The sequence below is a fragment of the Neofelis nebulosa genome, chromosome 11 (assembly GCF_028018385.1).
Source record: "Neofelis nebulosa isolate mNeoNeb1 chromosome 11, mNeoNeb1.pri, whole genome shotgun sequence".
Lineage (NCBI taxonomy): Eukaryota > Metazoa > Chordata > Mammalia > Carnivora > Felidae > Neofelis > Neofelis nebulosa.
This window is the reverse complement of record NC_080792.1, coordinates 28,252,906-29,176,336: the sequence shown is the minus strand read 5'-3', so window position 1 is coordinate 29,176,336 and position 923,431 is coordinate 28,252,906. Positions and strand designations below refer to the sequence as shown.

At 42.8% G+C, this 923,431-nt stretch overlaps 6 protein-coding genes, 3 long non-coding RNA genes and 2 pseudogenes across 22 annotated transcripts; 6 read left to right on the top strand and 5 right to left on the bottom strand.

Moving 5' to 3' along the window:
- Positions 1-82,909: 82,909 nt before the first annotated feature.
- LOC131490147 (urea transporter 2-like) lies at positions 82,910-565,580 on the top strand. 3 transcript variants are annotated; one of them, XM_058692229.1, is made up of 13 exons: positions 158,922-159,046; positions 183,123-183,184; positions 200,152-200,278; positions 408,979-409,066; positions 538,535-538,716; positions 544,339-544,519; positions 545,500-545,689; positions 550,091-550,219; positions 553,846-554,038; positions 557,986-558,133; positions 559,190-559,324; positions 561,027-561,076; positions 561,580-565,580. In XM_058692229.1, the coding sequence occupies exons 5-13, from the start codon at positions 538,564-538,566 to the stop codon at positions 561,760-561,762; spliced, it is 1,362 nt and encodes a 453-aa protein (XP_058548212.1). In that variant the 5' UTR covers positions 158,922-159,046; positions 183,123-183,184; positions 200,152-200,278; positions 408,979-409,066; positions 538,535-538,563; the 3' UTR covers positions 561,763-565,580. The 3 variants fall into 3 exon arrangements, with proteins under 3 accessions (XP_058548213.1, XP_058548212.1, XP_058548214.1); XM_058692230.1 differs by lacking the exons at positions 158,922-159,046; positions 183,123-183,184; positions 200,152-200,278 and adding exons at positions 82,910-82,983; positions 148,850-148,905; XM_058692231.1 differs by lacking the exon at positions 183,123-183,184.
- LOC131490149 (uncharacterized) lies at positions 375,140-418,167 on the bottom strand. Of its 3 annotated transcripts, XR_009250968.1 has the most exons (10): positions 417,799-418,167; positions 415,981-416,157; positions 415,700-415,811; positions 410,064-410,152; positions 409,192-409,308; positions 408,153-408,407; positions 392,934-393,011; positions 392,071-392,165; positions 383,796-383,958; positions 375,140-376,036 (listed from the first exon to the last, which is right to left on the bottom strand). It is a non-coding gene; the product is annotated as an uncharacterized LOC131490149 (long non-coding RNA). The 3 variants fall into 3 exon arrangements; XR_009250967.1 differs by lacking the exon at positions 409,192-409,308 and having other exon boundaries at positions 375,141-376,019; positions 417,799-418,163; XR_009250966.1 differs by lacking the exon at positions 409,192-409,308 and having other exon boundaries at positions 375,142-376,036; positions 417,799-418,162.
- LOC131490150 (uncharacterized) lies at positions 525,141-527,746 on the bottom strand. The gene is made up of 2 exons (XR_009250969.1): positions 526,799-527,746; positions 525,141-525,935 (listed from the first exon to the last, which is right to left on the bottom strand). It is a non-coding gene; the product is annotated as an uncharacterized LOC131490150 (long non-coding RNA).
- An 11,411-nt stretch (positions 565,581-576,991) lies between the features above and the next one.
- Positions 576,992-592,199, top strand: LOC131490148 (urea transporter 2). The gene is made up of 10 exons (XM_058692232.1): positions 576,992-577,316; positions 578,972-579,054; positions 579,770-579,929; positions 580,658-580,847; positions 581,201-581,329; positions 582,419-582,611; positions 585,594-585,741; positions 586,599-586,733; positions 587,847-587,896; positions 591,137-592,199. Exons 1-10 carry the CDS (start codon positions 577,064-577,066, stop codon positions 591,335-591,337), a joined length of 1,542 nt encoding a protein of 513 aa, XP_058548215.1. The 5' UTR covers positions 576,992-577,063; the 3' UTR covers positions 591,338-592,199.
- Positions 592,200-600,973: 8,774 nt separating this feature from the next.
- Positions 600,974-655,000, top strand: SLC14A1 (solute carrier family 14 member 1 (Kidd blood group)). 7 transcript variants are annotated; one of them, XM_058692224.1, is made up of 12 exons: positions 600,974-601,124; positions 601,474-601,605; positions 622,454-622,517; positions 624,692-624,856; positions 635,542-635,698; positions 636,627-636,816; positions 639,242-639,370; positions 640,833-641,025; positions 645,000-645,147; positions 645,344-645,478; positions 651,383-651,432; positions 652,940-655,000. In XM_058692224.1, the coding sequence occupies exons 4-12, from the start codon at positions 624,710-624,712 to the stop codon at positions 653,114-653,116; spliced, it is 1,326 nt and encodes a 441-aa protein (XP_058548207.1). In that variant the 5' UTR covers positions 600,974-601,124; positions 601,474-601,605; positions 622,454-622,517; positions 624,692-624,709; the 3' UTR covers positions 653,117-655,000. The 7 variants fall into 7 exon arrangements, with proteins under 7 accessions (XP_058548207.1, XP_058548210.1, XP_058548209.1 ...); XM_058692227.1 differs by lacking the exon at positions 624,692-624,856 and having other exon boundaries at positions 600,977-601,124; XM_058692226.1 differs by lacking the exons at positions 600,974-601,124; positions 601,474-601,605 and adding an exon at positions 613,659-613,876.
- Positions 655,001-698,278: 43,278 nt separating this feature from the next.
- On the bottom strand, positions 698,279-831,338 carry EPG5 (ectopic P-granules 5 autophagy tethering factor). Of its 2 annotated transcripts, none has more exons than XM_058692218.1 (44): positions 831,191-831,338; positions 819,535-820,479; positions 818,057-818,294; positions 816,196-816,332; positions 815,208-815,315; positions 814,221-814,294; positions 812,198-812,303; positions 810,056-810,170; positions 809,529-809,679; positions 806,115-806,270; positions 802,256-802,413; positions 800,976-801,130; positions 798,717-798,857; positions 793,593-793,757; positions 792,094-792,213; positions 791,184-791,443; positions 787,937-788,077; positions 784,427-784,571; positions 784,004-784,201; positions 783,505-783,615; positions 781,890-782,012; positions 780,808-780,974; positions 779,734-779,955; positions 777,801-777,924; positions 773,767-773,911; positions 771,985-772,156; positions 770,018-770,180; positions 761,204-761,346; positions 759,342-759,498; positions 756,478-756,672; positions 755,264-755,477; positions 752,580-752,728; positions 751,813-752,014; positions 751,174-751,246; positions 749,029-749,132; positions 743,823-743,998; positions 740,726-740,911; positions 740,021-740,230; positions 739,165-739,309; positions 731,883-732,125; positions 730,420-730,636; positions 730,026-730,241; positions 727,852-727,966; positions 698,279-698,428 (listed from the first exon to the last, which is right to left on the bottom strand). In XM_058692218.1, exons 1-44 carry the CDS (start codon positions 831,251-831,253, stop codon positions 698,294-698,296), a joined length of 7,683 nt encoding a protein of 2,560 aa, XP_058548201.1. In that variant the 5' UTR covers positions 831,254-831,338; the 3' UTR covers positions 698,279-698,293. The 2 variants fall into 2 exon arrangements, with proteins under 2 accessions (XP_058548201.1, XP_058548200.1); XM_058692217.1 differs by lacking the exon at positions 698,279-698,428 and adding an exon at positions 721,147-725,647 and having other exon boundaries at positions 831,191-831,336.
- Positions 702,367-716,646, top strand: SIGLEC15 (sialic acid binding Ig like lectin 15). 3 transcript variants are annotated; one of them, XM_058692219.1, is made up of 6 exons: positions 702,367-702,605; positions 709,814-709,873; positions 710,249-710,632; positions 711,734-712,120; positions 713,203-713,233; positions 714,972-716,646. In XM_058692219.1, the coding sequence occupies exons 1-6, from the start codon at positions 702,554-702,556 to the stop codon at positions 715,051-715,053; spliced, it is 996 nt and encodes a 331-aa protein (XP_058548202.1). In that variant the 5' UTR covers positions 702,367-702,553; the 3' UTR covers positions 715,054-716,646. The 3 variants fall into 3 exon arrangements, with proteins under 3 accessions (XP_058548202.1, XP_058548203.1, XP_058548204.1); XM_058692220.1 differs by lacking the exon at positions 702,367-702,605 and adding an exon at positions 703,433-703,678; XM_058692221.1 differs by lacking the exon at positions 702,367-702,605 and adding an exon at positions 703,433-703,678 and having other exon boundaries at positions 709,792-709,873.
- Positions 717,491-720,136, top strand: LOC131490144 (uncharacterized). The gene is made up of 2 exons (XR_009250965.1): positions 717,491-718,147; positions 718,371-720,136. It is a non-coding gene; the product is annotated as an uncharacterized LOC131490144 (long non-coding RNA).
- Positions 831,339-841,001: 9,663 nt separating the features above from the next.
- On the bottom strand, positions 841,002-918,866 carry PSTPIP2 (proline-serine-threonine phosphatase interacting protein 2). Its single transcript, XM_058692216.1, has 15 exons — positions 918,708-918,866; positions 875,627-875,727; positions 871,850-871,927; positions 866,291-866,325; positions 862,574-862,680; positions 857,974-858,036; positions 853,456-853,554; positions 852,841-852,886; positions 851,829-851,908; positions 849,132-849,230; positions 848,151-848,247; positions 847,952-848,033; positions 846,424-846,458; positions 845,044-845,101; positions 841,002-842,645 (listed from the first exon to the last, which is right to left on the bottom strand). Exons 1-14 carry the CDS (start codon positions 918,738-918,740, stop codon positions 845,052-845,054), a joined length of 1,005 nt encoding a protein of 334 aa, XP_058548199.1. The 5' UTR covers positions 918,741-918,866; the 3' UTR covers positions 841,002-842,645; positions 845,044-845,051.
- On the top strand, positions 869,635-869,807 carry LOC131490685 (U2 spliceosomal RNA; annotated as a pseudogene).
- LOC131490139 (26S proteasome regulatory subunit 4-like) lies at positions 904,729-905,886 on the bottom strand (annotated as a pseudogene).
- Positions 918,867-923,431: the final 4,565 nt, after the last annotated feature.

Genomic DNA, 923,431 nt, shown 5'->3' with positions numbered 1-923,431 from the left:
CCCTGATTCTCAGGCCTTCGAATGTGGACTGCATTATACCACTGGCTCTCCTGGGCCTCCACCTTGCAGACAGCAGACTGTGGGACTCCCCTGCCTCCATTACCATGTAAGCCAATTCCTATAATAAATCAATTTCTCTCTCTCTCCCTGTGTCTATATATAAATATAATCTCCTATCGGTTCTATTCCTCCTGTGCAGAACCCTGACTAATATACCAGACAACAGCTTTGTGCAAACATGTCAGGTGGTTTCCGAGTCACATCCCCATGAATATAATTTGCTAAACTAGTAGACGTCTGATGTCTCAGAAGGTTTCTAATATGCCAAAGACTTTTGGAACTTTTATTTGGAAAGAATTTTAGATTCAGGGGAGGATGCTCAGAAATACGTCCGGTGCAACCCACCCCCCACCCCACGTGAACATGCCATGTAGCCACAGTTCAATAACAAAGCCAAGAAACTAACATTGGCACAATTAGCAGAGCTCATTCAGATGTCACCAATTATGCACGAACTCGCGTGTGCTTGTGTGCGCGCACAGATCTCTGCAGTGTTATCACATGTACAGCCCTGCGTAACCACCCCCACATTCAGTCAGTAGCACCATCACCACAAAGATTTCCCTCTGCTAACCACTCCCTCCCTCACCATCCTAATCCCTGGCAACCACTAATGTGTGCTCCATCTCGATAATTTTCTTCTTTCAAGAATGTTACATAAATGGAATCGTGCAATATGTGGCCTTTTTAAAATAAAGTCTATTTTTAGAACAGCTTTAGATTTACAAAAAGTTGTGAAGATAGTACAGAGAGTTCCCATAAACCCTGTAACAAGACCAATTTCCTTATTATTAATATCTTACATTATGGTATGGCATCTATGTCACAGTTAATAAAACAAATTATTACACTATTATTGACTATGTATTATTCAGATATCTTTAGATTTTAGCTAATGTCCATTTTTATGTTCTGGAATCCCTTCCAGAATACCACATCACATTTAGTCATGTCTCTTTAGGCTCCTCTTAGCTGGGACAGTTTCTCAGACTTTCCTTGTTTTTAATAACCTTGACCATTTTGAGGAGTATTGGCCATGTATGTCCCTCAGTTGGGTTTGTCTGATGTCATTTCTCATTAGACTGGATCATAAGTTTTTGACAAGATGATCACAGACGTAAAGTGTACATACTATCAAGACTTATCCCTGCTGAGTTTAACCTTGACCACCTGGCTGAGGAAGTGTTGGTCCAGTTTCCCCACTGTTAAGTTGTTTCCATCTCCCACCCTTTTTCACACTTTGTTCTTTGGAAGGAATTCACTACACAGAACCCACATTTAAGATACAGAGAGTTATGGGGGCTTTTGGCTGGTTTAGTTGGTAGAACATGTGACTCTTGATCTCAGGGTAATGAGTTAGAGCCCTACATTGGGTGTGGAGCCTACTTTAAAAAGGACGGAAAAAAAAAAAATGAAGAATTATGCTTCTCTCCTTCAGGGCTGGGTATTTACATATATTATTTGAAATTCTTATGCACAGAGGAGTGAGTTTTTTTATACTTTTTATTCTGAAATAATTTTAGTCCTGGGCACGCAGGTGGCTCGGTTGGTTGAGTGTCCAACTTCTGCTCAGGTCATGATCTCTCAGTTTGTGGGTTCGAGCCCCATGTCGGGCTCTGTGCTGACAACTCAAAGCCTGGAGCCTGCCTTGGATTCTATGTCTCCCTCTCTCTCTGCCCCTACCCCTCTCACACTCTGCCTCTCTCTTTCAAAAATGAATAAACATATAAAAAATAAAAAGAAATAATTCAGGCTTACAGAAAAGTTGCTAAAACAGTACAGGATTCTATTTAATGCCTCCACCCAGCTTCCCCTAATGTTAATATCTTACATAGCCATAGTATAATTATCAAAATTAAGAAATTAACTTTTAAATAGTATTATTAGCTGAAATAGACTTGAGATTTCATCAGTTTTTCCAAAAATGTCCTTTAAAATCTTTAAAAAAATTTTAATTGTGGTAAAATACACATAACATTTATCATCTTAACCATTTTTTAAAATAATTTTTTAATGTTTATTTATTTTTGAGAGAGAGAGAGAGAGAGAGCAGCAGCAGCAGAGAGAGAGGGAGACACATAATCTGAAGCAGTCTCCAGGCTCTGAGCTGTTAGCACAGAGTCCGACTCGGGACATGGGGCTTGAGCTCACAAACCAGGAGATCGTGACCTGAGCTGAAGTTGGACATTTAACAGATTGAGCCACCCAGGTGCCCCTCAACCATTTTTAACTGCACACTTCAGTAGTGTTACGTATATTCACACTGTTGTGCAAATAATCTCCAAAACTTTTTTCATCTTGCAAAAATGAAACTCTGTACCCATTAAACAACAACTCTCCATTCTCCCTACCCCCCAGCCCGTGACAACCACCCTTCTACCTTCTGTTTCTCTGAGTCTGACTACTCTAGATATCTCTTATAGATGGAATCATACCGAATTTGTCTTTTATACCCATTTATTCATTTACTCAATGATTTATTTCTATTGATATGGACTCATGGATATTGACTTTACATTCTGGGTTATATTCTAATACCACCTTTTTTTGTTGTTGTTGCTTACATTATTAGAATCATAACCATTGGGAGTTCTTTCAATTGGCTCCTATATTCCTTTGAATTATCCCCATCATTACGTGTGCACAATTTTTTTTTTTTTTTTTTTTTTTGGTGGGGGTTGGCAGCACTATTTTATCTTCTGGCATTATAAGATGCTCCAGGCTCATCTTGTGTATTTGCTATGCCAGTCCTAGAATTAATCTTTTCTCTAAGGATCTAAGCTCCTTTTATTAAAGAATGGTATTAGAAGCCAAGATATCGGCACTAGGTTTGCATATTGCTATTGGTGTGTCATAACTTCTTGGGCCTCTTATCTGGCAAAACAAAGAAATCTATATGTGTATACCAACCAGTGTATGTAGACTATGTATAAATATTTTTATATGCAACCATCTGAATCTGCATTAAGCAAAACATGAGTCTAAACCGGTATCTCTAAGTCTAATATGTCACCACAGGAGCATTCTAGTTTTCTTCCCTTGTTCATCTCTACCCTTCTACTCCAACAGTGAAAAACCTGGTTCATGTTATGTGCCATTCATTTACTCTTCTGTTTAACTCCAGTACACCAGTATCAAAGTGGTTGACTTACACCTATCCTTTAAAATTGGCTTTGTGTCTTTCACATAGCATAATTTTTCTGAAATTTGTCCAAGTTGTGTGTTTCAGTAGTGGGTTTCATCTCATTGCTGAGTAGTATTCTATTGCATGGATATACCAGGGTTTTTCAACTATTCACCCATTGAAGGATGTTTGGGTAGTTTCTAATTTGGATCTATTATAAATAAATTTGCTATGAACATTGATATATAAATAACTAGGTGAAAATACACTTTAATTTATCTGGGAAAATTGCCCCAAGCATCAATTGCTGAATATGTGGTAAATCCATTTTTAGGGTGTTTTTTTTTTTAAATTTTTAACTTTATTTATTTATTGGAGAGAGAGAGAGAGAGAGAGAGAGAAAAAAAATACATGCAAGCAGCTGAGGGGCAGAGAAAGAGTGAGAGAGAATCCCACGCAGACCCTATGCTGATGCAGGACTAGAACTCAGGAACCATGGGATTATGACCTGGGCCAAAAAATCAAGTCGGATGCTTAACTGACTGTGCTACCTAGGTACCCTCCACTTTTAGTTTTGAATGGAACAGATACATTGTTTTCTAGAGTGGTTATACCATTTTACATTCCCACCAGCATGTATGAATGATCCAGTTTCTCTGCATCCTCATAGGCATTCGATGCTTGTTATCACTACCTTCCATTTTAGCCATTCTGACAGGTACATGGTAATAACTCACTGTGGTTTAAATTGAATTTCTATAATGGCGAAAAATGCTGAATGTCTTTTCATGTGTTTGCCATCTGTATATCCTCTTTAGTGAAATGTCTATGCACGAATTTTTCCCCTTTTCTAATTAGATTTGTTTTAATGCTGAGTTTTGGGAATGCTTTATATATTATAAATATAAGGCTTTATTGAGTATGTGACTTGCAAATATTTTTTCCTAGTCTGTAATTTGTCTTTTCACTTATATTTAAAGTCTTAAAACATGAGTGCTATTCACATTTTAGCATGAGGAAACAGGCTCAACAAAACAAAGGACTTGTTTTTTAAATACAGAGTTATTAAGGGCATAGCTGGGATTAGAAATTGTACATGCTAACTCTTAGCCAAGTACTTTTCTATAATAGACCATAATCTTGGTGATGTCACACTTAGTAATGTGTTTCCCTTTCTTCATGCCAAAGACTCTTTCAATTAATAATAGACTGTTATTTTGAAAGAAACCTGAGAAAGATTATAGCTCAAGTCCTGCCATTTACAAATGATAAAACTGAGCACAGGGAGATGAAATGAATCAGACGTAGTCACATGTTTACTAATTAATAATGGAACCCAGCCTAGAGCCCAGGACTTGGACTCCCAGTCTGATCTTTTCCCTGTCCTACCATACCTTCCCTTGGTACTCCTCAAGTCTCTCCATTGTTATGTTCACATCTTAAGAGCTTAGGGGGAGAGAAAACAAATGACCTGAGAGCTCAGAAAGGAGCTCTTCACCTGGGATGGGTGAGGGAAAGTGGAGAAGTGTCCTAGAAAATGAATGGCACCAAAGGCAGTGATGTGGGCACATGGGAAGCCTTGGAAGCTTCACCTATGAGAATGCAAGGGGACTGATGGGGCCTGTGAATGTTATCACTGCATCCCCAAATAGATATTTATTTCCCTGCAATATCTGTGACAATCTTAAAAGAGGCTGTTTGTGCCTAATAGTTTATTGTTCTCTTGATTCAAAATACTAAAATATATTTTTCTTAAATAAGTAAATTTTCCTCAGTGCAGCAGTTTATGTATATACATTCCATTGCTCTATCACCACCCTCTACCCTCTCACACCCATCTTTTTAAAAAGATTTTGTTAATGTTTATTTACTTTTGAGAGACAGCGACAGAGCAGAATGTGAGCAGGCCAGGGACAGAGAGAGAGGGAGACAGAGAATCCAGAGCAGGCTCCAGGCTCTGAGCTGTCAGCACAGAGCCCGACATAGAGCTCAAACTCACAAACCACGAGATCATGACCTGAGCCAAAGTCGGACGCTTAACCAACTGAGCCACCCAGGCACCCTGTAGGCACACACACACATCTTAATGTAGGCTGGGGTGGAGTAGTGATGACCCAAATAGCTAGGAAAGAGGCTCTGTTTCTCTTTCTGCCAGAGTTAGAGCCTTTGGCTTAGGAGAGTGTCAGTTATACATTGTGTTCTTGGTGACCAAGGAAATGTACATGATTTGAATAACCATGAAAACCCCAAAGGCTTTCTAAACACTCTGGGTCCCTGGGGACATTTCATTTTTTAAAAAACTTTGTATTGTAAAACAAAGCAATACAGAAACCACACAAAATATGGTTTCTTGAATCATTGTAAGGTAAATCCTCTATAACACCACCCAGGTCAAAAAATAGAAACTATTAGGTTACCCCAGAAGTGCTTCCATGTTCCTCATCCCAACTCAGTCAATTCTTCCTCCAAAATTCTCTGGACTTTTACAGAAATCACTTCAGTGCACTTCTTTATGGTTTATCATCCAAGTGTATATCCCTGGACATGAACAGTTAGTCTTACCCATTTTTTTAAAATTTGGTGTGTCTTTTAGGTCTCTTTGAATCCACATGTCTCCCCTTCATCCCTTACTCTTCTTTACATGCTCATGTTGAAGAATTTTGGCTATTTGTCCTGCAGAGATGCCCATGGTGTGGATGCTGCACACTCTAGGTGTACTTCAACATGTTCCTCTGTCTTCAGAGTCCCCTGAAAATTGGCAACTAGAACCAGAGCTGATTCCAGAAATAGGTGGATTCAGGTCTGATCCCTTAGGACAGATTGTAGGTGGAAATGTATCCATTTATCAAGAGGCACATACTGTCTGGTTATCTCTCTGTAATGTTAACAGCTACTAATGCTTGATGCCTGGAGTTTAAATTTTAGGGATTGAAGAGTGGTGACATTTTAATACTGTCATTACTTTTCACTGATTAGTTGGCATGGTTTTATAAAGAGGTGCTTTCCCTTGTCTCCTTTTCAGTTACCTCATGGTACAGTTTATACAAGAAAAGAAAAAATAAATATTTGAGTCTTCGTTTTATTTTAAGGAAAATGAATTAGTTCTCTACCACCCTCCAAAAGTGACCAACTAATCTTTTTTAATATTATTTTGAACTCAGGGACTTAAACTTATTTGAAAGGTTTCATTCCATTCCAATTATTATCATTATTAAAGCTCAAATTAGCCCATCTGTGGCCAGTTGGAGTCTCTTCAAGTTGGCTCCTGAATCCTTTTTTGTATAACCCCAGCAGTTTCATATAACCTAGTAGGCTTTGATAGCTTCTTGGCTATCTGATGTGACAAGATATTCTAAGCTTATCTTGTAATTTTTTCTGTTCAGGCCTTAAATGGGCCATTTCTCTAGGATCTCTTGTTTTGTCTGGTTTCATTTTTAAGTGGGAAACGGTATTTCAAGACCAAAATCTGAGCGCTAGGGATAGATAGATAATCTGAAATAAATTTGAACTGAAAATATCAGTATGAACTTGGTCTTGGCATGTGGGGTGTGTGTGTGTGTGTGTGTGTGTGTGTGTGTGTGGTGTATGTTCATACTGATGCTTCTAAATCAAATTCATTTCAAATTCCTAAATGTGAAGTGGAAGAGATTTTATTAAAACTTATGTCCATGTTTTTCCTTCATATCAAGAATCTTAAGGACATTAAAGGCAAATGAAATAGAATAACCATAATTATTCATTTTTTTCTACTCCACAACATGTATACAACAAGGTCAGTGGAATAACCTAAAACCATCATCAATATGATTTCTAAAAGGTGGGGGAAAAATAACATGAGCTTTCCTCCTCTCATCTTTATAGCTGTTCTATGTCCACATTATTAGAACATAAGGAGCACATATACTTGCTCCCTTTTGACATACATTTAATCTTAGTTCTAAAAAGTAGCTGACTATTTAGTAATTACCACCAGAACTGAGTCAATATCTCTAGTCATTTTGGTGTCTGAAGCTCAAAATCAAGTAAATTCCTAAGAAAAGGCTCTTGGGAGTATAATTTCCTCAGTTCTTGCAGGTAAATGGATCGATGCCCTTTACACTTGCAAGTCCATTGGTTGTTTATAAAATCCTTGTCTCAAATCTTCTTTCTGTCTTTGAAATAGATCTCCTCTGGAATGAAATGCTGTTTTTGAAAATTATGATCTAATGTTCTTTCCTTGTAAGTCACTTGCTTTTTCTTTTTCCTTAAAATCCAATCGTTTTTCTAGAATATGTTTTGGTGTTTGTCAATATTTTCTTTAAATATGTGACTTAATTTTTTTTATGTGACTTAAATTTTAAAAATTTTTCTGAATCATATTTTTTAGTATTTATTCTGTTTCTTTGTTTTTCTTCTTCAGGGACTCCTGTTACCTTCCAAGATTTTCTTTGTGTAGCTCCAATTTTAGTCACAATATCACATACCCTTTTTCTCTCTTGATTTTACTTCTTTTTTATCTAAAATTTGTTTCTTCCACTTAACCTTCAATTTCTCTGCAAGCATTTTTGTTTTGTGTTTATTCACTCTGGTATTCCTTTTGCTTTCATTTTCACTTGTGACATATTTTCATTGATTTCAAATCTGTCCCTGTCACTTCATTTCTGAGATTTTCTAATTCATGCTATTCTTCTTTTGTGTGTTTTAACATTTACTTCATATCTTTTAGTTTATTTTGAAATGGTAGGCTGAAGTATATTTTATTCTACCTCTTAATTCTCTTTTTACTTTAACAGATTTTAAAGGATTTAAAAGTTGATACTTTTCTGTTTCTAATTTTTATTTCAAATTAGTTTTCCTAAACTTTTAGAAAGAGAAAGAGAGGAGGGTGAGGACAGTTTTTCTAATTCCACATCACTCTATCTTCTGTTTCCCTATCATGTTAATAGTGTTGGTTCATGTTCTACGATATTCTGCCCCTGTTTCCCTCACCCACTCTTCTCTGAACCTTCTTTCTCCATCCTCTTTATTATCCCTATCCTCTCTAGTGTCGTTTTATTTTTTATTTATACATGTTTTCTTTCTCTCTCTTTTTTTCCTCAACTTAGCTAACATAGAGTGTTGTCTTAGCTTCAGGAGTAGAGCCCAGTAATTCATCACTTACATATAACACCTGCGTATATTGTATTGCATATGTATTGTAAAATTTTTTTAAAGTAATCTCTATACCCAAGGTGGGGCTCAAACTTACAACCCCAAGATCAAAAGTTGCATGCTCTACCAACTGAGCCAGCCAGGCACCCCTCTAATGTCATTTTAAATGACACAAGGATTTGGCATGAGTATATTTACAAGTGTATTCTCAGTGGCCACATGCTAACTACTGGCTAGAATTTAAGGGGCCTACAGGCCATCTGTGCTCACAAGTTAAGGTAGTCTCCACCTTTGTCTATGGATCTGATATGCAAAATGAAAAAAAAATGATTGGTCTAGGATACCAGTATTTGAGGAGTTAAAAAGAGAAAAAGAATGTATCTCAGTGAAAATAAGACCCCAGCCTGACCCTAAAGTGAGGATGTAGGCTTCTGGAAAGGGCAAAGAGGCATCCCCTGGCATGTGTCATAAACAGGAGGAAGAAAATATAAGCAAACATGCTGCAGGTTATGTATATGCTATGATCATAGAACAGAGAGATCAAACTGGATGGTGGGGGAAGGCATCACAGAAAAGGAAGAAAGGATCAGTGGGGAATAGAAGTGAATTGGGGCGCCTGGGTGGCGCAGTCGGTTAAGCGTCCGACTTCAGCCAGGTCACGATCTCGCGGTCCGTGAGTTCGAGCCCCGCGTCGGGCTCTGGGCTGATGGCTCAGAGCCTGGAGCCTGTTTCAGATTCTGTGTCTCCCTCTCTCTGCCCCTCCCCCGTTCATGTTCTGTCTCTCTCTGTCCCAAAAATAAATAAAAAACGTTGAAAAAAAAAATTTAAAAAAAAAAAAAAAGAAGTGAATAAATAGGAAAGCATCATAATGTTAAAAAGAAAGAAAATTGGGGCTGAAATTGCTGAGCATTTATGATACATTTTAAAAACAATAAACCAGGATTCAAAATTCCAGAGAGATTGGTTTATGGTTTATGGTCCAAGTCTTATATTTTCATTATGTGCTCCCTTTAATGCTTAGTACTACGCACATAGAATACTCTCAAATTTGCTGATTCAACACAATAATAAATTACCATAGGCCCACTCCATAAAAAAGTCTGTGGGAGCCAATATAAATACAGTGGCCATAACACAGGTGCTGGCCCTCAAGGAAAGTATATCCAATGATGGCTAACATAATTGAGATAAACTATTCACAAACCAGTGTGGCTATGAATTACCATCCCTCAATTAAAACAAAACAAAATAAAACAATACTCTCCTTTTTTATATTTTTAAGAGATGTTCTTTTCAAGAACATCATTTTCAAGAACTTACCTATGTGAAGAAAGCAAGGAGCAAATGACTTTAAACTCACATAGAGGTAAATATCAGTACTTAAAAAGTACTATTTTTCTCCATCTTCCTTTCCTTCCTTCCTTTTCTACCATAAGCACAATACTGCTTCTCCTAGATCAGGAGGTGGCAAACTACGGCCCATGGCCAAATCCTGCCTGCTGCCTGTTTTTGTATGACCTACAAGCTAAGAATGGTTTTTACATTTTCAAATGGTTGGCAAAAAAATTCAAAAGAAGAATAATATTCCATGTCCCATGAAAATTACATGGAATTTAAATTTTAGTGTCTATCTATAAAGTTTTATTTAAACTGAGCTCCACTCATTCATTAACATATTGTCTGTGGCTGCATTCCCACTACCACAGAGCTGAGTAGTTACAACAGAGAATATACAGCCCACAAAGCCTGCGATGTTTACTGCCTGACCCTATAAGAAAACGCGTGCTGGCCTCTGGCATGCTAACCTAACTATTGGTCACCAGGAAGTTAAAACAGATTGTGTGCACGTGATTCAGCTCATTAGGAACATTGCCTTGTAGCATTTTACTCAGCTCCAGAGAGGGAACAATAATCTCATCTCATTTTTATAACTTCCTACCCCAGTCACTTTCATCCCATGCTTCAGGGGCCCTCAATCACTGGGGCTTCTAGTTCCTAGATTAGGCTGTATGTACAGGTTTCCCACTATCTGAAAGCAGCACGTTCCTTTCAAACCTTTCATAAGCCAAAACGGTGTAAAGTGAAGAAGCTGCTACCATTAATTTATATGGAAAAATGTTTGAGCATTCCCAGACCCCAAAAATAACCTCTCTTAGGGTTTTCTGATACCTTAGGACACATCTTGCTAATGGATGCACAAAAATCCATTGAGATAAAACATTTGGGCACAGTGTGAAGCTCTGGAGGTTGATGCCAAGATGCTGACTGTGGTTCCTGGGGTGGCTTGCACTGCTCAGGGTTTGCGCTGCCTCTGGAACCATAACTGCTGGCTGCAGAACAAACAGTGAATGCTTGTTTGCATTTCTCCTTTTTTTTTTTTTTTTTTTTTTTTAAGAAAAGCAAATATCCTCTTCGAATTTCTTTTGGTTAGCAAAAACAGGTACTAATGTAGGTCTTTCATAAAAGTGAAGTGGTATAACACAAACTTTTGAAAAGCAAGAGATAACTATATTTGGACAGTTCTTACTGGCCCTTTGATACTTCCATTGTGTCTAGGTTTCCAGTCCAGTTAAAGCCTCCTGGCCTCCGGAATTCCTTCCTGTGTTCTACCAGATGATAGCAGGTGCCTCTCTGTCCTTGTGGAGCCTTTAGGCACTAAAGCCAGGTAATCTAGTTCTGATTAATAATTAACTGTCTCTTATTATTTCCACTCTTGTGGTAAGTACTCGTGCCTAAGGTAAACACCTCCTTAGAAGCAACAGCCTCTGTTGAGGATTTTGTTCTATCCCTTCTATCAAATGCTAGTCACAGCCCCTTTGGAGATGATCAATATGTATTTGTTGATTGACTAACTGACCGATTGACTGAGCAGTTGAGCCATTGAGGTGTCAGCCTGGGGTAACAGAGGGATCAGAAAAGCCTTTGTATGAACACTTTGCCTTGGGCAATATTTGTTTTGTGCTTTTTCTCCTTGGAGTTCTTCTGGGTTTGCTGGGTTTGAATAGCATTTGAGAAGGAGAGAAGATGGTGCACGTGAACCAAAGAACTCACTCGCCTCCATCTGCCTTCAATTCTCAGACTGGGGAAACATTTCCAGAAGGCCTGGTGCATGAGAACCTGACGTGGTGACAGAACGTTCTGTCTCCCTCTTATTACATGAGCAGCACACAGAGTTTCTGCAGGCTCATAAATCCTGAGGGCCTTTTCCAGCCGCAGCACTTGGGCCGCTGGCCCCCATTCCAGGAAGCAAACACTTTGAAACCCCCATCAAAAGGGAACATTGTGTTTCTGCACATCCAGGCCCACTGTGGGCTGATTTCTCCCAGTGCAGGTAGGCTGGGCGGGCCGGTTAAGTCATATGTGCTTTATGCTTCCTAAGCTCTGGCCTTTTGGAAATCTGCAGAAAAATTCAATGGCCCAACACTGTTCAGTGGTATGTTTGGTGAACTGAAGTATGTATTATGAATTTATTAAATTAAATTTTCCGGGAGAAAACCCAGGAAAGTGTTTCCCAGGGGCTAACACAAAGTGGTGACTCAAGAGAGCAAGTGGGGAAGACCGAGTGCCCAGGGAGGGCCCAGGTCAAACCTGAAGAATCTGTAGTGGGCCCTAGGTGAGCACCTCTCCAGCTGGCTGCTTTGAGGGCTCTCCCCTGGCTGCCAAGGGGAAGAAAGTCTGGTGCCCAGCCTGGAGGTGGAGGGAGGGTGAAGGGAGGAGTTAAGTGAAAACTCCCTGGGGTTCTTGTTCTCCTCCCCCACACCCGCCATCTGTCTCACTCACACACACGCACACACATGCATACACATGTGCACACACCATCAGCCATCAGCATCAGTCTTGCTCAACACTCCTTCACACACTACCCACGCCCGACACCAGGCAGCTCTTTGGTTTTGGTTCTGCCTTCTCTTCTGCTTCTTTTGCCATCAAGATTTGTGGTGTTCCTGGCCACATCTGGAGCATTTAATGTTTGGCTACACATTAAAAAAGACATGTAGCAGACAGAGTATTATATACTGGCTTGAAGGCAGAGTGCTAGATATGAGAACTTGGGCAAGCAATATAGTCAGTTCCCTCTTCTGTAAAATGAGAGACTGTAGTATCGATCTCTGTGTTACCATGAGAGTAAAATAAGACAATAGCTGTGAAAATCTTTCATTAACCACAATGCAAGTGGAAAACATTATTAGTATGCCTGGCAATATTATGTAAGCTGCTACTGTTAAACTTGCTACCACTATGACTTCTTGTCTTGCTAATACTACCAGTGATTTTCATCGAAGGGCTGGATAACAAGGGTAAAGAATCTGGAAACCACATCATACCTGAGAGGAACAGTTGAATAAACCAGCTGGAGTTGGCGCAAGCAGAAATCTCAGTGGGAAAATAACTGTCTTCAAGGATCTGAAGCTTTGCCATGTAGAAAGGGAGGTAACCTTGTTCTGAGTGTCTCCAGTGAAAACTCAAGACAATAGAGAATTACGAGGAGAAATATTTTATTAAAGGACAAGAAGAATTTACTCTTAATATAATTGTCAAACAATGCAAAATACCACCTTGGGACATGGTGAAGGCATTGTCTTTGGAAATGTTGAGGTGGAAAGAAATGAACATCTCTATGGAAAGACTGTTACTTATGCAACAATCTCTCTGGATGGCCCACTGAATGGCAGGCAGTGCTTTAGGTGCTCTCTTAGATTAGACTAGACTAGATTAGATTAGATTAGATTAGAGCAGAGCATTGGGTAGAGGTTGGATGCTATGCCATGGCTGTCATTTCTTATTGCTTCCATCATTCTGAGTCTTCTAGAATACTATGATTTCACAGATGTGCAATTAAGAGGACAGAAGGGGACAATCAATCTGTTTTTGACTTGCATGTAGATTCTCCCTTCAGCCTAGCTCTGGAAGTAGAGAATGGTCATGGAAGGGGACTCTAAATCCCTGTGAGTCCTTTTCCCTAACTGAGCAGCATTCCTTGGCTGAGAATTGGCTGTACTTTCCCAGTGAATTTCAGGATCTGGCTATCCTGGGAGCTGGACTTACAAGCTCCCAAGACCTCTTGGAGCTTCTGCAAGGTGAGCAGCAAGGTTCTTGCACCCAGGCAGGGGTGACAGCAGACAGGATGATGTAACTCTCCCCTGCCTAAAACACATCTCCTCTTGCCCTGGAGGTAGCCTGCAATTCCCCCAGGCAGTCTCTCTTAAAATGCAAATATTCCTGACAGGAGTACACAGTACTGCCTGCATTCAAGCAGCCAGCAGTTCTAAAATTCACCCTCCAAAAATCTCATCTGGCCATCTCCTTCTCCCTCCATATCACCTCTGCCTCTCCACATCTTATCTAAACAGCTGCAACAGCCTTCTGCCCTCCCCACTATAAACGCTCTTATCCCTCCTGTGAATGAAACCTCCATGACAGTCTCCTTCTTCACAGCCTGCCACTCGTTGATTAACCTTCAGTGGCTCCCTGTTGCTGAGACCATGGTCTTTAAAGGACCAGGACCCTGGGAAGGAAATACTATAACTTCCATGAATATATTTCTCTAAAAAACAGGAAAATTAATCTTTAGATAGTAGCAACGTACAGATCAACAGAGGGTCCTTATCCAGTCCTTTTGTCTGATTGTCAGGGGTTACTTAGGGCTCCTGAAGTATTTGCAAAGTTAAGGAGGTAGCTCACAGGAGTTGAGTACCATTTTCATTAGTGTACTGAGAAACCACAGACCCTGGAATCAGAGACACCTGGATTCAGTCTCATTCTGCCATTTCCCGATGCTGCCACCTTGAGAAGGCAACTTACATCATCTCTCAAAACCACAGCTTCCTCTTCTGTAAGATGGACATAACAGGCTTACCGCATACTCTTGTGGTAAAAATTAAATGAGATAATGAGTGATTTTTTGTAATTGCTAAGACACAGTACTCCATCAATGTTAGTAACTACTTTACCAATGCTACAATACAAAATTGCCTCATTTATATTTTTGTCCAGGGTTGTCTTTGAGTAAAATTTATAAAGTGCTAGTATTTGAATGACTGAGGGAATCAAAGATCATCCTGAATTGGACAGTAAATGCAGAAATCTCATGTGAGGCAGGATTTGTAGAGGGGAGGATGTATACTACTGAGATGTACGCCATCATGTTTATGAAACCACATGGCAAACATCCAAAGTATCTATTCATTCATCTATCCTCTTTCCCACCCTCTCTCCCCCTTCCTTCCTTCCTTCCTTCCTTCCTTCCTTCCTTCCTTGTTTCTTCTTCTTCCTTTCAGGCAGGATTAGAGAAGCAAGAGGACTGAACAGCTGGGGAGAGGAGCAGAATCTAGCATTCGTGGACCATTTCCTCAAGTGCATGAAGCTCAGTTCTTAAATGAAACCCTGAACCATAAGGGCTACAGATGGGTGGGATGGTAGTTTGAGATATCCAGGGGGTGTGGAGTTTGCTATTTTACAAAAGAGTTAAATATAATAGTAATTGAGGGAAGCAGTTGGATCAAAAGGAATTATTTGCTAGGCAGTTTCAAAACCAGAAAATGCTTAAAATGCAAACCACAAAATGAAGAAACCTCAAAGGTTAATGAAAACCTGCAATAATAGACAAAGGAAATGAAGAATTGCAACAGAGCCCTCCTTCCAAATCTATTAAGCAGTCATACCAACATCCTTCCAAGTGGGGAATGCTATCCAGCTCCATTTATTCTGCCTTGGAAATGCTGAAATAGGGACAAGATGTTAAGATAAAATGCCTCAGTATCTTCTCTCTTCACTAGACCAAGAAGACACTAGTCCCTACAAACATTGCTGAGACAGCACAGGCTTGTGCAGCTATTCCTGGTAGGTGTCCCATGAGGATTTGTTGAATGAATTAGAGTCCCTGGGTCTAACTAGTTAAAAGTCAGGCATTTACTAAGAACTAGAGAGAACAGGGGTAGAGAAACTGTGTGGTAGGTCTAAGGTAGAGCCAAAAATATTGGTCCAGGGAAAGCATTTGGACAGTCAAATAATCAAAAGTCAGAGAAGTAACCATAAAATATTAAAAGTAGTGACAGGGAGGCTAGAAAAATCAAACTGGTTGAGAGGTTCTAGATTGTGAGGAGAGAAAACAGTGCTATAAAGGGCACAAGTTCAAGATTCAAGAATTCAAGAGTATGTCCACGTCCAAAACAGAGGAGGACATGCAGCCCTGAGAATAGACCTGGGACTGGTAGATATGGGCCTGGAACACATAAGAGTGAGTTGCCCCTGGATGGTCAGGATTTATGCTTCATGGCCCCTGGCCTTACTTCCTTCAGAATGCATTCTTAAAACAGTGCCATGTTCCCTGCACTGTAGTCTGGCAGTGGATGCCTGAAAACCAAGAATTGTGACTTCCTGCCAGTGCCTAGTCCAGTGCCCTTTGAGAAGTCACTGAACTACATACATTACAGAGATCAAATAAAGAACCAACTTGCATGACACAAAACATCCAGGGCATGGGAGGAAAAGGAAGCCAATGGACAGCTGTCAGGAGGCCTGGTTCAAGGCCTAACTCCATAACCAACTCATTTGTGGCTTTGGAAAAACCTTCTAGACTCTGATTTAGTTTACTCACAAAGAAGATAGTGATAAAGTGTCTTAAAACTTTCTGCTAGGGATATTGTAGAACCCAAGGAGGAAGTACTATGTAGACTTTAAGCACTATTCAGACATCAGGACATTTTAAATTCTGACAGGAGAACACCTAGGTTTGCAGCCAGCACCAACCAAAAAGTGTGCAATTTCTTTCTAAGGAAGAACGGAATTTTGTTGTTTTTGGTCAGTTTTGTTTTATTTCTCTCCCCAAAGTCTTTAACTTTTTCCTGGTAAACTGATAGTTGGCCTGATACGGGCCTGGCACACACATCCTTTTCTTTACCTGGCACTCGATTTCAGATGCTTTGATGTCAGACACTCTTGTTAGCATAACCAGCACATGCTGCATTTTCCTGTATGTCTCACAAGCTGTCAGGACAACAGGAAATTTTAGAGTTGGCATCGGAGTGTAACTCAGCCACCCTGGACTCTGTTCTCTCCAAGAGATAAGCTTAGTTGACCGTGAAGACGAATGGAGGGTAATTCTGCGGAAAATCACAGAGAATTGGCCCATTTGGGTGCCATGTTGTGGCGATCTTGTGCACATTGGGCAAATTGATTTTCAATGAAAACATCACCTCTGTCTGTTCCTTTTTTGCTGACAGCACACAGAAGGAATGCTGAGCCAGGAGAAATGGTTGCAAAGTTTGGCCTGTTGTCTTCCCCAAACCTCTCCACAAGTATCTCCCGGCAGAAGCAGCCTTTGGTGGGGAAAGTTCAACTGCAATACAGTTATAGATTTTCCCTGTGTGCCTTTTCCCTCCTCTACCTCTTTAACCATTGTTCTCTCTCCTGTGGGCCCTCAAAATTTGTTTGCATGAAAGATCCTATTATCATTAATTAGGCCTTAGAGTAATGTATAATTCAATGAGCCCAAACAGTGATTTAAGAGGCTAGGGTTCAGTTCTGAGTCTTCCATTGTGCATTTGAGTGGCACCATTTGCCTTCTTTGAGGCCCAGCTGCTTCCAGTGTCAATAAAGTGAGGGATAATAATTCCATAGTTTCCCTACCTGCCTTATATACTTGTGAGGGTCAAACAAAACAAAAATAGAAAGGCACTGTGACAAATGTAATGTTACAGTAATTCAGATGGGTTTTCATTATTACTGTTGGTAGCAATAATAGTATTTGTATTGGTAGTAGCAGCAGTAGTGACCTGAGTAGCAGTGGTCTTTATAGAATCCCGGAGTCTTGGAGTCAGAAAAGACCAATTTCTCACCAAATATAATACTGTATTACCTATTAACTTCATTATCATAATTACTATTTTATATGCTTCTTCCATTCTGCTTTCTCTAGGGCATTCACTGAAGTAAAACTAATGTCTTCCTATCCTCTTCCATATTCTCCCCCATCCAAACCTGCTTTTAGGGAATGATCTGATCTCAGTCAATAAAACCTGATGGTAAAAGTAGTAGAACAAGGATCCTAAACCTAGAGAAGAAAAAAAGTAAAAGGAAGGAAAGAGGCCAAGACAGAGGAAAAAGAGAACATTTTCCTAGACTTAGAAGCTCTGGGAGAAGAAAAGAAGAAAGAAAGATGATATTTAATGTCTCATTAGGACCTGCCTGCTCCACTTCCCTAGGTCAGGAGCAGTTTGGCCAGTGGTCATTTTCATGGCTGGCTTAGATTTCCTCACTATGGGAAAAGATAGCTCTTACGAAAGTCCCGGCAGGGTTGGAATACAGGCGATTCTGCAGTTCAGGGTAAAATCTCTGTGTTATTTTACACAATTAATTACTTCCTCCCCATTTGCTTTAGGATGCTATTTTCAGATTGGAGTGAGCCACAGGAAGCGCTAAGGCTCCCTGGGCTGAATGGATGGACTGTGTCCTGGTGATCAAAATTCATTTCCAAGTTATTTCCTGAAATGGTGTTTTGACACCTGGGTCATATGTTAGCTTTATGGAGTTCCTCTGTGACATGCAACAACAACACAGATAGGCAATAGAACATTATTCACAGGGAGGTAACTTGGGAGTTCACTGCTGCTTGTCAAACTGCATTAAGTAAAGGGAAATGTTTAAGACATGATATTTACTCAAATGCAGAATGCAAGCAGGTTAGCTTAATTTCCAGCTGGGAAGATCCTCTGTGGCATAGTTCCAGACCCTTGGTAAAGATCAACTGGGATTCAGAGAATTCCATATTTTAGGGCTAGAGGGACCCCAAAGGTTCCAAGGTTTTTTAGACATCTCCCACAAAAAAACAAAAACAAAAAACAAAAAAAAACATTATGATCCCCAATTTCCTGATGAGGAAACTAAGGCACAGAAATTCAAGTTAGTTATGATCATGCAGCTGACAGGTGGTAGCCAAAAGGCTCAAACCCGGGGCTTCAACCTAAGTAGAGAGCTGTCTTGAACTTTTACCCATAGTCATCCATGGTTACTATTACAGGCAACAATGAATTACTCTTTACCCTGGGCTTGAGAAAGTTCTAGAGGTAGTCACCTTTGGCTTTCCTAACATAACTGTCAGTGTTTCCTCTGCACACATTGGGCCAGCACCATGAGTTGGCAGAATAGGAAGCTGTTTAACAAGATGGACCGTCTCAGTCAGTCCTCCAGAATCTCCAACACTTGAAATACCTTCGCCCGGGGTCAACATCTCTGTCTTTATTAAATGAGAAGACTTAAAATGCAAATATTTCTGTGGCAGCATGCTACCCTAAGAGAACAGGTTTCATATTCAGGAAAGCCCAGGACCAACTGTCTGTGTTACGGACTAGCTGTTAGCCCTCGGGCAATTACTTACATATTATGATTTAGTTTGCTTGTGTGTTAAACAGCAGTAAAATGCTTATCATGTGAAGTTTTTATCTGATTAAATGAGATTAGAATATCCAGGCACATAGAACAGATCCAAGGATTCCATTCTGCAAGGATAGGGAAATAGGACAGCCCTTGGCTCCCTCCCACCGACCAACTCTTGAAAAGCTGTAGAAACAAGAAGCTAACATGAATTCTAGGAACTAATAACAATCACAAGTGAGGAATCCTCAGGAGACTGATGTACTGGGAGGTGCTCAGCTACAGAGGGCAGTGAGGGATAAAATTGGAGGGAAAGGTTATATTCTGCTCTTGCTCTCCCTATGTTAGCATAACTTTGGACAATGACTGCCTGAACCTTTGTGCTATAAATCTGCAACAAGAACCCAGATGACCAGGGCAGGTCAAAAGTCTCACTGGTTGAATAACTGAAAAGCAGGTGCAAGGGAATGTTTATCTTTGGGCATTCATTGCCACCTCCGCCCTCCCTCTTTCCTTTGTAGACTATCAGCTGATGTATTAGTTTCCTATTGCTGCCTTAACAAATTATCACAAACTCAGCAGTCAGTTCTGTATGTTACAGCCTGGGTACAGCATGGCTTATTTGGGTCCTCTGGGTAGTCTCACTAGGCTGAAATTAAAGTATTGGCAAGGTTGTGTTCCTTCCTGAAACCCTGGCCAAATTCAGTTCATTGTGACTTGGGGGCTGAGGTCACTGTTTCCTTGCTGGTTGTCATCCACGAGCTGGTCTTTCCTCCTAAAGGCTGCCTGCATTTCTTCTTATGCTTTCCGTGTTGCCTCTCTCATGCTTCAAATTTCCCCAACTTCTTTTACTTCCATATCTCTCACTTCAGCCGGAGAAAGTTCTCAGCTTTCAAGGGCTCATGTGATTATATTGTGTTCACCTGGATAATCAAGATAGTCTCTCTATCTGAAGGTCTGTAACCTTAACTGCATCTGCAAAGTCCTTTTTGCCAGGTACCATGACATACATGTTCTGGAGATTAGGGCCTGGACCTCTGTGGGGAGATTATTCTGACTGCCATAGCTAGCATGCATACAGGCATATTTTTTTCAACATGAAGAACTATTCCACCACCTGCTCAGAGCTCATCCCTTCACCTGTGTGTGATCTGGATTCTTCCTCTCCTGCCTTCATCCATCAGTTATTTTCTCTTTAGCAGGTATTCTTAAGCTGTTTCCTCATGGTTCATTCCTTAAGCCTGTATGAATTTTCTATTACCCCCATCTTTTGAAATCCTTTCTCAATGCTTTATCTCTTTATCTTTTTTCACATTCTCCTCCAAATAATATTCTGTACTTGTCTCTATTATTCCTTCATCTGCTCACATCTCAATCACCATAACAACAGCCAAAGGAAACTTCTCCACCATGTGTCATTAATGACTTCCTAGCTTTCTAACCCAAATGAATGCAAATCCATGATTTTCTTATGTAATCTCTCTCTCTCTCTTTTTTTTTTTACATTTGATGTTATCCATGATGCCCTTCTTCCTCAAATGCTCTCATCTCCTAGTTTGATGTCCTCCCTATTTCCAGATTTCTCCCATCCCTCTAGCCACTCTTGGGCTCTCTAGCCCACTCAATTCTTTAAATGCTGGAGTTCTTAAAGAGTTTCTTCTGAGGTCATCTTCTCCCTTCACTTTATATTGTCTCCTTAGGCAATCTCACCCAATTCTGAAATTTCCATTGCCATCAGTATACTCTGGGTTCTCAAATATTTACTATAAATTCATGCTTTGAAAGTGAATTCCATAGGCTTATATCAAGTCACCTCTTGGATATTTCCACTTGAATTAATCGCTTTTCCCCAAAATCTCCCCTTTCCCTTTGTTATCTACCTATCAATTTTTGTAAAAAGAGAAATATAATTCTTGATTCCTTTCTTTAACTCTCAACATGAAATCAGGGACCAAGACCTATCCAGTAGATTCTGCTTCTTTAGTGCTTATATACATCCTTACACCTTTCATCCTCATTGCTATGCATTTATAATGGCTATGTTTTATTCAGTCCCTTTGTATGTCAGACATTGTATTAAACATCTTTTGAAAATTATTTCAGTTTATTTTCACAAAATCTTGGGAGGTAGACAACCTTATTTCTGTTTTATAGCTGAGGATACTTAAGGCATGACTAGGCTAAATAACTTGGCATGGGTCACATAGTTTTTAAGTAGTATCTCAGGTTCATTGAGTCCCTAAATCAATATTCTTTCAAATGCACTGTTGCAATTTACTGTTTGAGCTCTTAGCATTCTTCATATGGACTCTTGAAAAGTTTTTTTTTCTTTTCTTTTATTTTTATATTTTAGAGAGAGAGAGAGAGAGAGAGAGAGAGAGAGAGAGAACTGGGGAGAAGGGCAGAGGGGGACAGAGAACCTCAAGCAGGCTACACCGTCAGCATGGAACCCGATGTCGGGCTTGATCCCACGACCCTGGGATCATGACCTGACCTGAAACCAAAAGTCAGACACTCAACCTACTGAGCCACCCAGGTGCCCCTTGAAAAGTTTCTCTAACCAGTCTTCCTACAATCCTCCTTGTCCTCTGCTAATCCCTCTCTCACACCTGTAGTCAGAGAATGCATATAAAATGAAAATTCAATCATGTTACTTCCTGGCTTAAAACTTGTCTTTGGATTGCCTTTGCTACGCTAGGGTAATTCACACCTCTTTAGATAGTCTCCTTTGTGATCTGCTTTTGTCTCCAACTTATTTTCTTGTCTTATCCCATCTACTCCACACATTAAGCTTTGGGCCACTCCCAAAGTTATTTTCTTATTTCACACTACACCCTCCACTTGGGGTCCCCCTTCCTGCCTTGTGTTCTGGAGAATTACCCACCACCATTCAATATGCTTCAGCTTAACATTCTCATTGAAAGTTTCAACCTCCTGGTGGAAACTTTTCTATTCTTTCAAAAACAATGCAGCTACATGCTCTTTTGTGTGTGTGCATCCACCATGCTCAGTACATATTTCTTTGGTTGAACCCAACATTGCTGCACTCATTTGTTTATTTACATGTCCTTCCCCACTCTACTGGAACAATAAGGTCCATGGATCAAGGAACACATATTACTTGTATTTACATTCTTAAGACACTGCTTCTCATATGTGAGGATTCAATGATAAATGCTTGAATTCATGAAAGATAGCAGTTTGAAGGCCAGACTAAACAGTCTGGATCTTATTCCCTAGAGAAAAAAGAAAAAGGAAAAAGACTGAACTTCTGGGGGCATTTGCTTATTTTTGAGCATGAGAATGCCATGCCCAAGGCAGGTTCAACTGACAGCAATGTATAAGAAGGGTTGTAATGGGGAGAGCTAGGCACTGAGACAACTTTACTGGGCCATTTCTATATGCCAGTAAGAGATGAAGATAAGGTGGAGGAGATTATTGGTGATGACCCCTAAGTCAACGGCATTCACCAAGAGAAAAAGAGTGGAAGTATTATAATGATTGTGCAATAATACACTCTCTTGATGTGACACATCCACAGGCAGAGTACATGGGAAAAACAGAATTATCAAGAGTGATTTCACAATGCCTTTGGATTTTGGAAATGATGGGTGGATGGGGGGAGAGTTTATCATGTCTTTTATAAAAGTCATAAATATTCCTGGCACCAATTGAAACTAAAGGCAGCAGCCTGAGTATTTATTTAGTTTTTATGGTCCATTTATTGTCTCATATTCCCCCAGTCAAAGATAATTATTTCTTAATTAATCATATGTAAACAGTCTATATCCTTTGCAGAACTGGCTACTTAAAAGGACATTTATCATAGCAATTGGTCCCCAAAACCCAGCTGCAAATCAACCACTTTCAGCTGGTTTTGCTCTCGTTGACTCCTGATCATTTTTGTGTTTCTAATGGTTTTGGGGGAAGGTGGAAGTTGAAAGGGGCTCTAGAATGTATAACATGTAGAACTGTCCATTTTTCTTGTTTATTTTTAGGAAAAATGTCTGACGATAGTAAGAAAGGAAGAAACAAAAATTTATGAGTTGGGATATTGGCAATTTGTCTTAGAGTTGGTCAAAAAGTGATTTTATTTCATCTACAAGAAAGGACCCATCAAGATTTTGCCCAACAGAGTAACAGGCTTTTTAGGGCAGTGAAAATAGGTACATGGATATACAGATACATGTGTAATAATGGATACATGTCATTATACATTTGTCCAAACCCATAGAATGTCCAACACCAAGAGTGACCCAAATATCAACTATGGACTTTGGGTGATTATAATCTGTCAATTTAAGTTAATTAGTTGTAACAAATGTACCACTCTGATGGGATGGGGGCGGGGGATGCTGATCACATGGTAGGCTATGCATGTGTGGGAATATATGGGAAATCTCTATACCTTCCTCTTAATTCTGCTGTGAATCTAATATTGCCATAAAAAGTAGTCTTAAAAAAATGTTTGCCTGAGGAGAATAGTCACTACCCTTTTCAGTTTTGTGGGGTGGTATTTATAAATGACTCAAAACTACTGAAGTGTGCCAGTGCCCATCTTGGTATGGATTGTATCATCCTGGAAAGAATGTACTGAATGTTTCATCTTCCTGGATTCCCAAGTGAAGATGCAATAATAGCATTTTGGCATCAAACCAAGGAACATCTAATCATTTTGTCTAGGGGTTCTTCAGTCAGTTTAGAAAGTGCTGATCAGCTTTCTCTACCTCCCGTGGACAGTAGCTGATTGACATACAATATAAAAGATTTAAGTTAGTCTAAAGTCAGGAAGGATATAGAGAGCCTAATCACCTGGGAGCACTTGTTGCCTGGAAAAATCAAAAGTACTTTATCTAAGAGAACATAAGTGGACCCCAGGCCTACATAATAAATGTTAAGTCTAAAGGACAGTGGCTTCAGCCTTTGTATAGGTCGTTCTCTCTGAGAGCAAGGATGCTACCTTCTAGATCTTCATATAACCTCTAGCAATTAGCACAGTTTCTGGCTTTAAGTAACAATAGCTATGGTGATGGTAGGTATTTTTACAAGACTTACTTACTATGTGCTGGGTGCTATTCTAAGTACTTTGCACATAGTAGCTAATTTAATCTTACGGACAGTCCTAGGAAGTAGGCTTCTATTAGTGTTCCCATTTTGCAGATAAGGGAATTGAGGCATTAAGAAACTAAGCAACTTAGTGGCACCCGGGTGGCTCAGTTGGTTAAGTGTCCAACTCTGGCTCAGGTCATGATCTCACAGTTTGTGAGTTCAAGCCCTGCATCTGACTCTGGGCTGACAGCTCAGAGCCTAGAGCCTGCTTTGGATTCTGTGTCTCCCTTTCTCTCTCTCTGCTCCTCCACTGCTCCCGCTCTGTCTCTCTCTCAAGAAAATAAACATTAAAAAAAATTAAAAAAAAAGAAACTAAGCAACTTAACCAAGTTTTACACAGCTTGTATGTGCCAATGCCTCATGCATGTGAAACCATAGGATTGAACTGAATTGTTAGTTCAAGGATGAACTGAGCCAGATTTTCTCAGAGTATGTGTTACTATTTGCACTGCTTTAGATCCAAGATGATCCCTCCTACCCAACATGTCACTAAGATAAAAATTAAAATCACATTCACTAGGCCTTCTTTACTGCTAGCTGCACATACTAGCTATGGTGATTAACTGACATTGGCCATACCATTAGCACAAGTTTCATGGCCAACCTCATTGTTCCTAGTGGAACCTTCTTTCTGTATGCTTCCTTCAGATAAAGAATTGAGGGAAAACTTGCATTCTCTCTCCTCTTCTTGGCTCCCTTCTTTGTATTTTCTCTGTCCATATCTACCCTGTAGATTATTCTGAGGAAAAGAAACATGTCTAACATGTCTTATGTTTGTTTTCCTAATCCCTTTGTACAAAGTAGGCTCACAATAAAACACGTTAAATAAATATTTAAAAATTGGGAAGTTTAATGAATTCTTTCATAGTACCAAATTCTAACTTAATTGTACAAACAAAACTTTGTAAACCATCCACTAATGAGAAAACTGGAGTCCACTGGAGGGAACTGACCTGTCTAGTGCACAGTTGGCTAAATTGCAGGAACCTGGAAATTAGGCTAATATGGGATATTTTTCCTTCATCCTCTCCCTTTCCTTCTACTTTTTTTCTTTCTTTCTCTCTTCCCTCTCAATGTTCACGTCCCTAATGTTTTAATTAAGGCTCTACTCTGTCTATATATCTATCTTATCTATCTACCTACCTACCTATATACCTACCTACCTACCTACCTATCATCTATCTGATTTTTGAAAGTTTGTACCCTTTACTAACCTATCCTTATTTCCCCCTACCCCCAGCCTTTGCAACCACTTTTCTACTCTTTCTTTAAGTTTTACTCCCACCACACACATATATATGGTGGTATTTGTCTTTCTCTGTATGGCTCATTTCATTTAGCATAATGTCCTCAAGGCATATCAATGCTGTTGCAAATGGTAGGGTTTCCTTCTTTCTCATGGCTAAATAATATTCCATTGTGTATGTAGGGGTGTGTGTGTGTGTGTGTGTGTGTATCACATTTTCTTTATTCATTCATCCACTGATGGATACTTCTGTTATTTCCATACCTTGGCTATTGTGAATAATGCTGCAGTGAACATGAGAATGCAGAGATCTCTTTGATACCCTATTTCCACTTCCTGGTATATACCCAAAAGTGGGATTGCAGGATCATATGTTAGTTTTATTTTTACTTTTCTGAGGAACTTCCATATTGTTTCCCACAGTGGCTGCACCAATTTATATTCCACTAACAGTATATGAGGATTTCCTTTTTCTTCATATTCTTGCCAACACTTGTTATTTCTTATCTTTTCGATAATAGCCATTCTACCAGATGTGAGTGGTATCTCATTGTAGTTTCGATTTACATTTTCTTGTTGAGCACCTTTTCATATACCTGTTGACCATTTGTATTTCTTCTTTGGGAAAAAAGAGTATTCAGTTCCTTTGTCCATTTTTTTGGCAGATAATTTGCTTGTTTGTTTGCTATTGAGTTGTATGAGTTCTTTATATATTTTGGATATTAAAACCTTATCAGATATACAGCTTGCAAATATTTTCTCTCATTCCACAGGTTGCTTTTTTGTTGTGTTCATGGCTTCCTTTGCTGTGAAGAAGGTTTTTAGCTTGATAGAATTCCTCTTGTTTATTTTGCTTTTGTTGCCTTTGCTTTTGATCTCCAATCCAAAAAATCATTGCCAACACCAATGTCAAAGCTTACCCCCTGTTTTTTCTTCTAGGAGTTTTATGGTTTCAAGTCTTACGTTCAAGTCTTTAATCCACTTTGAATTGATTTCTATGTGTGACATAAGAGAGTGGTCCAGTTTCATTCTCTGACATATAGCTGTACAGTTTTCCCAGCACTATTTGTTGAAGAAACCGTCCTTTCACTAGAGTATATTCCTGGCTCCTTGGCCATAATTAACCACGTTTGTGTTTTCTGGGGGGCTCTCTGTTCTCTTTCATTGATCTATGCATTCATTTTTATGCCAATAATATGGTATTTTGATTACGATAGCTTTATAACATAGTTTGAAATCAGGATATGTGATGTCCACACATATATTTGGTCTTCATAAAAATTTTGTAAACTGAATATTTTTTGCCCTTATTTTATAGATTTAGAAACTCAAAGTTTATGAAAGTTAAGAAACCCACCCAAGGCACATGGGTAGAAAGTTATGAAGCTGGGTCTATCTGATGCCAAATCCTGTGTTCTTATCTCATCTAGTCTGAGAACAATGTGTCTTCCTGAAAGAGAAAACTTTATACTGATATGGAAAAACCAGCAAGGTATACTGACAAAAAGATAAGATATACAGAAAATGGGGCACCTGGGTGGCTCAGTCAGTTAAGTGTCTGATTCTTGATTTCAGATCAGGTCTTCATCTCACGGTCGTGAGTTCAAGTGCCACATTGGGTTCCATGCTGGGTATGAAGCCTACTTAAAAAAATGATACACAGAAAAAAACCCTAGAGTATGCTACTTTGTGTAAAAAGGAAAGGAAAAAAATATATACCTCATTGACTTACACATGCCAAAATATTTATAAGAATGAATGGCAAATTAGTCACAGGAGTTACTTTTTGGGAGAAATGAAAACTGGGCAAATATAGCAAGGGTGGGAGACTTCTGCCTGTAATTTAAAAATACATTTTAATATTTTAAACATGTACATAGATTATCCCTTAAATTTCTTTAAATTTAAAACAGGTCTTAACAAATATATGACTTTTCATCTTGGCTGTTTTAACATGAGGTATTTTAACATGGCCTTAAATATACAGCTTTTGTAACTGTGTAATTGCATGTCAGACACACTCCATTCCATTGTTGAGCCATGGCAAATCAAAACTGGTACAGAAGCCTGATGAGGATTATGCCCACAGCTTCTGCTTTGACCAAAAGAACCTGAAAAATTTGAGAGTCATTGTGATCCTGATTCCTCAGCCTTTAGCTCTCTGGCTCCCACAATTACTCTGTGTACACCACGTTGATAAAACCACAGTTCATGGCTACTTCTTCAGCCTTATGAGCTCATACTCTTGACTCTTCCTCTTGACCAAACGTGGATCTGCATCCCCAGAGTAGACTCACATTATACGGGTTTATGAGCCTGGAATACAGAGCACAGAGCCAGCTTACTGATTTATAATGAGGCATACAACAGAAAAGGTGACACATTCTCTCCCTCTGGGCAAAAACACATGGCAATGCAAACTGTATTGACAGATTGCTTATCCATATGTCATGAGTTCAAGGGGGATGAGCTCTTTGGTGGCAAGTGGTAGGTCAAGGATGAGGCTACCATCTCTGCAGTAGGGACACTTCTGACATCAGAAGGACCTAGAAGTTTATGTTCTTGAGTCTAGCTGTCTCTCCTGTGGTTACGGCCTGCATGGACACTGCTAACATCTGCCTCAGGACTCCAGGGTATGCTTCTGATAGATGCATTCTCCCTTTAGAGAGGTTAAAATATTCAGCTTGATTTCTTTTGACCTGGTGACTATTTGGCTTTTTAAGATGACTCTGCCCAGTTTAGTTCTTTTAATCACCAATTTATTAATTATGTGAATCTACAATGGAGAGTCTCATTTCCCTTAATCTTCCATTTTAGTCTCCTCCCTGTCAGCTCCATGCCACACACTGTTCGTGCCATGAACAGTCTGTTGAACCCCTGTTTCCCACTCTCAGCTCCCCAGCTCCCTAGGTTTTTTCTGTCTACTCGTGTACTCTTCCTGGGGGCTGACCAGTGGCAAGTGGTGGCCAGCTAAAAATACTCAAGAATGATATCTGTCATCCAATCTGGATGCCTTTCTTCCTTGTATGGGAAACTGTATTTTCAATTCCTCTGTTTACATGGGAAAGGAAATCTTTATGTTTGTATTAGGGCTGCACATCTGTGTTAAGTGTGAGTTGATAGCCACAGGAAGGGTCAGGAAGGGGATAGGGAGGGACTTCACGGCAGTTCCCTTAAGGGCAAGGGGAGTGGCTACAAAACTCACCTGTCAGAGAGTATTGAAAGAGCCAACTATACCCTAGATCAACCTCACAGTTTTGCGGAGAGTTGATGCTGGACGAGAGAATCCAAAGGAATCCAAGATCACCAAATCTATTTCTCATTCCTTGCAATGTTGCTGTGCTAATGGAAGGTCATTAGCATTTTTTTAAAAAGCAGATTGCTTTGGATAGATAATATATCCAAAGTCAAAGTTTAGAAAGATACACGGCAGTGCTGGTCCATGAACTGTTTGCTTCTGGTGCATCAGAGAAATTCAGAGTAAGAATTAGAGAGTTAGAAACTTTTATAGCAATGTGACATTGTCAACCAAGCACAAAACCAATGGACTCCAGTCCAGGAAAAGGGCAGAGACTAGTTAGATGTCATCAGATTCATGTGGTAAGCAACATGCAGAGCAAGCTGTATGCAAACATGCACAACAAGACTACCTCCTGGGCTGTGATGAATGTGATGGAAAATATTGAGGCTCCCTTCCTGCCACAGGTAGTTTGAAAAGCACTGCTATATAGTGAAAAGCCTCCCTCCTATTTCAATTCCTCAGCCATCCAGCTCCCTCCTGGAGGAAACAAAGTTATTGGTCTCTTGTGTGTCCTTGCACGGTTCACAAACATACATGTATATGTGTGACACACAAATGGTAGCATGCCAAATATTCTGCCACTTGCTCTTTTATTTAACGATATAGTTTGGAGGGGTTTTTCCTTCAGTTTTAAAGACAGCTACAGAACAGTCATCTGTATGGAGGCACTATAGTTTATTTATCCACTTTTCTAGTTTGGTATTCATATAATGCTGCAGTGAATAATCAGATATACATTTGATTTCACACATGCAAATAAATCCTTGACACTGAATAGCTGCAAATTTTTTTAAGCAGGAGGCATGCATAGTATGTACATAGTAGGCATTTAATAAATGCTTGCTGAATTCAGTGAAAAATACAAAAATTGGTGGAGCTTCTGAGGGGAGAGGGGCAGATAGTCTGCAAAACCTTTAGTGCATCGAAGAGTTGGCTTCATGTGGTGGGAACCATGAGTGGAGGGACAGCCCGCAGAGTGCTCAGTACCACCTTTGCCTGGCTTTGTAAGAGGACAACAAAGTGGCAGAACTGGGCTTTGAACCCAGGCCCCTTCTATCCCATGCCTCCTTCAGTTCCCTGGGATGCTCTCTGCTCCTTATTTCCTGTTAAACTCCATAGTGCTGTCATTACTTGTAGGTTTGACTTGCATCTTTTTGCATCTTTCCTCTGCCTTGTCAGCACCAAGAGACAGAAAAGCGGAGTGAGATTAGGCTTTGGTGTAGACAGCAGATTTTGGCTTTGAGGCCATTTCTAGCTGTGTGACTTGGGCAAGCTGCTTAACTTCTCCTTTCTGGTCTCTAAAATGCAGGCTGTAATGTATCCTCACTGAGTGGGGAGAATAAAATCATCTGGCTCATGTAATGCTCCTGTCCTGGTGCCTGAGATATAGTAAGCTCTCAAAGAATTTTAATACCCCCAATTCTCCCTTGTCCCAAGCCTAGGCACTCCATAAATGCTCATGGAACTGAATCTAATTACATTAAGCACCACTTGTACACTTTTGTGCGTCCTCCCATGTAGGTAGCTGCATTCTGTCCTCTTCATGTCTCTAAGATGCATTTGTTCCCAACTCCTAGAAGCTCATTAGAATGAGAAAAGCACAAGGAGCTGATTTTCCCCCAAGGAGGGATGGGCAACACACTAAAGGAAATGGAGACTGCTGCTATTCTAGGAGTTCAATGAGAAACAGAGTCATTAGAGCCAAGGCCTGCTGTGCAGAAAACAGGCTGAAGTGAGAGCATGGTTTGGATTCAATGACCCGAAGTGCGTGTTTCCCACCTATTTGCTTCAGTCTTACATTACGTTAACAAATGTCAGCTTAGCTGCTGAAGGTACACATGGTGCACTGCACAGGATGAACCGAACAAATTTTTTTAATTTTTTTTTTCAACGTTTTTTATTTTTTATTTTTGGGACAGAGAGAGACAGAGCATGAACGGGGGAGGGGCAGAGAGAGAGGCAGACACAGAATCGGAAGCAGGCTCCAGGCTCCGAGCCATCGGCCCAGAGCCTGACGCGGGGCTCGAACTCACGGAACGCGAGATTGTGACCTGGCTGAAGTCGGACGCTTAACCGACTGCGCCACCCAGGCGCCCCTGAACTGAACAAGTTTTAAGCTCAGTGTCGGTAACTCCAAAAGGACTAGGGTAGGAGGGAATCACCGTAACTAAAAGCTACTTGGCCAGTTTAGAGTTGTTTCCTGGAAAATTCGCTCAGAGTGTGGGTGGTGGCACACTGGCTTTCTGTGGAGCTCCTGTTATACCTAGGCTATGAGCTCTTTAGCTCAAGTATACTCACATGCTCACAAGGAGCACTTAAACAGCACTTGCTGAATGAATGGCAAATGTGTTAGCAGCTTCCTGGCCTTTGGTAAGATATGCTTACTGCTCAGCAACAGTCCAACACAGGTCTAAACCTACGTAATAGCCGTTACTGAACAGAAACCCAAACCAGGAATCCCTGCCTTTTGTTATAAACAATTTAATTCCTCTACCTTTCATGAAAGGTATATTTTTGATATTAAAGGTGTACTTCTACCTCCAGAAGACATTTTATTTAGCCTTAAATACTGAGAATTGTTTGGCTCCTCAGGCCAATGTGGGCATGGTCTCTTTGTTTGCCTTTTGCCGACACCACTTAATACAAATGTCAAAGTCTCATGTAATACCAGTACATGTCCTTGGCTTTTGAAAGAGACTGGTAAAAGAGGATTTTTCAAGCAGTAAGAGGAGGATCCGGCCTCTCCAGGAGATGAGGCAGAGCTCATAGTGATGCTAAACTTTTCAACTGAGCCCTGTATCATCAACCATCCATCCTCCCATACATTCATGCACTCATCCATACACCCATCCACTCAGTCATTTAACATGTATGGAATAGCTACTATATGCCAAAAACTGTGCCACAGAGTGAAGGATGAAGAAATCATGGTCTCTGTCTTTAAACATCAAGAAATGAGCAACTACCCCAGGTTCTCCAGGAATGACAGGAGGCCACCCGAACTCAGTGCAAGGAATTATCAGTGAGACAGAGGTCTGATTGATGATGGATACAAGAACAGCTATTTCCATCACGACTCTTGTGAGGTTACAATTTTGTTGGGCCCTCCCTTTTTTATGTAAATAACACTGGCCAGAGGCTGCTTACCTGATTCATTCCTGTTGATCCTGTCTCTCAAGCCACGGATTCTGTTTCAGTAATGCCTAGCATTTGGTAAACACCTGCAGCATAGGACTCATGTCTTCTAGAATGCCACACTTATTGCTAAATAAATGTATAATTAATAGATGGCTCTCTGGCTTGTTATAGCTCTGGTATAATCTTCTGGTATTAACATGAGTACAGAGTAGAAACAGGAGACACTAGCAGAAATGCCAGTCACTCCTCCACCTGTCATTTTCTCCTCATTCATGCTCATCTCCTAGAGAGTCTCCTCTTTAAGACTCAGTCCCAGTATCAGTGGTTCCATAAATCTGGCCACAGGTTGTGTCTCTCAGGATATAAAAAAGAACTCACAGATTAAATACATCAAAAAATCAGTGCTCAATGCTTCAACTAGAAGGCTATGTAATCTTGGGGTTGTGGCCATTTGGGGACTGCTCTGGTTTACATGATGGATACATGAATAGAGAAGTTCATCTGTGGTAGAGAAAAATGGAGCAGCAATAAGAAACTCTACCTCACAACCCTCTAGGTCCTAGGACGCCATGCTATTATGGTAGCTATTGAGTTCTGAGTTATACATTTACCCCTTTATAACTCACTTTCTAAAATTTAAACTACTTTGTGTGGACTTCTAATACTTGTAACCAAAGGATAACTGACTAATATAGGGAAAATAAAGGTCTAGACCCTTATTAGGAATATGTTGAGATAAAAGGCTATATTATAGAAGGAACATGGTATGTGGAGGTCAGGATGCATTAGTCTGTGAAAATCCAATATTCCAAATAAAACAGGGAAAACTATCACATTCACTGCAGTTTTTGCTCCACTTTTCCTGGACTATTTGAATCTAATGCATTTAGTCCATTCCTGCTTGCCTGAGGACCTATTTGGCATCAAATCATTGTATCGCCTTCATCTATAGCTATGCCAGCTTGTCAGTATCAAGTCTTGTGACTTTATTTTTATAGCAGCACTGTCCAACAGAACTTCCTGTGATTATTGGAATGTTCTATAGCTGTGCTGTACAATAAGGAAGCCACAAGCCACATGTGACTGTTGAGCACTTGGAATATGGCTAGTGTGATTAAGGAACTGAATTTTTCATTGTATTTAATTTTAATGAATTTAAACATAAATGTAAATAGTCAAATGTGACACTCTATCAGCTACTGTATTGGATAGAGTAGGTTGAGAATATATTCCCACATCCCAACACTTTGCTGTCTTCATGTTACAACCCACTCTGATAGCTACCAACAGATCCCATGCTTCTTCTCTTACCTCTCCATAAGGTCACTTGAAGAGCTGCTGAAGAGATGTTTAAAAACACAAATCAGATTTAGACTCCTGTTCAGAACCTCCTGTGTTTGTATCTACATGTGGAATGAAATCTAAACTTCTGTAGCCTGCAAGGTCCTACCTGACCTGGGGCTTGCCTATCTTTCCCACTCTTTTCTTCCCAACTCCCTCCACCATTCTATCCCATACCCACAACCCTTTAGCCTCATTGGCCTTCCTCCTGTCCCTTGAACACTTCAGGGTTACCATAAGCTCAGGATCTTCATTTAATGACTTTTCTGCTTGGAATGTCTTCTCCCACATCTTGCTATGGCTGGCTCTTTCTCATCATTCAGAACTACTCAGTATATGTGTCATTTTCTCAGAGAGGCATTTCCTTCTGGTCACTTTAGCTAAAAAAAGTTTCTGCAATGCTGCAATGGACCTCTCTATCTCTTTTTAAACACTTTTATTTTTATTCAAAAGACTTATCACTTTTCGGAATTTATTTCACACATATATATCAATCAGTCCATCTGCCCATTCATCTATCCATCCAACCATCCATCACCTCTGTATACCCCCAAAATAATGAAGGCCCTTAAAGAAAGAGGATTTAGGGATTCCTGGGTGGCTCAGTTGGTTAAGCGTCCAACTCTTGGTTTCGGCTCAGATCATGAGCAGCAGTTTTGTGAGTTTGAGCTCCGTGTCAGGCTCTGCTCTGGCAGTGCAGAGCCTGTTTGGGATTCTCTGTCTCTGTCTCTCTCTCTCTGCCCCTCCCCCATTTGTACTTTCTCTGTCTCTTTCAAAATAAATAAACTTAAAAAGAATAAAAGAAATAAAGGAAGATTTATCTGTCTTAGTCACTGCTGCAGACCCAGAGACTAGAACACTGCCTGGCACATGCTAGTCATTCAAAAATATTGGTTGATGGATTGAATGACTACCCATTCAGGGTTTGGACTCCTTGGGTGTGGTCCTCCCAATATTCCCTTCTCAGCCCAACACTGGACCCACTGGGAAGATCCTGATATGTCAAAATCTGAACTTCTGACCTTTCTCCCCAAACTGACTCCTCTGCACTTGTCTCCCTCACAGTGATACGAACATCCTGGTGATTGTACAGGCAGAACACATCAGTGTCATCATTGACTCCTCACTTTCTCTCACCCCAATCCTATCCATCATCAAATTGTTGGCTCAAATGACCACTTCCTACTACCTGTACCTCTTCCTCCTGATCAAAACCACTATTATGTCTTCATATTTTGCTCAGATCATAGTAGGCCTCTCCAAACTTCCCTAACTTCTAACCTTAGACCCTTCATCCTAACCTTAACAGAATGCATCTGTTAAAATATCAGTCAAATCATGTCACTCATTTGCTCAAAACCCTCCAGTGCCTTCTCATTTTATTCAGGGTAAAAGCCAAAATTACTTCATAGAGATCCACAAGGCCCTACATATCTGAGCCCTCCCCTCTCAGACATCACCTCTAAAACTGTTTTCTCTGCCTTGGTCCTTATAGCACAATGGCCTCCTGGTACAACAAAAATGCCAGGCACACTCCACCTTGGGCACTTTGCCCATGTTGCCTTTTTAACGGGAAGCTTCTACCCAAGCCATCCTTATCCCCCTCCCCCTTTAATGTTCACCACAGAACTTCCTATTTTTGAATATACTACATGGTTATTTATGTATGCTGTCCATTTTTCATATGTTCCCCTAGCATATAAACTCTATGAGGGCAAGGACTTCTACTTGCTTTTGTGTTTGTTTTATTCATGACTGTATCCCCAGTATGTAGAACAATACTATGCAGCAGAATTCAATTAATATTTGTTGAATAAATGAATACATGAATGATTAAATGAATGACACATGACAGCCAGAAATTTAACTAAAGGTAATTTAAATAGTAAATGAGGTTTAATTTTCTAGATAAAGTGAATTGATTTTCTAGACAGATCAAGATTACATAAATTTATTAAGGGCCAAAAGTTTGACTTACTCAAAGACTTATGTCCCAAAGTCTTGAGGTCACTGAGAGACCAGTGGATTGATCTAATTATCCAATTTCAGAGTAGAATATTCTCTTTTGTCATTGTCACTTAACACTGATGGCTTATTCAGACTTCCTTGGCTAACATATATTAGTCAGCTAGCTACAAATGCAGGTAGGAGGAGAAATCTATAAATAAGAAAGTGAATTAAAATTTTCTTCTGTCATGGTTTTCTTGTTAGTATCGTTTACAAACTGCAGGCTCTTTAGAACTGCTTGCCATACTAGGAGATTACACCAGGGGCCCAGAAAGAATTAAAAGGGATATTGAGAAAATGTGTACTTTGCTCCAGGGTAGGAATTGGTATTCAGACTGCTCTATTCCAAGAAAAATACCCCTGGCAGGTGGACATAGAGCTGTGAACACCTCAAGAAAGTAGAGGTCTACTGTCAAGAAGATAGAGGAAATGCAGACAGACCAAGAGCTACATTGTTAGCCTTTCATATCACCTTAGTTGTACCAACACTTTAATACCCACTCTCAACCTTCTTAGAGGAAACTAACAATAAAGCAAGAAATAAGATATATGCAAGCAAGCATTATGTATTCCATTTAAAAATAATAAATCAAGACTTGGAGAGGCCAAAAGTTTAGTTTTAGGAAATATGATTAGTTTATATAGTAGAGCAGCCACAGAAGAACCCCTCATTCACATCTGTGAATCTCCAAACCTCTAACTCACATCCTTGAGGTGTAATGAACTGAAACACCCATATTTTGACCTTAAGTGAACATCCAAGTAAGCCACTGACTTCTCTGGATCCACTATGCATTCCAGTTCTCCATTAGGGGGAGAAAAGAAAACAAATATTTCCTAGGGATTGATGATTTTGTAAAACATTTTGTGGTCTGACTCTACTCTTTTATGTTTTTATTCAATTGTTCAGTAAATTTGTATGGAGTATCTATTTGGATTAGATCTACAAGGACAAAGGACAGGAATCTGGTGGTGGAGTCCAACATGTAAACAGTGAAGATAGAGTGACAGCTTCCTTGTGGCTGAACACATTGGAGAGCCATCCTATTTGAAGAGTGGTTTCTAAAGCCTAAAAACATGATTCAAAATAAAAATTATCTTGAAATCCCAAAGAAAACAGCAATTTACAACTTCTCAATAGATTCAACTCAGCCAGTTTTTCCACCAGAGAACTGTTCCTTGGCTGGGCACCAGAGAAGTGGTTGGCTTTTGTTTAGGAGTCATGTGGAATACGAAATACAACTCTTCAAACAGCAAAATCCCAGTCAACATGGGAAGATTCTCACAGAATAAGGGTCACATGAGAACTAAGACCAGCTTGAGGCAGACACTCATTAAGGGAAATGACTACAGAATCACCAAATTTTATAGCTTGTTCTCCCCTCTCCCATTCTCTTCTTCCCTCTACCTTCCTCACTATTTTGGCTAAACACATATATTTGAATTTGAGTAATTCCAATGCCTGAGTAAAACAGCTGGTTGTTACTGTGTATTGGATGTGTTGTATACTTCTCAAATCCTCAAAATAGTTATATAACATATATGTTATTATGTCCAGAATATGAGATACAGACAGGGCAGATAACTTGGCCAAAATCACAGAGCAAATAAACAAAAGTCCTTGTATCAGTCACAGATGGCACAATAAAATTGGGCATTTGAGGATGGTATAATAAAAGAACTATTGTCAAAGATGTGGGCAAGGTGCAGTGAACTACAGTGAATAGTGCAATACCCTGGTCTAGTGATAGGGGCTGTAGTACCACCTGTCAGCCCTAAAGGAGTAAGGGGGGAGGTTGTGGTTACAAGAAGCATAAGGAGAGAGAATGTTGGGAGCAATGCTAACAGGAGCTATGGCTTTAAGTTGAGAAATGCAGCCAGCATAGGTGACCAAGCAAGGAGGGAGCTGGGGAAATAAATATTCCCCAAGTTCTCTCACTCCCAGTCCACTGCATCTGCAAGGTTCTGCATAAACAGAACCAATCAGAAGAGAGAGGGCAAGAGAACTTGATATGGTCCATACTGCTCAGTCTTCTGGGACACTGAAGAGGGTGGGTGGTGAGTCAGGATGGGTAAATGAAAGCTAACCAGCACAGTTCTCTGCTAGAGAATTGGTAACTCCTCCAAATCAATGACAGCAGTGTCTTACTTGTCTTCATATTCCACTGAACAATGCCTGCCATATCATAAGCGATCAATAAAAAATGTATTAATACTTTTTTCTTTCTTTCCTCTCCATCCTTCTATCCTCAAAACCTCAGGCCAAAAGCGAGAATGGCATTGCCAGTCAACTGGGGACAGCTGGTGATTATCTAATAAGAGACAAGTGTTATGTCTTTCCCCACCCCTCATCAGAGTTCAGGTGGTATGAGTGGAGAACATTCTAGAGGATTCCCTCTTATAAAAGACTCCATGTTCCTTGCTCTTTTGCAGTTGCCCTGGAGGCTGGGAACAGGGAGGGTGGACTGTTTCTTTTTCTGGGGAGGTTTCCAAGCCATTTTGTAGAGCATCAGCAACTTTAATTTGGGTCATAACCAACGTTTGAGAACCAAGCTATTCAGTGAACTTCTTTACAAGATGTTGAAAAAAATAAAACAAAACCCACTGTTTTTCAAGCAACCAAAATTGTTGTCAGAAGCATTTCAGATTTGAATCATATTCACAAGAAAAATGTGACAGAGGAGGTCTGCATATCTGTTCCTTCAATAGGTACTTATTAACTGTCTATCAAGTGCCCTTATACCATAACAATCAGCTAGAGAAGACATTAAGGAATGAATAAACATAGTTTAAAGGCTAACACCTCTTATGAATTTTTTTCTCAAATCCCCTCCCAAAAATCCAGTGTCTATAAACAGGTCAGTCCTGCTCTGAGGAGGTCGTCTTGCTCTAGTTGGAATATTTGTTTCTTACAGAACTTTCATATGGTTTTTGATGATCTTTTAACTATAAACAGCTGGGATCTTGCTATTTGTTAAAATTTCTCTGGACACATTTTGCTCAATAAGAGAATGTGTTATGGAATCTTCAAGCTTGAAGATCCTGGGGAGGTCATCTGGTATGTTCCCCTGTCTTTTTGTACTCAGTCTTTCCCACACTAGTTGATAGGACTCTTCCTGAGGGTGAGGGCCCAGAAAAAGAGAAATTATCCTTTCTTCCAATCTGCCTTGCCTTGCTATAAGAAAGCAAGCTACTCTCTTTAATCTTGCCTGTTCAGAATTAAAAATGGAAAGTACAACAGTTTAATACATTTTATGACCTTCATGTTTTATTAAATTTCATAAAGGCATTCCATTTGAAAGAGGGTCAGATTTTAAATTAAGGCTCTACAACAAATATTTAAACTCAGATTTAATAAAAAAGTTATTGTGTATTCATGCAATTGCAATTGATTATAGAAGACTTAGGTATTGAAATTTTAAAAGGGTAATAGATATTGTAAATGGATAATAATGTTTAACAGGATACTGAATTTGGCATTTATTTGGCCTATTTTATGTACATTTTGAAAATTTATGGAACAATGGTACATTGTTTTTTAGATACAAGTGCTTCACATATAGAAGGAGCATAATAAATATTGATAGAAAGAATATGTGGAATATATGAGTGAAAACATATCTGCAAACTTCACATTCTTTTTTTGTTATGAGGACTAATACATTTAATTAATTCAATGTAACAAAACTTCATAGAGAGTATAATTTATTCTAGTATTGCTAAGCTTTAAAGGAGTTATATGAAATGTTTGTGCATCCTTAAGGAGATATAGAATTCCTAAGGAGCTATGTGAAATGTTCATGCATCCTTAAGAACCTGAGTAGTGGAATGAGGAAGCATGATCACTGAGAGAACAAGAAGAGATACTTCCTGATTCTGTTCCAGTAACCAGGGGAGCTGAAATGGTTAGATTTAAGACTTTATGAAAGAAGTAAAATTGAGGCAGCTCTTAAGTAACTTCCAAAGGAGCATATAGTCCAGTCTCCTATTTTATCTGAACAGACATTTAAAGAATTGTCAAAGAATTAGCCAAAGGTTCTCAGCAATGTGGCATACAAAGGTTATTTAAGGAAATTAAGCTCCCTTCTCTACTCCAGTGTCTATCTCTACTGAAATGTTCTCTTTCATTTTGTTTTTGAAAGTTTAACTATATGGTACTTACATATGATGTTTTTGTATTTTCCCACTTATGCCTCACTGAGCTGTTAAACCTGTGGGTTGGTATCTTTCATCAGTATTAGAACGTTTTTGGCCATTTTTCTCCAAATATCATTTTTTTCCTACTCCTTCTCCTTTCTTCTCCTATGATTGCAATCACATATATGTTAGATAGTTTATTTCATCTTACACATTTCTTTCCACTCTTTCTTACTGTTTTTTTTCTTCTCATGCTTCAGTTTGGGTATATTCTAACAACCTCTCCAATTATCCTATCTTCTATTGTGTCCAGGCTATTGTTAAACCCATCCGATTTCAGATATGAATTTTGTACTTCTAGAGTGTTGATGTAATTATTTTTAAAAATAGATTCTGTGGAAATATTTTTTCTTTTTATCCATTCCATCCATTTTCCACTCTAGTTTTTAAATTTAACATAGTTTTTTGATGTCCTTGTCTGTTAATTCCAATATCTAATTCCCTCTGGATTTGCTTCTGTTCCTTGTCTCATCTCTCTATTGTCAGTCACTTTTTTCTGTTTCATTTTATGTCTAGTAAATTTTGATGATATGCTGGACATTTTAAATAATGTTTTGCAGAGGTTTTGAATTATGTTATCTTCTGTTAAAGGGAGTTGAATTTTATTCTGGTAGGTGATTAAATTATTGGTGAATCTCCTTGATTCTGTTCAGAGCCTGGTAAAAGCTCTGCTAAAGCAGATCTTTTTCAGTTTTTCCCCCTATGGGGCATGGGCCTTACATAGTAGGGTTTTTTTAGGATCTCTAATTGTCTAAGGTCTTTCCCAAAGTACCTCCACTCTTCTGCGGGGTCTCTGTGATCTCTGATGAGCTCTCAACTCCCCAGCATCTGCTATCACCCAGCCTTCCTATAGTCTCATGTTGTATCTGCAAAGACTGGAGTTTGGCCCAGGACCTGGGGCCTATTTCCACATATATTTTTGAAATGCTCTTCCTATTGTTTACCTTTTTCTGACACCCTCCAAAATTCCAGTTATGGTAGTAGATCCAGACTCTGAATTTTCTTCTTTTGCCTATAAAGATCACTATTCATTATTTGGGTTTCTCTTTCCTTCATTAGAGCCTAGAAAACATCCTCAGGGAGAAAGTCTGAGTGAATGTGGGTATCCTTTTCTCCGCCTTCATTCTCTTAAAGAGCATAACATTTCATGTGATTGTTCCTAAAAATATTCAAATAATTATTTTTTATGATCTATTCTGGTTTTATAGTTATTTGGCGGGCAGGTGAGTCTAGTACCAGTTACTCTATCATGGCTGGAGTCTCCCTACTAAAGAGAAGTTCAAACTCATATATACACATGCATAACATATGAGTTTACTTGCATACTCACACTCAAATGTTCATATACAGATACATACATGTATATAGGCTTGCTTATGTGTGTAGATATGTACACATGTGAACGTGTATATTTATATCTATATGTCACATGCATATAAGTTTTCTTGTGCATATTCACATATATGACTATAACTATGCATACATACACACACACATACATGAATGAGGTTTAATTTATGCATCGGAGTTAGCTTTGGGTGATGACAGGTTTGCCTTCCTACTGCCAGATACTCTACTGGAGATTTATTTGGTAAATTGAGAATTTTTATGAGGGCTAATTCATTGGCCACTGATTCATTTACTGTAAATTCCTTGAAATAAGCTCTCCTTCTGGTAAAGTCCCACATGGGTAAATGCTAGACCTGGCATTCCTGATCAGGTCTCCAGTGTTTCACCCAGTTCTCTTTCCACTATATCAAACTATCTATTTTTAAAAGGCATTAGTCTTTTCCTGGTATTCCTCATTCTATTAGGTACATGATTTCTTGCTGCATTGAGTATTGGCTACTAATTGAGAGGTTCTTGAGTGGCTCTCTGGAGACTCAACTTTTTATCTTTCTGTTTTGGTTTTAGGCACAGAGTTTCAGAAATCTTTCTTTTAATTCTTTCCATAAACAAAAGAGACTGTTGCTCACTCAAGCAGGGTGAAGAAAAAGAGAACTAACATTCAGACAGAAGAAAAGGGTAGAACAAAGCAAAAGTGAATGGCAGTTATAGGCAACTTGTCTGTTCAGGGGCTTTTGATTTTGATGTCTCCTCTCATCTACATCTGCTCTTGCCCCATCTTTGTAGATCCAGAGGTCCTCAATGTATATCCCATTGACTTCTCTGGCCCTCAATTTCTAATTCTCTAGTAGAGATGACAGTGACTAAAGACGATAAGCTCCAAGTTACTCCCCTTAGAGACATGTGTTTAACTAGGGGGTCTTAATCTTACATTAATGAAGTAAAAGGTAGTGTTTCCAGCCTCAGAGAGTAAAGCGGGAAGGATTGGGCCAGGACTTGGGAGTGAGGCAGAAAAGTCCTTGTGTACTCCTAAATTAAATGCCTGAGGGACCAAGAATACAAGATGGCTAAAATCCTAAGCTTCTGCCCTCAGTGCCTCCAGGTATCTTGGAGATGAGCATATTACTACACCCAGAGTGAGGTGATGAAGGACTTTGTTAAGTGACATAAGATGAAACTCACTCTTTTGAGTTTTTTTTTTCTCAAGCAGATAAAATGAGTGTCCTAATCAAAGTTTAGTTTAAGAAAGCTGTTTATGGATCCTAGGAAGCTGTACATGGCAACAAAATCTACTCTCCATATAGCAGTCAAACCATATCTTAAAAATGTAAATCATGTCATGCCTTCTTGCAGCTTAAAACCCTCTAGTGTTTCTTATTGTGTGGAGACTGAGCTATCAGTCCCTCTGTGATCTGGCCTCTGTGTTCTCCTTCTCTAAGTTCCAGCCACACTGACCTTATGTTTCATAAAGAAGCCCAGCTTATTCCTGCCTTGGGAATTTTTTACTTTTTGTTTTCAGTGCCTAAATAGATATTCCCTCATGTATTCGTTCCTTCTTGTCATTCAAGACTCACTCTAATGCCACCTCCTGGGAGACACTTCCAAGACCTACCACATTCTGTTACATTCCCGGGTTGTACTTTTCTTCAGCAATGATCTTGCTTATTTATGTGTTTGTGGCCTGAGCCCTCCTGTCCCATGAAAATGTCCTTTTTGAGGACAGTGACCATTTTTGTTTTGCTCACCATATATGCACTATATGTTTGACTTCCAGAATAGTGACTGGCTCAGAGCAGGTGTTCAATAAGGTACTGAAAAAGGAATTAATGAATCAATGAACAAGTAGTTTACTCTGGTATGTTTATAAGAATTTCACATATAGATTCATAAAATGTCTAAACTGAAAAGCCCACAGAAAGCCTCTAGTCCAATTTCTACTTAATGCAGCTCCCACACCACCTACAGCATTCTCGAAGCTACATGTGTATAAGACAACTTTATGCAGTAGCTCATTTCACTCAGGACAGTCTTCCTAGTCCCTCACTCAGTGCAGATTGACTTTTTTTTTTTTACTACACAATTTTCACATGTTCATATGGATTCTAAGTCCTTAGGAGACCTGCAGAATCAAATCAGAAGAGAAGGGAGGGGACTGTCACAGAGAGAGGAGAAAGACAGGACATCTCATAGTTTGACAGTAGAAGAGGAAGACAAAACTCCCTAGATCACATGTGGAAACCCAAAACTTGGAAGCTGCACCTATTTAGGTAAACAAAAGTTGTGGATGCACTTCAGTACCTGCAGGGCTTCATAATATCACAGAAGAAAAAAGCTCTGATAAGAACCCAGGCACTGCCATTGGACTGACAGGGTTCAAGTCCAGTAGAATGACCTGAGGTAACAACCTTGTAAGCTCCATATTTCTCACTTGAACATTTGGGAAATAAAGTCTCCTTCAGAGAGATATAGTAGGCATGGATGTAATCTTTGTAAAATACTTAGCTCTATATACTGACATGGAATAAACCTTCAATAAATGTGAGCTACTCTTATTATAGTAATAATGTTCAGTGTGATGGCCTTATGTTATAAATAAAAGAATAAATTCTATGCAATAAATTTTATGAATATATCCAACACTATTACTCTTTTTAAGTTTTAGCATAAAGTAAATAAAACTTCAAATATCCAAACAATCTGGCACAATTCATATCAATGCTAATACAACTTTTATTTTGACAATATATTTTTTTTTATTTTTCAAACCCCTTTCATGGATAATCTCTCATTTGATGATTCACAGCTGCTTATTCACTGAATAATATAAAACTTTAGAAGTATTTTGTAATAAAATCTACCTGTATTCCAGTGCAAGAATCTCCTCAGTCTTTTTTTTTTTTTTTAACGTTTATTTATTTTTGAGACAGAGAGAGACAGAGCATGAACGGGGGAGGGGCAGAGAGAGAGGGAGACACAGAATCGGAAACAGGCTCCAGGCTCTGAGCCATCTGCCCAGAGCCTGATGCGGGGCTCGAACTCATGGACCGCGAGATCGTGACCTGAGCCGAAGTCGGACGCTTAACCGACTGAGCCACCCAGGCGCCCCAAGAATCTCCTCAGTCTTAATGTTTTGTTTGGCCAAATCTGATTTCCTATGCCAGAAACTACAGAGCCAATTTGTTCTCTTGAAAGCTCAAATATTAAACGTAGGGAAGAAAAGTCTTTATCTTAAAAAGGCAGCTTGGAGGTGTCAGTTAAATTCGCTGCCGCCCACAGATGCTTAACCTGGAGAAATCAGAAATAATGGAGGATTAAAGATTATGCGCCTACAGTAATTTTGGAAAATGAAGGAGTCCCTCAGGTAGAAACATGATCCATTAGCCCAAAACTTTTCAAGTTACAGCCTATAAATATTTGAAGTGTTTAACTTCTAAGGAGGCAAAGGAATTATTCAACCCAGTACAAGGAAAGGTGATGAGGAGTAATGGCATGACATTAACAAAGAGAGCATTTTTTCAGTAGGGAGAACAGGTAACGCAAAGGCTCCACTGAAAATGGAGACTCCTTGATTTAGCAGTTAAAAACAAGATGGCACTTTATAGCAAGAGCTGATGGCTAGTTCCATTTTAAGTTCCTGTGGCTAGTGACCTGCTCATAGTACACTGAGTGATTTTAATGGTTCATTCAGCACCTTTTAAATTGGTTTGAGCGAACTAGTAAAAAGAATAGTCAGAATAAGTAAAAATATTGATGATTCCCTGGCATGTTGACACCCACTGTTGCTGTTTTCTTTTTTTTTTATTTAACACTGGCATAATGAATACTCACCATTTTGATATTTTATCTATTTACTTGAATCTTCACAGTGATAATTAAATAAGGGAAGGAAAAGACAAGAGGTGGGCGTGGGGAGTGGGAGAGGGAAAAAGGAGGCTATTAAACAGATCCTCGTGCACATGCAATCAATTGATGAATATGAACATTGCCCTTGTTCAAGCATGAAGGCAACTGTTCCTGTTTGTACATCTAGACCTCTTTCTGGTTCCCTTTCCTGAATTTGTACCAGTCAGCCTGCCTTTTATATTACCAAATACAAGGAGAGAAGAAAACAAATATTAAAAATAAGAGGACTAGGGTCAAGATGTCTCTGACCTCTATCAATCTTGAAGTTGATAACGAGGATTTCAAATATTTAGGTGAAGTAAATGTTGTATTAAACAAATATTGCATGATTCCATTTACATGAGGACAGGCAAATTCTTCGAAACACAAAATATAATAGAGGTTGCAGGGGCTGGGTAGGGGGGAATGGGGAATTATTTTTCCTGTTTGAGATGAAAATGTTCTGGAGATAGATGGTGATAGTTGCACATCATTGTGAATGTTTTTAATGCCACTGAATTGTACACTTACAAATGGCTAAAATAGTCATTTTTATGTATGTCTTACTATAATAAAGCTACTGTTGTTATTATTATTTAATTTAAATAATAATAACTTTTGAAGTCAAGGGATTAATTTTGATTGATTTGCTAGCTACAGGAAATCTTTTTCAAGAGAAGTCTGTTTTCCAAATTCCTTAGAGATCCAAATCATTCCCTAGTCCTCCCTCTCCCCACTACCACCATCAATAACTTTCTAATATTTAAAGTAAACTTAAAAACTGCACTCAAATATTTATTATAGCCACATGTTGATTTTAAATTTATGGTATATTATAACATATAATAAAAAGAATTAATTCATTTACTAATTCATGCCACGAACACATCTAAGCCCTTACTGGCCAAAATCTTATTCTAGGGAGTAAAATAAATAATGGTGGTAGGTGCAAAGATATTAGTGATATTAGTTTCTACTCTTAATGAGCTTAATATCTATTGGGGACAACAAGACATGTACACCAACAATTGAAAAAAATGTATAAAATAACACATGTTGAAGATACGACAAATGTCTTTAAATTAGTATCTTACATTTGAATAAGTTTTACAGTTTGGCAAATATATTTGCCTAAAAGGAGGCAGATTTGGTTTAACAGTGAGTCTTTGTAGAGGACTGGACTTTCATCCAGGCCATAGAAAATAGCAATTATATTTATTGACATTTTATAGGTTATATAGACTTTGCATACCTACATACAACTTAACAATTTAATGGAGTATAGATATTACATTTTGAAAGGAAGCACTGAGATTTGGAATCAGACCTAGATTTAATTTCTTTTTTTTTAATGTTTATTTTTGAGAGAGAGAGAGAGCGAGGGAAGGGCAGAGAGAGAGGGAGACACAGAATCTGAAACAGGCTCCAGGCTCTGAGCTGTCAGCACAGAGCCCGACGTGGAGCTCAGACCCACAAACCGTGAGATCATGACCTGAGCCGAAGTCAGAAACTTAACCAACTGAGCCACCCAGGCGGCCCAGACCTAGATTTAATTTCTAACTGTACTGATTACAACTATGGGATTGCATGTAACTTAATTATTCTCTTAGAGTTTCAGTGTTGTTTCCAGAAAATGGAGGCAGTAACTCCATCATGGTCATGTACTGATAACTGAGATTATACATGTAAGGCACTCAGATGTAGCAGCTGCTCAATAAATAGGAGTTGCCTTTTCTAGTTGTGGATGCTGTAGCCTTTAGGTTGTTATGACCAAATGCTGATTGAATACATGATTTACTTAGTGTGATCTCTGGGTCTGGCATACCAGTTCCAATCATAACATTGTTCCTATCTGAAAATATAATTTGGCTCTCAGTGATCTGTGTTTGATAATCCTTTCTGGTGTGGTTTCCAGGAATATGGTTTGATGAAAAACAGGACTGTCTTATATGAGTGTGTGTGAATACCTATATACATATATAAAATATATTTATACTATTTTCAAGTACTTTAAGTAATGCAGTCTAGTGTCTAGCAATGTGTTACAGAACAGGGTTCCTACCAGATGTGTTTGAATGACTGGCTATCAATCATTTGTAATTAGCACACTGTATGTAAATTTATGCAATTTAAGTGCTTGAAAACAATTTATTCTTGTAAGTAGATTAAATTGTCCTTTTTACAATCCTGTTTACATTGGTAATTTATTTAACAGACCCTCATTTCATTGATGGTAAACTTTACCCCTGCCCAAGTTCAAATTCTCTCATTTTGGCTAAGTGCCATCTGAATTCATGAGGTTATATTGTACTAAGGAAAAAAAAAAAGGTGGAGTACCAAATTCCATCAATCAAGGGCTGGCTGTCAGTGACAGGAAATTGGCACTTGCACAAGGACCCCTGACCAGATGGTAGACATCTGTGCTTTTCTCATCAGCAGGGCCAGGTCAACTGTGCACCCTCCATAGATAGGCCTCAAAGAGTTAGGGCCCCATAGGTGGAGGGCACCTCAGGGCTATTAAAACATTTGGGTTATGAACAGCAAAGAGGAAACTGACACCTTGGGATGCCTTAAACTTTCTTTTTTTTAATTATGTCTTAGAACTTAGGACAGGCGCCAAGTTTGATCTCCTTGAGAATTTCCAAGACTAAGTCAGTACCTGCATCTTGGGAATACAGAAAAAGAATCAGAGGAGCAGTCTTCCAGTAGAGCATTCTATTAGAAAGTGTCCTGGGAGGGAGTTGTGGGGACTCTGGCTCTAACCTGATTTGAGAATGCAGGCTACTTCACAGGTTGGAGTCTCAATTTCTCTGGGAAAAAGAGTTTCAGGGTCCCATGAGCTGAAGGATATGAACGTACTTCCCAAATCCAAAGAGAACAGAAGAAAGCATTGCACCACAATCCTCTTCAACTACTTAAATCCAAGTTACCCTTCATGACAAAATTAAGCATTTTGTCCTCCATGAAAACTATCCCCATTCTTGATACCCAGGTCATGCTTTCCAAGTCTAAAGTGCTAGAACATCTAAGATCTAACAGGTTCTTGTTCTGTTCTTGACTCCGCTCTGAAATGGTAAGAAATCTGAGTGCAGGAGCCATGTCTTCTCATCCTCTTTCACAGGAAGATGCTAAATAAAAATGTGTTAACTGATTCATAGCTCTGACATTTCCACTCATATTCACAGCCCACTAGGCTGCAGTACTTTTCCCTGAAATCTCTGGCTGAAATCCTGTTAAAAGGACAAGCAGGATATTTCCATTCTGGGGCCTTGTCAGTAAGCATCAGCTCTGCCAATGCCCACAGATGAATCTCTGCCTCTTCTGTTCTATGAAAGTAAAGGGACCCTGTCAACAGCCTCTTGCTCTCTGAGAAAGTCATCACTGAGCCTCAAATGCACTTGAAACTCTGACTCTCTTTAAAGACTACTGCTGTTGGATTTTCATCAGAAAAGTGGTAGCAAGGACAATGAGAGAACGGAATAGAGAGATTCCTTATCCTTGTGCTGGTAGGAAAAAAAGCAGTGGGCATAAAGATTATAATTATCTGCTTTTAACCAGCTCTGTAACCTTGAGGAAGTTATTTCATGAGCCTAAGCCTCAGCTTCTGCTCTTCTGAAATGCTCATTTGGACCAGATGGTCTCGTGACCCTTATTGTTCTACTATTTGACGATTTGCAGTAGAAAAGACCACAGATAGTCCTAAGAGGGTATGGAGCAGTCAAGGAGGCATGCGAACTCTTACAATTTTTCTTGAAAACAAACCAAAAAACCTGGGTAGTTACTTATGTGTTAGAATTAGGTTTCTGGTACAACAACTTTTGAACTCTAACAAAGGTAGAATCTCTGTGGATGAGCAAGACAGGAAGTTTATTTATGTGTTTATTTGCCTGTATATTCATTCATTCATTCATTCATTCATTCACATATTAACTTCTTCAACAAATATTTATTGAATATCTAACATGTTCTAGGCAATCTTTTAGGCACTGGGGATACAGCTGTATACAAATAAATAAGAAATCCTGCCCCCCATGAAGTTATAGTCCAATATTCTAGTAGTGGTGGATAACACACAAACAAATAAGTACATAATATGTGGGGCAGGGTTAATAATCTGAGAAAGTAACAAAGTGGGATAAGGATATACAGTCAGGAATGGGGAAGGTGCTATTTTCAATGTACCTGGGATGTTTAAGGAACAACTAAGCAACTAATGGCTAGGGCCAAGAGAACATTGAGGAGAGTGGTAGGAAATGAGGTCAGAGCAGTAGTGGGGCCAGACAGAATAGTGTCTTATCATAGGAAGATAGGTCTTGACCTTTTACTCTGAGAGGGGAGCCATTGTAGGGCTTTGAGTGGGGGAGTGTTGTAATCTGACTTACATTTTAGAAGGATTACTCTGCTGTTTTGTGTTGAGCAGACTATGCAAATGCAAGGATGGAAGCAGGGAGACCAGTTTCGAGGCAATTTAAATAATTCAGGAGGAAATGGATGACTGTTAGAATAGGGAAGCAGTAATGGAAATGGAGAGAAGTGGTCTGGAATCTAAATATATTTCCAAGGTTGAGTTTACAGGAGTTGCTGATGGATTGGATTTGTGGCACCAGAGAAAGACAGATGTCAAAGATGACTCATAACCAGGATGACTCTAAGTTTTTCTGGTCTGAGTAGCTAACTGTTAGAATGGAGTCGCCATGTGTGAGACAAGGAATAGAGTGAAAGCATAAGGACTTTGGTGGAAGGCTCTGAATCAAGAGTTTCCTTTCAAACACGTAAAGCTTGAGTTGCCTATCAATATCCAAATAGGAATAAGAAGTAGGTAGTTAAAGACATGTGTTTGGGGATCAGAAAGAGAGGTCAGAAGTAAAGATATAAATTTGGGCATAATCAATGTACATGGTATTTAAAGCCATGGGACTGAAGGAGTTCACTAGGTAAAAGAAAATAGAGAAGATAATCAAGAACTGAGCCTTAGAGTTCTGTAATATTTAAAGATCAGGATGATAAGAGAATGATAAGCTCTGTCAAATACTGCTGGAAAATCCAACAGGATGAGGGATTTTACTTAGAGTTTCCATTGTGACACAGGTGACTTTTTCTCTCTCAGATACAATTATGATTCCCACCAATAGCCTTTCTTGCTAATTTGAATATGAAAAATGACCACTAAAATGAAACCAAATCTTCATCCACCACTTGCATCAAGACTCAGGACTAGCTTCTATTTGAGATGAAATGTGTGTGTGTGTGTGTGTGTGTGTGTGTGAGAGAGAGAGAGAGAGAGAGAGAGAGAGAGAGAGACAGAGAGAGAGACAGAGACAGAGACAGAGAAACAGAAATATTATTCAGAGAAGCACAATAGAATTAGACATTGTCCCTGGACTTGAAGAGTTTCTCTAGAAAGATAACAGAACCACTAACAAGTCCATGTGGATTCAAAATATACTTAAATAACTGCCTACAGAAAGCCAAAATGGAAAGATTAAGCAATCAGACAGGTGCTATGGGGCTGGGAAGATCTATAATGCCTGAAAATTATTGTGACTGTCTTTGGGAAAACTAAGGAATTAATTTATTTTCAGGAAGTCATGCCTTAGAGTCTTTTCTCAAGTTACATTATTACATTCTAGCTTTCGCTTAAGAATGTCCAAAGGCGTTCCATTGTTTAGAGGATAATCTCTCCCCATAGCCCTGGCTGGCATTCAAGGTTTTTCAAAAACTCATCACAATCAGTCCTTTTAACTATTCTAACGTACAGTGAGCTCTCCCTACAAAGTCTTAGACCACTAATTATCTACCTCGCATTCATTAGTTGTCTTTAAAAAATTATTAAGACTTGGGGCACCCGGGTGGCTTAGTAAGTTAAGGGTCCGACTTCAGCTCAGGTCACGATCTCACAGTTTGTGGGTTTGAGCCCCACGTCAGTCTCTGTGCTGATAGTGCAGAGCCTGGAGCCTGCTTCAGATTCTGTCTCTCTTTCTCTCTCTCTCTCTCTGCCCCTCCCCTGCTCAAGCTCTGTTTCTCTCTCTCTCAAAAAGTAAACATTAAAAAATTTTAAAATTATTAAGACTTTATTGTTTTAGAGCAGTTTTAGGTTCATGGCAAAATTGGGAGGAAGGTACACAGATTTTCCATATATCCCCTACTCCCACATATGCATAGCTTCCCCCATCATCAACATCCCCTGCCTGAGGGTACATTTGTTACAACTGATGAACCTACATTGACACGTCATAATCAGCCAAAATCCACAGTTCACATTATGTCTCACTCTTGGTATTATATATTCTATTGGTTTGGACAAATGTATAATGATAGTATTCATCATTATAGTAACAGAGTATCTTCACTGCCCTAAAAATACTCTGTGCAGAACCTATTCATCTCTCCCCCCCAACCCCTAGCAACCACCGATCTTTTCACTGTCTCCATAGTTTTAGAATGTCATATAATTGGAATTATACAGTATGTAACCTTTTCATATTGGCTTCCATCATTTAATAATATGCATTTATGTTTCTTCCATGTCCTTTCATGTATTGGTAGCTCATTTCTTTCTTAGCAGTGAATAATACTCCATTCCCTGGATGTACCAGTTTATTTATTTGCCTACTGATAGACATCTTGGTTGCTTCTAAGTCTTGGCAATTATCAATCAAGCTGCTATAAACACCAGTATGCTGATATTTGTATGGATGAGTTTTCAATTCCTATGGGTAAATACTGAGGGACACAATTGATGGATATGTTTAGTTTTGTAAGAAACCACCAAATTATCTTCCATTTTGCATTTCCACCAGCAATAAATGAAAGTTCCTGTTGCTCCATATTCTTGCCAGCATTTGGTGTTATCAGTGTTCCTGCTTTTGGCTATTCTAATAGGTATATGGTAGTATCTTTTTATTATCTTGTTTTTTAATAAGTGTGAGTCTTATTTTCTCCAACAAATTATAAGCTAAGGGACAAATTAGACCATATGTTACTTTTTTTTTCCCTCTCCAGTACTACAGAACTATTATTAAATGAGTATTTACTAATGCTACTTGAATGAATGCACAAAATAAAAAACAAATATTTTCTTTACCTGCCATTTCTAGTGTTTACCCAGATGTAATGCAAATAAGAAAAAGATGGACATGGGCGCCTGGGTGGCGCAGTCGGTTAAGCGTCCGACTTCAGCCAGGTCACGATCTCGCGGTCCGTGAGTTCGAGCCCCGCGTCAGGCTCTGGGCTGATGGCTCGGAGCCTGGAGCCTGTTTCCGATTCTGTGTCTCCCTCTCTCTCTGCCCCTCCCCCGTTCATGCTCTGTCTCTCTCTGTCCCAAAAATAAAATGTTGAAAAAAAAAAAAAAAAAAAAGAAAAAAAAAAAATTTAAAAAAAAAAAAAAGAAAAAGATGGACAGAAACATTTTGGAGTGGTGGATGAACCACTGGGCAGATATTCGGCTGCTGTGTTTCTAAATTTAAGCAGAATATACAATGAGGGAGTTTAAATTAAGAACTGTATTATTTATATTCAGAGAATTTCATGAAACTTCTCTCAAAGCTGCTCCTCCTGACAAGGGGCATTCCACAAAAAGAGAAAAAGCAATGCCTTGACCCATGTACCTTAAAAAGAGTGACCAAATAATTCATCATCTGAGTTGGGACAACTTTGAGAGTGAAAGGGGATTCTAATAAAAATTATGTCAGAGAAACAGACATAAGTCAGGACTGTCCTGGATACCCTTTGGGGCCACAGACTCCTTGGAAAAAGGATGGAAACTGTAGTTTCTTTCTATGGAAAATTTTTACCTTAAGTTATAGGATATAACCCCTTAGAGCCTGTCTAATACAGTGTCCGAGAATCTCTAACCCATACTATCTTATGTCCATCTGAGTATGCTGCTCCTTCAGTAACTCACAGCTCACATGAAAGGGTTAAAATGAACTTCAAAGTTCCCCAAATTAAAGCAGAACAACAATATACAGTGATTATTTTCTGTAACCGATATACACTTTCAACAGTTATGCCTATACAGTTCATATCTATGGAAAAAATCCTGTTTTCTATAGTTTGCATTTGAAAGTGGGAGATCTGTTCCTATTAAGGGAAACATGTTAAATATTTTTCTATCTATAAAAGCATAGTAATTACTTTCGACATAAATTTCTATTTTTTCAGTACTTTCAAAAGGCAACCTAAGCTCTTTGTCCTTGATCTCCTTTTGGCCTCCTTGACACACAGTTATAAAGTCACCTAGCCTCTCGTAATATCTGAGGGAACTTGGTTACTGTACTACATCAGGCCAGTAAGTGCTGCTGGAACATGCTAGGCTTCTCTGGGAAAATCATTCTTAAATTTTGTATTTTTTGTGTGTTCAAATTTTTTAATGTGATTGTAATAATTTTATTTTGAAGCTTAAATAAGGCTTCAGGGGTATGCCTCCACTGTACTTATTCTGTCCTTCCATTTTCCTAAATATGATGAGCAATGAGCAAAAATGTATGTTTGGCAAGAAGCAGTCATAGGATGTCACCAGTCACTCATCCCAAAAGATACACACACACACACACACACATATATATGTGCATTTTGGGGACAGACTTTTATGTCTCAAGGACTATTATTTTTAAACAATTTTTTTTATCTTTATATAATTCCTTTAAAATGTTTATTTATTTATTTTTGGGAGAGAGCAGGGGATGGACAGAGAGGGGAGGGACAGAGAGAGAAGGAGAAAAGGAATCCCACACAGGTTCCACGCTATCAGCACAAAGCCCAATTTGGGGCTCGAATTCACGAACTTCAAGATCATGACCTGAGCCAAAATCAAAAGTCAGGTGCTTAACTGACTGAGTCACCCAGGCACCCCAAAAATAATTTTTTTAAATCTAACGTTACTGCAACTTCATTATACAAAATCTGAAATCACACACAAAAAATATATAGCAGAATATGTTTAAATCACCCATAATTCTACCTTCTAGAGATAATCGCTAATAACATATGCCTATGTATTTTTCTATTTACTTTCTTATGTATAGTAAATGCATTTAAAAACTCCATATATACATATATACGTATACATATATATATGTACTTTACACATACACACACAAACACACACACACACACAATCTCCTGCTTATATTTTTTAAGCTTATATAAAAGCATAGGCATTTTCCAAAAATCTAGAACTTAGAGTCAGACAACACATTAATGATCTCCTTGTTTAATGTTATATTACAGATGAAGAAATTAAGACATGGATTTTGCATCTACTTTTTGATTTTAAATGAATAAATACACAAAGAACCTATATTTTCAGTAAGTAAATATATTTATTGATGTTCTCAAATTTAGATGTCACATTCAATAAATGTACAGGTTCACTATGATAACTACAACTACACTTTTTTTAATAGTACCTGGAAGATTACAAAGAACTTGCTGGTATATTATTTTCTTTAATCCCTGTAGTACAAGAAATACTATTATTATTATTATTCCCATTTTAGACATCAGAGACTGAAGTTCAAACAGGTCAAACTGTATGCCAAAGTCATACAAGATGCTTTGATTTCAAACTGCATATTGTTTTTAGTATAGTATTATATTCCAGGCAGTAAAGTTAAGAAATAGAACTGATCCTTAGATGATCTTGCAGTTTTGCTGGAGAGACAAGAATATATGAACAGACAGACAAACAAGCAAAAATACCTAGAATTCATTGAATATTCACTAGGGACCAAGCCCTGTGCTAAAGAATTTTATTGCATTATCTGATTTGATCTGTGAATCATTTCCCCAATTTTACATATGAAAAAAAAAAAAAACAAAAACGAAGCTTAGAGAGATCAAATGATAAATTGGTTAAAGAAGGATTCAGTCCCAGGCAGCTGGATGGCATAATCATTAAACTGAATAATGATGTAAATACAATGAAACTTCTTCACTGAACATCTTGAAATTGTTTATGTGCCATTAAATCTGACATATTTCTGAATGTTGGAGTACTGGGAAGAAGCTTCATAGAAGTTGTAGGGTGTTAGATTATTGATAGTCAAGTAGACACTTAAACTGGACTTTGACATTGAGTAGCAACAAATGGATAAAGTGAGAGTAAGAACAGAACTGTTGTCATTGCAGATGTGGTAAAAGAGAAGGGTAGAAACAAGAATGTGGCATTTCCATTCAGTACAGAATAGTGTAGCAATCTGTGCAGCCAGAATACTGAGACCCCACCTTGAGTAAGTATTTAGAGCCAGATCAGGAAGGGCCAGGAATGCCTAGATGAAGACTTTGGGCTTTGCCATTAAAGAAATGAGGACCACTGAAAATTTTTAAACATGAAAGTCTAACAATGGTGTGCCACTGGGGAGATGTGCCTGGAAGGAGAGGATGTCTAGGTTAGTATAATTGACACTGAGCAGGAGCAGCTGTCAGGAGCTTCAGCCTAAAAGCTCATCTTTGGTTTTGCCTACCGAGTTAAGAAAAAGAATCCTTGCTGTCCATGGTTCTATTGTAGCTACAGCCTGAGGCAAGGTTGGAAAAAAAAATAGATATCAGTCTGATTTCTTTTGTTGAAAAGCAAAAAAAGAGAGCATAAACTCTGCTCTGCTTTAGCAGTCTGGATTTTAGGATTCACATTTCAATGGTTCTCAGGCCTGTTACCTGGGGCACTATTCAAAGGCACAAATGCTCTGGATCCACCCCTGGAAACTCTGCTTTGATTTCCTGAGGGAGGAGCCCGAGCATTGAGAATTTTGAAATCTCCCAGATTATTCTAATGTGCAGCAATGGGTCAAGAACCATAGCTGCAATGGAGGAAGTTAAAATTAGTACTGTGTGTCTTTCCTTATGGTCTTAAAACAAAAATGCTTTTCTAAATCTGTTTTTTAAACCTGAGCATCCAGCCTCTTATAGCCAGAAGAACATGGTCAAGTATTTTATTTTATCTCATTTTATTATGAAAAAAATTTTTTTTAACGTTTTATTTATTTTTGAGAGAGACAGAGACAGAGTGCGAGTGGGGGAGGGCAGAGAGAGAGGGAGACACAGAATCTGAAGCAGGCTCCAGGCTCTGAGCTGTCAGCACAGAACCCAACTTGGGGCTTGAACTCATGAGCTGTGAGATCATGACCTGAGCTGAAGTCGGACCCTTAACCGACGGAGCCACCCAGGTGCCCCATGGCCAAGTATTTTAGAGGGTATCTTTGGATGCTTTCTTTTTACATCTCTGTATAACTTTGCTGCAGAGACTAAGAGAAGGGATGGGGAAACTTAATTGTCCTGTCAGGGTTTATTTTTGCCCCTGATTCTACCTGCCTTACATTTCTCAATATATAGGGCAGGAGCTAATGTTACATGAGAACATACCATCCAGACCTACCTTTTTGGCTTATCTTTTTATTTTCCCTCCACTAACTTTGTCTACTCATTCACAATTATCATGTTCTTAGCAATTGGTGCCCAACACAAATAAAACACTCTTCCTTCCAGAAGTCTTTGGTTGAATTATTATTCTCCAGGGCTCAGCCAAGGCAAGCCTCACCTCATTCATGAGTCTTTCACTGGTGGACTCTATCCTCAGATATCATTTTTCCTCACTTATTGGTACTTATGTCAGAAACAGGGCCTGGAGGCATCAAGCTTTTTGTATGTAAGGGTTTTATCTCTTCCTCCTCAAAATGCAATGCCTTGGGTACCTTTATATCCTGCTCAGAATAGATGCTCCATGTATCTTCCCTAACAGTCTTCTAAGATAAACTTCTATATTCATCATTCCTTATGTCTGCTTGTGGGTCCGAATGCTCAGGTTGTACAATACTCTCACTTTTGTTAATTTTCTGTTTTTCATATGCTCATTTTAAATAGAGTTAGTGATTCATGGACCATAGCTTTTTCGGAGGCAGCTTCCACAGGCTCCTGAATTCCTCCTTTTAGGATAGGACCTGGAAACTTGTATGTTTTTACAGCTCCTAGATGGTTTTGATTGTTAGCCAAGTTTGGAAAGAACTTTCTAGAGCAATATTTTAGTCTTATACTGCTATGAATAGTAAGCAATACATTGTTACACTGTGACTCAATATTCTACACACCCATAACTGAAACAAATATATATCTACCTTTAGTATATGAGGTATTCTTGTATTTTCTATTCTATTCTATTCTATTCTATTCTATTCTATTCTATTCTATTCTATTCATATATATATATTTTTAAATCCTGATCTTGCAATTCTCTACTGGATTGCAACTCTTACCTTCAAAAGTACTCTTCCAAAATCTAGCACAGAGTTACTCACATAAGTATTAAAAATGCTAGTGGTATTGATTTATATCTTTTTGTTTTACTTCTAGGGAATGGTTTTTACTTAAAAATCTTTCCCTAACCCGTTTCTCTCTCTTTTAAACTAAGTTATGAGTGTGAGCCACTTCCCTGAGGCTACTTACTCCATTCCAGTTCTCTGTTTCTTTAAGTCTTCAGAAGTATTGGTGCTTCTAAGAAGCATTTGTTTGGAGAACCTCAGCTCCAGCCATGGGACAAGCTCCAGCCTAGAAGGACAGGGAAGTGCTTTCATTCAGCACCATAAGGACCTTACCAATATCTTGGTTTGTGTGTATCATATGTCTTCTTTGGTGGACTTTAGCATTCTAAAGAACACAGACTTTTCCTGCCTCTATCTTTATTTCAAGAAATGGTAATACTGCTGTATACCATTTGTTTGTTCAATGCATAGTTGTTGAGTGGTTGTCTTGTGCCTCCTTGCTTGGTTTATGTGTAATAAAACTTGACATCAATTTATTCAGGCAGAGACCTCTTAATACACCAAGCTGTCACTTCTAGCTTCCCAGTTGAGAGACAAGACGGTTGACACTTGCACCAAGATGGATTGTGTCACCTATTCTCCAAAGTGACAAAGGAAGGATGGGAGCTAAGCCAAAGGTAATCAGCAATACAGAAACTGATTCTTTTCATAATTGCTGATGAAGTCCTAAAAATAACTGACCAGTCAAATCACTTAACTGCAGAAGTAAAGCTATGAACAGCCCTCTCAGTTGTCCATTCTGTGTTAAGTGGACTAAGGATCATGCTAAGAGGACCCCTCTGAGCTTTAAGGTCTTTCAGACACTTGGCAAAAGCTGGTGCAAAGCACCTTACCTTGCATGTTAGATTTCATATGGATGCTACTCAGAGAAAATGTCTAGATTAAAAACTTGGTTTATGAGTAATATACTGTACTCTGGATGAAATTCCTGGGGTTAAACTTGGGCTTACCCTTTTAAATGTTCCATTTTAGCTATCTAGGTTGTGGTAGACTATATCATGACCATATTACAAAAACTATGCAGGAAAATAATAATAGTTAAGACAGATAGAACATCTCCATGCTGAAAGGCTGATTTTTTATTACAATGAAATCTAGGTAAATTTATAGGACCATATTTTATATACATGCAGAGACACACATATAGACATATATGTACATATACATATATATACACACATACATACACTTATAGACTAACCAACACCATTGAAAAGGTTCAAATTCTGTTGGGCATGTGTAGTTGTGTAAGGAGAGAGAATGAACTCCTCTAAACTGACTATTGATATTTAAGACTGATAACTTCTTTGAATGAATTGGATTAAATAATTGCATGAAGATCATAAGATACAATTTCCTTTTGATTTTTATAAATTTGCTTTACAGATTTCTTTTCATTCATTCAACAATAATTTATTGAGTACTCATGATGTGTCAGGCAAAATGCCAGGTTCCTGACATTAAGAAGCTCTCAATCTAGTCAGAAAGCATGTAAACAAAAAGGTTTTTTGAATGATAAGGTTCAATAGAAAACATAATAAAAGCCTTCTTGGCTAATGCAACTCAAACCTGTATTTTGTATGTTTGGAAAGTTAAAGAGAAGAACTATAAAAAAATACTAATGCTACAAATGCTATCCATTTTGCTTAAAATGTAATTAACTAGTTTTAATGTAAGTCCAAGGACTTTTTTTATGGGTTCACTAATTGGAGTTTCATATGGTCTTCCTTACACAAATCATATCCATAATGCATTATATACAGTTTCCAATTTTATTTTTCTTTTGTTTTAAAGAAAGGAAAAGTTAAAAATACATCAAAACTATCTGAATTTTGAACACCTCTGGAATTTTATGTTTTTGCTCTTACTCTTATAATTTTTCACCCATCCCTAGTTTGACTTGCTTTTATCAATTCTTTCTAAACCAATTAACTTGATTTTCATAGAAACAATATCTCCTTTTATTTCACACTCATATCTCATCAGTTTAAATAATATATGATTAAATTACATAATTACAATGAAAAGTTTGATTGTCATAAACAAATTCGGAAAGGAACATGGTTGTTTTTTGGGAAGTGTGCCATTTGAAGGCTGGTAGGAACTAAAGTATGAGAATGCGCTAGGTAGTACAGTGCCAGCCTCGCACATTCAGTGTACCCTATCTGTTATTGTATAGGAGAAGGAAAACACGTTAATGTGACAAATTAATTATTTGAAAAGCTGGGAGAATTCTTAGGATAGTAGGTACTATAGTTTAAAGTCCAGCACCATGAAATAAGGGCATAGAAATGTCTAACTGGCTGGGGAAATTAGAGACAGCTTCATGGAGGTGATGGTATTAGAACTTGATTTTGAGGCTTGAGTAGGAGTTTTCTACATGAAGGAGGAGGCAAGGGATATTCTAGTCTGAGGAAACATGTACAAAGGCAGAGAGTCAAGAAGAATATGGGCTATCTGAGGAGGATTTGGAAGTTGGGGCTGAGTGCACATAGGATTCAATGGGCAGAATAGTAAAAGATGAAGGAGAAGGAGGATGGTGTAGATTGTATAGGAGTATACTAATTAATTAGAGCTTAAAATATATTTAGAAAACATGACTTATTAATTATAAAAGTAAGCAGGGTACTTATTAGGTATATACTAAATGAATGCAAAGGAAAGCAGTGAAGTGCCTGCTACTGTGCATCACTTTTAGCAGAGTAACCAGGTTAAGAGTAAATCTTGCCTAGAATGTAAAGTATATATATGTGTGTGTATATATATATACATATATACATATATATATACATATATATATGTATATATGTATATGTATATATGTATATGTATATATATGTATATGTATATATATATGTATATGTATATATATACACACACACACATATGCAATTTCTACTATATATATATATACACACACACATATATACAATTTCTACTATATATATATAAAGTATATATATATATAAAGCATATATACAGTAGAAATTGTCTACTTTATATATATACATATATAAAGAAATTGTCTATATATATATAAAGCATATATATAAAGTAGATATATGTGTATATATATATATATATATATATATATATATATATATATATAAAGTAGAAATTGTCCTCCAAGTAGAAGGCTTGAAGTAATGCTTGTTACACAAAAAGTCTTGTGTGTCTTAAAACTCAACATTAATAAAAAATCCAACTACAAAATGGGCAAAAACATGCACAGACATTTCAATGAAGAGGATATACAGATGGCAAATAAACACATGAAAAGATGTTCAACGTCATCAGCTATTAGAGAAATGCAAATTTCAAATGCAGTGAGATATCACTACACTCCTATCAGAATGGCTAAAATGAAAAATGGCGGTGAGGATGCAGAGAAACTGGATCACTGCTGGTGGGAATGTAGAATGATAAAGCTACATTAGAAAATGGTTTCTTTCAAAACTAAAAAAATCTACTAAACATTTAACCCAGAAATTTCAGTCTTGAGTATTCAGAGAAAGGAAGACTTATCTTCATGCAACAACGTTATGCAAATGTTTAGAGCATATTTGAGATACTTCCTGTCTGGAAACATGGAAACTACCCATGTATCCTTTAATGGGTGCATGGTTAAATAAACTGTGGTAATCCATACCATAGAATACTATTTAGCAATAACAACGAACAAACTATTGGTATATACAAAATGTAGAAGAAGCTCAAGAAAATTATTCTGAATTAAAAAAATCTCAAAACGGGGGCGCCTGGGTGGCGCAGTCGGTTGGGCGTCCGACTTCAGCCAGGTCACGATCTCGCGGTCCGTGAGTTCGAGCCCCACGTCGGGCTCTGGGCCGATGGCTCGGAGCCTGGAGCCTGTTTCCGATTCTGTGTCTCCCTCTCTCTCTCTCTGCCCCTCCCCCGTTCATGCTCTGTCTCTCTCTGTCCCAAAAAGAAATAAAAAACGTTGAAAAAAAAAAATTAAAAAAAAAAATCTCAAAACGAAGTATAACATGATTCCATTTATGTAACACTCATGCAAAAACATAATTACAGAGATGGAGAACAGATTAGTGGTTTCCAGGGATTAGGGGTATTGAGGAGGGCATGGAAAGTATGGCTCTAAAGGGATAGCATCAGAGAAATCTTTGGTCATAATGGTACAGCTGAGTATACTGATTGTGGTGACAGTTATGCAAGGCTACAATGTGATAATATTCCATAGAACTTTAAACACACACCTAAATAAATTATTGTATCTATAATTGGTACAATTTTAATAAACTCAGTGGATTATGCTAATGTCAAATTCCTGGTTTTAATTACGTAGTAGAGTTGTGTAAGATGTTAACACTGAGGGAGCATGACGGAATGGTGCACTACACTTCCCTGCACATTTCCTTGCAGATTCCTGTGAATATAGTTATTTCAAAATAAAAAGTTTCTTAAAACTCTATGCATGTGTTATAATTTTGATATGTCCAACCCATTGTGCCAAGTGTCAATGCTCAATGATCTCTGTCACCTGGTAGTAGCTCTGTGTGGGTAATTCTTTGCTAGGATGTGGAAAATCTACTCAGTATTCAATAGTTCAAAGCCATAATACATGTCATGGGTACATCTATTACCCTTGACAAAGTGACAGGTTCTATGATGGTTGGCTTAACAATTCCCTGCATATCTTGTATAGCATGGATCATGGCAAGATAGAATTGTTCATGGGAAATGCACATTGATTATATATATATATAATATATATATATATAATCATACATAATGAATACATAATCAATACATATACATAATCAATGTATATATTAACAATAAATTTTACACACACACACACACACACACACACATCCAAGTTAGCATATAGTACAATAATGATTTCAGTAGATTCCAGTGATTCATCTCCTATGTATAACACCCAGTGCTTATCCCAACAAGTCTTCCTTACCCATCTCCCCCCACAACTTCTCCAGCAACCCTCCGTTTGTTCTCTGTATTTAAGAGTCTCTTATGTTTTGTCTCCCTCCCTGTTTTTATATTATTTTTGCTTCCCTTCCCTTATGTTCATCTGTTTTGTATCTTAAGTTCCACATGTGAGTGAAGTCATATGATACTTGTCTTTCTCTGATTGACTTATTTCACTTAGCATAATACCCTCTAGTGCCATCCACATTGTTGCAAATGGTAAAATTTCATTTTTTTTGATTGCTGAGTGATTCTCCATTCTTTATCCATTCATCCGTCAATGGACATTTGGGCTCTTTCCATACTTTGGCTACTGTTGATAGTGCTGCTATAAACATTGTGGTGCATGTTCTCCTTCAAAACAGTACACCTGTATCCTTGGATATATAACTAGTAGTGTAATTGCTGGGTTGTAGGGTAGTTCTATTTTTAACTTTTTGAGGAAACTCCATACTGTTTTCCAGAGTGGCTGCACCAGTTTGCATTCCCACCAGCAGTGCAAAAGAGATCCTCTTTCTCCACATCCTCGCCAACAACTGTTGTTGCCTGAGTTGTTAATTTTAGCCATTCTGACTAGTGTGAGGTGGCATCTCATTGTGGTTTTAATTTGTATTTCTCTGATGATGAGTGATGTTGAGCATTTGTGAGATTATTTGTTTTTTGGGTGTTGAGTTTGATAAGTTCTTTATAGATTTTGGATACTAACCCTTTATCTGATATGTCATTTGCAAATATCTTCTCCCATTCTGTAGGTTGACTTTTAGTTTTGCTGACTGTTTCCTTCACTGTGCAGAAGCTTTTTATCTTGATGAAGTCCCAATAGTTCATTTTTGCTTTTGTTTCCCTTGCCTCCAGAGACATGTTGAGGAAGAAGCTGCTGTGGTTGAGGCCAAAGAGGTTTTTACCTGCTTTCTCCTCTAGGACTTTGATGGCTTCCTGTCTTACATTGAGGTCTTTCATCCATTTTGAGTTTATTTTTGTGTATGGTGTAAGAAAGTGGTCCAGGTTCATTTTTTTGCATGCACATTGATTATATTGAGTGATATATACCATATGTCCAATCTCAACATATTAATGCATCTTTTCTTTAGAGAAGGGAATATAATATAGCACATTCTAAAATAAACCAACTGAAGCCTAGTATCAACAAAGATGCTTCTCTGACCAATATCATGATAAAAGATATCACTTCATATGAATATATATGAATTCAAGAAAATTCTGAAGTCTCCTGGAGTTTCATTCCATATGTAAAATTAGAGCAATCTTCATTTGCAGGCTTATAAGGTGTGGTTTCAGGGTTGTCCTAAAGATGTTTTTACCTACCTCCCCCCCCCCCCCCCCAACGCCACCCGGCTCCTTTAGATGCCTAAACTTTCATAGAAAAGGCACAATGCTTTTTCTTTCAGATGCAGTAATCAGATGTTCTGCAAGCACCCCCACATCCACCCAGGGGTAGGGGTGGATAAATGATGACTTAAATTTCTCTTAAGACTTAGGTTACTGGTATAAGGCACTTTAATAATTATAGGTTTGATTTGGAAGGTCAACAATCACCTGAAAAGAGAATAGAGACATGGCCTCTGAAGAAAGACTGACACAGAAAAGAGATGGAAAAAATGGCTCCCAGCAGGATCTGGAAATAGTCTTGGGGTTTAAATTCAAGCTCTGTTGCTTGTTAGTGGTGCCATGTTTCCCTCCTTTAAAAGGCATATTCATAGAATTACCTTATGGTATAGCCATGAAAAGTATGGAGGCCCAGAGTCACATTCATAGGGGCCTACATTCAATGACGGGCTATGGTAGTGGTGGCAATGATGGCTGTAGAATTGTCAAATCCCAGCTTGACACAGGATGCCTCTCATGTACTCTTTACGTTTCCCACCTTGGCTCCCAGTCCTGAAGGTCTATACAGATTGCTTACCCTGAGCTCCAACAAGTCCCGCTTTCAATAAAGATGCAACTCTATCCAATACTTAGAAAAATCTTTCCAACTCAAGTTATAACTCCCTGAGAAGCAATAGCCCCTTCTTTCAGTTTTGAGTGTCTCTGGCAGGATTTAGTGTGCTACATACAGCAAGTGATCAATAAATGTTTGTTGACAATCATGAAGAAACTAGAGTATCTTATAGGTTTCTTGAGTGCATGAAACAGAAATCTACTAAATCCAGGTTAGCAAAAAGATACAGGAAACATGCATAAAATCCAATTGTCAGATATGCAGTGGGTTTTATGCCCAGGACCTGGAAAGCAGACAGGCAGCCATTCTTTCTCCATCTCTCTGAGACAGCTTCTCTCTACACTTAAATCTTTTATTCTCTTTTCTGCATTAGAACATCTTTCACAAGGCTTTTAGATTCTGCTCCCCCGTAATGTGGGCTTGAGTGTGGCTTTGGCATTCTGGCACCCACTCCAACTTGGAGGAGTTACAGTTTAGTGCCTAACAATCTCTGACTGGTTCAATCTCCATTCTCCTAAGAATCTGAGTATGCCTGACCCACCTCATTCAGGTATTCATCTCTTCTTCAATGAATGGTGAAAAGGGAGGGGTCATGTGGTTTGAATGCTGCTCCCATGGGGCTATGGGAATAGCAGCTTCTCAACTAGAAAGGATGGGAAGTGAGAGTGTAAAGGGTATCTATAGAACATGGACATAAATATTTCAGGTTTTTTCCCCCTAGAAATCAAAGGAATTTTTAAATTGAATATGAATGCAATTTGCTAAGTAATTTCTAGGATAGGTCTTGAGATTGATCCAATGTTAGATTCAGGTTATAAGGATTGTCCTCATTTCTGTCAGAATAAATGCTCCTTTGCATTTGTGAATTCAGAGCTAGCAGCAAAAGTCCCTGCTTTAAGCACCTGACCTTAAGATAGGCCCTTCATCCTTTGATAATCCAAATGCTACACTTTTGTTACTTTTGCCCCAAATGTCAAAGAATGTACACTTTTCCCTGCCACAGGTTAAGATCTCCCTAGTACCCAGCTCTTTCACCTTCAAAGGCCTGCAGCAGCCCTAATGCGCCACCGTGTTGTGGATCCTGACTCTTCATCCAATTCCCCTGGTCTTGTTGTCTCAGTTTCTGGTGCCTCAGCTGCTCTCTGCAGCACATTAAAGACTTGCTGTCTCTATTAGCCACCAATAACGCACTAATACATTCGTTCTCCTATTACCTCGGACACTAATTTGGTGGAATTGGATAGTGACAGCACATTGATGTTGTTGAAGTTAATGACCCAGCAATTTACAAGATAAGTCACATTAGTAGTCAAATTGATTGTAATCATTGTTTCACTGAGCAGAATCTGCATTAAGTACAGTATGTTGTGCTCTGTCCTTCACCACCCCATTAATGGAGAGAAAGAGGCAATCAGAATCTTTGCCTTTCATACCTTCCCTCAAGTATTTGCAATGAATACACTGGGACTTCTATCTTCTTTTACATCTTTAACAGAAAGATGCTAGGAACACATGGGAAAAATAGAATTCAACTAGGCCACTCAAATAGTTATTGTTATTTATTTCTTCTTTTATTGGGTACTTACTATTTTCTTAGTCTAATGATTTCCACTGAAGGCTCCAGGACAAAATAAGACATGGTTTCTGTTGTCAAAGAGCTCATGTTTAAGTAAGAATCATGCACCTGATGATGAGATAGTAGAAGACTCTGAAATTCCCAGTGAGTGGAATAATCATTTCTGAGGAGGGAGAGGTTGGAATAGATAGGAAGAATATCATGCTGGAGACAGAATTTCAGATGGGGATGAAAATATTGCGAAGATTTTGATAAATTCCAATGATCAAGTCTTTATCCTTTAAACTGTAGCTAGAAAGTATTATTTAAAATATGCTTACCCTTTGTAGTTGTCTAATTCTGGCAGATTATTGAGCCTTGTTTTCCTCCACTATTAAATGGGAATAATATTGTTAGCTTTATATATCTTTGATAATATATGAATGATCAAAGAGGACATAAATGATTCTTCCTGGCAAAATGTTGGCATATAGTAAGTATTTCAACAGAAGCTCTTTGATTCCATATGTGACTTAATTTTTAAAGAAAATTAAAAGCCAATTGATGCCAAAATAGAAATAAGGTAAATAGACTTAAATACATCATTTGGGTTATAAATTCACAAGAGGTATCGCTGAAATGACTGCCTCATCTGTGGAATGTGTCTGTGTGCACATGTGTGCTTGTATATGTGTATATGTATGTGTGTCCATGCATGTGGCTGTGGATGCAAATCAGCTCTAAAAGCAATGGAAAGAGAGATATTCTAGAACTGTTTTGACAGTCAGTCGACTAGCATGGTAGGATGTGAGAGGGTAGGGAGGGCTAAGAAACTGTGTGGTACTACCTCTTAATTTTACACATGAAGAAACTGCAACCCAAAGACAGGAAGAAATGGATTGCTCCATGACACACAATTAGATAGGCATGCGGTGTGGATTAGAACCCTGGTGAACTCACCCCTAGAAAAATATTCTTTCTACCTCTTCAAGACCCTAAGGTATCTCCTATGAAGGATAATACTGATTATATATTCTGGCCTGTTTTCTGAGTAGTTAGTCTCATTTCTTAATTTCCTCTCCTCTGGGTCTTATTCTCACTCATTTATTTCTCTAAAACACAGGAATCTCCCCACATTCTAGTCTCTGCTCATCTGAGCTTGAAGACCTTACTTTCTCTGATAGTTATATTGCCAGCTGCCTTGACATGGCAGACAAGCATCCTGATCTGGCCTGAGCCTTGTTTTGCCACCAGTCCTGATTAGTCTTCAAGTGACTTCCCTGTCATCAGGAACTGTCCAATAACAAAGTACCACATGTCTTTATAAATTAAAATGATGATGTTTGATGTTTCCTCATTTGAACTGCTTTTGTGCTGTCAGAGAGAGTAGGGCCTGCATAAAACCCTCCTTTTGACTGGGATGTCTGCCTGCTTTGCAAGCCCAAGGACCCTTTAATTAATGCCAATGAAAAACTTAAAAGCAAAGGCAGACACAAACAATATCAATAATAATAATAATAATAATAATAATAATAATAATAAATGGGTTTCTTCTAGTCCAGAGAAGCCAGAGGGAAGGGCATGTCAGCAACTTACACTGTGATGTATTGTGGGAATGCAACCGCCCACCCCTGAGCAGCAGCACATACCAATTATAAATATAAAACATGCTTCACTGACTGCTGCAAAGGCGGCCTGGCAAAATTGAATGGCAAAATTACTGTCCGCCCATGTTATACTTTTCTATAATCTCATCATAATTAAAAGTTTTTGGGATGCTGTGCTTCCCCTAACCCTTTGTTGGTCTCCTGAGAGTATTTTGTGGTTTAGGATTCAAACTGTCAGGACTGGGTTACTGTGGTATAATGGTGATGACATGAGCCAGAAAGGACCAAAAAAGTCATGTTCAAAAATGCTGGCAAAATATGGAGGAAGATGAGCAGGCAGGAAATCAAAGTTGAGAGTGTGTGGGGAAAGGCTTGGCTCCCAGAGAGGATATCAGGTAATGTGTGAGCATCAGGACAACAGAAATGGGGTCCCTAAGAGTTACAGGATAAAATAGGCAGAGTGAATAATCAGCCTCAGCATTTAGAGACAGAGACGGTTAAATGGGCAAAGGCAGAAGCAGGTGCCTAGAAGGCTTTAGAGCTTTTTATATACGAAGCTAGACTTCAGAGCTGACACTAGGAAAATGGGGGTCTAGAAAGAAGAGTATAAGTGCCAATGCCATGCTAAGGTGTGACAAGCTAAAATGTTAATACTAGGACACCAGAGTAAGCTGCCATTTGCCGTCTAGTGCCATATTTTCTTTCTAATCTAGTGATGAAATCGCTATCTCAAAAAGATAATCTGCACTCCCATGTTCACTGAAGAATGATTTACAATAGTCAAGACATGAAAGCAATCTAAGTGTCCATTGATGAGTGAATGGATAAAGAAAATGTGGTATATATACACAAAGGAATATTATTCAGCTATAAAAATACAGAAACCTTTCCATTCATGAGACATGGATGGAACTTAAGGGCATTATGCTAATTGAATTAAGACAAAGAAAGAAAATACTGTATGATTTCATTTGTATGTGGAATCTAAAAACATTGAACTCGAAGAAACAGAATAGAATGGTTGTTGCTAGGGGCTGAAGGGTTGGGGAATTGGGGACACATTGGTCAAGGGTATAAATTTTCAGTTACAAGATGAATAATTTCCAGGAGGTTCTAATGTACAGCATGGGGACTATAATCAATATTTTATTATATACTTGGAAGTTTCTATGACAGTAGAGCTTTAATATTCTCACCATAGTGGCAACAATAACAAAATGTCAATTATGTAAGGTGAGGGATGTGGTAACTACCCTTATTGTGATAAACATTTTGATATCTATCAATCATATCTATTATCTACCTATCTATCTATCTATCTATCTATCTTTTTTTTTTTCTTTTTTTTTATTTATATTTTTTTAATATATGAAATTTACTGTCAAATTGGTTTCCATACAACACCCAGTGCTCATCCCAAAAGGTGCCCTCCTCAATACCCATCACCCACCCTGCCCTCCCTCCCACCCCCCATCAACCCTCAGTTTGTTCTCAGTTTTTAACAGTCTCTTATGCTTTGGCTCTCTCCCACTCTAACCTCTTTTTTTTTTTTTTTCCCTTCCCCTCCCCCATGGGTTTCTGTTACGTTTCTCAGGATCCACATAAGAGTGAAACCATATGGTATCTGTCTTTCTCTGTATGGCTTATTTCACTTAGCATCACACTCTCCAGTTCCATCCACGTTGCTACAAAAGGCCATATTTCATTTTTTCTCATTGCCACGTAGTATTCCATTGTGTATCTAAACCACAATTTCTTTATCCATTCATCAGTTGATGGACATTTAGGCTCTTTCCATAATTTGGCTATTGTTGAGAGTGCTGCTATAAACATTGGGGTACAAGTGCCCCTATGCATCAGTACTCCTGTATCCCTTGGATAAATTCCTAGCAGTGCTATTGCTGGGTCATAGGGTAGGTCTATTTTTAATTTTCTGAGGAACCTCCACACTGCTTTCCAGAGCGGCTGCACCAATTTGCATTCCCACCAACAGTGCAAGAGGGTTCCCATTTCTCCACATCCTCTCCAGCATCTATAGTCTTCTGATTTCTTCATTTTGGCCACTCTGACTGGCGTGAGGTGGTATCTGAGTGTGGTTTTGATTTGTATTTCCCTGATGAGGAGCGACGTTGAACATCTTTTCATGTGCCTGTTGGCCATCCGGATGTCTTCTTTAGAGAAGTGTCTATTCATGTTTTCTGCCCATTTCTTCACTGGGTTATTTGTTTTTCGGGTGTGGAGTTTGATGAGCTCTTTATAGATTTTGGATACTAGCCCTTTGTCCGATGTGTCATTTGCAAATATCTTTTCCCATTCCGTTGGTTGCCTTTTAGTTTTGTTGGTTGTTTCCTTTCCTGTGCAGAAGCTTTTTATTTTCATAAGGTCCCAGTAATTCACTTTTGCTTTTAATTCCCTTGCCTTTGGGGATGTGCCGAGTAAGAGATTGCTACGGCTGAGGTCAGAGAGGTCTTTTCCTGCTTTCTCCTCTAAGGTTTTGATGGTTTCCTGTCTCACATTCAGGTCCTTTATCCATTTTGAGTTTATTTTTGTGAATGGTGTGAGAAAGTGGTCTAGTTTCAACCTTCTGCATGTTGCTGTCCAGTTCTCCCAGCACCATTTGTTAAAGAGACTGTCTGTTTTCCATTGGATGTTCTTTCCTGCTTTGTCAAAAATGAGTTGGCCATACGTTTGTGGGTCTAGTTCTGGGGTTTCTATCCTATTCCATTGGTCTATGTGTCTGTTTTTGTGCCAATACCATGCTGTCTTGATGATGACAGCTTTGTAGTAGAGGCTAAAGTCTGGGATTGTGATGCCTCCTGCTTTGGTCTTCTTCTTCAAAATTACTTTGGCTATTCGGGGCCTTTTGTGGTTCCATATGAATTTTAGGATGGCTTGTTCTAGTTTCAAGAAGAATGCTGGTGCAATTTTGATTGGGATTGCATTGAATGTGTAGATAGCTTTGGGTAGTATTGACATTTTGACAATATTTATTCTTCCAATCCATGAGCAGGGAATGTCTTTCCATTTCTTTATATCTTCTTCAATTACCTGCATAAGCTTTCTATAGTTTTCAGCATACAGATCTTTTACATCTTTGGTTAGATTTATTCCTAGGTATTTTATGCTTCTTGGTGCAATTGTGAATGGGATTAGTTTCTTTATTTGTCTTTCTGTGGCTTCATTGTTAGTGTATAAGAATGCAACTGATTTCTGTACATTGATTTTGTATCCTGCAACTTTGCTGAATTCATGTATCAGTTCTAGCAGACTTTTGGTGGAGTCTATCGGATTTTCCATGTATAATATCATGTCATCTGCAAAAAGCGAAAGCTTGACTTCATCTTTGCCAATTTGGATGCCTTTGATTTCCTTTTGTTGTCTGATTGCTGATGCTAGAACTTCCAGCACTATATTAAACAACAGCGGTGAGAGTGGGCATCCCTGTCGTGTTCCTGATCTCAGGGAAAAAGCTCTCAGTTTTTCCCCATTGAGGATGATGTTAGCTGTGGGCTTTTCATAAATGGCTTTTATGATCTTTAAGTATGTTCCTTCTATCCCGACTTTCTCAAGGGTTTTTATTAAGAAAGGGTGCTGGATTTTGTCAAAGGCCTTTTCTGCATCGATTGACAGGATCATATGGTTCTTCTCTTTTTTTTTGTTAATGTGATGTATCACGTTGATCGATTTGCGAATGTTGAACCAGCCCTGCATCCCAGGAATGAATCCCACTTGATCATGGTGAATAATCCTTTTTATATGCTGTTGAATTCGATTTGCTAGTATCTTATTGAGAATTTTTGCATCCATATTCATCAGGGATATTGGCCTGTAGTTCTCTTTTTTTACTGGGTCTCTGTCTGGTTTAGGAATCAAAGTAATACTGGCTTCATAGAATGAGTCTGGAAGTTTTCCTTCCCTTTCTATTTCTTGGAATAGCTTGAGAAGGATAGGTATTATCTCTGCTTTAAATGTCTGGTAGAACTCCCCTGGGAAGCCATCTGGTCCTGGACTCTTATTTGTTGGGAGATTTTTGATAACCGATTCAATTTCTTCGCTGGTTATGGGTCTGTTCAAGCTTTCTATTTCCTCCTGATTGAGTTTTGGAAGAGTGTGGGTGTTTAGGAATTTGTCCATTTCTTCAAGGTTGTCCAATTTGTTGGCATATAATTTTTCATAGTATTCCCTGATAATTGTTTGTATCTCTGAGGGATTGGTTGTAATATTTCCATTTTCATTCATGATTTTATCTATTTGGGTCATCTCCCTTTTCTTTTTGAGAAGCCTGGCTAGAGGTTTGTCAATTTTGTTTATTTTTTCAAAAAACCAACTCTTGGTTTCGTTGATCTGCTCTACAGTTTTTTTAGATTCTATATTATTTATTTCTGCTCTGATCTTTATGATTTCTCTTCTTCTGCTGGGTTTAGGCTGCCTTTGCTGTTCTGCTTCTATTTCCTTTAGGTGTGCTGTTAGATTTTGTATTTGGGATTTTTCTTGTTTCTTGAGATAGGCCTGGATTGCAATGTATTTTCCTCTCAGGACTGCCTTCGCTGCATCCCAAAGCGTTTGGATTGTTGTATTTTCATTTTCGTTTGTTTCCATATATTTTTTAATTTCTTCTCTAATTGCCTGGTTGACCCACTCATTCGTTAGTAGGGTGTTCTTTAACCTCCATGCTTTTGGAGGTTTTCCAGACTTTTTCCTGTGGTTGATTTCAAGCTTCATAGCATTGTGGTCTGAAAGTATGCATGGTATAATTTCAATTCTTGTAAACTTATGAAGGGCTGTTTTGTGACCCAGTATATGATCTATCTTGGAGAATGTTCCATGTGCACTCGAGAAGAAAGTATATTCTGTTGCTTTGGGATGCAGAGTTCTAAATATATCTGTCAAGTCCATCTGATCCAATGTATCATTCAGGGCCCTTGTTTCTTTATTGACTGTGTGTCTAGATGATCTATCCATTTCTGTAAGTGGGGTGTTAAAGTCCCCTGCAATGACCACATTCTTATCAATAAGGTTGCTTATGTTTATGAGTAATTGTTTTATATATCTGGGGGCTCCGGTATTTGGCGCATAGACATTTATAATTGTTAGCTCTTCCTGATGGATAGACCCTGTAATTATTATATAATGCCCTTCTTCATCTCTTGTTACAGCCTTTAATTTAAAGTCTAGTTTGTCTGATATAAGTATGGCTACTCCAGCTTCCTTTTGGCTTCCAGTAGCATGATAAATAGTTCTCCATCCCCTCACTCTCAATCTAAAGGTGTCCTCAGATCTCAAATGAGTCTCTTGTAGACAGCAAATAGATGGGTCTTGTTTTTTTATCCATTCTGATACCCTGTGTCTTTTGGTTGGTGCATTTAATCCATTTACATTCAGTGTTATTATAGAAAGATACGGGTTTAGAGTCATTGTGATGTCTGTATGTTTTATGCTTGTAGTGATGTCTCTGGTACTTTGTCTCACAGGATCCCCCTTAGGATCTCTTGTAGGGCTGGTTTCGTGGTGACAAATTCCTTCAGTTTTTGTTTGTTTGGGAAGACCTTTATCTCTCCTTCTATTCTAAATGACAGACTTGCTGGATAAAGGATTCTCGGCTGCATATTTTTTCTGTTTAGCACACTGAAGATATCGTGCCAAGCCTTTCTGGCCTGCCAAGTTTCAAAGGAGAGATCAGTCACGAGTCTTATAGGTCTCCCTTTATATGTGAGGGCACGTTTATCCCTTGCTGCTTTCAGAATTTTCTCTTTATCCTTGTATTTTGCCAGTTTCACTATGATATGTCGTGCAGAAGATCGATTCAAGTTACGTCTGAAGGGAGTTCTCTGTGCCTCTTGGATTTCAATGCCTTTTTCCTTCCCCAGTTCAGGGAAGTTCTCAGCTATAATTTCTTCAAGTACCCCTTCAGCACCTTTCCCTCTCTCTTCCTCCTCTGGGATACCAATTATGCGTATATTATTTCTTTTTTGTGTATCACTTAGTTCTCTAATTTTCCCCTCATACTCCTGGATTTTTTTATCTCTCTTTCTTTCAGCTTCCTCTTTCTCCATAACTTTATCTTCTAGTTCACCTATTCTCTCCTCTGCCTCTTCAATCCGAGCCGTCGTGGTTTCCATTTTGTTTTGCATTTCGTTTAAAGCGTTTTTCAGCTCCTCGTGACTGTGCCTTAGTCCCTTGATCTCTGTAGCAAGAGATTCTCTGCTGTCCTGTATACTGTTTTCAAGCCCAGCGATTAATTTTATGACTATTATTCTAAATTCACTTTCTGTTATATTATTTAAATCCTTTTTGATCAGTTCATTAGCTGTTGTTATTTCCTGGAGATTCTTCTGAGGGGAATTCTTCCGTTTGGTCATTTTGGATAGTCCCTGGAGCGGTGAGAACCTGCAGGGCACTTCCCCTGTGCTGTGGTGTATAACTGGAGTTGGTGGGCGGGGCCGCAGTCCGACCTGATGTCTGCCCCCAGCCCACCGCTGGGGCCACAGTCAGACTGGTGTGTGCCTTCTCTTCCCCTCTCCTAGGGGCGGGATTCACTGTGGGGTGGTGTGGCCCGTCTGGTCTACTTGCACACTGCCAGGCTTGTGGTGCTGGGGAGCTGGCGTATTAGCTGGGGTGGTTAGGCAAGGTGCACGGGGGCGGGAGGGGCAGGCTTAGCTCGCTTCTCCTTATGTGATCCACTTCAGGAGGGGCCCTGTGGCAGCGGGAGGGAGTCAGATCCACTGCCGGAGGTTTGGCTCCGCAGAAGCACAGAGTTGGGTGTTTGCGCGGAGCGAGCAAGTTCCCTGGCAGGAACTGGTTCTCTTTGGGATTTTGGCTGGGGGATGGGCGGGGGAGATGGTGCTGGCGAGCGCCTTTGTTCCCCGCCAAGCTGAGCTCTGCCGTCCGGGGGCTCAGCAGCTCTCCCTCCCTTTGTCCTCCAGCCTTCCCGCTTTCTGAGCAGAGCTGTTAACTTATGACCTCCCAGACGCTAAGTCGAGCTTGCTGTCGGAACACAGTCCGTCCGGCCCCTCCGCTTTTGCCAGCCCGACTCGGGGGCTCTGCTTGGCCGGCGAGCCGCCCCTCCGCCCCGGCTCCCTCCCGCCAGTCCGTGGAGCGCGCACCGCCTCGCCGCCCTTCCTACCCTCTTCCGTGGGCCTCTCGTCTGCGCTTGGCTCCGGAGACTCCGTTCTGCTAATCCTCTGGCGGTTTTCTGGGTTATTTAGGCAGGTATAGGTGGAATCTAAGTGATCAGCAGGACGTGCGGTGAGCCCAGCGTCCTCCTACGCCGCCATCTTCCGGAACTCTATCTATCTATCTATCTAATCAACACATTGTACACGTTAAATTTACACGTTATGTGTCAATTGTATCTTAATAAAGCTGGAATAAGAAAACATAATCAAACCTGGAAAATAAACCCAGAACATGTACAACAAATGTGTAGCCTCTACACTTTGAGTTTGATACTCAATATGTATCCATTAGACCAAAGGAAATTACGGCAATATAAATATCTTTGCTAATATTTTATAATTTCTGAGAGAAATGTATTGAAATTTCCCACACCTCTAATGATGTATCTGTCAATTTCTTGAGAATTATAAAATTTTTGCTTCAGATCTTTTTAGGCTCTTTTAGAGAACATGTATGAACTTAGAATTGTTATATATCTTCCTGGTGAATTAAATATTTTTGAATCTTTTATCATTGAATTGTGACCAACTTTATTTCTAATAATCTTTGTCTTGAAGTCTGTTGACTTCAATATTGTTATCAATATTGCTACATCAGCTTTCTTTTTGTTAGTAACTGCTGGACACATCCCTCTTTTCCCCCTTATATCATCTTTCAAACTTTCTATATCCTTATTAAGGTATATCTTTTGAAAATAGTCAATAACTAGATTTAGTGTTTATTAAAAAAATGCTGTCTGGTAGTCCTTGCATTTTTTTGCTGTTGTTGGAGTAGGCTTCCTGCCCAGCACAAAGCCCAATCCAGGGCTTAAACTCATGACCCTGAGATCAAGACCTGAGCTGAGACCAAGAGCCAGATGCTTAACCAACTGAGCCATTCAGGCACCCCAATCCTTGCCTTTTGAGAATTTAGTGTACCTAAATTTACTGTGATTACTGATAAATCTGGACTTATTTATATCATCTGATCATGGCTTCTATTTGCCTTGCCTTTTCTTCAGTTTTTCCTTCTTTCTTGCTTTCTGTTGATTTTTTCCCCCTTTCCCCTTTATTAGGTCATTTTTTTCATTATATTTATAAACTATTTTTCTGGTGTGTATGCATGTGTATGAGTGTACACATGTGCTCACAGTAACTATTTGAACATGCATTTGTAACAAAGTCTGATGACTAAAATGTTTGCCCACTTCCTAAATAATACAAGGGTCTCAGAATATTTTAAATATGATCAACCTTCCTGAACTAATATTCCATTGTTTCATTGTTGTCCAGCATCTTAGTTTTAGCCAGTTTTCCATCCAAGTAGTTATGTTAATTATATTATAAAGTTAATAGTTTTTTTTAGCTTTATGCCCATATGTTCCCCTCTGTATTCATCAGTCTTTTCTTGCATTTCATCCCTTCCATCAGGGGTAATTTTCTTCTGGCATGAACTACAGCAAATCATCTTTTTGGTGTAGCCTACGAAGTTTTTGTCAGTGAAGGGAGATGAGCCTGGAGTTTCCACTGTTTGACAGTTTTTAAACAACAAATTCAATCTCTTTAATGGATAGAGATATGTCATCATTGGGTCAAGTATTCTATAAAATTCAGTTATATCAAGTTGGTTGATAATGTTGTTCATGTCTTCTATATCCTTACTGATTTTCGGCCTGCTTGTTCTAGTTGATACAGAGAGAGAGAGAGAAGTATTAAACTCTCTAGCTTTAATTGTAGATTCATTTATTACCTTATGCATGGGAGAGGAACTGGTTTTGTCAGACTTATTTTCTCCATGTCTGATTCACCATTAGCACTGAGTCTTCTCTTTGTGTCTGAGACTCACAGAGAAAGGGTCATTCTGGATATTCTTATCCTGCCCCCTCCTCATAAACTACTGTTATTTGTTACTCAGTTCTTGCCAACCTGGTTGGAGGCAGGAGGAGCAGGTAGGAATTCTCTGTTGTCCTGGACCAGCCTCAGTATTAGGCAGATGCTTTGTCCCTGGGTCTCATGTGTGGGGCTTTCTCCATGACTCTGTCTCTCTCTCAGTGGCGTGGAATCTCTAGTGTTTTGGAAACATGTTTTCTTGTCCCCCCTCTCTTCCCCAGAAATAGAGGATTTTTTTTTCTGTTTTCTTCCCCTAGCCATGATGCATGTTCACTTGTACCTTGAGAGTTACAGGGTCTTACGCTATTCTCCTAGCAGCTTAAGCCTTTTGTCCTGTAGGAAAGACACAGGAGCCAAATCTAGGTGGGACTTTTTGCCTTTCCTGCAGTTGGTGCTGCTCTCCCTTCCAGGCCTGCACCACATTGGTGGTGCAGGGGGGGTGGGGGGGTGGGGGCTTCATCTACTCTCTTACCATCTTTTCTTCTCCCATCTTTCTTGTGAGTTAAGCATCTGACTTTGGCCTAGGTCATGATTTCGCCATTCCCAAGTTTGAGCCCGTGTCAGGCTTTGTGCTGACAGCTCAGAGCCTGGAGCCTGTTTCAGATTCTGTGTCTCCCTCCCTCTCTCTCTCTCTGCCCCCTCTTTCTCTCAAAAATAAATAAACATTTAAAAAAAGCCTGAAAACAAGTACTCATTTTCTTTGTGTCTGAGGCTTCTTGTGTTTCCATATTCTCATGCTATGCCATACTTAGCCTTTTGCAATAGTTGCAGATGTTAGCTGAGTACTTCCTACCAGCTTGTATGATGCTCAGCACCTGCCCCAGATGCATAAGTGCTGGTGCCCTGCTCTTCTTGGATACTTCTCCTTTCCCATGGGTTTCAGGCTATGCTAGCCCTGAAACCTTAGCTCTCTAATGGCTTCCAGAAAAATTTTATTTTCATAGTTTACTCAGCTTTTCTTGTTCTAAAGGTGAGAATGATTTTTTTTGAGCTTTCTACATCCTACACAGATGCCAACTATTTATTTTTATTGTTGTCTAGTTTGCTAACCTACTTTTTATGGTCTGTTCCCTGAAGATATTTTCAAGAGCTTTTAATATTTTTAGATATAGATATAGTAAACACAGTTATTTGATAGTATTTGTGCAATATTTATAAAACATGACATCTTTGTAACTATATTTTTATTGTCTGTTGTTTCTGCCAGTTTGCAAACATATTCGTTTGTTTGTGTTCTTGTTTATACTGACTGTGGGCTGGTCATTTTCCTTGAAAATTTATTTGTAGTGTCTCCCCAAGTTGTAGGATGAAGATATTTTCCTCCAGAAAAAGTTCATATTTATTTTACTACTTTTTAAGTACTAAAATTGACTTGGGATTGAACTGATTCTCTCTCCTTTCTGTCTCTCATTCATTTCCCCTCTTTTCTCTGGTTCTCCTTGATAACAAGGCAATTATCCCCCAGCTTTAGGAAGGTAAGCTGTCAGGATCAAACACTCCAGAAAGTCTCATTCATACTGACACATCAAGACACAGGAATATGAGACACTTGTATCCAAAGAATAAATTTTTTATGATAAAATATCATACCCTCACTGCATATTATTAAAGGAAATAGTCTGTGGAAGACTGGGAGACAAAAAGGGTCTCTTACAAGGGACCCTCCAGTGATATTAACCATCTCTCTTACACAGACAAGTAACAGCTGGCCAGAAGACCAATTCCTGCAATGTAGGCTATAGACAGAAGACAGCTCGATGCTGGATCAACAACTTGCTAAGTGGTCTAAGAAATGGAGGGTAGAAACCTGGGCTAGGGGCAGCATTATCACTTTGGGGACTAGGCTGGGAGTTTCAATTGGCTGGAATGCATTCTATAGAAAAGGTCATTGAGACTTGGCCTGAGTCCAGCTTCCTGGAGCCAATCAGTGGTTTCCTGGGCTTTTCTGCATGCTGGTTACTGAAGCCTTTTTTTCAATAAGCATACTCTTCATATTCTCCACAGGCCTTCAGCAAAGAACAAATGTTGATCTTACAAAATTTTTTTGACATAAAAATCTATAGCTCTATAGCTTTCCCTAAAGCAAGACAGAGTTCAGAGTTTATCAAAATCGATAAAATTTAAGGAAAAGAATATCATTACAGCTTGGCAAATCAGGAACATATAAATAAGGGTCAGCTTTCCCCATTTCCTACCTTCTAGTAGATGAGAACATCAAGGCCTGAAATTATATTTTTGTTGCTCAGACTTGAAGACTCCAGTATTGGTCTTTGAAATTCACATCTTGGCTTTGTTTCAATTTGTTAAGATCATGAAACAAAAGAAGAGATTTTTCTCCTGTATTCCTTCAGGGGACTCTGCCTACTTGTATAGCAGCAAAACAGGCAAATAGTTCTCAGGAAATTCACCCCTGAAAGCTGTAATGTAATCCTAGCCTCATGCTAACCCTGGGCTACAGGCTTAGATGATAAAAAAGTAGTGTAAATATGATTCTTATTTAATCAGAAGGGATTGTTCAGTCTAGAAGAGACTTAGGTAGCTTACCAAATTATGCAAAATGGCAAGAAATAAAGAGAAATTAGGTGAGAAGAGAGAAGGAAGGAAGTAAATGGATCCAAACACCCCACAGATGCTTCCTATGAGTTGGCCACCAATTTGGTTATTAAACATTTAGTCTCCCTTAAAAAGGAAAATCTGATGAATTACACAAATTATATAGTGTCATATCAAGTAAAATTAGATGGACTGTTAGGGAGACCCAGAACTCTCCTAATACTAACACCAGCTAGGAATGTCTCTCATGGAGCACCATGAAGAAGACTCTTGGTAAAAAAATAAACAGCACTTTTTCAAAAGTGATGGGTGGTGACACAGTACATAATCCTTGGAGACTTTTCTCATGATCCCTTCAGCATTGACCGATGACACTATATGAAAGTACAATCTATATATGTAATACCATAAGGGAACAAAAAGTATATAATGGGAATCCCAGGCATGTAGGAGTATTTCTGAGTCTTGGGAGATTATAGAATGAATTCATGGAAGACATGTTCTTAAAGATGGATATTTGGATAAAGTAAGTGATGATGTTGGAAATCAATATCCTGTACATATTTGAAGTCTTCTAAATGTATCAAGCAAATGCATGGCAGACACAGGAAATAAGTTCTCCCAATAACTTTAAATTCCTTGAGAGCTAGTGTGGTAAGATTTTGTATCCGTGACGTATATCTAGGATATAGTTAATGCTTGACCAGTAGGAGTCATTGAATTAGAGACAGTAGGAGGCAGAAATGCACATGGCTGGAACAAACAACAGTGAGGAGACTGGCCTGGCTGAAAAGGAGGACTTTTGTTGCAGAAACTTTCACACATCTCTTCTTCCAAGAGGCTTTTTTTTTTTTTTTTTTTTTTTTTTTTTTAATTTTTTTTTTTCAACATTTTTTATTTATTTTTGGGACAGAGAGAGACAGAGCATGAACGGGGGAGGGGCAGAGAGAGGGAGACACAGAATCAGAAACAGGCTCCAGGCTCCGAGCCATCAGCCCAGAGCCTGACGCGGGGCTCGAACTCACGGACCGCGAGATCGTGACCTGGCTGAAGTCGGACGCCTAACCGACTGCGCCACCCAGGCGCCCCCCAAGAGGCTTTTCTTGACCACACATCTTCCAACTGAGCCAGTTACTTCTCCAAGGAGCTGTCTCTCTGCTTGCCATAGGCTCCTACAAGGGATTTCCCCATAGATTGTGACTATTTGCTTACTGGTCTCCATTGCCAGATGAGGAGTTCCTTGGGTACAAGGCTCAGAATTTTACACTGTTGTATCCCAAATCTAAATACTCAAAGTAGTGAATTGAATTGATAGGAATATTGGGTCTGATCACTAGATAGTCCAAAGGAGTTTTAACTCCATCCGACAGGAAGACTTTGTTCTACAGAAAAAACAATTAAGTCCCTTGAAAAACTGAGTTAAATAGAAAACTTTTCTAGGAATATTTATTGCAAGAATGCAGGCCTGAAACAATGAGGGCCAGAATCATAGTAAACAAACACAAAACTAAAACAGTTGTCTCAGCAGGTAATTTTTTACATCTATATAGATCATAGAGATAAAAAACAGTTTGAGAGGAAGATTTGGTTAAACTATATTTCTTCCTTTCCTTATACACACATAAAAATTACTTTCACCAATCTAAACATGAATGCTCTTACATGTATTCACGTATCTTTAATATCTTTTGGGGAAAACTATAAAAACAGCATTAATAAGGCAGTACTAAAAGCTGCTATGAGGTTTGTCTGTTTTGAAGGAAATAAGGATAAAAGGGAAGTCACATCTCTGAGACACTGAAAAAATTGGACTTTTTCGTACTCCAACACTAGTGTTGGGAAGTCACTTAACATTTCTGTGTCTATTTCCTTATTCATTAAAGGCAGAACATAAAACAATAATAATTTCTATACCTTAGTCATGGGGCCACTGAGGGCAGGGACCTAGTCATACGCCCTGACACTAAGCACAATGTAGATGATCAATAAATATTTGTCCAAAGAATGGATAAATTATATAGTGAATAGTATAAGGTCAGGGCAAGGAATTGACATTATAAAAAATAAAACCACCTACATTTGTGCCATTCCATTTGGAACTTCAGCCACAAAGAGAGAGGCAGTTTTTGCTCATGTCCTGGCATTTGCTGGAACATGGTTAGTTGTGAGGCAGGGACAGAGGGCACTGGTGATGGAGAAATGGTGAGACAATTTAATCCTTTAGCTAGGTGCCTTGGGAGATGTCTACAGAGCCTGGTCATTTCTGTAGAGGGTTCTGGATTCCACCCAGCTTGCCAGAGGCCTCATGTCAACAGCCAGAATTAATGTGTGTCTAATTTTAACTCAATTGGAACAGACATTTATTTTGGGAAGACAGGAGCTTTTTGAGAATGCCTGCAATTGCCCGTGAGCGGGGTCAGAACTGAATTTCTTGATCATCTTCCTTAGCTGGTGGGAAGATTTTATTGAACTTTCACCTGGCTATGATATGATCTCTCCTTCTAACTTTCTAAAGAATGATCAGGAGAATTTATTTTTAACTCTCCAAGATGCCTTACCTGTTGCATACTTCCTGGAGTCCATCTGGTTTAGCCTTCATATATGTCTGAAGGAATGTTCTAGCAGTAACCTTTGATGGCATTTCCCCTCACCCTCCAGGGTACAGCAGCTGTAATGAGAGGAAGGATCACCAGACTGAGAGTTAGAAAGACCAGGAATCCATTCTCTGATCCTTCACTTATCAGAAGCATAACCTAAGGCACCTCAGGCATGAGACTTGTTAGGAGCCTCCATTTATTCTTTTATAAAATATATATTTATGTAAAATAATATTGCTTTTTTTTGACTCCATAAATATGCCTGGAGCTTATGTTGTTCATCTTACACCTAAACCTTTCAAGACATATGTGAATTATTATTCTTGGAATCTCTGAGGCTGATTCCACAGTCATTCTTTAAATCTTTTTTTTTTTTTTTAATTTTTTTTTTCAACGTTTTTTTATTTATTTTTGGGACAGAGAGAGACAGAGCATGAACGGGGGAGGGGCACAGAGAGAGGGAGACACAGAATCGGAAACAGGCTCCAGGCTCCGAGCCGTCAGCCCGGAGCCCGACGCGGGGCTCGAACTCACGGACCGCGAGATCGTGACCTGGCTGAAGTCGGACGCTTAACCGACTGCGCCACCCAGGCGCCCCTCTTTAAATCTTTTTATACTGCTTTAGAAGGGAATTGGTATGGGGAAAAAAAAAGAGATAAAGGAAATTTCCCAAGAACGCCTTCAAAATAGGGTTGCTTCTATTTAGAAGCCAGTGATATCAGTAAAGACCCAAAGTAGGACAGAATTACTCCTTGGCAGAATGCTACTGGCATATTACTCCCAGCAGGATGAGTACAGATGGGTGTTTTCTCAAAACCAAGTGCTATTGTAGAGGTACTTGCAGGGTCATGGGGCAACTTATTCCATTCAAATTAAGAAACATGTGCTGGAATCTTCTGTATGCCTGAGCATATGGTATATGTTACAAGAATAACTATAAGAAATGGTCCTTGCTCTGAAGCAGTTCACAGTTTACTGTGGGTATATGATACAGACACAAGAAGTATTCAGAGAACAATGATGCATAGTGTATAATAAAATCTAAGTGGAATGCAACCCAAGTAGGGTGGCAGAAAAAGCAATGGAATGTCTGAAATGTCAGCTCGGGTTCTACTAGCTCTGTCAACTTCAAAAAAAACCACTGGTTTTCCTAGGCCTCATTAGCTCATCTTTTAAATAAAAGATGGCATAGTGTAGCCATTAAGTGTGGAGCCCCACCAACAGGTATGGGGGGCACAACCTTGTCAGGTTCCTAAAGCTGCCAACCTCCCTCTCGTCAAGGCCAGGTGGGCACATTCAGTTTTCTACTGATCAATCATTTTGGCCCCCGTCTTCCTTCCCTCCATGGGCCTGGAGGACATATTTCACCTAGCAAACCTTCAGTGACAGCTGACAAAACCTGTCTTCACCAAAAACTGAGATGTCTCTAACAGAGAAAGCTGTCCTCAAAAATGAGATGGCCTTGGACTCTATCACTGCCTCACAAGGAGGCACCTGTGCCACTGGCAGCAGGACACTGTGTTCACACCCTAGGATTTGGCTAATGTGCCGTCTTCATTAAATCCCATAGGGATTCGAGTGAAGACCTGAGTGATCTGACCCCAGCCCAGGAGGCTTAATGAGTCAGTGGTTTTAATCATGAGGCTCTTGGTGAAGAAGACTGTTACTTACTTTGGGAATCATTCTCTGGATCCCGTTTTCTCCTGCGTGAGCCTCGATTGCTGCCCTGGCGGACGCCTCAGGTGCAGCTGTGTAGCAGCCGAAGGAACCACCTCCATTCGAGGGGAACCTTGCTCAGCCCCGGGCATGAGGAGCAGGGCGTGATTGGACTAGGAGAGGGTCACGGGGGCTGGAGAGCCGGAGGAGGTCCCGGAGGAGACGCGACTGGCTGACCCGGGATCTGGACCCTTGCAAGCAGAGGCTCCTCACCTCCTCACCCTCTCCCGGAGGTCGGAATGTACGTTCTGCCCGCCGGCCCTCCGCGGGGCCATTTCCAGCGCGAAGGGAGCGAGCGCCTGGTGCTCAGATCCTCTGGACGCATGCGCGCAGTTACCCAGTCCTGCCTCGTGTGAGCGCCCAGACTCTGCGGTGAGGAGGTGCGTGTCCTGCGGTGCCTGGAGGAGCGAGTCTTCTGGGTGAGTACCGGGCTCCGGAAACCCACCACCGCTCCTGGTCTGCGGGCTCGTCCTCTCTCTAAGCCCTCCTCGCCCTCCTTCCAAGTGCGGGGATGCAGTTTGCAACCAACACTGAAAGAACACGTGGCAGGCGGGGCTTCCTCAAGGCCAGGGTAGGTGTAGCCTGTGTGAGAGAGCAAGTGAGCAAGTTCCCTTTCTTGGAGTAGAAACTTCTTGTTAGGAGAGCCATGAACAGGGCGTGAGTATTCTGGGAGTATTTAGGTATGAAAACCAGTTATGAGAGGGTCACTGTCGCTACAGAGATTGTGCAGGTGGTGGGCGTTACCATCGTGTCTCCACACTGCAGAGAAGCGAGACGTCCAAATGACCCCTGAAGTTCTGAGGCTAATGTCTATTCCTCCAGAAGAAATGACACTTCCGGTGCAAACGTGCTGTGTGATTTCCTAATGAGATGACTGATGTCACTCCATTCCCATCTCTTGTAGGGAGTCTGCCTTTCCTCTCTGGCAGCTTTTAGGTATTATTCTTCCCTTGAGTTTCCGAAATGTTACAGCTGTGTGTCCAGGTATGTTGTCGTTGGCAGTTCTCCCCAGGTTTTCAGGTCCGTACAAACCAAGACTCACGTCTCCCCTTCCTCTTAGTTTGCGGACATTTTTCTGCATTATTTCTGTAAATATTCTCTCTTCCCCATCTTTTTTTTTTCTGATTGCAGTTTCTGGAACTCAGATGGATTTGGAATTTCTGGATCAAGTTTTCCTATCACTTAATATTTGTCTTACATTTTTCTATCTCCTTGCCATCTGTCTGTGTGAATTCAACTTTATATTAGCTGTTTGATTAGACCTTCATCTGTCTTTTTTTTTTCTTGCCATTATATTTTTCATTTTAAAAATCTGGTTCCTTGTCATAGTCACTCTTGTTTCATAATCTCCTGTTTTGGTTTCATAGCTTTTCGGGGGAATATGATCATCTTCCTGAGAAAAATTTAAATATTTTAAGAGGTTTTCAGATTACTCTGTTTCTCTGATTTCTTTTATAGTGTTAGCTTTCCTCTAATAATTGGTGGCTGTTGATTAAATGCTTGTCATTAAGAAAATTTTTCCACACGACTTTCCCACACAAATTTGCATTATCCATGAGACTCTCTTTGTGGGATGGCAAAGTAGCAGGTATCTGTCCTCATTATCACCATGGCAGTGACTTTTCCTGTCATTCTGTGTTTCTCTTTTATAGATGTGTTTCTTGTTCTTGAATTTGGCTTTGCAGTAATTTATTTATTTTTATACATGTGATGATTTGGTACAAGAAGTATATATTTTTATAAAGTGCCCCGTCCGCTTTCTTAAAATCAGAAATCCAGAACTGCCTGTTTCTCAGGTCTCTTATAGGTCTGAAATTCTATAATTCTTTAACTTCCCTTTGGTATATAATTGTATATTGGAAAACATTGTATAGGTTTTAAGTCTTTGTTTTTCATTTCTTAAAAAGGTCAAATCAGTGTTTGCCAAGCAAAACAGAATCTGTAGTAAAATATTACAAGACACTGAATTTTTGTTTCTTTGTGTTTTCACTTTACTTCTGTTTATTTCCAAACAAAACTAAAGCCATGTTTAATTTTTTCATATGATCTAGAACTGTACTATCCAATATGATAGCCACTAAGTACATGTGGCTATTTAAATTTAACTTAATTAAAATGAATAAAAAACTAAAAATTCTGTTTCTCAGCACTAGCCACATTTCAAGTCCTCAGTAGCCATATGTGGATAGTGGTTACCATATAGTACAGCACAAATATAGAACATTTTCATCATCACAGAAATTTCTTTTAGACAGCATATTGATTTAAATCATTGAGGTTCCAGGGATATAAACAGAAATTGTCTTTACAAATATATGTATTTATATTTATGTGGTTGTGTGATTTCACATATAATGTTGAGTTTCTTTGCTGAATGATATTGAGTATGACTAGCAAAGCACCAAGAATATAGTTCTTTAATATATTGAATATATTTATTTAGATCCTTTAGCTAAAAACTTATCCATATGAATAGGCTGTGAGTTCCTCACTGGTAGAATTCCAACTGGAGTGGTCCCAACTCTATTGCTGTCTATGGCTTGTACCTCCCTGTCCTTATAGATAAGGAATCAGGATTGATCACAGTAATGTAAAAGACCTATATATTCCATCTTTCAGGAGAAACAACAACTACATCTTGTAACCATTTTTGTCTGAATAATAAAACTGCTTCCATCTTCCATAAAGATAATGTGTTAGTGTTCTAGGGCTTCCAGAACAAAATAACAGACTGGGTGGCTTAAATCACAGACATATATTTTCTCACAGTTCTTGGAGCTAGAAATCCAAGATTAAGGTGCTGGCAGGGTTGGTTTCTTCTGAGGCCTCTCTCCTTGACTTGCAGATGGCCTCTTCACCTGGTCTTTTCTCTACGTGTGCACATCCCTGCTGTCTCTCTCTATGTCCAAATTGCCTCTTCTTATGAGGACACCAATCATATTGAATTAGGGGCCACACTAACAGCCTCATTTTCACTTAAGCACCTATTTAATGGCCCCATCTCCAAATATAGTCATATACAGTACTGGGGTCAGAGCTTCAACAAATGAATTTTGAAGGAACATAATGCAGCGCATAACAGGTAACGTCTATAGAATTGAAAAAAAAATTATGGTCAATTCCTCATATACTAGGAGGCTAGGAGTTCTGTTAAATTTAATTCTTTGTGTACTTGGAGGACAAGTAGAAATTCCCAGTGGTCTTACCGCATTATTTCCTTATAACTGAAGTCTATTGTGTATCAGTGCTTGTTTTTCCCCACTAATGAGGAGGCATCAGAGTCTGGGAGTAAATATTTCTTCTAAAATAATAGAGAAAGTTAGAGAGTCATCTTGGAATTGTCATTGAACTTCTTTGAATCCCCATGTCCTCCACTATAAAATAGAAATATCATAACTGCTTTATGATGCAAAGCATAAATGCTTTCTGAGGCAATGCCTGCGGAAACTGCCTGGCACAAATCCCATTTCATTGCCCATGCCCAGAAATATCTGTTGGAAGCAGAGGAGACTGAGTCTGTGTTGACTTCCAGACAACCTATACTTAAAAAAAATTTCTTCATCTATAATGTTTTTCTTCCACTTTCTGATAAAATTAAAATGTTCAGTCAATGTCATGAGATCCAGTAGTTAAATATTCTAGTTAGATGAACTTTAGCTTATTAAGGTTTAACAAAACCGTAGGAGAATTTGGATGAAATACATAGAAAACATTTTTCTCTTCACCAGAAGATTGGTGGTGATCCCTGCACGCAATTCTTGGGGAATCATCTAGTTGGAAACGGCCACTATTCCTGGCAGTCTTCTCTTGGGAGAGTCCCTGTGCTCTTACAATCCATCTGGGAGTTTCCTGGAAGAGTTTGCTCCATTATATGTCTTCTTGACTAATTACGTCACTCCAAGAAATAATGGAGAAAAGAACACAAATACTTTTGAATTAAAAGGAAACAGGAGCCAACCTCCCACCCAGTGGAAATATCCTTTCTCCTGCACCTTCAGCCTCCCTTGGACAATTGTCAGCATATTAAGCTTGCTGTCTGGCAAGAAGCATCTTCCTCTTCTCAGATCTAATTGTTAAGAATTCCTCATATATATTGAAAAAACAAAAACAAAAACAAAAACCTTCCTGCCTAGCAATTCTAATCCTAGAAGCAATTTCAACACCTCCCAGCCTAGTCTTAAAAAAAAAAGCCACATATATGGTCTAGAAAGAGAACAAACTCATTGATTTAGTGACAGCATTCACATTTCACTGGCAGTAGTTTTAAAATGCTGCTCTGAGGACCATCCCTGCAGTTCAAGTTTGCCCGTTGTGAATTGAGTCATTAAAGGTGTGTGGGTGAGTGGGTGATGCCAACCTCATGGAGAGTTGGCTGAATGATTAATGGCCTTGCCTTCTGATTTTAGAGGTTCCCATTAATTACAAGGGATTGAGTCTTTTTTGTGAAGAGTCTGTTACAGCTTCTCTTGCCACCTCCTCACTTCCTTTTAAAGTGAGTAAGATGAGTATTTTTAATTTTAAAGTGTGGAAATCATTTCTTGTCATTTCCTTTTGGAACTTTCTGGACCAAATCACCCTAAAAACACATTTCTTAATCTTATAATATCTGAACAGTTCTGGAAAAAGAAGGAAACTGGTAAAGGTGCCAATGAATGTACTTCTCCAGCTTTGTCTGTGACGTCATTACCTTTATCATGAGGAATTTTAAGGACAGCATTTATAGAGATCTTAGCAAAACAAGAATGTCAGTATCACCAGAATCATTAAAATGTTGAAGAAGCTTTCATTTGCCATCATTGTCTCTTTACCATGGATGAAGGGTTCTATATGAGAGCATGGTGTGGAGTGGAACTGACCCCAAAATATGGTCCAGGAAATCTGGGTTTGAATCCTGGCTCTGAAATGAACTGGTTGTGTTGCATATAACTTTTACTGGCCTCAGTTTTCTCATCAGAAATAACAAATGGAAAATATAGATAAAATAATGTGAAGAACATGTAAAAGTCTATGTAATTATTAGTTAAATTCTTATTTAACACCCACCCATTTCTTGTCTTACTACCCTTTATGATTCCCAGATTTTAGCCATTCTGTGCAAAATTGAGGTTGTCCTTTTGGATAAACTTTCAAGGTCAGCAGCAAACTGATCAATGGAATTGGAAAGTACCATAGTGAGGTGAAAATAATTTGGAGTCATACATTCCAGGATTCAAATTCTAGGTTTATTTGCCCATGTAATCTTAAATAAGCTACTTTACTTCCTTGATTTCATCTCTAAAATGGTAATATGCAATTTATTTAATAGGATTATTATAAGGATAAGAAAGATAATATATATATAAAGTAAGTGCCTGGCACCTAGCAGGTACTCTTTAAATATTATAAATACATGAACATCTCTCCTCCCTCCCTCATCCCTCTCTCCTTTCCTTTCTTCATTCCATAAAAATCACTCAATCTCCAACCACCCAGTATGGAACATGTGACAGGGGATTGAGGCGGTGGAATAAATAGTAGATTTGGCTGGATCCAGAGAGTCAGCAGGGCAAGAAAACAATTTACCATGATCTTGCCCATCTGTTACAGGGTGAGAATTCTGTGAGGAATTTATTATCTTCTTTCATCACAAATCCTGATGGGTCCTCCTTACAATACAGTAGAGGAGCAGCAGATAGGGCAAGGAAAGATCTTTGATCTTAAATATTTCTATAATTGCTGTCCTACAATATCTCATTTCCTAGGCCTGGACACCCTAAAAGTTGCATTTTTGACTTATAATTCACATAGCAAATGAGGGAATCTCAGATTCTGTTTGCATGAAACCAAACTGAGGGTTCCCTTACTGTCAAAATCAAGCTACTTGGAACCTCTTCCCAGTAATACTTCTCTAGTATGAGTAGGTCACAAATACTCAAGTCCATTCCTGCCAATCTAACAAGCCAAGTGGAAGTTGATCCTAATGGCCATTAATCTCAGAGTGCACTGGAGTGGACTGGGTGAGGTCCTAATTATGCTTGCATCTAAAAGGTTCTGATCAGACCAGAAGCAGCCCAAGGTAATGTAAAGAACTCTGCAGGGTAAGTTCAGAGACAAGGATGCTAGTCCAGACTCCACCAGGACTTGTTTGGGACCTCAGGCAAGTCTTTTGAGCTTTCAAGGACTGATTCCTCATCTTTAAAATGTGGATAACGATCATTATATCTCTTTGCCTCACAATGCTATGATGAAGATTAACATAGATTATAGGTGATTATAGGTGTGAAAGTGTTGTGTAAAAACAAAACACTATTATTATCTTTAATAATAGTCTTCTGAAGTCTTGCCATAGCTGTCCTGGGGCTCTAATCTATGGGAGCACTTTATAATGAGGTCTTTTGGGAATTTCACTAACCAAATTTCCTTGGATGCCATTCAAATTGGACCAGAATCATAGTATTAGAGAGTGTTAGAGCTGGAAGGGATAGTAACACATCTAGTTCAACCCTCTCATTTCACAGATGAAAAAAAAAAAAAAAAAAAAGGTGTCCTAGATAGAGAGAGGGACTTGCCTCAGGTAACCCAGCTACAAAGTAGAAGGGTTGGTGTAAGAGCCCATTGGCTCTTTACACTCCATACACCGAATTTTACTTTTCCATGGAGAGAGCTTAAAGCAAATCCACTTTTCTCCTTAATCGCTGCCACAGCTATATCTTGACCCCTTCTCATTTCTCATCTGAAGTCTTAACACTAGTTCCTCCTAGCTTGCAATTTACCTGTGCAACTTCATTCTACTTATGTCCACTAGGAGCTTTTTGAAGTATGGATCTGTGTATAATACACATGCATACATATAAACACACTATTTAATTCCTTTAATCTTTTCCATTACCTTCAATATAAAATTAAAGTTTCTTCAAAATAGGGAATACGTGGGGTGCCTGGGTGGCTCAGTCGGTTGATTGTCAACTTTGGCTCAGGTCACGATATCACAGCTTGTGAGTTCAAGCCCACATCAGGCTCTGGTTCTAACAGCTCAGAGCCTGGAGCCTGCGTCAGATTCTGTGTCTCTGTCTCTTTCTGCCCTCCCCTGCTCATGCTATGTCTGTCTCTCTCTCTCAAAAGTAAATAAATTAAAAAATAAAAATAAAATAGGGAATATGCTATCCCAGGATCAACCATCCTTTTACCTTACCTCCAAACTCACTTTCATGTGGACTTAACATTCTAGACCTCCTGACTTATTTGCCATTAGGTAGATGTTCTGTGCTCTCTGCTTCTTCCTTCACTTTGAGAGTGATCTTCCCTCTACCTGAAGCTCTGTTTCCCCCTTTCTTAATATGGCAAATCCCTCCTAGATACCCATCATGTAAACTTCCCCTCCACTTCCATGTCTCCAGTTGTAAGTGCTTTATTCTCACCCAGACAAATCTTTATTGTAGCATTTCCACATCATGGGAACTGGGAGGCAGAGATTGGGGCTGGTGCAACTGACCTTTAAGTCTGTGCCAATCCCAAGATTCTATCATTCTATGCAATCACTGAGGAATGAAGCTTCAGGGAAGACTGTTTATGTAGAAGTAGGGATTTGAAGGATAAGGGGGTTTGGAAAAAAGGGAGAAAAAAAGATATATCAATTTTTACGTGTTTGTATATTATTTTATAAGGCACTTAAAGGTGTCTGTTATCTACATTATATTATTATTCCTTATAGGCAGAGCTCAGATATTTCTAATTCTTGACTCTTGCTCTCTCCCTGTCCCCACACATCATGCCCAAACAGGGCTTTAGATGAAGAAATGTGGTGGCATAATTTGGCATATTTGTTTTAGAATATTGCAAAGAAAAATTGCTACCCTGTCATTTCTGTGATCAAATGATTCCATTGTCGTCTCTCTCCTTTTTCTTCTCCCTCCTCCTCTTCTTTTAGGTAGCATCTCAGGGGAACTAGTAGGAAGGATGAAGGGGAACTCTTCCAAGTTACTCAGAAGGAACTGTTTAGCTATCACTAGTGACCCCATTTATCTTAGACAAAGTGAAAAAAAGCTATTCTAAAAATAGGATTCAGTAATTATAGCACAACCCCACAGATTTTTAATTTCTTCAGTATTCTAAAACATTATTATTAGATGTCGTAAAAACCTATGAAGCAGGTGGAGACCAATGTTATTATAGCTATTTTCCAGATAGAGAAACCGAGTCTAAGTGGGGTTAAGTAGTATGTCTGATTGGAAATGCTAGGATTGGAATCGAGGGCCCTGACTGTCCATTCTGTGATCACCATGGCCAAAGTTCTGCCACAGATGGAGAGGGCTGAGCCTCTGTTCTGACCACCTCTGGTGAGGGGGGATCCTCCTCCCTAAATAGTACAAGATGTTTGAGCACCTGACACTTTGACACTGGACAAATGAGGTTGATAGAAGTTAGTTTGTAATATACACTCACCATCTGGGATTGGAGAGAGGGGAGAGGACATTGCACACAATGTGGGGCCACATGGGAGTGGTGCCTAGGATAGAGTGAACAAGCAGAGGCACAGGGAAGCAAGACTTGTTGTAACAAGAGGGTGAGGTGACCTCTGATTCCCAAAGGAGGATATGCTTGGCTCCTTTGAATAAGTCTTCAGTCTGTCAGGGAGGTGAATCCACTAGGTTAAGGGCTGAAGATGGTGTAGTTGGTCCAGTTAATAGGGAAGCTAGCTGGGTGGCCGCTTTGCTATCAGATGGGGGAGTATATTTGGAGAGAGAAAAAGAACTCACAGTTGGGCTTTTTTTGGCTTCATGGGGCCCAAATATACCAAGGCAGCACATGAAATTTTAGGTCTTAACAAAATTTTAGGTCCCATAGATCCCCTTCCCTGAACACGCTGCATCTGCTTTGCAGAAAATACCCTTATTCATTGGCATTTCCATTAGGGCTTTCACCAAGATTTCCTTTCTCACATAAATGACTGTTCATAAAAGAATTCTGTCAAGGAGCTGGCCTGTCCCTTGATGGCCTGGTAGATAAGGAGGCCTGACATTAATTTATTTGCCTAATGAATAACATGGTAAAATCTTGGTTTGATAAGTGCACCACTTACACCAAGGTCTTTCATTCACATTCAGCTTCGTAAAATGGACATCCCTGTAGAAACTAATTGAATCTTGTTGGTATCTGGGATAATGAACAATGTCAGCACATTTCAGAGATTAAAGACCCACACCAAAGGGATGTGGCAGCAGAAGAGATTAGCTGTGCTTCCTGGAGACATCAGTTGAAGCAGGATGGTCTCCCGTGGTTGGACCATGTTCCCCACTGCAGGCACCAAGATAACCATAACACCCTCTGGTTTTTCCTTCCTAAAAGCCTATACACTTGTATCTCAAGATTTCATTGAAAGCCCCTGACTTCAAAGAATGTTCATGTTCAATGACCTGCACAACAGCTCACAGGAGAATATTGTAGCTGGATTTCCAAACAGGTTTCCAGTTATTATTAGGGTTGGGTTTTGGCTCCTACTCCAAATCTCCTAATGATTTTCGAAAGTATAACCAGTGGGGCTAGATGGAAACATTAGATGTCTGTGTCCTCTCTTCCTATGGATGTTGCCTTGTCACTAAACTTGCAAAGACTAGCGTCATTGCAGTGGCCCCATTAACTTGCACCTGAGAACATATAGTTTCCTCTGTTTTTGTCTTTGCTACACTATAATGGGCAAATAGGATTTTGGACTTATGCAGCAATGGGAAAGGGCAAGCGTAAGGAAACCATGACTTAATAATGTCCAATTAAATGCTTCTTATCCCTGCCTGTGCATGAGAATGATCTATGGGATAATCTCTATACATATACAGGAAACTGTGCTCCTTCTATTTCTGCTAAATCAAAATAACCAGGGCAGAGGCTATGCACCTGACTTCACATGTGATTTACATGTGATTCTCATGCACAGCCAGGCTTGAGAAACCCTCATACCTTTTACATAGAGAGGATTATGCATGACTACACATCCAGGAGAGCCATGATTTCAGATCAGAGGATCTGTAAACTGGAGCAGAGCAAATGGGTCCAGAAGAGAGAAAGCAAAGGTGATCAAAAGTTACCAGGAAAGAAAACTAAATCCAAAATCAAGCAATACAAGAGCAGCTATAATGAGGAGGCTGATATGAATGGCTGTAAATGGGAACATGGGTATGAACTCGGTTTATATGCCACATTTGGTGGAACCAGGGCTCACTGAGGTTGTTGCTAGATGGTAGATTTAGACAGATTCTGATTCCAAGCAAGCCCAAGGGTGGGAGGGGTGAAAGGATGGGGTTGTCAGAATAAGTTCTATAAGGTGACACATAGATTCCAAAAAAATAAATTTAAGAATTAATGCATGTATAGGGGCACCTGGGTGGCTCAGTTTGTTAAGCATCTGACTCTCGGTTTTAGCTCAGGTCATGATCTCACGGTTTCGTGAGAGTGATGACAGTGCGGAGCCTGCTTGGGATTCTCTGTCTCCCTTTCTGTCTGTCCCTCCCCCACTCATGCTGTCTCTGTCTCTCTCAAAATAAATAAATTAATTAAAAAAAAGAATTAATGCATGTATGTACATGTGTATACAACATTCATCCATCCTACAAAGTACTCTTGGCACAATTAGCTACTTTTATTAGTAAATAACTTATGGCAAAATTTTACTAGCTGGCAAAATTTTATGGCAGAATTTACTAGGATACCAAGAGGTAAAAACCACTGTACTGTAATTAAATTCGTCATTGAACTTCAAATCTGGCTTCGAAGGCAAAACTCATTCATATTGATTATTCTAAAGTCAGAAGAAATCAGGATGGGTTGAATTCTTCTCTTAATAAACCTCCACATGCTCCTACACTCTGGAGATAACCAAATGACTTCTAGTTTCCTAACATGCCAGGCAGTTTCACATCTTCTTGCTTTTACTGGTGTGCCTCCCTCTGTTTGAACTAACTCTAACCCACCAGTGCCTTTGCCTCATTTAAGACCCAACTTCAGTGTCAGTCCTTCCTGCAGTCTTTTCCCTACTTCACCTGTCTTCAGAGAACTACACCTCCTCATTTACAAGTCTGTCTGCCTTTTTGAATGAGCGCTTTTGGTTATGACTTGTTACAGGGTTCACCATTGAACCATGTCTTGATTTTTACTTGTTTCCTGGGGGTTGCCTTCTTCATGGTTTTGCAAGCAGATGGGAAAGAAACACACAATGCTTAAAACAATATATTTTTGTTTCAATTGATGTAAATGTGCATTGTATAGCAGAAATGTTGAGAAGTGTCAAGGCCATTTCATAGTCAGTAGGAAGAAAAACTAGGATTGTAGTGAATGAATGGCAGGCAAAGGACTTTGACTGCATTCATCTTTTGAAGCAAGCCCCTTAACTATCTCATTGTCTTGAAAGCAGGTATTTGTACATGACTATTTTCTGACTTTAATGGTGTATGACAATATAGATTTAGTTAATATTTATTGAGAGCTCACTGTACCAGGAGAAGTTCTAGATGTTTTACCCATTTTAGCCCACATCATCCACACAATAGTACTATGAGATAGGTCTTTTTGCAGCTGAAGATGCTGAGGTTCAAAGCAACATAGCCAAGAAAAAGCAGAGATGGGTTTTAAACCTAGGTTTTCTGGATCTGGAGCCTATGCACTTAACCATTATGTTGATTTTCAGTGGTAAATCTGGGAAAATCCTGGGCAAATTGGAGCATGTTGGTCACTCTAGCTATGCTCCAGGATCAGGGCAATTGCAGTGCCGTCTTGAGGGCTATGTTAGTTTCCTGGGGCTCCCATATGAAGTACCACAAACTGAGAGACTTAAACAACAGAAATTTGTTGTTTCATGGTTCTGGCAGCTAGGAATCTGAAATCAAGGTGTTTTCTCCCTCTGAAGGTGCTAGGCCTTCACATCTGCTCTAGGCCTCTCTCCTTGGCTAATAGATGACCATCCTCACATTCACATGGTATCCTCCCTGTATATGTGTTTATCTCTAAATTTCCCCTTTTTTTATAAGGACAATTCTATTTGGTTAGGTTCTACTCTAATAACTTCATTTTAACTTGATTATCTCTGTAAAGACCTTATCTCTAAATAAGGACTGGAAGTTAAAACCTCGGCATATGAATCTAGGGGTATGATTAAGCCCATAACAAAGACCATCCAGTAACCAGGGGTCACAGGTTAACATCAGGCCATGGAGTAGATCAAGGGTTTCTCTGTTTTATTACATCATTTAGGTGATGTAAAACATACACACGCGCGCGCGCGCACACACACACACACACACACACACACACACACTACCTTCGGCCCCTCTAGCAGCCCAGTTAAGTAAGAATTTTGATGGTGAGCCAAGGCATTAGAAGAAATTTTAAAGTTCTCTAGGTTATTCTCATATACATCCAGGACTCAGAATCCCTAATCTATCTGAGCTGAGGACCTTTCAAGTAGCAAGACCAGGAGGAAGAAAGTTGGGCGAAAGGGTAAGACAAAAGCAGAGGCAAAGGTATGACCAAGGAGCTGTATCAATAGCAAAATTTGCAACTTGGGCTGAACATGGGGCACGGGAGGTCAGGAGACAGAGAACGGTGAGACAGGTTGAGGCAAAGAGGTAATGGACAAAAGCAAGGTGCAGACTTGGGCCTAGATGTTTGATACTTCAGTCCTGGTAAGAGCAGTTTTCCAGACAGAAAATGGGAAGTAGCTAACCAATGGTCAAATTCAGGGGGTAGATTTGCTCAAGTGTCTGTAGGGGATTTGCCCCTTCTGATGCTGCCTTTTACTCACATTATGGACTCTGCCAGCCTGTGTACTACCTCTTGCCAGGAGAAACTCCAAGTAAGATTCAGTACCCTGAAATGTTTAGGCTCACACCTACCCCACTTTCAGCAGGTATATGTTGTTTACAAATCCAGATTTGTAAAATAGATGCATTAGAGAATATTTGCTTTACAAAATGACTCACAATGGGTCTCTTTTAAATAGCGAGTTTCCCCTGGGCCAACTGATTTTATTTTCCAGAAATCATTTCACACGATAGTTTTCCATAAGCACATCTAAATTGTGAACTAAGTTTCAGGAGACAGTATCTTCTGATGCTTAGCAGTTTTGAGCTTAAACACATAATTTACCTCTCTGGGACTTAGTTTACTCATTTACAAAATAGGAATAATACCAGTCCTAATTAACTCAGTATTTTCAATTAATGAATGTGTGAAATTAATTAGAAAATGCTAAATGTCTTAACAAAAGATAATATTTAAGGAAGTTACCAACAGCACTAAAAAGTGACTTGAGGAGACCTCATGTTTCCATTGACATTTATCATTGACATGGTATTGCATGTAAGATGGAGGTGTCTTGCCCAGTGGATAACTTCAGGAAAGATGCTTAATGCTGCTCCAAATCAGGAGCTGGATCCCCTGCCTTTACCACAGTGAAGGATTGAGGAAGAGCTCAGCAGAGAGAATCCAGGCAGGGCAGGATGCTGAAGCTGGAGAGGGAACTGCAGACCCATCAAGTCATTTCTGGAATTTACAAGCAAAGCAGGCAGCTAACATCTTGTAAAACATAGGAAGGCAATTCATGGCTCCAGAAGTCCACGTTCACATGGAAGCTTGGGCATTTGCAGATGGAAAGACTGAAAACTTAATAATAAGGGCTCTGGAATAAACAACAAAAGTCAGTGCAGTGAAGATCGGCTGTGATGGCTCACAGAAGTGGGGTTAGCAGAAGGGCATTGTGGGGTGTTCCAGAGAGGAGGGGAGTGTTATTGAATGCTTTACCAAAGTGTTCTTTATGGGGAAGAACTAGAAGGTAATATTGGAAACTTACTGGACAGTATTTATAGCTAATTATTTAAAAGCTTAAGATAATTTTTAATGAAATGTATACCTCTCATTAGCCATTCATTTTTGACAGTCTTTTTGCCTAAATAATGAAACCCTACAAATAATCTCTCTGAGCCCTGCTATATACAGAATGGTCCTGCCTCACTCTGAGGCAAGCTGCCGATGGTGTGGTGGACACAAGCAATGAGCAGCATTCTTACAAGATGGTGACCGGATGGATTTGAGTCTGGCCAGCCTGCATGTTACACACAGGCCCCTTCCCTCCACCCTGAGCCACACCCTCTCCTGGCCACTTCTGGAGGGTGTTATCAACTGACAACCAGACACATTTTCACTTCTGTCTCTGGCTGTCCCTCCTTAGCAGCAACACAAACACAAGAGTAGATCCCAGAGCCAGAAGGTCCAGCAGATACAAAGCGCAAACAAAGCATGTGGAAGGTGTGATGGGATGACTGTCATCTGAAGAACTAATATTTCATAAAGGCAGTTGGAAATAGATTTTTATAAAGAGGAGGAAAGGGAATTAAAATAGGAAGCATGTGTCTGAAGGCAAACGCTGAAGATCTTAAAGAAGGCCTGTCAGCAGGCTTGCTTCAGCACTGGCTAATTGTTCTTTTCTGACTCTAGCTATTTCTCATCCCGTATTTGCTGTATTTGGGAGAAGATTCCAGAGATAAATCAGGACTGAGCCACATCTGGGAATTTGAGTGGGGAACTGAATTTCTTTCATGAATTGCATGGAAGGTAAAATAGGCAATCAGGGAAATAGCTTTTGAGAAAGAGTCTTTCAAATTCCTGAAACCATAAAGCATGTTGAACAGTTACTAAGGTCTAAGGTCATGATCTGGGTCAGCTGGAAAAACTTCTTTAGAACACATAGCATTTGGTGGTATACATATCTAGAAAGTGTCTAAACATTATACCTGGAGTCAAGGTAAATGAATTGTCAGACTAACACCATCTGATTTCTTCCAGCAGGTGAGAATATATGTTTTTGAAGGTCTCTAGTGGGCTTGCCTAAGAAGTTTAAAATACTGTGCAAATGGGGGCACCTGGGTGGCTCAGTTGGTTAAGTGGCCAACTCTTGATTGCGGCCCAGGTCATGATCTCACAGTTTGTGAGTTCAAGCCCCTCATTGGGCTCTGCTCTGACAGCATGGATCCTGCTTGGGATTCTCTCTCTCACTTTCTTTCTGCCTCTCTGCCCCACCCCTCTCTCTCAAATAAGTGAACATTAAAAAAAATTTTTAAAAATACTGTGCAAATTAATCTGAAAGCAGATTCAGTACAGCAGCTCTGGCGTGGATTGATTCCTCTCACCAGGATTGGAACACGCTCTGGACAATGTCAAGCCCCTGTTGTAATGCTCATCATGTCTGAGGAGAAGGTTTCCTAAGTCTGAAGGTGATAGGATTTATTATCTGACTCACAGTATATATGACCAAATGTTTTGTAATTACTTTCTCTCTTCTTGTAAACTGGGTTTTAAAAGTGATCTGCTGTACTACAAACATTACTCAACATAAGCACGTGGTCTTAAGACCTTTCTGAATCTGGCCCAGATTCTACTCTTGAGTTTAATTGGCTGGACCTGGTATAGATGCCAATCTGCTCTGATAACCACAGACTGAGTTTGAATTTCAGCTCCATGACTCATAGGTTTGTGCCATCAGGCAGTTCACATAAGCCCCCCACCCCGCCCCGCCAAGCCCCGTCTGTACCGGTCACCTTGAAAGCAATACAAACATTCCATAACACCTGGGATGAATAAATGAACTAAGGCATATGGGTGCTCTGTGAAGAGAGTCTTTCTCAGTATACAGTCCTGTTCTCCCTAGATGAGATGTGGTTACTTACTCCTATTCTCTGAGGCCTCTGGCCTTGGTCCTGTCCCCAAACTGATTTGGCTAAAGGCCCAAAGAGGGCAGCATCAGCCTGTCTCTGTGGGGTTCTGTTACTCTCTGTTCTGACTCATAACCCTCTGAATGTGGTGAATTAGGATAGTGTCAGTAACTCAGGGTTGTCCATTATGGTTCCCAGGGGAATGTTATACTCACTGAGGAAAAATAGGTAGCCACACCTGGCCCTGGATCATGACAATTCCACAGAGTATCCCTATTTGCACTTCCTACTGCTCCACTAGGAGGGGTTACTTCTTTGATAGACCACTTGATATATTTTATGTTGACAGCATGAGATGTAATGACTTTCAAACATACTGACAGTTTCTTGTTTACTATATGCTACATGCTACTGAATAATGTCACTATCTTTGTTAATCTTCATGTGCTGTTGGGTCAATGTCAAGCCTGGGCGCAGCCCTGGATGTCAGTCCCCCCACAAACTGTTGATCATGCCTCTCAATAGCCACTGAACTGACCACAACCACAAAGAAGGAGAAGCATGAATTTAAGAGCTAATGCTTTTCTCCTAGAAGCTCAAAACAGGAAGGCACAGATAAGACAGAGCTGACAAACACTTGTATGCAGACTGTGTTTAGCATTGGGGCTGTAACCTGACTTCAGTTGTGTTCTGCCCCTTTTCACTACTTTTATGGAAGTGGTGAGGCATGTTTATTAATAAATCTACACTCTCCATTCTCCACAATAGACCAGTCTGAGTGTACAGCCAGTGGGTGGTTTCTGGCTGAGGAGCTCGCCAGTGGAACTTGGGGACTCTAGGCCCTCTTTCTCCAAGTCTCACCTTTCACTGAAGTGCCCCAAGCAACCCACCTTCCTGCCTTCCCTCCTGGCAGCAGCTAGCCTACCCATCTGATGACTCCAGCTAGTGCTGATTCAGGGTTTCCAGGTAGTGTCTGGTTTTGTACCAGGTGGGATGTTATCTGAGCTCTCTGCATGGGAAACAAGCTAAGACAAAAGCCTTTGTCATTTTCCAGCTAAGTTCTGCTGTCCTATGTCATAACCTGATTTGAGCTCAGATTTTCTGTGTAGGCTTCCCCTACATGCTGTTGTGCTCCTTTGTCATTTGTATAACTAAATGAGCCTGACTGAGGTGTTATTGCAGATCCACCTCTACTGAGCATGGCTAGCTCAACAAACAGCCAGTTTGTTGAGTAGCTTGGTAGAGAGTTCATCCACTCTTGGTATTGCCCTGGATCTGCTACTTCATAATAATGCTGAATAGTTCCCTTTCATAATTGTATGGTTCATGACAGTGTCATTCTTGTGAAGCTTTATCTTTCTCATTTATTGCAACTTTGTTTAAGGTAATGCATAATCGATAGAAGAAAAATGAGCTATTTTGCCTTAAAACTTTTTATTTACTTCCTACATTGCTCTAGGGCAAAAAAACCCCAAAAAACAAAAACGCTAATATGACTTTTAGTATTTATGGTTAAGGCAAACTACTTATCACGTTGTATAGCCAATAGCATGTCATCTGTGAAGCCGAATTTTTTAGTTGAATTCTGGGTGAACCACATAGTAGCTTTGTGTCTATGAGCAAGTTGTTAATCTCTCAGTGCCCCATCTACCCCATGTGTAAGATGGAAATAATAATTAATGCCTACCTCTTATAGTTTGTATAGATTGAATTCAACCAAAACCAAGAAGGGTTAGAACAGTACTAGCCATACAAGAAGCACTCAGTAAATTATAGTTTTTAATAATATTTTTGACATGGACTTATATTTGAAGCATAAAACCTACACATGTAAGTCCTTACATCTTGGTAAAAGTGACTTCCTTTAGAAATTTACCCTATTGTGATTTCAGTGCTTGGAATATAATTGATCATGAGAAATCTTCTTTTGTTGAAGTATTTTATTTTATTTTTATTAATTTTTTTTTAATTTTTTTTCAACGTTTTTTATTTATTTTTGGGACAGAGAGAGACAGAGCATGAACGGGGGAGGGGCAGAGAGAGAGGGAGACACAGAATCGGAAACAGGCTCCAGGCTCTGAGCCATCAGCCCAGAGCCTGATGCGGGGCTCGAACTCACGGACCGTGAGATCGTGACCTGGCTGAAGTCGGACGCGTAACCGACTGCGCCACCCAGCCGCCCCTATTTTTATTTATTTTTATCCCTTTCACCCATTTTGCCTGTCTTCCCACTCTCCACTTTGGCAACCACAAACTTCTTCTCTATATTTATGAATATCTTTCTCTTTTATGTTATTATTTGTTTTGTTTTTTATATTTCACACATAAGCGAAATCATATGGTATTTATCTTTCTCTGTTTGACTTATTTCACTTAGCATAATACCCTCTAGGCCTATCCATGTCATCATGAATGGTAAGATTTCATTCTTTTTTTATGGCTGAGTAATACTCTATTATGTATATATGCCACATTTTCTTTATGCATTCATCTATTGATGGAAACTTAGGTTGCTTCCATGTTTGGCTATTTTAAATAATGCTGCAATAAACATAGGGGTATATGTATCTTTCCAAATTAGTGTTTTTGTTTTCTTTGGGTAAATACCTAGAAGTGGAATACTGGATCATATGGTAGTTCTAATTTTAGTTTTTTGAAGAACTTGCATAGTGTTATTCATAGTGACTACATCAACTTGCATTCCCAGTAACAGTTCTCCTCACCAATACTTATTTGTTTTTTTGATACTAACCATTCTGACTGGTATGAGGTGATACCTCATTGTGCTTTTGATTTTCATGTCCCTAATGATTAGTGATGTTGAGTGATTTTTTCATGTGTCTGTTGGCCATCTGTATGTCTTCTTTGGAAAAATGTCTATTCTTCTGTCCATTTTTAATTTGATTATTTGGTTTTTCAGTGTTGATGATGAAGCATTTTAATCAGGGTGTTGTATTGGGAAAAAAGAGCTGTCTTTTTATGAGGCATTCAGTGCCTTGGAAAAGGCTTCTGGTGATAGAATGGACTTAAAAATGAAGAAATGTATTTTCGGCATAAATCTGCTGCTCCACACTTATTAAAACTTACTATATATTTTAAGTCCTGTGTCAAATGGTGTATAAATAGTATGTTATGGTGTTGGATCACAGGACCAAGTTCACTAAGAACAGAGGTCATGCCTGTTTTGTTTACTGTTCTATATGGGCCACTGCTCAGGTCTGGACACATAGTAGCTGGCCCATAAATGGTTAGTAGGTAGATATACAACCAGTGAAGGTTTGAGTTTGAGTCACTAAGAAATTAACCATATGTAGTTTCTCTGTTTATGCACATTCTTCTTATTCTAAAATTCTGGGGGAAAAAAAAAGAGTTTTCTGAAAGAAAATGGCATTGATAAAAAGCCATATGCTTTAAAGTCAATTATTTGCCAAAAGGTTGGTTGTTGATGAACTTCCCATATGAAATATAATATATATATCATATTTTAAGTTCTACCAAGTTTAATTTAGTGTCCTATGGAATTTTTGTTGAAACTATTTGGTAGCCCAGTCCATTCTGACATTGAGACCTGTGACTGCCACATGTCACCTTCTGCAGCTGATTCCATCATTGATCTGGCAGCCAACATTGACATGCCTGGTCCTCATTCAGCCCTCTCCCTCTGCTCACTGATTCACCCCATTTTTAAGGTTGCTCCCACTGGTGTCACCTCTAAAGCTCTTTGGTAGGGTTGTAATCACAGTGTCACAGTTACATGAGTTTTTTAAAATGCCCCTAGCATAATAATGCCTCTTTCATGTGTCTCTCTTAACCTATTTATGACAAGTTACCCTGATGGAGTAGGAATACAACAAGATACAGTGAAGTTCTTCACAAGGCCATCTCTTTTCTATCATTTTTAGCCTGTGTCCCTGGAATAATCCAGGGCTTTCCTTCTCCCTTTTTCCATAGATGCTTCTCTGTGCTGAACGCTTTCCCTAGAGTGAAGTACGGCCATACTTCCTTGCTTATGAAAGCCTCAGTCCTTGGGTACAGCAAATGGGTGACACCATCTATCCATTTTTCTTCCCAACAGAACCCTCAGGCATTTAGGAAAATAGTACTCCAGAGGCACACCCAATCTCCTCTTAGCAAAAGGAATAGTTTTATTTTAGAAACTTGCCAACAATAAAAACACAACCTAAAAAGGATGAAGTACTTCAAGAGAGCTACAAATAAAATGCTGTCAGTAGTTAAAGGAGAGAGAAAGAATATTTCTGGTTGGGATGATAAGGAAAGCCTTTAAAAAAGAGGTGGTAGCTAAAGGTGGTTCTTGTTTTGACAGAGAATCCCAAGCAGGCATTAGCATAGAGCCTGATGCAGGGCCCGAACTCAAGAATTATGACATTATGGCTTGAGCAAAAGTCAGCTGCTTAACCGACTGAACCACCAAGGCACCCCAAGGTGGTTCTTGAAGAAAGAACTTAGAAAAGGCAGAAATAGGGGTGCCTGGGTGGCTCAGTCAGTTGAGCGTCCGGCTTCGGCTCAGGTCATGATCTCACAGTCTGTGAGTTAGAGCCCCACATTGGGCTCTGTGCTGATAGCTCAGAGCCTGGAGCCTGCTTCAGATTCTGTGTCCCCCTCTCTCTCTGCCCCTCCCCCACTCATGCTCTGTCTCTCTCTGTCTCAGAAATAAACATTAAAAAAAAAATAAAAAAATTAAAAAAAGAAAAGGCAGAAATAAAAGACTGGGGACATTTTTGAGCATTGGCTCTGTCACTCTGCTACAGAGTATTGAATAGATAGATCCAAGGTCCATCTTTTTTTCATATCTAAAGCGATAGTGTCACACTAGATTCCTAGGTCTTCACAAAGCAGGGACTGTGAATAAGTAGGATTTAGAAAGTCAGAGACGGTGAGCATTAGAGATGGAGACAGAAGAGCAAACAAAGGTTCAGGGTGTGTTTGGGAAGTGGTGAGTGCTCCATGCAAGTAGGTAAGACTTGAAAGAGAACAGAACCAGCATGGAAATGAAGTTAAAGTAAAGAACTTTATTTTACGGAGAGAAGTCGGTTGGTACCCTTGGTTTTTCTAGGGGCAGGAGTACACAATATTGAATGTTTTTATATGGACACAAAAGGAACTCACTATCATATGAGACGTTCAAAAGCATTAGGAAGTTTGGTGCCTTGCAAAATGGATCTTTTAAGTTAAGAGAAGGTAAGACCAAACTGGCAAATAAGAATTCAGCTTTGCAAGTGACTTCATAGTAATTTTCAATTCACTAGAAGAAATTTGATCAATTTATATTTTTCATTATCATTGGTAACAACTGATCAACTGTTGTGGACCTTAATGTTAATTTTCATTGAGTCCCATCCTATTTTCTTGTGGGCCTGGGCTAATGTGGTATGATTCTGTTATCTTAGCTTGAAGAAGAAGCAGACTGCGACTTAATAATTGGGAGCAAGTACATGGGTTGTGAAGGAGTCTCAAAGGAATTAGCCAATTTTGAAATAATAAAAAGCACCACTGGGGGTAGGAGGAGATGTAAAATGTGTAGCATCTAGCTCTGTCTCTCACAGGACTAATAATCTAGTTAGGGAAATCGGATGGACCCATACAGTCAAAATGTTGGATGATAACATAAGTAAGTGTACATAGAATGGTTCAAATGAAGTTCTGGGGGACTTTGGGAATGAGGAGAAAGAACTCTGGTCAAAGGTAAGGTTACTAAAGTTAAAAAATAAAAATATAAGATGCCCAGTTAAATTTGAATTTCATAAAATTACTGAATAATTTTTACCATAAGCATATCCTAAATATTGCATGAATTATACTTACACTAAAATATTCAAATTCAAATTTAAGTGGATGTAGTGCATTTTATCAGTCAACTTAAAAAAAAAAAGTCTGTTTTTCCTATGGCTTGATGGATGTGAAAACCTGAAGAAATAATTGGATATTTGGAGAAATGAAGAAATGTATAATTTTAAAAAGAGGCCACCATTTGCAAAGGGATGGTGAGTAAAACAGGTAGTCTAGAATTAAGAGCTTATATAGAAGAGAAAGGTGGACCAGCAGAATCCACCACTGTAATTACATGGGAATTTAAAACTCATAGGTCCAATGACCTCAGAGTTGAAGATATAAAAGTCAGATAGATATAATCTTTATTTTTTATAAATGTAAAAAGTTCATGGACAATTAATGCTGGAAGAAATCTTAACAGTCATCTCTCCCCTCGTTTACAGATAACAAAAGCACAGCCCAAATTTATAAAGCTGAGACTATAATTCTGATCTCTTAATTCTCAGGCCAATGTTCTTTTCACTTCACCATGCTATAGTTTCTTATTTCTCAAATAAACCAGTAGTTCTAAACCACCAGTGGGCCCAAACCAACAATCTATTGGGACATAGTGGTGAAAGCTAAATAATGAAATTTTTTGCAAAGTTCCACCATGAATCCCTCAAATCATCTTAAACAGTTTTGGAAACCTTCCTCTGGTGTTCAGATTTCTCTAGGGTACAGCTTCTTTTATTAGCCCTCAGGGGGCAAATTGCCACTGACGTCCTAAATTTAGAGAAGCTGTTTTCCTTCAGAGTTCTTGTGGTTGTTATTTTCCATAGACAACTAAATTCTCCACACACAGATTTGTGCCAGAAAATAATCTTCCATGTGTATCAATGTCGTAAGCAGTGATTGGCTTGGGTTGAGCATGTAAATAAGTCTTGACTTCACTCAAAGAATTATTCCCTTAGTTACTCACTCCCTCCCTAACCTTTGTCTTGCATTCCCTTCACACTAAGCTGGCACTGGAGATTTGGCTCAGGCTATCTCCCAATTTGGCCTCCTCCCTTCTGTATGCCAGCCAATATGTCCAGCCACCATCAAAATAATTTATAGAAAAGAGCCCAATCATCCATGAAGTTAATTCAGAGTTCCCCTTTTAGGTGAGATGATATTTCTTAGGAGCCAATGTCCTTAATACAGTAAAATAATAAAGGGTCTAAGTGGAATTGTCATCTCAGTAGTCATCAAGCCTGTGGAAATCCTGTTTTATCTTAATTTTCATGGATATTGGTAATAACTGGAGCTTTTATGGCAAGCCTGAGCTATATCTACTGGATTATCTACCTTGTCTACATATTCACTTAGTCATAGAAATTCGTCCTTTCATTTATTTACCATTTTTCGTATCTTCCATTTGCAAAGCAATGTCATGGCCTATTAAAAGTTATAGCTGGGAAAGGAAGGTAGGTATTTAGAAACTGTCCATGTTCTTCTTATTTTACATATTAGGAAATTGAGAACCAGAAAGAGAGCTGGTTTTTCCCTAAAGTCTCCACTTATGAACAAAACTGTGACAAAGTCCTAGTTCTTCAGCTTTCTAATCCTGATTCGTTCGTAGATTGCCTCAACCCTAATGGAAATGACTTCATAAAATATAATTGTTAGAATTGTATCACCAACACAAAAACAGCTACTAAAGATTACAGCTGGCATTTGGAACTTTTACTATTAAATAAACACTAAATTGGTACTATCAAACTGCCAGATGCTCTCTCCTAACTTAGAATGAGTAAAGACAAGAGGAGCAATGGATCAATGTCACATCTCTTCTAAAAGGGCAAAGGGGAAGCCACTTAATGTCATTGTTAAGATGCTAATGCGATTAGCTGTCAGGTAGTGAGTTCTCTGTCAGCAGGAGTGTTAAGCAACTAGATGGCCCTTTGGCAGGAATGCTGCATAAGGAATTTTGAAATGGGTGAGAGACAACTGATATTTTTAATGTTTCTTCCATCTCTAAGATTCTGTAATCAAGTTTAGGAAGTCTTAAAGTAAAACCCATTTCTCGTCATTTAAATCTAGAAGCAATGACAATAATAATAATGAGGCATTGCATAGGATGCCTAGCAGTAGTCCCTGCTCAACATAGAAGGCCAATATCAATTTGTTTTATCTCTTGTTGGCATGCAGTTGAGAGCTAAAGTGTCAAGAGTGGAGATCACCTGAGAAAGTATTTGTAAAGGAAAACGAAAGCAAGGCAAAATTTCACGGATGGGTGTGGGAAGATGACTCAGCCAAATGTCCTGATATTTAACACCGCTAGGTCTGCTGTGAACATAGGTGTTTAGGGCCTGGAGGGTTGTAGAAGAGATGAGGGCCTTTGGCCTGTGGCAGCTGGGAAGACTTTAGTAACTGACTGGCAACTTGAAGCATGAGCAGAGTACCACAAATAATTGTCAATTATTTTCAGTCAGTGATAAGTATCACTTAAGAATAAATTTTCTTTAAATTCTTGGAAACTAAATTCATGGCCCTGTTTGATGGCACCCTAGTTCTGTGCCCCATCAGGGAATCATAGTATAATAAAGTTGACAAAGGGTCCTGAGATGCCCCATCCTCCTCCCACCCCATTTTACAGAACCAGAAACTGAGCCCAGGAATAGTTTAACAATTTGTTCTGGGACACACAAGCTCTGACAGAGCTTAGTCTGCTGGTTTTACTCTGTTAGGTTGGTGGTCATTTTTCAAATCATTTTCTGAGTTTCACCTTAAATGATATTATGGAGTAAACTGTTATTTCATGTGAGTATGTGTTACCAGGGCAATTCTTGCATTTGATTATGCTTCCTTCCCACCCTGAGCCGCTCCTCAACTGGGCTCACTGTTTCTATTTTTAAAGCACAGGGTAGATCAGATATGTACACCTAGGGAATGAGTTTTCTTCGTGGCAGTGAGCATGTCATAGCAGATCTCTCCCACCACATCAGCATCTCTATTAAGAATGACACTCACTCTACCTTCCCCCTAGTGATGACAGAGTCCTGGCCATTTTTCTTCTTTGCTACTGGATTTCCAGGTGACTGACAGGTGGTTGTAAAGGTGATTCCTCCTGGACAAGTTCCCTCAAATCCCATTCTTTGCTCCACCATTTTCCTAACTACTATCTTGAGAGTAATTGTTCTAGGAAGACCACTCTGGGGAGGTTACACATATTCTTTAATTTGCACGTTTCTTTCAGAACTGGGAAGAAATGAAACCTTGCTATAAGTGGAGAGAGTCTGCCAGAATCACCATTAAAAAAAAAAGAGTCAGAGCTTGAATGTCAATCATAAATTGCCATTCCTCATTTCTTTCCACTTCTAATAATAGTCTCATGTACCCCTTCACCACATACATACACTTACATGTTTATTAGTAGGGAATTAAGGCAGGAAAGGGCCCTGACCAAAAACATAAGGATTGAGTCCCAGGGTGGTATGTTAAAAATTATGAAGAAGGGGCTATACATGCTTAAAATATCGGAGAAAAAGAACAACCTGATGGATGGATACATATGAACAGAAATGAAAATGCAAAAGGCTCTTATATAAAATGATGCACAACTCATGCATAATAAGAGAAATGGAAATTAAAATTAGACTGTGATCCCATTTTTTACTTATCAGATTGGCAAAAATCCAAAGATCAAAAACATACCCTGTTGGCAAAGCTGTGGGGAAATAGACCCTTTTCAGACATTGCTGGTGGGAATTTATATTAGTACAACCCCTATGGAGGGCAATTTGGTGATATCTGTCAAAATTACAAATGCAAATATGCTTTGACCTAGTAATACCACTTCTGGGAATTTATCCCACAGATATTCTTGCACAGGTGCAAAATAATATACTTACAAGGTTATTAATTGCAGCCTTGTTTGTAATAGCAAAAGATTGGAAACAAACCACTAGTCTGTCAATAGGGCCTTTAAAATAAATCATCATATATCCATATAATGACATAATATGGAGCTTTAAAAAAGAAAAGAGCTCTCTGTATTTTGATACATAAAGATACCCAAGATATATTAAGTTTAAAAAGAAAGGAAGGTTGAGGTGCCTGGGTGGCTCAGTCAGTTAAGTGTCCAACTCTTAATTTCGGCTCAGGTCATGATCTCATGATTTGTGAGATCAAGCCCCAAGCCCCGCATTGGGCTCCGCAGAGTCTGCTTGGGATTCTCTGTCTCACTCTTTCTCTGCCCCTTACGTGCTCATGCACACATGCACACACACACACACACACACACACACACACACACTCTCTGTCAAAATTAAAACAAAAAAAAAGGTGAAAAAGTTATCTACATTTGATAATCAATAAATGGGTATAGAGGAACAATAGTACAAACTGACAACTCCAGAAGATTCCTGACAGACTGTAGCTTTGGTTGCCTGTGGTAATACTGAGACCTTTGTGTGAGATAGCTGGGTAGGCAGGGAAGAGGAATGAGCCTCTTCACAGTGTTTGACTTTTGTGACTTAGAATAGGTTGTGTTACATGGAAAACAGAACCACAGACCTAAATTCTTGAGTAAGCTGTTCTCTAAGGTGACAAACAAGAAGGAATAAGACTTGGGTTCAATAAGTCACACTGCAAGCTGTTCATTGTGATGGGTTACAACATTATGGAATATTCTGTGGTGTTGACTTATGATTGGACCACAGGGTTAGCAACCTTGATGAGCCTGCTGTAAAGGGTGCTGACAGTGTACTTTTGAAAGGGGTCACACTCTTTGAACACTTATTTGTTCAGGGGAGTAAAACATAAGGGTCTTATCAGTTTGCTGAGCCATTAATTGTTAGTCTATGTGACAAGTAATTCTATTAAGAGGAGCTGATTTCTTCTTCAAATACCTGTTGAAATAAATAAAATAGAAAAATTATAGCATAAAAGAGTCTCTGACTAATAACCTACTATTTTGTCCATATAAAATTCATATAAGAACCAGAATAGATAATATATCTTAGCAACCTGGTGAAGCAGGTTGTGAGCCTGGCAGTGTAGACTACTAGGGAGACTGTCAGACTGGTGTGCAGAACTGGTTGTCTACCTCTGCTACCCCCTGGAAAGAAAATAAGCTTGTTCTCTTGAACTAAAAATTGTAGCTGATGCCCACTGTGTATTCCAAAGTGCTAGGCACTGTCAGGAGTACTGTGCAAATATTAATTCATTTAATGCTCACAACCACAACAGGTGGTAAGTCATATTTCGATTCCCATTTGGCAGATGGAGAAGAGCACGGGAAACTTGCTCAAGATTCCTTAGTTAGTGAAGAAGCAGAACTAGGATTTGAACTCAGTCTAACTCCAGAACCAGTGTGATGATTTTGCTACATCACCATTACCTCCCAGTCCCCAAACCCTGCCTCCCCATCCCCGTAGAACCCGCCCCCCCTTCCCTAGTTCAGATACACAGGATCTGCATCATACAAAAAGCTTCCACACAGTAGCTACTAGTTGTCCAGCCTAGATTTTTCCTTTCACTTCCTCCCTCTCCCATCTAGTACTTCCATTTCCATATGTACTCACAGATGGAAACCCCCAGAATAACATTTTTATAATCCTAGCTAGAAAGATAAGAAAACTAAGGTGACAAATTTCTTATTTGGCATTGTTGGCCATTAGTCCTTCTGGAAACCCTTCCTTCCCTCAGTTCCTTTCACATCTACTCTCCTGATTTTCCTTCTACATTATGGACATTGTAGTCTGATTTGCTTTTTTATTCTCTTCCCGCAGCTCGTAAATGTGGAGTTGGTTTCACAAGGCCCAGTACTAACCTGCTTCTTTGTGCACACCAGTTCCTCTTCCTTAGAAATCTCTTGGGCATCGGGGCACCTGGGTGGCTCAGTCAGTTAAGTGTCCAACTTCAGCTCAGGTCATGATCTCACAGTCCGTGAGTTCAAGCCCCACGTCGGGCTTTGTGCTGACAGCTCAGAGCCTGGAGCCTGTTTCAGATTCTGTGTCTCCCTCTCTCTCTGCCCTTCCCCTGTTCATGCTCTGTCTCTCTCTGTCTCAAAAACAAATAAATAAAAAAAAAAATCTCTTGGGCATCTACAGCATTGGCTGCTGCCTATTCACCAAAGACTCACAAAGCTTACAAAATAAGCCTAAACCTTTATTTTGAGCTCCAGATCTGCACTTTAGCTGTTTTCTTGAAATTGTTGCTTAGATGTCTCTATAGCTTCTCAAACTTAAATATTATCAACAATAATCTCAAGCTTTTTCTTTCAAGCCTATTTTAAAATATGATCTCAGTGAAAAACTACCATCTATCCAAATTGCACAGATTAGGATGTAGGGGACATCCTTGACCTCCTTTCTCCTTCTACCCCATTCTTTCACCAAGTTCTGTTACTTTTGCCCTTCATATGTCTCTCCAATCTACCCATCTCCGTCCCTATACAACTAACCTGCCATTTCTTTCTTACTTAGGACACTAAAATAACCCTAGCTGGTTTTACTGAGTCCATGATAAGTTCTCTAATTCAATTTTTACTCTCCAAGCAGGGAGATTTTCTAAAGACCATATCAGTAGCATATCACTACAATGCTTAAAATCTGGTTAGTGGTATTCCATTGCTTTTGAAATAGAGACCAGTGTCCTTAATAAGATGTGCAGACTCTACCTACGCTGGCCCCTGGCTGTTTTCACAGAGCACTGCATTCCACACACCCCTTGCATTCAGTGTTTCATCAGTGTATTTACATAGACTGTTCCCCCCATCTGGAATATTGTTCTTCTTATTCCATTAAATGACTTCAATTCAGCCTTCAGTTATCAGCTTAAATGTCAGTTCCACAGAGAAGTCTTCCTTGATAGCTACCGACACTGAATTTGTTTCTGCTCTAAAATATATATGTTCACCACATTACTCTTTCTCCTCACAGTATTCACAAATTTGCAATTACATCTTGTTAATATTATGTGTGTATGCTTCTTGAGAAATACCAATGATGTTTTGTTTTATCCCCAGTGCTCATTATATACATACAACTCATAGTTATTAAATGCCTGTCTACATGAAATAAGAATGAATGAATGAATGAATGAGTGAAAGAGGATGACCTAAAGTAAAGCACTGCAGGTAAAGGTAGAGGGAAGGTTCTGCTCTCAAGATATCCTCTGTTTTTTCATGTATTTTATCTGTTCAGACTATCAAAGCTAAAGAAGAAGAAGACACTGAGAGTTGCAGTCCAGTGTTGAGCTGCAAACCTAAGAGAAAGATTTGACCCACAACCCAGAGGGCAAAGGGAAGAGCCCCAGGCAAAGAGCCTGTCAGTGGGCAACAGAGGATCTCCGTTCTTCTCTTCCATGAAGAAGAAACAATTCATTTGTTATTGAGGTCCATAAAAGACAAAACACTTAAAATAATAGCAGAATTTCATATCAAAATATAATAAAAGTGAACTGCTATGAAAAATCATTTACTATGGAAAGCAGAAAATTTGAAAACAGTTTCGCATTCTTAGTAGGAAGCAATAGGATCTAGTCTCCATAAAAGAAGTAATTGAAAGTCATATTAGGAGGGAGAGTAATGAGATGAAAACATTGGTGGATGAGATGAAAGAGATGGGTACTATAAAAAACAATCACAAGAAAACCAAAAACACAGTAGCAATATTAAGGTATACATTATTGGCATTAAAGAACAAGGAAGACATAATGGAAAATTAAACCAGTGATTTAGAGGGCAAACCTGAGATGTTTTACCAGACTATGAAGCAAAACCAAAGTAAATCATGAAAAAAACGTAAGTATAAATGCTTCTGAATAAACAAACAACAGAATTATAGACATTCCTGAGGAAGGTGCTAGAATAATTGGAAGAGAATTGATAGTCAAATATTCAACCACAGTAACAGCTAACTTTTATTAAGCCCCTTACTTTGTGTCAGGTATATGCTAAAGCATCTTCACATCGTTGCACAGAACAGTGCAGGTAGGCGCAGCATTTACCTTTGCTTTACGGGTGAGAAAACCCGAGCACGGGAAGATGTAATTTGGACAAGTTTCCACAAGTCACACATCAATGAGCTGTTCCCACACCCTGACTATTTGAGTCTGGCACCTGTAACTTTGCTCACTGTGATTAATTAGAAAATACGTATTTTTGAGCTGAAGAAAATGTCTGATCACATAAGTAGAAGCGATTAATCTCTTTCCCAGCACAATTCACACTTAGAATACTGCAACAAGGTTATATCCAGAGAACATTACAAAATAGATACTTACTGAAGATGTCGGCTGGGGCATTCCTTCCCCAGACAGATTTAAGTAAATGGACTTCAATCTCCCATTCCTTTGCCTAGGATAGTTTGAAGCCTTCCCAGGTGATATCTGAAAATTCCCAGGGAGATTACCTTCTCTTTAACTTCTTTGCTTACTTCCTGTGCTTTCCCAGGCATTGTTGTTCTACCTTTGTCAATCTGTGTGCCAGACCCAGGACCTTCATTAGCTTTCACAGAGCCACATGTGATATGAGTGCTGATTCATCTGTTCACATGCATGAGCTTAGATATTTGGGAGAGGTCCTAAGGAGCCTTTGCAGAGCATCATGTAGGGTCATAGGCCATCTTGCTGTCTCTCACTTCCTTTCTCTCTGCCCTCCCAATCTTCTCTTTTGTCTCCACCCTTGCTGCATTCACACTAGTCTAACCAGCTTCCTTTGCCACAGAAACATGCTCTTAGAATCTTGCCTCTTGGCCCTGCAGTTTATCAGTATTCTTTCTTGACAAAGAAAAGCAAAGAGCAAAAACAACCCAGGGTTCTCCCTGAAAGTTATTCCATGAATATTTTTTCTACCTTGTTAATAAAAATATGTATATATTTTTGTTTAAAGAATATGCTCTGTGTTAAATGAATTTGTATTTCATAAATGAAAGGAATAAAAAATAATTCTCAGGCATATAGGGACTCAGAAAATATACCACTCCAATACTGTTTTTGAAAAAAGGTACAAGAACCTATGGAAAAATTAATTAAAATTAAGAGCTTACAGGTGAGAGGCAGTAGAGCAGATCGACTGAAAACATGGGCTTGGCACCTCACTGCCTGAGTTTTACATCCTGCTCTGTTAATAACTAGTCATGTGACTGTAGGCACGTTATAACTCTGTACCTCTGTTTGTTGATCTATAAAATGGGGATAATATCAGTACTCATTTCATGGGGCTGTTATGAGGGTTAAATGAGTCCTTATTCTTATGTGCTTACAATTCTTGGTACCAAGGGATCACTATGTAGTCATTTGCTAATTATAATAAAGAATATGGACATTGAGGTATAAAAGGTTGAGAAATAAGCATTGAGATGGTTCACTTAAACATAGAATTAAAACAAAATAATTCTTGGGGCTCCAGGGTGGCTCAGTCAGTTAAGCATCCCACTCTTGGTTTTGGCTCTGGTGATGATCTCACCCTTCATGAGTTTGAGCCCCACATCAGGCTCAGTCCTGACAGTGTGGAGCCTGCTTGGAATTCTCTCTCTCCTTCTCACTCTGCCCCTCCCCCACTTGTGCATAGACATGCTCTCTCTCTCTCTCTCAAAATAAATAAACTTAAAAGAAAACTAAATCTTGTAAAGTAGTTGCTTAAAAATAACTTAAATGTTGAAGAATTTGAAAGATGATACATGTATCATAAAAAGAATAGTTATTTATCAACAAGCTGTATAAAAATGCTAGTTTATTATTTTAAAAGAAGTATCAAGTCAGAGCAATAAACCGATGCTAAATCCCTTCCCTTGTATAAATAAGACTCAGGAGACTCCATTCTTGATTTTAATAGTTACAGAAATATCAACTAACACTTAATAAAATGATATTTTTGGAAAACTGAAAGATATTCACTAATAGAATTCAAAACAGGATATAATCCCTTCGAGTCATTGTAGCATATAAAATCAAACAACATATTCCACATAGCAAAATATAGAAAATAAAGGAAAGAGCACAGAAGTTTATGAATAGAAAGTGGGAAGCAATATGCTATTTGGGGCCCTTTGATTACAAATTCAGACACTCTTGGGTTCCCTAAGGTGAAAAGGGGGCACAGGGAAGTGGGGCAGCCCAGAACACCAACCGAGCACATGTAATGGTGACCTGAAATGCCATTCAGCTCTCACCTGGTTGTGCTTGTTTCCCACATCAGTTCCACACTGCAGCACACCTGCTGGACTCTCAGCCTCCCCAGATACTACTGACTGCCTGCTCTGTCATCTCATTTCTTCTACAACTTTTCCATATGCTCAGTGTATTTCAGAGGTTTGTATTCTCTATTGACTGCTGACTCTCTTTGTCATGCTTTCAAACTTCTATAAGGTGAGGGAGTGTTTGGGCTGCCCCACCATTACTATATAAGTGCCTTATTGACTCTTGAGTCTGGGAATTTCATAGGACCTTTTTGGATCACATGCCTGATCCAAATCAGTCCATTTACTTATTCCTACTTCTAGTCCTGTATCTAGTTCTCTTCCTCGCCCTATTACCTCAGCCCAGCAGAGGTACAAAGCCCCAGGAAGGAGGGTATGAGTAGATAGAGTCAGCAATGTGGCTTTTCAGATGGAAGTAATGTAACTCAAAGGATTATTGCATAGTCTTTTCATAACCCTGAAGGAGGGCCAAACAAGATATAAAGTGAATGTAAAATATCTTAACCCTTCTTTTGTAAAAGACTCTCTTTGTAAAATTCCAATATGTGTTCTTTTATAAACAGCACTCAAAAAAGTTAAAACTAGGGCGCCTGGGTGGCTCAGTCGGTTAAGCGGCCGACTTCGGCTCCTGTCACGATCTCGCGGTCCGTGGGTTCGAGCCCCGCATCGGGCTCTGTGCTGACAGCTCAGAGCCTGGAGCCTGTTTCAGATTCTGTGTCTCCCTCTCTCTCTGACCCTCCCCCGTTCATGCTCTGTCTCTCTCTGTCTCAAAAATAAATAAACGTTAAAAAAAATTAAAAAAAAAAAAGGTGAAACTAAAACAACAGCAACAACAAAAACCTGTATCAAGCAAATTCAAACATTAGAAAAAAATAAATGACAATATTAATTTTATATAAAGTAAAATAAAAAGAAAAAATACATAGAATAAGACAAAGGGTCATTTAAAAAAATAATAAAACAAGTTTTAAAAAATAAGTTGAGCCACCCTAGAGCCCCGAGAAAGAGAGAGCACATGTGCATGAACATGCATGAGCACGTGGGCGTGTACAGGTACAGGCAAGGGAGTGGCAGAGAGAGAGGGAGAGAGGGAATCCCAAGCAGGCTGTGAACTGTCAGCACAGAGCTTGATGCAGGGCTCGAACTCATGAACCATGACATCATGACCTGATCTGAAATCAAGAGTTGGATGCCTAACTGACTGAGTCCCCAAAGGGTTATTTTTAATTAATAAAAGATGTCATCTGAAGCAGAGATTTATATACCAATCAAAAATATCAAAATATTTTTAAAACCCATAAGAAATAAAAAGAAATTTGCACAAACCTTACCTTAATAAATCTGTGACACTCTTTAATGTATGAAGTAGACTAAGAGATTTAAATATAATAATGAGGTTGCATAAATATAGATTAAATAAGAGTTTATTTTTTAACACAGGCAATTTCCATAAAAATTTCTTGGATTTGAGAGGAAATAAAAACTATAATTATAAAATTGTTAGTACCGAAAACAAGAGCAGTGTTAATCAAAATGTATGGTTTGTGGGCAAAACAGAATCACTGGGAAAACTCCTACCATTTTATGTGTGTGTGTGTGTGTTTTTAATTAAGCAATAAGGAATGAAAGTAATGAATTAAGCATCCAGCTTAATAAGCTTTAATACACCAAAAAATAAAGGGAGTATAAGAATAGATATGAAATAAAGAAATTAGTACATTACAAAGTAGAAAAATTAGATAAACAGAATTTTTACAATATCTGGTACATTAGGGGCAAAAATCTCAACAAAATAAATGATCTCTGGAAGATACGATTTTAAAAATATGACAAAAAATTAAAAGGGTATTATAAAAATAGATCTACTGAAGAAAGACAAATCAGACTTCATGAAAATTTTATAATTTTGTACATCAAAGGACAATGTCGACAGAGTAAAAAGACAACCCATAGAAACAGAGAAAATATTTACAAATCATGTAAGTTATAAGGGATTAATATCCAGAATATATAGAAAACGCCTAAAACTCAACAAAAAACCCCAAACCAAAATCAAAAATAAGCAAAGGAATCGAATAGGCATTTCTCTAAAGAAGTCATGCAAATAACCAATAAGCACATGAGAAAATGCTCAGTATCACTAATCATTAGGTAAATACAAATCAAAACTATAATGAAATACCACATCACACCCATTATCATGGATATCATAAAACAAAAGCAAAAACAAAAGCAACAACAAAAAAAGAAAATAATAAGTGTTGGTGAGGATATGGAGAAATTGGAATTCTCATGTACTGTTGGTAGGAATGCAAAATGGTACAACCACTGTAAAAACACTGTCAGTTCCTCAAAAAATTAAAAATAGAATTACCATATGATTCAGCCATTCCAGTTTTGGATATATACACAAAAGAATTGAAAGCAGGGTCTCAAAGAGATATTTGTACACCCATGTTCATAGCAGCATTATTCAAAATAGCTAAAACATGGAAGCAACCCAAATGCCCATTGGCAGATAACCAGATAAATAAAATGTGGTATATCCATGCAATGAAATATTATTCAGCTTTAAAAAGGAAGGAATATGGATGAACCTTGATGACATTTTGCTAAGTGAAATTTGTCACTTACAAAAAGACAAATACTGTATGATTCCATACATATTTTAGTTTTACAAGATGAAAAGAGTTATGGAGATGGGCAGTGGTGATGGTTGCGCAACATTATGAATATATTTTAACACCACTAACTTGTATACTTAAAAATGAATAAGGTAGTAGATTTTGTGTTTTGTGTATTTTACTACAATACAAAATTGAAAAAATAATAGATACACAATACTTCAATTTTATTTTTTATTTTTTTTTAATTTACATCCACATTAGCATATTGTGCAACAATGCTTTCACGAGTAGATTCCCTAGTGCCCCTTACCCATTTAGCCTGTAACCCCTCCCGTAACCCTCAGTTTGTTCTCCATATTTATGAGTCTCTTCTGTTTTGTCCCTCTCCCTATTTTTATCTTATTTTTGTTTCCCTTCCCTTATGTTCATCTGTTTTGTCTCTTAAAGTCCTCATATGAGTGAAGTCATATGATTTTTGTCTTTCTCTGACTAATTTCACTTAGCATAATACCCTCCAGTTCCATCCACGTAGTTGCAAATGGCAAGATTTCATTCTTTTTGATTGCTGAGTAATACTCCATTGTATATATATGCCACATTTTCTTTATCCATTCATCCATCGATGGACATTTGGGCTCTTTCCATACTTTGGCTATTGTCGATAGTGCTGCTATAAACATGGGGGTGCATGTGTTCCTTCAAAACAGCACACCTGTATCCTGTGGATAAATGCCTAGTAGTGCAATTGCTGGGTTGTAGGGTAGTTCTATTTTTAGTTTTTGAGGAACCTCCATACTGTTTTCCAGAGTGGCTGCCCCAGCTTGCATTGCCACCAACAATGTAAAAGAGATCCTCTTTCTCCACATCCTCGCCAACATCTGTTGTTGCCTGAGTTGTTAATGTTAGCCATTCTGACAGGTGTAAGCTGGTATCTCATTGTGGTTTTGATTTGTATTTCCCTGATAATGAGTGATGTTGAGAATTTTTTCATGTGTCAGTTGACTATCTGGATGTCTTCTTTGGAGAAGTGTCTTTTCATGTATTTTGCCCATTTCTTCACTGGGTTGGTTGTTGTTTTGGGTGTTGAGTTTGATAAGTTCTTTATAGATTTTGGGTACTAATCCTTTATCTGATATGTCATTTGCAAATGATATTTTGCATGTTAGCCATTCTGTCGGTTGCCTTTTAGTTTTGCTGATTGTTTCCTTCGCTGTTTAGAAGCTTTTTATTTTTATTTTTTTAATGTTTGTTCATTTCAGAGAGGGGGGGAGGGGCAGAAAGAGAGGGAGACATAGAATCTGAAGCAGGCTTCAGGCTCTGAGCTGTCAGCACAGAGCCTGATGCAGGGCTCAAACTCACAGTCTGTGAGATCATGACCTGAGCCGAAGTCGGATGCCAACCGACTGAGCCACCCAGGCGCCCCGGAAGCTTTTTATTTTGATGAGTTCCCAGTAGTTCATTTTTGTTTTTGTTTCCCTTGCCTCTGGAGACCTGTTGAGTAAGAAGTTGCTGTGGTCAAGATCAAAGAGGTTTTTGCCTACTTTCTCCTTGAGGATTTTGATGGCTTCCTGTCTTACATTGAGGTCTTTCATCCATTTTGAGTTTATTTTTGTGCATGGTGTAAGAAAGTGGTCCAGGTTCATTCTTTTGCATGTCGCTGTCCAGTTTTCCCAGCACCACTTGCTGACGAGACTGTCTTTATTCCATTGGATATTCTTTCCTGCTTTGTCAAAGATTAGTTGGCCATACGTTTGTGGGTCCATTTCTGGGTTCTCTATTCTGATCCATTGATCTGAGTGTCTGTTCTTGTGCCAGTACCATACTGTCTTGATGATTACAGCTTTGTAGTATAGCTTGAAGTCTGGGATTGTGATGCCTCCTGCTTTGGTTTTCTTTTTCAAGATTGCTTTGGCTATTCGGGGTCTTTTCTGGTTCCGTACAAATTTTAGGATTATTTGTTCTAGCCCTGTGAAGATTGCTGGTGTTATTTTGATAGGGATTGTATTGAATATGTAGATTGCTTTGGGTAGTATCAACATTTTAACAATATTTGTTCTTCGTATCCAGGAGCATGGAATCTTTTTCCATTTTTTTTTTTTTTGTCTTCTTCAATTTCTTTCATAAGCTTTCTATAGTTTTCAGTGTATAGATTTTTCACCTCTTTGGTTAGATTTATTTCTAGGTATTTTATGGTTTTTTGTGCAACTGTAAATGGGATCGATTCCTTGATTTCTCTTTCTGTCTCTTTATTTTTGGTATATAGGAATGCAACCGATTTCTGTGCATTGATTTTATATCCTGCAACTTTGCTGAATTCCTGAATCAATTCTAGCAGGTTTTTTTTTTGTGTGGAATCTTTTGCATTTTCCATATACAGTATCATGTCATCTGTGAAGAGTGAAAGTTTGACCTCCTCCTGGCCTATTTGGATGCCTTTTATTATTTTGTGTTGTCTTATTGCAGAGGCTAAGACTTCCAATACTGTGTTGAATAACAGTGGTGAGAGTGGACATCCCTGTCTTGTTCCTGACCTTAGGGGGAAAGCTGTCAGTTTTTCCCCATTGAGGATGATATTAGTGTTGGCCCATTCATATATGGCTTTTATGATCTCAAGGTATGATCCCTCTATCCCTACTTTCTTCGGGGTTTTTATCAAGAAAGGATGCTATATTTTGTCAAATGCTTTCTCTGCATCTATTGAGAGGATCATATGGTTCTTGTCTTTTCTTTTATTGTTGTGATGAATCACGTTAATTGTTTTGCAGATATTGAACCAGCCCTGTATCCTAGGTATAAATCCCACTTGGTCGTGGTGAATAATTTTTTTAATGTATTGTTGGATCTGGTTGGCTACTATCTTGTTGAGGATTTTTGCATCCATGTTCATCAGAGAAATTGGTCTATACTTCTCCTTTTTATTGGGGTCTCTGTCTGGTTTTGGAATCAAGGTAATGCTGGCTTCATAGAAAGAGTTTGGAAGTTTTCCGTCCATTTCTATTTTTTGGAACAGTTTCAAGAGAATAGGTGTTAACTCCTCCTTAAGTGTTTGGTAGAATTCCCCTAGAAAGCCATCTGGCCCTGGACTCTTGTTTTTTGGCAGAATTTTGATTACTAATAGTCTGCATTTTTATTTTTTTTATTTATTTTTTTATTAAGTGTGTTTATTTATTTTTTAATATATGAAATTTATTGTCAAATTCGTTTCCATACAACACCCAGTGCTCATCCCAAAAGGTGCCCTCCTCAATACCCATCACCCACCCTCCCCTCCCTCCCACCCCCCATCAACCCTCAGTTTGTTCTCAGTTTTTAACAGTATCTTATGCTTTCGCTCTCTCCCACTCTAACCTCTTTTTTTTTTTTTCCTTCCCCTCCCCCATGGGTTTCTGTTAAGTTTCTCAGGATCCACATAAGAGTGAAAATATATGGTATCTGTCTTTCTCTGTATGGCTTATTTCACTTAGCATCACACTCTCCAGTTCCATCCACGTTGCTACAAAAGGCCATATTTCATTCTTTGTCATTGCCACGTAGTACTCCATTGTGTATATAAACCACAATTTCTTTATCCATTCATCAGTTGATGGACATTTAGGCTCTTTCCATAATTTGGCTATTGTTGAGAGTGCTGCTATAAACATTGGGGTACAAGTGCCCCTATGCATCAGTACTCCTGTATCCCTTGGGTAAATTCCTAGCAGTGCTATTGCTGGGTCATAGGGTAGGTCTATTTTTAATTTTCTGAGGAACCTCCACACTGTTTTCCAGAGCGGCTGCACCATTTTGCATTCCCACCAACAGTGCAAGAGGGTTCCCGTTTCTCCAAATCCTCTCCAGCATCTATAGTCTCCTGATTTGTTCATTTTGGCCACTCTGACTGGCGTGAGGTGATATCTGAGTGTGGTTTTGATTTGTATTTCCCTGATAGGGAGCGACGTTGAACATCTTTTCATGTGCCTGTTGGCCATCCGGATGTCTTGTTTAGAGAAGTGTCTATTCATGTTTTCTGCCCATTTCTTCACTGGGTTATTTGTTTTTCGGGTGTGGAGTTTGGTGAGCTCTTTATAGATTTTGGATACTAGCCCTTTGTCCGATATGTCATTTGCAACTATCTTTTCCCATTCCGTTGGTTGCCTTTTAGTTTTGTTGGTTGTTTCCTTTGCTGTGCAGAAGCTTTTTATCTTCATAAGGTCCCAGTAATTCACTTTTGCTTTTAATTCCCTTGCCTTTGGGGATGTGTCGAGTAAGAAATTGCTACGGCTGAGGTCAGAGAGGTCTTTTCCTGCTTTCTTCTCTAAGGTTTTGATAGTTTCCTGTCTCACATTCAGGTCCTTTATCCATTTTGAGTTTATTTTTGTGAATGGTGTGAGAAAGTGGTCTAGTTTCAACCTTCTGCATGTTGCTGTCCAGTTCTCCCAGCACCATTTGTTAAAGAGACTGTCTTTTTTCCATTGGATGTTCTTTCCTGCTTTGTCAAAGATGAGTTGGCCATACGTTTGTGGGTCTAGTTCTGGGGTTTCTATCCTATTCCATTGGTCTATGTGTCTGTTTTTGTGCCAATACCATGCTGTCTTGATGATGACAGCTTTGTAGTAGAGGCTAAAGTCTGGGATTGTGATGCCTCCTGCTTTGGTCTTCTTCTTCAAAATTACTTTGGCTATTCGGGGCCTTTTGTGGTTCCATATTAATTTTAGGATTGCTTGTTCTAGTTTCGAGAAGAATGCTGGTGCAATTTTGATTGGGATTGCATTGAATGTGTAGATAGCTTTGGGTAGTATTGACATTTTGACAATATTTATTCTTCCAATCCATGAGCAGGGAATGTCTTTCCATTTCTTTAAATCTTCTTCAATTATCTTCATAAGCTTTCTATAGTTTTCAGCATACAGATCTTTTACATCTTTGGTTAGATTTATTCCTAGGTATTTTATGCTTCTTGGTGCAATTGTGAATGGGATCAGTTTCTTTATTTGTCTTTCTGTTGCTTCATTGTTCGTGTATAAGAATGCAACTGATTTCTGTACATTGATTTTGTATCCTGCAACTTTGCTGAATTCATGTATCAGTTCTAGCAGACTTTTGGTGGAGTCTATCGGATTTTCCATGTATAATATCATGTCATCTGCGAAAAGTGAAAGCTTGACTTCATCTTTGCCAATTTGGATGCCTTAGATTTCCTTTTGTTGTCTGATTGCTGATGCTAGAACTTCCAGCACTAACATAACAACAACATAACATAAACAACAGCGGTGAGAGTGGGCATCCCTGTCGTGTTCCTGATCTCAGGGAAAAAGCTCTCAGTTTTTCCCCGTTGAGGATGATGTTAGCTGTGGGCTTTTCATAAATGGCTTTTATGATCTTTAAGTATGTTCCTTCTATCCTGACTTTCTCAAGGGTTTTTATTAAGAAAGGGTGCTGGATTTTGTCAAAGGCCTTTTCTGCATCGATTGACAGGATCATATGGTTCTTCTCTTTTTTTTTGTTAATGTGATGTATCACGTTGATCGATTTGCGAATGTTGAACCAGCCCTGCATCCCAGGAATGAATCCCACTTGATCATGGTGAATAATTCTTTTTATATGCCGTTGAATTCGATTTGCTAGTATCTTATTGAGAATTTTTGCATCCATATTCATCAGGGATATTGGCCTGTAGTTCTCTTTTTTTTACTGGGTCTCTGTCTGGTTTAGGAATCAAAGTAATACTGGCTTCATAGAATGAGTCTGGAAGTTTTCCTTCCCTTTCTATTTCTTGGAATAGCTTGAGAAGGATAGGTATTATCTCTGCTTTAAACATCTGGTAGAACTCCCCTGGGAAGCCATCTGGTCCTGGACTCTTATTTTTGGGAGATTTTTGATAACCGATTCAATTTCTTCTCTGGTTATGGGTCTGTTCAAGCTTTCTATTTCCTCCTGATTGAGTTTTGGAAGAGTGTGGGTGTTTAGGAATTTGTCCATTTCTTCCAGGTTGTCCAATTTGTTGGCATATAATTTTTCATAGTATTCCCTGATAATTGTTTGTATCTCTGAGGGTTTGGTTGTAATAATTCCATTTTCATTCATGATTTTATCTATTTGGGTCATCTCCCTTTTCTTTTTGAGAAGCCTGGCTAGAGGTTTGTCAATTTTGTTTATTTTTTCAAAAAACCAACTCTTGGTTTCGTTGATCTGCTCTACCGTTTTTTTAGATTCTATATTGTTTATTTCTGCTCTGATCTTTATGATTTCTCTTCTTCTGCTGGGTTTAGGCTGCCTTTGCTGTTCTGCTTTTATTTTCTTTAGGTGTGCTGTTAGTTTTTGTATTTGGGATTTTTCTTGTTTCTTGAGATAGGCCTGGATTGCAATGTATTTTCCTCTCAGGACTGCCTTCGCTGCATCCCAAAGCGTTTGGATTGTTGTATTTTCATTTTCGTTTGTTTCCATATATTTTTAATTTCTTCTCTAATTGCCTGGTTGACCCACTCATTCGTTAGTAGGGTGTTCTTTAACCTCCATGCTTTTGGAGGTTTTCCAGACTTTTTCCTGTGGTTGATTTCAAGCTTCATAGCATTGTGGTCTGAAAGTATGCATGGTATAATTTCAATTCTTGTAAACTTATGAAGGGCTGTTTTGTGACCCAGTATATGATCTATCTTGGAGAATGTTCCATGTGCACTCGAGAAGAAAGTATATTCTGTTGCTTTGGGATGCAGAGTTCTAAATATATCTGTCAAGTCCATCTGATCCAATGTATCATTCAGGGCCCTTGTTTCTTTATTGACCGTGTGTCTAGATGATCTATCCATTTCTGTAAGTGGGGTGTTAAAGTCCCCTGCAATTACCACATTCTTATCAATAAGGTTGCTTATGTTTATGAGTAATTGTTTTATATATTTGGGGGCTCCGGTATTCAGCGCATAGACATTTATAATTGTTAGCTCTTCCTGATGGATAGACCCTGTAATTATTATATAATGCCCTTCTTCATCTCTTGTTACAGCCTTTAATGTAAAGTCTAGTTTGTCTGATATAAGTATGGCTACTCCAGCTTTCTTTTGGCTTCCAGTAGCATGATAAATAGTTCTCCATCCCCTCACTCTCAATCTAAAGGTGTCCTCAGATCTAAAATGAGTCTCTTGTAGACAGCAAATAGATGGGTCTTGTTTTTTTATCCATTCTGATACCCTGTGTCTTTTGGTTGGCGCATTTAATCCATTTACATTCAGTGTTATTATAGAAAGATACGGGTTTAGAGTCATTGTGATGTCTGTATGTTTTATGCTTGTAGTGATGTCTCTGGTACTTTGTCTCACAGGATCCCCCTTAGGATCTCTTGTAGGGCTGGTTTCGTGGTGACAAATTCCTTCAGTTTTTGTTTGTTTGGGAAGACCTTTATCTCTCCTTCTATTCTAAATGACAGACTTGCTGGATAAAGGATTCTCGGCTGCATATTTTTTCTGTTTAGCACACTGAAGATCTCGTGCCAAGCCTTTCTGGCCTGCCAAGTTTCAAAAGAGAGATCAGTCACGAGTCTTATAGGTCTCCCTTTATATGTGAGGGCACGTTTATCCCTTGCTGCTTTCAGAATTTTCTCTTCATCCTTGTATTTTGCCAGTTTCACTATGATATGTCGTGCAGAAGATCGATTCAAGTTACGTCTGAAGGGAGTTCTCTGTGCCTCTTGGATTTCAATGCCTTTTTCCTTCCCCAGGTCAGGGAAGTTCTCAGCCATAATTTCTTCAAGTACCCCTTCAGCACCTTTCCCTCTCTCTTCCTCCTCTGGGATACCAATTATGCGTATATTATTTCTTTTTTGTGTATCACTTAGTTCTCTAATTTTCCCCTCATACTCCTGGATTTTTTTATCTCTCTTTCTCTCAGCTTCCTCTTTCTCCATAACTTTATCTTCTAGTTCACCTATTCTCTCCTCTGCCTCTTCAATCCGAGCTGTCGTCGTTTCCATTTTGTTTTGCATTTCGTTTAAAGCGCTTTTCAGCTCCTTGTGACTGTTCTTTAGTCCCTTGATCTCTGTAGTAAGAGATACTCTGCTGTCCTCTATACTGTTTTCAAGCCCAGCGATTAATTTTATGACTATTATTCTAAATTCACTTTCTGTTATATTATTTAAATCCTTTTTGATCAGTTCATTAGCTGTTGTTATTTCCTGGAGATTCTTCTGAGGGGAATTCTTCTGTTTGGTCATTTTGGATAGTCCCTGGAGTGGTGAGGACCTGCAGGGCACTTCCCCCGTGCTGTGGTGTATAACCGGAGTTGGTGGGCGGGGCCGCAGTCCGACCTGATGTCTGCCCCCAGCCCACCGCTGGGGCCACAGTCAGACTGGTGTGTGCCTTCTCTTCCCCTCTCCTAGGGGCGGGATTCACTGTGGGGTGGCGTGGCCTGTCTGGGCTACTTGCACACTGCCAGGCTTGTGGTGCTGGGGATCTGGCGTATTAGCTGGGGTGGGTAGGCAAGGTGCACGGGGGCAGGAGGGGCAGGCTTAGCTCACTTCTCCTTAGGTGATCCACTTCAGGAGGGGCCCTGTGGCAGCTGGAGGGAGTCAGATCCGCTGCCGGAGGTTTGGTTCCGCAGGAGCACAGAGTTGGGTGTTTGCGCAGAGCGAGCAAGTTCCCTGGCAGGAACTGGTTCTCTTTGGGATTTTGGCTGGGGGATGGGCGGGGGAGATGGCGCTGGCGAGCGCCTTTGTTCCCTGCCAAGCTGAGCTCTGCCGTCCGGGGGCTCAGCAGCTCTCCCTCCCTTTGTCCTCCAGCCTTCCCGCTTTCTGAGCAGAGCTGTTAACTTATGACCTCCCAGACGCTAAGTCGCGCTTGCTGTCGGAACACCGTCCGGCCCCTCCGCTTTTGCCAGCCAGACTCGGGGGCTCTGCTTGGCCGGCAAGCCGCCCCTCCGCCCCGGCTCCCTCCCGCCAGTCCGTGGAGCGCGCGCCACCTCGCCACCTTTCCTCCCCTCTTCCGTGGGCCTCTCGTCTGCGCTTGGCTCCGGAGACTCCTTTCTGCTAATCCTCTGGCGGTTTTCTGGGTTATTTAGGCAGGTGTAGGTGGAATCTAAGTGATCAGCAGGATGCGCGGTGAGCCCAGCGTCCTCCTATGCTGCCATCTTCCCTCTCAACCAATAGTCTGCATTTTTAATAGGTGTCCCATATTATTAGTGTAAGAAGTTGGGTTTGAGAATCATTTCAGGTCAGTCTTTTTGGAATTTTTGTCACTGAATCAATTACCAAGTTGGTCAACTGGTCTAACTCCATGAGAGATAAAGATGGGCTGCAGCAGTGTTATAAAATTCACCAGAATCCACCTCACTTTCCTCTTGCCTCCAGCTCAGTGAGAACAAGACATCTTCTTGCCAATTCCCTAACACGAAGAAAGTCCACCCTGCCAGCCTGTCTTGTGTAAAGCATCTACACAGGGTCTACACTTTCACACAAACTTCAGGATATCACTGAATTAATCAACTAAAAGCAAAGGTATTGTTATTATTCAAGTTGTATAGATGTAAAAATGAAGAACTGAGAAGTGGTGAGTACTCTGTCCAAGTCTTCATAGCTAAGAACTGCAGGTGCAAGGTTATAAACCATGTCCATTCTCTGTATTCCACGTAGCCTTGTTTAGAAGGGAAAGGCATAATGTTTACCTTGTTCCAGATCGGGAATTTTGGCTTTCATGCAACATGGTCCAGAGAGAGAGGACACTGTTCTTGCACCAAAGGGCTTACAGTTCAATGGGGAACCAGGAGGGCAACCCTGTCTTCTCCCAGCTGACAGCCACCTCCATCTCTGCTGAGCCTCCCTTTCCTTGTCTGTCTCTCCAAGGCACATTCTAAGCCAGATTCCTGTATGACTCCAGTCCTCTCCTCCAGTAGACTATGGTCCCCACTCTCTTCAACTCTTTGAAGACTGAGAGGTGATGGAGCTGTAGAAGAAAACTTTGAAGCTAGTAGAGCTTGGTTAATGAGGTTTATGGAAAGAAACCATCTTCATATCATCAAAGTGCAAAGTGAAGCAGCAAGTGGTGATGTAGAAGCTGCAGCAAGTTACCCAGAAGGTCTACCTAAGATAATTAATGAAGGTGCCTATGCTATTTTCAATATGATGAAACAGATGTATATTGAAAGATGCCACCTAGGATTTTCATGACTAGAGAGAAGTCAGTGCTTGGCTTCAAAGCTTCAAAGGACTGACTCTCTTGTTACAGGCTAAGACAGCTAAATGGTGACCTTAAATATAAGCTGGTACTGATTTACCATTCCAAAAATCCTAGGGCCTTTAAGCATTATGCTAAATTTATTCCACTTATGCTATATAAATGGAACACGACCAGGATGACAGCACCTCTGTTTACAACATTGTTGCTGAATATTTTAATCCCACTGTTGAAACCTACTTCTCAGAAAAAAAAATTTTTAAAGATTATTTTTTTAAATATAAGTATTTTAAAAAATATCACTGCTCATTGGCAATGTGCCTATCCACCCAAGAGATCTGATGTACAACAAGATTAACATTGTTTTTATGCTTGCTGACAGCATCCATTCTGAATGGATCAAGGACTAATTTTGACTTTAAGTTTTATTATTTAAAAGATAAATTTTGCAAGGTGTCGTAGACTCTGAGTCTGGAGTTCTTTCTTGTCCAGCAAGAAAGTGGGACGCAAGATTAAAAATGCTAGAGGTGGCTAGTGTCCGGCAGAAGACAAGAGTCCCGATTAAGGGTCCTTGCTCCATTCTTATTAGGATCAGAAGCTTACAAACATGGTGATGGACGTGCACAAAGAGACAAACTGTGAACATTAACTCATGGGTATGAAGGAAAGGGGGTTTTGAGGATATGCAGGGTTAGGGGTTTGGGTTAATACAAAGCAAAATCCTGGCACTGAGCAGAAGGTTATTTACAGCAGATGTGAGGCACCACCTCTGTTTACCTAAATTGGTCTAGGGGACAAGAAAGAGCATGCTACCCCAGGGTCAACAAGGCACCTTTCTTTTGCTAATTAATTTGCTCTGGGCAACTTCTCCCAGCAAGAGTCTATATCCCTATTTGCTTGTTTACCTAATTTGGTCCTTCCTTCCTGTGAAAGCAGCTTTCTGCTTTCTGCTGTAGTACTAAGTTGGGGAGCATTTCTGCTCTGAATACCTAATCTTGTTTACCTCATATATCTTTGGGCCTTTGCCCCACCCTGTCTATACTGGGGCCTTTGCTCGCCTTACCTGTTCTTTTTTGTTTTTTTCTGCCTTACCTATTCTTATTTACCTAATCTTGTTTACCCAAACTTGGGTGAGGACATCTATGGCTTTATAATTCTTTATGCCTTGTTAACCCATCACTGTAGGCTTGTTCCCCATGGTAAAGCTATAGCTGCCACTGACACTGATTCCTGTGATGAATCTAGGCAAAGGAAATTGAAAACCTTCTGGAAAGGATTCACCATCCTATGGATGCTATTGAGACCATTTGTGATTCATGGGAAGAGGTCAAAATATCCATGTTAACAGGAGTTTTGAAGAAGTTGATTCTAGGATGATTTTGAAGGGTTCAAGACTTTGGTGGAGGAAGTAACTGCCGATGTGGTGGAAATAGCAAGAAAACTAGAATTAGAAGTGGAGACTGAAAAGATGGCCGAGTTGCTGCAATCTCATGATATAACTTTAATGAATGAGGAGTTGCTTCTTATGGATGAGCACAAAAAGTAGTTTCTTGACATGGAATCTACTCCTAATAAATATTCTTTGTTGAAATGACCACAAAGGGTTTAGCATCTTACATAAACTTAGTTTATAAAGCATTGTCAGGGTTTGAGGGCATTAACTCCAATTTTGAAAGAAGTTCTGTGCTCAAATGCTATCAGACAGCATCACATATTATATGTTCATGAAAGGAAAAATTAATAGATGAGGTAACCTTCACTGTTGTCTTATTTTAAGAAATTGCTACAGCGTCCCCAGCCTTCAGTAACCACCGCCATGATCAGTTGGCAGCCATCAACATGGAGGCAAGATCCTACACCAGCAACAAGATTACAATTTGCTGAAAGCTCAGATGATAGTTTGCATTTTTTAGCAATAAAGTATTTTTAAATTAAGGAATATGCATTATTTTTTTTATACATAATACTACCTCACAGTTAACAGACTACAGCATAGTGTAAACAAAACTTTCGCAGGCATTGGGAAACCAAAAAATTCATTTGACTTGCTTTATTGCAATATTCATTTTATTGCAGTGGTCTGGAACCAAACCTGCAATATCTCTGAAATATGCCTATACCACAATTTGTTTATCTGTTTTCCTATTGATAGACATATGGGCTGTTTCGAGTTCTTGGCTATTACCAATAAAGCTGCTATGAGCATCCATGTACAAATCTTTGTGTAAACATATGTTTTTTTTTATTTCCCTTGGGTAAAATACTTATGATTGGAATGGCTGGATCATATAGTAGGTGTTGCTTAACTTTATGAAGAACACTAAAATCTTCAAAAATGCTTGTATCATTTTACATCCCCATAGGAACGTACACAACTTCCAGTTCTTCTACATCTTTTTCAACACTGGATATGGTCAGCCTTTTAATTTTAGCCTTTCTAGGTGTATAGTGTGGTATCTCAATGTGGTTTTATTTTTCTTTCCCTAATGAGTATCTTTTCATGTGCTTATTTAATTTTTTTTTATCTTCTTTGATCAAGTGTCTGTTGAAATCTTTTGTTCATATTTCTATTGGGTTGCTTATTTTCTTATTATTACATTTTCAGAGTTCTTTATGTATTCTGGATATAAGTCCTTTATCAGATATATGTAATTTGTCAGTATTTCCTCCCTGTGACTTGTCTTTTCATTCTCTTAATATCTTTTGAAGAGCAGCATTTTTAATTTGAGAAAGTCCAATTTATCAATTTCTTTCTTATGGATTATACTTTTGGTTCATACATAAAAATTTATCCTTTTAGGATTTACATTTAGTCTGTGATCTATTTTGAATTAATATTTGCACATGGTATGTGTATCCAAGGTCACTTTAGGCATGTGAATATTCAATTGTTCCAGTACCTTTTGTAGGAAAGAATGTCTTTCTGAATTGAATTTTGTCCCTTTTTAGAAAATAGATTGTCCATATATGTAGTGATCTATTTCTGAATTCTCTATTCTATTCATTGGTACATTTGTCTACTTTTATGCCAACACCATACTGTTTTAATTACTGTGGATTTATAGTAAGTCTTGAAATCAGGTAGTGCTAGTTATCCAACTTTGCTCTTTTTCAAAGTTGTTTTTGTTTTTCTAGATTCTCTGTATTTCCGTATGAATTTTAAAATCAGTTTGCCATTTTCTACAAATGCCTACTCAGATTTTACTTGGAATTGCATTGAATCTATAGATGAATTTGAGAAAATTGACATCTTGGGAATATTATCTTCTACCCCATGACCAAATTTACTTAGGTCTTCTTTACTATCTCTCAGTAATTTGTAGTTTTCACTGTGTACATTTCTCAAATATTTTGTCAAATATTCCTCTCAATATTACATATATATATATATATATATATATATATATATATATATATATATGTAATGCCTGAAGTTCCAAAACCTCCCACAAAAGACCACCAGAGTCGTAAGTCAAAGCCAAGCGGCAAGGGTCGTTTATTGCAGGTTCGAACCTGGTCCTCTGCACACTCGTTGCCGGTGACGCAAGAGGCCACGATCAGGGTTGGTATAGCGTTTTTATAGACAGAGACAAATAGCACAGGGGAGGTTTCAAATTATGAGGGGCCTGATTAGTTGATTTTAGAGTAAGGACATTTGTTGTTCTCTGATTGGGCGTCCTTTGTCTGTCCTTTGGCGGGAAGGCTTTGTCCGTTACTTGTGGCGGGAGGAAGAAAGGGGGAAGGGGGTAGGTGAGGAATGTGCTAAGCAAGCAGGTTTACAGAAGCGAGAAATGCCGGTTAGTTTATGTACAATCACTCATTCCATTACATATCAGACTACATTTAGGAAGTTTTACAGCCCATTCTACTACACAGCGGGTTACAATCAGGAAAGGTCTCACAATGCTCATAGCAAACAGCAAGCAAAACAGACTTCTCACGATTGTATTTCTTATCAAAGATCCATAATAAGCAGAAAAGAGAACCTAGCTTTAAACTAAGGCAGGGCTGTCATTTGGATTCAAAGCTGTTCCTTTCATATATAATTTTAGAGAGAACATGTGTGAGCTGGGGAGAGGGGCAGAGGGAGAGAGAGAATCTGAAGCAGTTTCCATGCTGACCTGGTGCTCGATCCTACAACCCCGAGATCATGACCTGAGCCAAAACCAAGAGTGGGATGCTCAACCAGCTGAGCCACCTAGGTGCCCCAAGATCACATTTTTTATGGTATTTTAAGGTTTTTTTTTTAAGTTTTAATTTACAATTTCAGTCTTCTTCCTATTGAAACTGGGGATAGGAGGAGGGGATTGTAGCTTATTGAGTGGGAAGCCATCTGTGGCCTCTCAGAAAGCCCTAAAAGGAGGTGTCTAGTTGCAACATTTCATTTTGAGTTGGGGCTTTGGCCTTACACACAATTCAAGACAACAAGAAAAGCTCCAAAAACATATCTGGCCAGGTACAGAAGTTACTAAGAAAGAGATCTTATCAAATATTCCAAAGAACTCCTTACTGATCAGGAGGTCACTAAAGTGGTTGAAGCAGTTACTGAATGGTAAGAGAATAAGAAATTCTTATCTGGGATATAGGAAAAGTAATTTCTGTATTAGAATCATAAATTCAATATGTTTAGTCATATGCAACATTCAAAAAATGAATTAAAATGGGATAGAATTTTATCATAGAATAGAAGAAGATAAGACAAGACCTATAATATCAACTGAACCACATATAGTAGTTAGAATTTCCTACAACTTTTGTTTAATTCTCATTTTCTTCCTCTCTCATTCAATCACACATATGCACTCTGCTGCAATGTAAAATGGAGTTCTTACTGTAGGTCACATTTGAAGAATTTGAAGCTCCTGAGCTAAGGGACTTTTCCTCTGTGAGGCTCTGATTCTCTCAAGTGGCAGTAAGGTAAGGTTTACAGCTATTGTTGATTACCCTTTAGGTGCTCCCTGTAAGTCCAAATCTGCTTTGAGTTTGCCAACCTTCAGGTAATATTGAGGAATATTTCTTAAACAGACTGCTACCTTTGTGGAACATTGGAGAAGTATGAATATAGACAATTTGAGAGTGGTCTGTGCCCCATCTTACTCCACCAACTTCAAGACTTTAAGGAGGGCTGATCCAGAGGAGTGGAACTGGGGTCTTCTCTCAACAGAGGACTTGGAGTTATATGACTTGCCATGAAGCAGTCAAGCAACACATAGCTAATTCTCCAGTGCCTGGTAGTTGTCAGCACTGTTCTCAAACTGTGTTTCAGTCCCTGAAACAAGGGGCTGCTTTCAGAGGCCTCTCTTGTTTACTTGGCAAACAGAACAAATATCCCTGAAATAACTCAGGCCAAGACAACTTGTAAATAACTGCTAAGCTGCATATAACATTAAGTACAAAAGGAGTTTAAAGACAACAGGAAACTAATGAGCAAAGGGAGAAGCTTTGTCTAAGATGGACTTGGACAAATCATGAAGGATGGAAAATTCAGGGTTATAAAGAGGTCAGGGTGAGGACCAATATGGTCAGGAGAGTCATACTAGAAGAGGTTCGTGTTTGTGTTTGTGACAATCCTGTGGGTCCTATCCAGCCAACCCTTCTCAGCAGTGACTCAGCAAATTGATTTCAGAGGTAGCCTCTGGGCACTTACATCCTGCTGATGGGTTTATAATGAAAATGCTGACGCACTGCTAAGTTGCACTGGGACCGTTGAGCAGCACTACAGAATTGAGTGCGTCATTTCCCCCTGAACAATGCATCTCATTCATTGCTTGAAGTGTGACCATTCATGTTGAAAATGAAATTCCACAGAGTGATCTGCTTGAGGAAATTATTCAGACTACTCACTTAGAGATCTTGCTATCTTTTGTGGTCCTCAATTAAGGCTCACAAGAACCACTCCAGGGTAAATTGGTGCCAATCTAGGCATTGAGAGTAGAAGAAAAAGTGATGAAAGCCCAGACTTGTATGAACTTTCAAAAGTCATCTCTAAGGACCCCAGGGAGCAGCGAACATTGATTATAACCAGAACACCTAGAATATTGGTGTAAAGGGAAAAAGTATGGACTTGGAATTAGGAGACCTTGGTGCTAGTTCTGATTCTTCCTGTAGCTGCCTGGCTGCTTTTTGGTATTTTCAGAAATATATACGTTTTTTTAGACATAGAAGGAATAACTAAGCCTAATTTTTTTTTAATGGAAAAGCGTAAAGCATACAAACGTAAATCTAATAATACCTGGGTTTCCATCACCTCCAATTACTAAGTGTGAATATTTTGTTTTCTTTTTTAAATATTACTAATATATAATTAATAAATGTAGATAAAGAAAGTCTTCTTAGACCTCCACTCAATATTCAACCACTATTATGAGTTTGATTCTTTCCGTCTATTTAAAACATTCTATAGAGTTGGTTACATAAATATGTATCTGCATTATAATTTATTAGGGATTTAAAACTTACATGATAAGCATCAATGGTATGTATAAAGTATTATTCTGAAAATTGCTCCTCTCTATGTATTTGGATTTATTTCTATCATCTGATTTTGTGTATTCTCTTTATGTTACTTTTTCTTTACTTCTTTCCCCCTCTTCATTAGTAGTCTTTTTGGGTTGATATAATTTTCTGTCTCTTGTTCTTTTCTCCCTCATAGTGGTTTGTAAATTATGCATTTTTGTTCTCTTAGCGGTTGCCCTCAAATTTTCAATATATATATTCCATTACTAATTTTATAACAATGTGTATAGGGAAGAACCTTAGTATACCTCATACTCCTTAGATCTCCTCACTCTCAAATTCATGCTATTGTTGTTTAGAATTTTAATTCTAACATGTTTTAAACACAAAAGAAGCATATTTTCTTTTTTTGTTTACAGTAAGTATGTATTTTTATCACCATATCCAGTTTCTTTGCTCAACTATTTTCTTGAATCCCACTCCTCATTTCTGAATTTATTTTTAGTTTTGATGAATTATATCCTTTAATAGTTCTTGCAGTAAGTTAGTAATAAACTTAGTCCTGAAGATATCTTCATTTACATTTATTCTTGAAGGCATAACATTCTACATTTACAATTATTTTCCCATAGCACTTTGACACATTCTTTTATTAGTGAAAAAATGAGCTGGGTCAGCCAGGTTACTGTTCTTTTAAGGTAATTTTTCTTCTCTGGTAGGATTTACAGTCTTTCATCCATTGCAATGTGTATATGTGGATGTATCTTTATTTGTCTTGCTAGGCAAATATGGTTTCCCCAATTTGAAGACTCTTACCTTTCTTATTTTTTTTTAATTTTTTTTTAACATTTATTTATTTTTGAGACAGACAGAGAGAGAGAGCATGAACAGGGGAGGGTCATAGGAAGAGGGAGACATAGAATCAGAAACAGGCTCCAGGCTCTGAGCTGTCAGCACAGAGCCCGACGCGGGGCTCGAACTCACGGACCGCGAGATCGTGACCTGAGCCGAAGTCGGACGCCCAACCGACTGAGCCATCCAGGCGTCCCTTACCTTTCTAATTCTAGAAAATTTCAGCCATTACCTAACTCCTTTTGACCCTGTCTCTCATTCTTTGAATAGTTTTTCTTCTGAATTTCTTATTAGACATGTTAGTACTTCATAGCCTTGATGTCAGTTTCTTTCATTTTTTTTTCTGTCACTATGTCTTTCTGTTTTCATCCTGGGAAATTTTCTCAATTACAGCTTTCACTTCACAATTTCTTTGGTTGTTAGTCTAATACTTAACACACTATCAAGTCTCCCAATCCTCCCATATTTCTTTGAGGATTTCAAAGAAATTGGTTTTTAAACATCTTTTTAGATTTTTTTTCAATTATTTCTATTTCCTTGAATGAGAATTCTCCCATTTCTTTGGTTTCACTCATCTCTTGGGGAGTTCCTCCCTATGCCTCTTTCCGGGAAGGCCATTTCATGATTGCTTTAGCCGATGCCTCTTGGTGTCTGGATACAGACAACCTTATTTCATCAGTTCAGCAATACTCTTAGTGGTCATGCCTCCAATAGCCTGGAAAGCAGGCTCATGTGAGAATTTTGACTTGGCAGTAGGTTCTGAAGGACCATGTTTTTAGAGGCCACCTGGGCAGACAAGAGAAGATGTTTCAATCTCTGTTACACATAGTCTGAGCCATTTGGAGCCCACACATTCCCATCTGAGGACCCCACCTGGACCATACATACACAGCTAGTCTTATCCCCTTGGTGACCATGGGGGCTTTAGCCTCTGCCTATACCATACTTTCCTTTCCTTTTTGGTCCTTGGATTTTTTTTTCATAATATTTAGTGCATTTATATATTTATTTTACAATAAATTTATTATATTCTATGTGTTTAGATTGTAGGAGGGTTTGTATTCTACATGAACTTTCCTCTATCATGAATGTACCCTTCATTTTCAGATAGGGAAACTGGACCCCAGAGAAGTGAGACCACTCACCCAAGCTACAATCTAATTATTGCCAACATGTAGATCAGGAAACACTTTTCTACATTAAATGTGTTGTATATATTCCCTTTGTGTCAAGATTCTTGATGTTTACAATGGAGAAAGTAATGTCTACTTTGCCTTTTTCAATTCATTATTATAGGAATTGACATTGCAAATAAATGTGAAAGTATTTTGAACATAAAAATTTTAACCTCTTATTGGTGTTATCATTTTTAATGTTTTATTGTGATGGAGATTTTAAGTTATGTCATATATACTTTCCTTGCTAAGAAATTCTCATTTTTCCACTATAGAATTCCTTTTTTTTTATATATACCACTTTTGCCCTCAAAGTCATTTTGTTATTAAATAAAAGAAGACCTCCTGAATAGAAGGTGATTTACTAAGGTCAACTCAGAGAGAATAAAGAATAAATTTTATTTTCATACATTCAACAAACATTTGTTGAAAGTCAATGTACCATACACTTAAGCTTTGCCTAGAGTATAGTAAATAAATTACATTTTTAAAGGAAACAGTCTTTTTATTCTAGAATAATTTTAGACTTATAAAACAATGCAAAGCTAGAATTCCCATATGCCCATCCTTTTTGCCCCTACATTAACATCTTATATCAGTATGGTATATTTATCTCAATTAGTGAACCAATATTGATACATTATTATGCTTTTATTCAGATTTCCTTGTTTTTTATCTTGTTTGCTTCTAGGATCCCACACAGGATACCACATTACATTTAGTTTTCATGTCTTCTTAGCCTCCTCTTGCCTGTGACAGAAGGTCACACTTCCATTTTTGGATATCCTTGACAGTTTTGAAGGCTAATGGTCAGTTATTTTGTAGAAAGTCCTTAAATTGGCATTTTCTAACATTTTTATCATGATTGCAGTGGGGTCATGTCTCTCTGGGGGGAAGACCACAGGGCTAATGTGGCATTCTCATCACTGCATATCAAGGGTACATGCTATCAAGATGAGATCATTTTTATGTTTGAGATAATGTTTGTAAGGTTTATCAACTAGAAAGTTCACTCTTTTTCCCTTGTCCATATTGTATGGAATCTCTTTGGAAGGAAGTCACTTTAATAAGCAGCATGCACTGAAAAGAGTGGGGAGTTATGTTTAACCTTCTTGAGAGCTGGTTATCCATATAAGTTATTTGGGGGGCGCCTGGGTGGCGCAGTCGGTTAAGCGTCCGACTTCAGCCAGGTCACGATCTCGCGGTCCGTGAGTTCGAGCCCCGCGTCAGGCTCTGGGCTGATGGCTCGGAGCCTGGAGCCTGTTTCCGATTCTGTGTCTCCCTCTCTCTCTGCCCCTCCCCCGTTCATGCTCTGCCTCTCTCTGTCCCAAAAATAAATAAAAAACGTTGAAAAAAAAATTAAAAAAAAAAAAGTTATTTGGAACTGTTCTGCTTGGGATATTTGTCTATTGTCCCCCATTTATTTATTTAATCATTTACTTATGTCAGTATGTACTTGAAGGAGTTCAGAACATGTTACTTCAAAATATATCATTTTAGCATACTGATTTTTTTTTTTTTTTGAGCTGAAGGCATTGAGAAACAGCAGATACAGGAGAGTTCTCTTTCTCTTTTCTACTAAAACCAGGTTCTAAAATTTCGCATGAATAGATGGCCTCTTTGTATCAGCACAAGAAGAACATTCTTTTCACCAGAGACTGGAATCATTTCCAAAATAGACCTGTATGAACAAACCTACTAAAATAATCCTTATCTTCCATTAATTTCTCCCATATATTTCCTAGCCACTGTCCAAAGATTTACTGCCTCTATTCTAAATGTGTGTGTCTTGTCATATCCCCACAATTTATTGTTTTTTGTTAAAAAAAAAAAAACCTATATAAGCTTTTGAGCTTAACAGTTTCTTTATTTTCCTTCTGAAGATTCCTGTGTACATGTAAAAATATTACATACAATTTGTATCCTTCTTGCTGTTAATGTCTTATGTCAGTTTAACTCTTAGACCCCATCACAGAACATAAGAGAGTAGAAGGAAGTTTTTCCTCCCCTACAGACTCGTGAATACTTATTTTACTACTTTATTTATTTTGTTGTCCAAATTGTTCCAGCTTTGGCCATTGAATGCTTTTGCCTCTCTTTGTGTTCCTTTCACATTCTCACCATCTGTTTGTGTCTGTGTATTTAAATTCTTACTTCTTGGTGATGCAAGATTCTCTAAGCTTATCTTATATATTTCCTGTACCAGTCTCAGAATCAGCCATTTCTCCAAGGAGCCCTGGTTCCTTTTAGTAAGGAGATTATTAAATAAAAGGAAATGTTGCATTGAATCCAACATGACTAGACATTGTTTTCTTTATTTATCCCCATTTATAAAATATTTGGTACTTGTTCTCCTCTAAGCCTCATGGGAATGCTGAGAGCAGAGTGAATGGCCTCACAAAACCATTAGATTTCTCTGAAAGGGAAGACTTTAAAAATAGGAATATATACCTCTTAGAGGAAATTAGGAAACTCCTTTAAAGATAACAGAGAACTTCACTCTCAATTGCCAGTTGAGACCATACATCTCTTCTAAACATAGGTCTCATATTAATTTATCAGATGGAAATGCGTTAAATGCAGGAGCAAATTAACTTGGAAATATACTAAATTTCAAGGAATAGGATCCATTTTCATTATTCAGAACCGAGACAGTACCTCAGCAGTTATTAATAAGCTGTTGTTGCTGTTGTTGCTGCTTTAAACAAAGAACCAAAAATGTTTATTATTGCAGTGTGTCTTTTTATGTGTGCCAAACCCCAAAGCCTAGTTTTATTTGTAAGGTTCCCCAACAGAGTGGTTGCTATAGATATAGGAAAAGCCCAAAGGGCAGCATGCTGAGCCTTTGGAAAAACAGTTGCATTTCCCAAAGCAAGGGATAGATATTGAGGCTTAAAGGGAGTTGATCCTTAGGATAAAGTCATAGCTAATGTAAGGGTTTCAGAATAAAATATAAGATTTCAGGGAAATCTAGGGACCAATTATGTGATGTTCAAAGGAAACTGTGAATATGAGTGAGCCTTAGTTTTTACCCTATGCTTAAGGCAAATATGTGCAAATCATTCTGCTTAGGGTTGGGGAATAAAAGACTATTTTTGTTTCTTTTTGTGATAATGATAATGAAGGAGAAGAATGAAGTGAAGATGAAAGCTGACATTCTAGGCACCTGAGTTTAAAATTGCTTCAGTTCAGTAATAACCACAGGGATGGAATTTGACTTTGGTTTGGTCCTCTTCAGAGAGGAAGGGACAAGATCCTATGTGAAGCATTTATCATGACCTTTTCTCTGAATCTGCCTCTGTTTTCTGAATTTCATGGTAAAGTTTGCTCATGTACCAACCTTCAAGATAGTCAATTAGTTTCTCAAATGGAGTTTTCCATCCTGGGAAGGCCAGGTGTACCAGCCCTCCTTATCTTCAATCAGCTCAAAGACAAAAATGTCTTATGAATATAAGATTTGTAAAAATTTAACCTTTCAGTAATGTGTAAAGAAAAAAAAAAAGGAGGAAACAATGTGGCAGAGGGGAGACCAAGCAGAACCAGAGTGGCCACAGGAAGCATGATCTTCCAATAGTTCTTGCTGGGGCCCCTGAGATGGGTTGTCTGGCTACTTAATGATAAGCAAATTCTCCAATGGGAGAACAACCTGATCCTCACGTAACACTTGACCATTGAAGGAGAACGGGATGCTAATGAAGGCAGTCCAAGGGGAGGCACTTCAAAAGCAAATCTCCTAGATTTGCCAAACCCACTTTAGTGCTCAGTTGCTGATAAGGAATAAGGAAGGACTGAGTGAGCCAAGATAGCAAACACCTGAACACACATGTGTCCCCCATGTCAGCTGCCTTCTTTACCTTGACCACCTGAGAAGGATCCCAAATTCTTATTCAGAGTTGTCTCTTTGGTGACATTGGCTACTCTTCTCAAAACCATCATTTCAAGGCTCAGGAGGAACTGCAGGGTAAGGCATAGCTTTTTCTAATTTTGTGCCCTCTTACTAACATTTGGAAATTTGTTTCTACCTGTTCATGGAGGAAATTATTGGCTTCTAAGCTTTTCCTTTTTCTCTCCATCCACCAAAAATCCTAACATTGTGTGTGTGTGTGTGTGTGTGTGTGTGTGTGTGTGTATGCACATACAATCATTTTCCCATTATTAAAAGATTTGAAGTGCTTGCTAGCCAATAGTATAGATGATTTGAAAGCCTTTTGAGGATAGGATCCTACTTTCAATGGCATGGAATGGTATAGCTGTTATTTCTCATAGAGCATCTCCCAATTAGTTTACTTTCAACCCCCCTCCACGCCTCTGACTCCAACCCAATTTAGATTACAGTGTTAAAAAGATCATCATAAAATGTAGCCTTGTACAAGGAGATGATCTAATTATTCAGCCTTGCCATACCAGCCTAATAAATTATGCTGTTTTGCCCGCAGTATTTCACCTGAGAGAATGAGTGTGTCAAACACTATAGCACATGAATTCTCCAGCCAGCTTGTGTAGGTGCCTGAGCAGTTGAGTATTTAGTGCCACGATCTGAAAGTTGGTTTTACAGAACTTGAAGAGTGAATGTTAATAACTCATTTTGGTTTTGGTTGGGGTTGAGAATATGCATTACCCTAAAGGGACTTGTATGCACATAGAATATCCTATATGTGATAATTGTTGTATATTTAATAATGTTCAAACAAAGGGCATGCTGTCACTTAATTATGTGTATATTATTCCATAGTGGTAATGACAAAACTAAAGGGAATCCCCCAAGAGTTCAAACAAGTTTTTTTGAGATGGATGAATATTAGCCTCTTGAGGTTCCTTTTAGAACAAGAGGACATATTTACAGATCCATCTGTGCATGTAGGAGGAAGTTCCAAAATCTATTCCAACTATTCAGGCTCACAGAACGGTTGTTAAATGGAATCCTACTAGTCTATCTGATGATTTGCTCCACCATTACCATAGTGTGATTACAGAGCTGAAGTGTGTGGCTCCCTGTTAACTGTGAAAGCTTCTGACTGGTCTAATGGAGGGTTGGGGTTTGTTGACTTTTGAGAATGTTGTATGGTGGGGTGTCTAGATTCTTTGTAAGTGTGGGTATAAAGGCATGATAATATGTGTTCTTATTTTGTCTTATCAATAACATTCTTGAGAATAAAGTAGATATTGCAAATTTATTATGGCTAAAAATCTCAATGCTAATTGGCCTTACCTATAAAATAAATACTGTTAACAAATCATTGCCTTATATGCAGGTTAACTGGTTAATGTCAAAGGAAATTTTACTGGATATGTAAGCCTTGATTTTATATCAGCTAGCCAAATGTAATCAAAGCATTTTTGTGAATTAAAAGCAATTTCCAATTTTTAAACCTCTTTTTGTGATTAAAAAAATCCCTTTTCAGGTAAGGTACCTACCAGTTGCTTGCCAGAATGAACCCCCTGCCTTACAGTCCATTATATAAATTTTGCATGAAGAGAGAATGCCATGAGGTGAGAAGGAATGGGAAGTAGGGTAGAGTTTGCTGAGGGGAGATACCTGTCTTTGGTAGTAGCTTTTTCAGCTCTGTTCAGAATACCTAGATAGAAGATGTAGGTGTTGAGGTATAGTTGTAGTGTTGACCATGATATGGAACTAGTTGAGAACTGGAGCCTACCATTTGATGTTGAGCATGGGAACCACTGTCCCAAGAGCCTTTCCTCCAACATCCCAGCATCCTAGCAGCAGTCCAGCAGGCCTTTGACCTTCTCCCAGCAACACCAGTCAGGCAGCATAGAGGGCCAAAGATCAGCATTACCATTCATCTGCTGATGGATGATGTCTTCAGATCAGCAGGCCAAAGGTGGTGTAGGTGTCATGTACATAGGTTGCATGAACTTTGAGCCAGTGAATGTAAAGGACAAGCTGGAATGTTCTTTTAGAGATAAAAGAGCAATTACCTGACAAAGGATCTTTAGTGACTTCATGCAGTAAGTTCCAAATCATTTTATTACAGTTAACTCTAAATTATCTGGGGGTGGAAGGACCAGAAATAGCTGGACATCAGGATTTGTTGAACAGAATTATATACTGAGGACCACTGGGGGTTAAACCCAGAAGAAAGAAAAGGGTTATTGCCTTTCTGGTGCTTATGAGCCCTTGATAGAAAAAGAGATTGAGTAAATGCAACTCAAAGACATATGACTCAAGACTTCATGTGTGCATTGAAGCTAAAATCCCATCACTAGAAAATGAATTTGATGACTTTAGAGATCTTTTCAGTCTTTCACATATTAAAAACATGAAGATCCGGTGGAACATGGAACATGTCAGAGAGCAAGACCTTATAGAGAGGATTACTGGCTGGACCCCTTCTGGAATCCATCCATTCATTCTTTTATTTCACAGATGCAAAGTGAACACTTCACATACGTGAATCTCTGGGATCTCAACAAAGGGATCTGCTACAGAACCCCTCAGCTCCAGTGCAAGAAGACAGGAGCCTGGAAAGAGAGAGGGACTTCCATAGGGAGAAGAGAATGGGAGGCAGAGCAGTAGTTCAGATCACAGATTCTGCTTTGGAATTCTGCTTGAAGCAGAAGGATCTCCAATAGAGCCTGAGATGGACACATGAAATGGAGAGGCTGGTGGGGATAGGCAGGCCATGGAAATAGACAAGTAGTGTGTACCTTTTCATCTGCATACAGGAGATAGTTAGTGGTCATTCAGAGCAGACTTAGTCTTTTTTTTTTTAATTTTTAAAGTTTGTTTATTTTGAGAGAGTGTGAGTGGGAGAGGGGCAGAGAGAGAGGGAGAGAGAGAATTCCAAGCAGGCACCGTGCTGCCAGCACAGAGCCCTACTCAGGGCTTGAACTCATAAAACTACGAGATCATGACCTGAGCTAAAACTGAGAGTCATATGCTTAACCGACTGAGCCACCCAGGCGCCCCCAAACTTGATTTTTATATTGAAATTTAGAAGATAATTTTTCTAAAAGACCAGATGGGGATGAGATCAAGTTTGACCTTACCTCCCAAATATTCTGTGTAGCTCTTGCGTAACCCAAGTTAGCCACTGAAGAACACACCTTCCTGAAAGGCTGCATGACATGAGGGTACTGGATTAGGAAAATACACACAGACACTTGCACACACTTAATTTGAAAAGGAGTTTGCCTTTATATGCCAAGGCTAGCCTTAATATGCAATAAGTTGTAAACAATTGTATTACATTTCATTCCAGCTTGAAAATTCTATGATATTTATGCAGGCCTTTCTTGTTTATAATTCAGTGCCTATGGCAATTTACTTATTATTTCCTAGGGGATATTACTTTTCTTGACCTTGTATTTTTAAGGAAGGCCGAAATACTACACTTTAAAGACAAAAATCATCTGAGAAATTGAGCACCATAAGCAGCTGGTGTGCAGGTGCTGGTTCCAGGGGTTGTGTGACACAGGCCTTGTGAAGGGGGGTTGCACATACATTGAACTAAGGATACCCAGAGGATGCTGAGTGGATTCATTATCAGATCAATAATCTGCAAACTGTGAATATGCAGGAAACCAGAGTCTGTTGGCTTTTCAATTCATTGTGAAAATAAGGGTCTTTACATGGACTCTGAGAGCGTTCTGGTCCAGTGAGCCAATAATTCCCATCATATCATAGAAAATGTATCACCCCTATAGGCTGCAGAATGCCTGGGGGATGCTCTTCAGTAATCAAGTGTCTTGCATAGTAGATTTTGCATTAACTTTATAGTCTGCCCTGGGACCTAATTGGTAAATAACATACAGTTAGGTACATTTTACCTATGTTTGAGTAGAGCTGAACTGAATGCACTGGAGAAAATGGTGAGGCTTTACAAAGTGTTTCATGTAGACTTAGGCAGGGGTGAGGTAGAATATAGTCACTCTGGTCATGTAGTATTTTCTGACGTGAATATTTCTAGACTCTTCCTGGAAGAAAGACAATAGTAAGAGAAGGAGGCATGAAGGAGAGAAAAGGAAAGGAGGAGGGAGGGAAGGGAACAGAAGGGAATGGAAGGGGAAGAATGGAAGGAAAACCTGATGGTATGTGTGTGTACTGGGGGGGGGGACACTGCAGGGGGAGTTGAAAGTCCTAGGTTGGATTCAGCATATTTCATTGGGTTACTAACAACAGCTCGAGCAGCAGTCTTCAAACAATAAAGAGAAAAAAATGTTTTTAAAAAGTTAACTCTGCTAAATGTAAATATGAACAGAGTTGGAACTAGAACATGGAGCGATCATAGAGACATAAGAGAATCTCATGTTCTGTGATAGAAATTATTCTAGGTCAGTTGGAAATACCTCTAGTATTAACAGCTATACCTCTAGAACAACAGCTATAGCTGATGGCATGTCCTCCTACTGTGCCAATAACTGATTAGTGGCGACCATGCCCAGTGCTCCTGATCCAATATTCTGGGCATCTCAGACAAATAAACCTGAGATGCCCAGAATATTTCCTTAACAGTAATATTTGCAGAGCCCCTTATAATTTACAAGGCATTTTACAGCAATTGCCACAGTTAATTCCCACAATAACCCTGTGAGTTTAAATATTAGACTTCTTATTTTACAGCCGAGGGAAGTGCTGCCCAGGAAGGTTAAGTCACTTTTCCCAAGGTCACTCAGGAGTCATCCATAAAACCAGAACCCAAAGCCAGATCTTTTGACTATCAATTGTCCTTCTACCTCATCCTCTCTGCCTTTATATTCATTGATCCCTCTGCAAACAGTTACTTTATAAGGTAGAAATGGAACTGCTTGGAGTATGTCCTTGACACAACCCCATGGGCACCTGTTCCTACAACCAACACAAAAACTTGGGCTTGAAGTCTAAAATTTCAATAAACTTTTTTAAAAGACAGAACAAAAATGTATGTTGCTTTTTCCCTCAGAAATTAATTCTTTTAGATATTTCTGACTTCTTTAATAATAAAATTTTGTCACCACAGTTAAGCTTAAAGATAACACCACATGAGTTGCTGAGTGTCAGGTCATCAAATGTGATCCTGCTTAGGGACATTCATTTTTGAGAGTCATAGATGAGGGGGGCGGGATTTGAAGGCAATGCAGGTAGACAACTGGTCCTGTGAAGGAAGCAGTAATGAGCACATAATCACCTGTGCTCTAAGAGGAACCGCAATCTATTGACAAATACACCTGCACATGTGGGCAGAGGGGAGAACACAAAGGTGGGGGAATTGAGAAAGCTTGTATCCTGTGTAGAGATCAGAGAGTGAGTTGGTTGATTAAACCAAAGGGCTCATCTTGGAGAGCAGTGCAGAGATCAAAATGCCAGACTGAGAACAGTAGAATGTCACAGATAGAGGGGTGAGAAAGGCATAATGAAAGTGTATTTAGGAAAGGAAGATCTGGTAGGAAAATAGAGAATCAATCTGACAGGAAAAGTTGGGGACCCAAGAGACCTATTACAAATATATGGCGGTATTCTGAAGAGAGAGAGTATGAGCATACCAATAAAAATACCAATAAAAGAAATACCAACAAAAGGCAATTATTATAATTATTATTTATACTTTGATTCCCAATAAGAAACATTTCCAGAACTCTCTCTGAATTGCTTTGAGGTGTTATTTCTTAAAATGGGCTCTAAGAAATACTAGTGCCTCTGCATATTAACAGGTGTTTAAAAAAAACCTGAAAAAAAATGTACAGAATTTATGGGGAGAATGAGCTTTAAAATTTTATAGCAGGATTTATGAGACTTTTGTGTGCATAATGTATATCTTACATTCTGAAAAGATGATAGAGAATGCCACATTTCCCAAACACATTTGACTAATTAGGATCCTCCTTTCTTTCCCCAGCAAGCCATCTTCCAATATTTGTGGAAATACCTTGAATCAGAGATTAGTTTTGACTGGAAGTTTAATAAACAACAACAACAACACCTGGATTCTAGTTCACTTATAGACTAATGGTGTGACCTTGGACATCTATGGGCCTTGATTTCATCACTCATATTGCTATCCTAGTTTGGAGTTTAAGCAGATAAAAGGAGACTGTAGGACAAGAGTTGAAATAGTCATTCCTTGAACAACAGCTATAGCTGATGGCATGTCCTCCTACTGTGCCAATAACTGATTAGTGGCCACCATGCCCAGTGCTCCTGATCCAATTTGTTATAGTCCTGTAATAGCTCAGAAAATTATTTGCTAGAGACAAGGTGAAGCTTTGAGATTCTCCCTTAACTTAAAAAATTTAGGTATCTCACATGATTTTATAAGTGTGAATGTGCCAGAATGGTGTAGAAAAAGGACCCCCAGGGGGGTCAGACATCTTCCTTCTCATCCCTGCCTGTCTCATCTCCTCAAGTACCCATGGAGGTAACCTCCAACTGTTGGCGCATATCTCATGGCTTTTTAAGCCCAGGGAAGGATGTTGCTAGGCTTTTACGCAAAGATCTAGGATCAGCCTAACAGAAACATCCAGGAGAGAATGAATATTTCAGACCCCCATTCTCTCAGCCTGTGCACAGATAAAAACAGCTTTATTGAAAGAAGTAACAGGGCCACCTGGGTGGCTCAGTTGGTAGAGTGTCCAACTCTTCAGTTTCAGCTCAGGTCATGATCTTAATAGTTCATGGGTTCGAGCCCTACATGGGGCTCTGCGCTGACAGTGAGGAGCCTGCTTGGGATTCTCTCTCTTCTTTTCTCTCTGCCCCTCCCCTACTCACGTTCTCTTACTCTCTCTCTCTCTCAAAATAAATAAATAAACTTAAAAGAAAAAGAAATAACAATCCAAGGGCAGTAACACCTTTGAAGAAAGAAAAGGGAAGCATTATCAAATACCTACTGTGTGTGAGTTAGTGAAGCAGGCATCTTGTAAGTTATCTAAGTGTAGCATGGTAAACCACAGATGGCTTTCCTTTCAGCTAGCCCTTGGTTTGAGTTTTAGCTCTGCCAACTAATACTTGTGTGCCTTTAACCAAATTATTTAAATTCCCTGAGCCTCATATTTCTCATCTGTAGTATGATACCTACTTTATGGAATTATATTGAGTATAAAGTGATAAAATACATGAAAAACAGTGCTCTGCATATAGTAATATTCAATAAATGTTAGTCTGTATTATTGCTATTAACTTATTACCAACTCAATTCCCAACACTCCCCAACACAAAGGAAAGAAACAGGCCTGATACGACAAAAATCTACATAGGAAATTTACTAAATGGAATTTTACTTTTGAGAATATTTTCCTTTTTTCCCCTCTGTCTGGGTTATGATTTCTCCTTTCAGATACTGTTTTTTAGAGCTTAGAAACACCAGAGAAAATCTATTTCACTTTTTCTCTAGAAGGAGTTTCTGCATCTTCCATCTAGTTTCAGAGCAGTGATGTTAACCTTTACCATGCTGCCAAATAGTCCATTTGTAAATAACACAGCCAAAATATTTTCCAAGTGCCCAGAGTACAAGTTGATGAAATGCTTATTGCTTTTCTCCTCCTTTTCAATTCCACAATCTCAACCAGGGGCTCTGTTCTCAGGACATTCTTCTTTAGCCTAAAGAAAAGGTAACCAATCTTAGACAAAAAAAGGAAAATTGCACAAAGCCTAAGATGAAGAATAGAATAATTTTCAGGGGGCAGGGCATATATTTAATATCCCATATTATTTCAGACGGTGTTTTTGTATCTCTGGGAGAAGCTCTGACACTGAGAAGGCAAGGGCTGGAAATTGTCACTTTGATCTTATATCTCGCTACAATTCTACCTTCTTTCTTTTCTCTTTGTCTGCTTCTTTCTTCTTACATTTTCTCTTCTCCTCCTTAGTCTTCCCTTCCTTCAGCACTCCCTCCTCTGCTTCTTTTTCTTTCTCCTTACAGTAATCATACTCACCATTGTTGACTTTTAACTTTTTTTTTTTTTTTTTTTGCCAAACATTGTGCTAAATGCTCATTATGCAGTATCTTCTTTAATCTTCTTTAATCTGCGTCACAAAAACATAATTTACAGAACAACACACTTTCTGGAGAAGAAAAAAAGATTGAAAGGCTTGTGCCCAAAGGCTACACAGTCTTCAATGACAATAGACCCTAGTGGAGTGGGTTGAATTAAGGTGTTCCAACCACCTCAATGGAAATGGCTTTTCCTACAACATAAAGAGGCAATATTAATGGAATTCATAGTTTCACCTTAATGTTAATGTATTTTGGGGCAAGTAGTGAATGTATTCAATTATGTATGCATGTGGATTTGATATATCCATTTTAAAATAAGCTTACTATTCTTTTAAATGACTCATTTTAATTGGGTCACATATTAGAATTCATTCTTATGTATAGTTCTATGATGGGGTTCTTCAATAATTATCTTGGGGTAAAAAGGGGGAAAGTGGAATGTGGTATTTAACTTTATATATATATATATATATATATATATATATATATATATATATATATTTGCAATCCAACATAGATCAAGCTTTTGCATATATATTATTTTAATTTTGTATAATGCACATGTCTGTATTGTTTGTGCAAACATACCACAATTATGGTATGGAATTAATTTGCACATTGCAAAAATCTATTGCAAGTCTATGTGATGTGAAGCATGACTGTATTATGGTTTTGAAGACTGTGTTAAAGTTTTGGAGCTAAACAGACCTAGATTTTAATCCAAGCCCTGCAGTTTTTCAACTCTGTAACCTTGAGCAAGTTTCTTAATCTGTATGAAGTTCATGAAATATCCTCTTTATGGTAAACATGGAGGTAATAATAGCCAATTTTCACAGCTATTGTCACATTTCAATGAGAAAATATACAGTCCTGGCAGACTGTACACATTCAACAGAAACTAGTCCTTTTTCTCCATCCAGATTTCTATTTGTTGTAATAACGTCCCTCCATCCGTATCTATACTCATATCAACCCATATCTGTCTATATAAGCTAACATTTTTCTTTGTATATGTGTGTTCATACACACCCATATTCATACCCACATGTGGAATCCTACTCATAAGAACATATACATGTGCCATCCCAGGTATATCTTCAATTTAAGATCAAACCTAAGGAGGTATGAAATACCCACATAAACTCACTTTAATCCATACAGCACTCTATAGAGCCTTGCTTACAAAGGAGTGAAAGCTGATCCCGTCCCTCTGCTCTGCCTTGGTAGCAATACCCATGGGTGCCACAGATGTATCCTAGCGCCATCTAGTGGGGAATCCCACTTTCTGCCCCACAGTGCCTCCTTGTGCTGGCTGCAACCATTGCTCCAACTCACCATTTTGCAGGCTGCCTCCATCATTCTAAAAAAATAACCATCCTAAATGAACTCTGTATTCTGTTTAGACTCTTTCCAGTTTTCTTCCTGGGTGTTTCTGGACATGAGTACATCCCACTGAAATATTTCCACCTCTATCTACAGACAAAGAAAAGGCTTGGAGCACCTCAATCTACTGTGCCAACAGGACATGAATGACCGTGAGTACATGAAACACTTCTAAGGCCATGTCTTTAGGATCTAGAAGGAAAATTCTATATCTTATAATGGAAGCTTCCTGTATTCACTAAATATAGGAATACTTTATATATGTATAGTTCTTTCTTTATTTCAATAAGAACTTTGACTCACAAAGAGATACCACAGGCAAATTATTTCAAAGAAATGAGATGGTTTTGGTCTTCCTTTGGCTGTGAAGGAAGCCAAGTTGGCTATAGAAATTGTTATTGCTACACATAGATTAACCCATGGAATTCAATCCTCATTTCTTTTAGCTAGTGTATTCAACGCACGAAAATGATTAATAATAGTGAAGAAAAACCAGGCCAGAGCTGTATCTATATAGACAATTAATTTTGCAAGTTCCTTGACCCCTTCAGAATTTTAAAGGTGACTCATAAACATGGTAGTGGATGAGGTGAAGAGTAAATGCACTCATTCAAATCTTCTTGGTAGGTTAATTAAGCCAGAGAAACTAGTAAATCCTATTGAAACAGTCAAGTCATTATCAATGTTCTGTTGAATTGATTAGTTAAGTTAATTATCCTTGTTCCAGTTGTCCATATACATATACTGCATACGCAGTCTAGGGGAGAATTTCAACCTGTGGCCCCCACTTGGTCTTCCCTTCCTCCCATATTGCTCCAGATCTTTGCCCAGGGACCAACGACATTTGGGTTTGCCTGATTAATCTTTTCACAGCTTCATATCAGTTAGACCAATGTGGGCACTGAATATGTTACCTACATATTCAATAACAGTGGTAGAGAGCCTTCTCCCTAAGAGTCCCCTACCATCAGGATAAAAGAAAGGGTGTAAATAGAAAAAGAATAAAGAGTGACAGGGAAAGGCAAGATGAGTTTCACTGCTGGAACAGATTTGGCCCATACTTTCTGTTACTAAGTTAATAAGCCAAACCTTGTGGAAGGAGATAGGAATTCAGACAAGAGGTAAGTAGATTGTTTTACTCTCTGTATATGTGAATGAGGATTGTATGAATGTACGCAACCTGACTCATATTGTAAGACCATAACTCATTTAAAGGGTTGAGTTTGTTTTGGCAAAGGTTGAATGCCCAAGTTTGCCTTCCTGCTCCTTTGTTTGAGGGGCAAGTGACACTCATTCGAAGTATCTTGTAAGAAATCAGCATCTCAGTCTCTGGGCTGGGAAGATAGAGAAGGAGGAAATGAAAATGCCATGCTTTCATTATATTCCAAGTTACTTATTTGTAAAGAAGTTCTTCATCAACCAAATCTGTCTGTTTCTCCCATATATTGCCTCTCAGTTCTGCTGCCTTTGTTGTAATGTTACATTTTGTATCTAATATTTCTTGCTACTGTTTAGAAATCATTGTGACTACATTGGTCTTTATCGATAATTTTATGTAGCACAATCCATCACCATGTTGGATGTTGGGCCAGGGAGAAGGGCATTACTTTGTCTTTCACTTGGAGTTCAGACAGCTCTCTTGTATTGATTTCTTGGCTTGCATGTTCGTTAGATGATGATTTGCACTTTTCCTGTATTGTGTTTATCCAGATTATGTTTCAGATGCATCTACAACATATCATCATTAACAACAAACATTTATTGAACTCTTATGGGCTGTGGATCAGGCTCCAGGCTAGATACTAGGGATAATAAGAGGAATTTAATGCGATCCCTACCCTGGAGGGTTTTATCATCTATTGGATCATGTTTGTTTAAGAAAAAAAAAAAAAAAAAAAGATACCTAACAGCTTATGCCCACTGAGTGCTGGGGGCAATAAATGCTCTTTGAGTTCAGAGAAGGGAATGGTTGGTGATGGCTGGATGACGGGTCAGGAAAGGCTTTATGAATGAGATGAAATTTGAGTGGTTTCTTAAAGGATAAGAGGATATTTTTTATGGGATACTGAATACAGGGAGTTTCTGAATACCACTATGCCAGGTTATATAAAAAAAAAAAAAGTAGTGCCTGTTTCTTTAAACTACAATTGCCTCTTTAATTATTTATGAGCTTCAGACAGAGAATCAATATTCACCTGCTTTCCACACTGCTTTTTGCAGAGTTCTGTTGTTAATAGCTTTGCACACCTCATCATGCACACTAACAAAAAGCCAGCTAGTCTGTTAACTTTCTCATTAAGACTTCCCTGGCCTGGTTGCCAACTTTTAAGATTGTCTTTGCTCTGTCTAAAATTTGCCCTAGTTTCTCTCCTAGTGAAAGCTCCAATTAGAAGAATGTATATTCAGTGACTTCTAAGCAAAGTGAATTTTAAGGTAAGAGAATAAGAAAGAAAAAAATAACTGACTTTCCTGTGAATGTTGCCTCACTGAATCTTCAGGAGAATGCAGGTTTGACCCTGGAGAGGATATTAGTTCCCCAAGGGAAATATCCATTTATGAGAAGTTCCAGGGTTTTTTTCTCTGTAAGAGAGAGAGATGTTCAAATATTTTTGAGGATTGAAAACTTTGCTTATTACTTTTGTGGGACTTTACTGGTCCAGATAGATATTTACCTCAGCTTATTGACAGAAACCTTGGCAGGAGGACTGTCTGTGGCCAGCAGTATTAATATTCCAAGGACTAAACCCTGTGACTTTCTGAATGCCAGTTCTTTTTCCAGAACTCTCTCTGTGATTTTTCTTATGCTATTTTTTTTTAAATCTCTCTGTTTTATAATTTATCTTAACTTTGGTGGAGTGAGAGGCAGGGAAGAAGTGAAATCCATATTTTTTTCTTTCTTTTCTTCATATAGTACATTTTAGAGGCACCTATTGTGTATATAGCATAAAGCATTGCACAGATCTCTGGGAGACTGCAGTCTACTTGTTGTGTTAAACATGTGAAAAGGGATTAGCATTTACATACTCTAAATGGGTCAAAAAATAAAAGAATGCATTTCTTTTTTTAAGTTTATTTATGTATTTTGAGAGAGAGTGTGCAAGCAGGGAAGGGGCAGAGAGAAGGAGAGACAGAATCTCAAGCAGGCTCCGTGTTGTCAGAGCAGAGCTGGAACACACAAACCGTGAGATTGTGACCTGAGCCCAGATCAAGAGTTGGACGCTCAACGGACTGAGTCACCCAGGCGCCCCTAAAAGAATATATTTCTTTTCTATACCTGTTTTCCTCAGTTCTACCCATAGTGATAGGAGGGATTTAAAATTTCCAATTAAAGGTGATTCAGTCTTTTTCATTTTAGAATAGTTTCTTAGGTATAATTGGGACTAATTTAGACAAATATTCTGTGAATTTGAACTATATAAATGCTCTGTCAGGAATATTTCTCTTTTCACAAGAAGCACCTCTGTATCCCCTCCCAAGATGGTGAGATGCTTGCAGGGAAAGCTGACACACCTTCTGGGGTGGGGGGTGAGGTGGCCTTTCTTATATACAGTTCTCCCTACCTTCACCAGAGTGAGGTTGGTCTGGTCCCTGAGCACTTTGTGCTGGTAGCTTCCCACATGGAGAATCTCATCTGTTTTTTGTGGGTATTATGCTGTTGCTCACACCATCAAAATATATAATCATCAAATATATACATGTTGGAGAGGTTTTTATCCTTTTCATCTAATCCTTTTTTTTTTTAATCCTTCTCATCGAATCCAGTGTTACAAGGTCTCAGTAATTCTGTGTCTGTTCCTCCCTCCCATGGAAGCATATGGGAACTCAAGCTTTGCTCATGAAATGTGAAATCAGAGCTTTCCCTCTCAGACTTTAAGATTTTCCCTAGCCATCTTGGGTGCAGAGGGGCAGAGCAGCAACCTGGATGTTCTAGAAGGCCTCAGTCTCTAGAGTCTAATGTTTCAGTGAACTAACTTCCCACCTTTGGTCAAGACCCAAGAAAGTCCAGGCCTTTGATTCTCAGAGAACTTGACAATACTCTTATCCTGTGGTATCCACACAAAATTATCTTCTTTCTTGACTGCAAATGCTTTCTTCTCGTCTTATCTGTAGAAAACTCCCTATTGTCTCAATTCTCTGCAATGTGAGGGTAAAATTCTACCATGGAGTTTGCTGGGTTTGGCTTCTAATCTGCAAAGGGGAACTTTGGGAATTTAGAAAATCCCTCTCTCTAGACCATATCTTGCTTTTAAAAACCTTCTTGCACTATGGACAAAAAGCACCCATTTTCCTCTTTTTCCTTTCATTCCTATTTTAACTATTTTAATCGTCCCCAAAACAATGGATATCTTAACCAAATAGGGAAAACACATGAAAATGCATAAAAATATATATTAACCATGTTGCAGTGTCTACCTAAAACCATTGAGAGAAAAGGGCAAGGCTCTGAATGGTTACAGGAAGAGTGTGATTACAGGATTTAAAAAGGTAAACCTCAGTGGCTTAGAACGTTGACCAATCGCTTCTCAAAGGCAGTGGAGCTGGATCTGAATGTTGGTGCCAGGAGAATTAGGGTAGGTGTGAAGAACAGGAAATGGGTCCTCGATCAAACTTGTTGCCTGGAGTTCTGTATTTACAACTCATACACATGTATCAGCACAGAGTATCTTGACTCCAGTTTACTCATGGGTGAGTCTTAGGGTGTGATTATAAATTATTTGAGAACAAGGTTAAAAATTTCTTGTGTTTCTATCTATGATATTATTTAGGCCTCTGCTTCTATACATTAGGGTCTCATATATATGCAAAATTTAACATATTAAGAACTTAGGACTTTTTATTTTTTTAATCTTAAAAAAAATTAATGTTTATTTATTTTTGAGAGAGAGAGAGACACAGAGGGCAAGTGGGGGAGGGGCAGAGAGAGAGAGGGAGACACAGAATCTGAAGCAGGCTCCAGGCTCTGAGCTGTCAGCACAGAGCCCGACTCAGGGCTCAAACCCACGAACTGTGAGATGATGACATGAGCCAAAGTTGGACACTTAAATGACTGAGCCACCTAGGCGCCCCGGGAACTGAGCACTTTAAATATTTTTGTCCTTAGTTCTCTCCTTCAAAATTGCTATGTTACTTTACCCACTCTATTAAAGAAAAATGTATTTTGAAAAATCTGAATAGAGATTTACTTTAAATATTCTTTTTCTTTTAAGTTTATTTATTTATTTTGAGAGAGGGAGAGAGACAATCCCAAGCAGGCTCTGCACTGTCAGTGCAGAACCCAATGCAGGGCTTGAACCCATGAACCGTGAGATCATGACCTGAGCCGAAATCAAGAGTCAGACACTTTAACCATCTGAGCCACCCAGGTGCCCCTAAATATTCTTCAAATACCAATTGCTCAGGTTCTCCTTTCTCTTCTTGATATCCCACCCTTCTTTATTGTGGGATTACCATATGCTGATCACCTCAAACTGTTATTTTTTTTATTGTAAAATATACATAACATGAAATTTACCATTTTAGCCATCTTTAAGTGCATAGTTAAGTGGTTTTAAGTGCATTCACATTGTTGTGTAGTCATCACCGCCATCCATCTCCAGAATTGTTTCTTCTTCCCAAATTGCAACTCCATACTTATTAGACAATAACTTCCCATTTCCTCCCTCCCTGCAACCCCTAGCAACCACCATTCATATTTTATATGTCTATGAATTTGCTTCTTCTAGACATATCATATAAGTAGAATCATATAACATTTGTCTTTTTGTGTCTGGCTTATTTCATTTTGCATAATGTGTTCCAGGTTCATCCGTGTTGTAGCATATGTCAGAATTTCCTTCTGTTTTCAGCCTGAATACTATTCCACTGGGTGGATAGACCACATTTTGTGTATCCATCATCTCAAATTTGTGGTGAAGGTAAAATGTTCATTACTTTCCAATGATTATTTTTGGTGACTTGATTTTCTCTCTATTATGAAATATTTGATTATTTGATTAAAGGGTTTAAATACAGCCCTTTTAAAAAAGAATATGCCATATGGTACTACCCAAATCAACACTTCCTCTAAGGCAATTAGTAACAGTTTTAAAGTCAAGTAGAGTAGTAGCTAGAATTTTTAAAAGAAAATAAAAATGTTTTTGTGTTAGGCCTTTAAGATTTCTTCCTTCTCTAAGTCACTTGAAATGATTAGAGACATCATACCATTACTCCCCAGACCACTAATCCTAAAAGATTTTTTGCACAAAGTGGGTATGGGAGGTCAAATAAATTTGTGAGTGTTGCTTCCAATGGCACCCCTTGTGGGTCCTCATGGTATGCAAGTATTTTAAAATCTGAGGAGTCTTGCTACTTTAAAAAACAAAAACCAAGAAACCAAAAAACAAAAAAAACCCCCACAAAACTTAAGTTATTCTATCTAGCATTTTACAAGCACATCTGAATTCAGAATCATTTTTTAGTTGTTATTTTTGTAACACTTAAAAATACTCTGGATTAAAATAAGGTAAAATCTTTGAGAAGATAAGACTGAGAACATCTGAGAAAGCAGAAAAGTAGATTCTTTTAGAGCGTTGAGTAGACTAGATTGTGACCCACAGACAACTGAATTCTTCTCTATTTTCCCATAATTAGGACAAAGACACTTATAGTCAGAGAATTTATTTGTTGTTTATTTTTAAAACCTTTACCTCAACACAAGAATTTATCTTGTGTCCACATATAGAATATTGAAAGATAGATGTGGTAAATAATTTTAATATTTTTTGTCTGCATTTTTGTGGAAGACATAGCAGTGCTGTTTAGATGAATAAGTGTGTAAAATTTTATTTAAATAAAAGGCTGTTTAAGTCAAGTTTTTTCTGTAGTCTTTCAGTAAGTGAAACAAGAAACAAGTAAAGGCAATTATTTGTTAGAAGCATGTTCACCACAAAGAACTGATTTTTAGCCATAGTTTTCACAAGTGGTACAATATAGTGAGGAAAAGAGGAGGTGAAAGGTGGAAGGAGATTATCAAAGCCATGAATGAAATATTAAGAGAGCTACGTGAGACTTGTGGGGGAGAGATGCATTTGAAAGAGCAAAGGGAACTTAAAAAAATAAGTTTTCTGTTTTCACACCTCTGAAAACCTCAAATACCAGTTACTGAAGACTTTTTTATAGCTTAATAAATTTCTCATTGTTTATTTTTAACCTGTTTGCTGAACTTTTCTGAGTAAACACTTTAGTTTACTTTTAAACAAGCAAGGGGTTTATTGATGTATGGGGAGGCAGGAAAATATGTTCAGAAACTTTATTTTAGGAGAAAGAGCACCCCTGCAATGGAATGGAGTGAGCAGGCAGCAGTACATGAGGATTATAGCAGGCAAAACAACCAAAAAACACAATCGAGAATAAATAGACCGTAAAGCTTTTGAAGATTTAAGAAGTAGTCCCCAAGGCTGACACTTGTAGAAGGTTAGGACATTGAATCTAAGTTCAATGATAGATGTTCTATAGCAGCCTAAGCTACTGTGTGGTCAGGCTTCTCTGTTTTCTGATAACTAGTAGGCATGCAGTAGATACTTGGTGAGCGAATGGTGGTCCAACCTAGAATTCAGATATTATTAGATGAAATAAAAGAGCAATTTTGAACCTGACCAGGTAAAGTCATTCTTATTAGAGCTAGGAAAAAACCCTTCCTGAGAGTAAGCAAATAGCTGGTTTGGAAGTTGGAAAAATGCCCTAGGAAGAGTTTTCACCCAATTGTGTTTAAACCAAGCCACCTGATCTTAGTTGAGTGGCCACCTTCACTGGAGGTACTAGGGGTTAGGGATTCATTGTATGAATTTGGGAGGAGGTACAATTCAGCTTTCTAATATGGTTGTTTTATCAAACCATCTAACTGGCAGGATGAGAGCTGCACTGGGAAAATAAGGAATCAAACATGGCCAAGATTCTCTTCTTCTAAGTGTTGTCTTTGCTCTTCTCTCTCAGTAGGCTTCATCATTTCAGAATGACTTCTCCAGTAAGAGGGAACCATGGCTTCCAGACCCTCTGACCTCTCATCTTTAGTGCATTATTAGAGAGGAAGATAAGTGCCCTCCTATCAGTTTAAGCTTGAAGCATTCTGGAGGAAGCCTCTAATTGGCTTATCTTACATCATGGAGTCTTCTGTGAACCAATCAATGTGGCCACAGCAGTGAGATACTGTGGTCCAGGTTCAATGGGTGCCTGCTGCCTGGCCAGTCACTGATACCAGGGTGGCAGGGTCTTATCAAGATGGCAGCCCTCGGGGCGCCTGGGTGTCTCAGTCGGTTAAGCGTCTGACTTCGGCTCAGGTCATGATCTCATGGTCTGTGAGTTCGAGCCCCGCGTCGGGCTCTGTGCTGACAGCTCAGAGCCTGGAGCCTGCTTCAGATTCTGTGTCTCCCTCTCTCTCTGACCCTCCCCCATTCATGCTCTGTCTCTCTCTGTCTCAAAAATAAATAAAACATTAAAAAAAAATTAAAAAAAAAAAGATGGCAGCCCTCATCTGGAGCATATTTCAGGAATGAACAAGATGGGGAGGAGGAGTTCTCCCAAAGAACTAGGGCAGCACTTGGTGGGAATACCCCAGTCTTGGGAGGGTTGGTGAAGACTTCACATAGGACTTAAAAATAAGTCCTAAGTGGGGAGAAGGCTAGCCAAGTGGAGTGAGTCATGGAAAAGATGTGCAAAGACTGGTGCGGGAGCTTTGTGGGGACTGTAGGTATTTCAACAGGGTAGAGTAGAATGTAGAAGTTGAGGCTAGAGAGTCCATGTTTTCAAAATAGCAAAGTTTGGAAGGCCCACAGTGGACCCAAAGTGAACATATATTTTTGACTGTGTTTCTGATTAAACAACAAAACTCAGAACTTCCACTAAGATAAAGGTATAAAAGGGAAAGGGGAGAGGGTGGGAAGCATAATTTGGTTTGGGTTCTCTCTTATAAACCTTAACGCTTCCCATAGCCCAAGTAGAAAAACACTAGCCTGGGCTCTGACATTAACTGTGAATCTGATCTAGGAACATCCCCTCTTTGGTTCTCAGTTTATTTATTTCAAATGAAAGCATTTGTCTTATGAACTTTTAAGACCTGCCAGGCCAGTTAGTTGCTACTTATCTTTCTGTCCAACAAGTATGTAGCTTGAAAACTTGTTATCAGCCCCATCTGGCCTCTGTAGTGACCTTGGTTTTGGAATGCAAAGATCTTTATTTGGCATGGGTCCTGTCCATGAAGAACTGCAGACTAATCATCAAGGCTTAAATGTGAACAATGGAATATTAGTGCAAGGTCACCATACTGAAACTGACATGTGAGAGATACAGACAGTTCTGATTTAAGGGCTCAGGGAAAGGAGAGGGACATTTGGACTGCAGCGGTAAGATAAGCTTTGTGGCACAATGAGATTTCAACTGAGATGTAAGGATAGTTGTGATTAACATAGACAAAGGCAAGGAGTGAGGGCATGGATGTGGGGGTTGGGCATGAGCTAAGGGTGGTGTGAACAAGAAAGAGGAAGTGGGAAAGTGTTTTCCCAGATAGAGACACTTAGGCCTGCAGAAGTCCAACTGCCCTTCTGAATATCACTGCACACCATGTCTTTTAAATATTCCAAACCATTTTTATCCTATTGTTTGACACTTCTTATGTCACCTGCTGGGGATCAGTCTCCCTAGGAGTTGGTCCTATTCATGGGAAGCCACCATTTATGGGGCTTAAACAGTGCATATGTATGTCCCAGCACTCATCAATGACACTCCGCTGCTGTCACTGAAAAGCCTTTACTTCCCTCTCAGTGCCACTCGGAGCCTCAGCCAACTCACCAAAGCTAATACTGTATGAGGAGCATATAGGGTTGCCATTTCTACCAACACACTAATTGCCAATAATCATGGCCAACATGACTGTGCTCCAGGTAGTGCCAAGTCTTTAATAGTTAATATTTCATTTAATCCTCCTAGTAGCCCTAAGAAGTGGGTTCTATATTATTTTCTCCATTTCCAAATGAGGATAATAATTCTTAGAGATGTTTAGTGGCCTGCCTAAGATCAGAGGTGGTCACTGATGGAGCTGGGACTTAGACCCTGGCCTCTGACTGTAAGGAGCTCACCATCCCTGTGCATGTGAGGTCACAAAGGATAGAAGTTCAGGATGGGAAACAGTCTGGCTACAGGTGGTAGGAGTCGCTTGCCATTACACATTAATCAATGTGGGATCCCTTCTCTGCTCTGCTTGATGGATTATTTGCTTGGTGGCTATGCTGAGACATAGCCTGGATCCTGGAAGCTTTGGAGGTAGGGTTGGGCTGAAAAGAAAATACAGAATTTTGCTAGATAAAATAGGAAGAAGGTATTCCAAGTGTGAAGTTTCCACGGAACAAGTATGGATGTGGACATTGTGGTGGGAAGATGAGGCAAGACTGTGGTTGGAGGGAGACAGGAGGCACTGAGGAGGAGCATGGGTTTGGAGCCAGGTAGAGCTGGGCCCCCAACCCAGCCTTACCAAGTCCATGGACAAGTCACAACTCCTTTCTCCTCATCTGTAAAGTGGTACTATGAGAATGATTATGGTGAAAAAAATTTTTAAAACATATTGAATTCTACAACAATGCCAAAAAAAAAAAAAGCTTTCAGTAAATGGTAGCTGTAGTTTTTAAAAATTGCTTTTGTGATTGAGGAGTGAAAGCATGTCTAACTCCACAGGGAGAGTGATCATTCCTACCTGGAAACTTGCACTTACCATCACATTGATCCCCCCTCTTTCTTCATCAATTCACCTGTGCAGTTATTTCATTGAAGTACACTTAACCCCTAACTGTGGAAACAAATAAAAGACATTTCTTTGATAGATGCTTTACTTTATATACATATGTAGGTGTCTTGTCTCTCATCTAGACTATAAGAAAAGAAAAAGTCTTTTATCACTTGCCTGCATGCCTGAAACACTTGGAGAAAACCAAACACAATAAAAAGTCCTGGTCTTTGCTAATTGATAGTCAGGGAGGAAACTTAATCTCGGATATGGCTCTAATTTCCAGAAGTTTTCAGTGTGTGTGTGTGTGTGTGTGTGTGTGTGTGTGTGTATGAGGGAAAGAGAGAGAGAGAGAGAGAGAGAGAGAGAGAGAGATCAACCATCCCCTGATTAGACTTTCATGACCTGTCTTCACTAGAAGTTCTTCCATGGGAGGCAGTCATTCTCTTTCCCACTGTCCAGTAGGGACATAGATGCCTTCTCGAAGTTTCCATAAGGGCTCTGAAACTAAGCTGGCCCTGAGGTCGAGACGGGAGGTCATCCACTGTGGTCAGAGCCTGAGGCTGAGCTTTGGAGACTGGCAGACCCCCAAGACTTTGGGCTCTTCTGTGTTGGAGTTGAGCTCCATGGGGCAACTCTGGGGAAACAGGGCCTTTGTGAAATGCTCCTTTGATGAGAAGCATAATATAAATACAAATTGCTATTATGTCAGCTTCTGAGGAGCCACTTCAATCCATTTGGTCACCTTTGATTTTATTCTCCAATTGCTTTCCTTCTTCAAAAAATTTAATAAGAGCAAGTTTTCATCTGGCCTCAAGGGAGTAATTTATTTATTTAAAGTAATAATAAAGTTTCAGCATAATCCCCAGTTCCCAGGGGGGAAAGGGACTCTTTGAATGATTTATTTTTCCCATCCTTGAAGTGCCAGGGAGACCAAGTGGCTGCCATGGTGGTGTCTCAGAGTCCACTGCCATGGCAACAGCCAGAGCGTCTGGGGCCACTCGGAAGCAGGGGAATGGAAAATGGAGTCATAACTCTCTTCCTTCCCTCTTTCTGCTCTAAGTTCCTCCTTCAAGGAAACTGAAGGGTAAGTAGAATGAGGCCCCAAATCAGTTTTAGGAGCCAAACAGAAACTGTGAGAGCTAATCACATCCAGGTCCAACTTAGGCCCCAAGTGGAGGTCCACGAGGGGCAAGTCTGGGCAAATGGGTGGAGTACCTACTCTGGATTCTCTCTTCTCAGTGCAGAGTCCAATATGGGGCACTGTGAAGGGGAGAAGTGAGCCAGCTGCAGGACACAGGAAGAGTTTAGAAATCTCAGTCTTCAATGGGTGCTGAGGGATGATGGTAGCACTTCTGCTAGGAAAACCAGGGTTATTTGACACTTATCTGACAGTCATTGTTTTAATATTTTATGTGCATTATCTCATTCAGCATTTATATGAAGCACACACCACTGTGATTCCCATATTATAGACAAGTAAATGAAGCTTCTAGCAATTAGGAAACTGGGTCGAGGTTATTTGGTTAGTCAGTGATAGCTCCAGGATTTAAAATTAAGGTTGGTTCCAAAATCCTAATTTGTAACCATTGTATACATAGCCTCTCAGGTTGGATTGCTTAGGGGAGGCTAATGAGGGTGGTTACATCAGTTAAAAATACTTTTGATTGCAAGTAATAAAAAACCTGATTCACAGCAACTTAAATAAATGGGGGAGTCGATTTTTCTTTCTTAGTAAGACTCAGGAGGTGGGCAGCTGCCGGTACACAGTCAACAGCTCAATTGGAGGGAGATTGTTCCCTTGCCCTTGCCCTCACGTGCCATCACTTTCTTGTCACAAGAAGGCCATGCACCTCTAGACTTCACATCTGTATTCAAGGCAGAAAGATGGAAAGGAGAAAGGTTGGTGCCAGCCTGTTTCCTTCCAGCAGGTAAGAAAAATGCTTTTCAGGACAACTTGTCTCCAACAAAAGCAACTTCTTATGTCTCATTGACGATAAAGGGGTCACAAGGCCTCCCCTAGCTGGAAGGAAGTCTGAGGAAAGCACAAATTTGCCTTTCCAATCTCCATATTGGAAGGGCAAGAATGGCTTTTTGCAGCTGTGACCTGTGCACTGGATGGTCAGAGAGAAAGGGAAGATGCCAGAGAGGAAGGGTGCAGGCATGAAGATGGGAGGCTGGTCTATCTGGATCTGGTTTGTGCCAAGAACAGTGGGAGCATAATGGAAAGCCATCCGAGGCTCAGACTACAGTGAAATGTAAGTTCCAGTCCTGAAAGCCAGACTTCATCTTCATGGGTATGCACTATTGTTTCCATGCTTCTGTCAGCCACATTCTCTTGCTCCTACTTTAACAAGATGCATGTGTTAATTACTTCAATTTGCTAAATTTCAGAAAACTTGCCCCAAGGCTTGGGGCCAGGCCAGATTCCACAGTAGGAAAAAAAGGTTCTAGGTTCATATGTGAATAGATCCTTTGTGCTCCATTTAAAGTAGATTGTATCACTTTAAGTAGATAATGGAAAAATTCTTCTATAAAGAATGTCTCATCGGGGCGCCTGGGTGGCGCAGTCGGTTACGCGTCTGACTTCAGCCAGGTCACGATCTCGCGGTCCGTGAGTTCGAGCCCCGCGTCAGGCTCTGGGCTGATGGCTCGGAGCCTGGAGCCTGTTTCAGATTCTGTGTCTCCCTCTCTCTCTGCCCCTCCCCCGTTCATGCTCTGTCTCTCTCTGTCCCAAAAATAAATAAAAAAACGTTGAAAAAAAGAATTAAAAAAAAAAAAAAAAAGAATGTCTCATCTTCTCATTGGGAATGTCCCTTCTATAAGACAAGAGAAAATCTGTCATTGATTAGAGGAATTAAAATAAAAGACACTGTTGAGTGGCACACTTCGGCTCAGGAATGCTAATGGGAGCCCCGGTTCCGGAAGATGGCGGCGTAGGAGGACGCTGGGCTCACCGCGCGTCCTGCTGATCACTTAGATTCCACCTACACCTGCCTAAAGAACCCAGAAAACCGCCAGAGGATTAGCAGAACGGAGTCTCCGGAGCCAAGCGCAGACGAGAGGCCCACGGAAGAGGGTAGGAAGGGCGGCGAGGCGGTGCGCGCTCCACGGACTGGCGGGAGGGAGCCGGGGCGGAGGGGCGGCTCGCCGGCCAAGCAGAGCCCCCGAGTCGGGCTGGCAAAAGCGGAGGGGCCGGACGGACTGTGTTCTGACAGCAAGTGCGACTTAGCGTCTGGGAGGTCATAAGTTAACAGCTCTGCTCAGAAAGCGGGAAGGCTGGAGGACAAAGAGAGGCAGAGCTGCTGAGCCCCCGGACGGACGGCAGAGCTCAGCTTGGCGGGGAACAAAGGCGCTCGCCAGCGCATCTACCTCTCCCATCCCCAGCAAAATCCCAAAGAGAACCAGTTCCTGCCAGGGAACTTGCTCGCTCCACGAAAACACCCAACTCTGTGCTTCTGCGGAGCCAAACCTCCGGCAGCAGATCTGACTCCCTCCCACTGCCACAGGGCCCCTCCTGAAGTGGATCACCTAAGGAGAAGCGAGCTAAGCCTGCCCCTCCTGCCCCCGTGCACCTTGCCTACCCACCCCAGCTAATACGCCAGCTCCCCAGCACCACAAGCCTGGCAGTGTGCAAGTAGACCAGACGGGCCACACCACCCCACAGTGAATCCCGCCCCTAGGAGAGGGGAAGAGAAGGCACACACCAGTCTGACTGTGGCCCCAGCGGTGGGTTGGGGGCAGACATCAGGTCGGACTGCGGCCCCGCCCACCAACTCCAGTTATACACCACAGCACAGGGGAAGTGCCCTGCAGGTCCTCACCGCTCCAGGGACTATCCAAAATGACCAAACGGAAGAATTCCCCTCAGAAGAATCTCCAGGAAATAACAACAGCTAATGAACTGATCAAAAAGGATTTAGATAATATAACAGAAAGTGAATTTAGAATAATAGTCATAAAATTAATCGCTGGGCTTGAAAACAGTATACAGGACAGCAGAGAATCTCTTGCTACAGAGATCAAGGGACTAAGGAACAGTCACGAGGAGCTGAAAAACGCTTTAAACGAAATGCAAAACAAAATGGAAACCACGACGGCTCGGATTGAAGAGGCAGAGGAGAGAATAGGTGAACTAGAAGATAAAGTTATGGAGAAAGAGGAAGCTGAAAGAAAGAGAGATAAGAAAATCCAGGAGTATGAGGGGAAAATTAGAGAATTAAGTGATACACTAAAAAGAAATAATATACGCATAATTGGTATCCCAGAGGAGGAAGAGAGAGGGAAAGGTGCTGAAGGGGTACTTGAAGAAATTATAGCTGAGAACTTCCCTGAACTGGGGAAGGAAAAAGGCATTGAAATCCAAGAGGCACAGAGAACTCCCTTCAGACGTAACTTGAATCGATCTTCTGCACGACATATCATAGTGAAACTGGCAAAATACAAGGATAAAGAGAAAATTCTGAAAGCAGCAAGGGATAAACGTGCCCTCACATATAAAGGGAGACCTATAAGACTCGTGACTGATCTCTCCTTTGAAACTTGGCAGGCCAGAAAGGTTTGGCACGATATCTTCAGTGTGCTAAACAGAAAAAATATGCAGCCGAGAATCCTTTATCCAGCAAGTCTGTCATTTAGAATAGAAGGAGCGATAAAGGTCTTCCCAAACAAACAAAAACTGAAGGAATTTGTCACCACGAAACCAGCCCTACAAGAGATCCTAAGGGGGATCCTGTGAGACAAAGTACCAGAGACATCACTACAAGCATAAAACATACAGACATCACAATGACTCTAAACCCGTATCTTTCTATAATAACACTGAATGTAAATGGATTAAATGCGCCAACCAAAAGACATAGGGTATCAGAATGGATAAAAAAACAAGACCCATCTATTTGCTGTCTACAAGAGACTCATTTGAGATCTGAGGACACCTTTAGATTGAGAGTGAGGGGATGGAGAACTATTTATCATGCTACTGGAAGCCAAAAGGAAGCTGGAGTAGCCATACTTATATCAGACAAACTAGACTTTAAATTAAAGGCTGTAACAAGAGATGAAGAAGGGCATTATATAATAATTACAGGGTCTATCCATCAGGAAGAGCTAACAATTATAAATGTCTATGCGCCAAATACCGGAGCCCCCAGATATATAAAACAATTACTCATAAACATAAGCAACCTTATTGATAAGAATGTGGTCATTGCAGGGGACTTTAACACCCCACTTACAGAAATGGATAGATCATCTAGACACACAGTCAATAAAGAAACAAGGGCCCTGAATGATACATTGGATCAGATGGACTTGACAGATATATTTAGAACTCTGCATCCCAAAGCAACAGAATATACTTTCTTCTCGAGTGCACATGGAACATTCTCCAAGATAGATCATATACTGGGTCACAAAACAGCCCTTCATAAGTTTACAAGAATTGAAATTATACCATGCATACTTTCAGACCACAATGCTATGAAGCTTGAAATCAACCACAGGAAAAAGTCTGGAAAACCTCCAAAAGCATGGAGGTTAAAGAACACCCTACTAACGAATGAGTGGGTCAACCAGGCAATTAGAGAAGAAATTAAAAAATATATGGAAACAAACGAAAATGAAAATACAACAATCCAAACGCTTTGGGACGCAGCGAAGGCAGTCCTGAGAGGAAAATACATCGCAATCCAGGCCTATCTCAAGAAACAAGAAAAATCCCAAATACAAAATCTAACAGCACACCTAAAGGAAATAGAAGCAGAACAGCAAAGGCAGCCTAAACCCAGCAGAAGAAGAGAAATCATAAAGATCAGAGCAGAAATAAACAATATAGAATCTAAAAAAACGGTAGAGCAGATCAACGAAACCAAGAGTTGGTTTTTTGAAAAAATAAACAAAATTGACAAACCTCTAGCCAGGCTTCTCAAAAAGAAAAGGGAGATGACCCAAATAGATAAAATCATGAATGAAAATGGAATTATTACAACCAATCCCTCAGAGATACAAACAATTATCAGGGAATACTATGAAAAATTATATGCCAACAAATTGGACAACCTGGAAGAAATGGACAAATTCCTAAACACCCACACTCTTCCAAAACTCAATCAGGAGGAAATAGAAAGCTTGAACAGACCCATAACCAGCGAAGAAATTGAATCGGTTATCAAAAATCTCCCAACAAATAAGAGTCCAGGACCAGATGGCTTCCCAGGGGAGTTCTACCAGACGTTTAAAGCAGAGATAATACCTATCCTTCTCAAGCTATTCCAAGAAATAGAAAGGGAAGGAAAACTTCCAGACTCATTCTATGAAGCCAGTATTACTTTGATTCCTAAACCAGACAGAGACCCAGTAAAAAAAGAGAACTACAGGCCAATATCTCTGATGAATATGGATGCAAAAATTCTCAATAAGATACTAGCAAATCGAATTCAACAGCATATAAAAAGAATTATTCACCATGATCAAGTGGGATTCATTCCTGGGATGCAGGGCTGGTTCAACATCCGCAAATCGATCAACGTGATACATCACATTAACAAAAAAAAAGAGAAGAACCATATGATCCTGTCAATCGATGCAGAAAAGGCCTTTGACAAAATCCAGCACCCTTTCTTAATAAAAACCCTTGAGAAAGTCGGGATAGAAGGAACATACTTAAAGATCATAAAAGCCATTTATGAAAAGCCCACAGCTAACATCATCCTCAATGGGGAAAAACTGAGAGCTTTTTCCCTGAGATCAGGAACACGACAGGGATGCCCACTCTCACCGCTGTTGTTTAATATAGTGCTGGAAGTTCTAGCATCAGCAATCAGACAACAAAAGGAAATCTAAGGCATCCAAATTGGCAAAGATGAAGTCAAGCTTTCGCTTTTTGCAGATGACATGATATTATACATGGAAAATCCGATAGACTCCACCAAAAGTCTGCTAGAACTGATACATGAATTCAGCAAAGTTGCAGGATACAAAATCAATGTACAGAAATCAGTTGCATTCTTATACACGAACAATGAAGCAACAGAAAGACAAATAAAGAAACTGATCCCATTCACAATTGCACCAAGAAGCATAAAATACCTAGGAATAAATCTAACCAAAGATGTAAAAGATCTGTATGCTGAAAACTATAGAAAGCTTATGCAGGTAATTGAAGAAGATATAAAGAAATGGAAAGACATTCCCTGCTCATGGATTGGAAGAATAAATATTGTCAAAATGTCAATACTACCCAAAGCTATCTACACATTCAATGCAATCCCAATCAAAATTGCACCAGCATTCTTCTTGAAACTAGAACAAGCAATCCTAAAATTCATATGGAACCACAAAAGGCCCCGAATAGCCAAAGTAATTTTGAAGAAGAAGACCAAAGCAGGAGGCATCACAATCCCAGACTTTAGCCTCTACTACAAAGCTGTCATCATCAAGACAGCATGGTGTTGGCATAAAAAAAGACACATAGACCAATGGAATCGAATAGAAACCCCAGAACTAGACCCACAAACGTATGGCCAACTCATTTTTGACAAAGCAGGAAAGAACATCCAATGGAAAAAAGACAGTCTCTTTAACAAATGGTGCTGGGAGAACTGGACAGCAACATGCAGAAGGTTGAAACTAGACCACTTTCTCACACCATTCACAAAAATAAACTCAAAATGGATCAAGGACCTGAATGTGAGACAGGAAACCATCAAAACCTTAGAGGAGAAAGCAGGAAAAGACCTCTCTGACCTCAGCCGTAGCAATCTCTTACTCGGCACATCCCCAAAGGCAAGGGAATTAAAAGCAAAAGTGAATTACTGGGACCTTATGAAGATAAAAAGCTTCTGCACAGCAAAGGAAACAACCAACAAAACTAAAAGGCAACCAACGGAATGGGAAAAGATATTTGCAAATGACACATCGGACAAAGGGCTAGTATCCAAAATCTATAAAGAGCTCATCAAACTCCACACCCGAAAAACAAATAACCCAGTGAAGAAATGGGCAGAAAACATGAATAGACACTTCTCTAAAGAAGACATCCGGATGGCCAACAGGCACATGAAAAGATGCTCAACGTCACTCCTCATCAGGGAAATACAAATCAAAACCACACTCAGATACCACCTCACGCCAGTCAGAGTGGCCAAAATGAAGAAATCAGGAGACTATAGATGCTGGAGAGGATGTGGAGAGACGGGAACCCTCTTGCACTGTTGGTGGGAATGCAAATTGGTGCAGCCACTCTGGAAAGCAGTGTGGAGGTTCCTCAGAAAATTAAAAATAGACCTACCCTATGACCCAGCAATAGCACTGCTAGGAATTTATCCAAGGGATACAGGAGTACTGATGCATAGGGGCACTTGTACCCCAATGTTTATAGCAGCACTCTCAACAATAGCCAAATTATGGAAAGAGCCTAAATGTCCATCAACTGATGAATGGATAAAGAAATTGTGGTTTATATACACAATGGAATACTACGTGGCAATGAGAAAAAATGAAATATGGCGTTTTGTAGCAGCGTGGATGGAACTGGAGAGTGTGATGCTAAGTGAAATAAGCCATACAGAGAAAGACAGATACCATATGGTTTCACTCTTATGTGGATCCTGAGAAACGTAACAGAAACCCATGGGGGAGGGGAAGGGAAAAAAAAAAAAAAAAGAGGTTAGAGTGGGAGAGAGCCAAAGCATAAGAGACTGTTAAAAACTGAGAACAAACTGAGGGTTGATGGGGGGTGGGAGGGAGGGCAGGGTGGGTGATGGGTATTGAGGAGGGCACCTTTTGGGATGAGCACTGGGTGTTGTATGGAAACCAATTTGACAGTAAATTTCATATATTAAAAAATAAAAAATAAATATTTTTAAAAAAAAAAATAAATAAATAAAATAAAATAAAATAAAAGACACTGACAATAGGGGTTGTGTTGGGTGACAGGATATGGAGTGATTTATTATTATTATTACAACATTTTCTTTAAAGTTGAATTGTATTTTAGTAAAAAGAGAAGGAAAAATATTTAGGGTCATTGAAAAAGAATCTATTGTCAAGTTACCATGACAGCAGTTCTAGTAGGGATGATTGTCAATAAATGTAATTGTCAGAAACTTCTCTAGAGGGGGAGCTATTACTAACACCTCTGAGGATGAATTCTGGGAGACTTGTCTTGGCTATACCTTCATGTGGGACACTCTCCCTCCCCTTCCTGCTACCATGTGAGGCCTACTGTGGTTTTTGGTTCTTTCAGACTCTAGGACTATTTTAGACGCTCAGTGACTCAGAGGTCATGTCCAAGTGACTGCCATAACCTCAGGACACAGCCTTTTAGTGTTCCTCATGGAAGGGAGGTTTTTTGTGTGTTTAAAAAAAATTTTTTTTAATGTTTTTATTTATTTTTGAGAGAGAGAGAGAGAGAGAGAAAGAGGGAGCACAAGTGGGGCTGGGGAGCAAAGAGAAAGGGGGGGAGACCACAGAGGCCGAAGCAGGCTTCAGGCTTGGAGCCACCAGCATAGAGCCGGAGGTGGGGCTCGAACTCACAAGCCATGAGATCATGACCTGAGCTGAAGTTGGACGCCTAACCAACTAAGCCACCCAGGTGCCCCTGGAAGGGAGTTTTTTCATGAGGGTCTCTGATTTTGGCCCCCAAATCCTCTCAGTGAGGGGTGGGGTGGGAGTGAAGAGACACTCTTCTCAAAAGTCCAGAGTGTCCCTCACAGAACCCCCTCTTCCCTAGCATCAGGCTGCCTTTGACTCTCATCGTACTCTGATGTAAAATGCCACCCTTCACCTTTTTCTATAAGAAAGCCAGTGGCATTCACCACTCAGTGAGTTCAGGGCCTTGACAGATTCTTTGGAAGGCTTCAGAGAGACACCCCAGTGCATACAGACTAGTTCAGGCTGTCTCCCATGGATGCTGCATTTCTCAGACCCCACCCCTTCGGTATCCAGCATTCCTGTCATGTGATGGTCCATGGTCATGCAGCCCCTGAACCTGTGGCCCAGTCTACCTCTCCAGTGGTTCCTAAAGCTGAAAGCAGGCCTGGTGGGCCAGCTGGCCTTTCCCAGCTGTCACATCCCCTCACCACCGTCACCACATCTCCCAGGGCAGAAATCACGGAAACTGCTGAAATCTGGTGTCTGGATACTCTCCAATTTTTAGTAAGACTGTTTGGTTTGGCATATACATGTTTCCTGAGCATCTGCTCTGTGCATTATTGGCCTACAGTCTTTCCAGAAAGCAGACAAGGCATGTATCTCCAATAAAAGAAGTTCAGGAATGCATTACTTGACCTGACTGTTCATTCATTTATCAGTTTCTTCTCTAGAAACCCCTATGCTGAGTTGGGCCCTAAAATAGGTGCTGGAGATACACACAGATAGAACCCAGTTCCTGCCTTCTGGAGGATTAGAAATCAGGAGTTAATAACTAAGGAGTTTAATGTTGAAGAAAAAATTCAGAATTTTAGAGGCGAATAATCAGTATAGATCTCCTGAGACTCAAGCCAGTGATTTTTCCCATAGACAAGACTTTTTAAGAAATAAATGCCTTTTCTCACTGCTTTCCAATTCTTGCTTTCTTGGTAGATCAGGTAAAAAGCTGAATGGGTTCTACCATCTCATTCCATGTAGAAAACTTCTATAGCTCCCATCTACCTACAAATTAGAACCCAGTGCCTACCATGGTCAGAGCTTTGTGATTTATTTTGAACCTGTTTTTCCAGCCTGTATCTCCTAGTACACCCTCTGGCACTGTACGTGATGCCAACTCATTCTTCACCTTCCCCCAACCATAGTGGTGTCCCCATGCCATTCTTCACATAACTCCTCCACATGGTGGTCTGACTAGTCTCTTCACTCAAAACCCTACTTACCAGTTCAAGGTCCAGCAAAATCTCCCATAATCTAGAAAGTTGCTGCTGGGTTCCCAGGTGAGATCTTTCAACCCTATGGAGTGAACATGGTTTCAAATTCTAGATCTGCATGTATTTGCTATATAAACGTGGGCAAGTTAGTTAATACCCCTGTGCCTCAGTTACCACATCTATAAAATGGTATCAATAATAAAACATATCTCAAGCATTACACAAATGCTCTTCAGTGTTATTTAAGCATTATTATTATAACCATTATCATTATTATCGATGTTACTGACTTATCTCACTTTTGCAGAATTTATCCCAGATGTCCTTAGATTGTCATGGTTTCTCCCTTTGTTTCTACTTTGTTATTTCATGAGGTCTGTGTTAGTTTTCTATTGCTGTCATAAAAAGTTACTACAAACTTAGTGGCTTAAACAACACAGATTTATTACCTTATAATTTTTCAGGTCGGAGGTCCAACAAAGGTCAAAATTAGGGTGTTGGCACAGTTGTGTTTCATACTTGAAGCTCTGAATCTATTTCCTTGCTTTTTCTAGCTTCTAAAGGCCACCTTCATTCCATGGCTTGTGGACTCCTTTTCCCAGCCTCAGAGATAGCATGATGGTATCTCTCCAACCATTTTTCTGTAGACATACCTCCCTCTCTGACCACCATCAGGAAAGGGACTCCAGCTATGTAATTAGATTGTACCCACCCTGATAGGCTAATCCAGGAAAGTCTTCTCATCTCATGGCTTTTAACTTTATCATATTTACAAAGTCCTTTTGCTAGGTAAGGTGGCATATCCACAGGATGTGGGGATAAAGACGTAGATATCTTTGGGAGGCATTCTTTTGCCTGTTGCAAGATACTTGAAGACAGATCTCCTTTTCCTCAACTATTCCTTATGGGGCCTGGCATATGAAAGACTTTTAAGAAATGTTGAACTAAATCCAATCCTCACAGAGAGCCAGGGAAGGACTCAAAGAGAATTTTGAAGAATCTGTTGTTTTCCAGAAAATATATTCCTAATGTCATTTGTGCAAATTATTGGAATAAATTGTTATGTGTTAATACCTCCGGCAGGAAAAAAAAAATTTTTGAGCCCAGGTTGCAGTTATATTAAATATTTAACAAAAACAAAGTAAATGTATTGGCATTAAGTGCCAAAGCCCAGGGTTTTACAGTTATTCTACACAGACTCATAGATGTCATAGAGTAGAATGGCATTGCTATCCAAGCATCACAAAGTAAGGAACCAATAAATGTACAGAGAGTCTAAATAATCTGGCCAAGGTTGCAGTATAATGCAGAGGCACAACTGAAATAATAAAATCTTGGTATTGTTATGATGATGGTAGGCCTTTCTCAGCTCATGACCCTAAAAAATCCTTTCTTATCTCAAGCCAGTATACTCTGACCTTTGTTTTCTCATTACTCAAATTATGTCCAAGTCATTGTCTTCACAACATCTTTGGCATTTTCTCCTAATATGGCTATAATTTAGATGAAATAGCAAATGATATGACCAATAACAGTACAGGAGAGTGGGGAGCCAGTTTGAAGAGTGGTGTACACCTCAGTTATGTCATGCTGTGGGGTGTACATGGGGAATTAGGTCCTTCATTCACTAAGTAGTTATCGAACATCTAAGTGTTGTGAGTTGCCCAGTGAATATCCAGGGTGCAGCTACTGCCCATGTGGAGTTTTATAGTGTGGTAGTGAAGACAATCCTTCAAATAATTGAGTACATGTCTCAAGAGTGTTACCAAAGAAGAAACATAAACTTCTCTGGGAAGAAGCAACAGGTGAAGCTGGAAACCTCTAACATAACACCTTGAGAACCAGGCTGAAGGATTTAAACTAGGAGCCCAATGTAATAATAAAAAACACAAAATGCTGAGAGCTTGGACCAGGACTGAACCTGCAGGTACAGAAAGGGAAGGATCAATGAGGTCATCATAATAACACATCTCAACCCATGTTCTAATTCTTTGGCATTTCAGTGTCCATTTAGAGATGTGGAAGAAACAACCAACTTGGATTCCAGCTTTGGAGACCCATTTGGCAAACCCAGATCCACCAAGCTAACACTGTAGACAATATCTTTGGGACCCAATCAGGAGACTATATTTAAATATATTCTAGGCTGTCACTTTTAAAAATCTGTTCCGTTTAATTGGTTTAGTAACCAAGGTCTTTAAAGAACAGTCATCTAGCTCCAGGCTGGATGTCATGGAAGATGCCGTTAAGCAGCCGTATACCCACTTGTGAGGCACAGCCATGAAACCACAAAAGGATAAGATAATTTAAAAAATTATCAAGTGCCATGCTATGTGGAAGAGGCTACCAGTGCTGTGTGGGTTTAGGAGGGGTTCTATGAAAGGAGAGGTTGCAGGTTGACTTCCTACACAATTTTCCTCCAACTTAAATGGCTACGTGAGATTTTTAATACTCAAAATGCTTTATTTTTGGCTAGACATTTTCTTCTTGCATCTGTCTTTGAAACTACAAGAAGGGTGCCTAGGTGGCTCAGTCAGTTAAGCATCTAATTCTTGATTTGGGCCCAGTCATGATCTCATGAAGCCCCACATCAGGCTCTATGCTGACAGCATGGAGCCTGCTTGGGATTTCTCTCTCTCCCTCTCTCTGCACCCCTCCACCCTGACTCACACTCTCTTTAAAAATAAAAAAAATAAACATTTTTAATTTAAAAAATCCACAAGAAATGTTGGATCCCCTTAGTTTCATTCTACTTTCCAACAACTTTCTCACATGGAGAGTGGTCCAACAGCAGAATCTGCATATTGGAGGGGCAGGAAGTTCCTGTATGTCAAGAGGCTCAAACAGAACCTGAGTGACCATCTTTCTACCATGTTGTGGAAGGGATTCCTGTGTGTTTCAGGAGATTCCACCAATTGACCTCTTATGATCAGCTTTCTCCTAATCTAATCTCACCTGCCTGGCAAAAGCATGTTACTGGGATGCTGTCTTGTTCACAGCAAACTACCCCCTCCCCAAACCAACCTATTGATGTACAGATTATGTGGTTCTTTGCTCCTGATGAGTGGGTGTCTTTTTCTCTTGGTATGGATGAAAGTGCAGCATTGGAATAAACCAAACACAAACCTCCCCTGTTTCATGGTTTTGCTTTAGGATCTGTGGTCATGAAAAAGATTTATGAAGAAAGGACAATCTATGTGACTCAAGAGAAGCAAAGTTAAGCTGTGATGGGGCCATATGTTTGTCATGACTCTAAGTTTGGCTTACTGGCCTGATTTTTGTTAAGTGTGTCTTAGCCTTATTGCCTCTTGAGGTTGTCTTTACATTTTTGGGAAAGTGCTCTTCACTCTCCACCCACCCACTGCCCCACCTAAAAGCATTTCCCAAAAGCTACAGTGCCTTTATGCAGTAAAGTGGAATTGTTTCTTTTCTGTAAAACACTGGCTTTTTCTGCTTTTTTGGAGTAAGGGGTGAATTTAAAGCTACCTATCAGAAAAGTGAGAAATTAGCTCATTAGGAGAATGCAGGCTTAATATTAGATAAAGAAAGGCTATCTGACATATTCATTGTCTAGACTGCTTATGGCCTTCCAGGCATTATCAGAGGTAATTTCTTCACATTATACCTCTGGCCAGAGTCAATTATTCTCTCTGTTTGAAAAATTAGGAAAAATTAAGTGCTGATTACTTAGATAAATTCCTTCATCTGCTCAACAGTGCTAGATTACTCAAGAAACTCAGTGTAATTGTACATACAGTCCTGGGCTGAGGATCTGGGCCTTGGGCACCAAACACCATTGACCTAAAATATCTACAAAGGGCTCATGGTGAACTCACTAGGTAAGGCAGCATCTTCTACTCTGTAAAGTATGAACAGATGTTGGAAGATTACCATTTGTGTCTTAGAGTATTCAAACACTATACTTCAGTGGATTTATGTATTGGTCATCTTATAAGTCCTTGTTCACACAAGACATTCTATGACTAAAAAAAAAAGAAAAGAAAACCACTGACTTTCGTCTGTCTACCTCATTGACATTTAGGAAAGTGAATTCCAGAGTGTTTAAGTGGCTTCAGAAATATACAAAATTTTGGAGGAAAAAAGATAAGGGAGCAGCAATTATTTAAGTGGGAGATGGATATTGTATATTAGTTATACTGTCTTTGTAACTACTTTCATTCATCTTTCCATTCTTTTGGCTTCCTCTCTGTGTTTGCATCACAAATCAAGCATGCTCTGTCCCTGAGCTCCCTCAGAGAACCAATTTTTATTATCTACTGCTTTTTGGGAGGACCTACCTGCCTAGAAGTCAACCCAGAGTTTCTAGAACCAAACTCTGTTTCCAATGGAATGCATCATTTATATAGAAATTCCTTGTATTTATCATTTAGCTCTTCTTTTTTTTACTTTTCAAAATGCATGTTTTCATCCAATGCCTTATTTGATCTTTACAACTTCCCAGTTAGATAGATGAAGATGTTAGTAAAGCACATTATACATTGAGCAAAATAACTGGAAAGGTAGAACTTATTTTTTTTAATGAGAGAATTTATCTGCTATTTCACTGTATAGGTGGGTCCAGAAGGTAACTTTGGAACCCTTTAAATTTGCCTCTTTTCTGAACAGAAAGGTGGTCCCTCCCAATTAGGCAAATGTAAAATGTGAAGGGGATAAATCTTTGCACCCTTTTGTTACTCTGTAGTATGTTTAGCTGGAGAAGAGATGAGTAAGTTTACACAGGTGCCAAGGGATCCCCTGGGAGGCTCAGATTTTAAACATCCCCTTTAGACCATGTATATTAGCTTGGAGTGGGTCAAATGTTATCTCTTAGTAAGAAAGACTTTACCTATCTGGAAGTATTGCTCTGGTCTTCACCCCAGGCCCTGGAAGTCTTGGGGGAGAGCCCAGAAATAGTGCTGCTGGGCATGGGTGTGTAACCACTGACAGCCTAGCAGTAGGGGGTCACAAATGAGGAGACCCTCCTCCCACAACCTATCACAGGATCTGGACTCCTAAAGGCATCATCTCATCCATAGAAAGAACACAGGGGACTCTGTGGGGTGGGAATCTTTTTAACAGCAGTACCTGTGGTAATAGTAGAAACAAAGGCAGCTCAACTGGGGACCTTTAATGGACACATCAGTCTCCTAAGTTCTCCTGACACTTGAATGAAAACTGGCCCATTGGCAATTCTTGGATAATTAAAGAAGAATCCTCAAGAGGAAGACACTATACTCCTTGCTAATATGAACACAGAAGATCCTCAGGACGGTGTTTTTGATTTCCTATGGATGAAGTATAGATGAGATAAGGTGTAGGTTCCAGGTGACAAAAGTATAAGGACTTTGCCCAAGGTCACATGGCAGCCCAAGGCCCCTAACCTCTTTTCCCAGCTTGTTGCTAACTCATCAGTCGGGACAGTGTGCTCAGTTCACTCCTAATGACTCTGCCTTAACCACGCACCCCATTTCTCATGTCTGTGAGTGGAAATGTGACCTTGGAGTGGTGGCAAATCATAAATCCTCTCGAGCTTTTCTCTTGCCCATGCATTGGCTGTTTCCCATCTAATTTTTCATATTGTTAGGGACAGTTCTCGGAAACCATTAGATGCATCATCTTAGGGCCCTTAAGCACAGCCCTGGAATGCAGAGAGCTCCCGTCCTGCTTGTGGGAGTCTGGAGGTAAAAGATGATTCTCCTCCAGCCCTTCTCCTAGAAGCTGACAGCAAGACCAGGGGCACCTTAAGGTTTCAGCACAGGCTGAGGGGCCCCAGGGAGTGCATTGTCCTGGCTCCTGCAGACTTCCATTGTGGTTATTAGTATGCATGATAATGGCAGTTTAGTTCTTTTCCCTTGAAGATAGCTTTTAAATTTGCTCTGTTGGCCTCTTGATGAAATAGCTTCATGCATATTAATGACATCTTTTATTTACTGAGCAGCACCATTAAGCACTTTGAAATACCAGATTCCACCCAAGGTCTCCAGGGAGACAAACCAGTGTCTCTAGACTTACTGAATGAATGGGAAACTGAGGAAACAAAAAAAAGCTCAGTAACTTCCTGAAAGCAACACAGAAAGTCCCTCAACTACATATGCAGTCTGTCTAGCAGGTGGTTATGGTCTTGACTGGGTAGCATTATACTGGGTTTCCTGCATGTCCATTCATTCTTATAATAGGCTTTTATTGAGCACTTGCTGTTTGTATAGCACCTTACGGGGCACTGAGTGAGGGGGGCGCAGGAGGTGAATGTAAGATACATGGAAAGCCATCCCCTGTTCAAGGAACAGTTAGGCCCCTGGTTATCTGAGAGAGACGTTAGAGTACAGAAAGCCATGTCAGAAAGTTAAGATGGCACTGTACTGTTGCAGAATTTGAGGGCTTACTACCCCAAAATGCCCATTCTTCTTGACTTAATACTCCATTTCTAAGAGTGTAAGCATTGGTAAAAATGAGGCAGATTCAGATGACTTGGGAAAAGATGTTCACGATAGAGCATTAAATGGGGAAAAAATTCTGCAGGCCAAAATTTTATGCTAACTATGTGTGTATGTTTATGGGATTATATGCATAAATTATGCATGTAGGCAAGTAGATAGAGATAGAAAGATAGATAGTCAGATGGGACTTAAGTAAGAGAGAGTGGAGAAAAAGAGAGAGGCAACTAGAGAAACAGGAAGACTTTATATGAAACTAATAGCAATATGGGGGGTGGGGTGGAAAGGGTCACATTCTTGGTTTGTATTTCATATAATTTTCTGAAGTGAGATTAGCAGTGACTTTTTTGTTTGTGTTTTAGTATTTTAAAAATAAAAATGTTCAAAAGTAGATACCTAAAAGGCATAGTCCCCCACCTCAAGGGCCTTACAACCCACAAGAGCATAGAAGCATTAACTACATGATCAGAAAGACTAAAATAAAGACACTCCTAGTTCATGAGGAGTGTTTTTTTTGAAAAGGTGTGTCTAAGATAAAAAGGCCACATGTTGAAAGAAAGTTTCCCAACAGGAACATTGACCAAGGACTTTATTCTTTCATCTCTACAGTGGTAGCTGCTAATGAATTGCTTCTTTGGTTCCCGGTGGTACAGTCAGCTCTGTGTACCTCTGGAGCTAACCACCAGCCAGCCCCAGATCCTCCCTAGGTAGGAAAGTGTTGGACCCGCCTTTCTAGGCCTCTGTTCCAATCTTGCTTTACCAGAAGGTCTGTCCAGGAGGTCTGTAGGTGTAAGAGGACTGATATAGCTTCTCTGATTTAAATTTTCCTTGGAACTTTGAACTTTTTCAAAGCGAAGACCAAATCACAGGTAATATACCAGAAATTAACTTTGCACTATGTATGTTTGCATCCCACAACAGGACCCCAAAGGTGGCAAACCTATGGGGTAAGGAAGGCAAGCAAGGCTGACAGTTGGCTCAGTCACCTGCTGTCATCCTTTTATGCAGTGGCTCCTGTTACTTATGAAAATCATGATCTTCTGGGCAGAAACACATGTGATCTTAGCAAAAATTCTAAGTAAAAAAACATATGCAGGGGGGGTGACAAAGGCACAGAAGGGTGCCTCCTCATTCTGACAGGAAAATCTAGTATGACTTGACTGAGGAGGAAGCATGCTAATTCTGGAAGGATTGGATTTTGATTAGCAGAGAAAGTAGAAAGGGTATTCTAAAAGAAGAAATACGGAATAATGCAACATTCAAATAGCTGCTTACACTTATATAGCCCTTAGTCTGCCAAGTGCTATTTACATATATAGAATAAATTAATCCTCATAACAATCCAGTGATGTAGGTATTGTTATTATACCCATTTTGTAGATGAGGAAATTGAGGCACAGGAGCTAAGTAATTTTCCTAGGGTCCCAGAGGGAGTAAGTGGTACAACTGAGATTCAAACCAGGGAATTAAGCTCTAGGGTATAGCTCTTGACCTCTCCAAATGTTTTAGTAGGTAGAGAAATGATGGAGTGCAGGGGAAGGAGTGCTGGGAACACTCAAAGTGAAGTGCTGGTGCACAGACCAGTTACTGCCTGGTGTGGTTTGAATGGAGGCAGTCACCTTGAAAGGTAAAATGCTGCAGTGTGGTTTTCCCAGGATGCTGAAGAAAGGATTGAGGACTTACTCTGAAGGAGGGGGAAGCCACTTGACATGTTTTCAGAAAAGACAAGGGAGGACAGGAGAGGCAAGGGGCTGGAGATTTGGAGCCAATTAGGCAGGAGATGCTGAGGGCCTGAGTTAAAAGGGGTCATCTCAATTAGAGAAGAAGTGGACATGAGGATCTATAGATGGAAAATGACCTTCCCTTTGTTTCCACCTCCCTGCCAGGTCCCTGGTAAAAAGTGAATGGCAGAGATGGAGGTGCCAGCTGAGAACAGGTGATAACCAACCAGTAGTAGTGTCATCTTCAAACCATCCCCTGGTTTACTGTAGGCCTCAGTTCACTTATTTGATTTTCAGAGCAAACATGCCTCATTAGCAACCTCTCCCCATACTTTCCCTTGCTCCGGCTTTGAAACTAGAAAATGGTCCTACGTGTCTGAGAAAGTATGTCAGAGCACCTCACGGCACAGTAAAGCCTGAAGCAGCCATCACAATTTTGGCTTCTTCAGGTCCAGGTCTGGAGGGAGGCAGCTTGGACCATTTCCTGAGGGGTTTGGAAGCAGATGACGCCAAGCCCAGGCCTGGTTTGCTCTCCTCCATTTGTAAAGTCCTCACACTGTAAATTGCAGACATTATAGCCGGGCACTCTCTTTATGGCTTACTTTCATCCTGAAATGTTCCCGTGCTACATTTTCATGTAACTTATGCACCTCGAATGTTGTAAAAACTGCCGTAAAAGTCAATATAAATGCAATAATGTCACGTCAGTCAAAGGCAGCAGAGCAGCCCTTTTGAGCAAACAATTGGGAAAACTAGAGGGAAAACTCAGTTGCTCCATGTTGCAAATTGATTAAAGATATGAATCAGAAAATTAAAGGGCTTTTGGAGTTTAGGTTATTACTAACTGCTTTACTTTATGGAGCAATTACTTTGATTCTATCTCGAGTCCAGTAAAGTGACTGCTAGCATATGGCAAGATGGGGCCGTGTCTTTCTTATTAATGTGAATTACTCAAGATCAGACTAAATGAATGCATACGTGCATCTTGGCCATGCAAGTTCATTTCTTAAGCACTGTATTTAAAATTATAAAAGAATAATTTATAGCCAGGGTCACATCTCTATTAGACTAAACTTGCATATTTTTCTCATCAGCTAGGAGGACCAATCCTATTTTCAGAGAGTGAGATGTTGCAACGGTCACCTCCATGTTTAGTTTATATTTTTTAGTTTATATTGGAAGTGCAGGGATGTGTGGGGTATTGTCAATATGGGTTGATTTGTGCTACCACAAGGTTAAGCCTATTGAGTGCTGAGATGTCATTCTCATATGGTTGTCTTGGTATCTGGAAGTCCATAATTAGATGGCCATTCCTTCAGAGCTTAAACCTTTTTGTATCAACCTTCTTGTAGAAGTATCACAGAACTGAATAAACTTGAGCTCGGAAAAAAAAACCTTAGCAATAATTAATATGGCCCTTTGGGCCTTGGCAGCCAGGAAGCTAAAAGCTAAATTTAATATTCAGTTGTAGTAATTATCCTGTGCTAGATTCCTGGCCTAGCATGGGGCCGGGCACATTTAGTGGGTGCTCAGTGAAGGATGGCTGAATGGAGGAATGAAAAATAATGACTAAGAGTCAAATTTATTATTGCTTACTGTGAGTGAGAGTTTGCAGGTGTGCTAAGTACTTCTAAACATTACCCTAATTAATCTTAACAATAATTTTCTTAGCTGTTTTCACGACCATTTTACAGACGAGGAAGCATGCGTGTAGAGGTTAAGTGACTTGCTCATGTTCACCCAGCTTGGATTTAAAACCAGGTCTTTATGACTCAGAACCAGTACTCTCAGCTACTATTCTCTGTATCTATGAGCTAGTTTTTGGGTGTTTTGTTTGTTTTTTTTAGATTTCACACTAAGTGAGATCATATAATCTTTGTCTTTTTTTGTTTGTTGACCTTAGTGCCCTCAAAGTCTATCCATGTTGTTACAGATGGCAAAATTTCCTTCTTTTTATGGCTAAATAATATTCCATTGTTATTACATCATATATATATATATATACATATATATATATATATATATCACATTTTTTTCCCATTCATCCACCAATGGACACTTAGTTTGTTTCTATGTCTTAGCTATTATAAATAATGCTGCCATGAACATGGGGGTGCAGATAATATTTTTGAGTTATAACTTTCATTTCTTTGGATAAATAACTAGAAGTGGGATTTCTGTATCATATGGTAGTTCTGTTTGTAATTTTTTTGAGGAACCTTCAAACATAGTGGCTGCACCACTTTCCATAGTGGCTGCACCAATGTATGTTCCCACAAATAGTGCACAAAGGTTCCCTTTCTCCACATCTTTACTAATGTTTGCTATTTCTTGTCTTTTTGATAATAGCTGTTCTAACAGTTGTGAGGTGATCTCATTGTGGTTTCATTTGCATGTGGTTTCATTTGATTAATTTTGTTGAGCATCTTTCCATGTAACTTTTGGCCATCTGTATGTCTTCTTTGGAAAAAATGTCTTTTTTTTTTTTTTTTTTAGAGAGGGAGAGGGAAAGCATGTAAGAGCAGGGTAAGAGAGGGGAGAGAGAGAGAGAGAGAGAGAGAGAGAGAGAGAATCCCAAGCAGTCTCCATGCTCATCATGGAGCCCCATGCAGGGTTCAATCCCAGGACCCTGAGATTGTGACCTGAGCCAAACTCAAGAGTCAGATGCTCAACTGATTGAGCCACCCAGGCACCCCGGAAAATTCCTATTTTCATTTTTCATTGGGTTATCTTTGGTTTTGCTATTGAGTTGTAGGAGTTCTTTATATATTTTAGATATTACTAGGGATATAATTTCCAAATATTTTCTCCCATTCAGTAGGTTGCCTTTTCATTTTGTTAATGGTTTTCTTTGCTGTGCAGAAACTTTTTAATTTGATGTGGTACTACTTGTTTATTTTTGTTTTTGTTGTCTTTGCTTTTGGGGTCAAATCTAAACAAACCTATCACCAGGACTGATATAAAGGAACTTTACCCCCATGTTTTCTTCTAGGAGTTTTATGGGTTCAAGTTTTATGTTCAAGTTTTAATCCATTTGAGTTGATTTTTGTGTATGGTGTAAGATAGCGTTCTAGTTTCATTCTATTGTGTGTGGCTGTTTAGTTTACCCAACATCATTTATTGAAGAGAGTGTTTTCCCCCATTGTATATTCTTGGTTTCTTTTTTGTAAAGTAATTGACTATATATGCATCACTCTTTAAAAAAGGTTATCACTTTAAATGAATTACCACTTTTATTTTTTTTTAATGTTCATTTATCTATTTTTGAGGGGGAGAGGGGCAGAGAGAGAGGGAGACAGAGAATCCCAAGCAGGCTCCGTAGCTGTCAGTGCAGAGTCTGATGTGGGGCTCAAACTCACAGACTATGAGATCATGACCTGAGCTGAAACCAAGAGTCAGACGTTTAACCAATGGAGCCACCCAGGTGCCCTGAATTACCACTTTAAAAAAAAAAAGTTATTTAAATAATAAATTTCACCAGTTGATTTAAAATTTGATTTTCTTTAGAAAAAATTGATTTATACAGTCACTTTCCAAAAACACATCCATTGTGTAAAAAGACAAAACTACTAAAACCAAGTGAGCGATACTGAAGACATCATGATAAGGACAGTAATAGCATATGGCCTCCTTGGTGGATTATGGAGGCCTGGAAATGTGTGGTCTGAACTCCTAGATCCTGGCCTCAGCTACTTATCTGTATCAAAACTTAAATATAAGCAACAGATTTACATAGGAATATTTGTAGATTTGTCTGAGAAACATACATCACTTTGTCTACTCCTTCCCACCCTCCTTCCTTCTTCCAGATATACTCCTCCTCCCTTCTTTCTAGAGGAGTTCAAATGGGAGCTGCCATTTTCAAACAGATCTGCCCCCTGAACAGGTGGGGCCAATTATAGAACCTTACTCTGCTGTCTTTGATTATTCTGGTCATGGGCACCTTATTTACATTAGCTCAGTCAAAGCTCTTTCTTAGCATTTTAAAATTTGGGTTCCAAAAGAGGAGAAGCTCTCTGGTAATCTGAAATGAAGCACTAAACTTGTAGGCAACCATGGGCCCTGTTATAAAAGAAGCCAACCTGTGGTGGGAGAGAATGGAAGTGACTCAGTCAGAAGCATAGATGAAAGGGAGAAAAATAAGAAGGTTGGTCGAATTATAGTCCCTAACTGCAAGTGTTGCTGAGGCCCAGGACACCACACCCACACCTTTCCAGCAGCCAGGTGATCTCGTAAGTTTCCTTTGTGGTTCAACAAGTTTAGGTTGGATTTGTTATGTGAACAAAAGACTTCCTTCTGTATCAATAAGAGTCTTGGGGGAGGGGAAGAAATGTATATTAAATACTACCTTGGAAAGAGGGTAGCAGCCTGCTCTGAATTTGCGCAGTAAATAATTAGCTGGCAGTGGTCACTGCATAGGAAAGGAAGGAAGGAGGGAGTCAAGAAAAAAGAAACACCCTCTTCCAGTTTTGCCAAGGAAAACTTTGCCTTAGAGAACAAAATTTCCAACCAGAAAAAGGTCTTAGACTTTGTCAAACCTATTTTGTCCTACCATAGCACTTATTGGATACTTTGATTTGATTTTTATTTCTTCTCCTTAAGCTCTTCCGAGGCCCATGGAAGGTACTGGTCCATATAGAAAGATCCTGATCCCTGGGATCAAGGTATTTGAACTTTATTATTCTCATCCTAGTGCAGAACAGGAAGACTTGGCCTGTTCCCTCCAGAGATCTCAGCACTCACAAGACCCCTGCACCACAGAATGAGGGAATAAAATATTGGTTGAGCTTGTTCAAACAAAGTCTCAATTTCCTGACAAGCAATTGCAACTTCAGGTTCGTGTTGAGGTAGACTTCAGACTCTCTTAATGGCATTCAGAGACATGGTTCTCCAACCAATTGGCATTCAGGAAATGTTTATCAGTTCTGACAGCCACAGTTCCACCCTGCCCAATTTTAGCTCCTGTGACTGGAAGTGACTTGGATGTTTGAAATTCTGTAAAATACAGGCTAGTTTTGAAATGGAGCCGCAGAACTACAATGGTATTCTGGCTTAGCTCTTAGGCAATTTAGGTCAAAATCCTCTCTCTTCTGAACAAGGGGAAGTTTCCCTGAAAGGACTGGTGATAAATTTTCAATAAATCTGCTGGGTGGTGGGAAACAAAAGAAGAATTTTTTAAATGATTTATGAAACTGAGTGAAATGATATTTTCATTGCTGTCCACTTTCCATAATTTTTCTCTTTTAAATTCCCTTTAGTGTCTTTTCAAGGAAATAGAAGAAGGGATCCAGATTTCTTTGGGGAGTTTCCTCCAGATAGTCATCAGACTGTATACATGCATGGGTCTATACATGTATATAAGCGACATTCATTTGGGAGCAACTGTTAGCCATTTATAAGTGTGTTTCCTTCAGTATCAACAGAAAAGGATTTTTACATAAGCGCATTTTTGACATAGTTGTTTCCTTATTTTTTTTAAAAAAATTAATGTTTTATTTATTTTTGAGAGAGAGAGAGAGTGAGAGGGGAGGGGCAGAGAGAGAGAGGGGGAGACACAGAATGTGAAGCAGGCTCTGAGCTGTCAGCACAGAGCATGACGTGGGGCTCAAACTCACAAGCCTCGAGATCCTGGCCTGAGCTGAAGTTGGAAGCTTAATCTGCTGAGCCACCCAGGTGCCCCCACAATTGTTTCCTTCTTAAAGGACTTTCATAATTTTTTTAAGTAGGTTCCATGCCCAACATGGGGTTTGGACTCACGACCCTGAGGTCAAGAGTTAAATGTTCTGCCAACAGAGCCAGACAGGTGCCCCTATAAAAATGTTTTTACGTTTCTTTTTAAACTAAGGAGGGGAAGTAACTTTAATTAATTTGCTCACTCATTTACTCTTTTTCTATTATCTTATATTTGGACTTAGCTACATCCCTGTGATGCCTTGATGAGGACACTAAGGTGTTGTTAACTGGGTCTTTGTGTGTGCACATGTGCTTAACATTTATTGAGCACTTACTTTGGTTTGTGTTATTTATGTTTCAAGCATTCTTTCTTTTAATATTCTCAAAAATTCTTGAAGCAAATATTATAATGCTTGTTTGAGAGCAAATATAAGAGCTCAAAGAGGTTGAGTGACTTGCCTGAGTGTCACTAGAGGCAGAACTATAGTGTTTGGTCTCCTGAAAACTACCTGCCCCTCTGGTCTTTATCTCCTTATAGGTCCAGTGAATGGTCTCTCTCCTTCCTTCCACCTGCAACACTTGGCAAAAATGACTTTCATTTCTAGTGTAGAAAATGTCAAATTCAGGGCATCTGGGTGGCTCAGTCAGTTAAGCGTCTGACTTCGGCTCAGGCTGTGATCTCATGTCTCATGAGTTTGAGCCCTGCATCGGGCTCTGTGCTGATAGCTTGGAGCCTGGAGCCTGCTTAGGAGACTGCTGTGTCTCCCTCTCTCTCTCTGTCCTTCCCCTGCTCATGTTCTGTCTCTGTCTCTCTGAAAAATAAATAACATTTAAAAAATCTTTTAAAAGAAAAGAAAATGTCAAATTCATTCCATGAATCAAAGACATTGACTAAATATCCAAACAGGCCTAATAACCACCAGAAGATAAGAAGGATCCTCACTAAGGCCAGATCCTGGAATTGAAATAGTAGAAATAGCATAAACCCACCTGTGGAAATTCAAACAATATGATTTACCAGCATGTCTTGATAACTCAACTGAGGTGTGGTCATTTTAAAGAAACAAGAGGCTAAAATCAAGAGGCATTTAAATAGGTCCTAATGAGCATCTATATTAATGTTTTTCTGCTCAGGGCATTAGCTGTAGTTTGATCTTTGGGTTTTAGATCAAGGATTCCATTGACAGACACTCACACATGCATGCACACATTTGAGGGTATATTTTAATAAGTCCTCATTTGATTTTTAATCTTGCTTTTATTCCATGACCACTTTAAAGTGTTTTATTATCACATATAACATATTTCCCCTCTTTATTCTTTTTCTTTCTTTTCTACTCTTCCATTTCTTTTTTCTTTCCTTCCTTTACCCCAATTGTTCCATTATTCTTTTCATCTCTCACCTTTAGTTTTCCTTCTTCATCCTCTTGCTGTACTCATTGCCCCTTCTCCCTGTTTTCTAAATGTACTTTCCATCTCCCTGATCCCCAAAGGTAATCAGTGGTATATAGGGTTAAATCAAGGCTGTCCATTGGAGACCCACTGCACAGTGCTGGTTTGGGATTTCGAAGTGGTCCAGAAGATCAAAAGGGCTGACTCCTCCTGAACTTATCACAGAAACTTGTCCTACAACTGAATCTCCTGGATAGTTGCTTTTTTGGGTCTGAGACATCGTTGGGAGAAAAAAGTGTTATCTTTATAGGTCTGTTTCCCTGAACTGAAAGCCAGTTGTGAACATTACTGGAAACTTTGAAGATGAGATGCCTGAGGCAAGCTAGCTGGGAAAATGTGTAGGCCCCATGAGAAATAATATTCACAGCTCTTCTGAAAGGGTTAGTGGAAGGCTACAGAGAGAGGGAAGCCTTAGGAGATTAAGAGAAACAAATGGTCATCTCTCCTGTAGCTGATGTTCTCACAGTTCTCTTCCCCTGTGCCTCTATCCCTCTGTCTGGCTCTCTCTTCCCACACATACGTACCCTCCCCATTTATGCACCTGTGAGCTAGCTTCTGAGTCTTGGTGCCACAACCACCTCTCTTCTATGAAACACAGACAGGTGCATAACAGAGCTCTCCAATTCTGGATCCTTCAGGTCAGGTCATGGATGAGATGGTGTTAAAGAACAAGCTTTTCTTGTCTGATGTTGTCAAACCAAATGTTCATGCAGACAGAGGCTGTATGTGCTTTCATACAATGAAGTCAGAGTAATTAAGGAAAACTTCCTGTTCTTTCCATATCCCTCCAGAGATACGTGATCTTTTATATTGCAGGTGGGCATTGTTCTCCCACGGGGGTGCTAATCTGAAGCCAGTCATTACTAAAATCAGATCATATCCTGGTATTAAACAGTGATCATACTGGCTACCTTATAGAGATCGCTGGCTCCATGCCAAACTCTCTTTAGGTGCTTTGCTTACATTATGGAAAATTTATATGAATAGTTCTGTAAGGTACAAATATTTGTAGAGGACTAGGCATTCATAGGAGATCATTATGAGTGAGTGACCCTGCAAAAACAAGGCTTCTTTTTCAAAATGGATGTCATTGTCACTCTCCTCACCATCTTCCGCAAAACATTGTCAAGTTTGGTCAATTCAGGGCACTGTGGAGCCAATTGTTTGGGGTTTCAGTGATGTTGAGGCACCCTCTCTGCATCTTCTCCCACCCTGGCTATGAGCATTTCTGTATCTAAGACACCTGTATTGCCACTTGGTCCTCAAAACACATCTCATCACCAATAACCTACCAGAAAGGCAGCTGACTCACAAGGTTGCATGGCTTGTGCCTCTTAGAGCTGGATCTGGAGAAATTAAGCTTTCTTGGTTCTCTTTCAGAAAGATAAATCATGGGGCGCCTGGGTGGCGCAGTCGGTTAAGCGTCCGACTTCAGCCAGGTCACGATCTCGCGGTCCGTGAGTTCGAGCCCCGCGTCAGGCTCTGGGCTGATGGCTCGGAGCCTGGAGCCTGTTTCCGATTCTGTGTCTCCCTCTCTCTCTGCCCCTCCCCCGTTCATGCTCTGTCTCTCTCTGTCCCAAAAATAAATAAAAAAAAAAAAAAAAAAAAAAAAAAGAAAAAAAAAGAAAGATAAATCAGGTGGGAAGGGAGTAGTTATGGGAAAAGGTGAACAAATTAATATGCATAAAAATATGGGGGGAGGGGAAAAGGAGGAAGAGAGGAACAAAGTGGTGGAAAGAGGGAATTCAAGTTGCAAAATGTACTTGGCCAGAAGGTAAATTGCACTGATAGAACCTTGTCAGGTATTGTCTGTGCTTTTCTGGCCTCCAGCTGGGCAGCACTGGGTAAGTCACTTAATCACTCTGAACATATACTTGTCTTGCCTCTAATGTCATTCACCTTTTCCCTTTTTCTCTCTCTGTATGTTAAATGTTGGTGTTTCATGTTCTGTCTTTCTACATCCTCTCTTCTCATCCTTCAAATTTTCATGTTTTCTCTGGTTGATCTTACCCACTCCCTTGGCTCCTGCTATCATCTTTCTGATAAAAACTCATACACAGGTGCAGACAATTAAATGTGCCTCTCTTTGGCACAGTGTGACTATGCCTTTTAGGACTTTTTTCCTACTTATTAAAAACTTGGGCAGTTAAAATGGACAGGTCTAGGGTATTTTTACATAAACTACATTGGGAATGATGGTTCCTGAAATTGGCTGTGTAGTGGGTCAGTATATAAAATGGATACACTGTACTGGGCAATATTGTTGTCACAACAAATGATTGGAATCACATAAATATCCATCAATAGAAAAGGAGTTGATTATATTATGAAATAAAATGCAGACATTAAAAACATTATGCTATAATAGTACAAAGAGCTGACATTACAAAGACTGACCATCTCAAATGTTGGTGAGGACATGGAGGACCTGGAACCTTCATATGCTGCTTGGAAGGAGTGGCAAATAGTATATTCATGGTTCTGCACTTTCTTGAAAAGGTAGCCATACATGTACCATATTATTTTGACACTCCACTTGTTAAACACTCCAGCACATTTGGATTTAGTAGGTCTGAAGTTGGTGCCTGGCATCCAAATTTTGAAAAATCTCACCATGTGCTTCTGTTGTGTACTTCTGGTTGAGAGACACTGTCCTTAACCTAAAGCCTGTATCACAGTACCTTGCACATAGTAATTCAGCAAATGTGTGCAGAAAAAGAATCAAAAACAGACTTATCTAGTGAAGATAATTAGGATTGGGATCAAGACTTTGGACCAAGGTTTGTCTCTGCCAATAACTAGCCAATGACCCAACTCAATTGCTTAAACTTTTAGTACTTCATGGTTTTTTTTCTATAAACAGAGGGTGGGAAGGGTAGGTAGAGCAGATGATTTCTGAAATCTCTTCAACTCCATCATTCTAGGAAAGAGTGTTTGTGATTCAGAATATAAAAGATTATAAGATCATACACTGTGAAGTAAGGCTGAGAAAACTTCATAATTCATTTATAGACAAAGAAGAATCTTGCTTTGCGATTTTTGCACTGTAGTCAAAGAACTCAAACTATCTTCCCTGTCAGAAGAAAATTCTTCCCTTGAAAATGCATTCTGGGGGGTGCCTGGGTGGCTCAGTCGGTTAAGCTTACGACCTCAGCTCAGGTCATGATCTCACGGTTCATGAGTTCGAGGCCTGTGTCAGGCTCTATGCTGACAGCTCGGAGGCTGGAGCCTGCTTCGGAATCTGTGACTCTCTCTCTCTCTTTGTCCCCTCCTCCGCTCATGCTCTGTCTCTGTCTCTCAAAAAATAAATAAACATTAAAAAAATTTAAAAAAAAGAAAAGAAAATGCATTATGATTCACAGGATAGGTAGTATATTAGTTTCCTAAGGCTACCATAACAAAGCCTACCACAAGAAAATTGTCTCCAAATACAGTCACATTCTAAGATACTGGGAGATTAAGGTTTTAAAATATAAATTTGGGAAAACACAACCTCTAATAGGTAGGTAAAAGAGGATCTGTGCAAATGCAACCTCTACCTACCTGTAATGGCAGCATCTCTCCTGGTCTGGAGCTTAAAGAAACAGAGAAGCATTATTAACAGAATAAAACATTAAAATTTTGATGGAGGAAACATGTATCTCTTGAGTTCTTTGCTTTGTTTGATGCATCAGCCTTCTTCAGAAGGCCCTGTTATTGATAAAAGCTATTTCCACAATAGAAAGACCTTGGTCCCCATTGCTATCAGTAATGGGAATTATACCAGGGGTGCCTTGAGCCTCACACCAAACTCTGGATTGAACAGACTCTATCTTTCTTTTTTTCTTTTTTCTTTTTTTTTAACTTACATCTAAGTTATTTAGCATATAGTGCAATAATGATTTCAGGAGTAGAATCCAGTGATTCATCCCCTACATATAACACCCAGAGCTTATCCCAGCAAGTGGCTTCCTTAATTCCCCTTGCCCATTTAGCCCATCCCCCCACCCACAACCCCTCCAGCAACCCTCAGTTTGTTCTCTATATTTAAGAGTCTCTTATGTTTTGTCCCCCTCCCTCTTTTTATCTTCCCTTCCATTATGTTCATCTGTTTTGTATCTTAAATTCCACATATGAGTGAAGTCCTATGATATTTGTCTTTCTCTAATTTTGCTTAGCATAATATACTCTATTCCCATCCACGTTGTTGCAAATGGCAAGGTTTCATTCTTTTTCATTAACACTGTATTGTATGTGTACACAACATCTTCTTTATCCATTTACCTCTTGATGGACTTTTGAGCTCTTTCCATACTTGGCTATTGTTGATAATGCTGCTATAAACACTGGAGTGCATGTGCCCCTTTGAAACAGCACACCTGTATCCTTTGGATAAATACCTAATAGTGCAGTTGCTGGGTCATAGGGTAGTTCTACCTGTAATTTTTTGAGGAACCTCCATACTGTTTTCCAGAGTGACTGCACCAGTTTGCATTCCCAACAGCAGTGCAGAAGATATCCTCTTTCTCCCCATCCTTGCCAACATCTGTTGTTGCCTGAGTTGCTAATTTTAGCCATGGACAGACTCTATCTTTTTAACTCTATATCAGAATCATAGATTTTTATTTTATTCGTGAAAAAAAATGAGAATTGATTGTGTTATAAGAGAAATCTGAAGATTTGAAATCACCTAAGATTGGGATAGTAGAGAGATGAGGAGAAATTTGAGACCACAGAAATTTGAAAGCATACAGGGACCTTAGAAATGACTTATGGCTTTGTTTCCTAGACTTTTTGCATCTTACTACCAATAATTTTTTAACAGGGGTGTCTTTTAGGGTTTCTGATTTTGCTTTGCCAAATATAGAGGTTTAAAAAAAATAAAGAACGTATTAACAGGAAAAAAAAATTGAAGGACAAAATCTTACACCCAAAAAAGTCATATTCATTTAAATTGAATATCTGGCCTTATTAAAAAAACAAGCAAACAAATGCAAAATAACTTGAACATCTTCACCTGAACACCTTGCTTCATTCTGACAAGAACTCAATCACAGATCAGTAACAGTCTATAGAGTGGTATTTGTGACTCCTGATGTTCTACATCAGTGTTGTTCAAACTTGACAATGTTCAGGCTTTCTATAAACCCAATTTGAGAAACATTAAAATCAAAGCTAGTTATTGTCACTTTATGTTTTACCTAGGTGCCAACATACTCAAAGCAATTTGACACTGAATTATTTTTACAGACAAGAGAACTCAATGGAAAGAGAGCAAAAGGAATTAGGAAGTATAATTGGCTATATGTTTCCTCCATTTCTACCGATAGGCTAAAATAAGGAGAGGCATTCAATTTTTTTTTTTTTTTTCAACGTTTATTTTATTTTTTGGGACAGAGAGAGACAGAGCATGAACGGGGGAGGGACAGAGAGAGAGGGAGACACAGAATTGGAAACAGGCTCCAGGCTCTGAGCCATCAGCCCAGACCCTGACACGGGGCTCGAACTCACGGACCGGACCGTGAGATCGTGACCTGGCTGAAGTCGGACGCTTAACCGACTGCGCCACCCAGGCGCCCCAAGGAGAGGCATTCAAAAAAGATGAGAGTTGGGGTGGTCAAGGAGCAAATCCATGACTGACGGAATTAAAAAGGTTCAGTTCTGCCACCCTATAACCTTCTGCTTCAGTTTCTAATTCCTTCCTTTAACCCAACTTTTCATATTGAACATCAGAATCTCCTGTGGGACTTGGGGGAACCTACCCAATTTCTGACTCCACAGGTCAGAGTGGGGCCCAATAATTTGTGATGATAATGAGTTCCCGGTTGATGCTCCTGCTGATGGCTGGAAGGCCACACTGTGAGAACCTTTGTTCTAACACAGTCTGATAAGCGAGCATCCCAATGGCCCAGTATTGAGAGGTAGGAAAGAGCAAGTATAATGATAAGAAACACAATGGAGAGAAGACAGAAAACAGACCAAGAAACATATCAAAGCAAGTTCAAAGAGATCCATAGATTTGGGAAAACGAGCACTGTACTTTTATACAATACTTAAAGTATTTGCTATTTGAAATATGTTGGATGCTTTGAACACAGACATTCATTATAACTTTAAAAGTCAAATGACTGCATAAAAAAAAAAATCTTAATTTGAAAGCACAGAACCCAGGCACTTTAAAATTTGGTGTGCACACATCATTTTCCATCAGCAGCTGTTAGGAGGATAATTAAGAATTAAATTTTCATTTAATCATTTTCAGATATGAATATACTTTCCCTCTCCCTCACCCCCACCCCAAGCCATTTGAAAGATGCAACTGAACCTCTAGCTCCAGATCTTATCTTTAGAGAATAGATTTACTTCAATTTTGTAAACTCATTAAAGTGATTTAAGAAATATTTGGTTTAATTTCTATTTCCCAAATTAAATTTTCATAGTGAATAGTTTTGTTGTTGTTGTTGTTGTTTATTAAAGTTCTCATGTGCCTGAATGGGTGAGGAAATTCTATTCCATGCTTAAAAAGAAATATGAGCAGTTCACATCCTATTTGATTCTGTGTTGGAAATTGGTGGAAATCGGCAGTAGGGGGAAGTGAGGAGGTTTTGTAGGAGAATCACAGATATGAAACACAAGAAGGAACCCTACAGGTCACCCAGTCCCACAGCTTCATGTCACAGGTGGGGAGTCCTTGGCCCAAGGTCACACAGCCAGGCAGTGTGTTTCCTGACACTGTAACCCAGGTTGTCTCATTTAGAACCCTGGTGCTGTTAGCTGGGAACATTGTCATGTCCTTGCTTTTGTCAACATCCTAAGACTTTGGCTTGGAGAGACACAGGAATTTGGAAGAGCTTGCAAGCAACCTGAAGACAAGCCCTGGGAATGTCAGTCACTCAGCATTTCCTGCACAGGACAGTGACCAAGCACATTGTAGACCACACACAGACTTTAATCAAATGAGCTGAGATGCTTAAAATTTGGAAAGGGGCCTTGAAGGGAGGAGGAGAGAGAGAGGTATAAATACTCACCATCCAACTGTGCAATTTGGCCAAGATTTTGTTTCCATATACTAGGAAACACTGGACCTCAATTCCAATGCTTTGAAGGCCTAAAGGCAGTTGACGGGATTTTGCTTTTTCTCTGGGAAGAATCTAAACTGCTTTATCTCTGCCTTTGAGGAGAGAAATTATTCCATTTGAACATTCCAGCAATTCAGGTGAAAATGTGGGCGGAGCCTGAGCGGTCCACATGGGCCTGGATTTCAGGGCTGCTGAAGGCTGGGGTAGGCCAAGTTCTTGCTGTCCCAAAGAGGCTGATGATTCTGGCAGGCTTGAGCCAGACCTTGCCAAACCAGAGGGCAGGGCTTCCCACTGCTTCCCCAGAGCCGGCCTGGGCAGCCGCCCACATTCACTCCGATTGATTCCAGCTGTGTGGTGCCATGCTGGCCAAGTCAGCCGCATTAGTAATGCTATCTGAAGGGACAAGGGGGCTTCCGTGCAAGTGCCTGAAAAAGGGACACCCTGCTTCCCTCCATTGCCCTCTTTTAGCCATTTTGCTGATTCTCTCCCCATACTCCCATTTTTCACTTCTTTTCCTCCTCTCTTTTTCCCATTCCCTCTCTCCTCTTTCCATCTTTATCGCGCGCCTCACACTGCGCCACCCTTTTTCTTTCCCTCTGCATCCTTTATGGCTCTCCCTTTCCGTTACCCAATCCTTTCTCCTTCTCCTCTGGCACCCTCAATCACCCTGATGTTTCCTCTTCCCAGCCCTGCCTCACGTTCCCTCTAGCATCACAACGGAGTTAAGCTACAGGCCTTGCTCCTTTAAAATAAAGAGATCTTGGTTTTGCACAGCTGCAAGCAGGATTGAGCAAGACTGTACTTAACAGCATGGTTTTTTTGTGGCCAAAAAGGAAGAGTGTGCTTGTGCGTGTTTAGTAGCTTTGTCCAGGCTTTCATTGTCCAGCATTCAAGAGCAGATCCTTAATTTGCTGAAGAATCACAGCCGAATAGTCAATTTGCTTTAAAAGACTCTTGATTTAAGCCTTCTGAGAGCTCTACCTCTGGCCGTGGTTTTGGAAAGTGATTGCCTGTCATCTCAAAATGTTAGCGTAAACAGCGGGTCTGCTCAGCATCATATGTTTATTTTCCACAGTGGCATTTGCTAGGTCACGTGGTGGCCATTTAATTTCCACGACTGACATTCCACAGGTCTGAGATTTCATTCCTTTGGGAGTATTTCAAATACTTGTGGTTTTAACCAAGATGAAAAAATGTATATATTTAAAAAGAAAACCCATATGCCACCAGCCCTAAACCCCAGTCAGTGGTGTCCCTGGCACAGTCTCATGGGCAGCTCCTCTGCCCTTCACATCTCAGATGCCTGCAGACACAGGGAGAGTAGGAAGGCCCAGATGCCTGCCTTTGATAGATCTTACAAGACTAAGCCCTTTGAATTGACTCCAGCCTTAGACTTGAGTATTCGTTCTATTTTTGACTCCTGACACCTGGTTTGGCCTTATGCATCGAGGAGCTGGGAGATGGTTGTATCCTGAGTTGCAGTCACTGCTGGAGGAGCCTGAACATGTGCCCACCACCGTCCCCCAGGACCCTTGATTTTCCCTGGTGAAGAGACTGGTGGTACCATCTATCTAAAATTCCCTAAATTTCAGATAGTGGAGGACAAGAGGAACAAGTTCTTATCAAAGTATTTGGATTGTTGATCATTCACTGGGAGTTAACGTAAAGCAACAGGAATAGTTAGAGAAGCAATGGCTGCTGAATAAGAATGAGGTTTCAGAGATAAGGCCAGCCCAAAGCCACATGCAAAAGAAAACCAGAATACATCACTTTCATTTCAACCACCCTTTGAACTCTTTGAGTTCCATTTGAACTTGGCATCTCTTCATGATCTTCCAACTGCCTAGAGAGCTCCCAGAGGTATATCCTGCTAGGGTCAAAAATGCCTTTCAGCGTCCTGCCTCTCCTTTTCTGTTTATCTTACAAGTTCATTTTCTCACTTCCTCTTAGCCTGTCCTGCAAGAAACTGATGAACTCCATTGAGTGAAGGCAGCTTAACTGATTGTGCTTCTTATTGCTCTTCTGGTGCAATAATTTTATTTTAAGAAAGGCCAAGTTACCAATTGTGGAACTATCATTAAAACATATATCGGAAAGTTCAAATTCAGCAGGAAGCTTTCCATCACCAGCTGATGACTAAAATAAGAACCTAACGGTTAGTAGCCTTTATTTTTCAAAGTTACTTTTCTTGACTATCTAAGTAAAGTAAGAGGAAAGAGTTAAAACACAGGTATAGCATGAAATAGGGATTTGAAATGTCGGCACTGGAAAGGCCTTGAATGGAAGGCCTCCCAAATGTCATGTATACACACCTAGAGAAAATATCAGAAATTAAATTTTAAGGGTGCCCGGGTGGCTCAGTCAGTTAAGCATCCGATTTTGGCTCAGGTCACGATCTTGCGGTTTGTGGGTTCGAGCCCCGCATGGGGCTCTGTGCTGACAGCTCAGAGACTGATGTGGGGCTCGAACCCATGAACTGTGAGATCATGACCTGAGCCAAAGTCAGAAGTTTAACCGACTGAGCCACCAAGGTGCCCCTCTTCTTCTTACATTATGCTCCCACTACTCTTTCCTGTGACAAGAGGTTGACAATGGTAGAACACAGTGGCCGAGAGTATGAGACCCTCCAAGGTAGGAACTTGGATGCCTAGGAGGTTCCTGCATCTCACATATCACTCCTTGTTGCTTTCTAGTTAAAGAATTACCCGGACTTAGAAGGAGGAGTGTATGTTCAATGTTATTTCCTAACGAGGTATTTAAACCTCCAAAATCCTAACACCATTGCAGAGTATTCCACAGCACAGAATTTAACCCCAGATTTTCTCTGCTTTCTCATGGATTCAGCTGTGTAACTCTTGATAAGCTGTGTAAGTTTTGTCTTCTCAACTGGACTTTAAGCTTCTATGGCCAAGAACCTTGTCTAAGGCTTTTTTCCCACATAGTAAGTGCAAATCATACTGATCAGTTGATTTGAATGGCCATATTAATAACCATACTCTTATTCATTGCTGCAAAATCTATTTTTGAATAAAAGCATCCACATGGTATTTTGCTATTTGTGAATACTTCAACAAGTGCAGAATGCCTTGATTCCCATGACAGCCCGTGAGGAAGATTTGAATTGTCTCTCCCCTTCCCAAAGATGATCACATATGTAATTTGACCAAGGTCATGGAGGAAAGTTTGAAGGTGGCAGAACTGAGACACAGTGCAGGTTGTTCAAACCCAGACCTTGTGCCTCTCTCAGCTGCCATATCACCACAAATAAGTGGAGTGTCTTATTTTGGAGTAGCCATTCTCTTTGCAGTATGCCCAAGCATGTGCACACTAGCACACTCACAGGTCAGTTCATCTCAGGCTACATTGCTTTCTATCTCCCACACTTTCTCTTCTTAGAATAGAAGCCTGTGGTTTTGGCCCACCAGAGTTAGGCAAGGAAAGAAAGGAGAAGAGATTTAGAGGACTTCAGTGCTAATGTTTTGTCATCTCCTCTCCCTTTCCCACAGGGTGGGGAAGTACCCCTTTCATTCTGGGACACTTATTTAGGGTCAGGAGAATAATAAAACTTCTGAGACTCCTGAAACATTTCCACTACTGAGCCATAGAGGCAAAATGGGAGGAAATAATATATTGGAGAGAGATGACAGCCAGGGTGGGGGGGCAGCATTTGGATAATTCTTGAGCAAAATCATTACTGTTTGCAAAAATGAAAGGAGTCTGCAGTACGCCCAAATCTATGGGACTTTATTTCATACAAATGGCACCATAGGAATGATCATAATGATAGCAACAGACCCAGGATCCCAACTTGGCTGCCTCATGTTTGGCCAGAAATAATTTAGAAGTATGTAAGTGGAAGAAACACAAAGAGAAGGAAAGGTGAAGAGTAAAGATAAGAGTGATTCATAAATTGAAAGATGATATTTTTTTTCTTCTATGGAATAATGCATTCAGTAAGGAAACAAGTACATCTTCAAGGGCACCGAAGGAGCACTGCACTTTAGATATTGAAAATGGAAGCACCAAAAAGAATGTGGCCAAAATGCTTAACAAGGAGGGTGATATTTTATTTCCTTAGTAATTGCCAACCATTGAAGCTCAAGTTGACTCTGAATATGTATTCTTGGAAACAGGGAGAAAAGAACATAAAGAGATAATCTGGGAAAGTGGATGGCAGGATTTTTTTTTCTTCCAAACAAGAGGAAAGAGAAGGGCAGAGTACAGTCAAAGATTGGGTGTCGGGCGTGCTATTTCTAAGTTTGTCTTCTCAGACATGGTGCTGACAGGCGATTTTTGGTGGAGAGGGATGGGAGGAAGAGATGTCAAAAAGCTAACGACTCCCACAGCAAACTCTGACAGAGTTCAGGAAAGACCAGTTCTAGCACTAGAGAATTTTCTATTTTCTAAGTTTGTTTAAATATACACAGATGACAAGTTGGCCCGAAGCAAAATTGTGAAGTAAGAGAACATTGGCTTTAGGGCTTTATGAATCAATCAATCATTGGATATTTATTGAGCAACTCCTGTGCACAAGGCATCATGCTGGGGAAGTCTGAGCACATGCCACATGAATCCCTGCCCTCAAAAAACCTACTGTTTAGTTAGGAGGGCACAAGTTGCTATACCCAGAGGAGATAAATAATATTCTGAATAGTGTCATGAAGTACTGGGGAAAACAATATTAATGTAATGTTAAAAACAAACACTATAGTGTTTACCATGTTGCAAGATTAAAAGCTTTACAAATATTATGTCCTTTAATCCTTACAACAACCCTACGAGGTAGGTTTTGTCACTACCCTTATGTTATAGCCAAGGAAATTACAACACAGGAGTATGCAGTGACATTAGAATGGGAACCAGGCAGTATAAACCCAGAGCCTGGATACTTAACCACTACACATGCCACCCCTTGTAAACTACCACTATGTACAATGAAAAGTAAGTGAATTAGACATGCGATAAATGCAGGGGAACTCTAAGTGAGGTCATGCCTCTGTCATTGCATTGGTCCAGACTCTCACTGTGGCCTTTGAGCCCAACAGTGACCCTGAGAGTGAGGGAGGCAAGGTCACTGTTAATCATTTCTGGACAGAAATGATTGAATAACTTTCTCAAGGTCACATCATCAAAAACAACAATCTGATGAGCCAGAGCTAGAATTAAGGTCCTTGCTGCAAGTCAGAGCTTCTGACTCTGGGGGGAGCCGTCCCACTTTTCCATCTCCACACCCCACCCAGTCCTGAGTACGTACCACCTTGCTGACATTTTTTTTTCCTTTCACAACATTAATTGAGCACATTGCTATGTGATGAACATCAAGGAGAGGATGGAACAAAGGCAGTGTCAGCATTAGCCAGAATGAGTGATCAACCCTTAAAACATGTGTGTTTATTTTAAAATTTCTATTTTGAAATAATTTTAGACTTAACAGAAAAGTTGCAAAACTAGTACAAAGAATGCCTATAAATGCTTTACCAGTTTCCCCAAATATATATGTATGTATTTGTGTATGTGCATATATATATAATTTGAAAGAGAGCGAGAGCGTGCATGAGCGGGGAAGAGGGGCAGAGGGAGAGAGACAGAATCTCAAGTAGGCTCCACACCCAGCACAGGGCCCAATATGGGGCTCAATCCCATGACCCTGGGATCATGACCTGAGCCCAAACCAAGGGTCAGACACTCAACTAACTGAGCTACCCAGGCACCCAATCCAGCTTCCCCAAATATTAATATCTTGCATAACCATAGCACAAATATAAAAACTAAGTTACTACAGTACGATTAACTAACTGTAGACTGTATTTGGATTTCACTCGTTTTTCCACTACTGTGCTTTTTTTGTTCCAGGATCTGATCCAGTATCATACATGATGATCCAGTATCATGTCATACATTTAGCCCTCATCCCTCCTGAGTCTCCTCTAATCGTGACAGTTCCTCAGTCTTTCTTTATCTTTCATGGCCTTCAAACTTTTGAAGAGTAGCGGTCATTAATTTTGTAGACCATCCTTCTATCTGGGGTTGTCTTATGTTTTCTCATTACTAGATTGTGGTTATGTATTTTGGTAAGAAGTCTACCTAGGAAGTGATGTGTACTCAGTGTATCAGTCAGGTGTCAAATGATGATGTCTATTTGCTGGTGATATTAACCTTTATCACTTAGTTAAGTTGGTGTTTGATAAGTTGTTCAACTGTGTGAAGTTCTATTTTTCCCTCTGAAATTAATATATCTTAGGGAGATGAGGTTATATAAATATGCTGTCTCTCTTCAAACTTTCCCCCACTAATTTTATGTTGGGGATCTTGCCAGTAACAATTCTAATGTAGTGTCTTAATGATGATTTTCCATTTCCCTATTTTTCTATATTTTTAAGTAAAATTATTCTAGAAGGAAAAGCTATTACTTTTCCCACATTTATTTATTCAGATGTTGATGTATATAAGTATGGACTTATACATATTTGTTTTATCCTATTGTTCTAGATTTGGTCATTAAGAGCTCTTTTATGTTGGTCCCTATGCCATTTTGACATATCTGCATTCTTTTTAAAGCACTTCATAACTTTTTGGCACCACAATATGCCCCAGGATTATCTTGTGTTTTCTCTGAGTAGCTTTGGAATCAAAAAGGTATCTTCAAGGAGCCCTGGCTCTATCTGTTGGAGGATGGCATTTAGAAATCATGATCTGAGCACCAGGTGTGCTCATTGCTATTGTAGTGTCATTGCTCCTAATTCCTCATAGCAGACGGAGCTTGCAAATAAGTGAATGAATATTAACTTATGCACTCACATGCATCTATATTTATTTAGGTACTTATTTTTTTTTTTTTTTTAATTTTTTTTTTCAACATTTTTTATTTTTGGGACAGAGAGAGACAGAGCATGAACGGGGGAGGGGCAGAGAGAGAGGGAGACACAGAATCGGAAACAGGCTCCAGGCTCCGAGCCATCAGCCCAGAGCCTGACGCGGGGCTCGAACTCACGGACCGCGAGATCGTGACCTGGCTGAAGTCGGACGCTTAACCGACTGCGCCACCCAGGCGCCCCTATTTAGGTACTTATGTACATATATTAAAAAGCCTTGAGTTCATAGTCATATTTTTCATTTTAATCCAACACCACAAGGTTTATTATACCCTTTTCTCTTTTCTCATGTGTAATTTTATTTTCCAGTAGTGAAAACAGATTTTCTAACAGATTTTTAGATTTTTCTAACCTGACTCTCATTATCTACAATATATTTACTTATTTGTTCTAAACTAGAATACACATGAAATAGTTTCAGAATTATGAACCCATCCCCTTTTGAGAAGCAAATTTACTAACTATAACACAGTATTTGTGTGTAGTTCTTTTTGTCTTTTGCCTTACAGTATGGTTTTGGGCTTTTGAAAAACAGAAAGTCACATTTAACTCTTACTTGTCTTGTTTTCTGTATAGTTCATATCTCTCCTGGATGGTTATGTTGTAGAAAATTTACTTTAAGACTACACCAGCGAAGAACAGAGCATGTAGAAAATGATGCCAGAGGTGGTGAGGGGTCTACAGTCAAGGCATTCATTAATCAGTGAGTGAACCCTCTTCTTATATGCATCCGTATATTCATTCAGCCAGCAGTGGTTTATCTATCCATTGAAAAAGATTTATTGGGGGGCATATAACACATGGGCTATGAGCAACTAAATGCTGGAATTATCGAGACTATATTGGAAGTTGGAGTGAGACCAGGATGATTCTCTTCAAGTTTGTGAAAGCATTTCATGTGGAATAAGAATTAGACCTTTCCTGACTAGGTCCATTAAGCCAAACGAAGACAAATTAGTCGAATATACGGTGATGCAAATTTTCATTAAATGTAAGAAAGAATTTTCTAATTCTTAGAATGGCCTGACAATTGAATAGGCCATCTTACACAGTTATGAATCCTCATTGCTGAGAACTTCTCCAAGAGGCTAGAAAGTTGGACAGGAAATCCTCTAAGATCCTTTTGAAAGCTGAATCTATGTGGTTCTAAAACACACCCTTTAACACCCAGATACCCATTTGCTCTGTGTCTAACTCCTCTTTCATTTCATCTGGACCCTTGTCAAAAGCACTTGGCTTGACAGAACACTGTCAGAGATAGAAAACCTACCCATGAATGAGAGAAATCCTGTCATATTAAGAGAAACACAATTGTAACTTCAACATTTTTAAATAAATAATTTAGTAAAAAGTACTTCAGGGATTGATCTGAGAGGGTAACCCCATTATTTGGGGAAGTCATATAGATAAGGGCAATTCATAAGCATATATCAGTGAGTTGCATGGTTTTCAATGTTCTTAAAATTCATGTCAGGTCAACTAATATTATTGAATACCTAATTTGTGCTGCCCATGGTTTTAGGCACTAGGGATACAACACTTATCAAAAGAGACAAAAAGTTCTCACTATTATGAAGTGTACATTCTACCAGACAGAGACAGACATCAAGTACAGTGGTTAAAGTATATAATAGGTAAAAAGGGGATGTATAAAATCACTTAAAAAAAAAAAAAGGGGGGAGAGGGGAAAATCAGGTACACCAGGGACCAGGGTAGGAGATTGTTATATAAAGTGAAGAAGTAAGTGTGGGTCTCCTTGAGGTGACTTTGACCACAAACTTACAGGAGGAGTAGAAGTCATCACTGCTAGGCTCCTAACCACCTCTGCTTTCATGAGGCCATGTGACTAGTCCTGGCCAATAAGCTAAGAGAGGATGGAGGATGTAATGGCATTGAATTTGAGGAATTTGAATATAAATTTTGACAGGTTCATTTCCCAAGAATACCACACTAGAGGCTGAGAAGGGACTGAGGTCACTTGTTGAGGTCACTTCCCTGTGCCATGATAAGTCGCTTCTTTTAGTCATTGGCTTTATTTACATATCCTTACTCCTTTCATTTACATTCTTTAAACTTCTGTTCAGACTGAGTTATCTAAAATTCACTGAGTGTGGGGCCTCTTCATAGCTATTAATCAAGGCTTTATTTTCATGGAGAGTTCAACAACCAAAACTCCTTATTTACATATTATATACAATATATAACTTATATGCATGTATGTTCATATATATATATGTATATATATATATATGTATATATATAATATGTCAAACATACTTAAGCAAAGGAATAGTTTTAAGATCAGGTTTTTCATACATTTCTCACATCCTCTCATGGCCATAATGTTATGAAAAGCTCACTGTAAGTAGAGGTTTTCAGTTGGTGTGTGGTTATTCCCTGGGTACCAAACACCGTTCACAGACACACTGCCAAATTACACATACAAGCTATGTGTACACTAATTTTGTTGGAACCAAAGATCTATAATTTTATAGCTGTGGCTGTCAGACTGGATGCTAAGCTGAGGGACTTGAGTAATTCTTGCTACAGGTCAGGGTAAGGAATGTGGCATGTGATCAAACAAATATCAGACAAACATCCTGTATTTTCTGTAACATGTGAAATACTGCCTTGTGAGTTAGTGAGAGCGGAGTCTGGACAGTGACAAAATCTCTTTAAACATGACACAGATTTGAAGGGTAACCAGGCAAACAAGTGTGTATATTTATATGGGTGTCTTTATGGGTACTGGAGATCCTCCAATTGTACTGGTGATTGTCTTGCCCTCATTGACAACTTGTTTAGAAAGTGTTAGTATTTAGTGTTCTGCCAACAATTCCAACTACTCAATCCTGTCTTAAAAATCCTCGCAATATGTACAGACACAGGCTTGCCCCATTGGGTCACTTTGTCAAACCTGAGATAGGTGGGTATGTTATAAGATGTCTACTGACATTCAATCCTCCTCGTCTAGCTAGCAATAGACAGAGCTGAGAACCTGACTGTTTCCTCTGACCTCTCAGGCTCCATACTTTACTATGTCATTTGATAACTATACAACATTGTGTGAACTACCACCCTTCTCTTGTTATCCTCACTATATTCTTCCTGGCTTCAAAAGCATGAAGATGTCACATGCCATTCCACTGTGCTATCATCCCTTTTAGACCCATGGTAGCCATTCTTGGGAGAACTAAGTACTTTTAGGAGGGTGAGCTAATCCATGCACCCAGCACCCACCGTGACACTACTAAACACGGAGATACAACCATGAACTAGGAGTGTTTTGATGTTAAAGAACAGCAAAGCTGTTGCCCCTAAAGTACTCCTGGGGCGCCTGGGAGGCTCAGTTAAGTGTCCGACTTCGACTCAGGTCATGCTCTCACAGTTCGTGGGTTTGAGCCCCACATCAGGCTCTGCTGACAGCTCAGACCCTGGAGTGTGCCTCAGATTCTGTGTCTCCATCTCTCTCGCCCCTCCCCCACTTGCACTCTGTCTCTCAAAAATAAATGTTGAAAAAAAATATTTGTAAATAAACATTTAAAACATAAGTGAAAATAAACAAAGTACTCTGAATCCTGTGAGTCACACCCTAACAGGTTATTTAATATGGAGGACATTCCTGGGGAGGAATACGATCATCATTGTGAGGGGAAATATAAAGGAAAGAAACGAAAAGTGAGGGACAAGGGAGATGAGATGTGTGGAACACTGGGCCAACCACATCAAGGAGATGGAAGACAAAGGTACCAGGAGATGTTTAGTGACTTAAGAAATGATGACAAGGAATTGTGAAAGGCAGTAAGAGATGGGGTGATAAGTGTTTGAGTGCTGGAAAAAACTCTCTGGGATGGAGAACACTTCAGTTGCTGGTATTTCCCAGTGACTTTGATGGAAACTGGATGCTGAGCAGCATTCAAGACTACTTGGAACAACTCTGAGGAGATAAACTGTAGGGAGCAGTTTGGCATGGACTGAAGGATGGCCCTGTTTGTTGTTCTTCCCTTTCAGCTCATGATTGTAAAAAGTTTACTTTCTCAGGAACTTTTGTTTGTTTTTTAAAACCCTATAGCAAACAGAGCCCATTGCTCATGATACACTACTTGACCATAAAATGTTTTGCATTTGTCTCTATTTGTTTCATGCTCATTAATCTTACTCTGCCCTGCCCCCCACCCATAAACTCCATAATCTCCAGGGAAGAGAGGCTACCATAAAGTTTTCTTCTGTAAATCCCACAGTAACCAGAACAATGTTGAAGCAAATACCGAGTGCTCAATAAATATGTATTGATAAACTATGGGTTTATTTAATACAAATAATCTGCCTAAGCCCTCTGCTAGGAGCTGGGTAATGTAAATATGTCTTTTCTTCAAAATATGAGAGAAATGGGAAAAAAATCCACAAGTAGTTAATTTCCATTTAATGTTAAACAGAAATGTTGAGCACTAATATATAATAATAATATGTAATATATAAGAAACCAAAAGCAGTTTATGACCCATGCTAAACAAATGGTAGGCTATCATATGTACAACTGCTGTGACTCCATTGTTTCATAAACAATTGGATTCAAAATGACAAAGGATTTTTGTCTTTTTAAAAAACATTTTTTTAATGTTTATTTATTTTTGAGATAGAGACAGAGCATGAGCAGGGGAGGGGCAGACAGAGGGAGACACAGAATCCAAAACAGTCTCCAGGCTCTGAGCTATCAGCACAGAGACCGATGCAGGGGGTTTGAACCCACGAACCTCAAGATCATGACCTGAGCCAAAGTCAGACACTTAACCGACTGAGCCACCCACGTGCCCCATAAAGGATTTTGTCTTAGCTAAAGTGAAAAGCAATGCTGCTGTTTATTTTTCCCTTCTTTGTCCTGTTGTCTCTTTGGGAGAGCAACATGCATTATGTAAAGTCAAAATACATGGCATGTGACCAATTTGGAAGCACATATATACAGTTGTGAGCAGTGTGGTCCAGCCTTGGAGCAGCAAGCAGGTGGTCACAGGTCCAGACTCCTGATATTTCTTCTGGTTGGGTGGGCATGGGTGGAGCTGGTAACTGCTGTCAATCAGGCTGGTCAAAGGTGGAGTTCCACATGACAGGTGAGGCTGGATAGTCATACCAGATCATGAGAGTAATTGGAAAGGTCCAGAGTTCAGCAAATTAGAGCCTCATTTTGGTGTGTGCATGTGTGTGTGTGTGTGTGTGTGTGTGTGTGTGTGTGTGTGTACTAAATGGATGGGAGGAGGTTGAGGTTACCAGTAATGATCACTGACAGAAGGAGGTAAGGCCCTGAGGTTGAGTCATGCTTCCAGAAGGAGACCTGAATAGGCCAAGTTTTATAGTGCCAAATCAAGATAAAACTTTGAAAATGACCTGAATTTGATTCCCAAGGGTCTGCCCTTTCATTTTCATTAATAGGGCACTCCTTACCCAAAAGCAGAATGGATGGGAAGGATTTCAGTGTGCTGAGAACTTTCTTCTCATTTGTTTTTGGCTGATACCTATAGGTCTTTACCTTGAAATAAAACTTTGCTTTAACACAGATTTGCCATATAGGGGAGCACAGTAAACTTTTAGCTGCTTTTATACATCAGTGAGGGTGTTCTTTAAAGCCATCCACACAGGGCTGAAAATAGAGAGCAGGCATGGTAAATGAGTAGTACAGCTAATGGCACCAGTGTCCATATCCCCTTTGTACAGTGGGGGCCCCACTTCCAGGTAAAGAAGGCTAGTAATGCCTCTGTTTGAAATTCAAGCTGCATTTGCAAAACTTAACCAAGTCATAAGAGCAAAGGGAAATAGTAGTTCTTGTAAGAATCAAGCCAGCATTTCCCCAAAGGAAATGCCCTCTGTTGTGTAGACATCTTAGTGGTTGGGCCAGTTTAGTTTTAGCTCTCTCTAGCAATGTTTTTTTCTCCCTTGAGAGGTGATTCTAGAGTCTAAAGACCATGCTATCCTAGATCCTAGAAAATTCAGGGAATTCACAGCTTGAATGTAAATATAGGCTGATGGTTTAATTATAAGTCATGACTTTATGAAAAAGCAGGAAGCAACTGAAAAGTGACTTTAAAAGTACCAGCAAAACAGGCAATGATAAAAAGATACTTAAACCAGCAACCAAATCCCTTCTGGGTGAACCTAGATATTAGATAAACTCTACACGGAAAAGTCTGTCAGGAATCTTGCTATTGCAGGTGTCAGAATAATGGAACCAACTGGCTTAAATAAAAGGGTGATTTTTTGGTTCATATAACTGAAATGTCTAAGGTTTCAAGCTCAGATGAATCAAGCAGTTCTAACAATATCATCAGAATGGGTTTTTCTCCATCCTTCCACTCTGCTTTGCTATGTATTGATTTCATTTTCGGTGACTCTATACATTGCAGAAGTAAAATGATCATCCAGCAGTTCCAGGCTTACATTCCCGTAACTGTAAGTTTAGCAAGAGAGAATGCCTCTATTATGGTACTCCTGACAGAATGCTTCTATTATGATATTGCCTTTTTGGCTCTAATTGGGTCACATGGCTCTAATTGAACCAATCTCTGTGGCCAGGGCAATTGGATGCTGTGATTGGTCAGGTGTGAGTCACATTCCTCTCTCTGAACCTGGAGGTAAAATCAAGATACCACTCAAATCATTGACACTGAAGTGGTTGGGGAGAATATTTTTCAGGAAGAAGAGTTTCTCTTTCCAAATCAAGAGGGAATGGATGGTGTACAATAAAACCATCAAACACCACTATAGTCTAGAGTCAGTTTTTCTCTGATAATGTGTGTTTGTTGTGTGTTTGTGGTAGGGGGTGGCAAAGAAGAAAAGAGGAAGCACAAAAAGATGGGCAGAGTAGCAAGGTCTCCAAAGAAAAGTCTGAAAGTCTATAAAGAAAGCATTAACAAGGAGCTGGGAGGTAAGATGTAGGACAAATAGGAGAGCAAGCCAGATTCAGTATGTTAGCACAGATTGTTCTTTGAGTGAAATAAAATCCTCTTCTTTTTTTGGAAATTAAAACTTAACTGTGACTTCTGCAAGTCCCTTTTCTTCTCTGGGCTCAGGGTAATCATCTGTGAAATGACATGGAAGGGTGAAGAGGATTTAAGTCCACTGAACACTAAGGTTCCATTATGCTGAAAATTTATGTCATATTTAATGTTTAATGAATTTTATTTAGTTTGAATTATAATTTCAAGACAGGACTAATGAGGATTACCTAATACAAGAAATACTTAATTCAAGAAAATGTAATACAGTTCACCTCTACTTCCTTATATTTTTGTATTCCATTTATGTGACAATGGGCTTGCCAGGAGTCCCTTGTATTGGTGATAGTACAACCTAACTGACCAAAAGTGGTACCCAAAACTTTGAGACCTTATATATAGTGCTTGGAGCAGAGGCCAAAGTGAATTGATCAACTGTAATTTGTCTGTGTAGTTTCACCCATGTTGATCTTCCTGGGTCAATTCAGGCAAGGTGTGTGTTGTTCTCATTAGTGAAATTAAACATCTGTCTTAATGAGAAAACTTTAGTCTGCTACTAGCTTAAATATTAAGACTTGAACAATTTACTAAACTTGTAGTCCCTTTTTTTCTCTTATATTATTGGAAGTCTTTGGGATTAAATGATGCCTTAGCCTTTGTTTTCCAAGGCTAAGACCCAGCCATAGATCTTTTATTACCTTTGCTCATAGATGTAGTCCAAGTTTTTATAAGATCCAGGTTTTTCAAATGTCGGATTTTTCCACAGTTATGAACATTTTATTAACATGGCTTTGTTCTGTAAGTCATCCATAGAGTAGGAAATCCATGCTCCAGCAAATTCATATTTTTTTCAGAACAAGATATTGCCAGTCAACAGATGTTGAAGGTGGGAACCACCAAAGCCCAACAGAGTAAGGGCAGTGTCCTCAGATCCTTTATAATGACTTCTGTAATAGTATTTCAGGCCTTACCCAAGGGAGTGTGACTCACAATTCTCTGTGACCTCCCTGATAACTCTCTTGTCCTCTCGAACATCATTTACTCTTCATTGAACACACCCTAGGCTCCCTTGAGAATGTTATTCTTGGTGTGAATTCCTCAAGCACAGCTCTGCCAAGAACAGTTTTTCCAGTCTTGATTCTCTGCCTGATGAATGAGTTTGAAGGTCTCTTCCAGGGAGAACTATAGAGGTGCATGAACTGAATTCTCTTTTTAAAGCTCCTTCCCACCTTGCAATCTTTCCGTTACTCATGCTAAGATTATGTTTCTCTGTAATGCTTAAGCATTACCCCTGGAAAGGGGTGGTAGTGGGTAGGAACAAGTAAAGTACTGTTTTTCATGTTTCACAGAATATGTGGTACCTGTTCCACATTTTGAGTGACTTTATTTTTGGATGAAAGTAACAATGAAAGAGTATACATACATAACAGGAAGAAGAAACAAATACTTTGCTAAACTCCTATATGAGAAAAGCTGTATGCATCCCTAAGAATGGAAACATATAGGATAAACTCAAGTACTGAGTAAACTTGAATAAAGGTAATGGGATAGGTAGATTTACAACAATGAGATAGTGTAAAGATAGCAGGGTATAAAAGAAAGTACATGAGATTTAGAAGAACCACAATTATTTCCTCTTTTAAATTGGATGTGATGGTACCTGTGTGCTAGGGCTATTATGAGTGATAAATGAGATAATAGATGCAAAGAACTTAAAATGGTGTATAGCTGTATTAGGTGCTCCAAAAAAGTGATTTTCTCTAGAGGCACTATGCCTGCAGTTCTGCGTTTTACCACCAGGTGGAAGTAGTCTCATTAAAGATAGTAATTGAATGATTCATTTATTGCTGAGTGATTATTATCTGCAGATAAAAATCCTCATCTTCATTACCTTATATTCTAGTAGGGAAGATTGGCATATTAAAAAAAATGAATATATACAAATATGTAGGTTGTTGATAAGTGCTAAGAAGTCAAATAAGAGAATGAAGAAGAAAGGTACTACTTTTGACAATATAGCCAAAACACTTTGTGCAGATGACATTTAAGCAGAGACTCAAATCAAGAAGGGGAATGAGCTATGGCATGCATCTCAGAGGAGAGTGCTCCGGACAGTTGTAAAAGCAAACGTGCAGGCCCAGAGGTCTGGTGTTTGGGGACAGTAAGGAGACGTGTGGGTTAGGATGGAAGTGTGTGAGGCAGAGTATGTTGGGAAATGGGGTCTGAGAGACAGCTGGGGTAGATCATTAGAGCCCTCTAGGCCATGGTGAGGAGACATTTCATGGCATGCATACCTCACTTATTCATACTTTTAGCCAGTTCACTATCATGTGTAAATCAGGGGCTATGCTGATGAGTCCAAAAGGATAAAATGATTCACAAGGACCAGGCAGAAATGGACTGCAAAATATTCAGTGGAGCTTCATGGTCCTTGAAACAGAAATATACACAAAGTGCAGAGGGAGCATAGGAGAGGCTCTTATGTCTAAGGAAATCAAGACAGGCTCTTAGGAGATCAGCTTTGAAAAATGAAACATGAGTGAATTTTTCTAGGTAAAGACAAGGGAAGTAGTGAGGTAGGATAAACATGCCAAGTAACAGCAGTATGACATTAGTGAGCATGACAACTTCAGAAACACAAATGGTATCGGGTAGAGAAAGCCCATAATCCTGGCCATGATTTTTTTCCTTTAAGCATTGTTGCATTCAACAAGCGTAGGTATTAGACATTACCTATTTATGTTACCATGGAGTTAGAATACCATTTGGAACAAGTTCAAAATAAATTCTGTTCCTAGGCATAGATTGGTGCCATATGAATAACTGAATTATCATCAAGCCCTCCTAAGTTAAACTATATTTTATTGGTCTCCAAACTCCCGTGCAAGGCTGAATCCCTGTACCAGTATCCAAGACAACCAACAGCATAATGGTTGATAGCTAGACCTGACCTCCCACTCTAGCCCTGGCTATTCCTATCAGCAATATAACATTTTATTATATTATTTTATTACATATGTATTTTATTATATATGTAAATCTGTATTACATATATTTAATTGCTCGTCTTCTCTGATAGACTTAGATCCAATAATGTTGATGTTAACAATCATCCTTGGCCTTTACCCTTTTCGTTCCATCCCATTACTTTAAAACTTCCCCCAAAACATAGAGTAACACAAATGTACCATTTTCCTTATCTCACTGCAGTCATCCACTCATCTCAGGAAAAAACACTTCAGCTGATTTTATGGGAAACCTGTAATGCACCACTTGAATTTCCTTGCTGGATGAGAAATGAATAGCATCTAGCATCTTACAGTTGCCAGTTCTGCCATGTTATTAGTAGTGTGATCTTGGATAAATGACCATATTTTATGAATCTGAGAAGCCAAAGATTGTAAGATGAATCCTCACTTCAGATGTATTAAAATGTGAAAAAAAAAAAAGAAAAGGGGGGAAAAAAGCCAACACTGATTCTAAGATGGCATCAGTGTTTTAAGGTGCATTCCATTCCAGAATGTTAAAATGTGAAAAATGTATTTGATTTAAGATCTGTGAAATATACCCTTAGTTTTTCTAAGCCTCAGTTTCTACCTAATAAGGTTGTTGTGAGGATAAATGAGATAACACACTTAACACAGGATCTGTTTGATATATTAGAGGCACACAAATATATGCACAGGGTCCAAAAAGTCCCCATCCTTTCTTAGCCTGTTTTAATTTTTTTATTTTTTTTATTTTTATTTTTTTTAATGTTTATTTTTGAGACAGAGAGAGACAGAGCACGAACAGGGGAGGGTCAGAGAGAGAGGGATACACAGAATCTGAAACAGGCTCTGGGCTCTGAACTGTCAGCACAGAGCCTGACACAGGGCTCGAACTCACGGACCGAGAGATCATGACCTGGGCTGAAGTCGGACGTTCAACCAACTGAGCCACCCAGGTGCCTCATCTTAGCCTGTTTTTAAAAGGGACTTCCATTTTCCCACCTTCTGAACATATTTAGCATTCACATGAATAGCCTGATAGTATGGATTTCTCCCAATAATTACAACCTGGTCTTATACCACCTCTCCCTCCATCCCAGAACTAGCTCCTTGTGATTATCCACACATAGGAGGACTTTGTCTATGAGGCCAAATTCACATGGTTAGGGTGCTCCCCCAAACACCACTAAATTCTGTGATAATCACTGTGACTTTGTGGTTTAGTGAATATGTGGAAATTTACACAGGGCCTTCTTTAGGAGCTTCCCGTTGAAATACATAGCCCATGAGATGAATCAGTGGTTTCCTCATAAAGTGTGGGTTTTTCTGATACTAATTAAGTGTCTCATCTGTGTGTTTGGTGAGAAGAACATGAGATTTCCTGTTAAGTCAGGGTTTCTCAACCTTGGCACTGGTGACATTTGGGGTCAGATAATTATTTTGTTGTATGGGCTGTCCTCTGCATAGTATGATGTTAGCGGCACCCCAGGCCTCTGCTCACTAGATGCCAACAGCATTGCCCAATTGTCTCCAAACATTGTCAAATGTCTCCTGGGGGTAGGCAGAATTTCCCTGTTAACACCCATTGTGGTAGAGCATTGAAGGCAGGAATTCTGACTTTGGCTGGATACCTGGCTTGGGCAGGAAATAGGTAATACTGGCTTACCTAACTCACAGGGTCACTCTGATGGTCAAAAAGCAAAAAGCTCATGAAGTGTTATAAAATGTTATATAAAAATTTTTTCTTTACAAATATTCTTCTCTTTCTGAAAGCTGGAGGGTGATCATCGTTTATTTTGCTTTGTAAACAGCATAGTTGCTGACTGATACTAGTGCACATTCACTATATATGATGTGTGATATAGAAATACTTGGTAAGTATTATCTCACAACAGCCCCCAAAGATAGGCAACATACATACCCATTTCATAGATGGGAAGCAGAAATATAGAGATGATAAGCAACATGATGCACATGCATGTGAATTGTGGAGCTGAGATATTCAGCAGACATTCTGGCCGCATAGCCTGGCTTTGATCTGTTCTATAGGCCATGGGGAAGGTTTACGTCTTCCTCAGCAAATATCCACTGAGGATCCAGTGGGCCAGTTCCTGTGCTGGGCAGCCAGTGATAAAAGAAAACATAACATGGTGGCAATAGCAGATTGTCTGAGATATGTTTTAGAATAATTACAAAGGAGCAGTTGAAAGACTTTGAAATTTACCTACAATATTTTCCAGAAAAAACAGGCCTCTTGAAACATTTCTGATGAATTTATGTGCAAAGGTGACATTTTCTCACACTGGCCAGGCCCTGCTCATATGTCATTTTGATGGCTTGCAGTATAAAAAGGATGAATTTAGTCAGTCTTTCTTTTGTTGTCAACCTGTTGGAACGCAGTGACTTGACTGTATTTTTCTCTTTTGAACTGTTTTTAGAATGATCTGGATATAGTTTTAACATTATCTTCTAATACTGCAGATTTGGGGGAGGGGAGAAGCATAGTAAATGGCTTTACTTCCATCTTAAGCCATGAACAGATGAACCCAGCTGTACAAAACAGATTTACTTTTTTGCCAGGAGTCAAAGTCTCTTCCATGTTTATAAGAAATTGTGAGCCTTTTTGCTGTGCAGGGCTCTGAATGAGAAACAAAAAGGTTTTAGATACAGCCTCTGCCTGCCCTCAAGAAGCTTACAATTTTCCAATAACATGTATATATATCTTATATATCCATGTAATCCATGATAGAAGCTATCATTGATAGAGAACCCATGAGACATTGAAAGAAATTTTATAAGGAACCTCGGCACTATTGACACTTGGGGCTGGAAAATTCTTTGTTGTGGAGGGCTATCCTATGCATTTAGGATATTTAGTAGCATTCCCTGGCCTCTAATGACAAGACGCCAGAATTAACCTCCCCTCCTGCACTTGTGACAACCAAAACTGCATAATTGCTAAAGTTGCCCCTGGTTGATAACCACTGATTTAATTGTAATGAGCTTGCTTTCCTGCTGCATATTTTTACTCAACAAACCAGGAAATTGAGGCTCCAAGAGAGTGACTAACTTTCCCAGGAGCACAGGGCTAATGAGGGGCAGAGGAAAGATTTGAGTGGGGTCTTCCTGATTTTAAGTGTTGTGACCACACCACCACACTGCCTGCTGGATTCTAAGGGCCCAGGATGCACACTAGTGGAAATCAGCACAAGGACACTGCATCGGCCTGAAGAGGCTGAGCATGTGAGAGAAGGGGCCTCAATGTAGACAGGTGGGATGGATCAGAGAGGAGGGCAGGATAGCCCAAGTTCAGGAGCATACAAGAATTCTGAGGGGCTGTGGAAAGTCTGGGAGGGGTAAGGGAATGATTTGGTCCAAGTGGGTTGAGGATCCACATTTGGAGAGTAGTATCTCCACCACCAAGTGTTTAAGTCTATATAGGGGTCTGCTGTCTCACAGGCCACAGTTTATAGTGATTTTATGCTCCTTCAGGCTCTAGTTTTCCTTCAGCATAACATTTCTACAGGTCCTGGAAGAGGAACACAGTCTGGATGGTTGTCTGTGACCCTTAGCCCTCATGGGAGGCATTTGTCATTGGGGTTTCCCTCTCTGGAGCACTGAGCAGTCCTGCCAGCTCCAGAGACTGCAAGGAGAAATAAAGTGCCGGACAGTGATGCTTATTCCCCATGCAATCTGGCTTTTGGCCCCTGCCTTTACCTCCTTAATAGTCCCCAAAGAGGCAGATGTGGTAAATGCAGTTCCACCCTTCTCACCTCTCCCCACCACCAGCATCTCAGTCTTCCTCTGTCTTTATCTTCATATCTCCTCTCTCTCTGCCCTCTGCTTTGAGAATTCCTGTGCATGTTTGTCAATCTGTCATGGGGTCTCCAGCCCCCCACCCCCACCAAGTCCCTCCACCCATCACCTCCTTGGCTCTGTCCTGAACATCAGTCTGTGTCTGTCAAAACACTGACAGTGCTTCTCCCTGCTCAGAGAGCGTCAGATCCCATCTGTACCACAAACAGTCTTCCAGGTCTATTTTGCCTATCACTTCTGAACACTTGCTATTTAAATTCCAAATCATTTTTATGGGGGTTAACAGTGCCCCTGCTATTCTTGGAGTTTACTCACTACATCCCCAACTCAGCCACCTTATTTGTGTGCTCCTAGACTCATATATATACACACTTGCACACACATAAATGTATACTCGTACACATGCACGTGCAGACACATGAATAATGTCTTGCCCACTCCATCACTGCCATAAGCATCAGGCTGGGTTAATTGTCCATCTGTATGTTAAACGAACAGCAGAATGTCTGAGATCATTCCTGCTTTCAAAGACCACTTGAATCATTGGGAAGAAAAAAGAAATATGGGATAGCTTAGATTTTTTTGTTTGTTTCTCCAGGCCCTTTCCAATCAAAATTTAATTATGTGACTATGTCAGTTGAAATATGTTGAGAATGCTTGTCATCATTCTCTCTCACCTCTCTTAGATGCTAGAGGGGGAATTTAGAAGTATTTCTTGGTAAATAAAGCAAGCCTATCACTTTCCCTGCTTATTAGTAGAAATAAGATCACTCCACAGCAGGAAAAGTGAAGTAATCCTGCCTCATCATGATGCAGGACTCCTGAGGCAGATCCTATACCTTTCTGTTAATATTAAACACTTCCAGGTCCAATGATACTCAGCAACCAAGAGTATAAAATAGAGAATAGGCAGTCAAACAGTCTCAGCTCTAGGATCAGAAGTCAACCTTGTTCACCAGAGCTCTGGCAAGTGGCTCAACTCCTGAACTGCTCTAGTTCAGGTGCCTGCCTACCTCTCAGGGCATTCCTGACCTAGGCCCTGCTTTCTGCCTGCTTCTTGCTCATGTAGCTGCTTTTATACTGGAGTTAAGTCTTACTCTTTGAATCCATGCCTAGAATGCCAAGTCCTGGCCAGTTGCATGCTGGCCCAGCCTACTCCCCTGTGGCAGTGAAGGCCTTTGGGTCAAAGAGTTTGTATTACTACCAGGCTAATGCAAATAGAATGAGATGCTGAGCCATTGAACCCCTGGCCTGATTTGAAAGAGGGGGTTTGAGACCTGGTGCCAACTCCAGAAGAGAAGTCCACCCTGCCCTTTTTAGTAAGGCCTGGCTTAGAATGGCATGTGAGGAGTCTGCTGTGAGTGAGAGTAGACCCAGCATCTGGGGTACTTCTGTTCGGAGTCATGAGGCACTCAAGTTACATGGATCCCAACTTAACTCTATAGTTTGTCATTTTCAAGTCTGGAGTTATTCCAAAAGCCAGGGAAAGGTCCCTAATGTGTGCTCAGCTGGCATTGAAGCCCAAGTTGTATCATTCTACCACACCAACACCATCCCAATTTTTGCAAATCATGTGCCTTTCTATTTTTCTCATAAAAGCCAATCAAATTCTTTGAGGTCTGACCTCAAAGAATCATCTCATAAAAGACACAGGATTTGTCAAAAGATAATGGCCTTTTGCCAGAGGGAAATGCCAAGGCCCAGCCTCATCTACTCTGGAGTATCTCCATGTCTAGGAGACATCTGCCCTAGATGTATGAAGCTGGACAGTGGGGCAGACTGCAAAGATGGGATTTCAAAATACAACAAAGCATCTCTCTGCCTGAAGTCAGTTTATACCAGTTGGATATTCTGTGTTCTTTGTTTCCCCTTATTCTCTCCTTTCTCCTTTTCCTCACCCACTTCCTTCCTTTTTTCCTTCCTTACCTTTTGCCTTCCTCATTTACTTTGTATGCATTTGCATGAGTGCCATTTGTGATTTTATTAAATATCAAAAGAATAAAAGCATTTATAAAATATACATGGACTATGAAAACTAGCAATATAATCAACACTTGCACACCATCACTGAGTAGAAACAATAGGCCATGGTCACACCTTGAAACTCCTATCTCATTTTCTTCCCTCCCCCATTAGAACTAATCACTGCCCCTACATTGTGTGCATCTGATTTGTGATGCTCATGACCTGTTGAGACTTTTACAATCCCAAAGTTCCCCAGACACTGAGCCATTACCTCCTGTGAAAAAAAATTTCCCTCCAACTTTGAGAAGATGACAGGAGGGACATTTGTGAACACTGTAGTCTTTTTCTTATTAATAAACATGGGAGATATTAAAAACTAATTTATCATCATCCAACATCATCCAAGAGAAACCCGCAAATCAATAACAGCCCATGATTCCAAAGCTACTTAATATTATGTGTGAAAAAGTTTTAAATGTTATTAAATTTAGCATATATAGCACTGCCTTATTCAGACTTCTAAGATCTATGTTCAAGAGGTTCCTGTTGTGTTTTCTTCTTACTTTTCTTCAATTCCCGGTTATGAATTTTTTTGGAACTTTCACTCACATGAGGTTTTCTTTTAGATATGGAGACATTCTCCACAGTGGATTCATATCCTACACTCTCTTATGAAATCACTCAAGACTTCAGTAGTCAGCCACTAGGCACATGTGACTATTGAGCACTTGAAATATCCCAGTTGAGAAGTGCTGTAAGTATAAGCTGCACACTGGATTTCGTATGGAAAGAGAAATTAAATTATCTCATTAAGGCTGGTAGTATTGATTCCATGTTAAAATTATAATATTTGGGTATTTTGGGTGAGATAAAATATATTATTAAAATTAACTACACACATTTTTTTTTTAGTTTTTAAAATATGACTAGTAGAAAATTTAAAATAGTCTGTGTGGTCTACATTTCATGGCTTGCATTCCATTTCTATTGGGTACTCTGTCTTAGAGTATCAGACGGAACAGGACACAATCAACCATCAGATTGTGTTATACAAGCTATAGGTACAGTATAAGTTCTTGACCTTTTGCCCTCAAATCCATTCCTTACCCTGCTCCTACTTCGCTTTGTACCACAGGGGGGCTGCTGCTTGCCAGATTGTTTCCCAAGTTCCAGTGGAAGCTACTGGATACAGCCAGTGGAAGGCACTATTAGGGAGATGGAGAGAGGATTTCTTTCCTCTCTGCTTCTACTTTGGCAGTGTTTTGACAGGTGTTGTGTCATCAGCAGGCTTCAGGTCCCTACTAGACAAACCACTCTAGGGCTCCAATCCCCCGGTTCCCTGCCCCAGGTAGAGGGTTACCTGGACTCTGGGCTTTGGTAACAGAACCTTCTCCCTTCATTCTTTCAGCCCAGAGGGGGTGGCCTTCTGCTTCTACACTGGATTGTCATCTTTTGTACCCCCTGTGTCACAAATTCCATTTTCTTCTCCTGGCTGGACACTGACTGATCCAAAACCTAAATGAAGGGAGAGGTTGGCCCCAGAGCTGGAGAAGATGATGGAACACAAAATGAGGGTTTGAGGACTGGAAGACTCTCAAAAGTGATCAAGTGCCCCTTTTAGGCTGGAAGAGAGGAACTTAAGTGGGGATGTAAGGAAGGGGAGAGAGAAAGAAAAAGAAAAATTCAGGTGAGGGGGCTAGCCCCGGAAAAGGCTCAAATGTCGGGATGTGCAAGTTCTGTTCAGAAGACAGGGAAGAAACCATCCAATGGGATGGAAGAGTTTGGTTTGGTTTGATTTTATTTTAATACACTTTTGATTCTGGAATAATGTGGGCATCCAAGGTTTACAGAAAAGTTGTGAAGATATTACAGAGATATTCTCATATACTCCTTACTCAGAGTCCCCTAATATTAACATCTTACATGACAATGGTAACTTGAAAGGTTTCTTTTAAATGTGAGTGATACATTCTATTGGCAGAGTAGAAGCAGATTATAAGAGGATCTATATTCGTTTCCAAATTTTAGAATTTGAAGGGGTCTTGGGGACCTCTCATCTAATCTTTTCCTTTTATAAGAAACTCAGTGTCTTTTTATTCACTCACTAAAAATAAATTACAGTCCAGGCACTGGTCTAAAGTGGTAAGCCGAGGGTAATATAGCTCATTAGTGGAAGAATTGAGACTAGAGCTAGACGCTTCTTCCGTGCAGTCCAGCGATTATTCCCTCAGCCACTGTGTTGCTATTGGGGCAGAGGGATTTACAGAGAACCACAACCAGAGTTTTATGCATGACATTTCTCAGGGCCTGGGTCTGTGCAGGTCTGTACTTTGGGGTGCATGTGAGACCTCAATTGAGGGAATCCACAGCTGCCCCACATTTCTTCAGAGTAGCAATTCTTAACTTTGTGTCCCCGTTAGAATCACCTGGTGAGCTTTGCCTCAGCTACAGCTTCTCATCTTTGGTCTGGTTTGGAGCCTGGTAATTGGTATTTCTAAAAAACTCCCCAGGTATTTCTAACATGTGGTCAGGGTTTAGAACCAGACCTAGAGGGCACAGTAGCTCCAGAAATTGGCACACTGTGGCTTAGCGACTCTCCCAGACGCTGACAGCTGAGCTGAGTTTGAATTTCCATGTGCACTGTGTTTCATCAGGACCCCTTCCAAGATTGGTCTTCCAGACTTCCTTGGAAACACTCATGTTCTCACCTGGGCATTTCTCATTTTGCTTTATTGCTATTAGCATACAATTGAGTTTCTCCTCTTTATCATGGCCCATGTTTCCATCTTTGTCTGTATGATCACATGGCCTTGATTGGATGCTCAGAGCCGTTTGGATTCAGAAATAGTCAACATTTTGAACATTGTCTCTTGCCACCTTCCGCCTCTTCATCCAGTGCCATTTATTATGCCCTTCATCCGCACATGTCCAAAACCCCCATGGCATTGCGGCCTCTCCTTTCTCCTTTATTAAAACCTGACTTGTGATTTCTCACTTGTGCCAAGTTCCAAATCTTAGAATTCAAAATTTTGGTGGTGGAAAAAAACAAAGGGACTATATTTGCCCCCATTTTGTAGAAGCCTAAGGGAGGGCGCTCTAAGTTTTGGCTGAGTGTTGCTTTTGTTCATCCCATACCATATCTTCTCCCTCTCAGAAGCTGAGGGACTGAGAGGGTTTCTAGTGTTCAAAATCCCTCTTTCTTTTCACAGGCATTCACTGTTCTAATGTACGCATGACTCTGTGTGTGTGTGCACGCATGCATGCACTTGCACACGCACAAGCATGCATGTCCACAAATGTTAGGGTCCATAATACACGGTACCTGCAAATGCTCATAGATGTTATGGAAGTGATGGAAGGGCTTTGCCAATCTCGCAAACACAGAGCATGTATTATTCTAAGACTTTGGCTTTCCAAATGGGAACATGTAAAAACAGCTGATAGATTTATGTTCATGTATTAAACAGGCCACCCAGACCCGGTGTAAAATCAGGGTGACAACGGAATACATCACTGTTCCCGGCAGCTACCTGGGTGCACTCATTACCCAGTGGAAAATGGGCCAGTCTTGTTCATTAGAACTCCCTTCTCCTAAGAAGAGCCATTTACACGCTGTCTCATTTAAAACAAACAAACTAACCCCACAGAGATTTAAAAGAAAACAGAAAGACCTTTCCCTTTATAGCTTCTGGAAGGTGGTGCGTGTTACTCCTGTTTGCCTGTGTCTAAGCTGTCGTGGATGAAGGATAACCGCACACCTGCTCAGAAGAGGGAATTGTTTCCTTGTGGGAGGAGGGATTACCTGTCGGCATTAATTAGAAAGAGGTAAAAGCTGGTAAATATTTTGGGGAGGAATTACTGCAACTTGCATGAACAGCATACTGATTGCCACCCATGTCACCTCAGAGGAACAAAAGGGCGGGTTGGAATTAGGGTACCATCCTGTGAACGTTGCATGCAGGTCAAGGCCCTGCAGGTGATTTCCCACACAGACACCTGGAGAGCAACAGCTCACAGTCCGTGGTAAGGGAGTTCATTGTTAGCCCATGAGGGAGTTCATGGGTACAGGACACAAAAGTGTTCTCTCCCAGACTGCTTGCAGCCTTACCTTCTCAAATTCTGATGCTGTGAAATTTCAGGAAGGAAATGGAGGCCACATGGTGGCCATGAGAATCAATGATTACCCCTCACTCTGTCCCTTCTGTCCTCCTGCACCCCACCTCACCAGCTGTCCCAGACTTACACCTTTCCTCTCAGACTCTTTGGCTGTTTGTCTGGACTCCCTTCTTCCCAAGGGCGCTCCTTGTTCTCATAAGCCATTTGGGCAGTGCCTCCTACTTTAAACTTCTCCCAGACACCACAAAGTCCTCTCCCTTTGGCCTGACACCAGCGACAGGGGATAAAATCCCCCAGGACCCCTGCTGTCATGGCCTCCCTGGCCAACCATAAGCCTAGGGACTGGATAGCCCCAATATGCTACCCTTCTTGCTGCTGAATCCTGCTGGGAGCAGGACAACTGTTCTTCAGTCTTACTTCCTTTTGTCACTTGCCCAACAGCCTTGAGCAAGTTACTTTACTTCTGTGAGCTTCCATTTTGCCTCTGTAAACAGGGACACTCTTACTTATAGAAATATTCAGTTCACAGGGTTTCTGGGAGGTAAAAAAAAAAATGAGAGGAAGACAGTGAATAAACCTTGCAGACACAAAGGGGCAAATGGTGGCACCTGCTGCTTCTGACCCTTCTCCTCAGACATCTTTTCTTGGGTCTAAGGTGAACTTAGGAGTAGAGTCCGTTGCCAAAAATCTAAACCAAACTCTGTGATGCTCCTAGTGGTCTAACCCTGTGTGTTGGAATTGATTATACATGGTGAGCTGCCTTGCCCCAGACTCCTGAACACATAGATGGCATGCCAGGATCCCCTGCTCCACCTTCCATGGGGCAGGAGGGTGGGTGGTGATAATAATAGCAAACACTGGAAGGTACAGTTCACTTGCCCTGCCTGAAAAGGGTCCCTGGGCCAGTGCCCCACCTCTCTAGACACCTCATTTTATTCACAGGCAGCTTGGGAGAGAGGTGGGCAGGCGTGATATCCTTACTCACCACTTCTCGCTTCTCTATGTGGCATACGTTGCCAGACACATAGTATATACTGAACCCCAAAACAGACCATATATTTGAGGAGAATAAACCCATGTCTGTTAGGGAACTGAAGAAACAGGGAGAATAATAGTTCCTTCCTTGTAAGGATTCTGAGTGGCAATTGAGATCGTTCTTACATAGCTGACATAGTACCATTCTGCGAGTGCAGAGAGCATGAACTTTCCCTCTGCTACGCTTTTGATCTTATCATTCCCAGCCCCCACCCCCTCACACACACACCTCTTACTCCCAAGGGGATATGTGGACTCTGAGGACTAGGGACATCTCTAATGCTACTTGTGGTTCCTGTGAGGGTGAAACCACCTGCATGCAGTAATAGTGCATTCCACCAACTCATGCTAAACATGAGTGAAAGCATTCTGGGGCTCACTAACCCAGGATCTGACTGGTCTGTGCAGGGCCTGGGGCCATCAAGGTATACCCTAGCTCTGAGCAAGTAGGTGCCCAGACACCTGTTGATCATTCTCAGCCACTTCAACAAAGACACTTGCCTGCCTTCCATGGGGTTGTATTGGCAGGGACCTGGTACACTGCTTTGCTTTCATCATTGCGTCCATATCTCTCACACTACTTTCTGTTGTTTGATTTCTTATCACATTTTTAAAATCTTTTTTATTTTAAAATATTTTTTTAATTGGTGGATATGCACCACCAGCCCAAGGGAGGAGGCAGCAAGGATGCTTAAGCAAAAGAGAACTGACACTATCCCCCTCCAATTCCAGTCACCTCCACAGTGGTCCTATGAGCCCCTGGGAGCCAAGATTTAATAAAAATTCCCTAATTAAATACCCTGGGATTCCACTAACACAAAATTCTACCCATCACTATAAGAGGGAGACAGACCTATTTTTTAATTTATTATTTATTTTGAGGGAGAGAGAGAAAGTGAGCACGAGCCCGGGAGAGGCAGAGAGAGGGAGAAAGGGAGAATCCCAAGCAGGCTCCACACTGTCTGCACAGAGTCCAATGCAGAGCTCGAACCCACGAACCCTGAGATCATGACCTGAGCTGAAGGTTGGACACTTATTTAAAGAGCTGGACGCTTATTTGACTGAGCCACCCTGGTTCCCCAACAGTCCTATTTTTTTAAACCCCACAACGCTGTTATATAAACTCCACTGAACCACAGACCAATGTTCCTTAACTTCTACCCTGTCCCCTGACCAGGACAGCTAGAAGTCCTGCTGTATGTGCAAATTGGCTAAGTTTCTGGAATATAGTCTTTATCCTCAAATGAAAAACTCTTCTGGCATCATCTGTATCCTGTGTGTGGTCCAGGTACACCCATTTCCCCTAAAAGTATCCCCAAGGCTGAGCAGAGGGGAGGTGGTTACTAATCTCCAACTGGGTATGTTAACTCACAAAGAGCCCCTCTCCATTAAGAGGTACGAAGGTGTTATGCAAGGTAAGGATTTTGTTTTCTTTTAACATCATTTAAAGGGTCACTGTCAAGTTGAGGCAAGACCTGAAGAACCTGAGAGAATAACTCTGTGCCTTGATAAATGAGTTTGTACACTGAAAGAGAGAAATATGGCACACGGTGAGGGCTTCCTTGCTGACAAATGGACAGATACAACGGATTCTTGATAATAACATTGACAAGGCCTCCAACTGCCAAGATCCCATCTGTGGCTGCTCTTCCCTCCCCCCACAAACCTTCAAGCTTCCATTGCACTGTTTTAAACCTGCATTGTTAAAAGCAAGGCAAACTCACTCACTTTCTCCTGAGACTTCTCAGCTTTGTGTGGCTATGAGCTTCTCAGACATGTTTGCTGGAGTTTGGTTCACAGCTGAAGCCAGGATGTACTGCAGGGGGCAGGCAGAAGGGGAATCAGCTCTGAGGTGGAAAGAATGTTGGCTTGAGGGTCAAGAGACGTGGGTTCTATTGCTCTACTGTGACTGACAGTGGGAACCTAGAACTGTTCTGTCCAACAGAGCAGCCACCAGCCCTGCACAGCTACTGAGTACTTGGAATGTGGCCAGTCCAATTTGAGATCTGCTCTAAGGGTAAAAAACACACTGGGTTTCAAAGACTTCGTGCACACACACAAAAATATCTCATTGGTAATTTTTGTGTTGATTACATATTGAAATGATACAATTTGGATAAATCAGATTAAACAAAATAATTGATTTCATCTGTAATTTTACTTTTTAATGTGGCTACTAGAAAATTTAAAATTTCACACATGGCTTACATTATATTTCTATGGGTCAGTGCTGCCCTAGACTAATCAGTACAGCTTCCCTAATTGGTAAAATTAGGTATGTTAGAGACCACCTCTGACAATCAGTATTTTCCTTGCATATGCTATATCCTCCAAGGTTCACTGACTTCTTTGATATTTTAGAAATGATTCCCCAGCATCATCAGTGGATGTTAAAGAATTACTGAATACAAAACATGTCATGTGGGACACATGTTGGCATCCAGGCACTATAAAGATATAAAAAACATGAGCCCCACCCTCAAGTAGCAAATGCTGGGAGTGGAATTATAAGACATGGAAACACAAAATAATCACTGATGATACAGAGTCAGATGTAATTAAATGCCAACTTAGTTCTTTGCACGATATAGGATGTGTAAGTCTTTAATCCGAGGACTTCACATGGGGAGACTCCTTCTAGTGGGGATTAATGGTGAGAACAAAACAAAGATGAGACTATTATTTCTCATTCCCCCATAAATAGTTGCATGACAATAATGGGGAATGATGAGTGAGCTAAGTGTTCTCCAAAACAGAAAATGTCTACCGAGCCATTATCTTTCCCTCTAAGAATATTTCCCCTGCTTTTTTTTTTTTCCATCAAGATTGGGACACCTGGGTGGTGCTACCCCTTGCTTCTGCCATTTTCTCCAAACTCCCAACTGTGGGAAGCTAGAGATGATAACAAGCCTCTCTGAGGCAATGGGGGGTTGTATTAGAGAACTCTGGCAACAAAGAAGAGTAAAGGTGTGAGGCATGTTTTACTCCTCCAGGAGAGGGAGAAAGTGGTGTTGCAGCACACTCCTTGGCATACTGAGTAGCTTCCAGTCTGCTTTGTGACTTCCCTTCCCCAGCCTGGAGACAAATGCCCCCCTCAGCAAACGCGACCATAGCATTTCATAAAGCTTACATAGGTGTTATGGTGATGAATCAATTGAACTGTCATGCTATTCCAGGTTCCTGTACTGGGGGGAAAAAAAAGCCTTTGGAGAAAACCACGAACTGGCCCTCATCCACCCTCTCCTTCAAAGTTTTCCTCCCAGCTAATCCAGGAAATAACATCGCAGAGGCTCCCATCTTGGTGTGTGTGGTGTTTTTAAATCCCTTCTAAATGGCTAAGAAGACAATTCTTTTCAGTCATTTGCTTTGTGCAGCCCTCCCCTTTCCTGGCAGAGACAGTGTATGCACTCTATTAGAGCATTTTTTTTCTACATATAATGGCACCAATTAAATTACCTTGCAGCCCGACCTTAATCTGGCAGGAATGATTATTCCATGAAACAGTTAGGGCTCTAATTGACATGAAGTGCCTGCAAAATATGTCTTTTGCGGCAACCCCTGTCAAAGTCACATTGATATGCTAATCCCTATAGCTGGCAGAATCACTTCATAAAGAGAGACATTGAAAATTGAATTATTTCAATTTCAGTACCTAGGAATCTAGTGATCTGTCTGTATATGTAACTAAGTAGGTGCAATACTTTATATGGGTAAACAGCTGTACTAGGGCGTTGCCATGGAAACTGCTTGACTCATGGCAGTTGTGTTAGTGATGAAGTCATTAGCAGTGTGAAATGTACTTTGAGGTTGTCAAGTGTAACACTCCAGGAATATTTCAGCGGTATTAGTGGAGCCTTTTCATTTACATAATTTAGGCTTTCACACATGATCTCATTATGGTGCAAGGAAGGAGTGGGTTGTGGGGGCAGTTGTACCCAGACCAGATGAATCTCCATTATAACAGTCAATTATTATTCTTTCCTCCTGAAATAGGGTCCCCCAAATAAGTCTTATGGGAAATTGATAACTCCCTCAGAACAATGACTTTGAGAAGCCCCATTGGTTGTGGGACAGGCTGGATTAGCCTACATGTTGCATGTGCAGTTAGAAACTATTGAGTATATTGGGCCAGTTTATCTCCAGATTCATCCATTATTTTTGTTCTGATGTTTCATTAACCTTATAAATTAGGAAATAAAACTTTAAAGTCACAAGATTCATTTTTTCATCACTATCCAAGTAAGTGTTACCTCCTTTCGTGTGCATCTCCAGTAGCTCCTTCATGATCACAGTGATGATGCAACGTATGTCAGTGGATTTCTAGTTTGGAAATTGTCTTCCAAGTCAAATTACGAGCCCTATTTCTTGGCCCCCCAAAAGATGATTAAACTTCTTCCAGGTTCTCTGGGGTCAGTTCTGAAGGATTTCTGGCCATTTCACAAAATCAGGTCACCCTGAATCAGGCTCTGAGCACTCTTCCAAAAGGAGGATTCTAAACATATTTTAAGCAGCGATTACTTTATTAGTGTAAACAGGCAACTTCCCATGGGGAACTTTTTTGACAGGCAAAGCACTCAGATGTATGAATGTAGGCATATGAGTTTATAGCTACATCTCAGTTTTTCGTTTGGTATTCTGAGTTTTTTTCACCCGCCATTCACTTCATTCATGTATTCACTTGTCAAATATTTATTGGGTGTCTTTACACCAAGAAGTATTCTAGATGGTGGAGATTAAGTGGTAAACATAATAGACACAGCCCCTGTCTTCATGAAGCTTAGCCTAATCGGGAAGACATATTTTCAAATATATATATACGTATATATATATACGTATATATATACGTATATATATATATATATATGCAGTTGTAAGAACCAGAAATGATGAGAGGGACCAGAGGGAGGTGCCTAATTTAGATTGAAGGAATCAAGCAAGGTCATCAGGAGAAGTGCCATTTTAAGTTGATATTGCAGAGATCTGAGGAATGTGGGGAGAGTAAGAGGAAGCATATTTTACACAGGAGACAGCCCATGTGAGACACTGAGGCCAGGGGAGTTTGCTGGGATGAAGGAATTTAAAGCAAGTAGGAATGAGTTCACTCTAGGCCTCATATTTGGAGGGAAAACAGATGTCATCTGAAAAGGGTCATTGCATTTACCATTTTCAGATGAGTGATGATTTTCAAAGAATGCCATCCACATAGGATGAGAATCTTCACATTTTCCAGAAGTTTAAATATCTGTCAAAAATCTGAAATAGCCACACATTTTTATGCCTGTTTTTCCCTTGTGTATAGTGAGTCATCAAACAGGTATTAGATATTTACTCACGGAAGTAACTTCTAGGCTATGCCATAGGGTCTGCTCTAATTTACTTTTTTGCCTTGACTTCTAAATAAAGTTACTTTCTAATCAAATTTCCCTGCACTTTACATATCCTTTGACTATGCAAGCTATAAATTAATATTAGTACTATTAATATTAGCATATCTGTTGCTGTTCCTATTAAATTGTGACAGGAACAAACTGTTATTTATTTTGCTTCCCCCTCAATTATCTTTTAGAACTATATCGCATAGGTATTATAGAAGTTACTAGAAGGAACTCATGAATGGTAAGTGCTATGCAACCTGGCATGCCTTCCTTGGTCCTATAAAATCCTTAAGTGTCTACTAAGCTAAATTGTTCCTGCAGAGGAATTTTACAAATGTGAACAGGAGTAACTTGAAAATTATTTCTGTGGTCAAATATATTTGACTACATTATATAACACCTTTATGAAGACACACAGTGCATATTGGCATCTTACAAGCTTGGAATCCTGCTTTAAAGATGATACTTAACTTTGCTTACTCCTGAATTCCCAAGCTCAGTTAATCACAGACTTCCCTCTGTTCCCCACTCCGTTTTGGCCACATATTTCTCAGCATCTGTGAAGTGCAGCTCAGGGAACCTAGTTCATGTTAAGGCTTTTTCAAAATGTTTGAAATATACATATTTGTTTTTCTAGTTTTTGAAAGCATATGACAGTCTTCAGTTAAAGTGAATCCTTAATGAATCATAGAACTTTTCCTTTCATTCCATTACTCACTGGTCAAATATACATTAATTGCCTCCAGTGGACTGGTAGTGTGATAGAACTCGTAGTTCAAGCAAAGCAATGAATAAGAAATCCCATTCTTGCAGTGATGTGGTAAGTGGTGATGGAGCTTGTCCCAAGGCTAATCTTGGCACAGAAGTGCAAGCCCCTCCCATTCCATTTTGGACCAATGGGAGATTGTGATTTATACCAGTGATGAGCCATTTTTCAGCTTGGTTCCATATTACCCATTCACATTGCACCCTCTTTAAATGTTCCTTAATATACATTTTTTAAAGTCTTTTTTTTTGAGAGTAGGGGAACACCCATGGAAAATGCAGCTGCTCATAGCTCTCCAAGTCCCTTGATATGCCACTTGCAGCAGTGGTGGTGATTGTGACCACTATAGGCATTATTATGGGTTGTCATAGGGCTGTCTAGGATCATCATCAAGAAGCTGTCCATCCTCTTCACAGACTGTAGCTTCCTACAACTGAAAAGGAGAAGAGGAAAGAACCCATTACAAACATGTTTCCTTAGAAAAGGTCAGGGCACAGTCACTGCTGGATAAGAATCAGCACATTTCTCGGAAGCAATACCAATCCTTTCCATCAGTCCTCCCAGTGAGGCATGTCATGTTCTGTCCATTTTTACAGGCCTTATCTATCCACAGCCTGCCTTTTCGCCTTGGTAACTGATTTCTGCACTATCAGTCGCATTGGCTATGGGAGCTATCTGAAGGACCGCAGAAGTGGGCGAAATGCCAGATTTATCTCACTTTCCCTCTCTGGTGTCTTTTATCATAGAAATACTTGCTGTATAACTTAACCATGGGCTACTGAATTGAGCTCCAACTTTGCCCATCCGCAGAATGGGAATAACAACTAATATTAACCTCAAGGGACTGTTGTAAGCAAAAAGCAGATCACAGAGGGAAGAAACTACAGGGGATATGCCACAGGGTAAATGCTCAAAGAATGTTCCCTATGTATATATTTTTTTGCTCATCATTTCTTAATATTCTTTATATCATTTCTTAGGTTTGGAATTAATTTTTGAATGAAATAAGTCTTAAGTGAGCACCAGACATCTAATTCAGCAAATATTTATTAACTATCCATGATGTGCATGAGGAAATAAAGGGGCTCTGAGGAAATAAAGGTCAATAGAATAAGAATCTTGTCTCCAGAGGACAGCACCATGGAATAAAGAACCTTAGAATTTACTATGTGTTCCGTCTTGGGATGGAATGGGGTAGGTACAATTGTAAGACAAAACAGTCCTAGTCTCCCAAAGATCCTATGACTGTTCCTGTACAGAGACATTAGCTTTTTATGCAGGGAGTAGGTTAGGGTGGGATATAATTAGACACCCAACTGATGGAACTGTTTCTGTGGCATAAAGTAGAGGAGCCAGATGTGAAGCTAACCTGGCTACAACATCTGTCACCCAGGGGTTCATTTGGTATCTCAAAATTAGCTAAACCAAAAAACAAACAAACAAACAAAGGTTAGCTAAACCAGTGTCTTGGTCCTTTCACCAAATGATCAGGGAGTCAACCTTCCCCCTAGAATTTTGCTGTTGGGTCCATCAGTTAAGAATAACTATATTCCTGCTCTGGGTACCCCAAACCCACTCTCTGTGCCCATCAGTAGGAGTTGATGTTCCCCAAGCTCTGTTTTCAGCAATGGTAAGGAGGCATTGCTTGTGAAGAGTGGTGGTCTCTACTTCCTCAGTTTATGGAGAAATGTAAGACAACTTCTTTTCTGAATGTATTTGTCCCAGGGTAACCATCATAAAAGTGTCTGTCTCTGTTGGCTGAGATATTTTTCTCCTTTTCAAATATCCTATTGTTCTTTTCATGTTTATTGTTTCCTTTATGCCTCTTTGATAGCTTCTTTTGAGGCCTTGTAAGATATTTTGATACTGAGTAAGGAAGGCAGATGTGAGACCCTCTATTATTCTGCCTCTTATTTTGATTTAAAGTTACATGTTCCCCTATGGAAGAAAACAATAAAAATACAGTGCTGGAAGAAGGAAAGAATGTGGGAAGATGAATAGGAATCTGTTTCACTGGAGAATGAAAGAAGAAGAAGGATATTGGGTATAACAATCAATGCAGGAGATCATGAGTGACACTCAGATAGTCTATTAACCTGATAATAACTGCCTTGTTAGATTTATTTCTTGAAGGTGCAGCAACTACTGAAAGACAGTCTGAAAGTGTGGTTTCTCCCGATATGTTGTCTAATTCAGTGTAATCACCATCTTTTATGTATTAATTATAGCTTAGCTTCACAATTGGGATGAACGGAAGAGCTGACATCAAATCAGGCCAGATTTGATTAGCATTCTTTGACAGAATTCTTATCCAGGATGGCATTTTGAATCTCACATCCTCTGAGGACGAATGTGGATGAGAGCATTTTGTCAGTGATCGTGAGCAGGGTCGCACATCAAGCCAGGATGCTCCATGTGGAAGTTACCTGCCGTGGAAGAGACAGGCTTAGTTCTAATTCCTGTTCTGTTACCTGGTAGCTATGGATTTGGGACAGATCACCTGAACTTCCTGAGTGTCAGTTGCTTAATCTACAAAATAGGAGTAAAAATAGCCATTCTGTTGACCCAACAGGATCATTTGGAGGGTCCAATGGGATGATGTACATGAAAGTGCATTAACAAGTGTTAATGTCAGTCCCTGAGTGACCAGAGACACCAATCCCTGCCAGACGAATAGCTCTATCTTCACTAGTCGTCTTCAGGGTCCAGGTTATTATTTCTGCACACAGCAGGCACTTGCCCCATGGGATTGACCAAACAACCTGACTGTCCGGCATGGGCATCACCCTGAAGGAGAGAGTTTACAATCCCATTTAGAACACAGATAAAATGTGACAAGCCACTCATTCAAAAGGTCAAAATAAGTTCACTTTAAAGACAAAGAGGCATTTTATACTCTACGCCTGTGTCTCCATTTTAAAAAGTAAGTGGAAAAATCCTTCAAAGATGAATTTACTTAATCAGGCCACAGTTGGAGCCATGAAAAACCTATAATCATAATATAGTATCTTCTGAATATTTATTACTTTTAACTGGACATACGCATCATTTCTTTTATTCCTCACATCATTTTCTGTAAAGTAGCAAGAGAGATAATTTAAGATTTAGGAAAATGTGTTCTAGAACCATTTGTCGGAAGAGACATCCCTGTAATTGGTAGAGCAGCAGTGAGAAAGCAGGCCATCCAGGGCAATGCTTGTTGCTGTTACTTAGAGAAAAGGCTAATGAAATACCCATTTATTTAAAGTGGCTTGTTTGTTTTGTCTTCCCCTTGATGCAAATATGACAGTGCAGCATGCAAAAATCTACCGGGAGCTCAGGCTACACCTATCCACAGGCAGTATCTAGAGCAAGTACGGTGTTAAGACCTGTTTACTCTGTACTGATCAAATCATTTCAAAATAGGATTTCCTCTTCCTGAGGCCCCTTTCGCCACCTTTTATTCCCCAGCCTTTGCCCCCTGTAGCTTCATTTTTCTTCCTCTTGTTTAGATAGCAAACCTGATCAAAGACCGTCTGTCTGCAGGCTTTCAGTGGAGGTTAGCATGCGTCAGAATGTGATTAATGTTTGATTGTATATTAACATCATTTTAATTATGAAAACTGAAATTTAAATAAAAATATCCAATTTAAATCTCTCCCAAAGTCAGCCTCCTGTGTGGTTCTCTGGGAGAGAAAAGAGGGGGATTTTCTGACCTAATTCACTGGGAAGACTGAGAGAACATATACCCCCAAAGGCCAGGTTTTCTTGCTCTTTAGTATGACAGTGACATCTTTCTCATTCTCTACTAAGGAACAATTCACCAAGTTTTTGTGTTTTTAAAGACACAGTCTGGAGCTGAGCTGCTTGACCCATTGGTTGAAGAGCCATTGTTTAGCTGTGAAAAAATGCAGAGTAACTGATAAAGCCCATCACAAGCCCTCTGGCTAAAAGGTAGTTTTGTTTTGCAAATTAGATTCTTTGACACATTAGGAATTCGGTAAAAGAGATAAGGCATTCAGCTTGGGTTCTGAATAGACAGTGTTCGTGGGAGATAGCTCAGCTCCTAATGCATAAAGAGTGGGGTTCACAGGAGTGCTGCTGGTGTTGCCCATGACATCAAGCTGCCACCAGTAAATGCAAAGCTCTTTCTCTTTAGAGGGTTTCCAGCATTCTGTGCAGGGATCTGTTCTATGTAAAGACAGGGAATTAGGGAGAGACTCTTGGCATGCCACTTTAACTATTGTCTTCTCTGGGCCTTTGCTATTGTGATGATGATGTAGATTAGATCCCAGGAAAAGGAAGGGATACACACACACACACACACCCTACTTTATAATGCAGCTGAGGAAAATAATGCAGCAGGTCCCCTCTGCTGCTCCTTTCCCGAATCAAGTCCTGGCCTAAGAGAGTCAGTTCCCAGTACTTGTGTCTTTGTCCTGTCCTCCTAGGCTGTCTCAAATGGTGCTAATGCTTGAGGCTGGCAGAAAGATGTGCAGGGGAGTGGCTTCCTGGCTTTTTATTCTTGTTAGTTATTTGGCCAGTAATTAGGTTTGTGGTTTTGCCTTGTGCATTTTCCACAGGAAGAGGAGTGGCTACTCCATCTTAATTATTGTCCCTTGGAGGTCAGGACCCAAGGGCAGGTCCCAGCTTGGTCCAGGCACGGTTCAGAAGAGAGGCTATGGCTTCAAGAAGGGAAAGAGTAAGACCACCTATGTGGCACTGTTGCTCTCTCTTGTCTGTGTGTCAGCATCTAGCAGCCCTTTCTGAGGACTTGCAGCCTCCTGTGTTGTAGGATTTCCTTCTTCCATTTTTCAACAGAAGTAGTGAGGTAGGGGCTGTCACATCTTCATTTTACAGTTGAGGGCCCTGGGGCTCAGAGAAGTTAAGTAAATTGCTTAAGTTTGCACAGATAGTTAAGTGGTTAAGCCTGCTGTGTCTGTCTCCAGAGTCCTTGTCACTAATATGTAATTTTACTGAACCCTCCCACATTGAAGTCTAAGAAGCTGCATCATTTCCTTCCCATTTAATTTGAAACTGATGATAATGCTGTGTTGTAATAATTCATTCACATAATCAAAAAAAAGTTTGTTTATCACTGTCTTAGTCCATTCAGGCTGCTATAAAAATACCAGATACTGGGTAGCTTGTAAACAATAGAAATTTATTGTTTGTGGTTCTGGAGACTGGGAAGTCCAAAATCAAGGCACCAGCATGGTTGGGTGAGGGTCCTCTTCCTGGTTCATAGTGAAGGGGAAGAAACATAATTTGACCCTTCTGAGTTCTTGGCTGAGACCTCTGTAATAATAGACTAACAAGAGAGAAACAAACAGAAATTTATTAACGTGTACTTTGTATGCACAAAGGAGATATCAGAAAAAAAACGAATAACTTTAGAGGTGGCTGAGAATTCAGGCTTAAATACCATCTTAATAGAGAAAGGGTTGGGGAGATGTAGGCCTCTTAAGGAAAAAGAAATGATTCTTAGGGAAGATAAATGGGCCCTTAAAAGAATAGACTGGAGGTATGATAGTTTGTGACAAAGCCTGTCTGGGTGTGGTGTTGACTTCCAGTCTCCTCTCCTGTGATAAGACTTAGTCCTTTCTGGTTGATGACACTTTTGGGGAGGGGATTGACACTTACATTCCTTTTGGAAGACCTGTCTTTAGGCAGATAAAGGGAGTTCAGAGAAAGCCTCTCCCTGCATTTTCTGGTTGGAAGGTGGAGGAGGGACTAGAAAGGATCCTCTAAACTAGGAAAGCACTTTGAGACAAAGAAACAAGGCAGGCCACTCCATGTGGTTTACACAGAACTTTATTCAGCATGAGTTCCAGAGAAGATCTGGTGGACCACAAGGTGGACAGCTGTGCAGCTATTCTCCGCAAAGTCTGGACCTCAGTCTACAGATTTTAAAAATTTTTTTTTAAAATATTTTTATTTATTTTTGAAGGAGAGAGAGACAGAGCGTGAGCAGGGGAGGAGCAGAGAGAGAGAGGGAGACATAGCATTTGAAGCAGGCTCCAGGCTCCGAGCCATCAGCCCAGAGCCGGACGCGGGGCTCGAACTCACTAACTGGGAGATCATGACCTGAGCCGAAGTCAGACGCTTAGCCGACTGAGCCACCCAGGCGCCCCCAGTCTACAGATTTTTATAGAGCAAGGGGATGTGCGGGAGGGCACCGTGGTGAGGTCCACACTTACCAGAACTTGTGGTGCCGTCAGGAGGGGTTGGGGAACTATATTGTCTCTACTTGTTATCTAAACAAATTTAGGAAAACCAGAACAAGCCTCCGTGCAGTCTGGCCATGGCATACATTAACCTCCAAGGGGCCTGGAACGTGTAGCCTTCAGGGATGTCATCAAAGATGGAGTCACTATTGTCAGTACTCCTACATGCTGTTTTTCAAGTGCTATGAAGTTCAAAATGATCAGTATGCCAATGTGGCATATTTTAGCCAGTGCCTTCTCACTGTGTCTTCACATGGTAGAAGAGGCTAGGGATCTCTCTGGAACCTCTTTTATAGAGGCACCAGTCCCATTCCTGAGGGTGCCACCTTCATGACCTGAGCACCTCCCAAAGGCCCTACCTCCTAATATCATCAAATTGGGCATCAGGATTTCAGTATAGGAACTGGAGGGGTGGGGGGGGCGGGCGGGGAGCAGAGGCAAGCGGCACAAACATTCAGTCCATAGCAGTTACCTCTTACATGCCAGTCACTGGACTAGATGGTATAGGACAGGTGAAAATTAAAACAAAACTTCCTTTTCATAAGTAAAAATAGTTAATAGTGAATCCTGATTACTTTCCCACTATGGACCAGGCACTGTCTTAAGCATTCTACATACTTAAATATGATGAATCCTCAGAGCACCTCTGAGGTAAGTACTATTATTATGCCCATTTTATAGATGAAGAAATGGAGGCATTGATGAGTACATTCCTTCCCCAAGATCACACAGCTAGTGTGAGGTAGATCTTGGTTTGAACCCTGTCTGACTCACAGCCTGTATTTGTTGCCCCAGGAGCAGCCTCATAAAGGAGGCCGATATGTGTCGAATATCTCTGCTATAACAGAGGGAATATCACATGGCCAATAGGAAAAGGAGATGATGCTGATGTGGGAGGATTGTTATCTGGGCCTTGAAAGTTGGGTAGGAGTTGGGGGTCAATGAAACGTGGATGATGTGACTTTCTACATAAGCAAATCATCTGCCTGCTGGCTGGCTCAGGGATTACCACTCTTCCTAAAAAAGTTTATGATTTATAAAACATTTTTACAATTGTGTAAGGAGGGCAGAGTAATATTACCCCATTTTAGAGACCAGGAAACTGAGGCTTAGTGGGGACTTATTCATGGTCACGTACCGCAGCTAGTAGTTGAGTCAGGACTAGAACCTAATACTGAACCTGTGGTTCTCAACTCTGATATTTTGACCTCACTGAGCTGCTATACTGGGTGGATAAGAAGCCAGTGAATAAAGACAACTTAGGGTCCCCCAGACACAGCAGAAGGAGGACCTGGAGTCCCACCTGAGCTGGCTAGAGGCTGTACCATTCATGGACCCGTGGCAGGTCCATCCAGAAGCCTCTTCTCCTTTACCCTTTAAAAGAGGCCTGACCTGCCTACCTATTTACCAAGAAAGAGGGAGTTGCTGAGAAAAACTAAGAAGTGGATATTGGCATCACAGATACTCACATTTGTGCCTGCTCTTGGCTCAGAGAATTTGTGACTGATTTCAGAAATTTTGTTTTTGCTCCATTCAATCAAACTGGTTTGTTTGTGTGGTGAAGTTATAAGCCAAAGCAACAGCTTTGAGAAAGGAAAATGCAATCTATCGAGCAGGTTGTTTCCTCTCCATAATGCCAAATCATCGGTTGGGATGATTTTTGTACCCTGTATAGTCTCCTGTTGCTCCTCTTCGGAAACCTTTTCTACAGCCTTCTGGTCTACTTACTAAGCCCTGAATGTGCCACAAACATTCTCACCACCGTGAATATTTACTCTTGTTTAAAATGTTGCTCGTCCACCCCCACAAAGCTCCATGCTCCTGTTTTCCAGGTCAGGCCCTCCCCTGAATATTCCACCCAAAGAACACTTGTCTCTGAAGCCTGTATCTCAGTGCCAGCCCTCAGGTCTCATTACCTCTGTTGGGTTCTTCCAGGTTTTACAATGGCCACTCTATTTCGTGTTCCCCTCCTGCCCTCTAATGCTTATCATCTATGTTTATGTCTCCTCTCTTTTCATCTACACAGGAGACCCTGCAGAGGAAGAGACCAAGTCTGTGCTTGGTACCTCTCTGAAAAATGTCACATAATCTAGTCCTGAATGAGGCTGTTGTGGGTTTTATCAACTCAAGATACTTTGGTTGATCTCTAACAGGTCTATTTTCACATGATGGTGTCTCTGGCTGCTGAGGTTTGGAATAAGTAGATGGTTGGTCTATACTCACTTGTAGATAGCTGGAAGCCATTGAATTAGCAGATATCTGCACTAGCAGGAACCTTGCAGAGTAGCTTTTCCAATGACTTTATTCACTAGATGAGGACGTTGAAGCCCAGAGAGGGACAGTGACTTTGTCAGAATTCTCTCAGGAAGTTATGGAGTAAGGCCCCTTGTCTGTTTGTCTGGGCCCCCTGGCTCTTTTCCCATCACTCTACCTAATCTTTCCAGTATGTCTGGCTCCTTATACTTTCCAGAGATGGGGACCTTCATTCTTTCTGTCTTTTTCTTTCTTTCTTTTTCTTTCTTTTTCTTTCTTTCTTTCTTTCTTTCTTTCTTTCTTTCTTTCTTTCTTTCTTTCTTTCTTAATTTTTTTAATGTTTATTTATTTTTGAGAGAGAGAAACAGAGCATGAGCAGAGGTGGGGCAGAGAGAGGGAGACACAGAATCCAAAGCAGGCTCCAGGCTCCAAGATGTCAGCACAGAGCCCGACGCAGGGCTCAAACCCATGAACTGTGAGATCATGACCAGAGCTGAAGTCGGACACCCAACCAACTGAGCTATCCAGGCACCCCTTCTTTATTTCTTCTTTAGTTATCCATTCTTTGGTTTTATCAAGTCCTGGATCAGGGTCTTCTTTCTATACCCAACAGAAACTCAGCTTCTATTACAGAAAGAAAAATACTATTCTTGTAAGTTCATATGCTCCTCCTAGTACAAGCCACTGCTTGTATCTCTTACATTTCAGATTCAGTCTTTACTCATAAAATGCATGTAGTATAAGTGAGAAGATGGGACATGTGCATGGAAACTGTTAGCAAAAATATAGAGCAGTGAGTGATCATTGTTCAAAGTCATTAACCAGTCAAACAAACTACCAAAACAATTCCTCAGAAAGATCCTTCCTGTGGAAGTCAGTATTGGGTAACTATGGATAAAAGGCAATCTCTTTGTCACATGTCAAAGCCAGGGTCCAAGAGCACTGTGCATCAAGGAACTTTCATGGAAGTGTCCAGGTATGGAGAGCTTGGTAGAGACAAGGCTTCTATGATGGACATTTCTGGGCACAGCCACCTGTAGTGGCTGCTCTTATCTATGTGAAATGTATACAGACTTGACTTATGATGTGCCAGATGAGGAGACACCTCTGCCCTCTTCCATGATTTTTTGTGTTCTTTTTTTGGTGGGTCTGAAATGTCACAGTAATGTTCACTGCAGAACCACCTTGGCAAATCAATTTATAGGCTAGTCAAATAGTTGATATACATCGTGCAACTTTAAAAGTGGGTCTGTTCTCTGTATGTTATTAATGTTTCTTTTTTCTTACATTTGGCCAAAAGATCAAGAGTCAAGCTTTATACCAAGATCATAGTCTATAACACTAGTGTTGGAGTGAGGTCCAGCTGTCCCCATCAGTCAATGATGCATCCATCCCCAAGCACTTACAATGTGACCCAGACATGTTAAATATGCATTGTGCTTGAAAGCCTTCCACATACCTGTAGCAGCAGAGTAATTGGACCTCTCTATGAAAAGATGCTAATAATGACACACCAGTTGAATTTCTCATTTATTACAATTATGATTTAAAATGTGCATTCTTTGAACAGTTTGAGAAAACTGAATGTTCAAGAAACCCAACTCTTCAAGACATGGCAGGCTCCCCACTTCCCATTTTTTCAGTATGTATATGATATGTCAATAATGTTAGAATACGATTCTTTCCAGAGAGTCTCCAAGGAGTCACTCTTTGCTGTTTCAGCTCATCAAGCATGGCTTCACCTGGTCTCCATTATTACTTCCTGTGCTGGTCTCTTGGTCCTCTCCATAGATGCCTTTGGTTTATGTTTACGTGTGTCTGGTGGGCCCTCAACCAGACTCCAAGCCCTCTGAGGATGGGACCTATGTCTCATACTTGTTGTATTCTCCTTGCTCATGAAAGTATCTATCACAAACTGCACTCTCTACACTATCTACATATATCTACTATAAGCACTGTCTACAAACTGCAGACACTTTCAGAAAATGTGATAATTAATTAATAACTGAAGTGTTTTTCTAATTATTTGACATTCTGACTCATTGAAAAGATGACCCAGAGATCATATTACTCAGGATTTTCTTTTTCTGTAAATGAAATTTAATGATGTAGAATAGTTTTCCAACCTATGGGCCACTGGCCCCTAGGAAGACTAACAAGTCATTGCAAGAGGATTTCAGTCACACACGTACATAAATATTTTCTTCACGAACATATAACAAAAGTACAATGTTGTCATTTGGGCCCTTCCAAACACTTTGCCACTTCTGTAGCAGTTAACTTAAGGCTTTGGAACCTTTATTAAATGCAAACCCTGGGTAGTAGGTGGTCTGTGTGGTGGGAGGGTGATCATTCTTTGGTGAAACAGTGATCATTCTCTAAGGAATGAATGGAAGATCTATAGCTGGTATCGGGAGCTAGAGAGGAGGCAAGATTCATAGTGCTAAAGAGGAGAAAGTAAGCTTACTGCATAGTGCTACCTTTGGATCCCCTGAGAGGCAGACAGCATTCAGCACATGCTTCCAGTTTGTATTCATCTGCTAGAGAGGAGGACTCAGAGGCCCACAGAGTTAAAGAACCACCTCTGGGTAAAGGCTCCTGCTCCCTATTTCATTTAGGAACATAGGATAACTCTTCATTAGCACATCAATTATGTCTAACACAGATCAAATGGAGCCTTGTTAGAGAATACTTATGTGTTTTCCTTGCTCTCATGGAGTCAATAAGAGACTGTCTGAGAGGCAGAAACCACCTCTGGGAATCATTCCACAAATAGTGCTCATGGCCAAATGCATGGTGAGTGCTTGCAACCTGACCTGTGACAGAGGTTGGGAACAGGGCTGATGGGCTTGAGTTAACAGTAGTCCTGGGGAGAGATGGAACTTGTTCCAGATACAGAAAGCTAATGGTGATGTGGTAGGGGAGGCCAAAGCATTGCGGGACCAGCAACAGGGCTGGGTGAACAGTAGGAAAGAGTGCTGTTGTTGGAGATATAGGATACAGCACTAAGTGAACACATGTGTTAAGGAAGGAGTCTGAGGTCCTCGACTGTCTTTTGGTGCACCCAAGAGTAAATCAAGCCAACAAACTGTTTAATGTTATTGGCACTTCCTAGCAGAATGTATCTTTCCAAGGTCAAAGGATTTCAAAATCTTAATCTTGAAGTGCACTTGGATGTCATCTAGTTTGACCTCCACCCGTAGTGGGAATCTCCACCCTAGCTAGGTCTCTGCTTTGAATTCTTCCAGTGAGCATGAACTCACTGCTTTCTGGGGCTCTTGATCCTTTCTGGATGGGTTTTATTATTAGGACATTCTCCCCCTGATTTTCTGATGGTCTCTCCTTTCCTGTTCTTCCCCCACCCTCTGTTACAACCCTCTCCCTCCAAGCCACCATGTATCGCTGCAGACACATCTGACCCTACCGCTTATCACACTTCCACCCACTGCTTGAAATTTAGAACTCTAAATTAGACCAGCTTCTCTGCCTTAGTCACCAGCTTAGGGCTTCTTATTATATTAATTGCTGTGTGTAGCAGAGATGATTTTTTTTTCTGCCAGATTTCTTCTCAGCCTTATTATTGTTCGGAAACCATAAAACTGAAAACTGCATTTTTATGACTCCAAATGACCTTCAGAATTCCAGACACGGCTGACTCCTGCTTGGCTATAATATTTTGGCTCATTAATTTCAGAGAAGATATTCCGATTTATAATTTTATTAAGTTTCTGAGGATTTTTAATACTGTGTTTCTAAATATGATGAACTTCTCTCCACCAAATTTTAATTAGGGAGCATATTAAATCCTCAATTAATGCTTGCAGTAATGCATATTTAATATCCAATAACATTTGATCAGGATCCTCTCAGCAAGGAAGGGACTGGGGTATTCAGGGTCCTTGGTTCTCACTGGCCCATAGGGAAACCATATCTTCCTTTTAGTCCTTCCTCACCCAAGAGAGTAGAGCCCATTAGGAGGTATTGGTCAGGAACACAAATTAACACTCTCATTATTAACTTCCCCACCGAAGTGAGTGGAGAACATTCTGCCACTGGGTATGCAAGAGGCACCAAGTAGATTTTCTGAACAAGCAAGTCCAAAGTACATGAAGGAACTTTTAAAACTATGTTCCTTAAAGGTATTTTATTTCTTCTTTTCATCTCTAATTTATTTTTCAATGCATAGGAGTAACATATATTAGTGCAAACTTTTTCTATAAGGGGCCATTTTTTCTGTAAAGGCATTGTGGGTCATATGGTCTCTGCCCCACCTGCTTGATTGTGCTTTTATAGCAAAACAGCCATAGACAATACATAGGTGGATGGATGTGACTGTGTTCCAATAAAACTTTGCTTATGAACAATGAAATACGAATTTTATGTAATTTTCACATGTCACAAAACATTCTTCTTGATTTTTTTTAACCATGCAAACATGTAGAAACCATGCTTAGCTTGAAATTTGGTCAGTGGCCAGTTTTCCAGCCATTGCTTGAGTGAAAAGAGTGCAGAACCTAGGTCAGGAGACCAGCTTTGCCACTAGGTCACCTAGGGACTCTTGGAAAAGCCACTGCACTCTCTTGGGAACCAGTTTCTTCAGTTGGAAAATGAAGATTTGGCCTGGATGGTAGCTAAGATCTTGGTCTAAGAATGAATCATTGCTTCCACTACAGTAACTTGCTCAGGTATTCTTTCTAGAGACCATAAGAACCATCTATTCTCATTTCCCTCTTGCTTCTTAAAGCAGTCCCTCTCCTTCAGCATCAGAAGGCTAATTGGAAGAGCAAAAGTAGCCAGGCCAGTTCAGGAGTGCCTGAGGTTCATGGTCTGCACTTTGGGATACAGAAGCTTCATTTTGGCATTGGTTGCAACAGAAACAATTTCTCCCTCTGCTTTTTTGAAACCTTTCTTTCTCTCTCTCTCTCTCTCTCTCTCTCTCTCTCTCTCTTTAAATTAAGTTTATTTATTTTGAGAGAGAGAGAGAAAGCACACATGAGCTGGGGAGGGATTGCAGAGAGAGAGGCAGAGAGACAATCCCAGGCAGGCTCCACACGATCAGTGCAGAACTGGATGTGGGGCTCAAACCCACAGACCATGAGATCATGACCTGAGCCAAAATCAAGAGTTGGATGCTTAACCAACTGAGCCACCCAAATGATCTGGAAACTTCATTCTCTTGAGAGCTTCAGAATCTTCATCCAGAAAATCCATCCAGGAAGTGCTGACCACCAGGGAAGCCCATAGAATTCAGAGGTAAACAACATGGCTATGGAATGAAGAACATGTTTCTCTTAGAAGGGCTGGCCCTCAGCTATATTCAAGCCACCAAAGGAGGCAGAACTCCCTCCAGTCTTCCACTTTGGCTCTTATCCTTTCAATAGCCATGTCTGTCCCTTTACGCTCTTCTTCTTCCTATAAAATCCCATTGTCAGGATAAGGACATAATTTGGCCATTCATGTTGAGATAAAGACAGTTGTTGAAAACTTATAACACTGGAGAAGGCTGGAAGAATCGGGCTCTGATAATTATGAAAGCCAACACTTAATGGGTTCTTACACCTGGTAAACTCTGTGTGTAGGTGTGCACATGTGTGTGTACTTTTCTACCTGAAATCCCCATTTTGCAGATAAAAAAAATTAAGATTAAAAGAATCTTAGTAACTTTCCCAAACTTAGTAACTATCACCTATTAAGTGATGGGATTTCAACCCAAGAAGTTTGACCCTAGAGTTGCCACTCTTATACTGTCTCTAGAATAGTAAAATTTGGAGAATCAGTAAGTGGAAAAAGGAAAGTATTTAGAAGAGCTTGCCTGAACCATTCTCTTATACATACTTTGTAGCTGCCATGCATTTTGTCTCCTGTGAGGTTGCCTCTCCTGTAATATGCTTTCCTTCCCTCATTCACAGTTTGCCAAGAAGGAGGATACTTGTATACTGGAGTCTGGGAGCTGATTGTCCTTGGAGCTGTTAGTTTTGCCTCACTCCCTTCCTCTCAGGTTGCCTTGCCATCCCTTGCAGTATGATTTTATCCAGATGGCCAAATAATAACTTCATTATAAAAATAATTGGTTAAGTAAAGCTAATATTTATGATTTATACTCAGAATTTTCTTTCCCCCTGTTCTGAACATAGCAAAAACATAACACTTTAAAATGCCACTGAGGCCATCTGTTGTTTCCTATCAGTTCCTGACGTCATTTGAGTGGCTCAGTTATTTTAGGGTTTCCATAACCATGATCACACAAGGAGGTATTTCAGAGTATTTTGGGACCACTGAACAAGGGACTCAGACTTGCAAGGGATCCACAGGTCATCTATTTCTCCCTTCTATGTTCTCCAAGTGTTTTGTTTTGTTTTGTTTTGTTTTGTTTTGTTTTGTTTTGTTTTGTTTCTGATAGGTAGAATTCAACCTAAGTTTTGGAGATTCCTACCCAGTGAGAAATTCCTGATCCAGTTGAGAAATTTATTAGGAAGTTCTCCCTCCCTCTATATGCCAGTGTAGTTCTCCTCCCTGAAGAATTTGCTCACATGTCTAGGTTCTACCCTCTGGACCTACACAGAGTAAGATGTCGGCCATGAGTAGATGTCCAAAAGTTTCAAAACTGTGATCATGTCATTCTGGAAGCTTCCTTATTCTAGTGAGTTTTCTCTATTCCTTCAAATACCTTTTAGGTGATTTGGCATTGATCGTGCTCACTTTCCTAATCTTTCTCTTCCTATTAGACTTCAGGAATCCTCTTACCATGGGTGACCATCACTCTCAGAAAGCACTGGAAGAGTTATTATATCATGTAATCTTCACAAACACTCTGTGAATAGCAAGGACATTGGGGTTCCCTGCTGTACTGATGAGGAGACTGATTGCAAGGTGAACAAACTGTTGTGTTCACCATAAATCCCTGACTCCTCTACTGTCCAGTGAAGAGTCACTGAAACCCAATACGTTTCTCTGCAGCCCAATACTTGCTTATGATGCTCAGAGCTTTTTATTTTTTCTTCATTTCTTTTTTATTTTTTGCTCATTTTACATAACATTTTCTCTTTTTAAAAAAAAATTTTTTTAATGTTTTTATTTATTCTTGAGAGAGAGACAGACAGCATGAACGGGGGAGGAGCAGAGCATGAGAGGGAGACACAGAATCGGAAGCAAGCTCCAGGCTCTGAGCTGTCAGCACAGAGCCCCACAAGGGGCTCGAACTCACAGACTGTGAGATCATGACCTGAGCCGAAATCAGATACCCAACCGAATGAGCCACCCACGTGCCCCCATTTTCTCTTTTTTTTAATGTTTATTTCATTTTGAGAGAGGCGGAGACAGAGCACAAGTTGGGGAGGGGCAGAGAGATGGAGACACAGAATCCGAAGCAGGCTCCAGGCTCTAAACTGACAGTATAGAGCCCAACACAGGGCTCAAACTCATGAACCGTGAAATCATAACCTGAGCTGAAGTCAGACACTTAATCAACTGAGCCACCCAGGCACCCCTTTTATTGTTCATTTTAAAATGAAATACCTAAGGCATACCAAAAGAGTATAATTAATAACTTAACGAACCCCCTTATAGCTATTACCCAACTTAGGAAATAAAACATTACAGATACATAGCTTACGTACCCTTCTAAAATGACCCCCACCTTATCTATCTCCCTTCTTTTAATCCATAAGTAACCACTATTCTAAATGTCATATATATCATTCTTTTTTGTGTCTATCCCTTTACAACACATAGTATAATTTCATGTTTTATGAAACTTCATATATATGCTGTTCATAATGTAGGTATCCTGATTTTTTACTTTATTTAACATTTTGGTTTTGAGACTCATTTATATTGATACATGTGACTATAGTTCATGTTTTTCTATGTCCTGTAATATTCCCTTTAATTAATATGTTATATATTTACTCATTCTACTATTGCTGAACATTGTAGGTTCTTTCCCATCTTGCTGTTGCAACAATGCTTCAACAAACATGCTACTTGGCTCCTGGAGCCCAAGTTTCTCTAGAAATTGAAATACTAGGTGACAGAATTTGTGCATCTGGAGTATGTGCAGCTTTACCAGATATGAACACATTGCTCTCCAAATTGGCATTTTATGCTCACTACTAGCAGTGGTTGAAGGACTCCATGGTGCTACCTCTTCATCCACACTTAGTAATATCATACTTTGCCAGTCTGATAGGCAAGACCATCACTGTTTTGCCAGAAATAGATATTGTTGTTTCTAATTTATAGTAGACTGCAGAAAACTAAACTTTATTCACATTAAGTGCCTCGACCAAGCCACACAGTCTGAACTGGAATGCAGGCTTCTCCAGGAATAGAATTTGCTCTGCTGCTCTCAGCCATTCGTCAATATTGCCTAGGCATTGGTTTGTAAAAAAATAGCTATCCTAGGTGCCATGCGACATCCATAGGAAATCCTTTTGCATTTGTTAATGCTGATGGAGGCAATGTACAGGTAAAGTGGGTTTGTAATTTGGACTTACGCTGCTTTTGGTGATGTAATTGAAGTGTGCACTGTGTCAGTCTATATAACAGCAAGACATGTGATCATAAGGTTCTGTGGAAGTGGACACACTCCATCCTCTCAAGGAACCTGCCATTAAATGGTAGAGCAAGTGAAGACCACAAGCAGTGGCCCAGATGGAGGCTAAAGAGTGGCGTTGGGGTTAGAGTAATAGAAACAGAAAGTCAACCCAGCTTTGAAGATGTGCTCCAAGAGATGTGCCCTGCTGACTTGGTGGTGACAGGCAGATACAGACAGCCTGGACAAGGATATGAAGACCTGCTAGCCAGGGAAGTTCAGGCAATATTGAAAGCCCAGGCATCCAGCAGGCGAATGCCAGTGAGTCTACTAGAGCAGTTCCATTGAAAGAGCTTACAGGCACATAGCACAGAGAAGGTGGTGATGTTTCCCTTGGAGCCACACATTGACCTAGGGAAGCCCAGGGCAATGGCTACTGACTAGATCCAGAAGGTAAAGTTCACAAGCCCAGAGGTGCAAGTGTATACAAATTTTTACTCTGCACCTGCCAGCTTCAGACACTTGAGAGGTACTGAGATATGAGATAGCAAGTATAAGGATTTTGTTTATCATAAGAAAGCTGGAATAAGGAAAGTTAAAAGACTTTGTATACATATATGTTAGAGTAGAAGTAGACATATGGTAAGGAGTCAGTAGTAGGGAATGGTAGTACCAAAAGCTAAAGTGAAAAACCAGAACCAACTGATGGGGAGTCTTGAATGCCAAGCAAAGGAACTGAATCATCATCCAGTAATACTATCGGCATACTTATATGGCACTGTGTATACCTTATATCATTTAATTCTCACAATTGCATATGAGGTGGGTGTATTTTTGTCTGTTTTATAGATGAGGGAACTGGGCACAGAGAGGTTAGGAGACTTGTCCCAAATCTTCCAGCTGCTATGTGGTAGAGCTAGGCTTTGGACCTATGCAGGATAGCTGCTCGGTCTGGACTTATAACCACTATCTTAAGTCCCATTATAGGATCTGAGAATTTTTAAGTAAAGGTAGTTAAAGCCTATTGCTTTTCAAAAATCCCAAATGTCTTGCTGCATCACTGGACATTCAAATCCCACGCATCTGAAATACTGAACAGCTTCCTGGGTAATTCAGGTGTACATGCACATCTGACTGACAGTCACTGCTGTTAAGCCAGGTTTCTGATAAACCCAACAACATTCCCAAAGTTCACCATGTGAGCAAAGGAGTATCACAAGCAGTATTTTAGCAGAACTGATCTGGGACTTGTGCTTGGCAGGGACTAGGAAGGTCCAGAGAATTGAGGTCGAGAGAGAGTGGCAGACTGTTCAGAAGCCAGGTCATGGGAAAGGAGGAGCTGGGCCAAGAGGAAACAGAAACTGAATAAACCGTTGATGCTGAAGACCAGTTAGCTCTATCTAAAAAGAGATATGGATGCCTTCAAGTTGGGAACTTGAATAAAGAGTAACAAAATCCTCATGCTGCTGAGTCCACCACAGTGGTTAACACGTGGGCTCTGGTTCCAATCCCTACTCCATCACTTACAAGCTGTGTGGCTATGGATAGGCAAGCTATGTAACCTTTCCACGCTTCACTGGGTTCATTTATGAAGTGAAAACAATGACAGCACCTCTCATTGGGTGATTACTATATAAACAATGCTTAGAGCAGTGGTTTGCTCACAATATGTCTGCAGTAAATGTTAGGTCTTATTATTTTTACTGGTAGGAGATGGAAATCAGGAAGTATGAGAGACAATAAACTACGATTTAGAATGCTTGGTCTTTGATGCAGCAAGATCTCTGATCCTACTGCAGGCTACCTTCAGACTGGGGGGGGGAAAAAAAACCTCTGCTTTTCCCAAAATGACAGCAGCTTCATTTTCAATGAAAATGATGCTAATTACTGGGTATTGACCCAAGATGAATTTCTCTTTGATGAACTACATACTGCTCTTCAGAAAACCTAGCCAAATCATCTCAAATACCAGGAAGTGTGGGGTAATGCAGCAAATTGGGGGAAAATGTGTATCAGAAAAAATTATTGCTACAAAAATATTTTCAGTAAGTTTGTTCCCTTCATAAATAGTGTGAATGGAATGCCTCAGCAATCAGCTGAAAGCCCGATCTTCGCTGTGGGCTAATTGCTCGTCTGGTTAGTGCAGAATTTAATTTGTGCTATTGTGCAGGCAAGGCTGAGAGCGTGAAATAAACAATGTGTGTTAATTTCACGTTTTCCAGTCTACTTAGCCAAAGAGAAAGCTTGGGCTCCTTCTCAGGCCTCACCCCACCCCCACCCCAGCTTCTCATCCTGGAATTTGCAGACCATAGAGTGGTGCGATATTTGCTGACTGCAGGTGTGGGGTTTTTGCTCCAAGACCAAAGTCACAGGAAAGCCGGTTCACTTGGGCAGTGATGCTGACCAAGGACATGCATGGTACTCTCCCCACTATGCCCAGGACTGGTGCCCAGACCTTTCTTCCAAGACAAATGGGTACCTGCTAGTGCCAGGCAACTGGCTTTACGCTCTCTGGCTTGGTGATACCCCCGGCCTCCTGCGGAGCTGTTTTCTTCCAGGGAAAGAGAGAACTACCTAATCTACACTAAATGGATTAATTTGATGAGCTAAGTGGATTCTTCTCTGTTGAGGGCAACAAAGGCAGCTTTTTGAGGATGCAGAGGTGGAACTTGGCACTAAGCGACTACCGCCTTTCTCTGTGGCCGAAGGCATGGAAGCCCAAGAGAAGTGACTGGCTTAGGGTCAGAGGGGCAGTCGGTAGCTTGACTAGGGCCTAGAACTCCAGGACATCACCACCCTTCTACTACTCTCTGCTACACCATTTCTCAACAAGTCTATAAAGTAAACCCAGTTACCTTCTTGATTGCTAACTTGTGAGCAGGAACCCAGAGCCAGACTGCCTAAGTTCATATCCTTGCTCTAGCTAGATAATATTGCATGAGCTACTCATGCCTTTCAGTGTCTCAGTTTCCTCATTTGTAAAATGCAGATAACAATAGCACACTCTTCCTAACAAGATTATGAGTACCAAACTAGTTAATACATGTAAAGTGCTTAGAACAATGCCTGGCAGAAGGTAAGTGTTCAGTAAACATTAGATATTATTAGTGTCATTATTTGGAATATTCTAAATTTCTGCTGTGATTTTATATTAAGATTATTTGTATGTGCATGTATGTGAACCCAGATATTCCTGTCCTCTCAGAAAGGAGAGCTGTTATTCCCTTGCCTTCACTTACCATCTGTCCTGCTTTTATTATTAAAAATCTAATAAGGGAATTCCAGTATTTGGAAATGTCTGAGGCTCCCTCTTAATAAGGAGAAGAGCAGAAGAACCAAAGTCATTGATGCAAATCCTTGTGATGGCAGAAAACTTGCCTTGTTTGTCACTGTCTTACCAGTGACCAGCTCAGGTCCAATACAGAGTATATCTTGAATGTGTGCTAAACTACCAAGAGTCCAATGGGAGAGGCAAGTTGTGGCTATATCTTTCAAGGCTACAGAGGACAAAAAAACAAAGTGGAGCAAAACAAATCTTTGCTTTGGTCCCTTTCTTTGGTCCTAGGGATGACTGCTGTTTCTTTCCAAGGAAAAGCAAGATCACCAGTCTTATTTTAATTTATTAAAGCATAGGGTAGAGCCACCTGACTCTGGTCTAAGAGACACTGCTGTATATGCTCTCAGTGGGGCCTCCATAAATAGTCATTAAGGCCTTGCCTTGGGCTGGCTACTATACCAAATACTGAAGATACAAAGATTGTGCCTATCCTCCAGGAGGCCACAATCCCTGTAAGTAGGGATATTAATTATATAATGCAACTTGACATTGAAGCAGCATCCTGCTGTTGGTAAAGCACTGTGCTAACCATTCCTAAACAATAGGTGAGGACAGTAGGACAATGAAGGGTTGAGGGATTTACCCAAGGTCGCACAGCTGGAATGTGGCCTCAGGTCTCTGGGTTTAAGATCCTCTCCTGTCTCCCCTACACACATCAATTCCTCCATGAAATAAAGGCTGTTTGGCCTGACAGCCTTGCTCCACTGACAATTGGCAATGGCAGAGAAAAAGCACATTTGGTGATAGTACAAGGTGGGGCTGCGTAACCTGAAGATAAAAGAAGCATGTTTCCACAATGCTACAATTATGAACTGGGAATCTAGGAGAAATGAATACTCTCAGTAAAGCAGCCATAGTTGTGGAGCACCTACTGCGTACAAGACACCAGGCTGGAGTTTCAGCAGGAGGGAGTAGAACTTGGGCACAGAGATGAGTAAGATGCTGTCCCTACCCTCTGGTGCATCACAAACTCCAGGAGAAGATACAGTGAGAATCCCCAGAAGGAAATTTCATATTAGCTTTTGGAAGCTGTTACCAAGTCGTATGGACTAGATAGGCTAGAATTTGAGAAAAGGTGAGAGCCTATAAATGCTGGGCTGGATTTAGGATGCAAGAGGAGAATCATGCAAGAGGGGACCCCAGGAAGTGCATCACTAGCTGCCTGGCAATAAGAGGAACAGTATCTTGTTTGCTGCAGGGAGGAGAAATCAGGGAAAGCTTCTAGAAGCAGGGGAACCTATATGGGCCGAGTAAATGACAGCCATCAGGAGGCTTCCTGCTGCTGCAGTGCCACAGAGGACAGGCAGAGGGAAGGGAAGGTTAGAGGAAGAAGGATGCAGATATCAGATAATCCAACATGGAAGGTGCACTGTCTTGCCCAAGCCGCACAGCTGGTCATTTCACTGAATGAATCAGCCAGTCTGGTATTTAAAATCTTCTAACATGTGGAACTGGATTGGTGGTGGTGTTGCAAAGAAAGTGACTGCTTGAGTGCTTCTGAGGCCCCCCGTGCAACGTTGTCTTTTCCTTAGGGATTTCTAGAGCGGAGAGGGCCTGCGTTCTAAACCCTTCATGATGCTTGGAGCTCCCTGGACCTTTGAAAATTTCCAAGTGTGAGAATTTTGAGTTGAGGAGCCAAGAAGAATACAGCAGTATTCCATGTGTTCTGCCCTGTGAAGTCACCAACTTCTATGCATGACCTGGATGACTCATTCCTGTGCTGTGCTTCCATGGGCAGAGCTTCTTTTCCTTCACCTTCAACTCACAAACCTTCTCCATCCTTCTAGAACCAAGTTGAGGCCTCTGCTCCATGAAGGTAGCTCCAAATAGCCAACACCGATCCATAAGTTTTCCCAAAAGCTAGCTAGTGAGAGCTCCCATTTGAAGAATGCTGACTCTAGGCCCTGTGTTAGTCATGGTTTCTTCATTTATGTTCACAACAAACCTATGAAGTGAAGCATTATGTTAACTGATGGGAGGACAGAGACTCAAAGAAGCTGAGGAATCTGAACCTGGGTTTGGCCGATTCCAAAGTCTGAGCTCTGAACCACTGCATTCTAGTGCCTCATCCAGCCCTGACCATGTGCAGAACTTTTTTTTTTTTTTTTTTTTTTTTTGTATTAAGACCATATAGATTAAAACTGAACTTGCTAGGTTCATTGGGAGTATAAAGTATTATGAGATCCACATCCCCTTTTGTTCAAGGAACTTGAAATCTGGATATACAGATAAAGTATTTAAATAGGTAGTTAAGGGGCACCTGGGAGGCTCAGTCAGTTAAGCGACTGACTTTGGCTCAGGTCATGATTTCACGGTTCATGAGTTCAAGCCCCACATCAGGCTCTGTGTTGACAGGCTGGATCCTGTTTTGGATTCTGTCTCCCTCTCTCTCTCTCCCCCTCCCCCACTCATGCTCTGTCTCTCTCTCTCAAAAATAAATAAATATTAAAATAAATAAACGAATAAGTGGTTAAAATACAGAACACATTACACCATAACAAATGATGTTTATTGAGCATCTAGTATGTACCATCAGGCATGGTACTAAGCTCCTCAAGATCTTAAGAGAACTGTCTCTGCTCCATTGAAGCTTATAATCCACTGAGGGAGTTAGTCCTTAAACAAATAAGTTTGCAAATGGCTGTATAATTTGTACCATATGAAATGTTAGGGAGAGAAAGATTTATAAGCTATGAGAGATAATAGCCAGGGGACTGTTTTTAGATGGGAAGACCAGAGAAAGCCTACCTTCAAAAGTGTTATTTTAGCTGAAATTTGGAAGATGAACAAGAGCTGGCAGAATGTAAGAAGATTGGGATCTGGTAAAGGGGTGATTTCTGGTCACAGCTCGAGGCAGAAAGAAACATGGAGCTTTAAAGGAACACACCTAACGAAGGCAGCCAGTGTGTGCTTTCAGCTTTTGCCATGCTTTTTGGGGTTCTTGAGCCCCCAGGCCCCACATTCTGAATGCCCTGAGCTTAGCAGATGCCTCCCCTTCTGTCTGTATCCCTGGTCTGTTTTTATGACGTTATCCACAGCTTCAGTCAGAGCTTGGCCTCTTTTTTTGTCCATTTTCTCCTTTTGATCATGGCAGGGGCTTCTGGACCACTTGGACAGTGGGGCTCATGGCTCATCTCCCCAAACAGGGGGTTACTGGGGGCTGTCAGAGCCCCACCTGGAGAGTTCTGCTTTCTTTCGTAGCTCCCCCTCCCCAGTCTTCATGGGAGCTAGGACCTGGGAAGACTGTAAATTGTATACATTATTTCCTTTTTGATTAGGTGAATAAATAACTTGATTGAGACGCGCCTCTTTGGAGGGTGATGCTGGCAGGCTTCCAGGAGTGGGAGGCAGCTGGCTCTGAGCACAGAGGAGGTGGCAACAAAGACTGGAGGGATAGACACATCGTGGGCAGGCTTGGGATCCTGCCTGGTACTGGAGAGAACCGGCCAGAAATATTTAGGGAAAGCAGTTTGCCCCCTCTCTGTCCCTGAGAGGGAAGGTTCAGGTTTGGGCTGCCTTTGCAAACACCAGGCCATTTGTCCCAGCCCACTGATCTCCTGAGTGACAGGCTTCAGCTGGAAGGAATGGGCACAGGCTCAGAGCTGATGACGATTTTGCTACCCAAGTGAGTTGGACCATGGGAAAATTCTCCATAGATGAGAGGTATAATTTTTAAGAAAGGCCTTTAGATCCTGGACAGTGTCTCCTTATGTGCAGGGCAAAGACATATTGGTGTATGGAATGCATTTTTGGCCTTTGATCCATGCTCCTCTTACTGCTCTAAGTTTAAAGTATGGAACTAAGCTGGGATTCTTTTCCCTTCCTCAAGTGACCTCATTGGCCACCTGCACAGCCTCCCATAGTGGTCTTGCCCCACCTTAGAACTATGACAAGCTCTGGTGCTAACCACCCATGATGCCCTGTAACAAGGGGCAGTTTCAAAGTGGTGAGAAATAGCATGGCAGACTCTAAGTGATTCAGATACAAGTCCTACCCCGAGGCCAAACCTTGAGATTCACTGCTCCGATGACAGGGGAGAAGCCAGCTTTTAGTGTAGACACCAAGATATCTAAAACAGGCCTCTTGGTACAAAATTGGGTTTCCTTGCTGGTTACTGATCAACCAGCTGGTTACAGAGTTATTCCTTGGAGTTAAATCATGGTGGCTTCAGAAGTCCCTTAAGATGGAAAACGATTAAACCAATTTTAGTCACAAATACCTTATTTGGTTAGAGAATAATTGATTACTACCCTTTAGGGCCCAAGGAGATAGATGGGGACATACAACAATTTAGGGAGCCCATTACAAGCCTAGGAGAACACTGAGTCTTTCATGCATGTTTTCTCATATCATCCTGAGGATCTGTAGTGACAACCACTACACCTTTTCCATTCTTCCAACTGCTTTACCTTAAGGTATATTGGGGAAATGAGACTGTTCTGAGGAAACACCAGCCCTGGAGAACCTCTGAGAGGGCTTCTCTGAGTATCTGGGTACCTAGGTTGGAAGGGAGAGTACCACAAGCTGTAAATGGCCCAGATTTGACTCTGTTCACCTACAGTCCATGATTTACATTGTGGCCCCATACCTTGTGCTCCTGGTTCCTGGGCAGATCCTCCACAGGCTATAGGTATCACTTAATACCAGTCAGCATGCTTGCTTGCAAGGTCTTCTGGAGTCTCAGGAAAGGCCAAATGCACAGCCAGATGTTGAGCCACACTTGAGTACATTGCAATGAGGATGATGTCAGGGGAATTGGAGAACCTGAATCCTAGTTACAGTACATGGATACTGCATTGTTATCACCGCACACACTTCTCACTTGTGCCAAGGAAGCCCCAAGCTGGCTTCCATACAGGAGAAGACCTCTCACTCCTCTTATTCTACCCAGTTCTGACCCTTACCTATAGTCTTTCCATGTGCTTCGCCTCCTCTTTATGACCTCTTTATTACTCCAATCATCTCCTTGCACCTGGAAAATTCCTTACCATGCTTTGAGGTTCAGCTCAAAGATGGTCTTCTTGATGATCGTTGACCTACAGCCTCCTCTTTGGTTTTTCCCTGGCACAGGAGTTCTCCCCGACTCCTGTGACAGAGTTTATCACCTAGTTATGCAGATCTGTCTTCCCTTCTAGACAGGAAACCACCTGAAGACAGTGTCTGTTACCTTTCTAGTACCTAGCACAGTGTTGGCACATAACAGTTCTTGTGGGAAAACCTCTCTGACCTCTTCTCCACCTCCCAGGCTTGGTTGGATATACATTCTCTGTACCCTCACATTACCCTGCTCACACACATAGTATGATGAAGACTGTTTATTTGTGTGCACCATTTATAAGCTACAATATCAGGAGAACTGGGCCCATGACCATCCTGTCCATCAGCCAATCACTAATGCCTGGCATATGTCTGACACCTAGGAGCTGCTCAATTAATACATATTGAGTAAATGAATGAGTCCATCTGGGATTTTGAAAACCAATTGTAGACTTTGTCTGAGTCAGACACCTTATCCCAATAAACACCTTATTCTCTTAGTCCAGGTCCCCTGCAAGGCACACTTGATCTGCAATTGCCCAGAGTCCCAACATCATCAAACTGTGCTTAACTCAATCACTGTGCTGAGGTAGTAGTTGTAGTTAAATAACTTCAATCAAATACGTAATTTTTCCAGAAGTTCTGGGTTCTCACCTTTGTCCTAGTACAAACAACATTAGCAATTAATGTGCTCTTTCCTTTTACATACAAGGAGAGAAGAGAAAAATACTTTGTCCTATGGTAGGTTTGATATTCTTCAAAACTGGGAATTCTGATGTCTTAGAAAAAGCTTTATTCCCAAGAGTTAAAAACTAGAGTCTGCTATTAAAATGCTATGAGACCTCAGGCAAATTCACCCAACTGGCCTAGTTTCCTAGTTGCAAGTGCTACTTCTATGCCTCACCCTTTTTTTTTCTAGTTTAGGTTTTCTAGACTACGTTTCTAGTCTGTTCACTAATTGTTACAAAAATATTAAAAATTGTTTCCACAAGTTCAGCCCTTTATATGAAACTTATATATTTGCTTATCTCTTATTTCATTGCTCTGTGGGGTAAGTAGGATAGTTTGATCTAGAGGATTTCTAATATGTGTTATAGTTTTCAGTTTCTAAGAGGTTTAAATTTAAAGATTTGTACCCTTTGGCCCTTGTATACAGGATCCCTTCCTCAAGGTAAGGCCAAGAATTCCCATGTACCCACAAGTCACAGAACACAAACCTATTCACATGGGGTGGTAAGAAAGAAAACCCAGAGGAGCTTATTCTCCAAAGACAGGACTCCCTGGTGGAGAAATCTCCCATAGTCATGATGGTCTGTGTTTTTTGGAAAAAGTGTCTTCCTACTTCCCGGTCAGTCACAAACCAGGGCTACTGATCTCTGGCAGTGCATCAGGCTTACCCTGACTTGTGGTCCAGTGATCCTGGCATTGGACCCTTTGAGCCTGGCAGAGATCATGGGAGGGATCCAGACTTTCAGCTGAGTCCCAGTTAAGGACACAGCTCAAGTACTTTCAGCCATGCCACATCAATTGCTATCATAAGGTAAGAAAGGGTGGTTGGTTTGTTATACTAGTTTTGAAATATAAGGCTTGGAAAGGTGTAATGGCTGGTGCAAGGAACCACCAAAATTCAGTGGTCAGGACATATGGCTATACTCCCCATGCACTGCCAGAAGAGAAAGCTTCCTTCTCATTCGAAAGTGCCTTTTAAACTTTGACCTCAACAGCATCTGTATGAATATTGCATCACCAGTGTTCATGGGCTTGAACATGTGGAAACCATATGATTTCATATGGAAAGAATTCTAGACAAGAAGACAGCAAACCAGAGTTCTAGCTGAAGCCCTAGTTAAAGTATTGCTTCCATGTTCTGGGTCTTACTTTCCTCATCTTTACATAAGAGAATTATTCAGAGAAGTGGTTCTCACTGTTTAGTCTGAGGACCAAGTATATCCACATCATCTGGATGCATGTCTAGAAAGGCAGATCCCTAGGCTTCCCCAAGACCTGCTGAATCAGAGTATTAAGGAGTGGGCATGAAAAACAGCACTTGAAACAAACTTACCAGGTAAGATTGTGAAGCATGCTAAGGTTCAACAACCCCAGGACCCTCACTTCCATCGTGAGATATCATCTTATGATCTTATGGATATAATTATTGTAAGGTCCAAAAGGTGCCAGCTATACTTTTAGTCTCCTGATTTTTTATCCCCCACCATGTGTGCCAGTTCTTTGTAGAAAGTAGATGCGTTTGAAAAAGCTAGTTCAGGGGCGCCTGGGTGGCACAGTCAGTTAAGCGTGGGACTTCGGCCAGGTCATGATCTCGCGGTCCGTGAGTTCGAGCCCCGCGTCGGGCTCTGGGCTGATGGCTCGGAGCCTGGAGCCTGTTTCCGATTCTGTGTCTCCCTCTCTCTCTGCCCCTCCCCCGTTCATGCTCTGTCTCTCTCTGTCCCAAAAATAAATAAAAAACGTTGAAAAAAAAATTAAAAAAAAAAAGAAAAAGCTAGTTCATTCTGGGGTGCACTGTAGTTGCAGACTCATCTTGAGATTCCCTCCAGGCTGTTGTGGAGCATGAAGCTCTTGATGGTGGGATGAGAAAGGAAGAAAGCCTGCTCTGTGTTCTGAAGGAGAAAGAGAGTCCCTATAAACAGCAGTCCCAGAATTACCCTCCAGCTCCCTCACCATTATAAAGAAGAGCTGACACAGCAGAGTCCAGGGGATGCTGAGTGTCTGCAGAGCCTTAATCACTAAGCCAGGCAGGCTAAATGCAAGAAGAACATTTTCACAAACAGCACCTGTACTGAGCAGCCATCCTCTATTTTTAGTGCTGCTGCAAAGAGAAGAGGGACATTTGGAGAGACTCCCGAAGGGCACTAGGCAACAGGAAGGTGGGGAGGTTCCAGCATGTTCTCTCTGGTTGATTCTATAATGCCCTGTGAATGGAGTCACTGAAAACTTAGCAAGTCTGACTTTTTGCTTTGTTTTGGTTTGTTTTATGGTTGAGGATGAGGTGGGGACATAGTGGTAGAGAAACAAGATGGGGTAAGGAGTGTCATTCACATCTATTGGTGATATTTTTGATGGAGGAACACATATTTAAAATAAAGTTAATATGATGTTAATTCTAAAATATACAACAGTCTTTTCTCCAGGACTTATTCTGGAGCAGCTCAAGGTAGGACTAAATGGGAAATTTTTTATCTTATTAATTTTATCCAGCTGCAAAAATGTCCTCCTTGTTGGGATAGTCACACTTTGCATTTGTAGATAGGACAAATTACATAATTTAGTGCTAGATATATGTTAGGTTGGTTGGTTAGAACCTGACCATTAGAGCTTCTGGCCATTTGGAAAGACTGTCAACTCAGAATGTCAGCTCTTATTTCCAAATGAGGAATAATAGCAAACACTAATTGAGGGCTTAAACATTTCCAAGGGCAGACCTATTGACAATTAGCTAAAGATATCAATACACATGGAAAGGTAGACTGGAACTTTGGTAACATTTTATGACATGGAATTTCCCATCCAAGTGAACACCATCAATCTGATAAATGTTATGCATTTGTTTGACCTTTCAGGTAGATTCATAACACTTCAGGTCAGAAAATGTCATTTTCTGATCTACCTCCTTCTCTTTTCCCATTTGCAATTAGGAAAGTCTCCTCTTTCATTTTCAGCCTTCCTGGGAATATTGGGTTGAACAATGCAATATCTGGTCTAATCCTCTCCCATTGTGGATGAACAAAAGAGTCTTGTCTCCTTTTCAAGCTCACACAGCTATTTGTTTGCATGGTTAGCTTGGAACCCTGACTCCCAGCTTAGTGCTTTTTCTACTACATCAGAGAATCTGAAGATCCTAGAGTTGGAAGGAACCTTAAAAATCATCCAACATAACCAGTTATCCCCAATGCTTGAACTGATAAATTGGAGATCACAGACTTTTTTCTTTTTTTTTTTTTTTTTTTATTTTATTTTATTTTATTTTATTTTATTTTATTTTTTTTTATTTTTTTATTTTTTTTGGGACAGAGAGAGACAGAGCATGAACGGGGGAGGGTCAGAGAGAGAGGGAGACACAGAATCGGAAACAGGCTCCAGGCTCTGAGCCATCAGCCCAGAGCCTGACGCGGGGCTCGAACTACGGACCGCGAGATCGTGACCTGGCTGAAGTCGGACGCTTAACCGACTGCGCCACCCAGGCGCCCCAACACAGACTTTTTTCTAATAATTCTTTTGAAACACAAAATTAGACAAAAGGGATGAATGCCAAGTTGAGTCAATTTTCTTTTGATCCTGCTTAACATAAATGCAGAACAAACAAATAAAAACACCACCTGGCTGCATCTTAATGTAGAGTGGTCTTGAGGTGTGTAATTCAGAACTTGTGGACCTCGTAAGACTATTTTTATAGGGTAAACAAATTGTGATGGAAACCAAGCTGTGATTTTGCTGCATAAATACTGTATATATTCCTTAATGCATTCTAGCTAATGCAAACATTTTGTGACTGTTGGAACAATAACCTTAGTGAACTATTAACAGAATTTCAGAACAACAAATTTTGCTATTTTCCGATGTCCACTCAACTTCCTGATGATTTCTCCCTGTTTTTTATGTCAGGCCTCTTCCAAGAAGCCACCCCTTGTGTTAACCATCACCCTTTGGAGACTTGCTGTCAGCCAGCTGCCATATCCCCCCTTAAAGCATTTTCCATAAATATGTAATAAGTTTGAGAAGGCCAAAGGGAAGAAGAGAGGTGTGCTTGTCCATTTGGGCTGTTGTAACAAAACAGATTGGGTGGCTTGTAAATGACAGAAATTATTTTCTCATGGTTTTGCAGACTGGATAGTCCAAGATCAAGACACTGACAGATTCAGTGTCTCATGAGAGCCTTCTCCCTGGTTCATAGACAGCTATCTTTTTACTGTGTTCTCACGTGGTGGAAGGAGCTGTCTGAGGTGTCTTTTATAAAGGTACTAATCCCATTGAGGAGGCTCCACCTTCATGGTTTAATTACCTCCCAAGGACCCCACCTCTTAATATCATTACATTGGGGATGAGGTTTTAACATAAGAATTTGGGGATCTATTTTCAGTCTATAACCAGAAAGAAATAGAAGTTTAAGAAGTACAGATTCCTAAATCTAACCATACATTTCTCTCTCATTCTTCTGATTTTGTTTGCTTCCATTATGGGCTTTTTCAAATTCTGCTTTGTATTAGATTGAACCCTAGAAAATTGTCATTTTTGTAGGTCGAAAACAGTCAAATATCACCAATTTATTAAGATTCAACCTAATGTCATTGAGTCAGTATGTTCTGAGGATTGAGGATGCCCCCACAGCAGTGGGGTACTTCCTTCTTCAGACTGTTGTTGCTATGCAGCCACTCAAATAAATTAAGGTTCTCATCTTCATGGACTTTTTTTGCCAAGACAAGTTCCAAACACCAGTGTATAGCCTGACCCCTTTTCACCTCCCACCGCCAGAATACATCATGGTTTCTCAGGCTTTTGCACTAACAAACATTGGAAAGTAGCAGGTTTTTCTTTCTGTTTTCACTATTGATTTCAGGGATATCTGTTGAACTATGCTTAGCACTCTGTGTAAAATGCATGCTCTGGAGATTTCAAGTTTAATGGCAGTAGGAAGGAGAGCAAAAGAGAAAGTATGAAAGAGACATTATAATTTGAAAGCAGGAACAAGCAATGTAAGCACATGTAGGGGTAGTGGGGCATATGTCCATCACTCAAAAGGGAGTAAGCTCTTTGGAGTTAAGTATTAACTTTTTGATACCATACATCGCTAGGAACATAATAGCTGATCACCAGGTATCCATCGAATCAAAGTAAATACTTTGTTTAGGATCTTCAGTATTTAAGCCGATAATGGTGGAAGCATGATGTCCCTTCTCCAGGCATTTTTCAAACCACACTATGGAGGCAGCCACTGGTTACCTGTACTTGCAAAGCCAGATTTGATCCAAATTTTTTTTCTTTTTTTTTTAAATGTTTGTTTATTTATTTATCTATCTATTTATTTATTTATTTTTTTAACATTTATTTATTTTTGAGACAGAGAGAGACAGAGCATGAACGGGGGAGGGTCTGAGAGAGGGAGATACAGAATCTGAAACAGGCTCCAGGCTCTGAGCGTTCAGCACAGAGCCCGATGCAGGGCTCGAACTCACGGGCCGTGAGATCATGACCTGAGCCGAAGTTGGCCGCCCAACCGACCGAGCCACCCAGGCGCCCCAAATGTTTGTTTATTTTTGAGAGAGACAGGGAAAGAGAGAGGGTGACTGGGGGGGGGGGGCAGAGAGAGAGGGAAACACAGAATCCAAAGCAGGCTCCAAGCTCTGAGCTATCAGCACAGAGCCCAACACAGGGCTCGAACCCACAAACCACAATATCATGACCTGAGCCAAAGTTGGACACTTAACCAAATTTTTTTCAATCCGTTTACTCTTCTCTGCACCCAAGCAATGTCCAGCAACTATTTTAAGCAATATTCATAGCTCTAAGTCCTCTTTTATTCGTCCTCCAAAGGACTACAAAAGCTAAGAAAGCAAGAAGTCAGGGAAGGAAAAATAAACAGCCAATTTAAAAAGGAAGGAAGGAAGGGAGGGAGGGACGGAGGAAGAGGGGAGGAAAGGAAAGAGAAGAGATCAGGAAAGTTGAGCCCTTTGAACTCCATCCTGGCCTTACCCCATCAGTTATATATGCTCTCCTTGCCTTTGTAGGACACTGCCCAGCTCCATCTACCCCTTCTCACACCACATCGTGCTGTCATCTTATCCCAAAAAACTCCAGCAAGTCTTGAAACAAAGACCGACAGCAAATGAAATCCCCTGCTTGACTGGGAATAAAATGCAATTAGCCAGGGAAGGTTTTGAAATTTATTTTTAATGCTACGAATATTTTATCTCCTGACCCTCACCTCCATTCACAACCCCCCCCACAAGCCACCGCCTGGACCCCTTCACACAGAGTCTTTGCAAAGTGAAGCGTGACCTTTGGATTGAGACATTCTGTGTTGCAATACGTTGGAATAGGTTTCAACACGGTAACTCGAGATCTATTTACTAAACTGTTTGGCACATTCAGCACGTCCCGGGGGAATTGTTGGCGGGACCCGCAGTGCGTTTTTCACTCTTCCCTGATGCATTACCAGACATAAGGTCATCCCAGTCTAGCAGAGATGGGTGCTGCACAGGGCTCATTACCTCGCAGCAAGCCAGCCAGATGAGGCTGTGGGATGTTTTCTCTTCATCATTCAAGCTTGAAAGGAAACTGTCAGCCTCCACTTGCTCTTAAAACAATGAAAATTTAGGTGACAGCACTCTCATTAGCTCAATGGAAATGAAGGTTTCTAGGCAAAGACTTCTCTCCTTTGTAGCATACTAACCAACTCTACTTTAAGAGTCATTCTAGAGGCCAGGGCACGAGGATGGCTATCAGCTTCTGGGAATAGGGTAGTGACAATAAAACAACCCCCATCTCTTCAGTAAGACTAGAAACTTTCAGGATAAAAAAAAAAAAAAAGAAGCTTTCAGGGCACACAGCATCTGAACTGAGAAAAATGGGTAGATTTTAGGTAGATCCGGGTTTTCCATGGCTTAGCTTTGCTGGAAAATGGGTATATATCTAGGGCTATCCTCTTTTGACTTGCATGTATTCACATTATCAGAAAACAAGCAGGGATATTATTACACTGGCAAATGTTCTTCCTAAAAGAAACTCAGGCAAAAGTGCCAAGTGTAGATCCTATTCCCTAGACTTATCATTGCAGAATTCTAATCTAAGAGGGTATGCTTAATATTTGATGAACTACTTGAATAATGCACAGAATTATGGGAACCCTAATAAGTGCTTACATTTGTATAGTACCATATTCTAGGACATCCATATGCATTATTTTCTCATGTGATCCTTATAAAAACCACATTTAATGGCCTTAGTAGGTAGTCAGTCTTTGTTTTTATAAAATCTTAAGAATATTAGAACTGAAAGTGACCTTAGCTATAATCTTGATCAGTAGATGCTAACCAGGGATGCATGGTGAATCACCAGAGAAATTGTTTTCAACATCTATGTGTGTGCACCACCCTCCCAACTCTCCACTTCCTGCTGTCCTCCCCCAACACGCACATACAGAGTCTGAATCACAAAGTGGGGAGGAGAACCCACACATAAATGCTTTTTAGAAAACATTCCAGAGCACACCCCAGTTTACATCACTACTCTAGACCAGTCCTTCATTTGTCCAATGGGGAATTTGAGGCGTAAAGCAGACATGACTGACCTGGAGGCAAAAGTGTCCGGCCCCCTGACACTTAGTTGGGTAGCCTTTCTTTCCCACTTTCCTACCACTTTTGCAAGTCAAAGGACAGACTTCCAGGATGAGGTTCTTTATTTTAAACTATTTTTTGCTTCTGGCTTTCAGAAGGCAAAATGATAAGAAATGCTCTGTACAAAATATACCTCATGTGAGTAAAGTTCCCAGAACCACAATTTTCTGTTAGAAGCATTTCTACCTGAATGCATGTTCCTCACAGGTTTTACTTTGCAGTGCTACAATTTGGCTCTGATTCTCATGAATAGTGATTACCCTCTTTCTCTTGGTGGCACTTCATCTCCAGATTCTCTATACTTTCCCCAAAACACAGGAGCATTCCACTGAATTTGGGGCTTATATCATCAGTACCCTAAAATGTATGAAAAGGCACTGATGAAGAAGAGAAAGGACTCTGGGCAGCAAGTGAGCTATGTTGGAGACAGGAGCAAAAATCTTTCTCCCCTGCTTCTTTGCCCCTCTGTCATACCCTTCTCTAGTAATTTCATCTGATCCCCTCACACTCCTGGACAGGAGGGTGGCATCAGATTGCTCAGTACCATGCCCTTCATTGGTCCCATTTACTAGTGGGCTGGTTACTGTGTGAAAGGGTAAATAGGGCTCTAGTTCCGGTGCTTCCTGAGCTCAAGTGCTAAGAAATGAAGGCAGACCTTTCTTCATGGCTAACCTCTTTCATGCTGCAGGTTGGATAAGCAGACCTACGACAGGCTTTACAAATTTCCTGATCTCAGTTCCTATCCAGAGTGCAGGAAACCTCATTAGGAAGTTCCTGATGGAAGAAGGCAATGAAGAGTTACCCAGTCCTGCTCTTAAAAACAGATGCTGTGCCCAAAATGTCCTTCATTTGAGTAAGGTTCTATGCACCACAATTTTCTATTATGAGTGTTGCCACCTACTTGGTAGCAGCCGTAATGTATTTCTTTACTCCAAAGAATGTGCATATGAGGCTTTCTTGCCAGTAATAAGGGTCTGCAAACCAGCAGCCCAAAACTTTGTTTTCTTATTGTGATAGAATATAATTGACTGTTTTTTTAATGTATACAATTCAGTGGCATTAAGTAGATTCACAGTGTTATGCAACCATCATCACTATCCATTTCCAGAACTTTTTCATCAACCCAAATGGAGACTCTGTACTCATTAAACAGCAACCTCTCACTTACTTCTTCTCTACTTCCTCACTCCCTGGTAACCTTTATTCTACTTTCTGTTTCTGTGACTTTTCCTAGCATAGGTACCTCATATAGATGAAATCATACAATATTTGTCCTTTGTGTCTGGCTTATTTCACTTACCATAATGTTTAAGGTTCATCCATATTGAAGCATGTGTCAGAATTTCATTCCTTTTTAAGGCTTAATACTATGTTGTATGTATAGACCACATGTGTTTAACCATTCAGTAGTGGGTGAACTAACCTAGGCATTTTTATACTATTATTGGTTGAGTGTGATGCATATTTAACTAACTAAGCTGTGGCATAGGAATGAAGGAAAGAAATAATGAGGTTTGGTGAGGTCTTAGGGAACCTCTGAATAAGGCATTATAAACTGTAGAAATATTATAATGTCCACATTTTTCTGAACTAAAAATGAGGACATGATTTGACAAATATCATGTTTGAAGGTGGATAACTGAAGAGAACATTGAAAATAGACTGTCCAGAAGATTAAGCAGGTGTGGTCACTATAACTCCCTTAGCAACTGGAAAAACAAAGTGGAAGAAAAAAAAATGTTGTTCCATAAGGATTTCTCGCTTCTAAAGCAGAGGTTCTACAGTTCTCTCTCCCCACCTTCCTAATTTTGTCCTCTTCTGTGAAATGAGTGTCTTCTCTTCTTGAAGGTGCTGTGTCTGCTGAGCAGGAAGGGAACATAGCCTGGAAATCCCAGGAAAAATGTCTTAAAAGCATCTTGTGGCCCAGGAAGATGACTGTGTTATCTTTCAACCTCTTAGGACTTCGATCCTGTTATCACTAAATATCAACCACAGTACCTGGGTAGAAAAGATGGGCAAAGTCTTGAAAAGCAGAATAGGGCTGAAATCAACCCTGTCAGAACCTAACTGTCTTGAGTTGGACTGAAGTTCTTATACTCTAATATAGCTGCTTTGGGGCTCAGATAAGACAACTCAATACTGAGATTCATGAAGTCTCAAATAACTCCCTCGGAGGGCATGTCAGCTTCTTTCCAGGGGGTGTTTGGATATCATGAAGTTGGTAGCATAATAAAAAGCATACATGAGATTGGGTCAACAGTAAATCCTTAGAAAATCTCCCTCCTCTTGATTTACCTTAATTGGTGGATTTCATGTTATGTAAGAAGGGCATGCTTGACACTCAAGCTGGAAAGCTTCTGAGGGGGATGATGGAGCATTGGGGGAGGGGCCAGTGGGTTTTATGAAAAGCAAAGGAATTATGGAAAGCACATTGCAAGTCCTGTTATTTTTCTTGTACTATGTTCCAAACCCAAACAAACTCGAAAAAAGTATGTGTGCAAAAGCAAACCTTAAACCGTTTTTGCGAATCCCACCCTAGATTTCACATTTCTCTAGTGAGGCTCACATTCCTTTATTCAGATTCCAAAAGTAGAGATAATTTGTTCCAAATGTTTCCAAAGCCGACCAGCAGAAGGGCCTAACGATTTTTCCAGAGCTGGAGAAAACTGTGAAATCTTCTACAGTCTAATGGAGCATTCAAAGTGGAAAAAAGAGAGAGACAGAGACAGAGACAGAGAGACAGAGACAACAAGGGGAAAGGGAAAAGGAGTGTTTTGATTATCTATTTGTTTATTTTGTTACAGTTATGGCTTTTTGACAAGGTCTGAGGGGACGTGTTGATTGCCAACATCTTATTTCCTTTGGCAAGGTAGCATTTCTTCCGTATTATGGAGCAGATTATGATGGAGAAATCGGCCACACAATTATGTATTTCTTGTAAGACAATGAGCAAGCTCATTTCAAAGAAGTTGAACTTGGGGATTTTCTGTGTGTGTATGTTTATATGCTGGTATATGCTGGTGACCTCCTTCCTCTCCCTAACAGATCTTCATATAACCATCAGTTTGCAGATAACAACTCCCTGTACTAATAGAAAAAACTGTGCCCCAACATAGTTTCCATTTAGAAACATGTTTGGGCACTGGGGCCAAAGCTGATGATTGATAGCTAGAGTAATTTCTAAGGAGGGACAAGTTTCAGTGGGATTGGGAAAAAAAAGGCTTTTTTTTTTTTTTTTACTTTCCTAAACTGTCACTAGACTATATTGTCATTCAGTAGTTTAATATGTGTACACCTCATCTCCACTGTGAGATTCCGAGTTTCTACAAGTCTAGAAGTGTGTCTTCCTCCTCTTTGAAGCTCCTGCAGTGCCTGGCACACTGTTCAACCAGCTATAGATGTCGATTTTGGGAAAAAATTGATAGAATGGGACATGTGACACACTTTTTAGCTCATTAAATTTTCATGGAGCCAAGGAAAACTTAAATAACTTAACTAGGAAGATAACCAGTTCAGATTTCAAACTGTTATGGTTTTCAATGTAGTAAGTAATAATTATAACTTATTTTTAATATCACTATTATCATCTTTACCATTTATTGAGGTTACACTATATGCTAGGCACAGTGACATGCTTTACATATATAATCTCCTTTAATCTTCCTAACGAGCCTGAAAAATGAAATGACTATCTTATTCTAAAAATAAGGAAACTGAGGCACAAAGAATTAAATAACTTTGGATCCCAGTGACTGAAGCTGGGTCAGATCCAGGTTGGTTGATGAGTCTTTGGATATGAGATGAGACCTTGAAAGTAAACAGGGCTGATGTCATAGCCAGCTCACTCAGTGGGGTCAAGCAAGGGACTAGGGAGCCCACAGCTATGATTGGGACTCTTTGTGTTTGTGATGCATCAAGACAAACTCTTTTTTGGATTCCAACCACACCCCTAAGCCAAGCCAGATGGATTTGAAATTGTGCAATTGGTCACAGGCAAAAGAGTGTGGGTGGCTTGGGGAAAATCCATCACTAGGCTTGAAGCTGCATTTCGGAGCACATGGTCTTCTAATGGGAGGCTGGGAAAACATTTCTGTGCATGAGTGATGATGGTGCCTGGCTGCCAGGGTCTGAGAAGGGATCGAGATGGAATGTTAGCCATGGTCCCTCTCTTTGAATGAGGGGGATTTATACAAGAAGGCAAGATGTCCAACCACCCCAAGTAGGACATGGGAATATATGGGCTCATGGATGAGCACAAATACACTCTTTTCAAGCTCAGTACACACATATGAAGACATGGATGTGATATTACCAGAGAAATCTTTTCCTTGTCATCCAGAGTCATCATTTGCTGCTCTGTCTCAGACCCCAAGACCCTTTGTTCCCAAACCATATCCAATTATAGGAAGCTTGTATTGGAGACAAAAGAGCATTGGCTTTGAAATAAGAAGACCATGGCTCGTCTTTCACTGTCACTCACTAGCTAGAGAAGCTAAATCTTCATTCTTGAACTAGATGTTTGAAGTAATCTCTGTCTTCCTGAACTTATGTGATTGTTGAGAAGATAAAATTACACATAGCACACATCCACAAACATGGAAGTGCTTCATGCATTTTCAAAAAGTATGTGAATTATTGTGTATATCATAAAACCCAAGGGACATAAGAAATGCATAACTAGCTAAAATTATTGCTGGGTCTTTCTATGTCCAAGACTCTGTTAGACATTTGGATGAAATGACTAAAGACATACATTACATAGTTCTTACCATTAGGCAGCCTATACTATTTTAGAGATGGTAAAACTAGCAAGTGTTATTGGTTTATTGAACAAGCTGGGCTGAGTAAGGTGTAAGAAAGAAAGAAATTAATTTCTTCCTGCCACTGGCTATCTCTGTCTTTAGTGATATCTCAGAGCCCCTAGTTTTCAAAGTCATTTTTAGATATCAACAGACAGTCTCATTTTGAGGTATTGAATTGTTGGGTCAAAAGTGGTGAAAAGCTCCACACCATTCGAACTCGGGAAGGAGGGGTATACATAATCTGTTTTATATCCTTTTCTCATTCCGACCTTATTCTTGATAGAATTTGTTTTTCTACACTCCAGACCTCAAGATTGACTACAACGAGGAAAGAAAATTTGAGGAAAAGAACACAGCTTTTAGTAGCAAGTTGGCTCTACCGTATTGGGCTCATTTTGAATTAGGTGAACAAATACCAGCTCTTTCTCTCATGGGACACTTTTATGAGTTCTTTGTCAGTCTTCTCCTTTCTGAAGTCCAACCCTGAATGGTTTCTATGTACACTGATACCTCTGTCTGAACAACTTTGAATCTCCCTTTATTTCAAGCTGTTGGTGGCGAAACTCATGTCAAATCTTTCTGCTGTGGCTCCCTCATCCTGGCAGGCAGCTCTTGAGCAGGATCCTTTCAGAAGAGCTTATTCCTACTCACTTCTGCAGAATCCACTGGCCTTTCTTCTAACCCACAGGAAATATTTGGAAGCCAGCACAGTCCTCACTCTTTCCTCAGCCACCACAGGTGCTGCAGTCTTTGGACATCTTCACTTGGGAATCAGGCACCAGGCTCTGAATCCTTCAAAATCTAGTGATACAGGTCAAGCTCCCTGACAGTTTTCTGGAAGCCCCTTGACCTAGTTGAATGTGAAGAGTTGAGTGGAAGGGAGCCATACTTCCTGGAAACTCTCTCTGCAGAGATCTATTCTCCCCAGCCTTCTCCCTCTAAATTCCCATCTTATATGGTAGAGGAAAGATGAATAATGAGCTATGGGCAGCAGAACTAGTGTTTGGCCACTGAATTAGTTTCCTAGAGCTGCAGTAGCAAATTACTACAAACTGGTGGCTTAAAACAACAGAAGTTTATTCTCTTACAGTTCTGGAGGATAGAAGTCTGAAACCAAGGTATCAGCAGACTTGGCTCCATCTGGACACTCTGAGGGAGAATCTGTTCCATGCCTCTCCTAGCTTCTGGTGGTTGCCAGCAACTCTGGACATTCCTTGTCTGGCAGATGCATCACTCTGATTTCTGCCTTTGTCTTTGCATGGCTTTCTTCCCTCTGTGAGTGTCTCTGTGTATAAGGACACCAGCCAGTGGATTTAAAGTACCCCCTACTCCAGCATGCTCTCATGTTAACTTGATTACATCTGCAAAGAATTTATTTCTAAATAGGATTAGATCACAGGTACCTGGGGTTAGAACGTCAACATTTCTTTTTAAAGGACACATATTGACCCACAACAGCCATCTTCCTAGCAACTATTGAATAGAGGTTCTGGCATCTCTCTTTAGAATATATGGACACCTAACTCTCTTTTTTCTCAGATTTGGGGCCTCATGAAATGAGACCCAAAGTGAAGTTTCTTGTAATATCCACTTAAACACACACAAAATCATTTTCAAATGGCATAAAAATTCTAACAGGCAGAAGAAAGCTATTCGTCCCTTGGTTGGCCAGTTTCTAAGGGCAATCTCTCTTTTTTTCTTACTTTTTATCTAATTAAAAATTGTTTAAACTTTCAAATATATACAAGAATAGAATAGTATATATACCCCATGTACCATCACTCACCTTGAATATCATCAACATTGTTGAATTCTTGTTTCATCTGTTTTCCCCCAACCAAAAGCACAAAAACAAACAAAATCTTTGTTTTTTTGAAGTACATAGCTGTCTGTAGAGGATAAGTCCTTGCCCCTTTGAAATCTACATCCACTGTCTCATCTCTTTTAAAACATCTTCTCTAAAGTTAAAGTCAGCCATAACACTCTCATCAACCAGTGTGGAAGAGTCACTTTGTTTTCATCTTTCTAGGCTTCTCCTTGACAGTCAATTCCATGTTTCAAAGATAGAATGTGTCCACTAATGATCAAAGACCTGGATGGATACTGTAGAAACATCTCTCAGGAGGCTTCCAAGAGAGTGGAAGGGAGGAAATAAAACAAATAGGTAACCATAACTCAAGGAGAATAAAAAATAATAATAAAATAAAACCGAAGAGGTATAAAAAATTGCAAGGCTGAGTCAAAGCCTTCACCCAGAATGACAACTGCTTCCAGAGAAGTTTCTGAAATTATGGCTGTATACTAAGTCCACAGCTTAAACTGGAATAAAAGTACTGGCAGCAGTTTGAATGATGCAATTTTGCATGAGGAGAGAAGCCTACAGGGTCAGGAGTGGGGAGATGTACAGGGTGAATTTATCAGCCATGTTTCTCAAGATTCAGGCCACCTTAGGGAGCAAATGCAGCCATTCAAATCCTGACTATTAGACTTTCCATTTCAAAGTTCTTTCCTCAAGAATTCATAAAAATGCAGCTGGGGTGAAACCTTCTGAGCTACACAGGGCCTGGCAATTTATCATTCAGCAAGGCTTTTCTCCAACTCAATTCGGCCTTTTTCTCTTTGTTAATAATAGAGTGTTTAGGGCGGTTTGTGGTTTCAGGTTATCTCCTTCCCTGGCCAAATTATACTCCCAAATGCATCAGTATCTTCTGGGGAATCATATCCATTGACAGAAGAAATTATTTGCCCTCTCAGAGGATCAAGCAGAGTGGTCTGGAACTGAGAGATGAAAATATTTAGATAGAGAGGCAAAAAAATAATATAATCCTTATTTGTAGTGGTGGCTACCTCATGCAACAGACCCAGGGGCTGCACATCTCTAAGGGTGAATATATAGAGTCTCTGCAATAGTAAAGAAGTAGTTGGGATTGAGGCATAATGCAAAGAGGGACTATGTGAAAGGCATTTTTGAGGTATTTCCTTAAAATTCAGTGCATGGTTTAATGCCATTTATTTTGTATTGGCATTGTAATTTATATTCTAGAACAGTATACATAGAAAATAACAGAGGACCTGTCCCAGCACTGGTCCTGAGAAAAATCGTGGAGTCAGTAAATTGTAATCACTTAAGCCATGAATCTTTATTGAAGTTTCCTGAGGAGCACCACACTGTGCTGTGGACAATGGCAGGTTCAAAGGGCTAAAGACTCGTGGCCCATCAGTCCTAACGATGCCTTGTTAAAAGAGAAAAAAAGTGTAATGCTTGACTGGCTGTGCTTTTTTTGGGGGCAACAGGATCTTGACTCCATTCATTAATTTAATAAGTGTTTATGGAGTGCCAGGCCCACCCAGCACTGACACTTATTCATAATAATATTTGAAATGGTTCTTTAACTTTATAAAAGTGTCTGTTGAGAATGACTGAAACTGGTTTTAAATTGAGGGCTATATATAGTTTATTAGACCTAGCGGTATATGATACACTATGGAGGTACATAACAGGTTCTGACGTTAGTTGCAGTTTCTTCTTACAAAAACTAGTAATTTAAGGTGAAGGAAATATTTCTGGTTTATTCCACATTCTGTTCCTTTGCATCGGTCCCTTGAGGCCTGGTCAATGCTGAATTGTTTGCTTCAGGATTTGTATGTAATCAGTGATACAATAGAAGAGCTAATGTAAAAATGGAATCCCAGTCATCGCCTTTTATGGTAAATGTAAGTCTGCATATTAGGAATCCAAATAGCAATTGCATTTTGTTTTGCCTGTTTGATGAGAATATTTTGTTAATCCTTTATTAATGATGTTTAAACACTAGCCAGCAGAACTAGGGTGCACAGGCAATATTTGGGAAATGAGGTGTAGTAGCTACATATTCTGTGTCCATGAGGACCACCCTAGATATTAGTGTTTTTTTTAAACTTCTTACAACTTTTTAAAAAAAAATTGTTTTTAACGTTTATTTATTTTTGAGACAGAGAGAGACAGAGCATGAACAGGGGAGGGTCAGAGAGAGGGAGACACAGAATCTGAAACAGGCTCCAGGCTCTGAGCTGTCAGCACAGAGCCCGACGCGGGTCTCGAACTCACGGACCGCGAAATCATGACCTGAGCCGAAGTTGGCTGCTTAACCGACTGAGCCACCCAGGCGCCCCTTAAACCACAGAAGCAGTTACCAAATTCCCATTACACCTACTGAAGAATTAGAAATAAAGTCATTAAGCATTTTGGTCACAATATCACATAAATGTACTTCCCTCTGTGGGTCTGTCTTGGTCTGTAAACTCCTAGCACATCGGAAACCGTCCTTTGGATGTCTGTTTTAGATGACCGCTCATATACAGAAGCCACTTTGCCTTCATCTCCCATTTCTTTTATCTATAAAATAGTAAAATAAAATTTACACCTCTACCTCTTGGGCTCATCGTAAGGAGTCAATGAGTTAATCCCCATGAAGTGCCAAGAGCATGCCGTGGCAGCACTCAGTAAACGGTGAGTGAGTGCCACCCACCACAGACCAGGTGCTTCTCCACCCACTGCTAGCTGAGGAGGCATCTGTTCTGAGAGCCCTGTTCCACCTGCCTCCCCTGCCTCTCTCTACCTGCAAAGTATTCACCTCCTGCCTTCAGTCATGTGTGCTCCCACAAGAATTTGAGTGAACAAGTATATAGCTTTTATTTATTTATTGTTTATTCACTTATATCCTTACTTATTTAAATACCTTTTGGGGGGGTATGATTGACATAAAATAAATGACACTATAAGTTACCTTATGTCCCTTGGTAATCCCCCCCCACTCCAGGCAACCACTGATTTTCTTTTGGTCACTATAGATTACTTTGCATTCTATAAAGTTTTATATAAATGGAATCATGCAGTGTGGACTCTTCCTTTTTTATTTTATTTTATTTTATTATTATTTTTTTTTTGGTTTGTTTTTGTCTAGCTTCTTGGCACTCAGCATAATTATTTTGAGATTCACCCATGTTGTCGTGTGTATAAATTAGATGTCCTTTTGAGGATGTCCTATTGAAAGTAGATTCATTGGTTGCAGTAGAGGATGGTGGCATAAAAGCTATTATATTCAGACATAAGAATCTAAAGCATTTTGCATTCTGGATGTGACCATCAGTGTTGCACAACTCCTATGATTCATTAAAGCCAGTAGAATTAGTGTCAATACAGATGACCCTCAGCAATCAAGAAAGGATAAGTCATGGTCAGAATACTCTCTTTAAGAAGACAAGGAAATGCAGAAAATACTTTGTAGAAATGTCTTCCAAAATAGCTAGAATTATTTTGAATTTTGAAGTCTAAAAAGTCATCTTAAGCTACCTGGAAAACTTGCCTCACCGGAATTCTCCAAGGCTTCCATGCAGCCAAGGATTTACTGCACTTCACTTGTAGGGTTTCTTCTTCTAGCCAGGAAAGGAGGGGCCTGTCCCTGACTCACTGAATAAATGGCTCCTTTCAGAGGAAGGTGCTAAACTCTCCTGGCTCCCTGGCCAGAACAGGTAGATGAAGCCCTGGGCTTCCACAGCATCTTTGCAAGCTTAATGGGGCGATAACGAGGAGAAAATGGCTTAATCTGTGTTTTGGCCTCCTTCTTGCCAAGCTGGTTGGAATGAGAGAGGCTGTAACTTTGGAAAATCTAGCCATAAAATAGGTTTTTTAACATGGCTGTTTTTGGCAGGGATAGAGAGACCCTAAAGGAGTAAGTGCCTGCCAGTTTCAGCTTTGAAAATGGACCAATTAATTAGAAAAGTGAGGGTGGTGAAGGAGATACAACATACACCACCTGGACAGCCTGCTTTTGTGTTGCCTTATTGGTAAGGAAAACAGATTTAAAAGAAGCAAATCCAAAAGGAAACAAAAAGGTATTTGAACTGGGAAAATGTCCTCTGGGCAGTAGCCTAACCGGATATAAAGGTGAGGGAGAGACCCTTGAAAAATGGAGCTTTCCAGAGAAAGCAGCAGGGGATCCTTATTAACATCAGCCTGCCATAGTTAATAATTCTGCATTGGGCAGGAGGTTGGACCAGATGATCTCTAAGGGCCCTTTCTCACTCTGAGATTCTAAGATGCTGATATTTATAGTGTAATATTCAGAACCTATAAATCAACTGCTCTCTGAAGGTGTGCCTTATAATGTCTCTTTTATTTCATCAGTTTTCCCCCTGGATCTTGCCTCCTTCCCTCTGTTACCTCCTTGCCAACAGAGCAGGAAGAGTGCATTCATAGATCCCTGAGTAACATCTGGAGGATATGCATTGGCCTCCAGCCCTGGACAGATGTTCTGGGACTGCTCTTTTGGCCCCGTATTTCACATGGAAATGTAACAATAACTGCCTGTGATAGCTCCCTGTTTCCTCCACCACCAAATCTAAACCCACATCCCAGAATTCAGCATCCTTCAGCTGGCCTCCACCTTGCCCCAGTCCAAATACATGGATGGAGGCTCAAGACTTGTTGGTTCAGATCCTTAAATAAATTGACAAGCCAGCAAGTATTTACTGAGCATATAATATGTGCTTACCTTTGGGTCAGGCATTAAAGGCATCCAACGGAAGAACACATCCCCACACCCAAGATGTTTACAATACAATTTTTAAGAAGTGTATATACAAAAATAATCAGAGAAAAAAATAATAAAGAAAAAAGCCCCATGTACTAGATTGTGTGTGTCCAGCTCTAAGTGGTATAAGAGTTTAGAATAGGAATCCAAAAGGACTGGAATAATCAGAAGGTCCTTTGGCTCTGAGGGGCACCTGAACTGGGCTTTGAAGGATGGGAATGAATTGGAATGAGGGATAGGAAGAAGGGGCAATCTAGTAAGGAAAAACAACATGTAACAAGGTATGGAACTCTTTGCAGACTGACTTGTGCCAATTATTAAGTTATTTTTGGTAGGTACTGGTAGCCTCCATAGTTAGAAGTAGGAAAGGTCTATAGGTCTGTTTTCCTACTAGCTTGCTTCCATATTATAATTTACCAGTTGAGTCATGCTTCCAAGGAGTACTCAATTCTGCCATACACAAACAAGTTTATTAACAGGCAGGTATGAAAACAGTCACATAACCTGTGCTGTAAACAACATGGGTAGTGTCCCTCTGTCCTTGTATGAAAATACATACTGAAACAGATGGAGCAATGTTCTGGTGGCAGGATTTCAGTAATCTTCTAGTCTGATAAACAAAGACACAGGACCCATTTGGATTCCTAACCCAAGGGACACTATTCCAAAGTGAAGAGAAAATTGTTCTCACTAGTTTATTATACTTTGTTTGTGCAAGGGCAGGGCTGCCCATAAAACAGTGCCAAAAAAAAATCCCACATTTCTAGCTGTCAATTAAAAGTAAAAGGTTTCTAACTTCCATTATTCTAATTAACAAAGCCTCTGGTCATAACCCATAACTGGGTGGCTCAGTTGGTTAAGCGTCAGACTCTTGGTTTCGGCTTGGGTCATGATCTCACGGTTGGTGAGTTAGAGCCCCACAAGGGCTTTGCACTGACAGTGTGGAGCCTTCTTGGGATTCTCTCTCTCTCCCTCTCTCCCTCTCCCCTGCTCGTGCTGTCTCTCTCTCTCTCTCTCTCAAAATAAATAGATTAAAAAAAAATAAAGCTGAAGGCCTGTGGTAGGTGTCTCTGAAGTTATGGTTTCTGATTAGAGTCTTCCTAATGCTAACCCCCTGTGGAGTGTGTATTCCTGATTAAGAAACTACAAATATTAATCAATAGTCTCTACAGATTAAAGTTAACATCTATGTACCCATTATGCCATCCCTCCTAATGCATTTTGAAATAAATTACAGATAATATAAATAGATGAAAAATAATGTGGCATGGATTGTGGACAGTGGAAGGACCATCAGCTGACCTGGTAGATGTTGAGAAGAAAGGAGAGAACAGGTTGTATGGGCAGGTTTTTGGCAGATTGGTGATGCATGGCATTACAGGCTGAGCAGGTTTGATGGTGTAGTCTATGGATAGGGTGATCATATAATTTATTGAGAGTACAAAAAGAAAAAACTTATTGGAGAGCAGAAGAGGGCATTATTAATAATAATGCCAGAACAACAGATGTAACTGGTTCTGTCCTAGGCAAACCAAGACATATGGTCAACTTAGCTAGGTTCATTGCATTAAAGCACAGAGAAGACGTGACTAAAGCTGCATTCTATGAAGCCTGGTCCATCAGACACTTTTGCTGTGAGTCACCTGGACACAGCAAAGGTTCCTTTGGGTGACTTGATAGGTCACTGGGGCTATCTGGGAAGAAAACTTCCTCTAACTGTACTTTGTTTAGTTATTCAGACTTGTTCATCTGCTGCCAGTGTGGTGCCCTACTTTCTCAGAGCAGCATTTCTGGAACATGTTCTGCATCCTAAAACTTTGGCTTGTCCAGAAGCAATTACACAGTAGTAAGGAAACCACCTTCCTCCCTATTATTTTTATGTGACTTTGGGCAATCACTTCTCTGGGCCAACAATTTAGATTAGCAGGTCTTTTTTGAGAAACTACTGTGTGCTTTTCCATATGCAATCTCATTCCTCCTAGTAGCCCTGAGAAGTGTGTGGGAGGCAACATGACCTGCCTATCCATAAATGAAGGTGTAAGTATCCACCCTACTTTCATCCCAGGATGTGTGAAGATAAAATGAGGCAAGAAGATCCTTGAAAAATCAGAGAATTGGTTATCCTGGTTATGAAGGTAGAATATTCTTGAATAGAAGAACTAAAGTTCAAGTTACAGTCCTTGAGATCCATTGTGGAATAACTGATAGAAAAGTCCCACCAATGTAGATAATTCCAGGAATGTTTGTGAGCTCTGGTTCCCAAAGCTACTAGGTGGTTAAAATTAGAATAGAACTTTATTGGTCTCTTGGAAGGCAGAGATTCTGCATTAGAAATGCCCTTCCTATGAAATAATTGGTAGATTAATGAAACACAAGCTATAAGCACTGTTTGTTTGAAAGGGGATTCTGTGGTGTGGGGAAAGGGCACTGTTGTGGAAGTCAGGTACTGGAAGTTCTGGTCTCTGCTTTGGGCCTTGATGTATGTTATCACGGTATGAATATCATACCGTGGATCTGGGGTGATACCAACTGTCACATCCTGTTACCTCAAGAAGTGGTCTATGCTGTAGATATGTCCAGTTGATGGATGATTACATCTCAGGTAGGTCAGTCCCATGACAACTTTTATAATAATACTGGAGAACTATTCTGAGTCATCCACCATATCATCCAGCCCAGAATTCTCCCTCAGACAGAGGCCCCAAGGATGGTTGTAGAGGAGTTTAGGCTATTCCTTTAAACAAGCAGACAAATGACTAAGACTGCTATTTTTTTTCCAGTATCCAGCTCAGTTATCCCTCACATTTATTCATTTACCAAGCATCTATTTATTTTATTTTTTAAATGTTTATTTATTTTTGAGAGAGAGAGAGAGAGAGAGCAAGAGAGCAGAGGAGAGGCAGAGAGAGGGAGAGAGAGAGAATCCCAAGCAGGTCCACACTTAGCATGGAGCCCAGTGCAGGGCTTGATCTCACAACTGTGAGATTATGATCTGAGGTGAAATCAAGAGTCCATCACTTAACCAACTGAGCCACTTAGATACCCCCAAACATCTATTTATTGAGCATGTGCCACTTTCCAGGTACTGTTAGGTACTGTGAATCAAGTGGAAAGGAAAAAACAACCAAACAAACTTCATATAATTTATAATCTAGTGAGTATAAAATATAATTGATCCCCATTATTTATTGAGTATAAAATATTATTGATCCTCATTATTTATTGATTTCATATTTGTGAATTTTCCTGCTTGCTAAAATGTGTTTGTAACCCCAAAATCAACACAGGCAACACCTTTGAAGTCTTTTACAGACTTGCACAGAGCAGCAAAAAATTTGAGTCACCAGATATGCACTTTCCCAGCTGAGTTTGAATAAAGCACTGTGTTGTCTTCTTGTTAAGTTCTTTCATACTGTAAAAGTGTCTTTGTGATCTGTTTGGTGCCACAATTTTTTGCACTTTTGAGCTTCTTCTTGGTGAATTTACTGTTTTAAATGGCCCCAAGCATTGAGCTGAAGTATTGTCTAGTGTTCCTAAGTGCAAGAAGGCTGTGATACACCTTACGAGGAAAATAGATAAACTTCCTTCAGGATGAAGGTACAGTGCTGTTGGCCAAGAGATCAATGTTAATAAATCCACAATATATATTAAATAAGGTGTCTTTAAACAGAAACACCCATAAAACAAGATCATGTGTTCATTGACTGACAAAAAATGTGACCAAAGTTTCATAGGAACCCAATTGTGTATTTCCCTTAGAAGCAATAGTTCAGTATTCACTCACCCAACTACCATCAATAGTGGGAATTGACTGTGTTAACCAACATTTAAAAAAATTTTTTAAAGAATGCAGCTGTGTATAGTTATAGGTGCTTGAGGTGAGAGTGAGCAGGTGAGACCTTGCTGGACAAGGAAGGCTTAGCTGAGATCTGAAGGATAAGAAGAAGGGAACCAGAGGGAGAGTGTTCTGGGGAAAGGACACAGTAGGGAGACCTATCCTGCCCCCAAAAGAGAGAGAGATGGCAAGTCATGTGGCTAAGATGGAGAGTGAGGGAAAGTGTGATTTAAAGTCAAGGTCAGAGAAGTGAACAGGAGCCAGTCCATACTGGGCCCTATAGAGTTGTAATTGGTGAACAAAGGGGCATGATTAGATTTACATTTTGAGATAGCTTTGGCTAAAATGTGGAGAACACTTTTGAGAGCAGTCAGAGCAAATTCAGGGATCCAGAGAGGAGGTTATTGCTAATGTCCTGTAGAATATGGTGTCTGGTTTGTACCAGAGTATTGATGATTAGGATGGAGAGAAGCAGTTATTTGAGTTATTTGAGGAGTTACTTGTTAGGAGACAAACTGGGCAGAAGTTGGTGATTAACAGAATTGGAAAGGCCATCAGGAATTGATCCTAACTCCAAAGACCTTCCCATGACAGTGCACTTCAGTGCTCAAGCTTTGTCCTTGAGAGAAATATAAAACTTCTAAACCCACTTTTCAAATTAGAACTAAAGAAGGCACCTTTCAATCTACCAAACTTTCTACGTGACCAAAGTCTATTGAAGCACCCTTTAAAGTTGATTTATTTTTTATTTTTATTTTTAGAGAGAGATAGAGAGCAAGTGAGGGAGGGGCAGAGAGAGAGGGAGACAGAGAATCCCAAGCAGACTCTGCACTGTCAGTGCAGAGCCCAATGTAGGACTCAAACTCACGAACTGTGAGATCATGATCTGAGCTGAAGAGTGGAAGCTCAACAGACTGAGCCACCCCGACACCCCTGAGGCATCCTTTAATCAGTCTTTGAGATATGAATGACAAACCACCATTGTCCCTGGTCCCTAAAGCCCTGATGAGTTGCCAAGTCTGATAGTAGCTGGGGTCAGAAAACTGGACATAGAACCTAAATCTGGGCAGATAGGTAGTGCCCCCCATCAAAAGTAATCTTACCACTTCTACTCCAGGTAGTCCTATTGGATTGTCCTTCAGTACTGCTGAAAACCTTTTTCTGCTGCTTTTTCTCATGAGCAAAACCCTGATCCAACTCCAAGGGAAACCCTCCCTCCAAAGCTACCTTCATTTATCGAAATTTGTTTGATCACAGTCTCTCACTGCTCTGAAAATCTACATCTGAAATGAGCCCCACAGAAGAGCTGGGTCTTTTTTATTTGGGCTACATTCTTCCTATCAGTATGTTCTTTCAGGTGGTCAGGTGGAAATCAATAATGCTAGGGGACCAGGATGCTACAATGATGGTCCCCTTATTGATAGGGACGCTCACATGGTGGTTCCTATTTCTCTCGTGTCACTTTACTGTCCCTATCTCCAGTGACCCCCTCTGCTGCTGTGACACACAGAGAAGTTGCAGCACAGAGCAGGAGAACACAATTCAGAGTCTCTTCCATCCAATTAAAATGTTTTACTATCTTTCCTTTTTATCTCGCCTTTGTAATTGGATTCCCAGTTTCTCAATTTTCATGGCAGCAAAGGGAGGGGGAAAATGATAGCAAGTATATGATAAAAATAAAATGCTATGATTTAATTTTTGCTGAAAGGATTCTCTCTCCCCTTTATGAGGCCTTTGAAAGGGTTCCGGAGTCCCTAACCCAGTCAGATTATGGCCCTGTGGTTCCTTCTGGTTATTCAAAGGGTCTTAGAAATTCCAGGTATCGTGAGATCAAAAAATATAAAGTCACTCTCTGTACAAACTGCATAGAGGATCCAGAAGAGACAATTTGTGAGGTAATGACGAGACCAGATTTTATGTGACAGCAATATCTGATTATATGAGACCTCAGTTATCCCGAAACTATAGTCCCTAGGGTGGGGGTAGGCTCATTTTACAAGGCTATCCTTTCCTAAGAAAGCGTTCATGATGAAATCTGCACATACAAGCAGCTACAATTTGCTGGCCCAGTAAGTTTCATTAGCTGTAATATTCCAGTTTTGTTCTTAGAATTAAAAGGGTCAATGTATGTTGACCTTCTGTGTAGTTCTCTAGTTAAATCTTGTCACTATCTTTGTTGTTGTGGTGGTTGTTGTTGTTACTCTTTTTATGCCCATAATGTCTGGCAAAGTCTCCTACATATATTGTTTACTAAATAAACATACACTGATCAGTTCGTTGAGATGTTACTTCACCCATATATTCTTCAACATTAACTGTCTGACATCAATGAGGTGTCCACCAATTTGGTTCAGTTCTAACACTGACTACCCAGGGTTGGTGCAGACCCAACAAGTTAAGGGCTCTTTCCCACAACACTGCTCCCACTCCAGATACTAGCCACAAGTGCCAGGTACCCCCCAAGCACTTGTAGCCACTTACAGATCTGGGGCTTACCACAACATCCTCAGGCTCAGGAATCACTAGAACAACTCACAGAACTCAGGAAAGCTCTATATTTATGATGACCTATTTATTATATAGGATACAAATGAATATACAGATGAAGAGGTATAGGGTAAGATCTTGGAGAATCCAAGCAGAATACAAGCAGGATACAAAAGGGAAGAGGCACATCCCAGAAATGTTGTCAAAATGACGGATCCAGTAAGCGATTTCACTCTGTGAAGTCTCAGGGAGGTTGAGAAAAGGAGAAAATCATCTGGCCAGGAAGTGAATGTAGTAAGAACAAAGAGCACACTATGTCTTTCTGTGTGTATCCCTATAAAGAAAGGTAGAATTGGTTCTGGCACATTCATTCATTTAAAAATACATTATAGAGACACTTGGGTGGCTTAGTCAGTTTAAGCATCCAACTCTTGATTTTGGCTTGGGTCAGATCATGATCCCAGGATTGTGGGATTAAGCCCCACGTTGGGCTCCACACTGAGTGTGGAGCCTGCTTAACACACACTCTCTCTCTCCTTCTGCCCCTCTCCCTCACTCTCACTCACTCTCTAAAAATAAATAAATAAAATAAAAATACCTTATAGATGAGTGATGGGTATTAAAGAGGGCACTTCTTATGATGAGCACTTGGTGTTATATGTGATGAGTCACTGAATTCTGCTCCTGAAACCAATATTGCACTGTATGTTAACTAAAACTTAAATAAAAGTCTAAAAATATCTATTATTGAGAACTTACTCCATGCCAGGCGTTCTGATAGGTGCCAGAGACATGGAGATAGAAAAGTTAGAGTGTCTACTCTAGCAATGACTTCACGAATCCAACAGTCAGATGTTCAGGAGAGAAACCCAACTCACATTGCATCATGCATATGAGACCTTCTGCTTCTTTTCAGAAGCACAGCTCTGGTTCCCTTTTGTTTATTACCCTGCCGTCTCTAGTTCTCAAGCAAACCAACCATCACTTCTGGGCTTAATTTGTGAGATTGATCCATACATATCATTTAGTTCATCTGTTTACAGTGCTCTATATCATTCTACTGCAGAACCATCCCAGTTTATTTACGCAGTCTCCTTTGATGGGACCTGTGGGTTTTCTCCAGTTTTACACTGTGCAGTGATTCAGATATGTGTATTCTTGACCTCACTATGAGTGTTCATCTAGAGAAAATATTTACAAGAAAATTTGCAGGAATATAGGAAATATGCATCTTCAACTTTACTAGGTATGACAAATTGCTGTCCAAATTAGCGGTGTCAATTTACACTCTCATTAACCGTAGATGAGAGATCCCATCAGTCTCTATCCTTGCCAACACTTGGAATTGTCAGACCTTATAGTGTTTGCTAATATCATGGGTGAGACCCTGTATCTCGCTATAGTTTAATTCGCATTTGCCTGATAATAAGAGTTGAACTTCTGCTTACAGATTTATTGTGATTTATATTTCCTCTTTTGGAACTGCATGTTCATATTTTATCTCCTTTTCTGTTGGGTTGTCTTTTCTTTGTGATTTTTACCAGTTTAGAAAAATATGTTTTAAACATCAATCTTTTGTTGATTTTTGGAGTTGCCGATATCTTCTCTGCGCATGATTTTTCTTTTAATGGCAACTTTTGATAAACAAAAGTTTTGAAATTTAATATAAATTTACCAATATTGAAAAATCATACCCACCTTAATTTTTACTGAAATTTTCTTTAAAAAAAGTTTTGCCTTTCATATTTAGATCTTTCTCTGACATTGATTTATGTTCAAGATTGAAGTAGTGATCCAATATCTGACATCATTTTCTTTCCATTTGGATAACCAGTTGTCTCTACTCCAAAGTATGGGACAATCTTTCCTTCCCCTGTAAATCTACAAGATCACCTTTATCATAGATCAGGAATCCAGAAAAGAAAAGTGTCTGTTTTAGGGCTCTATATCTAGTTCTCCATCTGTCCCTGTACTAATACCACACTGTTATAATAACTCTAGTTTTATAATAAGTCTTAATACAGGGAGGTCAGCGTATTCTGATTCGTTAGTCCTTTTGAATCTTTAATTTAGCCTTTGTCTACTTTCATTCCTTACTTACCATTGACTCAATCTTCAAGGCTCAATATAAACATAAATACAGCTACAGAACCTTCCATTGACAGACCATTTATAATTATTATGTTTAACCCCAATGTTCTTTTAGCACTTTTACCTCCATGATGGCATCTTTCAAGATCTGCCTTGGGTCTCATCCCATTATCCTGTGTGCCCCAGCCCACTTCCCCCATACCCACACAGCTGTGAGCTGCCTGCAAAACAAGGTCTTATCCCTGCATCCTCATAGCATCTCAACTGAGTGAGATGTACATAATAGGCACAGGTAGACTTCATGAGTTGAGGCTCTTTGCCATCATACAGTTATCTCTGCACTACCACACCATCCAGGGCACTGAGACCGTTTCTCTGGCAGAAGCTTACCCAGCTTTTCCACCAGGTCAGGGATGCACTGGCCCACAGCCTATAGAAAGTCCAGAGTGAACAAGATGACATCAGTCATAAGTTCTGGTTTGTGAGATGTCTATGAAAATTATTTACAAGGTTTGAAATGTTCATCGATAGTATTTAGTTCTTTTACACATTTATGTACATGTAAATAAAAGTTTGGATTTCTCAAAAGCCGTGCACATAGTTCATCTCACTTGGACTAGATGACAGTGGATCCAAATACCCAAGGGACAGCCCCAGTTTTCCCATGAATTCCCTAATTTCTCTCTTTTTCTGGGCTTCAGTATTCTCACTATAAAATAACAATACTGTACCAGGTCAGTCCCAAGGTCACTTTTAGCACAAACACTCTGTGGCTGTGATTAGGATCGTGGTCTCCCCTGTTCCTCCTAAAGTTCTACTATTCAGCCTTGGTAGCTCTGGACCTCAGTTGTTTCATTTGTAACAGAAAAATGTTAGACTCAACAAAGTCTAACAATTCAGTTCCAAAATGCTGCAGTTCTATGTTCCTTATAACCAATTTGGGAGATGGATAGGACAGTAACAATTTGCTGTAATTTATAAAGAAACTGAGACCCAGAGAGGTTGAGTGGCTTGCCCAGAATCACACTGTAGGAAGTAAAAAAGCAAAGACTAATAGTCGGGGCTCTAGAAGATGAACTAAAGCATGTTTCTTGTATCGTTCTGTCTCCCATTTCTTTTGCATTCAGACCACTTATGTGACCCTGTCTTCCTTTTGCATGGCTAGTCGCTGGATAGTTTTAGCCTCATACTTTGCATTCAGCAGCAACTGATTGGAATGTTAGTATCAGAGGTTTCAATTTGTGTCAGGCTCCTGGCCTCCATGTCAGGGATGAACCTTTTGTTGACTGAGGAGAAAAGATTGGACTTAGGATACAATTCATGCCAGATTGAGACAGTTTATAATGGAGTCTCACTACTTTCTTGTCAATGTCTCGATGCTCATTTTGCTTTTGTGCTTTTAAAAGGTGCTTCATGTTCCCTGTCCATTTGGACATAGATCATATTTGGAAGGACTTTTGTTCACTGGAAAGCTTTGCTTGATCAAAAGTTTTGCATGATTCAGCCTGGGGATGATATCAAATGGGAGAAAAGCCACATAAGTCCCCAGGTAGATGAGAACAGCCACGTGAGAACTTCGAGAACTTCGCAGTATACCAAAAGTGGCATACGGGGCTTGTGGACCATGTCATGTGGATAGAAACTGATTCTGTTGTTTAAAAAAGGTTGCTAACAATCCCCTTTCCCCTATTCTGTGTTTTGATTAGCTGGCCACATTCCAACCACCTCCTGGGGATGAATGGAAATATATCAATGGGCCTCCTAGGTGGCAGACCAGCACATCCATTTCCAGACACAGCAAAGGTCAAGCAGAGACAGACAGCAACAGTTGTCCGTGGTTTGCACCCGGCATTTCAATTCTGATACATCATGCAGTGAATGCAGTGAACAGGGAGACGGCACAAACATCACCCCTCTTGGCTACAGCACTCTCCTCTCCTGGGCATTTCCCCAAATGTTGCCCTAGAATTATCCAAGGTGCTGTCATCTCTAGATTGTAAAAAATTAAAGGCAAGAAGTGGAACATAGAAGAAGATTAAGAGAACTAACTAGGCATAACTTAGCTAAATGAAAATGCCAAGGGACCTGAAAGCAGTCTCTAAGTATTCTGTGTGCCTAGGTAATTTGGCAAGAGGCAACATCTAAATCTATCAATGGTGGAAACAATGACTGCTTAAGGTAGGCTAAGAAATCAGAAGCAGTCAAAGGAAGCAATATTATCATTTTTATTGAGCATATGCTATGTGTCCAACCTTGTGCTGCACACCAGTGAAGACTTAAGATGAAAGCAAAACGAGTTACAGCACCCACCTGGGAGGACAGCAGGCAAAAAGACAGAGCACATATCCTTGAACAGAGTCCAGAGAGTGGACAATATTAGAAAAAGGTACAGGGCACGGAGAGTTCCCTATGACTGGGGGTGGCTAAAAAGCCAGAGAAATGTATAAGAATCTGATTTAAAGAGCATTTTCTCCAAAGTGAGTAAATGTTGCTAAAAACCAACCTGGATAAAGCCCCAGAATCATGAGGTATGCCACTGAGATGCCCTGAATGGTTGCTATTTCTGATTTCTCTGATTCCCAGGAACACCCCGTGTCTCAGATCGGGTTGATTATAAAACAAACACACTCACAGCCCAAGGTCACAGGGAAAGCACATTCATCACCATGAGGGAAATTCCTCAGAAAGAGGCTGTAGTTCAGTCTCCTGATGGCAGGACCAGCATAGCTCTGTGTGCTTAATAATTAAGAGGCTCGGTTTAATTCTAAATATCTGGGCGACAATCAATAGTGGGAGCATGAGGGGTGTGTGGCTGGACTGGTTTATGTGACAGGTCACACATTAGGTATCTAATTGATGTGGCTTCTCGGGACGTGGCAATGCCGCTGACACACACCACTTTCCTATTACTGGGCTTAATGGTTCATCTTTTGATTTCTGCCTCACTCCCAGCACTGTGTTATTTAAATAAGACCCTATTAGGAAATTTATTTATCACGAGGAAAAGATTTATCCAGGAAAAAAATCTACTGAGACACAGCAGTTCCCTTTTCAGAGGTGCCTTAATAAAGAAGACAATAGCAATATTTTTACTGGTTAGGTCGATACAATTATAGGATGGGAGAAAGCAAGGAGCAAAAAGTATAAATTTCACACTCAGTGACCTAGTAATTTGTCAGTCATTTTCTGCATTAAACCTAATGCATCCTCTGGGACTAGGGGATACCAGAGGAATGGTGCTCTTGGACTGGCCATGTTCCGAATTCCACACCATCTCCTCTTTCATCCTACTTCTTCCTTGATCTTTTTCTGTATGTGTTAAATTGTCTTTAACAGATAGTCTTCTCAGTTCCTACGGCTTTCCAATGAGAGTTGTCTTTACTCTTTTATTCTTATACCAACTGGTGGGAAAATAATTTCCTCTTCACCTACCAAAGGAACATTTTGTATTTCTTTACTGGAAGAAAAGGGCCTAATATGGAGTGCTGAAAAATCTTCACATTGATAAGTTAAACTTTGTCAACAATGGGAAAAGAGGGCAATCCTATTCTTCCTGGGTCTCCAGCCCACATAATCTCCTTTTTTTTTTTTTTTTTTCCAACATAACCTTTCTTCACTACACTTAGGCACTTTTCATTCAGCAATGAATGCCCATTGTGTTTTCAGCCAAATGTGGGGTTTGAGAGGTATATAAAAGAGGCAGAAGGGAAGTTGTTCCTTTCCGGAGCTTACAGTCTATATGAGGGGATGAGACACACACATGGAGCATAGAACTGAGAAGGACACTGTGGGAGTAGGATGGACAGTAGATGGAAGGAAGTGAAGAGGTGTGACAACTGTATCCAAGTATCAGAAGGACAGTGAAGGGCCTGGAGGAGTAGATGTCCTGTGGGAGCTCTGGGGAACATGAATCGGATTAAAGTATGGGATCATCAAAGACAGAGATGTTAGGTTGACATCAGGAAACCTTCTCAATCCAATAAGTGGAGTCATCTGGCAAAAGAAGATGACGTCTATGAGTAACTCATGGAGAGGGCTATGGTCATGGAATTATTGTATTGGACAGGTTATGGGACTGGCCCATTTAAACCCCAAGTTCTCTGATGTGACAGATATGTGCTTTAAGAGTCTGTAGAAGGAATACATCTGTGAGGGCTTTAGTTATCAAGGAAGACTTCAAAGGAAAGGTAAAACCTGACTTAGTCCCTCTGTAAGAGCTGAACTGCTCAAGAAGATATGGAGAAGGTGCTTCTAAAGAAGGAGCAACACACATTGAACTTGTGCTCACACTCCCCCACACACATTATTTCTTGTAATTCCTCATTCAAAGAGCAAATTTATCTAGTTTAGGCAGAGAAAAAATAGTTCATATCATGTTTATCCATCCCACAAAGAGAAGGAAAAAGTACAAGAAGTGGACCAAATTTTTAAGTTCATGCCTTTATTTTCTTTCTTTTGTCTAATTGATCTATTTTTCTGTCTTCTAAAACAACTTACTGAGGATCAAGGCACTGGACCAAGGGCTAGAGATGTAATGATGTGCAAAAACAGATGTAGTCTTTGCCCCCAGAGAGCTTACAGTCTATCAGAGGAGATAGACATTAGCCAAGTAATGTCACAGATACATATTTACAAATGACACCAGAGGAAAATACAGGAAGAAATGAGAAGATGTAAGAGAGAGCCCAGATAGAGGCTGCAGTGGAGACAGAACAGGCTTCCCTAAGGGAGGAATATATGAGCTGAGAGCCAAGTTTAGGGGATGATAAGAAGGTGAATGTGAAGAGATTCAAGAGCTAAGAAGAGGAGGAATAAATTATTCCAGGAAGAGGAAACAACATAAACAAACACAGGAAGAACTACATGCTCAGGGAACTCAAATAAAATTCCAGGAAACACAAACATGGTACCCATTCACAATGGTAGAAAATACCCGAATTAGGATCATGGTTAGTTACCAGGGATACAGGAAGGAAGGAAGGGTAAACTGATGAAATTCAGGAACCTCAGATTGCTGGAAATAGTACCGTCCTGCTGTGTACAGTTCTTTGGGAATATGGGGAGAATAGTGTTCATTTCATAGGTCAGTTGTATTACAGAAAGTATTTTGGATTGGGGTGGCCTGTTTTAGCATAATTCTCCTGTAGGCCCAGGCAGAATGTACAGATTAAAATTGCAAGGTCTCTTAATTATCCATGCATGCATCATCCCTTGTAACCTGGGCCCATAAGTGGTTTTCCTTTCTACCACGTTACTAACCCTCAGCAGGACAAGAAGAACACATTAAATGTGAAGGAATCCTGGGTCCGGATACCAAGAAGATGGATGTATTAGAAAATCTGAATGTGATAGGCATACATTAAGCCTGTGGCTAGTGGGGTTTTTTCTCACCATGTTCCAAGATTAAACATAGGCCCCTGGATTATCCAATCTTTTGTATTAATCTGCCTATGGCTGCTTAGGCTGACTTTATTCTGAAATCTCAGAGATTTTTGTTAAATGGACAGATTAAGTGACCTGCTAATTGTTTTCTCCTTTCTTAGATTAAAAACATTTTTAACAAAATAAGTGAGGAATTTTTAAAGAAAGACATAATGGGTGGAGATGATGGGAATTATTTGTTCTTCATTGGTCTCCTTCCATTATGAGAAAGCAGCAAAACTCTTAGCTTTATCTTTTTAATATCAAAGGCACTTGATGTAATTTTTTGGAGGGGGTATATTTGAGGTAAGCTATAGAGTGAATGAATAATTGTTCTCTTTAACATCAATACTAAGTAAATATAAAGACAAATTACCTGTGCTATATACCCAGTAGAAGTCGCTGATTCAAGCTTATCTCAGCTATTGATGTTCTCTGGCTCACCAGTCCAACTTGTTAGCATTCTATTTACCTAATCAATAGTCTTCAAGAATCCCTGGTAAATCAATCAGCAAAGCTTCTATACATCGAAAGCAGGATGATTTCTGAGGAACCTTTGGAAATACGCAGGGACTGGATGGGCTAGCTCCTGGGTTATTGGTGGTAACAAAAGTTATTTTGATTCATTCCTCCACTCACCTCTTGAGTAATGTTGACTCTGTGGCTAATGCCATGTAAATAATAGTTTTGACTTGTGGAGGTTCCCAGTTCAGTAAAGCAGACAAACATGTAAGCATATCCTCAGGTCACTGAGGGGTATTGTACCTAAACCCTGTTTGGTAGAGTTGGAGCAATATCCCCAAAACTGATGGCACTTGGCTATCTAGTGGGGTCAGGTTGTTAATGCCCTGGTAAAGCCACTGCTATGGTAAAAGAAAATATTCACAGAAACAGCCAGATGAAATAAACATAGGCAAGAGATGAAGTTTTCATAATTTCATGCTGTGTACTGCCCACCCAAGCCCTCACTCCCCATGTGCCCTATTCGGCCTGCTATACGACAGAGTGGCTCAACCTCCAAATTAATCTGTTGTTCTCCCCTCTCAAAATCCCAAAGGATTTTCAGCTGTGTATACTAGGAAGCATCAACTAAGAACACTCACTAAAGGACGTCAGTGACTGATCACTCCTATGTATTTTTTTAAACATGTATGATGTCTTAAATGGATGATATAGTGATGGAACTGGAGAAAGATAATATCATAGAACAAACACTTGAGACTTACCTGCCTTTGAGACATGAAGACAGGGCCCTTTTACCTCCTGGTTCTGTAGCTTGGGGCAGAGAGATGCCCGTTTATTTCTGCACTAATCTCTTGGAGTCCAATGCCCTAATCTATAAAAGATCATACCTCTGTCTTGTAGGGAGACCAAGTACACAAAGCACAGGTCCTGGAGCATAGTAGGTATTCAGTGAAAGACAACTCATGATGCTGGTAATGATTCATATCTCACACAGATGTAAGAGACCATCTTTTTTTGGCTGCTAAGGTAGGTTGGAGAAGGCAGGCATCTTTGGATAGGAAGCACAAAGACTCCTGAGCTATGTTCACACTCACAGAGCCTCCATAAGGCTTACCCTGGCTTCAGATAATACCTGGGTCTCAAATGCCTAAGAATTATTGTCTAATGTTCCACTCCATCTCAGGGCACTGGGTGGACTGACCAGTGAGCTGACCAGGTTGGGCTTCTGGGGAACAGTCAGGACAAGCCTACCATCTAAGGAAGCAAGAATCAAGGAAACCAGGATAAATCCCCACCAGGGTCCAAGGGAGAAGCTGACTGCTATAGGAGTTGGAGGGTGGTGCTGAACTGCTGTGAACGCCTGAGGGCTTCTGTGGTGGCTTTGATGAGGAGGTGGTGGGGGCTTCATGGACATGTCAGTTTTCTAACTACATTACAGTGTACCAAAAGCATAGCTGTGCTCAGCATAACCTCCAGTGTTCAAAAAGCCCAGAAAGATAGCTTCTATGGATCTTTGCATGTGCCCCTTACCTTCTCCAAGTCTAAGTTTATAAATCTGTATAGTCAGAATGACACTGGTAGGTATTAGAGATTTTACTAAGACAAAATGAGATAATGGATAGGGAACAACTTTGTTTTCTCTTATAGGTGACTATTATTATGATTGTGAATTTTATATTTTCAATAATCATCACTGTATAGGGGTGCTAGTTAAACAGCAAAGCCCATTCAACAGACTTTTATCCTGTTTATGGAATTTCTCTAGTATGGGATAATGTCCCACTTATAGATGTCTTGGAAGAAACCTATCACATCAGCATAGACAGCAACAGGAATGATATGGAAAGTGGTTGAATCTGAGACCAGAAAGCTGGATCTCCCTAAAGTCATAGCTGGAGGAAATAAACAGTAGACTGCAAATCTGGGCCCAAAGAGATAAAGATACAGATTAAGAATGAGATAATAATTCGTGGTCTAGATTAGTGGTCCTTAAACCTGACTGGCTCTTACTAGAATTAGCCAGGAGCTTTAACAAAATATAGACCTAGTGAATCAGAATCTCTGGATGGTGTCTGGGGCAAATGTTTTTGAACGTTCCCTATATAGTTGGGGTGATCAGCCAGGTTTGGGAAGCAGAGGTCTGAGCCAGGATCTCAGGTGGGTCCAAGTGCATGAAGCCATCAGCCCTGCAGGTTCAAGTGCGTGGGAGCCTGGGGTCTGCAGTTACCTGGGCCACGCCAGGGACACCAAACACTGGTACATAGCAGGAAGAATGAAGGGGACAGCCTTCATTGGCACATGGATTTTGTTTATTTGCTTAATTCTAGTGATGTGGGAACTTCAATTCAGGATGCTGAAGAGCTGGGTCTGTAGGTTTGGGGAGAAAGAAAGCTACAGTTAGGATGGGGAGCCAGAAGGAGCCACTGGGGATGACTGTGACAACAAGCACGTTTCCTCTTCTCATGCTCTCTGAATTTCTCTCCTGAGGCAGTAGGCTTGGGACACTTTTTTTTTTCTTACTGCTACTATCAGGACAGGTTAAGAAAATAGCGCTTGAGGGAGAAATACGGTGGAATTAGAAGAAGAGGGAGAAAAAATAAGAGTGTGTGGGTTCGGATTTTCCTCTCCTTCACCCCATCTTCCACAACTACAGTCAGAGGAGTGAAGAGAAGCCTCAGGTGCCCTGAGGAGAGTGATGCTCTGGGGTTCATGTTCTCAGGTGTGTAAGGAGACCAGGTTGGTGGGCTGACAGGATCCTGGAAGAAGTTGTTTTCACACCTTGGTGAGGGTTTTGAATCCACCACATCTCAGAGGACTTCTACAGATCCCCCAGTTCTTAGACATAGAGCTTTTGGTAACCACAACACGGGGAAAAAAGCAAGAGAGAGAGAGAGAACAGAGTTTGTGAACCAAACAGATGAGTGGGTAAGAGCCGCATAATTCCCAAATCAAGGTATTCGGTTGTGCATACCTTCAGTTTAAAAAAATCATAAAAAATAAACTCTTTGAAGGAGATAGAATGAGAGAAAGGTTTAGTTGTCTACCCTCTGTCCCAGTAAAGTGCCAATGTGAGGATTCCACATTAAATTCTCCAAAAATTTGCCAGACGGACCGAGTTACATTGAACAGTGTGCTTCAGAAATGGAAGAAACAGTAGAAAGGAGCTTTACCTTTCTGGCCAAAGCCTCATTACTCCTACATGCCACTCCTTCTGGAAGCAGTACCTGCTTGAGTTCATATGAAATATCGGTGAGGATCCTCAGAGCCCCATTGGCCCATCAGAGGAACATAATAAAACACTGTATCATAAAACTTGACTTGGTTCAAGTAACTTTTCTTTACCCATAATCAATTATATAATGTGTGACCAAGATAGTGCATCATAGAGGAAGGACTGTTAACTTAGACCACGGGGCCCAACCCTGCTTATAACACTTCCAAGTTATATGGTCTTGGGCAAATTTGTAAACACCTGAAAAGTGGACACAAGGATACCCACACCTGCCATGTAGAGTTCTGGAGAGAATCAGATGAGAGACTATGTATGCAGTCACTCATGACAGTGTCTTAAGTATAGCAGGCAGGCATCAATAATATGCCTTAAAATATGATGCCAATTCACTCATCTGTGTGTGATCCCTCCCAGTTTTCAACCAGTTATTTGTATTTCTCCCAAGTGCCCTGGATTTTTTTTATACACAGAAGGCCACAGTTAGGTCCGAGGAGAAAGTGATGTTTGAGCTGAAAGGGAAGCATGTGGTTAGGTGAGCAAACCAGAATTTCAGGCATAAGCTAAAGGAAGATCTTTCCATAGGGATGGTTTGAGCTGAAGAGGAAGAGTATGCAGAGGTGGGAGATAAGCTGGGAAGATAGGTCATAGTCAGACTGTAAATTAGAGATCAAAGTCGGCCCACTTCAAGCATTGCTTCCAAAGTGGCTCCCCAGGGTGATGGCTCAGGCTCCTAGTCCCCACACTACCCCCCTGCCCTTTTCCCTGCCCTCTGCATTGGCCAGTTAGTGCCCAACCTTTTGATTCCAATACCCGTGGGGTGAGAGGCACCCAGAACCTGATCCTCCCTTCCCTGGTGGGAGATAAGGAGCACCCAGGCTGCATACCTCTGTGCCTTCAACTCTCCAGGGTGTACCTCTGTGATCAGGTGCTTATCTCCAGGTGTTTGCCTGAAGGGAGGTCATGAAAAATCAACACCAATCAGGGCAGTTTCCTTGGAAGCTGAAATTATCTTGCAGGCATCTCAGAGCAGGTGCAGGGCTATTTTGGGCCAGCAATCACTGTGCAGAGGAGGGAGTACCACCTCTCCTCACAACAAGGCAGCAGCCTGGAGAGAGCCAATTATGGCGAGACATTTCCAGCTCCTTCTGTCTGTGTCTCCGAATGCTGCAGAGTGTCCTGGCACAGGTTTCTCCTATCTGACCACCGACCACTGGGGAGGGCCTCTCTCCAACTGATGAAATGATAGGGGCTCAGTTTCCTGGTCCAAAAAAGAGGGTCGCTAGCCTACAGGAAAAAGTTCACATCTCTTAGCTTGGAATTCAAGGCCTCCAGTCTCCAAATTCCCATGCAATCTTTATTCAGAATCTTTGCCCACATTCCCCTCATGCTCTTTGCCAACCCAGACCCTCCACACATATCAGGAAATGTCTTCATTTTAACCAGATATGCTTAACCTGCCTCTGGACTTCTTCCCAAGATTCCCCTGCACTTCCTCCCTTCCCGGTTAACCTTACTGTTTGATTTATGATTTCTCCAGATTCCTCTTCTTCATCAAACGGCACTCCCTCCCTTGATGGCCACTCCAGCCCCACACAGACCTCTCCCTTTTCTTCTCTACCATTTGGAACTGCAAAACCCAACAGTGCATCTCTGCACTCCTTAATTGGTAAGGTTGGTTTCCTGGGTGTGTTACACCACCCCCACCACAAAACAGAAAGTGGCTCAAGGGTCTGCTACTTTTTGTGTCCCCTACAGTATCTGAGACTAAAGTCTAGGCACTGAATAACTTGGTAATTCAATTTCTATCCTAACTCCTGAACCTTCTGCAGAGCCTAGCTCACCCCTGTCCCTTGGAAATGTCCTGTAGTCCCTCAAATGGTCAATGCCAGTTATAGTCACAGACAATGTCCCAGAGTTTAGGAATTCACTAAAATTCATTTTTTTTCAATATATGAAATTTATTGTCAAATTGGTTTCCATACAACACCCAGTGCTCATCCCAAAAGGTGCCCTCCTCAATACCCATCACCCACCCTCCCCTCCCTCCCACCCCCCATCAACCCTCAGTTTGTTCTCAGTTTTTAAGAGTCTCTTATGCTTTGGCTGTCTCCCACTCTAACCTCTTTTTTTTTTCCTTCCCCTCCTCCATGGGTTTCTGTTAAGTTTCTCAGGATCCACATAAGAGTGAAAACATATGGTATCTGTCTTTCTATGTATGGCTTATTTCACTTAGCATCACACTCTCCAGTTCCATCCACATTGCTACAAAGGGCCATATTTCGTTCTTTCTCATTGCCATGTAGTACTCCATTGTGTATATAAACCACAATTTCTTTATCCATTCATCAGTTGATGGACATTTAGGCTCTTTCCATAATTTGGCTATTGTTGAGAGTGCTGCTATAAACATTGGGGTACAAGTGCCCCTATGCATCAGTACTCCTGTATCCCTTGGGTAAATTCCTAGCAGTGCTATTGCTGGGTCATAGGGTAGGTCTATTTTTAATTTTCTGAGGAACCTCCACACTGCTTTCCAGAGCGGCTGCACCAATTTGCATTCCCACCAACAGTGCAAGAGGGTTCCCGTTTCTCCACATTCTCGCCAGCATCTATAGTCTCCTGATTTGTTCATTTTGGCCACTCTGACTGGCGTGAGGTGATATCTGAGTGTGGTTTTGATTTGTATTTCCCTGATGAGGAGTGACGTTGAGCATCTTTTCATGTGCCTGTTGGCCATCCGGATGTCTTCTTTAGAGAAGTGTCTATTCATGTTTTCTGCCCATTTCTTCACTGGGTTATTTGTTTTTCGGATGTGGAGTTTGGTGAGCTCTTTATAGATTTTGGATACTAGCCCTTTGTCCAATATGTCATTTGCAACTATCTTTTCCCATTCCGTTGGTTGCCTTTTAGTTTTGTTGGTTGTTTCCTTTGCTGTGCAGAAGCTTTTTGTCTTCATAAGGTCCCAGTAATTCATTTTCGCTTTTAATTCCCTTGCCTTTGGGGATGTCTAAAATTCATTTTTAAAAAGCTTCTGGTAGTTTGTCTTGTGTCTCCAAATAGTCCATTTCTGGGGACCAGCACCCTATCTCATGTGGACCTCCTCATACCTCACCTCCACCCCAGCTAACACAGAAAGGTGAGTGCTCCATGTGTGTTCCATTTGCTTAAAGGCTCTCCAGCTGGTGATCCGGTTTCCAAGGAAGGGAAACACTTGCAATGTAAACTGATTTACTAAGATACCTGCCCACCATTCTTGCCTTTCAGAAGCCAACAATGTAAAAATATGTCACAGAGAGAAAGGGCACACAGACAATTGAAAATACAAGAACTAGGAGCAGACAGTGTCTAAAAATATCAAATGAAGGAAGTTTTATAGTGTTACCCGCTGAAAGCTTGTCCAAAACAGACCTCCCTCCCTCCCTTTCTCTCTCTCTCTCTCTCTCCCTTCCTCCCTCCCCCACCCCTAAATTCTTCACTTCTTTTTTCTATTCATTCCTTCTCTTCTAATATTTAATCCTTTAAAACGTCAAAACAGAATCCACTGGGCAGCAAGCGCCCACATCCATCCCTGCTTGTTCTCTCCCCAGAAACTGGGTAGCACATTGTGTAGCTCCTGTCAGATCACTGAGATGAAAGTCTTCCTCCTTCCTCTGAGAACATTTGGTGCCCTTCTGATGCAGTACTGATAAAGTGGTCCTGGACTGTAGTCATTGTGTGTGTGGTTTTCACCCTTATTAGAGTACAAACCCCTTAACAGAAGGAACTGTGTCTCATTCACCCCAGTAGCAGCAGGACACAGTGCCGTGTTTTTGGTATAAGAAGGTGGTCTTTTGCTAAAGGAATGAGTGAGCTATTCTTTGAAACCATGATTCTCTCCAGGGCTTGACAGCCCATGGACACACTGATATTAATAACCATGTTTTGGTCCCACAGAGCTCCCACCTACACAACCAGACAGTCTGTCACACATTGACTCCATCTGAATTGGGAATGGAGGAAAGGGGCAGACCCACAGACAGACCCTAATATAAAAAACATATGGGACAGGTTAAAATGTCTGGGTTTGGCAGAAGGCTGCTTTGCAGAATGCAGAGGCTCCAAGCAACAAGGGGGCCCAAGTGCTCTGTGCCTGCGCCCAAGAGGTCATCTGAAGAGTGAGAACAAGCAAGCTCCCTCCCCCTTAACCAGGGCTGTTCTGCTTCTCCCAGTTTCATAGTCTGGGGTTGTAGGTAGAATTTGGTCTGGAGAAAGTCTTCCGGTAGTTAGAAAAAAAGAAAAGAAAAGAAAAAACTAGGTTCCATAAAGTTTCCTAATTACTGCTCCATGGAACAAAATGCCATTGTTCATGCCCACCTTTGCCCCGGGGGCACTCCTGACCACAGACCCCAGAAACGCTTAGATTGCTGACCACCGGGCAGTAGAATTTGCATGGGGAACTTGGCTATGAACTTCCCTCCTCCTACAGGTGGAACTCTGGAAAGTTGCCTTTCCTCCTGTTCATCTGCAGGCTCCCCAGGCCCTCTTGCACCCTGCCCCCTTCCACACCTTCTCTGCATTATCACAAGTGAGTAACTGAATGCGAGAGCGTCCAGACTCTTCTTGGTCTTAGAGATGAAGAAACCCACTGTGAATTCTGGACAGGCAAGATGAAGGCCCAGTCACACTGTCAGACTGTGGCTTTAGAGACTCCTGCCTTAGGGTGTTTGCATACTCAACAAGTTCAAAATATCACACTGCAAGCACCCAGGGCTCTCACAGAGGTTCAGGCATTAGGCACTTCCAGGTTAAGCTGTATTCAATCCAAAGTAGGGAGAGCACAGTTCTCCTACAGTCAGACACAGCCGGGGGATTGTCACCCATGCTGCCTGCAGAGTACAAAGCCAGCATTGCAGAAACTGTGTTTTCTGAAAAACTTCATAGTTTCAGCCAAATGAGAGTAGCCTCGTACTCCAAGGCCAATATTTAACTCCCATCTTCTCCAGTCGACCTGACTCTGGCATGTGCTGGAGCTGTTCCCCCGAACTAGGGACAGGGCTGCTATGGGGACCAGAACTGTGTGGCACCAGCTTAACAGCGTCCATGTGAACGGAATCTGCCCTGGCCTGGCATTTCTCTGCCTGCTCACACCCATTCCTGTCACCCCTTGCCCGCCCCTCTCCTCTGAAACCTCCCCCCAAATCAAGAGCGTTGTATTTCCCAAACCCCATTTCACAGCTGTATTGTTTTATAAGGCCCCTCCAAAATACCTTGAATAGTCCCTTTTTATGGTTCCCATTTTCTGAAAACTCCAGCTGCTCCTCTGAAACCATCCAAATCTAATTAACCGCATAAGCTGGAGTTAGGGAGAGTGGCTCACTTTCGGGTCCTTAGCATACCCATTCAGGCCTTCTTTCAATATGGGCACAAAACCAGGAATTTCTAATAATTGTATCTATGGGCCTAGAAGGGGGAAAAAAAAGAAAAGAAAAAGAAAGAAAGAGAGCTGCTAATAAGTAGGTCTGTGAAAGCAGGGAGATCAGCACCTCGCATGAACTTGGCAGCCTGGCCCCGAGAAAACTTGGAGACAATGCCGTTGGGGGATCTAAAAAGCTTAGCCTCCTGACTCAAATCTGGTGAGAACGCACCCTGGCTGTGAATAGAGATCCGAGTCTCAGCTCTAAATTGTCCCAGCTCAGACTCATTGAAATGTCTTCTCACAGAATTAGACAAGAAGGGGGCCAGGAAAGTTTGCAGAATATCAATGAGGCTGTGCTTAGAAGTGGGAGATGGAGAAATGCAGAGGTTGATTCTGGAACGCCATGGATTAAGACAAAAGCACCAGTTGGGTCCTTGCCATGTGGCACTGACGGGAGGGACCGGGCTATTTGGGGAGCTAGGAATGGGCATGAACCACCTCCTGGGGTGTCACGTCTGGGCTGGGGCCCTGGGGAGTCACCTACTCAGTCCTCACTGCTCCTTTAACAGATGAGAAGAAAGAGTGGGAGCAGAGAAGGGGCTTCAGCATGCTCCCCTCACCCCAGGCTCTTGTTGCCTCACCAGGCCACCTTCCTCCCCATTAAAATTCAGTCCCCTCACTTGCCAAAAGAGGCTTGTACAAATAAGTATCTGTTTCTATCCTTCCAGACTCATTGCAAATTCCAGTGCCTTCCCCAGTCTTCACCTTATACTCTTCCTACCCCCTTCACATTCCTCCAAACCCTCTACCCCCTTTATCTTCCCTGTGCCCCTCTCATGTCCCTTTATCTTCCCTGTGCCCCCCTCGTGTCCCTTTATCTTCCCTTTGCCCCCCATGTCCCTTTATCTTTCCTGTACCCCCATGTCCCTTTATCTTCCCTGTGCCCCTCTCATGTCCCTTTATCTTCCCTGTGCCCCCCTCATGTCCTTTTATCTTCCCTTTGCCCCCCATGTCCCTTTATCTTTCCTGTACTCCCATGTCCCTTTATCTTCCCTGGGTCACCTGTATCCCTGGGCTTCCCTGTACCCCCCATGTCCCTTCATCTTCCCTGTACCCTGCTATGTCCCGTTATCTTCCATGTGCCCCCATGACTGTATCATGTACTTATGGTATTCCCCACAATCCCATATGCTTAGGAGATAATTAATAAACATCACTTGAACCAGATACATAACTAACCAAAGTTGAGTCTGAAATTCAGGTCTCCAAATTCCTAAAATCAAACTTTCCCTACACTATGCTTAAAGGCTCTTACCCATGGTTGGTCGACTTTCTTATTTCAGTCATTGCCAAGTTCAAAGTCAGATAAAAGCAATAAGGTAGCCCGTCTGTAGTAATGGAAATACTAAAGATGGACAAATTAAAAGAAGAATTAATTTTTACAAGAATGTAAATATAAATGAATGCGTACCTATGTTATATATGGGTGTGTGAATGTCTGGAAAGGTATATATATCCATAAATATATGGAATGGGAGCACATGTATTTCAACAGAGCAATTACAATAAGAGAGGAAACAGTTTTCTTCTGGAAAGGGGTCGATGGTCTCTCATTGTAAACAAGAACTACTGCAGGTTTTTATAAGCAACATAGATTAGGCAACACACAATTTTAGAATAGTGCTTGGCACCTAGCAAGCATGACATGTTTTGTTCATTTTTATTATCAATGTTGTCTCAAGTCATTTTTCCAGGAGTGGGAATGTGTTGTCTCCTGAATAGGAATTCACTCACAGGGCCTCACTAGCTTTTATGGAGAACTAAAGTACCATTCTCTCCTCACATCTTTGCTCTTGGGGACAGTGGTCAGAAGCCCTGTTGTAGCCCCAGATGTGAAGGGTGAAAGACCTGGAACAGGGTGAATGACAAGCTTTTTCAAGCCATAAAATCTTCAAATGAAATTGCAGACAGGTAAATAAGTCAAGAGGACCCTCTTTCCCGTTGTCCTCTGACCTTCCACTCGAGCCCCAGCAGCCCTAGCAGGGTACAGAGACTTCCAAGGCCCCCTGGCTCAGAGCAACACTGTACAAAACCTCTTCTTTCTTCCAGTGACCCAGATTTACAGTTAGAAATTCTGAGGCAGGTCCCAATTCTGCCTTTTTCTAGCTTTATGGCCTTGTGAGATCCATTCTTCTAGCGTAATCTTAGTGATCTTGCCTAGAAAGTGGTCATTACATGTACTCCTTTTTTTAATGGTTGTTTATTTTGAGAGAGAGAGAAAGAGAGAGAGAGAATCAGAAAGAGGAAGAGAGAGAATCCCAAGCAGGTTCCATACTGTCAGCACAGAGCCCAACTTAAGGCTCAGTCTCACCAACCATGAGATCACGACCTGAGCCGAAGTCGGACACTTAACCAACTGAGGCACCAGGCGCCCCAGGTACTTCTTTCTTTGTGTAAAAAACAGTGTACATTCCCTTGTGGAGCATGAGGATCACCAAATGCAAAGCAGGATGCATAACAGTGAGGTGCCTTGGTCTTAATAGTCTTCTTTGCTACTCTGATTATTTACAGAAGGCATTGAGGATTAGAAACAGTATTGTGCCCAGTGTCACAGATCCCAGGTCACCTACAGCTCCCTACATCGGTATTCTTCCCCTGGTCTCACTTGGATTACATTCTTGATGAGAAGGAGACATCTGTCTTTTGGTGGAGGTCATCACACACTCTAGAGCCAAAAGGACTGGGTTCAAGTCACAGCTCTCCCACCTGGCTTATAATAACCACTGTATCTGTTAGCTACTACTACTATTACTATTATTATTATTACTATTGTAGCTTTTAATTGTTTTTCTAGGACTCTGAATGGACTCTCTCTTGTGTGCTCAGAACACATCAGCTGTACGCTTAGCCAATGTAGAGCTGCAACTGGGCTGGATTATCCCATAAACAGACTAAGCATGTACACCCAAGCAAAGGAACCAAAAAAATAACTTCAATAAACTTCAATAAACTACGTTTTGTAATTAGAAAATTTCACCAGCAAGGGTAGAGTGAGTATAACTATATGTCTTAGTGTTTCCTTTCCAAAGGACTTACCATGAAGCAGAGTGCCCCAGAGGGGAAAACAGAGCACAGCTGCCTCCCCAGTCAGTAGTCTGAACCCAGCACCTCAGCCAGGCTTCGCCAGCCCCACTGGTCTGCCCCCTGTGCTCACTAGCCGTAGCAGTGACCTCAATCACATTGCCCTTTCTGGACTTAGCCCCCAACTTGACCCAGCGGCCTCTTTCTTGGCTTCTCTCCACATTTGTTCTCCTCCCCTTCGGCCTCCTAAGTGTGTGCAGCTAGATCAGCTGCAGGAAAGGTTGTGATGAAGTCAGACTCAGATCTGTCCACCCAGGTGCTACCAGGTCTGGAAGTCACTCTTGACAATCACAGAGACAAAGGCACTAGCATAGTTCATGCCGAGGACCCCTCTGTCACCACTACCATCTACAGCAAAAATAGAAATATGCAAAGTGGTTCTCAGCAAAGTGTGAGCCAGAGAATTGTCTCTCACTTTCTACCTTCTTTTTTGGAGTCCTTCTTATTCCTTTAGTGCCTTCCCCTCTCCCACCACCCACTGGCTGTCCTCTGGCTGCCCAGGGGAACTAGCTGCAGCTTTCTGCCTGGGACATATCTCCACCTCCCCAAGACCTAAGACTGACTCTGTATCCTGTTTACCCCTCTCCACACATACCTGGTGCGTGTCTCTCATCATTGGGAGAATTGGCTCAGCTAGTATCTGGTAGAATATTTATGGATACAAAAGCATTTATGGTGACTGATGGATTCCATCTGCTTCATCAGAGTGGTCTATGCACTTCAGAATGGAACAGAGTTTATATATAAAGGTAGAATGTCAGGCCAAATACTGGGCCAGTGGGAAAGCAGCTTAAGGACAAAGGCTGGTACTTGCTGGTATCCTTTCAAATACCAGGGCATGCTGAGGCCCTGCAAGAGGAGTGTGGAAAGAAATCTGTCAGAATCACAGCTCCATTTGGGTAAGGGGCAAGGAACCAGTTATCCAGCAGCATGTAAACAGAAAAAGGTGTTTCTTTGACTGGAAATTTTCACTTGTGTTTTATACTGTGGATTTGTAGCTCTGAGATTTTCAGTATTGTTAAAACTGAATGTTAAAACTATGAGGGACTTGGGAGATTTTATAACCCAGATGCCTCATTTTGCAGATGCAAAAACAAGAACCCAGAAAAGAGACATGACTTGACCAAGGTCTCACAGTGAGATGGTGCCCTATGTGTTTGAGGGAAATTACCAAGATTTCACAAATGTAAAATGAAGTAAGGTTTCTTCTACATTATGGAAAGAATGGGGCCACTTGCCTCAATATATCCTTCTCCTTGGTTTTTGGGTTCTCAGAAACCAGCTGAATCTGGTATACACAAGAGCAAAAAGAAACTGCACTTGAAGAATTACCATCTTTGGATGTGAGGGATTATCTGGCTGTGGAATCTGTCACGCCATTGATCACCAGGGTTCATTTGGCTGATGTGACTGGCTAGACAGGTGTCCCCTTCTTCTCTTTCCACTCCAAGTGTACCCCTCCCAAAGCTGCATGCTCAGTGGAGTACAGTCTTCCCTGGTGGAGAAGAATCGGTCTTTGGTCAAGAACACATGAGTAGCTGTGCTCTCCTGCTAGAATCTCCAAACAAGCTCTCAAGGTCCATTTATAGGAAAACATAGGGCAGTCAAGCTTCCAAGACTCCAGACACGTCCAAATGAGGCGATGCATGTGGCAGTCTTTCTTAACAATGAATGAATGAATACATACATACATACATAGGAATTGACATCTTCTCATTTTATTTTTTTAAATATAATTTATTGTCAAATTGGCTTACATACAACACCCAGTGCTCATCCCAACAAGCAATACCCTCCTCAATGCCCATCACCCACTTTCCCCTCTCCCCCACCCCCATCAACCCTCAGTTTTTTCTCCGTATTTACGAGTCTCTTATGGTTTGCCTCCCTCCCTCTCTGTAACTATTTTTCCCCTTCCCTTCCCCCATGGTCTTCTGTTAAGTTTCTCAAGCTCCACATATGAGTGAAAACATATGATATCTTTCTCTGACTGACTGACTTCACTTAGCATAATCCAGTTCCATCCACGTTGCTGCAAATGGCATGATTTTATTCTTTCATTGCCAAGTAGTATTCCATTGTATATATAAACCACATCTTCTTTATCCATTCATCAGTTGATGGACAGTTAGGCTCTTTCCATAATTTGACTATTGTTGAAAGCATTGCTGTAAACATAGGGGTACATGTGCCCCTATGCATCAGCACTCCTGTATCCCTTGGGTAAATTCCTAGCAGTGCCATTGTTGGGTCATAGGGTAGTTCTATTTTTAACTTTTTGAGGAACCTCCACACTGTTTTCCAGAGCAGCTGCACCAGTTTGCAATACCACCAACAGTGCAAGAGGGTTCCCGTTTCTCCACATCCTCGCCAGCATCTATAGTTTCCTGATTTGTTCATTTTAGCCACTCTGACCGGTGTGAGGTGGTATCTCAGTGTGGCTTTGATTTGTATTTTCCTGGTGATGAGCGATGTTGAGCATCGTTTCATGTGTCTGTTGGCCATCTGGATGTCTTCTTTGGAAAAGTGTCTATTCATGTCTTCTGCCCATTTCTTCACTGGATTATTTGTTTTTCAGGTGTGGAGTTTGGTGAGTTCTTTATAGATTTTGGATGCTAGCCCTTTATATGATATGTCATTTGCAAATATCTTTTCCCATTCCTTTGGTTGCCTTTTAGTTTTGTTGATTATTTCCTTTGCAGTGCAGAAGCTTCTTATCTTGATGAGGTCCCAACAGTTCATTTTTGCTTTTAATTCCCTTGCCTTTGGAGAACACCTTTCAATTTTAAATAGCAAATTGCTTTAACAGTGAGCAAGTATGCTGGAACATCATGCCATCCTGTGGTTTGACATTTTAGTGACCTTGTGACCTCACAAAGGTCACTCTCCCATTGGTATGCTGGACCTGGCTCACACCAAGCCAACTGTGCTCATCTTTCTCCAATTCCAATTTCAGTAACTTCATGTTGGTAGCTTGAAATTGGTCATGATGGAAGTATTTACACCATGGAAATCAGCAAATGCTACAGATCAGAGCTTTTTATTGATGTTGCACTGGTTCATCAGCTTTCTCCTTTCCCAGGGCCCCTACTTACCCTGCTCTCAGAGGCAATCTTGGCTCAGCCTACTTCTGGCTCCCAAGTTGAGGAATTGTAATCAGAACAAAGTGGCAGCTCTTTATCTGGAAAAAGAGACACTGAAGATTTAATCCTCTTTTTGATTAATGAAAGGCAAATGTTAGGCTCACTGGTTGACACCTTGGATCAGAAACATCTGGGTTCCTGTGACCCTTCATGTCCTCTGGTGCTCTGTACACACTCATTCCTCAATCCTACTATGGGGACACAGGAGGTCAGGAACAACAGATACATCCTTCGAGCAAATTTAACCAGGGAGACATGGAGAGACATATTCTGATGCTGTCCCTTTACCTGAATAAAGGTCTTATGAACAGTGCTAAAGAGCAAGTTCTCCCAAAAGAGTGACATCCTTATGCATATGGTTATTCATTTCCTTTGAATGCATACTTTGGTTTGTTGCAGTTGAATTTCATGACATTAGAATATATAGAAGAGGCATAAGTTGAGGGTGGCAGTGTGGGAGGGAAAAAAAGACTTAAAATAACAGCCATATCTTTGCTTACCAAGAGCTAAGAAACCTCGGTCTCTGGGATTCATTGTTAGTTTTTCCCTGGGTATAAATTCCTAGGAGTCAGAGACTGAGATGTGGGTAGAGTTGATGACTGCTTCAATGGCAAGGTTTAAGGAAAGACACATCACATTAGGCATATGACTTTATAATGTTTCCCTTGTTAAGCATTTGGGAAGTCAGGTTTATTTCCATTTAACAATTAGTGAAACTGTGCAAATGTCAAACCCAGAAAGGTTTTCGGCCTCCAGTGTTGACAGCATAAAGGAAAGGCCATGTGGACAAGAGAGATATAATGAGCAAGTGGAAGGGGCTTAAGACAAATCTCAGATTCCTCGTAACTCTGCTTTGATTTGGCTTAACCCCTTACTTCTCTCACACCAAAGAGAAATTGGTCCTACTGGACACTGAAGGGTTTCAAATGATGTTAATAGCCAGTAAATACCAAAGATCTTAACCATCCAACTAAATTAAATCTTTCCTAAAATTTTTGGTCATTCAACAGTAGAATGGCAAGCCTTAAGACTCAGGAGCCATCTTCAGCCAAGAAAAATCCAAGCAACAACTTGGGATGTTGTAATGGGGGTTCCTGAATGAGTGACTGCAACCAGCTCATCTGGAGAGGCTAAGATTCTCTGTTAGGTAAAAGTAATTATTTTGTATTAGTCTTAGTCAACATGGGAAAAAACAAATAAATACTGTCACTGCTCATCTTTTCAGAGGGTATCCCCTCTATACATCCTCTCTTTGTTTCCCCTACCATATAAAAATAATTTTGGGCCTCATCACCTGGACCAGAAAGATGAGGGTAATTCAATCTCTGATGAAGACTCAGTTTCCAGCTTTCTCATCTAGTATCCTTCTACCTACCCACTCCTCTTTGAAGCTAAACAAAAGGAGAACTGGCTGGGGTGCCTTGGTGGCTCAGTCAGTTAAGTGCCTGACTTCAGCTCAGGTCTTAATCTTACACTTCGTGGGTTTGAGTCCCGTGTCGGGCTCTGTGCTGACAGCTCATAGCTGGGAGCCTGCTTTAGATTCTGTGTCTCCCGCTCTCCCTCTCACTCTCTCTCCCCCTCCCCCACTCATGCTCTGTATCTCTCAAAAAATGAATAAACATTAAAAAAAATTAAAACAGTAACAACAAAAACAAAACCCCCAAAGGATAGTTGGTCTTTTCTGTCTATCTTAGGAAGTAATTTTTCAAACTAGTTCACATATAGAATTTAATGTGATGCCCAACACAAGTACATTTGCATTTTAAAGGTGGTCATAGGAAAATGTAAGGCTAATAAAAAGAAATATCATACATTTAATGGTGAAATCTCAGGATTCAGGGATCCAAGATGGGTATTTTAAATATAGTTGGGTTGGCTGAAGGACAGTGTTCCAGTGGAGGATAAGCTAAGATTTATATGTATATATGGTTTATGCTAGGAACATTGGTTTGGGGCATTGTTCATTGTGCTTTTATTTTATCTCTTTTAACATAAAAGTACTCTGTGAGTATGTATGTGTGTGTGTGTTACACACATATATAACATATTTAATATATGAACTTGCTCCAGATCATATTTTCATTATTAAACACCTGTTATACACCAGGCACAGTGCCAAACTCTGAGACACGGTGGGAAGCAGACACAGTGACTTTTTGTGAAGCCCACAGTCTAGTGCATATACCTTCTAAAAGTCCTAGCCAGAACTAAATGCAAGACTCCTGATAACAAGTCCAGTTCTTTCTACTATGTTATTAACTGTTTCCCAGAGAAGTTGTAAGAAATGGCAAAAGCTTATATTGGTAGATTTCTGCCCCCAGAGTCACCCCTGGATTGCACCAGATCAGCAGTGACACCATGGACCAAGAACTGTTCACTCCAGGCCAAGGCATCATCTCTGATTGGCACTGGGGGAAGGACCTGATGGTTTCTCCAACTTTCCCTTCCCTCTTCTTGATACACATTCTTTCCTCATATCCTGTGCTAGGAGACACATAGAAGATAACAATGGGGTTAACTGTTTCATGGAAAAGAGATTTAAAGGTTGAACACACAGTGAGAACCCAAGGTCCTGGATGTTTAGCCGCTACCTCAACTACTCCCCAAGAACACTGGTTCCTTTTTTTCTGGGATCCCCCAGAAACCTGCAGGAAAATCAGCCACAGAGAAAGATTCAGGCAGGCCTGAGCAATGAAGGCTGGTGAGGAAGTGAATCCAGGCAACTCTATCATCTGCTCCGTGGGAGAGGAGACTGGTGAGCTCAGAGGCCTGCTTTTCCCTTAACAGATGCAAGAAAAGAGCCGGAAAAGGTCAGAGATAAATGCAGCCCTCACTTTGTTCTGCATATTCAAAAGAACTTCTCTAAAGAAAGACCCAAAATATATGTGTGTTCACTCAACCTTTTCCTGTCAGGCACAGGGTTCCAGATATGGAAATGACAGGGTAACTACTGATGAAATTTGTGCAGGTCTGTGCAATAGCAGTGCTTCTGAGCTGGACCCCCCAAAAGAGTACACTTCATGCAGGACCCATCAATCTGGCTGGAGAAAGGAAAGCTTGGAAATAGCATATTATCTTGAGAAATCACTCCCAGAAGGGAGCAAAAAGTTCACAAGGAGAATGCCAGGGAAGGGGAGAGAAAGGGGGACTGGAACACTGTCATCAGAAGCAGCTGGAATTGGAAACAGTCCAAGACTTCATCATGGCTGACATCCCCGCGCATAATCAGAAATTCCTTTCAATTATGTGGGAAAAGTCTCTTTGCATTGTCAGCCCAGATGCCCCCGTGAAGAAATAGCATGAAATGAGTCTCAGGGAAATGTCAGCATGGGAGCGAGATCCGATTGCCAATGGCTTGGTTGGGGGAAGACAGGCCAGAGAGATGGGGCTGATGGAATAATCTGTTGTAGCAAAAGCAAACAACACCCCAAAGGTAAAGAGGCTCTGCATCATGGTTTGGTAGTGCAGACACACATTTTCTCAATGTTAACCAAAAAATTTTAATCCTGTAGCCCTGAAATCTCTTCTACCTCAGTTTCCACAACCAAGGACCCAACCTCCCTTTTCCACCATAATTCCCCTTATACCCTTATGTTCACCAAATTAGATGACTCAAACATGCTTAGGTCTTTCATGCTCCATAGGTCAGGAGTTTCTTCTATCTAGGATCCCATCCTTCTCTCTTCCATCTCTCCAAACTTTATTATTCTTCAAAGACCATTTCAAATTCCACCCCAGTGTGGTGTTCAACTACAATTAAGACCCTCTCCTAAGACTTTTTCACCCACATAATACCTAGCCCCACTCTGTGTTAGTCTCATCTAGTAACATTAATAATATTTATTGATCCCAACACCATGCTAAACTAGTTTAGTCCCTATATAATCTATTTAATGAATAAACAGTGGCGTTATTTTATCCTTTTTGCAGAGAAATGAACTGAGGCTTAGCTAGGTAAAAATACTTATCTGTAATTACACATATGGGCAGAGCCTGGATATAAAATTCAGTCCTTCCGATTTGAAATACTCTGCTGTTCACCCCTGTGCTTTTCTACTTAATGTTTGCTTATTGAGGAGGAATTTTCTTGTTTGTCTATTGAGGAGGAACTGATGAATGCCCATTTTGCAGATCTAGCCAGAGAAGATGTTCAAAAAGCAGTTGTAAGTAATGGCATTATGTCTGACCATTTTCATTATTCAGTGCATATATTCCAAATACTAAACCCTCCACTGCTTACTTTCCAAGTAAATTTATTCATGAGTATGAATGCTGGAATAAAGTTTTCAGAAGAACATGAGACTAGGTTATCTGGTCTAGAGTTAAATATTCTTGAAAAGAAGTGGAAAGGTATTACTTTCTTAGATAAGACCTTGACTGTGAACTAGAGATTCAAAAATTAATTGTTATGAACAATTAACTTTTTCTACCAGATAACAAAATTTCTACAGTATAATCATAGAGTCAGAGCACACTAGATAGGGCTGAAAATGACCCTAAGGGCAGCTCCTTTTTGTCTTAGATGAGAAAATCTAAGATGTGGACTAAGAACAGACCTTGTTCTTGGTCATTCAGGTAGTTACTATTTGTCCTGGCATTGTTTAAGTGTGAAGACTAGGAGAACAGCCCACAAAGGAGACATTGAACACTGGTGTTACCTAGTGCTTCTCAAACTTCAGGGCCTGTGTTTCTAGCAAGCTCACAGATGATGCCCATGCAAATGGTCCATGAGTTAACTACACCTTAGGTAGCCAGGAGCTAATCTAGACCAGCACTATCCAATAGAAATATAATTGAAGCCACCTGTATCATTTCAAATTTTCCAGCTACCACATTTTGAAAAGAAAAGAAAAAGGTAAAATTAATTTTAATAATATTTATTGAATCTAATATATACACAATATTATTATTTCAACATATAAGCAAGAGAAAATATATGCTTTACATTTTTTTCATACTAAGTCTTCAAAATCCAGTATGTAGTTTAAATTTACAGCACAATTTGGACTATTCACGTTTTTGTTTTTTTTTTTAATTTTTTTCAACGTTTTTTATTTATTTTTGGGACAGAGAGAGAGACACATGAACGGGGGAGGGGCAGAGAGAGAGGGAGACACAGAATCGGAAACAGGCTCCAGGCTCCGAGCCATCAGCCCAGAGCCTGACGCGGGGCTCAAACTCACGGACCGCGAGATCGTGACCTGGCTGAAGTCGGACGCTTAACCGACTGCGCCACCCAGGCGCCCCTGGACTATTCACGTTTTAAATGCTCCATAGACACCTGTGGCCAGTGGCTACCAAATTAGACAGCACAGCTCTATACCACACTGGTGTCACTTGTAGACTATCTTGTGGAGTTTATGTCATTTTGTAGAAGTCTTGAAACCCAACTAGGCCAGCTCATCCCACAACAGGGCTCATTTCTGTGTATGTCCTGTGACATCTTGCCCAGGTCTGGGCACATACACATGCCATCCATGGAAACTTACTGATTTCTGCTCACCCTGATCTCTTATGAAGAGACAGCAGCATTTCCCAGCATCTTCATACATTTATATTGTTCAGCTCAGGGCTCTCTGGTTCCTGCATTGTGTATGACATTAGACAAGGTGACTTCCAAGCTTCTTTCTTCTTGCAAGAGTCTCTGCTTTTATCCCTTCCAGCATTAATGGCAGCCATTGTCTCAGACACCCTCTTAGCCTCTCCTATATCCCTCACTCATTTCCCCTCTTAAAAACTCATTAATCACCCTCACACTCCCTCTGGAGCCAACTTCAGGCAACTCTCAGATTTAAAGCCTTATGCGGAAAACTGGAGTCTAATAGAGGACAGTTGGGGGCATTATATCAGATGCTCCTGTTTCTGCCTGCCCTCAGAAGCCAGTTTTGTGTTTATATATGGCCCCAAGAAAAATGGCCTATGGTTAAAGCAATAAGAGTCTGAGGAAGAGTAGTATGTACTGTAGCCAGTAAGTGCACTGGCTCTGGGATCAGACAGCCTAAGATCAAATATTAAGTTCAGCATGAGGCATATGTAAATTCTCCAAAGTTCAGTGCCTCCTAAGAGCTATGAGGTTAAATGAGATAACCCAAGTAAAGGACTTAAAACAGTGCCCCTACATATTCATGCTCAGTAAGTGGCAGGTGTCTATTGAAGCTGTTTTTTTTTTAAGTTTATTTATTTTGAGAGAGAAAGAGAATGCATGCACATGCAAACAGGGGAGGGCAGAAGGAGAGGGAGAGGTAAGAACCTTAAGCAGACTCCACACCTAACTCAGAGCCCAACACAGGTCTGATCTCATGACCAAAAGATCATGACCTGAACGGAAATCAAGAGTCAAAGGCTTAACTGCCTGAGCCACCCAAGCACCCCAGTTGGTGGGGGTTTTTTGCATTACAAGGAAAGGACCTGATCATTGCATGGTTCAGCCAGAAGAAATGCTGTGGCTCTAAAGGACTGAGCACATTTTAGTTTGTGCCTAATTTACAGCAAAATAATTTCTCTTTCCCATTAAACATCTGATCACTATTGTATCAAGACCTTTTGATTTCAGTCCTTCTCTTAAAAATCTTCCACTGGTTTCTTTCTCATCATTTCTCATCACCTCACTGCCCAGCACTCACTGGTGACCTTCAGCTGGTGTCAAAGTGCAGATCATCTCAGGGAGCCTCACAAAGATCTCCTGGCTAAGGTTCTGTCACCATGCTGCCCAAAGTCACCCTCCTGCACTTTGCAAATAAACAACTTCTCCCCTGGAAGAAAGAACAAATAGTTCATAATTGGCAATCTGCATAATGAGTGGTGCATCTATGCAAATATAACATTTGGAATAATCTATTAATATCTCGACTGTGATGTCTGTGGGCCACCACTTCCCATGCTAAAAAGCCAGAGCCAAATATTTTCTGACTCCTCTTGAGGTGAGAAGAGAAATTGACAAGCTGCCGTCTTCTTGGGGTTCCAATTAGAAATCTGGAGACCACTAGGGTTGGAAGGGATCTCAGGAACTGTTCACTCTTACATTAAGGATTAGGAGTCAAAAGCCCAAAAATGTATGGAGGCTCCCAGGTTTCCTGTGCTGTTAGTAGTAGAATTGAGGTCACAAGACAGCAACAGACTCCCAGTCTCAGCTCTCCATGAGATGTCAATACATGTCTCTCCTGCTGATTGGGCTGTTGCTGCTATAAAATGCAGCCGTCTACATGGAATTGTCTCTAGCTTTCCCTCCCCTGCCTTCTCTCTTTTGGTTGAACTCTCTTTGATAATCTGAACTTCTAACCTAGAGAACCAACTTCTAGGGCTATAGGACAGAAGATTGGGAGGCTCAGATGCCGTGCAGGCTCTGTGAGTAATCTGTAACCACATTTTCTTAACCTCTTCCCTTCTCTCCCTGTCCTCCTGCCGATCTTAGGCAGCCTCACCACTTCCATTATGCTCCTTCCCTTCCCTAGAGGCTTGCCTTGAGGCATGGCACCTTCTGTCACCCAAATATCTAACAAGCACCAGTCAAGTCTACATCCCTGCTGGCCAGGGCAGGGTGGGAAGCTGTGGCAAGAGACCAAGCATTCAATTACTCAATCAGGCAATTAACCAATGCCCAAGTTGGAAGAGTAACAGTGTGGATTTGGGAGACTTGGGCTACACGCTGGCATGGACATTAACAAGCTGTAAGTTCTCAATATTTCTTTAAGGCACAGGGCAAATAGTTCCTCCTCCCCGACACTTTTTTTCTGGACTTGACCTCATTTCTCAGATTTAATTAACAGCCCCTCCTCCTGTTCCAACTTGTGCAAACCACTATTTTACTTTGTATAATTTATACTTTTCTGAGCTGTTTACATGTCTCTTTTCCAGGTTAAATTGTGAATCTCTTTGTCTCCTAAAGTCCTGAGCATCTTGCACAGTGTCTGCCACATATAAATGCTTAGCAAGTGTTTGACAAATGATGGAATGAGTAAACTATGTCATAAAAGCCTCTCCAGACTTCAATTTTTGCATCAGGAAAATAATGTAGTTGGACTTTCTCAACTTAATTCTGTGACTCTAAGATATTATTGCACCCACTGTGTACTCAAATTCTGGTAGGAGTTACTAAGAATCAAGGGAAGTATGAAACCTGTTCTTGCCCCTCACAAGTCTAGTTAGAAAGACAAACCCATTCAATAAAGAAAGTCATTTCAGGCTAAGCTGGTTGGTTTTAGTTGATGTAACAGAGATTCAGAGAAGAGAGAGATCTCTGCCAAGTGGGGCATTTGAAGATGGTTCTTGATGGTAGTAGGTGGGTGGGCACAGGGTGGGAACAAAGAGGAGATGACTATGGGAGCCACAGCATGGCTTTGAGGCAGGAGTATAAGCAGAATGGGAATGGCAACCTCTAGAGCTATGGTCCATGATTTCTGACTGTCAGTTTAATAAGAGACATTTACAACTAGATTTTGGTTCTTTTTTCTTGCTTATACCTCTAGCCTCTCACTTTCTACCTACTTCTTTCTAAAGATAGGTTCTTGTATCTCTGTCTCAGTAAAACATGTTGTTGCCCATGCTATTCTTTCATAATGTTCCATTACCTCCTTAACCTCTTTTAAATGTGGCTTCCATCACTGCTTCCACTGTTCAAACAACCTCCTGAAATATGACTGTTTCTTCTACCATGTGCTGATGCTACTTTCTAAAGGTCTCCAAAACATCTGTAATTGCCAAACCTCAAAGCTATTGCTTATTACTAGTCCTCCTTGACCTCTGACACTATTTGATCTATTGACCACCAATCCAGGTTTCTTGAAATGTTACCTCTGAATTATGTGGTCTCGTCAGTGGTGACTTCCTCATCACAAACTTCATTCTCTGTGGGGTTTTTTTTCACTCCCTCCTCTTCTTCCTTAAACACAGTTGAGGATCCTTACCCTCAGTCCCTTGATGGTTACATCTTTTCATACAACATTGGCTTCTACCCATATGACTTGTAAACCCCTGATACAAACTGCACCTCCTATCCCAAGCTTTGGACCCTGGTTTCCGACTACCAATCAGACTCTCAGCCTGAAGTCAAAACTGGTGTCTAAGCCCCAGGCATTTCTACTTTTCCTTAACCTAGGTTTTTTTTTAACTTCCTCCCTACTCCCCCTTTCCTTTCCCAGCTACATTTATTCCAAAGCTAATGCCTTATAGATTCTCCCACTCTAGCATCTCAGATTCATCCTCTTCTTTTTATTCTTGGTTCACCCTTTTGTTTGGGTAATCTCTACCTCACAGACACCTGCCCTATCACTCTTATTTCCAATCCATTTAAAACTGCCAAATGTACCTTTTCTATGGTATGGTTCTTACTATTCCTCTTCTCTGGTTGAAAGCCTTCCATGATTCTCTATTACTTACTGAACTTAAAATAAACCCTTGGTCTAGGCATCTGAGCCTCTGTCTTCTGTGGCCCTATCTTCTAGCTTTGCCTCCTACCACTATCTACTCAACCACCCAGTTACAGATATCTTGACTTTTCCAGAGTTGTCCCACAAATTCCTATCTCTTTTGCTTTCTCAAGCTCACCTCTCTTCTTGGAAAATCCTACCCCCAACAATTACCATAAAAATTTACATATACATCAAAATTCCTGTGAAATTATCATTTCCTTCTTTGACGCAAAAACTACTATAATGTATCTCTTTATTTCTCCCCTAAGGCACTTAGATATTTTACTTTGAATTTCCATTTATCTGTGGGCTCCAAACTAGACAGTAAGCTCTTAAGACTGGGGGCTAGGTCTTACTTGTTTCTGAATTCTCTGGAGTACTTAACACAGTGCCTTAAAGGCTCCCATTAAGAAGTGAATTGAATTGAACTGAACTGAATTGAAATATTGGTAAAGAGGTCTGAAGACCGTTCCCTTTATTCCTCATCTCTAGAGTAAAATCTTTGGAGAACTACTTCTTGAAAAGAATCTCTGAGCTACAGCACAGCTTACATTTAGAATTGAAATTGGATTACCATCTCCCATCTCTAGTGGAAACTGACTTCAAAGGGTTCCGGAAGTAGTTTTTCCTTTAAAACTCTTGAGATAACATAATAGAGGCAAGTGATTCAGCAGAAGGTATCTGGGCTTAGACAATTGTCCTGAATTCTAATTTATTCTTGCATATGCAGCCACATTAATATGCCATTTAACTGATGCTCTTAGGGAGGTAAAAATTAGACTATGATATAGCTCCTGCCCTCAAGTTTAGGATCTTTATGGAAATCTATAAGAAGAGGATTCATGTCTATTTTATACAGCAAGGTATCCACAGAGCCTGGAAAACATAAGTGTGCAACACATTTTTATCAAATGGATCTGATAGGGAGATGATACCTGACCAGAGAGCTAATTAAATTAGAAAAATAGAAAATGACTGCGTCTTATTAATCCTTGAATTCCCTACCTGACCCTCACTCCCACCTAGAATCTAACACACTGCCTGGAACAACCCAGATGGACATGGTGGAGATGGAATAGCCACAGGTGTCATGGAATACAAACTCCCACCTAGTACAGGTTCTGTTCTCAAGTGTCCTTGACAAAATGTCCTCCAGGCTGTACTGAAATTCCCTTAAGAATAATAAGCTTTCTGACATCTACATTGTTGGACATCTCTTCATGTTAAAAAGACAATTCCTATATTTAGCCAAAGCTGGCTTCTTATAAATTCCACCCACTAGTCCTAATTCTGCCTCCAAAGTAACATGGTGAATCTATTTTCTCTTCCATGTGATGGCCTTTCCCATGTCTGAAGGAAGCTATCATGTCTCCACCATGTGACCTATTCTCCAGGCTAACTGCTCCTGCCCTCATTCTCTCAACTGTTCTATGACCTGGTTTCAGAGCCACTCTTCATAATCACTAGCCTCTTCTGAATGTGCTACAAGTACCCACTGATCCTCTAAAATGTGGTTCCCAGACCTGAGCAAAATACTGTCTTTATGCTCTGTCGAAACTACTTACCTTCCACAACTGAGCCCCATCCACTGCTTAATGAGGCCCAGGAGCACACCACATTTTATCAGAGCTTCATCACTATTTGCTTACATTATTATTATGTTAAAACTTCATGCCCATTTTAGATAAAATCCTCCCCATCCTCTAATTTTGTGGTTATCACAGTATTTGACTATGGCCAAAAAGAATGTTATGCAGGTCCTCCATGCATGGACTTGTCAAAGGAGTAATATGATAGATAAGGAAAGGGACTCTCCCCAAATCAGCCAAGGGTGATCATTTCCTATCTCACCTACCAAATAGCACAGTAATACTAATCCTACCTTCCTCACCAGAGTAATGTAAGGCTCAAATAAAAAAGTTAGATTTGGGGCACCTGGGTGGCCCAGTCGGTTAAGCATCCAACTTCAGCTCAGGTCATGACCTCACAGTTTGTGGGTTCAAGCCCCATGTCGGGCTCTGTGCTGACAGCTCGGAGCCTGGAGCCTGCTTCAGATTCTGTGTCTCCTTCTCTCTCTGCCCCTACCCCACTTGTGCTCTGTCTCTCCCTATCAAAAATAAGTATATGTTAAAAAAATGTTTTTTAAAGTTAGATTTGAAAGGGATTTGAAAAATTGAAGCAGAGACTCAAGTAGAAATTATTAAGATGATTCATTCTCCTCAAATCCCTGTGCCTTGCAACTATCTCCTGGTGGCATCCACTATACTCTCTGGGCCTCTCCCCTATGGTGGTGGTAAAGGTCAGCCCTGTTCAGTAGTATCGTGCCCTGGAAAGAATGGGGGGCTGGGTACCACAAGCCTAGCCCTTACTGTGTGTCTTTCCATGGCAATCCATTTAACCTTATGGAAATTCTCAATATCCTCCAGCCAAAGACCATCAGGAGCATACTACAGTTAAACATGTTGGGCTTATTACACTTTGCAGCAAGGGAGAATGCACACCATGAGGAACCACAGGACATTGCAGTAATAGGGTGCTAGAAAGAGCCTATTACAGTCTTTGGGCCTTGGTTGCATGATGTGAGACAGGGTCTAAGGAAATAAAGATTTTCTCTAGATTGGATGCTATAACAAGTGGGGAAGAGTCTTATCTTCATCTCATCTACAGTGAGAAATAAGGATAAATCTATGACTGGTAAAGAAGTAAAAGTCACTCATTTTACCCACAGTTTGATATTTGTGGGTGGCATGGTGGCCTTGTTTTTGTCTATGCTTAGACAAAATTATGAAGTGACCTTGCTTTGTCTTATTTTATTATGGTCTCAGAATAACCTTGTCTGAATTTAATATTCTTTGAGATTGTTTTTGTCCAATAAGAGAATAACATGACCTAGATGTGAGTGCCAGGCCAGCTTTCCGATGTCAGGAGCTGTTCTTTATTTTCTTTTCCAAAATTAATTTAACTATTTACTGAACCTCCTTAAATTTTAGTTTCCTCATCTGGAAAACAGAAATCACAATTCTAAGCACCGTGTTGGGGATCAAAAGCGGTCACGTTTGTGAAACTGCTTTGTTAACTCTACAGTTGTTTGACAAATATGGAACTGCCTTGGCCAGTTCTGTTCTCCAGATCCATGACCTGTAGAATTTCTCAAGTTTTCCTGAGCCATATTACCTTCATATTACCCCTCAGGAGCTAACACATCTTACCTAGAACTTCATAGCTTGAGTCTTCTGAGAAAGCTGCTCTTGAATTCTTCTGATAAACCTCTCTCCATAGATGAAGCTAGCCAGTCTTCCTCACTTGTTAGACAGTAAGTTATCTTCTCCACCAGTGGAAGCTGAGCTGTCTTGTAGGACAGAATCTAGCAGGCTTAATCCAGGCAGTTGATAGTGACACTGAGCATGTATTTGATTAATTAATCATTGCACTCTTCAAGTCAAAACATAATTAGATATTAGATTTGGAAGACACTAGACATATTCTTGACCAAGCCTCTTATTTTATAGTTTAAGAAATTAAGGATCATAAAATAAAAGACCTCCTGCATTTAGTTTTCTGTGGTCTTTTGACTATAATCATCCCAAACTACATGAGCCACAAAGACACAGAATGGGATTTTATATATTCCCTTTGCTTCCAGATCCTGACCTGAACCAATTGAGAGCTTCAGCATTTGAGTTAATATTTTATTATTTTCTTCTTCACTGTGTCTTGAGAATAGCTCTGAGGGATCCAGTAATATGGACTATAAATGCTTTAAGGGGCAGACTTGTAGGAGACAAAAATGTGACTCCAGCTTAATTCAAGTAACATTTTGGAATAATACTTGTGCTAGATGTTGGAGATATAGAAAATAACACAAATAACACAAATTCTTCAAAGAGTTTATGCTATTATAAGAAAGATAGTACATGTCAGAGTGTATTGAGGAATATAATGAGTGTCAAGGACAATGGTATTTCATTCTACCTAAATGTATAGGAGAAGACCATGCAAAAAAGTTATTTATGCTAGAGTAAGTCTATATGACTTGCTCTGCAGTATCCCAGCTACCCATATTACGTCTCCCAGGTTCTCCCCAGTAAACTGTTTCCACCCTACTTTTGCTACCTAGAAACTAAATGATTACCCACACTGTATTATTAGAAAGAACCATATGCCCTTATGGGTTACAGTGAGTTTAAGTTAGGTGCCATTAGTCCCTGGAAATATTTGTATTTTAGGCCTAATTTCTACATAAAGAACTTATGAAAGTTCTGGTCATTTGGTGGGCACTTCATAAATACTCCTAACATATCAAATAATTTCAAATATTCAATATTTCAATTTCAATACTTTCAAATGTCTTTTTTTATACTTCATGTCACTGTTTTGAAAAGAGCTGCTACATATGCATTTGTTCTGTGACCATGGCAGTCTTGTGTAATATATGGCAGAGGAAGAGTTTAGTTTAGAACTGTGAAAACCTTTAAAATTGTCTCATCCAGTGATGGCAAACAGTTTTACTCTCAAGAAAAAGCTCTGTTTGGTTGATAATGGCTGTTTCAAATGCAGCGTTGAAAGGGATTCTGAGTCTAGTTCAGTAGGAAAGAGTACCATAATCTATTAGCACTATGTGCTGTGGGACTTGACTGCCTGGCTTTTTTTTTTTTTTTTTTTTTTTTTTGGCTTTTGTGCTACACATTTGCCTTCCCTGATGTATTCCAGTACCTGGATTTGTCAAAAAAAAAAAAAAAAAAGCAAATTAAAAACCAGAGAGGAAAGTGACTTGCCCAAGATCACACAATGAGTTAAGACCAAGTAGGAACAAGACCCATGTCTCTTGATTCCAAGTATATTGCTTTTCCTATAATCCTAGGCAGCCCCCAGAAGCAGGTTCTATGCTGGCTGTCTGCAGAAAATAGAGGACATTGGCCTATTGTATGCTAAAACAGCTCAGCTCCATGTGGAAAACATAGTGACCATATGGAAGCGCCTTCAGCCAAAGGCACTTCCGAACTCCATCCAGCTCTTAGAATCCCAGAGGCTGGGAGTTAAAACGGGCTTAGCAGTCGTCTAGTAAAACTATCCAGCCAGTCGGCAGCTTCCCTGATGGTCCTAAACAAAATTTGGATGTAGGCAAGATTTATATTTGTTACACTCCCATCATCCCATTACATCCTTGCCTTCTCTACTTCTCCCCACCCTCCTGGGGCTCCTTTCATGGGCCTCCAGGTGTTCATACCCTTATGATACTCTCAGTGTAGACCTTCAACCAGGCTTAGTCTTGCCCCAAGTTGTTCCATAACTCAAAATATCTGCGTCACTATCCCTGCCAAATGTTATATAAAAGCAATCTGAAAAATATCCTTGGGTGGCTGCCCTGGGTTCTGCTTTCCAGGCTTCTTTACTTCCTTCACTTCTGGACCTATCAATTCCCTCTTCTTTCTCACTGCAGTCCCCAAGGGGCCTCTGACAGTGAGATGAGGTGAGAAGAATGAGTGAGGTTAATCTGAGATTCATTTGTGGAATGGATTTGAGAAGGACCAATATCAAGGGTAAATCCCCAGAAACATGAACAAGTATAGGAAGCCAAGAAGAGTCTCTGGGTTGGCTGAGAGCGGGGAGAGAATTGCTCTTATATACAGCATGCTAACATAGGCACTGCACAAGGAAATAGAGACTGGATGTAAATTACAGTTCTTTGAAAATGAAAGAGCTGAGACTAGAAGCCTTTGCACTTTTTTTAAACCACTGGGACCTAACCCATGCACCAAAAGGAGGAGTAAGAGCTTGGGGGCACCATATAGATCCTCTCTTCCCCTGGCTGTGACATCCTGGCTTCACCTCCAACAGTTGATTTCACCTCCAGAGTAAAGAGCAGCATGGAACCCTTCCTGGCAATCCATGAACAAGTTTTGCTGCTATAAAGTGAATGGATCAGACTGTTGCTCTCTGCGGGGTCTCTCTCCATAGAGCTAGGATTTTCTGTGTCTTCAATGGAAATCAGCCGACAGACTTTATAAAGGAAACATTCCCCACTTTCTTGTGGATCCAGAGGATGCTCCAAAGTCATCCCCAATCTGCCTTGACCTGTCTCTGAAGATAGGGATGGATTTAGGATGGACTGTTAGGCACTGCTGCCCTCTGCTGGGTGGTATGTAGCCAACTGACCCCACAAGGTGTTCTGTCCACCCCCAGCTGCCCAGCCACTGTCTCTGTGGTCCCCTCTCGTAATCTATCTTGCACCTCATGTTCAAGTGGAAAACCACAAAGAAACTGAGGGCCCAGGAGGGTGTATGTACCTGTATGTGTTGAGGGCAGATGGCACGTAAGTATAAAACCCAAATGGCCAGTTGTCCTCAATTAGGTGAAAGCTCTCTGTGACTTGAGCGAGACCTTAACCGAGGTATCATTCAGCTGACAGCCCCGTGCTGCTTACCGGCATGATAACACCTTCAAGCAGAGATGACCAGGGGGCTTTCAAGCTTTACCTGCCTTCTGCTACTGATGAGCTAAAGCACAGAAGCAAAATGGGAATAATTGGATGGCAGGGGAACATCAGGATATTGTAATTGTTCTCCTTGGAGATGAAAAGGGAAGCTGAAAAACATCTGCACGCTGAAATCTGCTCCGATGTGCTAAGTGGGCCAAGAAAACCTGCAGCCACGAAGTGGGGCTAATTTACTGCTCTAATCACCAGCATCCAATCTGAAGCCAGACATTATCTTAAAGTACACACCAGTTCCAGGTGGTGCACAGCAAATGTTTGATTAGTGCTACCAAATTCCCTGCAACTTGATAACGCTTCTAAGCACGCAGGAGTCACAGGGCAGCTCTCCAATGGTGGGGGCTGCTGCTGGCTTGGCAGCAGGCTATTTACCCTTAGGTCACAACCTCCCCCAAGAAGCACAGCTCAGCCCTCTTCCCAGGGTGCTGAGGTACTGGGTTTAAACAGAAAAAAAAAAAAAGACAGAAAGGAAGGAAGGAAGGAAGGAAGGAAGGAAGGAAGGAAGGAAGGAAGGAAGGAAGGAAGGGAGGGAGAAAGAAAGAACTTAGCAGAGGCACAGGGAAGTAGATTTAGTAGATGAAGAACCAGACTGTTTCCAGTAAAGCTTGAAAATGAACTAGAGGGAGAGTGGGGGGATTAAAAACCCATATAGTGTTTGCTATGTCCCAGGTGCTGAGTATTTTATATATTTAGCATCCTCACATAATAGTACATGGTTACATCACTGTTTTCCCATTTTGCAGATGAGAACTGAGGTGTAGATAATTTAACTGACTCACCCAAGATAACTCAGCTAGGAAATTATGGAGTCATAATTTGAATGCAGAACTGACTTTAAAAGCCTTCAAAGTAAATGGCTCTGATGGACACAGGAGTTCAAATGAGGTACTGCAGATGTTAGGATGTTCTAGAGGTTACGTGGAAAAGAGGAAGACTAGAAGCCAATCAATGGCTTCAGATAAGATGAAAATAAATAAACTGGAAGCAGCTGAGGTCTTCACTGAGCCCCTTCCATGTCCCCAGGACTGCATTGAGTGCCATGAGCGAAGTGAAAAGCACAGTGCTTGCCCTCAAGGAGCTCAGGGTCTATTTGAAGGAGAGGAGATTGTTTGGCCCAGAAAGGGGAGGTGCTTGGGGTTAAGTGTTGAGAGCTGCACTGACAAAAGATGACTCAAATCAGCAGAGAAAAGAACATATGCCAAATGGTGGAGGTGCAAGTGATGGTGGTGAGTTATTCTGGGGTAAATGAGGAGGACCAGATGAGAAATTACATCTGCCTAGCTGGAGTGGGTTCAAAAATTGCAGCTGGAAGCTACTTCTGGCTGGCTTTTAAAACCCAAACTGAAGGGTCAGAGGTCTTGTGGAAATTTCATAGATGGGAGGGGAGATCATATTAAAACTGAAGAGAAGACAAGGTAGAGTGAGGATTGGTGACAAAGAACTCAGTTTTCATGACACCTGGAGTTGGAGCTGTTTCCTGCAGTGTCCTCTACAAATCAAAGAGCCCAGGAGGGTCTTAAAAAACCAGGGCCAACCGCAACCTTGTGGTCTGAAGGCCCACAGCACCCCCTAATGGACCCAAGCATCGCCTCCATACCTGGCTTCTCCCCTTCTTCCATCATAGCTCACCTCCTGGGGTCCCATCCCAAAAAGACTCACTTCTTGCTGAGTGGCAGTGTGCACAGCTACATTAACAGTTAAACAGAGTCTTGCTAACATGTAATCCTAGAGTCCCCCTCCATTCAAGGGGCCTGCTTTCAGAAGCAGAACATCACTGTGGTTGTCAGCATGGACTCTGGCTGGGATTTGAGTTTTTGCAGCGATATCAACTGGCTGTGGGACCTCCAGCATGTTACTTGACCCTCCCTGAAACCTCGGTTTCCTCAACTGTAGAAATGGAATGATGACAGTACTTACCTTTCAGGGACACTGTGAAGGTTGATGGTAATGTATGCAAACCACTTGGCATATAACCAGGCACAGGATGAGTACATGCAATAAATAGCAGCTTGTTAGTAGTAATAGAATTGTGATTCAATCTGAATTATTCTCTATGAACGTTCTATGAATGTTAACTCTCTCTCCCTCCAGACCTGGGCTCAAACTGTTTGTGGAATGCTCATATCTAAATTACAGTTTTTCTCTAAACTGGGCCTAGCCCAGTTGCCACTTCTTCCATTGGATTTTCCCGTACACTCTACACATTAAGGAATCGCTCTATAAGAATTTTGCTGTATCTCCTTTACAGCTTTCTTCCTTATATTATAGTTGTGTGTGCCCACATCCTGTTTCTGTCTTATAAGGATGAGCTGCCTATTTTAGTCAAAATAGGCCAGGCTATGCTGCAGCATCAAATGACTCCCAGTCTCAAAGGTTTTAAACACTCACTCTCTCACGTTCCTTGTCCATCGTCTGGGGGGCTCTGCTCGTGGCAGTCACTCAGGGGCCAGACTCAACCACCATCTCACACTTTCCTGGTCACCATGCATGAAGACGAATACTGGGAGGGTCTCACACCAGCACTTAAATGTTGAAAGTAGAACCCATGACTTCTTGCCACAGCTCATAGGCAAACTGATCATATACCCTGTCCCCAATGCAGGGAGGCAGTAAATACAACCGTACCACGTGCCTCCTCACCCCCAATGTGAGGAGAACTGGCTATTGGTGAGAATGAGTAGTGGGTACTACATTTCTGGAAAGCAAAGGCAATATCCCATTCCATTTTGCACTGCCCCTCTTATTTACCCAGCAGCGTGCCTTATACACAGTAAATGCACAGCGGAAATCTTTGAGTGAATAACTGAATGAGTGTAGTTGTTCACATTTATGTTATCTTTCCCAGTAAAGATCAATGCCTTAGATCAAAAGTCTCTTAATGACTGCTTGTAGAAATTGCAGATATCCTCAGGGCAAGTCCAAAGGGGTGGTACTGGTCACAATTCTGCTCCCCTCTTATTCACACTGTGTGTCTTTACATGTAAAAAGTTGTATGAATTATTATGGCAGTTAGTAACTTAAAGGGATTATTTGGCCTCAGAAAACTGATTCGCACATGAAATAGCACTTACACATAACATAGCTGAAAGACAGTCCACAGCTACTTGTAGAAAAGGCATAAGAGCTGGTATATACTGTGTCCATAGGAGAGACTGAAAAATAGATTGATCCCTTGAAAGGTCAGGCTATATGGGAAGGAGGTCATTCTTGACCTGATTTTTAAAGGCAGTGTACAGTCTGGGAATGCTCAGAGAAGGAAGAGTCCCCAGTCACCTTGTTCATATCTTAAAGAAATCATGAACCTGAAATAAGGCCTTACTTTATCACAGATGGAGAAGAGTTTCACTTCTTAGCTCTTAACAACAAGAGCTGTTGAATTATTTGAGAGCTCCTTCCTTTCCTTCCCAGCAGCTGGGGCCACTCTGGCATTTCCCTTCAATGCCCCAAGGCCAGCAGTACCTGGAGTTGATCATTCGTATATATTCAGATACATAACCGCTAACCCTTCATCTCCACCATCCTCCTTTACTCCCCAAGAGATCATGAAAAAGATAGGAATTCCATCCATGTTTCTGATTCCACATGCTAGCTAGAAAAGAAGAGTATCTCAGCACTTGCATGGAGAAGAGGTACAGATCACAAATCCTCCACTGCAATCCATAAATATAGAGGGAGCATAAAGGCCACAGGTGCACATAGGTATATGTTTGTGCGTGATATGATAGGACTGTAAAGCCAAGGGAGTCTTCTACCTCCAAATGTGGGTTGGCTCCTTCAAAGAAGGCATGCTGATGTGCTAGAAGCATCTCATGGAATTTTTTTAAATATTGAATAAATAATTAAGACAAATAAATATTCATCTATAAAAATATGTGCATATAAATAGGCACACAGTAATCTGGCATGGATAAGCACAAGAGTTAACCATTTGAGAGAGAAAATCTTTTGATTTCAAATTGTTTTAATAGAAATCTTCTTAAAATATATGACACAAGTGTGAAGCTTTGTATAGAGAGGAAGCTGGCGAACCTGAAGCCATTTGCTGGTGATAAAGATCATCTTTCCAACCAGTTAATAGGCAGCTATTGAAGCGTATAGCTTGAGTAATGGTACAGAATGTGTGCTAACTTCAGGACAGGCTTGCAACTTGTTTTTCTGACTAAATTTTGATATTGGTTTGATGCTTTATAAATTTTCTTTTTCATAAATATGGGCTACAGTTTCCATGTTCATGATTTTTGAACCATGAATTTTCTCCAAAAGTAATGGTCAACCCAGTGGCCAAACTAAGCTTTTCCAAAAAACTGTCTTATTCTTCATTCATACCATTCCTCATATTGAAGATCTGACCAATTTTCCGGGATAAAATGCACTGTTCTTGTAGTTACTCTCAGAGACCCAAATCAACTTCAACCAGCATTCTGTCTTCCTTGGATTAAGCTAACAGGTCAGCATTGCAAAACTGTGACATTCTAGAGTTCTGCTACAAAATGTTTCTCAAACAGTTACTCAGCTATAGAACTGAAGTTGCTTTGTATTTGAGGATATTTTTCTTATAGGTGCCAGAGGGTTAGGCAGGTCTTAAGCAAAATAAGAAAACTGATAAAGTTTGGATACCTCACCTAATGGTTCTCTCCTTCTTTCTCTCCTGTTTCCTGAGCTGAGTGTCCCATGCTCATCCCCATTCCAAAAGATCTATAGATTAGATTTCACACTCTAAGGAGGAAAAACGTTGACCCTGCTTAAAGATCTTTGCATTTTGACAGATATCCACACTTTAAGTTAAAACATCTTTGGAGCATGCAAAAGCCCCAAGGGCATTTGGAGAGAATTTGAGAGGAGGAAAAGGGCCTTTCCATAGGTCCTGGAGCTGCAGAGCATGGGTGGCCCCTTATTCTCCCTACATCCCAGGCTGCAGGATAAGGGTGATGTGAGCACTGGGAGAGAGCTGAGTTCTGGCGCAGACCCTGGCATGTCCAGATAGTGCTAAAGAGAGACATATATCTGCCCTGCTTCCTGTGTTCTATGTGCCATCCTGTCACTGGGCTTTGTGAGGCAAGCCTTGTCAGAGATGGCAGAGATGAGCCTCAGGCAGTACCTCATCTCTGCCTCGTTAGCTTGTGGGGCTCTGAGAATGGGAGAGTCAGGATGGAGTAAGTGGTTTTGCAGTCCACTAAGTTTCACAGTGGGAATGGCTGTCCACCTTGTGTCCATTGTGCTATCTGCCCCACACCCTCATCAGCGAATTCATTCATTATGAAAAAATTTTTTAATGTTTATTTTTGAGAGAGAGACAGACAGAGCGTGAGTGAGGGAGGGGCAGAGAGAGAGGGAGACACAATCTGAAACAGGCTCCAGGCTCTGAGCTGTCACCACAGAGCCTGACGCGGGGCTTAAACCCACGATCCACAATATCATGACCTGAGCTGAAGAAGAATGCTTAACCTTCTGAGCCACCCAGGTGCCCCATTGTATTCATTCATTATTAAACAAACATTCCTGGGGTGCCTGGGTGGCTCAGTCGGTTAGGTGTCATGATCTCACAGTCTGTAGGTTCCAGCCCCATGTTGGGCTCTGTGCTGACAGCTCAGAGCCTGGAGTCTGCTTCGGATTCTGTGTCTCCCTCTCTCTCTGCCCCTCCCATGCTCATGCTCTGTCTCTCTCTGTCTCTCAGTAGTAAATCAATGTTAAAAAAAATTTTTTTTAAACAAATGTTCCCTTTATACCTGCTAAACACCAGGCACTTAGTGAACAAAGAAAACCCTGCCCTAAAGGAGCCTACATTTTATTATCCAAGACAGGTAATTTTAAAAGATGCACAAACAAAATAGGGTGTATAGAGAATGGGAAGGGAGTTAGGAGGTGAGTGTGAATAGGGATGTGATTTTGGCTGGGCTGGTCAGGGGGGAAAATGATAATAATTGCCACCTGTCACGAATGGCCAATGGGGCCAGGCACTGAGCTGAGGACCTTCCATACTGTTCACTGAATGCTCACGATAACCAGGGGGAGGCAGTCAGTATTGCTGTGCCCATTTTACAGATGAGGTAGGCAGCATCAGAGTGTAAATACATTGTCCTGGACACACAGAAAGAAGTGAAAGCAGGTTCCAAATCCCCAAATCTTCACTGTGCTTAACCACAATGAGCACAGCCACCCAAGGCCATTTGGCCCCTTCAGGACACACTGTCACCAGCAACCTCTCCCTCTCCACACACACATGCTTTTCATCTATAATATGCTGGTTTTTCACTTTGTATCTAAGACTTTAATTTTATTTGATGTGTATGCATTCTCATTGCTAAATGTTTAGGGAGGAGATTGAAAAAACACAGATGACTGGCCCCAGGTATTACTGGGGCCAATGAAAGCACCGTTTCTTCACAGCACAGCATGGTAATCAGTGTGCATAGTGTTGACCTGGAGTTCACCATAAAATGTCAGAATACATTGAATCGCTCTGCTTAAAATGGGCCAGAGTAGAATAACAAATTTTTAAAAGATCTTCTACTAAAATGGCTATTGTATACACTATTTGCTTTAACTGGCACATAACATGCTTACATAAAAAATTCCCTTATCTAAAATACTGAAATAAGGTATCATTTTGTGTGACAGTAGACTTTGTATCTGAACCTTTGAACATATGTATATGCAAATATGTATGTGTATAATTTTTCTATCTCACTTTGTAATAAAAATGTGTAGACAATTAGAAGGTTCAATATTTAAATTTTTGGGATTAAATTTATTTTCTTTTTAAGAGCACATTTGCTTTCTAATAATGTGAATCAACTTATTTTCTTTGCAAGAAAGCAGTAAATTCTTGGTGAAGATAGAGCATGAAAGATTTTTCTTCATGGGCTCCACTAGCATTCTTTCTACAAAAAAACCCCACTTTGACTGCAAAGCCTCTCCTCTCTCAATGTTTCCCCTTGTACCTATGTGATAGTATCAGTTAGTATCAGTTTTATAAGTTGATACATTTTAGATCAATTTTGTATGCATATGATCTTAACCTATTTTTGAAATAACTCAAAAGGGTCCAGGAAGACCCAAACTCCTGAAAATGCCTTGCTCCCTTCTGCCAACCCATGCCTAAAATTTTGCTGGTATTTGAGTCACTCCCTTAATTGAAACCTTGTCCTCTGCTGCAAAAATTTATAAAATGTATGCACTCCTGGGAGACATGGCACATCGCTTGCTGCTTTAACAGGGAAGCACGCATCAGTTCATCTTTTTCTACAGAAAAGCTTGTGACAATAGTTTGTCCCTGTGCATCATGGAAAGCCAAGGTCTGAAACAAGACAATACTCAGAAGCTTTTGAAGGTTGGATAGCCCACGAGGGTGGGAGGGATCTTGAAGCCCTCGAGAGTCACTAGGAGTAGACCTGGTTCATCCACTCTGACTTCACCTTCTCCAGGTTGACTGAGGGAACATAAGGCTGACTCTCTTCCCCACCCTTTCTGGCATAACTCTGGCCTGATTTGCAGGCTGGATGGACAACACTACCATTTTTCTGCCAGTTCTCCATACCAGAGCAGCAGCCAGTACTCACTGAGTTCTTCCTCTAGACAGTGTACCTTATAAGCATTATAATCCTGCTGAATTCTGACCCCAAAGCTCTCTGTGGTATCATAATCCCTATTTTACAGAAGAGAAAATGGGACCCAAGTTCTCACCATTAGTAAGTGACAGAGGTGGGATCCACTCTCAGGTCTAAAAGGCTCCAGGCTCTTAGCCCATCCTTAACCCTGTACCTCAGATGGTCTTACTTAAAGTTTTTTCTTATTATTTGTTTATTTGTTTATTTTGAGAGAGAGAGAGCAAGCAGAGGAGGGGCAGAGAGAGAGGGAGACAGAATCCCAAGCAGACTCTGCACCTTCAGCATGGAGCCAGATGCAGGGCTCCAACCCTCAAACCATGAGATCATGACCTGAGCTGAAATCAAGAGTCTGGCACTTAACCGACTGAGCCACCCAGGGGCCCCTCCCAGATGATCTTAATTCATTCAAGTCTGCCTACTTAAGGCAAGTCAGCCTTTTATCATTTGCCTTGTTAATGAAACCAGAAATATTATGCACATTAAATGCTTTGCTGTGCTGCAATGATACTTTCATTGCTCAAAGTATTATACAAGGACAAATGACATTGAATTGAAAATTTCTGTGCCTACTTCTTCTCATTGTTCTGTTGCATACCAGGCTGTCAGGAGTCACTTTCCACTGATGTAAGTTGCTACTTTACTTGATTTCATATAATTTCTTAAGATATTGGAAGTAAAAGAATCATGCTCTTAGAATGGTGTATAAATTGAAAGTTAAGAGACACTGAATCAAGTCCTCAGGCTTCGCCGTAAATATATGTGAGGTTTGTAGTATCCTTTTCAACTCACAGTGTTTTAGTTATTTTAAATTTAGAATCACAAACTGTCAAAGTAGAAATTACTTTTAAAATATTATCTATTTTTTTTATATTGGTCATCTTAGCAGTTGTGAAGTCCTATCTCATTTTGGTTTTCATTTGCATTTCCCTAATGTTTACTGATGTTGAGCATCTTTTCATACACCTGATGGTCATTCTAGATCTTTTATGGAGAAATGGATATTTAAGTCCTTTGCCCATTTTCCTCATCCGGATACTGTACCACTAATTGAAAGGCCTCAGGGAACATTAGATGTTTGGCAACTATATCCCATAACTAGAGCATGAAGCATTTCTGGCCAAATAAGTCATTCTTAATCTTTTCTCATTTAACTTCTGGCAAGTCATTTCATCTACATTCCAGTTGTGCAGTTTTGTTTTGTTTTGTTTTTTACCTGAGGTTAGCCTTGCATATTTTTTATTAAAATTTATGTTGTTTGTTCTGCATCTATCTCTACAGAGAACTTTTTGACATCTTAGTAGCTGGCCCTCCCAGATCCACATGATTGTATAATTGTTCCTTCTATGACTTCATATAAAATAAAACTGCTGATCATGTCAAGGGAAGAGTCCTGTGGAACCCTACTAGAGACTTTTCTCCATCTTTATAGTGGTTCATTAACCTATACCCTTAAGGTCAGTTATTTACTCAGGTACATGTTCATTCAACAAACTGTGAGAATTCCTCCTGTTTTATTTTACTTTCCGTTATTCATTTTATTTTGTTATCATTTTTATTTTTGAAGTTAGTTAGTGGGGCAGTGGAGTAGGAAGGTAAAGAACACAGCTCAGGAGTTGACCTGCCTAGTTTGAATCCAGGCTCTATCACTTACTACCTTGCACAAATTAATGAATCCCTCTGAGCCATAGTTATCACAGTTGTAAATTAGAGATAATCATAGGACTTACCTCTTTAAAGAAATATTTACAGAATTGAATAAATTAATCTATGTAAAGAAAAAATACTCCAGTGCCTGTTCCATGTAGACCCTCAAGAATTAGCAGTAATGATGGTTATGATAATGATACAAATAAATCACCTGCTAGTTGATATTACTTGTGACATGAATCCTCGTGGGGGATTTAGGAAGTAGCATTCAATGAGGACCTACTATGTGCCAGGAGCTTACATATATAACTTCTGTTAATTTTCACACACAAAAATAAGTAGATATTCTATGTACAGAATTCATTTTACGTATAGGAAAACTGAGGCTCATAGAGATTAAGTGAATAAGGCAAGGCCCATAGAGTTTTAAGATAACACACCAGGATTCTAAAGGAATTCTTCAGAGTCCAAAGCCCTCCCCATCAACCTTTCTTCTTCCGATTTCTTTGCATTGAGTGTATGGCTGACATCAAGGCTGGATGTTTACTTTTGACCAACATCAGATAATGAAGGCCAAGGTTCTTGAGGGAAAGCAAATGACCATGCCACTTCCAAGCTGTCTTGAGCATCAGGCCAGATTCTTATCATGAAGCAGCAGGGATTGGGTGGGCAGACATTACTATAAAACAATAGTGTGCTCAAAAGAAGTGAAAGCAGGAACTTGAACAAAGATTTCTGTACCAGTGTTCGTAGCAGTATTATTTACCAAAAGCTGGAAGCAACCCACATGTTTGTTGATAGATGATTAGATAAACAAAATGTTTTCTATATATATTGTGGAATATCATTCAGCCTTAAAAAGGAATGAAATTCTGACACGTGTTATAACATGGACAAACCTGAAGACATTATGCTATGTGAACTAAGCCAGACACAAAAGGACAAAGACTGAACAGCTCCACTTACAGAAATTTATAGGAGTAGTCAAACTTACTGAAACAGAAAGCAGAATGGCGGTTGAGAGGGGCTGAGTGGAGCAGGGAGTGGGGAGTTGTTGTTGAGTGGGGACAGAGTTTCAGTTGAGGTTAATGAAGTTCTGGAGATGAACAGATGGTACAACAATGTGTGCATACTTAATGCCACAGAGCTACACATTCTAAAATGGTTAAATTCTGTGTTATGTATATTTTACCACAATAAAAAGTATATTTAAAGAGCCAAAAAATAGCGTAGATGCTCACTTATTAGACTAAGTTCCATCTCATTCGATCCTCATAATAATTTCAAGAAGTAGGTCTCATTAATGCTCTAAATTTTGACATGAGAACCCTGAGGCCGAAAGAGGTCCAGAAACCTACCTCTGTTCACACAGCCAGTAAGGGCTGGAGTCAGGATTTGAACCCAGCCTGGCTTCTGAGTTTATGCTCTTGCCCCCTGTGCTAAAATTGGCAAAGCAAACTAGAGCTCCAGAGTCTAAGGAGAACCTTCGGCTTTAAGCAGTAGAGGCAATGCCAGAGCCGGGGTGAGGTCCCCTGTGGGGGATCTGCTGCCCAAGTTGTGAGCACCTGAACCAGCAGAGGAGGAGCTGGCCGACCCACAGGCTTTGAAGCCATCACACTTCTCTGAGTGGTGGAGTTTAGAGTTTATCTCCAGTTCTGAACACCTTCCCAGAGCCTCATAAATATCCCAGACGTGGGAGACCCAGCTGAGGTCCATCGTCAAGAAGTCCATGTGGGTGAAATGCCACTTCCTTGGCTTCTGTTGTTTTTTTGGCACTAAAGAACTTGGGAGGTTCCCTGCTGGTGGCTGATTTTTGTTTTTTATTTTCCTTTCATTATTCTGTTTGATAGGGCTGTAGGGGAGGAGAAGAATATATATTATGATGGAACTTCTTTTTCCATTTGCATCTATTTTTTTCTACTTTTTCAGATTTTTCTTCTATTTGCTGCCACCCACACACTCCCAACCACACAGGAAGACAACTGGTGAGCTTACATTTAGAGTTAAAAGGGGTCTGATTATGCTACTACTCCTGCAGAGGAATTTGCAAATGCGAAGGGTAAGAGCCAAGGGACAAAACCACCCTGTCAACATCCTCTCCATTCTTTTCTTCCTCCTCTTACTCACCAATCAGCTGTGGCCCCAAAGGTCCTACAGACCTGAGGCAGTCGACTGTCTTGTCTCCATTCATGGCCGCATCACAGTCAATTGCATTTTATGCTGCAAGAAGCTTGTCACCTAGCAGTATCTGAAGTATAGAAGTTTAGGGTAAATGTTTTTAATGTCATATTATTTGAAACAAACTCACCAAAAATGTTGTGAGAATAGTACAAGGAGGTTTTATATACTTTTCATCCAGAGATGCCAATCAGGCTACACATCAAGCCAATCATGCCAGTCAAGCTCTGATGATGTCCTTTATGGCAAAAGAATGCTGAGTTGCACCCAGTAGTCACATCTCTCTAGCTTCCCTCCATCTGGAACAGTCTTTTAGTTTGTTCTCAAGTGTCATGCTCTTTACCTTTTTGAACATTACAAGGCAATCGTTTTGTGGAATGTCCCTTAACTGGGGTTGGTTGCATCCTTCCTCATGATTTGACCCATGTTATGCATTCTGGGCAGGAAACCACAGGATCAATGCTGTTCTGCATGTTGGCACCCCTCAGGTGGCATGCAGTGTCAGTTTGTCCCAGTCGTGTTGGTACTGTAGTAACCTAATTAAGACGGCATGTTCCAGGTTTCCCCACTATGAAATTATTTTTCCCTTTTGTACTTAATAAATATTTTTTGTGTAGATATTTTGAGGTTATGTAACGATCTCTTTCATTGTCCCATTTCATCCACTATTTTTAGCCTCCTCTGTTGTTTCTTTCTTGCCTGTTACTGTGATTGACAAATGGTGATTTCCTAATTCCTTCATTCCTTCTACATTTATTAGTTGGCATTCTCCTGTAACAAAGAGCTTTAATTTCACCCCATGCTTGTATTCATTTATGAATATCAACATTGACTCATGGATTTCTACTTCATTCAATGGGTCATAATCCATTCCTATCATTGTTTGTTTTGACATTCAGCTTTGTCCTAGATTTGGCCAACAGGAGTTCTTTCAATCTGGCTCCTGAGTCCTTTTCATCTAGTTATGTCATTCGTTGAGCCCTTCATTGAATTATACTTTCCCTGCCACAGCCCTGGAGTCAGCCATTCTTTTTAGTGGATGATGCCTGTTCTTTTTAGTGGATGATGGCAGCTAGAAACTGAGATCTGGGTGCTGGATGTGCTCAAACCGACTAGGGTGTTGCTGCTTTGAAGACTTCTCAATGGCAAGACTCACTCCCTGCCTCCTACACATCTTTACTCAAATTTCATCTTCGTGGGCCTTCCCTTCTACCCTATATAAAATGGCGACCTCTGACACCAGACCTAGCCATAGTTTATCCATCATTCTTGCTTTAGTTTTTCCCAATCACTTATTATTATATAATATCATAAGTATTTTAATGTATTTACTTTATTAACCCACCCACCCCTTCAAAAATACTGGCTTAATGAAGGTAAGCACAATGCTAGGTGACCAAAACAAATGAAAATCCTTGTCCTCATTAAAGAATGTGAAAAATATGTAGGAGTTACCTAGGGGAAAAAAAGTCAAGGGCAGAGAAACCAGATGAGCCCACACCAGGCCAGCCTGTGTAGTTCAGCAAAAGGATTTGGTACATTTCCATATAAGTGCCACAGGAAGTCCCTACAGGGTTTTAAATTACAGGAGTGACCTAATCTGATTTATATTTTTCAAAGATCACACTGGTTGTTTAATGGAGAAATAATTATATAGGGGCAAGACTTTTAGGAGAGATAGGTATATGCAGGTTGTTGCAGTGGTCCAAGAGAGAGATGTTTGCCTAGGGTGGTGGCAGTAGACATAACAGTAGAAGACTTAGGGGATATTTTGGAGACAGACTCCCTAAGGCCACTGGTGATAGATTAGATGTGATGGGTGAGAAAGAGGGAAGTGTCAGTAATGATCCCCAAGGTATAGTTTCAAGAAGAGGGAATTGAATCTGGGCCTCTCTAGCTTCAAAGCCTGTCATCGTAACTGCCTTGACATCCCTAGATGTATATAAGAGAATAAGGTTTAGCAGGTGAATATTTGGATCAAGAGTTGCTTTAAAAAATCTGTCCATACATCCTTACCTACCAGGGAGCCAAACCCCCCTCTAGACAAAGAAGTGATGATCAAGGCCCTCAACACCTATGACACAGGCCTACAGTCCCTTTGGAGGTCTTAGCAGAGAGCCAGGAGCTGGCAAAGGAACCCCCATGAAAACCCAAGAATGAGGAATCACATTCTAGCTTTCTTACCTAACACCCCCTCCTTTCCTTTCTTCCCATAAAAATGTTTCTCTTTGTAAATGTCTATAAAAGATTATTGTCTGCATTTTATTTAATTATTCTGTATGAAGTAATTATGAGAGAATAATCAGCCAGTTCTCCGATAATAGACGTTTCATAAAAGAACACAAAAGACACTAATAAAGGCAGAGCCAGCCCTCATCGCTGTCATTATTAGTTTCTCTACATCTTTAATTTTCACACATTTTTATTGTTTGCCTGAAATTAATTGTCCATTTCTTTCCTCAATCAGGTTTATTGCAAGTGGGCCACTTCTAGATTGTTATACCATTGGTGTGTTTAGCTGGTGAATGTCCCAGTAGATCTTGTCAATATTGAAATATCTATCTAGGAGGCCAGGAGGAAAAGAATAATAAAATCATTGTCCCTTGGTTGTCTAAGGGTATCATTAGAATTCAGCCACTCCCCCCAACCTGCCCCTGCCCAACATCCTCATTTTACAAACAAGGAATCTGAATCCTTGAGAGGAGCTTGCAGACTATTTGGTGGCTGTCCTGAGACCAGAACCCAGACCTCTTGCATAAATCTAGAACAGTGGAGATGTAACAGGATTTAACTAATCTCAAGTAGAATTTAATTTCCTGTCATAGGTGTGAACCATTGATAGGATGGCATCTGGGGCTTCACCACCCCTGCATACACTTTTAGGATGGATCTTCCTTCAGCTCCTAGCTTCTAAAAAATTCTTGTTATGAATAAGACACTTCAGTATTCCTTAACAGGTTGTATTAATATCCTAGGGCTGCCATAAAAAAATATCACAGACTAGATGGTGTAAACAACAGACACTTTTTTTCTCACAGTTCTAATGTCTGGAAGTCCAAGTTCAGGGTGCTAGCTGATTCGGTTTCTGTGAGGCCTCTCTTCTTGGCTTACAGACAGCCACCTTCTCACTATGTCTTCACGTGGCCTTTCCCTTATGTTGCACAGAAAGCTCTTGCTCTGTTGTTTTTTCCTCTTCCTATCAGATTAGTTCCCCAACCTTATGACCTTATTTAACTTTAATTACCTCTTTAAAGGCCCTATCTCCAAATATAGTCATTAGGGGTTAGGGCTTCAACATAAAAATGGGGTGGGAGACAGAATTCAGTCTATAACTGGATAATAATAATTAATTCTATCATAGAATTCTAAGGATAATAAATTAAGTTTATCACAGAATCTTTTTTTTTTTAACTTTTAAGCTAGTAATGGTAATAATTGCTTGGAAGTGACATTAGTGTTCCATAACTTTGGGCCATGGATATAGTGTTGTCTCTCAAACCCTTAAAATGGGTTATTCCTGAGCTCTCTGCATTGCTGCTCACTCCTTCTCATGTGAGCTGACCAGAGAGTCTGTGCCAGGGGTGCACCCTGGGCACAGGAGCAGGCAGGAACTTACTGGACACTCCATAACCTAGTTCACGGCCTCAGCATTATTCACCCTGCATGCTGGGTAAGGACTATGGTTTATCTGTCCTCCTTTGTATCCTCCTTTGAAACAGTCAGAGATGGATGGATGGATGGATGGATGGATGGATGGATGGATGGATGGATACTTTATATGAATCAAATTTGATTGCCAAATTCCTCTGCTTACAATGCTTTAGTACCTTCCCTACATCCAGAGGGTGAAGGCTGGTACAGATTTCCATGATCCAGCTAAATCCACTCCTCCAAGCTCAGAACTTCTCACTTTGACACCAGCCCCTTTTCCCCTCTCTGTACATGCTAAGTTTTTTGCAGTTTTCTGCCTACCTGTAGCCCTACCATACATATGTGTCTTTGCTCATACTGTTCATGCTGCCTAGAAAGACCCTTCCTTTATCTGGTTGGCTGAGTTCAGGCATCAAGACACCCTCACTTCCTCCAAGTTTGGGAGGTGCTCACATTATCTGGGTTCTTATTGCTTTCTATCCAAATCTGGAATTATATGTGTCCATTAACTTGTCTGTCTCCCTCCATTAGATATGACACTGTTATCTGTATATCTTACTATCTAGCGCAATGCCTGATACACACATGATTAATTAGCCAAGTGTATTATGATATTATTAATTTTGCATTATGTAATAATAAGGCTAGATTCTAATCTATGAATCAGAAGCTGGTGCAGTACATAGATTTGTAAGAAAGTTTATGGTCTTGGGAGCTCAGAGAATTTGGCCAACTCCTGAGTTCCCTCCCTTTCCTTCTTCTTCCCATAAATGGGAGATGTCTCCCTTGTAGAGCTTCATACTTATTGGAATGGGAAGCTTGGTGGACAGTGGGAATGATGCAGTAATTCCCAAATCTGTCTGAATCTCCAGGGAAACTTATGATTACATGTTATCAGACTATACCCCCTATTTCTAGTGAATGAATCTCCCCAGGAGAGACTCCAGGTGTCTCTGTGATCAGCCAGGTGGCCACCACTGGTACAGTGGAAAGAAGACCAAAGCTGAAGTTTCTATCTGGTCTGGCCACTGATGAACTGAGCCTCCTTGGTAAGGTCATTCATTTCTTTAGATTTTTACCTTGGTTTCTATGCATGTAGAAAGAGTACAAATGGATTAGGGTTTGTCAGTCTTATTTTCATAGCAGTGGAACAAAATCTTGCACAGAAACCCAATACATAAACCAAAACAAAAAACAAAAAACAAAACAAAACATGGCTGTAATGGTTGAGGCTGAAGAGGACTTCCCACTCAGCCTCATTCTCATTTCCACCAGCACTGTCCTGAGAAGCCTTCAAGACACTTCCGTGCGGGACTTCCAGGGCTCTCTAGCATATAATTTGCAAAACCTTAGACCAGAAAATCTATGTCTCTTCCGGTTGGCATTTTGTCACTCCATGGTAACAGTGTGCTTACTTACCTGATAAGCCCTCAGGTCACTTTATGGAAGTGTCTGGAAAGTTGCAGAATATCCCCCAGGGCAGAAGAGCAATCTGAGGATGTGCAGGAACAGTTCCAAGAAAAAAAAGGGAGAAAAACAGTTGAAACAGCTCTGGAGCTCTGAGATGCAAAAGGTGTAGGGAGAAGGACATCAGTGAGCAGAACACATCAGCAAGCTAAAGCCGGGAGAGATACAAGTAGCAAAGAGTTGAAGTAGAAGAGTCCAGATGAATCCAGGGCATCCAGAATTGCTGTATACCTCAATAAGAAATCAGAGAGGGGCACCTGAGTGGCTCAGTCGGTTAAACACCGACTTCGGCTCAGGTCATGAAACCAGTGTTTGTGAGTTCGAGCTCTACATTGGGCTTGCTGCTATCAGCACAGAGCCCACTTTGGATCCTCTGTCCCCCCCTCTCCCACTTTCTCTGCCCCTCCCCTGCTCATGCTCGTGCTCTCTCTCTCTCTCTCTCTCTCTCTCTCAAATGAATAAACATTTATAGATAGATAGATAGATAGATAGATAGATAGATAGATAGATAGATAAAAAGAAATCAGAGAGTGCTTATTGCTGAAATAGCAGTCAGTATCAGGACTTATCCCATCTAATTCTTCCACATGGAGGAAAATATAACCTAATAAACCCTTAGTACCGTATGGTTCTGTTTCAGGACAGTGTCATATTCAAAGAAATAAAATTTAATGGCCAAAGCCAATTAAAAATATCTAATCTGTGCTGGTATCTTTGAGGTCCAAATTATAACACATAGCAATAGTTCTCTAAAATCCACTTTTCTTGCCTCTCCACTTCTTTTCCATCCCCACTGTTAGGGTTCTTTTCATTCTAGAAGTTCCTCATCTTCCACTGTACTCCCCTGACTCCACCCAACACCCAGATGGAAACCTCCTTGCCTGCAAAGATTTTGACCAGGTTTGACCATGTATGGCTCTACCTCATGGTCCCCCATTCATGCCTAACTCAGACTCATTCCTGAATGTCTTTCCTTTCATTTGAATCCACCTCATAATTTTAACTCAGTTGTCCATTCAGAAGAGGTGCTTTGAATGCTATCTCTAGCAAGAGTTTTTTTCTGGATGCTGAGCCTTGCTGTTGGACTCTGCCTGGTTTGGACCTGCCTCTTCCTCCCACCGCACACCACCCCCCATCTCCTCCTGTCTTGACACTGAGCAGACCCACCCAGAACCTTGGAAGGAAGTTCATGATACATGAGGCTTCAAAGAAGCAGACTGTGAGGAGCCAGGTACCAGTTATTCTCACCTTTCACTCCAAAGACTCTTCTCATAAAAGCTGAGTCTCCTCGATACCTAAACCCCTAGTTACTAGGCAAAATGTTTGCACTCACCCACAACAAGAGTTAATTGCCTGATCCAAACTTTTAAAATCCTGTATTCTTTCAGCTAGTACAAGACATAGATCTAGCGCTGATATACAGCACCACTGTCCATTCAAACAACACGTCACATACATCTGGCGGCTTTGCAAAGGGGCAACTGCAAGCTCTAATCTGTGAGCCTACGTAGAGGAACTCTGCCACAGAAACAAATCTTACCATTTTCGCTCACATAATAAGCAATTGCAGTTATGAACCTCCCCACGTTGCTTGCTTAATTATTACCTAGGTCAGGCTGAAGTACATTTGGTGAAAATTGAGCTGCCTTTCTTCGAACGAAGGCGCAAATGCTTTAGTCTTCACTGTTCATATCATTGCTGGGGAAATCAAGCTGGCATATGTTTTCAGTAACCACCACTGAGATCATTTCTCTCTCCCTCTCTGGGGGTAATTCTGGGAAAGGAAAGCATTCAAAATATTATATTTGCCATCCCCTAGCACATTCATGTCATGTAGCACCTACAATTAATGAGTGGTACTTGTGAGGATGTGAGTCATTACAGCAAAGCATTTAATTCCATTCTTCTCTAACGCACTGATTTAATCCACCCTGAGTTAAACCAGAGCTGTAACGCACCTTCCCTGAATAGAGCTCTATGAGATAACATGGTGTGTCCGAATGACAGTAATTTTGCACATGTACATAGCAGCTTCCAGGCTAGAATCTCCAAGAGTTGCTTCGTACATGGTAATTGATGGCACCTCTAAGCGTTACATTAAACATTTAATTGAACAGTTAAATGTGGATTAATGAGGCCATTAATTAATACAGTGGGGAAGTCTACAATTCTTATCTGTGAACCACAGAGAGGATTTCCCCACACCATGTATTTGAAACTCCATCAGGAAAATTCAAAATTGTGCAGCTGTTGGCAGTGGGGAAGAAAAAGTGCAGTGAAAGTAGAAATAGCATAAGGCTGGCAGAAGAAGACCCAGAATTTGGAGGCATGAGGCTTTACTACCAACTAGTTCTATGACTGTGTAATTCACTTTACCCCTCTAGGACTGGTTTCCTAATCTGAAAAATAGAGATGTACAACATTATCCCTAAGATTTATTGTATTTAACCAATGCTCTGAGAGTCTATGAATTTAACCAAATGGATTCTGGGAGTGGTTCAGTTACTCAACCACTGAAGTATCTGTTGACTTCTGCTCCCCAAACATGTGGCTCAAATCTCCAACCCCTCCAGTTACAGCCCTCCACGGGCAGGTGGAAGAGCACTGACTTGGATTCACAAGTTCCACTTCCACTCTGCTACCAGAGGTGAGATTCCAGAAGTCAACAAATGCATCTGGTTCTCTGCCCCTCACTCTTGAAATGATCAACTGCAAGAAGTTGTTATAAGGACTAAATGAGATATTTTATATGAGGACTGAAAACTGTAATATGTATGTGAGCTACTGTTTTTGTTTTTATCATCATTACCAGGGCCACTGACAACTGGTTATGGGAGTGATGTCAGGGCCTGTGGCTACTCCCTCATCTTTCAGCTTTTCTCTGCTTCTTCTCCTCCTACCTTAATGCTCATTCTTGACTTTTTATTTTTCTGAATATAGAGTAGACTATTTATCATCAAGCCTTTTGGTACCTATGATTCTTTACTCAACAAACTATTATTTTTTAAGTTTATTTGTTTATTTGTGATGGTGGGGAGGGGCAGAGAGAGAGAGGGAAAGAAAAAATCCCAAGCAGGCTTCACGCTGTCAGCACAGAAGGCTGACATGGGGCTCAATTCCATGAACCATGAGACCATGACCTGTTCCAAGATCAAGAGTTGGACACCCAACCAACTGAGCCACCTAGGCTTCCCTCAACAAACAATTATTAAACCCTTTTATGACTAAAGTAGTGAAATGAAACAGAAAGAAAATTCTAAAGTTTTATATGGTGGTATTGCCTCTTTCAAAGTAAACCTGACCCACTGAGCTTCAAGACAAACTTTCTTTCCACCCACCCCTTTTTTCCAAAGAACATTTTCAGGACTTTTCCTAGATGGAAATGAAGAAGCAAAAGTATTAAGTAAATAATTGCTTGTACTTCAAATCCCCACTCCCCAAATCCACACGAGCAGTATATTCTAGAGAAGTTATTTAACTTTAAGTGAATTTTATAAACTTTCATGGTGAGGTTGTTTGGGATGATCTTTATAGGAACCTATGAGGCACATTATCCTAGGATTAAATTATGTTCAATAGCACTTTATTACTAAATATACTTTATTACATACCTCATATAAAGCATATGAATTCTCTCTTAACCAACGCTGCTCTGAGGGCTCTGAGGTCAGCATGCAGTAACAGATACCAGAAAGGATCATCTCAATAAGATCTTCTTCCCAAACAAGGCAGGAGAGAGTAGGGCAATATTTTTAAAGCAGTCTAAATGAAAAAGCAAACTGTCAACCAAGAATGCCTTCTCTTAACCAAAATGTTTTATTTTTACTGTATTAAATAGCAAATCTTATTAATTCATTCAAAAAATGTTTATTGGACATTTACTGTATGCCAGATAATGTGCAGAAGAATATAATTATATATATATACGTATATATATATATATATATGTATATATATATATATCTTTTTATAGATATTGGATCCCTCTTTGCAGATTTCATATTGAAAATTCATCTGCATACTAAAATTTATTTGTAATCCCCAAATCAATACTCATAGTGTTTTCAAAGTCATTCAAAGACCTGTGCAGAATGGTGAAAACTTTGAGTTGTCTGACTCACACATTCTCAGCTAAGTTGAACAGGAAGCCATTCTTCCTTTTTGTTTCAGCTGTCATACAACAAACAAGTGTCTTTTTGTGGTTTATTTAATGTCACACATTTTTTCGCATTTTTGTGCTTTTAATTTGTGATTTTCTTGTTTAAAATGGCCTGCAGCACAGTGCTGAGGTCCTGTCTAGTATTCCTAAAGTTCAAAAAGGCTGTGGTGTGCCTTACAGAGAAAATATATGTGTTAGATAAGCTTCATTCAGGTATGAATTATATATATATAGTTATGATATATATGATATATTTTCATGAGAGATATCATGCTGCTGGCCATGACTTAAATGTTAGTGAATTAACAATATATATTATATAAGGTATCTTTAAACAGAAACACACATAAAACAAGGTTATATATTGGTTGGTTGGCAAAAATGTGACCAAAGGCTCTCAGGAACCTAACCCTGTATTTCCCATAGGAGAAATGACTCAGTATTCACTAAATCAGTATTAGAAGCAACTTTCTAGAACATAACTCCCTCAAATACTGAGAGTTGATTATACACACACACACACACACACACACACACACACACCTGTGTCATTTACTTAAGAGACACTGACTATAGAGGAATATAATTAGCAAATTTATGCAGTACTTTTCTATTTAACCTGTTAATCTCACCCAAAGTTGTTAATTTAAATGAGCATTCATGCTTTATTAGGATAAATGAAAAACAGTCAGCTGAGTCTTAAGAAACAAAATAGTCAGGCTTCAAAACCAAATGTCACTGTGTTAAGAGCTCTGATCCAGCCAAAGATGCTTTATCTTGGTGTAAGTCAAGTTTGAGTCTCCCCATAACACAGATTCAGTTCCCCACACCCACAATGCAAATCATGTCATCTCTGTTCTCTCGGAGATCATCTGTCCACTCTGCAGCAAGCATTCACCCAAGCTGCACTAGGTCCTGGTTAGTAGAGATGACAGGTCTTCATCTTACATTTGCCACAACGTTATGGGCTGATTGGGAGATATGGGAAGACTGCTGAGGGGGACTCAGTGTAAGGGGGAGGGTACATGTTAATAAAGATTGCCCTGAGGATAAGATGCTTGAACTGAGAGACAAAGACCAATGAGCATGGTGACCTGGCTGGGATCCCCTGGTGCAAGGGTCCACAGCATTTACTCTATGTAAGGCACAAGAACAGATATCATGGGCTGCCCTCTCTCACCCCCCGCAAAGGCCAGGTTTGTTGTTTTTTTTTTTTTTTTAATTTTTTTTTAATGTTTATTTATTCTTGAGAGAGACAGAGACAGAATGCAAGTGGCTTAGGGGCAGAGAGAGGGAGACACAGTATCCGAAACAGGCTCTAGGCCCCAAGCTGTCCGCACAGACCCCGACGCAGGGCTTGAACTCAGGAGCTGTGAGATCATGACCCGAGCTGAAGTCGACGCTCAACTGACTGAGCCACCTAGGCACCCCAGGCCAGTTTTTCAAGAAAGCTCTCCCTGGAGACATGCTCCCCTCCCTGCACACATACAGTCCCAACCAAGACTAGATCTGTAGCCTCCCATAGGACTCCTTTCTTCTTCATCCTGGCACTTATTTGATTAGTATCTGTCTTTCCAAACAGAGTGTGTGCCCCTGAAAGCGAGGGCCGGGTATTTTTGTTGTTCGCCATTGCATCTCCTGCCTTAAGCACCACCTGGCACAAACTGCTGAACAGCTGAATGAAGATTGTAGAGTAAGGCCACAGTCTTATCCCTAGAGTGACAGCTTTGCTAGGAGGTTTGGCAAATCAAAATATTGGGGGGATTTTTCCCATATGGAACAATGTTTTATCCTGGGAAATAAATGTACATCCCACAGGTATTTTTGTCATCATGTTCTAAGCTTTTTTTTTGCATAACTCTTTGACCTGATAATGGGTAAATTAGCAGTAACTAGAACTGAAAAGAGAAAACAGAAAGGTGTCAGGCCCTCTAATGCATACTTTTAAATGCAATCTTTGATTTTAGCACCTTGACCTGTATTCTCAGCTCAGAGTGGAGACTACCCTCATGGGCAGGAGTTCACATACCTACTTTTATAATAACTTGATTTGATATAATCACCAGATTTGAGCTTGAGGATAAGCCCAGAATCCCATCCCCAAAGAATTATTTGCTTGTCCTCAGTCCCCTTAAATTCCCTTACCATGAAGACACCAAATCTCTGGGTGTACAAAGTAAGATAAAGCACATCCAAGTGGGACAAAAGTCAAAGGGTGCACAGGTGCTGATCATGGCCAGGATAACCAGAATGGCCAACCCCAAGATGGTAGAATACTATGAGGTGTCTGAACCAGGAGGCCTTGCCCTTCTGTTTCTCACTTATTTTTTGTGGTGTTCTTAAATTCAGCTGTTCACATGGCTGCTAGATAAGCAGAGTGGTCAGGTAGAACTGTGATAAGACCTGTCTAGTGAGGGTAACTGCTACTCAACTCCATGCAAAAATTTGGGACTGGTATCACCACATTTTCTGATTTTTTTAAAGAAAAGGCAGAACTCTGGCATTCTATCTTCAGCTTGTCAGTTTTGTTGTTGTTATTGTTTTTCTGAAGTGCCTTTTATCGATCATTAGCAAGAGGATAAAGATAAATGGAACCATGTGCCCATTTAAAGGAGCCAACGGTCCAGGGGGAGAGCTAAAGCCCATGTATTCAAAGATCATTATACACAGTAGCTTATGTTATCTAATGTTATCTGGAGAAAGAGTGTTGCAAAGTTTTATTAGGCAATTTTGTTGAGAATCTCCTCTCTTTAGTAACAAAAAAGTTTACTGTTTCTGCTCCCAGAAAAAGAAGGTTTTTCTGCCAATAGGGTCTCTTTGCTTAGCTTGTTGAATTGTAGAATTGCTTACAGAATTGTGTTGCAATGTGGTAAGAAGGCTACTGAAGGTGGTTGCATCAAGTACATGCCTGAGTTAAAATATAGTCAAACAACCATACTGTGCCAGCATTCTTCAGCTTCCTTTCCTTTTCCTCTTTCCTCATCTGGACTCAGATCTAAGTCCCTGACTTCCAGTAAGGCATTCTTTCCTCTCTTTGCTTATGAAAAAGGAGCAACCAGAACTTTAAGGTAATGGGAACATTTGAGATTCAGAATTCCAGTGCTTTCTAAAACACGGTTGCTTTTTCGTCAACTTTGTCATTCAGCAAGTAATCAGACTTTCCCTGTTTCTGCCAGTGCTGAGCCATAGTAGTTAATATGTAGGGTTCTGGAGCAACCGTTCTTGATTCCAGTCTCTTTCTTCTCATACTAGCAGTGTGACTTTGGCCAAGGTATTTAACCTGATGCCTAAGCAATAGTTTTCTCATCTCTTTATAAGGTAATAATAGTACCTATTTCCTGATTGTTTTATGAGGAACAAATGAGATCATACATGTAATTTTACATGCATAAAAAACTCTATAGGTATCCCACAGAGTTTGATAAGAGAGAAGATCATGCATAGGTCTATATGTGAAACACAGAGATCTGCACCTGACATTTAAAAACATGCACAGTTCATGGCCCCTGGGTGGCCCAGTTGGTTAAGCGTCCAGCTTCGGCTTAGGCCATTATCTCATGGTTCAGTTCATGAGTTTGAGCCCCATATCAGGTTCACTGCTGTCAATGCAGAGCCTGCTTTGGGTTCTCTGTACCCACCCCCTCTCTGCCCCATCCTCACTCACACTCTCTCTCTCAAAAATAAATACACATTTTTAAAAGCTTCTCAGTTAAAGAGAGTCTGTATTATCAAACAGGAGCACAAATACTTTTTGGTATGGAGTATTGTGAGAATAAGGGTACATCTGCATAATTTCTAATTCATTGCAAATGCAGCAAGTCAGCCTAGGCAAAGCCACATTTAGTGTCATGTAGGTGGTGGATGAGTTCTGGCCTGGCCAGTGGAGGAACATGCCCCTCCAGGCCCAGCACTCAGCATGCAGCATTGTAGGCCTGAGTTGAGGCGCAGTGCATGTAGTCCAACCCTCTATGCCACTAGTTGGAAAGTGGCCCTGGTTAAATAATAAACAATGGCACAGAGCTTTCCAAGTTTTTTGGAATCCTAGAATAAATGTCTGTGGACAGAGGAATCTTCGAAGAGAACCCAACAATTTAAGAGGAAGGAAATTCCTTCTTCTGTCTTTCTTTCATCACTCTTTTCTCTCTTCCTACTGATCCATCCATGTCTATAATGAGGAGTGCATTAGAACATTTGGACACACGAGCAATTTACTTTTCCAGAGGAAAGTTTATCCTCCACATACTTACATAATTGCATCAGTTCTTCAAAGATCCAGTGGACCTTTCCACGTGCCTTGCACAGTGCTGGGCATTGAAGATACAATAATTGGAAAATATAGTGCCTATCCTCAAGGGTCTCATGGCATTGGAAACAAGATTATCTTTGTAAGTCTTCAGTCATCCTTTTTCTCTGTCTATGGTTCTTCCCATCCTGAATGCCCAGTGTGTTCACTTGTTCTCTGCGAACAGTCTGCTCAGCTTCTTTGTACTAAAGTCTGCCTGGCTACCTTGCACACAAGCCTACATTTCTAACCTCTTCTCAGATCACAAGGGTGTCTGCTTTTTAAAAGGAGAAGATACATCTTAAACCAAAAAGATGATCTCAAATGACATATTTTTAGGCATTCTTAAAAGAATAGGTGGAGCAAACTTTGATAAATTGGGTATGTATTTGCTGACCAAGTGAGTAAACCAGCTATTTGGCTACCAAATATGTTGGTCAGGATCCTTCTTGGCCTACTGGGTAGCTTTAGAAGTCCCATATCCTGTAGGTATCCTTTATCACAGACTAGTGGAAAGACTTAAGCTGTGGCTCAGAATTAAGGCCCAAGGGCAGCAGGTGTGTTTCTGTCATCATTCTCTCCAATTTTCTACAACTGAGTGCTTACAGTGTTGTCCAAGCAAATGTGTGGTTTGTTGGACTCCTCGGAACGCTGCAATATGTGAGTATGCTGAGTCTTGATCACATACTGAACATGGCCGTCAAAGCTCTCTAATTGAGCCATCTCCACTGTTAGATGGCATAAGTCAAATATTAGTCTTAATTTAAATTAGACCATTAACATACTAGACTTCTCTGTCATTCTAGGTAACTTCAGAGCCAATGGCTCTCACATTCCTGAGTGTTAAAAAAATTGCCACTTCAAAGGGTTCAACTCTTCCCCAATTTTTATTTAGAAAACTGATAATGGTTGAAATAAGCCACAGGGGGTCAAAGAGCCAGGTGGCCAGGGAGCTTATACCCAAGATGAGAAACCCTTGCAACCTGCTGGTTTAATAGTCTGCCCTTATTTCTAATGGGGCTTGAGTAGAGCTGAAATCGAGGCCGAGAGACCATATCAGAGTGATCTTAACATCGAACCACCTGACACTGGGTCTGTGGGGGATATTTCATCATTGTCTGCTTGACCTTTGGCCTCTTAGACTTACAGCCCATCATTTCTGGGAAGCAGCGACTAAAAAAGCCATTTGTTCCCCGTTGAATGTACCTGTCCTGATGCGCTGTCAACAGCTGTTTGCATTGCTAACTGTGCCAAGGGAAAACAATTGATGCCCGCAAACTCGAATTTCTAACCACCTCTTTTATTTTTGTCACTCCTGGTGCTAATGATGACCTATATTCTCTACCATAATGATTATCTTAAAAGTCTTTTTGGCTTTGAAGAGAGCGTTTGAGTCCTAAGTGCCCGTATTGTGAAAGAATATAATATGGAGAGGTCTATTATCTTAGAATTCATTTGCCCATTTTTTTCTTTTTTTGAGGCAGCATTGTAAATTAAACCGCTTGAGTTGGCTTTGTAGGTTTCCTTTTTCTTTCCTTATTTTTTTTTTTTTGCATACACAGCAAGGATAACTACACCTCAGATTTATGAGCATTGTGAACAGGTTGCCATAGCAACCACTCTGGCTGCTCTACACCAAATAACCTTGTCATGTGAGCATTTATCACAGGAACATCAAGGACTGGATTGCACTGTACGCTCTTTGGCTAAACAGCAGGATTTTTCTGAATAATAATTGGTCGTGGCCTTTTATTCCACCAGTCAGAGTTAATCATCCTCGGAATCTGAAATTAACCATAATGCATTCAAGACACAGAGTGCAGCCATTCAAAAATTCCTCTTTGGAGGAAGAAAACTTTCGAATGATCTTTACTCTTTGTTGTATATGACCATTGTTATTATTGTTATTGTCATTATTATTACTGAGGAGGCTTAACGAGAGAAGAATGAGGATTTGAGAAAGGCACATAGAACTCATTACCATGATATAAGTAAAATGGGCATTTTAACTAGCCTATTATTTATGAGAAATAAAAGATATTTTAAACTGCCATCAAAACCAGTAGTTTTTTTTTCTTCTCAAATTACCTTTACAGGACATTTGATCATTTGAATGGATTTTACTAGGTTAATTTATTTTCCATAAATTCGTGTTTTACTACACATCCAGAAATTTCAATGTGCTTCTGATGTAGCATATTAGGAGGGAGAATGAATGGGGTGTAAAGGACCAGTGAGCTGTCTCTGTGCCTACACAGCATGCACGTGTATGCACACCCACACCGGCGTTCATGTGTAGGTACATGAGCCCACAGGATGGACCCCAGAAAGAAAATAATTACATCACAGGGATACAGCTGGTGCTCTGTCACAGGCAATTATGTTAGAGCATGGGGGGGTTGGGGGATGGGGGGGTTAAAAAAAAGTGTCAGGATTGTTGTTATTCATCAGCAGAGAGGTTTTCTGATCCATGAAAAGTTGCCACGTAAAATTCTACTAGGGATGAGAGCAAACTTCAGCAAATTCACCAAATTGTTGTTTTCTTGGGGACTTTAACACTTACCATTTTCAGTGACCCTTTCTCTTACGCCTTCTTCTTGCACTTTCCTAGTCCTAGAGTCCTATTTCTTACAGGTCATCTGTCACGGTTATCCCATTAATAATAATCTTCACACCTTAAGTGTGGCCTCTCCCAAGAATAGTTACATTAAAAAAAAACTAAGTATTAAATCTCAAATGGAAGAATTTTTAAAAATCAGTAAAGAATAGTGTTTTTAAAGAAGGGATTGAAGGAGGAAAGAACATTTTAAAAATCCCCACCCAATTTTACCTTTAGCGTAGCCATGTACTTTACCACCTTCTAAAACCTGTGGTCAGTCCAATTAAATGAAGTTAACTGATTGGATTTGGAGATGAAAAGTAGCTAAGTGGGCAGATTTTGAGTCAAGTTATTCAGGGAAATGGCACTGCCCATCCCATATCAGATCCCTGCTCTTGTCTTTTTTGCAGTTCCCCCTTGGAAATAAATGTGTACTTGGGGCAGGCAGTAAGTTCAGTTGGAAAAGACACAGAGCAATAGTGGGAACACAGTAATTCATTCATGCATCAATGAATTAAGTTCTTGTAAATGCCAAAGATACTGCTAGGTGCAGTGGGGGAAATGGCAAGGAATGAAATCTGATTCCCATCCTCTAGGGCCTTACCAGCTTAAAGAGCAGATAAAATACATACAGACCCTAGGTAGCAGCTGCACTGTTGAGTGAGAAACCAACCTCTTGTAAGAAAGTAGCATAAAAGCCCAGAGATGACAATAGTCATTGGTATTGTCATGAGAGGGTTCCTGTACTTTGTGGTGTTCAAACTTCTAGATTCTAAAGAGGTATGGAGGGCTGGTGATTGGAAAGAGAGCATTTCAGGGAGAAAAGATGGCAGGAGTGAAAGCAAGAGGCACAGAAGTGTTTGGTGTGCTCTGAGGCTGGTCAATATTTGTTGGGCTCCAGGCTCACATCCATGAGTTGTGGGTAGACATACGACTGGCAAGTATTTTCAGGCTAGATTTGAAGTGTCATTACCATGACACTTTAAGTGTCATGGTAAGATTCTTGGACATTTATTTGGGTGATTAGAGAGTCATTTCAGGTTTTAAGTAGAATATTGATCTGATCAAAGCTGTAGGAAAATTTAAATGAGACTGGGGTGAGAAAGAGAAAGACATTTCAGAAGTTGTTTTATCACTTGGAAAGGTAGATTTACCCCAAGTCCCTGTTCAGCTAGCTTTCCTTCTTGTTTTAATTCTGGGGGGAAAAATGCATTTCCTTTTTAATGATGGCTTTGAAGTACTATATTAGAAGTGATCAGAGGATCCCTCGGTGTGCAAGCCTCAGATCCGTGGCTTAACAATTAGGTAGGAGAATAGTTAGGAATATGCAACTGGTCGCAGTTGGGCTGATCAGGCTGAAGCACCAAAGATACAGCCAGACTCATCATCATCATTTGATTTCTCAAGTTTTAACAAGACTTGTGAAGAGGAAAGAAGTGATCAGTACTGACCAACACTCAGTAAGCTATGATCAATCTGCCAGTGAGAATTGCTGTTGTTAGACCCAAGAGTGCTTTACTTAGATATTAAAAAGAGAAACATGGGGGCGCCTGGGTGGCTCAGTCGGTTAAGCGTCCGACTTCGACTCAGGTCACAATCTCGCGGTCCCTGAGTTCGAGCCCCGCATCGGGCTCTGGGCTGATGGCTCGGAACCTGGAGCCTGCTTCAGATTCTGTGTCTCCCTCTCTCTCTGCCCCTCCCCCGTTCATGCTGTGTCTCTCTCTGTCTCAAAAATAAATAAACGTTAAAAAAAATTTAAAAAAAGAGAGAAACATGTTCACACTACGTGATGGAGAATCTTCACAGAATTGTGTCTGGAATGTGGGGTTCATGAAGCCCACCCTGACCTGGATGATCCCTGGGGCTCCTCATGGCTCCCTCTGACTCTGTTAGTGGGGGTGACATCTGTAGATGAGCTTTAAAGTGTGAATAGAAGGGTAAACAATTCTCTCTCTGGTGTCTTTACTCTGCCTTGCTCTTGACCATCAAACTATTGAACAAATTTCTTTTGTATTATGGTTCTGTCCCAGAAGCTGTTGAAAATGGAGTTCTTCTTCTTTCTCCTTTTTCATTTTATAAGATCCATGAGGACAAAAAGCAATGTGTCCTTTGTATTCTCAGTAGAGTAGGCATTCTTCTTGCTATTAGTTCTCAATATCAGGTTCTCCCTGGCTAGAAATAGCAGCTCTATTTGGAAGATTGTGTGTTATCTATAACTGCATAACAAGTCTCTCCAAAACATGATGGCTTAAAACAATAATAACAATTTAATATCTCTCATTATTTCTGAGGATCATAAATTTAGGAATAGCTTGGCTAGGCAATGGTGGGTAGGGGTCTCTCATGAGGTTTCAGTCAAATGTCAGGGAGGGCTATTGTCATCTGAAGATTTGGCTAGGGCTAGAAAATATACTTCTGAGGTGGCTCACTCACAAGCTGGCAAGTAAGTTGGTATTAGCTGTTGTGGAGAGTCCTCACTTCTTCACTACCAGGGTCTCCACCAGACTGCTCAAGCGTCCTCATAACATGGTGGTTGGCTTCCCCCAGGATAAGTAATATAAGATACCAAGCTCAAAGCCCTTATGACCCAGTCTTAGAAATCACACTACCACTAATGATTCATTCTACTGGCTGTACAATATGTTGTGTTTATTCTATTATAATGTATTCTGTTGTCACGCAACAGGACAGCCTGATTGGATGAGGTAGGGAATTACACAGGTGTGAACTCCAGGGACTATAGATCACTGAGAAGTGTCTTTAGAGGCTGCCTATCACAGAAGTGCTATAGCTTGTACCTCACAAGTAAATTTATGAGCTTCTGGTATTAAGAAGAGAAACTTCCCTGTTTCTGATCAAAAACTCTGGGAAAATTTTTACCTGTACTAAGGTTAAGCAATGCTCATTGGAGAAGAATTGCTTTAATCTGACATAGTCTGGAATAATGGTTGATAATGGGTCAAAGTATTTTATTTTATTTTATTTTTAAAGTTTATTTATTTTTGAGAGAGAGAAAGCACAAGTTGGGGAGGGGCAGAAAGAAAGGTAAAGAGAGAGAATCCCAAGCAGGCTCTGCACTCTCACTGTAGAGTCCAATGTGGGGCTCAAACCCATGAGCCATGAGATCATGACCTTAGCCAAAGTCAGACACTTAACTAACTGAGCCACCCAGGTGCCTCAATGGGTCATAGTACTTTAAACATACATTTATAAAGTAAGCCTTTTATTGTAGCTTATGCTTATAAATATGCATTCATTTATCAATGTTTTCATTTTTCTTTTTCATGAGAAAATAATAATTTTCCTTTGAGTAAGGACCTTCTTTTTTTTTTTTTTTAATTTTTTTTTTCAACGTTTTTTATTTATTTTTGGGACAGAGAGAGACAGAGCATGAACGGGGGAGGGGCAGAGAGAGAGGGAGACACAGAATCGGAAACAGGCTCCAGGCTCCGAGCCATCAGCCCAGAGCCCGACGCGGGGCTCGAACCCACGGACCGCAAGATCGTGACCTGGCTGAAGTCGGACGCTTAACCGACTGCGCCACCCAGGCGCCCCGAGTAAGGACCTTCTAATTAAAGTTCTGCATCATCTTTTCCCCAAAACCATTCCCAGAATACATAATTTACATAATCTAGTTTTGGTTTCTTTAAAGTAAAGCTAGAATCTAAAATGTATTTTCCAAGCTATGTGAAAACAGAATTTGTCAAGACCTTTATGATTTTTGGCTAATTTCTTAAAGCTGCTTCACCCACACTCAATTCAACATCATTTTTTTAAAATCAACTTCCTGTTTATTGACTTTTTCCAAAGCAATCAACTTGGACTTGGTTTTTATCAATGAAACAACTCTCTTTGCATTCATATTTCACATTTTTGCATAATTTCCACATAAATTGCATACTTACAACTACAACCAGCATAAAAGGACTTGAGAACAAACATAATTGATTCTAAGAAAGCATACAGAATGACAGGTAGAAATAGAATGCACTGGGCTCCTGGAGAGGACTGTGCTAGCCCCAGAATTCATCAGAATGTCTTGACGGGATGGACAGCATTGGTTATATGGTCATGTGTTAAGGCAATGTTTATGGTCAGTATTTTTAAAATATGCATTTAAATGACTGAGCTTTGTGCTCCTTCCTCAAAAAAAGTCAAATTTGCAAATCATTGAACTGGCCGTATAGCTGATCAGATAATCATTGATTATCAATGAACCCCCAGTGCTCTTCTTTCCAAGCATGTAGGAGAGGCCCGGAGAAGATCTTAGGAATGGAAAAATGAATGCTTAAGAGTTAATTATGTTTGGGGCGCCTGGGTGGCGCAGTCGGTTAAGCGTCCGACTTCAGCCAGGTCACGATCTCGCAGTCCGTGAGTTCGAGCCCCGCGTCAGGCTCTGGGCTGATGGCTCGGAGCCTGGAGCCTGTTTCCAATTCTGTGTCTCTCTCTCTCTCTCTGCCCCTCCCCCGTTCATGCTCTGTCTCTCTCTGTCCCCAAAATAAATAAAAAACGTTGAAAAAAAAATTAAAAAAAAAAGAGTTAATTATGTTTGGCCCCAAACCTTAGGGTGATAATGTAGATCAGCTTCTAATCCAATGCTGAATGGCAATACGTGGCAATAAGCGTGTCAGCATCAGTATCAGTAGTCAGAGTAGGCTTTCTGGAGGAAAGGGTCTTGGTTTTGGCCTTGAATAGGATATTAGACCTCCAATGGGACAGGAGGTTCTACTACAGAAGTGAGTGTGAATGGAAATGATAAGAATATTTGTAGAATAGCAAAGAGAACATGGAAAAGAAAAGCTGAAAATGTGATTTCTTGGAGATATTTGAGAGTATTTGAGGACTATCAGACTGTCAAGAGGGCACTGAGTAGATTCAAAAGGGAAGAAGAAGCTGGAGCCAAGGTCAGTATGCAAGGAGCTATTAGAGTAGTTTGGAAACAATGTGTGAGAGGGTCCTGACAAATGTAGGTTGTGTGTACAGAGTTTTCACTAGAAAAAAATAACTGAATTTGGAAGCTATAAAACAGGGAAGATGAGTAGAAGAAATGCAAGAGTGAGTCTAGAGAGATATGAGAAATAGTTGGTGCCACTGTCATAGTGTGAACATACGGGAAGGATAAGGAAGTGAATGCCGATTTAGGCTGAGTGGGAGGGGAGAGGGGCAGTTTGAAGAGGAGTGGTATAAGGTGGAGGACTGGACCCAAGGAAAGGGGATGGAACCCAAGGGGTAGATTAAGGAGTCATCTATAGAGCAGCCTGTGAGAGACCCTAAAAGTGGGTGGGTCAAACCTCTGAGGAGGATCTTGCAGGGAGAAAGAAAGCCAGTGTCAAGTCTGAGCCTTAGCCAAAACCCTGCTCCATCCCCTTAGCCAGATGTTTTCATGGCCCAGAAACGGTAGCTAAAGGTGCTGCTGTCTAAGATCTTACAGCCCAAGCTTTTTCATTTCTCCATTCAACCCCTTTTTGGGAGTCCCATCCTCTATGTTTCCTTTCTGGATCTCCATTTAAACAATAGCAATCAAACTTTGTGTAAGCCTGTGCTCTGTTTCAATCAGCTTTTTATTTTTATGTGTAGATTCAGCCTGGCTCCCCCATCCTCTCATTTATTTGTGCCCTTTCTTTGTTCTCCCCTCCTAGTTTTTCTACTCATTCCATTACCTACAATTTCCCACTGTTAAGGATGGGAAGCCCTCCATTAGGATCCACACTCCATTGTGTCACATATTATTTAAATATCTGTATCACTTTCCCACTGGGAAAAACAGTAATTGATAGTATCTCCATTTATCTTCACTTTCTCTGTTGCGTTTGGGGAAAAGATGACGGTTTCAAATAGCTCCTTATTTATTTTCCACTCAGGCTCAAGTTGGATTCCAGCACCGTCCTTACAGGGACCCAGATTTCCCACAATCCCATAATGTTTTATGAGCAGTTTTACAATCCAGACACTGCATTATCATGTCCTTCTGAAGGATGGTTATGTGAATTGTCAGGAAACAGGAACTGAAAGACAGGATAATTGGCCACTGCTTGACAGTTCAGAATTTGCCCTGGTGAGAGCCCTTTGCTCTGAAGCTCCTGTGTGGAGGAACTGCCACAGTAGAGCCAGGTGACCACTAATTTTTAAAAGGCTCTCATATTCAACAACAGTGTGCATAAGCTGAGGGGCTACAGTGAATCGCTGACATGGAAAGATTCATTAGTGAGCATCTAGGCTATCCCACCCATTTCACGGATGAAGAGACTAGAGCTCACACATGGGATGTGATCAGCCAGGGCACAGATATAATGACAACCTCAGGACAGGAAACTAAGCTTTCTGACAGTCAAAAAATATCTTCTTAAAAGAATTGTTTTGCTAAATACATCACAGATGTGACATCCAGCATGTCTGCTCAACTGTCCTAAGTAGAAACAAAAACCCACAGATTATGACATAGAATAATTCTAATTTGATGTTTTATGTTGAGAAAACAAAATAAACAGAAGCCCTGGTAATTTGCATGCCTTTGTCTCAAGAGTTGGTGCTCAAGTGCTCCATTTTTGATTTACCTTGTCAAACTGCATCATTCCACCCAAGATTTATTGAGGTGGAGTTTTTTCTATCCCTTATTCATCTCTTTTTTGCCTTCCTGAAAAAGAGAGAAAAAACTGGAGTTGAGTGGAGTAGCCCCTCCCCACTGAATTTGGGACATGCTAACCAATGCCACTCTTGGGGCTGGCTTTCAGGGAGATGCCTGAGATGGCAGAGGGAGGACGGCACAGACTCACAGACTTCACATAACAGCATCTATTAAGAATCTTAGCTGAACCCTGGGCACATGGGATTTCCTGTAAGAAGATGGGGTTGGGAAGTACAGTGTTTAAAAGGCCTAAGGTGACATGCAGTAAAAAGAACACTGGACTTGGACCCAGGTTCTGGTTCTGACTTTGCAACCAGATAGCTGTATAACCGTTCTGAGCCTCCATGCATTCATGTCTAAGATAAGGGGGTTTGTTCTGTAGACTCAGAGACCCTGCTCAACTCTAACATTCTGGGATTCTGTGGAGACTCTGCATCCGGGCTATGGTGAACAATGATTGCAAGGAGCATGGGCCAGAAGGGGAATGCTAAGGAGAGGCTAATGGAAAACACATGGTATGGAGGACTAGAAGCAGGAAGAAAGGGAGGCCCGGGAGCTCCCTGTAAAAGCTTCACTTCTCTAGGGGCAAACTGTTTCCAAAATCACAACTGAGCACAGGCAAGACTTAGGCACTCATAACTTAACTTTTTTATTGCGTATCAAAGAAGAGCAATTCATAATCATCTCTGTTAGCTTTCAGAACGCCCCTGTGAAGTAAACAGATTCTATAATATTGCATTTACATAGGAGATAACTGAGGCTCCAGGAAGGTAATAGACTTCCCAAGATGTAGTATATGAGCTGAGTTGGACAAGTTCCAAAGTTTCCTAGGTCCTACTTACAGGCCTTCTCCCACTCAGTTTGCAATAATAACCACTTGCATTTCTACAGAACTTTTTACTTTTAAAGTGTATTAAAAAAAAAACAACAACAACATTACCTCATATTTCACCCACCATGACCCTATTAGTTAGGATACTAGGAACCATTTCTCCTATTTTAGAGATGAGGAAACTGAGTCCCAGGGAAATTAAGTGATTTTCCCTAAGTTTTCTATTCATCCAACAACCTCTCACAGAGCATTTATGATCCACCAAGTACAACCCAGACACGACTGCCTACTGGCAAGGCCAGTTTTTATCTCATAGATCTCAAGTGCATATCCAGTGCATTTAGGAGCTGTGATTTTTTTTTAATGTTTATTTATTTATTTTGAGAGAGAGAAAGAGAGAAAGAAAGCATAAGCAGGGGAGGGGCAGAGAGAGAGAGGGAGAATCCCAAGCTGACAGCATAGAGCCTGATGTAGGGCTTGATCCCATGATCCTGGGATCATGACCTGAGCCAAAATCAAGAGTCAGACACCTGACCAACTGAGCCACCCAGGTGCCCCAGAGCTGTGATTTTTAATGTGAAAACAAAAACTCTTGAAAGAAGTTTCTAAATATGGCATAGACAAAATAGTTCCACAATGGTAATATACCACCCAAACATCCAAATAGTGGTCCTCCACCACCCACTTTTATTTTTAGATGGCCTTCTAGCCCTAGTTAATGACTTAGGAGATACTGAATAATTCTTATAGGAATGGCAGGACAATAGTAACAGTTGATGAGGGCAGCAGGCCCAGGCTTCAATTTTGATTTGACATAAGCAAAGCATATAGCAATATTTTCCAACCTCTCAGTGCTGTCTTAATCTCTCCCTTCTTAACACCATGATTCCACAGTCTCCTCCACCCTAGAAATGTATCCTTGGTTCAGTCCCTACTAAGCCCCACTGATGTGCTGGTATATCAATGGAATAAGCAGTTGCAAGAACAAGAGGCTAGATGGCCAGTACTTAGAGATGGCTCAGAAAGAGATCTCTTGCCTTGGGAGAGGGCACTGGGATTCTTGCCACCTTTAAAAAATATACTCACAGGAAGTACTACACTACCTCCGGTGTGTCCCAGAATTTGTTCCTTTAGTCAAGCCTTTGTATATATTAGTAAGTTGTCCGTTACTTTCTAGTTGACAAACATGACATTAACCTTCTTCAGATCTTCAAATCAATCCCTGTTTCCACATTTCCCTTCAAGTTTTCTCTATAGGTAGGTAACACAGCCCAGATGTATTTTTTTTTTCAAATTGGGGTGGAAGGCGGGGGAGATAGATTTTATTTGTCTGAAAAATTGTGTTCTATCCCTCCATCTCAGAAATGGTGTTTCTCACCCAGGATGAGCCTCTGGAAGTGGAGGCAAGTTTCTCCTGAGTCATCCACATTGCCTTGTGTAGTCCTTTGTGACTATGAGAGAGCAAGTCCCTGGACACAAAAGGGTAGTCTGTGTTGGGGAAAATGACCAAGTCAGTGTGCCTGCTTTCTCCCATCTGCACTTCCTTCCTTGCCTTTGGCACCACCTGCCTGGTGACTGCTCCTATCCAGCAGCCATCCAGCAGTCAAGACCCAACACAAGCCCACACTTCTGATTCTGCCCAGACTGTCCCACCTACCTTGGACCTTTCCCTTTCCAGGGCTATGACAGCCAGTCTTTCTGTTCTTCACTGGGTGCCATTCATCATTATTATTCTTCAGTTGCTCACTGACTTGTCAGGTGTGTAATCGTGACTTTCCAGTTAGAATATAGCCTCCCTGAAGGCGGAAGACATACTTTCTTCATCTCTGTTCCTTGCTATGGTTTATTACTTTTGCTAATCACATAGAATATGTTAGTTTCTTTTAAAAATGACTTCGAAGCAGAGTATATCCTGACTGAGGCCTCACAACACAAAGCAGAACTGAGTGAGCAAAACATATGTGTACTCAGTGGAATAATGGCTCTTAAATAAGACTGGACATTTTCTGGGGGAAGCACAGTGCTGTCCCACAGTTCTGTCTCTGCCCCAGGGAACTTGCATTGGTCACACATGGTTGTGTGAGGAAGTCCCTTCTTTGCTGATTCTGGACCACCCATCACAACAGCAGGAAATCTATCCATCTGCTGTCCTCCCTCAGGGAATGACTGCATTGTAACCATCTCTTTTCACCTCTTAAGATGCCAAATATATTCATTCCTTCTTCAACACAGAATTGGGGAAATATTAGTATTGGCTGAGTTGAGATTCTGCGTCATTTTACTTAGTTAATAGTGACTGAGTCATTCCAAAATACCTACTGAGGGACATAAGTAGCTTGGAAATGGACACCCAACCCCTTCTCACTGGAAGATTGTAAGAGTGATTCTTTATATTTGTCATGGGTGAAACCAAATCCCTGATCGGACATTCACTTAATTTTTCTTCATGGTAAAAGCTGTTGACTTCTCCTATTAGTGGGATTAGAAAAAAACAGCACTGGCCTGGAAGTCAGAAGAGCTGGCTTCTTACCCTGGCTCTGTGCCCAAGACCTCCTCCCCTTGGTTCTTTCCATGGGACCACACCACTTGCACACCTGCCTGTCACTTAGTACCAAGTGATGGGTTCATTTGGGTGGCATGTTTCCTTTGAAGACCACCCAGAAGTTCCTGCTGACACTCATGCTACTTAAAATTATTGGCAGCAGGGAGACCAACCTCTGAGGTATACAGTGTGTGTGTAAAAGGGTGTCAAAGTTCCACCTGGAGGGTCTGGGAACCAAGTTCTCTCCTACCTCATCCATTGATCCCCATGTGATCAGCAAAGCCCCTTTTGTCTCTGTGTTTGTTTCTCTGACTGTAAGTTGGAAACAATGATGCAGATAAGTTTCTTCCAAGGTTCTTGAGAATTAAATGGGATTAGAAATATGATCATACTTTAGAAGCAAAATGATGTAGAGAAACAGATATGGTTGTCAGAACATCATCATTTGTGTTGCCAAGGAGATAGCCCAGGTAGGGGTATCTGGCATGTGGTTCTAACTTGGCTGCTATATGACCTTAGGCAAGTCATAAGACCTCTTCAGGCCTCACTTACTTTATCTGTCAAATGGGGATTAAAATAAATGCCCTACTTTTCACACAAGGGTGCAGTGAAGATCTGAAATAAGATGTATGAAAGAGCAATGACAGGTATACAACACTGTTTTCAAGTAAGAAAGAGTTCACTGTTTTTAGCAAGTCTATCTGGATTGAAGTCCATTCGTTCCATGTAAGAAACCTACCTTCCTAAAAGGGAGTCCCAGAGGGAAAGCTTATATGCAAATTACCCTGCTACTATACCTGCATTACTTCTGGATGATGTGTCATTCAACACAAGGAGCACCAGCCTGGGAATTAAAGATGGAAGTTAGACATTTACAAGGAAAACTCACAACACAGCCAGTCCCTGGGGATAGCATATGTCTTAGCAGTATTATATCCAACTCAAATAAAACAACACCTTTCAAGGGCGCAGTGTCACTTCTTTGGATTGTTGAATAGAAATGATCCATGTTTAAGGAGCTATAAAATGGCGACCACAGACCATAACTTTAAAATAAAAAAAACCTGCTTTGCAGAATTGTAACTGAAGAAATTGTACACAATATTGGAAGTACAGAGGGAAATAGTGCTAACATAAATATAAGCAGAGAACAATACTGACAATGGGCATCACAAAATTGTGGGAAATCCCTGAGGGCTGGAGAGAGAGCTACCCCTGTGAGCTGGAGGTTATGGGCACATAACCCCCAGAGCATATACCATATAAGTTTGTCCTGAAATGTGGATTATAATTGGAAAATCAAAAAGAGGGAGGACCACTTCAAGGTGACATGGGTCAGGGTAGGAAAGTGAGCAGAAGGAGTAGCAGATTTAATGATAGAAAGGACCAATCCCTGGGATTGCACTTAAAAAAATCCTGCCCCACTTCCTACCCCAAGCCAGAAGAAGAAAAACTAACTGAAACTTCCATTTGGGTTCTATTTAATAGATATAAGACATAAATTAAGCTTCCCTGAAGTCATTCAGGATGATGACTAGTAGTTCTTGTTGAATAGTGGCTCATCATGATGAACTGGTGATAAAATGATTCTTAATGAGCTCCCAAAACTTGTTCTCTACCATTGGTTCTAGATTTCTGGGAAGAGATGGGAATCTGTTGCTCTCTTGGGAGAAATCCATGTACTTTTCCTGTAAGCATTGACAACATCCCCTCACAAGTGCCTGATGCATAAAAGGACTGAGTAACAGGTGTATTAATGAACAGGGATGAGAGAGAGTCCAGGGAGCAAAGGCAAAATTCACTGTCTTATATATATGGAGGAACATTGATCAGGACCACAAATGGACTTATGCAATAAGGACAAGGAAGAAAAGAACAAAGATGTTAGATTCTGAATTTATTGGCATGAAGAGATGTTTATAATGTATCATTAAATTAAAAATTACCTTATAAAATAATATATACTGTGTGTCTTCATTTTTTGCAAAAGTAAAAATACTTACTGGATAAATTAACACAGTTACATTTTTAAAAGCTAAATCCATCAATCCAGGAGTCTGGGGAGCTCACATTTCTAGCAAGAACCTGCCTGTGACAGTAGACTTACGGCTAAGCATAAGAAGCCACTCTTTGTGCAGATGTTTTGAGAGGCAAGGACCTATCTGAACAGAAGCATGCTGGCAAGGCTCAAGGAGGACCATCTCACCTGCACAGCCCTCAGACTTTTCTATAGTAGCACTGGAAAAGCCCTATCCCATCATTCCATTCCCTCTTGTCAAACTCTGTGATATGGACAACCATTAGCTCCTAGGACCCCCACTTATAGTCAGACAGCCCTGTCCAGCCTAGCCAGTCTTAGAATAGAATTAACTTAACATTTTGCATACATTTCAGCCCCACAAAGAAATTCTAGTCTGTGATAAGAGTCTAGAGTAAAAGGAAGACAGAGTGCTTGAGTGTGATCTTCCAAGTCAAGCTACCTTCTGGAGCACCTGGAATTCTTCTGTGGCTCCCCTGGGGTCCCGAGTTCTGATCTCTGCAGTGGGGGAACCTGCCATTGCAGCCAGATCCAGTGAGGGTCTGTGATTGAGGAACCTGATCCACTGCACTCCAAAAGTTCTTTTTTATTACTATTTTTTATATGAAATTTATTCTCAAATTGGTTTCCATACAACACCCAGTGCTCATCCCAACAGGTGCCCTCCTCAATACCCATCACCCACCTTCCCCTCCCTCCAACCCCCCATCAAACCTCAGTTTGTTCTCAGTTTTTAAGTCTCTTATGTTTTGGCTCACTCCCTCTCTAACCTTTTTTTTTTTTTCCTCCTTCCCCTCCCCCATGGTCTTCTGTTAAGTTTCTCAGGATCCACATAAGAGTGGAAATATATGGTATCTGTCTTTCTCTGTATGATTTATTTCACTTAGCATAACACTCTCCAGTTCCATCCACATTGCTACAAAAGGCCATATTTCATTCTTTTTCATTGCCATGTAGTATTCCATTGTGTATATAAACCACAATTTCTTTATCCATTCATCAGCTGATGGACATTTAGGCTCTTAACATAATTTGGCTATTGTTGAAAGTGCTGCTATAAACATTGGGGTACAAGTGTCCCTATGCATCAGTACTCCTGTATCCCTTGGGTAAATTCCTAGCAGTGCTATTTCTGGGTCATAGGGTAGATCTATTTTTAATTTTTTGAGGAACCTCCACACTGTTTTCCAGAGTGGCTGCACCAGTTTGCATTCCCACCAACAGTCCAAGAGGGTTCCCGTTTCTCCACATCCTTGCCAGCATCTATAGTCTCCTGATTTCTTCATTTTAGCCACTCTTACTGGCTTGATGTGGTATCTGAGTGTGGTTTTGATTTGTATTTCCCTGATGAGGAGCGATATTGAGCATCTTTTCATGTGCCTGTTGGCCATCCGGATGTCTTGTTTAGAGAAGTGTCTATTCATGTTTTCTGCCCATTTCCTCACTGGATTATTTGTTTTTCAGGTGTGGAGTTTTGATGAGTTCTTTATAGATTTTGGATACTAGCCCTTTGTCCGATATGTCATTTGCAAATATCTTTTCCCATTCTGTTGGTTGCCTTTTAGTTTTGTTGATTGTTTCCTTTGCAGTGCAGAAGCTTTTTATCTTCATGAGGTCCCAATAGTTCATTTTTGCTTTTAATTCCCTTGCCTTTTGGGATGTGTCAAGTAAGAAATTGCTGTGGCTAAGGTCAGAGAGGTTTTTTCCTGCTTTCTCCTCTAGGGTTTTGATGGTTTCCTGTCTCACATTCAGGTCCTTTATCTATTTTGAGTTTATTTTTGTGAATGGTGTAAGAAAGTGGTCTAGTTTCATTCTTCTGCATGTTTCTGTCCAGCTCTCCCAGCACCATTTGTTAAAGAGACTGTCTTTTTTCCACTGGATTTTCTTTCCTGCTTTGTCAAAGATTAGTTGGCCATACTTTTGTGGGTCTAATTCTGGGGTTTCTATTCTATTCCATTGGTCTGTGTGTCTGTTTTTGTGCCAATACCATGCTGTCTTGACGATTACAGCTTTGTAGTAGAGGCTAAAGTCTGGGATTGTGATGCCTCCTGCTTTGGTCTTCTTCTTCAATATTACTTTGGCTATTTGGGGTCTTTTGTGATTCCATACAAATTTTAGGATTGCTTGTTCTAGCTTTTTTAAAAAAATTTTTTTTTAATGTTTTTATTTATTTTTGAGACAGAGAGAGGCAGACCATGAGCAGGGGAGGGGCAGAGAGAGAGGGAGACACAGAATCTGAAACAGGCTCCAGGCTCAGAGCTGTCAGCACAGAGCCTGACGTGGGGCTCGAACCCACAGACCGTGAGATCATTACCTGAGCCGAAGCCGGATGCCCAACCAACTGAGCCACCCAGGCGCCCCATTGTTCTAGCTTTGAGAAGAATGCTGGTGCAATTTTGATTGGGATTGCATTGAATGTGTAGACAGCTTTGGGTAGTATTGACATTTGAACATTACTTATTCTTCCAATCCATGAGCATGGAATGTTTTTCCATTTCTTTATATCTTCTTCAATTTCCTTCATAAGCTTTCTATAGTTTTCAGCCTACAGATCTTTTACATCTTTGGATAGGTTTATTCCTAGGTATTTTATGCTTCTTGGTGCAATTGTGAATGGGATCAGTTTCTTTATTTGTCTTTCTCTTGCTTCATTGTTAGTGTATAAGAATGCAACTGATTTCTGTACATTGATTTTGTATTCTGCCACTTTGCTGAATTCATGTATCAGTTCTAGCAGACTTTTGGTGGAGTCTGTCGGGTTTTCCATGTATAATATCATGTCATCTGCAAAAAGTGAAAGCTTAACTTCATCTTTGCCAATTCTGATGCCTTTGATTTCCTTTTGTTGTCTGATTGCTGATGCTAGCACTTCTAAAACTATGTAAAACAACAGCAGTGAGAGTGGACATCCCTGTCGTGTTCCTGATCTCAGGGGGAAAGCTCTCAGTTTTTCCCCATTGAGGATGATATTAGCTGTGGGATTTTCATAAATGGCTTTTATGATGTTTAAGTATGTTTCTTCTATCCCGACTTTCTCAAGGGTTTTTATTAAGAAAGGATGCTCAATTTTGTCAAATGCTTTTTCTGCATCGATTGACAGGATCATATCGTTCTTATCTTTTCTTTTATTAATGTGATGTATCACATTGATTGATTTGCGAATGTTGAACGAGCCCTGTGGCCCAGGAATGAATCCCACTTGATCATGGTGAATAATTCTTTTTATATGCTGTTGAATTCGATTTGCTAGTATCTTACTGAGAATTTTTGCATCCATATTCATCAGGGATATTGGCCTGTAGTTCTCCTTTTTTGCTGGGTCTCTGTCTGGTTTAGGAATCAAAGTACTGCTGGCTTCATAGAATGAGTCTGGAAGTTTTCCTTCCCTTTCTATTTTTTTGGAACATCTTGAGAAGGATAGGTATTATCTCTGCTTTAAATGTCTGGTAGAATTCCCCTGGGAAGCCATCTGGTCCTGGACTCTTATTTGTTGGGAGATTCTTGATAACTGATTCAATTTCTTTGCTGGTTATGGGTCTGTTCAAGTTTTCTATTTCTTCCTGTTTGAGTTTTGGAAGTGTGTGGGTGCTTAGGAATTTTTCCATATCTTCCAGATTGTCCTGTGTGTTGGCATATAATTTTTCATAGTATTCCCTGATAATTGCTTGTATTTCTGAGGGATTGGTTGTAATAATTCCATTTTCATTCATGATTTTATCTATTTGGGTCATCTCCCTTTTCTTTTTGAGAAGCCTGGCTAGGGGGTTATCAATTTTGCTTATTTTTTCAAAAAACCAACTGTTGGTTTCATTGATTTTCTCTACAGTTTTTTTAGATTCTATATTATTTATTTCTGCTCTGATCTTTATTATTTATCTTCTTCTGCTGGGTTTGGGGTGTCTTTGCTGTTCTGCTTCTCTTTCCTTTAGGTGTGCTGTTAGATTTTGTATTTGGGATTTTTCTTGTTTCTTGAGATAGGCCTGGATTGCAATGTATTTTCCTCTCAGGACTGCTTTCGCTGCATCCCAGAGCATGTGGATTGTTGTATTTTCATTTTCATTTGTTTCCATATATTTTTTAATTTCTTCTCTAATTGCCTGGTTGACCCATTCAGTCTTTAGTAGGGTGTTCTTTAACCTCCATGCTTTTGGAGGTTTTCCAGACTTTTTCCTGTGGTTGATTTCAATTTTCATAGCATTGTAGTCTGAAAGTGTGCATGGTACAATTCTTTTATACTTATGAAGGGCTGTTTTGTGACCCAGTATGTGATCTGTCTTGGAGAATGTTTCATGTGCACTCAAGAAGAAAGTATATTCTGTTGCTTTGGGATGCAGAGTTCTAAATATGTCTGTCAAGTCCATCTGATCCAACTATCATTCAGCACCCTTGTTTCTTTATTGATCTTGTGTCTAGATGATCTATCCATTGTTGTAAGTGGAGTATTAAAGTCTCCTGCAGTTACCACATTCTTATCACTAAGGTTGCTTATGTTTGTGATTAATTGTTTTATATATTTGGGGGCTCCCATATTCGGCGCATAGACATTTATAATTATTAGCTCTTCCTCATGGATAGACCCTGTAATTATTATATAATGCCCTTCTTCATCTCTTATTACAGCCTTTAATTTAAAGTCTAGTTTGTCTGATATAAGTATGGCTACTCCAGCTTTCTTTTGACTTCCAGTAGCATGATAGATAGTTCTCCATCCCCTCACGTTCAATCTGAAGGTGTCCTCAGGTCTAAAATGAGTCTCTTGTAGACAGCAAATAGATGGGTCTTGTTTTTTTATCCATTCTGATACCCTGTGTCTTTTGGTTGGAGCATTTAGTCCATTTACATTCAGTGTTATTATGGAAATATATGGGTTTAGAGTCATTGTGATGTCTGTAGGTTTCATGCTTGTAGTGATGTCTCTGGCACTTTGTGGTCCTTGCAACATTTCACTCACAGAATCCCCCTTAGGATCTCTTGTAGGGCTAGTTTAGTGGTGATGAATTCCTTCAGTTTTTGTTTGTTTGGGAAGACCTTTATCTCTCCTTCTATTCTGAATGACAGACTTGCTGGATAAAGAATTCTCGGGTGCATATTTTTTCTGTTCATCGCATTGAAGATTTCCTGCCATTCCTTTCTGGCCTGCCAAGTTTCAGTAGATAGGTCTGTCACTAGTCTTATGGGTCTCCCTTTATATGTTAGAGCATGTTTATCCCTAGCTGCTTTCAGAATTTTCTCTTTATCCTTGTATTTTGCCAGTTTCACTATGATATGTCGTGCAGAAGATCGATTCAAGTTACATCTGAAGGGAGTTCTCTGTGCCTCTTGGATTTCAATCCCTTTTTCCTTCCCCAGATCAGGGTAGTTCTCAGCTATGATTTGTTCAAGTACACCTTCAGCCCTTTTCTCTCCCTTTTCCTCTTCTGGAATTCCTATTATACGGATATTGTTCTGTTTGATTGCATCACTTAGTTCTCTAATTCTCCCCTCATACTCCTGGATTTTTTTATCTCTCTTTTTCTCAGCTTCCTCTTTTTATATAATTTTATCTTCTAATTCACCTATTCTCTCCTCTGCCTCTTCAATCCGAGCTGTGGTCGCCTCCATTTTACTTTGCACCTCATTTATAGCATTTTTTAGCTCCTCATGACTATTTCTTAGTCCCTTGATCTCTGTAGCAATAGATTCTCTGCTGTCCTCTATACTTTCTTCAAGCCCAGCGATTAATTTTATGACTATTATTCTAAATTCTTGTTCCGTTATATTGCTTAAATCGTTTTTGATCAGTTTGTTAGTTGTCACTACTTCCTGGAGTTTTCTTTTGAGGAGAATTCTTCCGTTTTGTCATTTTGGATAGTCCCTGGGGTGGCTGCCAAACTGCAGGGCACTTCCCCTGTGCTGTCTGGAGTAACTTGTGTTGGTGGGCGGGGCCGCAGTCAGACCTGATGTCTGTCTCCAGCCCACTGCTGGGGCCACAGTAAGAATGGTGTGTACCTTATCTTCCCCTCTCCCAGGGGCAGGACTCACTGTGGAGTGGTGTGGCCCCTGTCTAGGCCACTTGCACACTGCCAGGCTTGTGGTGCTTCTTTGATGGGATCTGGCGTATTAGCCTCGGTGGATCCGCAAGATGCACAGTGGCAGGAGGGGCAGGCTTAGCTCGCTTTGCTGGTGGTGGTCCCCTGTGGGAGAGGCCCTGCAGCACTGGGAGGGAGGCCGACCCATTAAAGGGATGGATCCACAGAATCACAGCGTTGGGTGTTTGCGCAGTGCAAGCAAGTTCAGTAATGGGAACTGGTACCCTTTGGGATTTTGGCTGGAGAATGGGAGAGGGAGATGGCACTGGCCGGTGCCTTTGCTCCCCTCAAGCTGAGCTCTGTCTTCTGGGGCTTGACCCCACTCCCTCCTGGTGTCCTCTCGCCCTCCCACTCTCTGAGCAGAGCTGTTGACTTATAACATTCCAAATGTTAAGTCCTGCTGGCTGTCAGAACTCATGCATTCTGGCCCCTCTGCTTTTGCAAGCCAGACTCAGGGGCTCTGCCTTGCCAGGTGGGCTACCCCTCCACCGCCCGGCTCCCTCCCGCCAGTCTGCGTAGCGCGCACTGCCTCTCCGCCCTTCCTACCCTCTTCCATGGGCCTCTTGTCTGCATTTGGCTCCAGAGAGTCCATTCTGCTAGTCTTCTGGTGGTTTTCTGGGCTATTTAGGCAGATATGGGTGGAATCTAAGTGATCAGCAGGACAAGGTGAGCCCAGTGTCCTCCTACACCACCATCTTCCTCCAAAAGTTCTTTTCATCATTCCCTAAAGGCTCACTTAAGGAGGACCAGATTGCTTGGACCTAGTGATTTTTTTTAAAGGAAACTTAATAATCTGCCTTAATTAACTGTGCTGTCTCTTGCTTCTTCATTCATATAGCTCACAGCTCAGCCTCCATTTTTAGAACAGTTGTGTGTTAATTAGGGTTTGGGCCAGGCCTTTCTTTGTAATTTCCTCTCTCTTCAAATGTTTAACCAGTTCACTAAACTTTGAAAAAGGTGTTAGAAGCCATTTGCTCACACATCACCAGTTTTGCAGATGGGGAAAACGGTCTTTGAGAGTTAAGTAACTTTCCCCAAATCACAATAGCTGGTTTGTAACAGGGTTGGAATGAAAGACGGGTTTCCAAATCACTAACTCGGTGTCTTTCTATGGCTTCATTTTAGCAGTTAGATTTGTTGAACATTTGCTACCAGAGGTTAGAGAAAAGCATAGGCCTGGCTCCTACCCTCAAAGCTATAAATCAAATTGAATAGACAAAACATACACAAGAGAAATGAGAGGGCTATTGTGGTAACCCATTTAACACTAACGGATTTCAGGAAAAAGGGAGAGAGTGGTATGGGTGGGAGTCTCTTGTCAGTTTCTGCCTATGGAAGGAAACTGTGACCTCAGGAAGATGCTGAAGGGAGTATCTTGAGAAGGCAGGTTGGAAAGCAAACATAACCCAGATACAGAGGGACCGCAGAGGTGGATGGACTTCACATGGTGTTAAGAAAGAAGTTCTGCACACTACCCTCCAAAACACAGAGATTTATAGATCAATTGGGCTAACAGGTAGAGTGGACAAGCCAGAGAGCTCCATTAGCCCTTGGCCAGTGTGAGCCCCATGCTTAAGGAGACTTCTCTGGCTGGGTGTGAATGGCTTAATTTTAGAAGGGGGAGGAAACAAGGAGTTTAGGACCCAAGCATGGGATACAAAGGATCTGGAGATGAGTGAAGAAGGATGTAGAAGATCTTACATAATTGATTTTAGATCTCTTACACTGTATTTGGAAACAATAATAAAACATTTCATTTAGGTTGATAATTAGATAAAGCTAAATGCTGAATAGGTAGAGGGAATAGCTCTTTATATGGCATTATTCATGCTAAAGTCTGACAGTGACCATTAGACTCTCTTCTCAAGGGATTTCTGGAGACAGTATTTTGTAAGAATTAAGAAGTTATATATATTATGCCTATTATCAATCAAAAAAATACACACACACATGCCTAGCAAGTGAATGAGTGTGTGGTATATGTGTGTGCATGCAATGTCTGGTTAATGAAGAATCTTGGCCTATTACTAACTAGTTCAGTGACCTTGGGTAATTTACTAAACCTCTGTGTGCCTTAGTTTCTTTACAGTAAAATAAAGATGCCTTGTAGGATTATCAAAAGAAGTAAATAAGATAAAAACACTTATGAAGCGCCTAGCACATTATGCACCCAAATAAGGTTGATTCTCTTTCCTCTTTCATAACTGCAAAGAAGGAACACTGTGGGGAAATTGGGCATGGGGACAACAGAAGGCTGGAGGTTAGGACACTGTGTCAGCACAGTTAGAAAATGTTAGAAATTGGAAGTTGTCAGCAAGCAGTGCTGGGGAGCAGTGATGTGTGTGCTGTGGACTCTACAGAGTGTGTACTGTACAGAGAAAACAAGCATTACCCAAGCCCAGTGAATCTGGTCTAGGGCTGATGGCCTATCAGGATCACTTGCCCCTCGGTGCCCAGGCCTGGGCTTTGCAAGGCATACAGGAAAGTCATTGTGAAATGATGATTCATTCAATCAGATGAAAGAAATGGGAAGAGTGATGCTGGGGAGAGGAAGAAGCAGACTGCCCTGGGTAGAGCCCTTGGCCCTTGGAGGGCTCATACTTTTCCAACCACGTCTCCTTGTTAGGTTACTTGACAATGGAAGGCAGTACAGTGCTGGTAAAGGAGTCCACACATCCCCTGGTTTGTGCAATCAAAGAGGCTTGGAGCACAGAGCTTCACTGTTGAATATCATTCCCCCAGCAAGACAATGCCTCATTTGCATATTTGTTCTTAGTCACTATTTGTTTTTATTCTGAGCAGCCATTAACCTCCTACTATGTCTCCATCTTTTATAATAAAAATAGCAGTGTTAGAAAGGATAACAGCATTCCTCAGCATGGCACCCTCCTTGTTCAGTGTTCTTCATGGCAAGGAAGGAAAAAAAATGACAAGACACTCCCCTATTGCGGGGGCAGACCAGACCCAGGTGACTGAAAGGAGTTTCCGGTGTAGCTTTGGGGAAATCACCATTATGAAGCCTTCTTCCAAAGAAAGTAGCTAGAACACTAAAGGGGTAATTAATTAACAAGTGGCCTAGAATACTCAGTCCCTGATCAGACTTTTGCTCATCATACCCCAGGGAGTCAGCCCAGCACATACATCCTAACCCAGGAGAGCTAGTTTCTGTGCTAGAAAACAGCCAGCATGATCAATGTGAGGCAGAGCCCAAGAGAAGTCACCAACTCCAATTGCTCTGCTGTTCCCTAATGTGCAAGCCCCTGACCTTCAATCTTGATTTGGCCTTGTGAGGCACCTGTAGTGTGTTCATGGTTCTCACATGGTTCTCTACAAAGGCCTGGACTACAACTATCCAGCATTTTTGTCTCCCTAGTATAGGGTCATGTGGATGCTCAGGACAGCCTGGTGGAAGATGGGATCTCAAGATGGGATTTGATGGCACATAGATACAGCCTCAGTTATTAAGTGTCTGCTGGGTTGACCTTGAGCCATCAAATCCAACATCAGGGGTAAGAGTTTGTCTGAAATTTTGATGCCCTTATATTAGCAAATAAATTCCTTTTGTATATTTTACAAAGGCTCTCATTTGTCATGACAGCAAATTTTCTAAGTGATCTTTCTTCCTTTTCTCTGGAGATGTGCTCCATCAACTCTTCTGTGTTACCTCCTCAAAATAAATCTTTATCTTCCCCAAACTATATGCTTCTCAATATGGATGAGACTTAGGTCCTGGCCTCAACATTTATTAGCTAAGAGACTGCAGACAGGATCCTTAACCTACTCAAGCTTCAGTTTCCCCATGTGTTCAGTACCCCCTCACATGCTGATATATATGCGAGAGTTAATTGAAATAATGCTTGTAAAGAGCAGAATGTGATGCCTTTAACAGAAAGCATGCACTAGATACTGTTTTATAATTAATAAAATTGTATTGTCAATGCAGTTAGCCAAACAGAACTATTTGCTTTTCCTTGAATGTAATCTCAGCTTGCCTATGTCCATGCTTTGCCTTTCCTATGCTTTTATATTTCTAGGCCTTCTTCTTATGATGAATATAAAAGCCTCAGTCATTTCTAAAAGTCATCTCAAATGCATATAACTTGCTCTGATTTCTCCAAACAGGAAATGCCCTCTCAGAGTTCTCCCTGCTATTCTCATGGCCCTTACCTTATCCGTCACACTTCTGTGAGGTAGAAGGATGTGGAAGTCTGACAATGTGCAATGTCATCAATTGACATGAGATCAATAAATGCTTGTGGAGTTGCATTATCCTAAAGTTTCCTGATTCCTGTATTTGGGTTTGGGAAGGAATTTGCCTTGATCTGATTCAAATCATGATGATGTGAGAATCATTTAAAGTCACAGGACATTCAAACCCTGGGGAATGATGAGACCCACGCTGTGGAATGGGCATGAAAGTCCAGAGTAGGCACTGAGTATGACTGTGGTACAACAGAAAAGAAAATGTGGCTTTTCCTCCTCTGAGATGAGGTGGATGGAGGGGAAAGTGTCGTTATGGCCAACTTCTCCCTGCCTTTGGTTCACCCCATGCTCGTAATACTTATTCTTCAGCACCAGATGGTCCTCTCCACCTCACATAACCTCATCACCATCTCTGAGGGACCTTCCTGGGTATTGGGGACCACTCCTTCACCTCCTTATTTCTTCCATCTCTGAATCACAGGTGATCCCGTAGTCTGAACCTCCCCCCTTAACTTTGTAGATTGCTTCATATTATTCTCTCTCTAAAGCAGGAGCCCTCAGGGACCAACATAATATCTATGCTTCCTTTACTTTCCAGACAAGGGTGGGTCCTTAAGAAGTATTTGCTCTAAGACTGATGGACTGAGAGCCCCTCTTACAAATGGAGGTTGTGCTCAATGATAGGGAAAGACTTTTCAATCCGACGAGACTCTGAGATGTCAACTGTTAACAAATAAAAGAAAAAGGTGTAAGACCTATTTTCTATTTCATGGACTAAAAGTCTGAGAGGTTAACTCAATTTTTTTTTTTTTTTTTTAATTTTTTTTTTTCAACGTTTTTTTATTTTTATTTTTGGAACAGAGAGAGACAGAGCATGAACGGGGGAGGGGCAGAGAGAGAGGGAGACACAGAATCGGAAACAGGCTCCAGGCTCCGAGCCATCAGCCCAGAGCCTGACGCGGGGCTCGAACTCACAGACTGCGAGATCGTGACCTGGCTGAAGTCGGACGCTTAACCGACTGCGCCACCCAGGCGCCCCAGAGGTTAACTCAATTTAATCAGGATATTGTTTTTGTTGCTTGTACAAGTTTACGTAAGTTTAATCCATTAAACTGTTTTGTACATGTAGCAGCAATAATGGAAATCTGGGGTTTCTTGGACAGAACCAAGAGCAAGGAAAACCCATGAGCTAGGGCAGTCCTTGGAATCACTACATTGTTAGTGGGTTTACTAACTGACAGCCTGGAGGCAATCTATTTTATTAAGAGATTGAAAAATAGTTTAAAAAACCAGCATGTGAAGATTTCAATCAGAAATAGATGGGCACTTTTTAAACTGCAATTGGTTTCTAAAGAATGGGCAAGATAAGAATTGATAGAGGTGAATAGCTATCAAAACGTGGGGTGAAAAAAAAAGAAGCAAATTGCCACCTACTTGAAGTGAATAGCTCTTGTAATGTAATGGGTTTTAAACTTTAAAATTGTTTTGTACTGTGACATACATAACAGTGGAAGTCTGGATTGAGAGTGTTTATTGGTTTTTTCCAATGGAAGATTGCCTGTTTGGTATTTGAATAATAATCTCCATATAAAAATATGGTAATGTAATTATGCTAACTAGTATTTTCTATAATTCAAGACTCTGTTTATAATAATATATCATATTTTGCAGTCAGGTAAGAATCCATTTGTCCCCTCCACCTGGGCCCAGAGATAGGAAGAGGAACTTTAATATACAGTTCTCTGCAATCTGCTCCTCTCTGGAGTTAGCATTTCCTCGAAGGTGATACAATAAATCTCACCAGAAATACCTTCATTTACCACATGCTGCCAAGTGGAGATGAAGCTGATTCTTCGAAATTTTGCTGATAAACTTGCTTTGACCAAACTCACAGATGGAAACCTGCAAGTGTGAGGATATTAGCCAAACTCAAAGAGAAAGGAAGTGAGAGAGTATTTTAAATTAATTTGGAGAAAACAAATAGAATGGGTCAATTACATTTGTTACCACACAGTATATTATTGAGAAATTTATACATGAAAAATGAGTACAGCATCAGCTAGTGTTATGATATCACCCACATGAGAAAACACAAATTGTGAAGTTGTGGATGGGTCTGGACCTGGTAGAGTCCTCTTTTAAGTTGGTGTCGTACTAAGACAGTTTTCACAAAGCTAGTCCATTTTTCTTACTTTCATACTAAAAATATTAGTGCTGGTGGAACACCAGGGACCTAACAGTGTAAGACTTTGCCTTTGATTGGGAAAGCTAACCCTGAGAATACTGATTAATGGAGCAATAGGGTAGTATCTAGTGGCCTGTCCCAGTGTTCTGTATCAACATGGTTCAGATTGACAGCCTTAATAACAAGGATGAGGATACAGAAAACTACAGTTTTAGTAAAAGTGGTAAATACATTGAAAGGTATGCTGCAATCTAAACTGGTCTTTATGGCTCATACAGTGGGCCACATTTAACCTATTAAAATGTAGAAGGCTAAGTATAAGTTTCTGTATGTAGGTTTCTCAAAAGCTCACAACCAAGGAAGCACATCATGGGGAACGTGGCTAAACAGCAGCATATGACATGCCAAAAAATGCTTAAAAAGTTTTGAGGCTCTATTAATAGTAATACCATGCCTGGAGAGAGGGAGGTGATTGCCCTTCACTGCACATAACACCCTTGGAGTTTTATGTTAAATTTGAGGATTACCACCCTTTAATAAAGAAGTTGATACATTGGGGTAAAATGCCTAGAATGACGAATGAGAAATGTTTGAAAGAAATAAGGCTGTTTATGTTTTAAAAAGTAGTCTGTTTTTAAGTATGTTCAGAGCAGTCTGATAAATGAAGAAATGGACTTACTCTGGGTAACTCCAGAAAGCAGATGAATTTCCTGTAACAGCCCAGATCTATAGACCACTCCTCTTTCCTCTGATAACTCCCAAGCTCTGTGTTTTTGTTTTCATTCTTCAGCTTTATTAAGGTACAAGTGACAGATAAAAATTAACCCCCAAGCCCTCTGTATCTTTTCACATCGGTACTCAACAACACTGTTAATAGAGGAAATAGGGAGAAGCAGCAATCTGTGCCCCTCCTACAGAGAGAAGAGCAGGGAAGGAGGGATGTGGGGAAAATCAGGTAAGAAGTACAGGCCAATCCTCGGAGGAACAGAAACAAAACCCTTCCAGTCTTCATCCCTTTTCTGTGCACACTCTTTTGTCCTCTCCCCGCCCCCCCCAACCCCTGTCAGAGCATCCCCTTCTACAATTTTTGTGTTTGCATATGGGAACCTTGACAGTAATGACCAGGAGAAGTATGTTGATTCAAACCTCCTGCAGCATTCTGGTTACCTTTCTATTTTTGTTCAACCACAGTGACAAGTGATTTGAGGTGATGATAAATCCATGCATTTAAAGCCTTGATTGCCTGAATAAATAGGTTGGATAGCTTCAGTAATTGGATAATTAAAGCAAAATGGAGATGCCAGTGGGGCCAGAAGCTGAGAAAATCAGAATGGCTAGAGATTTCATTTTGGAAAAGTCAAAACCCAAAACTGTTGCAGTAGAGCAGGTAAAACCAAAAGGCACACATTCCCAACAAACGAAGAAACAAACCCAAAAAACAGGTTGCAAGGAAAGGGGGAGGGTGCTTGATTAAAATGAACTGAGTGGGGCGCCTGGGTGGCGCAGTCGGTTGGGCGTCCGACTTCAGCCAGGTCACGATCTCGCGGTCCGTGAGTTCGAGCCCCGCGTCAGGCTCTGGGCTGATGGCTCAGAGCCTGGAGCCTGTTTCCGATTCTGTGTCTCCCTCTCTCTCTGCCCCTCCCCCATTCATGCTATGTCTCTCTCTGTCCCAAAAATAAATAAATAAATAAATAAATAAATAAAATAAAATGAACTGAGATGCAAATAAAAAGGAAAGGCACACTTGAACTTCTTTGCGTATTTTCTTCTAAAGCATACTGTCCTCTGCTCAGGATTTCAGCCAGATTGGACCAAGGAATAGACAACAGAGGGTGGAGTGCTGTTCTGAATTAGTGCTTTCCATTCCAGACCTGCCCTCCCCCCTCTCCCCCCACACACACAGTCTGCTTTGCTCTGTCTTTTCATCTTCTTTCTATTTCCCTCCCATTTTTCTTGCCCTCTAAGCAAGGTCCTTGAGAGCTGTGCTTAGACTCTAAAATCTGGTAAAAAGCGACCAGAGAGTGCACCTTACTGAGACACAGCTAATACTGGCAGACCCTAAGGGGACATAAAAGAGATCAGGGCTATGGGCCTGGCACTTCCTTGTTTCTAGATGGTGGAACACACATTGAGGAGATATAGTCATTCATCCAGAACCCTACTGTCAGACAAGATAGTTGTCTTCTGCTGATACCAGATGTGCTCCCACCAAGGAGCCAGGCTTGCCCACCATCACGGTACACTGCAAGGGTCCCCACCTCATTTAAGCCCCCCCCATCAGAGAGCTGACCCATCTGCTCCAGCCCCCCAGCCACCTCCATCTCACATGGCCCCTGTCTCTCTTTTCCCCACGCACAACTTACATTGGAGATTATTAAGTGTTCACTATGCAGAAATGTTCACCATCACCCCAGCAGCAGTATGGGAGTTGTACTTGTGTGTTGAACACTCACTATGGCACATCAACAGTGGGTTAACCCTCAAAATCACCTGTTGTTTCCACCATTTTATTGATGAGGAGATTGAGACTTGAAAAGGATAATTAACTTCTTAGTAGATAGTTCCTGCCAGAAGGAAAATCCACACTCATACTGAGAACAAAACCCATACTCTTATTGTATGTGATTCCCTGCTGCCTTCTGAGGGCCTGGTAAGCTTGAGTTACAAATACTCTTACACTCCTGACTTCCTGTTGCCCTCTGTCTTCAGTCATACATTCAACAAAACATTTATTGGGCACTTACTGTATACTGTGCCAGGCACTGAAGCTGTAGAAATGAGCAGCAACATGGTGCCCTCAAGGATATGGAAAGACAAAAATAAAGACTCCTATTAAGTACAAAATGTGGTAAGTTCTTTGTTTATGGTAGGTGCTCAGTGCAGGTTGGTTAAATAAAATCACTTGAATTAAACCTTCAAAATCATTCCTGTGATAGTAGGCAGCAAATTAGCATTTCTCTGCATGACTGGCTCAAGCAGGTCAAGGAGAACATATGCTAATGGGGGAAGGGGTCCCTTCTATTACTATTGAAACCACAACCCTGCCTGAAAAACACAAAGAAATATTTTTGACCCTACAGCCGAGAGGATTCACCTCCTGTTATCTGTATGTACACAAACTAGTTTGACAGAGTTCAGGTACAACTTTAAAGAAAGGCTCCATATGTGTGCACACATGTATGTTCATGCATGTGTGTTTACAAAAGAAAGAGAGATTTTTATATAAGACTCTGATTAAGATGATACATATAATAGCCAAAGCAACTGTTTAAAGGAAACCCATTCTGCTGAAGGCTAAACAATACCATTTCCACTCAAGCAAGCAATGAATAGCATCCCTCAGATTAGAAACCAAGAGTAAAAATGTAGTAATGATCTAGGAAGAAAGTTAAATTAAAGGTTCATGTCTGTCCTATGCTACGAAAATAGACAAGAAGACCAGCTTGTAGTGCCTAGAGGTAATCCAGTGCCAACAAAGTAACCTGGCTAAGAACCCAGCACAGAGCTATGAGGGACACACACGGAGTTCATTATTGGCCATACTAGGCACTGGGCATTTTCTGTACAGTATCTCCTTTAATTTTCCCAATGACCCTATGTAACCCCAATGTTATCTGAGAACTCTAGCATCTCAAGATCAGGGAAAGACATTGCAGAGTTGGCATTGAAATAGCAAAGGTATATGATTTGCTTTTCAGATTCCCACGTGTGGTTAACTTGGGTTAGAATAAGGGATTTGATCTTTAGCAGTATTCAGTAAAGAAACTACCAATTCTCATGCTGTCTGTATTTTCTGGGATATTCTCTTTTGGTTTTCCCTTTAAAAAAAATGTCAATGAGCAGCTATTCCTGGAGCATCTACAATGGGCTTCGCACACTGTGGTAGGTGCCGGGATGTGGGGATGAAAACAGCTAATCTAGTTCTTGCTCCTATGATGCTTAGAGGCTAGCAAGGAAGAGATGCCAAAGAAATCATTACATGTAATTAGCCACATCATTGTAGACTGGTCTCTGCTGTGCTAAGGAAAAACACAGAAGAGTTGTGTCTACACTTGGCGCAGAATTTTCAAGAAGATGGCACCATGTCTGCACTAGAAAGTGTTGGGGGTGGGAGAGGCACAGGAGTCACAGTGTGGGGGAACTCAAAGAAAAGAGACCACACCACTCTCCAGGGAGAGAAGGGGTGCCAGCTCACACTTCCTACCTGGACAGTCTCCCCCAGGCTCTGCCCTATATGGAGCAGTCCTTGGAGACTCTGTGCTCTGTTTTCATAAGCAAGACCCTTGCCTTACAAGGGAGCAATTCAGCTTTGGAAAGCTAGTTTCAGTGTCCAGTGACTAGTGTAACTGAATGTTTCCCTTCTCAATGAATCGCTTTGGCATTATTTAAGCCCAGTCATAATATTGTGGTTCACAGGAAGCTAAAAAGTGACCTTTGTAAGTTGATCAAATCATAAAACTAATGAAAATGGATGGCCAGGGCTTCCAAAGGGGCATGAATATAGGCCTTCTCCAGGCAGCTCAGACTGAGCTCCTCTCCATGCAAACACAGCTTTCAAGAATTTTTTTTTCCAAGTCTTTCTTTTCTTTCTGTCAGCCATTAATTCGTGACAGCCTGGACTAAATCCAGAAGTATTGCTCTATAGCTTTTGCTCTCACATACATACTCTGAATCCTATGTGATTGCCTCCTAATGCTCCATCCACCCCCAGCCCTGGCCAGGTCCACCTATGGGCACTCACTCCAGGACCATAACAGCAATTGGGTAGCCTGGGATTTCAGCATAAACTCTGGACCTGGTTTTCTTTTCCCTCCTCATGAGAAGAACTTCTCCAGCTTATTAGAAGTTAAAAGAGTTCTCTGGGCACCAGAATACTCGTATCAGCAACTAAGGGGGAGGTGAACCTAGTAAGCCTAGTAAATGGGAGGTTAACCTACAAGAGGACAGGGTCTGAAGACTACAACCTTAAAAGTACTTTCCCTATCTGATGGACAGAATTCTAAGAGTAAATTATCTGAGTGGCTGGCACTACTTCTTACTAGCTGTGTGACGTTTGGCAAGTTAGCCTCTGTACTTTGTCATCTGTAAATGAGGAGAGTAATAGAAGCTACCTCAAAGATAAAGTCCTTGAGTTGACCCAGGACACAGAGACATTGTGCAATAAAGGAAAACCATTGCTATTGTTACTTTGAGTCATAGATAAGAATCTTCTATAAGCTCAGAATGATGGACACTTTGAGTTCTTAGGTCTCAATCTGATGTTGCCCTGGGACTTAGGTGTTGATTCCTACTCTGTCAAGGGAAATAAAGAGCTTCCTGTCTGAGGAGTAGCAAGGCTGCCTTGTTGGGGCTGCACAGTTTTGATCTAGTATTGACCTACTTTCTTGTTTCTGGTCTCCTGTTTTGCCTGGCCTCAAGGCTGCACTCTTGGTTTGTAACTGCCTGACCTGCTTCTGCCTGCTCCCAGACTGTCCCTTCTGATGGACAGCCATGCCCCCTCTCCCTCCACTTTGGCAGATTGTCTGCATCCTCATCACACCAACGTCCTAGGCCAATGGATTGGAAAACTAACAGTGTCCCCTTTAAAAAATATAGTTTTACATAATTTCTCAGCTTGGGAAATGCTGAGAAGTCCTTCCTTGCAGAAATTCCAAGGATAAGTCTCCAAGTACCCTCCTGCTGAGGGGCACTAGATTCAAATGATTTGGAAATGGAATCCAATCCAAGCTGGTGGCCATTTCTCTATCCTGGGGCTCCCCTTTTCTCCACCCAGTCAAAACCCTGAGACAGGAATGCCATAGCTGCTAAGGCAGGACCACCATGGATCTTGGCTTCAGGAAAGATGGTGGGAGAAGCCATCTGAGGGTGGGCCCACTAGAGCTTAGTGCTGGATGGACGGTAAGATGAGGAGGCCCTGGAGGAAGCTGGTCTGTTTGGCTTTGGTAAAAGAGCCCAGTTCAACTTTCAGGTGTGTGTGTGTGTGTGTGTGTGTGTGTGTGTGTGTGTGTGTGTGTGTTTGAAGGCTGAATGGATGAATACCAGGCAGCAAGAGGGCCGTTTGACCACAGAGATCAGGAATAAGGGAGCATTTAATTTTAAACTTGACCCTTCTCTCCACTCCTGGTGAATTTTGGTATTTACCACCTCAGAAACAGTATGAAAGTGTACACTGTATTTGAGGGCCTCAGATGTATTCCCAGGGCTAAACAAAAATTAAAATAAGATCAAATAAAATGAGAAGACTGGGGTGAGAAAATTTATTTTTCTTTTTATTTCTTTAATGTTTATTTTTGAGAGAGAAAGAGAGCACACGCACCAGTGGGGAAGGGGCAGAGAGAAAGGGGGACAGAGGATCCCAAGCCAGCTCTGCGCTGACAGCAGTGAACCCGATGTGGAGCTCGAACACAAATGGCGAGATTATGACCTGAACCGAAGTCAGACACTCAACCGACTGAGCCACCCAGGCACCCCAGAAAATTTATTTTTCTAGTGCTAGCCCGAGGCAATTGATTTGGGGTTCTGCTGTTGCTGGAAGGGGAAAAATGTGGGAGGAAATAGAGGATGTACCTCAGAGTTGGTGATGGGTGTGGACCGGGAGACCCAGCTACCCTGTGCCAGGCTGAGAAAGAAGATATATCACATCCTGCTTGAAATACAGAGAAAATTGACCTTTTCTATTCCTTACCAGAACAGACTCCCACATAAAAGCAACAAAACATGCAGTACTAAGTTTAAATTCTGGCTCTGCTCCTTACCAGTTGTGTGATCTAAGGCATGTTATTTAACCTCTCTGAGCCTCTGCTTCCTTGTCTGCAAAATAAAGAAAATAGTGCACAGAGGCTTTATATTCATTTGTTAGGGCCACCATAACAAAGTTCCACAGACCGGGTGGCTTCAAGAGATACTTATTATCTCACAGTTCAGGAGTCCAGAAGTCTGAGATCAAGGGGTCAGCAGGATTGGTTCCTTCTGAGGCTGTGAAGAACACTCTGTTCCATGCCTCTCTCCTTGCTCCTGGTCATGTGCTGGTGATCTGTGGCAGTCTTTTGATGTAGAAGCATCACCCAAATCTCTCTCTTCATCTTCACATCACATTCCATCCGTGTGTCTGTCTCTGTGGCCAAATTTCCCCTTTTTTAATAAGGATAACAGTCATATTGGACTAGAAGTCCACTCCATTTCAGTTTGAATTCATCTTAACAAATTGCATCTGCAGTAACTTTACTTCCAAATAAGTCACATTCTGAGGTATTACAGGTTAGACTTTAGCATATTGAATTGGGTGGAGGTGGAGGAGATACAGTTCAACTCCTAACACGATTGTTGTAAGAATTAAAAAGTATGGCATATATATATAAGGTTCTTAACAGAATCTCCATTACAAAATAAGCATTCGATGAAGGAAGCTATTTCATTGATACTTATTTATTTTTTTGCTAAACATTGATTTACAAAAGATTTATTTTTAGCTAGGCCAGATGACAGGGAAAAAATCACCTCCCATATACATCAATCACATCATCTAAGTTACCCAGGATGTGTGTGTGCCTGGGAGGTGGGGAGGTGCTAGGCTATAGGAAGTTTTAGGCTACATCCATACAATGTCAGTATATGAGCCAGTCGGGGCACCTGGGTGGCTCAGTTGGTTAAGCATCCAACTTTGTCTCAGGTCATGATCTCACAGCTTGTGAGTTCAAGCCCCACATCGAGCTCTGTGCTGACAGCTCAGAGCCTGGAGCCTGCTTCAGATTCTGTGTCTTTCTCTCTCTGCCCCTCCCCTTCTCTCTCTCTCTTTCAAAAATAAATAAATGGTAAAAAAAAAAAAAATTAAAAACAATATATAGGCCAAGCCATACTGGCAAATGGACAGTTATATATGCACACCTTTTGCAAAATATATAAAAAAAATCTTTTCTCTAAAATCTAAACCCCTTGAAATTTAACCTTGAGATTCATCCCAGATTAGTTGCTAGCCAGTAAGATCTCAATTCAAATGAGAGTGTAAAGCATTCCTCTTTACTTGAAACCTAGGACTAAGGAAGGAGGAGGAAGGGGTCTTTCCAGAGCCTGGGTTCTGTGGAGAAAACCTGGTTAGCAGTATGAAATTCTGGGGGAATGTGCCTAGAGAATGAGCCACCCAGAAATGGCAAAGGAACCCAGAGGGAGGATGTAGAAGCACAATAGAGTGAATATCACCAATTTTGCAAATTGGCCTCTATCATAAAGAAGGTTTGGTTCCTGTGTGAAACCATCAGCAATTTACCTGAATGTAGGATTAGGGAAGGTGCTGAAGAACCCAAGCCCCTGTTTGGGGTTTCCTGTGGTATTAGCAATAGTCATGGTGATAAGACAGTTGAGGGCACTAGCTTGGGAATTGCCAATTTGGGAACCGGTGCCCCCTGCTCTGCAACAACCTTGCTGTGTGACCTTGGACAAGCTTCTTCCCCTCTCTGGCCTCATCTGTAACATGAGTGGCCAGAATGCCTTCTCTCTGTGGATGCTGCTAGCCCGACATTCTATGATATTCTGGTCCCTGCTCAGGCCCAGCCCCAAAGTCAGTTAGAAAGAAATCCTGCTGAATTATGAGTGTCATGAGGGATAATACTGTCCTCAGCTTAGATTTCTTCCTGGCTGGACTGCTGCTGTGCTGAGGCTGTGCCTCTCAATCAGGAATTGGAAGGGAGAAAAAAGAAGGAAAGATCATCTGCTTGTATTTAAAAAGGAAGGAGAGCAAAATGGGAAGTACAGATCAGGCTTGCTCATGCCCATCTTTGAAGTACGGAAAAGCACTTTCCCTGAATAGTGTGAGTGAATATGATGAATGAGGCTATTTGATTAAGCAGGATGAAACTGGTGAGCCAGCGTTCTCTGTGTTTTATTTTGCCTAATGGCTGTAATCAGAAATCACGCAGTCATCTTTTCAAAAGTGGGAGCCAGTGGCGAAGCTCACAGGTAGTTGTGCGTCTGCAGTTCTTTTGAAGACCCCACATCTCTCCTGGAGCCTCTGGGAGATTGAGAATATGGAGGGGTCTCTAACGAAGTCTCCACCAACACCAAAGTAATTGGATCACTTTGTCAATTCAGTTAACAGCCCATTGGTTCAATTTCCTTTTGTAAATTTAGATTAGATAGCCAGTACCTAGGACAGTAGCTGGCACCAAGTAATGTGCTTCGAAAGTATTTATTAAATTAACTAATCAGTGAGTGACAGGAACAATGAAGGAATGCATGAATAATGGATGGGAACCTTGTAGGTAAGGGAAAAAATGTACAGATGAATTTTCGCTCTTTCTGTCAAATTGACATCGTTTTTGATAGGACATGAGAAACATTTGTGATGTACCATCCATCTGTTCATTGAGTTTTCATTGATAAAAACAGAGATTCCTACATTTGAGCCCTAGGTCTTTCCTTCATTTGCTGTGTAAACTTAGGGAAGTTGCTCAACCTGTCTGTGCTTTAGTTTTCTCATCTCTAAAATGAAAATATTAATAATACCTATCTAGTGCCTGGGGATAGTGGGAAGACAGAAGGAGATAATAAGTGTGAACACTAATTACACTTTATGGCCCAAGGAGCTACAGATTAGGCTAGATGAGAATGAAGTTAGCCCTATGTGTGTACCACAGAAGGCACTTAGGCAGTTGCCTTTAAGGCATGATTTCAGAAGGTCGATGAGGCCCTTCTCTCCCCAGGCATCATGCCACTGAGAAGTAGTATGCCTAAAACTCCTACTCTTAGAATTCCCTTTGGGAAAAAAAAAAAAAAAAAGAATTCCCTTTGAGCTAAAAAAAATGCCCAGAGGGGCGCCTGAGTGGCGCAGTCGGTTAAGCGTCCGACTTCAGCCAGGTCACGATCTCGCGGTCCGTGAGTTCGAGCCCCGCGTCAGGCTCTGGACTGATGGCTCGGAGCCTGGAGCCTGTTTCCGATTCTGTGTCTCCCACTCTCTCTGCCCCTCCCCCATTCATGCTCTGTCTCTCTCTGTCCCAAAAATTAAAAAAAACATTGAAAAAAAAATTAAAAAAAAAAAAGCCCAGAGAAGTTCCATTGGTGATATAAATTATATGAGAAGGTAAACACATTCAGACATTAACACTAGTTATTTCCCAGACTTTAGTCTACCTTCAAAAGACAGAGCAGTATGCATACTCATCAATGCCTTGGCTTTGGAGTCACTCAGTTCAAATCTAGGGTATGCTACTTACCAGCTATGTGGCCTTAGGCAAGCTACTGAACTCTGAACCTCTGTGTTCTCAGTTGTAATTGGCTAATGATATTTACTTCTTAGTGTACTATGGGGATAATATGAGATAATGTACATGAAACTATTTGCATACGTCACTCATACTCAGAGGACAGTGATTATTATTAACATGATTTTTCTCCCATTGAAGATGTTCATAAGAACATTATTATGGATGGAATGTTTGTGCCCCCACCCCCATATTTATGTGCTGAAGCCCTAATCCCCAGTATGATGGTATTAGGAGGAAGAGCCATTAGGTGGTAGAGGCCCCCAATGGGATTAGTGTCATTATAAGAAGAGGAAGAGACTCAGAGTTCTCTCTCTGCCCTATGAGGACATAGCAATAAAGTGGCCTTCTACAAGCCAAGAAGAGAATCCTCACCAAGAACCCAACCATGCTGGCACCCTGATCTCAGACTTTAATCCTATGGAACTATGGTAAATAATTGTCTGTTATCCAAGCCACCTAAGGTGTATGGTATTTTGTTATAGCAGTGCAAGCTGACTAAAACAAACATGAAAGGCAGTTCTCAAAGATTTTCAACCATATTTGGAGCACGGCAACATTATTGCAACGAATTTCAGTTCTTGGAATGACCACTTTAAAGGACACCCCTCAGGATGTTTGGATGGCTCAGTTGGTTAAATGTCCAATTCTTCATTTCTGTTCGAGTCATGATCTCATGGTTCATGATATTGAGCCCCACATCAATCAGGCTCTGCCCTGACAGCACAGAGCCTGCTTGGAATTCTCTCTCTCTCCCTCCCTCCCTTTCTGCCCCTCCTCTCTCCATGCTTTCTCCCCCTCTCTCTTTCTCTTTCTCTCTCTCTGAAAAAAAATAATAAATAAAAACTTTTTAAAAAATAAAGGACACCCCTCATCTTCATGTAGCCCCTTTCCCACCTCCCAGAAATCAGTGACTATTGACTGGCCCACACTGTAGGTGAATGCTGCTGGAATGCACAGAGAGTTAAGGAAGATCTCTTGAAAGAGATAGTCTCTGAATGGGGTTCAGAGAGATGAATAGGATGGGGTGTGAAATGGGGAAAAGAAGTCATCCCTGCCTCCTTGTGATTGTCGCCATTTTCATGAGTTCCTGGCGTCCTGTCTCCTCCTCCTCTCCCCTCCCACTATCTCCTCCCCCTCCCCCTCCCCCTATCCCCCAACCCTACTTGTGCCAAAGGGAGTCAAGGAGAGAGATTTCTCCTTCTCCTTCAGAAACCTCTTTTTCAATCATTTCTCCACAGAATTTTACAGTTTAAATGCTAGGAGGCTGCTCCATGAATCTTGCTCCCCAGCCATCACATCTGGGGTCAGTCACTTCCTCTGGAAGAAGCCCAGGCTCAAGGAGAAAGTACCAAGTTAGAGAATGCAAGGGGCACATGAATTTTGGTCTTTTGCTTGTTTTATAGATCCTCTTTCTCTTTTGACTAGAACCTTACCTTGCCTCTTTCCCCAAGGTAGAGTCAGGGATACCACAAGGTCTGCATATCCAGATATTCCCCCTTCACTTTATCGGGGGAAAGGTGGGAGTCTGGGAGGAGCAGAGAAAGAGACACACCAGACAGCTAAACGCAGCCCCATATTTGGATTGCAGCTAAGAAAAGGGTTAAAGAGAGATTTTCTTCTCATATCTTATTGAGATCATTTTATGGCTCCAATCTCAAGGGAAATGAGCAGTTTGCACATTTACCGTTTCCTATCAGTCGACCATCTGTAGGCACCACCTTTCACAAAGAGCTTATACATTAACTGGTCACTTTATCATTGTAATATATTTGGAAAATCAAAAACCAGCTGTTATAAAGCTATAAACTGGAGACTTTATTACATATTGTTTATCATTACTTTAGTATTTGGAGATTCATAATGCACGGACTTTGAGATCTATCTGTATTGCCAAGGAGGCCAAAGTTTATTTCCCTAATAATATGCAAATGGAGCCTTTATACCAGATAATGAATAATCACTTTAGATTAAAGGCTGAATTTTCTTTTAGTGGTACTGGCAGTGCAGCCTTTTGCATGCAGTTAATAATTAATTTAAAGAATTACCACTTCAGTGAGCCCTGCTTACATTATTTATTAAGTGTAATTAAAGTATTTATTAGTCAAGTAATAAATGAGGGACAACCCCCAGCACCTTCACAGTGTTGTAAAATAATCACAGACCATGTTTATCTGCAAAACAAGACTGAGTGTGGCTCGAGTGTGTTAATAGATTTTTCGTGATCATTCCATGCTCTATCAGTGTACCTCAACAATGGGTGTGTGTCTGGCATGCCCACCTGCTTCCATTGCTTGGCTCATTCTACAGGAAAGGAATACCTTGGCTTTTTCTCATTGTTTATCTGTGTGTGTTCGTTTGGAGGCAACATAAAGAGGATTTCTTGGTTCAAGGGAACATCCCCAGTCTACTATGTTGGTATAGCTCAGATTGGCTGCTCCTGAAGGGCTGCTAAAAACGTTACCTATAATGAAGATGATTGTATAATTCTTGTCCAAACCAGGACAATTTTGAGAATGAAAGAGGATGTTACTAATAATAATATGTAAATTGAGAGCGTTCTAGGCAAAGCAAGACTGAACCTTCAAAAATTAGCATGGCCTTTACCTACCCTTCAAGCTGGATTGCCTTTACCGGGTTGTGAATTTAAGAGTCACCTTTTACCTCAGACTGCTGCTTACCACATAGGGTTTTAGATAGAAAGCTGGACTTCTGCCTTCTCTCAACTTCAGGCAACTTTGGGCTGCCCATAGTCTTCCCCAGGAAACCTTTCCCGACCCCTCCAACCAGAAATGACCACTACTTCTAACCCCCATCACATTGCTTACACCTCTGTTGGGGCCTATCTCAGAGGCTTGCTGTGCCTTGATTTATTTATTTTAACCACCCTGTAAAGAGATTGCAAACTCCTTACAGTAAAAGACAGACTATACTTGCAGACTTTTAACTCTTCCATCCATGCTTACATTGGTGCCTTGCTAAAAGTAGATATATAGTAAACATTTACTAAATAGATTTTATAGTTGGGAAGCACAATCCCTCATCTTTCTAATCAGGAATGAAGACAGAATTTCAATCCAGATCACTAACCAGAATCTGTAACTGAACAGATAAGTTTGCAGAGTGGACATAGCAGGGGAAGGTGTGGCCAGCAGGCAGCATTCCAAGAGCCATTCAGGTCTGCCGTGGAAATCACTTGAGAATAGGATTACTCACAGATCGGTGAACAAAGTCTTAAGGCCCACTCCAGGCAGACTAGTGCCTCATTGGCCCTAGAGTATCATGCTTAGCCTTTGTTCTCTGTGTCCTCTCTCTGGAAAGTTCTCAATCCTATGCTCTCTGAAAAGCAAGGATAAAATCTATCGAAGCATATACAGGTTAAGAGGCTTTCCGAAGGTTACCCAGATGATTGCTGCATCTCTGCAAATCTGACTTCTTCATTTGTGTGAATCCCACCTACCTCATGTTCTACTTCCTCTCTAAGGCTTTTTCTGACCACCTCGCCAACCATTTAAAAATTTGCATTATCCACATCACTCATTTCAGCCCTTTGCATCTTTGGGTTGCCCTGCTTTATACACATAAACCTTCACCATCCAGAAAAGGATGATGTGTCCTCCTCTCCCTGTACTTCTCCACAGTACTGGGCACCCAGTGCTCAGCAAATGAAGAAAGGAGAACCAGACCTCACCTCAGTTTTCCCTGAATGCATCCCTCTCCTGCCTGCATGCCTCCAGCCTCACTCACTTCCCAGAATCCCACCTGGAAGGTATTATCACTTATCCAAAGATACTACTGTATTAAAAAGGAAAATAAGTGATGTCCGGTCAAAGTTAAAGGGGCTGAGTGACATTTGAGAAAGCAAGCCCAAAGAATCAAACTTCATGTTTTAATAACAGCCAAGACTACTGGGCCCAAACTTGTGGGCTTATAAATTGATTTGTCTTTGGGCCCCTTTACAGAGCTGTTTCTAGGCGACCGACAGGTTGGCCGTATATCATGTGTGCTCTGGCCTCGTGCTGTGGCAGCCTGCTCCTGACCTCTTAATCAAGCCGAGTGCTGGGGCACAGAGAGGAGATATGCGATCACTTATGGAAACACCCAGCTGGCGTCAGGCCCACAAACCATCTGCCTGTCTCGCTTTGGTCAGACTGACTGTCTGCTAATGCCCTCTTCTCCTATGAGCCATTTATATATTTCCCCAGCCTTTTTTTTTTTTTTAAGTGGAAAACAAATAGCATTATTGGACGTACTCTGCCTGGCTACAGCTGTGAATCACAAAGTTGGAAATCAGTCCAAGACAGAGTCGACAGCATATTCTCTGCTTGGTTGGGGAGAGATCCAAACTGCTGATCTAGCCTCATTTGATCTTTGATATTTTATTTATCTATAAATTTGACATGGCCCTGTTAGGAAACATCTTTCTGTTGTTCATTTTCTCATTCTTTTTTGTGTTTCCAAAGGGAAGGGGCCTTTGCTTAGTTGTAACCAAGGGTCAGCATTTCTTTCTGGCCTTGTCAGAAGGTAATCAATGTAAAGACAATAAAACATGAGAATTGCATGCAGCTGGTAGCAGCAAGGATGGGAGAGAGGGAATAGAGGTTTGACATAATTCCCCTGGGCTCTTTGCTACTTACTGAAGTCAGTAATAGATCACAAATACAGAGTAGTGAACAGAGCTAGATGAACCTGGGGTGGGAATCCTTGCCCTCATCATTGTTCCATTCAACTAGGAATGAATGAGTACCACTGGGCAGAAAAGCACCATGGCTTCCGAAAAAAAACGCACAATCCCTGTACCTGCAAGGAAAAACACTGACAGTCAGCTAATCATCCAACCAATAAGTCAATATTGACAATATCCTCTATACCTGTCTTGGTTTGAGTTCCCCAGAAGCAGATCCTGATGTGAGTGTAAACTATCTACTTGGGCACTGCAGGTAACACAAAGAGAAAATGCAATAAATAAAGGGTACATGACTTTCTTAGCCAGCTACTGCTATGGACCGCTGGAGCCTAACTCTCAAGAAAACTCTGGGAAATGGTGCAAAGCACATGATTCAGAACCACTTCAAGGAGTGAGGGAGCTGGGGTGTTTATATACCAACTTAAGAGCTTCATTAGTTTGAGGGCTATTGCTAGAGGGTGGTAACTCTTTGAAACTGGCCTGCCATATATACAAAGAGCAAGCTTTCCCCTACTGGGGGTGAAGGAAGGGGAGCCTTCAGGCACACAAAGGCAGATACCGACATTTTTAAGTTAGCTGGAGCCCACTGAAGGGTCCAAAGAGTAGGGTGGGGCCCTGAAAGCACCTGCTACAAAGTCAATCCCTAAGTGAGGGGCTTCTGGGGAAGCAAGAAACTGAACATACACTTTCTATGTCCTTCACTCAATCAGTTAGAATGATGAAACTATTAGAATGCAGTCTGAAAATCAAACACTAAGTGACATAAACAAGACTGAGAAAAATGGAAGTCCAGAAGGAAAAATAGCTGTCCCACCATTGAGGAATTTCCATGAAAAAACTTACAATTAAATTAGGACTTGAAGAATGGACAGAATTTGGATTATGGAAAGGAGGGAGAGGAAGATTTGCATAAAATTATTTATTCCCAAAATTGGATATAAAAATACTTGAAAAATAAATAATCAAATTGAGTCCAGTGAACTCTTCCCTCCTATTCACATTCACATTATCATCTTAGAGATGATATCCATGATTATCCACAATTTCACTCCAGTAGACTCTTTTAGTTTAAGTTTCATGGCATCTCAATTCAGTAGTCAAGGAAGTTTGCATCAGATGAACTTCTAAATTCCTTTCCTATCAGAGATTTTAAGAATCATTAGTCATCAATAAACTACTCAAAGGACTAATGATATTCTATTTTGAAAGATTGTTTTGCTGGTTATATAAATAATTACCTCCTGGTTTATCTGTTTGCCCATTCAGTAACTCAAACCTCAGTTAAGCAGAACATTTTAGGACTGGGGGTGGGGGGTGCTCATACAAAGGGTAGGGACAGGTCTGGTCACATGCCCCTTTGACAGAAGATTGGATACATGTGTAAGAGATGTCCTTGGCTGCTGGTTTAACCCTCCATGGTAAAACAGTGCTTGGGTTTAGCTGAGAGCTTGAACTCAGAAAAGACTGGGTTTGAATCCCAGGTCTGCCATGTGCCAACTTTGTGACTTTGGCAACTTGACTCCTATAAGCCTTAACTTTCTGATCTCTAAAATGGAAACAATAGCACCCACTGTCAGAATTGCTGTATGTATTAAAGTTAAAAGGGACAGTGCCCATAAAATATGTAGTCCAGGGTCTGAAAACTTAACAATCCAATATGCAATGATAATGAAAACAAGTACATTTAAAAAAAAAAAAGAAATCAAAGGGCATTATTTGCAGTCATCAAAACAGTGCATGCCCTTCTGGTTTCAGAGCTTCTTACTGCTTAATTTCACATACCACACACTAAATCATTATATTAGTTCATACCATGCATAAGTGAGATGGGAATCTGCTATTTCTGGTGAGGTACCTTGCACATTAGTCCATACATGCATTTTAAGCTCAGGACAAACAATGCAAGTGAAAGGGAATCAAAGTGTAGGTTAATACCATAGAAATAAGGGCATTTAAAAAATTTGACATTAATTTTATGTATTGATTATTTTTCTTGTCAATTTCACTTTTTTCTTCTCTCCAACACCATGGACTAAAACAATGCCATGCTTCTTTGTGAGTGTTGCTCCCAGGACAGCTACTCTGTGGTGTTGGCAGCAGGTCACATGGCAAGGCCATGAGGGGCAAAGAGTCTGGCAAGATAAGGGCAAGGTCAGACACATGAAAAATGGCTACAGGGCAAAGGGTAAGCTATGAAGCATAGCTAAGGTCTGAGATGGGTCTGAGGAATTCTTCCAGCAGCATCAGACATCATCAGAGACCGGGTCTCAGGTGGAGGGCAGTGTCTTTCTCCTTTGTAGGGGTTCAGAGAGGCCCACTACAGCACTGGCATGGACAGCAGCCGGACCCAGGATGACCATACATGGATGGCCCAGCCCTGGACACTTTAGAGAGCAAGAGGAGGAATTATTCATCACTGCTGAGACAGCTAGTGCACTCAAGACTGTCCCAAGCAAACCAGGACCTGCAATCCCAGCCCTGGGGTCTTTTTCCTTTTCACTTGGAATCAGACCATCTCCTCAGCCCCAGTCTGCCTGGGAAACCCAGCCCTCAAATTCTAAGATCCCACCCGCTGTCCAAAAGCTCCCCTCTCCTTAATCCCCATCATCTGTGTAACCCGTCCCTCACCCTGTTTCTCTTCCTCAGAGAGGGATGTCTGGAGCTTCTCTCTGCTTCTAGACAGTCCATTGCTCTCCAGGTAGGTGAAGAAGGGGAGGTGCTCACCCTCAGGCACAAAACTGAAGGAAGTGATGGAGATCTCAGTAATCAAGACAAATCGTATTTCAGTGCCATGTTTTTTAAAAATCAAAATTCATGCCAAAAAAGTCTTTGATGAGAAATATCTCAAAATTTCAAATAAAGACAGCATCAGTAGCAGCACTGTGCCAAGGCCTATGGGAGCCTAAAGCAAAAGGAAACAGTCATACTGATCTTGTCTTTAGCTAAGATCCTGGTGTTTCCTTCTTTGTGGATTTTTGCATTAATTTTTATTTTTAAAAAATATTGGATTAAAATATTATCTGTCTGGATGGCAGAGCTTTTTGGTCACACCTTCAATTTTGTGCCTGAGGTTAGTGCCTCTCTTGCCTCACCCTAATCCTGGCCCTGAATTCTTCATAAATAACAACAGCTGCCATTCACCACGCATTTGGTGGGAAGCTGGCCTTGGACTAAGTGCTCTGCTTATTTAATCCAGATACTATCCCCTCCAGGTAGGACTCCAACCCGCGTGCTGTGCCTTTACAGTGCTGCCTTACTGAAACCTGCCCTCTTGGGTCATCCAATACTCCCAGATTACTCTTAATTGGAGAATAGAAAAAACTTTAAGCTGGAAAGACCCATTGAAACATTCTAATCCTTTGCTTTCTTTTTTTCACATGAGAATTTCAGTGCATATTACAGGAGCTAAGTGACTGGCCCAGGGTCACACAGCTGCTTGGGATTAGTGTCCATTTATTCATTAACTCAACAAATGTTGACTGAATATCTACTATATCCTCTGTTGTAGACACTGGGAACAGAGTAAGGAGTGAAAGGGGCAGCATCCCTGCTCTCACAGAGCTTACATTCTAGTGTGGAAAGGCAGTTAATAAACAAACACAGCCACACACATGCACATATCAGACAAGGATAAGAGCCATGAAAAAATTGAATCATGGGGAGAGGGAAAGGAGTGGTAGAATGAGATCAGGGTTTCTCTTTTATATAAGATGGTCATGAAGGGATTTTGGTAGGTGGTTTGAGCAAACACCTAGATAAAGTGAAGGAAAGAGGAAGTTATGTGGCCAGGGTGGAGGTGGTGGGAGCTAGTTCTAGGGCAAGGTGCCTCCACTTTGACACTATTGATATTTGGGGCTGGATAATTCTTTATTGGAGCAGGGGGGGGGGGGGGGGGGCGGTGACCTGCACATTGTAGGATGTTTAGGAGCATCCTTGGCCTCTACATACTTGATACCAGTAGCACTTCCCTCCCAATCATGACAAGCAAAATGTCCCCAGATATTGCCACGTGCCCTTTAAGGAGCAAAATTATCCTCAGCTAGAACCAGAGTCAACGCACATGGTAAGAGGCAAGTGCAAAGGCCCCAAACAGGTCAGGCTTTTTCCATAGCTCAGAGCAGCACTCTCAGTCACAGGCAACCCCGTCAGCCCTGAGCACCCACCACCTGCAGAGCCAGCACCAACAACACACTACTGGTCTCTGATTCATTTCACACAGGCTGGCTGCGGGCCTCCTTTCATCCTCCAGAGCAAAAGCTCCCTGAGGGTAGGCGTCCAGCCTACATTCCTTTATATCCTATGAAGGCTGGGCTCTGGCTACATGCCTGTACACTCCCTTCTGCTCCTGCTCGGTGGGGACACTGTCCAAGGACTGGGAAGCTCAGAGCCAACTTTGGAGGCACCATGTCCCTGCACAGCAGCCCAGCCCATGCCATCCTGTCAGTTGCCCTCTCCACGTCTTTAAGGCTGTGCTGCTTTCACAAAAGGACAACATGTGATGAAAGTTCACCTTCCACTCAATTAACCTTGAGAGAGAAGGTGGTTTTTTTCCCCCCTTTCTCCCCCAAGAGACTTTTTTTTTTTTTTGATGACCTTTTTGAAGCATCTTATTTTCTGGGCAAAAAGCCAAATGATACACTCTCTTCCCAGCTGCAGGGCTGTTGTAGATTCTCAAAGCTGAGGTAAAGACAGCCTTTGGAATGAATGCAAGATGGGCAGTGGGGTGGAGGGAATGTGAAGAAATGCCTTATTATTCCAGGCGAGATGTGCCTGGAGGGATAGAGCCTACAGGACCCATGAGATGCAGGGACCTAGAGACCTCAGGGCTGCCAGACACTCCCCCCAATTAGGGAGCATGCATGAATATGAATTTTAAAAAATCAATTCCACTTTGGGTGAAAGTTGAATGTTAATAAGTTATAACAAAGCACATCTTGCACAGTATTTTGCAGTCTATGAAGAGGTGTTTTGTTTTTGTTTTTCTTTTTGTTTCTTACCTATTTCATCTCTTTGAGTCTCAGATTCAGTTATCAAGTAAGATTGGATTTTATTTAAGATTGGATCAGTAGGGCAGAATAAATGGTATAGCACATTTGCAACCTATTCCTTAACAGTGGTGCCCAAAAGCTCCCCTACCCCATCCCAGATATTCAGCATCCCTGGTAGGGTTTAGAGAGGGCAGCACATGCTCCTCTCTCTCTCCCTGTTGCAAGGCCTCCAAAATCAACTACATGTACATGCAGAAGGGAAAATGAAAAGAAGCACCCAGCCCAGGCCCACCTCTTCATTGGGGTTCTCACCAACACCAGTTCTGGTGGCAAAGGGAGATTCATGAAGGTGGCCAGGTTTGCTTCAGGTCAGTTTTACCCCCTCTCTCTGAGGTCCACAGGCAGTTGGGAGACTTCTAGAATCTTAGAAGCATTGTTTGAAAGCAACAGTTTAGAAAGAGTCTCTGGGTGGTGGCTTTTTTCATGGGGACCAGGAAGTTGTGACTGGGAGTCAGAAGACTGTGCTGGTAAAATAATAAAAATAAAAATAAAAATAATAATAATAATAATAATATGTGCTGGTAAAATAATAATAATAATAATAATAATAATAATAATAATAAATAATAATAAAGAACCACAAGGTCAACAGCAATCTCAGGAGCTAGACTGCCTGGGTTCCAATTCTGGCTTTGAAACTTGCCATCTTCATGACCTTGACCAAATCACTTTACCTCACTATGCCTCCATTTTCCCATCTGTAAAATGGAGAAAATAGAAGTAGCTACCTCTTAGAAGTGGGAGGAGTAGGGGTATCCTCGATCCAGATGCACTCCAACAGGGCACTGAATATCAAGGATCAAAAGTGGCTGAGAAGGGTGGCAGGGAGCTGAGGAAAAGCACATGCAGGCTGTCCCAGGAAAATGATGTTGAGAGATGTGCCAAAGGGCAGATGCCATGCTGGGGCTTTGCTGTGGGTATGAGGGAACTGGGGGGTTTCAGGCTACAGCATGAAGAGAGATAGATGTAGAAGAGATGCCTGCCCCAGGGGAGGCGCTGCTGCCTAACATCTGCCATCCTGCAGCCTCCAGGGGGAGACCCTCAGGCCAGAATCCAGGCAGCACAAAGGAGCTTTCTGGAACAAGTTTGCAGAAACAGACACTAATGTAAAGGCATCTCTTAAGTCCCAGTTCCTATCATTAGTCTCCATTTGCTGTCACAGGATGAAGGACCAGTGATTTGTGTTCCATGAAAACGTTCTTCCCGGAACATTAGGAAAGGAGAATTGGCATCATTGCAAAACCCAGAGTGGCCCTGCAGCTTCTGGGCAGGAAACCCCCATTCGGGGTGACACTCAGGAAGAGGAGCCTTTCCCTTTGGGCCGTGGGCTACCCACAGCCCCCAAATCTGTTCACCCACTACCCCTTTGCTAAAGAGTCTTTTCTTCCTGACAGTGTCTTGAAATGATCAGCTAGCCATGCACTGATTTCAGCACCACCTCTACTGGCTCGTCAGCCATCCCTACCTCAGTGATCAGGTTAGAGCTAGAAGGAAGCTTTGAATATTTCTTTTCATAGAAGAGCAAGCTGGCACCCAGAAGGATTTTTAATTTGCCCAAAAGCACATTTACTAGCCATGATATGATGTCTGAGCCCCCATGTCCTCGTAGGTTTGTGGAGCTGTGACAGCAAGATAGAGGTAGAATCATGTCACTTGAAATCTAGATGGTGAGTTGAGTTATCCTGCCTCATGACCTTTCACAGTTCTGGCAAAGTCAGAAAACTCACAGAATGTTTGGTGCAAGTGAGTATACTGATGTACGGAAACTGTACCTCGGGGTACAAATGACAGTTAAAATAAGACAATTATAATGAGATGCTGTCTGTATAGCGGAGGAAGATTAGACATGGGAGGACCGTGCATGGCCATCAGTTCTGGGCTAGAGTGGATTTGTAGCGATCCCTCTGCTGAATTTGTGATTCCATGAAGGTGATTGTCAGATCCAAACTCCCTCCAGCAACGAAAAGAGTGCCAGCTCAAGTAGAAGACTCTAACCTGCCATCCATCTCCCAAAAGTGCCCTGCAAGTTGCAACCTTCTATTCCCAAGACCCCACCCAGTGCCCGGTACATAGAGCTGCTAAGAAAATAGTCAGGAATCAAGGGAGTATGTAGCCCTATCCAGTTCTGACATTTGGGGACCAGATTTGGAAGCTAGAAGCGTTCAAGCTATGACCTGTCTCACTTCAGTGGGTGGTTTTCATCATGGCTTTGAGGGAGAAACCCCTCTTTAGAAGAACCTATAACTGTGTGCTGCAGGCCTGGCCTGACCAAACCAGAAGACAAGAAAACTGAGTGTTCAGCCCCAGCATCTTCGCTCCCCTACCCCTTCACTGAGTCTCCTTCCTCCTACCCTCAGCCATTTCCCACCCAGCACCCAGTGCCCTCATGTGCCCCACCCCTGTCTACCCACTCTGGTCACTAGTTCACTCTATATTCTGGGCTCTTCCAACTTCCTTTAATACTCAAAACTTCTCTTGAAGACAGAGCCATTGGCTTCTGAGGGATTGAGAGGCCATTTTCTTGAAGCTGTGATCTATTACCTTCTCAAGCGTATTCTCATCTGACAGAAAACAGTGCTGCCTTAAACCAGTGACAGCTCCAACATATACATCTCAGACAGCCACCAAAGGCAAGTAAAAGAAAGGAGGTAGAAAGGAGAGGAGGTAGAGGCTGAGACTCCGCACTGGCAGCACTCCACAAATCACACACTGACCCCTCACCTGTTTTCCCACCACCGCTTCTATGCGAAGTCTTCTATTGGGGTGCTGTCCCCACAGGTACACTCTGGGGTTGCCCAATCCACCTTGCGGTAGGGCCCACCCAGAATTTGTGATTCAGGGGAACTTCCTGACTATTCCCAAAACTAGTCCACAATAAGAGAATCTTCCTTTGTGAATTCCAACTTAGGTAAAATAGGATTAGAGTCTAGGTTTAAAAACCCTAAAGAAGCTCTCACGAAATCTACTCCAACCAACACAGAGACTATGCACCAAATAAAGAAAATATCAGTAACATTTCACATATCTTAAATTAGTAATAATGGGTCCTAATGAGTTCTGTGCTATTAATTCCATTTACCATCCCTCCCTCCCTGGAAACTTCTCACGTTCTTCCTCCCCTGCAGCTTTAATGAGATACTTGTAAATTCATTTTGCTTTGTTGCAAAAAATACTCACCCTAAGAAGCATTTGGAATGTGTGGGCCTCGTCCTTGGGTGTTTTTAAGATTTTATTGGCTCCTGCCTCCTGGGTCTCACTGTGTGACTTGGAAGCTGGAGAGAGGAAAGCTTTGGCTTGCCTTTATTTAACTTATTTGGATGCCAAGTGGAGATTTCTCAAATCCTGTCTCAATACATAATGTCATAGGCCCTGGGCACCTGCCCCGATCCTTCCTACCAGATTTCACCTCTCACCTCCTTCTCAAAGGCCATTCAACATTGTTTTCCCCAACTCATCTTCACTGTCCCCCCAAAACTTTATCCCTACTTTCTATTTCCTACTGTACTCTTTCCAAGTCCTTCTGTTTCTTATTATTCCCGACACTGACAACCTGCTGGTCCCGGCAGCCGTGGTTGCTGAGCAGACATGCAGAAGTAAATCAGAGTTCGCTAATTTTTATTGCATTACGGGAACTTGCACGGGGGAGAGCATTACTGTGGTCACTTCTCAGAGATGCTCCTTTGCATTAGGGACATTGGAGAATGTGAGGATGAATCTGAGTGACACGGTCATCTCCAGGAGCTGCCTAGCTTGGGTGTAATTGAGCGATCTGTTAACGAGAATTGTGTTTCTCTTTCTTCCTCCTCTGCTAGGGGCAGCATTCTGAGCCATCCTTTGGTAGACCCAGACTAATCTCCTTTTTTAGGACCTACTCTAATTTAGTTTTGGCCCTGGGATCTATCACTCAACTGTGCTTGGAATCCTCATGCTGATATTTGAGATCAAAGTGTCTAGAATAATTTTGGCTCTCTAAAGAGCTACTTCTAAAGCAAAATCTATGTTTATAGCCAGAGCCAGTCTCCTGTTTAGTCAGAACCCACCTTTGCTTATATGATACAGCATGAAGAGCAGTGAAAAGATCTTCAGATTCCACTCGAACTTATTTCTCTCCCAAGTGCCTAAAATCATATCATTTGAGAGTGAGAATATATTTCAGTTAGCTATCATTACTCACCTTCAGCATTTTTTAAAAGACACAAATACAAAAGGAATTGTGAGCCATCCATTCTTCATAATTTCTATGAATTAATGCTAGATTATTTTCCTCCCTGGGAAAGTCTAGATGACAGGGAACACAGGATGGGAGGGACACAGAGGATGGGGAAGAAGGTGCAGGAGACAAACGTCACAATTTTCCCAGGTGCCAGGCTTACCTGAAAGAAATGTGGCCCTCTCAAAGCACCCGAAAACATCAAGCCATCATTCAGAAAAGTGACAAACCCCAAGCAAAACAAATCAATGTTTCTGTTTTCATAAATCTGTAGAAAACAACATTTCTTTTCCCCTCTTCAGCAGTTTCAAACACAGGGCAAATATTTTCCTACTACTCCATAAATCTGGAGTCTGTTGAACTGTAGGGAATTTCCTCTTCAACTGTCCCCCATAACAGCATCGAAAGGGAAAATAAAACCTCAGTACCAAAGGCATAGACTTTTAGAGCCCAGCTGACTGCTGGAACTGGGCCCTTGTTTCCACAGAGTCTTTGGCCAGCCGGCGTCCTGCATGCCGAGCAGGCGAGGGCCTTGTAGGCCGTCTAGCAGGGCCTGTAAATTCCCCAGTTTTTAGGGCCCCCTCATGAAGCTGCCAGGCAGGATGTGTATATTGTCCACTAGAGCCTGAGGGTTTCGAGATATATGATTTGAAAGAGAGTCAAGGAAGAGTATATAGACAGAGAGGCTGTTCTGCCTCGGTGATTGTTCCAGGTAATTGAAATGTATCCCTTTTAGGACTGGGACCATTCTGAAGTTTTAATTATTTAATAGAAAGCTTTTTAACTGGTAATGTGTACTTCCTTGAGAGCAGGATGGTGGAAAAGCATTGGAAGCAAGCAGTTTGACATTTGAATCCTAGTCCCACACTTAAAATGTGAATAAATCTGAAGAGGCTCGGGTGGGGGGATTATTTGCTTTTAATATCTTTGGACTTGAGTTTTTTTCACCTGCAAAATGGGATAATGCCTAATTCACAGATGTCTATGATATATAAGTGAGGCACACAGCAAACTGCTTATCACCTACTAAGTATTCAATATTCTCAATGTTTCTCTATATTATCATTCACATCATTAGGATTATTCCTTCCCTTTTAAAACAAAACATGCTAGGGGCACCTGGATGGCTCAGTCGGTTAAGCATCTGACCAGCTCAGGTCATGATTTGGTTCATGAGTTCAAGCCCCGTGTTGGGCTCTGTGCTGACAGCTCACAGCCTGGAGCCTGCTTTGGGTTCTGTGTCTCCTTCTCTTTTTCTTCCCCTCCCCCGCTTGCACTTTGCCTCTCTGTCTCTTAAAATTAAATAAAAATGTTTTAAAAAAATTCTTTTTTAAAAAATAAAACAAACATTCTGAGCATGCAGTAACTTTTTGTTTCCCTTAGGGTGGATGATACTTGATAAGTATTCGCTCTGTAATATCCTGCGATGCCCTTGGGAGCCTAGAAAGTAAACAGGAAGGTTCACCTCCCAAATAAGCAGGCCCATCTGCACTACCTGCACTACTCTGCTGTCCCTTCTTTTCCAGGAGCCTTGGGTCTGGAGTCCGTGTAAATAGACAAACCAGGAGGCAGTTGGACAGAGGATAAAGAACAGGGACGGCCCTTGTGGCTAGAAATCCTCAATTCAGCACTCCACTCCCTCTCCCCACAGCCCTGTGGGCTTGGCCTCCCTGAGCCTCAGTTAGGGAACCAGACAGTGATGGTGGCCCCACCATCCAGGGTGGCAGTGAGGATTAAGGGAGACGATGCTGGAGGAGCCTCTGACACAGTGTCTGGTGTGCTGCAGATGCCCAATAAATGGCAGCTCTTGTTAACTGATGGCCACAGGGGAGCAACCAAGGCCATTCAGTCTGCAACTTTACACTCGACCCAACAGTGAGCCGTGATCTGGTCACAGCCAGGTTCATAGCATATTCTAACCCTTCAGTCACACTTTCTGCATGCCTCCATTTCCACTTGGGGTTTTCCACATGTCAAGTGAGGCAGCACCACAGTGCACAGCACATATCATATAGCCTACCGTGAGGCTGGTGGCAGTGAGCCACTAACCCTGGACACAAAGGTCTCTGAGTGAGCACGTGGAATGTGGCTGCATGTACACAGCGGGTACAGGGTGCCCTACCATGAAATGAACCTATAACACATGGTGACCTTGGGGGAAAGACTCGTTGAACATACGTAAACACTTTCTGACGGTATTGATACCTTTGCTTCAGTATTGATGAAAAGAGTCTCCATGCTTGGAACCATCTGCAAAGGCCCAAATCAGCCCAAGGTAATTAGCCCAGCCTTTTCTCAATATCTCTGATTGCCATTATGCTTCATGAGTTGGTTGGCTGGTTTCAAGGACAAATAAATGAGGTATCAGAAGATACTGGGACTCTAACACCTAATAACTGAGTAACCTGGGTAGAACTATTTGTCTTCCCGGAGGATCTGTTTCCTCCCTCATTAAAGGCAGTGGAGTACAGAGTGTGATGGGCACTTTACCAGGAGCCTGAAAACTGGAGTCCCTGGTCTTTGCTACCAACTTGCCTGTTGACTCTGGGTACCTTTCTCAGCCACTCTAGTCTACAGATTTCCCAGCCCCGAAATGAGAGTCTTGGCATAAACAGCCTCAAAAGTCTCTGTCAGCTCTGAAATCTCATCCACTTCTGAAAACGAGAGTGCCAGGTCACAGCTGTGACTCAGCTTACAGAGCCACACAGGTTCCTATAAATAACAGGTCAGCTCCCAGCCTGGTGGTACCAGGTACACTAACTTCCAGTGATGTCATATGGATGAATTTGTATGAATATTTCAAATAAGGTAGATTCGAAAGCCACCCTTTAAAAAAATAAAGAAAGTAAAAATCTGGATGTATGGCAGTGTTAAAGTGTGTGTGTTAAGGGGAGGTAGGGGCACTGTGTGCAATTTATAGTTTCTATTTTTTGCACCTCATTCCGTGCCTCTGTGAAACACTAGCAAGTCTGGAGGGACATTTGCAAATCTGCCCAATGTCAATTCCACCCGTAGAGCAGTCCATCTTCTCTGGAGTGTGTGTGACCTTTGCAGGTTGTCACATCCTGGGCATGGCACCAAGCGGTCCTCCAAGGGGGCTGGGTTGGGGGAGCAAACCCTGAGCCACGGGGTGGTGCAAGCGGCAGTTTCCGGGCCCTGTGCCAACCTCCAGATAATTGCCAGCAGCAGGAGAGAGGTGGTCGAGGTTGGCGGAGCCTGTCTCTGACAGATAGATGGTCCCCTTCTCACCACTGCAGCATTATGGCCATGAAAAGGAGAGCAAGGGAGCCAAACTGCAGGTGGAGGAGTGGGGAACAGGGGGAGGGCAGGAGGGAGGGAGGAAGAGTCAGCCTAAGAGAGACAGAAACAATAAAGGGATACCTGGAGAAATGACAGAAAAGCAAGAGATGGGAATTGCAGCGAGGTCAGCTAAAGAGAATAAAAAGCAGATCTGTAGAACAAGACAGATGGAGGAGAGCCAGAGCCAGAGAGAGTAATGCAGAAACAGAAAGAGAGGGAGAGAAGAGGAGAGCTCTGTCACAGCACTTCACCTCCCTGAAAGCCTCTGGAGCTATCTGAGCATCCAGCAAGAGAAGAGGAGTGTGCAGAGAGGCAAAGACAGAAAAGCACCCAGACCAGATCCATGTCCTCGTGGGGCCTCATTGTCAGCAGCTCAGGTGACAGAGGGAGTTAGTTTAATGGAAGCAGCCAGCCTTGCTTCACATGTCAGTTTTGTCCTGTCTCTCCCAGGCCCAGGCCGGGGAGTCCCTGACTGGCCTGATCTTCCCTTTCCTTTCCTTTTCCTTTGGTCTAGCAGGTGAGACAGTTTGTGGTGAGGGGAGAAGCTGGCTGCTTGGCTAGCTGGAAGGCAGCCACACAGGGAAGACTCTTGAATGGGGTAGATGTGTGGCAAGCCACAAGGCTAGGTATGAAATGGAGAGAACTATCAGGTTGTAAATGTCAGAGAACTGGCCTGGATGGAAAATGGAAAGAAAATGTCCTTTTGGCTTTCTGGGTACCTAAGACCTATCAATAACAACAATCAACACTTATTGAGCACCTAATAATGTGCCGGCATGGACTAAGCACTTTGCATAAGCTATGTATTTTATTAGCCAACCCCAGTAAAGTCTGTAGTTTTATTAACTCCACTGTATGGATAAGCCATGCACAGTGATTCCACGGGCTTGTCCCAGTCAGGCCAGAGTTTACTGTTTTGCATTGATGTGCACAGATTTCCTCATGCATAATAATATTCACTGGACATCACCTTGTGTGAGGCTGTGCTAGGATCTAGTTGGTAAGAAAATGTGGTGATGTGTGGTGAAGAGGAGGGCCAGAAGGAGAAGCTGATGGACAAAGAGAGAGAAACAGGAGCACTGTGCCCAAGGAGCCTGGAGTCCACTGGGCAAGAGAATGCATGTGCCTCAGTATCTCTTATTATTGCAAATTCAGAAGACAAAGGCTGAAAGAAGGTGCTATGAACATTCAAAAAAGCATGAGATTCTTTCTGAATGGGAGGAACAGGGCCAGCACGTGGCATGAGCTTCTTCTGAGCCAGGCCTTGAGGCATGAGTTCAAAACATGAGATTTTGAAGTGCAGAGAAAAAGTGACTTCCAGATGATTGGAATTGCCCAAGCAAAGGCATGGAGGCTGCAGAGACAGGCTGCAATCTGGTGAGCTTAACTCCTACTTCATACTAGGAGGCTCTTTGAACATGTGGAGGAGCAGTGAGAGATGAAGCTAGACAGGTGGGTTGAAATTGAGCTGAGGGAGGGTTAAATTCAGAGTGCAGTAGGCAGTGACTGAAGACGTCTAATCAGAAGAAGAAAGGCAATGTGAATGAATGAATGGTCGCATTCAGTGCTTCTTTCGCTTAACCAATATCAATCATGGGGACGCCTGGGTAGCTCAGTCGGTTAAGCATCCAACTCTTGATCTCAGCTCAGGTCTTGATCTCAGGGTTGTGAGTTCAAGCCCTGCATTGGGCTCCAAGCTGGACATGGAGACTACTTAAAGAGAAGTATTTGAGGTGCCGGGGTGGCTCAATTGGTTAAGTGTCTGACTTGGGCTTAGGTCATGATCTCCACAGTTCATGAGTTTGAGCCCTGCTTTGGGCTCTGTGCTGACAGCTCAGAGCCTGGAGCCTGCTTCAGATTCAGTGTCTCCCTGTCTCTCTGCCCATCCTCCACTTGTGCTGTTCCTGTCTCTCTCTCTCTCTGTCTCTCTGTCTCTCTCTCTCTCTCAATAAATAAATATTTTAAAATTTTTTTAAAAAGAAATATTCATCATGTACCCACTGTGTGCCTAGCCCTGTCTGGATAGATGGGCACATCAGAGAAGAAAGCAGGCAAGTTTCCTTGTGTCCCTACCTCGTGGAGCTCTGATTCTTATAGGGACACATGCATTTTATGCCTTTTCTACCAATGATGGGACTGGGTCCATGAGGGCAGGACTTTTAGGGTTCATATGCAGGCAGGAATCAACCCCCCTAGGAGGCCCCAAGGATGCTGTGTAAGAACACCTCGTTTGGGGCAGCTAAGGACAATACAAGGGCATCTGGAGCCTCTGATGAGAAAAGTCGGACAGGAAGGATTGTATAGCCAGGACTTTCTTGGTTGCAATTAACAAATTAAACTGGCTTCAGCAGTAAAAAGTGATTTATAGGCTCATGTAGCCAGACTCCTGAAAAAGCAGGGTTGGGAGCTAGCTTCATGAATAACTAGAATTGGAGATGTTAATGCCACCCATCCCTCAATCTCCATTTACGTTTCTCGGTGGATGTTATGTCATTTCCTCAAATTGGCTGTTGTTTAGAATTTGGCATCAGCTCCTGCAGTTTCATATCCTGACAGCTCAATAGCCGGACGGCAAGATTGGCTTCCTCTGCCCAGCTCCACTTTGCGACTCCTAGGGAAGAACTCTGGCTGGCCTGGCTTGGGTCCCATATGCACCCCTTGGGCCAGTCTGATAGCCAAAGCCTGTTCACCTTTATGGCTAATAAAGACAGAAGGGGAAACAAAAATCATAGATCTCTGCTACCAGTACTGTGATAACTTGAAACCCATTTTACTTAATGGACAGTTATGCTGAGGGGTGCCCCCAGCATCTCTCCAAAATGCATAATACAAGGTCACTCCTACTCAATTAGTCTGAAACATAAATAGTACTCTCCCCACTCCACCTCCACAAATTATAGTAATAGCACTGGACAATTTAGAGAAGGAGAAAACACAATATGAACGAGCCTTCCTGGAGGAAAGTAAAGTGAATCACTTTAAAGATACAGTGTTGAGGTTGTGGGGGGTGTGGAGAGAGTGGGTCATTCAAAACAAAACCAGGTACCAGCAAGTTCCAAGGCTCACCAGACCTGCATTAGCAGAGACTCCTGCCTGTGATCGCAGAGTATCAGTGCAGGACTGCAACCCACTCTCCCGCCAGCCGCAACCCCCACCTCCCAGCAGGATTGGGAAACTTGGTCAGGAACAGTGCCTTCAGCTAGAGGCTCCTCATTAGCCAAGAAGGCCAGCCCTGCAGGAAATCCTGAGCTGAGGAACAAGAACAATTTGAAAGGATGCAGGAGGCATTAAGCCAGAATGGTTCTCCAGGGGGCGGTGGGGCTAAGTGGAAACTCAGGCAAAGAAAACCAAAGGGGGACCAAGTGGGGCCATCATTCAGGAAGGAAAAAGAATGCTTGCCGTCAGGGGGGAGGGCAGTATCTTCACTAGGAAGGAGAAATCAAAAGCAAAATAAAGAGCCATTTGAGCAAAAATCAATGTTTTAAAAACACACATTCACACTTCCAGAGAGAAGTTCTAGAAACTTAGGGAAGAGACACAGCCTGCCCTGCCATAAAGGCTATTAGACTAGAAATAGAAGCCAGGGGTCTGGTCTCACTGGCACCAGATGCACTGACTTTATTTCCCCATAAATCTCCACCTTGCCTACAACACACTATTGTGTGCAGGTCCACTGAGATGATGGGTAGGGAAGCAGTTTTTAAAATATTATGCAACTCTATCGTAATTAATTAGGCTAGGTAAATGATTAGAAAATGACAGTTGGAAATTGGGTCACTTACAACCCTGGAACGGAGGAGGGCAGTGAAGGAGGCTGTTTAAGGCTCGGGACTCAGGTGACCTGCCATCCTGCTAAATGACACAGATGGAAGCAACAGATTCTCTGTTTTTAAAAAAGCATCTATGATTGCTGAGCACCTACCATATTCTCAATCCCTTGTAAGATGTCGAGAATAGTGTAGAAGAAGCATAAGATCTTACTGCTGAGGCTTACTGTCTATCAAATGAGATAAACATGTACAAATAAGCACAACTCCTAGCATGAGTTATGATAAAAGTCAAGCTAGGGTGTTGATAATAAATGTCCAAAGGGCTCAGAGTAGGAATCTATGGGCTGGGAACCTGGGTGGCTCAGTCAGTTAAGTGTCCAACTTCAGCTCAGGTCATGATCTCACAGTCTGTGGGTTCGAGCCCCGCGTTGGGCTCTGTGCTGACAGCTCAGATCCTGGAGCCTGCCTTGGATTCTGTGTCTCCCCTTCTCTCTGCCCCTCCAATACTCATGCTCTGTGTCTCCCTGTTTCTCAATAATAAATAAACATTTAAAAAATTAAAAAAAAAAAAAAAGAAATCACTGGGCTGGTAGACCAGGGAGGGGTACCCATGGAGTTGCTCTTGAAGCAAAATTTGGATCAGTAAGCAGAGAAAAGGAGAGAGAACATGAGGAACATAAGGAGCAGGTCAGGAAGCCCATGGTGATGGCATGGTTGGAGGGGTTGTCAGTATGAATGAAATAGTTGGGAGTGATGAACAATCATCATGAAGGGCATCATGACCATTTGCAGAAAGCCTTGACATCATATGAAGGAGTTGATCGTAAAGGAAAAGGAACCCATCAGAGACTTTGGAGCAAAGGAGCTGGCTTGACCAAGTGGTGCTTTAGGCACATGGGTACAGGAGTAGAATGCTGAATAAACAGGGCGCAGGGTGAGGCTAGTGGCAAAATACTTACAGAAGAGGAGCTCAGGAGTGCAGGGGGCAACAGTCAGATGGGTACAGAGGGAATGAAGACTAATAAAGGAAGAAAAGGTAGGACTTAGTACCTGTTTGCATGTGGAGCATGAAGGATGTTCTGGAGTAAAGACATCATGATTGCCTTGATCCTAAAGAACTGGGTTAGTTACAGGAAGTTGCAAGTATGCCCTAACAGTCCTGTAGCTGGCAGGACTGGGGACAAAGAAGGCTTCCCAGAAAAGTGACATGTTCGTGAAGTCTTAAAGGTTACATCTGCTTGCTCTCAGAGAGTAAAGAGCATCCAAAGAGAGGAAACAGCATGGACCAAGACAAAGGAAGGGAAATGTGGAAAAGAGAACCTCCCATTGTGGGGATGTCTCTGAACACATGAAGAGTGGGAGAAGGCTGGAGAACTAGGCAGGGGCTAGATCACAGAGGAGCTTTAGGACTTCAGGCAGCAGGCACTGGGAGCTTGGAAGGCTTTACCGCAAGGGAGAGACACTGTAAGAATCTCTTGTAGTTGTTTGTACAAATACAGGGAGTTGAAAAATACAGATAATCTCAAAATGAATTGTTATGTGACTCTGAAAGCATTCTCAATTACTTGAATGGAGGGAATTGTGTTAGTCTTTTACTACTCATGTGTCTCTGCCTTTATTTTTATATGTTCCACCTTTCAGCGTAGTAAATGTTACTACTATAGGGGCACCTGGGTGGCTCAGTCAGTTAAGCATCTGACTTTGGCTCAGGTCATGATCTTGTGGTTTGTGGGTTCAACCCCCTGTCAGGCTCTGTGCTGACAGCTCAGAGCCTGGAGTCTGCTTCGGATTCTCTCTCTCTCTCTCTCTCTCTCTCTCTCTCTCTCTCTGTCCCACCCCTGGTCACACTCTGTGTCTCTCTCTTTCAAAAATAAATAAACATTAAAAAAATTTTAAATAAATGTTACTGCTATAAAAAAATGGGGGCACATAAATCCTCCTAATAATTATAGCATCAGTGAGGTTGCAATAAAGTTCCCATTTTTGCATCATCTACTGTTTTGTGCCCTGAACTCAACCTTGTCTGAAACATGTCTAATATTAAAACTGGGATCTCTCCTTGTTTTGGTTTTGGTTTGGTTTGCTGGTTTGCCTTTGTCCACCTTTTATTTTCAACTTTCCAGTCACTTTGTCTTACTTGTTTCTCTTGTACACAGAATATGATTGTTTTTTTTATTTGTAATTTAAACCGAGGATCTATTTCTTTTGCTTGATACGTTTGACTTTTATTAATTTTAATTTGCTAGATATACTTAGAACCAGTCTTAATATCATATGCTTTCTGCTTTTATTTTACTATATGGTCTTTGTTTTGTTCTCTTTTAATTTAATAGATGCATGGGCTCATAGTGATACTTTAGAAAGTTTTAATATTTTTTTTAATTTTTAAGTAAACTAAATATAATATACTTGATCCTCTATATCCTTAAATATAGCTCTGCAAGATGATGAAATTTTCATACTTACTCTTCTCCTGCCTCTCATTTTCCTATCATACCCAATTTTAGTTGATGATGATGATGATGATAATAATGACAATGATGGTAATATTTCTGTTAATCTTAATTTTATAATTTTTAATATATATTTCTTCCTGTTCCTTGATTCATTAGCCCTACATGGTAATTTTGACTCTTGGCTCCCCCCAGCTTCTCTCTTTCCTCACCTTCTGAATTGTGTTAGTTTATTTTTTAATGTTTATTTATTTATTTTGAGAGAGAGAGAGAGAGAGAGTGCACATGCAAGCAGGAGAAGGGCAGAGAGAGGGAGAGGGAGAATCCCAAGCAAGCTTGGCACTGTTAGCACAGAGCTGGAGGCAGGGCTCGATCCCATGAACCACTTGATCCCATGAGTCTAAATCCAGAGTCAGATACTCAACCAACTGAGCGACCCAGGCACCCCTGAATTGTGTTAGTTTTACTGTTTTTCATGTTGTTCTAGTTTGTTAGAAAGTACATCATTTTCTAGAACCATAATTGCCACAGGTCAGTGTTTGTTAAGGTTTGTTTTTTTTTTTTTCATCTTAATCCTAAACTAAATTGTTAAAAACCCAGTACTAGTCTTTCTGCCACACTTTCTCTATTCTCTACTGGTTGGTTAAAGTGCAATTTATTCCAGACAGGATCCTAGTGACCACATTTTCTGGGTTGTCAGATGTTTAGTAGCAGCATTTGTACTTAAACAAAAATTTGAATTTAACATTTTTTAATTTTTTTAAATTTAATTTTTTTTTGAGAGAAACAGAGAGCATAAGCAGAGGAAAGAGTAGAGAGAGAGGGAGAGAGAATCCCAAGCAGGCTTCATGCTATCAAGCAAAGAGCCCAACACAGGGCTGGATCTCATGAAACATGAGATCATGACCTGAGTTGAAATCAAGACTTGGATGCTTAACCGACTGAGCCACCCAAGCGCATCTCCCTTAAATTTAATTCTCACTGAGATTTTTGTAAGCACAGTTCCACTGTCTCCTAGCATGAGATGTTACCATGGAAAAGTCTGAAAACAACCCAAAATTTTTCCCCTTAGAAAAGACATTTTAGGGGCGCCTGGGTGGCGCAGTCGGTTAAGCGTCCGACTTCAGCCAGGTCACGATCTCACGGTCCGTGAGTTCGAGCCCCGCGTCAGGCTCTGGGCTCATGGCTCGGAGCCTGGAGCCTGTTTCCGATTCTGTGTCTCCCTCTCTCTCTGCCCCTCCCCCATTCATGCTCTGTCTCTCTCTGTCCCAAAAATAAATTAAAAACGTTGGAAAAAAAAAATTTTAAAAAAAAAATAAAAAAAAAAAAAAAAAAAAAGAAAAGACATTTTAGTTTTGTTTTGTATTGTTCGTTTTGTTTTGTTTTGGTTTGGTTTTTTCATTTGTTTTTATGGTAAAGAGTCTTTCTTTACCTTTTGGGTTGCTGGTTCTGTATTGACTTTCTCAGATAGTTTTGCTTGGTTTGGGCTTTGCTTTGTACGTAGACTTAAATATCTTATCTCTGTGATTATAATTCTCCAAATATAATTTCTATTTTTTTTTCAATATTCTTTATCAAGCACTGCTTGGTCTATTTATGCATACACATAGGTCTGTTTGATCTGTTTCATCTTCCACAGCTACCATGTTCTCTTTCTAATCCTTGTTGACTAATCATTTCCATTTTGTTTTGCTCACCTTAGCATTCCAGTTCTTAAGCCCACTTTTTTGAGCATTATCTGTTTACCTTCTTGTTGCCTCTGATGGCTTCCTAATTTTTGTGAGGACATTATGTCTCCTCTACTTCTTTCCTGAGCTCTGCTAGCTCATTTTTTATCTCTTTCAGTGGTCTTGACATTTCTTCCTTGAGTTCTTATTTTATATAAGTGATCTTTTCCATTAAAGTTTATTGTTTTGGTTGTCTGTGCTTATTTGCCCAACCAGAGATAGCACCCTAGCTGTTTTCTTGTTTATACCATATTCCCTGTTTCTTGATGGAGCCAGAAAGGGTCCAGGGATTCTCTCACAGACAGCTGATTCACTGTAGGCACGTTGTTTCCCAAAAGATTGTGTTGGTTTTGTTCTCTTTGATGAACTCTGTGCTCTGCCAACCTTGCTTGAGGTCTTTGGCCCAAGACATCCTTCAACATCTACCTGCTCCTTTTGGAGTTTTATTGCATTTGACAGATTTTCCTCAACAAAGGTGAAATTTGTATTTCTGCTTTTTCATTTTCCTTATTGTTTGGGAATGAATCTAGAAAGAAGTGGGCAAGGCTTTCTTAATACTATCATCTTAAAAGTAGAAGTCCCCTTTAAAAGGCTGTAAATCCCTGTCTTGCTCCTTCTGAATCCCCAGCATGTAATATTATATCTGGGAAAGAGAAAATCCTCAATAAATACTTGTTAGATTAAATTAATAAATGAAAGAATGTAATAGTTGAGACATAACTGCATTTAAGACCTTTCTTCAACAGACCTTATGCAACTAATCTGGTTCCTCCTCGCTACAGCGTAAGAAGGCATATTTCCCAAGGCATTTCTCATGGTTTAAAGATCTTCTGCCCACATTCCTCCCATCTTTCACACCTTTTCTTAGCATCCTGATGTCACTTACTATTGAAGTTTGGAGTACCAGTACCCATGAAACAGTAAATTCTACAGAAACACTTTATACAGTGGGGTTTTCTTTCTAGCTTGGTATCTAGCCCGTTTTTATGGATGCATTTTATGATTGTTTCTCCTTGACTTACTTCTGAAATTGGAAAAGCCCTGTATCTTCTTTACCATAAATCATCAGAAAATAAAAGCAGAATGTCATTCTGCGCCATGTTTTGGTAAGAAAGGATCCTTATATAAGGATCACATATAAAAAATAAGGAATTGTTCACATTTCCCCAGGTCCCCCCAGGGCCCCACAGTGGTCTGGACTCCATCCAGTTGCAGCCATAGAGGAAGGATCCTTTGAGAAATGGAACACTGTAAGATACAGACACTCTTTTCAGCCCTTGTGAATTCCATGGCGGTCTTTAGCATGTATGTGATCCAAGAAAAGATCAGCCCAGCTGTCAGAAGAGATACCAAGTCCAGGTTTCTCTCTGGTTTCCCTTCCAAAAGACAGGAGCCTTTAACTCAAAGAATCTACTCCTTAAGTCCCTTGAGAATAAGATGTATGTCTCAGACTATTCTTTTGCCTTCCATATAGGATATAATAGGCATCTGAGAAATATACATGTTAATTTCTGATTGTCCTTGGGTTTATAGGTAAAACCAAAAGCTGTCCTACTTGCTCAAAAAACTTCAGTGCCTCATCTCTGACAAGATTCCTCATTCCTTTAAGAGATCTTCAATGGATGATTTCCCTTCTTCCTTTGTCTTGGGTCACTCAAACTCCTCCAAATTGCTTATGCTCTGCACCCTTCTCATTGCTGAGCTGACTGCAGTTGGTTGCCCATAACTGCCCATGTTGACAGACATGAAACCCAGAGTCATGTTGACTGACCATGGACTATCTATGCCAGCCTGCAAGACCAAGATGGGTAGGACAACAGGAAAGGGAGAGCCTGGGAAATGCATACCCAAAGTCCTTATTATAAATACTCCAAACAAGAGCACAATGACCAGCCTACAACCAGCACATAAGTGCTCTTCCTTCCAGACGTACGTGATATTACCCTTCCCACCCACATCACCAAAGCAGAATACCTCCCTGATTACCTGCCTGAAAACCTGTGTCCACACCAACCCTACCCCTATCCTAGGGACTTTGATGGATTTTCATTAGGAACACAAGCATCCTGCTTCGTCTAGAACAGTCCCAGGTTATGTCTGGTGTCCTCTCAAATTAAGCATGTGTCCCAATCAAAAGTGATTTTTGTATGACAAATTATATGCTGTCCCTAGTTTAATTTAATACGTGATTTTCAAAAGGCAGCACGAGTCAGAATGCCTCTGGTTATAAGAAAAGTCCTTCTCTTTTTCCCACCTTTGTAGAAGAATATTAGGACTCACCAAAAGAATGACACCAAGAAGAATGATACAGATACCTGAAGTCCCAGCACACAAGTGACCTGGAACAGGTGACTGGGGAAAATTTGACACTGTAGGGTGTCCAGACAGGCTCAGAAATTTTTACGTGAGGTTTGAAGGAAGAATCTATCCCAGAGAGTAGGAGGGAGGGGCAGGACCTCAGGCTCAGGGGAGATATTTGGGGATAACATAATCTCCAGGTCAAAAAGAAGGGCATTTATGGAGAACAGGCATTTTGTGTGTCCTCTTTCCTCCCTCCTTGCGCCTGCACATTTTGACCAATAATGCACCAATAACAGTGATTTCTCTCTGTTATTTCATTTATGGCAATAACTTCAGGTCTTGTGTCTGGTCATAATGGTGATCTATGTGTGCCATCTACAGTGGGCATGGATAATGAATCCTATTTTATTTCTTAATTAAGAATTTGAAAGTACCGCAAATTACTGCAATTAACATGGATTTTCTTCCTCATTTATTTACTTATTTAGATGCCTGAAATTGCACCCTTAGCTTAAACCAACCACAGGGTTCAAAGCCTGTTAAAATGTATAGTCATTAAAATATTTATTCTTTCCCCAACAGTGAAGTTGCAATTTGGAAATGGTGGTGATATCCATGTATGCAAAACTAAAAAAATAAATTATATCTATCTATATCTATATCTATATCTATATGTAAAATATAGAAAATATACAATTCATCCAGCTAATTTAGAAAGTTGAATTTACTGACAGTCCTTTGTGTGACTGAAATAAACTAAGATTTTCAGAATAGCTAATTATTATTTTGACTTCAACTAGCACTGTGGTTTTCCCTCTCAAAGTTCTTGGGGACTTGAGCATCATCATCTTTTCAGAAGTTCAGTGTTCACTGAGAGATAAGAATAACAATTTGAGGATGGTTGAATTCATCTGCCTGACTTCAAAACAATATACTTTGAAGAAACTGTTTAGCATCAGATTATCTAGTAATTTTGAAGAGTCAACCTTAGGCTTCATTCTTGGGTTTTGGGATTTGGTTTTGGTTTTGTTTCTAACTGGTTTGCAGAGAGACACAACTCAAGAGAGAGTGGTTGAACTTAACCAAAAGTATGGCTCAGAAACGTAAGCCCTGGGGTGTGTGCAGCAGCCGCTCCACAATGCCGCCAGCAGAGGTGTAAAAGGGTACAGTTCTACCAGAAAGCAACTGGGAAACAGCATCTCAAAAGCCTTAAAAGATGAAAACCCTTTGAAGTCCAGCTATTCCACTTCAAGGAATTTATCCTTAGGAAAGAATGAAGGATGTGTACTGAGATTTAGCTACAATGATATCCATTACTGCCCTGTTTATAATAGCAAAATAAATAAACTAAAATAAGCAACACACAACAGTAGAAGATTGAGTAAACCTTACACTGGAATACTAAACAACTATTACGAACTGTGTGGTTTATATTAGCTATCTATGGCTGCTTTACCCCACAGCTTAGCAGCTTAGAGCAACAAACATAGTATCTCACAGTGTGAGTCAGGAGTCTGTGGGCAGTGGCTGAACTGGATCCTCTGACTCAGGACTTCTCATAAGGCTGCAGTCAAGGTGTTTGAACCATCTCAAGGCTTAACTTGGAGAGAATCCACTTTCAAGGTCCCTCCAGTGGGTGTTGGCAGGATTCAGGTCCTCTAAGCCTGCTGGTGGAAGTCTCCCTCAGTTCCATTGCCCTCCTTTCCTTGGGGCAGTTCACAACACAGCAGCTGTTTCATCACAGCAAACGAGCCTGAGAGCAGGAGAGGGTGAGCAAGACAGCAGCCAGAGCGGATTTTGTAACCTAATCTCAAACTGACATCCCATCACTCTTGCCATATTCTATTGGTTAGAAGTAAGCCAGAGGTCCCGCCCATGCTCCAGGGGAATGGATTTCACAATGGTGAGGATGCAACATAGTGGGGATCCCTGGGAACCATCTTACAGGCTGTGTACCACACAGTTGACATTTATCTGGTGGCAAAAAATATTCATAACATCTTATTCAATGAAAGAAAAGCAGGTCACCAAACAGCATATGCAGTATGATCTCAATTCTATGAATGAAAAACAGTAGAAAAAAATATATATCCATATATACATAAATACTCATGAAACAATCTGTAAGTGTTCCATGGGTTAACTAGTGATTATATCTGGATCGTGGGATGACAGATGAGTTTTATGTCTTGTTTCCTAATACTTACTTTCTATTTTTTTCTAAAGTGAACATTTTTGCTTACAATTAAAACAAAAAAGAGCACATGTTATTTAATCAAAACCCAAAGCAATTTAAAGTTGACCTCCACTGTCTATCTTTACAGGACTTTTTGTTGCTTACTACTTGAAGGCACCTAAATAGGAGTTCACAGGACTCTTTGTAGAACCCATTGACCCCACTGTCAAGAAATTGTGAGTATGTTCTAGAACTTTCTATATTTGTGTCTTCTGAAATAACTGTTACCACCAGTAATGCTGCCATGGAAAACTAAAAAAAAATTCCCCCTCTGAGGTCACTAGGAGCACATGGGAAGTACCTGAGACAGCTAAGTCATATGAAGACCTTCTTCCCCTTGAGTCATTGTCTTCCCAGCTCAGTCATGCATGGCCGCTTTCAGACATAAGCTAGCATAATCACATAGTGTCTATTTTCTCTGCAAAATTCCAATAGGATAGGTTCTATTTATATGTCAAAAATAGATGAACAGATGTGACACTACTGGACATATTTGTGAGTTTGTAAAAGGAAAGGGGATGGGTAAGTGAGAAGATAAAATCATTAATAATCCCCACACTTCATTAGTTTCCTTGCCATGTGCCACCAGGAGGGCCTGAGTTGGGATGCCTCTGGTTCAGGGTTGGAATGATTTCTCTAGCAATGTAAATGTTATCATAAGGTCACTTACTGATGAAAACTACTGTTTTGCTTAACATAGATTTATTGGTTGTTTGACAAGCAGACCAGCTTCTCTACACCTATACAGAACACAAAGAAATCTGCTTAGGATGGGTGAGCTGGTATCCATGGAGAAGGAACGCAGTAGTTTTTAAATGGCAGGGAATTAGGACCAGGTCTGAAACACTGGTGGATCTTTCAGTGGATCTATAGTACAATAGCTGGTGTAACGTATAACACTCAAATCTTGGTGGCTTAACACCATAGATCATTTTTCCCTCCTATAAGGCCCCACTGGGTGTTTATCAGAGTGGTGATTCAGAAACCCAGGTGTCTCCTGTCTTGTGGCTTCACCGTCTTTTAGGGCCTTTGAGTTTTATGCTTTATGTTCTTCATCTACCTGGTTGACAGGGAAGAAGAAAGTGAAGATGGTACACCCACTTCCTACCCACCTTGGCCTGAGATTGATACACATTATATCCCATCAATGAGCACTAGTCACATGGGCCTTACCTTGATAAAAAAGGGCTTGGGTTAGTCCATGACTGGCAGTCACTTCCTAACAAACCCACTGTGTGGTAGGGGAACACACCTCATGGGCTCTGTGAGGAAAAATCATAGTGTAGAGAGTTCCTGCTCAGAAAATTCTTAATGGGCATTCGTACATCAATCACAGAGCAGTTGACTCAGAGTCAGTTGACTCATCAATGACTTTGAATAGTGAATCATTCTGTTCCTAGGAAGGAACTTCTAATACCAACCATACCCCCTTCTTGTGATTAAGGCAACAAGCCCCTGGTAACAAGGCTCTATAGATTGTTCTATATAAGAAGTGCTAGATATGCCTGCCAATGCTGGAAGTCTGCAGAAGCCACTAGGTTCTCATGATACCAGCTTTAAAATCACTTCTGTCTGTTTGCCTATCTCTCTCTCTCTCTCTCTCAGCCTTAGCTTCTTGTTGTCTCAAATGACAGTAACAAGTTCTAACTCTTAGAATTGTTGTAAAGCCCCAAGGAAATAATTCGAGAAAGGGCATGGTACACATTTTCTCAACACCAGTGACTTCTCCAGCCAATATCCACATATGATGAATAATCTCTGAAATGCCTTACCAGCACTACCACAGTTGTTGATTCTAGTAAGATCCTTGTTACTATTAAACTACAATTATAATAATTAGCACTACCGCCAATAATAAACCCATAACATCTCTTCTATGCAAGATGTACATAGACGAGCCTTGATCAACAGTGCTTTACATTTGGATTTTTGACTCTCATGACAATGGTATACAGTGGGAAGGAGACTCACTATTATCACACCCATTTCATAGGTGAGAGAACTGAGCCTCATGGAGGCTAAGTGATAATGACCAAGGTCACATTGTAGCCCACTCAGAGAGTTACCACTTGGCTCTCAAACCCAAGTCCAAATGATACTACTGCACCAGAAGTAAAATAGGAAATTGTCGGAACAAGTGGAATCATTGAGGAGACCTAGTCTCACCCCCTCATTGTTCAGATGAAATGGGGATGCCTTTGAGGGCTACTCTGTTTTGTGCCACTGGCCTCAGGTTGTCTTATCTCCTTCCAGATTAGTCAGGCTAATTGGACCTGGGTTGTGGGATGGGGATAGAGGCAAGTAGTGAGTGTTGATGTCATTTTACAGAGGCTATAACACATGGGGCTCTTGGAAACTGTACCAGGGAACATGAGCAGGATCCCAGGAAGGCGGAAAAGGGGGTACTTTTCCTCCACTCTGGCTCATACACAGACACACTGGCCAGCACCACAATCCTAGTAATATGGGTGACAGACTAAAAACCACTTCTAGGTTTCTTAGCGTTTTCTTTCTCTTCCATTCAATTCTTTGGACTTTTCCCAGCTGATGTTAATGACTAATTCTTTAGTGACTTTAGGGGCACCTGGGTGGCTCAGTCAGTTAAGCGTCCGACTTCAGTCAGGTCATGATTTTGCGGTTCATGAGTTAAGAGCCCCGTGTTGGGCTCTGTGCTGACAGCTCAGAGCCTGGAGCATGCTTTGGATTCTGTGTCTCCCTCTCTCTCTCTGCCCCTCCCCTGCTCTCTCTCTCTCTCTCTCTAAAAAATAAATAAACATTAAAAAAATTTTTAATTCTTTAGTGACTTTGTTCTTTCTGTTGAGAGAAAAAAAATATTTCTACTAGCCTTAGGTTTGCAGTATAAATAATGTCTCTGGAGATAGTGTTTGACCCTGAGTTGGGTGACTCCAACTGCCAGGGGCAGTGAGCTATAACAAACGTGGATCTCCATGTACAGCGCAGCCCCCAGGCCCAGACCTGCTGCTCACAGCTGTGACGACATGAGGGTCATTTAGACACTGTAGGTCAGGATTCCCTCATCTGTCAAATCAGGTGGATGATGCTCTCCTCACCACCTCCCCCACTTTCTTATGGAAATACTGAGACCTAGGGGCTCAAACAAGTAAATAGACAGAAAGTGCTTTGAGAAGCATAATGTGCTAAATAAATGTAGCAGGAGTCATCATTATCACTGTGCTATTGCCATTATTATTTTGTGGTCAGCTCAGCTTTTCTTAACGCAGAGCAGTTAATGAAGTGGCAACTGTATTGGTTTCCCACTAGGAGGGTGACGGGGCCAAATGAGGCTCTATTTTTATCCCATTTTAGTGTCCAGTTTTTTTTTTCCACAACAGCTATATCTAGTGGGTTTATCAGTATTTTAATTACAGTGCCACTTTATTATACTTATTCCTAACAAAAATCAGGCCAAGGACATTTTTTTAATCTTAAAAATGGTAGATTTCCCTAAAGAAATCCTAACTTTCACCAGCAACCAGAACACTGCTACCTTACCTCTAAGCTTGGTACCTACAACTTTTAATGAATTATTTTCAGCATAACCAAATTTTTTAAATTGTACTTGAAGGTCTACCAGTAGAGAGAAAAATGACAGAATCTATTTGTTATCAGGCTTTGGTTTATAAATTTTTCACCAGCTGAGATGCATTTTTCCTATGGTCATGAGGAGTTATGGGAATAGCTCCTCATAAAGACATACTAGAAGGGCCAGACAGACAAAAAGAAAGAATACCCACTCCCGACCCTGGTGCATGGCCATTCTGTTGCTTCCTGCAGCATTTCAGATAGGCTTGCCCTCGTATCATCATCAAAAACAAGCAAACAACTGCCTCATTGGAAGGAAAAAAATAAATGTTGCAAAGTAGGGAATCTAGCCCGTTAGGGCCATAAAATATCAAGTTATAAGGGGTTTTGTAAGCATATGGTCCAAATAACCATTTTATAGATGAGAGAAGTAAGACTTACATAGGTGAAGTGTATATCCAAGATCATATAAATGCACAAATATTAAGTTGAGCCATATATTACTTTCCTATTGTTGTTGTAACAAATTACCACATACTTAGTGGCTTAAAGCAACACAAATTTATTATCTCACAGCTCCATAGGCCAGAGGTCTTACACAGGGCTCACTGGGCCAAAATCAAAGTGTTGGCAGTGCTACATTCTTTTCTGGAGACTCTGGGGAGAATCCATTTCTTAGCCCTGTCCAGCTTATAGAAGCTGCCTGCATTCCGTGGCTTGTGGCCCCTTCCTCCATCTTCACAGCCAGAAATATTGGGTCTCTCTGATCTTTTTTCTGTAATCACATCCCTGACCACAGCCAGGAAGGGTTCTCTGCTTTTAAGGACTCATGTGATGAGACTGAGTCCACTTGAATAATCCAGGACAATCTCCCTATCTTTAGGTCAGTAACCTTATTCACATCTGCAGAGTCCATTTTTAGCATAGAAGATAACACATTCACAGGTTGTGGGGGATTAGGGTGTGGACATCTTTGGGTGGGGATTGGGCATTAGTCTGCCCACCACAGGCAGAATGAATTTATGGAGAAAGAAAATGGTGAGATAGAGCATTGATTGCTTGAGCAAGAAAATAACTGTGGACCCTTGTGGTAGGCTAGAGTCTCTAAGATTCTGACTCCACTTGGAGACTTGTTGGAAGTAAGAAGAGTGCTTAGGATCAAGCCCTGCAGGGGAAGGGAAGGAGGGAGGAATGGGCAGAGAGAGGCGCTGGGCAGCAGGCTTTCCCAAAGCCTCAGCTCACCCCATGAGAATCCAAGAAGGGGATGGCCCTTCAGAGTTGTCATCAAGGTCTCAGCCTTTAAACTCTTTCCCTCTGATTGCTGTGACCACATCAAGCAGTCACAGGGTGTGGGCTGCCCCAACGAAAGGTTGTGATCTTGAACAAGTCTGCTTTCTTCAGAGAGGACAACTCCCAGTAGCTAGTGGAATTTGTCCTTCATTGATGAAAGAAGTTTATAAGCAGACAATCACAGCTTCTACCAGAGAACTTGTGCCTATGTTTCATGCCCACGTTTGAAAATATTAATAATAATAAAGTCAGCTGTGATCTGTTTTGAATGATACCTAATTGACAGATTTTGCAAAGTGATTCATCTATAGCAAGACAAGACAGGGTCTAGAAGGAGACTTGCATGAACATGGAAGCAAGAGCAGGAAGGAGTCACATGGGAAGAGGAGAACAAGACTGGGTCAGAAATGGTGTGGACCCCAAAGGAAAGGACAGACAGATTGCAAGTTCTGGCGACTAAGATCCAAACCCAGGTCAAAAGTCCAGGACTCTTCCCAAGCCACAGCAGAGAAGGGGACATTGGCAGAGGCTACAGGCAGGGATGGTAATGCTGCTAATTGGTTTAGAAGGATTCCAGCAACTTCCAGCAGAGACTGGTCAGGACATTGCAGTCCATCATCAGCCATGGAGGTGACTAGGGAACAGGTAAGAAGTCTTGTTTCAGTAGAACTGAGGAAAGAACAGGAACCAAATTACCAAGGAAAAGGGTGTTCTGTATGAGATTAGGCAGGTGAGCTGTGGTCTCATGTCATCTAGCCCATGGATGTCATTTGGTGCAAGGCCAAGTCTGATTTTGGCACAAGAGCAGAGGATACTCCGGTCATCTCAGTACCAAGGGGTAGACAGATGTGGAGGCATTGCTGTGTGCTCACTCCACAGGAAGTCTTTTCACAGAGCATCAGGGCTAACCTTAATGTTAATTTTAACAAAATGGTATATGTGAGGAGGGTACAAAGATTGATATGTTCCCACCCTTGAATCCCTGCGACTCTCACTATCTCTAGTCAGTGCTGAGCCCAATACCTGCACCAGGGTTAGCTTAGTCTTTTTTTCCACACAGACCTCATGGAATCTCAACCACCTCCACATCTTTGCACATCCAGACTGAAAATATCTAAAGGAAATGGTATTTAAGAAAGGGACTTCTTGGGCGCCTGGGTGGCGCAGTCGGTTAAGCGTCCGACTTCAGCCAGGTCACGATCTCGCGGTCCGTGAGTTCGAGCCCCGCGTCAGGCTCTGGGCTGATGGCTCGGAGCCTGGAGCCTGTTTCCGATTCTGTGTCTCCCTCTCTCTCTGCCCCTCCCCCGTTCATGCTCTGTCTCTCTCTGTCCCAAAAATAAATAAAAAACATTAAAAAATAAAAAAAATTAAAAAAAAAAAAATAAAAAAATAAAAAAAAAGAAAGGGACTTCTTGGGGCACCTGGGTGGCTCAGTTGGTTGAAGTCCAACTTCAGCTCAGGTCATGATCTCATGGTTCATGAGTTTGAGCCCTGTGTTGGGCTCTGTGCTGACAGCTCAGAGCCAGGAGCATGCTTTGGATTCTGTGTCTCCCTCCATCTCTGCCCCTCTCCCACTCACATTCTGTCTTTCTCTCTCAAAAATAAAATAAACATTAAAAAATATTTTTAAATGATAGGGACTTCTTGCATCTTCTAGAAGTCTGTGTAGATACCACATTGGGTCTACCATACTTACAAAGTAGGTTTCTTTCTCCTACATGCATTGATTCAACTGGTGACAGCAAAGCACTTCAACACAGTAAACACCATTACCTTCCTATAAGTCCTTTGTCACATGTAACTGTCAGCAAAAACGCTAACAAAAACTTCTGTTTTTTATAAAGGCTTCACATTTTTACCAAGAACTTTCATGTCCATTATTTCATTTTAATTTGACAATACTACTTGGGGAAGGAACATTTTATGCCCCTTGTAAAGATGAATAAGTTGAGATTCAAAGAGTTTGAGTGACTTACCTCAAGTCACAGGTTAGAGTCTGAAGCTGGAGCTGGACCTTATTAACACAAGTTGCCTCCACCATCTTTTCATGGTATGTCCACCCCATTGAAAGAGCTGTGTCTCATAACCCTGGAAGTTTGGGGGAAAGGAGTAGGAATGGTAGAGAAGGCAGAAAGCTGAGGAAAAAAATGTCCAACTTTCACCTTTTATCTTAGGCCAGTCCTGAGTTTATTGTTTTTGACTCTTTTTGACTTTAGCTCTGTGTTTTTAATTCTCCAAAAAATTCTTACATCCTTACCTCATTTGTTCCACTCAGCAGTCCAATCCCGTGAGGTAGGCAGAGCACATCTAACAAGGGATGATGAAGCTGGAGCCCAGAGACGTTAGACCACTGGCCTAAGAACAGTTGGCCATCTGGTGGCAGTGTTGGAGCTGGAACCCAGATCTTTGCATGGGGGTGGTATGGGGGGAGCACCTGCTGAGAGAGGTAGGAAGGAGGCATTGCCTTAAAAGACTCGTCAATATTCATATACATTTCACAATATATGGATGTCAAGCCATTATGCTGTACACCTTAAACTTATATGTCCATTGCCTGTCCATTGATGATATCTCAATAAAACTGGATGAAATAAATTTAAAAATTCATACAAAAGTAAAAGGGGCCAAGAATAGCCCAAGAGTTTTGAGAAAGAACATAAAGAAGAGGGGCTTATCTAACAGACATCAAAACTCATGATAAAACCTTGTGATGGAGGTGTAGGGATACAGAGATTAATGAAATAAACTAGAAAGTTCAGAAAGAGACCCACGCATTTTGGGAAGTTGGGTACAAGACAGCAGTTGATTACAAATAAATAGGTAAAGTATGGACTTTTGATATTAGTGTCACAACAATTGTCTCCTCATATTCGAAAATTAACATTAGAGTTCTATTTCATATACTAAATAACAGAATATTGCAGGTAAACTCCAGGTGGATTTGAAGCTAAAAGTTCAAATAACAACAACAACTTTTAAACTATTAGGAGAATGGGGTGCCTGGGTGGCTCAGTTGGTTAGCTGTCCGACTTCGGCTCAGGTCATGATCTCATGGTTCATTAGTTCAAGCCCCACATTGGGCTCTGTGTTGACAGCTCAGAGCCTGGAGTCTGCTTCTGGTTCTATGTCTCCCTCTCTCTGCCCTCCCCCACTCATGCTCTGTCTCTCTCCATCTCTCAAAAATGGATAAATGTTAAAAAATTTTTTTAAAAATTTAAACTATTAGAAGAAAGTCCAGAAAGATGTTTTTATATCAAACCAGGGAAATATTTCTTAAGATTCAAAAAAAGCACAAAAGAAAAAGATAAAGTGGATCACATTAAAATTTAAGATTTCTATAAGACTAAAGACACCATGAGCAAAGCCAAAATACAAGTGAGATATTTGTAAGAGGCAGTTGCAATGCATTTGACCAACAAAGGATTAATATCTAAAATATGTTGGTAAAACACTGCAATAAGGAAAAGACAAACAGCCCAACAGAAAAACAGGCAAAATATAAAAATAGAAATGTAAATCAAAATGGCCTATAAAAACATGAAAAGATGCCCTACCTCATTAATAATCAAGGAAATGCCAATTATAGCAAACAGATACCATTTCACACCTACCCAGTTGTCAAACATTAATAAAAAACGGTGCTGAATTTTTGAGGGAAATAGGCACTGTCATTCTAGAGGGAGCGCATTATTTAACCCCTTTAGAGAACAATTTGGAGAAATCTTGTAAAAATGAAGATATGTGTCTCTATGACAACTAGTTTTATGTCTAGATATATACCCTAGCAAAACTCACTCCTATGTGTAATATGACTTGTAAAAGGATGTTTATTATTGTATGGTGTGCAATATTGAAAATTTGGAAACAATCTAAATGTTCATCAATAGGGCAATGGAAAAGCATTGTACATTTCATAGCAGTGAGCCTCCCTGAGCTAGACTCATGTATCAAGGATTATTTTAGAGAGAAAAAAGAGAAGGATTATTTTGGAAATTCCAAGTTAAACAAAAAGAATCATATCATATCAGTGTACTGCTTACATCCATGTTTAAAGCATACAAAACAATACTATTACTTACAGATTCACGCATAGGTGTGGTAAAAGCATAAAAACACAGAGAAAGATCCATGCAGTTCAGGAGAATCGTTTTCAGAAGGAGGAGGCTAATAGGCTCAAGGATAGTACAGAGAAGATTCAACTGAACCAATGTTTTATTTCATTAATTAAAAAAAAAAAGCTAAAACAAATTCAGCAAGATGTGAACATTGTACCATTCTGTGCTGTGGATATTGAGTGTGTGACATAGTAAACAATTCAAGAAAGAAAAAGTTATTCACCAGCAGCCTCTCTTTCCTCCGGTGGAAATGAGAAGGCAGTGGGGAGTATGAGTCTGCAGGAAACAGAGCTGACAGCTTTGAAGATTATTTTGGCTTTGGATTTCTGCTCATGCACACACACCGAGACAGTTCCACACACGGGAGCAGCGGGGTCATGCACAAAGCGCTGCCAAGCAAAATAGTCAAGGCACACAGGGGGCTCCGCCAGCCCCAGCTCTGCCAGGGCATCAAGAACATTCTGTGGCTGGCTAGGAACAGGGCCCAGGAATGACAATGGCTTAAATACAATAGGACATTCTCTCTCTCAACATAAAAGAATTCAGAGGTTGGCAGTCCAGGGCTGATAACAATGTCTGTGCGATCTCTCCAGGACTCAGGTTCTTTCCATCTTTCTGCTCTGCCATCCCTAGTTACATGAGTTCCATCTCCAGGGTCACTTCATGATCTGAGACAGCCCCACAACTAAAAGGTCATCATCAAGGTCAGAAGCAAGAAGAAGCAGGGAAGGACAAAATGTGTCCTATGGGCCATCCTACACCCTCCAACAGTTCTTTTCTGGAAGTCCTTAACTTGCCTGGACATTTTATTGGCCATTCCTAACCCCCAAAGGAGGCTAGGAAGTGTTTTGTTAAATGCAGTCAGCAGTGTGCCCAGCTAAAAAGCTGGGAGCTCTAATGCTAAGGAAGAGGGGGAGAGGCTAGTTGGTTAACAGCTAGTGGTGGCTCCCAGTCAGCAGTAATGCATTTTGTGCCCCTAGACAAGAGCTTGCCTCCTCTGGACACTGCTTTCCTGTCCATGCAAGAAAGAGCATTGACTAGGTGGCTTCCTCAGTGGAGCCAATCATCTTTGCTGTTAATCCAGTCACACTTTGGTCAAATTTCTACTTGGGTAATTATACCTGAAGCCCTTATCTGCCCATTTGGCTTCTACCACTCAGGGATAGGTCTGAGTTGGGCTGCTAACCTTTTTCTCCCCCCATAGTTGTCCTTCTGCACTTATGCTTTATACCCCCCACTCTAGGAATTGCAGTTTCTCTTCTAGGCTCATCAGCTGCTAAAAACACCCGGATTCTAACCTTCCAACTCACCTCTTCCAAAGAGCCTTCCTTGGCTTGTGGTACCCGCACTGAGACCACTTCATCTCTCTGTCCATTGTCAATAGTTTCTTTCACATAGACAGTCAAGTACTTTTTTTTTTTAATTTTTTTTTTAACGTTTATTTATTTTTGAGACAGAGAGAGACAGAGCATGAACGGGGGAGGGGCAGAGAGAGGGAGACACAGAATCGGAAGCAGGCTCCAGGCTCTGAGCCATCAGCCCAGAGCCCGACGCGGGGCTCGAACTCACAGACCGTGAGATCATGACCTGAGCCGAAGTCAGATGCTCAACCGACTGAGCCACCCAGGCGCCCCGACAGTCAAGTACTTTTATTGAAGATGGGCCTTCAACTGTCTGGTGCAGTGCTCGTAACTTTTTTTTCCAGAACCCCTCTTCAACTGAACATTCTGTGAAACCCCAAGGAAATGGATAAAATGAATTAAAATTGTGGTGTGCAATGGGGTGGAGCCCAAAGTCTTCAGAACACGCTCTGAAAAGAGAACACCTTGCCCTTATTTTATGAATGAAGACATTGCTGCCCTAAGTCAGAATTGAATTGTCCCTGGTCATACAGCTCCTAACAACAGTGATGATAATGACAGCATTAGCTAACACTCACCCTCTGTGTCAAGCACCAGTCTGAGTGCTTTTCATAGATTAATTAAAGGCGCTAAAAGTAAAATAATAACAAGTCTCTGATTGCACCTTAGAAACAATATGAAAGTCTGTTTCTGTCCAAGACCCAGAAAAAACCTTTATACAGAAATTGCCAAATACATCATCTATTGTATAGCTATAAAGTGATAATGTATCTGTACCCTGTGTAGCACAAGTTTTCTAAAAGGTTTAGCAATCAAATAAATCAACAACAAGGAAAACCATTGCCCAAATACATTCCTGTATTTTATTACTGAAATCAGCCTAGGAGAATTTTGTTTGCTGGGGGCTCAAGGAGCAGCCATAAGGGAGCAGCTGGAGAAGCCCCTGGACAGGGTCAGTGTCAGATGCCGGGAGATGGAGAGACTCAGAACAGGAAGGTCAGCAAGAGGCTGCCAGACACCCTGAGCCAGGAGGCCTTGTGCCTGGAGGTGACAGGAACAGCCCAGCTGGATGGGAGCGCGCTGCTTGCTGTAAGCGCCATAAGTAGTGCTGTAGACGAAATTGGCAGGAAAAGTGCGTGAAGCTCACACTTTCTCTGCATCTTCACCTCTCCCTCCCACCACCACGCCTGCTTCAGGAGAGTCTCAAATCTATTCTAAAGTGAACGCTCCATCTCAGCTCAGGATTCATCCCCTCCTGTCTCCTAATTAGGCTCCTGCGTTCTCACCTGGTCTCCCCCTTTCAGTTAGATTCTTCCTCCACAAACACATCATCTCCCATTTTTAAGGAGATTAAAAAAAAAAAAAAAAAAGAGGGAGAGAATTTTCCTTGGTCCTGCTTTCCCCCCAGGCTAGCACCCCATCTCTCCACTTTCCTTAATTGCCAGATTTTAAAGAAGTACTTCTGTGTTCACTGTCTTCCCTTCCTCATCTCCACCTTCTTTAACACCTCACAGTCTGCTTTCTGGTCCCACAATTCCACAGAAATTCCTCTGCCAGATATGCCAACTTGTCCAAGCCTCAGTTTGGTCTCTACAGCATTTGTCACTGTGTAACCATTGCCTGGACCCAGCATCTTAAAATAGTTGCCTCCTCTGGCCTACATGATGCCGTTCCCCAGTGCTCCTCTGAAGCCTTCTCATCTCCTTCCTGGTCCACTCTCCCCAGACCACCATCTTAGTCCATTGGTGGAAAAGAGACCAGAATAATTCAACACCCTGGATGTTTGGGGTTAACGTACTCTTTCAAAAATCTGATGGACATTTTAAAGAATCTCCCTAAAATATGGTTTATATTTACATATACATGCATATGGACATATAGAGATAGATAGATAGATAGATAGATAGATAGATAGATAGATAGATAGGATAGATAGATAGATAGATAGATAGATAAATAGATAGATAGGATAGATAGATATGTGTTATTTCAGGAGAAGCTCATGGACTCCCTAAATTAAGGACCTCTCCCCAGAGAATAGCTTTTTGTACAAAATGCAGTTATAATGTCATGTGTCTACCCCATATTACTGTTAAATCACATGTTTCTAGTAAGTTCTTGGCTTCCAGGGGTGCTATAATGGAGTCACACATTTTATCAGAAGGAGCCCATGATTCCCATCCCAGTTTTCATACCTTAAAAGCTCAATCAAGTAACCTCTCTAAACAAGAGTTACCTCCTCTGTAAAATTGGGCATTATAATTTCTTCTCTGTGGCACAGGATTGTTGTAAAGGTCAAATGAGATCAGGAATTTGAAAACATTTTTGCAAACTTCAAAGCACTACAGAAATGATTACCATTAAAATCACTGATCGATATCCTTAGGGGTGCACTAGCAGGGTGTAACATGGGTTTTACTCCTCTGTTGGGCATCATCTTATGATCTGACCTGGGTCTGTTTCCCAGTTTGTAAACTGTAGATAACAGCTATTGTAGCTACCTCATAGAATCACTATGTGTATCAAATGAAATAATGAATGTGGAGGGGCTTTGCAACTCAGCAAGACCGAGGTGCCTGCCATTTCTCATCCTCTTCTTTGTCTCTCTCCATGTGCATTAATTGAGCTCCATAAGCCCAGCAGAGTGAGGCTGTGCTCACAAGAGTCCCACCGTGCCCAGTGATGGAGCATTCCTACAAAATAACTCTAGAGTCAAATTAGACTCCAGTGAGTTAATCATGGATAATGTAATTATAAGAAGCAGCAAATAAATTGATAATAATTGGCTACTTATTATTTTTATAAAGGGGACATGGAGAGAAAGAATATAGTGTGTGAGGAAGATTATCCATTGTAGAAATAATCACTCCTTCTAGCCACTTGGCCTATATTTGAATCCACCCCAAGGAGCACGCATGTCTCTTTGGTATACTGGGTTGCTATAAAATACTTCCTGACCTGAAATCCTGGCTTTACCTTGATGCATGAGCATTCCTAGCCTCTAGTAGGTGTGCACAGGTTTCCAGCTCTCCAAGAAAGAGCACAGCAGCTGGAACTGTTGTGCTTTCTCTGTTCCCAGTCCTTTCTTCTGTGTCCCGCTGTGCCCAGCTGAAGTTCAGAGCAGTAGGTCAGGGACAGGTGCAGACAAATTATCAAGCTTAAGATTGATCCATCTCTGCCTTTTCACCAGGTTCTCTTTGGTTTCAGAAAGAGGTGGGATTTCCATGGTGCTATGAGAAGGGAGGACTAGCTATTATCTGGTGAAGACAAATCAGGGATGCTGTCAGAGTCAAATAACAGAGCAAGAAGCATTTCTCAACAGTCTCTAGGACCTGAGAGGTGCAAAACTGGCCCTTCATTCCAGAAGTGAGGAGCAACAAAGTGTCTTGGGTTCCATGTAGAGAGGAAGAATAAGGAAATGGAAGGGAAGCTAATATCTACTGAGCCAAGGACATTACCTACATTATTTCATTCAACAATACCCTCTGGCATGGGATTATTGTCCCATATTACCAGCAAAGAACCCGAGGGCCAAAAAGGCTAAAACTTGCCCTAGATCACATAGAGAGTAAGGAACAGAGGGACTCCAAATTCCAGACCATTTCCACTCTGCAGACTGGCTCACCATAGGTGTCAGAGATCTTTCCAAGTATTGGGCACACCCAGATAAAGAGTAACTCTCCAGTTATGTCCGGTCCACAGACATTCCCCTTGATAAAGGACGTTTGATTATTATGTGATAGACACAGACTATAGATGAATAAGAAGACTCCAGTCCGAAATGGAAGACGCAAGTCTTGTAAACTTAACTACGTCCCTTATGCTTACCTATAAAATAAACAGAACATTATCTCTCTAGGAAATGTGTAAGTTGTGTAATTCAAATGCTGTGATATTTGTGAAAATACTTCGTCATAGTCAGATAGAGAAGGTGGCATTGCCTCCATTCACAGAGCTGCAGCTGAAGGTCACGTCCCTGGCATAGACACAAAAGAGCAAACGCTATAGAGGTCCTGGAGCACTGGATAAGAATGAAGCAGGAGCCTAGAATGCAGCCGAGGTCTGATAATGAATTACTAGGTCAGAGCAGCACTAGCAGTGACAAGGGACCCCACACATGCTGCTTAAAACCTTCCTAGGATCGATGGGGTCCCAGAGCCTTGGGCAGAGCTAAGTCTTCCTGTGTTAAGTCTAGTGGCTTCCAGCCTGGGAAAAGGAGAGTCGTGGGGGAAGAAGCTGACAGGTCATTGCAGCTGGCTAGAGCAAAAAAACCAAGAGAGACGAGCTCCAACTTTGCTTTTCCCCCCTTATCCCTGGATATGGTTTCCTGGTTTCATAGCTCTAGACAAAAGTATAGGCTGTAAGATCCCAGAGGGAATGGACTCTATCTCAGATGTTATTGGATTTCCCATAGAACCTAGAAGAGCACAGAGCTCAAATAAGTGGTCCATAAAGACAAGATGCTGTGCCATTGCCTTGTGAGTTCCCACAGCTAACTTTTCCCATAATGAACTTTTTGTTAGGCAGAAGATCCTAGAGGACTTATTAAACAGGGAGATTCCCAAGTTCTGCTCCTAGGGATTCAGATTCATGAGGCAGGGATGGAAAGAAATGTGCCTTTCACAAACTCCGTAGTTGTTTCCAATGCAGGTAAGCCCTGGGGCAAAAACTTTGAGAAACTCTGTGATAGTCTATTATTCCACATACTATCTTGTATTGAAATGATCTATTTATGGGTCTGACTCCCCCCACCAGACTCCAGGACAGGGCCTGTGTCTCCTCATCCTTGTACCCCAGAGCCTGGCAGAGCACCTGGCACATGATAGGTGTTTGGTTGTGCTCAAGAATGAGCCAAAAAAATACACCCATTCCCATGGGAACGGTTTCAGATCTAGGGCATGTGTTGTTGACAAGCATCACTGGTAATCCCCATATACCGTAAATATGGCAACAGTACTGAATGGTGGGATGCTAGAGCGATAGAACTGAAAAGTACCCAAATCCCTTCTTTAGCATCCCTAGAGCAAAGGCACAACTCTGGCTCTCTGCAATTATTTGAGTCTGTAGGATTATGCTCTGAGAAGCATTTTCTCAGAGATCATCTAGCCAACGTAATTACAGTCACTTTGTAGACAAGGGGATGGAAGCCTAATGAGGCTAACTGACGAATTAAAGATTGCACCCTGAATCAGTGTCATGCCCAAAACTTAGACTCAGTTCTCTGGATTTTCTGGGCAGAGCTTCCTTAAAGCCATAAGATTCTGAGAAGAACCTGTATTGGTTTTTGTGTTTTCTTTTTTCAAAGAAGGGTCAATAAAATCTTTTCTTTTTTTAATGCCTCTACTGCTTGCTACAGGGATATTTGTCACACGAAGAAGGCATCATTTTAAAGTTCCCTGGACAGCTCTTACCAAGAACCTGGGCCATGGAAAGTCTTCCCCAGAGCCCTTTGGAATTCTAAGAAGGAAACAAAATTAGAGCTAATTAAGTGTGTAATTACTGTTGATTGTAGCAAGCATGCTTCTTTTAGGTCAGATTTATGATGCAGTGGCCTATAGTGTTTGTGACATGTGATAGCATTGAGTATGTTTTCAGGAAATGGGGACCTTGTCTCGGCCTTGGGATTATTACTAGAGGCAGGTTTTTATAGGATTGGGGAACGGACTGCAGTGGATTTCACAGAACAAGCTCTACACAAAGGGCATCTCCATGTTATGCACATTAACCAAAATGGAACCATCCTGTGCTCTGCACTTGCCAATGGGACTTCTCTTCTTCAGTGCTATGTCCCTGCCCATCCAAATGTTTAGTGAATCACATTAATGCAACTAACTCAATGTCTGGTTTTATGTGTCCTCCCTCCATTCTCTGTTCCTTCAATTTGGGTTGTCACTGTAACCCACCTATATTAATGTTTTCTGACTCTTCAGGTATTCTTGCTACTATGTCAGGCTCCCTCCGAGATGGGTTCCTTTTCTTCAGTCCTTGGGCACATCTTCACTTTTTTTCCTTATGCAAAATCTTGTACACTCTTTCTGGCAACTCTAGTTAAAATACTTCCAGAGGTAGGCGGACCCCATCTGTAGTAGATCCAATGAGAGAGGCTGTGCCCCCTTCTTCCTTGCCCACCTGTGCTAATGATTTGAAAATAAATCCCTCTGATGGCTCAAGTGCTATCTGCTGCATTGTAATCAGCCTCGAGGATTCAGAGTAATTTTCCCCATCAAAGACTTCTCTCACAAGGCTTCCCACACCACTGGGAAATGGGTGAGACAGAAAGGATTGTAAAGGATTGTGTCCATTTTGCAGGTTTTGAAGCTAAGGATCAATGATCAAGCTGACTTACCTAAAGTTAGTTAGTAATAGGGCCCCTTCAAGAACCATGACTTCCTGTATGCTGGTCTAATTGTCTTTAGTCCTTTTTTTCCCCCCTCTGATCACGCTCTTGCATAGCTAAAGTGTACTCACAAGGTTGGCTGATGTGTCCTCGGTAGGATGGAAGGGAAGGAGGAGGAAATCTTTGTTTTCATCTCCTGGAATGTTCCAATGGTTCCAGCTGTGGCTACAGTTCATGACTGCAGGGATTTTTTGCTTGTTTATTTTCTTTTGAAAGATTCTATCTCAATTCCAGAAAACTTTCCAGCAAACAGTACTTTGAGGCAGCTGGGGAAGGGAAGGCTGTTCCTTCCCTGTCATATGTCCTTAAAATAACACAATGGGGGAGGCAAGCCCTCAGGGCCCCCTTGAGGTACCAAGGATAGCATAATGAATTGGCTAATCATAAACCATTCGCTCCTGAGTTCCAAGCGATATGGTAATGAATTGCCAACGAGCCATTCGCCAGACTGCAGCCATATGGTGAGGGATGGGACCCTGGCACATTGTAGCCATACTGTGGATTTGTCTGTGTAATTGTTCCCATCAAGGACCTCCCTATCTCTATGGCTGCTAATTAACGTCCTGTTTAAGCTTCTGTTGTCAAAACTAATTATTTGTTTGTTTTATGCAGACAGGTCTTTCTCTTATCTGGTTAGTAATAGTGACCATTAAGAAATTAAAATGTGTTTGAGTTCACATAAAAATATTTAAATTTTACATCTTGTATTGCCTAGTGGGTACTGAGGCCTACCAGCCCTGGCCTATGGTAGCAACTCAATCTAGGAGCTTATTAAAATCAACAAATTATCATCTTTCCCAATAGAAACTCAAATGAGGTTTCAGTTCATTAATTTTCCCCATTGCTCTTCCTGTCCATGGACATTACTGTAGTTGGTTCCTCAGCTATAAAATGTGGATTTTATGATAATAGTGACGATAATAAAAATAATCAGGAGAAGAAAGAGATTCATTTATTAGAATAAGGCACCATTTCAAATACATATTTCCTATTAGTCTGAGGAGATGGTGAAATTTTGGAAAGAACAATGTTGGTTTCCTTGTGCTCTTCTACCATTTTGTTTCCTTGCCTCTTTAATTGTTTTCCTTAGTTATTACCCAGCTGGGGCCAGAAAGAGTTTGGGGAAAACCAAAAGAAAACAGAGCAAGGCTACCCTGAAAGGAAAGGGGAATAAGAACCTACTACCAAGAAACAGCAAAGCCAATTGGAAAGAAACTATCTTATGAAGGATTTAGGAGACCAGCAGCATCAGGGAGGCTATAAGTCGGTGGGCTGTTTTCCTATACCAGCATGTGTCCATCATTCCCCGACCCTCACCACTAGGGAACAAGGGGTACTGACCCTTTATCCCCAACACACATCTTTCTGGCAGCCTTTCCCCACTGACTGCCTATTACTCCTGTGCATTGATCTTCCTTTTATGATAATGTTAAAGAATATGAGGAAATGAAGGCAAAGAGGAAAGAGGATGAAGGTGTGAGGAAGCCCCCAGGGTAGTGTTTTCTGAGAACGTTCCTGGACTCCTCCTCATCTACGGACACAGTGGGAACAGTCTCTCTGTTTCACAACTTCCTGATTTTTCCCTGGGTCCGTGTCTGCACCCCAGAAACAGTCACTGTGTTAATTGCAAGGGTCAGGCCAGTGTCTTCCGTGGCATCTGGGACATGGTATAATGCACACAGATTTCCATATGCAGTCCCTCCCCGCAGTCCTCGGCCCCAGAGCACCCACACCACGTGAGAATGCGGCTTCTCGGGAGATGCTGACATTTTAATTGGAAGCATCTGTTGCCTTTTCTGTTATTTTTGGCCAGGTTTGGTTTATTTGTATGAGCCGATGTTTGTGTACAGACCCGCCTACGCGTTTCACAGGAGGCGGGACACAAAGCCTAGCATCACCGCCTCTCTCATTTTCTTCTCAAGTGGCTGACTGGGACATGTGACAGGGCCACCTGCATTCACCCCAGTCTGCTCTGTGCTGGGGTTCTCTCAGACGAACTGAGGGTGGGGAGGGCCAAATGGAGAGCAAAAAGTCACCTTCCTGGGAAAGGAGAGATTTGGGAGAGAGACGCCTGCCTCCCTCTTCCCACCCCTGGCCCCAGATTGTGGTGGGGCCTCTCCCACCACCCGCCCAGCAGATATCCCTCCCCTGCTCTGACTCACACACTAGCCAAGGCTATCATCCTCAAGTCACCTTCAAGCCCCGTTCCCACTGGCCTCTGAGACCCTGCCCTTCACACGGAAAAACCTCCCTTCTTTTCTCTGTCAAAGCTAATCATCTCCACAGAACCTCCCTACAGCTGGCCAGTGGACCAGGCCACACATTCAGCAGCACTGCTTCCAGTCAGTAATCAGGACATACTGTGCTGTTGCTGCATTTAGAGCCATAGTGGGTTGATTAGTGGTCCCCTCCAAAGTTGTCCCCTCCAGAACCTCAGGATGCAAACTTTAGGAGATGAAGGTCTTTGCAGACATCTTTAAGGTAAGGATCCTGAGATGAGATCATCTGCATGAGGGTGGGTCCTAAATCCACTGATGGAGGAAACAGAAAAGGAAATGAGAGAGGAGGATAGAGGCCAAGATTGGAGTGATGCAGCCACAAGCCAAGGAATGCCGGGAGCCACCAGATGCTGAAAGAGGCAAGAAAAGCTCCTTTCCTGGAGCCTTCAGAGCAAGCATGACCCTGCCAACACCTTGATTTTGGACTTCAAGCTTCTAGAACTGTGAAAGAATAAATTTGTTGTTTTAAGGCACCAAATTTGTAGTACTATGGTAAAGCAGCCCTAGGCGAGGGTGACGTGATGCACAAAATTCTAAAAATGGGAATTGGAATCAGCCCTCAATTTGCCACTAGGAGATCTAGTCTGCTGTGTCCCCTCAGAGAGGTCACATAAGCCCCCTGGGCCTCAATATCCTGGCCTGCACATTGAAGGAGGTGGAGAAAATGATGTCTATGACCTCTTGCAGGTCTAGTATTATATGTGCTATACAAAAAAGAGAGGCTGTAACTACATAGGATGTTGACATTATCAGCCCAAGTGCCCACTGTGAAAAGCAGACTAAAAAATCCATCATGGATCAGAGGAGAACTTCACATGCGGCAATGTCAGTGAAGGCCCGGCAGAGGAGGCAGACTGATCTCAAGCACAGATTGGTAAAGGAGAGGAGCAGAGAGAGCATTAGACACAAGGGCCAAGGGGAGGTAACATGCAGAGATTGGATGAGTGGGTCACAGTGAGGAAATGGGCCAGGGCAGAGCAAGAAAGACCATGAGAACACCACATTCCCACTCACCCAAAAGTCATCTTTTGGTAATGTCTGCTCCACTGCCAGCATCCCTGCACCAAGGGATGTACTTTGCTCCATGGGAGAAATAAGACTCTTCCTCAGCTTGCACACATCCATGCATTAAACAAATACATATTGAACACTCACCATATAGCCAGCAGTGACCTATGCACTGAAGAGTCAGTGGTGAGCACAGCCTCTGCCCTCAGTGGGTTTGCAATTGGATGGTGGAGGCCGATCATTGAGCATGTAACTATGTTCAAGGTGGTGGGTATTTTAGTCAAGAACATAAACAGAGGGATACCTCAAGCTGAGTCCCACCTAGTTTGAGGGGCTTGGAAATCTTCCCAAAAGAAATGACTTTAAGCTACCTGAAAAATGAATAAAAGTTGGCTAGTTGACAGGAATGGTGAGGGCTTCCTTTAGTTCTCCCTCATTTGAGTATGTATAAAATAAAAAAAGCAGAAACATACAACAGGAATAAATAAGAACAGTAAGAAAAGGCAAGAAGTATAATCAGTTAGAAAAACATGGCCATCTGGGGCCATTTGGCACAGGGACAAATATCCCTGCACAAACTAGGGCCCTCCAAGTACAACTCTGAACCTAAAATACAAGCTCAAAATAGATTCACTGTCCTTTGCTTTTCTCAAAGGTAAGAAAGACTAGAATAATTTTCAGAAATGCCATCATTCAATATCATCAACAAGGCACCTTAGCTCTCTGGAAGACTGATTGGGGTAGATCTGTTCCCAGTAGTGGCCGGCCTCCTGAATCTTCTTATGTTGACTGTTACAGACTGGTCTTCATATATGTTCTTGGTGTGATTCTCTTCTCTTTCTCAGTCCTTGGAAGAGAGTCCTAAGTTCCTCAAAACCAGGTCCTTTATTGTTTCTTTGCTTGCCAACCCATTCATGGGTGCCTAGCCATCTACAAAGTTTTCCTATACAAATAACCAGTGTTGATTTAGTGAGTCCCCTCAAACCTTCCAGCATCCATTCATATGGACCATTGAAAGTGGTCTGAAGATGTGAGCCTAGTAACTCAACAAGACTTTGTTAAAGGCTCTTAGTTCAAGGCATCACACACACACAAAAGCACCTGTCCTCAAGGAGTTTACAATCTGGTTGTGGAGACCAAACATACACATGTAAAAATGTAAACGGAATCACAAAATGTAGAGATATTTGGAAATCAAGGATGACCTCTGAGCTGATATCATGGGTAGCAATGCCAGCATCCTCCAAATCATTGCTTTCAGGTCGATCCAAGGGAAAATTCAGGGATGAAGGATCCTTGGCCCTAGCCTGGGGACTGCAGATGGTGCTGGTCTATCCTGGAGCTTCCAGTACAGCCAAAGGCCTTGAAATCTCTTTGAAAAGAACAAGGATGAAAATAAAGACTCCATATGCCCCCTCATGGAATACATTCCACACCTTACCCAACTCATCTGTGGACCTGGCAGTTTCTGTCCCATCCCTCTTTGTAGCCAGGGACACAAAGAGGAGATGGACCAATGTCCCTATCTCTGCCTATCCATCTGTGTCATCGCCTCCCTATCTTCCTCTCTTTGTCTTTCTGTCAAAACCTGTCTGTCTTAGGGGCACCTGGGTGTCTCAGTTGGTTAAGTGTCTGACTTTGGCTCAGGTCATGATCTCCTAGTTTGTGGGTTCAAGCCCCATGTTGGGCTCTGTGCTGATAGCTCAGAGCCTGGAGCCTGCTTTGGATTCTGTGTCTCCCCCTCTCTCTCTCTCAAAAATAAATAAACGTTAAAAATTTTAAAAAGAAAAAAACTGTCTCTCTCACAAATTCTCCAAAAGTTTCCTTTCTGTGTTTTTCTCTCTATCTCTTTCTGCCTCACAGTCTCTGTCTCTTTCTATTACATGCACACAGTTATATTTTGGGGAGAAACCCCCTATCCTTGTCACAGTGAGCCTCAGTTCTAATTTATTAGCATGAAGGAGATCAAGGTTTAAAAGAAGAAGAAAAGACATTTACAGGAAAGCCACGATAAGGTTGTGACTGCATTTTAGGTCACTGAGGGGACAGGGAAGGAAAAATAAATTGGACAGAACTGAAAAAGTTAAGACCCAGAAAGTCTGGGTTATATTATGTCAGCAATCTGCTGCTATAATGGCCGTGATTCTGCATTCTGTGAGCCCTCACCCCCTGCCTCCCTTTGATTGTTTTCTCAAGAGGTGTTGGGGCCAAAGCCTTTGAGAAGTTCTGCTAAGATAAATTCTCTTTGTAGAGCTATCTCACTTGGAGCCCACATGGTTGCTTCTTCTGGAATACATAGGGTTATGGGTCATAGGCCAGGCCTCTGCTGCACAGAGGAGTGACTAAGACTCCTTCAGTGTCAAGACTGGAAGAGGCTTTGGAGAGTGTCTGATCCATCCTCTGCTTAACAGAGAGGGAACCTGAAGCCAGAGAGATGAGGTTGTCCAAAATTCCACAGCTAGTTTGGGGCAGAGCCAGCCCAGAGCATTTTTCCACCACCTTCTCACTGTGCTTCCCAGGTTCCTGCCTCATCGCCATCTCTAATGGGCAATGTTGGGTGAGATGCTTGACCTCTCTGAGCCTCAGAGTTCTTACTACAGAATTAGGGAGCATGGGAAGAGAGTATTTCTGAGGGCTTCTTGTAGAGTAACAAGTGCTTACAACTATTTTCGTGTTTAAACCTGACATTTCTGCGTTTTTCAGTAGTCATAAAAATTCCCGTACTTAGGGGAGAAAAATTAGTCTTTGTGAGATTAAGCGAACTCCTTAAGATCATGAAACTTGTAGAGTGAGAATCTGAATCCTGATTCCAGCAGCTTATCCAGGACCCATCCCCTACCCCCACCCCCCACCCCACAGCTGTACTTAGCACAGGCTTAGAGAAAATGAGATGTATTTGGACCAATGACCATGCCCTCCCACACTCCCCAGACTCTCCATGCTGCTCTGTCCCCCAACCCCGCCACCAGTGGGAGTGAAGAAGTAGGTCACCATGCTCACAGGGAAGCAGCCTGGCCCACTCTTTCATGGAGTATCACAATGTCACATTCCCCTTGGCCTGCCTGTCAGGATCCTGCCTCCAGAAAGTGGCCCAACCAGCTGTGGAATAAAAAGGCATTCAGCCCTGCTCCCCACACACAGGTGTCTGCCTCACCGAAAGAGGCTTCGAGATGCCCAAAGCCCCACACCAAACAGCTAGATGATCCCCTGAACTCAGAGAGGAAACTTACTTGGAAAGGTGACAGCTCACTAGCTTGTTCTCATCCTGCTTGCACAGCACAGCAGCATTTCCAGCTGGCATTTGCAAAGGCCATTTTCCCCACTCTGGATTCAGGACACCTCCCCACCAGCCAGTGCTCAGAGCTAGTTGCACCATTAGACATTTCTTTGGACACACACTCATTCATACACATGCACATCAAGTCCTGTTATTTTTATTGTCTTTTTTTTTTCTCCTTCTCTCCTGAAGATCCCATAGAGTCCTCTGCAGGGCACAGGCCAAAGAAGACAGCCACCCACATGATATGATTTTACAGATAGCAAAAAGGTCCCTGTTCCTAGCTCATGTAGTAACTCCCTTTTAATTGTGTACAGAGTCACCCCAAGCCAATAGCCTTGTTCTTTTCCCAGCCTTTACAGGGAGCATTACCTGGGCCAGACAGTTTGGCTCTTAACACATCCATGGTACTTGTCTGTATTCAAAGCAGCACTTTATTATGTATAGCCTTGCATCCTTAGTCAACTGTTTACCACGTGAGGAACTTTTTTCAACCAGGATATAGCTTCCGTGGGGCAGAAACTATATTTGAGGCAACAAGCTCTGAAATTCTAGGGTGTATATAGTAACTTAAAGCTTCTTTTTCAGACTCTCACATATTACTCATAACAGTGGACCCTTTCAGGGTAACTTTTCCTTGGAAGACCCTTGTCCTCCAAATCAGCCCTCACCCCTCTTTTAAGGTCCATTTCCATTGTTTTCCTTGTGACATCCTTGGCTCCATTCCATACTCCAATGACATTAGTAACCCCTTCCCTGTGCTTGCTCCATGGCCCTTTATACATACCTTTATCTTTGCCTGATCACAATGTTTCATTTTTATCTGCTAAATATCTAGATGTCTTTCCATCCAGAAGGTGAGCACTAGGTGGGTAACTGCCATACCCAGGAACAGCTAGCAGGACAAGCAAGATCTCAGGGATGTAAGCTTGAGAGAGAACGCAGTTGGAACTAGGTGGGAAAGGAGGACCTAATCCATGTGCCCCAAATTCTCCCACAAGAATTCTCCCATTTGTGTTAAGTCCTGTCCCCAAAACAGATCTTGGAAAAAGCATTGCCTTGGAAAAAGAGTCCAGAATCCAAGGGGTGGGATGATATCACACAGGGATCAGGCCTCCATGTGTATATCAGAAGGTTCGCTACAGTAGGCAAAGCATTACTGCAGAAAATGCCCAGGGACACGTACTATTTGAAAACAGGTAGGCTGTGGCCTCAAGGCACTGACTTATCAGTCTGCTCATGGCAGGGCCCTCCTAGGAAGAGTGGGGCTAGAAAAATGGGCTCTCGGTTCTCAGGGAATAAGCCTAGCAAGAACCCAGCCTAACAGACTAAAGTTTGAGATGTGGTTTCAAGCCCACAGGGGAATTAGGAGGCTGGGAAGGGAAACTGAAGCAGGAACCCAGATGCACGTACAGGAGCACATTTTGGGGGAAAGATAAATGCTTGGAGACTACATACCAGTGCCCATGGAGCATCCCTGGGCAACAGATTATACACTGTCCATCAGATGGTGGAGGTGAGGCTCCCAAATGAGTTCTTGGCCTCACCAGGTATAGCTCGTGAATTGGGGTAAACAGGCCCAGCAAGGAAGGAGTGGGGAGCAGGGAAGCACAAGCCAGATTAGGAGATTCCCAGGCCAGGAGGAAGGGTCCTTTTTCAATTTTACACCTCCCACACCCAGAAAACTGCCTGATCCCTATGAAGCAGTCAAGAGAGATTTGTTGGAGTGCATTTAGGAGTGAGAGAAGTTTCCAGATACCTTTCCATCATTTTGGCAGGTAACTCCCAGCTTTCCTGGTCAGGCCCTGCTTACTGGAACCCTCCGTCCAGTGCCACAGAGAAAGTGCAATTCCCCCTCTGCACTATTGCTCATTATCAAGAAAAATGACGGCTTGATAGTCTTCCAGCAAGAAAGAACGATCTATTTCATTTGGAAGTTTGGTAATTGATTAGAGCAATAGATTTTCTTCAGGGCAGCCTCGCTGGGAGAGTCTGGCTCGGGCACAGGATTTACATACATCAGGTTCACTATGCCTTCAGAGTTTGTCTGAGAGGATGAGATCACAAGGCCATTACTGGGAATGGGTGGTGGGCTGGAAGGATGGGGAAGGCAGAGGGGAATTCCCAGACATCATTTCTCAACAATGAGGGTCGTGTCTAGTTCAGAATACTTTCAAGTACTTGGTAAATCCATTACCAAGGGTCTGTCTACTCTGGGCTGTGATCAGAGAAAGGGCTTCTTTGAGGATCCCTGTTGACCAAGTTTCAGTATAGATGGTCTCCAGAAACTTACCACTAACCAGTGTGGTGCCCACTCAGAGAGGTGCCCAATGATGGCTCACTATTCCATGGCTGCACCTCAGCCTCGGTGAAGGGATGCCCTGAAAGTTCATAACATGGAGCCACTGTAGAGGTCAGTGGAGCCAGCTGGTAGCAAACACAGGTCTCTATTACAAATACCATCTGAGGCACATCCTGATCTTATATACCCCAGCCTTTACTTCCCTCTCTGTGTGTCTCGGGGTCAAAACCTACTTTAAGAAAAACTCTCAAACTGGTCATTTGCCCCCCAGTGTAAACATAAGTCATTATGTTCTCTTTCCCATAGTAACCTCCACTTTCAGCCTTATCACTAACTCTCTGGCAAAGAAATCTCCAGCATCATTACATTTATGAGATGGGGGGTGTGGAATACATAGGAGGGATACACACCACAGACAAAACACATTTTGTAATACCATTGTGTAATGATACTGCCTTTCTTTGAGGCACAACACCAGCTCCAAATTAGGGCCTGTAGGACTCAAATACAAAATTAATTGTGATACATGTAATTATAATAATGACAGTTTGACCTTAGCCCCAAAGTAAAGAAGGAAGGGTAAAGTTGTTTAGATCTTACCTACACATATGCAAAGAATTGATAGTTGACTTGGGCCTATAGTGCCTGGCCCCAGATGTCTGATGGTGAAAAGAATGAGATACTTACCTGGTCTGTGCTATTCTCACTATACCTACTCAGACTCATGATGGAAGAAGTTTCTCCTTTGACCAGCTGAGAATGGACCCAACCTCCATGGGGATCCCAGACTAAGAGAACATCTCCACCTCCACAAAGTGTTCTGCCCTGGAGTGGTGAAAAACTGTAACCTTTCCTGTGCCTCCCTGGGTAGGCATCCTGCCCTTTCCATGCTGCAGCTCCTGGTTTAATCTCTAGAACCACAAGTCAGTCCTAATCAGACCAATAGCATCAGCCACAGATGGGGAAAAAAAGCTTCCCCCAAGGATGATACCATGGCGGTAAACATCCACTGATAAAATGCAAATCTGGCCCTGTAGACGAACTTGCCTTGTTAGAAATTTCCCATAGATGCCTTAGGTGAGAGTTCTAAGGGGGACCTGGCCTATATTACTTGTTGTATAAATGGTGATATTGGGAAGCATACCAGTCAGTCAGCAAATTTTATTGCACATCTATGATGGGCAAGGCTCAATTCTGTGAGGGATACAAAGATGAATAAAGATCAACCCATGCCCTCAAGATTTAGGTGGAAATTCACCCATGGCAAACTTCCTGTTGCTTACATGGCACTGAGATAGCTACTAATATAGCCATTAGTACTCATTAAAATGTTAATTTATATATTAATAAATGCTTTATTCCTACCCTTAAGGCTATCTTCTTTCCTCTGTTCCCCAATTTATCAAAAATTGAAATGCAAGCACCAGATTCAGTGATTCTCTTGAAACCTAATAAGAAAACAATAAGAACCACATTAATCATAATGGCATTCTCCCGGGGCGGGTTGAGGGGGATTGTTAGCTAAACAGGATGAGCGCTTCATTCACAGAACTGTTAAAATACCTGGTGGTGTATGCCTGGCACCTTAACGGTGCCTGGCACTAAGTGATTTGTCAATAAATATTTGTTCAATGAATGAATGATCGATTGAAAATGGAAGAGGTTTCAAGTGCTCTTAATACATATTAACTACAGATTCTGAAAGTTATGATTTTAAAGTAACTGCCTTGTCATACTAACTTGTAGCATCACTGAGCTAAAATCCATTTTAAGGAGCAATCATGGAGACTGTGGACAGAGTGTAAATTTGTATCCAAACACCTGGGTACTGAGCTTGACTAATATCAAGTAGCCAGGTTGGCCTTGAGAAGGTCCTTTCATCTTTCTGAGCCTCTGTTTCCTAACAAAATAGTCTGGGAAATGCAGTATAAGCCGAGTCAAAAGAAGGCACAGAGGAGACAAGAGTACCTCCCATCCAATGGGGGCACCCTCCACAGCTCACCCCCTATGGAATGTAGACACATGGGGCCTGTGAAAGCAGGGTGGGCAAAGTCACAAGGGGGTGACATTCCTGGGGCAGAGAAACTGTCCCTCACAGGAAACAGGACCTGGAGCAAGAAGAATTTAACACAGACCCTTAGTTCTTGGGAATTAATCAGGGTCTGATCTGCATTGCTCTCCTTTGTGTTCCCTAAGTGTGAGGCACCTTGCATACCCAAACTGCCCTGTTAAGTGGAAATTCCTCACTGTGAAAATTCAAAGTCTTGATAGGCAGTGTGAAATCTTAATATTAATAAGTAATTGAGTTAATCATTGATATGGTTTCCTAAACTCCCTTTCTGAAGATTCTCATTAAAAAAACATCACAGTTGGACTTTTGGGAGTGCAAGGGGTATGCTATACCAAGTATAAGGCTGTGTTGATGCTGGAATCAAAGAGAACATTAAATTAAACTTATCCAGAACATATTGAATTTTCATGTTTTTCTTTATTTCCCTTCCCTCTCCCCACTGTTTTCCTTCTTTCTTTCTTTTCTTCCTTCCTTCCTTCCTTCCTTCCTTCCTTCCTTCCTTCCTTCCTTCCTTCCTTCCTTCCTTCCTTCTTTCCTTCCTGTCCTCCTTCCTTCCTTCCCAGCCTCCTTCCTTCCTTTCTCTTAGCCTAAAGTAAAGCAGTATCATAAATTGGAAAGGTCACTCAGGCAGTACTTTGGAGACCTTAATTCTCCTCCCAAATTTGCCACTGAAATAAGTGTGAACCTAGTGGGGTCACTTTATTTCTCTGGCCCTCGGCATCCTCATGTATAAAGTGAAGGGTCTGAACAGACCAGTGGTTTTTCAGATGCTGCCTCAGGGAGCTGAGTGGGGGAGAGAAAGATCAGACATGGGGCTTGCAGCCCTCTGCCCTCTCCTCAATCAGGAAGCTGGTTTCTTATCTGCTTTCCACAGGGGAGGAGACTTCATAATAGTTTGTTTGAAAAGATTAAAGTGTTCTCTTTGCTTTTTAAAAACAAAATGTTAGAGACCCACTGGGCCACTTGATCTCCAAGGTCCTTTCACACACCAGGGGAGTGGGTTTCCAGTGTTTATTGAGTTTCTGTCATGTAAAAGACATGGTGCTGGCCCTGTAAAATGAAACCAGGAGGACTGTAAGGCAGAGACCCCGTGGCTCAAGGGGCTCCCTGGACTCTGGCACTCACCGTGGGGTACTTGAGTGCAGGGGTCACTGACAGATCAGGGAGCAATGTCAGCAGCAGAGGAAGATGCACAGAGGGATGGAACTTGAATTAAGCCTTCAAAGATGGGTGGCATCTGAAAGGAAAGAAGGGAGAGCACACGGGAAACAGGGAGGGCCACCCCTTCCCCCCACAGTCCTGGCCGTGTGCCGTCTGTGCGTGGGCATGGGGACACAGAGGTGAACCAGACATCACCGTTTGGTGAGACGTGGACAGCCCACCAAAGAACCCAGTGGGCTCAGGGCCCAGCTCCATTTGGGTCCTCGATGGTGACGACAGAGCTTTTCCCACGAATTCATCTGACTCTAGTTAGCTTGGAAAAGGCCGCCTGAGTCAGCAGCAGGGCAGACAAAATGACCTCCCGAAGTAACTTCTCATGAGACACGGCCCTGGCTGATTCGGTTTGGCTGGGATTCCGAGACATTCCAATATCTGCACAAAGGGCAGGCCCTCACCCCAGCCAGACTGACCTCAGCCTTGCCTCTCCCAATAGATAATTACCCCTTTAGGTCTCCAAAGCAAGCCCTGTTGTGGGTAACCCTTGGAAGTGACATGCTGTTTTCTGAAGGGAATTAAAGGGTCTGGAGTAGCCAAAAGGCTCCTCAGCAGGAGGGTTTGTTATTCTTTTAATTGTGGCATTAAACCTCAGGCTAGCATTACATAAACATTCATGCTGCTATCCAACTGCCAAATTAGCTTCTTTTGACAGGCTTTATCATGGCCAAGGCCAGTCTCACCCGGAGGTGAAGGTGGCCACCAGTTCTTGGCTGGGAGTTGTAAATCCTGTACCTTGAGGAACCCCACACAGTGACCTTCCCTCCCAGAGCTTTCTCGCCTTTTGACTGATGCCTGAAATTCTACCTTTGGGATTTGGGGCATTCTCCTGAAGACTTTAATCCCTCTTTTTTCTGGGAGGGAATAGTAGGTTCATAGGGGCACAAAAAAATAAAAGTACACTGGTAACAGAGAAGAGTTAGGAAAGAAGCAACTTCCTCAATGGGTGACTTCTATAGAGTAATGTGTTTTGTTGCATCTGTTTTAGAAGATCGTGGAACTGGAATGTTCAAACTAATACCATACCTTAGCTTTGACATCTTCAATTAGATATCCTAAATGCAAAATAATAACAATAATAATAATAATGATAATGATAAAGAACACAGATCTAGATTCAATCTGGTCTCTACTGCATTATATAGAAGAAGGAATAAGATGTATAATATGTTTTCCCAATTGCAACTCCATGCTTTATAAGAGCTGTTACCTGCTAAAGCATAGATCATAGCTCTGGATCACCACAGTATTTCCAAGACATCTTTGAGATGGTCCATTTCATTTCACAGTTGATACAGATCAGATCCCTGTTCACCATGTGCTATGCACTTTAGCTTTCATACTGTATTGAATACTGTGATTTTAAAAAATAGATAATCATCTTGTTTAAAAATCACATGTCCATTTTTTGCATGTAGCCAGTGTTAAACTTCAGTAAAACTCTTTTGTGACAGCATCTGTATTCAGCTGTTTGTCATTCATTCAGTTTAGCAGCTATTAAGTACAGTTCTCGACACCAGGATTACTCAGAGAAAGAAGAGAACTCAGCCCACACGTGCAGCCTGGAGGTGATATAGACACGTTAGTGAATAAAGCAGCCCTGTACGCACTGGGATGGAGTAGTGACAGACAACCCAGAGCAAGGAATTCTAACGTCCTAGGTCCCCAGGAAGAGATTCACGGAGGAGTGGTTCAAGTTGTTGCTGTCAGAATTCAGCCACTGATGGTCAGACATTAAGACATGGTGACCAGAGCTCACTTTCCTTTGTGTTTTCACAAAATGATGAATAATCTAGGGACTGGAGTTGAAATCTCTTTCTCTTCCTTTTCTTATGAAAAAAGAACAGATGGATCTCAGGTTTTTGAACATCTCTTCAATAGTGTGCCACCTTAACTCCCTTTCCCTGGAGAGCAAAGCCAAGGACAGGCAAACTAGTTTGCACAGGTGTTAGGGAAAACAAGATGTGTCCACCGGTGATTTTGGTGAACTGAGAACCCCAGCTGGCAGGGGGCCAGCCCAGTGGCATACAAGTAATATAATACACAATCTAAATGCAAGCATTTGGGGCCTGTTTGGGGAATCAATTAACAATAAGCATATACATCCATTTACAAAATAGCAGTGTGCTGGAGTATACCCACATTGTAATTGGAAACTAAAATAATACCGGGAGGAATAATCATTAAAAACTCTTCTCTGAAAAGCCAAGAATAACATTAAGAAAATAAAAAATGTCGTCCATCTGCAGAGTTATATCCTTAGGGAGGCACCGCAGAGCGCACTAACAAGCAACTGAATCCATGTATAAATGAACTGAAATCCACGAAGGCAGGAAAGGCAAGGTGGGGCTCGGACTGAAAAGAAAAAAAAAATCTCCCTTGCAGATTAGCTACCCCTGAACCAGGCATAGTCCATTTGATGGCTTCTTGTAGGAGATGGAATGCTGACCCTCCAGGGAAATCATTTGCCCATTCACAGTCCCCGGTGTTAGTTCTGAACTTGGATCATCTTCTACTCCCACAGGCTGGTGCCCACACAGAAGCTCACATGCAAGCACACACACACCTCACTTGCTCACCCCTCCAGGGGGGATCCCAGACTCATAATTCACTGTTAGTTGCTAACTGGTGAAGGGGAACAGAATAGGACACCCCATAATATGACTTTTGGACATAAGGATTGTCTTCAGCTGATTTTTTAAAATTCATTTTTAATGTTCATTTTTGAGAGAGACAGACAGACAGGTAGTGAGTGGGGGAGGAGCAGAGACAGAGGGGGAGACACAGCATCAGAAGCAAGCTCCAGGCTCCAAGCTGTTAGCACAGATACCGACGCAAGACTTGAACCCAGGAACCTCAAGATCACAACCTAAACTGAAGTGGAGCTTAACCCACTTAGCCACACACAGAGGCACCCCTTCAGCTGATTATTTTTAAGAAGCAAACGGAGGAGAAGCTCTGAAAACCCAGTAAACCCAGTTACCTTTTGCAAGAGACATTTACATTTGTAAGGGAAATCTCTATTTGTAAAGAATGTCTCTCTTTGTATCAGGAAGAGATCACTGTAAATATCTAAAACTCTTTAGAAGTGGAGAAGGTGACTTAAATCTGCATAACAATCCTTACCCTTGTTTACTGTGCCCTTCCTGGTCAGCTCCCCATATGCACATTTACCTCCCCAGGCCCCCCACACCATCTTATCTTCAGCTGAAGATGATATTTAGGGTGATAGCTTGAACCATTCCAAAGAGTGACTTGATTGTCCTGGGTCTCTCCCATATATACAGGAGATATATTTGTTATTAAACTTTTGTTTGTTTTTCTCCTGTTACTCTGTCTTTTATTACTGAAGGCCTTTGATCTGGAAGCCCTGTGGCTGTAAGAACGCTCTGGGCTCTACCCTACAGTGAGGTCTCTGAGCTAAGCCAGAGTCAGGTGGAGTGAGTCCTGAACCAGGAACTAACAAGCTGGACAGGCACCAGGTACCTGGCAGTGGCATCAAGCTACTCGCCCAGCTCCTCTGGTCTTCAGCAGGGCTCTGCATACATGCATAGGAACTGGCAGCTGCTGTCACCTTCACTCACTGGAAACCACCCCTGTGCCGTGCTTAGAGCGCTTTGCGCCAGTGGGCATGCCTTGTACACATCAGTTGTGTCCCCCATAGTGCCAGGCACAATGTTTTCATAGTACTAAGGACTATATTGATACTTTTTAAATGATTGATTAAATGTGTTTAAAATCACTCTTCTTTCTGGGGTGCCTGGGTGGCTCAGTCGGTTGAGTGTCAGCTTTGGCTCAGGTCATGATCTCACAGCCCATGAGTTTGAGCCCGGCATCAGGCGCTGTGCTGACAGTTCAGAGTCTGCAGCCTGCTTTGGATTCTCTGGCTCCCTCTCTCTGTCCCTCTCCCACTCGCACTCTGTCTGTCTCTCTCTCTCTCTCTCTCTCTCTCTCTCTCTCTCTCTCTCTCTCATAAATAAATAAACATTAAAAAAATTTTTAATTGTAGTTCCTTCTATTCTTTTTTATTACGATTTATGGAATAAACTCTGCATGTAAAATGAGTTAGATCTATATGGAAAAGTGTTTGGGAGTTTACATCCTGAAGAGGTGTGGCCTACAGGTGACAAGCTACATGGTGTCCTGGGAGAGCATGACATTTCAGCATCAGGAAAGTGGGGTTCTAACACATCTAGCTGTATGGCCTGGGACAATTCATTTCACCTCTGGGAACATCCATTTCCTCCTCCCTAAACTTGGAAGTAACAGTTTACCTAATATGTAGGTGATTATGAAAAGTTCATTGAAAGGACTTAGTAAATGGCAAAGTTGGGAGCAAATATAAACAATTATCATAGTTGTTACAATTGCAGAGGCCTGCATTCCATTCCTTTGAATGACAAAGATGGTTTTCTGTGCACTGCTTGAGTAGGACCTACGTGTTTATGTCGGACAGTGTGCACACCTTCTCCCCTGCCTCCTGGGAGATCCTCCAGGATCTGAACAGCTGGCCCAGGCAAGAGTGATGTCGATGACCAACCAACAGGCCCACCTGTGGGCTGGACCACCCTCTGCACCTTCCAACACAATTCTGTATCAGCCAATCCATCAACAGTCATGTTTTGTACATCCATATTTATGAGTCCCCACATTTTTGAAGGGGGGTTTTGAGATTTTAGGTTTTCACCTTGTAGGAACTCAGTGCCTATTTGATAATGGACTTGGCATCTGTAACAAGCACACTTGATTGTCCAAATCGATGCAGGGAGTGGTGCTAGGCAGCATCCAACAGAGTTAAGAGGTTCATCCCAAGAATGTGCCGAAAGCATCTTTGCAGTTTCCAGTATTGTGCCAAGGACTCTTACAGAAGACTCGCCCTCAGCGACTGCACAGGATAGGGACCAAAAACCACGAGGCCGACCCACAGTGACTACATAGTCATGTAAGTATGATGCAGCTCAGGGAGCAGACACTAGCGCAGAGAGAGGGTCAGAAAAGCTTGGCAGGTTGGGAGTAAAAGGAAAGGGGGGCGGGGGTTTCAAGGCAAAAGGAGTAGTCTTGGAAAAGGCTGCCAAAAAGGAAGGATGTTTCTTTTTTATCTTTTCTTTTTCTTCTTTTTCACTTACCTTTTTTTTTTTAATTTTTTTTAATGTTTATTTATTTTTGAGACAGAGAGAGACACAGCATGAGCAGGGAAGGGGCAGAGAGAGAGGGAGACACAGAATGTGAAGCAGGCTCCAGGCTCTGAGCTGTCAGCACAGAGCCCAACGCCGGGCTCGAACTCACGAGCTGTGAGATCATGACCTGAGCCAAAGTCGGACACTTAACCGACTGAGCCACCCAGGCGCCCCTTTTCACTTACCTTTCAAGGGAACAGATTTATATGTGAGATCATGTCTGGCTCAAGTGATCTTGAGAATGTACTGTATTCCGTAAACCAGCAAGTTGCAAAGTTTAACATGCATCAGAATCACTTAATGTGTGTGTGTCAAAAATGCATCTTGTTAAAGAATCAGAATATCTGGGGTTGGGCCCCTCATCTGTATTTGTACCAAACTGCCAGCTGATTCTGGGGACTCCAGCAGGAACAGGCTTGTGCTTATAATAAGTGGGAGGGAACATCACCAGAAAGCATTTACCCCAAGCTATATGGGAAAACTGGCTCAAGCATTGTGTGCACTCATTGAGAAGATGCTTCATTTGGGGGCAGCTTGTCAAGGAGGAAAGCACACTGGGCTGGGAGTCAGGAGATGTGGGTTCTAATCCTGCCTTGATTCTTTGCCTCCTGAGTCATGTTAAAGCAGTCGGGTTCCTCTTCTGACCCTCAGCCTGCGAGTCTCATGACTGGAGATAACGTCTCCCTCACTGGGTTACTGTGGGTTTCAAATGGGAGTGTGAACACAAAAGCACCTTCAGAAATAAAGTGCCGTGGGCACGCTGGTGTCGTGTTATGGGTATGATGCTCTGTGAAAAGGAAGGATTTCTTTCATTAGCCTTGTTATCCAAGCAGCTAAGCCCTAGAAGCATAAACACCGTGAGCCCATGAGAAAATGTCTAGTTTGCAGTGATAAACTCAGGAAGGGAGCCCTCGCAGGCTTGCCCTTAACATTTCAGACCAAGGCGAGTTTTAACCCTGCCATATCTTAGGTGCAGCCGCTTCCTGGCAGCACCCGTCAGCGCCCGTCTCTCATTCTGCTCGGGGAGGGGACAGTCCTACATAACTCACTACCCGGAATGGAAATGCCACCAAGCACACTTAATTCTGCACTGACAGCTCCTGGGAAGCGGGCCTAGTTCTCCCTCATGCTCTAAAAGAAGCTGATGGTTTTGGTAAGAGGACTTTTTTCAGGAAATTCCATTCATGTATTCATTCATTCATTCCGCACCACAACTATTTATCGATTCTTCTCAGGGTTCTTGTTGTCGCTGCTGTTGTTGTTTGCTGCATGAGGATTTTCATTTGCTTGCTTGCCTGCTTTCCTCAGGCTCTCATCTGATTCTCACTGACATGTGGGTCATTGGAAAATCATATTACCCAACAGCTACACCCCATTGCCTTGGGCAATGGAAGTCAGAAGACATTTTAAAGGAGGCCTAGTTTAGACAATCTGGATTGCTTGAGGTTCCCAGCACCGCTAAATTCTAATACAAAACACACACGTCTTTGTACACATGCAGCCAAAAAACTGGTCCATTTAGGGTTCAAGTCAGGAGCAGCCCAAGGGCCTAAACAGAACCCCGTAGATGATCTGCAGCAGTCTGTAGTCTACACAGATCACTAAGATGATGAGAACTCAGAGGTCTTCACTTTCAAGCTGGTGAGGATTGTAGCTGATACTCAGTTGAGGAAGGGATTAAATAAATAATGGGGGGAAATGCCCAGAAATTCCCCCAAGCCTCTAATACTATACGAGGTCTGGGTAATCCAGCCCAGACACCCTACAGTGTAGGGAAGCGTCACGAAGACAGGACCCTCAGGGCAGCAGCAACCAGAGCCCTTTGGTGGCCACCATTCTCTAACCCCACCCAGTTCCTCCCTGTCTTTAAAGACTCAGCTCAAATGATGCCTCCCACTTATGACCTGCCCCAATCCATGGCTAGCTTCACTGAGGTCTTCCCTCACAGATGTCTTACATTTCCTGGAGCATCTGGGCCTCTGGTCACATTTGTCAAGCACTTTGCCAACACTAGGTCTTTTGTGTGCATTTTAGCATTTAATCCTCACACCCTTCCTATGAAGGTTTTGTTGTCTTCATTTTGCAAATGAAAGATGCAGAGAAGTTAAGTAACTTGCCCAAAGACACATAATTTGTAGAGTGGAGATGGAATTTAGTCTTAGGACCAGTTACAAAACTGGAGCTCTTTTGAAGGCACTGGGCTGCATCTAATACTTATCTTTTCTGGCCTTGGAAGGATTGGCAGTAACAAATATTAAGTGCCTGGGACGGAGTCCGGTAATTTGTGGGTGCTCAATAAATGATCTTTATTACTAGTACTCTCAGCCTTGAGCTGTGGGTCTTGATTGTTTACAGATATGTCTTCCCCTTGAGCCTTGAACAGAAAACGTGTTTTATTCACTTAGTGTCCTCAACACCTCCAGTAAATGTCTGGCTACACAATGCCTTGTATACATGAGGCCCTCAATAAATGTCTGTTGAATTGAATTACATTGCACTGAACACAGCTGGCCCTTGAAGACCTGGCAGGGTTTGAATAAGGTGGGAAAAAGAGAAGACAAAGACATTAAGACGGATGTGCACTTGACCCACATCCAGTTTGAGCCCAACTGGACCCAAAGAGAGATGGAAGGTTGGACAAGACCTTGAGGAAGATTAGAGCAGCCTGATCACCCACAGCAGGCAAGGCACACTGACCTCAGTTTTTCATCCAGCCCATGGGACAGCGAGCAGATAGCAGGTGTGTGTGAAACTTCAGCATTTCATCTTCTTCCTAGTTCAGGGCTCACTTAGAGAGGAGACGAGTGATGTGTTGGTGGCAAGAATATGGCCCAGAAATGAAAACACAACAAGTGTAGATGTAATTCTTCTAAGCACCTAAATGACTCACCTGCCTTCTCTGGCCTCATTCTCTTTGTCTGTAAAATGAGGTATAGGCACCATCACCCTGCCAGCTCCTGCATTCCATGATTCTGTGGCTCTAAGTGAAGCTTAAAACTCAGAGTGGCTTCCCTTACAAATCTCCACAGCAGTTTGTTCTACAACAGCACCAATTAGCATTCCTTCAACTGACAAATAACACCTACTCCATGCCCAGATCGGGGTCAGTCACCATGAAAAACACAAAGTCTATGTCCTCAAAGAGTCTAATTCTAGTATGAAAAGCAGAAAAACGATCCTGAAGCCACTGGGAAGAGCAAGGCAGGGAGGGCACTAAATGCTCATTTGCTGGCTCCAGGTTTAGCATTCGCTGACTGCAGCTGGACTCCCCAGCAACACCTCCCTCTGAGCCCTGTACAGTGTGTGAGGCTGGACAGAGACATGCAGGCTGGGGCCCCAGCCAGGGTCTCACAGAGAGACTTCCAGAGCTTGACCCAGGTTATGGCAGATGAGGGCAGCGTGGCTCATTGCCAAGGGAGGCAACCAATGCCACATGCTCTCTCTGAAGGCATTTGCCCTGTTCCCAGTCATTGGTAAATTGGAAGGAGCCCCTCCAACTGGCTTTCTAGCTGGTTCTTCAGGACACAAAGGTACTCTCTTCTCAGAGTCATCAAGAAGGCCCGTTTTCTTTGATGACCATTTCAAGCTGGGTGACCCATGGCTTCCACATCCATGGATTCTGTCTGTGTTCAATCTCACCTATTGAACCATTCCTGGCAATGCTAGTTCCTGAAATTGAGTGGGAAATGCCTTCCTCCGGCCATTTTGCCTGCTCTTGGACATCTTTTCAGTCACTTCCTGACTCTCTATCCTGGAAGCTCCCCCCTCCTCCCCCACCTTGCATTCCATGCTTCTTCTAGATACCAAGTCCCTCCATTTCTTCTGTTTTTCTTCTCTGAGTGCCCCTGTCACATATACTGTGATGGCCTGCTACTCCCCTGTGTCCCTGCTGCCACCCCAGTTTTAAGCATAGTGCCTGGCCATTGGTGAGGCTCAGTAGATACTTGTTTAAAAAACAAATGAGTGAATTAATCTAGAACATTCAACATAGGTAGAACAGATGACTGAAGAGGTGGGGGACTGTGTCCAGCTTTGCCATAATTATCAAGGAGCTCTGGGCCCCCTCTATCTCACCCTGGTCTCCTTCCAGCTTGCTCCAGACTTCAGATACTTGTTGAAATACCACCCAGTTCCTCTTACATTAGGATAACTTTGTATATATCTAAAGAACTATCACAGCCATTATCCCATCTAGGGTGCTAAGCACAGTAAAAATAGCACAAGACTTGCATTGGAATCCTAACATCTGCCACTTACCAAATCACATACCTTCAACAAGTTACTTAACCTCTCTGAGTTCCAGGCTGTCATATGACATATAAAATAGAGATAATATTGACTTCAAAGTGCTATTGTCAGGATCAAATGGGAGAAGCGCCTATCCCAGAAATGGGTGTCCACAGACCCCTACACCTTCCCTGAGAGTCACAGAGTAGGCATGATTGCTCCCACCCCATCACCATTACCAGTGAACAGATGGTGAATCCTGAGCTGAGAAAGCCAATGAGCGTCTTGTCTAAATATGTGACAGAACCAGGAAGAGAACCTGGTCTCAGATTCTGTCTGTTTACCCCATCTGGTTTCCCAGAAACTCTCAGAGCTGCAGCACCTGCCACAGGGTCATGCTGTCTGGCTTAGAGCAAAGCATGGCATCAAAGAAGCAGTTTCTGGTACAAGGGCTGCCTCCCATGAGGTGTATTTGGACAAACAATCTGATTTATTCATCTGAATTTCAGAATTTTCTTTTTTCAAACTAAGAGCGATGAACCCCACCGTAGTGTACAGGATATTTTCAATGATCCAAGTAGAAGATATATGTAAAAATCTTTTAAATTGAAGTGTAGTTGACATGTAATATTATATTAGTTTCAGGTGTACAACATAGTGATTCAACATTTATGTACTTAACAAAGTGATCACCATAATAAATCTAGCTACCATCTGTCGCCATACTAAGTTGTTACATATTATTAATCATTTTCTCCATGCTGTACTATTGCATCCCCAACTGGAAGTTTGTACTTTTTAGTCCTCTTCCCTACTGTGCCCATCCCCCTCTGTAAAATGCTTTAAATTGTATGAAATACTAGGGGTCTGGGCAGTGTGGTTAAAGTTATTTTCCCTCATCCTGAAGCTGAAAGGCTTTTCCCCACATTTTGCCTTGCTCTACCCCCTAGCCTAACCTTGACATGGGAGACCTCTGCCCTCCTGTCTTGACTCTGGCACGTGAAGGTAAAGGAATGTTTTCTTCAAAATTCAGTGAGATTTCTTTTAGAATGAATTCAGGAGACCTCCCACCCATCTTCTCACCACATGTGGTCACCAAAGATGAAGTAATTTGGAAATCCCAAGGCAGATGATTGTGTGTGTGTGTGTGTGTGTGTGTGTGCGTGTGTGTGTGTGTGTGTGTGTGTGTGGCAGAGACAGAGGAAGAGATAGAGACAGAGAGAGGAGCTCCTTTATTACCAAATGAAATGCCATAAAGTATCCTCTCTCCTGCCTCTGCCCATCCTTTAAAATTCTTGCTCCCACCTACCTGGCAATTCTTTAATGTGGTTTCTGTTGGTAATGAAGCAAACAGAATTACTTGCAGTTAATCATAGAAATAAGCAAATGAAGCAAGGACTTCATGAGATCAGCCCTGGCCTTTTCTCCTGGGAACGGTCTGGTAGATTGGGCTTGCAGTGAATGATTGATTATGGTGACATGAGTGCAGTCCACCCTGCACGTCTCGAGGACTGTCCCTTCTGCCGCTTCCAAGATCCCTAGAGATATGCAGCTTAGATATTCCTTGGCTCAATTTCCCTTTATTACTGGTTATTAATCCTTTGACTTGCACTGAGCATGTGCCAAAGCCCTTGGCTCAAACGCAGGAATGGCTTTTATTAAACACTAGGAATAAAAATATGCTTATATCACCCATGATAATTTCAAAACGCTCACGAACTTAACTGACCTATTTGCTGTGCATTCCAATTAGCATTTTGTAAATCTGCTCAAGAATTATTTTCACACTTTAGATGAGACTCCTAAGACCAGGAATATATTCTCTGATGGTGTTCTAGATGAACTCTGGCCCATGAACGCACCTGATGCAACAGCAACTTCAAATTTCCAACTGTACAAATTTAAATTGATGGCCGGTGTACCATTTTTAATGCAGCTGATGGTGATCATTTTGTTTCTCACTGTCCTCTGAGACACCATGGAATTCAGGGCACACCTTGGGGCCCTTTAATATCTCAACAAGTCCCATCAAAATCAATTCACTAGTTCAAAGGAGATTTGTAAGCAAAAAGGAATTAAAAAAGCTAAGTGGTCAATAAAGGCATCATTTCATTTGGTTAAATGAAGAAAAAAGGCATAAGGCATAGAAATATTCTTTTTTGTATGAAAGATAGCTTCAAAGAAAATGAACTAATGTTGTGGCTGTAAATATTTGGGTTATGCAGGGAGGGTCGTTGTGGTAGCATAGCCTACCCTGCACAGCCATTCTCTTCCCAACAGTGACCCCTCATGGACTATAGTCACTGGGATTCCTTGTCCAGCTGAAGGGAATAAAAAAGCTTCTTTGCTGGTGTGATCTAAAAGAACCGTGGATGACATGACCAGTGGTCATTGTCAGGATGCTTTGACACTGCAGTGAGATGTTAATTCCTAATTCCAGTGCCTAATTGGGAGACAAGCTCTTCTAACCAATAGACACCCTCACCTATCAATAGACCCACACTAACTGTGTTTGGCACTGTGGGGATGCAGAAGGAAGCATCACACAATATCTGAGTTAAATAGCTTGTAATTTACTTGGAAAGATTTTTTAAAAATCCAATAAATGGAAAGCAGTAGGTCCAAAGTAGTGCTTCAGAGAAGAAGTGATGGAGCGAATTTGATAGGTAGTAAAAAGTCACAGGGTATATAATATTAGAAAACCGAGCCATTAGGAAGGGGATGTGGGTAGAATATCTGACTTAGCTGCAACAGGAAGTTCCTGCAGAAGAGGAAGTAGAGATACACTGCAGACAAGCTGAGTGGAGCAAGACTGCAAAAGCCTTATTGGCCAGGCTAAGGGGGATGGATTTTAATTTTCTCAATCTTTTATGATAATCTGGAGCAGGGACTTTATAGGCCAGGAGGGAGCAGCTATGAAATTTACCATGACCTCACACAGAGCACAAATAGAGGAAATGTAATTAAAGAAGAAGGAATTGAACAGGAAGAAGATTCTTCAAAATCAGAATACTAGATGATGGGTAGACAAGATGGAAAGTTATAAACATAAAATAACAGAGTTACAAGGATCTCAGAGATCATCTAACAAAGCCTTCATTTTATAGGTCAGGAAGCTAAGACCCAGAGAGGGGCATGTCTTGCCCAAGGTCACACAGCTGGTGAATGACAGAGCTGAGATCTTCCAGTGTCTTTTCCCAAGATTCCTCCAAGAAAACAAAGCTTGACTTGCTGTGTCCTGTGGTGACAGATTTCTCGAGGTTCTGTTGAGCAGTAGGATCCTAAGTCTTTAGATGGCACCTTTCAGCTAATGAGGCAATGCTAGTGGATCCGAAACATGAAATGATTAGGAGTAAAGTCACCTTCATGATCCCATTTTTCATCTCGAAAATCTTAACATTACACCCCCTTACTTGTCTTATTTATTGTAGATGATATAGATGAAATCAAATGTAGATTTGAGGTATTTGATAAAGATGTTTGGTGATGTTATAGAAAACAGCTTACGAGAAAAGCAAGATAAGGTTGCCCCTAAAATTAGCAATAGCAATAGAATTACAGAAATTGCCCAAGTCATACTTTAAGCTATTTTAAACTTTTTACAAGAAAAAAAAACATTTAGAGAAAAAACATAAATCTATGCCTTTTCTACCAGTAATAGGGAAAGGCCATGGCAAAGCCCCAGGTTCAGTTCTAACTGTCACATCTAGCAGCTGTGGCCTCTTGAACAATCACTTACTCTCTGTGTTTTCAACTGTAAAATGGAAATAGCAATATCTGTATTACAGGATTGTGAGGATTGAGTGCAATAATATATTTGAAAGTGCTTTGAAAACATGCAAATTGGTGTACAAATGTGATTACAGTTCGTGACTCTTCTCTACCACCCACAACTTCTCTCCCAGAAAGCTATTCTTGGGGCCAAATCAACAACTCTTTCCAAGAAAAGAAGTTTACTTACCTCCAAGGAACACTGTCCTATAATTAAGGCAGGAAACTGGCTGTGTGTGTGTGTGTGTATGTGTGTGTGTGTGTGTGTGTGTGTGTGTGTGTGTGTGTGTATTGCCCATAGAACCATCACCAGCTTAAAGGGACCTTAGGACATTCTTGTGGAAATTATTTTCCCCTACCTCCAGGCAAGTACAGCCCCACAGTGGCTATGGCACACAGGTTCGACTTCAGACCATACTTGCTTCCTTCACCAGGTGCACAACTATTCACAATAGTTGTGTGTGCACGCACACACACACACGCACTTCCTCAGTCTCTCTTTGTCTACATATGAAGACATTCTGATTTCAAAACCATCTCAGGAATTCCTCCAAAAAAGTATCTGAAAGGAACGGGATTGTTCTAGATTTAAGCAAAGAGGCAGACATTGGAAGCTGCCAGTAAGCTTTCAGTATCATTCCTGTAGTTTTAAATTAGACTTCAAAATCAGTGTTGTTGAAGAAGGCCCACTGACATTCTGACATCTTAGGATTACACCAGTTTCCTTACCTGGGCTGAGAACCTGTAGCATCAGGAGTGTTTACCACCCTGGTCATAAATCACATACAGTTGTGTTCTGTTTCAGATCGCTTCGGTAATGAGTTAATCATACAGCCAATAGGAACTCCATTCCTCTACTCCCAGTTAAAACACACACAGTCCACATTTGATTCCATCAAAGCCTGACTGACTCATTCTAAACCAGAACCGTGGAAATATTCAAGATACACACACAAAAGAGCAATCCCTGGTCCTGGCACTCAAGTTACTAGACCTTAAAATCTATTCAATTAATTGGAAAACACAGATTCAAACAAAAAGCCTATGCTAGAAAGCATCCAAGGATGGCTGCCATCTATTCTGCCTTTTCCTGTATGCTTTTTCCATCAAGAAGGGGAGGCTATTTCACCTCCTCTGGGGCTGGCCTAGTGAGTTTCTTTGACCACTAAACTGAGGTGAGCATGACTTTGTGTCAATGCCAGACCTAGACTAGAAGCTTCCACTTTTCTGCTTTCTGGGGAAGCCAGCTGTATAGAACCTTAGGCTAGACTTCTGAATGATTAGATACCACTAATCACTTGTTACTCTTTCTCTCCTAGAGAGAAAGAGACTACATGAGGGAAAACCAAGGCACCAGACATGAGAGTGAAGCCTTCTTGCACCTTCCTCTCTGGCAAACAGCTAAATGAGTGACTCCAGCTCACATGAGGGCACAAAAGAGCTGAAATTTTTGACCCACAGAATCATGAGAAATTTTGTCCTGTTAGGCAGCAATTTATAACAAACAATCAGCAGTGGGAAGATGAACATAATCAAAACAGCTGTTTAGCCTGGTACAGTAAAAGATTTCTTTAAAAAACAACTATCTCTGGAAATGCAAGCTGGTGCAGCCACTCTGGAAAACAGTATGGAGGTTCCTCAAAAAACTAAAAATAGAACTACCCTATGACCCAACAATTGCACTACTAGGCATTTATCCATGGGATACAGGTGTGCTGTTTCAAAGGGACACATGCACCCCCATGTTTATAGCAGCACTATCAACAATAGCCAAAGTATGGAAAGAGCCCAAATGTCCATCGATCGATGAATGGACAAAGAAGATGTGGTGTGTGTGTGTGTGTGTGTGTGTGTGTGTGTGTGTGTATATATATATATATATATATATATATATATATAGTGGAGTATTACTCGGCAATCAAAAAGAATGAAATCTTGCCATTTGCAACTACATGGATAGAACTAGAGGGTATTATGCTAAGTGAAATTAGTCAGTCAGAGAAAGACAAAAATCATATGACTTCACTCATATGAGGACTTTAAGAGACAAAACAGATGAACATAAGGGAAGGGAAACAAAAATAATATAAAAACAGGGAGGGGGACAAAACAGAAAAGACTCAAAAATATGGAGAACAAACTGAGGGTTGCTGGAGGGGTTGTGGGAGGGGGGGTGAGCTAAATGGGTAAGGGGCACTAAGGAATCTACTCCTGAAATCATTGTTGCACTATATGCTAACTAATTTGGATGTAAATTTTAAAAAATTAAAAAATTAAAAAAAAAACTATCTCACTGTGATCCACTAACCATTGGTTATTTGGCCATATACCCACATAGGTGTTAAGTATATAATCCTATGTGAGGAACCCTGGGGGTTGGGGTAAATCCAAGAGGCAGAAGTTGTACCTCCTACAACCCAAGCTGGTTGTATCTTAGCCCTTAGATGGTTTTCTATAAGAAAAGGTCTAGGTCTTCTATTTCTTTGTCCCTTTCTAGTAAAGATCTTGACATAGTTTGCTGGGCATATAAGTCACCAGTAATAGATTGATTTCAATAGTTTGACCCATATGTCAATCCCTAGCTTATTACCTTCTCTCTCTGAAATCTTTAGCCTTGTCATATTGAGGCCCAAGACTTAAGGTTGAGTTGTGCTTAATCAGCCAGCAAGAGAAAAGTAGCTTTGATTTAACAAAAGAGCCCAAGGTACAGGAAGGTGGAGTGAAATAACACCTTATGTGTGTTCTTCAGCATGCCAATCGTATGTGGGATTCCCTCCCTGAAGCTCTTTGGTGGAGGACTATCTTGTGTCTAAGGGTTTAAAATAAAAGAGTGTCTGGAATGGACTCCCTTACGGCCTCTAATTTCTCCTAATAGGCACAAAACTGCCAGGGTCCCAAATTATGCCCAATCTTCAGAACCAGGCATCAGGATGGTTCACACTTACTGTTGCAAGGGGCTGTCATTGATCCAGCACCATTCCCTAAGAAGGAAGGCCCTGCCTCCCTAGTTTGTAGGTTTTCCACAAAGATTTTTATTCAGTGAATCATTGGAAAGCATGATATTGCACGTAAGTGAATTTTCCAGAAATTAAAAAATACAACCCTTCAAAACATGCCTTCTTTTTATTCATCGAGTGTTGAGCACCTGCTGTGTACTAGGCAGTGTGCTAGGTACTGGGGACACAGAGGTACAAATCAGAGTTCCTGAGCTCAGATGAATCTCATCAATAATAACCGTGATGGGGGTGGGGAGGACAATTTTTGTTGGCAATTTCCCTGACAAGATTATTTCCTCCCTACTATTATATAAAGGAAACGCTGAAATTGAATGTAGCTTCTTCTCCATAACCCATTATTAAACAGTGCAGGGGCGCCTGGGTGGCTCAGTCTGTTGAGCGACTGACTTCGGCTCAGGTCATGATCTCACAGTCCGTGAGTTCGAGCCCCGCATCGGGCTCTGTGCTGACAGCTCAGAGCCTGGAGCCTGCTTCAGATTCTGTGTCTCCCTCTCTGTCTGCCCTTCCCCCACTCATGCTCTGTCTCTCTCTGTCTCAGAAATAAATAAACATTAAACAGTGCAAAAGTCTCATGGGTTACTGAATTATATGAGGCTACCTGCCCTAATATAAAAATGTCCTTGTATTGCTATGTTTTCATATTAAGTCTAAAAAGTTTTTTCTTTTGATCCTATACTGTCAATCTTATTTCTTCCTAATGCCAGTGCCTCACATAACCCACTTTCAGTTCTGATTCTCCATATCTAGTCTTCTGTAAGCTTTGACAACCATCTATGGCTGTGTTGAAGCCGTGTATTGAATAGGAGTCAATAAAGTGCGGCATGATAGCCTAAGGAGAGAGAAGGTACATGGACTTTACATACTGCAAAATATTCTGTGGGAAGCTATTTCAGTTGTCCAGAAGGGTCTTGTCCTTGCCCTTGGGTCCAAGGTCCAAGCTGCTACTAGCCTGGCCTCTGAATAAATGTGGTACTGAAATAGCATTGGGGTATTATTCTCGGTAAGATAAAGCATTCAGGGCAACTGCAGCCAAAGGAGCTTCAGGTATTCTGCTACATAGAAGTTTCTATGAACCTGGAGCCATTTCAGATTTATATGTGTCCTTTGAAAAGTGGTGGCTCCACTCATTTTATGTGATCAATTTCAAAGTCTATGTTAATTAATGTGTTTACTATAGCATCACTTCTGGTGGGGGAAGTCTTATTAGAAATCACCTTCCTTTTGTTTAGAGTCCAGAGGCCAAGGTCAAAGACTGCTTTCAGGAGAGATCAAATGATGTCAACTGGCAAGCTGAAGTGGTTAACTGATCTCACCCAGGGGTTTGCATTTGAGCCCCACTTTTTCTAATGACTGAATCTGTCTCAGCAGTTTTATAAAGCCAAACATGCCAGGCTCAAGAACTCAAATCAGGAAGAAGGTGGAAAAAAAATAAACACCTTTGTTTAGGATCTCAAGCTGTCTTGGGCTTTGGGGCTTCACATCCAGGTGTGGTGAAATTGCGACTCTGTCAGGGAGGTACTTTAAGTCTGAGGAACTAAAGCTGCAACTTTTGAGCTGGAAGAGACCTTACAAGTTCACTTTGCATGTATTCCTTCTACAAATTCCACTCTACTCCTCACTGTAAATTATTCCCTTATGAGATGTTGCTGAAGTCGGAGAGATAATTCTACAGTGCTATGGCAAGTCTCAGAAAGAGAGAGCTGGAAGAGGCCCAAAGACTAACTAGTTCAAGCATCCAAATTTATAGATAGAAAAAAAAAAGTACAGAAAGGTGTGTTGACTTACTCAGGATAGCAAAGCTGGTTAGCAGCTGGTCAGAACTCAAACTCAAGCCCAGTGTTTTCCCCATCCTACATGTGCCTTAGCCAGTTCAGGCTGCTGTAACAGAATACTGTAGACTGGGGGGCTGGAGGGTGGTTAACCAACAAACATTTATTTCTTAAAATTCTGGAGGCCAGAAGTCCAACATTAGGGTGCCAGCATGTTTGGGTTCTTGATGAAAGGCCTCTTCCTGGTTTATAGAAAGTTTGTGGCAGAAAGACCATCTCTCTTGTGTCTCTTCTTGTAAAGGTACTCATCCTATTCATGAAGCCTCCACCCTTATGATCTATTTACCTCCCAAAGACCACACCTCCTAACACCATCATACTGGGGATTAGAATTTCAACATAGGAATTTTGGGAGAGACACAGACATTCAGTCTATAATACCTTGTGAGGCAGCTTTATGAGGTTTTTCATTTTCTTTCACCATAAACACTTGAGATGAAGGCCTTGTAAACTTAATCCTTTAATTAATTAACTAATTAATTAATAATAGTAAAGAAGTTCACTTTCTTCCAGATACTTACAAGTGTCTGTAAAATGTGAGATTGGATCACATAAACTCTAAAGTTCCTTAGATATCATACTGCCATAAACAATAACATGTGAAGTGTCAAAGGAACTTTGGAGATTATCTGGTCCAACTTTTACATTTTACAGTTATCTATTCAAGGTCAAGCAGGGGACAAATTGGGCCTTCGTGGAGGATGTGTAACCTGGACAAAGGGTTGAACGTGGAGCGGCAGTATATAAAATTACAAATTTAGGAACCTCAGAGAGCGTTAGTCCTACCTTGCATTAGCTGAAGGGTGACCCTGAGATTAGACAAGCGCACTGGCTGGTCTATAGTCGATTAATGGTAGAGCTGGTTCTTAAATCCTGGCACTACTATTATCAGCCCTATAGGCTGTTCAGTGCACCACACAGGACATCTTTGCAGCCATTAATGGGAAGAAATCCTCCAAATATTACTATATTGTAAAATCTCAGTTCACTGAAATTCTCAGAAAATGAGGCATTCTGGTTAAGTGAATTAGCTAGTTAATGAGACCCAAGGTCTGTTCCATGTCTGTAATTCTTGCCCACTTTCCCATGTGCAATGATATCTGATCCCTCACCACGGGGCAACCAGAAAGCTCCTCCTGTTTCTGCTCTGGTGTTTGGAAATCTTTCCAAAATGTCGGGTTCCCATTTCCTTTTTATACTCAGTCAAGTTTAGTGAACATCACTGGGCCTTTGTTTGCTGATGAAGGATCTTGCTAGCACTATATAACACTTGCTATTAGTGACAAGGCTGGGATAGATTATTTTACACACTTCCATTATTTCTGACAACTTTTCCAACTTAAGCTGAATGTGACAAATAGACCAAGATTTTGTTGAAAATGTAATTTGTTTCTACCTTTTTCTAGTTTGGAGTTTATGTGATGGGAATAAAAGTTAAGAAATGAACGTTTGTTGCATTCCCACAGTACACAGGCTCAGTTCCTCGATGACATTCTCATTGCATCCCCCTCCCACCCTGCAAGGTTGGTATTTCCACCCTCATTTTTCAGATGAGGACCCTGAGGCTTGGGGATGTTAAATAACTTGCCCCAGATTGTACAAGCAAAGAATGATGGGGCTGGGATTTGAATATAGCTCTTGGTCTATGGTTAGCAATGACTATACAAGGGCTTATATTTGTAACTGTTTGACTTTGAGCAAAAGCCCCAGTGTTAGAGATCCTATATGGAGATAAAATGGAAACATTTGGTGGTTCTTCATCTCTCGGGGTCACTTTTCCTGCCTGGGCCTCAGTTTCCTCATTTGTAAAATAGAAAGGGAATAAGTAAACCAGACAACCAGACCCTTACTCACCAAACAGTCCTTATCAGTCAGCATGAGTGCCTTTTCTTTACCACAGTTGGACTTATAACTATGGGCAATGAAGGAGACACATCTGTTTCTTATCATTTGATGACATTTAATCAGAGTGACAAAATGGTAATGAATGAGCAAGTCAAGAAAATAGATAAGATGGACTGTCTACATTTTCTCAAGCCAGTAGAATGCACATTAAATGTGAAAGAAACCATATATTCTAGAGTTTAACCTTTAAATACTAGAATGCTAAGAGTTTTGGCCTCCTTCTTCTCAAGCTGTCCAAGAGGGCTTCTTTTCTTGGAGGATATGAGATTCATTCTATTGTAAATGAGAGAAAAAACACTCTGTGGCAAATGGTGCTGTGTTCTTTTTTTTTTCTTTCTTGTGTTTATTTATTCTTGAGAAAGAGAGACAGAGCATGAGCAGGGGAGGGGCAGAGAGAGAGGAAGACCCAGAATCCGAAGCAGGCTCCAGTATCCAAGCTCTGACCTGTCAGCACAAAGCCCAACACAGTGCTCAAACTCAGCTCAAACTGAAGTCGGACGCTTAACCAACTGAGCCACCCAGGGGCTGCCAAAACTGGTGTGTTCTAATAGTCTGTTAATGCTGAGAGAAGGCAGGACTGGGATAGTCTTGGAGAAGGCATGGAGATATGTGTAAGTGTTGTAGCGCTGCTATAACAAAGGACTACAAACTAGGTAGCTTAAAAGAATGGAAAGTTATTCTCCAACAGTTTTGGAAACTGAGCATCTGAAATCAAGGTGTTGGCACAGTGGGTTCCTTCCAGGACTCTGAGAGAGAATCCATTCCATGCCTCTCTCCTAGATTCTGGTGATGGCCAGCAATCCTTGGCACTCCTAGACATGTAGATACATCACTTCAATCTCTGCCTCTGTCTTCACATGTGATTTTCCCTATGTGTCTCTTCTTCTTAAGAAGACAATTAATCATATTGGATTAAGGTCATACTTTTCCAAGGTAACCATATCTTAACTTAGTTAATTATATTTGCCACAATCTTATTTCCAAATAAGGTCACATTCTAAGGTACTGAGAGGCTGAGACTTCAACATATCTTTTAGGGGGACACAAGTCAACCCATGACAAAGCCAGAAAAGCATAGAGCTGGATGTGAAAAGCAGCAAAACACCAGAGAAGTGAAAATATCCAGGTTTTCTGGATGGGGAGAACAGCAAAACTGAGGGATTCCTGGGTGGCCCAAGCAGATTGTTCATACACATTCCCTGACTCCTGGTCTCAGCAAGCCTGCCACCAGATGTTAGGGTAGGATAGCCTCTCCCACCTTCAAACATCTTACAAGGAGAGGAACAATTCAGATTAAAATGAAGCATTCTCATAGAGTTGTCCTTCCTCCCTCCTTCACCATCCTGACCCCCTACCATCTATTCCTCCCTGCCTTCCATCCTTCAACAATTTTTCTGCCTACCACTATGTCCCAGGCTCATAGTTCTGGGTCTTCTGTTCTAGGAGATGCCACAATAAACAAAATAGAAAACATCAACAAAAATCCCTCTTCTTGTGGAGCTTACAAACCAGCAGAGATAAGCAATAAGCAGTAAGCATCATAAACTAATTGTATAATATTCTTGAAGGTTCTAAGTGTTGTATAAAAAGGTGATGGTGAGAAGAGCAGAGTAATGAGGCCTGGGAATTCAGGCAGTTGAGTGGCAAATTTTGGTTCAGAGTATCATAGTCTGACTTACATTTGATTGGGATCTCCAGCTGTGGGGTAGAAAACAGACTGCAGTGGCCAAGGGAGGAGGCAGGTAGCAGAGAGGAGGCTGTAGCTAGCCTCCAGGTAGGAGTTGACACCAACTCTCATGGGAAAACTGAGGAGGAAGCAGGTTAAGAGCATGATCAGGAGTTCAGTTTGGAATGTAGGGCAGAGAGGTAAAGGAGGCAGTTGGGTATACAATTCTGCAGTTGAGCAGAGGGAGGTCTGAGTAGGAAACAAAAATTTGGTGTCATCAACATACGGATGGTGTTTGTATGTAGTTATCTATCACTGTGCAATACATTATTCCAGAACTGAGAAGCCTAAAGAATCTTCATTTAGTCACATGACTTCTGAGGTCAGGAACCTGGGAGCAGCTTAGTGGGATTGCAGTCAGGTTGCCGGCCAGAAGCTTCAGTTTCCAGACACACGGGCCTACCCATACAGCTGCTCGTACAACATGGCAGCTTGCTTCCCCAGAATAAGAAATTCAAGAGAGAAGGAGAGGGGAAAAGAAGAAGCTGCATTCTTTTGTAAAACCTGATCTCCTAAGTGACGTACCACACTTCTGCCACATGCCATTAGTCACAAACACTAACCCGGTGCATTGGGTGGGGAGGGACACAAGGATGTGCTAGCAGGAGGTGGAGGTCACTGGGGGCATCTTGGAGTCTGGTTAGCTTATTATTTAAAACCAGGAGATGGAGAGATCACCAAAGATCCCTCTCTGCTTTCTCCCTTTTTCCTTTCTTTCTTTTTGTCCTTTCTTCTCCTCCCTGTCTTCCTTCCTGCCCCATCCCTGTGACCACCTACCACACAGCAGGTTTGTATAAAAGCCACTGGGCTAACAACTTTAAGACAACTTAAATGCAGCCCTTGTTGCTGAGGAGCTGTCAGGGATGATGAGGCAGCCAGGCAAATGAACACCCGCTCCCAGCCCCATAGTGTCCCACAGCTGGGCAGACAAGATGCCCCAGGGGCTCACAGGAAGAGGTAGGGGACTCTAGGTGGATGTGGACAGTCAAGGAAACTTCACTGCCAAACTTGGAGCTGTACACAGGTGACCTTGTCTAGAACAGCTGGAAACAGCTTCAGGGAGACAGATGGGGACCGAGAATGAGAGGACAGTTGTACTTGTGGGGAAGGTGGAACCAAGCCCTTGCCACCCATCCTAGGCTGGCTCTCTGTCTGTGAAGCGGGGTTACCTCCTGACTTCTAGAAACACTCCTGCTAGGATGCTCTCTGCCACCAGAGGTGGCACCTTGGCAGGCCAGGCTGAAGGAGTTTGTGAAGCCAAGAGCCAGGTGCGCCTCCATGCAGGTGGGAGCTGGAAAGATCTCCGAGTTGAGGGTGAGATCAAATCCAGACCGTTCCTCTATCCCTACTGCAGCCAGCCTTGCTGGAGGCCAGCCAGGCGGCCCCATCGATCCCAGACCACGCAGGAGAGCCTTTGAAATACGGCTGCCTCTTCCTGGGCCTGCTCCCCGCGCCCCTATGGTGTCATTTCCAAATCCATTACATTCCAATGGCTTTGGGATCTTTTAATTACATGTGACGAAGCCCTGCCGTTGCTGGAATTAGACGGCCTGTGTTGACGATTTATAGGCCTCAGCTTTCACGCAAGCAGGGTAATAAATAACATGAAATGGGCCCTTCAGTATTAAAAACTTCAGAGCTACCCACTAAGCCATGACAGAAAGAAAAAAAAAAAATGAAAGGGTAAAAAAAAATAAAAAAAACAGTAATGTCTGTGTCTCATGTATTTAAAATACTGTATGTGAAACAGGGAATGTCAAAAATATGGGGTGCTGAGCAATAGGCAACTCATAAAATTTTATCTCTGGTATGAGGATTTCCAACCACATAATGAGGCCTTTCCTTCTTCTTCTTCTTTTTTTTTTAATCCTGGGTAATTCATGCCTGATGAGGTGATTGAGAGGGCAGGTTGGCCAGCTCACCATTTTACCCCCCCAGATTTAATGGCAGGGTAAGGACTGCAGAGTGAAGCCATCTCCAGCCCCCTTCTCCTCTCCCCATTTGGACCTTCCTCCTGGCCCCCTCGACCAGCTTCATTCCCTTCCTCAGACATTTGCTCATGTTGGTCTTTGAAACTGGGATGATCTCCCCAATCCTTTCCTTCCAGCTACATTTTCTCACCTCCCCCAGTGCCCAGAGGCCTCCTCTGACTTCACAGGCACCCAAATACACTGCATTCAGGGATAGTCAGACCCTGGCTTGGTGAGTTACCAAGCTTGGTGGTGCTCACAGGCCTTCCCTGTCTTGCCGGAATAGAGGCTCCCTGCAGGCTGGAGCTGAACATCTTACTTCCTTTCTTATCCCTTTTGGCACCTGACATAGGACTGAGCACTTTGCAAAAACTTCACAAGTTACTGGGATTAAGAAGCTAAGTATCAGGAATTCTGTAAGGCTCTAGTCCAGAGAGGCAAGAGAGAAAGCATGTGAGGGAAGATGACAAGAGGGAAGGGATAGGGCTGGAGGAGAAGAAACATCTCACCTCAGCCCTTTGATTTAGAAGGAACAGGAGCTCAGAATATCTCAAGCACAGTGGGGCCTCTTCACAGGACAATAATATAAATGGGAATCAAAGACCATTGAGATCTAAGGCCATTCTGGCAGTGCCCCTTGACAGCAGGAGTCTACCGTGTTCTTGCCAGAGTTCCGCCTCTCCCATGATGCAGCTGTATGTGTGTGTGTGTGTGTGTGTGTGTGTGTGTCCCTTCCTCTTATCTGCTTCCTCTGTCAACAGCCCTATAAGCCCAATTCAGAGGCCAGACTGGCCCACTGAAGTCACACTGCTCCTTTAAGCAAATCTCTCAAATGAAGACCTGCTCAGAGGCACCTGGCCAGCCTAGAGATAGATAGGCTGCCCCAGGATCAGGTGCCCACCATAGTCCAGTCACCTATCTGTAAGAGACAGGCTCACAGGCACCAGCTTGACTGCTCAGGTAAAGGAATGGAGCAGACCTGTGCCCATGGGAGAAATGAGTAAAGACAGGTTTTCTCAGAGTTTCTAATACAGAATAGTTCACAGAAGAGGTTTAACTTTATTTGAGCCTTAAATGTTGGTTCATATGTAAGTGGATAGAGGTGTAATTCCAGACCTAAGAGAGTGCCTGACTTAAGCACTTGATCTAACACTGTCTAGTGGCCATTAGACATCCAAACCTTACCTATAAAATAAGATCTAGATTTTCACATCTGAAAGAAAGGGAGAGAATTGGGAGTGGGCACAGAGGCGGATGGGACTGTGTGAAGTCATCAGGCTGTCTGCTTTGCCTGTGGCTAAGGCTTCTTGAAATGTAATCTCCATATGGACAGAAATCAAGGGCACCACACTCACTGCTGTGTCCCCAATGCTCAGAACAGGGTCTTACACAAAATAGGTACTTTTTTTGTTAAGTGAATTAATAATGTTGAAAGGCAGAGACCTCTTCCTGACAGCAAGCTAAGTTCTTTGACAGACATTATAAGGTGCATCTATCCTAGGGGCTTGTTAGATGAAAGAGAAGAGGGGCTTTTGCTTCTGGGTCCCCCAGGCATCAACAATCAAAAAGCCTCACTTAGGTTTTCAGCTCACTTGCCTGAAATAGCCTCCAGGACTATCACAAAGGTATATTTCTCTGCTTAATAATAACTTCCTAGTCTCTGTGGGCTCAGAAATCTCAGAGGGCATGGCTGAGAACTGCAGTGAGTGGTTTTAGAAGTCCCGCTGGAACCCAGAGTGGATGGTCAGAGCCAAAATATTGTCACCAAGGACTGCCTTTCCTGAAGGATGGGCAAGGGAAACAGAATCAGGCCAAGTCGGCAATGCCAGTCAGTGTCTCATGCGTAAAAGGTATTAGAGTGGAATTTGGTGAAAGAACAGAGAGATGAGGAAGTGGATTTAAGACGCAGAAAGTAATGTACAACAGGAAGCTTCTGGGTGATTTGTGTGTTTTCTTTTTTCAATGAACTTCCTGCAGTGGATAAACAATGATAGTATCCATAAAGAAGTATCTTGAGTTATACAAGAAAAAAAAAAGACTTCTTAAAATAATAAGTAAAAATTGAATTCCATTTTCCCACTGACTTACATTACGAGGTCTCATAGAATCAGGGAAGTGTTGTCTAGTAGATCTGGAAGGTACCCTAGAAGTTTAGCAAAAAGCTCTTCCTTTACACAGGTAGCATATGACACTACATAACCAAAGTAAAAACGTGATAGTGAGGTTTCTGTGGTGGGAGGGAGGCTGGGATGATCAGCATCAGCCATTTGCTCACTGTACTGTCCTCAGGGGTTAGATGTGGCCTCAGCCCCCTGAGGCTGTTGTTTATTTAATATTTGATATTATTTGAGATTTATTTAAGATTTAATTATTCTATATTTATTAATTACTTAATATTATTTAATATTTGTCTTTCAATTAACATGTTTTAAAAAAAATTAACCTTTTTACTCACATGTGGATCTTGAGAAACTGAATAGAAGACCATGGGGAAAGGGAAGGGGGAAAAAATAGATACAAACAGAGAGGGTGGGAGGCAAACCACAAGAGACTATTTTTTTTTTTAATGTTTTTATTTATTTTTGAGACAGAGAAAGACAGAGCATGAACAGGGGAGGGTCAGAGAGAGAGGGAGACACAGAATCTGAAGCAGGCTCCAGGCTCTGAGCTGTCAGCACAGAGCCCGAGGCGGGGCTCGAACTCACAGACCGTGAGATCATGACCTGAGCCAAAGTCGGATGCTTAACCGACTGAGCCACCCAGGCGCCCTACACAAGAGACTATTTCATACAGAGAACAAACTAAGGATGGGTAGGGGGTGGGGGAGAGGGAAAATGGGTGATGGGCATTGAGGAGGGCACTTGTTGGGATGAGCACCGGGTGTTGTATGTAAGCCAATTTGACAATAAGTTATATTCATTAAAAAAAATTAGCCTAATCCTAGATAGTACCTACAGTACCAGGTTTTTATACAGATAACAGATAGATATGTAGAAATATACACATATATACATAATGTCTGTGATATATTATAAAATATTATTATTAACTTTACATTATATATGTATAGGCATACCTCAGAGATATTGTGGGTTTCATTACTGACCACTGCAATAAAGCAAACATCACAATACAGTAATTCAAATAAATGTTTTGGTTTCCCAGTGGATATGAAAGCTATGTTTACACTATACTTAGCATTATGTATAAAAATGTACATACTTTAATTGAAAAATACTTTATTGCCAAAAAATGCTAACCATCATCTCAACTTTCAGAGAGTTGCAGTCACTGATCATAGATCCCCATAACAAATGTCATAAATATCTATACATAGCTTTTATAAAAATGGTATCATGATCTTTGTTACCTGTTTTTACTTAATAGATCATGAACATGTGTCCATGTGATTACAGCATAACAAGTATAAAAATGAATAATATGGGGCGCCTGGGTGGCGCAGTCGGTTAAGCGTCCGACTTCAGCCAGGTCACGATCTCACGGTCCGTGAGTTCGAGCCCCGCGTCAGGCTCTGGGCTGATGGCTCGGAGCCTGGAGCCTGTTTCCGATTCTGTGTCTCCCTCTCTCTCTGCCCCTCCCCCGTTCATGCTCTGTCTCTCTCTGTCCCAAAAATAAAAAAAAAATAAAAAAAAATAAAAAAAAATGAATAATATAATAATAATGTGAAATACTGTGAGAATTACCAAAATGTGACATAGAGACACAAAGTGAGAAAATGCAGTTGGAAAGTTGGCACCAATAGACATGCTTAACACAGGGCTGCCACAAGCCTCCAATTTGTAAAAAACACTGAGAATATCTGAGAAGCACAACAAAGCAAAGCACAATAAAATGAGGTATGCCTGTAACTGTGCATCAAGATAAATATATGAACATTAATATATACAAATTAAAACAATTCGACATTCATCCATGGATAGTCTAAAATGGGCTTGCATACTGCTGATGGTATATGCTTGCCCTCTGGAAGTTCTAGACTAGATGACTTTTATGACCCCTTCCAATTTTAGGATTCTTTGATCTCTGAAAAGAGGTTTAGTTTTGAGTGTTGGCCACACCTGGAACACTTTCCCTTCTTCTCTCCATCTCCCTAAATCATGGCCCTGCTCAAATCTCATCTCCCCTGTGAAGGCTTCTGTGCAGAGGAGAGAGAAAACAGAAGGCCTGAGATTGCCATCCTTAGAAAAGTGTGCTGCAGGCAAGGTTGTCTTTGGCTGGTATTGGGAACCTGGATTTTAGGAAAGTTCCGACTATTCCCTAATAGGCAAGCATGGCTCACTGTGCCTACACTATACAAACTATGTGCTTTATGCTGAAACCCGCTTTCCTCTGGGAGTCCAAAATTTTGGTACATGCTAGGTAGGCGGTGTCTGTGTGACCAGCCCCAGTAAAACCCTGAGCACTTCATGTCTGATAAGCTTCCCTAATAGACAGTACTTCCCATGTGTTGTCACAATTCAGCGCAAGAGTTAAGCTTGTCCTATGTGATTCCACTGAGAGAAAACTCTTGGAAGACTATGCCTGGTTCCCTCTGGACTTCACCCCATGTGCCTTTTCCCTTTGCTGCTTATGCTTCGTGTCCTTCCACTTCGGTAAATCTTAGCTGTGAATGCAACCCTAAGCTGAGTCCCGAACCACTGACCTGGGGATGGTTTCCGGGACCCCACATATAGCTGCCTTCCATGGCCATGCCACCCTCCAGTTGCATGCCACCCTCCAGTTGCTTCCCTATCTTGAACCCCTTCAACAACTTAGATATAATCATGTAACTCTCCCACTTGTTTCATCAATTAATATATCACTAGTAAATGTGATGTCTCTCCCATTCATTAATAAGCTTCTGTATGACTCATGCAACTTTGATTTGTATTTGTGTTTGTGCCTAATAGTGTCTTATTCATGGTAATTGCTCTAAGCTTCTTTTTTAAAACGAACACAAACAAAACAAATTGTGGATGCAATATATGATTATTGTAAAAATAACTTAGAAAATACAGAACAGCAATGATTCCCTTCCCAGCAAAAACAAGTTTATCCAATTGGTTATATATCCTTTTAGTCATCTTACTATCCATAAATAGCCCTTATAAAAATGGTATGATCTTTGTTACCTTTTTCTACTTGCCATAAACATCTGTTAGTGTGATTATATGTTTATCAATAATGTCATTTTTAATGGTGACATAATAACTTATTATGTGTCACAAACCCAATGACTCACAAGTGAAATGCCACCACCTAAAGGCATGTCTTTTCTGTGTAGGATAGTATTGAGCTACCCAATAGTTATAAAAAGAATATGTTAGAATTAGTTGCCAGTATCTGGATATTGGGAGACTTTACATAAAAGTCCATAATTTCTGCTTCTCTCTAAAAAAATGGTAATAATCACATTCTCATCAAGCTACGTGGGGGAAGCTGAGTAGAAGCGTATTTCTTTAGATGGAACTTGTGTTCACTCTTTGCCTCAGTCCCCACCATGCCCAATGGCCTCCTTGAAACTAAACTAAAGTTAAGGGTCAGTTACTATTTATAAGAGTCTTGGACTGATTTTCTTTTCTACAGTCAGTAGAAAAGTAAAATATTTCTTGTATTCTTATGTCTATCAAAAGCTAAACCAAAAGGGAAAATAAAGAAGGCAGTTTGTTTCAACAAAATGGAATTGAACATATTTCTGCAGTTCCCAAACTTTGTTCCAAGGAACTCCAGGGTGCCACAGGGAACCCATAAGGGTAGTACAAGATATCTTTAATTATCAAAGGACGCACCATTGTACTTAATACTGTCAGATACTACACAAATTACCAGCCTGAGGGAGTTCAGAGATTATATCATGCTACGTATATATGATATCATCATATCTTTGCAACTCTGGGTTTTCATTGGTTGATGTATTAAAAAGAAAGTACCATACAAAAATCATTGTAGAACAGGAAATTAGGGTGGATCTGTCCAATCTGATTCCAAGGTTTGACTAATTGTACAATGGCCAACAGGTGCACATATTCCATTGGTAAATGATGATGATTATTTAAGACTGAATTATAAATATTTTTTTCTTTCAACTTATGTGAAATATTTTTTCAAACAGCTACTAAGCTGTTAGGAAATAAATACTTATCAGCTTATTTGGCCCTACATCCTTAATAAACTTAACCATGTATCACCTATTTTGGTTTATGGGTGCTATAAAAATACTACTGAGACAAAGTTTGGGAACCTTTGGCACATTCCTTGTGCATCTAAAGATACTGTACTAACTGGTTTTCCTCCTGCCTGACTGGTTTCAACCTGCCTGACTATGTCATTAGAGCTTGTAAGGCCTGTATTAAATACATCTAATGCTTGTCTCCTATCCCTGAGAAATTTGTATTGCTTTTTAAACAAAGAGGAACGTCTTCATAGCTAATATTCCCATACATTCAAGATTATCTTCTTAGTTTAAGCTCCTAGAAAAAGAATTGCTGAGTCAGATTAGCCTAACTTTTAAGAGTTTTGAAATTATTTCTGAATTGACTCGGCTTCATTTGAGAATCCCCAAGACTGAGAAAACTTCCTGACACACAAATAGTGCTGAATATGTGGGAACGGAGTTGAATTGAATCGAATCACATTGAAGCAAACCAAATCAAATTGAATCTCTGAAAGCATTGGACAATGCTTTTACTTTTCTTGGCCTGAAGTCACCTCCACCTCTGTTGGAGCCTGGGGCAGAGGGTGCTGGGGCATGTGAAGTGGGCATTGTAAAGGTCCCAAGGGTCTAAAAGAAGGAACCCCAGAGAGTGAAGTGGGTGCTCTTCATCAGTCCCACCATCCTGCCTCTCTCCCATCTGTCTTCCTGCACTGCTTATTCCCCCTGCTTCCCATTCAGGATTTGGGATATGTGTTGCTGCTTGAATGGAAGTAAAATGGACCAGGGGCTGGAAATGTGGCCACAAGGGGCTCCTTCACCATTCACTAGATGAGAGCAGGCAAAGAAATAGGAACTTGGCTTCCTTCCTGTCCCTTGATGCCCTGCCCCCAATGGGTATGTGGAGCCAATAACCTTCGGTGCCCCAGACGAAGGTCTGCGGTGTTTGGGGCTAACATTTTATGCGAACGGCTGATGTTCAGATGTGCTGCAAGCATGGCAGGGCCAGAGCCAGCCAAGCTGTGGGACGCACTGGGGAAGAGGGCTGGAGCAGCTGCATTCTCAAATCTCTCACACCACCTCTGCGCGGCCTGGGCTCTGCCTTCCCCAGACAGGAGACAGCTTGTTCCGGAGACACTTGTGAACATGAAAAGGGAGAGGGAGGGAAGCAGAGGGGAAGAAATCTATTCTACCTCGCAGCTTTCCATCTATACCCCAATGGAACGTGGGTAATTTGTTCTGCCTAATGAGCAAGTGCTGCCTTCTGTGGAGGCAAAAACGCCAGTGGGTTGATGAGGCGAGTTGCCATGGGAGACCAAGGGACCCCCACTGACGTTTGTACCGCCTGGCAAGGGAGTCTTCTCGGGAGGAAGGAGCGGCTGTCTCCTTCCGTCAGGGTAATAAGCCCTTGCATTTGTGCAGAGTGGTACGTGTTTTAAGGCTCTTTTACACCGATAGTTATATTATAGTTGAGCAATGAAGTAGGTGGGCCTGATGTTATTTTCTGTTTTTCAAGTGAAAAGACTAAGGCTCAGAGGAGTTAAAGAAATTGTCCAAAGTCATGAAGGTAATAATAGATGGGTCTATCTCCAGACACCTAGTTTCCAAATACTTGTCTGTATGTGTCTTGTTTTTTATAAAGGACACGTCACTGGACTGAAAGGAATAGGAGGAACTTGAGGGACATCAACCCCCCAGAGCCCCAACCCACAATTTAAGGTGAATCAAAGGAGGTCCCACTTCACCTAGAGGAGGACAAACCCATAAATCTCATTACCAAAGAGTTTAGATAAATGCACGCATTGAGATTGGAATAAATGACCAGGGAGAGTGGGGATGGGCGTGTCTAACAGAGCAGGATAGGGCCCCCTGCCTGACCCTCCTACTTTCCAAGGCTGACCTCTCAGCACCACCTATGCCTCCTATACCCCAGCCACTCAGAACCACAGCTGCTCCCAGAATCCACCAGACTCTTCCTACTTCTGTGCCTTTGTGCATCCTCTTCCTGAAACTTCAAGTTCAAATGTTAGACATTTTTAAATTTCATGATGAGTTCATTGCTTTCTCCTTTTAAAATCACATGGAGGTGCCCACATATCCCTCCCCGGCCCCGCCATCTATCTCTCTCCTCTAATAGACTGTGAGCCCTTTGAAGGTAGGAACAATGATTGAGTGTTTCCATCATCATCGCCATCGTAATTTAAATCAAAATTATTCACTGAGCATCGCTTTGGTCTGGTCATTATGTAGGCAATGGGATGTGAGATACCTTCCCCACAATCCAGAGCTCACAGAGTGCTTTGGCAAAGCAGGAGGAACGTAGGTACTATATTGAATTCAGATTATTTAGATGACACTCTACGAGTCCAAACATGGTGAAAACCTGAGCTGTTCAAAAAGGATCTGAGGAGCCTTGAAGGAAAAGAAGGATTTAGAAGGCATTCCAAGACTTTATAAGGGCCCTTCTGGACTGGGCTCTGTGGCAGTTGCAAGATCAACGTGAAGTATAGTCTCAGTTGTCACAGAGCTGACAAGTACAAGGCCAACACAGCTGAGGAAAACAGAAGAAAAGTAAGGACACTGTTCTAAGGAGCTACCCATTTCTACCATGATGATGTCAGAGAAGGGAAGGCTAGAGTAATCATGAAGGCTTTGTGGAGGAGGTAACATGAGCTGGGCTTTGAATTATATTTAGGTACAGGAAGGTAAACATCCCTAGAACAAGGAACAACCATGCACCTAGAAACAATAATTAATCCATATAGCTTGAAACAAGCAGTGAGTAGCCCTAAATCTATCCCTCTGTCCTAGGACAGGTTCTGCCACAGGCAGAAAAGATATGAAAACAAGGCACCTTCTTTTGCACCAAGACACTGATGTTTTTTTAATATGGATAATTAAAAAAAAAAAAAAGAACTCCAGATGGATTTTAAACACAGTGGGGAATTGGGCGGTGTGATGGCAGATGGCTATTTCAGCTGCACATGGGTAAAAATAATTTCAACTCCCCAATACCCAGGACTGCTCTGAACTTGTGAAAACCTCTTAAGGAGAAGCTGCACTGCAATGCTCAAAGCACAGAGCTGTAGCAGATGGGGTCCGGTGGCCTGGAGCTCACCGACAGGAAAATATCTATTGCCATTGGATTCAGCAGAAGACACCCCAAACAAAGGTTCTGTTCTCAAGGAGCTGATATTCTGGTGGGAAGACACAGACAAAAGTAAATATGAATTCAGGTGGTGTTGGAGGCTGTGGGAGAAAATAAAACAAGGAAGAAGGATTGGGAGTAGTGGGGCAGGTGGTGGCTGTGTTAGATGAGGTGAGGAGCAAGTGTGAAACATGAGCAACGACCTGGAAGGGGGAGGAGACCAACCATCAGAACACCTGGGACAGGTGTACTGTGGGCAGAGTGCCCTTTTGCAAGGGCAAAAGATGTGAGGTGGTAGCTTGACCAGCTTGTTTGAGGAGCATCAGGGGCTGCGGTGATATGAGCAAAGGGGAGAGTAATAGCAGATGAGGGCAGAGCAGGAGGCCATGACAAGGGTTTGGCTAGGACCCAGAGTGGGATGGCAGCCATGGGAGGGTTTAGGCTTAGGAGACCTGGCATCTGGGAAAACCACCCTGGCCACAGTGTTAGGGGTAGGATGTGAGGGAGAAACATGCTCGGGCTGCAGTAGCAATCAAGGTAAGAGGGGATGGTGACCTGGATCACGGATAGAGTAGACCAAGGCCTCCTAAACTTCCCAGCTCAGATCCCTTTTTTGCATTAAATAACCTCCCAGCACAACAGTTACCATTTTTGTGTCTGTTGATTAGGCCAACACTTAATGTTCACATCTCCACAGCATTTACATACATTTGGAAAAGAGTTGCATGTGGATATGTGCATGTTGCATTGTTTATTAGGTCTGCAGACTGCACGTTTAATGAATAGATGATTTTCAGACCTCCTCTTGCATTGTGGCCCAAAAGCAGGCCACTGAAATTTTGCTTCTCTCATTTTTCCCATTACCTTGGCCAGCCTAAGACCTGTTCCCTGAGGTCTCCCTGCTAGAGGGGGTCTAATAAGTCCATGTGAGCTAGACTGTCAGTGGGCAAGGATGATAACTAAGCAGGAATTCATAACCTGGAGTTGATCCATAGCAGGGATTCGGAAGATCCAAGAATAGCCCTACGTTGTAGGCAAAACATGTGTGTGTGCAATATGAGGTCAGCTTTCATTAGATTCTCAAGGGTCCCTGATGAAGAAAAAGAAGAAGGAAGGGAGTAAGAACCACAAATTTGATGCATTATTTCTCCCAGATACCATACATGTTTGAACAAGGACTTCCAATGCTTAACCCCAACAGTGAGCACCAGATGGGGAGGGCAGACATTTTGAAACCATAAGGCTTCAATTCACCCTGTGCAGAAAGATCAGCACAAAGTATAGATAAAAACGTAACATCTCAGATTCCCAGAAACACAACGTTTGTTCCCTCCTAAGGTCAGTCTTGAACCCTGCCACTACTATGCTCAATAAGAATGTGTGGAGTGAAAAAAAAAAAAAAACATTGTACAAGTGTTCCCATTTAAGAAAGACAAGATCATCCCAAAGGAACTCATGTATTTGGAGCAATAAATGAATGAATAAATAAATAAATAAATAAATAAATAAATAAATAAATAATCGTGAGCCTGTATGCTACCTTTGGATAAATCACGCTTGATTTGAAGGTCAGGAGCATTACAATGCACTGCTTGCTTCGCCGAGGTGTGTGAAGGCTGAAGCTTGTGGCATGGTAGAAGAATTCACAGGGTTTAATTATGCTCCCCTTCAACATCCCCACCACCTTCCACGTGAGGTGACGTGAAACAATGTGTCACAGTCCCACACAGTCAAAGCAGTAATTTACAAGAGTCAGCAATTCTGCAAGGCAGGTAGGCCGTATTTCAAAACGGGAGAGAGAGTTGGGGGGACACAGGGGGAACCAGCCGATCAATTTACAAAGATCCTGTTTCTTTGCCACTCTGTTGACCTTTCAGGCAAGACCTAATGCCAATTAGCTCAGTTATAAAGTCCATAATTCTTGCGGAGAAGGCCGTGTGTAGCACACGATCATTTTACAACGTTTGCCCTAATTTGCAGCCCCCAAACATGGACTCCTGGGGCTGCAAGGTGGGGGTGGGGAGGGGGTTGTTGGCAAGCGATGGGAGCAGCTGGAAGGGATCACAGAGCATAATTACTGTCTGCGCATGGCCACATCTGGAAAACAGCTCCATGCTGGCTTTAAAACAGCATTAATGAAGAATGGAACCTTGTGCTGGGAAGAAACCGGGTTGGGGGGGATGGGAAGAAATAAAGGGGGAGGCGCCCTTCTGCCCAATTTAGTAAGAACACAGCAGGCAGGGTATAAGGCCAAATCCAAGGAGAAGAGGGTGTTGACAAGAGAGGGGCAGCAGGGAGATGCTATTACTTTAGGGAGAGGTCTAATCTTTCTCATTTTTGCCATCTTCAAAGCTGGGTACCCATGCAGGACTGGCCCTTTTTGCACTGATTGAGCAGATTTGTCCACAGTGTGAGATTTTAGTGGTATCCAAAGATTCCCAACTAAGAGAATGTACCCTACTGGTACCTAAATTCTACCAGTGAAAATATCCAGTCCTTTGGTCAAAGGGCCCCCTCCAAGATAGATTTGAAAATGCACGTGCACCTGTTAGCTTTAAGATCCAAGGCACATAGTAGTTGCTCAATAAATCTTTGTTCAGTAGAACTGAAATGAATGAGCCGAATAAGCCATTTTGTGACTATGGCCAAATTAACTCATGTCTCTGGCTTCTCAGCTACAACCGTTACACAAGACCGGTGATTCTCAATTGTCAGGACAGCAGAGAGGGTGGCATGTCTTTCCAAAGGGGTATATCACACTCCATGGGGAGGGAGAAGGCATTCATAGTTTAACAAAGAATATTCAGTAGTATAATACAGTGTTGTATTTGGAAAACCAAAGAGTCTGCTTCTAAGACAAGAGACTTTCCTAATACAGTCTATAGAAAGAAATGCTCCACAGAACCTTCCCGGCTGGTGAGGATTCATAAACTAACTTTAGTATTCAAGATAGGCACTTTCCAGCCCACCAAAAATGAGAGCATCTCTGGATCTCCCTGAGATGAAGAGGATTTATTTTATCATGGGTCCATGGATTGGAGTAGATGGACTTGAGGCCTCCCACCCCATCTTCTCCATTGGGCTGTTTAATATTCCTTCGTTAAGACAGATCAGCTGCTCAGTCCCCAGGGGCCAGGTACCCTTAAAGGGGCAGCAAGAACAATTGCAAAGAGAACAGGGACTCAGGAATGTACAAACAGACTTCACCTAGCCTTGCCTTTGTGGCTGTTTCTCTGCCTCCCCAGTATCACATTCTTTGAATTACTTAGGGTTGTGGAGGCTGTGCCCAACTTGGCATATGTTTGTGTTTGCCTGAAAACCGTAGAGGCCAGACCATAGACCTGTAGAGGTGGAAGGAACCTTATCCACCCCAGCCCTGAGGCAGCAACTCCCCATCGGTGTCTCTGGCAAGACACCCTTCTTCCTGTGTTTACATCCCTCCCATAGAACATAGCAACTAAGACCTTAGCTCTGGGTTCAAGTCCTGCCTCAGCCACCTATCAACTAAGTGACGTTGGCCAATTTGCTTCATGTTTCCATGTCTTGGTTTCCTCTTTTTTAAAATGAAGATAATAGCACCCACCACATGGGATGATCATGAGTGTTAAATGAGATATGTTGCTGTGATTTCTATGCTGCTGCTTGGAATTCTAAATTTCTATTTATGTGATACAATGTATTTATATTTACATACGACCTTCTTTGCAATCTGTGTGTAGCCCGATTCAGGATGAGTTGAGTGTGCATGCCAAAAATGATGCCGGCCGGCCGTTGTTTCTGTAAAGAGTCGTTTCCTCACATGGATCACCCACAGAGAGGGACGTGTATGTCACTTTCCCACTCCTGAGAGCACACTGCTCTATTCATTATGAAACGTTTATGCATATCTTCAGAATACTCTTACCAAACAAAGCATTCCCCTACATGTTCCAAAAAGGCCAAAATGTGGTCTCTGTGAGCCTGAGTATGGCCAGCTTTCTACTGTGCTGGGACACAGCATCAGGCCCCGCACATGAGAGGTGCTCAGAAAGACCAGGCGACCCCGGTGCAGGCAGTTCCCAGGCTTGCACAATAGCCCTAGGGTGTTAGGACGCCAGTATCCTCTAAGTCTTAGTCTTGCCCTCATGGGAGCACTGTCCACAGAGCTGAAGGCCTCAACCCAGTGACAACTGCTGTTCTGTGCCCTCTGTCATCGTTCCCCATGCACCTCATCCTCCTCTCAGAGTTCCTAGAGGAGGTTTCCTCTAGTCCCTGCCATGCTGGTCTGGGTGTTCTCCATGCCAGTGTCTTTCTTAAAGGGGTTGCATGCTCAGGCCAGGCCACTGAGCCCCTGTGATGTGTCTGAGTTTGCATTTCATTTTCAGCCCCCTCACCCAGTGGGCTTGAGTGCCGAGGCTCTGCATTTCTGAGGTTCCTAAGGAAAAGACATTTGGAAATAGCCTGGAGCAGCTGGATTTTACACACTCCTCTGTTGCCTCAAAAATGTCCTCAACAGTGCCTCTCTCAGGGTCCCACTTTTCTGCACTTGAATTATGGCCAGGAGACGTTCTTGCCTTCATAAGGCATGTCAGAGTCCCCACGTTTAGGCCTGGGGTCTGTGTGTAAGCATCCCCCTCATGTGGCCTCCTCTCTTATTTTGCCTGTTCTCTCGGTGAGCCTTCTCTCTCTGAAGCACACGTGGCCTTGCCCACTTGATTGATCTTGCCTAGTGACTGTCACACTCCCAAAGCAGATAAGGCACTTAGGAGAGACCATCCTTAAATCCCACATGAGTGTGGACCAATAAGGATGCCCTCCCCCCAACTCCCATTTCGCTAGAAAAGAGTGAATTCACCCCATGCCTGAGGATTTGGGTATTTCCAAGAGTGGCACAGGCACGAGCCAATCTGGTTGTCTCTAGCCCAGCACAAGGTGGGCACTCATAGACGCTCAGAAAGACTTCAGGTACGAATACTGTGTCGTTTTGGATAATTCCCCGTCCTGGGCCATCATCTAACTTCTGCCCCATGTCCTATAATTCCTCTTTCCCAGCCACTGTCTGAATTCACTTTTCCCAGGCACTCTTTGCCCTGTTGCTCCTGCAGCTTTCTCCTTGGCCAGTCCAGATCCTGCCCATCCTCACTGCTCAGTTCCAGCGCCGCCTCCTATATCCTTGAGGACCCACCCACCCACCCCCAGTCTGGAACTGAGCTCACCCTCTCTGAACAGCCTCGTCACGCATCTGACCCTGCACAGGTGGCAGTAATCGGCGAATCTGGTTTCTCCCACCCTACCCCGAGGGGACCGCACAATGCAAAGAAGGTGGGAATGAAAAGGGAGGGACACTGAGGAGGATGTCCCATCCTCTGGAGATCACCTTGGGCTGTGAGTTTGTTTCTCAGGAGCATAAGGGGAGTGGTTAGGCATTGAAGTGTAGTGTTGAGAGAAAAACAGCAAATGCAGCATCACCAAGGCAGGATTACACAGGTGCTGCATGTTATGTAGGGTCTAGTAATGAGTCCAGCCTCACACACAGGGTGGGAAGGAGAGTATTTGGAGGTGGGAGCTGAAGCCAGGTGTCGCCTGCTGATGCTTGCACCTTGGCAAGCATGAAAAGTTGTGACTGCCCGTAACTGTCCATTTAGCCACAGATACAAGGGACAAGGTGTTACTGGGTCATGAAGAATGCTATCTTCCCAACAAGTCATCAAATATTTGGGGGTTCCCTATATGCCCAGCACTGTGCTAGGGGGATTAAAGGGCACAGAAATTGTAAACTAAACTTCAGAGAGCTCACGGTGTGAAAGAAAAGGTGAGGTACAAACAGGTGCAATGCTAGGCAGAGAATGGTGAGTCCAGTAGAGGGTGGGGGCAGCCGAGCATGTGGAGGATACAAATGGGAGAGTGTGAAAACAAAAAGACATAGTTTGAGGGGAAGGTCTGAATCCACTGGGAAGAAGGTGAGCTTTGAGAAGTGCCCTGGTGATGGGACCCATGGACTGGAAGGAGTTTGTGCAAGGCAGCCAAAGTGGGAGAACACACCAGAAGGACCAGCTGGCCCGTTTGTGGAAAGCTCCAGTGTCCAAAGACAATGCTCAGATTATATTTGTCAGGGAAGTAGGAAGATAAGCATCTCAGAGAGACAAAACTCTGTAGTATAAAACATGTGTGGTCCTTACACCCTCCTCCAAAGTATTTCCATCCTGAGTTTGCATCAGGGTCTCCCCTAATTACATTTGTGATTGTCTGTTCCTTTTCTAAACATGCAGTAATGGTGCTCTGCATGCCATTTGACCAGATTACTAACATCTGAGGAACGGCTTTGTTTCCCATGTCTTCCTTGGAGTGGACGCAGTTTGGGGCTCTGGTTGGTGCTAGAGCCCTAGGAACCCTCCATTAGCTGCAGGCACCAGGTATTTGCTCTCCCCTGGGGAAGAGGATGCTTGACCAAGCCCTCCAGTCTTTAGTAGGAGATAAGGGATCAACCACATCAAGGTCATGCTTCCTGGGTGTAGTCCCAAGTCCCTACTCAGTGTCTGTCTAGATACCGCCTCTGCCCACATGACCATGCCCTGGTCCTCTGGACCACCTTGTGAGCATATGCCCCCTCCCTAGCTCATTCCCTCATCCCTTCATTCACTCATTCAGTAGCCTTTTCATTCTGACAGGCCTATCTCTATCTGGCATCTATTTTGTTATCCACATCTGTTAAAGACACATAGATCCCGACTATTTGCATAGCACTCACAGGTTGATAAACCCTTTCATGGATTTTATTCACTTCGACCTCAGCAGCCCAGCAAAGTTGTATTATCTCTTTTCTAAAAATAAGGAACCTGAGTCTCAGGGAGGCTCTGTAACTGGTCATTGCTACACCCCAGATGAGGACCCCATCCCTGCCTCCAGGATCTTCTCTCCATCCTAGGCTCCCGCACGGCCACCTCCTTTCTACAGATAAACCTCAGGAATAGGATGCTGCTTCCTGATGTCTTCCCCACCTTCCCCGCTGCCTCTGAAATAGACACCATTGCATTCTATGGGATCTTATCTGGAGTCCCTACAGAGGAACCAGAAGTGAAACAAGCAATGTTAAGAAACCCGGCTGGAGTTAAACTTGATCTTCTCTGCAATGAGAATGAATCTAAGCTGTGGGTTCAGAACCCTCTTCCCCAACAGCTCCTCATAAGGGGGCTTCCCTGCTGTGCTCTCACTGGGGCACATGCCCTCCCTCACCCCTCTCCAGTAAGGATCTCTTTTACCTCAATTCTGGAAACTCCAAACAATGTGTTCTAAACCCATCAGACTCACAGAGGGCACCAGACTAGACTTTGTTATTCTCCCCCCACCCCCACCACCACCCCACCCTGCATAGCACAGAAAAAGTCCACTTAGGTCCTTCCCTGACAGACAATGCAAAGATAAGGCATTGTCCCTGTCACGAAGATATAAGCAACAACAAGGACAGTGTGTGGTTAAAGCCAAAACAAGCAGTACAGATAGAGTTCTGGGAATAGGTTGGGATGAGGGGATGTGGCGTCACCAGGACAGTAGCCTGAGCCAGGCAAAAGGGTTTGATGGTTGAGTATGTGCTGAAAAAGCAATGTAGGGATATATCCCTAGTGGCGAGCAGATCAGAAATGAGCAAAGTGTGGTCTGGGGACAGTGAGGAGGCTGGCTAACATGAATCAAAGGGCAAAGTGCCTGTTGCGGGGCACAGGCTGGCAACTGGAGGCTTCACCTGCATCCTGCAGGCAGCAAAAGTCCCCTGGACTTGGCTATTCCTGTTCCCTGCAGTCCGGCTTAATCCGGGGAAGCTCCCTGGGGAGGGTGACAGCAGAATGAATGGCTGGTTTGCTTGCTTCTAAGGCTGCTGACCCAGGCCAGGTATTCAGCAGCCAGACCTGGAGCCACTGTCTTATCATTCCCACCCACCTGCCTGCTTCCCCAGCCAGACTGAAGTCACATGGCTGCCACAGAGGAGGCCAGAAAAGGGGGTCCAGGGTGAACTAGAGGAGGGGGAGCCCATGAGGTGGGCGTTCTGCCACTCTCTCCCCCACAGACACCCATGTACTCATCAAGCAGGATTAGCAAATGTTAACATTCTCTTGTTTGCTTCAGAGTTTTATAATGAGAAGAAAAAGATATCCAAGATGAAGAACCTTGGGTCCCATTCCCCATTCCTTTCCCTCCCTCTCCAGAGGCAACCCCTGGCAAGAATTGTGTGTATTTCTTTCTCATCCATGTGTTCACACATGGATATGTTCATATGGACCCATAAAATGCTACATAGTATTGGTTTATGTGGCACTGAATCATCATAAATTATATCTTAACAAACATATTATTCTGCAGTTTGCCTTTTTCAGTCAATGTTTCTGTTTTGGGAATCTATACATATTGATAATTCAACTCCATTTTCTTTATTTTAACTGCTCCAGAGCATGTTACTATATCCCATATTCTCTTTATCCATTCCCCACTGTTGGACGCTTAGCTCAGTTCTTTTTTATCTCTTGTAATTTATTTATTTTTTAATTTTTTTATGCAAACAATGCTGCATTGAAATCCTTGTACCATTTCCTGAGGCACAAAACTCATTCTCCTGTTATAGAGAAAATATTGAGACTCTCCATTCCAGTCTACATGCAAGTTTTAAGCCTCCATCACAGGCAGAACACCCAAGTAAAGGCAATGAATAATGCAAATGATACATCCAGAGGAGTTCCTGCCTTGGAGGAGCTTACAGTCTGGAAGTAGGGAGAAGCCAGTTACCAGCCTGCAGGTTAAAAGTTCTAGGCTAGTACAGTGCCCAGACAGCCCTTATGAGTTAAGAGATAATGTGCAATCAACTCAGTGAAGAGAAGTTGAAGGCAATGAGATTACATACGAAATCTACATGGATATGGATTTTATCAGGAAAGCTTTCTTAAAAGAACTTGATCTTGATAGGGGCCTCAAACAAAATATAATATTTAAGTGTTCTGTGGTAAGCGTCAGTGAACAGGAGAGAGGGCATTCCTGGCAGGGTGAACAGCAGGAGCAAGTGCCCTGAGGCAGGACTAAGTGTGGAATGTGAGATGTCTAGTCTGGCTGGAGCGCCTGGCTGAGATGAGCCAGAGGGGAGCCATTCTTCCATTTTCAAAGCTGAGCTCAGCCCCACAGTCCGGATAATGTCCACGTGGCCTGTTGCCCTGGGCAGCCAGCCCGGGTGGTATTTTTCCATTACCCTGAACAGAGAAGAAGTTCAGTCACTTGTTGATAGCAATGTGACCATTCAAGGAGAAAACAATTAGGGATGCTGACCTCTGGCCCCTAGAGAGGAGGGAGGGAAGGAAAAAATTCTCCCCGGGGGGAAGGGGCCGGGTGGGAAACATCCAAGAGGGTAATTGGTAAATATTATTGTTCATTCCATGTTTGCCTGCTTTGCTCGGGTCTCTCTGCAAGCGGTGCGTTTAAATCACACTGTCTGACTTTGGCAGGTTTAATTGAGTCGCCACTGAAAAAGAAATTATCCCTGTGCTATTAATTTTTATAGTTCCTCGGGGCTTTTAAAAAGTGTTTGGATTTTCTAGGTCTTTGAAAATGAAAACATTAAATTTTATTAAAAGGAAACGCAAGGAGGGGGAAGAGCTGGCGGGGCCCAGCCAGGCCCCGACGAGACTGTTGGTAGAAAGGTTTGTTGCCCCTCATAGGCGGTGTGACAGAACTTTTGCCCCTTTTAGAGTAAGAGTCAGGTGGTCTCTAAGGATGTGTGATGTCACCCAGCGGCTAATGTGGCCACTGTTGTCAGTGCCACCCACACCTGTCCCCACATCCAGAACCTCTGCTGGCAGCCACAGGCCAAGGCAGCTCTTGGTAGGGACCTAGGACTACACAGAGCAGATCCACCTTGGTGCGGGGGTAGACAGAAACTTTCACAATTTAGGGGACCCTGCTGAAGGGAAAAAATTCAAAATTCCAAGTACAAAATTATGTTTGAAAGTGAAGTTGTAGTTACAAAAACAAAAGAAATCACAACAAATTACAAACCGTAAAACACTGACAAATTCCACAGGCACCACATAATCTAGAATAAGTGTCTGATACGCAACCATAATACTCTTCTTCCTACTTTTTTTTTTTTTTTTGGCTGCAAACTCTTTGATCATCTCTTTAAATGACTATCATTTTTCAATATCATTTTTATAGAGAGAATACAAAGATAATTCAGTCTCTCCTCTAACAAGTTGATCCAATTTTTGTATTTTATTATTCACGGTTTGGAAAGGTTTCTTTGAGTCTCTCAATTTGTCACTGGTAATGCCATGTGAATTTTCAGGATTGTTATCAACTTTGGGAAAACCTCTGTCAAGTATCTTTCATATATGAGCTATGATATTTCAGGGCATTTCAACTTCTCATTTACAGTGACAAATCTAAAATACTCTTTGAATTTATGAAACTTATAACCAGATTGTCATCGATGTCCTCATTGTGGTGGCGTATAATGAGTTTTCTGTTATCTCTGTCAGTGTCAGTATTTCCTGTCAAATCAGCAAGACATTTAAACATGGGGGTTCTGATAAATTCTGTGTCGGTAATTCCCATCAAAAAAGAAACAAAATGAATAGTGCATTTGTAATTGTATTACTTTGCATGATAGAGTATATTCCTGACAAGAGAGAACTTTCATTTTGACTAGGCAGTGATGAGAATAGAATCTTCTGCTTACAATTTCACCTGCCTGATGATTGGAGGAATCCCCCACCAGCTAGATTCTGGGGTCTGTACATGTTAGTCCTTGTTTTTCTTCCATTCTCCATGTACCTCCAGGGCTGGACACTGTAGGACGCATTCACTCAGGTCTCCACACAACTTCCAGTGGCTCTTTGTGGCATGACACAGAATACCTCTGCACAGTAGGCAGCAGTCTGTCCCTGGAAGTCTTTGCTCCATGGTGACAGCTAGCAACAGTGAACTGCTTCTATAGAAGGGACTAAGTACCACATTAAATACATCCTGCTCAACGCAAACCCAACACCCCCAACTCAGCTGCTCCTTAGCTAGTTTCCAAACTGGCATTCTGATGCCACCAAACAGAGAAGCGTGACAGGGGGTAAATCAGAGGTGAGAGAAACGCAGGTATTAACAGATCATAGCTAAAATATCTTGCATTCACCAACTGTGTGCAAATATGTGACCATGTAAGCACAGTGTTGAGGAAGGCCGTGAAGCTTACACATCATTAGTGGTGTAGAAAATTCACTTCTGTGCACCATGGAAGTTGTTGGTGGGGAGGACCTAGAACCTGGGGCTGTCAGGGGCTTACTGTGCATGTGGAGGAAAAAATAGTGCAGAACTACACACACCCCGAAGCTGACAAGGAAATTGAAGGGAGACTTCGTGCGGGCCACCATGAAAGTTCAGAAGAGCAGGAGATCAGGATGGAATGGGAAGACCAGGGAGGCAGGAGGTGGAACTTGAACTGGGTGTGAGTCAGACGGCTGAGGAGGAGCACACTTGTGTTCACATGTGTGTGTACACGCGTGCACCCGCACCTATGGTGCACTCTGTGCACGTATGTGTGCCTCTGTATGGGCGTGTATGAGTGTGTGTGTGCACATGTGCCTGTGTGAGTGTGCAAAGAGAGGGAATTAAGGGATCTGTGTGAAGGATGCAGGAGAGATGGCCTGGCATAACAGCGGACATCAGTCTGACATGTGAGGAGGACACTGAGGCCCAGAAAGGTGAGGCAGCTTGTCCCAGGTTCTGCAGTCAGTCGGTAGCAGAATACTGAGCCACTCCCAGGCCACTCATCACCACATGCACCACACACAGCCCCGGCCTCCTCTGGGGCACTGTATCAGTGTACCCTGACAGGCCTATCCATGGGCAGAGCGCTTTCCAGGCACGAGGGGCGGCAGGGGGGACGCTGTGTCTGAAGGCCACCTGCCTCCTCCTTCGGTCACTCTGTTACTATCCATCCCCCACCCAGCCCTGACTCAGAAGAGAAGAAAGCTGCCTTGTCCTTTTACCCTGCCTCCTCCACTCAAGCTTCATCCCTATTTAAAGCCACAGGCACTGGGTGTCAGGTGGGAAGGTGGACTCGGGGGAGGTGTGCCTTTTGCTTCAGTGGCAGAGTAGACGTGGGTTTGTGCATTGCTTTGTTGAGGAAGCAAGTAGGGACAGGCCATTTCTGCCATAGAAGGAGTTCTCAATGGTCTCGGCATTGCTGCAGGTGAGGAAATCAGGAAGAATATCAAAAAATAGTAATAGTAATTGCGGATTTCTGGCCCTGTGCTAGGCACTCAGCAATCTCAACTCTACAATGTCAGTTTCCTAGCCACGCCCATTTTATAGACAAGAAGACTGAGGCTTAGAAGCAGTGCAGGAGTTTGCCCAAGTCACACAGGTAGAAGTAGCAGGACCAGGATATTTCAACTCAGATAGTCTGATTTCAGAGACCGTGTCTTAACCTCTATGGTCTACTGCCTTCAACAGAAGAAAATGGGATAATTCTTCCATAAGCACAGAACCCCGACCAGAACCCCTCTACATGCAACCACTTAAAAACCCTCTAAATAGGAAGCTGATGGGGGCGCCTGGGTGGCGCAGTCGGTTAAGCGTCCGACTTCAGCCAGGTCACGATCTCGCGGCCCGTGAGTTCGAGCCCCGCGTCAGGCTCTGGGCTGATGGCTCGGAGCCTGGAGCCTGTTTCTGATTCTGTGTCTCCCTCTCTCTCTGCCCCTCCCCCGTTCATGTTCTGTCTCTCTCTGTCCCAAAAATAAATAAAAAGCGTTCAAAAAAAAAATTTTTTTAAAAAAATAGGAAGCTGATGTCAGCCCTCTCCATGCTGTCACCCCCAACACATGTGCACACACACACACACACACACATCACTGCCTCCCTCATCTGGCCAGACTTCCTTCCCTGTCACTGTCCCTCCACTGATAATTAAGGCTTCAGCCGGTTAGCTACTGATCTTTGACTCCCATTTAAGCTCCACATACAACTTTGGCCCCTTAATACTTCTGTGTATTAAAGGAAGAATCTTGGGGGCAGGAGATGCTATCTGCACTAACAGATAACTTGCAAGGCAGTGCAAGCTGAGAAAACTTCCAGCTTTGCTCAGAGGTCAGGTTTGTGAGAGGTGCTGGTGCACACAACTCACAAGAAGACAGAGGACTAGAGAGTTAGCCTGACACAGGCTGAGGGCTACCAGTTCCAAATGTTCTTCATAAGTGTTTACCATTGTTCGTGCCGAGAAGTAAAGGCCAACACCCCCTCCCAGCTCCCAGACTGAAGTCATAAATCTCAGGCCTGTGGGAACAGGGCCCACCCTTCCCCAGCAGAGATAGACAGAGACTCTGGCCCAGACACATAGAGTGTGGAAACTTCCACTGGCCTGTGTCTGACCTCCCTACCTCCGAGTTCTCGCGTCTTAAAGGGACCCCAGCTGAGAGAGAGCAAGCTGGCTGGACAGTCCAGATCTGTCTGCTTCTTTTGAGCTGTTGTCCTTGAACAGAGGGAAGCTTCTTTATCTTATTCAATGTCTAGGACACCTTAAAATTTGGGAAGGAGTCAGAGTATCCATTAATTCAGAAGCCTGAGGTTCTTTTCACTCATTTCTGAAGAAACTAACCTTTGTCTGGGTTTAGCCTAGTGACCATGTGGCACAAGGAGGAATGTGAGAGAGGTGGGACTCCCAATTGTTAGCCTCCCTGCTTGCAGTAAGCCTTCTGCCTCTCTGGGCCTCCACCTTGGCTGACCACTTCACTGGGGAGTTGTTGGGGTCAAAGGCAAAATGGTCAGTTACCTCAAGAGGAGACCAATAAAAAAAGATTTTTTTAAAAAAACACCGGGCAAATTCAGATCATTTCATGAATAACAGATCCACCTGAGGATGTTCAGGAGAAGGCTGTGAAGACGTGGAGAAGGGTGGCCATGGTCTCTTCCAGCCTGCCCCTCAATATCATAGGGCTGGATCCAGCCTATTCTTTCTAATGTTCTTACACTCAACTCACTGCAGTCAAACCAGCATGGCTGTTGGGCTATTCTCCTACCCTCTTTCAGACACTCCTGTACGTGCCCAGCACTGTGGGGGCTGAACCACCCAAGATGGCAACATCAGTGCCCCTGTCATTGTGAGCAGACTCCTTTATGTTTCTTACTACTTGCTCCTTATCTCCTTGTGACCTTCACTTCCACTGCTACCCCCAGCAGGTCTTGCCTCCCCCGTCCCTGCCTGGCCTGCTTCATGAGATTTGTAGCCTGTGGCCTCAGGACTGGGCTAATTGGTGAGCTGGGTGGGTGCAGCTAGAACATCCCTGCCTTGTGACTGGTGCTGGGGCTGCCAAATTCGGCACCTCCGCTAGAGAAGCAGGAGGCCCAGAATGGCTGGACTTCCTTTCAGAGAGCATGTGGTCTGACTGGAGGAGTATAGTAGTGTTAGTTCTGTTGGCTAAAGATCTACCACCCTTCCCCATTCAAGGCACATAATAGGATTACGTTTACGGCTCCTTGTGCGGGGTAGTAGAAGAACGGCTCTGGCCAATCGGCTGTGAGCAAAAGCGTCACGTTACTTCCAAGCCAGAACATCTCATTGCTGAGGCAAGACCTCACAAAACATTATTTTGTATTTGGCATGAGGACCAGCTACTTCAAGAAGGCAGCTCCATTGTCAGTCTGAGTCCCTGCAGGACAGTGTTGTGCAGAGCCCAACCCCCACCCTCATACCCCAAGTGAGACATTTAGTACGCGCAAGAAATAAACCTAGATTGTTTTAATCCTCAGAGATGTGGGAGGCTATTACTGTAGCACAACCTAACCTAACCCTGATTGATACAGGGACGAAAGGTGTGTAGGTCTTGGACAAAATGATCATAATACAGGACTATGGATAGTCATATTCTGGATGTTATGGATTTGGGGGTAAACCCTGGATGCAGTAAAAGAAGAGGAATTTACTGTAAGCTGGCATAGCCTGAGATCACTTGCACCTGCAGAAGTCTGAGTAGGATTGAAGTTAGGTTGATGAGGGTGAGATGAAATCCCCACTCTCTCATTTCTCCCTGAACATTGGGTACCTATTCCAGCCTAAGTTGTTCTTCCAACATTTCTTTAACTAAGAGGGCAATAGGCTTCAGTTGCACCCCTCATGACCCCCTCCCTTCATCCCAACTGCCTCCCATCACACACCTTCAATCTTCTGTTGATTTCCATCTTCGCTTATCCTTAACCTCCAGTCTGAGAAAATATAGTGCCTTGCTCTTGTCCAAATCCAGTCACCCTACCAGTTCAGGAACTTTACTCCCTCAGTGATCTACCCTTGCCCTTTCTTGAGTTTGTACCTCCCTCTCCACTGGTTCCTTATCAACAGCCTATAAATGTTCCCAGATGCCTCCCTACTTGAAATAAAAATCATCTCTTAACCTTGAACGAACCCCTTTAGTCTAAATGATTCATTAATATACCAATTCTATACTTCCTTATTCCTATAGAATCTACTATGAGCTTCTTCCTTACAAAATAAAATTCAAGATTTAGGGATCAGAGGCTATAAAAAGCACATCAAGGTATATTTATCCAGACTTCATATCTCATCCTAGCCAATGTTAGCCATCTCACAATGTATCTGGGAAATCAATATTCTATGAAATAACGATTTCAAGAGGAAAGTTCACCCTTGCTGACTGCATGTGGGTAATTAGTGATGCTGTAGTGACAATGGACCTGATTTACTATGAAATGTTCATGCCATTATGGTAAAATAATTTGGCTCATTAAATAATCCGTCTGCCAAGAGTGCTGGTCCACACCAATATCTGTTCTCAGTGACAGTGGGAGACAGAGCCCTGGCATGGAAGTCAGGAGTCCTGAGTTCCTTTCCCAGCTATCAACTAACCAGACATGTGACCTTGAGCCAGTACCATTCCTTCTTCAGGCTGCAGTTTGTAGCCCACCCACCTCCACCCCTAATCAAGAGAGTTTGACTAAAAGCCCTGCAATGGTGTTTCAAACTACAACATTATTGATTCCTTCTCATCATTCTTTCCTGTGCTAAAGTATAGTGTTGTCAGGAATGAAGAGCTGGAGTTGTATCAATCTGTTCCAGATAAACAGGAAACATTTATCTTTCAACCTATAGCAAGTGTGTGCCTTTGAGGGGGACCAGCTGGTGACAGAGTGATATGGACTGGTGTGCAGTCAACACTTCTTAACAGAAAAGAAGTACAGACAAACAGCTGTCTTTTCTCATTCCAGCTATACCCGTTATTAGCTGTGTGATCCTGAACTTGCCACTTAACCACTCTGGACTACGCTTTGGCTCTAAAACTCCATGATATTGTACATGTTCTTGAACACCTAGTCTGCAGTCTCCCCAATCCCTCACCCAACCCTTACCCTGAAATGAAGTTCTTCATGGATTATAGTGGTTGGCACTTAACCAAAATGGTAGATATCAAAGCACCATGGCACAGGTTCTTCCTCACATCTCCCAAAGCAGACTGAGTGGCCAACATCAACTCTGATATCACCCCATGCCCTCATGTACCCAACTACTGTGGCCTGAGGGGCACATGAGAGTAAGACAGCAGTTTAGAGTATTCACAGCTCACAGGCTTGAGTGAGTCCACCATATTCTGGCACAGAGTGCATTCGTAACTTGGAATCATAAAAATCGTATTCATCCTTTAAGTTTACACAGTATATTGAAGTCTTCCGACTGAGTGATTTCCATCTCTTACTTGATCCTCACAATATTCTTTCTCAGCTTTCCCACGTGGGACCATGTGCTTTAGGCAGTATACCACCATGGCCAGGGGCCCAGACCTTATACCTCCTCTTGGAGCCTCATATGACACCAAGATGAAGCAAGGGTAGAGGGGGTTTTAAGGGATTTGAACATGTAAATAATGTTTCCTTGTTTTTATATTAAACAAACAGATAAATTATAATTTATTGTGTTTCCTTCCACTAGAAGAGAAACAACATGAGACTAGGGTCTTTTTTATTTTAGTGATTCCTTGCTGAGTCTGAAGTTCTTAGGGTAATGCCATGTTTATCATAGACTCTCAGTAAAATTTTGATGAATGGAGGTGCCCAGGTGGCTCAGTTTGTTAAGTTTCCAACTCTAGATTTTGGCTCAGGTCATGATCTCATGTTAGTGGGTCAAGCCCCACATCAGGCTCTGTGTTGAGTGTGGGACCTGCTTGGGATTCTCTCTCTCCCTCACTCTCTGCCTCTCTCTCTCATTCTCAAAATAAATAAATAAACATTTAAAATTTCGATGAATGAATGAATGCACATCATATATAAATTTCTAAGCTAAAATTTCAGGCTTGGGAAAATGATGTCATCAAAAGCATGTCACTTTAACCTCTAAACCTAGACTCCTTCAAATTTATCAGTCCATTTGCCCATGCCTTTGGGGCACTTCCTAAAGACTGGAAATTAGATTATGATTTACCCCACTTGGAAGAAGTACACTAGATGAATAAAGAAGATATTCTAGGATACACAACCCAGAAGGAGTAGAGGCCAGGACTAGAACACATGTCAATTAGACAAATTTGTATTTAATTAATTCTGTGTGCTGGGTAATGGGTTAGTTGTATTTTTAAACACAGTGAAGTTACAAGAGACTTCTGGCTGTCCTCCCGGAAGCCATGTTCTCTTTTCTCTTGAAAACTGTCCCTACCCAGGCCTGGCCTGAGAGTTCCTTCCCTCCAAGACACTGTGCCACAAAGCCCTCCAGTTTTCCTTTCAGGCCCTGACAACAAGCCTTCCATCCTTTTTCAATTCCAGAGATTTACTGGTAGTTTCTGTGGAGCTACAGAAGGAAGTATAAAAAATAAACATGTGATGGTTATAAAGTCTAGGAAATCAGACAGTGTTTTTATAATTGCGCTTTTGATCTGCAGTTCCTGACTTCTTACTGGTGTTGTATAGAAGTCTTCAGATGTCCTACCCAGAGTCCTTTCCACTGCTCCACCTCACCTTATGTTTTCTTTTCTGGGTTCATATTTTTTAACACTCCAGCCAAGATCACTTGTGTCTGCCAGATTCCCCAGCCTGCCAAGACCATGGCAATCTGCCACATTATTTGAAGAGCCACCAAAAGTCAGAGACAACCGATGTCTGAGACAACAGAAACACTTCCTTACTGAGAATATGTTACAAGTCATTGGGGTTGATCAAATTTTATCTGAGTCCTACAATTTTATCTTCTGAACTCTGCAGGGATCATGGTTCAGAGCACTAGCTGAACCTCAGAATCACCTGGGGAGCTTCTAAAATATTACAGTACACAGACCCCACCCCAGACCAATTAAATCAAAATCTCTGGGGCAGAGTTCCTGATATGGACTTTTTAAGCTCTCCAGTGATCCTGTGTAGCCAAGGTTGAGAACCACTAATATGATGAACTTGCTTCTTCTCCCCTGAGGTGTCTTAAACTCTGTGGTTGGGCTAGTCTTTAAAGATATTAGGAGTTAATTAACACATACACATTTAGACTGGCTCCATTGAGCCAGCCACGGAGTTCCCAAGATAGGTTTCAAGTGTTCAGGCCTCAGGCTTCTGTCCTCTTTCCTGAAAGCATGTGATCAGATGCCCCCAACACATCACCAGGTGAATAGCCCACTGACCCTAGAGGAATCTAAATCATGAATAGTGATGATTTTTCTCACTACAAGTTTCCAGATCACTTTGCTTGCCATCAAGACCCTCCACAACTGGCTTTAACATCCCCTTCAAATTTTCCTCCACTATATCTCTCTATACACACCCAACTGCCGGTAGTTGGTAAACTCACTGTCCTCCTCTGCACCCCCATTTTAGTCTGCATATTTAATCCTGGCATTTACCTACTAAGGCTGATCATAAGTGTCCTTCCCCCACCCACCCATCTCTCTGTAGCCTATTTTTATGTCTCAACTCAACAAGTATCTTTGATATGCAGCCTTCTCTGTGTGACCACCATAGCTCTCAGAAGCTGCTTCCTCTTCTGAGTTTATTGTTCATTTTAAGTACCATTTATTCAGACACTTTAAATACACACACAACCATGTATGTGCTCATTCCCCAAGGGGCTGTAACACTTACATATGGTAGAAACCAAGATTTCTTACTATGTGATCCAGTGTAAAATAATGAGAACTTGGGCTCCCTTGGGAATTCTGAGAGTTGAAAGAAAATCCTGTAAGGATGTGTATGCAGTGAATTATTTTATTATTTTTTCATAAAATAAAAAACTATTTCATCTTTAGAACAACTTTGTGAAGTAAGTATTGTTACTATTTTCACCATGTCACCAGTAAAAAAAAATGAAAACAAAAGCAAACAAAAAAACCTAAAAGGAGAATAGTTCATCTTTGTCCCCAAAGACACCAAGACAGACAGAAGAATTGGCATGAGGAAACTAACATTCAGAATGGGTCATACAGCCTTTTAATAATAGAACCAGAGCCAATATTCAACCCTGCCAGCTCAGTGTTCTTTCAACTAATAGAGTGAGTCTCAAACTTTAGCTAATGCATCAGAATCACCTAGGAGTCTTGTTCAAATAATAGATCCGGGCCAGGTGCTGATAATTGCATTTCTAGCAAGTTTCCAGGTGATGCTGATGGTACTGGCCCAGGTACCACATCTTTGAGGACCACTGTTCTAATACAAACTATTTCCTAAAAGAAAACAGATAGAAACAGAGACTTCAAGCCTAAGAGAAGAGATGTTAGAAAAGCAAACCAAAATCATATGGAAATAATAAGAAATAATAAATGACTTAACCTATTTATTTCAACACATGCTTGTCTATAAGAGTAATTTGGTGTAAATTACAAATAAAAACTCAAATTTGTAGTAAAGAAATCACTCTTATTAAGACTTCAAGCCAAAATATCAATATGTTCAAAGGGGTTGAAATAAATTCAGGCATGATAGATACAAAATGCATTAGAAATAATCCAGCAGAATGATAAAAAATGGCAAGGAGAGAATATAAGCCAGACCACCCGAGCTCTTTGCAAATTCCTTTGCAAGGAAGGAAGTTTGGCAACAACTAAGTTGGTCCCTCCATCAATCTGCCTATCACTCAGTCAATGGGTCTTTGCTGCATATCAACTTTATACTGTTAAACTATGCCTGCCAATGAGTGGGATATGAAAATAGTTCAACGGAGCAGTCCTGCTCACAAGAAATCTGTCATCCAATTTAGATATAAAATCTATAAGAAAATTTAAGAAAGCAGTGTTGAAATTTTGTTAAAATTTAGTAGTAATGATGTCATATGAAGTAGAAATTAGGAAAAATCAAGATCAAGATCAAGATGAGTTAGAGTAGGAAAAAAATTTCCAGATGACTATAATCCAGGCAATGGTACGTGACTGAGTTTCACTGATTAGTCCATTTAATAAATTAATTAATAAATAAACACAGTGTAAGAAATTCAAATTGAACTAGATCTTTAAAAATAGGTAGAATTTGGATGGGTGGAGAAGACGAGGAAAGCCATTTGAGGCAGAATAAATGTCATGAGTAAATTGAGAGGAGGGAAACTGTGTGTGTGTGTGTGTGTGTGTGTGTGTGTGTGTGTGTGTGTGTGTGTGTGACACAGAGAGAGAGAGAGAGAAAGAGAGTGAGAGAGAGAGAGAGGCAGGCAGAGGGGAATAGAGAGTAGGGAAGAGGTTTATACTACCACATAGAAGGTTCATGGAGGGGAAGAAGAGTGATGGGAAGGAGGGTTAGGACAGTAGATTGGAACCCAGAATGTTCCGTAAGCCTTCAGGACCCTTCCTGTAGATGAGAACAATCATTGTTGACTCTTGAGCTGGGGTGCAGGGGAGGGGTTTGTGAGAGAAGTCAAAGTTGAAAACAATACCATCCAACCATCAGGGATAAGGCTGGAGAAAGTCTGAGTTCCCTGCAGCTGACACAGCAGACCAACAGCACACTCTGCCTCTGTCCTTTGCACAGACCTCTCCTAATATTTGTAGGACCAGGGCAAGAGTACATATGGAGGCCCACATGTGCCATATGGCTACATATGTAAGAGTTATAAATAAAGATAACAACTGTCAAATACAATATGTTCCCTCCTCCTCTATTGATAGATGTACTTTTATATCAACCTAGAAAGCCAAGTTTCAATTTAAAATTCTCAGAATTCTCAGTTTTCTGTACCAAACCTGCAGGCCTGGGGATGTGTAGGTTCCAGCCTCTGCCATATACCTCTCTTCTCTTTTTTCACCCTTGGCTCCACCCACATAGTAAAGGCCTTATGCTCATGCATGTGAACATCCCAGACAATGTGTCCAAGTGCCTCCACAGGCTCCCATAAATAGCTACCACCTAGCCACCCCTCAAGTCTTGGGATATAGTCTGTCCTCAGAAAAATGGACCAAGGAGGAGGTTGATACAGCCCCTAGAAGTGAGCTTGGAGCCATTATGTCAGGGAATTACAGATCCCAGGAACTAATGGTAAAATCTAGAAGAAGACACACTCCAGGTGAGCACATCTTCTTATTCGCATGGCTTTCCTGCCCATGTGGAAAGCATGGCTGGAAGACAGTCAAGAGTAGAGAGATGGATCAGGGGCTCATGTCTCCTGGTCTAACAGTGATTCAGCCCCTGAGCCATGGTAAGCTAGGATTCTACTGTCACAACCCACTGTGAGCCAGTCCCCTCCCTCCATACCCCTACCATTCTCTCCATATTAGAAGCTTCTCACTTCCAGCTGGTGATGGAAGAGTCACTGAATCAAAATGCCAGCCTGGGCTCTCAGATCCACCCTTTGATGGAGAGCTCAGTCTATGGTGAGCCAAACCAAACAAAGCATCCTGCAGGGGTCTCACATGCAGAGATTGTAGCCCATCTTTCATAGGCTCCCCTCCCTACACTGCCAGGCATCTACAGATCTTGGGTTTCAGAAACTCATCTCATCACTTCCCTTTTAATCTCCACGTTAGCACTTGTGCCCTCCTTCAAGTGCTCCAAGGTAATTTTAAAGAATACCTCATTTTGCTTTCATTTTGCTCAGGCCTGGCTTTCCCATAAATCAGGGCTAAGGCAGAACTTGAGAGGACTGGGCTAATCAAGACTTCAATCTCAAGAAATGTTTAAATATAAATCAAAATAGTTGAAGGCTCTCCAGATCCTCAATTTTCTTTGAAAGCCTACTTTGTCTTGTTTTCTCCCCCCGCCCCGCCACCTTCTCTTTTTTTTTTCTTTTTTCTGATTGACCATGCTGAGCTCCAAATTTCATCCTATTGCCCCTAGAATTATTTCTAAATTGTTTTAGATGTTTTCTTTGAGGCACTGCATAAAGCGATACAGGCGGGCTATTACTGGTACTGTGGGGTGGTGGGGGGAGGGGCGGGGGAAGTCTGTGGCATCTTGCTAGAACTGGAAGAATTTCAAATTTCAGGAATTAAATGGTACTAAAAAGGCATGAGCAGGAATTTGGCTGTCAAAGGGAATATGAATGTAATCAGCAGAACCACTCTTTTTGATCACCCCTTCTATTTCAGATACCTGTGTTTCTCTAACAAACCATCCAAACTGTGTTATGAAACAATAGTCATTTAATATGATTATCTCTCATAGTCCTGGAGTGGCTGATAGTTCTTGATTGGGATCTTTCATGAGGTTGCAGTCAGAAGTTGACTGCAGCAGGGGTCTTCTCGAAGGCTCCCTTCTATATCCGGCATCTGGGCTGGGAAGGCTACAACAGCTGGGGCTCCTCAGGCATTCCTTCCTCTCTCTGTCATCTCTCCACATTGTCCCTCCAGCGTGGTGGCTTCAAGGTACCCAGACTTCTTACATGGTGTTTCAAAACATAGGTTGTATTATTATTTAGTATGGTGAGGCCAGTGGATCAAGAGACACTTGCCATTTAAAAGGTAGTTTGTTATACTGACAGATCTTAAGAAGAAGGGGCATGCCTTGCTATGGGGAACCACATGGAGAAGCACTAGGGGTGGGAGAGGGGTGGAATGTAGGTACAAGCCTATATTGTATCTCTGTGGGAAAGAACAGATGAGGCAAAGTATGCAGCCTTAGGATCGACTAATTTGACTAATTTCAGTAGGCTCTGGAGCATAGGATCTGTCCCCTAGTTGTCTGGTACCTGGCCCTAGGGTGATGAGAGCAGGTGGATAGTGGCCCACAATGTGAGAGCCTGATAAAGGAGGCAATTAGGGGTATGGGCCCTTTATTGGTTAGTTTACAAATGAAAGATGCACTCCCAGGTGAGTTGTTAGCCATCTCTAGGAATTCACTAATCCTAAGGAGGGCAGTCCCTCCAGAGTCAGCAAAGTTTCAGATGTCAAAGCATCAAAATATAGAAAATGAAAAGTATGGTTAGTGCACATGGTAGCTCAGGGCTCCAAAAGCACATGTCCAAGGTAGACATTATCATTGCCTTTTATGAGCTAATTGAAAAGTCTTGCAGTATCATTTGTCACTTTCTATTTGTAAGAAGCAAGTCATTAAGGCATCCCATAATTAAGAGGAGGAGAATTTGACTCCACCTTTTGATGGAAGGGTAGCAAAGAATTTGTGAGCATGTTTTAAAACCAGCACAGCTTCCATAAATAGAGGCTCTACAACTTATCATAAAGACTAATGGGCCCCTTCCTCATCCCTTACAACTCAGAAGCCTTAGACTTGAAAGTTAACAAATCCAGTTGCCCCTCTGTTAATACCACATTTCCCAGCTGAAATTCTAGATTCAGTGTTGGAGTCAGAATAACCTTCAGAACTCCCTTAAATGGCAGGGATTGAGAGGAGGAAGTGTGATCCCAGTGCTGAGTAATAGGAACCTGCCACCATGCAGTTCATCATTTAGTGAATGTACACATGTCAGATTCTCCCAGTAGATGTCCAACTCCAAGAATGAAGGAGGACAGGCGATATTATTCCCATCTTATAGACAAAGCACTTGAGATTGCCAAAGAGGTGAAATATTGTGCCCATTGTCTCACAGTCCTTTCTTGGGCGGGCAGCAGTCTCACCCTGCTCCTCCACCTATGGGATCCCTGCACTCCCAGACTTACTGCCTGTTTTGGAAGACAACGTACAGACAGGAGGGACCAAAAGAGGACCCACAGCAAGCATTTGTAGATGCTTAGGGGTGTGCAGGCTGGAGACTAAGGGAAACGAAGAAGTGAGAACTTTCAGAGTCTTGAAAAACTGAGGTGGCAGAAAGGAAACTGGAGGTGTCTCTGGATCTGTGGTGACCAAATTCATCAGGGTGAGGTAAAGGAAGAGTGTTGGGGGACAGCTCATAGGATGATATCAAGGGAGTAGTGAAGCTGCAGAAGCAAAGCTGAAGCCTCACTCACCCAGGGGAAGTATGTGCTCTGTCTGCCCCAAGAAGCCACTGATGGCTCTAGGGCATAAGAGGGAAAAAAAGCAAGACAAAAGATGTCATTTAAAAGCACTTTCTGATAGGTGGGCAGAGTGAACCAAAGAGGGAGCTCTAGATGAAAAGGTAAACAGTCCAGTACAATATGCAAGAAACCATCCAGTTCAGAAAACTTGTGCTCTTGACCCACCGGTTTGGGAAGCAGGAAGAACCCCTGGCCATGGGAAGATGATGAAAGGAAGGGCTTACCATGGGCAACCATGGGCCAGGCAACCTAGTCTCTACCTCTGGCACCAAATAAGACAATTGCTGATCTCAGAATGGACTAAGACTAATTAGAAAGAAATGATATAGGGCCAGAGATGCCAGGAAAATGTGCAAATCCCTTTGCTCCAGGGTTAGAAATTCCACACCTTAGGTCTTAGTATTGCCAGTCATAGCAGAACAGAGGTATAAAGTAGAGATGAAAACGATTTTAGGGTTTTTTTGAACATTTATTTGAACATTTATTTTTTGAGATACAGAGAGAGACAGAGCACAAGAGAGGGAGGAGCAGAGAGAGGGGGAGACACAGAATCTGAAGCAGGTTCCAGGATCTGAGCTGTCAGCACAGAGCCCAATGTGGGGTTCAAACCCACAAACCATGAGATCATGACAGAGTCGAAGTTGGACGCTCAACCAACTAAGCCACCCAGGCTTAGCTCCTGAAGGTTTTTATTTTCCATTATGTACTACTAACCATTTGTGATACTGACCAAAGCCACATCAGTACAAAATAAATTCATTTAGCCTTGATTTTATAAGAAATAGAAAATACTCTAGTCACGTGCTTAAAATTTAAGAGAAAAGATAAAGTAATCAACAAATATAATAAACATTAAAATTCACAAGGTTTAGTATGACTTTCTCATCTTAGACATGAGGAACTAAGGTCCAGAGAGGAGATGATTTTCCCATGTCACATACATAGCAAGCTGCTGGCCATGTGCTCTTTCTACACCCTTTGCTATTCCCTATGCCACCCCCACCCTGCCACTGGCACCAACAAGCAGAGATTTTATTTCGTCTTCACTCTGCATCTCCAATACATACATCCCTGGAAATTCTGAAGCCACCCACATCCTTAGGTACATTTCAGATGACTAAACAGAGACTTCTAGTCTCCACACATGGAGTCTCTGAATCTACCTCACTCCTGGCCCTTGGGGGTGGGAGTGCCAGTCTGATCTCCTCACCACCCACCAGTGCCTTGTCTCTTTCATGGAATCTCTGGCCCCTGGGAGATGAGGCTTGAAAAATGAAATGCTTTCCATTCCAATTCTCCATTGCTGGAAAGAGATATTGGGGAATCGGAGGAAAAGAGAAAATATGTGTGAGGCTTGTTAGCATGTAATACAAAGCCTCCCTTGTGTTCCAAAATCATATTCCGGTCCCATCTAACATTGCTCCTCTTTCCTGTCCCCCATGAGGTGCCAGCTCCATCCCACCTGGAATGATCTTTCCCAGAATCTCTCCTGACAAACTCCTATTTATCCTTAGAGACCCAACTCGAATAGTCCTTCCTCTCTCAAGCCTTTCTTGCTTCTCACCCCTGTGCAGGCACTGCAGACTGTCCTATTCACTGGGTCCTACCTGCACCACTGCCATGGTGGCTTGCTCCAACTTCTATCACTGCTGCCCCTCCCACCAGATCCTGAGTGTTCCAAGAGCCGGAATGTGATTTATTCATTGTAAATCTCTGTGGTCTAAGCCAGTACTTTATACATAGTACTTATTCAGTGTTTGTGGATGAATGAAATAATACAGGCACTAGGGAAAAGAGATAAGAAAGCACACAAACTCCCATATTCAACCTGCACACCCAGAAAATAAATCTTAGGAAAACAAAACATCTAGAATAGAACTGAGAAATATAATATGAGGAGTGGCATGTTGATAAACCAGCTCTCAAAAAAAAAAGCCATAATTTGCAATACTTTCCAGTTTCCATGGTGTAAAAACCCCCTCCATGACTGATTGTAAGCTACTAACGTGAACTCACTAGACACAGAGTCAGTACACAATTGGCTCTCATGAGCCATATGGTTCTAGCCCACCACTGAAAGCAAGCCACATACGTAATTTTAAGTTTTCTAGTAGTCTAACTAAAATTGTAAGAAGAAACAGCCAAAATCAATCTTAATGCTTTAACTCAGTATACCCAGAATTTTCCTTTAACATCGAATCCTTACAAAAGATTACTAATGAGCTATTTTATATTGTTGGTTTCATATTTAATCTTTGAAATGCCAGTGTGTATTTTACACTGTAGGACATCTCCTCTGGGACTAGCTGCATGTGGCTAGTGGCTGCCAGTATGGGACAGACAGCACAAGTCTAGAATCAGAGTCAGAGCCACACAGAGACAGAGTGACATGGACAGCTGTCACTTTTAGGATACTGTCAGTGATTTTTTAAATGCTGTTGCTTTTTAAAACTTTAGGCAGAAACAGTGCTTGTCCCATGGGCTAGATTAAGAGAAGAATCTGTTGCATTTCAGCAGGACATCATGTCCCTCTGACCCATATGGCTGCTCCATTAGGATCCTGAGCACTTATTAATTACTACACCTTCTTTCCAGCTTTCAAAGTGTAAGATTGAAGGCAGCCAGTGAACACCCAAATATACTTTTCCCTCTGCTCCACATGCCAATTTAGCATCAGAAATTGCCTCCCTCCCCCACAACCCCTAGGACTTTTCCTCCCATCACATGATTGCTAGAGACTGTGGGTACACAGATAATGAGGCTGAACTTTTCAGAAGTTAAATGTGAATGGGAAGTGGACAGAAATGCACCTGTTGAGAGGCACCTGAGTGGCTCAGTTGGTTGAGCATCTGACTTCGGCTCAGGTCATGATTTCAGGGCTTGTAGGTTCGAGCTCCATGTTGGGCTCTGTACTCAGAGCCTGGAACCTGCTTCAGATTCTATGTCACCCTCTCTTTCTGCCCCTCCCCCACTTGTGCTCTGTCTCTCTCTCCCTCTCTGTCTCTCTCTCTCAAAAATAAACAATTAAAAAATTTTTTTTAAATGCACCTGTTGACTAGTGGAGGAGGTAAGCTGCCACATAGGAGCCTCAGGGAGGAGAATACAAGGCCTTCATTTTGGAAAGGAGAGTCTGCAACTCCCAAAGCAGTGGCCTGGGCATCAGAAGTCATGGGTTCCAGCTCAGCTCTGTGGGACTTTCAGAAAATCCCATAATCTCTGTAGTTTGCTTTATCCTTCTGTAATCTGACATTGAGAGGCAGCAGGTTTCTGATCGAACAAAACAATGTTTATGAAAATGCTCTGGAAAAATGTTAAATGCTGGGATATCGAGGTTAAAAGCAGCAGACCTTAGTGAGAGATGCAAAGACTGGAAACTGGAAACCCTGGATTCTTTTCTTGGATCTGTCAGAAATAAGCTGTGCAAAGCATAAAGCCTTTTCCTTATCACTAGAATGAAAGGACCCATCTAAGCGACCAGCGTAAGTTAGATCATGCCACCCTGTATTAGCAAACTCCATGGCTTCCTACCTCCCCCCCAGGGTCAGACTGCCCCCACCCCACCTCTCTGGAACCATCTCCTCCCCCTCTTCCCCTTTCTCTAGGCTTCAGCCACTCTGACCTTCTTACGGTCCCCATGACCCCAACCTGACACCTTTCGGTGATGTCCCTGTTTAAGTTGAAACACCCACCCCTATTTTATTTCCTTCATAGTAATTATCACCTCCTAGCATAATTGTATTTATGTATTTGATCTTTATCTCCCTTCTCTAGAATATAAGCTCCATAAAGAGAAGGGATTTGTGTCTTTTCATAACCAGATATATTTCCCATGCCTAAAACAGTACATAGCAGGTAATCAACAAATATTGGTTAAATGAATGAATGAATGGACACCATTACAGCTCTGACATTCTAAAATTACAACTTCCTGGGGCACCTGGGTGGCTCAGTCGGTTGGGCGTCCGACTTCGGCTCAGGTCACGATCTCACTGTCTGTGGGTTTGAGCCCCGCGTCGGGCTCTGTGCTGACTGCTCAGAGCCTGGAGCCTGTTTCAGATTCTGTGTCTCCCTCTCTCTCTGACCCTCCCCCGTTCATGCTCTGTCTCTCTCTGTCTCAAAAATAAATAAATGTTAAAAAAATTTTTTTTAATAAAAAAAAATAAAATTACAACTTCCTATCAATAAAAATTAATATTTGAAACAAAAAGATTAATAGCCAAGATTCTAGAAAACTTCTGTTCACAGGAATACTCAAATTACCTTTTTCCCCTTTAAAGGTACAGCCAGCTTAGTTCACCTGTAGCACTGAGCTCAGGGAATAAAAGTGAAATAGCCAAGGTGCTCTGCTCCATCTGGTGAGCCCCAGCCTCCCATTCCTGGTGCCTGCTCCAGTCCTGACACCACTCCCACCCCACTGGAGATGCCCGCAGGCCCTTCCTGTCCTTTCTCCCTCCTCTTGAGCCACTTTCAGGAGATGCTCTGATGACCCATCCAATATATGGGCGGCTCCTTGTGAATGTGAGTCGCTGGACTGCCTCATCCTGAGCAGGAACCAGTGACACCCTATCTCACACTTGAAGCAGGTTCAAGGCCCTCACTCTGACAACATCTCTCACTGGGAAAGGGAAGGCTTTATTCATTCACTCAGTTATTCATTCAACATGTATTTATTGACCATGTTGGAAATATGGAGGTAGATAAGACATAGTTCCCTGTTCACCTACGACAGAGACAAGTAATAAACAAATATGCTAATAAATATATATAATATACTATCAGGTGGTAATAAATACTATGAAAAAGTGAAGTAGGCTAGAGGAGAGAATGGCAGGGAGTGCTGCTCTAGGCACTGAGACAGCCTCAATATAAGGGAATGAGTCACATATCTGGGACCAACCAGTACAAAAGCCCTGAGGCAGGAGTGTCCCTGGCTTGTCCAAGGAACATAGAGAATGGTAGTGTGGCTAAGAAGCAGAGCATGAAAGGAGAAGGGGTGGAAAGTCAGGTAGTGGAGATAGCTAGAAGCTAAGTCTCATTAACTGTGGAGGCCTTGGTAGATGGGGATTGTATTCCCAGTCTGATGGGAAAGGATTGAAAGATCCAGAGCAGAGAAGCAACTTGATCTAACTTGTTTTTAAACTATCCTTCTGGCTGCTGGGTGGAGAATACTCTGTAAATGAATAAGAGTGGAGGCAGAATGGCAGCCGTTGCAACAGTCCAGGTGATGCTCAATGGGGGCTCCAACCAGGCCCTGACTGGTTTGCCCTCCCCCATGCCCCAGTGGATTGCACCATTTGAGGCCCTGGTCTTCCGTTAGAGCTCACAGATTCTGTCTTCCATCCTTCAATCTAGTCATGTGTGTCAGTGGTTTGCAGCCTTTGGCTACTTCCACCTGCAAGCTGAATGGGGCTCCCAAGGAAGGATGGGCATGCAGGGATTTGGAGGGAGATAAAATGCCAGCTATCACTTTGCCCCTTTATCTACCATTTTTAAGAACCTATAATAGAACGTGCATGGGTGGGAATGACCTTATAGGAAAACAGCTCCATTCTGTTTTATCTTTTTAGTTCTGCACTCACAAACTCAGTACCATAACTGTTACTGATAATGCTTGGCTTGCCACATACTGCCACACACCCAGTGTGTCAACGCTAGGAATGAGAACCTTCTTCCAGGATACCCTTTGGGGCACATGGTTATGCATCCTCTGATTCTGTCCTCTGTGTATGTCTTGGCTCATGAGTCAGGAGGTAGGTTCCCAGCAGGCAAGAGCCACACCTTCTTTTCCTTGGTCTAGTGCACTGCTGGCACCAGTTGATAGATGAGCAGAGGACAGTAGGATCTGAGATACAGAAGCTTCCAGGTCTTTGGCTCCATTTGGCATGAGCACTCATCTTTGTGAGTCTATTGAACTAGAAGGGATCTTGGAAGTTGTTTAATCCAGCTCTGATCTCCCAGAGGAAGAAACCAACCCCCAGACAAGTGAAGTGGGTGGCCCAGGGCCCACACAGCTAGAAAAGGCAGGTGCAGATAGTGAAGATGAGAGGCCACCAGAGGCTCCCCACCCTCACCAACCAATGCTGGTGTCAGTGCTGAAGAAAAAACGCTGAGGGGATAAAACTGCACTTCACTCCAATCTTTGCAGCCATTCTAGACAGTAGGAATTAATGGCAAAATTATCCTCATTTCTTAGGTAGAACAAGCAAAACTAAGATTCTGCTGAGTGGTCTAGACCATATATTGAAATGAGGGGGGTGAATGAAAAGCTGGGTTTTTTAATCCATGGAAGGGGGAAAGTTGGGATGAATATGACAATGATATATGGATATAATGATATGATAGGAACATAATAATGATAGCAGATAAATATTACAATGATATATGATAATAAATCATGACTGTCATTCAGAAGAATTCCAGTTCTTCCATGTAGCTCCTGAGAACAGAATGAGGACCCCCAAAAGTGAGAAATGGAATGTAGATCTGGGCTCAGGAGGAGAGACAGCTTTCTGATCACTGGGGCTCTCTGAAAAAAGAGAGAATGGACTGGGGAGATGGTGGGCTCCTGGAAGGACCTGGGTCCAAGCTGGAAGTCAGCCAGTCAGAGGCACTGTTCAGGGGTCCCCAACTCACAGGGGCAGTTGAACTGGATGGCCTCTGAAGTCCCTTTTAAGCCTGGCATTCAGCAATTCTGTACACAGGGAACTTGGCATTGGATTCCTTCCTTTTGAAACCAGACTTTCTCCCACCTACTTGACTGGAGGTGTTCTCTCCAATAAAGTCATCCTAAAGTCTGACATCTAAAAGTCTGCCATCCCCCAGGATGGAATAAGGAGAAATGGCCTTAAATCGTGTGACTTCCATAGGACTTGTGAAAGCCTTTCCATCTTGTAAGGTTGGAGGTGGGGTTCACTTGCCAGAGAATGTTAGAGGAACACCTCTCTGGGTGATGTCTAAGGAGAAGGTGGGTAACCATCGGCCTCAGTGCTACAGATAAAGCAGTGTGGAGTCAGGGAGATGGAATTCATGACCTCTCCAAGTTCCTGCCAGCCCATTCCAGCTATAATTCTATGATAAAACCATTAGAGGGCCCAGAGGTGGTTTAGCCTCATTTCTCCCATTCTGGTGATAGAACACATTTTTTTAAACCCTATAAACCCTAAACCATAATTCTTTTACAGCAGAGGGAAAGACAGGACAGTCATGCATGGTTTGAAGCATAGGAGCTGCGGGGAGAGGTTAAAGGAAGAAGAAGGTTTGTTTAGATTGTGGTTGTCCTTTTCGTTCAGGTGGGAGTTGTGGGGGATGTTAAATGTGAAGTTTGATGCGAACAAAAGCAAAGCAAAAGAGAAAAAGGAATGTGAAAAAACTTAAACCTGCAGTTTTCTGATACACAGAAGGGAAACCCAAACTCGGCTCATTATGGCACACATTTATGGCAGATCATAACATTAAATTACAACTCAGCGGCCTCGGCCAGGACTGTGCAGCTCTTCCCATGTGCTTCCAATTTAGCGCGTTTGAAGTTGCCCTGGATATTTATTTGTAGGGGATTTACTGCGCAGAACGATTAAAGTTTGTTCTTGTTAGGAGTTTGGGGCTAGTTTGGGGGGGTGGGGAAGACAGAAAGGGAGAGAGTCAGCTAGAGAGAGGAAGGGGGCTGCCAAGATACCCCGAATGAATACATGTATATGTTTTAAAGCACACACAAACACACACACAAGAGCCCTTTGTTTTCGACATGGTGAGGGTCCAACATCTCTGACTGTGATTTTGTTTATAGGAAATCCTTCATAATGCACGTTTAGTGTTTCCATATGGAATTCTCATAGGACATTTCCCCACACCACCCTCCCCCCTCCCCTTCTTTTATTTGGATAAGGCAAGAGAAAAGGGACTGTACATTCCAAAGATTCATAGTCATTCCGGATCAAATTCAATGGATTTTGGCAAGAGTTGAAAAACCCAGATGCAGGGCTTCAGCCTCCTGCTGAGTCGCCTCCAGCTGTGAGTGTCTGGTGGAGGCACTTTGTAAAATCATGAAAACCCTATTAAATTCGTGAAATATGATATACTGTCGTTTCAGACTAACTTTCCATTGAACTGTCCATGAAGAGAGAATTTGGTTAACTTGCCGAAGAAGGGGGAAGTGGCGAGGCTGGGGCAGGGTTGGGAGACAGGAGGCCCTATTGAGGGAAACAGAGAAGCGCCAGGAATTCTGAAGAGGTTGCAGATTTCTGTGTCTGGGTATGAGCGTTCCCTCAGACCCCAGCAGCACAAGGCTTTCTCAAGGTTTGACTCTTCCCAGGAAAGGGGGTGGTCACCATGATCCCTCTCCCTCTCAAGTTGCTGAGCTTCCAGCTGTTGTGACCGTTTCTCTGCTGGGATGATTGTTTCAGAGCACAGGAGACTCCAGCAATCCCTGGTGGATATTTAGACTCCACCCCTTGTTTCATAGCTGAGGGGCCAAGGGCAGCAGGAGGGAAGAGAGTGACTCCCCGCAAGGTCCAGCAAATTGAAAGAAAACCCACAGCTCCTCAATCCCAGTGTAGTTCTTTCTACCAAAGCACACCTCAGACACCTTCACTGGCTGCCCCAGATCAGAGCTGCTGACGACATGGGTTTTTTGCATGAACTCATAGGCCTAGACTACCCCCCAACCCCAGCTATGAAACAGTCTATCCTAAAGAAGTTGGACACTCTAAGTTCATTTCCTATTGGACTATAATTCACATCATAAAACTGTTGCATGTTTATTTTCAAACAGATCAGGGTGAGGGCTCCCTGGAGGTGAATTGGTTTTGTTTTCTGGAAACCTCCACAGGACATGGCAATTTCAGGAGCTCACATGTACATGCAGAGTTCACCTTGCAGGAAGCCAAGTGGGGCCCTTCTTCCCCAAACGTCTTGGCACCGTAGGGATCCAAAGTCCGGACGCCTGGAGTAGAAGGGCACACAGAACATCATGACTCACCTGTCATCCATGTAGTGGTCCCTGATATAGGAACATCACATGGTACAAGCAGCTGCATCTCTTGCCCAGTGTTATGTATAGAAAGAGATCAGAATAAAAGCTCACTTTGATTGAGGGCTTACAGTATGCTAAGGTGCTGTCTCGAAAGCTTAGCATGAGTTAAATCATTCCATCATAACAACAACCTTATGATATAGTGGCACCATTATCCCCATTTTGCAGATGAGAAAATTGAGACAAATTTCCCAAAGTCTTGTAGCCAACTAAAATCACATAATGGACATAAGTGACTGAGCCAGTAACTGAATCTCAACAATCAGGTTCTAGAGCCTGAGCCCTCAAACTGCCTGCCACCCTCCCCAACCCCACACCCAAACACACAGACCTAAATATCAATGTCAGAGGAGAAGGTCTTAACTCTCCTTCTTCTCACTCCCATTGGAAATATACTTTTTGAAATAAACAGCTCAGGCTTTCTCTTTACCCTTTTGAAATATAAATAGCCCCTGAGTGTGGGTGGCATTAAGTCACTAATACTCTAAGCCAAGGCTTCTCAAACTAAAATGGACATACAAATTGGCTAGCCATCTCGTCAAAATGCAGATTCTCATTTAGTAGGTCTGTGAAGGAGCCTGAGATTCCACATTTCTAACAAGCTTGCAGGTACTGCAGTGGTCCAAGGAGCACACTCTGAGTGACAAGGCTCTAGGCTATTTACCTGAGTGCTTTCCTCCACCAAAAGAGGCACCTGTAAGAAGGCAGCCAGAGGGTCAAAGATGGCTCATCAATTTAACGGCTGTGATGGGGCTACCCCTCCTCCCCCCACCATCAGTAGAGCCACTAGATTTCCAAGCTTCAAGTCTCAGGCATTGGGAGACCTGGGGAAGGTCTTTGGGGTCACAAGAAACCGTGGGATTGATATCTTTGCAGCATCAAAGAGCAAAGCTCTTTGGACCAGAGAGTCCAGTATCTATACATCCCTGGCGGGGGCAGAAATAAGTGTATGGTGACCCTGGGGTCAGGAACAGTCAACAACAACATCTCTCTTACATCCTGCTGACCAAGAGGAACTGGCCCAGTGTGGCAGTTTCCACCTTCTTGCTGGGGAGTTTGGACAGACATTTCACCTTCCAGTTCCATTTGTTTGACATATAAAATGAGAGGATTGCACTAGATAATCTTTGAATCTCTCCCCTCCTTCCTATCCCAATCTATGAGTCTACAAATGCCTATACAATAAATAAAAATTCAGCCACTGTTCTGCACATCTAAATATTCTGATGTCCTTGTTGCCAACACCACATAGCAGGATATCAGACAGAACCCATTAACTTTCCAGTGGAGGCTGAACACCACAAACACAGCTCTCACAGGAACCTGGCTGCCCCATTCCTGGTCCCCCCTTGGGAAGCAGATGGAGGAGGCTGATTCCCCCGAGTAGCCAAGCATGCTGCCTGAGCCCGGAGACTGGAAGGCAGAGCCTAGTCCCCAGGGCTCTGTTTCACAGCCAAAACACACCGTGTTGTGTTCCTACCAGCTCTGAAGACCTCACACAGCCAAGAGAAATAGGCATTTAAGAGCAGAAAGGGGCAGCACTTGACCCCTGTCCTCTTTGGTCTGTCTCCCTCTGACAAGAGGACGCAAAGCACTGTGGCCTAGTGAGGGGCATGGTGGCCCAGTATAGCCAGCCCCACAGAGCTGGGCTCAAACCCCCAGGTCCCTGGATCTGAGCTGCAGACTCTCTAGCCTTTAATGTTACGAGTGTCTTTCCTTATAAGGGCTAGGCACAGAGTAACTGGGCCATAAAGTGAGACCATTCCTTTGAGTGACTGTTGATAATAAATCAGATACTCTCCAGATCTGTTCTCCAATCTGACAGAGTCCAAGAGACACTTGGAACCTGTATTGTGGAACAACTAAAGATCCAGGGTTAGAAATGCTTGCAAGCCATCAATGTGTATCTATGTAATTCTAAATTTTTAGTAGGGGCGCCTGGGTGGCTCAGCCCATTTAATGTCTGACTCTTCATTTCAGCTCAGGTCATGATCTCACGGTTCATGGGTTTGAGCCCCACATCGGGCTCTGTGTTGTCAACACAGCAACATTAACACCACCCCATTCCCACCAACTTGCGCCTATACTCCTTCAGTAAATACTTTTGGAACTCTGACTGACCAGTGGAGAAGGCATTGGTCGGTGCAAAAAAGCACCTGTGGGGGAAATTTCTCAACAAATGAAGTATTCAGTATTGTTTCTTTTTGAAAATGTGATTTAAGTGAGGACCTTGAAGAGCAGAGCTCAGCATGCATGGGTGCAGGGTTAGAACAGAGTCAGGGCACTAGGGGGTGGAGGGAAGGGTGAATGCATTTGGATGGATTATTTGCCGGTAGAGGAGAGGTTTGAGAAGTACTGTGGTACAGATGAGTCAAGTACAGGGTACCAGGCTGGAGAACACAAGGATGCTGAGTATTAGGATCTGGCTGGGACAGTGTGAGTTTTAAAAATAAGACACATCAGAGAATATTGGACATTAGATACAAGGTTCAAGGGAACCAGGGCATGGCAGCAGGTGGAGCAGAGTGAACAGCCCTCCTCCAGTCAGAAAATGACACTGAGGTTTTCTCTACTAACTCCATGGCTTGCTCACCAAGCTTTTTTTGGTCTTTATTTTGTCGTGAGGACAAGGTTTCGCTTGTCTCTTTCTTCTTTCCTCCCTGACACCCTCCTCTCCTCTCTCTCCTGGATCAATTGTTACCTCTGCCAACAGAAGGTGGTGGGAAAGAGGGGAGGACCAAGGGGAGCGGGGTCGGTGATACAGACCCATACAACTCAGCACCACTTCCTCTATTCCTTGTAAAAATTGGGATAATATTACTAGCCTGATAGACTGGAAGCTGAACCAGATGTCTTCTAGTGTTCAATTCTAGAACTCTAGGAAACAAGCCAAGAACTCTACAGCCTAAGTCTTGCTACCAAAATGAGACTCCCACACATGGACCTCAGGGCATACCACTACTCTGACTCCACCTTGGGCAGTGGTCACACCCCACCAGAACAGGCTCCTTCCAGGTAACTGCCCAACACACACACACACACACACACACACACACCCCTAGATGTACACACAAATACACAGCCACGCACAGACACACACACACACACACACACACGCACACACGCACATGTACACACACATACAGAGGCACAAGCACACACATGCACACACAGGCACAGACAGACACACACACAAATAGACACACATATCCAGATGTTCACACAGACACACACATGCACACACACAGAGACACATTTACCTACATGTGCACACACGCACATACGCACAAACACACACCCAGGTGCAGACAAACACACACATGCATGCACACAAACCCACACTTTCCTCCCCATTCTGTGAGATTTTATCCCCTCTCCAGAAATGAACACTTCTTTCTCCAAAACATAGCCCTTTCCTCTTTCCAAACCCTGCCCAGACTTTCAGTCTTCTGTGAAACCTTTCTGCATTAATCCTTAAAATCTGACCACCTTATTTATTCAACTGTCTACTCAACAATTTTATCTACTTGTGCAACCAGCTTTTTAAACTATTTCCTTTCATATGAAAATAATAGTATGCTCACAACCTTTCAGTGTGTTTTCATACCTATTATAATACCAAACATAATGTTATGCAAAAAGCAGAAGCTCATTAAAAATGAGCTGAAAAAAATTATCTCCACAGTGTCTCTATGAGGAATTAATAATAGTTAACATTTATTTTGCATTTAACAACATGGCCACCAGCACTGTGCTAAGCACTTTATATACAATATCCCATTTCATCAATAACCCTAAGATAGGCATTACAGATTTTTTATTTTTATTTTTTAAGTGTATTTATTTATTTTAAGAGAGAGAGAGCACAAGCAGGGAAGGGGCACAGAGAGAGAGGGAGAGAGAATCCCAAATAGGCTCCACACTGCTAGCACAGAGCCCCATGTGAGGTCCGAACTCATGAACCGTGAGATCATGACCTGAGCCAAAGCCGGATGTTTAACTGACTAAGCCAGCCAGACATGCCTAGATTTTTTATTAAAAAAAAAAAAAAAAAAAAAAAAGAAGATTCTAGAATATAAGACAGTCTGATTTCAAATGCCACACTTTTGCCACTGCACAAAACAACTGTCTTTCCATTTAACCATTAACTACACTGAGACACACAGACATTAAGTGAATTACCTGAAGTCACGTGGTTGGGGCTAGAAACCAGGCACTCTCCACTGAGCATCACCACCTCTTTCCAGCTTGGCAATTGAACTCTTCCTTCCATGTGAGAGAAGTGTATACATGAAACAGCAAGGACTTTAAAGCCAGGCAGAGCCTCAATTTCACCTTTTGTAAAAAGAAAATAGCAATAATTACCTAGCCAGGTTGCTGTGGGGGTTAGGACCAAAGAAGACCACGCATTTCCTGGCATAGAACTAGAGCTAGCTTTCAGCCTCTTCTCTCCTCCGGTCTCCACCCGCCCCCCTTCCCACACACTGCAGCCTGTGGGCAGTGTCCTTGTTCCGTCTGCCTGACCTTGTCCTTGAGAGCCAGTATCAGACCAAGCAGGCTGCCCTAAGCATACTCATTAAGAAGGTTTTGTCCCCTGACAATCATGAAGACACTGCAGAAATGGGATCACAGAACTTGTGTTGCTCATGCTTCATGGAGGCTCTCCTGCTGAGTAGTACAGATTCCATCCAAGAAAAAGACAACCACCCATTGTGGATGGGAGGAAAGCATCTGCTCCGGAAGGTCCCCCTTCCCCTGTTCATAGGGAACCTCTCCCCATCAGCCCTTCCATAAATTCTACCTGTGCACTCCAGTTGCCCTCTCCTGTCTTGCTATGGTGGCATGAGGCTAAATTAATTAATGTGTGTAAACCATGTGGAAATGTTTGGCTTGCCAAGTGCTCTTGATAGGTTTGAAATACTATTGGAAGCAGTGGAAATTGGCACGGCTATCTGGAGCAAAATTGATCTCACCCCCAGGACTCCTGAGATTGACTTTGGTTAATGGAGGCATATGCAGATAGAGCAGGATAGTCATTAAAAAACACTATGGATATATTTCAAGCCCTTACTGGGGAGCAAGAAGACAGAATTAAAAGGGAAAGAAAGACACCAGCATAGGGATTCTCCTGTGATGCATCAGACCCAAAGGGAATTGCCCAAGGTTAGGACAAGAGAAAGGGGATACCTACTAAAGTGAGGCACATGGGGCTGGGTGGGTTTGGGTCTCTCTGAGAGGCAAAAATCCAGTCCTAAAATTATGGGTGCTTGTATTTGTGAGCACTCAGAGGATGGGCAGGTACATAATGCCCTTCCCTAAACAGACTCCTCTTTGCTTCTGCGACTCCATCAGCTCCTGAAAAAGGAGGAAGGGGAAGAAGTACCCTAGCCTGGGGCAGGACTTACTGGAGGGAACCAAGAGACCTGCCTCAGGCAAGGGGCTGGGCTTGGTTCTCTCCTAGGGGTTGTATCATCAGAGGTCAACCAGAAAAGCAGAACCAGTAGAAGATAATACATAGTACCTAAAGAGATTTATTGCAAGAAACTGGCTTATATGATTGTGGAGGCTAACTTAGCAGGTCCAAAATCCACAGGGTGAGCTGGAATTCTCAGGCATGGGGTGAAGCTGTTGTCCACAGGCAGAATTACCTCTTTTCTCAGGAAAGCTTCAGTTCTGCTCATAAGGAATTTCAACTGATTGAATCAGGCCCACCCAGATCATCCAGGATCATCTTCTTAAAATCAGCCAATCATGGACTATTATCACATCTACAAAATGCCTATGTACCAACACCTACATCGGTACTTGAGTAACTAGGGACATAGCCCAGCCACACTGACAGGCTAAACTGCCCATCACAACTGCTCTGTCCTCTCGCCACTCAGCCCCCACCTCCTCTACTGTCAGACCCACCCACCTCCTACTGAAGCCTCCGCATCTCACATGGTTGTCCAGTGTCCCAGTCCTCCAGGAATGGCCCTGTGGGTGTCTGCCAGCCAACCCTATCAAAACCAGGTCTCCAAGATAGAGTGTTTGCATGGCTTCTGTCATCACTTTTCCAGCAGGTGCCTGAAATAGCCTCCCACCTGCTATCCCTGCCTCCAAATCCTCATTGTCAGGAGAGTGTATTTCTAATCTCTACACCTGGTCCATCGCTTTGGGGGCTAAGACTCCTTCAGCAACCACCCACAGGGTTCCTATTGAATCATGCTTTCCTCAGAGTGGCGTCTAGCCCACCTTCTCACCTGCCCACACTCCCCTCTGTGCTTCTGCGTTTCCTGGAACTGACCACACTGCTCACCTCCAAGCCAAGGCCCATGTTCTCCTCTGACCTTCACCCATGTCTTTGCCTCCTCACTGAGGACTAGCTCCCCTGGTGAGAGAAGCTCCTTCTCTGGGCCAGAACTACCTATCATCTGCCCCCACTGCAAACTGACCATCGCACCTCTGCCCCACTAGTGCCCATCCCGACGTTCATAGGGCTGACTATGTGTGTCCTGCAAATGCTGGCTCAGTTCATGGACAAAATACACCAGCAGGGTTTCCCCAGCACCTTGTGTTAGCTTGGCTCCTCATGTTATTCCTCTACCTGTAGTTCCGTTGGAAATTTATTGGGGGTAGGGAGTGGTTTTTTCTTATCCCTCTCCCTTCTCTGTCTTCCAATTTGAGAACTGTTTTGAGCAATGATACTGTCATGATAGTTTATGGTATACAGAAGTTATGGCTTGAGGTATTGAGGCCCATTTCAGGAACTGAAAAAAAAACCATAGGATAGTGCAGCCAAGAGGGTAAGGCAGGCAGGGCAAAAAGCGGGGCTGGACACTGGTCTAAGGAGTGGCCATTGACCCTGAAGACTGCAGGGAGCCTTCTAAGGGTCCTCAGCAGGGCAGGGACAGGCTAAAGTCCATCTTAGGAGTACCCTCCATTGGCAACAGGAGGAGGGGCTAGGAGACCAGCCACCTGGCTGTTTCTAGAATGCACTTCAGAGGAGATGAGGGATAGAACTAGGCAGAGGCCAGAAGAGGAATCACCAAGATTTCAGGATCCAAATCTAGGGTGAAAATAGGAAACCTGCCCATACAGACAGATGTTCAGGCATTTTTAAAGGACAAATTACTTTACAGCCCCAGACTTTAATTCGTTCATTCAGTAAATATTATTTGAACACGTAATTTGTTAGAAGCCTAGAGATTTGACAGTAAAACAAGGTTCCTGCTTTCAAGGAGCTTCATCCCAGTGGGAGGGAAGGACAGGAAACAAATGGGGGTGTGCCAGAGTGTCAGATGGTGGTAGTGTGCTGTGGAAAGTGACAGGTAAGAGAGATGGAAAGTCAGTGGGGGATGGGGTGCTACAGTAGAGGGGTGTCTGGAGAATACCTTTCTGAGGAACCATGACTAACCAGGAGAGGGTGGTCTACGCAGAGGAAGTGGCACATGCAAAGATCCTGGAGCAGGGGTGGATTTAACATGCTCTAGGCAGAGGAGAAGATGATGTCAAAGATGTAGCCAGAAATCAGGTGTGGAGGCCAAGCAGGAGGCAGAATGACTTCAGCTTGTGTCTACACAAGCTGGGCAGTCTCTGGAGAGGTCTTCAGCAGGGAAGGGACTCGTGCTACGTATTCAAAGGACCACTCAGATTGCTCCAGCTGGACTGAGGCAGGCACAGGAGGAAGCTGAGACACATAAACAAGGAGAAAGATGACGGTGCCTTAGGCTCCGCCACTAGCAATGAAGGCAATGAGAAAAACCAATTCCAGATGTAATTTACAGGTGGAACTAATAGGAATTGCTGCTACATTGCAGTGTGGGGTGTGAGAGAGAGTCTAGAGCACTTGGGTGGGGGTGTCTGAGTCCATTCCAACTGCTGCAACACAAACCATTGACTGGGATGGGGGGCTCATAAACAACAAACATTTATTTCTCACAGTTCTGGAGCCTGGGAAGTCCAAAATCAAGGCGCCCCAGATTTGGTGTTCATTCTTTGTTCATAGACAGCTGTCTTTGCTGTGTCCTCACATGTCTCTTTTACAAGTGCACTAATCCCATTCGTGAGGGCTGCACTCTCTTGACCTAATCACCTCCCAAAGACTCCACCTCTTAATACCATCACATTGGGGTGTAGGTTTCAACATATGAATTTGGGGGACACATTCAGTCCATAGCAGTGAGTGACAGTCTCTCTTACTGAGACTGGGGACCTCAGGCTGATCAGGTCTGAGGAGGTGCAGGCTAATCAGTATGTACCCAAGCAGAGGTACCTGACACATCTCACATCTTTACTTTTTTACTAAACAGGCCACCCCCACGTTCACACAGTATTTGTGGCTCACATATACCATGGAGACCCTGAGACTCAGAGCATCCTCAGGTGCCTTCTGAACTCAGCAGGGGTTTGCAATTCAGTGTGCATTTACCCACATGGGTTATCTCTGTCACTCTTTACCCATCATAAGGTATTATACTCAGAGCCTCCTCTTTCCTGTTTGAAATGATCTCCCTGCGGAGAGATAGACAGAAAAACATCTGAGATATGGTGGCTTAAAAGAGGTGGGGATGGGGAGGAAGCAGAACCTCATTGCTGTGGGGGTGGGGTGGGGAGGATTCAATGGACTGCTCCTCACCTCCCTCATTTCTCCCACAGTCCTCTTGGGTGGTCGGTATTGGCAGGGCCATGTTATGACTTGTGGGGACCCTAGGCACTCAGCTTTCATAGGTCTCTTTCTCCATAAAAAAATATTAAAAATTATATTTTATGACCACATTGGTATTGAGATGAATATAATGCAGGCCGGATTATATGTGTTTTTTCTTTCTGATTTTAAAGAAATTAAAGCAATGTTGTGGTCCTGAAAACTATCATGGGCTCTGGGCACAGTGCCTGTTGTGCCCAATAGAGAAGTGTCCCTGGGTATAGGAACGGAAGAGGGTGGGTCTGGAGCAACAGCGGCTATCAGGAGACCTGGGCCCCTGTCCTAACTCCTGAACAATAAGCTATGAGATCTCTGATCAGTGTCTCCACCTCACAGGGCCTCCTAATCTCTCCAAGGAGGGGTGGAACTTGACCATCTCCTGGCCGCCTTCTAAGCAACAACTCCCAAGGTTCTAACTAAAGCATGCAGACCTCGAGCTTCATTTTTTAGCTTTCTGACCCCAAGGAAAGGCTCTTCCTTCCCCCTCCCGCCCCACCCCACTAACTACAATATTAAACTTGTTTTCCTTTCTGGATCTCCTTCTCTCATCAAATCATTTGCTGGTGTGTGCAGCCACTGATTTCCAAAAAGCGGCCATAAAACCATAATGAGTATGGAGATACCAACGTGAAATGACAGAGAGAAGGCCATAAACATTCAAATAAATATATAAATATAAACAAGTCTATAAACCAAACCCGGGAGGTATTTTAAACGCATAATGTAGCATTTATATCTCTTACTTTGCGCAGCAGAACTTTCAAAGGAAATTCATTTAATTCTATTGCTCACACCCCTAACCCCCATCCAGGAGTAATCGCTAATAACCAGCACAATTACCGCCTCCCTCCTGATGGAGAGTTCATTTCAGAAGCTCGTTCTTGAATTCATTATCATGCTGGAAATGAGTTGAATCACAGCGGATGTGACCACATGACGATCCCCCTGCTTCCTTCCAGTTGGGTTCAGCGAGATGCCTGCTTCAGCCCTGGCCCCTGCCAGCCCTATTGCAAAGGGAGCTGTCTCTCTGTGCCTGGCCCGATTTAAAGAAGCTTGTCAGGAGTTAGGAAGAGGGCACATGACTCTGCTTTATTATGGGCTTGATGGGTGGAGGGACACCGCCCACCTTGCTTAGAGCATGGCTGTGGCCCTCCCTCTCCAAAGGAAAGGAACCTAACCATGGCTCACGTGTCCTGCCAGGAAATGGCCAAGAGTGAACTGAGCAGCACCACGCATACACTGGCCATTTCCACTGCTTCCAGGTCCTCATTCGTCCAGTCCTCGACAAGCCCTGGGGTAGTTCAGGGCCAGATACAGATTTAATGGAACCTTTGTTTAAAAAGCAGGGGAAGGGTGTCTGGGCGGCTCAGTCGATTAAGCGTCCAACTCTTGACCTCAGCTCAGGTCTTGATCTGAGGGTTGTGAGTTCAAGCCCTACATTGAGCTCTGCCCTGGAGTGTGAAGCCTACTTTAAAAAAAAAAAAAAAAAAAAAAAAAAAAAAGCTGGGGAAACATGCAGTTAAGGGTACTAAAATATAAAACTTTTTTCATTCTTCCTTGGGTGGTTTCCTCTGCACCCCCACCACCACTCCCTCCCTCTCTCTTCTTGACCGGTCATAACCTATCATGATGTTTTTATCTGCTATTTAACGATGCGGTCCCAGAAGTGCAGGGATTCTTGCTAGGTGAGCACAGACTCTCACTGCACAAGGCCCCACCCAGTGACTAAGTGTACACACAAAAGATCCACTCTCTGCAGGTTTCCCTCCCACCAGCCATGAGATTGCCACACTGAGCCCCGATCAAAGTTGGAAGCCGGGGGTCCCCACTTCCCACAAGCCCTCCAGCCCAGCCCACTGTGAATGCATGACCCCCAAGGGACTGCAATCTATATGCCAGGTTCTGCTCAGAACCAGGAATGGGCCAAAGTGCTGCAGGGTGCATCACCTAACTCCAACCCTCCCCACACCTGTGCGCACCTGAGCACAGAGGGTAGCAGCAGTCCCAGGGTGAGGGGCCAGGAGGGAGAGGCCCTGGGCACCTAAAGGCAGTTGAGAACAGGAGAGGCAGCAGGAGGCAGGACTGAGTATAAGCCAAGGATCCAAGTCACCCCCATTCATGGTCCACTGACCTATCAAACTTCACATATAAAACACAATGTTAGGATTTTGAACAATTGAATATGTTTGAATTATTAAGAATTTCAAGATGGTGCTTGTGGAGCATCAAACCCCAAGCCTGGGGCCCTTTTAAGCACAAGACTATATACAATTGCACTGGTCACATGCCCATGAAGCCAACTCTGGGTAGATATTAGCACAGTCCTAATTTTGCATATGGGGGGTCTCAGGCCCTATAATTAGCCCAAGGCCATGATGCTGGGAAGTAGAGAACACTAAGACTCAAACTGCATAATCTGGCTCCAGAACCTCATTCTTTACCATTTCCCCATGCTGTGCCTCATTCCAGTAAACCTGGCTGCCTCCCCTCAGGGTGATCAGCACAATATCACATGGTCTGGTGGAAAAGGCAAAAGAGAGGATGCACCCCAACCTGCACCATATGCTGACTCAACCAGCCACTGGCTGTGTGTCTTTGGGCAAGTCATGTAGCCTCTCTGAACTTTAGCCCAATCTGCCACCTGAGGGGCACTGTGAAGAAAAAATTTGAAGTAATAAAGGTACACTTATGGGGAAGCACCTGTCTTACCTAATACATATAAGACAAGTAGGAAAGCCTGACCAGAACTGGACCTCTCAACCATCTCCTTCTTTCCCAGGCTTTTCCCCACCCCTCTGTAGGCAACGGACTCTGACCCTGAATGTCCAGAGAGGACAATGCACATGCTTTGTAATATAACTACTCTGTAGCCACACAGTAAGAAAAGGACAGGCTGGGCCAGTTCCACCATTCAGGTTTCTAAAGGATGTAATATTTTATGGGTCTATGTACACCTGCTTTGAGTTCATCATCTTAATTGCAATGGAGATTTTTTTTCTTATATGCGGACAGTCCACCGGGCTAGCTCTCTCCATTGATGATCCAGGACTTCCCCTGCCCAGCCAACATTTGCGCCACTGCGTAGATGTTTGCTGAATGAAGTCATCAAAAGTCTACATGACGTTTTTCCTCAAATGAACTCATCAGATTGACCCAGTAGTAAGCATTGAAAGTAAGACTGAACTATTAGTAAGCATTGACTTAAGGAACCCAAAACTGTAGTAAGGCAAGAAAAAGCCTTAGGGACCCTCAACCTTTATGTCTTTTCTGCTGAACTAGAGTGACATGTGCTTCCTCAGACAAGCTTGGGAGCTTTCCTTTGGCCTCATCATAGAAGCTTCTGCTTTGGCAAGACTGGCTGAAAGATCTAAACAGTCAGAGCCTTTGCGTTGGCCACTGTAGTAATTTATGCCAGCTGAGGGCGTGCATGGCCGTGCGTGATGCCCAAGGGCCCCCCATCTCTCCGGGATCCAGGGCCTGCTCGAGGAGTGCTAGTTCACTGCCCTGACCAAGCCAAACATATTTGACAGAATTTCAGCTCTCAACTTCAGCCAAGAGAGTTATTTCATTAACTAATGGCCATAGATGAGGAGCGCTTGGGTGGCTTGGTTGGTTAAGCATCTGTCTTCAGCTCAAGTCATGATCTCACAGCTCATGAGGTCAAGCCCCACATCAGGCTCTGTGCTGACAGCTCAAAGCCTGGAGTCTGTTTCTGATTCTGTCTCTCTCTCTCTCTCTGCCCTTTTCCTGCTCATGCTCTCTCTCTCAAAAATAAATAAACATTAAAAAAAATTTTTTAAGGCCATAGATGAGCCATACGATGGTCAGTGGTTGTTAGGAACATGTGTACATTGCTCAGTCAGCGCCTGGTTCATAGTAAGTGTTTGACCAAAATATCAGTCCCTGACAAATGTAATCTCTCTTGGGGAGGCTTAGGGAGCAGCATGATTTGTCACTCCTTCCGTGGGGGGATTGAAGGCTATTTGCCCTAGAAAGGGACAGTATGAGAGCTGGACACCCTGATAAAGGGAGGACAGAGGTGGACAAAGGAGTTTGAGGCATGGCGGGAGCAGGGATTATGGAAAACTGAAAACCCCTTTTACCTCCTGCTCTGCTTTCCCATGGTCTGGCTCTAGAAACCTCAGGAAGAGAGTTAGTATGAGGTCTCTGGTGTAATGTGAAAAACATCTCTACTCAGAATCACTTCCACTGCTTTCACTTTCCCCCAGAGACCATGTAATTGTAATGGGCACATAAGTTGGTCTTTCCTGAACAAACTCAGGTTCTTACAAGAGATCAGAAGACACAAAATATCACTCAGGTCCTTTCAAAGAAATCTCCTCTTGGATCAGTTATTTCTTGAGGCCAAACAGCTTGTACTTCCTCATTGTAAAATGCAGACATTTGAGTGCTTTCTCCAGAGCAAAAATTGGTTGACACTCCCCACTGATGAATTCAAACATTTTGACTTGAACTCATTCAAATTCCCGTCAGTGTAGTCAATGGATGTCACATCAAATATCTGTCAGCACAACCAGCCAAGTCGATTAGACACCTGGTCTTTTTAGTCAGCTAAACTTGTTATTTCTGAAAACAAAAATAAAAATAAAAAAATCAAGATAAAAGTAACCTATCAATTTAGTTAGCGACTGACTAATAACTTCTATCAAAAAGTACATTTTTGTCAAACTACTTTGATTTTTTTTCCCACTGAATCTACTAAATCAATCAGTTGTGTGTGGGGTGGGGAGGATATTGACCAGATGTGCAGCTTGCTGAACAAGCAGGGAGGTGAACATCAGAAATGAAATCATCAAAGAGATTCCATCAGAACGGCCACTGCTCAATCATCCACAATAACAATGAGGAATGGGATCCTGCAAGATGTATGACAGGTAGTCCCTAATCAGGACAATTTGCTGCACTGAAGAGCATTTTTCTATTCTTTCTAGAAATTCACCTTCCTGTCTCGTTTGTCCATAATTGATAAGAAAATAGGTGTGATTGCCCAGGGAGTGCTGATTTGTGTCCCCAATTGCCTGTCAACCATCAACAAGCTCATGGCAGGTTCACTGAAAACTGAAAGTTGATTGTATTTATTTGGGGTCCCTTGAGTGTTATATTATACTGAATTAATTCTGAAAGATATGATGCCTTCCCAAGTCCAGAGGATTATGATGAATTCAGTGTTTGACACAGTCTATTTTAGACCTGAACTAAAGAATTAAAATCAGTTTCTTTGTTTAAACTGAAACCCTTCAACCTGGCCTTTGGCACCCTCCTTCTCTACCTTTACTCTTTTCTCAAGCCTCACCTCACCCTTTCCCAGCTCCCCACCTCCTCACACACCCTCCCCAGGATGCCTGGAGCCTTGATACTTACTGTTCCAGAGCTCTCCCTGCAGGGGCAGCCGTTTAGTAGACCAAGTTATACCAAGGGATCTTTTACGTACTGTGCTAAATCTTTCCAAGGGTGCTTGTTTTTCAAAAGAGGATACCTGAAGAGGTCTATGTTTAGTTCAAAGGAGTAAATCACTAATGATATAATTTCAGATGCCAGGTAACTGGAGAGAATCCAAATGTCAGCAGACAGGATTTTAACAAAGCCAAGTATTGTGAAGAGCAGTCTTGCTTAGAGAATCCAAACATATTCACTCTTGAATGTATTCATGGAGAATTAAGTGGCCCACTTTTGTCCAATTCAAAATTTTCACTGGTCAGATTTTCTCCTGGTCATAGACATTTCTGCAACTGGAATAAGCTGATTATTTATTGCTAACCACTCACCACCTACAATTCACTTTTCCAATTTTCCGTGTTGCCTGTACAGTGCCACTTTGTCAATCCCTGCAGTTTATTGACTGTGTTCTGATGGCTGGGGTAAACAAATTACTTCAAGAATAACTGGAGCAAAAAGGGCATTGCTTTCTGGCTTCTAATGATGGAGCTGGTGTGCGACCCAATTGGTCCTAATGTCAGCAGGCAATTCACCGTCATGAGGGTGCAAGTCACATAACCCATCCTATCGGTGACAAAATTTTGTATGGTACATAACATTGACCTTGTTTTATTCTGAGTAAATATCAGATAATATCAGATCAAATGATTTTGCAGATAAAATACTCCCAAATTTTGAAGTCTACTCTTTTAAAATCCATTGAAAATATACTGCACAAACAACTCTGCTTTATGAATGCATTAAAAGCATCAATAACCAAGAAGTTCACACTCTTACACTAGGGCCAGAGGACGTTTATTGGATCTGGGGTGTCTTGTACCATTTAGACCCAAATCTGTCCTTAGCTCAGTGGTTTCCAAATTTCTTTACTGTGTAGTTCTACCAGAAAAATATTTTTAAGCAGGCACCCCAATACGTTTGTTTAATTACAAATTATGTTTATGTATCTACATCAGCCAATATGTCAAGGCACAATACACAGTTAGGTCAGGGTCATCTATAATGATAGTCAATGTAAACCCTTTTTATTTTTTTTTTAATATAATTTATTGTCAAACTGGCTTCCATACAACACCCAGTGCTCATCCTAACAAGTGCCCTCCTCAATGCCCATCACCCCCTTTTCCCTCTCCCCTACCCCCATCAACCTTCAGTTTGTTCTCTGTATTTAAGAGTCTCTTATGGTTTGCCTCCCTCCCTCTCTGCTTGTAACTTTTTTTCCCTTCCCTTCCCCCATGGTCTTCTGTTAAGTTTCTCAAGATCCATATATGAGTGAAAACATATGATATCTGTCTTTCTCTGACTGACTTATTTCACTTAGCACAATACCCTCCAGTTCTATCCACATTGCTGCAAATGGCGTGATTTTATTCTTTCTCCTTGTCAAGTAGTATTCGATTGTATATATAAACCACATCTTCTTTATCCGTTCATCAGTTGATGGACATTTAGGCTCTTAACATAATTTGACTATTGTTGAAAGTGCTGTTATAAACATTGGGGTACATGTGCCCCTATGCATCAGCACTCCTGTATCCCTTGGGTAAATTCCTAGCAGTGCTATTGCTGGGTCATAGGGTAGATCTATTTTTAATTTTTTGAGGAACCTCCACACTGTTTTCCAGAGCGGCTGCACCAGTTTGCATTCCCACCAACAGTACAAGAGGGTTCCGGTTTCTCCACATCCTCTCCAGCATCGACAGTCTCCTGATTTGTTCATTTTAGCCACTCTGACTGGTGTGAGGTGATATCTGAGGGTGGTTTTGATTTGTATTTCCCTGATGAGGAACAACGTTGAGCATTTTTTCATGTGCCTGTTGGCCATGTGGATGTCTTCTTTAGAGAAGTGTCTATTCATGTCTTCTGCCCATTTCTTCACTGGATTATTTGTTTTTCAGGTGTGGAGTTTGGTGAGTTCTTTATAGATTTTGGATACTAACCCTTTATCTGATATGTCATTTGCAAATATCTTTTCCCATTCCATTGGTTGCCTTTTAGTTTCGTTGATTATTTGCTTTGCAGTGCAGAAGCATTTTATCTTGATTTTTATCTTATTTTTATTGGGACTATTGTCCCAATAGTTCATTTTTGCTTTTAATTCTCTTGCCTTTGGAGATGTGTCAAGTAAGAAATTGCTGCAGCTGAGGTCAAAGAGGTTGTTGCCTGCTTTCTTCTCTAGGGTTTTGATGGTTTCCTGTCTCACATTCAGGTCTTTCATCCAATTTGAGTTTATTTTGGTGTACAGTATAAGAAAGTGGTCTAGTTTTCATTCTTTGGCTTGTTGCTGTCCAATTCTCCCAGCACCATTTGGTAAAGAGACTGTCTTTGTTTCCATTGGATACTCTTTCCTGCTTTGTCAAAGATTATCTGGCCATACACTTGTGGGTCCAATTCTGGGTTCTTTGTTCTATTCCATTGGTCTATGTATCTGTTCTTGTGCCAATACCATACTGTATTGATGATTACAGCTTTGTAGTAGAATGTAAACCCTTTTTAAAGTAGACTTCATAATTTTGACATTTTGGGGGCCTAATTCTTATTGTGGCTAATTAGGTTGTCATTGCCTTTACTTTCTAATGTGGCTGGAATCATCAGAACATAATCAGAACTGAAGAAGCAATAGCACCACTTTCCTGTGATTTATTTGGACTTATATTAGTCATTTTTTATGTTCTGAAATTTCTTTGTAGGACTCTTTCTAATCCATTTGTCCATTTTGTTTCAATCCTTTTGTACCATGGAAATTCCACTCTATTCCAGAATAATAATAATAATATTAATAACCAATAAGAAGCACTTATTCAGAAAGTTTTCCTCCAGAGCCTAAATAGATAGCCACTAACCTCCTAATCTTGCAACACTAAAGGTATGGTACATAAGATCCATAGATGACATGTGACAACTTGAAAAAGGATCTGAACCAGGATACCTTAAGTTTATCTCAATTTTTAGATAAAAATATACATAGAAGTTCTAATATGTATCCACACCCCAATTGACTGAGTGTCTTACAATACCCCTCAGGATGAATGTCCCACTTTGGGGACCCCTGGTTCTAGTTCACCTTAAAATGAAGCCTCTTCTGGAGAGGAGAGAGGAGAGGAAATTGGAGAGGTACACTGAGACCAAGTTGGACTTAATGTCCTGCCTGGGATTTTGGGCATCCTGTGTTCACTGGGAAGCATTAAAGAGTCTTAAAGAAGGGGTGATATGACATGATTTGCATTCTTGCAAATTATTCTGAATGCACCAAGGAGAACGGATTGTGGAGCATACACAGATACCAGGAGTTATAACAGGAGGTATGATAATGGTCTGAATTAAGGCTGCAGCCTGGAGAAAAGTGGGAAGATTCACATGATAGTAAAAATTTGGTTATCCATTAAACTTGCCCAAGGTTAAACAGCTGGTAGGCAGCAAAGCTAAATTTAGACCCCAGGTCTCCTCACTCCCAATACAGTGATTTTTCTTCTGATTTGCCATGTCAGAGAACACCTGGTCCCTCTGTTTTATCCTCCCCCAGGGAGATAGGTGATCAGGAGCTAAGCCCAGATAGCAGCGTGCAGTTTCCAGCAGGGTGATGAAGGAAGGCAACAGGAAAGGAAAAGCACTGCCTTCTCCAGATGTATTTATCTTTGCAGGATCCATGAGGGGGCTCCATGAGAATCTGTTTTCTGGGTATTGAATCCCGTACTGAAATAACACACTTTCCAGTGACAACAAACTGAAACTCCAAGTGACTATTCATTCAAGTCCAGGCCTTAACAAAAGCCATAACCCATCCTTCTGAAGGGTGGAAGGTGATAGGGAAGTACCAACTTGGGGGAAAGAGAAATAGACTCTTGTAATCACTCCCACTAAGGAGCTTCCATCTCTTCTGTTGGGCTGTTTACAGTCCTTCTTCCTTTAAGCTAAAAAGTTAGCTCCTCCAAAAATTCCTTCCTAATTACCCCTTCCCTCTTGTCCCCTGCCTCCTGCCCCAGTCTCCTTTCTTATGGCATCTATTGGTCGGGGTTTAGTACATAAAACAGAGACAACTACAGGTATTTTAAGCAGAAAGGGATTTAATACAGGAATTTAGGGGCTCACAAAATTGGGGACACAGTTGTAGGAGTGAGCTTTGGGCCAGAAATTACTCCTGAAACACTACAGAACCGACCTACCATAGGAGCTACTACCTCTGAGGCCACCACTGAAACTACTGAGTTCAAAAACCCACCATTATATTCCAGGAATCAGGAAGCCAGAATCATGAAGTCACTATAGCTCCTGCCCCTAAAACCCACAAAGCTAGTGGCTGAGCAGTGAGCAGCAAAAAACATCATCTGTCCATGACCTTTCTTTCAGGAGAAAACAGCTGAAAAGGCAAGACTTCTGCTTCACTTCTACCTTCTAAATTTTGCCTAATGCCTCAAATTGACAAAGCCTGATTTTATTCTAAAACCTCAGCTGCAAGAGAAGCTGAGAAATTTGATTTTTTTATTTTTTAATGTTTATTTATTTTTGAGAGAGAGGGAGACAAAGCGGGAGCAGGGGAGGGGCAGAGAGAGACAGAGACAGAATCTGAAGCAGGCTCCAGGCTCCGAACTGTCAGCACAGAGCCAGATGCAGACTCGAACTTACAAACCATGAGATCATGACCTGGGCCACCAACTGAGCCACCCAGGCACCCCTGAGAAATTTGACTTTTAACTTTCTAGCCTCTTGGATATAATAAGGTACCCTAGAAGGATTGAGCAAGCCACCCTACAGGCTCCAGCATGGGATATCCTAAATTACATTCTGTTTTTTTAATGTGTCTAACCACCCCTTAGCTCCTGAAGGACAGAGCTCCTGGACGTCATGTCTTTCACATCCTTCAAGGCTGCAAGACTTGCAGATGAGAGGTCCTTGCTAAGAACAGCCAAATAATCAAATGATGAAACACATTCACTGTTTCAGTACTTTCTTACTTTGCTTTCTGATTCTGTTCCTGCCTTTAAATGTTATCTCTGAAGTAAACCCCCTTGAAGATAATGCTGGTTGGTACTTCTCAGGTGTGTCCCCACAGAGTGAGCCACAGGGCTGGCCATATACATTCCTCCTAAATTAGTGTGTTGATTGTGTTTCACAACTGATTCTCACCCAGAAGTGGTTTTGTTTTTTTTTTAATTTTTTTTTCAACGTTTTTTATTTATTTTTGGGACAGAGAGAGACAGAGCATGAACGGGGGAGGGGCAGAGAGAGAGGGAGACACAGAATCGGAAACAGGCTCCAGGCTCCGAGCCATCAGCCCAGAGCCTGACGCGGGGCTCGAACTCACGGACCGCGAGATCGTGACCTGGCTGAAGTCGGACGCTTAACCGACTGCACCACCCAGGCGCCCCCAGAAGTGGTTTTTTTTTCCCCCAAAAGACATTTTTGCCCTATGAAGTTCAAGCAACAGGAAACTAATTTCCTGCAAAAGTGTGAGGACAACAGATCTTTCTTATATGCACTATTGTCTCATTTTGGCAGCAGACTACCTCCAAATTCTAAAGTAGGTGCCCTCTACACTATTCTACAAGGTTGTTATGAGGATTAGATATCACAGAGAGCATTACCTACCACATAGTAGATGTCAGTAAGTATCAATTCCTTCCTTTTTCCTTCATAAAAAAGTATACCTTTCCGGGCTTCTGCTAAGAGACTGGCTAATTAGATCTTTGAAGAGGTATTAATGGCTAATGTATTAGTTATCTACTGATGTGTAACAAATTGCCCAAAACTTAGCAACTTAAAACAAGAAAAATGTTTTTGGCCAGGAATCTGGGAGCAACATAGCTGGGTGGTTCTGGCTTAGAGTCTCTAATGAGATGGCTGTCACGATGATGGCTTTACTAAAGGCTTTACTGGAGCTGGAGGATCTGCTCTTAAGATCCTTGTGCATCTAGCCAGCTGATGCTGGTTGTTGCCAAGAGGTCTCAGTTCCTCTCCACGACAGACTCCTAAGGCTGCAGTTCCCCCAGAGCAAGTGACCCAAAAATGCAAGGCTGAAGTGGCAGTGTCTTTTAAACCTAGCCCCAGAAGGGACAGAACCTCCTTTCTATGATGTCCTGTTGGTTACACAGGTCAGCTCTGTGAGTACCGGAAAGCAAGGGTCACCAAGGGCCACTGTGGAGGTTGGCTGCCACACCTCATAATGGCCTAATAGGGTAGATGAACTCTTCCATTTACTGTCATTGTGATTTGGAAGGGATTTTGAATGTCTCAATGCAAGTTTGTAAGATATTCTTAGAGATACTTTAATCTTTGTCAAGATTTTAGCTCTAGAGCACACTCATTAGACACTCAGAAAATATGTGAAGAAAGAATAAATTTGTCCCTTAAGCAACATATAAACATTCTCCAAAATGGAACAACTCAAGAGATAAAGCATCTATGGGGCTTTCTTGTGAATATATATGTATATAAATTATGCATTGTGTGTGTGTGATAAAATGTCACCCACATAGTGAAATAAAATAAAGTACTTGGGAACATATAAACTATAAAAAATTAGTGATAATTGCTGAATTCCTTTTTATGTATACCTATATATATATATATATATATATATATATATACACATATATATGTATATATGTATATATATATATATTCTTTCTTCAATAAATAGGGACAGAAATGTATGAAATTATGAATTACAATTAAGGAATGGAATGAAATGGTATAAATCTTGACAATGCAATAATAATAATAATAATAATAATAATAATAAAATTAGTAAAAATTGATAAAAGCATATGAAAACAGTTTTCCTATTTTTCTTAGTTAGGAGGCAATCAGTACTACCTAAATATGAAACCTGGATTTTTTTTTAAAGATACTGAGTTCTTAATTTTTTAAATGCTTTTTCTGTTTTCTTAACCTTAAAAGGTTACAAAAACTAAAAATATTTCCCATGTAGAATAAACATTTATCTGAAGTTTAGCAGTTTCTCTAGTTTCACTTTAATTCATTTTTCTTTTGTTCAAGTCACACAAAATTAAATATGATACTTTCCGTTAAAAAACAATAGCTCAAAAAAACAAAAACAAAACAAAAATAATAGCTCATAAGACATTATCCTATTTCTAGGAAATAATTTTGTCTTTCCATTTTTTCTTTTGCTGTTCAGGAATATGAGCACAAAGGTATCTGGAAGGACAGCTCCCCAATGTTTATGATGGCCATTTCTGCATTTGGGAAGTGGCAGTAAGTTTCTGCATTCTTCCTGTGCTCTTCAGTATTTGAAATTTTCATAGTGACTACATATGATTTTTTTAAACATGACAAGGAGAGGCTTAAACTAAAAACAAGATGATTATTGGGTGGGTGATACTATCATCTCATTTGAAGGCATATTTCCCAAAATGTTTATGTCTTAGAACCTCAGAAGCCCTTGAAGATGTTATAGATGGGCCATCAGTTTTGAGAGGTGTACTTTACCTGCCTTTTGCCCTAGTGGGTTGGTGTGTAGAATTAATGCAACCAAGACAATGGGTTTGGTTCTCCTAATGAGCCATTTGTCTTCTCCCTGATCTGTGATCCCTATCTGTACCCCTAACCAGAACTGGACCACTTATAGAGGCAAAGCACTGATCAAGGGGCCTGCAAGTTGGAGTCTTGGTTGAATCCTACTTCCTAGTTCACAGTTGTATCAGCCGGGTCATGAAGGAATTAGGAGCACCACCAAAAAGGCAATGGAATCACAGACCCTTAGAAGGATGGCTCTGTAAACTCTGAAAAACAGAAAGAAACAGGACACAGGACTCCTTCACATCCAATTAAAATATCTCTTCAAAGTTGATCTTGGAGAAATGATGGTATTAAAAACCTTTCTACCAACAGGGAAGTTTTTGACTTTCATGACTTTTTGCATCCCGGGCTTACCAGGTTTTCTCACTGAGCATTTTGTGGGGACTGACCCTTGTCATATAGGCTTGACCTGCATATTGCAGGATATGTGGCCTCCCTGGCCTTCACCACTAAATAGTAGTGGTACCCCTCCTTCATTGAGTCAACCAAAAGATGCTCCCCTCATTTCCACCTTCATTCTCTACCCACCCCCACAGTGGGAAGCAGGGCAGTCCCATCCCTGGACACTCACAGTGTACCTTCTGGTTTCCATGAGGACAAGAAGAACTTTGTCTTGCTCACTGATGAATCTCTAGTGACTGACACATAGTAGGTACTCAACAAACATTTGAATTAATGAGCAATATCCAATGTAGGATCTGCTATGGAGAAATTAGTGTTTTAGGAAGATGAACATTTCTAAATATTTACATCAGCAAATCTACTCTCATTAAATTCCTGGTAGTTGGAGCCTTTAGAGCTTATGAACAGCCCCAGAAAAGCCGGGAGGACGTAGGCAGAAACTGACATTTGGTAACACCTACGGTTCGTGGAGTAGTGTGCTGCTCAGCCCTCTACATGTTGCCTTATGAGGCAGCAATCACCATTCTGCTTCCCAGATGAGGAGGAATCCCCACGTGGTACATGGTAGATGGCAGAGCTAGAATTTGGCTGGACTCCCAAGGCCATGTTCTTTTGGTTCCACCCACTGTGACCATCCCGGTGGAGTTTGCTCATCAACACTCACCCTCCTTTCAGATGCTCTCGAGAAAACACATCTTCAGAGGTTTCACAACAAAATTTGTTTTCCAGTGATGTCCAGATAAATTCCATCTCTTCAGAGGCTTGACTGCATAAATATAGCCAACATATCTCTCCCATTACATCAGTCAAGCTGCAGGGGGTCAGAGGACAAGCATCTCGGCAAATGTCTTCAGCCACTTGCTAAATGCATACCTTCTTTAACACTCAACTATTGTAACCCCAAGTGGCTTCTTTGGAGATCTGAGGAAAGCTCATTTGGTAAATCTGGTTAGGGCTGAAGGAGAAGAAAGAGTGGGATAAAGTTAGATTAAGTCCCCATCTCCACACCAGGATCCCTCTGCTTTTCCTTCTTCGGTAGCTGGTCCGGAGCTGGCTGTCTCTGGAACCACATGATGTGCCAGGGCCACGTACAGGGCAGTGTGACAGAACAGCTCACTTCCTCTCCCCAGGAAGACTGTTGCTCCATCCTTCACAGGACTCATGAAAGAGAGGAGGAGGAGGGAGAAGCCTTGCCAGGGAGTCTGGCAGCCTGGAGGCTGTGGCCCCTTCAGAGCAGAGACAGAGGGCTCAGGAGTGCCCATCTGTCTCCCCAGCCCATCTCCTCGCCTGCTCCATCTCCTTCTCAGCACATCCTCTCCCACCAGCACTTCAATCCTCCTACTGTGCTGTGACTCTGAGGTTTCTCTCCTCTCTTCTCTTTCTCCTTCCTCCTATTCTCCTCCCCCCCCCACACCACTTCCCTTACGTCTCCCTGTAATGCCCCAGTCCTCCCACTTTTTCCTTCCTGCCTGCCAATTCCAACTGTATTCCTCTTCTCACTACCCCCACGAAATGTCCCCTTCCACTCTGGGCGAGGCTTCCTCTATTCTCTCTTCTCCAATATGGCACGAACTTATTGTTTGATTACTGATGTTCTTACTAGTGCCCTTCATTCCTGCACACCCCCACCCCCACCCCAGCATCCCACTGACGTTCATAGCATGAGGCTGTCATGACTAAAGCCTCCTAACCTTGACTCACCCCAACATGAATCCATGTTTATGCCCTCTTTGGGGCCATTCACAGCAAGGACCCAACCTCACCTCCTCTTTATGGTGTTGTCCAAGCTTACAAAGCAAAGCTGAGTTTTCGATTTAGGTATTTTCAACAATGGGAGGAGCCTCCATTTCCATAGGTGCTACATTTTTATTTCTGAAACTTTGCACCCTTTACAAACCAGCTTTCTCGGAAGCATGCCATGGTTGGGGCCCTGCACAGGTTGCGTGGGAAGCTGGGATTTAGCTGCCACAGGCCAAGACACATGATGGAAAGGACTGGGGTGTTTGCCATCTCCTTTCATCTGGAGGTAGAGGATGTAAATGGTATTTAATTAAAATAATAAATCTAGCTTTGGTTTCGTTTTGGTTTTGCTGTTGGTAAATCTAATCTGGTTTCACTTGTTTACCGAATGCTTTCACCACTCAGCCAAAGTTCTGAAAAGAATGGAGATTGTGCCCAGGCCCTCTCCTCTTGCTCCCTTCTTGTAGCTCCCCACACCCAGTACCTTCTCCCTACAAGAGCACTGCCCAGCTAGACCCCTGGCCCTGTGCTTCCCAGAGCTTATGAGTAGAGGAACCACCTGAAGGTCTTATTCAAATGCAAAGTCTGCTTCTGAGAAAGAGCCTAGAACCTGCATTTAGAAATGCAGTGAGGGTCTCTCTGGGTGGCTCAGTCAGTTGAGTGTCCAACTCTTAATTTCAGCTCAGATCATGCTCTCATGGTTGTGGGATCAAGCCCAGCATTGGGCTCCACGTTGAGTATGGAGCCTGCTTAAGATTCTCTCTCTCTCCCTCTCCCTCTGCCCCTCCCCTGCTCACATGTGCATCCATTCGCATCCTCTGCCCTCCCTTCTCAAAAAAAAAAAAAGAAAAGAAAAGAAAAAAGAAATGTAGCTGATCCTCAGCCTGCACCATGAGTAGCAGGGCAATAAAATGTGTTCTGCAAGGTCAGACACCCAAAGGTCCAGGTCATTGCTTCTCAGTCTGGGCTGCACATCAGCATCAGCATCACCTGGAGAGCTCTTAACATTCTCAGTGCCCATGCTGCACCCCAGACCACTCACTGAAGCCACAGTCTCTGGAGGAGGAGCCCAGGCATCAGCATTTTTTTAAAGCTCCCAAGAGAAAGATGGTTGTGTGCTGTCAGGGATGAGAATCTGCTCTCAGGGTTGAAAGGAAAGAGCATTCACATATGGCTGAAGGGAAAGGGAAGGTGCCCTGAAAACTGCATTGCCCCCTACTCGCCCAGTTGTTTTTCCATCATGTGCAGAAAGTGAGGTCATGTTTGAAGACAGAGGGTGACTTGGGGAAGCCAGTGCCTGTAATGGCTCCCAAGCACATTACAGAGTGCTGAGAAGTCTATCCAAAAGCATGGAGGATGGGGCAGGGGGCTGCTGCACTAGGAGAACCCCGCCCTGGGGCCCCTTTGGCTGCTGCTTAAGACCTGAGACTTAACACCATCCCCTTAACTGCCCTTCTTTACCTGTACCCAACACCAGCCCCTCCCCCCTTCAGAACACCTCCACTCTGTCTCCAGAAGGCCTTCAGTGTCACCTGACTCTGAGTTGTGCCCAGATTAGAGGCTCCAGGGACAGCGCCTGATGGGATCTGTCCCAATTTCTGCACCCTCCCAGGGACAGCCCTGCCTCCCTACTCTGATCCCTGTCACTTCTAGAAAATAAACATCTGTGCAGGGAAACATTATCAAGGTTTTACTGAAAAGAAAAGGAGTAGCCCAGGGGCCTAAAGAACATGCCAAACTAAGTCCTTGGAGAGGTTAATTTTGGAAGAACTGTATCCCTGCCAAATGGAAGAACGGGGTTGCATACTGCCCCAGGTTACACATAGGAAGTTCCAGTTTGAGGCTGTGGTTCAGTTCCCAGAAGGAGACATGTATTTGTACACATGAAACCTAAACTACATAAAGCCAGGCCCCAGAGAGAATGGAGGACGCACTAGCCTCTGAGCTCTGCATGAGGAGAGAGAGACATCCTGGGGGCAGAGCCCTTGGGGCCAGTGATGGTGTTGTGGAAAGAGCCCAGGCCTGAGCATTAAGAGGCAGGGTCAGCCCCAGCCACTGTGTCAATGCCCTGTGTGACTCAGGTGAGAACCCTCACTTCTCTGGGCCAGTGAAATAAGAATAACACCACCCTGCCCCTCTCCCCATCATGGGATCATTCAGAGAAACAAATGCAGTTCTGGATAGGAGAGTACTTTGTAGAGTATGAAATATTATGTGCACAGAGGGTTAGAGCAGTGTGGAATTTGCAGAGTTCAGAGTGCATATGTGCATGTGAGTGCACATGTATGAGTATGTGTGCACATACATGAGGATTGTGCATATGTATGAGTACAAGTGTGTGTGTGTGACTGTTGCACTGGGAAATAGATCCTAACCACTGCACGGGCCAAAGGAGAGGTCAGAGTATCCCTGGGTCAGGAAAGCACTATAGCAATAATTGGGCTGGGACATGTGGGCAGGATTCAGGGAAGTAATGGAGAACAACACACGAAGAAACAGAATGGAGCCTGAGGCAGCCGTGGGCCCAGAGGAGACCTCCCGCCCAGAACAGGAGTACGTGCTACAGAGAGGCTGGAGATTGGTTCAAGCACACATGAAGCCCTGTCCCCCACCCCCCGCACCAAAGCAGAACCACGGGAGAATGAGAACACGGCTACCTTCACCTTCGGTGCCACTCACCTCTTCCCCCAAGTAGCCCCTACCTGTGTGGAGACTGGACACGTTGCCCCCCGGGCAGTCTGGGGACACACCTGAAGTAGCCATCCGCAGACTCAGAATGTCTTCCTAGCAATTCTGTTTTAAAATAAAAAAGGTAAAAGCGGTAAGCACCCAGTCCCAGCAGCAAGGCCCTTAGACTTGGAGCACCTCAGAAGCTTTCTGAGTAGTGGCATGATCAAGCCATGTCTTAAGGTATTTCATCCATCACCAGGGGCAAGGTGGAGAGAAGCTGGAGAGCTGCAGTCAGGGAGACTGGCTGAGAGCTGACCTGGACAGAAGAGGACCAGCCCAGAGGGAGAAAACAGACTTACACAGAAAAGGCCCTTGAAGTGAAACTTGATGGCTTAGTAATTGCTGGTTTAGGGATGTGGTGAAGCAGGGGCTCAATACACAGCACATCAGAGGGTCATCCCACTTAAAGAATGTCAACTGAGAAGGGTACAGTAACCCCCTCAGAATGTCCTTCCAAATGCAAGGAGATCCAGTATCTAAGGAGGAGATCCATGCAGGTCTAGCCTCCTCTCCCAATCCCACTCCGGGCCCTGGTTATGTCCCCTGCTGCAGGCACCAGCCCTGGCCCCTGCGAGAGAACCCAGAAAATAGAGCCCCCAGTGTGCTGACCACCAGCCATCTCTAACCCCGACAGTCTGCAGATGGGCCAGGGGAGGCTGTGCTCCCTCTTGACTCCCATCCCTCCCAGCCCGACCCCTGGCCCCGTGAGTCAGGCTCCTCTCAGCCCACATCAGACTCGCTGGGCTGGAGCTGCCAAGAAAAAATCTGAGCCCCCTAATAAGAAGGAGCATTCAGCCAACATCTTACACAAGCCAGCCCTGAGAAAGGCACCTCTCACCTTAGCCCAGCTGCCGGCCAGCCCCTTCTTCTGTTCCCTGCCCTATCTGTCAAGGGACGAGGCCTCTCCTGGCTTGATCCCCTCCTTGGCCTCACTGAGGTATGATCCATGGATCTGTCCTGTCCCCATTCCAGCATCAACTTGGCCCCAGACAGCTGATTTCTCCCTTTCAACAGCTGTCCACGGGGCTCAGAAATCAGCAGAGCCCTGGCCCAGGGACCCAGCCTGACTCAGCAAGGTCCTTTTGGAGTCATGTCTCTGCCTTTGATCCTGCTGTCACTGAGATACACAAGCAAGATGGCAGAGAGTCTGGGGGCTTTGTTGGGTGAACCAAATTAAAGGAAATCCAGAGGTCCACCCCAGAGAAAGGAAGATGAAGATCAATCTTTGAAGTGCTCTCATGTAGGGAAGGGAGGACATATATCCTGTGCAGATATGAAGGCAGCACTAGAACCAGCACTGGGTAAAACCGCAGGGACTTGACATCAGCTCCATAGACCTAATGGCTTCTAGTATGCAGACATGTTCACAAGGAGAGCAGCCTGCCTCATGGGATCGTGGGACACCAGCCAACTATCAGAAGCACTAAAAAGTAGATTCCTTCATTGATTGAGAGAGGCGAAGAATATCCTTTTTGATCCTGAGGTTGTAGATATACACAGAAACTGTTTTCCATAATTGCATCAACTACAAACTCTTGGGGAAAATTAATTCAACAAATATTTTGGAAAACCTGCTAATCACTTTTTCTTCTCTAGAGCTGCTGTGACCTCCATAACTCAGCTTGGGTAGATGATGAATAAACGAGGCCATTTTAGATTCACCCCGGGTTGACAACTTCACTGGCATACTTAATCCCAATAGGCCACGGGAAAGGGAGAGAGCCTTCGCTCTGCACTAAGTCACACCAACAACTCAAGAAACCCCTCCAGTCACAAGCCCCCATTCTCCCTTGACACCCAGAATGTGCTAGAGAGGACACAGCCCCTCCGCATTGAGCATGGGCATGCTTTGGCTTTGCTATCAGGGACAGATAGTCCTTTAGAGAAAAAAATCAGGTCAAGAATTAAAGTTAGGGGCACCTGGGTGGCCCAGTCGGTCCAGTGTCTGACTTCGGCTCAGGTCATGATCTCACGTTTGTGAGTTCAACCCCCGCGTCAGGCTCTGTGCTGACAGCTCAGCCTGGAGCCTGCTTCAGATTCTGTATCTCTCTCTCTCTCCCCCTCCCCTGTTCATGCTCTGCCTCTCTCTGTCTCTCAAATATAAATAAATGTTTAAAAAAATTTTTTAATTAAAAAATAAAGAATTTCAAAGTTAGTACAATAGAGTCAGACACGTTTTCTAAATATTGCAAGAATTGGGGTCCAAATATAGGGACTGAGAACTCTTCCCAGTCTGGCTTCTGACTCCCTACCTTCCTCTTTCTGTTGCCTGCTGACACCCTTCCCCATATTCCAGCAAGGTGTACAACTGGGATTTCCTGGCACAAACCATGAATGTATTTTCTTAGGCATTTCCTTGGCCTTGAGTGTTCTCCTCCCTCTGTCTTGCTCAGCCAAGTCCCAATGTGAAAGCCTGGGCCCCAGTCTTTTCATGCCCAGGAGCTGCCCTGTGCTCCTACAGCTGGCCCCGCATCCCCTCTGCTATTGCCTTTCCTCTGTTCTGAAAGTCTGTTCACTTCTCTCTCCCTGCCTTCCGAAGCCCAAGCCCAAACATGAGCACTGTGCAGGCAGCTCTGATGCTTCTGGGGGAGTCCAAGGACACACAGTAGGTGCTCAACAAAGAGCATTCTTACAAGGAGGATGGAGGAGCTAGTGTTTCGGGAGCCCCCTTGTGGGAACATTCAAGGCCTGGGTTTTGGAGAGACATGAGGCTGATCCAACAGCCCTTTCCGTCCATATTTCTGAGGGAGAAGAGGTGCGGGCAGCCAAGGGGAGCATTTGCACGCCAAGCAGATAATTATGTGTTCTTGGAAGCTGGTTTAATGGACTGGCTCAGAGCTGAGTTGGGAATGGGCTCTGAGGCCTGCCGCCTTCAGACGGGACGTGGCTCAGGCAAGGATTTCACCGTCCAGTTTTAACAAGTGGCCAACGCCTTATGGAAACTTTTGAAAGGCGTTCTGTTTCAGGCCAGCCAGCTTGTACTTCATCTGGTTACTTTACCCATCTTTCCTTCAGTTTGAGAGCACAAGAAGAAAGGAAACTAAAAATCACTGAGTGCCTACTACGTGCCAAGAACCAAGTCAGCAATTTCACTGTCCTAAGAGTCCCACATTGCCCTTTGAAGAGGGAGACACAGAGGCCCATGTAGCCCCTCGCGGCAGAGAAAAGAGTGAAGCTGGGCATCTCAGCTTCTGCAGCCTGTGCTCTTTCCAGACACAGCGACCTTCTCTTTACAAGGCCATTCTTGCTGCACGTCTCAATCCTACCCCAAAGCCAAAATTCCCCCAGTTGAACAGGATAAACATTCCCATGGCAAAGGAACGCTGAGTTCCCCAGAGGAGATGCAATCACGTTGTTCCTGCTTAGGCTATGTGTGCTTATGAAATAGAACTGGGCTGAGGGCCTGGACACAGGCTGAGGGCAGCCACCCCTCCCCTGAATCCCCCAGCTGTGCCCTGCAAGGCAGTTAGAGTAACAGAAGGGTAGGGAGCCCAGGGTGGAAAGCTGGGTCTAATCTTGACTTTGCAGCAAGCTGCTGGTTTTCCTGGGTCTCTGCTTCCTCTTGCCATCACAAGGCAGTAGCTTGCTTCGAAAAGTGCAGAGTTAAATCCATGTGAGAAATAATTCTTATTTTGCTTTCCTGGGCATTGATTTCTCTATCTGTAGTTGCAAATGTTGTCCACATACAGGAGAGACTCAGAGGTAGAGAAGAAAGTACCTTTTTGGAGATGACTCTGGAGAGAGTACTTCCCTCGTACAATCACTCATTCTTTCCATAATCATTAGACACATATTGAGGGCTTACTATGTGTCAAGCTCTCTGCCAGGCAGAACAAATACAGAAATCAACGAGATAAAGCCCCTGTTCTTAAAGGACTCCTAATGTATAAGCCATTTTTCACCAAAAAAAAAAAATGTGTATATATACATATAAGTGTTTGAATTGTCATGGTTAGAAAATAATCCTGAATATACCCATTCTCCACTCCTGTATACTTAAGCCCTATCACTAAAAAATATTTCCTTGACTATATAATATACATTGTTCTCATATTTCAAAATTTATTAAATCAGCACACATCTTGCAATTTTGATTGGCAGCATTTTCTTCTTGGTGATACACCAAATAATGATCATCTTACAGATGATCACATCTTAGATTTAATGAAATATATTTCATTTCACTTTTCAATTGGGCTTTTAAAGGAATTAAGGAATTAACAGCCACTGAATTTAACATAAGGTTTTTCCAGCACATTTCAGTTCATCCAGATGTATGGTGTCACACACATCATGTGTCTAGATAACCTGATTGCCCCTCATTTTTTCTTCTGGATGGCTTGGAAGCAATCTCGTACCAATGGGCCAGGATGCTGTATCACCTCTTGGCCACCAGAGGGAGAGAGCACCTTGGTTCTCAGGCTTGCTGGTTTTCCCTCTCGCTTAAACCATTCCAGCATGCCCCCTCCAGGGCAATCTGAAACACACTCAAACTCCACCTGCAAGGTCAGAAGAGAGGAAAGGGCCCTCTTCCAGAGCAATGGCAGTCAGAAAGAGGAATTAGTTCTGAATGATGTTTGCAAACCTACAATAAAAATCAGCTATGGTTTAAATGAGCAACTCTGGGGAATGAGGACACGTGTTAGACATGGCAGAGTTCTTGCCACAAAAAATGCAGAGCTGATGAGTGGCCCCATGCCCTTCTTAAACCATTCAAGACTCAGGATACTTGTAAAGTTGTGCAAGGAAGTTTTCCCACTCCAGCAATCACCTGTAGCCTTCTATTCTTCCTCCTTTTCTTCCTCCCCTTCTTCCTTCCCTCATTTAACTATTTATTGAACATCTGCTATGTGCCAGGCACTTAGCTAGGAGCTAAGAATAGAATACAGCAGTAAACAGAACAAAAAAGGTCACCGTCCTCATGTATCTTAAGTTCTGGTGGGGAGACATACACTATAAAAATAAATCTATCATCACTTGGTACAAAAAAAAATGCTATAAGGAAAGACATTAGGTCCCATGAGAGTATGATAGGAGAACATGGTCAGGAGCTGACCTGGGCAGGCTTCTCTGATGAGTGGTAATGGAGACAATGCTTGAGGGAAGAAGAGGAGTTTCTAGGTAACTAGCAAGGGAGAGCCCATCTGGGCACACAGACCAGCATTTGCAGAGGCCCTGAGGTGGAAAGTGTTCAACACTTAGGCACTGAAAGGAGGCAAGTGTGGAACTTAGAGACAAGGGGCAGGAGAAACCCAGGGTGGGCTAACACATAACAGGAACATGGTGGTACAGAGTTCTGTGCGCATGTTTAAGATGCATTTTTCCATCAGTAGCCATTGATGGGATTGAAGCAGGGAAGAGACATGAGCAAAGTTGAGTATTGATATGACAGCACTGGTGGCCCTGTGGAGCATGGCGTGAAGGAGAAATCTGAGAAGTGAGGTGTCTGATTGGGAGTTACTGGAGCAGTGGCAAGAGGTGATGGCAGCCAAATGGTGACAGTGGGCATCCAGGTGTATTTTAGAGGTAGTATTACTGGATTGGGGGAGGTTTGAGGGGGTATTATAAGGAGTAGCTTGGAATGGAGAGAGGACTTTTCCTGGGACAGGCACCTTTCAGAGGACAGGGTCTGAGAAGGAAACATTATGAGCTGTTTCAGTGCATTAACTTTATGCTATTTCTGGAACATCCATATGCAAGTGTAAAGTAGACAATTAAATCTGTGAATCCAATGCTCAAAACTGGGCTGGAAATATTAGATTTGGGAGTCATAGGTACACAGACGGAGGATAAAGCCACAGTGAGAGCTGACGTCAGCTGGGTAGGAGCATCAGTAAAGAGAAAATGGTCCAGAACGGAGCTCAACAGAATGCTTATATTTACAGGAGGAGCCAGCCAAGGACAGTGTGAAAGAGCAGCTAGAGAGAGGATCAATGTAAATGCCAAAAAGAGGAGAGTGTGTCAAGGAGGGTTGGTCAGCTGTGTGGATGCCCTGAGCTGTCTGATGAGATGAAGACCAAAGCATGTTTCAGATTTGCCAACATGGAGGTCTTACAGCAGGGGCAGTAGCAGCAGAAACCAGCCTGGGCTGGCCAAAGACAGAAAGGGGAGTGCCAGGAGTCCGCCCAAGAGGATGGCAAGCATAAATCTAAAGTGACGGCAGCCTACCCAGTTACGCAGTTTTTCTCAGGCAATGTTCAGTTGCTTGATGAAAGCCTAGAAGAGATGGAGAGTTGGGTTTAGCCTGGCCAGGATTTCACCACGCAAGCATGAGAGAGGGATTGGGGAGGGCAGAGCAAGGTGTTGAAAGAAGTAAAGTGACTGCTCCAAAGTCTAAGTTGGTTAAGGAGGGCAGGGGAGATAGGGAGCTGGTGGAGCTAAGGGACTGGAGGTCTCCCAGAAGTGAAAGTGCTGTCAGTGGACGCACTTGAGCAGGTGAGCCTGAAGTCCAGAGGAGAGCATCAGACTCTGGAGATTTCATAGTTTGTGTAAGACCAAGTCCACATGGTGACTGTGGAAATTAGTGGCTGAAAAGAAGAGGTAGAGAGGGTCACTAGAAATGAGGAACACAAGGGTCTGTGAAGTCAGAGAATGCAGTGATGACTTAATGTCAAAGAGATCAATCTCAATGTACAGACATTGAAGTTACTGAAAATTATTGGAGTAGAGATGAAGATAACTAGAAAGGAGCCCCTCAAGTCTTCACTGAAGGAGTGAATGACCAGGAAGTCAGTAACACGGCAGTGAGCAGTGAGAGGGATAGTGTAAACCTCAAAAAAGAGGGCTTTCTGCACCAGCGAAGTGAGCAGTGGTCTGGAAGCAACAGGGAAGAACAAGAAATCCTTTCATTGGGAGTAGAAAATAGCCCAGGGAAATGGCACTAATGCAAGTAGAGGAAAGGGTCTGGCTCCCCTTTGGAAGAGAACTCTGCATCATTTATCTGGGTCTGCAGTGCTAAGTGTGAGGAACACCAGCACCCATGCTAGGGATCTGCAGACACCGTCCTAAGATACACTGTCTTGCAACTCAGGGGAGGCAGGGTGGAGCCATGGGGAGAAGTCTAGATCATACTGAGAGGGGACTGTGCAGGTCCAAAGCCACCTGTCATAGGAACAGTAAAGTAAGTGAAGACATAACTGAGCCAGGGGAAGACAAAGAAGAACAGAATGGCTAAGGTGGCTTGAAGAGGAAGGAGAGAAGCACGCACTACCAGCGGGCAGCCACAGTAAGCCAGGAAACTGAGGACCGCAGGCAGAAGTTACTCCACCAGCTTGTCCTGGCATAAACCCTGGCCCCGGTAGTGAAGGGAAAAGGAGTCCCACGTGGAGGGGGAAGGACCTCCAGCCTGGTGCACACAGCTTCTAGTAGATGTTACCAGAACTGCTGCTGCTTCTTTGAACTGTTCCTGGGGAAGGAAAAGGAGGAAGAAGCTGGAAAGGGCACTGACAGCAGAGGGAAGAGAGGAGAGACTAGAGGTCAACCATAATCAACATAAGCTCCATAGCAAGTAAGAAAAGGAGTCGCCCTTAGATCCTCACTCAGTTAGAAGCCCCAGATCTATGTGTGCATATCAAAGAGAAAGTATTTTTACAACTACAGCAGTGAGATAGTACTATGGATAATATAAAAGGTAGAGAAAAAATATTTCAGTGATCAGGAAAAAAAGAGAGGCATCTATTCTAACTGGGTGGTCAGGGAAATCTTCACGGCAGAAATGGACTTTCCTCTGGACTTGGAAGAATGGGGGGATTTTGAAAGATAAGGCCACAATGGTGGAGGAGTGGCCCCAGGGCTCTCTGGCAGCACTCTACTGCAAGAGTCATGTATCAGGACTGACTGCATGCCTCCTGCGGCCTCCCTGCAGCCCCAGCCAAGTCCCCCTGGGCCCCATCCTGACTCACTGTTCTCCCCCTTTCCTTTCTGCTTGCAGGACCTAGGAGCGACCGCCCCCTGAAGGAAATGTCTGACACTCATCACAGCAGCCCTCTCCTGACAGAGCCTCTTTCCAGCAGATACAAACTGTATGAGTCAGAGTTTACCAGCCCTAGCTGGCCCTCAAGCCCCCAGGATACACACCCAGCCCTGCCCCTCCTGGAAATGCCTGAAGAAAAGGTGAGGAGTGTCCCTCCCAGGATATTTCACAGGTGGAGGGAAGGGGAGGAAGGGTGATGAAAGATGCTGCTCTCCCAGCTGCCCAGTGCACGGGTTGCATAATGCCATGGAAGGGTCACTGGCCGGGGAGGCTCTGCCCCAGTCAACGCAGGGTTCCACCCCCTGGTTGGTCCCAGTGGGTCTAAGATAGAAAACGTGTTTCTGTGTGCAACGTGATTTTAGAGGCAGGTGGGGAATGCACAGTCACACACCGGTCTTCCAACCAGTCCCCAAAATCTTTCCCCTTAGACCTGCTCCCTTGAATTACCTTATTGTCTCCCAAAGTAAGGCCTGTGTTCAAATGCTAGCTTTTAACACTCCTTGAACTGATAGAGTGGAGAGGGATCCAGGACCACTAACGTTTGGGTTTTTTTTTAATGAGATATAATTTACATGCTATAAAATTCACCCCTTTAAAGTATACATTTCACTGATTTTTAGCATAATTACAAAGTTTGCCAACATCACCACCACTGAACTCCAGAATATTTTCATCACCTTGAAAAGAAACCCAATACTCATTAGCAGTCACTCCGCATTCCACCAGGCCACCACCAATCTACCTTGTGTCCCTGTGGATTTGCCCATTCCGTATGTGTGATGTACATGGAATCATATAACATATGGCCTTTTGTGAAATGCTTGTGTCATTTAACATAATGCTTTCAGGTGCATCCTTATTGTAGCATGAATCGGTACATCATTTCTTTTTATGACCCAACAATATTTCATGGTATGAGTGTACCATAGCCTACTTACCCATTCATCCATTGATTGACACTGGGTTGTTTCTTTTTGCCTGTTATAAAAAAAAAACAATGCTACTGTGAACATTTGTGTCGAAGTTTTTGTGCAGACATATGTTTTTCTTCTTCTTGGGTACATAGCCAGAAGTGGAATTTCTGGGTCATATGGTAAATCTATGTTTAACATTTTAAGGAGCTGCCAAACTGTTTTCCAAAGTAGCTGCATCAGGTGTACATTCTCTCCAGCCAGGTATACATTGTTCCAGTCTACCTCCTTGTCAAAACTCGTTACGGTCTGTCTTTTTTATTACAGCCTGGGTGGATGTGAACTGACATCTCACTGTGATTTTGATTAGTATTTCCCTAATGTCAAATTGATGTTGAACATCTTTTCATGTGCTTAATGACCACTTATATACCGTCTTCAGAAAAATGTCTTTTCAAATCCTTTGCCCATCTTTCAATTGGGTTATTTGTCTTTTTATTGTGGAGTTGTAATAGTTCTTTATATATTCTGGATATTAGGCCCTTGCCAATTGTATGATTCACAAGTAATTTCTCCCACTTTATAGGTCTTTTCACTATCTTGATAGTGTCCTTAGAAGTCCAATTTATCTCTCTTGTCTTTGATTGCTTATGTATTTGGTGTCATATCTAAGAAACCATTTTCTTATCCAGGTCACAAAGATTTACTCCTATGTTTTTATCTAACAGTTTTATAATTTTAGCATTTACATGTAAGTCTTTTCTCCATTTTGAGTTAATTTTTGTATAAGACATTAAGTAAGGGTCCAATTATACAGTTGTCCCAACACCATTTATTGAAAAGGCTATTCTTTCTCCATTGAACTGTTTTGACACTCATCAAAAATCAACGGACCGTAGGTGTATGTGCTTATCTCTAGACTCTCAATTTTATTTAACTGATTTATATACCTATCCTTATGCGAGTACCACACTATCTTGATTACGGTAGCTTTGTAGTAAGTTTTGAAATCAAGCAAGATTGTTTTATCTGTTCTCAGACCCCTGAATTTCTATATTAATTTTAGGATCTGACTTTGAATTTCTGAAAAAAAAATGAAACTCGGATTTTGGTAGAGATTGTATTAAATCTATAGACCAATTTAAGGAGTATTGCCATTTTTAACAAGAGTAAGTCTTCCAATCCATGGACACAGGATATATTTCCATTTACTTAAGTCTTTAATTCCTTTTGATTTTTTTAGTTTTTAGTATTAAAAAACTTGTATAAAACCTTTAGTTTTAGGATATAAAGCCTTTCTTGTTAAATTTATTCCAAAATATTTTATTCTTTTCCATACTATCATAAATAGAATTTTCTTCACAATATTCTTGGATTGTTCCTTGCCCATATATAAAAATAAAGTTGATTTTTGTATATTGATCTTCTATCCAGCAAATTTGCTGAACTTGTCCATTAACTTTAGTAGGTTTGGTAGGGGGCGGGGAGGTGGTTGAAGTTTTTTAAGGAGTTGCTATACAGCAGAATGTCCCATCTGCAAATGGAGAGATTTTAAATCCTTTCTTTCCAATCTGGGTCCCTTTTGGTCTGTTTTTTTCTTATCTAATTGCTCTGGCCAAAACTTGCAGTACATTATTAAATCAAAGTGACAAGAGAACCAACATCATTGTCTCATTCCTGATCTTAAAGGGAAAGCATCCCATCTTTCACCATTATATATAATATTAACTGTGGGTTTTTAGTAGATATCCTTTATTAAGTTGAGAAATTTCCTTTCTATTCCTGGTTTTTTGAATGTTTTTATCAGGAAAGGTTGTTGAATTTGTCAAGTGGTTTTTCTGTGTCTATTGAAACAATGATGTGGGTTTTTTTCTTTTATTCTTTCAATAGTAATAATTATTGATTGATTTTTTATACATTGAAACAGTCTTGAATTCTGAGAATAAATCCCACTTGGCCATCATTCTTTTTATATGTTACTGAATCTGGCTTGGTAGTGTTTTGTTAAGGATTTTTGCATCTATGTTTATAAAGCAGATTGATCTGTAATTTGCTTTTTTGTGATGTCTTTGTCTGGCTTTGGTGTTAGGGTAATACTAATACTAGCTTCACAGAATGTGATAAGAAGTATTGCCTTCTCTTCTGTTTTTTGAAAAATACTGTTATTAATTCTTTAAAGATTTGGTAGAATGTACAGCCATCTGAACTTGGGCTTTTCTTTGTGGGAAGTGTTTTGTTTGTTGTTTTTGGTTTTGCTTTACTAATATAATTTACTTTGTTATAAGTCAGCTCAGATTTTTCTGTTTCTTCTTGAGTCAGTTTGGTAGTTTTTGCCTTTCTAGGAATGTATCCAGTTCATCTAGGTTATCTGATTTGTTAGCACACAATTATTCATTTCTTTAGAATCCATTTCTTTATAACATTTTTAATTTTTTTAATGTTTATTTATTTTGAAAGAGGGAGAGAGTGTGTGAGAGGGGGAGGGGCAGAGAGAGCGGGAGACACGGAGAATCTCAAGCAGGCTCCTCACTGTCAGCACAGACCCTGATGCGAGGCTCAATCCCATGAATCATGAGATCATGACCTGAGCTGAAATCAAGAGTCAAACAACTGCCTGAGCCACCCATGCGCCCCAACCCATTTTATTTCTTGAAGGTTGGTAGTCATGTCTCGTCTCTGATTTCTGATTCTGGTAATTTCGATCTTCTTTTCTCGTCTTGGTCAATCTAGCTAAAAGTTTGTCAATTTTGACCTTTACAAAGAACCATCTTTTCGTTTCAATGATTTTTCTGTATTTTTCATTCTCTATTTCATTTATTTTCTTGATAATCTTTGTTATATCCTTCACCCTACTTGCTTTTGGTTTAGTTCACTGTTATTCTAGTTTCTTAAAGTGGAAGGTTAAGTTGTTGATACAGAATATTTCTCTTTTTAGCACAGGTCTTTATACCTACAATTTCCCTCTAACACTGATTTAGCTGCATCCCATAAGTTTTGTTTTCATTCATCTCAGAGTAGCTCCTAATTTCTCTTCTGATTTCCTCTTTGATCCATTGATTATTTAGGAGCATGTTAATTGCCACATCATTTCTCAAATTTCCTTCTGCTTTTGATTTCTAAATTCACTCCATTATGGTCAGAGAACATGATTTCAATCCCTTTAAATTTAGTGATACCTTTTTATCGGTAAAAATGTTTTACTTATCCAACTTCAAGCTGTATTACAAAGCTGTAATCATCAAGACAGTATGGTACTGGTACAAGAACAGACACTCAGATCAATGGAACAGAATAAAGAACCCAGAAATGGACCCACAAATGTATGGCCAACTAATCTTTGACAAAGCAGGAAAGACTATCCAATGGAATAAAGACAGTCTCTTCAGCAAGTGGTGCTGGGAAAACTGGAGAGCAACATGCAGAAAAATGAACCTGGACCACTTTATTACACCACACACAAAAATAAACTCAAAATGGACAAAAGACCTAAATGTAAGACAGGAAGCCATCAAAATCCTTGAGGAGAAAGCAGACAAAAACCTCTTCGACCTTGGCCGCAGCAGCTTCTTACTCAACATGTCTCTGGAGGCAAGGGAAAAATGTTTTACTTATGTTATGGCCTAACATATGGTCTATACTAGAGAAGGTTCCATGTGCGCTGTAAAAGAATGTGTATTGCCTTTATAGAAGAGAGAATTTTTGGAGATCCTTACTCCACATTTTCATTGATATCCTCAAGACGTTTAAGTTTTGATGTAGGAAGGAAGTTGGGGAAATCTATAGACCATCAGCATACAATAGAAGTATAATATGAGCCACATGTTTGTTCAAATGTCTATTAGCCACATTTTTTAGAAGTAAAAAGAAGCAGTTATTTCATTATATAGTCAGTATAAAGTATCGTTGAGATATTTTACACATTATTTTTTCATAGTAATTCTTCAGAATATACTTAGAGCACATCTCAGTTCAGATTAGCCACATTTTAAGTGTTCAATAGCCACAGCTATTGGCTGTGATATTGGACAGTACAGTTTAAGAGCAAGCAGTCCTGACCTAGGAGGCCACAGATAGAACCAAGGGCAGATAAACTTGGATGGGGAAGATAATTTACCTTTATTTCACTAACCTCCAATGAACTTTAGTACTTATTTCAATTATAAATATAAATAATGAACTATAACCATATCAGTAGCACCTGAGATTGTTGTCATTGTCACAGATTGGGCTCCCCTAGAAAGCTGACTTTGAGATGGTGATTTTCATGTAAGAAGTTAACTGGGATGTGCCTTTGCAGTCAATAGTTGTAGAAGAGGAAGGGCAACAGGATTAGGCGAAGAAGTTGGGCAATAAGGGCCCCAGGTGACCCTATGGTCAGCTCTAGATCTCAAGCAGCCCTTTAAAGTTGTCCTGAGTTGGGGTGAAGAGGCCCCACTTATTCACTCACTGCTACTTTGAAATTATAATAGATATTGGACTGGCTGTACCTATATGTAGATCATAGGATTTTTTTTAATATTGTAATAACTGCTTCAGTATAACTGGTTTTCTTTGCTATCCTATTTATTTTATCCATTTCAAAACATTATTCTGGAAAGAAGTCCACAGCCTTGCCCAGCTGCCACCAGGGATCCGTGGCACAAAAGTCTATGCAACCCAACTGTGAAGAATGTGTAGTGGTCCTAGGAAGAGCTGGCCTGTGTGCAGCACTCTGGACCACAATAGAGAATGGACACATGTCTTATGATCATTTGTCTTTATCAGGACACCTGCCAACCTTCCCTATCCCCAAATGCCCTTGCTCTCAAAAAGCTGTATTATTTGATAGTTTGTCATGGCTTCTCTTAAAAGGATCTCCGGTCATCCAATGAAGACAGCCATATTGTGAAAATGGAAAAACTCAATGAAAGGAGTAAAAGGAGAGAAAGCGGGGCAGCTCATCGGGGCTCTGCAGGCTTGGGGGGCATCAGCCTCTTCCAAGCAGTGGGATACCTCACAGGGGACATGAAGGAGTGCAGGAGCTGGCTGAAAGGTAGGCAAAGTCCCAGGAAAGAAGCAGCCGGGCTGGGCCAGGGACACAGCCCTCCCTCAGGCGTGAGTGGAGGAAGCTGCTCCCTCACTCACCCATTGAGAGGACTCCCACAGTTGGAGTACTCCCACCCTGAGTTGGCTCTGGATGGGTCCAATGTACCCTACTAACTTGGAATTCCCATGGAGTTTCAGAATTAAATACACTTCACTAATTTTAGTGCTTTGCAAATTCTTTGCCCCTATGTGGAATAGATACAGGACAACCACTTAGTGGTATATAAGTCATTTCCCAAACAAGCTGTCATTCCTTCCCTTGTTCCATGGCCATTTATTATGTGCCAAGAAAATATTGACATCACCCTCCACCATATTCCAAGGCTCTTTCTTTCCTTTCAACGTCCTTCTTCTCCTAGTTTACCTCAACTAAATACTGCAACAAACAGCCCTTCCCTCCCCAATCACACCTGCATAGGCTGTCCTGGAAACCAAACCAGAATGTATGTTCCCTCTTCTTGACCTGGCTTCCCCCGGGTCCTAACTCAATACTGATTCCATAGCTGAGCTAAAGCCATTTCCTTTCCAGCTCCTTTTCTCCAGATGACTTTCTTTGCTGCTCAGATACCAGTTCTCAACTGAGTCATACGGCACAACACAAAAAGAGGGTTTCCCTGCCTCCTCACCCCTTCCCTTGGACCAATAAATTTCCCTTGGAATGCTCCTGAGGCTTCCTTGCCAACCAAGTCGAGGGCTGGAACGGCGTTAAATTGGTCTCAGCACGATGCCTCAGTCTGTACGGCAAAAACTAACACCCACTGTGGACTGATTGCCTAGCCACTCAGAGACTTGGGCTAGGTGCCAGGCCAAACGAGAGGAAATGTCCTGGCTCATGCATCCTTGTTTGCCTTGGTTGCCACGCCAACCAGTGGTCCAGCAGGGAAGCATAACTGGGACTCTGCTGATGGCTCTGCCTGTCTTTTTCAGATAAGCCACTGGCCCTCCAGGTTACAGACTGGGTCCTGAGGGGCACTGCTCAGGTAATGTTTGTCAACAACCCTCTCAGCGGACTCATCATCTTCATAGGGCTTCTGATCCAGAATCCCTGGTGGACGATTGCTGGGGTGTTGGGGGCAGTGGTCTCAACCTTAACTGCCCTCGCCTTGAACCAGGACAGGTGGGTGCCTGTCTGCAGTGGTCGTGGGGTCTTGGGTTAGACAGATAGAGAAGTGTGTCCCTGAGTGATCAGCCAACGTTATCCTACCAACCAGCCCAAGTCTCCTAAAGATTAACCTTGAACAGGTCACTGGAGGTCTCTACAGAATTAAACCACTCCTGTGCTCAAAGCAAGTGACAGCACTAGGCTCCCTTTGACTGTAGATCCTTCTGGAAACATTCCCTATGAGGCGGGTGCAGAGGAACTCTTAAACTGTTCTTCCCTTATGGAGCCTACAGTCTGGTTGACTAACAGGTAATAAATGTCCCAGAATAATATGAGACGGTATATACCGGAGAGCTCAGAGAAGACAGATGTTTCAGAGTGTTTTGGGGGTGGGGGTATGAGAGAGGGTGGCCTTTGAGCTGGAAACATGGGATCTGAGAGAGAGGAGAAAGGTAAAGTGGGGAGGGCAGTGTGGAGGTGGGAGACAGCTAGAGGAGGGCCCCTCCAACCCAGTGCAGAGCTGGGAGACAGCTAGAGGAGGGCCCCCCCAACCCTGCACTGGTAGCCACAAAATCCAGGAACAATAACGAGTAGCATTTTCTGGAACTGGACCATTTTTCTCAGACTTTGCCCCATGCTGTCCCAACAGTTCCCAAATTTTCCTGATGGCTAGAGTCACCAGGGCTGGCTGTTAAGAAATGTGACTTCTCCACCCCAACCACTTCTGTTCCCTCAGATAGTCCCATTCAGTGGGTCTGGGAGGGGATGTTTTTAACAAGATCCTCCTGGATGCTTCTGATCATCAGAGAAGTTTGGGAATGCTCATATTTTTAGTGTTTTTCAATTTGTGCTCACCAATCCATTTGTGGATCATGAATCAATTGGCAACAGCATTTTTAAAAATTAAAATAATAAAATAAAATAGATTAGAGTAATTCATGTGTAGGAAATATTTTGTGACATTTTTGTTTCATTAATGTTGGGATGTGTTGTATATGTGGGGGGTGCGTGAGGTTAGGGAGACTGAGAGAGAGAACTGAGTCATGCTCCTTACCGCGGTATTCCCTCCTTACCGCAGGTTACTGTCAAAAAGATTGAAAAGCACTGTCATGCCTTGTTACATGTGAGTCTTGCCATCACATCACCAGGCAGACAGTGAAGGTAGGAGAAAGACTGGGAGGAGCAGGTATTCACCTAAGGTGCCACAGTCAGTGGGTAGCAGGGCTCGGGCTGCAACACAAAGCCTGCATCTTCTAGGCTGAAGGTCAGTACTGTCCTTGTCACACAGACAGAGTGTGGACAGCAAGGCCAAAGGGCCCCTGGTGAACCCAGGGGATGGGGAGTCATCAGAGTTGGTTGTGTTGTGACCAACATCACACTTCACCCAGGCCTACCTCACATTCCAGATGCCACCAAGGCAAATTTGTGAGTCGGGTTGTCTCCCCTGAGAAGCCATTCGTGCACCTCTGAGGTGGCATTAGGGGAGCACTCTGATTCTAGCAAGCCAGGAGGCCATGACAAATTGGATGAAGGAGAGGCTGAATTATTTTGTGTGCAGGTCTGGTGAGTGACATAAAAAATAGGCTCCAGCCAGGATTTTGTGTCTCTCTTTAACCCAGTAGGTTCCCTATTCCTTGTTTCCAGTTACTTGTCATCTCATGGGCGGCTGGCACAGAACTGGCCCCTGACAAGATTAACTCTTGTCTCACTGCTTCATCACTGTTGGGTAAAACACCAGGGGTGAACTCTGTCCAGCCCACCAGCTCCTTAGCTATGTGACCTTGGGCAAGTACTTCCCCTCCTGGCTCCATTGTCCTCATCTGTGAGATCTGCTGCTTACTGGCTCACCTTCAAGGAGCCAAAGCCCCTTCATGCTCTGACTTCCCTCTTGACCATAATCTACTGGTAAATTTGCCAAGCCATTCAGAGAGTTGCTTCATGGACTTCAGTACTATGGAGGAAACACACACCATGCCTGCCTAATCCTCCCAAACATTTTAGTAAGACTAGTGTGTGCCAGTTTGGCTTCCAGAGATTTCTCTGCTGGGGCCCACCACATCTACCACTCAGCATCACACTGTTCCCACCTGAGCATTTTTGCTTCTGCCTGTCTAATCCTACCATTCCTTCAAATCTTCCTCCTACAGGGAGCCATCCCTAATTATCCCAGTGCTCTCTGAACCCTCCCTTCTCACTGGACAACCACAGAACATACCCTGGTACTATATGGGTTGGCTCTCTATTTTCTGAGTCTTCTCTCCCTGGCTGTGTTCTAAGCATATTCAGGACAGGAAGTCCATTTTGAATGTTTCATATTCTACTACTATGTCAAGAAAAGATTCATTGCTGGTAGGTCAGTACCATGTTCTATACCATAGGTTCAAAACTCTAGACACCCTACACAATATCCACACATAAATCCTTCTAAGGAGCCCTGACTTCACCACTGTCCCCAGCAAATCACTGACACAGCTACATGATCTAAACATAACCCCCACCATCCCTCTCTACCACCCCTACTCCCCCACCCCTGTTCCCCTGACCACCGCTACTTCCTGTCCACCAGTCCTACTCCCCTCCTCCTCCTCCATCAGCCCATGTCCCCCCTTATCCCTGTTACCCTAACCCCACTACCCCAGAGACTGTAGCTCACAGAGAGTAACTCAAGGTCAACAGCACTAATGCTGCAGTCCTGAAAGAATGTGGTCCTAATGAAGATCTTTTTGGCATTGGGGTTAAACCAAGTTTTACATATTTGATAGAGCAGATATAAGGTAATGGGTTTCATTCTGACAACCAAACCCAGAAGCCACCAAAGTTTTGGCAGAGAAGTGTTCTGGGAGGGGACTTCCACAGAGAGGGGTTCTAATTTTGTCTCCCCTGGGCTCCCTTGTTTGATTCCTGCTATGCCCACTGCACCCTGCCACTAGGACTACAGGACAGCCCCCAGTATGGGTCAGCCATTTTTTTCTCAGCTTGCCTGAAGCAACTAGTATTAAAACCAAAAAAGTACTAAATCCTAACACTGAACAGAAATGGGAAAATACAGATAAAATGCACACACACACACACAGACTTAAAACTAATTATTTTCCCAAAACATGGGTTTCTGCTTTTTAGGTAGATTTTCTAGTCCCAAGGAGATAGATTCCAAACCCAGCGGTCTTCCCTCCCAGCCACTCTTCCACCCACCTCGTCCTCCCCACCCCCTACCCCAACTCCCGTCTCCAACTGCCCCATATGTTTATGGCCTCGGGAGCAGCCAGCCCTCTAACCAGTGTCCCATACAAGTGTCCCCACACAGTGCCATGTGTTCAGCTTTTCTTGTTGGAAACTGTCTAGAGATACCTCCTCCCACCCTCCAGCTGCTCCCACTCTCCTCAGTCTAGCTGAGCTAATCTCCTGGCCACTCCAGAGCTGAAAGCTCCCCTCATTCCAGACCCAAGCCATGGCCTCTGCCAGGCAGGAGCCATCCTCTAGCCAGAATGCCCTTCTTCCCTCCTTATGCTTCTGGATGCCCTTGCTGGGCAAAGACAATCAGTCTGTGAAAAGCTTTAGCATGTACATACACCCATTCAACAACCAAGTAAGGCCTAGAGCCCTCTGTGCACCAGACGCTGTTTTCTGTTACACTGATGTCAGACAGACAAGTTCCAGCCTGGACAACTTACAGTCAAGGGCAGGACAGAGCACAGTACACAAACCTCATGCTCTGGCAGGGGTCTTGCAGTGATTTGCCCAGTCCCTCCTTCACCCTGTTCCCCATCCCCCAGCCAGCTGAGCCATGGGAAGGGTCAAGGGCAGGGTTTATTAGCATCAGGGAGAGAAGTTTAGGAGCACATAGCCTTCCCTGATGAAACAAAAAGAAAGGATAGACTCAAGCTTGGATTCTTCCCACCTCTGGGCCCCTCCCTATCCTGCTGTGGGGAGAGGCTTTTGTGCATCCCCAGCGGGTTCAGCTTGTCCACTCTGGGACACAGGCCAACTGCAACAATTACAGCTTCACACGATGCAGTCAGATGCACTCTCTCCTCCCCCTTCTCTCCCACCCCTCCTCCCTGTCTCCTACACACACACACACACACACACACACACACACACACACACACACTTTCCCTGGTGTCATACCTCAGGTTTCTATTAGATCTCTCACTAAACTTAGCAGTCTGAGACCCCCTGAGAAGCCAAGAGGGAGCTTAGACACCGTGAGAAGACAAAGTGCGTACTTTAATTCTAGAATGGCAAGGTAATCAGGGCCGTGTGTGTGTTCACGCGTGTGTGTGTCAGATCTAGGAAGGCACTAGCAGCTGTGTGACTGCCCAACACTCAGGAGTAAGCTGACTTTCTTCTGGGAGTACCAGGGAGGGCCCTACAAGCCCCACCAAATTCAAATGCAATGTAACTGCCCCCACCCAGGTCTGCCATCGCCTCAGGCCTCCATGGGTACAACGGAATGCTGGTCGGACTACTGATCGCTGTGTTCTCTGAGAAGTTAGACTATTACTGGTGGCTTCTGTTTCCTGTGACCTTCACAGCCATGACCTGGTGAGGTGCCTCCTTCTTTCTGCTCACAGACCCCCAGGGCCCCGTGGTGCTTGCATCTTACACTGGACGGGGACATGTGCCCTCCTGGAGCCTACCGTCTTCAGAGTCAGGCTGGCTCTGACACGTGGCCACAAGACATGATGGCGTGGCCACAAGACACGGTGAAAATCCATCAGTCTGATTGCAACACAGCAGATCATTTTTTATTTTGGAATAACGGGGACCCTTTAGAGCAGCAGTGACCACAGGTGTTTCATTGTGCTAATATTCTTCCTTGAATGTTAGGTTTAATAACAAAAGGTAACATTTATTGAATATTTCCTGCAAGACAAGCCCTGTGCTCAGCCAGGTAGGGTTATTTTTGTCCCCAGTTTACAGAAGAAAAGAACAAGTCATGAAGAGGTTAAGTAACTTGCCGCAGGCCATACTTTTACAAAATTTTTGATGATGAACCCAGAGTCTGCAACTATTAAACTCCAGGCTACATGGGAATTATCTAAACTGTGGCCTGACCAAGATGGAAAAGCTAAAAACTCACTTGTGATAGAATCAGAACTCTCTTGGAGAAGAATGTCTATAGTGAAAGCATAGGATCTTTGAACAAGAAACATCAGTTGAGATCTTGCTGTACAATCACTTCATTCTGCAAAGGAATAAAAAAGTCAAGAGAAAGGGTCTTGGGAACAAATACTTGTTGAGATGAGGAGTGTGCTGTGGCTCAGCTCACCTGGATCTTGGGCAGGTCTTTGCTACCTGATGCTATCATTCTTATGCATGCTGTCACCAAAGAGCAGGAGCCCAAGGTGACCCATGTCCTCCAGTCTGTGCCCCACAGCTTTGAGACATGCTAACTCATTTTCAACACCTCTAAGTACGTATCTTTCTTAGATTTCTGGAGTCACTAAAACAGTTAGTTTAAGTACTAATTTATTAAGTTTCAGTTTATTACTTTTTAGCAGTGCTTGTAAATAAATTACTACATTAAGCATTTTGGGAAATTTATGCTTCTTCTCAAGGTTTCTGTGTTTCTGAATCCATTGGGACAAAAACTATAGCAGTCATTTCTATGGGGATTTCCTCAATGCCCCGCACCTGCCCCCATGTAAGGCATAGGAGACCCTGTCTTCATTTGCATACATTTGGTTTATAACAACAGATTAAGCCTCTCATGTCAAGATTTGATAACTGCTTTGAAGAAAGCAAAACAGAGCAAGTGGGACAGAGAGGGATTCCAGATGTGAGTGGTCAGGGAAGGCCACTTTCAGGAAGGAGCATTCATGCTTTCCCTTAAATGATAAAAGGCACTTGCCATCTGAAGATCTAGTGAAGGACGTTGCAGACAGCAGTGGTGGCATGTGCAGACCCCAGCTGGAGGAGTGCCCCATGTTCAGGAAACAAGACCAGTGGGGGCTTACGCCCAGTGAATGAAGGAGGAATGGAGGAGGTGAAGGCAGAAGTAAATGAGGGCTAGACCCCGTTTGCTTTGAGGATCCAGTAGGCTTTTGTATTTTTATTACAACTGTGATGGGAAGCAGTTAAAGGGTTTTAAGCAGAGATGTGATAGGATATGGTTTAAATTTAAACAAATCGCTCTGCTTGCCTTGTGGAGAATGGATTTTAACTGGAGCAAGAGCGGATGCTGGAAGCAGAGTCAGGAACCCACAGAGAGATGAGAGTGGTCTGGACAAGGATGATACACAGGAAGGTGGTTGGGTTTAGGATGTATTTTAAGGAAGGTAAAGGCAACAAGACTCTCTGGGAGGCTGTGGAGTTTGGGGGGCGGGGAAGAAAAGAGGATTCAGTACACTCCTATAGTTTGCCTGAGCACCTGGATTGATGGACAAGACTAAGAGAAAAACAGGTTGGTGGTAGGAGACAAGGTGTAAATCAAGAGTTCTGACAGACATATTAGGCTATAGACTTCCAAGTAGACATGTTGACAAGGTAACTGGATGTACAAATCCAAAACTTTGATATGGTCAAGATTTGGAGGGCAGAAGTATACAGAAGACATTTTGTCCATGGGTCTAAAAGATATCACCCAGAAAAAGAAGATGAAGAGAAGACCCAAGGCTGAACCATAGGATATTCCAGTATCTAGATGACTGGGAGAAGAGAGAAAGAACCACAAAGAAGTGACAAGGAGCAGCTGGAGAAGTAGGAAGAAAGCTAAGAAAGGGCAGTGTCATGGTAGCCCTGACAGAAAATATTTCAATCCAGTTGGAGCATCTGATTATCAAATGAAGGGAGCAGGGAATGGCCATAGATTTGGTAGGATAGATGTCGTTAGTGAACTGGACAAGAGCCACTTGCATGGCATGGAGAGAACACACACCTGATTGGAGTGGATTTAGGAAAGAAAGGGAGTGGAAAGATTGACCATAGCAATCTGTTGAGGAATATTTGTTATGAACAAGGGCAGGGAAGTGGGGCAAAATAGCCAGAGGGAACATCGGATTAGAGGAGGAGGGTGTTAATAGGAAGAAGATACTAAAGCATTTTGTAAACTTATGAGAGTGTTCCAGAGATAAAGGAGAGACTGCACCTGCAGGAGAGAGAGGAGAGAATTGCAAGAGTGAAGTCTTTGAGACAGATTGGATCTTGAAGCACAAGAGTAAGAATTGGCCCAATAAAGAAAGAGGAATACTTTCATTATGTGACAAAGGCAGAGAGGAAGACTATGTAGGAGCTGGGCAATTGGAGTGTAGAGCTTACGGTTGGGAAAATGAAGCATTTCTCATCTTGTCATTTCTATTCTTTTATTCTCAACAAGTTGGAGAGTTAATTTGCATGGACTGTGTAGTAGGGTTTTCAGGCAGTCATAAATGCCCATTGGAGACTCAAGGTCACGAATTAAAGGTAGACCAGTCAGCCAGATCATGTGATTTCATGTTTTGTCCCAATAGCTCTTTGAGTGTGGAAGACGTAGGGTGTTAAGTGTCTACGGTGGCTTGTCCTTTCAAGGAAACTAAAGTTCAGGGAGATCATTACCTAATGCTGCTCACTCAGCCTATAAATGTAGGAGTTAGGATTTGCACCCAGCTCCATCTGCTTCCAACATGCCTGCTTCTCCCAAGGAAGAGGCCGAGAAAAGAGAGGACACAAACAACTGAAGGTTTCATCTTCATGTGGTGGCTTCCAGAGTAGCTCAAAGCACTTCAGCTGAATCAAGCCCACACATTACCTTTGTGCCATAGCAGCTGCCTCCTCCAAGACCAGGCTTCTAAAATGTTATCACAGTGCAGGAGAGTAGCTGTTGTACATCCTGATGATTCAAGGGCAATACACATTATTTTCTAAGGATTACGTTTTGTTTAATTTTCTTGGTTTAAGAAACAAGCAAATATTTAGATTATAAAGTTTTATATTCAAGTATTATATTTGCTATTCAAGTATAATTTATAATATATTCAAGTATATTTATACTTTAAAAATGCATCTCTCAAAGATTCACCTTAAATGGAACACCTTATCCCCAGTCCCAGATAAATGGACCACTAGAGTCTCAAAGGAGCCAGGAATGGCTGGGCCAAGGACAGGGGGGCACCATGGACAGAGCTGACGAGACAAGATGGTGTAGACCTAAGGATGAGCACAGATTAACCCTTTGTCTTGCTCATCTTCAGCCCAGTTCTTTCCAGTGCCTTGAATTCCATCTTCAGCAAGTGGGACCTTCCTGTCTTCACGCTGCCCTTCAACATTGCTATGACCCTGTACCTGGCAGCCACCGGCCACTACAACCTCTTCTTCCCCACAACACTGGTGGAGCCTGTGTCTTCAGTGCCCAATATCACCTGGACAGAGATGGAGATGCCCTTGGTAAGTTACCCAATGGCAGATGAGTGGGGACCCATGCTTATACCACACACCTTCTTGATAACTGGTTTGTGGATTATCCAGGCTCTCAGCTTCTCCAGATGCATCTCCACCAGATGATGGTCATAGTAGAGAACAGGACAGAGAAAAAGGCTGCTGTGCTTTCAACAAACCTCATTGAAGGTCTGATATGTACCAGGCACTTTATCAGACACTAGGAATACACGGGGAATAAAAGGACAACAACTTCTCTGCCCTTTTGAAGTGTACTCTCTGTACAGGGAAACAGACAGTAAATAAGTGCATAGGTCAGTACCAAGTTAATTATACAGAATGGTAGGGTTCAGGGAAAAATACTCAATAAGATGGATGGTTGGGTGAAGGGGCCAGATACTAAAACAAATGTTTAAAATTAGGGTTTTAAAGGTCTTATCAAGAGAAGATAGGGATGAATTTTCATGTACTTTCCATATCAGTGACTCTCAAGCAGGGGTGACTTTGCCCTCCTGGAGGGAGGAGGCAAAATTTAGACTGGGGGGAGGGGTGCTACTGGTATCAAAAGGTCAGGGATGCCACCAAACATGCTACTATTCACAAGACAGCCCTCCCCATAACCAAGAATTATCTAGCCCCAAATGTCAATAAATATCGAAGTTGAGAAACCCTGCTTCACATCCAACTATCACAAATGTACATATTCATTTATTCTACCAATCTCTAGACACTTGGGATAAAGGGATATAATAAAAACCTAACACAAGATTAAATAGACAGAATTGTAAAATTTGGCCTTGCTCATGAACAATAGAGAGAGCTAACAGCTAAGGCTACGGCAAGCTTATTACGTATCAGACACTGTTCCAAGCCCTTGACTTCTGGACTTAATTTAACCCTCCTAATAGCCCAATACTGTAAGTACTATCATCATTCCCATTCACAGATGAGAAAACTAAGGCACAGAGAAGGTTAGCTGCCCAAGCTCAAACTGCTGCTAGTGCCTGAATATAAAGCCCAGGCAGCCTGATGTAGAGCCCAGGCTTTGACCCATCACCCACTTAGTCCCAGGTGAGACAGACACCCTCATCTGGAACGACCACAGTGCGGTGAAACCTGCTTCTCAATGCAGTCCACCCCTCATTAGGTACCGTGAAGTATTAGAGAGCTCTTTACCTTCCTCAGAAATCTGTCCCCCTCCATCTTTCACCCATTGGTTCTAACTCGGCTGTTTAGAGTAATTCAGAATATTATTTCTATGATTGCCTTTTGAATACTTGCACACAGAACCTACATCCTCAGTATTGTTTATGTAGTCTGCTTTCCCAGCCCTCACCACCCAGCTGAGCCCATCATCAAGATGGGCTGCTGGGGGCTCAGCTCCGGGGCCACCACTCGTGGGTGGGGAGGACAGTTCAGGGGTTTCAAGGTCAGCTACACTCGAGACCTGAAGCTATCAGAAAAGGAATGTCTTCCCTGCCCCTAGTGCAAATGCTAACTATGCAAAACCTTTTTGAATATTTTGTCTTTTCCAAGTTTTGTGTGGGGCAGGGGCTGGAGGGGCATCAGAGTCAGGGTTAGGATCTAAATCCAAGAGAATGGAAAAGACAGAACCCTGCATTGGAGGGAAAGCCCACTGTCTCAAGTGGAAACTGGCAGGAGCAGGAGCAGGGACAAAGCTCTAACTCTGAGGGGACTGTCAGTGATCATCAGCTGGCAGTTAGGCACATTGCCATAAGGGCACAGACCTGCTGTCCCTGAGCCCTACCCATGAGGCAGAGTCCCAGTAACAGCCTCGGGGGCATGGGCGTTGCCCATGGAGCCTCCCACCCTCCCCACTGAGGGGCACAGGATGGAGACGGCCACCTGCCACCTGCGAGAGATGCCTCTCATTCATCTTCAAAGTGAACAGAAAGTGGCAGCATGCAAATCCATATACCCTGAGGCACCAGCTCACCCACCACACCACTACTTTCACAGTGGGCTCCTTCTCTTCCACACCATCCAGGTCCCAACTCCCCTTCCCTCCTTGTCTTTTAAACAATGATGAGAATGACTTCCTTTTTGTTTAACTGGCCTTTCTTGTTACTAGAGGATTGTCGAGAGTAGGCAGTAGGAAGGATGCAGGGGCTCAGTAAATTTCCATGCACACCCGACTGCCCTTCACACCTTCACCCCAGGGTGTTGGAGAGCAGGTGGAAGGGAGGGGTGCCACCCCAGGGCCACAGTTCACCAAGCTAAAATATGGATCCCGGCAGAGGAAGGTGCTTTCTGAGCCCAGACTCTGTTCTGAGGCTACTTGTCCCTCATTCTTCTCATTCTTGACTGCTTGGGCTTCAAATCTGTGTTCCCAGACAGCAAGGGGGAAGTTGGAACCCCCTTTGCATCCTGCATGCCTCAGACTTTGGGAAGTCATGGAATATTTATTGAGTAGATTTTCAGCCAGTACCCCACACTTAAGCTGAGTTCCCTGAACTGGCAGAAAGCATTCTCAGGGTTCCTTTAAATAAGATGCACACCCCCATCATTCCTGGCATGAGGCTCTAGGCTCTGGCCCAGACGGTGCTTGATAATTGAAAGGCCACCCATCCAGAGACCAGGATGGGCAAAGCTTAAAAAGCTCTGTGGGACTCCTCAAACACTGTTCTCTAAAGAAATCAGACTGACTCCAGAATTAAATCAGGTTGTTAAAAAGTACAAAATTTCACCCAAAGGGAGATGTGCAATTAATTTCCAACATCTACAGCAGGTCATGTATAACTAACTCAGTGGTCCCCAAACTCAGTTGCACTTGGGAATCTCCTGAGGCCCTGGTCATGCCCCATACCAGTTAAATCACAATGTCTAAGGAGGAGCCAGTCACCAATTTTTTTTTCTAGGATTTCCAATGTACAGCAAAGTTTGGAAACTGCTGAGCTAATCAATACATATTTATTAAGCACCTATTATGTACCCAGCCATCAAGGAGCCTGGCCCTCAAAGAGATCACATGACATTATAATAGAGCAAAGACAGCAGAATTTTAAAGGTGGGAGATTATCTGCTATGGCAGCCTTCTCATGTTACAGAGAAGGGCACCAGAGCCCAGCATGAGGAAGTGACATACCCACCATCATTCCATGAGCTTGTGCAAAACTCCCCTGAAAGCTGGAGCCCTCAGCTCCCAGGCCAATACTCTTCCCTAGCCTGCCAATCTCCCTCCTCTCCTTCAGGCCCTCCTCTGTCAGATGTAGATGGTTCAGCTTGGGCAGAAAGAGGGCCATCTGACTCCCAAATTAGCCATCTACAATTACAATACCCTCAAATGACTCTCAAACTCGGGGATGTTTGGCTTTATTCTGTTTTCCAATGGTATACATATTATCTTTCTACAAATGCTAAGTGACCCTCGAGCAGGAGAAATGCCACCTCCTTCCCAGAGCCCCATAATACCTTAGGTAGCTCTGAATGTGCAGCAACCACCTCTAGACTAGGGGTCAAGCTCAGAGGCTCTAGCCTGGCCTTAGCCACCAATGATCTGGGTGACCTTTGATGAAATCAATCATCAAAACGGCCTAGAATATTTCCAATATTCCTGGAATACCTGTAGGATGTCAGAAGGTCTGGTGGAAATCCCCTAGTGCCCTGAAACTTCCAATGGCATTCGCAGAGGAGGGTGCCCTCTGGTTCTCTCAAAGCTCCTCCTCTCAAAGCAGAAGCCATGTGTCTTTCAGAAGCACCTGTGTTGGGAGGGTTTTGCACGGGGGATGCCAGATGCCTGCTAGGTGGTGGAGTGAGGAGCTATTTGTTCCAGCTCATGTCCTTCTTCCCAAGTTCTCTTCCACGCTAGAGGGCACCGCCATCCTCCCGTTCCAACCCATTACCCCCACCAGGAATGGCTTTGTCCTGACCCTAAGGCCTGCTCTTTTCATTATGTGCCCACACTCCAGTGACCCCAGATTCTGTTGACTTTGCAGCTGCTACAAGCCATCCCCATCGGGGTTGGCCAGGTGTATGGCTGTGACAATCCCTGGACAGGCGGCGTGTTCCTGGTGGCTCTGTTCATCTCCTCGCCACTCATCTGCCTGCATGCAGCCATTGGCTCGATTGTGGGGATGCTAGCAGGTAGGACAGGGTCCCCTCTCTGCAGGCAGGACCTTGGGATAATTTTCCTGAGGTCATTCCATCCCTGCACAGGGCAAATAATCTAGACTTGTTATCTTCACTGGTGTTTTTGAACATTGTCAGGGGAGAGACTTATTTTTCCCTTTCTTGATTTTCCAAAGTGAGCAGACTGCCGCAGCAGGATATGTGGGGAAAGGCAAGGGGCTGAAGACCTCATTGGCTACCTGAGCCCCTGGGAGCTGAGGGGTGGAAGGAAAGGGAGGGTCATTCAGAGGCCTGGAGAGCAGTAACAGACCGAGGAGTATAAATGACCCAGTGCTTTGAAATTTGGAGTAAACTAAAAGAAAACAATTTCTCAAAAACTGTATTCCTATTTGACAAATGTGATTTAATATTTCTTCATGTAGGCATATGTATGTACATGCATTTATATATGTAAATATGCACAGTAGAGCCAGAAATTGGAGTCAGGCACATAGGACTAGGATCCTGTTGACTCATTCCAATGTTTTTCAGAAACATCTTGGAAGCAGAACTTTAAAAAAATCATTTTAAAATAATTTTGAATTTATCAAAAAATTATAAAAGTAAAAATGGTACATGAAGCACCCATAAATTCTTTGCCTGATTCACCTATTGTTCACATCCTGTACTTCTATTTGTCTATCTCTATACATCTGTATGTGTATATACATACTTCTCCTCAACCATTTGAAGCAGACCTTTTTCACTTGAAAAGTTTCTTGCTAAAAATGCAGCTACTCAGGCCAAAGGTGTGGAGAATACCTAGAATCCCAACGCCTTGACCTCTCACCCTGAAAGTAGTCACACCCCTGTGTGAAATCCTCAAGCCACAGTTTGGGAACCACTGCTGTCCTCTTGTTGCTGGTTCCTGAAGACCAGATGCCATTTCTAGAGGCTCTTTTGATGGGAAGGGGGAGGAGTGTGGGGAGGGGATAGCAGGAGTGAGGCCATCCTGAGAGCTGGCACCAGCCACGAGGTGGCCTTTGTGTGGGGACCCAGAACTGGCCAGAAACGTCACACCTTGTTCCACAGCCCTGACGGTGGCCACGCCCTTCGAGACCATCTACATGGGCCTCTGGAGCTACAACTGTGTCCTCTCCTGCATCGCCATAGGGGGCATGTTCTACGCCCTCACCTGGCAGACGCACCTGCTGGCCCTCGTCTGTGGTGGGTATTTGGGGAAGCTGACCACCAGGTCACTCTGCAATTCCTTCCTTCCCTCCCTACTTGATTATGCAAAACCCATGAGGAACATTAATCGGAACTTGGTAGCAGTTCTAGAAGGACCTGTGGCTTGGGTCCCAATGGGGGACTTGAGGTTCCTCCTCTGTGAAATGGAGTCACAACCATGCTTACTGTTTTTTATTTACACAGTGTTGTAAGTTTCCAAGGAGATCACACATGCATTTTCTCAGGTGCTAGTGGCAGTGTTCTGGTATAATAACTCCATCCTACAACCTTTTAGAGAACACCATGTAGTGCCATGCCCTAGGCTATGCATGGAAGATACAGTGGTGACCACATTGTCATGAAGCCACATCTAGAGGAAGAGCAGTTATCACACAATCATTAAGGCTGTGATGTCTGAAAAGATTATTACAAAGACCCAGTGAGATGACATACCTGGGAGCACTGAGCTGTCAGAAGATCACAACATGGGAGCTTGATTTCCATGGAGTAAGTAGTGCACTGTCCCAAGGGAAATGGGTGTGGGCACTCTCAAAGCTGCACCCCAGCGCCACATACAAACTCAGTCCTCCCAGATTACTACCAGGCATAGATTGTCAGCCCATTGTACACCCTGGTACCCAGAAGGTTTAATGAACTTAATCTAGAACACAGCTATTGAGGGCAGAAGCAAGATTCAAACCCCAGCCTCATCTTTCCCCCAGTTTTCCTGCCCTGGAGTTACTTACGTTATCTGGAAACAGCAGGACTTTAATAAGCAAAACTGGAGACAAGTAAAGGGCAGAATAACATTCAGAAGAACTTTTTCCCCATTCATATATGGAGACTGTAAATGACTTCCATGTATGTCTCTTGTATTCCCCTCAGCAGCCAGCAAGGAGACAGTAGGCTCGGTAAATATCTGTCAAGTCAGAAGTGCCAGATATTTTGAAGCTAATACTGTAACTGCCTTTGGTCTTTGGAGAAGTGGCATATTCCTGTGGCTAGAACCATCTGGGAAGGCTTTGCAGGGAGGACGGGGTTTATCTCAACGCTTCCAGGATGGGAATTGGGTAGGTAGAGACAGGGGGAGAAGGTGTTCTGGACAGAGGAACAGAAAGAGCAAAAATGCAGGGGCATAAGAAGCTTATCCAGAAGCACAAGGGCGTGGTTTAGCTCCCCTACCTGTCCTGGGGGCCACAGCCTACAGTGAACCCCAAAGCCTGGATCCTAGGGACAAGCTCACAGACCAGTAAGGTCCAGTTCTGGTGAGGCTTGGTATGGGTCCAACAAGTTCTATCAGGGCCACTCAGAATCTTGGATGGGAGGAGCCTTGTTGGGGGTTCATATAGTCTGACCACTCATTCCTAAGACAGATAATAATCCAGCCACACATCCCCAAGGTCAGCGTGGACAAGCAAAAAATGCTTACTGACCCCTGACTGTATGCAAGGCCACCATGGAAGTGCGGAGGAGATAGAAGGCTTTAATCTCTGCCCTCAGAACACAGTCTGGTGGGAGATTGGCCACACCTACCTGCAAAAAAAAAAAAAAGCTACCATAATAATGTCAGGCAAATATGCCAGATGTCAGGATGTGGTGAGACACCAAGGCTGCTGGAGACAGTATAGGGCCCCCTGCCCTTGGGAAGAGGTGGGGGAAAACCCTGGGAAGCTGACTCCATGGTCCTTTTTTTCCACAGCCCTGTTCTGTGCATACATGGGAGCAGCCCTGTCCAACATAATGTCAGTGGTAAGTTTGGATTCTCCTGAACATGCCTGTCCCAGCCAGAGCTTTAGGACATTTACAGTTTGTGAAAGAATCCTGAATGCATTCTGGTAGCTTGTATCCACACAATGCCTTTGTCAAGGTTTATCCAGGACAAATGTCCAGAGAAGGACTGGAAATTGCATATATGTGCCTCTGAGGTGTGTTGGAGGTGGCTGTGTGTGTGCACAAAAGAGTGGTATAACCAGCAGTGGAGAACCTAGATGGACAGATGGAAGTACTTGTGTGTGGCTGGATGTGGGAAGTCGTACCTAGGCTGATTTTCAACTCCATCATTAAAAGATTCTGATTGTGCCCAAAGGTACCAATATCTCAGATTCCTAGACCAAACTAACCTTATCTTATGAACCTAAAAACCGATGTCATCAATAGGGAAGGATCCCCATCCTCAGCTGCTACCACCGCCTTCTCCCCCAGGGTCCCTGGAGCCTAAGACCATTTTCAGACCCCAATGGTTTTGCTTCCAGATTGGTGTGCCGTCAGGCACCTGGGCCTTCTGCCTCTCCACCCTCATCTTCCTGCTCCTGACAACCAACAACCCTGCCATCTATAAGCTCCCACTCAGCAAAGTCACCTACCCAGAGGCCAACCGCATCTACTACCTGACAGTGAAGAACATTGAAGAAGAGAAGTCCCCCAGCGGTGACTAGCCCATTTCTAGGCTGAAATGCTCTTTGCCTGGACCTGGTGTCTGCTCCCTGTGGTGTCAACTCTGGGTCAATCAGCAGCAGCACTCACCTTCTGTGCCTCTCCTTGCACCTGTGTAACCAAACACACCTGTACCTCCCTTATCCTGATGGCTGATTTTTCTCTCTCTGCACAGATCACCATAACTATCCATGTGTGACATTAGAGAATGTTGGTATGAGCTTGCTGGAGTTAGAAGTAAGACATGTGCTTTAAATGTCATTGTCTTAAAGCAAAAACGTTTCCATTTAGTCTTTTGGGAAGATGATTACAAGATGATCTTCTTGGCATGTTTAAATAATAGATGCTGTAAAATTGAACTTGCTGAGTGGTTCCTAGGCAGATACAGAAACAGAGTGTGTGGAAATTCAGGGGATATGCACAAAGAGTTGAAGGTGCCTTAGTGCACTTAGCTAGTGGTTGATGGGCACACCCAGCTTTACAAAAAAGAGGAATTTCACACTGATAGACTGTTAAAGTCAAAAGAGATCATTAGGGAATTGGGAGTGTCTAAATAGGATATTTCAAACATTCATTGGTCAGAGGAAAGGGCAAGATGATATCTAATAGCAGGAAGCAATTAATAAAGATTAGAATCCAATATATGAGTTTTATTATGGAGGATAAAATTATGAAGGATAAGCATTTCTCAGTATAAGTCAAACCAGCAACTTTGAGTAGAGATCTCAATTGAGAAAAGTATCTGAGTTCAATGTGTGAAAATCTGGGGAAATTTATTTCATTTTCCTATTTGCTTATGGGTGTTGGAAGCTTTATCAAGTCTGTGATACTTAAAACAAATGGTTAGCCTGAGTAGGACCAACAAGTATCCATGAATTTCATACTTTAACTTCCCAATTACAGCCATTAGCTTACATTCAGTCTTTATATGTAGATCAGGGCTCAGCAAACTTTTTCTGGAAAGGGTCAAATAGTAAATATTTTTTATTCTGTCTATAGAAAGACTCACTTGTGTCATTATAGCATGAAACAGTCTTGGACAACATATAAATGAATGAACATGGTTGTATTCCAAGAAGACTCTATTAAACAAACAAACTAGTTTGGACCCAAAAGCTGAACTTAGACAGTACCTGACATGGATGTTCACCATAATAATGGTTAGGAGCTTGTGGGCAGCAGGCCCATAGGACATCACCAAATTCTTTACAACAGACAGCCACATAACCATTTATATGCTGGGTGATACTGGAAGCTTTTTAGGAAAGTGAGGTTACTATGACCAGAATCTGGAAGATCTGAGGCTCTTTGATAGACCCCAGGCACTAGGGGCTACAGTTTTAAACAGGCTCTCCTTCCACGGAAATGTCTGGGAGCCACCCCTAAGCTTCCCCCTCCTCCATTCCCTCACTCTGTTTCCACCTCTGCCAACAGGCATACCACCATGAGAGAGGGAGAGAAACCTGACCTTTAGTACAGGAGTTTCCAGCGGGAAGAGCAGGGAGGCTCCTAGAATCCCAAGCTTGGAGGGGAGTAGTGGTAAGGGCCAGAGGGTCCTGCCATTCTGAGATGCATGAACCCCTCTGTACAAAGGATGGGGGCTTCCGTTCCCTGCCAGGCTTCCTGGCAGGGCTAAATTACCCAAAAGGGAGGGGAGAGCCACCCCCAAAACATTCTAACAAGAGATAACAGAACCAGTTGACCTGTTCATTCATTATGGACAATTGCACCTGGAAACCTACTTTCCTTTCCTTTAAGCCCAGGAGACTCTCCACCCCAAGAACTGGATCTGATGGGAGCTGTGTTTAAACTGTACTTTGTATTGGATTTCCAGGACAGGAAAACTATTTGGGGGTGTATGTATGTATGTGTGTGTGTACTTGGACAAGAGTGTCTCTTGTCCATTTCTTTCTCACCCCACGTCTCTGTCATTAACAAGGTCCACTTCAGTTACAGGTATTGGGTTTTTTTTTCCTCCCAAGTTCCCACTTTCACCCCTGTAGAAATTAAATGTTAACTGCATTGCCAGCTGTCAAATTCAATGAAGAAACATGGATAAAAGCTAAGTGGTTCAGAAAAAGGAAAAAGTATGTTTAGCAAAAACCATAGGGCCTCAGAAATTCTATAATACACTATAATAAAGATGGCCAGATATGTAGGTAGAAATAGGAAAACACCTACTAATTTAAAATAAGAAAGAACTGTCTGGATGAAGTATTGTGAATCACTGAATTCTTGCCAAGAGATGTTGTCCAGGAGTGATGAAATGTTTTCAAAAGACATCTTTTGGGATTAAGAGGCAGAAAATCGATGGTATTTCCCAAATGTGGTCAAACAGGCTCCTCCTGGAGCAGAACAAATCTTATTAAGCCAGCCTGGTGGGCAGATGCTTTGTGTCTCTCATGAGCATGGAGAAGGGTGGGGCAGAAATGAGAATTCCCCATCCCTCTAAGAAAAGTCAGCCCTATTCAGGTCCTGGGCGTGGGCCATAAACAGATGCCCAGATGTCCTCTGAAGTAGCCCAAATAGTGATAGGGGGGTTGGAGAACTCCCTGCAGTGACCTTGTCCTGACTTCACCAGCTCCTTCCCATCCCACTGCCCCCCTGGATGAGTAGGGGCAGGAGCCTTAACAGCAGAGACACTACCACCAACATGAGGTTGCACAGGAGCGAGCCACCAGGAGAGAAGGAGAAGAGATTTGGGGTACACATCCCAGCTGCTTTGCTGCTATCATCCTAAACTCCAAGCAGCAGCTCTTGGGTGCACAAATGGTAGTTGGACGTAAATATGGCTGAACATAAATAGGCATTAAAAAGAGAAGGAATGTATGTTGGGCATCAGGGGATAGTAGAGGAGGTGCTGTCCTAACCTGTCCCAATCACACCCCCCTCCCTGTCTCCACTATTCCCTCCTCAGACCTTCTCATCTCCTCCCTCTGACCTCATCATCCCCACCCCCTTTCCAGTCTCCTCTACTCCTCATGGAAGAGCTCCACTGTCTGCCATGAAACAGTGTCGTTCTGCTGTATTTTTAAATGATCAATCTCAGCTCATCTTTCAGTCTTGTCTATGATAACTGACATAGCCAAGTTCCATAGTCAAGTTCTCTACGTCTTCTTGGTCAAAACTTCAGTTTGTTTGCTAAGAAATAATGCATCTTCTTTAGATTTAAACCAATGTTGCCATAGTGTTACTCATAATGTTCTCATACAGTAATTTCAATCCGTCCTGTATCTATGGTTCTCCTTTCTCTTTCCAGTCTTATGGAATTTTGCTCTCTCTTCCCTAATCAAGTATGTGAGGGGTTCATCCATTTTATTGTCTTTTTCAAAGAAGCAGTTTGAGATTCATTTGTCCTTTCTACAGTTTGGTTTGTTTTCTATTTTATTGATTTCTTTCTCCTGTTTTCCCATAATTTATTTAAATGTTCATTTTCTCCTAATGTTTTAAAATCGATGTGAAGTTTCTTCATTTTACATCTTTCTCCTTAACAACAAAGGCATTTTAGGGCTATTAATTTCCCCCTGAGTACAACTATAGCTGTGTGATATAGGTTTTGGAATAAAGTATTCTACTTTAATCAGTTTTTAAATAGTTTGTAATTTTAGTTTTGATTTCTCTTTGGTCCAAAAATTATTTAAAGTATTGCTTAATTTCTAGCACTTGGGATCTTTTGATATATTTTAATTTTGTATATCTAGTTTTATTAGATTATGTGCAGAGAGGATGGCCTGTAAAATCTCTATTTTAAAATTATATGAATCTCTGTTTGTAGCCAAGTACTTGATTGATTTTGGAGATAAAAAATGCAAATTTTTGATTTGAAGGAAATACATATTAAATTTATTTATTAATTGCATCATTCAGTTCTTCTATGTGCTTGTTTATTTTTTGTCTATAGGATCTTAATTCTGAAAAGAGTTTATTAAAATTCGACTATAATTGTATAGTTTCATGAAACTCTCTTTGCATTTTTATGACATTTGTCTCAAATATTTAGCAACTACCTTGTTTGGTGCCCATTGACTATAACTGTCATTGATTTTTCATGAATGTTATCTTTTACTATTACATGCTACCTATTTCTATCCTCATTCATGCTTTTAACTTTATTCCAACCTGACATTAATGTTGCCATACCTATTTTCTTCCTAGTGTTTTCTTATCCCTTTGTTTCAACCTTCATCATTTTCTTTTAACTGTATTTCTTAAAAATAGCGTTTAGCAAAGTTTTTGTATTTAACCTAATCTTAGTGTTTCTATAATTTAATAGGATAATTTAATCTCTTCCTATTTAGTGTAACCATCAATATGCTTGTTTTACTTCTTCCACCTTACTTTATTTTGTACCATTTATTTGTGATTACTGCTTTTGCTTTTTCAGTTTCCTCATTTGGCAAGTTTGATCACGTTATTATCTTTTTCTTTCTTTCCTTTGTTCATTTGGAAGATCTACCATTCTTTTCCATTTCACTAGTCATTCTGCTTCTTTCCCAGCACTCATGATCAAAAGTATATTTCTCTATTATTATATAAAAACAAGATGCCAAATAGTTTACCCTGACAAGATTTCCCACTTCTCCAATGCTCCTTCCCCACTCTGAGGAACTAAAGCCCATATGCCACTTTCACTATTCTCCTCCCCTAAGCCCCCATTCTTACAATACTTTTACTTCTCCAGTATCACCCACCCCTGGATCTATGCTGAGATTATTTATCATTTTCAGTTTTTTTCTCTTACCTCTTATTTTTGCAAGAATCCTTCCTTGGCCTCTATGCCCCACATTCCCAGTAATTCTATCATTGTCCATTTGGAGTTCACTACGTATAGTGGACATGTTACTTTCTATCACTGTTTCCTCTATTCTGCACCTTCCCGTTTTTGTTGTGATTCATTTGTTACTTGTTTAGAACCCTTGCTTGAATATTGAGTGTTTTGTTCAAATAATATGAGAGAATATGGGTGACGTGTTCTCAGACTCTGCACATCCACAAAGTTTCTTTGCCCTGCATGTGAATGGCATTTTGGCTGGGGGTCCCTGGGCCCCAGCCTTTCCTTCAGCTGCCTGTAACCATTGCTCTTTATTTTCTGGCTTTCAAGTGTTACAAATAAAAACTCTGATGTCAATTTCATTATTTTCTTCCTTTGTAAATAACCTTTCTTTCTAGAAGATTGTAAGATCTTCTCCATATCAGTGGATTTCAGGAATTTTATTAAGTAAAGCATAAGTGTGTGTCTTGTCTCATCAGTCCTGCCTTTAAATCTGCAACGCTTAAATCTTTCTTCAGCTCAGCAGCTTTTCTTCCAACATTTGTCTGATTATTGCTTTCTCCATCCTTTCCTTCTTCTATATCCACAATGCCTATTATCCACGTGTTCAGTCTCCTTGACCTCTGTTCCAAGTTGCTTTACCTCCTTCGCAGTTTTTACCATTTGTATTTTTGCTTTGCTTTGAGATATTTCTTCCATTTGATCTTGCAGGTCACTGATTCAAATCCCAACAGTAGCCTTTCTTTCCTTCAATTCAAGAGATAAGTTGAATTTTTTAGCTGAAAAAATTGTATGTTTCATTTCAGAAAATCTTAGGGATGGGGACCAAACTCCAATATCCATGTATGTTTATATTGTTTTGTTGTTGTTGTGCCCAAGGCCACTTGCCAATTTTCATGAGCCAAGGCCCTAGAAATTCTGCCTTATGGTCTGACCTCATTCACTCATTCATCCAGAAGACATGTATGAGGAACTATTAATATGTTACTCAGGTCTCTACTTGACAACAAACCAGGAAAGAATCAACCCAGCTCCTGCCTTCAAGGAATTCATTTTATGGGAATTTGCTTGGCCAGGTGAATAGTCTCACCTGAGGTGATGATGAGGATAACACCACAGATTGCCTAAGTCATGTAAGTTCACAGCACCAGTTTCATTATTTTGAGTGAATTATCTGGTTAGATTGGTCTTCTGTCCAGGAAAAGTATCAAGAAAGAAGAAGATTTCTGTGCCTTGTCTCTTGTCCTCTATCTTGCCATTAGCTGATGCCCAAACATTCCTAGCCATCCCCTCAGGTCAGGACTTTGAACCTGTTAAAATATAAACAATCCCGGGAAGGTAACATAATAAGCATGATCAATCATTTGCATCTTAAGTTGAAGGAGTCACTTCTGAGAATAGGTTGGATGAAAAAGGAGGGGAAAGTAGGAAAAAAGTGGGTAGCATACTTTGAGAGAGTCTTTGGCAATGGAGTGTCCATGCTAGGTGAGGCCAAGCTGGGTGAATGAGGTCTGAAGCCCCCTTATTTCATCAGAAATGATGATGACACTGTTATATTTGGCTTGGAGAAGAAAAGAAATGGTTAGGACCATGGCTATCTGCAGTATGAGGTAATGCACATGGAAGAAGTCAGCTTACTCAGCATTACTTTAGAGGGTAGAACAAGGACAACTAAGTGGGAATGACAAGCAGGCAGACTTTGAATCAATGGATAAGGGTGCTTTTTCTCAATGCAAGTTGTCTGAGAAATAGTCCTGTGAGACCCTGAGTTCCCTGCTTTGGCAATACAAGAACAATGGCAGTACTAGACGCCTGTTGGGAATGCTTGCTTTGGGTGGGGGTAGACCAGATGACAATGTAGCCTCTCTCTTCCAACAATAGTTTCTGTGATATTCTGGCCCTGGATTCCTATAGAGGAATGAGAAAGAAGCATCACTGAGATGACAAAAAGTTAAGAATATGGAGATCAAATGTACCAAAAGCATACCATTGTTGCCTTTACAGATTTTCCTATAGCTTGACCTTTAGCCACTTGGTTAGTTTACCAAAATGCTCAACATGGTTGCTTGTGCAGATGCAAGTTGAGGGGCCAACATCACACAACTATGCCTTGTCCTTGAATTACTGTCCCCTATCACTCTCCCCTCTCGGGGAGTTCTTCTTTGGGTCAGTCTTCTAAGATCTGCCCATTTGGAAACTCAAATATTCATGGCCTGCATTTGTAGTTACATCAAACCCATGTGCCCCAGTTTGTTTATGCTTCCTATATGAGTCTGAGCTTTGTTTCCTTGGATCATAAAGGTTGTGAGAGTCTGGGGATAGCTATAATCCAAACTAGTTAGGAGTTGGCAGTTTCAGTGTGGGTATGCTTTCTACTCAATAAACCACAGTTTCATTTGGCAACTTGAAAGGCATTCACTTTTTATGTGAAACTGTTTTACTTGCCTGGCTTTTCCCGCCTCTTGCCATTCAAAGAAGATAGAAGAATCCATAGGGAACACTTCTGTCCCTAGTGAAACCCGAATTGCAAGACTCCAAGGAGAGAGATGAGGAATTGCTAAAAAAAAAAAAAAAAAAAAAAAAAAAAAAAAAAAAAAAAAAAGAAAGAAAGAAAGAAAAGTCTTTCTTACTCTCTGTAAATGGATAAGTAGGAGCCCCCAGCCCCCTCCTACAGCTGAATGGGCTGCCGGAACAGAATTAAGTGAAGGAAGTCGCTCTTTGGAGACCATCTGACTCAGCATGCATTTATTCCACCTAAACTCTGGCCTATTCTGGAAAAATCTGACCTCCCCAAGTTTAGCCCCTAGTGGTCAGTGCATCCCTCCTCCCTCTACAAGATTGGAAGTGTGGAGTTGAATGGACCCATGAGATCTGTGAAGAAAACTTAGTTCTGATGTGAATTCTGATTGAGGCTTTAAGGAAATAATCTGTAGAGATAGATGTCTTGGGGAGCCGTGGTATCTGAGCTGCAGCCTTCAGTAAGATCTATCTGGGACAAGATTCCATCTTGATCTTCTGTCTTACAGGACAGCACTTGATTGCCCCACCCTTAGTGTGTATGACAGATACTCTACATGTCTAAGTTGCCCACAGGCTGCATGTGAGCTTGTGAATGGCTCCTCAGAATTATTTCCTGTCTTTTCACACCAGTTACATGTTGTGCTCAGATGGCATATTTCCTGTCACTTCTAGGGCGGATGGATGCTTAGGGGTCTGGAGGGACTACACCACAAGAAGTTCAGGAGCCCTCAGGAAAGACCAGAGCAAGAAGATAACAGATAGGGCATGCAGGGCTGAGCCAAGGACTGCCAGCTGGGGAACAAGGAAAAGTGTCATTGGCAGACATCCATGGGCCCTGAGCTAACAACACCAAAGTAGGGACCCTGCAGGGGACAGATCTCTAGTCAGCTCCACACCTGTCCCTGGAATGTTGGGCCCTCCAGCTCCTCCCCTCTTTGTTTGCTTTCCTTCTTCAGAAGGATCTCCGTGATCAGGACCCTTCTTTGGCAGTTCTAAAACACCTGGCATGGTGGGAAGGGGGCCTTTGACGTCAGTGGAGAGATTGTCTACTCAGGTGTAGCTAATTTCCTCAGTGTGAGGTTTTATTTCTAAACCTGGGTAGGCCACCTCACACCCCATCACTGACAGAGTATGTGTGTGTGTGCGTGGAAGGGGTGCAGCAGGGGGGAGGTACACAAACCTGGGGCTGGCTGGGGCGGGGGTGGGGGGAATGATGCTTGACCCATCATACCACAAAGCCAAACAAAACATGTTTAGATTGGGCCCCCCTCCTCAAACTCCAGCCCACCAGACCCCACAGCCCTATGGGATGTGGGAGGGCCATCTTTCCTAATATATAGACCTCAAGTCCTTTTCTGGAGGCAGGAGTTAGGTCATGCCCTTCTTGCTCTGAGAGGGTCTCATGGTGAGTCCCTGGGACCCCCATCAGGAAAAGTCAGAAGGAGGACAGGTCTGAAATTTTCCACAGAACCAGAAAGACAGCATCCATTATTGGACTATGCAGAAATTTCCATCAAGATGCTGATGGCAATACTGTTCCCCAGCCTGTGCCCTGCCTATATGGGGAATTAAGGGAGTTTATTGAGGTTCGAAGGCAAATTGGCCCCCTGAGGAGACAACACTTAGATGATTACTTTAAAGGCAAGTGCTAGAGCGAGTTTCTAATGAAAGGAGTAATTTAGGAAGGACAGGGAAGCTCCTAATACACAATCCTTCGCTCTGCCCCTTTAAAGGAAACCTGCCTGATCAAAGCAGGTGGGAAAACCATGGTAGCCAGAGCCAGTCCTCCTCAGGGTGTGTAGAAGGTAATCTTTTGTCAGGAAGGCCAGTGTGAGAGCAAGCTGCAAAAAGAAGATTTGTCTTTCCTCTCCCTCCTCCTCCATGATACCCTTTCTCAACTGGAAGACGTGTGCCAGGCATAGGATCAAGGAATGTAAAGTGAACTTACAGAGGACCAGCAAGAGGATGGGCAGAAGGGATCCAGGAAGCGAAGGGCTTTGGGTTTAGGGGAAAGTCCAGCATCCGGAGTTGAGGACCAGAAACTCCACTCAGTCTGAAAGAAGCTTCTTGCCACATCCCAATGGTCTAGATTCCTCCAACCCTGTGCATAACATCAAAAGGAGCCCAGGTAAGAGGTCTTGTGGGAGAGAACTGAACTGTAGGTCCCCCCACCCCCACCCCAGCCAACAAGACCATCTGACTTTTCAAAGGAAGAGACAAAAAAAGAAAGGCTGATCTTTTTATCCCTTTCTTCTGTTGAGCTGTGGTGTCTGGGGAAGCTAGTCCTGAGATGGGGAATGTTACTAAGTATTCTAAAGAGAGTTTAGATTCTGGAAGCTTCTAGCTGAAAGAGCTATTAAATAGGTATAGTTCAAGCCCTTACTTTATAGATAAGGAAACCATGGTTTGTCCGAGGACCTGTCCAGATGATAAAAGAGCCTGGAAAAAAGTCCAGGGGTCCCAACTCACACCTCATGTGGTGATGGAACCACCACCTTCAATCCCCTTACTGAACTAGCTGCCCACTGGGTGAGCCTTCACACTATTTGTTATCCTTTCCACAATTTTGTGACCCAATGCTCTGACATCAGTGTGGTTCCTGGGGCAGCACCATGTGGACTTGAACTGTGGGGAGCTAATGCAGTAAATTTGAAAACTTCCTTCCCAGGCATCATTACCTGCTGTTTCCAGGGTGGAGGTACCTGGTCCAGGCATCTTGGCCCCTCTCCTCAGTACCCCTTCCTCAGACATGCCAATAGAACTAGACGATCTCAGTATATACAAACATCATAACATCCCAACTTAACAACCTGTACCTCTGGTGCTCCTCTCTTACACAGCCATCTTAGATTACTGTAGACATATTATGTGCAGTACAGAGAGTGTTTCTGGAAGACAGCCACCCCATAAGGAAGATTCCAGAATATTGAAGTTATCTTATCAGAGAATGGACAACCTTGTAAGGCATGCAATCTCCTCCAAAACTGGCACCAAAGGATGTGAGCTTTTGTGACCTTGCTGAGGGAAGGCTATCCTGTGAGGCTTGAAGATGCCTGTGGCCAGGCCTCTCTGTGGCCAGGCCTCTCTGCTAGCTGCCAACACCATAGCCTTGATATACCCCTTGTCTCAAACTTGTACAGCATCGACACCTCCCTTTAAGGCTAGAGGGAGAAGATTAGTTTACTCTCAAGTGCCAACTCTAAATAATTAGTATTGGTTGTCTGAGAATTGTGTTAAAAAGGAGTCTGAGGCTGTTTGGGGAACATATTGAGAGAGACTGCTATGACTAATTAGCTATGTCTGCCATAGATAATGGAGAGAAGGGAGGCAGAGGAAAGAGGATGTGGGGCAAGGGGTATGGAAACACCGCTACCAGAGAAGAAGCCGGTGTACAATGGCCCAAAACTTTCCCTGGCCTTTTATTTGGTGTCACAGATGCAATGATACACAGGTGGGTTTGGAGTGGGGGGGTGGGGTTGGGAGGTAACTCTTGTTTTGGGAGGAGTAACAAATGGATCTTGATGGTAGGTTCCAGATGTTCCATATGTTGGACATTGTAAGTGATGTGTGGATGGCATCGATCCACCTGCAGGAGACAGTAACACCTGTTCAAAATCTGAGGAAGACAACTTGTAGAAATAATTTCGGTGTGGGCCTGCTTGATTAAAGATTGACTTTCAGTAAGATGGACTAGATGAGTTTTCATCCTCTGAACGATGTCATACATGGTTTGGGTTTGCTCGGTTCCTCTCAAAGAAATTACAATAGGCTTCAAAATTGTATTTGACAGCCTCCTCTACAAATTCTTTTTTAGCCCTGGTATTTGAATGGTTGACATTTTCTGTACGTTCGACGTCAGTAGAGGCATAAGTACTATGGGACACTGCTCTCCAGAAAGTGTTTCTGAACAAATACTGTGGCTCATAACTGTTCTTTCCTTGTGTGAGTCAACGGGAGGAAAGCGTTGCTGGACTCTTGCCCATAAAAACACAGGATGGTGGCAATCCTCGAGGGCGGACACAGTGCCCCTGAAATGGCAGTGTGAAGCTACATGCATTGGGATGCTTAATAAAGCTTGTCAGAGTAGGAGAGCCGTGGCTCCTACACAAGGCAGGCAGGCCGAGGAGTTAGTGAGCCGCTAAGGTTTACCCACGGGCTATGAGGGACAGAGCTTTCCAACCGTGTATAGCAGAGCACACAGAGCTGGGCTGGCAGAGCAACCACTGGCCCTCCGAGGGGCCAGGTGTGCCTGGTGGGGCCGGAGTCCAAGGGCCTACGCCCTCTGGCCATAAACAACATTCACTATTTACTGCACCGTGCCACACACTATTTTCTATGTGTGCCATGATGTTAGGGGCAGAAAAAGTGAGTTATGAACAAAATTGCTCTTGGGCTATAGAACACCCAGCCCCACCTCTGAACCACTTAGGCCTTTGTGGCCACCCAGAAGGAACCTATGGAACATGCCGGTTATTGAAAACAAATCCTATCAAGCATGATCTCTGTCTTCAGTGACCTGTTTCTTTCTCTGTAATTAACCGGGTTCTTCCAGCCACTTTCACAGTATTCCTGGGTTTCTGGTTGGTTGGTCATAGATGGCCAAGCATTGTATCACCATTTATAAACTTCCCTTCTTGTATCCAAGTACCACAGAAAATAATCAGCTCTTACCCTGTAACCTGCAAAGCCCTACACAACTCAGCTATTACCTCTGTCAACCAATGAAAGACTCTCACCTTTATTTCAATATTTATCAAGCATTTAACAATTATGATGAGATGTATTATTCTTAAAAATAGTTCACACCCTGAAATATCCAAAGATTGTTTGTTATACCATTCAGAGACTAAAATGTGTAGTATAATTACCCCTCATCAATTTATTCAGCAAATGCTTCTGAGTGCCTACAGAATACCAGGCTTATGGTAGGTGCTGGGGGAGCCGAGACAATCAGGTATAACCCAGGCTTCCAAGGACCTCACCATCCTGTGAAGGTGACAGACAAGAACACATAATTGACACTTGACAAGGTAAGAGTCAGTGAAGGCAGGTATAAAATGCCAGGTGTGCACTGGGACCAGGAGCCCTTCTGACTGAAGGAGGCAGAGGGTCATGTGCCATCCGAGGGACGTGGCCTCACTGAAAAGGTATCTGATATGTCAGCCCTGCAAAATATTTCCCAGAGCCTTTTGTCTTATCTTCATAGCAACATGAGATCGAAATGGAGGGTACCCCTCCAAAATATCTGCCATAGTTCCATATATTGAGTTTGCAAGGGCTGCCTATGGCATCTACACATTTCTTTCTGAGAGCCATGCCTGCATTGGAGAAACTGTCAATGAAAAACGCCATGCAGAGATGAGTGAGTCTGGTTCCTGGCCAGTGTTACTGTTGTTTTCTTTGTATCCCCCACCACATCAATGGAACATTTATTTTTGGAACATTTGATAGATGTGTTCATGATATTCTTGAAATCGCCTTTATCCATTATGAAAGTCCTGGGAATCTGACCCAAAAGCAGCAGTAAACTGCTATCCCCTTATCTTTAAGTATTTTCACAGCCGCGGGAAATGTGTTACTTTATCTCCAGTCTTCTTGGTGGCAATGTTCCCGCTTTTCTTTCTCAACTGTTATCCAGCACAGCCAGAGGGGCCACTGCCCTCCACCTGGAGGTGGAGCCCAGCACCCCAGTAATACCTGTGTGAGACCCAGAGCCAACCCTGTGTCGGGCCATATGTGGTGCCTCCTCCCCAGCTCACCCTAAATAAAGACCAAAATAAGTTGCCAAGGGAAGGAAAGATATTTCTTGTTTTTGCTTTTTGTGGCTGGGACATCAATGCTAGGAACACATAGTAATATGGGCCCTGCCCCACTTTCCTGGGACCTAAGCAGGTAGCAGAATCTGGGAGGCTAAAAATGAAGGGCCAGGGCATGAAAGGTGAGCCAGACCTTCTGCAGCCATTTATAGAGCCTCAAATCAGGTGTCAGGAGAGCTGGGAGCAACTCCTGGCTGTGCTATGATTAATGAATGGTGTGACTTTGGTAAGTTGATATTTCTGGACACAGGAGGTAGAGTGTGATCTTGAAACTCCATGCAATTCTCGGTCTAGGAGGCTAAGGTAAAATATTCCTCCGCCCAGGTGTGGCTGGGGTAGCTGACACTCCACATATAAGGAACGAGAAGCAATGGGCCAGCAGAAGGGCCCTTCTAGCCTGGCAGATGCACACTTGGGATAGGTGCTCTGGGAGAATGCCCCACTTTATCAGGTGATGTATGATACCCCCTTGTCCCTTGGTGCAAAACCTGTCTGCACAGGTGTCCTATGGCAGGCTTATGTTCCAGGTGTGTCTCAAGTATGGGATCGGGGTTGGGGGGGAGGGGGGGGCTTCTCCAGCATGGGGAGTTATGGCCCGATGCTGACCCACAGACAGGATGCTGAAATAGTTTCTTCCCCACCCTGAGCCTAGAGGAAATGGACATGGTTGCATGTTTTACCTTTGAATCTGAGAAGATAGACAAAACCCCTCTCCTTGCTCATATGTGTCCCACATACTCTCTGGTTGTTGGTCTTGCTATATTCTAAGCTTTGCTAAAGCCATTTTTATCTTAGAAGTGTGATCTAGACCAGTTTTTCAACTTCAGTGTGCACGCAAGTTAGCTGGGGATCTGGTTTAAAAAAGATTCCAAGTCGGTCAGTCTGAGATGGGACCCAAGAGTCTGCATTTGATGTCCGTGGAGCTGGCCCACAAACCAGACTCTGAGCAACAAAATGCAGAGGAAAGGGTTGGGGGCTGAGAGTCACATGGCTCACTGTTTGTAGGTAAGCTTCAGAAACCATGCTGAGCCTCAGTTTTCCAGTTTGTGCAGATAACAATGCCCAGGTGCTATTCCAAACCACTAAATCATCTAACTCTAGAGTCCACTGGAGCTCCAAGCAGAAAGTGTTAAGGGGTGCCTAGGTGGTTTAGTTGGCTAAGCGCGACTTTGGCCTGGGTCCAGATCTTGTGGTTCGTGGGTTTGAGCCCCATGTTGGGCTCTGTGCTGACAGCTCAGAGCCTAGAGCCATTTCAGATTCTGTGTCTCCCTCTATCTCTGTCCCTCCCCTGTTAGCACTCTCTCTCTCTCTTTCTCTCAAAAATAAGTAAACATTAAAAAAAAATGTTAAAGAATGTGTTAAAGCTGCATACTTAGGGACCACCAAATACTCCAGCTGATCAATGTGGGGTGGGCACAGGAACGAGCATCCCAGCAAAGCCACCAGGGTGACTTGATGGTGTCGATTCTCAGACCCAGCTTTGAGAAACCCTGTCCCAAGTGAGGAGCGTGCTGTGCTCCCCCATGTGTGGAAATCTGAAATAATAAAGTTCAGCAGAGGGTTTATTTTAGCTGGTCATAGCCCCAGACCCTTACCTCCCCATAGACTCAGGCTTGTCAAACTTTAATGTACACAGAAACAGCTGGGGAATCTTGTTGAAGTACAGACTCTGATTCTGACAGTCCGGTGGATCCTGAGATTCTGCATTTATAACATGCTCCCAGATGAGTTTGATGATGCTGATCCCAGGACCACATTTTGAGTAAGAAGAACCCACATTAGTGATTCTCAACCCAAGCTACTCACTGGAGCTATCTTTTAAATAAAATGGGCATTTAAAAACTTTAATTTTTTAAATTGGTCCGGGATAGGGTTCCTGCATCTTTTAAGGCACGCTGGTGGTTCCAAAGGGCCGCCAAGATTGAGGAGCTGCCACACACACCCCCTGCCACAGATGGCGGACAAGGCACTGGCTGAAGGGCAGAAACGGCAGCCAGCTCAGGTCCACCATCCACGCTGGCCAAGGCCCGGTTAAGTAGGTCTTAGGGTAGTTTCTTGCTGGAGTAATAAGGCAGACTGGCTCTTGACATGTCTATGCGTCTGTGATATGGTTTCTGCGGGGAAAGGAAGTGGATGTTTTAGCGGGAGGAAGGGGGGAAGATGCTGCTTGCATCCAATGCACCAGTGTGATTACTAATGAAGCTTCAGAGCACACCACGCCTGCCTTTCCAGCTTCTGCATGTGATTTTCCCTGCACTGCCTGCCTGGCTCTTACAGGGTACAGGCCAGGGCAGACACCGACCTGTCTTATTTTGCCCCTGGCCAGGTGTTGGTGGGGAGCAGCCAGCCACAACAAGCCCAAGGGCCGATGAGGGCTCAGAAGCCGTGCCCCCCAAGCCCAGGAGCGTGTTCCACATCGAGTGGTCATCCATTCGGAGAAGGAGCAAAGGTGTGTACTGCCTCCTCCTTGCTTTCGGGTCCCAATTTACTCATCTCTAGAATGGGGACAATGGCAGTACCTACTTCATAGGGTAGTAGGGAGAGACATGAGGACCAGGCTCATTCTTATCACACCCAACCTCTGACCACAGCCATGACCCCAGTGTCTATACCCTCCCAGGAACATGGGGATGCTGGAACTGGGACAGGCAGCCAACTCTATAGGCCTTGACTACGTATTGGAATCACCTGCATCCCATCCCTGGAGACACCAATCTAATATGTCTGGGGATTAGCCAGGGTGGGCATAAGGATCTCTCAAAGCTCCCCATGAGATTCTAATTTCTGCCAAGCCACAAACTACTGACGACCTACAAGATTAGAAGTGAAATTTTTTATCTACAGCAGCGGTCAAGATATCAAGGCCAAGGAAACAGATGGAGAGCCACAGAGGGAAGGGGGCTCCCAAAGGCCAAGAGGGGAAGGTCCAGAGGGCAGCCAAAAATGAGCAGGTGGGGAAGCCAGGGAGGAGTCAGGGGAAGCGGCGGTACAAGGAATCCTCCCCAATCAGATTCAAAGGCAGCCACGTGAAGAGCCAGGGCAGAAGGCCAATCTAATTTTGCCCCTTAAATCTCAGGGAGGGGAACCAACTTGCCCAGAGTCACACAGCTGGCAAGGGACAAAGTGGGGGAGGACCTGTTAGTGTCCTTTTTACAAACCGCGTGCTTCCCAGAAGATGCATTAGTGATATTCTTGCATTTGCACTTGTGCATCTAGGCCTCGTTGTTTCTCACCAAAAGTGGCCATCCCAGAGACACAGGCCTGGGGTGGTGTGGGAAAACATCACACAAGATGGAGAGGGCATTGAGTTAGCTCGAGGACCCTCTATCCCGGGGGTTTGTATTTGACAGGTGCCACTAGCATGTCAAGGAAGACTGTGTGGCTTTCTTCTAACAATCCCCCTCCAAACATCCTCTATCACTGTGGTTGGGGGCCGAGGGGGTGGGGAGCACTAGCAGAGCGTGCAAAGGAAACTGAGATATGGGTTTCATGGGAATTTCTCAACGGAAGACAGATGGGGGGCTTCACACACAAGCAGCAGGTTCATCAGGGTGCCATGCACCTGGCCTCAACGTCTAGAGGAGTTTTCTTTGCTCCCACCCTTTCTTTCAAAGATTCCAAAATTAGTTTGTTTCTTCTGCATAGTGCAACTTCCCAAAAACACTGTTATTTGCAGCCCCTGCCCTTTCAAAAGTGGGCACATGGTGCCATTGATGGATCCTTCTGGTGCTTAGGTTCCCTGAAAGCTCATGAATTCAGTGGGAATGGTCCCTTCAGTCTGAAAATACAGGGTGTTCAGAGCCCAGCCTGCCATCCTCACACTTGACCACAAGAGGGAACCAAAGCACCAAGGCCGAGACACTCAAGTCTCAGAACTCCCTAAATTCCTGTATAAAGTGTCCTGCTTACATGGGGATGTACATTTTTTACCCAAAGTGAGAACCCAAATGGGTTCTTGACCAGTAAAATGAAAAGGGGTCTTCCAGCTGCAAGATACAACAGTTCTGGGCTTCCTCAAGTGGAATAGGAAAACTGTAAGAATTTGCTGCTAATACGCCAGGGTAGAGGTGTCCTAATTGATGATGTGCTTTCTTTCAACTCCAGTGTTTGGAAAAGGCGAACACCAGGAGAGGCAAACCAAAGACCCTTTTCCCTATCAGTACCGGAAGCCCACGGTTGAATTGCTGGTGAGTAAAGAGTGGCCTGAATCGGGCAGGGTCCTACAGACACAGAACCTGCAGCAGATTAGGGAGAGAGGGCCAGAAAAGATGTCTCTTGGATTCATATTTCCAGAAACATAATTACCTGGGATAAAAATGTCTATTTTTCATAGTCTACTTTATAAAATTTCATATCCCTTTTATTTGAATTAGTTATCTGTCTTCTCTAAATCTGGCATTCAAGCATTTGGGAAACAAGCTGGTACCAATTTTCAAAAACAGAATCTTTATATGTTTAATTTTATGGACAGTTAAATTTTAAAGACTAGACATGTTGGGGGGTGTGGAATAAGGAATAAGTTCACCTGGAAAGAGTGTGGTATAGTAGAAGTAATGGTTTAATAAAGAGTCTAAAGATCTGTGATTAAATATCGATTCTGCTGTTTGACCTTGACCTTTGCCAATGAGAACCTTCCATCCATGCCCTAGCCCTCACCCATAGAATGAGGATAAATACAGTATCCTGTTGTACTGCAAGGTTGTTGGCCATATTAAGTGAGGTAACATGTCAAACAAGACAAAAGGTGTTCTAGTCTACAGAAACATGGAGATGATTAAACAGCAATTTCTCTAAATAGCAAATAAAAATATTAGCTTGGCCCCAGAGCCAGCACAGGTGTCGCTTCTCAGGGTGAGAAACACAGGATGTGGGGGCGTCTTTCTGTCTCTTGTCCCCGGGCAGGATCTAGACACCATGGAGGAGAACACTGAGATAAAGGTGGAAGCGAACGTTTCCAAGACTTCCTGGATTCAGAGTCACATGGCCGCCAGTGGGAAGAGGGTCAGCAGAGCCCTCAGCTACATCACAGGGGAGATGAAGGAGTGTGGTGAGGGTCTTAAAGGTAAAGGTCCTGAGAGCAAAGCCCTTGACCCTACCCCTAAAGTGTCACTTCCAGCCGTCCCCAGAAGGCACAGTGCCTTCTTGATAGACTAGACTGAGTGCCATTTCGGTCTTTTAGAAGGGACGGGGATTTTGCTGGTAGGACACAAATGCAGTCTCTTGGGGTAGAAATACAATACATGTCAGTGTGTGAGCTCTCATTTCTGAATGTTAGTAGTTGTGCTCAACAAATATCCCATCAGGGGATGGGCATTTAGGCATGGGATTCTAGAGTCAGCGTTCTAAAAAAGTGCCCACCCTACAGATGACTCTTGGAAGAATTATATCTACTATTCAGATAAGTTCTTTCTAGGAATCTTCCCAGGGCTCAGGCCATGGGTTTGACACCCTCTGGGCAGCAAAAGAATTATCTTTTTGGATATGTCTTCTTGAAAATTCATGCTCCTATCACAGAGACATAGATAGCTCAGGGTACCTTATCCCCACTGCTTGAAAAACAACCTAAAGACCACAACCAGCTGGTGATGGGTCTGAAGAGTTTTCTGGGCAGTCAAACACCCTCTTGGGTTCTTGGTTCACCCTCTTCTGGGGCAGGTGACAGCAGAGGCTGGTGCCCTGTGAACCCACATTGGACATGGAGCTTCCCCGACCCTCCATCCGCCCACTGAAGTCTCCCCCAGGGCCAGCACACCTGAGCATTGACCAACTCCCTGCCCTGGTTCATTTTAGACAAATCCCCAGTGTTCCAGTTCCTTGACTGGGTCCTCCGGGGCACATCACAGGTGATGTTTGTGAACAACCCCCTCAGTGGCATCCTCATCGTCCTTGGCCTCTTCGTCCAGAACCCCTGGTGGGCCATCTCCGGCTGCTTGGGAACTGTTGTGTCCACTTTGACAGCCCTCATCCTGAGCCAGGACAGGTAAGTTCCAGGAGACCCAGGGTCCAAGCATGAAGCCAGAGGTTGCTTCCCGTGGGGACCATTTCCCATCTCCTCACTGCTGGCCTCCAAGCTCAGAAACTCCTCAGAATAAGGACACTAATAACTAAACACAACCGTCCCCTGATTATTTGGTAACATCTACACACTGTCCAGGGAAATGCAAAGGGTTGATGTCTTCCCTTCCCATACCCAGAGGAGCCATCTGCTTGAAGGTGTGTATGCAGTCAGGCCCCAGCTGAGGAAAATGTGAGTCAGAAGGAAAAGCAAGAAGGCGGTGGCCCTCTTCAGCCCTGGGGAGTCCCCCCTTCACCAGCCTTCCTCCATCCCCCCAGGTCCGCCATCGCAGCAGGACTTCACGGCTACAATGGGGTGCTGGTGGGGCTGCTGATGGCTGTGTTCTCAGACAAGGGCAGCTACTACTGGTGGCTTCTGTTCCCTGTCGTCATTATGTCCATGTCTTGGTAAGTGTGCTCCTAAGGCTGTGGGTGCAGTCAAGGGCTGCCAACCTCTTCATCCCAGCTCCCCAGGTGTCTGTCTAAACTCAATCTTAAGGTGGCGTTGACTTAGCTCTCACAGAAACATCCACTGCAAATAACTGCTAATGTCATGCAGCGACAGCAATGTGCCGGGTGATCTGCGGGCACTCTCATTACCTACCGTTCTTGACTCTTTTTTTCTTTTAATTTATTTTTAAGAGAGAGAGAATGAGCTGGGGAGGAGCAGAGAGAGAGGGAGAGAAAGAGAATCCCAAGCAGGCCCCGTGATGTCAGCACAGAGCCTGATGTGGGGCTCGAACTCACAAACTGTGAGATCATGACCTGAGCCAAAACTGAGAGTCAGATGCTTAACTGACTTAGCCGCCCAGGAGCCCTTCTTTACTTTTTTTTTTTTTTTAAGACTTAACAGGGTTTCTGGTCCTACTCAACCAGAGGACAGAGAAAGATGAAGAGCCACCCTACAGCTTCCTGTCAGTTTCTGGAAACCTTCTCATTCCTCCTGCCTCCCCCCGCCCCCACACCTAGCTTTTTCCTGCCCTTAGAATCCCCTGACCAGACTGAGACAACCTCCTAGGGTGGGCTAAAGGACCAGCCACCAGACAGAGCCCTCAGAGGATCAGGGCTCAGCTCCCCTTCTCCTCCAGAAATCATAGGACACTCTGGATGGAGGCTTGGTACTCTTAGCTGCTCAACAAACATTTGTTGAATGAATGGATGAATGGACGAATGAATGAGATCCTCCTCCCTGGTCACTCCCCCAGCTTGTCCTCTCTCCTCATGCCTGAGCATGGAGCTATATGACTTATCAAGGAAGTTCTGTGACCCCTTGCCTTAGGTCTTCCCACTTTCTGAAATGGAGCCTGGGCATCTGCCCCATCACCGTGCCAGGCCCACGGAGGGGGCCAGAGGGAGACCTGCTCAGGGCCAGTCGGCCTCAGAGAACATACCCAGCGGGCTGCTTTTCCTCAGGAAAGTCCAGGGACCCCTCTACTCCTGCTCAGTCTAGTGTCAGGGCCGGAGCTTCTTGAACAGTCTTTTATGTTTCTGTTGCAGCCCCATCCTCTCCAGTGCCCTGGGCACCATCTTCAGCAAGTGGGACCTCCCCGTCTTCACGCTGCCCTTCAACATCGCTGTGACCCTGTACCTGGCAGCCACCGGCCACTACAACCTCTTCTTCCCCACGATGCTGCTGCAGCCTCCATCCTCCGTGCCCAACATCACCTGGTCAGAGGTCCAAGTGCCCTTGGTAGGTAACACAGAAGCAAGAAGGCAGCGTCTGTCCAAATGCAATGTTAAAGTGGCATTTACTGACTCTGCACATCAGAAGCATCCACAAGTGATGACTATTAACAATCATACCATACAAGGCAGTGGACGTGCAGTATCTCATTAGCCACCATCCTTTTCCTTTCTTTTTCTAGAAGCTAACAAGACTATTTCTGGTGCCACACTGTCATAGCACAGAGGAAAAAACTGAGGCCTGAGGTCACACAGCTAACTAGTGAAGAGCAAAGTCAAGATTAGAACTCTAGGGGAGCCTGGGTGGTTCAGTTGGTTGTGCGTCTGCCTTCGGCTCAGGTCATGATCTCACGGTTTGTGAGTTCGAGTCCTGCGTCAGGCTCTATGCTGACAGCTCAGAGCCTGGAGCCTGCTTCGATTCTGTGTCTCCCTCTCTCTCTGCTCCTCCCCCACTTGTTCTCTCTCTCTCTCTCTCTCTCTCTCAAAAATAAATAAACAAATTAAAAAAAATTTTTTAAAGATTAGCACTCTGGCCTCCTGACTGTTAGAACTGGTTTCTTTCCTTTTTCCTTTTGGAAAAAGTCTTTTTGATGCTTTCTTCCAGTTTTCATTCAACTTACATTGTCTATTTCCTTCCATCAATCTCACTGAACCATTAAAGGCATACATGTCACACAGCCACCTGTGGGCTAAAGTCTCTGTTCCAACCTCCAGAGTTGATTCCATTGGCTTTCCAAGGTCACACCATAAAGTGCAGGTGTTCCTCCATTAAGAAACATCTATATATCAGAACTTTTAATGTTTTTTACAAGTATTTTGTATATAATGCTGGCCTCTGGAAGTCTTCCAAGATAATTAAGAAGACATTTTGTCTGAGGTTCTCCTGCATTGCATTACACTAAACTACCCCATGGTCTGGGCCCACTCTACAACTTTGTTATTGGCAATTCATCATCTAACCACAAAGCCACTTGGGCTTGTTGAGGACCTTTCAGAAATAATGATGCCTAGTTTCATTTAGCATTTCATAGTACACAACAGCACAGCATGGTAAAAAGGACCGTGCATTTACACTAAGGCACATTATTTAGTAAAAGAAATATTTGTGTTAGTGTTAGCTTCATCCTTGTTGATTTGTGTGTGTGTGAGAGAGGACCCTCATGAGCCAGAGGTGAGAAAAGGTTGGCAATTCACTCGGTAGGCTTCCTTTCCATGGCATTTACCCCAGCAACATCTCTTGAAGGCATAATCGCTCTAAACCGTTGGCTCTGAGGAGCTGATGTTAGGAAAGGTAAGTTTAAGACATTTTGCATTCTCTGTGCCACATGTTCAATGGAAAGATATCTAGGCATTTTGTAGAATTGAAAAACAGCTAGGGAATCCTGTACAAATATTTTAGAACCCCCAAGTTCCAAGAAAGAAAAATTCAATTTTTGGTGGTTGCCATTTTAAGAAGTAACTTTCTAGGGGCGCCTGGGTGGCTCAGTCGGTTAAGCATCTGACTTCAGCTCACCTCATGATCTCACAGTTTGTGAGTTCGAGCCTCGTGTCAGGCTCTGTGCTGACAGCTCAGAGCCTGGAGCCTGCTTTGGATTCCGTGTCTCCCTCTCTCTCTGCCCCTCCCCCACTCAAGCTCTGTCTCTGACTCTCTAAAAAATAAACATTAAAATTTTTTTTAACTTTTTATAGAAGTAACTTTCTAGCCAATTAAATGGATTATAATAAAGACTAATATGTTTCATCTTTTTAACCATTCATGAGAGCCTTGAGTGTTGGGGAGACAAGTAAATGTCAGAGAGTCTAAAACTCCCAACAATGTTGAAACCCCATGAGTTCCTCAGCTCCTTGGCCACTGCAGGGCCCCCTGGAGGGTGTCACCAGCTCAGGACTAAACTGCCCAGCACCACTGCCTCTGTATGAAGCTCTCCCACCTGCCCGCCCTGACCCACATGGTAATGCCAGAGCCCCCACCCTGTTCTCTGTTCCTGGGGTAACAGAAGATGGAGTCTGGAGGGTTAGCCCACTAGGCCAACCCACAGCCCTTCAGTGTCCTCCTGTCTCCGCACACCCCCAGAGGGCATGGGCTGAGAGAAGAGCTGCCCCCTCCTAATATACACACACCCTCGCCCCAGGACTCTGTTTCTCCTCAGCTCACTGTCTGAGGGGTAAGACATACCCCAGTGTCCCCTGCGTGGCCCAGAGCCCCCTCCCTTATGCACTTTCCTAGCTCAAGGGCCTTTGGCCAACCTTCCAAACCATAGGACCCCAATCCCAGTTGCTGGGGAAGGCTGCATGCCCAGGATCCTTTTCTGGAACTGCATAACACATGTGCAAGTGCCCACAAGGCAGTGGACCCTGGCCTCATCAAACCCTTCACGTTTGCAGACAGGCCCCGCACCCCCTGAGATACACGGAGGCCTGATGCAAGCAGGGACTCGTCTATCAGTCACCGTTTACTTGGCCTCTCAATCAAAAATGCGGGTACCATGATACTGCCTTCTCAGGGATTCTTCTCTGGATACGACCCAGGCTGAGCTAACGTGACCACAGCCCAGACACCTTATTCTTGGAAACACAAAGGACTACTCTTTCACATAATATTCAGCCTTTTGGTCATAATTTTAGGATTTTTTTTTTAGTGTTACAGGAGAGCTTTTAAACCCCAACTTTGATCAGACATCTCCTGCTTTACTGATGAATAATAGCCTCATTTGAAAAGTTTTTAGTGTCTCTTCACTGGGGGTTGAGTGCCTTACACTCATGTTTCTAAAGAAAGGAAACTTAACACCCTAAACTCCTATTGTTCTAAGAACCTAAGATTAAAACAATAAGGCTTGTGTTCCTTTTAGAGTTAACCTATTTGGATAAAAATGTCTCAGAAACCTGTTGCGAACTGTTGGTGTACAAGGCTTGGCACGAATCTTTTCCAGCCAAGGTTCAAGTTGTCTCTTCTGCCTCCTTAACTGCATGTGACCCTTTGCACCTGCAGCTCTTGAGAGCCATCCCTGTTGGAGTCGGCCAGGTGTATGGCTGTGACAACCCCTGGACTGGAGGCATTTTCCTCATAGCTCTGTTCATATCTTCACCTCTCATTTGCCTACACGCTGCGATCGGCTCCACCATGGGGATGTTGGCAGGTTAGTGTCATCACTTCTGACGTGTTAATGGGCCATACGGATGTTAGTGTCTCGAGTCAGCTCCAAAGAAAATGGTGACAGGTGTTTTCGATACCCACCTCCCCACCCCCGCTTATTCCTACAAACTTTCGCCCCTTCCATTGTACCCTGATTCCCTACTTTGGGTGCCAGTGCCCTCATGCGTTTCTGAGCAAAAGCTGCCTTCCCAAAAGGATTCGGTGTTAGTCAGTTACACCTTAGTATAAATTTAAAGTTTGGAGAGGTTAATTCCAGTCATGTTTGTATTTTAAGTCTTGTCTCAAGGGATGATATTCCACTAGAGAACACGGAGATATCAGTGAAGGAGCGCCTGGGTGGCTCAATCAGTTAGCGTCCAACTCTTGATTTGGCTAAGGTCATGATCCCAGGGTCGTGGGATGGAGCCCCACGTTTGGCTCCATGCTCAGCATGGATTAAGATTCTCTCTCTCTCTCTCTCTCTCTCCCCACCTCCCGCACCACTCGTGTGCTTTCTCTCTCTCTCTCTCTCTTAAAAAAATATCAGTGAAGAAGGAAAAGTCCTCTTTCTTGGCAGGGAAAGGAACTTCTCTGCTTTAAAAGGCTGCAGAGTCTATACTCAGAAGGCTCTCTTCTACCTATAACGGCATCACCACTAATACTCATGTGACTCTATGGCCATTTGTTTCCTTTAGTTATTTTTTCACTGAATAAAATCAGAAGTCCTTTTTTATAAATGCCTAAGAGGATGATTGGTCTGGGCTTTGAGAACTATGGTGGTTTTCAGGAAGGGCAGGCGAGCCCCATGAGACCCACCCCCCCCCCCCCGAACTCAACACTGATGCCTGCCTTCTCTCGCAGCCCTCACTATTGCAACGCCCTTGGACTCCATCTACTTCGGCCTGTGTGGCTTCAACAGCACGCTGGCCTGCATTGCCATAGGAGGCATGTTCTACGTCATCACCTGGCAGACCCACTTCCTGGCCATCGCCTGTGGTAGGGACCACCACTAGCTCCCTTTGCACCTTCAGCGCCACCTGTGACTGTCCCTGCGGCGAAAACCACCCTGAAGATTCTCTGGATCCCCCAAAGATAAACGGGAGGATCGTTTGCTTCACAAAAGCGTTTTTATCTAAAACGGTTTTGAGTGGTTGTTCAACGATTCACACAGTAAAAACTGTTTTCACGGAACACAGAGTGTTCAGCCACACGAAGACAGAACTTTTAGACGGTGGCTGTTTGGTCGTTGTTCATGGGTTGTCTCTGTGATTGCTACTCTCCTGGCTGGTGATTGGAGCCAACCGACAGAGCAACCCTTACCCAAATTAATCTTTATGTATAGAATTGGGTGATTTACCTCAGATATGGAGATTAACTTTAAGCACCCAAATACTCATCATTAGGACCTTCAAATAATGCTTACGCCAGAGGAATGCTGAAGGATGTGGTCACATGGCTACCAGCCAGGTGCTCAGTGACTCTCTAGTAAAGATTTGCTGTTGTTAATATCCTGAGGACAATTGAGATGCTTTCGGTTGAGAAACTGAGAGTTCAGAAGCAAAGCCCAATTACACTTGCTCGTTTTTACAGAGCGTCACCTCTTACCGGCACGTGGCTCTTCCCAGTGGCCAGCCTGGCCGTACCCTCTGCAGGCAGAGCCGGGATGACAAGACAGTGGGCATATTTGGTCTTCCTCAGGCTTACAGAATGCTGTTCCTCCCTGGAAACCCGTATTACATTAATAACTCGCGGTGAAATATTCCAGCGGGGAGCTCTGGGATCCACTTGCCTTGGCTGTATAGTAAAATTTTCATGTACGGTTTATGCTGCTAAATGTTCCTTTGCTAGAATGCAAGGTGGTGGGACCCAAGAGAACCATAATCACTCCATTCTGGCCCTTTTTTAACAAAGTTCATCTGCTGTCTTAGCTGTACCGGCATTTGCCTGGAATTTAACACATTTCAGGGCTGTCAACTAATAGAAACATAATTCAAGTTTTATTTTAATCTGAGAGATAGCATTTGTGGCATAAAATGTCTGGAGAGATAATATGTAGACTAAGCTGGAGGCACCGTCAGTCACTGGACTGTTTCTTGGTTCTTTTCCCAGCTCTGTTTGCGGCCTACCTGGGTGCTGCGCTGGCTAACGTGCTGTCCGTGGTGAGTCAGCGTCCGCTAAGAACGTGCCACAATGCCCTTCCCCTGTTCTTTCAGCTCCCCACAGCCAATGCAAGCCTGTCCTCCGGGGACCCTTCCCCAACTCATCCTTCTCATCTCAAATCACACCGCTTGCCTCAGCACCTGCTAGACAGAAGGAGCTGGGTCTCTAAAGGTTCAATGTCAACCACCGGTCAAACAGACCCCATTGTCAGGGGGCCAGTGGAGCTTGTTATAGAAGGACAATTTGAAGAACACTATCTTGTAACTCGAATTCTTTCAGCTGCATCATCCCCTAGAACTAGTTTTAAATCTTTATTATTTAATTTTTTTGTATGTTTATAGATCAACTGCCCAACTAACTTATGGGCCAGGGTACATCTCCGTTCATCCGTTGGCAACTAGGAGTTGAGGGGGTCATGAGGGAAGTCTCCAGGGAAGACAGGGAACCAAGCCCCAGCAATACCTGAGAGAAGCCAGCGCTGGTGGCTATGCGCACATGCACCAGTCCAAGAATCCCTTCCTTGTCTGAGCCCTATTGTGAGGTGGTGTCTGAGACAGGAGAAGCCGCATGGCCAGCCCCAGCCCCCACGTACACTGGGTAGGGCCCCCGGCCCGGCACAGAGTGTTCAGGGCTCAGCCCGCAGTTGATGCTTCCCCCTTTTAGATAAGGGTTCAAGGGCACATTTGATAAAAGCAACCAGGAAAAGTCCCAGTGGTCCTGAAGGTAGGGATGAAGGTGGGCATTTTACTCACACCTGCACAAATCCTTCCTCACCCTTAGGGAAATTGGGCAGGTTGAACTTAGCATAGGAAGGAATTTTCTAAGCAATAGAACCTGCCTTCCCTGGTACCATCCTATGTCTCCCAGTGGGCTAAATCCTCCTCTGGGCTCTGGTGAATCTTGTACATGCCTCTGCTATGACAGTTGACGTACAGTATGGTGACGAGCCTTATACATATTCTTCCTTTTCCAACTTCAGCCCATGTGCTCCTTCAGAACAGGGGCCCGGCTGTATCCTAGTCTTTATCCATAGTACCTATTACAACACCCAGCACATAATAGGTGCTCAAGAAATGATGAATGAATAAAACCCTAAGATAGCAAGCCTGCACCATGGGGAATCTAAGAGCTGGGGCTGAATGGTCAGCCATCAGAAGAATGGGCGGGTAACTAGAGCATGGGGTATGGTCTCTGCGGCTCCTTTGCTCTCCAGGCTTTCCCATCTTTCGTACCCATCCTTCCACCTGACTGTCCAGCCAGTGAATATGTGTCACGTGCCTTCCCTGGGCAAGGTACTGGAAGGGATGCAAACAGGAGGCTTTTGTTTCTGAGCACAGGCATTTAGAGGATGACTGGCCCTTTTCCTCTGTGGGCAGAGGAGTTAGAGGCAATACCATTCCATTTAGACTTTTTTTGAACTCGAGTTTACTTTCTGTGTGCCTACTATGTTTAGGACACTATGCTGAACACTCTCAGGGAGACAAAAAAGTGCAGGCTATTTACTCCCGTGGAAGGAATGTCCAATCTGCTTGAACAACAATATAAAAATGTCAAGTGACATTTATGAGCCCCTTCACACCCTCCACAGACAGAGCACTTGGGAGCTGCACTCCTCTGCTTCCTCACTGGCACTCATACACGCAACCCTGTCTTCCACGTGCCCCCCCGCCCACTTGACAATCATGACCGCTGTTTACTGAGTGCTGAGGGCTGTTTACTGAGTCCTATATATGCACTAGGCATTAACTGTCTGAGTGGACACTGTTATCCCTACTTTACTATTGAGGAAATAGGTTTCAGACGGATGAAATAACTTTAACAAGTTATTTGGTTGGAGCTGAGATGTGGGTCTGAGATGTGAACTCCAGACCTACTTTCTTTCCCACTGTGGGGCTCCAGAGGGTTCTTCCCAAAACACACTGTGTAGTGTGAGCAGGGCTTTGGAGAGACTTGTTGGGTGGAATTCATTACTCGTGGGTATTTTTAGGGCCATGGTTCTGGCTGCTGTAGTCCTTCTCCAAGTCTCACCCAGCAGTGACATCTTTGAGCAGCACATTACCGGCATTGTTATCCCCGTGGTGTCTTCTGAGGTCTTTACTGCTTATAAGGAAATGAGGTTGGGTGTGGGGGAACATGATTTGGTCAGCCTTATAGTTGAGTCTGCAGACCCCTTATCACCAAGCTCTCCACTCAAGTGATCTCAAGGAAGAGTGAGAGGTGTATTAAAAAGCCGCAGGGCATGGGCCACCTGGGTGGCTCAGCCGGCTAAGTGTCCAACTTTGGCTCAGGTCATGATCTCACAGTTTGGTTCACGAGTTCGAGCCCCACATTGGGCTCTCTGCTACAGCACAGAGCTCACCTTGGATCATCCTCTGTCTCCCACTCTCTCTCTATGCCCCTCACTGGTCTGTCTCTGCCCCTTGCCACTCTCTCTCTGCCCCTCACTGCTCTCTCTCTCTCTCTCTCTCTCAAAAATAAATAAACATTTTGTTTTGAAAAGCCTCAGGGCATCTTAAGGAAGAAAAAATAGGTCAACACCATGAGAAGGAGAGCTGGGAACGGGGGAGCCCTTGAGAATAGAGGCAGCTACCCTCCACCTCCAACCCCTAGGATTAGGACATTACATCTCTGCCTCTCTCCAGATGTCTGTTCTATCTCCCTGTGTCTGTGGTGGGTTTCTTCTGCTGCACACAGCCCCCTAGCGGCCACCCAGCACTTGTTGGCTCTCCAGTCCTTTCAGACCAAAAGCCCAGTCTCCCTTAGTTCAAATTCTCAAAAGAGGGATTCAACTCCCAGGCCATCTGCCTGTGGAAGTCGCATTGCTGGAGTCCAATCAGCTGTGACCAAAGAGATAAAGATTGTGAGCTACAAAATGGCTGCCAATGCCACTCCTTCAACAGGGGCTATGGGAGAGGCAGGCAATGGTCAGTTCCTAGAGTTGAAGGTATAACCTAGCCAGACAGCCCAAGGCAAAACATGACTTCTACATAAAGCCATATTGTAATAGGGTTCCAATGGCTGCATTTTGGAGAATGTGCATCCACCTGTTGCAATTCAGGCAGACAGCACTGACATGCTTTTATTTATATTGGTCAAGAAGTATTATTCCTCTCAATACCCACAAAGCATCCCGTCCTCTACCCAGGGCTGTAGGGGAGTGTTAAGGGCTGATGAAACAGGCCAAAGCATCTGATATAATCAAGGCTTCTCGTGTGTGTCTCCTTTCTTCCCCTGCCCAGTTTGGACTGCCACCATGCACCTGGCCCTTTTGCCTCTCAGCACTCACCTTCCTGCTCCTGACGACCAACAACCCTGCCATCTACAAGCTTCCACTCAGCAAAGTTACCTACCCAGAGGCCAATCGCATCTACTACCTATCCCAGGAGAAAAACAGAAGAGCATCAACCATAACAAAGTACCAGGCCTATGATGTCTCCTAGGCTGCCTTTTCCAAAACATGTCACTGTGTACTCAGCCTTCATCAGGTCATCCAGGTCCCCAGGCTGAAGGCCACGTAAACTCCCTTTCTGTCTGTTCTGTGATTCTTTCCCCAAGCAAGCCTACACCCTAGTTTTTCCCCACATAGGGAAATACGTGTCTAGTCACCATTTAGGAACCTCTCTGTTCTAAGATGTACAACATTTATCAAAGATACCGTTAGTTTAGACTTCGTACTCACAACTCATACCATAAGAGCTCCCTTTGAAGGGAATTTGCCCTCTTCTGCAAAATAAGCCACATCCCTAAAGAGAACTCATCAAGAAGGGGACGGGGATTGGTGGCATGAGCCTCCAACTCAGTCATTTTATGGAGCCATGCACAGTTCCAGGAAACATGCAGCAGCCTGGAAGGCGATAGGATGGTTTGGCCCTAGCTCTGCCCCTAGGGAGCCCCTGCCATCTGGAGTGAACGCATCCCTGCTCTCAGCCTTGAATTCTTACTGGTTTCATGACAGGGAGGGATTCAGTCCCTCCCACCTCGGAAGTGTTGATTCTTCTCTCTCTCCCGTAAACTGATGAAATCAGTGTGACCATCAAGTAATTACTTTGAGTCAAGTAATAGATGGAGCGCTTACCTGGAGAAGAGGCAGGAAATTTTTAATGTTCTGAGATTTGTTCTTGAGTCACGAGAAGATGTTCTCCAGATTTGGGGTTAGGAACTTAAATTCACTGGAAATGCCAATGTGCCTTCCTTTACATAACAGAAATATTTCTGGAAATGTCATAAGATGAAAACTGATCTTTTTCAACATTTAAATCATGTTTTAAACAAATGTTTTTTCTTTAGTAGTATTCATAAACATGCTGTCATTAAACGGTTAAGTTCACAAAATGGTATCGGGATTTTCTTAAAATGGGGCTCACTTACGCTGTTCACACATTGCCCATCTGAGGGGTTTTCCATGGTCAAGCATGTGTCTGACAAGGGATGGGATGGGTTACAAATCATCAAAAGAGGGTTTGATTTGCATACAAAGGGAATTATACAGAAATGACTGTGGTCTTCTATTTCTGTTTGAGTAGAAATACAGGCTGTTAGCAACACATCTCACTTTCTAGTGAATGGTGTTTTAGTCTTGCACCCCCAAATTACAAACCCAGCCCCTCTTGAATGTCAGTAACTCTTGTTATTTAATCTTTTTATGGCATTGAGCCCCTAACCCACAGGAGCCCTTTGTGAGAAGGCACGTGGCTCAGCATCCCCCACCCCTCCCCTGCAGGACAGGGATAAACCATCAGAGCACTTGGTAGGACACCCTTCCCCCATCTTACACATTCTAGTTTAGCATGATAGGGTGAGGATATAAGATGGAGGGAAGAAGGCAAGGGGGAGGGGACAGATCCTCTCTAAACGCAGCTTTAAGAAAGACTTACATTTGGCCAAAATCCATTATTTGGGAAAAGCCGGTGTCTGCATTTATCTTTTCTTTTCTCTGTCTTCCCTGAGATCCCAGCCATTTTCTGCCACCCCAAGAGCACTGGTCTGCCTATTTCTCTACCAGATCATATCTAGCCATTATGACTTCTCCAGGAAAATGGAACACTTCCCACTGGAAGCAAATCCTGCACATGGGAAAGGGGAATGAGTCACATTCCAGAGGCTACCTCTGAGTTTGGGATCACACCTTGCGGCCAAGAAGGTCTCAAGCTATATTTTAATGACCATGGAGTTGTGGCTCTCTGAAGATCAGGCATCCAGGAATTTCCCCAGATGGTTGTTTCTGCTCACAGCTCACTCAGCTACCCCAAAACCTCTACGTGATGACATCGAACCATTAAAATAGCACTTTTCGTGTATTTTCCACCAAAGTGTTATAATCTGGGTTTATTAGAACAGGAAACCCTCCATGTGCATACCATTCTGCTTAGTGACCACTAACAAATCCCCTCAGCTGTTCTAAGTATTTCAATATCCTCATCTATAAAGAAAATTGAGTTGGCCCAGGATACCAAGCAAGGTGGAAATGGATGGGATAAAAGAATTCAATGTATGAAAATACATGATGGCCACAGGATTTCAGCATCTCAATTAGGCATCAACAAAGAGAGGGAGTCAGGTCCCACCAGTTCCAACACAACCAGCCAGTTGTGCAAATGAGTGCATCAATCCCATCACACCAATGGCTTGAAGTCAGCTTCGAGGGGAGGGGAGTATTTCCCGCAGCAAACTATAAATCTGGACCTTTTTTCCCCAGACAGCTTACCAGCACACCACCACCAGGCCAGTATGGTGGGAAGAAAGAGGACAACGGTAGGGCTCCAGACCCGAGGCTCAGAGACTAAGCCAATGTATTCGATTCTGTGATGCCACATAGATGCCATTCCACACACAGGAGGCATCTGCAAGGATAACAATCATGTTCCCAGGCATTAACAAAAGCTCAGAAGATTTACCCACAGAGTCCGACACTGAAAACACACCAGGTGGAAGTATGCAACTAGGAACAAATCCAGGAAATGTTGCAAGGGACACAGGAAGTGCAAGGTGATCAAATACCTTGGTAGCGTTTGTTGTTCATTGGGACCAAAGGGGGGAAAATAGAACAAATCTAACTGTAACAACCAAAAGTGGAATATTAAATGATTGGCAAGGGGAGAGGTAGACAAAAGAGATAGGAGAGCCTGTTAGAGTACTTGGCTTGTACAGAAATTGATATGTTTAAAAATTCCACAAAGAATAAAATGAGTGATAAGAGCAACCACCATGAGAACAAAATTAGAATTAGAATTTTTGAACTAAAAGAAAATTCTCTTTCCAATGGAAAGCAGCAAAGAAAGAAAAAATTCCTCCCCCGCAAAAAGACAATAAGAACAACAAAAAAAAAACCCAGAAAGTAGAAATTAGTCATAATATGACAGCAATTGAGCAAAATAAAAAAAATGTTAACTATTAAATTTACCACTGAAAGACAGAGACCCTTCAGTCGCACTTTTGAGAAAAGACTTCACCATTTGCTTTTCTCAAGAAAAACATTTAAAACAGAAAGACATAAGGGCGCCTGGGTGTCTCAGTCGGTATTCTCTCTCTCCTTCTCTCTCTCTGCCCATCCCCTGCTCATGTGCGCGAGCACTCTCTCTCTCTCAAAATAAATAAATAAACTTAAAAAGTTAAAACAAAAGACATGAATGTTTAAATACAAAAAAAAATTCAAGGGGCGCCTGGGTGGCTCAGTCGGTTAAGCGGCCGACTTCGGCTCAGGTCACGATCTCGCGGTCCGCGAGTTCGAGCCCCGCGTCGGGCTCTGTGCTGACGGCTCAGAGCCTGGAGCCCGTTTCAGATTCTGTGTCTCCCTCTCTCTGACCCTCCCCCGTTCATGCTCTGTCTCTCTCTGTCTCAAAAATAAATAAACGTTAAAAAAAATTTTTTTTTAAATTCAAATAAATAAATAAACGTGGACCAAAAGAAAAGTTTAGGGCATCAACCATAATACCTTGAAAAAGTGAAATTGAAGGCAAAAAAAGTTAAAAAACAGAGAATGATCTACATCATGAATCATCAGGAAAATGCAAATCAAAACCACAATGAGATATCAGTTCACCTGCCAGAATGTCTAGTATCAAAAAGACAGGAAACAATAAGTGCTGGTAAGGAGGTGGGGAAAAGGGAACCCTCATGCCCTGTTGGCGGGAATGCAAACTGGTGCAGCCTCTGTGGAAGACAGTATGGAGGCTCCTCAAAAAAATGAAAAATAAAAGTATCCTATGATCCAGCAATCCCACTTCTGGGTATCTACCCAAAGAATACAAAAAAAACTAACTCGAAAAGATATCTGCACCCATATGTTCATTTCACCATTATTTACAAAGCTGAGACATAGCAACAACCTAAGTGTCCATCAATAAATGAATGAATAAAGAAAATATGGAATGGATATACAGTGAAATATTATTCAGCTATAAAAAACAATGAGATCGGGGTGCCTGGGTGGCTCAGTCAGTTAAGCATCTGATTCTTCATGTCGGCTCAGGTTATGATCTCACGGTTGGTTAGATCAAGCCCCATGCTGAGCTCTGCTCTGACAGTGCAGAGCCTGCTTGGGATTCTCTCTCTCTCCCTCTCCCTCTCTGCCCCTCTCCTGCTTGTGCGCATATGTGAGCTTGCTTTCTCTCTCTTTCTCAAAATAAATAAACATTAAAAAAAAAAAGAATGAGGTCTTGTCATTTGTGACAACATGGATGGATGCTGAGGGTGTTATGCTAAGTGAAATAAGTCAGATAGAGAAAGACAAATACCATATGATCTCATTTATATGTGGAATCCAAAACTAAATAAATTTTTTTTAAAAAGCAAATTCAGGGGCACCTGGGTGGCTCAGTCAGTTAAACATCCAACTTTGGCTCAGGTCATGATGTCATGGTCCATGAGTTCGAGCCCCACTGTCTGTGCTGACAGCTCAGATCCTGGAGCCTGTTTCAGATTCTGTGTCTTCCTCTCTCTCTGCCCCTCTCCTGCTCATGCTCTGTCTCTCTTTCTCAAAAATAAACATTTAAAAAAAAAAGCAAGCTCATAGAGACAGAACAAATTGGTGATGGCCAGAGGTGAAAGGTGGGAAGTGGGAGAAATGAGTAAATTGTGGTTTTTTTTGTTTAGTTTAAATAAAATTAAAAAAAAAAAAACAAAGAATGATGTAAAAAGGAATAGGAGAAGAGTGAAGAGTACATAATTATCATACACAAATTATCATAAACACATATGTGCATAAACAATCAACCTTAAATACATCAAGCAGCAATTGACTGCACTTCAGGGAGAAATAAATAAATCAATAATTGTAGCTTTTACCAAAACCTCAGAAACTGATATATCAAAAGAACAAAAGGTGAACAGAGTTTACAGACATATAACAAGAGGATCGATAAGTGTGAGCTATTATTTACATGTAGGATTATCAACCCTCCCAGTCAACACCCCCCCCTCCAAAAATCCAAACAGAGAACACACATTTTCCTTAAGCACCCATAGAACATCTGCAACACAGACCATGTATTTATTACACCATAAAACAAGCATGGGATCCTCATAAAGCACTGGTAGGAAGTGGCTGGTGCAGCACTTGGAGAGCAGGTCCTCAGTATTTAGTAGCATTAGATGAATGGATAAAGAAGAAGTGGTATACACACACACACACACACACACACACACAATGGAATACTACTCGGCAATGAAAAAGAATGAAATCTTGCCATTTGCAACAACGTAGATGCAACTGGAGGGTATTACACTAAGTAAAATAAGTCAGTCAGAGAAAGACAGATATCATATGATTTCACTTGTATGTGGAATTTGAGAAACTTCACAGAAGACCATGGGGGAAGGGAAGGGGCAAAAAGCATTACAGAGAGGGAGACAAACCATAAGAGACACTTAAATACAGAGAACAAACTGAGAGTTGTTGGGGGGGGAGGAGGGAAAATGGGTGATGGGCACTGAGGAGGGCACTTGTTGGGATGAGCACTGGATGTTGTGTTTAAGCGATGAATCACTGGAATCTACTCCCTAAGCCAAAAGCACAGTGTTTGCACTGTGTGTTAGCCAACTTGACAATACATTATACTTAATTAAAAAAGGTCTATCCACCCTCTGTGACCTAGAAACTCCCCTCCAGAGTGTGTTCTCAGGGAAAAGTTCTCAGGGAAAGTACCCCCGCTCCCACATGGGCCACGAGGCAGGCTCTTCATCATGGCATTGACTGTGGTGGGAGAGCTGGAGAAGGCAGAGGGTAAGCAGAGTGGGGCGTGTGTTCAGTCCCCACAGCAGGTAGATGCCCAGGACCACAGACAGAGCAATGTCGACAGATCTTAAAAACCCGGTGCTGGGCTAAAACTAAATATGTGACATTTCAGGGCACCTGGGTGGCTCAGCCGGTTGAGTGCCGACTCTTGATTTTGGCTCAGATCATGAGCTGGGTGTTGTGGGAATGAGCCCTACATCAGGCTCCACACTGGGCATGGAGCTCCCTTGAGATTCTCTCTCTCCCCCGCTCTGCCTCTCCCCCATCACTCACATACTCTCTCTCTCTCTCTCTAAAATAAAGTAAATAAAAAAACCAAATATGGCATTTGTTATCAATATCATTTGCATAAATAAAAATGCATGTGCACCAAACAACAATAGACCGTTTGTAAGCACTCACACAAGCAAAAAAGAGAAATGATAGTGGAGTATACAAATGAAAAAAACACATACACTTTCATACACTCAAGAAGAATGAAGACAGGCACCTCTCCTGGGCCAATGAAGATAACATGCAGGAACTAAGCCACATGGGTAACTCAGCTCTGCTAGAAAAAATCTGAACTGGGGCTTAGCATGTGCTCTGCTCAGCCTGTCAGAACCTCTGACAGTTTCCCAGTGACCCCAGAATTGGGGCAGGGTCGGTCTGCAAAGCCCCAAGGTGCTCCATTCTGTCTGCACCAACACTTGAAAGCATTTATACATATTTTATAACTTAAAATGTGTATTTTTAACATATTAAATATAATTTTTATATATTAAAATAATTCTGTGTTTTGCCTCCAAATTACAGGAACATTGTAATCCCGAGCATAACAACAGTAATGAACACGTTATGCATTTCTGCTTTGGAATGTTTTAGAATCTCAGATAAAACGTGGAAAGAAAGGGAAATTTTGTTGTTACAGAGATTGCAAAAAGGTGGGACAGAAAAGACCTTCCTGAGAATGAAAGCGGTGGTGTGGAGACTATCAGCTGGGCTCACAAAGAGTGGGGACCCCCGAGATGATAAACTCACAAAACCTCCCACAGTCATCCAACCTAATTGGTGAGTCAACCAGGAGGTTAGGTGTGGAAAGTTCCCAGCTCTGAAGTCAAATGGACCTGGTTTTGAATCCAGCCCTTCTCTGTTCCTTACCGGCTGGGGCTAATCTACACAATGAGGGTGGTTCCTGTCTAAGAGCAGTGTTGATGTAGAGGCTAAATAAGAACTCCTGGAATGTAACTAGTCCATGCCAGAATCCATCAGTGTGGGATGCAGATAGAGGAGCTCACACTCTTACCTTCCATTCTTATCCCGATTCCTCGAGTCCCAGTGACCAGAAATGCCCAGGAAAGTCTGGACATCTTCTCGTTGGTTTTCTTTAAAATGTGGTGTTCAGGCCAGAGGGGCCAGATCAGAACCTTTTCTTAGCTTCAAGGTGCTAAGGAAAGGACTGGCTGGACACTGGACATAGCTCAGGTGTGACCCAAGTGGGGTACCTTAAGGCTGTTCCCTCATTTCACCATTTGGACTGTCCTCCTTCCTTCCTCTCCTACCTTACTTGTTTTAGGAAAACTTTCTCAAAATGAACTCCCCGAGACGCCCTGTTTCCTTAATCCCTCAAGGTCACTACCGTGGAGGGTACTGCACAGTTGTTCTTTGTTTCAATTATGTGGGTCTTTTCTCCAAATAGACTGTAAGTCCTATGAGGATAGTGGTTCTAATGTAAACACCCACACATATAACGCACACACACACACACACACACACACACATTCATATGCACACATACATGCACACGTGTTCACATATAGATACATAATACCACACACTACCACAGGAGTACGTACATACACATGTGCATGAGCAAAGAGATACAACTGCCTACGTATACACATGCATTTATGCATTCAGACATATATCCCACATACTAACATACTCACATATGTAAGTACATCTATATATACACACATGCAATTGTTTTTGGGTTTCGTGTCTTTCCTTCAGAGAACTAGCCACTGATAGGCACATATTGGCCCTGGGAAATTATTGATTAATAGAAACACCTCCTCTCCCCGCTCTGTCTCCCTCTACAGAGCCCACTCGCTCATTCCGGCTGGATCTTGTGATCTGTTTCACACATAGAACCACATACACATAATGAACACACAGAATCTCAGGCAGGCCAGCTGCCTGAATCTTGCCTCCAAAACTCCTTCCCAACATATACTCCCTGCATAGTCCTCGGAGAAGGAACTCTGCAGAATAGTACACACCATCTGACCAGAAGTATATCATCATTTGATGGGTAATAACTTCAAGCCTCTACAAATGTTTTTTCTACCATCCTTTCCTTATAGAGTCTCCATGGTTTAGACCCAAATCATGTAATGGTCTTGGGTGAGGCAGGTAGATGGCAGACCAGTAGCTCTCAAACTTGAACACACATCAGGTTCACCTACAGTACTTGTTAAACAGTGCTGGGTCCAACCCCCAGAGTGTCTGATACAATAGGTCTGGGGCCAGACCTGAGAATGTGCATTTCTAACAAGCTCCCATGTGATGCTGTTGTTGATCCAGGGACCACACTTTGAAAACCACTGGTGTAGACTCAGAAATAGGATGCTGCCTCTGACCATCCCTTTCCCTTGCTTTGCAGGTTATAATGCCCTGGTTTGCAAACTCTTGTGCATAGAAGAATCATCTACAGTAGTCATTAAAACACAGATCCCTGGCCCTCAACCCTGAAGATTTTGATTTAGCCGATTTGGGTGGTAGCAAAAATCTGAACTTCTAGCAACTCTCAGATCATACAGATGCTGCTGGGTCAAAGTCCAGATTTTGAGATCCTTGCATAAGGGTGCTTAGCCCCGACTGGATGAGAATCACCTGATTCTGAGGCCCAGGTCCCACCCCAGACCACTTAAGTCAGCAGGGGCCTGGGAACAGGTATTTTTTAAAGCTCTTGGTGCAATTCCACTGTGCATCCAAGGTTGAAAAAACAACTACAGTGTCTGTGTCCAACCTGTCTCCAATCAGAATCATTTCTAGAGGCTGTTAAGCCCTCACCATCCTCAGTTCCCAGAGGGTTTTGGTAAGAAGCAGTAGGTCCAGCAAGGGTGCAGCTAGAAGCCCTGGGTGCCTGGAGGTAGGAGGGGTATGTGCGAGAGGCACAGAGAATCCTCAGAAGTGATGTGTGCCTCTTCCTCAGTGTTGTTGGGGCCCAGCCCTGCACCCCAAAAAGAGACTAGATTTTTTAAAAAATGAAACCACTAAACAGGAAACATCTGGCCCAGGAGGCTGAGCAGACAAGCAAGGTTTTGCATTGGCCCCGGAAACCTGCAAAGCACACAGCCTAGGCCCTAGAAAGGAAGCAGCGGGGTCAGCAGCACCTCTGCTCACAATGCTGCTCTAGGCAGGGGGGTCTCCCTGGTGCTGCCACAGGGGCAGCGGCTGGTCAGGGCGGAGAGGCGTGCTAAGTGTGCTGTGTGAGCGTGCAGGTGTGCTGTGTGACCAGGTATGGGCATGGGGTCCAGGGCTGCCCCCCCCCACCCAGGGCGGGGATAGAAAGTGGGAGGGGTTGGAAGGTAGGGCTGGCAGCAGCTGCTGCCGCAGGTGGACAAACAGGTGAGGAGGTGGCAGGATAGAAAAGGCGCTCCCTGGAGACCTGCATGCAGAAAGCCGAAGCCAGGGAGACATTTGAAGCAAGAGATAAAGAAGATGGAGAAAAAGCAGAACACAAAGAAATATGGGAGAGCAGGTGCTGGGCGGCCAGGTGGTCCCACAACAGGAAGCAGGCAAACAACAGGCACTTTTGGGTGGAGGTCTGAGGCTCCTCCCCTCGGGAGGTGGGGCCAGAATGGGACAGAGACAGAGATAGTTCCCACTCCTTTCCCCAGCACTTGCTTCTCAAGGAGTCAGTCTGAGTCAGGAGGATCCACCGCTGGAGAGCAAGTGTCACCTGTAGTGTGGCCTGAGCAGCTGCGGCGACGAGGGTCATGTGGGTGGAGGTGAGCAAACGGGGCAGCAGAGAATTTAAAAATCCTGGTGGCCAGACCGGCTCCAACAGGATGTTGGGGTGGGGGGACAGGCAGGAGTAGTTTTCAAAGCTCCCCGAAGGGTGCAGCCAAGGACAGACGCCCCTGCAGTGGAGGTAGAGAGGGACGCTCGGGGCCACCAGTGCTGGGCGGCAAGCCAGCGCCCTTGAGGATAGTAAGTACAGGGAAGCTGCAGCGGGAAGTTTCTCTGAAGACTTATTAGATGGGAGGAACCCCAGGCAGCATTTTGTCAAAAGAAGGTGTCCCCATCCCCAGGGTCAGAGTTGGCAATTCTTAACCTCTGGAGCTGGACACATTTCAGCTGTGCTCCTGGCCCCACAAAGGATTACATTCGGCCCGTCTGATTGCTGAACGGAGAGAGACATTGACCCGCAGCTAGTTTCCAGCAGCCCGGGTGCAGAGCTCCACAGAGAACACAGGAACCAAGACTGAGGTGAGGACCTGGTGGGGAAGGAAGGGGAACCCCGGGGCCGGGGCAGAAGGACCCAGTGCAATTCCTGGGCTGCCGGCTTCCCATTCTCCTGGGTCCCCACCTTGGCTCCTTGGCCTTGGCTCCAGGACCTCAACAGGAACAGACTGAGCCCCTTGTGGAGAGGGGTGGGGACGCATCCATCCTTGGGCCTCAGCCTCTCCCCTGGGTGCAGGCAGAGAGTGGCAGATACAGTTGCCCTGGAGCAAACCTAACTATACACAGCACTCCGCCCCCCCCCCCCCCGCCCCCCGCACTATCTCCTATCCTCTGGTCCTGCCTCCTTCCCTCGCCTCCACAGACCACCTGGTCCCCTGACAGGCAGGTTATTTGCAAGTTAAAGTGATGTACTGTCTGTCCTGTTTCCAGCCCCCTGGACCAGGGCTAGCCTTCTGGGAGCCATGCAGTTACATACATGGGCCTCACATCTGGTTTAATGCTATTCTATCGCTATCTCAAAAATCTTAATACTTTTTGCACTGGACCCTGTGGATTATGTAGCTGGCTCTGCACTGGACTCTTGCTGGAGACTGGCGCTCTCTCTCCCATGGCAACAGCATCAAAGCTCCTCCTCTGCTTTTCTAATTCCTCCCTCCCCTGTGACAGCAGAAGACAGCAACATGAGCTCCATATACACAAAGGGACCTCACAAAGAGAAGGCACGTACCCAAGGGAAGAGGGAAACCCAGAGAGAGGTGGCATCTGCCATTCTGAAGCCCCAGCATACCCAGGCTCCACGGTGCAGGGTCTGGAACAAGCCAGGAAGACACCCAGTGACGTGATCTGGCATAAATTTCTTAGTAGCCTCCATACTCTTTAAGCAAGCTATAATTTTAATATCAAATGTGAGATTGACCATGGGACTTAACACCTAATTTTATGGAGTCTGCTGTTGCTAGTTTCATCGGGATGAGTTCATACTCATACTTCCTCAACGAGGCGGCAAATTCTGAGGCCCGGGACCTCATCTCATAATTATGTGGACACAACATAGTCTTGGGTTCAAGTACATGGCTGGGCGCAGGGTTTCCTTGCAGCTTGATTCGCTTGTTTGGGCTCATAGGACTGTTATCTGAAGGAAGGAAGGCGCTGGGAGGGCTTCCGTGGGGAGAGGGAAACAGTGTCTGAGTGTTAAGGGTGAGGGCTGGGTGTCTGCAGAGCCGATTCCAGTCCCAGCCCTGCTGCTGGCCATGTCCGCTGCGTGACTCTGCATCGAGCCATCTCTCTGCCAGCCTCCATCTCCTCACCTACGAAATGGGAGTAATAGTGGAAGCTGCCTTCTAGGTTTGTCAAGAGGTCCAAAGGAACTACACCGTGACCCCTCCTGCACTTGAATGTGCACCCAGATCTCCTGAGGGTCTTAGGTAAATGCCAGCTGTGTGTCAGTAAGTCGCAGGTGGGTCTGAGCTGCTGAAATTTGCAAGTGCCCGAGTGATGCTGATGCTTCTGATCTCCCAGCCAAATTTTATGGTGACATTGTGTGGTCCCCAGATAAGCAGCACTGCATCATTGGGGAAACTTGGTAGAAATGCAGATTCTCAGGTGCCACCAGACCTACTGACTCAGAGACTCTGAGGGTGGGCATGGCCGGACCATATGAACAAGCCTTCCAGATGCTTCTGCTGCAGGTGGGCTTGAGAACTCTTCAGCTCAGCATGGTACCTACTTTTCAATCACACGAGTACCGACATAAGTACCTGTTAGGTACGTAAAAGTGTGCTCAGTGATGTGGTAGGAACAAAGACCCTGGAACCCTCCTGGTCTCTACCTGCTTAGAATTTAGCTCACTGGGCACCAGCTGTTGTGTATGTAAGAATGGGGGGAGGAGGTAGGTTGGGGGGTATGCTTATGGGAAATGCAGATTTAAGGTTTGTCTACCATAAAAGATTTTTTTTCACCCCCAAGAGATTTTGATTCAGTAAGTCTAGATTTTTAAAATAGAACCCCAGCGTTTTCTGACCCTTATTCTGTAATCCACTGATAATCCACCTTCATTTAGAAGGTGACACCAGAAAACTCATTGGAAGTTAACCAGCTGCCAAGCTGTGTGATGCAGACCCTTGTGTGCTTGAAACATCTTTTGGAAGGGGAAGAGGTTGCTACAACCTGGCGAGCAAGCAGAATCCCTTGGATGCGATGCAATGTCAGCCAGTAGAACTGGGTGGGATGGACGCAGCCTTAAGCCCCGCACTTTATGTAACAACTCAGCTACATCTTGTAAGTCCTGTCTGGTTGAACATCTCATTCCCATTTTACAGGTCAAATGCCCAGAGATATAATACATTAAGTGGCATCTTCACAGATACCCAGTTGGTAAATCTCACAGCTGCAATTCACACCCAAGCCCCCATGACTGCCTTTGAAGGCTCTAGAGCAGGAGCGGGACTTGAAGACAGAGATCATTTGGAGATGTTAGTTTGTTAAGGGTGGGCAAGACAGACAAGGGACCAATGACAGCAATCAGCCTGGCTATGGTCTTCTGGCCAAGGAAAGTAAACAAAGGAGACTCAGCTTTTGACCATCATAAAGTGCACGGAGACCTCTCGGGGTAGAGGACAGTTATTGACAATGGAAAGAAGCCACAGTAGTGTAAACAGACATGGAATCCAAAAACCTCAAGCCCATGTCCCTTTTCTTCCTAATCGTGGCCCTGAGCAAGATATTTCCTGTCTTGAACCTGTTTTCTCACCAGTAAAATGGAGATTATAATCCCTGGCTTGCCTGCCTCAGAGGTTACTGTAAACACATGTTTACACGTTTTGGAAACTGTAAGGTGAAATACTGTTAATAGTGTCAGCTAAGCTGCCTTAAATGGTACTGGGCATGTTAATAGACTTAGTCCAAGGAGAACTTTTCACCTGTCTTTTCTCCAAGAATATATTTTCAAAAACTGTAAGTCCTTACCACCGTTTCAGCTCGGGCAGCTAATAGTTCTTCTTTTAGTGGGAAGGTGCAATTTAAAAATAAAGATTTCTTTTCATACCCAATTCTTGTGATTTTCCCATGGCTTCTATGGTGGAAGGAATTTATAAGAATTTTTCTATAACACTTTTGTTGAGATGAAATTCACATTTTATCAGACAATTCATCCACTTAAGTATGCAGTTCCATGGAATTGTGCAAACATCACCACCATCAATTTTAGAACATCGTCATTGACCCCAAAGAAACCCTGTACCAATTAGCAATCACTCTCCATTTCTCCCCAAGCCCTCCAGCCCTAGATAAACTTTAATCTACTTTTAAGATTAATATTAATATTAAACTGTAAGGTTTTTTGAAAATCGAGGTGGTCCAAGAACCACCTGCATAGAATCACCTGAATGGAGTTTAAAAATGCAGATCACTGTGGCCCCTTCAGACCTAGTAATCAGAACTCTGCAGCTGGAGCCCAGATGCTGCCTTCCCAGCTCTTGTGATTCTTGTTCACACCAAGGCTTGAGAACCACTGCTCATCCTTGGATTAAAGGAGAGAGACAAGCTGTCTGGGGAGAGATGGGGGGCAGAGGTTGACAGGCACCTAAGACTAAGATGGCTCTTCCTGTCTCGTCTTCCTTTCTCTTCCCCAGCTTTGCTGCCCACCTCTGTGCCCTTTCTCACGCTGACTCATCCCATGTGTGGGTATGATCACTGAACTTCAACACACGAAGTACTCCTTGCCCTGTGATACCTCCAGATTCTCACCAGAGGGCACCAGAGCATCTCCAAAGCCAAGCCGCCCTCCCCTTCCAAGGCAGGCTCTCCACTCAGGATGGTCTCCCAATCTCAGGCCGTCCCTCACCTACCGGTTCTCCAAAGGATGTCAGGCCACAGGAGGGTGCACGACTGCTAAAAAGCAAAAGGCACTTATTACTTGAGAGTCCTGGAGAGTTTGTCTAATGCCTCTGAGCCCAAGTTTCTCCTCCTAACAAGGAAAAATACGAACTTGGCTATTGCTCTGCTTTCAACAGTGAAAGGAGATAACTGCGGTAATGCTCCTCCATCAGCTCCTGGCTACTACTGTTCTACCACAGGCAGTGATTTGCACTGCTAGGAAACCAGAAGCTTGAGTGGCCAAAACGTGTATTTCTTAACTTTATTATGCTTTAGGAGCATGAACTTAATAGAGCCAAATAAGGAATATTCAGTTCTGAAATTTTGGATCATCTCTGCAATGAGGTAGGTGTGTGTGGCCTGCCCTCTCCCCAGCCCGCGTGAATGCTAGAACTTGATGTTCAGTGGATACACCCCACTTCAGAGACCCTCATGAGCTAGGACTTCTCGAAAGGATGGGTTCAGGAACTTGACCTTAGACTTAGGTACACTGTGATTGTGTTTTAGAGAAATTGTTATTTGCTAAAACCCGTTAAGTTTTTGTAGGTGTGTAAGTGACAGAAAAATGAATTTTATAAAATGCTTATAAAAGTACTTATTTTATTATTATTTATAATTAATTTCATAATGAACAAATCTAAGTTTTGTTTTGACTAAACCGGTGGGCAGTGAAGCTGGGGAAAAGAAAGGAGGAAAAGAGAAGAGCCATCTTGGTCCCAGGTACCTGTCAGCCTCTGCCCCCCAGCTCTCCAGACAGTTCTGAGAAAGTGCTTCACAGGCCTTAGAGGGTGTCCTTACATCTTTAGCCTCATTTCTTACCAGCCACACACACATACACACACACACACATACACACGCATACACGCATACACACATACTCACTAAGCTCTTCCGCATCAGGATACTTCCTGAGCCTCAGACACAATGCGCCTTATTTTACTCTGTCTTTGTTCATACTACTCTCATCATCGTTTTCTTCCCTTTTCCAACCAGAAATATTCCTGTTCAGTCTTCAATACCCAGTCCAAGTGTCACTGGCATCTTTTGAGAGGAGTTCTTTTATTCTTAAGGCAAAGTTAAGTTTCCTTCCTCAACATTTCCATGGTACCTCAATTCCGACATTTTTTATCTGCTTTGTAACAAACAGGCTAATGGGATCTCTTTGCCCACCAGAGGTGGCCTTAAAATTGACCCCTCCACAGATCTTAGGCTCTGACTCAATGCCCTCATGCCAAGCCAGCAGTCACTCCATTTCAGTCTGGGATGCCTGCTATGAGGTCAAGTGGCAGAGCTCAGAAAGCCTACAACAAATATTTTTTTTTATGTTTTCTTTATTTTTGAGAGAGAGCATGAGAGGGGGAGGGGCAGAGAGAGAGGGAGACAGAGAATCCCAAGCAGGCTAAGTGGTGTCAGCACAGAGCCCAATGTGGGGCTCAAACCCATGAACTGTGAGATCATGACCTGAGTCAAAGTCAGATGCTCAACCGACTGAGCCACCCAGGTGCCCCTACAACAAATCTATTTTTAATATATATCCAGAAAAGTGAGACAATCATAAGTGAATACTTTGTAAACGAATTTCTGATAAGTGAACATACTCATGTGATCAAGAAACAGAATGTTAGCAGCCTCCAGAAGCCCCTCAACAATTGTATTTAAAAGTGCATTTCTATTTAAACTCATAATTTCAAAAATGACCCATCAAATTTCAAATATGCAAGCAGATACTTGCTTTTCCAAGATATTTTAGAAGGTACAGAAGCCAGACGCCCCCAAGGAAGCCACTCTGAGGATCTGGAGGCACTGTGTCCCTTTCCAGAGCAACACCCAGGCCCTCAGCTAACCTGCACCCCACAGTGGGCATTCCTGAGCTTTAGAGCTGACCCAGGATCAGGGGCAGCAGGTACATCATCTAATTGAGTGAAACCACTAATGACGTTTGAAGAACAAGCTCACGTTGACTATAAGGACATTCCAGGATAAGTTAATGGAAGTGAGGTCGTGAGCAGCTGCTGTTGGTCACCTACCAACTCTGTGCCCATCTCTGCCAGGGACTTCCCATATACCACCCCCCAAGGAGACCATTGAGAGTGTCATCCTATCTGAAAGAAGAGGGAGCTGAGGAGAGCTAACAGGACTTGTCCCAAATCTTCAATCTATCATGCTCAGAAGCCCCAGAACCAGGATTTCGATCCATCTGACTCCTGAGAACATCTTTCTAGAAGTAATAGCATAGGGAAAGGCACTGAGGTGGGAATGAGGACCACTTGTCCTGGGCACTTCCACCCTGGGGGAATGGACACACCCATGTGACATCCCACTGAGGAGCAATGAGAGTTAAGGATGGAGGGGCGGGCGGAGGAGCACCCCACATCACAGAGCTGGTGGGCAGAGGGGTGGAGGAGCACCCCATTTCAGAGGGGTGTCCTGAAAATAGGTAGAGGAGCCTTAGTGAAGGGACTTCAGCTTGCCCCAACCAGCTACTTTGCCCCTCCTGCCCTTCCGTGTATGGTTAAGAGTCTGTGGTGGGGACCTTGGTGTGTGTGTGTGTGTGTAATGTCTTAATATACATTTTTCTTCTGCATTTCTGCAGCTGTCTTGATGTTTCCCGTTGGCATGTTTGGTAGTCCCCACTGCCCTGGTATTTTCCATTAGAGGAAGTGTACTGGCTCTGTTATCGACATATTGCCTTGGCCCCCAGCATCACACAGGGGTTAGAATGGTACCCTGACCTTCTGACCTAACGTGCTTACGGGAAAAGCACAGGCCCAGCAGCCCACAAGTGGGACAACGAGCCTGGGTGGCTGTTCTGTGTGTGCCCGTATTCCAGCACATTCCTCTTCTCTCGAGAGGCCCCTGTGTTCCAGGGAGGAGTGCCGGGCAGCACGTCGCCTACTACGCCCTCAGGCTGACCTTCAAGGGTCTTCTGTGGGGCTTGTCCACCTGCCCAGGCGGCTTGATGCCCTGTGCTAATGGCAGCCACAGTGTCAAAGGTACCACGTGCCTTGGAGGTGGATGGCGTGGCTGGCTCCTGCTCTACTGCCCACCAGCCCTGAACAGTTCGCCTCACCACCCCTCTGTTTCCTCACCTTTTAAAAGGTGATGCCACCTGCAGGGATGAAGAAGCATCCGCCCTCCACCCCAGAAAAGTAGAAGTCCCAAAGGACAGAGCCAAGCAGCGGGTCCCAGCACAGTGAAGTGCTGAGTGGCTTCTTGGTTTTTTTTTTTTATTCTTTTTTAACATTTATTTATTTTTGAGACAGAGAGAGACAGAACATGAATGGGGGAGGGGCAGAGAGAGAGGGAGACACAGAATCAGAAGCAGGCTCCAGGCTCTGAGCCATCAGCCCAGAGCCTGACGTGGGGCTCGAACTCACGGACCGCGAGATCGTGACCTGGCTGAAGTCGGACGCTTAACCGACTGAGCCACCCAGGCACTCCTGTGCTGAGTGACTTCTGATGAACGGCTCTGCTCACTCCTCACCCTCCCTGCGCCTTCTCACGGGGCCTGATGCTGGTTCCAACAGCCCCCAATAGCCACTAGGCTCTCATCTTCCCCATCACCTCTGGGTAAACAAGCCCCAAGTTCAGTGTCTCCAGACCTGCACTCTTGCCCAGACCAGTCTTCCATCTCCAACTGCATCCTGGGCATTTCCACCGACCTGTCTAGACATCTCAAGCTCCCTGCCACAAAATGGACCTTACCTGCCTTTATTCTACCTCAGATTGTCATTTCAAAATTGTTATTAAAGAGCAATAGACTTATTGGGGCATCTGGGTGGCTCAGTCAGTTAAGCGTCTGACTCTCAACTTTGGCTCAGGTAATGATCTCACAGTTTGTGGGATTGAGCCCTGCATCAGGCTCTGTGCTGAAAACATAAGACCTGCTTGGAATTCTCTCTCTCTCAATCTCTCAAAATAAATAATAAACATTAATAAAACAAGAGTAATAGACTTCCCTTGAAGTGCACATATCGTTAGTATACAGCTTGGTGGATTTTCACAAACTAACACACCCCGGTAACCAGCATGCTGATCGAGACACAGAACGTCATCTGCCCCCAGAAGACCTTCCTGTTCCCCTTCCAGTGGTGGCTGACATACAGATTTCTCTCAGGTTAGCCTGTTTCAAACCTTGCGTAAATAGAATTACACAATCTATTATTATTCTTTTGTGTTTTGCTTCTTTTGCTCAATGCTGTGAGATGAATCCCTACCATGGCCCGGAGTTGTCAGGCACTCATTCTCTTGAGGCACAAATAGATCATTATTTATCCTCTCTACCACTGATGAACCGTCGGGCTAGTTCCTATCTGGGGCTGTTACGAGCCGTGCTGTACCGAACTTTGTGGTGCGTGTCTTTTGGTGTGATGGATGCACGTCTTTTGTCTGTGCATGTTGCTGGGAAGGAATTGCTGGGCAGTGCAGATGCCTGCTCTAGCAGAGACCGCCAGGCAGTTCCCTAAAGCAGTTATAGGTACATTTCTTCCAGCAGCGGATGTGAGTTCTGGCTGCTCCACATCCTTGCCAACACTGGACGCCATTTTTGATTGATTCAACCTTCACCCCGTGCCTATCTGTGTCCCTTCTGCCTTCCAGACTATCTCATATGTGCAGCCTTTTCCCATTGACCCTGCCCTGCTTCAGGTTCAGGCCCTGTGAACTCCCGCCAGCCTCCCTAGCTTGGGCCTTCAGGCTCCATGAAGCACTCCCGGCCGATCCTCCCTAAATGTGGCTTTAATCATCACGCTGTTCTTTCCACACACCTTCAATGGCTCCTCGTCTCCTATTACATTAGAGCTACATCTCTTCATTTGTCTGGCTTTGGACACTGTCTGCAAACCTAGTCAATGAACAAGTTGACCCCATCTTTCCCTCAGGCCTCAACGCCACCTCTACAACTCTCATATGGTGAATTCCAATGCCTCAGTCCCTCTCCCTGTAAGTCTGTGATGTCAGCTTCTCTGGCAGGAAAAATGTCTTCCTTGTTAGCAGTTCTGTAAGAAACCCCCCAGCTGGAGAGGGTTAGGGCTGGCAGAGGCTTAGAGAGCCTGGTCCAACAGCCCTGTTTCCAAAGAAGCCCCAAGTTATAAAGAATTTTTTTTTTAATCCTAATGACTTGGCAGATATTTTTGTGACTTTCTTAAGGTGACAGCTATCATTTCTTACTTGCTGGTAGCTTTGATCTGAAAGCAGGCAGAATTGGGGGTATTAGCCGGATGGGGAGAAGAGGGGCAACAGATAGAAATTCCAAGTCAGCTCTGCTTTTAAAACTGCTTCTTGGTGAGAGAAACGTCCTCACCAGCAGAAGCTCTCAAGCAGCCACCACATTTAAGGAGCTTTCTGATCTGTAGAAAGTTTTCGAAACCTCCTGTCATTACAGAGAATCACAGAAATAAACGCAGAGGAAACAGAAATCAGATTTTTCTTACTTCTCCCAAATTTTAAAAAGGCAAATAAAACTATGTGTTTTGTTTGCTTACAGTCACTTATAGTTATCACTTAAATTCTTTACACAAGGGACCCCAATATACTCTAGTTCATATCGCCCATCTTTAGAGCTTAGAGCATAATTTTGCTATTTGAGATGGCCAGAGAGGTTCATAGGCCCATCTTTTCTTCTATAACGTAGCATTTTTCTCATCTGTCCTTCTTCTGATGTGGAGTCCTTCGGAAGGGATTCAATGCCTGGCTAGTGTATCCTATCGGGGGAAGCCCATGTCAGAGGACACCATCAGTCTGGATACCTTGCACAGATGGAGCACTGCCTTCCTTGGGGACCCGAGTGGGGGCTGGACCTGTGACCCACAGCATGCACCCTCCCGTGCAATCGTGAGGCTGTTCACAGCCCACCAACATGCCATGTTTCTCTCGGCTGACTCTCAGGTTTCTTCCTGAAAGGCTGTTCCGTCTTTTCCTGCCTTCACCAAACGCTGCTCAGATGTCAAGAGCCCTATAAGGCCTGTACCTTCAGTAAAGCCCCGTCTGCCTACTCCAGACACCACTGATAGTATCCAAAGTCTCCTAGCTCTAAGCTGTGTCTGCTCACAATTTAACACTTCATTGCACATCATCTTGTATCATTTAAGAGAGCCCTAAAAGCTGCCAGTTCTTGATTAAACTTGACAGGCATCTTGTCCCTCCCTGGAAGACTGCATGATGGGCTTTCTTGTGGGTTAATGATATTACACATCCCTTCTGTGCTGAAGGAAAAGTTCCTTTCTGCTCATAGCATGACCAGTGATCACATACAGCCTTGAACCTGACACTAATGCTCTCCTGTGTCTTACTGCTGCACCAGATGTGAGAACTATCTTATACTTTGTGCCATCCACTACAGTCATGAGGACTTACCTTTGTACGGTAGGATGGGAAATTGGGGATGAATAAATGGCAGATAACTAGAGAGAGGGGGGTGCCTCAGAGCATGGCCTACAGCCTGAGAGAATGCTAAGTCTGAGGTCAGCAGGAGAGCAGCGAATGGGCAAGGCGTCATGAGTATACAGCCTCAGACCTGGGATGAGAGAAAGGAGGAGTCAGCCATGCCCCACCCCCAATCTTTGGAGAGCCCAGGCCTCCTGGGTTTAGGGTGAGCCCAGGTTGATAGCTGGGATTGGGGCTGTCTTATATCACGATCTCCACCATGGAGACCCTGAAGGTGCAGGCTTCCTTTCTGCTCACCCCTCCTCAGGATGACTCAGTGACCCAAGAACTGGCCAGCCTGCATGCTTGGAGATGGAGCTCAATCCTCCCCGATTTTAAGACAGTCCTAGAGTCAAGCCAGAGCCTCTGACCAGAAAGGCTGACCTGTAAGCTAGAGTGCTGGGTGCTTGGTGCCTATGGCTGGTTGACCTGTGGCAGAAGCAAATGAATAAGGGCCATCCATGTGTGTTCCAGAGGGCAGGGGCCCTGCCCCCCTGGACTACATGTCCCAGTCATAATGCAGGATGCCACTCTGAGGGCTGTATTTGACACAAAACTATCTCAGTACCATACAAGAACTCACCCCAGCCCGTCAAGTCCCCACGGTCACGGGCTCATTCACCCATTTATTCATCCATATACTCAATGAAGAGCTATTGAGGATCTCTATGACCCAGACACTGATCTCAAAACTGGGGCTACAGCAGCGAACAACATAGCCCAGACTCTGCCCTCAGGAAGCTTGCAGTCTAGTGGGCAAACTCAATGGAGCAAAAGCTCACATGATTATGTAATTACAGACAATGGTCAATGCTGTGAGAGAAAGAGAAACACTCTGGGAGATGTGTGCTATGACTGTAGTCCTGGCCTGAGAGTCACCTTCTCTCAGACAATGAGTCCCAGTGAGGGACAATTTAGCTGCCCCTGCCCCCGCATAGGAGGGATAGCAAACGGGAAGGCAGGTATAGTTTGTAAAGTGTATTCAACATGTCTACTGGGTAGGGTAGGCTATAAAAAGTACAGTTCCACACGGGTGTTTTTGCCTTTCAGCCAAAGCAGTTGTATACCAGGGTGGGGTGGGGGAATTACTGCAGGACCCCCAGGGTAAAAAAGCCAAGGAATCCCAGATGGAGAACCAAGTGGTGGGGCCCCCAAGGAAACAGCTGGGGGAAGATCCTGAGCCCTGGGGGGTGGGTGCTGCTCTGGCAGTGTGGGGGTGTTCGTCCTGTGGGTGGGCAGGATGCAATGGCCTCTGGCCGGACCACAGGTGCCGCTACTGGGCTCCCCAGGCAGGAGGAACCTGCCCCTGTGCGTGCAAGCTTCCCCCTCTCGTGACCTGTGATAATCTCTCTGCGGTGACTGCGGGCCTCAAGGCACTCACCAAGCCCATGTGAAGCAATCGACACCAGGCAGAGGGTGAGGCTTGATGGAGTGGCCTGATGGAGTCTAATGGGATGATGAAGCTTCTCCTGGAATGCTGCCTTCCAGCGGCGTGGCCCAGCCTGTGACAGCATGCTCCATGCTGCCAGCTGGACCGGCACAATGACTCACTTGGGCTCTCCATGGCGTCTCCAACCAAGACGTTGGAATTCGTAAACGGTCGCCGCTCGGGGGGGGGGGGGGGGGGGGGGGGGGGTTTGAATCCATCCCTTTTCACCGAGTCTCAAGGACAGGGATGTTTGAGAGGGTGCTTCCAAAACTTTAATGTGCATGCAAGTCCCCTGGGGACCTGGTTAAAATGCAGATTCTGATTCCAGCAGGCTGAGTGGGGCTGAGATTCTTCACTTCTAAAAAAGTTCCCAGGGATGTTGAGGCTGCTGGTCTGCGGACACTTTAAAGACTTGAGAACATTGGTAAGAGTGAATGAAATTAAACCTTCCCCACTTATTCGTAAGTGAGGAGGGTCAGATCCACCATCCATTACTCACTCAGCAAGCACTTGTTGAGCCCAAGAACTGAGGCCGTGATGACACCACTGGCAGAAATAAGGAAGTCAGAGGTAAGAACTGTTTTAGATGCAAGTGAAGATAAAGATTACCTTTCCCTAAGTGTCTTTCGTGTGCCATGATCTTGCTTAATCTTAGGATTTGGCAAGGTAGGTATTGTTGATCTCCATAAATTTCATAATGGAATTAAGGCTTGGAAACGTGAAATAATCTTCCCCAGGGTGGGATAGCTGGCTGGAATTAGAATCTGATCTGTCGAACTCCAAACTCCAAGCCATCTCACTATGACACATGTCCTTGTTTTACAGGGTAAGGAAGTAGGATTCAATTCAGTCCAGTGGTTCTCAAACTTGCTGGCATGTTAGAATCATCAAGAAGACTTTTAAAGCTCCCATATCCCAAACCAATGACATCAGACTCTACTATCAGTGTTTTGTCAAGCTCCTCAGCAATTCCAATGTGCAGATAAGGGAGAGAGTCACTGAGCTAGTCCCGCTCCCCTTCTAATAAGTGAGACAATTTGAGAAGCTTATGGTTGAAGTCCATTCTCATCAGAACTAGTACCTCTCAATTCCTACTCCAGGACTCCTTCCAAGAATCCAGCTAGACACAAAATGATATATTAGGGTGAAGCAAGACCAGAGAGGATATAGGATGGAGGTGCTTGCCAGGGAAAACTACGTAGAAAAGAGCAGAAAATGTCAGCCGATGCTAAAGTACTATAATTTTAGTACCTGAGGCGAAAATTCAGAAAGAAAAACTCACCAAACCGAAGTCCTTGACTTATCTCTAAGTCATCCTAGCATATGCTAGACAATGGATAGATGAGTGAATGGATGGAATAAGGAAGATGGGGTGGGTCCCATGGACAAGGAAATCTGAAACCCAAATTGAGCAGACAAGTGGGGACTCATACTGGGATTAAGGGAAGGGATAATGATGGGAGAAAAGCTTTCACCTAGTATAAAGCTACCATCACAAAAGGGACTAGTCCATTAGGAAACCTTGTGTTGGGATTTTATTTTTAGGATTGGAATTGTTTTTTTAATAATAGGATGAAATGCACCAAGTGGAGGAAAAAATGGAGCAATCTGTTTGAAGCAAAAAAAAAAAGTTTAAAGCTTTTCTAAGACACTTGGCACATCATCTCTTGCCATCATCAAGACGAAGGACTGAGACTTCCCACCAACCCTTCACATGGAAATCTCAGATTCTAAACCAAGCAAAACTCTGGGTCCTCCACCTGCCCCCAAAGCTGCCTTTGGGTAACTTTTTACAACTTCCAGATTTACACCTTTACAGACTTATTACAAGTCTGTAATAGATATTAATTTAAAACTAGTTTTGCCCTTTAAAGTTTTGGGGATGAGAAGCTATTGAGAAATTGGTGGTCAGCATTACACGGCAGTTGGATCCCTCTCTGAGAGTCTGTAAACCCCAGATTCCGCAAAAGTATGAGTCAAGAGGAGTCAAAACTCCGAGTGACGTCGAATATTAAGAGTCCACATGGGGATGTTGTTTTGCTCATCACTTATCAGTATGTTTGTTTAAATTTCTGACTGGATTTTTTTCCCCTAATTCAACAGTGTTTAATTCATCCATCATTAATATTTTGTGTGGCTTTAATTATGAACCCACAGACCTTCATCTTCAAAGATGACATTGCCTGAGTTCTATCTCAGGTGTTTTTCTGCAAAGAGGATGAACTTTTCCACAACCATCCAGGCTCCCCTGGCCCACTTTGTCACATTGGCCAAGGTTCCAAGAAGCTGAGTCCTAACCTGGCTTCTTCCACTTGGAAACAACATCATTGGGGTGTTTTTCCAACTAAGGATTACAATAGTGTTGAGAATTGCCATGCTTTCTTTAAAAACAAGAGTTTGTGATTAATTGTGAACTCTTCTTCTAGTCTATTGCCATTTTTACATCTTGTTTTAAATAAGAAATTGAAATTTTTTATTTTCAAATAGCTATGCACAGAGAACAATGGCATTATAATGCTTAGGTGATTTTTTTTAAGTTTTAACAAGAGATATTGCACCAAAAAACATATAATGCCTTCTCCACTGGGTTTAATTTTGGTTTTGAATGAAACATGGAATTAACTTCATTCTCTAAGAACAAGGTGCTGTGTCAGACTTGCACGGGAATTCTCCCCTGTGTCTGTCGTGGTATGCCTGCACAACTGCGTTTCTTAAGCCAAGAATTGCTAAGGTTTGAGTTAAGGCTTCGAGTTGAGGATTGCTAAGGCTCTGATGTGAATCTGTGGCCAGTTAAAGCATAATAGCTCAACTAATCAGCTCAACTGAAAATGCAGTATGGTCCGCCTTTGAGCTGGTTGGCAGACAGGTGGCGGAGCTGGTTAGTTTGCTCTCAAGGTCCAGACTCTCTGCCTTTGGCCCCCACCCCAACTTGGCAGATGCCAACAGTGGGGAAAGAAGAGGCGAGGAGAACAGAAAGACGGGTGAGAGCCAAAAGATTCTGCATCCCTCTCTAGCTCTCGGCTGCCAGTTGGTATGAGGGAAAGGATGGTAATAGTGTGCATTTCTGAAAACCACAAAACTGTGCAGCCAGCACTCAGCAAGCCTCCAGTTGGGACAAGCGTGAGGAGCCCGAGCCAGCTGCCACCTCCTGAGCTCCAGAGGGCAGCCTCACCTAACACGTCCACACCATCCCTTGCAGTTTCTTGGCGACATTCCTGCCAGGTCTCTCTGTGATGCTCTCCAGTGAGTAATCCCGATTCTGGAAGTGACCTCACCCGTCCCACTCAGACTCTGGTGGCTGATGTCTTTGGCAAGAGCCTGTAGCCCTTGACCCAGAGAGCCCCGTGGGCAATGGTGGTGCCAGGTCATCCCACTTTCTCTTCCGGGCCCAATTATAAAATAAAGCTCGACTCCCCAAGCTTGGAGCCAATATCACAATATCTTTAATGGTGAGGAAACAATTGAATGAGCTTTAAATTAGTCTCAAGAGAGAGTTAGGGAAACAGGGCCATGCCACTCCCCAGCCCTCATTTTCCCCAACACTTCAATCCCTTCCTCAGTCTACTCAAGAAATTGCAAAGATTCTACTCCTACCCCCTTTCCTATTGTCTTTCATTGGGATTTTTTTTCAATCCTGGAGAAACAAAACACCAGCAGGACCGTTGCTAGCTGACATGGCCCCTTCGTGCAAAGGCATCCTGACACCCTTTCCTCAAGACACTTTAATACCCTCTGCAACAGTTTTGTTGCAATGAATACATAAATGTCTAGGATGTTAGTGGTACCACTTTAGACGTGGTGCATTTGTGCAGTGCACAACCTGCTCATCCTTAGACACTGGCTGTGGAGATAAGAGATCTACGTGACGGACCTTAATGTGACCTGAGTTTAAGCTAAAATCTGGAAAGAAGGTGCTGCATGGGAAGAAGGCATCTGATAAAAGTCATGGCGGGGATGGAGATTCTCTCGCCATTCTAATGTGTGCAGGAGAAACAATGAGCTTTTAAATGGAGCAGAATAATTGCATGACGGCATCTGAGAGCTAAAAATGTAGGCGCCTCACTGCCTCCTGCTTCTACCCAACCCCACGCTCCCCTGGCAAGGACAGGCAGTGAGAGAGACGCGACACTATGCGCCAGCTTGCCTCTTGGCTCTACATCTAGGGAACGCCTGTCACAAAGGGTGCCCCCCAAATGACGTTCAGGGTCAGTGTGAGTTTGGGCTCTCATCTGGTGCTTTTTGTCTGACTGTTTACCAAACGACAACGTTGTGGGCTCGGAACACACTGCAGAGGAACACTGTGTCCTGGATTTGCTGGTCCTGCTTCTCTGGGGTGGGGGGGGGGCAGGGGGGATAAGAAACGACTTGAGAATAAGTTTCTCCCATGCTCCCTCTGCCATTTAGAACCTGCTGCTCAGGATGCAAAAGACACTCACGGCCGGCCACACTTCCCGAGCGCGGGCACTCCAGCTGTGCTGTGCTGAAGTCATTTGTAAAGTTTAAGTGTCTATAGGTAAACCCAGAGCAAACAGCAGTCCAGACCAGGTGGTGTTGGGATAATTTCTGGGTCAAACAACATGTATTTAGAAACACCTACAAATGCAAGACGTAGGAAACACTGAAATCATGTCATTATCCGTAAATTTGTTCTCCTCTTCACCATTTTTTTCATCTAGTTCCTTCCTCTTCTCACATATATTTTATGAACTTTCTCAAAACCTTTCTGGAGAGAGATCTGTTGGGAACAAAGACGACTCTTAGATCCCAACCTTGTTGTCTAGTATCTTCCAGTCCAGGTGGGATGGTGCAGCATAAGATACATTTTTTACAAAATAAAGGACAATGCCAGAGCTGTTGCGGGGCCAGGGGGTATGGTTGCCTGTCTAGTGAGGAGTAGGGACATAAATTGCTTTTGGTTCCCAGGAGTGTGGCATGGACAGGAGTCTGCTACGAAATCCAAATAGAGGAAGAAAGAAAGTGGGGTGTGAGGGTTTGGGCAGAGCAAGTGGGGAGAGGAGAGAGAGAACTTTCTAGGGGCAGAAATTCTATGGAGACATTCAGAGGAGGGAAAACTCTGCATACATTCGGTTGTGATAGAGCCAGACCGAGGGCTGGCAGATGGGTTCAGAGAGCCGGTGGAGGAGAGGGGCACACACAAGGGGAACTGGCGGGGGGACTCAGGGCAGGTGAGAAAAGAAAAGCAATGTCTGGGCTTAAACACTCAGCCAAAGATATGCCGTAAGTGATAGCAAGAGATGCTGGAGAAAGAACTGAGAAAAAGGCATCAAATTCTGCAACGAGGGTTGAAAAGCACCTAAGAACCCAGGTTTGCACCCACTGGGTGCCCAATCGTCCCCCTGCTCTCCTGCTCAGGGGGTTCTCTGCAAAGCTCCTGGGTGACAGTAGACACTTGCGCCTTGGGATCTTGCAGGACAAAAACTCAGGGAGCCTCGTCAGCCAGCCACCTATCCCCGAGTTGTTGCTGAACAGCGGTCTCCACGCTCATAACTCTGCCCCTTCTGGTGTCACAGCCGGGAAGATTTTCCCCGTGTCCAAGCTGGGAGGAGGGACCTTTCGGGAAAGCTCAAGGACAACCCAACCTCTATGGAGACAGGGAGGCGTTGGAATGGCAACACCTCCACGGGTCAGGCGCAGAGCTTTACCAATTATCCTTGCCAAAACCCATCACGACCTTTTTAGTGAGGAATCTCAGTTTCATAAAGGGGTGCGCACGTATCTAAGGTAAAACATCTAGGAACTGACAAAGCGAGGATTCAAACTCAGGTCCGCCTGACCCAGAAGCCCACATGGGCACACTGCCTGTTGTACACACCACATAGCAAGGCTGCATTTTGCAAGCGGTACTTTAGGTGTGACTTTACAGGAAGTGGGGAAGAGGATGGGGAGGGATGAGGAAGGTGGTCCTACCAAGAAGATTTGGGACTCAATTCTGACCAAGGCCACTGAGGCAGAAGGCTGCATGGGTGCCGTGTGGAGGCGGCTTCAGGATTAGGATCGATGTGTTGATGGCCACGTTCACGAAGTTAATCAGTGAATTAGTAAAAAGCAAAGCATGGGCAGCAGTTGGAAATATTGGATGGTGCTGAAGTACATCAAAGTACAAACTTTGGTGTTAGACTTTGGATGAGTTATTTAAACCCTGTGAGCCTCTGTTTCCTCATCTGCAAAATGGGGATAATGGCATTTAACTCATGGGGTTTTTTGCAATTTTTTAAAATGTTTATTTATTTTTGAGAGAGAGAGAGAGAGAGAGCGTACAAGTAGGGAAGGGGCAGAGAAAGAGGGAGACAGAATCTGAAGCAGACTCCAGGCTCTGAGCTGTCTGCAGAGCCCAATGTGGGGCTCAAACTCACATACTGCGAGATCATGGCCCGAGCTGAAGTTGGATGTGTCAGATGCTTAACCAACCAACTGAGCCACCCAGGTGCCCCTAATGTTTATTTTTGAGAGAGAGAGAGAGAGCACGTGCGGGAGAGGGGCAAAAAGAGAGGGTTAACGAGGATCTTCGAAGCAGGGTCTGTGCTGACAGCAGCAAGCCCAACAAGCCTGATGTGGGGCTCAAACTCATGAACCATGAGATGTAAGACCTGAGCCGAAGTCTGATGCTCAACCAACTGAGCCACCCAGGCGCCCCAGACTCTTACAATGTTTAAATGGCTGATGGGAATTAGAATGAAGTTATTAGCACAGTGCCCAGCACACGGAGTGATTCTCAACCACTCCCACCACTCTTACCTCTTACCACGATCGTTATTATTACTGTGAGGGAAGGATTTATGTTCCATTTGCACGAGGAACTTCTAGAAACTAGTGTGATTCCTTTCATTCCCATTCCAGGCCCTCTGACTGTCCTCTTGACATTCATTTTTCCCTTTCAGGGTAACCCAGGAGCTTATTTTTCTACTTATTTTCCTACGACAAAATGTTGGAGGCAGATTTCCCTGAAGCTCAGAACTGTAATCATGAACCTGGACCTCTGGTCTCCTCCTAGACCTCAGACACACACACACACACACACACACACACACAGAGGCATGAGCACACACACACAGGCACGCACACACACATACACACACACACACACCCTGAGCTGTAGCAGGTAGGAGTGGGGGCTGCCCACAAAGGGAGACCTGTGGTTTCGTGGGTGTCCAGTGGGAGGAGCCAGAGAGTCGCAGCTGCCTCCAGGACCTCTGACAAGCCCTTCAGCTCCAACAGGAGGCCAGAGGCCCAGAAGACAGAAACATCATGACATCTGCAGGGCTTTCCAGGGGTTGTCTGGTTTTTTGTTTTTGTTTTTGTTTTTAATTCCGTGCTCCATGAAGTGCACCTGAGTTAGTTAGATTCCTGCCATAACAGAGAAAGCCCCAAAAACTGAAGTTTAAGAAGGATGGGGGAAGAAATGGATTTTTCACTTGAATTTTAGATTCCTCTGCTATGGAATGTTTGCATCCTGACTATTAAAAGGCAGCAGAGTTTGTCCTGGGATCCGCACCTGGAAAAAAGGACATTCCAGGGAACTTTTATTTTTGGTTCCTCCTAACTGGGGAAAAGGGCATGTTGGTTTCCAGAAAATGAATTGCATGCCCCTTGCCCTCCCCACCCTCACACCACACCCCTCGGGACTTTGCTGGATTCCTACACCTGTGCAGAAGCTGCGTGGTGTCTAAGAGAAAATTCCACCGGGAGCAGTCACGTAGCACAGGAGCCTACAGTATAGCAACCTGACCCTCAGTTTCTAGTTTTCAGGGACACTATGTTGATCTTTTTTAGTTACAAACATTCCCCGAAATATTTCAGGGTGAGGGCAGGAGCTAAAGCAAGAGGGAAAAGACGAAGTTGCAGGATTATCCCTGGGCACGGATCTTGGAGCACCGCACAGAGATGGCACCAAATCAAGGCCAGAGGGGGAGACAGAGAGAGAGAGAGACATCAGCAGAGAGAGAAAGAGAAACATCAGCAGAGAGAGACAGAGAGGGAGACACAGAGAGAGAGAAACAAGAGACAGACAGAGGAGAGACACACACAGAGAGAAACATCAGCAGAGAGAGACAGAGAGGGACAGGGAGGAAGGGAGGGAGGGAGCGAGGGAGGGAAGGGAAGAGAGAGAAACATCAGCAGAGAGACAGTGAGAGAGAGGAAGAGAGAGAGGGAGGGAGGAGGAGGGAGAGAAACAGCAGAGAGGTGGGGGGGGGAGGGAGGGAGAGAGAGAGAGAGACATCAGGTACAAGACAGGGGACTGGTCCTCCGCAATGCTTTGGCCCTGGGGCTCGAAGTGGGAGGAGAAAGCCAAGTGCAGGGGCGGGGGGGGGGGGGGGGTGTGCAGAGCCAGTTTGAGTATAAAACTGTTAGGTGCCTCCTCCCAGTGCTATCTCCTCCTGAGCACCTCCCTCTCAGTGGAGCCCAGCAGGGCTCTATCAGCCAGTGCCTTCTGCCACCAGGAAGCCCGTGGAGTGTGAGTACCCTCCTCCTCCTCGTTTCTATTCACTTCCAACTGCTCCTTGCTGCCGGTTCGTCTTCTTACTCCTAATTGTTGCTTTTCGCCCTTTTCTTCTCTTTAATGAAGAAATACATCTCAGATGGTTGCAACTGAGTAGAAGCAGCCAAGTCCGAGTCCTGGCAGTCTAGAAAGCAACTCACCGAGGCTGTGGGCTTCTTCCTGGAAGCCTGGAAGCACTGTCTTTGCTCATGGTTTCCAAAGCAGGGTAGAAGGAGCACCTGAGTTCCATGTGCAAGCGGGGTTTGGGCAAGCAGTCCACTGCACCTGCCGAATGACTCTGGGTTCATCAATGCTCTATAGGAGTTTCGAGCGTGTTCTTGAAATAACTGAGTGAAGTTGGAAACCTATCATTTTGACCCAAAAAAAAGTGGGGTGCTAGGAACGGCCCTTCCCAACTTTGGCTCCGTGCACCTCTCTGCCTGTGCCGTCATGCTGACGGGAGTGTGCTGGCCCATCGGAGAACCCAGTGGCCACACTGCAACCATAGATCTCACAGCTTCTTTGCTGCTGCATTTTCTGGTGTGGAATTCAGACCTCAAGGCTTCTAGGAGTGGTGCCTTCTGAGGACAGAAGTGTTTTCCTCAGGAGACAAGAATACCTGACAGCATTTTCTTTGTTTCTGATAACAGCTTTAAAGAACACCGAGCACCTCCTACCACTTCAGACCAAAAGCTACCTAAAATCAGGATTATTGTAAGTACCAAATAAGTGTCAATGCTTTCGTTCTCTTTGTGATAGAGCATGAATGTTTAAATGTTTTCTTCTATGTCTGTACCCAAAATTTTGCATTGTTTTTTTTTTAAAGTGATACTTGAGCCATAGAAAATTAAAGACTTTCGGGTCTCTCCAATTGCACAGATTTCTAATATACCCTGGCAACAGAATGAGTTTTATTTCATAGACTAAAATAAGGAGTGTTGGTTGAATTGAAATCCTGATATTGTCTTGTATTGGAGTAAGTACTGCTTCATTTCACTGGTGATTTGGGTTATGACAAGCGCTTTCTGACTCCCGCTGGAAAGCTCAACAGGTGCAGCTTCCAGAATATTCCTCAGATGTTGTGAGGATGTGTCAGTGATAGAAAAGAACGAGGCTCTCTTTGAGGTACAGGGTCATGTCTGTTTGTCAGGAGAGTCACTGTTTCCAGCAAGGGCGTGGGGTGAGAATGGGGGTGGCTGGGCCCTTGGTTGTTGTTGGCCCCCACCCCCACCCCAGGGTTATTTCAAGGTGGCCATGAACGCAGCCTGTGTGCGCTGCATCCCTAAGCACTCTGCAGACCTCCTCTTTGAAGAGGGGCTCCTTCACTGTTTGTTGACTTGAATAGACTCTAGGGTGGCATTACTGTGCCTGGCTCCAGGAAGACAAAAAACCACCACAGCTTCCGTATTGCACGAGGCTGACTCTGCCGAGTAAACTCTGATGGTCCCCACTCTGAACCTCAGTTTTCTCTTCTATAAAATGAAGGCTCGAACTACGTGCTCCTTACGACCTCACCCAGCTCTCATATTTTTCTCTCGTGGCTCTAAGAAAATACTGATGTTGAGCTCAAGGATATTGTCCTCTTAGATGTGTGTGATTTGGGTGACGGGACAGGCAGGAGCCATACAGGGGCCAGGGGGGTAAACACCGACACTGAGGGAATGTGACAGTCCCTGCTTGTCTCTTCTATTTTCTTCTCTCCTTCTTTTTAAACCACAGGTAAGATGAGAGCCCTGCCATTGGTTTTTCATAATGTCGTTCTTTATCAAACAAAAAAATGCATAATGCAACCCACAGACACTTCTGTTTGGTACTTAACTAACCAGATAGTTTAACCACGGATAAACCCCTACACACACAATTTTTTCTAAGACATATCAGTAACATTTTTCACAAGTGTGGCTTTTTCAAAGCAAGCTGGTAGAGGAAAGTAAAAATTAAAATAAAGGTGAAAAAATCTACCACACACAGGCAACTTTTCTGGAACTTCTGAAGGAAGAATGATATCCCTGAATGGAATGGAAGTTTTCTTTTTTAAAATAAAACTTAGAGGGGCACCTGGGTGGCTCAGTCGGTTAAGTGTCCAACTTCAGACCAGGTCATGATCTCATAGTTCGTGAGTTTGAGCCCCGCATCAGGCTCTGCACTGTTAGTGCAGAGCCTGCTTAGGATTCTCTCTCTGTCCCTTTCTCTGACCCTCCCCCGCTCTCTCTCTCAAAATAAATAAAATAAACTTTTAAAAATAAATAAATAAATAAAACTTAGGAAGAGTTGCCACGCTTGTTGAATTCAACTAAAGAGTTATTAACAAGATGATATCCAATATTTAACAAATCTCATTTTGATACAAGAAAAAAAAATGCCACTTAGCAGTCTCTGAGACAGGGCTCTTGCTGTGCATTAAAAGTGTGGCTCATATCTTACTACAGAAAATAGAGCCCACCCCCATGCCTTCTTCTCCTGTTTGTAAAGAACAAGGCTGAGGGAAATTGTTACATTGGCATTGGTCCCCAAGATGGAGCCCTAACAGTTTGCCTGAAGCATGTCCCAGCCTAAAGCCCACGCCTCCCTCTAGACAGGCTTCAGATCTACCAACCTCCCGCTAGCAGAGAAACACAGCAGAACAAAGTCTGTGCAGTGGTCTCTGTGCAGGGTGGTTTGACATCATTTTTTCCTTTTATTTTAAACAAAGTAAAGTGAACATTCCATGTCTGTAGTCAGCTCATTGTTTCTTCTTGTTGATGGAGAAGTGTGCCTTCTCTGCTGGCAGTCTCCATCTGGGGCCACAGCTCTGCTCCCCAGAAACCCACTGGGCACCTCCTGCCTCCTACCACCCTGCATTTCACGTCCTCATCCTTCTGATTCACGTCTTTTTGCCCTCTGTCAAGTATGGAGAGAAAGGAAGGATGAATGGACAGTCTTTGGTTGGCGGCTCTGGTGATGCCCCTTGTGGTCCTCTTTGGAAAGACACTTTTGGACTTAAGGTTGGTGAGGCTTCACGCGGAGGCTCCTCCTGGCACAGCTTGGCCCAGGAGCGTGGGCCGCCGGAACAGGTAGGATCCCTCTTTGCAGCCTCCGTCTCCAGGAACGTGGGGGCCTGCCCTCCACACTCTGGTGTGTCTTTTCTGAACACAGCCTGGGAAGTGGGGTCCTCATGCTCTGCTGAGTGGTGTGGCTTCAGCTCAGTGGCATACACAAGAGTCATGGCCGAGAAGTCACATGGTGCTCATCTTGGGTTAGATGCTGACTAATGAGTTTTGGTAACAGTGGAAAAGCGAGGAAACAAAGTAGTCTGGGGTTTAATCTTACCCTGCTTCTACTTAATTAGAGCTTCTTCCTTTCATTTTCTTGTCTTTTTAGTTCAATTTCATGACCTACTTAGATTTAAGAAATCTGAGTATCAGTAGAGGTTCCCTGCTGCATTCTCTTCCCGATTGGAATTATTAAAGTTCCCCCCAAGACCTACAAATAGTCAAGCGTGATAGAATTCTAAGGTGAACTACAACCTCGAAGTTACTGGTTTCTCATGACCAGCGCTCGTGCCTGAGTTCTGGAGCAAGTTGTCACGATTCAAGGGGTTCTGGAAGTGTTTAGTAGCTTAGAATGCATGGTTTCCGGGGAGGGGTGGGGGGGCCACAGCAGCACCTGTCTGCTTAACTCGGGAGAGGAGCCCTGTCTCCAGGGCATGGTACCCCAACAAGTCATCCCAACATGTGGGTACTGGAGACATAAATCACAATAAGCCTTCTATGGCTGTGGATTTAGACAAAAAATAACCCAGGCTTTAACGTTGGGTGGCTCCACAGGGAGCTCAGGCCATGCGGGTTCTCAATCACGTCTGGCCAGTTAGAATATCGAGTCTGGCATCTGTTATCTCCAAAATCTCTGAGGTGGTGGTGTTTTTTAAATAAATAAATAGACGCCAGAAATTTCAAGAACATGAATTTGTTCACTCTGGAATAACCTATATGTTTAATTGTTCCTGTAGTTGATGGAAAACTTGTAATGTTTTCATTCAGTGCTGCCTCTGTAGAAACTGACTTCCTCAATTACAGAAACTCGAAGCAATTGTGTCTGAGGTCCTTGATGTTGCCTGGGATGAATCCTGATGCCTCTCACAGATCGGTCTAGCTTTGCACGTGGGTCACTAGAGCTGAGGAAGTTACTTACTGAGCAATACGGTCAGTTATAAGATTTAAAGAGGAAGATATATGAAAATAAATGATAGCTATCACTTAGATTATAAAATAAAAGATAATTTTTCATAATTGCTTAGAATTTAAATAGTTTTCCATGTTTAACTCTGGGGCCAGCTGAGCTCCATATAGGCAAAGTTTTGATTCCTGACCTCCTCCAGCAATTTTCAATTTAAGAATTTCTTAATGCCAAGGTTCATTGGAAATCTCACAAATGCTGGTGTCTAACACTATTTTGCCAAGACGAAATGAGCTTGCTCTAGAATTCGTTGCATAAATAGCTTCTGTTTTGCGAAATGATTAATGGCTGGCCATTGTTTAAAAGTGGAGCAGTTAGTTGGGCAGTGAAAGAATGGAATTGAAGTGTAATGGTTACTCAATAAAAAAAATCAGTGACCCACATTGATTTCTGTACTGGAATTAACAGAAGCCAAAACTAGACAGGATTGCAAAAAATAAAAATTTTGAAAAGGCGTAACTTTATTATCTTTTGATAGGTGTTTGTTGGCTAGGGTAAATGCAACAGTGATGGGGTCAAAAATAGCCATGAGAACCCCTTATGCACACCCTGGCCACAGGGAGAAGATGAGCTGGTTTATCTGCATAGATTTGGGGTATTACATGTCTTATATGCCTGTGGCTTCAACATTCCACTTGTGCCTTCTGGGATCTGAGAGTTTTGATATTTTCCTACTCCCTGCTCACCTGGCTGTGCTCTTGGCATTTCTTGCATGCTCACGGTGGTCTTGCCATTGTCTTTCTCTCTTTGCCTATCTCTGGGATTACCTCATTGGTATTCTTCATTTGTTTCTACCGTTGGCACGATGAAAACTTCATTGTTGTCTGGTGGGTACCATTCTGGTGATGCTGGTGCTTTCCTATCATATAGTTATCATGAGAAGGGAAGAGCCTCGTAGTGAACACAAGCCACGGTCATATTAGCATTTTCCCGAGGCACGCTGACTATAATCATGCCTCGTACATTCTTATGTTTTACAATTCGTAGATTACAACTCTTTGGTTTTCAATAGCTTGGTTCCCTTTTACCTTTTCCAGTGTCTATACTTTGTGGAATATTATCCTTGTCTGTTTTTCAACATTTAAATAACAAATCCCCAAAACAAAGAATGTCTGAGGCAGTTGCCTGATGTGGGGACATATTCAAGCAATCTTTGAGTTGGAGACTGTCTATGAGGGGCTTTACTTAGGCTGTGTCAACGCATACAGACTGTTTTGTAAACAATTCTGCCCTTTCAAACCTTAAAATCTCCAGCAATTTTCAATTTTTTTGTGTGTATAAAATAAAAACTTAATTTTACAAGGCTGCTTGGGACTTCTAGGAAAGGTGGTGGAGTAGGAAGGCCCTAAGCCCACCCTGTCCCATGGATACATCTAGCTAACACTCACTTCAATGTAAATAACCCAGAAACCACCCGAAGACTGGCAGAAACAAACACCACAGCTAAATGTAAAGAAGAAGCCACATGGAAGAGGGTAGAAAGGGCAAAGACACGGTCAGGAGCTAAACGGACCCGCAGGTTGGTCCATGGTCATGAGGGAGTCCAGGGCACAGAGAGAGGACAGAAACACACCCCTGGACCAGGGAGCCCACACAGGGAAGACAAATCCCCATAACATTTGGCTTTGAAAACCAGAGGGACTGAATTTCATGAGTTCTCACAATGAGCAGGACTTAAAATCTGAAACTTTAAAATCAGCAGACTTGGCACTAGGAGAGCAGAGCAGCAGAGAGGAAACTGAGGCCCTGTGCTTAAAGAGACTGCACAACAGCCCTGTGGAGGCACAGCAGAGACGCAGCAGTTTGAAAAACGCCTGGGACATGCAGGAGAAAGAGTTATCTACTCGTCTCAGAGAACGTCCTGGAGGGACAGAGATCACTGGGAGACCCTCCAGGCACGAAGGAGCTTCCCTCCCGTGCCCCCCAGCATAAACACACCACCACCTGCAGGGACCAGAGGGGCGCTTGCAGTAGCTACCTAACTTGCTAAAGCAGCTCCCCCACTGATCCACCCCATGCAGACACACCTGCCTCAGCCCCAACGCTGCAGGGCCCCTTTTGGCTGGAGCCCATTCAGGGCAGTGCCACAGGCCTGGCAGAGTACAAGCAGGCCCGACAGGACAGGTGGTGGACTCCCTCCTGACCACCACTCCAAAGTGACTCCTGCCCCGGGGAAAGGGAAAGATAACCACACACACCAGTGAGACTACAGCCCCAGCAGTGGGCTGGGGGAAGACATCTGTCTGACTGCAGGCCCTGCCCACCAACAAAAGCTTCTCAGTGGACAGCACGGGGAGAGCACCCTGCAGATGGGTGCTACCGCATCTCTGGCAAATGCCTGGTCTGACTCAACTCAAGCCCCAGGCGTCCTCAGACTGGTCCACTAACACCACACGGACCAAACCCTGCCCACAACGGGCAAAGAAAGTCGCTGCAGACGACCGGAGTGAAGGAGAAATCAGCTCAGTCACAAAAGCTGGATGCACGCAGCACACTTAGAAGACACCCCTGGAGCACCAGGTCCTGGTGAACAGGGGACGCTGCACTGCAGGGCACTACAGGACCTCTTCATAAGGTCATTACTCTCCAGTGCAGGAGACATATCTGACTTTCCTAGCACAGAGAAACAGATGCCGAGACAGACAAAATGAGGAGACAGAGGAATATGTCCCAAATGAAAGAACAGGACAAAATCACAGCAAGAGATCTAAGCTAAATGGAGATAAGTAATATGTCCGATAAAGAATTTAAAGAAATGATCATAAAGATATTCACTGGACTGGAGGAAAGAGTGAGGGACAACAGTGAGACACTCAGTGATGATAAAAAAAGAACCAAACAGAGATGAAGAACACAATAAATGAAATTAAAAATACACCAGTTGGAATAAATAGCAGACTAGAGGAAGCGGAACAAATCAGTGACCTAGAGGACAGAGGAAAGGAAAGCAATCAAGCTAAGCAAGTAAGAGGGGAAAAAATTATACAAAATGAGAATAGACTTATAGAACTTAGTGACACCATCAAGGGTAATAACATTTGCATTATAGGGATTCAGAAGAAGAGAAAGTAAGGGGGGGCAGAAAATTTATTTGAAGAAATAATAGCTGAAAAATTCCCAAATTTGGAGAAGGAAACAGAAATTCAGATTCAGGAGGCACAGAGAGCCTCCAACAAAATCAACCCAAGGAGGTTCCCACCAAGACACATAGTAATTAAAATGGCAAAAAGTAGTGATAGAATTTTAAAAGCACCAAGAGAAAAGAAAACGCATACAAGGGAAGTCCCATAAGGCTATCAGCTGATTTTTTCAGCAGAAACTTTGCTGGCCTAAAGGGAATGGCATTATATATTCAAAATGCTGAAAGGAAAAAAATCTGCAGCCAAGAACACTCTATCCAGCAAGGTTATCATTCAGAATAGGAGAGATAAAGAGCTTCCCAGACAAACAGAAGCTAAAGAAATTCACGAACACTAAACCAGCCCTAGAAGAAATGTTAAGATAGGAGACTTTTTGAGTAAAAAGCAAAGACCACAAGTAAGAGTAAGGAAAGTAGGAAACACAAAAGCAGTGAAAAAAAAAGTGTATCTGCAAAAATCAGTCAAAGTACTCACAAAATAAAAGGATGTAAAGTATGACACCATATACCTAAATATAAGGGCAAGTGGAATAAAGAAGAGGTTCAAACTTAAGTGACCATCAACTTAATATAGACTGCCAAATGCAGAAAATGTTATATACAAACTGAATGATAATCACAAATCAAAAACCAGTAATAGATATGCAAAAATTAAAGAGAAAGGAATTCAAGTATAAAACTAAAGAAAACCAATTAATCGTGAGAGAAGAGAGCAAGAGAAAAAAGGGAAAGAAAAACCACAAAAACAACCATAAAAAAGTAACAAAATGGCAATAAATACATACCCATTAATAATTATCTTGAGTGTAAATGGACTGACTGCTCCAATCAAAAGACATAGGGTGGCAGAATGGATTTAAAAAAAAAAAGACCCATCTAGATGCTGCCTGCAAGAGATTCATTTCAGATCTAGAGACACATACAGGCTGAAAATAAAGGGATGGAGAAGCATTTATCATGCAAATGAATGCAAAAAGAAAGCCAGGATAGCAATACTCAAATCAGACAAAGTAGACTTTTTTTTTAATTTTTTTTTCACGTTTATTTTTGAGACAGAGAGGCAGAGCATGAACAGGGGAGGGGCAGAGAGAAAGGGAGACACAGAATCTGAAACAGGCTCCAGGCTCCGAGCTGTCAGCACAGAGCCCGACGCGGGGCTCGAACTCACGGACCGTGAGATCATGACCTGAGCCGAAGTCGGACACTTAACCGACCAAGCCACCCAGGCGCCCCCAAAGTAGACTTTAAAACAAAGATGGTAACAAGAGACAAAGAAGTAAACTACATAATAATAAGGGGAACAATCCAGCAAGATAAAACAAGTGTAAATATTTATGCATCCAACATGAAAGCACCCAAATACTTGAAAAAGTTAATAGCAAACATAAGGAAAATAATCAGTAGTAATACAATAATAGTAAGGGACTTTAACATCCCACTTAACATCAATGGACAGATCATCCAAATAATAAATCAATAAGGAAACAGTGTCTTTGAATGACACATTAGACCGTATGGATTTAAGAGATACAGTGAGAACATTCCATCCTAAAACAGCAGAATACACATTCTCTTCAAGCGCACATGAAACATTCTCCAGAATAGATCACATTAGGCCACAAGTCTCAATAAATTCAAAAAGACTGAAGTCATACCATGCCTTTTTTCTGACCACAACACTATGGAACTACAGATCAACCACAAGAAAAAAATCTGGAAGGAACAAAATACATGGAGTTTGGATAACATGTTATCCAACAACGAATGGGTCAACCAAGAAATCAAAGAATAAATCAAAAAACTCATGGAGACAAACGAAAATGAAAACACACACACAAAAGAAAGGAAGAAAATGAAAACACAATGATCCCAAATCTTTGGGATGCAAACGTGGTTCTAAGAGGGACGTCATATAGCAACACAGGCCTAAATCAAGAAGCAAGAAATATCTCAAATAAGGAACCTAACATTACACCTAAAGAAGCTAGAAAAATAACAAGAAACCCAAATCAGAAGAAGGAAGGAAATAATAAAGATTAGTGCAAAAATAAATTATATGGAAATTTTAAAAACAATAGAACAGGTTGATGAAACCAGGAGCTGGTTCTTTGAAAGGATCAACAAAATTGATAAACCTTTAGTCAGACTCATCAAGAAAGAGAGAGAGAGAAAGAGAGAGAGAGAGAGAGGGAAAGAGATAATTAAAATAAACAATATCATGAAAGAGGAGAAATAACAAGTGACATTGTGGAAATACAGAGGATGGTAAGAGAATATTATGAAAAATTATATGCCAACAAACTGGACAACCTAGAAGAAATAGATAAACTCCTAGAAACATATAACCTCCAAAAACTGATTCAGGAAGAGATAGAAAATTTGAATAAACTGATTACCAACAATAAAACTGAATCAGTAATCAAACACTCCCAACGAACAAAAGTCCAGTACCAGATGGCTTCACAGGCTAATTCTGCCAAACATTTAAAGAAAAGTTTAATACCTATTATTCTCAAGCTATTCCAAAAAATAGAAGAAGGAAAACTTTCATATTCATTCTACGAGGCCAGTATTACCCTGATACCAAAACCAGATAAAGACACTACAAAAAACAAACTACAGGCCAATATCTCTGATGAACATGGATGCAAAATTCCTCAACAAAATATTAGCAAGCCAAATCCACCAATACATTAAAAAAATAATTCACCATGATCAAATGGGATTTATTCCTGGGATGCAAGTGCAATATTTGCAAATCAATCAACATGATATATCACATCAATAAGAGAAAGGATAAAAACCATATAATCCTTTCAATAAGTGCAGGAAAAGCATTTAACAAAGGACAGCATCCAATTATGATAAAGAAAAGTCTTAATAAAGTAGATTTAGACAGAACATACCTCAACAGAATAAAGGCCGCAAATAAAAACCACACAGCTAGCATCATACTTAATGGTGAAAACTTGAGAATTTCCCCCTAAGATCAGAAATAAGACAAGGATATCCATTCTCACAGCTTTTTTTTAATGTTTATTTATTTTTAAGAGATAGAGAGACAGAGTGAGAGTGGGAGAGGAACAGAGAGAGAGAGGGAGACACAGAATCCGAAGCAGGCTCCAGGCTCTTGACAGCTCATAGCCCAAGGTGGGGCTCGAACTCACAAACCGTAAGATCATGACCTGAGCCGAAGTCAGACACCCAACCGACTGAGCCACCCAGGAGCCCCTCACCACTTTTTTTTTTTAAGTTTATTTATTTAAAGAGAGAGTGTAAGCAGGGGAGGAGTAAAGAAAGGACAGAGAGAGAGAGAGAGAGAGAGAGAGAGAATGCCAAGCAGGCTCTGCACTGTCAGTATGGAGCCCAATGAGGGTCTCAAACAAGCATGAGATCATGACCTGAGCTAAAATCGAGTCAGATGCTTAACCGACTGGGCCACCTAGGCACCCCCACTCTCACCACTTTCATTCAACATAGTACTGGAAGTCCTAGCCACAGGAATCAGACTACAAAAAGAAATAAAAGGCATCCAAACTGGTAAGGAAGAAGTAAAACTGTCACTATTTGCAGATGACATGATGCTATAAATAGAAAACCTTAAAGACTCTACCAAACTACTAGAACTGATCATTGAATTCAGTAAGATCCCAGAATACAAAATCAATGTATAGAAATCTGCTGCATTTCTATACACCAATAATGAAACAAGAGAAAGAAAAATTAAGAAAGCAATCCCATTTACGACTGCACCAAAAATAATAAAATACCTAGAAATAAGCCTAACCAAGGAGGTGAAAGACTTGTACCCTGAAAACTATAAAACATTGATGAAAGAAATTGAAGACGACACAAACAAATGGCAAGATATTCCAAATTCATAGTTTGGAAGAACAAATATTGTTAAAATGTCCATACTACCCAAAGCAGTCTATAGATTTAATGCAATCAGTATCAAAATACCAACAACATTCTTCACAGAACTATGACAAATAATACTAAAATTCGTATGGAACCACACAAGACCCCAAACAGCCAAAAGAATCTTGAAAAAGAAAAACAAAGCTGGAGGTATCACAGTTCCAGATGACTACAAAGCTGTAGTAATCAAAACAGTATGGTACTGGCACAAAAACAGACACATAAACCAATAGAACACAATAGAAACCCTAGAAACAAACCCGCAGTTATATGGTCAATTAATCATCAACAAAAGAGCCAAGAATATGCCATGGGAAAAAGTCTCTTCAATAAATGTTGCTGTGAAACCTGGACAACTACATGCCAAAGAATGAAACTGGATCGCTTGCTTACACAATACAGAAAAATAAAGTCAAAATGGATTAAAGACCTAAACATGAGACCTGAAACCATAAAAATCCTAGAATAAAGCACAGGCAGTAATTTCTCTGACATGGACATTTCTTTTTTTGTTTTTAATTTTTTTTCAACGTTTTTTATTTTATTTTTGGGACAGAGAGAGACAGAGCATGAACGGGGGAGGGGCAGAGAGAGAGGGAGACACAGAATCGGAAACAGGCTCCAGGCTCCGAGCCATCAGCCCAGAGCCTGACGCGGGGCTCGAACTCACGGACTGCGAGATCGTGACCTGAGCCGAAGTCAGACGCTTAACCGACTGAGCCACCCAGGCGCCCCTGACATGGACATTTCTGATGTCTCCTGAAGCAAGGGAAATAAAAGCCTAAATAAACTATTGGGACTACATCAAAATAAAAAGCTTCTGCACAGCAAAGGGAACAACCAACAAAACTAAAAGGCAGCCTGATGAATGGGAGACGATATTTGCACATGACATAGCTGATAAAAGGGTAGTATCTAAAATATATAAAGAAGTAATAGAACTCAAACCCCAAAAAACAAATAATCCAATTAAAAATGGGCAGAAGACATGAACAGACATTTCTCCAAAGAACACATACTGATGGCCAGCAGACACATGAAAAGATGTTCAACACCACTAATCATCAAGGAAATGCAAATCAAAACCACATAAGATACCACCTCGCACCCGTTAGAATAACTACGATCAAAAACAGAAGAAGCAGTGAGTATTGGTGAAGAGGTGGACGAAGAGGAACCCTCACGCACTGTTGCTGAAAATGCAAACTGGTGCAGTGACTGTGGAAGATAGTATGGATGTTCCTCAAAAAATTAAAAACAGAACTACTCTATGATCCAGTAATTGCACTACTTGGGACTTACCCAAAGAATAAAAAAACACGAACTTGACAGGATACATGTACCCCTATATTTATTGTAGTATTATTTACGATAGCCAAATTATGGAAACAGCCCCGGTGTCAATATAATGGAATATATGGTCCATCAATGATAGTAATATTCATATATATTTTTTATATATGAATGATCTTTTTTGTGGCTGAATAATATTCCATTATTGTATATATTTTATATAATATGAAATGAAATATTATTTGACCATAAAAAAGATGTGATGTGATATACAATGGAATATTATTCAGCCATAAAAAAGAATGAAATCTTGCCATTTGTAACAACATGGATGGAGTTAATGCTAAGTGAAACGAGACAGTCAGAGAAAGACAAATACCATATGATTTCCCTCAAATGTGGATTGTAAGAAACAGAATAAACGAACAACAGAAAGAAAAAGAGACAAACCAAAAGCAGAGTCATAATTAAGGAGGACAAAGTGATGGTTACCAGAGGGGAGGGGAGGTGGGGGGATGGAGGAAATAGGTGAAGGAGATTAAGAGTACACTTACCATGATGAGTACTGAGTAATGTATAAAATTGTTGAATCAATATTGTACCCCTGAAACTAATATAACACTGTATGTTAACCATGCTGGAATTAAAATTTTAAACTTAATTTTTAAAAAAAGTCTTCTTATCTCGGGAAGTAGCTGTTTGGTCTGCATTAGTGAGCACCATTTTGTAACCTGACGTTTGGCTCTTTAACTGACAGCATGAAGCTTCAGTACTTGGTCTTAGCTCTTTCTATATTATTAGTTGACTCAGTATGTTGAAATTAACTATTTTTCAGTCTTTCCCATTAGACTGAGCTCCTTGAGAGCAGGAGGTAGGCGCTCAACGAATATTTGTTGAACTAGAAATGGACTTACAAAATTCAAGGCCAGAACCTTCTCATGGTAGCATTAAAGGCAGTGATGAAAAAGTACTATGGGATTTGGACGTGGACAATACTCGCCACGACAGTGTTTCAGGAGGAAATCGATGCTTTCTTAGTCCCCTGGGATGTCATGGTCTAAATGAAGTGCTTTTAAACTCATCCTCGGTGGCTACTGTACGCAGGCCCGATGCTGGCCAGTCTCGAGTGCTCTGGCTTAGGATGTTTATGAGTTCTGCCCTTTCCTGAAGGAGCCAGAGGAAGAGCTATCCATGGAGAATAGCCCCACTATGGCTAAAATGGACCAGGGTGAAAATCAGGTTTTACCAAGTCCAAGAAGAAGACGCCTCCCCAAGGCACTTGGCTACGTCACCGGTGATATGAAAGAATTTGCCAGCTGGCTTAAAGGTATTTATGCTTCCATCCCTTGGGTTGATGGGATAGGTAGTGTGGGGTTCTTGTACTCATATCTTTAGTTATATTCCCTTGACTTTTAACTATTCCTCTCCTCTCCAGTTTTTAACTTTTCGTTTTTTTTTAAGATTTTATTTTTAACTAATCTCTATACCCAACATGGGGTTCAAACTTACAACCCCAAGATCAAGAGTCACATGCTCTACTGACTGAGCAAGCCAGACACCCCTAACTTTTTATCTTCTAACCAGCAAGCCCCTTCCAATGTTTTGCTTTTTTATGGAGATAGTGGTCAGGATCAGGGCCCTGTTCATAATAGAGGAAGGCACCTGGTTCCATCCCATAATTTCAGCACTTAAAGACTGAAGTTTTATTATTGGAATTCATTTCTTTGACTTAAGAGTCTTTACCACTGAGCATGGTAAATAAGTGCATTCTGTGCTTTCTGCAGTGGAGATTCTAATAGGGGCAGTGTGGGTGGAGCATAAAGAAACAGAAGGGTTTCGGGGATCTGAGTGCCACTAAAAGGGAAATGACTCAGAGGGAAAAAGCTTCCAGGAATATCAAAACTTAGTTTAGGGGCGCCTGGGTGGCGCAGTCGGTTAAGCGTCCGACTTCAGCCAGGTCACGATCTCGCGGTCCGTGAGTTCGAGCCCCGCGTCAGGCTCTGGGCTGATGGCTCGGAGCCTGGAGCCTGTTTCCGATTCTGTGTCTCCCTCTCTCTCTGCCCCTCCCCCGTTCATGCTCTGTCTCTCTCTGTCCCAAAAAAAAATAAAAAATAAAAAAAATAAAAAAAAAAAAAAAAAAACTTAGTTCACCTTTCTCAGAAGGGGTGTTGATTTTACTCAGGGTGGGCACTAGGCATGGAAAAGAGAATCTTGCCTTGTCAATTCCTTAGCTCTGCATATCTCATCTCTTCCAGACAAACCACAGGTGCTCCAGTTCGTAGATTGGGTTCTTCGGGGCATATCCCAAGTGGTGTTCGTCAGCAACCCCATCAGTGGAATCCTGATTCTGGTGGGGCTCCTCGTCCAGAATCCCTGGTGGGCTCTCAATGGCTGTGTGGGAACAGTGGTCTCTACCCTGACGGCCCTGTTACTTGCTCAGGACAGGTAGGCGTGTCCATTCAAGCCTGCTCATCTTGCTTCTGAGAACACAGGAGCCAACCAGCGACTTTGGGAACCAGTGATAAAGTCCCACTCTTCCCAGAAAACCTACCTTTATTCCACAGAACTCTACATTTGTCTTGAGTCAGACATCAAGGGATCATCTATATCCCTTATTATTTCTCTTTCATCATTCACTAAATCATTCTTCTTTAGTGATTAATCAATTATTTATCATGAGCATTTTGTTTGGGCATGAGTTCTTAAAAAGTCTTGATGGCTTAAAATTTAAAAAAAAAAGGGGGGGGGCACCTGGGTGGCTCAGTCGGTTAAGTGTCCAACTTCAGCTCAGGTCATGATCTCACAGTTCGTGAGTTCGAGCCCTGTGTCGGGCTCTGTGCTGACGGCTCAGAGCCTGGAGCCTGCTTCGGATTCTGTGTCTCCGTCTCTCTCTCTGCCCCTCCCCAGCTCATGCTCGCATGCTGTTTCTGCCAAAAATAAACAAACTAAAAAAAAAAAAAAAATTAAAAAAAAAAGTCTTGATGGCTTAAAAAATTCCACTAATTCCATTATATCTTGTTTCCATGCTTAGTTTAGCAAATTCATTCTTTATAGACAGTGTAAAGGTTAGCTCAGTTTCTAGAAAGATGAATAATCACAAATTCCAAGTTAGTAAGTTCTGACTTACGAAGTGTTTGTGTGTTTTCTCAACTACGTGTTAGGTTAAAAATAGCACATACATTTTTAAGTTTACTTATTTATTTTGAGAGAGAGAGAAAGAAAGAGCAGGCAAGTGGGGGAGGAGCAGAGAGAGAAGGAGAGAGAGAGAATCCCAAGCAGGCTGCATGCTGGCAGCAAAGAGCCCAACTCAAGGCTCGATCTCATACTCGACTCAAAAATAGCATGTACTTTATAAATTGATCTGTCATTGAAGAAGTGATAAGCTGACTTCTACAATGGGAGAAGACAGCTCCTGACTTTCTAGTTTTATCGGGGAGGCCACTGGTCTTCTAGATGTCCAGGATCAATGCATAAGCACCAGGGGATGGTCATTGTAATAACTCAGCTCTTATAACACTTACCATAAATTACCTAAGGAGCTAACCAGAAAGAGAATCAGAAAGAGTTCCACTCTCCCATCAGGTCCAAAGAGCCTGATTTGTTCTCCATAGCTTACGTTCAGTCCTATTCCAACGCACATCAGGAAACAGTCTATTCAGCATGGAGGTGTGGTCCAAGACTGCGCCATATCAACTATTCCTTCATTGTTTTGTTCAAGTGGAAAATGACACATTTTCCTTATCAGGTGTTATTTAAAAATCAAGCCATATTTACACGTGTTGATTTTCAAATCTCTTTTACTCTCTTCAGTCCCAAAGGACCGCATTAAAATGGCAATCCTGTGTTAAGCGAATCCACATCTTCCTGCTGCCTTAAGTATGGCATTCTGCAACTTGCAGACGTTGCCATTAAAGCAATGGCAGTCAAGCATCAAGTCTCCAAGTCCCTTATTAGAAGATGAGTTTTTGCATAGCTGTCCACCGTCCTCATGTATAGTCCCACATTCTAGAAGACAGTATCACTTCTGGGGTTAAACCAGTACAAAGCCCATCACTTTCTACCTGTCCTGATAGATTAGTTAGGGGAGACCAAGGACATTGGACAGAGAGTCCCTCCTCTCATGCTCTCACCCAGGTGAGTGTAAGCGACACCACCTTGCTGTTGCACTGGTACCTCCTGCCCCCGCTGAAGCTCTCACACCACCCAAACGACCCCTGTAGTGTGGCCTCTGGCTGTGTCACCCTCCTTCAGACCCTGCACCTAACCTCACATACTCACTCCACCATCTTTGCACCCGGTGGCCCAATGACTTCATCCTTTAACTCAGCCCTTCGTGGTGTGAGATGTCAGCTCTTAGAGCCCTAGGGGGCCTGGCTTGTCAGCCTTAGGGCTTATTCTGTAGAAGCTGTTCTATTTCTCACTTAGGGCTTCTAGTGCCCTCAATTATGAAACGGGAACCATTTGGGTCACGAGTAGAAAATTGCCAATAGGACAACCTTCAGAAGTGAGGTGAAATGCTGAGAAGCATAAAGAATTCGGTGCTAAATGTGCACAACAATGGAGTACCCTGCCCAGGAAAGGTAATTGTTTTTCATTGCAATAACTTGAAAATGGATATTTGGAGACAACCAAAGGGAGGTGCAGGAAGATGAAAATGTATGCTGAGCTGGAAGATTAATATTTATAAGGTCACAGAAACTACAGAAGTGAATTTACAATTTGACAATCTTACACCTCTTACCAAGAATGTCAGAATTAGGGAAGTTTCACATAAGAGCTCTGAGGCCCTTAATGATGCAGGTCAGAGGCCCTTAATGATACAGAAGAAATAACAACTTTCCAATGTCCATGCTGTGCCTCTTGCCCGCAGGTCAGCAATTGCAGCCGGGCTGCAGGGCTACAACGGCACCCTGGTGGGAATCCTCATGGCTGTCTTTTCAGACAAGGGCAACTATTTCTGGTGGCTGTTATTCCCTGTGTCTGCTATGTCCATGACTTGGTAAGTTATACCTGGTTTTCAAAATGCCTTAAAAAAAACATGTATAGGGCCAAGAGAGAATGGGGAGTGAGTGTTCAATGGGTACAGAGTTTCAGTTTTGCAAGATGGAAAATGTTGTATGAATGGACAATAGGGATGGTTACACAACAATGTGAATGTGCTTAATGCAAGTGAACCGCACCCTTTAAAATGGTTAAAATGGTAAATGTTAGTATATATTATATTATATATATAAATATTATATATTATATATACAAATATGTATGTGTGGGATGGAGCCTAAAGATTTGCATCTCTAACTAGTTGCCTGGTGATGTGGCTGATCCAGGAACTACACTTTGAGAACCACTCTATATGTGTGCCTATATGAACTCTCCCTACCCACCTGTCCCTGCTACCCTCAAAAAATTTATTTACTGAATTCATTTCCTTTTTTTTTTAAACCTAAATCCTTCAACCCTTCACACTAGTTCCTTAAACCTCCTCCCCCCTTTGTTGGAAGCAAACATTTCCTTCTTATTATGACATATTTAGGATATAAAACACTGATAACCACACAAATGAGAAGTGTGGCCCACTAAGGACAGTGTCTGCCGGGCCACCCACCCTGGCTTCAACCACAGGTGTGTGGGAGAGAACTTGCTGGTAGAGCCAACCTGTCCAGGAAGTAATTTCTGACCAGTTCTGAAGAACTGGCTGGAGGACGGAAGTTGTCCCCTGCAGTGCTCCCCACACCCTTTCCCATAACCTAGAGCTCTTGACCTTAGTGATGGGCCAACACGGGAGAGCACAAAAGAGGCCCAGAGACCATCTAATCTAATCCAGTCCCCCAGGCTACAGACAAGGAAATGGAGTAGTTCCTTGCCAAAGGTCACCAACTGCTAAAGCTGCTGCCCGATCCTCCATCCCAATCTTCTTCCTCCAAGCCCACACCACCTTATATCCTCCCTTGGACAATTGTTTCTCTTCTTCAAAAACAGATATAGTAAACACGAAGATGATCTAGAAATTCAAGATGGTGGTCGCCTCTGGTGGGGAGGGAGGGGCATATGATCAAGTGGGTTACACAGGGGCTTTAGCCGTGTAGATAGTATTTTACTTCATGTCTAAAATACTTCAAAAATATTTCTAAAACCTGGATTTCATAAGTCACTGTGAGAAACCCCAGAATATAATTTTTCAAAACCAAGTAAGCAAAGCATTCATTTTTGACCTTGTGTAAGAATTATTCTCTGACAGGGTTTATTCCACGTGTGTTTATTTTTTTGTTTCGTTTTGGTTTTTCGGTTATCTTCCCCCCACCCCCTCACCTCCCTGCCATGAAAAGTTTGTTGAAATAGTACTTTAGGGACATATTTGCCCAGAAGACAAAGCCCCTCCATGGTGTAGAGATTCAGTGTCAACTGACTTGTCACATGCACGTTCTTCCATTCTGTTCTGTGGTTGTTGCTGTTGTCATTAGTCCAGTTTTCTCAAGCGCACTGAACTCCTTGTTCTGCAAATGGGACCTCCCCGTCTTCACCCTGCCCTTCAACATGGCGTTGTCAATGTACCTTTCGGCCACAGGACATTACAATCCGTTCTTCCCAGGCAAACTGTTCAAACCTATAACCGAGGTTCCCAATGTCACCTGGACTGACCTCAGTGCCCTGCAGGTAAGGTATACCGTCTTCTCACATTCCTGCCTGGCTCTGGAAGACTCTGTGTCCTCCTGGCTAAGGCATCAGAGCCTTATGGAGACTCAGCTCTAGGGTGGCCTTGCTGCCTTCATCTTGCCCTCTGAACCATTTGTCCTGCTCCAAAGCTTTGGGCTCTAAGGGTTTGTGTATTATTGTTATTGAAGTATAGTTAACATACAGTGTTATATTAGTTTCAGGTGTACAATATAATGATTCAGCAATTCTATACATTACTCAGTGCTGATCAGGATAAGAGAACTCTTAATTCCTTCCGCCTACTTCACCCATCTCCCCATTCACCTCCCTCTGGTAACCACCATTTTGCTCTCTGTATTTAAGCATCGGGTTTTTTGTTTTCTGGGTTTTTTGTTTTTTGTCTCTTTTTTCTTTGTTCTGGGGTTTGGGGATTTTTTTTTAATTTTTTTTTTTTAATGTTTATATTTGAGAGAGAGACAGAGCATGAGCAGGGAAGGGGCAGAGAGAGAGAGGGAGACACAGAATCTGAAGTAAGCTCAAGTCTCTGAGCTGTCAGTACAGAGCCTGATGTGGGCCTCAAACTCAGAGACCACGAGATCATGACCTGAGCTGAAGTTGGACACTCAACCAACTGAGCCACCCAGGCACCCCTGTTCTAAGGGTTTTTTTTTAATGTTTATTTATTTATTTTGAAAGAAAGAGAGTGGGGGAGGGGCAGAGAGAGAGAGAGAGAGAGAGAGAACCCTAAGCAGGCTCCCCACTGTCAGTGCAGAGCCCAACATGGGGCTCAAACCCACAAACTGTGAGACCATGACCTGAGCCAAAGTCAAGAGTCAGACACTTAACCAACTGAGCCACCCAGGCACCACTCTAAGGGGTCTTTTAAATAACTGCTCAAAGCTAACTTTTCCTTCTCTTTTCCTAAAATCCACTCCAGAGTACAGCTCTGTTTCAAAGTCGGAGTCAAAGACTGTTTCAAACTTTGGGTGGGTGTGTTGGGGGCCATCCTTTGAGGCAAGGCCTCCAGCCTGGAGTTAAGGCTTCCATGATCTGGCTCCTCTGATCAAAAGAATTTGTTCCTTCCATTAGATCTCATTACAGAACCTCTCTATTCTGCTTTTTCATTTGGCAGATCTCATAGAATATGTACAATAATTCATGGTTCTCAAGCTTTGGTAGGCATCAGAATCATTGTTTTTTTCTTTTTTAAATATCAATACAAGCTCCATCTCAGACTCTCTAAATCCTAATCTCTGGGAATAGAGTCTGGGAGCCTGTATTAACAAGCTTCCCAAATAATGGTGATGTAGGCCAGAGTTTGAGAACTGCTATCATAAGATGTATTCTATGTATCTCTTTACAGATGTGCACAAAGAGAGCACCTTTTTAAAAAATCTGGTTGACCCAGGGGTGCCTGGGTGGCTCAGTTGGTTAAGTATCTGATACTTGATTTTGGCTGATACTGATACAGTTTGTGAGTTCAACCCCCATATCAAGCTCTGTGTTGACAGCGTGGAGCCTGCTTGGGATTCTCTGTCTCCCTCTTGCTCTGCTCCTCCCCCATTTGTGCTTATGCTCTCTCTCTCTCTCTTTCTCTCTCTCTCTCAAAAATAAACATTAAAAAATAATAATAAAAATAAGTTAAAAACCTGGTTAACCCAAATCACATTCCAGCTCTTCCTGTTGGTGTTTATTTAATAACTCTGTTTAAGGTTTCTTGACTATTAAAAACAAGAGAACACTTAAAATCAGAAGAGGGGCGCCTGGGTGGCTCAGTCAGTTGGGCATCCGACTTCAGCTCAGGTCATGATCTCACAGCTTGTGAGTTCGAGCCCCGCATCGGGCTCTGTGCTGACAGCTCAGAGCCTGGAGCCTGCTTTGGATTCTGTGTGTGTCTCTCTCTCTGCTCCTCCCCTGCTCACACTCTGTGTGTGTGTCTCTCTCTCTCAAAAATAAATAAACATTAAAAAACACTTTTTTTTTAAAATCAGAAGAAAACTACCACCTTTTATGATGTGAAAAAGACTGGCTTTCCCACTATCAGGCTATGAAACCCCATTTGCCGTCCTCCTTGCTGAGCGATCAAAACATGTGAAGAGCTCAGGCAGGCTTTTCTGTACATTCTTGCCCAGAAAATAAATAGGAGCGTTTGGAAATAACCCAGAAAGAAAATCAAATGTTTATTCGAATCCCCTGTGAAAAATATTATAAATAATGTTAAGTAATCTATCTAAAATGTCCCTGTCCAACATAGTAGCCATTATCCCCATGTGGCTATTTTAATTTAAATTTGAAATTCATTACAATTAAATAAAATTAAAAATTCAGTTTCTTAGCCTCACTAGCCACATTTCAGGTGCTCAGTAGGCACATGTATTGGGCAGCACACAAAGGAATATTCCACCTCCATGGAAGTCCTGCTGGATAGTGCTGATCCGCGGAGGTAAGGGTCTTGCTCTTCTCACTATGAACTACCGCCCCAACATCAGCACCCTTATTTCCCATCTCACCCAGCTTCGGCCTCCCGGGCTACCCAGGGGATAGTTCTGCTGTCCAGTTCTGAGATGAAAGCCTAAGTAGTCTTTGCCCGCATCAAGTTCCCTGCTCTAGAGAAACAGGAAATGATTTCGCGTAGACATGAAGATCCAGTGTGGGCTGGAAATTTTAAGGTCCATCTTAGGATAGACTCAAACTCACAGTATGGTCCCGTGCTCTGAGCAAGGACTGATGCAGCATTTGGAAGCCAGCGTTAGTTCCAGCCTAACGCATGAAGGGAGAGGGCAGTTCCCCAGTCCCCGCGCCGAGGCAGAGCCCCCTGTGTCAGAGTCACTGCTTCCCCAAGGCCCCTCAGAAGGTATACATGTGACCTAGAGAAGACGGAGGGAGCAAGATGGGAAGGCATCTTTCAGTAAATGGTCTTGGTCACAAAGGAACCTAGTGTGGCTAATTATGCCTATCCTGGACCTACCGAATGTGTTGCTATAAAATGCTATTCACATTTGTTAGCTTAAATCAAACCCTGTCCCTTCCTGAAAACTGCCATTCTGTGAACACACGAGCTGAATTCAGGCCTCGGCCAGAAAGTAGAAATTTACATGTATTACATGTAAATTTACATGACATTTACATGTATTTTTGTGGGGTTTTTTTGCACTGACTGGCAGTTGTTGATAACTGGAATAAGCTAAGGATATTCTGGTTTAAATAAATACATGTTCTCATTAACAGCAGAAGTGTCAATAGGGTCCTGATTCATTAACTTGCTGATAATTGCTTCTGAATTATGGATAAGAGAACCCGACTCTGGGTCTCTGGCCTTAACAACCCAATTGCCAGGGAGCAATAGTACTTCTATTGACCACAGTGTGCACTGATGTATTAGGCCTGAGAACCAATGGACAGTTAAAAGCAACAGAAGTGTAAGCTGTGAGGCAGTGACTCCACCTGGGAGCTTATCAGCAGCCAAAGCCACCGTGTCAGTGCAGCAACGGAGCCCCAGAGTGAAGGGGGTTCTAGGAAGGTGTGCTCAGTATGCAGCAGGTATGGGCTGGTGCATCTTTTGGGATAAAGCAAAAGTGTGAGGTTTTTCTGTAAAGAGAGAGAATTTTTAAAAAGGCGGGGGGTGGGGGTAGGGTGATGGTACTTGGGTGGCCCAGTTGGTTGAGCACCCGGCTCTTGATTTCAGCTCAGGTCCTGATCCCGGGGTCATGGGTTTGGCTGGAGCCCCACGTGAGGCTCCGTGCTGAGCGTGGAGCCTGCTTAAGATTCTCTCTTCCTCCCTCTGCCCCTCTCCCCCACTTGCACGCACTCTCTCTCTCTAAAATTAAAAAAAAAATTTTTAATTAAAAAAATAAAAAAAATTAGTCACACTGATCTCAAAAGACAAGATAAACCCACTCTACCATTGCCTTGTATGTGTTTGTAGGTGTCTGTTCAGCTGTTTTAATGACCTCCTTCTCTAAATGGCTTTGCAGCTGTTGAAATCCCTGCCCGTGGGTGTCGGTCAGATCTACGGCTGCGATAACCCATGGTCGGGGGGCATTTTCCTGGGCGCCATTCTGCTCTCCTCCCCGCTCATGTGCCTGCACGCTGCCATCGGGTCGCTGCTGGGGATAGCGGCAGGTAAGCCTGAGACAGGCAATGGGATATCAAGCACCTCCCCCGCTGCATGCACCCCCTCCGGCGTCTTCCATGCTCCAGACCTTTCTTGAGAGCTCTGCTTCCAAGAACTCCCTTGGTGCCTCCCCCACCCCTAACCTCCTTCCAGAGTGTGTTGCCTTTTGTCCACAGATGTGACTCCTTCTGTCTTACCTAACAGGACTCAGTCTTTCAGCGCCATTTGAGAACATCTACTTTGGACTCTGGGGTTTCAACAGCTCTCTGGCCTGCATTGCAATGGGGGGGATGTTCATGGCACTGACCTGGCAAACCCACCTGCTGGCTCTTGCCTGCGGTGAGTATACTGTACCTCGGAGGGAGGCTCGCTCATAACCATGGGATCAGCCCAAACAGTAAGATATGACTGTGTGAGGAACTGGGGCAAGGGTTCCAGTTTGGGCCCCGGCTCTCTCTGTGTGTGAGCAGGGCAGGTGGCTTCCTCTCTCTGGGAGGATTAAGCTCTGCTGGGCCCTCCTCATGGGTTATCGTGAGGACAGGAGAGCCTGTTGAGCCATATTAAACATTTGCCTTATGTATATGTTGGGGGATAGAAACTTGACTCGTCCTATGTTCTTCATACTAGTCGTTGACCCAAGAAACTAATAAAATGAGTTAAGCTAAACACAGAGCCATCTCTCCTGGTGAGTCAGGCAGGACTACATGTGGCCCTTTGAGAATCACAGGAACCAGCTGTTCTCACACTTCAGGGAGTGTCAGGATCACCTGGAAGGCTTGTTAAAACACAGATGGCTGCCCCCCTTCCCCAGTCCCTGATTCGTCGTTAGAGGTGGGGGAGGAGTTGGCGTCTCTAATGACGGCCAGGTGGCACTGATGCTATTCCTCCAGGGACCACATTTTCAGACCCGCTGTATTCATCCGTTCGGACCCCCATATTCCAGCCAGACTCCTCCTGTCAGAGCCAGATGGTTCTGGAGATCCCCACACCTTCCTTCTCATTTTACTACTGGGGTTCTGAGGCCAGAGAGGTGAAGTGATGTGCTGAAGGGCATCCAGTCAATTAGGGTAAATTCAAGCCCGGAATCTACATTTGGTAACAACTTCTGTAATTCCCCTACCCTACTCTGTTCCCAGTGGCAACATTCAGGCCTTTAAGAGAACACACCTCAAGTGATTTAGATTTGAAAAGCTAATGGATTTCTCAGGCCCTTGTAAAGTGGAGACATATTCACCCAGAGCCTCTGGCATCCCTAATTCAATACGAAGTAAAAAGTAAGATAATGTATTAGAGTGTAGGGATACTGGGGTATCCCTGGGTGATACTGGGGAAGGGTGGAATGTGCAGAAATGATCTGTAATCTAATGGAAATACTTGTGTAGAGTCAGTTTATCACCAGATTAATCAATCCAAGTTACCTACACCGCTATTAAAATGGTGGACCACATACACACACACAATGGAATACTACTCAGCCATAAAAAGGATGAAATCTTGCCACTTGCAACAACATGGGTAGACCTTGAGGGCATTATGCTAACTGAAACAAGTCAGAGAAAGACAAATATCATATGATGTCACTTACAGGTGGAATCTAAAAACACAAAACAAAGCAAAACCCAGACCCATAAGTACAGAGAACAGACTGGTGGTTGCCAGAGAGGAGGCAGATTAGGAGTATAAATGGATAAAGGGAAGTACAAACTTCCAGTTATAAAATAAATAAGTCATGGGGGGTGTAATATACAACATGAGGAATCTAGTCAATAATATTGTATTAACTTTGTGTGGTGATGGACAGTGACTTTACTGAGGTGAGCATCTCACGATGTATGCAAAGATGGAAACACTATGTTGTACACCTGAAAGTAATATAATATTGTATGTCAATGATACCCCAATTAAAAAAAAAAAGATAATAAAAGGGTAGACCGCATGTCAGGCAGAGAATTTAGAATGGATTCCTGCACTGGGCAGGAAGCAGGACCAAGGATTTCTAAGGCCTCACTCAATTTTAATTTTCCGATGCTGTAGTGAAGTTAAAAAATCTCAGATTGTTGTGGTGTTGCCACTTTACATGTCAGTTTGCCAATTTCCTTATAGTACACAGCTGTTTCGCCAACTAGTCCTGTCAAACTTTTTGCTCATTTTCCCATATTTGTTCATAAGCTTAGGGCAAAGGAGAAAACTGATTACATGTCACCTGAGGTAGGCCAGGTTAGAAGCTTTACTATGAGATTCTTTGAAATTTCAAATCTTTTTTTTTTTTAAGTTTATTTTTGAGAGAGAGAGAGAGAGAGAGAGAGAGAGAATCCCAAGCAGGTTCCACGCTGTCAGCACTGAGCCCAACACGGGCCTCAATCCCACAAACGATGAGATCGTGACCTGAGCCGAAACCAAGAGTCCGACACTTCACCGACTGAGCCAGGTGCCCTGAGATTTCAAATCTTTATTCAAGGGGCTTACATTTATGTTTCTGTGTGGGCAGTGATAGAAAATACATATTAAACACTCATGAAACCCACGTGGCCATGGCCGGATGTGATGTATCTGAACTTCCTCCCAGACAGTACTGGGAAGACCTAGTGGGTTAGCAACTTTAGATACAGAGAGTGTTATGTGTGTGCACTCTCTGTGCGCAGAGAGTGTTATGATCAAGAGCAGAAGCCAGGTGGGTAAGAGCAAGCCCACTGGAGACCATATGATATCTGTGACAGAACAAGGACACATCTGCAGTACCAGATTCCCTGGGGGCACATGACAGTGCAGAATCATCAAGAAGCACCTCCTAGGGGCGCCTGAGTGGCTCAATTGGTTAAGTGCCCCACTTCGTCTCAGGTCATGATCTCACAGTTCATGGGTTTGAGCCCTGCGTCGGGTTCTGTGCTGATAGCTCAGAGCCTGGAGCCTGCTTTGGATTCTGTCTCTCCCTCCCTCTCTGCCCCTTCTCTGTTTTCACTCTGTTTCTCTCTCTCAAAAATAAATGAACATTAAATTAAAAAAAAAAAAAACAAAACAAAAAACAAAAAGAAGCACCTCTTAGAGACGGTAGCTTCTCTGTATGTCCTAAAATTGAGCGGAGAAAGTCCTGTTGGTGGAGGCAATCTGACTGGATGGTCGGGGCCAGCATGGGGACAGCCTGAGTACATCCTTCAAGATCAAGCAGAAACTGTTTTGGTCACACGAGTTGTTGCTGAAATCTTGACAGACTGTGGAAAGGGATGAGGCCAAGATGTTAGCAGATGGGTTTCCTCAAAGCAGGAATATCTTCATTATTTTCTTCACTATAGAAGTAGTATGGGCTTATGGTACCAAAAAAAAAAAAAAAAATGATAAATACAGAAGAGTATAAAGCAGAGTGTAAAAAGACTCCCTCCTGCTCCCTCAGTGTAGCTTTTTTGCCTACCTCTTATAAGGACCTTGGGTTACGTTGGGTCCACTTGGATAACCCACACTCATCTCCCGGTCTCAAGATCATTAACCTAATCACAGCTGCAAAGCTCCTTTTGACGGATAAGGTAACATATTCACGGGTTCTGGGGATTAGAGCGTGAACGTCTTTGGGGGTCGTGACTGTGCCTATCACGCCTACCTTCCTTCGGACAGGTCAGATTTTCTTTAATGGCGTAGCGTAATGGATGAGGCAATGTACTGAATTAGTTGAGAACCCAGACCCTCTGCCACGTCCTAGCTCTGCCAAGTTTAACTTCAATAGATGCCACATTCAATAGATGCCCTCCCCCAGGGGCCATCCCGCTTTCCCCTGCCACCAGTGGTGTGTGAGAGGGCACGTTTCATCCATACTAGGTACTGGCCATCCTTTCCCTCTTTGGACATAAAGTTTTGAGGCAGACCTCCAGCCCCCTCCTGTAAGGTAAATCTCACATGGGAAACGTAACAGCAAGTTCCAGCTTGCCCACGTCACCCTGACCTTGCCAAACCAAAGACCGACTCGGCCAGCCAAAGTAAATAAAGAACAGACATTCATTACAGAGTTGCTCTTTCATTAGATCACATGGCCTTATCAGCAAGAGGACCCGGGAAGCTCTGACAGGGCCCGGCACTGCTGCCTTCCCTGCCTCAACACCGGAAGCTGCCCACCAAGGAATTCCTCGGTCTTGTTATTTTATCAGTGCAAACTATAAACACGTTTCGTCTCCTTTTAATGTTTGGCTTGTCACAGTAGGACTTGTGCACGGTGGCCTGTGGGGATGGACATTGCCGGCCCTTCAGCTCTCGGGGCCTCTCCTCTCCCTCTGCTGCCCAGAGCTCTGTCAGAGTCATCACCTACAAACTGTGGTGTGCAGAATGTCACCTCTACCGTAAGGCTTTCCCAGTCTGATTCAGCAAATCTTAATTGATGGGCAGTTACTGTTACACAGTCTGACTCTCTTTCTATGGGGAGAAAAGTGACTTGTAATTGGAGAGCAGCTGGAAACCGCATAACAGTAAGAAACCAGAGCAATGCCTTCCAAATGTAATAAGTATCAAATAGAGAGAAGTGCAATGAGTCTCAGGTGCTCAGGGGACATCTCCTAGAAGAGCTGGCGCCCAAGGGAGCAAGGACAGAATGTTCCGGTACTTGCCCAAGGGCCGGTGAATATTTGTTGAATGAGTGAGTGAGTGAATGAATGAATGAAATAGAAAAAAAAAAGAATGAAATTCTCAAAACCCAACAAAAAAGCTCTTCCAACCCAAGCTGTTGCTGGCTTCTGCTCAGATCAGTATCTCACCCCCCAGGGACAGGGATGGGTTTGAGAGCTGCTCTTTGTGGAAATACAGGATTGCATGTGAGATTCATCCCCTCCCTGTAAAGAGCATCTTCAAGTTGCCCTTTGACAAATGATAAAACCAGATTCCGACGTTCAGGGATTTGTTGTACAATTAAATGGCAGGGCTGGGATTTGAAGCTTGTCTTTCCAAGACACGCCTTTCCCACTAGCTGGAGACAATTCAGATGTTGAAAGACATACTGTTGAACAAAAATACCAGGACAAAAAGACCAAAGATTGATAAAAGGTTGGAAGTCTGTGGTAAAGTAAATGAGGGAGGGAGTCCCTCCCCCCAACTTCCTGCCCCGCCCCCGTGGTGGCTGTGTGATTTCTCCTGCTTTGGGGCAGTAGATGGTGGGCGTGCCTACCGGTCTGTGCTGCTGGGCCAGGTGGCTGTGTGGCCAGCTTATGAAGGTCATTCTGCAGCCTGCCTTGGTGAAACCCAAGGGCTTCCCTGAGCCTTCTTGAGCACCCCCCTTCAACTGATGATTAGCTACTTGAGAGCTTTGTTTTTGTTGTTTCACATTGAAGGTCACAGATATACTCAAACTGCTACTTTAAGTTTTGCGCTCGCTCAGAGTAAATAAAAACGTAGCATGTTAGTTCATTAGCCCGTATGCAGATCTTAATGGTATTTGGAAAAATGTTCTTATTATGGGGAGAAATCGCAAGTTTGTGTTCTGTTTCTACTGATCTCTGAGTTAGCATCTTTTTTTTTATACCACAAGTGTTTCTAACTGTGAATTCTAACCAATACGAGAATCCTTGTGATCGTACAGAAACCGTGCTATCCGAAGAAACATTCATACTTTTCATTTTAGTCCAACCATGCTCAGATAAAATAACAGGGAAGTTTATTGGCCATGGAAAGCCTTTTCCTTAAGGATCAGCAGTAACATGAACCAAATAGTAATCACAGAAAAGCTACCTTTACTGAGTACTTCTTTTTAAATTTTTTTAATGTTTATTTTTGAAAGACAGAGCATGAGCGGGGGAGGGGCAGAGAGAGAGAGGGAGACACAGAATGTGAAGCAGCCTCCAGAATCTGAGCTGTCACAAGAGCCTGATGCGGGGCTTAAATCCATGGACCTCGAGATCATGACCTGAGCCAAAGTCGGGTGCTTAACCGACAGAGCCACGCAGGCACCCCTACTGAGCACTTCGTACTGCATGCTAAACCCAAGTATTACCTGCTTTCGTGTCACACCAACCCCGTGAGAAAGGAATTCCTATTCCTTCTATTGTGCAGGTGAGAAAGTGAAGGCTTAGAATGGAGGCCACCAAGCTCCTAAGTGGTAGAGTCTGGATTTGAACCCAGAGCTGCCGACTCTAAGCTCATACTTATAACCAGGGTGCTGGGCTGGCTCGAAAGACATGGAAGTTTCCTTTGCAGGGGATTTATACCAGAAGGCAGTCTTCCCTGTAATGAGAAGTGCACCTACTAAGTACTGTTGTTCCCCTTTGTTTGTAGCCCTGTTCACTGCCTACCTTGGAGTCAGCCTGTCACACATGATGGCTGTGGTGAGTTTGCTTTAATCTTGCATTGTCATAACATGACTGATCAGTTTCTGATGATATGGAAACCCTCCCAAGGTCCCCCTGGGTGGTGTCCCATGCAGGATCCATGGCTGTGATAGCCACTACTTTCTCATCTCCTGGACCTGCCTGTCCCCACTCACCTTGTAGCTTCTTCGTGAATTATAATCCAAACTACAATCACCAGGCTTGCTAAAAATATCAGATTGATAATTTAAAGAAGTGAAACTTAGGCTGTATAACATATCAAGTTCATATTCTAACTCTGAGTGTCAGGGAATTGACCTTAGAATATCTTCTACTTGAACAGAAAGCCAAGACCATGTGGTGGTTGAGAAATCAGGAAAGAGAGAAAAGTATAATTGGCTAATGACCCAGATGGTGCTGTTTTTTGTTTTGGGTCAAGCCATTAGTTTTTCATACCCCTTGTCTTTTTTTTTTTTTTTTTTTAATTTTATGTTAGAATGAGAGAGAGAGAGAGAGAGAGGAGAGCAGGGGAAGGGCATAGAGAGAGGGAGAGAGAATCCCAATTTAGGGCTCAATCCCATGACCTGAGCCGAAATCAAGACTTGGATGCTTAACCGACTGAGCCACCCAGGTACCCCACACCTTGTCCTTTTTTAAATCTCCATCAGTCGTAAGACTTATTCAGACTCACATCCTGGCTTAAGTATTTAAAAAATTTTTTTTGATGTTTTATTTATTTTTGAGAGAGAGAGAGAGAGACCAAGCCCATGAGCAAGTGAGGGGCAGAGAGAGAGGGAGTCACAGAATCCAAAGCAGGCTCCAGCTCTGAGCTGTCAGCAAAGAGCCTGACGCAGGGCGCAAACTCGTGAACCGTGAGATCATGACCTGAGCAGAAGTTGGACACTTAACCAACTGAGCCACCCAGGTGCCACCCCTGCTGAACTATTTCATAGGCAAAACCATCTCCCATTTAGTGGCTCCTGCCCCTCTTTCTCCTTCCTTTTCAGCACTGTCCTGCCCCTGACCTTCTCTTTCAGAACTGCATGAGTTGCCAAGAACAGCCCAGAGGAAGGACCTCCCCTGAAGGAGCTTAGAATCTATTTGGGAACTGGAACAAAAGGAAGGAAAGCCAGTAGAGTCCAAGACTAGTCTGGGTGGAAATCGGGAGGAGAGATGGCACCACAGGCTGAACTCAGCAAAGAGGGCCCTGTGGGTGTGATGAAGGTCAGGAGACATTGGCGGTTTGCTAAGTGACATCTCTAGGTGTCCTGTGGCATAGGAAGCCCACTGTATGAAAGGAAGGGAAAGATGTACAAGGTGGACAGGCAAATGACCACCCTAAGAAGCAGATGAGGGCATTTCACCTGCTAAATGCCCTGGGATCTTGGACTCCATCTTGGGCATTAGTGGAGCCTGGGTCAGTGCTCCAGGGATGCATCCCCCTGGGCTGAATGAGAATAGGATGAAGGGTGGTACTTTGTGACAGGATCTCAGAGGAGCATGTGCCTTGTCTCTTCCTCTTCAGGCGGGATTGCCAGCTTGTACCTGGCCCTTCTGTTTGGCCACACTACTGTTCCTCTTGCTGACCACAAAAAATGCCAACATGTACAGGATGCCCCTCGGTAAAGTCACTTATCCTGAAGAAAACCGCATCTTCTACATACAAGCCAAGAAAAAAAGGATGGTTGAAAGCCCTTTGTGAGAGCAACCCCACCCACAGCCATGGTCACAAGGGGTGGCTGACCGACTGCCCCAGGTGACCCCCAGGGTCTTGGCAAACTGCTGTTCTTTGCCCTTAACGACTTTGCACTACTAACCCATTGGCGATCTGCTCTTAGGCTCATTTTGTAGCTTTCTCTTAGACTCCAGGAGCATCCCCAAACATGTGAGAGACCAGATGGTGTGCCCTGGTGGGGCGTTGGTGCTAAGACTAATATATTCATAAGGTCAAGTGCTCCAACAGAATGAAGACGTGAGACCAGAGCTAATGATTGACATTTATTGATATTCTTGGTGTTTGGTTAGGCTACGTGATGTTAACAGTATTAAAAATTAAGCTCTACAACTAAGCCTCAAGCGAATGGAATTCATGGTCACAAAGTCAAAGTCAACCCAGAATTCTCAGATAAGCAGTGTGACTTGTTTGAAATCGATACAAGTTACACATGACAATGGTAGTGCCCACAGCTCATGCCCCAGCCCCTCAGCAGAACAGCCTGGATCCTGCCCTGTGTGGGTGGGATTCTCTTACGGGAGATGGGCTGATTCTTTCCAGGCGGACACAGCTGTAGGAGAGAGAAAGGGATTTTATCAGTCAAAATTATTCTGGAATGTTATTTTTCTTAGACGTGGCAAAGGATTTTTTTTAGATAAGGTTTATTATCTTTTTCTTATGAGAATGCATTTGTGTTTTCAATGAGGTAAAATAAGAGAAGTTCCTGGCTTAACCAGTTCCTAGATATTAAAGAAAAGTTACATTTTTATGAAATATTCGGCATAGCTGTTTTCACTTTAATCCACATGTTGATTTTGTAAATGCCAGGAACGTGTAGAACCAAGTTATCAGCATCCAAGGGTCCTTTAACGCCACAATTTGCAATCCATTTGGGATGTTTGACATGTTATAAAGACTGAAAGTTAAGTTCAGATTGTTTCTGGATGCTTGGAAGTTGTTGAATTTCTTTAAAAAAAAAATTCACTAAAAAAAAAAAGTCATTATTATCTGCACACTCACAATATTCTCACTCAGGACCCAAAGGTAAAGGGTTCTCCTGTTTTTCTTTGTTTTAATTTTAAAGTAATCAGTCCTATAAACATCCTATAACCAAACACAGTGAGGATGCCATAGAAAGTGCCACTCGCTACCTTCCGCTGAATCTGTATGGATTCAGTGTTTTGGAGGATTCGGAAAGAGAAACCGTGGAATCCTAAAGGGTTTTTCCCCCCTTTGGGTTTGCAGTGCTCAGTGCAAAATATTTAGGTTGCTGCAGGAATAAACAGAAGAAGGGAAGCCAACCTAAAATATTTCAGGGAGAAGTCCACTTCTTCCTTTTCTCAGGAAAACAAACATTGTTCTGATTTAACAACCCTGTGACCAAAGCCTTTTGAAACCCTGAATTTGCAACTGTCATAGAGTCATGTGGAAAAACTAAATCTTCACCGTGTGAACGGAAATCTCCCTTGTTAGGGAATTTGTGAAATAAGACTTGGTGGGAGGGCAGGGGAGGAGGACTCAAAAACGAAAGCAGAACCAAAGATAAACCAGGAGAGAAGAGTCCAGGCTGTGGTTGAGTGAACCAGAGCCTCTGACATGCCTCCAGGCCCATCTTCACAGGACATGGAGTGTTCTCCGTATACCTTCTGCTGGTGGACTCACACAGGCGTGTAAATAGGAACATTCTAAAGCCTTGTACATTGCCGAATTTAAATGGTATTAATTTTTTCAAGCTGTTTTTGTTACTAAGTGTTACCCTGAAATGAAGTGAGTATTTTGTTAGTTTCCTCAGGGATCACTTGGATTCTTTTCCTATTGTTTGTATAACAAATTTCTAGGTAAGAATATGAATAAAATTATACTCACAGCTCAGTTTTGTACAGATTTTGTTTAAAAGTCACCTATGCCTTTTATAGCTATCGTGCGTGTATATTAACAATCACATGCATAATTGTGTCTTTTTTTTTTTTTTTTTTTTTAATTTTTTTTTTCAACATTTTTTTTTTTTTTTTTGGGACAGAGAGAGACAGAGCATGAACGGGGGAGGGGCAGAGAGAGAGGGAGACACAGAATCGGAAACAGGCTCCAGGCTCCGAGCCATCAGCCCAGAGCCTGACGCCGGGCTCGAACTCACGGACCGCGAGATCGTGACCTGGCTGAAGTCGGACGCTTAACCGACTGCGCCACCCAGGCGCCCCAATTGTGTCTTGCTTATATCTGCTTATGTTTTGATGTGCTGGTATCCTGATTCCTTTCTTCTGCTTGGTAACAGCACCAGACGTGTCGCTGAGCAAACCCTGTTCGAGTCAGATATATGGGCCCATCCCTGTGGGTCTCCTCTCAACTACACATCGTTCTCCCCACTCAGGGTTGAGACTGGATTACTGAGGATAGCCATGGACGTTCAGGACATGCTCCTAAGACTTTAAGATGAATATCCCGCCAGGCAGCTCCAGGCATCCCGTCCGGGCCCTCGGTACCCCACTAGGACTGAGCCTCAGGGGGCAGCATTCTGGGAGGAACTACTTCTCAGAACGTTGCCCCTGAAGGTGAAGCAGTGCTTGTCTCTGAAACCTGTCTTCGGAGACTGCTCTCCCACCTCCCCTCATCCACAGCGTGTTTGAAAGAAAACATGGTAAGAACGGAAATTCACTGCAACCTTCAAAGGCAGTCCAAACAAGAAATCGAAGAAGGCCACGGTAGATTAGCCACATTGGAATGCCTTCTGTCAAAACAAAACCTCTTCTACCTCTTGTTTCAAGATAATAAATATACAAGAGTGATCTGGTCATTAAATGCCCCCTTTGGTCTTCGGTAGAAAACCGAGAAAAGGTTTTAAGGCTCTTCAGCTAAAGACTCCAAACGCTAGTTACCTATGACATCTGATTAGCATGAAATATGTTGAGATAGGAGGTTAAGTTCGAGATCAGGATTTTCCAAGGGGGGCCTCTTACAGACAATCTTGCAGAAATATCTTTGAGGCTGTTAAGTATAGCACAATGTTTTATGCGTATGAATGTGTTCAGCCTTCCTTTTATCTAACAACCTCCTTCCAAAAGGCTTTCATCTTTAGAGTAAAATCTCCTTTTTTAAAAAATTTATTTATTTTGAGAGACAGAAAATGCACACGGGGCAGAGAGGGAATCCCAAGCAGGCTCCATGCTGTAAGCACAGAGCCTGAGGCTGGGCTTGAACCCAGGAACTGTGAGATCATGACCTGAGCCAAAATCAAGAGTCAGATGCTTAACCGACTGAGCCACCCAGGTGCCCCTAAAATCTCCTTCTTGAACCTGCTTTGACAATCCCCCCAGAACATTAGAAGGCTTATAATTTCAAGGCTACAGAGTGACATTTGCTAAAACAATTAGCAATATAGATCCTGAAGGAATTTAAACAAATATAGTAAATAACAGACTTTTAAAGAAGTAGATTTAAGTCCTCTATAGTCTGCTTTCACAGCTCTTAAAATCGAACTATAAAACACATGTAGTAGATCAAAGCTGACATGTGAAATCGTCTAAACGACTGCTCCAAGGTCTGACCTTAACCTTACTAAATATTAACCAGATAGGTGTTAACATAGCTAAAGCAACCTTACATCTGAGGGGGACCAGGTCAGCCACTGAAGCTTAGGAGTTGAAGGCAGACACAGTGGCGGGGGGAGGGGGGTCTCCAGCACGGGGAGTAGTGGTCTAGGAACAGGTGTCTAGGGAGACCCTTGTGGTAGAAATGGGCACACTGAAGGGATCATGGCTTAGCAAATATAATCATTTAGATCAAGCAGCTAATGTTCCTTGTCTGAGCCCGTACTCACAAGCTATTTGGCTTCCTATGTAGATTTGCCTTCTAGGGGAAACAATGCACTTGTCCATACTCGTGAATTCCTGACCCTGGATAGTTACAGTTCTCATTTTAATTAATAATTCAAGTTTGATAATAGGGGTTTTTTAAGCTGTTTGTTTTTTTGTTTATTTGGTTGGTTGGTTGGTTGGTTAGTTGGTTGGCTTTTTTGCCCATACATGTCACCAAAAGCCAAATCACCCCATGGTGTTCCAACAAACTTAAATTTCTGAGGCTACAAAGGTGCATGGAGTCAGGAGTATGTGAGGTTGTGAGGTTTAGGCCAAGACCTAGAGTCGACCAGAGATGGGCAGGTGGAGGAAGTTGGAGGATGGAGAGAGCAGTGTTCTTGGCAGATGGAAGCTCATGCAGAAAGGCCTTGAGACAAGGATTGGTGCTTTCAAGGAGTGAGAGAAGGGGCACCTGGGGGGCTCAGTCGGTTAAGCGTCTGACTCTTGGTTTCAGCTCAGGTCACGATCTCACGGTTTCGTGAGTTTGATCCCCACATCTGGCTCTGCGTTGGCAGCATGGAGCCTGCTTGGGATCCTCTCCCTGTCTCTCTCTCTCTCTGCCCCTCCCTTGCTCATGCTGTCTCTGTCTCTCAAAAAAAAAAAAAAAAAGAAAAATAGGAGTGAGAGAAGACTGATGTGGCGGGACTACAGTGAGTGAAAGGGCTTGGAGTGGTTTCAGGAAACCAAGCAGACAACTGCAGTAGTGCAGGGGAGATGTGGTTTGGCTTGAACTCTAGTGGTAACAGGGGGATAGAGAGAAGTTTATGGGGGTGAGAGACAAGAAGTGGAATCATGGTAATGGATTCACGTGGGAAGGGAGGGAGAGGGAGGTGTTAAGGATGACTTCCCGAATTCCCACTTGGGTAACAAGGTAGATGGCAGTGCCACACAATGAGATGGCAGCACCCAAGAATCACTTCTCTCATGCTATACATCTTCCCGTCCAATCCCATCTTTCCAGAGCTTCAATCCAGACCTGGTGTTCAACCGTCTATGGGGACTGTTCCAAAAGTATCCATCTCAACACATCCAGGGCAAAACTCATCTTCCTCAATGACTCTGCTCTCCACCCTGTGCTAACTTACAAGGTAGCATCCTCTCGCCAACCGTACAATCCAGAAGCAGTTCATCCATCATCCATAGCTTCATTCCCTCACCTCTAGGCAGTAGCCAAATTCTAAGGATCTTACCTCCTTGATAGCCCCCATTGGCTCATGAATTGGCAAATATTTGTTGAATGACTATCACATGATGGAAGTGGGCTTCCATCGTGAACCAGTCAGTCACAGCCTCTGCTCTCACAGAACCTTATGAGGTGAACTGACCAGTAAATGAGGAAAGGGAGTAGCATGATGATGAGGATGTAAGAGGTAGCTGGCCAACGAGGTTGAAGCAACAGTGTTTCAGTGACTTCCTCCTTCTAAGAAACAGAAGACAAGAATATATCACTAAATGCCAGGCATCCATACCAGTTAGCATGCTTTTGGCAGCAAGTAAGAGAATACCTGCCCAAAAGTACTTTAAACAACAGTAGTTTCATTCCTAAAAGTAGAAAGTTCTGCTCCAAGTTTGGTGCAGCTGCTCAGTGATGTCATCAAGGATGCAGTCTCTTTCTATCCTCCTCCTCTTTCGCAACATCCTCAGAAGACTTCATTTTCATCCCCGGGCTTGTTACTTCACGGTCCCAAAACAGCTGTCTTGTTACAAACCTCACAACCACATCAGGAAGAAGGAGGCAACCAGAGTTGCAAGACAGTCATTCTTTCATGTCTCTCTCTCTTTATCAGGGAGGAAAATCTTTCCCAAAATGCTTTCACTTGTGTCCCTTTGGCATAAAAGGGTCATAAGGCCATTCCTGGCTGCAAAGGAGTCTGTAAAAGCATGCATGTGACACTGTCAGCCCCTACTGTAGCAGGTGAGCTCCGCCATATTGCAGGGAACGCAGGAAGATGGCTATTGGACAAGCAGACAAACATGTCTGCCACAGTGGTACAGAGTATACAATACCACACAGTATACAGTACCGTCGTGCCCAGACCACACTGAAGAGAGCTATGTGGTGACAGACAAGATTGTCTATTGTGGGATTTACAAAGGGGTTTGGGACAGAGACCTAAACCAAGACCTTTTACGCAGAGATGCTTTGTGGAATAGTGGCTGGAATATTCCCAGAGTACTTTAGGCTACCCCAGCTTCTGACTAACAGGAATCTTGTAGCCTCTGACTAACAAGATGCTAAGCAAAAGGTGAGGCAGCCAGTGATACTGACCAGAGCAAGGAAAGTTTAGGGTCAATTCATGTTTTAATTAGCCCTCTCGATCTAACAGTTGAAGCTTCTAAATCATTCCATGTCAGAAGGCCCCACTGGAAATAGTTAGTTTCAATTCAGTTCCAGCTCAATGAAGCATTGAAAACAAGTGTCTGACATTTTCTGCTTTATGGCTCCAAATAAACAATGAGAAAGCCAGTTTCCTGTTTGGGTTGGGTCCATTGGATCCTAGCCCTTAGAAGCTTTGAATTATATCACAGTGACATGCAAGGACTTGAAGGGGAAGAAATGAAGCAGAGAGGAAAGTTGGCACAGTGTCAGGAAATCTAGCTAGGGTTAGGTCCCTCGGACCACAGGAAACAAACGGCAGCTCGAGCATGAGTCAGTGACCCAAGAGCAAGCACATCTTGGGGGAACAAGAGCACATACGGGCAGGTCGTAGGAGCGGCAATTCCACACTCTGAGACCCCATGTTGGCCTCTCAGCCAGATTTGTGGGAGCGAGTAGCCACACGCAGCACCTGAAATAAAGCCAGCCCAAACTGAGGTGTGTTCAAAAGTACACATTGGATTTCAAACATATAAGACCAAAAAAAAAAAAGCAAAATATCTCAATAATTTTGTATATTTATTAAACATCAAGATGACAATACCTTGTATACATTGGGTTAAATAAAAGATATTATTAATTTCACCGTTTAAAAAGTTTGTAATTTGGTCACAAGAAAATTTTAATCGCATATATGACTTGCATTTGCGGCTCATATCATATGTCTATGGGACGGTGCTTGGTTAGACGAGTCCCAACCCTGGGCTCTTAACAGGCTACAAGGTCTCCATGGCAACTCAGATGGCACCGAGCTGTTGGAACTCAAACTTCTAGAGAATCATTATGTCCTGAATGAATGGATAAGAAGCCTTTCCTGTATCATATTGTGGAGACAGAGTTAGCTAACTCTGGAGTGTCAATTTCAGGTAAAATTTTACACCTTTCCAGGAAGACCTTCTGAGAGAGCAGGGGAGGGGCTGAGAGAAAGGGAGAGAGAATTCTAAGCAGGCTCTGTGCTGCCAGTGCAGAGCCCGACATGAGGTTCGAATTCATAAACCATGAGATCGTGACCTGAGCCGGAACCAAGAGCCAGATGCTCAACTTACTAAGCCACCAGGCACCCCGAGGATGTCATTTTTAAAGAATAATCATAACATGGCTACAGAGGGAGAAGACTGATTTTCTTGTGTGTGGAATAAAGTTATGGTGAAGGCAGTACCTAAAAAGCAGCCTCAGAAACACTCGGAGCTGGGGCAACCCCACTGGGATAAGCGGGCTGCCGCCCAATGTGTCCATGTGAAGAACAGTGTCCCAGATGTACAAGTGCTCATGTGTCACAAGCGATGAAAAAAAGCAAAGCACCTGGTTATGAAGTAAAAGGGAACAGTGGGACTGTGGATAACTGAAAATTGCACACCCCACCCCAAGCCTACCAAAGCATTCACATTTCCGATTTTTTTTTTTTTAAGTAGGATTCACACCCAGGGCAGAGCCCAACCCAGGGCTTGAACTCAGGACCCTGAGATCAAGACCTGAGCTGAGATCAAGAGTCAGATGTTTGACTGAGCCACCCAGGAGCCCCTCAGATATTTTTAAACACTGTACTAGCCAAACGAAGCCAGTTTGAGAGTTAGATTTCTTGCAAGGGCTCCATATTGCAAGTTCAACTCCCAGGCACTCTTATAAGTGTTCCATAATGTTTGTCAACCAAGTGCATTTATCAGAATTATGCACAAGGATCTTTGAAAAAATACAATTGTCCTATCCCATCCTGAATCTTTAAAGGCTCTCCAGATGATTCTAATGTGCTCTCCTACATAAAAGCAACTGCAAGCTCAGAAATCCCAGAGACTAACAGAAGCTGGATGGCTTCCTGGAGGAGGTGAGACTCTGCCATTGTTCTGGCACATTTTCTCCCTGGGTCATCGGGACTTGGCTTTGGAGGCTCATTTGGGTTCCTCCTGGGTCCCCTGACTACCACCGTTTCTAGAACCACTGCTAAGGTCCAAAGAAATGAGCCATGTCTTGGCGGGCCCTGAAATTCACAGTGACACCAGAGTACAAAGAAGGTGGTCAGGGGCAGAAGGAAGGGCCTGTGGCAGAGAACCTAGTCTTTAAATGCCCAAAGCTTTGCTATGTTGAGTCAGTCCTTCACAGCCACCGTCTCCCACCTCACTCCCACCTGTCTCACTGCCAAGGCCATGGTACAGAGTTCATCTTAGCCATCCTCATGGGCTGCCATGTGATTATTTCTTTTCACCTGTAGGAAAGACTTAGAAATGGCTAATTAGATTTTTCATAGACACAAAAAACCCAAAAGAAGAAGGATAACATTGTTAGTCCCCAGGCCCTGCCCCACACCCCTCCACTCACTGTGTGAGGACAGCTTTGCTTCTCTGTCTTCTGGGGGCCTCCTCCAATGTCCACATGTGCACCGCTTGTCCTGCCTCTGAACTTCACATTCCTCGTGGAAAGTATCCTGTCACCTGCAGCCCTGCCCCTCACAGCCTGTCACAGCCCCAGGCGTGGGGAGCCCCCTTCCTCAGCATCCTGGATCTGATTGGTCAGTATCCTTGCCAGAGCAGTTAAAGTTTCTGAATGTCACCCCCGTGTATATTTGGCCAACTGATCCGTGCAGACAGACTTTGTGTGCTTAATACCGCTTGTAATTTAACGTAAAGCAGTATTTCTTTCCAGGCTGCAAGGTGGGATCTACCGTCCCAGGACTCAGTGTCAGGTCCATGAAGGAAGTGCATGCCCTTGGTGTCAGAATCAGCACAGCCACACCTGGGCCAGATCAGGCCACCACCTGCATGATCTGAGAGGTACCAAGGCCGTATGATGGCTTCGCCAGCAGCCGCCCACGCAATCAAAAATTTCTCCCTCGAATTCTCAGTGAAAGAGCATTATGTTGTGACAGCTGCAACTCGTTAAGATCTCAGACAATAAAAACCTGGTGGAATTCGTTTATCTGGATTCTTCCCACCTAATAGTCAGCAAGAACAAATCATATAGGAAAGGGGTTCTAGAAAGACCAGTTTTGGTGGACGAATCCAAGAAAGGAGGTCATTCGGCACTAGGGGAGCTGTCACGCAAAGGAAAGGAAAGAGGAGGGGGCTGGAGGAGGAGGGATGTACAAGAGGAAGCCAAGGACAGCGCATGATTAAAACACATTCCATGCTGAGCACATGGAAGTGAAGCGAGAAGCCAGCCAGAGAGGACCAAGGAGCCAAGTCAGGTGCGTGCCTGTGCCGCCGGGCAGGCTGTAGGCTTCCCTCCTCCATGCTATTTAGAATACGGTTACTTCCTCTTCCCAGAATCTTGAAATCCCAGCTTGCCTGCCCTAATGGCCATTTTTGTTTTTATCTTCCCAACATACTTCCTACCTTCTTCTGGTAACAGCACCTCCCTTCCCTTAAGAGATCTGCTCCTTCCCATTCACTGGGTTCTCTTGGGGCCGCCAACCTCAATACCCTACTCGCAGGCACCTGAGAGTCAAGGGGCTCCGACCTGGCCAATCATTGGACTCTAATCCCCTGGTCAGAGGGATTGGCCCAAAGGAGAGCCACCTGACCCAAACTGGGCCAATCAGATTCCGCCCTGCAGGAATTTGAAATTTGAACAGACATCCAGGGTAGAAGGGAGTTGGAGCTGGGTCTCACCGCAGTGGTGTGGAGAAAGGCCATGCAACCTTCATGTGATCTTGGCTTCTTCCCCCAGGGCCTACCCCCCACCCTCTCCCAAGGCCAGATTACTATTAACTTTCATGTAGTGAACTAGCCCCATGACTTTCCAATAAACGGGTACTTAAATGAGTTAGAATCAGTTTCAGTTGCTGTGACCAACAACCAAAACTGATATAGAAGGGGCACCTGGGTGGCTCAGTGGGTTGAGCCTCCAACTTTAGCTCAGGCCATGATCTCGTGGTTGGTGAGTTTGAGCCCTGCGTCGGGCTCTTGTGCTGACAGCTCAGAGCCTGGAGCCTGTTTCAGATTCTGTGTCTCCCTCTCTCTCTGCCCCTCCCCTGCTTGCACTCTGTCTCTTTCTCTCTCTCAAAAATAAAAACATTAAAAAAAAAAAAAACTGATAATGGAATATTCAAGTGACACACTTAGTGGATGGAACAGGCTGAGTCAAGAGGGGGTGGGGAACCAAGGGAGGACACCCCTGCCCCCCCCACATCCCAGGCTGGGAATCTGATATTACTCGCTACATGGGGTTAAACTACTAACTGATGTGATGACCCAAACTCTGCATCCCCATGGCTAATGCTTTGGGACACACATGGCAGAAAATGCCAGGCTGTGGGAGGGCTCCGGCTGTGCTCCTGGCTCATGTTAACATGGGATGCATGGGCATGTTGAGAATCTCTTTCTGCCTTCAGCAGTTTCTCCTCAGCCTGTTAGCTTCTGCTGATAGGATGGACCAGAGGGAGACTCAGAGGCAGGAGGCAGGATGCAGGGAGAGGGATTCTGCCAATTTCTTGTCACTGTCCCATGACCTGACTCACCACACCCCCCTCAGAAGTCCCAGGTGTAGGACCAGCCCGGAGGTCACTTTTTCAGCTGAGTTCTGTCCCTGCATTAAAATTAATGTCCTGACTAGGAAGCAACAAACTGGGAGGATGATGAGAAATGGGGGAAGTCTTATCCCCAGGCCCTTTCCAAACACATTCTAGTATATATTCACTCCTTACCAAAAGAGACTGGCAATTCCTGGCCATGATTAAATGTCACTTTCTGGGGAGCAGCCTGGAGACAGAAGAAGAACACGCTTTCGAGCTGGGCAGTGAGGGCCCTGTCCTGACCCTCTGTGCTTTAAAATGTCCTAATCTGACTTCCCTCTGGAAGAAATCTGACTTCCCTACAGGATGAAAAGCCCAGGGGACCCAGAGGATGTGTCCACCAGGAGCCTGGGACCCCCTTCTAGACCTTGCTTTGAACACCCACGATCACAGAATGTCCTGCCCAAATGGCCAGAGCCTGCTTCCTGGGCTCCCGTAAGGACCCCTTCCCTGAGTCATTCTTCTGAGAGGACCCTGTGCTTGCAGGTCACAGACCTTTGGGCCCATGGTGCTACTAAGAGATAGCTGATAGAGGTGGGGGTGACCAAAGCTTGGATATGTCCCCTGAGTTGCCTGTGTGCAAGCAGGAGGCCCTGTTGTGCAGGACAGAAATGAGATGGGGTCTACCAAAGCCCTCTTTTCATGCTCTTGCCCCAGCCCCATAAATGTTGGGGGAGGGCCTGACAGGAAGCAAATCAATTCTGCTCCCTGGATCTCAGCCATTATGTGTGTGTGTGGGGGGGGGGGGGGCGGGGGGGTGGCTAAGAGGCAAGACTGGGTCCAGATTCAAACATCATGACTTAACAGTCAATAAATCTCCCCTATATGTAATCAGGGAGAGTTTGATTAAACTTTATTTGCAGAGATACTCTAGGCTGGACACTCAGGAGCTTACAATTATATCAACCCCAAGGCAAACCCAGGCCCCAAGCCCATTCCAGGAGGGAGTGGGCCTCAAGGCCCAGCGCCAGCAGCAAAATCTTGACCAGCACGCCTCAGGTGTGGCAAAGGCGAACCCCAGATGGAGGCTCCAGCAAGCAGAGCACAGGGAAGCCACAGTGGCCAACCAAGGCTCACCTGGGGTAGTGAGTTGGCAAACATGTCTGCCTGCTTACTCACTGTTCCTGACCAGCAGGACATGCATCCTCTGAGCCAGTGGCTGTCATCTCCTGTTCCCTTTCCCCTTTTTTAAATGGAAGCTTCTATTGTTATTCTGTCCCTCCCCCAAAAAGGTTATATATAGGGTGTGTTGAGGGGCACATTTCTCTTTTCACGAGGTCACACAGTGCACATCCAGCCCTGAGGGCGAAGGGTATTCAATAGACTTCTGGTTGTCTCCCAGGGGGAGGTGTGAGCAATGTGGTATTATCTTAAGTAGGAACATTTTTGAAGTTGTGTATATGGGGAGAAGAGGGTGTGTGCACTGGGCAACAAAGTAACTGTTGTCTTTGTTCAGTCTGCACCCACCTCCCACCCCTGACACTTCCGGTCACAGACCTTGAACCTCTGACTGCCGAGGGAGGCCCATGAGCCAGGTTACAACAATCACTGCACTTTACCACAGTGATTGATTCAGGAAGGTCATATGACAATGACAATAGCTGCCAATTTCAATTCTTCTGGCTGGAGCCTGTAGAAGTCCTTTCCTGGTGACACAAGAAAATGTGAGTCCAAGGCTAGAATGTGAGTACAAGGCTGTCAGTGGCCATGTTCCCCTCTGTGTGGAGAAAGACCAGATGAAGTAGGAGAGAATGAGGCAAAGAGAAGAGAGAGAGTGTGTGTGTGTGTTCTGGAAGGCCCAGGTGTCCGGGTCTGGTCCCTGAGGTGCCCATAAATTCCCTGATTCCTGTGTGTCTTCTTTATCTATTGATTCTCTGAACTTACCTTTTCTGGTTAAGCTAGTATAGAAAGTGTAGTTATTGGGGCACTTGGATGGCTCAGTTGGTTAAGCATCTGACTTCAGCTCGGGTCATGATCTCACAGTTGTTAAGCTCAAGCCCTGCATTGGGCTCTCTGCTGTCAGCGCGGAACCTGCTTCAGATCCTCTGTCCCCCTCTCCCTCTGCTCCTCCCCTGCTCCCACGTGCTCTCTCTTGCTCTCCCTCAAAAATAAATAAGCATTTTTTTAAAAAGGAAAGTGTAATTCACCTAAAAGTCCCAACAAACCAACCATTTCTGAACATTTGAGTTGAACTCTCTCAAACCATGGCCTTTTACAATACTTTCCGGACTAATCCACATAAGACATGATGGACAGAATGGCATTGGACGGGAGAGAAGTAAGAGACTCTAAAGCACTTTGGGAGACGGAATTAGGACTTAGTGGTTTACTTCATGTGGGGAATAAGACCAAGTCAAGGACGACCGTCTTGGGCAGCCGAGTGGTGGTGACAGTCACTTCTGTGAAGTGAGACACAGAAGAGAAGCAAGTTGAAGAGTTTGGAGCAGGGGAATCCAAGTAGAGGCTCCAGAGAGGCAGGTGACCACAGTGGTCTGGGGCTTGGAAAGTGCCTCAGGCTGCAGATGATAATTCACCCCATGAGTTAATGAAATGACCCAGGAGAGCATAGGGAGTGAGAAGATGAACACAGGACCCAGAGAAAATCCACTGTCAAGCTGCAACAGAAGAGGAAGGTCAGGAGGAAGGCTGAGAAGGAGTAGCCAGAGGGGCAGGAAGAAAACCAGGAGGGTGGGTACCACAGAACCCAGAGGAAGGTCAGATTTATTTCTTTTTTCTTTTTTCTTTTTCTCCTTTAGAGAGAGCGAGGGTGGGGGAGCTGGGGGGTGGGTGAGGGGCAGAAGGACAGAGAGACAGAGAGAGAGAGAGAGAGAGAGAGAGAGAGAGAGAGAGAATTTCAAGCAGGTTCCACACTCAGTGTGGAGCCCAGTACAGGGATTGTTACCATGACCCTGGGATCATGACCTGAGCCAAAATCAAGAGTCAGATGCTCAACCAACTGAGCCACCCAGGTGCCCCATAAGGACAGATTTCAAAAAGAAGAGAGTGCTAGTGGTGGCTGCTCTCCCAAGAGACTGATGGTGAGATCCCACAGTCAGGAGGTCTCTGATGACCTTGGGAGGCAGACCTTGGGGTGGTGGGAGCAAAAGCTGGGGAGTCTTGGATTCGGGAGAGAATAGGAGGTAGAAGTACAGACAGCGAGTTAGGAAAACTTTGCTAATCTTTAAAGAGTTAAGAAAAAAGAGAAGAGCTACCTGGAAGGGAGATGGGAGGGATATTATTTTAAATATGGGAGCCACTTGGGGTCATTTAAGTGACTTCAATTTTGTTGCATACTCTTGTGTGATCTCATTTGCACCATGTAATAACCCTGTGAGGAAGTTTTCCCGTTCTACAGACATGGCAACTGGAACTTAGACCACATGAATGTCCCGGGGAATGGTGGGAAGGTTTGGAAGAGAAGACACAGCCATTCCTTCCCTCCCTTTACACTCACTGCCACCCCATCATACTAAGGCCCCTGAGGCTGAGAAATGTTACACCTTGGCCAGGGCACACAGCCAATAAGTGACAAAGCCTGGATTTGAACTTGTGTCTGCAGACGTTGAGGTGTCTGTGCTCACCACTTCCAGGGAGCCCTCATCACAGGTTCCCGGGGCCTCTCCTGTGCCCTCTCGAGCCCTGCGTGACCCCGTCACACACCAGAGCCTGCAATCCCACAGGAGTGCAAGGCAATGTGCCTGGGGGAAGGGAGCCTGGAGAAGAACATACCAGGTCCTTCCCTTTCACTCAGTGATAAGTAACTTAAAATACTTGTAATTATTTTATTATAAAAATAATAATATGAAGTAATATAGAAGTCATATAAAAATGCCTTTAATAATTTTAATATAAAAGATGATTTTTATATTAAAAATAAACACAGAGACATTGTTAAGCAGGACACAAGAATCACATGAATTTCCAAGATGAAACATGAGACTTCTATGAAATGCCTTGCTGGCAGTTGCCAGTTTGGACTCCAACCAGCTCCTGTTTAGAATATTTCCAAAGAAAACTATGAAAAACAACTGGCAAACAGGATGAAGGGTTTAGTACGGAATGTCAGATTTCTGGTCTGTCCCACTCACCTTCCAGGCTCAGCTAACCCCACTGCCGCACAAGAGCCTCGCTGGATTCCCCCTCTATATCCCTTTGGCTTTCCCCCATCTGCTTGGTTTCCCCTTCGGTCTGGGATGCCTCACGAAGCCCTCCAGGACGACGGTATCTCCCTCGGCTAAGCCCCTGGATTAAGCCAGTGGGTTCACAGCTACGTGCATGGTTGTATTATCCAGCTGCGGCGTATGGAGGGTTTGCCTCATTAAGCATCTCGAGAGTACGGACTACAAGTTCCACACCTCTGTGGCCCACACACGGAGCAAGATATCGTTCCCAGAGAAGTGAAAACAGTAACAGCCACACCAACGTAGATTTAATGAAGACTCGCATATGTGGTCCCATCTGAACCCCATAATAGCCCCACAAGGAAGTTTTCCCATTTGACAGATGTGAAGACTGACACTGACAGGCTAATTGTAAGGTCATGTAAGGAGGAAGTGATGGCACCATTGTCAGGCCAGAGTCTGGGCTCTCAACCACCATGAGACCTAGGTGCGCAAAAATATTTATTGGTGTTTTCTTTTTCCTCTTCTTCCTCTTAAAATGTTAGCAGAGGACCATGGAGTGATCTTCATAGACTCTATCCAGAACAAAAGAATCACCTGGCAAAGCCCTTCTCTCATTTCTGATCCACAAAATCATTAGATGAAATAAAATGGATGTTGACTTAAGCCACCAAGTTTTGGAGAAGTTTGCTAGGCCGCAACGGGAAGCTGGGACACCCTCGCGGGTCTCCAACAGCCTCCTGCTCAGAGATGGCATTTCACCCTTATTATCAAGGCACATTGGGCAAGTTTGTATTGAATGCCCTCCCAGCTACCCGCAGTGTCCTGTCCTAACATCCAGGGCTCTTTAAGGTCCTCTGCCACACCCAGGCATTCCTGAAGATCCCCCCGAAGTCCTCCCACCCCCAAGATGCCCCAAACCTGCTCCCAATCCTTCACTCCCTTCCCAGCCCTCCCTCCATCCTTCCCTCTGACATGTGTTCAGATGTGTTTGTGTTTTAAAGGAAGCATCTGGAAACCCCAAAGAAACTCCATGGTGACGACTAGAAAGAGATCAACTAAAACAGTATCTCTGGGGGAGGCTTGGGAGGAGAGAGCCTGAGCGTTTAGCTACCCTCCTGATATTTTTCTCCATCTTACACCCAGAGCCTCCTACATGAACCAGATGAAGACCATCCACTTTATACCAGGTGTGGGAAGATGCCCACCCCCCTCCACCAGCTTCTCATGAATAGTTGCTACCTTTTAAATCTAAAAATGACTTGACATTTCATTTCCTTTGGAGCCATGGCATTACAGACCTCATTATCTTCTCAGGGAGAAAAGTTCTGTTAGTGATGTAATTTGAAGGTTGGGTTTGAGAGTGAACGGCTAAAAAAGAATTCTTGAGACATTTTTGATGCAAAAAGGTGATTTTATTATAGCACAAGGACAGGACCCATAGACAGAGAGAGCTGCACTGGGGTTGTGAGGACTGATGGATTATATACTTTTATGTTGGTGGAGACAGTGGGGATAAAGGAAGTTTCTAAGGAATTTTGAAGTAATCCTTTCAGGACCTTGAGGGGCTAGCTGCTGCTAAAGTAAGGTCACTTTCAGTCTCTAGCAAAAAACACATCAACATTAAGGCAGCTATGAATTCTCTGAGGAAAGTCACACTCTGCATGTCTCAGGTCATATCAGCAGAGATTTAATTTAAGCCATATTTGTCTTGTCTTTGTTTTCTTCATTTTCTTCATCATTAGGATCAATAAAACATTAAGGGCGCCTGGGTGGCTCAGTCGGTTAAGCATCCGACCTCGGCTCAGGTCATGATCTCACAGCTCATGAGTTCGAGCCCCGCGTCAGGTTCTGTGCTGACAGCTCAGAGCCTGGAGCCTGCTTCAGATTTTGTGTCTCCCTCCCTTTCTACGCCTCCCCCGCTCACACTCTGTCTCTCTCAAAAATAAACATTAAAAATTTTTAAAGAAAAAATATTAGTATAGGTACGTTTCTTTCAGAGCCTGTCATAAACATCAGACCTCCACTGTGAATCCTTTCTTCCCTTCTGCTCACCACAACCCATCCTTCCCTTCCAGCACTGTTCTGATTATTAACCAAGAACCCATTGAAACTGGGATTTCCCTCAGCCCTGCCCAACTGGGTTTTTTAAAATTATTTTAATGTTTTTATTTATTTTTGAGACAGAGAGAGACAGAGCATGAGCGGGAGAGGGGCAGAGAGAGAGGGAGACACAGAATCCAAAACAGGCTCCAGGCTCTGAGCTGTCAGCAGAGAGCCCGACGCAGGGCTCGAACTCACGAGCTACGAGATCATGACCTGAGCTGAAGTCGGATGCTTTACCGACTGAGCCACCCAGGTGCCCCCAACTGGGGTTTAAATAAGCCATTAACCACATCTAACCAGGCCTTCTTAATTAAAAAAAAAAAAAAAAAAAATCACCCTGGAAGATCAATGTCACTGTCCTATTATGAGGCTGCCCATAAAACTCCAGACAGCTTTGTTTCCACCTTTGGATCTCCTGTACCTGCCCAAGGCTTTGCGCCATTTTCCCAAAGACTCTGAGGAAAGCAGAAAAGCCAGAGTTCACAGAATTGCATGACTCAGTCTTTGTCCAAGAGTGAGGCAGCACATCCTGTGTCCTTACCAAGGCGACTGGTCACCGAAGTATAAAGGTCTATGTAAAGACTGTATCTACTGGAGGAGAGGAAGTTTCACATGCCAACTCACACCGCCACCTATGGAAGCCCTCCCTCCGCCCCCTCCACCATGCCATTCCTCAGGTCACTCCCTTCCCCCAACGGAGAAAGGCCTCTCTCCTGTCCAACCCTCCCAAGTCCACTTCAAGCCCACCTCCTCTCTGAAGCCTCTTCTGACCACATAAGTGACTTTTTTTTAAGTGTATTTATTTATTTTGAGAGAGAGCACAGGAGGGGCCGAGAGAGAGAGGGAGAGAGAGAGAATCCCAAGCAGGCTCCACGTTCTGCCCTGAGGCTCAATCTCACTGACCAGGGGATCGTGACCAGAGCCAAAATCAAGAATCCAACGCTTAACTGACCTAGCCACCCAGTCTTCCCAGTGACCTTTCTCGATACTCACACTGCAGATGGCAACATGTGTTCAACTTGTATCGGTCCTGGAGGCGCCTCCACCCTGGGGGAGTGAAATCGTTTGTGGACCCTGCCTGTCTCCTTGTCTCCCCAGCATTACCTTTAAGTTCTGGAGGGCAGAAGGTGTGTGCGTGCCACGTTTGAATGCCCCACAATGTCTAGCAAAGGGCAATGGGAATGGCAGACCCACGATAAATACCTTCTAAATACATGGAAGGGAAGGGGGCCCCACATGGCTCTGTCACTAGTTAATGATGTAACGGACACTAATAGTTGCCCTTAGTAAGTAAGCCAGTGGGGGGCCCTGCCCTGCAGACAGACACGGAGACACGTTCCAGGCTCCAGGACTCCCAAGAACTCAACAAGCCGGAGGGACCCCTGTTGGGAAGGAGACTGTACTTGGGGGGGGGGGGGGAGGGAGGAAGACCCCCTAGCTTGAGAACCCTCGAGGGGGAGGGGCTGCCGGCAGCGGCTGCCCCCGTCTCCACGCCAGGCCCCTCGGGGAGAGTCGTTTCCGCGGCGGGACGGGAGGACACAGTGCTCCGACGGCACCTCACTGCGCGCACCGGCGGCCTGGGGGACCCGACTGTCGCCGGCGCGGCCGGGCTTCTCCCCCGCGCCCCGGGCCACCGTGCGCAGAGCTAGGCTCCTTGGACAGAGATGCGCCGCTCCCGCTGCGGTGTCGGGAGGCGCTGCGGTGCCCGCCTGAAAATCCGCGATTAAACTCGCCTTCCGTTAGGTTAAAACGTTGCCTTCCTGAAAAGTGGGTCGCGGTGTAAATTGGAACGTGCAAATTTCTCTGCCTCACAGGTGGCTGAAAGGGGGACGCTGCGAGCGGAGGTTCCTGCGGGGAGGGAGGGAGGAAGGGAGGAAGGGAGGAAAGGCTGTGGAAGATCCTAGAAGGGAGGGGCTCCGCTGGGAGGGGAAACAGCTCCAGTTGTTACTCTAGTTGGCCCGACTTAGCTGTGTGACCTGGGCTAACAGACTAACGCACTTCCTTCCTCTCCAGGTCTCAGCTTGTTGGTCTGCAAGAAAAAAAAGTTAGGGCCAGAGTAGTGGTTCTCAAAGTGGTCCTCAGACCAGAAATAACAGCAAGTTCCCCTGGGAACTTGCATTTCTGCCCTCTCCCCTGACTTACCAAAGAGGAAGCTCAGGGCAGAGCCCAGCAGTATGTCTTTGAATAAGATCTCCCAGAGATTCTGATTCATGCTGGAGTTTGAGAGCTGCTGGACGACATGATCTAGAAAGTCTCTTGGAGAGAAGAGAGCGCGTACTTAGAGCGGTGCATGAGGCCGCCCAAGGGCCTCACTAAGTGAGGTCCTCAAGAGGTCCAGGCTCCTAAGGCAACAGGCCTCCTCATCTGCATAAAACTGCTAAAACTTTCTTTAAGGACTCTGTGCCTTTACACCTGCTATTCCTTCCTCTTGAAATAGCTTTTTTCTTCCGCTACCTGTCTCCTATTTGTCCTTCAGAACTGGTTTTAGTGGTCACCTCTTCCAAGAAGGCCTCCTAATTAATACCTCTCTTCTCAAGTCAGGTGACTCCCCTCCACACTGTTTTAGCATTTTATAAATATCTCTGTTATATCATGGGCCACCTTTATCTGGTCTCCCATCAGACTGAGCTAGATGTGGGCAGAAACTTTTATTTTTGTACATTCAGTGCCTGACACAGCGCCAGTCATAAAACATGTCCTCAGTAAACATCGCTGCTGAAGTGAGAAAATGGATGATTTGAATCCTGGTGTCAACCACCCGAGGGCTCAGATAAGGACTTTGGATTCTTGTTAACCTCTCATCAGTGATAGCTGAGTCCTCGTGTCATAAATACCCAGTGATTGCTTGGCCATCAATGCTTCTTACTATTAACAAATCTCTATAGCGTATTGCGTAATCCAGGTTTTTCCATGTCTATTAGCCCATTTGAGCCTCTCAGCAATCTTGTAAATTAGGTTAGATGAGATATTGTTTTCATCCTTTTAACAGCTGAGATCATGAGTCATAGATATTAAATGGCTTTCTTTTTTTTTTTTTTTAACGTTTTATTTATTTTTGAGACAGAGAGAGACAGAGCATGAACGGGGGAGGGGCGGAGAGAGAGGGAGACACAGAATTGGAAGCAGGCTCCAGGCTCCGAGCCATCAGCCCAGAGCCCGACGCGGGGCTCGAACTCACGGACCGCGAGATCGTGACCTGAGCCGAAGTCGGACGCTTAACCGAATGAGCCACCCAGGCGCCCCTTAAATGGCTTTCATGGTTACCTTGAGTTACTGTCTCTCTCCCTCTCTCTCTGTCCCTTCCCCACTCATGAGAGCGTGAGCACACGTGTGTGCCCTCTCTCTCAAAACAATTCTTAGAAAAAAATTTTTAAAAAAGAGTGTATAATAAATCCAATCTGGAGTGTGTCAGTCTATTAAGGCAGTAGGAGACTTGGTAGACAAAGGAGTCATGGGTGACAGAGTCACTAGGGGTGACATCACCGTGGCAGATGCAGAAATTGCACAAAGACTGGTTAGCGGAGGCCCCCTAGGCAGACAGAGCCCTGAATGCCAAGCTCACCTCTTTGGATTTCTGTCTTCTAGATTTTGGCTTGCTAATCACTCACTATCTTATTTTGATGTTTTAGGGAACATTTTTTAAAATATTTTCTTCAGATCATTTTAATTATTTTCTGAAGGAGGGTTGGTCCAGATTAGCTGGTCTGCCTCTACTAGGAGCAGAAGTCTGATATGAGGTGTGGATAGAGATGAAGGTCGGAAGTCTCCAGCAACAGAGGGACATGAGTAGAGATATTAATCAAGTATGGGGTTGTTTGAGGGAGTAGCTGCAGGGGTCACTAGAGAGGTGGGAACAGAAGAAAAAGAATTCTTTTTCTTGATTTCCTTCCCTTGCTCCAACCAACTTAAAGAATGAAAGAATTTATTGGGTTAATTCTCATATTGGTACTTCTAATCCTACTTAAACCCATGGGATTTCAAAAACAGGCAGCATTGTCCGACTTACTTAATTACTTCCTTGTTGGGGAGACTTCGATTCCAACTGCCAACTGTCCCGAGAGGAAAGGGAGACCTAAGCCACAGAGAGATTAATCCTCCCCCCTGCCTTGGAGCACTGAACCATTGTCCCTGCTCCAACTCGAGTGCCCGTGCCCCCCAACCCAAGTGTGTGAGCTGGGCTGCCAGCCGTCCACAGCGGGAAGTGCTGGAGACCTCGCTGACGGAGAGGCCCCGAAATCCTCCGAGATGCTGGCCCTGATGCTGTTTTCTTATATGAGAAAGAGAAACCGCTGTTTGTCCAATCTGGTGCGGTTAGGTGTTCTATGGTTTGCAAATGAAACACTCTTCACTGAGACAGGGAGATTGAGAGAGAGAGAGAGAGAAACAGAGAGATTGAGAGAGAGAGAGAGACAGAGAGAGAGAGAGACAGAGAATCCCAAGCAGGCTCCACACTGTCATCACAGAGCTCGATGCAGGGCTCGATCCCACAACTGTGAGATCATGACCTGAACTGAAATCAAGAGTCAGATGCTTACCTGACTGAACTGCCCAGGAGCCCCCAAATCTGCTTCTTTTCAGGAGAATTGGTACCGGGGTGCCTGGGTGGCTCAGTTGGTTGAGCATCTGACTCTTGATTTCAGCTCAGGTTGTGATATCACAGTTTGTGAGTTTGAGCCCCATATCAGTCTCTGCATTGACAGTGCAGATTATGATTCTCTCTCTCTCCCTCCCTCTCTGCCCTTTCCCTGCTCAGGCTCACACTCTCTCTCTCGAAATCAATTAATAAACTTAAAAAAAAAAAAAAAAAAGGAGAATTGGTACCTAGAAACCTAGCCAGTTGGCCCCTCCATATCTTTTATGATGGATGATTGAAAATTTCTAACCTACCATTACATTTGATTTGACAGTTGAGGAGACTGGGGTCTCCCTGGCCGAGTGGAAGCAGCCTGTTCTCGGAGAGGCAACAGGCTTGCTGGGTGCTTGAGTGAAATCTACAACTTCAGGAGCATTTGGAGACCTGTCTTCTCACAGAGATCAAAAGAGGAGAGGAGAAGGTTACCCGCTAACTGGCTTTGCAGTAGCAACACCTGGTCTGTGAGACCCAAAAAGGGGGAACCCAAGTGAGCAGAAGTAGCTCAAGCAGGCTTCATGGAGGAGGTGACACTTGAATAAGGTTGTGAAATATGGATAAAGACAAAATAGATCAGTGGTTCCGTTGCCCCCCAGTGAGTATTTGGCAAGGTCTAGAGACATTGTGGACGTCACAGCTCAGGAGGGGCGGTGGCATCTAGTGGGTATAGGCCAGGGATTCTGCCAAATGTTCTGTGATGCACAGGACAGTTGCCACAACAAAGAAATATCCGTCCCCAAATACCAACAGTGCTGAGGATGAGAAACCTGGCCTAGATGGAGAGAAGGGGAGAGGAGGGCAGGCAGGGGGTAGTGTGAGCTGATACACAGAGGCAGAATGAGCAATAAATTGCTTGAAAGCAGAGACTGCCCTCTTTTCTGTATCCCCAGCACACATCAGTAGCTGCCCCGTGAGTAATTAGTTGTTGGATAAATGAATGAACACTGGCCACCCTTGAATTCTACCCTGGATCTTTGGCAGGCAAGGGCTCTGCTCAGGGTAAAGAAAGAAGTCAGCTTGGTTGGTCCTTTTTTTCCTCCTGCCCCACCTTTTCCCTCATCCTACATGTTCAGAATCGGTTGCCTCTCTTACTTGCTTACTCATCCTGCTCAACTTTCTAACATTCTTACACCAAGCCTGCTCTCAACACTCACCAAACCAGCTGCCTGGTGTCATCCTGCAGGGTCTCGGGAGCTGGAGAAGGTGCCAGTCCTCACCCTCACCGAGTAGGCAGCTGCAGGAGCTGGGAAACGGTGTGTCCGATGTGTCCGTTTGTATTCAACAACCTCAGTCCTTTGTGATTCCCCGCAGCCCAGCCCGACCTCCCAGCTGTCCCACCTGTAAGTTCTCCAGGGACCAGCATGTCCCCAGGATGGAACCTCTGGCCCCGGAGAGCCCCACCCTCTTCTGGAAGACTCTCTCAAGTAACTGATAGGCGCCTGTGAGCCCAGGTCCATTACACATCTTTTTATGCATATCCTACTGGGAGACATCTCCTTGAAATTTAATTGCTTCCCAGACCTCAATACCATCCATTTTATTTATGCAAAGAGCAGCTGGTGAGACTGCTCAGGACAACAAATGTAGGCAAGGGCCAGCCCATGCTGCATGGCATCTGGCTCGACAAACAATGTGTCTAAGAGACAGCAAAGGATTAAACAACCGTCAGAACATCCGAAGCCAGGACTGTCTGTGGCCTGCCTCCACCCTGCAGCCCTCTTTCCTGCCCCCGCCCCAGCCTCAGTCTCCTCCTTTTTTCAGTCCCCACTGGTCTGAAGATCTCTCTCTCTCCCCTTCAGGCTGTATCAAAACACTTTCAGCATATTTGCTATCAGTCACTGACCCTTCCATCTACTATAGCTCCAAGGGGCTATATATGGTCTCTTCTTATCTCTGGTTCTAGAAGAAAAAGAGAAAAGGCTTAACCTCTACAAAATTCATTTCAGGCTCTGGGGCACAGGGGAGGGTAGACTCTTGCACGGTGTTTATGCTGGGGTGTGGGGGGCTCCTCCCTGGGATTCCTGAGATAACTGAGCACTATCACCTCCTTCCGAGAAGACCAGCTCTGCCCCTTTCAGATCAGCTTATCCCCATTCCTCAGATGAGCTATAGCAGAGCCAAAAGGCTAAGTAGCTTGTCCGGGGTCACATAACTGAGTCAGTGCCAAGGCAGTATTTAAATCCAGATGTGTTCCACCCCAAAGGCAGCGGCCATAACACCCCTAAGCAGGAGAGATGGGAAGTGACATCAACGCGTGGAGAAGTGTGCACGCAAGTGGAGATCTGCGCCCCGGCAGAAGCCGGGCTTCTCAGCGAAGGGAAGTGGACAGAAGCACACTCGCGCTAGAAACACACACAGCCAGCTGGAGGCCTGGAATGTTCTCCCCTAACAGGTATCATAAACCCCGGTGCAGCACCCTGAGCGATGGGGTGGAGGCCCAGGCCTGCGAAAGAAACCATGTTCTGCCAAAGTCAGAATAGCTGATAAGACGTTGCCTTGCCTCTCTGGCGGTTTTAAGCTAGAAAAGAAAAGCAGTAACACAAGGAAGTGGGCCAGCTTCTCAGGACTTATATCTGAGCAAAAAGAGAGGACTGGTCTGAGCCATGCAAATAACAAAAACCTTGGGGGACAGTGATTTCTCTCCTGTTGAAGCCGGATTTTAAAATGGCATGGATAGGGGCACATGGGTGGCTCAGTCGGTTAAGCGTCTGACTCTTGATTTCAGCTCAGGTCATGATCTCATGGCTCATGGGATCAAGCTGTGCACTGACAGTGTGGGGCCTGCTTGGGATTCTCTCTCTGCCCCTCCCCTGCTCACACATGCTCTCTCTCTCTCAAAATAAATACATAAACATTAAAAAAAATTTTTTTTGTAAAGTAAAACAAATATAATAGCATGGATCCATAGATATGCATAGAAAAAACAAGATCACATACAAAAAATATTAACGACATTTTTCTTTGGATGCAGGGATTACATCATTTTATCTTTTTATATTATTATTATTATTATTATTTAATTTTTATTTATTTTTGAGCGAGAGACAGAGTGCAAGCAGGGGAGGAACAGAGACAGAGAGGGAGACACGGAATCTGAAGCAGGCCCCCAGGCTCTGAGCTGTCAGCATAGAGCCTGACACAGGTCCTGAACTCGTGAACTGTGAGATGATGACTTGAGCCAAAGTCGGGCACTTAACCAACTGAGCCACCCAGGTTCCCCATCATTTTATTATTTTAAAACTATTTTATCATTTTTCTCTTTTGGGCCACTTCTGGATTTTCATGTTCTCTGTAATAAACATATATTACTTTTATAATTCTACATATGAAAATATATAAGACATGCACATATGTATGTTTCGAAGTTAATGATAATATCCAAAAATGGAAGGAGGAGCTTTAAGAGTTTAGACTGAAATTCTATGAGTAGCATAAACATATCCAAAGTCCAGAATGAACAGGATTTAGGAAAACATCTAAGGATTCCAAACGGTTGAGTAAAGTTATGCTCAGAGAAGGCAGAAAGCCTGTGCCCAGAGAGGGGGCTGTAATGTTAAGGACTAACAGAAAGAAAGCAGAACTCATCAACGCCCCTTCCTGCAACACCTCTTCTCCACCAGAGAAGATTCTCCTCAAGTTGGAAAGGACATATAAAAACTATTCATAGACATATAAACATAGACATATAAAAACTATTCAAGACCTAACATGGTCTGTTAATGAGGGTTCGAGAAGGCAAGTGACCTAAACCGAATTCGTATCAGCTGATCAAAGAGGGAGGGAATTTCGGAGAGAAGGGCGGCTGGCACCACTCCCAGAGCCCAAAGGAGGCCTTGGTGCAGCCAGGATTTGCCAGTCTTACTCAACCTCAACTCTCACCACTCCGTCCTTTCCCTCACTTTTTCCTGTCTTCATCTTTTTGATCTCTTTTTGTCTCTTTAGCTTCCCTCTGCAGAGACTGTCTGCACCACGCCTGTGGCCAGGTATGGGGACTGCCAGCCCCGGGGCACACGCAGCCTACATCCATGCTCCTAGAAGAAGAGAACCAGAAAGGTCAGACCTACCCTACCTGAGTTTCTTTCTAGGCTCACATGTGTTGCACTCTATTATTTTAAAATAAATGTCCAAGGTATCATTAGATTCACCAACAATCATAGTGATAAATTATAGAAAATAGAACACATCCCCAAACGGGCTATATGTTTTCTTAAAGGGGACGAGTAGTGTTTTGAAAGACCCACTGGAAAATTCCCAACAAAGAGCCTGAGTCCCCATGACACTTCCCTGCAAAGCTCTTCTCCTTCTCCAGGGAAGCAAATTTGGATTAATGGTTGCCATTGTCTATTGTTCTCAAGTGAAGTCCACCAAGGCCATGGTGCCCCTTCCAAGAAATCGGCTGCACATGCGCAGTGAAGGAGGAGAGCACAAAGCACCTGCAGGTCCACACTCAATGTCCCTTTTGTTTAGAAGCCCTGCTGGCTTTATATCTGCAAGTAAGTTGATGGAAAACTTGTCTATCAGTGTTCCAAATAAAAGTAAAAGAAGGTTGTGTTTGGATGTCATCTTGGGCCCTTAATTTCTGCCCTGAGGGACATAATAAAAGAATCCAAAACATTCTCAGTTATGGTTAGTCAAGAGACAATGTTGGCCTCAGGTCAGACCCTGGACAAGCCACTGCCCACCACCTCACTGTGGAGCATAAGCTTTTTTTATACCTGAGAACGTTCCGATTGCTGGCAACCTCCCCAGAGGTGAGAAAGGACAGGGAGGCAATATGAGGCATTATAACTTACAGGGATGGGGCGCCTGGGTGGCGCAGTCGGTTAAGCGTCCGACTTCAGCCAGGACACGATCTCGCGGTCCGTGAGTTCGAGCCCCGCATCAGGCTCTGGGCTGATGGCTCGGAGCCTGGAGCCTGTTTCCGATTCTGTGTCTCCCTCTCTCTCTGCCCCTCCCCCGTTCATGCTCTGTCTCTCTCTGTCCCAAAAATAAATAAAAAACGTTGAAAAAAAATTTAAAAAAAAATAATAACTTACAGGGAGAAGCTAAGTGAAACTCCTTGACCAGCCTCAGACTCTTGGGTTCTCAAAATTCCCATTCACTGCAACAAAAGAATTAAAAAAGGACTTGCCTGGGAGGGCAGCCCTGATTCTGGCTGACAGAGAAATTCTAGAAACGAAATACCTTCTAGTTTCATGTGATTGCCTATGAAACTATAGAATGGTGTGTGGCCGGAGATACGTGATCTAACACATCTTTACCAGAACGCCACATTCGGGGAGAAGGCGTAGTTGGTATAGGACACAGGTCGAGGTAATGATGAGATGTATCGATTCGCGTTTGCAAGCATCCCTTGTGAGCACACGTCTCTCGGGAACCTTGTGGAAGGAGGACAGATTGGCAGAGTGGGCATTAGGCCATCTGGATGCTGCTCGATACCTAGCATCCAACAAGCCATTCATTCGTACCACAGCATGGCAGGCAGCATGGCAGGCACTGTACTTGGCTTGGGGAGTCCAAAGATGAGGGACAGCCCAGTATTCAAAGTTATTTCACAGATGGAATGATGGACCAAAACAAACAAGAGAAAATTGAATGTAAAGTCTTGCATTCCAGTTGCAAAACTTCAAATCATACGATTACGTAGAAGGAAGAGCACCGTGTGCCCCTCTGCCCAGCTGCCCCCTCAGGCTTCCCCCAAGAACAAGGAATAGCTATCCTATCGGTGACATTTCAGGATGTAGAGTCGACCATGTCACTGTGGTACCCATATCAAGGTCACTGAGAGCCCCCAGTGCTCAGTCTAAACACCATGCTTGTAGGGACACCACCTAAACAGTAAAAGATCTAGAAATTGACTGCTGGGTTTAGAAGAGAGAAGACTTGCGGGTGGTAAGGAGGATGTGGGGAGTAAGACAGCTTTTGTACCCACCATGGTTCTTGTCAATGATAGAAATCCTCTCTGGCTGAGCTACACAGGAGTGGAACCCGTCAGTAGACAACAGCAAGGACAGGAAGGCTGGAGAATCAGGCGTGGGAAACACACTGAGACAAGGAGACGAAGCAGCATAATGCGGCTGAGATAGCCCCAAGGACAGTCGTGTTGGGACACACTCTTGGCACTGCTGATACCACCGAAGTCTTGGTGCCGTCTTCACCGGCACCTCCACCACAACTGTACAAAGCACGGACGCAAGACAGAGACATGAGATCCCACAAACAGCCAAAGGGAATCCACTGGTAACTGTGAGGGGCGCTGACAGCATGGCGGCCACAGAAAGTGGAGCAGGCAGCCAGTCCCAAGTGGGGTGCGACAGAGGACACCGGAAAGACATGACGATGTGGTTGAACGCATAAGATCAGACACCCACAAAGGAGGCAGGGAGGGGATTGGTTCCAATCAGGGACAAGTCCATAAAAAAATGAAGCATATTCTTAAAAAGTCTTAAGGACACATAGCACAAAAAAATACAAGAAAGACAAAGTAAACAACTGTGAAAGCACTTCTGTCATCATAATATTCATCCAGAAATGATGACAACATACTCATAATGTCAGGATGAGAGAATGGGAAGATGACATATGTATTGAGGCGAGAAGGTTCATAAGAAAAAGAACTAAGTCCTCAAAAAATCAAGTAGCATTATAAGCATGTTATATAGAGATATGGACAGAAAGACAAAATGATCAGTTAAAAGTCAGAAGTGGTTGGCTCTGCAGAGTAGAAAAATAGATGCGATGGACTAGACAGGAGGGAACTGTATTTTTTTAATGTTTAATTATTTATTTGGAATGAGAAAGAGCAGAGGAGGGGCAGAGAGGGAGAGGGAGAGGGAGAGGGAGAGGGAGATAGAGAGAGAGAGAGAGAGAGAGAGAGAGAATATCAAGCAGGCTCCACCCCCAATGTAGGGCTTGATCTCACAACCATGAGCTGAAATCAAGAGCTAGATGCTTAATTGACTGAGCCACCCAGGTGCTCCAAGGGACTGCTGTATTTTTTTTTTTAAGCCTTGTATATCTAGATACCCCTGAAAACTAGATGTACACATTTAAAAATTGATAAAATAAAATTTGGGGCACCTAGGTGGCTCTGTCAGTTAAGGATCTAACTCTTGATTTCAGCTCAGGTAATGATCCCAGTGTCCCTGGATTGAGCCCCATGTCGGCCTCTGCATGGAGCCCACTTAAGATTCTCTCTCTCCCCCTCTGCCCCGTTCCCACTTGCATTCATGCTCTCTCTCAAATAAAAAAATAAAAATAAAAATTGATAGAATTTGTCAATTTTTTTACCATGATAAAAATTTCAGCCAAATAAAAAACATTTTTGAAAAATAATTTAAAATGCATATTCATAACATAGGAACAAAATACTGGAACGACCCAAATATTATCAATAATGGAGTGCAGTACAGCATGGAAAATGAATGAACTACCACTAATTCAATGTAGATAAATCTTAAAAAGAAAATATTAAGCAAAAACTTATATATATAAATATATATTTAGCTTTATATACTGTATGATTCCATTTATGCAATTGTTAAAGTATTGTTTTAGAATATGTACATAGACGGTAAAATTAAAAGTGCAAAGATAATTAACAGGAAATTCTGGATAGTAATTATCTCTGTCAGGGGAGAAGGAAGATGTGAGCAAGGAGCTTCTAAGTAACTAGTAATTTTTATTCCTAAACTAGGTGGTGGTATCCCAGTGTTTATGCTGGTGTGTGTGTGTTTATTTATTTTTATTTATTTTTATTATTTTTTTTAACGTTTATTTATTTTTGAGACAGAGAGAGACAGAGCATGAACAGGGGAGGGGCAGAGAGAGGGAGACACAGAATCTGAAACAGGCTCCAGGCTCTGAGCTGTCAGCACAGAGCCCGACGCGGGGCTCGAACTTACGGACCGCGAGATCATGACCTGAGCCGAAGTCGGCCACTTAACCGACTGAGCCACCCAGGCGCCCCTGGTGTGTGTGTTTAACTGTCATATATTTTTATAGTCTTTCGTATGTGTTTTGGTTATTTATTGCTTCATAACAAGCCACCCCAAAATTAGTGGCTTAAAACAAAGACTTATTGTTTTTTAGGATTGTGTTTCCAGCTGGGCTCAGTTGGGAGTTTCTCCAACTCTTTGTGGTGTTGGCTGGAGTTGTTCAGGGGGCTGCGCTCAGCAAGAAACGTAGGGGGCTGGAACACCTAAAATGGTTTCACTCACATGTCTGGTACCTCAACTGGAAATAGCTGCAAAGGCTGGGGGCTGATGAGGCCTCCCTCTGTCCACATGGCTTCTGTCCATTCTATGGTCTAGCCCAGGATCCTTTAAATGGCAGCTGGCTTCCAAGAGAGCAAAAGCAGAAGTTGAAAGGTGTCTTAAGGTCTAGGGCTAGAAGCCACAATGTGTCACTTCCACCACTTTCTGTGGGTAAAAGCAAGTCATAAGACCAGCCCAGGGTCAAGGGAAGGAGGAATCAATACCACTCCTCCACTCCACTAGGAGTGGAGGAGTGGGCATATGGTGCAGGGATGGGGGATGGTGCTGGAAGCCATCTTTGAAGACAAGAGGTCACAGGAGTCTACCAGAAGATCTCGTGATCACCAGGACTTTAAAAGTAAATTTAACAAGAAAGGCACAAGACATATGAAGGAAACTATAAAATAAATTGTTGATTTCATAAAAATACCGATTCTCCAAAAGTCAATATATATAATTCATGCAATTCCATTTTGAATAGTTATTTTTCAATCGGGTAATAAAAAATTAATTGGATAATAAAGTTTACAAACCAGGAAGAGAGCCCTACCCAGAAACTAAATTTTCTGGCTCCTTGATCTTGGACTTCCTGGCCTCTATAACTGTGAGAAATAACTTTCTGTTGTTTAAGGCCTCCACTCTGTTATGGCAGCCCCAGCAAACTAAAAGGCAATATATATGAGATAAGGGCAGAAAACACCTTCTTAATCAAGATTGAGAACCTGAAAGCTATAAAAGAAAAGATAGGCATATTTGGCCGTGAAAAGTTACAAAGAAAACAAAAGTCCTTTGAACAGTAAAATACCCCCTAAACAAATAATGGTAAAGCAATAGCTCAGGAAAAATATTTATAATGCAGATCATATAAAGTTAACATTTAAAACATGCAAACAGCATTTACAATTGTAGTAAGACGATCATTGCAAAGAAACACAGACAAATCAAACTAGAAAAAAATCCGGAGTTGCAAGTTCATTTCTCCCGTAAACATAAGATGCTTAAATTCACTAGCAGGCATGGAAGTGTTACATAGCAACAAAATATCACTTTATGCCCTTCTGACATTGCAAAAAAAAATGAAAAGCTGTAACTCCTGTTCTTGGTGTGGGTGTAGAGAAACTGTCCTACATTGTTGGTGGAAATGTAAAGTATCACAATCATTTCAGCAACCATCTGATGCTATCACTAAAATTACAAATGCATATGACTTTTGGCCTAGAAATTCCCCTGCTGGGGATCCATCCTATAGAAATAAAATCACTAGCACATATGCTTGAGAGCATTCGTTGTAGCAGAGCTTATCGTGAGAGAAAAATGGAAACAGGTGGAATTATCAATAGGGGAGTAGCTAAATCAATTTGGGTACAACCACACCATAAATATTATGCCACTACTTAAAAGAATAAATTAGACATATAATAGGTGGCTTAAAGGGGCCTCAAGGAAGCACGGTTGGATAAAAAAGCAGGTACAGTCAGGTGGTCATAACTTGATTCATTGTAATAAATTAATCACCATGTAAATATTTGTGTTCACATGTATATATACATGGATATGTGTACATGCACATATATTGCATACATGCACACCTATGTCTGGCATTCAATAATATTAAGAACTATGGCAGGGGAACAGTAGTTGTGAACTCGGGTTACCTGGCTGCAGGGGCAGGACACTGATGTGGAAGAGAAAAAGAGGAAAGGGAGAATGAAGAGTAAACCAAAAAAGAAAAAGGGGGGTGGGCACGGGGAACTATGCACAGATGGGCATATAAATAATTGTATTTTTGCAGCTATAAATTTGTGTTTGCAGGAGGTTGCATGTCCAAGAATATTAAATTAAGAGTGTTTTTTTTGGGTTGTTTTGTTTTGTTTTGTTTTGTTTTTTTCCCAAGGCAGTAGAGCAGAGGCACTGCCTCCATTTAGGCAAATCCAGTCCCTGGTCCCCTGCAGCCTGGATCTTGGAATTGGCACAGAAACAGGAGTTTTGGAAAGTCTCCATCCACCTGCGTTAAAACTATGACAAGATCTGGCGAATCAAAACCACCATGAGATATCATTTCACACCTGTTAGAGTGGCTACTGTCCAAAACACAAGAGATATCCGGTGTTGGTGAGGGTGCGGAAGAAGGGGAATCCCTGTGCACTGTTGGTGGGAATGTAGACTGGTGAGGCCACTATAAAAAACAATATGGAGTTTTCTCAAAAAAATTACAAATAAAACTAGCATACGATCCAGCAATTCCACTTCTGGGTATATGTCCAAAGGAAATAAAATCTCTATCTCAAAGAGATACCTTCCCCCATATTCACCATGGCATTATTCCCAATGACCCAACACATGGGAACAACCCAATTGTCCATCAACAGATGAAGGGATGAAGAAAATGTGATTTATAAATAATGGAAAATGTGGTATAGATATAGATATAATAGAACATATCTATGATATATTTATATGGCCATAAAAAAGAAGGGAAAATCCTGCCTTTTGCCACAACTTGAATGAATATTGAGGGCATTATGCTAAGTGAAATGAGTCAGACACAGGAAGACAAATACCATGCAATCTCATTTATACGGGAAAGCTAAAAAAACAAACAAACTCAGAAACTGAGAGAAGATGGGTGGCCGCTGGGGCTGGGGGTGCTGATGGGTGAAAGTGGTCAAAGGGTAACAAAGCTGCGGTTCCAAGATGAGTCAGTTCCAAGGATGTAATGTACAGCATGGTGACTTTAGTTAACAACATACTGTACTGTACAACTAAAAGTTGCTAAGAGAGTAGATCTGAAAAATTCTCAGCACCAAATGAAACAAAACAATTGTAATGAAGTAAGATGTTGGATGTGTTCACTAAGCTTATTGGGATCATCATTTTGCAATATATACATATATCAAATCACTTCGTTGTATACCTTAAACTTACACACTATGTCAATATGTCAATTATATCTCAAAGCTGGAGAATAAAAAAGAGTGATAAGGTCTGTCCTTCCAGGGACACGGCCTTGAGCAGACACTCCCGAGACACTGATTGGCCTTGATCTCAGTGACAAATGACTCAGGTGGTAAGGCCAAAACCACAACGAAAACCAAAATCGGAGCAACCCTATACCATACCCACCCACAACTCCCAAGCCCTCAGAAAGCCCAGCTTACACTTAGCCACGGTGCTCTCCCCACTTCCCTTGACACTCTGCAGTATGTGGCGGGAGCCTGGTATCAGGGGGCAGACAACCCGGGTCTACACCTCTCTCTGCCTCTCACTTGTGCACCATGGTGGAGATCCGGGTGCAAAATTTCCCTGTGATCAAAGCAACAGAAAGGTTTTTTTCTAGCTTGCAAATGACCTTTCCAAATAACCCGGATGTCCATCCAGTGCTGGTGGGAATGTGAACAGACTTTGAGAAAGTCATGAGGTGGAATAGAGTGACTGACTCAAGAATGGGGCTGAAGCTCGTAATGGGGCGGGAGGAGTGGGGGCTGGGAAGGATTAAGGGAAACCGGTCCTTCTGGTCGTCCCACTCCTGGAATCTGTCCTAAAGGCTTGTGCTCCAGCATGTTCGTTTCAGATTCATTTATAATAACTTAAAAGTGGAAACACCTTGCATATCCAAAAAAATTGGCCCCTTGTTAACAAAAATAGGCATATACTTTTGACAGGACATTATGCAGCCATTCAAAATGATGCTTACAGGAAACCAATTTGACAATAAATTTCATAATAAAAAAAAAGAAAGAAAATGATGCTTACAGAATTTTAATGTCATAGGAAAGTCCTATTAATAAAGGGCCTAAGTTTTAAAAGTAGCATGGAAGGGGCACCTGGGTGGCTCAGTCGGTTAAGCCACTGATTCTTGGTTTCAGCTCAGGTCATGATCTCGTGGTTCGTGAGTGTGAACCCCACACTGGGCTCCGAAGCTGGCAGTGCGGAGCCTGCTTGGGATTCTCTCTCTCCCCCTCCCTCTGCCCCTCCCCTGCTCACACTGCCTCTCCCTCTCAAAATTAAAAATATAAACTTAAAAAAAAGAAATACTTTAGGGGCGCCTGGGTAGCTCAGTCGGTTGGGTGTCCGACTTCAGTTCAGGTCATGGTCTCGAGGTTCATGAGTTCAAGCCCCATGTCCGGCTCTGTACTGACCGCTCAGAGACTGGAGCCTGTTTCCGATTCTGTCTCCCTCTCTCTTTGCCCCTCCCCCACTCACACTCTATCTCTGTCTCTCAAAAAAACCCTAAATAAACATTTTTAAAAATACTTAAAATAGAAAATAAAAACAGTATGGAAAAGAGTATATACTATTTGATCTCATATATACAGAAAGAATAGATGTAAAAGGAAAGGACCAGAAAGGAATGTGCCAATGTTACCAGTGGGTAGTAAATCTATGGACAATTTCTTCTAATCTCTTTATCATTTTCTCTATTATTCAAAATTTCTACAGTGGGCACGCAGTCCCATGATGCCTGGGGAGGAATAGCTTAAAAAGTACAAATAAAAACAAAAACTGGTAAGATGTGTCACTGAGCAGTAGTTCAATGACAGATGTGACAAATGACACATTTGCCATTGGAGGTCCTGTCTCTTGACAATCGTCACCCTCTGATCTTGGAGCTTCACCCTCTTCCACTGCATTTTTGGCCTGGAAGAAAGATGTGCTCTTCAGGCCGGGCTGCCCAGGAACCAGGACCTCTGACACCCAGAGCAGGGAGACCCCCTGGGTGTGGACAGACAGGCATGCAAGCTGAGACCAAACACCTTCAGAGCCGCTGGAGCCCCTGCTCGGATTAGGGAAAGCCTCCACGAGGGGCAGGGCTGATAGCTATTTGGAAGGAGGGGCAATTGCTTATGGGGAAATCAGATTGGTGAAAAATTTGTAAAAAGGAAGTGAATAGATTCCAAAGCATCATCCTCCTACTTTTTTAAGTTTGATAGAGGGTGCTAGTGAGCACAAACTTGATAGCTAATAAACTGGTGTCCCAAATGTGGGGGGCAAAGGGGACAGGGAAAAGGACTGTGAGCAGAGTAGAATCTGCAGCCCTGAGCAAATGACATTTGCCTCCACGCCCTCCACCATCCCCTTCTGTTTTCTCCCTTCCTTCACCCCTCCTCCTCCCCTTCTCCCACTGTCTTAAACCACCTGGGGTCCCACACCCCTGGAAGGATGAGACGGGGAGAAGAATGCATGTTGCCTTCCCGAAATAGTAGTCGCTCTGTGGAAGCAGCTCAGCCCAGGGAGAGGAAGCCCAGTGGGTGGTTTTTCAGGTCTGACCCCTTGGGAGGACTTGGCACTCACTGACCTCTAAGCTCTCCTGGGAGGTGAAGGCAGTGCCCTCTGCAGAGAAAGCTGCACTTTCTGACCCACACCATGGGGTTCTCTGGGTCTACAGTGGACTTGGAGGAAAGGTTAACAGGGAGAGTGATGATGCCTTCTGCCTCTGGCATATCGCCCGCCAGTGTCCACACTCTCCTGACCCTAACCACTCCAGTCTTGGCTCCTATTCCCATAATCCCCCCTCTGGTGAGTGCTGATAAGGCGGAGAGGCCCCTCCCTGGAGACTCAAGCACATCTAATCCACAGCCAGTTTTACAGAGGAGAAAAGGGAAATTAAAGAGCCCTTCCAACAGCCTGAAAGCTCCTAAGCTACAGAGGACTAAAGCGGTGACAAAGGCTGGCACCAATCTGTGAGACCCAGGTCTGTCCTAACTACCCCCAAACATCCAACCCCCACTTGGGTGCTCACAGAAAGGAGGACTAAGCGGGGCCCAGTTGTGTCAAAGGTCTCTGACCTTGGCGTCTCTCCAGGGGCCTAGCACCTCCCTCACCTTCCCCTCCCCCCTTCCCAACAGTGCTCTGCGTGACTGAATGACTTAATACAAACTGCATTTATTTGCTTGTTTCTAATCACATCCTAGGATCTCATGCCCTCTTGATGGTAAATAAAAAGGAACAGAAGATGCCTCCTAATGACCTGGAAAATCAAGTTCATACCTTTCCCAAATCAGAATCAATTTGTTCTAAGTCTAGCCAAGTCAGAAGCAAGCATTAGCAGAAGGCCCACCCACTTGGCCATTTCCCCCAGTCTCTTAAGGTCTAGTGAGTCACCCTGAAGGGCTGGCTTCACCCTAGATGAGTCAGTATCTCCTGTTTGCATATGGTCATTACTTTCTTTACAGAAAAAAAAGAGAAAAAAAAAAAAAAGGTCCTTGTCTGTAGATGGACAAGCATTAACAAAAGTCAAATTAACAAAAATTAACAAAAATTAAAAAATTAAAAAACCATCATCAAGTTCACATAGTGTTAAAAACCCACTGTTTCATACACTTCTCAGAGAAATGACTTCTTTCAAGAATATTTGATGAGGCCAGATCAGCATTTTACTAAGTGATAGTCAGTATATCTTAGTGGTTAAGAATCCAGTTTCTAGGAGAGCCTGGGTGGCTCAGTCGGTTAAACTTCTGACTTCCGCTCAGGATATGATCACGTGGACCGCGAACAGTTCATGAGTTCAAGCCCCACATCAGGCTCACTGCTGCCATCCCAGAGCCTTCTGCAGATCCTCTGTCCTCCCCCTATTCGCGGCCCCTCCCCCCCACTCATGCTGGAGAGCACTCGCGCATGCCTCCTATCTCTATCTCTCTCAAAAATAATTAAAGATTTTATTTAAAAAACTTAAAAGAAATCCAGTTTCTGGACTGAGTTCCACTTCTGATATGGATGAGTAAGTCTGTACTGTACCACCCTTCCTGCAGATAACAACTATTAGCTCCAGACTCAAAAACAAAACATACAAAACAAAAAATCAAAATAAAAACCTACCTGAAGGCTGGAGGCCCTGAAGAGTGTACAAAAGCTACAGATTCCAGAGGAAAGTTGATTCTTGGAAGAAGGGAACAGCATGAGGTGAGTGCCCTGGTTTTAGGACTTTTCGCCTGAGGGCGGCATCAGTCAGTGTCCTCAGAGGGAACTAACACTGAGAGAGAACCCACAGCCTTTCTGGCCTGAAAAACCACGGGATAGAATTTGGAGCAACCACAACTTCTGGGAAATGAGTGGAATCTGGAAAAGGAGAGGGACAGAGAGAAAAAGCCTCAACGTTCATGTGTAAATGCTGCTCAAATTTCTGCCTGACCCCCAAACCCCCTTAGGCAGGACAGACTTTAGGCAGTCCCAATAAGGATAAGACAGCTGAGCTGAGATTTGGGATGTCACCCTAAAAACAAAGTTTGCAGCTTGAGCTCAACCAAGTTAATAATTTACTAAAGCAAAATTTCAAACCTTTCTGAAGGAACACAACAGATCCAGTCTCCACAACGTCACAATGACACTGTCTGGAATACAATCTAAAATCTCTTGACATACAAAGAAAATGTGACCCTTGCTGAGGATGAAAGACAATCAACAAAAAGCCAAGCTCAAGACAATGCAGATGTTGGTATGAGCAGAAAATGATTTTAAAGTCCCAATTTTGACTATGCTAAATGATGTAAGGGAACGTGTTAAAATAATGACGAACATAAAGTGTCTGCAGATAAATAAAAAAAACAACCATAAAAAAGAATCAAATGGAAATATCAATATCTGAAAAACACAATATCTAAAGTTGTAAAGATCAATTGGATGGGCTTAACAACGGAAGGGAGAAAACAGAGGAAAGAGTCAGCGACTCCAAAGAGAGATCAACACAAAACATCCAACTGAAGAATAGAGAGAATAATAATAGAGACTGTAGGGTAATATCAAAAGGTCTAACATACATTCAATTGGAGCCCTAGAAGGAAAAGAAAGATGAATGGGATAGAAATACTATTTGAAAAAATAATGACCAGAAAAATCTCCAAACTTGGGGAAAGACATACATTTTTTTAAGTTGATTTATTTAGTTTGAGAGAGAGAGAGAGCAAGCAGAGGGAGGGACGGGGTGGGGAGGGGCAGAGAGAGGGGGACAGAGGATCTGAAGCAGGCTCTGTGCTGACAGCAGGAGCCTGATGCAGGGCTTGAACTCATGAGCCATGAGATCACGACCTGAGCCAAAATCAAGAGTCAGATGCTTAACTGAGCCACCCAGGTGCCACAGAAAAAGACACAAATTTACATACCTAAGAAGTTCAGCAATCCTCAAACAGGTTAAATAAAAGAAAAATGCCCAGGCACATTAGAGTCAAACCTCTGAAAATCAATGACAGAGAGAATATCTTGAAAATGTTACAAAGCAGGCAACAGTGATTCAAATGACTCGTCTCTCATGTCAGAAACAATGGAGCCCAGAAGACAGTGGATTAACGTCTTGGAGGGCTGAAAGAAAGAAAGAAAGAAAGAAAGAAAGAAAGAAAGAAAGAAAGAAACCTAGCCCAGAATTCTATCTCCAGCAAAAAAAAACAAAACAAAACAAAACAAAAAAAACACTTATCAAGTATGAAGGCAACATAAAGATTTTTCAGATAAAAGAAAACTAAAAGAATTTGTCACTCTCAGATCTGCACTAAAGAAATGCTAAAGAAAATTCTTCAGGCTAAAGAGAAATGAGACCAAATGAAAATATGAGTCTTTAGGAAAGAATTAAGGGCATCCAAAATGATAAATATCTGGTAAATATAAGACTGAGTTTTCCATCTTACTTTGTTTCAAACATATATGCCTATTCAAAACAAAAATTGTAACACTGTCTTGTATTTATAATATATGTACATGTCAGGTGCCATAAAGGAAATGTTATATGTCAGACCGATATTCCACTGGGGGTAACGAGTGGACCTATATAGTTGCAAGGTTGCTAGATTTATGTGAAGTAGGACAATATGTACTCTAACTCTACTGTGAAAATTAAGACTGTATGTCATGAGTGTTACAGAGCCCCCGGGGGAGGAGGAATGCACTGGGATATGGCAAAACTACCAGCATGGTAATGAAAATGGAATTCTAAAAAATGTTCAAAGTATAATTTTTAAGAGGGAGTCTGTTTCCCCCAGAGTGTGTGGCCCAAAAGAGAGAGCAGGAAAGAATCCACAATGACTTTTAAGATACAGTTGTCACATTCTACTCATTAGATACAAGTCAGTAAGTCCGGCCCCAGAGGAATTAAGGCTTTGCCCTTTGAGGGGAGGAGTATATTTGTGGACATATATTCAAATCATCTCAATTCCCCAGATGCTATTGCCTTTAACTTTCTTCTGAGTCTTTCCAGAAATTATCTACACATTCAAAAGCTGATAGCCCTTTCTCCTCAACATAGCTAAGACCTCACTCTCTATATATTATTCTATACCTTGCTCTTTCCATTTGATAATATATCTTGAGAATCTTCCTAATTCAGGACAGAGATCTATCTTGCTCTGTGAAATAGATTCAAAGCATCCAATCACAGGATGTCTACAGTACTTAATCAGCCCCTGTTGATGGTCATCTAGGTTGTTTGCTACAACAAAATAATGCTTCCAGGAAGATTCTAGTGTGTATATTGTTGCCAGCTTATGTAAGAATATCTAGGAAATAAAGTTCTTGGAGTAGAATTGCTGGGTGAGAGTTTGTACACATTTGCAATCCTGATTATGTCAATTTGTCTTCCAAAAAGATGACTGGGTGATACATCCATCTGTGTTACTGACAGCCCATTTCCCTATCCTTGGTAATGCAAGGTTTTAATGTAGCCTTTAAATGCTGCCCACCTGAGAGGCCCATATAGTATTTCATTGCTGAGTTGATTTGTTGTTTTAAAATTAGCATTAAATTTATTAGCCGCTTTTATCTCTTTTCTATGAGCTATCCTATACCTTATTAATGCGTGAAACAAAGGAAATGTGTCTTTATCTATCACATATGCTGCAAACGTTTTCCCTCGCTTTGTCACTTGCCTTGTGCCTTTCTTTTTCCCCCATACAAAATGTTTAAGTTTTGAACTAGTCAAGTTTAAAGTGAATTTCTCACAAGGATGTCAAATGTATCAAAATTTCATTTTATGGGTCGCCTGGGTGGCTCAGTCGGTTAAGCATCCGACTCTCGATTTCAGCTCAGGTCATGACCTCACAGTTCATGAGTTCAAGCCCCACATCAGGCTCTGTGCTGACCGCGTGGAGCCTGCTTGGGATTCTCTCTCCCTCTCTCTCTGCCCCTCCCTGACGTTCTCTCTCTCTCAAAAATAAATAATAAAACACTAAAAGTTTTTCATTTTAGGGGCTCGGTTAAGCATCCGACTTCGGCTCAGGTCATGATCTCACAGTTCGTGAGTTTGAGCCCTGTGTCGGGCTCTGTGCTGACAGCTCAGAGCCTGGAGCCTACTTCAGATTCTGTGTCTCCCTCTCTCTCTGTCCCATCCCCACTCATGCTCTGTCTCTCTCTGTCTTAAAAATAAATAAAGCATTAAAAAATTTTTTTCAGGGGCGCCTGGGTGGCTCAGTCGGTTGAGCGTCCGATTTCAGCTCAGGTCATGGTCTCACAGCTCGTGAGTTCGAGCCCCACGTCGGGCTCTGTGCTGGCAGCTCAGAGCCTGGAGCCTGCTTCTGCTTCTGTGTCTCCTTCTCTCTCTGCCCTAAACCACTCGCAGTCTGTCTCTGTCAAAAATAAATAAACATTAAAAAAAAATTTTTTTTTTAATTTTTTTCAAATCAAAATAAAAAAGTTTTTCATTTTATGATTTCTGTTTTTTTTCCCCAAAGTTAGAAAGATCTCCACTTCATGGTTCATTCATGCCTTCTACTAGCTTTTTTACGGTTTTAACGTTTACCTTCAAGTAACTGTGGCATCTGGAATATAGATTAAAAAGTAAGGATGTTATCTATCTTTATTTTTTTATCCAAATGACAAACTGGCTTTCCCGGCATCAATCATTAAAGAATCCACTTCTCTCCAGTGATTCGAAACGCCGTTTTATGAGATGTGCTATGTTTCCTCTGTTTTGCAGACTGTTTATGAACTCTGCTTTGTCTCATCAACCAACAACTCCTCTCTGAAGAAGGGCAGCTTTGAAGCACGAAAAGGAGAAAGGTCTGGATCTTTGGAGTTCAAGGCCAGGGAAGAAACACAGCTGTGGGGACCAGGGGGTGCTGTCTGACCAGCTTGGGAGGGAGAGCAGGAGGAGAGTGAGGATTTGGGGAGCACCAGGCATACAGAAAAGAGACTGATGGCTAATTTTAAAAATTTTTTAGTTTATTTATTTTGAGAGATAGAGAGCATGGGAATGGCAGAGAGAGAGAGAAAGAGAGACAGAGAGACAGAGAGAATCCCAAGCTGGCTCTATGCTGTCAGCATAGAGCCCGATGCAGGGTTCAAACTCACGAACCATGAGATCATGACCTAAGCCGATATCAAGAGTCAGATGCTTAGCTGACTGAGCCACCCAGGTGTCCCATAATGGTATTTTTTAAAAGCAACTGTGCTGTTGCCCAAAACAACTAAAAGTAATAATGAGCACTTATCCTGGGTCTCAGAGGACCTGCTTTTGTGAGCAAAAGATGAATTTGCTAATTAGCTAACCAAACATTTCTAAAGTTCTTGAAATCATTTTGACCTCTGATAGGCGTCTAGTTTCTTCTATCATCTTCCTTCCAACTCTTGAAATCATGCTGGCTTGTATCAGAATCTGAATCTGTGTGTATTCCAAACAAGTGGGATTCCAAAATAAAAAGATGATCCTGTCCTTGATTGAAGATTAGGGGTGTTCTTACTCTGCGCCAGGCACCCCGAGTGGTCCCTTGTAAACCTCGCCCTGTGGTCCTTGTAGCAGCACGAGAGGCCATCGTTATCTGTGCTTTACAGAGAAAATAAGTGCTCGCCCAAAGTGACAGTAGAGTCACCAACAAAGCTGGAACTCAGCACAGCACCGTCTGTTGCGGGAGCGATGGCCTCGCCAGGATGCAACACGGCCTTTCCCGTGTCATCTATAGTGTAGATCAGGGGAAATGACAAAGATTTTTAAAGCTGAGTTTCCCAGAGAAGAGGAAATGGAAAGAAGACTAGGAAAGGAACAACCCGCCCCATCTTCAACCAGAACTAGCAAGAGGACGTGGCCTCATTTACCCCAATCAAGAATGACTTAGGAAACCATAAGCCTCCTCTCCTTTCCCAGCCTAAGTGGTTTGAGCTGCTGTCCCACTGGCCTGCATCCATGCTCAGACTCCTGTCATGTCACAGGGGATACCCTTCTCTCTGGAAGCCTCTCAGCAGAGACCTGATTTGACCTCTGTGGCTTCCTGGCCACCTGAGCCTAGCAAATGGCCCTGGCTCTGAATCAGGGCGTTATCTTACGTAGGCCTGGAATCAGCAGGTGCAAAGGAATGAGAAAATCATATCAGCCTGTAACCCTGTGGCCTCCAACTGGAAATCCCTGTAGGTTCTGTCTGCCATTCCTCCTTGCTGCTACATTTCCACCCACTGCCACTCCTGGGGTTTACACTCTGGTTCCAATGACCTAGGCCAGCTGGGGGTTCACTTTCACTAGATGAAATCTGATTAAGAGTGTCAGGTAGCAGAAAGGGCCCTAAAGCACCCCAGAAACAATATTGGTTTCATGTTCCAACCCTTCCTTCTCCCAAGTATTCACATGGGGTGACCACATACAGTTGTGCAGGTTGTATACTATACAACATTAGTGAAGATATAACTTGCAATGACCCCTGACTCACATACTCTCAGTGTTTCCTCAACTATGAGGACCCTGGTGTCAATTTACAGCTCACTCTCAGAGGTCTGTACACATACATCATCCCAATCCTCTCAGTTGGTGACTCCCAGGAAAACCGAAGCAAAGGAACTCAAAAGGCAAGGGCAATATTCTGCCTTTGATAGCTGGGAATACCAGCGCCTTCTCCCGCCCTCCACTCTTCCCCCACCCCAATATTCATATGTGGATCTATAAAGCCTTTGAGACACTCTGCCAAGAAATTCATAGCGCAGGATGTTTCCAGAAGAGTGACCACATGTCTGATTTTCCCAGGACAGTCACAGGTTATGACTATTGTAATGGTGGTCCCAACAGTTTAGCACTTGTTCCAGACAAAAGTGTCCTGGTTTGGATAGTTCATTATAGTCACCCTACTGAAAAGCCACAAGTGGGCCAGCCCCGGGAGACGGGAAAAGGCAGCACCAGCTTATTGACCAACAACACAAACACACACTAAGGATCATTTAACTGAGTCACAAATATATATACGTATATGTATATATGTCTGTGTTATGTGCATGCACGTATGTATGTTTTTATATGAATGCATATATAACATATATATAACATGTATAATATATATAACAATGGTAGCTACATATGTGTATGTACCATTCATATACATATGTAGCTACCATTTAAGTGTTAGACACTCCTCAACCTTCCAGCCTCTGCACTAAGAGCTTTAATGGCTCTGCATCTATCTGTATATACATTGTAAAACCAAGACTATTCTGACACCTCCAGTTCCAATCCAATTACTAGGATGGCCAAGGGTCATCCTAGCTCTTCCCCTTTTCTCAACTGTAGCTTTTTTCTACAGCAGAAAGAAATCTGCCTCTCATGATCTACATCATACCTACTTATCTGTTCAACCCTCATGTACACATACATAGTTTCAGAGTCTCTGGCTCTATCCTTATGAGAAACCAGTTTGCTAACTACAGATCGGTGTCTACACCCAGTGTTTTGTCTTTAGCCAGAGCATTCAGTCAAAACACTGCTTTCCAAAGTCACTTCAGCTAGTGCTATATTCTTTCTCATGGGCTAAGTTATTCTTCTGTAATACATGTAGATGCTTTGCAACCTTTTGTATTCCATTTTGGGTTTTCCCCACAACCTGGTTAAGTTTTTTAAATTACATATGTCAAAGTCATTCTTTGCGGTGCTAATTCTATGCATATGTGTTTGCAATTTGACCAACGCATAGAATCACGTGTTCACCACCTCAGTCATGACACGAGACAGTCCCATCACCCCCAAATCCTCCATGCTGCTCCCTTGCAGTCAACCACCCCGCGAGCCCCTTCCATGGTAGTTTCTGCCTAGTCCCTGAACGGAATGTAAGGTGTACCCGTTTGAGCCTATCTTCTTTCACTAAGCAAAATGCATTTAACTCATCCGTGCTATTGTGTAAGTCAGTGGTTTCTTCCTTGTTGACACTGAGTAGCGCTCTGTTGCACGCTGTGTGATAGGTTGTCATTCACTGGTGAGGGACAGCTAGCTCTTTCTTCTTTAGGGTGAGTATGAAGACACGTGCTATAAACGTTCTCACATGGACTTTTTGTAAGCATAGATTTTTATTTCACTGGGTGAATAACCAGGAGTGGGATTGCAGGGCTGTATGCTAAGAACGTCTTAACTTTTGTAACTTTTTAAGAAACTGACAGCCTGTTTGCCAAAGGGCACAGCACCATTTTGCATTCCCACCAGCAATATATACATGACGGTTTCAGTTGTTCTGAGGCTCTTCAGCATCTGGTATTGTCAGTATTATTTATTTTAGCCATTCTAACATTCTAATGGGTGTATAGCAGTATCTCATGATAAATTTAATTTGCATTTTCCTAATGACTAATGATGTTGGGCATGTTTTCATGAGCTTATTGGCCACCTGTACATCTTCTTTGGTGAAGCGTCTTTTCAAATTTACTGATTTGTTTAAGTCATTATTTTCTTATTGTTGGTCTTTGAGAGTTCTTTATATATTCTGGATACAGATCCTCTGTCAGAGATATGATTTGCAAATATTTTCTCCCAGTCTTTGTCTTTTCACTCTCTCTTTTTTAAAATGTTTATTTATTTTTGAAAGAGAGACAGCGCCAGCTGAGGAGGGGCAGAGAGAGAGGGAAACAGGATCCTCAGAGGGCTCCGTGCTGACAGTAGAGAACCCCATGCGGGGCTCAAACTCACAAACCGAACCTTGAGATCATGACCTGAGCCGAAGTCGGATACTCAACTGACTGAGCCAGAAGGGCGCCCCTTGTCTTTACATTCTCTTAACAGTGTCTTTTGGAGATAAAATGTTTTCAATTTTGACAAAATCCAATTTATCAAATTTTTAAATTAGTACTCTTTGCCTAACCTAAGCTTACACAGATTTTTTTTTTCCTGTTTTCCCCTGGAAATTTTATAGTTTTACGTTTTACATTTTGGCCTATGATGCATTTTTAGTTAATTTTTGTATAAATTGCGAGTTATGGGTCAAGGTCCTGTATATGTGTATATATATATATGACATCCAACTGTTCCAAAACCATTTGTTGGAAAGACTATCCTCTCTCCATTGAATTGCCTTTGGACTTTTGTCAAAAATCAGTTGGCTACACTGGTATTCCTGGACTCTCAATTCTGTTTCATTGATCTTTGTGGCTATCATTCCACCAATATCACATTTTCTTGCTTTGCATCTTTATAGTGGTTCTTGAAATCAGTAATGACAGTCCCCCCAGTGCATTCTTCTTTTTCGAATAAACAATTCTGGCTCTTCCAGGTCCTTTGTCCTTCCAAATAAATTTTAGAATCTGCTTTTAGGGAAAAAAAAAAAAAAGCCTGTTGATATTTTGATTGAGACTGTGTTGAATTTAGAGATGAACTTGGGGAGAGTTGACCTCTTAAACTGAGATATGCTGAGTTCCTGTATCAAACACAGTGTAAGCCACTGGTTACACAGATAACTAACTGAAGGATAAGAGAGAAAATCAGGGATTCGGAGATAGCCCAAGTATTAGTAACTACAGGAAGAAGCTACCACCCCTGGGGCTGGCAGGGAGGGAGGCCCAGGAGTTTAGAGGAAGCACAACTGGTGGTCAGCTCTGCGAAGGGGGACACTGTGTGGTTAATGCTCAGAGGATAGGGTGGGAGGGGGACAGACGTGCCGGGCTGGGGCCGCACCTCTGAGGGGAGGCGGCAGGCTTGGATTGTCAACAGAGCCAGAGGCTGGACCTAGATGGCTCCTAAGGTGCTGGAGCACCGCTAACAGGAACTGGAAGCCCTGCTTCCACCTCCCAGCCTCTCTCTAGCGCCTTCCACTGGCCAAGTGTGGTCTGAGAAATGTGGTTTGCAGAGTGCCAGGCTCAGCACTGACAGCAGAGTATAGAAACGTAGGTTTGGGGCTGAGAGCTGAGTTGTCAATGTGTAGCACACTCGACTAGACTGTCAACCTCTACTGGAAGCTGATCTTCCATATATCTGGGCAGTGTCCAGCATAGACCTGGGGCATGATACAGGTTCAAAAGTATTTGAATCTGAGATTTTAAAGTACCGCTGAGGCGCCTGCGTGGCTCAGTTGGTTGAGTATCTTACTCTTGGTTTCAGCTCAAGTCATGATTCCAGGGTCGAGGGATCAAGCCCCATGCTCAGCATGGAGCCTGCTTAAGATTCTCTCTATCTCCCCCTCCACACCCCTCCCCTGCTCACTGCTCTCTCTCTCAAATAAAAATAATAATAATAAGAATAAAGTACTGTTAATTCAGGAATGAAAGAGGTGGTATTACTACAGACCTCACAGACATTAAAAAGACAATAAGAGAACATTATGGACAATTCTGTGTCCCTAAATTTAACAACTTGGATGAAATGGACCAATTCCTTGAAATACATGATCTACCAAAACTTACTTCTAGAAGAAATAATCTGAATAGCATTCTATCAAACAGATTAAACTGGTATTTTTTCCTCTTTTTTAAATGTTTATTTTTTTTTTAATTTTTTTTTTAACGTTTTACTTATTTTTGAGACAGAGAGAGACACAGCATGAACAGGGGAGGGGCAGAGAGAGAGGGAGACACAGAATTGGAAGCAAGCTCCAGGCTCTGAGCCATCAGCCCAGAGCCCGACGCGGGGCTCGAACTCGCGGACTGCGAGATCGTGACCTGAGCTGAAGTTGGACGCTTAACCGACTGAGCCACCCAGGTGCCCCTTTAAATATTTATTTTTGAGAGAGAGTGAGAGAGAGAGACAGAGCACAAGCGGGGGAGGGTAAGAGAGAGGGGTAAGAGGATCTGAAGCAGGCTCTGTGCTGACAGCAGACAGCCCGATGTGGGACTCAAATTCATGAACCACAAGATTATGACTTGAGCCAAAGTCAGATACTCAACTGACTGAGCCACCCAGGTGCCCTTAAACTCATAGGTTTCAACTTTCTGACAATAACAACAAAAAACCTCTAGGCACAGATGATTGGGGAATCCACCAAATGTTTAATGAAGATATAATGTCAATTCATAATCTCTTTCAGAAAACAGAAGAGGAGGATACATTTCCTGAATCATTTTATGAGGTCAGCATTACTCTAAAGCCAAAACCAGACAAAGACACTACAAGAAACAGAAACTACAGATCGATATCCCTCATGGACACAATTAAACAATCCTCAATAAAATGTTAGCAAACTGAACCCAGAAATATGTAGAAGGGATAATATTTCATGATCAAGTGTGGTTTATCTCAGGAACACAAGGCTGGTTCAACTTGGAAAAATCAATGTAATTCACTAAAGAGACAAAATCTTAGAATTATCTCAGAAAAACTTTTTGAGAAAATTCAGCACTAGATTCACGTTAACAACTCTCAGCAAACCAGGAACAGAACAAAAAACCTCCTTGATCTGAGAAAGAGTATCTGTAAAACCCTGGTCTAGACACAGACATACATCTCTTCTCTGTGGCGTCTCCTAGCATAGGGAGGACAGGCTGACCCCTCTGAAAAGTCCTTTCTTCTTTTTCTGTTTTTGTAATGCTTATTTATTTACTGTTGAGAGAGAAAGACGTGAGTGGTGAGTGTGCTGGTGGGGGGGCGGGGAGGGGGAGCATTGAGGGAGGGACAGAGATAAAGGGAGACAGAATCCCAGTCAGGCTCTCTGCTGTCCACACAGAGCACCATGCAGGGCTTGAACCCATGAATGGTGAGATCATGACCTGAGCCAAAATCAAGGGTCAGATGCTTAACCAACTGAGCCACCCAGGTGCCCCTGAAAAGGCTCTTGTTGTTGAGAATATGTTACCAAAAAGCCAAAAAGGAACTATATTTCATCAATTCTAAGATGCTCATTTTTTTCACATTTTTAACATTTCTGAATTCTGATACATGTTACAGCCAATGGCATCTTACGATTATAAAAAGGTACAAAGTTTTTTTCTCTCTCAGTTGTATATAAAATAAGGGTGCATCCTTCAAGGACATTTTAGAGTTTATGGAATTGATTGTTTTCCAAAGTTTAGTTTTCTAGAGTTATAGCAAACACTTGGGGCAGAGACAAGTAACCACCCATCAACATCTGTTTCCTTCTTCCATGGTAATAAATTTTAGCTTGACCATAGCATCACCTCATTAGAGACCACACTTCCAGGGCTCCTTTGCCATGGGTGTGGCCAATGGAGGTGAGTGGATGTGATGTCTACAGCTTTTGGATCATGGATAGCCAAAAAGACAAGCCAAGTAGAGTTTCTATCTTTCCTCTTGAACAAGCCTGATTGCCACCTTCAGCCTTAAGGGCATTAACAATGGAGAAGGGGGTGAGGAAGTAACGGTAGGACTGAACCTGGATCCCTGAATGACCTAGAGAAGCAAGGCCACCTGCCTACGTAAATCGCTCACCTTGGGACTGATATATGGGACAGAAATCAACTTCCATTTTTTAAAAAATCTATTGTATTTGAGAACTTCTCTCTCTCTCTCTCAACAGATTAGCATTTATCCTAACTAAAACATTTCCCTCTCCCCAAGCATTGACTCACCTTGGCCAGCCTCCTACCTGGCCGTTTTTTCTGTTCAGCTTTCTGATTATCTCCTTGGCACAGATGCCGAGATTCTGCCCCTGTGGTAGGATATTTCTATCTGACATTTTGATGTTCTGAGCATTTTGACAAGTTTGTCTGGATTGATTTGCTTATAAGTGTACTATTTTCCTTTTATGCTGCTTGGTAATGTAACCATTGTCAATGATGACTACATTTTGGAGAGGACTTTTCTTCTGTGAATAATCACCACTTCAGAATCAGCATGGCCACAGGAAGATAGCTTCATCAAAATGAAAACCCATGCTGGCACACTAAAAATGTAGAGAAGAAAAGGAGGGAAAGAAAGGAGGAGGGAGGGAAGAGGGTGGTAGGAGGAGGGAGGAGGGGTGGGGGAGGGAGAAAGGAAGGTAGAATGAGAGAGGGAGGAGGGGGGAGGAAAGGAAGGGAGGTAAGATGGAAGGGAGGGGAGGGTAGAAAGAGGGAGGAAGAGGGAAGGAAGGGAGAAGGGGAAGGGGGAAGGGAGGCGGGTAGAGGGAGAGAGAGGACGAAGGGAAGAAGGGAGGAAGAGAGGGCAGGCAGCAAAAGAGCAGCGCTTTTTTCAAAGGGACCAGTGGCCCCAGGGAAGGGTCCTTCCTCTTCCTCAAGTGCTTCTCTGTTTCCTGTCCTGGAAAATCATCTGAGTGGTTCCCCTGTTGGTTTTCCACATGACTAAACCCCACGGGCTTCATCTGATCATATCCAGACTGCCCAACTGCCTCTCCCCAGTTCCCCTGGAGCCTGGAGCCCAGTAGGGGCACAGGCCTGGGCACGCAGCCCACCCCCTCACCTGCCTTCTCCTCATCAGGGAGGCTTCTTGCTGGTGGCCCAGGCAAGTGTGAGGCTGGTCTGGGGTCTCCAGACACTCACAGCATGGAATGGTCCCTCCGGCTCCTGGCCTGCTTGGTGGGCATCCTCCCTATAGGTAAGTTTCCCACTTTTCTCTGTGGCCCCTGCTCAGAACAGAATAGATGCTCACAGAATCTTAGGTACAGTCTTCTCTCCTTGAACTTGGGACGACCGGGTTGCACTTAGGGAAGCTGCTTTGACAGAAACCACAAGTTCAAGCCCGGGTGTCATCTTGGGTTCCGGTGACTTTAGGCAATCCTCTGACTTCTCTGAGCCCCACCTGTAGAAAGGCCACTGGCTCAGCCACCGCTGTGAGGATCCAAGGAGATAGTGGGCAAGCTTTGGCGCGGACAGTCCAGGCTCTGAAGGGACTTCGGGTGTTGCGGTCATCCAAGTGCTTTGTGTCACGATGGGCACAGCTCAGAGGGAAAACGGGTTTGGGGGAAGAGTGGGGGTGATTTCACATGGGGAACAGGGCAACCGACAGAGGGCATCCTGACGGCCCAGGGGGAACCCCAAGGCGTGAATGGGAACCCTTTGCCGCAGGCTTAGGTAACGACGTCATTGGCACTGAGCTCAGTGAGTTCGTGTCCCTGGGAACGGCGTTTCTGTTACCGACTGACCATCGGTAGCAGCATTTCAGTGGGAAGAGAGTATTTGTTTAAATGCAGATCCTTGGGCTCCACCCCAGTCCTGCAGAATGAGAATATCAGGCAACAGGGCCCAGAAGTCTGAATCTTCAACCATCTTCTCAGGTCATTCTGATGCTCAACATAGTTGAGGGTAATTGGGATAAATGACAAAGGCCATCCTCCGAGCCCCTTGGCCCAAACCTCAGTCCTTTCCCGGACCCCCGCCTGCGACATCCCTCCTGTGGATATGTCCCTGGACTCAGCGTCAGTGCCTCCATGTGCATGGCCACTGGCCGTCATGTGCCACATTAGTGATCTCTGATATCATGGTGTTCTAAGCTGTTAGGCAACATTCCTTGTTTGGAGTCCTGTCTCCATGACTGGATTATACACTCCCACACCTTAGGCTCCTTTTCCTTCCTCTTGAGCATTCAACAGAGGCAGAGTCCAGTTCAGGTCGGGTTTGGATAAGAGCACCTGCCTACAGAGCTCTTAGAAGTGCTGGCCACTTTAATTGGTAAGTGTGGTGTAGGGTGGGGCTGGGATGTGTGGCTCTAGACTGGACTGACCCCAGTCCCCACCCTGCACTGCCCGTTGTCCCCTGACAGAGCCCTCCAGTGGGGGCTGATAGGGGAGAGGCTTTCTTTTCCCAGAGTGCCCTAACTCGGCTGCCTCCCTGGGATGATTTAGGGTGCCACTTAGAGGGTGGGGGCTGGAGAAGGTGACCCTGCCCGGATTTTGGGCTGATAAGAGAGCAGTTCAGGCATAAGTGTTGACATCATACACAGCTTTAAATCCTGGCTCTGCTATTTACTACCTATGTGGCCCTGGGAAGGTTGCCTAACTTCTCTGAGCATCAGCAAAGTGGGGTCCCCGGTGCCTCTTGGGGTGCTGTGAAGGATAATTAGATCATGTATATAAAAGCCCCCAGCACAGTCCTGGTGCTCAGTGATTGTGCAAGGAAATGGCAAGGAAATCTTGTTGAAGTCACATACCCTTGAGAGAGGCTAGCTTTGGCGGGGTGGGGGTGGGGGGTGCTTGTTTTGGTTTATTTCTTTTCTTCTGTTGAGGTTCAGGGGCTATGAATCAGTCAAAGACAAAAACACTTAGAGGAAGTATGAGCGGTCACGTGTCCAAGAACAAAACTTAAACCACGCAAGTGTTCCTGCCATGTACTAAGATTTACCCAGGGAGGCTGAGGCGTCTTGGGGAAGGGATCCCTTTTTCTCATACTCGCAGCTGCTTCACGGAACTAGGGTGAGCAGGGTCGCACTTTCTGAGACCCCTCTGGTACCGTTCATCTATGAGCCTCTCCGTGTGGCACCAGGCCTGGGCAAGAGGCCAGACGACCGGGCTGGGTTAGACTGCAATGTGGAAGCCTGAGGTGTTGCGTGAGCAGGGTCCCCGCATGTCACATTCTGCCCCCCAGCTGCATCTCTGAGCATAGGGCCAGGGCAGGCCGTTGGCAAAAACAAAGTGGGAGGAATTTGTCCAGGAACCCCCCCCCCCTTTCTGTGCCCTTCTTCTTACCGATGCCACCCATCCTCAGCACCCAGCGCCCTGGGGCAGCCCCTAATCTCCCAGGGGCTCACACACACACTCTCCCTTGTCTTCTTGTCTTTCCCGTCTGGCTCCCCACGGATCTGCTTTCAGAAAGCTGGAGATGCCAGGGAACATACAGGTGGAAAGAACAATGGTCTGGGAGCTCTGACCATTTGGGTGACTTTGGACAACTCTGCAGTTGGTCCACAAGCCTCTGATAAGTAGGCAGAGCGATCATAGTCGCTGTCACCCTCAAGGGCTTCCTTGTCAGGCCCTGACAAGCAGCTCATCTACTCTTCACCCCAGCTCTGCAGTGCAAGGACCCCTGTGCCTGTTTAGGGAGGCCAGTGGAAGTCGGGTAACTTTTCTGGGCTGTCACAGCCTGGGTTGAACCAGAGGGTTCTGAGTGCAAGCCCCAACCTTTACACCATCCACATGCAGCGGTGGGGAGTCCAGAGCAAAGCTTGTGCTCAAAGGAATTTATTAGCTCTGAACCACTGCTGCAAAACAAACCAAAAGGCAAGACAAATCTCAGTAGTGAGCAAGGACATGGGGTGCGGGGAGAGGCCAAGGAGGAGATGGGCTGCTGTCATGGGTCCGGGGGGAAATGGGAGAGTTCCCCAAGCCAGGATGATGCTTCTGCTCCTGGCGGCTACTGTGGCCAGTAGCTTGGGCTGAGAAGTCCCACCTGGGGTGGAGAAGGACTGACAGGGAGCACGACCCCCTGAGAAGGCCAGGGGAGCACGGGCAGAGACAGGCTGAGTGGGAACTTGGGAGAGCAGCGCCCTGGGGCAGACACTGGCCACGGGGCACAGTCAGCTGAGGCTCTCCATCTGTAGCTCAGGCAAGCGGGGCCACGTCCACAACCGTGTGGCCAAGAGGCAAGGCTACGGGAGAAGCCTGGATAACCCTGAGGTCAGGAGAACAGCCAGGCCTTTCCCTCATGCATCCCTGCTCCTCATCCCTTCCCTAGAAACTTCTTGGTCCAGCTCACACTGAAAGATGGGTTTCTTGTTTTCTCTGTCACTCCACCCCCCCCCCCCAGTCTGCAGCCCTTTCTTCCCTTTTCTCCACTGACAACCTATCTGCACAACACACAGGCCCCAAAAAGAATTGCTGGGAGCAAATGCAGGCAGGAGAGAAGTGGACGGAAGGCAGTGTGCCCCAGTTGAACCCACACACCTCCCTGGTGAGGTTTGCTGGCCAAGAGGAACACCTCCCCTTGCCCTCAAATGCCCTCTCCTGACACTCCAGGTGCCACCATGCCCAAGAGGCTACCGCCGGAGTCACTCCCTGAGAACACCCCTGCTAGCATGCCAAATGTCCCCAAGGAGGGTGGCCCCCTTACAGATCGCTGGCCTCATGAGAGTGGCTGCCCATCTGCTGGTGATGTCAGCCATCATGGGGCCGAGGGGGCGGCAGCACTGGGGAGGTCTGAAGGACTCCAGCTCTGAGCACCACGTGGCCATCCCCTGGGAGGCACGGTCCGCCCTGACTGCCCACACGGTCCCTAAGATGCTAAATTGAGCTGCCAAAGGTGCGATGTCAGCGTCCCCTATCTTCACCCCTGCTGCATCGGCTTGAGGTGTGTGCCCAGAGCACTTCCTGCCACTGCTCAGCACCCCCACCCCCCCACCCTCCCTTGGCAGGGCTGGTGAGAGAAGGGGGCTGACGTGCATTGAGCATTTGCTGGGCGAGCTACACGTGTGACTTCATTCAACCTTCAAGCCCATGAGGAAGGTATTAGGCGCCCCATTTTGCAGCAGAGGAGTCTGAGACCTGGGACAGTAAGTAACCTGCCCAAAGATCACCCATAAGTGAGTGAGCCTAGAACAGTGCCAGGCTCAGACTGGGTGCTCATAAGAGCCCAGGAAAGAATGACCACAAGTGAGACTGTCACCCAGGTCCAGCTGTGCCAAAGCAGGAAAGCTGGCCAGCATGCCCTGTGGCCCACCACTGAGTGGTGAAGGTGGACAGTGAGAAGAATGTGGGTCTCTTGCTGTCCCCAGAGGCTAATAGTCCTGAGGCAAGGAGATTAGAAACTCCACAATAAGGGGGCATGGTTTTAGTTCAGGAGTCATCCCTCCCTTGTCCTAAAGACAGGCATGAGCTGCCAGAGGGAATGACAAATGTCACAGGATGCTGGGGAGCTTGGATTCCTGCCAAAGCAAATGCATGTGCTCCCTGGGCAGTTCCTGCCAGGACCTCCCACCCTCCCCTTGAGTCCCTGAGTGGATGTGTCCAAAGTCTCCATGTAACAGGGAGTCCAGGTGCTTTCCTCTTGAAACACCATCCAGCAGGTAAACAGGAAACACAAATCTCCCCCTAACTGGAGCCAAGATCCTCACACTGGCTGAAAGGGCCTCTGTGTGCCCTCTGCTCCTAGAGCAAAGCCCCCAGGGAGGGAGAGGCCATGGCAGACCATCTGTATCCCACTTCAGGATGTTCCAAACTAGACTGTCATCCCCAAGCGACATAGCACACAGGACAGAGTAGAAACGTGAGCCACCAACGGGGAAGCCTTGGCTCTGCTTCTGGTGAGTCAAGTGACCTTGGGCAGTCACGTGGCCTCTCTGAGCCTCAGTTCTCTCTTCCCCAAAAGAGGCTATCGCGAGTCTCTCATTGGGTCGTTGTACGTATGAAATGAAATGAGGAATATCTCCCAGTGAGCACCCAAAGCACTGTGTCCTCTGGCTCCCTTATCTCGTCATGCCCGCAATCTCTATGCTCATGTCCTTACCTCCCTTTGCCTAGAGCACCTTCCATCTACACCAAATCTTAGAAAATCCCACTTCTTTCTCGAGGATCTGCTGGTCCTCCAAGCATTCGCTGCCTAATACTTGCACACCTCTTCCTCTTCCCCCAGCCACACCACCCTCCCCTGCCAGCCTGATTACCCTCCCTTCCACCCTTCTACAGCAATCCAATTCAACATCAGTTGGTTTGTGGCAAGTGCCATGCTAGGCAGTGATGACCCAAATACGACCACACATACGTGGTCCCTGTCCTCCCAGAGCTTCTGGATGCCTGGAGGATGTACCTCTGCCAGGCCAGAGGCTGAAGGCAAGGGTGCCAGACCCAGCCTTGGGGTTCGAGGAAGCCCTCCCTCTGTAGGAAGACTCAGCAGAGACCTGGGGATGACTGGGAGGAAGTTGGTGAATGATATGAGCCAGGAAACTTGTTCAGACAGAGGGAACATTGTTCGTGTCCCTCATTAGAGCACCTGGCAGGCTGTAGTGTAATTATGTGTTCACAGATCTGTCTCCCTTTCTGAGTGGTGAGCTCCAGCAGGCTGATAAGGTAACCTATTGATCTTTGTAACCCTGGCTTGTATCCAAGTGCCTGGCTTAGGGTGGGACATGTCTGATAAACACCTCCTAATTGATGAATGCACAATAGCAAAAAAAAAAATACCTCTGGGGAATCAGTACCTGGCTCCAGGATGCCTGCAAGATGCAGAAGCTCAAAAGAGGCTGAGGTTACAGAGGGTGAGAAGTGTAGGGAAACTGAGGCAGGGACTGAGCCTCAAGAGTGGGGAAACCGTTTCTGTAGCTGGAGGTACTGAGTAAACCAGCAAAACCTTCAGGAAGGGTTTCTCAGATTTGAAACTAGGCCCTTTGATTATTAACAACTGAGCAAACAAGCTCTTAGTAGAGGTAAATGTCAAGTCCTCCACTTGGGTTCAAAAGCATAATTCCACTTGTTTAGAGGAAACGAAATTTGGCTTATAAGCAGATCGCGAGAAAAAAGAACTTGTGGTTTTACTGGATTGCAAGCTCGGCAGAAGCCCAAAGTGTCATTTTATACGAGGCAAAGCTCGCACAACCCAATTCGTACCCCACTCTGCTGGCCCAGCACCCCCACAGCGCACATCTGCGGCACACCCCTGCAGGAACACGTGCAACATACACCCCTGCAGCACATACCTGGAGTCCCCGGCTCAGGACACTACGTTGCACGGAGAGCACCAAGCGGGCAGTGAGGAAGGGGAGGAGCAGGGGAGGCCCCGGGACTTCCACCAGAGAAGGGAAGACTTGATGGGTCCAGGATAGCCATGCTGGGGTCCCAGAAGGGCCATCACCGTGAGAGGATGTGCACGCTCCAAAGAGGGTCATGTGGGTAGTGGCAGATGTTGGTTCTATGCAGAAGAAATGTCCTGACCTGTAGATAATTCATAGATGGGATGGGCTTCTTGGAGGACGGATGGTAACTGTCTGTGGGCCGGGGGGATTCCAAACCAGGACATGAGCTACCCCCAAAGAGTAAAGAGCACTGGACATGGAGTCAGCAAACCTGGGTTTCTCCCATCATCTGTCTGTGTGACTCTGGGACTCCATTTTCACATCTATAACAATAGTTCCCCGAGTCATTCTCCCCTAGGGTGTTTTGGGGGTCATGTGACATGATGCATACAAAAGAATTGTGTAAATTACAAAGCTCTTGGGAAATACCAGAGTGGGTATATTATCCCTCTAAGGATCCCTTTTGTGAACTGCATTCAGGGTTGTAGCTGGGTAGAACTAGCAGCCTGTCCTCCCTCCTCAGGGAGACACCACCCCTATCCTGATCCTCCAAGGCCCAGGTCCAACACCCACCCACCCACCTGCTCACCCCTTCCCCAAAGCAGCACACATATGCAACAATAGGGGCAGAGGCTCTCCCGTCATCTTCAAGCTGAAGGCAGAGCACAGCTTCCAGACCCTAGCTCAACCATACTTCAGAGGCTCACAACACAGGAGGTGAGGAAACAGCCCAAAGGCGCTTGCGCAGAGCAAGAAGGCAGCGCAATGGTCTACCACTCTTGGTCTCTCAGCTCATCCGGCCTTTTGGGAAGCCCATTTCGGTTGACCTGGATTCTCAAAGAATCTCATCCCGTTCAACACGTTAAGTTCAAAACATACCATCCCTTGCCAAGGCCCGTTTCCCCTCTGTAAATGGGAGTGTTGGTCTCCTTGGATGAGCCCCAAGGTTCCATGCGTTTGTGGAATCAGGCAGTCCTGAGTCTGAATTCCGGCTTTGCTTCCTAGCTGTGTGACCTTATGTAATCACTCAACTTCTCTTTGCCTCAGTTTATTACATACAACCCAGGAATAACTGTGCTTACATCTAGGATCATTTGTGAGAACTAAAAGAGATACTACCAGGAACTTGCTCGACACGGAGGTGCACAGTAAGTGCTTTTGTTATCACTACCGCGGGGGTCTTGGGACTGTAATGTAACCATGGAATCCAGGGCTTTTCTCCAGCAGGGCAGGGGTTAGGGAAGAGTATGGGGTCAAGGGGCCTGTCGGTGAAGTGGGACCGCCCGAATGAGGCAAATAGTCCCAGGCACCTCAGAGTCCCGGGAGACAAGGTCCCGGGAGATGCCTCTTGGGTCACGGTCACAGGGTGGGCTTCTGGGCCCCCAGGTGGGAGACGCTCCCAGAGTCCTAAGGTTTCCAAACCTCCCGGTGGGGACTCCCCTCCCCCCGCCCCCCAGAGTCCGAAGGATGGCGGCCGGCGCGGCCCCAGGGCAGGGCTGACGCTCCCGGCCGCCTGCCCGCAGGTGCGCCGACGCAGCGCTGGTCCATGCGTGTGCCGGCCGAGGTGAGCGCGGCGGCGGGCGAGGCGGCCGTGCTGCCCTGCACCTTCACGCACCCGCACCGCCACTACGACGGGCCGCTCACGGCCATCTGGCGCGCGGGCGAGGCGTACGCGGGCCCGCAGGTGTTCCGGTGCGCGGCGGCGCGGGGCAGCGAGCTCTGCCAGACGGCGCTGAGCCTGCACGGCCGCTTCCGGCTGCTGGGCAACCCGCGCCGCAACGACCTGTCGCTGCGCGTCGAGCGCCTCGCCCTGGCCGACGACGGCCGCTACTTCTGCCGCGTCGAGTTCGCCGGCGACGTCCACGACCGCTACGAGAGCCGCCACGGCATCCGGCTCCGCGTGACCGGTAAGCGCCGTGCCCTTGTCCCGGCCCCCTTCCCCGCCCCGTCCAGAGGGCTTTCAGGGTGCCGGCACTGCGCCCGCCGGGGCATAGAAAGGGGAGCAATACACAGCCCATCTCTCTAGGGCAGGCGGGGGGGGGGGGGGGGGGGGGCTCACTGGCGATGGCTACGAGCCACGTGGGAACTAGTTAAAAATGCAGACCGCTTGCTCGGAGAAGGGCTGAATGCGGCCCGGGAATGGACACTGTAATGAAGCGCGCAGAGAGTGAATGTTCCCAGGAGCTCGCAGTCTAGGGGGCGAGAAGCACGAGTCGAACAGTCATCCTGAATACGGCAAAGGCTGCAATGGGATGTGTGCTCTGTGCACTGAAGGGCACCCGCAGCCCCCTGGGGGGGAGGGATGCCCAGGGAGCCCACAGTGCCCAGTATTTTGCTAAACCCTGGCATAAAGAAGTGGGCACCAGGATCCCCGGTCCCTAGAACAGTGGTTCTCAACCCTGGCTGTGCACTGGAATTAGCTGGGGAGCTTTTAAATATACTAGCCCCACCCCGCTGCCGTGGGGATCCGGTTCTGGGCTCCAGTCTGGCTCTGCCACGAACTTCCCATGTGCCCTTGGGCTGGCCGGGCTGCCTCTCCGAGTGCATTTCAGTTTCTCCCCAGGGCCCTCGCCACCCTGCCACTGACAGTTTGTCTGGGAGTGGGAAGTGCCCTTGAACCCCTACCAGCAGACAGTCCCCAGCCCTGAGCTACCGCAACAATAACGACCGTTGAGTGCGCATTTGCTAATGGGCCACGCCCTAATCCAAGCACCCCACTTGTATTAACTTGCCAAATCCCAACGACCCCATAAAGAAAACGATCCCCATTTTACGCATGAAGAAACTGAGGCACGGAGCTTCGGAATAACTTGCCCAAGGCCACATCTCTATTGGGACCCAGGCACCGTGGCGCTAGAGCGCCTACTCCCTCTTCTCTGAGCCAACCACCCCCAAATCTCTTGGTGACTAAACGGGACTGGGAGGGGTCCCCCTTGCCCTTGCCCTTTCCCCCCTCTGCTCTGACCAGGATTCGCTTTCTCCCTCGACCCCTTGGCCGCTGCCCGCAGCCGCCCCGCGGATCGTCAACCTCTCGGTGCTGCCGGGGCCGGCGCACTCCTTCCGCGCGCTCTGCACGGCCGAGGGGGAGCCGCCGCCCGTCCTAGATTGGTCCGGCCCGGCCCTGGGCAACGGCTCGGCCGCCGTGCGGGGCCCGGGTCAGGGACAGGATCACGGCCACCAGGTGACCGCCGAGCTGCCCGCGCTGGTCCACGACGGCCGCTACACGTGCACGGCGTCCAACAGCCTGGGCCGCGCGGAGGCCAGCGTCTACTTGTTCCGATTCCACGGCGCCTCCGGGGCCTCGGCGCTCGCCCTCCCGCTCGGGGCGCTCGGCCTCAAGGTGCTGCTGCTGCTCTGCGTTCTGGCCGCCCGCGCCGTCGCCCGCCGCCGCCCAGGTGGGTGCACCCCCGGGCCAGGGTGGGTGCGAGGGGCAGGGGCTCTCCTTCTAAGTAAGGCCGCCCGGCTGACCACCTGGCGTAACCCAGCCCAAACAGACTTTCTGCACCCGTGCTCCAACTCACTCTCCTCTCCCTGCGTAAAGCTCAGGAGGTGGGAACTAGCAGGACCTTGTTTTACACCAAGGAAGCGGAGCCCAGAGAGGTTACGGAACTTGCCTCTAGCCAGAGGCACAGAGATAGAGACCCAGAAAGTATAGCGCCGCCCTTTTGGCGGCACCCCATAAATGACTCCACCACACGTGAAGCTTTCCCAGATAGCACCATTCCGTTATGTTACAGTAAGCATCTTGAGGACCTACTGTGTGCTGTGTAGGTGCTAGGAATACAGAGCTGAGTAAGAGGTGCCCAGTCTGCAGGGGGAAGGGCTGTCCTGGAGCCCAGGTACCACCCAAGCACAGACTGGCAGGCCTCACTCTGGTGGGACATCTGGATGGGGGCCAGGAGGAAAGGTGAGAGCTAACTCAGAAAAGCAAACAAGGAGCTGGTGGTGTTCCCAGCAGAGGGAACAGCAAACACAGAGGTGAGGAAGTGTGAGCTAACAGGGTGTCCTCAGGAGCTGCTGCTCACCCCACGCATCTCTTGCTGAGCTGGCTGGGAAATTTGCTCGTGCCCCAGAGAGGGGCTTCCCAGAGCCTCTCAGGCCCAGGTCAGCAGCACTGGCCTCAGTCTCTCCTGGGATGAAATCCAAAATTTGTCACAGTTGCCCTGGCTGCTGCCTCCTTTCCTGTGGCTGTGCCATCCGTCTTGCTGGCTCTTCACACCCACCAAGCATTCTGTGCTGCACGGTCCTCAGAAAGGCGGGTCTTTCTGCCAGGCCGCTCCTCACTCCACACTCCTCCTCATTAACTCCTGGTCATCTGCCAGGCCACTTCACCCCCTGCCAGCTAATGTTTGTTACACGTCCCTTCAGACCACTTTCCACAGTGGGGTAGGGTGGGCAGCCAGGGCCTGTAGCCTGCGACGACCATGGAGACTCATGCCTCTCCTCTCTCTTTCTCTGTCTCTCTGTCCCTACACAGAGCACCCAGTTGCCCAGGACACCCCACCACGGTGAGTACCCTGCCCTCACCCACCCGGCTCTAGTCCCCACTGGCCAAGCAAGGCATGCAGGCTTCTCAAGGCTCGTGCTGTAAGGATAAAGAAGGCAAAGGGTGGGACTGGGGGCTGGACCTTGACCAGGGTTTAGACCCTCCCTGTGGCCTTCCAAAGCCTTCCTCTTCAGTCTCCCAAGTCCTTCTTGGCCTGACCAGGCCACGGTGACCTGCTCTCCCCACCCCACCCCCAGCATTTACAGTCTGAGCCTCGCCCTGGCATCTCTCCCAGACCCGCCTGGTTTCCTGGTGCTGCAGGGCCATTTTTCTGTTTTATGTCCACACCTAGATGTGATTCCTCAAGGCTGTGTCTCCTCTTGTTCTCCTAAGCATTATAGAACAGGCAGACTCACACAAAAGCCACCTGGGGGCACTGATTCTCCCCCAAAGCTGAAGGTTTCACAAACAAAATGCCATTAGAGGTTCAGAGGGTTTAATCTAGGAAGTGCTGACCCTCGTGTCCAGGCTCCCCTTCTCTCCCAGTGTCTGCTCATGTGGAAGTCTGTGTTGAAGAAGAAAGAATCCAATTCACTGACCCTGGGCAGTGTGCCTGGGATGCTGGGGAGCGGGGAGGCGGAACACAGTCTTTCAGGCCCATTGGACAAGCCCTGGCATTCCTATAACTCCATCCCTGCCTGTGCCCTGAGGGCTGGAAAAACCATAATGCCAGCCCAGTCCCCTCTCTCCAGCTGCCTGGCCAACTATCCCCCACATTCTTGGAAACCTGTGCACTGTCCCTTTTCTTTGCTAAAGCACCTAAATCAGAAAGCTGAGTGTTCAAATATTTATTGAGTACCTACCATGTACCAGACGCTGTTTTGGATGCTAACGCTACAGCAAAACTCCCTGACCTCAGAAAACTCACATGATGTGGAGAATTTAATAAACACCTAAACAAGATCATCTTAGATTCTAAAATAAGAGCTGCGAAGGAAATGGACAGGGCCATGCAGCAGAGCCCCAGGGGAGGGAGGCAGTCACTGGGCGAGTCAAAGGCTCAGGGGCGACCCGGAAAGGGGCCGATGAGAAATCACTGAAGCAGACAGATGGCCCCATCCGAACAAGAGTGGGGGCCAGGAGATCTTTGGGGTGGCTGCTGACCAAAGCTGAGGCCGGCTTGACACAAGGAAGGAGGACGAGTGGTAGAGGTGGGGAGGTGGGACTGGTGGAAGGCAGGGCTGACCATAGGGCCAGGTGGGCAGCACAAGCGAGGGAGGCAGCCAGGGTGCCCCGTTTGGAGCTGTCACCCTGGGTGCCACTAAGATGAAGACGAGAGAGAGAGAAGGGGGTGGTGGTGAGGATCATGGGAGCACTCACATGTAGGTGCGAGATGCCTGTTAAGATGTCCCTGGGGAGAAGTCAAAGTCAGGAGAGCAGCTGGAGCTCAGGAGGCCAAGCCCGGGAGATCAGTCTGGAGGGCATGTGACACAAGACAGCTGAAGCCACCAATGAGATCCCTTCGAGAAGATAGCACCTCTGTGGTCTGGGCTGCCTTCCCCTGTGTTAGCCTCCTCCCCGCTCCACAGCTGCTGCCCCTACCCTTCCTCCACCCTTTAGTTGGTCCGCAAGCCCTGCTGGATATAGGCCCCAATCCCCTTTCGTCTCTCCTTCCTGCCTGTCGCTGGGGCATGGTTTGGGCAATTGGTGATGACCCCACTTCTGTATTGGGTGGTCAACCGACTCTCTCCTGTCCACAGGCCCCAGGCTCAGGAGTCCAACTATGAGAATTTGAGCCAGATGAGCCCTCGGGACCCACCAGCAGCCACATGTTTACCGTGAGGAGCCCCTTGGCCACTGGCATCCTCTTGTACAGCATGAGGAGCGAAGGCCAATGCCAGGCTTGGCTGGGACAGCCCTTCCTGGCTGCCAGCCACCTTGGCAGCCCCTTGCCAGGCAACCCCCCACAAAGGGAGTCCAGACCCCATTCACAGAGGCTCAGTGGTTTCTTACGTGGATGTCTGTCCCAGAGCCCCCATCACTGGGACCAGCATTTTGAAAGAATCTGAATGTGTGTGTACGTGTCTGTGCGTGTGTGCGTGAGCTCAGCGTGAAGCTCACAGACAAGTTCTGGCCCTTTCTTACATAGAACGCCATCATAAAATGGGCAAGACACTGGTCAGAGGGGCTCCCAGGCTCTGACTTGCTGTGTCGACTAGGGCATGTTTTTACCTGAGTCTCAGTTTGTCCATTCTGGAACATGGACAATAATCTTTCCTCCAGGCTGCTAGGACTATCAAGATCTGAAGAAATAATGGATGTGAAGGGACTTCGCGAAGTACAGAACCATGTACAAATGTGGCGGCGGTGGGGGGAGGGGGCCACGGGCTCCTCCTTGCAGGCACCCTTGAGACGTGCAGAGACTTCTTGGACAAGTGGGGGCCCCACACCAGCCTGGCCAAGAACAAGGATTCCAGAGAGCAAACCTTTGAGTCTGGGGCTGTGCAAACCTGTGGTCCCAGGAACATCAACTCAGCAGTGAGAAGCCCAGTACCCCTGCCCCCTGGGGTCTCATCTGTGACTGCCTCACACACTGTGCCTACCTCTTACCCCATTGGCTGCTCTGCACTACCTTGAGCTGGGTCCCCTGGGAAAAGAATCACCCATCATCTCACAGCATCTGGGATTCACTGTCCTTAAGGACCGAAAGCTGAGAGGTCAGAGGGGAAGTCTGGGCTGCAGGTTCGTGTGGATAAAGCAGTTGTGGCTGTGACCTCCACCTATGACCTGCATCCACCTTGCATGTGCGAGGTCCAAAAACACCAGCGATTTCACGGCATTTGTCCGAGGCCTTGCAGACTGACTGCAGGGTGCTGCCTTCCGTGTTCACACCTCTGTGTGAGCCTGTGCATTTTAGCTCCTGCAGTTCTTGGGCTCAGGGGACAGGGAGGAGGTGTGCTTGAGCCCAGGGCAAGCTGGCAAGAGCAAAGGGCCACCGGGCCAGGCACTGAAGAAGCAATGGGGACAGTCTTTCCCTCAGAACTTTTCCCAAAGCTAGGGTGGTAACCTAGAATAAGGAAGGGTCCTCGCTGATGCTTTGCTGGGGAGGTGGCCTGAGGTGAGAGGGATCTTCACAAGTTAATAAGCAGGGCAGTGGGTGACAAGTTTCCCTTGCTCAGCAGAGCCTTTGCCAGGGAGAGTGGGTGACAGCAGTTCATGGTTAACTTGGGATCCATCCAGGAACCTGTCTGAACTGTCAGAAGGTCAGAGCAGTTGGAATTTGTACCTCCTCGTATGAGGATACTTTGGGCACCTCCATGGAGAGTCCCATATCACCAGGGAAGAAGCGAGGGACACGGGGGTGGTGTGGTTTGGAACATCTGCCTGGTCTTTGAGGCCCGTTTCACAGCCAAGAAAAAGCCATGATAGCAATTATTTTCTGTGTATCTGTTTTGTGCTAGGAATTGGGCCAGGTGTTTGGGCATACAGAAATGAATGAGGTATGCGTCTCGGTCAGTCTGGGTTAGGTTGTGCTGTGTTGACAAAGCCAAAATCACAGTGGCTGAAAGCAACTAGGGTTTATTTGCACCAGAGTTACATGCCCACCACAGATTGGCATTAGAGCTTTGCTTGCTGTACTTAGGAACACAGGCTCCCAAGGACCCGCCATCTCTTGTTGTGGGTCATTGGGTTGGAGATAAAAAGAGAGCTCTCGAGGGTCTCCTGAGATCATAACTCATTGGCCAGAACTACCAACGTGCCACACTCACCCTCAGGGGGCTGGGCAGTGCGCCCTACACGATGCCTGGAAGGAGGGAAGCCAGAAGCATGGGCAACAGCCCCGAGGGCTCCACAGTAAAATTTCTCAGGTTAGGGAGCGACAGACCAGTTAGCGGGGAATCCTGTAAGGGCAACAGAATGCTGAAGGTGCTATGGGAGCACACAGGAAGGAAGAGTGACCCAGTCTTGGGAAGGCTTCCTAGAGGAGGGGACATGGAGAAGGCACGTGCCGGCCACGTAAATGGGGGAGAATGGAAGTCGGAAGATGAGAACAAAGGTGATTCTAAGCGGAAAGGGCAGTCTGGGAAAAGGCCAGGTGGTCAGACATAGCATGATATTGAAGCCACCCAAAGTTGCTGGAGCATGAGGGCTGCAGCTAGAGGGGGCTCCCACATGGTAGTAAGTGCTGCCCCCGACAGGGCTGAGAAGCAGGGGGGGGGGGGGTTGGGGGTGGGGGGGGTGGAACCAAGGGGCCAAGCAGGACACTGACTCCCTCTACTGCTCAGCATGCTGCTTTCACCCGTCCAACTGCTGCACCTGCTCCGGAGCCACCATGCTTTGGGGCTGGGGTTTCCACCTCGAGACCCCAGGCTCTCAGAGCCGTGTTTCTGCAGTGGTTTCTGAAGGTTAAGTGGTTTGCATCAGAAGGACCTGGGGAGCTTGCTCAAATCCCCATCCTGAGTGCTACCTGGGCCTCCTAAAAGTGAGCTCTGAGGCTGGGTGCTGGAATTTTAAACAGATGCTCATGTGATTTTTGCCCCTAACTTTGTATTATGATCATTTTCAATCACACACACACACACACACACACACAGCTGAAAAAGGAAGATGACCACCCAGGTACCCACCACCTACATCCAACAGTTAATACCATTTGCCATATTTGCTAATGTGCACACGTGTGTGTGTGTGTGTGTGTGTGTGTGTGTGTATTTGAACCATTCAGGGCCAACTGCAGACACCACAGTGCTTCGCCTCTAAATACCTCAGCTGCATCTCCAGAGAACAAGAGCATTCTCCTCCATAACTCCAATGCCATTTTCACGTTTGAGAAAATGTTAACAATAATGGAATAATATCATCGTATAGCCCACATTCGTATTTCCCCAGTTCTCAAAATGTCTTTCTTAGCTTGTCGTCTCTAGCCAGGGCCCAGGTGACTCTTTAATTTTTTTTTTTTCAACGTTTTTTATTTATTTTTGGGACAGAGAGAGACAGAGCATGAACGGGGGAGGGGCAGAGAGAGAGGGAGACACAGAATCGGAAACAGGCTCCAGGCTCCGAGCCATCAGCCCAGAGCCCGACGCGGGGCTCGAACTCACGGACCGCGAGATCGTGACCTGGCTGAAGTCGGACGCTTAACCGACTGCGCCACCCAGGCGCCCCCAGGCGATTCTTAAGCTGAAGTTTGAGGCTGCCTCCAGGTGGGCTGACTTCCAAGGGTGCGAGCTCACCACCCAGTGCTCCTTCTTATGGTATGTGCAGTTTGAAGGAGGGCGTCCCAGAAACCGCCGAAGTGGCATCCCTAAAAGGAACACGCAGCTGGTGGAGTGCTTTCACACCCCATGCTGGGCCGTGGGGAGCACACACACAGAAGGGACAGCAGAGGGTCCCTCCGGCACTCCCTCTACCGATTTGCTTACTGCGCACAGGCAGCCTTCTGCTTAGTCTCCAGACAAAGCGGCTGCTCCAGGGGCAAAAGGGGAGAGTGGTGAAGCGGCTGTATTTGGCCATCACCAGACCCCAGGAGCTTGGAGCTCTCACTGGGAGGTCTGCGTGGAGCAGAGCTGCCGTCCTCCCCAACCCGACCATCTCGGAGCGCTCAGGCTTTGTCAGTGGCAAGGACCAGAGCCACAGGTGACAGGCTCAGTCGGCACATTGTCAGGGAGAGAAGGGACCCAGGAGACTTGGCGTTTTCAAGACAGGACTCCGCAGTGTGATCCAGGGCACACAGCTAGAGCCATCCCTTCAGTGCTCTGGGAATGTGAGCCCGTTTGTCCCCAGAAGGGCTGCTGACAGCCCAGAGACTGCCCTCCACTGCCAGCCCTCCACCTGTTGCCCTTGGAGATGGGCAGTGGGAGGAAGAGGTGCACCCAGATGTGCCAAGAGCCCGACACACTTCCCCTGGCTTGAGGAGCTAGTGACCTTTTACATCGAGATGCATCTACAGGAGAAGACAGTGTCCATGAGATCATCTACACTGAAGGTAGGCCCTGCCTGGGTACGAAATGACACACAGTGGGCTGAGTGTTCACATACAGCCCCTTAGCCAGCCTGGACGGGAACGCCAGGCCCACTGGTCACAGGGCCTTCAGGCCAGTGGGACCTTAGAGACCAAGAGCCGGGGGTCCTGGGCTTTGTCCGGCCTCCAGCCCTGGCTGCTTAAGTCAATGCTACCAGCCCTCTCTCCCCCAATAACATCCCCTCAACATTTCCTCAGTGCCTCCACCTCTGTGGCCTCAGGGACTTCTTGCTGTAAACCCAGGGAACAGGAAAAGCTGCAATTATCCCCATTTAAAATAGGGAAAGTCTCAGGAGGAAAGCGGCCTGGCCAGCTTCCCACATGTTTTGTGACAAAACAGCTGTGGTCCCAGCTCCTTCCACACCCACATGCTGCCTCCTCTTTCCCAGGCTTTCTCTCCCATGTCTCTCCTCCTCTCCTGTGCCCCTTCCTCTGTGTCACATTTTATGTACTAAAGGGAGAAAAACATGATCTGCCAACATAAGGATACAGAAATACTTGGCACTCTGGGTTTCCCGGGATTTGGGCCCCCAGACCTTTGTCTTCCACAGTCACCCCCAAGTCCTGTGTGCAAGTGACCTCAAAGGGTCCCCAGAGCTGAAGATAGCCGAGGCACTCACCTCCATACTGCCACCAGAAGAGGAGGGGGAGGAGGATGGGATGAAGGAGAAGAGTGGGACAGGAAAAGGAAGGTGGACAAAGGGCCTTAAGGAAGGTTGATTAAGGACAAGGCAGGGGGCGCTTGGGTGGCTCAGCCGGTTAAGTGTCCAACTCTTGATTTTGGCTCAGGTCATGATCTCATGGACCGTGAGATCAAGCCCCCTTCGGGCTCTGTACTGACAGCATGGAACCTGCTTGGGACTCTCTCTCCCTCGCTCTGTGCCCCTCCAATGCTCACACCCTTTCTCTCTACCTCAAAATATTAAAAAAAAAAAAAAAAAAAAAAAAAGACAAGGCAGGGAGCAGGGCAGCCCAGGAAGACTGAAGGTCCACAGTAAATCTGGTGTCAGCCACAAATTTAGGCTATATTACAATACAGTGTCCAGGAGAGGGGCCGTGTTGGTCACCCTGACAGACCAGAAAAGTGTGGCTGTTTCCTAAAAAGGTTTGGCTAGAAAGGAAGACCAAGAAGGAAGAGGGCTGTCTTCAGAAGAGCAGTTTCCAGAGGAAGATCCTGGCTTCACCCTTAGATGAAGACCATCTCTATTTCTCAGCTGCCCCAGGGTGACAGGAACCATTTCCCCGCTGCATTTCTGTGGGTGTGTCCCAGCAAGAAAGCCCACTGGTCCAGAGACAGGAAACCGATTCCTACACTAGGAGGTGGCACATCTTGCCTCTAATCCACTTCCCAATCCTCAAATCCTGTGGCTCCGTCTGGAAAAAGGAAGCCAAACCCAGACAAGGGAGGAAGGGGCCCTGTCCCACAGAAATTCCAAACTGATGTCAATCCCAAATCAAATGTGCAGGCCCTCCCACCATACTTTGGCCCATTCAAGATGTGTCTCACGAATGCTAAGGAAAGCGAGAGAAAGAGCTCCCTGAGCTTCAATGCTCAGGTTATACTGCCCTCCCCTGGCAGCTCGACCTCCAAGGTGCCCCAGCCCCGCCCAGGAAGTCTGGTGGTGGAGCCTTCATGCAGCTTCGTGTCCCTCCTCCTCCTAAGGTCACAGCCACACTGTAGACCCTCAGGGCTCTCCTGAATTCTCTGGGGTCACCAGGTGGCCTCCTGTTCTTAAACCCCCAAGACTTAAATTCTCTTTGAATTTAACTTTGTGTCATGTGGTGGCATGTCACAAAATACAGATTCTACCCCTTACAAGTTCTCTGATTCCAAATTTTTCTTAGTGTGACTTCTGGATGAAAAGACCTGCCAACCAATCTGCCAAAAACGAGACGTGTCCACCACATGTAAATTCAATTTTAATTCTCGTTTATTTGCAGGATTTTACTTAAACCCATTCGCATTTCTCTGTTTCTCATCATTATATAAAAACTCAATCTTTGTACAAGCGTGTAAAATGCTCAACAATGAACAAGAAGTTGAATATTGCACATTTAATGACCGGATAAGATGTGGTTGTTAAAGGCCACACTATACATGTGGGAAGGAAAGAGTTAAACACACTCAGGAAGTACTTGTTGCCACGTAAGTGATTTTAAGCCACTGAAGGAAAACTAAATTCTAACCTTCAGCGCTCAGTGAGAGATATTACATCTGTACATTAAAAAATAAAAGTTTTAATAAACAACATTCATTCCTTAGTGATTTCATTATCCCCAAACAGGGTCAGTAGTTCAGTTTTATTTTTTTCAAGTTATTGTCACCAAAAATCAGGAACCTATCCAGACTGGAAGAAGTGTCAGCTGTAGCTTCTGCAGGACACTTGATGGCTCTATAATGTGTGGGGATCACCAAGGACCAGGACAAGGTCTGTAAGAGCGCCTGGCTGTAAGCCAAGAACTTTATCCAGCTCAACCCAGATTCAAACGGAAGATCAGTATGAGGATACTCTTGAAAAAAAAAAAAAAAAAAAAAAGCAACATGTTTGTTTCCAACATTAGACTCCTCGTTTTGTTTAGTAAGACAAAGTTAACTGAGCAGAAAAAAATTCAGCTACTACTTCAAAATAAGCCGTGAAGTTGGTCCAGACTGAAGAGCAGACAGTGTTAAAGGATACGTTCAAAGCGCCTTATTTGTTAGCTTATCATGCAGGCAGGCGATGAGACTGATCTTGGGCAGCAACTAATGTTAAACCAAGGTGTGGAGTTTGAATTCGCCACTAACTGAATGTGCGAACCACAGGGCACAGCCGCCGAGAGCCGATGCCATCCACATGTCCCAGGGGGTCAACGTCACTGCTTGGCCCACACTGGTGTGACAAAGCCCGGGACAGAGATCAGGCCAAGGGCACAAAACAGAAGGAAGCATACTCTCTTGGTGCCTGCGGGTGACTGCCACCTCAAGTTTGTGTCCCTGAGCCCCGGCCCTGGTATTCATGGACACGGCCCTTTTGGAGTAACATGGGCTAACTTGGGCACTTTCCCCAAAGAGCAGCCCTGTCAGACATCGTGGGGGAAGAGGACCAACTAAAGGCACTGAGCATTTAGCATGAAGACTAAGAGGTGGACCGGTGGGGTCAGGGGGGTGATGAGGTCTGAAAATGTTAGAAGACCGGTTAGAGTAGCAGAGGAGCCCCGGCCTGGCCAGCTGCAGCCGAACCATGACCAATGTCATCAGGCCAGTTCTGGCACAACATAAAGCCAATGCCCACCTGGGCTTGTCCACAAGGGGCAGGACTCCTGGCCACAGGACAGGGCGGAGGAGAGGCAGGGGGTTGGCTGGAAGAGCAGGGCTGGGGGTCCCTGCTGAGTGAGAAGTGGGACCAGATGAACTTTAAAAGTCATGATTCTACAGCATTTGCTTCCTGCTCCAGAGGAAATCATTAATCTTAGTATTAAAAACCCAATAGAAAACTGTGTATCACCTTCATTCAAAAGAAAGGGCATGAACTGAACACCCTACCTTGTGCCCCCTGGATGCGCTGATTTTAGTAACTGAGCGGGAGGAATGGGGCTGGTTACGGTGAAGTGAGGCCACTCGGGGGGTTTTCATTTTCTGGAGAGGCTCGCCCGGCCTCAGAATGAGGGACTCAGGCCACCCCAGGGGGCAGATGTGACTGAGCCCCAAACTGATCATGATGTTCTCTGCGCGCCCAGGAGCTCTGGGATCACGCCAGGTGGGTCCTGGCTCCTCCATCAGGCTGAGCGGACATATCAGCACAACCTCCCCATCGGCCTGTGCCTTCCAGCTTTCTGCCCTGTCCCCTTGTTCCAGTCGGGCGCAGGAGCCAGGAAACGGGGGAGGTCGAGCGTGCCTCTCGGACCTGAGCTCTGTGAGCTGTGGGGAGATGAGTGCAGATGCAGGGGAGGCACCTGTCACGACGTCCCTGTCCGAGCCAGGTGCCACCAACGGGCACAGGCAGGGAAGGTCGGTGCTAGCTCGCCTCCAACACCGCTCGGCGCGGGGCGGCCTTGGTCTGGCTTGATCCAGGCATCACATGTGGCACCGCAGGCAAGGGTGTCTGAACCTGGCCCTGCGCTCTCCGGAGAGGCCAACTGTTTTGGGCAGCAAAGGCTCATCATTCCTGAAAGCCAAGGGCTGGCTGTTCTATTCTGCCCCCAGAAGGCTACAGCAGTGTTGCCCCCTTCTGAACTATCTCAGCATCTTTAAAGCACTTCCTCAGCCTTGAGACGCTCCAAGGCTATGGGGTGAGTGAGGCCTCCACTGTTAAGCACAAAGTAGTCAGAGAGGAAGTATTTCACCAACCATCTCTGATAATCAAGTTCCAGTATCAAAACAGAGGACATTGGGCATAACATTCTGCATTAACTTTAACTGAAATACCCCTAAAATTCATATTCTTGCCAGCTACAACCAAAGACTGATTTTATTTTTTATAATTTTTACAGACCAAATACATTATAAATATTATAAACCTTTGAAAATTAATAGATGAATCATAATTTTCTTTAAAATGTAGACTGTCACTCAAAATTTTCACATTCTAGGATATCAATAATTACAGCCTCCTCACAGAAAACAGCACACAAAACACTTCTGTCATGAAATCTTTGTTGCCAAATCGGCCACTGAACTGCCCACAGCTTATGACATTTTCTTAACACAGCACAGGGAGGCTGACTGATTTTGAAAATGGAGAAAAGCAAAACCAAGGAGAGCCCTGTGACGTGCCCTCTGAGAGGGATGCTTTGTGGCCTACAACCTTGGAGGCTCACAGGGATAATCTTGATCTGTGGAGCAGATGTGTTCTGTGCAACTAAACAAGTTCAAAATGGGAGAACAGGCTCCCGCACACTTCCAAATGTTGGGGTGAGCACTCCAAGAGGAGATCTGAAGAGAGGTTATCACTCCGTTAACCTTTATCCTGCTCCCCCTGCTGAGGGCTCTCAGTTCAGACACCGTTAGATAAATATCCTTGGGTTATAATTAATCCATGAACAGAAGACATATTCTGCAAGCTGAATGAACAAAATCAATTTCGAGCCAAGAGAATTAGGAAGGCAGAAGTCAAACTGCACATGCCGGGGGTGGAAATGACAAGAGCAAGAAGCTGGCCACAGAGCAAGGCAGCAGACAGGCTCTGGTAGCAAGTGAATGGTGAACAACAACAGAAGGCACATGGCTACTGGAAAAGTCAAGTTTCCACGGACAAGTGTCTAACTTCATTTGAGCTTGAATGTGGAATGAAGAAACAAGTAGAATATAGAGCATTAAGTTCTCAGACTCCCTCTCTAGACAGCAAGGCCTTCAGATTTCAAACCTGCTGTCTATCAAGAGGTGCAAACTTTGATGTCCACGGGGGCTGAGGAAGCGGTGTGAATGCAGGAATGGGCTGGGGTAGGCCTGACACTATGTCCACATATGTCCACAGTGACCACACTCTCCACCACGGGGATCAAACGAAACACGTCTGTACACAGTCTGCTCATCACATGCTACCTGTGTGCCCCCTCGGTTTACATGGACATCTCCTTCTTCATGAGGACCACAGCTGGATGGAAATGGACTTGCCACCATCTCTGCCATCCGCTACAATCAAGGATCAAGTGGCCACATTTCAGACAATGCCTCACTTTAATTCAGCATTCTTATCTCCATTTTGAGGGAAATAATACTTTGAAGCTGGTGTATTTCCCCACATTTGAGAAATGCAGAAGTTTTCAAAGCTTGTTTTACTTTGAAAGAACACAAATGAGGTTCAAAACTGAGGGTTCTACATGATTCCCAAAGCAGTTAGATCTGACACAGCAGTCTTGAGATTTAAATAAAACAGGGAAGACAGAAATGGTGACATACAACAGAGCCCCGTGGGGGGGTCCTGTGAGGTGACTGGGGATCCAGCAGCTGAATGGCTCTGTGCCCAAGTGGGACTCATTTTCTCCAGTGGGGTGAACATAAAAACTACAAAGGCCCTGGGAAGTTTCAAGAACTAAGAAAACACACACACACACACACACACACACACACAAAGACATACACACATGCGCATGCACAACAGAATTATCTAGTGCCTCCTGACTTGCCTCTCAGTCAACGAACTCACTGGCCCAACTGAGCTCTGCAGTGAGACTGAGCAAAGTTACTTGTGCAACAGCAAAGTTAAATGTAAACATAAACAGCAACAGGTTTTTTTGAGAGACTCGGTGTTACTATCGTATGTTGTCCAAATAATGCACTTCTGGATAGAGACAGTTAACAAGAAGAGCCAGGAAGCTTTTCCCATCTTGGAGGCAATGGCCAGGATGCTTTATAAATTGTGCAGCTTGTGATACCTGATCCTGGTATTCAACATACTGCTTACTTGATGTCAAGGATTCAAGAGCATTCAGAGCCTGAAAGACACAGAAGATGGGAGGGTTAACCACACAGATGTACAGTTCGTGATCCCGCAGGTGCAGCACACCTGCCATCATCTGGTGCAACTGGGAAGCCTAGGGAACCGGAAGTAGAAGTCCCAAAGGCAGGCACTGATGAACCACAGCAGAAGGAAGCCAGCACCCAAGCTTCTCTGGCTTCAGCAGCCTCCACACCCAGCCTTCCCTCCTCCTGGCTGTGCTGTTTCTCCAACCTTCCCCGCAGAAAGCCACTGTGGCAGCCAGGCCAGGCTGGCCCACTGCCTCATCCTCCTTCCTGCCAGTGCCGGCACAGAGCCCTCCCCACCGATCTCCTGCTGCCTCTCCTCCTAGAACCCAAGCCGAAGTCCCAGGCACCAGCTACTGTGAGATTTTGATTTGCTATTGGGTTTGTTCTTAGATTACAAAATCACGTCATATTAAACTATCTATTTATATGCATTCAAAAGAAACCAGTGCCTAAGTGCTGCTGAGGATGAGATCATTCTATCGGTCAACAAGCATAAAGTACAGATCAAGCTCCTCGGCTTTGCCCATCAGAAACAATGAAGGTGTTCCCATGCCTCTCTTCGGGAATAAAGAAAAACATTCTTTAATTCCACAATTTTAACATTTCTTTCCTTCACAGTAGGAAAGGAGAAGAAGACTGTATGTGGAGAAAACAAAATCAGAACAGTGGTTCTTTGTGTGGGAGAGCTTTGTTCTCCAGCTACACCGGTCATCCACCCCCAGGATTCTGAACGTGACCACAGACTACCCCACACCTTCCCCTCTCAGATATGGGGGCCACCGCACGAGAGAATGCAGTTCAAATGCAGATCAATGCTCAGGTCAGTAAACAAGGATGGAGAAGTCGTTGAGGATGGTAAATAATTTGGCAGCTTAGAAATAAACTGCCAGGGGATTGAAGACAGAAGTCTCAGAGCCAAAAATGAACAACTGAAGGGATGTAGCTCCCAACCTGACTGCTGGGTGGAGGAAGTTCAATCTGAGAACAGGCATCAATGGGGGGCAGGCAGGAGTCATCACATAAGGGAATGAAGGTGGAGAGGCAAGGCCCGGGAGACCTGGTAGCCACAGGAGAGCATCAGACTTCTCGAATATACGTGGGTGTCGCGCCCACTTCACAATCGGCCCTCAGGAGAATTTCCTGCCCACGTGTGGCAGTTTCTACACGGCTCATATATGACATTAGGGACTCAAACGGCAGTTGTCAGGTCAACTGGTGACAAGTATCGGGTACTGTATAAACCAAGAAGCCTGTGAAGAACCTGCTGCCTGGATCGCTGGATGCTTGCTCTTAATAACCCAGAGATCGCCCTGCACGTGGCCGGCTTGGCCATCACAAGGCCACAAAGGACGAAGAGCAAGGGGTGCGAGCGCCCACCCGACACAGAACTGCAGAGCGCAGAGGGGGTGAGGCCCCAGCCGGCACTTACAAGTCACTGAGCCCTGCCCCTCTCGGCCCCACTTCCTCAGCATACAACCAGGATAACAGCAGCTCCTACAGCACAGGGTTCTTATGAGGATTAAATGAGCTAAAACGTTAACTCATTAGTATCAAGTGAGTTAAAACTCACAACAGTGCCTCCGGTGAGCACTCGGGAATGCTGGCCACTGTTTTACAGGAGACCCCTCTGTACACGGCCAGCCTGTTTACAGGTGAAAATACCTATGAGGACAGGACCACTGCCATGTGGCCTCCCACGTTTTTAGAACAAACTATGATTTCTCACAGCTGCCACTGTGTCCATGTTTTTTGGTTATTCCCACATCAGCCAACAGGGGTCAGCCCCCAGACTCACAAAATCAGAACGACTTCCTTGGTTCCAAGTTAAAGCTCAACTAACCTAGTCAGTCTCCTGTGGCCCCATCTTCTGTGCCAGTCCCCGGCCCCCAGCACGTGGTCACAATCCTATTCAGCAGAACCAATTCGACCCTGGACCGGCTGGCTTGCCCATGGCCTTGCTTTTTCTACAACGGCACTTCCAGTGCTCTAGGCACGCACCTACAAAAACTGGTTTAAAATCTGAGGCAGGCACGTGCAGTATGCAGAGCACAGCACAGAGCTACGACAGCGAACCACGCCGCCGTGTGTGAGGACAACGGCTGCCGCCCCTCGCCTCCCGGGAAGGCCCGCCGAAAAGACTCCGACCCTTAACTGTAAAGCTGTTTTTACTGACCTGCTGAGCTTTTGGGGTCAGATGTAATTCAGAGCCAGGCTTCAAACGGATCTGATCCTCGGAAGGAACCTGAACCGAAAGGAAGGCGGCCATGCCTCGAGCAACCACTCGGAACCTTTGGCGTCAGGGAGAGGTCAGAAGTAAATGACGATTCAAGTAAATATTTTAAAATAAATACCACATTTTCTCTTTAAAAACAAGATAAACACATTTCAGACCTAACGCTGTTGCTAGCCTCTGCAGGAAAATCGTAAGTATGACCAAGAAGGAGCCTTAACCTTCCTTTCCATCATCACTGCCCAAAAAACGTAAGCAACATTCAGACTGTTGCAAACATGTAGAATAACTTGGGGCGCCTGGGTGGCGCAGTCGGTTAAGCGTCCGACTTCAGCCAGGTCACGATCTCGCGGTCCGTGAGTTCGAGCCCCGCGTCAGGCCCTGGGCTGATGGCTCGGAGCCTGGAGCCTGTTTCCGATTCTGTGTCTCCCTCTCTCTCTGCCCCTCCCCCGTTCATGCTCTGTCTCTCTCTGTCCCAAAAATAAATAAAAAACGTTGAAAAAAAATTAAAAAAAAAAAAAAAACATGTAGAATAACTGGAACCTCAGGCACTGCTGGTGTGAATGTAAAAACTGGTGCAGGAAAATGGATTTGGGCAGTTACTCAGTAACTTAAGCACAGAGAAACCATATGACCCAGCAATTCTACTCCTGGGCACATACTCAAAAGAACGGAAAACATGTGCAACAAAAATTTGTTAACAAACTTCACAGCAGCCAAAAAGTGTAAAAACCCAAATGTCTATCCACCGATGAATGGATAAACAAAATGTGATACATCCATACCACATCCACATGACTGAATATTACTCAGCCATAAAAAGGAGTGAGGTACTGATTTATGATTAAACATGGGTGAGTCTTGCAACTTCAGGTGAAGTCACAGAAGCCAGACACAAGAGGCCACACAGTATATGATTCCATTTCTGTGAGATGTCCAGAAAAGATATAATAAAGTCAGAAGGTCACTTAGCGGCTGCCAGAGACTCAGGGGAGAGGGACATAGGGAGTTAACTGTCTAACGAGTATGGGATTTCCTGTTGGGAAGACAGAAACATGTCTGAACTAGACAGTGGCAATGAGTACAACAACACTGTCAATGTATTAAACACCGCTGAATTGTATAGTTTAAAAGAGTTACCGTAATAAATTTTACGTTATGTGTAGTCTTCCACAATTTAGGTAAATCAAAGTCACATACTCCTGCTAAATTCTACCACAAACAAAGACACATGATGTGACCTGGTCTGGACTGATTCCCGAAGTTGCAATGGGCTATTCTACAAGAATGCTGACATCACAATGGCAGAACTCTTTTCAACCCTGATAAAGGCTAGGGAAGAAAACCACTATGCCAATAAGGGAGATAAAAATTGGAGGCCAGTGGCAAATTCTTCCATGCCTTGCAATTTTCAGCAACAAAAACTTAGACTTGTTTCTCATTACTTATCCCTCTCATCAGTTGACTTGAACTCATCGCGATTCACAGTTCCAGGAGACTGAGTCCCTCATGGGCCTGAGCTGCCCTGACAAAGTACAGGCAGTGAAGCAACTAACTGGGGTATTTTTTTTATTAATTTTTTTTTTTTTCAACATTTTTAATTTATTTTTGGGACAGAGAGAGACAGAGCATGAACGGGGGAAGGGCAGAGAGAGAGGGAGACACAGAATCGGAAACAGGCTCCAGGCTCCGAGCCATCAGCCCGGAGCCTGACGCGGGGCTCGAACTCACGGACCGCGAGATCGTGACCTGGCTGAAGTCGGACGCCCAACCGACTGCGCCACCCAGGCGCCCCTAACTGGGGTATTATAACCTAACTTTACACACCATCGCTGGCTCAAAGCCAGAAAGAAATCAGTAGTGTGGTCAGGTTACACAGTCAAAATACAACGAGAGATATTACTAAGAAAACATTCTTTAAATGTGAAAACAAAGTTGTTTACAAAAAATAAACATGTTTTGTAATATATAAAGATGTAATCAAGCTGATTTTCTCCCCCCTTAATCTATGAGGGGACCTAGCCCTGAAGTCAAAAAGCCTACTCAAGTATCCCAGTCCCCAAGCAGGGGCAGATGCTGAGGCCCAGTGGGAAGAGCAGTGGCAGGAGCCTGCTTACCTGTTAGACAGGGGCGACTTCCGGCCCAGCCCGATTGCCCCCAGAATCCCGGAGCTGAGCCTCTCCTCGGCCAGCTGGCTCTGTCTGCTCTGAAGCATGAGCAGAATTCGAACGACAGACTCTATCAGGACCGAGTCACTCTGTTCCGTCTGAATCAGGGACAGCTGCAGGACTTGGTGCCACCACAAAAACAGCTTGGCCTCTTCCTGCACGGAGCTGGGGGGAGGCCCAGGAGGAAAACACAATTAGAGGTGGCTTCTTTCCGCTCCTGTTTAATTGAAATTCCACATTTGAATTTCAAGTATGGGGGACACTTGGTACTTTCAAAGCTTTGGCTGACAGCCCAGCGTGTTAACACAGTGACAGGGACAGAGCAGCCACAGGGCCAACATACCCGGGGTACACCTGCTCCAACCACCTGCTCAGGGTGAGAAGCACTTTCATTTCATTCCTTAAAGTCTGTTCGCTGTTTAAACACTGTAGCAAGTAGACATAGAGAGTCAGGTAGCTGCCGAGGGACAGGCACTCCTGCAGAAATTCTTCTATGGTGAGCTCCGGAACTTGGAGGGACACCAGAATGGGGCCCCATCCTAAATTCTGACTGAGGGAGCCTGAAAAAAAAAAAAAAACAAGGAAAGATAGCAAGATGAAAACAAGAATGAAATTATTTACCTGCTGGAATGGGCCTCTTCACTTTAGGCTTCATGTCAAGCCCGCGTGGGCCCTGGAGGCCACACAAGTGAAACGTGCCTCATGGCATAGACTGGGAAGTCCTCACGCTAAGTGCCCATCCACGGCTAGAGGGCAAGAAGTCATAATCACCCTTCTCTCCCTTTTAATACCTTAAAATCACAGGTAGGTACTGCCTGTCCAAGTCACCTAAGGGTTTTAACTTCATCTAATACCTTTTAAGTGGGTTGTGAATATGCTTTTCTCAAGGAAATTATTATTACTCTATTTGACAGAAGTATTTCTACTTTTCAGGGCTTGGTTTGACTCATACCTCAACAGAAATCCTTAAAACTGTTTCACAAACTGAAAAAAAAATTTTTGATTTTAGCAACCCGAATGAATTTGAAGCAGGAGTGTTATGCTAGTGGTTCTCAATTCTTTGGGGGAATGACAGTGGGGAGATGGTGACATGTGCAGCACCTTCCATGGGGGGACACAGGGACATGCATTGTTCATGGGTTGTCAAGGAAGGGCAACAGCAGGTGATGGGCACTTCCCGGCCTTCTTGCTCTAACGCCCTTCCTTCTCTCCTACTGTGTGCACAATGATGTGTATCTGGGTATCACAGCTGAGAATGTTCATCCGAGCAATTCTTCTTAACCAGACCACAATGTTTCCAGAATCGAGTTTAGAGGGAGGTTAGGGAATAAGAATGATTTTTGAAAGCGTGGGGGGGAGGGGGGCTTTGATCCCTTTGTAATAGTGTAAAAGATGTGACAAGAAGCAATAAAAGACACACATGAAAACTCATTTTAAAAAGTGACAAAAATAAAGAATATTAACACAGTGGGTCTTACAAAGATTCTGGTTTATAGCATTTCTTTGGAAGATCATGGCTAGGCCTGTGACTTTACATGACCTGCCTCCCATAAAAGAGCCGGTCTGACCTCCAAAACCACTGTAAAATGAATTGGAGGTTCCCTCCACTGAAACAGGACTGTACTAACAGCACGGGCCATAGGTTCTCACACTAACTGCAGATCTTTGTGGACAATACAAAATACATTGTGAAACATCAGCTACATTAACAAACAAATCACTCTCTGGAAGGGTCCAGAAAGGTACATCTTTCTGAGAAAGCTTTACTCTCCCCTGGAAAAGACCATCCTACAGAGAGCCTCGTACCTTCGTTGAAGTAGGCAGTGATGCAGGCTTCCGTCGTCTCAGCCATGTGGCGGACAGAAGCCAGGCTCTGACAGGCTGCTGTTAAGAGAGGCAGGACCACCAGCCCGTGCACTTTCTGCCCAATCCAGGCGCGGACACTGCCCCGGAGGAACTCTGCCGTTGGAATAGTTGCGTTGTTCATCATCATCAGGACTTCCATAAAGAGGCTGCTGAGCGCCATGTGGCGGGTCTGGCTGTCCATGTCTGCAGGGGAGCACAGACACATCGTGAGTGGCTGCAGGAATGGAGATGTCAATGTGCCCGATCTTGGCCACACTCCGGGGCACACTTTACAGTTCTGGTCACTGATCTTGAAGGACCAGAAGGAACACTCTGCATGGGGTGTAGCTTTTAAGGACAGGATGCAGCACATCAGTACTTCGTAAGGGCAAAGGAGGAACCACTGAGAGATACCTGGTTACGGGACGCGGTTGAGCTATACTTCAATAAATAGACATCAAGCTGGTAAAAGACTAAATTATTTATCAGAACATGCTTACTTAGACTTTATCGTCCAGACTTTGCTCACAGATCTCAAAAGCCACCTACCTGGTAAACTGTCTAGAAACAGTACCTCCACTCACCAGTGCCAAAGCTGTAGATATTCTGGAGTGATTTACAAGGAACAGAGGTTATTCCTTAAAACTAAATATAAAAGTAAGGAAAAGAAAAACCTTTTTAAACCTTTTCAAAATAACTCCTCACTTAAGCAGTTTTTATTTCTTTCTTTGTTTTTTCAGTAAGAAAAGTGGACAGACGGGCAATATAATGGGTCTTCCAAAATATTGAGATGAAAAGAGAACAGAGGATGAGAAAAAGCAAATTCATTCCACAAGAGAACTGCAAAACGTTATTGAGGTGGATTCCTTCTTCACATCCCCAAATAGAAAACATTTCACCGGGAGTTCATGGAAAAGACAATCCAACAGGCCACGGTTGTTGCCAGCTCCTTCTAGCTCTCCTCGAGTTAGGTAAAAATTCTTACTGAACTAGAACTGGGGCTTTCTTATCACAAGGCTTCGGTACTCACATCAATGAAAGTAGGGGAGTCTTGGTCTTACTCATCACACCTATCAAACCAAACTCACCCACTCACAAGTGTTGAATAAACCCTAACTTAATGTTACTATAAGACCTACTTCTTATCGGGGCACCTGGGTGGCAAGTCAGGTTGGGCGTCTGACTTTTGATTTCGGCTCAGGTCACAATCTCATAGTTCATGAGTTCAAGCCCTGCATCGGGCTCTGTGCTGATAGCGTGGAGCCGGCTTGGATTCTTTCTCCCTCTCTCTCTCCTCCCTGCTCACTCCCTCTCTCTCAAAAATAAATAAACATTAAAAAAACAACAACACTCCTACTTATTATCAAGCAAGGACTTCAAAAACAAAGGTTTTAGAAACACACTATATATGAATACCTATTTTTTCATGTATTTCTATGGGTATAGATATTCTTTTTTTTAAGGTTATTTATTTATTTTGAGAGTGAGTGAGCAAGCACGAGTGGGGGAGGGGCAGAGAGAGAAGGAAACAGAAAATCCCTAGCTGTCAGAATCTGACAGCGTGGAGCCTGACGCAGGGCTCTCGTGAACCATGAGATCATGACCTGAGCTGAAATCAAGAGTTGGACGCTTGGGGCGCCTGGGTGGCTCAGTCGGTTAAGCGGCCGACTTCGGCTCAGGTCACGATCTCGCAGTCTGTGAGTTCGAGCCCCGCGTCGGGCTCTGTGCTGACAGCTCAGAGCCTGGAGCCTGTTTCAGATTCTGTGTCTCCCTCTCTCTCTGCCCCCTCCCCTGTTCATGCTCTGTCTCTCTCTGTCTCAAAAATAAATAAACGTTAAAAAAAAAAATTAAAAAAAAAAAAAAAAAAGAGTTGGACGCTTAACTGAGCCACCCAGGCACCCTACAGATATTCTTTATTAAGGCATTATCTATGAATTTCAGTCCAATAGCAATTTTAATTTGAATCTGCCTTTTAATTATGACTCACAGGAACAAAAAACTACTACAATAAACTTCCTAATAGATCCCACCCTTGCCTCTCCCTATGCATCATCAACACAGCCAACAAATGTTTTCTGAAAAACCAGATCTGATCCCATCACTCTTCTGATTAAGATCTTTCTAGAAAGCCCTCCTCTCCTGTGCTTGGCCAGCTATTAATCTTCAGGGCCTAAGCCCATTTGATCAATTCTAAAACAGCCTCTCCAGTACTGTCTGGTAATTTTCTTTTCTTTCCTTTTTTAACATTCACTGAATTACTGACTTGCCAAGCTGATGCTACAGCTCCAGGCATACACTCATTCCGTGCTTACACTATCCACATGAGACAGGTACGATTATTATGCCCAGTCTGCAGATGAAGTTACACAGCTTCTACAAGATCACATAGTTAGCAAGTGGATAAAGCAGGCAGTTTGGTTCCAGAATCTCTGTTTTTGACTACCATATTACATGACCTATATGGTAAATCTATATTGCAGATATGTTCAAGAAATTTCAACTGATTTCTTGTTCACCAATTCCAATCTACGCAGTGACACCAGCTTTAAATGACTATGCTTCCCAGCATAGTATACTACAATCACCTATTCTCAAACAGTATTTAAGTAAATATTAAAAAGCTTGTGAGATTCACCCATGGTGTGGCAGATTTTCACTGTTGTATTCTATACAAATATACAACAATTTGTCCTTTCTACTGAACAAATGGGCTCTTTCCGGTTTTGGACCCCCTTAGATGCATAGCTACAGACACTGTTCATATTTCCCAGGGCACAGGTGCATTTCTTTTAGAACATTCTAGGAGCAGAATTCTGAGTCGTAAGATATGCAAACCAGTAGATCATAGCAAACTTCTAAAAAAGGTTGTACCAATATACTCTGTGATCAACAGTACACGAGTACTCTGATCAGTACACGAGTGCTCATGCATGTGTGAATAAACGGGAGAGGGGCAGAGAGAGTGGGAGAGTGAGAGAATCCCAAGCAGGCCCCGTGCTGTGAGATCATGACCTGAGCTGAAACCAAGAGTCGGATGCTTACCCGACTGAGCCACCCAGGCACCCCGGTATTTTCCCTGATTATTAACAAGGTTTAGCACCTTTTTGTAGATACACTGGTCATTTAGATATTCTCTTTTGTGGAGTGTCAATTCAAGGGTCTTTGTTCATTTTTTTCCAGTGGGTCATCTTTTTCTTCCTTCCTTTATTCAGTGTGACAATTTTAGTCATTCATATTTAATGTAATTACTGACATAATGGGGTCTAAATCTACTATCTTTTGATATATCTTCTCTTTATTCCTCCTATTCCAAATTCCTTTTTCTCTCTTTTACTTCTTTTCATTATTTCTTATTGTACTTTTTCTCTTTTCGTCTGTAAGTTAAACACTCAACATTCTTATGGTGGTTATCTTACAAATGACACGTGCCTTCTTGAGTTTTCAAAGTCTGATGTTAACTGACTCTCAGACCATGCAAGGGCATTAACCTACTAGTGCCATGACCCAGGGAGGCATTACTGTTATTCTTGTTTTAGACACTCACATTTCATTTAGATTCACCTACGCCTGTATTGGCCACTTTCATTGTTCTTCATCCTCAGTCTCTTCCTACTTATCTTCTCTGGATTATTACTTCTTCCCTTCCACAGTCTTTAGTTGTATTTTGCTGTTCTTTTTATAACCTCTCAAGCTGGATCCTTACCTTACTAATCTTCACCTTTTTAAAATTTTAATATAAGCATTTAAGGCCAAACAATTAAGTGCCACTGTAGCTGCATCCTACAAGTTTTGATGCATTCTGGTTTTGTATCCAGTTCTAAATATTTTTAATTTCTATTATGATTGCTTCTTTGGTCATCAGTTATTTAAAAGTTTGCTTCTTAATTCCAGCACGCGATTATATTTTGCTACTGATTCCTAAGTTCACTGCACTGTGGTTAAAATGTGTGTGGTCTGGGGGCGCCTGGGTGGCGCAGTCGGTTAAGCGTCCGACTTCAGCCAGGTCACGATCTCGCGGTCCGTGAGTTCGAGCCCCGCGTCAGGCTCTGGGCTGATGGCTCGGAGCCTGGAGCCTGTTTCCGATTCTGTGTCTCCCTCTCTCTCTGCCCCTCCCCCGTTCATGCTCTGTCTCTCTCTGTCCCAAAAATAAATAAAAAACATTAAAAAAAAAAAAATTAAAAAAAAAAAATGTGTGTGGTCTGTTCCACACCAGTCCTTTGGGATTGGTGGAAACTGACTTTCTACTGAACAAGTGGTGAGGTTCCTTACCCGTGCCGGGCAAGATTGACACCACGTTGAGTTCTGCGTTTACAGGGCACATCTCCTCCACATGGGCACTACAGCCAGCTGGGCCATCAGACTTCCTAGAGCCTTACTGATTTTCCTTCCTTAATTAATTACTGTCAGAAGTGTGGCCACATCTCTTACTGTGAATGACTTTCACATTTCTCTTCCTAATTCTGTCAATTTTCACTTCAGGTATTTGTAGTCGCTACTGTGTTATTAGGTACAAATACATTTATCATTATTGTATCTTCCTGGTATATGAAAACTTTTATCAATTTCCAATGACTCTATCTCTATTAACGCTTTTTATTTATTTATTTTTCTCTCATGCAACTTCAAGGCAGGAAAACACCCTAGAGATCATCTGGGTGCTCTGTAACACTCTGGCTCTGTAATGCTTTCTGCCATATAGTCCTATCTATCTGTCTAATATGAAAGCTATGCCAGCTTTCTATTTTAGTAACTGCCCGCTATGACTGCCTTCTAGAAGGCTTTGTATAGCCTATGCTTTGTATGTACTTTTTATAAACAGCTTAGAGCTGGATGTTGTGCATTATTAATCCAGTCTGACAAACTCTGTCTTTTAAACAGTCCATTAACATTTACGGACGTAAACTCTACCACCTCGTTTTGGTTATTTTTTCTCACCTTCTCCAAGCTTCTTTTCTTGCCTTCTTTGGACTAAATGCATTTTGGCCATTCCTTTTTATCTCCTTCCACTAACTTGGCAATTATACATTTTATTTCTACTCTTTTAGCGAACATCTGAGAAATGTCAACATTCACATTACATCAAGGTATAAATTTAATCAATTTGTTGACCATTTCGAACAATACTAAAACTTTAGAATGCTTTTAATTCAACCTCCTTCCTCACTTCTATATACTCGTGGTCATATAGTTTAATTTTAGCTTTTGCTTTTTAAGCCCCTAAATGCATGCTGACTGTAGCTTTACACAGGCAGTTTATGTTCATATTAACCACATTTTACCACTTTGTCTGCTTACTTTTCCTTCTTGCAATCCAATCCCAATCCTTTTTATTCGTGATGACTCTTCTACCTAAAGAAGATGCTTCAAGACTGCCTTTAGTGATGTCTTTGGGACACTCTCCATTGTCAGTGAAAATACCTTTATTTTATCCTTACCCTTGAAGACTGTATCTCTAAGGTGACAGTTCCAGGTCACGGTCATTTTCTCGGAGCACACTCGAGTTGCTCCACTGTCTTAGCTTCCTTTGTTGCTACTGAGAAATCGGCGGTCAGTGCAAATGTTGTTCCTTTGAATGTGTCCGCCCATCTGTCCTTCCTTCCTTCATGTGAAAGTTGTTTCCTTTGTCCCTGGTACCTCTGCAGTGCCACCACAGTGTGTACAGATGTCAATTTCTCTCCAACCTTCTTGAGATTTGATGCGTTTACTGAATCCGAGGAGTGTTCCGTTCATCAGCCCTGGAAAATTCTCAGCCCTGCTATCTCTCCAGCTCCTTACTGCCTCCCCCCAGTTCTGTCCTCTTCTCTTGGAATTCTGACTGGGTGACTGGATATGTGGTAAATCTTCTCGGCCTATCCTCCATGCCCTCTAACCTCACTTCCACATTCTTTCTCTGTCTGTTCTGCATTCTGGACATTGTCTTCATATTCGTTTTCCAGCTTACTAATTTTCTCTTCAGATGAGTTGAGCCTACCAAGTTTTTATCACAATTTTTATATTTTCATTTCTAGAATATCTGATTCTCTCTCAAAGCTGTATATTTCTATAATTTCTTGCTCCTTACTGACATTTTCAAATCTTTTATTTCATCAAATAGATTAAAAATACTAGTTTACTGTGCTAATTAATTATTCCAGTGTCTTAAGTCTTTATATGTGTGAGTCTACTGTCATTTTCTGCTGACTCGCTTGTGGGGCCTTGTTTCCTTATGTGTTTTATGACTTTTTTTTCCACTAGGATTTCATATTCCTTGGAACTCTGAGGCCAGAGTTGAAGACAGGTTTCTGCAAAGTGGCTCTGTGGTTGCTTTGTACCAGGCATCTAACGGCACTGCCAACCCAGAACAACTTGAACTCAATTTCCACATACAGGAATTTTTCTCTTGACAGTCTAGGTAGCGGGAATTTGTGCCTCAAATTCAAAGATGTGCTTCAACTTATACTTACTAATTTTCAAAAAGACGTAGCTCTTTGCCCACCACACAGACATGTGCCCCAACACCCAGGTCAAACATACCACTGTCTTTGCCCTCCTCTCCCAGGGGCAGGTTAAGCTCTAGCTACCCTTGTCCTGAAGATGCCATCCTGTGGGTGATGCACAGGAGCTCCTTTTAGGATCCCATTACTAGCAGGCCCCAGGCTTTAGTGTCTCCACCCAGTCTAAGAAGGTTCCACAAAAGCCTTCATGGGGGAAGCCAGCCTCGGCACTCCAATTACCTTTGCAGGTTCCTCCTCCACTTAGGTCCTGACTTCTAAGATTTTCCATGATAAGTTTCATTTTTGGTTTCATAAAAACATTTTCTCCAGCATTCTTAGTTGTTTTCAGCAGAAGCAGTCAGGATACCCAGTCCACCAAACTGCTGGGAGCACAAGTTCTCTGCACACAATTTCTTCACGTGTCTATAGGTGATTCTGGAGTGCCCACCAGGGAAGAGCCAAAGCATCTTGGGATGCTGCTCACGGGCCGTCTCTGGCTCCCCCCACTCATTAAATCCAGTCGTCTAGCTTAGCCCTCAGTCCAGTTAACCTCACACCAGCATCCGACAGTGTGAACCCCTCCTCAAGTTCTTAGGACTCGTGCCTCCCCAGTGCTGAAATGACAGTGTCCCTGGGAGCCAGTCCTCTCTCTGCACATCACTTCTCCGGGAACACGACTGAAAGCGTCCTGCCCGCCTCCCGGACCTCACGAGGCCTCACACGCCTCAGGGATTCACCGACTGAATACATGACTGCCCGTGGCCACTTACCAGGTGGGTTAAAGGCGATGATATCATCTAAGAGCTTAGACATCTCCTTTTCTAGGGCTGCTAAGGTGATTTTTCCATTTTGTTCCAGGGAGCTGAGGAATTGAACCATCTGATGAGTGAAGGCTCGGCATTTTGGAACCGCATCCTGACAGAAAAAGGAGCGTTCATATGAATCCATGCAAGCAGTGTTAAGTGCTGGGGCGCATGCCGCGGCTCTGACTGCTTTGGTAGCGGGTAGAGAGAACAGAGCAGGAGACCACACAAAGACAGGCGTGTGTCGAAGGACCGACCCTGTGTCTAGGGATACGCGCACATCTGTCACTAGAACACACATCCTCCCGAATTCCAGAACACTCTTCCTTTTTCACTACGTTAATAAAAACATTAACGCTATACTAATTACTTGCCAAAAACTTTTCCAAACACTTTTATGTTCATTACCTAATTTAATTCTCACAACAACACTTTACGGGCAAGTATTACTAGTTCCAATTCAGATGAGAACACCAACGTCACAATGGCAGGGGGCTGGGGACCGGAGTTGGTCAGACCTCAAACTCGTGCTCATAACTTCCCTGCCATTCTGCTGCCAAGGACATCCAGATCCCTAAACCAACGGCTGCCACCCCCAACCTTTTTCATCTCTCGTTAGCCCATGATACTGCCGTAAGTGAAGGTTGACCAAGAGAGATAATTAAAACTAAAAACTCTAGGAGTACAAAATAAGAGCACCATGACATACATCCTCTACCTTTTTTAACTGAGCCATCACGAGGCTTGAGCCTGTCCTCAGTAGCACTTACACTACTATAACCCCGAAGAACACTCTGCCTTTTAAAGCACCCACTCGACTTACGAGATGTTTCTGGCCGTCAGTAGGAACAGAAAGGCCTGCAGACACTCTCAGGAGCTTCATGATTAATTCAGCAGAAGGTTCCTTTGCCAGGATGACGGATGGCTGGTAATGGCTGCTGAAATAACCTAGCACACTCTGGTATGACACGACGTCTACAAGATGCCATGAAAGTGAGCTTGTTTGTCCAAGGAGATTCAGCAGAGGTGAATCCTGAAAATAAAACACACACTCCTTTAGTTTTGGAGTTCCCCATTTCCCAGAAATATGTCTCCAGTCTATGGAGTGACCACTAAGAGGGCCCATGACCAGCATGGAACAGGTAAGATGTCAAAGAAGTATCTACTCAAGTAGAAGTGCTAGTGAAAGTAATAACCAAAGTCTTGGCAAAAACACTTTAAGATTTGTAAGTATTCAGAACCCAATTTTTCAAAGGAACTCTTGGATCTAGTCATAGAACTAGCAATTAATGAGATGTAAGATAAAATTGATTTTTATATTCTAACTCCATGTGCCTCCCTTCATGATCCAGAATTCGATTAGGAACGATCCCAGAAAATCAGGCACTAGTTGAAGGCACATCCCAAATGCCAAGCAGATATCACACCGACAGAGGTGTTAGGGAAACCAGTGAAAAACTCCAACTTCGTAGAAAGGGAGGATCTCGGAAGCCTTGCCAAGTCTTCATCTCAGGCTCTCCAAACTTACTGCTTGGTCTACCAACTGATCTTCCTTTGCCAATAAAATCATCATGAAAAGGAGGCAGACAATCATGCTCCGCGTCTCTGGGTGAGGACTGGGGCTCCAGGCGTCAGAGAGCACACTGACCCAGTTGACTTCGCACAGGACAGACCCCAAAAATAAGAAGCAGCTCTTAGGGCTTCCTCGTTCCACCTAAAGGGAAATGAATTCAAATCAATGTTTTGCTTTAAGCTATCTTGAAGATGTGTATAAATCAGTGTTTACTAAATTGTATTTTAGAAAATAACTTTTTTCCCAGATTATAAAAATCATCTATAAATCCTTCCCCCAGAGATTTAGACTTAACATTTGTCATATTTTTTTTCCATGCTCAGTGAATGTGTACATTTTTCACCTTATTTAGAGTTCATTATTTATTCCACGAATTCTTTTTTTCTTTGTTATTTTTTTTAGAGAGAGGGAGGGAGGGAGAGGGAGAGAGTGCATGAGCAGGGGACAAAAGGAGAGGGAGGGAGGGAGGGAGGGAGGGAGGGAGGGAGAGAGAGAGAGAGAGAGAGAGAGAGAGAGAGAGAATATCTTAAGCAGGTTACTCACTCAGCACAGAGCCTGACACAGGGCTCAATCCCATGACCCTGGGATCATGACCTGAGCCAAAATCAAGAGTCAGATGCTCAACCTACTGAACCACCCAGGTGCCTCTATTCCACTAATTCTTAATAGGAGAGGAGTGACCTTCCCTAGCTCTAACCAGACTGCCACGGTCAGTCACCAAAGCTCAGGGGAGTCTATTACAGCCCTCAGATGTGCTAGGACAGGTCAAAGACTGAGATCTACTAGCCAGTGGTTCCTAAAGCTGATCATACATCAGAACCCGCTCCCCCCCCCCCCCCACTAAAGACCCACTAAAACACAGACTGTGGGACCCAGCTGCCAAATTTTATATTTCCTAAATCTAGGGTGGCAGCAGGAATTTGGATTTTTAGTAAGTTTCCCGGTGGTACAGACACTACTGGTCCTAGGACTCTACTTTGAGACCTACTATAACAGTGTACATAATTTTTATACTGCCTTTTTAGTGTAATGTTATGTTATAAAAATATCTCCACAACATTAGTCTTTGTGATTTTTGATGACTTCATAATGTTAAATCCTATTTAAAATACATTAGGGATTGGTAGGAGGGGTGGTAGATATATTTTAAAGTATATAATCAATGTCAGAGTTCTATCTTATTAGCCCATTTCAACAGTCTGTTTACATTTTTTTTTAATGTTTATTTATTTTTGAGAGAGAGAGAGAGAGACAGAGCACGAGCAGGGGAGAGGCAGAGAGAGAGGGAGACACAGAATCTGAAGTAGGCTTCACGCTCTGAGCTATTAGCACAGAGCCCGACGCGGGGCCTGAACTCATGAACCGCGAGGTCATGACCTGAGTCGAAGTCAGACGCTCAATCGACTGAGCAACCAGGCGCCCCTCAACAGTCTGCTTAAAATAAAATGTGGCTGGCTATAAATTTTTCTGTTTAAAATGAAGGTTAAAAAGCTCTACTCCATTTATAAAATCACAATCAATGGAACTTGGTAATGATTCATGCCCTCCCATGACTACCATCATTGTATCATACTAACTACTTATTCTTTTCCCTTTTAGAAAATGATTCTTCATCCTCCTGATAACCTCTAACCTCACTCTAAACCCTTCAAAAACATCCCTTCTAAGGCCAGCAAGACACATAGAACTGAAAAGCTTCCAGCTTCTGGGCAGGTCGGGGTCATCTATCATTAGACTAAAATTCCTAGAGGCACAGAGTCTAGAGCATCCCTTCAGAGACTGTTCTAGTTTAATCTGTCACACAGCTGAGGCTGCCCTCTTACTTAAAGCTGTATTACAGCTCTTTAAACAAACATTTTCTTCCATGTTCATAACAGTGACAAATACATACTTAGGACCTGTCTCATATACTAAACCTAGCTACAAAAACATTCCTAACCTCTTATCTCTGAGACAACTGTCCTCAGCTTTCCCTGGAGCTCAGCCACAGACAAGTGGCTGACAAGAACATCCTGGGTGAGTCTCCGTGTGCAGCACAGAAGGACTGCAGTACATTTCACTACTGCCGCGAACCACTGTGGACCCGCAGTAATTAAAGCACTTAGGGTGTCCCAGTAATCAATTGACATTAAGTTAAGAGTGAACACAAATGAGCTAGTGACTATGAATAAATAAATGGAAATGACTGTAAAAAGCTAAGAAGACCAGATTATAACAGGTTGCTAAAAATAGCAACATAAGAGGGGTGCCTGGGTGGCTCAGTCAGTTAAGCGTCCGACTCTCGATTTCGGCTCAGGTCGTGATCTCATGGTCATGAATGAGACTGAGCCCCACATCAGGCTCCTCGCTGGGCGTGGAGTCCACTGAAGATTCTCTCTCCCTCTCCCCTTCCCTGCGCGCTCTCTCTCTCTCTCCCTCTCTCTCTCTCAAACAAAAAAAAGAAAACTATAAACTTAAGAACAACAACACTGCCTGGCTGGTAAGTAACACCACTGTGGCTGTTTTTCACAACTACTGCTTCTACTGCTAAAACTCACACACACAGATTAGCATTTTTTCCAGGTCATTTCAGGTCTTTATACGATTACGACGCATCATTGGCCGTTACAACGCACTTCTGTCTCCTACAACATTATTCCCGTATGTAACTGCTTAAAGAAACTAATGGTTTGAGTACCAATTACATTTTGCTTTAATAGAACATTTAACAGTATGAGAGTCTGGTGATGCTATCCTAGAAAAATATGCAAACCCAGAAACAGCAAGATTGAGCATGACGAAGTCATTAAACTATGTACTCATCGAACAATATTACTAAAATCTAGGGGGTGACAGCCATGTGACAGACAAAATCTTTCTCTGGGTTTAAAAATGGTCCTAGAAGTGTTTTCCAATCACCCGCTCACACAGTGAAACGATTTCCATGGGAAGTCACATCCTCCACACAAGCACCACACAGGCACACAGAAAGCCCACACCGCAACTGTGGCTAAAAACCATTGAACAGGCTGCTGCCCAGAAGCCGGGCTGTGCCACAGGGAGTGAGGCTTACTTTGAAGAAGGCCTCCATGAGCATCTGGTCAGGGTGCAGGTCCCTCCACGGGAGCTTCTGGTAGGCACTATGGAAAGCGTACAGAATGAACTCCGGCATTCTGGGTGCTGTGCATGCTTCACAGTAATGCAGCAGGTGCAACCTGAGGGCTCCATCATCACCTGGCGACAGCTTATCTGAAATTGAAATGGAAAACACAGCTGAAGACATTCGGGGTTATCTTTAAAAATAAACAAATTAATACAAAACAGAAATTTGAACTGAAAGTCTAAGACCCAAGGTTCTCTATATTTACTCACTTTCAAAGATTTTCATGGGCCAGGAAGAAAAAAAAAAAAACTGATGGCAAATTACTAACAAAGACTGGTATGTAATTACTCACTTGGGTAATTGGAATAAGTAGCTGGGATGTGGGAGAAAGCAGGGGCGATCAGTGTTTCTTTAAAACTTCTAACTATTTGGCTTTTTAACACAAATACACTTGCATAACCCCAACCACTTCCAGGTACCCCTTTAGTCTGCTGCCCTCGGCATATACGCGGCCACTGGCCTTAGCACTTACTCATTTGGCACCCTGGAGGAATCGAATACCCCTCAAGAAGAAATGTGCCACATGACTAAAACTTAACCCTTGGTGCAGTAAAACTAGATTATTGCTGTCACTCAGCCAAGTTAGTCTAAAATGACACTCCTGTGTTATCACTCAGTATTATCATCACTCAGTATTATCATCACCAGTATCAATTACTACAGTGCCCTCAAGAGTTCATGGCAATGTAACCGGCATTTCGTCTAAAACAAAACTTTTCAGACTTTCTGGTTTCACAAAAAGGAATGAATGGAGTCAAAGAAGAGAGAGCCACGCACAACAAGAACAGAAACCTGACGATGTTTCTTAATAGCGGCTTTTGAAAAATGACAAATAAGCATCAGCCCACGGTACCAATCAATTTATCATTTCTAACATGCCTGTGCCCTTGGTTCGCATCCTTACTTTATTCTGCATCATGAAACACTAACATGTTTTTAACCTTTTAAGACAAGGTAAGAGTAGCATTTGTTCAAATGTGAATAAAAATAGTTTTGTTTAAATAAGTACGGATATGTAGGTACAAGACGTCTAAAAGGTAATCTCTTAGGACAAGACTGAGTTTCTAGTTCCAGCCCAGATACACCTAAGTTCTGTGAGCTCAGATAAATTCATTTTGCTTTTTGGGTCTTCATTTTCTCACAAATAAAAGGAGAGAGCTGGATCAGAAGACCTCACTAAAAGGCTATAACAAAATACTTCTTCCTGCTTTGCATAGTGCTGTTTCCTCTCCTTGAACTCAGCTACCAATTCCTGATGTTAGCTGTGTACCCTCCTGTACCCAAGCTACTTTCTTACTTTATATACACAGGCAAGAGCCTAAGAGAGTACTTGTCCCTTATACTAAGAAACCAAATATATACAGCCTTTGTGATTATAATTTAATGCTCAAATCTTTTTGATGATGGTAAGAAGAAGCCAGAAGTCTATCTTTCCAAAAAAACAAAAACAAAAAAGTGAGTACTATTAGGATTTCATGCGTTACTCATTGAACCCATACTTATCAAATAGACACTGAACCTACGGCACTGCCCGAGTCTTGTGGGGATAAAAAGAATGTTTCTGTGCCTAGAGCTTACATCTTACAGTTGAGTCAGAAAAAAAAAAAAAGTTTTAAGAGATCAGGCATATATATAAAAGATCAATAAAAAATACTGGATGGATACATCTAGGCAACGGAATGTTGTTCAGCATTGAAAGGAAATGAGCTATCAGGCCATGAAAAGACTTGGAGAAATCTTAAATGCATAATAGTAAGTGAAAGAAGCCAATATGAAATGCTATATAATGTATGATTCCAATTATTTGGCATTATAGAAAAACTAAAACTACGGAGAAAGAAAAAAAAATTCTCCCCAAGAATTAGTGGGGGGGGGGGGGCGGCGTAGGCAGAACTGTAATGGTGGGTATGTGTCATCATACATTTCTCAAAATCAACAACGTACAACATCAAGAGCGAACCCTAACATACACCATGACTTTGGGTGATAATGATGTGTCAGTGTAGGCTCATCAACTGTAACAAATGTACCACTCTGGTGGGGGAGGCTATCCAGGGTGGGGGGGGGGGGGGATATGGGAACTTGCTGTACTTTCTGCTCAATTTTGCTGTGAACCTAAATCTTTCTATACACGTGCACATTTTTTTTTTTAATTTTTTTTTTCAACATTTATTTATTTTTGGGACAGAGAGAGACAGAGCATGAACGGGGGAGGGGCAGAGAGAGAGGGAGACACAGAATCGGAAACAGGCTCCAGGCTCTGAGCCATCAGCCCAGAGCCTGACGCGGGGCTCGAACTCACGGACTGCGAGATCGTGACCTGGCTGAAGTCGGACGCCCAACCGACTGCGCCACCCAGGCGCCCCATGTGCACATTTTTTTAAGGACTGGATGACATATTAAGTCTGCGACTAAGTGCCACACAGACACATGGCGGCCACAGAGGCCACGGCAGCCACAGAGGTACACTAGTCAGAAACGGCACGTGCCAATCAGGCCATGGCACCTTCAGGACTCACTGCAGTGCCTGAGTGGAGCCAACAGCTGAGCACAGAGCTGGCCACTTCTGCCCACCAGGGGAACACTCCGTGAGGAATCCTGGCCCGGCGCTCGCTGCTGGGCTGGCCAGCCCTTTCTCAGAGCTGCGCCTGGGCAGAGGCACTGCTCTTCCTTCCCATCGCCTTTCACAGGTGTTACACCTGCACGGGCCCTGAAGGCGTTCTTCGCCCACTGCCGCTCCTCTCCCTCCTATCTTCCCAGGGACCACCCCAAAAAGATCCCAAGTAGCATTCTACCCCACCACGGTGTCTGCTCCTGAAGGACTCAAACTATGAAGATGTACTATGAAGATTCAAAGGCAGAAGAGAAACACGTGTGTACAAAAACATGTGCAGAAGAATATAAAGGACCCGAGGCTTCGTCCAGTAGTGGAGTCAGCATGAGCAAGTACAGTGAGGGGAGGGCCAAGGACATCGGCGGAACAGTGTGTCAAGCAGTATGGCTGGAGTGGAAGGTTTCCATAAGGAAGCCATTGCACAATGCTGAAGTGCACTGGGCCAGATACATCTGAATGTTGGGCTAAAACATGACACTTAAAAGTTTGGAAATATGAATATGATAGGACATAAATACTGTTTTCAGGAAATAATTAATCTATTCAATAGGCAGGAACAGAAACTAGAATGAGAAAAAAAGGAGGCAACCGCAAGAATCTGGGTGGAGTGGAACAAATGTCCTTATAAACGTCCCAATATAAAACATTTGGATACAGTAGGTAAAATAAAACATCTTTGTTTTTTTTTTTGTTTTCGTTTTTTAATTTTTTTTTAACGTTTATTTATTTTTGAGACAGAGAGAGACAGAGCATGAACAGGGGGAGGAGCAGACAGAGAGGGAGACACAGAATCTGAAACAGGCTCCAGGCTCTGAGCTGTCAGCACAGAGCCCGACGCGGGGCTCGAACTCACGGACCGTGAGATCATGACCTGAGCCGAAGTCAGACGCTTAACCGACCAAGCCACCCAGGCGCCCCAAATAAAACATCTTTGAAAATGCATAGCTAGGTACACTCAGCGGAAGACAACTAGGCCAAATGTGGGTGGCCACAAGCAAAGACAGCCCAGGAAACGCAAGTCCTGAACAGACACCAAAGCCTCAGCTGCATGCCGAGGGGTCTGCTTCTGCAGGGCTCTAATAGCATGAGGGGTCTCCCAAGGCCTGTGCCCTCACTGAGAGGGCAGATCCGGGGAAGAAAGGAACCTTTTCTCTACCTTCACCTGGACTTGGAGCGGAGGAAGCGGGGGGAGCTGTTCGTGGTAACTGGGCACACCTACAAGCGAGTCTGGGGTCTGACTGCTTATACCTGTGTAGTGAGAGAAACCGCAGGCTGAGGAATCATAGTTCCAGATGGAACAAATGAGGATCTTTTCTGGAAGACACACCCTCATCCTGGTCTTCATGGAATTTCTACAGAGAAAATGTCTCTAAATACGGGCTCACAATACGAAATTTAAAAATATACACAGAGAGGTGCCTGGGTGGCTCAGTTGGTTAAGCATCTGACTCTTGATTTCGGCTCAGGTTGTGATCTCACAGTTTGTGAGTTCAAGCCCCGTGTCACCCTCCACACTGACAGCACAGAGCCTGCTTGGGATTCTCTCTCTCTCTCTGCCCTTCCTGCACACTCTCTCAAAATAAACAAATAAACAAAAAGATACAAAAGGAGGGGCACCTGGGTGGCTCAGTCGGTTAAGCATCCAACCCTTGATATCTACTGGCTCAGGTCATGATCTCACAGTTCTGAGATCGAGCCCTAAGTGAGGCTTTGAGCTAAGCATGGAGCCTCTTGGGATTCTCTCTCGCCTCCTTTCTCTCTCTTTGCTTCTCTGCCCTTCCCCCACTTGTGTGTGCACACGCACACTTCCTCTCTCTCAAAATAAGTGAACATTTGTTTAAAATACACAAGGAAACAAGCCTCTAAATATGAGAATCTAAAGGAACATCCAACTGTAGCATAAGCCAGGTGTCCCCAGCAGGGACTTCAGATAATTACTACCGCACACAGGTCATAAAGCAAAGTATGTTTAAACATTTCAAAGAAATAACAATTAGAATTTTAAACAAAAAAAGAAATCAGATGCTATCAAAAAGAAACAGGGTAGATTTGAAAAACAAATACAACTTCTAGATACTGAAATAAGAAACTCAAAGCTTTTTGTTGTTGTTGTTAAGCAGGTTAGACAGGACTGGGGAGACTGAGTAAACTGGAAGAGAGACCTCAAGCCTTTGCCCAAAATGAAGCACAGAAAGAAAACATGAAAAAGGAGTTAGAGGCACAGAAGATAGAACGAGGTTCAACATGAGGGCCAGAGAGTATCTGAAGAGAACGGCTGCCTATTTGCCATGGCTGGCGAAGCTTGGAGCTGCCTTACAAACAACGTATGATGTTACAAACTTCACGCTAACCAGTTGTATCAGTGACCGTCTTTGGTCAAAGATGACTGCCCCCGACTAAAATAAAATTAAATAAAGTAGGGAGAGCAGAGGCCAAAGATTAACCGAATGACTTAGGGAAAAAGTGACAGCCAACCAGAGACATAACGTAACCTCTTCCTACCTTTAAAACTCTCATGCAACGAATCAACACAGTCAGTGAACAGCTGCACGATGCTCGAGGCCACCACAGCATCACTCTCCAGCCAGGGGTAATGTCGTTGGCTGCTTCAAATAAAAGAAGCACACACTTAGAAATGAAAGCACCATGACTAAATTATTCTAGGCCCCAGAGTCTAGGGACCGCCTATGTCCTAGAGAACACTGTATTACGTAGCCCAAATACACACTTAGACCATTCTAACAGCTGGAAATTCCGGGAGGCTCATAATATCCGCCATACAATTTAGTTTCCTTCTCAACGTTTATTCCAATGCAATTAAGTCAGAGATGTGTTACCTACATAAATTAACACCTTTTTATACCTAATTTACACCCTGTGTATCTTGGTTACATTTCAAATGTCTTAGGTATATGCTGCTAAGTGGCTTCAACAGTTTTCTCTACCCAAAACATGAAAAAAAGAAAAAAAAAATCCACATAACAAAAAAGATGACCAAAAAGGGACAGGAAATAACCAAAGAAAAAAATTCTTTACATGATCATTTTAGTTTCTGAACTGGGTTCAGAAAGTTCAGTATCAAAATAAATCCCATTAATTCTTCCCAGAAATAAACAGCAGTCTGCATTACTTCCAGCAGTCTTAGAATCTGTGCAAAATCCTGAAGCTTGTAGATTAAGGATAGTTCCCTAGCAAAAGAAAAGATCCAGAACCTTTTCTATTTTCCTCAATGAGCCCCTGGAGCAGCACAGGTTAATACAAAGATCTGACATGGAAGTCAGAGCCTTGAGCTCTGTTCTCAGTTCTGCCCTCACTGGCTGTGGAACTGGAGTAAGTCATTCCTGTTCTCTGAGTCTTGGGAACAGATCAATATTTGTGAAGGTACCTTAAATACTGAGATATCTAGCACTGGCGTAATGTTAACAAGCTCCCGACAAGTTCATGTAGCTTTGTCTGTATGCCTTTCAGGGAAAAGACTCATAAGGCAGCTACCTGCATGTGAGCAGTTCTACACCTCTCATTTGAATGCTCGCAACACCATGTTTTCACTTAATTGCAGAGCTCACGTTAATTCCCACCCAGTAATTCGGAAGCCAACTTACTTCCAAAAAATAACTGAGGTACTGGATAAAACCAAGTTACTCTCATATTTTATAGTATCGTATTATCAAATTCAAATTCAAGAGAACAATTTTTCCAAAATTAAGGACCAAAATTTATTCAATGTCTTTATTGTGGAAAAAAAGGAAATGAGTGTCCAGTTTTGCTTCGAAGTTAGTATTAAGATAATAGCTCTGATCGACCAGACTAGCAATTCCACTAACAGAAAATGTCTTAAGTTCCCTTCATAAAGAAGCATTTTCTATGGGGAGAATGCAAACTGGTGCAGCCACTCTGGAAAACAGTATGGAGGTTCCTCAAAAAATAAAAAATAGAACTACCTTACAACCCAGCAATTGCACTACTCTGTATTTATCCAAGGGATACAGGTGTGCTGTTTCAAAGGGGCACATTCACCTCAATGTTTATAGCAGCACTATCAACAATAGCCAAAGTATGGAAAGAGCCCAAATGTCCATCGATGGATGAATGGATAAAGAAGAGGTAGTATATAAATACAATGGAGTATTCCTCGGCAATCAAAAAGAATGAAGTCTTGCCATTTGCAACTACATGGGTGGACCTGGAGGGTATTATGCTAAGTGAAATTAAAGACAAAAATCATATGACTTCACTCATATGAGGACGTTAAGACACAGAACAGATGAACATAAGGAAAGGGAAACAAAAATAATTAAAAAAAAAAAACAGGGACGGGGACAAAGCATAAGAAACTCATAAACATGGAGAACAAACAGAGGGTTACTGAAGGGGGTGTGGGAGGGGGGATGGGCTAAATGGGTAAGAGGCATTAAGGAATCTACTCCTGAAATCACTGTTGCACTATATGCTAACTAACTTGGATGTAAATTAAAAAAAAATAAATTAAATAAAAATTTAAAAAACAATAAGGAAGCATTTTCTAAATTTAAATACGGCCCTACATAAAAATTCAAATCCATGAATGCATCCCTTATACCAAAATCCCCTCAGAACTTTTAAGTCTATAAATTTCAAAGGAATTTGAATATCTGAAAAACAATTTACCTTTCATTGTTCTCTAAAACCAAGATCCATGGCTTAAAGAGCTGGATGATTACTGAATGTAGGGATCTCAGCACTAAAACAAAGCAAAATTTTTAGAGACAAGAAACAAGCTCATCCTTTGTCAATTATCATTGGTAACACTAAAAATCTACTTCTTCTCATCTATATACTCACAAACCTATGTTGATATGCAAACAACATGTTTCTTATAACTAAGTATGTCTGTTTGTGTTTTCATTTGCTGCAATGGAATTTCTTGAAGAATTTTTATTACAACACAGGATCATGGATAATTTTTTACTGCGTATTTTTTAACGATAAAAGCTTAAATATTCAGAACCCTTTCCTGAGCAAGATAAAGAACAGGAAGAAAGAGTTAGAGATTGAAACCCATCTCCTTGCACCCTGCTCTATGAAGGAGGGGCAGAGACAAGCTGAAGCAGGCACCCCTGTGAGGGGGAACAGAGGTATGACACATAGATGGGTTCACACCTACACTGCATATTTCCTGTTTCTTCTTCTTGACACTCAGATATTTAATTTTATTGCTAAGATTTAAATCTCTCCATGTGTCTATTCAAGTCTCCTCTGATGGAAGGTCAGAACACCCCACTCTTTGTTGCACTAAAGGCATGTTACCTGCTTTGCTGCTGGCAGATGGGTCTTGAGCCAAGCAGGCCATTTCTGAGTCAAGCAGCCTTTTAACAAGATAGCCCAAGAGTGTCTTCATATCAGCCATGTAAGGACTCCATTTTGAGAATAAACCAAAGCTTTTAAAGTCCAATGTGGATAAGCGAAGCTTGTAAAAAAAATTTGAGAGCCACTGTATCGTCTCCATTACCTGGAAGAGAATGACTGGTCAAAGAATCCTCACCCAATGTCTACTTTCAGCAGCTACTACAGAGGACTGTGACAGAGGGCTCAGACTTTGTAACACAGTTGCAAAGGTGTTTGCATATGAAAAGTAAATCAGCAGATTTCAAACTCTTTTTCTAAAGCAGAGGAACCATTCTGTCCAGTACATTCTCACATGGACCCATAGCACATAAAATTGACGAAATGAGGAGCCCAGCCCCATGGGACACTGCATGAAAATCTGACCAAAGGTGCCAGGGGTGTAAGCTTAAGAATCGGATGAGTTAAGGTGGTGAGGGGAGGTTTAACGGGGTGGCCTGGGCTGCTCCTAAATGGATGGGCAAGAATCAGACTCTGAGGTGTGAGAGAAAGGCAAAGGGGGCATGGGAGGAAGCAAGAGACAAAGGAAAACACAGGGCTCTTAAAGATAATCCATAAGAGTGCAGCTTTTTAGATATAAATTTTGAATGTGTCCCAACTGTTTAAAAAATAGGGAAGGAAACAGAAAAGAAATGCAGAGACATAAACTTCAGACACCAAAAGCTACACACCTGCTTATCGGACAAGAGAACATCTGGAGAGCTTTGAAGCACTGAGCTCTCGGCAGAAGCTGCTCCCTGCTGGCAGTTTGGGGCACAGCAGCCCAGGGCTCTCAAAGTGGCTTTCCAACACTCCGGGCTCAGCAGCTGCTCTGCGGAGCCTTGTGGGACGGGAAGAGGACAGCAAGTTAGCATCTTTCACAAACTAACTTTTTCAACTTGAATCAAAGAACACGTGTACTTTACAAAGGAACGAAATTTGGGGGCGCCTGGGGTGGCTCAGTTGGTTAAGCATCTCACGGCTGGTGAGTTCGAGCCCCCGCGTCAGGCTCTATGCTGACAGCTCAGAGCCTGGAGCCTGCTTCGGGTTCTGTGTGTCCCTCTCTCTCTGCCTTCCCCTGCTCACACTCTGTCTGTCTCTCTCAAAAATAAAATAAAAACATTAATGGGGCGCCTGGGTGGCTCAGTCAGTTGAGCGTCCGACTTCAGCTAGGTCATGATCTCGCGGTTTGTGAGTTCGAGCCCCACGTCGGGCTCTGCGCTGACAGCTCGGAGCCTGGAGCCTGCTTCAGATTCTGTGTCTCCTCCTCTCTCTGCCCCTCCCATGCTCGTGCTCTATCTCTCTCTGTCTCTCAATAATAAATAAACGTTAAGAAAAAAAAAATTTTTAATAAATAATATAAAATAAAATAAAAACATTAAAAAAATTAAAATTAAAAACAAACCCAAAGGAATGAAAATTAAATAAAAATCCAAAACAAATTCATACAGATCTATGGTGAAGACGCCACAGTAATGAGAACCTATTAAAAGAACTGTCCACCCGGACACTTGACTTTCCCTCTTGACTTTCCTGGTTCCTAGTGACTCTCCTGGGAGTGAGCACAGCCGGAGTCATCGGGGCTGGAATCCAGTGTTGGGAGTGGGGAATCCTGCCTACCAGCCCCTACCTGGGGAATGGTAAAAGTGCCACTCTCCTGGATGAAGCTGTGAGAGAAACAGCAGTAACAGGACAAGGGAGACTGGACTGCAGAATGGAACCTCAGAGCCTAGGCTCTCTCCTCGTACTTACTCCTGAAACTCCACTCCCTCAACAGGCAAAACCTAAAGCAACACAGACACAGCATGCAAAATAGACACTACGGACAGCACTGTGCTCCTGGTAAGTCTCACACCCAGAGGCCAGGACTCAGACCTCCTCAGGCCCTTCCCACCCAGAGATGGCATGAGGATCACGAGGGACAACCAAGGCTGGTATATCTGAGGGGAGAGATGATGAGGCAGCTGCAATATGGTGAGCGAGAGACGTCTAGGGAACAGTGAAGGGTCTGTGGTGAATGGCTACTGTGGTGGGGCTCCTGGGGCAGAGCTTTGGAATCAAGTTACAGGTGTGGGAGTCAGGCACACCTAGAAGAGGGTAGTGAAGCCAGGGAAAACAACGGGCATGCCCACGAAGAAGGAAGATCATAGAAAAGCAAAGGATAGAGCCCGGAGAACAGCAACACCCTCCCCAGGGAGGAAGGGGAAACCAGGAGGCTAGAAGTCATAGAATCTGACAGGGGTGGTACTGTCATTCCTAGGCTTTTAACTGAATTACTCTTCCTGGGAAGTATAAATTTCCTGTTAAATGCAAGTCAATGGTTGCCTGAACACACCGTTTACAATTCCTTAAAAAGGTTTCGGGGAAAAAACCCACAATGAATACTTGATCAAATTTTGAAAATTTAGAACAAAAATCAGTTATTCATAATGGATCAAAATCATACAAATACCTCTCCTGCAACCATTCTCCACCCACCCTGCAACTGGCCTCCACAGGAAACAATGAAAGCTTGAAAACGAGACCACACATTTCAGTATTTCTTCAGATAGTCCAATATATAAAATCATTAACCTATTCATTAAATGGTTTCTATGAAGTAACACAAAGATTTGGCATGAAGCAAATCTTAGTTTTCCATTACACCTATAAACTATCTGAAGTTTGCACAAAAAAAGTAAATACTATCTCATTTAATAAACTTCAGTAAAATTCCTGCCTAATGAAATTCCCAAAATAAAAATGCTAACAACCTTTACTCCTCTTGTAATCTCCAATACTCCAGTGAAAAATGCAGGGCGGTGGGGAGATGGGAGAGTGGGGCTGTGGAAAACTGAACACATCTCAGTCCCTTGGCGAATATAAACACAGTCTGCCATTATATATAGGTAAAATTTACTCGCAAACAAACATGAGTCAAAGAATTAAGGGGGAGGGGAACCAAAATGTATCCACTATTTGGACCTACAGAGAAACCGACTGGCACCTTAAACATATTGCAAAGAAGCAACTTCCTTCTCTCACCAAATCTGCAGTCAACAGAGGAAGCAGGCGCATGTCTACCCCAGCCCAGTTCAGGACGGTTGCAAAGTCAAGGGAAAGAGGTGGGTGCACGACTGTGGACCCCAACACCACATACTAAGTGCTGCCTTATTGAATCAGGACCCATCCAAACGTTTAGGACAATCACTAAGACAATCACTGCCCTCTTCTACAAACAGCTTTCGGTTTGTCAAGCACTTTAGGTAAAAATTAGCAATTCTAAACTCCTGCGTACTTGTCTTATTTTTACATTTTTAGATGACATCCATAGAATGGTAAATGTCACATCAAATATTCGCTGCAATCTAATCAGTCACAATTAAAAGCCACTTACTTTGCATCAGCAGCCTGAGAATGTCACTGTACTGGTCAGGAAACTGGTAGAGAAGAAGGTAAGTCCAGTGCTTACAGAAAAGATTAAAAGGCATCAAAATATCTTCATCTGGTTCAAGGCCCCAGGCAGTAAGTGCCAAGTGAATGGACTCCAGAAGCCTGGTACGATCAGACAGAGGAGGTTTAGTGGCGTTTAACCATTGCTTAAGATCGAACTAAAAAGAAAAAAGAAACAAGAAGCAGTTTTACTGACACGGGGAAATTAGCTGAAGTAGAGAAAATGATGTGCAAATTTAAAGTCAAAGACCACTGACCATTTGGCTTTTTACAAAAACTGAAACTAGAATTTATAATCAAGTACTGAGCGGAGGTCAATAATTAACAGGCACCCGGAAGCCTCCATCTCTGCGCTCTGGGCCACAGGGACAAAGCTTTCTCGGTTCCGTGTGCTTTTTTGTATAGTAAACTTTTGGTTAAGTTTTCCCTCCTAGGCAAGAATCCACACTCTGCCAAAAAAAAGAGCAGCCACTTAGGCGACTGTCTCCATCTAAAAGAGCCATGTTTCTGTGTCTATGGCAGTTACCTATCTCAGTTAATAAAAATTCAGGGTGTTGTTATCTATCACCTTCCAGAATTCCCAACTATAAAGCCTGTTCTCCCCCATTACAGACTGAAAGCAGTCTCTAGGCCCTAAAGAAAAATGCCTAGGTTTTATGATTTATGGATGTCAGAGAAATACAATTGAAGGCAAAATCACTAAGGCTCTGTAATTCTCAAGTGGCAAAGTAAATTCATTGCCTAGGTCTCAGTTAATATTCTACTCAGAATGAGGACAAAGGCAATTTGTTTATATCTGGCTTATTCCAAATATGAGAGACTTTGATATATTACAACTCATTTATCAAACACATTTTCGGCATAAATTCAGGATATAGTCAAAAGAAGGATGCACTAAATTACTATTATGAATATTTCAAAGCTGTACTGTTTCTAAAGAGGGCTCGGGAGCAAAGTCCTTTCTCTACTATGAGGAATAAGACTGCCCTACACGACACAACCACTGCCCCCACACGGAAAGGCTGCTTGAAGACGATACAAAATGCGGAAAGGGTCTACCTGGAAACAGAACTCCAGGGGGCCTTTCATTTCTACAGAGCGGAAACGACACTAGATCCCACGTTTCAGTGATGGCATCAGCACGGAATCACATCTCACCTTGGTCAGCAGCATGAAAATCATATCACTGTTGTCCTCACTTAGAAACTTCACCACTTTCCCATAGAGCTGAATGAACTCCGCAGGTGCAGCATTGGGAGTGAAGAAAGGGGACAGGAGAGAGCACAGCCTTCTATTCTTCAGAATAGTCTCAAGTACTTTTCTGCATTCTGACTTAGTGCCACTGATAAACACCTTGAGAGAATCAGAAAGGGAAAATGTCACCAAATTCTCCCCTCCCCAACTTTTATTTATACAACCAAGTTTTAAGGGCTAGTGTGTAAGGCAAACAGAACGTTTTCTAAATGAAAATGTGGAACAATAAAAAAAAAATCTAAAATCATCACAGATAAACCTAACACTTCTAATGGAAGTGATATTAAAAATTCTGGATGATCCATTAATTTGATTTGGACAAGTCATAGAGAATTTTTAAAAGATTAAAATATTGGGATAATCTGAATCCAGAAATTTGCAAGGTGCCTACCATGATTACTGAGTATCAGCACTTTTTTTTTTTTTAATGTTTATTTTTGACAGAGAGATACAAAGCACGAGCAGGGGAGGGCAGAGAAAGACGAAGACACAGAATCTAAAGCAGGCTCCAGGCTCTGAGCTGTCCGCACAAAGCCTGACATGGGGCTTGAACTCTTGAACCATGAGATCATGACCTGAGCCAAAGTCAGATGATCAACCTACTGAGCCACCCAGGCGCCCCCACTAAGTATCAACATTTTGTCAAGAAAACAAAACCTCTAGGTTATAGATATTATTGAGATGTGCTTTCAATACTTTTAAAAAGCTAACTTTAACAACTGATATATAATCAAGATCACTAATGTTTCAAGTACTGGATGTAAGTGAGTATTTAAATAATCTCAGGGCCAGGAAAGCTCCGATAAGCTGGACCACAGGCAGAAAGAAATACTAAGAGGACTGAGAGATTTGAATATACAAAAATTGTACCTTCTATAAGGCAAGAAATATGATAAAATAAAAGGAAAATGACAAAGTAGAAAAATCAATTTAGAACATATTCCAGATACCAGGTTAATAGTCTGAGGAGCTCTTTCAAAGCAATCAAAAAATAAGAAATTCTGCAACAGAAAATGTGCAAAGGTCAATAACTAGCAAATCACAAAAAATAATTAAATGGCCAATAAACATATGAAAAAGTCATGCAAGTTAACAAATACTTGAAGAAATCCAACTTAAAATAATAACAAGGTACACTTCCCCTTTTAGATTAGCAAGACTTTAAAAGAATCATCATTCTTAACACTGGTTATGGTATGGAGTGCAATAAATTCAAACCCTGCTATGGTAGTGGGAACAGGGCACTGTGACAATATACATCAAATGTTAGTCCCTTTGACATAGCAACCATACTTCTAGGAAATTATCCTGGAAAAAATAGTCCAAGTTCACAGAGATGTGGAAGAACATTTATCTCAGGCTTATTGTAGCAAAACAAACAAACTACCTAAATATCCATCCAGGGCCCTGGGCTCCATACATTACAATATATCTGTACCATGGAACAGTATGTATTAAAGACCATGATATCAGTCTATATTTATAAACACAGAATAATGTCTAGAAGTTGTGTTTGAATGAAAAACACGAGGTTACAAAATAGCACTTGCCCATTTCTGAGGAAGTTTATCTATTTAGCTGTATATAGGAATGATACATCATTTCTACATACACACACACACACACACACACACACATAACACACTAATAAACATACATACACAAGATAAACTATAATAAAATGTTTAGCTCTGTAACCAGTGTCTATCTCCAGGAGGTTAGAATTGAGAAATGTTTCTTCTTTACACTTTTTATATTGTCTGCATTGCTGATCATAAGCATACATCAATTTTAAAATCAAGGGAAAAAAACTACTTAAAAATCTATTTTATTTTCTGCTCTATATTGTCCCCTTATAAGTATCTAATAACTAAGGACTCATTCCATTGAATTTGGGTAAGAGTATATGGTTAGTGTTTACATATTTTCCATCAAGCGGCTTTCCTTTCCTTTATGACATATTTCACAAATGTGCATGGATACATTGCTCTTGCCTTGTTAAATATCTGTATTTTTAATAGTAAGTCAAATCAAGAAATGGGGACTGAGAATAGCAACTGGGAGACAGCAGTGGAGAGGTGGAGCGAACATGGACTGAGACAGACGACGTGGGATACAGGCTCAGCTCCAGCACTGACCAGCTATATTCTTCAGGCAAGTTATTTCATTTTTCAGAGACCTGTTTTCTCATCTTTAAACTGTTTTTAATGTTTATTTTTGAGCGAGAGAGACAGCGTGAGTGGAAGAGGGGCAGAGAGAGAGAGGGAGACACAGAATCTGAAGCAGGCTCCAGGCTCTGAGCTGTCAACACAGAGCCCAACGCGGGGCTCGAACCCATGAACTGTGAGATCGTGATCTGGGCCGAAGTCGGACACCTAACCGACTGAGTCACCCAGGCGCCCCTGTGTTTTCATCTTTAAAATGAAAAGGATATCAATCATTCAGAGTCACTGTGAGGATGAAGTGGAGAGCATTTTATAAATAATAAAGAGCTTGTTATTGTTAATAACACAAAAAGCATATGAAAAAGTTTGATGTCTCCCAGACTTTCAAATATGAGTAACTTACTATCTCTTGTATGGGAAGCAAAACTCTATACCGACAATTTTAATCGCATCTTGAGAAGTCAACAATTCAAAGGGGCTTCTGACTTATGTAAGACTCTGAACGTGTAACAGAAGTCTGAAGTCAACCCTCACTAGAACTAATGAGGATGCTACAGAGATTCAATATACGTGAGTGAGGCTAAAAACACAGAATTACCTTACCTGTCCCAAGATCTCAATGCATGAAGTAAAGAATTGCCTTGTGGGAGGATGGCGCTGAGTCTCATCACTGACATAACCCACAACAGTAAAGAAGAGGCTAATGCCAACCTTCTGAACCCCAGGGGTAGGCTGCAACTTGTAGGCATTCACTAGGGCCCTGTGGGAAAATACAGGTGAGGCTACTGGTCTACAATAAGAGAATACAGACTCACAAGTACTTCCGTGGTACTCTACACTTCTCACACAGGCAATATTCTTAAGAGTCCTTCAGAGCCCCCAAATAAATGTCACTTTAAAAATATTTCATGGGGAAAAAAAAATTCATGGGGTAGATAAGTATCTTCTACCTTGACCCAACAACTTATTTTGAATACACGGAAATGATTTTATGTCCTCCGGGGGGGGAGGGATGGAATCATATATATTATTAATATTCTTACCCTTATTAGGGGCCCCTGGGTGGCTCAGTCAGTTAAGCGGCTGACTTCGGCTCAGGTCATGATCTCCTAGTCCTTGAGTTCGAGCCCTGCGTCAGGCTCTGTGATGACAGCTCAGAGAGTCTGGAGCCTGCTTCAGATTCTGTGTCTCCCTCTCTCTCTGCCCCTCCCCAGCTCATGCTGTCTCTCTTTTTCTCTCTCTAAGAATAAACATTACAAAAAATTTTTTTAAATATTCTTAAATGTTTCATATTTTATATGTAATTCATAATTCTTTAACTTTGTGTATTCCTTATATAATATGCATTTTTAATTAATTTAATTACTTATTTCTCTAAATTTTTTAATATTTCTTTTTACATGCTTTTATTTCTTGTTGAGAGAGAGCGAGATACAGAGCATGAGCCCGGGAGGGGCAGAGAGAGGGGGAGACACAGAATCTGAAGCAGGCTCCAGGCTCTGAGCTTTCAGCAAAGAGCCCGACGCGGGGTTCAAACCTGTGAACCGTGAGATCATGATCTGAGTAAAAGTTGGATGCTTAATTGAGTACTCAGGTGCCCCTCTCTAAATTTTAAAACCCGTGTCACAGAAAGAGATTTCTATATAGAATAAGATCCCAGAATAAAGATATCTCTTCTAAGTCTCAGGCTGTTTTGAGTTCCTTTGCTAGTAAAAGACACATCAATTTCTTATTCACCTCATCTCCTTCTTCCCTGGACCCCCAGTCCAATCCACAAAAGAACTCAATGCCCCACCCCACACACCACTACGCCGATCTGCTGGGGGATTAGTTGCTGGTACTGGAATGTGGAACCACCTTAAAGTAAAAGGCAGGGTCAACCACTCTCCCAAGTCATGCCCTGGTGGCTTTAGGAAGAAAGAAGACATTGAAGGTAGGCCAGGAGCTCCAAGGGAAAAGCCATGATGGCCAAATGCAAGCTGGCAACTATACTTGAGAACCTAATTCCCCTGAGCAATTCCCCTTCAAACTCTGCTCTATAATCTGAGCTGACAATGCTGACTTCCTGGGTAAATGCAACTTTGATATAAAACTTAAGCACTCAATCTCTCCATGATTGAACTTCAATGTGCTGTATCATCTCATAATTCAGGGGTCAGCAAACTTATTCTATAAAGGACCAACCAGTAAATATTTTATGTTTTATGGGCCATAAATTGTCACAACTATTCAATTCTGCCATTGTGGTATAAAGCCATGCACATTAAGTAAATAAATGGACATGGCTATGTTCCAATAAAACTTTATTTATAAAAATAGGTGGCAGGCCAGACTTGGTCCAAAGGCCATTGTTTGCTGATCCTGTACTAATTTAATTAGTGGGTGTCTGGGGGTATAGTAGCATGTATGATTACTATCAATAATAACAACATTGCATTTTAAATTATAATGCCCTCAAAACTTACGTAATCAAGTTTTCCGCGTGAACAGCAGCTTCCACAACATTAAGTGATGGTGGTTTAGCAGCTTCTGCTTGCAACTGCTTCACTTCTTTTCGCAAAACATGAAGCTGTTGGCTTACTGCTTCATTTTTATGCATACCTTCAAACTAAAAAAGATTAAAGTGGTCAAGACGTTTTTTGTCCTTGCTATGTTCCTAAAGCAAATATTATAAATATACTGAGCATCTGATGAAGAACTATTACTATAATTAATATTATAACTCAAAATTCTCAGTTGAATAGGAGAGGGGTGGGGAAAAAAATGTCAAAAAACTATTCAAGAATCTCAGGTTTTTCATGAAGGATCAAACTGGAGCGAGTTTATCACTGGTTCAGTCTTTTGTAGGATATGCTCTCTGTCACTTATGTTTTGATTCCCCGATTCTCATCAAAAACAGACTCGGGGCACCTGGCTGGCTCAGTCGGTTGAGCGTCTGACTACGGCTCAGGTCATGATCTCACGGTTTGTGAGTTCGAGCCCTGCATCAGGCTCTGTGCTGACAGCGTGGAGCCTGGAGCCTGCTTCGGATTCTGTGTCTCCCTCTCTCTCTGCCCCTCCCCTTCTCATATTCTGTCTCTCTCTCTCTCTCTCTCAAAAATAAATAAAGATTTTAAAAAACAATTAAAAAAAAAAACACAACCAGACTCAATGTCTTCTACCACTGAGGTTTTCTGGAAGCACACCAAGCGTCTCCCCCACTGAGCCCCCTCCCCTGAGCCCTGACCACTCTCCATTCTCCCCACCCAAAAAGCACATACACGTCAACCTAAACCACTAGGGTGCACATCTCATGTGTGCCAAGCATACAAAGAGCACGACACAGATGCTATTAATAAAACACTTGTCCTTTTGAAATGAAGAAAACATATCCAATTATAAAACAACAAAATATGAAAAAATACAAGAAGTGCGCCAATCAGTTGCATGCCTATGAAAGAGCAAGTGACTGATTCAGTGGTTCCCAAAAGCTCGTCACTGATGAAATATTTACTCGTTCTCAGTAAAGATGTGACAATGGAGAATGTATTGAGTTTAAGAAAAAAAAAACTAAATCTATTTCAATTTAAACAATTAGCCTTTCTTTAAGATTATGTATTTCCTATTTGAGGGGATTATTAATATCCCTTTTCTCTAACTAGTTGATGGTGACCTATGTGATAGCTGCTTTGTTTGTACATTTCGATGTCCCCTTTTGGATATGAATGATGCAAAACATATCCTAGGCCCAGGCTGCAACACAAAGACACAACCCATGTGGCAGTTGTGGGGCACAAGAGAACAGAGGGACAGCAAAGAGAAGCCCAGCCAGGCAGGGAGGTCAGGGCTGGAGAGCACAGAGCAGTCAGGCTAGGGACTGGGGTTCCTGTCCTGGGGAGTCCTTTGGAGCAGGCTAGGGAATGTGGCCTTATCTTGCAGGCATAGCAGAGAATGCTGAAGAGATGAGAACATTCAGAAGGCGGGAATGTTAAATCCTACACTCTCCTCCAACGGTCTCCTCCAATCACTGAGTCAGCAAAGGGTCTACATTTTCCTTTATACACACATGCCCAAACCCAGTCTTTAGCCACCTCTGCAGTGATTACAGATATCCTTTGTTTGTAAATAATGTAAATACTTAATTCACAAACGTATTTAACTGAGGTCCTGATGTCCCTGCCAGAGTTACTATCGTAAATTCCAGATGAAAGGCTACTGGAGGGCAATGGTGCTATTTGTTTTGTTCTACCCAGCACCCCAGTATAGCACAACTCTGACGGTACACGGAGCGCCTGCTTTCATGATCATGATAACTTTCTTCCATCAAACTCACCAATGTCATATTAAAAAGCTTTACAAAGCTTCTTACTTAAAGACGAAATAAGCTGTTAGTCTGAATCAAAAGGCATGAAGGTGAAGATCCAAGAACATATGATGTTAACAATTATTTTAATTTCTACTATTGGAGAAATGAAAGATAAGATGATTAAATGACTTCCATTAGACCACATAATGAATCAACACGAATATTAAATTTCCAACCTCTCAAATCAAAGACCAATGCTGAACAGCCTAAAACGTGGTCAGGAGTCTGCACAGTTTCGATGCCTAACGTGTCACCGAGTGCAATGAGGTGGGGTCTCTGAGGGCCACGGCCCTTGGCTGGCCTGGAGAGAAAGCAGGCAAACAGGGAGGAAAAGAAAGAACGTGAAGGGAGGGAGGAAGACAGTGAGGATGGAGGGAAGCACAAGAGAGAAAGGACAGAGGTGCCCTCGCTTGGGAAATGCCGTCAAGACCAAGGGACTGGCGCTGCAGAACTGCCACCCCACGCCGGACAAACCACAGATGCCCAGGAATAAGGCAAAGCACCGAGGTGGGAAAGTTCAGACATCCTCACACACAAAAGCAACTCAAAGTTCTCATTATTTCCCAGTCTACTTATTTTTGCTCATTGTCCCCAGCTCTACAGAGAATTTTCTCTGCTCACTAGGGCGGAAGAGGGGCTGAGTGCCTGGCGGCTCACAATCGCCAGAAGTTGGAGACGACGGCACAAAGCGGCGAGGGCGGGGGGCGGGGGGCGCGCCGGAGTCACCGTAAGCAGACAAAGCCATGTGCAAGCTGGACGAAGCGAGTCGGATCTTACAGTACTGTGAGGCCCTCAGTGGGTCTTTTCCATCTTTCATTTCTAGGATGGAGCAAAATTTTCACATGATAATAAATCAATCCTGGGTCTGGCACACATGCCCCACAATACCGAAGTCCAACAAAAGGAACCCTATTATAAATCACCCCATTTCCTCAGGGAATATCACTGAATTATTAGAGCCTTCTATTGGGAGAGACGACCACAGAAGAAGCACGTCTCACTTCCCATAAAACATATTTGGCTTTTGTATACCCCAAACAAGCTATACATAGTTCAAACATTTGCAGATGGCTGGAAATTTCCAGGGCTTTTCCCTCACGAAAAATTCTATTAAGCAATGAAATATGTTCATGATACAATTTGAAATCTTTACAAATGAGCCATTTAAAATTATATTTAAAACATACTCTTGCATTTTAATGTCAAAATTTATATTTAAAATATAAAGTCATTCCCCATGAAGTTGATTTTAAAAAATTGATCCGGTCCATGAATTCTCTAATCACTGAAAAAGAAGATGATCCTGTCACACCAACTCAGAGAGAGAAAGTGGTACACGTGTTAATTTAGAGAGATGATGGCCATGACCAGCTTACTCAGAATTGTACAGCTAACCTAGTCTTCAGAAGCTGGAGCAGAAACAGCTAAAAGCAAATGGCTTCATTTCCCAATACTGCCTGGGAAAGCCTGGGTCTTGAGTTCAAATAGACGTGGGCTTGAATTTCAGCTGAGCCACTTACTAGCTGTGTGGTTTTGGCAAGTCTCTGAGACTCTCTGAACCTATTTTCTCATCCCCACTTTGTGAAGATTAACAGTCACCGGCATGTTACCTGGGATATAAGAGTGCCCAAGCATGTGATAAGAAGTGCTCCGAACAGAGCTGGGAAATAATCTCGTGTACGGAAGGAAGACAATCCTTATCGCTTCCAAGACTGACCACCTAGGAGACATTTGTAGTAGAGCGAAAAGTGCAGCAGTGTGTGAGGCCGGAGATTCTGTATGGAAAGCATTAAGTTGGCCTACGGTAAACACACAGAATGACGGCTAATTTCCAGTAGGAAAAGGTTCCACCTTCCAACCAAATAATATCTACAAAATCCCTAAAGCTAGTTAAAATCAGGGGGTTTACTTGTGAAGAATATAAATCTACGGTTCGTTCCTTCAAACACACTGGTTCTATGGCACTGACCGTGTGAGGCATTAACAACAGAAACCCGAATAAGACAAGGTCCTGACCCTCACGCAACTCAAAATCTAGTAACAGTGTGACAAGGTAATGATAATACAAAACAAGTCGTAACATAACCTCATGATTGACGCGCTGGTGGTTTTCACTGACTCATTCGGGGGCGAGAAAGGGCACCTATTATGTGCCAGGAGCCATGCTAGATGGTACAGAAATACAGATGCCTAAGGGCAGGAACTCTATTCCTCAGCAGTTCACAGACCGGTAGGAAAAATAGCAGGTGAATACAACAGCATTTATGCAAAAGCTGCTATGAAAGGAGGGACTATCTCAGTCTGACTAGAGGGGCTGAGAAAGACCTCGAGAGATGCTGCCTGAACCGAGCATGGAAGGATGAGAGGAAGGAGCTCACGAATGGGTGTGGGAGAACAAGTAACAGCACATGCCTGAGAGAGAAGGTAGGAACATGCATGTCATGTTTGGAGAATGGCAAAAGCCTATGTGGCTAGAAAAAAAATGTTCAGGGATTAGGAAAGGGTAAATGATGCCACTAGAAACTCATCAAGAATAGACTATGGGGGGATCCGAAGGGTCCTATTCCTTTTAGATACCGGATACTCAATGTTAGGTTTTTGCCTGGACGTGTGATTAGATTTGTGTTTAAAAAGATGAATGTGGCAGGGGCGCCTGGGTGGCTCAGTCGGTTAAGCTTCTGACCTCACCTCAGGTCACGACCTCACTGCTCGTGAATGCGAGCCCCACGGCGGGCTCGGTGCTCATGGCTCAGAGCCTGGAGCCCGCTTCCGGTTCTGTGTCTCCCTCTCTCTGCCCCTCCCCTACTCACGCTCTCTTTCTCTCAAAAATAAATAAAGTTAAAAAAAATTAAAAAAAAAAAGATGAATGTGGCAGAATGGAAAACGGACTGGACAGGGAGAGAGTCTATAGACAGGAAGCCTTATGTAGTGGTTCAGGGGAAAAGTAATGTGGGCCTACCAGGGGACAATGGCAATGGGAACAAAGAGAAAGAAACAAATGTAAAGTCATTTCAGAAGCAGAACCAGTATGACTTGGAAAGTAACTAGATGGGGAGTATGAGGGTGGGGAGATGACAAAGATGCCCAGGTCCCCACTTCCTGTTACAGGAAAAACAGGTTTGGAGGGTAAAAATTGGATTAGGCTGGGACCTGTGGAGTTTGAAGTATTTATGGGACATTCACAGAAAATCACATAGGCAGGTGGAAATCTAGATCTGGAACTCAGAGAATTCTGGACTAGAAAAGCAGAGTAGGAGTCAGCAACATATGGGTTAATCCTTGCAGTGGTCATAGACTATCAAGGATCTACTGAAGTTATGAACTATCCAGAACAAAAAAAAAATTCCATATACTTTCAGGGACTTCACTGACTCACTAAAGACCATTCACACACCCACTCTAGATTAAGAACTCCAACACAAACAGTAGGCAAAAGCAGCCAATGTCACAAATGACTAAGGGGATCAGGGGTAGACGCAAGCACAACCAGCAATCTAAGGGTTGCATTGATGAAAAGGAATTCTGGAGGGAAACTACAAAGTGCTAGTGATTTGGAGGGACTAGAAGAGACCTCATGACGTTCAACATCTCCAGATAATAAAATGACGTTAAACAGGATTAAAACTACTGGATATAGCCATGAAGTGGTCCCTAGACACACGCATACAGAGAGGATATAATTCTATGTATAAAAGCAACACAACCTACCCTCTGCATGACATATGCTCTCCCAGAGACAATTTCTTGATGAGTAATAAACAATCAGAACTCACCTTCCCTCCCCGACATCCATAACCAAAGTCATCCATTGTGTAATGAGACAGCTTTAACCTCAAGTACAATCTCTGGCCAAAACTCAGAGCAAACCTAACTGACTTGCATAGATTAGATAATGTCCTAACTTCATGGCAGCTAGAGTTTCAACTTTCCTCTCTACCTTGCTCTTAGCTATTGATGAGTAGCCAAAAAAAGTTTTTATCTTCAATTCCTAGAAGTATCAACCAGCAAGTACCGCCTGGACAACCTTAGTTAGCAACTACTGTGTAACATTCCAAAGAAATCCTATTTAAATCAGACTACAAGGCACCTGGGTGGCTCAGCTGGTTGAGCGTCTGACTCTTGACTTCAGCTCAGGTCAAGATCCGAGTTGTGGGATTAAACCCCTAGTCTGGCTCTGTGCTGAGCATGAAGCCTGCCTAAGATTCTCTCTCTTCTCCCCCTCTGCCCCTCTTGCCCACTTGCACGCACAATCTCTCTCTCTCTCTCTCTCTCTCTCTCTAAAATAAGAAAAATATGGGGTGCCTGGGTGGCTCAGTCAGTTAAGCATCGACTCTTGATCTCAGTGCAGGTCATGATCTTGCAGTTAGTGGGTTTGAGCCCCACATCTGGCTCTGCACTGATCGCATGGAGCCTGCTTGGGATTCTGTTTCTCCTTCTCTCTGCCCCTTACCTGCTCTCTATCTCAAAATAAATACATAAACTTTTTAAAAAATAAATAAGAAAAATAAAATAATAAAAAATAAATCAGACTACAAAAGCTGCCATCTTCACATTTTCAATTCCTCTGTCATATCTGCATCATCAGGCAAAATTAACGGCTGAAGTAAATACCGTTGTCAATATTGATAGGAGCCATCAGTGGGAGTTTCCCAGTTTCTAGATCTTCCCAAACAGAACTGAAAGTCAGGGTGCTGGGCAAACTAGTAAGGCCAGCAGAAAATTAGAATGTGCTTTTAAAGAAAACTTAGATATTTCTAAAGAGATTATGGCCATAAAACACAGCTATTTTTTCAAATTCTTTAGGTCTCTATAAAATCTCCTTTTCTTCTCTGTCCTTTCTTTTTTTTTCTTTTTTCTTCAAGCAATCTTTGCATTTACCAATTTTTCTTTTGAGAAGATAAAGCATAAATATTTTTTGTGTTGTCTGTAAAAATAAAATCTAAGCCACATTCATTTGAGTCCTTATCCTAAATCATCTGCTTTCCAATCTCTGTCTTATCAGAATTACTTAGAAGGTATTTCAGGAAAAGTATACCTTTCTATTTCAGAATTAACAAAGCAAAAGCTTATAAAAGAAATTTCAATTCAAGAGTTCAGACAAATCAAGATTATGATGACTTTTTCTGAAAAGGAAAAAGCCAGGTCACTGACAGGCTGGGAGCTGAAGCTCCCAAGTCAGCCCGGTGGTATTGCCCACCACAACAAGACCCTGAGAGTTAACAGGCGGTCAGGCAAAGAGAACTGGCTTTTGGCTGGGCAGTAAGTATTCATGACTCTTCACAGAGCAAGCTATTAGCCAGAACTGAAAAAACATTTTTGTATTTATCTTACCAAGTCACTTAATAAAATGCATCTTAGGAGAATTCCCTTCTCTGTACAGTATTAACAGCCTGGCAAAGATGTGTAATTCCAAAATATGGAAAAATAGTGTATTTCTGAAGGCACAGATTGGTAGTAAGACACCCTTTTTAATTAGAACTTGATACATTTCTTCTTTTTTTTTTTTTTTTTTTTTTTTTGCACCAAATCAAATTCGGTCCTAAATCAGCAGACTTATCTCCAAGCTCCATTATTTTTGCAAGTGATCCTTCTTAAATGCTCCCACCTAGTGTTACTAAAACATTAGTAACTGGGGGAAAAGTACACTGAAAGAAAATTAACTTTATAAAACACCTGGCCAAAGATGTTCTCTCCGTGTTTGGGAGTCTCACATCCCATGTCAAATTTCTTAACTTTAGATGCATACAAATACGTTATTTTATCAAAAACAAATTATGAAGGTAACGAAAAAGACAAGTGTATAAGTTATTTCAGAGAAGACATTTTAGAGAAAACAGGCTCCCAAGGAGACTGATGAAGAATACATCAGAACTGCTCAAATGAGGAAGCACAAAAAGAAATTTATGAAAGACAACCAAGAGTCAGTAAAATAAGTTTTCCCTGATTTCTAAAAGCTAACAAAAAAAGAGGAGCTATGTTTGTGCAAATGCGGTAGCCAACCTCTGAGCATTTCCTCCCCAGCTCTGGGGACCCGAAGTCCCTCGCAGAAGGACTAGGGTGCAGTGAGTAAGGAGCTTGTGTTCTGCAGCCAGCCTGCCCGGGTCTCCCTGGTTCTGTCACTCAGTGGCTGTGTCACTCTGGGTATGAAACTTAACCTTTCTATGCCTTTACTTCCCCGTCTGGAAACAAGATAACCCGAATTCCCACCTCACAGAGATGCCGTGAGGATAAGTTCTGTAGAGTGTTTACACAGAGTCAGGCATAAAGCAAGTGCTATGATGTGCTGGCTAAAGTTAAGCTCCATTCTGAAGTCCTTTCAATGTCACAGACCCAACTTAATTAAGCCTGTTTTTCCAGCGCAAGAAGATGACACTAAGAGGCGGCTGAATTCCTAATCTCGGAGTTGCACGCCTCTCCTTTGCCTGTTGGCAGGCTCTGTCCAACTGACCTGCTTTCCACACGTCCCCCCCACGTTTGTCTTCAGTGGCTCCCCACCGACCACAGCACACAGCTGGAGCTCCCAAGTGATCATCCTTTCCAATGTGAATTCCCACCACCACACCCAAAAACAATCTGAAGTAGGCTGACCTAGCCACTGACCCCTAAATGGTTGTCCAGAGGACTCCATTCCCACATTCCTTCTAACAGAATCCAAACCATCATCATCAAAGTCTTTTGAAGATCAATTTAAAACCCTCTAAGGATCTTCTCAGTGATTATGCTTTTCTTTGAATTTCTGTCCTTGTCGGACACACGAGCACTTACGGAAATACATGATCAGCTCTGTGTGGGTCTTCACCCCCCCAAATGTATTAAGTGTTTCAGGATGTGAATCATGTGCTACAAACTTCTTTCAGTCTCTCTTAACAATATGCCACTATTACGGACTCAATTAAAAATTCTCTGAATTAAGAAGAAGCTTAAACAATCTTACCTGAACTGTTACAACTGCTGCTCCTTGGCATTTCTTACCACTACTGCCTCTACACTCCAAATGTAGTGTGGTCTGTTCTTCTCTATTAACATACTGCTTGGGCATTGTGTCCAACAGCTCACTATCCAGGGCAACCTGCTGAGATTCTCGAAGAGCTGCAGTTCTGAAAAACATCATCAGGGAGTAGAAGAAAGGCTTCGGAAAGGTTGCACGGTAGGTGATAAAGGCTTCCAGTTCCCCCCAGCCTGCATCAGAGAGCATCAAGACCAAGTATCCTATAGTAACAAAGGACCAAAGGTGTGTGCCCAGCCTTACCCAAATCCTCTCTTTTTCTTAACAAAAAATTTTAGGGGCGCCTGGGTGGCTCAATCGGTTGGGCGTCCCACTTCGGCCCAGGTTACGATCTCACGGTTCATGGGTTAGAGCCCTGAGTCGGGCTCTGTGCTGACAGCTCAGAGCCTGAAGCCTGCTTCAGATTCTGTGATTCCCTCTCTGTCTCCCCCTTCCCTACTCACCCTCTGTCTGTCTGTCTCTCTCTCAAAAATAAACATTGAAAAAAAAAAAATTTTTTTTTAAAGAAATTTTAAAAAGGAAGGAAAAGTGGGACAACTTTTTAGCCAGGAACGAAGCTTCATTTAGAATCTGTATTACACTAACGATGTTTTTTACATGGACCCTTAAATATACAAGAGCAAATGAGAATCCCATCCTAATTAAAGCATTCTAAAGGGTACCTTGCTTGTAAGCACCAGTGATTTCTTCGGTATTAGCAACTCAAACTGAACTGTCAAAGATGGACAAAGCTGTTTACAAGGGTGTTGATACGGTTATGTTACTGTGTAGGCATGTGTGTGCGCACACTGGCGGGCGTGCACATTTGTATGCACGTGCACACAATCAATGCCTGGACCAAGAGCAGCCAAGGAAAAAAAAAGCCAGTAAGAGATCGATTCCCAGTGTCTTCGCAAAGATTAGACTCTTCTACTTCATAAAACAGATTCACTCCACACCCGCTCCTTCTCGCCAGACCGCAAGCTGGAACCAAACCCTTAAAGAGTTGATTGCTCCGGGGGTGCCTGGATGGTTCAGTGGGGTGAGTGTCAGACTTCAACTCAGGCCATGATCTCGCGGTTCATGAGTTTGAGCCCCACATGGGGCAGTCAGCGCGGAGCCTGTTTGGGATCCTCTGTCCCCCTCTCCCTCAGCCCCTCCCACGCTCTCTCTCCCTCTCAAAAATAAACACTTAAAAAAAACAAAGAGGGGCGCCTGGGTGGCGCAGTCGGTTAAGCGTCCGACTTCAGCCAGGTCACGATCTCGCGGTCCGTGAGTTCGAGCCCCGCGTCGGGCTCTGGGCTGATGGCTCGGAGCCTGGAGCCTGTTTCCGATTCTGTGTCTCCCTCTCTCTCTGCGCCTCCCCCGTTCATGCTCTGTCTCTCTCTGTCCCCAAAAAATAAATAAAAAACGTTTAAAAAAAAAAAACAAAAAACAAAAAAACAAAAAAACAAAGAGCTAATCGTTCTGTATCTACTTTAACTCAGAGCACTAAATGATTTTCCCGCATTTCAATCAAGTGCCCGAGGCAATTTATTAAAGAATATGGAAAGTTAGGGAGCAAAGCAGTGACAAAAGAAAGTAAATCTCATTGCCTACCCTTTTAATACCATCTTTTCAGTGTCAGAAAGTTTCCTCAGGAGAAGTTTAAGAAACACTTGGCTGGCACTGCTGGCCCACAGAAATGCCACCACAGGAAATGTAAAATTCCTAGTCCGTGAAAGCACCACGCATTTTCAACATGAAACCGAAGGACTTGTCACAACTTGGCTAACTGAGGTACCTGACTGGGCCAGCCTGGTCAAATCATCTTCATGGAGAGAACGCTGAGGAGGAAACCCTTCAAGGTACTAAAGCATCCAAGCTGTCCCAGCAGCAAGCACAGGGGCATGACCCTGGAGGTCACACGGTCTCACCTGGCCTGCTGCTGCAACAGATTCAGGTCTGTGCGCACCAGCTGGGTGGTGTCCTTCTGACTCAGGAGCACAGCCGAGGAAATGACTGGCACAGGAGGCCTCACTGGGTGCAGATCAAGGGGAGGCTGGGGAGCCTCGTGCTTCCGCAAGTTGCTTAAAACCCTTTCTTTAGCTGAAAGAAAATTAAGTCGCGTTTACTGAGTAAAGGCTACTACTAGGTAGTAACATACTAATTGAGTGCAAAGCTTTGGCTGGTTACCTTCGAGAAGAATGTTGAAGATGTACAGAGTAGTTACATAAACCTTCAGCGGCCTAAATGAATAAAATCATTATCTTTCGTTACCTGCTAGTTTTGAGGGAGCCCCCACCGGGGTACTAATATTCTACCAGGAGTCGGGAGCTCACGAGCATGTGGTATGATTAAACACAACTCCTAGCCTCAAACAGCCTTCCTTACTGAGAGTTAAAGAGTCAAAGCTCACGATCTTAAACTATTACCCTAGACAGTCTCGCATGACATGCTCAAGTGTGTGGACTTGAAACTAGCGTAAAGGGGATCTAGCGAACTCTCTAAGCAAGTCTGACGAAGATGGCAGCTATCACCAGTCAATGGACTGGGGGACGGGGAGGGTGGTCCTGTTAAGAGTTTAATGCAATCATCCAGATAAACTTCAGAGAAGAGGAGAAAAAGAAGTGGGCGTTATGGAATATGGCTGAGTGGAAAAATCTTAAATTAGGCCAAGGTTTGACCAGGAGGGTTGAGACCAGTCGTGTTAAAATGAACAAAGGCATGGACACAAACTCCTACGGAACTTACATTACACAGTCATATTGTCGTTCTTTCACTCATCCACTTACTCATTCACTCAATAAATGGAATCCAAATAAGAAACCAGGTGCCATATGAGAAAAGTGATGGCAAATCTGTCCATCCAACTTTGCACTAGATTGCACATGGGGTCATAGTGGTGAATCCAATCTAAATGTTTGTATTTCTACACCTAGTACAGAGCTGACCACACAGGTATCCAATAAATCAATAAATTCCTATCTTCCCACCCTCTCTCTTCACTGCACTATACACATACCATACAGCAGGTGGGGACTGAGCACAGGAAGAAAAATGCTGCCACATACCTGCCTCTTTTCAACAGTAAGGTAATAGGGAACAGGAGAGGTCAAGGAAATTTCAAGTCAATAAATCAACTCAACAAATACTTAAGGAACTACTATGAATTTCCGACTTCATTCCAGATGTAGCATTCCATTTTCTGTTCTTAAGAAAAATAAAAGAAAATTTAATAGCCATGATTTTAGTTGGCATAAAAAGACCTGTATTGTTTGCACCCCAAACAGATGGAATTTAACATTCCAAACAGGTCAAGTACGGGATCGTCCCATATGGCTGGGGTTTTTCCACTAGAACAACTACTCTCTACACAGAAAGTAACAAAGTCGGATGTTAATCACTGGAAAAGACTCCTGACTTTGTTCAAGTTTCTCTCAAGCAACATTTTAGGCCACGACTCTAAAGCTACTGCCTGAACTGCCTGCCTCCAGACTTCTTTTATGGGAGAAAAAGCACCTTATGTAAATCATTACTGTTTTGAAGTTTTCTCTCACTCATTGCTGAACCTAACCCTAAGGTGCAGACAAGGTAACAACGAACTTCTAAAAAAACAATTCTTACTGGAGGGATACACTGTGTAAACCTTAACCCTCAATTCATTCATTCATTCATTCATTCACTCACTCAAGGGGGATGATGGTGGTACAGCTCACCCAACAAAGGATCAGTGAAGTCCAGCTGCACTGACAAACTGCAGGGCGGCGAATGGGACTCAAGTGTGGCCTGTGTCCACAGACCAACAGTCTCCTGGAACTCATAACGTATGCGCTCCATGTTCAAATACTCCATCCACAGATCCTAGAATTGAAGCATAGGACTTTAACTTTCACAGATGAATCATATATTCACATATAAAATTATATATTTAACTAAAAGGTAGACCAGAAAGTTTCAGCACGAGGTGGTCCATACCAAGTTCTCCAGTGTTAAGAAGGATCATGTTCTAAAATGGATACTAGCAATCTTTGCAGGAGTTTGATTATGCACCAAGAACAGAAAAAACAATTTTAATGGCCCCACCAACTGTGTATTTATACACTGTATACAAATACTACTGAGCTAGTAAGTTAAAACCCAGAAATTTTAAAGAGATAGGTAACAAATATATTGAAAATAACAATCTGGATTAGAAATAATCTGGGCCCTTGGTCCCAATACCAATTTACAGGAATACAGGGGACAGAGAAACATATTAAACCATACTACGACGATCTGCAAAATCCAGACTCTGGGGAAACTCTATGGACAAACTATCCAGTTTCTTCAACAAACTACAGGGGGAAAAAGGAATAAGGGAGGAGCGATAGATCAAACAGACTTATAAGAGCTGTCAACCAACTGCAAAATGAGGATCCTGATTCAACTATAAAAATAAAAACGGGGCGCCTGGGTGGCGCAGTCGGTTAAGCGTCCGACTTCAGCCAGGTCACGATCTCACGGTCCGTGAGTTCGAGCCCCGCGTCAGGCTCTGGGCTGATGGCTCGGAGCCTGGAGCCTGTTTCCGATTCTGTGTCTCCCTCTCTCTCTGCCCCTCCCCCGTTCATGCTCTGTCTCTCTCTGTCCCAAAAATAAATAAAAAAAAAAATAAATAAAAATAAAAACAAAAATTTTATGACATTTATGAGGTAACTGGAAATTTGAACACAACTTCAGTATTTGATACTAAGAAACTGCTCTTAATATTTTTCAGATATAAATGCTATTGGGTTATAATAGTTTTTTAATCCTCACCTTTTGAAATCTTCATGTATCAAATGCTTTCTAGAATTAGTTCCAAAATAATATGGTGAAGGGAGTGAACGGGCTATAGATAAAATTAGACACCCAGTACACAGTGGGCAGGGGGAGAAGGGCATGTGTGCTACGCTATTCTATTTTTCTGTATGATTGAATTTATTATAAAAGGTAAAATAAATAAAATGAGAAAACATAGAAGTTTTAGTATTCTCTTCCTACACTCCAATAAACTATCTTGCATATTTTGAACTACATACTTCACTTTGATGATCAATACATATTATTAGAATGGGAGACTGTCTTTAATGAAAAGAAATGTCAGCTCTCCATGATCACTAAAAACTGTACCAAATAGTAGGAAGGTGATCAGCTATGGACTATGGTTTTGTGGATGATTATTTTTTTTCTTTCTGATCTTAAGTGTTTAAAGGATTCCTCTAAACCTACAAATCTCTGGCTTGTAATAGGCACACTGCCATGAAGTCCTAAATCATTACTTCCAAACCAACCATGGCACAAGGCATTCCAGACTCAGGAGAGGAACTCCAAAGTCATCTTGACCACAAGTCTGAAACCTAGAAGCACCAGACAACTGCTGGAGGTGCTGTACCAGTCCCTCCTACTGTGCACACCCATCTCCTTTCAGGGGGGTCACTATCACCTTGTCTGCCTCTGTGCTAAGTAACTGTTGACAGAGGCTAATGATTAAGAATACTGAGAATTAACAATAGGTAAGCAGAGATGTCTCAGAAAACCACAAAAAGACAGAACAACACTAAACATGAACTACAGATAGAAATTGGAGCTATAAAACCAAATGGCAAAGACTTAAAAAAAAGAAAACGGTATTAATTCTGTAGATGATGGGGAGCCAAGATAACTATCAGAGAACCAAGACACTATGACTAATATTTTTAAAAACACTGACCAGTTATCTGCTACATGCAGATTCTTAGATAAGGCCGTGGCGTGTAGAGGACAAAGAGGGATGAACACAGAACTGCGCTCAAAGGATCTCAGTCCATGACTGCCTATTTATTTTTCCTGCTGCTCTGGCTCCGTATTCTCAGCCTTATTTCTCTATGCCTTGGGGACCTAGCTCCATTCAGTCCTCCTCTCAATCTAGATGCTCTACTATCATTAAGCTCGTATTTCCTTGGGAGAAGGTATTTGCAAATGACATATCAGATAAAGGGTTAGTATCCAAAATCTATGAAGAACTTATCAAACTCAACACCCAGAAAGCAAACAATCAGTGAAGAAATGGGCAAAAGACACTTTTCCAAAGAAGACATCCAGATGGCAAACAGACACATGAAAAGATGCTCAACATTAGTCATCATCAGAGAAATACAAATCAAAACCACAATGAGGTACCACCTCACACCTATCAGAATGGCTAACATTAACAGCTCAGGTAATGACAGATGTTGGCGGGGATGCGAGAAAGAGGAACCCTTTTACACTGCTGGTGGGAATGCAGACTGGTGCAGCCATTCTGGAAAACAGTATAGAAGTTCCTCAAAAAATTAAAAATAGAACTACCCTACAACCCAGCAATTGCACTATTGGTATTTATCCAAAGGATACAGGAGTGCTGATTTGAAGGGGTACATGTTTATAGCAACACTATCAACAATAGCCAAAGTATGGCAAGAGCCCAAATGTTCATCGACTGATGAATGGATAAAGAAGATGTGGGGTGTGTGTGTGTATACATATACACACACATACACATACATACAATGGACTATTACTCAGCGATCAATAAGAATGAAATCTTGCCATTTGCAACAACATGGATGGAACTGGAGTGTATTAGGCTAAGCGAAATAAGTCAGTCAGAGAAAGACAAATATCGTATGATTTCACTCATGTAGAATTTAAGAAACAAAACAGATTGGCATAGGGGAAAGGAAACAAAAATAAGAGAAAAACAGAGATGGACAAACCGTAAGAGACTCTTTTTTTTTTTTTTTTCAACGTTTTTAATTTATTTTTGGGACAGAGAGAGACAGAGCATGAACGGGGGAGGGGCAGAGAGAGAGGGAGACACAGAATCGGAAACAGGCTCCAGGCTCCGAGCCATCAGCCCAGAGCCTGACGCGGGGCTCGAACTCACGGACCACGAGATCGTGACCTGGCTGAAGTCGGACGCTTAACCGACTGCGCCACCCAGGTGCCCAAGAGACTCTTAAATACAAAGAACAAACTAAGGTTGCTGGAGGGAAGGTGAGTGGGGGATGGGCTAAACGGGGGATGGGCATTAAGGAGGGCCCTTGCTGGGATGAGCACTGGGTGTTATATGTAAGTGATGAATCACTAAATTCTACTCCTGAAATCAGTATTGCACCATATGCTACCTAACGTGGACTTAAGTTAAAAAAAACAAACAAAAAAAACATATTTCCTACACTGCCCCACTGCTAAGTTCTAGACCTATGCGTTCCCTCCCTACCAAATGCCCGGTACACTGTTCTCCTTGAAGCCCCTGTGGCACCTCCTCTTCCAGTATCCTCTATCTTTGTAAACAGTGTCTCTAGTTGCCCACTCTAGAAGTCTGGCTGTCCTTTATACCGAAACAATCCTATGACAGTATCAATCCCACCTGTGTCTCTAATCTAAAATTCCTCCTGATCCTACTGATTCTTCTTCAACACATTTTAAATTCACCCATTTATCTAATGACTCACACTATTTTAACGGCTCTCCAAACAAATACTTTGGCACAAATCCAAATTCTTTAGGAAGGCATACATGGCCTTTAACAATGTAACCCCCCTTCACCTATCTGGCATCCTCTGCCCTCCACAGTGGCTGTACCCCAAATGCACCTCCTGAACAATGCCAGTGACCCCATTTCCATATCAGTAAGTGGATTTAACATTAGATTATGACTGTGACATGTTCGATCACAGATATGTTAAGAGAGACAGTACTGCAGTATCACCTGCTGGTTCTGCATCACTTTTGCTAGCCTGTGAACATCATAATGCTTTGGTAGAGAAGGGATATAGGTATCTCCTTTTTGAAAATTCTCATCTTCTAGCCATAATATATATACATTGAAGAGCCTAAAAGAAAAAGAAAACATAATTATATAAAATACAAAAAGACATGCAGGCAAATGACGTTTCTTACATGTCTAGGAACACTGTCACTACTACATAAAAGTAAAAAGCACAGAATACAGAAAATGCTTCCAACCACCACCACAGCCCCCAAGAAGCTCACGGGCCAGCAGGGGAGGAGGTCACAAATCCTTACAATCTCATGCGGTAAGTGCTACAACAAGGCTGTAAAGAAAGGGCTCTGTGAACTCTATTATTAAATCAGGGGTAAATACAACATACAGGAAAAAATAACCAGAGAAGGTGATTTTAACACAGACCTAGGATCTGAATTTGGAGTTTTTCTTTCCTGGGCAATCCAGTCGGTGAGCCTCAGTGGTTGGAAAAGGTTAACTAACATTCAAATAAACACATTTTCTATCTTTTAGAGAAGACATCTTAAACTACTACAATGGAAGAACCTGCCAGCTTCAGGCTCAAGGACGCTCTCCCACTTCAAGGAAGCACAAAGAGGACTCAGAGCATGTGTACACCTTGCTCCTATTAAGAAGGAACAGAACAAAGCCCAGCTAAAAAAACAAAGGAAAAAAAAAAATCTCCATTTTCCAGTAGAAACTTTAAAAAAAATTTAATGATGTTTCCTTTGTTTTTACAAGGAACACAGTCCATTGAGCTAAGATCACCGGTATTTTAAGCAGTTGTTTACAGCAACAGGTACTAGAGGAATCTGTGGCACCCAAATTGCTGGGTGGGGTCTGGGAGGCGGCATGGCTTGGCTTTGCTCGGTAACATGGAAAACTACCTCCTTCACCTCTGAGGCAGTCTGCGTAGGAACAGAGGCAGGGACAGGACTTTGAGGCTCTCACACGCAAGAGGCCGGTACAGAGCTCTCTCCCAGCTTCTGATGCAGCTAGATGGCTACTTTACCAACATGCCAAAGGAAGGGGGATTTAAGAGAGGCGGAAGGGCACATCAAACTTTCTTGACTGATTTAAATGTTCAAAGATTAAGCCTCCCCATGGCGTAAGCCTGGCTAAAAGTAAGTTTTCCTTCAAGAAGCAAGCAAGATGAGGGCAGAAATCATTCCAAAGGCTGAAAGATAGCCCGAAGGGCTTTTAGGTCAAGCAAGCCTGAAGCCTCAGTGCTGGATCAAAACCCTGGGCTTCCTCACCAAGACATTTTGCATTCAGGGCTAATTATTAGAAGCCATTTTTATTAAGTCTTATTTAGTAAAACTAATACATGGTTTACAGAAAGCTTATAAATGAAAGGTAAAGGAACAGCGTGAAAGGGACCAACCTTACTCCAGAGTTCTTAACGTCTGGGGGGGGGGGACACACATACTGTACCCGATTTTAGAAGCAATTTTGGGTGATTACTAGACCCTACCTTACCCCAGGCAGATTCCTATAGGTGTTTGGACTTCACTTAAAGAACCCTGCCTTGCTCATGAATTTCCTTTAAAGAAGTGTCCTAGCAGGCTTTACTAGGTGTTTACCTGCTATGATCAATTGTTTTGGTTTGTTTCTAGTATTACATAGAGAAACAGAGAGGATGGATATCAGCCCTCTGGTTTAAGGCCTTCCATTCGGACTCCGGGCACTTGATAGAGCTAGATCCACACTGCTGACTTTCTTCTCATGAAGAACTTAAAAAGGAAGCATGACGAGATGCAAACCTGGTCACTGCCACCCTCCACATCCTATCGGGGCCAAGAGAACAGCACCCGGCAGTCTGTAACACAGATAACTGTTCCGGCACAGTACCTGTGCTGCAAACCACAGCATCAATAGCTAAATAACCATGTCCCACCTCACGAGCTCTGTGTGCAGCTCTGGGGAAGTCAGGTAACCAGGGGTGCCAGCCTGGCCAGCAGGCGGCCCTTCACTGCCCTCTGCTGGAACGCGGAGGGCCTTGCTCGCAGCATGGTGGAAGTCGGCCACCTCAGTCAGGCGCCTCTTCATTTCTCTCAACAAACTGGTATGAGCAGGGCTTTGAAAAAACCTTTTTCCAATACAACCATCTATGGGTAACCTTAAAAAATATAAGCATAGATTACAAGATCAACACAACATGATCTATGTGGCACAAAATCACAATCAATCAACAAGTCAATGGTTATAAATATCCCACACTGAATTAATACCTATTATTCTACCTCAATGGTTAGTATGCAGCTCCAACAACATGGTATATATGAAAGCAGTTTTAAAAAGAATGAAATAACTACACAAATTTAAGGTATTACCACCACTTAGCGGTTACTGAATAAAGACAGTCTCTGCTCTAGAAGAACTTACAATCTGGTAGAAAACAGAAGTGCCCAATAACCAACATCCGTATGTTCCGATGGACGGAGTTAAGGGAGTGAGGGTGAGCTAGGAATTGGGCTGGAGTCCGAGAATATGGTCGGGAACAGTGGACAGTTCCAGCCGACCAGAGTCCCTTCAGACCCAGTGGAAATGGCAGACACCTCCCAGCCCAAGGGCTGCCGGGCACAGCCAGGCCTTTGTTCACACCCGTCATGCCCATCAGCAGTCCGCCTGGACGGGCTCCGAAGAGTCACACGAGCAGCCTGTGTGGAGCAGTTTCCCTCCCTTTGCAGCTCTAGAGGCTCTACGCTACACCTTGCCTGGTTCCAGGTATCTGGAACTGTCTTCACCCCATTGGGTACAGGGGATGGCAAAGGAAGAGCTGCCATAAGATACCCTAAACGCAAAAATGGTCTAGTCTAATAAGTGTGAAACAGGGGAGAGAGGGACACTGCTAGTCGTAGGTCAAAGAACGGTTCTAACTTACAGGCCACAGCGGAGGACACAGAGCATCAGAGCAGTGCCAAGTCAAGAACAGGTTCACAGACACTTACAACAACACGGGGTACCATACCCATATTGCGGTCCTGGGCGGTGAAGATACAGGAGGAAGAACTTCTGCCAGATGAGAGGCAGGAGAGGGTGATCAGAAGGTGTGACAAGGGCCTGGTGGGCCCAGCGATAAATCAGCAGCCTCTGGAGGGACGGGACGATGGGGAGCTTCAGCTGGGCCTGGGCTTTCTACAAAAGAGGAGGGCCCTTGAGCAACCATGACATGATCACAGTTCCAAACAGTCTGCTCTTTCTAAGTGATCCAAATGAAAACACTGAACGTTTTGTTTTCAATTCAGTAAGTAAAACAAGTCATAGAACCTTGACCTTTCCGACCCACAAACTAATACTTTAACCTCCTTGGTAGCAAAACATATGGGGCAGGGGGTTTTTTTCCATCAAAACATTTCCCAGACCCCCAGATTGGAATGTGTCTTACACATCACCTAGTCTTATCTCATTTCTGTGCCTCTCCAGGCCTTTGCACATAAAACGCCCCAGTGGAAGGGAGCAGAATGATAGGAAAACCAAAAGCCAGTTTTACTGCCAAACATTATCAATCTCTTAAAAACTTAGATCTGAAAAGGACTTTCCAGAATGATAAACTCCATGACAGGCTCTGAAACCCAAAAGCAAAATCTGTATTATAAGACCCTGAAATAGGTCTTACATTCTAAAGCCTTATCCCAGTGTTCTTTCGCTTCAGTGAGCCTACAGATCAGCTAGGGAGTTTTTAAAACAAATTCCTGGTCCCACTCCACACTTAGAAACTCAGAATCTCAAAAGTTGGGATCCAGGAATCTGATTTTTAACAAGCTCTCCAGGGGACTAAGGCACATGAGACACACTGGAAATTGCTATAAAACAATGGCAATCCCCTCCACACACGCAAAAACACAGCCTTCAATCATTACGATGTGGCTCTTCGTGCTAAATAAACCTTGAAAAGAAGGATGCACTTCAGTTATACAGTTTTAAGCGCTGGTTTGGACACTGTGCTTTCTAAACATTTACAACGAAAGAAAACGGAGAAGTTTAAAAGCTATAGATAAATCTATCAGAGAACCACCTTCTCCCACTCAAATGCAGAACTGCTATTTGCACCTTCAGAGCTTGGTCAGGGGTAAAAGCAGTGTTTATAACCAATTCCCCTTCAACGACCCTTCGGAGCTGGGAGTCTTCTTCAAAGATGGATTCCATGTTCAGTACTGTCCAGGCGAACCAGACCTACAATGACAGCAGGTTAAGAGTGAGGGGAATGAGCAGCTCACTCAGACCAAATACATCCCGATAGTCTACAAATTAACATCTTTTCTACCAGATATCTCAATCAACAAGTATTTATAATTTCCAAAATTAACAGAGTTTTATACCTACCTCTGTTCTTGTCACAGATATAAACTTAGATTAAAAAGATCACTGAAAAATGCTGAATTCCTTTGGAAAAGCTACTTCAGTAAAAGAAAATGTCTGTTCATGCAACATGCAGGTTCTGTATGCACAAGGACAGGAAAGACGGCCAGACATGAGCTCTGCCCTTAAGAAGTTTTCCATCTCAGGGGCACCTGGGTGGCTCAGTCTCTTGAGCGTCTGACTTCAACTGAGGTCATGATCTCACGGTTCGTGGGTTCAAGCCCTGCATCGGGCTCTGTGTTCACAGCTCAGAGCCTGGAGCCTGCTTTGGATTCTATGTCTCCCCCCTCTCTGCTCTTCCCACACTCGTGCTCCGTCTCTCTCTCTCTCTCTCTCTCTCTCTCTCTCTCTCAAAAATATAAAAATAAATGTTAAAAAAAATTTTTTTTTTAATTTTCCATCTCATATACAGGAGACAAAACTAATATATAAGTAATCACAATGTGAAGTGAGAAGTGGTGAGTACTGAATCAGGAGTCCAGTGCTCCGGGAAGCCAGCAGAGGGAGGGCGGGATCACAGAGGCGGACATATCAGAGACGGCTCTGTGTGGAGAATGGAGGCGAAGGATGCCTGGCAAGAGGACCAGTGAGGAAAAGGCAAAGAGGTGGAAACACATGGGACACGGTAGGTAACAGCAAGGAGTGTGTTTCGGCTGGATCATGAGAGTTAAGAGGAAGAGCGGGAGGGAAGACTGTGATGGGAGGCTGAAGGATGTCATTGCTGGTTTAAGTGATGGATCAGGGCCATAATTCGACACTCACACTCGGAGAGGTGGTAGTCATGAAGAAAGTGCTGCTGCGGCCGCTATCGCTGACAAGAGCGGCCAACGCCTCGTGTGCACCGTGTGACGTACTAAGCCCGGCTCTAAGTACATCCCGTGCAGGTGCACTCAGTACTCCCAGCAGCCAGCTGAGGAAGCTGAGGACGGTGAGGTAAGCCCTGCCCAAGGCACAGGGCTAACAAGCATCAGAACCGAGTGTGCACCCCAGGCGGCCTGGCTCCAGCATCCACCCTCAACCGTGCTGCCGGGCAGGCTCTACAGCCGGGCAGACCAGGACTGACCACCAGCGGTCTGATCCTGAGCCAGCTGCTCGGCTCCATTCAACCTCAGTTAAGCCCTCGGTGAAACGGAACAGCGACAGCGCAACCTCAGGAGAGGGCCGCTGCGAGGATTAAACGAACGAGGGTTCTTACACGTGCCAAGGGCTAAATGAGCATTATTTAAAGCTGCTAGCAATACATTAGTAAAGATGAGAACATTAAAGGTTCGCAAAGATTACCAACGGTCCGCAAGGGCTTTCCTACCTGAGTAGGCGTGGCCAAGCCCTCCACGAAGGAAGGAGTGATGTTGCCAGCCACGATCCAGCTCACCAAAGAAGAGAGCAGACTCCGGTCACAGTGGTAACCCAAAGCATTCTATACAGGGGACAGGATGTGGAACAGAGAGAGAAGGCTTTAAAAAAACCTTATCAATGACCTTTTCAAGCATATCAGCAATTATCTTACTGTAATGGTAGATTCTGGTAAGACACAGATTTCATAATTAGTCCACCAGCAGTGAGAGCCACAGGCAGCGTATTACAGCCAAATGTCACGAGCAAGGCTTGTCCTGGGGGGTCCTTTCCTTTGGCTTCCCTGGAATCTGCATTAGCAGACTGTGGTTACTGAGATCAGGTACCAAGAAGACCAAGCTTAAAAAGGCAGTGGCCCCAGAGTAGTACTGAGAACTGTGCATTTGGGGGAGCATCCTGGGAAGGCTACTATCTAGACAATGACCGAAAGACAAATTCTCTAGGAGGTTTACCTTATGTTGCTGGTAGAGCAACTTCTGCACACAGTCTTCCTGCATCAGCTGAAAAGCTGTTTTACACAAGTGGTCCATGAGAAAGAGGATGGGTTGTTCTCGGTACCAAAGATGCTGGCTAATTAGAGCCTGAACCCAGAACTCCAACACGGCAACGGGGCCCACTTCATTGGGCTGGGTGCTTACGGATACATGGGCCTACGGAGAAAGCGCTCAAGTGATGTGGAAGTAAGAGTCAGGCTCCCACTTTTAAAACACCAGCAAAATGACTACCTCCACTACAAAGCCCAAATCTGCGATGTTCTTGGCCAAAAGCACTGTGCCAAGTGCTTTGAAATGACCAACACTCAGATGTGCTAACCCTAGGGTGCTTGATTGGGAAGGTGGGCAAGGGTGTATTTAGGGGCTTCCTGGGGGCCTGACCTGGATCATGCTGTTGAGAAGCTTCACGTTGTCCCCATGGCTGGCTCCTGTCAGGTGCTGTGCCACCTTGTGGGTGACCTGCTGTGTGACACCCTGAGGGACGCCACTGTCCAAGTGTAGGAACAGAAGGAGGTGTGACAGAAACCTGCCAAGAACACAAGACAATGCATTTGACCTTCCAATCAGAAGTCAACAAAATTTCCAGTGGCTAATTACTTAGGAGGAAACAGAAAAACATGAAATTGGTCCCATTTTTAGGCCAAAGCTCTATTTAGGATTTTCAATAAATCTTTAAGAACTTCAGAAAAATGAAGTTTTCAAATTTAAGGTGGGTTAAAAGGAAATCTATCCACCTGCAGAAGTATAGAGAACAGAGATCCCAAGACACACAAACACGTACAAGTTCAAGAGCATTAGAGGAACACCACCCCAAGTGCCCCTTTACCCCCTCCCCACTCACTAACAAATGCCAAGATGTTTGTAAAATCATCCCACAATCTTGTACTGGAAGTCAACTTCCTACAAGGTGGTAGAAGGGGCACAAAGGGGCACAAGGGGGACCCCACCACCATCAGTCAGGAAGTGCCCTCAGTTCCTGGGTTCCCAGCTCCCTCCTCTCTCTGCTTCTGCTGGATTTTCCGCCTGAAACATTCCCCCACACCTAACCTGCCAAACTCCTACTCACTCCCCACACCTCATCTACAACGTTCTTTCCTCAGAGGATACTTTCCGAGCCTTCCTGCCATCTAAAACACAGCTAACCCGTTAACCTCTCTCGTGGCACCCTGTTCTTTTCCTCCATGGGCCTTAAAATTGGCAACTGCATCCTGAGGACGTGATCACTTCCTACGTGTCTGAGGGCAACAGCCGGCCTGCTTCCCTCCCCGCTATACAGGCAGCAGCAGCACACAGTGCAAATCGATAAGCAGTTGTTATTGGTGAATGAACACCCCTCCCATTTCACAGGAGACACAGTGCAGGCCCAATTGAGGCCCAAATCCTAGTCAAGAGGAAAAGTGAGGGCGGGAAAGGTACCAATGAAGTGCTGTACAAGTTCAGAGGACAGAGCCAGTGCAGGCATTAGAGGGGCCTGGGAGAGATACAGAGAGGAAGTATTTGAAACACAGCCTAGAAAGAGTCATCGTTACTCAAAATTTAATGATTAGAGAAAAAAATATAGAAGCCATTCAATCTAATTTTAAAATATCTTTTAAAAATCTAAAAACAGGGGCGCCTGGGTGGCGCAGTCGGTTAAGCGTCTGACTTCAGCCAGGTCACGATCTCGCACTCCGTGAGTTCGAGCCCCGCGTCAGGCTGTGGGCTGATGGCTCGGAGCCTGGAGCCTGTTTCCGATTCTGTGTCTCCCTCTCTCTCTGCCCCTCCCCCGTTCATGCTCTGTCTCTCTCTGTCCCAAAAATAAATAAAAAACGTTGAAAAAAAATTTAAAAAAAAATAAAAAATAAAAAAAAAATAAAAAAAATAAAAAAAAAATAAAAATCTAAAAACAATTTACTAAAATGTGCCAGCCATTGTACTTTGTATCACTTAACCCTTACACCCAGCCTGTATGCGAGGTGTAACAGCCCATTATACAAACGAAGAAACTGAGGCCCTGCAAAGTCAAGGAATTCACCTGTGCTCACACTTCTCGAGGCCCCAGCCAGGTGCTCTCTACCCTGCTCCCCAACTGGCAGTTCTCTTTCCTTCTCTATGCCTTCACTGTTTCCCAGCCTAGCCTCTCCAGACCCTCTTTTTACCCCCTACCCATAGTGAAAAAGCCCCACCCTGCCCACCCTGTCCTCCCCACTGGCCCAACACCTACATGCACTTCAAAACTCAACTAGAAACCCACCTCTTCCATAAAGTCATATGCTTCGGCCATCTGTTGCTTTTGTTCACTGAGCATCTTCTCTTTCTCTCTCTCTCCCTTCTGCTAACTGCACATCCTTTCATTAAGGGAGCTGTCCACCCTCCCCCCCAACCCCCCTCCCACCCCCGCCAACTGCCAATTCTGGGAGGGAGGGGCCCTCAAAACAGAATCCCTATACCCTCCTCTTAGGACTAGTCAATACCACCCAGCACAGTGACAGGCTGAGAGAGAACACATGACTAGGTCAGACCAATCAGGGATCATCACAAGGAACAATGATACAGAAAACATTGGCCCTTCCCACAGGGTAGTACTTAGTTCTCTTTACAGCCACACACTTTCATTCCCCTGCAGAAAAGCGCACCTGCAGTGGAAAAACTGAAAAAGAGAGGCGGGGCCAAGGGACCTGGGAAGGAGGATAAGAGAAAAACAGAGAAACACTAATCCAGGGTCTCTCAACTTTGGCACTACTGACATTTTAGGCTGGCTAATTCTTTACTGTGAGGGGCTCTCTTATGTACTGCAGGACGTTCAGCACTACCCCTGGCCTCTATCCACCGGATACCAGTAGCAGACTCCCCCAGTCGCCCCCTCAACCACCCCCTTGCCCAACCATCCACTGCCTCCCGCTCCCCACCAGGATGTGACCACCAAAATCATTTGGAGACACTGCCAAATGTCCCAAGGGTCAAAATCACCCCTGACTGAGAACTACCACTTTAGAATGACCTGATGTTATCATGAGCCCTTTTCCCAATCACATGAGCCAAAACATTCCCTTCTTGATGAAACCAGCATGCACCGGGTTTTTATCATCTGCAATTAAGAGTCTTGATTAACACCCCATCCTTAATTCTTTTTTTTTTATTTTTTTTTTTTTTAACGTTTATTTAGCTTTGAGACAGAGAGAGACAGAGCATGAACGGGGGAGGGTCAGAGAGAGAGGGAGACACAGAATCTGAAACAGGCTCCAGACTCTGAGCAGTCAGCACAGAGCCCAACGCAGGGCTCGAACTCACGGGCCGCGAGATCGTGACCTGAGCCAAAGTCGGACGCTTAACCGACTGAGCCACCCAGGCGCCCCGCTATTCTTAATTCCCTCCCTCCCAAGCAGCTATTTCTTTTACCCTAAATTCCATATACTTTTACCACACAACACGAATGCAACCTATACACCACAGCATGCATGGCCTTGCCAATAATACTTTGCTTCATAAGTTTTGTAATTACCTCAAAAGTCTTGTTTTCTCAACAAGATTATGTATGTCTCATGTGATGAGCACCTTCCTATGCATCTTATCTGTTTGTAATACTACAGACAATTAACAGCAATGTGTTCTGCTACTGTTACAATGGCAAAGCCATTTGCTGCTCAGTGTCAGAAGCACTATTCCCAGGTTTCATGGAAACTTCCCTTTCAACGGCTAATAAGCTATGAGCAATCTAAAATCAAATGAGAAATGGAAGTATCTTTCATGATAATAAAACAAGAATCATTATAAGAGTCACTGTTTATCAAACTGCATTCTAAACTAGGCAGGAAGTTTTCTGCCTCATAAAAAAATACACCAGTGAATTATATCATTCCCTCTTTTACTTGCAAGCAGTCATCTGTACTCCCCAGGCTGTTTTCTACTTACTGCTCATTCTTCAGAAGGTAATACTGGCAAGGGTAGAACAAAGGCAGGATCTTATCCAGGACATGAACCACTGTTCGCAAATGCCTCGACTGGACCAGAATTCCCAACAGTGGGATGCCTTCTGCACAGAACTTCTCAATGCTATGGAAAGAGACAAAGGTAATGAGCATGCAAGGCAGCCGGCTCAGAAAATGACGTTCTTCCAGTGAGCCATCAGCCTACTTGCTACCCAGTTGATCTCAGGTCTCCAGGACATTTCTGCACCACCAAACTTAGCCCAGGAATACTAGCATCAGAGCTCTGGAGCACAAAGGAACTTAAGTTTCATCCATATGCTCATTTTACACATGAGAAAGGTGAAGTATCATGCCCAAATTCACATAATTTCCTAATGGAGGGCCAAAATGAGAACCCAGGTTTGCAAATTTCCAGTCCACAGCACTTTGCCACTACCCTACTTTGCTTCCCAAATGGTGCTTCTTCTAAGAGCTGTGGGGCTCTCACTGTCTGCATATTCCCACAAGGTAGCAGAGCAAAGAGAAGATTCAAAAGTGAGTTCATTCTGTCAGTATAAAATGGCAAAGTTCTTCTGAAACCAATTTGCATAAAAAATTATTTACTCTTTGACGCACTTCAGAAAATCTACCTTTAAGAAATAATCTCAAATGCGGAGGAACATATGACAGATGATCCATGTAAAAGATGGACTTTTCAAAATTATTTAAAATCACAAACTCAGAAGCACACGATTTATGTAAATTTTGGAAAAATGTATTCAATGCGAATATTATTACATTATTTAAAAATAATGTATACCAGGGGTGCCTGGGTGGCTCAGTCAGTTGAGCATCTGACATCAGCTTACTTAGCTCATAATCTCATGGTTCATGAGCTGAGCCCCACATCAGGCTCGCTGCTGCAGGCACAGAGACCGCTTTGGATCCTCTGCCTTCCCCCCCTGCCCCCCCCCCATTTGTGCGCATGCACTCTCTCTCTCAAAAATAAATATCAAAAAACAAAACAAAACAATGTTTCATTAGGGTGAGAAAGATTCTGGGTGATTTCTTTGACTACTGTTCTCTGTATTCTGTGATGTTATATTCGTATACAACTCATACTGCTGCATACTCTGTACCCAACCCTGAGCACATTCAAAAGATTGTTAAGTTAATTCTAGTATGCATACATCCCAGACGACCGTGGTGCATGGAATTCAGCCCCAAAGAGAAACTCTTTATTCCCACCTTCACTCCATTCAGGATTTGGTAATCAGCACCAAACAAATACTTATGTTTGGAGAAGACACACAGTCTTATCAGTGAGTAAAGGAACTACAGTCCCAGAATGAATAGAAGAAACAAGAAGAATCATGAAACGATTGAGTTCAGAACACTACACTCTGAATCCACACGCCAGACATATGCTAAACGTGTTCAGTGAATCAGAACTCACTTAAGGCTCATAAAGTAAGTCCAGTACTATTATTATTCCCATTTTACAGATGAGGTGCCTGAGGTACAGGACCCTGAGAATGATACAAGGGCTATTGGAAAAGATGTAGAGTGCCTCCCAAAGTGCTTAATTAAGATCTCTCCTTGTCCCAGTGGGTCACTTCTACCCTCTTTTACCTGACTTTCAAATCTGTCCATCACTAGTCCTACTGACTTACTTGAGATCACCTCCGTTCACTACCATGAAGCGTGGGCTTCGGTCAGGAGTGTTTCCTCATCACTCCTCACTCTTCCCCCTCCCCACTCAGACACCTGGTGCTCCTTCCCACGTTCATGCTTGAATCAAATATATACTAGTTCAAGTTCTGGAGATACACTGATGAAAGGACGATGCCCCTGCCTTCAAGGAGCACACAGTGCATGGGAAGAGCGAGAGAGACGATTACACTACAATACAGTAAGGGCTCTGCTCAGAGCGCACAGGTGCTATGGGCGGGGGAGTAGATGGTCCGAGGCTGAATCTTCAACACCGTCACCTGGCAAGGGTGAACATCACCACTCTGCCCCCTAGCCTCGGACGCCTTCTCTACTTAAGACTCCTCTCCAAAGCTTAGCTCCTCCACGCAGGCATCCTGCCCTAATGATCTCTCCTTCCTTTAAATTCCTCCTGCTCATACTCTTGAGTGGTTCCCAATCCAGGCTGTACATCAGAAAAATCTGGAGAACGGCCCCAGACTAAATAGATCAGGACTCTCACACTCTTCTCTGCACAGGGAGCTTTAGAACCACTCCAAACGTGACTCTGAAGAGCAGCCAGAACGGAGAAGCACTGCTCTACACCTCTCATCCAGCCCACGGTCACGTCTTTAGTGCTGCCAATTGATTCCATCTACCATCTCCACTAAACTGTCAACAGCCTGAAGGCCACTAACAATCCTGTCTCTCACTTCTTGGCACAAGGCTGAACATAAACAGCTAATAGCACAACTGGCATCCTACTGAAAATATATGTAATGTGGAACAAGATGTTGAAATTGGGATGCTAAAAAGGTATTACAGTGAGTCTCAAATGAAAGAACCAGAAAGCATGTAGGTGAAAGAAATTTTAGAAAAAAAGAGGCTAAAAAAAATTAATACACTGTAGGAAAATGATCTCTGGGGGGAAAAAAAGGATTTTTAACCAACTAAGAACTCATTCATTTACTTACTGCACCAGTTACTTATTGCACCAGCTATAGCCTTCAGCACTGGGATAAAATGGCAACACAAGACAACCACGGCTCCTGAGGTTAGGACCTCACACATGATCCCTGAGAAGACTGAACAGAAAACTACCACTCAGTGTAGAAGAGACAGAGATCGCTCTAGGCTCATACCAGAGAACCACGTGACCTGAGCAGGCATTTCATTCCCCTGGGCAGGTTTAGCCCTCTAACTGAGAAGCCGAAGTTGGGCTGCCATCACTTTAAACAAAATTCAGTAGAGACGACTAATTATTTTTATATTGTCACGATTCCAAGGAAGACAAAACATCTAGCGCTAACGTGAACATTCTCCTCTGGGTGACAGGTATACTCTCTCCGTAATGTATGAGATGATTTTCTGGTACAAATCTGTCTTATATGAATTTGGGCAGCATTTCCCCTACATAAGCCATTAATAAGGCTTATAATTTGGTCCTGATTGCCCTTAGATAGGTTTGATGGAGGCCTCAGACCTTGGGATGTGAAAAATGAAATCCAGAACCACTGACTACAAGGTTCAGCAACCCTAGGGGTTCAGCCCAAACACTGTACCTGTGGCCCAGAGCTGTCATAGCTAAGGCCAGATAACAGCCGATGGGCATGCCCGCCTTAACAGCCTTCAAGAGAGGATGAAACGTGGGTGACTCTGTCATGTCAGGCACAGTGCTGGAGAAGGGAACAGTTGGACAATTCTGCTGTATTCCATAATCATTTTTGTGCAGTTTTAACCTCAAGATCAAGTTCCAGGCCCACTGGTTAAATGAGGTCTCAGGTGTCTCTCCATATCGAACAATACTGGCCAAATATGAAACCTAAAACAATTATTTATTGTAAACCACATTAGTCACATACAAATTAAATCAGTAAGCTCACCCGCCCATTTGCTTTTGTGATCAGCAACGTCCTCAAAAGAGAGGACACACTACTTACCAGTACTCAGTTTGCAGCACTCAATTACAGCAATTTCTCACAACTGACCACTTCTGCTTACTCACTAGTCTCTTTGTGCGTCTGATCTGAGTCAGCACAAGCAAAGGAGTAATAATACAAAAGTTGGTGCACAACTCATGGGGTGATGATAAATAAGTTTTAACAACCAGTTGGAGTGTGGGAGATCCTTTACAGGGTTTGTCAATTTTGTCAGTGTGAAAACTCCCACCGTGGTCAGTTTCAAGCTACCAAGAGGTCAACAATCTAGTTTGCAAAGTTCCCGAAAATTTAACATTCAGCTCTCCAGAGCCAGGACACGCCAGCTCCAGGTCAAGTCAAATGCCACAGTATTAAAATGGTCACATGTAGGCCACTTCTCAAAGAAAAAAATCTTCATCCAACCACAGAATTCAATTTCAGTATCTTAAGTTGCCAGAAATGTTCTTAGGCAACCTAAGGGTAAATACTGTAGCTGTATCCACCCAAATCATTTATAATAAAGATATTCTCAATATATAAGAGAAGGAAATACCTGCTTCATACTTTCAGAAAGAAGCCCAGCATACGGCTTCTGTGCAAGGTATTTCTGGTACGCTTCAAGAATCATTAAAGCCACTTCAGCATGGACTGCTTGATCCAGATGAAGGGTACCCTTTTAAAGAGAAAAATCATCATAAACATGCCATCTTGATTTTTTTAACATACCTTTGAACAAAAGGACTAGGAAGGATAGTAAAAAAAGGATCTTGGATCCTCAACTTTCCAAAAATTACATCACCTAACAATGAAGTTCTAAAATGACAACAGGAAAAAACATGGAAATCTTAAAGAACCATTACGTTGTACTTAAATAGCCTGAGTCATCCTGGACCCTCATATAAAAGGTATCTTTGAATGTAACTCCCCCACTCCTACCCTAGAAGCTCCATGAAGACTTTAGGTCACAAGTTTAAGGGCACTGCCACAAACCGGGAAGATGTTTGTTTATTATTAAACAAAAAGATACTTAATAAATTAAGTCTATATTAATCCTCATTTTCTCATCAGTGAAAATATAGAAGATACTCAACAACACAAATAAAATATTCCTTTAGGAGCCTGAAGTTGCCTATAGAATTTCCCATCCAATCTTCCTCTGCAACCTGAAGAAACACATTCCTGGGGCACCCGAGTGGCTCAGCTGGTTAAGCATCCAACTCTTGATTTTGGCTCAGGTCATGACCTCACAGTCTGTGAGATGGAGCCCCGTGTCGGGATCCACAGTGACAGCAAGGAGCCTGCTTGGGATTCTCTCTCTCCCGCTCTCTGCCCCTCCCCGGCTTGTGCACTCTCTCTCAAAAATAAATAATAAATAAACAATAAAAAAAAAAAAAGAAATAAAGAAATATATCCCTAATCCTCTCACGAATCCTCTAACGAAGGATCATGGAGACTCTCATAGGGAAGTTCATGCAGCCTGCTAGGAGAGGGAGGACTAGGGGCTTCTATTCACAAGTCAGAGAACACGAGGATGGAAAAGAGGGGTCTACAGCTCTCACTTGGAGGGTGGGAAGCCCCGGATGTACCCATGGGCAGACCCAGGTGGTCAGGGACACTCTGGAAGAAAAGCTCCCTGGCTCCAGTTTTCTCATCTGTACAACGGGGTCAAGTTCGTGCAAAACACACAAAATGGCTATGACAACCAAATGATTTGTTCAGAAAAAAAGCTGGCAGACTGTTAGAGAGGGCTGAGTTCTCTCCCATTTTCCCTTTAAAATGTTGAAACATTATGACCTAGGAACTAACACGTAAGGCCTAGAGTAAAGAGGAAGGAAAGTTTTAATGGTCAAAATCATGGACGTGGCATCTTTAGAGACATGATACATAGCAAACTCTTAATAATAAAAACTATTAATAATAACATTAATAAACTATGATTAATAAAAACTACCATCACTGAGTACTGAGAAATGTTTATGTTTTGAGGAAATGTTTCTCTAAAATTGATGTGTAGAACCTCCAATATCTAGAGAGTGGTTTTGATACACATACCTGTTCACCAAATCCCCAATTCAGTCCTTCTAGAATAACACAAGCCAACTTATTCTTCACCATTGTCAGGTTATAATTCAATAACCAGTCCCGAATCACGGCTATCTCAGAGGCAGAAGGTCGCCAGAGATACAGAGGCAGTTCTTTAAACAAGTATAAAGAAACCTTATTTAAAAGAAAATGATGGTAATTAAGATCAAAACTTAAGGAACAATCCTGAATTACTACAATATATTATTAAACTGCTTGCAAAATTTTTTTTCCAAAAGGAAGTGGGGTCTTGTTTGATTTTTAGACAAATGAAATGGACATCATGGACAACCAAATGAAATAAATATTAAAACCAATAATACACCAAAAGCACATTTTGCTACCCTGTGTAAAGGTCAATCTTTTATTACGTATAATTTGGTATACTTCCATTTAATAAAACCACCATACCAAGACCCAAATTTAAAGCCATAATAAACGAGGAACAGTCATTCATTTTACAAAAAGATTTAGCGCTTTAAATAATTATTTAAATAAACAAAAAACTGGTAGTTGTCAGAGCAGAAGAGGGGAGGATAGTAGGGGGATGGGTGAAAAAGGTAAAGGAGATTAAAAGTGTAAAAGTGGTACAAACTTCCAGTTATAAAATAAATAAATCACAGCGATGAGAAGTACAGTATAGTAATTACAGTCAATGACACTGTAGTAACTTTGTACAGTGACAGATGGTAACTACACTTATTGTGGTAAGCATTTCGTAAAGTATATCATCGCCAAATCACTATGTTGTACACTTGAAATGAATATGATATTGCATGTCAACTACACTTCAGTGAAAAAATTATTATTTCTTTCCTGGCATCTAAAAAGGTATTTCTGTTAGCTCCCAAGCAATCTGGGGAAGAGGGACAAGGAGTGAACAGAGGTAAAAATGAAATAAGATTAACCAAGAGTTGGTAACTGTTGAAAGTAGATGATGGGTACACAGGGATTCATTTCCTATTCTCCCTTTTATATATATTTGACAGATTCTATAATAAAAAGTTTTTAAAATCCTGTTTACAAGAAGTCTATAGCATCACTTTTTGAATAACCTATCGATGTGTGCAAATTAAGATAAATCTGGGGTCACTCAATAGTTTGCTTTAAGGGAGACTGATCAGAAGAGCAATTCATTTTATATTATATTGTCTAGAACAGTGCTATCCAATGGAAATACAATGTAAGCCACATACATAATTTTAATTTTTCTACTAGCCACATAAAGTAAAACAAGTGAAATTAACACATTTCATTTAATCTAATATGTCCAATACATTATCAACATGTGATCATTATATGAAACTATTGAGATATGCTACATACTTTTTGTTCACACTAAATCTTTGAAACCCAGTGAGTACTTTACACTTACAATACATCTCAATTTGGACTAGCCACCTTTCAAGGACTCTACAGTTGCATGTACCGAGTGGCTACTATATTGGACAACACAGATCTAGAACATGCATACTAGTACTTTTCAGGTTCCTGCACTGCCCCCAATGAGAGGCAAAACAAAATGGGAAAGAACAGTAGAAGGAATGAATTTTAAAGAAGCCTTTCCTGGGGTGCCGGGGTGGCTCAGTCGGCTAAGTGTCCGACTTTGGCTCAGGTCATGATCTCGCAGTCTGTGAGTTCAAGCCTCGCATCAGGCTCTGTGCTGACAGCTCAGAGCCTTGGAGCCTGCTTCTGATTCTGTGTCTTCCTCTCTCTCTGCCCCTCCCCCACTCATGTTCTATCTCTCTCCTTTAAGAGTAAATAAACGCCAAAAAAAAATTTTTAATTAAAAAAAAATTACCAAAATAAATCTATCGATACATACAAAGAATAACACATGATGATCAAGTGGCTTTTATTCCAGAAAGCAGTAACAGTTCAACGTTTGAAAACTAGGACAGTTTAGAGCCCACAGATCATTCCTAGGCTCTGGGGCTAGTTCTAATTCCTGATTATCCCAAGGTAACAGCAAAAATATTCAAAGCCATCATATTCATCTGAAGGCACAGAAGGTTTGAACAAGTTCCTCCAAAAACGTCAGGAAGTTCACAAAGCATGAAGGAACTACAGGTATAAACAGAGATTGGAGGCACCTTTTAGAAGATATGCTCTAAAAAACATTATGCTTCCAATTTTTATACTTAAAGTCAAGCATACCTCTGGGCCAGTTTACTAGAAGTATTATGAGCAAATTTAAAATGTAAGTGGGTGTATGTTAGCCAACTTGACAATAAATTATATTAAAAATAAATAAATGAAATGAAATAAAATTCATCCATATGGAAAATTAAATTAAATTAAATGTAAAATGTAAGTGTGGCCAAAACCAGACAGCCACTTAAGAGAAAATGGTGATGAGCTCAACCAAAGCGAAAGAATCTTGCGACCCACTGTGTATTTCTTTAGAACTCATTCCATTAGCTAATCACCCAAAAAGGAGTAACCAAAAACATGCTCCCGTATATTGAATATAAAAGCCCTTTCGTCTCAATAAAATCATATCATTTCGTGGTGGGATACAATGCTTTTATTAAAAAGAAAAAGTACTACTGCCACTATGAAAACACTATGGTGTTGCCTCAAAAATGAAAAATGGAATTACCCTATGTTCCAACAACTCTACTTCTGGGTATATACCCAAAAGAATGGACAGCAGGGCCTCAAAAAGACAGCTGTACGCTCACATTCACAGCAGCATTATTCACAACAGCCAGAAGGGAGAAGCAATCTGAGTGTCCAGCAACAGATGAACAGATAAACAAAATGTGGTCTATACATGCACTAGAATATTATGCCGGCTTAAAAAAGAAGGAAATTCTGACACATGCTACGACATGCATGAACACCGACGACAATATGTCAAATGAAATAGGCTAATCACAAAAGGACAAATACTGTGTGGATTCATTTACACGAGGTACGTAGAGTAGCCAAACTCTAGACAGAGAGAAGGTAGAATGTTGTTACCAGGGACTGGAGAGTGGAGGGTGGAGGGTGGAGGGAATGCAGACTTACTGATTAATAGGTATAGAGCTCCAGTTCTGCAAGATGGAAAGAGTTCTGTAGCTGGATGACAGCAATGGTAACAAGCAAAACAATGGGGATGTACTTATGTCACTGAACCGTACATTTAAAAAGGGTTAATTAAGATGGTATATTTTATGTCGTGTATAATTTACCACGATTAAATTTTTTAATGTAAAAAAAAGTACGATGTACTTTTCCAAGGAGAGCGTATCATTTATTCTTCATTTAGAAAAAATGTGTCTCATAAACCAATCTTTCCCCGGAATCTGCCCACTTATGAATGTAATGAAGCAATGACAGTTATCAGTGATACATCCTACAGGGACAATGCAGTGACTACAAGATGAAGGGCCTCACTATCACTTTAAATGCTCTTCTTCAAGTTACAATGCGGGACTATCTGCCATTAGCAAAACTCACACAATATAACAGTTATTACAGATGATGAAGAAAATCTTCAGTAAGTGTGTGTTTTTTTTAAATGGTACATCCAGTGGGGGGCGCCTGGGTGGCTCAGTCGGTTGAGCGTCCGACTTCAGCTCAGGTCACGATCTCGCGGCCCGTGAGTTCGAGCCCCGCGTCGGGCTCTGTGCTGACTGCTCAGAGCCTGGAGCCTGTTTCAGATTCTGTGTCTCCCTCTCTCTCTGACCCTCCCCCGTTCATGCTCTGTCTCTCTCTGTCTCAAAAATAAATAAACGTTAAAAAAAAAAATTTTTTTTTTAAAAAAATGGTACATCCAGGGGCGCCTGGATGGCTCAGTCAGTTGAGCATCCGACTTCGGCTCAGGTCATGATCTCACAGGTTGTGAGCTCGAGCCCCATGTCGGGCTCTGTGCTGACAGCTCGGAGCCTGGAGCCTGCTTCGGATTCTGTGTCTGCCTCTCTCTCTGCCCCTCCCCCACTCATGCTCTGTCTCTCTCTCCTTCAAAAATAAATATTTTTAAAAAATTTTTTAAATGGTACATCCATACAATGGTATATTTGGCCATTAAAAGTCGTGAAGTACTGACTCATGCTACAATGTGGATGAACCCGAAAACTATGCTAAGTAAAACAAGCCGCTCACAGACCACATATTGTATGATTCCATTAATACAAAACGTCCAGAACAGTCAAATTTATAGAGACAGAAAGTAGATTAGTGGTGGCTTATGGCTGGAGGGGATGGAGGGACAGAGTGTGATAGCTAAAGGGTATGTGGTTTCTTTTTGAGGTAATCATACTGTTCTAAAATTGAGAGTGGTGATGGCTACACAACTCTGTGAAAAAACGAAACACACCAACTTTCATGCTTTAAATAGGGGAACTGTATGGTATGTGAGTTATGTCACAATCCAGCTGTTTTTAACATCAACAGACTACAAAAGGGATTGTGACAAATGACAGAAATAAACTGTATGTGTCTTGTTTGACTTAAATTACCACTTTTATTTTCACTTTTGGCCTATGTAAACAGGGCCTTCTTTCTTAATCATAGTTGTTTCTTCCAAGTATAAACTATAAAAATTATGAAAGCCAAACAAACTTTGAAATACAAACTGTTATTAACTATATAGACTGTACTTAAAAGAAAAGCCTGTTATTGAGGGATGTCTGGGTGGCTCAGTCGACCGGTTAAACATCCCAACTCTTGATTTCAGTTCAGGTCATGATCTCAGGGTCATGAGATCGAGCCCTGCATTGGGCTCCACGCTGAGTGTGCAGCCCGCTTTAAGATTTTCACTCTCCCTCTCCCTCTACCCCTCTCCCGTGCGTGCATGTGTGCATGCGAGCCCTCTCTCAAAACAAGAAAAAAGAAAAAAGAAAAGATAACAAAAACCTGTTATTGAGGGAGGTGCAAAGTCACTTTAAGGAGATTAAAGAGAATCACAGCTTTTTGTAAGAAGCCGCTAACCCCAAGCAGGCACAGTGAATGGCAGGGCCCAGGACACAGTACACGTTGTCTTCATCCTGCTGCGCCTGTCACTCAGTCATTCCCCAACAACCTGATTATTTTTCTCATTGCTCCATTACTCCAGGATAACAGAACAAAAAAAGCAAAACATACAAACAAATTAAGTGCTCTTACCATTCCAACCTGGTCAATGGTGTCTTGAACTCTATCCAAAAGGACAGAAATTATCTCAGGGTGAACAGCTGTGATGGCCCCTAAGAGCTCTCGACCAACCTTTGAAAAAGTCTCTCTGGTGGACAGGGTGACATAAGATACCTAAAAGTGGGAGGAGGTGGAGATGGCACTTTCAATACCCATCAATTATCAGTCAAAACACAGTTCCTTAATGGAGGATGTTTTCAAGTAAAAGAGAAAGAGCCTCACACTGAGCCTTGGGTCACGCCATGTTCAAAAAGATGTCAGAACTACAGAGAGCTACCTGTCTACCTGAGGCTGAGTCAGGAGGAGAGGGAAAGGCACCTATGTAATGACTTCAAGCACCGGGTTGAGGAAGCATATCCCAAAGCCTGTCTGCAGCTATATCCCTTTGGTGTAAAAACTTTCTAAATTTGAGAAAATTTCCAAAATGATGAAAACCAGAATGCATTTCATAGAAATACCTATTGTCTGCTATAAAATAAAATCCCTAACTACACGAGCTTCTAAAATATCAATGTTTATCAACTCCTCTTAACATATTCCAAAGTACAGGTTATAATCCACTGATGCCAATGGCAAGCACATTTCTTTTTTTTTTTTTTTAATTTTTTTTTTTTCAACGTTTTTTATTTATTTTTGGGACAGAGAGAGACAGAGCATGAACAGGGGAGGGGCAGAGAGAGAGGGAGACACAGAATCGGAAACAGGCTCCAGGCTCCGAGCCATCAGCCCAGAGCCTGACGCGGGGCTCGAACTCACGGACCGCGAGATCGTGACCTGGCTGAAGTCGGACGCTTAACCGACTGCGCCACCCAGGCGCCCTCTTTTTTTTAAAAATACAATGGAATAGAACAGAAAAATAACAGAATAGAATAGAAAATTGTGAGGGTGCATCTCAGTAAGATTAACTATTGCTTCAGTTTCACACATACACACACACACACACACACACACACAGGAACACAAAAGCAGAATGTAATACACAGTGTAATCTTTACTGTGAGTACTGGCCAAACCCTTGAAACATTCAAGAGCATAAGTGTTACTTTCACAACAGACCCTAAGAATGTCACTTACTGTATGTGAGAACAGACCTTCCCTCCACACCCACGATATTCTCATACCATGAAAATAGTCTGGAATTCCAGACCCATTTAGGCCTTAACCTCACAAGTAAGTATAGGAATAGCCTAGTGCTGGACCCTGGAAAAGAACTTTGAATCATCCAGTTCATTCATTCTTAAACCAGGGTACTGGGGAGAAGGTGTTAAATTCAGAGAATCTTCTTCAAACATAATTTTACTTAAGTGTACTCGAATAGTTCGGAAGAGATATTTTTTAATGAAGATAAACAGATACATGACAACCTAAAATGAAAATATACATCTTTTAAAATACACAAAACTCTAATAAAAATCTTGATAACCACTTTGGGTTCTGTCTCTAGATACTCGGGGGTCCAAAGTCCACTCTCTTCCTCCATTAGGGATGACTCAGTGAAGGATGTCATCCCAGCCTGTCATCTTATAGATGAAGCAGCTGAACCCAGAGTGATGAGGTGTCTTTCCTGCTGTGAGATGAGCAATTATTAACAGAGTTCAAACAAACCCAGGTCTTCTGGCTGTAGCATCAGTATCCTTTCCACCATCTCATTTAAATTGGCTTGGAAGCCAGGCTTCTGCGTAATTGGCAGTGACACAGGGCAGAGGGACAACAGACTGTTAAAACCACAAGTGTCAGGCTGTGCCAGAATGCCTATTCCTCGCTGAAACTCATGCATCAGATGTCAAGAGACAGTAGGGGGAAATAGAATGAGTATGATTCATATTTTCAACATTCCTTAGAGCAAAACGATAATCCTTTAATTCTCTATCTCTTTCCATACGTACAGACAATACAAGTTAGTCACTTTTTTTAAAGCAATCCCCAAAGAGGGGGTGCCTGGGTGGCTCAGTCGGTTAGGCATCCAACTTAGGCTCAGGTCATGATCTCCTGGTTGGTGAGTTCGAACCCCACGTCAGGCTCTGTGCAGACAGCTCGGAGCCTGGAGCCTGCTTCAGATTCTGTGTCTCCCTCTCTCTCTGCCCCTCCCATGTTCATGCCGTGTCTCTGTCTCTCAATAATAAATAGATGTTAAAAAAAAATTTTTTTTAAAGCAATCCCCAAAGAATCAACGCATGGACAATCCAAAAAAAAAGCATTTTTTAGCTGATTTCTAAAACTTAATATTCTAACCTCATATATCTCCAGAACAATAATTTTTATGAAGTCTTCATCCACATTGGTTCTTCTGGCCTGAGCCATCTGAGCAAATGTCGTTAGAAGGCAAATCTCTTCTGAGCTATTCATGGAAGAAAGACACTTCTCAAAGTTCACAAAATGTTCTGGGTCTGCAAGTTCATGGCAAGAAAATTAAAATGGGTGAAGAATGAACATAGACCACGTTTAATTACTCTTCCAGAGAGAAAGAAGATATAAAATTAAAAGATACATAGAAATATTTAAAAGTCTCTGTTCCAGCATAGATATCTACAGGCATCGGGGAAAAGCCGGAGACCAGATGAAATTCCAACTCTATGTATAATGTAGCCTCAGAGGTGACATTAACATCTCCAATTCTCAGTCTCTTCATCTGCTTTAAACAGCTGTTAAAGATTAAATGACACTAGTGACCAGTCACTAGTGAAGGGGTCTGTCAACTGCAAAGCACGACTACTGTCACTAGGTGTGACATTTTCAAAGGCACACGTGAAACTACTCAGTAACTGTCAGCCAATGAACCATGTGACTAATGAAAACGGCTAAGACTAGCAAAGCGCCCTGCACAAACATAGCACGCATCCCAAACAAAAGAGATTTCCTTATAAATGAAAATCTTGGGCAAGAAGTGAGTCATAACCATGACTGCAATACTGGTAAATGTGATAAACAGTATACGATCTGTTTTACCAACTCCTCAGAGGATGCAGTGGAAGCAATATTACATTTTGTCACTAGGGAGCAGTATTGACAAACAGCTCTGTGATCCATGACAGAAGACTGAATGCCACAAAGAAAAGGTATAGAGGAAAGATTTTAAAGAGAGAGAGAGAGAGAGAGAGACCGTTTAAAAAATGTATTCCCCTGATGGAAGTTTCACGGGAAGAAGGCAATAAGCCTACAACTCTTTCCACGTGTTTACACCTTTGAGAAATCAAAAGCAGTCTACCAAATGCCCTGTATTTTCAAAATAACTCCCTGGGGGCATTCACAACCCAATTTTCATTTCCCCTCCCCAAACTGGGATCATATCAAGTTACCACCCAGAGCATTTCAAGAATAATGAAAATTGGAATTACCATTCTAGTATGTCAAAACAATACAGCCGTCTTTCAAATTTCAAAATTTTTACTTATGAGTACACAGGGTAAAATACTCTTAGTCCTTCTACAAGATAAAAAGAATAAAGCCACGACGAGAAAGGCACACAGGTAGGAAAAGACCTCCGCTGCCTGCCTGCTGTGGCCCGGCCGTACCTTGGAGCTGCCTCTTGCACTCCGCAGGCGGGAGACCGATGCAGAGCTTCTCCAGATTCCCACTCTCCACCTGGTGCATGAGGTAGAAGAGCTTCCAGAGCATCTGGACGGACAGCGTCCCAAAGGGCATCTCTGACATAAACAGCCAAATGCCAAGTCTGCATTTTAAAGAGTAGAAATAATTTCGTCCATCAGTCAACCTCACCACACTGAGAAAGCAGGCAGACCTGCTCTGGTAGAAAAAACAAATTCTTAAATCACAGCACAGCAATTTCGCTATCATGCTTCGGTCACCCACACCTCAAGGATGGATAGCAATAACAGCAATGCTCACAAAGCACTTACTCTGTGCCAGGTACTGTTCTAATCACCCTACATCATCTCATTCCATCCTCACAAGACCCGGGCAAGAACTATCACTGACACTATCCCCAATTTACACATAAGGCTACCAAGGCGCAGAAGGGGTGGTAAGAGGCAGAGTTGTGTTTTAAACCAGAGATCTTGTTAAGACCTAGGTGACAGGTTGCTTAGATGTGGATGTACGTGTGTGAGCTTAAGTACAGGTATGTGTGTACACACAGACACGTGTGCCATGGGTGGGAGGAGAACCAAAAGCCCTCCGGTGACTCCCCACTCATCACTGAATGAAATTCAAACCCTTCAAGCCCCATATTCAAAGGCCTGCACTTACAGCTCAGACCCATGTTTCTAACCAGAGCCCTCGCTGTGTTCAGACCATTCCTGGACAAGCCTGGCAAGAACCTATTACCTGCAAGCAGCTACCAATCCATTTGTGAAGCCCTCCTCTGATTTCCTCCTCAGCACTATCACAGAATTTGGTCCACACCTGACTTTGGCAACATCATACCCTTCATCACTGGTTCCCACACTGGAGTGGGCAGAAAAAGCCACAAAGTGGAAAATGCAGATTTCAAGGCCTGCCTATAGGATCCTGATTTTGTAGATCACAGTTGGGGCCCAAGAATTTGCACATTCTATAGTCACCGCAGGTGACTCAGACTCAGGTGCTCCTCAAGCCACACAGTGAGAAATGCCTCAAGTTACTGTAATTTACGTACACATACAAACCATGACAATTTGAAAGCAGAAACCAGGTTTTGTTCATCTTTGAATAAACCACCATGTAACCTAGAGTCTTGTATTTTAATTATCCACTACCTAAGCCAGTATCTTGAAAACAATCAGCACTCAATAGCACCTTTAAATGCTATTAAAACTTTGTGGTGTGAATTTTATATCAAAAAAATCTTGGAAAAAACAGGGAGGCACTCAAAACGGTTGCTTTATTTTGGGCAAAACTACAAATTGTCCAATTACAAACAAGTCTTATTAAGAGAACAAGAAAAAGGTATTAAACTGTGCATGCCTGACCCACATCTATACCCAAACCACTACTGACCTAGATTTGAAAAGCAACAGCTAGACTCTTGAGCAAAGGTTGAAGAAACCGTAACTTCAGGTGAGCCAAGCTTCTGTCTTATTATACAATTATCCGAGGGGCGCCTGGGTGGCTCAGTCGGTTAAGCGGCCGACTTCAGCTCAGGTCATGATCTCTCAGCCTCTGAGTTCGAGCCCCGCATCAGGCTCTGTGCTGGCAGCTCAGAGCCTGGAGTCTGCTTCCAATTCTGTGTCTCCCTCTCTCTCTGCCCCTCCCCTGCTTGTTCTTTGTCTCTGTCTCTGTCTCTGTCTCTCTCTCTCTCTAAAAAATAATAAACATTAAAAAAAAATTAAATAATTTCCTAACACCTCACACAGGACCTGACACTCTTGTATAACTTATCCCAAAACAATGAGAGAAAACGGCAGAGGCCTTAAAAGTCATCACAGGGGGCACCTGGGTGGCTCAGTTGGCAAAGCATCCGACTTCAGCTCAGGTCATGATCTCACGGTTCGTGGGTTCAAGCCCCATGTCGGGCTCTGTGCTGACAGCTTGGGGCCCAGAGCCTACTTCGGATTCTGTGTCTTCCTCTCTCTTTCTGCCCCTCTCCTGCTCACGCTCTGTCTCCCCCTCTCTCTCAAAATTAAATAAACATTAAAAAAAATTTTTTTTAAAAAAGTCATCACAGAACTCTGTATTTCAGGCTACAAAATTCCCCACATGGCAAATATGCAGTAAGTGGCTTAGGCTTTGGCTATCTTTTGGGTTTGTTTTGGGGGATAACCACATCAGAAATTTCTATTGGAGTGCCAAATAAATTTAAGTATCATGGCTTTAAATATCTGATTCTCGTATAATTTCTTTCCTAAAAGAAATTATACTCAAGAGTAACAGTTCTTGATATTTTAAAGTTTAAAATGATTATCATCTTTGTGAATTACAGATATAATACTAGAGGACAGTTCACAGCTCAAAATCTAAGAGCTAGCAGCTATGGCGAGAACTTTCCATCTCAGCTAAGCAGGTGCAAGGATAAGTGATGAGAGCAGAGACGGGAGGCTATTCCTGATCCCCCGGCCGGGTTCTGCACAGGATCTGGTGTACCTCATGAGACAAGCGAATTTATGGATAACACAGAATGTATGACAAATAACCTAAAGATAAATTTCTAAGCCCAAATTCTATTCATCTTAGATCCATGCCTTCTGAGTGCCTACAAGTGCTTAAGACTTAGTCAAGGAATTCTGATATTTCTCTAAGCGAGCACGTATCCTATTCTTCATCTAAAACCACAAAAGAACCACCACCACTTAACATCTAAAAAGTCCTTCAGGGTTTACAAAGTATTTCCATACATTACTGCATTTCATCCTGGGAACATGTCCATGAGGTCAACACAACAGGTAGCATCATCCTCTCCATTTTACAAATGAAGAAAGTGAGGACACGAACACTAGGTGACTTGCCCAAGGTGACAGTAAATAGCCAAGACTCAAACCCCCTCCACAACACGCAATAAATACGGGGCTGAAGCTAAGAGACCCATGGCAAGAGGGAGCATAGCTCAGAAGGCAAAGGTGGGGAAGAGCTGGCAGTTAACTGAGTGAAGCTGGAGGCCAGCAAACCTCTCCCAGCAGAGGGCACAGGGCTGTTAGCAGAACTTGCTCCTACCCTCGGCCAGAAGCTCAGGGAAGACAGTGCAGGAGGTACCCTCAAGGGTAACCCGGGCTATAAGCAGCGACAAAGACAACATGATCAGAAGCCGGCATTTACACAGACAGGACAGGGGACCGGGACCCATAAGAATCCTAGACCTTGAAACCCTCAGAGTAAGTAGGACAACTGAAACAATAAAACTGGCAAATCATTTGCACTGTGCACTACTCTGCCTCACTCAGGCACTGAGGTGGGTGTGAAACAGAATTCATACCTTGTTCTAGGCTACCCCAAAAGTTCAGGGGTGGCAAAACTGAGATATCACAATTGGGTTATTTTAAGATTGAAAGAAACATTAAAGAAAGAACATTTCAGTCACCACTATAAATAAGGACACTAAAGCCCATGAATTTGCCCAAGATAAGAAGCAGTTGAAATACACCTCGACACTATATAAGACATCCACTACAAGGGCGCCTGGGTGGCTCGGTCGGTTGAGCGTCCGACTTCAGCTCAGGTCATGATCTCACAGTTCATGGGTTCGAGCCCCACGTCGGGCTCTGTGCTGACCGCTTGCTCAGAGCCTGGAGCCTGCTTCAGATTCTGTGTCTCCCTCTCTCTCTGCCCCTCCCCTGCTCACGCTTTCTCTCACTCTGTTTCTCAAAAATAAATAAATGTAAAAAAAAAAAAAAACAAACATTAAAAAGTAAGACATCTACTACAGTCGATGACTTTCACACCAATCTTTCTCACTAGTCAGAGAGCCATTTCTCCACAATTACCATCATACTCCTTACTTACCTTTTGGCTTTCAGCACATGGAGGACAGCTCTCAAAAATAGCTCATCAAATTCAACCTGTAGTTTCTCCACAGAGTAGGGCTGCTGGGCCAAACCCAAGCCTTGGTTGTGGCTCACAAACTGTGCCCAATGGTCACTCACATAACCAAGGGTCATCCTAAGTGTGAAGACAGGCAATATGGCACTTCTCGTTAATGCACTCAATCCTGACACCTTTATATTACATTTGAAACACAAATTTATTCATATATATTTACTGAACACCTACTATCTTCTAAGTTTTGAAAAGAATTCAATGGGGGGGACAAACACTACCATCATGAGACTTACATTTAATGGGAGGACAAACAGACAACAAACAAAATAAAGTGAGAAATATAGTCTGTCACATAGTTACCAGTGACATTGAGAAAAATACATAGAAGAGAGGAATAATGTTTCTCTGGAGTTGGCCAGATTAAGTGGGTTGGTTGGGAGCAGGAAAGACCTTACTGAAGAGGAACATGTGAGTAAACATTGGAAGAAGTCACAGGGATATCTAAGGGAAGAGCATCCCCAGGTAGAAGAAAAAACACCACAGGTGCCTGAGTGGCTCATTCGGTTAAGTGTCCAACTTCGGCTCAGGTCATGATCTCAGAGCTCGTGAGTTCGAGCCCCGCGTCAGGCTCTGTGCTGACAGATTAGAGCCTGGAGCCTGCTTTGGATTCTGTGTCTCCCTCTGTCTCTGCCTGCCCCCTGATCCCCACCCCCGCCCCACTCATTCTCAATCTCTCGCTCAAAAATAAGCATTTAAAAAAAAATTTTTTTAAATAAAAAAGAAGAAACACCAATGAAGGTTCCAAGGTGTGGTCAGCATGTTGCAGGAACAGTAAGGCAGCCAGTGTGCAAAAGCAAGGTAAGTGAGAGGGAGACTGGCTGGAGAGGAAATCAGAAAAGTGACAGGAAACCAGACCATGAAGGCTGCTGGAGGTCACTGTGAGGACTCTGGCTTTTACTCTGAACAGGACTGGGAGCAAAGGAGTGACATGAACTGACTCACCATTTACCAGGAACACTGGTTGTTGTGAGAATAAGCTGGGGGGGGGGGGGGGGGAGAGCAAGGCAAAGCAGGAAGGTAAGTCAGGAGGCTCTTACAATTATAATTAGGGAGAAATACCTAAGAATGAACTAGAGTCGTATCAGTGAAGGTGAGAATTCCGGCTGGATTCTGGACATAGCATGTTTCATTGGTTCAAGAGGATGAACATTTCACACTTTCACACAATCCCTGCGATTGGAATGTATACTAAATTGCTAACATGCCATATTTTGGTAACATTTTTTCTTTCTTAAAGACACATAAATGCATCTTCAGAATTGGTGGCATCTTAGATTTGATGGCAGATGGTGTTTTGAAGGTAGACAGAACTGGCCATTAGACTGGATGTGGGGTGTGAAAGGTCAGGGATAACACCAAATGTTCTGGCCAGAGCGACCAGAAGAATGAAGCTGCTGCTTACTGAAACTGGGAAGGCCACGGAGAAGCAGCGTGGGAGGCGGGAAGAGGGAGGCCCATTGGGTGTATTAAACTACAATGTTCATGAGTCACCCAAGTAGAGGTGCTGACTTGGCAGCTGGACTTACAAGCTTAAGAGTTAAGAGAGAGGCATGGGCTGGAAATAGAACTCTGACAATCCTAACATATTTAGGTGGTATTTAAAGACATGAGAACAGATGAGGTCCCAGGAGCAAGGTTAGATGGTAGAGAAGAGGTCCAGAAATGAGCCCTGAAGCACGCCAACATCAAGAAGTTTGGGACGTGAGGATGAAAACGACCAGAGTCAGAAAATGAGCAGCCAGGTAAAATGGAGGAGAAACCAGGAGAATGTGGGATCCTGGAAACCAAGCAAAGAAAGTGTTTTAAGGAGAAAGTGAGCAACTCTGAGAAAGCCATGTAAACTATGGGAAAGATATAAAGGAGGAGAAGACTCAGAATCGGTCACCGGATCAGTACAACAAAGTTCAATAGCAACCGTCACTCCTAAGAGCTGTTTGGGTAGTACTGGGGGGAAGCCTGATTGTGGAGCATTCAGGCAAGAATGGAGGGAAAAACCTGGAACCAACAGATGACCTGAAGAAAGGGACCTTGGAGAAAGTATGCTACAGCTGGAAGATGTGAGAAGAATCCGTGATAGATACAAAGAAAAGTAAGCAGATGGAAAACAAAGAAAGAATAGTCATAATATGCTACAATAATCAGCTGTAAGTATTTACATAGAAACAATATAAAGAGGGAATACTGACTTTAAAGCAATAATAACAATGCCTCTCCTATAGAGTCATTGAGAAAATAAAATGAGGAAGTATATTCCCAGCACATGACGAGCACTCAATCCTACATCATGTATAGGAGTCCAAGGACAGATTTTACCTTATTTACACCAAGCAGAATCAGCAAATAAATGTCTGGACTTCTGATAATAAGTAGATAGGTTTTTAGCTTTTAAGAAATTACTCTCCAAGTCACCAGCCATCCCTCTTCCCACCATCTCATGTCCATCATCTTTCTCAAGCCCTTAAAGGCACCCTCCAGCCTTTCAGGACATCCTATAATCATTTACCTGGCTTTACAAGGCAGATGGATACACATCTAAAATAAATTAATTACAATCTATTTTGTTTTGGAAACAAAACCAAAGAGGGGGAGAAGTTTTAGAGGGTTTTTTTGGAGAGAAGGGTGGTTGGAAGAAATAACAGCATATTTATATGCTATCAGGAATGACCCAGTAAATACAGAAAAACTAATGATGCAGAAAAGAGGATACAAAATTAATGCAATGAAAAGCAGTACATATTGTCAAAATTTATTGGTACTTGATAATAAAAGCATAAACTCATTTTTCAATCAAATAAATAATGCTTTCCCTAGTTCAAATATAGTGGCTGCTGATGAAGTCTTTGCAACTTTCTTTAAATGGTATTTAACACAAAATCAGAATAAGAATAAATACAAGAGAAAACAGGGAAACAATGACACAAAAGAGCTGCTGCCAATCTTCCACCGCTAGGTGGCAATTCCCAGGCAAAGGCTGGGAGGTAGAAGGAAAAGAGCGAGCGAAGGAAAAGGAAAGAGGCTTCATCTTCCTTGACCAAGTTCAGTTTCTCTGGCCACATTCAACCCAGCAACTGCTTTGAGGATCTTGACTCTAAGGACAATTACCTAGCAAACCAGTTAAATCTGAGTTAATTAACCAAATATCCTGACTGGAAGCATTTACAGAATTCCCACCTGCTAGGTGGTGAAAAAAAAATTCTTACTTTTACGATCAGTCAGATGTGAAGCGTACACGAAAATGTCCATCATCCCAATTTCGCAGTATCTACATCTGACCAAGGCGAAAGCAAATAGAAACAGATGTACCGACGGCAGTATTACCTGATCATGTAACCAATCCGCTTCACAAACTGCCTATAGCGCGCTCTATTGAACGTTTCTAACCCCACAGCCAGAAGTTCCACTAGTGAGTTAACAAACGCAAACATTTTCATTATCTCTTGAGGTCTTGTTGTTTCAGGTAAATAATCACCTAGAAGTTAATCACAAAAAAGGAAAAAATTATAAATGCTATGAAAAAACACTGAAGGATACGACCGTAAATACCTCAATGAGGAAACTAAGCCAAGGCAGAAAAAATAACAATCTCCGTTGCTCTGGCTCCTCTGTGAACAGGAGATGGGAAACCTGGGACAAAGTGCAAAATGAAAACAATTTATGAAAGCTGGGCAATGTGCAAGCTAGGTGACCTCTGTGCATTTCAGCACTAAGTGGGAAATCACAAGCACCAGAGAAAGGAAGGAAATCTCACTGAGGTCTGATGCAACCAACTCTGTTCAGTACGGCCAGGCACAGGGGAACCTGAATCAGGAACCACATTTTACACAGGACAAAAGAAATCAGTCTACCTTTTGCTTTAAACCCAAGAAGATGTTGAAAGAGCTCATGAAATGGAAACTGTGATAAAAGGATAACCAAGTCATCTTCATTAAGAAGCAGCCAACTGGTCTCAGGGTCTTCATCCTAAGGGAAAAGATGCACAATCACGTCAGCTGATTTGATGAGAACGCACCGTGCTCTAGAGTCAACAGGAGCTAAATTATCACAGGCATGAGTGGTACATCATGGACCATGTGTCTTCATGGACTTCCCCTCCCAGCATCAGTTCCACAGATGGGCTGTAAACCCCCCGAAATTGCAAGCACAATTTTATGTGCATCTGGGTCACGTCCGTCCTTCAGTGGCCGAAACTGCTCTCACAAAATCTCCATCCCAAAGAAGATTTAAACAAAAAAAGTTCTTCTAGAGTAGAGAATCTTACTATAAAGCTCACTGCTTTGACAGCATCAATTAAAGAGCCACATACTGAGTCCCAGTTATTTTAGCTACAGGTCTCCTGCCCCCAAATCAAGGCCTACTGTAGTACTTAACTGCCTTACAGCGAAGCAATTTCTGTATCTGCCATAGATAACTGAGGCTCCGTTGTCAGGCGGTGCTGCCAGAGCAGGAGAGAGTAACAGGTCATATGTAGCGATTCCACAGACGAAGCCTTTGAGGTTCTTGTCTGACACACGGCACGAAAGTCACTTAGAAATCAAGCTGATCTGTGTCCTAAGATATGCTACACTCAAAAGGGAACGCTGTGAAAAATGCAGAGATCCTGAGGATTCTCACTCAACTTCAGCAAGGGACTAATGTAATTCATTCGTAATTTCCCACGCCACTCATTTCCCCCTCCATTCTAGGTCCTAAATGGCTAACAAGCAAGCCTCAGGTCTACTAGCAGTAGCTCTCAGCTCTGGCTGTATTTTAGAATCACCAAGGAGGCCTTTAAGCACTTGGATGTCTGGCCAGGGGCCTGGGCAAGAGTTTCAAGTTGCCAAGGCAGCTGCAATAGGCAGCCAGCGTCAACCAACCACTGATGTGGCGGATCTGGCGTGCCTTCCTCCCCACAGCCTTTATAGAGCCAACAGCACTCTCAACCCTCTCATCTCCTCCCCCAGTTCTGGAATTCACTCAACAATCAGTGAGTGCTAACCAGCAGCCAGGCACCACTGCAGGGTCCTCAATCATCATCTGTTTCTGGGAGTAAATGCAGGAAACCTACCACAGAAAAGACTTCTCTCTCAGGGGAGAACACTCTTGGGGGAAAAAAAACGGTTCCACCACAATCTTTAAAAGACCGATTTGCACCAGCTCCTGAGAGACTCTCTTCAAGGTGACTGTTCAGTCTCTAGCAAAGATGTCTAAAGAGTAAGAAGAGTGTGAAGGGGCTTCCCATTCCTGAATGAGCACTTGGGTAAATACAGACATGATCCCCACACCTGCCATGGCTGTCATTCTGAGAACTGTCTGCTGTGATCTGTCAACTCCTTTTAAAAAGAAGGAGTCTCAGTACATCTGGTCCCTGGCCATCCTGGACAGCACATCAAATCAGGATGTGGACCATAAAAAAGCACCAGGGCTGATAACTAGCTGGAGGGAGAACCCCTTACAAATACACTAACCCTGTATACAGCAAAAAGAAAAATCAACAAGTATTATCTTGAGAAACTAGATTTTGATCACTCAATCCTCATCACGAATAAAGAACTATCTTCTACTTTTCAAATGAGAAGATCTGGATGAGAAGTATTTGTAACAGTTAAAGGAAGAACCTCGGTAAGCCCCGGCTCCCAGTCCAGAAACTTGTCACTACATAAAAGAAAATCCTAATGCAAATTTTATAGAGTATGAAAATATTCCCAGGTTCCAAATTCTCCCAGCTGAAGAGGAAGATATTCTACACACAGGCGTCAACATAGCACACTGGTTCAGAACACAGGCTCTAGAGGTGCCACCATTTAATGACCTTATGATCTGGGAAAAATCCTTCACCCCCTGCGCCTCAGTTTTCTCATCTGTAAAGTGGGGATCCCATCAGTACCTGCCTCCTGTGGCTACTGGGAGAAGTCAATGCGATGCTATGTGAAAAGTGCTTGAAACAATGCATGGCACATAAGAGAAGCTTAAAAATGATTAACCAAAATAATGCAGACATGACAAATTACCTCTTCTCCTCCCTCATCTACTAGTGTCCAGGTCCCAGATGCAGGCCCCGAGGAGGATGGCTTTGGCTCACTGGGCTTCATGTGGCACAGGAACTCTGCTCGATTTCTAAAGGACAAGGGAAATCATCCATCACATAAACGCAGAAAGCCCACATGCACACACTCTGGATCATCTACCCACCCTAGAGAAGAGTCAGCCATCCATCCAGTCTTCAAATGGCTTAAAGTAGTAAACAAGAAATAAGAACTGGCTAAAACTCAGGGAAGCTAAAAGCTTACTAATTGGGGGTGGAGACCTCCACCACTCTGAATTAGTCATGACGAGTCACTGCAGGAGTGCGGTTATGCCGGCACAGCCCCCACACTCCCTGGGACCTTGACACGTACGGACCGTGGCGGTACCTTAACTCGAGCCAGGCCTGCCAAGTGTTGCCAGGTACACGATTTTAGGAACCATGCTTTACTGAATAAAAAAAGGACAATCTGCAGGTAACTCAGAAGCTTGTATAGGGCAAAAGAGTACATCTAATGCAAAAACATTAAGTCAAAATCATATCTACCACATGTTGCAGAAGCCCCCCTGTACCCAGGCAGACAGAACTGGAGAGAATTCCTGCCAGCCAGACTTCACAAGGTGTTGGCTAGATCTGAGGAGCAGGTGTAACTAGAGAAGTTTTTCCTCTTGGACCACAACACGGTTCTCAGCCCCCTGTTCCTTCCCCTCTGACCTGACCCTGAAAAATTCATCCATTCCCTCCTGTTACAGAAACTTTCTCCCATGACTTCCAGCTCTATAGGTCCACTGCTGCCCTTCCAACCTGAGGAGCTCCAGTCCTGAAGCCCCAAATGTCCACTGGTATCTGTCACTTGTAGGCCCCCAATGACCTCAGACATTTCTCCTTATGAAACGGCTCTCCTTTGTCTTTTGAGTCTATCAGCACCAGGGCCCTCACAGTCAGTCAGGCTCAGACATCTACAGGGTTATGTCAGAACCACCCCTTTCCCACCATTTCCTTATTTAGCCAGCTACTCAATCCCTTTCTGGGAAGATGACCTTAGGTATCCCTCCTTCTTTTTCCCACCACCATGATCCCACCTCAGGCTCTGAGGCAGACGGGCTTTCTAGGACCGAGAGCAAGTGGTAGTAACATTGTTCAAGGTCACCTAGACAGACTGTGCCTTTTTCCCCAGTTAAGTGTCCTCCGGATGGTGAGTTAGGATCCAGAGCCAAGAGAGCCAAAAGTCTGCACCTGTAATTCAGTTATGCGGAAGCACATCTTCTTCTGCCTTCAGTCAATCCTAACCTTCCTCGATACGACTTTTACCTTTGTTCTAAAGTCCTCAACTGCTGCCAGGCCCAGACCATATCAATTCTAGATTCCTCTGTCTTAATGTCAAACCTTTCTATAATCCAAGTCACCGTGGTTATTCATCTGTCTGACCATCCCCCACACAGTCCTTCACTCCAGCCACACTGATCTCCTGCCTGTCCTCTGCACAGCCATCTGTACCTGTGCTTGGGGCCACTGCCTGTTCTCCCCACTGCCAGAGCACTGCCTGCTCCTTCACTCCTGCTGAGATCCGCCCCATTCTTGCAATCCAGCTCATGCACCTAGAACCTTCTTCCATGGCTCCACCCTCCTCTCTTCAGCCTCTTCAGTGCTAGTGTGCCAATCGCAGCTTGGCAATTTGTGTTTTTCCCTCTCTGACTCTAAATGTCTTCTTCTAAGGAAAAGATGATTTTTCCGATCTCCCCACGGCACCTTTCACAATGACATATATGATAGGAGAGGCAAACCCACTAAAAAGGGGCACCCAAAAAAGCTTAATTGTTTATACATAAGCAGTTAATAAGGTCACCTGGGGACAAAGGGTATCCAACCCAAAGAAAATCCACAACATTAAATTCTGGAATGCTGACTCTTCCCTTAGCAGTTCTTTGGATCTGAGCAGTTTAGGAAGCCAATCCTTTGGTAGAGAGAAGCATTTCAATTTCTACTTCATAAAGCTCTTCCACACTTACTTGACAGGCGACATTAGCAGAGCAAGGGACTGCATAAAATGAAAGACCCCTGACGGGTTATTCAACACTTTGATCTGAAATCAGAAAAGGAAAAAGCATACTGTAGAAAACCAACAACCCGAGTATCCACGTTCTTAGTTCACCAGCATCCTGACAAAGGGAGCGGTTATGAAAACAAAGATGGACTCGCGCCGAATCCACAAGAGCAGAGCACAGCTGGCGGGCTACCTGGCAGTACTGAAGTCAGCTGTCCTCCAAGAGCAGCGCTCGCTAAGCACTGTCCTTCGACCACTGTAACCAGACAGGATGCAGGACAATGCTGCTGTTTTAATCCAAAGAGAGAACAAAACAAAAAATCTTCCTTCTACCCAAAACGATTCAAACTTCTCACCACCAGAAATACTGAAGAAAAGGTAATGTGGAGAAGTTGAATTTGGCATGCACTTGGCTTCTACCCATCTGAGTGGTTGCTGTGAGTAACAGAACAACCCAAAGGCAAGCAACAGAGAGGGGAAACCATGAACCACGTAATCAACACTGAAGGTGATTATTTGAGAGTTGATCATCACACAGATGCGGATCTCTGCTAGTATTAAAGAACTGAGATGCTCAAGGTGTCTACCTCGTCTGTACCAACTGAGATGGATTAATTTACAAAGCTGTGTTGAGTATTACCAAAAAAGTCCTAGTGAGCCTTCCTGCACAGAAACTTTACAAAATTAAATACTACTAAACCTACCAAGCCAGACTACAAGGGAACTCTTATAATTCTGTCTTAATTTCATCAATTAGGGTGGCTCAAGAAGTTTCAGCATAAAAACTCCTATGAATATACGAATATATATATAGATGTATTTTAAAATTTTTATTTTAAATATTAATATTTTTAAATAGCCTTTTTAAGGGAAAAAAAGCAATTTCTTCAGGAAAAAATGTTTAACAAAATCTCTCTCATCCCACTCAAAATTAGACAACCATTCATCATACCTGGATGAAAGGAACAGCCCATTTACTAACACCTGCTGGGCATCGAAGAATATGGTTTAAAAGGAAGAAGTGATCTCCAGGACAGCCAACTCTTTGTAACACCGATACCTGAACAGGAAAGAACATAGAGTGTCACTATTTAAGAAGAAAAATGTACCTAAGGGTCTAGTAAGTCACTTAGCCAATGTTGAAATACATGAATCTTTCAGAAGAATAACCAGAGATCTACTACACACATATATACCCATATAGCATACATGTAGTACATACCCAAAGATACACTATGAACAGGTGACTTTCTACCACAGAGACACACAGAGGCCTATGAACCCATGAGTACTACGATCAAAATATCGTATTTTCCTGCAACCCAATTTTTATTATCTGGCAAAATACAAATTCCCGATGTTCCTGGCCACATATGAATAGATACAAGCCAAGTAGTTTAATGTAGTCTCAGTTTGTAACAGATTCTCAAATCCAAGTAAGTATGCTTGGGATCTTACCACATATGTAAGAACTCTAGCATGAAAATTAAAAAAACACCCAAGGCGGCCCCCCTGAAAACCACTAAACAAAGAAGCTTCCTTCGCTACTACACTTAACATCTTTCTTAAGTTTCCCAAATCCTGACACCTTTTTTCTCTTAATCTTTTAATGCAACATCAAACATAAGATGATAAAACTAAATGACATGGAAGTTTTCAGAGCAGCGGCCTATATTAAATACGTATCTAATTTTTGCTTTACCATGCTTCCCACATTTCCATTTCTTCCCAAGGATGAAGCCCCAAGATTATTTGGCTTAAACTTTATTAGAAAGAAAAACACTTCATGCTTAATAACACACTAGGTAAGTATAACTTATTTCCATGTGTCATGAACAAAGAAAATGTCACTAATTAACATATTAAATGAATTAGCTGAAGAAGCTGTTGAAAAAAAGAACTATAATAAGAGATAATTCTTCAATTATTTGTTTCCTTACCAATCTCTGCAGCCAGAGAAGAATATCGTCATGGAACTGAGTATCTTCATTAACCCTCCTGGTGAACATGAATAAGACACTAATGCACTCCTTTAGTTGACACAGATCAGAGGGAAAGCTTTCAGTCTGTTTCCCAGCTATAAATTAAAAAGAGGATTAAATGAGCCCCATATAAGTGGTGTTTTGGGGAGAATTTTTAGTGTCTCAATAAATAAATAAATAAATAAATAACTTCTCAAAATATTTAGTTCAGATAAAAATCCAAAGGAGAAAAAACTGCATCAGAAATATCTCAATTTGGGGCACGTGGGTGGCTCAGGTGGTTAAGTGTCTGACTTGGGCTCAGGTCACGATTTCACATTTGTGACTTCAAGCCCCACATCGGGCCCTGCTGTCAGCACAGAACCCGTTTCAGATATCTGTCCCCTTCTTTCTCTGCCCCTCCCCTGCCTGTGCTCTGTCTCTTTCAAAATAAATAATAAATAAACTTTAAAAAAATTAAAAAATATATATATACATATGTATGTCTGAATTTTGGGGCACTTGGCTGGCTCAGTCAGAAGAGTATGCGACTCATGATTTTGGGTTTGTGAGTTTGAGCCCCACGCTAGATGCAACGATCACTTAAATAAATGAAACTTCTTTAAAAATCTGAATTTCGGGGTGCCTGTGTGGCTCAGTTGGCTGAGTATCTGACTTCAGCTCAGGTCATAATCTCATGGTTCATGGGTTCGAGCCCCGCATCAGGCTCTGTGCTGACAGCTTGCTCAGAGCCTGGAGACTGCTTCGGATTCTGTGTCTCCTTTTCTCTCTACCCCTCCCCTGCTCATGCTCTGTCTCTCTCTCTCAAAAATAAATAAATGTTAAAAAAAATTTTTTGGGGGCGCCTGGGTGGCGCAGTCGGTTAAGCGTCCGACTTCAGCCAGGTCACGATCTCACGGCCCGTGAGTTCGAGCCCCGCGTCAGGCCCTGGGCTGATGGCTCGGAGCCTGGAGCCTGTTTCCGATTCTGTGTCTCCGTCTCTCTCTGCCCCTCCCCCGTTCAGGCTCTGTCTCTCTCTGTCCCAAAAATAAATAAAAAGCGTTGAAAAAAAAAAATTTTTTTTTTAAAATAAATAAATAAATAAATAAATAAATTTTTTTAACTCTCTCTGCTAAATATGTAATCCAAAACTGTATTTAATGTTGTGAAGTATTACAAAGGGAAAACCAACTTCATCAAAATCTATTTTTTATTTAAAAAGCAGCAGACCTCTGGTCTAACCCCAGCTCTTAGATTAGTTATGAAATCCATGAGGGGGAAGGATTTTTTTTACTTTAAATATTCCTAATATCTCCCCTAGAAATAAAAATTGCATAATTCAATTAGCTAATTCATACTTAATACATGACACAATCAAAGCTAGTCTTGTAAAACCCAAATATGATGAAAAATGCAGAACATTATAGATCCTCTGAAGAAAGTTATATAAAACAGCCCAACAAACCAGACAAGCAAAAATAAAGTACAACAGACAGAGGATGAAAAAGTATGCTGAGTATCAGTTTTACAATCAAAAACTGCATTTGAATTTGACTTGGTTAAGAAGCACATAAATAGGACAGTAAGGGGCATTAATGATAAAAAGCAAGCTCTCTGGCTTCCCAGAGAAGCACAGACTGACAGCCCCAGGGAAGGGAGACCTGGCATAGCTCCCAAGAAATGTTACTAAGGCAGACCTCCATCCTGCTTTGGGAAAGACAAGGTAAAACAGCACAAATGTTCCCTTCTAATACCAATTAGGGCACAATGCAACCAACCCCTCAATTCTTTTTTTCCTTGCAGATCACAAGAAAGAGTGAGACTTTGATTATTCACCTACCTCGGCCTTGAACTGCTAAAGATCTCAGAACAGCTGAACTATTGAGTAAGGCATAAATGTAAGACTCCACTTGCAACTTTGAGAGCACAGAGGTATACGAATGCAGAGCGAGGGTCTGGTGGAGGTGCTCAGATTTGGCATCAAATAGCTTCTTTAGCTCCCCCAGTGCATTTTCATTCATCTCTACTCTTTGGTAGCGATGATAGCCAGAAACTTTCACTTGATCTGCACAGATACCCTAGCGGTGGACAAAAGGGGAAAATAGGAAACGAGTTAACTCTTTGCACTTGAAATAATCAGGCTGCAGGCATATGATGCATTGGCTCAGTACCACCTTCAAAGAGCTTATAAATCATGGTGAGGGGACAGTACCGCCACATAGAGAAGAATAAATCAAATATATAATCAGGTGCTGAGAAGTAGAATGCCAATTGTAAAGCATCACAAGGTCCAAGACAGAAAAACAAACCCTCAGAAAAAAATAATAAAACTTGCCCCTAAGACTCTCATGATTGATAATCTTAACTTCTACTTTGCAAACACTGAAGATAATGTGAGATCTCCACAACTTTAAGGGACTTCAAAATATCTCTGTATCTACCCTCTGCTCAAAAGAAATTCCTCTCCTTTCCAATACTAACACCTTCAGCTGTGTTCTTGATTCTATCCTCCTTTTTAGTATTTTCAAATGTTCCCCTCTCCACAGACTCCTTTCTATCTACAAAGAGAGATACACGAGTCTCCCAATAAATAAGGATTAAGGATGGGGGAAAAGCACATTATTTCTCCTTGGCATCTCTGGCTTCCCTTCACTGCCAAACTTGCCAAGAGTGGCTTTCTCTTCCTTGCCATCCTTCCCAGGCCACCATGGAATGGCTTTCCTAATGGTCACCTTGGCCTGCATACAGCCACATCTGATTGCCTTCCCTGTTTCCTCATCACGTCTCAAGCTTATTCCATGGATCATGCTCTCCTTGACACTCTCTACCTATTGGATGTTCCTGGCATTATGCCCAAGGCTACAAAGTAAATGGTCCACAGGCTGGATCTGACCTGGAGACATGACTTGCTTGTCCTCTACTCTGTGTTTTGTTGCCAACATTTACATTTCAGGATCCCGCCCATAAAAATCCGGATTTCCAGCTCTTCTTAGGAATTGAAAAGACGTGGCAATGCGGGACCACACAGCCTCAAAGCAACAATCAGCGAGGAATTAAGAGCAGCTGCCCCTGCTGGGCCAGGCATGAGCCCAGACCACTGGGCATGAGCCCAGTGACCACCATCCCGCTCAGCCCACTTCACTTCTCTAGGTCACCTGCTTGGCCCCTGCAGGCATCTGACTTTGTGACTCCTCCACTGTACTACTCTGGGCTAGGTCAGGGTCAAGCGTTAGTATAAGCATACTCCAGACCTGGATGGCCTCATGAGAAGAGCACCTCCACTGCAAATCCCCCAGGCTCCTGAAATAGTCAAAATACCTGCACAGACAACTGTTCCTCCTTAAAGTGCCATAGTCGACTTTTCGCATTTTGGCAATCAGACGTCAGAGCAAGGAGCTCAGCTTCAGCCAGCAGCAGCTGCTTCCTACATCGGGAGTAGTTCAATAGCAACTCATAAAATTCGTGCCTGTCCTGATGAGCCATGCTGTCAAACTCTTCTAAATACGACTCAACATTTTCCAGCCACGAACCAGGCTCAAAGATTTTTAGCTGTTCTTTAGTAAATGGTACCAGTTCTGGTTGGGATGGGAGCTCGGGGTACAGTCGCTCGCTGCGGAACGAGGGTTTCACTGCCACCAAAGCTGGTACTTCTCCAGCAATTTCAGCTGGCAGCTGGGGATACAGTCTTTTCACTCTAGGTGGCTGAAAAATGTCTTTGGCTTCACAAGAACTCTGCAAGCCAACATTTTGTAGCACCTCTGGAGAAAGACCCAAGGCTTTTTTGTCTTCTTTCTTTTTCGGAGTTTCTCCGACCTGTAAATTTTCCATTTCTTGCTGAGTATGAAAAAAATCAGGTTGCAAGGGGCTTTCAGAAGGTCCACATTGTATCAATGTATTTCCCTCTGCTTCTGTAAAGTTCTTGGGGGTTTCTACTTTGATTCCGGCACTGTCTCCAGCGTCGACCTTCGGCTTCACGGCATCGTCCCCAGCATAGGCTCTGACCTCCTCCCCTTCCTTTGAGGTCTCTGTGTTCCATGTCAGGGACCCTTCGTTGCTTATAGTTAAGGAGGTGAGTGGTACATCAAACATTTCACTCTCGTTGTGTCCACTGGCAGCATTCTGGAGCTGAGAATCAGTTAACACCTTCAGACAGTCTCCTTTGAATTCACAAACTGGAGCAGAAATTTCCAGCTCTCTGGAGGTTTTCGGAAGGGAGACTTCATCAGATTCTTCCCTCTGAAGGGGTTCAGATTTTTTCTTCTCCTAAAAACAAGATTTATAATGTGAATTAATTTGTAATATAGCAATAATTGATGATTTAAACATAAGAAATTCTTAAATTGTATATAAAATCTAAATTTTATAATTTAGAAAATGGAACCTAAATAAACTTCATGAGCAATGTGTTTCATGTTTCCTATTAATCAATTTTGACTACAGTAAACTTGGGAGACTCACTAGTATAATCCCAAAAGAGAAAGACATCAAAATAAGCAGCAAATTATGATTCGAGGACAGAGGAGGAAAGTTTTAATTAGGTTGTTCTCCATTCTGCTAGAGGTCAAGTGAAACAGAACAGTTTCCAAGTAGCTGAGGCCTCAATAGATTTACCTTCATCTTCACATAATCACAGAAAACCCATACCTTGAGCACGGAAAAAGTCAAATACCTTGAGCAATAAAATAAGTAACTACAGGATTAGATTATAACCCATGGGATAAAATAAACGTAAATGGACAAAAAATGACTTCCTTCTTAAAGAATTCCAATCAATAAATGTAGGTGAAATGAGAAAAACAGAAAATTCACATTACAACACTATGGTAATAACTGTCGCAGCCAAGATCTACTAATGGATGCTAGAGTGAGTGAAAATGTAAGCAGAAACAAGACAGCTGCAGAGCATCACAGTATGTCCTAAATATTTAGTAATTACATAGGGGGAAATAGTAAGGTTCAGCGGAGAATTCTGGCAGGTTAATACCTTAACCTGTGATCAAGGATAACATCACCAGTAGCACATCCCCATGTGATGTTCTGAGAAGGCCTATCACTTCTTCAGTAGCCTTTCCGATAACATATAACCTCAATATGATCACAAAAAACACCAGATAAAAACTCAAATTAAGGAACAGTCTACAAAACAACAAAATTGTTACGGTCATCAAAGAAAAGACTGAGGAACTATCAAGAGATGGGAGGAAACAACAGAGACAGGACAACTAAATGCCATGTAGGATCCTGGATTGGACCCTGGAACAGAAAAAGAACATTAGTAGGAAAACTGCTGAAATCCAAATAAATTCTATATTTTAGTTAATAGTATTGTACCAAAATTAATTCCTTGGTTGTGATAAACATTCTGGACCATAGAATTTATGATTATGTGAGGTGATAACATAAAGCTGCATGAAGGGTATATGGAACTCTCTGTATTATATTTACAACTTTCTGTGAAGTCCAAAATTAACTCCAAAAAACAAAACAAAACAAACAACAACAACAACAACAAAAAAAAGAAAATTAACCATTAAAAAATGCAACAAAATGAATTATGGTTTTAAAATTTTTTCAGGCACTAACAAACTAGACACATTGGAAAACATGATGATAAAGAAGAAAAAATTACAGGAAAATTACTTAAATAAAATTGTTACACTCAAACAAACTGGAAAAATGACTGAATCAAATACTCCCCTTTCACCGTGAAACTGTAAGGAAGACAAACCTGACAGTTACACAAGTTATCAGTGATTCTGGATTGTGCCGTCCAGCAAATGTTCAGCAAAAAAAAAAAAAAAAAAAAAAAAGTTGGTGAGTAAATAACCAAAAATGTAAGATGTTTACATGTACCTAATATTAGGAAGAAAAGATAAATGTTTTTAAAATGGAATTTGAGGTCATCTTGCTGGTAATAAATATGGCTACCAAACATTTACAAGTGGTGATTAAAGAAGCAATGTGTCCCCTCCAAAACTACATTCACCTACACTATGAACCGTGGATATCAGATTCAGATATGAGCCACACAACGCATACAAACCAGTCTGTCCAACTGCCTAAAATCACGAATAACAAGCAAGCGCTGCACGAGTATTTATAAGAAAATGAAAAAGTGGGTCCAATTACACTGCAGTGATGTTCAGAATGCTTCTATAATAAATAGGTTTGTCAGACTGGGAGTTCAGAAAGAGAAAATCAAGAGAGGGAGGCCTTTGGTTACTACAGTGAGCGAAACGCTGGTATACTGGTCAGGGGAAAGGCCAAGTTTTTGTGAGCTGAACAATCAAAACGTAAAATCAAGAAAATAATTTCATTTATAATGAACAAAGAATAAAATACAGGGAGATAAATTTAACCAAAGAATTGTAAAAGTTGTACTCTTTTAAATTGCAAAAGTTGTACTTTTGCAAGAGTTGTACTCTTTGAAAATTGCAAAACATTACTGAAAGAAATTAAAGACTTAATATGTGAAAATACATTCCATGTTCATGGAGGACAGCAATACTCCTCAAATTGATACACAAATTCAACATAATCTCGATAAAAATTTCAGCTGCCTTTTTTGCATAAAATGACAAACTGGATCTTACGCTCATAAGGAAATGCAAGAGACCCAGAATAGACAAAACAATTCTGAAAAAGAAGAACAAAGGAGATCTCACAGTTTGCCACTTCAACACCTACTACAAAACTAGAGTAATAAAGACAGTGTGGTTCTAGCATAGATCAATGGAAGAGAACTGAGAATCCAGAAATAAAGCCTTATATTTACGCTCAAATGATTTTCAACAAGGGTGCCAAGACAATATAACAGGGAATGAGTAGTCTTCAATGAATGGTGCTTAACAACAAGATATCCAAAGACTGAAATTGGGCCCTTAACTTCCATCATATACAAAAATTAATTCAAAAACTATCATAGACCTAATGTAAAGGCTAAAACTTTAAAACCCTTAAAAGAAAACACAGGAGTAAATCTCAATGACCTTGGGGTACACATGACACCAAAAGTACAAATAACAGAAAAATAGATAAACTGGACTTCATAAAAATCAAAAATATTTGTGCTGAAAATGACACTATGAAGAAAGTGAAAATATAACCCACAGAATGGGAGATAATAGTTGCAAATCAATTATCTTATAAGGGACTTATATCCAGAATTTAAAAAAAAAAAAAAAAAACTTGTAACTTAACAGTAAGATGAATAATCCAATTTAAAAATGGGCAAAGGATTTGAACAGACACTTCTCCAAAGAAGATATACAAATGGCACACAGAAAGATGCTAACATCATGAGCCATTAGAGAAAAGCAAATCAAAATCCCTCGACACCACGTCACATCCCCTGGGATAACTATTTAAAGTAAGATAATAAGTGACAGCAAGGATGTAGAGAAATTAGAACCTTCATACACTGCTGGCAGGACTGTACCGTGATGCAGCCACTATGGAGAACAGTTCCTAACAGTGGTGATGGCTGCACAACCTTATAATCATACTGAAAACCACTGACGTACACTGTAAATAGATGAACTGTATAGTATGTGAATTACATCTCAATAAAGCTATTAAAAACAAAGATGAGCGATTTTTAAAATTTAGTGAGCCGACAAATGAATGAGAAGTAAGGAAGTAGAGACTGGAATGTAAAACACAGAAGATTTTTATTTCTCTTTCCTTAAGCCGGAAGAGACCTCAAGGGGTGTTAAATGCCAACTGGAAGACAGGGAGTTAGAAGCAGCCACAAGATGAGCCATATGATCAAGGGCAAGGCAAGCAACCACACCTCCTCCAACACACAGGCATCCAGAGGCTTCCTCCCCAGCCTGTCCCTCAGGCAATTTTGAACCTCCCCATGTCCCATCTCACTCTACTCCAACCTCACCTCACTGCTCTCTCTCCTCACTCCAGAATTGCCCTTGTAATTTCAAATTCTTCCCCTTCACTAACAAAATGAAGTCTCCAACTGCTACTCCCAAATTCGCCTGCCCACTCCCAGCAGCTCTAGCAACAGATAATATGGCTAGAGAATCAACTGAATTTTTTAAAAACTTCCTAGCCTCTCTGGGAAGAACACATAAGACTTTGTTTAGGCTTTTATTTCCCCTGGGGTGGAAGTCAGTGCTTCTCTGGCGTTCAAAAGTGGAATCAAAAAATTCCACCTGTACAGGTTAGGGAAGTTAGGTCCAAAGAGGAATTAGCCTGGAGTTGGCCTAAGGAGGGAGCGGAGGCAGGACAGAGAAGCTGGTGCTTTGATTCAAATGGACCATCCAGACCAAGGAAGCTACCTGGAGGGAAGGACGGACAACTGTTTGGGCTGATGGCAAAGGCCTGATACCGTTCCCTCACAAATCCCAAGACCAGGGCAGGACCTCTAGGGTGTGAATGTGGAGGGAGAGGGAATTTGCTGAAATCATCACCGAAGCCAAGGCCTCAGGAGCAGTGGTGGCTCTGTGGCTTATGTCACTTTTCCAAAGCACGGAAAAGGGGAACAGGTCCTGAATGGTCTCCAAGCCTCCAGCCTTTGCCCCACCACCAATTCATCCCAGATGCCATTACCACTGGCCTTCCTAAGACACCACTCTAAACACCACAGACACAGCCACAGCTCTCCACTTAATGAAAGACTGACTCTTAACTCTGGCACTCAGCGCTTCTGATGACTCAGTTATGACCGTGCCTCGAGACAAAATCTTCTTACAATGACCCTTCCGTGCGTGCTTTACTCTGAACTCCTGCTATATATATATATATATATATATATATATATATATATATATACACATATACACACATATATATATACACATATATATATATATACACACACATATATATATATACACACACATATATATACACACACATATATATATATACACACACATATATATACACACACATATATATACACACATATATATATATACACACACATATATATATATACACACATATATATATATATACACATATATATATATATATACACACACACATATATATATATATATATGTGTGTATATATATACTTGTCATCTGGCCCTGGTTACAGGTTTAGACATACGGTTACTTATCTTTATTTATCTTTATGTTCTGTCTCCCTCCACGTAAACCACAAGTATCTCAAGGCCAGGGACTATATCTTATGTTTTTGGATCTGATCTGCCCCTGATTTTCAGCAGTGTTCAATAAATGTTTCTTGAGACACTCGTGATGGATTGGAGGACTGTAAGGGTTTACTGAGTACCAACTGTGCGCTGAGCTCTGTCTTAGGTACTAGAATAAAGAACTTTAGATAAAGACATTATTCAATTATCTAGAAAATATTTACCATGTATTCTGGCACACTCAGTTTATTTTTATATGCCTCTCAGAAAGCAGAGGGATTATCCAATGAATTCAGAGGAAACACAACTTTTAGACCAAAATATGAATCTATTCTTACACTAAAAATACAAAATCTCACTTAAAAATAAAAAAGGCAGCTTCCAATTACTTTGCCTACTTGAGTTAACTAGAGATAAAGATAAAGGAGAACATACTGTACATATAATAATCATTACAGATCACAAAATAAAATCTAAATAGGGCTCCATGTGTATCAAGTTATGTGTGCAAAAATTCATACCATTTTATTTTAAACAAAAGACAAGTTTCTTACAACTAAAATTGGCCAGGAGATTAGGAATCCGTATTTCCTTATTTTTGATCTCCACATAAATTACATATGGATAGAGAACAAATTTTAAAATAATTCCACAGAAGGAAAAATAATCAAGCACTTATACAGAAATGGAAGAGTCGTTAATATGGAAAACCACACTTAACCAAACATCACAGTAAATAAAATATGCTCTGGAATGTTGTGTTCATGTGGGAAAAAACTAAAGAATGCACACAAACTGCCACTACCAGTTATCTCCAGGAGATGGAATTCAGGGTATTTCATTTCTGCTGCACATTTCTGTGTGTGTGTGCGTGTGTGTGTGTATGTGTGTACTCTCAGGCACACATACTTCTTTAAGCAATGAGCACTTTTGTAAAATCAGAAGAAAAATGAGAGTTCAAGTTCTGGGAAACAAATGGAAGTTTCCTCATTTGCAATTCTTTCTCTCTGAACTGGAGTAAGTGAAAATAATTACGACTCCTTTCCTTCCATAAAAATAACAATGAGCTGCTTCTTCATGAATAATGAAGGTTCAATTTTACACATTTCACAGAATACTTCCATGAGATTATTCTAAAGGCAGGGTCTGTTTATCAATAATGTCTGTATCCACAGCACTTAGCACAATGTCTGGCACAGAACAGATAAAAAGGGCTTGGACATGTGGGTTTGTATCAGATCAAGAGCTCTTGGGGCAATTTTACCAGCTCTCCTTGGGGGGGGGGGGGGAGGTGGCGCGTATACAGGGATGCTGCACAAGTACAAAGACTTGGGGGGAATGATGGGGTCTCTCTATATTTTGCTTTGAGTACATCTCCTCTTGGCTGCCACCTCTTTCCTGTTGCTCTTAACAATCTTACTTCACGTGTCAGAATTTTGCAGGCTTGACCTCTTCCTCCTCCTTTATACACTTCCTTCACCCAGCTTCTGGGCCCTACATTCTCGGTTAAGAGCACTGGGGACACATAATACCTCACTGGTAGCTTCTCACACTCCTTTGTGGGTCCTCCTCTTCTCCCCAAACTCTTAAAGTTGGGGTGCCCTGGGTTGTTTTCTTATCACCTTTTCACACTACACTCATTCCCAAAGTGACCTAATTCAGTCTCTGGCTTTAAATATCTCTAGGCTAAAAAGACTCCCAGATCTTAATCTCGAGCCTGGAGCTCTTTCCCAAGCTCTAGATTCCCATACCCAACCCTACTCTACATCTCCATTTGGATGTCTAGCAGACACTCGCTTCTAAATTAGCATATTCAAAACTGAACCCTTGATCAGCCCCCAAACCTATTCCACCCACCACCTCCTCCATCTCAGTCATCCTTGACTGTTTTCTCCCACATACCACATCTAAACCATCACCAAATCCTCTTGGCTCTATTTGCAGAAACTCCCAGACTTCAAACACTTCTTACCACCTTTGCTATACAAGTCTGGTCCAAGCCACTGTCACCTGTCGCCTAGATTATTGCAACAGTCGCTTAGAGGGTCTCTCTGCTTCTACTGTTGCTCCTTTACAATCCATTCTCAACACTGCAAGCACAGTGCTCCTTTAAAGCATAACTCAGATGGTATCACTCCTCTGCTCAAAACCCTCTGGCGCTTACATATTTCACTCGGAGTAGAAGTTGCTACAATGGCTGACACAGCCCTGCATGACCTGGCCCTGTGTTACCTTTCTGACTTCATTCCACCACCCTCCCCTCCCTCACTCTATCCTATCCAGAATGCCTCCCTGCAGTTCTTGGGGCAAACCAGACAGGTCTCCTTTAGGGCATTAGCCTGGAACACTTCTCCCCCAAAATCCATGTGGCTAACTCCCTCGTCTCTTTCTGTCTTTACTTAAATGTCACCTTGGAAAATTGCAACCCATCTTTATCTCTCACCAGTACTCCTCAACTCTGTACCCTGTTCTTTTTCTGTTTTCCTAACACTTATCACCTCCTAACATATCACATATTTTAATTATTTTTTAGGGGAATTATTGGTTTGTTTGTCTTCTCCCTTGAAAATGTAAACTGCCTTAAGGCCAGGTTCTTTGATTTTCCTGTTATTTCCCAAGTACCCTTAACAGTTTCTAGGTGACCAGTGAGTGTTTGCTCAACAAATGAATAGATCTTAGGAGGCACAAAAGGAACTAAATAATATATCGTGCATCCCCTACCTTCACTCCTGTAACTACTCATGGGAAGGAGGGACTAAGAGGTAGAAATCATCCAGGCAAGAGCAATAGGGGATGGCAGTTTAAAGGTCTTTCTGTTTCTGTGATCAGCTTTCTGGGCCACATCTCCGTCTATCTTTAGCAATCACCATACATTGTTACTGTTAATGAGTTGTTGGCATTCAGAATTTAACTAATGTTCATATACATTCCAGGACTATAATACACTGCATCTGTAGAATAAGTCCAAATCTAAAAACCTACTGTACTTAACCTCTAATATACCAAGATCACCAAAGTCAGGGTCCTCTGAGGTGGGGATATTCTAGTAGAAAATGGTACTAAAAGATGAAAAAGTTATTAAGATGCTCTCTTGGGAATGAGGTGATAACCACAACCTAACAACATGAGGTCATCTACCAGATGATTAACATTGAGGAATGCAGGTCAGCTGCCGAGTAAAAAATCCACAAGCCACCCAAACTGTCTAAAGGCAACAACACATGACACTACTCACTTCCTGAACTGAGCCTTGGAACTGCTTTATGGCTCTGTAAATAGTTATATTTACAAATTGTATTACAGATAATAAAGATTTCATTAATGTAGAACTTTATAATTATGGCCCAAGTACAGCCAGCACTAAAAATGAATCTATTTACTCTAAGAGAATAATTTTTTTCAATGACAAATATGAGGGCCTTACTGGTGTTATGGACTTTTTCCATTTGTTTTTTTCATGCTACTCAGAGGAAATTTACTAAATTCTTCTAAGTGACAAAGCTTAGAAATATTCTTCAATACCAGCATCTATTCCTTTATTCAACAAACATGACCAAGTGCACAGAGAGCTGTGAAGGATACTAGGAACAAGACAAGGCCTTCCCTCATTGAGAAGGGAGAAGAGTTGTTGACAAAATAACTACGAGTGAGGCGAGTGACAAAAGGGATGCAGTGTGCCACTGCAGGAAGGAGTAATGTGAGGGTGATAAGGGAAAGCTCTAAGGAAGCACTGTTTCACTAGAGATCTCATGACTGAGCAGTAGCTAGCTAGGGTAAGGGGGGCAGGAAGAGGTGTCAGGGCAGAGGAAACAGCATGTGCAAAGGTCCTGAAGCAGACAGAGTTGAGAACCAAAAGAGATAACAGTGGTAAACCTGAGGCTGCAGAGAAAGATAGAAGCCAGATCATTTAGGGCCCTGAGACCATGGAAGGACTCCAGACTCTAGCCTCTGGGCAATGGGGAACATTTGAAAGGTTTTAAGGAGGAGAGGTATCAGTTTTGGTTTTGTTTTTAAAACTATCAATTGGCTTTAGTTTAGAGAATGGGCAGCAAGAATGAACTTGGAAAGGCCCCTTTAGCAGAAATCCAAGAATTCTTCCTTGGAGGATAGTAGTGGTGGGATGGAGAGAAATGAGCAGAATTAAGAGAATATTTAGGAACAACAACTGGCAAGACTTAGTGACTGATGAGACTTGGAGAGTGAGAAAAGGTATGTGGCCCAGATTTCTAGTTTGACCAAATACCTCTAGAATGAAGGTCTCTTCAAATAAATTAACATGGGTTTGTATAGGAAAATTGCCTAATATATGTCAATAAAATAAGCAGTTGGTTTTTCACGACGGATTAAAAGCTTAAGGTTTTTAGTTTATTTTAGAAACTCTCTTGCAAACAAAATAACTTCACAGAGCATCCTCTTAAGTTTTTAAGTACTTATAACATTCTATCTATAGACAGAGACATATAGATATATGAATTTATTAAGCTACTGGATTGCGATATTTGGCTTTAACTTGAGTTGTCAAACTGCATGACTTTGAACTTATCACTTGTCACTTCATCATTCATTTGAAAAAAAAAAAAAACCCTACAGATTAAGATTTAAGATTCTGTTCTCTACATGACTGATGTTTACATGTTATGCACAACCACATTCTAGGTTGAGGGACCTTATGCATGGTTGACCAAGGGCTTTTTTCTTCCTCCTCTGTCTAGCTAGTTCTTTACCAGCCCAATACAATGCAAAATTATTCCTCTTAAATATGCTTCTTAAATTAGATAGCAAGATGGCTTTCGCCCCAAAGAGTAACTCCTCACAGGCCTGGGTATACTGATGTGCACAACTCCATTACAGCCTTTTTTTAATGTATCATAATGAAAGACAGCCACATAAAGCATTTATGGATTATTAGATACTGTACCGGTGAACACCTGTCTCTTGTCAAAATTTTGTTCCCATGAGAAAATCAGATTTTGATACCTTTTTTAAGTTATGCCTGCTCTGCACATCACCCCCTTGTAGAAAAGGAAATTCCCAGTAATTGTAATACCATCATCATTATTTCCTTAATGTAAATTCAGTTCTAGGTAAGCCAGAATAATCTAGGTCCAGCCATCCAGGGCCAGCATTTAATCTGTTCACTGTAAAATAAATGTCATTTCAGAAAATATACAGGAGTAAAATTAAAACCCAAGCTGCATCGAATACAAAACACACCAACAGAAGAAACCCAGAAAATTCAAATCTATCTCTACTGTGTGAGCCCTGCCCTGGTTTCATTTCTGGACATTCATTCCCCATCATAAATGACCAGGATAATGAGAAATAAACAGCAGCAGCACCACGATCACCTTGAATTTCAAAAGTGAAGAGGTCCATCACTATAATCTACTTTCTATCTGTCGCTATCCATAAAGCTCTACCAGAGAGTACATGCTACGCGTGGAAGAACGGTCCCTTCCCTCTTTGTGCATAAGAGGATTGAAAATGTTCCTAGGTTTAAAGGAGAAAAGAGACAGAGTCAAAAGATGAGGCTGGAAACTTTAAAGCTGCTACATGGCAGGAATCCAGACCTAGGTGAGAAAAAGTCAAGAAGGAAGCAGAAAAGAGCCCACAGAGGTCAGAGGAGGAAAAGGAAAATACGGGCTCCTGACAAAATCCGGCAGGGGAACGTGGAAATGGAATAACTGAACAGGGCCAGTGTCAGTGGGTAAGGGGATCAAATATTGGGAGGTGCGGGCAGTGGCTGCGGAGGGCTCAGGGGATGGGTAGTCCTGGATAGAGAGGCCCAAGAGAGGAAAAAGGGGACAGGCAGGGAGCATCCGCCAGGGTGTTGGAAGGCTAGCGGGGGCGATCCTCACCTTGATTTTTGTCCGGCTGGCCTTGGCCTTGGCCCGGCGCTGGGGCCTTACCGCCTCGGCCATAGACCCTGCGGCGGCGCCGTCGCCGTTTGTTTTTATCAAAACCCTGCGCGTCCCACAACCTGCCCAGTTCCGGCCTCTGGACTTATCACGTGATCAGACATCCACCACTCCCGGAGAAGGGGCGGCACCTCAGGGACGCTACGGGCCGCAACATAGGACAAACCACCCCAGGAGGCTTTTTTCACTGAAAGATGGTAGATCCGCCCCCTTCCGTCCAGGCTCCACCCTGGCCCGGCGTGCGGGGCCTCCAGGTCCAACCCGCCCGCGGCTTCCAGAGGGTTGTGTAGCTCCTGGGCCCTGGCCGGTGGCAAGTCGCGTCTGTCTCCCTGGCCCACACTCATTTTGGCCGCGCACACCTCAGGCCCAATGGCTTTAAGGAGTTCGGGGAGGGATGTTTGTCAATCTTGTTTTGACCTGTATTTAAGTCAGTTAGCCTCTGTCTCTGCTTGGCGCTCTTGATGTCCCTTAAGATATGCACCTCAGTTTCCTCTTTTATAAAGGAGAATGATGATGTTTGATGAAGGTTAAATGGGCTAATCGTGAAAGGTACCTGGTAGAGCGACAGACATGTTAGTAAATGGTATTACTAAACAAATTGCCAGGCAGGAAATGGACACCTGATCCAAAAAGGGCAAAGAAGAAATAAGACCCATAAAAGTATTCTTAGTATAGAATGTATGTACCTTATGTGTACCTTGCTTCATTTTTAAATTCCAGATGTTAATAGCTTGGCCCCATCTCCCTTCCCCAGCTGTTCCATTTCTTTTTTCCAAAGCATTTAGTGCCTCTTAAACTACTATAAAGTTTGCTTTCATGTTTATGCCTGTCAGCTCCTCTAGAATGTAAGATCCTAAAGGGCAGAGTTCTTTGTTTTGTTCCCTGTAGTATCCCAAGGGCCTCTACCACACTGATCAGCATATAGTAGACGCTCAATAAATATTTGATGAATGGAACAAATGAATGTGAGTTGTTTTGTCTGGTGGTGGGGTAAAACAGTTGAGATGGCTTGTACGGGAGGAAAATAAGTCTATTCACCCACTGGTAGCATATCCTAGAATGAAAAATCCTGAAATATGATGTGAGAAATGAAAAGCACTCCAAAGATGGCCACTGCACAGTCACTTGTTTGTGAGCTATTTGATCATATAAAGTACAGTTTCATATCTTTTGATCTCAAATCCTCAACAATAACAAAAAAAGTTATCAAGCTACTCAGAATGCCCATGCACTTTGTATACCCTGGTGTGTGTGTGTGTGTGTGTGTGTGTGTGTATTTATTTATAATAGGTGAGACTTGGAAAATATGAGCAAAATCTTTATACCACCATTACTACCAATTACTTTTGCTGGTATTTCTCCAGGTCTGGAATACCCTTTCTGGTTTCCACCAATTCAAATCCTTTTTGGACTTCAAAGTTCTCTGTGTGTTAGTCACTACTTAGCAAAATGGAACTGACCCTACCTTCACTTCCAGTGATTTACAACTTATTTGGGAAGCACACCTGACGTATTGATAAACTGCAATAAATGTATCACAGCCTATGGGGAAAAGGGGGCATATGTTACATTTATAAACTGAATTTGTTATACCTTAGTACCATAAGTAGTTGGTTTGTTGGTCAGTTCAGGCAATAGAAGAAATTAATCTATATTAAATTTAATACTGTAGTTTACAATGTCTGAAGGAATTTAAATCACAAATGAGACTGATTCTTTGACAAAATTTGGTCTATTGAATTTGAGTTGACCAAATGTTAAAGTTCCCCCTTGAAAGTGATTATTAAAATTTATTAGATTTATAAATAGAATGTTGAGATTCATAAAGACTTAAGAAAACTAAATTAAAAAGAGAGAGAGAGAAAGAGGGGCGACTGGGTGGATCAGGTAAGTGTCCAACTTCGGCTTAGGTCACGATCTCCAAGTCTGTGAGTTGGAGCTCTGCACCGGGCTCTGTGCAGACAGCTCAGAGCCTGGAGCCTGCTTCGGATTCTGTGTCTCCCTCTCTCTCTGCCCTCCCCCCCACTCATGCTCTGTCACTCTCTCTCTCTCAAAAATAAATAAAAAACTTTTTAAAAAATTAAATTTTAAAATGTATATGACAAATAAATTGAACATTAATTTTAAAAGAATTAGTTTAAAAGATTCATTTCAAACAAAAAAATAATGGGGGCACCTGGGTGGCTCAATAGGTTAAGTGTGAACTCTTGATTTGGGCTCAGGTCATGATCTCTGGTTCATGAGATGGAACCTGGCGTCAGGCTCGCACAGAGCCTACCTGGGATTCTCTCTCTCTCCCTCTCTACCTGTGCACTCATGTGCGCTCTCTCTCTCTCAAAAACAAACTTTAAAAACAAAAACAAAAAAACCTACAAAACAATGACAAATGTATTTTCTATATATAAATTCTATCTGCAGAAACCCTAAAATATTTACAGCGAGCACAATCACTGGCCTAACTGAGCAGAGAAGGGTTTGCTATTACCGATCCTTCAGCAGTAATAATCTCCATTTCCTGAGCACTTACTATAAGCCAGGAACTGTTCTGAGGACTCTTCATGTAACCCATTTGATTCTCATGCAACCCTACAAAATTTTATTGTTCTCATTTTATAGACAGAGACTAAGGCCCAGAGAAGTTAAATGATTTGTCTAGAGTCCCACAGCTAGGATACGGGAGAGCTGGGATTTGAACCCATGCAATTGTGCAGCATAAACAGACTTTTAAGATAGGTAGCCAGGTTTACTCTCTCTGTATTTGCAATACTCTATACTTATACACTGGGGCCAAGATGAATATCAGAAATATTTTATTTAAAGATACTGAGTTATTCAGAATAGTCACAGCATTGACATGGGCATTGATTTTATATTTTTTTCTTCCTTCAAGGTTTCTATATAATAGTTTTAAATTATACTATTCTTAAAATTTTTCACAAACATAGAAGTACAACATAGAAGAACATGTAATAGAAAGTTAACCTGTCTCCCTAGAGTCAATAATTACTAACAGTTCACTATGCATTCTTTCAGACTTTCTACCTATGCACAAATACCCCATTCTTAAATACTCAGTGTCTATGTGTATATTTCCTGTGACCTTTTAATTCGTAAATCTTGGAGATATGTGTTTATAAAGAAGATAGCTCTATTTCTCTTTTTTATTTTTTCGAGTGAGAGAGAGCATACGAGTGGGGGAGAGGGGCAGAGGGAGAGAGAGAGAGAGAGAGAGAGAGAGAGAGAGAGAGTATCTTAAGCAGGCTCCACGCTCAGCACGGAACCCAACATGGGGCTTGATCCCACAACCCTGGGATCATGACCTGAGCCGAAATCAAGAGTCGGACGCTCAACTGACTGAGCGTCCAATAGCTCTATTTCATTTTTCTCTTAATTAATTTAACATTCCCTTTATATTAAATAAATAACTTTATTTAAACAGACTTGTGGGATCCATTAATTGTTTACAATTCTTCACTATTAAAAACAATACTTAGGGGTGCCCATCTGGCTCAGTTGGACTCTTGATCCTGGGGGTTGTAAGTTCAAGTTCCCCACTGAGTGAAGCGATTACTTAAAAAAAAATAAAATCTTTAAAAAATAATTACAAATGACCATACTTGTATATTTTTGTGCATGAATACTTCTATAAGATAGATGCCTAGCTGCAAAATTGCTGATGAAAAACACATTCTCATTTTTTTAAATTTTTTAAGTTCTATTTATTTTGAGAGAGAGAAAGAGCACATGACTAGGGAAGGGGCAGATCAAGAGGGAGAGAGAGAGAGAGAAAGAGAGAGAGAATCCCAAGCAGGCTCCACACTGATAGCATAGAGCCTGATGTGGGGCTTGAACTCACAAACCGTGAGATCATGAGCTGAGCTGAAACCAAGAGTCAGATGCTTAACTGACTGAGCCACCCAGGTGCCCTGAGACATTCTCATTTTTAATTTTAATAAGTATTTGCCAAATTTCCTTCCAATGGGTTATATTAATTTTCATTGCAGCTTTAAGAATTTAAAATAGTCTTCTATCTCGTGAGAAAAATCCCAATTTGAAACAGTTACCAGGCATTCATAAAAGGAGTATAACTCACATAGTATTCCAAAACTTAATAGGAGCATGATTCCTAATTCAGCCAGCGTCTGGAACAGTATTTGCCGTAACAGGGGTTCGATGAATGCTGCTGAACTCAGGAATGAGCCCTGGGTAAGCCTTTCTTAAACTCCCCTACAAAAGTAGATTCCAGAGTCTCTGTCGCCATCTGCCGGCATTACCCCACTGACAAAACCTCCCGTGACATGATTTCCGAGAAGGCCGTCTTCTACAGTTAATTACTTCCTCACTCTGTAGGAAGCATTAATGATTTCATCATTCGTGATTACTAAACATATTTTTTAAAAATCACACAGAACTCAAGTTACTTCTAAATTTTTTCAGCTTCTTGAGACAATTAGCTGGCAGTGCGAGTACCAAAAATAGCCAGCCTACATTTTTTTTTTTTTTTGAAGGCTTATATAGGTGGAGTCTCCTCTATTGACAGACTTTTTCTCCCACAGGAAGCAAAACATATAAAACTTATCTTTTTTCTACTATTTCCCCTCTCATAATCTTCCCCACTTAAAAAAAATGTTAAATGAATCATGGAAATGATTAGTTATTTGTACCCACAAAGTACCGGATATTGCTGGTGTCCCCCTCATATCTCCCTGGCATTTCTCATTTCTGAGTACACAAAAACCCAAGCTCTAATTATCACATCTTTGTCTCAGAGCTCCCTTTGGCCACATGTATGACAGGCTGAAGGTGCCATGGAAATACTGCATCCCCCTAAACTGAAAGCAGCCCTCAACCAGTGACAGGTGGGAGTTGGTATATAAATACAATTATGGGGTGAATTGTATCCCTCAAAATTTATATTTTGGAGCCTTAAGCCCCCCTCCCCTCCACCACCCCCCCCCCATACTTGAACATGACCTTATTTGGAACGTGCCTTTATTTGGAGATAGGATCTTTCAGTAATCAAGTTAAAATGAGGTCATGAGGGTGGGTCCTAATCCAATAAGACAAGTGTCCTTATACAAAGGTGGAAAATGGACACACAAACATGCATAGAGGTAAGACGACCATCTACTGAGCAAGGAGAGAGGCCTAGAACAGCTCCTTCCTACACAGCCTTTAGAAGGAGTCAACTCTGCCAACACCTTGATTTTGGACTTCTCCCCTCCACAACTGTGAGACAATACAGTTCTGTTGTTTAAGCCAGCCAGTGTGCGGTGCCCTATTACAGCAGCTTTAGCAAATGCGAATGCTCAGCTCTCTCACATCTGGGGTGGATTAATACTGCGATCTGATCTGTGTTCTGCGCCTCTGCCCAGAGTTCCCCATAAGATTCAGCTCCAGTTGCCCACAGTGATAAGTAACTTTCTTATCAACTTCCTTGATAACCTTGTATTTATTCATTTCTTTCTCTCCCCTTTTTCAGTTCCCATTTCACTACTAGTGTTCTCTGGACACACCTCTTAAATGAACTGCTGGATCTCAAGTCCTGGTCTCCAAGCCCCCTTGAGGAGCCTAGACTAAGACAGTATCAGAAATGGTACTCAGATGTCAGGATGGGACTCTGGAATTAGACTGCTTCCCAGCCATATGGTAACAAGGATCTCACTGCTTACAGAAATAGAACAATCGGTAACCTCCAAGCTGAAGCATCACAATGATTGGAGGCCTCATCTGTGGTGACTTAGGGCAGGACTCAGTAGGACAGTCTTATAGAACATTCCTGACATTTGAGAGATATGGGCCAAATTTAGTTATAAGGACCATAGAGTGGGTTGGTCGTCAACTGCTGTTGGTGTACCAAAGAAGATTACAAGCTCAGATCACTAGGGACTAAGAAAGCCAGAAAGCCTCCATGGTAACATTGACAGAGATGCATTTTGTCAAAGTTATAAAGGAAACATAAACATGAATGTTATTACCATTTTATCCTGAGTTAGATCCCCTGAGTCAGGTACAGGGGGCATTCTGGAACATGTGGGGTGCACTGTGGAACATGTGGTACATTCTGGAATAGGTGGGGGCAAATCCAGAAGGCCACTACTCAAACAGGCAATGCAGACACCTCCCCCAACTTCCTCTGCTTCACCTATGCCTCTCCTTGCAGCTCATACCCATGGCCTCAGAGGAGGCTTCCTTCAACCCAGTGGGTGAAGAAGAGCAAAAAAACTCATGCCTGGTTCAAGAATAAATCATCTCTCTATGTTAATTGTTGTTCATCTATATGTGGGCTGCTATGCTACAGCACCACCTAGGATGAAGAGAAGTGCTCCCAGTGGGAAGTGCATCAAGTAACACAGCTGGTCATCAGCCTGATGTGAAGAAGAGAAGACCAAGGTAACGGCTGGGCAATGGCACATGACTTGACCGATTGACCAAGGAATAGGATCAGAAGACCGAAAACAAAAGAATGGGCAACGAAGTGTGAAATCTTTGTGTCTTACACCAGTGCCCACAAGAAACAACTCATCAAAGGAGGTACAGAGCAACCAAGTGGCAAGGATGACTCATCCAGTGGCATCCAGCGGTCTCTGTCCTTGACCACCCCAGTGCTTCCTCAGTGGACTCCTCAACAGAGTAGCCATGGAAGCAGGGATGAAGACTCTACAGCACCCCCCCGCCACTCACCAGGCCTGCCCTCGTGGCTATTGCTAAATGTCTGATCAATTAGCCCCTGAAGCTGAAGGTGAGCCCTTAATATGTTATCATCCCCCAAGGAGACCAACCAGCCACTTGGCGAGAAGTGATTCATTAAGCTTCTTCTACTATAGAAGAAGCAGAGATTCACCTCTACTGGGATTGATTCCAAGAATACATTATTCTTTTCTACTGGGAGTGCCTTGGCCAACACCACTATCCAAAGGCTGAAAGAGTGTCTCATGTATCATTATGAAATTCCACGTAACATTACCTTAGACTGGTATTTTTCATTACCCTATGGAGCCTTTTAAGACATTTTTTCCTTAATTGCCATGCTCATGAAATTCTAATACCATAGATATACTGCATCTCTGTATATGTGCCATATGTGTGTCTGTGCTTTAAACATAAGAAGAGTAAGAGTTGTTTTGCCCAACAAGAACTGATTTTTGCCCCTTTATGAGAAATTCTGCCCCAACTGAGAATGCATATCTTATAACAAGAGCTTCACTTTACAGTATAGTTGGTACAACAATGGGCAAATGGCCATGGGCTCCACTTTGTCTACTATATACCACATCACCTCGAAACTACTGTCCTGGGGCGCCTGGGTGGCGCAGTCGGTTAAGCGTCCGACTTCAGCCAGGTCACGATCTCGCGGTCCGTGAGTTCGAGCCCCGCGTCAGGCTCTGGGCTGATGGCTCGGAGCCTGGAGCCTGTTTCCGATTCTGTGTCTCCCTCTCTCTCTGCCCCTCCCCCGTTCATGCTCTGTCTCTCTCTGTCCCAAAAAAATAAATAAAAAAATGTTGAAAAAAAAAAAAAAAAAAAAAAGAAACTACTGTCCTGATAGAATGTTGGAATGGTCTTATAAAGTGTGGCAGCTTGAGAATACCTTGCAGGGTTGGGGTGCTGGTCTTAAAGATGAGGTCATATATGGTGCTTATACGGCTGCAATATGGTAATATATGTTGACTCCACTGGGTGGAAAACAGGCCTGGTAGTGAAGAGGTAAGAGTGGGTAGGTCGCACTGACCCACTTGGGAAATTGGTGCTTCCCATGTGTTTAACTTTAGGCTCTGCTGGACTAGAGCACCTAGCTCTATGTGGTTGCCAGGAGATGCATTAACCGGGGGACATAGAAAGGGTTCCACTAAATGGTGGCTGATGCCTAGTCATGCCAGTAAACCAGCAAGACAAGAAGGGAGTAACTGTCCCAGTAGGAACTGGTGATCATCATGAGGAAAGTAGGGTGGGGGGGAATGTATCTGGAACTCAGGAGGTTCACTGGGGTGCCTCTGGGTATTGCCCTGCCTGTGATAAACACAGTAATTTCAGCAAACAGGGTCTGATAAGAGCCTGACAACCAGGGGCTAAGACCCTTAGGGATGACGATCTGGATTACCCAACCCAGTTGAGCAACCTAGACAAGCAGTAGACTTGCCAAGTGTGAAGGGAATCTAGAATGTGTGGTATTAATTTGCTAGGGCTGCCATATCAAAATACCAGAGACTGGGTGGCTTAAACAATAGAAATTAATTTTCTGGCAGTTCTGGAAGCTGGCAGTCCAAGATGAAGGTGCTGGCAGGGTTGGTTTCCTCTGAGGTCTCTCTCCTCAGCTTGCAGGTGGCTGTCCTCTTGTTTTTCACAAGGTCATCCTTTGGGCCCACTCACCCGTGGTGTCTCTCTCTTCTTAGAAAGGCACCAGACTGGATTAGTGCCCCACCCCAGGGATCTCATTTCAACTTAATCCCCTCGTTAAAGGCCCTATCTCCAAACACAGTCACATTCTGAGGTACTAAGGGTTGAGACTTCAACATATAAATTTGGAGGGGGCTGTGGGCAGAATACAATTCACTCCCTAACACGCTGCTAGAGGAAGGAGATGATGGATATCAGTTAGAGACTCAGGACCATCTGTAGCAAGGGACCATAGCTTGTCCTACTAAACGGCCTAGGGTGTGCATGCGTGTGTGTGTGTGTGTGTGTGTGTGTGTGTGTGTGTGTGTGTTGCAAACTGGAACTTGAAGAAGTGATGGCGAGCTGGAGTAAAATCCATGTGGGGCACAGCTGGATCTGAGCCATGCAGGGGTCAGACCCCGTCAGGGCACCATCCACCTCCCTTCAGTACTTACCATTTCCTTAAACGTCAGCCCACTTGCAACTGCCAGGAACTGCCTCTCCCAAGGACTCTCTCAGCATTCGGGATCCCACTCTGCTGGCATTTCCGCATTTCCAGCAGGCCAGAAATGCCAGGGGTTTAATGCCTCCTGGGGGTGGCCCTCAACCAGTGACTGAAGGGAGCCGGGGAATGACTATCACAGCAACATCCTAACTGGTGAGCCATCTGTGAGGTGCGTGTGCCACAGTTTCCTACTAGTCCCCGCCAGACTACAGCTCCAGTGCCCACAGTGCTGTCTTGATAATACATGTTTTTTTGCCTTCCTCCCTTCCTCCCTTCCCTCCTTCCACCCCCTTTACCTCCCCACTCCCATACTGGTGCTTTCTGGGATCCCCCCCCCCCGAAAAAGTACCTGCACTCAAAGCCTTATCTCAGGGGCTGCTTCTGGTGGAATTCAAATGAAGAAGCCTCCAGTCTTAGGGGTAGATCGTATTTACTAAATTCAACATGTATACTTATTTGACTGGCTTCGCTCCCTTTACACTCCCACCTGGTTGTTTCTTGAGGTATGCTCTCTTTCTAGCCGCTAATTCTTTCATACTCACTACAACGTGTCAGGTGCTGGGGATATAGCAGTCATTGAGGTCACCGTCTAGGAGAGAAGACAGACTCTGAACAGTTAATTTCAAGAGTGAACCACGTACTATCAAGGAAAAAAAGGGAGAGGAGAAGGACCCAGCAGTGGGATCCAAGCTAGTCTGGAGGCGGGAGTGATGTTTCCCCAGGCAAGTGACTTTGTCATGAAGGACCAGTAGGAAGTGATGTGGCAGTTCCCCTCCTAACAGTTTGCTCCACTGCCATCGGACAATAGCAAATGTGACGAGGGTCAAACAGCTTGGAAGAGAGGACGTGGTGGACACAAAAAGGCAAAATAAATCCTAAATCTCCAAGGAACCTTTATTTTACTTCATATCAAACTGACAGAGCAATAAAATAAAAGTATTTTCAATTCATAAAACACGTTTACAGCGATTGCACTGACCAAAAGAGAGAAAAGTGAAATCCCTGAGGAATTGTGAACAATAAATAAAATACCTAAAAATTAGAATGTTCCGAGCTTGAAGGAAATGTCCTGAGCCTGCTCAATTTGGGGAAGTCAATGGCCCTTTGCAAACTTCAGTTTCTCAAAAGGATATCCAATTGATGCAAGCTTCCTGTCATGAGGAGAAGCTGCCACTTTCAGTAACACCTTAAAGGGTGGGAAATAATCAATCTTTTTTCAATCAATTTGTGCACAGTTCTGAGAAAGCTACTGCATAGAGCAGGAGAAGAAAATATGTGTTACAAGGCCAACAACATCCTGAATAAGTACCAGTGCTAGTTTAATTTGTCATTAACTAAAATGTACCATTTTCTCATGGCGTGTGGATATTACACAAAAGGGACATTGTCTCCCTGCTGTCTGTGGGTAACAAGAAGAAAGACTCAAATACCTGCGAAAGGGTAAGACTGACACTTTAAAAAGTTCTAGGAGCTAGCAAGGGAAAGATTCTCTGTGAAGACCCAGGACTGAGGACTGGCTTTGGAGCTCTCGAATTCTCTTTAGGAATTGAAGTCCAAATACCCTATTGCACTGACTCTAGGATGTACTTCCCCCCGCCTCAGTTTAGCAAATCAAATTTAAATGGGCTTAACCATTAACTGTCCCAATTTTCACCCCTTTATGAGTAATTCTGCCCCCACTGAGAATGTCAACTCCCTCACGTAACTTGCTCAGTGGTGTGTAAAATAATGGCCATGCTTTATAATCAGCGGCTTCTTAGATTAAATTAAATATGGTGCTCTAGAAGTTCAGGACACACAGGGACTCCCATAAAAATAAATCTGACATTTAAACCCTGGTTATTTTCCCAACTGGAAAGACGCCGGCAAAAAACATTCGGCGTCTGAAATTTCAACACAAGCACCAATGGCCTGAGGAAGGATCAGTCAGAATGGTAACGTGAGGTGAGCTTACACTCCAGTTTGGATTCTGTCCCTAATCAGTAAGGAAATTGATTTCACACTTCTGGGCCCCATTTCCTCATCTGTAAAACGAGAAAGTATAATTAGATGGCCTCCAAGTCTTCCAGCCAAAAAGGAAGGTGAGTTGAAATGGTGCACCACCGAGGGCACGTGCTGCTGTGAACATTCTACAGCCAAGCTGCCCCCGGAGCCAAAGAAGCCCCTCCAGGTTCATGGCTCATACCCCTCTGCAGCCACCTCTGCCCCCCCACAACAAGAGTCAGGGCTCCAAATCCAGAGACCAAGGAGATAACACAATTCACTCACAACGTTAGTAACCGCCTAGGAAAGAATGATTCTTCAGTCTGGGGCAATTTGTAAACTTCTTCTAAGAATTTCAGAACTTAACTAGCCTAAGTTGATCTAAATGTCTACAATAAATTTAAAATACAGAAAAAAATTACAGCAAGGTTTCACTTGGAAGTTTCACGACTGACACAGTTTGGCTAAGGATTCTGCTGTTCTGAGTGCCTCCTCCCACGCTGTAGAAGCACTGGCCCGAAAAAGGTTTGTTTTCTGAAAGAAAATAACAAAGAAATTTCATCTGAATGAACCATTCACATCAGCTCCTCACTCCTCCCCTTGCCATATTATTCAATGAGAATAAGTATGCTTAGAAAAAAATAAAAAAGAATAAGTATGCTTGGCCAAAGAGAACACACAGTGAGGAATAAGTGTTTTAAAGTGATGAAAAAATGGACTGTGATGACAACAGCATTGCTTTATGCAAATAATACACATATTTATATTTTTGATGCTCAGAAGTTATAATCTGTCCCTAAACATGTCAGAAATAAAAACAAGCATAGCAGCTACATCAACAATGCCAAACAAACCACAAATTCCTACGCCTTCCTATTTAAATTCCTACACATTCCTATTTCATTTCCAAAGGCTCAAACTACTTTAAATGTCATGATACATTGCTCAGCTAAGTTATTAACTAAGATAGACTTCCTTCTGTAAAATTCTCTTCAACTCCGTCAACGATACATGTGTATGTTGAGTCCTGTTCCCCGAGCTTCCACATACTAATGAACCCCATGAAATGACAGAGCTCACGTGTGTTGGCATTAGCATCTTGCACTGAAGCAACAGGTTCTTGAACTCAGAGGAACTAGAGTTGCTGGGTCAAAGGTTACTATTAAGCAACTAGAATGTGTGCTTTATGCAAATAAGGGAGGGTGGGAAAGGAGGAGGTTAAAATAAAACTCAAACTCTCGGAGCTGCCAGAGGCCTACCTGCAGCCATCACCTCCATGGTGTTGTTCCAGAGGGCGGATTTCGCCTTGGAGTCCCAAGTCACTGATTCCCCATGTCCCTTTCTACCTCTAATATGGGCCGTGCCTCTTTTCATGAGAAAAAGGGAGCTTTATGAAATGAAGAAATGATGACCAGTTGTAGAGACTCCAATTTGTTTGCAGGTCAGAAAGTTATGTACAGTTAGCGGCTGAGGTATTTTAGCTCTTCCATTTCCATTATCTTTCACAGCAAAGTTGCTTAGATATTAAACACATTTATTAAGCAATTTAAGGACTTATGTTTAAATATAAACACACACTGGCTGATCATTTCTACCCAATCAAAACAACATGGCTTCCATCCCGTCTAGCTAATGGGCTACAAGTCACAAAGTGGGTGTTTCTGGAGGACTGAAGACAAGCAGTGTTTGATGTGCTCACTTGAAGAACTTTTCAGTGTTATAGAGCACTGAAGGAAAGGCACCGTGGAGCACCATTAAAACCCGTTTGGGGGGGCACCTAGATGGCTCAATCAGTCAAGCATCGACTTTGGCTCAGGTTGTGATCTCATGGTTTGTGAGTTTGAGCCTCACATCGGGCTCTGTGCCGTCAGCACAGAGCCTGCTTCAGATTCTCTCCCTCTCGCTCTCTGCCTCTCCCCCATCATTCTCTCTCTCAAAAATAAATAAACATTAAGAAATAAAACTTGTTTTGTTTCCTAAGTGGCAGTAACAGCAAACCAGGAAGGGTGGGAGAGAGGCTGGCACAGTTCCTGAATCCGCCCCCACTCCTGTCACCCCTGGGAACATCAGGAGTGTGCAAAAGGATCAACTCTTCAAAACTGTCTTTTATTAAAGAAGTAACAAAGTTTCACTGTAGGCAAACTGGAAAACATAAGTAAACAAAAAGAAAAACTACTACTTGCTTGGGAATGTATCCTTTCAAGCTTTTTCTTTGCTCATCTATACGGATATTGTCATGCCCCAAGACACACCCGTTTGGGTTAAAACATTTATGCTTTATAGAGTTCCATTTAGTATTGCTGTTTTGGACTCGGAGGCATTCACTCACATTTGTGAAGGCAAAGATGGACCTGGGACACGTTGCAAGCACCTGAGAGTCAGAGACAAGCACCATCTCATAGTTTTCCTCTAGGAATCCCTGGGGTTTGCTAGCTTGGAGTAGTAATGATCTGATACCAGATGACCCCTCCAACGCCCTTTGTGTGACAGGGGAGTGTGACAGTGTTTGCCTCATTGTCACTGACTTCTTTTTACTTGACTTTTCCCCTTTGGGGGATGGGGGAGCACACGAAAGGCTAAATTAAACAGTGAGGATCATGGGCATTGTGTGAGCGTTGTGTGTGCGGTGTATTATAAGTGCGGGTGCGTTGTAGCCACAAAGAGCTTAACTAGAGCAGAAAATGAGTTGCAGAATAATTAACGAAGGAAAAATCTCCTCATTCAAGTAGGTATGGCATGGGCTCCAGTCCCCTTGCAATTGTGGGACCCAGAGAGGCCATTCCGCAGGATCACGTGCATCCACGGCATGGGTCAGCCTGAGGCAAGGCCTTGCTGCCTGCAGTGGTGTCGTAAAGAAGCTTCAGAGACTTCAAAAACACAATCAATAGTCTAAATGCAACTTGAAAATTATGTGAAAATTAAAGGTTCTTACCACTGATGTTACTGATAGATCAGACTGTAGTCATCAACCAAAGAATAATCAGGGTTATCTGCAAAGGGCAGAACAGAGCAACATTAAGCTAATACTGCTTCGTGGTAAGATTCTTAGCCCTTTTCAAATCAAGACATTCCACTTAAAGATTCTACTGACTGCCCTTCTGTAAAAAGAAAACATATCCGGCAACGAAACCTACCCATGAAAATCAAGACTACACACAGAAGATTCACACAGGCATTCTGGAAATCACTACCACGATTTCATTGCCCTTTTTCATCCATGTGCAGATAGCGGCACCTAGAGTAAAGCCATCTTCAAGGCTTAGCTTAGATTTCAAGCTAAGACATAGACAAAAATCAGTCCCACATTATCAGGTGGTAATTGTTTTATAAAAATAAAATAACAGGAACACCTAGGTGGCTCAGTCAAGCACACAACTTTGGCTCAGGTCATGATCTCCCAGTTCATGAGTTTGAAGCCTACATCGGGCTCTCTGCTCTAAGCGCAGAGCCTGCTTCAGATCCTCTGTCTCCCTCTCTCTCTCTGCATCTCCCCCACTCACACTCTCTCATTCTCAAAAATAAATAAACATTTAAAGTAAAATAACTTAAATCCTTATATTTTTCAAAGATATTATTATAATTTCAGGTCCTAAACTTCTTTTCAGTCACTGAAGTTTCAGTAAACCATGATATGCAGCATAAGTTCCCTCTTCCCTTGAACATAGGTAAGTATACCTTTCTTTTACTCAAAAAAATAGATATTTGTTGAGCACCTCCTATGTGCTCAGGACTGTGTTAAGTGCTATGAGTGATACAGGAGAAAAACCAATTATCCACCTTCAAGGATCTTATAATTATCCAAGGAATAAAACTAACAATAACAACAACAAAAAAAAAAGCTAAAATATGTGGTTGTCCTAGAGGTGTCATAGGAGTTCTGATAGGATTTAAAAAGAGACCAAGTCATGAGTGACAGACCCAGTTATGGCCAGTATGCAGATATATACTATTAGGTTATGTGTTTCTAGACATAACTTCTATCAGTTACGTTTCTGTGTAATCCAAAGGAAACTATACTTTGCTTCTCTTGTGGTCCAAGTTGAAATAATCTCTTAGGTAAGACTGCCTTATAATAAGTTTCTTTTGGTACTCCAGGAACTGAATTCTCTTTGACAGGCAATAAAGTAGACCCCTAATTACCAAAGTCTACTCTTTGACAAACAGTATTACATCAAGATCCTGATACAGGCTCGTTCTCTTGAGAATTTATTTCTATTTATTCCCTTCTTTCCCTTTATTTCAACATTCTAGCTACTCAACCTTAAAGAGAACCTGACATGAGTATTTTGAAAGGTCTTTCTTGACATCGTACCTGGTAAACTTTTAGGAACTGGGAGAGGTCCTCTCCTGTAAGAGATGAAAACCAAAGTCTTTCAGATAAGTTCTCGTTAGTTTGTAATTTTTGTCTTCACGCCCCAATCATACTGCAAGCTAATCAGATCTGGTTTCTGTTCTGAAGAGTCAAGAAAAGTTCAGATGAAGCAAAAGCCAGGCAACACTGACGTACCGGAATCTAGGCTGCCGGCATTCTGTTGTGCTGGTGAGCAGGACAGCAGGATGCACAGGACTCAGGAAGCCCAGAGCCCCGTCCCAGCACCCCAAACAGGCAGGAGGAAAGTCTCTACTGTGGAGCATGTGGTTTCCTGACCTCCTGGTCCCTCAACATCTCCACACGTAAGATGGAGAATCCAAGCAATTCCCACGTCACTGCGAGGATTAAATGAGCTCATTCACATGACCTGTTCTGAATGGCACCTGGTGTTCTTAAATACTGATGATGACCATGCAATCCTCCCTCAAATACTCCCTTCTCTTTAAAAACTGGAATGGAAATTCAACAGCTTAGATTTCAAGTTGACTGTGCGGGGAACAGAAGTTTCTTTTCTCTCAGGTAAAGCAGGGGTGGCAAACTCTTTCTGCAAAGGGACAGTAAATGACGTAGGCTCTGCTGGCCACTAAGGCAGCTCTGTCACAACTCTGCCAACTCTAATGCAAAAGTAGCCGCAGAAAAAATGTAAATGGATGAGCATGATCAGGTCCCAATAAAACTTTATATGAACGCTCACACATGAACTTCATATCATTTCCATGTGTCACAAAATAGTATCCTTTTCTTCTTTTTTCAGCCAGTTATAAAAACCCTTCTTTACTCTTGGGTCCTACCAAAACAGGTAGGTCAGTTGACTCACAGGGGGACAGAGTTCTGCTTTCTACAAGCTCTACAAAAAGTATAGGATTCATGCGTGAATCATAATAATCACACTCAAGCATAATATGGTCCTCCTTAAACTATGACTGGTGAAATCCACTTAACATTTGTCCTAAAAATGCTACTTCTACTCCTGAAATCATTGTTTCACTATATGCTAACTAATTTGGATGTAAATTTTAAAAAAATAAAAAATAAAATTTAAAAAAAAAACGCTAATTCTCCAAATCTAGCAACCTCACTTAAGCAAATGCAGGGGTAGATGTGTTCCAATATCTCTTAGAACACTAATGATAACAACACTTATTAAAAGTATTTTTCTTCGGGGGGCCTGGGTGGCTCAGTCAGTTAACTGTCCAGCTTCGGCTCAGGTCATGATGTCACAGTTTGTGAGTTTGAGCCCCACATCGGATTCTGTGCTGACAACTCAGAGCCTGGAGCCTGCTTTGAATTCTGTGGCTCCTTCTCTCTCTGCCCTTCCCCTGCTCACATTCTGTGTGTGTGTGTGTGTGTGTGTGTGTGTGTGTGTGTGTGTCTCTCTCTCTCTCTCTCTCTCTCTCAAAAATAAATAAACATTAAAAAAAATTTTTTTTAAGTATTTTTCTTCATGTGAAAGGTAGGTGGTTATTACCTTGGTAAGTTGGGCCCTGGAGCCTTTCCCTGTGGGGCTGTATTCTTCTGGGGGCAGTAGAAATTCTCATACACAATGGGTGCTAGGGAAATTAAGAAACAAAATATTAAGATGCTGGTGTCTCCCATTCTCAATGGCATGTGCACAAAAGACTAGCAGAATTGCTTAAATAAATGCCCCGCCCCACCACTCCATTCACCTGGTGGAGTCTGTCCAGTTTTCTGTTGGTTCACAAAGTACTCAATGTCCTTCTCAATGCTGCATGCCTCTAAGCTCTTACGGACTTCTTCATACATCTGACAAAAAGAAGACAAATCAAGCGTAGAGGTATGTCTGTGAATAATTGTGACACAGCTTATTAAAACAGGTTTGATGAATGGCTGGCTCTTCCAAATTTTGTTTTGAAAAGAAAAAGAGACATTCCCAAATCCCAGACTCATATAAAGGGATTTCTCTGGTGCATATCTGCTATTAAAATTGTTTTAAAGATGACAAGAAATGTTATCTCTGTGACTGCATAAAAACCTCCACAGAAAGATTTGTCTTTAACACTGACGGGACAAAGAAAATAGATACCAAGACCAAAGCCACACACAAAATGCAAAGATGAATTAACTTGGAAAAAAGCTCTTCTAGTCAATTCTACAGGTTCTCTAGGTGTTTGATTTTTCTCCTAAAGTGAATGTCCCATCCAAGTGAGGGTGGCTATTTCTTAGCAAAGAAGGTTGTGATAATTTGATTCTAATCCCTCTGAGGTCTGGAAACCCCATGAGGGTTGCTGTGCACAACTTAAACCCGGATGTTGGCTGTGGGAATGCCGCTGAAGTAAATCTTGAGCCCTGGTATGATCATTAGCCCGGGCATGGGTCAGTCTCCTAGTGCTTGGTGGTGTCCTGGAGTGACCCTTTGCTATGACATCTCTGTCTTCCATAAACTAAACTACATTTGGGTCTCCCTTTTCCGCTCTCCTGCCCTGTGAATTCCTTAAAGAGAAAGTCATGGTGGCAAAGCAGATTAGGAGTCAGGCAGTTAGGTGTTTATTTGGGTCTTTCTATCAGCTCACTGTGTGGCCTCGGGCAAGTCACCGTACCTCTCTGGGCCTCAAATGAGGAGGGTGCACTAATAAATGCCTATGGTTCCTCCCACTCTCATGAATCCTCCATGGACGCTTCTGACTTACCTCATCACTTGTGACACATTGTTGTGACAGCTGATTCATGTGTAACCACAACGCATTCCGAAAGAAGTTTATTCGTTCACATTCTTGAGCTTCGAACATCTGCGGAAACATAACTACATGTCTGTACATATACAGAGAAGGGAGACATTTGTCTAGACTGGCTATGACTTAAGAAACAGTGTCAACCCTCATTATCTGTAAGCTTATTGTCCCATTTAGGATATTCCCTGCTACCAAGGAAACTCATAAACTCTTACCGCAGGCAAAGAATGCAAATAGTATTCTAATATGGTATTGACACAAACAGGATTGGATATAGTTCTGAAGGTAAGAGGTAATGATGAGCCCAGATGCCAAGGGTCTAACCTGAATTCCAGCTAACTTTTCCGACTGCCTGGTGGGCATCTCCACGTGGGCAGCTTGCCAGAGCCTCACATTCAAATTCCCCTATGACTGAATATTGGCAAGATGATTATAATCACTGAAGTTCACGAGAACGTGGGGGAACCCGCACTTGTCCTCCAACTCTGTTTATGTTTGAAGGTTTCTTTAACTAAAAAAAGTTTTTTAAGAAGTCACTTCCTGAACAATAGCTTCTTGGACATAAGCAAGTATCAACTTTCGGAAAATCAAGCTATTATTCTATAAAGGGGATGCTATTCAACAGTGGATGTTATATATTAATGTACTTTTTAAAGGTTGAATATAACACTATTACATTTTAAAACTTTTTATCATGTGGAACTTCAAACATAGATAAGAACAGAGAAAATAGTATAATGAATGCACATGTACCCTTCACCAGCTTGAACATGTATCAATTCACAACCAATTCTGTTTTATTATATCCCTACCAACTCATCTACTCCCTAGGATATTTTGAAGCAAATACATTATTTTAATTGGAAACCTTTTAACATTTAGTATTTAGCATACTTGGTATATATGTAGTGTTTATTATATTTTGTATTCATGTAGCATATAAACAGTAGATTTTATGTGATTTTTATTATAGAATACTTCGCATGGACAGAATCATAGAGAGCAATATAATGAATACATACATATTGACCACCTCGCTTGGTCAACAAGTTTGGCCAGATTTGCCTCAGATTCTGTTTAAGCTCCTTGTGTGCTCTCTCCAAACTCGATCCCCTTCTTCCTTCCCCACAGATAACCATTGTCCTAAACTTTATCATTCCTATGCAGGCTTTTCTAATATTTGTGTGTCTATAAAATGCATATGATACTGCTCTGCATGTTTTTAAACCTTAAAAAGGGGGACTTATTCTAGGTTTTTCCATGAGAGTGTGGAGTCACAGAAGTAAAGCAGAAAAGAGTGTTTTAGGAAGGGGATAGTGACCCACAGTGTTAGATAGTAGACACAAGCCAAATAAGATCAGGAACTGCAAAGGCCTGCTGGAACTCACACCACAGAGATGTCTGGTTCCTCAGCAAGCAGCAGCAGGGGTGACAAACCCCAGATGCAGCAGGCTGGGACAGGCAGGGGCAATGAGCATGTGAAGACAACTCCTTCAGGAAGCCTGGCTGTGAAGAGAGGAGAGGGCAGCAGACAGGAAGCAACAGCCAGTGCCAGTAGGTTCTAACACCAAGAATGAGCTGAGTTGTCCAAACAATGGAATAAAAAGTTCACACTGAAGGGAGCTTTGCACAGGCATGAGGGAAAGACAGCTGGATGATGGGATCTTGAGCCCAGATGGCAGGATAGGATCTTGATAAGCCAGGGGCAGCCCCTTTTCAACTAACAGGAGAAAAGGAGGGGAGGGGGGTGTAGATCAGTGATTCTCAGGCTTGAATTTGCGTAAGAAGCACCAGGGGACTTATAAACAGTACTGCACCTATTCCAACAGTTTCTGTTCAGTAGGTCCAGAGTTGGTCTGAGAATTTGCATCTCTATCAAATTCCCAGATGATACTGATGCTACAGGTGCTGGGATCTCACTTTGAGAACCACTGGTAAGAAAAACTATAGACAGGCTAAAAGAAACTTGAGGAAGTTTCCAAGTTATGTCTTTATTTTCTCCAGGAAATTGTAAGTGAGGTCACATGCTCAAAATGAAGCAGGAGGTAATGGTGAAATCAAAGGTGTAAAGAGAGTAAGAACTTCTTTTTTTTTTTTTTTTATGTTTATTTTTGAGGGTGTGCCAGCAGGGGAGGGGTAGGGAGAGGGGGTGGAGGATTCAAAATGGGATCTGTACTGACAACAGAGAACCCAATGCCTGGCTCTCAAACCTCGAGCTCATGACCTGAGCTGCAGTCAGACGCTCAACCGACTGAGCCACCCGGGTGCCTGAGTGAAAACTTCTAGCTCACCTTCTATCTGCATTCTCCTTATTGGATAGCAAGTTCAGGCAAGGCTCTTGAAAGATAATTATTTAATCACCCATTAACTGATTCAGCTATTTCGTATTTGCACTAACCAAACGTTGGAGGAAGTCCTTGAACAGAGTCAGACACAATGCTCAGGACTGGGACGGGGCAGAAAGATGAGGCTTGGAGGAAAACATCCCAGTTCCATCCATCCTATACTTACATTTCTGATTTCTAACTTGGCCTCAAGCAATTCTATGAGAATTGGGGCCCTGTAATAAGGGAGTGGTGCATTTCTGGCAAAGTAGACTCCCCAAATTCTCGGAGGAAGACCCATCCCCTCCTGAGCAGCCACCGGTTCTGGTACCTCGCAGGCCTTGATGTGCTCGATCTGCCAGTCTTCGCGGACTTTGTCCAGAGTGTTGATGTGCATCATGTACGCCTTGTCTGCAGTGGAGGGGAAGGGCCTGGGTTCAAAAACCAGGCAGGAGCAGGGTGCGCAGACCCACTGCCCAGCTCACCCTGGATGACAAACGACACTCGCCAGAGTCACACTGAGCTCACAAGACCCCATGGAGCTCTGAACAGTGGGAGGCCATATCCATCTCTCTCTCTCACAATATATTTGTGAAATAAGCACTTTCTTTTTAGACATTAAACCAAGCCAAGTAAGAAATGTTTCAAGGGGAAGAAATAAAAAAGGAAATGCTTCAAGGAAGGAGAACAAAGGCTGACAGGAACTTCAGCCAGAGTTCTCTTGAGCTAATTCAACCTCAATAACTTCCACCCATTTCCATTTTCAGGAAGATTAGACAGTGAGAGGTGCAGAGAACTACCAAGTGACTTTGGTTTTGGGTTTAGAGACTTCTTAAATGACCACGGTCACAAGAGGCTTGGCTCCTGCAGAATACTCTGGGATCAGAAGGCTTTGCAAACACCTGGCTTGGATCTCAGGTTTCAGCCATGACAAGGCCTTGCAACTTGGCTGTTTCCTTCATAGCAGATAAGAGTTATCAGGGCTGAAATGGGCTTTTAAGACAGATGTTCCTAATAAATCAGAATGAGTACCTGCTTACAAAGCAGCTGTCACATGACCTCCGCCCCCCCCCCCCCCCCGCCCGCACCACCACCATTTAATTACAAGTACGGCTCAAGCAGGCAGTGGCCAGAAACAGCTGTCTCACTTTCCCAGGTTCTGAAATACCTTGTCTCCCTCCGTGTCGTCCCTTTCTCCCTTCTTCCCTCCTGCTTTCTTGTTAATCCCACTGTCTGTCCATACATTCTTGTATGATATATAAAAATACCTTTCCCGACAGATTCAGCATAATGTCAGCCCCCTCCCCACAAGCCTCCCCCATCCCTGGGAGCAGCCCCCTCACCTGAGTCTTCGACTGCAGTCTTCGAAGTTGCCAGTTTCACGAAAAGCTGTGAGGACACACAAAGAACAAGAGATGGGGAATGCTGGGTAGAGCTCCCACAGGCAAAACAGGTTTGAAAGCAATGGCTGTGAAGAGACCCGTGTTCCACATCTTACCTGTGTTTCTCTCAGCCAACCGTTCAACTTGCCCTCTAATCTTAGCACCACAGGGAAACGGCCATCAAGCACCTTGCCCCATGGTATCCTAAAGACATAACCCCTGCCCTCTGGTTGCTGACAGTCTTCTACCAGATTACATAAAATTGATAATGCGCCCAAGCCTGAGGTGGCCTGGCTACAAAGAATACTTCAGTCTTGAAGAAAGATGAAAAAACCAAAACCCTCTCCCCTACTTCTTATCACCCTGTTCCCTTCCCCACGGCCACGCTTCTCCAGCTCCTCCCGAACCCCAAAACTGTGACAAGGGACTTTCTGGGCCAGAGGATCCTGACAGCCCAAAAGCAAGATATTGCCAGGGACTTAGGACGCACGTCCATTTTTCATTAAGATTAGTAATTGGCTTTAGTTTCAAATACATAAAGCTCAGATTTTTCAGGCTGTCGGCTCTCCCAGGTACCTTTTCTTGCTGCTTCGGGTTCACCACGTTGGCACTCCGGTGGACAGCCTGCTCTGCTTCGTCTTTGTCCCGGCATTTCTGCACATAGGTCTTCTTTGCCTTTGTTGTTATGTGCCAAAAGAGGACCAAAACAGGTGAGGGGAATGTGAGCCTGCAAAGCAGCAGCAGCCCGAGCCCGCCGAGCCCAGCAAAGGACAGGGCGCTCTGGTCAGTGCCGTGATCACCGCCAGATGCTGGGCACCCTGGCAGCAAAGGCTCCTTCTTATCTATTTGTGGAAGGGCTCTTTAGCCCTTTTCCAAACTACGTGTGTGGTGGCAGCCTGATCAAGGAAGTAATAACTCCAGTTCGGCAAACACAAAGTATGTGGGCTTTAAAAACTGGAACAAAAGATGGGATTTGAAATAGGCAAAATCAAAATATGTATATAACTGTAAGGTGTATAATCTAGGGGCACCTGAGTGGCTCTGTTGGTTAAGCGGCTGACTTCAGCTCAGGTCATCGTCTCATGGTCCATGAGTTCGAGCCCCGTGCTGACGGCTCCAGAGCCTCGAGCCTGCTTCAGGTCCTGTGTCTCCCTCTCTTGCTGCCCCTCCCCCGCTCACGTTCTGGTTTTCTCTCTCCGTCTCTCAAAAATGAGTAAACATTAAAAAACAATTTAAAAAAAGATGTGTAATCTAACGTTTATGTAACATAACCCTCAGAACTTAGATGCCATCACTTGACCATAGTAATTGTAATTATGCCTCAATATTCTAATGCATCCACCATAGCAGGTGACAAGGGCATGGATCCCATCAATTCTGTCACTCAAGCATAGCCATGTTCCTTTTTGATTTAAAAAAATCTGTTTGAGCTAGTTTATTTTTTTATTTTTATTTTTTTTTAATTTTTTTTAATGTTTTTATTTTATTTTTTGAGACAGAGAGAGACAGAGCATGAACGGGGGAGGGTCAGAGAGAGAGGGAGACACAGAATCTGAAGCAGGCTCCAGGCTCTGAGCTGTCAGCACAGAGCCGGATGCAGGGCTCGAACCCATGAACAGGAGATCATGACCTGTGCTGAAGTTGGATGCTCAACTGACTGAGCCACCCAGGCACCCCTTTTTCCATCAGTTTTTAAGAGCTCAGTCTATATTAGGAACACTAACTGGCTATCAGATATGTAAGTTACAAATATTTTCCCCCATTTGTTATCTCTCTTTAAGCCATGCATAAGTTATTTTTTCTTTTGCTCTAAAGTAGTCTTAAATGTTAATGCTGTCAGTTATCAATCTTTCTCTACCCTACTTTATTTTTTAATATGGCATATTAAATATTTTTTCTCTGTTGCTACATATTCATAAAGGTCATATAACTAATATTTCTCCATTTTTTAGTCACTAAATAATTTACAATTTTCATTATTTTAAGATTGAATAAGTTCATGCCTTTGCTTTTCTTTTTTGGGATGATTTCCTAAAGATAGAGTCTTAGATTCTTAGTATAAGACTGAGGGGATATGATCACATTTATGGTTCTAAATAATTTTTTTAAAGGTTATACATACAAGCTTTTGAAAAGATGGAAAGATGTAATTTTCCCTATTCCTCCACATAAGTACAATTAAAAACCCTGGACACTCTGTATAAAACAAACATAAGACTCTGAAAGGTGGAGAGAAGGCAGACTGGCTAGCAACCCTCGTCTGAGAAGGGTGACCCACAAGTAAGTTCTCTTGGTTTTTTCTTTGCCTCATATGTCACAGACTGAGTGCCAAAGAAGCAGGCAACCAAGAAGTGGCAATGAGCAAAAACAAGAAGTCCCAACAAAACCTGCCCTCTCTAGCCAAAAGACCAGAAAAGGGACAGTCTACCAGGAGAGAAACCTTGAGAATATAACCATTCTACTGCAGCCAAGCACCACCTAAAAAAACTGTGGCCTGCCCCCCATACATCCAGCAAAGGACAAGCAGGGAGTCTAGACTTCCACTCTCACCAAGCTATAATAGGATGCCCAACTTCCCTGCCAAGATGGTTTCAGAGAAAGACAAATAGGGAACTGGAGGCTTCATTCTTACTGGGAGGTACCAGCCCTACACATAGTGCCAATGGAAACCATGTGGGCAACCTGGACTTCTGCGACCCCTGCCTGGCAGTCACAAGGTACCTGCTGGGGTGGTGTCAGAGAAGGTCTAGTGGAGGGTCAGAACTTTAACCACCTCTCTGTAGTAACACAGCCACACAAACCCTGTGGTTTCAGTGGAGGCCAATGGGAGAAACCTGGATTTTTACCCCATAAAGGAGTAATGAGGCAGGGGACCTCACTGTCCCCTGCTAGAGGTGTCAGAGTAATCCAGCTAAAACAGAATGTTTAAATAAGATCCAGAGTCTTGTAACATAATAGCTAAAATGTCCAAAACCAAATGACTATCACTAATCATACCAAGAACCAGGAAGATCTGAAACTGAATCAGAAGGCCTTCAATAGATGCCAACATCAAGATGACAGAGATTGTTAGAATTATCTGACAAAGATTTTAAAGAAGCCATCATAAAAATTCAACAAGCAATTACAAAAACACTTAAATGAGAAAACAGATGGTTTGGGCAAAGAACTAGAAAAGTTCAGTAAACACATAAAAGCTATAAAGAAGAACCAAATGGAAATTTTGGAACTAAATAAACACACTAATGAAAATTAAAAACTCAATGGATGGACTTCAGAATGGAAGAGATAGAAGAAAGAATCAGTGAAGTGGAAAACAGAGCAATAGAAATTACCTAATCTGAACAACAGAGAGAAAAACAGGCTGAAAAAAATGCATAGATGGGGCACCTGGATGGATCAGTGGGTTAAGTGTCCAACTCTTGATTTCAGCTCAGGTCATAATCTCACAATTCCTGAGATTGAGCCCTGCATGGGCTCCATGCTGACAACATGGAGCCTGCTTGATATTCTCTCTTGTCCTCTCTCTCTGTCCCACCCTGCTCATGCTCTCACTCCCTCTCTCAAGAAAAATAAATAAACCTCAAAATAAACGCATAGAGCCTCATGGACCCTTGGGACCATAACAAAAGATCTAACACATTCATGCCCTTGCAATCCAAGGAAAGGAAGGTGAGCTAAAAAACTACTTGAAGAAATAACAGCTGAAAACTTCCCAAATTTGGCAAAAGATACAAAACTACAGATTCAAGAAGTTGATCATACCCCAAGCAAAATAAACCCAAAGAAATCCATGACACTACATATATAGGTGAACTTCTGGAAATCAAAAAAAAAAAAAAGAAAAGAAAAAGAAAAAAAGAAAGAAAGAAAATATCTTAAAACAGAAATGACACTTTACCTACAAGGAAAAACCTATAACCAGTGAAAACAGCCTTTGACACTGAAGGGGAAATCAAGATATTCTCAGATGAAGAAAAACTAAAAGTATTTGTCAATAGTAGACCATCCTGAAGATGGCTAAACTCTCTAAGCAAAGGAAACTATAAAAGAAGAAACGCTGAAATATCAAGAGGAAAAAAGGACACAGCAAGCGAAAAATGAGTTAATACAATAGTCTTCCTTTTTCTTGAGTTTTCTAAATCATTTTTGATAGTCGAAGCAAAAATTATAATACTAGCATGGCTCTGCAGGCAGGTAGAAGAGATAGTTAAGAAACTTGTATTTCACTAGGGTTTTCTCTTGAATTGTGAGAAACCTTGTCCCAGATTGCTCAAAACACAGAAAGTCTGGGAACAACCATGTATGGACCAATGCTATTTCTGCAGTTACACTGACATCATTCCCTATTTCTCAGTTGCTTTGGAGGTGCCATGCATCACAGAAAAAAAATGACGCGGAGCAGCCTGCATATGTCATAGACATTGGTGACATTTTCCTTTTTAACTGGGTTACCACACACCATGTCACAGTCATAGAACATCATGATGATACTTCTGTACAAATATGGAATCATGGATGTTTCAGTAACAGAGTTCACTGTGTCCAGAGTGAACAGATTTAGGAAAGCTAGAGGGAGGGCCCTCGCAATTTGTCTTAGCTCTGTCTTGTTAAGTGTGTGTGTGTGTGTGTGTGTGTGTGTGTGTGTGTGTGTGTGTGTTTAAATAGATTACTTACAGAAGGCTCTTACAGTTTGTAGATCCTAAAACATGAAAGGCTCACTCAGTAAAATAGGTAAGAAACCAAGATTCAAAATAGTCACAAGGGAAAAGCTAACATCCAACAAGATAAATGGCATGTGATACAGACACTTTTGTGTCTTGACCTGAAATATTTCAATTGACTTGTAGACTTTCCCAGGTTACCAGAAAGTCACCATCATTTTCTTTCCGCTATCTTGTTTCATCCTCCGTCTTTCCAAGGCCTTAAAAAGCAGGAAAGTCAAACTTCTAAAGGTTGTTTTCCCAAACCACTGCACTAGTCCATAATATTATTGAAGTACTATTTTCAGGAATATGCTCCTACACAGCACAGGATTTCAGAATATGACACCATGGCAAAAAAAAAAAAAAAATGCAATAAACTGAGACTCACATCCATAGTTTTCTTGAACTGTAAGCTCCTTTGTTTATGGGCAGCATCCATTATAAGCTCTGTCTGTGAAGAGAGGACAAGCACTATTAATAAAAAACAAATTACTGTTAATGCCAGTTTATCTGGAGGAGTAAGTGTTCAAAGTGGATTACCTCACTTAGTCCTCACACACCCGGAAGGTAGATGTGCTATTTATTACTCCCTTTTTACAAACAAGGAAACTGTAGCAGAGAGGCTGAACAACCTGCCCAAGGTCTTACGGCTGCTCAGTGGTAAGGCCTGCCCTTGAACTTGGGCAGCGACTGTTGAGAATCACTGATCATCCTTGGAGCTGTCTCTTCCGTAAACCTGGAATCAAGGAACTTAGGTTTCAAAAAAGATTTAAAAACCTTTGTTAAGGCACCATTCATATTTTAAAAGGGGTGTTTATTCTGTAAGCCTGTGTCAGCACAATAAAATTAGGGACTCATAAATATTCACTCCTCTTGTATCCACCAATAACACACCCTAAACCAGCAAGGAGCCGGGGCAGTATGAAGAGAAGAAATGTTTGTAGGACAACTAAAAGAAGGTATTCTCCCAGCTAATCCCAGCTAATCCAGGAAAGGTAAACTACTCTGCTGAGTTCACTTGAGAGCAATTTCTTTGTTGTGGCTCTGATATTAACCCTTTCATTACTCAAAATAATGGTGCTAATGGTAAAAATGTATGTCTCAGACATAATAGTAGTTGCCATTTATCAAGCATTATTATGTGCTAATCAGTTTTCATGCATCCCAACAACTGTAAGTACTCTTATCCCCACTTTTGGGGGGATTAATTTACCCAAGCAAGTAGTAGAGTTGGGATTTGGGCACAGCCTGACTCCTGTGCCCTTGTTCCTAATCATTACCCTCACTTACCATTATCCTTATGATAGCTCTATAAAATCAAACGGGTATATAAAAAACCAAGAGGTGCAGTAATTCAAAACGAGCTATGGCATTGCTCTCGTGCAAAACGACACAATGCAAAATAATAAGTCTGAAAATGATGTTCAAATGTGGTTTCTCTTTCTTCTGGAGAATTACATTTTTGTCTGTTACCAACACAAACATGGCTGGATGGATTTTCAAGATATCTGGATGGAATGTTTGGGATGGTCTGACTTCAAATATAAGCTTTGTGGAATACATGAAATTCTGTTGGGGATCCCCAAGAGGCCTTCAGAGAACTGAACAGCCATCTTCCAGCCCAGCTGAAATCGAGGACTAAGAGGTGGGCCATGCATCTGCTAACAGTGAAGATCCCGTAGACACAGAGAACGGACATGAGCCCCACACGCAGAGTCTCATGGGAAGGCCTTTGTCATCACAGACAGGAAGCTGTGTGGTTCACTTGAGCACCTAGGTACCTCTACCAGGAAGAGGAGCTGGGTTTATTTATTAATGGTTCCTGATTTCCCCAAACTCCATGGAGCAGATCACTCAGCACTGTTGGTCTGTCCTGTGGTCTTTGCCAGTCCAAAAATATATATTGCCTTTCTTCCAGTTTGGGAGCTGCCACTATTTCATAGTTTATGGCCTCAGCCAGGCTTCCTTATGTCCAACTCACACATAACACCTGCTTCCAGCTCCTCTCAGGTGGCTACAAAGTTCTATTAGTCAGACCTTTTCCCTTCATCTTCCTCTCTACCTTGGAGGATCCCTGGCACCTGTATGAGAACAGGACGAGAGAGAGAGAGAGAGAGAGAGAGAGAGAGAGAGAGAGAGAGAGAGATAGTCTGGCTCTAACCTGACAGTTGTGAGCCCTGGGGGCCCAAGAGGTGATAATTGCTCAAAGCCATTCAGTGACACCAAGTCCAGATCTGTCTGTTACCCCACTTTGATTTAAGTCTCCTCATGTCTGTATTCACTTATAGAATGGCCTATTCTTGGCAGGTCTTCAAAGGCCAAACCCAATGGAAATCTAATTGTCTTATTATTGATAACACAAAGTAGCACAAGAACTATCACCTCTGCTCTAGGGTGGGGAGAAGCAGAAGGGAGGGGCAAAGGAAGAAGAGATATGTAAATGATTCAAATGGCCCTGCGGTACATGACTGAAATAGCTGCTTTGGTGGTCTGTCTGTCTGCATTCACGCCATTAAAGCCGTAAGCGCACTCCGTGTAACCAAGGACGTTCCTTTCTTTGGAGATTTCTCTCTACAGGCAGAGCACCATTCTGCCATGCTCATCCCAATGTCAGCGGAGAGGGCAGAACAGAATGTAGGCACCAGAGGAGAGCGACTGACCGTGTGCTGTCCCTGTCAGCCTAGCACATTCTGGGCCAGAGAAGCAACCGCAGGACCCTAAAACGCCAAGACTCCTGAAAGTGGCTCCTAAGAGCCCCCCCAACCTGGCCAACCCTCAGGGATGACAGCCTGTCCCTCATCATCCTCACCTGTACTGTCACTCACTCTGGTGCTTGTAGCCTCAGGGTCTGCCCCCAAGACGCCTCCCCCGCCTCACTGATAAGGTTGGGAGTCCCCACTGCAGGTGAGGTGGCACCTTCATCTCCCCTAATATTTAATGCTCATCACGCTTTATCATGATGACTACGTCACATCATTCTCTGGCCATGCTCTACACTCCATGAGGGAAGGATGACCATGTCTGTATTGTTCACCACCCTCAGAAATCTAGCCAAGTGAGTAGTACACCACTAACTTCTGAGCTATTCTACCTGCCGCCCCCCTTCCCCAGTTTGCTAAAAGGAACCAATGGTTTTCCTTGATAAGTGGAAATGGCTCAATTTCCAGAAAGTGGAAGCCCAAAACATACAGTGAAAATGAGAAGTTAGCATTGACACATTTTCTCCCAAAGTTTGATTTAAAAAAAAAAGGGGGGGGGCATCTAAAAACAGAAGTGGTACAACCCAGAGTTCACTGTGACACGAGTAACTAGAAATTTATTAATCAATTTCAGACTTCTTCAAGAAAGCTCAGAAGGCATTTTCCTCCTGTAGAGAGCACACAGAATATAGAGAACTTGGATGACAGCAATGAGCTGAGCACAGGCTCCTTTATTACTTAACAGAATTCAGAACACATTCTTCCAGTTATGAGAATTTGATCTTTGTAACTTGTTAGGAGGGGAAGTTTCAGAAGCCTTGCAAAATTAACAAAACTCTCCCTGAAACGACTAAGGCTACCAAAGGCACTTGGAAACATGAGGAAATGCCTTTCTGCTCCTCTTACTGGAAATCATATGTGTATAGACTCTGTTAATTTTGCCCCTGAAAAATTGTTATTTCTCTAGGTAGGTGGGCAAGGCTGGCAATGTCAGGTCAAAACAATTTGACTGTCTAATGGGTGGGTATATGTACATATTATTTCTGCTCTGAAAAATATTTGAGGCCAGATGCACCTCTCAAACCTGATATACGAAGTGTGAATGTGTGTGAAACCACTGATCTGGTATTCCTTAAATGTTAGTTTCTACCTTTTATTCCTAAGAAGAGGCATAGCTTTAAGAGCAGCTCATGAGATGACCATAGATGTAAGGCAGTCGGGCTCTTAAGTCCGCCATCCACTCCAAATGCCAGCTGGTCACCAAAGGCTGGAATTAGACTCTGGCTTAGAACCATAGGCAAAGTTTCTGAAAATGGCATATGGGTAGACTCAGCCTTAACAGCTGGACCTTTTTTGGATACACACACTATAGACAATGACCTTCAGATGGTCAAGGACCAGGATGAGAACAGATTTCCAAAAAGTTCATGCAAAGATGTCTGGGGAGACCGGGGTGGAAATCTTTGGGTGCCAAATAAAGAAGAGCTGTTCCCCCATGTGAAGCTGACGTTCCAACCTTATAGACCAGATGTAAAAAAGAAGAAATTCTAGAAGAGCTCTAGTTGGCTGTCAGGCCAACCTGAATGTATAAGTCATTTAGGAACAAGATAGAAGGGAGTCAGAATAGTCGCTGGTCTCTTCTAAGGAACACTTTACTACTGTATATCTGAACTTCTTTTCTTGATCCTTGTAACTTTTCAAACATTCACCAGTTTTATTAACTCTTGTTACTCCCATCTCCTTCCATGTAATTGGACAGAGTAAATTCCATCAATGAAAAACAGCCTATGCACATCTGCTTTGAAGACAAAAAGGACTTGGATTTCCCAGGGCCTCAGTTTCCCAATTTGTAAAATAGGGTGGTTAGACGACATGGTCTCTGGGAGAATGTGAGTCTTCTCTACATCTTACCCTTCCCTTACTGCCTTCTCAAGGAGGAGGAGTGTGGTCTGGGAGTTCATCAGGTTAAATGCCCTAGACTCTACCAAAGACAGGGTTTCCCCTTGCCAGTCATAGTCTGAATAGTGGCAGCAGATATGAAAAGAAGAAGACAGACCAGACCCATAAATCCTGCGAGAATTCAAAGAGAACTGGCCTGGGTGCAAATGGGTACAGAGACAGAACCATCTAGTTGGGTCTCCACATGGTTTCCCAATAAATAATCTCATAGGTTAAAAGAGGAGCACGGCTGCATGAAGGCGGGTGTGAGCCAAGGAGTTTGATGAAAAACCAAGCCTGGAGTTTTCCGCCACGGGAAAAGCAACGTCTTAACATATATGCAAATCCAACCTTTTTCCGTTGTAGCTTTTGCTTTTCCCTGAATTCTTCCATCTTCCTGGCCTCTTCTCTTAGAGTCTGGGCAAGCTGAATGTGACATTGTGCCACACTGTCTACCTCTGCAAAAAAAATTTAAAAAAAAACATAATAAACAAGATCTACGTATGTCTGAATTGAAATATACAAAACCACACAAAACTTATCTACAAAATAAAATACTGGAACAAGTGGTAAAATTAACCTACCTCACTTGGTCACCAACATTTATCAACCCCCTCCATGTGCCCTGCCTTGCCCTGACCACCAAGACCAAGGCTAGCAAATCTTTAGCTTAACCTCCAACCACTAACTGTTACTAACCTAGTGTGTCCCCAGAACTGGGGAGAAGAACAGCCGAGGCCCTAGCTCATGGAGCTTACATGCTGAAAGATGTCACTGAACCCACTACAATTTCAAATTCCGCATTTATTTCTCATTAGATGACTCTAACGGTCTTTCCATCTCTAACATTTTCTGAACCTGAGCATCTGTAAGAAAGGTCACACACAAAAATTATGGCTATCAATAATTATTTCTAGACAGAAAGGTTATTGGTGATTTTTTCTTCTTATTTTCTAAGATCTTTGCAATGAGTATAGTTTACCTTTGTAGCAGCAAAAAAAAAAAAAAAAAAAAATTCTTACTTTACTTGTTCTAAGAAAACAAATTGAAGCATGACTTTAAGGCTAGAAAGACGGACAGATCTGACCTAAGAAAAAAAATTTAAACTTGTGTGTGTCAAAATAACTTTGAAAGGTTCCAAGAGACATGACAAATTAGAAAAATATTAGCAATTTATGTAAAAGAATAAACCGCTATATTAAAAGAGTTTTCACAAGTCAAAAGAAAAATATATACATTCCAGTATAAAAAAATTGGTTAAAGAACATGGCATTTTTTAAAAGATTGGCTAGGGGCGCCTGGGTGGCACAGTCGGTTAAGCGTCCGACTTCAGCCAGGTCACGATCTCGCGGTCCATGAGTTCGAGCCCCGCGTCAGGCTCTGGGCCGATGGCTCGGAGCCTGGAGCCTGTTTCCGATTCTGTGTCTCCCTCTCTCTCTGTCCCTCCCTTGTTCATGCTCTGTCTCTCTCTGTCCCAAAAATAAATTAAAAAAAAAAATTTGTTTAAAAGATTGGCTAAATGGCTAATAAACATTTGAAAATGTATTCAACCGTAAAGCTATTGGAAAAAATGCAAAACCTCAACCCCCAGAGATGTATAATTTTTTACTTTTCAGTTAGGGAAAAATTTTTAAATGTGAAAATTCTTCGTATTGGCAAGCATCGGTAAAAAATAGCACTTTTGGTGGGGGAGAAGTCAGTACAACCTTTCTGGAGGAGGTCTGGCATTTTATAAGACCAAAACTTTCAAATGTGAAAGAATGAGGCAGATCTATATGAACTGAAATGGAAAGATGCTTGGGAATGCAAGCTGGTGCAGCCACTCTGGAAAACAATATGGAGGTTCCTCAAAAAAACAAAAATAGAACTACCCTACGACCCAGCAATTGCACCACTAGGCATTTATCCATGGGATACAGGTGTGCTGTTTCAAAGGGACACATGCACCCCATGTTTATAGCAGCACAATCAACAATAGCCAAAGTATGGAAAGAGCCCAAATGTCCATCGGTGGATGAATGGATAAAGAAAATGTGGTATGTATGTGTGTGTGTGTGTGTGTGTGTATATACACACATATATACATATATATACATATATATGTATGTATATGTATACATATATATATATACACACATACACATATGTATATATATACATATGTGTGTGTGTATATATATATATATATATATATATATATATACATATATATATAATGGAGTACTACTTGGCAGTTGAAAAGAAGGAAATCTTGCCATTTGCAACTACGTGGATAGAACTGGAGGGTATTATGCTAAGTGAAATTAGTCAGAGAAAGACAAAAATCATATGACTTCACTCATATGAGGGCTTTAAGAGACAAAACAGATGAACATAAGGGAAAGGAAACAGAAATAATATAAAAACAGGGAGGAGGACAAAACAGAAGAGACTCATAAATATGGAGAACAAACTGAGGGTTACTGGAGGGGTGGCGGGAGAGGGGATGGGCTAAATGGGTAAGGGGCACTAAGGAATCTACTCCTGAAATCATTGGTGCACTATATGCTAACTAATTTGGATGTAAACTAAAAAAAAAAATAAAACAAGTTAAAAAAAAGAAATAGAAAGATGCTTAGATAATATTGTTGGGAAAAACAAATTGTAGGATATAGGTATAGTATGATCTCATTTATACAAAAACTCACGTGTGTGTGTCTGTGTGCAATTTAAGAGAGAGAAAGAGAACTGTAAATGTGTAGGAAAAGGTCTGGAGAGATATATCCCAAACTGTTAGCATGATGAAACCATTGATATTTTCATTTTAAAAATGACTTAAAAACAAATGATCTGCCCTCACTCACCCCACAGATTCTGAACCACTGCCATGGTATCATCCTATTTTTTTGTATGAATTGATACATTTACATGTGTTTAATTGCATAAAAATATCTGGAGTCACATTCACCAATAACTGCTTATCACTAGGAACTGAAAGTCTAGGTATTTACTATCTTCTTGATAGTTGCCTCATTTGAATGTTTAAGATAAATATATTTTTTAATAAGAAGGAAATAAAACTATTCGAGGAGGGTAGAAAGTAAGTCAAGTAACAGCAAGTACATAGGCTTAGGAGACCCAGCCTAGACTGAAGCTCCCTTGGGCCCCATGGTTAGCCTTGCAGGGCATATAAAAAACATGAAACATAAACATTTCTACCTTGAGAAATGTATTCATTGGTGAGTTAAAGAGGGAAGAGAACACCTTCCATGGAAAAGTTAAGATGAATATCTGTTTAGCTAACATTTACAAACTTCTAGAACCAGTCAACTAGCTACAGAAACACTTAAGCACATACATACGATGCCATGTTAAAATCCTTAGCTCAAAAGCAGCAAGTATTGTGAAGAACAGAAAGCCTTAAAGGCCGTTTCTGAGTAACAGGACTGGGGACTCTTAGAACTGAACAGGAGGGCGCCTGGCTGGCTCAGTCGGTAGAGCATACAACCCTTGATCTCAGAGCCGTGAGTCTGAACTCCATGGTGGGTGTACGAACTACTTTAAAAAGGGGCGCCTGAGTGGCTCAATCAGTTAAGTGTCCGATTCTTGATTTCGGCTCAGGTCACGACCTCACAGTTCACGAGTTCGAGCCCCACATTGGGCTCTGTGCTGACAGCGTGGAACCTGCTTGGGATTCTCTCTCTCCCTCTCTCTCTGCCCCTTCCCTTCTCTCTCTCTCTCTCTCTCTCTCTCTCTCTCTCTCTCTCTTCCCTCTCCCCGTCAAAAAATAAAATAAACTAATAAAAAAATTTTTTTCAAAAAGACCCGGACAGGACCCCTTGAAGACCAAATTGCGAGGGCCTTGCCCTGGATTTCAAGTGTGAGAACCCCTGCTCGAAGTAAGTCAAATGCACGTCATGACTTCCACATGGAAGGTGGGCTCTCCAGCTCATTTCAGCTCTGCAGAGCTACTTCTCACCTTGGGAGCTGCTCTAACTTTTTTTTTTTTACCCAATACGAGATGGCTGTTCAGAGTAAAACCCCCAGAACCGGCCAAGGGCAGCAAATATAGTTTAAAGAATCACTTACGCTTCTTGAAGACTTCAAGGGCCTGCTTCAGGGTGCTGAAAAACAAGCACATATATAACTTCACTTCTGGAAATTGTTGTACAATCTTTTTTTCTTTTAAGTTTATTTATTTATTTTGAGAGAGACAGAGACAGTGTGAGTGGGGAGGTGCAGAGAGAGAGGGAGACAGAGAATCCCAAACAGGCTCCACGCTGCCAGCAAGGAGCCCAAAGCAGGGCTCGAACCCACAAAACTGTGGGATCATAACCTGAGCTGAAAACAAGAGTCAGACACTTGACCACCTGAGCCACTCACGTGCCCCTGTACGATCTTATTATAAACCCACTGCATGCTTCTCTCCGCCCACGTGTCATGGCCTGCAGGCTCATCTTTGCATGTAAACTTGGGAAGACAGCGAAGGATCAAGATTTCTTCAGTTCAGTTTTCCTCTTTCTTGCTCTCTCAATCCCAGGTAAAGCATTATAAATTCTTCACTGTCCACCTGGGTAGAGCAAGATGCCCAAATTCCTTATGTTTCATTTCTCCCAATGATTATATAGGAATTATGATCCCTTTCTCATAAGAATACCAGTCCACTTCTTTAAAGTGTGATAATTAGAAATAAGGATACAAGGAAGGGTTCAAACCCTGGCTCCTGATCGCCCTCATTTTCACTCATTTGTCAATCATGTGTTCATTGAACATAAACCATGAGCCAGGTGTTGTGTCAGATGTTAATGATTCCATGGTACAAGACAGACTGGTCCCAGACCTTGGACTCTAAAGGAAGGGACAGACATGAAACACATCGTTTCAATGTTCTACTGCTAAAAAACAAACTACCCCAAATTTAGCAGTTTAAAACTACACACATTTACTACCTCACAGTTTCAGTGGGGAAAGCCCATGACTCATTTTTCATACCTTCTCTCAATCTCCCCCATCCTCTTACAGCCCATGGCTCCTCCTCCCTTGGAGACGCCCTGGCCCATGGTTTTAGTTGTCTGTAATCCTACACTTCCTAAAGTAAACATCCTTGTGAGGTGACATGGCCCTGGGGATGTTCTTGCTCATGCTGCTTTCACTGGAAGCAGATCTCACTGGGCTCACTCCAGCCTCCTAAGTAGGAATGGAACTTTGTGAATTCATGGTCCCCGCACCACAACAGCATAACATCACGGATCACTTCTTATATGTGTATATGTAGGTGGCAAGCTTTGCTACTTTGCAAAGAAAAACCCCTTGTCTTTTCCAGCTGGCTGTTTCTTTCAGCTATTTCCTTTCCCCTGCTCTGTTTATCGCAAAGAAAGAATTCTTATTTCCCCATGCCTTTTCTCACACAAACACTTCCAATTATTACAAAGACATCAAGCAGGAAAACATAACTGCACATTCTCCATTCTCTTTACCCATCTTATGATACAATTATCGTGATATGGTGTGGATAGACACTAGAAAGTGTCCGTGTCTAACAAATGTGCCAGTGGTCCCGAAGGACAAATGAACGTCACTGAAGTGCAGGCACACTACTGGAATTACTGGGAAATGCAGAGATATGGCATCAGACATCACCAGAAGGCTTTCTCAATTGGGAGTCGTGAAGCTGAAACCCAGCCTTACACATAAATAATCTGTTCAGGGTCTAAAGTTTTTCCCCCACCCTAAGCAACTGGCTGCAGGGCCACAAGAAGGGCAGCCTCAATCTCTCTTTAGTTTGTCATTAGCTTTGTTGTCTCACATCATCACTTAATTGCTGTTTCCCTTGTTCAGGACATGACAACCGGAGAGAATCTGAACTTTGGGGGTGGTGGCCTAGCAACATCCGTCTCCTCTTCTCCCTAGTGTTCTCCTTCACTGTGGGAAAAGAAAATATTCTACCACCCTTTAAAATTCTTTTTAATGTTTATTATTTATTTTTGAGAGAGACAGAGCATTAGCGGGGGAGGGGCAGAGAGAGAGGGAGACACAGAATCTGAAGCAGGCTGCAGGTTCTGAGCTGTCAGCGCAGAGCCCGATGTGGGGCTCGAACCCACAAACCACGAGATCATGACCTGAGCCGAAGTCAGACGCTGAACCAACTGAGCCACCCAGGTGCCCCTCTACCACCCTTTCGATAAACACTTTGGCCTTAAATCCTAGCAAGCCCATTAGGCACCTGAGTCTCTCAATGTGGTCCACAAGATGAAAAATCCTAACTAGTCCACAGAGAAGCAGAGTCTTGCACTCTTATCGAGGGCCCCTTCCTAAAGATCATTCTGGAGGTGACAGAAACAGAAGTCACCTAAATGGCCTTCAACTTTGGACACTCTGTCCCCAGGCCTCATTTTTTGTTGCATCTTCCTGTCTGAGGTATACTCTTAGAAGGAACACTGACTGGCCTTTATCACAGAACAGAGAGAATAGTGTTCTCTATGAATTTACTAAGTTATAAGTCAAATGTGTAAGAATATAATAAATACCATTTTGGATCAGACTCATTCTGCTAAATACCTTTCCTAAGAAGTGTTAATGTGCGAGAATATGCCTCTTTCTCATGACATCACCTCAAGTTTTTGGGTATCTTCCCAAACAGCTTACGCTTTCTCTGCAAATAAGTTTTTTGGTCAAGTGACCCACTAATCTTCCTTGAAATTATCTAAACCCTGCTTGAATGACAAAGAAACATACCTAAATCTATGCAGTTTTTTTTTTTTTAATTTTTTTTTCCAACGTTTTTTATTTATTTTTGGGACAGAGAGAGACAGAGCATGAACGGGGGAGGGGCAGAGAGAGAGGGAGACACAGAATCGGAAACAGGCTCCAGGCTCCGAGCCATCGGCCCAGAGCCTGACGCGGGGCTCGAACTCATGGACTGCGAGATTGTGACCTGGCTGAAGTCGGACGCTTAACCGACTGCGCCACCCAGGCGCCCCAATCTATGCAGTTTTGATCTGTCAACACGTAAATGTTTTACACGTTCAAAAAATAAAACTAAACCAAATAGGGAAAAGAAAACAATCCTTAAAATTTTAAAAATTGAAACAAAATTGGTTACATTTCACACATGAGATCATGACCTGAGCCGATATCAAGAGTCAGATGCTTAACCAACTGAGCCACCCAGGCACCCCAGAACACAGTATTCTCAGTGAAATACATTCTAAGATCAAAAGGAACTTCAAGGAAATGTTAAACTTCATTCAGAAGTATTATTATGAGTAGTAACATTGATATTATTTTGAAATATTTTAATATAAATGGTCATATAAAGCAAGTAATTGTGCTAATATTGTCAGGAATCAAGATTTTCAGTGCAAGGTGAAATGAATATAAAATTAAGGAAATTAAGTAAAACCCTGTAAAGTTATTTTAGAATTGGAAATATCATCGCTTCTCGGCCTTTTGGCTAAGATCAAGTGTAGAATTGGAAATACCAATATGAACTATTCATGCTTTTAAAATCTGTCCCCTGATGGGTACCTGGGTGGCTGAGTCGGTTAAGCGTCCGACTTGGGCTCAGGTCATGATTTCACAGTTCATGAGTTCGAGCTCTGCATTTGGCTCTCTGCTTTCAGCACAGAGCCTGCTTGGGATCCTCTGTCCCACTGTCTCTCTGCCCCTCCCCCACTCATGCACGCACGTGCCTGCTTTCTCTCTTTCTCAAAAATAAACATTTAAAAATAAATAAATAGGATGCCTGAGTGGCTCAGTCAGTTAAGCCGCCGACTTCAGCTCAGATCATGATCTCATGGTTTGTGGGTTCGAGGCCCACGTCAGGCTCTGTGCTGACAGCTCAGAGCCTGGAGCCTGCTTCAAATTTTGTCTTTGTCTCTCTCTGCCCCTCCCCTGCTTGTGCTCTGTCTCTCTCTGTCTCTCAAAAATAGAATAAAATGTAAAAAAATTATTAAAAACAACTTAAAAATAATAAAATATAAATAACATAACATAACATAACATAACATAACATAACATAACATAACATAACATATAATATCTGTACTGGGAAAGTGCCTAGAAACGGTGACATCTCTGTGACAATGACCAATGCTAGAAATCAGGGTTTCATCTCTAAATACAATAAATCAGTAAAAGGAACCAAGAACATGTGGAGGAATATCTAATTCTAGGTTTAAATTTAAAATGTTCCAATTTAAACATTTTCACAAAAAACCTATATTAAGAAAGTATGGCAAACATGAATAATTATTAAATCTAGGTGATTTGGGTATACAGCCAGTCTTTATGTTTGTCTTTTTACCTTTTAGTGTATTTTTTAATTTTTCATTTAAAACATCAAAAGTAAAATATAGTCTAATCAACAAATTCTCCTTATACCAATGCCTGATATCAGGGGGTAACAAATTTTTTAGGCTTATGTAACTATTAATATTTTAAGTAGTTTTCAATGTTTCTTTTCTATAATCCAGCACATTTCTGGGGTGGGGTGGTGTGTGTGTGTGTGTGTGTGTGTGTGTGTGTGTGTGTGTGTTAGAAGCAAGAGAAGAGAAGAGGAAGGTCTATGTCTTATCTTCCCCCATTAGGGTCTCTGATAGGACACAGACCTCAGGGCATCTATGTAGCTCTCTATAGCACAGTATGTGATGTGATTAGGTCTGCAGAGGCCTGCAAAGTCTACTTGAAACTATTTCTCCCAAGCCTCCCTCAACATGCCTATTTTGAAGAAGGAATGTAGAAATTTCCATATGAGTAGGATGGGCTATAGAATTTGTGAGGTCCACTGCAAAATGAAAATGTGGGACCCGTTGTTTATAAATTATTAAGAATTTATGGGGCACCTGGGTGGCTCAGTTGGTTAAGCAACTGACTTTGGCTCAGGTCATGATCTCACCGTCCATGAGTTCAAGCCCTGCATTGGGCTTTGTGCTAACAGCTCAGAGCCTGGAACATGCTTCAGATTCTGTGTCTCCTTCTCTCTCTGCCCCTCCCCTGCTCACGCTCTCTTTCTCTCAAAAATAAACAAACATTAAAAAATAAATAAATAAATAAAAATTATTAAGAATTTCAAAATGGGGACAGCAAAGAACATCAAACCCGTTATGAAGCCCTTCAAAGCGTAGGCTCCTGTATGACGGCCCATGAAGCCAACCCTGTAGATGAGAGGGAGCGTGTTCCTAAAGCAGGCACCATGTCCTGGCCATTCCTGTAATCAGTGAGTAACAGAAGAATACGTATAGAAACTTCACATCAGTTGTGAGAACTATAAAATCATGCAGACAGTCTCTCAGAGTTATCACAAACTGTGGGGTGTGTGTGTGTGTGTGTGTGCGTGCGTGGAAGGCCCTCTATTAAACGTCTAGTACAGAATCATATATAGTATAATCCTACCTATGAAAAAGTATACATAGAAAAAGACTTCAAAGAAAATCTAGAACATTTTACTAATGGATTGTGGCTTTGCAGTTCATTTTAGCCTCCTTTCTATTTTTTTAGATTTTTCACGACTCAAAATAAGAAAAAAAAAACCTAAAAACTATTTTCACCCGACACACTTCACCCCACTGGCCAGCTCTGTCTGCTGAAGTGATGGGGCTCCTGGCAGTGTTAGTCAACCTGGAAACAGGAAAAAAGCATGGTACCTACTTGATCTCCAACTGTCCACACGGCTTCTTCCTGGAGAGGTTTAGCAGGTCTTTGCCATATTTCTCTTCAATTGATGCCCTAAAGGGAACAGAAGAGAGAGCTCTGAGTCTTTCTCGGGCTGACTCTTAGTTAAAACACATGGCACTCCCCTTGAGGGCAAAACTGCACTTCTGAAGGGAGAAGCTCAGATATAACACCATTCTCTAAAATGCAAAACTCTCCTACAGGACAGGGGGAATTGTGAGAAGATTGGTGGCCTTCATGTCTCAGTTGCCAGGTGGACATCACATCTTGGCAAAACCAAACATGGCCCCCTGACTGGCACAGGCCAGCACGTTACAGACTATTCAAAACTGTGACCCAAGGATTTATTTACCAAAAATTTATTTTTATTCATATATATTTTTTAAGTGGAGTAAGAGATAATTCCACTAAATGCTGCACTCCTGAGGCCCACCCCTCTTCCCATGTTCTCGAAGAGTATCCTTTTTACCATCCTAAACAGTTCCTCATTCATAGTCAATTCAGTGTTTTATGTTTTTTGTTCTTTGGGTTTTTTGAGGGAGGATCTGAAGGGGGGGACAGAGGATCTGAAGCAGGCTCCGCGCTGACAGCAGTGAGCCCGATGCAGGTCTCGAACTCACAAACCGTGAGATCATGACCTGAGCAGAAGTTGGACGTTTAATCGACTGAGCCAATTCATATACACAGCTAAACTGTAGCAAAGAGAGGGAAATTTCAGAATATAAACTCTGCAGTTGGCAGGTCTCACAAAAACAACTGATTGTTACTTGGTGTAGCATGATCTAAAATGCCAAATATCCCCTTTCCCCACCACTTAAGATGTCTCAGGCACTGTACCAAGTATGATGAAGAGAGTTCCAGGGCCCGATTTTCCTAGGTTTGAAAGCAGATCTATCCTTTATTGACTGTGTGACCTTAGGCAAGTTACATAACCTCTCTGAACCACAGGCACCCCACACCTACCAGAGCAAGAGGAAAGGCCAGGCAACTAAACCCTGAAGAGGGTTGCACTTCTTCACATGAATTATCTCTGAACAGGACACAGGGAAGGAATGCACACTCCCTCACTGACAGCAGCCTCCTCATGGCAAGCTCACCACCAGAAAGGAAGCCCAGGGCCCAGGCAGGCCACATGACCAAGAGCCTCAAACCCCCGTACCCAGGGCATACATATCTGACACTCTGACCTGAAGCCGATTCTTTCCCAAAACCAGAGAGCATGGGACTGGTTTCTTTTGCTCTGAAACTCCTGCAGAAAAATGACCATATACTAGAAATACAGCACAGGGGCGCCTGGGTGGCTTAGTCGGTTAAACATCTGACTCTCGGTTTCGGCTCAGGTCATGATCTCACGGTTTGTGAGTTCAATCCCCGGGTCAGACTCTGTGCTGACAGTGCAGAGCCTGCTTGGGATTCTCTCCCTCCCTGCCCCTTACCCACTCTCTCTTCCTCTCTCTGCCCCTCTCCCACTCGTGCTGTCTCTGTCTATAAATAAATAAATGAATAAAGAAAGAAAGAAAGAAAGAACTTTTTAAAAAATACAATAAAAATATTTATTAATTTTTAATTTCCATATATTTCCTCCTCTTTTCCATATATTTTTATGAGACATTTAAAAAGTGAGAACTTAGTTTCTGGGATCTGTTTGGACTTGTGTTTTTCAAACTGTGGGTCATAACTCACTTGCGCATAACAAATCTATTCAATGGGTCATGACCAGCCGTGTTTAAATACATAGAATTGAGTAAAATAATAGGGTAGTGACGTTTGTTAAACTCTTGTTTTATGCACGTGTGTACCGGATGGCAGTGTAAAATGTATTTCTTGCTGAGGGTCACATTTAAAAAAAAATGTGGGCACCACGGAGCTACGACACCATCCACATCGTGTCAGGGGACTCTTGGATGGTCCCGCCTCGGCAGCGGAAGCTTCGGTCATGGATGTTTGGCAATGCCTTCTCATGGATGCAGGGCAAGGCTAGTTCACTCCCAGGAGAAAATCAATAAAAGCACTAACTGGAGGAGGGGCACAAAAAGCAAGGGAGGCTCTACAATGTGCACACCCTGCAGTCATGAAATTCCTGTTTGCGTGCTCCCTCCAGAGCTCTGTTGAAGAACAGAGGAAGCCCACCTCCAGTAGCCATCAAGAGAAAGAAAAGTGGTAACCTAGTGTCACCTCTGTCAACCAGCTTGGGTAGAGGAGGGAGGCTGGTGTCTGGAAGGAAGAGGTGCATGACCAGCTAGCTCCCTGGAGGCTGACAGTGGACCGACCTCACTTCGCCTACGGCTCCTGAGAACCACAGTGTGGCAGTTCTCCGGTTCCCGGGGGCCTTTCAGACAGTTCAGGGACAGAGGCCTCCTCATCAGGGCGCACGACCACGTAGGTGTGATGTTACCCAATGTTCTCTTGAGAAGAAAATACAAAGACTTGATGGAAAAAGACTTTAATGTCTGTATCTCCAAGCTATAAACCTCTCACTCACTGTGTTACAAAGAGAATCTGTTCATTAGTTTGGGCCCTGGTAATGACCCAGCTCTTTGGCCAAAAATCCCCCTAGAGTACCCCTTCATCCAGAATCACTGGGCAATTGAGTATTCTGGAGGACTACGATTTTCCACAAAACTAACTTACCCCATTAAGTATGGAATTAAAAAAATAATAATAAAAAAACCCTTATCTATTACAAAAAGAAAAGGAGGGGCGCCTGGTGGCTCGGTTAAGCGTCTGACTCTTGGTTTCAGCTCAGGTCACAGTCTCATGGTTTGTGAGTTTGACCCCCGCATTGGGTTCTGTGCTGACAGTAGGGAGCCTGCTTGGGATACTCTCTCTCCCAATCTCTCTGGCCTTACCCCAACCTCTCAAAATAAATAAATAAACTTTAAAAATAAAATAAAATAGGGGCGCCTGGGTGGCTCAGTTGGTAAGTGTCCGACTTCGGCTCAGGTCACGATCTCGCGGTCCGTGGGTTCGAGCCCCGCGTCGGGCTCTGGGCTGATGGCTCGGAGCCTGGAGCCTGCTTCCGATTCTGTGTCTCCCTCTCTCTCTGCCCCTCCCCCATTCATGCTCTGTCTCTCTCTGTCCCAAAAATAAATAAACATTAAAAAAAATTTTTTTTAATAAAAAAATAAAATAAATAAAATAAAATAAAATAAAATAAAATGTAAAAAGGAAAGGAAAGGAAAAATCCTCTACACCATGCCAGTCCCCTCCTTCCCCACCAAGCTCCCTGCCCTCTGGAGTGCTGGGACCCGTCCGCCCCCATCTTTCTCACTGCTCTGCCCCTCCCCACCCATGGTCTCTGAATCAGGCTCCTTAAGTCGTGCTCCTCTCCTCCACCTGCAAGCTTGCTGCTCTTCCACAGACACCTCCGCCTATCAAATCCACCCCGCCCCTCCCCGCCAGGGCCGCTCACAGGTCCCATCGGTCCCATCGGTCCCATCGGCTATGAAGCTGCCCCTCTTTATTTACTAGTCTTTCACAATCTCCCTCTCCCGTGAGGTCTTCGGTGCTGCGCGTATCACCTCACTTAGCATTTTATTACATTTTGTTTGCTGTTTCATTCATGAATGTCATCTGTCAAAGCTGGTTTCTGAGAGCTTTGGGACAGAGATATCCTTTACTTCCTGGGTATCATTCCATAGCCTACAGCAGAGGTCTTGGGAACGCTTAGAAACACACAGAAAGTAGGAAATTGTTCCTTTGTGTGGGGGTGTTTTGTCTTCCCCTCCATCTTCAAGGAAGAACAGCATGTACCTTTCTTTTAAAAAGTCTTCAAATTCTTTGCAGTTCTTGCGGCCGTTGTTCAGGTGCTGGATGATGCTGTCGTAGCCGGCGGTGCTGAGGATGTCTGAGCTCTGATGAGACAGGACATTTGTCAGGGCAGGGAGTGACGATAGCAGCCCCGAGCCCGGCGAGTAGACAGGGCAGACCACAGGGGAAGCCGGCAGTGGGAAGTTTCTGAAGAACTTCACCCCCAAGACATATATGACCAAAGCAAACAAAATAGAAGAAGTAAGAGTGTATGTGGCTGTGGGAGAATTTTCAAAGTTATGAAACTGAAGGGCCACAAAACAGGAAGGACATGACAGGAAATGGAGAGCACATGGATGAGGGAGCTGGCTGGGCTCTGTCCCTCTCTGCACCAACCCCCAAGGCCAAGTCACATCAGGACAGGGCAAGAGCTCCTGTGGGGTGGAAACCCACTGCAACCGCAGGGCTGCTTTAACCAGGGCTACACAATTTTCCCTTCGTTCTCAAACTTGTCACAGAGCTTGACACTGACACCTCTTCCCACAGCCAATAAGCCTGGTCTGAGGGTCGAGGGTCAAGGGTCAAGGGTATCCCTGCAAAGGGCAAGCAGCTCTGAGCCAGGAGCCAGGTCCCTGGAGTAGAGAGGGGGACCCGGCCTCCCACTCGGAAACATGAAGGGGAGTCAGCATGATCCATCACATGGTCACCGGCTGGCCCCAATCAGGGAGGGGTGGTGGGGAGGAGGGATGTTTTCTCATTTTAAATTAGCAATTTATGCCCATTTTATTTTATTATGTGTTCTGAGGTTGGAGGAAGCTACTTAAGTCCCCAAAGGAGTAGCCCCAGAGGCAGTACATTTTTAAAATCAAAGTCCCCCATGGGGCACCTGGGTGGCTCAGTCGGTTGAGCATCTAACTTCGGCTTAGGTCGTGATCTCACGGTTTGTGAGTTCGAGCCCCAAGTCAGGCTGTCTGCTGTCAGCATGGGGTCAGCTTTGGATTCTCTGTCCCCCCCTCTCTCTCTGCCCCTCCCCCTCCCTGTCATTTTCAAAAATACATAAAGATTTAAAAAAAAAAAAAACTTTAAAATCAAAGTCCCACAACGCTTCAAACCAACAAGTCAGGGGCTAAAAAATACCCCCTATGAGGTCCCCTAATCTGGCTGGTTCCCTGGCTTCTACTTCCAAAGGCATACATTAGGTTGCCTGATTCAGACTCTAGTCCCTTAGGGAGATTGGTTAGGCTGTCCCAAGTGTGCCCTGAGGAGCTCTGAACTCACCCACCCCCAGCCCAGCCAGGCGGACCACCCCTTCCCAGCCCCCAGTGGGCTGAGGGAGGTACTATTCTACCATTAGTGGTGAGTGGGGGACCCCTGAAGATACCTCTCTACCCAGCTCTGAGCACTGGAGAAGCAGAATCTCCCTCTTCCATTTGCTGCCACTGGCATGGCCTGGACTAGCAGACAGGGTCCCAGGGAGATCTAGCAGGACGAGGCTTGAGGCTGATTTCAACATGGCCTTCATAAACCTAACCAGCCATAACTCACACTGCATTTTTAATGAGCAGAGTCAATTTTACATGTGGGCATATAAATAAATCTAAGTTAGAAATGCATTTAGTTCTAGGAGTTCTGGCTGTTGTTTCAGCATAAATTTAAGCCCTGGGAAGCCTAAAGAAACAGCCTCCACCAAAGCTTCGTTCCTCTACCCACCCCCTCCATACACACTCTTCTGTCTCGGCCAGGGAGGCTTCTTCCTGTCACCAGCAATACAGCACTCAGCGGCAACTCTAACGCAATGTTTACATTATCCCCTCCTAGATAAATCTAGATCCAGTCCCGCAACTGCCAGGTTTTCTGGAAGCCTTCTCTGAAGGACCCCAAGGCCCCCTCCTCTGGGCTTGCAGAGCGCCCAGCTTCTGAATTTGCTGCTTGGTATCCACCACGTGAGGAATCCTGCTGTCCCAACTCTACAGCAAGTTCCTGCAGCTTCTTCCAAGTCTTGGGGAGCTTCTGCACACACACACACACACACACACACCAAAAAATCTAGCTTCGGGTTATGCACACCAAAGATCTACAGTAAGGAGGATGAAAATGCCTCTTGTGTTCCAGCCAGATGCATCAGAAGGAAGTGATGAAGGCAAAGACTCCTGAGTGAATGGGTGAATGGGCACAAAGGACCACAACCAATGCTGGCTTATAGGCAGAAGTACTTTGCCCTTCTCAGAGAAAAACACTTGGGTTCTCTGTTTTATGCTATTCTTTTGAAAAAAGTGGTTTCTTTTTTCTTAATGAAGGGTGCAGATACATACTCTTTGAGCTGAGCAAGAAGGGTGGAGCTAGACCAAATCACTAGGCCTCGGGGTTGTCAGCTTAAGAAACCAGAATTCCTGCTTCAGAGCAGTGACTGAGCTACAGAGGCAACCAAGAAGTGAAATCCCCAAGAGAAAACAAACAGTGCCCATGACCAAGTTCAAAGTAGTGGAAGATCTGGCCTGGGAACTCTTCATATGCTGCTCGGAAAGCATGGCTGGTAAGCTCTGACTAGCATAAGTAAGAATAGGAGGGTCAAGTAGGATAGAAGACTGCATGAGTACCAAGATGGCATCTCAGGTCTGCCATCAGAAGTGATAACCCCATAACCTCAATATCCTCAGCTTGTTAATTGGAGTTCTCTACACAATATCCCTGACTTCCCTTCCTCAGCTTTCCCCACACTGGTCTCTTCCCTGTCTTCTACATGGACAGTTTACATTTATACCTCAGGACCTTTGTACATGCTTTTCCCACAGCGGGAATGGCATCTCCTCCTCTGGTTTGGGGCCAGTTCAAATCCCATTTCCTCTCTGGAGTCTTCCTCAAATAATTCCCGCTAACGACTTCACTTCCTCTTCTAAACACCTGCAGTGTTTAATGCCCATTCCTCTATTTGGCTCTTATTATGCCTTATTTTATATCATTAGTTAACATATTTTTAAAAATTAGTTAACTTCTTAAAGAGTATCTGGATTACACCCAACTTTTATCACCCACAGTAGCTTCCATGTTAGTGGAGCTTGAGAAATATCTGTTAATTATATGCCAACTACGGACAAGATACTAACAAGGTTACCAAGTCCTCTTTAGCTGCAGTTCTTGCAGTCAAGGGGCCTATTGTTCATTTAGAGAGTCAATAAAAGACAAATACATAAAACAAATGTGTATGCACGAGGAAAATTAGAGACTAAGACGATACACAAGACTATAAAGAGAAAATATATAATGAAAGAGGTACATAAGAAAGAATAGGCTTGAGTCATCAGAAAAGAGAAGAGAGGAGCCTGGGTGGCTCGGTTAGTTAAGGGTCTGACTTCAGCTCAGGTCACGATCTCACAGTTTGTGAGTGCAAGCCCCACGCCGGGCTCTGTGCAGAGAACTCAGAGCCTGGAGCCTGCTTCAGATTCTGTGTCTCCCTCTCCCTCTGTCCCTCCCCTGCTCTCACTCTGTCTCTCAAAAATAAATAAACATTGGGGCGCCTGGGTGGCTCAGTTGGTTAAGCGGCTGACTTCAGCTCAGGTCATGATCTCACAGTCCGTGAGTTCGAGCCCCGCGTCGGGCTCTGTGCTGACAGCTCAGAGCCTGGAGCCTGTTTCAGATTCTGTGTCTCCCTCTCTCTGACCTTCCCCCATTCATGCTCTGTCTCTCTCTGTCTCAAAATGAATAAACATTTAAAAAAAAATTTAAATAAATAAATAAATAAATAAATAAATAAACATTAAAAAAAAGATATTATGAAGAAAATTAAATGGCAGGCCACAGTCTGGGAGAAACTATTCACCTTACATATGTCTGTCAGAGTCAGGGGTAGAGTATTTGAACATATATGTCTGCCACAGGACTATGTCCAGAATATATAAACAACGCCAACAAATTCATAATAAAAACATAAGCAACCCAATAAAAACCAGGCATAATACTTAAACTTCATAAATACTTCATAAAAAGACACTTCATAAAAGATATTCCATTTGGCCAAAAAGTTTATGTAAAGTTGCTTACCATCACAGGGAAATTCAAGTTAAAGTCACGGTCATATCTACTTCATGCTCACTAGAAAAGCTAAAATTAAAAAGTCAGCATTGAATGTAGGCAGGAATGTTGAACCACCAGAACTCTCATGCATTCTGATGGGAGTGTAAAAATGGTACATTTTGAAAAATGGCAATTTCTCAAAAAGAAAAATATACACATACTCTATGGCCCAGAGCTGCACCCTAAACATTTGCCCGAGTGAAATGAAAACATATGTCCACAAAAAGACTTGCACAAGAATGTTCATAGGAGTGTTGTTCACAATAGCCCCAAACTGGAAACAACCCAAATGCCTAACAACTGATGAATGGCAAACAATTTGCGATATATTCATACAGTGGGATACTACTCAGCAATAAAATGACAGAACTACTGACACAGGAAACCACATGGATGAATCTCAAAAACATTATGCCAGTGAGGGCACCTGAGTGGCCCAATCAGTTAAGCATCTGACTCTTGGTTTCGGCTCAGGTTATGGTCTCACAGTTTGTGAGATCACGCCCTGAGTCAGGCCTGCTCGGGATTGTCTCTCTCTCACTCTCTCTCTCTCTCTCTCAATAAACATTCAAAAACAACAACAACAACAACAAAACCTCATGCAAGTGAAAGATGCCAGACACAAAAAAAGCATTTAATGTGTGATCTCATTTACATGACATTCTAGGGCAGCCAGGCAGTTTTAGGACTTACCTCTACAGGAAAAGAAATAACAGTGATTACCTGAGCCAGGGGAGAAACTGAGGGTGGAGTAGGAAGGGCCCCTCGGAGAACTTCCTGGAATGATGGAAATGCATACACCCATGTGACCCACATTCTTATCAAGATCTTTCTATAGAGGTGTGGGTTGTACAGGTGTGTGTAGTTTTTGAAACTCCTTGATCTGCAGATTTAACTTACATAAATTACACTTCAATAAAATTAAAAAGCAAAAAAAAAAAAAAGAAAGAAACAGAATTCAGAGGGAACACAGGCAGGAAACACAGTAGGAGGAACAGAGGAAGCTAACTAAGCCTTGGAAGTGGATCTGGCCTTGGAGTCCTGTGTGAGACAGGGAGATGACAACGAAGGGAGAACAGATCTAAGCACCCAGTAAACCACCCAAGGACCCAGAACGTAAGGTTTCATAATGCTCGAATTATAAAGAGTTAAAAAACATTCAAGTTTCAGTCAATGTGTTAGTTCTTTGACCACAAAGAAACTTCAATTTTTTTAAGACAAAAAATTTGCCAGATCCAGCAGTAAGCAACATGTGTGCCACATCAGCAGACATGTGAATCAAAGAATAGTAGTAAAAGTCTTGTGAGCACACAGGCTGGCAGTCCAGACCAGGTCAGGGTGTGGGTTCAGAGAAGGAGGAAGTCTCTGTGCACTGCCTGGTGGAGGGTAACTCCACTGCCCGCCAGCTCCCCACCCCAGATCTAACACTCAGGTCTGATTTCAGTCACTCAGTCCAGGCATATACACTCTCCTTCCTGCCCAGCACTGAGCCCCATGCTGCAGGGGCCTCTCAGAACTTGTTTCCATGATCCTTTTCCACCACGTGGCCTCTGGGCAGAAGGTATAAGGGCAGAGGGGAAGCAAAGCATCCTGCAGCTTCCAAAGCTGCCATCGCAGTTACAGGCGCTGCCACCAGAGCGTCCCCACATCTGGGTCTGTGCTACATCTCACGCCCACCCTATCATGGTGTCTGCTACACGGTTTCCCTAGCTGTGGGCTCCAAGGACCACCTGTGCCAGAATCACCCTCGCAGACTCCCAGGTTCCACCCAGACCTGCTGGGTTCTGAGCTTGGGGCAGGGGAATCTCCACTTTTTACGCTCCTTCCAAGTGACTTAATGCCGTTTGAGAACTGCTGCTGCCCCAGAAATGATAAAAGACAAAAGAACAATCAAGGTTCCCACGCAGAGGAGCTGAGCACAGAGGAAAGCAGGATGCATGCAGGCAAAACTGGAGAACGTGAGAGCTTGGGGTGGCAGGAGAGTGACTGTAAGAAGGGGCATGGAGAAGAGGGCAGAGAAAGACTCCATGGTTTGCACTTCATTTTGAAACCTCAGATTTGGGGGGCACCTGAGTGGCTCAGTCAGTTAAGCATCCAACTCTTGGTTTTGGCTCAGGTCATGATCTCATGGTTCGTGGGTTTGAGCCCCACATTGGGCTCTACATGGACAGTACGGAACCTGCTTGGAATTCTCTCTCTCTCCCTCTCCCTCTACCCGTCCCCTGCTTTCCCATTCTCTCTCTTTCTCTCTCTCTCTCTCTCTCTCTCTCTCTCTCTCTCTCTCTCTCTCAAAATCAATACATAAACTTAAAAAAAAACCCACAACTCTGATTTTGAGTAAAAAATGCAAATTAACATTGATGCCCTCTGGGGACCCGGGGCTGGGGTCTGCTAACTTGGTGTTACATACAAAGGCTGCATTTGTTCGCTGCCTGAGCATATGCTGTGCCACACTCTGCATTACAGGTCCACAGCGTTTTCCACAAACACAGCAAAATGGGAGCTATTTCCATGTTTTACAGCTGGAGAAAATAGGAAGTGAGGGTCTCCTTATCACTACCTCTAATCACAGTGAAAGATCTTAACCCTCAACCAACAATATTATTCAAATCTCTGTTATTCATGAAAAGTTATACAGCAACAGTAGACTGGGGGTAAAGACCAAGGCATTCCTTTTACCTCCCTATGCTCTCCACCCGGAACTTTCTTTCCTGCTTGCTTTCCTATCTCTTTTACCCAGAGAGGTAAAACCAAATGGTTCAAACTCACGTTATCAGCAAATATGGATTAGTTATTGTTAATTAATATTAATAATTAGGTCTAACATCCATTGAATGCTCACTGTATTCCAAATAGCATACCAACTATTGTGAGTGGAATATCCTGTTTAATTCTTATAATAATCCTGCAACACAGGGATCATTATTATCTTCATTTATAGGACAAGCAACTGAGGAACAAAGTCTGTATTCATAAACCACTCAACCACACAGCTTCTCTTCCTGGAGGACAAGGACCATAGCTAACTTTCTGTCAGTCTGCTTCCAGCAATTCTAAAGACTTTTTTTTCAATGTTTATTTATTTTTGAGAGAGAGAGAGAGAGAGAGAGAGCATGCCCACATGAGCTGGGGAGGGACAGAGAGAGAGAGGGAGGCAGAGGATCCAAAGCAGGGGCTAGAACTCAAAAACCATGAGATCATGGGGCACCTGGGTGGCTCAGTCAATTAAGCCTCCAACTCTGGCTCAGATCATGATCTCATGGTTCATGGGTTCTAGCCCCCTGTCTGGCTCTGTGCTGAAAGCTCAAAGCCTGGAGCCTACTTTAGGCTCCTACTGTGTCTCCCTTTCTCTGCCCCTCCCCTGATTGCACTCTTTCTCTCTCTCTCTCAAAAATAAACATTAAAAAAAAAATGTGTGGTCATGACCCGAACTGAAGTTGGACATTTAACTGAATGAGCCATCCAGATGCCCCTAAAGATTTTAAAGTAATCTCTACATCCAGTGTGGGGCTCGAACTCACAACCCCGAGACTGAGATTGGCATGCTCCACCTGCTGAGCCAGCCAGGCGCCCCCCCTAACCCCAGCAATTCTACAAGGGACACACCCAGGCTTTAACACTGTACATGGATTTGAGTCCAAATTCTACCCCGCACCAGCTATGTGACCTTGGGCTAAGAGCTCAGACTCTCTTCATGTTAACTTACCAGACTATCAAACGGGGATTCTTGTAAGGATCAAATGAGATATTGTGCTTTGAGTTTGTCAAGTGCTTCATAAACTAAAGGAATTATGAGAGACACATTCAAATTTCTCAAGACCAGGCCACATAAGCAAAAAAATCAAATGTATTTGGACCGTGTGAACTTTTTTACTAAAAACAGACAACAGTGAAAGAAATGTAGCCTGTTAGCTATTCAAAAATAAGTATGTCGGGACACCTGAGTGGCTCAGTTGAGTGTCTGACTTCAGGTCAGGTCATGATCTCACGTTTGTGAGCTCAAGTCCCACATCGGGCTCGCTGCCATCAGCGCAGAGCCCGCTTTGGATCCTCTGTCCTTCTCTCTCTGACCCTCTCCCTCTTGTGCTATCTCAAAAATAAATGAAACATTAAAAAAAATTTTTTTTTAAATATGTCATCATCACAGGAAGCAGCCGGAAAGGTGTCAGAAAGACCTCAGAAAGGGACATGGAAACTGCTGTTTCGGCCATGTGTTCCTAAATCAAAAGTCAAAATTGGGGCGCCTGGGTGGCTCAGTCGGTTGAACGTCTGACTCTTGGTTTGGGCTCAGGTCATGATCTCACGGTTCATGAGTTTGAGCCTCTGGGCTGAAAGCTTAGAGCCTGCTTGGGATTCTCTCTTTCTCCTTCTTTCAGCACCTCCCCTGCTCTCTCACTCTCTCTCTCTCTCTCTCTCTCTCTCTCTCTCTGTCTCTCTCAAAATAAATAATTAAACATTAAAAAAAAATAAAGTCAAAACCATATCGTGGTTTTGTCCTTAAGCCTTCTCGTAAGCCATAGCAGGGGACTGTGAAAGCAAGAATGAAACGCACCCCAGTTCCAACTCCAGCTGTGCTCTGCAAGCCCACAGGGTGCCTCCCTCACCTCCTCCAGCCTTCAATCAGACATCCCCAGCTCTGCCTGGGCTGGATCCACACTGGACATTTTCACATGTCTAAATGTCCCTCCTGTCAAGTCAGCAGGTGAGTTAAAAAGGCAACTCCACTCAGCTGAAAATACACTTGGAAGTAACTGTGTGACACCAAACCCCTGCATCAGGAAAACAAAACAAAACAAAACAAAACAAAACAAAACAAAACAAAACAAAACCATGGTTGGAAGGATGTGCACCAAAATGCTGAAAGCAATTCTCTTCTTACCACACATCTGTATTTTCTAAATTTACTATAAAATATTTATATTGCTTTTATAATCTGAAGTCTTCCTCCCCACCTCCATCCTTTAAAGATGCCAAATTGAAGTCTTTTGTTCTCTCTCCTGTGTTCCCGGGCCCCACTAAAGTACCAAATGATCCATAACAATAATAGAAAATAAGGAAGGGCCCAAGGAGGAAGCTGGAGATTTGTAGGAATTTCCATTATACAAAAAGCCAATGGGGCTAGATGCACAGAGGACAGAAGCCAGTATTCTAGCCCACGCCAAACAAGGAATTCCACAGACTTTCTGGGCAAAGCCCTAGAAACCCTGAAGCTCAAGTCAGCAGGGGCTGAAACTGAAGCAACCACGTAAACCATGGGCAGTGTTTGTAGGCCGAGGGAGCCCAGCCAGTGCCCCACCCCGCTGAGTGGAGGCAGAGCGGCCAATTGGGACTTCTGTGCCAAAGCCACAGCTGGTGAGGACTCCACCCTGCAGCAGGCTCCCAGCAAGGGCAGGAAGAGCAGAAGAGCAACAAGCTACCGTCCCTTGGCACCACCAAAGCTTCCACAGTACAAACTGAAAGGAAAAAAAGGTTACACACAGTTGTCAAGTCCTGTAAATGCCCTTCGCCTCCAGGGCACCCTTCCCACTTTCTCACTCCAGACAGGCAAAAACATATCAGAAATTGTCATGATTTCTAGAGGATACAAGTACCTACTTGGAAAACCAGACATTTTATCAAATGAAAAGCTAGGAGTTGAGTTAAATATATTTTTTTAAAGCATTAAGCTTTCGTACACACCAACAATAACCACTTAAGAATGTAATGCTCACACTCGTGTCTCTCTCAAAAATAAATAGATGTTAAAAATTTTTTTTTAAAAAGAACATAACTTAAAACACAAAATCCTATTCTCAATACCAACAAAACATATAAAATACCTAGGATTGGGAATGCAAGCTGGGGCAGCCACTCTGGAAAACAGTATGGAGATGCCTCAAAAAACTAAAAATAGAACTACCCTCCGACCCAGCAATTGCACCACTAGGCATTTATCCAAGGGAGACAGGTGTGCTGTTTCGAAGGGACACATGCACCCCCATGTTTATAGCAGCACTATCAACAATAGCCAAAGTATGGAAAGAGCCCAAATGTCCATCGATGGATGAATGGATAAAGAAGATGTGGTATATGTGTGCAATGGAGTATTACTCAGCCATCAAAAAGAAGGAAATCTTGCCATTTGCAACTATGTGGATAGAACTGGAGGGTATTATGCTAAGTGAAATTAGTCAGAGAAAGACAAAAATCATATGACTTCACTCATATGAGGACTTTAAGAGACAAAACAGATGAACGTAAGGGAAGGGAAACAAAAATAGTATAAAAGCAGGGAGGAGGACAAAACAGAAGAGACTCATAAATATGGAGAACAAACTGAGGGTTACTGGAGGGGTTTTGGGAGGGGAGATGGGCTAAATGGGTAAAGGGCACTAAGGAATCTACTCCTGAAATCATTGTCGCACTATATGCTAACTAATTTGGATGTAAATTTTTTTTAAAATAAAAAATAAAATTAAATAAATAAAATAAAATACCTAGAAATAAGCTTTTTTGAAGGAAAACATTACCAAAAAATACAGACAAAATCTGGTATAGACATTACCAGGTATAGGACATTACCAAAAAATACAGACAAAATCACAATACATCTAGAAATATATCCTACTCCAAGATGGAAAAATCTAATACTAGAAAAATTCGGTTCTCCCCAGGTAAATCTATAAAGTTAAAATAATTCCAATAAAAATCAAAATGTTACTGGGGTTTCTTTTTAAATTTAACTTCATTCCAAAGCCCACCAAAAAGGGTAGGTGAATGAAAAAAGCTCACAAAATGTTGAAAAGTAATGAGTGAGGAACTTACCCATATGAAAAAGAGTATAAAGTAACAAAAAATTTTAAAAGCATAGTACTGACATTGTGAATTGACAATCAGGTAAATAAAATACAAACAACAGTCCAGAGATGGTTTTACATACACGGAGGATTTCATATATGATAAAAGAAGCATGAAACCAGAAAGCAAAGGATGGCTTATTCAATGAATGTTACTGTGACAATGACTGTCCATTTTGCCAAAGACTAAATATAGAACCCTTTGTAACATCATACTCTAAAATAAATACCTGATTAATTAAAGGTCTAAGCATGGAAATCATAAACATGTAAGAAGAAAATATAGAATATATTTTTTTAAATATTGAGGTAAGAGATTTTTTTCCTAGACTGCAACTTAGAAGACGTTTTAAAAAAAAAACGAAATTAGCTTATTCTGAAAATACAGTTTAACAAAACTGACCCGATTTGAGATAGAAAGTTTCAGCAGGCCAGCTCCCACAGAAGCAGCAGAAAGTAATCAAGGAGGAGAAAACAGCAACCGAACTGGATGTTTCACGGAAAATAGAATTCCACCAAACCATCAGGGGAAAAAAGTATTCCTGATGTTCCAAAATTGATTGGACATGAAAGAAAATGTCCTAATTCACTTTCCAAAGCAAGTATAACACAATACTTAAACTCAGTGGAGTACAAAAAAGGAAGTTGAAGACCAATATCACTTATAAATATTAATCAAAATGTTCTAAATAAAATATTAGCAAAAATAATTCAGTAACACATTCTGAAAAGAATGTAACATGACTAAGTGGGATTTATTCCAGGAATGCAAAGTTGGGTGAATATTAGGAAATTTATTAATCTAATAAAACACTTCAATAAATCTAACAGAAAAATCATGATTTTCTCCATAGATACCCGTGGTAGACTGAATAATAGATCCCAAAGATACCCAGGTCTTCATCCCAGGATTTCATGAACCTTATCTCATATGGAAACCAAGTCTTTGTTGATATGATTACATTAAGAGTATTGAAATAGAGAGATTATCCTGGATTATTTGGGTGGGCCCTAAACACAATCACAAGTGTTCTTATAAAACAGATGGCAGTGGGAGATTTGACACTTAGGAGGAAAAGCCATGTGACCACGGAGCCAAGATTGGAGTGATGTGTCACAAGCCAAGAAACACCAGCAGCCACCAGAAGCTGGGAAAGTCAAGGAATAGATTCTTCCCTACAACCTCCAGAGGGAGTATGTCTCTGCTGACACCTTGATTTCATCTTACTGATGCTGATGTTGGGCTTTTGGCCTCCAGAACTGTGAAAGAATACATTTCTGCTGTTTTAAGCCACAAGGTCATCATAATTTATTACAGCAATGAAATGCAAGGCCAAAAAAGCCTTCAACAGTATTCAACACCCATTGCTGATTTTAAAAGAAACTCAAGGGGCGCCTGGGTGGCTCAGTCAGTTGGGCGGCTGACTTCAGCTCAGGTCATGATCTCGCGGTCAGTGAGTTCGAGCCCCGCGTTGGGCTCTGTGCTGACAGCTCAGAGCCTGGAGCCTGTTTCAGATTCTGTGTCTCCCTCTCTCTGACCCTCCCCCGTTCATGCTCTGTCTCTCTCTGTCTCAAAAATAAATAAACGTTTAAAAAAAATTTTTTTTTTAAAAAAAAGAAAGAAACTCAAGAAAAAAGAAACTGATGGTACTTTCTTAAAATGATTATATATATTTGTATGTCCTATGCCTAAAGCTCATATCCTACTTAAAGGAGAAACACTGCAGGCATTTATTTGTATTAAGATGGGGAACAAGGCAAGAATGCCCCCTTTCTCCACTTCATACTAGAGGGATTAACCAATGCGATTTGAGGGGGTAAATTGATTAGAAGCATAGGAGCTATGAAAGAAATAAAACCATCTCCACCATTTCTACTTGCAGATGATATGATACAAATGGAAAGATATTCTTTGTTCTTGGATAGGATGACTCAGTGTCATAAAAATGTCAATTCTTAGTTAACTTATAACTGTAATGCTATTCCAACGAAAATACCAACAAGTTTTTTCTTATGTGGTTAAACAAAGTTCATATGGAAATCATAAAAATGCAAAAATGGCCAGAAAAATACTGAGAATGAAAAGTTCTGAAGGGAAGCCAGCCCTACCAGACATTTAAACACTTTATAAAGCCTCCATCATTGACACCCTGTGGGGCTGGTGCATAATAAATAGTCAAACAGACCAGTGGCATAGAATATAAAGCCCAGAAATAGACACAAGTACACACAGAAAAGTAATATATGCTGAAGGTAGCATCTCACATCACTGGGGCAAAAATGAGCTTTTTCATAAGCGGTGCTGGGACAACTGTTAGCCATTTAGAAAATGGTAAAAGCAGATACAAACCCCACAATGTACCCAGAAATAATTCAAAATGGATCAGAGATCTCAATGTAAACACATGAAACCTGCAAGAGCTAGAGATAAACATGCCAAAGGGTTTTCTAACTATGACTGAAAATCCTAATGCAACAACAAAAAAAGTTCATGCATCTGACCACCTAAACATAAAAACATTTTCATAGCAAAAAATAATAATACACATAAAGAATAAACATAAAACTGACAAAGAGAAAACACTTGCAATTAAATCACCACTAAAGGGCTAATATCCCTGACATAGAAATAATTCTTCAAAATTGATGGAAAAGAAAAAAAATTAAAAATTTTTTAATTAAAAAAATAAATAAAATAAAATAAAATTGATGGAAAAAGAATCAGAAAATGGGCAAAAGATATGGAACACATGATTTACTCTGTGTGTGTGCGTTCCTTAAATATTTAGAGATACATACAACCTCACCTATTAAAAAAGAGAAATGCAGGGCGCCTGGGTGGCTCAGTCGGTTCGGCGTCTGGCTTCAGCTCGGGTCATGATCTCGTGGTTTTGTGGGTTCAAGCCCCACATCAGGCTCTGTGCTGGCAGCTCGGAGCCTGGAGCGTGCTTCGGATTCTGTGTCTCTCTCTCTCTCTGCCCCTCCCCCACTGTGCTCTGTCTCTCAAAAATGAATAAATGTAAAAAAAAAATTTTTTTTAAGAGAAATGCAAATGGAAACTTAACCTCACCCATTGGAATGGCAAAATTAACAAGAGGAAACACATTCAGTTGACAAGACTGCGGCAGCAGCCACTCTTGTGCATTGCTGGTGAGAATGAAGATTGGTTCAAACTTTGAGAGGGGAATTCAATAATAACCAAAGTACATGTGTGTTTACCTTTTTATCCAGCTATTCCACTTGTAGGAATTTACCCTGAAGATACACCTCCAACAAAGTGCTGTCTACAATTACAAAGTTTTGCAAACAACCTAAATATTCACACACAGGGAGAGTGGTATATCCTCACAATGAAGTTCTATAAAAAAGAATGAGGGGCACCTGGGTGGTTCAGTATATCGAGTGTCCGACTCTTGATCTGGGCTCAGGTCATGAACTCGTGGTTCATGAGTTCGAGCCCCACATCAGGCTCTGTCCCTGAGAGAGAGAGAGAGAGAGAGAGAGAGAGAGAGAGAGAGAGAGAGAACGCAAGCAGAGAGAGAGAGGGGCAGAGGGAGAGGGAGAAAGAATGTTAAGCAGGCTCTGCGCTCAGCTCATCTCAACACCGGAGATCATGACCTGAGCCAAAATCAAGAGTCAGACCTTAACCAACTGAGCTACCTAGGTTCTCTCAGTCTGTATTTTTTAAAGCTAAAACAGCAAAGGGCAAGAGGGTAGCTTCAGCGTGGTCCCAAAGTCTGGAAGCATAGGCTAATATACGTAAGAAATGATTAATTGCTATTACATTACAAAGTTTTCAATGATATCATATGATATGTTGAACGTACTGTCCTTGATTAGCAATGCATAGTTTAATGCATTATGCAAAACTGTTATGAACATAACTTATCAATACAGCATTTCTATCAACCCCTGCACATGCGCCTTTGCATTGTTTCAAGGGATTCATGTTTCTGATTTTCATGGAATACACCTATCATTAGCATGTCCCAGAAGCAATCGAGGAGTTTCAGTCATAAAAAGTAAAACAAAAACACACACGTTTCCGATTTCATGGCTATTCTATGTAGTATACTGCCTTTTGCATAAGAAAGAAAAGAAAATGAGAATATACATATATGTATCTACTCATTTGTACAAAAGAAACAGAGAAGATAAACCAGAAATTAATGAAATTAGTCACTTACACAGGGTAAGTGGGATCAGAAAGGACAAGACAGGAGTAGAATTGGGATAGAAGGAGGGGGCGAAAGTGATGCTTCTCTGGGTACACTTTTTTTATTTTTTAAAGTTTATTTACTTATTTTGAGAGAGATCACTCTCGGCCTTTTGGATAAGATCAAGTGTATTTATTTTGAGAGAGAGAGAGCATGCATGTGCGTGCAGAGGAGGGGCAGAGAGAGAGGGAGAGAGAGAGAATCCCAAGCAGGGGCTCCAACCCACGAACTGTGAGATCATGACCTGACCCGAAATCAAGAGTCAGACACTTAACTAATTGAGCCACCCAGGCACCTCTGGGTACACCTTTCTAAGTTGTTCTAACTTTTGAAATTGTTAATATTTTACACAGTGGAAAACACTAGAAACATACACAAGTAAGGGAGAAACCTAGCTAATGGAATACAAAGAGAAATAAACAAACCTAACCTCATTTGAATAAATAAAATCACCACACTAAAGGAGAGGGAGGTAGAACCAACCCAGGTAACTTTAGCCACCCTATTCTGACAATGTGCTCTCATCCTAAGCCAAAGGAGTTAGACGCATTAAACGCTAGCTTGTTTCTCCCAATGGTATTGGTTAGCAATCCTGAAACTACTTTCTATGTGTTTTAGGGCTCATTTAGGAAATGAGCAAATATATTGCGGATAATAGGAGCCCACTTCTCCTACAGTGGCATGCAAGACCTGGCTCGCACCAGTGAGGACCAATGCTGTATATCTCTTCCTAACTCCCTGTTCAGTGATGTCATGTTGGTGGTTTGAAAATGGCCATGGAGGGAGTTTTTACACCGCGGAAATTGGCAAATGCTGCAAAGTATAGATTAAAGTTTATCTACTGGAGAAGTTGTTAAACATTTACCAGCATACCTCTGGAAAATGCAGCAAGTGGGAGAAGGCTAGAATAACCTTGTGATGTTGTAATGGAACTGGAGGTATTGTTATGCATACATGTTTCCTCACTCTGTTGAAAGAGCCTAGAAACAATGAATTCCAGGTAGCAATGAGCACACCCACAGCACAAATACTGCTTTCTAAATCCTATTCTCTACTAAAAGGAAACGGGGCTCTTTGGAGAAATAGCAGGTTCTAGGACTGTGGCAGAGAAATTAGCTATTAAGCCTATAACATCTTGTCCCAGAAAGCGAGGAGTGCTCAAAGAATGATGGGAATATATCTAAAGGACACAAAATCTAGGGCACACAACCCAGTTTAGAGGGACCCCTTGCTATCCAAATCCAGAAAAATTTGAGCATCAAGAGAAATCATGATGGTAACATACTATATCCATCGAATGAAATAAGAATCCCTGTATGCATACTAATAAAGAGAGAGAGAGAGGAGAGAAAGCTCTTCCCTACAGTAGAATGCCAACTTCATTATAATAGATGGAATCAGAAAATCACCATACAAAGATGTACATGAATGTTCATAGCAGTTTTTTTATTTTTTTAATGTTTATTTATTTTTGAGAAAGAGAGAGACAGAGTGTGGGGGGAGGGGCAAAGAGAGAGGGAGACACAGAATCCAAGGCAGGCTCCAGTCTCTGAGCTGTCAGCACAGAGCCCGACACAGGCTCAAACCCACGAACCATGAGATCACGACCTGAGCCAAAGTCAGACACTTAACCAACTGAGCCACCCAGGAGCCCCAAATGTTCATAGCAGTTTTATTTGTAATAGCTAAAAACTGTAAACAACTCAAACGTCCATCAACGATCAATGGATAAACAAACTGTCACATGTCCATGTCCATAAAATGGAATCTTATTTAGTAACTAAAAAGAACAAACTATTAATACAATAACATGGATGAAACTCAAAATAAATATGGTAAATGAAAGAAGCCAGGCCAAAAAAAGAGCTCTTGCTGTGTTTGGATTATACAAATTCTAGAAAACGCAGCTAATATACAGGGACAGAGAGCAGAGTGGTGGTTGCCTGAGAGAGGCAGGTGAGGTTAGAGGAATTTCAAAGGGGTGTGAGGAAACCTTGGGGGTGATGAATAGGTTCACAAGCTTAACTGTGGGGATGGTTTCATGGGTGGTAGACATATGTGAAAACCGTTAAACTTTATAAAAACACAGGCAGTTTAGGGGCGCCTGGGTGGCTCCATCGGTACAACCTCAGCTCAGGTCAAGATCTCAAGCCCCACGCCAGGCTCTGTGCTGACAGCCCAAAGTCTGGAGCCTGTTTCAGACTCTGTGTCTCCCTCTCTCTCTGCCCCTCCCCCACTCACTCACATGCACACAGGCACATTCTCTCTCTCTCTCAAAAAATGAATAAACATTTAAAAAAAATTTTTTTAGGGGTGCCTGGGTGGCTCAGTTGGTTAAGCAACTGACTTTGGCTCAGGTCATGATCTCACAGTTTGTGAGTTCGAGCCCCGCGTCAGGCTCTGTGCTGACAGCTCAGAGCCTGGAACCTACTTCAGATTCTGTGTCTTCCCCTCTCTTTCCCCCTCCCCTGCTCAGGTTCTGTGTCTCTCTGTCTCTCAATAATAAATAAACGTTAAAATTTTTTTTTTAATTCTTTAAAAAAAAAATAAAAATGAGGGGTGCCTGGGTGGCTCAGTCGGTTGTGCATCTGACTTCGGCTCAGGTCGTGATCTCACAGTTTGTGGGTTTGAGCCCCACATCAGGCTCTGTGCTGATAGCTCAGAGCCTGGAGCCTGCTTAAGATTCTGTGTCTCCTTCTGTCTCTCTGCCCCTACCCTGCTCATGCTCTCTCTCTGTCTCTTAAAAATAAATAAATGTTAAAAAAAAATTTTTAATTAAAAACTAAATAAATAAATAAATAAAAATGAAACACAGGCAGTTTATTACATGTCAATTATTCCTCAACAAAACTGTTAAAAATTTTTAATGACCACCCCTTAATAATTCATTCAGGCAAGAATCACCAATGGATGTTAAAAACTAATGGATAAAAGTTTGAGGCAAGCAGTACATTTAGATAATTTCAATGTATCCCCCCTTAAGCTACTTATTAATTACATTATTTTATATAATTACATTAGTTATTCATTACTTACAAAAGGGAAAGCAGTAATTTTACCGCGGAGACACCTAGAAAACACCAGTATGACAGACTGAATAATGACCCCAAATGACACCCCTGTCTAAGCCCCAGAACCTATGAATATATTTCCCTACATGACAAAAAGGGCTTTGCTGGTGCAATTAGGTTAAAGATCTTGAGAGGGGGAGATGATCCTGGATTATCCAGGTGGGCCCAGCATAATCACAAGTTTCTTTAGATACTAGAATAAAATAGAATTATACATAGTAACAAAAAGATATCCACAATATATTATCATGAGACAAATGAAAGGTTCCTATATAAGCCCATAATAAATGAGTCCATATTTGTTAAGAAAAATGCATAACTACATTGTATATAAATACAGAGACAAAAGTCCGGAAGGAAACACACCACACATTTATTAGTGGCAACCTCTATTTCTGAACTATTTGGACTCCTCATAACAAAACTGAACATAAAAAAAGGAACAACTTCACATTTTACTACAGAAAATTTATATTATGTATGTTGAGACCATGACTTTGTGAAAGACGAATATCCCTCTAAATTTAACATAGAAGGCATAAGATTTAGAAGATATCAATGTTCAGAAAGTTGGCCAATGTTCAGCATTACCCATCTAACCTTCAATATGATCTAAATCTGCCTCTCCCCCTCCCTCCCTCCCTCTCTCTCTCTCTCTCTCTGTTTCACACACACACACACACACACACACACACATCCTTCAGGGACATGAGAAATTTGACTTACAAATCCACAGGGAGAGAAAAATCTAAGAATCGAAGGTGGGTGTTTCAATTCATGAGGAACATTAGACCACAGCTAAGGGCACTGCTAATGTTAGTGCTAACGCTTTTCCAGTTAATAAATACAAGTTGAACTTCTATAGTTTACCCCTGAGAGGTGCGTGACTGTATATATCACAGGGTAAAATCAGTGGTGCATTGTTCCAATTTTAGTACATGTGCTGCTGAACTGAGCAGCAATCAGTGGTACATCAATGTCCAGAAATACAGACTCAAGTCTTCCTCCTGGTCCACAGCATTCCCTAGAGAATCCTCCAGACATGCCCAAGACACTGCACAGGCCTGGAAAAGCAAGCAAGTGCCAGGAAGTGGTTATACCTAAAATTTGAAGTAGGTCCTCAGATGGGGGACCAAGGGAACAGGACAGTGTTTCTCTAAACCCCAGCAGTCCAGCCAGCAGAGCCAAAAAAGCCAGCCAGATCAAATACCCAATGAACTACCACCACCGTCAAAGCAAATAAGAGAACTAAGTCAGGAAACCAAAGTAGGTCACGCCCAGGGAAATATCCAGTCACTATTCTAGCTGACTGGTATTCCCTCTTGCTCCCCGTGGGAAGTTGGAGTCCAGTCCATAAAAATTCCCTCCAGCTTCTGACACCCTTCATGTCACATCCCCACTGAAATACAATTTTGAAGGTTTTTAGTCTCTATCTATTATCCTCTGGTTCACCTACTAGGCAAACCAAATACGCAAACGAGAATAAATCTCAAAGTCTTAAGACACTACATAACTGTGAAGCCTCTTAAGCAGCCACATCCCTGCAGCAGTAATGTCTGGGATGCATTTCACAGCCGCTGACTGGACGCCGTATCTCAGACCCCAGTAACCCAGATAGTCAACTGACTGGATTTCTTCCATGACAATTTATCTAAAGCCAAGAAACTGCAAACTAATAGAAACTATGTGATGTTGATGAGAACAAAGTGCATTCATTCCTATTCAGCATCTTTCATGTTCTCCGTCTCCATTTCTGAAACCCCAGCACCTAAATCAGAAGAATCCTCAAAAAAATCCCTTACGTGCTCTGGATGTGGATTCGCCAAGATGTGGATTTATAATTTCTAACAAATTTCAAACCAAAAACGAATCGGGGTTAATTATCAATTGATCGGAAAGTGGAATTAAGCAGAATACCCCATGTCCGAAACATTCTAGGTAGTCAAAGAGTCTATTTATTTTCCCACAGTATTCTAGCCTTAGAATGCTACTGTATTTGAGAGCATCTTAGAGCTAAACCACATAATTCATTTCCATCCTTTTACAAATGAAGGAATGGAGGCTTAGGTTACAATTTGACTGATCATTATATTCTTAACATGAACAGAAGTACATAAATGCAAAAAAATGTTACCCAACCAAAAATATGCAAATAAATGCAATGATCTCCAAATGTGCCCATCAGGATGACTAACTTTGTTTGTAGGGATAATACTAAGTAATGATTCTTTGTAGTCCAGAAATTACTCATCCTCTATCTCTCAGTGATTCAGCCTTCCCTGACCCCGGAAATATGTGACTCTTGTTTCTACTTGTTCCTAGAGACTCTGTAAAATTGATGACAATTTGTGTTGTCTTTGAGGGCTTTTTCCTCAAAGTTTTTATTTAGATTTGGTTAAGTTTTACTTTTAGTTTATCTTTGGCTTCGCCACTGCAATGGCACTAGGCCAGCTCAAGTTCAATATGTTTTGGATTTTCTGTACTTCGGGTCCATGACTTTTGGGAATGAGAATGTCTTATTCAAATTTCAGATTTAACACATGTCTTAAATGTCAGAATTCTAGAAGCAAATACCAAGTATTTCTTCCAGTACACATTCTCCTAAGTCCACTGACTTTTCCCCTCTAACTCACTGATTTCTTACCCAGCCTAATCCAAGGAGCATTTTGCATGAATTTTGAGCACAGAGGACACTCAGGCACCTTAGACGTGAAATAACACATGTTAAAATGACATTCAGCTGAACTAGACCAATGAATCTGATTCATTGAAACCATATTTTAACTAAAGTGAGCTGAAAACTTGTGTCCATACAAACCTACATATGAACGTATATACCAACCTTATTCTTTAAGTTTTTTTAATGTTTATTTATTTTTGAGAGACAGAGAGAGACAGTGCACGAGCAGGGGAGGGACAGAGAGAGGGGGAGACACAGAATCCAAAGAAGGCTCCGAGCTCTGAGTTCAGCACAGAGCCCAACACAGGGCTGGAACCCTCAAGCTGTGAGATCATGACCTGAGCTGAAGTTGGACGCTCAACTGACTGAGCCACCCAGGTGCCCCTATACCAGCTTTATTCTTTTTTTTTTTTTAATGTTTATTTATTTCTGAGACAGAGAGAGACAGAGCGTGAGTCGCGGAGGGGCAGAGAGGGAGGGAGACACAGAATCCGAAGCAAGCTCCAGGCTCCGAGCCGTCAGCACAGAGCCAGACGCGGGGCTCGAACTCACAAACCGTGAGATCATGACCTGAGCCGAAGTCGGTCGCTCAACCGACTGAGCCACCCAGGCGCCCCTATACCAGCTTTATTCTTAACTGCGCCAAATTGGAAGCAACCAAGATGTCCCTCAGTAGGCAGGTGGATAAACAAATTGTGGTACATCCACACCAGGGAATATTATTCAGCAATAGGAGGAAGTGAGGCATCCAGCCACAAAAAGACATGAGAGAATCTTCAATACTGCTAAGTGAAAGAAGCCAATCTGAAAAGGCCACGTACTGTATGATTCCAACTACATGACATTCTGGAAAAAGCAAAACTGGAGACAACAAAGAGGTCAGTGGTTGTCAGGGGTTCAGAAGGAGGGATGGAAGGATGAACAGGGGGTTCTTCAAGTCAGTGGAACAATTCTGTATGATATGATGGAGGATAGATGACATAATGCATTTGTCAAAACCTATAAAACACAGTGAACCTTAACATAAACTATGCACTTTAGCTAATAATAATGCATCCATATTGGTGCAGCAAGAGTAGCAAATGTACCATACTAATGCAAGATATTAATAGAGGGGGAAACTGGGATGGGAGGGAGCAATATGGGAACTCTGTACTTTTGTTCAATTTTTCTGTAAACCTAAAACTGCACTAAATAATAAAACCTATTAATTTTAAAGATTCTTGAAATTACCCTCGATAACACAGCATGCTTTAGCTTTCTAGGTAATTACTAGAAGCAGGACTTTAGTGACTTGATCATTTCAGCAAATTGGCTTTTGTCAAACTGATTCCCAGCAATCCTGCCTGCTTCCTGCTGAAGCCACACTGATCTTTCTGTTCCTCAAACACGCCAGGCCCTTTCCTCGCTGCTTCGTCTCCCCTTCCCTCAGCGCTCCGGAAGGCTGGCTGGACCTTACCCTTCACATCTCAGCTCAAATGTCATCTTTCCAGAGAAGCCCCCAGTGATCACTCTGTCCCCCAAACACATGGAGTGACTATCCAATCACCCTATGTTCTAGGCAGAACAACGGCCCGCCCCCAAAAATATCCAAGTCAGAATCCCTGGAGCTTGTAAACACATTACCTCACATGGCAAAGGGACTTCCCAGATGTCATTACATTAAGGACCCTGAAATGGAGAGATTATCCTGGATTCTCTCTCTTTCCCTCTCTCTCTCTGCCCTTCCCCCGCTCATGCTTTCTTTCTCTCTCAAAATAAATAAATAAACTTAAAAAAATGAGGAGGTCTTATTTTACGAATTGGTAGTATCTTTTTCTAAGTTAATGTATTACAAATACCTTTCTTGCTGCTTGCTGTAAATGACAATTTTTAGGGATTAGGGACTATATTTCACTTGTTCTAACAATTCCTTAAAAATTTTAAAGTTATTTCCACCCATTTTCATGAATTATCTCAATTTTTAAAATTAACTGCAGGGGCGCCTGGGTGGCGCAGTCGGTTGAGCGTCCGACTTCAGCCAGGTCACGATCTCGCGGTCCGTGAGTTCGAGCCCCGCGTCGGGCTCTGGGCCGATGGCTCGGAGCCTGGAGCCTGTTTCCGATTCTGTGTCTCCCTCTCTCTCTGCCCCTCCCCTGTTCATGCTCTGTCTCTCTCTGTCCCAAAAATAAATAAAAAATGTTGAAAAAAAAAATTTAAAAAAAAAAAAAAAAATTAACTGCAAAAAAAAAAAAGCAAAGCGCTACAATATCGATATACAAATGCATTACCAACAGTTCCACGTCTTTAACACAACTAGAATCTATCTTATCATCTGAGACACAGAATGGTCCTAGTTTTAGGCTGCCCAGACAGTATTGTCCTCATTGCAAAACAGGAAGCTCAAGTTCAGAGCGGTTAGCTGAGTGGCTTTGGGCAAGGCACTCACTTAGTCTGAGGTAGTGTCGGATGTAGATCCCAAACGATACGGAGCCAATACGGAGCCGTGGCCGGGAGGACTGCAGCTGCCCTTAGCTGGTGGCCTCTCCCTCCCCACTTCCCGGGTTCCCATGGAATCGACCACAATTCCATCTGTTGCGGTCCATCCATTAGTTGCGGTCTTGTACCTTCAGCCTCTCTTGAGCCCCCTGGTCTTTCCAGCTTCCCTATCTGAAACCCTGTCCACAGGACTCGTTTCTTTGCCCTGGAGAGCAGACAGGCTTCTGGCTTGCTGACCCAAGTTCTTGGGTCCTGGGGCCCTTCAGTTCAGTGTCTGCAGAAGTGGCCACATGGCTCAATGGCAGGTGCCTTGATTTGCATCATATTTCCTGCCTTTGACTCAGAGCTAAGGATATCTAGGAGAACACCATGGTCTCTCATATACAGACTCTCCACCTATTCAGCCCAGGAAAGGGAAATACAGCTGGTGTCAGCCAGGGAGAAGCCTGCTGGCCAAGATGATGGCCCTAAACAACAGCTGGTCAGAATCAAAACCAACCACTCTTGGGGCGCCTGGGTGGCGCAGTCGGTTAAGCATCCGACTTCAGCCAGGTCACGATCTCCCGGTCCGTGAGTTCGAGCCCCGCGTCAGGCTCTGGGCTGATGGCTCGGAGCCTGGAGCCTGTTTCCGATTCTGTGTCTCCCTCTCTCTCTGCCCCTCCCCCGTTCATGCTCTGTCTCTCTCTGTCCCAAAAATAAATTAAAAAAAAAAAAAAAAAAAAAAAAAAAAAAAAAAACCAACCACTCTTCTGGCAGGAATTAGATGGGAATCCTGATTAAACAGGTAGGTGCTAGCATAGGACAGTTGGATGAAGGCTGAGCTGGGGACAACCCACAGGACTGGTCAACTGTTCAGATCTCCAGACCTGACCATCAGTAGAAGTGCTGACAAAGGCCTAGAGAAATACTTTTTATCCCAGAGAACTAAGGTCTTTTTGGACCCCTTGTTCAAGACCTGGCTGTCTTGGGAGGGAGAAAGTTTAGTGCCTGTGTTTGATAAAAAAAGAGTATATCCCAGGGTGCCTGGGTGGCTCAGTCGGTTAAGCATCCGACTTCAGCTCAGGTCACGATCTCATGGTTTGTGGGTTCAAGCCCCACATCAGGCTCTGTGCTGACAGCTCAGAGCCTGGAGCCTGCTTCGGATTCTGTGTCTCCCTCTCTCTCTGCCCCTCCCCCAATCATGCTCTGTCTCTCTGTCTCTCTCTCAAAAAATAAACATTAAAAAAAAATTTTTTTTTAAAGAGTATATCCTCAGAGCAGTTTCCAAGAGGCAGGGCAACCAAGGCCTGGAGCAGTAAAGGGACTGTATTTCTAGGGTTTTCAGACATTTGTGGCCCTTTATGGACCTGTCACCTTAAGCAGCTATTCTTTAAATAGAAAAACTAGTGTTCAAATTGGAGTAGAATCGGATCAGCCCTGTAAGGCAAGAGTGGAGAGGAAAGACTACAGTGACCATACAGTGTTTCCTCTTGCATCCATCACCCAGCAAAACTATGCCCGAAACCAGGCTCCAGCCTGTCAGAGGACATCGATCTGTCAACTGTTGTCATTCAAGCAGGGCCTGCAGGTAGGGGCAGAGGCTCGGTCCCCCTACCCCAAGCAGCCTATTTAAGTATTCCTTCCAGCCCTGTGCCAAGCCTTACCCTCCCTTGAGGTGTTCTGGAAACACAGATTTTTCCCATGTTATCACATGCCCAGTGCTATCTTAGCGCTTTTTAGGGACTGGTGGCCCATGGCACCCACCCAGCTGGGCCTACTCCATAATCCTACTCTGCTAACCCACACCTCTTAGCGTGAGGAGAGTAGGTCAGCCTATTTCCCATCGGGATCATACATGTGTGTTTGCCCCCTGACAAGAGCGTAGGCCCACTGAGGGCAGGAGTCAATCTTCTCCTGACTTTAGAGGTCACACAGATCTCTGGCTTCTGCAAATGTCAGAACACCTGGGACTCATCCAAAAAGACAATTAACTATTGAGTAAAACTTTAACCGTAGAAAAGTTCAAAGAAAAATAATTAAATGTTTATCAAGCATGGGGAGAAGTTTTTAAACTTTGGTATATAATAGATGAAATCACAAAAGATTAGCTCAACACACTTGACTGTATAAAGCATTTGCAAAATATGTATACATTTTAAGTATAATGATCATTTTACAGAGGAGAATACGAAGCTTAGGAAAGTTGAGTAATTTGAACAAGGCATATCCCTCAGCTTAAAAGGAGCAGAGCTGGGATTCCAACCCAAGAATGTCCGACACAGAGGCTTGAGGGCCTCAGGACCGCCCTCACTACTGCACACGGTATTTACTGGAGGCCAGAAGATGTGAATCACATGCACAACACACATATGTATACACATACATATGTAGATGTGAGAATGTGCTTTCAAATATTTGTAGTAAATAACAAACAATACCTTTATCATTTTTTATAGCTTACGTAGATTCATAAGCAAAGCACAAGGAAAGAAACAAAACAATTCATAAAAGAGGAAATAGAACATGGAAGTAAACAAAGGCTCACTCTCCCTGGTGGTAAAAACACAAATGCAAGTTTAATGAGGCACCTGTTTTTGCTTATTAAATGGGCAGGGAAGAAACCACACTGGCCATGACTGAGGTAGTAGAAATAGTACCTTGGGATATTATTGGAGACATTGAGAATACATCTGCTCTCTAAGAAATCACTTTATATATACACCAAAAGTTTTTTTTTTTTTTTTTTTTTTAATTTTTTTTTTTTTTCAACGTTTTTTATTTATTTTTGGGACAGAGAGAGACAGAGCATGAACGGGGGAGGGGCAGAGAGAGAGGGAGACACAGAATCGGAAGCAGGCTCCAGGCTCCGAGCCATCAGCCCAGAGCCCGACGCGGGGCTCGAACTCACGGACCGCGAGATCGTGACCTGGCTGAAGTCGGACGCTTAACCGACTGCGCCACCCAGGCGCCCCTACACCAAAAGTTTTTAAGTGTCCTACTGTAAATGAACGCGATTTTCATTCAACAGATAGTAATCTGTGAATTCACAGTAATCTGTGAATCTGAGACAGGGAAAGAGAGCAGCTCCATTTTTAGAAAGGCTCCGTCTCTGCTGTTTCTCTGCTAGGCCCCATTTACTCATGTTCTATATTTCACCTCGCATCTGAATGAACCAAGCTGCTATCCATGTTCCCACTCCAAGAGAGAGGCAGGAAAGTTAATCATTCTTGGATTCTTGTCCTAGGCTCCCAAACACTTTATCATCTAAGAAGAACCGAAGCCCAAACATGTCCCAGGACATTAGCTTCAAACCAACCTCTGCCGATGCTGACACCAATCCTCCCTACCTTCAGTGATTTAAGAAATAGCACCTATTATTCACCTGATACTCGCCTTTGAGGGGACCCTACTGTGGATTCCTGAAGGAACACGTACCTTGAAACCGTTTCCAATATAAGCCCTAACCCCGAGCAATGGAGAGACTCACTCTCCTTTCTTTTCCAAGTCTCCCAGACACTCAATCTGCTATGTGCTATCACTGACAGTATTCAACAAACTCTGCTTTCACTTCCTTCAGGTTCCTGTTTGATTTTTTTCTTTTCTTTTCTTCTTTTTTTTTATAGTAATCTCTACACCCAACATGGGGCTCGAACTCATGACCTCAAGATCAACAGTTGCATGCTCTTGCAACTAAGCCAGCCAGTGCTGATTTCTGTCCTGCACAAAACCAGTGACCCTCTTGGCTGGTCCTGTGTGACCCCCTCTGGGTCCTGGGACCCACCCTGCCTACGTCAAATCCATTATGTACCAGGCATTGAACCAGGTACCGCTGGAGTAAGCAGGCAGGGGTATCGTTCCTGCCATGCCTAGCTCTGGCTAGGGACTTTGTGTATGTGAGATAGAAATAAACACTGTCGGGGCGCCTGGGTGGCGCAGTCGGTTAAGCGTCCGACTTCGGCTCAGGTCACGATCTCGCGGTCCGTGAGTTCGAGCCCCGCGAGTTCGAGCCCCGCGAGTTCGAGCCCCGCGAGTTCGAGCCCCGCGAGTTCGAGCCCCGCGAGTTCGAGCCCCGCGTCGGGCTCTGGGCTGATGGCTCAGAGCCTGGAGCCTGCTTCCGATTCTGTGTCTCCCTCTCTCTCTGCCCCTCCCCCGTTCATGCTCTGTCTCTCTCTGTCTCAAAAATAAATAAACGTTAAAAAAAAAAAGAAATAAACACTGTCCTTGTCTAGGCCACTGTTGTTCTGGGTTTTCTGTTACTCATGGCCAAACCTAATCCTATTTATACAGAAGGTAAATGAGCTTTCACCAGCTGGTGTCTGGCTTCTCCATGGAGTAGGAAGCAAGATCATCAAAACAGAGTGAGCATATGGGAAGGAAGTAGAGGTCTGAGTAGCGTGGAAAAGGTATGAAATTAACACCATGGAAAGAGAGGGAGTGATCTCATCAGAGAAACATAGTAAAACAGTTGAGCGGTGACAAATTCCTTCATGAATTTCCAGAAACAGATATTTAAAGATTCCATTTTTTACTTTTTTAAAAATTTGTTAATGTTTATTTATTTTTGAGAGAGAGAGAGACAGAGACAGAGAGACAGAGAGAGAAAACGCAAATGGGGGAGGTGCAGAGAGAGGGGGAGACACAGAATCCAAAGCAGGCTCCAGGCTCCGAGCTGTCGGCATAGAGCCAGACACGGGGCTTAAACTCACAAACTGAAATGACCTGAGCTGAAGTTGGAGGCTCAACTGACTGAGCCACCCAGATGCCCCAAAGATTCCAATTTTTAAATATCCTAAATAAATGAAGATGTGCAGCACATTATTTATTATAGACAACTTCAGAAATTATATAAATGTCAAACAGCAAGAAGATAGTTTCATCAATTATAATATTTTTAAATGATTGTTGAGAAAAGTAGATAGCAATAGATAAACTTTTGATACTTTCTTATATTTATATTTTATTTATTATATGGAAACAGTAGAATACAAAATAGTACATACGGTATGATTATACCTATGCATGGAGGACAAAATGGGGAAAAGTACTAAATCACTAACAATACACTTTAAAAAAATTTTTTTAATGTTTATTTATTTTGAGAGATAGAGAGACAGAGCATGAGCAGGGAAGGGGTAGAGAGAGAGGGAGACACAGAATCTGAAGCAGGCTCTAGGCTCTGAGCTGTCAGCACAGAGCCCAACGCGGGGCTCAAACCCACAAGCATGAGCTCATGACCTGAGCCGAAGTAGAACACTTAACCAACTGAGCCACCCAGGCGCCCCAACAATACATTTTTAATGTCCTTAATTTTATTATGTTAATATTAAAAAACTGTTGTCTTTAAATGGCACAGGAGACTGAACTCACTGAATAGGTAACAGTCTCTAGAAGGTGAGGTGTCTCATGTCACTCTGTGACCCACAGCAGCTACCACAAGGCTGCTGCTCAGGACTTCACAGATAGTTGTTAAGCTGAATTGCCTGAGATGGTGTGATGACTAGGGAAGAATGCGCTCTCGCTCTCTCTCTCTTTTGTTTTGTTTTTTTTTACCTGAGAAGGAGCTCGCTTTATTGGGGGCAGAGCACTGCACATGGCCAACAGATGAAAGCAGCCTGGTGGGCATCCTATACCCACATCACCCTCAAAAATGTACACAGGAGGTTTTGTTAAGAAAGATCAACTGGAACATGGGTTCCTCTGGGTACCTTCCCCTGCCTCATCCTTCGAGGAGTCGGGACACTCCCGATCATTTCCTTGAAGGCAAATGTGGTCGCTACAGGTAGAGCCCTTGCAGGGGTGCCTTCTTGTTTTTTATGAAGAACATTTTCTTTAGACTTTTTGAAGTCTTCATTTGTTACTTTCATTCTCTGTTCTCTCAAGGCCATCACACCAGCTTCTCTACTGATTGCCTTAATGTCGGCCCCAGAGAGGTCATCTTTAGCCATGATCAAAGTCTGGCATCATCCTGCTTGTGTGGATCTGAAAGATGCACTTCCTAGTCTTTTCATCAGGCAGGGGAACTCAATTTTCCCATCAATGTGGCCTGGTCTGATAAGCGCTGGATCCAAAGTTTCTATTCAGTATGTGGCCATGGTAACTTTTACATCACCTCTTGATTCAAATCCATCCAACTGGTTCAACAGTTCCAACATTGTTCGTTGAATTTCTCTCTCACTACCAGAACTTGAGTCATATCTTTTTGTTCCAATGGCAACGATTTCATCAATAAACACCATGGATGGTGCATGTTCTTCCACAGCTAGAAACAATTCCTGAACGAGTTTGGGCCCATCACCTAGGTACTTCTGATTAAGTTCAGAGTCAACCACTATTAAGAAAGTGGCTGAGGTTTGGTTTGCTACTGCTTTGGCTAATAAGGTTTTACCTGTGCCAGGCGGACCATAGAGAATGACCCCCTTTGGGGGCTTTATATCCATCTCTTCATAATATTCAGGATGTGTGAGAGGAAGCTCCACAGATACCTTAATTTCCTGGATTTGGTTGTCCAACCCCTGATAACAGCATAGGTTTCCTGGGGGGCCTTTTCCACCTTCATCACTGTGACCAAGGGATCCGTGTCATCCATGAGCCACCCCTATGACAGCATGTACCTTGTGGTTGAGCAGGGCCGTGCAGCCTGGTTCCAGCAGATCCTTGTCCACCAAGGAAAGAATACTGACACAGCGTTCTGAGCCCACAGATGTAGATACAGTGATGTCTTCCAACGTTCCTACCAACGTTGGGGTCCCTCCAGCCATCCACCTTTGATCTTTCCTCCTCTTGCTTTTCTTCTAAAGTCTTCATTTGTTCCTGATTTCTAATGAATTCATCCTCCATGAGAAGAGAGTCTTTAATCTTAACTTCAGTAATTTTTAAAAAAATTTTTTTTAACGTTTATTTTTTAATTTTTGAGATAGGGAGGGACAGAGCATGAACAGGGGAGGGTCAGAGAGAGGGAGACATAGAATCTGAAACAGGCTCCAGGCTCTGAGCAGTCAGCACAGAGCCCGACGCGGGGCTCAAACTCATGGACCGCGAGATCGTGACCTGAGCCGAAGTCGGACACTTAACCGACTGAGCCACCCAGGCGCCCCATAACTTCAGTAATTTTAACTGGCACTGAGTGTGACATGTCACCAGTGGCAGCTCACTGGCAGCAACTGGTCCCTTTGTTTTCTTCTTCTTTTTCCTCACTCTAGTCGGTACGGGAGGTTTGTATTTTTCTTTTCCTTGTCATTTTTCTTGTCACCTCCAGGGCCATGCTTACCACTCTGACTTTGACCCATCTTGCTTTGGTCGCTCGAACCAGAATGCTCCTCTCTCTAACCAGTGTTGTGTTTTCTCTATTGGTCACAGGGTCTCTCACCATGTGGTCAGCACTTAGTGTGTGGACCTTGCTCTGTGCCCTTCCTTGGGCATAAGGTGTCCAGTACAGCCAGAGCCCATCCTTGACAACAGCATTCTCCCAAGCACAAGATGACCCCTCCAGTCATAGTAGGACAGGCTCTTTAGAAGCCTAGAATAACACTTCTCACCAAAGGGAATGTGAAGACAGAGCATCGGCTTGGATGAGTGTCAGCTCATTTGCTGAGTGTCTGCTACAAGCCAGGCACCATGTTAGATGTGGGGGAATATGGTTCTGAACAAGTCAGACACATCACATGGAGCTTATGGTCATGGGAATCAGACATTAAAGAGGTAGTTACAGTATTATGGATTGTCTTATGGGCACAGGATGCCATAGGAACAGGCAGGTGGGGCAAGCAAATTGGCTAGTCAGAAACAATAATTCATCATTCGGTAACTGACCTAGAAGTGCCACAGTAGAGTAGGTGAGCAAGAGAAGGTAAGTGATACGCGCAGAGGGGCAGGCTAGTCTGGGGCTGGCAGACCTGTGTAGGCCATGGTCAGACTTTTAGACTCTGAGTACCACAAGAAGCCACTGGAAGAATTCAAGCAGGGGAAGGATATGAACTCATTTATGTTTTGAGAGCTCTCTAAGTGACATAGGATCTGGAAAACAGTGGCTCCAACTCAAGAAAGCACTGAAGGAAAGCCCAGGAGGACAGTTGTGCAGCAGGCCTGACTGGGACAGAGGACAGAGGGCTCCAAAAAGGGGGTCTCCAGAGGAGGATGGAGGTATAGAGGACTTTTAAAAAATACCTAGTATGCTGGAGAATTTTTTAAAAAGAGTCTCTGATTTTAATTTGCAGAAATAGAAATTCTAAGCCCATCTTAAAATCCATATGGAATCTCAAAGGACCCTGAATAGCTAAAACAATCTTGAAAAGGAAGAACAAAACTGAAGGACTCAACACTTCTTGAATTCAAAACTTACTACAAAGCCACAGTAGCCAAAACAGTGTGGTCCTGGCATTAAGACAGGCCCACAGAATAGAACAGAAATAAAGCTGTTCATACATGGTCAAATGACATTTGACAAGGGGGCCAAGACCATTCAATGGGAAAAGGATGGTCTTTTCAACAAACGGTACTGGGAAAACTGGATACCCACATGCAAAAAAATGAAGTTGGACACCTACTTAATACCAAATACAAAAAAATTAACTCAATATGGATTAAGGACCTAAATGTAAGACCTAAAACAATAAAATTCTTAAAAGAAAACATAGGGCAAAAACTTCATGACACTGGATTTGGCAATGACTTCTTAGATAGGACACCAAAGGCACAGGTAACAAAAGAAAAAACAAATTGGACTTCATGAATATTTTAAAATTTTGTGCAGCAAAAGACACTAACAACAGAGTAAAAAGGCAACCCGCAGAATGGGAGAAAATATTTGCAACTTACATATCTGATAAAAATAAAAAGGTTAATATCCAGAAAATATACTGATAACAACAACAAAAGATAACCAAACAACCTGATTCAAAAGTGGGCAAAGGACTTAAATAGACATTTCTCCAAAGATATACGAATGGCCAACAAGCCCATGAAAAGATGCTCCACATCACTAACCATTAGGAAATTGCAAAATGAAACTACAGTATCGCCTCATACCTTTAGGATGGCTACTAGCAAAAAAAAACAGAAAACAACAAAGTGTTGATGATGACGTGGGAAAACCGGAACCCTTCCACACTGCTGGTGGGAATGTAAAATGGTGCAGCTGCTGTTGCAAACATATGGCAGTTCTTCAAAAAATTAAAAATAGAGTTACCATATGATCTAGCAACTAAACCTCTGAGCACATACCCAAAAGAACTGAAAGCAGGGTCCTGAAGACATATTCGTACACTCGTGTTCATAGCAGCATTATTCACAATAGCTGAAATGTGGAAGTGACCCAAGTGTCCATCTACAGGTGAACAGATAAGCAACATGTGCTATACACACGCAATGGAATGTAAGTTAACATGTATTACTATGTTAGGAAATTAAGATAATATAATATAATATAATATAATATAATATAATATAACATAACATAACATAACATAACATAACATAACATAACATAACATAACATAATATAATATAATATAATATAATATAATAATATAATATAGTTAGGAAATTCTGACACAGGTCACAACATGGAGAAACTTTGAGGACATTATGCTAAGCGAAATAAGCCAGTCATAAAAAGACGAATCCTGTATGATTCCATTTATATGAGGCACTTAGAACAGTCAAAATCATAGAGACAGAAATGTGATAGTTGCCAGGGGCTGGGGTAAGAGAGAATGGGGAGTTATTGTTTGATGGATATAGGCTTTCAGTTCCACAGAGCGAAAAGAGTTCTGGAGATGGATGGCGGTGATGATTGCACAACACGATGAACATATTTAACACCACTGAACTAAGATGTTCACTAAAATGATTAAGATGGTAAATTTTAAGTGATAGGTATTTTGCCACAATAAAAAATATACATACTATCAGACTAAAAAAATGAAAAGGGAACTAGTTAAATATGGAATTCAGTTGCATGGCCCTGAATATTACATATATGTAAGTGTGTGTAGGGGCGAAGAGCAGTGGATGCCTCTTTTTTTTTTTTTTTTGAATCAAGTAGGTTAGATTTCCGTGTTCACTTCTTCTTCACATGTTAAACATTTATTGAGCATATACTCTGTTCTCAGAACTGTGTCAAGCTCTAAGGACATAGAGGTAAATGAGACAAAAGGCGACAATAGCCTTGTAAAGAAGACAGGCAAAGAAAGTGGTGACTAAATACTGAGTGATAAGTACTGTTAGAAATATGCAGTAGGCTGGAGCGCCTGGCTGCCTCAGCTGGAAGAGCACCTGACTCTTGATCTTTGGGTCATGAGTTCAAGCCCCACGTTGGGTTTAGAGATTATTTAAATAAATAAAATTAAAAGAAAGAAAAGAAATACAACGGGCTTTCAGAAACTCTCTTAACCAAGACCTAGAAGCAGGAGCAGAAGTCAATGCAAAAGCCTGGGGACAGGGCCAAGGGAACACTGCCCCACCCACCTTGGGGTATAGCAAGTAGTTTTGTGTGGCTGTGGTTCAAAGTGTGAATTTTGTGGGTGTGAGGCAGGAGTCAGCTTTCCGCTGCCCTTACAACTTTTCTTGTTCCTTATTTTTTTTCTCTTTCTCTGCTAAAATATAGTTGTGAAAACGGTTATGTCATTGAGGCAGGTGGGAATTTTAGTGTCATTCTTGGAGGTTTATAAAAGTACTTGAAACTGTAATCCACGGCCATAAACAATAATATGTGTAAAAAATGAATAGTCATCTGTGAAAAAAATATTTAAGATCATCACAGCATTGTTTTTTTTTAAGAATAGTGGGTATTTAATATCTAAGAATACTCTTCTGTTCAACTTTCAAAAATAGTTACCTGTGATCATTTCTGTTTAAAAAAGAAGTCTTCAGGGTGCCTGGGTGGCTCAGTCAGTTGAGCGACTAACTCTTGATTTCAACTCAGGTCATGATCTCACAGTTCATGAGTTCAAGCCCCTCACGGGGCTCCACACTAGGGGCGCGGAGCCTGCTTGGGATTTTCTCTCTCTCTTTCTCTCTCTCTCTCTTTTTCTCTCAAAACAAACAAATAAACTTAAAAAAAAAAAAAAGAAGAAGCCGGTTTCTAATCCACAAATGCAATCCAGTGTGACCTGGTCAATGCTAATGAAACAGCCATATTTGAACAGTGACTTTTAAGGTTATATAATAGTTTCCAAAGACAGAGAATAATGAATGTTATGGATCGTGCACTGGGGCTTAAGATTGCCCTGTGCTGCTCTGAGCCTCCCTGAACATACAAATAGTACAAAGAATTTAAGACAGGGGCATTAGGGTCCACTGGAGAAAAGCTTTTCTATTCTCATGAAGAACAAACATCTATTAGATATGTCAAAATCTCCTATTGACCCTTGGCTAACCTTCAGCCCAAAATGCAAACAGCCGATTTCAGACAGTAGGTTTAAACAAATAAGCCACCAGTCTACTATATCTTTGAGAAGTCTGATTTTCCTACTTAGCTCACACATGTGTTATTTGGGAAATAGGAACCCCACGACTCTGAGACAGGTGACGAAGCCCTTGTTTTGAGAGGCTGTAAGACTGGTATTGAAAATACCATGTGTTATATTGCCTGACTTTTCTAGAGTGAGCTGTATGGTTCTGCTATCTTCATGGATTTTCACAATATATGATTTTAGGGGTGCTTGGGTGGCACAGTCAGTTAAGCACCCGACTTTTAATATCTGCTCAGGTCATGATCTCATGGTCATGAGATACAGCCCAGCATGGACTCCATGCTGAGTATGGAGCCTGCTTAGGATTCTCTCTCTCCCTCTTTCTGCCCCTCCACCCCTCCCAAAATAAATAAACATTTAAAATTAATTAAGTACTTAATTAACTTAAAGCATCCTTGTTTATTTAATTAGAAATTTTTAATGGTTTGATTGATTGATTGACTGATTGATTGATAAAGTAGGCTCCCTGCCTAGCATGGAACCCAACATAAGGCTTGAACTCATGACCCTGAGATCAAGACCTGAGCTAAGGTCAAGAGTCAGACACTTAACCAATTGAGCCACCCAGGTGCCCCTTTAATAGTTTCAAATTTTAAAAAATTACAACTAAGCCTGGGTGGCTTAGTAGGTTAAGCGTCCGACTTTGGCTCAGGTCATGATCTCAGAGTTTGTGAGTTTGAGTCTCATGTCAGGCGCTGTGCTGTCAGCTCAGAGCCTGGAGCCTACTTCCGATTTTGTGTCTCCCTCTCTCTCTGCCTTCCCTTGCTCTCTCTCTCTCTCCAAAACAAATTAACATTAAAAAAATGCAACTATAAAGCTAACCAACAACTCCTCTTATTGAAATCTCCTTTTTGTTAAAATAGGAGATTTGTAGCGCAGATAAAGAAAAAACAATGTCAGCCACTTCTACTCAGGATGAGGTTTTCATTAATACTGAAATGTAGATGATATTTATTCTGTAATAAAATATGTATAAAGCTTAACATTCTGGGGCCACCTGGGTGGCTCAGTCAGCTGAGCGTCCGACTCTTGATTTCAGCTCAGGTCATGATCCCATGATAGACCCCGGCATTGGGCTCCACACTGAGCATGGAACCTGCTTAAGATTCTCTCTCTCTTCCTCTCCCCCACTCACACTCTTTCTCTCTCCCTAAAGTAAAAATAAAATAATAAACTATAAAATAAAAACTGGACATTCTGATTACATTTAGGAAGTAGTAAATGATAAATACAAAAAGTAAGTACAAAATTATCAAGTAGTCATACAGATAGTGGTTATTCTAGATTTTAGATATAATCATTATTTTGCTTTGACTAGCTGATGAAATCTATAGATATTTCACCAGAAAAAATCCATAAATTAGCACACATCATACACATTTATACCAAGTTTTGAATACACCAAATCTTTTTTCCTTTAGAATACATTTTTTAATGTTTATTTATTTATTCTTGGATGGGGAGGGGCAGAAAGAGAAGGAGACAAAGAATCCCAAGCAGGCTCTTCACTGTCAGAGTAGAGCACAATGCGGGACTCAAACCTACTTACCAACTGTGAGCTCATGACCTGATCCGAAATCAAGAGTTGGATGCCTAACTGACTGAGCCACCCAGGAGACCCACTTTAGAATACATTTTAACTATATGTACTTATCTATACAAGTGTTATATTTTTAGGCCTTTGCATAATGGGTATCTGATAGACCAACCTCTGAACTCTGCGTTCACTATGTAAGTCTGATCTGTGAAAAAACTTGCTTATTTGTAGAAAAAAAAATTTTTAATAAAAAATAAAACAAACAAAACCCCTGATATGCTTGAGCATTAAAAAAAAAGTCTCTGATAAAGTTGAATAATGCAAACAAAAAACAAAACAAAACAAAAAGTCCAGGAAAAGCATGAATGGAGATGTAATCATAGTATACAATTTATTTTTAAGTAAACAATCTTTTTATGCTGACAACCTAAATAGTGATTATTGATTTCAAAACAGTGATATTTATTTTCAGTGGTTCAGGAGAAAAAATATATATCTATTAAGAGAAAGAAAGAGAGACAAAGCAGATGGGGTTTAAAACTGGAGAATCTGGAGTGCCTGGGTGGCTAGTCAGTTGAGCATCTGACTTTTGATTTGGGCTCAGGTCATGATCCCAGGGTCGTGGGACTGAGTCCTGCTTTGGGCTCTGCACTGAGCATGAAGCCTGCTTGGGATTCTCTCCCCCCACCCCCACCTCTCTCTCTCTCTCTCTCTCTCTCTCTCTCTTCCTCTTCCCCTCTCTTGCTCACACATGCGTTCTCTCTGTCAAAAATAAATACATTTTAAAAAAACAAAAAAATTAAAAAGACTGGAGAATCTGAGTGAAGAGTATATGTGAATTCTTCATACTCTCGAGATTTCTGTAACTTTAAAATTGTTTCCAGGGGCGCCTGGGTGGCGCAGTCGGTTAAGCGTCCGACTTCAGCCAGGTCACGATCTCGCAGTCCGTGAGTTCGAGCCCCGCGTCAGGCTCTGGGCTGATGGCTCAGAGCCTGGAGCCTGTTTCCGATTCTGTGTCTCCCTCTCTCTCTGCCCCTCCCCCGTTCATGCTATGTCTCTCTCTGTCCCAAAAATAAATAAAAAACGTTGAAAAAAAAAAAATTTAAAATTGTTTCCAGGGGCGCCTGGGTGGGATTCTCTCTTTCCTTCTCTCTGTGCCCCTCTCCCACTCTCAAAATAAATACACTTAAAAATTTGTTTCTAAATAAAAAGTTAAAATTAGTGTTATAATTTTACAGGGAAATAGAGGTGATGACATAAGAAGGCTAAATCCTTGATTAGAGTGGTAAGTCAATAGATAATTTTAAAGCTGCTCTGTCAAGAAAAAGCTGTATAAATACATTATTTTGTAAAGTGGTAACAAGTTTCTGCACAATGATGTTGAGAAAAGCTGTAATTTTTTATTTTCCTTAAAGAGAGGTCCCATGTCTCTCATTAAATTTTTAAGAAGATAGGGGCTCCTGGGTGGCTCAGTTGGTGGAGCATCCGACTTCAGCTCAGGTCATGATCTCGCGGTCTGTGAGTTCGAGCCCCACATTGGGCTCTGTCCTGACAGCTCAGAGGCTGGAGCCTGCTTCGGATTCTGTGCCTCCCCCTCTCTCTGCCCCTCCCCCGCTCATGCGCGCTCGCTCTCTCTCTCTCTCTCTCTCTCTCTCCCTCTCTCTCTGGGTGTGTCAAAAATAAATAAACATTAAAAAAAATTTTAATTTTTTTAAGAAGATAAAACAAGAAAAAAGGATTTTGATAATTATTTTAAAGATAGATCCCACTGGCTGCTCTAAGAAGAATGAATTCTAGAAGGGTAATTGTCAATAACTTTAACTTGCCTTTTGCCACTAGGCAAAACAATACAAAATAGCCCTGTGGTATGTTTCTAGGGACAGGTTCCCAAGAGAGAGTATTAAAGACGTAAAGCAGCACCCTGAACATTGTAGAAACTAGCAAATGGAGTCCACATGAAGGGTCTATGTGATAATCTGGTTTTTCTGCTTATTTAAGGAAAAAAAAGGGGGTGCCTGGGTGGCTCAGCCGGTTGGGCGTCCGACTTTGGCTCAGGTCATGATCTCATAGTCTGTGAATTCAAGCCCTGCATCAGGCTCTGTGCTGACAGCTCAGAGCCTGGAGCCTGCTTCAGATTCTGTGTCTCCCTCTCTCTCTGCCCCTCCCCTGCTCATGCTCGGTCTCTCCCTCTCTCAAAAGTAAATAAACCTTGAAAAAAAATAGTTTTAATAAAAAAAAAATAATAAAACAGCTTCCCATAGTGATGTAGTTCACTGTACAGAGAAAAGTCACTGAGCAAAGCCCAATATGGCACCTGCCCACGTTCCAGTAAGGCCCCAGAATGACGAGATTCCACACTGGCCAAAGATCTGGAGCAGAGGGACAGCCCTGGGTCCACAGTAAGACAATGAGCAAATTCAAACAGCCCCAAGACTTCCCCTGGTCACTCTGCAGGCAGAACAGAGAGCCCCCACCTACTGTGGGTGCAGGAGGTCACAGAGGAGGGCTGGGACAGAGACTAGGAAGCTGATCTAGACCAAGAGCTTTGAGAAGCAGAAAGCCCTGGTCAAAATAAGGATCTAGACAATGTACAGAGGTAGGTTGGGCCTCACACCCAAGTGAGGAGCATGAGAATCTCCTAGGGTGGGAGGACTTCTACCTCTGCTGGAACAGGTTCTATATCACATGTGCCTGTCCACATCTGGAAGACACTGTCTGATCGTGTCAAAGACTGGGATTTTTCTTCTACTGTGTCCTAGCTGCTTTCCTGGAGTTCTGGGATCCACATCCATGGTCACTCTTATTCTGACAAGGTAGTATTTACATTAACGTGATAAATTACACAGCACTGCTTAACCACACAGCCACAGACCAGGTACGCACAGGGAAGAGTGGGAAAGAAACAACACCCCTGGGTGGTTCACATCGGGAAAACTCAGTTGGGGACCTTATTTATTTTTTTTAGTGTTTTATTTATTTTTGAGAGAGAGAGCATATGCAAGTGAGGGAGAGGCAGCAGAGAGACGGGGACAGAGGATCAGAAGCAGGCTCTGTGCTGACAGCAGCAAACCTGATGTGGGGCTCAAACTCGCTAACCGTGAGATTATGACCTGAGCCTAAGTCAGCACTCAACCGACTGAGCCACCCAGGGCCCCTTGGGACCGTCCCATTTTTAAAGAGCACCGAGTAGGGGCGCCTGGGTGGCTCAGCCGGTTAAGCTCTGACTGCTGTCTCTCCCTCTCTCTGCTCCTTCCTGCCCACATTCCCTCTTTCTCCAAATAAATTAACTTAAAAAAATGTTTTGAAAAATTAGTAAAGAACACTGAGTACTCTCTTTCAAACAGATCCATGGAAAGTATTTCCATGGGTCATTTGAGGAAGATTACATACAAAGTATGTACTGACTCATACCTTTTCTGGAACACCTACTTAATTTGACCACAGGCCTTTCCACTTCTATGGAACATTTCTCTCTTGGGCGTGTGACAGCCCTTTCCTGGTTGTGTCCCTACATCCCTGTCTTTATTTCCCTGTCCTTTCTCCTCTCCTGCCTAAACAAAGGTATTCTTCAAGAGTGCTTCCTTGGGAACTTCCTGTCTTTTCATTCTTTCTCCTCGAGTGACTGTCAACTGTCTCCTGTCAACTGTCAACTGTCAACTGTTCTCCTCGAGTGACTGACAACTTATCAATTGTCACCTCTGTGCTGATAGTAGTAACAGCTGACAATCACAGGTACTCACCAGGCACTGTGCTAATCTCGGTACCAAACTCTGATGGGGTAGACACTACTAATATCTCATTTTTATGGGACTGAGGAAGGAAAACTGAGGCTTGGTGGCGGGGCGGGAGGAGGGAGGTTGAAGTAACCTGCCACCTAAAGTCGCACATGGCTGCTAAGGGGCGCGACGGATATTCAAACCCGGCCAGTCCGCCTCAGAGCCTCCACTGGTAACCAATGCCTTTCTGTACTTCGTGCTGTTCTCTGTATTCTCTCACCTGGACAGCTCGCAAGGCTCCAGGGCCATCTCCTCCAGACCAGCTCCTCGAACCCAGAATGCCAACCAACGGTCTACTACCACAGCACCCTGCAGGTGCCCATTGTCAGCATGTTGACCACCAGACACCAGAGAACACTCACTGCCGTGTTTGCACTGGTTACTGAAACAAAATGGCTCCAAACCCTGCTGCCTCACACATCTGTCCCCTTTCCAGGACCCTCCCCCTCCCAACACGTCCCCATACCCACCAGTCCTGGCATGGTGCTGGGGGGTGGGTGGGGGCAAGGGCTGGGTTGGGGACTTCAGGATGCTGCTGGCCTTGGTCCTCACCATTGCCACCCCTGTGGTTAAATATTGTTAATATTGGCTCTGCCTCTTCCTCCTCCTCCTCCCTCTCTCCCCACAAACCAGTTCCTCCTCCTGACTTCCTTATCTCTGAGCCCGCATCTCATTCTCCTGTTCGAATTACATGGAGCCTCCTCTGAGCCCTCCTACCCTTTCCCCTACTGCTCACCTTCAATGGTTGCCTTGCCCTGTGGCTTTGACCTCTTCCTCCCCCTGCTACTCCTCCCTCATCTCCTCCTTTCTCCTCCGTATGGTCTCCACCCTAGACCCCCTGGCCCTGTTTCCGTGGCCCCTGCTGGACTCTTCTTACCTCCGCCCCTTCCTCCTCCACAAACTTGAAGCCAAAGCCTGCTCTCCGTACCTTGATTCCTCATGGGAATATACCTTCCAACCAAGGTGGTGGCCTTACTCTGCAAATGCCACCTCAGTTAGAAATCCTTATACAGGAAAAGTATTTCATAAATATTTATTAAATTCAGTCACTGATACCCACTTGTGCTTCCAAAGTTTTCTACTGTATCTGATCACAACCTTCTCGTCCTCGAAACATGAAAGTTATTCCCCTCTGTGCTAACCACAGCCTTGCCTCCTCTATGCCCTGAGTGGGTAGAGGCATCACACGAAGCCTCCAGCAGGTTCCTTTCTGCTCCTTTGCCCCCAGACCTAGCCAACAATCCTGTCTGCCTGATTCCTGAGCATTCACAGGTAAGGCAGCATTCAATGCCGAAGGCTCAGCTGATGGTGACACCCAGTACCTACCCTCCAGGAGCTCATGATTGGAGCAGGGGGAGAAAGATATTCACACAGAGGGTCAAATGATGACCCACCATCTACTTTTGGGAGTACCAAAGGATCCATGCAGACAGCAGTGCTGGGACAATCTTGCTGGGCCCCAGCCTCACTGAGGCACTCACAGAGCCTTGGTCCGTGCAGAGGCCTACTCCACTATTTAACAGCTCTAGCAGCTTGGGATTGTTGGTTAACAATCTGACACTCGGTTTTCTCATCTGTAAAATGAGATAGTAAGCAAGCTACCTCACAGGGTAGTTGTGAGGCTGAAATGAGTAGTGTGTGTAAAGCATTTAGAACAGGTGTTCGTCACAGACGGTGCACAGTAATGTCAGCTATTATTGTTTCTATTATTTGACACAAAGTATACAGAAAATTAGAGGTGAAAGATACCTTTGCAAACTATCTCCCAGGATCTCAGATACCTTCCGAAAGTATAAGGCCAGAGGAGGGGGGAAGGTATAAACAGAGGGTTCTTTCCCCGCTGACGTTTACCCAACCCAGACCTCATTTCTGCCCCTGGCCCTAACCACTCCGGCAAGTATTTATCGGTGGGGTGGTGGCGTGGAGCCCTGTGAGGACAGAGGCTGCGGCTCTCACCCAGTCTCAGGCCCCTTGGGCGATACAGATGCACTTACTCAGTCATCAACTATTTGCTGAGCACCCACCCCGCATCAGCTGTGTAAGGGGCACGGGCCCTGAAAACTGCACAGTAGCTGCCCCAAGAGGCTCAATGCGCTTGCAGTCTCCCCAGTTCAAAACCACAGGCTGACAAATGCTACGAAGGAACAGAATGGTGACATGTGAACTAGTGATAGGGCCTGTTGGGCACAATCAGGAAAGGCCTCCCTGAGGAGGTGACATTTGGGCTGAGATATGACAACTGGTGTCACACTGTGAGGTGGGGGAAGGCAGTCTCTCTGCCCTACTTTTTTTCCCCCACAGTGACAATACCTGCTGTGGGACCTGCAGGGGGGCAGTGCCGCAGGGGAACTTCAAAAACTTCAGGAAGGGGGGGGGGGGTAGCAATGGAGGCACGCAGGGTCCGAAGTAAGGAGTCGGGAGGTGTGCTGGCCTAAAAGGATGAGGGCAGTTCCTCTGAAAGAGGGCTTACAGGCCCTTGAGGGGCCCCTGAGGAGTGACAGGACTGAGGGAAGAGGACCAGACGGAGGAAGGGGACAGGCAGCCCTTGGACGCCGCCAGCAGCTCTGGGCAAAGACCTGGGGAGGGGGCTCCGGGGAGGGGGCTCCGAGAACAGGGCAAAGCCTCTGCGGGGAAGGGCGGGCGCCGACTGGGCCCTGACGAATCTGGAGACGATGGGGGGGGGGGGGGGTGGTCCTGCAGCGGTCCGCTCGCAAAGCTCACCCAGGTCCGCCCCAGACCCAGGCCTGGCACAGCCTCGAGGGCACGGGCAGCTCTCCCCGGCCGCGCCGCTCCTCGCCGGGGTCTCCGGATCCTCGGCTGTGAGACTGGGGGCCCCCGCGCCGCTGGGGCCCGGGAGGCAGGGGCGCGGAGGACTCCACCCGGGGGACTCGAGGGCGCCGGCGGGCTGGGGGCCGGGCAGAGAGGGGACACGGCAGCGGGACAGGTCCCCAGGCGGCGCCGAACTTACCCAGAAGTTCGCCTTGAACAGTGCGCCCGTCATGGCCAGCGCGCGTCGCAGGGGGCCGAGCGGAGCGGGGCGACGGGCAGGCGCGGGGAGACCGGAGGGTGGCAGCCTGCGGTGGGGCGGCCCAGCTGGAGAGTCTCCGGGCCGCGGGGGGGGGGGGGGGGGGGGGGGCCGCCCCGGGTCCTAAACCACGCCCGACCGCACCCGCCCAGGACACACTCCTCCTCCTCCTCCTCCTCCTCCTCCGCCTCCGCCGCCGCCGCCGCCACCTCCTCCGCCTCGCGGTCACTAGTGTTCAGCGCCCACGCGCGCACCCGGGTAGAGCCCCGCCGCGTCCCGCAGCCGGCAATCTGGGAGCCGGGAATTGTCCCCTCATGCAGGAAGCCTTCAAGGATTGCAAGGAACTGGTCCCGCCGCCTTGCCGAATTCGGCTCCCTTCCCGCCGACGTACACCCTCCTCCCCCAATAGAATTTCTCCCGGAGAAATCTTGGCCCGGCAGGATGCTGGGTAGAGGTCTTGGGGACCTGATCGGAGTGTGGTCTCGAGGACTGACAATGCTAGCGGTCACGTGAGGTGCAAACGCTTCAGGAAGTCCTGAGTACATTCCAGATGCACCCGCTACAGATCAGCCCCTGGACAGGTTTTAGTTTAAAAGTCAAGAAAGGTCATTGATACTGTCAGCCCTTGATTCTTTGTCCCTTAGCGGGGCCCTTTCAATGCCTCCAAGAGCTTAGCTCCTCTCCAACCTCCTCCTCATTCTCAAGACCCAAGACCCTTTTCCAGTAAGCCCACTCCAGCAGCAGCCCAGAGCCTCCTTCCTCTCCATGCACTCTCCCTCCCTAAGGACACCCCATAACCCCAGGACAAGTCAGACCTATCTCTCCTTGGTAGTAATATGGCGCTTTGGAACAAAGCGTGATGCTTTGCATGATGCTACAGGCCTTGAGCCAAAATTGTGGCAGACAGAGAGGCTTGAAAGTCTTGCCCAAGATCCCAGGGTATTAAACAGGTGAAGAACTGGCTTGAGTTCTACACTTCTAAACAGGGCCAAGGTCAAAGAGAGATGTCACTCCTGGAGCAAATCCACCCTGGGCAAAGAGTAGGTGCTCAAGGAGGGGAAGATGAAGGTCAAGGATACCAAGACCAAGTGCTGATGACCACCTATAACCACAGGTCTGGAAAGGCAAGCATTTGCCTCTCGAGCAGGTTCTACCTCTGTCCAGACACAGTGAAAGGGCAATTCTGGGAGGATTTGAAAGACGGCTAAAAGGTTCTGCATGGTAATACCACCCGGGTTCCACTGTAATGAAATTCCACCAGCAGAGTTACCTACAATAGAAAGATGAAAAGATTGCCTCCAGCTCTGGGTCACTGCAAGGCCATGCATCCATCCATCCGGTTGTTCATCTCTTTGGAAAGCAGTGAGGTTAGAAGGAAGGGGAGTCTGGCAACACCATCAGGAGACAGGAGAGGCCTCGGTGGACACCAGGAGGAAGGCTAAACTGCAGGAGAGGTAAAAAATAGCACCAACTGGGGAGATGAAAGAGGCTGAAGAAAGATAGCACCAAGATGCTTCCTGGAAGTTTTTAATATTTTGGAGCAGATACTTTATTATGTGTTTATTTATTTACTTTGAGAGAGAGAGAGAGAGAGAGAATGTGCACAAGCAGGGGAGAGGGACAGAGGGAGAGAGAGAATCTAAAGTAGGCTCTACACTCAGTACCAAGCCCCACGCAGGGCTCTATCCCACCACTGTGAGATCATGACCTGACCTGAAATTAAGTTGGTTGCTCAACTGACCGAGCCATTCAGGCGCCCCAGGGCAGATATTTTGGACATAATTCTACTTGTGTAAGTTTTAACTTTTAATGCATGTACTTTTTAAGTCTTAGAAAGTCTTCCAAACTGTCATGGTGCATAATGCTTGAGTTTCACCACCTAGATTCCAAAGACCACTGAATTTTAACTCTCTTCTACCACCTGGTGGCAGGATTGAAAATTGCAAATGCTTCACACTGACGGAAAATATAGTAAAACCGTGGGTTGCCAGTAACTTGTTCTGCTAGTGTTGCACAAGAGGAGCAAACATTTCTAATAAATTTTAACTTGATAAATGAGTGATGTCTTCAATACGAGTAGTATGTGATGCCAAACCACATTATTATAACTCTCTCTCTCTCTCTCTCTCTCTCTCTACGGGATTGCGGGTGATAGTCTCCCATGCTCAGATGCTCAGTCTCAGCCCGCGGTGTGTGGCAGAAATCAGTGATTTTTCAGAATGTTGGAAAGTGCCCACAATTGACACGACTGTATTTTTTATCACTTCAAAGCACCTATGAACGGTCCTTTGGTTTTCCATACAAGAATAAGCTTAGGAATGCTTTGCTTCATCTAGGTTTAGGCTGCCTGCAGATACAGACCCTTTCCTCTGCTGCCTTATTGCCAATTACATTAAATATAATATAAGACAAGAATTTATTAATACTGTGCTGTAGTCAACATCCGTGCAAGTGTATACAATGGCCCCCATGCAGAAGATTCCATGGAGCCAATAGGTAGTAGTAATTCTGTTAGTGATAGTGAAAGTTATCCTACACAGTAACCCTCCTCTCCCTTGTCTCCCTCACACCAGCCATGAAGATTTTCAAAGGTAAATGCAGGTTAGTTTATTTGTCTTTATATTTTATATTTATCATTTTGTATTTATCACAAAATCATCTGCGTTTCCATTATTTCTTAATGGAAAATTTCTTACTGGGAAATTTACAAGTGCTTTGGAATACAAGCATGTTTCTGGAATGAATTATGCTTGCAAACCAAGGATTTACTGTATTACTCATTCATTCCTCAAACGTATTAAAGTCATCTCCTGGACAAGGTGTTGTGAGTAAAAAGACAAGTAAAATGTGTACTATATCTAAGGGTCTACAACCAATTGGAGAGATTTTACTGACAAAGTTAAATAATATTGCTATAGCAATTTTGAAATGAAATGATCAACACTTAAAAAATAAATGATCATTACTTTTTTTTTTTAATTTTTTTTAATGTTTATTTATTTTTGAGAGAGACAGAGACAGAATGCGAGTGGGTTGGGACAGAGAGAAGAGGGAGACACAGAATCTGAAACAGGCTCCAGGCTCTGGGCTGTCAGCACAGAGCCCGACGCGGGGCTCGAACTCACGAGCTGTGAGATCATGACCTGAGCTGAAGTCGGACGCTCAACCGACTGAGCCACCCAGGCGCCCCTGATCATTACTTTTAAGATAGCTGCTGTTAATATTTTGGCATAATCTCTTCCAATAATACACATTTGTTATACATAAAATTTTGAATCTTGCTTTTTAACTTAACATTTCAGAAGTACTTTCTAAAGTCATTAAATGCATTTTTCCTAACAAAAAGTTTGATAGTACACAGTAGTGGCCAAACAGACTCTTGCATGTAAAACTTGAAAATCCTTGTGAAGAGAATTTGATCATGTTACCAAAATTTAAAATGCACTTATATCTTGGGGCACCTGGGTGGCTCTCTCTCAAAAATAAATAAGCTTTTAGGGGCGCCTGGGTGGCGCAGTCGGTTGAGCGTCCGACTTCAGCCAGGTCACGATCTCGCGGTCCGTGAGTTTGAGCCCCGCGTCAGGCTCTGGGCTGATGGCTCGGAGCCTGGAGCCTGTTTCCAATTCTGTGTGTCTCCCTCTCTCTCTGCCCCTTCCCCGTTCATGCTCTGTCTCTCTCTGTCCCAAAAATAAATAAAAAAGTTGAAATAAATAAATAAATAAATAAATAAATAAATAAATAAATAAGCTTTTAAAAGACAAAAAACAGGGGCGCCTGAGTGGCTCAGTTGGTTAGGCATCTGACTTCGGCTCAAGTCATGATCTCACGGTTTTTGCGTTTGAGCCCCACATCGGGCTCTGTGCTGACAACTCAAAGCCTGGAGCCTGCTTTGGATTCTGTGTCTCCTTCTCTCTCTGTCCCTCCCCTGCTCCCACTCTGTCTATCTCTCTCTCAAAAATAAATAAACATTAAAAAAAAATAAAACACTGGTTTCTTCGCGTCTCTCCTCTCCTCACAAAGCTACCAAGTTTCCCTATTGCCCATCGGAATGAAGTCCCAAACACCTCTGCCTGACTTTCAAGAACTTCCTGGCTCTGCTCTGTACTGACCTTTCTGATCCCCTTGCCCAGATTCCTGCCCTCCCCCCAACCAACCCAAGGCCATCAGCTCTTCCCAGTCTTGCCATGCCATCTCTGCTCACACTTTACCAGCCACCTGCTACTGTTCCTCCTGCTAAAGTTCCACGACATCAAAAACAAATAAAATAAAATAAATAAAAATAAAGTTCCATGACATCACACTTCCCCAACTTCTCCAGCCCTTGTTGTCTTCTCACTTCTTGAATCTCTGGAACTTGTCACCCGTATCACACACATAAGCCCTTAATCATGTATTACTTATATCCTTATGTTCTCTAATTTCTGTTCCTTTTGGATATCTTACCTCCCCAAGAAGATTGCAAAGCACCTCAAGGTAAGACTGATATTCTCTTGGGCTCCTGGGTGACTCGGTCAATTAAGCATCTGACTTCAGCTCAGGTCATGATCTCATGGTTCGTGAGTTCGAGTCTTACATCGGGTGAGCTCAAGCCCCACTTCAGGTGAGCTTGTGCCCTGCTTTGGATGAGCCCTGTTTCTCTCCCTCTCTCTTTCCCTCTCTCTCTCCCT

Coding starts and splice junctions, on each gene's coding strand:
- SIGLEC15 (XM_058692219.1), top strand. CDS start 702,554: ATGGAATGGTCCCTCCGGCTCCTGGCCTGCTTGGTGGGCATCCTCCCT. Junction 702,606..709,813: donor GGTGGGCATCCTCCCTATAG/GTAAGTTTCCCA, acceptor GCTTACATCTAG/GATCATTTGTGAGAACTAAA. Junction 709,874..710,248: donor GCTCGACACGGAGGTGCACA/GTAAGTGCTTTT, acceptor GCCTGCCCGCAG/GTGCGCCGACGCAGCGCTGG.
- LOC131490147 (XM_058692230.1), top strand. CDS start 538,564: ATGTCTGACACTCATCACAGCAGCCCTCTCCTGACAGAGCCTCTTTCC. Junction 550,220..553,845: donor ACCTTCACAGCCATGACCTG/GTGAGGTGCCTC, acceptor GCTCATCTTCAG/CCCAGTTCTTTCCAGTGCCT. Junction 554,039..557,985: donor CAGAGATGGAGATGCCCTTG/GTAAGTTACCCA, acceptor TTGACTTTGCAG/CTGCTACAAGCCATCCCCAT.
- PSTPIP2 (XM_058692216.1), bottom strand. CDS start 918,740: ATGACGGGCGCACTGTTCAAGGCGAACTTCTGG. Junction 875,728..918,707: donor TGTTCAAGGCGAACTTCTGG/GTAAGTTCGGCG, acceptor CTGTCTCATCAG/AGCTCAGACATCCTCAGCAC. Junction 851,909..852,840: donor GACTGCAGTCGAAGACTCAG/GTGAGGGGGCTG, acceptor CCTCCACTGCAG/ACAAGGCGTACATGATGCAC.
- LOC131490148 (XM_058692232.1), top strand. CDS start 577,064: ATGAAGCTTCAGAGCACACCACGCCTGCCTTTCCAGCTTCTGCATGTG. Junction 582,612..585,593: donor CAGAGGTCCAAGTGCCCTTG/GTAGGTAACACA, acceptor TTGCACCTGCAG/CTCTTGAGAGCCATCCCTGT. Junction 587,897..591,136: donor TGGCTAACGTGCTGTCCGTG/GTGAGTCAGCGT, acceptor TCCCCTGCCCAG/TTTGGACTGCCACCATGCAC.
- SLC14A1 (XM_058692224.1), top strand. CDS start 624,710: ATGAATGGACAGTCTTTGGTTGGCGGCTCTGGTGATGCCCCTTGTGGT. Junction 624,857..635,541: donor AGCGTGGGCCGCCGGAACAG/GTAGGATCCCTC, acceptor CCTTTCCTGAAG/GAGCCAGAGGAAGAGCTATC. Junction 641,026..644,999: donor CTGACCTCAGTGCCCTGCAG/GTAAGGTATACC, acceptor ATGGCTTTGCAG/CTGTTGAAATCCCTGCCCGT.
- EPG5 (XM_058692217.1), bottom strand. CDS start 831,253: ATGGCCGAGGCGGTAAGGCCCCAGCGCCGGGCCAAGGCCAAGGCCAGC. Junction 798,858..800,975: donor TTGTTCTGGAGATATATGAG/GTTAGAATATTA, acceptor TCCCACTTTTAG/GTATCTTATGTCACCCTGTC. Junction 755,478..756,477: donor TTTTCATGCTGCTGACCAAG/GTGAGATGTGAT, acceptor TTTTCTTTTTAG/TTCGATCTTAAGCAATGGTT.